Genomic DNA, 1,095,927 nt, shown 5'->3' with positions numbered 1-1,095,927 from the left:
AATTGCCAGGATACATGGAGGAGTGGCTAGGAATATTCTGATTATCAGGGAGAAATTCTTTAGTTTTCTGTAACATTTTGCCAATTGTGCTACGACTTTCAACAAAAATAATAATTGAATTTCCAGTGCAATAGGTGTGTCATTTTGGACAAGCAGGTAATCTCCCCAAGGCCATGAACCTTTGCAGAAAGAAATAATCCACTCCAGATTTTTTTCTGTATCCCTCCTACTTCACTGAGAGCTCTCCTGCCACCTACATTTTTTTCCTCTGAAGGAGTGTTTCTGTTCTGCTCTTTATTTTATTCAAGTTATTCTTGGATTTTCTTTGGTTTGTCAGTGCTTGGGGCTTCCCAGTTTGTGGGTTCAGCTCTGCATGCATAGAGAAGAAGACAGTGGTCTGCAGCTGACAGGCCATTCCCATGTGGTACCTGTTAGCCAACCTGCAGAAGCATTTAAGAGCTGGAGGCTGTCCCTGGTTAGCGTTACTAACGTACTGCTTGGCAGGGATTTGAGTGCAAGCTGTCAGGCATCTGTAGGAGGCTCAGCGGTGTTATGCAAGTTGCCGACAGCGTGTCCCCCCTCCCCCCCTGTTGTTTTGGGTTTTTTTTAGTTTTGTGCATCCGTCAGTCCATGGGGGTGTGGGGTTCAGTCAGACATAGAGTTCAACTGGCAGCCCAAAGATTCAGCATTGGAGATTCATTCTGGATGAGGCAGTCATTTCTTCGCCTTTTCCTTAGGGAGCTCAGGCAGGATGCTGCACATTGCCCGCACGAGTCTATGCATTTATTTTTAGTATTTGTATACCACTTATAGCCTAGGTGATTTACATTCCAGTACTGAAGCATTTTTTCCTGTCTGTCCTGATGGGCTCACAATCTATCTAATGTACCTGGAGCAATAGGAGAATTAAATGACTTGCCCAGGGTCACAAGGAGCAGCATAGGATTTGAACCCACAACCTCAGGGTGTTGAGGTTGTAGTTCTAACCACTGTGCCACACAGTGAGTAAGGCTGTTACGCCTGTGAGGTGAATTGGGGGGCCTGTAAATTGCAAATTTGAAATTTCTGCATGTCTATACAGTCATGTGAAAAAATTAGGACACCCCATGAAATTCAGTTCTTTCTTAAGAAATGTTCACATATTGATGTCAAATTTTTATTTATTTATCTCTGGAAAAGAAAGTGATGTAATTGCAGGTATACAACAAAACTTTTCCTTGATTTACTCATGTAACAAAATATATCCACAAAAATGTGCATTCTAACAGAGGAATAAATTAGGACAACCCCACATATCCTCCCACTTAAAGTGGCTCAAATCACACACAAATGTATTACATCATATGCACATGATTAGAACATCATTACTCAGCATTTTGAAGGAGGCTTGCCCTAATTAAACCTCAGACATTTAGTTTGGTGTCCTCATGACTGCTGTGGTGAGAGTGAGCACCATGGTGAGATCAAAAGAGCTGTCTGAGGCCTTCTGAAAGAAGATTGTAGCAGCTTATAAATCTTGTAAGGAATTTAAAAAGATCTTGAAAGAATTTGACATTAGCTATTCCATGGTCTGGAAAATAGTGTACAAGTAAAGGACTTTCCAAACAACTGCCAACATGCCCAGGTCTAGGTGGCCAAACAAGTTGACCCCCAAGAGCAGACCGCATGATGCTAAAAGAAGTCTCCAAAAACCCTAAAATGGCATCACAGGACCTACAGCAGGCTCTTGCTATTGTTGATGTGAAAGTGCATACCTCTACAATCAGAAAGAAACCGCACAAATTTAACTTGCATGGGAGGTTTGCAAGGAGGAAACCTTTGCTCTCTAAGAGAAACATCAAGGCCAGACTGAAGTTTACCATAGAGAATATAGACAAACACCAGGACTTTTGGAATAGTGTTCTATGGACAGTTGAGTTTAAAACTGAATTATTTGGACACCAGAAAAGAGGACATCTTTGGCATACACCAAATACAGCCTTCCAGGAAAAGAACCTCATACCAACTGTGAAACATGGAGGTGGAAGTGTCATGGTTTGGGGATGCTTTGCTGCTGCAGCACCTGGCCAGCTCACCATCATAGAATCCACCATGAATTCTACCATGTATCAGAGGGTACTTGAGGAACATGTGAGACCATCTGTAAGAAAATTAAAGCTGAAGCGGAACTGAACCCTGCAACACAACAATGTCCCAAAACATACCAGTAAATCCACCAAGGACTGACTGAAAACTAAGAAATGGAGAGTCCTGGAGTGGCCGAGTCAAAGCCCTGATCTTAATCCCATTGAGATGCTGTGGGGTTATTTGAAACGGAGTGGATATGCAAGAAACCCCTCAAACATCTCACAGCTGAAAGAATTCTGCATTGAGGAGTGGGCCAAACTTTCCTCAAACTGATGTCAGAGACTGGTAGATGGCTACAAGAAGTGTCTCACTGCAGTTATTTCAGCCAAATAGGGTAATACTAGCTATTAGGTGTAGGGTGTCCTAATTTATTCCTCAGTTAGAATACACAATTTTGTGGATATATTTTGTTTCATGAGTAAATCAAGGAATCTTTTTGTTGTTTACCTGCAGTTACATCACTTTCTTTTTCAGAGATAAATAAAAAAAGATTTGGCATAGATATGTGAACATTGCTTAAGAAAGAATTGAATATTTCATGGAGTGTCCTAATTTTTTCACATGATTGTATGTTCCCCACCCCTAAAATTTTATTTATAAAAAAGTATTCCTTAGATTATTCCTGAGCCTATTACCTCTCAACTTCATCCTATGCCCTCTCATTCTGGAGCTTTATGTCAAATGAAAGAGATTTCACCTCATGCGCATTTGTTACTTAGGTCAGTGGCGTACCTAGGGGGGGGGGGGCGGGCCGCCCCGGGTACCAGCCCTGAGGGGGTGTTCCCGGCCTTGCCGCTCAGTCCCCCCCCACGCCCGAAGGACCGCTCGCCCCACTGACCTTCCAGCACACCTATGAAGCAGCCCGCAGCAGGATCGCGCCGTCAGCAATCCCTCAGCTGCTTGGGCGCTGCTTCCTGCGCCGCGGTCCCGTCCCTCCTCTGACGTCAGAGGAGGGGGCGGGACCGCGGCGCAGGAAGCAGCGCCCAAGCAGCTGAGGGATTGCTGACGGCGCGATCCTGCTGCGGGCTGCTTCATAGGTGTGCTGGAAGGTCAGTGGGGCGAGCGGTCCTTCGGGCGTGGGGGGGGGCAGTAGCTTAAGGTAGCCCGGCGCAGGAAGCAGCTCCTAAGCAGCGCAAAGATAGCTGACGTCGCGATCCTGCTGCGGCTGCTTCATAGGTAGTGCGGGGAGGCCAGGGGGGCGAATGGTCCTTCGGGGTGGGTCGGGGCATCAGGCCTTCAGGGTGGGGCGGGCGGGCGGGCAGGCAGACTTTCAAGGGGGAGGGGGGTGACAGGCAGGCAGGCAGGCCTTCAAGGGGGGGTGCAGGTCTTCGGGGGGGGGGGTGCAGACCTTCAAGGGGGTGCAGGCCTTCAAGGGGGGGACAGGCAGGCAGGCCTTCAAGGGGGGGACAGGCCTACAAGGGGGGGGGACAGGCCTACAAGGGGGTGCAGGCCTACAAGGGGGGGGACAGGCCTTCAAGGGGGGACAGGCCTTCAGGGGGGGGTGCATGCCTTCAGGGGGGGTGCCGACCTTCAAGGGGGTGCAGGCCTTCAAGGGGGGGACAGGCAGGCAGGCCTTCAAGTGGGGGGACAGGCCTTCGGGGGGGTGCAGGCCTTCGGGGGGGTGCAGACCTTCAAGGGGGTGCAGGCCTTCAAGGGGGGGGACAGGCAGGCAGGCCTTCAAGGGGGGGACAGGCCTACAAGGGGGGGGACAGGCCTACAAGGGGGTGCAGGCCTACAAGGGGGGGGACAGGCCTTCAAGGGGGGACAGGCCTTCAGGGGGGGTGCATGCCTTCAGGGGGGGTGCCGACCTTCAAGGGGGTGCAGGCCTTCAAGGGGGGGACAGGCAGGCAGGCCTTCAAGTGGGGGGACAGGCCTTCGGGGGGGGGTGCAGACCTTCAAGGGGGGGGACAGGCAGGCAGGCCTTCAAGGGGGGGACAGGCCTACAAGGGGGTGGGACAGGCCTTCAAGGGGGTGCAGGCCTTCGGGATGGGTGCAGGCCTTCAGGGGGGGACAGACCTTCGGGTGGGGGGTACAATCCTTCGGGGAGGGTGCAGGCCTTCAGGGGTGGGGTTTAGGCGTTCAGAGGGGGACAGACCTTCGGGTGGGAGGTAAAGTCCTTCGGGGGGTGCAGGTCTTCAGGGGTGGGGTGTAGCCCTTCTGAGGGGGGACAGACCTTCGGGGGAGGGGGGTCCTGGTGTAAAAGTACACAGAGGGAGAGAGGGAAGGGGGGGTTCAAAGATACGTGCATATGCCAGACTTTGGGGGTTAGAAATAATGGGTCTAAAAACAGAGGAGTGGGAGAGAGATGGTGCATAATGGGATTTAGGGAGGGAAGGAACAGAAAGGGAGAGAACTTGGAAACAGGGGATGGTGTGGAGGGGAGATAGAGATACTGGATAGGAGGATAGTTGGGAACAGAAAGGGAGAGATGGTGGATCCTGGGGTGGTGGGGAGTTGAGAAAAGGTGAATCTGTGGATGGAGACAAAAAAAAGGAAAGATGCCAGATCTCCGGGAGAGGGAAGGGAAACGGAAGGGGAGAACAGAGATGGCAGACGGATGGTTAGCACGGAGAAAGGAGACCCTGGCAAGCAAGACAACAAGAGCCTGGGACCAACAAGATTTGAATATTGATCAGAGAACAAAAGGTAGAAAAAATAATTTTATTTTCTGTTTTGTGATTACAATATGTTAGATTTGAAAAGTGTACATGAGACAGCTTGAAATGGGAACTTTTCTATTTTTGTGAATGGCAAGGCTGAGTTCAGTTAAAATATATGCTTTATAAGAAAATATAATAATGTGTTTTATAAAGTTTATAAGCATTGCTGGCATACTCGGTGAGATGTTCCTAGTGTTGGTGGTGGTGGTAGCATGTCAGTGTGTTGAGAGGAAGAGGTAGTCTGGGAAATTCTGCTGAGCAAACTCTGGGCCCATTTCCACCCCCAGTTAGTCCACTCCACTCAACTGGTTCACACACTGAGTGGGTCTTTGGGTGTTATTTCTGGGTAGTTGTTTTAGAATCTCTTCCAGTGGTTTGTCAGTATCTCCTTCTGGTCCAAGGAAGGAAACTTTGTCAACCTTAGCATTGACCTTCAGAATATGTTTGTAACAGCGCTGCTTGTGTGGCATTAGGCTATGTAGTGATCGAAAGAAAAAAAACAGACCTTTGCACATTTTTGCACTATATGGTGGGTGTATGAGGAGATTCATTTCCTGCACAGTTAAGTCCATGTGAAGTTACCTTGTGCTGTATTTGACATCTAGCAAGGTCTCTGTTTGGAAGGAAAGATCTAAGCTTAAAAATGAAGTGGTCAGAAGTTATGTTAAAAGTAGATAGCGTAGCTGGTTTTAAGAAAGGTTTGGACAAATTCCTGGAGGAAAAGTCCATTGTCTGTTATTAAGACATGGGGGAAGCGTCTGCTTGCCCTGGATTGGTGCACTCAGCAGCAACAAATACTAGTTTTGGCTGGCTCTTTCCCCGCATTTCTCCTCTCTTCCCCACGATTTAATATCCAGTTCAGGCAGTAAGTAAATGCATCGGCAGGGGGGGTCTGGTAAGTCTTGGGGGCTGGGGATGGAAGGTGAGAATCAGTTCTGTAGGCTATCAGAAATTTGCTTAATTATCTACTCACACAGAAAAGCAGTAAAGTCAATAGGTTCTCTGAGTGGGAACAACCTGTTTGATCTTGCACTCTTGTGATTGACCAATTGTTTATCACTGTTTAATTTATCACATTGATTAATTTGAGCACACCTGAGGTGTCCTATGATGGTGTGCACTGCAGGCAGAGGAGCCTTATTGTGTAAAGCACTGGAGAATTCTCTCCTCTCGCTTACCTCTCACGCTGAGGACACCCTGCTTCAGTATAATCATTTATATGATTTATCTTATAAACATTATTACGTGGTCTTTTCCTCAAGTGCTGAGACATCAGGTTGTTCCCACTTGGAGAACCTATTGACTTTTACTGCTTTTCTGTGTGGCTTTAACATTTTTGCTATTCAGTATACCTAAACTATTATTCAGTAGAAAAAAATATGGTTTGTTCAATCAAATCCTGTGTGGACATTGGACTTCTATGAGTGAATGTTCTGCTTGATTGAACAAACTAAATTTTTTCTACTGAATAATAGTCTAGGTACAATGAAAGTAAATAGCAAAAATGTTTGAGTAGATAATTAAGGAAATCTTTTTCATATTGCTTGCTTATGGACTGGGAAAAAAGACTGTTCAAGCAAATGTCTCCAGAACTGCTTTAATGGAAAAATGTGATTTTTTTTTTTTAAGTACTTTGTGAAATTTATTGTTGTTGTGAAATTTATTGTTATACTTTGTTTAAACTTAAAAAGCGGTGTCATTAACAGTGAATCTAATCGAAAAATCGATTCAACAGGGTGAATCGAATCGAATGAAATATTTTTCTCTGAATCGGGCAGCACTATTGGCTACCATGAGAATGGGCTACTGGGCATGATGGACCATTGGTGTGACCCAGTTAGGCTATTCTTATGTTATGTTCTCATCTGTAGGGGCCTTTGTTTTCACTTCTTATTTTAATGTATTTTTTTCCTGGGAACTTATCAGTGTTTTTTTATAATGGGAACAAAAATGGAAGAGAATTAATGTGTGTGGAATGGGGGGGTAACTAATTTCTTCAGCTAAATAATTCAATCCACTTCAAACAGACATAGGAGAACTCACGCACCATTCACACACCCTCCAACCAAAAACGTCAAAAGAAAAAAACTGTTCGACAACCTCCTAGCCATTCGAGCTGCAACACTTGACCCCCAACTCTACAACCTATTGACCTCGACCACAAACTACAAAACCTTAAAAAAAGAAATAAAAACCCTTCTATTCAAAAAACACATAAAACCAAACTAACATAATCAGAACTGTCCCAAGCATCACCTGCAACTACTCCATATGTACTTCTGATGTCATGACAATTCCGACATAATTTATGTTATGTTATGTTTGGAATAATGGTTACATAAATGAGGTTCAATAAAAGAAAATTTTCACTGCCTGTTTCTATTCTGACCATTTATTCCATTTCATGGTTATTGCAAAAAAAAAAAAAAAAAAATTTTTCCATGAGGGGGGGGGGGGGGGGGGGGTGTCAAAAAATGATGGGCCCCGGGTGCCACATACCCTAGGTACGCCACTGACTTAGGTATTTAAGCGACTCTATCATATTTCCCCTCTTCTGCTTTTCCTCCACAGTGTATAGTACATACAGTATTGAGATCTTTAAGTCTGTCCCCATACGCCTTATGATGAAGACCACATATCATTTTAGTAGTCTTCCTCTGGACTGACTCCATTTTTTTTTTTTTTAAATCTTTTTGAATGTGCAGTCTCCAGAATTGTACACAGTATTCTAAATGAGGCCTCACCAGAGTTTTATACAGGGGCATCAATACCTCCTTTTCCTACTGGCCATACCTCTCCCTATACACCCTAGCATCTTTCTAGCTTTTTCCATCGCCTTTTCAATCTGTTTGGCCTCCTTAAGATCATCACATACTATCACATCCAAGTCCCGTTCCTGTTTCATGCACAAAATTTCTTCACCCTCTAAACCAGGGGTGTCAAAGTCCCTCCTCGAGGGCCGGAATCCAGTCGGGTTTTCTGGATTTCCCCAATGAATATGCATTGAAAACAGTGCATGCAAATAGATCTCATGCAGATTCATTGGGGAAATCCTAAAAACCCGACTGGATTCCGGCCCTCGAGGACCGACTTCGACACCTGTGCTCTAAACTGTACTGTTCCCTTGGGGTTTTTCAACCCAAATGCATGCCTTTGCATTTCATAGCATTAAATCATAGCTGCCAAATTTCAGACAATTCTTCAAGCTTTGCTAGGACTTTCCTCATGTTGTTCACACCATCAAGGGTGTCCACTCTATTGCAGATTTTTGGTATCTGCAGAGAGGCAAATTTTGCCTTACAGCCCTCCAGCAAGGTTCGCAACTGAGGGTGCCATTGTAGCACCCATGCAGTGCCTTGGATTTGCTGATGAAACTCTTCTTCTTAGCAGAAATAGTTTCTTTTCAGAGCAACAGATAGCATTCTACAACAAAGTTCACAAGTATATGAGGATAGATATTGTCCTTTATTAATACTTCACGTATGACTTCTATGGCTTCTGTCTGTGGGATGTTCATGTACAGTGATTTAATATCTAATGTTACTAGACTCACTTTCCCTTCTATTTGTATATTGTTGAGGTTGTTAAGGATGTCCACTGAATCTCTGATGTAAGAGGTAATCATCAGTACTATAGGTCTCCAAAAATGATCCACGAAAACTGATACTGATTCCAACAGAGAGCTTATGACTGCAACGATCTTCCTGGTAGGTTATAGAGAGACTTATGTATCTTAGGTATAACTGGATTTTTCACACAAAGAAATTCTACCTCTTGAGTTGTATGGAATCCATTGCTTTTTTCCTATCTTCACTAAAGACATAATCTCAGTCTGTCTCTCACTTGTGGTATCTGCTTTCAACTATATAGAATGTTTCATCTGAAAGTTGTATGCAGATTTCCTTTATACAGAATTCCTTATCAATAATTACCACAGCACCAACTTTGTCTGTGGGTTTAAGGATGATTGATTCATCTTGACTCGGTCTTTTCATGGCCTCTTTCTGTGGTCTGGTCAAATTATAAAACGTCCGTATCTTCTTATTTTCTAATATAGCAAGGTCTTGAACCACCAGAGTTTTGTAGGTCTGTATCAGGGGATTCACATTCCCCGATAGATTGTGTTTTTTATGTTGTACAATTGATCTATCTGTGCAGGGAGCAATCTGTGTTTGGGGGGGGGGGGTGAGTAGTCCATGATTTTCAATCTTTGTGTGAACTTAGATAGATCAATTCTTACATTAAAAGCTTTATAAGCAAGTGTAGGAACAAATGATAAACCCTTGCTCAAAACTTTAGTCTCAATTAAATCTAATGGTCTTTTTAAAATGCAGCGGTGTATCGAGAAAAGTTGGCACCCGGCATTGCCGTGCCATATGCCCAGCTATTCTTCCCCACCGCACCGTGCCCCCATGTACATCTTGAAATATTTGCCAGTATGAGCAGCATCTTTCACATCCTGTTCCCATGACCAGAAAGTGACATCAGAAGGAGCCAAGATTGGAAGATGCTGCTTGCACTGGTGAACATTTTAAGAGGTGCCAGCGGTCCATGCCCCCTCCCCCCCCCCACACACACACTTTATTACGCCACTGTTGAAATGTTACAGTGGTGTGCAAAAGTCCTGCATCACTTGACTTGGTTGATGCATTTTAGGCTATGTAACCATTTATTATGTACTAGTCTTATAGCCCGTTACATTAACGGGTGCTAGAATATATGTGTGTGTGTCTCTCTTTATTTCTTTCTCTCTCTCTCTCCTTAGCCGCTTTCTTTTTCCTTGGCTGTCCATCACCACCCCTTGCCTGCTCCCCCTGTCCATTCTCCCTTCCTTTTACCTCCCCTGTGTCTACCACCACCCCTTCACAGCTCTCCTTATGCAGCAGCAGCCCTTCTCCCTTTGTTTTACCTCCCCCCTGTCCAGCAGCACCTTCCTTCTCCCTCTGTCCAACATTAGGCCTCCGTTCCTTCCTCTTCACCCCCCCATCCATCAGCACCTCTTTCCTTCTCCCCCTGTCCAGCAGTAGGCGTCCCTTCCTTTTTCTCCCCCCCTCCTCCTTCTTATCCCTATGATACACTTACCTTGCTCTGCCCCTGATCAGAGGCTCCCGACAGCTGCCCAGTTGCACCCATTGGAAAAGTTCCCTCTGCAGCATCCCGCACCCCTCCTGACGCGACTCCCGCTGTCTTTCTTTCTGTCTGTCTCTGTCCCTGGCCCCCTTTGTCTGTTTGTCTTTCTGTATATCTCCCTGCCCCTGTGTCTTTCTTCTTTTCTTTCTGTCTCCCTTCCTCCCTCTGTCTGTCTGTCCGAAGCAGCATTCCCTCCCCCTCCATTTCCCTCCCCCCACACCAGTTCCCTGTGCACCTGCCCCTGTGTCTTTCTTCTTGTCTTTCTGTCTCCCTTCCTCCCTCTGTCTGTCTGTGCAAAGCAGCATTCCCTCCCCCTTCCATTTCCCTCCCCCTTCCATTTCCCTCCCCCCCACACCAGTTCCCTGTGCAGCAGCATTAGCGTTTCCTCTACCCCCTTTCCCTTCCCACAGTCGCGACTACAAACGCGGCCCGAGTCCTTTGCCACCCTCCACCCCCCTTCCCTTCCCTTCCCTCAGGCCCGACTACACATGGCGATTCAAGCAGCGTGTGCAGCAGTCTTCACACGCTGCTTCGGGTCCTTCTACTGGCCTGATTTACTCTGGCACGTCCGGAGCAAATCAGTGCAGTAGAAGGGCCCGAAGCAGCGTGTGAAGACTGCTGCACACGCTGCTTAAATCGCCAGTCGGGCCCGCGGTAAGGGAAGAGGGGGGGCGGCAAATGACTCGGGTCTTGGGCAGCGGAAAGTTGCTGGGCTCCTCGGTGGGGGCGCTGAGTGGCCACGATCCCTCTCCTCCCAGACCCCCCCCCCCCCCCCGGAGGAACGGAGATCGGCGGCTACAGCCGCTGGCTTCGGCGTCTTCTGTCCACTGCGGCCAACCCTAGTGGAAACAGGAAGTAGTCAGAGAGGGCGGGCCGCAGTGGACAGAACACAGCAAAGCCAGCATTAGTGCGGTGCAGCGCTTTTCTCTTCATTTAAAAGCGGGTGAGCCGGCAAGAAGGTGGAGGTGGTTGTTTTGGCAGTGAGTGAGGGCGGGAGGGGGGGAGTCGCCGGCTGTGCTGTGATTTCCCGATCTGTCCACCACATAAGCACTCTGGCCACGGACCTACGGATCACAGATCAGGGGATTACAGATCACGCAGGTCTGAGTGCGCATGCGCGGCTAACGTTTTATTATATAGGATTATCTTATTTAATTTCCCATTCTACTCTTATATGTTCAGTTACCTTACATGAATATTTGATAAAGGTGTGCCTTTCAATACATTTAAATACATTTTTAGGCCAGAGAAATTTTGTTGAACATTGGCAATGATAATGTATTGTGCTCATATGGCTGAATGATATTAAATTGTTATAACAGATTCTGTTATATTACTATTAGTTTTACTTTTATATTTATAGCTAGACCTGAAGAGGGCTATTTTGTCCTGTCTACTGCTTTCAATATTTGATTGGCCAGCCTTTGCTGTTGCGGTCAAGCAGGCACATTTTGGGCATAGAGTGGACCAGCTTCACCAGATGCTCAAGGATGAGAATCCTATTCCAAGCTTCAATCAATGACACAATCAGCTCTTGCTTCGTTGTTGGCTGTTTTTTGATATTTCCAGGGACAGCTTGTGCCACAGGTTCTCAATTGGATTTAGGTCTGGTGACTGAGCAGGCCAATCAGTTGTCTTCACTCCCTTCTTTCTCAGCCATTCGAGTGCAGTTTTTGCTCGATGTCATGGTGCATTATCATCTTGAAAGAAGTAACCAGGAAACAAGTTCTCTGCTGAAGGTAACATGCGTTTCTGTAGGATTTCAGTGTATTTCACTGCATTCACCATGCCCTCTCTACAATGTGAAGCTGACCAACACCACTTGCCACTATACATCTCCATACCATGTCCTTTGAAGGATGTTTAACCAACAGGTTAAGGCATTCAGGCTTGAATTTTTCTCCTGGATTTCTGTGTACATACGTTCTGCACTGGATCACCCAAGATGCAGAAAGTGCTGTCATCATTAAACACCTTCTCCCACATTTCCTTTGTCCATTTGCCTTTTTGCACAGCCCATGCCATTCTTCACTTTGTTTGCTGCACAGTCAGTAGTGGTTTTTTTTCCCTTGCTTTACACTAGAGAGTTGCGCGGGGACAGAAATCCCACCCGTCCCCACCCGTCCCCGCCAAAATCCCACCCATCCCCACCCGTCCCCGTGAGGAATCCCTCCGTCCCCACCCGTCCCCGTGAGGAATCCCTCCGTCCCCACCCGTCCCCGCGAGGAATCCCCTCCGTCCCCACCCGTCCCCGCGAGGAATCCCCTCCGTCCCCACCCGTCCCCGCGAGGAATCCCCTCCGTCACCATCCTTCCCTATAAACTTCAGAAATAGTTATTTTATTTAATTATGCTACTGAATTAAAGGCTCTGGTAGAGACCCATTTACAAATAAGCAAAGAGACTATTAATTTGGAAATATTAATTGGGAAGAATACATACTTTGTAAATGGGTTTCTACCAGAACCTCTAATGTAAATATAAAATATAAATACTCAGCTGATGAGAACCCACAAACTGTCAGCTGAGGACTTCCTTTGCAGTTGGCCTGGGGTCCCTTTTGCCAAGCTTGGCAGGCAGCAGTAGCGTCCCTGAGTCACAGATGCTGGCACCTCAGTGGCTCATGGATGCTGCCAGCGACTGCTGCGCTTGGTGGAGGGGAGTTCTGACCATCTCTAGAGGAGGTCCTCTGCTGGCGGTGCTTGGGGATCCCCACCAGTCACAGCAAGGGCCAACAAGTACTTCAACACTGTAGAAATAAAACCAGAAATGCATTTCCTTTTCTTTTGAACACAAAATAAAGATATCTGCCATATACATTTCCCAAGGCAGATGACTCTATGCAATGTCACCTCGGTAACAAAATACAAAAATAGACAAATACACCCCCTCCCTTTTTACTAAACCACAATAGTAGGTTTTAGCACAGGGAGTTACGCTGAATGCCTCGCGCTGCTCTCAATGCTCATAGGCTCCCTGCGCTAAAAAAACAATATTGCGGTTTAGTAAAAGGGAGCCATAGTGCAAAATATAGACAGCAGATATAAATTCTCAAAACAGACACATTTTGATCACTAAATTGAAAATAAAATCATTTTTCCTACCTTTGCTGTTTGGTGATTTCATGAGTCTCTGGTTGCACTTTCTTCTTCTGACTGTGCATCCAATCTTTCTTCCTTTCTTTCAGCCTCCTGTATGTTTCCTCTCCTCCAGACCTCATTCTCTCCCCCAACTTTTTCTTTCTGTCTCCCTGTTCCCCCTTCTTTCTGTCTCTCTGTCTGCCCCCTTTCTTTCTTTCTCCGTGCCCTCCCCCAAGCCACTCGGTTTGCTGCCACAGCCATCGGAGAATAGCCCCTAAGCCACCGCCGTCCCAAGCTTTCCCTGCAGAAGCGTCGCGCTGACCAGCATTCCGCTCCCTGACGTCAATTCTGACGTAGGAGAGGAAGTTCCGGGCCAACAAGGCATTTCTCCTCATTCCATCCAGCCTGAGCCCCATCTCTCCTTGATCCAGCATTTCCCTTCTGTGTCTGTTAGAATTACCATTCCACCTATTTTCCAGCATCACCCTTCTTTGTGTCCATCTCACCTATATCCGTATCTCACCACTTTTTCAGAATCTTCATTTGTCTCTGTCCTTGTCTTTACCCCATATTCACCATTTGCCCTTTCAATGTCTTTATCTCCCCCCCCCCCCCACACACACTTTTTCAGCATTACTTCTATGTCTCTATTTCACCTCCTCTTCATGTCCCCTCTGTATCTCTATCCTTATTCAGAAGGTCCTGCTTACCCTTTCTCTTCTTTGTGTCACTATCTCCATTTTCAGCTTTCCCCCCTTTTCCTTTGTTAATGCACCCTGTAGCCAGAATCTTTCCACCCTCTCTCCACTCCGGCCCAGCCCAGTATGAAATATTTCCTTTTGTTTCTCTCCCCTCTCTCTTCTCCTCCCTCACCCACGAGTCCTGCATCTGGCCCTCTCCCTTCTACCTGCACCTGGCAACACCCCCCTGCTCCGCGGCTCTCTTCAGCAACTCGTCAGCAGCGGTGATCAAGACAAGCTGCCGACATCGAGGCCTTCCCTCTACGAGTCCCACCTTTGTGGAAAAAGGAAGTTGAAACAAGCGGGACTCGCAGAGGGTAGGCCCCGACGTCAGAAGCTGCTGCTGAGTTGCCGAAGAGAGCCGCAGGTAGAAGGGAGAGGGAGATAGGAAGGCTGTAGAAGCTCCGGAGCATGACACCGAACCCGGCCAGGATGATTTCTTTTTCAGGCTGCTGCTGCCGCTGCCATCCCCCACCCGAAATGACAAAAAACAGCCTAATGCCCGCGTCGGGAAATAGCCATGCTGAGCAGTGAGCTCAGCACGTACACAGATGAAAGCCTTGCTTGCTGATTGGTACGGCGGTACGGTGGGGCGGGGCCACCGGACCAATCAGCAAGCAAGGCTTTCATCTGTGTACGTGCTGAGCTCACTGCTCAACATGGCTATTTCCCGACGCGACGCCAGACTTGTAAGCTGCATCGCCAGAATTTAGGTAGGTTGTTTTCATCCCCGTGGGAGTCCCGTGGGCAAGGGGGCGTCCCCGTGGGAGTCCCGTGGGTCAGGGGGGCATCCCCGTGGGAGTCCCGTGGGCCAGGGGGCGTCCCCGTGGGAGTCCCGTGGGCCAGGGGGGGAACCCGCGGGATCCCCGCGGGACCCGCGGGATCCCCGCGATCCCCGTTCCCGTGCAGACCTCTACTTTACACCCTCTCAAAACAAATTCCAGGCACCTATGCCTCACTGTGTTTGTACTAACCATGGCTGAGCACTTGTCCTGCCACTCTCTCAGCAATTGAGATGACATCAGCTTCCTATTGCCAAGAGATGTGCATCTCAACACTCGATCTTGTCTGTCTTGGTTGTCCTGAACACTGTCTATTCTGTGTTTCTCTTGTCTCTTTCTTATGAAGTACCCTGATAACTATACAGTACTTTGATTGCATCCCACCCTCTGTGCAATCTGCCTGCTGGAATACCCCTCTTTATCAAGAACCACTATTTTAATCCAGTTTTTCTCCAGACAAGAACTGAAATTTGGACTTCATTGTTATTGATTTTCTTGATCAATCAGTTTGAATGATACCAGTTGCAGGAATCCCAGATATTTATACTTCCTGCCATGTAGTAAAGCTTAATGCTGATTGGCTGCAAAAAATGTCACTTCTGATGTGCTGCAAATGCTACACTGCTGATTGGTGAATTTTAATTCAATTTTCACACAAACTCTTATACCTCCTCCCATCCCAAGGAGTCCGTCTACCCTCTTCTGCCAAAATTTCTATCTTTAATTGTTACCAGTTTTTCCCACTGGTGCCCGTCCTTCGTTCAAATGTACAGTGGTGCCTCACACAACGAACTTAATTGGTTCCAGGAGCAAGTTTGTTATGCGAAAAGTTCGTTATGTGAAACGCGTTTTCCCATAACAATACATGTTAAAAAAAATAATTCGTTCTGCAGCATAAAATATGCTAAGATGACATAAAAAAAGATAAATTTGTCAAAATGGTGAAAATGGTGGTCTTGCTGAGGCCAAACTCTTTGACGAGGTCACACTGTTTTACCCCACATTCACTCCTTCTAATTATTTCCCGTTTCATTTCAACAGAAATCACCTTCCTGCTTTTTTTAGAAGCCATGATATATAAAAAATATTGAGTTTATCTTAAAAGGACGACTGTATACAGTGAGAGAGGGCAGTTAAGCGCAGTGACTAACGACTGCCTGCGCGGAAGGATGCAATACATCGGCAGCTCGGGCGACTTCGTTGTGTGAAACGAAGTTCGTTGTGTGAAACGAAGTTCGTTGTGTGAAACGAAGTTCGTTGTGTGAAACGAAGTTCGTTGTGTGAAGTTCGTTGTGTGAAACGAAGTTCGTTGTGTGAATCAAGACATGAAGTTCGTTGTGTGCAGCGTTCGTTGTGCGAGGCGTTCGTTATGCGAGGCACCACTGTACCAAGTTAACAACTTACTTCTCATCAACATCTTATGTTATCTTTTTCATCTTCGCAGCCTTGCACCTTTGTAACTCAAAGCGCAATCTCCTTTCTCTTCTCCTACTTATGCTCTGAATATCGTCGACTGTATAATGCTACTCATTGTGAAACCGTGTAATACACAGCCCTGTAACTCTCCTGTTACTATCACTAGATGTTCAATGCTATACTCTGTAATTCGTTGTTTGTACAGTTTCTCTTCATTGTAAACCGCCTAGAAGTCGCAAGATTGTTGGCAGTATATAAGAATAAAGTTATTATTATTATTATTACCTGTTATCAAAATCATTCTTATCAATCTGATATAACTGAATAGTCACATTTATTGAGAAATTACCAGAAATTTCATGAATTTACATGGAATTATACTTTTCAGACAAAATTATGTTCAGTTAGTAGCTTAAATTATGCTAACTGAGTCTCAATTGGCTAAATACTCGAATTACACCATGTGATACACACCACTGTATATACTTGACTCAGAACCGGTCTGAGTTCTGCCTTTTGTATATGCTTTGCCGGTAGTGTGCCTAATCCTCTGTTGAAAGTAGTTCTGATCTCTCTGGTGGTGAATGCTCTGTCCTGTGATTGAGTTTCCATACATGACTCAGCTGAAAAACCTGTTGATATATGTTTGTTCATGGTAAGGTTGTGTAGAATGTAGTGGAGGGGTCAGATACTTCATCGGAAGCACTATGGGCTCTCTCTTTATCTCTAGTTATTTTGGGACTTGCTACTTAATCTCTGAATGGTCTTATCAACAACCTTCATTTGTCTGTTATGTAGGATGTACCTACTTCTACTTCTCATTTTCTCTAGCAACAGGTAAACACTACCAAATCTGTAGTCTTGCTCTTTCCTCTTAAATTTCTCTAATTTGTTTATTTTCAATTCTTAATAAGTGAATAAGTCTACATTTTTCTTAATCCTCTCAGAGAAGGTTAAAGCAAGCATCATTCACCTTCAGAAACGCAAGTTCTTTATGTTCTCTTTTTTTTGTGCTGAGCAGTTTTAATTAGTAGAACCATTAGATCCAATGAGCACTTATTTAAAACCCACTCCCATTGTTTCAGAAAGAGCTCCCCATTCAATTCTCAGAACTTCATGTCCCTGAAGATGTAGTTCAGTTCCAGCTGATGATCAAATTCAGGTGAAAGGTTTGCCGCAGTATTTGATACAATAAGTCCTTGGCCACACAGCCATTGGTGCAAGCCTTTTCCATACTGGCTGAGAAAGAGGCAGGCAAAGGTCCATACTGTTTCTCAGCATTGTCTGTATGACGTATTGTAGGAGATTGTAGTTATACCCTGTTCTTTGCTATCTAGACTCCTACACTCCCTGCAAAAGTTATGCATATGTGCACACATGTTTACATCTATAAGAAGCACTCAAGGGGTAATATAACAAAAATTTGCTCACATTAACGCAGTCCTTAAAGAGTATATTGACCAGGACCCAGATAAGTTTAAGTGGGGAAAAGATAGGACTGCATTGTATGATGGATTCCTGAATAACTACTGACTCTGCCCTGGTACTATATAGCAGTTCAGCAGTGGTCAGAGATAATATTCAGCTCCATATCTACTCTACATTACTATGTTACTGTAAATGTTTTACTTCTAGCCTGCCTTTGAAGTTTCAGATTGTATTTCAGAGGAAGAAGGCTCTTTCAGATGCCAAATTCATGAGCAGCCTTGCATTGCATACAAGGTATCATTCAAAGCTCAGGTAGGTTGTTGATTGAGTTCAGAAGAAATAACAATATATCTAGTTCATATATTGAAAGATCTCAATTTTGAATGTGACTTAGTATTTTCATAAATTGTTGACCCTTTTTTTAAATCTCCAGCTCAATCATTGGAATTTTCAAGGACTATTGAGGCATCACCTTTTTGGAAATCCTTCCAAGTTGTCATCCTAAGTAAACATTCAGAACCTGCTTAGATTAGAAATTTCTTCCTCCTGGCAGAAGTGAAATGATACATTGCAAGAAAGAAAATGAGAATTTTTAATTCAGATTCAAGCCAGTTCTATGATGGCATCTTGGTGCATAAATGCAGAACTTTAAGTTCAAGGAAGTTCTGCATTTATGCTGTAAGATGCCACTACAGAATACAGTATTAGCATGTCAGTTCAGGCATGATCATTTATGCTATGGCAGGTGCAGATGGGCTCACTTGCATGCACTGAGTGAGGTATGTAATGGATATTATTCTGTAAGGTATGTGCATCACATGGAGACATGTCTATGTGTTCGTGCTCTTCCATGTGTACACCCCCCTACAATAGCATTTAGATTCTACTTTGTAGAATAATGCCTAGCACACATTCCTTCATAAATTTCAATTATTGGCACTTAGGACACATGTAAGTTGTGTGTACATCAAGGTACCACTTTATAGAATTACCTTCTTAGACCATAGCAAATATCTCAAATTGTCCCTTCCAAACCTGTCCCCTATCTTTTGAACCATTTCATTTCACTCGATATCTTGGTAGCCATCCTGGCATACTGACACAAGTTATACATGCATATGTTCCTTACCTAGATGATTGGCTTATAGCAAGAACATTTCAGGAATGGACAAATAAACTAGCCCTACTCGCCGTTCAGGTTCAGCAGTCTCTAGGTCTTACCATCAACATTCCCATGCATCAAATGAACATATCACTTAGACTGACATTTATTTGGGTTCTGCTAGATAAGGCTCATTTCAAAGCCCGTGTCCCTAGTGAGAGAGCCTAACAAAAATGTAGCTTCAGCATGAAAGAAAATTTTGGAGTTGGCAAGCATCAGCCTAGGCCATGTTGAGAATGCCAAGCCTCATGGCAACAATTGTTAGTAATTATTCTATTCCAAATTTTTTATTGTGAAAAGAGGGAGGGGGAGTAAATTCACCATAGGTATATCGAGGCCTGGGAGAGGGTTCACCTAGAGGACCTGTACACCCAGGGCCTGAAGCATTTCCAAAAAGGATAATTTTATTTTGGTCTTTAGGAGATAAAGGCAGTTATAAAAACATAGCCTTCAGAAACTGGATGCCTTAAAAAAAAAAAAAAAAAAATTGGTACAAATAGATCAGGTAATGATGCCTTCCTTATGGAATCTAGATACTGTATTTTGAAATCTTGCCTGTTATTCTCAGTAGAACGCTTTATCTATACAATTTCTCACAAGACAAAGGTCCTGAGGTTCTTATTCATGATAGGGAAAACCAGCATTTGTCACAGATACACTTGCCCTAGAAGTGATGAAGTCACTTTATTTTAACTTCTGGAGTTGGGTTTGTACCTTACTAGTCTGAGTATCTGGGGTTTTAAGAATTGTTAGACCTGAAGACAAAGGACCCTATTCATCTTTTAAGCACAGTTGACCTAATTCAGTAACCCAGAAATTATCCCAAATTCATAAATTTTGAAACTGGTTGGAAGTTGAGAGGAAAGGGCTATTGCTGCAGGGCTGTCGGGTAAAATTTGCCTCTTTGAGGATGATACCAAAATCTACAATAGAATAGACACCCTGGATGGGGTGAATTAACCTGAAGAAAGACCTGGTGAAGCTTGAAGAATGGTCTGAAATTTGGCAGCTAAAATTTAATGCTAAGAAGTGCAAGGTCATGCATTTGGGCTGCAAGAACCCAAGGGAGTACATTTTATGGGGTGAAGAACATATGTGCATGACAGAAGAGCGAGACTTGGGTGTGATTGTATGTGATGATCTTAAGGTGGCCAAACAGGTTGGAAATGTGATAGCGAAAACTAGAAGGAGACCCTGGCAAGCAAGTTTTCAGAAGACAACCAGAGCGTGGGACCAACATGATTTGAATAATGACCAGACAACAAAAGGTAAAAAAAAATAATTTTATTTTCTCTTTTGTGAATACAATATGTCAGATTTGAAATGTGTATCCTGCCAGAGGTGGTGTTAGACCGCGAACATAAGCTAGGATTTAACAGAGGAAAAGTCTTTTTTGTTTATTTTGTTTATACCACAGCACAAGTGTGGGTAGGAGAGGGAAAATGGGTGAAGAGGCTATAAAATAAACCCACCAGGATATTTGAAAAAAACACCCAATTGGGTGGGAAAATCGAATCGAAAAACCAATTCAATAGGCTGAATCGAATCAAAAATTTTTTTCCTGAATCAGGCAGCACAACTGTCCAAAGCTGCAACCGCTCCACTCTACCCCAAACTCCTGCTAATCTTCTACCCCAAAGCCTAAGTACCACCCAAAGAACCACCAAATCCACTATAATTATTTTAATGTACATCGCCTAGAAACCATGATAGACAATCAATCAAATTTTTAATAAACTTGAAACACAAAACAAAATACATGGGAAGGGTGGGTGGGAAAATTACAATAGGTGCCATCTAACTCTCCTTCCCTGTTCCTCACAGACTAATCCCTCAAGCCTACCAAAAGTTTCCACCAATCCCACTGTTTATTTAGTTCCAACAATCCAGAATTCCATTGCATCTCTTCTTCCATTCTTGCTATCTTTTCCATATGCACTGTCCTACATAGCCTTCATTGCCCACCTCACCTGACTTTATTGCTCCTCTACCCCCAACCCATTTATACAAATTCCACCTGCAGGTGTTCAGCTAATGTTATTAACATACCAGATTAGTCTGGTATGTCTCCTTATGTTGTTTTCAAAATGCTGATAACTTAGCCAAGTTTTTAAATCTAAAGTCCATGAGCTCCAGAGTAGGCCCTTGTGGCACACTTGTCTTTCAAATCTGTCAATTAGCAATGAATTCAGGAGAGAGAGTCGAAGGAAGGTGGGTTAGAATGGAGTGGGGTGTGTTTGTTTTTTTGGTTTGTTTTTTTTGTAAATTCAGAACCAAAAAATTAAATATTTGGTACAAAATAATTGTATTTGTTGCTTGATATATCAATATATTTGAGTCAATTAAAAATATTTAAAACAATCTGTTCTCTCTGCTTTTGTTTGCTTTAATAGGCATATTCCATTCTGGTTAAGGTGAAACTTTACCCAAAGAACATGGGAAAATATGTCAGCACAACTGGTATATGAGGTATTCACTTGACAAACAAAATGCAATTCATCAGCATGAGCAATATCTGAATTTTAATATACTTCAAAAAAAATTTGTTATGTGCTTAGAAGATGATTCATGTCTGAGACCACCAAATGGGTCAAGTCCAACATTGTTGCTTCTCTCAATCATAGCACACATCTTCATAACTTGATGATTTCGCTGTTTTCAATACATAAAAAATTACATTTATCTTTATGCAAATGATCAGGATCCTAACACATTTCACTGCCTCAATTTGTAATGGTTCAAAAATGTTCAATTATATTATATTGTAATTATTTCATTTGGGTTTGATTCCTTGAGTCTGGTTTCAGGTCCTTATACTACTTAGAGCTGGGGATGTTTCCATAACTCCTGTGGGAGGTGTAGGAATAATTGGAGTCATTACACAAGGTGACAGAGCTCTGGGTAAAAAATAAAATAAAAATCCAGGTTCCAGTGAAGATTACAGTTTATGGTCCCTGTCTAAGAACTTGCTGATAAGAGATGGGATAATTAAAGGGATAAAGAAGCAAAACTGATAACAGTGAACAAATGTGGCCAGAACAAGTAACCCCAAAACAGAGGAAAGAATTGACTGCCTTGTTTTCTATCTTTCACCCTTCCCCCAAAGTTGTTGTTTTTTTTAAAAAAGAAGCTAAAGTCATAACTTAAAGTGCTTTGGTAATAATAAAAATTTGTTTTGAAAATGTAAATATTAAACACACCAATGTGGTTTCCTAATTAGAAGGAAACTGTTTCTGGAAGACATCTGAAAAACTGTAAAAAATGTGTTACAGGAAAGAACACAAGCACAATCAGTTTATGTCAATTAAAAATGTGGTTTAACTGCTGCCTGTTAAAAAAAAAGAAAAGAAAACATGCACTGTTTCCTGGAAGTGCCACATGATATGTTACAAGGCCAGCTGCCTTTTGCTGAAATGTGCAGGATAAGATAGATGGTCTAAAAAGCAACTCATATAGAAGGACCAAAATAATTTTACCCTCTCACTCACTAATTGGTGCTATATGGCTTTTATATAATTTAAAAAAAATGGTGCAAGGATTTTAGGTACCTTAGATCAGTGCTTTTTGACCTGGTTCTTAAGGCATACCCAGCCAACTAGGTTTTCAGGATATTCATAATGAATATTCATGATTCACATTTGCATGCCAAGGAGGTACAGGGGTGGGGCAGAGTGGAACAATAAAACAAAAAGCAAAGATCCAGAACAGGGCAGAGTTTCTGTAACCCAATGGATCACACATGCCCTGAGTCTGACCCTGGAGTACAATCCATAATACTGCAGATTGTACCCAGATAATTCAGATCACTACTATTGCATTGTGTCACTGATTCATTGCTCACATATTGCTACTTATAAGCCTTTGATGTGAAACTTTAAATACCACCCTTAGAAAATAATCTTTGGTTATGCTAGATACTGAAGGGTGAATCTGAGGTGGTGTAAATTCCTTACATTATTGCACTTCTGCATTATAGCAGCTTTGTAGTGAAATTAAGCACTTTGGCAATAATGACTTGTAACCAGGACTGTTTATCCCTCACTGTGGGCTTGTTCAATCTTTAATGGGTCTAGGACGATTCATCACAGCCATTTCAGCATGATGAACTGGCCACATTGAATCATTCTTACATGCATTTGAGCTCAATAACTTCACATGCCCCTCCCCCCATCCTAAAGCAAACCATCACCGCTCCCACAGCTTTCGATCCAGCACTACTCCTTTGTAGCTAGGAGACTGTGGCGTAGTGGTGCACCCTGTGACCATGGGCAATTCACTTAATCCTCCACTGCCCCAGATACATTAGATAAATTGTGAGCCCTCTGAGACAGATAGGGAAAATGCTTGTACCTATATGTAAACTGCTTTGAGTGTGGCTGTATAACTACAAAAAGGCAGTATACAAGTCCCAATCCATTTCCCTTTCCTTCTCCAGTCCTGAAAGGAAAATTCGGTGTGGCCGTTTCATCACATCCACGATGAATTGTCTCATTCCGATCTTTAAAAGGTCCCCGTGATTACCAAGATTCAACTTTCAGGAAAGCCATGTCTCAGGAAACTAGACACTTTTTGCAAATCTGTTAAAGCCAAATAGTGGAAACAGTTTTGCCAGGACTGATTTTGACTACAAGCAACAAAGATCACAGTCTCCCCAAGATTGCTCTTCATGGTTGATATTTGTTGCTCCACTTCCTTCACTACTGGCTGAAAAAGGTGCCTACCTTGATAATCTTCTTTCTAGTAAATAGGCACATCACTCTGGAACACTTGGGTTGTGTATCTAATAGTGAGATCCTGTGTAAAGAGTCTCATTTACATTTTTCTGCTCCGTCTCACATTCCCCTGGGCTGTCCTGTAATTCCTCAGTTCATATCAAAGCAGATGGTCAGCCCTAGAGGAGAAAATATAACAGGGAGGGGTACGGGGACTCTCTCCGAGAAACAATCATATTATGCTCATATCACAACATATAATCTATAATAATAAAATGCTAGGCGCGCATGCACACTCTCACCGCGTGTTCTCTGAGATCTGATCTGTCGGGATGTGCCAGTAAGAGTGCGCATGCACGCTTACTATATCACCACAGCCGCGCCGCCCCTTCACAACGCCAGCCACAATGGTGATGTCCATTGGCTGGCTCGGCAGTGGGTTGGAGACGGCGCCAATCCTCAGGTCCCCCTCCACCCCCAGCCATCAAGAGGAGAGTCACAGGCGGCCTGGCTACTTCACAGATTACGGTAAAGTGGGCCGGCCTCCCATCCCATGTGTGTCCCCCTCCTGACAGCGTTCACATGGCGGAATCCTCCTCATAGTTCCCCTAAGCTGGCAGGGATTGACTGGGGGAGGCTGCGAGAAGGACAGGACGATCCAGGCTGCGAAGAACCTAAGCCCCCCCTCCCGCCCCACTCCAACACTCCCCCCCCAGTTCATCTGTAGACGAGATAAGAAACGCCTCCTTCTCTCCCCCCCCAACCCGGGCAGAGGCACAGCTGACAGAGCCCCCGATCCGAGTGGAAGGACGTGGTGAGAGAAAGACCGGGGGGGTGGGGTTAACACAGCCTTGATGTAAAACGTACCCGGTGCCGAAACCGAAACGAAATTCTGACAAAGGTAAGCAGGGTTCGGGCCAGGATACACTGGCACTCTTGCACCACTTTGAACGATGGGGAGGGGGGAGTCTTCTTAAAAATAGAAAAAGAAAAAAAGGTTTGTTGGAGGGACCATCGATCCTCGGCCATCCCTGCCTCTTCAGATTTTTTTGTTTCGTTTTGGCCCGCTCTTCCCATTCTTTTGCCACTTTCCCCCTTTTGCGAGAGATTCCTAAAAGAAGACAGGTAGGCAGACAGTGGAAGAAAGACAGGGAGCAAGGGAGAGAGACAGAAAGAAAGACAGGGGGCCAGGGAAAGAGAAAGAAAGAAAGGGCAGGGAGAGAGACAGAAAGAAATGCCTAAGTCTACACATCTATTCTAGCACCCGTTAATGTAACGGGCTAAAAACTAGTATGAAATAATCATGAAACATCTAAACATTTAACCCTAAAGCGTGCTGGAATGAACAGGCCACTTACCTGAGCACAACCTGCTCTAACATTTCTTGGAGTTCTGAAAGATACTCCTATGTCTCTTCACAATAGTAGTGGTTCCCCCTATCCTTGTCTTCCCCGCCTATTGTTCGACCCTTATTTGTTTTCTTTCCCTTGAAAATTTTGTAGTTCTCCCTTTTGCATTTCGTTCTTTTTGTTTTGGTTTCTTTTATACTAACTTCCCCTGTCGTCACCTGTTAAGTTTTAACACTGATTTTTGTATATGTACGATGCTGATAGATTTTATTATTGTACACCACTCAGAAGTCTGATGAGCAGTATAAGAAATTTTAAATAAACTTGGTTTCTTGGAAACTATACTGGACAGAGGAAAGAAAGGTATCCGGTAATACAGATATGTCTGAGAACAAGCAGGATAATGAGCATCTGATAGGATGGGCTTCTAGAATGATGAGCCTATTGCACTAGGAGGAGAGATTAGGTACTTACCTCGATAATTTTCTTTCTAGTAAATAGACACATCATTCTGGAACACTTGGGATGTATCAAAGCAATCCCCCTAGAGTCTAGGGTGAGACAGATGAACTTGCTAAAAGTACTGAAGATCCAAATGCAGTATCCAATTTGGCCGCTATATCTACCCTAAAAAACTTCGTGAAAGTATGAAGGGAAGACCATGTGGCCATTCTACATATTTCTTCAGGAGAAACTACTCTGGACTTTACCCAAAAGGAAGTTATGCACCTAGTGGAATGGGACTTTATGGCTATCTGGTCACTTTTGAAGCCAGCTGGCTCCAGCGGCTGGTGCCCACTAGCACCAGTGTTAGAGTAAACACTTTCAACATTGAATGTGAAGATGTCCAAAAATGTAAGACAGGAACAGCATAGACCTAACTCAATCGAAAAAATTAAGGAAAAAAATGAAGGAAAAAGCCTCAAAGAGCCCTCCCACCTCGCCAAAACAGCTCAAAGAGGTGGTCGAGCATTCACCTCACTGGCAAAAAACCTTCATTATGTGATAAAGTCTTATGCTATGCTGTAATGTACCAACGAAAATTAAATAATAGAGGAATTATTCCACTTATCTTCACTGATCGGTACACCAACAGTGGCCAGCGTTTCACAAATTCATGCTGCCTCAGGATGTATCCCGACCGATCGGGTTTCTTTCAGAACAGGACACCAAACCGCCTCTTGCTCCTGACATATGTGACACCTGGGGCCCATCATTTTTTGACACCCCCCCCCCCCCCATCTGTATGAAAACATGATTTTTAGTAACAATCCACACGTCACACAGTACCTAGGAAAAGGCAGTATCTTACATACTGCAATGAGCAGTACATCAATACACCCATTGTAAAACTGAACAAGCCAGACTAGTACAAATCAATCCTGCAGTCAATCCTAACAAAAATCCATGTCTTTCAAACACACAAAACACCTTCGTCTAGTATGGAATATGTAATCACAAACTAACCCTCTCCCTCTTTTACAAAACACGGAGGTAACAGCTCTGACGCTCATAGAATTCTGAGCATCAGAACTGCTACCACCACGGCTACTGGTGCTAAAAAATGCTCCACAGTTTTGTAAAAGGGAGGATAAAATAGAAATACACAGACAAAGGTTAAATTGAACCAGCAAGAAGCTGGACTCTGCATACAATGCACCACAGAAACAGTTACACGTCTCCTAAAGCAATAAATAAATATAAATTATTTTTCTACCTTTGTCTTCTGTGGTTTTTGCTTTCCTCATCTTCTTGTAACTCTTCCTTCCATCCACTGTCTGCCTTCTCTCTTCCCCTATATGGCATCTTCTCTCTTTCTATGCCTCTTCCAGAAACTATGCCTCCCCCTTCCATCTCTCCTTTCACCCCCATTGGTCTGGCATCTTTCTCCTCTCCTTCCCTTCCCACACCTCTCCTGTACAATCCCTTTTCCTTTTTTCTCTCATTTTCCTTTTCAATTTATTTTCTGCATGTGTCTAGATTACGTTCTTACTACCCTCTCATCAATTTCATTTTTTACTGTCTACCTAAAGCCACCTCTTTCCCTCACCCCTCCAGTGTTTCCCTAACTCAATCCTTTTCTCCGCATCATGTGCCCTCCTTTTATTTATCCCCTCCTTCCATCATGTACCCTCTTTCTCTAACCCTTCCATCTAGTACCTTCTCTCTCTCTCTCTGTCCACTTCCATCCAGCGTCTGCTCCCCTCTTTCTCTCCTACCTTTCCTTCCTGCATTTGCTCCCTTATCTCTCCCATCTGCATTTCCATCCAGCATAGGCTCCCCACTACCATCCAATGTCTGCCCTTTCTCCATCCACCCCTCTTCAATCAGCATCTGCCCTCTTTCTTTCAAGAAACATAAACATAGAAAAAGACGGCAGATAAGGGCCATGGCCCATCCAGTCTGTCCCTCCAATATCCTTCCCCCTTATGTCTCTCCCCTTTCTCTCCCTCCAATATCCTTCCCCCTTATATCTCTCCCCTTTCTCTGTACATCAGTTCCATCAGCACCACCCTGCCCCCTTTCTTTCCCTCCACCACTCTTCCATTCTAGCAGTCCTGTTCCTTTCTCTCCCTTCATGCAGCAAGGTCCTGCGATGACAGTAGCTGCCGGCTGCCAGTCCACCCCACTCCGACGTACTTGCTCTGGAGCGGACTCGGCAGCCGCATGCTGGAAGGTCCCGCGATGACTCGTTTGCTGGCTCTGCTCCAGAAGAAGTAAGTTACGTTGGAGGGGGTGGACCCAGCAGATGCAGGGAGTTGCGGCAATGTCCTGCAATGACTGCGTCTGCCGGGTCCACCCCCTCCGACTTAACTTACCTCTTCCGGAGCAGAGCCGGCAGACGAGTCATCGCGGGACCTTCCTGCACCTCAGCGTGACAGCCGACTCTGCTGCAGAGAAAGTAACTCAAAGGTAATGTGACCATTTATTTTTTTCATCGAAAGGGGACATCTATTAATTGACTGTATCCTTTCTTTCATTTCTTTCTGCACTCGGGCCCAACAATTGTCCCTTTCTATTCCCTCCCTCCTTCATTCCCATGTCCTTAGTGCCCCCAGAGCCTCTGTCCTGGGTCCTTAGTGCCCCCAGAGCCTCCGTCCTGTGTCCATAGTGTCCCCAGTGCCTCCGTCCTGTGTCCATAGTGTCCCCAGTGCCTCCTTCCTGTGTCCATAGTGCCACCAGTGCGTCCGTCCTGTGTCCATAGTGCCTCCGTCCCGTGTCCATAGTGCCCCCAGTGCCTTCATCCCGTGTCCATAGTGCCCCCATTGCCTCCATCCCGTGTCCATAGGTCCCCTCAGTGCCTCCGTCCCGTGTCAGTGCCTCCGTCCCATGTCCATATTGCCCCCAGTGCCTCCTTCCCATGTCTATAGTGCCCCCAGTGCCTTCGTCCTGTGTCCATAGTGCCCTCAATGCCTCCTTCCCCTGTCCTTAGTGCCCCCAGTGCCTCCGTCCCGTGTCCATAGTGCCCCCAGTGCCTCTGTCCCGTGTCCATAGTGCCCACAGTGCCTCCTCGTGTCCATAGTGCCCCCAGTGCCTCCGTCCCGTGTCCATAGTGCCCCCAGTGCCTCCGTCCTGTGTCCTTTGTGCCCCCAGTGCCTCCTTATGTCCCCCACTGCCTTCCAGATTTTGTCAACCCCCAAATCCAGCCTGCCTGCCTACCTATCTCCCTCCCTTCCTGCCGCGCTAAAGCCAGCCAGCTTGCCTGTCTACATCCTTCCATCCCTGCCGCGGGGAAAAAAAAAAGCCTCTCTCCTTCCTTTCCCCTGGTCCGCACCGCTGCAGTCTTACCTCCCCACTGCTGCTGCTAATCGCCGACAAGAAGTCTTATTTACGACGTCAATTCTGATGTTGGAGAGGACGTTCCGTGCCAGCCAAGCAGTCAGAATTGACATTGGAAAGAAGACTTCTTGTCAGCGATTAGCGGCAGCAGCAGGGAGGTAAGAATGCAGTGGCGCAGACCGGGGGAAAGGAAGGAGGTGCAGGTCCAGTTGCACAGTAGGGAAGGAGGACCAGGACCTGTCCGGCTGTGCACCCCCCAAGGCGTGCACCTGGGGTGGACCTTCCCCCCTTGGTATGCTACTGCCACTAGCACAAACGGATGATCTGACAATCAAAACTCATTCGTCACTTCCAGATAATGAAGTCACACACTGCACACATCCAGAAATTTCAGAGCTTTGTTATTTGTCTTGGACCCCAAAGGTGTGAAGACTGGCAACTGTACTTCCTGGTTGATGGGGAAACTAGAGACAGTACTGCTTAGGTGATTGGTAAATGCATGCAGTATGGTCCTAAAGTGAGAAAGCTGGTTAAGTGGAAAGAGACAAAGGGTAGTAGTAAATGGAGTTTGCTCGGAGGAAAAGAATGATGTTATTGGAGTGCTGCAGGGATCTGTCCTTGGGCCAGCTCTATTTAACATCTTTGTGAGTGATATTGCGGAAGGGTTGTCTGGCAAAGTTTGCCTTTTTGTGAATGATACCAAGCTCTGTAATAGGGTAACAACCCAGAGGGTGTGGATAACAGGTGGGATCTGGTGAAACTTTAAGAATGGTCTGGTAATTGGCAACTAAGATTTAATGCTAAAAAATGCAGGGTCATGTGCTTGAGCTGCAAAAATCCAAGAAAATAGTACAGTATAGGGGGTAAAGAACTTCTGAGCACATAAGAAGAGAAGGACTTTGGGGTGATTATGTCTGATGATCTCAGTGTGGCAAAACAGGTAGAAAAGGTGAACGTCAAAGCCAGGAAGATGCTTGGGTGTATAAGGAGAGGAATGGCCAATAGGAAAAGCATAGCACATATCTTATGTTAGAAACATTTGTTAGAAACATATCTTGTGTTAGAAACATATCTTATGTTAAAAACATTGAAACATGATGGCAGATAAGGCCAAATAGCCCATTTAGTCTGCTCATCCACAGTAACCATTATCTCTTTCTCTCTCCGAGAGATCCCACATGCCTATCCCAGGCCCTTTTGAATTCAGACACAGTCTCTGTCTCCACCACCTCTTCTGGGAGACTGTTCCATGCATCTACCACCACCCTTTCTGTAAAAAAGTATTTCCTTAGATTACTCCGGAGCTACCTCTTAACTTCACAAGAGACTCGACTCATGCGCATTTACATACGTAGGTATTTAAACGTCTCTATCATATTACAGATCCATGGTGAGACCTCATCTGGAATATTGTGTACAATTCTGGAGACCACATTACCAAAAAGATGTGCTGAGAGTTGAGTCGGTTCAACGAATGGCCACCAGGATGGTCTCGGGGCTCAAAGATCTCCCGTATGAGGAAAGGCTGAACAGATTGCAGCTATACTCACTCGAAGAACGTAGAGAGAGAGGAGACATGATTGAAACGTTTAAATATATCATAGGCTGTATTGAGGTGGAAGAGGGCACCCGCTGAAAATCAGGGGTGGGAAATTTCATGGCGACACCAGAAAGTATTTCTTCACCGGAAGGGTGGTTGATCATTGGAAAGAACTTCCACTTCGGGTGATTGAGGCCAGCAGTGTGCCAGATTTTAAAAGGAAATGGGATACACATGTGGGATCTCTAGGGGGGTAAAATCAATGGGGGTGGGTCATTACAGTGGGCAGACTTGATGGGCTATGGCCCTTTTCTGCCGTCATCTTCTATGTTTCTATCTCCCCTCTCCTTCCTTCCAAATTATACAGATTGAGATCTTTAAATCTGTCCCCGTACGCCAGGGGTCTCAATGTCCCTTCTTGAGGGCCGCAATCCAGTCGGGTTTTCAGGATTTTCCCAATGAATATGCAAGAGATCTATGTGCATGCACTACTTTCAATGCATATTCATTGGGGAAATCCTGAAAACCCGACTGGATTGCAGCCCTCAAGGAGAGGGACTTTGAGATCCCTGCGCATACGCCTTATGTTGTTGTATAAGTCTCTGGTTAGGCCCCATTTGGAACACTGTTGCAATTTTGGAGACGGCTATTAGGAACCATAAGCAGTCAATTCCTGCGTTGTCTTCATTCAACGCGCCCAAAAACAGATACTTTCAGATGTTGTACAAATGACCAGTGGTAGGAAAGTATCACGCCCTTTCCTCAACAAGAGCCTTGGTCATTCAGATTATTTTAGGATATTTGTATATGTTTTCTCACTTTTTGATATGTGTGGGTCACTTCTGTCCTTCAAGCCATATATTATCATCATAAAAACAGAGTAATCTTACTTCCAAAATGGTGTTTGGGAAACTAGATGATGTCATGTACTCGGGGGAAATTATTGAACTTATATCTTGTCTTCCAGGATAGGAATGTTAAAAGCACAATAACTATAGACCACCAACCCCAACCTTCTGACACTGGTCCATTATAGCTTCAGGGTGAAGATAGTGAACTGAAACCAAAGTTTATATATATATATTTTTTTTATTATTTTTTTATTTTTTTTAATTTATAATTTTATAAATATACATTCATACAGTATGTATATAAGAAAGAGAGATTTAACATATTAAATAAAAAGAAAAAATCTAACCAAGTACCATTATTAATATTAATCATCTCTCAACTAAAGTCCACATTATAGGAGAAGCAATTCACATTGGTAGGGTCTTATTTATACAGAAATTTAAGAAACCATAATTAATGTAGTGTTACCGTATTTTCACGCATATAATGCGCGCGTTATACGCGTTTTTACCTACCGCGCATACCCCTCGCGCGTTATATGCGTGAGCGCGGTATACAAAAGTTTTTAAACATAGTTCCCACCCCGCCCGACGCCCGATTCACCCCCCCAGCAGGACCGCTCACACCCCCACCCCGAACGACCGCTCGCACGCGCTCCCACCCGCATCCACGATCGGAGCAAGAGGGAGCCCAAGCCCTCTTGCCCGGCCGACTCCCCGACGTCCGATACATCCCCCCCCGGCAGGACCACTCGCACCCCCCCACCCCGAAGGACCGCCGACTTCCCGACAATATCGGGCCAGAAGGGAGCCCAAACCCTCCTGGCCACGGCGACCCCCTAACCCCACCCCGCACTACATTACGGGCAGGAGAGATCCCAGGCCCTCCTGCCCTTGACGCAAACACCCCTCCCCCCAACGACCGCCCCCCCCAAGAACCTCCGACCGCCCCCCCAGCCGACCCCCCACCCCCCTGGCAACCCCCCACCCCCCTTCCCCGTACCTTTGGTAGTTGGCCGGACAGACAGGAGCCAAACCCGCCTGTCCGGCAGGCAGCCAACGAAGGAATGAGGCCGGATTGGCCCATCCGTCCTAAAGCTCCGCCTACTGGTGGGGCCTAAGGCGCGTGGGCCAATCAGAATAGGCCCTGGAGCCTTAGGTCCCACCTGGGGGCGCGGCCTGAGGCACATGGGCCCAACCCGACCATGTGCCTCAGGCCGCGCCCCCAGGTGGGACCTAAGGCTCCAGGGCCTATTCTGATTGGCCCACGCGCCTTAGGCCCCACCAGTAGGCGGAGCTTTAGGACGGATGGGCCAATCCGGCCTCATTCCTTCGTTGGCTGCCTGCCGGACAGGCGGGTTTGGCTCCCGTCTGTCCGGCCAACTACCAAAGGTACGGGGAAGGGGGGTGGGGGGGTCGTGGGGGTCGGCCAGGGGGGTCGCGGGTCGGCTGGGGGGGCGGTCGGAGGTTCTTGGGGGGGGCGGTCGTTGGGGGGGGGAGGGGGGTTTGCGTCGGGGGCAGGAGGGCCGGGGATCCCTCCTGCCCGTAATGTAGTGCGGGGTGGGGTTAGGGGGTCGCTGTGGCCAGGAGGGTTTGGGCTCCCTCCTGGCCCGATATTGTCGGGGAGTTGGGGAGTCGGCCGGGCAAGAGGGCTTGGGCTCCCTCTTGCTCCGATCGTGGATGCGGGTGCAGGTGGGAGCGCGTGCGAGCGGTCGTTCGGGGTGGGGGTGCGAGCGGTCCTGCGAGGGGGGGGGGGGGGAATCGAACGTCGGGGGGGGCATCAGGTTTTCAGGGTGGGGACAGGACTTCAAGGGGGAGAGGAGAGTCGGGGCGGGCGAAAGGAGAGTCGGGGTGGCCAGAGGAGAGTCGGGGCGGGTGAAAGGAGAGTTGGGCAGCATGCGCGGTATACGTGTGTGCGCGGTATATAAAAGTTTCTGTACATAAAGTTGTGTTTTTCGCGCGCTATACCCGTGTGCGCGTTTTACACGGGTGCGCGTTATCTATGTGAAAATACGGTACTTCTTCCAATAAATGAAAATTGGACCTTATTCCACTGTGAAAGCCCTGGAAAGAGTTACTCCTTTAGCCTCAAGAAAAAATCGTAACTGAGGGGGATCAAAAAAGATATATGAATGTTGATCAAAAAAGATCAAACATTTACAGAGATATCTAAGTTGAAACTTAGCCCCCAGAGATAGTACAAATTGTCTCATTTCCAGGAACTCTTTCCTTCGGGATTGAGTTAATTTAGATACATCCGGAAACATTGAAATCTTAGAGTCCATAAAGGTCACCTCTTTAAGCCTGAAAAACATTATTATATTTTTTTATAAAGCACATATTTTAACTGAACTCTCTGACATCCTCAGCCTTTCCATTCACAAAAATAGAAGGAAGAAAAGTTCCCATTTCCTGCTGTCTCATGTCCGCGGCCTATACAATATTTTTATTCTGCAGACCCTTCAAAAGTCTGACCAAATCCTCGTTTCACTTGCATTATAAAGTACTGAGGATGCCATCTCTCCCCAATCCCAGGTCCTAAAGTCTGAGACAGTAGCACAAACTGCCCGATTCAGGAAGAAAAATTTTTCGATTCGATTTTCCTGCCCAGTTGGGTGATTTTTTTCAAAAATCCTGGAGGGTTTTATAGCTTTTTCACCCCCTTTGGCTTCTCCTAAACACACTGGCGCTGTGGTGTAAATAAAATAAAGAAACAAAAAGGACTTTTCCTCTCTCTGTTAAATCCTAGCTCACGTTTGCGGTCTAACACCAGCTCTGGCAGGATACACATTTCAAATCTGACATATTGTAATCACAAAACAGAAAATAAAATTAATTTTTCTACCTTTTGTTGTCTGGTTATTTTTCAAATCTGGTTGGTCCCAGGCTCTGGTTGTCTTATGATAATTTACTTGCCAGGGTCTCCTTCTTTCTTCATGCTAACCATCCATCTGCCATCTCTGTCCTCCCTTTCCATTTCCCTTCCCTCCCCAGGAAGTCTGGTATCTTTCCTTTTTTTCATCTCCATCCACAGATCCACCTTTTCTTAACTACCCTTTCATCTGGCATCTCTCCCTCCTTCCCCACCACCCCAGGGCCTACCATCTCTCCCTTTCTTTTCCCAATTACCCTCCTATCCAGTATCTCTATCCCTCCTCCACACCATTCCTTGTATCCAATTTCTCTCCCTTTCTGTTCCTTCCCTCCCTAAATCCCATGGTCCATCATCTCTCTCCCTCTCCTCTATTTTCAGACCCATTATTTCTTCCCCCCCCCCCTCCAAAGTCTGGCATATGCACGTCTCTTTGAACACTCCCTTCCCTCTGTGTACTTCTACACCAGGGTCCCCCCAAAGGCCTGTCCCCCCCTTGAAGGCCTGCCTGCCTGCCTGTCCCCCATGAAGGCTTGTCTCCCCCCATGAAGGCTTGTCCCCCCCTTGAAGGCCTGCACCCACCCCCTTGTAGGCCTGTCCCCCCCTTGAAGGCCTGTCCCACCCCCTTGTAGGCCTGTCCCCCCCTTAAAGGTCTGCCTGCCTGTCCCCCCCTAAAAGCCTGTCTCCCCCCATGAAGGCTTGCCCCCCTTGAAGGCCTGCACCCCCCTGAAAGCCTGCACTCCCCCCGAAGGCCTGCACCCCCCCTGAAGGCCTGTCCCCCCCTTGTAGGCCTGTCCCCTCCCTTAAAGGCCTGCCTGCCTGTCCCCCCTTGAAGGCCTGCACCACCTTGAAGGCCTGCACCTCCCCGAAGGCCTGCACCCCCTTGTAGGCATGTCCCCCCCTTAAAAGCCTGCCTGTCCCCCCTTGAAGGCCTGCCTGCCCGCCCCACCCCGAAGGACCGCTTGCCCCCCTCCCATCCCTCACCCCCCACCCCGACGTCCGGTTCTTCCTCTCTGGCCTCCCCGCACCATTTAGAATAGGGAAGCAGCCTGCAGCAAGATCGCGATGTCAGCGATCTTGAGCTGCTTGTGCTGTCCTCCGCCGCGGACCCGCTCCCCTCCTCTGACGTCAGTGGAGGGGGCAGGACGCGGCGGAGGACAGCACGAAGCAGCGCAAGATCGCTGACATTGCGATCTTGCAGGCTGCTTCGCTACTCTAAATGGTGCGGGGAAGAACCAGACATCGGGGGTGGGGGGAACGGACACCGGAGCACCCCCTCAGGGCTTGCACCCTGGGCGGACGCCCCATCCCTTAGTACGCCACTGGATACCACACTGGGTTCTTTATTACTAACATTGATTTGGGCTAAATATTTATTTTTTAATAGTTTCACCAGTCTTTTTAATAAATCTCATGTAGAAAGTAAGAATTTGGATTTTTTTCATAATTACAAAAATTTGGGAGCCATTGGAGTCTTATAGCCATGCGCTTATTAAACCATAACAAAACACCGCTGTAAAGATCATATTCAATGCAAAAAAATCCAACCATGTCACCCCCATGTTGCAAGAAGTCTACTGGTTGCCAGTGGAATATAGAATCACAAAATTCTTCTGTTAACATTTAAGACTAGACAAAACAATCAACCAGGATTTATAAATAATCTTCTTACCCCTTATAATCCTTCTAAGTCCCTAAGATCAACCTTTTCTCTATACCGTCACTGAAGTTTATATATACAATGAGGTCTACTATCTTCTCTGTCACTGCTCCCTCTCTTTGGAATAGTATCCCAAATTATTTACGTGAAGAATCAAATCTTAATAACTTTAAGACGAAGCTGAAGACATTTCTCTTCCTTGATGTCTTTGAGACCTAACTGTCCTTTTAAGAGCAATTGAGCGAAAATACTATTGAGTTTAACAGCATCCCTCCCTATTGTTTTTTTCTTTAATTGTTCTCTTTTACTTTGCCTAATTGTAGTTCTTGCCTTTTACCTTTTGTTCTTGTTTGTCTTTGTTTTTAATAGTTTGTAAAAGTTTTATAGTTATAGTTTGGGGACGTATTATCAGCTCAAACCTGTATTTTAATTAAAGTTTGGTTTTTGTTTTTATGAACTTGTACACCGCCTAGAAGGCTGATTGGGCGGTATAAGAAATTTTAAATAAACTTGAAACTTTTGATATATTTATGAAAGTATTAATGATCATTAATAATTTATCTACTGTTTATTTTATTGTGTTTGTTATAGTTGTTTTTATCTTTTGTTCATACATATCTATATTGTATTGTATTTACATAGGTATGATTTTTTTCTTTAAATACTAATAAAAATTATTGAAATAGAAAAAAAAATTACATGTCAGATTTTCAATTCCTGCATGAAAGGTATGAGTCACTTTACAATATTCCTATTTGTATAATTTTAGGTATTATCAAAGTTTTGTTGTTTCTCAGTGTAAGAACAGATAGCAGTCAAAGCTGTTAGTGATAAGAGGTTTAATGATATCAGACCACTGTATTAGAGTTGTTTCATTAACTTGACTGTAACAAAGAATCACTAATTATAATTTGATGCCTAATTAACCCTTTAATTGGCAGATGTGAAAACAGCTGCTTTATATAACTTGATTTTGAACGGGAGCAACAGTGCCAAGTAACAGGCATTTGGAGATGCAGATCTCCCATAAGAGCCATAGAAACACGTGTTGCTTCTGAGCAACAATGCCAAATCAAGGGTTAACTTTAAAAAATCTGTTAAACTGAATGTTTAGTTTACATGATGCTACAAAATGAAATTCAAAGGCATCTATACAATGTCTACTACAGACAATCATGTGAAAAAATTAGGACACCCCATGAAATATTCAGTTCTTTCTTAAGAAATGTTCACATATGATGTCAAATCTTTTTTTTATTTATCTCTGTAAAAAAAAAGTGATGTAACTGCAGGTAAACAACAAAAATTTCCCTTGATTTATTCTTGAACCAAAAGATATCCACAAAAATGTGTATTCTAATTTAGGAATAAATTAGGACACCCTATACCCTAATAGCTAGTGTTAGCCCCTTTGGCTGAAATAACTGCAGTAAGACGCTTCTTGTAGCCATCTTACCAGTCTCTGATATCAGTCTGAGGAAAGTTTGGCTTACTCCTCAATGCAGAATTCTTTCAACTGTGAGATGTTTGAGGGGTTTCTTGCATGTACAGCCCGTTTCAAAACACCCTACAGCATCTCAATGGGATTAAGATCAGGGCTTTGACTTGGCCACACCAGGACTCTCCATTTCTTAGTTTTCAGCCAGTCCTTGGTGAATTTACTGGTATGTTTTGGGTCATTGTTGTGTTGCAGTGTCCATTTCTGTTTCAGCTTTAATTTTCTTACAGATGGTCTCACATGTAACTCAAGCACCTCTGATACACAGTAGAATTCATTTTGGATTCTATGATGATGAGCTAGCCAGGTCCTGCTTTAGGAAAGCATCCCCAAACCATGACACTTCCGCCTCCATGCTTCACAGTTGGTATGAGGTTCTTTTCCTGGAATACTGTATTTGGTGTATGCCAAAGATGTCCTCTTTTCTGGTGTCCAAATAATTCAATTTTAAACTCATCTGTCCATAGAACACTATTCCAGAAGTCCTGGTGTTAGTCTTCGTTCTCTCTGGCAAACTTCAGTCTGGCTTTGTTGGCAATTGTTTGGAAAGTCCTTCACTTATACACTATTTTTCAGACCGTGGAATGGCTAATGTCAAATTATTTCAAGATCTTTATAAATTCCTTACCATACTTATAAGCTGTTGCAATCTTCTTTCAGACAGCTCTTTCAGATAGCTCTTTTGATCTCACCATGATGTTCACTCTCACTGCAGCAGTCATGAGCACACCAAACTAAATATCTGAGGTTTCAGTATGGCAAACTTCCTTCAAAATGCTGAGTAACGATGCTCTAATCATGTGCACCTGATGTGATACACCTGTGTGTAATTTGAGCCACTAAGTGAGAGGATATGTGGGGTTGTCCTAATTTATTCCTCTGTTAGAATGCACATTTTTGTGGATATCTTTTGTTTCATGAGTAAATCAAGGAAAATTTTTGTTGTTTACTGTAGGAATGAAGCTTTCACATGAGGCTCAGAGTGGGATGAGGCAATCCTAATGGATGGTCTCTCACCTTTTTATTGAGTATCTTAGCTCCCTTAATTACATACCTTATGCTTTGAAGGTTACAATTTCATCATGCATTTACAGTGAGGATTATAGCAAGGTAATTCACAATGTTTACATCTCATGTGATTCACAAAGCTACTATCTCACGTGACATATGAATAACATCATAACAGTTACAATAAAGTGATTTCCTTTGTGTACACTTTTAATATGTCTAAAATCTTACTATAGCATGTGACAGTCTAAAGGTTATAATGCATGCTTCTTAAGCACCTCGTGATTAGCCTTAAACTCAGGGTCTGCTTTTGCACATAGTCAAAGTCTGATTGTTGCCCATATAAGGAATTCTTAAACAAGATAAGGGATAAGAGTAAATGTGTGTCAGGTTAATATGTGACAAGAAGGGAGGGGGGAATGCCTCAGCTTTCTGTCACAAGGTTTCCTTGCTATAGAATGTCGACGTGGCAGGAGGGGAGAGGGAAAGGATTCATACTTCCACAGGGCCTCAGATCCTCACACAAGGCCTAAGATCAGTGTGCTGACCTGGCCTATGAGCTGACCTTGCCCTGGTTCAGAACGACCTTGCCCTGGTTCAGAACTGCATCCCTTCAGTTTACCTGCAATTATATCACTTTCTTTTCCAGAGATAAAAAAAAAAAAGATTTGACATTAATATTTGAACATTTCTTAAGAAAGAACTGAATATTTCATGGGGTGTCCTAATTTTTTCACTTGATTGTTCAACATATTGTACATGTTTGGTGCCTCAGTTTGATTTGCTTCAAGTTTCTACTTGCTTATGGCAAATATGGTACATGGGAAAGAGTTTTCCCCTCACAGACACATGCAAAGATCGTAATTCTGTACAAAGAAAAGATACCAATAAAAACAATTGCAAAGAAGCTAAAGCTTCCTCATTCAATTGTTAGAAGAGCATTTATAAATGATCTCGAAACTGGAATGATGAGTGAGGTGATTAAATTTACAGATGCCACTAAACTGTTCAAAGCTGTTAAAACACAAAGACTGTGAAAAATTGCTGGCAGACCTTAGGAAACTGGAAGATTGGGCGTCCAAATGGCAGATGAAATTTAATGTAAACAAATGCAATGGGAAGCACAATGGGAAGAATAGCCTAAATCACAGTTACCAGATGCTAGGTTTAAGCGTATTCTCATTGTAGACAATATACTAAAACCTTTTGTCCAATGTGTGGCTGTGGTCAAAAAAGCAAACAAAATGCTAGGAATGATTAGAAAAGGGATGGTATAATGCTTCTGTATCACTCTATGGTGCATCCTCACCTTGAATATTGCATTCAGTTCTGACCACCTTTATCTCAAAAAAGATATAATGGAATTAGAAAAGGTTCAAAGATGAGCGACCAAGATGATAAAGGAGATAGAACTCCTCTCGTATGAGGAAAGACTAAAAAGGTTAGGGTTCTTCAGCTTGGAAAAGAGACAGTTGAGGGGAGATATGATTGAAGTCTATAAAATCTTGAGTGGTGTAGAACGGGTAGAAGTGGATCAATTTTTTACTCCATCAAAAATTACAAAGACTAAGGGACACTCGATAAAGTTACAGGTGAATACTTTTAAAAAACTAATAGGAAATATTTTTTTCACTCAGAGAATAATTAAGCTCTGGATCGCATTGTCAGATGATATGGTAAAAGTGGTAAACATAGCTGGTTTAAAAAAAGGTTTGGACAATTTGCTGGAGGAAAAGTCCATAATCTGCTATTGAGACAGACATGGGGGAAGTTACTGCTTGCCCTGGATCAGTAGCATGGAATGTTGCTACTATTTGGTATACTGGGCTAGATACACCATTGGTCTGATCCAGTAAGGATATTATATTATTATGTTATATTATTATATAGATTTTGAGCCTAAGAGCATTCCAGAAGCTTGGGGAGAGACTCAAGTCTTTGGTTCCAACTGTAGCTTTTTCTGATGTTATTCCTACATATGGAAAGAAAGAAGTCTAAATAAAACAGGAGTTCAATCAGTGCCTTGAAGCATGTTGTAAAGAATGTTTTAGGAGGATAACGTAGTATAAGGAAAAATAACATGCTGTACTGTAATGATGGACTACATCTTTCTATGACAGGATAAAGGATCCTTTGGAAGAAATTTAGATAGTATATTTCTAGACATTTAAACTAGAGGGCAGAGGTGACAAAAAGAACCAAGGAAAATTAGAAAGTCACCCCCAGGAAAAAAATGACAGCAGTGGGGAAGGTAATGTTACCATAGAAAACCATCTAAACAACTCAATAACACATGGAAAGCAATGAGCATAAATGTTTGTAGCTTATGTAAAAAGGTTCAAGATTTGCAAATCCTGATGTTTGAGAAAGACTTGGATATTGTTACTATTAGAGATACATGGTTTAATGATTCCTATGAATGATATGCAACCATATTGGGCTATAATCTTTTTAAGAAGGATTGGGGGAGAGGTGAAGAAATTGTGACAGGGAGGCACCTGTCACAAGGGAAAACCCTGCTCTAAAACTCACAATCCCTAAAACCAAGCCAATTCAGCAGCCAGAGAATAGGGTTTTATCCAGATTAAAACCAGCAGGGTTAAAACCAGAGAGCCATTCACCTGGAAACCCAGTAGGGAGGGCTCCCAAACCACCGACTAATTGTTCTTATTCCTTTCCCAAGAGCAGAGAAGTTTCCCTGAAAAACCAAACTGAAACCAGAGAATCAACCCAAAGGGGGAGGGGCCACTCCAAGGAAGCTGCAGGCACCTAAGCTGGAGGTGAATAAATTAAACCCAGCTGAGGCTAGGGTGGAGAGCAGAACACAGCAGACAGCTTGAGGGTGGACCTTCCCTCCCCAGAGGAAGAAAGACAAACAGAAGTGCCACCAGCAGCTAAGTACTGGGACCTTGCAGAGGGGTTAGGTGAAGCTTGGCCAGCCAGCTCCTCTAACCTCCCTGAAGGGGGAGGGGAATGTGAAAATGTAAATGAAGAAAGTATGGAAATAGCTGATAATGATTATGACACCAGTAGTAAAGGATGGGAGAGCCCTACTGATGTTCAAGAAGAATGTAATGTGCCAGATGAAGGCATGAAACTAATGTAACTGCTTTCCAGCACTGCTCTTTTCAAATGTTTCTCCAACCAGAATATTAAATGAGCTGAGAACTTGTGTGTTGGGGGAGGGCTAAAGAGTGCTGACAAGAAACAGGGACTGTAGCAAAAAGCTAGGGAAATTAACCATTTCATGGAAAACTTCTAAGTTGCCTGATAGTAGTAAGGGGTGCTTGGAAACTCAGGGTATAAAACAGCTGTATGCACAGGTCGGGTTGTTTGTTTTCACTCCCACTGCTTGGAAAACCAGGAGAGGTCCCAAGAAAGAAAAGCAGTGAAAACTGGAAAAGTTGCTAAGTCAATGATAACTGTTTTGATTTGTTGTTTTGGACTGGTTATGATATACCATGCATTGCTTAAGAAAGGGGAGTAAGCTAGCATAGTGCTCTTGAAGAGGGAACCCAGCTACCTGCGGGTAGGGATCCAAACACAGTCATTCTTACTGTGGGCAAAGGAAGCCCGATGGAAATGAACTTTATTCAAGTAGCAGTGAGAACTGAACTGTATCAAAATTATTACTGAGTTTACACTTCATATTTTTGTTGGGATTTTTTTTTTTCTTGTGATTGGAGGACGGTGACAAAGTGCAATCACTATTTTGAACTGAATCCAGGAAAATTCGTGTGTTTCTTTTCACCAATCAAAGGCACCCAAAATCTTGCCTGAGGTCCATGCCGGGTCTTTCGCTAGCCGAGGGCCTAGCGCAGCCACAAAATGGAGGAGTGGCACTGTATGTGGAAAGCAATATCATAGTGGCTAAAATGCAGGGAGCCTGGGTCAAAGATGTGACATGGATCATTCTGGAAAGAAAAGATGGAAGCTGAATCGGGTTTTATCTACAGACCTCCTGCACAAATGGAGAAGCTGGATAAGGATATGATTGAAGGTATCCATAAGGTGGGAAATAAAGGGGATGTGCTGTTGCTGGGCGATTTCAACATGCCTGATGTGGATTGAAATTTCCCATCAGCAGAATCAGAGTTTTATAAGGAGAGAGAAGCGAGGAGAGATATTGAGGGGCAGCAGGAAATGAGCATATATGCTAGGTCTTTGGGACATACTTTTTGAAACTACCTTTATGTGTGTAAATAACATAACATAAAACTCACTTGTATACTGCAAATACCATTAAGTTCTATGCGGTTCACAAAAATTAGTAATACAAATGAATAAGGATCCAGAATCTAACTTCCAAAAGATTCCCTAAAAAGATATGTTTTTAAGGCATGACAAAATTGTTGGTATGAAATTGGAAATGTAAATATATGAGTTAAATCTCTAGTCCATGAGGCTGCCTGAAAAGATAGCAGTCGTTCCTAAAATTTCTTGTATTTACATCCCTTAACTGAGGGGAATGAAAACAGTGGATGCAATTTTCTAAAATGTTTAGAATTTTTAATAATAAAAGATTCCATGAGATACTCATGAATTGAGCCCGTTAGTGCCTTAAAGCAAATGCAGCCAAGCTTAAACTTAACCCGTACCTCAACTGGAAGCCAATGCAGTCGGCGAGAAGAATCAGTAATGTGGTCAAACTTCCTCAAGTTGAAAATCAGTCTGATTGCTGCATTCTGAATTATGCGCAGTCTATGGCGGGTTTTCTAGGTACCAACAAGATGAGCAATGTTGCAATAGTCTAACTGATAAGGATAAGTGATTGAAGCAGCAATCGAAAGTAATTAATGTGCCTGCCTAACCTTCAAGATCCTTCACGGCATTCTTCCTCCCGTTATTCCACTATCTTGGAATTCTTCTAATCCCAATTCCACCAGATTCTCCCAAAAATTAAAACTTTCCTTCCCGTCTATAAAAGGTATATCCCATGCTGGAAAACTAGGGATATCCCTCCCCTTTAGAATTACCGAGCTCTGGAACAACCTTACATTCCCTCTTTGAAATTCGAGTTCCCTCCAACTCTTCCGAAAACATCTGAAAACTTGGTTTTTCTCAAAAATATAACATCTCCCCCCTCTCTGATTCCCTAAAATCCTCTATTCCTCCTTACTCTTAATCCACAACCATCCTTTGGAGTTCCATTCTACCTTAATCCTGTAAACCGTGCCGAGCTCCACGATCGTGGAGAAGATGCGGTATACAAACCTAAGGTTTAGTTTAGTTTAACATCAAAATATGCTCTAATAGTTCTTAGTTTCCACAAAGTATAAAGCCCTTTCGAACCAACAAGTCAACCTGATTTTTCATTGTAAGAGTATGATCTAAAATTACGTCAAGTATCTTTATGGTCGACTGGATGCTATAAGTTGTATCATTTACAACAATTGATGTAACATCTTCATTTAAATTTGGTGATGCAAAGAAAAACTTGTTTTTTTCCGTATTAATTTTCAATTTAAATTGACATCCAAAATTCAATTATCTGTAAGATCTCTACTACTGGACAAGTTCCCGCTAAACTGGGACGTACACAGATGAGGCTGGACTCATTTAGAGCTCTGGTTTTTGAACTGGGGGCTGCCGTGTGAGTGGACTGCTGGACAGATAGACCACAGGTCTGACCCAGCAGCTGCAATTTTTATGTTTTTATGATTTACATGAGAAAGAGAAGTATAAATGGATTAAAATAGTAATATCGTCGGCATAACTAAATAGTTTAATTTTAAACTGAGATAATCTGTTGCCCAAAGAGGCCAAATAAATATTAAAAAGCAATGTGGACAGAGGAGACCCCTGAGGTACTCCATGGATTACTCCAACTGTTTGAAAGCTCATTATTAAGTTTCTTTCCTAAAGTTCACTGGAGAAAAATCCACTTTCTCTTAGTAGAGTTCTGCCAGTAAACTGCTTTGTTTATTCTTGAAATTAAACTGTCCATCAGCATTTGTAGATACGTAAGTGCAGATGACAAGGAAGGGATTGTATGTTTAATTTTAGAGCAGTCTCTGGTACCCAGAATATTTAAGCATCCTCTGACTAATGATTATAGCTGTGCATAAAATAGATTAGCCTCAGTTGTCTTTTTAATATGTAAATGTAACCAGTTATGAGTGCTTCTAATGAAGTAACATAGTCTTCCAAATTTGTACATCACAGGTGATTGATGAAAATACACTTGTGCTCTCTTTTTCAAATTACTCAAGTTATCATGAGTTTTAAAATCAATTCTGGGTTTTCTTGTTGCCTGTTAATCATAGATTAACATATAAGATTTTGCTTTTGGTCTTCAAGACACGTTCTGCATGATCACTGCCTTATCTCGATAATTACCTAATACCATATATACCCTCTTGCATACTTGGTTCACTTCAACAAAACCTTCTTACTGTTCCATCTGTAATATAGGTTATATATGCTTCTACTACAGAGCATATTTTTTGCTTAATGATCCACAACTCTGGAATGCTCTCCCTGATCATATTAAGTCCGAATACAATTTAGAATGTTTCAAATCACTTTTAAAATCTTTTTTAATTTTCAGGTGCACTAACCGATTTAGCGTGTGCTAATTTAGCGCACTAATGATTAGTGCACGCTAAATGCTAAGGCACCTTAGCATTTAGCATGTACTAAATCGGTTAGCATGCCGTAGTAGAAGGAGCCCTTAACTAGCAGCTTCTATTCAATTGTCATATATGTATAGTTATATTTCAGGCAGGACTCAGTGAGCATCAGTATGGAATTAGAAGCACACATTTTAAACTAATCCCCCAGGTACATTAGATAGATTGTGCGCCCACCAGGACAGTCAGGGAAAAATGCTTGAGTACCTGAATAAATTCATGTAAGCCTTTCTGAGCTCCCTGGGGAGAACAGTACAGAAAATTGAAATAAATAAATAATATGGAATGTTTCAGCCTCTGATAACCAGAATTAGTATTGTGACATCACAATGCCTCATTCCACCAATGCCTAAGAGCCAACCTCATCAGTGATGTCACAATGGCTTCATTGTCCTGTACTAGGCTCACTTCTGCTACATTTTGATTTCTAGAGTGGCATAGTGATTAAAGCTACAGCCTTAGCACCCGGTGGTTATGGGTTCAAACCCATTCTGCTCCTTGTGACCCTGAGCAAGCCACTTAATCCCCCCATTGTCCCAAATTTTAGATATTATGAGCCCACCAGGACAGTCAGGGAAAAATGCTTGAGTACCTGAATAAATACATGTAAACCGTTCTGAGCTCACTAGGGAGAACGGTGTAGAAAACTGAATAAATAAATAAATTTAAATTTTATCATACTTTATCTTTTAATTTGTTTACAATGTAACTTTCAATTTTCATTCTGTTTTAACCTTTATATTAAATGTAAGCCGCATAGATGCTTGGAAACTTGGTATTAGAAAAAGAATGTGTTGCAAATGAATTTTGTGACTCAAATGTTAGATATCTAACTTCAGATTCAGTCTCAAAATAATTGAAACAGATATTTTTGACATGATGGAAACAGCCTGAAGATTAGAAATGTGTCTGTGTCATACTCTACCAGGTCATTTTCTTTATCTTTCCCATCTGATACCATCTTACCTGCCAATCTCATTGTATTAACTGTCCCTTCTTTTCAACACCTCTGTTTTAGAAACCTAGAAACATGATGGTGTTGAAAAATTATTTCTTGAAAAAATATTTCTTCTTTTGTGGGCAGAAACTGCAAATGTTTCCAGACATTTGTAGAGCTACCCAGTTTAGGCGGAAACAATTTCTTCAATACAAATCTCATGTATTATCATTGGGAGCAACTTTTTTCTTAAAATTTTCTGCTAAATGTATGATTACTTATTCAAATATGTGTAACAGGAACCAAGACTTCTCAATATATGAAAGTCAAAAATGAATCTTAAACTTAAAATAGAGATATACAGGCTTTTTTTTTCTTTTATTTGTTGGTTATGTATGTTCAAGAATGACCTCTTTCTCTTCCTTGATGTGGACTCGTATTGCTTTAGAATACTGTATGTATTATAATTGTTATATTTAAATAAAAAAAAGAACATAAGAATAGCCTTACTGGATCAGATCAATGGTCAATCAAACCCAGTAGCCCGTTCTCACAGTGGCCAATCCAGGTCCCTGGTACCTGGCCAAAACCCAAAGAGTAGCAACATTCCATTCAGAATCCTACAGAATAGCAAGATTCCATAATCCCAAAGCGGAACAAAAGATTCCAGAACCCCAAAGAGTAGCAACATTCCAAGCTATCGAGCCAGGGCAAGCAGTGGCTTCCCCCATGTCTTTCTCAATAACAGACAATGGACTTTTCCTCCAGGAACTTGTCCAAACCTTTCCTAAAACCAGATACCAGTACAGCTTAGTAAACGGACCCTCGTTGTTTTTGCAGTCACCATTTGCCTTGCTCATGAAAAACTTGCATGTGGCATCTTCTATTCAATAATGTCGAGCAGTAATTTAGCTAATCTCGAATCTAGTCATCCATTAAGGCCCACACCATCTAAATGCACCTGTAAGTGGAATGTTTCATCTTCTTTAGAGAGAGGAATAGTTTTTTTTTTCTCCGTATGATATACTTAGCTTCTTATCTTAATTTTGGCTGACAGGTCATTTGCCTGCTTGGATCGTTGCCATGGACCTCTCAGAAAAAGAAATACTTCATTAGGCAATTACTCACATTTAATACATCGTTAAAATGAACCGTTTAAGCACAATTGCAATGAGGCAAAAAAATATCATTATGTTGACTGGGCAAGGAGGCATTATTAATTATTTTTAATTCACTGGTCTTTAAAACTTTCAATTGTATTAGGTGTCCCTGTAGAGCTGGCCCAGGAATGACAAGCCAAAATTGGTTGAAGCATTAACACAACACTATTACAACCTAAAATAAGAAGATTTTTAATTGCTGCAGTTGTTTCTGAATCTTACAATAATTTTACAAGTACCAAGTGTTTCATGCTCTGTGCCGGACAGCTAATCTACCAAATCATTTGCTGCTTCTGGTAGCAAGTATAAACATGCATTCACCTCTCTGTTAATTGTAATTAAGCTTGTACTAGAACTTTCTTTTGCATACCTCTGTTGAGGAATCTTGTCAGAAAGATGTCACTTGCAGAAAGTATTGCCCAGGGGTTCAAGAACACTCGGGTGCATCAGTACCAGCTCTATGAATGCGGCAGCACACCTAATATTAAGCAAATGCCATCACTTTGTCTAGGGAGGGGTAAGTCATAATGGATTTAATACCTCCCCCCCCCCAATCATTCTGAAAAGTTGGTTCCTGTGTCCAGGCCAATACAATATTATATATTTGACACTTATTCCTTGATTTCATAGTCTGAGCAGATAATTACCATTTTTTATGCATATAGGGCTAGATTCAGTAGCTGCCGAAAATCAATGCCCAAAAACACCAGCATTTGGTGCTGTTTTAGAATAGGCACTCAGAAGTGAATGCCCATTATAGAATAGCATTTTTGGCTCCCGAATTTGAATGCTAGGACTTATGCCTGCTAAAATCAGGGGCACAGATCCTTGTTGTTCTATAATTTAAGGAATGCCCCTGATCTGCCCATGGACCTGCTGTGGCCATGCCCCCTTTGGGTCACATGCTATGACCTTAGGGCATGTATGTAGCAAATTGCGCCCAATTCCAAATTAGTCCCCATTGGTGCCAACTAACACCCAATTATTGGCTCTCATTTGCCAGTTTAGTTGGGCGCACATCATGGAATATGCCCAAATACTGGCCTCCAGTTTTGGGTGCCACATATTGAATCTGGGAGATAACATATGCAAATTACATGTCTCTGTATAAATAAACTCATATAATGTGTGTATGCATGTAAAATGTGCTATACCAGTTGTGGGGGTTTTTTCTAAAGCACATTATGTAATTGCAAAATTGCATTTGTAAGGGCTTTTTTTTAGGTATTAGTGTATAAAACCTACAAAAAAACAAACTATAAAGGAAGGGCCTTAAAAACTACAGCACTAAGTTTGTAATTAGCATGTCCTATTAAGAATACAATAGTACAGCATGCTCGCACATATAGCATGCAAGGGTCAGGTGTGCTTTGTAAAAATGTATATAACACGCATGCTATATGTATAAAAATATGGGATACTTACAGCTATTGGTTTACTGCACACCAATTCAATGGCAATGTTCTGATAAAGAAATGGTAGTGAATCAGTGCAAATTGGGGATGAGGAGATGGAGGGAGGAGGGTGGTTAATCCTCTCTTCCAGTTAAAATTGAAAAATGGAAGTAAGTTCCAAAAAGTCCCAGGCTACTGACCTAGCAGAAATTATTTAGCTCCCTTTTACTAAGCCAAAGTAGAGATGTCTACAGTAGCCCAGAGCACTAAGGGGCAAATTCTAAGAACATAAGAATAGCCATACTGGGTCAGACCAATGGGCCATCAAGCCTAGTAGCCTGTTCTCACAGTGGCCAATCCAGGTCCCTAGTACCTGGCCAAAACCCAAGGAGTAGCAATATTCCATGCTACCAATACAGGGCATCCTAAAGTGCATTCAGGGGATACTAAGTTATAGACACAAGGCCAGAAAGGAATACAAAATTGATATAAAGCAGAACTGACCTCTAAAGATGACAAGCCTATAGAGAGTGATCAAAAATATGTTTATAAAAGTACTCAGAGATATGAAACTCTGAAGGGAAGGCTGAAAAACCTCCCTTGGATAAAGAGTTTACCTTCCAGTCATTGTCATTTCATAAAAAATCTTTGAACACATGCTCAAAAGGCTGTAAATTAAACGATTCAAAAATTCAAATGTTTTTTCTTCTTTCTTATATCATGCAATCGTCACTGCACTTTAAAGCTGATGAAGTATGCACTTAGCTCATAAGCAGGATTAGGGGGGTCCCAACATGGGCCAGTTTCGATCCCTGCTTCAGGGGACCCGAATAATGCGTGTCTCATACAGGTTCCTGGATGCTAATCATGATGATATTGCGTAACTTCGTGACTTGCAAAAACACATCTATTAATAAAACAGATATGCCATGTCGGGTGTGAGTAAACAGTAGTAATATGCTCACACGAGTACATGTAACTCAAAATGCTGCATATGGCAAACTAAAGGAGAGATGCACAAATATTCAAAAAACTCCAAAAAGAGTACATACCACTTCAATATCATCATGATTAGCAATGGCATCCAGGAACCTGTTTGAAACACGCATTATTCGGGTCCCCTGAAGCAGGGATCGAAACGGGGCCATGTTGGGACCCCCCTAATCCTGTTTATGAGCTGTGCATACTTCATCAGCTTTAAAGTGCAGTGACGATTGCATGATATAAGAAAGAAGAAAAAACATTTGATTTTTTGAAACATTTAATTTACAGCCTTTTGAGCATGTGATCAAAAATTTTTTATGAAATGACAATGACTGGAAGGTAAACTCTTTACCCAAGGGAGGTTTTTCAGCCTTCCCTTCAGAGTTTTATATCTCTGAGTACTTTTATAAACATATTTTTGATCACTCTCTATAAGCTTGTCATCTTTAGAGGTCAGTTCTGCTTTATACCAATACAGGGCAAGCAGTGGCTTCCCCTATGTCTTTCTCAATAACAGACTATGGAGTTTTCCTCCAGGAACTTGTCCAAACCTTTCTTAAAACCAGCTATGCGCTCTTACCACATCCTCTGGCAACACATTCCAGAGCTTAACTATTCTCCGAGTGAAAAAAAATTTCCTCCTGTTGATTTTAAGAGTATTTCCCTGTAACTTCATCGAGTGTCCCCTAGTCTTTGTCATTTTTGACTGAGTGAAAAATCGATCCACTTGTACCCATTCTACTCCACTCAGGATTTTGTAGACTTCCATCATATCTCCCCTCAGCTGTCTCTTTTCCAAGCTGAAGAGCCCTAACCATTTGTCTTTCCTCATATGAGAGGAGTTCCATCCCCTCTACCATCTTGGTTGTTCTTCTAATAACCAGTGCCTAAATTTAGGCATCAGTAGGCATCCTGCCGATGCCTAAGTAATTGAAAAATGTAGTCAGAAACCACAGGGCTGAAGCGCCTACCAACTCCTAAATAAAAGGCAGATGAAATGGCTGCTGGAATCGCGGCTAGGTAGCCACTTTAGGCCGTGGAACACCAAAATAGTCACGGCCAATCCTGGAAGTGGTGTTAGGCAGGCTAAAGCGGCTACCCAGCTGTGAATCACGCCAAATAGGCAGCTGAAATATAGGCCTGGAAAACCCTGGCCTACATTTCAGCCGCTTATCTTTGCCACCAGACCACAGCAGCCGATTGTGGCAGAAGAATTACCCCCTCCCCATCAGCTGAGTGGCAAGGACTCCCCAAAGCCGCGATTCTGTAACCGGCACCCTACAACGATTGACAGGCAATCGGTGGCTGCTTTTAAGGCAGCCACCGGTTACAGAATCTGGCCCTAAATGTTCCGACGCTCATTGAATTCCTATGAGCATTTAGCGCCCCAGGCCAAGGCAGAAACCTTTATCACAGTTTAGTAAAAAAAGGGCCTATGTGCCGTTTTCAGAATGAGGTTTGGAGACTGTGGTGTGCTCCATTGCTTTCTAAGCTCTGCTTTGTCTTCCTGCTCTGTTTTACTCATGTCTCTGGATCTTGACCAAGTTTAGTAAAATTTTAACAAAACGCTAATCATAATTAAGCGTTTTATAATTTAAAAAAAGGGGGAAAACATTTATCAGGCTGATTAAAAAAACAGGATAAAACTTGACAAACGTAAAAAAACCAAGAGGAAAGTGGGGAGAACTACAATTTTAAAAGAAAAGAAGACACGGAGGGTAAAATCAGAAGGAAAGTAAGAAGAGATCAAGATGTTAACCGACCAAGGCAATACTGGGCCAGATCAGCATTCATATGTGTCTTTGAAAAGGAAGCATTTTAAACTTCCCTTAAATTTTTCTAGGTTATGTTCATCCCTAATATGAGATGGTAAAGAATTCCAGATTGTGAGAGCTGCATTTGCGAATGAAGAGGCCCGATGAGTACTAACGATTTTTAAAGAAGGTATATGAAAGAGATGTTGAGTAGAGGATCTTAGGATTCTGGAGGGGTCGTTTGGAATGAGGAGCTTATGAATGAAAGCAGGTTCTTTAATATTTTAGGTTTTGAAGGAAAGGATAGCAATTTGATATATGATTAGGTGTGATTTTGGCAGCCAATGTGCACTCTTTAGCAGGGGAAGTGACATGATCTCATTTCTTCATGCCCTCTTTCAGACTCGCCCACACAAATGAATGAATGATGTCATGACAGCCTCTGAGAGCATGGTGGGCAAGTTGGGGTTTTTTTTTTCCTTTTACCAGGGTTTTCCGCTTCCAATTAACTTATATACCTTTTCAGCTGGGATCATCTCTCTTCAGTTAATTTACAACATTTTTCCACTAACATTTCAAATGCAATTATTTTTAATGATGTTTTTGTTATATATCTGTTAACTATGCATCTGCTCACTGAGAAAAAATGTAAACAGGTATTAAGCTACTTTTAACTTTAAATTCCACCTGAATAAGGTTCCTTAGGATTTCACATATTTTTCACATTCTCAAATCTTGTGTCACATTCTTTCGTTTCTTATCTTTTAATTCTTCTGGAATATTCCAGCCTCAGTTCTGCATGGGGACCCAGATGCCATTCTAGAATACCAGTGTAAACCTGAATCAGCACACCTAAATTTAGATGTCACCATTTCCACCAAGTCAATGGACAGCCAAAATGTTGGTTTCGCTACTGAAACCAACCCAAAATCCATGTTCAGCGCTATTTCAGTTTTGGCCAAAAATGCTTTTGTATTTTTGTCTGGAACCAAAGCCATAGTAAAGTGAGCTGGCAATGCCTCCCAAACTCACCCACCCTACGTTGCTCCTGCCCTTGCCTGTTCCAATCTCAAAATGGCTGTCAGAAACTCCAGTAGCATCTCATGAGAATTTTGACCAGGGTTGGCCATGTGTAGGAGTGAGTATGGATGCTCCTGCACTTGCTACCCGCCAACAACAAAGTAGGCTCAGGAGGGTGCTGCCGCTGAAGGGGAAGGGGGATCTAGGAGGGGTGAGTAGGTTTAGTAGGGGTTTCTTTTTGGTAAGGGGGGAGGGGAATGAGTGGGGCTTGATGGAGGAGCCAGTTTTGTTTCCATCTTCGGAAACCAAGCAATCAATTTCAGTTACAGAAACTAAAGATCTTATTTTCAGTTAGGCTTTACCAGGCTGAGCCTAAGTGCGCCAGGCAGAGGAGTGTGTGGCGCAGTGGTTGAAGCTACAGCCTCAGCACCCTGGGGTTGTGGGTTCAAACCCCACGCTGCTCCTTGTGACCCTGGGCAAGTCACTTAATCCTCCATAGCTCCAGGTACGTTAGCTAGATTGTGAGCCCACCGGGACAGATAGGGAAAATGCTTGAGTACCTGATTGTAAAAACCGCTTAGATAACCTTGATAGGCGGTATATAAAATCCTAATAAAACTTAAACTTAAACACAAAACCCGGTTCTTTCAGTTAAAATCTGGTTGCGCATTCTTGAAAGATTGTTATGCAGAAACCAAATGAAAGATGAGGATTTTAGGCCTCTCTGGTCTGCTTAGTTATGTGGCAACGCTGCAGGCCTCAGTTGACGTCACTTTTTCATAAAGGAATCTGTTTTCTCCCAGCACCCTACAACCAGCTTCACTCTCATACCAAGATCAGTCATTAGAAGATGATGTCAATGCAGGCTTCACTGAGAGGTCACCTGAGTCGATGACAAGCTGCCTTGTCTCACCTGGCAGGCACCTAAACAACCCAAAAATTTGAGGGTTACAGTTATTTTATTTTATTTGTCACAAATTTTTTTTTTTAACAAAAAGTAAAACCAAAGCAGTTTACAGCAATAAAAAATCAAGGGCAAAAGTTAAAAATCAATAAAAAAACAGACAGGGTAAGGAAACCAAGACAAGGGAATGAACTGAACATGAGTAGGCTGACTGGGGAAGGAAGGTTTACAATGCTTTAGGAAAGAACATAAAGGAAAACAACAAAAGGTAAAAGGTTAGATAGAATTTCATTAAAAAAAAAAAAAAAGTGAAATGGGTTTTTCTTTCTCAGAGCGGGGAGGCAGTCAAGATGGCGGCAGCGTAAGAGCTGAGAGCAGGAAGCAGCTAAGATCTGGCAACTGTGGGAATTCCCGTTCTATATACCTGCTGTCCGATCGCTGTAATTTTTCAGCGTTTGAAGTTATGCCGCACACGAATAGGAAAGGGGTGATTAGAGCTATTTCCTCGCCAGCTCTAGCTTCCACTCCAGTCCAGCAGATGGTAGATCGCTTCTTTGCAGCTCATTCAGCGACGATGCAAATAACCGGTTTGAATAGCCCGGCGTTGGACATTGGTTTGGGAGACCCTTTCGGGCCATGAAACATCTCTTTCACCTCCGCCGTCCCTTAACCCTCTGTGTCTAGTGGACCATCCCCTCCCCACTGACACCCCTGGCAGCAAGCTTCCCTCTGACAGCTCCCCACAAGCCTATTGTTCTAGTGGGCCATCTGACCCTCTCCCTTCGGCAGCAAGCTTTCCCCTGAAGTCTCCAACAGCTCCCCACTATATAAGCCTGGTGGTCTAGTGAGCTGTTCCCCCTCTCCACACAAAATCCCTCTCTGAACCCTCTCATACCTTTTTTAGAAGACCAGCAGGAGCGCACTTTCTAAAGTTAAAAGGGGATAGATTCCGTGCAAATGTAAGGAAGTTCTTCACCCAGAGAGTGGTAGAAATCTGGAACACTCTTCCAGAGGCTGTTACAAGGGAAAGCACCCTCCAGGGATTCAAGAAAAGGTTAGATAAGTTCCTGCTGAACCAGAACGTACGCAGGTAATGCTAGACTCAAATAGGGCACTGGTCTTTGACCTAAGGGCCGCCGCGTGAGCGGACTACTGGGCACGATGGACCACTGGTCTGACCCAGCAGTGGCAATTCTTATGTTCTTAGAGGTGCTCACTCCCTTCTGGTAGCAGGCCCACCTCTTCAAAATGACGAGCCTTCTCCTTCACGGTGCATCCTGTGATGCACCAGGGAGGGGCCTAAGGCCCTGATTGGCCTAGATGCCTAAGACCTCTCCCATACTGGGACAGACTGAAGGCCAACCCAGGTCCCAAGTATCTGGAAATGCTTGAACACACCATGCATACACAAAAAGTAAGATGTCAAGATTATATCAAAGCCTGTCTATTGATCTCTTCTTTGCTTATGGTGTTCCCCTACTTTCAATTGTAAGTACTTTTACAGATTTTGATGATAATGGCAGAAATATCTGTTTTTTGTAGAAATTCATTGGGGTCAATATTTAAATTCCATTGTCCATGCCTGAGTGCAATGTTTAAATTATTCTTGTGTGTTTATTGCCACTATGGACCAAATGTGCAGGGCCATTAGAATGGAACAGGTTCCCTATGGACTATTCGACATCAGAAGAACTTACATGTATTTAAGAAACTGTTAAAATGACATCTATTGAGGCTTCAGCTTTTGGACTTCTCTATATTTTCTTGGTTTATAAACTGTTTTGCTTGTTTTTAATTGAGTAAGGTTTTTTTTGTTATCCGCCCTGGATAAAGGCAGAATATAAGTTAATAAACTATAAGGCGGACGGGCAGAAGAGCCCCTCACCTTGAGATACAACTAGAACAACAAGAAAAGGAAAAGGGGATGTCTTTTCAACCAATAATAGAGTCTTTATTTGAAACAAAAATGTCCCAACAAGGATCCCAGTTTCGGCATTTAGAAGACGCCTTCTTCAGGAGACACTTTGCTGAAAATAAATGCAAGGGTCAAAAAAGTCAGCAACGGGAAGGTCCTTATGCAGGCAGTCTCTGCTGTTCTGAATCCCCCCTTTAATAAATTATAAACCATAAATTCTGTAAATGGCATTCAATTTGGGCAACAAATTTGAGCCTTATTAAATAACGGCACTCCGAGATGGGTGTTGTTTACAGAAAAGTGCGTAGGACAAAGGATCTATGTCCAGGGCTGGAATAATTACTACTACTACTTGTCACTTCTATAGTGCTGAAAGGAGTATGCAGCGCTGCACATTTTGACATTTATAGATAGTCCCTGCTCGGAAGAGCTTACAATCTAACTTGGACAGACAAGACATGGCATAGAGGGTTGGAGATGCAGAGCCCAAGGTGAGAAGAGTTAGGAGCCGAAAGCACTCTTAAAGAGGTGGGCTTTTAACTGGGCCTTGAACACTGCCAGAGACGGAGCCCGCCGTAGGGATTTGGGCAGCTTGTTCCAAGCATACAGTGAAGCAAAGCACAAGGGACGGAGTCTGGAGTTGGCAGTTGAAGAGAAGGGCACAGATAGGAGAGACTTACCAGCTGAGCGGAGCTCACAGGGGGGCGGGGAGGGGGATCATAGGGGGAGATAATTGAAGAGAGATACTCTAGTATTCTATAAGCGATTAGATGCACTTATAGAATGCTTTTTTAATAATTTATATTCCGCATATCCTACAATTCTATGCGGATTACAAATTATTCAGGTACTCAAGCATTTTTCCCTGTCTGTCCTAGTGGGTTCACAGTCTAATGTAGCTGAGCCAAGTATAGGACAGTCAAGCCATTGTGACATCACTGATGAGGTTGGCTCTTTGGCATTGGTGGAATAAGGCATTATGATGTCACAATACCAGCTTTGGTTATCAGAGGCTGAAACTTTTCACACTATTTATTCATTTTTCTATACTGTTCTCCCTGGGAAGCTCAAAATGGTTTACCTGAATTTATTCAGGTACTCAAGCATTATTGCCTAACTGTCCTGGCAGGCTCCCACTCTATCTAATGTACTTGGGGCAATGGGGATTGAATGACTTGCCCAGGGTCACAAGAAGCAGTGCGGGATTCAAACCCACAACCTCAGGGTTCCAAGGCTATATCTCTAACCGCTGCACCACACTAGCTGAGCGCCCTAATTTTAGACATCCTGCGTTGAACTGATCCATCATTGCATAAGTGCTTTTGAATATTTGCCAAGTGCTCTGCAGGTGATGAAAGCATACAGGATGCAAATTTTAGTGACTGAGGAAAAAAGGAAAAAGCGATAGGGTACTTGTGATACATGTTCTCCTAGAGAAGAAATCATCATTTTGCTTTACTTCTGTGAGAAACTGCTCACATGCATACATTTGTCGATACTTTGGGGCTAGATTTTAGTTTCTTACTTTACACTTGGACTGAATTAATTTTACTTCATGCAAGAGGTGTGACATTTTTGTCAGTAAACTGCAACACTTGGTTTTCACAGATTGTTTAGTCAACGTAGATCCCTCCTATGTGGGATTTTGCACACAAGGGTCTGTTGGACACTTGTTAGCAGACATGCTAAACCACAGAAGCAGTGGAACAAACAAAAGTCAAAACAGCACATGAAAATGACCCATGATGAGAAGAATAGAAAGATGATGACTGTCGTTCTTAACCTGAGACATCTTCTTTTCCTGATCTGGGCTTGGATATTGGTTTACCCGCCACTCTGCTGGTTTCAAGCCATTTTCAGGTTTTATGCTCAAAGACACGTCCATTGTTGTGCTCATATTTTTATCTTTGAACCCTACATAATCCGGACCCCTGAGGAAGGTGGTCTCGCCGAAACATGGACCATGGAGGGCCCGTCAGGACAATCATACGTGTATTACTAATTCAGACTTTTATTTGTATTTTTATTGTGAAGAGCGAATAAAATCATCTTTCAGGACATCCACATCCACAGTCTGCTGTTTTTATCTTTGGATTGTTTTTACGGTGGATCATTGGGACTCCCTTTTTGGGTTTTTTGTGTTGAATTGAGAGGACCAGATATATTGTGTGGGTTGAGTTTTGATTTTTCACCACTGAATCCCTTCAGATTCATCCTCCTTTTCTTTGTCATTCCCATTTTTTTTCATACAATCCCTGCTCACAATTGTTGGTATTAATTTGATAATATAAAAGAACTGTGTCATTAAATATTGTTATTTTTACATAAAGACAGAAAAATGAAGGTATGTAAAGATCGTGTAATCTGTCTACTCTGCCTATCCATGCCATCCACCATCCCTTCCTCTTCTGTAGAAATCCGATGGGCCTGTCCCAAGATTTCTTGAATTTAAATACAGTTTTCATCTCTACTACCTCCACCAGGAGACCTTTTCATGCATTTACCACCCTTTCCGTGAAAAATATTTTCTGAGCTTATATTTTGTGTTGATCCTTATCATCATCCTATGTTCCCTCATTCCTGAGTTTCCTTTCAATTGAAAGAGACTCGCCTCATCTGTGTTTATGGCACATAGGTAATTTAGACTTCTTTATCATATCTGACCTCTCCCACCTTTCCTCCAAAATATACATATTGAGATCTTGAAGTCTGTCTCCATACACTTAGTAGCCATCCTCTGGACTGTTTATATCTTTTTGAAAGTGCGTTCTTCAGAATTTCACACAATATTCTAAATGAGATCTCCCCAGAATCTTGTACAGGGGCATTGTTACCTCCTTTGTCCTACTGGCCATACCTCTCCCTATGCACCCAAGCATCCTTCTAGCTTTCATTGTCGTCTTTTTGCACTCTATCTGTTCGATAACCTTAAGTCCATTATCATAAGATCACACTCAAGCCTACTCCTCCTTTTTTGCAGAAAAGTTTTTCATCTCATTTCAAACTCAAGGGCGGAAAATTTCACGGCGACACCAGGAAGTATTTCTTCACGGTGCGAGTGATTGATCAATGGAACAAGCTTCCAGTACAGGTAATCGAGGCCAGCAGCGTGCCAGATTTTAAGAATAAATGGGACGCCCATGTGGGATCCCTAAGTGGATCAGGGTAGAACATTGGCTAATATTAAGGGGAGGGTCTATAGAGTGGGCAGACTTGATGGGCCTTGGCCCTTTTCTGCCGTCATCTTTCTATGTTTCTATGTTTCTATCTCGTAAACGGTTCCATTTTCTTGGGATTTTGCAGCCCAAATATATGACCCTGCATTTCTTAGCATTACATCTTAGCTACAAAATTTCAGTCCATTCTTCAAGTGTTGCTAGGTCCTTCCTTATGTTATTCACACCATAAAGTGTATCTAAGCTACTGTATATTTTGGTATAATCTGCAAAGAGACAAATCTTACAGTCAGCCTTTCATCAATATTAAGAACATAAGAATAGCCTTACTAGGTCAGACTAATGGTCCGTCTAGCCCAGTAGCCATTCTCACAAAAACCCAAAAAGTAGCAACATTCCATGCTTACAAAAATGTTAAAAAGAACAGGCCCAAGAACCGAACCTTGTGGCACACCCCTGGTAACATCCCTTTCCTCAGAGTGAGCTCCATTTGCCACTACCCTCTGTCGCATTCCACTCAACCAGTTCCTTACCCAGTTTGTCACTTTGGGGCCCCTATTGAGAGCACTCGGTTTATTTATTAGATGTCTGTGTGGTACTGTGACAAAGGCTTTGCTAAAATATAAATACACCATAACTGACACTTCCCTCTATTCAGATCTCTGGTCACCCAGTCAAAGAAATTGATCAGATTTGTCTGACAAGATCTGCGTCTAGTAATACCATATTGCCTCTGGTCCTGTAATCCATTGGATTCTAGAAACCTCACTATTTTCTTAAACAATTATTAAACACAGTTTCTTCAAACTAAGAATGATACGGTATATTGTATTTTGCATGCAGTGGCGTAGCGAGGGTGAAAGATCCTCGTTCTCATCTTCTTATGTTTTGGGCCCAGACTCAGAAGATCTGAGGAAGAATTGTTGGTGGGTCCGACATACATTAGTTTCATTTCTAATCTAATAATATAGTTTCCTCTCTTCCTTCCTTCCTTAATAGCAGCTGCCCCCAACGACCTCACTGGGACCATCAGAGAGACAATCTGGGGAGAGTCTACCTAGACGTTAGTGAGTGTGGGGGGGGGGGGGAGGGTGGCTCATTCAGGGGTGGGGAGGGCGTTAATGCTAGCAGGTTGGGGGTAGAGGGTAGAAGAGTGATTGACTATTTGGGAGGCTGGGAGGGGAATTGGGAGGGATGGTATTCAGCTCTGGCACCCACATAGCTAAGCAGGTGTCCAGCTTTTGAGCAGAGGCTTTGCTAGGCGGGGTGCAAAGGGGAGCAGTTGCTCCCCCGAATGGATTTTGAATGAAATGGTGCCTATGCAGCTCGGACCTCCAGTCTTGCATCAAAACCTGGCTACACTTCTGCTTTTGAGCTGTTCCTAAATTTATTTATTTTTTACACTTTCTATACTGTTCTCCCAGCAGGTTCACAATTTATCTAATATACCTGGGGCAAGTCTGACAAAGATGGCAAAACAAAGTTCATAAACCACAGTAAAAATATTTGACAAAATATGAGGAGGCATGGTATGGTGAGCATAGCTCTGCAAAACATAGCACGATAAACATAGGGCTCCTTTTACTAAGGTTTTAGCACCCGCACAAGATTAGCGCATGCTATAGCGCACGCTAGCTGAAAAATTACTGCCTGCTTAAAAGGAGGCGGTAGCGGCTAGCGCGCAGGACAATATAGCACACACTATTCCGTGCGTTAAGGCCCTAACGCACCTTTGTAAAAGGAGCCCATAGTATCACAAAGCATGCGTGCTTGACAATGCGAGTGTCGGCACTGAATGCTGCCGGCACCCACATAATTTCCAGCTCCCCCCCTAATACCACCCCCAGTGCTGTCCCTGACCTGCCCACTTATTTTGTTTGACGCCGAACTCCTACACCTAAAAAGACAATGCAGACAATTAGAAAGGACATGGAAAAAACAGAAACAAGACCACACCAAAACAGAATGGAGACACCAAATCAAACAATACAAAATCAAACTGAAGGAAAAAAGAACAGACTACTACTCCAAACTCATTGGCACCGATAAACCGGACACAAAAAAACTTTTCAACCTTGTCAGAAATCTCACTGATACCAAACCCCACCTCGCCACCCTAGGAAACCAAACTCCAACAGCCTCCCAACTAGCGGACCATTTCAAACACAAAATCATCACAATCAGATCCACATTCAACAACTCTCGAAATATCTTAGAAGAGATACTAACAAAACCCACAAAAGACGAAGCCACCTCAGCAGATAGGATCTGGACCGACTTCCCAACGACACAATGGTCAGACCTAGACCGGCTGTACAAAAAATACAGCAAATCTTCATGTGATTTGAACAATTGTCCTCCTTATCTACTAGCTACAGCGTCCACTAAATTCACAGCTGGTCTCACGCTATGGCTGCAAACCACCCTAAGGGAAGGTCAGTTTCCTCCGGAACTTGGCGAAATCATAATTACTCCCATAGGCCCAATAGACAGCCCAACAAATTATAGACCAATCGCTTCTATACCTCTATACGTCAAACTCATAGAGGGTCTAGTAGCACAATATCTTGCCAATTACCTAGAAGACCACCACATCCTACACCCTACTCAATCCGGATTCAGAACCAATCACAGTACTGAAACACTTCTGGTTTCCCTACTAGACATAGCCCGTCAGCACCTCAGCAAAGGAAATAAGTTACTAATCATCCAACTCGATCTTTCAGCAGCATTCGACTTAGTTGACCATTCCATACTACTCCAGATACTAGATGCCATAGGAATATCTGGTAATGTTCTCAACTGGTTCCAAGGATTCCTCAAAACAAGATCATACAGAGTCAAGTCAAATGATCTATCCGACTCATGGTCAAACCCCTGCGGAGTTCCACAAGGATCCCCTCTATCGCCCATACTTTGCAACCTCTTCATAGCATCCCTAGGCACGGCCCTAGATGCCCTAAACATTACATCCTTCAGCTGCGCGGATGATATAACCATCCTCCTCCCCTTCGACATCCAAGACCCCACCTCCAACGGACGCCTGAAAACAACATTAGAAACTGTAGAAAAATGGATGACGAACCACAAGTTAAAACTGAATGCGGAGAAAACCAAATTCCTACTACTAGAGAAGGAACAAAAAACATCCCTAACAGAACTAGATGTAAACACAATCAAATATCCAATACAGAATACTCTCAAAATTCTGGGAACACACCTAGACAGAGGCTGCACAATGCAAACACAAATACACAAAACCATAAAAAAAGCATTCTTCACCATGCGAAACCTAAGAAAAATAAGAAAATTCTTTTCCAAAGAACACTTCAAGATCATTGTACAATCCCTCATACTCAGCTCCTTAGATTACTGCAACAGCCTCTACCTACCTTGCCCAAATACTATGATAAAACAACTACAGACCGTTCAGAACACAGCTATCAGACTCATCTACTCGCTCAGCAAATTCGACCACGTCACACCCGCCTATGTAGACTCTCACTGGCTTCCGATAAAAGCAAGAACTCAATTCAAACTCTACTGCTTACTTTTCAAAGTAACCCATGGTATGGCCCCCAATTACCTGAACAACCGTCTTTGCCGCTACCGACTACCCAGATCAAGAAGAACTCAGAATCTTTTCACCTTCCCCCCTCATAATGGTACCCGACGTAAGAAACTTTACGACAGCCTTCTAGCAACTCAGGCAGCGAAAATTGACCCCACCATCACCAAACTGATGATCAAAACAACAGACATCAAAGTGTTTCGGAAAGAAATAAAAACATTTCTTTTCAAAAAACACGTCCTTACTTAATATTCCCCTCCCCAATCGCACATGCACTCTCCCCAGCAAATAACACACTAGTCATCCCCTTGAACCTCATTTACCAAAAATATCCAAACTCCTAAATAAGCACCTCCCTTAGGTATCCATTTAACCTTCTCCTAAATAAGCATCTCCCTTAGGTATCCACTTAACTGATTCCTTCAAAGTTAGGTACCTCTCTTCAGTTGCCTATTTTGTTTTCCCCACTGAACCTTGTAACTACTTGAATCCTGTCAAGTTATTCTATCGATAAATCCAGATATCTTATACTTGTATTTCTATACCACAACATGTAATTTACTTAAATCGTTGTAATGTAATTCTCTCGGTAATGTCTTGATCTCTTTTAATTGTAATCCGCTTAGAACCGCAAGGCACAGGCGGAATAGAAATCACAAATGTAATGTAATGTAATATTCAGCGCTGCTGTCCTCTCGTAGGCAGCGGTAAGAGATTTAAGCGGGAAGGAGAGGTTCCCGTCTGCTTAAATTGCTTTGAATATCAGCTGGTGTATTTCCACATTGTGTTCAGTGTAGGGTCTTTTTCCAAAATGATTTGTTGCTGTGTAACGACCTACAGCAGTACAATTTCTATGAAACTATTGTATTCATCCTACAGTAGTTATAGATGTTTTTGCAATATCTCGATCCGTGGGCAGGAGTAACCTGCCTGCGTTCATATCACTGAAATCTATTCAAGCATGAGCATATATAGAATTAAAGAGGGCATCATCTAACCAAAGGTGAGATTTACCCTTCTCATGCACATTAGCTAGGTGTGAATGCAGCTTTCTTTATAATCTTGTACTTAAAAAAAAAAATTTAACCATTTCAGAGTCTCTCCCCACTCTCATACTGAAAGCAACACACAGCTGATGCACGATCTTCTCTTGTATTTAAACCTGAAACTTGAAAAAAATATATATATATTTCTGTAAAGAGCTCTAGGGTTCTTTGGCAGCTGGTAATTACTTAGTTAACTTGGCGTCTGCAAAGCTGAATTTCTGCTAAACGGAGCTCTAAGAGATCACACGGTGAAATGATTTGTAATGTATTTCAATAGGACAAGAAAATCATCCTTTATTCAGTCCATTCCTCAAATGATTTTTGTCTTAGGTACTGAAATTTGGAGGTTTGTAAAATAAGAAAGCCACCAAAGTAAAGTTTCAGAATACAGAGCTGTACAAACTTTAGATGGTTCAAATACCAATTTTTACCACATGACCATATATAATACTATCTAGGGCAGTGGTCTCAAACTCAAACCCTTAGTGGGGCTACATTTTGGATTTGTAGGTACGTGGAGGGCCGCAGAAAAAATAGTTAATGTCTTATTAAAGAAATGACAACTTTGCATGAGGTAAAACTCTTTATAGTTTATAAATCTTTCCTTTAACAGTTAAAGGAAAGATTTATAAACTATAAAGAGTTTTACCTTATGCAAAATTGTCATTAACTATTTTTTCTGCTGCCCTCCAATTACCCTATTTTTTCTGCAGGCCTCACATTTAAAGTTTAATAACTTTCCTTTCTCAAAACTGACACATTTCAATCACTATATTGAAAATAAAATCATTTTCCCTACCTTTGTTGTCTGGTGACTTTATTTTTCTGTGCATTTAACTATGTTTCCAGGGTCTTCTTGTCCTTTGACTGGTTTTCTCTCCGTCTTCACTTTCTGCCTTGCATCCATCTTTGGCATTAACCTAATATTCAATTTTTCTGCTTTCTTTTCAAAATCTACGTTTCCATGTCTTACCTTCCCTTCTATCTCTCTCTTCTTCTGTCCCTACTTCCATGGTCTGACATCTTTCTTTCCTTTCTCTCTCTCCTTCCTTCCTTCCTTTCCCCTGGTCTGGCACCTGTCTCCTTCCCTCCCCCAACTTTTTATTTCTTTCACCCTGCCCCCCTTCTTTCTTTCTCTCTCTATCCATGCCCCCATTCTTTCTATATGTCTGTCTTTCTCTCTCTCTCTGTGCCCCCTTTCTTTCTCCATGCCCGCCCTTTCTTTCTGTCTTTCTCTCTCCATGCCCCTTTCTGTCTGTGTCCCGTTTCTCTTCTTTCTTTCTGTCTCCCTGTCCCCCCTTTCTTTCTTTACTTCTCCCTGCCCTCCCCCAAGCCACCACCATTGGGGAACAGGCCGCCACCGCTACAATCAGGTGACAGGCCGCTACCGCCGCAATCGGGGAACAGGCCAGCGCCGAGGTCTTAACTCTCCCTGCTTATCTTCCCCAGCGCGGGGCCGACCAATTCACATCACCCGACGTCAATTCTAACATCGGGGAGAAACTTCCGGGCCAGCCAGGCAGCGATTGGCTGGCCCGGAACTTCCTCCCTGACGTTAGAATTGACGTCGGGTGGCGAGAATTGGTCGGCTCCGAGCTGGGGAAGATATGTAGGGAGAGCTAAGACCTCGGGCGCTGGCCTGTTCCCCAATTGCGGTGGCTTTGGGGAGGGCAGTGGGAAGGGAAGCAGATTGGGGACCCCTGCTTTAGGCGAGGACAGATCGCGGGCCGCAAAATAGTTCCTTGGGGGCCGCATGCGGCCCGCGTGTTTGAGACCTCTGATCTAGGGTTACCATATGACCCCAGAAAAAAAGAGAATGGATTGAGACATCCGAGTTTTACTCCCATTGCTTCAGTGGAAGTAAAACCCAGATGTATCTATCCATCCTCCCTTTTCTGGAGACATGTGGGAACACATAACAATTACTGCCTGATTGTCAGCTGTCGCAATTAATCTGGATAGAGGGGTGAAGACCACCGCCATTCAGATAGTGGCAGTATTGAGACCACTATCTGCTTAAAGTTAGGACAGGTTGTTTTCTGTCTAATTTATATGACTAGCTATCTGACAGCAGGGCTGAATATGGCTGCTGTCTGAGATAAGTTACATCTCTGCCATCATTCTAGATCAGGGGTGTCAAAGTCCCTCCTCGAGGACCATAATCCAGTTGGGTTTTCAGGATTTCCCCAACGAATATGCATGAGATCTATTAGCATACAATGAAAGCAGTGCATGCAAATAGATCTCATGCATATTCATTGGGGAAATCCTGAAAACGTGACTGGATTGCGGCCCTCAAGGAGGGACTTTGACACCCCTGCTCTAGATGTTTAAATGAATGAATCCTGCTGAAGTGTTCTGTAAAAATATTCAGAGATACTGAATGTTCAGGGATAGCTGTGACTAAAAAGCCATTCATCTGGATAATGGGTCATTAGATTTTTATTTCTTTCACTGGTGGTAGCATATCCACATTCTAGACCAGGGGTAGGCAATTCCGGTCCACAAGAGCCACAGGCAGGTCAAGTTTTCAGGATTTCCACAATGAATATGCATGAGTTAGATTTGCATCTCAAGGAGGCAGTGCATGCAAATCCATCTCATACATATTCATTGTGGTTATCCTGAAAACCTGACCTGCCTGTGGCTCTCCAGGACCGGAATTGCCTACCCTTGTTCTCGACAAAGAGAGTAAAAATGATAGCACATTTACCAGGTCAGCCTGAATGTATATTATAACACCATAGGGGAATTGGTAGGACATTATATGATGGACAATATTGTATTTTTGTTTATTGTATTTTCCATCTGGATTAGCCCAAACCACCCCCCCCCCACACACACACACACACATATAGAACACACTTTTTTTTCCAGTAAAGTTGTAATTTTATTTTGCTTACCGCTGCTATTAGCTTCTCGGTGATCTGCCGAAGTTGTTTTGAAGACTAAATGTCAAAAGCTAATACTAAAAATGAAAGTTAATGCGATGTAAATTACACAGAAAATTGACATAGGCTTCTCTTTCATGTGGGTTTGCAGACTTATTAAAACGAGAAGCGATGGGATTTTTTTTTCTTTTCAATTTTCAAAAACCTGCATTGTCGTGTCATATGTAGACTGTTTTGCACCTATACCCCAACATTTTTTCAATCGGAGGAACTCAGATGTGCACAGATTTGCCCTACTTTAGCGTTTAGATAATATGTTCTTGTAGCACTGAGCGGTGACATTAGTTTCGGAAAACTCATAACTAGCAGTGTTGCCATCTTTTAAATTTGGTACTGTGGTTGGATTTTAAGAAATAAAGATCAATAAACAAGTTTTAAGTGAAGCTTTTGTTCTTTGTTGGACTCCATTTATACATTTGTGACCTTTTTTTTTTACATCTAGACTTCCTTTATCAAGCTATTGCAGAATCTATAATAACTTTGAAATAAGTATTTCAAACTTATTTAACTGTACATGTTTTCAAAGTAAAAATGGTCCTGGAGGGTTTAGAGTGCTAAAATATATGTAATCATTTGGTTGGATCTATTACTCGAGGATGTGGCCAACGCAATCAATAAAGTAGGATTTAAGGAAGGATTGGGCAAATTCCTGGAGGCCAAGCTCATAAAAAGTATCAGCCTGGTAGGCTTAGAAGAATCATTGTTCATCTCTGGAAAATAGCTGTGAAAATCGGATAGAGTTTTGGGGGCTCTGCCAGATATATGAGACGTTATTTGGCCACTTTCAGAGAGAGAAAGTTGGGCTCGAAGGCTCTTGATCCGATTCCCGCATGGCTTTTGTTATGTTCATGCTTGTGCATGGGAGGTGGTAGGCTCTTACCCTTTAGCGCTATATGGAGGGGGGGTCGATAAAAAACTGTTGCATCTGTGGATCTCCTATTGTCTTTGCAAGGGGTTGAATCACTAGAGAGAGAATACATGCTCTCTGAGAATGGGCCAAGCTGCAGAAAATAACTTTTAACAGAAAGATGATTTTTACTTTTTCATATTTTAGACTGCAAAATGTTAGGACGGGGGTAATTTTATAAACCTTGTACTTTTAAACAATTTTATTAATGACAGTGCAAACTATACAAGCAGGATGACCAAGACAATATGCAATAACAATGCAGAAAGAACAAACATCTTTTTTTAGCTACACACAATTGTAACACCATCTCTGTCTTATCTCCCTTCCCCAGTACCAAAACCATTCTCTAAATAAAGAACATAACGTTCCAGGGCCCTGTGCTCATTTGAGCTCTTATGAACACCCTTGGTTCCCCTAAAGAACGCCGCCAAGCTTTTTAAATAGAGGCTGTCGCCATTTTGTTGCTGTATGGAGACTGCCGTCTGATTTGCACAGAACAGTAAGTAAGATATTTAGTAAGCGATTAGGTACGCTATAGTTATTATTGTTCACTGATTTTGTGCCTTGTTCACAGCGGCTTGGTTCATTTACAATTTGGCCCTGACACAGTGGTTATGAATTGACATCCACGAAACGCTGGCCACGTTGGTTCTTTTTGAAACACAAGCGCTGACTGAAGCTAAGTAATTTTCTAGTAGCATATATGTGCAATTCGCTGAATGGAAATGAAACAATCATAAATGAAAATAGTTTTTTCAGTAAAGTCTCATGAATATGAATCAGTGCAAATAAATGAATAAGTATATATAAAAGATGAAAGAAATTAGAAATTGACACCTGAAAACTAGTCGAAATAGGACTATTATAGACCTTTTACAAAATTAGAAAAAGATATTGTAGTATCGAATTTTTAGAAAATCAGAATAAGTTATTGTAGATTTTTCTAGACTCTTTAATAAATAAAATGGGCTGAAATAAGTTATTTAGAAGTAAGGGATACTGGAGTATGGCCGATGATTGGAGCAAAGGAGCTAAGCAACTACGCTGAAAATCCCAGTCATTGAATACACTACGCGTAGGCTCCATTACTGAGGCCTCCTCCGGTATGAATAGTGTTCTGAAGTGATTATATTATGCACTTTTTCATTAAAGTGGGAAGTGTTTGATCTATATTATTTCATATTCAACAGGCAGGCACGTTGAATATCGCTTTAATTGGGAGACCATATGTGAAAGACCTAGAGTACACCACTTTCAGGGAACAGGCCCTTCCATTTTATGTACAAGGAGTGTAATAACAATGCCAAAGGGGCATCTGACATCAGCATGGTGGACATATTCAGCCAAAGACAATGATTTTTGTCCATGCGACGCTACGGTGCAGTTCCAAAAGTGAACTCATGGCCAGGCCTAGACTGCTTTCCGAAACACACGGCTCATCTACGTGATTGCTTTTAAACGGAGTGAACGTTACGTGAAAGAATACAGGTGGGGCCTGCGACATCAGTGCGCATAAGTGGATTGTGTGTTTATCAGAATTGCAAATATCCGGAGTTTACGTCCATTGACTTTAATGCACAAAAAACGGGACCATGGTGGTAGGCTGCGGATAACCGAAGCATGCGCTTAACTGACATGCACTTAGGTGGAGTCGACTGCATACCCATTGTATTATTCCTTCTGCCAGAAACTCCCCAACCCTGAGATGTCCTGTCTGTCTGTCCAACTTAGATTGTAAGCTCTTCTGAGCAGGGACTGTCTATTCTATTGAATGCTAAATGTACAGCGCTGCAAATGCCTTTCAGCGCTGTAGAAATGATAAATAGTAGAAGTAGTAGTTTAGTAAAAAGACGCCAAAGTGATTTACCCAAGATTGCAAGAAGTGAGATTTGAGTTCAGGCTTCACATTAGACCTGACTACTTCACTCTATGAAGAGAGAGCCCAGTTCTGCCCAGATGGCTACTTTTGCCTCCACCTTTTTTCTTTTTTCTTAGTCTGTTCTTATCCCATGAAGAAGGACACAGTACTACTCGAAAGGGTCCAGAGAAGAGCGACTAAAATGGTTAAGGGGCTGGAGGAGTTGCCGTACAGTGAGAGACTGGAGAAACTGGGCCTCTTCTCCCTCGAACAGAGGAGATTGAGAGAGGACATGATCAAAACATTCAAGATAATGAAGGGAATAGACTTAGTAGATAAAGACAGGTTGTTCACCCTCTCCAAGGTAGAGAGAACGAGAGGACACTCTCTAAAGTTAAAAGGGGATAGATTCCGAACAAATGTAAGGAAGTTCTTCTTCACCCAGAGAGTGGTGGAAAACTGGAACGCTCTTCTGGAGGCTGTTATAGGGGAAAACATCCTCCAGGGATTCAAGACAAAGTTGGACAATTTCATGCTAAACTGGAACGTACGCAGGTGAGACGACTCATTTAGAGCACTGGTCTTTGACCTAAGGGCCGCTGCGTGAGCGGACTGCTGGGCACGATGGACCACTGATCTGACCCAGCAGCGGCATTTCTTATGTTCTTAAACTCTGTTAAAGTATTTGAATAAAAAATGAATTTAAACATCCACCTATGTTGGGAGTAGATCCCTTCTGTTTCTTTAACTGTAGTCGAATTTACTTAATTTATGATTCTAAAAGACGTAAAAGTCAGCCTGAAAAACAGTTGGTGGCATAATTACAGAGCATGCTCTATTATTAACCAAAAAGAAAGAAAGAAAGAAAATCTAGCAAAAGAATACTAGAAGATGTAATTATCTGGTAATAATTTACAGTTCTTTTACATTTTTAATGATTCTTATTCCTGTCTATACAATGTACAACTGCAGAAAACTTTGTAAAGACATATTTCATTATATTTGGCTCAAAGTATCTGAAGGAGAAATGCTTACTGCAGTTCTCTGATGTTAAAAAAAAGTGATAATCTTTCAGACTGAAAAGTAAAATTTTCTGTGACTTTTAGCCCTTATGGAGAATAATCATTTTATACGTGGTCCTTGCTAGCACTGCCAGTATTTAGAAATGAAATTTACACACATTCTTTGCTGTTCCCCTGTTCTCTGGGTGGACCTTCTTTTTTTTTTTTGTAGCTTTGTTCCCCTCACAGGGGGATAAAAGTAAACCAAGCAAACTGGCTTAGATTTAAAAAAAAAAAAATATATTTGGGAGCTCCAGGGATAAAACCATCCAAATTGGGTTTATGGGCAAAGAGTCGAAGGAAAATGGGAATAGGGACCAGGACCTGCGCCCCATAGGCAGTGTCTCACAGGACTGAGCTGATGTCTGACCCATTGAATGCTAAAAAGTGCAACTGGGGGTAGTGGAGAAATGCTTCGTGTTCAACCAGGTCCAGTCCATGGACTGGGCAAACTGAGAGCTACATTTAGGCTCAACCTTGCTGGAATGGCCTAGGCCAGCAGAGCAGAGAGATACTCCAGGGACCAGGAGCACCGACCTTAGCCTACCATCTGTTGAGAAGAGACAAATGCTGAAGATTTCCACTGAGCACCAACTGGTTATACAGTACTGACGAGTTCACTGTTGCGTGGGCTTGTGTCGCACATTAAAAGCCATTTTTACCACAGCTATAAAATGGCTGATTATTTATTATTATGCTTTAATGGTCATACACTCAGTGACATAGTGAAGGGGATAGGTTGGGGGCTCCTGGGGCAGGGGTGGTGGCACCCCCTCACGTCCTCCACTCCGCCCCCTGCTCTTTCCGCGCTCCACATGCTACACTTGCGCCCTCCCTTCCCACCCCTGTATCTCTTTAATTCTTTACTAGCGCAAGCAGTTTCTCCAGCCTGCTGCTCGCGCCAGTGTTGGCTTTCCCTCTGATGTCACTTCCTGGCCCTGCAACCCGGAAGTAATTTCAGAGGGAGCCAGGCCAGCGCAAGCAGCAGGCCAGAGTAGTTGCTCACACTGGTAAAGATTTAAAGAAGTTTTTTTTTTTGTGTTTTTTTTTTTTTTTTTTTGGGGGGGGGGGCGGGGAAGAGAGGGCACAAGCATGGGGGGGGGGAGGGAGGGTGGAGAGGTGCCAGTGCCCCCACCAAGATGGTGCCCAGGATGGTCGGAGCTCTTTTGTTCCTTATTTCAGTGAAATTATAAGCCTAAATCAAAATTTAGGATTCTAAAAGATATGCTCCTAACATAGTAACTACCCCCCCCAAAGGGGGTAGTTACTATGTTGGCTTTTTACGCACTAACTTGAGTTATTCATCCTACCTGGAAGCCTGATGGTTCCAAGTGGCACCTTAAAAGATTTAAATAGGCCTTGCTTCTCTCTTTTCCAAACACATCCATTCCCTCAGTACTACCACTAGGTTTAAGCTGCCATTAACAGGGAAAAGGCCCTTATATGGCAGCTTGACATCTAGTGGTAGTACCATGAGACTGCTGCTAGGGGTGTGACTGGTGCCATTTTGAATCTGGCCCCACAGGGGCAGGATTGATTGAGGACTCTTCAGCCCTGGAACAGAGGCATAGCAAGCCCTCCAATCTGGTGGGGGGGGGGAGCCCAGAACTGGACTGGGGGACAATGCACTCTGACCCTCTCTCCCCCCTCCCCTCCCCATGGTGTGCCAAAAATGAAACCTTTCCCGGTGAGGATTCTGAAGCCCCGCCAACCAAATATCGTTCTCCCACCGCTGCAGTACAGAAGCTGGCAGCATACCTCCAGCTGCCGATGCTGAGACTTCCTGAGCACGTTCAGTTCTTAACCAAACTGAGCATGTGCGAGAAGTTCTTGTGTTGGCAGCTGGAAGCATGCCACCTACTTCTTCTGTACAGTAGCGATGTAAGGAGGAGGGGACCAGCTTCATCACCCAGTCATCCATTTAACAGGAGTTGTATGTTTGGAGGAGGGGGGTGGTCTAAGCCCAAAGTAGGGGCTGTGCCACTGCCCTGGAACTACCAGACCACCAAGGATTAGAGATGGGAGAGAGTAAAGGAAGAATATAGGGGGGGGTAATCGATTAGGTAAAGACAAAAGAAATGGAGGGAGAGTAAGTTAATCTTTGCCCTTGTTACTGGAGGGGGAGAATTTTTTCCCTCTACCACTAATCTGACCTCTATCCCTTGCCCACCCCCAAATGAAATAGGCAAACTATGCTTATGATAATGAGGTACTTTGCATTCAATTGCAGACCTTGAATCTCATTATTAACCTAATTAATGTGCATTATGTTAACAAAACACACATTATTGCCATTTAATAATAATAATTTAATAATAATAATTTTATTCTTATATACCACCAAAGCCATGAAAGTTCGAGGCGGTTTACAACAAGAAGCGCTGGACAATCGGCGAAGAGGTCACAATTCAAAGTTGTCCATACAATCTTACATATGGGAAGAAAAGATTCTCAAAGTCATCTATGCAATCTTACATAATGGAAGAAGTGGAAAGCTATATAGATCTTAAGGTTACGTGTTGAATTTGCAGAGGTATAAAAATTCCTTAGTTTACAAAACGATTGAACAAACTCGTTTTTACCAATTTTCTAAAATTCAGGTAGGTTGAGGAATGCGTGATGATGTTAGTCAGCCAATCGTTCCATTTGCCTGGGTTCTGTCCAGGAATCTTTAATGAAGGTTAATGGTTAAATAACATCCATGATTACCTTAATGCACCTCATCCTCCTAATTTATGTGCTTAGTGATTAAAATCAGTGATAAACAGCTATCTTTCTTTGCTGTCTTCAGTCTGCCTCTGTTGCAACCCATTTTTTAGGTTCTTATGTTTGGGGGCTTAGTGAAATTAGAAGCATAAATTTAGGAATTTGGCTCCTGCAGATTTTCAGAAAGACCAATGTAGGAGCCTAACTTTCAAAGTTAGGAGCCTAAACTCTTTGACTATTAAGAACTTAAGAATAGCCTTACTGGGAGCCAGCGGGAGACAGCGTATCCAGATTGTTCCCGAAGAGAGGCAGCGTGGGAGCCCTGCTCCGCCCCTCTCCCTGACCGAAAGGGGAAATCTAAAAGAGCACAGCAGCCAGCCGGGCCCCCTTTCAGGCCACCAGCGGGAGACAGCGTATCCAGATTGTTCCCGGGGCAGCGTGGGAGCCCTGCTCCGTCCCCCTCCCTGACCGAAAGGGAACATTTAAAAGAGCACAGCGCCAACGGCGCGCCTTTGTGAAGCGCCTGCAGTGACGACAGTTGGATTCTGAAGCTAACAAAATAACAGGCTCCAATCAGCAGGAGCACACCAGCACTTTACGAGAGCGATGGAGGACCCAGGATCCCAGAGGTACTTTCCGGTATACTGCACAGAGTGCAATATGTACGACTACCTCCCCTTGGGAAGGCGGGAGTACATATGCAGTCGGTGTCAGGAACTGGAAAGCCTGAGGATGGAGGTCGGCAGATTGAGGGTCAGGGTCCAGGAAATGGAGGGACTGGAGGGACTGCGCACCACAGAGGAGACGAGCTGGTCAACCCAGAACACAGACGGAGCAAGCCCCATTGTGGACCAGGTGAGAGACCTCGAGAGATTCATCGAGGAGGCCTATAGGAAGGTGGAGGAACGGGACCAGCAGCTGCACAGACGGATGTCGGCAGACGAGACCCAGGATCCACAAGGCGACACCGGGGAAGGACCTAGCGGAGGAACCACGCAAGAGGAGGAGACCGCGACTCACCGGGACCCCGAGGGAGAGACACCGCACTACACCAAGGACATGGACCTGAGGCAGAGGAGGTTGCTGAGGAAAGGGAAGTCTGCTATTGTGGTGGGAGACTCGATCTTGAGAGAGGTAGACAGTCACGTAGCTGGAGGAAGGGAGGACCGGCTAGTGACTTGTCTCCCAGGGGCCAAGACACGAGACATCACTGATAGGATCGAGAGGATCCTGGACGGAGCAGAGACAGAGGAGACTGCGGTAATAATCCACGTCGGAACGAATGATGTGAGCCGGAGGAACTTCAGCATGGCCACACTGACTGACCAGTTCAGGGTCCTGGGACGAAAGCTGAAGCGGAGCACACGGAGGATAGCATTCTCGGAGATCCTGCCTGTACCGAGAGCAGATGCAAAGAGGCAGGCAGACCTCCAGGCTGTGAATGCATGGTTGAGGAGATGGTACCAGGAGGAGGGCTTCCACTTTGTGAGGAACTGGACGTCCTTCTGGGGAAAGAGCAAGCTCTACCGGCGGGACGGCCTGCACCTGAGCACAGCGGGAACTAGACTACTGGCAGCCAATGTGAGGAAGAAGATCGAGAGGGCTTTAAACTGAGGAGAGGGGGAAAGCCGACAGCTGATCTGATGTTGACGCTTTGGACAACAGTATCCAGAACAGATGCTGAACGGGCTGACTGCAGGGAGGAAGCAGAGGGACCGGAGGATCTTATGATCAGACAGCGAGGGAAACATCAGGTAAAGGGAGCTTGCTGGGAGAAGACTAAGGGGCATGGAGACACAGGGGGACTGGGTGGCACGAGGGCGAAAGCTGAGGGCAATATAGAGGTACCACAAGGCGAGGGGGATCAAACAGAGGCTCAAGGGATGATAGCCCAGGAGGGGGCCGGTAGGGCTAGAAAACCCAGAGGAAAAGCGGGGAAGTGGGGTGGCGGGAATGTGGGGAAGCTGAAAGCTAAGAGGGTAAAGGCTGAGGGCAAAGCAGAAGCACAGGGAACGGGAGAACTGCCCGAAATCCAAGGGCAGGCGGCCCAGGTAAATGCAGAGGTGGAGGAAAAACGACAGGACCTACAGGACCTGCGGTGCTTAAACGCAAATGCAAGAAGCCTCATGGCCAAGATGGGCGAACTAGAAGTCGTGGCCAAGGGGGAGGACCTAGATATAATTGGAATTGCAGAAACCTGGTGGACAGAGGAAAATCAATGGGATGTGGCGCTACCGGGGTACAAGCTCTACAGGAGGGACAGGACCTACAAGAAGGGGGGAGGCATAGCACTATATATATAAAGGATTCTATCCACTCGGTCGGGATGGATATGGCAACGAAGGCAGAGGGGCTGGAATCGCTATGGGTCAAATTGCCGGGAAACAAGGGTGCAGGCATAAAACTCGCCCACCTGGTACGCCAGAAGGAGTCGGACACGACTTGGAAGCGGAATTGAGACAGGAATGCAGGACTGGAAGTGTAACAGTGATGGGGGACTTCAACTACCAGGGAATAGACTGGAGTACGGGTCACTCCAACTGCACTAGGGAAACAGGATTTGTAGAAGCTGTGAGGGACTGCTTCATGGAGCAACTAGTCAAAGAACCGACGCGAGGGGGTGCTACTCTTGACCTCATCCTAAACGGATTAGGGGGGCCTGCAAGAGGGGTAGAAGTGGGAGGACCACTAGGCAACAGTGATCACAACGCGATCAGATTCACATTAGAAAGGGAGACACCCATAGTAAGGAGGACCGCAACAACTGCGCTCAACTTCAAGAAAGGGAACTATGTTGCTATGAGGGAAATGGTGGGGAGGAAGCTCAGAAACATCTTTAGGATGGAGACTGTGGGAAGCGCCTGGACCCTATTCAGGGACACCCTGCAGGAAGCACAAAGAATGTACGTCCCCAGTTTCAGGAAAGGCTGCAAGAACAAGCGATCAAAGGACCCGGTTTGGATGTCAACTGAAGTAAAGAGGGCAATAAATGACAAAAAAGTATCCTTCCGGAGATGGAAAAAGGACCCAACGGAGGAAAATCACCAGGCGCACAGGAAATGCCAAAAGGAATGCCACCAAGAGGTTAGAAAAGTGAAAGGGGAATACGAAGAGGGGCTGGCCAGGGAGGCGAAAAAACTTCAAGGCATTCTTCAGTTACGTAAAGGGGAAGCGACCAGCGAGAGAGGAGGTGGGGCCGTTGGACGATGGGGATAGGAAGGGAGTGATTAAGGAGGATAAAGAGGTAGCTGAGAGGTTGAACACGTTCTTCTCGTCGATTTTCACGAGCGAAGACACATCTAATATACCGGACTCAGAGGAGCTCATGAGTGGGGAACAGGCCGAAAAATTGGAGCACATAGAGGTAAGTAAGGAGGATGTCCTCAAACAGATAGACAGGTTAAAATGCGGTAAATCACCAGGCCCGGACGGGATCCACCCAAGGGTTCTGAAGGAACTAAGACAAGAAATAGCGGGCACAATCCAGCATGTTTGCAGCCTATCCTTGAAAACTGGTGAGGTACCAGAGGACTGGAAATTGGCGAATGTCACACCTATCTTCAAGAAGGGATCGAGGGGTGACCCCGGGAACTACAGGCCGGTGAGCCTGACTTCAATTATAGGGAAGATGGTGGAAGCTATGATCAAGGACGGCATTTGCGAGCACATCGAGAGGAATGGCCTACTGAGAACAAGCCAGCACGGATTCTGTAAGGGAAGGTCGTGCCTAACGAACCTTCTGTACTTCTTTGAGGGAATAAGCAGTCGGGTGGACAATGGGGAACCCATAGACATCATTTACCTCGATTTTCAAAAGGCTTTCGACAAGGTGCCACATGAAAGACTGCTTAGGAAGCTGTGGAACAACGGGGTGGGAGGGGATGTGCACAGATGGATCAAGCACTGGTTGTCGGGTAGACTGCAGAGGGTTGGAGTGAAGGGCCAATATTCTGACTGGCGGGGAGTCACGAGTGGTGTGCCACAGGGATCGGTGCTAGGGCCGTTACTCTTCAACATATTTATCAATGACCTGGAAAAGGAGGCAAAGTGCGAGGTTATAAAATTCGCAGACGATACCAAACTGTGCGGTAGAGTTAGGTCCAGGGAGGAGTGTGAGGACCTGCAAAGGGACCTGGACAAGCTGGAAGACTGGGCAAACAAATGGCAAATGCGCTTTAACGTGGAAAAATGCAAGGTCATGCATATAGGGAAAAAGAACCCGTTGTTCAACTACAAATTGGGGGGGGCATTGTTGGGAGACAGCAGACTTGAGAGAGACTTGGGTGTGCTGGTGGATGCATCACTGAAGCCATCTGCACAGTGCGCAGCAGCCTCGAAAAAAGCCAACAGGATGCTGGGCATCATAAAGAGGGGCATAACAACCAGGACGCGGGAAGTCATCATGCCATTTTATCGAGCGATGGTGCTTCCACATCTGGAATACTGCGTTCAGTATTGGTCGCCACACCTCAAGAAAGACATGGCGGTACTTGAGAGAGTCCAAAGGAGAGCAACGAAACTGGTAAAAGGGCTGGAACACTGCCCATACGCCGAGAGGTTGGATAGGCTGGGGCTCTTCTCTCTGGAAAAAAGGAGGCTCAGGGGAGATATGATAGAGACCTTCAAGATCATGAGGGGCATAGAGAGGGTGGATAGGGACAGATTCTTCAGACTGAAGGGGACAACAAGTACGAGGGGGCATTTGGAGAAACTGAAGGGAGATAGGTTCAAAACAAATGCAAGGAAGTTTTTTTTCACCCAAAGGGTCATGGACACTTGGAATGCGCTACCGGAGGAAGTGATCAGGCAGAGTACGGTACAGGGATTCAAACAGGGATTGGATGGATTCCTGAGGGATAAAGGGATCGTGGGATACTGAGGGAGGAGCTGGGATGTAACACAAGTATAGAAAGCTAACCAGGTAATAAGTATAGAAACCCAACAGGTCGTGCATGTGCAAGACCGGAGGGTTAGGACTACGATGGGAAGATAGGACTTCAATGAGAAACCAAGGTGGCAAGGGAGCCCCTTCTGGTGATTCAGACAGGTCGTGACCTGTTTGGGCCGCCGCAGGAGCGGACTGCCGGGCAGGATGGACCTATGGTCTGACCCGGCGGAGGCACTGCTTATGTTCTTATGGATCAGTTCATTGGTCCATCTAGCCCACTATCCCATCTTCAAGGAGGCCAATCCAAGTCACAAGTTCCTGGCAAAATAGTAGCAGCATTCCATGCCACCGATCCAGGGCAAGCAGTGGCTTCCCCCATGTCTGTCTCAACAGCAGTTTATGGACTTTTCCTCCAGCAACTTGTCCAAACATTTTTAAAAACCAGCTACATTAACTGCTCTTACCACATCCTTTGGCAATGCGTTCCAGAGCTTAACCATTCTCTGAATGAAAAAACATTTCCTCCTTTTGGTTTTAAGAGTATTTCCCTGTAATTTCATCGAGTGTCCCCCTAGTCTTTGTCATTTTTGACGGAGTGAAAAATCAATCCACTTGTACCCGTTCTGCTGCACTCAGAATTTCATAGACTTCAATCCTATCTCCCCTCAGCCGTCTCTTTTCCAAGCTGTAGAGCCTTAACCGTTGTAGTCTTTCCTCGTACGAGAGGAGTTCCATCCCCTTTATCATTAACTTCAACCCCGTGCTGCTCCTTGTGACCCTGGGCAAGTCACTTAATCCTCCACTGCCCCAGGTACATTAGATAGACTGTGAGCCCGCTGGAAAAGATAGGGAAAAAGCTTGAGTAGCTGATTTGTAACCTGTTCTGAGCTCCTTTTGGGAGGATGTGCTACAAAATCAAATAGATAAAGTAGATCGGAGAAAGTTATAATGCCGCTTTATAGGGCAATGGTCAGACCACACTTGGAATACTGCATCCGACATTGGTCTCCCTACCTAAAGAAGGATATAAAACTGCAGGAGAGGGTGCAGAGACGAGCAACAAAACTGGTGAAGGGTATGGAGAAACTGGAATACGAGGATAGACTTATAACACTAGGATTGTTCTCCCTTGAGAAAAGGAGACTGCGTGGGGATATGATCGAGACCTTCAAAATACTGAAAGGAATCGACAAAATAGAGCAGAGAAGATTATTTACATTGTCCAATTTGACACGGACTAGAGGACATGTAATGAAGCTAAGGGGGGACAGGTTCAGGACTAATGTCAGGAGGTTCTGCTTCACTCAGAGAGTGGTTGACGCCTGGAATGCCCTCCCAGAGGAGATTATTGCGGAATCGACCATCCTAGGTTTCAAGAGCAAACTAGATGCATATCTCCTTAAGAGAGGCATATAAAGATATGGTGGACTATAAATTACGCCAGGTGTACACCTGGCAGGGCCTCCGCGTGTGCGGATCGCCGGACTTGATGGACCGAAGGTCTGATCCGGAGATGGCAGTTCTTATGTTCTTATGATCTTATAAAACTTCAAATACAGGCATTATTCTTTTGCTTCATTGGGATACAATATCAAAGAATCCAGAAATACGCAGCAACCTCATCCATCCATCCTTAGGGAGAGGAGGAGATAGTGGATGATGTAGATGGGCAGACTGAATAGGCCATTTGGCCTTTAACTGCTGTCATGTTCCTATGCTTCTACCTAGAAGTGGAAATATTTAGTAATAGATTTTCTGACCTTAATCCTTCCAGCACTAGATGACAATCAAAGTTTCAGGTGCCTTTTTCACGCTGACTGCCAATACTTCGGAGAATTACACATTCATGCATTTCTACAGCTCCTACACAGTAAAGACGGTCCCATTTATGCCCGGTAAGATAGGTGTTGTGCAGGCACTATGCATAATTGGCGTGAAGCAGTTCCTGTTTGCTTCTCTCTGTGAGATATCCTGTTAAATCTGCCTGTTTTGATTTCATGTACTGCTGTCTCTCCTGAGGCGTGCTCAGTGTGAAGGCTCCCGGCTTGAGTCGTCCTGGCTGGGCCCAGCCAGCAAGATCTGGTCGTTCAGTTTAGAAATGGAGTCCATTTCTGTTTACCATGGGAAGATCAGCCGGGAAGCTGTGGAGAAGGTACTGATGGATGCGGGAAAGGATGGTAGCTATTTACTGCGAGACAGCGAGAGCATCCCCGGGGTCTACTGCCTGTGTGTGCTGTAAGTATGCAGGTCAGATCCAGGGTGCTAGATCCTCGGACGGCCACTTACATTGACTTAAACTGTGTTAAATTTCATGATGACTCTTAAATTTTCCTAGCAATGCGTACGTGTACATCTATTCTGCTGATATCTTCCAGAAGCAGGAAGTTTTAAATGCAATTTCTCAGCCTGGCTGTTCACCACAGGCACCTTGATTAATTTTTTTTTTTTTTGAAACGGAAAGATGACATTTCACAGTTGGTTGTGATGTTCATATGGCAGAAAAGCACGCTGCACAAGGTGGCGACGGTGACAATCGGGAATCAGTTAGAGAATACACGACTGGATGGTCTGGGAGGTAGTCTTTTATTTCCGATTTGGAAAGAATAACCAGAAAATCTCTCAGTGACAGCAGTACAACTTTTATAATCTATTTTTTTGAGCTTTTGCTATTTTATTGCAGCTCAATTTTCTGACTTTCCAGATTCTACAAATGGTGCCCTAGCACCTCTTGGGGTGCTGGTCAATTAACCACTAGTCACTGTTACAGAATCCCACCTACTGGTGTCCAGGCGTGCTTAGGCATTGTTAGGTGTCCTAGAGGTAGGCATCTGTATATTAGAACAGGTTTTATCAGGCCTAATTTACTGGAACCTTACTTGGAAGCTAGCGTCTAAGTCAACTATGCCTATTCTCCGCCCTTACTTATAGATAAGCTCCATAGAACATAGAACATAGAAACATAGAACATGACGGCAGAAAAGGGCCATGGCCCATCTAGTCTGCCCACACTAATGGCCCACCCCCTATCTCCATGAAGAGATCTCACATGCCAATCCCATCTTTTCTTAAAATCTGGCACGCTGCTGGCCTCAATTACCTGTTGTGGAAGATTATTCCAGCGATCAACCACCCTTTTGGTGAAGAAATATTTTCTGGTGTCGCCAAGAAATTTCCCACTCCTGATTTTCAACGGATGCCCTCTTGTTGCCGTGGGTCCTTTAAGGAAAAAGAGATCCTCTTCCACCTCAATACGGCCTGTGACATATTTGAACGTCTCGATCATGTCTCCCCTCGCTCTGCGCTCCTCGAGTGAGTACAGCTGCAACTTACCCAGTCGTTCTCATACGGGAGATCCTTGAGACCTGAGACCATCCTAGTGGCCATTCGCTGAACCGACTAAACTCTCCGCACATCTTTTTGATAATGTGGCCTCCAGAATTGTACACAGTATTCCAGATGGGGTCTTACCATGGATCTGTACAACGGCATTATGACCTCGGGCTTACGGCTGACGAAACTTCTACGGATACAGCCCATGATTTGTCTAGCCCTGGATGAAGCTTTCTCCACTTGATTGGCAGTCTTACTCCAAACATACTCTCCCGCTCACTGAGATCCATTGACTAATACCTATTAAGTATCCCTTCGCTCAAGATAATTAACAAAAAGTGCCACGACATTTTTTCTGTCACAGCGCCACAACTTTGGAATGCCTTACTGCCCCATTTTAGAGAGGAAAAAACCCTAAACCAGTTCAAAGGCAAACTCAAAAGTTTCTTATTCAAGGGTGCCTTCGATCTATAGGCAAACGTCATCCAATCGTGGCAAGATCCTCCATATCTCTCCCTAGCCTTTTCCACTTACCTTCATTGTTCTTCTCTCCTGTTTTCGACGGTATTTCTCCCTTCCCCCGTTTGTTTCAGTGTGTCAACCTAGTCTGTCTTTTGTGTTGTAATCAGCGTACTTGTACGTTTTAAATTGTACCCATTTTAATTGTTGGATATCGCCTAGACATTTGATAGGCGATTAAATCAAATTCTAATGAAACTTGAAACTTGTATGCTTACTTTTCAGGTAAGATCATTAGGTGTTGAAGGGCAGCTCCACTTTGGCCGTGCTAGGTGTCCTAAGAGTTTGGCGCTGAACCCTGAATAGCTCATTTTAATTTTTTTTTTTTCAGTCAATTACCACGTCAATTAAGTCAATGAAAAAAACAACAAACCATTTGCGGGTGGATCCCAAAGTTAGATGTCACTAGGTATCAGTGATTAGGGCGTTGTTTATAGAATCTGGTCCTAAGTATTTAATGGCCTTTAGTAAAATGTCCCCTTAACCTGTGCTAAATCATATTAACCATATTAATATGTATTAATGTATCCTCAGCTAATGTATGTTAGTAAATAGAGTCCATTAGATTGCGCGGTGCTATATGTATAATGCAGGGGCCGCAATCCAGTCAGGTTTTCAGGATTTCCCCAATGAATATGCATGAGATCAATGTGCATGCACTGCTTTCAATGCATATTCATTGGGGAAATCCTGAAAACCCGACTGGAATACGGCTCTCGAGGACTGGAGTTTCCTACCCCTGATCTAATGCAAAGGTGTCAAAGTCCCTCCTTGAGGGCCGCAATCCAGTCGGGTTTTCAGGATTTCCCCAATGAATATGCATGAGATCTATGTGCATGCACTGCTTTCAATGCCTATTCATTGGGGAAATCCTGAAAACCCGACTGGATTGCGGCCCTCAAGGAGGGACTTTGAGATCCCTGATATAATCTCTGTAATAATGCCAAAACGCATACACCTGCTGTTTATTTTCAGTAGGGCTTAATTATGGCATTCGAGTTTAATAACAGACGTTTTACAAACAGCATGTCATGAAATTACTAAAATTTTCTTTCTACTTAATGAAGAAACCTCATGACCTGTCTTGCCGACATTATTCTAAGCGATGAAGCTGGCCTTCGTTAACAAAGACAACCTTTAATATTCTCATCGTTCTCACAGTATGCGGCCCATCAATCTCTTTTTTTTTTTTCTTCTCCACAAGCAGCCTCACGATGCTGTCAAACTGAGGGTATCGCATGGATTTGACTCAAAACCGTATAGTGCAGTGTAATGTTGAAACGCCAATTAGATCTCAGCTTCTTTGACCTATTGTATTTCTCCGCTATTATGATTTGTGAATCTCAACTGTCTCTTTTGTGTTGATAGCAATCCAATCTCAACACTTAAGTCTATGGCTGACATTTTGGATTGCTAGACTTTCAGAATACTTTACTTATTCAAATATGTTTCAGATTTTAAGTGGCTAGGCAGATTTTAGATTAGTCATAATCAGTGGGCTCTTCGTTGTGTATGATGGAATATTAATGTAGAATTAATCACCAGCTACAATCGTAAGACTTTCTTAATGCTAATGATCAGGAAATGACTGACCACACTTTACTGTGGTTATTCTTATTTCTACTGGCTTGAAACCCACATGCCTTGATGAATTTAAAATATGGTTTTCTTGACTGTGGTAAGGCATGAAAGACTTTTAAATTCTTTAATTAGAAGACCACATGAATTAAAATAAAGATAGCAGCTTATGCTGTTGGCTTGTAGCAGTTCAAATCTTCTCAAATCTAATAAACAATGTCAAAATACCTTAACTAAACTTTGAGATATAATGAAATTGCATATTTACACTAGTTACTTATTTCAAGGAAATAAATTTGTATATGTATGGGGAAATATTCCCATGTTGGGTTTTACATCTACTCAAAGGCACATACAAGCTTAAAAAGATGCTCCTTTGGGCCAGGATTTTTCATGAGGGATTATTTATTTAATTCATTTTCTAATCCATCCTCCCCAAAAAGCTCAGAACGGGTAACGGCTTAACATACATAATATACAGTTAGTAGGTTACAATTTGCCAAAGTTATAGTACAAGGGTTTTCTTTTTTGGTACAAGTTTTTATCCTAACTCGACACATCCAGAGGATACATTTCTTTGTAGTCCATCGGTCAAGGGCAGGGAGTTAGGTAAAGAGATCTGTTTTTATTGCTTTCCTAAAACTGAGGAGCCCTTCAAGGGATCTGATCAGCGGGGACAGTCGAATCCAGTGGCTCATATGAAGTGGGAGTAGGAATATCGTTTGGTGGTTTGCAGTTGAAGGGCATGACCAGGGGGCGTTTTGAGGTGTATTTCATCCTGGGAGTGGAGGGGTCTGTTCAGCATGTATGGAGGAAGCTTGGCCATCATGTAGCCCGGTGCATTAAGGGAGTCATTTTCCTTAATCCTATGTAGTTCATGTCTGCCCTTAAAATGAAACCCTGTTACATCTGGCAGCATATACAAATGTAGGTTTGTAAACTGGGGAAAATGACAGGTGCAAGGATTGACATTTGCACCTGGAAGCTGCAAAATCGCCACGTCCATTGTAAGCGCCGACACCTCAGCCTGGAATCTGTTGCGCACATGCTGTGCATTTTCTCATCATGCCTCTGTAAAATGACTGCCCCCCACTGGACATGCTGGGAAATGCACCTGTTCTCATTCAGGCATTTTAGAAAAGTCTTGCAAAACTGAAAAACAGATCGGTCCAAATAAAAGAAGTCCAGTTTATTAATATCGATGACTCGACATGGCCACGTTTTGCCCACAGGCTGCAAATTACCTTTGAGAAAGGGCTGCTGCCATTTTAAACAAGAAGCTTTGATTTGCTGTGCGATACAGAAGTGCTAATTAGCAGGTGTTTACTTCTTGTTGCTTTTCCCTGCAGTCACTGCCCCTGACTTAGCCTGTGGGTGAAACACGGCCGTGTCGGGTCATCAATCTTAACGCATCAGATTTCTTGTTATTTGGACCGACCTGCTTTTTGGTTTTGCATTTGATTTGTGGCAGATTCTTGTCTCTTATCTGTGTTGTTATTTTAGCAATGTCTCTAAAATACCATAGGGAGTGGAGCACCTGGACGTCTCAATTCTGCTCTGAGCACTTCTTAATCTAGATGTCTTAATTCTGATTTCTATGCTGTGTGTAAAATGAGGCTCTTACGATCGTTAAGATGTGTTATCAACAACTAGGCACTAGAGCAGGGGTAGGGAACTCCGGTCCTCGAGAGCCGTATTCCAGTTGGGTTTTCAGGATTTCCCCAATGAATATGAATGAGGTCTATTTGCATGCACTGCTTTCAATGCATATTCATTGGGGAAATCCAGAAAACCCCACTGGAATACGGCTCTCGAGGACCGGAGTTCCCTACCCCTGCACTAGAGGGTTCTTTCACTAAGGTGCACTAAATGCTAATGCGTCCATAGAATATAATTTAGCATTAGTAACAACAGACCTTACTTCTTCTATTGGTTCAAAGAATCTAGAACTAATGATATCATTAGAACTTTGCACTGTAATATTGTTCATTAGGAAGGGGTGCTGAAAGTTCTCAGCCCAACGAACCAAGGCATAGATCAGTGGTTCCCAAACCCTGTCCTGGGTGACCCCCAGCCAGTCGGGTTTTCAAGATATCCCTAATGAATATGCATGAGAGAAATTTGCATATAATGGAAGTGACAGGTATGCAAATCTCTCTCATGCATATGCATTAGTGATACCTTGAAAACCCGACTAGCTGGGGGTCCCCCAGGACAGGGTTTGGGAACCACTGGCCTAGATTCACTAAGCAAACCAATCATGTACCGATCGGTTTGCGACCCCTTAGCGAGCAGATTTCCCTCCGGCCTGATTCACAAACCTCTCCTGCGATCCGCTTCAAATCCGTGCATGCAAATGAGGGGAAACACATGCAAAGTAGACAGGGACGCGATTCACCACATTTGGGACACCGATTGGGCTGGCCGATCAAGAATAGAAGCGACTGCTGGGGACCAGTCGCACATGTCTCTGCTGACTCTCCTGCTCCATTGCCACCCTGCACTCCTCTGCCCCGATCTTCCACTGCCGCCTTGATGCTCATCTCCTGCCTGCTCTGCCCTGATGCTCTTAAAAAAAGCAAAGTTTAAAAAAAAAGTCGCGGCCCCGAACGCCTGCCTGCCCTGATTCTCCCCCGCAGTGCAAGCTCATGGTTTTAACCCACGGGCTTAAGCGGGTTAAAACCACAGGCTCCAAAGTTTAAAAAAGAAAAAAAAAAAAAATCGCTGCTGGGCCCAGAGGTCCAGCGCATGCGCAGGGATCGCTATAGAGCAATCCGGGCAGGCGGATGGGGGCATTCCTCCGATCACTCCCCTCTGCATATTATAGTTTGCAGAATTCATCAGACCTGCCCGGATCAGGCCCGATCGGGCAGGTTTGTGAATCTAGCCCCAAGTTCCTAAATTCTGAGCGTTATTTTGCCTCTGTAGCTGAAAAGAGTGTTCTCTTATTTGACTTTGTTTCAGATCATTGATTGAACCATATCCACGTCATTCTTTTCTTGGTTGGGCTGAGAACTTTTCAGCACCCCCTCATAGAGAAGTATAAGATTGGGCTTCTAGAAAATGTTGAAAACGCAATTGTTTGTAAATGCTTTCTTATGATGGGATATTGTGCGATGTAGTTACCTACAAATGCTTTATTAGACAGATACTTTGGATTTTATATCAAAGTTTTTTTAAAGTGTTGAATATGTATATAGAGGATCATAATAAAAAAAACATCTAAGTCCCCTTTTGGCCTAAGGCCTTAAACGTTGAAAGTAGAAGCAGGGAAAATGTCCATTATCAAAAAAACATCCAAAAAGAGGTTGTTGTTTTTTTTTTATAATGGCCTGCCTCTATGTTCAGCTGTTTAAACGCCCAGACCACCACTATGTCTTCACTAGCACCATATAATCAACCTAAAAAAGCCTAACTCCCAAACGCCCAAAACAAGAGCTTTTAGGCGAAGGAGGAGCCAGTCCTTCGCCTAAAAGCTGGATTCTGTAACCGGTGTCTGTCAAAAACAACACCGGTTACAGAATCCCCCCCCCTCCCACAACAATCTGGGCAGGAAGAAGCCCAAGCCCTTCTGCCCCGTGGCACCCCCGAACCCCCCGACACTATCAGGGCAGGAGGGAGCCCAAGCCCTCCTGCCCTGGTGAACCCTGAACCCCCCCCCCCCCGACATTATTGGGGCAGGAGGGAGCCCAAGCCCTTTCGCCCCGAACCCCCTGACACTATCGGGGCAGGAGGAAACCCAGGCCCTCTCGCCCCAGCACCCCTGAACCCCCCGACACTATCGGGGCAGGAGGTAGCCCAAGCCCTCCTGTCCTCGATGCAAGGGCCACCCTGAAACCCTGATCGCCCCCCCACCAACTCCACGACTCCCCTCCCCGTACCTTCAGAATCGTTGGTCGGATGGACGGGTGCCAAGCCCGTCCGTCCGACAGGCCAGCCATCGTTGGCCCAGGCAGCTGAAATCCCGCCTACAGGTGGGGCCTGAGACGCCTGGGCCAACCGGAATAGCAAATCTGAGTTTGACCATAAATTGTCATGGTTGAATTGGGGTGGAAAACAAATTTGTTGATTCTTGAACGTAGGTGTGTCAAAATTCTGTTGGATTTTATCATGTCTGTGAAAAATCTGCTGAATTTGCTTTAATGAATTTGCAAAATTTCTGACAAATTCTAAACCGATTAAAAACCTGCCTCAAATGGTTCACACATCCCTACCAGTAGTAATGACTTCTCAAAAGAGCTGGAACTTCCAGCTTGGTATTCAAGTTTCTTTCTTTCTTTCTTTTTTTTTTTTTTTAATCTTTATTGATTTTCAAACTTCGATAGTGCAATACAAATGGTAAATCAGAAAAACTGCACTATTCACTATACAATTATTACATTAAACAATCATTTTCTCCCATCCTCATCTTCATTCTTAATATAATAATACATATGATGTGATTCCAAATTATAAATAAATAATTTAACTATTCAAAATACATTTCCCTCCCACCCCCCACCCTCCCTGGATGTATAAGGAAATCTAATGATAAAGAAAGAAACACGACCCTTATTATAATGCAATAAAAGTAGTCAATGGACTCCATCCATCATTAAAGGACTTATTGGTCCCCAAATGTTCCTTTCATAGTTCTATGTGGTACATACCTTTATCCACCAAAAAGTGAAATTGATCCTATCATGATTTTTCCAATTCTGTGTAATCAATTGAACAGATAATCAGGAAAAGGTGACTTTTATACTTATCTAAAGTAAGCTTAATATGTAGTAATGTACCACAAATTACAGCTTCATAAGATAAGGGAATAGCTGCTTCAAGAATGAGATTAATTTGTCCCCAAATTGACTTCCAGAAACCAAGTATCAATGGACAAAAATCTAACAGATGATCCAAAGTCCCTATATTAATATGACAATGCCAGCATTCAAGTTTCAGGTTTTATTAGAAATTTAATTGATCCCTTATTCAAAATTCTAAGCGATGTACACAAAAATTTTAGGGGGGCAAGAAAACAAATGAAGAACTAAACCTTGCAAAACATATTAAAACAAGAGGAAAGAATGAGAAAAGAAATACAAATTGTTGATAGTAGATAAGACAGTTATGGGGAAAAAAAACAATAGGAAGGGAGAGAGCAATGTACTTCAGGGAAGTTAGAGAATGGAATTGGAATGAGATTCCTAGTCAAGCTTTCTAATTATCAAATGCATCCTTAAAAAGAAAGCTTTTTAATTTGCTCTTAAATTTATCCAAATTGAGTTCTTCCCTTAAATAAATAGGGAGGGAATTCCATGTTTGAGGGGCTGTGACAGAAAAGATGACTTGCCACCTTGTGTTAATAATTTGAAGTGAGGGAATAACTAGCAAATGTTGATCATTAGACCTCAATAATCTAGTTGAGGTATAGGGAATCGGTAATTTATGAATAAAAGCCGGAGTTTTGTGTAGCAAAGATTTGAAAGTAAGCAGGCTTAGTTTATACGGTGCGTGACCTGGGAGCCAGTGCGCTTTCTTAAGAAGAGGAGTCACGTGATCAAATTTCTTAGCTTTCGTTATAAGTTTAATTGAAGCATTTTGGATGATCTGTAGATGTCTGATTTGATTTTGGGCTATACCCTTGAATAGGGCATTACAATAATCAATATATATATATTTTTTAAAATATCTTTAATCATTTTTAATACTTTCATTAAGTGAATACAAGAAAAATACATTTTACACTTTATACATTACTTAAAATCCTTAGAATATAAGATCAACACATTTTCCCATCAAAAATTATTATATAGTTATTGATGAAGTATATTCATAATCTTCCAAAAGTGCAAATGTCATATTTTTCATCTTTATAAAGAAATAGTAAGCACCTATATAAATATTTAATTATTCAAAACCCAAACCAATTCAACCCACCCACCCCATCATTCAATTAAAAAAGAAAAAAAGAAAAATCCACCCCCCTGGATGTGCATTTGATATAACAACAAATTCAAAACTATAATAAATCTACAAATGACATCAATGGGCCCCATATTAATTTAAAATTTTTTATATTTCCTGATAAATCAGCATTCATTTTCTCATATTTATAAATTAATCAATTTTTTAAATAACCAAGGAATGAATTAATATGTTAAGAGACTTTGTACATAGTATTTTGAAACTGAACGGATTTGACGAAAGAAAACTGATAGTACCGTGGTGGTTGCCAAAGCTAAGAACAGTACCAGATTTGTCTTAAAGTATGGTTTTTTTCTTAAATTAAACTTTCCAACGAGTTTAACTTTCCCCAATCTGACAGCAAAAGACAATTGGAACAACAAAAGACAATTGGAAACTTCGGGTAACTGTCTTATACACTTGAAATGCTACACATAAAACTTGGTTAAGCTGTGCAGAAGAATTCATTTAAAAAAAGCTGGTTCAAACAATGTGAAAACTGGGGGCGGGGAACAAACCATGAACTTCTAGTTTATTAGATGTGACTACATGTGATAGATAGATAGACAGAAATAGAATAAATGCTGTGTATTTGGGTAATTTTCCATTTCATCTGATTAAAATTGGGTTTTCTTTTTTTTTTAATTCTTTATTGATTTTTCAGACTACAAAATATGCAATAAATGATTTACATATCTGTACATTATATAATAAGCGCAACAAAACTTACAAATACTACTGCACAATGAAATTTCCCCCACCCTCCCAGCTAATAAACAACTATAACAAAACCTTCATGAAACTATTCATAAAATCCCTGGATCAATTCCAATTCTATTCCCTTCCCCTACCCTGCCCCCCCAAGATGTATATGTTTACTTGTCTATAAAATAAAAATCAATTATTCTTCTTTACAGTATTTAGCCAGTGGCTCCCAAACATCCATAAAATTCTTAAAGCATCCCTGTTGTATGGCCATGCAACGCTCCATTTTATAAGTATAACACAGGGTTTCCCACCAAAATGAGTAATTCAACCTACCCCAGTTTTTCCAATTTCTTAAAATGAGCTGCCCTGTCATTACTAACAGAAGTTTGTTATTTCTCATTGATAATTGGCTTTTAGCTCTCATAAGAGTACCAAATAAAATAGTATCATAAGATAAAGCCACTGGATTCTCCAACATATTATTTACTTGGTCCCAAATAGACCTCCAAAACGGCATTGGTTTTAATTTAGAACAAATCACACGGCCCCTGAAGCACAGGACAGAATTCTTGACCCTTACAGATAATCCGTTATGAAAACCTAATGCAACATGAATTTATTATGCTTGTAAAAAATAAATAAATAAATAAATACTCGGCCTATTTCATTAGCACAGCTGAATTGTGTTCTTTGGCATACCGTTGTTTCCTGAGACGAGGTTCATGCTGCCTTTCATTACCATTCAGTTTGTTAACGAAAGATGCTGCTATCTAACACTTACTTGAGTGAACCTGCCATTAACTGAATTTTTGTACAAACGCCTTTGAAGAGGCATGGAGGTGCATGCTTTTTAGCAGAAAGTGAAGGGAACCTGATAAGATCTTGTTTGCTTCAAAAACAGCTTTCAGCAACTGAAGTTAGTATGCCAAACCACTGCCCCCAACAAAAGTCATCACAATGTTACAGTTTAGCAAGGTGAAGATGTGGGCAACCATTGCTAGGTACAGGTCTCAATGGACTCATTTCACCTTCCCAAATACAAAGGTTGAAATATTGCAAATTTAAGGTGGATGATTTTATAACAAGCCATCTAATATGTCTGAAATATACTGTATGTATAAATGTACTGTATACATACATCGGTTTTCCACGAAAATAGGGCTCACCTATGGGTATCTGATGCCCCCTAGGTCAGGGGTAGGCAATTCTGGTCCTCGAGAGCAGGAGCCAGGTCAGGTTTTCAGGATATCCACCATGAATATGTATGAGATGGATTTAAATGCATGCATATTTATTGTGGATATCCTGAAAACCTGACCTGGCTCCGGCTCTCGAGGACCGGAATTGCCTATCCCTGCCCTAGGTGAACCTTCAGCTGTTCTGCCTCCCCAAAGGTCAAGCATCATCACTTCCCCATTTATTTAAAAATTTATATACTGAATATTATATATACGGTTTACATAATCACAGTCATAGATGTTGGACAAACAAACATTTTAATTAATTATAAAAACTATACCGTAAAATTTGATCATTAATCAGGTAATACATTAGCAGGTACAGTAAAACCTTGGTTTGCGAGCATAATGCGTTCCGAAAACATGCTTGTAATCCAAAACGCCCATATATCAAAGCAAATTTCCCCGTAAGAAATTATGGAAACTCCACAACCCAAAAACTTTAATACAAAATACTGTACGAACTTGTATTGCAAGACCTCGCTCATTTAGAACAGTCACTACACTCCTGCAGCATCATAGAGAGAAGAACCATCAACTCAGTTGTGATGTGTGTATCGTATGTACTTGTATTGCAAGACATTGCTTGTATATCAAGTTAAAATTTAACAAAATGTTTTGCTTGTCTTGCAAAACACTTGCCAACCAAGTTACTTGCAATCCAAGGTTTTACTGTACTTACATTATATCAAATCTCAACTCGTCACCCCTAACTGCAGCCTCAGAAAGGTAGAACCCCTTCCCCTTAGCTCAACCCTAGGAGGTTGGGCTTCTGTGGTTTCTAGGGGAATCCCCCCTAAAGGGCTGAGGGTAAAAATCCCTATGGACACACGGGCACACCAGAGCCACTGTAGTCCTTCACGACAAAAAACTCCCAGGAACATTAATAGCATTATTTAAAAAAAAAAAAAAAAGCCACAGAAACATCCCTACAGAGCAGAGGAGTAACCTGGTAGTTAATATGGTGGACTGTAAACCAAGGGACACAAGTTCATACCCCACTATATCTCTCTTTTATTGTACATGTGATCCCTCCAGCACCTGAAAAATGCCTGCTGTATATGAATGGCATAGATCATGAAGGGCATAGAAAAAGTAGACAGGGACAGATTTTTCAAATTATGGGGAACCGCAAGTACAAGGGGGCACTCAGAGAAATTGAAAGGGGAAAGGTTTAGAACAAACGCCAGAAAGTTCTTTTTCACCCAGAGGGTGGTGGATACATGGAACGCGCTACCGGAGGATGTGATAGGCAGAAGCACGCTACAGGGCTTCAAAGAAGGTTTGGATAGGTACCTGAAGGACAAAGGGATTGAGGGGTACAGATAGGAGTAGAGGTAGGTTATAGAAATAGTCAGGGACCACTGTTCAGGCAATAAGCCCGATGGGCCGCCGCGGGAGCGGACTGCTGGGCAAGATGGACCGCTGGTCTGCCTCAGCGGAGGCAACTTCTTATGTTCTTAATGTATTCCACTTCAATAGCCTTCAGCTTGCAGGTGTCTTATATTTAGCTACAGAAGGTATTTGTCTGTTTCTGGAAGGTTCAGAATTAGTACCAAGTGGGACTTGAACCTGTGATTCTTTGGTTCACAGTCCACTTTGCTAACCACTAACAGTGTGACAAGGCAGTGGCTGCTGCCAGAAGGATTCTGGGCTGTATAAAGAGAGGCGTAGTCAGTAGAAGGAAGAAGGTGTTGATGCCCCTGTACAGGTCATTGGTGAGGCCCCACTTGGAGTATTGTGTTCAGTTTTGGAGACCGTATCTGGCGAAAGACGTAAGAAGACTTGAGGAGGTCCAGAGGAGGGCGACGAAAATGATAGGAGGCTTGCGCCAGAAGACGTATGAGGAGAGACTGGAAGCCCTGAATATGTACCCTAGAGGAAAGGAGAGACAGGGGAGATATGATTCAGACGTTCAAATACTTAAAGGGTATTAACGTAGAACAAAATCTTTTCCAGAGAAAGGAAAATGGTAAAACCAGAGGATATAATTTGAGGTTGAGGGGTGGTAGATTCAGGGGCAATGTTAGGAAATTCTACTTTACGGAGAGGGTGGTGGATGCCTGGAATGCGCTCCCGAGAGAGGTGGTGGAGAGTAAAACTGTGACTGAGTTCAAAGAAGCGTGGGATGAACACAGAAGATTTAGAATCAGAAAATAATATTAAAGATTGAACTAAGGCCAGTACTGGGCAGACTTGCACGGTCTGTGTCTGTATATGGCCGTTTGGGGGAGGATGGGCTGGAGAAGGCTTCAATGGGCTGGAGTAGGTTTTGACAGATTTCGGCAGTTAGAACCCAAATACAATACCAGGTAGACTAGAGCTTTGGATTCTTGCTCAGAAATAGCTAAGAAGAAATAATTTAAAAAATTTAAATTGAATCAAGTTGGGCAGACTGGATGGACCATTCGGGTCTTTAACTGCCGTCATCTACTATGTTACTATGTCACTAGACTATTCCTTCGACCTGCTTGGTGCTTTATTCAGAATGGCTATAATACCTGCAGCTGACAAACAACCTGGTTTTCAAGTTTTTTTCAGATTTTGATAGACCGCTCATCAACTGACTGAGTGGTTTACATTAAGGGCTCCTTTTATCAAGCAGCGCTAGTGGTTTAATGCGCGTAATACCGCGTGCTAAACCGCTGGCCGCGCTAGCTGCTAACGCCTCCCTTGAGCAGGCCAGCGCTGGAGTTAACGCGTGATGAAATGTCGCACGCGTTAACCCCGCTAGCACGGCTTGATAAAAGGAGCCCTAAAAGTATGTATAAAATTCAAATACAAGGATTTCCAAACTGACAATCAACAAGATACGTAAGGTATATGGGTGAGAAATAGAGTATATTAATAGTAAAGAATATAAACGGTAAAACACAAAAAGAAGAAAGGAATTAAAAAAAAAAAAAAATCCAATCTTTGTCAAATTTTAAACTAATCCTATTATTTTGGTGGTAGGAAAATGCATATTGGCACAGGAAGTCTCTTGTTCTTGTATATATTCCTTTCCAGTTCCTCTTTCAGGTGAGAGGGAGGGGGGACACCAACCACCCAGTGATTAAGGAGGGGTCATGCCTCATAATTAAAAACAGATGCATAACATGCAGTTATAGTAAATCTGGTTTGATTATTTCACAGGTATCAAGGTTTGATTTACACATACAGAGTACATCAGACAGAATCAGGATCCTGGACTGCTGAGGTAAGCATTACCTTTCTGTAAAAAATGAGTGTTCTTGTATTGCCAGTAGAGAATGACACAGGGACAAATTTTCCCCTGTTTCCATGGAGACTCATTTTCCCGTCCCATCCCTGTGAGTTCTTTTCCTGTCCCTGCCCTATTCCTGCAAGCCTTAACACATTACAATCATAAGTAGCAACATTCTAGAGCTCAGATTGTGATGTCATAATGCCTCATTCCACCAATGCCTAAGCTCCATCCTCATCTGCACAAGCCTCGAACACTTTAAAATCCTAAGTAGCAACATTCTAGAGCTCAGACTGTGATGTCATAATGCCTCATTCCACCAATGCCTAAGCTCCGTCCTCATCTGCACAAGCCTCGAACACTTTAAAATCCTAAGTAGCAACATTCTAGAGCTCAGATTGTGATGTCATAATGCCTCATTCCACCAATGCCTAAGCTCCATCCTCATCCGCACAAGCCTCGAACACTTTAAAATCCTAAGTAGCAACATTCTAGAGCTCAGATTGTGATGTCATAATGCCTCATTCTACCAATGCCTAAGCTCCATCCTCATCTGCACAAGCCTCAAACACTTTAAAATCATAAGTAGCAACATTCTAGAGCTCAGATTGTGATTAGAGAATGACACGGGGGAAAAAAATCTGTCCCTGTCACTACCCCGTCAACGGACCACTGTCCCCTTCACCGCCCCGTCCCCGCCGTCCCCTTCACTGCCCTGTCCCCGAACCCTCTGTCCCTTTCATTGCCCCATTCCCGCCGTCGCCTTCAACGCCCCGTACCTGCAGCATCTACCCTTCCCTCTTGCCACCTCACCGCCCTTCAGCGGCCCAAGAATCTCCCTCCCTCCCCCTTACCTTGCGGTGTAAAGAAACTTAAGGAAGGGAAGGCGCGCGGTCCCTTCCCTCCCTCCCTCCCGTGAAATCTATCTCCCTCCCCCCTCCCCCTTACCTTCGCGGCACTATAGAAAATAAACTGATGCCGGCGAAGCCTGCCTGTGCCGCCCTGCAGTCGCGTGTGTGTGGGTGGAAGCTTCTCCTCTGACGCAACCGTAAGTTGCTATACTATAGAAAATTGGATAAATAAATATGATATGGAGCCATGAAACGTATAAGTTATTCCACACTTTTCATTTCAATGAGGCAAATGCATCTACTAAATAAGCACAAGTATAGGGAAACCAAGCCATTGTGACATCACCAATGAGGTTGGCTGTTAGCTATTGGTGGAATGAGGCATTATGACATCACAATATAAGGGGCTACTGAAAATTTCTCAGCCCAACCAAGAGGAGAGTGTGGCACAGTGGTTAAAGCTACAGCTTTAGCACCCTGCAATGGTGGGTTCAAACCCACGCTGCTCCTTGTGACCCTGGACAAGTCAGTTAATCCCCCCATTGTCCCAGGTACATTAGATAGATTGTGAGCCCACCGGACAGACAAGGAAAAATGCTTCAGTACCTGAATAAATTCATGTAAACCATTCTGAGCTCTCCTGGGAGAATTAAATAAATAAATACATTTAGCCATCCATATTACATGGAAGTGCAAATCCTGATTATATAAAACCAGGATATGGACATCTAAAACTGATATACATCCATATAGCAAGGGAATATGGTCTGGGAGTTTTGGGTGGGATTAGGGATGGGTCAGAAGATGAACCTCTGATTGAAGAAGGGATACGGAGAACCATGTTCAAAAAGATGGGCCTCTGTATTTAGCATGTCCAGATTATAGAAGAGTATTCCAGAGATACCGGCAACTGCTACGCTACTTGTACAATTTACTATTGAAGCTGACAGGGAATGGATGCTTAAACTGTTTTTTAAGTTTAAAGATGTACCATTTATGACTAAAATAGTGAGAATGTATCCAGATGTGTCACGAATGACCCAAAAGAGAAGAAAACAATTTCTTATTTTGAGACCTAGGGACCTGCAGTTAGGTGCGACGTTTGTACTCAGATTCCCCTGTAAATGTGTAATGACCTATTAAGGGAATAGATTTATTTTCTTTGAACCTCAGCAGTTGACAAAATTTATTTCTGCTAAAGAGCAAACTTAGAATTCTTGAGAGAATTTCAGTCTCACTTTAGCTCAATTCTAAGGTTCTTGTTCTCCCTTGCTACCATCTTTTATTTTCTTTGTATTATTTGATAAAGGTTTCAGCTATTGTATAGCTTTCTCCCCCCTTAATTGAGGTCTAATGATACAAGCCAGTAAAAAAAAAATTTATACTTGGGTTTAATGTTTTGCCTTAGATGAGAAAAGAAAATTTCTTGTTTTGATTTTGTATTCCTAATGTATATTTTTTCTACTGATTATTGTCTCATCTTAAAGTTTGCACTGGTGTTGTATTATTTTCTTTGTTTTGACTAATATTATGTCAATACTATAAAATGAAAATAAAGAATTATAACAGAGTATTCCAATTGAGCAGTCCTCTACCAAATGGTGTACACTTCTCCCTCAATATTTTGTGGGGGTTAGGGGCAGAGCTGGCCCGTAAATATTGAAAATTTGTGAATAACTTTTGGGCCAGCTCTGACTCATCCCCACCTTCCCCCCGGCATCCCGGACCTTTTTTTTAATGAAACCCTTCATCCCGGACCTCCCCGGAGCTTACCTGGTGGTCTCGCGGGCTTTCGGGGCAGGAGCAATCTTCCTACGCTCCTGCCCTGTGCAGATCACTCAAACAAAATGGCTGCTGTGAGTTCCCGTAGTCTCTCAAGACTACGACGGGAACTCCCCGCAGCCTTTTTGTATGGATGATCTGCACGGGGCAGGAGTGTAGGAAGATCGCTCCTGCCCCGAAAGCCCGCTAGACCACCAGGTAAGAACATAAGAAGTGCCATCTCCGGATCAGACCTTCGGTCCATCAAGTCCGGCTATACGCACACGCGGAAGCCCAACCAGGTGTACACCTGGCGTAATTTTAGTCGCCCATATCCCTCTATGCCTCTCGTAAGGAGATGTGCATCTAGTTTGCTTTTACATCCTAGAACGGTAGATTCCACAATAACCTCCTCTGGAAGAGCATTCCAGGTGTCCACCACTTGTTGCGTGAAGCAGAACTTCCTGGTATTTGTCCTGGACTTGTCCTCCCTTAGCTTCAGTCCATGTCCTCTTGTCCGTGTCACATTGGACATTGTAAATAATTTTTTTTCCTGCTCTATTTTGTATATTCCTTTAAGTATTTTGAAAGTCTCGATCATATCCCCTCGCAGTCTCCTTTTCTCAAGGGAGAACAATCCCAGTCTCTTAAGTCGTTCCTTGTATTCCAAGTTCTCCATACCTTTTATTAGCTTCGTAAGTAAGGTAAGCTCCGGGATGCAGTGTTTAGTTAAAAAAAAAAATCGTGAATAACCGAATCCGCGGATACTGAAACCGCGGATTCGGAGGGAGAAGTGTAAAGAAATTTAAAGTAGGTATTTTTCAGTTCATGGAGGTCTTACAATAATCCCCTCCCCCCCCTCACCAGCAACAAAAGCAACATAAAATGCTGCAGTGGACCAAATTCACTCCAACAAAATTCCCCTCCAGACCGGTCTGATTCCTGTTCTCCTGATGCAGCGGGCTGGTGCCCCACGAAACACAGCTGCCCTTGTCAAGTTTCTTGGATGTTACGCTGCTGAATGTGGCCAGGAGGGGAATTTTGTTGCAGCGATTTGGGTCTTTGTTTCTCCGGAGTGTTGCTGCAGTGGAAGGAATCGTGCTCCGCTCCCTCATAGACCTACCGTAGCTCAAAGATCCAGAAAAAAATGGTGTTTTGGGGGGATGTTGATCTTATTGGTTTGATTGGGGGGGGGGAGTTTCTAAGCAAGAGGATTTTCCTCTTTTTTTTTTTTTTAGGCTTTTGTGTTTTTGCCCCGTTTTTCCCCGGTGTAACCTGGCCAGTGATAGTGCCGTTGGCCTATTAGAGCACTGCTTTTGCAACCTCGAGTTGGATCGGCTCTCGTTGAGTCTTTGGGCTCCTTTTACAAAGGTGCTCTAGCTGCTACCGCCTCCTTTTAAGCAGGTGGTAATTTTTGGACTAGCGCGTGCTATAGCGCGCTCGCGCTAATCTTGTGCGTGCGCTATAAACGCTAGCCCTTCCAGGCTACGTTTATAAGTCTGATAACTGATTGCCCCCCTCCCCCCAATCAGTAATATTTTATGACTCCAGTGTTTATAAGCCAGCTGTATTTTGGTTTAGTGTGTGAATTATTTCATCTTAGCTGGTCCCTGATATTATAGTCTACGCCTACTAATCATTTTATATAGGACTAGTAGATGTTCACCTACTATGCAGCTGCTTTCCTCTGTCCCTAAGGAGCTCACAATCTAAGGTTTGCACCTGGGGTGATGGAGGGTTAAGTGACTTACCCAGAGTCACAAGGAGCTACAGTGAGACACAGGTTCTCAGGTCACTGCACTAGCCACCAGGCTACTCGTTCACTCCGGGCCACTATTTTCATGCTAAGGGTCTTTTATTCATTTACTGTTTCTTCTCTTTCTCTGTCTATCATTTGTCATATCACCCTCACCCCCCCACCCCCACCCCAGCCAAGCAGCATCGCTCCTCTATGTGCATCTCTCTCCTCTCTTGCCATGCAGAATCTCCTCTCCCTCCAGCCATCCAGGATCTCCTGTTTGTGCATCTTTTACCCCCCCCCCCCAGGATCTCCTATCTGCCTCTCTTCCCCCTCTGTATGTATCTCCCCCACCATGCATCCTCCTCCTCACCATGCAGCATCTCTTCTGCTTCCACAACAATGCAGCATCTCCTCTATCTCCACCCCAGCTATCCTACATGACCCCTCTGTCTGTCCTCCCCCCCTGGATCTCATCTATATCTCCCCCATCCAATATTATCTCTCTCTCTCTTCTCCCCATCCAACATTCTCTCTCTCTCTCTCTCTTCTCCCCATCCAACATTGTTTCTCTTTCTCTATCTTCTCCCCATCCAACATTGTCTCTCTTTCTCTCTCTTCTCCCCATCCAGCATTGTCTCTCTTCTCCCCATCCAGCATTGTCTCTCTCTCTCTTCTCCCCATCCAGCATTGCCTCTCTCTCTCTTCTCCCCATCCAACATTGTCTCTCTCTTTCTTCTCCCCATCCAACATTGTCTCTCTCTCTTCTCCCCATCCAACATTGTCTCTCTCTCTCTTCTCCCCATCCAACATTGTCTCTTTCTCTCTCTTCTCCCCATCCAACATTGTCTCTCTCTCTCTCTTCTCCCCATCCTGCATTGTCTCTCTCTCTTCTCCCCATCCAACATTGTCTCTTTCTCTCTCTCTTCTCCCCATCCAACATTGTCTTTCTTTCTCTCTCTCTTCTCCCCATCCAACATTGTCTCTCTCTCTCTCTTCTCCTCCCCATCCAACATTGTCTCTCTCTCTCTCTTCTCCTCCCCATCCAACATTGTCTCTCTCTCTCTCTTCTCCCCATCCAACATTGTCTCTCTTCCTCTCTCTTCTCCCCATCCAACATTGTCTTTCTTTCTCTCTCTCTTCTCCTCCCCATCCAACATTGTCTCTCTCTCTCTTCTCCTCCCCATCCAACATTGTCTCTCTCTCTCTCTCTTCTCCCCATCCAACATTGTCTCTCTTTCTCTCTCTTCTCCCCATCCAGCATTGTCTCTCTCTTTCTCTCTCTTCTCCCCATCCAACATTGTCTCTCTCTTCTCCCCATCCAACATTGTCTCTCTTTCTCTCTCTTTCTCTCTCTTCTCCTCATCTAACATTGTCTCTCTTTCTCTCTCTTCTCCCCATCCAACATTGTCTCTCTCTCTCTCTCTCTCTTCTCCTCCCCATCCAACATTGTCTCTCTCTCTCTCTCTCTTCTCCCCATTCAACATTGTCTCTCTCTCTCTTCTCCCCATCCAACATTGTCTCTCTTTCTCTCTCTTCTCCCCATCCAACATTGTCTTTCTTTCTCTCTCTCTTCTCCCCATCCAACATTGTCTCTCTCTCTCTCTCTTCTCCCCATCCAACATTGTCTCTCTTTCTCTCTCTTCTCCCCATCCAGCATTCTCTCTCTTTCTCTCTCTTCTCCCCATCCAACATTGTCTCTCTTTCTCTCTCTTCTCCCCATCCAACATTGTCTCTCTCTCTTCTCCCCATCCTGCATTGTCTCTCTCTCTCTCTTCTCCCCATCCTGCATTGTCTCTCTCTCTTCTCCCCATCCAACATTGTCTCTTTCTCTCTCTCTTCTCCCCATCCAACATTGTCTTTCTTTCTCTCTCTCTTCTCCCCATCCAACATTGTCTCTCTCTCTCTCTCTTCTCCTCCCCATCCAACATTGTCTCTCTTTCTCTCTCTTCTCCTCATCCAACATTGTCTCTCTTTCTCTCTCTTCTCCCCATCCAGCATTGTCTCTCTCTCTCTCTCTTCTCCCCAGCCAACATCCAGCTTCATCCCATTTCTCTTTTTCCTCCATCTAGTTATTCCCTCCCTCACCAGGACCTCAGAGAGGCAGGACTCGTATGAGCTGCCAGAGGTATGCACAGGGCTATGACCCTGCATCTGTTTTATGTTTCTGTGCAGCCGTGGTGTTGGGGAGGCAGCGTGCAAGCGAATGAGCGTCAGGAAGAGGATGCTAGAAGCCATGTACCCCCTGCTAATGTCTCATGTACCCCTTAGGGTACACACACTGTGTGTTGGGAACCATTGCTTTAGAAGAGAGAAGGGACAGGAGAGATATAGTATAGACATTTCATTACTTGAATGCTATTAATGAGCAAAACATACTTTTTCCAAAAAAAAAAAAAATAAAATAATGCAGAGATTGCAGAACTAGAGGGTATGAAATGAGGCTACAAGGAGGGAAACTGAAAAGTAGAACTAACCCCCCCCCTAAAATAAACACAGAGGATTCCTGAATAGCAAGAGACTGTAATAAAAGTGTGAGGGTATTTCCACTCAGCGCAAAACTTTCACACTTTAAGAAAAGGCATGGGGGGGGGTGTTGGGGGTTGGAGGAGGGGAGGTAAACTGCAGAGAGTAGCAGTTAAAACTCTAAAAACAGGGATGGGCCATGCTTTTCCTCTTATGTCATTTGCTATGTTACTATGTATGTGACATGGAAATGAACATTTAGATTGCAGCTCTATCATTTGATCAGAAGGCGTGATCTCTCTAGGTTGCAGGAGTCTTTTTACCTGTGCTTAGTTCTTCTATTGAGTTATGCATCCTGTCTGTGGGCTCAGAGCACTAAACCCTGACCACAGTGGTAAGCTGTAGAAAATTTCTTCCCAAGGCATGAGACCATTCTATGAACAAATCCACCTTGTCAATTTACAATTATATAGTGAAATCAGAAGGTTGAATCGGATATAACAGCCTCATAATGCACACATTAGATAGAGCTTTGAATAATACACACATTTTAAATCAAGCTAACTAGAGTGTAATTAGTTTTAAGCCAGCTATCCCTAATTTAGAGGGTCTTTAATTAACGATTAATTAGTCCATGTTATTTGCCACAGGGTCCCCTGGGCACTGCAGTAGATGACATGTATTAATTGTTAGTAAAAAGAAACGGGGACTCGTATACTACCTTTTTGTGGCTTTGGCCTTCAAAGCAGTGGGCACTGGAGGATTACCGTAAGTGACTTGCCCAGCTGATTGTAAAACCGCTTATATAATCTAATAAAACTTGATGGCCATACAACGGGGACAGTGTAGGAAATTTCAGGATGTTTGGGAACCATTGACAAAATTCTGTAAGGACTGATAACTGATTTTATTTTATGGCCCTTTTAACATACACATATACATCCGGGGGGGATGGGGGATGGGGAGGGGGGGAGGGGGGAATTTGCTTCGTAATCTTAAAATGGGAAAGTTATTGATTGATTCTATGTATTTGTTTTTCTTGATTATTGGGTGGGAGGGAGGGTTAAAATAGTTGCTTATTTATATCTGTAGGATCAATGTGCTCTTATACTATTATATGTATATATACGGTATATATATATATATATATTTGTTTTGCACAGTTGTAGTTTGAAAAATCAATAAAGATTTGAAAAAAAAAACAACCCAAACCAACTTGATCTTGACACCCCACCTTTCTGTAGTCAGATTCAAAGTGGTCTCCAACCTTTTTCATTTAAAGGGCCGCAGTGTGACTATGCGAAATCTCTGAGGTCCAGCAAAAGATTTCAAGTTTGCAATACCACTAATTTTGTAAACCGCCATGACCTTCTTGGTCCTCTAAGTGTTTCAGCTGCTTGGTGTAAAGATTCACATCACCTACTGTCGCCTAAGCGTTCCTTCCAGTGCGGCTGATTTCTAAGCTGTTTGGTTTCCTGAAGCAGTGGCACGAAACGTGTTCACGTCAAAACCAAGAAACCAAGCTTTAGCTCAGTCTTTTTTATTTCCTTTTCTTAAGTATTTCAATAAGTTAAGAGTTTTTGAATTCCATTGCACCAATTCGATATTAATTTGGCACTAATTTATGCTTAAAAGTATGGAAAATTTAGGAATGATTGGGTGGTGAGGTGGTTTAGGGGTTTTTTCCTTCTGTGGTACCCCTCCATGTCTCTCAGCTAATCTTCACATATGTACAGTGCTCCGCGGTTAGCGATTCGCGGTCCCAGACATTCACGGTATTTTCCGACCGTGAATGACCGGGCAGGAGAGGGCAGCCGGAGAGGCAGAAGAGGGCACCCGGAGTTCCAGCGAGTGAAGGAAATCACTCGCGGTATGCTCCGACCGCCTCTTCCTGCACTAAAGTCGGGCCTCACCAATCAGGAGCTGCATGTCAAAGCAGCTCCTGATTGGTGAGGCCCGGCTTTAGTGCAGGAAGAGACGATGGGAGCATACCGCAAATAATTTTCTTCACTCACCGGCGCTCCGGCTGCCCTCTCCTGTCTCCCCCGCTAAAAAACGTATTTGTGGTTTTTCAACATTCACGGGGGTTCCTGGAACGGAACCCCCGTGAATATCGGGGGAGTACTGTATAGCATTGCTGAATAACTATCAATGCACAATTAGGGTAGTGTTCTTTGACTACAAATATTTATTCTACGGCACTTCAAAGATATATTTTAAAAACTCACTTTATTTTGGATTGTCAACAGTAGCAAATTCCATAAGTGAGACGCCTGAGTAACGCACTTAAAAGAAATTCTTTGCGGTTACGGTATCGTGTGGGCTAGATTGAAATTAGTACGTTTGCAGGATTTGAAGAGCATTTCAACCGACTCTTTAAGGACCACATTGGAGGACTTTGGAGACCGCTGGCAAATTCTATAAGAAGCGCCCAAAGGTTAGGCGCTGAAATAGGTGCCGTTCAGCGCGATTCAAGTAAAATTGGGCGCTGATTAGTGAATCGCGCTGAGCGGCAACTATTTTGGAGGCGCCCAATAAATAGGCCAGCTCTAGGCACAACTGAAACGTAGATGGCCATGCGAGCGCTTAAGCACGCTTAAGAGCAGCGATTCTGTAACAAGGTGCCTAACACGAAGCCACGCCCATGCCCAACATGCATAGCGCCTATTTTTTTGAAGGCCGCCTAAATTTTTAGAGGCGCCTTATTACAGAATCGATCTTTCTTGATAGGCTCCTGGGTTTCGATTATTGCTGATTAAAAAGCTTAATTGCGCTTCTTAATCAATTTAGGCACCTATCTAGTTGGACGCCTCCATAATAGGTGCCTAACATTAGGCGCCGGTTACAGAATTTGGACCATTATGTCTATGCAGTGGCACAGTAAGGGGGGGGGGGTGGTCCGCCCCAGGTGCCGTCTTGGTGGGGGTGCTGGCACCCGTCTACCTCTCCGTCCCCCCCACTCCTTCCCCAACCCCCCCGCCACACGCATTTGCCCCTTCCCTTACCCCGCACCTCTTTCATTTTCTCAGTGCGAGCATTATCATGAACTTACTGCCCGCATGGGCGTCGGCTCTCTCTGATTTCACTTCTGGGTCCCGCGCCTAGAAAGTGACGTCGGAGGGAGAGCAGACACGACGCGGGCAGCAAGTTCGTGATGCTGCTCGCCTCGGGAAAATGAATGAGGTACGGGGAAGGGGGGGGGAGTCGGGAAGGAGCGGGGGAGGGGCGCCACTCACCCTCGCTCCGCCACTTTGTCTAGGCACTTCTTTTGTAGCTGTCGCAATGGATGGTTAAGTGTCTTGCCTAGACTAGAGTCACAAAGAGCTGCTGTGGAAAGTGGACCCCGTTTTTCTGCTTTTCAGACCACTGTACCAGCTACTAGGGCCTAGTGTTTCCCTCGTCAACCCCCTTGGCAGTCAGGGTTCCAGGATATTTGTAGTGAATATGCGTGAAAGAGATTGCATACCATGGAGGCAGCATATGGAAATCACTCTCATGCATATTCATTGTGGCTATCCTGAACACCCAGACTGGCAAAGGGGTCCTCCAGGATCGACTAGGGAAACATGGCGCCCGGCTACGCCTCCGCTCCACTCTTCTTGTGTCTGTTGCTGGGATCTTCGGCAGCGGATAATAAAACTATGGTACTTAGGAAGCTTTTTTTTCCAAAATATGAGTTTGTTTCACGGTCTAAACCAGGGCCCAGCTGAAATATGCCATGGCATGCTTGAAAGTGAGAAGCCTTAAAAGTGATGAAAGCTGAAAAGCCTCGCTCCGATGAACTTTGCAGAGTGTGTTGTGTTTTTTTTTCTGACCTTGGGTTTTGGTTTTTCTTCCGTCGTAAAACCTGGCCTACTTCTGTGCTAGTGGTTTCTGAGTACACAGATACCCACAAAAAAATTATGTTCAATCTCATATATGTATATATATATATATTTTTTTTTACTGCTTTGATTATTTTGTATTGCTGTCTCAGTATTACCTTTCTGCTGTGCAGGAGCAACAGTATAATATATTTTTAGATAATTTACTATAGTTTCCAGTTAAATGAGTAAAGTTCATAATAATCTCAACACCCTTTTATTATTCTGAATTTCATTTGAGCAATCTTTAAAATGGTTTTCTGTGGCTTGGTGGCTAATCTTCAAAAGCCAATCTGTACACATAATAAACTTGTATAAAGCTGCCCTCCCTGGAAGGCTGAATTGCTTCTGAGCTCCCTTCCTGAAGGGCACAAGCTGCCCACAGCCCCCCTCGGCTACTCTCCCCCCTCCTCCATTGCTTCCTTACCTCCATGGTCAGTAACTCATCCAGCCAAAGCTACACTCCGGTCTCCATTTTTAAAGCTTTCTCCCCCATCCAATTGGGATGGATGGCCCTCCTCTCTCCTCTTCATCATTCTTTATCATTACTGTCCTGAACCCATCCAGACCTGGCAAGTTCCTTAGTTCGGTCAATATTAAATTCTTTATGTGACAGAGGCTCTAACTAGAGGTCTCCACCCATCAGGAAACTCTCACCCTTTCACAAGTACTTTGGTGGCTGTAGCACATATCTTGCTGGCCCATGCTAAAAATCTCTAGCGCAGCTTGATTAAAAAAAGGGGGAGGAGTGGTTAATGAGCCAATTAATGCTGATAATTGTGTGCTTATAATTATTGGCTCTAATTGGGATTTATACGCGTATCTTTATAGTCACTATTCTATAAAGACATGTACAATTTTACATGTGTATCTGAAAAGGGTACCAGTCTCTGCCCTCTAATGCTCCAGGGTGGCCTAGCTCAACAACAATGGCATAGTAAGGAGCGCCCCGGGTGCCGAGTCGATGGGGTGCTGGCTCCTATTTGCCGTGCCCCGTCAGCATCATCCCTCCCCCCCCCCCTCGGCACCTCTGTATTATCTTCACTAGCGCGAGCAACTTCTGCCTGTTGCTCGCACCAGCTTGGCTCCCCTCTGAATCACTTCCAGGAAGTGACATCAGAAGGAAACCCAGCGCTGGCATGAGGAGCATGCTTCCGAAGCCACTCATGCTGGCAAAGATTTAGAGGCACGCGAGGGGTGGGGAGGGAGAGTGTAAGTGTGGAATGGGGGGCGGGAAGGAGCAGACGGGATGCGGGGGAAGCAGGGGGGCACCCCCCCCCCCCAAGGGCGCCTCCTAGCCTCACTACACCACTGCTCAAAAATATCTCTCAAGTGCTGATATTCAGAGGCACCACCTGGATAAGTGTCTCTGAATATCGCTGGTCGAGCCACCGAGTATGATTTAAGCTGTTAGGAACTTCTCTTACCTGTTTAAGGCCCCCTTTTATTAAGCCACATTATCACTGCAATAAAAGCTCCGATGCTCGTAGGAATTCTAAGAGCGTCAGCGTTTTTATCACATTGGCCGGCAATAACCTCCCCCCCCCTAATATAGCGTAATTAAAGGGGGCCTAAATAGCTTTGCTTATTGGGCGGGGGTATGTTTTCTTCTAAAATGTGCATTTGAAAACACATGTACAGCAAAGTAAGCCCAATAAGAGGGAGTTGGCCATGTGGGCTACTGTTAAGGCTTGTTCTTATTATTCATTATGGGCTCCTTTTACTAAGGTGCGCTAGCGTTTTTAGCGCACACACAAAATTACTGCGCATTAAACCGTGCGCTACGCTTCTAGAATAACGGCCAGCTCAATGCTGGCATTAAGGTCTAGTGCGCACAGCAATTTAGCGCGCGCTATTCCGCGCGCTTAGGCCCTAACACACCTTAGCAAAAGGAGCCCTGTATTTTCTGTACCAGCAAAGGATCTAAGCGGTTTACCGAGCTAAAATAGAAATGTAACTTCAAAACTGACAAACATCCTATCGAGCACATAGAGGATACATGACAGACCCACCTAAAATCAGTGAATGTCAACCAGTCGAAAAAAGTGAGAAAAAGAAAAAAGTTTACAGGAGAATTTTAGCTTGCGTAGAAGATTGTTCCAAGGGAATATGATCGAGTAATGAATTCCATAAAGAGGGAGCCGGAAAATTAAAAACAGTATTCCCGGTTGATTCCAAGTGGGCAGACCTAAGTCCTTTCTGTTAGAAGCCATTGACATATTTATTTTTTCTATTTATTATCCGCTAAAAAAAAGCCTAAGGGCTCGCGGTTTTAGCATGCGCTAGCTGCTACTGCCTCCTTTTAAGCATGCGGTAATTTTTCAGCTAGCGCACGCTAATCTTGTGCGTGCGCTAAAAACGCTAGCGCACCTTTGTAAAAGGAGCCCTAAGTGGCTTTACAATAAAACATACATAAAATTCATGTACGACTTGACAAACTTCAAAATTACTCATCAATTTTGACCCTCCTATTGCTGTCTAAAAACCCAGTTCTAACAACATATCCTGTCGTACTTCCTTAGCAGACACATTCTTATATAATATTATGTACATCTCATGAAAGCTCGTATGAAAAAATGAGTTTTCAACAGCTTTCTAAATTGCAATATAGTTTTGCACAAACGTATTGATCCTGGAACAGGTCCAATAGCAGAAAATCAGCTTTTGCCGAATGCTTGTATCACACTTTCTGACTCTTCCTCACTTCTAACAAAGCAAGGTTTTCAGATCTTAATGATCTTTCAGCTTTATACCAGTCTGAACATCCCTGCAGATAACCAGGTAACTGACCGTAAACCCCTTGGCGAACTAATTTTTAAAAATTTATACTGCGCACGACTTTGTATTGGTAACCAAAGGAGGTTCTTAAGTATGGTTCATAGTCAGATGCGCGCAAGACAAATGGGAGCAGACAAGTGAGCGTAAAGACAAGTGAGCGCAAGTGAGCGCAAACACAAGTGAGCGCAAGACAAATCAGCACGCAAGACAACTGTGCCAAGATATCTGAGCGCAAGACATCTGAGGAAAAGTTCAGTTTTCAGTAATAATGGCAAGGCAGCGGGAACATTATGTTGGCGCACGTTTGACCCACGCGTTTTGTCCCGTCACCAGGCAGTTTCATAGTTTGACCTACGCGCTTTTGTCCCGTCACCAGACAATAGCGCGCAGGATGTTGTATTGTAAGGTAAATAGGCGTAGTAGGTCCGTATTGTTTTTTCAGTGGGTTCATAGTCCAATGGGTGCAAGACATATTGTGCTTTGATGCCTACTTCCTATGCCTGCAGTGTCTATTCCTCTGATCCAAGCTAACCTGATTCATCCCATGATTCATCTCTCCACTCTCCCAGTTCATAGTCAAATGCTAATTTAATTAGGTCTGACTGATTTGTCCTTCCGCTCATTTGTCTTGCGCGCAATTGTCTTCACGCTCAATTGTCTTCGCACATTTGTCTTGCGCGCATTTGACTTGCCACCCTTAAGTATTGGTGTTACACGTTCAAACCGTGATTGTCCCACCAAATAACATGCGGCAGAATTTTGCACGACCTGTAAGGCTTTCATTTTCGTTGCAGACATCCCTATTAGACAATGACACGGTGACAAAATTCATCACTGTTCCCGTCCCTGCGGATAACTGCGGGAAATAATCCATGTCATTTTCTAGTGTCTATTTCAACCTCGGTCCTTCTACACCAGCATTCTTCAAAGCAAAGCTTGCGGGTCAGTGGTTGAGGCCATTCATACTCTGATTCTTCCCTCTCTCCTTAAAGAATGACATGAAGATGGTTCCCCGCAGTTATCCGTGGGGACGGGAACGGTGATGAATTTTGTCACCGTGTCATTCTCTAATCCCTATATAAATTCCATTACAATAATCAAGTTTGGATAATACCATTGAACGAAGAGTCCGGGTAGGAGTATGTGGAATTGTAATTAAGCAGGAGAACCTGAATGAAATGCAAGTACTGTACAAGAATTTTAAACTTGATCCTATGTTATTGGTGAACAATGTAACTGATGAGGTACATGTGGTCGTACTTATTTGACCTGAAAAGAAGACGAATGGCATCGTTTTGAGGGGGCTGAAGATTTTTGATTTGATTTAAAGGAAGGCCTGCATATATTGAGCTGCATTAATCTAGCGTGGACATCAAAAATGCATGAACTGCCTTATGTAATGAAGCAAAATCGAGCAAGAATCTCAAAGTTCTGAGTGAATGAAGGACATGAAAACATGGTTCAAAGGTAACAGAAATTTGGTGTGATAATGTTAGTTTGGAATCAATCCTTACGCCTAAATATCGAAAGACAGTTACTGGTGAAATGGAAAAGATTGAATAATGTCAAGGGATGAGAAGGAGGGGTTAGAGATCCCGTGACCCAGCAAGCAGTGTTTTTTAATAATAATAATAATAATAATTTATTTTTATATACCGCCTAACCAGCAGTTCATGGCGGTTTACACAATAGGTACTTGGCATACAATATAATAATAACATCGTACATAATAAAATTCTAAGTAACTAATGCAAGCATTAAAACTAATGAATTAAAAAAAAAACCACAATATAAACTAAAATGAGTATAGATAAAAAGATTAAAAAGTATATTATACCTACATGATAATATGAAAATCAGTAATGTATATTATATTGTTTAAATAAGTGGGTTTTAAGATCTTTTCGCAATTGATAGTAAGTAAGAAACGGAGAAACAAGAAGATTCAAACATGAATTCATTAATCCTGCTTGGAATGCTAAGGTCCTATCCCAAAAATTTTTGTAACGACATGCATTTTCTGAAGGAAAATAAAACCAACCAGATGTACGAATATTTTTCTTAGAAATAAAAAAAATAAAATAAAATGAGAAACAAGGTAAGCCAGCGCTAAGCCAAATAAAACAAATGCATCCAAATTTAAATAATACTCTAGCCTCAAACGGTAGCCAATGAAGCTTTTGATAATATACACTGATATGATCGTGTTTTTTCAGATTAAAAATCAAATAGCTGTACATTTTGTGTGATTTTTAGTCAACTAGTAGTTATTTTATACGATCCCAGATAAATAACATTACAATAATCCAATATTGAAAGGACTGAAGATTGAACCAGGATTTTAAATGATATAACATCAAAATATTTCCTAATAGTACACAGCTTTTTCTGGGTTTAATTTTAATTTATGTGCCATGAGCCAATTAGCTAAGGCCTTTAAGCACTTCTGAAGAGGGCCCAGTCAATATGTTATTTTATCATTAACTCTGGTTTAGTAATGAGGTCTCACTGTCTAAAAGAGACCCTGGACTATAAAACAGCACAGGTAGACTTGAGAAAGGAAGAATCTTTCCAACATTTTAAGACATTTAAAGGCACATTTTTTTCAATTGGCCTTTTTGAACTGAAGGGTTGCGAATCCAGGACTTCAGTCTGCATTTATATATTCTTATATTTTTCATTTTGGGGTCCTTTTACTAAGGGCTCCTTTTACGAAGGTGTGCTAGCGTTTTTAGCGCACCCACAAGATTAGCGCACGCTAGCTGAAAAACTCCCGCCTGCTTAAAAGGAGGAGGTAGCGGTTAGCGCATGCGGCATTTTAGCGTGCGCTAAGCACGCACTAAAACGGCTAGCGCACTTTTGTAAAAGGAGCCCTAAGGCGCCATAGCCGTTTTAGCATGCGCTAAACGCTAGCACATCCATAGACTATAATGGACGCGTTAGCGCACACTAAAAAGGCTAGCGCGCCTTAGTAAAAGGACTGCTTAATTAATTAATTTTATTAATTTAGATTGTTATATAATATATATTAGGAATGCAACTTTTCTTTTCCGTTTAAATGGAGTTCTTTTCATAGTTTTCATTGAAATTTATCGTAAACCGCTTTGATCCTTTTTTGCCTGTTCATGCGGTATATAAAGATTTTAATAAACATATCAACAACTGTGGTAGAGGTTTCAACCGTGGCCCAGAGCACTAAATGATCTGATGCTTGTCTGACGCTCAGGGAATTCCTATGAGCGTCAGATTAGCATTGAAGCATTTAGCTCCCTGGGCTGCGGTAGAAACCTCAACCATGGCTTAGTAAAAGAAGGCATATGTCACTTACCCCCCCACCCCCCTTTTACAAAACCGTAGAAGCGGTTTTTAGTGCAGGCCAGTGCACTGAATGTTCTGCGCTGCTCCCGACACTCATAGAGTTCCACTTCCACAGTTTTGTAAAAAGGAGGCGGGAGGTAAATTATATTCTGTTACAATACAAATATAATGGGGAAAAGTCATGAAATTATTTTCCCAGCAACAAACTGCAGACAGTTCACAAAGGGGTCCTTTTAAGGCACGCTAAATGTTAGCGCGCGCTAAATGCTAACACGTCCATAGACTATAATGGACGTGTTAGCGTTTTAGCGCATGCTAAAAAGGCTAGCACGCCTTAGTAAAAGGACCCTAAAGCGAGCAGGCGGTGGTAAAGAACCATGTATTGTTTCTAACGGTGACGGGATAATCGCGCGACAGATGCCAGCGTGCCGACAATTCGGCGCAAGACAGAAGCGTGCGGGGGAAAAATAATTTTTAAAGAGCTCTGACTGGGGGTTTGGGGTGGCAACTCCCCCCCCCACTTTATTGGTTAGTGTTCACGCTGCCGTTGCGGAGGTGGGGGTTAAACCCCCCACATTATAGAGAAAATGGAACTTTTCCCGAAAAAAATCAGAAAAGTTCCATTTTCTATATAATGGAGGTTTCCAACCTCCCCGAACCCCCTCCAACAGCAGCGCGAACACTAACCAATAAAGTGGGAGGGGTTGCCACCCCAAACCCCCCGTCGGAGCTCTTTAAAAATTACTTTTTCCCCCACGCGCTTCTGTCTTGCGCCAAATTGTCGCCACGCTGGCGTCTTGCGCGCCACCGACTATGAACCGTTTCTAACAGTATGAGACCCCTCCCTCAACAATATCTTATGTCTAATGGAAGCCTGAGGTTATAACAATCACTCATTTTAGGGATATATGCAGAATTTATCCACGTTAGACTGATTTACATTTCTCTTAATTTTCAGACTGCACCAGGGGTTCAGCGAAGACTGTACCGCAAAGTAAAAAACCTACTTTCTGCATTCCAGAAACCCGACCAGGGCATCGCGACACCTCTACTTTACCCAGTAGACAGAGCCTCTGTGTCAAAGAACGTGCAAGGTACTTCATGCAAAACATCAGGACCCTAAAGCTAATGGACTTTTATTTGCTGTATTTTCATGTAGATATTAAATGCCAGAACTTAGATGATGAATGAGATTTTTGTTGCCGTTTATTAGTTTAAACAAGTCTTCATGTAATTCTGTATCTCATTTCTCCAAGTTTGTTCCAGCTTCCAAAATCAGATATGGAATGTGTAGACCATTTTTTCTTATTATTATAGGCGCTCTTTTATCAAGTCGCGTTAGGGTTTTTATCGCGGGCCACTACGGTAAAACTCAGACGCTCATTGGAATTCTATGAGTGTCAGAGCTTTTACCGCAGCAGCCTGCGATAAAAAATTACCTTATGTGGCTTGATAAAAGGGGGCCATAGATCACATTGTTTAGGATTGCAAAGCTAGACCTTATGATTTTTATTGCGTGAAATTCCTGACCATGTCCATGGCGGGATGAGCAAGGGTTAGGTTATTGGCAGTTCATTTCTTCCTATTACAGTAAAATGTTGTGATTATCCTGTTGTTTTGCTCTCATTTGTAGAGATATCGTAAAGGTAAAAAATGGGTTGTGAGTGAGAATTTTCTACTGGACTAATTTAACACATTTGTGACTAGCTTCCGGGAATTACTCTCTCTGAAGAAGGGGGAGGGGATAACTTTCAAAAGAAAGGGTGTGCTGTTTGTTTTGTTTAATGTATGCTAATTTTAGAAATATAGAAAGATGATGGCAGATAAAGGCCACAGGGCCCATCCAGTCTGCCCATCTGCAACATCCACTATCTCCTCCTCTCCCTATTGGCTAAGGCTCTTTACACCTGCATTGTGATGTCATAGAGCTTTATGGTTTTAGAAACATGATGGCAGATAAAGGCCAAATGGCCCATCCAGTCTGCCCATCCACAGTAACTATTATTTCTTCCTATCTAAGACTGGAACGAGATTTTCAGAAATTCAAAAGCAGTTTAAAGAGCTTTCTTTTTAAAGATGCTTTTAACTGAAAACACAATGTTTAACTAAAATATAATTTTTAGCAGTTCTCTACTTTGACCCTATCTTTGCCACCAAAATCTTTCTTCTTAGCCCTCTGTGTACTTCCCTTTTATGTTCTTCTTCTCTAAAATTGTATTTCTCCCCCTCTTCCCTATTGTTTCCTGTGACTTTAAAAAGTAGTTACCCTTGTATGTCTTGTAATGAATTATGTATATTATGTTACTTTTACTATTTGTACAACGCTTTGTACCTTTGGTTAAGCGTTTAATCAAACAAATGAATAAACTTGAAACTTGAAGAGATCCTAAATGCCTATCCCACACTTTCTTGAATTCAAACAGAGACTGTCTCTACCACCTCTACCGGGAGACTGTTCCACGCATCTACCACCCTTTCTGTTAAAAAAAAAGTATTTCCTTTGATTACTCCTGAACCTATCACCTCTTAACTTAATCGCAAGCTTTCTCATTCCAGAGCTTCATTTCCAGTGAAAGAGACTTGCTTCGTGCATTTATGCCACATAAGTACAGTGGTACCTCGGTTTACGAATGCACCAGTTTGCGAGTGTTTTGCAAAACGAGCAAAACATTCGCAATAGTGGTGCCTCGCAAGCCGAGCTTACCTCGATGTACGAGCACCTCCCCCCTGCTATCCGGCACCCCTCCGCTCGCGTCGCCTCTTCCCCCCCCCGCGATCCGATATCCTCCGTACCCATCACCCACCCGAACGTATCACTTACCCCCCCATCTGGCATCCGGCACCAAGGCACAGGACGTGCCGGTGCCCGAAGATCTCTCATCCTTTTTGCTGGGCCATGAGCATCTGCGCATGCTCAAGGCCTTAGTTCCTGCTCTCTCCGAGATTCTCGAGATCTCCGAGAATCTCGGAGAGAGTAGGAATTAAGGCCTTGAGCATGCGCAGATGCTCATGGCCCAGCAAAAAGGATGAGAGATCTTCGGGCACCAGCATGTCCTGTGCCTTGGTGCCGGGTGCCAATGGGGGGGAAGTGATGCGTTCGGGTGGGTGTTGGGATGGGGAGGATATCGGATTGCGGTGGGGGGGGCGATTCGAGCGGGGGAGGATTCTGGATCACGCGGGGGGCCTTCGTGAGCGGGGGGGAGCAATGGCGATTCGCGAGGGGAGGGTAGAGCAGTGCCACTGCCCTCGGGGGAACAAATCAAGCGAGTTTCCCTTACTTTCTATGGGGAAACTCACTTTGATATACGAGTAATTTGGTTTACGAGCATGCTTCTGGAACGAATTATGCTCGTAAACCAAGGTACCACTGTATACATATTGAGAGTTTCTTAGTTCATGCTAAAAACTTAACATTTGCTATGGCAAAATTACATACTTTAAATGAGTTTTAGCACATACTTAATTTAGTATTTTCTAAAATGAAATGAAAAATTTTCAACTGCATGCCCCAGTTGCAAATGTATTAAGCCTTTCAAGTGAGATTTCACCTACCATGGGTGTGTTGATCCTTATCCCTGCTACAGTAAAGATATGCCGGCTACCCTGGGCATAATGAGCCCTCTCACATGTCCATTTACTGCTGCTACTCAAATTTCACCAAATAGAATGCATCAAATACGGAACTCCCAGGGAGCAATTCTACAAAGTGGTGCTTAGAGGTAGGTGGTACTTACCTCTGTCAAAAGCGCCATCAAATTGGCAGTTAGACACCTATGTTCTTATGTTCTTAGATGCTATTCTCTAATAAGCCCTTTTCTGAAACAGAAAAACAGCCAAAAGACTGCATAAAGTGGCAGATAGATATTTTACTTAGAAAAATGTCCAAATCGTGATTTTTTTAAAAACTGATTTTGGGGGCATTTTTCTCTGCTGTTGTGATCCTGGGCAAGTCATTTAATCCTCTACTGCCCCAAGTAGTACCTTGGAATCCGAACGCCCCAGAACTCGAACAACTTGGAATCCGAACTAATTTTTAGAGCAAATTTTGCCCCGGAATCTGAACGCTGCTGTGGAATCTGAACGTATGCCCCGGACAATGAGGAAAAAAAAGACTGGAAAATTTAACATGCCAAGCACCCCTCTTCACACGCATTCGGGGACCGGTCCCGTTCCCTCCCCTGTGATCCCTGCCATCTCTTCCACCCTCCCCGGCCCGGCGTTATCTTCCCCCACTTCCGCGATACGGTACCACTCACTCAAACTCCTTCTTTTGTCCTACCTTCATGCTCTTGTCTGAAGTCAGCCGCCATCAGCCTCCCCCCCCCCTCTGACACTACTTCTTCCTCAGCCGCGTTCACTTCTGCCAGAAACAGGAAATGCATCAGGTGCGTGCATTCGCAGGAGGCGGCGAGTTTATGAGTGAAAGATGCTGGATGGCGGCTAGAGCTTTGGACTCTTTCGTTATCAGGGTTCACTTTACCTTTCTTTTACTGTACTGTATTTGAGAGTGTTCAGAATTACAAAAGCATCCAGTGTAGTTAAAATTATTTGTAGTTAAAATTATTTGAAAATCTGAGTTTGTGGGGCCAAAGAATGGATTAGTCCAGTTTCTATTATTTTCAATGGGAAAAATTGTCTTGGAATTTGAATATTTTGGAACTCGATCGGGGTCCTGGAACGGATTTAAGTTCGGATTCCAAGGTATCACTGTACATTAGATAGACTGTGAGCCTGCCAGGACAGATAGGGAAAATGCTTGAGGACCTGATCTATCATCCATTCTGTGCTTCTTTGAGAGGATGGGCTAAAAAGTGAATCAATAATTTCTAAAAAAAACAAAACAAAAACCCTTACCTCCTCCTTTACAAAGCCGTGCTAGCGTTTTTAGCGCCGGCAGCCGCGGTAACAGCTCCAATGCTCATAGAATTCCTATAAGTGTCTGAGCTGTTACCACTGCCCCTGCGGCCACTTGGAACACGGGGGCGGCTTTGTAAAGGAAGGGGGTTAATTATAGCTTTTGGAGGTATCATTTTCTTTTTTTTTTTTAAACCAAATTTTGGCTGTGAAGTGTAGTTAATCAGCTGCATCGCATAATTTTGCATCACTGCAGCTCATTCACTGTTGATTTAAATAAAATTCGATGTGCAAAAAATTAGGTATGAAATGCTACTGCTTTTGTAGGAAACTTTGTAAACCTGGCTTCACGTGCCAATGCAGGAAATAGCACACACTGTCACGAAGGCTCCATGTCATTTTGATGTGCAAAACCATTATCCTTCCGGATTGTTCTAGATGGGGGGGGGGTGGGGAACGAGGGCCACAATCCAGTCAGGTTTTCAGGATTTCCCAACGAATATGCGTGAGATGTAATTGCGTGCACTGCCTCCGTTGTATGCAAAAAGATCTCATGCATATTCATTGCTATATGCCCCCCAAAAAGCTTCAAACCAAAAAAGTGCACAAATTATCGTGTCAAGAAACAAAGCTTAATTAAAACTAGCCACCATATTCTTCACTTAAAGTTCCTCAGATTGCCACACGATTATAACGCATGGTAGCTGTCCTCACAGGAACATCTGTTTTATACGATTTTTCTATATATTATTTTATAATTTTCTTTTTAAGTTATAAAAGTGCTCATGTACAATATTATATTAATAGCCAATGTAGCTATTACTTAGCTTTCTTTGTAAACTGGGTCTGGCTCAATTCCCACCGACGCGTTTCATTTTTTCATCAGGGTCGGGAAAGGAGAACACTATAAAGAACAAAACTTTATATTAGCTTAAAGTTTTTAAGTTTTAAGTTTTAAAAACCCAGCAAACCTAAATTTTTCAATGCCACAGCACTTACCAGAGCAGTGTAATGTCTTAGCTAAACGCTAAATCCATGATTTGTAAGCCGGAAGTGAAACCACACCGGTAAAATGGAAGCTAATAAAATAAATCACTAAAACATGTGACTCACTACTGGCCAATCCGCTTTTCACCCACGACTCTTTAACTTGTATTCCACAGACACACCCATACTCTCTATTCATTTATCACCGATTTCAAAGGTAGAAGTCACATGCTTGCTGTAAGCCAATCGCTGGCTAGATTTAAGCCATTGGGATACATGGTGTTAAGCTTAAACATCCAGCGCAATTCTTTGATGTTCAGATTGTGTTCATAATTTCCTCCCTCCCACCCAACATGAACTGTATCAATAATACGCCATTTTAAGTCAGTGATTTTATGCTTCATTAACGACCAATGACGGACCAAAGGTGCAGTTTCAACACCCGTGTTGACACGTGACTTGTGTTCATTAAGACGAATATGCATGGGTCGACTGGTACGCCCTATGTAGATTTTTGGGCAAGGGCAAATGATCATATAAATAACATGATCAGTCTTACAGTTAGTTCTCGTTTTAGCTGTATATACCTGACCAGTATAGGGGTGAGACCAAGTTTCCCCTACCAAAGCATACTCGCACCATTGACATTGGTTACATCTATAGTGACCGTTGATGACAGGGGGTTCATTCTGTTTATAGTTATAATGCCCAATGAGTTCCCCCAAATTTTTTGCTCTTTTGAATGCAAAGGTAGGTGGGCCATATTCATTCCCCATGGTCAATCTAATGATGTGCCAATGTTTAAGGACAATGTTCTTAATATTATAAGCCAGGTGGGAGAACTGTTGAACACATACCAACAGATTTTCATCTTCAGGTTTTTGTTGATATTGCAAAAGTAGATGTCTGTGTGCATATTTAGCACGTGTGTAGGCTCGACGTATGACATGTTTTGGGTATCCTCGTTGTTGAAAACGTCTCTTCAATACCCGGGCTTGCGTCTTATATTCAGTAATAGAGTGACAAAGTCTCCTCAACCGTAAAAATTGGCTATGAGGCAGACTGTTCTTAAGCTGTTGAGGATGGAAGCTGTGGTAACGAAGTAAACTATTACGGTCAGTGGGTTTACGAAAAATTGTTGTCAATAGTGCCCCATGTGATTTGAAAATGGTCATGTCTAAAAATGGTATCTCCTGATGGTTAATGGTGGCAGAAAATTGAATGTTGGGGTCAAGATGATTTAACCACTCAAGAAAGGAGTTGAAAGTATTGACATCAGATCTCCAGATGCAAAAAATGTCATCTAAGAAGCGTCTCCAAACTGTGATATTCTGAAACCAAGAGGAGGTATAGATATGTTGTTCCTCCAGTTGGGCCATATATAATGTAGCGACAGAGGGAGCCATAGAAGCCCCCATGGCCCCCAGGGCCCCAAAAAGCTTGCCATTTTCAAGAGTTCATTGGAAAAGACACTTGCTTTCCATGCAGGAAGAATGAATTCATGGATGAGTTCTTTGATTATTCCAACACAGTCTTATCTATTTAGAAAGTCGATGAAAACCTATTTGTTTGAAAGATTTGTTCACTGATTTTATTGTTGTATTTTGCTGATTTTTATGTTTTTTCACGGAATTGTCACAGTCCTCTTGATGTTAACGGCCCAGAACTACTGGTTGGGCGGTATGCAAAAAAATGAATTATTATTATTATTATTTCATATTCATAATATATACTTTTATTATAATTTTCAAATCCAAACATTCAGCTACACTGAAGAAACATAATTGCGAAACACAGTTCTGTGTCGGGCTGGACTGTTTGTTAACATGGGGGGGGGTCTTTTACTAAGGCGCGCTAGAATATTTAGCGCATGGTAAATATTAGCATGCATATATGCTAACGCGTCCATGGAATATAATGGGCGCATTAGCATTTAGCGTAAGGATCGTTTGAAGTGAAACTTAGACACTTCTGAAGCCAGATTTTTTTTCTGGTTAAGACAAGACGTTGCAGGAATTGACAAGGGGAAGAATTGTATCAATGGTACTTTGGACTTGGGGGGGGGAGGGTTACTGTATATCAGTGGTTCCCAACCCTGTAGCCAGTCAGGTTTTCAGGATAGCCCTAATGAATATGCATGAAAAAGATTCGCATGTAATGAAGATGATAGATAGGAGTGCAGATCTGCCCCATGCATATTCATTAGGGCTTTCCTGAAAACCTGACTGGCTGCAATGAGAGGGCATAGGATGAAGTTAAGCGGTGATAGGTTCCGGCGTAATCTAAGGAAATACTTTTTTACAGAAAGGGTGGTAGATGCGCGGAGCAGTCTCCCGGAAGAGATGGTGGAGACAGAGACTGTCTGAATTCAAGAAAACGTGGGATAGGCAAGTGGGATCTCTCACAGAGAGAAAGAGATAATGGTTACTGCGGATGGGCAGACTGGATGGGCCATTTGGTCTTTATCCGCTATCAAATTTCTATGTCTATGTTTCTATGATCCTCCAGGACAGGGTTGGGGACCACTGCTATATGTGATAGTTTGTGATGTTTGTATGAATGAGCTCTATAGGTTATTATGTGTAGCTGAATATTTGGATTTGATAAATTACTAAAAGTATATATTATGAATATGAAATATTGCAGTGAATAGCTTTTTGGGTATATAGTATTTAAATTCACTGAAGCTGTTCTTTTTAATTAATTGTGCGCTCCGTGTTTGAGAAATGCATATTCATTGGGGAAATCCTGAAAACCCGACTGGATTGTCACCCTCGTTCCCCACCCCTATGGCAGTCCTTATGAAACAGGGAAATAGTTACTGCATCTGATTAACTCACTTGAGGTCAGATTTGAAATGATGAAGGATTAATTCTCACTTTAAACTTACCAGGCCGGTTGCTGTCTGTGTGTATGCCCGTTACATTTATGGATGGCAGAAGCTGATCCTGAACGTAGACAGCCTTCTAGCTTAGCATTAAGCCTTTGCTATGTGATTTTTGTTTGACTGGTCAGTTTCTCATATCTTTGTATTTTTCTTTAGGTGGAAGAGTGACTAATGAGTACCTACGTACGAACCTTTCCTGAACATTATGTTTCAGACCAAATAACTAATCATTTTAAGGATCAGTTTTGTATTGCATGAAAGACTTATGATTACGTGTCAAAATGTACATTTTCTTGGATTTTCTTGTCATGTAGAATTGACTTAAAATAGTGCCTGACAGAGCTGTTAACAGAACTTGAACCTGCCTTGGAAATGGAAAACATCAATTGTTTTAATAATACACTCTACCATCCATCTTTACAGTTTTATAGTTCTGAATATGCAGTATTATTTGCAAGAATTCTTTGCCGAGTGTAACAGGCTTCATGTGCCAAAATCTACTTGACAAAATGTTCTTCCATTATTATAGTTAGCCCTTGTACAACTGACTAGGTAATAATGCCGAGAAAAGAGTTGAGAAATTCTTCTCTAATGGGAAAGAGAAGGGGGAACCCCTCTACAAAGGCTTGAAGAGGATTACATTTTCCAGGGAGGAAATGGAAGGCAAAGAGGATCCGTTTCATGGGCCTTATAGACTTGATTCATCGAGGGGTTTTCCCTTTATATACTTACAGAAAACCCCTTTGTGTGCCCTGTTTCTTCAAGAGATAACAACTCAACAGTACTGGAATGTGTCAGCAGTGAATGGATTGCACCTGAATTACTACTGGCATGAGTTAGTCATTATACATTAAGTAAGGCCTAGACAAATGTTCTTTACATCCTGGAGTCAGCCAAGAAACTTTGGAGCCAGAGCCAGAAGCCTCCTCCACCCCCCCCCCCTCCGTCATCTCTATCAGTGTTGAAAAGGAGGGTTAGCGGTCCCTTCTGAGGCCTATCAGAGCTACAATTGAAAAAGTATGATCTAAATCCTAAATCCATTCCTTTTTTTTTTTTTTTTTTTTCTTTTTAACCATCATCTGTGTTGTGTACTTTTGTGGGGCCTTTTCTGCCAGCAAGGAAGGACTATCAAAATTTGTTCTAGGGATTCCATAACCAGTCAGGGTGTCAAGTTATTGGAAGAAAGAGGGATGGGGAGAAGGTACCTGCATTCTTTATGTGGGTCCCAGGCTGATATTCAGCCAGGGCCATCATAAGCGCCTTATGTGGGTCTATTGACCAGGACCTACATAAGTTCTGGCAGCCAGCACCTGAAAAATTAGCCCAGATATGGCCTAGCATTGAATAGCTGGGGTTATCTGCCAGCTGCTGACCAGAAAATGACCTGTAGGATCTGGGAAGTGTGTGGCACAGTGGTGCATGCACCCTTAGCAACCTGAGGTTGTGGGTTCAAATCCCATGCTGCTCCTTGTGACCCTAGGCAAGTCACTTAATCTCCCCATTGCCCCAGGGAAAATGCTTGAGTACCTGAATGTAAACCACTTAAGCTGGTGGTTCCCAACCCTGTCCTGGAGGACCAGCAGCCAGTCAGATTTTCAGGATACCCCTAATGAATATGCATGGGGCAGATTTACATGCCTGTCACTTCCATTATATGCAAATCTCTCTCCTGCATATTCATTAGGGCTATCCTGAAAATCTGACTGGCTGCTGGTCCTACAGGACAGGGTTGGGAATAGATACTAACATGGGGACAAATTTTACCTGTCCCTGTGGAAACTCATTTTCCAGTCCCATCCCCGTGAGTTCTTTTCCTGTCCCTGCCCCATTCCTGCAAGCTCTGTCCTCATTTGCACAAGCCTCAAACACTCTAAAATCATAAGTGATTGAGGCTTCTGCAGTTAAGGCAGAGCTTACAGGAATGGGGCAGAGACAGCGACAAAACTTGTGGGGGTGGGGGGCGGGGAAATTGAGTTGCTGTGGGGATGGGGACAAATGTGTTCCCATGTCATTCTCTAGTTGGGAACTACAGTGTTCCCCAGCAAATTCACGGTTCGCGAATCGCAGCCTCACTAATTCGCAGTGTGTTCCGACCGCCTCTTCCTGTACTTAAGTCGGGCTACACTAATCAAGAGCTGCGCTCCAGCTGCCCTCTCCTCTCTCTCCTGACCTTTGAGAGGTGAAAAACCGCATTTGCAGTTTTTTTGAAATTCGCGGGGGTTCCTGGAAGAGAACCCCCACAAATTTCAGGGGGGAGTACTGTACTGGCTTAGGCTATGAGTGGTATATAAATATTACAATAAATAAATAATAAATAGTGGATGCAAAATGGATAGAATAATAAAAAATATACCACCATTGTTCTAGTGACTTTAAAATGAAAATACACTCGGTTCGCGAGTGTTTTGCAAGACAAGCAAAACACTCCAGCAAATTTTAACTCACAAAATGAGCGTTGTCTCGCTAAATAAACGCGTACTTGCGTGTCGTGCACGCACGTTGATCACTCACAACATAAGCGCGGTGCGTGCGCGAACAAGCCGACCATGATTGCGATCTCTTAAGGGAGATGATAGGTGACGGGAAGCCATTTCTTTTAGCAATAAGAAAAGAAGTCACTCTGGGGTTTTTGGGGGTTTTTTTTTTTTTGCATCATAACGGTTTTACAGAGGTATTTTGGTTTATCTAAAGCAGGAGTGTCCAACCTGCGGCCCCCTGAAGTATTTTGTGTGGCTCCAGTTAAGGGCAATGCAGTATTTTCCTCTGCTGCCCCCTGGTGTTTACCGTCTTGCCGGCTCCCTCCTCTGTCTTGCTGCAGCGTTTGCGCTGCCCCAGAAACATTTTTTCGGCCAATGTGGCCCAGGGAAACCAAAAGGTTGGACACCCCTGATCTAAAGTCACTGAAGCTGAGTGCAAGATAGGCCTGTTTTTGGGATGTGGAACGAATCGTCCAAGTTTCCATTACTTCCTTTGGGGAAATTTTCCTTTGATATACGAGCATGCTTCTGGAACAAATTATGCTCGCAAACCAAGCTACCACTGTACTTATATGGCCTAGCCTGGAAATTAGGGTTCGATAAATTCATCATATTTATAATAAATGGACTTCACATACCGATGCAATGGATATACGATAAAATCCCCAACTGTGAACATGTTATTTTGTTGCTTGGTTAAGATTTCAAAATGAGCTCTATTAAACTCCAAATCCCAGTCTCTCAATGTTGGTATTGGTACGTCATGTTCGTGTGTGTTGGTTGTAGTTAATAATTAAGATCCTGTTTTAATTGTAAATCGCTTTGAATGAATGATATTGCGATACATCAAAATTTTAATAAAACTTGAAACTTGTGTCGTTCACCTCTGCCTTTTCCACTTTTTTGTCTTGCTTGATTTGAAATCGCATTCTGATCTTAGCTTTGATTGTACATTGCACCATTGTCAATTAGCTTGCAATAAAAATAAAAACAACTTAAAAGCTGTTTGCCTTAATAGTTTTCTTTCATTTTAATTTGGTCTATGTCCTTGTAATATTTATTTTGCTTGAAAACACCAGGGGTATTTTTGTAATGAGACATCTTGCATTTATATATTGGCATACATGTGTGAAAAGCCTTTCTTTTAATAAAATGACTCCTATGTAAAACTATATAAGATGGGCCTTTTCTCCCTTGAACAGAGGAGATTGAGAGAGGACATGATCGAAACATTCAAGGTACTGAAGGAGATCGACTTAGTAGATAAGGATCAGTTGTTCAACTTCTCCAAGGTAGGGAGAACGAGAGGGCACTCTCTAAAATTGAAAGGGGATAGATTCTGTATGAACGTAAGGAAGTTCTTCTTCACCCAGAGAGTGGTAGAAAACTGGAACGCTCTTCCGGAGTCTGTCATAGGGGAAAATACCCTCCAGGGATTCAAGACAAAGTTAGACAAGTTCCTGCTGAACCAGAACATACGCAGGTAGGGTTGACCTCAGTTAGGGCTCTGGTCTTTGACCAGAGGGCCGCCGTGTGAGCGGACTGCTGGACATGATGGACCAGTGGTCTGACCCAGCAGCGGCAATTCTTATGTTCTTATGAGAAGAATGCTTCTACTTTTATGCAACCTGGGTATAGCTGTGTTTGCGGGCAGAGTTTGGGCAGACCCATGATTTATATGTGTTATTGATAAAATGCAGAGGCATATAAGAGTGGGAACAACCAAACAAAGGAGCTGCTGATCCAAATAAAACAGAAACAACTGTCCCTTGGTCCGACATTTCTGTCTGCTGTCTTCCACAAGGTTGGCTGTATGTGGCACACCAGATGGCATTGTAATAGTTATAGCCTGCTTTGGCTTTTTGACCTACAACATTCAATATCTTGAGGCCTTAAAAATTTTCTGCGATGAGCGATACTTTCAGGCCTGAAGGTTACCTTTTCTCTTTGGTTAGGGCCTTTGAGTCCTACTTATGCCCATTGGCGCACACATATGCTACACCTCTTAATAATGGAAAGCACGCATCTCTCTGATTGGGATACTAGACAGGGACAAGTGTTGCTTACTTTAACCCCAACTGCACGCAGTCGTGTTCTGCATGGAAGGCCTTGATTTGTGTTTTTGGTGTCTTGTTTTTATGCAGTCCTGGGGCGGGGGTGGGGGGGAGGGTGGGATTGGTGGGGGTGGGGCTAATTTGTACTTGCACTGATGATTTTCTTGTTATGGTTGACTATTAGGTTCATATGATAGCTTTGTTTCTGAGCTGTACTGTTTTAATTGTTTGCATTTTTTTTTTGGAATATTTAATAAATACGATTCCAAAAAAGTTCCAGGCCTTATAGAGAGATGTGTTGGAGGCTGCACTACCAAATGGTTAGTTGTTAGGTAAGTGAAGGCTTGGTGGGAGGGTGGTTTCCAGTGGGTCAGGTTCTGGGATGGGGGCGGGAAATATGGTTGCTGGTGGGAAAAATAAAAATATAGACTGGTGCTTATGTGAAAACATTTTTTTAAAACACCGTAGGCACATAGTAAAGCATTTGGATGTTGAAAAGTGCAAACCTAGTGGGTTTTTTTAAAATAATTCTTTATTCATTTTCAAACTTACAATAAGTGTGATAAAATGTCCAAACAAATTAACAATATCTATATCACTTAATAATCATCAATGGTAACAGTGATAAATACTTAACTCCCACCCTTCCCCCCTTACCTATCAAATAATCAATACTTATACAATACATAACTATAAAATTCCTCCCCCCATCCCTCACAATTGAACTTGTAAATTTAAGGGAAAAGAAAATTTCATCTAATCAGTACAATACTTTGTTAATGGCTCTCAAACATCTTGAAATTTCTTGAAACTACCCCGCTGTATTGCCAGAAATCTCTCCATTTTATATACGTATATGACATAAGGAATTCCACCAAAAATTATAATTTAATCTACTCCAGTTTTTCCAATTATACGTAATTTGTTGAATGGCAACACCAGTCATTATGAGTAACCTAGTGGTTTTGATTCTGTGCAGGTTTGGGACTCATCAGATTCCTGCATTCCCCTGTAAAGATGTCCTGATTTTCGGAGTCTATTGGGGATTGCAGGGAATGTAGTATAACCTGGTTCTGGGGCTCAGTTGGATATTTTTTTCTTGGGTCTCTAAGCTTGGTCATATTTTTTTTACTGGAGTAGGAGTAGGAGGGTTGTGATTGATAAAAATCTGATAATACAAAGAATAACGGAGAAAGAAAAAGGTAAAGGTGTTAGAAACATGGTGTTTGTATTTCATATTTATGCTAGTATTTTGAGTGGATTAAAGCCTTGATTATCTTTGGTGTTGATCTGTTATTCAAATTTAATTTTGTGGGCTTATGAAATTTATGGTGATGGGCTTGATTAAAATATGATGTGCAATTTAGGAAAGGATTGGAGAGGATAAGTCGGATGCTTGAAGTTTTCAGGATGTCGATTTGTAGATGGAGATGACTCAACGCCATGTAGGTTCCTTTTGGGTCGGGACTCCTCCTTGTATGGTCCAGCTTCCCAGAGGGTCTTTTGGCTTGACCTTGAATTGCTGGGCTAACAAGTCAATTATATCCCCATCGCCAGGAGGAGTTAGATCTAGAAAAATTGTGAGCGGTCCAAGAGGTTGACCTTTTGCCAACGGTCTGCCTGTTTTCATTGCCACAATGATTGGTGAGAGCACTCCGCATACAGATTTTGACGTAGATGCTGTTGATATGAGGGACTCCAGCCAGTTGTTTGTTGTATCGGTTTAGAAAATGGGTTTAGAGGACAAGTCAACAGGACATTGCTCCCAGTCTCTGAAGGAATGCTGGCACAACACCCCTTCTCCCATTAAGTTGCTTAGCGTTCATTGGGGGGTTTGTATTATTCTGGTTTTGTGCTCATTTTTATCGATTCTGTTCTTTCTTCTCTTTCCTTTTCCTTGGGTGTTGCGACGCTCATCAGTGGGGTTCTATGGTTCTTGGGGAGTGAAGGTAGCTATATGCTGTTACCGGGGAGAGAGGGGGGTGGGACGGCTGGGAGGGAGGTGGGGGAGGGGTTGACATCAGTGGATCTTGCTGTTTTACAGATTGGCTGAATGTACTGTTTTTGTATTGTACTGATGTTTCGCTGTGATTTTTTTTGTTATAAATAAACAAAAAAAAAAATGTTGTTTAGCGTTAAAGGATTGGCTTCTTGCGACTGCTGAATTATCACGGAAAGGGTTTTCTGCTGGTTTCACGGTGCAGAAATGCTCTGTTGTTACACATAAGGTGGTGGTTGTTGATGTTGGAAAAGGAACTGTGGTTGGACAGAATTGCAGAACCCTTCAGGATATGCCATTTGAAAATTTGTTTGTGCCACCTCTAGGTGTGGAACCTAAAAAAGATCCTGAGACGCTCCATTTGATTCATAATTGTACCACTTTGGTAGGGGTGTCAACTCCTTTATTGATTGGGACTTTAGTTCTGTGCTGCATTTGTTGGGTCCTGGGCCTTTGATGGCTAAGGCTGATACAGAGTCAGCTTTTTGTTTATTACCAATTCTCCCTAGGTCTTTTCATTTGCTTGGTTTTAAGTTTGATGGGAAATTTTTACAGTACTTTGGTATGTGCATGCTCATGTGTCATGTGGTTATTTTGAGACATTCTCTACTTCCGTTGGGTGATCTAGCAGGTGGCAGGATCTGATATGAGTGCCCTGTTTTGATTTTTTTTTAATTTTTTTTTTGGGGGTGTGGTGGATATTCAGCATTGTGCCTATCTCATGGTAGAGTTTTGTCAGGTAGCCAATGAGTAGGGGATTCCTCTGAGGATAAATCTGAAGGTCCTTGTTGTAGGCTGACTTTCCTTGTGATTGAATTGGCTTCCTGTCGATATAGAGGAAGCTTGGCAGGGAACCATTAATGAGGCATAAGGTCAAAAGAAGTTAACTCTGCCACAAATTCAATCCTTAGCTGGTCATTTTAATTTTACAGCTTGGGTTATCCCTGTAAAGGGGGTGGTGGGATGGTTTCTCACTGCCTAGCCTTGCTTCCACGGGTTTAGTGATGAAACATTTGGGTCTGAATTCCTGCAGTGGTGACAGACCATTTGTGCATTTGGAATACGTTTTTGGGATTAGTTTGGCAGTTACCTGCGGTTTCAAATGTGGACCTTGATCTGTTCGCCGACGCTTCTGAGGAACGTGGGTGTGACATTTGGTTTTTGGGGTGCTTGGAATGCACAGCCTTGGGCTGAATGGTTTGGGAGCTCAGGGTCACCACCTCAAGTGCATCAGCAGGGGCCCAGTGGCACTAGGCCTGAGATGGAAGAACTGAATGTGGGAGCTGTATTTGGCTAGATCAATGCTAACTAGCTGAGAGGTTATGCTATTATTTAGCTGTTATTAAATTGATGGCTAACATGTTTGGCAGAGATTAATGAAGCAGTCATCCCTTTTGTTTGAAGTTGCTTGCGGTGAGGAAGTAAAACAAACATACGGCCTTTGTATTTGCAACTTTATTAAAAATGACATATTCAAAGTACTTCCTCTTTCAAATATGGACACGTGAATATATATTAATTTTTGACTATTTACAGCATATTGTCGTGAGGCTCCTTTAGAAAATGCATGCCTCTGGTCTGAAAACCAGAGCAAAATGCAGCAGCCCATTTAACTACAGCCATAGGACATGAACCTATGCGGTCTCATGTCATTGCGCAACGCAGGAATTAGAGCAGGAACGCCGAACTGGAATCGATGGTTTTCCTAGCAACAAGACTCAGGCTACAGTAACCTTTTTCCTGGTTAGGTCATGCTTCTCCCCCCCCCCCCCCCCCAGCTGGTGCCACACAGAAAATGATCTCTGTACACGCTGTGAACAACTTCTCATGAGAAGGAAGGAAACCACAAGAACATTATTTTGAAATATACAGTATGCTGTGCTCCTCTTTGTTTTTCCTTGACCACTGTATCAAAATTTGCAAGGACTTTAGGGCTCCTTTTACTAAGGTGCGTTAGGGCCTTAACGTGTGGAATAGCGCGCGCTAAACCTTATTCTAGAAGCGTACCGCGCGGTAATTTCGTGCGTGCGCTAAAAACGCTAGCGCACCTTAGTAAAAGCAGCCCTTAGAGCCTACTGTACATATTAAGCGTTTCTCTTGCCAACACAACGAGAAGAGCCGTTTAGTGCATGAGGTTTTATCTGCTTACCAAAACCAAAAAGGAAAAACCTGAGGTCCAACTGTCTGCAGTAACCAACAATCCAGAACAAACAAACCAAAAACTGCAGACTTGGTACACGATGCAGGCTGACTTTATTTATAACAAGTAAAACATTGGTTAAAAACCTTTTACCAGGCAAGGGACCCAACACGGTCCGTGTTTCGTATAATCTTCATCAGGGGTCCACTTTTGATAAAAGGAAAAGTTATCCAAAGGATAGCCTTGAACAAATTGCGGTGAGACACGCTGAGAAATCTAAAGCACTGGTAACACGCTGGGGAAGTCGCCGGCGAATGTTTTCAAGGACTGATAAATGAAAATTGGTCAAGTCCAGTGCTAAATCTAACACGCTTTCATTGACAAGTAACATAACTGCCCAGAGAAGTCACAGCAAGATATAAACACTGCTAGGCTTAATTTCTGCTCGGAAGTGATTTTCTTATAGCTTTACATACGTCAGTGTTTTGATTATTGTCGAAATACTGCAAAAATTAAATTGTTCTATTTATGAGATAAATGTGAGATTGTATATTGACCAACACAAATGATTCCAGACATGTTTTAAGTTTAATGCCAATAATTTTTTTTTTTTTACACAAAACCCACGAGGTTTTCTTGGAAAATCCATTTGGTTCTCTACTAGAGTGGACTTGTCTAATAGTGCAGCGGCCTGGCAACCAGGAGAACTGGGTTGAATTCCCACCGCACCTCTGGGCAAGTCACAACCCTCCATAGCCCCAGGTGCAAAAACATGTACTTGCAGATAACACATAAACTGCTTGGATTGTAACCACAGAGAGGCAGTATATCAAGTCCCACCCACATTATATACTATGGGCGCCTTAGCACTTAGCGCGTGCTAAATCAGTTAGAGCGCCTTAATAAAAGGACCTCATAGTACCTTGGCTCCAAAATACATTCAATTTCATTAGACTTAATGGTTCTGAAAAGAAAAAGTCATTTTTAAATTTTCTCCAATTCTCATTTCAGGTTTAATGCAATGGTTCTAAATAGGTGAGAAAGGGCTACTGGGCTTGATGGACCATTGGTCTGACCCAGTAAGGCTATTCATATGTTCTTACGTGAGCCAAGTATAGGACAATTAAACCATTGTAACATCACTGTTGAGGTTGGCTCTGAGGAATGAGGCATTATGACATCACAATCTCAGCTCTAGAATGTTGATCTCATTGGGGTTCCGGAATCTTGCTATTCTTTAAGATGCTGGAATGCTGCTACTCCTTGGGTTTTGGCCAGGCACTAGGGACCTGAATTGGCCACCTTGAGAACGGGACCTGAATTGGCCACCTTGAGAACGGGATTGATGGACCATTGGTCTGACCCAGTATGGCTGTTCTTATGCTCTTACGTGAGCCAAGTATAGGATAATCAAGCTATTGTAACATCATTGTTGAGATTGGCTCTGAGGCACTGTGGAATGAGGCATTATGACATCACAATCTCAGCTCTAGAATGTTGCTTTCATTGGGGGTTCTGGAATCTTGCTATTTTTTAAGATGCTGGAATGCTGCTACTCCTTGGGTTTTGGCCAGGCACTAGGGACCTGGATTGGCCACCGTGAGAACAGGCTACTGGGCTTGATGGACCTTTGGTCTGTCCCAGTATGGCAATTCTATGTTCTTACATGAGCCAAGTATAGGACAATCAAGCCATTGTAACATCACTGATGAGGTTGGCTCTGTGGCACTGTGGAATGAAGCATTATGACATCACAATCTCAGCTCTGGAATGTTGATCTCATTGGGGTTCTGAAATCTTGCTATTCTTTAAGATGCTGGAATGTTGCTACTCCTTGGGTTTTGGCCAGGTACTAGGGACCTGGATTGGCCACCGTGAGAACGAGCTACTGAGCTTGATGGACCTTTGGTCTGACCCAATAACGCTATTCTTATGTTCTTATTTTATCAAGGAAAAATGAAACCATTTAAAAATCTGACACAAATATATATATATATATATATATATATATATATATATATAAACACCCCATTCTGAGGCCAATCAACCTTGGGTTCTAATTCTATCACCTTTCAGTAGCTAAACAGGTATTCCTTGGATGGGGAATATTCCAAGAAACACGATGCATTGCAGGATGTGTGATGGTGATTTAGTTTAAGAGTCAGTAGTTGACCAATGATGCATTGTAACATCATGCTTCTCTGGAGGAGGATGCTATTTACATGACATGTGAAGCCACTTTTTTTGAGGCAGCTTGCATAACCCATCAAGCCAGAAATCCTCCCTCAGATAAATGCTTGTCAGTGCTGTGAATGCTACTCATGGCAACCACTGACATATCCAAAACTTCCAGCATCTCATCTGGAGTAGCACTGAAATTAAACTTCCCCTCCAAATCATTTGAATAAAAGCTTGAAATGCAAAAAAAAAAGTGTCTATTTCCAAGTGATTTGGGGAAAGGCCTGAAGGTGGTTTTGGATAAAAATCTGCCCCTTTGTTTAATGTACAGTCGATACCATATATTCAAAACTGTACTGCTAATACTTATGCTTCAAATTTTGTGGCTCACATGTATATAAAAACTTCAAATAACTCGTCAAAGCTTAGTTTCCACCACCAGTGTTATAACTTTTCACACCATGTTCCTCAGAATGCCACACAAAATGATAGTGTGGTAGCCGTCCTCATGGGAACCTTGTACAATGTAACTTTTCCAATAAATAAACCAATAATTTCATTAGAATAGAAATCTCTAGTCATCTCAGTTTATAGTCATTTATAAAGTGCCAGTGCTCATATTTAGATGGATAGTCTTAACTACAAAATGTATATGCAAAAATGCCACTTAGCTTAGAACAGCTCTGCCTCAGTCTCCACCGACGTGTTTCACCCCGACCCTGATGAAAGAGTGAAACACGTCGGTGGGGATTGAGGCAGAGCTGTTCTAAGCTAGAGATTTGTATGTAACTCAGAACTTGTCGATTTTAAGGTTCTGTTCCCAGCTGACAAAAGGGCCAACTGTCCCTTACAGTGTTCCCTCTAAGGTACAGCATGCGCAACCACACACTGCTCTTAATGCGGCCATGCATCATTCCTGAATCTGTGTAGGAGTCAATGCCACTGGAAAGACTGCTCGGTGAAATCAAATGAAGCCACAACTGCATTCTTAAGTAGCAACATTCCAGAGCTCATATTGTGATGTCATAATGCCTCATTCCACCAATGCCTAAGAGCCAACTTCATCAGTGATGTCACAATGGTTTGATTATTCCTATGCAGTAAGTCCCTGGGATAAGAACGAGTTGTGGCTTTAAAGCTGTTCTTAAGGCGGATTTGTATATAATTCAGAACTTGTAGATTTTAAGATTCTGTTCCCAGCTGACAAAAGGGCCAACTGTCCCTAACCAGTGTTCCCTCTAAGATACAGCATGCACAACCACACACTATTCTTAATGCAGCCCTGCATCACTCCTGAATCTGCTGCAGGTGTAGGAGTCTATGCCACTGGAAAGACTGCTCGGTGAAATCAAATGAAGCCGCAACCGCGTTCTTAAGTACGAGTCATACTAAAGTCGAGCATCTGTAACTTGAGGACTGCTTGTATATTTAATTAGCAAGGTTTCTCACTATCAAAATGACTTTTAATATTTTCATATCTTAAAAATATTTAATAACTCTGAAAATGCTTCTGGGCTGTGCTCCTGAAGCTTCCCTTCCCCCCTGCTTTCTTTATGCATTGTCTTTGAGTCATTAAAGTAAATTTAAAATGACAGTAAAGATCTATCTTTCAAGCCCAATCTCTTTTTCATGCAATTGAATACAGATAACTTTTTTTTGTGAGAAGATTAGTGGCTGCAATGCTTTACCAGGTTTCCAGCCAGTACAATTATTTTGTGTTTACATGTAACCGTCACATCGGCAGCATTGACACGAAGATAGGCTTTTCCTTCTGGATTTAAAGACTTGATTTAATAATTTTTTTTTTTTTTTAATTTGTTGAAAAGGAATGCCATCCATTTAGTTCTTTTATTTGGTGTTAATTTGTTTTGATTGATATGATTATTCTCAATGACAAAGTGGAATTGTATGCTTTGTATACTCATTTTGAATGTACCTTGATATACAGAATAAGCATTTTTATTCACTATATTATCATAATAAAAAAATATTGAACTTGAAAAGGAATGACTAGAGCACAACTCCAGGAGTATTCTTGGAACTGGCTAAATTATTTTCAAAATACTGTAAAATTAAAATAGCTCCCTTATTAAAATACGGTTCATAGACAACAGCGCAGAAGACAAAGGCGCGCGCCGACAACTGAGCGCAAGACAGAGGTGCGCGCCGAAGAAAATTACTGTTTTTAGGGGCTCCGATGGGGGTTTTTTGTTGGGGAGCACCCCAGTTTACTTAATACAAATCGCACCGGCGTTGTGGGGGGTTTGGAGGGTTGTAACCCCCCATATTTTACTGTAAACTTAACTTTTCCCCTAAAAACAGGGAAAAAGTGAAGTTTTCAGTAAAATGTGGGGGGTTACAACCTCCCAACCCCCCCCAATGCCCCCACAACGCGGCGCGATCACGCCCCCCCGTCGGAGCCCTAAAAACAGTAATTTTCTTTGGTGCGCGCCTCTGCGCTGCACTCAATTGTCTGCTCGCGCCTTTGTCCCGGCGCGTTTTTGACCTGACACCTTAAAATACAAGTGAAATATATACATTTCTATAATTTAAGACATGTGAAAGTAAAAAGAGAAACTGGGAAAAAATTCAAGAACGTGTAATTCTAAAGCAGCCTAACATCTGTTTTACTACTTGGAATCTAGCTGGGTACTTGGGACCTGGGTTGGTCACAGTTGGAAACAGGATGTTGGGCTTGACGGACCTTCGGTCTGTCCAAATATGGCAACTCTTATCTTCTTATGTGAGCCAAGCATAGGACAATCAAGTCATTGTGACATCACAAGTGAGATTGGCTCTTAGGCATTGGTGGAATGAGGCATTATGACATCACAATGTCAGCTCTGGAATGTTACTACTATTTGGGTTACTGCCTGGTACTTGGGACCTGGGTTGTCCCAGTATAGCAATTCTTATGTTCTTTTGATCTAATATATGGTTTTGGGTCACACTGGGGTCCTTTTACTAAGGCGCGCTAGCTGTTTTAACACACGCTAAATGCTAAAGCGTCCATAGAATATAATGGACGCGTTAGCATTTAGCGCGCACTAATCTTTAGCGAGAGCTAAATCGGCTAGCGCGCCTTAGTGAAAGGACCCAACTATGAGCAATATCCAGGCACTTGATCTGGTGAGAAAGAGGTCATGGCCTGGCACTCATGGGTCAGCCATCACCCTTTGTTATGTCACTTCCTGTTGAAGGGGAGTTGTAGAGGTTGCCAGATGGATACACTGTGGGTAAATTTGGTGGTTTCTCAGTAGCTGCTAAGCTGATACGAGCTCTAATCCAGACTTCAGCTAATCCAGAATGCCGTGGCCAGGCTTATTTTCGCTAAAGGCAAGTTCGACCACGTCTCCCCACTCCTGTCCAAACTTCACTGGCTCCCAGTTCACTCCAGAGTCCTCTTTAAATGTGCCTGTTTAGCTTTCAAGATCCTACATGGCATCCTCCCTCCCGTTATCCCACTCTTCTGGAACTCCTCTAACCCTAATTCCACTAGATCCTCCCCAAAACTGAAACTATCATTCCCCTCTGCAAAAGGTATATTCCGCGTAGGAAAACTAGGAACATCCCTCCCCTTTAGAACCACAGAACCCTGGAACAACCTCACATTCCCGCTCAGAATTTCAAACTCCCTCCAATCCTTCCGCAAACACCTGAAAACTTGGCTCTTTTCAAAAACCTAACACTTCCCGCTTTTTGGTTCCCTGTCCCTCTTTATCTTCCTAGCTCCTTTCCTATAACCCTTCATTGCAGCTCCTTTTCAACCTAACCCTGTAAACCGTGCTGAGCTCTACGCTTGTGGAGATGGCGCGGTATCCAAACCTAAGGTTTAGTTTTGCTTAGTTTAGTTTTGCATCTTTGTCCAATAATCAAAGTTATAATAAAAAAAGAAAGAAAACAGATGCTTTAACAGTGTTGGCCTTCCATTTAGGTAGGCAACAGCTTTGCAATTAGTGTGGAACCCAGTGGTTTGGTAATAACGCCATAACGAGAAAAGGGGTGGCAGAATGAGCAGTTATCCTTCGAAGAGCGGGTAATGACAGAGGAGAACTGGCAACCATGTTGGGATGCCATGTCGGTGTTCCGATCAGCCGAAGATAAGTGGAAAAGTTTTTCTTTTTTTCATTAGTAAAGCACAGCATAAAGCTCTTATTTCATTGAAGGTGTTTTTGCCAATGAGGTGACCGCTCAAACACCTTTAGCAAACCACTTTGGTGGAGGTGGGAGGGCCCTTGTCTGAGGCTTTTTCCTTCATTTTCAGTCATTTAATAGCCTATGCTGTCCTTATATTATACTACAGGACATTACAGCATCACTATTGAAAGTGTTTTCTATTTTAACCATGTTGGGATAGTCAGTGGCGCGAGCTATGGAGATAATAAAATCTCATTGAATATTTATCTCTCATCTTATATTTGGAATAAATTGGAGTGCAAATGTTTTTTGGTGTGAAAGACTCTATTTGAAGGAAGTTCGGCTCCTGGAGAAGACAGCGAAACAGAGCTCTGTCGAGTACATCACGGACTTACCTCAGTAAATGATGGACAGTTCCAACCTTTATGAACTCAGATAAGTTGGACTTTCATACTGAATTTTTATGATATTTGCTGCTATACATGGTTGGCACTCTTTTTTTACTCTATATCTTTTTGAACTTTGAGGATTTGTCGAAAGAGGAAACAAATAACTGTTTTCTTTCTTTTTTTCATTCCTTAATTAAGTGGTGTAGTTTTTTTTTAAGCACTATTTGAGCACTTAAAGAGACAATATGATGTATCGGGCGAATCAATTTGGGCTTCAATAGCCTTCACAAATTAGCTAGCCCGGGGGATACTGCTATAGGGCACCTAATTTCATTGCAGTTCCCCGATACTGAAGTCTCTAAAGTTTCTTGTTCAGAGGTCTTATTTTTAATAGTTTTTTTTACACACTTTCTTATTAGCTTAATTTTCTTTTTTGTGTTTATACTCATTTTTCCCTCTTTCTTCATTATATGAGTGGAGGTGTCCTCCTCTCCTCATATTACTGCCGATTTTTTTGAGTTATGATTAGAACAAGACAGTGGCCATTTTGGGATGTCTATTCCATGTTTTTCAGATTTCAGCCTTATAGATGGTCCACGGCATGATCTGGATGTGCCTAGTCTGAGGTCAGTGGTGTAGCCTAGATCTAAGTGGCAGTCATGTTTTGGAGGTCAGTGAAGAGATTAGGGAACACAGGTACAGCAATTTTGTAGGCGTCAGTGGTTTCATTTGAGAGGGGCATGGTGTCCATTTTAGGAAGATCTCAGGCACTTTTGGATGTGTTATCCTGGTCATTGGGTCTTTATGCCAAGCAGCATGAAGTATCTGCTTCGTTAGCCCAACAAATGTAGGGACCTACTTGGCCCTCCGAAGCTTAATATGTAATCCTGCATACCACAGGACACTAGATGAAGCTATGTCAAATCTGTGTTACATGTTCAATTTGTTTCCAGCTCAGAAGGCAAAGCACACTTCTAGCCCACTGAAATTCCTTCTATTGTGCAGTTTTTTTAAAAAAAATGAATATGTGAAGGCATTGCTAGGTCAGCATGGCATCAAAACTTGCTGGAACACACTTCTTTAAAAGTGCTCTAGGCCACAATAATCCCACAAGTAGCTCTGTGGTAAGAATGATATGTGGATGGATAAAACTGGTCCAGAAAAGATGTGTCCAATAACATATGACTGCCTAAGTCACCCACTGAGGGCTATAAACATTATATATAGCAATTGACTCAAGCAAAGTTGTTTGATATATTAATGGGGCTGGCGATGCAACATATTTCAACTGAATGAAAGATTGCACGGTGGAATGTTGTTTGCTTAGTACGAAAGTAAGAGAAAGTAGCTGCAGAAAAAAACCGTAACAATTCATTTGAAAATGGTTTGGGGATTGATGGATTTGTATTGTCAGTCTAATGAGTAAGCTGGGGACGTGGCTTTCAGGATGTCATATTGGGCAGAGGGCTATTGAACAGGCGGTAGTTTTTCAGCCAGCGCGTGATTAAAAGTCACGCGTGCTAAAAGCCGCTAACGCGACTTTGTAAAAGGAGCCCTAAGACTTGCCTCTTTAAGTACCATGCCCGGTAGCATTCTCTGGGACAATATGAGTGAATGAGATCCCCACGCTCTGCTCATGCTTCTGACCGAACAGAAAACCAATTCTTAACCACAGACCGAAGACAGATCGGAGAGAGATTGCTTCTTCATCTCGGTGAAGGCTGTCCACCCTGGGGAGGTGACTCGTCGGTCAAGGTTTGGATTGCTTGAAGGCAATCTGAAGAATGAGTTCGGCATGGCAGTACCAACCAAAATGACTAGGCGTAGAGAGAAACTTCTTTGGCTATAGCTGGATATTGTCTCGTACGCAGACAATCCAGTCGAGGATAAGAGCTGTGCAGAAGTGAGCGCATGGCCTCTCTCAAGATAATTTACAGCAGTTATGTCAGACAGTGGTGTACCTAGCATATGTGACAACCGGGGCCCATCATTTTTTGGCACCCCCCCCCCATCTGTACGAAAAACATGATTTTTAGTAACAAGCCACATGTCACACATGAGTACTAGGAAAAGGCAGCATCTTACATATTGCAGTGAGCAGTACATCAATACACCCATTGTAAAACTAAACAAGCCAGACCAGTACAGATCAATCCTACACCATCAATCCTAACAGAAAACCATGTCTTTCGAACATAAGAACACAGAAAACACATTCGCCTAGTATGGAATAGGTCATCACAAACTAACCCCTCCCCCTTTTACAAAACTGTAGTGTGGATTTTAGCTACGGTGGTAACAGCTCTGACGCTCAAAGAATTCTGAGCATCAGAGCTACTACCACCACGGCTGGTGCTAAAAAACGCTCCACAGTTTTGTAAAAGGGGGGGGGGGATAAAATAGAAATACATAGACAAAGGTTAAATTGAACCAGCAAGAAGCTGGACTCTGCGTAAAATGCAACACCACAGAAACAGTGAGATATGTCTCCTAAAGCAATAAATAAATAGAAAATTTTTGTTCTACCTTTGTCTTCTCTGGTTTCTGCTTTCTTCATCTTCTTGTTACTGTCTTTCTTCCATCCACTGTCTGCCATCTCTCTGCCCCTCCCTATATGGCATCTTCTCTCCTTCTATGCCCCTTCCAGAAACTGTATGCCTCTTCCATCTCTCCTCTAGATCCCCCCCCCTTTGGTCTGGCATCCATCATCTTCCCTCTGTTCCCTCATGGTCTGGCATCTTTCTCCTTTCATCTCTCTTTCCCTCCCCTCTGTGGTTTTTAGCATCTCTTTCTTCTCATTTCCTGATCTGATATCTCTGTCTACTTTCCCGTTCTCTGGCATCTCTCTCATCCCTTTCCTTCTCTGGTCTTCCTTCTTTATTTTCTGCCTCCATCTAAATTAAATTCTTTCTTACTATGCAGTCCTCAGTTTCCCTCTTTTCACTATGTCTACCCACAGCATGCCACCCCTTTCCTTCACTCCTCCACTATCTCACTAACTCTATCTTCTTCCCCCATCCAGCATATGTCCTTTTTCTTTATCCCTCCTTCCATCCAGTATATGTTCTCTTTCTCCACTTCCATTCATCATTTGTTTTCCCTTCTCCCCACTTCCATCATCTGACCTCTTCTCTCTCCCCTTTCTACCCACTTCCATCATCTGTCCCCTTCTCTCAATCTCTCCATCCACCACAGGCCCATCTTTCCCCCTTCCTCACCTTTCCGATTTTGACAAGATCTGCAACGCCCCCTCCCCCCCGAACAACAGGCCCGGTCCGATAAACCTCCCTGCCCTGTGGCCTGTCTAAACTGCCTTCTTACAGCAGCCGGAGCGTTGTAGTTGCATATGGCTACTGTAAAGGTCGTCTCTGATGCAACTTCCGGTTCTGTCAGAGATGACCTTTACAGCAGCCACAGGCAGCTTCAACACTCTAGCTCAGGAGTGCCCACACTTTTTGGGCTTGCGAGCTACTTTTAAAATGACCAAGTCAAAATGATCTACCAACAATAAAATATAAAAAAAACACAAAGCACACTGTACGCTGAGAAAATGTTAATTATCATTCCTATTCTGGGTTTTTTTCAAAGAGGTCAAGGCAGATGACTCTATGCACTGTCACCTCAGTAACAACCATACAAAAATAGACAAATATACCCCCTCCCTTTTTACTAAACCACAATAGCAGTTTTTAGCACAGGGAGCTGCGCTGAATGCCCAGGGCTGCTCTCGACGCTCCCTGCGCTAAAAACCGCTATTGCGGTTTAGTAAAAGGGGGCCATAGTGCAAAATATAAGCAGATATAAATTCAGACATATTTTGATCACTAAATTGAAAATAAAATCATTTTTCCTACCTTATCTGGTGATTTCATGAGTCTCTGGTTGCACTTTCTTTTTCTGACTGTGCATCCAATCTTTCTTCCCTTCTTTCAGCCTGTATGCTTCCTCTCCGCCAGACCTCATTCCCTCCCCCAACTTTTTCTTCCTCTCTCCCTGCCTCCCTTTCTTTTTTCTCTCTTCATGCCCCCTTTCTTTTTTTTCTGTTTCCCTTCTTTCTCCCTGCCTGCCCCTTTCTTTCTTTCTCCCTGCCTGCCCTCCACCAAGCCACTGCTGCCACCATCGAGGAACAGGCCCCAAAGTCATGGCCGCGGCCGCCCCAAGCTCTCTCTGCTTCCTTACGTCGGGCCAACCAGCATTTCTCTCCCCGACTTCAATTCTGCCGTCGGAGAGGAAGTTCCGCCCAGCCAGGCAGCGATTGGCTGGCCCGAACTTCCTCTCCGACGGCAGAATTGACATCGGGGAGAGGAAGGCTGACCAGCCCGGTAGATCGCCTAGGCAAAGTGAGTCTATCACGGAGCCCGGGATGGGCTCCATGATTGACTCACTTTGCCTTGGCGATCGACCATTTTCCGGACCTGGCCGGCTGTGCACCCCCCCTAAGGCTGCACCCGGGGTGGACTTCCCCCCCCTTGGTACGCCACTGATGTCATACTATTGACTAAACCTGCTGATGTATGATCTGTATTAACTCCCGAATTCTATCTATGGTGCAGTTGAAGATGTGCAAATAAATAAATGGTTTAATGAGCCATTAACTAGCAATTTAATTGATGCTAACAGCAATTAATTGGCAATAATTGAGATTTGAACATGCATCTGCCTGCGCGCTATTGTATAAGCCTGGGCACCTAAATCCCAGCATGCAACTCAAAAGGGGGCATGGCCAGGGGAGGGCGGGGGAGGGGCTTCTGAAAAGTTGCACATTCAATGAGTTGGGCCTCAGAATTTGTAGCAGGTTTGAGCTGGCACAACTACTGGCATCCAACTTTGGGAGCTTAAGAATCGGCTCTATGCGCTATCCTATAAGGGGCGCTCAACCCAGCGTACCATATTTTGTAGCGCAGAATTTCCCCCCTAAATATTTATGCTGCTTTAATACTGCAATCATAAAATCTACATAAAGAAACTCCTCCTTAAATGATAGATATGGCAAAGAAATTATTTTGGGAGAAGGGGGATGGGTGGAGGGAGGGGGAAGGGGAGGAGGTACATAGCAGTGCTGCCCTGTTGCCTGTCCAGATTGTGGATTTTTGCTGCAAATGACTTACTCTCCTTTTACAAAAACCATAGTGCGGTTTTTAGCACCTGCTGCAGAGGTAAGAGCTTCAATGCTCGTAGAATTCCTATGAGAGTTGGAGCTGTTACCACCATGGCCAGCACTAAAAACCGCGTTACGGTTCTGTAAAAGGGGTGTGTGTGTGTTAAATGCTTAGACACTTGGTGCTATTAAATCAATTATATTACTTCTTTTCTTCTGATCAGGTTCTAGGTAAAAAAATTTACACGTATTTAACATATTATATATTTTCTGAACATGACGCTGAAAATGCGGTGCTGTATCTACAGGATAAGTTGTATCAAGGTCTTTTTGCACCACTGGAACTGATTTTTGAGCTGTATCCATAACAGCTGCCGAACGATTCGATTTAAAGGTAGTAAATCGTTCTGTAGAATTTAAAACGTGAATTTTGCTTCTGGGTATCAACGATGCAAAAATTCCACACATCAACACTTTTGGTCTAGCTTGCAACATATTGGGCTAGATTCACTAAGCAAACCGATCGTGTACCAATCGGTTTGCGACCCCTTTGCGATCCGATTTCCCTCCAACCCAATTCACTAACCTGTGTCCCAATCATCCTCCGACTTACGCATGCAAATGAGGGGGAAACGGCATTGAAATGATGGCAGGCAGCGATTCACAAACAAAAACCCTGCAACACCGACTGGGCTGGCCGATCACAAACAAGCGACTGATGAGGACCAGTCGCTCAGGTCCCTTCCGACTGCCCTGTCTTCAGCCGCCCTGCTCTCTTCCAAGAACTCCTGCTTTCAGCCACAATCTCCCGCATGCCCTGAACTCCTGCAGCAATGACTCTCCCACCCTTCCCTGCAGTGCAAGTCCATGGTTTTATCCCACGGGCTTAAAGCGTTTTAAAAGCACGGGCTCACAAAAAAGTTAAAAACAGTAAAAAAAAAAATCTCTGCTGGGCTCGGAGGGCCAGTGCATGCGCAGACCATCTACAGATGATCTGCGCATGTGTTGGGATCGCTGTACAGTGATCCGGGCAGGCGGTTGGGGGCGTGATTCCGATCACCCTCATTTGCATGAGGGCGATTCGTGAATCAACCCCCCCGGACACAGATCGGATCCGATCCGTGCCCTTAGTGAACCTAGCCCTATGTACAAGAGCTTAAATATTCTCACGTTCCGCTCACAGCTCTTCCTACAAATGAGGATTTATACGACGACACTGATAAGAAAATTTACAATTATATAAGCGATGTTTGAAGACTAGCACTTAAGCATATCTGTACCCTCTTGCATTTTCAGTCACCCCTGATGTTACTTTCATTCAAAGTGGCACTGAGAATGTATCTCTCTGGATCCTGGAAAAGCTGATATGAGCAAAGATGGCCTCAATTTCCTGATATCAGAAATCTCATCAGTTTTGCCACGGTTGGATTATTCTTTGTTTTTAGCGGTTCTCATTACAAGCTTAAGCAAAAAGATTTTCCTCTGCTACCTGCCTGTCGACTGACAGTGCCAGGCCTCCTAGCGAAACAGAAATTACACTTCTGGATATTTGACTCGATAACTTATTGGCATAATAGAGACCAGTAATAATTCAGGGCAGTATTAAGAACACAGCTGCAATGCATGGTGCATTTCCTGCATATAATACAAATATAACTTTAATAAACCAAAGGTACAAGCTAACTAAATATGTATTACATACTAGAAATGCACAGTTCATGGTAATTACAATTAGAAGATTCAATAGTTTCTGTATAATAGACATTTAAAGCGGTTTGAAAATGATATATTTCAGTGAATTGCAAAAAACTATGGGCTCCTTTTAGAAAGGCATGCTAGCGGTTTGAGCGCGCTAAAATGCTGCGCACGCTAGCCGCTACCACCTCCTTTTAAGCAGATGGTAATTTTTCAGCTAGCGCGTGCACTAAAAATGCTAGCGCACCTTAGCAAAAGGAGCTCTATAACTGCTTAAAATATAAGTAAAATAGACTATAATATCGACATCTTAGATCACTGATAAAATACATCATCACATTTATGATTCACTCTCTCTATACAACTTTAAATAATTTAAATTATGGTGTGGGAGGGGAAGGGGGTGTTATATACTTATTATATCACTTGATTGTATTGAGTGCTGATTATTGTAATATTTCTTTGTTAATCTGTTGCACTTGTTGGCTTTTGAAAATGAATAAAGATTAAAAAAAAAATAAAAAATAAATTTCAATTAAAAGCAAGTCAGAGGCTCAAAGATATTAGGCGCCCATATTTAGACCAGTGTGGTGGTCTTCAGATTTCACGCAGACTGTAAAAGAAATGACTTGAGTCAGGATCACTTGAAGATGGACGAGTTTAGCTTGTGTATTGTTACAGTCGCCTTTAATCTATCAAAAATCTCACTCAATCAAAACTTTCCGAGGGAAAAGATACAAATAAACAAAGTGGAAAGGCAAACGTGCTGCTGAACTCCAGGAAATGATGGCCGTCATCTCCACACACCTCAACTAGTCCCGCCTATACTTGATTTATGGTTCTCTCTCCTCTGCCCCCCTCTATTGTTTACTCTTTGGTTCTTTTACCCTGCACTTTGCTTTTCTGCTCTCCCTCATCTCCCATTTCCTTCTCCCTCTATTTCCCGCTCTTCCCAGAAGAGCCTGTGATGCTCCTTTCTTTTCTCCAATCCTCTCTTGTGCTCAATCTCTCCCTTCATCCAAGTCAACAGTCTCATGACTATTATGTTCTCTCTTTCTCGGCCTCTTGCCCCATGAATCTTCCTTTTAGGTCTGTGCTTTACCCCAATCCTCTCCATCAATTGAGTACCAGTTGACTTCTTTTCTCCTTCAAATTGGATCATAGGTTCAACTTGAACTCTGAACCATGCAAAGTTCTGCGATCCAATATCTTCTCAGTTGCCGCTCCCTCTCTCTGGAATTCTACACCAAATTATCTACGTGAAGAAACAACTCTAAACCCCTTTAAATCAAACCTAGAACCATTTTTGTTTACTGACGCTTTTGGACTATAACTGTTCTTATAAGAACAATATGATGCATATCCCCTACCTCTCGTCTTTCCCTTCTATGTTCCTTCTCTTTCTATATTGTAGTTCACCCCCCCCCCTTCCCTCCTGTGGACGCAAGTGTCTTCAGACTATCTGGTGTATTAATCCACCCTAGTGATGTTTTACCTACTAATTTAGTTATCTTAGTTTTACTGTACCTTATATACTATTTCTATTGATTTACACTGCCTAGAAGTCGGATTAAGCGGTATAAATTTTTTTTTTTTTTTTTAAATAAACTTGAAACTTGATCTAGAGCACTGGTTCCCAACTCTATCCTAGAGGACCACCAGCCAGTCAGGTTTTCAGGATAGCCCTAATGAATATGCATGAGACAAATTTGCATATGATGGAGGCAACAGGCATGCACATCTTCCCCATGCATATTCATTAGGGCTATCCTGAAAACCTGACTGGCTGGTGGTCCTCTAGGATAGGGTTGGGAACCACTGATCTAGAGAGAAGCACAGAACTGAACCAAGTTTTTTTGTTTTTTTTTTTTATATCCCACAAATCAAATCATGTCTAAGCAGTTTACGATACAAATTAATATGTAAAACAAATAAAACAAAATCTTAGAAAACAACACAAAAGGGTAAAAAAGGGAGGAGCTACAATTTGTAATAGAACAGAAGAAGGGAGGCGGATAACACAGCGGGTCAGGACTATGTGCTCAACTGGTATATTCTGCGGTACATATAGCAAAAGAGGGCCTTAGATTGAGAGTCCACTTGGGACGGAGAAGCTACCTATATAGACAGTATATAACTATAAACCAGTGTGATTGTACCACGGAAAAATGGTAAACAAAATCTCATTCCCTTTACCCTCCTCTGCTGGGATCATACTCCATATTCGCAATGGAGAGTGGGTCTGCCATAAAAAATATATATATAAAAAATACCTTATGGTCTAAAACCAGATGTTTGGCAATTCTTCCTGTTCCTTCTTTTTTAACTCTGCAAAAGATTTTCCCATTCACCCGAGGGAAAACAACCAACATGAATTAAAGAGGAATCAAGAGAGGGTTTGCAGACTCGCATCTGTTGGGTGTTGAGTGGGGACAGAGGGCAACGGGATGTTTTCCAGACTATAGTAGAGCATGGTTTTGTTGCATGTGAGCATAACTTCACACGCAAGTACAGATCACGTGGCTGTGGGGATGCAAAGAGAGCGAGAATGCAGACCAAAGGACCAGTGCAGACCGGGGTCTGCTTTCCTTCTCTGTCACTAGTGCTTCCGATCAAGATGGCTCAGGCTAAAATGACATAGGAATCGTGCACAATGCTCTCCACTCACCTTTAAAAGTTGCAATTCGAATTATTTTAGCCAATTGGAAAGATTTTTCTAATGTTTCATATAATGAGTGGTGGAACACTGTTTGCATGCATGCCCGCTATGAAAGGGTTGCTGCTGAACGCAATAACTCGCTCCGGAAGTTCACGACCATGTGGGCACCACTGTCCAGTGAAGTAGCATTCGAGTTGCCTCATGGCCGTCCTGGTGAGCCAGAATCATGAACCACGAACACAAGACGTGTTTTATTGTATCATCTTTTTGAAGTATATGACTGTATGAGCCACCTTATAACTTTCCGGGACACACTTTAATGTTATTATATCCTCTCATACCTGTGTGTTTATCTAAGATCTGTGCACACGACCGATGAGCTTCTTAGTTGGGTTGTGTTCTTATTTCTTTGTTCTGTTTTTCCTGATATGTCATGGACCCCCTGTGCTTACACTCTGTAAAGACTTATTATGAATATGAGGTCTATGTTTGTATTTATATGTCAAAATGCTAATAAAACTGATTGAACTTAAAAAAAAAAAAAGTTTCACATTTTTTCCCCCTGCTTTCCCATTTTAAATATTTTCTCAGCACGACCCGGGTCTTTCCTCTACTGTTCTCTTTGCATTTCGATGCCCAATTTAACGTCATGATTCTCTTGCGTTGGTGCTTGGTTTTATCACGCAAAAACCTCAGAAAAGGCACCGACAATAAAACGCAGAAGCAAGAGTGTTAAAAATGAAGGCAGAAAAACGACATGGCCCATTTTTAAAGCAATTGAGTTCCTACGTCAGTCCACTTCTATGTGCAGAAGTATGGGCCAACAGCCAGGTTGCTGGTGAAACCCCTTTATTGGGGAAAGGGGAAAAAACCTTTAGGAAGAAGATGGCCCACATGAATTTCTCTAGCTTAGATGAGGGAAAACTGGTATTACCAGGAGCAGAACCCCAGCATTAGCAGAGTTGTATACTCTGATTTTCAGAAAGAGGACGTTCAGGAAGCTCTAATTCTTAAATGATTTGGGCTGCCTAAGTATCCTCTAATCTAAGGCCCCCTTTTATCAAGCTGCGTTAGGGTTTTTAAAAAAAAAAATCATGGGCCACTGCGGTAAAAGCTCAGATGCTAAAAAAAAATTCTACGAGCATCGGGGCTTTGGGGCTTTTACTGTAGTGGCCCACGATAAAAAAAAACCTTAACGCAGCATGATAAAAGAGGGCCTAAATTACATTTGCATTATCAAAATTCAAGGTGGCCGGAGATTGCCAGTGCTTTAGGCTGAAATGGACTAAACATGATTGCTGTTGAAGCATCTTCCCGGTTGCCAACAGCAGAAGAGCAATCAGGCATGTCGGCATGCCCTCCATTATAAACAAAGGGAGACGTATATTGACATTATAACATACTGACTTTTATTCTTTTCATTTCTATGTTTCTTTTGGATCGCCATTTTTTTTCTGGTCTCCTGGCTTTTAGCACAATTGAAAACATCCTCTACTGGCTTATGCTGCCTTGAACATTCACTTACAACTATCTGGGCTTTGCTCCTATAGTATTTTAGGTGGTATCAGAGTTAGGGTGCAGTATGGAAGGCATTGCCCTGGGAACACATGGGGAGGGATGATGCAATCCATACAGTGATATATTGGGCACTACTGTGGTTCATTTTGGCACTGTTTTGGGACCCCTCTACCCACTCTTTCTGGCCACGATACACATCAATAACCCTCAGTCAGGGACTGTAGACCATGACTGTCTCTCAGGGACTAGTCAGCGGGTGCCACATCCAAGAAAATCCCTTTACAGTAAGGGTAATTGTCTGCATGTTCTAGGCCTTGAATGTAGCTAAGCCATATTGCAGGAAGGCAATATTCAAACAGGCCGATTTATCCAGGTAGATCCCTATTTACCCGGGTAAATGGCTTTGAAAATTGCTCTGAATGGAAGAAATTTTATAAGTAGACACCAATGGAAAAATTTCTTAAATAGAGCTCCTATTCTAAGCCTATTTTAAAAAAAGGTGTACGCACTCACTGATCCTTAAATTCATAAGGAGTCTAGCGATATTTTCAAATAATTCCATTCTCCTATAGATATAATATTGCACTTGACGATCAACTGGGGAGAACATTTAAAAGAATGGTGGAAAAAAGGATGAAGAAAATGATTTAAGATAAATATACTATAAAATTTTGGAAGATACAATATTATTATGGAAGATTGAAAAATTTGGCTTATTCGTAGCAAAACTGCACTTGTGATGATATTCAGCTGATTTAAGGTAGACTAGAAGTTGTCTATTTGTTTTGAAGGCTACCCCATGTGTGACGGTCCAGTGAGTGCAATGGTATAGCTATAAAAGAGTGGCATTATCTCCCCGGATTCTGGAGCTGGTGGCCAAAATTTGGCATTGATCCAAGTTGTGCACCCAGCTAAATGTACTGGGAGTTCGTTTACCAGTAAAAACCAAAATGACTGTACTGGGGGGTTAGACTAGATTTTGGTTTAACTATGAAATGCCAAATTGATAAAACTATTTGGGCTTCTTTTGGACAATTACATTTGTTGCATCGCAAACTGTATACCGTGGCACAGTGAGATTCAGAGTGTGCCACGAGATGCCGGTGAGGAGGAGAGGCACCAGTGCCAGCTAATTACCTACAAGATGTGCCTCTCACGGCGAGAGGCACATCCTGTAGGCAGTCAGCTGGCACCGGCACCTCTCCTCCCAGGGTTGGCCAGCTCAGGGCTCCATCTGGAGGGTCACCATGCATGTGCGGATATCACCGTAATGATGTCACACATGCTCGTGATGTCATTACATCAACGTCCATGCAAGTCCGGAGGCCCTCCAGCTGCGAATTTAGTGTGTCGCAGCTTCAAAATGTTTGTGAGACAGAGCCTTAAACCAATGCTCACCCCTTTTGATTTTAGAACTGTTGTACAAGGGATGGTTATGGATGTCTAGACTGGACTACTGCGATGCCCTGTACCTCGGCGTATCTAAGGTGAGGTATGAAGCATTGCAGTTGGTTCAAAATGCAGTAGCACGGATGGCTACGGGTGTTGCAAGAAATGAGCATAGAACACCAGTGCTTCAGAGAGTACATTGGTTACCAGTGATGCACAGAGTCCAATATAAAATTATTTCTATTGTTCGTAAGACTCGCTACCATTGTAATTTAAACAACTGTTGCTGCTCTGTTGCCTTGGAGGATCTTTGAGATCATAAAATGTTATTTTACTTGATACGGTGGCTAAAGTGCGATATGTTGAGACCAGAGCAACTGCCTTTCACACTGCAGGTGTTAAAATGTGAAATGTGGAATGGAATGCATCAACTGTGTTTGTATGGCAATAGGGCGAAATGCAAGAAATGATTGAAAACGCAACTCTATGTATCAGCATTTTTGTAAGGGAAATGCTATTCAGTTCAAGTAATAGATTAGGCTGGGGAAGAGATTTTTCTGGGTGTGGGGAATTTATCTTGATTCTTTGTCTCACAAAGCTTGTAGTTTGGCCTTAGGCTTTCATTAAGGGGGTAGGCCATTCTCTGTTCCTTTGGAGGCAGGGATAGGAAGGGTAGATGCTGGTGTTGTTCTGGAGTTGGGGGTGTTTCTTTCTCTATTTTAGGATGTCCAGGGGGGAAATAAGGAACAAATTCCCGGATACCAAAGTTGTGTGTGGGATGGTTGCTGGGGGTTTTTTTTTTTTTGGGGGGGGGGAGGGGGGCTTTGGGAGGGATGGGCTTGAGGGGATTGAGGGTGGGAGACAGGGGTTTAACTAATGTTTATAATGCTGTCCTTTCTTTCTTGTGGCTAATATTTCTCTCTTCTCTCGAGACACGTGATAGAGTTGGGGGGTCGTTTATGACCTAGTTTTGTATTAGGTTGGGGAAGAGATGTTATAAAGATTCAGCTTTCTGTTTTTTTTTTTGTTTTTTTTTTTACATTTTATGTACGTTTTATATGGAAACCATTTAGATATAGACAATATATAAATTTTATAAATAAATAAATAGGCTCAGAAGTCAATTAGTGCCAATTTGGATTTGTGTGCACATCTTGCTATATGCTATTCTATAACAATCTGTACGCAAATCTCATTGTATGCAACTCAGAAGGGGGCGTGGCCATGGGAGGTACATGGGTGGATCAAGAGCATTCCTAACATTTGCATGCGGTGTTCTAGAATTCTGGGGATGGGCGCCCAAATTGGGTGCCGAGAATTACACCTGCTTTCAGAAGGTGTAAGTTTGGGCACCCAAATTGGCATCCGATGCTATTCTACAGTGGGCGGTCATCTTTGAGTGCCCAGTGTAGAATAAGCGTGGAGTGCTGATTTTTTTTTAATGCCATTTATTGAATCTAGCCCTAAATGTATATATTATATAAAAGCAACATACGTGTATATGCACTGTTAAAATAGGCTTCTAGATTTATCTCGGTAAGCTACAAATGCTCTCGCCATATGGCGCCACCTGCTCTGAGTCAGGTGTATATTTGCATATATGAGGAGGTGCTAAAAGGTTCTCAGCCTAACCAAGAAGAGAATGATGTGGATATGGTTCAATGGATGATCTGAAACAATGTCAAAACATAGAATTTTATTTCTGCAAATTGGCACTTGATGAACTAAATCAACACTCTTTTCAGCTACGGTGGCAAAATAACGCTCAGAATTTAGGAAATTGGTTGATTGGGCTGAGAACTTTTCAGCACTCTCTCAAGTGTAGGACGATTAAGCCATTGTGACATCACTGATGAGGTTGGCTCTTATTGGCGGAATGAGGCATTATGACATCACAATCTCAGCTCTGGAATGTTGCTACGAAGGGATGCTGAGAAGTTCTCAGCCCAGCCAAGAAGACAATGACGTGGATAGGGTTCAATCAATGATCTGAAACAATGTCCAAATTTAGAATTTTGTTTCTGCAGATTGGCACTTACCCAAATAAGACAACACTCTTTTCAGCTACGGTGGCAAAATAACGCTCAGAATTTAGCAAGTTGGTTGGTCGGGCTGAGAACTTATCAGCATCCCCTTGTATGCCAATAAGCATATTCATGTGCATTATAGAGAATACAAACTTAATGTACCCTCCACCTCTAGCAATGCCTAGATGCTTATTACACTAATGGCTCCTTTTACTAAGGTGTGCTAGAGTTTTTGGCGCTAACCCCGCGCAACGCGGCTAGAACTAATGCCAGCTCAATGCTGGCGTTAGCGTCTAGCGCATACTATTCCGCGCATTAAAGCCCTAACGCAGCTTAGTAAAAGGAGCCCTATTTGTTGGTACAGCCCTGAGCCCAATTTTATAGGACGCGCAGAGAAGGATCAAATGATGCTGAAAGCAATAAATAACAGATGAGCAAAGCAATCCTCAGTCATAAATGGTGCTATATTTGCAGTCAACTTACCAATGTCTGCTTACAGCTGGTAAGTAAACATAAGGGTCCTTTCACTACGGCGCCCTGGCCGTTTTAACACGTGCTAAACGCTAACCGGGCAGGGGTGTCAAAGTCCCTCCTCGAGGGCCGTAATCCAGTCGGGTTTTCAGGATTTCCCCAATGAATATGCATTGAAAGCAGTGCATGCACATAGATCTCATGCATATTCATTGGGGAAATCCTGAAAACCCGACTGGATTCCGGCCCTCGAGGACCGACTTTGACACCTGTGCGCTAACGCGTCCATTATAGTCTAGGGAGGCATTAGCATTTTGCATGTGCTAATATTTAGCGCACGCTTAAACAGCTAGCATGTGTTAGTCCAGGGGTAGGCAATTCCGGTCCTCGAGAGCCGGAGCCAGGTCAGGTTTTCAGGATCTCCACAATAAATCTGCATCTCAAGGAGGCAGTGCATGCAAATCCATCTCACACATATTCATGGTGGATATCTTGAAAACCTGACCTGGCTCTGGCTCTCGAGGACCGGAATTGCCTTAGTAAAAGGACCCCCATAGTTTGGTGATTTGGCTGCAGGTGTTTCCTCTGCAGTGGAAGTTTTCCTTCCCGGTGGCCAGCTTTGCTCCATTGTTCACAATTTGAGAAGAGCTTACTTATGCACCTAGAAAGCTTTTCGACATGCTCAAGCCCTTTATTAAATTACCCCCTCAATGTGTGCCACACTAAGGGGGGGGGGGCAAGTTATCAGCTTGGGCTACTGTTATTTTAACCCAGGTTCCCATTTTATGCAATGAGACCCTTTGCTAAAACAACCTGGCTTGTGGTAAAATAACCCACACGGATAACTTCCTTCCTAGAAGTTTCACCGAGTTATGTAATGTGAATGTAGTCAAAGAGAACCTTTCGCTAACTTCCTGTGTGAATGTCCAAATGACTGTGCAAAGCCTTTGCCCTAAGTGCTGGGTCTTTCCCGGTGTTCAGTTACTGCCCAAAATACTCTTTACCATGCAGTAAGTGAACTGACAGTATAGATGCACCAGTGACGGCGTGCTCGCTGCGATGCGCAGTGCACACTTCTTCCTCACCCACAACCTGCTCATTTCCTATCCTATTGCGGGCTATGCAGTTAACATGGCTTAGCGTCTGCGGTCCTGACAGCACTGTAACGGTTACCGTTAACGGTTACCGAATGATAATTCATGCACCAAGCAGGCGATTCTATAATTGGGCGCTTTCGTTTGGACCCCCAAATAATGTGGGCAGTGAGCCTGTTTTATAAAGACACCTTTACATGTGCGTATCCTTACAGAATATTAAGATAAGTCAACATCAATGCGTCTAAATGCACTTTTACACCAGGTCTATGGTTGGTGTACGTGGACACGCCTTATTTCAACATTTACGGGCTCACATGACAGTTCCACACGTAATTGTCAGCCCACTCATGTCCCTTCCCTCTGACAATTATACACTAAGGGGGAATTTTATAAAAGGTGCCTGACTTAGGCCCCCTTTTATCAAGCCGCGTTAGGGCTTTTTATCGCCAACTGCTGCGGTATAAGCTCCGATGCTCATAGGAATATCTGTGAGCGTCGGAGCTTTTACTGCAGCGGCCGGGAATAAAAACAAACAAATGCGGCTTGATAAAAGGGGGGACCTTAATTAGTAAATTGGCTTCAAGTATGAACTTTAACAAGCTCAAATTTGAAAAAAAATTAAAAATTAATTAGGTGATGGGCGCTTGTCCTCTTAGGTGCAAGTCTTACAAGAGATAGGCACCTATAGCATGACGCCTAGTGGCGCCTAACTCCAAAGTAGGTGTGTTTAGGCAGGGAGAGCCACTAGGTGTGATTCTGCAAAGGACTTAGGCACCTTTAAAACCCTGGCCTAAGTTTTAAGTTAGGCACGATTCTGTAATAGGCACCTAAGTGTGATTGACAAGAGGTAGGCCCCTATCTTTTTAGACACCATTTCCAGAATTCCCCCCCCCCCCCCCAAGGGCCGGATTTAGAACATGGTGCTGAAAAAAAATCCAGCGCTAAGCGCTATTCCAGAAAGGACACATGCCTTCTATAGAATAGCGTTCAGCTGGACTTAGACCCCCCCCCAAAACCTGGTGTAAATGCCAGTGCCCAACTTAGGCGCAGTTAGGCAGTATTCTGCACGCAACGTTTTGAAACACACGGACACATCCAGGGCCTCACCCTCTTTTGAGATACGTGCCATGGGAGTTAGGTACCATGCCACTTGCAAATTTGAATGAGTGCCAATTAACATCAGTAACTGGTTGTTTTGCACCCAGCAATTGATGGTTCAGAGCTCATTATCCAATTTATTTGTGCGCTGGGTGTGCAACTTTGGCCACCTCCCAGTAAAATCTTGGGGTAAGTCACTTTAGTGTGTAAACATATCATAACGCTTAGGTGTCCCACTGTCATTTATGCATGCACATGGGCACTTAAACGTGCCTGGATTGCAGTATTCTATAAATTTAAGCGTGCAAATGGTGCTTAACTTCGGGCGCCCTGTTACAGAATTGAGAGGGTTACTGCTTAGCACCCTTTAATAGACAGGCCTCAAAGGTGTGTTAGAGTTGGCAAAGTAGAATGAATGCACTTTTACTCCCTCTTACATGTCCTTAGGTTTCTGCTGCATCGTCTCTACCAAATGAACAATGAAAACATTCCAGCTAAGTTTAATGACTGTAGTGATTTCTAGCCAACCATTGTTAAATCCTTTTGAACTGCGCTCATGAAAATTTTGAATACTGCTGCACAAGATCTAAAAAGCTCCACGGCCATTTTCCTAAAGAGTTTAAACAAACAATATTAAAATACCATCTTTTTGTCACATTTAAAGGCAGTTGGATATGTTGGTTTGTTTTTTTTTTCCTGTATTTACATTTACAGAGTTCTGATCTAGAAAATCAATACAATAAACCATTTTATGTTTAAAAACAGGCAGTCTTTGGTGATGCAAAGGCAGGGAATATTTGTCTGTTACCTCCTACCTATTTCACTCTGTCTCATAAAGTGAATATTGTTGGCGCTGTCAGAAAGTTCTAGATACTGCTCCACAGATAAAACAAAGTATCCGTCATAGCCTGGTACCTTCCCAGTGCTTAAGAGTTGATTTTTTTCTGCTTCTGTCCATGCCCTGATGCCCTCTTCCCCTTCTTGTAGTCGCCTTAGTTCCTTAGTCCAAGCTTGAGACACAGCTCTTTGCCTGGCTATTTCTAAGACATGATTTTTCCCTTCCTCTACGGTGGTTCCATATCGGACATTAAAGCACAAGGCGCCGTGCTGAAGCTGGATATCCGCGAACCTTCTAGTCCTCCCATTTACCACAGAAGTCATCTGGGACACGGTGACGTTGACGCCATTTTCCATAATGCGTCCCCCGCCTGTGTTGCCAATTAAAGCCAAGTCCTCTTCCAGGGAACCCAGCTTGATGAAGTAATGAGTATCACGTCCCTCGATGGTAAAATGAAGGTTTTCCAAGTAATGCGCATTGTTGAGGATGGCGGCAATACGTCGGCTGTCTTCGTTGGCTACTCCTATAATGTCAGCAGTCACCAAACCATCCTTAATGGCAAATTTGATTCCTTTTCCAAAAAACGAAGGTATGGCCGCAAACCTGGGCTGTTTTCGTCCTCCAAGCCCCCTTCCATCAGCATACTTGGGCGTCATAGGGAGCTGGTCCAAGGAAATAAAATTTCGGAGTTGCTTTTGTAGCTCACACTGGATTCCAAGAACAGTCTGAAAAACAAATAACGTGCTTTGAGTGTGGCATGTTTTTTTTAAATTTATGATTAGTTCTATAATAGAAAGTTTCAACTGATCTCTGTAGAAACCTGAATGTACAATTACAACTCCCCTTTTCACTAAGCTCTAGGTCTCTAAAATTACTGAGAACAGAAATGTTGTGAAAGTACAAATGGAAAAGCAGGGCAAAAGCCGCATTAGGGAATAATCTTTGTTGACAGAAATATATATGTACAGCATGTTTGTACTTTTGTTGATATATAGAAATATTGCAGCCTAAAAAAAAAAAAAAAAAATGCTGCCAGAAACTCTTAAAGCAAAAAACCCAGAGAGAGACATACTTCAGAAATGATGTACTAGAATCAGTGGTCCTCAACCCTGTCCTGGAGGACCACTAGCCAGTCGGGTTTTCGGGATAGCCCTGCGTTCCTATCATCTTCATTACATACAAATCTCTTTCATGCATATTCATTAGGGCTATCGTGAAAACCTGACTGGCTGGTGGTCCACCAGGACAGGGGTTGGGAAGTACTGTACCAGATGACGAGTCTTTAATTCAAACAATAGCCATTGTAAGAATGTTTTGAAACCATTCTCTTTCCATATAGGAATTATTTGTATTTCTCCCATGAATTTATGAATTGCATTATCGTTTTGGTTTCTGGAGGAGTGGGCTAATAAATGGCAGATGAACTTCAATGTAGAGAAATGCAAGGTCATGCATCTAGGGAAAAAGAACCCGATGTTCAGCTACAAAATGGGGGGATTAGTACTAGGGGAAAGTAACCTTGAAAAAGACTTGGGTGTTCTGGTGGATACAACAATGAAGTCAACGGCACAATGCGCGGCAGCCTCAAAGAAAGCAAACAGAATGTTGGGCATTATTAAGAAGGGTATCACAACCAGAACGAAGGAAGTCATCGTGCGATGATGCGCCCGCATCTGGAGTACTGTGTCCAATATTGGTCAGCGTACCTAAAGAAGGACATGGCGATACTTGAGAGGGTTCAGAGAAGAGCAACAAGAATGATAAAAGGTATGGAAAACCTTTCATACGCAGACAGGTTAGAAAGGCTGGGGCTCTTCTCCCTGGAGGAGCAGAGACTCAGAGGAAAAATGATAGAGACATACAAGATCATGAAAGGCATAGAGAAGGTGGAGTGGGACAGATTTTTCAGCCTATTGGGAACCACAAGAACAAGGGGGCACTCGAAGAAATTGAAAGGGGAAAGGTTCAGAACCAATGCTAGGAAATTCTTTTTCACTCAGAGGGTGGCGGACACCTGATATACGCTTCCAGAGGTTGTGATAGGACAGAGTATATTACGGGGTTTTAAAGAAGGATTGGATAAATTCCTGAAGGATGCGGGGATTGAGGGATACAGATAGAGGTAGAGATTAGACTATGAAAGGGTATAGATAGAAGCATAAAGGGGAATAAAGGGTTTTAGACAAGGATCACCTTACAGGTCATGGACCTGATGGGCCGCCGCGGGAGCGGACTGCTGGGCGCGATGGACCTCTGGTCTGACCCAGTGGAGGCAACTTCTTATGTTCTTATCCCCTCCCATGGGAGGGCATTCCAGGTATCCACCACCTTGCAACCTCAATTCATGCCCTCTAGTTAGTTTATCTGCTTGTTTTGGTGATGGTGGTGGGGGAAGGACAAGTGGAATTCTTCTTTTTTTTTTTTTTAATTTCTTTATTCATTTTAAAGCTGTAAGTAAGTGCAAAATATAATACAATTATATAACTCTATAAAAGCACTTAAATCAGGGGTGTCCAACCTGTGGCCCGAGGGTCGCATGCGGCCCGTGAAGTATTTTGTGCAGCCCCGGTCGAGGGCGATGCAGTCTTTTTCTCTGCTGCCCCCAGGTGTTTACCGTCTTGCCGGCTCCCTCCTCTGTCTTGCTGTAGCCTTTGCGCGTTTGTGTGGCTCCAGAAACATTTTTTTGGGCCTATGCGGCCCAGGGAAACCAAAAGGTTGGACGCCCCTGACTTAAATACAATTACAATTATAATCTATGACAAAAAGATATATCATCCCCTCCGTAATTATATTCAAAAAATACACTCAGATTGAGAAATTGAAAAATACATTTCCAACCCGCCCTCCCACCCACCTACCCTGGACGTGTATGACCAAAGGGTATAATCTCCAGTTACTCTTTGCAAAATTTTGTCAATGGCTCCCAAGTTGAATTCTTATTGGCAATGGGAGGGGGGGGGGGAGGGGAGGGGAAGGGAGAGGAGCAATTCAGCATTATCACCTGCAACATTTGGGGTGGGGTGCACCCTCTCCTCCCTCCCCCCCCGTGCATATACATGGTTTATAATAAAAACAGTCTTTATATTGTCAACTCGCATTCTGTCCCTGAAGAATAAGCATTAAATGTAATCAGTGAGATATGGAAGAGAGGAAGAAACACACTTTGCACCTATAGTTTTGTTTTCTAATCCTTTGATGCCCTTGAGTACTTTGCAAAAGTCATGGTAGCTAGCCCTACTGCTTGAAATTTAGCATTGTTTTTTGAGTCTTGAGAATTAGAAGGTAAAAATAAATTCTGGGCCAACTAATGCTACACTTAGGGCTCCTTTTACAAAGGTGCGTTAGGGCCTTAATGCGCGAAATAGCGTGCACTAGCCGCTACCACCTCCTCTTAAGCAGGCTGTAGTTTTTTGGGTAGCGTGCGCTAAAAAACGCTAGCGCACCTTTGTAAAAAGAGCCCTTAAATAGGACATTGTTAAAAACCCACAGTAGGTCTGTTATTTTCAGTCATGTACCAGTTGGTCACCGATGGCCATTGTTGATTTTTTCTCTCATGAAAAAACACCATATTCCTGGTACTAATTTTGTTTGCTACTAACATGTAGTTTTGTTCCATCAACAGTTTTGATTTTATATGGTTCCATTATAGAAATATAGAAAAGAATATGTCAGCTTAGAAGGGCCATTTGGGCTACCCAGTTTGCTTATTTTTTTTTAACCTGCTCACTGGACTGATGTAGATTTTACTCAACCTTTAGCCTCCTACCTACTGTTTGGCAAATGGGATGGACTGCTCAAGCTAACGCATGAGCTGATGATGTTCTTGGGTTCTACCTAGGAATGCTTAAAGTGGTACGAAGCCCCAACCTATGAATCATCCCCAATACTTATTGGTTCTAAGTACATTAGACTACTGTGACATCATTTATTTAGGATCTTACAAAAAATTCTTAAGAAGATGCAAATGATTAAAAATATGGCAATGCGTTAAATTTTCAACCTAGAAAAACGGACACCTTATTATCGAAAGTTTCATTGACTTCCAGTTGAGGCGAGAGTATTTTTAAATTTGCTTGTGTAAGTTATAAAACATTGTTTGGTCTTATTCCGAGTTACCTTATAAATCACTTTGATTTGTTAGAAACTAACCATTCTTCACGTAGTATTACTTTATTTTTCTTCCCTTCAATAAGAGGTTGTGTATATAAATTTCTTGATAGGACTTTATCTTTTCAGGCAGGAAAATGAAACAAAAGTTTCAGTGGTGTAATCCTAACTTCTTCTTCTTATCAGGATTTTAGAAGATCATTAAAAATGTATTTGTTTGATAAATTTATATAATTAGATAAGTTAATTATATCGCAATGCCATTTTTATGTACTATGTATCTCTATTTAACAATGTAAATTCGCTGAGTTTTACAGCCTCTTCTTATTGTGAATGGCATAGAACAGTGAGGTATTGTGGTATATAAATAAAAGTTGCTATTATTATTATAGATACAGCCTCCCTTGCACCAAATTAACTCCAAAAATGAACTCTCCTGAGCTTAATAGATATCCTTTCTCCACAAAGGATCCATTTGTAAGCCCTGTACCTTCAGATAACAATTCTGTCCCGTAATAAAGCTGTTCTCTTCTGATCTGCTGCCTACCACCTACGTCCCCTCCCCCTTACCTGGGTGCTAATAGAGCAGAGGATGGGTATCCCCCCCCCCAAAAAAAAAAAAGAAATTTGTAGTTAAAATGATGTTTTAATCATGTAACTGCCTTGACTATTGCTTTTTGTCAATAATTGTCCAACATAGCGCAATACAAACATCTAAATCCTGCTGCCCTGAAAAATAAATCTGCAAAACCACTTCAGTCTCGTATTGCCCCATGATATAAACCCAGGAAAACGATTCCCATGTAGCTCTCTGGCCACATGTCATAGAGCGTTGAAATCCTTTTGCTGTAATACGGATCTAGCGGCTGACAATGCGTGAACAGAGAAGTTACTAGGTAACTAGGCATTTGAAGGAGAAGCGAGCTCTGAGAAGGCAAGACTATTTGTGTATTCTCTCTGTTGCAGTTTGATTGAATTCCCACTGGAAGAATTCCACTCAGAAGTGGGGCGTTAAGAACATAAGACTAGCCTTACTGGGTCAGACCAATGGTCCATCAAGCTCTGTAGCCCGTTCTTTTTTTTTTTTTTTTAATTAAATTTATTCATTGTTACAGCAGATAACAAATTCAAGCAAAATAAACAAATACACAGGAAATTGAAAATAAAATAAATAATAATCTTTAAGTCCACATTATTGGGGGCTGGCTATTCCTGATATGCCCTTTAACAAGCAATAATTAAACATCATCAACATATTCAACACTAATATACTCTAGAGTCAAGCATAATAATAATTCCATTTATCATTCCATCTCAACCTCTGCGTTAATGACAGGCAAAATATCCAACGTAGGTATTTTTAAATAAAACTGCTATGTTCTGTGGTCAACAGATAAATGTTTTTTCCAGATGTCTCTAAACAGACACAATACAGGAGGAAGCAATTCCTACAACTGAAGGATAAAACCTTGAGTGTAGGTGCTTCATTTTTTCTTAAATTCCCCTGCAAGTGTTTGGTGGTATATCAAGATACCAAATATATTTTTTTAGATCCAACTCATTTAGAAAATTTTCTTATAGATAAACCTAAGTTGGATATTTTGCCTGGTGAGATGGAATGATAAATGGAATTATTATTATGCAGTAGCCCGTTCTAACGGTGGCCAATCCAGGTCACTAGTACCTGGCCCAAACCCAAGATTTAATGGATATAAAAGCCTTAGAACTATCAATAAAGCAGAGAAAACACATTAATAAATCAACAGTATAGAAAAGAAAGTTCATGGAAATGACATCAGTGTTATATTCTGGGGAAAAAACCCAACAAATCTCAGATCCTGAGAATACATATCTTCAGCAAATTGGTGGATGACGTTATTCAAGTAACATTTCTACACTTTTTTTGTGCCACTCTTAACGTGCCTGTGAATAAGGTTTTTTGCCAGTTTGGATTGCCCATACATTTAAAGACAACACTGGCTGATGCAGTAAGCTATAAAGATCAAGCTTCTACCATCTACTATTATCAAAAGCATATCAAAATAGGTAACAGAGAAAGTTGCTTTCTTTAAAAAGTTTCAAGTTTCATGGCTTTTTTGATTAATCGCTTAATCGTATTTCTAAGCGATGAACAATTTAAAATTACAATAACTGGGAGACAATACAAAACTATGTATAACGACATAAGGGATTAAAAATTTAACTTAACAAACTCATAAACACAAGGAAAGAAGGGAGGTAAAATACAAAATCAATATACAAAAGTAGAACAAAAAGGGAAAAGTACAAAAAGGGAAACAAATAAAAGCTATAATATGATACAATAAAAATAATTTGACCTACGAACTGTTTAGTTAATTACCAAAGGCATCTCTAAAGAGAAATGTTTTTAAATTACTTTTGAATTTCTCCAGATTGCGCTCTTCCCTTAAGTAAATGGGAAGGGCGTTCCAAGTTTGAGGTGCGGTAACAGAGAAAATAAATTGCCGTCTTGTGTTAATAACCTTAAGAGATGGAATTGTTAGTAAATTCTGTTCATTGGATCTCAATTTGGAAAATAAGGAATTAATAATTTATATATGAATGCTGGAGTTTTATTAAGGAGAGATTTGAAAGTGAGTATGCATAGTTTGTATGTTATCCGGTGCCAGTGCGCATTCTTTAGAAGGGGAGTTACATGATCAAACTTCCTAGTTTTAGTTATAAGCTTAATGGAAGCATTTTGAATGATCTGTAGACGTTTTATTTCATTCAAAGAGATTCCCTTAAAAAGAGCGTTACAGTAATTAATTTTAGAGATCACCAAAGAGTGAATAAGAATATTAAGTGATTTTGAACATAGAAATTTTGAAATTGATCGAATTTTTCATAGCCTATAAAAGGTTGTTTTAATAGTGTTACTAATGTGATCATGAAAATTCAGTTTGTGATCAAAGATCACCCCTAAAATTTCTATATTGCTAACTAATTGCAGGGGGACATTTTTTATAGAAATGGGAGCGACAAGAGAAGAACTGTAAATTTCCAATTGACATAAGGAGGGATACCTATAACTTTTGCTTTCTACCTCTGTGCATTTCTCACTGTTGCATTGTCTTAGATATGGCACACTCAAATATAGAGCAATAGTCAATGTCTCCGTTAGTCATCAGACCCATGAATTCAGAAACTAGAAGTCATGACCACAAATAAACAGACTAGAGGTCATGTTGTTCACATAAGCTTTTAAAATTTAATTATCCTTCACAGCACACACCACAGGCGCGCAACTAAGGCGCAGGCAGGGATCCTTTATGCACTCTGGGCCCGATTTTATAAATGGTGCCTAGATTGTGGACGCCTAGTTGAGTTCCACACAGAACTCAAAATTGCTTAATTTGTACCATTGGAATGGTAACTGATCATGCCGTCGAAGTCTAATTACAAAAAAAATTAAAAACCCAATCAATTAAGAGTTCCACCCGGAACTCGGAGCAGCGCCTACCGATGCCTAGTTGAAAAGTAGCTGTGGTTAAGGGTGGAGAGTAGGTGTGGTAAGACTTAGGTGCTGTTAGGCGTCTGTAAAGTAGGCCAGGAAAACCCTGGCTTTATATACAGGTTTCTTAAGTCAGGTTAGGCGGTGGTAGACTCGATTCTATAAATGACAACTAGCAGTTGATTTATAGAATCAGGCCTTCTGTGTGTGTGTCCTGAGGGTGTGTCTGGATATGAAAGCTTTTTCTTTTTTTTATTTCACCAACATGATTTTTAAACAGATTCCAGTTGTGACTTGCTACATCTGGATTATATCTGCCATGTTTTCCTGGTTTTAAGGGAATGCTGACATTGCCAACTTCAGTCTAAGCCAGTGGTTCCCAAATCTGTCCTGGGGAAGCCCTCAGCCAGTCAGGTTTTCAGGATATCCACAATTAATATTCATGAGAGACATTTGCATGCAGCAGAGGAGGTACATGCAGATGCCTGTCATGAATATTTATTGTGGAAAACTTGATCAGGTGCAGTTTCTCCCAGGACAGGTCTGGGAACCACTGCTCTAAGCAAACCCCCAAGTAAGAACTCTGACTCATACAGTTATTACTCATGCACTCATGCCTTTCACGTCTTTCAATTCTTCCTGCATGATGCATATAAGTCTCATTAATATTAGATCATTTCATTCACAAGCATCTCTTAATTAAAGACTTCATTCTCATGAATAAACTAATACTGATATGTTACACCTTCCTGCTTCAGGCATCAATATGCTAATTGATCAGGAAAGCACGGTGGTGGTTTGGCTTTAATTTGCTCAGATTCCTTGTATGATTAATTGACATACTGATGGTTATTTTAGAAGCTCTGTTCTTATTCTGGATGTCTGAAAATTGGCATTTAGATGCCCATATTGCATAGATGTCCAAATCCCAATTTTACAAATGCAGGATATGGGCATCTAACACTGCAGTTTATCCATATGGCAAGGGAGCTTGGTGTGGATATGTTTTGGGCGAAACTAGGGTCAGCTCAAAATATGGACATCCAATTCCCATCACAGAACAGGAAGGGGCATCCATTTACGAGGTTTGTTCAAAAATTTCTAGGACTTTTATATAAAATTTATTAAACAATCTTACAACTTATTCCATTGGGTCCCCTTCCCAGTACTCCCCTTCCCTACGTATACACTTTTCTCAACGTCATTTCCACTTCTGGAAACAGTCCTTAAACGCATCTTCATGAATTTCCAAAAGTTGCTGTGCCAAATTTAGCTTTATGTCTTCAATGGTGTTGAATCACTTTCCTTTCAGCATGCATTTAAGTTTAGGAAACAGCTTATGTATGCCCTTTGTCCCTCCTGGACATGATAACATGTTAGCCTCACCTTGTACTTAGATCCACTGCCTACGGAATCTGTACACGTCTCCTTGATGATAATTTGTTAGCCTTTAATATTGTACCTAGGTTCCCTTTGCTCTCTGTAATCCCACCATTCCTTCTGAATCTGTGTTTGTTCTACTGTTACCCGCCCTGAGCTTTCTGGGAGGGCAGGAAATCAATCAATCAATAAAAAAATAAATAAAAAAAGGAAGAAGTCAGCATGGGCCAAATCAGGAGAGTAAGGTGGCTGGGAAGAACTGTCATCACGATTTTGAGCCAATCAGAACCTTAGGCCCCTCCTACTGCATCCTACATGCTTTGGGAGGGGGAAGGCCCATCATTCTGAGCAGGTGGCCCTATAGGTAGGAGGGATTTGTCATCCAAAGGTATGGGGATGTTGGGGGAGGGGTCCAGGAATATTTGGGGATGCGGGGAGAATGTCAGGGGGCAGGGATACGGGGATGTTGGAGTCTGGGAATGTTGGGGGATATGGGAAGGATTTGTAGGGGGGGCTGTCCGGGGATGTCGAGGGGCTGTTGGGGGGAGGGGTGTAGGGCTCGGCGGTTCTTTACTTGATGCATGTTAACTGCCAAACACCTTCCACACCCACGCCACTGCTGAAACAAAAAAGCATTAATGGGGGATGTTATTAATGTGCTATTTTAGCACAGATCCCATTTTATGCAGTGAGACCCTGTGCTATAATAGCATGACTCGTGGTAAAATAAAACAAGACTAAACCACATTGATAAGTTCCTCTCCAGCTGTGTTGTTTACTGCATGGTAACTGCTAAATTGATGCGGCTCTGCATTACCAGTTACTGTGCAATATATCATAGGTTAAGTGCTTAACATGGTTCAGTGAAAGAGCACCACTAAACACTTCACCTATGGATCAGGGTCTGTTAACTCAAATTTTCCACTCAAATCAGAACCCTATGCGGAAATAGATACACACACTGCAACATTAAAAGGCCTTAATCACGCACATTAAACATCCACACAACACAACATAGAACAGCAGGAAGAAAACAAAAAGAAAAAAAGAAGTGGCGAAAAAGCCTCAGTTCTGCTTCATCTGGCAAAAAAAAACTCCACTTCTTCAAAATAAACACTCCTGCATATAAACAAAAAATAGAAAAAAGCACTATGATAGCCTGCAGAGTGGTATCGACCAGCACGTCGGGGTACACCGCCCCAAATGGAAGCTAAGGGGGGACAAGTCCCAAATGGTTTGAAGCTAAGGGGGGACAAGTCCAGGACAAATGTCAGGAAGTTCTGCTTCACGCAGCGAGTGGTAGACGCCTGGAATGCTCTCCCAAAGGAGGTTATTAAGGAATCCACTGTGCTAGGATTCAAAGGAAAATTAGATGCACATCTCCTTACGAGAGGCATAGAGGGTTATGGGTGACTAAAACTACATCAGGTATATACCTGACAGGGCCTCCGCGTGTGCGGATCGCCGGACTTGATGGACCATGGGTCTGATCCGGAGATGGCAGTTCTTATGTTCTTATATTGTGGGCAAGTGAGCACTGCAGCACTACGGTCCAGGATCTTGCAAAGGAGGCAGATAAAAAAAGAAGACACCGCTACTGGCATCCAGGCGCTTCTCAGTCTGAAACTTCACCTCCTGGGCATTGCAGCCAATAAACCCAACGGGGAACCCTATTTTTTGTTTGAGGGTCAATTCTATATGCAAGTCTCAGGGGTGGCTATGGGCGCCATTTTTGCTCCCACAATAGCCAATTTGTTTATGGGCTATTTTGAAGAAGGGTTTATCTACCCCTCTGTATTCTTTCAATCGATGCTGGGGTGGACCAGTTTTATAGATGGTATTTTCTGCCTTTGGCGCGGGTCTCTGGATGAACTTTTGTCATTTAGAGATTATATTAATGCATGCCGCCCTGCATTGAGATTTGAGATGAATTTCCATCAGACTAAAATCGCCTTTTTAGATGTCACTGTGGAGTTATCATAGTGCTTTTTTCTATTTTTTGTTTATATGCAGGAGTGTTTATTTTGAAGAAGTGGAGTTTTTTTTTTGCCAGATGAAGCAGAACTGAGGCTTTTTCTCCACTTCTTTTTTCTTTTTGTTTTCTTCCTGCTGTTCTATGTTGTGTTGTGTGGATGATTAATGTGCATGATTAAGGCCTTTTAGTGTTGCAGTGTGTGTATTAGAGAATGACATGGTGACAAAATTAATCACCGTTCCCGCCCCGCGGGAAACCATCTTCATGTCATTCTTTAAGGAAAGAGGGAAGAATCAGAGTATGAATGGCCACAACCACTGACCCGCAAGCTTTGCTTTCAAGAATGCTAGTGTAGAAGGATTGAGGTTGAAACAGAATGACAGTCTCTGGTATCCAGAGCAGATACTGTGATGTCATAATGCCTCATTCCACCAGTGCCTAAGAGCCAATCACATCAGTGATGTCACAATGGCTTCATTATCCTTGGCTTCCATAAGAATCAGAGTATGAATGGCCACAACCACTGACCCGCAAGCTGTGCTTTGAAGAATGCTGGTGTAGAAGGACCGAGGTTGAAATAGACACTACAGAATGACAGTCTCTGGTATCCAGAGCAGATATTGTGATGTCATATTGCCTCATTCCACCAGTGCCTAAGAGCCAATCACATCAGTGATGTCACAATGGCTTCATTATCCTTGGCTCACATAAGAATCAGAGTATGAATGGCCACAACCACTGACCTGCAAGCTGTGCTTTGAAGAATGCTGGTGTAGAAGGACCGAGGTTGAAATAGACACTACAGAATGACAGTCTCTGGTATCCAGAGCAGATATTGTGATGTCATAATGCCTTATTCCACCAGTGCCTAAGAGCCAATCACATCAGTGATGTCACAATGGCTTCATTATCCTTGGCTCACATAAGAATGAGAGTATGAATGGCCACAACCACTGACCCGCAAGCTTTGCTTTGAAGAATGCTGATGCAGAAGGATTGAGGTTGAAATAGACACTAGAAAATGACATGGGTTTATTTACCGCGGTTATCCGCGGGGACGGGAACGGTGATGAATTTTGTCACCGTGTCATTCTCTAGTTTGTATCTATTTCCATATAGGGTTCTGATTTGAGTGGAAAATTTTAGTAAAAGAGCCCCATGGTTTGGCAAGGTATTTCCCGATATTTATTCTTCTGGTTACCAACCTTTCCAGGATCCCACTCTTGGGTTTTTGTTTGCAGTTTTAAAAGTTCATAGGTTGATTCAAAACTTTCTGTCTCTGGTTTTGGAAATCCAGGAAGTGCATTATGTAACTGAAAACCGAACAGCTCCAACCAACTTCCAATGTCTATAGAACAAATACAATAAGAATAATATTAATAACAAATTGTGGTTTCAAATTTTAAAGCTACACAGTGGTTATAAATATGTCACGTTACAATATGCATGAAGAGATTTATTAAAAAAATTATTTGTGCACATGGCAATAATTGTGAATTGCTAAATGATCTTATAGTTCCTAATTTTACCGAACTGAGGGCCCCTTTTTACAAAGCCGTGGTAGTGAGTCCCAGTGCGGTAAATGCGATGCAGCCCATAGAAACTGAATGGGCTGCATCGCATTTGCTGCCTTGGAATCGCTACCACAGATTTGTATAAGGGGCCCTAAATGCCTTTGATACCTTTCAAACGTATAGTTAACATAGCAAATTCTGTGCTTTTTGAAATAGACACAACGGATTTTATTTTTCCTAGTTGATGCAATACAAAAGAATCTTTGTACAACTGATATTATTAACCATCTTTTGCTGTCAGATTAATAATATTTCACTTTGTAGCTATCATACCATAGTAATTATGAAAGAAATCATTCTGCTGGGATAGCTTGTATTATGGAATGACATTTAAATGCAGCCCAGAAATGAAGGACTAAATTCTATAAATAATGCTCAGATTTACACAGTAGCATTTGATGCCAAGATCCAAGCTCAAAATTTACACCAACTGAAACCCGGTGTAAATTCTCCTGCCTAAATTAAGCATGTTTAACTTTCAAAATCCTATATGGTATCCTCCTTCCCTTTATCCCTCTTTCTTGGAATTCCTCATACCCTAATACCACCAGATCCTCCCACAAATTAAAACTATCCTTCCCCTCGCTAAAAGGCATTTCCCACACAGGAAAGCTAGGGACCTCCCTCCACTTCAAAATCACTGAGCTCTGGAACAACCTTACCTCCCCTCTTCGGAACTTGAGCTCTCTCCAAGTTTTCCGCAAACATCTGAAAACCTGGCTTTTCTCAAAAAATGTAAGTCTCCCTCCAACTTAGGAATCAAGGAAACTCTTATATCTTGGCATCCCAAGTCCTCTAAATTTTCTTCACACTTCTACCTCTAACCCTCTGTTGTAGTTCCTTCCTATTTCTCCTACTGTAAACCGCGTCGAGCTCTACAAACATGGAGATGATGCGGTACAAACCTAAGGATTAGATTAGATTAGATCTCCCTTATTGGGTAAAACAGTGCGCATATTCCAGGAACACCCTTAATCCGCTCCTGCCCCTCTTAAGGCTGCTTTCTCTTTTCTAATCTGTTTGCAAAGTATTTAAGCAGCTAATTCATAAAAATTTTCTCATGAAAAATTTAGATCATTATAGGGCTCCTTTTACTAAGCCGCGTTAGGGCTTTAACGCGCGGAATAACGCACGCTAAATTGCCGTGTGCGCTAGACCTTAACGCCAGCATTGAGCTGGCGCTAGTTCTAGCCGTGTAGTGTGGGTTTAGCATGCGCTAAAAAAAGCTAACGCAACTTAGTAAAACGCTAACGCAGCTTAGTAAAAGCATTACTATTCGGTAATGCTTTAAGGCAGTGGTTCCCAACCCTGTCCTGGAGGAACACCAGGCCAATTGGGTTTTCAGGCTAGCCCTAATGAATATGCATGAAGCAAATTTGCATGCCTATCACTTCCATCATATGCAAATCTCTCTCATGCATATTCATTAGGGCTAGCCTGAAAACCCGATTGGCCTGGTGTTCCTCCAGGACAGGGTTGGGAATCACTGCTTTAAGGTACTATTCGGCCTAGCCCCTAAATATATAACTGACCTTTTCTCTTTCTCAGCCAACAGACATAAGAGAAGCTCACATTTGAACTTTGTTTCCCCTCCAGTTAGAGGAAGTAAACTCAAAAGACATCATCAACACCTTTTCTCACGTCAGGCAGCATTATGGGGTAAAGATCTAGAACAATTGCTTACGCCTACTACTTATGGGGAATTTAGGAAACGCCTAAAAACATATCTGTTCATGAAGTATCTAGGCAGCTGACCCGTACAATTCTTACTCCATAATAACTGATCCCTAGAAATGTTAATTACTAGCTTTAAATTCTGCTAATTCCACTCAATTTGTAAATCGCATAGAACTTCACGGTCCTGCGGTATATAAACTGTTATAATTATCATTAAAAGGAGCCCATAGTGTCTCTAATTATTGGCTTCTTACTTTATTAGTTCTATTCAACTTCTTTTTTTGTCATTTTTTTTATCTATTGTAAACCGCATAGAACTTTACGGCCTTGCGGTATATAAACTGATTATTATTATTATTATGTATATTTTACATATGGATCCCAGCATCTAAAGATGCATGTGTAAATTTAAACTGATGCCTCTTAGTGCCAATAATTGATCATTTGCACCCAATTATCGGTGCTAGTTGGCTTAATTGTCAATTAAATTGCATGTCCAATTTGGATTGGGTGCATACCCAAATTTGCGCTCTCAGTTTTGAGTGCCACATATAGAATTAGGGTGTAAATACCACAATAGTTAATTTTGTAATGTGATATTTGCTTCTCTAGATTATATAGATTAATATGAAATGTAAGAGTCAGAAAATTTACATATAATTTATGAATACTATCATTCTACTTTTAATTTTCCAATATATAAAAGAGCTTTTTAAAAAGAGAGCAACAGCATTAATATTGATCTTCCAGTGCTTTGTGGAAAAATACTATGCAGCACCGAATTTGCAGGAGACATGTTGAATGATAACTTCATTATTAACAAACAAATACTGATATTAACCTGTAGTGTACTGTGCAACATCTTGAATCTTGCCAACTGGATAGTTGTTTTCAAATGCATACAGATTAAATGACTTGGGGTTGGTATTCAACTTATTCCATATTTGATGATTGGGTGTGGCCCAACGACCTGCAACAACATCATAATCCCTTTGACCCAGATGCACTAATTTAGTTAGAGAATCATATAGTCCTCCATAAAAGCCAATGATAACTTGGAAATCTGGATTACTGTCCTGATAGACATCTCCATAGGGTGTATACAGAATTTCTTTTATTACTTGTCCCCTGCTGCTGAAGACAGCTAATGGAGTTCCTGTATTGTCACATGCAACATAGTATTCTTCTCCACTGCTTAATTCCATTGCAATCAGATGACCTTGAAGATCATAATATAGTGATGTTATCTCTGAGCTGGTATGATTATATAAATGAGTAACTCTAATTGGGTTAGCAAGGTCAGCATAAAAAAACTGCAAGTGTAATCCATGGTTTGATTTGCTTGCAACTCGTCGCCCAAGTCCATCATAACGGTAATGTACATTCCTACCAGAAACCTTATTGTAAGCCTTGTTTAGCAGACCATTAGAGTTGTACTCAAAGATGTCATTGCCTCGTTGCCTGAGGAAACCATCTTCATCCATTTTGTACTGAATTTCTCCCAGTCTAATGATGCGGTCACCAAGATCATACCTTAGTGGTGTAAGACGTGCAGTGTTTCCATGATTAAGCAAGTTGATATTTCCATTGAGGTCATAACTATAACGCCACTGTGGTTTATCATTTATGGCGACAGTCTGAAGTTGCCCATCAGCATCGTATTCATAGAAATACTTGGTTATATTTGCATCGACACCTACCCTTATGTCACATATTATCATACGACCCATATTGTCATACTGAATGGTCATCCAATAAGCAATGGCCTTCAAAATTTCATATTGTACTTCAATAACTTGACCATTGGAACTGAAAATCTTGGTATGCTTCATCACAGTAGTGGTTATAACCTGGTTTAAATCATAATTGATGACACTGAACTTTCCAAACTGTTCAGTCCTTCCAGAGACATCCACATATCGATATAAGTCAATGGGGAGGGGAGTCTCATTTATCATGGCCTGCATACTGGTGACCCGGAAGTTGTTGTAACTGTAGTCAAACCGAGCATTTACAAGTCCTTCTTCACTAAATCTGAAAATCTGGCGTCCAACCAAAGGACCTAATTATAATAAATAATAAAACCATTATCATCATATAACAAACAAAAAAAGCAGACATAAATCAAATTTTTCAGAGCTACACATTATTTTTTAAAATTTAATTCCATGTATCAGAGTCAACTTAAGGCATGCAACTCACTGCAAAATATAAAGAATAGTGAGATTCACAATTTATATAAGACCCTCTTTCTATTCTACAGTCTCTCTATCTAGTCCAACATAACAGACCTTACTTGATCTCTGTTCTTACCCTTATTTCTTCATTGTAAGCAACCTTCTCTGATGGATTGTTCCATGCAAAGACCTCTCATTCTATGTTGCCCTTCAGTGCTCTAACCCTACATTTCAGGCATTCATAATGCAGAGGCACATGACTGAATTCCATTAATGAAAGTTGAGTTATAAAAATAGAACCTCTATAGATGTTAGCTTATGAAGATACCTTAAAGAATATTATATAGTAAGTAATTCCTGTGCATATTTGTAACAAACCTGTTTGCCTGTATCTGATGGTACATATGAATCCATCATGCATCAAGTGTATTGTTTTAATGACCCCAGAAGATTCTTCATAAGTAAATGAGACTTGAGTAGTGTCGTAGAGGATCTCCGACAATCGTGACTGCTTGGTATACTTGTAAAGAACTCTGCGCCCCGTCCCAAGATAAAGCGTTTGCAGCAGGCGCCCATCTTCACTGAAATCCTGAATGAAAGAGGAACCACTATCTGGGGGACTGTAGATATTGCGATAATACCCCACAGAAAGCATTGTTTGCAAGCCATGACGCATCATGTTGGGCATGGTGACTGAGGATAGGTAGTCGGAGTGGTCATATTCAAAAATGTAGCGACGCTGGCTGTGCAATAGAAGGTTCGCTGACTGAAAGAAAAAGAGAGGAGCAACAGCAAAGACGATTTAGTGCTTCATATTAAATTAAATATTAAGTCAAAAGACTGTAAAATAGAAAGGTTTCCATTAATATCTGATGTAAACTGGCATTTGATTTAGTAAAACTATGGGGTCCTTTTACTAAGGCGTGCTAGCCGTTTTAGCATGTGCTAAATAGCACACGCTAAACGCTAACGCGTCCTTTATAGTCTATGGACATGTTAGCGTGCACTAATATTTAGTGCACGCTAAAATGGCTAGCACATCTTAGTAAAAGAACCCCTATATGAATGAATTAACACTACGCATGAAATATTAAATCTTTTGTGAGGACAGCAATAATGCCATACACAAACTAGTTTTTTTTGTGCTAGCTGTATTGGATTCTCCAACCCCCCCCCCCCCCCCTCCCAACTTACTAGCTTTTGTAAGTCAATATTTATGATTCCTCTGAAAAGCTTGTTACCTCAACTGGATGAGTGGACCAGGAATACATAAAAATCTACTATCTCCTCCACTCCCTTTAGGCCAAGGCTCTTTGCACCTGCATTGTGAGGTCATAGAGCATTATTGTCATAAATAATGCATTATGAGGCCATAGAGCTTTATGATGGCAGATAAAGGCCAAATGGCCCATCCAGTCTCCCATCCACAGCATACACTATCTCCTCCTCTCCCTAAAGGGCTAAGGCTGTTTACATCTGCATTGTGAAGTTAGATATACATTCTCAAAACTGAAACATTTCAATCACTAAATTGAAAATAAAATCATTTTCCCTACCTTTGCTGTCTGGTGATTTTATTTTTCTAACCATCTTATCCCGGTCTCTGGCTGCAATTCCTTCTGTCTGTGCTCTTAACTGTGTTTCCAGGGCCTTCTTATCCATTTGCTGTTTTTCTCTCCTTTACTTTCTGTCTTACATCCAACTTTGGCATTAACATTTAACATTCAATTTAAATATATTGAATGTTAAATGTTAGCGCCAAAGTTGGATGTAAGACAGAAAGTAAAGGAGATTGTCAATAAAGATGATTGAACTTAAAAAAAAAATAAAATTCAACTTTCTTCTATTTTTCTGCTTTCTTCTCAAAATCTATCTTCTTTTCCATGTCTCCCCTTCCCCTCCATCCCTGTGACCATCTCCTCCCTCTCTTTCTCTCTCCCATGGTATGACATCTCTGTCTTCCTCTTCCCCCTTCTATCGTGTGGCATTGCTCTCCTCTCCTTCCCACAGCTTGGCATTTCTCTCCTCGCCCAATGTCTGGCATCTCTCTCTCCTTCCCTCATCCTTCCCATGATCCAGCATCTATCTCCTTCCCTTCCCCCTTCCTGCAGTCTGACATCTCTCTCTTCTCCTTCCCACAGCCTGGCATCTATTTCCTCTCTCAAGGTCTGGCATCTCTCTCTCCTTCCTTTCCCCCTTTCCTGCAGTCTGGCATCTCTCTCCTCTCCTTTCCTGCAGTCTGGCATCTCTTTCCTCTCCTTTCCTCAGACTGGCATCTCTCTCTTCTCCAAGGATCTGGCTTTTTTCTCCTTCCCTTCCCCCCTTCCTGTGGATTGGCATGTCTCTCCTCTCCTTCCCACAGCCTGGAATCGCTCTCCTCTCCTTCTCACAATCTGGCATCTCCTTTTCGCAGTCTGGAATCTTGCTCTTCTTCCCTCTCCACCATCTGTCTACATTTCCCCCTGCTCTCATCCCTCCCCACCCCCATATCCACCCAATGGCTAACTTAAAACAGCTCCATTCCCTCCTGCTGGCATCCCTCCTGCCGGGCCCCCCCAACATCCCCGGCAGGAGGGATGCCCATTCCCTCCTGCCAGCATCCCCACTGAACCCCCACCCACTAAAGCCCACCTGGACCCTTTTGGACCTTTAACAGGAAAGCCAGCCAGAGCGATGCTTACGCCATCTGGCCGGCAGGTCTACCTCTTCAGAATGGCGGCCTTCCCCTTCCTTGTGCATCCTGGGATGCACTGAGGAGAGGCCTAAGGCCCCTCCCATAGGAAGGGCTTTAGGTACCTGAGCCAACCAGAGCCTTAGGCCTCCTTCCCAGTACACTCTGGGATGCACTGGGAGTCGCCTAAGACTCCGATTGGCCATATCTCCCCTCAGCCATCTCTTTTCCAAGCTGAAGAGCCCTAACCTTTTTAGTGTTTCCTCATACGAGAGGAGTTCCATACCCTTTATCATCTTGGTTGTTCTTCTTTGAACCTTTTCTAGTGTCACTATATCTTTTTTGAGATGAGACCAGAATTGAATGCATTACTCTAGGTGAGGTCACACCATTGAATGATACAGAGGCATTATAACATTCTTAGTCTTATTTACCATCACTTTTCGAATAATTCCTAGCATCTTGTTTGCTTTCTTGGCTGCCGCCGCATATTAGGTAGAAGGCTTCAGGGTATTGGCCATGATGACACCCAGATCTTTTTCTTGAGCGCTGACCCCCAAGGTGGACCCTAGAATCTGGTAACTATGACTTGGATTATTCTTCCCAATGTGCATCACTTTGCATTTGTCCACATTAAATTTCATCTGCCATTTGGACGCCCAGTCTTCCAATTTCCTACGATCTTCCTGCAGTTTTTCCACAGGTCTGCATGCGTTTTAACAACTTTGAACAGTTTAGTGCCATCTGCAAATTTAATCACCTCACTCGTCGTTCCCCACCTCGTCGAGCTTGCCTTCAACTCATAACCCTCTGCTCATCACCCTAGTGATGAGTTTAACCATCCCCCACTAACTGTAACCTGTATCCTAGCATCATGTTTGTCTGTCTTGATTGATTAGATTGTGAGCTCATGCCAGCAGGGGCTGTCTCCTTTGTGACTCTGTACAGTGCTGCATACCTCTGGTAGCACTCTAGAAATAATTAATAGCAATTTGCCTTGGAATCATCTGGTTAGCAGCAATATTCAATCCATTAACCAGACAACTCTCTGATTAAAGCCATTTCACTTCATATGGTTAGTTGCTTCATCCAGGGAGCAAGTGCTATTAGGGTGGTGTGGCTGACCATATACGGTAGTTAGCTGTTTGGACAGCGCTGGCACTGACTATGGACTACCCTATCCTATCTGGATAGCCTGCTATTCTCCCAAAATTTAGGTTCAGATTGGGTTTACAATAATAAAGAAAAAGACAACACCAGTCCCGAATTACAGTAGCCATAAACAATATCTAAGACAACAGTTGAAACATCCTGACATGATTATAGCAAACACATATAACTCCAGTAATTTGCGAAAAAGAATATATGAAGAAAAATATCATATTTCTGCTGGTAACATATTCCATAATTTGGCTGCTTGAATGCTTTTACAAGGAAATTGTGGCCCTCTTTTACAAAGGCGTGCTAAGGGGTCCTTTTATCAAGCCGCGCTAGCGGGGTTAGCGCGTCGGACATTTCATCACGCGCTAACCCCCGCGGCCGGCTAAAAAACTAACGCCTGCTCAATGCAGGCGTTAGCGGCTAGCGCGGCAGGCGGTTTAATGCGCGTTAAACCCCCCCCTACCGCAGCTTGATAAAACATAAGAACGTAAGTACAGCCATCTCCGGATCAGACCTTCGGTCCATCAGGTCCGGCGATCCGCACACGCGGAAGCCCAGCCAGGTGTACACCTGGCATAATTCTAGTTACCCATATCCCTCTATGCCTCTCGTAAGGAGATGTGCGTCTAGTTTGCTTTTAAATCCTAGAACGGTGGACCCCTAAGTGTTTTAGCGCAGATTTAGCACGCACTAAATCATTGCGTGTGCTAACTGCTAATGCTTCCATAGGATAACATGCATGCGTTAGCGTTTCGCGCATCTTTGTAAAAGAGGTGGTAAGTACATGTCCTTTGACTTTTGGGACCAGTCAGTAGCGAAATCAATGATGTCAAATTAGTTGGGCAAAAAACATCTAAAATTTTAAAAACAAAGCAACATATTTTGAAATACTGTATATTTTTGACTTCACTGTCGGCCAATATAAGTTAATCAGCAAGTCAGAGCGGCGCGTGATCAAATCTAGCTTTATGAAATACAATATAAGTTTAGCTGCTGTGTTCTGAACTAACTGCAACCTTTGTAATTGCTTTTGATTAATTCCCGTGCACATGGAGTTGCAATAATTTAATTGTGATAAAATTAATAATTGCACTAACACTTTAAAATGATTAGGGAAGAAGTAGGAGCAAACCAAACGAAGCTGTTTCAACTTAAATAAAGTATTCTGAGTTAAGTGCTTTATCTGTATATTTATTTTTAAAGCAGAATCTAATATAATACCCAGAACTTTCAATAAAACATTGGCAGAATGAGGCATTATGACATCACAATCTCAGCTCTGGAATGTTGCTACTCTTTGGGTTTGTGGCAGGTACTTGGGACCTGGGTTGGCCACTGCTGGAAACAGGATGGTGGGCTTGATGGACCTTCAGTCTGTCCCAGTATGGCAATGTTTATGATCTTATGTTCTAACCATCCAGTGTCATTCTTTAGTGTCTATCTCTATCTCATCCTCAGTCCTTCAACACCAGCATACTTCAATGCAAGGCTTGAGGGTCAGTAGCTGTGCCCATTCATACTCTAATTCTTATGTGAACCAAGTACAGGTGAAGCCATTGTGACATCACTGATGAGGCTGGCTCTTAGGCATTGGTGGAATGAGGCATTATGACATCACAATCTCAGCTCTGGAATGTTGCTACTCTTTGGGTTTCTGCCTGGTTCTTGGGACTTGGGTTGGCCACTGCTGGAAACAGGATGGTGGGCTTGATGGACCTTCAGTCTGTCCCAGTATGGCAATGTTTATGATCTTATGTTCTAACCATCCAGTGTCATTCTTTAGTGTCTATCTCTATCTCATCCTCAGTCCTTCAACACCAGCATTCTTCAATGCAAGGCTTGAGGGTCAGTAGCTGTGCCCATTCAAACTCTAATTCTTATGTGAACCAAGTATAGGTGAAGCCATTGTGACATCACTGATGAGGCTGGCTCTTAGGCATTGGTGGAATGAGGCATTATGACATCACAATCTCAGCTCTGGAATGTTGCTACTCTTTGGGTTTCTGCCTGGTTCTTGGGACTTGGGTTGGCCACTGTTGGAAACGGGATACTGGGCTTGATGAAAGGGGAAGGGAATGGGGACTTGTATACCGCCTTTTTGTGGCTATGGCATTTCAAAGATGACATTCAAAGCGGTGGGCACTAGAGGATAAAATGACTTGCCCAGGGTCACAAGGAGCAGCACCGGGATTTGATGTTACAACCTCAGGGTGCACAGACAGCAGCTCGACCAGTGAGCCATAGCCCTTTGTGTTCCAAGCCTGCAACATGTGAAAAGAGATCTAGAGAAATGAGAAACAGGTTTAGAGAAAAGGGATCTTCTAGTAAGTGCATTGATACCCATAGATAGAAAACTGCCAATATCGAAAGAGGGGAGTTGCTTAACAATACAAAAAACTATGATGAAAACCAAAAGGAACTGGCCTGTATAGATGACTAGCCTATGAAGGGTGATCAAAAAAGTTTATAAAAAAGCTCAGAGATTTGAAACTCTGAAGGGAAGGTTGTGAGACCTCCCTTGGAGAGAGAGTTTACCTTCCAGTCATTGTCCTTTTATAGAAAATCTTTGATCACGTCCTTCAAAGGTGTATTACATTACATTACATTAGTGATTTCTATTCCGCTTGTGCCTTGCAGTTCTAAGCGGATTACAAATTAGGAGATATCGGAATCATTATTAAAAGCTTCAAAAAAATTGTCCAAACAAGGTACTGCCTTTGAATTTGCAAATGTCACTGCACCTGTGGCAGGTTCTAAAAGGTTTACTTAACTTATAAGCAGGATTGAGGGGGTCCCAACGCGGCCTCGTTTCGATCCCTGCTTCAGGGGACCCGATTATAGACTCTTTAAACAGGCTCCTATAGTCGATTTCATGCTGGAAAAGTTTGCCTTCGTGACGTGCAGCTGAAGATTTTGCTGATGAAACGTTGGTAGAGGTAGCTTCTAAATCTTCAAACCGCCAGCTACCTCTACCAGCGTTTCATCAGCGAATCTTCAGCTGCACGTCACGAAGGCAAACTTTTCCAGCATGAAATCGACTATAGGAGCCTGTTTAAAGAGTCTATAATCGGGTCCCCTGAAGCAGGGATCGAAACGAGGCCGCGTTGGGACCCCCCTCAATCCTGCTTATAAGTTAAGTAAACCTTTTAGAACCTGCCACAGGTGCAGTGACATTTGCAAATTCAAAGGCAGTACCTTGTTTGGACAATTTTTTTGAAGCTTTTAATAATGATTCCGATATCTCCTAATTTGTAATCCGCTTAGAACTGCAAGGCACAAGCGGAATAGAAATCACTAATGTAATGTAATGTAATACACCTTTGAAGGACGTGATCAAAGATTTTCTATAAAAGGACAATGACTGGAAGGTAAACTCTCTCTCCAAGGGAGGTCTCACAACCTTCCCTTCAGAGTTTCAAATCTCTGAGCTTTTTTATAAACTTTTTTGATCACCCTTCATAGGCTAGTCATCTATACAGGCCAGTTCCTTTTGGTTTTCATCATAGTTTTTCTGGCTTTGTGTCTACAAACTTTATATCCCTGAATGCACTTCAGTAACAATACAGAAAGGCAGAAGATTGAAAACATTGTTTGTCTATTGTCATTTACTCATATGTCTCATGATTTGGTAAAGGTCTTGTAAAAGAAGTGGCATACATACGCGAGGGTCCTTCAAAAAGTTTCCACACTTTCATATTTTCACGGGAAATGGTTGGGGTGGGAGAAGGGGGTAATAGGGTATGTCCTAGAATGTCATGTGACTAGTCAGGCAAAACAGGGTGATAAGGTGGAAAAGTGATGTAATTTGCTTTTGGAACTATTTAATAAACAGTGTTTAGAAAAATAAAAGTGTGGAAACCTTTTGAAGGTCCCTCGTAAATTCAAAATTAGACCACTTTTCAGATAAAGGTTTGATGATTGCTTGTAAAAGGGAAAGTGCCATTTGGACTCCAATCTGCTAAAGAAGAAACTGCCTTTTGGCCATTTCAGATGTGGAAATTAAAACATTCATTCATACAAACACTGGAGAAGAATTCAAACGTAGACACTTTTCCAATTGTAAGACTGTCAGAATGGTTTATGCTGCAATAAGTCCTTGCAACCTGATATACAGTATAGTGGCAAAACAAAATAGGAGATCCAGCCAGAGGATTACTGAACACAAGAGTGCCATCAAAAGACAGATGAAGGAAAGGCTGCTTTGGGAGTGCACCATCCATGCTGCACTCAGTTTTGAGGGTTCATAGACAACCCCGCGAAAGACAAAGGCGCGCACCGACAACTGAGCGCAAGACGGAGGCGCGCGCCAAAGAAAATTACAGTTTTTAGGGGATCCGATGGGGGGGGGTTTGTTGGGGAGCCCCCCCAGTTTACTTAATAGAGATCGCGCCGGCGTTATGGGGGGCTTGGGGGGGTTGTTCCCTCTAAGCTGAGCAGGAGTCCTCCACCCACAGTCTCACCAATAGAGGGTGCTGTTTCACTGTCACATTTTTCAATTGTGAGGGACAGGCAAGTTCTGCAGGACTCCAGGGAACATACCTGTCCTTAGCGACTGAAAATATTCCACCCCCTAGTGGTAGCAATGCAGCTGGAGGACACCTGCTCAGCTTAGAGGGAACAGTGGCACTTGTAACCCCCCTCATTTTACTGTAAACTTAACTTTTTCCCTAAAAACAGGGAAAAAGTGAAGTTTTCAGTAAAATGTGGGGTGTTACAACCCCCCAAACCCCCTACAACGCCCCCACAATGCGGCGCAATCTCTATTAAGTAAAGTGGGGGGGGGTTCTCCCCCCACGCCCCCCGTCGGAGCCCTAAAAACAGTAATTTTCTACGGCGTGCACCCGCGCGCTACGCTCAATCATCTGGGCGTGCCTTTGTCCCGGCGCGCTTTTGACCTGACACCGTTTTGAGGACTAGAAATTTGTTGTTTTGGCTGCCCCATTGACATTATGGAGAGAGCGAGACGTGCATAAACTCACTAGGAATTGCACAGCAGAACACGTGCGTGCATTTTCGCTTTTGTCGCCCCAAATCGACTGTTAAGACGGAGGGTATTTCTCTCCCACTGTTTTTATGCAGTTTTTATCTGAACTGACAAACTGCTTTTGCCTGTGTGGTTTACACAATCAAAGTGATTCACATATTTTTGTATCTGGGGCAACGAAGGGTTAAGGTAGCTGCCCAGAGTCACAAGGAGCTGCCGTGGGAGTTGAACTTACGACCTCAGGGGGCTGAGGCAGCTTCTCTAACCACTGGGCCACTCCTCTGCTTCCAGTGGTCTATGTTGCTAACTCCCCCCCCTTTAGTGTGAAGAGTTTCAGTCTTTGGTAACCAGAATAAATATCCCTCCCCTCCCATCCAACAATTTCATCAAGATATCCTCCCCACCCACCCACCCCGTCCTGGATATGTATAGAAATAAACAAAAAATTTAAACAAAGACAACTCTGTTGAATTAACAAAGGATGTCACAAGGGGCCTCCAAAACAATTTAAATAATTTGCTATTCCCTAACATATCTGCATTCATCGTTTCATATTTGTAACCTAAACAGTGATTCTGTAAGAAGGCGCCTAACATGTAGCCACGCCCAGCATGCATAGCGCCTATTTTTTTGACGGCCGCCTAAATTTTTAGAGGTACCTTGTTACAGAATCGTGCTTTCTTGATAGACGCCTATGTCTCAATCGGTGCTGATTAAAAAGCTTAATTGAACTTGTTATTCAATTTAGATAGGCGTCTATCTAGTTGCCAAAACCGATCTTTGTAACTTAGGAAATTTCATGATATCCCTTTAAGATAGTGGTAGTAAAAAGACATCTTAGATAACATAATTAGTAGGCAAACAAAATCATTATAATCCCTTATTAATTCGGACTTTATTTCACATGATAAGCATTTTCAGTGCAGAACCTAAATAGGCTGTTGAATTGGTCCTTGTGGAGGAGGCGTGGTCCAATGGTTAGAGCAAAGGACTGAAACCCAAGAAAACCATGGTTCAAATCACATGTCCCCCACTTAAATTGTAGAAAGGACTTACTATATCTGAATATTAACAATTCTATAAAACCATGCAATGTCATAATGCCTCATTCCACCAATAAGAGTCAACCTCATCAATGATGTCACAATAGCTTGATTGTAAAGAGTAAAGGATGATGTACTGCTTCTTCTGTGTGGTAACAATCGGAACAGTTTACATATTTTAGACAGGTCCTTATTTTGTACCTGGGGCAATGAAGTGTTAAGTGACCTTCCCAGAGTCACAAGGAGCCGCAGTGGGAATTGAACTCACAACCTCAGGGGGCTGAGGCAGCTGCCATAACCACTAGGCCACTCCTCCACTCTGAAGAAGAAGATGACGGATAAGGAGATGAAAAGGCGGAGAAGATAGTTGGAAGGGGTGAAATTTGAGAATGGCAAGGGCAGCTAAGAGAATGGCAAAGGGGTAATAAAAGAATGGGAAAAGAAAGACAGAGGGAAAGAAAGAACTGAAGTGGGAGATCGAAATCCCTGGATTCTCCAGCCAACACCAAAGTTGGCTTGTGTCAGACGTTGAAAACGAAACCACGCCGACATGGTGTTTTATCTAGTGCATTCGCTTTACCAGTACCTCACGAGTCCCCTGAGGAAAGCTTTTGCCGAAACTAGGATCCTAGTTGGGACTACAACAGAAGAGATTGCTCTTCTATGTTGGACAATCTTATGGACTAATAAATGCAGCAATGTTGGTTGGATTTAGACATCTCACTTGCCTCTTTTTGGGCGTGTTTGATGTATCATGAGCATTTTGCAGGCATTATAAAAGGGAACAGAACAGTAAGGAGCAGATAGGCCCTGTTCATATAGCAGTAACCCCCTTTTACAAAACGACAACAGTGGTTATTAGCGCTGGCCATTACGCTAAATGCTGAGCGCTGCTCCGACGCTCATAGGAACTCTGCGGTCAGCGCTAAAAACTACATTCATGGTTTTGTAAAAAAAAAAAAAGGGGGGGAGGGGTTATATCTTCACCTGGCAGGATTTGGAGATTCTCCAGCCTACTCCTCCCCAGTGTCTATGATGGAGAAGCTGGAACTGACTCTCCCATTGAAAGACACTGGGCCATTTTCTTGTGGAGCTTATTTCTCTGGAACCCCTATTCAATATGGCCCATTTGTCCTGGACTTGATGTGTCTTTTCACGAGATTTTTTTCCCCTATTTTTTGCGGTGTATTATTTTGCTCTCAGACAGACAGATCACACAGAGGCAGACACCGGACATTCTGGACCCCTCATCTATAATTTCTTTCCAACATTTCAACGTTGTAATTCATCTTATGTCTAGAATTTGGCTGACAATATGGGACAGAGACCAATAAACCCTTTTAAAAACGAAGCAATGCAGGGCTAATTAACACAAACATAGTACCCTTGCTCCAGTTCAAATGAACTTTCATTATCAGCCTAATGAAAGCTTTTTGAACCAAATTGGTACTAAGCTAATGTTCAATTAAAGTTCTTTACTTTCGAGTTGAAAGCTCAGATTGCTACTTTTAATTGCAGAGGCTTGTTAGCAGGCCTCGAAAAAGTCCCAAAATATATTTACATCGAAAAGGTTAGAAAAGAGCCTTATGAAAGGCGATGGAGTACAATACATTTTTAGTTTTCATTTTATCTTCAGGAAGTTCAGATCTGGCACGTGGACAAAATGTGGCAAATCGGCATTATGGGGCAATTTTATAAGCGGCAGCCAAAGGTTCAGCGCGATTCAAGCACAATTGGGTTTTGTTTAGTGAATCGCGCTGAGCGGCACCTATTTTGGAGACGCCCCGTAAACAGGCCAGCTCTAGGCACAACTAAAAGTCAGTTCTCGGAGGATGAAATGTACGGTGTCAGCATCTATGAGACAAACTTGGTTTTTTTCTGTTGTATAGAGCGTTGTGGACCCCTGTTAGGTTACAAAAATTAGATCGTTCTTTGTCTAATAGATGTTGGCATTGTCATTTGGAAGCAGGAACTTTAGATCATTTACTGTTTCATTGCCCATGTATTATGAATTTTTGGAAATCAATTTGGGACCAAATTAATAATTTGTTAGATAATCCGGTGGCATTATCCTATGATACTGTGATATTTGGCATGGAAATGAGAGCAAAAAGTCAAATTTCTATGAATAACAATAGTAACATAGTAGATGACGGCAGATAAAGACCCGAATGGTCCATCCAGTCTGCCCAACCTGATTCAATTTAAATTTTTTTTTTTTTTTTTTTCTTCTTAGCTATTTCTGGGCAAGAATAATTAGGGGTCTTTATTATTGCTATTATTATTCCCACGTAGGGATTTGAGTTTAGTGTGTTTGCAAGAATAATTATTACTCATAATGACTGGTGTTGCCATTCAGCAAATCACATATAATTGCAAGGATTGGAGTAGATTGAATTACAACTTTTGGTGGAACTCTCTATGCCATATCTATAAAATGGAAAGATTTATTGCATTACAAAAGGGTTATTTCAAGAAATTTCAGGATGTATGGAAACCATTAACAAAATATTGTTCGGAGTAGTAGAGTTTGTTTCCCTTAAATTTATTGGTATTAATTGGGTAGGGTGGGGATATTTTATTAATACATATTTATATTATACTGGATTATATGGTAGGGAGGGGGAGAAGGGGGAGGGATAAGATTTTAAGTAATGTGCAAATGATAGTCTGTAAGTGATATATTTATTGTTAATGTGATTGAATATATGTAACACTTAATGTAATTTTGAAAATGAATAAAGAATTTAAAAAAGTTAGGCACCCATGCGATCACTTATGCATGCTTAAGAGCAGTGATTCTTTTTTTTTAATCTTTATTAATTTTCAAAACTAATACTGGTTTGGGGATTGGCCCCCAACTATTTACTGTCTCACTTCGAATTCTACTCCCCCACAAGGACAACCAGAAACCACAGCCTCTTTGCCTTTCCGAAAATTGCAGGTTGCAGATACCGAACCTTTCTGGATAGAACATTCAAGTTTCAAGCTGGTAGGCAGCAAACTTGGCTAGGCTACCTCATGGATGGCGCCAAATTGACATACGGCGCCTTTCGGAAAGAAATAAAGACCACTCTATTCATTTCCTAGCCAGACTTCCTCCCCCCCCCCTTTTCAAAGCTACCGCTTATTTTACCGATTCCACTTTTCCTCATTAATGACACCCTGTACTCACTGTCTGTTCAATGTTCTCTTCACAATTTGTATCCAGCTATTCGCTGATTTTTTTTTTTTTTCAACCATCTCAATGTAAGTTGTCAAAAAAATTATGTATATCTTTCCTCTTGCCAATTGTAATCTCTTCTTTATATGTTCACTGTAATTCGCTGACTGTACAGCTAATCTTCACTGTGAACCGCCTAGAAGTCGCAAGATTATGGCGGTATAGAAAAATAAAGTTATTATTATAATAAATTATATATCTTATATAATAAAACGCTAGCCGTGCATGCGCACTCCCATCTGCGTGTTCTGTGATCCGTAGGTCCGTGGCAGGCAGGAGAGCGGATGCGCGGTTAGGGCCCACACTCGAGCGCTGTGGCCGACTCAGGATCGTGGGAGGATGCGCCGCGTAAAATGCTGCACAGGTACTGGAGGGGGAGGGACATACCGCTTCTGCACATACCGGCACAAACCTCCCTCCAGCGTTGGCAGCCGCAGCACGTTAAACAGGCTGCTTCGCGGCTTTCTCCTGCAGTTGAGTCACTCTGCCCCGTCACTGATGATGTCATCAATGACACGACAGAGGGACTCAACGGCAGGAGAAAGCTGCGAAGCAGCCTGTTTAGCGTGCTGCGGCTGCCAACGCTTGAGGGAGGTTTGTGCTTAAAGTCATCTTGCTGGGAGAGTCGCAGAGTCAGCGGGGGTTGGGCTGGGAGGGGAGAGAAGAGTCTTCCTCGGGTGCTTCAGGCAGCAGCAGCGTTTACAATTCGCTGCTGTTGCCGGCTTCAGGCCTTCCTCTCTGGCTGGTCCTGCCTACTTCCTGTTTTCATGAAGACAGGACTGGCCAGCGAGGAAGACCTGAAGCCAGCAACAGCAATGAATTGTGAATGCTGCTGCTGCCCCATGAAGTAGTTCAAGGAAGAAAGGGAGCAGAGGGGGACAGAATGGCTTGGAGGGAAGAAGAGATGGTAGGGTATGGAGGGAAGGAGGAAGGTATGCCAGACCATGGGAAAAGAAAGGAGGAGATGGAAAAAGGCCGTATGGAACAGCGAGAGAGAGGGCGGACACTGGATGGAAAGAAAAGAGAGGGCAGTGAATGGAAGGGACAAGACAGAGGGTGAATAGTAGATGGAAGGGGTAGCGAGAGGGAGACAGACACTGAATGGAAGTGTGGAGGACAGGAGGAGCAGACGTTGGAAGGAAGTGGGGAGGAAAAAGAAAAAAGGGCACATGCAGGATTTAGGGAAGAGGATAGAGTTAGAAATAAAGATAGACAGACAAGAGGCCAGAGAAAGACACAGAAAGAATGACAGCGTCCAAGGAGAGAGAGACAAATAAAAAAAAAAACGAAAACAGACAGACATCTACTCTAGCACCCGTTAATGTAACGGGCTAAAACACTAGTACATTAATAACAAAATAAGCACTTAAGATCCATTAATAACAATGCAGAAAATAAATATCCCTCCCTTCCCATCCAACAATTTCATCAAGATATCCTCCCCACCCACCCACCCCCGTCCTGGATATGTATAGAAATAAACAAAAAATTTAAACAAAGACAACTCTGTTGAATTAACAAAGGATGTCACAAGAGCCCCCAAAACAATTTAAATAATTTGCTATTCCCTAACATATCTGCATTCATCGTTTCATATTTGTAACCTAAACAGTGATTCTGTAAGAAGGCGCCTAACATGTAGCCACGCCCAGCATGCATAGTGCCTATTTTTTTGACAGCCGCCTAAATTTTTAGAGGTACCTTGTTACAGAATCGGGCTTTCTTGATAGACGCCTATGTTTCAATCAGTGCTGATTAAAAAGCTTAATTGAACTTGTTATTCAATTTAGATAGGCGTCTATCTAGTTGCCAAAACCGATCTTTGTAACTTATGAAATTTCATGATATTCCTTTAAGATAGTGGTACTAAAAAGACATCTTAGATAACATAATTAGTAGGCAAACAAAATCATTATAATCCCTTATTAATTCGGACTTTATTTCACATGATAAGCATTTTCAGTGCACAACCTAAATAGGCTGTTGAATTGGTCCTTGTGGAGGAGGCGTGGTCCAATGGTTAGAGCAAAGGGCCGAAACCCAAGAAAACCATGGTTCAAATCACATGTCCCCCACTTAAATTGTAGAAAGGACTTACTATATCTGAATATTAACAATTCTACAAAACACCTTTAGCATTGTGGGGTACATTCAAGAAAGAGTGCCAAAACTTAGGTGCCAGAATGTTCGCACGATGCGCGAATTCTGCCATTATAGAATACTAGCATAAGTCAGCAGTTTCACCCCCAAATTGAAATGTGAGCATTGATGCCATGCTAAAGGCCAGTGAAAGTGCTGGTACCATACTGGTGGGCAGTTAGGTGTAGAATTTTATATCATATATGCTTTCTCCCAGATTCCATAAAGGTTAGCCAAATTTGAGCACACAAAAATTGGATACTAATCCCAGATCAGAGCCCAAAATAATCAGTTTATTCAGTACAATGCTTCCATCTCTGCTTGGACCAAAGATCTTTGACTTAAATAATACTGCCCTACATAGAAATGTCTCCCTACTACTCAGAAACTTCAAACTATAATGTCTAGGTTTGGTCCTAATCGCTACATCCTGCTAAATTCCTCTACTTCGACCCTTTTGTTTTCTAATGGTTTTTTTTTTCTCGCTGTAAGTTGCCTTGAGCCTATATAGGCATTGCGTGATGCACAAATAACATTAGATTAGATAATAATTTAGGCCCTCTTTTACTAAGCCACTTAGCCGAATGTCACGTGGCAAATTCTCTGTGGCCCATTCAATTCCTATGGGCATTGGAGCATTTACTGTGTTAGCCTGCTCTGTCAGGCTTGGTAAAATGGGGGGGAGGGGGGTGAGTGTTCATGTATGTTAATTATTGCAGCTAACAAGAACTTAATTGGAACTAGTTATGATTTAGTGCTGATCTAGCAACACATGATTCTGTAACAATAGGCGCCAAAACTGGATTAGGCAAAACTCAGAAGGGGGTGTGGCCAAGGGAGGCCATGGGAGGAGTATGGGTGGGTCAGGGGGCATTCACGAAAGATGAATGCAGTGTTACAAAATAGTGGGGATCCATGCCCAATTTGCGCGCCAGGATCCGCACCAGGTTTCAGCCGGCATCAATTCCTCATGGCCAAAGTTGAGTGTTGAATTTAGTGCCCAACACTATTCCCTACAGAATGCTCATCCCAAAGTGTCCTTTATAGAATAGCATTAGATGCCGCATTTTATCTGCATAATTTTCGGGGCCCTTAATCTAGCACACCTCTGAACCCCTCCCCCATGCCCTTTCCAGATCCACACCCTCCTTGAATTGCACGCGATAGAGTTTGTACATGCAACTTCTAGAATAGTGACGAACGGCATTTTGATGCGCAATTGTTAATTTATCCCAATTTCTGCCAGTTAACGCTAATAATTGGCTGTTAACTAACGCCAATTAACAGCTAACTATTACATTAAATTGCAAATAAAACTGAGCTTATTCTACAAATATGGATGCACAGGTTTGCAGAATTAAGGGATCTGTCTAATTTTTCTTCTCATTTGAAGTGTCAAGAAATTAATATCTACCGATTTACCTTTTCTAGGTAGGTATAGCTCCATATTTTACCATCTGCCCAGGTTCTGGAAACTATCCTTCCGTTCTGGTCATATTCCATTTTCTCAGTCCAAGCTCCTCTTTGAATGTAGGTTACAAGCCCTGAATGTGAATAGGTGACGTTGACTTCATTATATTTGCTGCTGGGTGACCATTGTATTGGACGTCCAATCTGGTCATAGAAGATTTGAAGAGTGAACTTTCGGTGATCATCATAGATCTTTCCTGTTCTGTTTACATGGTCAAAATCTATGGACAGCAAGTTTCTGTTGTGAGCCTGAAAATCAACATACATCCAAATAAGAATAGAAATGATATGGAATGATTGCAGTCCTGTACCAACAGAAGTTTACTTTAAAATGATTTACTCATTATAGACTGGATTTAGCCAGGTAATTGATCTGCTGATGTCCTATAAAAGTTACGATTGTGAGGTTTATCAAAGGCATTGTCTGACATTTTACATCAATTTGGAGACAACCACAACTGAAATTCTTATCAAACCCTTTATTCATAAGTTCATACTATAGTTCTGAATATTAATGGAGAAAAAACAGACCTCACAATGCTATTTCTTTTCAGGCTGCTAAACTGAATGTTTGGTTTGGAAAAATCATGCAGGAGCTATTTCTTCTTCTTCTTTTTTTTTTTTCTTTAAAATCTTTATTCATTTTCAAACTTTGATAATGCAATACAATTGGTTAATCATGAATACTGCATGAAACACACTATTAACTGTACAATTAATACATTAAATAGTCATTTTCACCCATCCTCAACTTAATTATTAATACAATAATGCATATGATGTGATTACAATATTGTAATTAAATAATTTAACTCCTCAAAGTACATTTCCCTCCCCCCCCACCCTCCCTCCCTGGATGTGTAAGGACATCTCATGAAAAAGAAAAAGAAAAAAATATGACCCTTACTGTACTGCAACAAGAGTAGTCAATGGACTCCATACATCATTAAAGGACTTACTAGTTCCCAAACATTCCGCCATCATTCTTTCATATTTATACAGCGGTACATACATTTACCCACCAAAAAGTGTAGTTAATCCTGTCATGGTTCTTCCAATTATGAGTAATCAGTTGACACCTATTCCTGTCAAGATCAGGAAAAGGCGACTTTTATACGTATCTAAAGTAGGTTTAACATAAAGTAGCGGACCACAAATTATCGCCTCATAGGACAGGAGCTTCTTCTTATTTCTATTTTAGAAAATTATTAAAGACAAAACTATTTGATAAGTTTGTATCCTAATGCACTCTTTGCCTTTAAAATAATTATGTATTTCTTATATTTTATGTATTCTTATATTTCTATTATGAATTGTATTTTTCGCTGCATGTTCAGCTCTATTTGTTGTGAACCGCCTAGAACCATTTCTGGTCTGGCGGTATATAAGAATAAATTATTATTATTATTAACCATATTTTGTAGAGATTCACCCAAGGCGCTGTAGGTACAGCTTAACATAAGACTTTACAACTTTCTTTCGCAAGTAGAAAATTTTTTTCTGATGAACTTAAGACTTAGGGCTCCATATAGTAAGCTGCGCTAGCGGTTTTAGCGTGTGCTAAATTCCCACGTGCAAGATGCTAACGCCTCCCTTGAGCTGGCGTCAGTTTCCCCGCGTAGCGTGGGAGTTAGCGCGCGCTAATCTGCAGCGCGTGCTAAAAACGCTACCGTAGCTTAGTAAAAGGAGCCCTTAGTGTAAGGATGCGAGTTAAATTGAGGGTGGGATCAATTAAAAGAAAGGCATCTAAGGGCTCCTTTTACAAAGGTGCGCTAGCGGTTTTAGCGCACGCTTAGCGTGTGCTAAAATGCCACACGCGCTAGCCACTCCCGCCTCCTTTTAAGCAGGCGGTGATTTTTTTTGCTAGTGCATGCTAATCTGGTGCGTGCGCTAAAAATGCTAGCGCATCTACGTAAAAGGAGCCCTAAGTAATGGAAGCCTGCAATCTCTGCTTTTCTAAGATTTTTTTTCTTTGCTTAAGCTCTGCTACTCCGTTTCCTCTAGTTGTTCTTTCCTTGAAGTGGACTAATTGTGACATTTGCTTGTTCCTTTGATTCTTCGTTATGCATGCATTTTCTTTTACATTCATTTGTAATATGTTGTATAAAAATTTGAATAAAAACATCACAATTTTGTGAAGCGCATAACAATAAATGACCAAACTTAAGCATAAATACAGTAAACAAGCTCATGGCCAGACTAGATTGGCCACTGCAGGCCTTTATCCTCCAACATTTACTCTATATCAGGGATCTCAAAGTCCCTCCTCGAGGGCCGCAATCCAGTCGGGTTTTCAAGATTTCCCCAATGAATATGCATTGAAAGCAGTGCACGCACATAGATCTCATGCATATTCATTGGGGAAAACCCGACTGGATTGCGGCCCCTCAAGGAGGGACTTTGAGACCCCTGCTCTATATGGTGCCAGTACGTTGCTAATTATCTGATGGCGTCGTGTACTGAATCACGCCTCTGGGAAAGATGGCCACCAGAAATGTAGACCTGCGTTTCCAGCGCCTGTCTCGGTTGTAAATTGTGTCTTCATAGGCATTTTGGCCGCCTAACGCCTCTTCCGGCATTAGTCACGCCCATTGTAGCATTCGGCGGCCTAAAGCGTCTATGGAGGTATGATTCTGGCATGCTTATTTAGGCACCCGTAGGCGCCATTATGCGCCTTAACTTTTGCAATTTTTTTTTTGCCATTTTAAACAGCATTTCTTGGTTTAGGGGCCTACTGCGACCTACGTTGAAGCACTGTTTGTAGGATTTCTCCCTATGTTACTAACTATTCTGGCCCATTTTGTCTGAGGACCTTGAAAATCAATCGTAGAGTTTTAAATTTAGCCCTGTAAGGTACTGGTAGCCGATGAAGTTTCTGCAGGAAGGGAGTGATGTGGTCACGCTGTTTGCAGCCTTCTATCAGCCCATGCTGCTGCATTCTGAATTGGCTCGAGCTGGTGCAAACTCTTAAGTTTGTCCAGTGTACAGGGCATTACATTAGAGATGGCTGTACTGGGGGAGATTTAAATTAAATTGCCCGCTGTGTCTCTTGACCCCCCCCCCCCCACTTCCCTCTTATTGGCTCCTGCCCCTATCTCCACCCTCCACCCTGACCCGCGAGGCCTCCCCTTTTGTGGCAGACCTTGCGAGGTGCTCCAGCCTGCCTCTTTACAATAGTTCAGTTGTGACATTATCACGGCTGAAGTCAGACTCGTCTTTTCCATATATGGAGAGAGATTGCTTAGCTGCCACTGGCGGTAGAAACAATTTTTAAGGATCGTTTGAATTTGTGGGATTAGCAGCATCCCAAGATCCCTGTGTGATTTTAGGGAGTCCGTACTTCCCAAACGGTACTTTGAAGTCAGGTATTTGCCCACTTGTGTTAGGAATCCAAAGAATCTTTACCAAGAACATTTCAGAATTAGTTATAATCACAGGTCAAAAGCCATTTCAATTGTAAGCAACTATATATCAAAGCAACATCATATCCACTAATTATCTCACCCAACAGTAATAATAGTTAACATGATTACTTGCAATAAATACTCTTCAAAAAGACGAGTTTCTCAAATAATTAAATTCAAAACAAAGGAATCCAACATGGCTTATGTTTCATAATGGCTTCATCATAGCTATGAAAATTGTCCTTACCACTGATAATAGCTAACAGAAACCTCAAGATTACATGTGGATTGCATTATACATTAGAGAATTGATTGAGGTATTGAATTAAAGCATAGAACATGTATATTTGTTTAATTATGGTAGCTTTGAGAGGAATATAGAGTCGTTCACAGTCTCACTACAGCTAGGAACTGATGCATTAGGATGTTTTTTTATAGTTCTAGCTGAAGCCCAGACAGCCCTAATTCTATAAATGGAACTCAAAACTGCATTTAGAAATTTGGGCGTGTGCCGCAGAGCTGAGCACCGAGGTTCGGTGCCGATGAGCGAAAAACAAGTCCGACCACCCTGACGCAGCTTACAGCGAAACGCTGGCTGGCCATCGTCAGAGGAAGGCATCTAAGGACATAAAACAGTCAAGATAAGTGACAAGTATCACATATGTGTGAACTGTGCTAAGTTAACTAACAAATTTATTAACAAATATAAGAATGTTGAATAATCGACATGGAAGGAGGTTGGTTTTGATTTTTTTTTTTTTAAAAGCCAGTGAGGCTTTGTCCCTTTCTAGTCCTCACGCAAGACGAGTTCTGACTTGGGACAGGGATCTGAGGCTTTTTATTCCTCCTGTTCATAAACATGTGCTGATGGTTGAAAATAATTGGATTAGAGGGGTGTATTAGATGTATGATGGTGCCCCTCCCCAGCCCTCTTCTCCGCCCCCTGCTCCTTCCTGGTCATCCCCCCTCCCCCACCACCCCGTACCTCTTTTAACTCCCCCGGCACGAGCAGTATCACCAGCTTGCTGCCTGAATGGGCATTGGCTCTTCCTCTGATGTCATTTTCTGGGCGTGGGACCTGGACGTGACGTCAGAGGGAGCGCCGACGCAGGCAGGAGCTGCAGGTTGGAATTGCTGCTTGTGTTGGGGGGAGTGAAGGCACACACACAGTGAGAGAGGAATTGCACAGAGCAGGGGCAGAGAGGAAGAGGGGTGCCAGTGCCCTCAGCATGATGGTACTGGGGGCAAACCACGCCCCTTACTATGCCAGTGCCATGCCCATTCCACTCCCATGCTAATGTTCCTTTTGCAGTTGCATGTGAGAGGAGATAGGCATTCAGCTGACGAAACAGGGGTGTCAGTTACATGTGCAACTGCTAATTAGTGTCAATTACTGCTTGTTAATGCCAGGCTTGGACCAACCCCCTTGAGGCTCCCCCTTATCCCCCACCCTGTTTAATCTGTACATGGCCTCCTTAGGACAGGAACTATCCAAACTGAACCTCTAATCTCACATCTATGCGGATGACATCAAGATCATCGTCCCTATCTCTGCACTGTCAACCAAAATCAGTCACTTCGTAGCATCTATCATCAACCAAGTAGAACAATTGTCAACAAACTCCAAACTAAAATTAAACCCGGAAAAGACCAAAATATTTATAGCCTCCCCGACAAACCAACTGTATCTACTATCGACCTAAATGGAAGAAACTTCTCAATCAACCCAACCATCAAAATCCTAGGCGTAACCCTAGACCAGCAACTGACACTCGAAGCCCATACCAACATTCTAATCAAAAAATGCTTCTACTTACTGTGGAAACTCCGCACACTAAAACCATTCTTCAATTTCATTTCATTCAGACTGTTGGTCCAATCTCTGGTCCTAAGCACACTGGACTATTGCAACATAATCTACCTAGGATCTCACCATAAAAAAAAATCAAGAAATTGAGACTTATCCAGAACACAGCTGTCCGACTAATCTTTGGCTTGAAAAAATCCGACCACATCACCCCATACTACAAGAAACTCCACTGGCTACCTATAGAAGCGCCCGCCTACCTCCTGAAACACCTCACCCTGCAGGACAAACTCCGCTTCTCACGCAAAACACTGCTGTTTGCATTCCTCAACAGAATACTCTCCTTTCAAGCAGGGGTCTGGAACAACACCTTAAGTGACCTAATCCTGAACTCTCTAACATACCACTCTTTCAGAAAATCACTAAAAACCCACCTATTCAACAAATTCACCTCACCCTCCAAATCTGCACGACACCTACCTCATCTTACACATCTCTTCCTCCTTCCCTATTCCACCTCATCACATAACTGTCTTTCTTTCCCTCCCCATTCTAATTGATGTTACCTCGCTGTCCTTACAGCACCTCTTGTTGTACACCATCTTGAACTGAAAAGGTATGACGGGATATAAATAAATTACACCTAACTTTAGGTGCCATTTAAAGAATTTGAGGGAAAGCGACTTCCCCACACTTTTACAAGGTTAATGGCAGTGACAGAACCAAACTTGGAGCAGAGGATCTCGTACAGAATCAAAGGCCCTGAATAATCCGTACAAACGTAAGGAAGTTCTTCTTCACCCAGAGAGTGGTAGAAAACTGGAACGCTCTTCCGGAGGCTGTTATAGGGGAAAACACCCTCCAGGGATTCAAGACGAAGTTAGACAAGTTCCTGCTGAACCAGAACGTACGCAGGTAAGGCTAGACTCAGGGCACTGGTCTTTGACCTAGTGGCCGCCGCGGGGGCACGATGGACCACTGGTCTGACCCAGCAGCGGCAGATCTTATGTTCTTAATCTTCCACGGTGGACATGGAAGAATTTGCAGTTTTTAAACTCAGCTACCCTGTTTGAAAACATTCAAAGATAGGAGTATACATCTGTCATACATACAAGTGAATTGGAATCAGGTATTTATTCTGCAGATATCTGTCTTTGCTTTATAACCACATATCTCTTACTTTAATGTTCTTTATTTACAATAGCTATAAAACACCTACGTCCTTCTGTAGACTGCTTTAACTATTGCAATTTATGTTCTAATTACACTTAGAGAGGTCTAGTTTAAAGTGATTTCCAGCTTAACTACATTTGTTAGTATATATATCTAGTGGGCTACATATATCAGGGAAGGAGACATTTCTTTGTAAACAAAGCCCATGTTAAAACAGAGGGACTTGTAAGGTAAGCACTGAACAAAATTTTGCTCTTGTGCTTCCTGTCTATGCACTCGGCATCGATATCTGCTTGACTGCAAAATGACAAATATCGCTTTGCACCTGTGTTCAGAAACAGTGCTTTGAGATGCAAGTGATTTCTTAAGGGTATAATCTGCTCCCGGCTGCCACGAAAAGTCAAGTGAAAGTCAAAGATTAGATCTGTAAGAGCTGCAATATTAAATGAGCCTCTATTGATTTTGCGGTTTCTAAATATCACTAGGATGATTTGAGATTTGGTGTAGGGTTTTTCTAGCAAATAACTCTGCTGGAAGAGAGATTGGAGTCTAAGGAGGGGGGTCGATAGTTAAAGCAATTTAAGTGGCCTGGAAAGGTTCATGGCCACTTAGATCACCTGTGTGGGGCTGTCAACTGATATTCAGTGGTATTTAAACTGGTTAGTGCCACTGAATATCACTACCAAGTGCTAAACTGTCCGTGGGGGCCGGAGTCAGCACTAATGTGGTTAGGTGATACTCAGCCCTTAACTGCCTAAGATAAGTGGCCGGATTAGACTGCATAAAACTCAGTCCTATCTTTATATGGTGTCGTTTAGGCCAGTGTTTTTCAACCTTTTTACACCTATGGACCGGCAGAAATAAAAGAATTATTTTGTGGACCGGCATCGATCCGTGGACCGGCGGTTGAAGAACACTGGGCTAAGTCGTGGGCCAGACCCGCCCATCTCTACTCAATCTACCCAGACCACGCCCCCATAATAGTATTAATTGCACCTTGCACGTCCTGTGCATCATCTGGAAGCCTTCCCTCTGACGTTGCAACGTCAGAGAGAAGGCTTCCGGTTCAGGTGCAGGATGCCCTTAGGAGCCACTGCCCTTGGCTTTATGCACTGAATCCACTGAATCAATTAGGAAGAGGGAGTTGGCTCGAAGATAACGCCGCATCAGTCGCACCGAGGACCAGCGTTTGAAGAACACTGTTCTGGGCCTGATGCACGTGCTGGCCCTGTGGACCAGCAGGAAATTTCTGTGGACCGGCACAGGTCCATGGACCGGTGGTTGAAGAACACTGGTTTAGGCAGTTAAGGGTTGAATATTGCACTTAACCTCATAAGAGATAACTGGATGCATAAACCTAGGTGGTCAATGAGTTTCTGGAGATAACGTTGCTGGCAGCTAGAAAAATGCTCACCTCAGCTAAACATCTACCCTCCTGTCTTTTGCCATACTGGTTTACTGTTTTCAGACATAGAAAAGCAAGATGGCGTAATCAAAAGCTGTTGCCTTTTCTGGGGACTACAATATTTCAGTGCGAGACGGGAAGTTTCATGGCGACACCAGGAAATACTTCTTCACCGAAAGAGTGGTTGACAGCTGGAACAAGCTCCCAGTGCAGGTGATCGAGGCCAGCAGCGTGTCGGATTTTAAGAACAGATGGGATGCTCATGTCGGATCTCTAGGAGGGAAAGGTCATCAGAGAGTGATTAAACAGGGGGGGTGGGTCAGCGGTGTGGGCAGACTCGATGGGCCTCGGCCTTTTTCTGCCGTCACTTTCTATGTTTCTATGTTTCTATGACGGTAGAATATTCAAGTGTAGAGAAGAACTCTGGCTGGCGATATTAGAAGTAATACCTAAGAACAGCAGCAGTGCGCAAGGTGTGTGATGTCATCCAAACCCATGAATAAAAAAAGAAAGAAAGTGGGGAAGGAACTGTATACATCAACCTATGACAAGTGTTGAGTTTCAAATCATTTATTCAATACAGCACATATATAAATAAGTATCAGTCCATATAACATATCCTTTTGCGGATCCTTTCAGATTCTCTTATGCCCGACACGGTCCGTGTCTCAGCTACGACACTGAAGCCTGCGTCAGGGGTGCGGGTAAAGAATCCACTAGATACCTGTGGTATTTATCTAGTGGACAGCCTAGGGCAGGGGTGTCCAATGTCGGTCCTCGAGGGCCGCAATCCAGTCGGGTTTTCAGGATTTCCCCCAATGAATATGCATGAGATCTATTAGCATACAATGAAAGCAGTGCATGCAAATAGACCTCATGTATATTCATTGGGGAAATCCTGAAAATCCGATTGGACTGCGGCCCTCGAGGACCGACATTGGACACTCCTGGCCCAGGGTATCAGCAAAAAGGAATATATAGATAGAAGAGAGAGAGTAACAGAGGTTAGACAATTTATTTAATTTATTTATTCAATTTTCTATGCAGTTCTCCCAGGGCAGCTCAGAACGGTTTGCATGAATTTATTCAGGTACTTGAGCATTTTTACCTGTCTGTCCTGGTGGGCTCACAATCTATCTAATGTACCTGGGGCAATGGGGGGATTAAGTGATTTGCCAGGGTGACAAGGAGCAGCATAGGATTTGAACCCACAACCTCAGGGTGCTGAGGCTGTAGCTTTAACCACTGCACCACTCTAGAAATTAAAATGTAGAGAAAGTGAGGCAAGTATAAGACAATCAAGCCATTGTTACATCACTGATGAGGTTGGCTCTTATTGGTGGAATGAGGCATTATGACGTCACAATCTCAGCTCTGGTTACCAGAGACAGAAACTCTTCACATTATTTATTTATCCAATTTTCTATACCGTTCTCCCAGGGGAGCTCAGAACGGTTTACATGAATTTATTCAGGTACTCAAGCATTTTTCCCTGTCTGTCCTGGTGGGCTCACAATCTATCTAATGTACCTGGGGCAACGGGGCGATTAAGTGATTTGCCAGGGTGACAAGGAGCAGCATAGGATTTGAACCCACAACCTCAGGGTGCTGAGGCTGTAGATTTAACCACTGTGCCACACTCTCCCACCATATTGGGCCTGGATTCTGTATATGGCGCTGATATTATCGGCCACCGTAAAAAGCGGCTGCCGATTGTGTGCCAATCCTACCATAGCACTATATAAAGAATCGCGCCTCCGGGACAGATAGCCGCTGGAAATGTAGGCCGGGATTTTCCAGGTGCCTACCTATGCCTTGAATCGCACCTATGTAAATGCTTAATGGCACCTAACGTCACTTCCGGCATTAGCCATGCCCGTAGCTGTGTAAGGTGCCGTAAAGCACCTATGGAGGCGAAATTCCAGCACCTTTTATGTAAGCATCGGTAGGCACTTTAACCTTGCTGGGGTTGGGGTTTTTTTTTTTTTGCCGTTTCTAAGATCATTTTTCAATTAGGGGGTCAGTAGAGTGCCTACTGGTTCCCAAGTTTAGGCGTTGGTTTTAGGATTTCCCCCTAAGGGACTAATTTGAAGGAATTTGCACATTAGGTAAGACTGATGCTTGAAAATGTTCTCATCTAGGGTAGGGGAGGACAAGCATGCCCTGCTATAGTCACTCGCCTAAGGTGCGTCATTTCTAAAGGTTCCTCCATAAAACTGCTTCAACAGGTGAAATGTTCATACCTGAGACATCCTCCTCCTCCTCCTCCTCGCTGTCACTGGTATTGTTTTCTGTGGCTGAGCAGCCTGTATAATCTCCTCCTCTGACATAAATTCTGTATTAGGAACACCCATTATTAGTAACGACATCTCATGGCATAAAATGGGACCTGTGCTAGAACAGCATGGTTAGTGGTAAAATGTATTTATTTAATTAATTTAATTTTCTATACTGTTCTCCCAGGGGAGCCCAGGACAGTTTAAATGAATTTATTCAGGTACGCAAGCATTTTTCGCTCTCTGTCCTTGTGGGCTCACATTCAATCTAATGTACCTGGGGCAATGGGGAGATTAAGGGGTCCTTTTACTAAGGCGCGCTAAAATGGCTATTGACCCTTAGTAAAAGGACCCCCAAGTGACTTGCCCAGGGTCGCAAGGAGCAGTGTGGGTTTGAGCCCATAACCTCAGGGTGCCGAGGCTTTAGATTTAACCCCTGCAGTACACTCTCCCTCTCACATCTTAAGAGTAGTCTATGTTGATAATCTCACCTCTCAATGTAATCATTTTTTATCATGCACAGAACGGGGAGGAAAAAAAAACGCCATTCTGGCTCTAGAGGTTAGTTTGTCTTTTTCTTGGAGAATCCAGCTTCTTGAAGCTTGATGTATTGGCCTGCGTATGACATTTCTGGGTCACATTTTCCAAGAACTTCTCCCTCCTCCCCATTTCCACACTGTAGACAGTTTTAAGACATTGTTCATTTTTCATTTTGACACCTTCTTGTCAAATCCCAGTCTTCTAACTTTTCTGTTATGAGCTCTTTAGGTGTAGGCTTTGGTGATGCTAAGACAAAGGGAAATTATTGTTTAAAAAATGACAGCAGAGGGAGCGCCAACGAGCTCTACAGAAGATGGTTGCCCGAATGTGAAGCTCCGGTGGACAATCCCATAAATAATCCCATTTCACCACTGTATCAGACTAATCGATGTATGATAGTCATCTCCTTTCTTGCAGTACATTCTTTCTTTTTTTTTTTAGTTCAATAATTTTATTGAATATTATAAGAATTATAAACAGAAAGCAGCTCAAACACATAGAATCATAATAAAAATCATGTATCAAATATTCGTATCTACAATCGTTTGAATAGAACTAGATTAATGAAAAGGATCCAGAGTATCTGGAACTGCTTAGAAGAGGAACAGAAAAAGACAGAGAAACAGGAGGGATAAGAGAAAGAGAGAGAAAGATAAAGGAAGAGAGAGAGAAAGAGAAATAGAGAGAGATAGAGAGAGAGAGAGAGGCAGAAGTGTCTATAGAGCAGAACGAACATATGAATCTAAGAATGGCCAAGGTGATTTGTTTCGTGTCAAGTTTGTGGAGGATCGAGAAAACAATTTCTTCTCATATGCATAAGATTCAAATTTGTGGTACATACTTAAAGAGTTCCACCAGAAGGTGTAGTCTAGTAATGAGGATGATTTCCAGTTTTTCAGAATATGCATTAGAGCTGTCACAAACATGGTGTCAATGAGTTTGGGCGGGCAGTTTGATTGTGCAAAACATGGGTGTTGAGAACGAAGAATTATAATGTCCATGGAGATCACTTCTGAACATTTAGTACATTCTTTCTAACTAGAAGAATTCTGCCAATTTAGACCATAATATTTGATGGAATACAGTTTGCTTATATGCTAAACTTGAGAGCGTAGCAGCAGAGACAAATAGCTCATTACATATGTTTCAGAAAATCTGGGCCTCGTTAAAGGAGTTTTGTTCCACTTAACACATGGTTGATAACATCTTTCTCTTTCTTATATATATCTATATGTAAGGTTACCACTGGCTTTAACTTACCTGAATATCTTCAGAGACTGTTATCTTGATAGCTTCAACCTTTCTGCTGATGCTAATGCTACATTTGCTTTGATTATTTTTGACTATTCTCATTATACAGATGGGTGTTTATTTCGTACGCATGCTGATATTCTTGGATTGTGTTTTATGTTAGATGTCATTGTGATTGTTCCTTATGCATATTCTAAAATTCAATACAGAATTTGAACATGAAAAAATTGATAGCAGTCGGTGAGTACTCCCTTCAAGACTGGTGCTTTTCTAATTATCATAATGTAATGTAATGTAATGTAATTTATTTCTTATATACCGCTACATCCGTTAGGTTCTAAGCGGTTTACAGAAAATATACATTAAGATTAGAAATAAGAAAGGTACTTGAAAAATTCCCTTACTGTCCCGAAGGCTCACAATCTAACTAAAGTACCTGGAGGGTAATAGAGAAGTGAAAAGTAGAGTTAGAGGAAAAATAAAAATAAAATAAACATTTTAACAAGACAGCATTGATCTAAATACTTTGGAAGGTAGAAGAGAGGAGAGAAAGGAATAGAAGCAGAAGGGGGAGCCGTTGAACAGTAGAATTCTGGAGAAATTTAAATGATAGAAATAGAACAAAACAAAGACAAAAGGCAAAACAATAGATAAGATTAAAGATAAATCATAAGCTGGAAAGAAAAATAAAATAAAACTTTTTAAGTTTAAGGATAATTAAAGAAACTAAGAGAAAAGGACAAAAAAAAAAAGCAAGCACTGAACAAATGAAAACATAAGGAAACAAATCAAATAACAGAAAAGCTTATGTCTTGAGAAAAAAAATAGCTAGTGCAGGTCTTATAAGAAAAGCTAATTATACGGTGGATGTGTGAAACTGTGTTGGCACAACATCTACCAGCTTTCACAGGAAGAGATTAAACAAACTAGGTCAATCTGAGCTCATTAGAAAGTTGTACAAATGTTTATTGGAAGAAGTTTGAAAAACTTCTGAACGGTAAGAAAGAAATTGTGCAGATAATTATGTGAAGAGTCTAATAAATTTGTACAGTACAGTAAGAATTAGGTTCACAAGTACCGGAGAGAAATGAGTGCTAGAGACAAGAAAGCTTTTACAAAGTGCACAAGTATATGTGTGTGTGTGAGTGTGGCGAGGGTGTCATGAGAGATAAGGGTCTGTCTGCTGGAGAGAGGGAGGGATGCTGGACTATTTTTGTGGGACGGGAGGGAGAAAAGGAAAATGCTGGATTTTGTGAAGTGGGAGTGGGAAGAGAAGGCAAATGCTGGACTGTTTGTGAAGGTGTGAAGGGGGAGAAAGTCAAATGCTGCACCATGGGTGGGTGTGTGCCTCACCAATTTTAGCAAACCAAAAAAGAAGTGGGGAAGGGACACAGTCGACCAACTTAAAGGGCAATTCATTTATTACAATGACATAAATAACTGATTCATATATAATAACATCAACATAAAACAATGCAGACATATCAAGGAGTCTTTCGATCCTTTTTCGTGCTGGACCCCAACACGGTCCGTGTTTCGGCTATGAAAGCCTTCCTCAGGGGTATATGAGTAAAGGCAAATTAGAAGAACGCTGCGAGCTTCCGCCTAAGCTGAAAGATGTTGTGGATTTGGCTTTACTCATACAGGTGCCATAAGGCGGTAAAAGGGGCCAAAAAAGACTACGAGGAGAAAATAGCCAAGGAGGCGAAAAACTTCAAGCCGTTCTTTCGATATATTAAACGGAAACAACCCGCAAAGGAAGCGGTGGGACCTTTGGATGACCAAGGAATGAAGGGCGCGCTAGAGGATGATGAGAGACTGAGGGATCCCCACCAGCATGGATTTACAAGAGGGAGATCCTGCCAATCCAACCTGATCAGCTTCTTTGACTGGGTAACAAAAAAACTAGATAAGGGAGTGTCCCTAGATGTAGTGTATCTGGACTTCAGTAAGGCTTTTTGATAGCGTCCCACACCGTAGACTTTTGAACAAGATGAGTTCGTTGGGGCTAGGAGAAATATTAACTGCATGGGTTATAGACTGGCTCAGTGGCAGACATCAAAGGGTGGTGGTAAACGGTACTCCCTCTGAAAAGTCAGAAGTGCACAGTGGAGTACCGCAGGGCTCGGTCCTGGGTCCAATCCTATTTAATATCTTCATACGAGAACTGTCTCAGGGACTTCGGGGTAAAATTGCATTATTTGCCGATGATGCTAAATTATGAAACATAGTGGGCGGAGGTACCATGCCCGACACTATAACACAAGACATACTTTTACTGGAGCACTGGTCTACTATTTGGCAGCTGAATTTTAATGCCAAGAAGTGTAAAGTTATGTAGCAGAAACCCATACAGAACCTACACTCTTAATGGTGAGACCTTAACTAGAACTGTTGCAGAACAGGACCTTGGAGTAATCATTAGTAAAGATATGAAGACAGCCAATCAAGTGGAGAAAGCCTCATCCAAGGCTAGACAAATGCTGGGTTGCATCAGGAGAAGTTTTGTCAGCCAAAAGCCCAAAGTGGTAATGCCACTGTACAGGTCGATGGTGAGACCACATCTGGAATACTATGTGCAATTTTGGAGGCCACATTATCAGAAGGATGTGCTGAGAATAGAATCAGTGCAACGGTTGGCCACCAGGATGGTCTCAGGACTCAAGGATGTCCCATATAAAGAACGTCTAGGTGAGTTGCAGCTATACTCTCTTGAGGAACACAGAGAGAGGGGTGACATGATAGAGATGTTCAAATATGTTACTGGCCGTATTGAGGTGGAAGAAGACATCTTTTTCCTTACAAGACCTAGGGCGACAAGAGGGCATCTGCTAAAAATCAGGGGCGGGAGATTTCATGGTGACACTAGGAAGTACTTCTTCACTGAAAGGGTGGTTGACCGTTGGAATGATAATAATAATAATAACAATTTTTTTATATATCGCAGGACCGTGAAGTTCTATGTGGTTTACAATGATTAAAGATGTTACAGATTGAGTGGAATCAACAAAGTATAGACTTGGTGACTTACAGTTCTAGAGATCATTTGTTGAGGACTAAGATTGTATAGGCTGGTTTCCTAAGTATTTCAGGAATAGATGTGTTTTTAGACGTTTCCTGAATTCCCTATAGGTAGTAGGCACGAGTAATTGTTCTAGTTCTTCCACTTCAGGTAGTTGAGGCCAATAACGTAACTGACTTTAAGAACAAATGGGATCTACATGTAGGTTCACTTCAAAGAAAAACTTAGGGGGGAGAGTTATTTGAGTGGGCAGACTTGTTGGGCCGAAGGCCCTTTTCTGCAGTCATATTCTATGTTTTTATGTTTCTATGTTAAAGCAATCGCTGACAGACTGAACACGTTTTTTGCGTCTGTATTTACCAAGAGGATATACACAGCATACCGGAACCCATTAGGCTATATGCTGGGAGTGAAAACGGGAAACTGACAGGGTTAATGGTCAGTCTAGAAGAGGTATGCAGGCAGATTGATAGGCTTAAGAGCGATAAATCCCTGGTACCGGATGGTATCCATCCGAGGGTCATCAAGGAACTGCAAGGGACCATAGCTAAATTGCTTCAACTAATAGCCAATCTGTCGATCATATTGGGAAAGATTCCAGAGGACTGGAAGGTGGCGAATGTTACGCCGATCTTCAAAAAAGGTTCAGAGGGAGACCCGGGAAACTACAGACCGGTGAGTCTGACCTCGGTACCGGGAAAGATGGTAGAGGCGCTGATAAAGGACCGCATCATTGAGCACCTTGACGGACACAGGCTGATGAGGACCAGCCAGCATGGTTTCAGCAAACTTGCTGCACTTCTTTGAGGGAGTAAACAAGCAGATATACAAGGGCGACCCGATCGACATTGTATATCTGGACTTTCAGAAGGCGTTCAACAAGGTTCCGCATGAACGACTACTTCAGAAAATTGAGAGCCATGAAATCGAGGGTGAAATACTCACGTGGATTAAAAACTGCCTGGAGCATAGGAAACAGAGAGTGGGGGTAAATGGACAATACTCGGACTGGAAGAGCGTCACCAGTGGAGTGCAGTAGGGCTCGGTTTTTGGACCTGTGCTCAACATTTTTATAAACGATCTGGACATAGGTACCACAAGCGAGGTAATTAGATTCGCGGACGATGCGAAGTTATTCAGAGTAGTGAAGACGCAAGGGGATTGCGAAGATCTGCAACGTGACATAATCAAGCTTGATGAATGGGCATCGACATGGCAGATGAGGTTCAACATGGATAAGTGTAAAGTGATGCATGTCGGTAACAAAAATCTCCTGCACAAATACAGGATGTCCGGGGCGGTACTTGGAGAGACCTCTCAGGAAAGGAACTTGGGAGTTCTGATCAACAAGTCGATGAAGCCGTCCACGCAATGTGCAGTGGTGGCTAAAAGGGCGAACAGATTGCTAGGAATGATAAAGAAGGGGATCACGAACAGATCAGAGAAGGTTATCATGCCGCTGTACCGGGCCATGGTGCGCCCTCACCTGGAGAACTGCATACAGCACTGGTCACCGTACATGAAGAAGGACACGGTACTACTCGAAAGGGTTCAGAGAAGAGCAACTAAGATGGTTAAGGGGTTGGAGGAGCTGCCATACAGCGAAAGATTAGAGAAACTGGGCCTCTTCTCTCTCGAACAGAGGAGACTGAGAGGGGACATGATCGAAACATTCAAGGTACTGAAGGGAATAGACTTAGTAGATAAGAACAGGTTTTTCACCCTCTCCAAGGTAGGGAGAACGAGAGGGAACTCTTTACAGTTAAATTCCATACAAACGTAAGGAAGTTCTTCTTCACCCAGAGAGTGGTGGAAAACTGGAACGCTCTTCCGGAGGCTGTTATAGGGGAAAACACCCTCCAGGGATTCAAGACAAAGTTAGACAAGTTCCTACTGAACAAGAACGTGCGCAGGTAGGGCTTGTCTCAGTTGGGGAACTGGTCTTTCACCGGAAGGCCACCGCGTGAGCGGACTGCTGGGCATGATGGACCACTGGTCTGACCCAGCAGCGGCAATTGTTATGTTCTTATATAGATTCTGATAAGAACATAAGAATTGCCGCTGTTGGGTCAGACCAGTGGTCCATTGTGCCCAGCAGTCCGCTCACGCAGCGGCCCTTTGGTCAAAGACCAGCGCCCTAACTGAGACTAGTGCTTATTTGATTATTTGATTATTTATATGTAAATTGTATTGCACTTTTTGTTGGACAAAAAGTTATGTTCACCCTCCGTTATAATCCGAGATTCCAACGCTTGAAGCAAAATGTGAGAAATCCCCTCAGCCAATTCAACAGTAGGGTCATGATCAAAGATTTTCGAAACCGACTATCTAGATGTCTTGCTAGGCTTTTTGTCTGCAGGGTGTTCAAAGTTCAAGGGGCATGTTGGAGGCATGTTTTGGGCAGGCTTAGGGTGTGCTTAACCCTTGGACAGCTTGTGGAAATAATCAAACATTTACCAAGATGTCCAGGACACCATTTAGCCATCTGGAGCTAGACCTCTTTTAAAGGATCAAAAAGGCATCCAACTTGACCAAACAACCATTGGAGGGATTAAGTCATGATCACCCCTCCCGCTCCTCTCCCTCCGCTCCAGCCCCCTCTAGAACAGCAATACCTAATATGGGAAATCCTAGTATAGCAACAAGCAGGTGTCTGAAGTAACCTGGTGGGAAGCGTAGTGAACTATAGGGAGAGGGACTAGGCCCCTATCCCACTCTAAACACTACATTTAAAGTGTGAGTCCACCAAAATCCTACTGTACTACCATATAGGTGACACCTGCAGGCATAAGGGCTATTGGAATGGTAGACAGGTAGGTAGGTTTTGGGGGGGGGGAGTTTTGGAGGACTCACCATACATTATAAGGGGGTTACTTTGAGATGTACAGTATACCTGACATGCTTTATGTGAAATTTACAGCAGTGCCCTCTAAAATGCCCCACTGCTCTGTTGGCATGTCTGTCTAGCCAATTTAGTATAAATGGTGGCCCTGCCTACATCCAAATGTTCTTGTTTTGGATGTTTTTAACTTGGATGTTTATTTGTTTTTTTCAAAAATGGCAAAAAAAAAAAGTTAGACATTCTAAAGCCCAAAATGTCTAACGGCCTCTTTTACAAAGCCACGCGGCAACAGCCCCGGAGCCCTTTAGAACATAAGAACATAAGAATTGCCACTGCTGGATCAGACCAGTCATGCCCAGCAGTCCGCTTGTGTGGCGGCCCTCTGGTCAAAGACCAGCGCCCTGAGACTTGCCCTATCAGCGTATGTTTTTGTTCAGCAGGAACTTGTCTAACTTTGAATCCCTGGATGGTGTTTTCTCCTATAACAGCCTCCAGAAGAGCGTTCCAGATCTCTACTACTCTCTGGGTGAAGAAGAACTTCCTTACGTTCGTGCAGAATCTATCCCCTTTTAACTTTAGAGAGTGCCCTCTCGTTCTCCCTACCTTGGAGAGGGTGAACAACCTGTCCTTGTCTACTAAGTCTATTCCCTTCAGTACCTTGAATGTTTCGATCATGTCCCCTCTCAATCTCCTCTGTTCGAGAGAGAAGAGGCCCAGTTTCTCTAATCTTTCGCTGAACGGCAACTCCTCCAGCCCCTTAACCATCTTAGTTGCTCTTCTATGGACCCTTTCAAGTAGTACCGTGCCCTTCTTCATGTACGGCGACCAGTGCTTAAATCTCTATGGGCTTCGGGGCTGTTAGTGCAGCTCAGCTGCTAGCACAGCTTTGTAAAAGAGGCCATAAAAAAAAAAAAAGATAGACGTCTAGTGGTTTTGACAATAGACGTTTTCTCTACCCGATTCTTTGACGCATTCTCAAGATGTACAAATCGGACTTACAGTAGATGCACTTTTGATAATGGCCCTCCATGTGTACAAATCCTAGCCCACCCCATTTCTGCCATTGCATTCATCTCTGCTCAGCAAAGGTATGCAACAGACAAGCCTAAATGCTGTTTTATGCATGTCTAAAATGCAAATAGGGATTCTAAAATGACCAACGTTGTGAAACAGAACTTGAAGCAATGATACAGCTTGATTTTGGTGGATACAAAACACGCAAAAAAAAAAGTACTACGTTCTGCAGTTCCAGCATGCATATTGCAGGTACTACTGGTTAAATAAATATTCATCTTCTGTACTTGAATACAAGCCTGACATTTTTATTCTCAGTGTTATTTCCCATTATAATATCACATAAGGAAAACTAAGTGTAGATAAAGAGAATTATCCTGAGACTTTCCACATTCATCAGCTGTGCTGCTACTTTTAGCACTATTCACGTCAAAAAAGATATTTGATTTCATCAAAAGCCCAATCAATTTAGGTCCTTGATCTGAAGTTAATTAAATTTAGAATTTTGGTTTACAGTCATTTTGATATCTACTCATGTTCATGAATGCAAACGATAGCTAAGGTATGACGCACAGAATATTAAACATTAATTATCACAGAGTGCAATAAAAGCTGCTCCTTAAAGTGGACTTATGCAATTAAACTAACATAATGGCTATTGTTTTTCACGCAGCGCTTTTATGGTGCAATCATGAAGTTATAGAATACTTAAGGACAGCACATCCCCAAGCTTTGAATAAAACAAACCAAACCAACAGCACAATCAGAAATAAAAATTACAGATTCTAATTTTCAAATATAGTGGTACTTCGGTTTACGAGTGCACTGGTTTGCGAGTGTTTTGCAAGACGAGCAAAACATTTGCAAACTTGGTGCTTTGTAAACCGAGCGCGCCTCGATTTGCGAGCGCCCCCCCGTGAATCGGCACCCTCCCCCCTGCGATCCGGCACCCCCCCGCCGCCATCGGGCACCCCCCCCCGCCGCGACCTGAGGTCCCCCCAACCCACCCGAACCCTATTCTTCCTTTGATGTAGCCTCCGCACTGGCGCCAGCATGTCCTGTGCTGGTGCCGGTGCCCGAAGATCTGCCTCCTGTGCTGGGCCTTGAGCATGTGCGCATGCTCAAGGCCTGAGAGTTCACGTTCAACGTGAGAGTTCATGTCGACGTGAACTCTCAGGCCTTGAGCATGCGCACATGCTCAAGGCCCAGCACAGGAGGCAGATCTTCGGGCACTGGCACCAACGCACAGGACATGCTGGTGCCGGTGCGGAGGCTACATCAAAGTAAGAAGAGGGTTCGGGTGGGTTGGCGGGACCTCAGGTCGCGGCAGCGGGGGTGCCCGATGGTGGTGGGGGGGTGCCCGATGGCGGCGGGGGGGGGGTGCCGGATCGCGGGGGGGAGGGTGCCGGTTCGCGGGGGGGGGGAACAATACCGGTTAGCAGCGCTGCTGGCCTCGGGGGATGGAGGGGGGGAACCTATCAAAGCGAGTTTCCATTATTTCCTATGGGGAAACTCGCTTTGATAAACGAGCATTTTGGATTACGAGCATGCTCCTGGAACGGAATATGCTCGTAATCCAAGGTACCACTGTAGGAACTAATTATGCTCGCAAACCAAGGTATCACTGTACTGCCAATTTTCAGTGCTGCTGTCCAGATAAGTATATGCAGAGGGAGGAGCCTAAGGGCCTGGTTGGTTCAGGGCATTAGACCCCTCCCCGTGCATCACATGATACACCATGGAAGGGAAGACCCACCATTTTAGATCGTGCCTCAGAGCTGGAGGAATTGAGTCTCCCTCCTGCTCTCTTCACACAAAGGTACTAGGGAGGAAGCTCAGGGGGGGTGTTTGAAGGAGTATCTGGTGGCAGGAGGGAGTGGCCATCCCTCCTGCCTTTTTGGGGGGAGAGAGGGAAGGTGGGGATGGATCAAGGGGAGGTGCCTGGTGTGGGGGGACCTTCGTTGACAGGAGGGAGTGGGCATCCCATCTGCCATTTTTTTCTCACATTTGGGGGGAGGGGGAACGGCAAGGCAGAAGGGAGTGGGCATCCCTCCGGAATATCAACACTATCTGGATAGTCACAGTGCTGACTTCAGCGGCAGTTGCTTAAAAAAGTGCTGATTACTGGGGTCTCAATATTACTTTTTTGAAAAATACCCTTCTCAGAAACAATATTACTCCCATTGAGTAAATGAATGCATTCCAGTTTAAAAGTCTTTTCTCATACAGTTTTGCACTTTGCCCAGCAGAGAGCCTTACCCTTAGCCGTCTTTCAAATGCAGAGATGCTGCCTTTGCTTTGCTCTTTCCTCTGCCGCCACTCGATAAGGTTTGGGCTGTGTTCTCCTGGTAATGAGATGTTGCATTTTCCTAACGTAGGGTTGATAACACCTGCCAAAAGGTGGGATTCTGTGTTCAGACTGATCTCCATGCCGCTGGCAAAAGTCACCCGAAGAGAGCCATCTGGATTGATGCGATAGATATTCTGCGTGTTTTCTGCCAGTAGGTCATGAAAGAAAAAACAAAATAGCAGGAGAGTTTAACTTAGCATCTTCAGGAAAAATAAAACGTGCAAAAGAATTATAATGCATGGCATACACCAGGGTCTCTCAGACATTTTTAGTTCGGGCACACTAAACGGAGTAAATGTTTTTTGTAGCACACTATGGGCTCCTTTTACGAAGGTGCGCTAGCGTTTTTAGCGCACGTATCGCATTAGCGCACGCTAGCCAAAAAACTAGCGCCTGCTCGAGAGGAGGCGGTAGCGGCTAGCGCGAGCGGCATTTTAGCGCACGCTATTCCGCGTGTTAAGGCCCTAACGCACCTTCGTAAAAGGAGCCCTATAATTTAAATTATAAAATCGCAAAACCAACAAAAAATTAAATTTGAGAGTTATTTATTTAAAGTTCTTTAAGCTACGTATGAATAATTGTAACAACAGTGAAACTAAGTAGACAGAATAGAATTGCTAATCAATGCGATGGATGTGCTTGTTTTTGAGTGCAAATTAACTCAAAATGCGGCTCGATAGTTGACAAGTAAACACGCATTTCATCATCCACCATCTGCAGTCGTTCCCTTTTTTAAATTTAATTTCTGTCAGAGGTGAAAATCCAAGTTCGCAAAGATAAGAAGATCCAAACGGTAACAAAGCCTTGATTGCTTTGTTGCTCAAGTTAGGATAGCTATTGCATAAAAAATTAAAACAAAACCAAAATTGCTTGCTGTTAGTTTTCAAGGACGAGTCACGTCAAAGAATGATGCTTGTCTGGGCAGTTGTGTCATTACACACACAGACGCACATAATATTGATAGACTCTTGTGTATGCGATGTACATGTCATCTATTCTAGTGTATACTTATGAAGGGAATTTTCAAAAATAAAGTAAAATTCTGGAATCTCTCATGCCACACCTGGAATCTCTTCGGGGCATACAACTGCGCCAGGTACCATCCCTTTAACCATTCCCCCTCCCTCCTGTCACCAGATGCTCCTCCAAACCTCCCCCACCCCAAACTCCCTGTACCTCTGTGTGAAGAGAGCAGGAGGGAGGCTTGGTCCCTCCAGCCCTGAGGCCCGCCGATCCAAAATGGCGGGCCTTCCCCTCCTCCGTGCATCATGTGATGCACGGGGAGGGTCTAAGGCCCTGATTGGCTCAGATGCTTAAGGCCCCTCCTAGGATACAGAGGGAGGGGCCTTAGGCATTTGAGCCAATCAGGGCATTAGGCCCCTCCCTATGCATCACATGATGTACCAAGGAGGGGCAGACCCACCATTTTGGATTGACACACCTCAGAGCTGGAGGAACTGAGCCTCCCTCCTGCTCTCATCACACAAAGGTACTAGGGGGAGGCTGGGGGGGGGGTTCAAAGGAGCATCCGTGGCAGGAGGGAGTGGGCATTCCTTCTGCCTTTTTGGGGGGGAGGGAAGGGGAAGGGTGGAGATTGTTCACAAGTTGGTGCCTATTGTGTGTGGGGCCTCCATGGACAGGAGGGAGTGGGCATCCCATCTACTATTTTTTCTCACATGGGGGGGGATGGGGGAAGTTGGCAAGGCAGGAGGGAACATATCTGATCATGTTTTAAAAATGTCGTTCTTGAAATCCTATTTCACTAGGGATTTGTTTTCTCAAGCTTTTTAGCCTTCCACAGGGATCTGAAAGGTTTAATTACCTTGTTTTAAAGTGTATATAACACTAGTAGCTGAGATGTTGGTGGATGCTACCACATTTTCTCTGTTTGACGTTTCCAGTTCCACTCTTGTGGATTTTGTTACATCGCTATGGAAGCTGCTAACTTCTCCTGTTGGGAAAGTTGCATTAATGAGGCGGCCTTCAAGGTCATACCTAAAACGAAAGAAGAAGAGGCAGTATTAAGTAAAGCCCGAGATGGCGGATAGAGATCGTGACTCTTTGCAAAATAACCTGAAAGAAATTTCTAAAGAAATGTGGATATTGTGGTTTATATATTGGAAATGAAAAAAAAAAAAAAATTGTCAATAACACCTCAGAAATAATCTTTAAGTTTCTGAGGTGTTATTGACAATTTTTTTTTTTTTTCATTTAGGTCAACAGAGTCCCAAATGTTTACTTTACAAGCAGTCTCCTCATCAGCTGTTAAGGATTTTCATATTACTCATTTGAAATTTGAAAAAATGGAGAACTTGCAGAGGGCAAAAAATCTACGTCTAGTCAATTTTCCCAAAACTCTTTGATTTCCCCTGAAATATTGGTTAAGAAATATTTTAAGGAAGTTCTGGGAATGGCTGACATAGAAAATTTGCCTTTAACTAATCTATATTATATTCCTCAGAAGAAAAAAGTTTCCATAGAACCGGGTATAGATCAGTTGGAACAGATTGATTTTGATTTAACTGGTTTCTTAGAGGACTCACAGGATATAATCCAAACTAGATCTACACTCTTAATAACATGTACGAGAGAAATAGATAAATCCTTAATAATGAAAGCTTATTTTCAGAATAAACAAACAAAATTTTGTGGAGACAATGTATTAATATTTCCAGATGTGGCCCAAGCAACACAATTAAGAAGAAAATCTTTTTTGGTTTTGAAATCTAGGGTATTAGCTTTAGGAGCCACATTTTATTTAAAATTTCCCTGTAAATGTTTGATTAAATTTCAGGAAAATGAATATGTTTATTGGGACTCAATGCAGTTAGAACAATTTTTACAACGTCATGAAACAAGTTTACCTTCTTCTCTCACCACATAATTAATAATTTGGAGTTTTTGATTTGTATTTATACACCAGAATGATTGATCTTTATTGATCAGGATTATATTTAAATATGTCTGTTTCATTTACCTGTTTTCTCTCTCAAATTATGTGGACTAGAGGAAATTATATAGAAGAACCTTTAGTAGGTTATAACATTTGTATTTATGTTTCTGTAAAATTCCTTTTCTTTTCTTATTATTTGTATAAATGATAATGTAAAATCTTGAAAATAATAATAAAAAAAAAAAATAACACCTCAGAAACTGCTTTAATATTCTCTCACTATAGTTCAACTATTATCTGCAAAAACTCTTGTATAGGCGCCCACAATAATCTAAATTTAGTCCCATTGCCTCTCTTTTCCATTATGGCTGTCTCATTTTCCAATTAAACAAACTTAGTTCCACCAAAATTGAAAAGATAACAGGGATGTATTTTTCCAAGTTTTCCAAAATAGTTTGAATTGCTACAGCAGTAAGAATAGCTTATTAGTTTAAAACTTTGGAATAGAGAATGACACGATGAAAAAATTGGTCCCCGTCACCGCCCCGTCCCCGTCTCACCATCCTCTGCACCGCCCCGTCACCGCCATTCCCTTCACCGCCCCGTCACCGCCACTGCCACCCCATTCACCGCCCCGTCACCGACACCGCTGCATACATAAAAGCCTCAAACGGGTACGATTTTATATACTTTTCTAATATCTCCCCTATGTATCTGCCATTGCCCCCCCCTGTGTCCATATACCATCCCCATGGCATGTCCCCTTTTTGTCTCTGTCCCTATGCCCCATGCACATAATTTCCCCTCTTTCTGTTACCTTCCTGTGTCCAGATTTCCCCTATCTTCCTCTTCCATACCAGTGTGTCTCTTCTTTTCAACCCCATCTAGCTTTTTTTCCCTCTTTCTTCCCCCCCCCCCCCTGCTTCTAGCATCTGGCTCACCTGCCTGTCCTTCCCTTTCTTTCCTGCTGTGGGCTTTTCTTTCCGTTTTCATCACCTTGGCCCAGAATCCTTTTCCCTTTCACTCCCTCCTTACAGTCTGAGCCGGGAACACGGGTGATCGCACGGTCCTCGCAGCCCCCACCCGCCTGCCCAATCGATCCTAGTGTTTAGCCAGCTCTCTCCCTTCTCCTCACCTTAATTTGCAGGCTTTCTTTTTCAGCGACCTGCATGCTTTCCCAAAGAGCCGCACACGCGCGGCTGCTCAGTGTTCAATCTTCTGCTCTGCTGCAACTTCCTGTTTCCGGTTGCGTCAGAGCAGAAGATCGAAACTGAGCAGCAGCGGCTCTTTGATAGCGTGCGGGTCGCCGAAAAAGAAAATCTACAAACTAAGGTGAGGAGAAGGGAGAGAGCTGGCTAAACACTAGAATCGATTGGGCAGGCGGGTGTGAGCTGCGGGGACCGCGCGATCCTTCATGCCTCACTGCGGGGACAAGACCCATTCACCGCCCCGCGGGCGGTGAATGGCCTTGTCCCCGTCGCCGCAGCGACTGCTAGTTTTCTTCCCCGTTTTCGGCGGTGACCCGCGGCTAAAATGCGGTGGCCGCGGGTAAACCGCCACCGTGTCATTCTCTACTTTGGAACATTCAGTGCAAGCAGTTCAGTCTACTTGTATATTAATTGTTTAGGTGCTTTTGAGGAAATTGGAAAATATGGAGAATTATACTGAACAGCTGAATTTAAGAATTTTGAATTTCTCATAAACACTTACAATGTCCCGAAAAGACCTGTTCTATAAATTTTTGAAAGAAGTCTTTAAGTACACTGACGATGGACTTCCACCTCTACATAAAATATACTTTAAACCTATTTCTGTTTAAAAAAACCCTCATCTTCAGATGTCGATCAACCTAAAGTAGATTTGTCAAGTCCTATAGATATATCTAGAATATTGTAGACCTCAGAAGAAAAAGTGGTAGCTCGTACAACGCTTCTAGTGACATTTGTATTTTTACAAGACAAGGAAGCGCTTCTTCGCCTATTTTTTTAGCCTTAAAGAAGTCTCTTTTATGGATGGAAAGATTTCTTTATTTTCAGATGTCTCTAGAACAACACAAACAAGAAGGAAAAGATTCATAGAACTGAAAGATAATGTTAAGTCAGTGGGGGCAAAATTTCAATTGCATTACCCTTGCAAATGTGTAATTTACCTGGATCAGAATAATTATGTTTTTTATGAACCTTCCCAATTGCAGTTTTATTTTGGAAGGGAAAGGAGTGGCAATGCAATGTCCCAAGTGATCCCAATTTACTGGTCTGAAATAAGAAAGTAGATGAGCTACTAAAGTGATTCCTGTTATTCTTTAATTTCTTGATTTTCCATTCCCAGTGGTATGTGAATTGTTTCTCCCTTTAATGAGGACTATTCAAAAGTTTTTTGTATTCAGTTTGTAAATGAGGTGTTTTTCTCTTTTTATAATTGTTATTTCCGCGGACATGCTTAAGCGGAGCGTTTCCCTGGGGGCGAAATCCTTGGTTTCTGTAGCGGAAAAGGAATGGTATTATAAATTTCTGACCCGGGCATATTTTGCTCCTGTCAGAGCTTTTCATGCTCACATCTGCGCTACTGATACCTGTCCCATGTGTGCGGCACCCAGAGCCTCATTGGGCCATATGTTTTGGCTCTGTCCTGGTATACGGGCTTATTGGAAACGCATTTGTCTGCATATTAAGTCTTTTTGGAATTGTACATGGTTACCCACGGATACTTTTCTTTTCACACTGAAGCTATCCTTGCATTCTGTTCGACTGGGTGCTGCTGAATTTGTCCGGAAAGCTATTTTTATGGGCATCAAGAGCATCCTTCAGTGCTGGTTATCTCCACATACCCCTACTGTGTCCCACTGGTGGACTCAGATGGTCCAGCTGGCGGGTTGTGAACGTCTGGCTATTACTGATATGGACTCTAAACATGGTTCTCTTTATTTACGTTGTTGGTTACTATTTTGTTCTACTTTGACACCCACTGTACGCAGTAGACTGCTGAATTGATTGTTGGACATTGGAGTAGCTGTTCCCATGGGTGGGAGGGGGTGGGTTGGTTGGGTGGGATTGGGTGGGAGGGCTTTTCTTGTGTGTTGGTTCATTGTTGGACTGTTCAATTTTGCCTTTTCTTTGAAATTAATAATCAGATTTAAACATAATTGTTAACTGGGAAAACTTTTGTTTTGTTCAATGAGTTTATATTGTTGAAATTATGATAAATGCTTAAATTAAAAAATAAATTAAAAAAAAAGAATAGCTATTATTGGTCATATCAACCAGAAGCAAAGAGATTAAAGATCGCTCTAGCCGTCTAGCGTATGTTAAGGGAACATTTATATGTAGTAATGTTTGAATATAATTCTACACCTGTTGCCAAAAGTCACGAATCATAGGACAATAAAATAAGATATGATGTAATGTTCCTTTTTCATGTTCACAAGACCAGCATAAAGAGGAATATTCTGAGTTGATTATGTTTAGTCTAACAGGACTCCACACTCCACATCTAATCACAAGAAATAGAGATTGTTTCGTAGAAGCAGATTGACAGGAACATGAATTTAGAGAATGACACGGGGAAAAAATCTGTCCCTGTCACTGCCCCGTCACCGGACCACCGTCCCCTTCACCGCCGTCCCCTTCACTGCCCCGTCCCCATCCCCGCAGCATCCCCCCTAACCTCTCGCCACCTCACTGCCCTCCGGCACCCCTCGTGCGGTCCGTGCATCTCCCTCCCCCTTACCTTTGTGGCGTGTTTTAAGGTTTCAGACTTGTTAAAAGCCGTGTTCGTGCAGTCGTGTGCGTGTGTGGGCGGAAATTTCTCCTCTGACGCAACAGCTTTGTGTCAATAGTGTTATGAGCAATTGTTCAATTTGTTTCTCCTGCTTTATTACTATACAAAATTTCAATAAAATTTTGGAACTAAAAAACCCAAATTTCTTTAATATTGTAACTTTCCATCCCTGGTCTGAAAATCGTTCAGTTTTCCTTTATCAGTTGGTGTTGACGTGCAAATAAGGTGAAAATGACAATGTTTATTATTTTTTAAAAAACATATTGTATTTTCTCTGTCTTCAAGTCTCAAGGGTTACATTTATTTGATTGAGCACCTAAGTAGAGCCATCTTCCACTTGGGAGGCAAGTTATCAAGTTACATTAAGGCTTTAAATTACATTATTTACCCCTTAATTTGATTTAAAGGGTCTTAATATAGCTTGACTTATTTTGCTGAGATGATAGTTACGTTGCCACAGGTCACATGGGAATGATATGCAAAACATATAAATGCATGCAAAGCAGCTCGTTACTATGTAAAAACCCTAATGCCACTTCCATAAATCACAGTAAAATAGCTGGGATTATTAGCCCTCTCGGGAGCATCTAGCCCGATGCTCCTGGGCTAGCAAAAACAACTTTTTCCAATTCAAGCAACCTCCATCCCCTAAAGGCTTCAGCCCCTGAAAAGGTCCTGCCTAGTCTATTACTGTCATCAAAGGGAAACATGAGCCCTAGTGGTAGTCACATGAGATTACTGCCAGGGGTGTCATTTTGATGATGGCATCGCCTGGGCCACCAATAATCTAAATGATAGGCCTTTTGAGGGATAAGGGTCTGTAGCCTTTTGGAGGGGCTAGAGTCTCTTTACGGGATTGAGGTAGCACAGATTGCTGAACCCTGTGGTATATCAAGGTGAGGTAACATAGTAACATAACATAGTAACATAGTACAGTGATTCCCAACCCTGTCCTGGAGGAACACCAGGCCAATCGGGTTTTCAGGCTAGCCCTAATGAATATGCATGAGAGAGATTTGCATATGATGGAAGTGATAGGCATGCAAATTTGCTTCATGCATATTCATTAGGGCTAGCCTGAAAACCCAATTGGCCTGGTGTTCCTCCAGGACAGGGTTGGGAACCACTGACATAGTAGATGACGGCAGATAAAGACCCGAAGTCTGCCCAACCTGATTCAATTTAAATTTTTTTAATTTTTTCTTCTTAGCTATTTCTGGGCAAGAATCCAAAGCTCTACCCGGTACTGTGCTTGGGTTTCAACTGCCGAAATCTCCGTTAAAACCTACTCCGGCCCATCTAAACCCTCCCAGCCATTGAAGCCCTCTCCAGTCTATGATTGCCTTTTACTGCATCTTGTAACTTCCTCCCTTAGGGCCCTTTCCACAAAGTCATGGTAGCGATTCTCCCATGGCAAATGTGTACCAAAGCCCATTCAATTCATATGGGCTTCAGTGCGTTTTCCACCACAGCTTTGTAAAAGGGCTCTTAGTTATTCAAACTCATTTATGCTTCTCATTGCAGGTGCTTAATTTTTGGCATTATTCATATTTATCGGCTTAACATACAAATGATCAGACTTATAGCCTTCTTGCATTGCTTGCAGATGTATCAGATTTTAACAACATTCAAACTCATTGCAGTATAATCAGTCTCAGGTTTTCTGCTGAGCTTTCTGTTAACTCAATACCTGTAATCGAGGCTTAAGAACATAAGAATAGCCTTACTGGGTCAGACCAATGGTATATCTAGCCCAGCTTTCAACAGTGGTCAACTCAGGTTACAAGTATCCGGCAGAAACCCAAATAGCAGCAACATTCTAGAGTCTCATAGTACAATAAGATTCTGGAATGCCAAAGAGTAGCAACATTCCATGCTAACAATCCCAGGATAGACACTCTATTTAAGATAAGAGATAAGATTTGAGATATGTTATTTAAGGTTTTTATACCATAAATTATTTAAATCAATTGAAGAATCTGAGTGTAAGCTATGATAAGATAAAAGAGTGACCAGTGAGGAGGCTGGCTATGGTATAGCTTGGGTTTTACATGAAATATGAAATCCAAGTGTAGCCGCTGAGGTCACATTAGAATCATATATCAAAATGATGGATTAATTGGAAGTTTCATGGAAGAAAAATAAGAAGCAAGCAGCGAAAGAATATATAACATAATGAGAGTGTGATATTTGTTTTTGAATTGAACAATCCCAGGGTAAGCAGTGGCTTCTCCTACGTATGTTTTGAACAAGTGCTTGTATTTTATGAATAATATCAGAGAATATAAATCAAGTGCAAAGCTTAATGATCATCATTTGGTCCTCCCTCCTCCTCCTCATGCCTCCCTCGAGGCATTCTGCATTCTTTGTCTTAGCTCTTACATTATAGAACAATTTACTCTTAGTGTGTTGAATAGTCCTTTATTAAATTCAAAACTGGAGTAAGAACGTATTACTTTCAGCAGGCATTTGACATCCAGTAGCCAAGATCCAGGGCCTGGATGTGTTAATTGCTTTTACTGATTTTCATTTTCTTTGTTTTTCTGTGATTAGTTCTGTCCTATTAGAACTTGGCATTGCTTTCTATTCTTTGAATTTTTTTTTCTATTGTAAACCCTGTTGACCTGTTGGTCAGATGCAGTGATAAAGAAAATCTTTAACAAACACACATAATTTTATTAAAATGTATTTCTGTTATATTAGCAGGTGGTTCTGTTGTTCCTTGTTTGGAGGTAACACAGCAGAGATACCACTAGAGGGCACTGTGATCCCATAAAACAAGATTCAAGGGAAATGTAAACAATTTTTTTCCCCCAAAAAATTTCAGTAAGTCTTAACACTTGTGCAATGAAAAATACTGGCTCTGTTCCACATTGCACAGGTTGTTACAATGCTCCACGTAAATTGTGACTTTTAAATCTAAAATATTGATAGCAATTTTTGATATCTCTGGTCTCTTAATGGAAATTGAATTTTCTTTTTCCAATATCTGCATTAGAATTAGCCATTTACTGAAATGGTTCGGAGAAATTTGTCTATCGGCAGCATATTCAAAACCAATAAGAAGACATGCTTTGATCTGATTACTTCACCACTATTCTTTGCTCAGGTCTTTTGATGTTCGTAGTGTCAAACCTTTTTCAGTTCATCTGCTCTACAAAGATAGCAGCCTTGGAATAGTCACACCACTTTCTTTGTTTCTCTGGGCTTTAATGGTTCCGCCTTCACAAAGCCCAGATGCGTTCCATTATACTGACTACAAGTTGCAAAGGTTGGATTCAGCAATAATTCCTCAGCAGACAGAGTAAGGACACATTTTCCCTTAGTCTGAACTGCATTTTACACAGAAGATCACCCATATTGTTGAAAACAGCAATGCTATTTTAATTGAACAAAATAAAACCTTGCTTGTTTCTTGGGTCTATTGCTTTCTTAACTTCCATTGTAAGTCAAGGGCAGGATTAACTCTTTGGTGGGCCATGGGCAAACAGGCACCTCCGCCCCTCCCGCCACTGCATTTAGGTGAGGTGCAGTGGAAATTCTGATACCACAATGCATATAGCAAAAGATTATGGATGAGTGAGATTTGAGAGAGAATATGAGTGAGTGGTAGAAATGGAATTAGATGAATGGAAAAGATAGGACCTATGAGTGGTGGATGGGAATACCTTTAAAAAAAAAAAGCAGCAGGAGACACTGCTCCTTGTCACTTAATCCCCCCCATTGCCCCAGGTACATTAGATAGATTGTGAGTAGAGAATGACACAGGGCCAAATATTTGCCCGTCCCCGTGAAAACTCATTTTCCCATCCCTGCGAGCTCTTTTCCTGTCCCCGTCCCATTCCTGCAAGCTCCATCCTCATCTGCACAAGCCTCAAACATTTTAAAATCATAAGTGTTCGAGGCTTGTGTGGTCAATGCAGAGCTTACAGGACTGGGGCAGGGACAGCGACAAAACTTGCGGGGACAGGATGGGAAAATTGAATTCCTGTGGGGACGGAGACAAATTTGTCCCTGTGTTATTCTCTAATTGTGAACCCACTAGGACAGACAGGGAAAAATGCTTTGAGTACCCCATACGCCTTATCACGAAGACCACACACCATTTTAGGAGCCTTCCTCTGGACCAAACTCCATCCTTTTTATATCTTTTTGAAGGTGCGGCCCCCAGAATTGTACACAATATTCTAAATGAGGTCTCACACAGAGACATCAATACCTCCTTTTTCCTACTGGCCATACCTCTCCCTATGCAACCTAGCATCGTTCTAGCTTTCGCTGTCACATTTTCAACCTGTTTGGCCACCTTAAGATCATCACATGCAATCACACCCAAGTCCCACTCTTCCATCGTGCGCATAAGTTCTTCACCCTCTAAACTGTATCGTTCCCTCTGGTTTTTGCAACCCAAATGCATGACCTTGCATTTCTTAGCATTAAATTTTAGCTGCCAAATTTCAGACCATTCTTCAAGCTTCGCCAGGTCTTTCTTCACTTTATTTACACCATCTGGCGTATCTACTTTATTTCAGATCTTACATGACGACAGGTCCAAGAACAGAACCTTGAGGCACACCACTGGGAACATCTCTTTCCTCAGAGCGATCTCCATTGATCACTACCCTCTGTCGCCTTCCACTCAACCAGTTTCTGACCCAGCCCGTCACTTTGGGACCCATCCCGAGGGCACTCAGTTTATTTATTAGACATCTGTGTGGAACACTGTCAAAGGCTTTGCTATAATCTAAATACACCACATCTAGCGCACATCCTCTATCCAATTCTCTGGTCACCCAGTCAAAGAAATTGATCAGATTTGTCTGGCAAGACCCACCTCTAGTGAATCTATATTGCCTCCAGTCCTGTAATCCACAGGATTCCAGAAACTTAACCATTCTCTGTTTTAAAAGCGTTTCCATGAATTTGCTTACCACAGAAGACAGACTTAGCGGCCTGTAATTCCCTACTTCTTCCACTGTAACTATGGCAAATTTAACCTGTAAACTGTATATCATGTACTGTATATTGGTATTAGATCCCTAGTATGTGTCAAGTTAGGATAAAAACTTGTATCGTAAAGTTTGTGCCTGTTAACTGTATTTTATGTGTGTTTAACCTGTAACCTATTCTGAGCTTTTAGGGGGAAAACGGGCCAGAAAACGAATTAAATAAATACGTAGCAATTGTTTGGGGGGGGGGGGAGGGCTGCTGCACAGGGTCCCCACTGGAACTCCTTCCCGAACCGGACCATCCTTAGCGCTGCGTAGGTTTTTGTTAAGATCTAATGAAAGCTAGAGTACTAGGAACATAAAGGAAAAGAATGTGGATGGCATGAAATGAAGAAACCCACTGTTCGAACAGGACATCGAATGCTCAGGTTTTGACAGGGCTAAATAGCTAAGCACGGATTGCTAGGACAGAGGAAGGGAAACAGCTTCGCAAGCAGCATTTTCACAATTAATGGGAACCATTTGAAAATGTGTGGGATAAGTGGAATAACAACTGGTTTAGAGCATATTTAACGAATAACCTCTGCGGCTGAGGGATTTACCTGCAAAATAATTGCTTATGGTCTAAGTTATGCATCTCATGCTGAAGGCAATTATTTTCTAGCAAAATCTAAAGGGAAAGAGGACTATTGTTATTGTTAATGTCTTAAAAAAATAACCAAACCCAAACCTTTATTTCTTCTACAAAGCCACTGACGTTCATGGGGTACTTAGAGATTGCATGGAAAAATAATGCATATGGTAAACTCAGTTAACAGGCTGAAGGCCCATCAAGCCAAGCACCCCATTTCCAACAGTGGCCAACCTAAGTCACAAGTACCTGACAAGATCCCATGGAGCAAAACAGATTTTATGCTCTTTATCCTAGGAATAAGCAGAAGATTTCCCCAAGCCATCTTAATAAAAGCCTATGGACTTGTGTTTTAGGAAATTATCTAACCTCTTTTTAAACCCTGTTAAACTAACTGCTTTCACCACATTCTCTGACAATAAGTTCCAGAGTTTAATTACACGTTGAGTGAAGAAATATGTTCCCCTGTTTGTTCTAAATCTACTAATTAGTACCTTTATTGCATTCCCCCCTAGTCCATGTATTTTTGGAAAGAGTAAACAAGTGATTAACACCTACCCTTTCCTTGGTATTTTATAGACCTTTGTCAAATCACATAGACATCTACTCAGTATTTTATAGACTTCTATCATATCTCCCTTGAGCTGTCTCTTCTCCAGGCTGAAGAGCCCTAGACACTTTAGCCTTTCCTCAAAGGAAAATCATCCCATCCTTTTTATCATTTTCATCTCCCTTCTCTATACCCAGTGGCGTACCAAGAGGGGGGTGGTCCGCCCCAGGTGCATGCCCCAAGGGGGTGCTCAGCTGGCCATCCACCGGAGAATAGGCTGCCGACGGGGAAAGGCTGCCACTGTTGCCTTCGGGAACAAGCCGGCGCCGAGTTCTCCCTACTTTTTTTCCCCGCGGGGCTGACCAACTCTAGCCACCTGACGTCAATTCTGACGTCAGAAAGGACGTTCTGGGCCAGCCAATCATTGCCTGGCTGGCCCAGAACGTCCTCTCCGATGTTAGAATTGATGTTGGGCGGTGAGAGTTGGTCGGCCCCGCGGGGAAGAAAAACAGGGAGGGAGAACTCGGCGCCAGCGGCAGCCTTTCCCCTGCGGCGGCGGTGGCAGCAGCATGTTTCCCAATGGCGGTGGCATGGGGGAGGGCAGGGAGAAAGAAAGAAAGAAAGGGGGGGAGACAGGGAGCCAGAAAGAAAGAAAGGGGGCAGGGTGAAACAAAGAAAGAAAGAAAAAAATGGGGCACGGAGAGAGAGAGAGAAAGACAGACATAGAGAAAGAAAGGGGGCATGGAGAGAGAAAGAAAGAAGGGGTCAGGGGTGAAAGAAAGAAAGAAATGGGGCATGGAGAGAGAGAGAGAGAAAAAGACAGACATAGGGAAAGAAGGGGTCAGGGTGAAAGAAAGAAAGAAATGGGGCATGGAGAGAGAAAGAAAGAAGGAAGGGGTCAGGGTGCCCTCAATGGTCAGACTAGGAGCCATTTCCACAGGAGGGGGGGGGGGTCTATTCCCAGTTGAGCTATAAGCATGACTACGCTGAGGGGCTTCCTTTATAGTAACACTCACATGCAATGTTTACCTTTCAAATCAGTTAGTGGCACTAAATTACTATACAGCATTCAATTCATACAATATGACCAAGCCAGGTCCGAACTCAGAATCCGGCTCACTAGAATGCTATATTGATCCTCAGACGCATCATTCCACGTTCAAACTTTATCACAACGTTAAGCTTGATGTGCAGAATCTTCCCTGGATCAATTTAATGTGTTAATTTAAAAGTTTTTGATTTTTGATTTTATAACATTTCATTATTCAAAAGTGTTCAATAATTAAGAAATACTTATAAAGTAAATTTAGCTTTTAGTTTGTAGGGACTTCTTTTGCCGACATGTTTCGCGATGAAACGCTTTCTCAAGGCTGGGTCCCTAACTTTATCAACACCATCCGTATTGACCGCTGGCGTTGATAAAGTTAGGGGCCCAAACTTGAGAAAGCGTTTCATCGCGAAACATGTCGGCAAAAGAAGTCCCTACAAACTAAAAGCTAAGTTTACTTTATAAGTATTTCTTAATTATTGAACACTTTTGAATAATGAAATGTTATAAAATAAAAAAATTTTAGATTAAGCTTTGGATTCTTGCCCAGAAATAGCTAAGAAGAAAAATAAAAAAAAAAATAAAATAAAATAAAAAAAAAATTTAAATTGAATCAGGTTGGGCAGACTGGATGGACCATTCGGGTCTTTATCTGCCGTAATCTACTATGTTACTATGTTAACACATTAAATTGATCCGCGGCTTAATGTTGTGATAAAGTTTGAACGTGGAGTGGTGCATCTGAGGATCAATATAGCATTCTAGTGAGCCGGATTCGATGTTTACCTTTCAACCACACACAGGACAGCACAGGTTCAAAAACAAGTCTTTTGCTTGCTGTTCTCAGTATACAAAGGTTCAAATGCTAGTCAGAGTGGACATTTGTTATGTCTGTGTAACAACTAGAGAATGACACGGTGACAAAATTCATCACCGTTCCCGTCCCCGCGGATAACCGCGGGAAATAATCCCATGTCATTTTCTAGTGTCTATTTCAACCTCAGTCCTTCTACACCAGCATTCTTCAAAGCAAAGCTTGCGGGTCAGTGGCTGTGCTTATGTGAGCCAAGGATAATGAAGCCATTGTGACATCACTGATGTGATTGGCTCTTAGGCACTGGTGGAATGAGGCATTATGACATCACAGTATCTGCTCTGGATACCAGAGACTGTCATTCTGTAGTGTCTGTTTCTACCTCGGTCCTTCTACACCAGCATTATTCAAAGCAAAGCTTGCGGGTCAGTGGTTGTGGCCATTCATACTCTGATTCTTATGTGAGCCAAGGATAATGAAGCCATTGTGACATCACTGATGTGATTGGCTCTTAGGCACTGGTGGAATGAGGCATTATGACATCACAATATCTGCTCTGGATACCAGGGACTGTCATTCTGTAGTGTCTATTTCAACCTCAGTCCTACACCAGCATTCTTTAAAGCAAAGCTTGAGGGTCAGTGGCTGGGCCCATTCATATTCTGAATCTTTCCTCTCTCCTTAAAGAATGACATGAAGATGGTTTCCTGCGGTTATCCACGGGAACGGTGATGAATTTTGTCACCGTGTCATTCTCTAGTAACAACCAACAGACCGACCACTATCTATCACTTCCTTATTCAATGTCCTCACTAATCCTCACTGTCAATTGTTTCCCTCTCTCTTTTACCACATACTTTTCTTCTCTTTCTTTTTCAAATTCTCCCTGTCCCATCAGTCTCTTTCTCATCCACGGAAGCCCTTATTTGTCCCTCTCCCTTCTTCTCTTTCTCTTCCACTGACCACTAACCTCAGGTTCCTGTGGGCTGCTATTGTTTTCGAATGCTTCTGACTTCTCAGCCCACCAACTCTTCATCCCCTATGCAGGATCATTCATTCCCCCCTCTCCTGTTTGCGCATCAGTGTGTCACTGCGCTTTCAGACGTAGCTTATTAAGCTGCCTTTTGGAGTGCTATCGTTCCATGAAGACTGGATAATGCATCTCTAAATCAGCTCAGGCCACAGTGGATTTTATAAAAGAGACTGACATATGTAAATTAAAAACGAACAAGTGTTGAGACAATGACACTAACAATTTTAAAAGCTAAACATTAATTTCATTTCTGACTGAAAGAAAAAAGAATACAGTCTTGATGAGGAAGACAATGCCACTGAAGATCTCTGCATCTGTACATCTCAATGGATGTAGCTGGATTAGGCATTTTGGAATCTCAAAAGAGCTCCCGCCCATCAGCTACTTCATTTATTTAGTACAAAAGTCTAAATAAGTTAAAAGATGCCTACATTCCACAAAAGTCACTTAATTTGAGATAATGGAAAATCTATTCTGATACAAAAGAACCACAGATGTTTGGTTCAAGTAAAAAAAAAAAAAAAGTTTTACCATTGCTTTACTATTGAGAGTTACAATGTTGAATTTACGGCTAAAACTCCTGCTTTATATTATAGAAAGAGGAAACTCAGTAGTTGAGGGCCTGCAAGAACACTTCGGTCCTCTCAGCTCCCCATTTTGAAAGTCTCAGGTAAGACTAACCCCTCTTTTACTAAACCACAAAAGCGGTTATTAGTACAGGGAGCTGCGCTGAAAGCTCTGCACTGCTCCCGACGCTCGTAGGAACTCTATGAGCGTTGGGAACAGCGCAGAGCATTCAGCGCGGCTCTCTGCACTAATAACCGCTTTCACGGTTTAATAAAAGCTGGGGGTGGGGGGGAGGTAAATGATCAAAATGGAAAAGGAGAGATTTTTCTTGTGTGGGTCCTATGAGATGGAATACCATCCTTTAAGACAGGGGTAGGGAACTCCGGTCCTCGAGAGCCGTATTCCAGTCGGGTTTTCAGGATTTCCCCAATGAATATGCATGAGGTCTATTTGCATGCACTGCTTTCAATGCATATTCATTGGGGAAATCCTGAAAACCCGACTGGAATATGGCTCTCGAGGAGCGGAGTTCCCTACCCCTGCTTTAAGACCTTAAAGAAATTAAAAATTTACTTACATTTTGCAAGAACTGTATAGCATAGTTATTTGGGGCTATTTTCTCTTCATTTTCTCTCATTTTTAATTTTATTACTTTTTATTAGCTTATTTGATTTTAATGTTTGACTACATGGATGGCATATAATCTGTTGCTGCAAACAGATTTGTAGCCTATTTTGGGGTGTCAGTCTACAAAACTATATACAAGTAAACAAATAATAATTCCCTGTTTCATCTCATTTTGCAAATGAAAATAAATTTAGTTTTAAAGCAGCACATGAGATGTTCAAGAGATATTTGGTGGAAGTTTTAAAATATTCACCAGACCATATTCCTCCATTAAATCAAAATATATTATCTTCCACAAACCACTAGATCTCGAGAAACAACGGAGGGAATTAATCCAGATATGCCGCAATTGGATGTTAGCGACATATCAGCTATTTTGGAAGAGTCTATTTCTGACTCTTCATTGAGCGTGACACTTCTGATTTCATTTATTTTCCAACAGGACTTGGATTCCTTTATGAAACTCTATTTCCGTTTATCAAAAGAACTGTTTAATGGTAAAAAGATATGGGTATTCCTGGATGTAACTAAGGTTACTCAAGAAAAAAGGAAACAATTTTTGTCCTTGAGACAGGAGACCAAGGCACTTGGGGGCGTCCTTTTTACTGGCGTACCCTTGTAAATGCGTAGTAAAATTTGCCCAGGTTAAATATTTTTTTTTTCAGCCGGAGCAGCTAAAATCATTTCTGGAGCTAAAGAAAATTTCTGTTGTTTAGCGGAAATTTAATCTAATGCAGAGTATGTTATAGCCTTTCATTGATTAGTTCTTTTTCCTTTGTGTTTAACTTCTTAATAATAACTGCCCTTACTCCCCTTCATTTTTTGTGGTTTAAGGAAGCGAGAATTTTATTTTCATATCTGTTTATAAATGTGATGTTTTAACATTTATTACGGCTGTATTTCCTTAGCAAGAATGTTAGTTTCTTGTAATATATCGAAAATTTCAATAAATAATAAGTTCAATAAAGCAGCCTCTAAACATTGGCCCTTGCCACGCCCACCATCCTTTTTTCCCTGCCAAAAATTCCTAGAGCTGCTAAACTTAAAACCTGAAGTCCCACACAGGTCTTCTCTAGAGGTACCTGAGCCAGTTATCCTTTCAGGAAATCCACAATGAATATTCATGAGAGAGGTTTGAATGCAACGGAAGCAGTGCATGAATACTCATAAAAAACGCCTGGCTGGGGTGCTTCCAGGACCAGGTTTGGGAATCACTGGTAGAGAATGACACGGTGACAAAATTCATCACCGTCCCCGCCCCTGCGGATAACCGCGGGAAATAATCCCATGTCATTTTCTAGTGTCTATTTCAACCTCAGTCCTTCTACACCAGCATTCTTCAAAGCAAAGCCTTTGGGTCAGTGGTTGTGGCCATTCATACTCTGATTCTTATGTGAGCCAAGGATAATGAAGCCATTGTGACATCACTGATGTGATTGGCTCTTAGGCACTGGTGGAATGAGGCATTATGACATCACAATATCTGCTCTGGATACCAGAGACTGTCATTCTGTAGTGTCTATCTCAACCTCAGTCCTTCTACACCAGCATTCTTCAAAGCAAAGCTTGCGGGTCAGTGGTTGTGGCCATTCATACTCTGATTCTTATGGGAGCCAAGGATAATGAAGCCATTGTGACATCACTGATGTGATTGGCTCTTAGGCACTGGTGGAATGAGGCATTATGACATCACAATATCTGCTCTGGATACCAGAGACTGTCATTCTGTAGTGTCTATCTCAACCTCAGTCCTTCTACACCAGCATTCTTCAAAGCAAAGCTTGCGGGTCAATGGTTGTGGCCATTCATACTCTGATTCTTCCCCCTCTCTTTAAAGAATGACATGAAGATGGTTTCCCGTGGTTATCCGCGGGAATGGGAACGGTGATGAATTTTGTCACAACGGTGATGAATTTTGTCACCGTGTCATTCTCTAACGCTGGCTTAGCACCTCCCTCTGAGGTCTCATGCTTGAGTCTCCAGAAGTCCATATTGGAAAACATCAATATATGTTTATACTTTCTAATGTGTTCAAATTGTTTAGCGTGTGGTAATTTTGTGCGTGCGCTAAAAACGCTAGCGCACCTTAGTTAAAGGAGCCCTTTGTATCAGGCATGCCCAGGGACGTTTTAGCCACTTAGGGGACCTTGGGCAAATTTTGAGGGTCCACTTTTATTCAAAACTGCCCCTCTCCAAATTCTGTATTCAAGAGCCAGATTCTTTACATGGTGCTGAAAAATTGATGCAGAGAAATTTCAGTGCTCATCGCTATTCTATAAAGGGTGCCCCCTTTTGAGTTGCACATATATGATCCAAGTTTTTTTGTTACTTATATACTTTCTAAGTAGTTTCTACTTTCCCCATCTATTGCGACAAGTTTCACGATCTACCTGGGGCAATGAAGGGTTAAGTGACTTGACCAGGGTCACAATGGGCAATGCTGGGCTTGAGCCTAACCACTAGGCCACTCCTCCCAGTTTAGGTGGCCACTGTTACAGAATAACGCATAGCCAGATTGGCGCCTAAATCATAATTAGGGCTCCTTTTACAAAGGTGCACTACACGTTTTAGCGCATGTTTAACGCACACTAAATCAATGCGTGCGCTAACTGCTAACACATCTATAGGATAACATGCACGCATTAGCGTTTAGCGCGTGATAATATTTATTGCGCTCTAAAAAGCATAGCACACCTTAGGGCTCCTTTTACGAAGGTGCGTTAGGGCCTTAACGCGTGGAATAGTGCACGCTAAAATGCCATGTGCGCTAGCCGCTACCGTCTCCTCTTGAGCAGGCGGTAGTTTTTCGACTAGCATGCGCTAAAAACACTAGCGCACCTTTGTAAAAGGAGCCCTTAGTAAAAGAGGGGGTTAGTGTCAAATGCTCATTGTGTACCAATCTTCTTAGACAAACTGTTGACTCCCTAGGCACCTACTCGCCCACTTAGATAAGAAACATAGAAACATAGAAGATGACGGCAGATAAGGGCCATAGCCCATCAGGTCTGCCCACTCTACTGACCCACTTCCAAGTCTACTATCCTAGGGATCCCACTCCTGGTGACAGGTTCCCTTGGCTTAACCCTCTAAGGCAGGGGTGTCCAATGTCAGTCCTCGAGGGCCGCAATCCAGTCGGGTTTTCAGGATTTCCCCAATGAATATGCATGAGATCTATTAGCATACAATGAAAGCAGTGCATGCAAATAGACCTCATGTATATTCATTGGGGAAATCCTGAAAATCCGACTGGACTGCGGCCCTCGAGGACTGACATTGGACATCCCTGCTCTAAGGGATCCCACATGGGCATCCCATTTGCTCTTAAATTCTTGCATGCTGTTTGCCTCGATCACCTGCACCGGGAGCTCGTTCCAAGGATCAACCACTCTCTCGGCGAAGAAATATTTCCTGGTGTCGCCATGAAATTTCCCGCCCCTGAGTTTGAACGTGCCCTCTTGTGGCTGAGGGTCCTTTGAGAAAGAGAATCTCTTCTTCCATCTCGATATGGCCCGTAATATACTTAAACGTCTCGATCATGTCTCCTCTCTTCCTACGTTCCTCGAGTGAGTACAGCCGCAAATTTTTCAGCCTTTCCTCGTACGATAGATCCTTGAGCCCCGAGACCATCCTGGTGGCCATCCGTCGCACCGACTCTACTCTCAGCACATCTTTTCGGTAGTGTGGCCTCCAGAATTGCACACAGTATTCCAAATGAGGCCTCACCATGGTTCTGTATAATGGCATTATGACTTCAGGCTTCCGGCTGACGAAACTCCTGCGGATGCAACCTAATTATTACTTTCCATCCCATTGTTAAAGATAATTAGTACAAAACACCCCGACATCTTTTCAGTTATAGCACCCCAGCTATGGAATGTGCTACCTGCCTACATTAGAGAAGAAAAAAATAGAGGAACGATTCATAAGCAAACTAAAACGCTACTTATTCAAAGATGCCTTCAATTTACCTTAATTAATAAGACTGCTTTGCTAACCTTTCCTTCAGATTTCCCATTTCTATTTACCAACCTTATTGTTTTTTTTCCTTTAGTGTCTTCCTGTCCTATTCTAAAATGTATTTCTTCCCCCTTTCCTCTCGGATCATGTAAATTGTAATGTGTTTGTGAGTTTTTAAATTACTTGTTAATTCCCTTTTTATGGTTTTTACATCGTTTAGAACTTGGATAGGCGATTTATCACATTTCTATAAAAACTTGAAACTAATAATTAAATTATCGGAGCCCATTAACTAATCATTTTGGGCACCAATTTGAGATCCGCATCCAAATTCAGGCGACCTTTATACAATCCAAGGATAAATATGAATTATCTCCCAAGGCACAATTATCTTTAAATGCTTTCTCTGACATATCAAACATCTTGAGAAAGAGAAGTACTCATTCTAACGATGGCAAACAGCTGGAACAAATTTACTAAGATACAAAAATAGGGTAATTCTATATAAAGTCTATATTTTTGGCACCAAGAACACACCTATCTGAGTCTATGCTATAAAGAAAATTAGGCATCTACTTTTCTTTATACACATACCTATATTTTAGTTGCAAATACTTATACCAGCTATAGAGTTGGTGTAAATACTTATACCTAGATTGTTAAGAGGATAAATATAGCAACATAGTAAATGACGGAAGATAAAAATACGAGTGGTCCATCCAGTCTGCCCAACCATAAATGCTCCATAAATTAATTATTTAGTTTAAATGGTCCTTTTACTTAGATATTTCTGGGCCAGAAACCCAGAGCTTTGCCCAGTAATGGGCTTAGGTTCCATCTACTGGAGTCTCCATCAAAGCTCACTCCAGCCCATCTTAACCATCCCAGCCATCGAAACCCTCCCCAGCCGTCAAATGTGCTAACTTTTCTCCACCGACCACAGCAACTACAGTGCAGCATTCACAGATGGGGATGGTTCCTTCGCTAAGGCAAAAAGAATCAGCAAGACATATATTTATCTCTCATCAATAGAGAACCTTGTCAATAATTTATTCTCACTTGAGAAGATTCACCACATTGCTCTTAGTTTATATATGGTGGAATTGCCATTGATATTAAAAGAAGAGAGAATATTACCCATTGGAACAGGGAGCTTGATGTAACAGGATTAGCTCCCAGCACTGAGAGGAAGATTCTCTAATATCACCGATAAAATCTGATGGGCTGCTATCGCAGCCATTAATGCAACTATTTCAAAAAGACGAGTGATTCTCAAAAAAACCACACATGCAAATGAGGTTCGCACCTGCAAATGAGATGAGTCGCTGGTGAAAGCAATCAGCACATGTGCAGAATAGACCATGGAAAGAGGCGTAAATGTGCGCATGTGCTGGGAACTAGCAGCAAAAGCTACGTCGTAGTGTCAATCATAGGTGTGCCCACGCTATTGGATGGAAGGGGAGGGAAGGTGTGAGCATTGGCTTTCAACATGCGCAGATAAGACACACCTTTAATACACGCACTTGAGAAGTGCACTTTTGAGATCTTTTTTCCCCAAAACTACTATAATTTATGTGGTGTAATTTTTTTTTTTTTTTTAATTTTATGATGAGCCATAACCAGAAACGCATGTCTGAGATGTGCTTTGCACAGTACCGGCACGCCCAGACCAGCTGGTAATTTTTGGTCATCAAAACTATTATATTTTATGTGGATGATATATTAAATTTTTTTTTTTTTTTAACCAGAAACACACACTTAAGATGCACTTTGTGCAGAACTGCCACCCCTGGACCAGCTGGTAATTTTTGGTCTTCAAAAGTTGGTGCTACGCTTGGAAAATCAGCCAGCGATGATAGATAATTGCCTGAAGTGCTCATTTTTTTTTTTAATATATAATATTTCTTTATTAGAAACATAGAAACATAGAAAAATGACGGCAGAAAAGGGCCAAAGCCCATCAAGTCTGCCCACTCCAGTGACCCTTCCCCCATGAGTTTGCTCACCAACCCCCTGCCCTTCCCTCATTAGAGATCCCACATGAATATCCCATTTATTTTTGAAATCTGCCACGCTGTTGGCCTCAATCACCTGCCGTGGGAGTTCATTTCAATGATCGACCACCCTCTCAGTGAAGAAATACTTTCTGGAGTCCCCATGAAATTTCCCTCCCCTGATTTTCAGCGGATGCCCTCTGGTGGACGAAGGTCCCATAAGACGAAAGATATCCTCTTCCACCTCGATACGACCCGTGATATATTTAAATGTCTCAATCATGTCTCCTCTCTCTCTTCGTTCTTCAAATGAGTACAGCTGCAATTTATTCAGCCTTACTTCATACGGAAGATCCTTGAGCCCCGAGACCATCCTGGTGGCCATCCGCTGAACTGACTCAACTCTCAGCACATCTTTCCGGTAATGTGGTCTCCAGAATTGAACACAATATTCCAAATGAGGTCTCACCATGAACCTGTACAGTGGCATTATGACCTCTGGCATCCTGCTGATAAAACCTCTACGGATACAACCCATCATTTGCCTTGCCTTGGAGGAAGCCTTTTCCACTTGATTGGCAGTTTTCATGTCATCACTAATGATTACTCCTAAATCCCGTTCTTCCGTGGTCCTAACTAAGGTCTCACCATTTAACGTGTAAGTCCTGCACAGATTTCTTTTACCCAGGTGCATCACTTTGCATTTTTTAGCATTGAAGTTGAGCTGCCAAGTCGATGACCATTGTTCTAATAGTAGTAGGTCCTGCGTCATACTGTCAGGCATAGTGCTTTTACCTACTATGTTGCACAGTTTGGCGTCATCGGCGAACAATGATATTTTTCCTCTGAGCCCTTGGGTCATATCACTTATGAATATGTTGAATAGTATTGGACCTAAGACCGAGCCTTGTGGCACTCCAGTACACATTTTAATACTGATGAGCTCATTTACTACCACTTTAAACTAAACTAAACCATAAACTTATATACTGCATCCTCTCTATAACAGTACAGCTCGGCACGGTTTACAAGAAATTAGAAAGGAGAACAGATACAATATTGATTTGGAATAGTATGGAGAGGAGAGGAATTTACAACTCTGAAAATAGCCTCATTATAATACACTTGATTGGCAGAGTTGGAGTCTGCCAGGAAGCTTAGAAAAGACTGTTGAAAATCGGCCGGTGAAATACTGCCACGCTAGTCCAGTTGGAGCCAGTTTAAAAGTTAAAGGCACAGTAAGTTTTGAGAATCTGCTCCTGAAGCCCAAACACCACAAGACTCCGCCCTGAGCCCCAAGGACGGGGCCACCTAAGATACAGGATGTGAACATCTAACCTAGTGCATCTCAAACCGTGTGCTGCGGCACATTACTGTGCCTCCTGAGATTTCAGCTGTGCCATGGCACACTGGGGAGGGGGAGAGGCGCTGGCCGACTGCCCACAGGACATTCGGCGAGAGGAACGTCCTGTAGGCAATCAGCTGGTGCCTCTCCTTCTCTTCGTTCCTATTCCCTGCTGGCATCCCCCAGCGGCGTCTCAGGTAATGTCCGTGCACTTCCAGATGCCTCGAGCCGCGGCCACTATGTTTAGCGTGTCACAGCTCGAGAAAGTTCTAACCATTTCCAAAATCAGCTAGTCCAAAAACTGGTTTAAAAAATGAAAATGATCTGAAAAAATTTTTTTTTCATGCACATCTTTAATTACTGAAATGACTGCTTTTAGTGTGGGGAGGGGGGGGGGGGAGACAAAGGATGGGAGAATTAGTTTAGAAAACAAGCCCATTCTATTACTAAAATTTTGTGCTCCAGCAAACACTTTCTGGAGGGCAGAACATTTTGGTTATTATTTAAAATACATTCTGAGCCTTAGAAGCTGTTGTGTACAGACTCGGGAGATAAAATACCTAATTTACAGCCCACTGCATTGAGACACGGGGAAATGAAATGTTTGACTAACACTTCAATTAGTTTCTCCTGTCAACTTTATCAGCTCCAAAGGCAGCAGCGCCAAAGAATGAAAAGCTTATTAAAAATACTGTCCAAAACTAGTAATGGAGATAACTGTGACCAGTGGTGTGGCGAGGGTGAGAGGCATCCAAGGCAGTAGCCCCCGCTCCTTCCCCTCCCCCGCTGCTGCACGTGCACTCCTTCTCAGGCGTGGGATCTGGAAGTGACATCAGAGGACAGCTGACGCTGGTGTGAGCAGCAGGTTGGAGTTGCTATTTGCTTTTGTGAAGAGATAGAGGTACAATGGGTTGGGGGGGGAGGAGTGGGAAGGAGCAGGGGAAGGGGCAGAGGAGCGAAGGAGGGGTGCTGGTGTCCTCACCAAGACCGCCCCTCCCCCCTTACTGTGACCCAGTTTGACTCCCCTCTCCCCTGTAAAAACATCCATACAACAAACTCCTTTCAAGTGGTTATATACAATATCTACCGTATTGTCATGCATATAACGCGCGCGTTATACATGATTTTACAAACCGAGTATAACCATGCGCGTTATATGTGTGAGCGCGTTATACAATTTTTTTTTCAGTGCGATCCGGCATCCTCCCCCCCGCTCATGTCACCCCCCTCCCTCGCGATCCTACATCCCCCCCCAGCACCGCAAAGACATCGGTCGCTTACCCGATTGGGCACCGGCACCAGCACCAATGCACAGGAAGTGCCAGTGCCAGTGCCCGAAGATCCTCCCTCGCGGGGGAGGGGGGGTGACGTGAGCGAGGGAGAGGATGCCAGTTCGCAGGCCAGAAGAGGGAGTAAGCGGGAGTGGCGGGAGGAGGTTATAGCAGCATGCGCGGTATATGCGTGTGCGTGCTATATAAAAATTTTTTTTACACAAATGGTTTGGACCCGCGCGCTATACGCGTATGCGTGTTATACATGTATGCGCGTTATATGCGTGAAAATACGATATATCTATATACAGTATATCAAAGCCTATAGCTGCGACACCTGGGCATCAAACAGGCAGGTACCCACCCCTGGAACGAATCGTCTGAGTTTCCTTTATTGTCTATAGGAAAATTTGCTTTGGATCACGAGTATGCTTCTGAAACGAATTATGCTCGTAAACCAAGGTACCACTGTACTTTATTAGTCAACATCTAATTAAACCATTTCTGCTTTTTGAATGACTTCTGTAGCTACATGAACTCTAGATCCAATAACCAGATGCAGATTTTATCAATTTGTAATACATTTATAGCAGGATGCTACATCTCTACTGGGGCTCTGTCGAAAATAATTATTAACAGAATGTCATGAATCATAGCCAAAACCTACTCAATGAGTTCGATTTTTATAGACAATAATAATCCTTTAAGACTCTAAAGAAGAAACTTACTCGTAAACAGTTGTCCAACCATTCTCATTGCTTTTAGTTGCCAGGAGACCAGTGTTGCCATGATAGGTCATCAATGCCAGGTTGTAGCCTTGCGCGGAGATCCTTTTCACAACACCATTGCTACTGATAGTTAACCAGTAGACCTGACCTGTGGGTACTATCAACCATAGCGGGGTGCCGTCTACATCCCGGCGCACATGCACAGAATTTCCGTTGCCATTAATGACTGTAGTGATATCCCCATCTCCACTGTATGTGAAGTTGTAAATATAGTCTCTCGTGATGAGGTTTAATGTGTGAAGGTGTGTCCCATTGGTGCTGAACTGATAGAGCTCCTGGTCGGCTGGGCAAGCAATCTCATAAATATTCATGGTATTCAGATGAGGCTTGTTTCTACTGACAGCACGAATACGAATGTTGCCAAGGTCTGCTATATACAGAGTGCCATCTGGAGAAACCGTTAATGATGAAGGAGCCTTTAGCTTGGCATCTTTTGCAAATCCACCATCACCTAAGAAGAAATATAATTATCTGAATCTGTATGCAATAAATGCTATCAAGCTTATCATAGTCAGGGAATCCATGCAAGTAGATGAACTGATATTTTTCTAATTAATTTTTAAAATCGTTATCAATAAGGGGTATAATTTTGGATCAGTATCACTGAAGATTAACAGCGCTGTGCAATTATCTCTGTTAACAAGAATTTTAACTCCATAGTTAATACAGGTATTATATAAACATAGGGCTATGAGCAATGACAGATATATATTCTCATTTCACTGGTGCCCTTACAAATATATAGCCTGAACATACAAAATTAAGCAATTATTTCAAAGTACATAGCAAATTCTAGGCTGAAAATGATTATGAAAATGATTCATTCTATGTTAATTCAATCGACCAAATGTCTCCCAACTGTTCATTACAGAAAGACAAAATGAAAATCCTCACAAATGTCATGCTTTCTACAAAATAAAAAAATTTAATGCTTCAGTAACAAAAGTGAGAACAGCATTATTTTTTTTAATGTGAATCTTTCAGTGTTGCAGTGTGATAACACTGTCAACAGAATCTAGAGACTAGAGCTGCAAGGGCCATGACACTGAGTTCTCTCGCACTGCCCTCTCTGTGCCCTTTGGCAATGTTTTGTTGGTGCCTAGTGTAAAGAAGATATTCCATTTCCATGCTGAATCAACAGCTAGATTTTCTGCTTAGACCAATGATGATGGACTGCCATTCCATGACAAGCGTGATGCTGGATTTCAGCAATGAAGACACCTGGCATCTGGCAGCTAGCAGATTTGTTTTCCATAATTTGTTTCCCATAAAATAATCTACAGAAGACTAATTTGTTTCCCATAAAATAATCTATGGAAGGCTTACAATACAGCAATTATTTTTTTCTCTACTTGCCACCGATGGATATAAAGCCTAGGGAGCAAATTCTATAAATGATGTCCCAACTTTAGGCGGCCTACCACTGCTTAAAAGTCAATTGGGACGCACGGTTTTGGAAAAAACCTCCCGAGGCAGGCCACCTACATTGTAGGTGCCTCCAGGAACCTAATGATGCGCAAAGGGCCGCCTAACCTCACCTAAGGCTAGGCATGGGTGTGGTTTCACCCAGAAGTGGCCTTAGGCGAGCTTAGGCGGTCCTAGGCGCCTCAATTGGCCAGTGGAAGGCAAAATACTGGCCTACATTTCTGGCGCCTTCAAGTAAACATGGCCGTTGAACTGATTGGCAAGGGAACTTCCCTGCCATGATCAGTTTAGTGGCTGCAGCAGGGACCCCTCCCCCTGCGAAGACTACCGGAAGTAGGAATGCCCAATCCCTCCTGCTGGGACCCCTGAAGCCAGTCCTCCCATCCCCGAATGTCCATGGCAGGAGGGGTGCCCAATTCCTCTTGCTGCTACCCCGCTGCCACATCCTCTGGCAGGAGGAATGCCCAGTCTCTCCTGCCCTAATGGTCTATCTAGATAAGCATTCTGTTTCCAACAGCGGCCATTATCAATACACATTTTTTTTAGATGGTTTTCTATGCAGTGCATCTAAATCTCAAGGGCATGTGTTGAAGGTGTGTTTTGGGAGGGATTGGGGCGGACTTATAATGTGGATGCTTTTCTGCAATAATGGAACACAAACAAACGAAAATTGACCCTTGATACTCCACAAAATCAAAGGCAACCCAAAAAGATGTCCAAGACAAATAAGTGCCAAAATGTTTGCCAAACTGACCAGATGACCACTGGAGGAATGAAAGCATGGTCACCCTATTCTCCCCCATGGTGGATAGTGTGAGCCTTCCAAAACCCACCTAAAACCTACTGTATCAACATATAAGTGACCCCTGCAGGCATAAAGACTATTGGGGTGGAATATAGTTGGGTAGAGAAGCCTATGGGTGAGTTTTGGAGGACTATCCATGGGGGTTATGGTGAGATGTGTACTTTTATGTAAAGTTCACTCCATTGCCCTCTAGGGTGGCCCACCGCTCTGCTGGGATGTCTGTGTGGCCAGACTGCTATGAATGCAGGCCCCAACTACATCTCAATAGTTGGTTTTTGTGTGCTTTTCAGTTGGACTTTTTTTTTTTTTTAAATGGTTCAAAAAGATAGATGCACTGAGGACAAATGCACCCAGGAAATGATCATTTAAAAAAAAAAAAAAAAAAAGACCATTGTCTAGTTTGAAAATAACAATTTTTTAAACTGGATTTATGGATGTTTTCCTCAAAGTGTCCAAAATCGTATCTAGACATCATATTGAAAATGTCCCTCCACATATTTTTTTGAGATACGCCGACCACAACTGAGTGCAATACTCAAGGTGATGTTGCAGCATGGAGCGATGATGACCAGGCCTTATTTACCATCCCTTTCCTAATAATTCCTAGCATCCCGTTTGCTTTTATGGCCGCCACCACACACTGAGCAGAAGATTTCAGTATAGCGTCTCCAATGACACCCAGATCTTTTTCTCATTTCAGTTTTGCATCGATTTCACCCACTTTCTAAATAGGCATTCTCTTTGTTTATCCCACACAATTTTTGGATTCCGTCATTGTTTTCTTTTTTTTTCCACCATGTTCCCCTTCTGTTAAGTCAATGAACTAGAAATCTGTGTATTCAGACTCTCAGGGAGTAAAGAGTTTTGATCCCATAGGTGTCATTATGCAGTGATACTCATGCTTCCTGGATAGAATTGGAATACACCAATCTAGCACGCTTAAGTTCTGACTTGTTGAGCACATAGAGGTCTTTCTCAAGTTCTTGTATTCCACATAGAACAGGTAATATGAACACAGAGACATTGACATTATGATTCCACTAAGTCAGGGGTGTCAAACTCAAATACACAGTGGTCCAAAATTAAAAACTTGGACAATGTCGCGGGTAAAATACGCTGAAAGCAAAAACATTAAATAATAAAGAAATATACTACTTAAGAATTGCAAAAAAAAAACCAACAAAAAAATACAATAAATGCTGTATAAACGGCAAAAGAAAATGAGTATAAACATAAAAGTGGCCAAAAGCATCGCGAGCACATAATAATCTAAAACCCAACAACAAAAAAATATATAAATAGTGAAAAATAAATAATAACAAAACCTTGTGCGCGGAAAGGTTTAAAAATGCATAAATAAAAAGTCTCTGCTGCAGAGCGTGAAAAAAGTGTGGTTGTCTTGCGCTAACAAACGTCGCAGTGTGGCAATAGACTATAGAAAACATAAAAACCACCAGCTAATATTTTATGGGAACTTAAGATAACTTAAAATCACTATGCGCACGTGAAAAATTAAAAGAAAGAATGAAATAAAGCCATGGTGGCTCTTACCTGGTAGAGACAATCTGTAGTGCTATGAGCTGAGCAAACTGAAAGTAAAACCGGCTCGAAAAATGATGGCAATTTAAAAAGGGCAGGGGGGGGTCACATGACAAGTGCCGTTGTCACAACCGTAATCCTAAGCAAAATGTGGCACGGAAAAAAACGCTAAAGAAATTGATGGTCACAGGATGAATTAAAACCGGATTAAAAATAATACATTTAAAAAAAAGTGAAAGGTCTAAAAACAATTGACACACATCGTGAAGACAGTACAGCTGTCCTACATTGACATACTCAGCGGGCCAGCTCTAGTAGACATTCGGTATTTTCTTGTGGGCCAAATACAATTACACTGCGGGCCAGATTTTGACATCCCTGCACTAAGGGCTCCTTTTACGAAGGTGCGCTAGGGTTTTTTAGCGCACGCTACAAAGCCGCGCGTGCTAACCCCACGCTACACCGAAAATACTAATGCCAGCTCTATGGAGGCGTTAGCGTGTAGCACGCATGGCAATGTATCGCGCACTAAAACCGCTAGCGCCCCTTCATAAAAGGAGCCCTAAGTCATCAGCTTTAGAATAAAATTTCACTGTTACCGATTGGGATAACCTCAGCCTATTTGAACTCTTGAGTCAGTTACCGTATTTGCCGGCGTATAGGACGACTGGGCGTATAAGACGACCCCCCAACTTTTAGTTAAAAAATAGAGATTTGTGTTATACTCGCCGTATAAGACGACCCCTTCTTCCTTCTCCACCCCTTTGTATTCCCCCATGTGCTTTCAGCGTTCTTCTCCCTCCTCTGTCTTCAAGTGCTTTCAGAGTCCTTCCCCCCCCCCCCCTCCCTTCTCTACCGCCCCGGGTGCAGCACAGCCAGCCAGGTCCCCTTACTTTTGTGGCACTTCCCCGACCGACCGATAACAGCCCGGGTCCGACAAACTTCCCTGCCCTTAACCGCGAATCTAAATTACCTTCTTACAGCTGCTGTAAGAAGGTAATTTAGATTCGCGGCTACAGGGCAGGGAGGATTGTCGGACCCGGGCTGTTATCGGTCGGTCGGGGAAGTGCCACAAAAGTAAGGGGACCTGGCCGGCTGTGCTGCAACCGGGGCGGGGCGGCCGCCCCTCTCTCTTGGTACTCTCTCTCTCCCTACCTTCTCTGCTTGCAGCACAGAGCCGAACGGAAGTCTTCCCGACGTCAGCGCTGACGTCGGAGGGAGGGAGGGCTTTGTTTAAGCTTTGTTTAAGCCCTCCCTCCCCTCCGACGTCAGCGCTGACGTCGGGAAGACTTCCGTTCGGCTCTGTGCTGCAAGCAGAGAAGGTAGGGAGAAGAAGAGCCGCGCGACTGAGTACATTCAGCCCCGCAAGTAAGGGCATGTAAACTGTACCCGGCGTATAAGACGACCCCCGACTTTGGGGAGGATTTTAAGGTACTGAAAAGTCGTCTTATACGCCGGCAAATACGGTACTTATTTTTACTTTTGAGTCTTGATAAATGTTTGACCCTATTGATCCATTAACATTTGCTGTGAACCCAATTCGTAGATGCTGACTTGTCTTTGATACTGCTAATCTTATCTAGACCCGGGTGTTTCTTGCAATAAGACAAGATAAAGTAAAATATATGAATGAATAGAATGTGCAAACCTGAGAAACAGTCACAGTTTGGGTCAATCTTACAGTCACAGTCTGTAGCAGATCCAGCTATAATGGAGATTTCACCATTGGTTGTTACTTGCTGTATGCGGTTTATCTTTCGTTCATCTGTCTCTGCAATGTAGAGTATTCCACTATGGGACACAGAGATAGCTCTTGCTGATTCCAAGGTAGAGTGGACTGCCACCTTGCTGACCAAGAAGTGATCAATGCCTGGTACCTGGCAATGAATGGGGCGACCAGCAATGATTCGCACTCGCCTATTATCAGAAATCTGCAGTACAATATTATTGTCTAAAACATATAACGAGTTGTCCATCGGGTTGACTGCTAGGTCAGTTGGCCATTCCAGTCGCACCTGTAAGAAGCAATAGATTATATTAGAGTATTTAAAATAAGTACATGGCGCAAGGATGTACAAAGATTGCTCGTAGGATCATGTAACACCATTATTGTGTTCTGGCTCTCGATAGTTCGCCGCATTACTTATACAAGTCTGACCATAGTCCATACCAGAAACAAAAAAGAACTGCAGGAAATGGACAAGGTACAAGGAATTTTATTCAAAACAATATAATAAAAATCAATAAAGTTTTGTAGCCAAAATTAATCCTTGATATTAAACGGTACGGACCTGACACGATCCGTGTTTCGAAAAACATTTCTTATTCAGGGTTCCATGATGTTCAATACATTTGTATTCAAGAGCCATATGAATAAAAGCAATGGAACAAAAAAATTCTTGAACACAGGCAAATCAATATTGTCCTGTCGAAAATACCGCTTAGAGAAACCCCCGAGGAAGAAGCGTTTTTCGAAACACGGACCATGTCAAGTCCGAACCATTTAATATCAAGGACAAATTTTGGATACAAAACTTTTGTTTTTTTAAATAAATCTTTATTAATTTTCAAATGTTAACAGTGCCATACAATGAATTTAAACATAAACACTACACAGAACGCACTTTAAATACACAAATAATTTAAAAAACGATCATTTTCTCCCCTCCTCCCTATAATTAATATAAGAAGAAGTACATATTTAATTTCAATAATATAGATAATTAAGTATAAACTTTTTATTGATTTTTATTTTATTGTTTTGAATAAAATTCCTGTACCTTGTACATTTCCTGCAGTTATTTTTTTTTCTGTTGTTGCATTTTTACTGCAGTTTTGTTGGTTTCTTTTTTTTTGTTGTTTTACCTTAGTCCACACCATACATTACAGTGCATTGCCAGTCTTTCTATCATAACTATTAACACCTTTCTCTGGCCCTTGAATGCTTCACGGAACTATATGCCAATGATTTCCTCTAAACACATCTGTGTAAGACTCTGTTTTCACTTTTATAGGAATTCACTACCAGAGTTGAGAACCTCATTACAGACTTTTAAAAAGGGGTTTTAAAACATTCGTGTTTACTGATGCATTTGTAAAGTAATATCACTGATATACTAATAAAGTAAAACCTTGGTTTGCGAGCTTAATTTGTTCCGAAAACGTACTTGTAATCCCGAACACTCGTCTATCAAAGCGAATATTTCTCCATAAGAAATAATGGAAACTCCACAACCTCAAAACTTTAATACAAAATGCTGGAGTGCAAGACCTTGCTTGTTTATCAAGTTAAAATTTCATAAAATGTTTTGCTTGTCTCGCAAACCAAGTTACTTGCAATCCAAGGTTTTACTGCACCAGGATTCCAAGCTATGGCGCTGGCGGTCGACGCGTGGGCTTTGGTCTGAAGTGTACAGACACACTCTGGGCTCCTTTTACTAAGGCGCGCCACCCCGTTTTTAGCGCACGCGCAGGATGAGCGTGCGCTAGCCGAAACATTGCCGCCTGCTTGAAAGGCGGCAGTAGCGGCTAGCGCGCAGGGCATTTTAGCGTGCGCTATTTCGCGGGTTAAGGCCCTAACGCGCCTTTGTTATTGTAAGGAGGCTGCACGCTCTATTTTTATGCACCGGGCTTGGTGCTATTCAGAAAATAACAAGTCAGGGCCCAATACTTGAAAGAGAAGAAAATACACAGAAATAGGAGGCCATTGCTATTAAAAAAATGTGGGATTACTCGGTCCAGGAAGGTTTGGGCTTCTTTAGATGCTTACTGTTTGTTAACTCAGGGGTCCTTTTATTAAGGCGTGCTAACTGATTTAGCGTGTGCGAAATGCTAAGGCGCCCATAGAACGGACTTGAATAAAAGGGCCCGAGATTTAGTTTAGTTTTTGCATCTTTATTTCACTGGACTTCTATTCTAATTGTATTGTTTTTTTGTGTGGGGTGTTATAAGGGGAAGGGTATATTGTATTTTAAACTAATAAAAATATTTAAATCAAAAAATTCATTTATTCAATTTTCTAGCCCGTCCTCCCAAAGGAGCACAGAATGGGTTCCAAAGTACAACCATAATAGAGACAGGACAGACATGACATAAATTACAGTATAGACATGACAATAAAACATGCACTAAGGGCTCCTTTTACTAAGGTGCGCTAGCGTTTGTAGCAGGAAATTACCACGCGCTACACCGCACGCTACGCTTCTAGAACTAACGCCATCTCAATGCTGGCATTAAGGTCTAGCGCGCGGGGGGGGCAATGTAGCGTGCACTATTTCGCGCGTTAAAGCCCTAACGCGGCTTGGTAAAAGGAGCATCTGGTGAGATTAGGTGGCGCAGGTGCGTTGACTGAGTGGCTTTTCTGGGCGAATGACTTTAAGGCACTGGGTTTGTAAAGAGGAAGATTTTCACGGCCTTCCTGAGGCTCCAAAGTCCATCTAGTGATCTAACAGAGGGCGGGATGGTACGCCAAAGTCGGGGGTATGAAACGCGAGTAGGAGCGTTTGCAGGCTGTTTCAGTTTTGAGGGAGCGGCCGCAGGGCAGGGTAGGGTTAATTTGTCGAGGGCCCCTAGGCACACAAGTACACTGGGCCCCCTGCCCCACCCCACCCTACCATGCGCCCAGGCGGAAACCGGAAACTGCGTCAGAGGGAAGCTTTGGGCAAGCAGCACCGCTTGCACAATTACAGCTCCCGTTGCCTTTCTTAGCCGCGTTTGCTTGCTTGTCTTACTTTCCGTCGATGGGGGGGGGGGCTGCGTTGCCGATCGAGGTGGGACCCGCATTGCCGATTGGGGGAGGCCCGCGTTGCCGATCAATGCTGGAGGGGCCCATTGCCATTTGGAAAAACCAATGATGATGCTCTCCTTCATTGGGCCCCCCCGACCATTTCGGGCCCTAGGCCCGTGCCTACTTGGCCTATTGGTTAATCCTGCCCTGAGCGGCCGGGAGGAATGTAAACCGCATCAGATATGAATAATACTATCACACATGTTTTAATTCAACCATAGAGCAATACAATTTGGCAGTCCTGTTAGACGGGGTTTCAAAGTACATGATTCAGCACCGACTCTGACTCCCTCTTTCACAAAGCTGCGCTAGCGTTTTTAGCGCCCGTCGCGGCGGTAACAGCTTGGACACTCGTAGGAACTCTATGAGCGTCGGAGCTGTTACTGCGTCGGCCAGCGCTAAAAAACCCCTGGAGCGGCTTTGTAAAGGAGGGGTTAAGAGGGGAAGTTATCAATGCAAGCTGCTGTTAAAAATGGATTATTCTACCAAACCTCATGCTATTTCAGTTTTAGGCAAAGAGACCTTAATTACTAACAATCTGCGTTAACAGTAAAATATCCCATCTTAAAGGTTGCTAATATTGATGACTCCTCCCCCAAGCCCTAGAGCTGAACAATAGTGGCTGTATGATACCGTAGTGTATACTATAGATAGAATCTACATTTCCACCAAATTGCATTGCAAGTTCTCACCTTTTTTTTTTTTTTTAAGTTCAATAAGTTTTATTCATTTTTCAAGCATATTAATAAACATCAGGTAATAATGGTCTTGTCACAACAGAGCATCTATAAAAAATAGTAGAGGTTCATATGCAAAGCTGCAGTCAAAGGGATATAAAACAATATGTGATACTCGTGATCAAGTTATACACAATCAGTGAAGAGTAAAAACACTGTCATTACTCTAAGAACACGAAAGAAATATACAGTGGTGCCTCACACAACAAACTTAATTTGTTCCAGGAGCAAGTTTGTTTTGCGAAAAGTTCGTTATGTGAAACGCGTTTTCCCATAACAATACATGTTAAAAAAAATTATTCGTTCTGCAGCATAAAATATGCTAAGATGACATAAAAAAAGATAAATTTGTCAAAATGGTGAAAATGGTGGTCTTGCTGAGGCCAAACTCTTTGACGAGGTCACACTGTTTTACCCCACATTCACTCCTTCTAATTATTTCCCGTTTCATTTCAACAGAAATCACCTTCCTGCTTTTTTTAGAAGCCATGATATATAAAAAATATTGAGTTTATCTTAAAAGGACGACTGTATACAGTGAGAGAGGGCAGAGTCTCAGCGGCAAAAACTGGGACTTAACTTTTCTTTTTTTTTTTTTTTCTAGCATCGGGGAAGCGGCGAGAGTAGCTCCGTCCCCCCCAACGCATCAGCAGTAGGCGCCGGGCCCCTCCATAAAAGGAGGCGAGCCGACGGTCCGCCACTGCACAGGGAGCCAGGCGAAGGGCTGTGAGAGAGGGCAGTTAAGCGCAGTGACTAACGACTGCCTGCAGTGCCTGCGCGGAAGGATGCAATACATCGGCAGCTCGGGCGACTTCGTTGTGTGAAACGAAGTTCGTTGTATGAATCAAGACATGAAGTTCGTTGTGTGCAGCGTTCGCTGTGCGAGGCGTTCGTTATGCGAGGCACCACTGTATATATAGGTACAAGACATAACACAGAAAGTGGACCAATGTTTAGAAGAAATCTCATTATATTTCCCTTTTACTTTCATGAGGTCTTGTAATGTAGAATATTCCCATTTCTCAATTAATTTTGATTCTAATATCTTTATATCCTGTTCCAAGCTATAAAATTGTTTTTTTAATTTGATTTTTAATATATGCCAAAAAGGAAATAATTTGACCTCTCATGGTTGCCTTAAAAGCATCCCATAATGTTTCTATAGAGATATCCTCTGTATTATTGATTTGAAAATAATCATTCATTTTCACTTGCATTTCCTCAATAAAATTTGGCTCCACCAGCAATGCATTATCAAATCTCCAAGCGGACCAATGTTATGCAGTGTTATCCATGTTACAGTAAGACAATAAAGGTGACCAAATATGACAATAAGAATTGTACGAATTGCGTCTTTCAGCATTGATTTTTTTCATATTTAGCTGCTAAGCATATAGAGTTCCACATTCAACATTAGCTAGATTTTTCCAGTTAAACAGGATGTTCTGAAGAGCCTGCGCCGTTAATATACAGAATAGCCGGGCCTCAAAATAATCATGGTATAACTGATATTGACCCCTGGTCAAAAATATAGCCACATTTCTTTAAGGGCTCCTTTTACAAAGGTGCGTTAGGGCCTTAATGCGCCTCCTTTTAAGCAGGCGGCAGTTTTTCAGGTAGCACGCGTGCTAAAAACGCTAGCGCACCTTCATAAAAGGAGCCCTAAATCTCTTAAATCCTCATTCTTGCTTTGATCGATGTATTTCCTAATGCATAGGGCAAGTTATCACCTTGAGAAATATAATGGCGTTAATAATGCCCCTTCAGAAGATGATTATTAAGTATATAAGTACACAATTAAAAAATTCACGTTGTGCTAAGTCAGCAGGCCGTTTGCCAAATGTGATTATTTTGTAACTCAAGGCAAGCATCGGGCTAAAACGAGTGAAAACAAAAGCTGTTTTTTCATAATCTTCCCGGAGGCACTGGCGTTGTTTTTGAAGATTTCTTTGCTTGACTTTTTACACCAGGCTCACCTGCACAGCTGGAGAATGTTTCAGCTTCACACGACGTGTGGTACATTTACTTTTATGAAATCTTTACTATAAATACATTTTATCCAGCGCAAACATTTATCTGCACAAACTCAACAAGTTCTTTGTATTTTAACTGATGCTGCTAGGCTGCGAAGCAAGTCCTGAGGGCACATTTCTCTGGCGAGGTAGCTGCCATCTTCTTTACGTCAATTAACGAATGCTGTGAAATTTGAATTCGGCAAAAGTTGTCATCATCTTCTTGTATGAAAATGCTGATCTATGTAATGTATAATTATAGTCAGTGTTCTTAGAATATCTGGCTGGGGAATTATTGTCAACTAACCAATACCAGTCATTGGTCAGAAAAAAACGGCACTTGAAAACATTGGCCTCATTTAATAATAATTTTTCAAAGAAATCATCAGCAGAGAACTTGCATACACAACCAGAACCTAAGAATAGCCTTACTGGGTCAGACCAATGGTCCTGTTCTCACGGTAGCCAACCCAGGTCAAAAGTACCTGGCCAAAACCCAAGGAGTAGCAATATTCCATGTTACCGATCCAGGGCAAGAAGTGGCTTCCCCCATGCTGCTCGTGCCGCGAACATTTAAAAGGTACGGAGAAGGGGAGGGGCACGCTCATGCAGCAGGAGGGGGCGGGGAAAGAGCAGATGGCATGGGGGGAGAGGCAGAGGAAGGGCGCCTCTCACCCATGCTACGCCACTCGTTAGAAGACTATCAATTTTTTATAAATTAAGCTTAGTTTATAAGCCCAATCTTTATTTTCTTTGTACTGTTTGGTTTAAAAATTTCAGTGAATGCATAGCCTCTCTCCCCCTAAATTAAGGTCTAACTATACAAACCAGTATATTTAATTTCCTGAGATAAGTTTGGTATTATTAAAGTGAAGGGAAAGTTTGAAAGTGTATTTGTATGTAAAAAATTTTCTCCTTTTCTTTTATTATTTTTCTTTTACTTTTCTTTATATGCCATTCTGTAATTTAAAGATGTTGACTGGTATTGTATTATTTCTTGTTTTGACTAATAGAGCAAGAAACATCGTTATTCACATTGTCAAATGTGACACGGACAAGAGGTCATGGACTGAAACTGAGGGGCAACAGGCCCAGGACAAATGTCAGGAAGTTCTGTTTCACACAGCGAGTGGTGGACGCTTGGAATGCTCTCCCAGAGGAGATTGTGACGGAGACCCCCATTCGGGGATTCAAGGACAAGTTGGATGCATACCTTCTTGCGAATCACATTGAGGGATACGGGTAAACAAGGTATTCATCAGGGAACATCTAGCTTAGCCTCCGCATGCGCGGGTCGCCGGTCTAGATGGACCTAAGGTCTGATCCGGTGAAGGCATTTCTTATGTTCTTATGTCTCTATACAATGTTAATAAAGATTTAAATATTTAAAAAAAAGAAGACTATCAATTTGCATTGAACATCTGTAAATTTAAAGCGTCAGGAATGTGAGGAAATCTCAAGTTCCCACAATTGTTCCCCTTATTCATGGAAATCCAATAACTTGGAAGGATAAGGTTATCTCTTTGGGGGTGCATATTGATTAATTTCATCACGCACTAACCCCCGCGCTGGCCAAAAATTACCGCCTGCTCAAGAGGAGGCGGTAGCGGCTAGCGTGGCCGGTGGTTTAACGCACCGCTATTACGTGCCTTGAACCACTAGCGCAGCTTGATAAAAGGAGCCCTTAGTGCCTTTTTTTTTTTTTTTAATTAAAAAAAATTCTTGATATGAGAAATCAGTAATAAAATTATATAAATATACGGGGGAGAAGAAAACTTGCAACTTTTAGTCCACAATAATATGAGAACCAAGAAAAAAAAAAGCAGAGAGCAGACAGCAGATGGAAGAATTACTACTGTAGCCAAGTACATGAATTATGCTCCGTGTGAATCAACACCCACCAAAGTGACTGTTTCCTCTCGGGACATCAGAAATTCCAACCATTGTTTAGGCTCAAAGAAAAAATAATTCTTTCCAAGATATAAAACATAACATTGAGAATGAAGTTTCCAAATATATATGATATATTTACACTTCTGTGTAACAATAGAAAGATCAGGAAGTATATGGATTAAAAAACCCTAAAAAACATTCATGCATGTGTCAAAAATATAAATAAAGAACAGTATTATGTTCAGGTTTCAAGGTGAAAGTCACAGGCAGAGTTATTCTAGCTATTATATCCAGGAAGCTTTACAAAAATGCTGTTAAATCCCTGCCTATTACCAGGATTAATTCGTCGAGAGCCACTAGGCACACAAGTCCACCGCAACATCAGAGGGAACGCTTCTGGATCCGCCGCAGGAGGCACGTAGGAGCCACTGCCTGCGGCTTTGAGCGAACACTGCAACAAGACGGAGGAGGGAGCTAGCAAGAATGTAAACACCCAGGGGCAGCAGAGGAAAATGCTGCATCGCCCTTGAGCGGAGCCGCAAGAAATACCTCACGGGGCCGCATGCGGCCTGCGGGTTGGATACCCTTGCTGTAGAGAGAGGAAATTGTGGCAGTGGGGATCAGGTAGCTAGCTCTCTGCCAGTTGCGCCGATGCCGAGGGGGCCCGGGGGAGTGCTGATGTCGGGAGGGAGGGGGGGGGGGGCGGCCTGTGTTGCTATTGATGCCGGGGGGAGGGGCGGGGGCTCCGCTGCCATTGCAAAAAAAAAAATTGGAAAACTAAGTCAGTTTGCCCTCCTTCAGCGGGCCCTCCTGACAATTTTGGGCCCTAGGCACATGCCTATCCATTAATCCGGCCCTGCCTATTACCCCATTGATAGGTACTCTACTCTCACAATGAACAGCAAAGAGTCATCTGTGATCAAAAGAATTTGCTGACGGTACGAGGGGGCATTCGGAGAAACTGAAGGGAGATAGGTTCAAAACAAATGCAAGGAAGTTTTTTTCACCCAAAGGGTCGTGGACACTTGGAATGCGCTACCGGAGGAAGTGATCAGGCAGAGTACGGTACAGGGATTCAAACAGGGATTGGACGGATTCCTGAGGGATAAAGGGATCGTGGGATACTGAGAGAGGTGCTGGGATGTAACACAGGTATAGAAAGCTAACCAGGTAATAAGTATAGAAACCCAACAGGTCGTGCATGTGCAAGACCGGAGGGTTAGGACTTCGATGGGAAAATAGGACTCAATGGGAAACCAAGGTGGCAAGGAGGCCCCTTCTGGTGATTCAGACAGGTCGTGACCTGTTTGGGCTGCCGCGGGAGCGGACTGCCGGGCAGGATGGACCTATGGTCTGACCCAGCGGAGGCACTGCTTATGTTCTTATGTTCTTATTTCCCAAACAAGTTCATTGGAGGTATAAGAGGAGATTTAAGGAAAGTCTAAATTCTTAAATTGTTTTTCTTTCTTTGATTTTCTAAATGCTTCATTTTGCAGTTTGTAACTTCTTTATCTTTTATCGATGCTACCTCTAAACTTTTCAACTCTTGCACTCGTTGTTCCAGACAGAGTTTCCATCCTGGGAAGCTTAATTTTTTCTCGTGCATAGACACCTTATTAACTGCCTCATAAACTTTCAGATCCAAACCAGCAGAAACAGTTTTTAGAGAGGAGCCCAGGGATTTAATGGCATCCCACAGAGCTTCTAATGTAACACTAGGTGGTTGCTTCAACTAAATGAAAACAGCTTGAACTCCACTGGAGCAGACTCCCTTGTCAGCTGCAATAACCTGACGCAAATCTTTCTCTGGCTGTCTCTTCACTCCAACCTTTGCTTGGTGGAAACCCAGTAGTCCTCTTTGTCCAGTGTGGAACTCAGCTGAGACTGTCCTGGGCAGAGTCCCAGTGCGCTCTCTGTTTCTGGGTCTCAGGGGCACATTCTAACTTCAGGACTTACGCTAGCTTTTACAAACCTGCGGTAGAGGTTCCTACCGTGGCCAGCGAGGTAAATGCTCCGATACAGATAGAATTCCTTTGAGTGTCAGAGCATTTACCTCGCTGGACAGTGGTAGAAATCTCTACCGCTGCTTTGTAAAAGGAGTCCTTAGAGATCCTTGATCTTCACTAAGGTCTGTGGCTTCTTCTGCCAGCCTGCCAATGCAGCAGCGGCTCCTCTACAAGCCAAGGAGTCTCAAACACCCAGCATGTTACGCACTGGTTGTATGGAATGTTTCTACTATTTGGGTTTCTGCCAGCTACTTGTGACCTGGATTGCCCACTGTGGAAACAGGATACTGGCCTAGATGGACTATTGGGTTGACCCAGTATGACTATTCTTAGGTTCTTATGAGAGCATAGGACAGTCAAGCCATTGTGACATCACTGATGAAGTTGACTCTTAGGCATTGGTGGAATAAGGCATAATGAAATCACAATCTAAGCTCTGGGATGTTGCTACTATTTGGGTTTTTGCTAGGTACTTGTGACCTGGATTGGCCACTGTGGGAACAGGATACTGGGATAGATGGATCCTTGGTATGAATTCGTATATTCTTAGAAAGACCCCCCACTAGGAAGGTGAGATTGGGATCCAGACACTGAGCAAGACAAGGATAAGAGAATTCCTAGTTAGCGTTTATTCTCTAATCTAATCCACAACTTATTAATCGCACTATACCATAAAGATTCAAGGCGATTTCCATTCAAAGAAGCCATAAAATCTACAGGAAACTTTCCTTTCTGGTGGACGAACTTATGCTCCAGCTACAAATATGAAAAAATGAATGCTGAATTCTTGGGGCATAATAATGTATTTAATTTGGTGTGGGGTCCATTGGCATCTTTTATTGCTTCTATATAATTGCGATTTCTCTTTAATTTATGTTTGATTTCCTTACACATCCAGGGTGGGAATGCACTACTAGGTTATTGGAAGATTATATGCATTGGTATTTCTGTTTAATTAGGGGGGGGAATGATTGCTTTTGAATATTTGTAAGTTCAAAGTGCTTTTCTTGATTGTTATATGTTCAGTTACATGTGTATTGCACTGTCAATATTTGAAAATCAATAAAGATTAAAAAAAAGAAAATGCAAAAAAAACAATCAATAATTAAAATATCATCATAACATGTAAAAAAAATGGGAACACATAACTCCCCACTACCAAAAACTCCACTGGCTGCCCTTGGAAGCAAGAGTGCAATTCAAGTTTGCCTGTTTCTGTTTCAAATCCATCCTTGGTTCAGCCCCTTTATACTTGGTACCCCATTTTATCTTAGACTGTCCATCCAGACCCACACGCAGAACTCATCTGTTTAGCCATCCAACTCTAAAGGCCTGCCATTATGAAAGATACCTGAATAGAACTCTCGCCTTTCAAGCAGGTCAACTAAATAATTGGATGGCATCATGGCAATATTATCTCGCGCTCCTCATCCTACCTAAACTTCAGGAAATTACTAAAAGCTAACCTATTTAACCGATTTATAACCTAAGACCTCTATGCCCGACCTATGGCCCCCTTATATTGTACCTGTATCCTGCTTACCCATATAAATTGTATCTTCATTCGCTGATTGTACTTATATTCGCTGATTGTCCAGCCCTTCCTTGTTGTACCTATTTTCGCTGACTGTACCTATATTCGCTGATTGTCCAGTCCTTCTTTGTTGTAAACCGCCTCGAACTACTACGGCTTTGGCGGTATATAAGAAATAAATTATTATTATTATTATTATATTACAACAAGCCACGTAAAAAGGTTTTTACATTTTTACGAAACCTTAATTGATACCCGTACTAATGTAAACGGCGCCTTCATGGTTCTTCGTGTCATTTACCGACTTGACCCCCTATATGTTTAGTAGGGGATTTTCTTTAGAGAGAATCTTTGAAGCGGTAGCTCCCTATTTAAAATATGTCCCCTGATGCAGCAAATATGCGAAACAGGGCCTGTCGGGAAATCTAAACAAGAAATTTGAATTATCTTTCCGAGTGTGGCAAATCAGCACTTGGCTTTAACTGTGAACTTTTTCAATATCAGAGGATAAAGTATTCACTTAAGATAAGTGCTTGTTTCCTATCTTTTTTGAAAATTTATATTTTCTGAAAATCTATTCTAAAAATTTTGATAAGAACATAAGAACATAAGAAGTTGCCACCACTGGGTCAGACCATTGGTCCATCGCGCCCAGCGGTCCGCTCTCGCGGCGGCCCGTCAGGTCCATGACCTGTAATGTGGTTCCTGTCCATTTCTGTAACCTACCTCTTCTCTTTATCTGTAACCCTCAATCCCCTTATCTTTTAGGAACTTATCTAAACCTTCCTTGAAACCCTGCAATGTGCTCTGGGCTATCACAACCTCCGGAAGCGCGTTCCATGTGTCCACCACCCTCTGGGTAAAAAAGAACCTCCTAGCATTTGTTCTAAACCTGTCCCCTCTCAATTTCTCCGAGTGACCCCTTGTGTTAGTGGTTCCCCACAGTCTGAAAAATCTGTCCCTGTCCACTTTCTCTATGCCCCTCAGGATTTTGAAGGTTTCTCTCATGTCTCCTCTAAGTCTCCGCTTTTCCAGGGAGAAGAGCCCCAGCATCTTCAACCTATATAGCTATATATTATACTACTTCTAACGGAGTTTTTCTTAAGATCAAGGATGTATTTCTCTGTGGCAACTAAGTACTTGCCATAGAAAGTTTCCCGGGTGTGTTCCTGGGAAACACTGAGGTCTTTTCTCCGTTTGAGGAAACGTGGCACATATAATCTCTGAAGTTGATCTGTATATGAATATTTTGTAGTGTGGTCAAATTTATTTAAGATATTCAGCTTGTATTCATACATTTTTTGTAGTAGGGGATTTACCATACAATATGAAGAGCATGGCTTAGTACTAGGCCCATTAGTTTTCGGCGATTTTCTCAATAAAGAGAAACAAACAGAAGCAAATAATATTAGCGCCGCATTTGGAAGTTCAGTGTTATTCCAGAAAGGTACTGAACAGATTGCCTCCTTTTTCAGCAAACCACATTCCCCTCTGGCATTTCTCTCTGTAGCACATCATCCTAACCTAATAACACCTCGCCAATTCCCATTTCAATGGTCTGTGCTTTACTTTTATTAAAGACAGCACAGGTAAAAACTCTTCATTTGGAGAGGGCAGATTATCTGTTCTGCCTTAAAACACAAAATGAAACTTATTCAGTCAGGTTTGGATTATATGACATTCAGAGGTGTACAGAGACCTCTTTAAATGTGCCTGCTTAGCCTTCAAGATTCTACACGGCATCCTTCCTCCCGTTATTCCACTCCTTTGGAACTCCTCTAACCCTAACTCCACCAGATCTTCCCCAAAACTGAAACTATCATTCCCTTCTACAAAAGGTATATCCCGCGCAGGAAAACTAGGAACATCCCTCCCCTTTAGAACCACAGAACTCTGGAATAACCTCACATCCCTGCTCAGAAATTCAAACTCCCTCCAATTCTTCCGCAAACACCTGAAAACTTGGCTCTTTTCAAAAATCTAACACCTCCTGCTCTCTTTCTCCCTCTCTTTCTTCTTGTTCCTTTCCTATAACCCTTCATTGGAGTTCCTTTCTTCCTAACTTTGTAAACCGTGCCGAACTCTATGCTTGTGGAGATGGCGCGGTATACAAACCTAAGGTTTCGTTTAGTTTAGAAAAACAAAACAAAGAACCCCCCCCCCCCACTTGCACATAGGAATGAATCTTCTCAGAGCAGAGCCAAACATTTCCCTGCACTGCCCCAAATACATTTTTTTTTTGCAATGATCCATCAATCAAATATTTCCAGATATTCATTAATTTACACAGTTCATAAATTGTGCAGAACTGAGCCCTTAAACACTACATGGGGCTCATAATCAAAAACAAAATATGTCTAAAAACCTGCCTAAATCTGTACTTGGATGACCTAAAAGACAGGTTATCCAAGTGCCGACAATCAAAATGGGGTTTAGACATATCTAAAAACAGCTTAGGCCTTTTCAGCGCTGCTGTACACCCCAGAGCTGAAAGGGGTGTTTTAGAAGGAGTGGAGAGGGCGGGATTTGGACAGGACGTGGGAGGTATAAGCATCCTTCTTGCCGGAGGTACTCCAACAGTTACAGGGGGTTGGGATGCTGGGGGGGGGGGGCTCTGTTCTGGGGGGTGATGCCAGCATGGGGTTCTGCTCTGAGGGGGTGATGGGGTGGGGGCTCTATTCTGGGTGGACAAAGGTGGGGGTTCTGCTCTGCGGGGGTGTTGGGGTGGGGGGTTGTGCTCTGGGAGGTGGCCTTTTGGCAGGAGGGAGTGGACATCCCTCCTATCGTGGTTGGGGGGGGCGATTCGGGGGTTCTGACAGGTGGGAGTGGGCAACCCTCCTGCTGGAGGACTTTGAGGGGGCGTTCGGGGGTGGTGACAGTGTAGGCGGCCTGCCTCGGGTTGTTTTTATTTAGAAAACGTGTGTCCCGATTGGCCTGTTAGACAGAAGTAGGATGCCTACCGCTTCCTGCAATCGGGACGCCGTTTATAGAATATGGCCCTTACTGTCAGGTATGGCGATGGCTTTGTGTTAAATTTCCAGCATTTTTATATCATTTTTCTGTTGTTTATATCCATACTGTTGTTCATTTCTCTCAGGTTCCTCAGAATTTTTCAAAATATCTTATAAAAAAAAAAATATATATTGTTTGCCCTAGGTTTTAACAGCATACATCACTAGCATGTCTTTTCACAAAAGGAATATTTTCTGGCCGATATATTCAAGCCATGGGAGGCAAGCTGGCTGGCTAACTCCTGCAGTCGGCATTGATTGTGGATATTCAACTTTGGGCTGTTTCCGGTAACTGACATTGAATATCCAAGGTTTTTTTTTTTTTGCCTGCACAAACTCAAGTATCAGTGCTGGCCAGTGAAGTTTATAGCGGCCAAAGATAGGACTGGTATTTAGGCAACCTGATTTGGCTGCTAAACTTGGCCGACCAGCACTGAAAATTGCCAGTTATCACGGAATATAGCTCTCTGACTTTTAGCCACCAATTTACGAATATTCAGCGGAGGTAACCGGTTATCTTAGGCTGAATATTCACATTGAACCAGTGAAGCGCTATTTAACTGGTCAGCACCGTTTCTGGCTTGTTAAATAGCGCTGAATATTGGCTGGATTGTTTTTTTTTTTTCAGCCGTCTCAGAAACTTTTTCCTTCTGTCATATCTTCTTGTTCAGGATAAAGAATTTAGAACTTAATTAATTGAGTCATGGCAATTGTTTGCCTTTTAGCTTTCAGACCGCAGCTTGGCATTTTGTGATTAAACCATGAAGGGCAACAAAGAAAAAACAAATCAAGTTTCACCTTCCTGTTCAAAAGAAAATTGTTTGGCACTGACAAGGCTTTCTTTGAGTTCCAAATTAAAATCATTAGAAGGGTACAAAGCAGGCATGTAGAACGTGGATGAGCTGCAGGTTTGTATTGTAAAACAATTGATTTTATTTTAGCCTAAGGGGACATAAGAACCTAAGATTTGTCGCTGCTGAGTCAGACCAGTGGTCCATCGTGTCCATGCTCATGCGCAAAATCCAGTGCCCTAATTGAGTCTAGCCTTACTTGCGTATGTTCTGTTCCAGTAGGAACTTATCCAACCTTGTCTTGAAACCCTGAAGGGTGTTTTCCCCTATAACAGCCTCTGGAAGAGCGTTCCATGTTTTTTCCACTCTCTGGGTGAAGAAGAACTTCCTTACTAAAGTGAGTTAAGTACGTCACACTAGCTTTTACAAAGCTGGGGTAGAGGTTTATGTGCAGATACTCCTATAATTCCTATGAGTTTCGGAGCATTTACCTCGCCGACCCGCAGTAGAAATCTCTAACGCTGCTTTGTAAAAGGTGCCCTAAGGTAGGAATCACCGTATTTTTCACTCCATAGGATGCACTTTTCCCCCCAACAAAAGTGGGTGGAAAAAAGGGTGCGTCCTATGGAGTGAATACAACCCCCGCCCGCCCCCCCCGTTACCTTATTCCTTTACCTTATTTCGACCGTTACCTTATTTCGACCGACGCCCGCTGCCGCTGCTCCTGCCCACGTAAGTATAGGAAAGGCCAGGCGGGTGCAGCGATTGCACATCACCAGCCCATAAAACTTCTGGGCCGGTGGTGTGCAATCGCTGCAGCCGCCTGGCCTTTTCCAGCAATTTGCTCCGTGCCGGCTCCCTCAACACGCTGCTGAGCCAGGAATCCAAACCCCCTGCCGCTGCTGCTTCATTGATGTATCCTCACAGCGGCAGCAGGAGGTAATTGAATTCAGTTGGCGAGTGGGCTTGGGGGGGGGGGGAAGAAAACAAAGGCTGGAAGACAGTGAGGGGAACATAGGAGGAAGGAAGGAAGGGACAATTGTTGGGCCTGAGTGTGTGTGTGTGTGTGGGGGGGGGGGGGTGTGTGAAGAGGACAAAGGCTGGAAGAGAGTAAGGGGAACATAGGAGAGAGGAAGGAAGGAAGGGACAATATTTGGGCCTGAGGAAGGAAAGAAAGAAAGAAATCACCAGACAACAGGGGGAGGAAGAGGACAAAGGCTGGAAGATAGAGAGGGGAACATAGGAAGAAGGAAGGAAGGGACAATTGTTGGGCCTGAGGAATGAAAGAAAGAAATCACCAGATAACCAAAGGTAGGAGAAATTATTTTATTTTCAATTTAGTGATCAAAATATGTCAGTTTTGAGAATTTATATCTCCTGTCTATATTTTGCACTATATTTGTCTATTTTTCTATAGTTGTTACTGAGGTGACATTGCATATTATAAAGTCATCTGCCTTGACATCTGTGCCCTGTCCCTGCCTACTACTAGACCACCAGAGGGGGGACAGGGTACAAAGCCTAGCAGGCTGGGGGGCAGGGTGCAGAGCCTGGTAAGGAGTGTGGAGTTGGGTGCAGAGCCTGGCAGGGAGAATTTGGTTCAGAATGGTTTTTTTCTTGTTTTAGTCATCTAAATTTAAGGGTGCGTCTTATGGTCAGGTGCGTCTTATGGAGCGAAAAATACGATAGCACATTCAAATATTCAGTGCTGCTATTTGGATAGTGAGCAGTAACTGCCAGAATCTAGTATTAATTTTTTTTTATATATACCGCCTATCAAAGGTATCTAAGCGGTTTTACAATCAGGTACTCAAGTTTCTGCTCTATCTGGATATTCGGTGTTGCTCACTATGCAAATAGCAGCACTGAATATCTGAATTTTTTAAAAATTGCTGTAGCTGACATAACAAAAAACAAAAAAAACTTGCCGGCGCAAGCAGCAGGTGGAAGTTGCTACTCAGGCTGGTGAACATTTCAAGAGGTACATGGGGGGCGGGGGCACTCAAATAGCGGGGAAGAGTTGTGGGATTCCCAAGCAACAAGGAAGAGTGTGTGTGTGGGGGGGGGGGGGGAGGGGTGCACTATGTGGTGATGCCAGAAGCCAAGCTCCCTCTCTATGCCACCGCTGCACAATCATACCCCTCAAAACAGTGGTGTTGTGCACTTGCTATAAATTTTACCTCTCAAAACAGGCTTCTTGCACTTGTATATGGGCCTAATCCCAACATCTAGTGCCTCTAGATCAGGGGTGGGCAACTCCGGTCCTTGAGAGCCGGAATCCAGTCGGGTTTTCAGGATTTCCCCAATGAATGTGCATGAGATCTATTTGCATGCACTGCTTTCAATGCATATTCATTGGGGAAATCCTGAAAACCTGACTGGATTCTGGCCCTCGAGGATCAGAGTTGTCCACCCTTGCTCTAGACGATACAAAACAAGACAGCGCAAATTTTTTTGTGATGCAAAGAAACTTGACCATGTAACCTTCTTTTTGAAAGAGCAAGACTGGATGTCCGTTCTGACCACAATTAAGTTCAAGAGTCTTAAAATAACCCACTGCATACGTCATCTGGACATTTCACGATACCTATCAGCTCTGTGTATTGCTTAGCCAGCTACCTCAACTCATACATAAGAACATCCTCAGTGTGCAGGGCTGAGTCTTTCCTCCAAACATCTTTTTTCCTGCTCCACGGGGCTTACTGGACCCCCAGTAGGCTATCCAAAATCAGTTCCAACAAGAGTGACAGTTGTTGGTCCTGCGGTTCCTCACGGGGTACGCTTCGCCACATGCTATTTGATTGATCTTTTGGAATAGGGTGTGGGAAGATAACCTGGTACATTTACTAGTCCTTATAGCAATAAAACTTATCCTCTCAAATTGGAAAAACTTAGAAGCGGTGGAGTTCGCTGTGTGGTGGAACGCACTCTGCATGACTGTTAAATTTGAGCGCATTGCAGCTGAAAGGACTCACTCCTTGCTAAAATTTGAACGACTGTTAGAATTTTCTAAATTGCCCTACACTACTACTCCTTGATTTCTCCACAGCCTTGGGTTTTTTGGACAATGGTTATGTGTATAATTATGATACTGCATGGCTCGGATATGTCTTACTGCTTTCCTTGTACCTTTTAGAAATAGCAGCACAGTATGATATGATTACGACATATAGATGTTACCAGTATTCTTTTTAGTATTATTCTCCAGTCTTCATGTTTGGCTTATTTCCTTTCCTTATGCTTAATTTCTTTTCTTTCTCACACATTTTGTTTCATTTACTTTATTACGGAGGTATTGTGGTGCATTTTTACACTGTAACTGTTTTATATATTCTTGGAATGATGCCCTATGCATTTTCATGTTTTGTTACTGAAATTTAATAAAAATTTTCATAAACTTAAAAAAAAAAAAGAATAGCCATACTGGGTCAAAGACTGATGGCCCATCTGGCCCATTATCCTGTTTCCAATAGTGGTCAATCCAGGTCACAAGTACATTGCGGAAACCCGAAGAGTAGAAACATTCCATGCTACTGATCCCAGGGCAAGTAGGGCAGCCTATGGAATTTTCCTAAAGGAACTTCTCCAAATATTTTTTTTAAACCCAGACATGCTAACCGCTGTTACCACATCCTCTAATAATAAGTTCCAGAGCTTAACTATTCTTTGAGTGAAAAAAAAAAAAAATTATTCCTATTTGTTTTAAAAGGATTTCCATACAATTTCATTGAGTATCCCATGGTCTTTCTACTTTTTGAAAGAGTGAAAAATGGATTCACTTTTACTCATTCTACACCACTCAGGATTTTGTAGACCTCGAATACATCCCTCCTCAGCCGCCTCCTTTCCAAGCTGAAAAGCCCTAACCTCTTTAGCCTTTCCTCATACGAGAGAAGTTCAAGTTTCAAGTTTATTTAAAAATTTTTATACCGCCTAGTCATGCTTCAAGGCGGTATGCAATTTTAGTAAAAAAACATAAATTAACAATAATACAAATTTAAAATGGATAACTTTAGGGGTAGGCTAATACGTCTAAAGACACGTTAAACCAAAGACGAACAGGAACAGAAGGAAAAAAAGGTTGGAACTACAATGTTATTGAAAAGAAGAGGACATTTAAGGAAAAAACACTGGGAAGGGTTTCTGCTATGAAGAACATCATGTTTTTCCCTTACGAGGACACGTGGAGGGGCATAATCGAAAGGAACGTCTATGTCCGTTTTCGTCCAAGTTGCAAGTCGTCCAAAGTAAAAAATACGTCCAAATTATTTTCCGTTCTGAAAATCGTCTTACTATACGTTCTGCAGATCTGATCATCCAAGCTGCTAAATTGTCCATCTTTATACCACATTTTCGTCCAACTTTTCATTCAAGGCAAAAATGCCTAGAAACAGACCTTTAGGACATGGGAGGGGTCTACAAAGTGATGGACTGGACAAACAGACATGGCACCTAAATAGTGGGGTACCTTACAGGGCACTGCTGTGAACTTCACAAAAAGGGTGCCATATCTTCATCTCACTAAAGCTCCCCAACCCACCTCCAGAATCCCCTAGACCCACTTATCTACCACCCCAATAGCCGTTATGGCTGCAGGAGCCATTTATATGCCAGTGAAAAAGAGTTTTGGGGTATATAGGGGAGTGCACATGTTTCAATATCAATGCAGTGATTACAGGGGCTTATGGGCAAGGGTCCTCCTCTTCATGGGTCCCTAACCCACCCCCCAAGACGCCTCTGTGCAGCACGACTAGGCTTTCCTATGCCAGGCTGTCAGGTGATGATGTTCTGGAGGCACAATTTTCAAGTTGTGATTAATATTTTTATGGGGGTGTGGGTGGTCGGTGATCACTGGGGTAGTGTATGGGGGTCTGTATTATGTGTTTGCAGTGCTTATCTGGTGACTTTAGGTGGGTTTCTGTGACTTAGACCATGTTTTAAATGGTCTAAGTCAGTGTTCTTCAACCACCGGTCCATGGACCAGTGCCGGTCCACAGAAATTTCCTGCCGGTCCACAGGGCCAGCACGTGCATCAGGCCCAAAACAGTGTTCTTGAACCGCCGGTCCACGGTGTGATCCATGCGGCTCCCTCTTCCTAAATGATTCAGTGCACAAAGCCACGGGCAGTGGCTCCTACGGGCATCCTGCGCCTGAACCGGAAGTCTTCTCTCTGACGTTGCAACGTCAGAGGGAAGGCTTCCAGATGAGGCACGGGAGGTGCAAGGTGCAATTAGTACTATTATGGGGGCGGAGTCTGGCCCACGACTTAGCCCAGTGCTCTTCAACCACCGGTTCACGGACTGATGCCGGTCCACAAAATAATTCTTTTATTTCTGCCGGTCCATAGGTGTAAAAAGGTTGAAAAACACTGGTCTAAGTCACAACGTCCAAGTTCCATCTATGCTGTGCTGTACAACTTTCGGTTATACATGCAGTACGACTAAGTCTAAGCCTGCCCACGTCCTGCCCTCGACACTCCTCCTGAAATGCCCAGTTTAGCTATGGTCGTTCAGCGGCACTGTGAAGGCCTAGGTCATTTTTAAATACGTCCAAAACCCGGTTTTGTAATCGGCACTTGGACGTTTTTGACTGAGGATCGTCCAAGTGCCGACTTAGGCCGGTTTTTGGATGTTTTTCTTTTTCGATTATGAGCCCCTTAGGTTTCAAAGGCATCGATAAATAAAAAAGTTTTTAACTTTGTTTTAAATTGATTTAAAGAAGATTCAACATGTAAATAGTTGGGAATAAAATTCCAAAGCGAGGGAGCAGTTACTGTAAAAATACTCAACCTCATTGTACCAGTAAGTTTGAGGGATGGAACCGAGAGCAGATTCTCCTTTATCATCTTAGTTGTTTATCTTTGAACCTTTTCTAATTCCACTATATCTTTTTTTAAGGTACGGTGACCAATACTGAACATAATACTCAAGGTGAGGTTTATGGTTTATTAATCTTGTTATACCGCTCGTTCATTTTACTAGTCCAAGTGGTTTACATGATACAATCAAATAAAACAAAATAAAAAAGAACCCCCTTGTTAGATAGAATAGACCTAACTCGCACAACAACAAGCATACAGGATAACATTCACTGCTAAATAAAATAATAATATAATATTAAGATTTCACAGGTCTGCTGACTGAGGACCCCATGAATCATTTGGGTTAATTTAGATTGGATCGAATCTTGTCCGAATACTTCTTTAAAAATACCCGTTTTAACATAGTTTCAAAAGATTTGAATTTTTCCTCTAATCTTAACTCTCAAGGCAAATAAGTTCGGAACTGCAAAATAGAACGCCTTATTTTGTGCAGATTCCCACCTTGCTCTATTAACTGAAGGGAATAGTAACCTGTTATCTTGAACAGATCTTAAAGTTCTTGAAATTGAATAAGGAATTAGAAATGAATGCAAATAGTGAATAAAAAACTCGATGCGCAAGAATTAAGGATTTAAATCAAATTCTATAGTAGACAGGCAACCAATGATATTGCAAATAGACTGGTGTAACCCTATTCAAACTTCTTTTTTTTTTGTAAATCTTTATTAATTTTAAAATCTAAATAGTGCAATACAATGAATTTAAACATAAACAAATCAAGAAACGCACTTTAAATATGCAAATAATAAAAAAAACACTCATTTTCTCCCCCCCTTAACTAATAAAAGTAGATATACATTTATAATTTCCATACAATAAATAAAATAGGAATAACAAACAATATAATCTTTTCAGATTCCTTTTTGATGTTCCCATGAAGCAATATAGAGGCATTATAATATTTTTGGTCTTATTTACTACCTCTTTCTTAATAATTCCTACCATCCTGTTCACTTTTTTGGCTGCTGCCAAGTACTAGGCAGAAGATTTTAGTGTAATGCCTACAATGACATACAGATATTTTTCTTGGGTGCTAATTCCCAGGGTTAACCCTAGCATCTGGTAACTAAGATTTGGATTATTCTTCCCAATGTGCATCATTTTGCATTTTTCTACACTAACCCCCTCTTCTACAAAACCGCGCTAGCGGTTTTTAGCGTAGAGAGCCGTGCTGAATGGCCCGCGCTGCTCCCAATGCTCATAGGAACTCAATGAGCGTCGGGAGCAAAGTGGGCCATTCAGCGCGGCTCTCTGTGCTAAAAAAAACGCTAGCGTGGTTTCGTAGAACATAGTAATATAGTAGATGGCGGCAGATAAAGACCTGAATGGTCCATCCAGTCTGCCCAACCTGATTCAATTTAAATTTTTTTAATTTTTTCTTCTTGGCTATTTCTGGGCAAGAATCCAAAGCTTTACCCTGTACTGTGCTTGGTTCCTACTGCCGAAATCTCCGTTAAAACCTACTCCATCCCATCTAAACCCTCCCAGCCATTGAAGCCCTCTCCAGCCCATCCTCAACCAAAAGGCCATATACAGACACAGACCATGCAAGTCTGCCCAGTATTGGCCTTAGTTCAATTTTTAATATTATTTTCTGATTCTAGATTCTCTGTGTTCATCCCACGCTTCTTTGAACTCCGTCACCATTTTCCTCTCCATCACCTCGCTCGGGAGCGCATTCCAGGCATCCACCAACCTCTCCGTAAAGTAGAATTTCCTAACATTGCTCTTGAATCTACCACCCCTCAACCTCAAATTATGTCCTCTGGTTTTACCATTTTCCTTTCTCTGGAGAAGATTTTGTTCTATGTTAATACCCTTCAAGTATTTGAACGTCTGAGTCATATCTCCCCTGTCTCTCCTTTCCTCTAGGGTATACATATTCAGGGCTTCCAGTCTCTCCTCATACGTCTTCTGGCGCAAGCCTCCTATGATTTTCGTCGCCCTCCTCTGGACCGCTTCAAGTCTTCTTACGTCCTTCGCCAGATACAGTCTCCAAAACTGAACACAATACTCCAAGTAGGGCCTTACCAATGACCTGTACAGGGGCATCAACACCTTCTTCCTTCTACTGGCTACGCCTCTCTTTATACAGCCCAGCATCCTTCTGGCAGCAGCCACTGTCTTGCCAGTGGTAAATATCTGCCATTTGGATACCCACTCTTCCAATTTCCTAAGGTCTTCCTGCAATTCGTCACAGTCCGCAATCTCCTTCATCCTCTAAAATTAAATTGCAGTCCATATGCCATTGCATTTTCAAGCCTGCTGTTAAGACACTGTCATGTGAGCTGAGAAACCTGGGACTGATTGCTTGTTATTTCTTCACCGATGTTCACTGCCCTAGTCTCTGTATGTTCTACAGTGGTCTGTAAGGTCTATTATATTCCCTCCAAATGGGGACACAAAACTCACACTTTGGGTCATGGCCAGATTGAACTCTCCATAGGTGCTACATATAACTGAGAAGGAACCACCAGGGTAAATCAAATCAGTCAATGAAAAGTAAGGATAAAAGACATGTTTCCACCGTCATAACAACAAAAAAAGACTCAACATGGCCAGTATTTCAGAACACTTTTCCTGCCATCTGTAGAAAAATGCTACATGTATAGGTATTCAATGCTTTGGGTAAGTCTTTAGCTAATCAATACAAAATCGAGTGCTTTTGTCTTGGACTCCTGAAGAAGGTGCTTTATAAGTACCGAAACACTGGTCGTATTGAGTCAGTTTTTTTTATTGCAACACTTGATTAAAGATTTCAGTGGAAACATCTCGTTTATCCCTAATCAAAACTGGGGAGGCCTCAGTCGGATCTCCCTGTTCCCACCCTCCCTCCACTGCGGCCCGTCCTCTCTGGCAACTTCCTGTTTCTGCTGGGGCGGGCCGCAGTGGAGAGATGACTCTGGGCCCGGCGGCAGGGTAGTCCCGTGAATTGCTACCACCGTCCGGCAACTTTTATGACAAATTGAAGGTAGACGTGGGGGTGGGGTGGAATGGGAAAAATGTCGATTGAGGGGGAGAAGGGTGAAAGCATTAGATGCCAAGAAGGGGCAGAGAGAGCCGACCAGCAGGTAGGCTGGCCAGCAGCAAGAGGCCGCTCCCTCAACAGTGCTGCCTGAGGCCACTGCCTCAGTTGGCCTCATATTAGGCCACCCCTGGTGGGGTCTGTGCATTAAGTTGACATACTGTATGGATCAATAGCTTCTTTAAAGCTCAGTGTGCTAAATAATAACCAGTGCCTATGTTGCAGGACTGAAACGACAGAGCTTAAGAATTAGCTACACCTCTGGGAGTTTTAAAGATTTTTGAGTAATAGGATCTAATGTTTTACGATGCAAAACCTGAATTTAGTTTGTCTGCAAAAAAATCCATGCTACTAACAGAAACAGTTACAGTATTTGATCAATTAAATGCTTGGCTAAAAATGCTTTTATAAAGGGCCGTCATATAAAAATGGTGAAAGAAAGAAATATATTTTGAAAGACTTAAGACTTGTAACGAGTACCACGTTAAGGGGTTAAAAGCATTATTTTCAGCAGGAATTGAAAACAAATGACTGTTCAGCGGGTAATCAATATGGGATTTCACTTGGGGCTCTTCAGGAAAACCTCCGATCATTCGAAGCACTTCGCAGTTCTTCCAGGACGCCGTCGGAGCACAGCTGACAAAAGTCTTTCACTAAACAATGCCTCCTATGAACTTACACTACAGCCTGATTGAAAGGGAATCAAGCATGGCTAACATTTTTTATTCCTGAGTGTTTGTCAACCTGTCAACTGCTCCCTAAGCACAATCGTGTATTCACAAACGGGCATCGACACTCTTCAGTACATCGGTTTATAGTACAGTGTGTTAAATGGTTAAATACTCAACAGCGATATACAATGATAATAATAACAATTTATATACCGCAAAACCATAAAGTTTAATGTGGTTTACAATAGTTAAAAAAGAATATAATAAGTAAAAGGAACTAATATGTTATAAACCAATAGCTAATATCCTAAAAATCTGAGTAATGCATAATAAAATCCTTACAAATCAGCTACCTAAATATTTCGAGAACAAATATGTTTTTAGATGAGTGAAAGACAATGCTAGTAATATACTATTACAACTACTTATTATTAAAAACTCAACTGTTCCTAAAGTATCTAGACAACTGACCCACTCATCTTCTTTCTCCTCCATAGTGTTTCCTCTGTCCTATTAATCTCTTTCTCCTCAACAACGCATTTCCGGTCCTATTAACTCTCCTCTTCCCCCCTCTTAAATTCAATCAATTTGTACCTCGCTTAATCTATTGTAAACTGCATAGAACTTAATGGTATTGCGATATATAAGCTGTTATTATTATTATTATTTCTATAGTGTTGCTAAATGTATGTAGCACTGTACATTACAACATTCAAGAGACAGTCCCTGCTCACTAGAGCTTACAATCTAGTTAGACAAACAGGAGAAGTAGGGGGGTTAGGGAGTTTTTCTGGCATAAGTGGGGGTTAGGAGTTATAAGCAACCTTGAAAAAGTGGGCTTTTAGCCTGGGTTTGAATACTACCAGGAACAGAGAGTTTCCTGTCAGCAGGAAGAACACAAAGGGTGCCATTCTGAGACAGACTGGCAGTCCTTGGAAGATACATTCTGTTTCCAACAGTGGCCTGTCCGAGTCTCTTGGAAGATCTTGTCAAGTTCTGTTAGGGAAATCAATTCCTTATTGCTCACTCCCAGAACTATGATCTGGAGACGTGACTTGTAATTTTATATGGATCTATGCTACAGAAACTTCCTCAAACCTTTTTTCAAATTCAGCTTAACGGTTCATGATTAGGGGACTCTTTCACTGAAGTGTGATAAGCTTCTCACACTTACCCTGCTTTAACAGCAAAAATTAACATGCGGTAAGTGCAAAGGCTGGGTAGTAACCGTCGAGGGCCTGCCCAGAATGTCTGCTGCAGTTACAGCACTGAAATGTCCTTTGCTATGTGTCACTGTCCCCTCTCAGCCGAGTGGGAGTCCTCCAACTGCATTGTTGTCAGTGGAGAGTGGTGTTTTAATATTCTATTTTCAATCACTAGAGACAAGCAAGTTCTCTCGACCCCACCCCTGCGGATAACTGCAGGAAGCCATTCTCATGTCATTCTTTAAGGAGAGAGTGAAGAATCAGAGTATGAATGGGCTTAGCGACTGACTCTCAAGCCTTGCATTGAAGAATGCTGGTGTAGAAGGATTGAGGTTGAGATAGACACTAAAGAATGACATGGGTTGGTTTCCCATGGTTATATGAGGGGACGGGGATGATGACAAATTCTGTCACCGTGTCATTCTCAAGCCTGGAGTCCTGCAGAGCACTATTGAAAATGTGATAACGAAACAGCACCTCCCACTGGCAGGACTGTAGGTGAAGGACTCCTGCTCAGCTTAGAGGGAACAGTGCTGCGAGATCCCAACAATTGGTAGGAAGACAATTGGTTGAATGCCAATTGATAGGTTGAAATTGGAAGGAAGACAATTGGTAAGATACGACAATTGGTAGGATCTTCCTACCGAAGCCTCTGAGGGAAGGCTAAACCAATCATGGTCTTAGGCCCCTCCCAGTGCATCCCAAGATGCAATGGGAGGGGGAAGGGCCACCACTTTGAAGAGGCAGTCCTATTGGTAGGAGGGAATAGGAATCCCTCCCTTCGTTATTTCATTCATTCAATTTTCTATACCATTCTCCCAGGGAGCTCAGAACAGTTTACATTAATCTATTCAGATACTTAAGCATTTTTCCCTGTCTGTCCTGGTGGGCTCACAATCTATCTAAGGTATCAGTGGGGATGTTAGGGCCTATGCAGATCGCCTGTGAGAGGGAAAGATACGGTGGGATGTGTGGATGTCAGAGGGGTGTCAGGGGGGTATGTGGGATGAAGGGAGGGGCTATTCTTAGAGGGGGGCTGTCGGTGCTGATGTCAGGGGGTGTGGAGTTGGCCTACATGCATGAAAGGGGGGCCCCCATCCTGTTTTGATGCCATTGGTAGCGGCAATTGGTAGCAGTACAGCAGTTGGTAGGATATGACAATAGGTAGGATAAGAATTAGTGGGAAGATCCTATCAATTATTGTCCCACGAATTGTCTTCCAACCAATTTCATCCTACCAACTGTCTTCCCACCAATTGTCGTAGACTCCAGTGCTGCATGTTATGGTTGTTTGCAATTAGCATGGATGCACTTAACGTTTTCTCTTTCAGGAAGGAACTAAGTGCTTCTGTGCTAACTGCAGAAATGACCTTTAGTGCACAGTAAGTACTATGCACCAAGTATAGCATGCCAATTCCAGACTGCGCCCTTCCTCTCTTGCCGCACCATACGCCTTGAACAAACTGCCTATGTCAGTACGTCAAGCTCCGTCCCTGGAACTTTTCAAATCCAGAGTCAAAGCCCACTTCTTCGAGAACTTGAGTGGTTGGGCTGCCTCCAGGAATAGATTTGGAACACAATATGCAATTAACATATGAACTAATGCATGCCGCTGTGCCACATGTGTTAATTCACAGGCTCATTGTTTAATGCACTTTAGTAAAAGGGCCCATAAGTGATGAAATCCTTTCAAACATTTGATTTAAAGCTGCTGCCCTTTCGTTCTATGAGCTGTCCTCTATTCCTAATATTGCCGTTCCTTATAACCTTCCTCTTCGTGATATACGATTTCATTAACTTATTGTCTCTTCTTTCAGTTGTCTCTTCTCCAAGGTGAAAAGTCCTAACTTTTAAAATTATTTTTATTGCCCTTTTCTTTTGTCCTTTTTCTGATACTGTTAAATCTTTTTATAGATGTGATAACCAGAACTGCACATGGCACTCAAGGTGTGGTTGCACCATGGATGGCTGGATGGAAAGGCACCAATATATTTTCTTTTTCATTTTGTATTCCTTTCCAAATAATTATTGAGCAGAGAATCATGACTGGCATGGATATGGTGGAAATAATGGTCAAATGTCTAGTTGCAGTTGATACTTACTTTATTCTTATTTTAAGTCAACATGAAAGTACTGTATATACTCGAATATAAACCGAGGTAATTTTTTTTCCTTCAAAAAAGGAGGAAAAAAAGGTTGAATTGAATATAAACCATGTGTGCGTGTTTAATATTCAAGTGCAGTGCCTTGCCCTGCCAGGCTTTGCACCCTGTTTCCCCTCCCTCACTGCTGTGCCAGGCTCTGCATCCAGCCCTCTCATGCACTCACTCCCCTACCAGTCCCCCTCCCTCGCTGCCAGGTTCTGTACCTTTTCCCCCCTCCTTCCTGATGCATTGCAGGCCTCCACCAAGCCTGCCGTTAGACCTGATGGTCCAGCGGTGGCTGGGACAGGAGGGATCCCTACTACCTCCTGTACCAGCTGATTCTAATTATTTTTATCTCCCTCCCCCAAGTACCTTAAATATCCAATAGCATGAGGAACGACTTCCTTCACTCCTGCCCGTGCAGAACCACTAGCTAACTGGTATGCAGGGGAGATGGGAAGGAGATAAAAATCATTAGAATTGAGCTGGGACAAGAGGCAGGAGGGATCCCTCCTATCCCGGCCACCGCTGGACCACCAGGGATATTTAAGGTATGCAAGGGAGACGGGAGAGAGATAAAAATAGTTAGAATTGGGCTAGGTCAGGAGGGAGGAGGGATCCCTCCTGACCCGGACACCGCTGGACCAACAGGTCTCATGGCAGGCCCGGCAGAGGCCTGCAAACAGGTTCGGTAGGGGGGGGGTCAACACTTACCCAAATATAAACCGATACCCCCTTTTTTGGGTCATTTTTTTGGCCCCAAAACCTCAGTTTCTATTCGAGTATATACGGTATCACCTACCAACTTGGTTGTTGACCTTGTTTCCAAGTGCACTTCTCCCTCCGTGTTCGCGGTTTTGATTATTTGCGGTTTTTAGCTTGCTGGCTCCTCACCCCCCCCCCCAATTATGTCAGCTTGATTAGAGAAATCGCCTATTCCAAGCGTTTACAGAGAAAATCGCTGATTCCCAGCACTTTCTTCGCCTTGTTTTGCCTCTTCTTCAGGAACAGGCCAGGTTTCCCCATATTCACGATGGTTTTTCATAAAAAACAGCGAATAACATATGAAAAAGTTATTTGCGGTTTTTCTGTATTCGTGGGTCTGTTAATCCCCTATCACAGAGAATACGGAGGGAGAAGTGTAATGCTTAGTTTTCTATTTGTTTTATTGGCTGCAGCTGATGCTCAAAGTGTTTCCATTTGCTGAATGATATTGTGCACCTTTAGTCTGGGGTTTTCCCCTCTATATGCATCACTTTGCATCTGTTCACACTGATGTAACTTACCTGTATACTTGCTGCACAGATCAGTAGTTCGTTACAAAATAATTCTCCCAGCTTTAACCGGGAAAATTCCAAGAAGGGGGAAAGGAAAGAGTCACAGATTTAGCTCACTCCTTTATTCCTTTTCAGTCAGGTATGTTATATGCAAGTACAGAAGGTATTTTCCTGTCCCCGGAGGGCTTCGAATCTAACCCCCTCTTTTACAAAGGTGCGCTAAGCTTTTTAGCGCGCGCTAAACATGCACTAAATGCTAACGCGTGCATATTATCCTATGGACGCGTTAGCGGTTAGCGCACACGTTGATTTAGTGCTCGCTAAATCCACACTAAAACGCTTAGCGCGCCTTTGTAAAAGAGAGCCTAAGTGTGTACCTGAGGCAGTGGAGGGTTACCCCCGATAACAAGGAGCCGAAGTGGGATTTGAACTACAGTTCCCATAATCCTCAGCCTACTGCTCTAACCATTAGGCAGGACTGACTGAAGGGATTGTGATGCCCTGAACCAGTTTCCATCAGCCCCCCCCCCCCTTGCATCACTTCTGCCCCTCCCCCCCTACGGGTCTGGCATCTTTCTGCTTCTCTTACCCCCAAGTCCAGTCTCTCTTTCCCTTTTACATCCCTCTCCCCCTGGGTTTGGCATTTCTCTATTTCCTTTCACCCTCTTCCCCCTACCCTGCAGTTCTGTAAACTTTGTGTGAATTAGTGGCAGCAGCCTGAACACAGGCTGCTTTCAGTCAGGTCCTGGGGCTTCCCTCTGCCAAGTCCCAACCACAGGAAATTGCATCAGGGGACATGACAGAAGAAAGCCCCAGGGTCTGGTCAAGAGCAGCCTATGGTTAGGCTGCTTTTGGTAACCCATAGGAGGTTTATGAGGGAGGGGAGAAAGGGAGTTAGTGAGGCAAACAACGCCCAGTGCTGGACCAGTGGGTGTGGAGGGAGAAAAAGAGACGGATCAGGGGTGGGAGAAAAGGGGAGAGGCGCTTGATTCAGAGTATACCCCAGGGTTCTGTCTTAGGACCTCTTCTCTCTCTACACCTCTTCCCTCGGTGCCCTGATCTCCTCCCATGGTTTCCAGTATCACCTATATGCTGATGACTCCCAGATCTACCTCTCTACACCTGAAATTTTCACCTAAAGTCCAAGAAAAAGTCTCTGATTGTTTGGCTGACATTGCTGCCTGGATGTCCTGCCGTCATCTGAAGCTAAATATGTCCAAGACTGAGCTGCTCCTCTTTCCTCCAAAACCCTCTGCTCCTCCTCCCCCTTTCTCCATCTCGGTAAATAATACTGTTATTGTTCCAGTCTCCTCTGCTCGCAACCTTGGAGTGGTCTTCAATTCCAACCTCTCATTGTCTACTCACATCCAACAAGCTTCTAAGACCTGTCGCTTCTATCTCTTCAATATCACCAAAATTCGCCCCTTCCTTTCTGAGCACTCTTTCATAACCTGACGCTTAGATTACTGCAATCTACTTCTAACTGGTATTCCTCAGTGTCTCCTCTCCCCCTTGCAATCTGTGCAAAATTCTGCTGTGCGACTCATCTTCTACCAACCTCGCTACGCTCATGTCACCCCTCTCCTTAAGTCACTTCACTGGTTCCCTATCTGCCATCGCATACAGTTCAAGATCTTATTGCTGACTTACAAGTGTGTTCATTCTGCTGCCCCTCAATATCTCTCCTCACTTCTCTCTCCTTATACACCTCCCAGAGAACTCCGTTCCTCAGATAAGCTGCTCTTAGCGTTACCCTTCTCCTCCACTGCCAACTCCAGACTTTGTTCCTTTCATCTAGCTGCCCCTTATGCCTGGAATAAATTACCTGAGTTTGTCTGTCAAGCCCCTTCCCTTCCCTTGTTTAAAAGCAGACGGAAAACCCACCTTTTTGATATAGCCTTCAATCCTTAACCCTACTCCTCTGCCTTCCAACGCAGCCAGCTGATTAACCATTCCCCTTAACTGTATCCATTGCATCCAGTTTGTCTGTCTTGGATGTTTAGATTGCAAGCTCTTTGGAGCAGGGACTGTCTTCTTTGTGACTCTGTACAGCGCTGCATATGTCTGGTAGTGCTCTAGAAATAATTCATAGTAGTAGTAATAGTAATGTGAAGCGTTTGTCTTTGGGAAGCAGAGCTGAGATTGTGATGTCATAATGCCTCATTCCACCAATAAGAGCCAACCTCATCAGTGATGTCATAATGGCTTGATTGTTCTGTACTCCCCTCTGCCCTCCAACCCAGTCAGCAGATTAACCGTTCCCCTTAGCTGTATCCAAGACATCCTGTTTGTCTGTCTTGGCTGTTTAGTAGTAGGGTGAGGACAAATAAGAGAAGAGCCGAAAAGAGAAAGCTTTAAACATTAGATCAGAGTCTGAAGTGGTGTTGAGTGAGGACCTTCTAAGAGGAAGAAATACTTCACTGGAATATCTTACCTGCTGGCATTCAGACTTGGGGAAAAAGTCAACTTGGGCTTCAGTAGGTAATATTTATTCATTTAATTCATTTTCTATTGCATTTTCCCCCAAACAGATCAGGACGGGTTACAGGTTATCATTGTCTATTTCTTTGACTTTTTTGGTTAATTGCTCAGCTTTTTAAAAATTTTTTTGTAGCAAAGAGTATTTAGAATTAAGACAATAGTATAGCCTTTAAAGTCTCTGTTAGGGTATTATATATAAAGTGTTTTAGTCTAGATTAGCATTTTAGAGCATAAAATGACACCAATTTAGAGCACAGATAGTGGAGGAGTGGCCTAATGGTTAGCCTGAGGTTGTGAGTTCAATTCCCACTGCAGCTCCTTTTGACTCTGGACAAGTCACTTAGCACTTCATAGCCCCAGGTACAAAATAAGGACTCGTCTACTTTGATTGTATTCACATAGAAAAAAGTAGTATATCAAGTCCCAATCCCTTTACTTGAGGAAAACCTCTGTTTAGTATTTAATTCCCCCCACCCACCCACCCCAAGGTGCTTTTCTCTGGGATTTGGTGGTTTCCCAGGCAGTTCCCGCTTCTGGTGCCAGGAACTCCTGAATCCTTGTTCTAAAAACAAGTGCCTTTCTATGCTCTCCAGTGGTGGCTTAGGCAGGCTGATTCAAAACAAAAACAAACCCCGAAAAATCATCTTGGAGAAACACAATAGAAAAAGAAAAGAAAAGAAAATCCTATAAAAAACAAACAAACAGTGAAAGAAGTAAACAAAAACAAAACACAATCTGCAGAAAATAAAAAAAAAATATTAACAAGTAACAAACTGGGAAATCATAGACCAAACACAGAGGCATCTTGCAAATGGCTTATTTCTTAAATCATTCATCAAATTCTGGGCAATATCTTTACAGAACTTGTCCACATATCCCCAAGTTGTTGTAGCCAGATAATGGATGAATTTCTTCAACACTGGGTAGAGTTAGCTTACAGAAACTGCATGAAATCAAAGCTACTGAAAATTAATTCACTGGCAGCACATAATTTCAAGGTCAGATGAAAGTGGCAAAATGAAATGATTACCTGAGGTTGGAGCAGAAACAGCAGCAAGACGAGAAATGAGAAACTCAGGAGGAGAATTTGTCATATCAGAATTTGATTCTACGTAAACCTCCGTCTCGTCAGATATTCAGAGGAAATGTAATGAATCATTTTCTCAAATGCTTTGACAAAAATCTGCTAAACTCCAGAATAATTACAGAAACATTTTTTCTCATCACAGCATATTTAGTATTTATAAACCACTTATAACCCAAGTACTCAAGCATTTTTCCCTATCTGTCCCGGTGGGCTCACAGTCTATCTAATGCACCTGGGGCAATGGGGAGGATTAAAGGCAAATTCTATAAGAAGTGCCCAAAAGTTGGGCACCTAATTAGGCCCTGTTCAGCGTGATTCAAGCATAATTGGGTGCTGTTTATATTCAAATCTTTTTTATTAGAAGAAATAGGAAACAGCAAACAACAAATACAACAATAGCTATGAATACAGAAGTCAGTAATACAGAAGTCATTGCGGTGTAGAGACAGAACAGAAGAAACAACCCCCCACCCCCTTCCCCAAAATCAAACAAAAGCTGAAAAACGTAACTCCAAATTGCCAAAGGCCCGTGCTCTGGTGGCCCCCGGCTGACCCAATGAAAAAACCCTTTCCCCCCTCAACAACCCGGGAAAAAAAAAAAAAATGGGAAATGCGGTGTCCAATCCCAGGAGACAGTACCAAGAACCTCAACACGGCTAAGCCAAAAGATTCAACGGGAGACTGCGCCCTCTAGGAGTTAAGGAGTCCAAATAGACTCCCCACACAAGCAAAAAAAAAACGACGACGGCGACGAGGGTGGCCAACGGCCTCCCGGGCCTACCACATGGCCAAATTATGCACCATCACTCTCCAGGTCCAAAAAGAGGGAGGCTCGGAAACAGTCCAGGAATTTCAAAATGCATTTGCGAGCAAGGAGACACACCTTACCACACCAAAGGGGACCCCCCTTAGGAAGGCCACGAAAGGCCCCAGGAAGATCAAGAACCAACTGCTCCACATTACCCACAACTGCGGCGAACAATAGCCTTCCAAAAAACCTGTAGAGTCCAACAATCCCAAAAGGAGTGAGCAAAAGTATTGGGGGGTCCCGGCCACATTTCAGGCACAACGGGGAGTCAATACCTCCCATTTTATGCAATTGGACCTGAGTAAGATAGGCCCTATAGATCACTCGAACATAACACTCACGATACTCTGCCCCCGTGATCAGATGAGGGACCCCACGCACAGCGCGAATTGGGCGCTGTTTAATGAATCACGCTGAACGGCACCTATTTTGGAGGCGCCCAAGAAATAGGCCAGCTCTAGGCCCAACTAAAAGGTAGGCGCCTAGCTGAGCGCTTAAGCACGCTCAAGAGCAGGGATTCTGCAACAAGGCCACGTCCACGCCTAACATGCATAGCGCCTATTTTTTTTGGAAGGCCACCTAAATTTTTTAGAGGCGCCTTGTTACAGAATCGCGCTTTCTTGATAGGCGCCTAGGTTTCAATCGGTGCTGATTAAAAAGCTTAATTGAGCTCATCATTCAATTTAGATAGGCGCCTCTGAAATAGGTGCCTAATTTTAGGTGCTGCTTACAGAATTTGGGCCTAAGTGACTTGTAGCAATCAAAAACTATACAGGACCTCTCTTGTTAAACTCTTAATTTCTCTTCTTCTGTTATACTTATCTCATAGAAACATAGAAACATAGAAAAAAGCAGCAGAAAAGGGCTATAGCCCAAGTCTGCCCATTCCAAGTATCCCCTCCCCTGAATTTACTCCCTTAAAGATCCCATGTGAGTATCCCATTTTCTCTTAAAATCCGTCACGCTGCTGGCCTTTATCACCTGGAGTGGGAGTCTGTTCCAATGATCCACTACTCTTTCGGTGAAGAAGTACTTCCTGAAGTCACCATGAAACTTCCCTCCCCTGATTTTCAGCGGATGCCCTCTGGTGGTCGAGGGTCCCATGAGCCAGAAGATATCATCTTCTGACTCGATGCGTCCCGTAATGTACTTATATGTTTCAATCATATCTCCCCGTTATATGTTTCAATCATATCTCAGACGTTGGATATCTTTGCAAAAGCGGACCAGCAAAGGCAGCAGGAGATTTACCAGACCTGCAGCATTTGATTCTAACCCTGACTAAGCTAAGTTCTTTGTTTGACTTTTTTTGACAAATGAGTTTGCTATAATAGAACTAAACTAAACCTTAAGTTTATATACCACATCCTCTCCATAATTATAGAGCTCGGCACGGTTTACAAAAGCTTAATATAAGGAAGGAACGAAAAGAGGGGAGTCCGACCTTGTCTGCAGTGAAAAAAACCAACCAGGAAGAAACAAGCCAAAACTGCAGATATGTACAACGATGTAGGCAAAATTTATTGTGACAACCAAACTATATATTAAAACCTTTTTACCAAACAGGGGACCCAACACGGTCCGTGTTTCGGACAACCTTCATCAGGGGTCCATGGTAGAAAAAGGAAAAAACATATGTCACAACAAATGTTGAAAAGTATATAATAAAGCCAAACTGATGTTATGTCACGCCGAGAGTCTCTAGCGATTTTTACTATTCACAGTGACTCTCGGCGTGACATAACATCAGTTTGGCTTTATTATATACTTTTCAACATTTGTTGTGACATATGTTTTTTCCTTTTTCTACCATGGACTCCTGATGAAGGTTGTCCGAAACACGGACCGTGTTGGGTCCCCTGTTTGGTAAAAAGGTTTTAATATATAGTTTGGTTGTCACAATAAATTTTGCCTACATCGTTGTACATATCTGCAGTTTTGGTTTGTTTCTTCCTAATATAAGGAAGGAACAGCATAATGGGGTTGGAGATTGAGTATAGGGGGGGAAGAGAGCCTAAAAGGTCATTGACCAGATTGCTAGGCAGGAGGGGGTGAGGGGCCAATGAGGTTACTTCCCTATCTAGTGCTGTTGTTTTAGTTAACATACTGACAACGCACGGGGATCTGAGGCCCTTTCCCCTTATAAAACTTTTTCAACATTTAAGATATCCAACGTCTGAGCCAAGTTTAATAGAAGAAGCACTCACCGCTCTTTCTATCTATAAGAGAAATTAAGAGTTTAGCAAAAGAGGTATTTTTGGGAGGATTAAGTGACTTGCCCAGGATTACAAGGAGCAGTATGGGATTTGAACCCACAACCTCGGGATGCTGAGGCTGTAGCGCTAACCACTGTGCTACATGGTTCATAGACAGTAACACGGAAGACAAAAGCGCGTGCCGACAACTGAGCACAAGACGGAGGCGCGCGCCGAAGAAAAAGACTGTTTTTAGGGGCTATGACGGGGGGTTTTGTTGGGGAGCCCCCCCCCCCACTTTACTTAATACATATCGCGGCGGGGGTTTGGGGTGTTGTAACCCCCCACATTTTAGTGAAAATGTAACTTTTTCCCTAAAAACAGGGAAAAAGTTAAGTTTTCAGTAAAAGTGGGGGGTTACAACCCCCCAAACCCCCCACAACGCCCCCACAACTTGGCACAATCTGTATTAAGTAAAGTGGAGGTGTTCCCCCCCCCCCGTCGTAGCCCCTAAAAACAGTCTTTTTCTTCGGCACGCGCCTCCGCGCTGCACTCAGTTGTCTGCTCGCGCCTTTGTCCCGGCGCGCTTTTGATCTGACACCATGCTACATACTCCATAGCTCCATGTCAAGGGAGAAAAGTCCTGGTTTTATGAAGATGAAAGTACACTTAGGGTTGCCAGATGTCTGGTAAAACCTGGACAAATCCTCTTTTTAGAGGACTGTCTGTCTGGGATTTCCCCGGGCACGTCCTCGTTTTGAGGAAGCAGCCCGAATACCTAAGGCAGGCTCCGTCTCTGGCAGTGTTCAAGGCCCAGTTAAAAGCCCACCTCTTTGAGAGTGCTTTCGACTCCTAACTCCTCTCACCTTGGGTTAGGCATCCTCAACCCTATATGTCTGTCTGTCCAAGTTGGATTGTAAGCTCTTCTGAGCAGGGACTGTCTATAAATGTCAAATTGTACAGCGCTGCGTGCGCCTTTCAGTGCTATATACGTGATAAGTAGCAGTAGTAGCACATAAGTACGGACTCCACCCCTCGACCACTCAGAAAATAGCTGGTTTTGGCTTTGTCGCTAACCAGGGCGTGTTCTGCAGCACTAGTGAATAAATCTTTCCATTTTAGAAAATTAAGGGCGATACAGAAATGTTTCTCTACTGATACACTCAGAATAGTTCAATTGCTCATTCTGGCCAGATTTGATCATTGTGATATTTCATTGGCAGTATGCTGTAAAGCTTTTTATTCATCAACTGCAAATTGTGTAGAATACAGCAATTAGGCTGATTTTCAAATTACATAGGCATGAATCAGTTTAAAAGTTATTTTAAATTACATTGGTTACCCATCAAAGCTTGGGTTCAATTTAAACTTTGTATTACCTTTTTAAAATATTAGCTGGGGGAAGCTCCTGCATATATGATGGATTTTATAACATTGCTTCTTGATCGTAATGCAAGATATGAAACTTGCAATCACTTTTCATTACGATTTCTGGCGACAAACTAAAATCAATCAGGCACTCTTCACTATTCATTCCTTGTTTGATGGCTGATGTCTGGAACGCACAGCCTTTTGCAGTAAGATCTTGCAATCATTACTTAAGGTTTAGGAAAATGCTAAAAGCATTTTTCTTTTGTAAATTAGGTTTATCAAATTGGGCTCTGAGTAACTAAAACCAATTGTGATCGTGTAGATGTTCCATCGATATTTATTCTTTGTTGTAACTCTTGGTCAATTTGGTCCGACCTCTTGTTCATTGTAATTTGGCCTGAACTGTCAAGGTAGTTGGCGTAGGGTTATAAGATATCTGGGAAAACCCAGACATGTATGTCCTCTTTTCAGAGGACTGTCTGGGTGCCTAGAAGGATTTCTAAAACCCAGTAGTTTGTCCAGGTTTTGGAAGGCCCTGAGCTCGGGGCCATGTCTCGAGGTCCTCTGCACATGTGTGGACGTTGACGTGATGATGTCACACACATGGGCAGGTCCTCCAGATGTGGCCCTGAGCTCGGGGAAAGAGAAATGAGGTTTGTGTAGGGGCAGGTCTGGGGCAGAACAGAGCAGGACTGGGGGGCAGAACAGGGCGGAGCCAGGTGTCCTCTTCTTTTAATGAGGAAATCTGGTAACCGTAAGTTGGTGGAACGGAAAACGTAGACACATGATGGCAGATAAAGGCCAAATGGATCATCTAGTCCGCCCACCTGTAGTAACCACTGTCTCCTCCTCTCCCTATTGGCTAAGGCTCTTAACATTTGCATCTCCTCTCCCTATTGGCTAAAGCTCTTTACACCTTCATTGTGACATCATAGAACTTTAGTAACATAGAAACATGATGGCAGATAAAGGCCAAATGGCCCATCTAGTCTGCCCACCTGCAGTAACCACTGTCTCCTCCTCTCCCTATTGGCTAAGGCTCTTTACACCTTCATTGTGACATCATAGAACTTTAGTAACATAGAAACATGAAGGCAGATAAAGGCCAAATGGTCCATCTAGTCTGCCCACCTGCAGTAACCACTGTCTCCTCCTCTCCCTATTGGCTAAGGCTCTTAACATTTGCATCTCCTCTCCCTATTGGCTAAGGCTCTTTACACCTTCATTGTGACATCATAGAACTTTAGTAACATAGAAACATGAAGGCAGATAAAGGCCAAATGGTCCATCTAGTCTGCCCACCTGCAGTAACCACTGTCTCTTCCTCTCCCTATTGGCTAAGGCTCTTAACATTTGCATCTCCTCTCCCTATTGGCTAAGGCTCTTTACACCTTCATTGTGACATCATAGAACTTTAGTAACATAGAAACATGATGGTAGATAAAGGCCAAATGGTCCATCTAGTCTACCCATCCGCAGTAACCATTATCTCTTATTCTCTCTAAGACACTAGCCTTTGCAGGGCTACATTTTGGATTTGTAGGTACTTGGGAGTGCCGCAGAAAAGAAAAAAATAGTTAATGTCTTATTAAAGAAATGACAATTTTGCATGAAGTAAAACTCTTTATAGTTTATAACTCTTTCCTTTAACTGTTAAAGGAAAGATTTATAAAAGGAACAACATATGTTAAACTAAATGCCTTAGTTTACTGTAAGTCACCAAAAATCAGCTCTTCTCACTGGCGACACTACTATCAAAATCCAATCTCTTAACACTCGTGTATACCATTATTCTCTTTGTAAATCTTTATTCATTTTTAAAACTTTCAACAATCATTTTATACTTTAACATCACTTAATATACCATCAAATTCAAACTCACATCAAATATCCCCCTCCCTTATACCCAACAATTGTTCTTAAGCATAATAAATCCGAAAATATTCCCTCCCCCCCTCCTCCCCCTGGACGTGTATGAACAAAGGGAAAAAAGTAATATTCATTCTGTACAATATTTTGTTAATGGCTCCCAAACATCCCTAAATTTCTTAAAATATAGTGTATACCACTATTAATATTTAAGTAACAATCTTCATTAAACATCTATATTTTTACAAACTGAGTCTTATAAAAAATGATAATTGATTGTTACAAATGGTCAATGATGAGTGCAGTTCACATTTCCGAATGGTCCAAAAATAGCCTCTTGGAGGCACATCTGAAGACTCATCTTATAAAAATATGGATGTTTAATGAAGATTGCTGCTTGAATATTAATAGTGGTGTACACAAGTGTTAAGATTAGTTTTCTGTAATGCACCTAAGTTTACCACAATGCATGCTAGTAATAATGAGATACAAAGCATGCATCTACATGCAAAGCACCTCATCACTATGCAAATCAAATAATATAACTTACATTAAACTACACAAGCTGTTTTATTCATGGAAAAATAATGCCTTCTTTGAGCTGGTGTTATTTTTCTTGCTAACATGTGTTCTGATACTCCAAGGGGCTCTGGTTACACTTCCTTTTGTCTGTGCTCTTAACTATGTTTCCAGGGCCTTCTTATCCATTTGCTGTTTTTCTTTCCTTCTTCACTTTCTGCCCTACATCCATCTTTGGCATTTTAATATTCAATTTTCTTCCATTTTTCTGCTTTCTTCTCAAAATCTATCTACTTTTCCATGTCTTCCCTTCCCATCTATCTATGTGTAACATCTCCTCCTTCTTTCTTCTCCCCCTATTCCCATCTATCTATAAGAAACATTTCTTCTATCTCTCTTCCATTCCACATCCATCGCTGTGCACCATCTTCTCCCTTCCTCTCTCTCCCTCTCCTGTGGTCTGACATCTCTGTCTTCCCCCTTCCCCCTCCATTGGTCTAGCCTTTTTCTACTTTCCTTCCCACAGCCTATCTCTCTCCTCTTCCATGGTCTGGATTCTGGAACCTCTCTCTCCTTTCTTCCATCACCCTTCTCTGGAATATGACATCTCTCCCTTTCTTGAGTCATCTTTCCTCCCTCCCAGTATAATATTTCAACCTCCCTTCCTCCTTTCTGCCCCTTGCAGTGCAACATCTCCTCCCCCCCCCGGTCTACATTTCCCCTTCCCCAGCCCCCACCCCTGTGCTAACTTAAAACAGCTCCAGGGGGCTCCACAGTCCAGGCATCTCTTCCCCTTCTGTCCATCTCCCTCCCTCCCTCCATTCCCTTCACCTTCCTGGTCTCCTTTCAAAGTTGAAATCTTCTTTTTCAGAGGGGCCCTGGTATAGCAACTATTCTCACAGGCTGCTGGCGCTGCCCCAAAGCATCCCCTCTGCCATGATCTGGCCAAACGGAAACAGGAAGTTGCATCATATGGAGGCAGATGGCGGCAAATGGAAAGCTTTGAGGCAGTGCTGGTAACCTGTGAGAATATTTGCCACACCAGGACCCCTAAGGAAAAGAAGATTTTGATTTTGAAAGGAGACTGGGAAGGCAGTGATGTACCTAGTATATTTGACACCTGGAGCCAATCATTTTTTAACAATCCCCTCCTCTACATTAAAAAATATATATATATTTCTAGTGCACCTAGGAAAAGGCAGCATCTTAAACATTGCATTGACCACTAGAACATCAATACACCCATTGTAAAATTAAACGAGCCATATTAATACAGATCAATCCTGCATAGTCAGTGCCAATAGAAAACAATGCCCTTTTCATACACAGATACACCCTCGCCCAATACAGAATAAGTAATCATAAACTAAAAATAGAAAAATGTAGGCAAAAGTTAAAGTAAACTATAATCCTATATAATAAAAGGCTAACTCGCGCATGCGCACTCCTATTTGCGTGTTCTGTGCGCTGTAGGTCTGTGGCTGCAGGAGTGCGCATGCGCGAGTCCCCAGTCTTACTTCTCTCTGACTACGGACCCACAAAGCCACCGCCGCGGCTCCTCTCTCATCTTCCGACGCAACTGCAGCGCATGAGAGGAGCCGCGGGGGCGCCTTTTAAAACGGCTCCATTCTCCGAGTGCCCAGCCCCTCCTCCTTTTCTTGCGATCCATCGAGCGGCTCCCCAGCCTTCTTCCACCACCTACCCAGCCAGGCCCCGCCTCCCCGGTTCCAACCGACACGGCGCCGCCAGACCCGGACAGCTTCAAATAGGAGGAAATAACATTAGGGCCCGACACTCACAGACCCGCGAGCAGGGTTGCCATGGAAACCCAGCCGCCATAACAAGACAGCAAGACCGGTCCTGGAAGAGAAAGGGAAAGCGAGGCAGAAAATGGGTGAGAACAGGAGAGCAAAACAGTGAGAGGGGGCAAAAGGGGAAGGGGAGGAAGAGTGGGAGAAACCCCGGCCAAAACCAAAAATAAAAACAACCACTGCCACAGAGAGGGAAAGGGACGCTTCCATTTGGGCCAGGGAAGGGTGGGGCTTCTCGGTGGATTAATAGGCTCCAGGGACATGGGAGAAAAGGGGGCTGGAAGCTGAAAGGAAAAAGATGGGAGAAGAGGGCTGGGGGGGGGGGGGGCTAAAAATGAGTTTGGAGCTGGGGCTGAAAATAGGGGACATGTGAAGGAAGAAGGCTTTAACAGGCTTAAACACTAGAGGGGATCAGGAGTGACATGCACAGCAGGGGCTTAGAGGGCAAGAGAGCTGCAGTTGGAGAGACTGAGGAAGGGAATGTTCAGATAAAGAACAGAGACTGAAGAAGGAATAAAAAAAAAAAAAAAAAAGACACCTACAGGAAAACACAGGATCAGGAGCATACAGAGAAAACAGAAGTTTGAAGGAATCAGGAACATATACAAAAAGGAGAGCAGAGATCCCTGCAAGAAGAGAAAAAAAACAAAGAGACTGGGGATGAGAAAGAGAGCAGAGATGCTTGCAGGGAGAAAAAGCTAAGCAGTAATGTTACAGCTTGAGAGTGCAGACTGAGGAAGAAAGCAGAGACAGCGCTACACAGGGAAATGGAGGGAGGAAAGAGACAGAAAGAAAAATACAGACAGACATATATTCTAGCACCTGTTAATGTAACGGGCTTAATAACTAGTATAATATATAATAAGTCTTTGATTAGAAGTCAGTTTTTTTTTTTGTTTTCATACACATCCAGGGAAGGGGGAGCGGGGGGATTATTTCTGTCTTAGTTTTGTTCTTTGAATATTTGCACTTGGGGTGGGTGGGAGGATGGGAGGATATTATTAATTAGAATAGGGTAAGGTTTTTGCGATAATCTATGTTTTTGTGTTTTATTGAATAATCATTGGGTGGGTGGTTGGAAGAAAATGGTTGGTTATGAATACTTGTAAGTTGAATGTGCTTTTATTGTGTTATTATATGTTACATTTTTATGTATTGCACTATTGATGTTTGGAAAATCAATAAAGAATTTTAAAAAATAAATAAAATAAAGTGAACCGCCAAGAAGCCAGCCTTTACATACAATGAAACGCCAAATAAACAATGGCACTTAGCTTAGAAGGGTCTACATAAATGGGAGCATATTACCCCCTTCTAAAAAAGCTCCATTTAAATTGTTTGTATTTTCCATAATGTATGCATTCAACTTTGCTGAAATTTTAGATGATTTTAACTTAACACATCTATTTGTACTGTATGTATTATGCTAGATTGCTGTGAACCGTCTAGAACTTCCGGGTATGGCGGTATATAAAAATAAACTATTATTATTATTAATAATAATACTCTGCAAAATATAAAGGTAGCAGATGTAAATTTGAAAAAACTGACAAATAACAATCACCACTTTACAAATTAACAAATAGAAATAAAACAAAATTGGAAAATAAGAAAATACCATTTTATTACTTTCCATTTTTGTTTTATTTATATTTGATAATTTGTAAAGTGGTGATCCATTTATTAGTTAGCTTTCAGAGGCCAAAACCTCCTTCTTCAGGTCAGTACATTATACTGCTGTTACAGTATCCTGTCCTGACTTGAGGAAGGGGATTTGGACTCCGAAAGTTAGTAAAAACAATGTATGAAATTAGTCCAATAAAAAGATTACCTTATTTCTATCTGTTTATAAACATTTATCAATACAACTACAATACTATTTTATTCTAAAGCAACAAAAAATCTTTTTGTACTTTTTGTTGTTTCTGCTTTAATCATCTTCATGTCACCCTTTCCTTTTCATCCAGCCTTTGTCCTCTTTCGCTACCCTTTCCATCCACTGTCCACCCACTCTCTCTGCCCTTTCCATCCATTGTCTGCCCTCTCTTCCACCCACTGTCTGCCAGAAGGAGGCATATACTTGGGGCACAGAATGGAGGGAGGGCAGAAGAGAGAGGGGTGCGCTGGGACCCGGGAGGGAGGGAGAGGGGCACATTGGGACTCAGGAGGGAGGGAGCACAAACTTCAGGCAAAGGATGGAAGTAAGGAGGGAGGGGGCATGAACTTGGAACACAGAATGGAAGGAGGGAAGGGAGCATGAGCCATATGATTGAAGATTGGAGGAAGTGAGGAAAAGAGATGCTGAGGTGTGGGAGAGAATAGAAAGGGTGAATTGGGTGTCAAAGAGAGAGGGAAAGAGAGATGGTGCACATGGGGAGATGAAAGAGGAGAATTGTTGGGCATACGGAGCACATAAGCACATAAGCATTGCCTCTGCCGGGTCAGACCATGGGTCCAACCTTTCCCTTAGTACAGGCAGCGTCCCGTTGGACTGGAGGACGGCTAACGTCATTCCACTCCACAAGAAAGGCTCAAAGATGGAGACAGCAAACTACAGACCAGTGAGTCTAACATCGATAGTGAGCAAACTAATGGAAACTCTAATCAAACACCAATTAGATAAGATCCTGGATGAGGAGAATCTACGGGATCCCCGACAACATGGATTTACTAAGGGGAGATCCTGCCAATCCAACCTGATCAGCTTCTTTGACTGGGTAACGGGGAAGCTGGATATTGGGGAGTCCCTGGACATCGTGTACCTGGACTTTAGCAAAGCATTCGATAGCGTACCACACCGCAGGTTACTGAGCAAGATGAGTTCTATAGGATTAGGTAACACATTGACGAAATGGGTTGGGAGCTGGCTTGGAGGTAGGCTCCAAAGGGTGGTGGTGAACGGCACCCCCTCTGAAATGACGGAGGTGATTAGTGGAGTACCACAGGGCTCAGTCTTGGGCCCAATCCTATTCAACATCTTTATAAGAGACTTGGCAGAAGGGCTTCGAGGTAAAATAACATTATTCGCCGATGACGCCAAACTGAGTACCGTATTTTCACATAGATAACGCGCACCCGTGTAAAACGCGCACACGGGTATAGCGCGCAAAAAACACACATTTATGTACAGAAATTTTTATATACCGCGCACACCCGTATACCGCGCATGCTGCTCGACTCTCCCGTCGCCGCCTGACTCTCCTTTCGCCCGCCCCGACTCTCCTTTCGCCCGCCCGACTCTCCTCTCCCCCTTCACCCCCCCCAGGACCGCTCGCACCCCCACCCCGAAGGACCGCTCGCACGCACTCCCACCCGCACCCGTACCCCCACCCTGAAGGACCGCTCGCACCCCCACAGCCTCCTGACCCCCCCATCATGTAGAAGCTCCTACCGGTGTCCTGCTGCTTCCTCTTAGCGGTCCCGACTCCCCGACACGATCGGGGCAAGAGGGAGCTCAAGCCCTGGGGGCGCGGCCTGAGGCACATGGGCCCAACCCGACCATGTGCCTCAGGCCGCGCCCCCAGGTGGGACCTAAGGCTCCAGGGCCTATTCTGATTGGCCCACGCGCCTTAGGCCCCACCAGTAGGCGGAGCTTTAGGACGGATGGGCCAATCCGGCCTCATTCCTTCGTTGGCTGCCTGCCGGACAGGCGGGTTTGGCTCCCGTCTGTCCGGCCAACTACCAAAGGTACGGGGAAGGGGGGGTGGGGGGGTCGTGGGGGTCGGCCAGGGGGGTCGCGGGTCGGCTGGGGGGGCGGTCGGAGGTTCTTGGGGGGGGCGGTCGTTGGGGAGGGAGGGGGGTTTGCGTCGAGGGCAGGAGGGCCTGGGATCCCTCCTGCCCGTAATGTAGTGCGGGGTGGGGTTAGGGGGTCGCCGTGGCCAGGAGGGTTTGGGCTCCCTTCTGGCCCGATATTGTCGGGAAGTCGGCGGTCCTTCGGGGTGGGGGTGCGAGTGGTCCTGCCGGGGGGGGGATGTATCGGACGTCGGGGAGTCAGCCGGGCAAGAGGGCTTGGGCTCCCTCTTGCTCCGATCGTGGATGCGGGTGCGGGTGGGAGCGCGTGCGAGCGGTCATTCGGGGTGGGGGTGCGAGCGGTCCTGCTGGGGGGGTGAATCGGGCGTCGGGCGGGGTGGGAACTATGTTTAAAAACTTTTGTATACCGCGCTCACGCATATAACGCGCGAGGGGTATGCGCGGTAGGTAAAAACGCGTATAACGCGCGCGTTATATGCGTGAAAATACGGTAATGTAGTGGGCAAATGCACAACAGACGAAGATTCAGTGCCCGACAACATGATGCACGACCTACTCCTACTGGAGCGATGGTCTAGGACATGGCAACTCAACTTCAATGCCAAAAAATGCAAAGTTATGCACCTGGGCAGCCAGAATCCATGCAAGTCTTATACAATTAATAGCGAGATCCTAGCAAAAACGGTAGCAGAACGAGACTTGGGGGTAATCGTCAGTGAGGACATGAAGTCTGCCAATCAAGTGGAGCAGGCTTCGTCCAAGGCAAGACAAATCATGGGCTGCATACAAAGGGGTTTCGTCAGTCGTAAGGCGGAAGTCATTATGCCATTGTATAGATCCATGGTGAGGCCCCACCTGGAATACTGTGTGCAATTCTGGAGGCCGCATTATCGCAAGGATGTGCTGAGACTGGAGTCGGTGCAAAGAATGGTCACCCGGATGGTCTCGGAATCAAGGATCTACCATACGAAAAACGGCTTGACAAATTACAGCTATACTCGCTCGAGGAGCGCAGAGAGAGGGGGGACATGATCGAGACGTTCAAGTATCTTACGGGCCGCATCGAGGCGGAGGAAGATATCTTCTTTTTCAAGGGTCCCACGACAACAAGAGGGCATCCGTTGAAAATCAGGGGCGGGAAACTACGAGGTGACACCAGGAAATTCTTTTTCACTGAAAGAGTGGTTGATCGCTGGAATAGTCTTCCACTACAGGTGATTGAGGCCAGCAGCGTGCCTGATTTTAAAGCCAAATGGGATCGGCACATGGGATCTATTCACAGGGCAAAGGTAGGGGAGGGACATTAAGGTGGGCAGACTAGATGGGCCGTGGGCCCTTATCTGCCGTCTATTGTTTCTATGTTTTTTTTCTATCATGCCCAGCAGTCTGCTCCCGCGGCGGCCCCCCCCAGGTCTATGACCTGTAAGTGATCTTTTACTTAAAACATGTTATTCCCTATCCGTTAAATATCCTGTATAAGAACCCTCAAACTATACCCTTCAATCCCCTTTTCCTTCAGGAAATCATCTAATCCCATTTTGAATCCCATAATCGTACTCTGGTGGTGGGAGAGGAGTGAGGTAGAGATGCATGGGGAAGAGAGAGATGAGAGGGAGTAATGTTGGATGTGGTGGTGGAGAGGGAACAGTGGGATGGATGCAAAGGGATGCTAGAGGAGCCTCAATAAGGTGGAGAAGATAGGAAGAATACTAGGATCCGAGTTACATACAAATTCAACTTATGAACGGTTTAAAAAACAGAACCCATTCTTAACCTGGGGACTGCCTGTATTTATTTTCCATGGCATTTAATAACCTGCAGTATTTACCGCAGCAAATTAAGCTGCAGTAAAATGTGCCTTTTAAATCATAGCTTAGTAATCCCTTCTATCAATAAAGCAATCCTGAAAAATGACTATTTTTAACTTAATTTCTTTAAATAAACATGATCAATTCCATGATATGCTGACAAGAATGAATAATCACTGGACCTTACCTGAGAGATGTCCATTCCAGAGTCACAGCTCAGTGGCTGTGTTGACGTAAGACCGTTCATGCCTATTAGTGTTGAGATGATACCTTTTTCGTTAATTTTCCGAATCATGGTGCCATCAACAAAGAAGATAAAACCATGTTTATCTACCGTGACACCTGTTGAAGAAAGGACAGAATGAACATTACTCCTTTATTAGATATAATTGAACTTAGATATAATTGATCTTAGTGCAGAGATTTAGAAGTACTAGTTATAGTAAATGAGTTGTTGAGACAATGTAGGTTATCATACAACATTGTACTGGATCATCTAGATCCATCTCTGGCCCTTAACTATCGCCCAGTTGCAAATATCCCTTTATTAACGAAGATCTTGGAAACCATTGTCTCAAAGCAATTATCTGACTATCTGGATAAATTTTCTGTACTCCTTCCATTTCAACATGGTTTTCGATCCAGTCACAGTACAGAAACTCTTCTCATCTCACTGGTTGCGAAGGTTCAACACTTATTAGTCCAAGGGCATTAAGCTGTCTTGTTGCAGTTTGACCTTTCTGCGGCCTTTGATGTTGTGGATCACGACATCCTTATGCAACTTTTAATCAATATTGGTTTAGATAAAGTTGTGTTGAATTGGTTCAGTGGTTTTCTCAAACTACAATCATACCAGGTATATGTAGACAATAAATTTTCTTCGCCTTGGAGCCCAGTCTGTGGAGTTCCTCAGGGGTCTCCCCTATCCCCTATATTATTTAATTTATATATGACAACTCTAAAATATTTGACTTTATCTCCTTTAGAATCTATCTTTACATACGATGATGACATTTTTATATTACAGGAAATTGATCCATTGCTTTCAAATTTGACTGGAGATATTAACGCTTGTGTCTCTAGACTTCAAGAATGGGCTTCCTTAGTCCGTATGAAATTGAATGCTTCTAAAACCAGACTGCTATGGTTTGGTCCCTTACTACACAATCTACCTCAAGTTATAGTATTGAAATCAGGAGACTCCTTAACAATTGAATTTTTATCTAGAATTCTTGGTTTTATTTTAGATTCCTCTTGATCTTTAAATAATCAAATTAACAATTTATCTAAAAAGTGCTATTTTAGTTTATGGAAGTTGAGGAGCGTTCGAGTTTTTTTTTCATAAAAATCATTTTGCGGTTTTGGTTCAAGTGATTATTTTGGCACATCTGGATTATGCAAATTCCCTGTATATCGGATTAACCAAATTTAATCTGAAGAGGCTACAACTTATTCAGAACACTGCGGCCAAATTAATTTTTGGAAGATATAAATATGATCATGCTTCTCCACTATTGAGGTTACTTGATTGGCTTCCTATTTACTGGTGAATTCAATTTAAATGTGCCAATGTAATTTTTTAAATTTTACATGGAATTTTTTCGCCTTTATTACCTCTATCATGTAACTCTCTTTGGTTTCACACTACCAGGAATACACATAAATTTAAATTGTTTTTCCCTTCTGTTAAAGGGATTAAAACCCTAGGTAAATTTTCACATTCCTTAGCCTATTTCTTGGTAAAAGTTTGGAACGATCTTCCCTCGATTATCAGAACGTCATTATCTTTATCACTTTTTAGGAAAAATCTGAAAACTTATCTCTTTCAGAGATTCTTAACTGAGGACTGATTTAATTTATTGAAAATTTTTCTATTACCTTCATTATTGTTTTATATTATATTCTTTTAAACTTTGCTAACTGGCTCGAGTCCTTGCTGGAATGGTCCGATATATAAAATGGAAATTAGATTAGATTAGAAGAAAGAACCTACGTGGTCTCACAAGCTCATGTATATCACCATATTTGCAGTTTCTTTTTTTTTTTTTTTTAAATTCTTTATTCATTTTCAAACTTACAATAAGGGTGATAAAATGTCCAAACAAATTAACAATATCTATATCACTTAATAATCATCAATGGTAACAGTTTCTTAATGGAAACACTGAAAGGTTCAGTTTAACACATTCTTCCACTATTTTAGTACAGAAATTCAGGAGATATCTCCCAGCATATGGTAGTTTCTGATTTTGTGAATTTAAACAAAGTCAAAACCATATTCAAAAATGATAGCATGACTCGCCTTGGCTCAAATATCACCTATATCAGTGGTCTCAAACTCAAACCCTTTGCGGGGCCACATTTTGGATTTGTAGGTACTTGGAGGGCCGCAGAAAAAATAGTTAATGTCTTATTTAAGAAATGACAATTTTGCATGAGGTAAAACTCTTTATAGTTTATAAAACTTTCCTTTAACAGTTAAAAGGAAAGATATATAAACTATAAAGAGTTTTACCTCATGCAAAATTGTCATTTCTTTAATAAGACATTAACTATTTTTTCTGCGGCCCTCCAAGTACTCTATTTTTTTCTGCAGCACTCACATTTAAAGTTCAATATCTTTTCTTTCTCAAAACTGGCACATTTCAATCACTAAATTGAAAATAAAATCATTTTCCTACCTTTGTTTGGTAATTTCATCAGTCTCTGGTTGCACTTTATTCTTCTGACTGTGCATCCAATATTTTTTCCCTTCTTTCAGCCTCCTGTATGCTTCCTCTCCTCCAGACCTCATTCCCTCCCCCAACTTTTTCTTTCTTTCTCTGTCTGTCTGTCTCTGATTCCATGCCCCATTTTTTGCTTTTTTTCTGGTTTCCTGTCCTCCCTCCTTCTTTCTTCCTTCCTCCGTGCCCCATTTTTTTGCTTTTTTGTCTGGTTCCCTGTCCCCACCCCACCTTCTTTCTTTCTTTCTTTCTTCCTTCCTGCCCTCCCCATGCCACCGCCGCCGTGGAATAGGCTGCTGCCGCTGCCACTATCGGGAACAGGCAGAGATCTCCCTGCTTCTCTTCTGCACTGGGCCGACCAATTCTCGCCGCCCGACGTCAATTCTAACGTTGGAAAGGACGTTCCGGGCAGCCAGGCAGCGATTGGCTAGCCAGAACGTCCTCTCGACGTCAGAATTGATGTCGGGCCGCGAGAGTTGGTCGGCCCCGCAGGGAAGAGAACAATGGACCGCTCCCCCCTTGGTACGCCACTGGAGCAGCAGCGTGTCTGGCTGGCTCGTTCGTTCAAAGCCGCGGGTGGCGGCTCCTTGCGAGATCCGTGCCTGCGTCTGAAGCCTCTCTGATGTTGTGACATCAGAGAGGCTTCCGATGCAGGAGTGGATAGCGCAAGGAGCCGCCAACCCATGGCTTTGAACGAACGAGCCGGCTGCTGCTCCAAAAGGAAGACAATGATTACCTCCAGACCGCGGGCCGCAAATAAAACCTGGAGAGCCACATGCGGCCCATGGGCCGCGTGTTTGAGACCGCTGACCTATATTGATTTTCTGCAAGCAAACAGAACGTGTTTCTCCCATTGTGGTGTTCTTATACAGAAGCTTTTTTCAAAATCAAAAGTTTGTGGATGTTTACAAAAGAATGAGAAGGAAAAACTCTGTACAATCCTGGGGAAAATAAATGAAACAGAAACGGAAGTAGCAAAATCTGTTGCATTCTGCCATCAGGCAAGACGAGTAATCTTACCAGGAACAAAACAAACCGACACCAGAACCTGTAGGCTTTAGTTTTAATTTAGACTTTAGTAAATGATCTCTCGTTTATTTTCTTACTGTAACCTCTACATATATTACACTTTGGCAGTGCACATAAAACTGTCATGTCAATAAAGTTATCTGAATCTATAGATGAGATTTTATCAAACATACATTTTTCCACTGTAGTTTGATATACAGAATACCTCAGAAGCATGTTACTGGAGTGAGCTATTCTGTTAGCATCTGAATTCTAGATGATGTTAGTGCATAAGCATGGTAATTGTTATCATGCTGGCATGATAGTGGAAGCCCTTTTACTAAACTGCTTACCACAAAAAAAAGGCTTACCACAAAACATGATAAAACGTTTGTGGTAATTATTCTGTCAGCATTCACTAAACATATGCTATTTTATTTTTTTTATTTTACATAGATGAGAGTGTGGTGTAGTGGTTTGAGCTTCAGCCTCGGCACCCTGAGGTTGTGGGTTCAAATCCTGCATTGCCTGACTCCACTGCCCCAAGTACATTAGATAGATTGTGAGCCCACCAGGACAGAGAGGGAAAATGCTTGACGTATCCGTATGTAAACCGCTGTGAGTGTGGCTGTGTAACCACAAAAAAGGCAATATACAAGTCTCAGTCCCTTTCCCTTTTTCAGGAGGGGACGTGTCATGGGTGGTGAGTGGGCGCTGTAGAGCAGTGGTCCCCAGCCCTATCTTGGAGGACCACCAGGCCAATCGGGTTTTCAGGATAGCCCTAATGAATATGCATGGAGCACATCTGCATGCCTGTTACTTCCATCGTATGCAAATCTCTCTCATGCATATTCATTAGAGCTAGCCTGAAAACCCGATTGGCCTGGTGGTCCTCCAGGACAGGGCTGGGGACCACTGCTGTAGAGTTATGCAGCTAGCGTGTTCGCATTAGTTATATTGGAGGTGCAGGTCTCGTGCGGTGATGGAAAAATGAGGGCAGGACCTGCAAAAAAAGAAAAAAAAAAGACCTATTTTAGCGGTGTGCTAGAAACGGGCATAGAGTGTGAGCTCTGGCATCCTGAAGTAATTGGCACATTCTAACCACTTGCTAAATATATATATTTGAGAGTGTGTGGCGCAGGGGTTAGAGCTACAGCCTTAGCACCCTGAGGCTGTGGGTTCAAATCCCGTGCTGCTTCTTCTGACCCTGGGCAAGTCACTTAATCCCCTCATTGCCCCAGGTAGATTAGGCAGAAACACACACAATGCAGCATCTCCATCCATCCCCCCCCTTCCCCCCTGGAATCCACCCCTCACCTCCAGGCAAAAGACTAAGCCCAGCAAACATAGTAACACTCTGCAGAGCCTCCTGCTCGAGCACGTTGAGGCATTGCCAGGCCCTGACTACACAGCACCAGGAAGAGGAAGTTCGCATCGAAGGGGGTGGGACTCATCAATGCCTGGACCACACCCACGCGGGAGGTTCCATGGAGCACCACCACACCCCGCAGAACATGGTCCTTATAAAAAAAACGGAAGTCTCGAAGAAAGGGGGACCCCAGGAGGGACTGGGCAGGAAAGGAATAGGCAGAGACTCTGCACTTTGTGCTTGGGGGAATAATAATAATAATAAACTTTATTCTTATATACCGCCCTACTATAAGTTCTGAGCGGTTTACATAAAAAGAACACTGTACATTCAGCGATGCATACAGACAATTGAAAAACTCATCAAATTTACATAAGAAAGAGTGCTATACATTCAGTGAGGCATACAAACAGTTAAAAAATCCATCAAGTTGCACAGTTTTTCCAATAATTTAGTTTTTAATACCTTCCTAAAAGAATAATAAGATTCGGCTAAGGGAATGAGAGAGCTCGACCAAGCGTTCATTTTCCTTGCCTGGAAAGCAAACGTTAGTTCATGAAATCTCTTATATCGAAAAGATTTTAAAGATGGATATATACACATGTTGAGTATTCCTGTTAGAATTGTATAGTTTAAACTGAGAGAAAAGATATTCAGGATCTAAGCCAAATAATGCCTTAAAACAGATACATCCAAATTTAAACAAAATTCTTGCCTCAAAAGGCAACCATTGATATTATGCCATTGGATATTCTATCAATGATATTATGCCATTGATATTCTATCAATGATATTATGCCAATGATATCAATGATATTATGCCATTGATATTCTATCAATGTGACTCACATGATCAAACTTTCTTGGACCAAAAATCTAACGGACTGCCATATTTTGTATTAAACGCAATCTGTGACAAATCTTTTTGTGGGTCCCTAGATATATTATGTTACAATAATCAAGGACTGATAGAATGGAAGTCTGAAGCCCCTGTGCCATGTGTTTATATCTTCTTATGTACACAGTGTCTTGTAGTATACAACTGTTATATCTTGTTATACCTTATCTTTGAAAACTAATAAAAAATATTTGGAAAAAAAAAAAAAGAATGGAAGTCTGAACTACTAATCTAAACGATGTTATATCAAAGTATTTTTTGATTGTTCGTAGTTTCCAAAGAATAGCAAAACATTTTCTAAACAACAACTCTGTATCATCTTCTAAAATTAGATGTCGATCTAATGTTACTCCTAAAAATTGAATATAGGTAGGAAGTGGAAAATTTTTGCCATTGATTTGGACAGAAGGGAGGCAGTGATACGATTATCATATGGCTCCAGAAAAAGGAGTACGGATTGAGACATTTGGGTTTTACTTCCACTGAAAGCAATGGAAGTAAAACCCAGATGTTTCAATCCGTCCTCCATTTTCTGGAGCCATATGATAACTGCGGTCACCAGCTCTAACTGAAAACGTTGCAGGTTTGCTGTCCATAGGGTCTGTTTGCTACCTAGTTTCCGAGTAGCATTTTTGCAGGGTTTGTGTTGATTCAAGTTATTTGGCAACAGAGGGCTTTTGAGGTGACACCAGAATCTGAATATTTATTTGCTTTGTACGATAAGCATGATATATAGGGCTCCTTTTACTAAGGTGCGCTAGCGTTTTTAGCACGCGCTAACCACGCGCTAAATGAAAAAATACTAACGCAAGCTCTATGTTAGCGTTTAGCACAGCGGCATTGTAGTGCGCGCTAAAACCTCTAGCGCACCTAAGTAAAAGGAGCCCAGAGTTTTTGGATAACACCGAATGGTAGGCAAACTAAACTTACAGTCAACAATGAATTATTTAGGTATGTTTTAGTTCAGTTATGAAATTTAGGGTTCAGTGTTAGTGAACATTGTCTGTCAGATATTTAACAAATCGTACATCAAAAGGCTGAGAACCACTGCGTTAGAGCAATTGATTTCTTCTGGTTGGCTCTGGCTAAGGGGGCAGACCGAGCCAACCAGAAGAAATCCACCACACCTACAAATGGGGAGGTGAGAGAAGTTCATTTCATCACAAAGTACAGTGGTGCCTCACACAGCGAACTTAATTCGTTCCAGGAGCAAGTTTGTTATGCGAAAAGTTCGTTATGTGAAACGCGTTTTCCCATAACAATACATGTTAAAAAAAATAATTCGTTCTGTAGCATAAAATATGCTAAGATGACATAAAAAAAGATAAATTTTTGGTTATTATTTTTATTTAGATACATCTAAAAACATAATTGTTTTTTAAAACAACACACATTTTTTAAATTTAAAGACAGACTAAGTAGAGTCTAATTTTACAGTGAGAGAGGGCAGAGTCTCAGCGGCAAAAACTGGGACTTAACTGTTCATTTTTTAAATGCCTGCATGGTTGAAAATGTTGTCCATTTCCTTGGGCAGATCATTCTGTCTATAATACTAGTTTATACTTATTACAAAATGGTCTTAATGGATAAGCTTTTTTTTCCTGTTTCTTTCAATATGTAAACAGAATGCCAAAGGTGAGAGAGAACAAAGCTGTTATTTTTCTAGCATCGGGGAAGCGGCGAAAGTAGCTCCGCCCCCCCCCAACGCATCAGCAGTAGGCGCCGGGCCCCTGCGAGCCGACGGTCCGCCACTGCACAGGGAGCCAGGCGGAGAGAGGGCAGTTAAGCGCAGTGCCTGCGCGGAAGGATGCAGCTCGGGCGACTTCGTTGTGTGAAACGAAGTTCGTTGTAGGAAGCAAGACCTGAAGTTCGTTGTGCGCAGCGTTCGCTGTGCGAGGCGTTTGTTATGCGAGGCACCACTGTATTCTTAGAAACAGAGCCACCTGCAGGCTGATGGCAGAACCGCACAGTGGTGAATAAGCTCAAAACTGCAAAATATACAGAAATTAATAGCACATAAGGACTGCCGTGCCCAGAACAACTGCCAATTTTTTCTACATACTGTACCATTGTAGGCCCTAATTGATTTTATAAAATCAATTAGAATCTGCTGCTATTATCTTCGCGCTGCACTTTAAGCCTGCTGGACTGTAGAGCTGTCCAAATTACACTGCCACCTATTATTTCTTTCTTTCTTCAAATTTATTCATTGCTTCTCTATAAAACCCGAAGTGATTTATAATAATCAATAAAAGGCACAGGAAGAGGGATCAAGCTCTAAAAATATGAACAAACAGCAATAAACCCTGTATTTAAAGAGAAATAAAATATCTTTGCTTTTACATTTGTCGGGGTTTTGAAATATAAACATTATCTTACATTACATTAGGGATTTCTATTCCGCCATTGCCTTGCAGTTCAAGGCGGATTACAAAAGAATTATCCAAGATGTATTACAACAAGAACTTACAAAAAAAAAAAAAAAAATTGGTCATTTTCAAAAAGAGTGAGAAATGGGTAAGGTTATTTGTTTGGGGTAGTTGGCTTTAGTGAGAGGCGGAGTTTGAGACTTATGGTATTATTTCTTTTTTCAGAGTTTTCTTGAAGAGTAGGGTCTTTATTTCTTTTCTTAACCTATTTCTTAGAATTTTTTTTTTAAAGTGCTGCATAACTGAAGATCTTTTGGGACGTTTTAAATTGCACTGTCAATTAGAGAATGACACAGGAACAGATTTTTCTCCATCCCCGCAGGAACTCAATTTCCCCGTTCCACCCCCCGTGAGTTTTGTCATGGTCTCTGCCCTATTCCTGTAAGCTCTGCCTTAACCGCAAAAGCCTCAAACACTTATGATTTTAAAGTGTTCGAGGCTTGTGCAGATGAGGACAGAGTTTAGTCTTTTGTCAATTTGGTGAAAATCTACATCTGAGAGCTTAGGAAATTGAAACTAGATCACTACTTGGCGACTCTCTCTCTTTGATCAGCTTATTATCTAACTCCCAAGAGAAGCCATATCAAAAGTTGGATCTGTTACATTTGTGGACAAGGGCATATATAGAAACATAGAAAAATAGAATATGATGGCAGAAAAGGGCCTACGGCCCAACAAGTCTGTCCACTCAACTAACCCTCCCCTCTAAGTTCCTCTTTGAAGTGAGCCCACGTATTGATCCCATTTGATCTTAAAGTCAGTCACGTTACTGGCCTCAACTACCTGAAGCGGAAGATCATTCCAACGGTCGACCACCCTTTCGGTGAAGAAGTACTTCCTAGTGTCACCATGGAATCTCCCGCCCCTGATTTTCAGTGGATGCTCCCTTGTCGCCGTAGGGCCTGTAAGGAAGAAGATATCTTCTTCCACCTCAATGCGGCCAGTAACATATTTGAACGTCTCTATCATGTAACCCCTCTCTCTACGTTCTTCGAGAGAGTAAAGGTGCAACTTACCTAGTCATTCTTCATAAGGGACATCCTTGAGCCCTGAGACCATCTTGGTGGCCAGTCGTTGAACCGATTCCATTCTTAGCACATCCTTCTGATAGTGTGGCCTCCAAAACTGTACACAGTACTCCAGATGTGGTCTCACCATGGACCTGTACAGCGGCATCACCACCTCGGGTTTTCGGCTGACAAAGCTTCTCCGGATGCAACCCAGCATTTGTCTAGCTTTAGATGAGGCTTTCTCCACCTGATTGGCTGCCTTCATATCTTCACTAATGATTACTCCCAGGTCTCGTTCTGCCACAATTCTGGTTAAGGTCTCACCATTCAAAGTGTAGGTTTTGCATGGGTTTCTGCCACCAAGGTGCATAACCTTACACTTTTTGGCATTGAAATTCAGCTGCCAAAGAGTAGACCAGTGTTCCAGAAAAAGTATGTCCTGTGTCATGGCGTCGGGCATGGTATCTCTGCCCACTATGTTGCACAATTTAGCATCATTGGCAAATAATGCAATTTTACCCCGAAGTCCCTGAGGCAGATCTTGTATGAAGCTATTAAATAGGATTGGGCCCAGGACCGAGCCCTGCGGTACTCCACTGTGTACTTCCGACTTTTCAGAGAGGGTACCGTTTACCACCACCCTCTGATGTCTACCACTGAGATCAGAGGGTGGTGGTCAACGATACCCCCTCTGAAAAGTCAGAAGTGCATAGTGGAGTACCGCAGGGCTCTGTCCTGGGCCCAATCCTATGACTGAGCCCTGCGGTACTCCACTTTGCACTTCCTACTTTTCAGAGGGGGTACCACGGGAGTGGAATATCTGGACACCGACTGGAATGTGAGTTTCAGAAATGCCATCAGAATAACGGCACTGTGGGAAGTAGCTTGGCAGCACACTGGCATCTTTTGGGAGCTGAAACACATCAACCAGTAGTTAGAAGGAAAATAAAGGAAGTTAAAAGATGGCTCATAGCAAGTTGTCTTGTAAAGAACATCACGCTATATATAGGTAAGCTATAGCAAGAGCCAAAAAAAGACCATTATGTAAAAGCAATCGAGAGCTTAGATAATAAGCACAGGCAACTATTCAGCATCATTACACGTCGTTCCTCTTGCCCATCAAGTAAACAATTATTAGACTACTGCAGTGTATTGCAAACTGTGTGCCGCCTGAGATTTCAAGCGTGCTGCAAGACGCTGGGGAGGAGGAGAGGCGCCAGTGCCTATAGGACGTCCTGTAGGCTTTCAGCTGCCGCTAGTGCCTCTCCTCCTCTCTGGCATCTCTCTTCCTCTTCTTTTACAGCTTAAGATGCTGTCTGGGGGGGGGGGGGGGGGGGGGGGGCCTCAGCGCATGTGCGGACATAAATGTGATGATGTCACGTGTGAATCATCGCATCAACGTCTGCGCACTTCCGGGTGTCCTCGAGCCGCAGCTGCTGGTTTCTTGTGCCGCAGGCTTGCAAAGTTTGGGAGACACTGGACTACTGCGTAGCAGAGCCTAATCAGTTTCCATTTCTTGCAGAAAAAAATAACATAATAATGAAAAATAATAACAACATAATAATAAGAAAAAATAATAACATAATAATAAGAAAAAAATAACATAATAATGAAAAATAATAACAACATAATAATAAGAAAAAATAATAACATAATAATAAGAAAAAAATAACATAATAATGATCAATACCGACTCTCTAGAATAACCAGATGACAACCAATTTTAGTTCCTGTCTGGGAGAAATTTTAAGCTCCGAGGCCAGGATTCTCTATATGACGTTGATATCAGCAGCCACCTAAAAGGTGGCCACCAATTGTGTGTCAATCATGTGAGGGTGACAAACAGAGAATTGCGCCTCCGGGAAAGATAGTGCCAGAAATTTAAGCCAGGGTTTTCCAGGCCTACATTTCCAGCGCCTATCTTTGTCACTAATTGCGCCTACATAGGCGCATGACGTCGCCTAATGCCACTTCCAGCATTAGCCACATCCATAGTGGCATTAGGCACCTCCAGATGTGCAATTACAGCGCATTTTCTTTAGGTGCTGGTAGGCACTTTAAATTTATTTACCATTTTAAACGGCGTTTCCTTATTAATTTACTGGCGCCTAATTTAAAGCTCCGTTTCTAGACGTTCCCTTGAGTGCTCACAAATTGTAGAAAGTGATTATTAAAGATATTATCCATTTGCATCCATGTTCCTTTGTATGATATGGTTCCTGAATATTTTATGGACCATTTGGTTTTTCATAACCCTAGAAATGAGATTCTCAAATAAAGGCCATATGGCCCGTCTAGTCTGCCTATCTGCAGTAACCATTATCTCCTCCTCTCCCTATTGGCTAAGGTTCTGTACACTTGTATTGTGATGTCATAGAACTTTATGGTTATAGAAACATTCTAACATGACGGCAGATAAAGGCCAAATGGCCCGTCTAGTCGGCCCATCCGCACTGGATAAGTAAGGTTGATGCAAATGCATCAGAGGGCTTTTTGAGTAGAAATCAGTCTACTTTTTATGTACTGTATATCTGGGTACGTGGAATCTGTGATGTTTACAGTTTTATTATTTAGTCATTTTAGATTGTTATACTATGTACAGTATATTTATTATTTAGTTCTTTGTACTATGTTATGGTATTGCTTATTATTGTTTATGGTTTGTTGTGCATCATTTGGAGCTTATTAATAAAACAATTCATAACTTTAATACATGAATTAAAGTATTTCCACTGCACGCTGTCAAAGATTATTTTGGCACCCAATCACATTATGATTTGTGGAATCATCAAAATCTGGGATTACGTTTAACAATTTGCTCATGTCATTCATAGAGTAAATCTAAACTAAGATGGATTAACTTTGTTCACACTTCTTCCAATCTGTTTGCTAAAACCTACATTAATATTTTTATATCCGCATTTAGTAGGGAAATGGACCTATGCACTCTATAATTCTGGGAGTTTTCCTCTGTTTTGGAATATGCATAATCCACACCAAATCCATTGAATCTGGCAGGCCTACTTCCAAAACAGGAGAAATCACAAGGGATGGCTTATTGTAGAACTTTTGTAAGAGCCCATCTATCCCTGGGGATTTATCTGAATTTAGATATCTGACATATACATTAAAAGTAGATACTTTTGACTTCATTGTTTAAAACAGGAAATTTAAGAATGAATCAATTGCTACAAGTTCTACTGAGTAGTCACTGGAAAGTCACATAAGTAATAGGAATATACTTTCTGAATCGGTGTCTCTGCAGACTATTCTTTGTCCTTATTGTGCAGGATTTTGAGGATTGATACTTGGGGCCTGTCATTTTCTTTGGCTTTAGCAGCTGAGAACCAATGAACACTTGCCCACTCTTCTATGAAACCGCGCTAGCGTTTTTTAGCGCAGAAAGCCACGCTGACTGGACTGCGCTGCTCCCGAAGCTCATTGAGTTCCTATAAGTGTCGGAAGCAGCGCAGGCCATTCAGTACCGCTAGCGTGGGTTCGTAGAAGAGGGGGTTAGTCTGGATGTTCACTGTCTCTGTGTCCACAAAGAGTGCATGGAGATGCTATTGCATCCCTGCCTCCCGCTCCACTCCTGTCAAACCTATGATGCAAATAATGTTCTTTCTAGATACAGTTTGAGGATCCTCTTGTTTTTCAATAAGCCTTTGCACTTTAGCTGTTAATGTTTTTGATTACTAGGTAATTTGCATCTTCATTAAGTTTCATGACTGTTTCCTCTACGCTAGATGTTCCTGTGATTAGCACCTTGCATTCACTTGGTAGTATTCTGTCAGCAAGTCCTTTGGGAAGATTTCAATTCGGTATGACTACTTTCAGTGCAGGTTGGCAGCATGTAGGCCCATGAGTACTTAAGCTGAGTTTTACAGGGAAATTCCCAGCACAGTTTCTCTTTGAATATCTAGTTCCTCACAGAGCTTTCGGTTTCATCTTACCCCGTGCATTTTGCAGGTGGATTTGCAGGTGCACCTTATCTAGATTAAATCTGTGAGCAGCAGGCAAGACGATTTCCTGGCACTTGGTTTTCTCTGCCTGCACTGGGCCCACTTCCACTCTCACTTCTTTTCCTCCCTGAGGACACGGGGCAGTTGTTAAAGGACCTTTTTACAAGGGTACAGTGGCGTAGCGAGGGCGAGAGGCGCCCGGGGTGGTGGTGCTCCTTCTCCACCCCTTCCCGCCACGCACGCGCACGCCCTTTTCCTTCCCCCGTACCTCTTTAATGTTTCCTAGCGCGAGCATCAACCCCCCCAACCTGCTGCTCAGCGTCGGCTGTTCATCTGACGTAACTTCCTAGGCGCGGGTCCAGAAGTGACGTCACAGGAAGAGCTGACACTGGCACGAGCAGCAGGTTGGGGTCGCTGCTCGCGCCCGGAATGTTAATAAGGTATGGGGGAAGGGAACAGGCGTATTCAGTATTGGGGGGCAGGAAGGGGTGGCAGAGAGGAGGACGGGTGCCAGCTACCCTACAAATACAGCAACCAGGGCAGGTCGCCCCCTGCCCTATGCCGCTGCATGGTTATCCCAATTTATTAACCGAAATCCCATTAAAAATTGTCCTATCTATCTATCTCAATGAGGATGTATTTATATAAAGCCTCTGGAGAAGAAAATTGCATTAAACCACCATTTTGATCTGTTGTTCACTTTTACACTACCATCACTTTGTTTTAAATCACTAATTGTTTGTCCGGTGCCTTCTCGAATATATTAGCACTACCATCTCTACTGGGAAGCTTCTAAATGAGTCTACCAATTGTTCTGTGAAAAAGCCAAACTGTAGAGAAAAGAATACCAGCTTGTATTCTAGTAAAGCAGTAGCCAATAGCATTTACATGCTATCGTAAAATAGTAGATAGAAACATAGAATCATAGAACATGACGGCAGAAAAGGGCCACGGCCCATCTAGTCTGACCACACTAATGGCCCACCCCATAACTACCTCCTTGAAGAGATCCCACATGCCAATCCCATCTTTTCTTAAAATCTGGCACGCTGCTGGCCTCAATTACCTGTTGTGGAAGATTATTCCAGCGATCAACCACCCTTTCGGTGAATAAATATTTTCTGGTGTCGCCATGAAATTTCCCATGGGGTCCCATGATTTTCAACGGATGCCCTCTTGTTGCCGTGGGTCCTTTAAGGAAAAAGAGATCCTCTTCCACCTTGATACGGCCCGTGACATATTTGAACGTCTCAATCATATCTCCCCTCTCTCTGCGTTCCTCGAGTGAGTACAGCTGCAACTTACCCAGTCGTTCCTCATACGGGAGATCCTTGAGTCCCGAGACCATCCTGGTGGCCATTCGCTGAACCGACTCAACTCTCCGCACATCTTTTTGATAATGTGGCCTCCAGAATTGTACACAGTATTCCAGATGGGGGTCTCACCATGGATCTGTACAACGGCATTATGACCTTGGGCTTACGGCTGACGAAACTTCTACGGATACAGCCCATGATTTGTCTAGCCCTGGATGAAGCTTTCTCCCCTTGATTGGCAGTCTTCATGTCTTCGCTAATGATCACCCCCAAGTCACGTTCTACTACAGTCCTTGCTAGGATCTCACCATTTAGGGGGTAAGTCCTGCATGGATTTTTGCCGCCAAGGTGCATGACCTTGCATTTTTTGGCATTGAAACTTAGTTGCCAAGTCTTTGACCAATGCTCCAGCAGGAGTAGGTCCTGCGTCATACTGTCGGGCATTGAGCTTTTGTCGGGCACTGTGCTTTCATCTGTTGTGCGGTTGCCTACCATGTTGCATAGTTTGGCATCATCGGCGAATAATGTAATTTTACCTCGAAGCCCCCCCAGCCAAGTCTCTTACAAAGATGTTAAATAGGATCGGGCCCAAGACCAAGCTCTGCGGCACTCCGCTGATCACCTCCATCGTATCGGAGAGGGTACCTTTGACAGCAGAAAAAGACGTGTGCAGTCCATCCAGTCTGCACAACAAGATAAACTCATTTGTGAGACAGACCTTGCATAGTTTCGGATGACAGCGACACAGAGAATAGAGCTACACCTTGAATCCACTTTTGGAACGATGGTGCAGTGCTCAGGACAGGCAACCTGAGACAACTGAGATGACATCATTGCCTGAAGGCCTTGAAGCTGTTAAAGACCAGCATGCCTAGCAGCAGGTATGCACCTGAAGAGAAGTGCCCAAAAGGGCACCGGCCCCTTAGCAGCCATGCATTGTGGGAGCAACAAATTATTGTTTGAATGCTTTGAGATCCAAGGGCCTGAATTGTGAGTACTATTCTTCTGTCTAGTATGGGTAAAAGGAAAGCCAAATCTAAAGGAGGAGCTCAGTCTCAGGCCTAATGGATCAACATATAGGGCTCCTTTTACAAAGGTGCGCTAGCGTTTTTAGCGCACGCGCTACCCGAAAAACTACCGCTTGCTCAAGAGGAAGTGGTAGAGGCCAGCGCGTGTGCTATTCCGTGCGTTAAGGCCCTAATACACCTTTGTAAAAGGAGCCCGTAGTTATGGGGTCTGTGGCAGTTCCTCTTCCTAATTCGCATGCATTGATAAGTAGTGCATCAATTAGTTTGGCTGAGAGGTCATCTCCTCAGTGCCTTAATGTTTCTTTGGACTCTACAGTAGTTCTGGGAGGGTTGGCTCAAGTGCAGATTGGAGAGTTGGATCCAGATGGCCTTTCTTCAGGAGGAAGGACTGTGCTACCTCCGCCAAAATTGGAAGTTTTTCCTATTTATTTATTTTAAAAATAAGGAGGACATGTCTGGGGAAATCCGGAATCTGGTGACCCTATCCGTAGGCACTTTACTGAGTTTAAGTGCCTACTGGTGCCTAAAAAAAACAGCACCATTTAGAGAATCTGAGCCTATGTTTATAATTTAATTATTGTATGTGTTTATTCAAATTTTAAAAATGCATACTTACAAAAGAGGTTTGCAAACGACATAGATAAGAGTGCCTGGGCATGTGCTCTATTCACTTTCAAAAATAGAAGCTAACATGTTATCTGAAGTGAGAACGGAAAGCTGCTAAGTGTCCTTCAATCACAGAATGGAGTTCTGGCTAGTGAAACTAAAAGCTCTTTTTGAGTACAGAAAATTGATGAAGTTATTTGCATAGCTAAGTGCCTATGGGTAGTCTCATTGCTGTAAGTGTGCATCACAAGATATGCGTTGATTGGGATTTTAATTAGCCAGGAAATGGAAAGCAATTTTATAAATGTCCCATCACCGTTCACTTGCCAGCTCTAAAAGGCATGTTTCCCATTGTATTACACGAGCTGTCCATACTGATGAGGTTTAATTTTCCTGTAGATTTCGGAGGCAGCATTTATTTAAGAAACAAGTGTCAGCAAGCAATATACAAAATCTTCTTCCTGGTCTTGCTTCGTAACCTCTGCTGCTGCTTCGCTTGTCCAGAATTATTTTATTATTCTCTTTTATTAATTTAATGAAAATAAATGATATTTGTTGGCTATGGAATTACAAAATATCAGTTTAATTCCCCTTTTAGTCTGTGCCAAATTTTTTCAAAAATCAGCAACAATTATATGTCCAATTTTTACAAATTTGCATATATTTGCATAATAAATATACAGGTAATATTTACATGGAAATATACAGATATTTGTGGCAGTTATCTGAAGATATTGACCAGCACTATCTGGACAATGCTGCGGAATATTCTTATAGACCACTTATCTTTTACAGTGCCTGGTGATGCATGAGCAGAACATGGGTTATTTCAACAGTTACCTGTTAGTAGCAATATTCAGACTATCGGAATTCATGAAAGTGAGGGATAGGCATGTGGGATCTCTTAGAGAGAGGAAGAGATAATGGTTACTGCAGATGGGCAGACTGGATGGGCCATTTGGCCTTTGTCTGCCATCATGTTCCGTAATCAGAAAGTTCTATGACATCACAATGCAAGTGTTAAGAGTCTTAGCCAATAGGGAGAGGAAGAAATAATGGTTACTGCAAATGGGCAGACTGGATGGGCTTTTTGGTCTTTATCTGCCATCATGTTTCTATAATCAAAAAATTCTATGACATCACAATGCAAGTGTTAAGAGTATTAGCCATTAAGGAAAGGAAGAGATAATGGTTACTGCGGGATGGGCAGACTGGATGGCCCATTTGGCCTTTATCTGCCATCATGTTTCTATGTTTCTATAATCAGAAAGTTCTATGACATCACAATGCAAGTGTTAAGAGTCTTAGCCAATAAGGAGAGGGAGAGATAATGGTTACTGCGGGATGGGCAGACTGGATGGGCCATTTGGCCTTTATCTGCCATCATGTTTCTATGTTTCTATAATCAGAAAGTTCTATGACATCACAATGCAAGTGTTAAGAGTCTTAGCCAATAAGGAGAGGAAGAGATAATGGTTACTGTGGGATGGGCAGACTGGATGGGCCATTTGGCCTTTATCTGCCATCATGTTTCTATGTTTCTATAATCAGAAAGTTCTATGACATCACAATGCAAGTGTTAAGAGTCTTAGCCAATAAGGAGAGGAAGAGATAATGGTTACTGCGGGATGGGCAGACTGGATGGGTCATTTGGCCTTTATTTGCCATCATGTTTCTATGTTTCTATAATCAGAAAGTTCTATGACATCACAATGCAAGTGTTAAGAGTCTTAGCCAATAAGGAGAGGAAGAGATAATGGTTACTGCGGGATGGGCAGACTGGATGGGTCATTTGGCCTTTATTTGCCATCATGTTTCTATCTTTCGTTTCCAGCAAAAACAGGGCAGTGAATTTCAGCTTCATATTTTGTCACTCTTTGGGGCTTGGGCTGAAGTAGGAGTGATGCTGCACCCTGTGGAGGGAAAGTATAGGAGAGAGGAAATAGGGATACTTGTTGGAATCTAAAAGAGGGGGCAGATAGGAAAGAAGAGAGATTGAAGATGCTGACTCCAGGGAGAGGAGAGATGGAGGAAGGGGAAATCTGGACCTGGGAAAGGATAGGGTGATTCTGAGTGAGGCGGATAAGGAACCACAAAGACAATGCTGGACAGAGGTGGAGGGATATGGACATAAAAGGAAGATTCTGGAGGATGATCAAGATAGCAGAAGTGGTCCAAATCTAGGGCTGGCAGAAAGGGGCTTCTGCCTGCTTAAATCACTTGGAATATAGTAATAACAGTTTATATACCACAGGACCGTGAAGTTCTATGCGGTTTAAAATGATTAAAAGATGTTACAGATTGAGTAGAATTAACAAAGTTAAGGGTTAGTGATTAACAGTTCTGAGGATCAGTAGTTGTGCATAAGCAGTTGTTCCAGATCTTTACCCCATAAAGATCTGGAACAATATCAGGCCCTGTAGTCCTAAACTAATCTCAAGAACTATAAGGTTGAGGAAAGCTTTTTTTTTCACATTCCTCTGAGAATGTACTGAAGGATATTACAAAATCTGAACTGCGGTTCTCCTATTTAGTGTAGAGGTATTGTTGCAAACTAACAGTCATAATGGCCATACTTTATTTATTTATTTAAAACACTTATAGCCTGCATATCAGACATCTATGCGGATAACAATACGTACATATTTAAAACAAAACGTGACATGCATAAACAAACAGAACATGGCAGATCATTATAAAATTACAGCAAACAGCCTTAAACCTAAAACTTAAAATAATTAAAGCCAAGCAATTACAAGATTACAAAATGGCCTAATTTGAAAAGGCAAGTTTTTTTTCGAAATGCCAGAAAATCAGAAATAAAATGGATGGCATCTGGAACCGAGTTCCATAGTAAAGGTCCAGCTACTTGGAACGTACGTGATCGATTTACGAATTTAGAATGTTATAGAATAAAAGCACTTATGAACATGATTAAGCATTTCCAAGAGGAAGTGCTAGGCACTCTCCTATAACGCATGCTGAAATGGCTTAGCACATTAAGGGCCTGTTTTACAAAGCCGCGCGGTAACAGACCCGAAGCCCGTAGAGATTTAAAGGGTTTCAGGGCTGTTGACGCGCGGCAACCGCTTGTGCGGCTTTGTAAAACAGGCCCTAAGTCTGAGGGGGAGCGCCGCCCCTAAAAATGCCCACTTCCGGCTTTGGCATTACTGTGCGCTGCTAGTCGTCAGGGACCTAAGCATCAGTTCCAGAAGCCACGTAGTAGTGGCTATTATTATTATTTTATTTTTCAAGGGTGTAATTGGGTTTTATTGATGGAACAAATTATTGTGCCACTTAAACCCAATTAAACCAATTAAGTTAGGCGGCAGTAGGGTGGCTACTGCCACCTAACTTTCAGCAGCTTTTGTACAATCTGGTCCTACGGGCATATTAGATGGCAATATAGTTATATTAGTCTTTTAGCCCGTTATATTAACGGGTGCTAGAATATATGTCTGTCTGTCTTTCTTTCTCCCTCCTGCAGTCTGTCTTTCTTTCTGTCTGTCTCTCTCCCTGGCCCCCTTTGTCGGTCTGTCTTTCTGTCTCTCTCCCTACCCCTGTGGCTTTCTTCCTGTCTCCTTCCTGCTGTCTATCTTTCTTTCTTTCTTCATCCCTCCCACTGTCTGTCTGTCTTTCTATCTGTCTCTCTCCCTGCCCCCTATGCAGCAACATTTTTCTCCCCCTCACTTCCCTGTGCAGCAGCCACAGCAGCATTCTCTCCCCCTCCATTTCCCTGTGCAGCAGCATTTCCCTCCCCTTCCATTTCCCTGTGCAGCAGCATTTCCCTCCCCTTCCATTTCCCTGTGCAGCAGCATTTCCCTCCCTCCACCCCACTTCTCTGTGCATCAGCAGCATTTTCCTCCCCCCTCACTTCCCTGTGCAGCAGCTGCCGCAGCAGCATTCCCTCCCTCTCCATTTCCCTGTGCAGCAACATTTCCCTCCCCCCCACACCAGTTCCCTGTGCAGCAGCAACAGCATTTCCCTCTCCTCCCACTTTCCTGTGCAGCAGCTACAGCAGCATTCCCTCCCCCTCCATTTCCCTGTGCAGCAGCATTTCCCTCTCCCACCCTACTTCCCTGTACAGCAGCAGCAGTATTTTCCTCCCCCTCCATTTCTCTGTGCAGCAGCAGCGGTATTTCCCGTCCCTGTGCATTTTCCCCTACCCCCCTTCCCTTCCTTTCCCGCGGACTGGCCTGCTTCCTTAGTCTCTTGCCGCCCCCCCCCCTTTCTCTTCCCTTCCCATGGTCTGGCCGGCTCCCTTAGTCGCTTGCCGGAGTTTATTTTTAAGTTTAAAAGTGCCGCGGTGGCTCCTCTCATGATCGCCACCTGTGTCGGAAGCCTTCTCCGACGCAGGTGCAGCTCGTAAGAGGAGCCGCCATGGCGGCTTTTAAACTTAAAAATAAACTTTAGCCAGGCGAAAGGGAGCCCGCAAGACCGCACATTACCTTGGGGTCTGCGAGAGAGGGACCGTTGTATGTGCGCATGCGCACTCCTGCCGGCCACGGACCTACAGGGATCACGGATCACGCAGGTAAGAGTGCGCATGCGTGCTTAGCATTTTATTATAGTAGATGTTATGTTATGTTATGACCTTATTTCACACAGCCCAGCTACCTTCCCTAAACATAATCTTACAGAGGAATATGACGATTTTTCCATATCAGAAGGATCTAAGAAAACATACTGAATACCAATTGAAGAAATAGCACGATTACCTTAATAAACCTAGGGAAAGTTATCATCGTGGGTTATCGATAAGATACGTTCAGTAGTGTAACGAGGGTGAGCGACGCTGGGGGCGGTGGTGCTTCTTCTCCGTCCCCCTGTTGCCCGTGCGTACCCCCTCCCTGTATTTTTTTAACTTTGCCGCGAGCAGCCACCGACTTGCTGCCCGCATCGGCTTTGGTGCTCTCTCTGATGTCACTTCCTAGGCATGGGTCCCGTAAGTGATGTCAGAGAGAGTGCCAAAGCGAGCCGTGAGTCGGTGGCTGCTTGCGCCAAAGTTAAAAAGGTAGGGAGGAAGGGGCGTGCACAAAGTATGGGGAGGTGCGGGAAGGGGGGGCAAAGAAGAGGAAGGGTGCTGGTGTCCTGAGCAAAATGGTGCCCCCCTCGCCCCCCCTTAAGTACACCACTGGATACATTTACTTCTAATCTCAGTTATTAGTAACTTGGGAAGCAAGTTAGCAACATAGGCTACCATTAAGATGTGGTAAAATAACCCATCTGAACAGTAGCCTTAGTGGGGCGCCTACAACTCAAAGAGCATGTTCAGGGCAATGTTGTCATTATTCACTCCTTTGCCGTGCATAGACGTGAAGAACTGAAGCAATCCGTTTAGCTAGCATTGATGTCATCGACTGACTGCTAAACCTTGACCTCCAGTTTTACTTAACTTGCACCGTTTCTGCTGTTGCTTATCCCAGACTCATGGAAGGAGAAGACAACATGGTCCGCAGCTTGAAAATTCCTCATTGAGTTGGTGCTATTTAGTAAATTTCGAAGCTGTCTTCATTAGTATTGATTAGAATGCAATTTAAAGAAGTATGACCATGTTACTGATTTTTATCGTCGACTGCATTGGCTTCCAGTTGAGGCACGGGTTAAATTTAAGTTGGGCTGTATTTGTTTTAAGGCACCAACAGGCTCAATTCCTGAGTATCTTATGGAATCTTTTATTATCACAAATTCTAAACATCCTAGGAAAACTCATCTATTGTTTTCTTTCCCTTTTGCGAAAGGATGTAAATACAAGAAATTTCAGGAACGACTATTATCTTTTCAGGCAGCCTCATGGACTAGGGACTTAACTTATATATTTACACTCCCGACTTCATATCAACAATTTTGACGTGCCTTAAAAACGTATCTTCTCAGGGAACACTTTGGAAGTTAGAAATTGGATGTCTATTCATTTGTATTACTAGTCTTTGTGAACCGCATAGAACTTAACGGTATTTGCGGTATACAAGTGAGTTTTATGTTATGTTATGTTATATGGCATGGGACAGAGCAACTTTGCTTTTGCTAAAACAGGAAAGACAGTTTCCGAGAGAAAGCTGCTTTCGTGTTGCTGCCAAGGCGGTGAAAGTGATTGAGTAATCCAATGTTTTTGTATCAAACCATATATAAAAATAAAAATCTGATTGCTGGTGAAGTTTAAGAGGCCACAGTATTTATTGATGTTCTCTGGACAAGACACTTCATTTTGGAAATGTACTTCTTTAATAAATTTGTCCAGCTTGTCATGGGTCTTTGATTTATGTCCCCACCTTGCACCATCTCACATTCTGCTTCAGCGTTTTGCTGTCCATTTTAAGACCCATTAGTCTAAGCTCTCTGCAGATTTAAACAAAGTTGTAATAAAAATTATATATGGAAGGGAGACTTTCAACAACATTACCCATGCATGCCTGAAAGCATCTCTCAAAGTCATTTCGAACTTGTACGCATTACCGGGGCCAGATTTATTTCCCAGTCATTTTCATTACCTCGTGAGTACAGCAAAGATGAAGCTTCTGATAAAAAAAAAAAAAAAAAAAAAAACAGGACAAATTCTGTTAAAACCAATAAAAGTAAATTTTGCTGCGATGAATCAAGGGCTCACTTCTTGAGAAATGTCTGTGCCTGATATACAAAGGGACTTGCTCAATCAAGAATCTATGAATCATAATAGAAAAGAGGAAAAGCTTACAGAGGGAGACCCTGATGTGCACAGACCAGGAAAGACCTCAAGGTTTAATGATCTCCAGTGGCTATTAAAGGAATGCTAGGTTACATCGATGGAGCCATAAACAGCAGGGGAAAAAAAAAAAAAGGTGATAGATAATTCACCTGTATGGGGTGTTGGTGAGACCTCACGAAATATTCTATTCAGTTCAGGAGGTCATATGTAGGGTTACTATATATGCGTAGACAAAAAAACGATAAAAATTGTTGCTACATTTGCTATAGAAATATTTAATCATAGCAAATGTGTAAATGACTTTTAGTTAATAAATACACATCAAACAGTAACTGACTTACAGTATAACATTAGACAATCTAATTTTGAAAACCTTCTGGATTTGAGTTTATCTGAGTCTGAGCCAAGCATGCTTATCAGAAGAGCAGACATCTCTCAACAACTGTGGCTGGCTTCTCAAATGCACCTGAAAGTCTTCGCATTGGAGGCTGACTGAAACTGGTGGTTTTGGTTCTGGCTGAAACTGAATCTGCATCGAAAATTTTGTCGCTCGGTTTTGGCTGGGACCAAAGCCAAAACCATAACCGTGGTGTGGTCCCACCCCTGCTGCCATCGCCACAACATGCCTGTCCCCCAAGCCAGCCTCCCCCAACAAAAAAGCTGTTCCCTGGGAGCCACCCCACCAGTTCTGCCCTCTCCTCCCCCTCCCCCCACCCATAGGCCCTGATGGTCTAGTGGCTTCTTCAGAGCAAGAGCATCCCAAGTTGCTCTTGTCCCCATTGGCTGCACTGTCAAAATGGCAGCCATGACTTCCTGTGGCAGGAGAGATGATTCATGACTTCCTGTGGCAGACAAGACTGGTGCGGGAGGTTGCAGCTGCCATTTGAGATTCAAAATGGCACGAGTAGGAGTGGCTGGGCATTGCTCCTGCTGATTTAAGGTTACCATATTTAAGGATGGAAAAACCCGAACGCATGGCCCTGCCCCATTCCACCCCCAGCCTCACCTTGTTCTGCTTTCAGCCTTCCCCAATCCAGCTCCACCCCATTCTACCTCCAGCCCCGCCCCCCCAAAGCCTTGTCTCTCTTTTGCCAACCTCCAGGCCATATCTGGAGGACCTCCAGCATGCATGTATGCATGTGACATCATCCACACATGCTTGTTGAAGGTTCTCCAGATGTGGCCGGAGCTCAGGGCTTTCCAAAACCCTGACAAACGGCCAGGTTTTGGAAAGCCTACCTGGGAACCCGGCCAATCCTCTAAAAAGAGAATATGTCCGGGTTTCCCCGGATGTCTGGTAACCCTATGCTGGTTCCAATCCCAAAATGGCAGCTGTGACCACCCACAGCAGCTGCTATTTTGAAAATGCAGCCAGAAGGGCAGGAGGTCTTTTAGACTAGGTCTTTTTAGATCAGGGATCTCAAAGTCCTCCTGGAGGGCCGCAATCCAGTCGGGTTTTCAGGATTTCCCCAATGAATATGCATTGAAAGCAGTGCATGCACATAGATCTCATGCATATTCATTGGGGAAAGCCTGAAAACCCGACTGTATTGCGGCCCTCAAGGAGGGACTTTGAGACCCCGGTTTTAGATGGTATGCCTGGAGAGGGCTTATAGGTGGCGGTGGGCAAAGCTGGTAGGTAGCCTGAGGAGCAGGTTTTCTGTGAGGAGCATCATCAAGAAATGTTTCCTGGCTGCTCTGTTTTATGATTCTTCTGCTCATGGTTGTTTGTTCTTTTGCAGTTGTTAATAAAGATAATTTACAAAAAAAAAAAAAAAAGAAATGTTTTTTCTTCCTACAGAAATGGTGGTGACTGCCTGAAAGAAGGGCTGTGTGTGGCTGGTGCAGGGAAGCTGGGGGAGTATACAAGCACTTATACCCCGTCCATTGGCTTCCCTCGTTGGTGCATCGTGGAAGTGTTTGAAAGCACGTCATGCAGGACACATATGCAGCTTGCCATGCTCCCCGCCTGAGAGTTTAGTTTATTTAAAATTTTATAAAAACGCTTATACAAATTTCTAAGCACTGTACATTATTAAAAAAAAAAAAAATGGGGTACAAAGTATACAGAGAGATATACAAAAATACATACATGACACACAGTGGACAACGACTTACAGGAACAAAAGGAATAGAGGGGAAGAACTCCAATGGTAGAAAGAAAAGTTCACCTTAAAGGAGAAGACGAAAGGAAGTGGAGAGGAGGTGGTGAAGACAAAACAATGACCGAAGTTAAAAAGGCATGAGAAACACAGAGGATCCCTTAATGTCAAGAGGAGGAGAACAAGCATTGAAGTAACCTGCAAGGAACACGTTTTAGCTCAGAATTGCAGTGGAATGACTTTATGCTTCTAAGAAGCCAAGGGGTTAACCTACATCAGAGGGTAGGCAACCTCGGTCCTTGAAGGCCGCAACCCATTCAGGCTTTCAAGATTTCCTCAACAGAATATGCATCCGATCTATTTGCGTGAAATGCTTCCATTATATGCAAATATATCTCATGCATACCCATAAAGAATATGCATGAGGTGAATTTGCATACATTGGAAATAGTCCTTGTAAATCTATGACATGCATATGCACTTAGGGTGGTCAGATTTTCTATTCGGAAAATCCGGACCCCCCCCTAGCCCCGCCCTCAGGCCCACCTAGCTCCACTCATCCCCGCCCTAATCCCGGCGCCTCGCTGCCTGCTCTTGCAGGGAGGACGTCCGCGTATGGCATGATGTCATCACGTGATGGCGCATGATATCATTGCGTGATGGCGCATGATGTCATCGCGTGACGGCCGCGCATGCGCAGACTTCCTCCCTGCCCGACACGGCAGTTTCAAAACACAGACAAAGTGCCGGGTTTTGAAAAGCCATCCGGACCCTCGGACATGTCTTCCAAAGGAGGACTTGTCTGGGGAAATCCTATATGTACTATAGATATTCCGCAAACTTGACTGGCTGTTTGTGTCTCGAGGATGGGTTGAGAATCCCTGCTGTAACATACATCTACTAAAGGACCATTTAAACTAAAAACTAAATAATGACGGCAATAGAAAAGTCAACAGGGAAAAAAAAAAACCCCTCTGGCTTTGGATCAGAAGCAGTATCCTAAGAGCAGGCAAAGCTTCTATGGCTGGCAGCTGGGACGCATTCTTGCTGGTGTAGGCCAGAATATCTGGGCAGATCAAATGGGCCAGTTGGTAATTATTGACTCTCACCAGCAGAAACTATTTTCTGAAGTATAGCATATTTTCATTATTTTTGTTTTTGTTTGCAAATGACACACCATGTGTTATAAGAACAACTTGATAATATTTAATAGATTCCCCCCCCCCCCCCCCGGGCACATTTTTTTTCCCTTCTTAGCTATGGTATCAAATATTGTCATCTCTTTTTACTATCATAATATTTTGGTAGCTGCAACTGAAAGCACATTATTGTGGTTGGCTTGTTGCAAATGTGTTTGCTTCCATGCAAAAGTGGCTCTTAAGGGTGGTTTCAGGAAAGTGATCTTCTTTGACATTCTCTTCCTCAGGAGCCAATGCAGTAAGCTTGCATTCGAGCGGGAAGGGGTAAAACGCAGACCTCACGGACCTGACGGATCTAAACCCGTACGGCCTTAAAAATCTGAGGTCCGTGTCGGTCCGTGTTCCTGCCGCTTGTAGTTTCTGTCGCTGACAGACCTTGATGAGATTTGAGCGCTGACGGATCCGTCTCAGCATAGGGAGGGAAAAGTGTTAGGATCCGTCAGCGCTAAAAATCTCTCCGAGGTCTGTCAGAGCCAGAGACTAGTGCTGGAGTTTGGAGACTTCTTTTCCCCGCTCTCTTGGCTTCTGCTCTGCCGCTCCAGCACTAGTCTCTGGCTCTGACAGACCTCGAAGAGATTTTTAGCGCTGACGGATCCTAACACTTTTCCCTCCCTGTGCTGAGACGGATCCGTCAGCGCTCAAATCTCATCAAGGTCTGTCAGCGACAGAAACTACAAGCGCCACGGACACGGACCTCAAGATTTTTAAGGCCGTACGGGTTTAGATCCTCGAGGTCTGTCAGGTCCGTGAGGTCCGCATTTTACCCCTTCCCCATTAGAGCCATGCATGCTTTGTGTGCAGTGTCCTAATGAAGCATAATGCCCAAGTTTTTGCTCACTGATCCAGTAACCAAACTGTATGCAAATGAATGCTGGGCAAAACTAGTGCATAGATCTGTATCACTCCACAGTGCAACCTCACCTGGAGTATTGCATTCAAATCTGGTCTCCTTATCTCAAGAAAGATATAGGGTGTAAATAGGTGTTTGTGTGAGAAATCTGCTTTTAAAGGAAAGTTTGTTGGGAGTCCCCCGTATTCTGTTTGGTGTCTTATATGATTATTTTATTTCTACACTTATTAGTTTGCTCTTGCATCGATTGATTCTTGAAATGCTTCACTGTGTGCGGACCACCAAATTCAGCAGTGTTGATGCTGGCTTCAAATTCACACTGATTTTATATTTGTGCAGTATAGGCCAGATTCTATAAATGGCACCTAATCAGGGTTGCAGATGTCTGGGAAAACCCGAACATGTCCTCTTTTTAGAGCAGTTTGTCTGGGATTTTGGAAAGTCTCTGGAAGGCATTTGAGCATGAGCATATAACGTCACACACATCCACGCATGCTCCAGACGTGGCTGATAGCACCTGTTATAATGGCCACTAATATTCAGTAATAGTAATCCAGCCTCTAAAATAACTAGTGATATTAATTGATGTATATAGTCTGGATATTATATTTTGAAGAAAAAGATATTACTCATGTGTATAAGACGCCTCAGCCCCACCACTCCACCGCAGAAAAGAATTTTATCATGCGGGAAGCATAGTGTGGTGCTTCATCATTGGCTGTCTATACTTGTTTTTTTGATGATAGGGGGGACAGGCAGATCTTCAAGGGGGACAGGCACGGAGAGGCGGGGCAGTGCACCGAAAGTCAGGGCGGGTGAACGGTGAGTCGGGGCAACCAGAGGAGAGTCGGGGCAGTGCACCGAAAGTCAGGGTGAGTCGGGGCAACCAGAGGAGAGTCGGGGCAGTGCACCGAAAGTCAGGGTGAGTCGGGGCAACCAGATGAGAGTCGGGGAGGGCGAAAGGAGAGTTGGGGTGGCCAGAGGAGAGTCGGGGAGAGCGAAAGGAGAGTCGGGGTGGCCAGAGGAGAGTCGGGCAGCATGCGCGTTATATGCCTGAGCGCGGTATAGAAAAGTTTTTGTACATATCATCGTGATTTCTGCGCGCTATACCCCTGTGCGCGTTTTACAATGGTGCGCGTTATATCCGCGAAAATACGGTAATATCTTTTTCTTCAAAATATAATATCCAGACTATATACATCAATTAATACCAGACGTGGCTGAAGCATGTCTGGGAAGAAGAGAGGAGGATTGTGGGGTTAGGGCGGAACCGATGCCAGAACTGGCTGGTGATAAAAGAACCCCCTAAAGCGGCTTGATTAGAGGACCTTAATACACTGCATTTTTCCATGTTGTTCGGCCTACTTTGTGTTCTGCTGCTTAAGCTAAGCAGTGCTCTTTAAGGGTTCCTTTATCAAGCAGCGATAAAGCCTTGCAGTAGAGCTTTTTACCGCATGCCGGTGAGATAAATGCACTGACGCTCACAGGAATTGAACGAGCGATGGAGCATTTACCTCACCGGCCCGCGGTAAAAAGCTCTACCGCTGCATGATAAAAAGAGCCCTAATTGAGGATGAACTGTTCTGCAAATTATTGTGAAGAATTAAAGCAGCCATTTTTCTCTTACTGTTAGTAGAGTTGTTTTGATCTGTGATTTGATAATTCGCTTTATGACTTTTTGGGCCCATTTAACATTTGGTTTTAAGAAAAATACGGAGGTTTTTTTCCCTCTCCAATATTTTTGTTTCAAGTTGCTTTATAATTGCTGCATCTTCGTGCTTTTTCTTTCACATTATATTACTAGGGTTACCAGATTTTCCAAATGGAAAATCTACACCCGCCCCCCAGGCCCGCCCGGTTCCACCTATCCTCGCTCTGTTATGTCCCAGCCCCGCCCCCAGGGCTCTGTGCATGTACGAATGCCTTCCTGCTCAACAGGGATTTGTTGGAAGCTTTTCAAAACCTGGACAAAGCGCCAGGTTTTGAAAAGCCGTCCAGACCCCTGGACATGTCCTGAAAAGGAAGACATATCTGGGGAAATCCGGACATCTAATAACAGATTTCTAGAAACACTTGTGATTTTATACATATTTAGGATTCTCTACATATTTAGAATAACAATGTTTGATATCGTGAAGTGATGTTTCACTGAAGTACTATTTCTTGATTCATTTGCTTTATAATGTCTATTATCAGATATAAACACATATGTATTGCAGAAATGCATTTCCATAGAGTTTTTATAACACGCTGCTTTGATGTTACTGGCCTTACTGGGGACATTCCAAACTAATATTTCTTTTATATAGCTCTGCTCAGGAAGCATTTTAAAATAGATTTATTTTTCCCTGCCATTTTCCTTATTTTGGGGGTTTTACTTTTATCTGTTATGAATATCTCCTAAATCACATTTGACTTCGCTTCAGGCAGAGTTTGCTGTCTCCAGAGGCACTGCAGGAAAAATGATTCATTCTGATGAGATCATAGTGTTCAAGAATCCTGCAGTAGAGTCAGGCAAAACCAATGCCATTAGATTACGATATTGTGTTCTCAACCTAACCCTATGAGTATCATGAGATTCTAGTCAGGTTCCGTTTTAACATTCTTTTCTCAACCTAACCCTATGAGTATCATGAGATTCTAGTCAGGTTCCGTTTTAACATTCTTTTCTCAACCTAACCCTATGAGTATCATGAGATTCTAGTCAGGTTCCGTTTTAACATTCTTTTCTCAACCTAACCCTATGAGTATCATGAGATTCTAGTCAGGTTCCGTTTTAACATTCTTTTCTCAACCTAACCCTATGAGTATCATGAGATTCTAGTCAGGTTCCGTTTTAACATTCTTTTCTCAACCTAACCCTATGAGTATCATGAGATTCTAGTCAGGTTCCGTTTTAACATTCTTTTCTCAACCTAACCCTATGAGTATCATGAGATTCTAGTCAGGTTTTAACATTCTAATTATAGAAAATATGACCAGGTTACTCCATTTTACTTAAAACTCTCATTAGTTGCCTGTTTTTTGTACAGTGAAATTTAAGGTATTATCCTTAACAGATAAGGCATATTAAGGTCCTTTTACAAAGGTGAGCTATGCTTTTAAGCACACTAAACACACGCTAAATGCTAACATGTTATCCTATGGACGCATTAGCGGTTAGTGCATGCGTTGATTTAGCGTGCGCTAAGCATGCGCTTAAATGCTTAGCGTGCCTTTGTAAAAGAGGGCCTAAGGTGCGCTAACCGATTTAGTGCATGCTAAATGCTAAGGCACCCATTATATTCTAAGGGCGCCTTAGCATTTAGCGGTCACTAATCTTTAGCGAGCGCTAAATTGATTAGCGCACACTAACCCCCCTCTTTTACAAATGCATAGCGCGGGTTTTAGCGCCGGCAACGGTGGTAGTTGCTTCGATGCTCACAGAATTCCTATGAGCGATGGAGCAGTTACTGCCGCTGCCGGCGCTAAAACCCGCACTAGGCGTCCGTAAAGGGGGGGGGTGGTAAATCAGTTAGCGCGCCTTAGTAAAAGGACCCCACAAAACAAGTTATCTGCATTCATTGACTAAACTAGGGTCATCTGATCTTTACAAGACCATAGATTAGTATTACCATCTTTAAATTCCCCCCCCCCCCAAAAACAAACAAACAAACAACAAACAACCTAGGTGGGAATCAACTCAAACAAAAGCCTTTTTCTACCTAGAACCTTTCTTATGGAATTATGATCCACATTATGTTCGTGTAACAGAAAACTTTAAAAAGTTAAAAATTCTATTGAAGACTTTTCTGTTCAAAAAGGTCTTCAGTGTTGAGTTAGGTGATGACAACATGAAATTCCTGTTTGATGTGTAAATGTTTTTGCTTATTTTGTATGTACACTGCTTTGGTTTAAATAAATAAATAAATATTACGCTAGCCTCTGTTTAGAATGTAATCTGTAATATGAATGGACTGGTTCTGACTAGTTCTTGTGTGTTTTCAGGTCTTTCCTATTAAAATAATGAACTTGAAGTCCTTAGTTGCATTACTAGAGTTAGAAAGATTTGCCATTGTACTGATTAAACAGTGGTACCTTGGATTACGAGCATAATCCGTTCCAGGAGCATGCTCGTAATCCAAAATGCTCGTTTATCAAAGCAAAGTTCCCCATAGAAAATAGTGGCAACACCGACGAATCGTTCCAGAACCCGGGGTCTGTACCTGTCAGGTGCCGGGTGCTGCAGCGCCGTCTCCTCCGTCCACCTCCTCCGTCCGTCATCCGAAGAACCCCACAGTGCCGCTTCAGGGGGGATGCCTCTAATGTCCGCCAGCCGCCGGAGAACCCCGCAGTGCCGTTTCAGAGGGATGCCTCCTCCATCTGCCGGCTAGCCCTCCACATCGGATGCTGGAGAGCCCCCACCCGAGCCCATACAGCCGAGCGCCGCCCCACCCGCACACCGCGCATGCCGCCGATGATAGACACTGTGCGTGTCACACGCAACACGCAGGTGGGATGGCACGCGGCCGCACAGGCCCAGACAGAGGTCCTCCAACCTGCGGAAGGCACCCGACGTGGAAGGCTGGCCGGAAGACGAATCCCCCGAAGCGGCGCTTCCTGGGCTGTAAGTGCTCGTTTATCGGGGCAGTGCTCGGTTTGCGAGTCAAAAGTTTACTGAGTGTTTTGCTCGTCTTGCAAAACACTCGCAAACCGGGTTACTCGCAAACCGAGGTTCCACTGTATTATGATGTTGTTATTAAGATGGTTATCATATTTGGCATGCATTGCTATGCATCTTATGTTTATGATTTTTGTTCTCATAAATTTGAATAAAAAATTTCTTGAACTTAAAAAATAATGAAGTTTGTCAATTTTCTTTAATGCTACATTTTAGTTTGTTTTTATTTTTTTGGTTGTATATTTATTTATTTATTCATTGAGAAGCCCATAATGGGTTACAAGGAAACATATACAAAGATTTTAGGAACAGAGATACGTACATTACAGAGTCAATAACATGCTACATTGAAGACATAAATATGATCATGCCTCTCCATTGTTGAGGCTACTTCATTGGCTTCCTGTTTTCTGGCAAATTCAATTTAAGTGTGCCAATGTAATTTTTTAAATTTTACATGGAATTTTTTCACCTTTATTACCTCTATCATTTAACTCTCTTTGGTTTCACACTACCAGGAATACACATAAATTTAAATTGCTTTTCCCTTCTGTTAAAGGGATTAAAACCCTAGGTACATTTTCACATTCCATAGCCTATTCCTTGGTAAAAGTTTGGAAAGATCTTCCCTCGATTATCAGAACGTCATTATCTCTATCACTTTTTAGGAAAAATCTGAAAACTTATCTCTTTCAGAGATTAACTGAGGACTGATCTAATTTATTTAAAAAAATTTCTATTACCATCATTATTGTTTTCTATTATATTCTTTTAAACTTTGTTAACCGGCTCGAGTCCTTGCTGGAATGATCCGGTATATAAGATGGAAATTAGATTAAATTACAAGATCAAAAACAGAAAGCTATAGGATCAATAACTTACAACTTATAGAGAATGTGACTAAGAAACACATGCTTTGCAGAATCTAAAAATATAAATCACAGAGTCGCGGATGGGTATTAGCGTATCTGCAGTGAACGGTAGAAGAACTGGTCAAGAGGCACAGGTGTTCTGAGGTAAGGTATGTCGGAGCAAGGTCTGTCAAAGTTTGAGACCAGAATTGGTCTGGTCCATGAAAAGAAGACCACTTTGGTCTACTCAAGTTGAGTGGTATACTAAATTTTAATAAACATAAACATAAATCTTTCTAAAAAAACCCATTCAAAATAATACAACTATATAAAATCTAAAAGCGATCCTTTCTACAATTGAGACACTATGGCCCTTTTTACTACGGTGTGCTAATCGAATTAGTACGCGCTAATCGATTTAACATAGTAACATAGTAGATGACGGCAGATAAAGACCCGAATGGTCCATCCAGTCTGCTCAACTTGATTCAATTTAAATTTTTTACATTTTTCCTTCTTAGTTATTTCTGGGCAAGAATCCGGAACTGTGCGTGTGCTAAACGCTAACGCATGCATGTTAGTCTAAGGACACGTTAGCGTTTAGCACTTGCTAATTCGATTAGCGCACCTTAGTAAAAGAGGGGGTATGATAGAAAAATCTCTTCCTCTCTAATTAAAGGTCTGCTCAAAAAGGCAGCTTGGCTTTATCTCAAAGGTCTAAGGGGCCCTTTTCATAAGTGTGCGCCCCTGTACCTTTTTTTTTTTACTTCCCCAGTGCAAGGTTGCTGCCTGCGTCGGCATCGGCGCTCTCTCTGATGTCACTTCCGAGACCAGCGCCTAGGAAGTGATGTCAAAGGGCGAACCGACATTGGCGTGGGCGTGCTGCTCACGCTGGAGAAGTTAAACAGGGTATGGGGAAAGGGAAGGGGGTGGGGGAGAGGCGCCACCGCCCCAGGCGGCGCTCAGTCTTACTACGCCACTGGCAGTACGTGCTAGCACATGCTTACTGCGGCTTAAAATGGTTTACCATGGGATGCGCTCAGGTGTTCTGCAGCAAGTTCCAAATCAGAGCATGCTAAACACGTGTTAAAATGTACAGTGGTACCTTGGATTACGAGCATAATCCGTTCCAGGAGCATGCTCGTAATCCAAAATGCTCGTTTATCAAAGCAAGTTTCCCCATAGGAAGTAAGGGAAACTTGATTTGATATGTTTCTACCCCCCACCTTCCCCCCCCCGAGGCCAGCAGCGCTGCTCCCCCCCCCACGAGAACCAGCATTGCTCCCCCCGAAGGCCCCCCCCCCATGAACCGGCACCCCCTGCTGCCATCGGGCACCCCCCCGTGGCAACCTATGGTCCCCCCAACCCACCCGAACCCTCTTCTTACTTTTCTGTAGCCTCCGCAGCGGCACCGGCACCAGCATGTCCTGTGCGTGGTGCCTGAAGATCTGCTTCCTGTGCTGGGCCTTGAGAGTTCACGTTCGACGTGAGAGTTCACGTTCGACGTGAACTCTCAGGCCTTGCACAGGAAGCAGATCTTCAGGCACCACGCACAGGACATGCTGGTGCCGCTGCCGCTGCGGAGGCTACAGAAAAGTAAGAAGAGGGTTTGGGTGGGTTGGGGGGACTTCAGATCACTGCCGGGGGGGGGGGGGGTGCCGGATCGCGGGGGTGAGGGTGCCGGTTCGCAGGGGGGGGCGCTCGCAAATCGAAGCACGTTCGGTTTCCGAGGCGCCGATTTTGCGAATGTTTTGCTCATCTTGCAAAACACTCGCAAACCGGTGCACTCGTAAACCGAGGTACCACTGTACTTTTAAATTATTGTTGGAGGGGGGCAGGGTCTGGGGGTGGAGCTATATTACTGCATGCTGACTGGTTAGTACAGGATCACTGTGGGCTCCTTTTACTAAGGTGCGCTAGGGCTTTTACGCGCGGAATAGCGCGCGCTTCTTTGCTGCGCGCGCTAGACCTTAACGCCAGCACTGAGCTAGCGTTAGTTCTAGGAGCATAGCGTGCGGTGATTTCCTGCCTGCGCTAAAAAGGCTAGCGCACCTTAGTAAAAGGAGCCCTGTGTGAAGCCTTTTCTTCTACAAAACAGGTGTTAGCAGGTACTCGCACAGTAATTCTCTTTCATGGCCATGCATGAATGGCAACTGTGCAAACGGTTTTTAGCGCCGGCCAGTGCGCTAAATGCTCCATAAGAACATGATATGAATAGCCTTACTGGGTCAAACCAATGGTCCATCAAGCCCAGAAGCTATTAGTGGCCAATCCAGGTCACTAATACCTGGCCAAAACCGAAGGAGTAGCAACATTCCATTCAGAATCCTAAAGAATTGCAAGATTACGGAACCCCAAAGAGTAGCAACATTCCATGCGGAATCTCCAGAGTAGTAACATTGCATGCTACTGATCCAGGGCAAGCAGTGGCTTCCCCCATGTCTTTCTCAATAGCAGACTATGGACTTTTCCTCCAGGAACCTGTCCAAAGCTTTCTTAAAACCAGCTACGCTATCCGCTCTTACCACAACCTCTGGCAACGCGTTCCAGTGCTTAACTATTCTCTGGGTGAAAAAATATTTCCTCCTACTGTATTGGTTTTAAAGTATTTCCCTGTAACTTCATCGAGTGTTCCCCTAGTCTTTGGAATTTTTGACGGAGTGAAAAATCGATCCACTTGTTCCCGTTCTACTCCTCTTGGGATTTTGTAGACTTCAATCATATCTCCCCTCAACCGTCTCTTTTCTGCAAATACCCAGTTAAGGTTTTGCAAGGAGGTATACACGGGGCAGGGCACAGTAGGGCATAGTCAGGGCTCCCACTTACAGAATACTGCAATGTGTCCCTGCCATGTTTAGGAACCACGCTTAGGCCAGCTCTAGATATTAGGCACACGTTTTATTCAATGATGGAACCCAGGTATAAGTACAAGTTAAGTGGGAATATACAAGTCCTTTTGAAAACAGGACCCAATGTTTTCACAGCACATTAAGTGGTTTTTAAAACTGTCTTCTTTAGGATTAGGGTTATCAGATTTTCCGTTTGGAAAATCCAGACCCCTAGACCTGTCCCCAGGCTCACCCAGTTCTACCCATCCCTGCCCCCATCATGCCCCAGCCCCCCCCCCCCCCCCGCTGCCTGCTTTCGTCGGCCAGGACATCCGCCTTCCTGCCAGACGCGATGTGGAGGAAAGCTTTTTAAAACCCGGCCGACTCCCCAGACATCTGGTAACCCTAGTGAGGATAAGAGACAGAGAAGCAAATAGAGTGGGAATGGACATGGAATCTTAAAACAATAGAATTCTTTTGAAGTGTGCAACTATGTATCTCTAGAAGAGAATGCTCTGAATTTCGGAGGCATTGCTTGCAGTATTATTGTGTTGAAAGATAATTTCTTATTGGACACATGAGAGGATATATAAAGAGCAAATTAACCTAAATTAGAGACTGAGAGGACTATCGGTTTTACAACTCTCGCCACTGATGCATCAAGAAGTTATACAGGGGCAGCCCACGCCATTTACTGGATTTGCATTTGAAGGAAACGATACAACCGAGCAATCATTTGCCTGTTTTAAGGAGTTGAGGACGCAGGTGCAGTTCCCTCGCTTAGTCAAAACGTGACTAGGGCTGATTGATATGATGAGCTTGTCAGGACAGATCTAGCCTATAACTTCCAGCATCAGAAGATTAATCTTTATCATGGGAGGACAGCAAAGGGTTATAAACCAGAACGGGTGCAGAATTCTACATTAGCAATAAACATATGTACGGTAGCAGTGATGGGGCTAGTGAGACCAATGAAATCCTATTTTCTTGTTCTTAGGCCTCAGGGTGAAAAGCACTGCAACAGGCTTATTTGTGTCTTCCTCCTACTGTGCCCTTCTTGAAATGATGCAACAAAAACCAAACAGCAAGTTTATTTTAAGTGATGCGAAGATGATCGGAATCGAGATGTCCAGATTGAGACATCCAGACCAAAGCAGAGCTTAAAAAAAAAAAAAAAAAAAAGTCTGTGAGAATGCATGCTTATTTGCTATTTGGAGTGTAAAATGCCCAAATTCTGTCTGATATGGAAGTTTCCAGCAGATGGATTTTTGGGGGGGATATTTTGAGACATCCATGCGTTTTGAACATAAGTGCAAAAGAGTATTAAAATTCCCCTGTCTATCCTATATAATAAAAAGCTAGCCGCGCATGTGCACTCAGACCTGCGTGATCTGTGATCCCTGATCCGTAGGTCCGTGGTCAGAGTGCGTATGCGGCGGCCAGACAAATCGCGAAAGCACAGCACAGCCGGCGACTCCCCCCTCCCACCCTCACTCACCGCCAAAACCACCACCGCCAAAGCCTCCTCCTTTTCGCTGGCTCACCCGCGTTTAAATTTTAAAAAGCCCTGCACCTCGCTAACGCTGCCTTTGCCGCCTTCTGTCCACTGCGGCCCGCCCTCTCTCACCACTTCCTGTTTCCGCTAGGGTTGGCCGGTGAAGGGAGCCGCCATGGCACATTCAAAATTAAACTTCGGCCCCACACTCGCGACTCGGAAAATTTAACTTCGGCCCCACACTCACGGCTTGAAAGAAATCAGAAAAAAATAAATACAGAAATACAGAAACAGGCTAAGGAGAGAGAGAAAAAGAAAGAAATACAGACACACACACACATATTCTAACACCCGTTAATGTAACGGGCTATAAGACTAGTATATATATATAGCTCCATGATGTAACCTCACCTGTGCAAGTCTGGTTATTATATCTCAAAAAATATACAGTGTTCCCGCGCAAATTCGTGATTCACAGACTCAGTTGTTCGCGGTATTTTCTGACTGCCTCTTCCGGTCAGAAAATACAGAGAATGAGTCCTCGAATCAGCCTTCTGCACCGGGAAATGACTACTTCTCAAAAGATTCAAGAGACTTTGGGCTCCTTTTACCAAGCTGCGATAGCGTTTTTAGCGCACGCAGGATTTCAGCGCGCACTAAACCCGCGCTACGCGGCTAGAACTAACGCCAGCCCAATGCTGGCGTTAAGGTCTAGTGCACGCTAAAACCGCTGTCACAGCGTAGTAAAAGGAGCCTTATGATAAGAGACGATACTAATCTTCGGAGAAAATTAGAATCCCTAGAAAATTTCTCACGTTCTAATAATATTAGACTAATTAATTTCCCTAGGAGTGCTTTGTATACTCCAAGGGAATTGGTGAAGAGATATTTTCTGGAAGTTTTGGAAATTTCAGAGGAATTACTGCCGCCCTTATCTCAGGTTTATTATCTACCAGGAAAGTTACCAACTCAACAGCAAGTAATTGCTCCTGATATGAAAGTAACTGAATTACTTGAACTTTCTGATATAGAATGTTACACCTGCGACATTATTATTGACGGTGGCTATGGCCCCTGATAAAAATTGTCTTATGAAAAATTTCTTTAAACATATGCAGAAAGAATTTCTAAGTTTAAAAGTACAAATGTATCCAGATTTGGCCAGGGATACCCAAAAACGACGGAAGGAATTTCTTTTATTAAAGCTCGGGGGGTTCTTGCATTAGGAGCGACATTTTTCTTACGTTATCCATGTAAATGTGTTGTTTATTCTTCTTCTCAAAAATAAGTCTTTTTTGAACCTTTCCAATTAACTACTTTCCTTTCACTGTCGCGACTGGAGAAAGAAAAAGATAAAAGCTAAAATAGCCCTATAGTACAGTTTATATAAGAGGTGATTGATTTCAACCTGATCAGCCTTATCTTCAGTAATTTTTTTTTCTTTTCTTCTTTATTCCGCTAGTTTACTTCTTGGATCTCATTACTGGGAACTAGAGCTGGATTAAGCAAAAAGTTTTCTTTGTTATCTATGTATTGATTTAATTTGTGCTTATATTGCTTTCTGTACAAGTTTATACTTGACTAGTTTTTTAGCTCGTTACATTAACGGGTGCTAGCAACCCTTCTTCCTTACTTTTTTCTCCCCCCTGTCCAGCAACACCCCACCTTCTCTGCTCCCACTGTCTAGCAGGGTTTTTCCCTTACTTCCCCCCCCCTTTTCCATTGGTTTTACCTCCCTCCTGTCCAGCAGCACCTCTTCCCTGCTCCCCCTGTTCAACAGCACCCCTTCCCTGCTCCCTCTGTCCAATAGAAGCCATTATCCCTTCCTTTTACCTTCCCCCTGTCCAGCAGTACCAATTCCAGCGGTCTCTCCCTATCATTGGGCCCTCTCCTCCTCTTCCCGTTGCCGGGGTGCCTGCAGCAACGCCTATCTCCAACGTTCATATTCTCCCCCGTCCTCCTGCTCCAGGGTGCTCGATTTCTCCCCCCCCGAAACGGACGTTAGTGTTGATTGCGCAATTGCGTGCGGCGGTCCTTCGCTTCCTGTTTCCTGTAGGCAGCGTTTTTTTTTGTGTAGGCCGGCTTCCAACCGCCGCGTGCACCATGCGCCGCAAACAGCCGCACGCGCCACAAACAGAATACGGCCACGGAGTCAGACACCACAGCGGCAGGGATCACAGTGTTGTAAGTGCACATGCGCGCTTAGGGTTTTATTATAGAGGATAATGTTAATATGAAAATGATAAACAATTAAAAAAAATAAATAAAGAAATAAAGAAGTGCAATATTCAGGCATTTAACCAGCCATGGTGAACTGCATAAAAGCCAATCTTATTTATTCAATTACCCCGGCTGATTATGTGCTGAATATTGCACCTAACTGGCCAAGTGCTGACTCCACCCCCAGAACATCCCCAAAATAGCTGGCTTGGAGATTGGTGCTAACCGGATGTTTTCAGAGGCACTAACTAGTTAAGTGCCACTGAAAACAACTGGTTAGCTCTAAACAAGCGATTTAAGCAGCCAGGACCCATTGCTGGTCAGTTAAATTACTTTGAACATCGACTCATTCATTTTTCTTTTGCTTACCTCTGGGATTGTTGAGTGAAGCATCTAAGGCTTTCCCACCATCTCCACAGTGGCTCTGATCAAACGGAAGGCACTGGTCTCCAGTTCCTGCTACCACATCAACATTCTTCGTCAACTCCTTTGTTTCGCTTAGAAACTTCAACTTGTACACCCTTCTTGTGTTAGTGTCCGACAGGTAAAGAGATTCTGATAGTGGGTCCACGGCAAGGTAGTATTTATGAGCTGGACTGGTGCTGAGAGTGAGGGAGAAAGGAAAATTACTGGAGCTTGTTCATATTCCTCGCTCCCAGTTCTGTCTGATTTCAATTCAAATATTTGGAGAAGGATTCTTATAAGAACATAAGAATAGCCCAGTAGCCCATTCTCACGGTGGCCAATCCAGGTCACCAGTACCTGGCCAAACCCCAAGGAGTAGCAACATTCCATTCAGAATCCTAAAGAATAGCAAGATTCTGGAATCTCAAAGAGTAAACAAAAGATTCCGGAACCTCAAAGAATAGCAACCGATCCAGGGCAAGCAGTGGCTTCCCCCGTGTCTTTCTCAATAACAGACTACGGACTTTTCCTCCAGGAACTTGTCCAAACCTTTCTTAAAACCAGCTACACTATCCGCTCTTACCACATCCTCTGGCAACGCGTTCCAGAGCTTAACTATTCTAAATGTCATGTCATTCTCCCATCAAATGATTTATTCACGATGCACACAAAGTTGCCAATTTTGTTTATCAGTAACAGGAGTGCTGTGTCCATAGCCCTAAGCATCTGATGAGCATTTTAGGTTTCTGCATTCTTAACACAGCAACCGTAGTTCTGTATAAGGCATCTTAGTATTTTCAGCATCATTTGGTGGTTTGCTTTTATCTTGCCAGGACACACTATTTTCCTAGTGGGGTGCTACACAGAATTTACAAATCATAAATGCGAGAAACCTGGTTCATTCTTTCCCCCTCATATATTACAGTCCACAGCAGTCTGAAACCTGTTGGTCTGGCCAGGAGACGCAGAACTCCAGCATGACCTTTGAGACTACAAATTGACAAAACTGTTTGGAAGTGTAACACTGTGAAATCGATATCCTTTCATATTAGCTCGTTTTATAAACAACTGCTGAAAAAAAAAAAAAAAAAAGCACCGTGGGGCTTTTGCTCCTAATGCACCTGGATATAAGGGTTTGAGCAAAGATCTGTAGTGAGTTCTGCACTGGATTTTGATTGGACAGAATGCCATGGAGGGGCATTTTCAATTGAACGTCTAAGTCCTTGTTCGGATGTTTTGGGAAAGATGTCCAGAAATCCAGAAAAGAAAATGTTCATTTTCAAAACTACAAGATATCTACCTATCTTTCTCTCTCTTTTTTTTTTTTTTTTTTAACAGAATAACTTATCTAGACGTTTTGGCCCTTAGTATGTCTATCTTTGTTGGCCATTCTCAAATATAAAGATGTCCACATGAAAAACGCATAAAAGCAAACTTTCTCTGAAGCCCAGGCAGCCCGCATTATTAGCAAGCAGTTGAGACATGCCACATTAAAAGTTTAGACATGCCTCATTAAAAGTTCCAGGTACAGATGTCTTTATACCTTGCTTACATTGTATAGAGAGCCCTCCAAAACCCACCCAAAACTTACTGTACCCACCTGTACACCACCACAATAGCCCTTATGCCTGCAGGTATCATCTTAATCTAGGTACAGTAGGTTTTGGTAGATTCACCATATAATATAAGCAAGTTATAGGGGCACCTGTACCTGGGACTTTTAATGTGAAATTCACTGCAGTAATCCTTGGAGTGCCCCTCTGCTCTCTGGGCTCAGAATGATGTCTGTGTAAAAATCTGAAGCTGTATGATGAGGTGCTGAAAAGTTCTCAGTAGTGGTGTACCAAAGGGAGGTGTGTGTGTGGGTGTGTGTGGAGGTGTGTGGGGGGGTGTTGGCCCACCCCCAGGTGCACGCTCTAAGGCAGGGGTTTCAAAGTCCCTCCTTGAGGGCCGCAATCCAGTCGGGTTTTCAGGATTTCCTCAATGAATATGCATGAGATCTATGTGCATGCACTGCTTTCAATGCCTATTCACTGGGGAAATCCTGAAAACCCGACTGGATTGCGGCCCTCAAGGAGGGACTTTGAGATCCCTGCTCTAAGGGGATGCACAGCCAGCACACCAGGTCCAGAACCTCCCGCCCAACTCTGCCACTGCTGCTTTCCTGAACCAGCAGCAGCAGCAGACTTTAAGTTCAGTCATCGTGGGACCTTCCTGCACCGTGGCTGCCGGTCCACCCCCTCCGACGTCCCTTCCTTGTTCCAGAGCAGACCTGGCAGCCGCGGCGAGGTGCAGCAAGGTCCCGCAATGACTGCATTTAAACCTGCTCTCTGCATTTAAGGACATTACCTCCTATCCCTTGACCTTCTAATTTCCTCAGAAGTCTTTCATGAGGTACCTTGTCAAATGCCTTTTGAAAATCCAAATACACAGTATCAGCCGGTTCACCTGTATCCACATGTTCATGCACCCCTTCAAAGATATGCAGTAGATTGGTGAAGCAAGATTTCCCTTGACTAAATCCTTGTTGACTTTCTCTCGTTAATCCATGCTTACGTATATGTGCTGCAGGCAATGTACAAGATGCAGGCACTGTTTATTGCAACATCAATGGTATATAACCTTATTACCAACCAGAGGACCCGTGGTAAATAAGGTATTGAGACTAACAGCAGTGAACAGAACAATTGCGACGTACTTCTGGACTCAGTACCGTAGCCATATCGGCACTTGTTTGTCCTGTTCACTGCTGTTAGTCTCAATACCTTATTTACCACGGACCCCTGAAGAAGGTGTGTTGTCCGAAACACGGACCGTGTCGGGTCCTCTGGTTGGTAATAAGGTTATGTACCATTGATGTTGCAATAAACAGTGCCTGCATCTTGTACATTGCCTGCAGTTTTTGTATTATTTTTTGCTTGCTGCTTGTCCTACTGCAGTTTTTGTTGGATTCTCTTTTTTTGTGTACATATATGTGCTGTCATTTTGTCCATCTCTGGCAGTGTTCAAGGCCCAGTTAAAAGCGCACCTCTTCAAGAGTGCTTTCAACTCCTCTCACCTTGGATTCTGCATCCACAACCCTATATGTCATGTCTGTCTGTCCAAGTTAGATCGTAAACTCTTCTGGGCAGGGACCGTCTAGTAAATGTCAAAATGTACAGTGCTGCGTTCGCCTGTCAGCATTATATAAGTGATAAATAGTAGTAATAGTAATAGTAATTTATAATATCATTTTGCCTGGCACCGATGTCAGACCCATAGAGGGTGACAGGTCAAAAGCACGCGACGACAAAGACGTGCCAACAACCCAGCGCAGACAACTGAGCGCAAGGCGGAAGCACGCCAAAGAAAAACTGTATTTTAAAGAGCTCCGATGGAGGGTGTGGGGGGGAACCCCCCACTTTACTTAACAGAGATCGCACCGGCATTGTGGGGGGTTTGGGGGGGTTGTAACCCCCCACATTATACTGAAAACTTCACTTTTTCCCTAAAAAAAGGGGAAAAAGTTAAGTTTCCAGTAAACGAGGGGAGTTACAACCCCCCAAACCCCTCAAAACGCTGGTGCGATTATAGTGGGGGGTTTCCCCACCAACACCCCCCATCGGAGCCCCTTAAAATACTGTTTTTCTTCAGCGCGCTTCCGCCTTGCGCTCAGTTGTCTGCGCTGGGTTGTCGGCGCGCGCTGTTGTCTATGAACCCCCATAGAGAGTGGGTTTAAATGGTCAATATTCTCAATGGAGAAGGGTAAATAGTGGGGTTCCTAAGGGGTCTGAGCTGGGACCGCTGCTTTTTAACAGATTTATCAATGATCTAGAGATGGGAATAACTAGTGAGATTATTAAATTTGCTGATGACACAAAGTTGTTCAAAGTTGCAAGAGGAAAAAATTTCAAGAGGACCTTGTGAGACTGGGCATCAAAATGGCAGATGACGTTTAATGTGAGGAAGTGCAAAGTGATGCCGGGCTCTATGTTAGGAGTCTCTGCCCAGGAAAAGGATCTAGGTGTCACGGTTGACGACGTGTTAAAACCCTCAGCTCAATGTGCGGCGATGGCTAAGAAAGCATATGGAATGTTAGGAATTATCAGGAAAGGAATGGAAAACAAAGATGAAAATGTTATAATGCCCTTGTATCGCTCTATGGTACGGCCGCACCTTGAATACTGTGTGCAATACTGGTCACCGTATCTCAGAAAAGATGTAGCGGAATTAGAAAAGGGTGACGAAAATAATAAAAGGGATGGGACGATTTCCCCAATGAGGAAAGGCTAAAGCGGCTAGGGCTCTTCAGTGGAGTGGAAAGGGTAGATGTGAATCACTTGTTTATTCTTTCCAAAAATACTAGGACTAGGGGACATGCGATGAAGCTACTAAGTAGTGGATTTAAAACAAACCAGAGAAAATATTTCGTCACACAGCGTGTAATTAAACCCTGGAATTCGATGCCGGAGAATGCGGTGCCAACAGGGTTCAAAAAAGGTATGGATAAATTCCTAAAAGGAGAAATCCATAGGCCATTATGGAGATGGCTTGAGGAAATCCAATGCTTATTTTTAGGATAAGCAGCATAAAATCTGTTTTATTTGGGATCTAGCTAGGTACTTCGGACCTGGGTTGGCCGTAGCTAGAAACAGGATACTAGACTTGATGGACTTTCGGTCTATCCCAGAATGGCAATTCTTATGTCCTTAATTTTTTTAAATGATTTTTTTAATTGGTTTTTAGCGACACTTTCAAGTTTCAAGTTTCAAGTTTATTAGATTTTAATATACCGACCATCAAGCAAATATCTGGACGGTTTACATTAGATTTTAAAAATTTACAGATAAGAATAGAAACAATTGAGAAAAAATAAAAAACAAAAGATATTAAATAATTAAATAATGTATGGTGAACATTAACGACAATAACAAGACAGACTTGACAGTGAGGAGAGAGGGAATGGATGGGTAAAGTTACATTGTAAGTAAGAGAAGGAGAAAGAGGGATTAGGAAGAAACATGTTGGACGGGGATAAGATTTATTGAATGTTTAAAAGAGCATAATTAGATTGAAGAGAATTTAAGAGGATAGATATTAAGTGGAAGAGAATGCATCTCGAAATAAGAAAGTTTTTAAGTTTTTCTTAAATTTGTCAAGGTTTTGTTCGTCACGAATTGGTTGTGGAAGGGAGTTCCACAATGTCGGAGCAGTTACTGCGAAGTTTATTTTACGTGTGTAATAAAATTCTTTCAATTACCATCCCTGATTAGGCCTATTAAAAAATTAATTTAGGCACACCAATCTAGGGGCCTAAACGTAGGTGTCTGTTATAGAATCAGGGCCTTAAGAGTTATATTCTATAAACATATCCCCCCCCCCCCACACCATTTCTGTACATGGTGCTAAAAGATCAGTGCCGAACATTGCATGCAGATCAGAGATCTATGCACAACTTAATTGGGTCAGTTATTGGCTAATTGGTGCAGTGTCAACAAGCCCTTGACACCGATTGGGGGGGTTATGCACAGCTCTCCAATCCACATGCTTCTCCACCAATCACATCTTAAATGGCTTTGGCAATTGTCCTTCCCCTTAGCCCTTCGAGGGATTGTTTTTAAAAAGCAATAGGATCATATAAAACATTGAAAACGGTAATGCAATGTTTGATTTCAGCGATTAGGATAAGCCTTTTCATAGAGCGAGTCATAAAATCTAACAAGAAGCTTAAGTAAATTCACCTCATCTACATCCGCTGTATCATACGCCATTTAGAGCTCCTCTTACTAAGCTGCGATAGTGGTTTTAGCATGTGCTTAGTGCGCGCTAAATTGCCACGTGCCCTGGACGCTAACACCAGCATTGAGTTGGCGTTAGTTCTAGCCGCGTAGCGCAGGTTTAGCACGTGCGCGCTAAAAACGCATTCGCAGCTTAGTAAAAAGGAGCCCTTCTTGTATAGTCACTGAGTACGTTTCTTGTAGCAGAGAACATGGAGTGTTCATTTCATGAGTAATATCACTTTTGATTGATTGTACGGAAGCAATTTTGCTCTTCTGATATTACATTTAAAGCAAAGCAATAAAACCAAATTTGATTTAGTTTTGTTTTCTGAATCTCAGGATGTTTATCTACACCTTTTTTTTTTTTGTTCTAGATTTTCTACAACCAATAACACATCTTATTTGTTTACGTGTCCGTTCAATCAATAAAATTTGGCAATAAGTGCATAGCTGATTTACTTACCTGTGCCTTGTATCTCTGTTCCTGATATAAGAAGTTGGTGTCAAAGCGGCAAGAGGAAGAAGAAAACAAAAGCTTATCAGTATAACTGCGCAAGGCAAGGACAATAAAAATGGTCTGAAAAAGAGGTAAAACCAATTAACATCATAAATGAAACAGATCTGCACACAGGAGACTCTGGTAGGTCAATAAAAATATTTGGCCCTCATATTCAGCTGGTGGCAATCAGTGTTTTGTTGACTGCTGTCGGCATTATCCCCAAAAATTCCATGTTGAATCATGTCCGGGTTCTGACATCGAATTTCTGAGTATACGGAGCCATTACTCCCTCCCCCCGTTTTGCTAAACCACGGTAGAGGTTTCTATTGCAGACCAGAGAACTAAATGCTCTAACACTCCTCCGAAGCTCGAATCAGAAAATAATGGTAAATATTGAAGAACTAAGGCCAGACTTGCACTGTCTGTGTCCGTATATGGCCATTTGAGTGAACTTTGATGGAGAGACTTCAGTAGATGGAACCTAAGCCCAGTGCCGGCCAGAGCTTCAGGTTCTGGCCCAGAAAGAGCTAAGAAGAAGGAAATTTAAATTAAATCAGTAATTCATAGAGAGGGTAAGGTTGGGCAGACTGGATGGACCATTCGGGTATTTATTTGCCGTCATCTACTATGTTACTATGAAGCTCATAGAATTCCTAAGAGCATTGGAGCAGCGCCGGAACATTTAGGCCCTTTTTACTAAGGCGCGCTAATCGATTTAGCGCGTGCTAAATGCTAACGCGTGCATATTAGTCTATGGACGTGTTAGCATTTAGCGTGTGCTAATTCGATTAGCGCGCCTTAGTAAAACAGGGGGTTAGTGTTCCAGGCCGCTGTAGAAACCTCTACTCCCACTTTTACTACTCCCACTTTTACTACTCCCACTTTAACTGATTAGTGCGCACTAATCGAATTAGTGTGTGCTAAATGATAACGCATCCATAGACTAACATGCATGCGTTAGCATTTAGTACACAGTAAATTGATTAGCGCATCTTAGTAAAAGGACCCCTTAAATGGGTATGGTGACTGCATAAATACAGGACTAACTTAACTGGCCAGGTGCAGATTCTGCCCCGAACACCCTCAAAATACAGTGGAACCTTGGTTTACGAGCATAATTCGTTCCAGAAGCATGCTCGTAAACCAAATTACTCGTATATCAAAGCGAGTTTCCCCATAGAAAGTAAGGGAAACTCCCTTGATTCCTTCCCCCCCTCCGTCCCCCGAAGCCAGTGGCACTGCTCTACCCCTCCCCCGAGAACCGGCATTGCTTCCCCCCTGCTCACGAAGGCCCCCCCCCCACGTGATCCGCCATCCCCCCGTGATCCGGAATCCCTCCCCCTGCTCGCATGGCCCCCCCCCCTCCGCGATCCGACATCCTCCCCGTACCCTTCACCCACCCAAACACATCACTTACCCCCTATCTGGCACCAGCACCAACGCACAGGACATCTCGAGAATCTCAGAGAGAGCAGGAACTAAGGCCTTGAGCATGCACAGATGCTCAAGGCCCAGCAAAAAGGATGGCAGATCTTCGGGCACCGGCACCAGCATATCCTATGCGTTGGTGCCGATGCCGGGTGCCAGATGGGGGTAAGTGATGTGTTCGGGTGGGTGATGGGTACGGGGAGGATGTCGGATCGCGCGGGGTGGGGGTGGGGGCTCTCGTACATAGAGGCACGCTCGGTTTCCGAGGCACCAATTTCGCAAATGTTTTGCTCGTCTTGCAAAACACTCGCAAACGCACTTGTAAACCGAGGTACCACTGTATCTGGTTTTGAGTTGGATGCTAACCAGATATTTTTAGTGGCACTATCTCGTTCAGTACTGCTGATTATTATAGCCTTGAACAAGTGATTTTACTGGGCAGGAGATGTTTCTGGCCACTTACCGTATTTGCCAGCGTATAGGACGCACTTTTTTGCCCTCAAAACACACTTAAAATATGGGGGTGCATGTCAAAATTATGAGTTGAAATTTCAGTCAGTCTAAAACTTCTGGTTTCTGTTAATCTACCGTCATGTTGTTTCTGCTCTCTCTCGGACGCTGCGAGGTCTCACAAATACGCAATGTACACGCGCGTCACGTTTGTTTCTGCTCTCTCTCGGACGCTGCGAGGTCTCACAAATACGCAATGTACACGCGCGTCACGTTTGTTTCTGCTCTCTCTCGGACGCTGCGAGGTCTCACAAGTATGCACTGTACATGCGCATCATGTTATTTCTGCTCTCTCTCGGACGCGGCGAGGTCTGCGTCACATTGTTTCTGGGTTTTGAGGATGAAGATTAAAAGGTACCTGACTACAGTTACATTTTTTTGTAGACATAACTATAAAATGAGTCCTGTAAATCATTCTGGAAATTCATGAATAAAATGTAGAAAATTATTTTTTTTCTTCAAAATTTTTTTCATTAAAAAGGGGGTGTGTCTTATATGCCTCTTTGTCCTATACACCAGCAAATACGGTAAATCACTTTTCCCCCTGTTTTACTAAGGTGATCTAACCGATTAGTGCGCGATAATCAAATTAGCGCACGCTAAACACTAATGCGTCCACAGACTAACATGCACGCGTTAGCGTTTAGCACGCGCTAAATGGATGAGCGCACCTTAGTACAACAGGAACTTTGTGCCTCAATTTCTACATGCATACCTATGTTTGGTTAACACTAAGGGCTCGTTTTACTAAGGCACGCTATGCTTTTTAGCGAGCGCTAGCCACGTGCTAAATGCTAACACGTGCATGTTAGTCTATGGACATGTTAGCGGTTAGCACACGTGTAGATTTAGCGTGTTCTAAACATGCGCTAAAACGCTTAGCGCACCTTAGTAAAATGGGATAAATGATGAGTTTTAACTATCATTTTTTCCATAAACTGTCTTTTCCTTCCATATTTAAAATACAGTAAGGCCAGGAACTCATCGTATAGGTTATTATTTTCTAAGAATTTTTTTTTGCATTTTGTAGCCTTCCATAGTGTTATTTTTTTCAGGGAATTTCAGGAAGATTCTTTTATTCATTTCCTGTAGGTGGATAGCAGACTCAGTAGATTCAAAAGGTGCTTCTAACTTTGTGACCGGCAATAAAACATTTTGCTTCTCAGTGTCCACATCCTTTTCACCTTCTCCACCAACAAACACAAGAGAAGCTCACGTCTGAAGTTCGTTTCCCCCCCAGTCAGAGGTTGCAAACTGAAAAAACACCACGAACACCTTCTCTCACATCAAGCAGCATTATGGGGCAAAGACCTAGAACAATTGCTTTCGCCCATCACTTACGAGGAATTCAGGAAGCGCCTAAAAACATACCTATTCCTGAAGTACCTAGACAACTGACCTGTACACCTCTTTCAATAACGGTTTTCTTGACCTATTCTCACTCTCTTCTCTCTTAAGTTTAGTCATTTTGTACCTCTTGTAATCTTTTGTAAACTGCATAGAACTTCATGGTATTGTGGTATATACACTTATTATTATTATTATTCTCCATCTGGAAATTGACTTACCCAGGTATACTCCAGGAAAAAAGTGGCACAAAGTACCAAACTATGTCAAAAATCACTTATCTTTTTCCGGTAAACATAGGAGCTTGGTTGGATGGCGAGGGTTGGAGCATTTCCTGAGCACAAATTGTAGGCGCTGTTTTTAGTAGGTTTTCCAGATCTCCTCTTTGAAAATAGAAGACACCCGACCCCATCCCATTCTGCCCCCCCCCAGTCTCACCCCATTCCACCTACAGCACTGCCTCATACCTCCCCCAGCCCTGCCCCCACACAAACCTCCCCAAGGTCAAAGACCACATTTGGAAGCCTTTGCGCACGTGTATATGACATCATCACGGTGATGGCCGCGCATGCGCAAAGGCTTCCAGACCCAGCCTCCGAGCTCAGGCCTTCCAAAACCTGGACAAACTGTTGGGCTTTGGAAATCCCTCTGGGTGCCCAGATAATCCTCTATAAAGAGGACATTTCCGGGTTTTACCAGACGTCTGGTAGCCCTAGTTAATAGAATCACACCCAGCGCATAAGCATCCTAGACATAGGTGCAGCTCCAATAGGTCAATTTTTCACTTGCCTAATTTGACAGTGCCTATGTTAGATGCCTAAGTCAACCATGCCTATTCTTCACCCATAATCATGCCTACTTTTAAACATAATTTCATAACCCCAATATAGAAAGAATAAGGGCTCCTTTTACAAAGGTGCACTAAGCATTTTAGCGTGCGCTAACCACGTGCTCACCACTAACGCATGCATGTTAGTCTTTGGACATGTTAGCGTTTAGCACATGCGTAGATTTAGTGCATGCTAAAAGTGCTTAGCGCACCTTTGTAAAAGAGGGGGCATGTGAAGCAATGTAAAAAATAATTCTTTCTGAATGAGCTGATTAAGAGATATTATTCATTGGTGACCACACTATCATTTTCTCTAAAAAAAAAATAAATTGTGTGGGAGTGAAGGTTCTGAATTAAGAGGCTGCTTACTTTACCTCACTGGGGATCCGTCGTGAAGAAAACCCCCCCCAAAAATAAAACCCACAAGATTACATTGTATATTCCAAAGCAAATAACTTTTTATTCTAGTAATAAGTATTGTAGCAGCATTTGTCAAATCAGAAATAAATCAGTTTGGACATATACAATGGAGAGAGAAAACCTCATACAAACAGTGCCAGCATATTTCTGTAAGTATGGTGCAACTTCTCTAAACAAACTCTGCCAAAGCATGGGGTTTTATACAGAAAGTATCTTTGTCTTAGACCAATCCCTTGGCTGTGAACATTATCACCCTGTTGGAGCAAACCAACTGCCTATCTAACCCTCTCCTAGTCCACGCTTCCATTCTTCCCTGGGGGGAGCCCAGGACAGGCATAGCTTCTGGAACTTTCATCTTTTTGAAGTTTCCATTCTTCACACGGGTACATCAGTATCTGTGCATTAGCCTGGCATCACTTTATCAGTTCTTAGGTTCCCGGATGGAGTGTCTTGCTGACTTGCTTTTGCTTTCAGCACTGTCAAATAGCTCATTGTCTTTCCAGCACTGGTTGGTGTCCTTGAGAAACTTCACATAAAAAAAAATTTACACACCCACATGCCACACATTAGCATCTCAGCATCAGAACTGAAACCAGTTTGTACAAGCCCTTGACTTATAAGATCATGAAGGGCATAGAGAGAGTAGAGAAGGACAGATTCTTCAAACTTTCGAAAAATAAAAGAACAAGAGGACACTTGGAAAAGTTGAAAGGGGACAGATTTAAAACGAATGCTAGGAAGTTCTTCTTTACCCAACGAGTGGTGGACACCTGGAATGCACTTCCAGAGGGAGTAATAGGGCAGAGTACAGTACAGGGGTTTAAGAAAGGATTGGACAATTTCCTGCTGGAAAAGGGGATAGAGGGGTATAAATAGAGGATTACTGCACAGGTCCTGGACCTGTTGGGCCGCCGCGTAAGCGGACTGCTGGGCATGATGGACCTCAGGTCTGACCCAGCAGAGGCATTGCTTATGTTCTTATGTTCTTATGTTCAGCAACTCCAGCAAAATGCACTAAATACACTAAAACCCCGATTCTGTAACCGGCGTCCATGTTACAGACGCTGGTTAGAGAATCGGGTTAGATTAGACACGGCCCGCTATACTTATCGCGGCAAGGGATCTCTCTGCCGCTATAAGTATAGCGGGCCGCGGCCCCCTGTCCGATTGCTGGCAGGAGGGTGCCCAATCCCTCCTGCCCGAAGACGCACCCTCCCCCCCCCCGGCGCTAACAACCCCCAAACCTCCACCCCACCAAACTAACCTTTTCTTAAGGCCAGATGGGTCTTGGCCGTCCAGCTGGCAGGCACACCTCGTCGAAATGAGGCGGGCCCGCCCCTTCCCGGCCCATCCTGCCGAAGCCTAAGGCCTGATTGGCCCAGGCTCTAGAAGCCTGGACCAATCAGGCCTTAGGCATAGCGGGTCCGCCCATCCCCACTTAATCTAAGGCCTTAGACTTAGATGGGAAGGTGGGAGGGAGATCGGTAATGTCGGGGGGGGGGCGGTTGGTAGTGTCGGGGGAGGGTGGTCGGTAGTGTCGGAGGGGGCAGTCGGTAGTGTCGGGGGGGGGCATCTTCTGGCAGGAGGGTTTGGGCACCCTCCTGCCAGCGATCGGACAGGCCGCGGCCCGCTATACTTATAGCGGCAGAGAGATCCCTTGCCGCAATAAGTATAGCGGCCGCATCTACTTACAATGTAGACCAGCATTTTGCTGGCCTTCATTTTAAGTGTTTCTTCCTCTACTAGGGAGACGCGTAGGGCCGCCTAGGTTCGCCTAAGGCCCGCCTAAGGCCCTTAGGTGAGCTTGGGCGTCTTGCAGGTCTCCCTAGACTCCCGGAGGCGCCCTCAGGCCTGCCTGGGGAGCATTTTTTTTTTTAAAAACGTGCATCCCGATTGGCTGATTAGACAGCTGTAGGACGCCTACAGCTGCCTAAAATCGGGACGCACTTTGGAGAATCAGGCCCATTGTATATATGCTCACAGAGATTCTATGATATGTGACTCACCAATGAGATGTGGTTTCACCAATGTTTGAACTCCGGCTTTGGGTTCCCTGAAGCAGAGTGCGAAACATGGCCATGTTGGGATCCTTTTTAAAAGCATAGTAACATAGTAGATGACAGCAGATAAAGACCCAAATGGTCCATCCAGTCTGCCTAACCTGATTCAATTTAAATTTTTTCTTCTTAGCTATTTCTGGGCAAGAATCCAAAGCTCTTCCCGGTACTGTGCTTGTGTTCCAACTGCTGAAATCTCCGTCAAAACCTACTCCAGCCCATCTACACCCTCCCAGCCACTGAAGCCCTCCCCAGCCCATCCTCCACCAAACGGCCACATACAGACACAGACCGTGCAAATCTGCCCAGTACTGGCCTTAGTTCAATATTTAATATTATTTTCTGATTCTAGATCTTCTGTGTTCATCCCGTGCTTCTTTGAACTCAGTCACAGTTTTACTCTCCACCACCTCTCTCGGGAGCGCATTCCAGGCATCCACCACCCTCTCCGTAAAGTAGAATTTCCTAACATTGCCCCTGAATCTACCACCCCTCAACCTCAAATTACGTCCTCTGATTTTACCATTTTCCTTTCTCTGGAAAAGATTTTGTTCTACGTTAATACCCTTTAAGTATTTGAACGTCTGAATCATATCTCCCCTGTCTCTCCTTTCCTCTAGTGTATACATATTCAGGGCTTCCAGTCTCTCCTCATACGTCTTCTGGCGCAAGCCTCCTATCATTTTCATCGCCCTCCTCTGGACCACTGCATATATGCAATGATTGGTTGGTGGGACTTCATTTGACAGTCACATCTCACAGAATCTCTGGGTCTCTAAGCATATATATATATTAAAAAATCATTACATCTGATGCATGTTGTTTTCACTATCTATGAAGAGCTTGGTTACTTTTGCATGAAGGATTATTGTTTTGCCAACTGATAAATACAGGGCATGCCTACTTTCTACCCCCAAACGTGCCCCCAGCGTTAAAAAATACAAAGAATTAGTGCATGGCACATGAATGCCCCTCACACCCATGGATTTTAAGTGGCAGCAAATGAGTTAGTGTTTACAAATGCTTGGCAAAAGGTCTCTATGTCTGACCAAGAAAGAAGAGAAAAGGATAGCTTTGAAATGAGCAAAAATGAACAGTGGTAATTAGATCACTCTAAATACAATAAAACCATTTAGTCTTTTTTTTATTACAATACGTCTGTATGAAATTATTATGCAGTCAGAATGCATGCTGTCTTATCATTGCACATTAAAGTATGTTTATTGAAGGTACCGAGGGAATCTCTCTATTTTGACGAGTGACATAAATATCATACAGGAAGCTACTGAGGAGTACTGGAGTTATAGAGCAAAATGTATTCTGTACTGTAAGAAAGGAATATTCTTTGCCTGGGTGACTGTACACTTACAGAATACAGATCAATACGCTACATTCTGGTATGATTGCTATTGATTATGCTACGATATTTCTGTTTTTTTTTATATTCAACATTTATTGATTTTATCTTGTCCAACTGCACTCAAAAAGAAGTAGAGGGAAATAGGTTTCGAAAAAGAAAAGAATAAAGAAGTCCATAATATCATTAAGAACATAAGAGCAGCCATACTGGGACAGATTGAAGGTCCATAAAGCTGTTTCCAACAGTGGCCAACCCAGGTCCCAAGCACCTAGCTAGATCCCAAGTAGCAAAACAGATTCTAAGCTGCTTATCCTATGAATAAGCAGTGGATTTCCTCAAGCCATCTCAATAATGGCCTATGGACTTCTCTTTTAGGAAATTATCCAAACTTTTTTTAAACCCCGCTAAGATAACTGATTTCACTACATGCTCTGGCAACGAATTCCAGAGTTTAATTACACGTTGTGTGTGTGTGTGTGAAGAAATATTTTCTCCGGTTTGTTTTAAATCTACTACTTAGTAGCTTCATCGCATGTCCCCTAGCCCTAGTAATTTTGGAAAGAATGAACAAGCGATTCACATCTACTCTTTCCACTCCACTCCGTATTTTATAGACCTCTATCATATCACCTCTGAGCCGCCTCTTCTTCAAACTGAAGAGCCCTAGCCGCTTTAGACTCTCCTCATAGGGAAGTACACCTATCCCTTTTATCATTTTTGTCGCCCTTCTCTGTACCTTTTCTAATTCCGTTACATCTTTTTTGAGATATGGCAACCAGAACTTGCACCCCTTGTAACAGTAAACCTATAGAATACCACAAAATAAGAGTGACTTGAGGCAAAAAGCTGATACAGTCCTACAAGCTTCACGTGTTATTAGAGACCAGCCCAAATCTATTTCATCCACTAGTCTAAAGGTTTATAAAAAATATACTTTACATTCCCTAATGTTACAACACATTTATTTGGGATATTTAAGCAAACACAATCAATTGTCTACAATAAATGACAGAAACTATTTCTTCCTTGTCTGGTTAGCTTTAGAAATTTCAGGAAACATTCTTGCTTGAAAACTGAAAAACAAAGCAATACCATTCTTCTTCCAGAAAACAACAGAACTGAAAGTCTCTATACGAGTCTAGGACTAAATTAATCCATAATGCAGCCAAAACTGGAGCCACTTTGACAGAGGTCTCAAGCATGTCAATAAAGCTGAGATTGTCAAAACTCTGCTGCTCTTCAGATGCAGATTCAATGCCGCCCCTCCATTCTTGCAAAATGAAAGATAATAGTCTTTTGCAAGGCTAGCTACTAATTAGTGGCAACATATCTCATTTTATCACAGCTTAATTTACCGTGGCACCGCAAATATTCAGTTCATAGTGGGCAAAGACGGGATTGATATATGTGGTCCAATCTGCCCGCTAAATTTAGCCAGCACTGAATATTCATGGCTAGCTGGCTAGTCATTGAAGATAGCCGGCTAACTGTGAACTGCAATTATTCAGCAGAGATAGCCAGTTATCACCCACTGAATATTAGCGGTTAACCAGCTAAACACTATTTAATAATAATAATTTTATTTCTTATATACCGCTATACCCTAAGTTCGAAGCGGTTTACAGTGAAAGTCGTGTCTGGAGAGAGTACAGTGTTAACAGTAGGATACAGGATAATACAAAATGAGTAGGTACTGGGGTGTTTACAATGGTACAAGATAGAAACAAGGGAACAGTTATCGGATGTTTACAATAAGGTACAGGACCCGATACAATACAATACTATACAATATGATACAATATGAACAGTTACAAGAGATCAATGCTGTTTACAGTTAGATATCTACAATGTGCGTGAGAGAGGTACAGCATAAGCATTGGGGGAAGGGGAAAGGGGAGGGGGAGGACTTTCGGGGAGGATTATAACTGGAACACCAGGAACACCTGGAACACCAGGAGCTGGCCGGTTACAACCACTGAATATCAGGGGGAATTATGTTTTCAAAGTTAAATGCATTACTCAGTTTACACAATAATGAGATACTTTACACGTATTTTCATGCTTTGGATCTCATTCGCTGGCTTTTATCAAGCAGCGGTTGTGAGTTTTACGGTGAGCCCGCGAGGTAAATGCTCCATTGTTTATTCAATCCCTACGAGTGTCAGAGCATTTACCTCGCTGGCCCGCAGTAAAACCCATTGTTATGTAGCTGGTGTTGCAATGGAATAACATGAGTTAAGTTAAATTACATGCTTTTTTTTTTGCCATTTGCGTGTTATGGTGCAAAAATCATGCATTATTCCCTTAACAATTAGTAATTATCCCTCCCCCTGATAACAAAGTAATAGCTTTTTTTCAAACATAACATAGGTTTTTTGGAAACAACATTTAAATTGCAGCATTCATACTTCTAAACATCAATTTCAGAAATCTGTTACATGGAGAACATCAAACACATATATCAAGGGGGCGTGGTTTAGGGGGGAACTAAAATCTGTATATGAATTCCCTATTTTACAAAAGAGAAGCCCAGACCTGGGCTGGTTTTCTCTGCTTTTTTCTGGACATGCCTTGGTTTGGAGCAAAGGCTATTGCAGAGGTCTCAAAGTCCCTCCTTGAGGGCCGCAATCCAGTCGGGTTTTCAGGATTTCCCCAATGAATATGCATGAGATCTATGTGCATGCACTGTTTCAATGCATATTCATTGGGGAAATTCTGAAAATCCGACTGGATTGCGGCCCTCAAGAAGGGACTTTGAGATCCCTGGGCTATTGCTTCTCTTTTTATGGACTGAGGAATTATCTCCACATCTACACTAGCTTTTCAGCTTTATTGAATTTATTTGGAATTAGCCCACACCTTTTTGAAAGTTTGATCATTTTGGTCCAGGCTTGACATGAGTTGCTCTTCTTAATCCCAAGTACATACGAATATTAGAACATAAGAATAGCCTTACTGGGTCAGACCAATGGTCCATCAAGCTCAGTAGCCAATACAGTGGCCAATACAGGTCAATAGTATCTAGCCAAAACCCAAGGAGTAGCAACATTCCATTCAGAATTTTAAGAATAGCAAGATTCTGGAATCCCAAAAAGTAACAAAAGATTCTGGAACCCCAAAGAATAGTAACATTCCATGCTACCAATCCAAGGCAAGCAATGGCTCCCCCCCCCCCCGCTCTATCTTTCTCAATAAGACTATGGACTTTTCCTCCAGGAAATTGTCCAAACCTTTCTTGAAACCAGCTACGCTATCCGCTCTTACCACAATCTCTGGCAATGCGTTCCAGAGCTTAACTATGAACTCTTCCAAAATGAAATTAAAATTGCAACCGCGATACTTGGCAGCTCTTACAATGTGGGAGTGGTGCTAATTATATGTGACCACTGTGAAATTGCCACTTCCATGTGTAAAATGCTGGGTTTGTGCAATTCAAGTTTTCAATGTAAAACATCCAGGGCCTGCTTAAGGGTCTGGTGTCCTAAGCCAACTTTTGCATCAGTGCCCCCCACTCATGATCCAGTAGCTCCCCTTCTATTTTAAATTCCCCCCCCCCCTCTACAATGCTGGTGATACAGAGTGCCAAAATCTGGCATCTCTCCTCCTCATTCATAGAGCGGAAGGAAGAGAGAGGGAGAGACGCCAGACTGGGATTTTAACTGCCCTTTGTCATCAGTGCCCTGGGTCAGTGCCTCACCTGATCCATTGGTTGAGCCAGCCCTGAAAACAGCTGGTTGTGCTGCATATACCGACAAATACATGTACACTTCTGCCTGTATTTTACAAAAAGCTCTATCAGCAAATTCTTTTCTAAAATCCCACCGGAATCAAGCATATCCTGGCTTGGATGTTCCAATTATGGTTTCTACAATCTATGTAAAACGGGGCTCGCACTATCTTGTGGAAACTGTGATTTAAATTTGAGAAAGTTAATGAAATGTAAATTTTTCCTTCTCGTTAACATTTTCTACTAATTCCACTTCATTCTGAAGAAATTGATTCCTTTCCATTAAAGCACCGTTTGCTCTAACATCTCTGCCTTTTTATTAGTCTCCAGCAGAATGACTTCTGGTTCCTTACTTGAATTCAAAGCAGACTGTACCTTGCTGGACAGCTGGGCCAAAACCAGAGCCATAGCTTCTTAACTGAGGGTTCACAGTATAGACAGACCCAAAAATCTTGAGGCTGAACTGCAACCAACTGCTCTCCAGTCATGACAATCTGACCGGCTTCCTTCTGTCACTCCAACTGCATCAGTAGAGCTGAATCTTGGGTTTACCTTTCCTGTAGCACCCCTGCCTTACCAGTAGAAACCATCAATACTACATTCAACAGTGGCACCTTCTTGATGGCTACTATGAGTCTTCCAATGCTGATCTCATCAGAAGGCATTTCACTTATTCTCATGTTTTTGTTCGTCCACGTGGCAGGATCCAAGCATGGCATTGATGCTTGGCATGAAGAGGTCAGGTCTCCTTCCACAGTTGGCTATCCCGGCTTCATTCACCCCAAACTTTGGGGCTGTCTATTCCCTCTGCATATCTGGTGACAAAAGCATCCAAAAGGCCTAGAAACCCCCCAACCCTGGGATGTTCTGTCTGTCTGTCCAAGTTAGATTGTAAGCTCTTCCGAGCAGGGACCGTCTATTGAATGTTAAATATACAGCTATATAAATCATATATGGTAGTAGTAGGCTCCATGGAGAGGATACTGCAGCTTCAGAGGTTGTGGTAAGAGTGGATAGTGTAGCTGGTTTTAAGAAAGGTTTGGACAATTTCCTGGAGGAAAAGTCCATAGTTTGTTATTGAGAAAGACATGAGGGAAGCCACTGCTTGCCCTGGATCAGTAGCAGAAAATGTTGCTACTCTTTGGGTTGTGGCCAGGTACTAGGGACCTGGATTGGCCACTGTGAGAACAGGCTACTGGGCTTGACGGACCATTGGTCTGACCCAGTAAGGTTATTCTTATGATAAGTATGAGATTTGCCCTTAGGCTTCCCCATCAGTAAAGAAAAAACAAAGAAACTCTAATTGCTGCGAATATCTTAAAAAAGTCATCATATGAGCAGCACTTGCCAATGAAGTGTAGGGAAGGAATTCCACTGTACCACTAACACCAAAATACTATCCAAAATACAGCAACCCCCATCAGCAAAAGCAAGGCAAACTCTTAGAGAGGCCAGCAGAGGGAGCCAAAATGCCATCATCTTAGCTCCTCCGTCTCTTGTGAGGTACTAAGACAAGTGGCTACTTTGCTGCAGTTTGGAAGAGGGTTGAAAACAGCCTTATTTGAGCGTTGTTTTGTCAAGTAAGGCAAGCTGCTGGGGAAGCGGTTTTTCTGTGGGACTGTATGTGATACGGCGGGTGGGTTTAGGTGTGATTTTAAGCTGATGCTGCTATGCTGTTTGCTTGTTTCATGTGTTTGGCTGCATGGGGTTTTTTTTCCCCTTTATTATTTATAGACAGTTGTTACCTGCTTATAAAAGTGGGAAATGCAGGTTAGAAAAATTTAAATAAATAAATACAGGTGGGCAAATACTACTTAAAAGCATAGAACAGTAACCACTATATAGATAAATCCCTATCTTCTCAATTCAACGGTATTATCTAGATAATGCAGCTGAAAATTCCTATATATTTTTTTATTTTATTTTTATTTATTCAATTTTCTATACCGTTCTCCCAGGGGAACTCAGAACAGTTTACATGAATTTATTCAGGTACTCAAGCATTTTTTCCCTCTCTGTCCCGGCAGGTTCACAATCTATCTAACGTACCTGTGTCTTATTTACTATCAAACAACTTGTATTTCTCTTCCTTTTCTTTAATATGTTTGTAATATTAGTTTTTAATATGTCTTGCAAGATTGAGTTTGTGTCGTTTGTTCTGTTGTCCCCAAATTGTAATTTTACTGATCTGTACATCGCTTAGAGCTTTGAATAAGCGATCAGTCAAATTTATATTAAACGTGAAACTTGAAACAGATTGCCCTGCTACTAACCAGCTAGGGTTGGGGTGGGGCAGAGGTGAAGCATGGCCGTTCCACCCAGCTCTCGTCAACATTTAGGGCTCCTTTTACAAAGGCGCACCAGCGGGTTTTAGCGCACGCTTAGCGCGCACTAAAATGCTGCGCGCTAGCCGCTACCGCCTCCTCTTGAGCAGGCGGTAGTTTTTCGGGTAGCGCAGGCTAATCCGGTGCGTGCGCTAAAAACGCTAGCGCACCTTTGTAAAAGGAGCCCTTCGTCCCTCTTTTACAAAGGCGCGCTAAGCGTTTTAGTGCGGATTTAGCGAGCGGTGAATCAACACGTGCGCTAGCCGCTAATGCGTCCATAGGATAACATGCACACATTAGTGTGCGATATTTAGCACACGCGTTAGCATTTAGCGCGCGCTAAAAAGCATAGCGCACCTTTGTAAAAGAGGGGGTTAGTCCCTTTCCTTATAGCTGTGGATACCATTAGGCCAGCACTTCAGATAGTGTGATGAATATACGGATTAGATTTTAATGACCTGAATGGCATACCTGGTTGTGTATTAGCAGTTATCGTGTGATAACCCATGCTGAAGTGCTTAATGCATTTTAATAAAAGGGACCATCAGTTTTCTGAAATCTTATAAATATTTTTCTTAAGCATGCATGAGCAGGTTTTTGGTTTGTAGAGGCAATCAACCAACAAGGAGGCTTTTTTGATTCTTTAAAAACATCTCTGCTAAGATACATTTTTGAGACAAAGTTCAAATTAACATCCAATCAGTTCAGTTTACTTACCTCAGTTCTAACATACTTATGGTATTCCCTGAAGGGTATATACGTCTCACAAAATTAAAGTCTCCGATATAAACACTCCCGTCAGGACCAGAAGCCATGGCAACCGGAGCAAAGAGCTTGCTGCTATATGCTGGGCCATTGCAGTTGGAACAGGAAATACTTCTCTGCTGGCCGTTGCCCATAACGGTTGAAATGATTGAGGGTTGCTGAGAAATGAATATATTTTCTCCATCTCCTTTGTGCAAAATTCCTAGGTTTAGGAAAATGATGAAAACAGAAAATCTGTAGCTGTCCATCATTTGCAATGTACAGTTCAAAAGGTGTTTGCAGCAACTTGACAATGGCTAAAGATAAGATGAAGTGCTAACTGACCAAATAATAATTGCATTGGCGGGATACCTATAGACTCATTACCTGAATATTGAGCAGATGCAATGTTCCCTCTAAGTTGTGTGGGAGTCTTCCTGCTAGTGAGGGAGTGGTTTTCAATTGCCAGGGAGAGGCGGGTTTCCTGAAGTCCCGAAGAGTGTGTTTGTCCTTTGATTTGAAAATGTGATACTGAAAAAGCAACTGAGGAAAAGTCCATAGTCTGTTATTAAGACATGGGGGAAGTCTCTGCTTGCCCTGGATCGGTAGCAATGAATGTTGCTACTCTTTGGGTTTTGGCCAGGTACTAGTGACCTGAATTGGCCACTGTGAGAATGGGCTTCTAGGCTTGATGCACCATTGGGCTGATTCAGTAAGGCCATTCTTACCTGATGAGGCTAGGTGTGCCCCCGGGACTGGGTTGGAAATAGTTAGCTTAGAGCAGTGGTCTCAAACTCGCGGCCCGGGAACCACATGTGGCCCGCCAGGTGGTATTTTGAGGCCCTCGGTATGCTTATCATAATCAGAAAAATAAAATAAAACCGTTTCTTGATCATATGTCTCTTTAGACAATATTATTATTAAGACTTAGCCAAAAGGAAAGATTTAGAACCTATAAAGAGTTTTACCTTGTGCAAAATTGTCATTTCTTTAATAAGACATTAACTATTTTTTTCTGAGGCCCTCCAAGTACCTACAAATCCAAAATGTAGTCCTGCAAAGGGTTTGAGTTTGAGACCACTGGCCTATAGGAAGAGGATATGCAAATGTTAAGAGCCTTAGCCAATAGGGAGAGGAGATAGTGGATGCTTATCTGCCATCATGTTACAATGTTTCTATAATCATAAAGTTCTATGACATCACAATGCAGGTGTAAAGAGCCTTAGCCTAGAGCAGTGAGTTCAAACCTGCGGCCCGGCCAGGCACTATTTTGAGGCCCTCGGTATGTTTATCATAATCACAAAAATAAAATAAAACAGTTTCTTGATCATATGTTTCTTTAGCTATAAATGACAATATTATTATTAAGACTTAGCCAAAAGGAAAGATTTATAAACTATAAAGAGTTTTACCTCATGCAAAATTGTCATTTCTTTAATAAGACATTAACTATTTTTTCTGCGGCCCTCCAAGTACCTACAAATCCAAAATGCGGCCCTGCAAAGGGTTTGAGTTTGAGACCACTGGCTTAGAGGGAACATTATGAATTTTGTTTTCCATGTGAGCTGCGTGATATGACAGATGGTAACTTTGTAACCTAATAAAGTTAATTCTAGACTTTCAAGCTGATTAAAATAAACTGTATAACTTATTCTGGCATGGTCAACATACAACTTTATGAAATTGAAATTAAAATATAACACAAAATTTCAGTCTTTCAGTTTGGTTGATACTGCCAAACTCTTTAGCAAGGTCCATGAGGAAGTGTCTAGGCAAACCCGAGTCCTCTTAAGGCACCCCCCCCCTTAGCTAAGTGGAGTGCTTTCTTTTTCCTGACTCCCTACCTCTGGAAAAGTCTTCCCCTTTTTCTTCATGCAGAGCAGTCTTACACAGCTTTTCGGAAACTTTTTTAAAAACTCATCTTTTTGGCCTGGCATTTGGAGTGTCTGGCAGACTTAAATTAAACTTTGCTGAAATAAAACTTAAACTTGACTTAAACTTTGCTGAAATAAAAACTGCTGAATTGATAACAATTATGTATGATTGCTTCTTTCTTCTTGTTTGAACATCATATTTCCTGTTTATTTTTATGGAGTTCTTTTTCTTTATTGTAAACTACTGTCTTGACTTTCACAGCACATTAGGTAGATAGCAAGGTTTTCATAAACCATAAGTCTGGGGGATTGTTGAGAAGGAGTTTGAATACTATGCCTAACGTGACCATACATCCCGTTTTGAAAGGGACCATCCCATTTTTAAGTAGCCTGTCTCGTTGTCCACAAGCACAGCTTCGGGATGCCGAAATGTTCCGTTTTCAGGGGCCCGCTGAAGAAACAAGTACCGTAGCGAATACTGCCCTCCCCCCGTTACCTTTTTTAATCCCGACGGCTGCCTCCTGTCCTGATGTCTTCCAGCAGCGGTAGAGCTGCGCGCTTGCCTGGTCCCGCACCACTCACTGAATGGCTACCGTCAGTTCTCGCGCGTCCCGTGAGAACTGACGGCAGCCATTCATTGAGCAGTATGGGACCAGGCCGTCACACGAAAAGCTCGTGCCTGCCTTATGCTCCGCTCTGCCGCTGCTGGAAGACATCAGGCCAGGAGGCAGCTGCCGGGATTAAAAAAAAGACACTGGGGTGGGGGGTCTTGTGGGAGGGTGTACTATCCCGTTGTTAGGAAAAAAATAAATGGTCATGTTAACTATGCCCTGCAAGGTAGGCCAGGCCTTTCTTTATACACAAGCATGGTACACCAAAAATGCTAGAACCCAGTTTTGTGCCTATTAGACCTGCTAAAGATCAGGCCTTTGTGGTAGTTACATTGAAGGATTATTTACGTTACATTGACGTGCCTGCTGGCGAGAGAAGACAGGCTTATGGTATGCAGTGAAGTCGACTGCATGAGTAAAAGCACAATAAATAGTTTTTTGTCTGGTTAAAACTACTGCCTTTATGTGTGAGAGGCCTGCGCCCCCTGGCATGCACATGCTATCGTAAGATCTTAAATGGGATCTCTTGAAATAAGCTTAGGTAGGTGTGTTATTTTCAACTTAAAAGATTTTTGCCTATACCGTATCATTTTTTTGGACAATTTTTGAAACTAAAGTCTACTCTAGATACGAGGGAGTGCTGATAAGTTCTCAGCCCAAGAATGAAGAGAATGGCATGGGTATGGTTTAATCAATGACCTGAAACAATGTCAAAACATAGAATTTTGTCTTTGCAAATTGGCACCTAACAAAATGAGATAACACTCTTTTCAGCTACAGTAGCAAAATAGCGCTCAGAATTTAGGAAGTTGGTTTGTTGGGCCGAGAACTTTTCAGCACCCCCTATTTGGGCTTCTTCCAGGTACTTGTAACTTGGATTGGCCACGGTTGAAGACAGGATACTAGTTTAGATGGACCACTGGTCTGATCTGCTATGGCTATTCTTATGTGAGACAAGTATAGGACAACCAAGCCATTGTGACATCACTGATGAGGTTGGCTCTTAGGCATTGGTGAAATGAGGCATTATGACATCACAGTCTCAGCTCTGTAATGTTGCTACAAGGGGGTGCTACAAAGTTCTCAACCCAACCAAGAAGAAAATGACATAGATGTGGTTCAATACATGATCTGAAACAATGTCAAAAAACACAGAATTTCATTTCTGCAAATTGGCACTTAACGAAATAAGATAATACTCTCTTTAGCCACAGTGGCAAAATAACACTGAGAATTTTCAGCACCCCCTCGTACAAGAAAAGGTAGTCTTTTTTTCAGTACAGCCTTTTGGGGATCTTAACTGTTCATGGGAAGGCATATTTTTAGAATAATTATGCTTACTGCGGATGGGCAGACTGGATGGGCCATTTGGCCTTTATCTGCCATCATGTTTCTATGTTTTATTCTTAAACCTCTTAATCATGCAATATAAGTTCCCCTATTACCCATTCCTAAATTTAACATCCTAATCTGACTTAACACAAATTATATTTTACTGCACCCACCAGACTGCTGTCTTACCCATCAATCATACTCACACGCTGATAAACATATTGAATAATCCAAAATTAATTTTGGATTATTCAATATGTTTATCAGCGTGTGAGTATGATTGATGGGTAAGACAGCAGTCTGGTGGGTGCAGTAAAATATAATTTGTGTTAAGTCAGATTAGGATGTTAAATTTAGGAATGGGTAATAGGGGAACTTATATTGCATGATTAAGAGGTTTAAGAATAAAACATAGAAACATGATGGCAGATAAAGGCCAAATGGCCCATCCAGTCTGCCCATCCGCAGTAACCATTATCTCTTTCTCTCTCTGAGAGATCCCAAGTGCCTATCCCAGGCCCTTTTGAATTCAGACACAGTCTCCGTCTCCACCACCTCTTCTGGGAGACTGTCTGAAGAAACGCCACTGAAAAGACGAGTACCTCAATCTCCTACAGAAAATGTGATACTGTCTAAAACCAGCAAAATGCCTGATGAAGTTTCACTTTTTGATTTCCTTTGTCCTGGTGGCTTCCTGTCACTTTGATCTTCTAGGTCACTGGTTTTACAGTACCCATTTCCTTTGCAAATACCTAAGAATGTTTCCCCTGCTACTTATCTGGCTCTCGGTCAGCTTAGTCATTGCTGGGAAACGCCTTGTACACAGTTTTACATAGTTCCAAGTCTAATAGATGCTGGCATTGTCATCTTGAAGCTGGGACTTTGGATCAGGACTCAGGACTCAAGGATCTCCCATATAAAGAATGTCTAAGCAGGCTGCAGTTATATTCTCTCGAGGAATGAAGAGAGAGGGGAGACATGATGGAGACGTTCAAATATCTTACAGGCCGTGCTGAGGTGGAGGAAGTTTATCTTTTTCCTTACAGGTCCCACGGCAACAAGAGGGACATCTGCCTCTCAAACTCAAGGGTGGGAGACTTCATTGGCGACATTCAGGAAGTACTTCTTCACCGAAAGGGTGGTTGATCGCTGGAATGGTCTTCCACGTCAGGTAGTTGAGGCCAGTAACGTGCTCGACTTCAAGGGACGATGGGATAAACATGTGGGTTCACTCCGGGGAAATGCTTAGGGGAGGGTTCTTTAGGGGGAGGGTTCTTTGAGTGGGCAGACTTGTTGGGCCGTCGGCCCTTTTCTGCCGTCATACTCTATGTATTCTATGTATAATGTAGACCTGTAAAACCCTGGCCTACATTACAGGCTCCTAAGTTTTAAGTTATGCGCTTAACACAATTCTGTTTTTGGCGCTTAAGTGTGAGTGCCATGCGATAGGCACCTAACTTTAGGTGCCTATCTTTTTTAAGCACCAATTACAAAATCTGACCCTAAGTTAACATCAGATAATAAGGATATGAGCAGAAAGGAAAAATCTACCAGACCAGGGCTTCACCAAGCCTATCCTGGGGACAACAAAACAGTGGCATATCCAGCCAACCAATGTAAAGCAGGCCTGGAACCAAAGTGGGTGAGCCATAAATTTAATCTCATCTCCAGCGCCGCACAATTAAGGTGTAAACCAAATTTAATTTCTGATCTTTCCCTCCCCCCACAGTAAATGAAATGCCCATGCTGGCAGGGTTTGGGCAAGCCCTGCTAGCTGAAAACCTCCTGCTGACCAAACAAGCTTACATTTTGGGCAGCTGCCGGCACTATCCCTGAGCTCCTGCTGCTAGCTGCCGGCTTCTGTATATGCTTAGTCTTGCACACGCGTGAAAACTGAGCATGTGCGGGAGTGGAAGGCTGGTGGGGCTTGGGAATCCCCGCCAGCCGCACTGGGAAAAGAAACTGGGTGAGCCTCAGCTCATATGGGCCTACTCGTGGCTACAGCACCACTCCACAGCCAGTCAGGTTTTGAAGATATTCACAGTACAGTACGCATGGGACCAGTTCACGTATATTGAGATTCCAGTACATGCACATTGATCTCATGAATATTCAATGTTTTACCACTATGGAGCTTCACTATTTTAAAAAACCGCTTCAATTATTTATTAATAGCAGATACCAAAGAAGCTGTTCTATACCCTATACACAAAAATTTATCATAAATATTATAAATATTTTATTATTCACCATAAATAATCCCACACATCACATTCATCATACAACATACTCAATTTAAATAATAATAATACCACTCATTAAAATGGAGATGCTCCCCCTCAGTTCATTTATCATAAAGTTCCTCTTTTCCTGTTTCGGTGAGATGGCAGTAAGCAATCAACACTTGATTTGGATTGATTCAAACTGAGGATGCTAATATATAGGTCGATGGAGACCTCCCCAGCTTCAGCTCCTGAAGACGCAAGCAATGCGAAACATAGTTCTATGATGGGCTGAGATGGATTATTGGCTGATCTACTGAAAGTTAATGGGAACTGTTGTGGAACAACGACAGTCCTTTTGAAGACAAATTCCGATACATCAAATATGGACTGCCAATAGTTGAGAAGAGACACTATGGCCCTCTTTTACAAAGGCGCGCTAAGCATTTTAGCGCGGATTTAGCGTGTGCTAAATCAACGCGTGCGCTAACCGCTAATGCATCCATAGGACAGCACGCACGCATTAGCGTTTAGCGTGTGCTGAAAGGCTTAGCGCACCTTTACAAAAGAGGGGGTATATTCAAGAAAATTTTTTGGGGAAAGAAAAGAGGAGCTTTATGATAAGTGCACTGAGGGGGAGGGTTTCCATTTTAATGAGTGGTATTATTATTATTATTTAAATTGAGTATGTTGTATGATAAATGTGATGTGTGGGATTATTTATGGTGAATAATAAAATATTTATAATATTTATGATAAATTTTTGTGTATAGGGTATTGAACAGCTTCTTTGGTATATGGTAAGAATATTCAATGGGGATATCCTAGAAACCCAGGCCAGGTATGAGAAGCCCCTAGTACTAGACCGTCTTTTGAAGAATCCTAGAATGAATTAAAGAAAGGAAACCGTGCAAAATGCAAGTTCCCTTAACAGGAGTCTTTGGATCTGGAAAGGGTAAGGCTCTTAAGAGGTTTCAGGATCCACGTACATACCAGCAGGACAATTTACACATCAATAGCATTGATTTGGTTTTCCTGAGATCATAATTAGCTTTGTTTGCAGGGGGCATTATAGAGCTTTTCTACATTTCTCCAGAAAGGAAGTTACACATAAATATGCTTGAAAAGTCTCTTTGAAGCTAGTGGGCAGTGCTTGATGGAAATTTTAAGGTGGAATTAATTATTTATAAACACCCAATAGACAAAATACATATTTCTCTCCAGAGTTGAAAGTGTAAGTACAGAATGAGAGATGAGAGGCATGCCAGTAAAATCAATGAAAAATGTTCTCCTTCCTTAGGTGAAAATCATTGAGCATAAGGAACCGATGGCCTTTGAGGCTAAGGAATCCAAAATAATTTTTTTATGCCACCTCCAACTAACACCAATATGTACAGTAATTAGAGCTCTGGAGATTTATCTTCCCTTCACAAGTACTTCTATTCCCAATTCCATTTCAATTTAACCGTTCACAGTTTGCCCCGCTTGATGATGTGGAGGGGCATTTTTTATATAACATCCAAATCAGATTTTGGATGGTGGGCAGAATACGCACAAAAAAAAAGCCAGTAGCGAGCATGACTATTTTTGAAACAGAAAAATGTCAATGGCCATTTCTCAGATGTGCTTGTCCTCAATGCGTCTATCTTTTTGAACCATTTTTGAAAACAAATTAAAAGATGAATGCATAAAACAAGCCATCGGGATGTAGGAGGGGCCAGCCTTTTCAGCAAATTGGCCACACATACATTCCAGCAGAGCAGTGGGGCTCCTTAGGGGGTACGGCAGTAAACATCACATCTCACTCCCATCCCCATGTGCAGCAGCACTATACTGACTCCCACCATGAGACCTGACATACCTCCGAGGCCTCCTAAAGCAGCAGTGGTGGTGGTGGACGGTCAGCAGCAGCATCACTCTGAATGGGCTACTCACAGCCTGTCACATTGGGGCCTTCCCTCTGCCGTGTCACTGATGATGACACTGATGATGCAGTAGAGGGAAGCCCTGGCGGGTCAGGCCACAAGTAGCCCATTCAGAGTGACTCTGCTGTTGCTGCTTTAGGAAGGCTCGGAGGTATGCCAGGTCTCATGGTGGGAGGGTCGGTGGGGTGCTGCTGCACGGGGGATGGGAGGGGAGAAAAAATGCTGCACATGGGGAGAGAGAGGAGAGAGGAAGAATTGTTGGGGTGGAGGAGAGTAAGGGAGATAAGAGGTAGAAAGGGGTGAGAGGGAGAAATCCTTCATATAGTGGAGGGGAGGGAGATGTACATGGAGAAGTGAGAGGGAGAAATGTTGGACATAGGGTGGAGAGCAAGGAGAGATGGTGCATGGGGAGAGAGAAAGAAATGTTGCACATCATAATGGAGGGGAGGAAGGGAGAGATGCTGCATGGAGGGGAATAGAGAGGTTTGACTCAGTGCATAAGGCAGGGAGAGAGAGAGATGGTAGACAGTGGGAAGGAAACAAATGTTGGATATGGCAGTGGATGGTAGGAAAAAATAATTTTATTTTCTATTTTATGATTACAATATGTCAGATTTGAAATGTGTGTGTTGCCAGAGCTGGTGTTAGCAAGCATGAGCTAGGACCTATCAGAGAGAGGAAAGGTCTTTCTTAATTTTGTTTACACCACCACTACCTGTCTTTTTGGAATGAGAAGGTATCTTTAGTAGAAACTTTTATTATTCTCCTGAGGCAGCACAGGATCTATGGAAGTGGTTTGGAGAAGAAGTGGACTTCCTCCTTGCAACATGATAAAATGGCTGTAAGGAAGTTTGGTCCTTGCTAGGAGGGAAATCTGGAGGGTGGCTGGTGAATCAGATGCACTTTCCATCCCTGATAATGGAAAGGCCCCAGAATGCCTGTGATGATTTTCTGCCAAGTTGGGCAGACTAGATGGGTCATTTGGCCTTTATCTGCCATCATGTTTCTATAACCATAAAGCTGTATGACCTCACAATGTAGGTATAAAGAGCCTTAACCTATAGGAAGAGGAGATGCAAATGTTAAGAACCTTAGCCAATAGGGAGAGCAGGAGATAGTGGATGCTGCGGATGGGAAGACTAGATGGGCCATTTAGCCTTTATCTGCTATCATGTTTCTATAAATAATATTCTGCCGCAGGTAGGGCAAGATAAATATTTTGAAGAGACTGCATGTGAGAATTATAATCAAGAGGAAGGCTGTTGCCTAGGTTGGATGGGGGTGGGTCACCTGTTTAGAGCGAGTCTTCTCTTTGATTATCTCCGGGGGCTACCATACACTGAGCCTGATCTGGTTGTCTTTGGTAACAAACTCTTCTGTGGCACTAATAACTACACTTCTACTGGTTCAATGAAGTGTGTCTACCTGAAGTTATTAATGCGGAGTGCTGCAATGCTGAAAGATGCTAGAGAGTGGAGCAATGGTCTTGAAATAATATCCAAGGGGAAAAACCAAAACGACCTACGCCAAACTAGTATCCTATAAAAAGTAGGATTAATCAAATACTGTATATTTGTATAGCATATACTGTATATTTGTGTGTAGTGGAGAATATCAATATAATTATCCAGCAGGACAGGTCAACCAACACAATAGAGACAGAATCCCTAAGTAGTCAAGCCCATTATTTTATAGTTCCATCATTTGCGCTCCATAGTGCACCAAACAGTGAGTACCCCAAAGCCAATTCCAAATTCCTTAACATTATGAAAATCCATAATCTCCAAAGCATGGTCTCTGAAAGGTAAGGAGAATAAATCTCTCACAAAATACTATCTTTTTTAATCACCATCCCGCTAAATTTAGATCTATAAACAATAAGTACCTCTATTAATATATAAACTGCTTCACGAAAGGGAAGGGGGCTTAGACTACTGCAACTTGCTACTCTCAGGCCTTCTGCTTAGCCATCTTGTTCTCCAATCCATCCAGAATTCGGCTTCTGGGAAAGCCGCGTTACTCACATTACCCCTCTCCTAAAGTCACTTCATTGGCTTCCCACCCATTTCTGAATACAATTCAAACTCCTCTTACTCACTCAGCTGCCCCTCACTATCTCTCTTCACGTATCTCCCCCTATGATTCCCCCCCCCCCCCCGTGAGCTACGCTCAGCTGGTAAGTCCCTCCTTTCTGTGCCCTTCTCTTTGGCTGCCAACTCCAGACTCCATCCCTTCTGCCTTGCTGCGCCTTAGGCTAGGAACAAGCTGCCCAAATCCTTACGGTGGGCTCCGTCTCTGGCAGAGTTTAAGGCCCAGTTAAAAGCCCACCTCTATGAGAGTGCTTTCGACTCCTAACTCCTCTCACCTTGGATTTTGCATCCTCAACCCTTTATGTCATGCCTGTCTGTCCAAGTTAGATTGTAAGCTCTTCCAAGCAGGGACCATCTATAAATGTCAAAATGTGTGTGTGGCAGGGGGGAGGCAGGGAAGAGGGCAGGGGAGGGACACCCTTACTATACCACTGTGCACAACTGTGCCAATATCACTACGCTCATATAACCCCTCTTCTCAGGAATGGAGGAGCTGCTTAATGGTTAGTGCACGGAACTGTGATCCTGAAGAACTGGGCTTGATTCCCACTGTAGCTCCTTATTATCCTGGCGAAGTCCCTTAACCCTGTATTGTCCCAGGTGAAAAACACTTTAGATCGTGAGCCCACTATGGACAGAGAAAGTTTCTGTACTGTACAGCACTGCGTCTGTCTGGCAGAGCTCTAGAAATAATTAATAGTAGCAGCAGTACCTGAATATAACATGTACAGAACTGATCAGTTGTAGTAGTAAATCACTCCATTGGCTCTCTGTTCAAACTTCTCTTACAAGTGCATTCATTAACATAAGAATGGCCTCACTGGGTCAGAGCAATGGTCCATCAAGCCAGTATAGCTCGTTCTCATGGTGGCCCAATCCAGGTCACTCGTAGCTGGCCAAAACCCATAGGAGTAGCCACATTCCATTCAGAAGTCCTAAAGAATAGCAAGATTCCGGAATGGTCAAAGAGTTCCAAAAGGTTCTGGAACCTCAAAGAGTAGTAACATTCCATGCGGATTCCCAAGAGTAGCAACATTCCATGCTACTGATCCAGGGCACGCAGTGGCTTCCCCATGTCTTTCTCAATAGCAACTATGGACTTTTCCTCCAGGAAATTGTCCAAACCTTTTCTTATAAACCAGCTACGCTATCTGCTCTTACCATAACCTCTGGCAATGAGTTCCAGAGATTAACCATGCTCCTCAGTATCTCTGTCCTCTTTTCCCTACCCTACACTCTTCCTTCGGGACCTCTGTTTATCAGGTAAACCACTTTTCCTCTGCACCCTTCTCCTCCTCTGCCAATTCCAGACTCTCGTGCTGTGCTGCATACCTTGGATAGACTTCCTGAGTTGACACATCATGCTCCTTCTGTTCAAAACCAGACTAAAAGCTCAAAGTTTTCAGGCTGGTTTTAAATCTTAACCCCATATTCACCTTTTTAAACCCCTTTATTTGACATTGTTGCTCAGAAGCGACGCGTGTCTTCTATGGCTCTTTTGGGAGATCTGCATCTCCAAACGCCCTGTTTACTTGGCGCCGTTGCTCTCGCTCAACATCAAGTTCCATAAAGCAGCCGTTTCACAACCTGCCAATTAAAGGGTTAAATACCCAATGTTGTTTTCAACCATTTCTACTGTATAATAAATAAACACTGCCTAAATCTCTCATTTGTCCTAGTTGTCTGTCTTAAATAGATTGTTGGATGAGGAAGCACTAATAAACCGATCGCATTTAACTGTACGAACATATTAACTGGCAAACAATTAATGATGAACTATGATGGATGAGTAATAATAATAATAAATTTATTTTTATATACTGCCATACCCAAAAGTTCTGGGCGGTTCACAACAGTTAAACATGGTACAAACAATGCAATTTGTTTGAGGTTTGGCAAGTAAATGCATACAATATAAAAAGAAATACCGTATTTTCACGCATATAACGCGCGCGTTATACGCGTTTTTACCTACCGCGCATACCCCTCGCGCGTTATATGCGTGAGCGCGGTATACGAAGTTTTCAAACATAGTTCCCACCCCCGCCCGACGCCCGATTCACCCCCCAGCAGGACCACTCGCACCCCCACCCCGAACGACCACTCGCACGCGCTCCCACCCGCACCCGCATCCACGATCGGAGCAAGAGGGAGCCCAAGCCCTCTTGCCCGGCCGACTCCCCGACGTCCGATACATCCCCCCCCCGGCAGGACCACTCGCACCCCCACCCCGAAGGACCGCCGACTTCCCGACAATATCGGGCCAGAAGGGAGCCCAAACCCTCCTGGCCACGGCGACCCCCTAACCCCACCCCGCACTACATTACGGGCAGGAGGGATCCCAGGCCCTCCTGCCCTCGACGCAAACCCCCCTCCCCCCCAACGACCGTCCCCCCCCCAAGAACCTCCGACCGCCCCCCCAGCCGACCCGCGCCCCCCCTGGCGACCCCCACGACCCCCCCACCCCCCTTCCCCGTACCTTTGGAAGTTGGCCGGACAGACGGGAGCCAAACCTGCCTGTCCGGCAGGCAGCCAACGAAGGAATGAGGCCGGATTGGCCCATCCGTCCTAAAGCTCCGCCTACTGGTGGGGCCTAAGGCGCGTGGGCCAATCAGAATAGGCCCTGGAGCCTTAGGTCCCACCTGGGGGCGCGGCCTGAGGCACATGGGCCCAACCCGACCATGTGCCTCAGGCCGCGCCCCCAGGTGGGACCTAAGGCTCCAGGGCCTATTCTGATTGGCCCACGCGCCTTAGGCCCCACCAGTAGGCGGAGCTTTAGGACGGATGGGCCAATCCGGCCTCATTCCTTCGTTGGCTGCCTGCCGGACAGGCGGGTTTGGCTCCCGTCTGTCCGGCCAACTTCCAAAGGTACGGGGAAGGGGGGTGGGGGGGTCGTGGGGGTCGCCAGGGGGGTCGCGGGTCGGCTGGGGGGGCGGTCGGAGGTTCTTGGGGGGGGGACGGTCGTTGGGGGGGAGGGGGGTTTGCGTCGAGGGCAGGAGGGCCTGGGATCCCTCCTGCCCGTAATGTAGTGCGGGGTGGGGTTAGGGGGTCGCCGTGGCCAGGAGGGTTTGGGCTCCCTCCTGGCCCGATATTGTCGGGGAGTCGGCGGTCCTTCGGGGTGGGGGTGCGAATGGTCCTGCCGGGGGGGGGGGGATGAATCGGACGTCGGGGGGGGGCATCAGGCTTTCAGGATGGGGACAGACCTTCAAGGGGGGACAGGCAGACCTTCAAGGGGGGACAGGCAGACCTTCAAGGGGGGACAGGCCTTCAAGGGGGGACAGGCAGACCTTCAAGGGGGGACAGGCCTTCAAGGGGGGACAGGCAGACCTTCAAGGGGGGACAGGCCTTCAAGGGGGGACAGGCAGACCTTCAAGGGGGGACAGGCCTTCAAGGGGGGACAGGCAGACCTTCAAGGGGGGACAGGCAGACCGAAGGGAGTGAAAAAGCTATAAAATAAACCCACTAGCGTGTCAATGTGTTGAGAGGAAGAGGTGGTCAAGGAAATTCTGCTGAGAAAACTCCGGGTCCATTTCCACCCCCCAGTTACCCTAGTCCACTCCACTCAACTGGTTCACATACTGAGTGGGTCTTTGGGTGTTGTTCCTGGGATCTCTTTCAGTGGTTTGTCAGTATCTCCTTGTGGTCCAAGGAAGGAAACTTTGTTAACCTTAGCATTGACCTTCAGAATATATTTGTAACAGCGCTGCTTGTGTGGCATTACCGTAGGCTATGTAGTGATGGAAAGAAAAAAACAGACCTTTGCACATTTTTGCACTAGGTATATGGTATAGGTACCGTATATAGGTATAGGTATTCATGCACAGCTACCGTAAGTCCTTGTGAAGTTACGGTACCTTGTTCTTTCTGTATTTGACATCTAGCAAGGTCTCTGTTTGGAAGGAATGATTTAAGTTATGGTAAAAGCTGATAGCGTTGCTGGTTTTAAAAAGGTTTGGACAATTCCTGGAGAAAAAGTCCATAGTCTGTTATTAAGACATGGGGGAAGCGTCTGCTTGCCCTGGATCAGTAGCATGTAATGTTGTTATTCTTTGGGTTTTGACCAGGTATTTAGTGACCTGGATTGGCTACCATGAGAATGGGCTACAGGGCATGATGGACCATTGGTCTGACCCAGTTAGGCTATTCTTATGTTATGTTCTCATCTGTAGGGGCCTTTGTTTTCACTTCTTATTTTAATGTATTTTTTTCTGGAAACTTATCAGTGTTTTTTATAATGGGAACAAAAATTGAAGAGAATTACCGTAATGTGTGTGGAATGGGGGGGGGGGGTTGTTTAACTACCATAATTTCTTCAGCTAAATACCGGTAATTCAATCCACCTCAACCAGACATAGGAGAACTCACGCACCATTGACACACCCTCCAACCAAACACGTGAAAAGAAAAAAACTGTTCATTCTTATAAACAACCTTATAACTTTTAATCTAGAGTTAGTGAGTATGAATTCAGCAACAAGAACAGAAACATGTTAATTCTTATAAACTATAACATTAACCGGTAGATCAAACGAAGTATGGAGGACAAAATAATCTAAATACAGTTACCGTAATTACGGTAAAGTTGTAAATAAACAAAGTTTACAGGTTTATTCAGACATCATCATCACAGTCATCTGAATCCTTGAATCCATCAAAATCCGAATTGTCATCATCGTCATTAAATAAACTGAGCATGGCCTGCAGACGATCCTCGTTTATTTCCGAAGTGATATCGTCATCATCGTCATCATCATCATCATCATCGCTGATATCCATGTTGTTGCCTCCTTCCGCTGCACTGGTAGTAGCCGTAGTGTCATTGGTTTCATAAACAATGCCCGCTTTTCTAAATCCGTTTCGAATGGTATCTGGTGTTATTTTGTCCCATGCTGAAGCCACCCACTTGCAGACTTCTGTGAAAGTTGCCCGCTTCTGCCGCCCCGCGGGTGTGTACTCGTGCGTGCCGCTCTGCATCCACTCGTCCCACTCCTTTCTAATAAAAGTCTTGAATGGATGATTCACTGCGATATCAAGTGGTTGCAGCTTACACGTCAGGCCTCCAGGTATCACAGCGATGTGGGCACGAGTAGAATTAATGTAGGCCTGAACATTTTTTTCTTTGTGGGCAGCCATGGCATCCAAAATTAACAATGATTTTTTTGCAAAGAATCCACCCGGTCTTGCCCTAAAGCATTTATCTACCCACAATCTCATTACGTCGCAGTCCATCCATCCCTTCTTGTTGCAGTGCACAACCACACTGGTGGGCAGCTTTTCACGGGGCATAGTGACCCTTTTGAAAATGAGCATGGGCTTTAACTTAACCCCGCTAGCTGAGCAACCAAGAACGACTGTAAAACACGTTCTTTCATGCCCAGTTGTGGTGATGGCAACAGATTTAGTACCTGTGGGGGCTATGGTTCTTGTTGCTGGAATGTCGAATGCCATTGGAATTTCATCCATGTTGATGACGTCCTTTGCAGTGATGCCAAGTTCAGATATTTCTTTGGCGACAAAGTCACGGAAATCAATCAATTTTTGCTGCCAGTCATCTGGAAGTCGCTGGCCAACAGTTGTTCTCATTCTAACTGATAGTCCGTTCCTTTTCATAAATTTTGAGATCCATGTGAAGCCAGCTTTGAAGTCGGGTATTCCTCTTCCATTGGCAAGTAGTTTTGCCTTCATCTGAATCGCAACAGTAGAGACTGATTGATTTTGCTCCCTTCTCGCCAGAATCCACTGCTTCAAGTCATCCTCCAGCTGAGGCCATTTTGGTTTGGGCCCACGACGTGCCCGTTTGCGCGGATTGCATTTCTCCAGTTCCTTCTTATCTTTTCTCCATTCACGCACCGATGTTTCTCCAACATCGAACTCTCTCGCTGCGGCCCGGTTGCCTATTTCCTCAGCTTTCGCAACGACTTTAAGCTTAAAGTCTGCTGTATATGACTTTCGTCTCATTCCTGCCATTATGGCGGTACATTTCAATTTAATTGATAAACTCTACTACCAGGTAGATAAATGCAGAATACCAATCTGAAGAGATCAAATTAAAATGTGGGCTCTACATGCAGCATTAGTCTTTTATAGGCTTACCCAAAGGCTGAGATGCTGTTGTATAGTCAAAATAGTATTCACTGGGCAAATTACAAGGCCAGATAGAGGGGGGCCACAGCCACGTGGTGAAAAGCACACCACCAGAAAAACAGCCTTGGTGAAAACTAAGCGGCAAGCATGCTCAGACCATTGCGCATGCTTACAGAGCTGGGAGCAGGGCAGGGCGGGCGAAAGGAGAGGGACAGCGCACGGAGAGGCGGGGCAGTGCACGGAAGTCAGGGGGGGTGAACGGAGAGTCGGGACAGCGCACGGAGAGGCGGGGCAGTGCACGGAAGTCAGGGGGGGGTGAACGGAGAGTCGGGACAGCGCACGGAAAGTCAGGGCAGTGCACGGAAGTCAGGGGGGGGTGAACGGAGAGTCGGGACAGCGCACGGAGAGGCGGGGCAGTGCACGGAAGTCAGGGGGGGTGAACGGAGAGTCGGGACAGCGCACGGAGAGGCGGGGCAGTGCACGGAAGTCAGGGGGGGTGAACGGAGAGTCGGGACAGCGCACGGAAAGTCGGGGCAGTGCACGGAAGTCAGGGGGGGGTGAACGGAGAGTCGGGACAGCGCACGGAGAGGCGGGGCAGTGCACGGAAGTCAGGGGGGTGAACGGAGAATCGGGCAGCATGCGCGGTATAATCGTGAGCGCGTTATATCAAAGTTTTTGTGCTTATCATCGTGATTTCTGCGCGCTATACACGTGTGCGCGTTTTATACGGGTGCGTGTTATTTGCGTGAAAATACGGTACATACAATATAAAGGAATACAGGCAATTTTAAGTAGAATAAAGGTTAAAAGGTAAGATATGTTAAGAACTCAGCCTATTTAATAATTGAGTTTTTATCTGTTTTCTAAAATCAAGATAGGAAGAGGCTTCTAGTACAGTTTTGGCAAGCCATAGGTTCAGTTTGGCCGCCTGAAAAGAGAAGGTTCTTTCGAGGAACCTTTTATACTGGCATAATTTTATTGAGGGATATGCAAACAGGTGTATTCTTCGAGAGCTCTTATTAGTATAACTCAGAGTAAAGTGGGGGTTGAGATAACTCGGTAACATACCGAATACTGTTGTATAGCAATTGCATGAGAACTTAAACAGAATTCTAGATTCCACTGGCAGCCAGTGGAGCTTTTGATAGAAGGGGGATAAACTGTTCCCATTTCTTTAGGCCGAAAATAAGACGGACAGCTGTATTCTGAACCACCCTCGATGTTCTGATAATTTTCTTGTAGGCGCCCAAATATATGATGTTGCAATAATCAAAGGATACTCAGAATGGAGGATTGCACTAACAGACGAAAGGAAGCGTCGTCAAAGTACAAATTAATTTATCATAGACATTGCTACGAAAAAGAAAATGATTTAACTTGGACTTGTACATAAAGTATAACCAGGGATATAGATTTTAACTGATGAACACTCCTGAGGCAAAAAAAAAAATAAAAAAATTAATTATATAAACACTGGGGAAAAACACATTCTCTTGTCCTCTCTCCTGTACTCAGTTTTATGCTTTTTCTGTGCTAAGTGGCAAAACCAACCCTATTTGATTCCACCAGAAGAGGCATCCAGCAATAGAACAATTTATAAACACCTAAGAATAGAAATCCACTCTGTTGTGGCGATCCATTATAAGGGGCAGCAAACTGCGGCAAGGTGCAGAGAAGCCAGCTCGGTCGGGGGGCTTGGCTGATAGAGGTCAGATCTGTCTTTGTGTTTAATGTCAATATCTGGCATTTGGAAAAAAAAAAAAAAAAAAAAAAAGCAATCTATAGAAATCTATAAAACAGGCATAAAAGAGCCAGCTGCTTTAAATGTCAAACTATTTCAATTCAAATTTCAAAACGGAGGGGGGAAAAAAAAGATCATATACAAACTAAAGCTGACCTTTTGAGGTGGCTACATCCATACACAGTAGCCAGCACGGAAAATAAAGACTTCTAAAACCCAGCAAGTTTGGAACTCTGCTAAGCAGTGCATGTGCAAGAAATGAATTTAAGCTTTTCTCTGCAGGCCAGAATATTTATCCATTTCTTCCCACATATTTGCTTTGACTTAACATGTAAAAGCAAAACTTCATATTTATCAATACAAAGTATATTGGCAGCTCACTCTTTAATACTGAAACAATTTGGAAATGGCAAAGAAAGATATTAAGAATAGAGAAAGACATGGGGACAGATTTTTCCCTGTCCCCGCAGGAACTCCGTGAGTTTTGTCACTGTCTCTTTCCCTGCCCCATTCCTGCAAGCTCTGGCTTAACCTCACAAGCCTTGAACACTTATGGCTTGTGAAGATGAGGACAGAGCTTGAAGGAACGGGGCAGGGACAGGAAAACCTCTGGGACGGAACGGGAAAATGAGTTCCCGCGTGGATGGGATAAATTTGTCCCCATGTCATTCTCTAATTAAGAACAAACAGATGTCTGAATTTTGCACCTGCTCTCTGCTTCTTTAACGCACCTATAAACAGAAGAGGCAAGCGTAAGACATTGTTACACGCATAAGCTCTATGAAATGCCTTGAATACTTGCTTTAAAAATCAACAAAAGAAAATGCATTTTTCCTTTACCACATGCTTTCAGCCAATATAAAAGAAAAACAGTTGCACCATGAAACAAGACAGCAGTGCAGTAAGAGGGGCGGGGGTGGGGCTGTCTTGAGAGGGGCACGGCAACAATCCTCCTCTCTGCCTCCTCCCCCTCTCCCCGCTGCACACATGTGCTGCTTCCCTACGCCGTACCTCTCTAAAGTTCCTAGTGGCGAGCAGCACCCCTAACCTGCTGTCACGCCCTTATTCTGATGTCACTTCCTGGACCTGTGCCTAGGCCGTGTTGTCAGAGGGAGAGTCCATACAGGCGTGACAGCAGGTTGGGGGTTGGTGCTCGTGCCAGGAACGTTACAGAGGTACAAGGGAAGGGAAGCGGTGTGCACAAGTGACCTGAGGGGGGGGGAGGAGCATGTAGGGGGGGGGTCAGAGAAGAGGGTGGGGGAGGGGCACCACTGCCCCGGGCTCCTCTCACCCTCACTCAGACACTGAAACACGTGAAAATATATTGGTTCCCTTTTCTGAAAATTACTTGCAATCCGAGAATATGGTGCTCTTCAGTGAATGGTAAACAGACCCACAGGAGGGAGAACGCTGAGGATTCCTTAAATGTGGAATGCTTGCCACTCATAGAATAGGTGGATAGCTTGATAGCACTGTTTCTGGGCTGCAAGAATGGCTATTCCAGAATTAGTCATTAAGGGGTTAATATTCAGCTGTCAGCTTTTTGTTCGCCGCTGAATAGTCAAAGCTGGATCCAGCTTTGAATATCCAGTTATTTTTATGACAACTAACACACAGCTGTTTGTCGATATTCATCACTTAAGCAGCATAAAGACAGAGCAGCCATTTATGCGGTCAACTTGAATAATGGCACTTAAGTGGCCAAGAGCCGACACTGACCCAAAACGTCCCCAACATAGCCGGCTTTGAATTCAGCACTAACTGTGATAGTCAGTGGCACTTAGCTGGTTAAATGCCGTGAATATAAATGTCTATAGCCCTAACTAAACCCTCTTTTGCTAAGCCATGGCCCAATGCGCTAAATGCAGACACTGCTCCGACGCTCAAAGAATTCCGGATCAGCATTGGGGCATTTAGCACCCCGGGCTACGGTAGAACCCTCTACTGCGGCTTAGTAAAAGGCGGCCTAAGTGATTTAGCTGGTCAGGCACTATGGCCCTGATTCTATAAAAGAAGCGTAAAGTTAAGCTCTTAGATCAGTGCATTTGGCTGATCTAGGCACCTTACAATTATTTAATTAGTCTTAATTGGCATCTTTAATTGAAAATTATAATTAAACTAGTTTTTTAGCCCGTTACATTAATGGGGGCTAGCAGCGTCACCTCCACAATTCTCAAACCAGGCCTTCCTCCTTCCCTTTCCAATCCCGATACAACGCCACTTATAATCTACTTCCCTCCTCCAGATCGAGGAACTAACCGGACCCTCTCCTTCCTTCTTTCCCTCCTACCCTGAACTTTCTGATTTCCTGGACTTTTCCCCTTTGCCTCCTCCCTGATGTTAATTCAAATTCCCACCCTTCTCTGTTTTTGTCATGGATCTCCCTCTCGCCTTAACTTCCCCCATTACATTACATTACATTACATTAGTGATTTCTATTCCGCCTGTGCCTTGCGGTTCTAAGCGGATTACAAATTAGTAGTCTGGACATTTCCGGGAGCGTTTCAAGACAAAGAAGCATGTATATAGCAGGTTACAAATTAGTAGTCTGGACATTTCCAAGAGAATTACAAAATAGAGAAATAAGTATATAATAGGTTATGATGATGAATAATAATACATTCGGGATACAGTAGTGAGCTACTCAATGTTGAAGGAAGCAGTTATCTGGTTCCAGACGGTGATTTCTTGTATAGGTTTCTGACTATGTAGTGGGGAAATGGTTTGAAGAATTGGCTAGGTGTTGCTATGGTGGTGGTATTCATGAGAGAATATTCTAGTGCTATAGGGGTGAGGTTAGAGTGATGGGAAGTGTTTTTTGAAAAGATGAGTTTTGATTTATTTTCGGAATATTTTAATGTCTGTTGTTTTGATCAGCAGATTGGAGATGATAGGGTCAATTTTCGCTGCCTGTGTTGCTAGAAGGTTGTCGTATATTTTCTTGCGTTGGGTACCTTTGAGAGGGGGGTAGATGAATAGGCTCTGAGTTCTCCTTATTCTGGGTGAGAGGTTACGATATAGTAAGGTTGTTTAGGTAACTGGATGCAGTTCCATGGGTTACTTTATATAGTAGACAGTAGAATTTGAATTGGGTTCTTGCTTTTATCGGTAGCCAGTGGGAGTCTAGGTATGCATTGGTGATGTGGTCATATTTGCCGAGGGAGTAGATGAGTCTGAGGGCAGTGTTCTGAATAATCTGTAGTTGTTTTATCATGTAGTTTGGGCATGGTAGGTAGAGGCTGTTGCAGTAGTCTACAATACTTAGTACAAGGGATTGTACTAAGATCTTGTATTGATCTTTGTTGAAGAATTTTCTTATTTTTCTTAAGTTTCGCATGGTGAAGAATGCTTTTTGGATGATTTTGTGGATTTGAGTCTGCATTGTGTAGTTTCTGTCTAGTTGTATTCCCAGGATCTTGAGTGTGTTCTGTATTGGGTACTTGATTGTGTTTAATTCCAGTTCTGTTAAGGATGGTTTTTTGTCCTTCTCTAGTAGTAGGAATTTAGTTTTATCCGAGTTCAGCTTCAACTTATGGTTGGACATCCATTTTTCTACGGTTTCCATTGTTATTTTCAGGCGGTCTGTGGATAAGGGGTCTTGAATGTCGAAGGGTAGGAGGATAGTTATATCATCCGCGTAGCTGAATGATACTATGTTTAGGGCGTCTAGGGTTGTGCCAAGGGACGCTATGAAGAGGTTGAATAGTATGGGCAATAGTGGTGATCCTTGTGGTACTCCACATGGGTTTGACCAAGGGTCGGATAGATGATCTTTTGACTTGACTCTGTATGTTCGTGTTTTAAGGAAGCCTTGGAACCAGTTGTGAACTTTACCTGAGATTCCTATTGCATCTAGTATCTGGAGTAGTGTGGGATGGTCTACTAGGTCGAATGCTGCTGAAAGATCGAGTTGGATGAGAAGCAGCTTGTTTCCTTTGCTGAGGTGTTGTCGGACTATGTCTAATAGTGATACCAGTAGAGTTTCTGTGCTATGGTTAGTTCTGAATCCAGATTGTGACGGATGCAGAATGTGGTGGTATTCAAGATAGTTGGAGAGAAGATGTGCGACAAGTCCTTCTGTTAGTTTGATGTATAGTGGGATAGAGGCGATTGGTCTATAGTTTGTTGGATTGTCTATTGGACCTTTGAGATCTTTCAGAATGGGAGTAATTATGATTTCGCCTAGTTCTGGTGGGAAGTGACCTTCCCTTAGTGTAGTTTGTAGCCATACATTTCTCCAGCCCTTTAAGAATCCCCTACACCTTCGCCCTTCATCTCCTGCTGTCTGGCCGACTCTGGCAGAATTATTTCTAAGTTTAAAGTTGCCGCGGCGGCTCCTCTCACGATCTCCGCCTGCGTTGGACTTCCGACGCAGATGGGGATCGTGAGAGGAGCCGCCACCGCATCTTTGAACTTAAAAATACATTACGGTAAGGCACTAAGGGAGCAGGAAGCAGGCCAGACCGAACATCACCTTGAGGTCTGTGAGTGTGCTTACACGGAAACAGAACCCTAAGCGCATTTGCTTACTACTACCTGCCGGGGACATACTGATCACGGAAAACGTAACACGCAAGTAGGAGTGTTCATGCGTGCTTAGGGTTTTATTATTATAGATTCCAATTAATTAGATGGTAGGCACCTAACTCGGTAGACGCCTACCACTTTGAGGTCGGCCTCTACACCAAGGTGCCTACCAGAAAGTAGGCATGGATTTTGGTGGATTTTGGGTATGGTTTGACTTAGGTACACTCATTTAGACCAAGAAAACCCTGGCATAAATGGAAGTGTGTCTACGGTTTCAATGCCTACTGGGGCCTATGAATGCTTTGGGTGCCATTAGGCGTGATTCTATAAACGGTGCATAGCTTATGATTGACGCATGGTCTTTGGCGCCTATATGTTAGACACCATTTAAAGAATCATAGAAGCCTAGGAATGCAGTACTTTGCACATGTTAATTTTGTAGGCGCTGTTTATATAATCGTGACTAGCGGCACCTAAAAAGGGCTTTGGCGCATCCTGTTTATGCCAGTGTTTTCTTGGCCTAAATACCGGCACCTAAATTAGGCACCTATATGCATCATATGCCCATGATCTGCCCCAAACATCACCTACTTTCTCATAGGCGTCTTGGACTACCTGAAAGTGGTATGCACCTAACAATCTAGGCACTTATCGCCCAATTAATTTTAAGTCAGTTATGAAATGCTAATTGCTTGTTATCTCTGCTGATTAAGCTTTTAGATTGGCTAGGAGCACTAATCTAAGCACCTAACCTTAGGCCCGAGCATTTAAACCATGTCAAAGGTTGTTGTAAATGCTCCTGCCTGAATACTATCAGTTGCACACGTAACTGACAGTGTGGGGGGGGGGGGGGGTGTCAATATTCAACACGATTTAACTGGCCAGAAATGGATCCCGGCCAGTTAAATTGTCTACTTGGGTTTTAGCCAGTTAGTACTGAACTGAAAACCGGCTATTTTGATGGCATTCTGGAGGCGAAGTTGCCACTTGGTCAATAAAGCGTCAATCTTCAGCACTTGACTGGACAGGCCATTAATCACATAAATAAGACCGCCTAAAAGTCAGTCCTATCTTTATGTGATAACCCTCATTTTGTTAAGTGCTGAAAATCACACTTAACCTGGCTATATGTTAGCTGGCTGCAAAACCTGGAAACATCAATGCTAGGGGTACCAGACATGGCCTGGCATTAAATACCTGGGTTTACATGGCGGCAGCAGTCAGCAACACTCTAATCACCGCCAGCTAAATATTGGGCCCTAAGGGCCTTGATTCTATAATAGGTGCCTAAAGGACCATGAAAAAACTAAAAAAAAAGCAATTAAAAAAAATTAAGGATCTGGTAGGCACCTAACTCGATTGGCGCCTAACACTTTGAGGTGGGCGTCTATCCTGAGGTGTCAACCGGAAAGTAGGTGTGGATAGGGGATGAATTGCGGGTGGATTTTGTGCATGATTTGACTTGGGCGCAGGTAGGAGCCCAACTTAGGCTCATTCGTTTGGGCCAAGAAAACCCTGGCCTAAAGGGCAGTGTGCCTAAGAATTCAACGTCTACCAACGCCTAAGACACTTAGGCATCGCTAGGCGCAGTTCTATACATGGCACCTAGTGGATGATTGACAACTGCGCTGAACAGTGCCTATGAGTTAGGAGCTGTTTTTAGAATCAGGGCCTAGATTTAGAGCGTATAACTGCAAATTGGTGCCAATTAACTCCACTTAAGGGTTAATGTTGGCAGTTAAAGCCAATTAGTGCCCACTTAAACAATTAAGTTAGGCACTGTTCCACAACTTGACGGTCCAATTTGGTGTGCTAGATGCAAAATTGTGCTCCCAAGTTTATCGAATTAGGTTAGAATGAGACAAATAAATAGATAATTTTTCCAAACAATTATGACGCTGACTTTGGACTGTCAGGGGGTAATTCTGTAAATGGGACGCCAATATTTAAGTGCCACGTAGGCATGCAAACGATCAGAATGCTGGCATATATAGGGTTACCAGATTTTCCTTTGGGAAAATACGGACCCATGGCCACGCCCCCAGTTCCATCCAGTCTCGCCTGAGAAATGCCCTGTTCTGTCCCCCAGCCCCGCCCCCCCCGATTGCATCCATGCATGCGCGGATATGATGCAATTACATCACGTGCGCATATTACATGTGCGGATGCCCCTTCCTGATTCAATTTTGTCGGGAAGCTTTTCAAAACCGTCCGGCCCCCCCGGACAGGTCCTCAAAAGGAGGACATGTCCGTAGAAATCCGGATGTCTGGTAACCCTAGGCATATACTCATGTATGTGTGCATATGTGCATTTAAATACCAATATTCAGGCTGGATGCTGTTCAGTCAAACGACACGTAAATGCGATGGCCTCAGTTTGAAGGTGGGCATAGGTATGGGCGGAGTCTGAGTGAAACAAGGTCAGGGCACAAAGCTATGTGCATAAATTATAGACTAGTATAATTACATGCAAGGTAGGAACAAAGCATTTATGCCATTTTCAAGTGTTCATGCCTGAACTGTAGACATGTATTTTGGCTGTTACGTTAGAATTCTGTAAAGGAGAGGTGGTGCTTTCTTTACTTTATAGAACAGGTACCAGATAGACGCCCTCTAGCAGGCCAGTTCTATATATACATGCTCACAGCTTCATTCCAATGAGGCATGAACTTTATTTAAACAGTGCATAAGTAAGCTCTATTGAGCAGGGATTGTCTCCTGCATGTTTAACAATATTTGACAATGCTATAGAAATGATTAGTAGTAGTAGTTGTATATATATGCACATGCATGCATATATGCTAAAATTCTGCCTATGCGCTATTCTGTATAAATTTTGGACATGTTCCTCTGTGTATCCCATAAATTCAGCCATAATGGCTCTATTTTAAATGTCTTCCTTTCTCCTATTATATTTATAATTCTTTTTCAACTGAATATCACACTGCAGAAGTAAATATCCCAGTCACTCCTCCAACATTAGCCAATATTATATACTCAGTATCAAAGGTCAATGTCTCAACTGTCTCATATGATTTTTTTCGTTTTTTTGGGGGCTTCAGACATGCCAATTGTTCGCCCAATTTCTTGGCGATACAAAAGTCTTAGTGGCTATGGCTGTGGCTTCTTCATTCGCCCACTTACTCAAAGCTTTTAACGTTTTATGAATGTTTTTTTAAAATGTTTTTTTTTCGTGTTTTATATAAAGTGCATAATGCTCTCATAAATAATTACAAAGAAATAACTTATCTTAAAAGAGTTGTTTCCTTGATAAGATCGGGTCAGGGACCTATTCTGTATATATGCATATCACTGGAACTTAGTCATCTTACTTATAGGCATGCATTTTCACTGCTATACCAATATTCTACAAAAGAAAGTAAACGCCTGTGTTTCTTTTAAAAAAGAAAAAGCTCCTACCAGGTACTCAGTTATAGAATTGCCCCCTAGGCATTTAAATATGGGTGTACTGTTACAGAACTGAAGGTGTGAGGTACATAGAAACCTATAATTTACTAGAGTACTTACCACTTTGTGGGTTTAGAATATGATGTTTATCTAAGGACCAGCCTCCCAGGTTTGATGCATCCATCTCAAAACCCTGCATCGTTACACTTCTTTTCTCCCAGAGAATAACTTCAGGGCAAAGCTCGTATTCATATCCTACGGAAACTGTAAATAATGTATTTCTAAGATCTCCAATCAACAGGTTGGTCAACATCTTATTTTATAAGAGAGCTTATGTCTTAATTAGATCAAAACAAAATAATAGCACTCTCATTAGACTCTGCATTTAATAGAGAATAGAATAACGTTTCTTATTTATAGTTTAGTGATAACCAGTTATAGCATTGCTAAGTCATCATGGGGTAGATATTCAAATAGTTATCATGGAGGTAGATATTCAAACCTAGGTGCCTAGGTTAACCTTCTCCTTGGTGGTACGTGCCGGTTATTACTATGGAGAATTCTTACTAAATTGGGTTTTAGGCCTAATTCCAATACATAATGGAGATACTTCAGTGGTTTTTCTGAAGGTCAGAATAAAACAATCTAAGGGCAGTGATCTTCATTAATTTGTAAGCTGAGGACCCCTTTGGGTTCCAATGAGCTGAATAAGAGCCCCCAAATATCTTTCCATGCAGGTCCACAACACTGCTAACCAGTGTGTGTCAATGACATCCATTCTTACAGCCCACCTTCAAATTTTATTGGGGTATTCTCAGCAAGGTATGAGCATTTACAAAACCATTGTCTCTTGTCTATTGAGATATGTCTTGCACTTCAAGCCTGTGAACTTTCTCCCCATCCACCTTCCCCTTTCTGTCCTGAGCCTGGGTAGAGAGGACAGAGTAAACAGAAAAAACCCTAAGACAATGGGGGCTACCTCCAAGGTCTCTAGGGGCCGTCATCAGCCCCCAGGCCTTTGTATTGAAGGGACACTGGCCTAGGGTCTTTCCATGACATTGTGCAGCAAACCTCTTCTATTTAAAACTATAGACCCATCTAGAAAAACCTCCTCTAGAAATCAGGATTTCTGAAACATGCTCATATAGATTTTAGTGAATTCAATGTTCATTATCTCAAAGAGCCAGAGGCCTACTGGTGAGATGTATCAGAGTTCCCCAATTCTGTATGACTAAAGTTAAGTGAACTTCAATCAGTTTCCTGATGGATAACACCCAAAAGAGTGGGCATAATATTTACCTAGGCCAGGGGTAGGCGGAGCCAGGTCAGGTTTTCAGGATATCCACAATAAATATGCATGAGATAGATTTGCATCTCAAGGACGCAGTGCATGCAAATCCATCTTGTACATATCCATTGTGGATATCCTGAAAACCTGACCTGGCTTCGGCTCTCCAGGACCGGAATTGCCTACCCCTGACCTAGGCCAATAAAATCTAAGAGGGTTATAGATGAATCTTTGCAGAATTATCAGTGGGAAGAGGAATAGCAGTTCCTCTCACAATGTAAGCAGGAGACATTTGAGGACACTTTGCTATGTGTCCCTATTCTGAACCTGTTCAGAGTACACAGAAACAGATCTATAGTAGGTGTCCTGCTTCATGGAACATCTCATTTTGCTTCTCTTCCCAGGAACATTCATAAGGGCTGCAGGATTTAGGCTGAGCTTCTCAGCCATAACATTGCCCTTTCCTGTAAGGTAGGTGAGCCCAACTGGCCAATATTCAAAATGATTTAACCGGCCAGAAATGGCCACTGACCAGTTACATTGCTCGATTCAGCAGCACTTAACTGGTTATTGCAGCTACAAAAAAATAATGGCTAACACCTAAATGAAAACCAGCTATTTGGGGGGTGTTTCAGGGTGGTCAGCTCTCCGGCCTTATTAAGTGCTTAAAACACAGTCCTATATTTGTGTTGGCAGCCATAGGAGCCAACTTTTAAACTTATTGAGTGTGTTAAAACCCAATGGCACTTACCCTTCCAGGGACACGGTCAAGGAGTTTGCTCGATATTAGGGGTGCTCAAGCACCCAAAGCTCATCACAGTGCTGGCTCTTATAGTGGCAACTGGCTAAGTTCCGAATATTGACTTAACTTTAGCCAGTGCCACACAAACTGGATATTCAATGCCAAAAGCTTGGACATGACCTGGCGTTGAGTATCTGGAAATAATGCCACTGGCTCAATATTTACCCCAAAATATCACTTCGTGTGAGATGGCTCAGTTCCATATAATTAGAGTTTCTCGACAGAAGTGGTATGAACTCTCAGGTAGAACATTATTTAGGCAGAATTGCGCCTCTTATTAGAGATTAGGCTGATCTCGTTAATCAGGCGTATGATTTGCACCTACTGCCCCTTCGTTGCAATGAGCAGCACAACTTTGTAATTGTTCCCAATGTAAATTTAGGATTTCCTGGCAAACAAACAGCAGCAATCGAAATTAACCATGCACTAATGATCCCAAATCACAGCTGGAAACTTAGAAATAAGACTCTCTGTCTAATCATGGCTCCAGGCATGGTACATGGGCTTGTCGTGCACCTCTGAAGCGGAAAGCTATGCCGTCGGCAGTTTCAGTACCAGCAGGGTCTTCCAGGGCAAAACAGGTTTTCATCGGAGATGTCAGACTAACGATGTACCACCCATCTGGGCAGCAGCAGATGGGCGGTTGTTGGAGGCGGAGGATCACGTTTGTTGCGGCAACATCGAAATTTATGCTGCACAGAAGGCCCGCCAATCTACTTCTGCATTCTGCCCATGAAAACTTGATAATTTTCAAGTCCACTAGGACTTGAACACAAGTTGATAGCACCCAACAGTCTGATCTTGGACTATAAGGAAAAGAGACCACTTTCCCCTAAATTCATCCGAGGCAGTGGTTTCCTTCCCCATTAGTCCCAATGTGATGCAGGATCTAGGCAATGCCATAGTCTCTAGGATCGATTAAAATTTCTTCTGTGCTGGTACCAATGCCGCAAAGATCCAGCTAAGATGGTGGCTCTCTGTCCTCCCCCATTCATTCTGCCCAAACTCTTCATTAAAGAGTGGCTATGCCAGATGTTACATTAATACAGTGTCCTCTCAAACTGTGTGCCAATCAAGGCTTTGTTACCACTTGGATCTTCTTATCTTTGCAAACTTGGATTTTCAGCTCGGACAGAAAATGAAATAGAAAAAAAAGAGAATGACTGCAGATCGTGGATGATGAAATGTATGTTTGCTTGTCGACTATCAAGCCATGTGTTGAGTTAATTTGCAACTAAAAAACAAGCACATCCATTATATTTCATAGCAATTCTATTTATCTACTTTAGTTTCATCACACCGTTGGTTTTGCAATATTATAATTTCCAATATAATGTGCTGCAAAAAACATTTGCTCTGTTTAGTGTGCCGGAGCTGAAAAAGTTTAAGAGGCACCGCATAATATCAAAGTAGATAAAAAATTCTTTATAGAACTGGGCCTGGATAAGTAGGTGCAGAAACCTGCCCTTGCTATTTTTTGCTCCTAAGGCGACCCCTAGACTTGCCCCTAGAATTGCCCTCGCTCAATTCCACCCATCTCTGCCCTGTTACGCCCCAGCTCTGCCCCCAGTCCCAACCCCCGATGCTGTTCGATTGGGCAGGAAGGCATGCGCGGATGTTTCCCTTCCTGATGCAATTTCTTTCAAAACCTGTACAAAGTGCTGGGTGGGTTTTCTAAATGCTGTCCGGACCCCCAGAAATGTCCTCAAAAGGAGGACATATCTGGTGAAATCCGGACGTCTGGTAACTTATATGTCTAGTGAAACTATTCAGTTAAATTTACCTGCAAATAGGGTGGGTGCATTTCAAATACTACTTTTGTATAGCTGAAAATGGTTTAGAAAATTGTTCTCCATTGTTTCCAAGCCTTTCCTATTCTTTTTTAAAACTGTTGAGTTTTGCATCCACCACCTCCTTTGACATTTTCATCTCAAGCATCTAATCCCTTGAAAGTTTATACCTCAATCTGCTTTACACTTTCCAGTGATAAATACTTGCTTGCAAAGTATTCACTAAGGGCCAAATTCTACAAAAGACGCTGAAAGTAAGGTGTCAGTAGTCACCCGTACCACCTAACTAACTGAAGTGGTTTTATTGGGTTTAAGTGGCACGATAATTGGTCACGCTGTTAAAACCTAATTAAAAAACTCACTAATAATAATTTTTTAAAAAGCCACTACTACGTAGCCTCCGGGAATTTGCACCTAGGTCCATGGTGGCTAGCAGCGCATAGTGATGCTGAAGCCTGGAAATTGGTGCAGTTAGGGGTGGCACCAGACTTCAGGTTCACTATGCGCCACTGGCTGCAATTCAGGACGGACCCTTGGCGCTGGAAATGAAGGACACATTTCTTTGGCTCACATTTCTGGCACCTAGGGCCCTTGGGGGCCGTGATTCTGGAAGCGGCGTCTGTCGGTGATTGACACGTGGCAGGCACCTCTTACAGAATCAGGGCCTAAGGGCCCAATTCTATAAAAGCCACCTAAAAATTGGCACCAACTAGTGCAGTGCTAAGCACGATTCTATGAAAGTTAGGGGCGCTGTATAGAATCACGCTTTAGCGCCACTAAGCAGCGGTAGGCATTGCTACGCATCCTAAATTTAGATGCTCCATATTCATGCCAGAGTTTTCTCCACCAAAACACCAGTGCCTAATTCAAAAAGAGGTGCCTAACTTGAAAGTACACTCACGAACTGTCCCAGCCATGCCCACTTTTAGGTAAGCTCTTTGGACTAGGTGCCTACTTTTTATAGAATTGTGTTTTTCGAGTTAGGTGCCTTTCAATTAAGTCCAATTAATTGCATTTATGAGGTGTTAAGAGCCAATTATTGGCGCCTATTAAACCCATCAGCCAATTAAGTTAGCTGTCTGCATCGGATAGATGCGCTGATGTAAGCACCTAACTTTACATGGGAGTTGCCATGCTGGGACAGATCAAAAGTCCATCAAGCCCAGTATCCTGTTTTCAACAGTGGCCAACCCAGATTCCAAGTACCTGGCAAGATCCCAAGGAGTAAAACAGATTTTATGCTGCTTATCCTAGAAATAAGCATTGGATTTCCCCAAGCCACCTCAATAATGGCGTATGGACTTTTGTTTTAGGAAATTATCCAAACCTTTTTAAAAATCTTGCCAAGCTAACTGCTTTCACCATATTTTTGGCAACAAATTACAGTGGTAATTGTACACTGAGTAAAGAAATATTTTCTCTAGTACCATGTTGGATTTGAAAGATAAATTACAAATTACTATGAATAGCTCTGCAAATTCATTTTAATCCTATCAGAACTTTGGGATGTATACCATCTGGTCCAGGTGATTTGCTACTGTTCAGTTTATCAAATTGACCCATTACATCTTCCAATGTTACATGGATTTATTTCAGTTTCACTGGTGGACTATATAGAATCTTCCAGTAAATTTTTAAGCTATGTGAGTATCTCTGACTTATCATCTCTCCCTTTTTTTCTCTCCTCTATTGTATATATTAACAATTCATAAATATTTGGTTCAGGACCTTCATCATTTTGGTAGTCTATTTCCTGATTGTCTCCATTATGTCTATATCCTTTTGACAGCATGGTTTTCAGAAGGTAGAGATGAAGTGGACACCATTTTGAGAATCAAAGCATGCTTGAAATCTATATCTTAAATGAATCTGTTGATTCATATCTGTTTTATATTAATGCTCTAGGGCCAAAGACAACATAGTAAAATGGGCAGGGCAAGAGGTGGGATTTATTTCCTACCCCTTTCAACTGCTGGAAAGCATCAGAGGGCTTCTTCTGGAGTCTTAAGGAGGGGAAAATTATTTGGAGGACCTTCCTTTTGTGTCCCAGAGATGAGAAGTAGGCAGACAGGAATATTGTAGCCAACAATGGGCAAGGGGTGTTAGCACTATTTAAAAAAAGAAAAAAATTTAAAGACCTGTGTCCATTTGCATGCAGTAGAACTCATTAATATTTTTACTGTGCTAGTCCCTGTGCTAAACATGGACTAATTCTCAAGTGTGTTAAGGCTGATATTGTATTAATATGCTGTAAAAAATTAATTTAACAATAACTTTAATACACCTTAGTACACTGGCACTATAATTTAATTAGGTTAACATAGAAGATACTTCATCTTAACCTTGTAACCCGTTCTGAGCTGTTTGGGAAAAAACGGGATAGAAAACGAATTAAATAAATAAATTCCATTTTTAGAGCTCTAATTACTATCTCATAATGCTAAGTTTTGTAGCAAATTAAAAACTATTATTAAACATGTGTTTTTCAAAGATGTCAAAATAAACTACACCTTCCTCAACAAAATGCCAAGAAGCATACGTATTAATTGAAACTGTTAAATCTGCTCTTAAATTAACAGTTCTATCCAAAATACTCGTATAAACATCAACAAGCATCTAGTTTATGAAAATATGCTGATAACTGATGCATTTGACGTAAACTCTGTTCCGATTCCTTAAATGACTTGATACTTTATTAGAAGAGTAAACCCCAAGAAACTTCTACAATATGGTGGCTGAAAGAGTAAAAAAATAAAATAAAAATTGGGATTGATCCAAAGCTGTAGTCCAATTCATAGTTGTATCATCAAAACTGGGAATGCTTTCAACAAACCAGAGCGACACCTAAATATTGAACGAGAACATAATGATGAGAGATAGAGAGAGAATGAATATAAGAATAGCCCAGTTTCCAACAATGGCCAATCCAGGTCATAAGCATCCAGAACATTCCATACTACTGATCCCAGGGAAAGCAGACGTTTCCCCCATGTATTTCTCAATAGCATATGCCAGGAACTTGTCCAAACCTTTTTTAATACTCATAAAAACATAAGAATTGCCATACCGGGACAGACTGAAGGTCCGTCGAGCCCAGCATTATGTTTTTAATAGTGGCCAACCCAAGTCCTAAGTACCCAGCTAGATCCCAAGTAGTAAAACAGATTTTGTGCTGCTGATCCTAGGAGTAAGCAGTGGATTTCCTCATGGACTTCTCTTTTAGTAAATTATGCAAACCTTTTTTAAACCCTGCTAAGCTAACTGACTTCATCACATTCTCAGGCAACAAATTCCAGAGTTTAATTACATGTTGTGTGAAGAAATATTATCTCCGGTCTTTTTAAAATCTATTACTTAGTAGCTTCATCGCTTGTCCCCTAGTCCTAGTATTTTTGGAAAGAGTAAACAAGCGATTCACATCTACCCTTTCCGCTCCACTCAGTATTTTATAGACCTCTATCATATCCCCCTAAGCAGTCTCTCTCTTCTCCAAACTGAAGAGCCCTAGCCGCTTTAGCCTTTCCTCATAGGGAAGTTGTCCCATTCCTTTTATTATTTTCGTCACCCTTTACCTATACCTTTTCTAATTCTGCTACATCTTTTTTGAGATACGGCAACCAGAATTGCACACAATATTCGAGGTGTGGCCATATCATAATGTGATACAACGGATTTATAACATTTCCATTGGCTTCCTCTTTCCCACATGCATCACTTTCCACTTGCTTACATTAAACGTCATCTGCCATTTTGATGCCTCCCAGTCTCGTCCTCTGGCAATGAGTTCCAAAGTTTAACTTCTTTGAGTGAAAAAATATTTTCTCTTATTTGTTTTAAAGGTATTTCTATGCAACTTCACTGAATGTCCCCTGGTCTTCATAATTTTTGAAAGGGTGCATATTTGTTTGTAAATGCCAAAATTCCACCTAAACCCTGTTCTGAAAATATGTGCAGATCCTACATAGTATGCGTTACAGTTGTTGGGTGGAGAACTTAGGTGGGGCTTACACTTAACACACACTTAGAATGCTGTAAATATCAGTTCTATGGCATAAATGTCACATATCTCACCTGCTATGCTAGTGTCCTATGAAGGAAAATAAGCACTTAGGCCCTGATTCTACAGGCTTAATCGGTGCCGATATTGGCACTCAAGACCTCACAATTGGCTTTAATTTGACTTAATTGAATGTTAGGTGCCTAACTCGTAAAACTGATTCTATAAAAAGTTGCAGCCTAGCCCAAAGTGCCCACACTAAAATTGGGCCTGGTTAGGGGCGTGTTTTCTAGTTAGGCGCCTCTTTGTGAATTAGGTGTTGTTAAGGCTCCAATATCGATGCCTAACTTCAGGTGAAGAAAACTCTGATGTAAATTGAGGACACCTAAATTAGAGAGCTGCATGGGAACGGGGACGACGAGAATCCCATGGGACCCGCGGGGATTACATTACTGATTTCTATTCCGCCTCAACCTTGCAGTTCTGGGCGGATTACAAAAGAGAACGAAAGAGGTTATCCTGCCATTGTATCGGGCGATGGTGCGCCCGCATCTAGAATACTGCATCCAATATTGGTCGCCGTACCTTAAGAAGGATATGGCGTTACTCGAGAGGGTTCAGAGGAGAGCGACACGTCTGATAAAAGGGATGGAAAACCTCTCATACACTGAGAGATTGGAGAAACTGGGTCTCTTTTCCCTGGAGAAGAGGAGACTTAGAGGGGATATGATAGAGACTTACAAGATCATGAAGGGCATAGAGAGAGTAGAGAGGGACAGAAAGAGAGAAAGGGAGACAGAGAGAGAGAGAGAGAGAGAGAAAGCAAGAGAGAGAGAAAGGGAGAGACACAGAAATAGAGAGAGAGAGAGAAAGAGAGATAGATAGATAGAGAAAGATTGGAGAAACTGGGACTCTTTTCTCTGGAGAAGAGGAGACCTAGAGGGGATATGATAGAGACTTACAAGATCATGAAGGGCATAGAGAGAGTAGAGAGGGACAGATTCTTCAAACTTTTGAAAAATAAAAGAACAAGAGGGCATTCGGAAAAGTTGAAAGGGGACAGATTCAAAACGAACGCTAGGAAATTCTTCTTTACTCAACGTGTGGTGGACCCCTGGAATGCACTTCCAGAGGGCAGAGTACGGTACTGGGGTAATAGGGCAGAGTACGGTACTGGGGTTCAAGAAAGGATTGGACAATTTCCTGCTGGAAAGGGGGATAGAGGGGTATAGATAGAGGATTACTGCACAGGTCCTGGACCTGTTGGGCCGCCGCGTGAGCGGACTGCTGGGCACGATGGACCTCAGGTCTGACCCAGCAGAGGCATTGCTTATGTTCTTATGTTATGACAACTGGACATTTCCAGGATAATTACAGAGGAGTGTGTGGTGCAGTGGTTGAAGCTACAGCCTCAGCACCCTGGGGTTGTGGGTTCAAACCCTGTGCTGCTCCTTGTGACCCTGGGCAAGTCACTTAGTCCTCTGTAGCCCCAGGTACGTTAGATAGATTGTGAGCCCACCGGGACAGATAGGGAAAATGCTTGAGTACCTGATTGTAAAACCGCTTAGATAACCTTGATAGGCGGTATATAAAATCCTAATAAAACTTAAAAAGAGAGTTCTGGTCATTTCCAGGAGAAGTTACAAGAATAACGGAGCTGTATATTTCAAGAGCTACAAGAAGCTGTACAAATAGGAAATAGTGCAGATCCAGTATATATACCGTTAGGGAAGCAGTTGACATGCTTGAGGCTAAAGAGAAGGGAACTGGTGAAGGGGGGGGGGGTTGCGTTGAGGATCCCGCAGGTTTCCCCCTTTGGGTCATGGGGATCCCCTAGGGTCATGGGGATCTTGCAGGGTTCAATACAACTCGAGCCGCGAGGCTCATCCTCTTTTTCCTACCTGCCCTGCCGCAGCACACATAGCCGACCGGAAGTCTTCCCCAATGTCAGCGCTGACGTCGAAGGGAGGGCTTACTCTCTCTAACCCAGGGGTCTCAAAGTCCCTCCTTGAGGGCCGCAATCCAGTCGGGTTTTCAGGATTTCCCCAATGAATATGCATGAGATCTATGTGCATGCACTGCTTTCAATGCCTATTCATTGGGGAAATCCTGAAAACCCGACTGGATTGCGGCCTTCAAGGAGGGACTTTGAGATCCCTGCTCTAACCTAAATGTTAGGATGTTGAGCGCCACTTAAGCATGCTTAGGTGATACTAAGCGTGATTCTATAATGGGTGCCTAAGTTTTATAGAATCGGTGCCAATACTGGCGCCTAACTTTAGGTGGACTTTATAGAATCAGGGCCTTTATAAGAATTGCATTTTTACAGCGTTACCCCCTTAACTCCTAGTATTAGGTTTCTAAGCAAATTAAAATCTTCCTGTCCAGTTGCGCAATCTGGGCTCTCTCCAATTATTCCGTAAACATCCGAAAACTTGTTTTTTTTTTCAAAATTGTGATCTTTGTTTCCTTCTATATTATCCCTATCCCTATTGTATTTTTTTCCTTTAATTTTCTGTAAGCTGTGTCAAGCTCTATTGTTATAGAGCAGATGCGGTATATAAGCTTAAGGTTTAGTTTAGTTAGTTTAGTCTAAGAGAAAATAAAGCATCAAAAAACATTTCAATAAAGATTAAAACGTATGAAAAACAAAACAAAATGCAAGAAAAATACACAAACTGAAAACAAGTAATCTTTGCAGCGAACACATTTAACATACCTAGGGCTTCTGTCAGACCAGACACTTTTTGTCCATAAATGTCTGTCTTGTTCCAGGAAAAGGCATAGACCAAGTTAGCAGCAGCAGGAAACCATTTCTGCATTAGCCTCCCTTCCACCACTATGGTCAGATGCACTTTTATTAGGCCAGCAGGTAGGGTTGAGTATGTCAGGATGATATGCAGTGAGGTTTTGTATCCAGGGGTTCGACTGCTCAGATAACTGAGTTTTACAAAGCTTGCTGGTATTGGGATTTCTTCTTCCACAACCTAGTAAAAAAAAAAAAAAAAAGAGAGATGTTCAGACCGTTGATTATGCGCCATGAGAAAGAAGTAGAGTTGCATATTGGTGTTTGCATTGATTGCCTTTCGTATTTTTTCAAGTTTCATAAAAATTTTGATCAAATTGCAATTTCAAAAAAATTCAGAGCGATATACAATAAAATGTGAGGAAGACAGGCAAAACAATTAAGAACATAGACATGGACAACCATGACTTATTACATACAAAAGGGATGCAGGGAGAACTACAATTGTGATAGGAAAGAAAACAATTATAGGACAAAACATAAGGACAGGAAGAAGAAAAATAATAATCAAAGCCTCGTCGAAATCTTATCTGTCGAGAGCGTCTTTATACAGAAAGCTTTTTTAGTGATCTTTTGAATTTATCTAATCTCCAACTAAATCTCACACAATATAGAAAGAATCCAAAATTGGGCAACAACCAACAAACTGAAACTAAACATAACTAAAACCAAAGTTCTATACTTCCACACGGCCCAGGAAACGGCACCAACAAGCATCACCCTTTGATCAGGCAAAACCCTCTCCATTGACGAGTCCTCCATAATCTTAGGTTGCATACTGGACTCCACTCTTACCATGGAACCTCAAATATCTAGTTTCCGAAAGAAATCCCTCTTCACCCTGAGACAACTAAGACTAATCAGACCGTACTTTCACCAATACCACTTTGCCTTAATCATACAACTGATGATACTACCACAAATGGACTACTACAACTCCATCTACATAGGAATCAACACTCTCTAATTCACAAAATGCAACTCATCCAAAACACTGCTGTAAGACTAATCTTCAACCTGAGAAAATACAACTCAGTCACAACCTTCATCAAACAATTGCACTGGCTACCATCCCATCACAAAGAACATTTAAAATATCTTATATCATTCACCGCATACTATATGGAAACTCTGCGGCCCCACTCATCCAGCTCTTCTCAATGGAATGGTCTACTTCTTGCAGAACCTTCTACTGGATGCTGCTAAATCTCCCATCCACAAAAGATCTTTATTACAAACGAGTTTTCAACTCCATGCTTATCTTTCTAGGAGTAAAAACTTGGAATGACCTTACAGAAATGACCCTGCTATTCAAGAAATCTATAAAGACTAACTAACACCATATTTCAATCCTCTGAAGCAACCCGCTCTACTCTGTAATACCTCTGGACATGTTCGGAAATCCTCTTCTGTAATCCGCCATGAACCGCAAGGTGTAATGTAATGAATTGAACCTTAACAGCAAAATAATAACATAGTAACATAGTAGATGACGGCAGATAAAGACCCGAATGGTCCATCCAGTGTGCCCAACCTGATTCAATTTAAATTTTTTTTTTTTTTTCTTCTTAGCTATTTCTGGGCGAGAATCCAAAGCTTTACCCGGTACTGTGCTTGGGTTCCAACTAAAATAACTAAGCCTTTTCAAAATATATAGCCAATATAAACCTAAAAGAGATACTGCTGAGAAATTGGCTAAAACGCCTTAAACCTAAAGTGGTAAGTCTGACAAAACAATTACACAATGGGAGGAAACAGGGTTTGAAGTGGTGGACATCAGTATGAGCCTGTCGCAGATAACGTAAACCTCTGGCTCAGGCAAAATCTCAGAGGTGACCAGCACCAGACATCAGTCTAAATGAGAGTTGCCTCATACATCATATAGTCCATAACAAAATTCATCACCTGTGAAAATAATAACACTCCCAAAAGAAAAGTGCCAGACTTAGCACTCAGGAAAAAGGGAAATAAAGGCATGTAAACAACATACACTCCCTAAAGACTAAACCAATACAAAATGAATAAGGTAAAGTGTGTGGGGTGGGAATGAAAAGGAAAATTAATGAAATAATAAATTAATAGATTAATCACACATGATTTTGAATTTTTTGGTAAATAAATACATTGACATTTGTGACTTAGTACATAAGTCTTACTGAATAAATAACATGTATATAGAAAAACCTTAAAAAAACCCTGAGAGGATTATTAGCATGCTGATATAAAGTGCAAGTGCAAAAGTTCCTATCATAATAAAGTAAATAACGTTGCCTGAGCTGATATACAAAGGCCAAACTAAACACTAAATAATCAAACTATGAAAGTGTATATAAGTATATAAAGTGCCAATCCAAAAATTAATTAATAAGAATAAATATAAAGTGCAAATGCCCAAAACCTTAATAATCAACTGGTAAAGATAATAAAGCACAAGCACTACAACATACATCCAGGGTCCCAAAATATTAAAACCTCCAAACACACACACACACTCATCAAAACATAAGAATATCACCACTCAAACATAAGAATATCACCACTCGACAGAGCTCCGTTTCGCGTCTTCATCAGGAGCGGGATACAAATGAAATAATGAAAAAAGTGGAGAAACCGACAGTAATTTCTAAACTTGTTGGTCAAACATAAGAGATCAAAATTACACAGCATACAAAAGTCAAAGACGCTGGAACTTAAGAGAACAACATGGCATCTGCGGGATTTAAGAACGCCTTGAGAATCCAGCCGTATCAACGCCCCTGTGGAGCGTGATGACGTAAGTCAACGAAAGCACGCTACTAGGAAAAGTAATATCAAAGGAAAAAAGAAAAAAAGGTATGGAAAATTAGGGGAGAATATAAGACAAGGGGGAATCGAAAAAAATATATATAATGAAAAATATAATAAATAAAAAGGTGAAAAATATGATGCTAGACATAGGTAAAACTTTGACTACCAGAACCAAAAATTAAAGATTGATTAGTTAGTGAAACATTTATCCACATTTTCATTCAAACCTATAGGGAAATATGATCGAAGATAAAATATCCAGAAGTTTTCACGATTCAATAGATACGTATATCTGTCCCCCTCAAAGTTGATAGGAATCTGTTCCAGAATGCACCAGCGTAATTGGGAGAAACAGTGTTGATGGGAAATATTGTGGGACACCATAGGGGCTGAATTTTTTTCAGTTTTTAGGCAACTACAATGTTCAATGAGCCTAGTCCTTATACTACGAGAAGTGCAACCCACATAGATAAGACCACAAGGGCAGGAAATGACATAAACCACAAACCTAGACTCACAGGTGGTACTGGATTTCAAATAATACACTTTGTTGTGGTAGGATGAACCCACTGACTCCCAGAGATGGACATATCACAAACAGAACATTTACCGCAGGGGACGTGCTGACCCAAGATCTGCCACATCATCTTTCAAAGAAACCTGAAAACTCATTTGTTCGACACTTAGGGCCTGTTTTACAAAGCCGCATTAGCGGCTGCCACGCGGCAACAGCCCGAAGCCCTTTAAATCTCTATGGGCTTCGGGGCCTTTATCGTGCGGCTTTTTAAAACAGGCTCTTAATCTCCTGCATCCTCTCCTCTTCCCCTTCCACCTCCATTCCCCCCTATCTTTCCCCTCCCTTCCCTCTCCCCTCCAACATATCCTCTGACCCTTTCTTCCTCCTCTCCTCCCTCCTTCTCCCTCCTCTCCCCTGTCTTTAAAGTCACCTTGAGCCTGTATAGGTATGAGCGACACACAAATAGAAGATTAGAATAGATCTAATGACTTCTCTTCACCCAGCAGTTTCCTCCTGATCTTTTGGTATTCCAACTGAATTGGAAATGGGGGTTGGAATTTGGTGCACTTTCATTCACAAGAGCTTGGGGATTTTTATTTTACTATTTTATATCTCTTCCTAGTTTACTTTAGCTCAGATACTAAACTGTTTTAATAATTTCACTGAAAGGAAGTATAACAAGTAAATAAATCACATCTTTGGCTGGAAGCAACCAAAGGCAATTGCCCTGGGCCTCCATGCCACAATGGGCCCCCAAATCTGAAGGAAGCACAGACTGTTGGTAAGCTTTGGGCTCTCTCCTGAATTTTTGCCCTGGGCCCCAGTACAAGTAGCAGCAGCCCTGTCTGGGGATCAAGTACCAAGGCTCTTTCTGACACCCTCCATTCATGAATCCTAAGTATGGTTGCTATTAAGCATGGCTTATGCCTTCCTTCTCCCTCAGGGGACATGCGTGCTGCCATTTGCAAACATCTAAGCTGGGAGGTGGGAAAATGAACCAAGAATTGAACTCAGAGCTTCCACATTGCAAAACACAGCAATGTCACTTAGCCAACTGCTCAAGTGTCTGTATTTCATAACAGTATTACATTACATTAGTGATTTTTATTCCGCCATTACCTTGCGGTTCAAGGCGGATTACAGAAGAGTATTTCTGGATATGTCTAGAGATTTATTTGTACTACTTGAAAATTGAGTCACTGGCAAAATATTTGGTGCTTTCTGTCTGATTTCCTCTGCATAGGGGTTCATGTAAAAAAAACAACAACACATTAGCAGTTGCATGCCAATTGGTGTTCTCAGAAGAGAGACCACTGATTAAAAGCTTTATCTGACAAAATACAAGAAACTCAGATGAGTGAAAGGGAACTGCTGGAGTTGTGTGAAGTGCCTTGTTGGGTGATGGTACAATGCTATAGGATGTACTGGGTGAGGAGAAAAGCTTATGCTTATTGAAACTTGATGTAACACCCAATCTAAAAAGGTCCAAGCAGTTTACAGACATTAAATTTAAAACAAATTACAGGGAAATGAACGTCATCTTCAGACAGAACAGCGCACTTCTCAGGGCACACGAAAGACACCGAACGTATGTGCTAAATGGACCAGAGGAAAAATAAACTGGAGTCTCCCAATCAAGGATTCTGAGATAGTGGCCCAGGAAGACCAAGCCTACCTTAAGAAAAGAGAAACCTGTACCTTCCTATGAAACCTGGCCATATTGGAATATAATGAAGTGGATGAAAGTTTGTGGTGCTTAGGCAATATGACACCCTCGACCCTGATGAAGCTAGTGAAGCATGAATTCGTGTCTGAGGGGTGCTGCATCAACTAAAGATAAGTGAATTATTTGAAGGATTAAGATTTTTGATAGAATGACACTAAATCGATTAATGCGCCTTAATAAAAAACGCGCCTTAATAAAGAAAGACCCCTCTATGAGCATTACACAGCCCAATAGTGTCAGCCCAGCCTGAGAATATGCAAAAGGATATGCAGTCGTTAGCCAGCATGAAAATAGTCTTATATGATGTGGTGTTCGGTCCAAGTAGTAGGCAAGAGCTCTTTACAGTCCAGGTATGGAGGAGCTGTCTCTTCAGATGCACGTTTGGTTTTGGAAATAAAAGAGGTAAAACTATGGACTGGTTGAGATGAAATTCAGAGACTACTTTCAGTAAAAACTTTGGATGAGTATGTAGGATGACTCTGTTGTGATAAAATCTGGTGTAGGGTGGATTCCACGCCAGTGCTTGTCATTTGCTGACTCGATGCGCAGAATTAAGCGCGATCAGGAAAGCCACTTTCCAGGTGAGGTGTTTTAGTGAAGCAGACAAGAGGGGTTCAAAAGGTGGCTTCACGAGTACTGAAAGAATAATTAAATCCCATTCCACAGGCAGTGTCTGAGTGGAGTCTGGTGAGGTAAAGACCCCTCATGAATCTAGAGACCAAAGGGATGCATCGAGATGGCAGATTGGGGCATTTCTTTAAGTTATTACATAGTTATAGAAAAAAGGGTGCAGTCTCATTTTCATGGTACAAATGGCCATGCCTAAATTTAGGCTCCGTTCCCAGGCCATAAGCACTATTCTCTAAACCACAGTTCTTCAAACCGCCGGTCCTGTGGACCGTGGCCGGTCCGCATAAAAATCTTGCCATCTGCAAAGGATTCAGGACCCTGGCCGCAGCAAAAGGTGCCGCGTCAGCTGACGTGCAACTTCCTGTTGCCGTCGCTATGCCCGGCACTCCTACCTGCCACCATCCGACTCCTGCCATGTATGTCTCTGCACCCCCAGAAAAAGCAAGCGGCAAGGTCTGTGTGCTTTTACTTCGGCACACAGCTGCCCCTAGGCAGTATTTTAACGCGGTATTCATGAGGCAGCCTCGGGGCCTTTGGTAAGTCGGCCCACATCGCATCATCGAAGTGGGCCGGCCTACCAAAGGCCCCGAGGCTGCCTCATGAAACCGCGCTAAAATACTGCTTGAGGGGCAGCTGTGTGCCGAAGTTAAAAGCACACAGAGCTGCTGCTAGCCTTACATAGAGAAACATTGCTGGAGAGGGAGAGGAGGGAAGGGGAGTAGGGGTGCTCCTAGGATAAGGGAGGGAAGGGGCTACTGCTGACAGGGGAGAAGGGATAGGGAAGAGATGAGAATTACTGTTGGATAAGGGAACGAGGAAAGGGAGAAGGGGTACTCCTGGACAAGGGAGGGGAAGGGGCTACTGCTGACAGGGGAGAAAGGGAAGGGAAGAGAGTTACTGTTGGATAAGGGGATGAAGAAAGGGAGAAGGTACTGCTGGACAGGGGAGGAGGAACATTGGAAGGAAACAGCTGGCAGGGAGATTAGAGGAGGGGAAGGAGTCAGGATGGAATGAAGAGATCAGATGAGGGAAAGGGGAGAGACAGAGCAATGACAAGGTAGAGAGAGATTGATGCTGGGAAGGGGGGTCAGATGAAAAATAAGGAAAGAGGGACAAAGATGCTAGATCTGGTGTAGGAGAGAGGGGCATAGAAAGAACGCAGATACCATATGAGAGGGTGAGGGATAGAGGGCAGACAGTGGATGGAAGAGGCAGATGCTGGATTGAAGAGACAAAGGGCAGACGCTGGATGGAAGAGAGTGAAAAGAAGACGATAAAAGCAGAAACCAGAGATGACAAAAGGTAGAAAAAAATAAATTTTATTTCTATCTTGTGATGTAGAATATATCAGATTATAAAATATGTAATCCTGCTAGAGCTGATGTTAGACATAACTAGGGAGTGCAAAGCCCAGGCAGTACTTCTTTAGCTTCCAGCTAGGCTTAGGGCTCTCTCTGACCAGGATGCAGTTGCCCTAGTTGCACTCCCCCTAACACCATTCCTACCATGTGGTGACGGCGGTATTCTGTTAGCATGATATTTGTGTAGCATTCTGTAATAATTTGACTTATTCAGTTTTCTGATAGTAGAAGGGGATATATGTGAAGGGGAGGGGAGACGGGGGTTTTGTTGATCCATTGCCCTGTATTATTTATATTTATAAAAATGACAATTGTACAAATATTGTTTCTATTTATACTTATAATAAAATATGTTCAATATAAAATCATTAACTATTTGAGGCTTGTGCGATGGGATCAGATGGTTAACGGGACCGAGCTCGCGGGACAGGGCGCAAATGGGGTTTTAAAAAAATTTCAGTCTTATTAGTTTTGGCCGGGTCCACGAAATAATTATTTTATTTCCGCCGGTCCATAGTGTAAAAAAGGGTTGAAGAACACTGCTCTAAACTGTACCTAACTTTAAAACGCAGCTTATAGAACACCTTCTTTTGATACTAATTTCTTAAGCGCCATATATAGAGATTTACCCCCAAATGTTAGAACAAGAATTTTTAAATTGTCAATTTAGTGCAAGGGATCGCCTAATTCTATAATGGCTTCTGGCACCCAAATGTCACTACAGAACATTAGCTTTAGGTTGGCACTGGTGTGTGCAAATACAACACAGCTATGTATAACACAGTATTCTGAAAATGACACATATAAGAGGGATGTGACCATATCCTACCCATGGACCTTTCACATGTAAGTCCCATTATAGTTAGACACTATAGCATTTACGAGAGACCTTATAACGCTTAAGGGTGCTTAATTTAAAATAAATGCTGTTTCCTCCCTGCATTTAGGTAAGGAAGGAGTCCATAAATTCAGGCGCATATTTATAGCACTATCCTTATACTGATCATATTTTATAGAACTGTCCTTATACTGATCTCCAATGTATACAAATATATCTCATGTGCGAAAAGCTGAGTGGATTTGACAGACCTGGAAAAGCAATACTACCTACTACTGTACGTTCATGTCAAACTGATGTCATTTCAAAGCAGTCAATCTGGCACCACAGATGTGTTTTAAAGAAAAAAAGAAAAAGTCATATTCTATAAAGAAGATAACAAATGATCATTTTTCCCTATGTTTATGCAAGCCGAGCCAAAATGCAGACAAGAACGATGGATGATTTCCAACAGGAGGCACAAAAAAAAAAAAAAGTTCCAGCTTGGCTTACGAAGATCACGTTGATATGTAAGATGATAAGAACATAAGAACATAAGACGTTGCCTACCGCTGAGTCAGACCAGAGGTCCATCTTGCCCAGCATTCCGGCTCTCCCGCCTAATTGCCTGATCAGTGTCCCTGAGTAATTTTTGTAACTGCCTCTAATCCTCTAATCCTATCCCTATAACCTACCTCTACTCCTATCTGTACCCCTCAATCCCTTTGTACTTCCAGGTACCTATCCAAACCTTCTTGAAGCCCTGTAGCGTGCTCCTGCTTATCACATCCTCCGGTAGCGCATTCCTTGTATCCACCACCCTCTGTGTGAAAAAGACCTTCCTGGCGTTTGTTCTAAAACCTCTCCCCTTTCAATTTCTCTGAGTGCCCCCTTGTACCTGTTGATCCCTTAATTTGAAAAATCTGTCCCTGTCTATTTTTTTCTATGCTTTTCATGATCTTGAAGGTTTCTATCATGTCTCCTCTAAGCTCTCCTCTCTCGTCACTCTCCGCATCCTTCCAGGAGAAAAAGCCCCAGCTTCTTCAGTCTGTCAGCATATGAGAGGTCCTCCATGCCCTTTATTAGGCTTAGGTTGCTCTTCTCTGGACTCTCTCGGAGTACCGCCATGTCCTTCTTGAGGTACGCGACCAGTACTGGACACAGTACTCCAGGTGCGGGCGCACCACCATTGCATGATACAGTGGCAGGATGACTTCCTTCGTCCTGGTCGTGATACCCTTCTTAATGATAACATAACATAAAAAACTCACTTCTATACCGGAATTACCCCTAAGTTCTATGCGGTTCAACAAAAGATCATAAGTACAAAAGATGAGAAAGAAAGCCAAACGGCCCAAATTCTGTAACCGGGGCCTCATGTTAGGCACCTATTTTAGAGGGCGCCCAACTAGATAGGCGCCTATCTAAATTGAATAACAAGCTCAATAAAGCTTTATAATCAACGATAATTGAAACATAGGTGCCTATCAAGAAAGAGCGATTCTGTAACAAGGTGCCTCTAAAAATGTAGGCGGCCTTCTAAAAATAGGCTTTATGCACGTTAGGCATGGGCGCGGCTACGTGTTAGGTTGCCTTATTGCAGAATCACTGCTCTTAAGTACGTTAAAGCGCTCACAGAAGCGCCTAACTTTACCCCCCCTCTTTTATTGAAACCGCGATAGCAGTTTCTAGTGCGGGGAGCTGCGCTGAATGACCCGCGCTGCTCCCGACGCTCATAGGAACTCAATGAGCGTAGGGAGTAGCGCGGCTCCCCGCGCTAGAAACTGCTATCGCAGTTCGCAAAAGGAGGCATTAGTTTGTCCCGAGAGCTGGCCTATTATTGAGCGCCTCCAAAATAGGGTGCCGCTCAGCGCGATTCATTAGACAGCGCCCAATTTACTTCAATTGCGCTGAGACAGTGCCTAATTCGGCGCCCATCTTTTGGGGGCTTCTTATAGAATTTGCCCTAACATGCCTACTTTCCAAAGGATTCTACAAAAAGATATATTTTTAAAGCTTGTCGAAATTGAGAATATGAGTTGTCCCATTCAGGATGTCCGAAATGTGCCCCAAGTTAAGTTTACATAGCAACTTTTTTGTAAAGATTGTGAGGAATCCTGGTTTTTTTCTATTGATCAATGAACAGGATGTTCTTAGATTATCTATTTCGTGACTGAAATAATTTGCTAGATCCACAGGATTAGAAGGAACCATATGTATGGATTGGGAGAATGAAGGCATATCGAAAATATTAGTAACAAGATTAAATAATTCATTTAGTATTTGTACCTGCTATGCTAATTTTTGATGAATAAAATACCTTGCATTATCTTTTATGAGATGATTATAGAATGTACAAAATATCACGATCAGTTTGTTTCCCTGATTTTAACCAAGTTCTTTCTAGTCTCCTTACCATATTTGTATAAAGATCACTATTAAACTAGTGAATAGAATGTAAGATGATGGCTTCACAACAGGTTTCACATTCTTTCCACTTGTTAGAAATTGCTAAATTTGCTTCTTCATTCTGCAGAGTGGCCTACTGTTGTGTCTAACTAGTGGTCTGTGTTAGTGCCTCTAATCCAGGGACTCTCGATACAGTCAATACTAAATCCACAGCAAATAGAAGACAGGAAGTGAGGTAGTAGGAAAACTCCTCAATATGAATAGCAGCTCCTGCCCCAGAAACATGAGGACGCCAAAAATAAGTGCTCCATGTTGGAACCCTTGAGAAAGCCTGTTTGGGCGAAACGGGTCCCGTCGGGCACACAATTGTTGGGGCAAGCAATAAAGGATAAGTAATCAATGTTCTATGAGTTGGTGGTCAGTTCTTGAATTTAATGAAGAATTTTTCCACATAGACTGATCAAGAAATATTAAGACTGATGATTTAACCCTGATAAGTGAAAGTCTTTTCATATTGAGGAACTGTCGATACAGTCCTCAGGACACAACTAAGCCAGTTGGGGTTTTCAAGATATCTACGAGGTATATGCATGAAATAAATTTGGATGCACTGCCTCTACTGTATGCAAACCAATTTCATGCATACTTATTCTGGGTCTCCTTAAAACCCGACTAGCTTGGTATATTCTGAGAACTGGGTTGAGAAACCCTGTGGCAAACTCATCTCTGAAGGACATCTATAGTGTGATTACGCTGAGCATATTTCTGCTATCATGCACCTTAAAATGTAGGCAGATTCAGGCAATATATCACATTTTAAATGAACTTTGAAACTTTATGCATCACTTTTTAACTACACGAGTTCCCTAAAAAAAGAGCTTTAGTCTCATTGGTGGAAAAATATTCCTCTTCCCTTTGCAAAGCATTTAACAATTGCACTTTCATACAAGTGATTGTTGTTCCAAAGGACTTTTATTTCAATGCTGAGCTAAAAATGTTGCACATAATTAGAGCAACAAATGTTGGTCCTTTTAATGCATGTCATTCAACTTTAATGGAATTCTTAAAATATGCTGATCAGCAGGTTAGTCAGATACGATTATTCTTGTCTTTTAAAAAGGATGCACCCTAAATTCTACTTCCCACAAAGTTCCTATTGTCAGTCACCTACATGGTGACTCTAAATCAGGGGTCTCAAAGTCCCTCCTTAAGGGCCGAAATCCAGTCAGGTTTTCAGGATTTCTGCAATGAATATGCATGAGATCTATGCGCATGCACTGCTTTCAATGCATATTCATTGGGGAAATCCTGAAAACCTGACTGGATTGCGGCCCTCAAGGAGGGACTTTGAGATCCCTGCTCTAAATGGTTGTCTCTAAATGATTTGTTTGTGTGAGTTAAAAAATCCCTACTTGAAGAAAAAATTGCTTTCATAAAGCCAGTTTTCATTCCCTGCAAACAAACAAAAATATACACGCACACTACCACATTACATGGTATCACCATATTTGCTCTGGCCTAAAGAAAAAGAATAAACAGAGGTCTATTCTGTACATTGTATGGAGAAAGAGAAACTCTTCAAGTATCAAAAAATGCAGATGTGGCAGAAAGATATACAAATTGCCCCAATGGTATTTGTCAGCAGCAACATATTACAAAAAACTTTCAAGCACACCTGCATGTATCAGATACTCCAGGAGGAGGTTCTCTTCAGAAAATTACAAACAAAATTAGGAGACTGAGACCTTAACCAACATGTCTTGGCTTAAGAGCAAGGTTCATTCTTGCGATGGTACATACCTAACTAATGCATGTGGAGACACTAGCCCAAGAGAGACAGACATCCTAAAGCAGTGTCCCCCCAAACTTTTCAGCCAGAAGGCAAACTAAACTCAGTGCCCCAGCCGGAAGGCACCCGAAGTGTGAAGACACTGACAGAATGACGTCACATGCATGTGTGATGTCATTGCATTGACATCTGCCCATGCGCGGAGGCCCATCTGGCCGTGACCCTGAACCCATCACTTCGGTGGAGGATCCTGAAGGAGGGGAGGTGCGGAGAGAAGAGGAGAGACGCTGGTGAGGAGAAGAGTCGTCAGTTCCCACTGACTGCCTACAGGACGTGCCTCTCGCCGCGAAAGGCATGTCCTATAAGCAGTCAGCCCACGCTGGCGCCTCTCCTATTTACCGGTGTCTTGTCGGGGCGCACCTGGAATCTGCTGTGGCACACAGTTGGCGATACACTGTACTAAAGGTTTTCCCCTGTTTTTGTTTAAGACAAAATGCTTATCACATAGACACCTGAATCCTTCAAATAAAAGGAATATAAATTGAAATTATCTGCAACAAAACTGTATCCTTACTCAAAACATTCATGGAGAAGAAAATCAGGATTCTTCATGGTGTATCAAGTTGCCAAAATATGCAACATTCTGGATCCTTGCTATTAGCCTGAATTTCAATATTTGCTGACTCAGGAAGTCTATCCAGGTGTATGACACAGCAAGATGTAATTGGTGGAATTGGGGGTGGGTGGATAAGTGATTACTAAATAGGGGAGGGATTATTCTGGCTTTCTATGATCTAATGGATATGCTTTGAATGGCATCTATCTTACTGTAAACCATTTTGAATGGACGTACCCCCCTCTTTTACTAAGGTGTCCTAACCGATTATCGCATGCTAATCGAATTAGCGTGCGCTAAACGCCGACGCCTCCGTAGACTAACATGCACGCGTCAGCGTTTAGCTCGCTAAAATGATTAGCACGCTAAATCCATTAGCACACCTTAGTAAAAGAGGGTATGATGATGATTTAACTTAATTCTTATATACCGCTAATAACCGTTAGGTTTCTAAGCGGTTTACAAAAATGATGCATTAAAGATACAATAAATAAAAACTAAATAAATAAGACAGGTACTGTACTTGGAAATTCCCTAACTGTCCCAAAGGCTCACAATCTAACTAAAGTACCTGAAGAAACAGTATGAGAAATAAAAATAAAAAGACAGAGGTAGAGATAGAGATAGAAATGAAATATTTCAACAAGTAATGAATAAATAACGATGATGATAATGTTGATGAGGGGGAGATACCGTGGAGCTGCAGATTAAATGCACTTGTAAATAGTGCTTTATTATATACTAACCCCCTCTTTAAAAAGGTGCGCTAAGCTTTTTAGCATGCACTAAACGCTAATGTAAGCATGTTATCCTGTGGATGCATTATTGGTTAGCGCACGCGCAGATTTAGCATGCGCTAAATCCACGCTAAAACGCTTAGTGCGCCTTTGTAAAAGAGGGTCTAAGAAAAAGGTACCACTTGTAAATAGTGCTTTTTTTTGGACACTTGAAAAAAAGGTTCCAGTACTCAAACAGGGTAAACCTTAAGGGTAGGATCACTATATATAGCTCCACCCCTACAGAAGTGAGATGGATGTCAAGAGCCTATGGGAGACTTTTACAGGTTGTGAGACCTATTCCTACATTTTGTTGAACTTGTTAGTCACGGCCTTGTGCAAACCGGTTTCAGTTCAGATGCTGAGATGCTAATGTGTGGCATGTGAGTGTGTAGATTTCTTGCCGTGAAGAGTTTCTCAAGGACACTAACCAGTGCTGGAAAAGACAATGAACAGTGCTGAAAGGAAAAAAACACTCCATCCGGGAACCAAAGAACTGATAACGTGATGCTGTGCCCGTGTGAAGAATGGAAACTTCAAGAAGAAGAAAGCTCTAGACGCTATGCCTGTCCAGGGCCCCCCAGGGAAGAATGGAGGCGTGGACTAGGAGAGGGAGTTAGATAGGCATTTGGTTTATCCAGTAGGGTGGTTCATTAATAGCCAGGGGAAGGTCTTACTAGAAAGAGATACTTTCTGTATAAACCCCCCTGCTCTGGCAGCCTCTTTAGAGAAACTGCGCCATGCTTACAGAAAGATGCCGGCACTGTTGGTATGAGGTCTTTTCTCCAACTGATTTATTTCTGATTTGACAAATGCTGCTATAATATTAATTACTAGAATACAAAGTTATATGTTTTGGAATATACAATGTATTTTTTTTTAATTATTATCACATCGGGCCCAAGGTAAAGTAGCAGCCCTTTCACTTCAGAAGCCACACCCATTTTACCAGCCGTAGTGCATCTAAAATGGCATCATTGAAATAATACACCAATCCCTAGGTACAACAAAACTAAGGCCCTGTTTTACTAAGGTGCGCTAACCGATTAGCGCGCACTAATTGATTTAGCGCGCGCTAAATGCTAATGCATGCATGTTAGTCTATGGACACTTTAGCGTTTAGCGTGTGCTAATTCGATTAGCGCACCTTAGTAAAAGAGAGGGTAAAGTAGAACCGTTTGGCCTGAATCAGGAAGCACTAATTATATCACGTGGCAGAGCATAAGGCAGACGTTTAAATCTAGCAGTTGCATGAATGGTGCGTCTATGATTGCCAGCAAAAACCAAAACAAAAACTGCAGACCATGTGCAAGATGTAGGCACTATTTATTACAATATTAATGCAGTATGGTAAATATACCACCTTATTACCAACCAGTGGACCCAACACGGTCCGTGTTTCGGACAACACCTTCCTCAGGGGTCCGTGGTGGATAAGGTATATACAAACTGCATTGACCAAATCAAACAAATGCCGTTCCGGCTCCAAAGTACAGTGCAGCACTGCGTGTTGGGTCCACTGGTTGGTAATAAGGTGGTATATTTATCATACTGCATTAATATTGTAATAAACATTGCCTACATCTTGCACATGGTCTGCAGTTTTGGTTTTGGTTTTTGCTTGCTGTTTGTTTACTGCAGATTCCGTTGGATTTTCTTTTCGTGTGCGTCTATGATTGCCAACTTTTTGAAAGACATAAACCTGGCACCTGCCACCGTCCCGCTCCACCATTGTTCTGCCCCTAGTTGGTGTAGAAGAGAACTAGGACATTTTCCCATAAAACATGCTGTACTGATATTCCAGACGAAAACAAGAGAATTGACCCAATGATCTCCAGAGCCGAATCCAAGAAGAAACAAAAAAACAATGTGTAGAAATGATGTTCCTGAGATGGACTTTATTAATATTAAAATGCTGATATTCCATTCACTACATTACAAATTAAGAGCTAAAAATAAAGGGCTCCTTTTCAAAGCCACGGTAGAGGTTTCTACCAAGGGTAAATGCTCCCCGATGCTCATGAAAATTCTATATGCGTTGGAGCATTTATCTCACTGGCCCGCGGTAGAAACCTGTACTGCAATTTTGCAAAAGCCAGCTAAAATAAATAATGAAAAATATATCATTTTGTTGGAGTAAATACATTTTTCAATTAGCTTTTAGAGGACCAAAACCTCCTTTCCCAGGTCAGGGTGGAATCCTAACCTGACCTGAGGAAGGCGGTTTTGGTTTTTTTAAATTTGATCATAAGGAGAGAAAAATATCACTATTTCCATTTTTTAGAACATTTATTAACACAGCTACGTTATCTTAAATGAAAAATAATTTTTTTTTTCTAACTTTGTTGTCTGGCCACATACTTTTTTTTCAATTGTGTTGGTCCCTGTTTCTGGTTTCTACTTTCCTCATCTCATAATATTATTGCCAGAACTTCATGTTTGTCATTTTCCTCTCCTTTTCCTTTCAGCTTTCTTTAATTTATTTCTGCCTCTGTCCAGATTTAAGCCCTATCCCCACCTTTTATCAAGCTGCCCACCTTTTATCAAACGCCTCCAACGTGTCCAAAATGCAGCTATCCGCCTCCTACACAACCTCAACTACCATGATCCCGTCTCCCCAGCACTCCGCGCTGAACACTGGCTCCCAATTAGCCAGCGCTGTGCTTTCAAGGCCCTAGCTGTAGCCCACAAGAGAATTTATGCCACCACCCCCTCCTACATAAAATCCAAGCTTCCCATCTACACCCCCACTCGTACCCTCCGCTCAAAATCGGAAATACGCCTATGCATTCCCCCTGGAAGGTCCCTCCTCTCAGAAACTGCCCGCAAACGATCCTACAGCCACTTCATTCCACATCTCTGGAATCAACTCCCCCCTCAACTCAGGCAACAGAACTCTTTATTGACATTCCGTAAAATGGTAAAGACCCTCCTCTTCAACTAAAGGTCTCCCTCAGTCTACACCCCCCCTTAAACCCCACCTCTCTCTTTTGAAACTAATTTTGAAAACAAAAAGAAAATTTGAAAATTATAAGAAAACTATAAGAAAAATTAAGAATAAAATTTCACATGTGATTTGGGAGTTTTTTGACCAAGGATGTGTCTGCTATGATTAAATTCTGTTTAAAACTAGCCTGTCTATGTGGGAAGCCTATAGAGCCCCTATTAGACACTGAGGTCTTTTCTCCCTTTTTTTGGAAAGAAAGGTGATTTTTTGTCCTGTATTTTGGAGGGTGCAGTATTTTTGTGATTTATTGTGGGCATCCTTTTCTTCAATTTCTTTGATATTTAGGATTACAATATGAGCCAGAAATGAACCAGCTGTATGGATTTATAATCAGAATGAAAGCTCAGTTTGGCGCGTACAGTGGGAGAGGGTAATGTGAGCCTGAAAACGCAGCTCGGAGTTACAGAGGAAGGCGATTGCACAAACGGGCTTCATAGCCAAGGATTATAATAAAATTAGCCATAATGCTAGAGAGGAGTGAAGTGGAAAATCCGGAGTGGATCAGAGAGGGGAATTTGGATTGGACTGAGGAATAACGAATGCTCAGGTGACCTAAAGTATCTTAGTAATCCCTGCTTCCTGAAGCAGGTCAGACACTAAAGCCTGCAGGTAGGCACTGGAAGACTAGGGGCTACTTTTACTAAGGTGCGCTAGCGTTTTTAGCGCACGCGGGAAATTACCGCGCGCTACGCTTCTAGAACTAACGCCAGCTCAATGCAGGCGTTAAGGTCTAGCGCACGCTATCCACGCATTAAAGCCCTAACGCACCTTGGTATAAGGAGCCCTAAATTTATCACACTTGCTCAAACTGTATGTTTCACCGAATCCCTAAGTGAACAGAAGCTGATACAATATCTACATGGCATAGAGTTAAACATTACATCTTTCTGCAAATGTAATGCATAATCATTAGTTGCTGATTTTAGCAGACTGAAAATATCACAAAGTGAATATGGCAGGTGTAAAGGCTTGAACACCCTTTCTATAACACCTCTTTCAGGAGAAATAACAGCTTCCAAATATTGCCCGTAGTTAGCTAAGACTTTCTATTCTTGTTTTTGGAATTTTTCCTTACTTTGCTTTGCATATCTTTTCTAGCTCAGAAATATTCCAAGATTTGCGTGCAGGGGCAACAATTCATTTTGAAATTACGACCTATACTTTCTAGCATGTACTTTGCAACACGGATGAAACATCTGTAGAGAGACCCCACAGACTCGCAATGCGAGTTACGGAGAATACCGCAGAAGTAAATGTATTTAGATCTGACAGTTACCAGAAATACAGACTCCTAATTCTAGAGTTATATGTTAGATAATGACAGGGGAACAAATTTGTCCCTGTCCCCACAGGAACTCAATTTCTCCATCCCGTCCCCGTGAGTTTTGTCACTGTTCCTAATCTAATATTTGTGTGTCGCACACACCTAACCAGGCTCTAGGCGACTTGAGGAAAGATTAGGAAGAGGGTTAGGGAGGAAGGAGGAGTGGAAGGGGGGGACAGGAAACATAAAACTTAGGCAAATTAAGTAAAGGTCAGGTGCTTATGATGATTCTAGAAGAATTAGTTGTCGAAGAGTGAAGTTTTCACTTTATTTCGGAATAACGTATGGCTGGTTTCCATTCTTATAGTCACTGCGATGTCCCTCTCCCTGCCTCATTGCCTTAAGCGCACAGGCCTCGAACACTTAGGATTTTAAAGTGTTTGAGGCTTGTGCAGATGTGGACGGAGCTTAGGCATTGGTGGATTGAGGCATTATGACATCACAATCTGAGCTCTAGAATGTTACTACTTAGGATTTTAAAGGGTTTGAGGCTTGTGAAGATGAGGACAGCTGAGGCATTGGTGGAATGAGGCGTTATGACATCACAATCTGAGCTCTAGAATGTTGCCACTTAGGATTTTAAAGGGTTTCAGGCTTGTGCAGATGAGGACAGAGCTTAGGCATTGGTGGAATGAAGCATTATGACATCACATCTGAGCTCTAGAATGTTGCTACTTAGGATTTTAAAGGGTTTGAGGCTTGTGCAGATGAGGACGGAGCTTAGGCGTTGGTGGAATGAGGCATTATGACATCACAAACTGAGCTCTAGAATGTTGCTACTTATTATTTTAAAGTGTTTGAAGCTTGTGCAGATGAGGACGGAGCTTAGGCGTTGGTGGAATGAGGCATTATGACATCGCAATCTGAGCTCTAGAATGTTGCCACTTAGGATTTTAAAGTGTTTTAGGCTTTGTGCAGATGAGGATGGAGCTTGCAGGAACAGGAAAAGAACTCGTCGAGACAGGATGGGAAAATGAGTTCCCGTGGGGAAGGGGAAAAATTTGTCCACATGTCATTCTCTATTATATGTTCAAATTTCCAACTAGCACACAAATTTGCGCAAGAAACTCACAGAATAAGGATAGTTGCATGTGTAACTTAATGACAATTAGTTGCTAATTGGCCTTAACAACCAATTATTGGCTATAGTCAGTGCTAATTGGCCCTAATTGGCATTCGCAGGCCTAACTGCCCTTATATGGTATTCTATAAGTTGCATACTCGACTTCTAAAATGTACAGCTGGAAAGGAGTCATGGACTTGGGAGTGGGAATGGGCAGGTTGGGAACATGTCAAGCATTTAAAGTACAGCGCTACGTGAATCTGGTAGCACTATAGAAATGATAAGTAGTAGTAGTTATGAGCGTGGGTTATAGACTACTAGTATTTATGTGCCTAAACTGTCTACAGCTAGACACAGTGGCATAGTGGGTGTGTGTGGGGGGGGGGTGGGGGTGGGGTGGGGGGGATGGGCATGTCGACAGTCCGGGCGCCGTGTCAGTGGGACGTCGGTACCTTTCCACCCTGTCCCACCACACCATACATAAGAACACAACCAGTCAGACCAGTGGTCCATCATGCCCAGCAGTCTGCTCACGCGGCGGCCCCTAGGTCAAAGACCAGTGCTCTAAATGAGTCCAGCCTCGCCTGCGTACGTTCTGGTTCAGCAGGAACTTCTCTAACTTTGTCTTGAATCCCTGGAGGGTGTTTTCCCCCTGTAATGGACTCCGAAGAGCGTTCCAGTTTTTTTTTTTTTTTTAAATATCTTTATTAGCAATTGCAAGGGAACATACAACCAGTAGGGGGAAGAACAGAGAAAAGCTGAACAGCCAGGGAAATCAACAAGTGAAAATCATGGATCTCTGGGTCAAGAACTTCCTTACATTTGTACGGAATCTTTTCCCTTCTAACTTTAGCGAGTGCCCTCTCGTTCTTTCACCTTGGAGAGGGGGAACAGTCTCTCTTTCTCTACTAAGTCTATTCCCTTCATTATCTTGAATGTTTCAATCATGTCCCCTCTCAGCCTCCCTTTTCAAGGGAGAAGAGGCCCAGTTTCTCTAATCTCTCGCTGTACGGCCACTCCTCCAGGCCCTTAACCATTTTATTCACTCTTTCTCTGGACCCTCTGTAGTTCTTTGCTAGTGAGAGCAACATTCTGCTTGCTGCTCACACACAGCCTAGTTCCCCTCTGAATCACTTCCGAGTCATGGCACCAAGAAGTGATAACAGAGGGAAATCCAAGCCACTCACGCTGGCGAAGATTTAGAGGTACGGGGGAGGGAGAGTGGTGAGTGTGGAGTAGGAAAGAGTGGGGTGAGGGGGAGCATATGGAGAGGAGGGCATGGGGGGGCACAGGGGGCAATCACCGCCCCATGGCGCCTCCTACCTTTACTATGCCATTGGCTAGGCATGAGCAGTATTTGCCAGCTACCGAGTTAACATACGTGCTTGTGCCTAAATTTAAATTTAGGCATTGAAATGTGGACTTATACATAGTATTCTATAATAGGCTGTTACACGCAAAATGGCCATTATAGAATTTGCATTTACTTCCAAATTCTATATATGGTGCTCTAATTTGTATTAAAGATGTATAATGCTGAATGTTTTTTTTTTTCTTGTTTCTTATTTATTACTTACAGATTACTATTTCATCATAAAGAAAAATATTTCTTTACAGACAATATTTATACAATGTGCATCAGTCCTCCTCCACCCAAGATCATAAACCTAAGGTTAGGACCACAAATTGAGGGGTCCATCATCGCACCATTGTGTTCCCGCCTCTATGTCATGATAAGTTATTCTATAATGTTCCCAACCTATCACTTCAAGCAGTATAGGTATCCTAAATATTCAAAGTGTCATAATATAATAACTTTAACTTTTTTTTAATTTTTTTATAAGTACTTATTTGGAACACTCGCTCTCCAAAACGGTGTGTGATGTAGAAAAATCCAATTTGGGGTCCAAAACATGGGCCTCTCAACCCCAAACCGTGAAATAATAATTGTAAAAACCTCTAATTTGCTCTAATTTTTATGCCTAAATTTGGGCGTGCTCCCAGATGTGCGTGCAGGTTAATTAACAAACCTTCAACTAGCAATAATTGCGTGCTAACAATGGAATTATTGCAGTCAATCGGCATTAATCAGGATTTCCGTGTGCATCTACTTATGCTCTATTCATATAAGGAATGGCGCCTCAATCACATAGTGAGTATCTGAAAAGGGTGGGTGCCAGGGGCGTTCCCAAAAACTTACACGCACAACCACAGAATACTGCCTGAGGCGCGCCTACACCTGGTTCAGCCAGCGTAATTCTGGGCAAGAGAAAACACTGGTACCATTTTTGAGTACCAGTTACAGAATCTAGCCCCATAATCCCCAATTCTATATATGTTGCCTAAAAAAAAAAAAGGCTTTGATTAGAATGGCGTTTATAGCGTGATTCTATAAAAGGCACTTGTCATTGCCTATCATCCAGAAGGTCTCAATTTTAGCAGTTCTTAAACTAATAGTCAATCTGTCCGATCAAATCGGGAAAGATTCCGGAAGACTGGAAGGTGGCGAATGTTACACCGATCTTCAAGAAAGGTTCGAGGAGAGATCCGGGGAACTACAGACCGGTGAGTCTGACCTCGGTACCGGGAAAGATGGTAGAGTCACCGATAAAGGACAGCATCATTGATCATCTTGACCGGACACGGGTCTGATGAGGACCAGTCAGCACGGTTTTAGCAAAGGCAGATCGTGTTTGATGAACTTGCTGCACTTCTTTGAGGGAGTAAACAGACAGATAGACAAGGGCGATCCGGTCGACATATATCTGGATTTTCAGAAGGCATTCGACAAGGTTCTGCATGAACGACTACTTTGGAAAAAAGCAAGTCATGGAATTGAGGGTGAAATACTCACGTGGATTAAAAACTGGCTGGAGGCATAGGAAACACAGAGGTGGGGGTCAATGGACAATACTCGGACTGGAAGAGCGTCACCAGTGGGGTGCCGCAGGGCTCGGTGCTTGGACCCGTGCTCTTTAACATCTTTATAAATGATCTGGACATAGATACGACGAGCGAGGTGATTAAATTTGTGGAGTGATACGAAGTTATTCAGAGTAGTAAAGAATGCAGGGGGATTGCGAAGATCTGCAACGTGACATAATCAAGCTCAAGGAATGGGCATCGACATGGCAGATGAGGTTCAACGTGGATAAGTGTAAAAGTGATGCATGTTGGTAAACAAAAATCTCATGCATGAATACAGGATGTCCGGGGCGGTACTTGGAGAGACCTCCCAGGAAAGGGACTTGGGAGTTCTGATCGACAAGTCGATGAAGCCATCCACACAATGATGCGGCGGCAGCAAAAAGGGGCAAAACAGAATGCTAGGAATGATAAAAAAGGGGATCACGAACAGATCAGAGAAGGTTATCATGCCGCTGTACCGAGCCATGGTATGCCCTCACCTGGAGTACTGCGTCCAGCACTGGTCTCCGTACATGAAGAAGGACACGGTACTACTCGAAAGGGTCCAGAGAAGAGCGACTAAGATGGTTAAGGGGCTGGAGGAGCTGCCATACAGCGAAAGATTAGAGAAACTGGGCCTCTTCTCCCCTCGAACAGAGGAGATTGAGAGGGGACATGATCGAAACATTCAAGGTACTGAAGGGGATAGACTTAGTAGATAGGACAGGTTGTTCACCCTCTCCAAGGTAGGGAGAACAAGAGGGCACTCTCTAAAGTTGAAAGGGGATAGATTCCGTACAAACGTAAGGAAGTTTTTCTTCACCCAGAGAGTGGTAGAAAGATGGAACGCCCTTCCAGAGACTGTTATAGGGGAAAACCACCCTCCAGGGATTCAAGACAAAGTTAAGACAAGTTTCTGTTGAACAAGAACGTGCGCTGGTAGGGCTTAGTCTCAGTTAGGGTGCTGGTCTTAGACCAGAGGGCCCGCCGCGTGAGCGGACTTCTGGGCATGATGGACCACTGGTCTGACCCAGCAGCGGCAATTCTTATGTTTCTTATGCCCGACCTCTTGTTTCCCAAGATCTCTTAAGCCCTACCCCTGCTTCCTGCTCCCCTTTACATATGACCCCTATATATTGTACCTGTATCCTGGCTTACCTCTATAAATTGTATCTATATTCGCCGATTGTCCAGCCCTTCTTTGTTATTCATTTGGGCTGTGATCAATAGCTGCTTTTAGGATATTTCCAAATAGGATTTGTACATCTATTCTCCCTCAGAAAGTAAAATAAATTTGAACTCACCTTCTTTGTTATTTCTACACCTAGGTTACTTAGGAGTGAATACATAAGGAATCTTCAAAAGGCTTCTGCACTTTTATTTTTTTGAACACTATATATTAAATATCTCTAAAGCAAATTACATCACTTTTCCACATAATCACCCTGCTCTGCAATACATTTTCCCCATGACATTCTACCACACGCCTCTTGCCACCTCTCCCGCACCATCCATTTCCTGCCAAAATATGAAAGTGCAGGAACTTTTTTGAAGAACCCTTTGTATTCTGATTTTCCATTCTTGTAGTCAAACCGCAGGAAATGAAATACAGCCACTATACCTGCAGCTCTGGAATAACCGTCCCTCTGCCTGGACAGGACCCTGCAAATGCCGTTAGAGGTGATGAAAGTACAATTGGGTTTGGGGTGACAAAGTTGCTGATGTCACACGACGGGTGCTCCACCTCTGCCCTCTGCATCACGACCTTGTCTATAACAATAAATCTGTTCCAAGGCAGCCACAATGTCCTCTTCTCAGTAATGAATGGAGAACGCTCAAAGAGGAGGGTGACAGAGATGCCTCCAACTGCAACTAGGTCAAAACTGAAAAGAAAAAGAGGATACATTTGGGCATATAACAATAAGGGAGCAAGTTTTCTCCTAGGACCAAATGAACTATGAATAGAAATACAGAATTCTTTTACTAAATTGACAAGATGATTTTTTTTTCCATTTTGTTGGTTAATATCTGAGCAGGACCTCTATTTTCCCTTATTTAGCAGAAATGTTTGTCTTGGGTGTCCTATACCACTGGCATTTTGCTGTTCTGCTGTCATGCATACTAACTATAGCAGTATCCCACAAACTTTTTTAAAGCCATGGGCTGTGGCTGGAAGGCATCTGGAAGTGCGCGAATGTCGACATGATGATGTCACGTGCTTGTGTAATGTCATCATGTTGACATCTGCGTATGTGTGGAGGCCTTCCAGATGGAGCCCTGAGCCTGAAATAACTATGTTGGGTGTGTGTGTGTGTGTGTGCTGGAGGAGGACAGGTGCAGAGAGGAGGAGAGGCACCAGTGCGAGAGGCAATTCCTGTAAGCAGACACCCAGCCCCTCTCCTCCTCGCTGCTGTCTCGCTGCACACCCGAAATCCTGCCACAGCACACAGTTTGCGATACACTGAACTATAGAGTACACTATGATCTTGTAAAGTTAGACAAACAAAGAAACAGAAGCAAACAACTAAATTAGTTGAGAAACGCCATTTGAAATGGTGAAAATTAAAGCACCTGCCCCGTGCCTAAATAAAAGGTGCCGGAATCATGTCTACATAGGTGCTGAATGCCAAAGTAGACGCGGCCATCACTGCATAGGCGCAAATCATGCAAAGACATATGCTGGAAATATAGGTCTGGAAAATACTGGCCTACATTTCCAGCGCCTATCTTTGCCTGGGGATACAGAAAATAGTGAACAACTTGTCATTAGGGGAACCCCCGATCAACTGAACCGACAGGACTCCCCGAAACTGCAGCTTGGGAGAGTCCTACCGGCTCAGCTGATCGGGGATTCCTCTGCTGCAATCAGCTGAACCAGCAGGGAGATTCCCATTTCCTCTCTTCCTCCCTCCCACCCACAGATCCCCCCCCAGCCTCCCTCCAAAGAGAGCCCCCTCCTGCTGAGCCCGACACTCCACATACCCTGACACCCACCAATACCTTGACATCCCCTAGCCCCCTTCTGATACCCCCAACATCCCCACACACCCCTCCACACCCTCCTCTACCTTTGGATGAAATTGGCAGGAGAGATGCCCACTCCCTCCTGCCGATAGGGCCGCCTCTTCAAAATGGTAGCCCTTCTCCCTCCCAGTGCATCCCAAGATGCACTGGGAGGGCCTAAGACCCTAAGCCAATCAGGGTCTTAGCCCCCTCCCAGTGCACATTGGGATGCACTGGGAAGGGCATAAGGCCCTAAGCCAATCCCAAGATGCATTGGGAGGAGGAATGGCCACCATATTGAAGAGGCAGCCCTATCAGCAGGAAGGATCAGTGGGTAGGAAGGAGAGAGGAAATGGGGATCTTCCTGCCAGTTCAGCTCATGATAGCAAGGGAATACCTAATGAGCTGAGCCAGCAGGACTCCCGAAGCCGAGATCAGCGGATGGAAAGCCCTGGGAATCCCTGGTCAGCTGAGCCGGCTGGACTCCCCGAAGCCACGATCAGCTGATGGCAAGCTGTAAGTATTTAGATTTTTAAGGCACAATTCTCTTCAGGCTCTATCGTGTGATTGACATGCGATCGGTGACCATTTTTAATGAGGATCGTTATACCTTCCCTTTCAATCTAACAGTAATAAAGTGTCTTTTTCTCTTGTTCCATTCTGAACATATTTCATGTTTAAGGCTTAAGTTGCTTTCATTTTTGTTGCCACACATATTTAAGCCTGATTTTTGCTTGCCATGTAACTGCATTTATCCTTGTCATTGTTAATGGACTATTTCTATAAATTATTAATGGATGTTATGTATATAAAGGAGGCCATATTTAATCCACAGTAGTCAGTGTTTTTAAACACTGACTATTATGGCCTGAATTTCACCCAGATAGTCAGTGCTGGCCTATCTGGCTACTGGCTCTGAATATTTAGCCGATATGCAGTGCAGGTACTTAGATAACTAACTAGGAACAGTTAGGTCTGCATTAATTGAAGATTAAGGTCATTTACCCAAATAGGAGCCACTTAGAAAATTACTGGCCGAGAGAGCATCCTACATGGTTAAATCACTTGTGGCCACCTAATAGCTGATATTCAGCAAAACATAAATAGCAAAAAAGCTTTACTAACATTAGTCATCAAGCTAGCCAGGTATTGGTCTGAATACTTGCTAGTGCCAGGTTAATTTCCAGGTAGTGACATCAGGGGATTCTGGGTACTTTAGCCCAATCCTTCCTCCTCCAGAAGAAATGTCAAGCCCAGAACCAAGCCCTCCTGCCCGCCGGGCCTACCTGGAATCTCTCTGGTAGTATAGGCATGTCAAAAGGGCAGGAGCAACGCCCACTCATTCCTGCCTGTTGGAGGTCCAGCCTTAAAATGGTCAACACGACCCCTAGCAGTAGACGTGCAGTACTTGTGAGTCATGATGGCTAACTGAGCTTGGGCCTGCAAAGGGCAAGAGTGAGTGGGCATTGCACCTGCCCATAAAACACCCCTAGACCACCAGAGAGCTTCCAGGTAGGCCACTAGGAAGCCTATGAGAGTGGGGGCTTGGCCTGGGACTCAATTATTTTTCAAGGGGAGGGAGGGAGGGATCAGAACTTATTTGCCCTTATATGGGTCTTAGCCAATATTCAATCGGGGCCCAAATAAGTGTCACATGCAAGTCAGGGATAAGACCCAGCAGTTAGCACTTTTTGAATTAGCCTCAGATATTCAGTGAAGGTACCTGGAGTTAGCCTGGTATTAAATGCACAGGGCTAATTCTGCTCCTTTGAGGGCTGAATATTGACCTATTAGTTTATATTCTCTCTCCATGTTTCAATTCTTGTGAGTGCAAGTGTTTTTTTTTTATGGTTTCAGCCTAATTGCTCCATCCCTGTGGCTAACAGCTTTACTTCTTAAAAACCAAGAAAAATTCATTCTCTACCTTCCATCCTGACGACTGATGGTATATCCAAAATTATTGTGGTTCAAGAAGCTGACATTCACACCAACTAGCAGGGTTCCATCAACTGTGATCACCTGGCCTCTCACGACACATACACGACTGCAAGAGAAAAAAAAGTATGACTTAATCTATAGCTCAAGGTGCAGCTGGCATTAGCAGTTCACTTATCCAATGACATACGAGAGGGTTCTGGAAAGTTCTTAGCCCAACCAACTTCCTAAATTCTGAGCATTATTTTGCTACTGTAACTGAAAAGAGTGTTTTTTTTTATTTTGCAAAGTACCAATTTGCAGAATCGTAATGCTATGTTTTGACATTGTTTCAGATCATGAACCATGTCAGCAGAAAGTGTGGTATTGTCAAGTGTGGAACTCTGAATCGTCATGAATATCCTATTCCTGCAGAAGAAAATTCCAAAGGTAATCCATAAATGTAGGATGCAAATGCCCATTATACTCCATAGTGAAGAAGTGGTGTGCAAACTTTCAGTGTGGAAATTTCAAGACCGAAGATGCCAACTTCTGAAATTGTTGACCATGTGCCTGTCCTGATTTTGGCAGATTGGCGAATATCAGCTAAAACAATTGCTGAGACATTATAGATATCCAGGGAACGTGTTGGCTGTATAATCTACGAGCAGCTGGGTATGAAGAAGTTGTCAGCCAAGTGGATGCCCAACTCCCAACGAGAATTGAAGTTGAGTGGACACTTTCAAGTTGATTTTGCAGCATTTTCAGTGAGCTGGTGCCAACCTTTTTTGAATGACCAGGTACTGTTGATGAAACATGGTTACATCATTATGATCCTGAGAAAAAACATACAATGGCGGCACTCAGGTTCTTCAAGGCCAAGGAATTTAAGACCCAAAAGTTAGGAGGAAAGGCCATGGCCATAGTATTTTGGGATCAGATAGGTGTTATAATGACTATCTTCCAAGGGGCAAAACAGTTAATGCAGAATACTACTGTAACTTGCTATGCCAATTAAAGAAGCATTGAAAGAAAAACCTACCATTTTCGTCGCTATCCTTTGGTCTGCTTCAAGTCTTTTTATATCCTTGGCCAGGTGTGGCCTCTAAAACTGAACAAGTTATTCCCCTTGTTCACCCCTAAGTTCAACACACTAGGTGCATCATGTCTGAAGTTTCTGTAAGCCTTCCAAAAAATACTTTGGTCACTGAAATATTGCTCTGCTGCTGCAATCACCTCCGAATAACTCAAAAATTGTCGCCCTTTGGTTTGGAAACAGAAAATAGTCAGATGGAGCAAGATCTGGTGAGTAGGATGAATGGTCTGTGTACAGAAACCCTAAATGTGCCAAAACATCCATCATTGCAAAATAATGCACCTGCTCACAGTTTGTGCCCCGACGAAGAAGCCAAGGACAACTACACCTACACAAGAGAAGACGACCTCACAGCCAATAAGGGAGAAAAAGCAGGAAGGGACAACTCAGACACAGGAGGGGACGACCACACAGCAAACAAGGGTGATAACACAGGAGCAGTAAATGATACCGTAATTGAAACTACAGGGACAGCCAAGAGTAGAAGGTCCAAAAAGGTAACACGAAGGGAACTTAGATGTATGTATACGAATGCTAGAAGTCTGGGTAACAAAATGGGGGAACTAGAGACAATAGCAAGACATGACATATTGGATATCATTGGCATAACAGAAACATGGTGGAATGAAGAAAACAAATGGGACACAGTACTACAGGGATACAAACTGTATAGAAGAGATCGAGTAGGGCAGAAAGGTGGAGGTATTGCTCTATATGTTAAGGAGGGAATAGATTCTGTTGAAATGGTTACAACAGAAATGAAAGAGAAGCTTGAGTCACTCTGGATCAAAATTCCTGGTCAATATGGCGCAGATACGAAAATTGGCCTTTACTATCGTCCACCAGGACAGGCGGAGGAAACTGACTCAGAAATGATGGAGGAAATCAAACAAGAATGCAAGACAGGCAATGTAATTATATTGGGAGACTTCAATTTCCCAGGGATAGACTGGAAACTAGCAACCTCCAACTGCGGCAAGGAAGCCAAGTTCCTGGAGGTGCTAGGGGATTGCTTCCTGGAACAAATGGTAAAAGAGCCGACAAGAGGCAACGCCACCTTGGACTTGGTCCTAAATGGCCTCACGGGACCGATAACAGAAGTGGAAGTCATGGTTCCACTGGGAACGAGTGATCACAATGTAATCAACTTTAAACTTGACATCGGGAAAGGGAAACATGCCAAAACCTTAACCACCACCTTGAATTTTAAAAAGGGTAAATACGATAGCATGAGAGCCATGGTAGAAAAACGACTCAGGAAGATGGTGGACAAACTTGAAACGGTTGATCAGGCATGGACCCTACTGAAAAATACTATCACAGAAGCACAAGATCTCTACATTCCGAGGATTTCCAAAGATCGGAGAACAAAGAGCAAAAGAGAACCGGCATGGCTTACCATACAGGTGAAGGAAGCCATAAAAGAAAAGAAGGACTCTTTCAAAAAATGGAAATGCATAAAGACAACCGAAGCCTGGAACAAACATAAAGATGATCAGAAGAAATGTCACAAGGCGGTGAGGGATGCAAAACAGGAATATGAGGAAAAAATAGCCCAGGAGGCCAAAAACTTCAAGCCCTTCTTTAGATACGTGAAAGGGAAAAAACCTGCAAAAGAGGCAGTGGGACCCCTGGACGACCAGGGAAGAAAAGGGTACATCAAGGAAGATAAACAAATCGCAGACAAACTAAATTCCTTCTTTGCGTCCGTCTTTACGAAGGAGGACACCTCAACAATACCTGAAGCGGAGAAAGTGTTTGCAGGAGAAATAGAAGACAGCCTCACCACAGTTGAAGTGGACTTAGACCAGATATACTATCAGATCGACAAACTTAAAAGTGACAAATCCCCTGGACCGGATGGGATTCATCCGAGAGTCTTAAAGGAATTGAAGGTTGAAATCGGAGAGTTATTGCAAAAACTTGCAAACCTGACAATCAGAACTGGACAGATACCGGACGACTGAAGGATAGCGAACGTCACCCCAATTTTCAAAAAAGGATCGAGAGGGGAACCGGGCAACTATAGACCTGTGAGTCTTACGTCTGTCCCTGGCAAGATGGTTGAAGCACTGATCAAGGATAGCATGGTCCGGCACTTGGACGCACATGACTTGATGAAACCCAGTCAACATGGATTCAGGAAAGGGAAATCATGTTTGACGAATTTACTCCAATTTTTTGAGACCGTGAACGAGCAAATTGATAGTGGGAAGCCGGTGGACATAATATACTTGGACTTCCAGAAAGCGTTCGACAAAGTTCCACACGAAAGACTTCTCAGGAAACTACAAAGCCATGGCATAGAGGGGGATATACAAAGGTGGATAGGCAAATGGCTGGAAAACCGAAAGCAGAGAGTGGGCATAAATGGGAAGTTCTCCGACTGGGAGAAAGTGACTAGTGGTGTACCCCAGGGCTCGGTACTTGGGCCGATCCTTTTTAATATTTATATCAATGACCTGGAGGAAGGAACATCCAGTGAGATCATCAAGTTTGCAGACGATACAAAACTATGCCGGGCGATCAGATCGCAGGATGATAGAGAGAAACTCCAGAGCGACTTGTGTCGGTTAGAAACATGGGCGGAGAAATGGCAGATGAAGTTCAATGTGGAGAAATGCAAGGTAATGCATTTAGGCAATAAAAATAAGGAATACGAGTATACAATGTCAGGTGCAACTCTGGGGAAGAGTGAACAAGAAAAGGACCTGGGTTGTACTGATAGATAGGACCCTAAAGCCGTCGGCACAATGCGCGGCAGCGGCAAAGAAGGCAAATAGAATGTTGGGCATGATAAAGAAAGGAATCTCGAGTAGATCGGAGAAAGTTATAATGCCGCTTTATAGGGCAATGGTCAGACCACACTTGGAATACTGCGTCCAACATTGGTCTCCCTACCTAAAGAAGGATATAAAACTGCTGGAGAGGGTGCAGAGACGAGCAACAAAACTGCTGAAGGGTATGGAGAAACTGGAATACGAGGACAGACTTATAACACTAGGATTGTTCTCCCTTGAGAAAAGGAGACTGCGTGGGGATATGATCGAGACCTTCAAAATACTGAAAGGAATCGACAAAATAGAGCAGAGAAGATTATTTACATTGTCCAATTTGACACGGACTAGAGGACATGTAATGAAGCTAAGGGGGGACAGGTTCAGGACTAATGTCAGGAAGTTCTGCTTCACTCAGAGAGTGGTTAACACCTGGAATGCCCTCCCAGAGGAGATTATGACGGAATCGACCGTCCTAGGCTTCAAGAGCAAACTAGATGCATATCTCCTTAAGAGAGGCATATAAGGATATGGTGGACTATAAATTAAGCCAGGTGTACACCTGGCAGGGCCTCCGCGTGTGCGGATCGCCGGACTTGATGGACCGAAGGTCTGATCCGGAGAAGGCAGTTCTTATGTTCTTATGTTCTTAAAAGAAGTACAAGAAGAGACTAGAAGACCTCAACATGTACCGTGTACTCTGGAGGAGAGAAGGGACAGAGGTGATATGATACAGACATTTAAATATTTGAAAGGTATTAATATAGGATCAAAGCTTTTCCAGAGAAAGGAAACTGGTAAAACTACAGGACATACATTGAGGTTGAGGGGTGGTAGACTAAAGAGTAATGTTAGGACATTCTTTTTCATGAAGAGGGTGGTGGATGCCTGGAATGCCCCCCCCCCCCCCCCCCAGGGAGGGGGGGGAGGGGAAAACTGTGATGGAATTCAAAAAAGCATGGGATGAACACAGAGGATCTCTAATTAGAATATAAATGAGAAAACTTTCACAGTCCGAATCCAGCAAAGGAGGTGGTTTGGACAGACTGGAGTGAGCTTTCAATGGCAATGTCAGTAGTTGGAACCTAAGGACAGTATCGGGCAGACTTCCAAGGCCTATGGCCCAGAAATATTTTAATTTAATCATGAAATTGTAATGCATGTGATTACAGGGCAGACTGGATGGTCTTTATCTGCCGGGATTTACAATTCCCCCCCCCCTACACAACTGCAATAGTGGTTTTAGCGTAGACCTGCATGCTGAATGGTCTTCGCTGCTCTCGACACTCAGAGTTCCTATAAGCTTTGGGATCAGCACAGAGCATTCAGCAAGCTGGCCTGCGCTAAAAACCACTTTTTGTAAAAGGGGTTGGGGGGGGTATGTTATTATGTAAGTTTTATGGCTCCATGTCATCCCCTTCTTGGTTGGGTTGAGACGTTTTCAGCATCCCCCTCACAGCTTGAGTAAACTTGATGCATTCAATCAGTATGAAAAGTTTACCTAGAGTAAGTAGAGACATTCCCAGAGCCATGCATACCTTTGAAAAATTCTTCCATATGCGAGTAAATTAACCCTGAAAATGTAACTGAGTCAAAGAGCAGGTGTAAATTTTTACAGTGGAAATGTATGTATACTTTCTCTTTGAAAAGCTGACAAAGCCTGCAGAATGCCAAAGCCAGCATGCATGTACTTTTTACACATTCATAGAGTCGTCACCTCACCTCTGATACTGCATCCTAAAATATTGTTTTTAGTTCAATTACTCTGCAGATGACAGTCATTCTGGAGAGAAGTCACATTTTAAAGGGATCTCTATAACAGAGATTATGCAATTGGACAGTACAAGGGGTTAAAGATTCCTTAGTGGCACAGGGGCTGAGGAATGCAGCAAAAGAGAAGGATTTATTGGCCTCATTTGGAGAAACAGAGGAAACACAAAACAAGGCAATGGCTACCAACGAGAGTTTATTCAGTCCAGCAAACCGGTAGCAAAAACAATACACAGCTATGTTTTGACACATAATTGCCTGCACCAGGGGGTCACAACACAACTTGCAAAGACAGTAGTCCAAACACATGTGTAAAAGGAATGTAAGGAGAAAATTGGAAGTACTTGAAAACAATAGTTGCATTAATAATTTACATTTAATTAATTTTACAAAGGTCTCAATTTCCCCAAAAGAAATGATAAAGCGTCACTTTCTGGAAACTCTTAAAATTCCTGAGAATTCTCTACCACCATTGACAAGAGTGTATTATTTACCTACAAAGATTCAGGATTTACAGAAGAAAGAAGATTTTGGGAAAACCTCAGGAAAGTTCTCTAGATATTTCAGCTTTATTGGAACAGTCAGATAGAGAAGTGGCCACTCCAGCCACTCTCTTATTGACTGTGGCTCTGGCTCCAGACAAAGATTGGATCTATAACTTTTCTTCAAAAATAAAACTAGAGACTTCCTTGGTTTCCATATTCAAATTTTTCCGGATGTCTCTAAAGAGACTCAAAAGAGAAGAAGGGAATTTCTAATATTGAAACCAGGTGTGACCCAGATTGGGGGGGGGGGGTATTTTTTCTTAGATATCCTTGTAAATGTGTAGTAAGGTATCATACTTTAAAATATGTGTTCTTTGAAACGGCTCATTTGACGGCTTTCCTTTCCATGAAGCGCCTTGAAAATGATCTGTGTTCAAGTAATAATTTAGCTCTATTTCAGTATCAGATAATGCGATTTCTTGGTTGTTATTTTATACTTTAACCACTCCTATTCTTAAATCTTGGATCCTAATTTTGAGGACTAGTGTGTGATTAAGTAGAGAGATATTTCCTACTATAGTTTGATTTATTTTCTGGATGGAAAGTAATTTAAATATGTTTTCTTAATTGCACTTTCTGTACAAGATGTTATGCTTGTTAAATAATGTGAAAATCTATAAATTTTAAAAAAATAAGATAAAAAAAAGGAATGTACCCAAGGGTCAACAAATGGATTCTCGTTCTAGAATTAGAGTCTAGTAACCGTTGTACAATATTGCAGAAGCATTTAAAAAAAACAACAAAAAAAAAACTTTTGCTATGCTACGTTGTGGTTCAACTTTCGGACATAACTTCACAGCCATTACACAAAAATATATTTGTCCCTTTTATATGAAAATAAGCAGTTTTGAAACAGTTGTAGTTGCAAACATTGTTGAATGCCACAAGCTTACCTCTAGGGGTCCTTATACTAAGGCTTGCTAGTGCGTCCTTCGCGCGCACTAAATGCTAACGCGTGCTAACACGTCCATTTTATCCTATGGATACCTTAGCACATGTTAGCATTTAGAGCAACGCTAATTTTTAGCGCATGCTAAGATGCACTAGCGTGCCCTTAGTGAAAGGTACTCCCTTAACTTGGCCAAACAGATTGGAAGCAATAAGAGAAGCTGATCACCTGGGACAAATCTCACATCCCCTTTGCACCTCATCATACTAATTAGTCTTGTCTAACCTGGTCCTCTTTAGGTTCTCCTGTGCTAAATATGTTGTTCACTTGGGCCTCCTTTGCAGTATCAGCCTATATATGAGTACTAGTCTTGTCTGGGTTCTTCTCATATCTTCCATACCATGCTCAAATGTTCTATACATTCAGTTCAAAAGGTGTGAAAGTCTATCAGTTCTTGGGGAACCTCATAGATGGCAAAGAACAGCATCAGTATCAATTTGCTTTTTGTATTGGGTATTATCAGCGATGAACTTCCAGGGACACCGTCTTGAGTGTCTGATTGAGGACAGTAGGCTGCAGTCTGGTGGTCATCTACTATTTAATTAATCTATATATATAAATCGGAGGTATGTATGTATTGTGTGTATGTGCCGCGATCACGCAAAAACGGCTTGACCGATTTGAACGAAACTTGGTATGCAGATCCCTCACTTACCTGAGGTGATATGTTTCTGGGGGGTCTTTGGCGGCCCACCTGCACACGTGGGCGGAGCTACAACAGAAATTTCACATTTTCACCCATTCATGTCAATGGAAAAAATTGTAAAAAGCTGCCATTCTCACAGTAATTCAAAACCGGCTTGACCGATTTGAACAAAACTTGGTATGCAGATCCCTCACTACCTGGGGTGATATGTTCTGGGGTCTCGCGGCCCACCTGCACACGTGGGCGGAGCTACAAACAGAAAAATCAGATTTCACCCATTCATGTCAATGGAAAAAAATGTAAAAAGCTGCCATTCTCACCGTAATTCCAACTATAAAAACACTTTCTATGACACTATAACCACTAGGGACATCGTTTCTATTCTACCACGGACACCATACATATAGAGTTTGTATGTTCCTAACTGTGTTTGTAACTGTTTCCTTCATGCACCCCCAGTTTATAATGTTATTACATTACATGAGTACTCACATATGCTGAACTTGGAACACAGGTTCCATTCTGAACTGGGAAACAACTGCATGGAGTTTCTTTTCAACCTGAGTTTCCACATATTGAGTTGTTTAAATCATTACTGAAACTTTTGGATGCCACTTATTCCAACATATCTTCCTTTTCAGTTTAAGAGATTGCCAAATTCCAGTGAGACTTGCATTCTCTATCACAATCAACAAATCACAGGGACAGACTATTACATACTGTGGAGTGGATTTAAGATCCCCCCTGTTTTTCCCATGGACAACTCTATGTTGCTTGCTCAAGGGTGGGTTCACCCAAGAATTTATATGTTCTTGCTCCAGGAGGTGAAACTAAAAATGTTGTTTATAATCACGTTTTGCGTTAGTTGTATAGTATTCATTTTGTCAAATATTTCACATTATAATTTGAATATTGTACTTTTTATTAAGCTGTAAAAAATACTTTCATTCACCACTATAAAGTATCTTTATTGAATCCATTTACAGTGTTATTGCTATAATTAAATACCCGTGCAACGCCGGGGCATCAACTAGTTATTTATATAGTGCTACCAGCCTCATGCGGCGCTTGTACAGAGTCACGAAGAAGACAGTCCCAGTTCGAAGGAGCTTACAATCTAAACAGACAAGATAGGATGCCATGGATACAGTTAAGGAGTTTTTAATCCCAACATTCAATAGATGCTTTTCACTAGCCAGTACATAAAGTCACTTTTACTAATGGTGAGAATCCGTCTCAGGACACCCTCATTACTGAAGATTTTAACCTATTTGTTTGCTATAATTTGGTAGAAGTGGACCAATAGCGGGACAGCAGAGTCTACAGTGATCACAATGCACTGAAACTCAACTGTGCTTGTCAATTCTGATATCACGAAGGGCAATCTTTATGGTTGACACAGGATCAGAAGGGCTTCTGTGTTTCTTATAAGCACTACAACTTGCTCCAGCTAAGAAAGAGGCATAAAAATAATTTTCTTTGCTCTACCACTGCCAAAGGAAAATGCCTCAGCGCCTTGCAGCCCATTCCTCCTCTCCAAATCTCTCCTGGTGGTATGAATATATATATGAGAACAATCTACTATAGAAGGAGAAAAAACATGCAAATCTCTCCTTCCTTTCCTTTCCATGAAGCGCCTTGAAAATGATCTGTGTTCAAGTAATAATTTAGCTCTATTTCAGTATCAGATAATGCGATTTCTTGGTTGTTATTTTATACTTTAACCACTCCTATTCTTAAATCTTGGATCCTAATTTTGAGGACTAGTGTGTGATTAAGTAGAGAGATATTTCCTACTATAGTTTGATTTATTTTCTGGATGGAAAGTAATTTAAATATGTTTTCTTAATTGCACTTTCTGTACAAGATGTTCATTGTGGATATCCTGAAAACCTAACTGGCCAGGTGTGACCTGAGGACTGAGTTGAGAAGCACTACTCTACCTTAGCAGCAATTTGAAGTTCAAGGTGCCTCTCCTATTTGCATCCTAGTCAGTCTCTTTAGCTTGGCCCAGTCTTATCCTTGGAGCACTGTGAACTTCAGGCCCATACTATGGGCTATCAATTTTTCTGCCCTCATTTCAACATACATGAACACATCACAGCCCTGTAGTATGGAATAGATGGAGTGTTTACCTGGGGTCCACCAGGGCTTTGGAAGAGGCTCTCTGTAATATAGTAGCCATTGTTACTTGTCTTAAAATTTACCCTCCCCAGAGTTCACCAGACCAAAAAAAAGTTCCAATCTCCATAGTTCATATGTGGTCAGTCCCAGATGGCATGCTCCATTTACTATAAGAAAACATTGTTTCCTGGTTCAGTGTCTTCACCACCTCTGCACTTATAAACAATTCACACATCTCTTTGCCAGGGCCATGAATGGGGGTCAGCTTGCCCCTTCTGGGCCGGACCCTGCTTTTCTTCATTAGTTTCTTTTTACTGAGTGCTTACTCTTCAGCCTCCAGCATACATCACAAACAAGGTTCTGCTCTCAAATAGGTGCCCCTCTGCATAGAAAAAGTTTACCACACAAGACATTAATATACTAGCCCAGTGTTCTTCATCCACCGGTCCATGGACCAGTGCCGGTCCACAGAAATTTCCTGCCGGTACCACAGGGCCAGCAATGTGCATCAGGCCCAAAACAGTATACTTCAACCGCCGGTCCACGTTGCGATCGATGCAGCGTTATGTTCGAGCCAGCTCCCTCTTCCTCACTGATTACAGTGCACAAAGCCACGGGCAGTGGCTCCTATGGGCATCCTGCGCCTGAACCGGAAGCCTTCTCTCTGACGTTGCAATGTCAGAGGGAAGGCTTCCAGATTGAGGCACAGGATGTGCAAGGTGCAATTAGTGCTATTATGGGGGGCGGGGGTCTGGGGTGGAGATTGGGTAGAGATGGGCTGGGATCTGGCCCACTGACTTAGCCCAGTGTTCTTCAACCACCAGTCCACGGACTGATGTGGTGTAAAAAGGTTGAAAAACACTGCACTAAGCCCATAAATGTTTGATGTGCCGATATTTTAGATACATTACAACCAATTTTAAAAGAAATTACATTGGTTGCCAGTCTGTTAGCGGGTAAAGTTTAAGATTTTGAAAACAATCCATCAAGGGACAGATGATACTCTACCAGACTATCTGACCAAATGCATGAAAATATATAAAACTAGTAGAGTTTTTGAGATTGGAAAATAGGATGCTGTTGGATGCAAGAATGAGAGACGAAATTAGGTATGTCTCCACTAGAAAGTCTTGGTTGTCAATTGCAGGTCTGGCGCTTTGGAATGGACTGTCCGGAGCAATATGTTTTTGTAACAATGTAATCCTATTTTGAAATTACTTAAGGTGCATTTTTAAATCTTAGCTTTTTAGCTCTCTCTTTGCTTCCAACAAAAATGTTAGACAATGTTTATTTTTTTTACCATTTTACTATGCAAGCTTTGTAATGTGATGTAAAATGTATTGTAAATTTCGACCTTTACTGTACAGTTTACTTATAAGCCATTTAGGAGATAAGCGGATAATATGTTTTCTAAACTCAGATAAAACAAAATTCCTTCTGACTCGACAAGGCCAAAACTCCCACCATTATACAGAACTGAAAATTTAAAAACAACCAAATACCCAATACAGCCCGAACTCAAACTCCTAGGAGTAATGATAGACAGATGCTGCACAATGCAGTCCCAAATCAATAAAACATCCCAGAAAGCTTTTTTAATTATGAGAAATCTACGTAAAATAAGAAAATTCTTCGACCCAGCACAATTCAGGCTAATGGTCCAATCCCTAGTCTTAGGTCTACTGGACTATTGCAATTTTCTCTATCTACCTTGTCCTGCCAACATGATAAAACAACTTCAGACTATACAAAACACTGCCCTCAGACTGATCTACTCCTGAGAAAATATGATCATATTACAACTGCCTTCTTAGACTCTCACTGGCTACCTATGCAAGCACAAATTCAATTCAAATTCTACTGTATATTATTCAAAGCATTAAACGGCTCCGCCCCCCCTATCTAAACAACCGCCTAAACCAGATCCTCACCTCAAGACAAAGAAGAACTCCGAATCCTTTTGCCTTCCCCTCCACTTAAGGGCACTCAGCGCAAAAAGATGTTTGATAACCTTCTGGCGACGCAAGCAGCAAAACTTAACCACTCATCTCCAACCTGTTGACGGCAACGGGCGACTTCAAAACTTTCGAAAAGAAATCAAAACTCTACTTTTCAAAAAATTTATCCAGATATCTTAACCCAACCGTTCCCCCTCCTCCTAGATAAATTCTCCCCCAAAACCTCCACTTAAATAATCTCTTCCTCCCCAAAACACCAACCAAGTATTCAGATCCCTGAAATGTAACGTAATCTTATTTGTACTCTAACTGTAATCTATTTGTTATATCACACAGTAACGTACAGTCAATTTAATATCCAATTTGCAAGTTCTTCCAGAATTAATCCAGCTACCTCTCCTCCCTTGTAACAAAAAACAAAACAAAACCCAAAACTGTTGTAACTTCACTGTAAATGTCCAGTTAGCTCTTTTGTAATCCGCCTTGAACTGCAAGGTATAGGCGGAATAGAAGTCCCTAATGTAATGTAAATAAGTAAGTAGTCTCCAGTGCCACATATTGCTCCTGAAGTCCTTCATAGTGGCCCTCAAGCAATTGGCTAAAATGATCTTCAAATCTTGTAAATGTGTTAAATTAGTAATATGTGTATGTGTAAGCTTGAAATCTTATGGTGGCCCTCAGAGCTTTCTCATATTCACACTGTGACCCCTTTAGACTACTGCAATATAATTTATTTGGGGTTACCTAAAAAGATTATATTAAGACTTTGGTTGATGCAAAATGCACAGTACAGGGTAAAGCTTTGGATTCTTGCCCAGAAATAGCTAAGAAGAAAAAAAATAAAAAAAATTTAAATTGAATCAGGTTGGGCAGACTGATGGACCATTGGGTCTTTATCTACCGTCATCTACTATGTTACTTAATCCCCCCCCCCCATTGCCCCAGGTACATTAGATAAGATTGTGAGCCCACCAGAAGAGACAGAGAAAAATGCCTGAGTACCTGAATAAATTCATGTAAAAGGTTCTGAGCTCCCCTAGGAGAACGGTATGTAAAATTGAATGAATGAATGAATGAATAAATAAATAAATAAATACTGCATGGCGCTGTTTTTTATGCATGCATTTGGAAACTGTGCACTGAAACTCAATGCCTATTTCTAACAATCCTTATTAACATCAACCCTTCAGGGTGTTTCTATTCTAATTTTGCTTTCTACCATTCCATTTTTATCCTCATGTTTTTTTTTACCTTATTTAAACAATATTTTTCATTCTCGTTTATGTAAATTGGAAGCTATAAAAATGATCGCTTGCTTTTTTTTTTTGGGTTTTACCTGCTTTATTTCATATATTTTATGAAAAGCTTCTCGTAAAGAGGTCTCATCACCATTCCCCGCGTTGCCTTTCCATTCCTCTACTCTGTTGTTAATTTATTTCATTTCTCATTTCACACTGACTTCTCTTTCAAGTCTTTTACTGTTTAATGTTCCTCATAATTTATGAGCCACCAATTTATGTGACAGATCATCCAAATCATCATTATCTCTGCATTATCTTTGCCAGTCACTGGTAAGTCATTTTGTTTGCCATCTTTCATAGATGCCCACTCACAGACTTCTGTTTGGATCCTTTTACTTTCCTGCATTCTGCATAATTTTACATCTTACCCAGAATTTCTCTACACAATGACTCATAAAAACTCATTATTCTATATGCATCTATATTGAATGGACTTAATATATTAAGCTTTAAAATATATTTATAACATGCTACATTCTTTATCATTCTTTGTAGTGTTTCCTTCCAGCTAGGGACAATACATTTTCTTTCCAATTTGTCTCTTTGTTATGGTAGAAATAAACCACAGTTTAATTGGAATATTTTTAAGCCCTGGAAAAGTCAAATCAAAGCATTAGGGCTGTGTATTTTTTGGTGTGCACTCAGTTGATTAGTTATTTTTATTTATTTAACATTTGCTATATTGAAATTTCTGTACCTAACAGGTTTAAGCTGCTTACAATCTAAATACTGTTCAATAAAGTAGAAAAAGAACACACATACCCCACACATCCCTTCTCACACCCCCTAACATTTGGATGTAAACATCGGCAGGGGGGATGCCTACTCCCTCCTGCTGATGTAGCCGCCTCTTCAAAATGGTGGCCCTTCCCCCTCCCAATGCACCTTGGGATGCACTGAGAGGGGCCTAAGGCCCTAAGCCTCCCAGTGTATCCCAAGATGCACTGGGAGGAGGAAAGGCCACCATTTTGAAGAGGTGGCTACATTAGCAGGAGGGAATGGGCATCGCCCCTGCCGATGTTTCATTGTGTTGATAAGTTTATGCTGTCAGTGAAGAGGGAAGTGAAATGGATTGGTTATGGATGTGAAGCTTGACCATGAGAGCACAAATTGCTATGATTGTGGCATGATTTCTTTTGGAGGTACAGTCTAAGAAGGGAATCAACATGAAGGAAAAAGGACGTTAGGAGAGGAGGGTATCAACTCGTTCACCATATAACATGGAGTAAGAGACAGGTATTAGGAGGACAATGACTCTGCATGGTTGGCCTGGAGGCAGTGGTAATCTGTATGTCTATGTTAGGTGGGTGTCCACATACCTGTGCTACGTGGGTAAGAAGGCTTGAGTGAATATCCATGTCTTGAGGGTAACTTTAAATTCCTTGAGCGAGGGAATGTTGTGGATAGTGAGAGGTAGAATATGCTAAGCAGATGGACTAGTAAAGTAAAAAGTTGGACAATGTGCACTCCAGTTTGTGGCTTGTTGTGGGCCAGGTAGGATTAGGTAGGAATCCATTCAGGGAACAAAGGAGCCAAACTGGATTGTGGGGGGGATGGTGAGATGAGCAATAAGCCTTTTATTAATCTGTTTACATTTTTTGCATTTACCAAATGATTTATCCCATGGATTCTATATAGAGCGTACAAAATTGTGTGTTCAAATTCGGGCACGCACCCAATTTGCACACATAATTTAATTAACAAACCAATTAGCACTGATAATTGGATACTAATAATCACTTGTCGGTGCTAATGGTCAGTATGCAGGTTGCATACTGACCATTAGCAACCTTTGAATACCTCCTGCAATCGATCATCTCATTGATCCTGCAAACGATTTTCTCAATGAAATGCTTCACAGCTTATTACAGCTCATTACAGCCTACAGAGTGCTTTAAAGATTGTTGGGTCTCCTGAAGCAGACCACGAAACGGGGCCCACGTCGAGACCCCTAGAGACATAAGTTTATTTCTAAAAGACAAGTATACTTATGATCCAGTGAGATATATCACATATCAGAATTTTTGAATTTACATCACATTGATATAGTATTGAAATAGGAATTTTTTCATATTTTACTAACTAGTTCTCAGAGAGTGACGTTGAACTACCTATGCAATGACTGGACGGTAAACTATTTACCCATAAGAGAGGTTTTTCACCCCCTCTTCAGAGTTTCACTTCTCTGAGCATACCTTATAAAGCATCTTCATTCTCTCAGCACTAGGTTCCAGTATAGTCAGGTCTTGTATTGACTTCATACATATATTTGGACTGACTTTTTGTTATAAATATTTCCCTGAGTAGTGTGAACAAAATTTAAAGATAGCAGATGTAAATTTGAAAAAAAAACAACCCAAAAACCTGATAAATAATCACTTTACAAATTAACAAATAGAAATAAAAAATAGAAACAAAAAAATAGAAAATAAGAAAATTCCATTTTATTGTACCAATCTATTTTCAATTAGAATTCAGAGGCCAAAACCTCCTTCTTCAGGTCAGTACAGTATACTGCTTGTTACCGTATTCTGTCCTGATCTGAGGAAAGGGGTTTTGGTTTCTAAAAGTAGTAAAACATGTATTAAAATTAGTCCAATAAAAAGATTACCTTATTTCCATTTTATTTATAAATGGTTATCAATACAGTTACAATACTACTTTATTCTAACCCTTTCTTTTACCTTTTGTTGTTTCTGCTTTAAATCATCTTCTTCTCAGTCTCTTTCCATAAAGCATCTGCCCTCTCTCTCTCTGCAACTTCCATATGGTATCTTTCTTCTTTCTATGACCCTTTCATAAACTGTTTATCCCGTGCCCCTTCTCTCCTTTGTACATAATTCATTTCAGCTTTACCCCTTCTCCATTTTCTATCTCCACCCCTCCCCCATGCTCTGGCATCTGCCTCTTCTCCTTTCCTTCCTTTCTTCTCACCCAACCCCATGGTCTGGCATCTCTGTCTCCTTTCCTTCTCTCCCCATGCCCTGGCATCTCTCTCCTCTCCATCCCTTCCATTTTTTCCTTCCCCTCTAGGCTCTGGCATCCCCAATCCTTCCTTTCCCTCCTTCTTCCATTCCCCCTGGTCTGGTATCTCTGTCTCCTTTCCTTCCATTCCCTCCCCCCAATGCCCTGGCATCTCTACCTCCCCCTCCATGGTCTGGCATCTTGTTTCTTTCCTCCCTTTTCCTCACTTCCTCTCTTCTCCCTGGCCTGGCATCTCTCTTGCCTCTCCCCTCCCTTTTCTGGTCTTCCTTCTCCCCTCCCCCCAATTGGATGCAGCATTTCTCTACCCCTCTCCTCCCTCCCTCTTTCTTTGTCACCCTCCATCGTCAGCACAGCATTCACAACTCACTGCTCTTCAAGTGTCGGGCCTTCCTCTCTGCCAGGGTCTGCCAACTTCCTGCTTCTGTGAAAGCAGGACCTAGCAGAGAGGAAGGTCCGATGCCAGCAGAGTAACGAGTTGTGAGCACTGCTTCTACCAGCCTTGGGAGCACCCCTTATGGGCTGCACATAGGATGGACTGCTTCCCCCCCCCCTGCATTCATCTCCTTGATAACCCCCTTGGCCTTTTCAACATGGTTTCCACCATTCTTGGCATCTCCTTTCCCTATCCCATGCTCCATTCTTGTAGACCAGCATTTCCTCTCTCTCCTTCCCTTCACATACCCTTAAAGCTTGACATGTCCCTGTCCCATCTCTCTTTCATCTTGTCACCTCCCATGGCCCAGCATCTCTTTCTCTTCCCTGTTATCCTCCCCTACAGTTCAACATTTCCCTCTCCCCCTCCCTTGAGTCAAATATCACTCCTTTCTTTTCTCTCTTTGATTGTCCAGCATCTATCACTCTCTTCCCTCCAGTCCTCAATTCCAAGATTCCTGTCTCTCTTCTTTTTCTGCCTCCTGGTTAGGAGAAGAGGGATGGAGTAGATGCTAGATGTTCAACATCCTTCCTTTCCATTATGTAGCATCTCTCCCTCCCTTTTCCCCCCTCCATGATTTAAACATCTCACCCCTCTTGCTTCCTTGACTGTTATCCAACCATGTCTCCCTCTGGTTCCCCCTTTCTACCTCGTGTTAACCAACATCTCTCCTCCTACTTTTCCTACCCCAAACATCTTTCTCTGGCTTCTCTTCATGCCCTCCTGTTGTCCAACTTTTCTCCCTCCCCCAACCCCCCTTCATAGATCCCTCCTTCTTGCTTCCCTTCCTTCCTCCTGTTGTCCAGCATTTCTCCCTCCTTTTCCTTCAACCTCTCTTCCCAAACATCTCTCTCTCTTGGTTTCCCTTCCTACCTCCTGCTGTCCAGCATTTCTCCCTCTCTCCCTTCCTGACTCCTGTTGTCCATTGTCCCTTAGGCCAAAATGTCTTCCTCTCTTTCCCCTCTACCCCCACCATTCTAACTTCTACATCTCCCATTCCTTTCTCTTCATCTGAGATCCAGCATCTTTCCTTTTGCTTGAGTCTATCCCTCCTTCCTCTTGTGGTCCGAAACCTTTCCTTTCTCTCCCTGCAAGCATCTTTCTTTCAAACTTCCCCACCTCAGGCAGTCCGATATCTTCTCCCCCTCTCTCTCAAACCTCTGCTTGCTTTGTAACAGTCACCAGGCGTCAGCAATGATTTGCATTCACTGCCTGCCACCGGCTGACACCTTCTCTTTGCTACGTCCTGCCTTATTTGACGTTACTTCCTTTTGCCTCAGGGGCAGGATGCGGCAGAGAGGAGACGTCATCCAACAGCAATGCGAATCACTGCCAGCGCCTGGTGACTGCAGCAAAGCTAGCGGAGGTACATCTGGGGAGGGTGTTTGGCGCTGTGAGGCAGCTGGGGAGGTGAATCGAAAGCACCAAAGCTAGAAAGTAGCACTGCATACATCATGTGTTGCCTTGTTCCTGCTCTCCACCGCTGCATCATTTTTTTTTCAAGTCAGCACTTTGTGATGCCGCTCTCTTCAAAGTGCCGCCCGAGGCTTCCACCTCAGCTGGCCTCATTATAGGTTAGCACATAGTATTGTAGCTGTGTGGTCGCAAGAACACCTATCCTCTGCCCCCGACACACCCCTTAAAGAAATTAAAAGCATTTTTTAGCATTCGCCAGTTACCATAGGTTGCCTAAGCACATCCTTGGTATGCCATTTTAAGCTGCCTTAGGCATGTGCTAGCATCTTAACACAGCATAGTGAAAGGATCCCAGTATGAAGTGTTTTTCCCCCCCCCCTCAACTTAAGTTTACCCCATAGTTAGTTACTTTTTAAGCATACAATTTAGGTACCTATTGAAAAATGTAGACGCTCAGCCCAAATCAGTCTTCAAAGGGGGCTGATTGACCTGCTCACCTCCCAAAGTTGGGCACCTTTGAAAAATGAGTTTTTAACTACATAGGCTCTCTTGTCTCGAACACATTTATATCAGAGTGAAATAGTTCATCTCAAAAGTATAGTATTGTATTTAGTGATGCTATTTGGTGTAGGTCAAAAATTCTACTCTGTCTTTCCGTATGAATGCTACATCTGTTTGGTGCATTTACCCTCTAAGAACTGCTTGCAGCTCACTGGAAACCTGAAAGTATTTTACATAATTTGCCAAAAAAGCTTGAATTATAGAAAATTATTTCTGAATGTGAAATGTATTAGTAATGTGTTCAGGAAACCATATCATTTTTTTGCATTCTCTAAGCACTGATCCAGCAAGGATGGCTAACAATTTGACATGCTATATCCTGTATGCATGACATGTCATTTAAAAGATAAGTCAAGCCCAGTAAAAAATCAAACAGGCATACAAATTCAATTGGCACACAGCCATAGTTCTTAGCTGGTTGATACAATTTTACATAAGATTATAAAGCAAAGGATGAATCAGTCACACAGGTGGGGGGTGATGTCATCTGACGGTGCAGGATGGAGTAGCTCTTTTAACATGTAGAAACATCTAGAAAAGGTTGGATCTTCCTAAGTAATATGCAGCTGCATGGGCACGGCAATTAGTCCATATGTCATATTAGCTTATATTATCAAAAGCTTCATTGGTTGCCATTTGAATCCAGAGTGTTATTTAAATTCGGTTGTATCTGTTTTAAGATTTTATTTGGTCTAGCACCTTCATATTTCCCTTCTGATATTTTGTTTGAAGAAGAATGACCATATTCACCCATATTATCGTTTATTGCATTGGTTAGCGTTGGAAGCAAGAGTTCTATTTAAATTTTCTTGCATTTGCTTTAAGTTAATATCAAGAGAGTCTCCAAAATCTATCATATGACACAGTTTGTTTGGAATGTCTATGAGGGCCAAAAATCAAATATTCATCGGAATAATAATAAACTGTTAATGATTTTTAACAGGAGTTGCCATCCAACATATAACACATAATTGGAAAGACTATAGGGTCTAACTATTAAACAAAATAGACAATCCTCTCATACCAGACATCAGGCAGTCCCTACCAGTCTCTCTATCCCTCCCACTCTCAAACTACCCCTTCCACTCTCACTCTTTCAAACTATCTAAAAAAAAAAAATTTTTTTTCTTAGAAATGGCAGGAAGAACGAGGAATGCGAAAGACTAAAATCAAGACCGGCAGCCCAGTCACAGAAGGGATCCAGGGGATGGCCTCGGTCCCACGTGCAGACAGAGGGAGAACCAGGACAGAGGGCAGAGGTCTCTGCACAGACCGAGGCCCTCCCCATCCCCATCCCCCAAGCAGACAACTACAGCCTCCACACAGACGGACGAGACAGACCAGCTAGACGGAGACACACTGCGTGAGCTGACGAGCCTAAGAGAGGAGGTTGAAGCGCTTGAGGAGCATCAGGGAGGACGAGGCCTTCATCGACGAGGTCATCCAGGAGCTGTCCCAGATCACCGAGCAGGAGCCAGGCAAGATCATCCTCGAGACGCCCAAACTGACCAAACCTACAACTTTGGCACCAACGACTGGGGTGCAGGAGGAGGGATGGGGACGCTGACTCCTGGCAGCTGGTAATCCTCCTCCACGAGAAAACATGGAAGACCTTCTTCTTTTTCTTCTCCTGTCTCCTTCTCTTGCACACAGGGCAGCCCTACATCGACCCCACTAATAACCTTGAGGAACAGATTCCAGATACTACAGGAAGGACCCGCGAGCGAGGCACAGGAGGTCAACATTCAGACAGTCCCAGTTCCAGAGACAACTGATCAGCTCCCCTCAAAGAAGCGTTAGAGTAGTGGTCATTGGGGACTCCCTGCTGAGGGGCACCGAGGGACCAATCTGCAGACTGGATATGCAGTCGAGAGAGGTTTGCTGCCTGCCAGGGGCCAGGATCCGGGACGTGACCACCTGCCTAGACCATCAGGCCCGAGGACTACTTCCCCATGCTACCTTATTCACGTGGGTACGAACGACACTGCCAGGAACACCCCAGAGAAACATACCTAAGGACTTTGGAGCCCTGGGTGAGAGGCTGAGGCAGATGGGGAGCGCAGGTGGTCTTCTCCTCGATCCTCCCTGTAAGAGACAAGGAAGAGCCAGGGAGGAGCGTATCCAGAGGACGAACGAGTGGCTACATGAATGGTGCAGGGACATGAACTTCGGCTTCCTGGACCATGGAGAGGCACTAAAGGGACTGCAGGGACCAGATGGACTCCACCTGACAAGGAGAGGCAAGAACGTCTTCGGACATCGACTAGCCCACCTCCTCCGAAGGGCTTTAAACTAGGTAAGTTTGGGGGAGGGTACCCACTCAGTACTAGCGCAGTAAGTAATTTTCCAGGAGAGGTGAATCGACACTCCATTTCTGAAACCGAGGTAAGTTCACACAGTAAAAACAATCATACAAAAGCCACTCAAACTCAGGCGGGAAATTCTACACAGGGTCTTAGCAAACATAAAGTATGGAGGGCTATGTATGTTAATGCACACAGCTTAGGCAATAAAATTCTAGAATTAGAGACAGAGATAACGAACGCCGACCTCGATGTAATAGCGATATCTGAGACTTGGTTCACAGACTCACATGGGTGGGGACATGGCTATACCAGGATACAACTTACTTCGTCGGGACAGAGAGGGAAGGATAGGGGGTGGGGTAGCACTATACACTAGAGATAACATCAAAGTCACCAGAATCACAGATGTCAACTACACCGGGGAATCACTCTGGGTGAACCTGGCCAGAGGAAACGAAAAATGCTTGTATCTGGGTGTAGTATACAGGCCCCCAAAACAGCAGGAAGACAGGGATATGGAACTAATCAAAGACATTGAGAACATCACTTTACGCGGGGACAAACGGTTCTGCTAGGGGACTTCAATATGCCCGATGCTGATTGGAAGACACTTTCCGCTACTACCAGTGGCAGCAGAAGGCTTTTAACCTCCATAAAAGGGGCGCGACTCAAACAAATGGTGCTGGAGCCCACCAGAGATCAGGCGACACTGGACCTGATACTCACCAACGGAGAAAGCGTTTCAGAAGTTTCGGTAGGCGATACACTAGCCTCCAGCGACCACAACATGGTATGGTTCAACATCAAGATAGGCTTCACTAGATCAAACACAGCAACAAAGGTCCTCAACTTTCGGGGCACTGACTTTAAAACGCATGGGAGACTTCGTCCATCAGGCGCTACAAAACCAAGCTGAAACCAATAATGTAGAGGCTATGTGGTCAATCCTGAAATGCACCTTGCATGAGGCAACAAACCGCTATATAAAAAACAGTAAGCAAACGACGGAGAAAGAACAAGCCCAGTGGTTCTCTGCAGAGATCTCAGATCTTGTCAAGGAAAAAAAAAAAGCTTTTATTTCCTACAAGCATACAGGAAACAGGGTGACAAAAGAAGACTATCTGACCAGGTCTAAAGCAGTCAAAGCGGCAGTCAGAGAGGCCAAGATTCAAACAGAAGAACAACTAGCGAAAAACATTAAAAAAGGGGATAAATCCTTCTTCAGATACATTAGCGACAGGAAACGAAACACAGATGGGATAGTACGTCTCAGGAAAACAGACGGGACCTATGCAGAAACGGATTCTGATAAAACCAAACTACTAAATGAATACTTTTGCTCAGTCTTTACTTGTGAGGCGCTGGGGACCGGTCCACAACTGCAGGCAAGGCAAACCTCAGAAGACCCGTTTCAAAACTTCAAGTTTATACCCAGCAGCGTCCATGGTGAACTATCAAAACTCAAGGTGAACAAAGCCATGGGACCGGACAATCTACACCCCAGGATTCTTAGGGAGTTGTGTGATGTCCTGGCGGAACCGCTATCTGTGCTGTTCAATCTTTCCCTAAGTACCGGAAAAGTCCCCATGGACTGGAAAACAGCTAACGTCATTCCATTGCACAAAAAAGATTGCAGAACGGAGGCTGCGAATTACAGACCGGTCAGTCTCACCTCAATAGTGAGCAAACTCATGGAAAAACTTATTAAACAAGAATTAGATACGATCCTGACCGAGGAGAATCTACAGGATCCCCAGCAGCATGGATTCACAAAGGGAAGGTCCTGTCAATCCAATCTGATCAGCTTCTTTGACTGGGTTACAAGGAAACTGGATATGGGGAAGTCTCTAGACGTCGTGTACTTGGACTTCAGCAAAGCTTTTGATAGCGTCCCGCACCGCAGATTGTTGAGCAAGATGACTTTGATGGGATTGGGAGTGATATTGACGACATGGGTCAATGACTGGTTAAGCGGTAGAATCCAGAGGGTGGTGGTTAACGGTACCCCCTCCAATACATCGGAGGTGACCAGTGGAGTGCCACAGGGATCGGTCTTGGGACCGATCCTTTTCAAAATATACATAAGAGACCTGACTCAAGGGCTTCAAGGTAAAATAACACTATTCGCCGACGCCGCCAAACTATGCAACATAGTAGATAACAGCACCTTACCCGACAGTATGGAGCAGGACCTGCTCTTATTGGAACATTGGTCCTCGACTTGGCAGCTGGGCTTTAATGCCAAAAAATGTAAGGTCATGCACCTTGGCAGCAAAAACCCATGCAGAACTTACACTCTGAATGGTGAGACCTTAGCTAGGACTAGGGCAGAACGTGATTTGGGAGTAATCATTAGTGCAGACATGAAAACTGCCAAGCAGGTGGAGAAAGCTGCATCCAAGGCTAGACAAATGGTGGGATGCATCCGTAGAGGTTTCGTCAGCCGGAGGCCCGAAGTCATAATGCCCCTGTACAGATCCATGGTGAGACCTCATCTTGAATATTGTGTTCAATTCTGGAGACCACATTATCAAAAAGATGTGCGGAGAATCGAGTCGGTTCAGAGAATTACCACCAGGATGGTCTCGGGACTCAAGAACCTCCCATATGAGGAAAGACTGAATAAACTGCAACTATACTCGCTCGAGGAACGTAGAGAGAGGGGGGACATGATTGAGACTTTAAATATATCACGGGCCGCATTGAGGTGGAAGATGATATCTTCTTTCTTAAAGGACCTTCAACCACAAGAGGTCATCCGCTGAAAATCAAAGGTGGGCAATTTCATGGCGACACCAGGAAGTATTTCTTCACCGAAAGGGTAGTCGATCATTGGAATGAACTTCCATTGCAGGTGATTAACGCCAGCAGCGTGCTCGATTTCAAAAAGAAATGGGATATGTATGTGGGATCTCTAGCCGGGTGAAGTCTGGGGGTGGGTCATTAGCGTGGGCAGACTTGATGGGCTACAGCCCTTTTCTGCCGTCATATTCTATGTTTCTATGATTGAATTACTGTTTTTGGTGGAGTTCGGTTTGTCAGGTGTATGAAATGGAAAAAACATTGGCAACTAAGAGAGGTTATTATAAGAAATTTAAAGTGGTGTGGGGACCATTAATTGAGTATTATAATAAATAATTGTATTTATCCCCATTAAATATGTGTAGAGGGAAGGGGGATGAGTGGGTTTTATGACATTATGAGGGGTAATATATGAAAAGGGAAGGAGGGGAGATAGTCTATGGTATAAAATGATTGCAGAGTTTCAAGTGAAGAATGTACAGTATGACTTGATTTCTTTTACACTTGATTGTATAATGTAAAAATGAATAAAGATATTTTTTTTTTTTAAAAAAGAGAGTCTCCAATTTACCTGTCTTCTCATTTTGAGTTATATAGACCATTAAGGAATACAAGAAGTTCTTACTTATTTGTCTATCCTAAGCCAAATGGTGTCAGATATAAGACCTTTTTTGACAGGACCTTAGCGTTTCAGGCAGGTAAATTACAATCCTGGCTTGATGAATGTATTCATCAAGCCATGTCTTACTATGCTTTTCGAAAATTAGTTAAGTCTTCTTTGTTTGACAAATTTACATTACATTACATTAGTGACTTCTATTCCGCCTGTACCTTGCAGTTCTAGATGGATTACAACAGAACAAAACTGGACATTTCCAGGAAAAATTACACACTAGGGGCTGGTTACATAGTTGAGGCTTAGAGGAGAGGTTACAAGATGGGTTGAAATCAGGAGACAACTGGCCGGATATAGAATTATAAACAATTTAGGGACTGGTTTCGTAGTTGAAACTTTGAGGAGAAAATGCAAAATGAGTATCAATTTGAGGGGGGAGTTATTTTGAGGGGGGAGAAGGACATGGGAAGAGTTAGGATAGCTGGATGTGTTTTTTGAATAGCCGGGTTTTGATTTCCTTTTGAAATGATTTGTAGTTGCTTGTTGCTGTCAGCAAGATAGTGATGGAAAGGTCTAGTTTCGCTGCCTGCGTCACTAGTAGGTTGTCATACATCTTCATGCGTTGAGTACCTTTGAGTGGGGGGTAGGAAAATGGGTATTTTTAAGATTGCAATTACATTTTTAACTTTTTATAATGATTTTATCTCTATGGTATGAATGTATTTCGCTGACTATCCAGTTTCTTATGGTGTAAACCGCCTATAACCTTTGGTAATGGCGGTATAAAAGAATACATTTATTATTATTATATTAAAAAAACATTCGAAGACCTGGTTAGTTCTCTTTTCCGTCAGTACAAGCGTGCCATTATAAAAATTTTTAGATAGGACCTTGGCATTCCAGGCTGGAGTCATGAATTCATGTTTGAACGTTCTTATTTCCCCAGCCATACTCCCCCTCCCCCCCCCGGCGACAAGGTGCTGGGCCTCCGGAGACGCACAACCCCCCCCCCTCCCGTGGCGTGTGCGGCGGCCCTTTTGAGACGCTCTTACCTCGCAGGAACCGAGGGAGCGTCTCGGCGGGCTCTGACAGGCCGCGGTTCAATAAGGGAGAGTCGGGGTGGGTGCGACGCGACTCACGCCGCGCGTGACCCCGTAGGAGCGAGTGCACGCAGAGTGAGCCGGCGAAGCACGTGGGGAGACAATCCTGCAAAGTATGAGGCACACTGCCATGGTCTCCAGCGATCCCCCCTCCGCTCCCCATGGCTGGAGATGTGCTGTTAGACGAAGTCGCGGGGGGGGGGGGGGGGTGATGCTGAGTACTAGGAAAAAATTTTTGAGCAGGTAAGAAGTCGCGTCTATCTCCCTGGACCGCCGTCGGGAAAAGGAGCAACCTCCCTTCCGCTTCCCCCTCATCTCCTCACCCTCCCCCCCCCTCCCTCACTGATTGGCGTTTCCCTATCCTCCTCCCTTCCCCCCCCTCCTATCTATTCGCTCCGGCTTCGGCCGATTTGGCCTCGCTCCTCCCTATACGGGATTGGAGCTTGTTCTATCCCTTTCCTATTATCAATTTCGGAAAGATCTTAAAACTTATCTATTTAAAAAAATATGAAACATAGAATTGATTTTAATTTATAACCTTTAGTAATCCATTTAAGGGCTCCTTTTACTAAGCCGCGTTAGGGCTAGCGCGTACTACATTGCCGCGCGCGCTAGACCTTAACGCTAGCAATGAGCGCACGGTAATTTCCTGCATGCGCTACAAACACTAGCACACCTTAGTAAAAGGAGCCTTAAGTTTCTAAATGATTATTTGATGAATTTGTATTATCAGCCGAATTCCATTTTTTAATAAGTTTTAGGATGCTGCTATCTCTTTTGCTTAGTGTTGTATTACATAGATTTGTGTCATTTCCATTTTTAACATTGCTGTATGACCTTGTACTTTTAATGCCCAGTACATTATTATTATGAACTGCCTTGAACTGATGGTTTGTTGATATATAAAAATAAACTATTATTATTGTTATTATTGGGGGTTATTATTTACTAGGAAGTTGCCTAGTGTGTACCCAAAAGATGAATAACATAAACAAGATTTATTTGGTTGGAGCCAGGACAGTGACTGGGATCCTCTTCTGTCTCATTCCATTCTTCCCACTCTCTCAATAAGTCAGTCCACTCCAAAAGCTGTTGTTTTGAACTGTTTACTGAAATAAGTTCTTTGGCAGAAGATCCTTTTGATATTCACTTGCAGTTCAGATGATACGAGTAGTTTGGCTCAGACATTCAAAAGTAGCTTCTTTCAAGTCAGATTCATCTAGGATGCTGCTGAATCCTCAGAAATTCGGTAGATTTGGATGGAAATCTCTGTAAATTCTATAAATTTGGATGGAAATCTCCAAAAATCTCCGTAAATTTTCCTAAACCCCCAGTAGAAGAGACGGAATCCAGGTCACTGCTGGAAATGGGCCGGATTCTATAAACAGTGCTGGTATTGGTGGCCACCTAAGAAATGGCCATCAATCATGTGTCAATCATGCGTAGGTCGAACAGCAAAACAAACAAAAAAAATCCAACAGAATCTGCAGTGGGGTAGAAACAGCCAGAAGAAAACAAAGAAAAACTGCAGACAAACATACAAAATTCAAGCTATGTTTTTTTTTTCTTTTTTTTTTCCTCTTTATTTGATTATTCGTTATAATTCATTGATAACAAATATTCATGAATATCCACAAAAGCTCCATATAGAGAACATTAAAACATATATAAGGTAATTAATCAACCGTGATCTAGTCCACATTATCATGGTCGCCAGCATTTTAAATAGGAAATCAAATCTATCATCTAAGGACAAACAAATGGATTTTATATATTGTACATCATCCTCCAAAAATACAAATTTCAAGCTATGTTTATTATATTAATTATTAAATGCGGTCAATGTTACCACCTTTAGACAAACCAAGGGACCTGACACGGTCTGTGTTTTGGTTAACACACCTTCATCAGGGGTCCCAGGTTGGCAAGGTATCAAATTAAACCTGTGCAAATCAAAGGTAATCGCTGACCAAAGGTCTCTGTATAAACTTGCTTCGTAGCGATTACCTTTGATTTGAACCTACAGAGATGCGTAAGGACGCCTATGTATGTCTAAAGTCACTTCTGGGGTAAACCACGCCCCAGCCAGCATTAGGCGCCCTATGCACCTCCAGAGGTGCGAAACTGGAGCCTCAGACATATAAAGACATAGGATTCTGTACTGAAGCTGTCCTCCTTTAGTTGTGAACTTTGCACTTTTTCAACTCCTCCCCTTCACCAGTGGAGAATAGCTCCCTCTTCAGTTTTTCTATCTGCAAGCGAACTGAGAAGGTGTTTTATGACCACATGGGAAACCCATGCATTGAGCTATTTTGAGAATCGGGTAGGAAAATTCCATTGGTCACTGAACTAGTTAAACTGGTTGAGCGACCGTCAGTACATGATCAGAAAGTTTTGTGCATTCAGCTCCGATTGTGATCCTCCAGCTTGCCGAGTTTACCCGACTCTGGCCTGCACCCAAGCTCGACAAGTATCAACTGAAAGAACTGCCCCCCTTAGAAAAAAAAATAATCTTTTTGTGAGCCTTGGTAGTGGGTGCTCCGACCCTGACGAGCTAGGCAGAGCCAGTGCTACAAAGGTACTTCATTAGAAGGATTGGAAAAGAGGAGGAGACGGTAGAAGCATGGAATACTATGAACTGAAAATCTCCCTCTTTTACAAAGGTGCACTAAGTGTTTTAGCACGCGCTAAATCAACACATGCACTAACCGCTAACATGTCCATAGGATAACATGCCATGCCCCTTTTGAGATTTGCGCACTAGAAGTGATGCGCACCACTTTTAGAATGCGCTAAGTTGTGCACACAACTTCTAATTAGTGCCAATTAGCATTAGTTATTAGGTGTTAATTGCCAATTTGCTTGTTAAACAATTAAGTTACACGCTAAAATCGGCTGCGAGAACCGATTTGCATGTGCAACTTATGACGCTATACATAGAATTTGAGGGCTATTGTTTTTCCTTCAGTTCAGCTTTTCTTTGCTGCCCCTCCAAAACTGCTGCCATAGGCGATTGTCTGGTTTGCCAAATGGTTAAGACGACCCTGTTGAAAATTCTGAAAGATAAGGAAAATCTACTGAATCTTCTGATTAAAAAAACACACACACACACCATTTCTAGAGATTGCCTAGAAAAGTAAGAGAGGGGTTACCTTCTGACTCAGAAAAACTAAGAAAACGCAGAATCCATTTGATGTGTAGATATTTCTTGTGATACTTGAACTGTAGTGATCTGAAGTAGCTTACGTAGAGACTTTTTAGATAAGTGTCATTTGCCTGCTTACTTGGATGTGAGGCAAAGGACAAGGAAGTCATATGGGCAGTAAGTGGAGGGTAACACATTCAGCATTAGCACTGAGAACTTTTTTTTTTTGGGGGGGGGAGGGGGTCCAGCCCCCATGCCTGCCCAAAGCTGTCTAGGTTTCTGCAAAGCTTCCTTAGTTTGTGCCTGATCTGGTTTAATTTGGTTTATTTATTTATATCCCGCCCTTACCCAGGGCGGGTGACAAACTTACATACAAAAATACAAAATTACGTACAAAAATACATACAAGATCGACAATAAATACACCCACAAAACAGAGCAAAAGATACAAATAAATACGTAGGCGACCAGCACCTCACTGTCATCATCTCTTCTTCATTAACCACACAGTTTTATACCCTGTATTTCATCTGGCAAAAAAGATGCCGTTTTAGCAGTTTTTAAAAAATTCTGTATGTTCTGTTGTCGACGAATGTACTCAGGGAGATTGTTCGATTCCCTAGGCCCTATGCAATGGAATACAGCCTCAGCTCTTTTACCGATGGAATTTGCAGCTCTAATTGTTCTGCAGATCGAAGTGGACGAGACGGAACATGTGGCAGAATGCTCTCAACGAGATGTTTAGGAGCCAAGTTATGCAAGCACATATAGACGGTTAGCAGTACCTTAAAGCGAACCCTATCCATCAACTTCAACCAATACAAACTCACATAATATTCTGTCACGTGTTCTCGTCTCCCCAACCTAAACAGAGTTCTGATCACTGAATTTTGGGCTACTTGGAGCACACACAACACTGACATCAGTACCCTCAGGAGTACCAAATGACAGTAATCAAGAACTGAAAGAACAATTGTCTGCAGGACTAATTTAAACAAATGGGCAAATATGGGCTAATTTGTACATATGGGCTAAGTCCATTTACCGGATGAAGTTGAAAAAACAATGCCTGTACCTGCCCCTTAAATAATAATAATGATAACAACAACAGTTTATATACTGCAGGACCGCAAAGTTCTATGCGGTTTACAATGATCAAAAGGTATTATAGATTGAGTGGAATAAACATAGTTCAGAGTTAGTGAATAACAGTTCTAAAGATCATTTGTTGAGGACTAAGATTGTATAGGTCAGTTATCTAAGTACTTCAGGAACAGATGTGTTTTTAGGCATTTCCTGAGTTCCCTATAGGCATGAGCAGTTGTTCCAGATCTTTACCCCATAACGCTGCTTGATGTGAGAAGAGATGTTGGTGATGACTTAAATTTACAGCCTCTAGCCGGTGGAGAAACAAAGTTCGGATGTGAGCTTCTCCTAAGTCTGTTGGTTGTGAAAGAGAAAAGGTCTGTTATATATTTAGGGGCTAAGCCGTACCTTGAAGCAAAAACAACCAAACTTGAATTTCACACGTGCCTCCATCGGCAGCCAGTGTAGAAGTCGATAGGAAGGTGTTACATGATCAAACTTTTGCAGTCCACAAAGTAGCCTAACCGCTGCATTTTGTACCAGTTGCAATCGCCACATATTCTTCTGGGAGAGTGCCAAATAGGTGATGTTACAGTAGTCAAGTTGACTCAGTATAAGGGATTGTACCAGAATTCTAAATGATGGGACATCAAAGTAAGCTCTAATGGATTTAAGCTTCCAGAGGGTGAGAAAGATCTTTCTAATCAAGGAGTCTACCTGGTCTTTCAAGGTCAGACTCTGGTCCAGTGTTACTCCCAATACCTTCATAGTGGGTTGAATGGGATAACTAAGGTTATTGATGCACATTGATGCTTTAGTGTCAAATGGGTGTGGCGATGCTATAAAAAATTTTGTTTTCTCTGAGTTTAGCTTTAGTCTGAACTCAGTCATCCATTGCTCCATCCGATTTAGTACATCTGTTGCTTTGGGGGTGACTTCTAAGATAGAGGTAGTGAATGGGATAATTATCGTGAAGTCATCAGCGTAGCTGAATAGTTTTATCTCCAGCTGGGACAATTGCACACCCAATGAGGACATGCAAACATTGAAGAGCAGAGGGGATAATGGTGACCCCTGTGGCACGCCATATGAATTGCTCCATGTATCAGAGAGATCATAATTAAAACAGACTTGGTAGGTGCGGGATATAAGGAAACCTCAAAACCAGTTTAATACCTCTCCTCTGATTCCAATTGCATCTAGGCATTGTAACAGTTTCCCATGGTCCATCAAGTCAAAGGCAGAGCTCATGTCAAATTGCGCAAATTATCCAGGATAGTCACAATTACTGTCTAAGTGCTAAACAAAGGCCTAAAACCAGATCGAGTTTCGTGCAAAAGAGAGAACTGGTCAAGATATTCCATCAGTTGGATGTTGTGACCAGCCAGGCATTCTCCCAGCGCAGGTCCCAGTCAGGACAGAGGGAAAGAAGGTGAAACAGAAAACCCGGGGAGGAATTGGGAAGGAACAGGTTGGGTCTGAGCTGAATAATCCTGTTGACCACCGGGGGAGCCCAAGGGGCCCTTGGAACACTGCCAGGGCTGACACAGCAGGGCGGGGTCCCAAGGTATATAAACCTGTCCCTGACAACAGGAAAGGAAGCCAGCTAGGGAGGAAGTTTAGGCCTTGCCTCCCTAGGGACCCTGCTGAGCCAAGCAGGGACAGCAGGCCTCAGCCTATGGAGTTGGAGGAGCTTGAACAGTCAGGAGAATTGTTTCAAGCTGATGAACCCATGGATTGCCAAGACACCTGTACTACTGGGGATGATAACTTGCCAGAGCCAATGCTGGTGAACTGGACTTTGAGCCACAAGCAGTGAGTGTTTGTTTTTGAACTGTTTGTGAGCTGTTTTTTTTTCCTTTGGAATGCTGATGTTTGAGTGAAAGCTTAGAGAGAGTTTGGGGAGAGGTTTTGCTTCCATCCGGGAGGGAATTTGAAAGCCTGTCTGAAGGCCTACAATTTTGGCAAAACCTGCTACTCTCTCCTGTTCCTGATAACCATAATTAATGATTGTCAGAGGCTTTCCTATTTTCTGCTAAAGACTAGAAACCAAGGAAATTCAAATATTGGACTGCAGTCTCAGGACTGAGTAAAAGGACTGCTTTTCTGCAGTTAGAGTAAGCTCTCTAAGGAGCTAAGGTCTCCAGTTTGGGTGAGACTGAAGAAGCAGTGGAACAGTAAAAGTTTAAAGCTAATTTGGTATGCTTCAATTGCTTTGCCCTTTTTGGCCTTTTTGGTTTTTGTGTTTTCTTTTTTCTTGAATGCTGTATAGGAGGACTGGCTGATATTCCTGACTAGTTCAAGGCATTACTTACCTGTTGTGAAGAAAGTGAGTAAAATGAACCATTTATTCAAACTTCTTGAATGGTGAGACTTTATTGTGTTTTTTTTTGACTACTAAGAATCCAGTCCTGCAGGGTGACTCCAGGCCGGGTCACACGCAAGTATATAATTTAGTGTAGCCATCAGGATTTCTATAAACCCCTATCCTGGGTTGGACTGATGGCCACAATGTGTACCAATCCTTCCATGATTTTTACAATGAATGGAATGGATGCTACTGGTCTATATTTGGTTACTGATGCTGATGATTCTTTGCGGTTTTTTGGAATTGGGGTTATTATGATATGACCATTATTAGTGAGGAATTTTCCATTGGTTAGGTTATTGGTTAAATAATTTAACAAAGATAGTTTAAAGTCTAATGGAGCTGCTTTCATAATTTCTGGGGGACATGAGTCCAGGACACAGTATGATTTAGAGTATTTGTTATATAACTTGATATAGTTATTCCATTCTAAATTGTGGAAGGAACTCCAAATCATGTCTGCTGGTATTTCATTTGAAATGTGAGCCCCGAGTCAACAAGAACACCCAGATATTTCACCTCCTGCACTACTGGCACAGTCTCACCCAGTAAATCGAAAGCAACTGGGACATCTGAGCCAAACAATATGAAATGGTTCTAACAAAAGGATGAAAAATCCTTTGCAAAATCGAATTCTTTCTAGTTTGAGCAGATGCTGAAGGATGAGTAGGAAGAGATGTGGACTGGTAATATGTCTTGCCTTCTCTCCTCGGCCTCCGGTGGGCAGCAGATGGCTGGGAACCCAGCTGAGAACTGCCGGTGGAAGTTTACAAACATCGGGCAACCAATTCGGATGAGACTGTGGAGAATGAATGGGATTTGATTCATTTTATTTCTTTTGAGGGGTGGTCTAATTTTTGTTCTTTCTTTTGTTTGCTGCTTCTTAGTTTGTGCCTTGATGCAATTTCTTTGTCTTTATCTACAGTACACTTCTTTTTTTCTTCATCTCTCTTTGGGAATTGATTTTTCTTAGCTATTTGATGTATCTTGGAATGTAACCCGCTTAGGTCAGTATTTGATATGATTTAGAATGTAAACCGCTGAGGTCTGTAATATGGTATAGGTGGTATAACAAATAATATTAAACATAACAGAACAGAGCATAATGGTTTATTTGCTTCTTTTCTTAGAACCCTTGGTGAAATCTTGCTTTGCTTCCTTGCTGGTGAGACACTCACTTCTGAATGAGTGGTTGAATACAACTCTTTTGGAAGATGTTCTTCTATTATGACAGTGGTCTCAAACTCGCGGCCCGGGGGCCACATGCGGCCGGCCAGGTACTATTTTGAGGCCCTTGGTATGTTTATCATAATCACAAAAGTAAACTAAAACAGTCTCTTGATATGTCTCTTTAGCTATAAATTACAATATTATTATTAAAACTTAGCCAAAAGGAAAGATTTATAAACTATAAAGAGTTTTACCTCATGCAAAATTGTCATTTCTTTAATAAGACATTAATTATTTTTTTCTGAGGCCCTCCAAGTACCTACAAATCCAAAAGGTGGCCCTGCAAAGGGTTTGATTTTGAGACCACTGTATTATGACAACATCCTGTTTTTCTTGTGATTATCTGTGATACTTTTGTGGCCCTTAGAACCTTGAGAATACTCTGAGCAATTGGTTTATATAACATCTGCACAAAAAGAATCCGACTCATGATTCCGTTTCAAACTTTGGAGTATCAGCACCGGCTTCTTCTGTACCAAATTAACGTGGACATTCTTGTGAATCTTTTTTTTATGCTTAGATTTTGGTGTGGAGGGTCTGCACCAACATGCTTGAGGGTCTTTTCATTGAGGGCTTGGCACAGGTGTCGTGGAATGAGTTCTTCAAGCCATGGTGCTGAAGTCGTGGTCAGCTTTTTGGTACTGTGCTGAAGAACATCCTTGAGACTTTGCCAAGCCTTGATCTTCCCTGACCAAGACTCTTGAGCATTTAATATTTACCATATTTTCACGCATATAACGCGCGCGTTATACATGATTTTTACAAACCGTGCATAACCGTGTGCGTTATACGTGTGAGCGCGTTTTACAACTTTTTTTTTTCAATCCGATCCGACATCCCCCCTGCGAACCGGCATCCTCCCCCCCGCTCACGTCACCCCCCTCCCCCGCGATCCTACATCTCCCCAAGCACATCAACCCAATCGCCGCGAGATCAGAAGGCTTTGAGCATGCACAAATGCTCAAAGCCTAGTCCAGCCCGGCGCAGGAAGAAGGAGGATCTCTCTCGCACTGCACCGCCCAGCCCAGCCCAGCCCAGCCCAACCCAACGAGGGAGGATCTTCGGGCACTGGCACTGGCACATCCTGTGCATTGGTGCTGGTGCCGGTGCCCAATCGGGTAAGAGATGTTTTGCGGTGCTGGGGGGATGTAGGATCGCAGGGGAGGGGGGGGTGACACGAGCGGAGGGGGGGGAGGATGCTGGTTCGCAGGGGGAATGCCGGATTCGAATGAAAAAAAAAAATGCTCTCTCGGGTAAGCGAGCGGGGGGGAGGATGCCGGTTTGGAGTAGGCGGGAGGAGGTTTTAGCATGCGCGGTATACGCGTGTACGTGCTATATTAAATTTTTTTACATAAATTTGTGTTCCCTGCGCGCTATACCCGTGTGCGCGTTTTACACGGATGCGCGGTATATGGGTGAAAATACGGTAGTTCTCCCACATACTCTTCTTCCTTCTTATAGCCACTCTCTCCCATAAAATCTCAGCCTCTTGTTTTCTGTCTGCACTTTCTGACCACAACTTTCTGTTAATTCCCCCCCCCCCCCTCTTATTATTTTTTTAACATGGTACTATAAAAATTCTGGGGAATACAGGTCAGAAAGCAGGGGGAAATGTGTGGAATTTTAAGAAATGGAGCAGGAAAGTTATGAACCAATTATCTATTTTATTGTAACCTGCCTTGAGGAACAGGCTGAAAAAGTGTCAGATAGATTGCTAAATTAAATTCAAGTAGAGCTTGGCCTTTGAGCTCTTGCTAAACTTGTGACTGGTTGTTTGGCAACTGGTTCAAAAAAGTGATGGTTGGCAAGAGACATAATGACATCAACTCCTGTTTTGGGATCAGCTACTGACTTTTATTGCACTGAATTCAAAATTGGCCAACTTTAATCAACAATGTTCTCTCAGCCTCACAGATGTACGACTATATATTTTTTTTCTGGTAAATGGCTACATAGATGTCTAATTCTATTATCATAAATCAACAATAATCTCAGGAGTTGGGATTTATCTGATGAATCGGCCTTTTGTTCTCAAAAACTCATACCAAAATAAATTGGTGAGTCTAAAAGGTGCTACCTGCTTGTATCATTTCTGTTACAACAGCCAAACACAGCTATGTCCTTGAACGTTTTTATCGGTTCTTGTGTCAAAAATGCTAGACAGTACAGCATTTGACTTCTTTTTCCCAGCTGTTCAAAATACAATATCAGCAAATTTTACCCAGAAAAAATATTGCCATGAAAATGAAAATATATTCAACTGTTTCTTCTAAATAGGGCACTACAGGAGCTTTTTGAAATCTATCAACCCAGAAAATGTTTGAGATCTGAAAATAGCATGAAATTGAATTTGGAGGGTAAGATGTTATTCTCGCAAGAGAAAAAAAAAACAGAGCAATAACTAAATCAAAAAATTCAGAAGTTATATATATTACTCGCCAGAGGTGGGCTAAACACTCCTGATAAGCATTTCACATAAAAGGTGGAGAAAAAGCCTCAAAATTCAAATTAACAGCAGTCCACAATCAAAACTTGATAAACATTCAATACTGCTTCATTTCTTATCATAGGCAAAAAACTCCACCACCACTGAAATGAATTTATCAAAGGGTGAAAAAACCCATCACTGGTCTTCCTGTATTGGTGCCTGTTGACCCCGGAAGTGCTCCCGGAAGTGTAATTTTTTGACTTCTTAAGCAACGGCCATTCTAGTGCTGAAGTGCATGGAATGAGAACAGAGTTTTGAGCTGCATTATATTCCCTGACGCAGCCTCGTGTGAGGCGAAACAAGAACTTGTTGGAATTTAAAAGAGGACATGGTTTGTGCAAGGTTTTTTCTTTTTTTTTAACTATTTCAAAATAATTAACGCCTTTTCAATCAATTATTTTTATATTCTCTCTCAAATGACCCTATCCTTGTGTGCAAACCTTAAATGTTCTTTTTTTTTATACATAAATTTTTTTATATATAAATTTTTTTATATATATATTTCTACCCTTTACCTATTTGTTCCAGTTTGTACTAATAGAACAAAAATGATTAGTCTGTATAATTATGTCTTATTTTTATTTGTCATCCCTGGCTTTTATTGTATATTAGAATTATGTCATACGCATTGAAATACTGGATATTGCATACAATCAAAATTTATTAAACTTGAAACTTGATCTAGTGAGCGCCACCAATATTTTCTCTGGCCAGACGTTTTCATCTATGGCGTGTTCTCGACCATGTTTCCAAAGCTAAGTAAACTGTTTTGTTTTTTTCTTTTCCTGTGCACAGTGATGGTTTTTTTCACCCTTTGATAAATTCATTTCAGTGGTGGTGGAGTTTTTTTTTGCCTATGATAAGAAATGAAGCAGTATTGAATGTTTATCAAGTTTTGATTGTGGACTGCTGTTAATTTGAATTTTGAGGCTTTTTCTCCACCTTTTATGTGAAATGCTTATCGGGAGTGTTTAGGCCACCTCTGGCGAGTAATATATATAACTTCTGAATTTTTTAAGATGTTAGTCTCTCATGTTAAGATTGGGGCAAAAATGCTGTCTGTAGCAGGTGCCAAGCTCTGGAATGCGCTGCCTGGTATTCTGCGATTTTGTGATGGGAGACTGAATTTTAAGAAAATGTTGAAAACAATTATTTGTTAATGCCTTCATGTGCTGAAGCCTTAACGTCCTGTAAATGTTTTTTATGGGATTTTATCGTTCTATCTTGTTGGATGAATTTAAAAAAAAGGTTTTAATAATGATACTGTTAATGTTTTATTGTGTTTGTTCTGTTGAAACATGTTTTAGTATTTTTAATTTGTATGCATGTAATTTTGAAAACCGCTAAGTATTTATGCGGTATATACATTTTTAAATAAATAAATAAATGTTTTACAATTAATAGTGCAATTGCTCATCACATAAAGGTAGTAAAAAAAAAATTGATAATAAAATGAAACATCCTGTACCTCTTGTCGAACAAAATTTCTCCAGGGATTACATGAGTGCTGTCCTTGCCTATGAGAAACTTGATTCGGTCATAGAACAGCCTTGTGGGATGCTGGGAGAAAGGAGGCAGACTCTGCTGAATGAGGTCCAGTGGGTCAGGTGAACCTTGACACAGAGGACTTGAGAAGCAACTGGCTTGTTGGCAACAGTCTGGGTCTACGCAGTCTGTAAGTCCATCTGGAAATGAATAATGTGTTGTAATGTACTTATGGAAACATTTCAGGAGAATCATTAGTGATTAGTTTAGACAGTATTTCATTAGACAAGAAGAAAAGATATAATAACTGGATCAGTGTGTTTAAACGCAACACAATTCGCTTAATATTCAGCGCTATTTGGATGACTAGGAGCTATTGGACAGCTGGCTATCTCCCACTGAATATCCCATTGCCTGGATCAGCCACCAGTATTCAATGGCTGGCCAGCTAAGGCTAGCAGCTAGATAGGCCCACCTAAAAAGCAGATCTATCTTTGGCCACTAGGCCTTAGCTGGCCAGCTGCTGAATATCAGCTTGACTGGCTAAGTTCACGGTGGTGAACTTTGACCCAGATATTCAATGCCAGTGAATATCCGGGATCACCATGGACTGAAGGAGGTAGCCGGGCTGCCTCCTTTGGTCTCAATATTGTGCCCAATATATTGAATAACCTCTCCATGGAACCAAAGGATGCAAATGGGATTACTTCAGCATGGAGCTGTACATAAAAAGAGAGAAAGGACCTGATTTTCAGACTGCAAGAGGCAGCCCGGTTACCTCCAGCGGTAAGCGGTGAACCCAGAAATTCAATGCTGGGGTCATATCCTTGAATTTCTGGTCTGCCATGTTTGACATAGCCTGCCAAGTCAATATTTATCAGCTGACTGGCTAAGTCATAGCAGCCAAAGATAGACCTAATGAATATTGATGCTAACTGGCTATGTTGCTTGACATAGCCTCTAAGTGGGATATTCAGCGGGAAATAGCTGGTTATACCCCGCTGAATATACGCAGTTAGTTGACTTAGTGCTATTAGAAGCTGTTTCCAGCCAGCTAAATATTTCTCAATATCAAGTGGAAAATCTCTTCCTCTTGTAAGAGATCTAATATTTGTAAGTTTAGTACACAAATTTTGGTTGAAAATCTAATCAGTAGTTTTATATTCCGCTATTTTTCAATTCAGATTCATAGTGGTTTATAACAAGAAGAACCCTACATCAAGAATAACATTCATCGAAAAGTAAGTCTTTAAAACTTTACGAAAAATAATATATGAATTCAAGCTTCTTATATCTAATGGAAGACTGTTCTACGTCTTAACTGCCTGATAAGAAAATGATCATACCAATTGACTCTTCCTAATTACTCTAAAAACCTTTGGAAACTGAAGTTTAAAGCTACAGTTACTCCACGTAGTAATAAAATCAGCTGGAATACATAAAAGAGATATTACTGTTTTGGAGCATTACCATTCAAAGTCTTATATACTAGATAAGATACCTTAAACATAATCCTGTATTTAATCGGAAGCCAGTGCAATTTGCGCAAAAGAAAAAGCCCTTTCAAATTTTCTAACCAAAAAGATTAGTCTAGCGGCTGTATTTTGAAACAACTGTAATCTAATAAGAACCTTCTCAGATGATCCACAGTAAATAGACTTGCAGTAATCCAAACATCGATTGATAAAGTAGCTGAAAACTGGATGGTCAAAAATGGAAAAATACATTTGTAATATGTTCTACAATTCTGTGTTTGATAGGACATATCAATGTGACCTATTTAATTTATTAATAATGGGCCTGATATTCAAAAGGATTCAACTGGGCAGGAGAGGCTCCTGTCCGATTAAACCTTGCCGAGCTGGCCCTCTGCAGTTCTGATGAATATTGGCTCTGAGTGTTATAGCACTGTTCAGTTTTTGCCAGGTTGGTCCATGGGCAGAACCAGTACTTAACAGGTTAGTGGCAATATTCAGTCCTCTAACCAGTTGTGTAAGTGAATAAAGAGGGTCCACGGGGTTGACCATGGATGGGATAACAGGGGCAGATGGTGACTGGCAGGCGCAATGGGATGGATTTGTACTGATTTGAGGGGATTGTGTGTAGCAAAAGGGAAGGAAAGGATGCTGGGAGAATTTTATGTTGGTGGGTTTTTTGTGAGGAGATTCGGGTGGTGGCTGGCTGAGGCAGGGAATCTGGGTGTGGATTGTGGTTATTATTTTCCCCTTCTCGGTGCTGTGTTTACGAAGTTGACACTGGGTGGTACAGCGTGGGAGGTGGAGGTTGTAAGATGGTGGAGGAGTTTGTGTTTGCGTGACTTGGGGGGGGGGGTGTGAGGGAGTTTGCAGCAGGAATAAGGAAACTCCAGGTGGCCTTATGGATTAAAAGTGAGTGGAAAATAGGATGAATACTGGAGGGTATTTAATTTGTGGTAATATGAAATGGATTAATAATTTGTTCAAGCATGTGTGGAGAAGGGGAGGCTAGGTTGACACCAACTAGCTGCAGAAGGGAGGGGATGGATCATACTGGAACGATTTTCTCATTAATTGTTGCTTGCATGCTAATAAAGCTGTGACCACGTTTGCTCCGAAGTTAATTGTTTTGTGTATTAATGTGAGGGAACGAGAGGTTGCACGTGCCAGTGTTAAGTTAGGATAGTGAAAAGACCGTCCTAACATTATCCTCCAAGCTAACCGTACACCAGTCGGAATATCAGCAAAAAACAGCTGTAAACGAGATATTCAGTGCTGATGCCAGACAAGGCCCCGGCATAAACTATCTGGGCTCACTTCAGCCCATGGCTGAAAGAAGCTTGAAAATCATTGACCATCTCTGTCTGACTTCCTGCTGTCCTGTACATTGACGTTGGTGGATGTCACATTGTTACGTCATTCTCTTGAGAATGTCCACAAAACATTAAGAAGAAGGTCCTCGCCTCACAACGCAAACAGTACAGAGAAAGAGGCAAGGAAGACGTCCTGTCAGCCAAAAGGATTATCTTTATTCAAACTAAAGGTCCCAACAAGGATCCAAGTTTCGGAGTGTCTAAACAACGCCTTCCTCAGGAGTCAACGTATGGCGTGCTGATTGAAAAACATAAAGAGGCATGCGTTGTTTGAAATTTTGCTTTATGAGGCTACGAAAGCGCACCTCTTTATGTTTTTCAATCAGCGTGCCATACGTTGACTCCTGAGTCAGTGTCCCCTGGGGAAGGCGATGTTTAGACACGCCGAAACTTGGATCCTTGCTGGGACCTTTAGTTTGAATAAAGATAATCCTTTTGGCTGGCAGGACGTCTCCCTTGCCTCTTTCTCTGGACTACAAAACATTAAGACCACTTTGCTCGTGCTTCAAAGTACTTCTTGGTTCTCATAAGTGAACACTAGCAATGTCTCAATGAGTACATGTAGCAGTACACAGAGCTCTGTTTCCCACAAACTGCTTCCTTATTTCACAACACCACCAATACGACCAAAGAATGAAGTTAGAAAAGATTTTCCACTGCTGATTGAGAAGACAAAACTTCACAATAGCCATTTCATAAGACCTTTCCATATATATATGTTCACAACTTTCTCATCTAACATTCACCAAATACACATACATCATGGCCAGAGAACAACAGTATACGGCAATAAAATGTCCATTTGGGGAATGCAAGGTCAAAGAAAACTAATTAAGTTGATTTCTGTTATCATTACGTTGTTATTTCCCCTTCACAGTTTCCCCTCATGCTTACTCTCCTCTACTCTTTAATTAATCCTCAAGCTTATCAATTTTCGTAGAAGTAGACATGAGGCATCTCGAGGGACAGTTTTCAGCAAAAGAAATATGGTCAAATTTTCCCTCTTATAGTTTGTATTTACAGAAGAAACACAACATCTAGTAGGAATGCAATGTATTATACTGGAGCCTTTAGAGACAGAATTATTCCTGTGTTTTAGAAGGCAAAAACAGTAAACAATTAATACTGTTTGAGTCTTAATTCTTCCACCTCTGACCTTTTATTTATTTATTTACATTTCTTATGTACCGCTTCTATTCGAAACGGTTTACACATTCAGATATTCTAAGGACCTTCTATCATCTTCTATCAAACTGCGCAGAGAGCCAAAATGAATGGCATGCGCTGCTCCCGCTGCTCATAGGAACCATAGGAGCGTCGGGAGCAACACGGCCCATTCAGCGTGGCTCAGTTTGATAGAAGAGGCCCTAAGTATTTCTCCCTATCTGTCCCAGTAGGCTCCCAATCTAAGTATGGAACCTGGGGCAATGGAGTGGTCTTGCCCAGGGTTACAAGGAATGGTGTGGGAATCATAGAAACATAGAAATAGACGGCAGATAAGGGCCACGGCCCATCTAGTCTGCCCACCTTAATGACCCTCCCCTACCTTTCTCTGATTTTCCACGGAATCGAACCCACAACCTCAGGCCACTCCTCTTTCTTTCAAAGTAACAGTGGGAGGTAGTTTTATAAGGATTTTTTTTTTTTGCGTTTAAGTCTGATTTACATGTTCATATTTAAGATTGTCCTGAGATCTACACACATAGAGGCATTTTCAAGTGGAGGAGGGTTAGCGCAGTGGGCTGAGAACCAAGGGATCTTAGTTCAATTCTCACTGCAGCTCCTTGTGACTCCTGGGCAAGTCACTTAGACCCAAATTCTGTAACCAGCGCCTAAAGATAGGCACCTATTTCGGAGGCGCCCGACTAGATAGGCGCCTATCTAAATTGAAGAACAAGCTCAATGAAGCTTTTTAATCACCACTGATTGAAACATAGGCGCACATCAAAGAAAGCGCAATTCTGTAACAAGGCGCCTCTACAAATTTAGGCGGCCACATAAATAGGCACTATGGCCCTGATTCTCTAAAAGTGCGTCCCGATTTTAGGCAGCTGTAGGCGTCCTACAGCTGTCTAATCAGCCAATCGGGATGCACGTTTTAAAAAAAAAAAAAATGCTCCCCAGGCAGGCCGCCTATATTGAAGGCGAGGCCCGCAAGACACCTAGGCCCTGATTCTGTATAGGACGCCCGGGAGAGGCGTCCTATTCAGAATCGGCCTAAACTAAACCCCGATTCTGTAACCGGCGTCCAGACGCGGTTAGAGAATCGGGTTAGATTAGACACGGCCCGCTACACTTATCGCGGCAAGGGATCTCTCTGCCGCTATAAGTATAGCGGGCCGTGGCCCCCTGACCGATCACTGGCAGGAGGGTGCCCAAACCCTCCTGCCCGAAGACGCACCCCCCTCCCCGACACTACCGACCACCCCCCCCGACACTACCGATCGCCCCCCCCGACAATATCGGTCGCTGGCAGGAGGGTGCCCAATCCCTCCTGCCCGAAGACGCACCCCCCCCCGGCGCTAACAACCCCCACTCCACCAAACCTGTTCTTACAGATGGGTCTTGCACGTCGAGCAAGCAGGCATGCCTCATCGAAATGAGGCGGGCCCGCCCCTTCCCGGCCCATCCCGCCGAAGCCTAAGGCCTGATTGGCCCAGGCTCTAGAAGCCTGGACCAATCAGGCCTTAGGAATAGCGGGTCCGCCCATCCCTACTAAGTCTAAGGTCTGATTGGCCAATCAGGCCTTAGATTAAGTGGGGATGGGCGGACCCGCTATGCCTAAGGCCTGATTGGTCCAGGCTTCTAGAGCCTGGGCCAATCAGGCCTTAGGCTTCGGCGGGATGGGCCGGGAAGGGGCGGGCCCGCCTCATTTTGACGAGGCGTGCCTGCTTGCTCGACGTGCAAGACCCATCTGTAAGAAGAGGTTTGGTGGAGTGGGGGTTGTTAGCCCAGGGGGGGGGGGTGCGTCTTCAGGCAGGAGGGATTGGGCACCCTCCTGCCAGCGACCGATATTGTCGGGGGGGGGGATCGGTAATGTCGGGGGGGGGCGGTCGGTAGTGTCGGGGAGGGGGGTGCGTCTTCGGGCAGGAGGGTTTGGGCACCCTCCTGCCAGTGATCGGTCAGGGGCCACGGCCCGCTATACTTATAGCGGCAGAGAGATCCCTTGCAGCGATAAGTATAGCGGCCGCGTCTACTTACAATGTAGACCAGCATTTTGCTGGCCTACATTTTTAAGCTTCTCATCTACTAGGGAGACGCGTAGGGCCGCCTAGGTTCAGCCTAAGGCCCTCCTAAGGCCCTTAGACGAGCTTAGGCATCTTGCGGGTCTCCCTAGTCTCCCGGAGGCGCCTTCAGGCCTGCCTGGGGAGCATTTTTTTTAAAAAAACGTGCATCCCGATTGGCTGATTAGACAGCTGTAGGACGTCTACAGCTGCCTAAAATCGGGACACACTTTTAGAGAATCAGGGCCTATGTATGTTAGGCGTGGGCGTGGCTACGTGTTAGGCACCTTCTTACGGAATCACTGATCTTAAGCGTGCTTAAGCGCTCGGATGGGTGCCTAACTTTTAGTTGTACCTAGAGCTGTCCTATTTAATGGGCGCCTCCGAAATAGGTTCCGCTCAGCGCAATTCACTAAACAGCGCCCAATTTTACTTGAATCGCGCTGAACAGTGCCTAATTAGGCGCCTAACTTTTGGGCGCTTCTTATAGAATTTGCCCTATAACCTTCCATTGCCCCAGATATAAAATAAGTTCCTGTATATAATACGTAAACTGCTATGATTGTAACCACAGAAATGTGGTATATTAAATAACATCCCCTATATTAAAAAAGCGGCAGGGTATCAAGCTTTGAGTGAACTGTAAACTATACACACGGAAACTGACAAGATGATGAATATTTTTATATACACTATGCACTGGTGTTACCAGGAACAGGAGTAGAGGCTGCTGCGGCTGGATCAGGTTGCTTCTTCGATAAAGTATGGGTGGGCAACCTTGATCCTCATGGGCCACAACCCAGTCAGGTTTTCAGGATTTCCCCAATGAATATGCATAAGATCTATTTGCATACAACGGAGGCAGTACACACAAATGGTTTTCGGGCCTACCAAGTGGAAAAATCCTGAAAACCTGAGTGGGTTGCTGCCCTCGAGGACTGAGGTTGCCCACCCCTACTACAAAGGCAGATAGGTGCCTATGTTGCCTTTCAAATTGGCATTAGAAAAATGTTTCCTCATCAAGAACATGCCCAACATCCAAAAGTAGCACAACATGAGCAAAAGGGAAGATCAATTACCATTCAAAGTTGAATAAATATATATATATATCTATTCAACATAAAGATGTGAGACCTAACTCAAACAACCTCATAAGAGCTTCTAAGAAATACTGATAAAAATTAATCACTTTCAAAGAGAATTTTACATTGCGTATGTCTGTATGAACTTGGTAACAACCCCACTGGTTATGAACAACTCTAACAAGGTGGGTATGTCATAATGCTTATAACTCTCCTATAACACACCACCCTACCTTCCTCTAAACCAGGGCTGTCAAAGTCCCTTCTCGAGGGCCGCAATCCAGTCGGGTTTTCAGGATTTCCCCAATGAATATGCATGAAATCTACAGTGGAACCTTGGTTTACGAGCATAATTCGTTCCAGAAGCATGCTCGTAAACCAAATTGCTCGTATATCAAAGGAAGTTTCCCCATAGGAAGTAAGGGAAACTTGCTTTGATTGGTTCCACCTCCTCCTCCCCTGAGGCTACCGGCGTTGCTCCATTCCCCCCCCCCTTGAGGTCACCGAAGCTGCTCCATACCCCTCCCCGCGATCCAGCATCCCTCCTGCGAACCGACATCCTCTCCCCGCTCGCGTTGCCCCCCTCCACCGCGATCCTACATCCCCTCCCCCCGAGGCACGGCAATGACATCCCTTACCCCGACTGGGCACCAGTGCCGGTGCCCAAAGATCCTCCCTCTTCTGGTGCAGCCTGGGCTGGGCAGTGCATCGGAGATCCTCCCTCTTCTGGTCTGGGCTGGGCTTTACTGGCTTTGAGCATTTGAGAATCTGAGAATCTCGGAGTGAGCGAGACCAGAAGGCTTTGAGCATGCGCAAATGCTCTAAGCCAGTCCAGCCCAGCCCAGCCCAGCTCAGAAGAGGAAGGATCTCCGATGCACCGCCCAGTTCAGGCCGCGCCAGAAGAGGGAGGATCTTCGGGCACCGGCACTGGTGCCCAGTTGGGGTAAGGGATGTCATTGCCGTGCTCGGGTGGGGGGATGTAGGATCGCGGGGGGGGGGGGGGGGGATACCGGATCGCTGGGGGGGGATGCCGGATCGCGAGGAGGGGGGGGGGGGGGCGCTCGTACAGCGAGGCAAGCTCAGTTTACGAGGCACCAAGTTTGCAAATGTTTTGCTCGTCTTGCAAAACACTCACAAACCGGTGCCTCGTAAACCGAGGTACCACTGTATTAGCATACAATGAAAGCAGTGCATGCAAATAGATATCATGCATATTCATTGGGGATATCCTGAAAACCCGACTGGATTGTGGCCCCTGCTCTAAACAAAACAACAGGTGCTATGCCAAAGTCATTTGAGTCTTGCCAGCACTGGGTTTGATCGATACCATCCAAGATAAGTGTTGCCAATGCTAGGTTTAGTGCTACTGTTTTAACTAATACTAACAGCAATAAGTAGTTGGCATAGCACCTGTTGTTTTGTTTAGAGGAAGGTAAGGTGGTGTGTATTTGATTAAAGCCATGGTCCCAGGATGGGGATTTGAAATAACATGTACTGGAGTACTGTGTTCAATACTGGTCGCCGTACCTCAAAAAGGATATGGCGGTACTCGAGGGAGTGCAGAGGAGGGCGACTAAACTGATAAAAGGTATGGAAAATTTCTCATACGCTGACAGGTTAAAAACGCTGGGGCTGTTCTCTCTGGAGAAGAGGAGACTTAGAGGGGACATGATAGAAACCTTCAAAATCCTAAAGGGCATAGAGAAAGTGAATAAGAACAGATTCTTCAAACTGTGGGGAGCCACAAGCACTAGGGGTCACTCGGAGAAATTGAAAGGGGACAGGTTTAGAACAAATGCTAGGAAGTTCTTTTTTACCCAGAGGGTGGTGGACACATGGAACAGGCTTCCAGAGGAGGTGATAAGCCAGAACTCTGTACAGGGGTTCAAGAAGGGTTTGGATAGGTTCCTGGAGGATAAGGGGATAGAGGGGTACAGATAGAACTTGAGGTAGGTTATGGAAATGGTCAGTAACCACTTCACAGATCGCGGACCTGATGGGCCGCCGCGGGAGCGGACCGCTGGGCAGGATGGACCTCTGGTCTGACCCAGTGGAGGCAACTTCTTATGTTCTTATGTATGTTATAGGAGATCCTATGATCTGAGTGTTATAAGCATTATGACATATCCACCTTTTTAGAGTTGTTCATATCCAAAGGGGTTGTTACCAAGTTCATACAGACCTACGCAATGTACAATTCTCTTTGAAAGTGTTTTGGCGGTGATTCATTTTTATCAATATTTCTTAGACGCTCTTATGAGGTTGTTTGAGTTAGGTCTCACATCTTTATAGTTTCCAGAGGGATCTTTATGTTGAATAGATATATATATTTATTCAACTTTGAATGGTAGTTAATCTGCCCTTTTGCTTATACTGTCCCTTTCAAATAGGCGCCTTTTTGTACTTCTCACATAGGCATCCTGTAAACTCAGGTCCATGCGGTCTAGCTGAAACTCCGCATGTAGCATATGGCAGCGCCTCTCAAACCCGTTCCTCAGGGTATACCCAACTGGTTGGGTTTTTAGGATAGCCTCAATAAACATACATGAGAGAACATTTGCATAACATGGAGGCAAATCGCTCATGATTTTTCATTGCGGCTATCCTGAAAACCTGACTAGGCTGGGTGTGTCTTGAGGGCTGATTTGAGAAGCAATGACATATGGCATTCATACCTTCTCCGGGTAAAAAGTTGTTTCCAGCTTTTCTCTGTAACCTTGCTCAAACTTTAAGAAAACACAGAAAAAAACTATCTGGGAGAGATGTCCTTCTAAGGTTAATATACTGAGTTACCCATGGAGGTGCGAAGTTTATCAGGGATACTGCAGTTTAGGAAGATGTTAAAAACCAGGCTTTTGAAACAAGTGTTCCTGTCGTAATCTGTGGTTTCAGTTTTATGCTTGATATGTCTTTTGACTGATTTTACTCTAACGCTTGTAGTTGTTTTGTTTGTTATAGTTTATTTTTTAATGTCATTTGCCTTTTTAAAAATTATTGTGTGTTATTTTATTATGCATCTTGTACAGTTGTCCACCTAGAATTGCAGGATACGCGGGCTATAAATTTTTTAAAAAAATTGTTTTGTATGACCAAATCCCAATTTTATGAAGCCAGAATATGGATGCTTACATCTGCAGCATATTTCTAGGGCAAGGGGACATGGTCTGGATATGTTTTTGGTGGTCTAGAGAGAAGCCAAAAGATGAATGTCCAACTTCAAATGCAGAAGGGAAAGGGATAGATTAACCTCAACAAACCCTTTGACGTATGAGGCAATTAAATGTGGAACATTGCTGCATATTAAGCCTCCCATGGATCGCTACAAATGCAGGCTTTTCCCAATTATGACAGGGATCGCTATCCAAATGATAACCCGCAATTGGAAAAATTGTGACCGCCTCAACTTTCCTTTTGGTGGGCCAATTTATGTTTAGGTTACAAATATGAAAAGATGAATGCTGGTATGTTGGGGCATAGCAATTTTTTAAATTTGGTTTGGGGCCCGTTGACATCTTTTGTTTCTTCAACAAAAGTTGTCTTTTATTTTATTTCATTTTTGTTTATTTTTATACATATCCAGGATGGGGTGGGAGGGGGGGAAATCTTTTTGGTTTATTTCTTTTTTTAGTTCAAAATTTTTTATTGAGTTTAGTATATAAAGTACATTCTTGATTAAATTGTTGGATGGGAAAGGAGGGATATTTTTCTTCTGTATTGTTATTGATGGAATTTAAGTGCTTACGTTGATTATTAATGTCTGTATAATTCCTAGCACTTTGTATTAGTTTTGAAAATTAATAAAGATTTAAAAAAAAGGGGGGGGGGGAAGGGAAGGGATATCCATGTCCAAAACAATCAATGTCTGTATTTAGATCTGGTATTTTTTGGCACATCCAGGTTAAAGAAAGGTGCTCCAATGGAGCAGTTCTCCTCTAGAGGCAGTCTCAATAGGTATTTTTTTTTTGTCCCTGGAGGGCTCACAATTTTTTAAATGAAAAGATTACAAACAGCTCTAGGGGATCTGAACCTGTGACCATCAGATCTCTAATCAATAGGTAGGTGAAGCAGGGATGGGGTGGGGTGGGGGGAGGGAATTCCTACCTGGAGAGGAAGGGAGACATACAGGCAAAGCACAAATTGTTGACTTTCACTGAAAATATACGGTCAGTTTTGGACAAAACCGAAACCATGGCTGTAGCCTTTCAGCCGAAAACGAACAGAGGCAGAACAAGGATTTGGGGCCAATTTTGGCACAGTAATAAAAATTCGCTCTGCCTCTAATATGGGATACCCAAATAAACTGTGGCATAAGTTAGAATGTTCCTTAAAGTCCAGAACTATCTCATATAGGCGTTTATCATCTGGACTCTATATTGTTAACATCAGTAATAAATCTCAACAGGAAGCCTCAGCCCCACCACTCCACCGCAAAGCCGCTTTTCAAATTGCGGGAAAGCCTTACGTGGCGCCTCATCATTGGCTGTCTCACCTTCTTGATAGTAAACTTTTCTTTGTTCTGCTTTTTATGTGCTGAAATTATCTAAAAAAAATTTTTTGTTGCATAATAGCATTTCCTCTAATAAATATATATAAATATAAAGTGCCACGTAAGGCTTCCCGCAATTTGAAAAGCAACTTTGCGGTGGAGTGGTGGGGCTGAGGCTTCCCGTTGAGATTTATTACTGATGTTAACAATATAGAGTCCAGATGATAAACGTCTAATATGGGATAGACAGCCAAGATGATTTTATAAGGCTAGTGTCCTTTGTAGAAAACCAGACTAAAAATTGCTACTGACCTAAGATTTTGTGCACGGCAAATTTAAAATCTCTATACAGCAGAGGTAAATTTAGTAGCACCAGTTCTACAATGTTCTTCAAATCTGAGAGCATTTCTTTTTGTAAAGTTTGTGTAATGTCTTAACATAATTGTCCATACTGAGACAGTTCTGCAAACTTTCTACTTGATGAGTGGCTAGTGGGAAGATGCTATTTATGACAGTGACATCAAACCTGACCTAATTTAAGTAGCATATGAATTGGTTTAATTAGAGCCGGGTTTCTACATATCCTCAGCTCTATTTTTAATGTGCAGGCGTGAGGCCTTTCCTTATTTGCCCTACCTTAATCAACAAAAAGGAGCTTTTTCACTAAGCTCCATTATGTAAGCACTACCAAACTTAGACCTACCGAAGGTCCATCAAGCCCACTATCCTTTTCCAACAGTGGCTAATCCAGGTCACAAGCACTTGGAGAATACCAAAAGAGAAAGCTCGTAGATTCCATGCTGCTTATTCCAGGAATAAGCAACAGATTTTCCACAAGTCCATCTTAATATTTTTTATTTTTATTCAGTTTTCTATACCATTCTCCCAGGAGAGCTCAGAACGGTTTATATGAATTTATTCAGGTACACAAGCATTTTCCCCTGTCTGTCTCAGTGGGCTCCCAATCTATCTAATGTACCTGGGGCAATGGGGGGATTAAGTGACTTGCCCAGGGTCACAAGGAGCAGTGTGGGTTTGAACCCACAACCCCAGGGTGCTGAGGCTGTAGCTTTTAACCACTGCGCCACACTCTCCCGTGCCCTGCCCTAACAGCTGTTAAAACCAGAAATGTGCAGACATAACCCAAGCTGGGTACCTAACCTATCCCACTTTTGCAAAACTGCGATAGTGGTTTTTTAGCAAAGGCCGGCGCACTGAATACTCTGCGCTGCTCCCAACGCTTATAGGAACTCTATGAGTGTTGGGAGCAGAACAGAGCATTCAGCACGCTTGCCTGCGCTAAAAACTGCTATCGCAGTTTTGTAAAAGGGGGAGAAAGGTAGGGGCAGGAGCTAGGTATGACATGGGTTGGTCAGAGGAGTGGCTGCTGTAACAACTACCACACAGGTTTGCATCACATGCTAGCTGTCACAACTGATGCATAGGGAGAGGTATGGCCAGTAGGAAAAAGGAGGTATTGATGCCCCTGTATAAGACTCTGGTAAGACCTCATTTAGAATATTGTGTGCAATTCTGGAGACCATACCTTCAAAAAGATGTAAAAAGGATGGAGTCGGTCCAGAGGAAGGCTACTAAAATGGTGTGTGGTCTTTGTGATAAGGCGTATGGGGACAATCTTAAAGATCTCAATCTGTATATTTTGGAGGAAAGGCAGGAGAGGGGAGACGTTTAAATACCTATGTAATATAAATGCACATGAGTCGAGTCTCTTTCATTTGAAAGGAAACTCTGCAATGAGAGGGCATAGGATGAAGTTAAGAGGCGACAGGCTCCGGAGTAATCTAAGGAAATACTTTTTTTACAGAAAAGGTGGTAGATATGTAGAACAGTCTCCCGGAAGAGGTGGTGGAGACAGAGACTGTGTCTGAATTCAAAAGGGCCTGGGACAAGCATGTGGGATCTCTCAGAGAGAGGAAGACATAATAGCTACTGCAGATGGGCAGATTAGATGGGCCATTTGGCCTTTATCTGCCATCATGTTTCTATAATTGGAGCATTTACCTCACCGGCCTGCAATAGAAAGGTCTACCGTGGTTTGATAAAAGAAGTTCCAAGTAACAAGTGGCACCAAATAATAGAATTTTCTTATTACTGATAGTTTTTTTCTAGTTTTATTTTTATTGCTTGGCTTTCAGGATCTCCTTCTTATTGTGAACTGGAGAAAGATTCTTGATTATTTTGTATAGCATGGGTGGGGTTTTTTTAATACTGTATATTGGTAGAATATTTTTTTTAATTTTATTTTCCTTATTGGAGCTGAAAAATTAAAAATGCAGTAAAGAAAGAAAAGAAATTGCAACACTCTGGATTATAACCATCTGTCAATAGCAAAAGGAATGTAGACCTGAAAAGAGAATTTTGCTGCCCGTGGAATACCTGCTTCATTATCCTGACTATCTCCGCACATGAGTTCCATGATCACATTACACCCTGCTCCACTCCAGCCGGCTTGACATACGCAGTGCCACTCATTCTGATCCAGGGTGCATTTCCCATTTCCATTGCACAGACCTGGGCAACCATCTAGGAGAGACCACATAAACAAAAATTACTCCTACTGCATGCCTTTTATTCCTAGAAATAAATGTTTTTTTTAAAAAATGGTTAGAAAATGATGGGTCCATCATTCTAAAACAGCTGGCTTTCTACATTTCTGCCCCCTTTCAGCCAAACTCAAAGATCCTAAGGGGCCCTTTTATGAAACTGCAGTGCATTCTTATGTGGCTATGTCCCCACGTGTGAAGACTGTTTTTACTACAGGAGTAAAACGGCTGCTTCTTCTCTTATTTTGCATTAATGACCATGAGCAAATTTTCCCATTAGCGCATGGCCATTAGTGTGCAGGTCCCTACCGTCACCTATTTTGAAAGAAGTAAGGGCTAATCGATGCTGCATGCTATTCGATATACTGCATGTGAATCGATTAGAATGCAGCAGTGTATTACATTGCATTAGAGATTTCTATTCTGCCATTGCCTTGCGGTTCAAGGTGGATTACAAAAGAATTACAAAAAATGTATTACAAGAAGAAGATATCTGGTATTTTCTAGAGGAGATGAAGAGTAGATGAGGTTGCTTTGGGGAATCGGGAAGGTATTGGGAATTGGGAAGGAGCTAGTGGTATTAAGTCGTTTGCAGGAATTTTTTGAAGAGTAGCGTCTTTATTTCTTTTCTGAATGTTTTGTAGTCTGGGGTCATAATTAGTAGATTGGAGATTTGGTTGTCGAATTTTGCTGCTTGTGTGGCTAGGAGGCCATCATATAGTTTTTTCTGTTTGACTTCTTTGATTGGAAGGTGCATGAATGGAGTATGGGTTTTCCTAAGTCTTGTTGATGTAGTTTGGGTGAAGCGGTTGTTCAAGTAGGTTGGGCTGTCGCCGTTTATGGGTTTAAATAGTAGACAGTAGAATTTAATAGTATTCTTGCCGGAATTGGAAACCAGTGTGAGTTGAGGTCTCTGTGATGTGGTCGTGTTTCCTCAATGAAAAGATAAGTCTTAGTGTTGTGTTTTGGATTGTTTGTAGTTGTTTTATCATCGTTGCTGGGCAGGGGAGGTAGAGAATGTTGCAATAGTCTAAGAGACCTAGGACTAGGGATTGTACCAAGATTCGGAATTGTGTTCTATCGAAGAATTTTTGAATTTGTCTTAAGTTTCTCATAACTGCAAATGATTTCTGTATTGTTTTATTGATTTGTGGTTGCATGGTGCAGCCTCTATCTATCGTCATTCCTAGTAGTTTTAGGGTGGGTTGAATGGGGTAATTGATTGAGTTAATTTCTATATTGGTTATGGTTGGGACTTTGTTATTTTCGAGGAGGATGAATTTTGCATTAACTGATTAGTACAGATTATTTATTTATATATTGACTTCGTTTTCTATCCCGCCCTCCCCAAAGAGCCCAGGACGGGCTACAGGTCAGCATACACAAAATACAGTTAATAGGTTACAATTTGCCACAGTTACAGTACAAGTTTTTATCCTAACTCGACACATACTAGGGATAATACCAATATCTATAATATACAGCTTACAGGTTAGTCAAGATTTTTCAATTCAGTTTAAACTCCTCTTGCTGACTTACAAGTGCATTCGCTCTGAAGCCCCCTGATATCTCTCCTCACTCATCTCTCACTATGCTCCCCCCCGTGATCTCCGCTCATTGGGCAAGCTCCTCCTATCTGTACCCTTCCTTCCACTTCCAACTCCAGACTCCGTTCCTTCTTTCTTGTGGCGCCGTATGCCTGGAACAGGTTACCTGAATCAATACATCGTGCTCCGTCCCTGGCAGTGTTCAAATCCAAGCTAAAGGCCCACTTTTTTGAAACTGCTTTCAACTCTTAACTCCCCCTCACCGCTGTCAGATACCTATACCTGCTATAACCTCCCCAATCCTGAAATGTCCTGTCTAAATTTGATTGTAAGCTCTTCTCAGCAGAGACTGTCTATTGTATGTTAAAATGTACAGCTCTGTTTACGCCTTTCAGCGCTATAGAAATAATAAATAATAGTAGTAATACAAGTTTTTATCCTAATGGGGCACAGGTCTTTGTGGGAGGGGGAGTTAGTGAACAGTATGGGGCTCATAATCAAAAAAAAAGTCTAAAAAGTGGCCTAAATGGGTATTTGGAGCCTGATCGTCCAAGTACCCATAATCAAAGCTGGTTTTAGACGTATCTAAAACCAGCTTTGGCCTTTCCCCTGCCTCTAAACGCCTAGAGCGAAAAGAGGTGTTTTTAGAGGAGAGGAAAGGGCGGGCAGTGGGCCGACCTAGACCTAGGCGTGCAGCAGGTATAACCAAAACTTTAGGCAGGTTGCCTAGTCGGCACTTATACGTTTTGACTTAGACCAAGTCAAAACAGGTATAAGTGCCGAAAAGGGGCCGCTGAGCTGATCGTGGCTGCTGTGATCAGCTCAGCGGCCCCAGCAACATGCCTACCCTCTACAGCAATGATCGTGGCAGGAGAGATCCACCCTTCCCCCCCCTCCCCGACAACGATCAGGGCAGGAGGGAGCCCAAGCCCTCCTGGCCCGCGGCACCTCCGACTCCCCGACTATGTTCAGGGCAAAAGGGAGCCCAAGCCCTCCTGCCCTGGCGGCACCCCCGACCTTCCTGACACTATCGGGGCAGGATGGAGCCCAAGCCCTCCTGCCCCACGGCACCCCCAAAGTCCCCAACAGGATTGGGCAGGAGGGAGCCCAAGCCCTCCTTCCCTCAATACAAGGGCCCCCCCGAACCTCTGATCACCTCCCCCCGTTGACCTGCGACCCCCCCTTACCTTCAGAAACGTTGGTCGGACGGACAAGTGCCAAGCCCGTCCGTCCAACAGGCCAGCCATCCGTTGAATGGCTGGGTTAGGACCTGATTGTCCCAGGCGGCTCAAATCCCGCCCACAGGTGGGGCCTGAGATGCCTGGGCCAACCGGAATAGGCCCAGTAGTGGTTTTCTTTATTTTGGACATCCGCGGAATGTAGAGGCTTTGTGCTTCCATGATAGTATTTTTAAGTAGGGACCATGCCTGTTCCACCGTTATGACTTTGCCCATCTTTTTCTTGATCTGTTTTCACCATGGCTCTCATGCTGTCATATCTTTGCTTTTTAAAGTTTAAAGTTGTGGTTGAGGTTTTGGTACCTTTCCTTTTCCCTTTCCCGATATCAAGTTTGAAGTTGATCATGTTGTGATCGCTCGTCCCCAGCGGTCCTTTGCCGGACCCGTAATGCCATTTAGGACCAAGTCCAAGGTGACGTTTCCTCTCGTGGCTCTCCTACCATCTGTTCCAGGAAGCAGTCCCCTAGCACTTCCAGGAACTTTGCCTCCTTGCCACAGTTGGAGGTTCCCAGGTCCCAGTCTATGACTTATTTTCTATAGTTTCTTCTTTGTTGAACTTCTTTCCAGTTTCAAGATCAGAGCTAGTGTATCATTTAAAAGCTGCTTTGAAAACTCACTTTATTACACAAGCTTTTTTGGGTCAGGCAGAAGCACCAGGTTGACTAGGTTGGCAACAGTACTTTTTATCTTTTATTTTAACTCTTTTACTTATTTTGCTCCTTTCCTGACTTTTGACAATTTATTGTAGCTTTTTTCCTACTTGTATCTAGTGTTGTGAACTGCTTTGCATGTACCCATTGAAAGGTATATATTAAGAAATAAATACACATAATTCTGAGTCTTTACTGAGTGGTTAAAAGCAGAATATCTTTTTACACAAAACAGGATAACAAACAAAAATAGGCGTGATTAAAAGTCCCGCACGCTAAAGCCGCTAATGCGGCTTCGTAAAAGGAGCCCTAAGTTTCATAAAATACTCATAACACAAGCAGTCTCACTTCTCATCTTTTACCAATGCAAACAACCATCTCTGCCTCTCATTTCTCACTTCAAAAGAAACGAGGAAGATGGCAGCTTTTCGCATCAAAGGACTGAAGAGACTCCAAGCAATAGGCACATTAATGACATTTTAAAAATACCAAAGTGAGCAGCAGCATTATCAAAAAATTTACTTGTGCCAAAACAGTTCCAGGTTTACCAGTGCACACTAAATTCTTCACCCCCTAAACTGTAACGTTCCCTCAGGTTTTTTTTTGCAGCGTAAAAGCATAGTAGAAGGGCAGAGCAAGGATGACAAGCAAACATTTTCTATACAGCAGTGATATTTAGCTGCCATACAGATAATACTTATAGGCAATCCTGATGGAGCGTGCTGTCCATTAATTCTATAAGGACACCTGGAGGAACAAGTTTACAAGTTACAAGTTTATTAGAATTTGATGGATCGCTTAATCGGTTTGCTAAGCGATGTACAAAATTATTAAAAGAAAAGTGTGAATTACAAAAAGGACAAACCAAATGACAAAATTCTTAGAGACAAGACAAACTTGAGTTGGGAGGAAGGGGGGGGGGGAAAGTTACAATTCTATTTAGAAGAAAAACAAAAAAGGAAAAGAACGAAAGGAAATGGGATAGTTAAAATTTAAAAATATTAAGCAAATTTAAAGTTCAAGTATTATAAGCATCTTTAAAAAGATAAGATTTTAATGATTTTTTAAAGGAGGAGAGGTCTTTTTCATTTTTAATATAATGTGGTAATGAATTCCACATTGGGGGCCCATTACAGAGAACATATCGGATCTTCTCGTGCCTACTATTTTCAAAGAGGGCATAGATAAGAGATTTTGGAAGGATGACCTGAGTGGACGTATTGTCTTATGGGGTATTAACATTCTGGCTATGGATTGAGGTTCATTATAGGTTAGGGTTTTAAATATTAGCAGCATGAGCTTAAAAAGGATGCGATGATTGATAGGGAGCCAGTGAGAATCGATCAATAATGGCGTGACGTGGTCATATTTCTTAGCGTTAGTTTAATAGCTGTATTTTGGATAAGTTGAAGTCTTCTTTTTTCTTTTTGGGAGATGTTAAGTAGTAGTGAGTTGCAGTAATCCATTTTAGCTATAATCAGTGAATGTATCAGAATATTAATCGATTTGGGCTCAAGAAATTTGGCGATTGACCGTATTAAACGCAATTTATAAAAACATATTTTGACTATATTATTGATATGTTTGTGGAACAGTAGTTTATCATCAATTATGACCCCAAGAATTTTTAAGGTGGAAACGGACTCTTTAGGGCGAGGACTGTGTACTCTTATTTTCCAAAAGTACACATTTTCAGGGAAATTCTATAAACAGTGCCTAAACTTAGGCGCTCGTAGGAGTCCCTGATGATGCCTAAGTTAATTGAGAAACGCCGTCAGAAACAGCAAAAAAATGGCAGTGTTGAAGCGCCTGCTGACGCCTAAATATAAGGTGACTGGCATCGCGGCTAGGTAGCCGCTTTAGTATGCGGAACGCCAACGCCTACGCTGGAAGTAGCATTAGGAGGACTAAAGTGGCTACCTAGCCACGATTCACGGCAAGACAGGCAGCTGAAATGTAAGTCTGGAAAAGCCTGGCCTACATTACGCTTCCCAAAAGCTGACAGGAAACTGGAAAAGCAGGTATAAGCAATCTCAAAATGGCCGCGAGACTGAGAGAAGCGCCCAGCTAATTAAAAAAAGGAACAGTGCGTGATAACGTCACCACTGGTGTGGTGCGTGACTCGCTATGCACAAAACATGGGGAAAGGCGCATTTTAAATAGATACAAAAAAAACTTTTAAAAAAGACTAAAAAATAAGTTTCCAAAAATGCTAAAAGTATACAATGTAACATGTATATCCATATACTAGGGCTTCCAAGACAAACTTGACAGCACAATCTCTGATAGACAGGATAAAATCAGTAAAAAAGGTTGCCATTCCAAGATTGTGTTTAAACCCGTGGAGGGGCATAATGAAAAGGGACGTCTAAGTCAATTTGTGTCCAACTCGCAAGTTGTCCAAAGTGAAAAAACAGCCTAAGACACATTTTCAAAAAATAAGACCTGCTGATCTGATCGTCTAAGTCGCTAAAGCGTCCATCTTTATATCACATTTCCGTCCAACTTTTCGTCCAAGTCCAAAACGCCTAGAACAAGCCCTGTTGGACATGGGAGGGGTCTGCAAAGTGATGGACTGAACACCCAGACATGCCACCTAAATAGTGGGGTACCTTACAGGGCACTGCTGTGAACTTCACAAAAAGGGTGTCATGTCTTCTCCTCCCTACAGCTCCCTTATACGTTACGGTAAGCCCCCCCAAACCACCTCCAGAATCCCCTAGACCCACTTATCTACCACCCCAATAGCCCTTAAGGCTGCAGGAGCCACTTATATGCCAGCACAAAAGGGTTTTGGGGGTGTATAGGGGAGTGCACATGTTTCAGTATCAATGCAGTGATTACAGGGGCTTATGGGCATGGGCCCTCCTCTCCATGAGTCCCTAACCTACCCCAAAGATGACTTAAGCTGCCTCTGTGCTGGACGACTAGGCTTTCCTATGCCAGGCGGCCAGGTGATGATGGTCTGGAGGCTGAATTTTAAAGGTGTGATTAATATTTTTATGGGGGGGGGGGGGCGCGGTGATCACTGGGATAGTGTTTGGGGGTCTGTATTATGTGTTTGCAGTGCTTATCTGGTGACTTTAGGTGGGTTTTTGTTACTTAGCTTAGCTGATCGTGGCAGGGCATCCCTCCCCCGATCAGATGACCTGGCAACGGCTTCGGGGAGCATTGCCGTCTCAGCTGATCAGGGATAACTTCCCCTTGCTGCGATCAGCTTATGGCTGGTGCGGCCTGACTTTAGGATCCCAAGGTGACATAAATAGGTGGATGAAATGTAGGCCAGGGTTTTCCGGGCCTACATTCCAACCGCCTGTCTTGGCTGAATCAGGGGCGATTTTGTAACCAGCGCTGTCGAGTGATTGACACACAATCGGTGGTCGCTTTTAAGGCAGCCTCCGACATATGTGCCAGTTACAGAATCTCGGCCTTTGTTTTAGTCTAATAAAGCACCCTTACATAAAAAGGTTGATGCAAGATGTGCAAGGACTTTCTTATTAAGCAACTTTCAAAAAAAGTGTAAAGTGTACTTTTGCTTTGAAAATTAGTGCAGAGTCAGCAGGTAAAAAGTGACCAGAGACTTTACAGCTATGCAGCTAGTTTAGTTTTGCAGTTTTCAGTCATTTTATTTTCAAACATGCTAAGTTACTGTCTAGTATTCCTTTTAATATCCTGATGGTGTGATCTGGTCCCATAGAGTGTCCTGCCACTGGGAAATTTTGCCGCCTTCATAATGTAGAACCTCTCTGGGCATTTTATTTTTTTAACTGACCTGTTCATTTTGTTTTGACCTGAAAACTATCTTAGAAATGTGTTAAACTAGTCCAATAAAAAATATCACCGTCCTCCTTTTTTTTAATAGACTTATTTCCACACGGCAACCATACTACCTAATCTAAAGTGATATACTTATCCTCTAGTTTTGCAGAAACTGAATAACTTGCCCTTAAATGTTATTCATTATTGCACATTCATAAGCCAAATATAAAAAATGAAAATTTTTGAACATATTTTCCTTTTTGCAAAACAAAATACTGAACATTCTAGAACAGAAAATTAAAAACAAAACAAAACTATATACATGCCTGTCACAAAATTGTCAAATATTTTCTGCCTTTCTTTGCAATGAATATATGAACACATACCTCTAACAGCATCTAAGTAGTGAGCTAAAAAAGGAAGATGAGAAATGGTTATTAATAAATTATTTGTGGTAAAACCACCCACAGTTTGCATTACGCTACAGATTTCCATTCTTCTTGTCCTAAGAATCCATATGCTTATGAAATGGAAAACGGCACAATTATAAGGATTTCACAAAAAGCATATTTTTGCAGACAATTTATCAGTCAATAATGTATGTCGACTTTTAGAAAAGACATAACAAAGTATTCATAAAATATTCTAAAATATTCACATTGGGGTCCTTTTATTAAGGTGCACTAAATGCCAAGGCGCCCATAGATTTAGGATTTAGGATTTAGTGAGCGCTAAATTGGTTAACACGCCTTAATAACAGGATCCCATTATTATTAAACTTCACAAATCACTGCATTTCTATGATGGATTTGTTAGCTTCCAACTTTTCATCACCTGCCTTCTCTGGATGTTCTTACTGGAGGGCACAGAACTTCCAGTACAGGGAAAGCACAGGCGAGAAAGTTTCTTCTAAGGCTGGAGTTTGCAGGAGTTTGCTCCTAAACATGCTGTTCTCACAGCATTAGCCATGTATTATTAAAAAGCCTGCTAAACCAGGCCACCATCCAAAGGAAGACTTGTTTTTTCTTAATTTCCAACTCTTTATTGCAAATAAAAGTGAAACTGATAACTTACTGCATGCAGACAGCTGAAAGACAAGAGTTCTGCTTAGGCAGGATGAGTCCAGTGGCGTACCTAGCATATGTGACACCCGGGGCCCATCATTTTTTGGCACCACCCCCCTCCCCATCTGTACGAAAAACATGATTTTTAGTAACAAGCCACATGTCACACATGAGTACCTAGGAAAAGGCAGCATCTTACATATTGCAGTGAGCAGTACATCAATACACCCATTGTAAAACTAAACAAGCCAGACCAGTACAGATCAATCCTACACCGTCAAACCTAACAGAAAACCATGTCTTTCGAACACACAGAACACAGAAAACACCTTTGCCTAGTATGGAATATGTCATCACAAACTATCCCCTCCCCCTTTTACAAAACTGAAGTGTGGATTTTAGCCATGGTGGTAACAGCCCTGACGCTCATAGAATTCTGAGCATCAGAGCTGCTACCACCACGGCTGGCGCTAAAAAATGCTCCACAGTTTTGTAAAAGGGGGGATAAAATAGAAATACATAGACAAAGGTTAAATTGAACCAGCAAGAAGCTGGACTCTGCATAAAATGCAACACCACAGAAACAGTGACATATATCTCCTAAAACAATAAATAAATAGAAAATTTTTGTTCTACCTTTGTCTTCTCTGGTTTCTGCTTTCTTCATCTTCTTGTTACTGTCTTCCTTCCATCCACTGTCTGCCATCTCTCTGCCCCTCCCTATATGGCATCTTCTCTCCTTCTATGCCCCTTCCAGAAACTGTATGCCTCCCCCTTCCATCTCTCCTCTAGACCCCCATCATCTCTAGACCTCTCCTCTAGGCATCCATCATCTTCCATCTGTTCCCTCATAGTCTGGCATCTTTCTCCTTCCATCTCTCTTTCCCTCCCCCCTGTGGTTTTTAGCATCTCTCTCTTTTCATTTTCTCCGCTCAGATCTGATATCTTTGTCTCCTTCCCCGTTCTCTGGCATCTCTCTCTCCTCTCTCTATTCCCTTTCCTTCTCTGGTCTTCCTTCTTTATTTTCTGCTTCCGTCTAAATTAAATTCTTTCTTACTATGCAGTCCTCAGTTTCCCTCTTTTCACTATGTCTACCCACAGCATGCCACCCCTTTCCTTCACCCCTCCACTATCTCACTAACTCTATCTTCTTCCCCCATCCAGTATATGTCCTTTTTCTTTATCCCTCCTTCCATCCAGTATGTGTTCTCTTTCTCCACTTCCATTCAGCATTTGCTCTCCCTTCTCCCCACTTCCATCATCTGACCTCTTCTCTCTCCCCTTTCTACCCACTTCCATCATCTGCCCCCTTCTCTCAATCTCTTCATCCACCACAGGCCCATCTTTCTCCCTTCCTCACCTTTCCGATTTTGGCAACAAGATCTGCAACGCCCTCCCCCTTCCCGGACAACAGGCCTGGTCCGACAAACCTCCCTGCCCTGTGGCCAGCGATGTCTAAACTGCCTTCATACAGCAGCCGGAGCATTGTAGTTGCATATGGCTGCCGTAAAGGTCGTCTCTGATGCAACTTCCGGTTGTGTCAGAGATAACCTTTACGGCAGCCACACGCAGCTTCAACGCTCTAGCTCAGGGGTGCCCACACTTTTTGGGCTTGCGAGCTACTTTTAAAATGACCAAGTCAAAATGATCTACCAACAATAAAATAAAAAAAAAAACACAAAGCACACTGTACACTGAGAAAATGTTAATTTTCATTCCAATTCTGGGTTTTTTTTCAAAGAGGTCAAGGCAGATGACTCTATGCACTGTCACCTCAGTAACAACCATACAAAAATAGACAAATATACCCCCTCCCTTTTTACTAAACCACAATGGCAGATTTTAGCGTAGGGAGCTGCGCTGAATTGCAAGGGCTGCTCTTGACGCTCATAGGCTCCCTGCGCTAAAAACCGCTATTGCCGTTTAGTAAAAGAGGGCCATAGTGCAAAATATATACAGCAGATATAAATTCAGACACATTTTGATCACTAAATTGAAAATAAAATCATTTTTCCTACCTTGTCTGGTGATTTCATGAGTCTCTGGTTGCACTTTCTTCTTCTGACTGTGCATCCAATCTTTCTTCCCTTCTTTCAGCCTGAATGCTTCCTCTCCTCCAGACCTCATTCCCTCCCCCAACTTTTTCTTCCTCTCTCCCTGCCTCCCTTTCTTTTTTCTCGCTTCATGCCCCCTTACTTTTTTTCTGTTTCCCTTCTGTCTCCCTGCCTGCCCCCTTTCTTTCTTTCTCCCTGCCTGCCCTCCACTAAGCCACTGCTGCCACCATCGAGGAACAGGCCCCAAAGCCGCGGCTGCTGCCGCCCCAAGCTCTCTCTGCTTCCCTGCGTCGGGCCGACCAGCATTCCTCTTCCCGATGTCAATTCTGCCGTTGGAGAGGAAGTTCTGCCCAGCCAGGCAGCGATTGGCTGGCCCGAACTTTCTCTCTGACGGCAGAATTGACGTCGGGGAGAGGAAGGCTGATCGGCCCGGTAGATCGCCAAGGCAAAGTGAGTCTATCACGGAGCCCGTGATGGGCTCCGCGATCGACTCACTTTGCCTTGGCGATCGACCATTTTCCGGTCCTGGCCAGCTGTGTACCCCCTTAAGGCTGTACCCGGGGCGGACCGCTTCCCCCTTGGTACGCCACTGGATGAGTCCTTGAACGATGATAATTAATTGGTTGATAAACTAATAGATTGAAGGAGTCGATGTTAGTGTCTGAAGAGATGGAATATAAATTATTGCAGAGGCGAAAGTTGTGGGAAAAGGTTATCTGTCTGTTTACTGGAGAAAAGCAGGGTTCATTGCAAGAAGGATGGAGTATATTATGGAGGATATTAGGCATCTGTGGGGTAAAAGAGAGGATACTTTCTCTAGAGGAGAAAGACGGGCAGAAACTGAGGACAGCTTGCTCTTGAGCCAAGATGGAAAATTGTGCTCTGCACAAAAGGGGTACAGAGAACACCCACATGGTTAGAAACGCAGCATATCAAGAATCTAACAAAGAATATTAAAATGAACAAACGGACAGCATAAAGCACAATTAAAATAATGAGGTAAGCTTGAGATAAGTGCTTTATTATTCTCACAGCTAGTCATAATTTTCCATTTAACTAAAAGGTTATTACCAATGGTGCAATGATTTCCTTCCCAGCCAGGGCTACATTCACATGTTCCATCTTTGCAATGGCCGTGCTCAGCGCAGAGTGGGTGACATGCACGCTCATTGCAGTTTGACCCTCCCCAGCCTTCCTCGCACTGGCACGCTCCTCCAGAACACACGCCATGACTACCACAGTCTGTAGCACATAACTCTATGAGAGAGAGAGAGACTTCATTAGAAAATGCACTTGATGACATGGCTGTGAAATGGGGTGGACCTTTGGATCATATCTTTTGCCTAATACAGCATCAGCAGTTAAAGAATTTGGAAATTGGTTTGTTTGGTTTGTTTAGTCCCTCCAGCAAAAAAAAACCCCCCAAGATATTCCTCCGTCACAGCTGTATATATAAATTAGCTCATTCTATGCAAATCCAAGCTGACTTGTTTCATTTATTTCTACGATATTACAATTCCAAACCACAGTGTTCTACTTGACAAGATTTCGAAAATTAACCTGTAATTAAAACCACTTCACATGGGGAACTGAACAATAAGAGGCTGATAACACAGTTCTCAATATCTTATGGCCATATTAATAGTCTCACGTAAGGTCTGAGGAGAACATGGATGCCTAGAAATTGACACTATATAAAATAATGAAGGACACTAATATCATGAAAGATATACCTGGTCCTGTTTTTTGAAGACTTTGGTTTGGAAAACGCAAGATATACTGAGCAGGTTTCCCACATAAAATAGAAAAAAATGGAAACCATTTATAAAATTAAATATTTAAGAACAATGTAGCATGACTCTAAAAGGCTCCCTTTATATTTGAAAGGAGGAAAATTCTGGATTCCCTACTCCCAATTTGACCTGTACCTACAAAGGCAAAGAGAACCCAAAATGTTTGTGGGCATCTGCCATTCTGATTTAGAAGGAACTATATGATACTTTAGAAATAAAGGAACAAAAGATCTGCCAGCACTGGGGGTGGGGGCACTGTTCCTTCTAAGCTGAGCAGGATCTTCCACCTACAGTCCTACCAGCAGGAGGTGCTGTTTCACTACCACATTTTCAGTAGTGAGGGACAGGCAAGCTCAGCAGGACTCCAGGGAACCTACCTCTCGAAAGCATTAAAACACAATATGGAAGCACTGCCCCCCAAAGGGCAGCAAATGAGTTGGGGGACTCCTGCTCAGCTTAGAGGAAACGCATCTAGGAGGGTGCGGCAGGAGCCTAGGTCTCCAAGGCTGCAATGGAAGCTGCCTCTCTGGATACTTGGCTAGGGCACTTGAGATTGAGAAGTAATTCCCTTAGGCCGCATAGGTCTAACCCAGAGGAGCTGGACAGGATTACAGATCAAAGAAGGGTCTAACAGAAGAGACAGTAGAGAAATTATTTGAAACAATGGAGATCTAAAGGACTTGATCAAGTGCTCCTGAAGGATTCCAGCTGCAGCGGTGAGTTTGCTGTAGCCCTCACGAGGTAAAAGGGATTAAGAGAAGTAGCCTAATGGTTGGACCAGTGATCTGAGAATCAGAGAATAGAGAGTTCAAATTCCCTTGCAGCCCCTTGCAAGCTTGGGCAAGTCCCTTAACCTTCTTTTACCTTGGGCACAAACTTAGAGGCCCGTTTACAAACTGCAGTAAAAAAGTGGCCTTAGCCAGGGCAGGATTAACCAATAGGCCAAGTAGGCCAATGACGCAACTTCCTGTTTCTGGCCGGGTGGATTGCAGAGGCAGACACGGAAAGCAGGAAGGGGAGACGCGGGCGACGTAGCTGAATCCCTGCCGAGGCCGGTAGTTTTTTCAGCTTCACGGAAGGTAAAGGGAGAGAAGGCTGGGAACAGGCTGGGCCACGGGGACTGTCCGGAGCCTTTGCACCGGGCCGTGAGAAGGGAAGTTCCCGGACCATGACTCCCAGGCCGGGAACACCCCCTCATGGCTGGCACCTGGGGGGACCATTACTAAAAATATTTTTTACACTGGAGGTGGAGTGTCAAAAATGATGGTAGGGGGTCTCAAAAAACAATGGGCCCCGGGTGTCACATACCCTAGGGCAGGGGTGTCCAATGTCGGTCCTCGAGGGCCACAGTCCAGTCGGATTTTCAGGATTTCCCCAATGAATATACATGAGGTCTATTTGCATGCACTGCTTTCATTGTATGCTAATAGATCTCATGCATATTCATTGGGGAAATCCTGAAAACCCGACTGGATTGCGGCCCTCGAGGACCGACATTGGACACCCCTGCCCTAGGGTATACCTTTGGGTGCCATTAAAACACACGCTCAGTTTTCTTTCTGTTTCTTTATGCTTATAAACTGCCAGGCAAATTTATTTAAGATGGAGAAATCTGCTTGCCTTCAGATGAGTTTGCCGTCATCTTGTTTTTATTAGCAGCTGAATTGGACTGAAAGCACACACTGATTTTTATTTGGTTTTATTTCTTTTATACAATCTTACAGAGAGCCCTGAGAATGTCAGAAGAAGGTGGAACTTAATGGACCTGGTTGTTCATATGTAATCTTGTGAGCTGGTTGGGTCTGGCATGGATGAAAGAATGTGATGGTGATTTGGGGAATAATCGTTTGTGTGCTCAGTGTTAAAGAACAGATGAACGCCACCAAGGATAAGAAACTGGAAAAGGCCATTGATACTGCTGCCGCTTTCCTTATTCTCAGAGGTTATCATTAATTCTTTATTACCTATGATGACTGCTCTGGAGGGCCCCCTCTATCTGGTCGACTATTATTTCTGGACAACAGAATCTTCTTGATTGTCTTTGTTCAAGAAAATTAAACCCCCCCCCATCCCCAAAATCTGTCAGTATATATGTAATCTCTAGCTTAGCTTTATTAACGTGAAGGTCTGTGTGTGAAGTAGTGTTGAACTCATTTATCTCATGGGGCTCCTTTTACTAAGCTGTGGTAGCGGTTTTAACACATTGCCGCTCGCGCTAGACGCTAACGCCACCATTGAGCTGGCGTTAGTTTTTATGCGTAGCGCGGGGGGGCAGCGCGCGCTAAAAACGCTAGCGCACCTTAGTAAAAGGAGCCCATGGTGTTTTATCATGTTGTAGTGCCAGATATGTAATATTAATAATATATGGCATATTCAAATCTATCTCAACCATTTGAATTATGGTTATCATGAGGTCTTGACTGGCTGGTCCTCTCTCCCAGGATAAGTTCAAGAACGACTGCATTAAGGGAACCTTTTATTAAAGCTTAGTATGTGCTCATAGGATATTAATATGTACCACATGCTGTGCATTCTATTTTACACCTATGGACTATGTGCACACTAACGTCCCTGTGAAGGAGTATAGAACATTGCCACACTCCCTGCTGGACACTTCCTCACAGAGTCAGAACAACACTTTGGAAGATATGGCACGCTCCCTTACAGAGTCAGAATAACTTTGAGAAATATGAGCTCTCCTCAGGAAGGCAGGGAGGGGAGAAGGGAAGCAGACCAGGAAGTAGCTCTGAGGAACATAAATGGCAGGGCTAGGGAGAAAGAATGAAAGCCCAGAGGAAGGTAGAGAAGTGGGTGGGATGGTGTCTGGAGTTTACAACATGCTTCTACGTAAAGCCTGTCTGAAATAAGGCACCAAGGTACTGACACTCTGAACTATCATTCCAGAACCTGCCAGAACAGGACCTGTGTGCTAACTGGAACTGGGTTAAAGTCTGTGTTTGAGGCGTGGCAGCTATCAACCAAGAAGTTGTTTTGTAAAGCTGAACCATGTTTCTTTAAAGAGTATAATTGTTCTTGGGAGCAGTGAGGAAACAGGCTCCCCACTGGGATTTAAATTTTTTTTAAAAAAACAGTAATGTTCATATGCAAAGAATGTCCTGACTCTATATGCTGATCCTATTCTGAAAATCCTAAGTTACTCATGCTAATTGGTCCAAAGAGGTAACTGGCCCCCTTCCTAACCCTCTCCAAATCCCTTAAAAGATTGGGTCTTCAGAGTTCCACTCCCTCACTAGTTAAACAAAGGGTCACCTTGGTCTCCCTACCCATCTCTGGATCTAAGAAGTACCTACCAGCTTCTAAACCCCAATCCCAGACTCCCATTTACATATTTATAGGTGCTACAAAATCTTTAGTAGAAAGGCCCTCTGTCCTTTCCTCTTGTCTGCTGCATTCCCAAATCCAAAATGGTGCATATGCTTTGGCATACAAGTCAGTGTGTTTCAACGGTATTATTTTAGATTTTGGACACTAATGAATATAGAAGGTGAAGTTTGGAGATAAGTGTGTGTTGGCTTGGGGGGGGGGAGGGGATTGTATGACCAAAAAGCCCTCTTTATATCTAGGGTAAAGTGAAGGGGAACAAAAAGGTCGATGGAAGAAGCCAATTACATTTGAGATAGGATATCTGCTGAGGTATGTTAACAGGGTCTACTAGCACATACATTAACTGAACACAGGAGTTTCTTCTGTACCTGGATATATGCACTTAATTTTTGTGCTAGTGGCATGCCTTAGACCCCTTAGGTCTCAAGGCTGGATGTCTCCAATGAAAGCAAATGCACCACTTGCATTATTTATTATGGAAAGCCTTAGGCTGGCTGGGATACTCTTAAAGACTGAGTTGAGAGCTATTAATATATCGATAGGTGTCCTTAAGTCAAACGTTCAACTTGAAAGTGAAGGGGAATAAAATCTCAGCAGACTTTAAGGCAGAGAACTGCAATATTGGCGTAGCCGCTCAATTTCAGTTATATTATTCCTTCTGCTGAATTCTCTGGGGCACATTATTCTGTTTAATCGCTAGGATATTTACTGTATTGTAATCATGTTAATCAGGCTGAACCTTTTTACATATGAAGCTAATTTCCTGTTCAATTGCAATCACGAATTAATGTTTATAAATTAGCGGTACATTCTAACCTTTTTCATAGCGTGGTACTTAAGCCAGCATGATATCACATCAGTGAGCCAGAGAACAATGCCATGATTTTCCCTCGCTTTTATTTTTATCGACTGTCTTGAAGTTTGCTGAGAAAAATTCAGAAGGCTCTTTCAGTCCAGAGTCAGAATGTGTCTCAGCGTATAAACAGCATTCCCGATTGTTAACACCAGTGCTTCTACATTTTGTCGTCTTAAATTGATGTATTTCTAACCACTCTGCAGTCGTGTTAGGATTTAAAAGAAGGTACCGCGAGCCGCCTTTGCAAACATTTTCCTGGGAAGACAAGTCGACCAACGACAAGTATCGTTACTGGTTGGTGTGCATGCAAAAGATCACGGTGATTTATCTTTCAGTCACATGAAAATAACAGACGCGGTGGGGTGGAATAGTAACACAAATGTTTATGCTATTACCATTGGGTGCGAGCTGGCCACTCCACTGATAAATTTTGGCCATATAAATTTCTATGTGGCCAAAATTGTTAGGGCCAATATTCAATTTAATGGGCTAGAAGAGGCTGCGGGCCACTTAAATTGCTTGTGCAGGATTGCCATGGATATTCAGTCACACATAACCGGCAGGGCAGACCGGGGTGGGGGGGGGGGGGGGAAGATTCGACACTTATTCAGTTAAGTGCTGATATTCGCCACTTAAACCACCTAAGTTAAGCGGCATAAACGTCAGTCCTATCTTTATGTGGTTAAGTGCTGAACATCGTATTTAATCTCATATGAAACAGCCAGCCGCATATACCCGAACATACAATGCAAGTCCCTGGACATAGCCCAGCACTGAATATCTTGAAATAACACCAGCAGCTAAAAAAACAAACCCTTCTCACTTCCACCAGCTACTACTATATAGTATATTATTTCTATAGCACTACCAGACTCATGCAGTGCTGTATATTAAACATGAATGAGACGGTTCCTGCTCGAAAGAGCTTACAATCTAAAGGTGAATTTATCCATGATACTAGCAAGTTTATTGTCAAGCCCAGTTATTTTGCCTTTAGGAAGATTCCTTACTAATGCTGGGGACATTTCTTTTATGTAGAGAAAGATACGGGGATAAATTTGTCCCCATCCCCGCAGGAGCTCATTTTTCCCCGTCCCCGTGAGTTTTGCCACTGTCTCTGTCCCTGACCCATTCCTGTAAGATCTGCCTTAACCACACAAGCCTTGGACACTTACGATTTTAAAGTGTTTGAAGCTTGTGCAGATGAGGACGGAGCTTAGGCATTGGTGGAATGAGGCGTTATGACATCACAAGCTGAGCTCTAGAATGCTGCTACTTAGGATTTTAAAGTGTTTGAGGCTTGTGCAGATGAGGACGGAGCTTAGGCATTGGTGGAATGAGGCATTATGACATCACAATCTGAGCTCTAGAATGTTGCTACTTAGGATTTTAAAGTGTTTGAGGCTTGTGCAGGTGAGGACGGAGCTTAGGCATTGGTGGAATGAGGCATTATGACATCACAATCTGAGCTCTAGAATGTTGCTACTTAGGATTTTAAAGGGTTTGAGGCTTGTGCAGGTGAGGACGGAGCTTAGGCATTGGTGGAATGAGGCGTTATGACATCACAATCTGAGCTCTAGAATATTGCTACGTATGATTGTAAAGTGTTTGAGGCTTGTGTACATGAGGACAGAGCATACAGGAATGGGGCAGAGACAGGAAAAGAACTCGTGGGGATGGGACAAGAAAATGAGTTCCTGCGGGGACGGGGAAAAATTTTCCCCATCTCATTCTCTAGTTTTATGCTAAAGGAGCAGAACAGAGTCCTTTTATTCCGCCCCCTTGTGGAACTTGAGAGAACATATGGCTGTAGCTTGTCCATTTGTCACTGCCACAGATTGAAAACTCCTTGCCCACTGCAGTAGCAAGATACCTTCTTGAATTCACGCTACTTCAAGAGGATATAACCAGAGGTGTTGTTTGAAGGAGGTTGCATACAATTAATACATGAAACTAGGATGGTCTTCTATTACCCAGATAAACTTCTCTTAAACATTCCTAACAATACAAGTAGACTCTTTGGATTTCATCTGTGTCATCAGTTAAAAAATAAAACAGTTGCACAGTGCTTTATATCATTTCTGGGACATCTTAGCCTTGCAATCCTTATCTTTGCACCTCAGCTTAAGCAAACAAAATGAAACCAGTGGAACTAATGGCACTGTAGTTTCGCTGTTTGCTTATTCTCAGTAGTTCCTTGCCATCAAACCTCGCTCCAGTAGCCATCCTAATTGCTTTCTAGAAATAATCCCATATCATCTGACTGAAGCTGAGTCCTCCAAAAGTTAGTTTGAAGAGTCATGCATGCAATTTTTTGAAAACCAAAAACAACCCAACCCAAACTCTGCTATATGATTTTCTTTCTTATTACTAGTTATTTAAGAAACACTTTTACAAAGCTGTGGTAGAAAGCAGCCTTAGCGCAGGCTTACGCAGGTTTTTCTAGTGCGTTAAGGCCATTTTTACCCTCTCTTTCACTAAGGTGTGCTATGCCCTTTAGCGCGCGCTAAACGCTAATGCGTGCATGTTATCCTAAAACGCTTAGCGCTAAAAGAGGGCCTTAGTGCAGCTATCAAAATGGCCCTTTTGTATTTATGGCCACATGCTATTGTTACCAGTGCGCGGTCATTAAACATATTTACCACGCGAGCATTTTCAACCACTCGTTTTGTAGGGAAAAAGGGTTCACATGGTATCTGTGCGCTACATAGATAGCATGTGTTAATCCGGCCGCTCTAACTGCTTAGCACATTAAGGCCCACTCTCTGCTCCCAGATACACCCCCTCCCCCCCCAAAATATTGTTGCACGGTTAGTGCATGCAGATTTGCAAGTTGATGTTTCTTGTGAAGACTGACATAACATAAGTAAACATTAAAACCAAGGGGAGAGCGTGACGCAGTGGTTAAAGCTATAGCCTCGGCACCCCGAGGTTGTGGGTTCAAACCCACGCTGCTCCTTGTGACCCTGGGCAAGTCACTTAATCCCCCCATTGCCCCAGGTACATGAGATAGATTGTGAGTCCGCCGGGACAGACAGGGGAAAATGCTTGAGTACCTGAATAAATTCATGTAAATTGTTCTGAGATTCCCTGGGAGAACAGTATAGAAAACTGAATAAATAAATAGTGTGAAAAGTTTCAGCCTCTGATAACCAGAGCTGGTATTGTGACATCATAATGCCTCCTTCCACCAATGCCTAAGAGCCAACCTCATCAGTGATGTCACAATGGCTCACTTTTACTACATTTTGATTTCTAGAGTGGCGCAGTGGTTAAAGCTACAGCCTCTGCACCCTGGGGTTGTAGGTTCAAACCCACGCTGCTCCTTGTGACCCTGGGCAAGTCACTTAATCCCCCCCATTGGCCCAGGTATCTAGGACAGATTGTAAGCTGCCCGGACAGACAGGGAAAAATGCTTGAGTGCCTGAACCACTCTGAGCTCTCCTGAGAGAACAGGATAGAAAATTGAATAAATAAATAAATAACAGTGATAAATTTTAATATACATTAACTTCTTGAACTATTTTGAGATATCTGTATAAAAGATAAATGAAGATAATCAAATTTAGGCCCCATTTACTATGCTGTATTAGGGCAATAACAGACTTAATTTGCCTATTAATGCTTGTTAATTGACAATAAAGTAAGTTATTTTCCATTAAAGTTGCTTAACTTTATTTTCTTTTTTTACCACAGCACATTAAATGTTGAAAAAGCTTTTGACAGAGTTGAATAGTTCTTGATGCTTTTCAACGTCCTTCAGATTTCATAGCTATGGTGTGTCTGCTTTATACCATCCCTACAGCTAGAATTGCAGCTAATGGTAATATTTCGGCTCCTTATTCCTTATTTAGAGGTATACATTAGAGAATGACACGGTAGCAGTTACCTGCGGCTAGCCGCGGGTAACCCGCCGAAACTGGGGGGGGGGGGAGAGGGGGGAAGTGCTCACTGCGGGCACGGGGACAGGGCCATCCACCGCCCTGTGGAGCGGTGAATGGCCTTGACCCCGCAGTTAAGGAAGGGAAGGTGCGCGGTCACCGATCGTGCGCGGCCCCCACCATCTCTCCCTCCCTACGGCCAAATCTATCTCTCTTCCTCCCCCTTACCTTCACGGCGCTTTCGTAAAAAACTTAATGAAGCCGTCAAAGCCTGCTTGCCTGCAGTCGCATGTGTGTGGGCGGAAGCTTCTAATCTGATGCAACCGGAAGTTGCATCAGAGGAGATGCAGGCAGGCAGGCTTCGCCGGCTTCAGTATGTTTTTTACTAAAGTGCCGTGAAGGTAAGGAGGAGGGAGGGAGGGAGATAGATTTGGCAGTAGGTAGGTAGGGAGGAGGTCGCTTGCAATCGGTGACCGCGTGCCTTCCCTCCCTTAAGTTTCAATTTTTTACGCTCAGACTGCTGAAGGGTGGTGAGGTGGTGAGAGGGAAGGGTGGTCTGGGTGGATGCTGTGGGGACGGAGCAGTGAAGGGGACGGCGGTGACGGTGACGGGGACAGATTTTTATTTCCCCGTGTCATTCTCTAGTACACATCAAGGTTGTCCCATTTCACCCCTCCTTTTTAATCTTGCTCTAGAACCATTGCTCGCATCAATTAGATACAATTCTACATCAGGAGTTTGGCTAGATCATTTGAAATTTAAGCTTATGCTGATAATATTTTGCTGTATCTTTCCTCTCCAACTATTTCCATAACTGAGATCATTGATGTCATTAGATGTTTCTCTTCTCTATCAGGATATGAAATTAATTGGGACAAATCTGAATTAATGCCTCTCAACGGTGTTTGTGTTTCTTTTTCTTTGCCAGACTGTCCGTTGCGATGGATTACGTCTCATATTAAATACCTTGGCATTCTGTTTCATAGAAATTTGTTGACTTCTGCTAAGCTTAATAAGATTAAAGATGTTATTTGCAATTGGTATCCACTTCATCTTTCATGGTGGGGTAGGCTGGATTCTCTGAAGATGGTAATTGAACCTAAAATAATATATATTTTTTGCATGTTTTCCCTTTTATTTCCTCTTTCTTTCTATAGAACTGTGGAAAAGATGCTGGCTAGTTTTTTATGGGATAATAAGCCTCCCTGAATAGCCTTGTTTAAATTAAAAGCTTCTAAAAATCAAGGGGGTGATGCCTTCCCTGACTTGCTTTTGTATCACGAAGCTTCTTAAACAGGGCTCAGACTGGTTTTCCTCTATAGATTTGTCATTATCTAACTGGTTAATATTTGAGGATGTGGTTTCTTCTAGAGAGTTGCACGGGGACAGAAATCCCACCCATCCCCGCCCGGATCCTCTCCGTCCCCACCCGTCCCCGTCAGGATCCTCTCCGTCCCCACCCATCCCCGCAAGGAATTACCTCCATCCCCGCCCGTCCCCATAAAAAGCAGCAATTACTTCTGACAGGATCATCAATTCCACAGTTTCTTTTGCTGTTTTCCTTGTGGAATCTCTTTGGTGGAACCCTTTTTTTGTTTTCTGTTCAGGTAATTAGCTTATAAACCCCCCTCTTTTACTAAGGCTGACATGTCCCACGGGGATGGAAGGCTTCCAAAGCCTTCCATCCCCGTGGGAGTCCCGTTGGCTATAGGGGGGTCCCCGTGGGAATCCCATGGGCCAGAGGGGGGTCCCCATGGGAGTCTCGTGGGTTAGGGGGGGATTCCCGCGGGAACCCCGTGGGACCCGCTGGATTCCCGCGATTCCCGTTCAGACCTCTAGTTTCTTCTTGTACTCCTCTGGATAAACTGCTGGGATTCCTTAAGCATGCAACTAACCCCCCCCCTCTTTTACAAAGGTGCGCTAAGCTTTTTAGCGCGCGCTAAACGCTAACACATGCATGTTATCCTATGGATGCATTAGTGGTTAGGACACACGTTGATTTAGCGCACGCTAAATCCGCGCTAAAACGCTTAGCGTGCCTTTGGAAAAGAGGGCCTAAATTGAGTAACCCTATTATTAAGAATACTTACTTAGTTTATAGATATTTTGATTCTCATTTAGGGCTCCTTTTACTAAGCTGCATTAGCGGTTTTAGCATGCGCTTAGCACGTGCTACAATGCCGTGTGCGCTAGACACTAACGCCTCCATTGAGCTGGCGTTAGTTTTTCCTTGTAGCGCGGGGGTTAGCGCTCGCTAAAACACGCTACCGTAGCTTAGTAAAAGGAGCCCTTAGACATCCCATGGTCTCATACTTTATATTACTCTGTGGAATAATTCCCAATTACTTATTGATAACAAGCCTAATTCCTGGTCTAATTGGCAAAACAAAGGCGTATGGGATATTAAAACTTTTATCAATCAGTCCTCTTCTTCATAGAAATCCTTTGCTGAAATGCAAACTTCTCATCATCTTGAGAATTCGGTTTTTTTCACTGGTTGCAACTTAAATCGGCGATACACAAATGTGGTACATCCATTACAAAATCTTAAAGCACAACCTGACTTAATTAAATATTGTTTTATGTTTAAGTTGTTACAGCATACAGCTTCTCGTTTTTAAGATTTGTTGAAGAGATTCTCTCCTCCTAATCTTTCCGGTTTGCGGAGGGTATGGGACGAGGATATGAGCCATATTTTTACTGATTCGGAATGGAATAGTTTACGACACCAAATGATTCATTCCACCAAATCTTCTCCAGTAGTGCAATCTAAGGGGTTTTTTTTTTGGCACATCATTCTTTGTGGACACCATTAAAATCTTATTATATAAATCCTTCTTTTTCTAAAAATTGCTGGTCTTGTAATGAGCAAGTTGGAACTCTTAAACACTAAGGGCTCCTTTTACGAAGGCGTGTTAGGGCCTTAAGGCGCGAACGTGCTAAAATGCCGCGCGTACTAGCCGCTACCGTCTCCTCTTGAGCAGGCGGTAGTTTTCCAGCTAGTGTGCGCTAATACCTTCGTAAAAGGAGCCCTAATTATTATTTGAATGTGTATAAATAAGATTTGGCAACAAGTTTGGACTACAATTTGTACTATTTTTTTATAATCTTCGCAGCCATAGCATATAATGGATGCGCTGGCACACGTTAGCATGTGCTAATTTTTAGCATGCGCTAAGACGCACTAGCGCGCCTTAGTAAAAAGGAACCCTCAGTTACATAAGTGAAATGGTGGAATATTATATGTTTTACTTATAGGTCTGAATTATATTTAGCAAAGAAAAAAAAAAGTTATCTTCTTTATATGTTGCAAAATGGTCTTCTCCTGCACAATCTCTTATAATAAAACCCTAAGCGGCGCATGCGCACTCTTATCGGCGTGCTTCCATGATCCGTAGGTCCGTGGCCGGCAAGAGTGCGCATGTGCGCTTACTACAGCCCCACAGAAATTTTAAAACGCGGCACTCCCTGCTCTCCAGCAATGGCACGTTCTGCACGGCGGTTTCCCCAGATTAGAAAAGAGACTACGGCGGTGGGAGATAATAGTGGAAGCCGAAGAAGTCAGCTGTTTGCAACGGCCCCGCACTCGCGGTCTCGCTGGCTCCCTTGCTGGGGTTTTTCGCGGTGGCGGCTCCTCTTGCGTCCGGCCCTGTGTCCGGGGCTTCTCCGGGGGCTGGCTCCCATGGAGATGTTGTTTTTCTGTTTGGGGCTGCGACGGCGGCTTCTCTCGGGAGCCGCACCAGCGTCGGAGACCTCTCAACGTCAGAGACGAGGTTTCCGACACTGATGCGCCTCTTAAGGGAGGCTGCCGCTGCGGCTTTGGACAGAGGGGTAGCATTTTCGTGGGAGCCAGCCTTCGGAGAGGCTTGGGACGCGGGGACGGATGCGGGAGGGGCTGCCACCGCGAAGGGCTTTGGTGGGGGAGCCAGCCAGACCGCAAGTGTGGGGCCGTTGTAAGCGCGGATCGGTCGAGGAGCCGCCACTGCCGAGGCTTTGAAATTGCTCTCCCACCGTCACTCCCTCCCGCCCCGGCTCTGCCTCAGCCCAGGTTCAAAAGCAGGAGAGGTGGTCAGACTGCACTCCCTCTCTCGCTCCTAAATCGTAGACGGGCCCAAGAGTTACATTACACAGCTTTCATCGCCCTGAGCCCCCTCCTTTTTTTTTTCTTTCCGCTCCCTAGATCGAGACTGCAATGAGTTTCTCTAAAGAGTCCAGATTGTCTCTCCGATTAAATGTTAACATTTCACATCTAGCACCCGTTAATTTAACGGGCTTAAACACTAGTATCTGCATATTTGATTTGGTCTATTCATTAGTTCTTGCAGGTTTATTAAAATTACTGTGCAAGAGTTAATTTTTTGTGTGTAAATTAATATTCATACTCTTATTATTGTTCCTTGATGGGGTTTTTTTTTGTATAATTTTACGAAATGTTAATAAAATTTCCTTGACTTAAAATAGAAGAACATTATCAGGGGTGGGGTGCTACAGATAGGCAGAGATATGTGATGGGTGTGTGTGATGATATGGGGTATTGAGGAATAAAGATTTATGGGTGTTTGGGTTTATGTGTGCACGAATGACGGAGGTTTGCATTACAAAGGCCACACAGTTAAGCTGGGTGGCCACTAACAGTGGGCGACATCAAAGCCTGCAATTTGATTAGCAAAAGGGTTCGAATAGGGGGGAGGGGGAAAAGGTGTGAGGGGACAGTAACAAGGGAATGATTGGATTGGAGGGTGTTAGGAGTTTGGGATTGGGGGAAGAAAGGAAAAGGGGTGGAACTTTCGAGAGGGAAGGAAAGTAAGAAATTGGCGGGTTAAAAAAATAAAGAATCACGGGCTAGCAGAGCAGGGAAGGAGAGTATAGGGATTTGAACATAAGAACATAAGCAATGCCTCCGCTGGGTCAGACCTGAGGTCCATCGTGCCCAGCAGCCCGCTCACGCGGCGGCCCAACAGGTCCAGGACCTGTGCAGTAATCCTCTATCTATACCCCTCTATCCCCTTTTCCAGCAGGAAATTGTCCAATCCTTTCTTAAACCCCAGTACCGTACTCTGCCCTATAACGTCCTCTGGAAGCGCATTCCAGGTATCCATCACACGTTGGGTAAAGAAGAACTTCCTAGCATTCGTTTTGAATCTGTCCCCTTTCAACTTTTCTGAAATAATGAGTTTCCCTCCCTCCCGCCGCTCCGGGATGGAATGAGGTGAGGGGTGACAGATGGGCGGGATTTGGGAATTTTAGGGGGGGGGTGTCGGTCGCAGCTAGTAGGCCTTTATTAGAAGCAAAATTGAATTGGAAGACCTATGATGGTGAATTGTAAAAAAGTTCTCGATGGCGACACCGCCACGAGTTGAGGTGGCTTGACGACACCATAAGTCACCGGGAGTTAAGGGAAAGTTTGGGATAAGGGAGCTAGTGTCGATACCGAGCAGCTCTTGGAGGTAAATCCTAAATGGTAAAATGTGAAGTGGTTATGTTTATAAAAGTTTTGACAATTAATGTTTGGAAATAATATGAAATAAAGCTGCAGCCAATATTTGCCCAACTGAACGATGTCATAATTTATTATTGAGATGTAAATGTATTTTGGAATGGCTGATGTACGAGTCCCAATGTTAATACTTTCTACTCTACGTTCCATCCCCTTCCTCTTCTCTCCTCCAAATTCCCTCCCCTTCCCCTCTTCCTAGCACTTCAGCCACTATTTCCTACTTTAAAATCAGCTCCTGCCAGATCCTCTTTAGTGGACTGGATCTGATCTTCCTGCCACGTCACAGAAAACTTTATGCCCCCACTTACTTCAAGTTCAATTTATTTGACATACCGCAAATATGAAACCAAAGTTAAAAATCTAAGCACTTTACAATATCATTTAAAAATAAAGGAGGAGGGGAACAAACACAGACCATTGACAAATATAGATACTGCTTTTCTGGTGGGGATATCTGGGTTCTCTGTCACCCGTGGCCTCAGTTAGTGTTGCTGCCACAATTACCACTAATTCTTCCACCAACAGAGATGGAGGACCACTGCTTGCTCCCACTTGTAAACCACTCCCACTGCAGAAGCTGCTGCATCTTCTGTTTTTGGGAGCTGAGGACCCTCATCGCCTGGTCTCAACATAATTATTATAATAACTTTATTTTGTATACCGCAATACCACAAGCAGTTCAGAGCGGTTTACAGAGGAAGAGACTGTATACAGACAGCGATGTTACAGAAAAGGACTTTTAAATTACATTAGCATGCCAAGAGTAGATAAGATTTATCAGGAAGCATTTCAAAGATACAGCAAGACAGGAATTTATCAAAGAGATAGGTTTTAATTGATTTCCTGAAGGTTTGGTAGGAAGGTGCATTTGAAATGAAGGTGGTTAGACGTTTATTTCATTTGCCTTCTTGGAGTGATCTATAAAGGAATCTCTTGTAGATACAGCCCTTCGAGGATGGAAAAGCAAACAGATAGGCACTACGTGTGCATGTGGTGCCTGGAAATTCAAAATGATGCGACAGATAGATTGGGGATGAACCAGTTATGGTTTTGAAGCAGAGGCAGGCAAACTTGAAAATGACCCTTGCTTCCATCGACAGCCAGTGTAGTTTTTTTGTAATACGGGTAACTTGGACAAAAAGACATGACATATAGGGTTGCGGATGCAGAACCAAAGGTGAGAGGAGTTAGGAGTAGAAAGCACTCTCAAAGAGGTGGGCTTTTAACTGGGCCTTGAGCACTGCCAGAGACGGAGTCCGTCGTAGGGATTCGGGCAACTTGTTCCAAGCATACGATGCAGCAAGGCAGAAGGGACGGAGTCTGGAGTTGGCAGTTGAAGAGGAGGGACTTAGCAGCTGAGCGGAGCTAACGGGGGGAATCAAAGGGGGAGATAAGTGAAGAGAGATAGTGAGGGGCAGCTGAGTGAGTGCATTTGTAGGTTAGTAAGAGGAGCTTGAATTGTATTTGGAAACGGATGGGAAGCCAATGAAGTGACTTTAGGAGAAGGGCAACGTGAGTAAAGTGGCTCTCCGGGAATATGAGTCATGCAGTCGAATTCTGGATGGATTGGAGGGGAGCGAGAGGGCTAAGCAGAAGGCCTGAGAGTAGCGAGTTGCAGTAGTCTAAGCGTGAGGCGATGAGGGCGTGGATAAGTGTTTTGGTAGTGTGCTCAGAGAGGAAGTCAGATTGTATTGTTCAACATTTTTACAGAAAGGGTGGTAGATGCATGGAACAGTCTCCTGGAAGAGGTGGTGGAGACAGAGGCTGTGTCTGAATTCAAGAAAGCCTGGGATAGGCATGTAGGATCTCTTAGAGAGAGGAAGAGATAATGGTTACTACAGATGGGCAGACTGGATGGGCCATTTAGCCTTTATCTGCCATCATGTTTCTATCTATGTAAGAGTTTTTGAATGCTCAGACAATAAAACAGGTTTTGTAAAGGCCACAGTACAGAGACTTCTTTGGCCTCATTATTTGACACCTAATTGATGAGGGTTAGAAAAAGGTACAACGTATTTACTAGTCTTTATAGATATTTCGTCTGAATTTGTCTATGTTATTCAACAGAATTTATTATGATTGTGTAAGTTGGGAACTGATGATATTGTGCTTTCATGTTTTGCATTGCACCTGACAGGGCACACCCAACAAATGAGAGGGGGGCATTCACTTTATTTAGGAAAAAAAATATGGGCAAACCTATGTTCTAGCTACAAAAATGAAAGAATGAATGCTGAAATTTTAGGATATAGTAGTGCATCTGAAAGGGTGTGGAGCCCATTGACATCATTTATTGAGTCACAATAGTTGTCATGTACCTTTTTATTTGTCCTCCTTACACATCCAGGGTGGGAGGGAGGGAGATGGGAATACATTATAATTATTATTCATTATATCTATTTTATTGAAATTATACATGTGGTTTTATTTTCATTAGTTAAGGGGAGGGGATGTATGAAAATGTTTGTTGTTGAATTATTTGTATATTTAAAGTGCTTTTGTTTGATTCATTTATGTTTAAATTCAATGTATTGCACTGTTAATAATTGAAAACTAATAAAGATTTAAATAAAAAAGAGAAAAAGAATATGGGGAGCTTCAGAGATCTGTATCATCAGAACATAAGAACATAACATAAGCATAAGCAATGCCTCCGCTGGGTCAGACCTGAGGTCCATCGTGCCCAGCAGTCCGCACACGCGGCGGCCAAACAGGTCCAGGACCTGTGCAGTAATCCGCTATCTATACCCCTCTATACCCTTTTCCAGCAGGAAATTGTCCAATCCTTTCTTAAACCTCAGTACCGTACTCTGCCCTATTACGTCCTCTGGAAGTGCGTTCCAGGTGTCCACCACACGTTGGGTAAAGAAGAACTTCCTGGCATTCGTTTTGAATCTGTCCCCTTTCAACTTTTCTGAATGCCCTCTTTTTCTTTTATTATTTGAAAGTTTGAAGAATCTGTCCCTCTCTACTCTCTCTATGCCCTTCATGATCTTGTAAGTCTCTATCAGATCCCCTCTAGGTCTCCTCTCCTCCAGAGAAAAGAGTCTCAGTTTCTCCAATCTTTCTCTATCTATCTCTCTCTCTTTCTCTCTCCCTTTCTTTCTCTCTCTCTCTCTCTATTTCTGTGACTCTCCCTTTCTCTCTCTCTCTCTCTATTTCTCTCTGTCTCCCTTTCTCTCTTTCTGTCCCTCTCTACTCTCTCTATGCCCTTCATGATCTTGTAAGTCTCTATCATATCCCCTCTAAGTCTCCTCTTCTCCAGGGAATAGAGACCCAGCTTCTCCAATCTCTCAGCGTATGAGAGGTTTTCCATCCCTTTTATCAGATGTGTCGCTCTTCTCTGAACCCTCTTGAGTATATCCTTCTTAAGGTACGGCGACCAATATTGGACGCAGTACTCCAGATGCGGGCGCACCATCGCCCGATACAATGGCAGGATAATTTATTTCGTTCTGGTTGTAATACCCTTCTTGATTATACCTAGCATTCTATTCACTTTCTTAGCGGCCGCTGCGCACTGTGCCGTCGGCTTCATTGTCATGTCCACCATTACCCCCAAGTCCCTTTCTTGGGTACTCTCATTCAATAATATCCCTCCCATCGTATAGTTGTACCTCAAGTTTCTGATTCCCACATGTAATACTTTACATTTCTCATTGCTTATATATACAGCTAGGATGTGATGTCATAAGGAGCTTGAGTGCTTTTTTTATGAAGATGACATCATAATTTATATTCATTATCTACTTCTTATTGACACCAGCAGGTTTCAGCTGCTCCATGTTTTCACGCTATACCTAAATTTATATGGTTGGCACAGAATGGATTAGCAATTCTATAAAAACACATTATTGAACTTCATGCTTTAAAACTTTTTTGCAGTTAGAATTATGTGCCTATTGGTTCTTTTGGGTTTGTGTATCTGTCAGGACTATTGCTTTGCTTTAACGCTGGAATTCGCACATTGCTCAGATTAAACACATCAAATACAACACAACCACAACATGTAGTGGCAAAAGATGGGCTGCAGCTTTATTGTTGTTTTTCCACACCAGTTTAATTAAATTACAAAATTGTCAAATATCGAGCAATTCAGTGTAGCTTAACAATCTCAAACTAGCTCTTCTCACAAAATTTCTCATCCTTTCCCCAGTCCCCATTCCTCGCAAGCCTCGCAGAGTCCTGCTGCCACCCATGGCGGTGTCGCACACGAGCAGCTCAAAAACCAGTCACCAAATTGTTATTCATAGCCACACTGATCCAAAAAATTACCCCCCCAAACGTATAATTTTCTGACAACAAAACTGTGACAAACCCTAACCCCCTGCCAACCCACCACAAATACCCCCTGCCCCCCAACTGAACAGGAAAGGGGAGAGGAGAAGGATGGGAACAATTTTCCTACTAATACATATACTCTCAGGAAAAGGGTCAGTTAAACTCCAATTATTTTACCTCTAAATCAGAACCCCTTATGGACAACAAACCTCCCCTCTGCAACACTAACAGGCTTTAATTTCACACACCCACAAGCCAATCACACAACAGGTGGCAACAGGGAAAAAGAAAAGAAAGAAAGGTGGAGAAAAGGCCTCAGTTCAGCTTCATCTGGCAAAAAACTCCACCTTTCAAGGCTAACCCTGTACTCCAAAATATAGAACCAGTAGAAAAAGCTCTATGGTAGCCTGCAGGGAGACGTTACAAAACACACTGGGACACACAGCCCTCAGTTGTGAAAAAATGGGTAAATCAGCACTGTAGCAAAGTAGTCCAGTATTCAGCGTGGAACACAGCAAAAAAAGAGAACAACTTAGCTGCTTCGGCATCCAGGATCTCTCAGTCCTTCACCTCCTGGGCCCTGCAGCTACTGAACCCCACACCTATACACTCCCGCACTCCCTCCTTCACCAGACTACTAGAAACCCACTAATTCTCCTCAGAAACTATCCAGTCACTAAACCCCCCTCCCACAGTCCTAACATCCCTCAGCTTCCCCTCTACCCATTTGTTCCTTTCCCTTCATTCTCCCTCCATCTATTTCCCATTCCTACCAACTTTTTTGTTCAGTCCACCTTCCCCCCTGATAAATAAGAACATAAGAATAGCCGTACTGGGTCAGACCAATGGTCCATCAAGCCCAGTAGCCCATTCTCACAGTGGCTAATCCAGATCACTAGTACCTGGCCAGAACCCAAGGAGTAGCAATATTCCATGCTACCAATACAGGGCAAACAGTGGCTTCCCCCATGTCTTTCTCAATAACAGGCTATGGACTTTTCCTCCAGGAACATGTCCAAACCTTTCTTAAAACCAGCTACGCTATCCGCTCTTACCACAACCTCTAGCAACGCGTTCCAGAGCTTAACTATTCTCTACAATTTTTTTCCTCCTATTGGTTTTAAAAGTATTTCCCTGTAACTTCATCGCATGTCCCCTAGTCTTTGTAATTTTTGACGGAGTGAAAAATCGATCCACTTGTACCCATTCTACTCCACTCAGGATTCTGTAGACTTCAATCCTATCTTACCTCAGCCATATCTTTTCCAAGGTGAAGAGCCCTATTTTAGGGCTCCTTTTATCGAGGCGCGCTACGGGGGTTAGCGCGTCGGACATTTCATCACGCTCTAACCCCCACGGCAGCCTAAAATCCTAACACCTCGCACGTTAAACCGCTACCGCACCTTTGGAAAAGGACCCCTTAGTCTTTCCTCATACGAGAGGAGTTCCATCCACTTTACCATCTTGGTCGCTCTTCTTTGAACCTTTTCTAATGCCACTCTATCTTTCTTGAGATAAGGAGACCAGAATTGAACTCAATACTCCAGATGAGGTCGCACCATGGAGCGATACAGGGGCATTATCACATTCTTAGTCTTGTTAACCGTCCCTTTTTTAATAATTCCTAGCATCCTGTTTGCTTTCTTGGCCGCCGCCGCACATTGGGTGGAAAGTTTCAACGTATTGCCTACAATGACACCCAGATCCTTTTCTTGGTGGACCCTAGCATCCGGTAACTGTGATTCAGGTTATTCTTCCCAATGTGAATCACTTTGCAGTAAATTTCCTCTGCCTCTTGGACGCCCAGTCTTCCCATTTCCTAAGGTCCGTCTGCAGTTTTTCACAATCAGCATGCGTCTTAACAACTTTGAAAAGTTCAGTGTCATCAGCAAATTAAATCACCTGACTCGTCGTTCCAATTTCCAGATCATTTATAAATAAGTTAAATAGCGCCTCTCCTCCATTGAGAAAAATGACCATTTAACCCTACCCTCTGTTTTCTATCTGATAACCAATTCCTAATCCAATAACCAATTCCTAATCCTATTTTTAACCCTTCCCTTACCCCCCCCTGTCTTCACGATCTTCAGCTGGCTCATCCAGCGTTAAATTCCTGCACTAAGAGACTGCAAGCACCCCTAGCTGCAGCTGCTTTTTGCTGCCTCTTTAGAAGGTGCCGTCCTAGGCAACTGCCTAGCCTTGCCTAATGGTTGAACTGGCCCCGATGTGACCTTTTTTTTTTTAAGCCTCTCTGTAGGATCTGTGTCGCAGGCCTGGTAGCATTTTAGTAGATATTTCCAATATAGAATATGGACCTTAATAGAGACCTATACTGGCAAAACCAAATAAGTATTATTTCTATACTAGTGATTACCACAAGGAAGTAAAATTGCTACAGACACTTGAGTCTCCACAGGGTTAATGGGCCAGGAAAATATTAGGAGCAGTAAGCTATTTTTTCCAGCTTTAACAGATTTCTTTTCTTTTTTTTTTTGAAATTTCATTTCTAACATTAAAAAGGAATATTCTCTTTCTGATCCAAATCCAATTTGTATATATAATATGTATATAAAAACATATTGATTTTACTGTGGCACAAACTGCATTTTTTGTTTGGTATTTTTTTACAGTGTTAAATTTAATCAATAAGAACCTTATGAGTCTGGGCTGGTGATGGTAAACATACAAAGAGTTATTTCATTTTAGGGGCCAAAGCTGTGGAAATTGATACTACAGAAAATGATCACTCATTCACTACTGGGTATAACTTTATTTACCCAGCCATGTTATAGATATAAGGAGGCAAAATAAATATGCTGGACACGGCGCATAAGGCGCTTCTCACGGTCAGGTTTTTATTATGGTCCTGTGAATGCTACAAGGTCACCAGACAGCCAGAGTGGATTTGAAATAAATTAATAGAAACTATAATAATAATAATAACTTTATTTGTAGACCGCAAATACCTCACAGTTCAATGCAGTTAACAGCGAGAGAAACTGTACAAGCACAGTGATAATACAATGAGATAATATCAACACTATCATCGTTGTGATAAATAAGTTATTGTACAAATTTGCCAAATAGATGCTTTTAGTGATTTTCCAAAATCTTGATAAGAGAAAGAGGACATAAACAAACCACTTACATTCCCATTCCATTTACCCGCTTGAGAGGCTAATGTCCTTTCCAGAAATCTTTTACACGTACAACCTTTTAAGGACAGAAAAGTGAACAATGTAATATTACGGGTTCTACGATTAATTTCAGGCAGCACAAACTGTTGCAACAGATAATTGGAGCCAGACCAAATATTGTTTTGTAACATAGGCAGGCAAATTTGAAAATAATCCTCGCTTCCACAGGAAGCCAGTGTAACTTTTGATACCAGCTAGGGTAATTGGCAGAGATGGATAACTTCACCCTAGGATGGCTGCCCTAAAACTTATAACACCAGTTCCCTCAGGTATCATGCCTATTCCTCCATCCCATAATCTAAACCCCACATTCACCCAAATCCCCCATAGTTAAAACTACCACCACTCAGTGGCGTACCTAGGGTATGTGGCACCCGGGGCCCATCATTTTTTGACACCCCCCCCCCCCCCATGTAAAAAAATTTTTTTTTTTTTTTTTTTTGCAATAACCATGAAATGGAATAAATGGTCAGAATAGAAACAGGCAGTGAAAATTTTCTTTTATTGAACCTCATATATGTAACCATTATTCCAAACATAACAAAACATAAATTATGTCTAAATTGTCATGACATTAGAAGTACATATGGAGTAGTTGCAGGCAGTGGCGTACTTAGGGTATGTGGCACCCAGGGCCCATCATTTTTTGACACCCCCCCCATCTATATGAAAAATATGATTTTTAGTACCAATCTACATATCGCACCACAAGAGTGTACCTAGGAAAAGGCTGCATCTTAAACATTGCAGTGAGCACTAGAACACCAACACATACATTGTAAAACTAAACAAGCCAGATCCCGCACAGTCAATTGGTCCTGTAGTCAATGCCAACTGAAAACTATGTCTTTTTCATACACACAGAACAGAGATACACCCTCGCCCAAAATGGAATAATCACAAACTAAAAATAGAAATATGTAGACAAAAGTTAAACTGATCCGCCAAGAAACCAGACCCTGGATACAATGCAACACCACAAAAAACAGTAACACATGTCCTCTAATACAGTGCAAAATATAAAGACAGTAGATGTAAATTTGAAAAAACTGATACATAACAATCACCACTTTATAAATTAACAAATAAAAATAAAACAAATAATGAGATATAAAAAAATATAATTTTATTGGACTAATCCCCGTAAGCTCGGTCCCCATCCCCGCAAACCACCTGATTCCATCCACACAAGCCTTGAATTGTTTATATTAAAGTATAAAAAGAAACAATATTCTGTACAATTGTCAATTTATAAATCAGCGTCTTCTCCCCACTCTCTTCCCCATTTCCCTTCAGCATCCTCAGCCCACTCTCTCTCCACTTTCCTTCAGCGCACGCACATAAAAACAAGCAAGTAATTTTATATCATTTTCATTCTATTCATTCATAGAAATTAAAGTCTAGATAATGCCAGTCACATAACAAAACATGATTTTACAAAAATAATTCCCTGCAGTCAAGCCTGCAAGGATTATTAGATGTCTTTCAGCAGTTCCCCTCCCTCCCTCCCCCTTACCTTTGTGGCCAAGTCAAAATGATCTACCAACAATAAAATTTTAAAAACACAAAGCACGCTGTACGCAGAGAAAATGTTAATTATCATTTATATTCCGCGGGTTTTCAAAGAGGTCAAGGCAGATGACTTTATGCAATGTCACCTCAGTAACAACTATACAAAAATAGACAAATATTCCCCCTCCCTTTTTACTAAACTGTGATAGCAGTTTTTAGCGTAGGGAGCTGCGCTGAATGCCCCACGCTGCTCTCGACGCTCATAGGCTCCCTGCGCTAAAAAACTCTATTGCGGTTTAGTAAAAGGGGGCCATAGTGCAAAATATAGACAGAAGATATAAATTTTCAAAACGGACACATTTTGATCAGTAAGTTGAAAATAAAATCATTTTTCCTACTTTTTTGTCTGGTGATTTCATGAGTCTCTGGTCCTTCTTCTGATCCTTCTTCTTTCTCTCTCCCCCTGGCTCCCCTCTTTATTTCTGCCTTTCTTTCTCTCTCCTCCTGGCCCCCCTCTTTCTTTCTGCCTTTCTTTCTCTCCCCCTTGGTCCCCCTCTTTCTTTCTGCCTTTCTTTCTCTCTCCCCCTGGCCCTCCTCTTTCTTTCTGCCTTTCTTTCTCTCTCCCCCTGGCCCTCCTCTTTCTTTCTGCCTTTCTTTCTCTCCCCCTTGACCCCCTCTTTATTTCTGCCTTTCTTTCTCTCCCCTTGGTCCCCCTCTTTATTTCTGCCTTTCTTTCTCTCCCCTTGGTCCCCCTCTTTCTTTCTGCCTTTCTTTCTCTCTCCCACTGGCCCCCCCTCTTTATTTTTTCCTTTCTTTCTCTCTCCCCCTAGCCTGCACAAAGCCATCGTGCCGATTTCTCCACTTCCACGATTCTTTCCCTACCCTCACCCCCAAGCCAGCAGCCGATTTCTCCCTGCTCCTTCCCCGATGTCCTGATGTCCTGAACTTCATCGGGCAGCAGCAGCATTCACAATTCACTGATGTTGCCCGCTTCAGGCCTTCCTCTCTGTCGGGTCCTGTCTTCATGAAAACTGGAAGTAGGCAGGACCCGGCAGAGAACAAGGCCTGAAGCCGGCAACAGCAGCGAATTGTAAACGCTGCTGCTGCCCGAAAAAGGTAATGGAGCACCGAGGCAGTCCGCTTCTCCCCCCTCCCAGCCGAACCCCCGCTGACCCTCCTATCTCCCCCCCCCCGTGAACCTTTCCGACCTTCCCAGCGAGAGCAGCAAACCTCCTTCGCGGCTTTCTCCTCCCTCTGCCGCGTTACTGATGACGTCATCAGTGATGCGGCAGAGGGAGGATAAAGCCGACGCTACTGGAGGGAGGTTTGCTGCTTTCGCTGGGAGGGTCAGAAAGGTTCACTTGGGGGGGGGGGGAGAGAGATAGGATGGTCAGCGGGGTTTCGGCTGGGAGGGGGGAGAAGCGGTCTGCCTTGGTGCTCCAAGGCCTGGCGCCATTACCTTTTTCGATAATGGCGCCGATGCTGCTTTCGCTGGGAGGGTAGGAGCGCGATAGGGACCGGGCCAGCTGTGCACCCCCCCCTAAGGCGGCACCCGGGATGGACCTCCCCCTCGCCCCCCTTGGTACGCTACTGCCCTGGGGAAACAGCCTGCAACAAGATCGCGCGATGCCAGAGATCTTTGCCTGCTTCGGCTGTTTCCTCCGCCGCGGTCCCGCCCCTCCTCTGACATCAGAGGAGGGGCAGGACCGTGGCGGAGGAAACAGTCGAAGCAGGCAAAGATCTCTGGCATCGCGATCTTGCTGCAGGCTGTTTCCAGACGCGACACCCGGCGCAGGGGGGGGGGTAACTGGACCGGACCGGGAGCACCCCCTCAGGGCTTGGTACCCGGGGCGGACCGCCCCCCCCCCACCCCCCCCTTGGTACGCCACTGCCACCACTAAACATTCATACCAAAGCATCCAATCGCAATTTCAACATCCTTCAGATAAACTCGATTTCTCTCTCTGAAATGCAAAAAATTGGTCAAGAGGAATAAAAACAGTCACTTCATTTGACGTGAATGTGTCTCGGGCCCTATGGATCCGCTGCCACTGCACAGGTGATTTTGATGCAGCAAGAGGCCCGGACAATTCACACACCTCCTCAGGCAAGTTCTTTGCTGCCAAAGCTTTTAATGCAGCCCAGGCTCTCTTTGCTGCCCTCCCCACAGTTTAGGCCAATGCAAACAGGTACACAGCCAGTGGTCATGGTGCCCTTGCTATCAGGGGTAATGGGTGACTCCTTGAAGCTCTTTGCAAATGGAAGAAAAAATAGCTGACTTAGTGATAGAAAGAAGTGCAAAAGTGGCATTGTGAGACTCACAAGTGACGGGTCGGAATATGTAGAAGCTGATAAAGAAAAGGCCGAATTGCTTAACAAATATTTCTGTTCTGTGTTCACAGCTGAAGTGCCGGGAGCGGGACCGCAGAAGACAAACGTCAATAGGGATGGAGGAGTAATAGACCCTGATCGATTTTCAGAGGGTTGTGTTCATATGGAACTAGCTAAAATAAAGGTAGACAAAGCGATGGGGCCAGATAGTGTACATCCGAGGGTGCTGAAGGAACTTAGGGAAGTTCTGGTAGCTCCGTTGACTGACCTTTTCAATGAGTCTCTAGAGTCAGGAGTGGTACCGGAGGACTGGCGAAGGGTGGATGTGGTCCCTCTCCACAAAAGTGGAAGTAAGGAAGAAGTAGGGAATTACAGGCCGGTAAGTCTGACTTCTGTGGTAAGCAAATTAATGGAAACGCTTTTAAAACAGAGAATGGTCAAGTTTCTGTAATCCTGTGGATTACAGGACTGGAGGCAACATGGATTCACTAGAGGTAGGTCTTGTCAGACATATCTAATCAATTTCTTTGACTGGGTGACCAGAGAATTGGATAGAGAATGTGCGCTAGATGTGGTGTATTTAGATTTTAGCAAAGCTTTTGACAATGTTCCACAGAGACGTCTAATAAATAAACTGAGTGCCCTCGGGATGGGTCCCAAAGTGACAGGCTGGGTCAAAAACTGGTTGAGTGGAAGGTGACAGAGGGTAGTGATCAATGGAGATCACTCTGAGGAAAGGGATGTTATCAGTTGTGTGCCTCAAGGTTCTGTTCTTGGGCCTATTCTTTTTACATTTTTATAAATCATATTACTGAAGGGTTGTTGGATAAGATTTGCCTCTTTGCGGATGATACGAAAATCTGCAATAGAGTAGATACGCCGGATGGTGTTAATAACATGAAGAAAGACCTGGTCTGAAGAATGGTCTGAAATTTGGCAGCTAAAATTTAATGCTAAAAAATGCAAGGTCATGAATTTGGGCTGCAAAAACCAGAGGGAGCGATACACTTTATTTATTTATTTATTTTGATTTTTATCCCATTCTCCCAGAAGCTCAGAACGAGTTACAAGTAGACATTCACAATCATTTGAAAACAGACTAGTCATGACAACAAATAGGTTACAGTAGACAATAACAGAGCTTATTCTAGAGACCAGACTGTTCAAAGCAAAGAGTACTTGGAGAAGCATATTGAGGAAGCAGTCATTGATGGCTCGATTGGCGGAAGAGGAAGGTCTTTACTGCTCTGGGGAAGGTAATTAGTGAGTCTAGCGACCTGATCTGTGTGGGTAGGGGGTAAAGAACTTATGTGCACGCCGGAAGAGCAGGACTTGGGTGTGATTGTACAGTATGTGATGATCTTAAGGTGGACGGTATTATGAGAAGGCGGGGTTTGTCTGTCCCTGCTCCAGTATAAAGCGGTTGCTGTTGCATACCACATGCTATCTTTCAAAATGTCTGCTGTTGCGTAGACGGCTGTGGAACCGATAGTTTTCCTTCTCGGTAGCTGCCTTTATATTGATTTATTGTTTGATTACAGTTTGCATTTATGCTTTTTGACTGGAAATTTATCTTCAGTATGCTTTTCCTCAGGATTTGATCCCTCCTCCTGAAGAAGCTAGGGTGTGAAACACATATCGTGTAGAGGAGAGGAACATTTTATGGATCTTATAAGGACTTTTGTTGTGTGACTTCACGATTTCATGTTTTTTTGGACACCTGGGGTTGGAAATAGCAAATCCAGCAACTTTGGTGCACTAGCCTGACTGAATAAATCTCAATTCAACGGAGACTGAGATAAGTTTTGCTTTTTTCTATTTTTGGTGTTACTCAGCTTCTGTTTTTGATATTTATAGAAAGTATCTGGATAACAGAGGTGTTCAGGCAGGACTGGTGCTATGATGTTATAAATATACCTTTGTTGGCCTGTTAGGTATATCATACTGAGCACTTCGTTATTATTATACATTTTTATTTTTGGGAGATTTTTTCTTTGGGGTTTAAGATCTTAAGATGGCCATACAGGTTGAAAAGGTGGTGGCGAAAACTAGAATGATGCTAGGATGCATAGGAAGAGGTATGGCCAGTAGAAAAAAGGAGGTATTGATGCCCCTTTATAACATTTTGGTGAGATCACATTTAGAATATTGTGTACAATTCTGGAGGCCGCACCTTCAAAAAGATATAAAAAGGATGGAGTCGGTCCAGAGGAAGGCTACTAAAATGGCATGTGGTCTTCGTCATAAGGCGTATGGGGACAGACTTAAAGATCTCAATCTGTATACTTTGGAGGAAAGGCGGGAGAGAGGAGATATGATAGAGTCATTGAAATACCTTCATAATATAAATGCATGAGTTGAGTCTCTTTCATTTGAAAGAAAACTCTGCAATGAGAGGGCATAGGATGAAGTTAAGAGGTGATGGGCTCCGGAGTAATCTGAGGAAATACTTTTTTACGGAAAGGGTGGTAGATGTCTCCCGGAAGAGGTGGTGGAAACAGAAACTGTGTCTGAATTCAAGAGGGCCTGGGATAGGGACAGGGATCTCTCAGAGAGAGAAAGAGATCATGGTTACTGTGAATGGGCAGACTGGATGGGCCATTTGGCCTTTATCTGCCATCGTGTTTTTATGTTTCTCCATTTCAGTGTCACAAACAAGAGGTGCTGGAAGACTTCCACCCATATCCATTTCCATTTGTAATTCACCAGTTTCCTACAAGCATAAAAAATGTCCTTCTTGATTGAAAAGCTATTGAGACAAAGCATAATGTCCCTTTGTTTATTATCAATAGGTTTCTGTAATGCTCTACGTTATGCCCTCAATAAAAACTGTGGAAACCGAGTCATCACCCTCGGCTTGTTGTAGTAAGTCTAAGCATGTGTCACGAGGAACTCTCAGAGAGTCATGGAACACTTCTTTTTCCGGAATGTCCCAGAGGTAAAGATTACATCCTCTGAAAGTGAGTCTCCAGGCCTTCAAGTTTATTCCAGATTTCCAGTTCTCTTTTCTGCAAAGTGTCTATCTTTTGGCAAGTATCATCTAACTTTTTTTTTTATCACAAAATAAGCAAGGCTCCATTCCATAGTCAGAGGTAAGTTGATAAGAAAATTAAACCTAAGAAATACTCAGTTTGCAGAAATAATTGAGGGGAAAAAAAAACTGATGGCGCTTTTACCTCGTCTTGCAGCTTGGCGATCTCATTGAGATCTTGTTTGATCTTAGCTATCGCAGGTCTAATAGCCAATCTGATGGTATGCACCACAATCTTAAGATTGACAAGCAGCCTCAATAGATTGCAGTTTGACGGTGCCTTGAGACCACCATTCAGGGCTCCACCATGGCCCACCTCAGCATCCTGACCTTATGCCTCCATGGAGTCCAGCTGTGCCTCTATCTTGGGATACGTACAGGAATATTTTGAACGAACCCATTCTAGCTTTGCCACCTCGTGGACACTGCGTCGCTGAGAGGGAAGTCTGTCACTATTCTGAGTAGGTAAGAGTGCTCAAAGAAGGTTTTATAGCATAAATTTAGCGCTGCCCTGACAGAGCTTCACTTTAGAGTGACCAACCATATCAGTGATGTCACTTCCCCCCTCAACAGCAAAAAAAAAACCTCCCAAACCCCAAGAAAAGGAACTAGACAAGGGAGAGAGACAAAAGCAGAGACGGCTCAACTACATTCACCAAACCTATCAATAATTCCTGCCATTTCCTGCTTTGTCCATCCTTGCTGTGCCGGATGATTTGGATGGTCACAGCGCAGCCCAGCTGTTCCTGAAGAAGGGGGTGTGCACCCCCGAAACGGAGTCCCGTTGGACGAAGAATATCTTTGCTGGCTGTTTGTCTTCACGGAGAAGCTAAGTACTTCCCTGTTGTTTTTTGCTTGGCTGGACTTGGACGTTTTTGGCCCCCTGGACAAGGGGCAGAGACAATCGTAGTGAATGGTAAAGTGTGTTTTTTTGATCTATGTATATCTTTTTTCACACTTAGCACTGTTGGGTGCACTTTATTATAAAAAATACGGAGTAGAGCCCGGGGATGTTTCACAGTTAACACTCGTTTGGGTGTAAGCCACGTGACAGCCTTCTCCACTGGTTCTCCGGTGGTTGGCTGTGTTACTGAGGGCTCTCCTGTTTAATCTACTTACATCTTAAACATCATTGATAGGTTGGTGAATTTAGTCTCTGCTTTTGTCTCTCTCCTTTGTCTAGTTCCTTTTCTTGGGGTTTGGGAGGTTTTTTTGCTGTTGGATTTGTCTATTTACCTTCCAATTTTTTCGGGTTTTTCTGATTTCTTTAGACTTCCCCCCTCAAGGCATATGCAACTTTTTAAAGTCTATGTGCTTTGAAAAACAGCCAAAGTTGTCTCCAAGGGCTGAAGAGATGCTCAATTGGTCATGCTCAGTTGACCACCAAATTGAAGATGATGCTGGCGGAGCTACAATTCCCCTGCACTCTGCATTTGACCCATGCTTGCAAAGAATGGCTGCCAGGCACATAAACACCACTGACATACGTATCAATTTTTAATCATGAAGAAAAATAGAATATCCAGATATCTGATTATTTTAGCTTCAAATGATAACAGGAACTATTTTGAAGCTCGTCTTTCTTTCAGTTTTAAAGCTCTGCTCCTTGATGTTAAGCCCATAATGCAGAAAGTGAAACCTAAATCTTTAAGTGGTAATACAATCAGAATGATGTGCCAAGTGAACTTTTAATATTAAAAAAGCAAAAATGAGGGTAATCATACAAAATTAAGACCGTTAATCATTCTCACTAGAAAAGACAAGGACATCGAAGGAAACGAATGCTCAGACGCGCACAGGGGGGATGAGATCTTATTAAAAACTGCAGCTGGAGGGAGATGAAAACCATCCCCATAAACCAAGGACGTAGATGAAAAGAACTGCAGTTTAACACGCAGAATAATATGGGATTAGGCTGATTTTCAAGGGCAATTTGCCGTTGTCTAGATCCCCCCTTTCTGAATGCACACTTGAGTTCTCTTGCCAAAACAGAACGGCTGACAACTTTCATTTATAATCCTCTAAATTTGGAGAGGGTTTCAATTGCCATCAGCTTTTTTCCCTCATTTATTTCTTCAAGCCGAGTATTTCTTAGGTTTAATTTCATATCAACTTTTTATTTTTTATTTTATATTTATAATTTTTGTACAACCAATAAAAATGGTACAGAGAAATACTGAAATACATTAGTCAATACAGACTGAAAACTATATACAGGCAATATACTCATTATTATAGTCCTCAAATGGGGAGGAAAGCAAGACATAAAGGAAAACCCCCTGGGGAGAAGGGATACACTTAAGAAAAACATAAAGAAAATAGCAGTACTAAGATATTAACCTACTATTAAACTAAATTCCGCACTAAATCACTTGATTCATTCTGGCTGCAATGAAATCCCTTTACTCTCTAGGAAAAAACCTAATTGGGCAGGCTCAAAAAATATATATTTATTCCCTTGATAGGTAATAAAACATTTACAGGGAAATCTTAACTGAAAAATTGCCCCCATTGAAATAACTTTAGGACGATATTGCAAAAATTCTTTCCTCCTGGATTGTGTCCATTTCGAGACGTCAGGAAATATGTATACCCTTTCACCTATAAAGGTGACTTGTTTCAGCTTAAAGTATAATTTCAACAGCATTTCATATCAACTTATCTCTGACTATGGAATGCAGCCTTGCTTATTTTGAATCTTTTAAAAAATAAAAATAAATTTGTATCTTTCTGATGGCTCTGGGAACTCAACTGTACACATGCCAATTTACAGCTGTTAATGTGCTCTAGTATATAGCAAAACAAAAGACAGTGCCCAGGAAGTTTAAAAAATTATTTCTGAGGATGCTGTTGACAAAACCGGAAGCTTGCACTTCCACATCTGTAAACCATATTTATACAAGCTTATTTGTTAGAAATACCTGTGAAGCCCCAGAAATTGGTAAACTGCTCACCCGGTAATGTCAGAATTTTGTTTAACTAAGGGAATTCTGGGTGTGTGCATGCATAACGGATCACCCTTTTCCTGAATGTGGTATAAAAATAATGTCACTGTTCCATAGCTTGTTGATATAATTCAAATTGATAGTGCAGAGGATCAGTAAGAAGGCAAAATTTAATTAGCTTTATTAATCAATCTAGTGAGTCTGAATATCTTAGAAAGTAGAGGAGGCAACTGTTTGTATACTGCAAACATAATGGTAGCATGGATATTTCTACCATAGTCCAGGGCTAGATTTAAAATATTGGCGCCCAACGGCAGGACTGAAAAGTGAGGCAGGCACCCAGAGACCTTAAGGACCTCCCACTGGAGCCTGGAAAGTACGGGTGGGAGTGTTGGGTTACAGTGCCATGAAGGTGTCTCCCTGAAGTGGCATCAATGGATGGACCTAAAGCAAATGGGAGATGGCTTTTTTTGCTCTGAGTGCTTGGCCCTTAACAGTAGCTGCCCTAGGCAGTTGCCTGTGACGCTTATGTCTCAGTCCAGACTTGGTTCTAGTCAACATTCTGTAATTACAAAAGTTTCCTTCATTTAGCTCCAGAGTCCTAAGGGGGTTTAGTAGGTCATGCACTATAATATGCCTCTGTTGTTTTGGAAAAGGTATGAAAGAGAAATTCTATACAATACACCTAAAATTAGGTAAGAATTGTGCACTGATTAAATTGCGTTTAGCCAGCTAACTGCTAATATTCAGTGGAAGATAGTTGGTTACATCCACTGAATATTTACCATTGGCGGCTAGCAACGAATATTCAGCACTGGCCAGCTAAGTTTAGCGGGAAAATACGACTGCATAACTAGCAGTCCTATTTTTGCCCATTATTAACTTACCCCCCCTCACACACCTTTTTCTGAGACAATGCTGGCGTTAGCGTCCTGTGCGCGCGGAATTTCTGCGTGCGCCAAGCGCACGCTAAAACCACTATTGCAGCTTCGTAAAAGGAGCCCTAAGTATTGCCTCACCTGTTGAACAGTCCAAGCCAGTCCAGTTGGGCTCACAGACACATACTCCGCTGTCCAAAAGAACGCTGCCGTGTCCTGAACATTGCTCTTGACACGTCGGCAGAGTCGTCTCGCAATTCACTCCTCCCCAGCTGGTAGAACAGTGACATTTTCCTTGAACACAGACACCATGGCCAGAGCACATGGGATCTAAACAGTCCTCTGAAAAACAGAAACAGAGTATGTATCATACAGAAATGACTATACCAAAAAATAGAGGAACCGGAGTATAAATACCACTATAAATCTGAAAAATCTCCAGTTAAATATGAGCTGGGTGCTATATTAATTATTTCCCTCACCCTCAATGGCAGTGAATCATTTAGAAGAGCTTCTTTTAAAAGGGGAAAAAATTGCCTCGGAAGCCACAGGGCATACCTTTGTACTGGAGCTTTGAGAGAGAACTAAGCATTTTCATCGGCTCTCCTCATGCTTCTATCGTTGGCTAAAAAAACCCTCCCTTTGAATAGCACACCTTTCAAGGTTCAAATACGCCGATATGTTTTTCAGCACTATCTCAGCAAGATGAAATATCTATTATGAAATGAAAAGCAGGCTTAGCTTAACTTGGAGGTGTGACGCTCCACTGAGTTCTGCTGATTACTGAATCTGCTCACTTTCACGTCTTTGTACAGACAAAACCTGAAGTGGGACTCAATCCCTGCTGTATTCTGCTGACGATGGCCAACGTTTCACGATTATGTCAATTTTTTCATCAGGGCTCTAAAGTGGTAAAAACGGATCAGCTGGGGGGGGGGTCTGGTGTGTGGAGGGGGTGTGGGGGGGGGGAAGAGTGTGATGTTGGCTGGGGAGGGAACATTGTGAGGACTGGAAGGAGATCAGGGTCTCCAGGGATTGGGTTGCGACTTCATGTGGCTGACCCAATGTTTAGCTAAGGCCACCTAACTCTTCAGTGGCCCCGGCTGAATATTGGCTGGGCCTAGATAAGCACTGAGCAGCCAGGCCACCCAAAATTATTCACTCATGGTCCGGCATTGAATATCAGTGGATAATTTAGCCAGCAACTATCAGCATTAAAACAGAAAAAAAACTTTGACTGCTGCTGGCTGAATATCAGAACTTTGTTAAGAGGTGCAATTTGAATGTTAATTCATAGGTTAATACCTATGTGTGTGTGTGGGGGGTGTGTGGGGGGGTTATTTTAGCACAGGGTCTCACTGCAATGCTAAAATAACCAGACTTGTAGTAAAATAACCCAACTGAACAGTAGCCCATGTTGATAACTTCCCTCTTTAACGCTTAAAGATGCACTAAAGTATAACGTACAGAGTAATGAATACACATCCATAGCCTCACAGTCTTGTAGCCAATGCTAAGATTTTGCATTATCAAATCTGGATGTCTAATGGCCACAGAGTGTACGCCTCAAAAGAGATAAAAACCCAACCGTTCCTAAACTTTGAGCCTCAGTGCGGAAATGAAGCTCACCATCTCAAAATAAATAAATTACCCTCTCCCACCCCCCCCCCCTTTTTGCAAAACCACAGTGTGGATTTTAGCGCCGGCCATGGCAGTGACAGCGCCGACGCTCATAGGAATTCTATGAACGTCGGAGCTGTTACTGATGTAGCTGGTGCTAAAAACTACGCTATGGTTTTATAAAAAAAGGGGGGGATAAATTAATTAATTAATTAAAAATGTGTGGAAAAAAACCCACTCCAGAAACTGTCTTCAGGTGTTGAAAAAGAAATGATCTGGGTAATTTTCTAACAGTGTGTCTATAAAAATGCTCAGGATTTACCTATTTTATAAGAACATAACATAAGCATTGCCTCTGCCGGGTCAGACCAGGGGTCCATCGTGCCTGACAGTCCGCTCCCTCCAGGTCCGCTCCTGGCGGCGGCCCTCCAGGTCCATGACCTGAAAGTGTTCCCTACCTAACCTAAAATGTCCATACCCTATTCGCTCAATGTCCTGTAAGGTAAACCTCTATCTGTACCCTGTTATCCCCTTCGCTTCCAGGAAGTCATCCAGTCCCTTTTTGAACCCCAGAATTGTACTCTGTCTTATCACCTCTCCGGGAAGCGCATTCCAGGTGTCTACCACCCGTTGAGTGAAGAAGAACTTCCTTGCATTCATTATGAATCTGTCTCCTCTCAGTTTTTCTGAATGACCTCTTGTTTTAGTTGTCCCTGCTAGTCTAAAGAATCTGTCCCTCTCCACCTTCTCTATGCCTTTCATGATTTTATAAGTCTGTACTATTAAAATTAGTCCTATGTACCTTTATAGAATAAACTCCTAGAACCTACCCCCCAATAGTGCACTAATTTTCTCACAAATTCTCAATTGCTTCAAAACAGGTATATAGAAATATGAGTGCACGTCCTTTTATATAAGTGCTAAATAATCAGTTTTATTAGTTTAGTTTATTTCTTGATATGGGGCTCTTAATATAGGTACTGTTTATAGAATCTGCCCCTAAATCCACTACTGAAACGTACACTCCAACACTATACTTATTCAAGCTATGAAAATTGTTCTCCTAATGAGTTTGAATATAGAACGCAAAAGAGAGGCAATTTACTCATCTATCATTTCTGTACTGACCTTCTTCACATATTTCCCCTTTATAACCAGGAACACAGATACAGATGCCCATAATGCAGGTACCATGCCCAAAGCAGGTTGGATCAATGCACTGCTCTTCTGGTACATCACATTCTGCTCCTTTCCAGCCATTTCGACAAGCACAGTGCCCCTTTTCATATTCTCCATTCCCACTGCAGAGGACTGGACAAGAATCTGCAGAATTGGAAACAGATTTTTTTTTTTTTTTTTTGCATTATTCATATATTACATTCTCAAGAGATGTATAAACCAGACTTGGACTAATCCTAGCCTATAGAAGACTTTCATCTGTCCATAGTGGCAAAGAGTGCCCTGGCTGGTGACTACTAAGTCATCTGACTTCATCCCCCAGAAATGATACTTGCTGCAGACTGGAAAACGTTCTTCCCCTAATTCCATAAACTTGCACGCACAATTTGACACTAAGGGCTAGATTCACTAAGGCCACGGATCGGGTCCGATTTGTGAGCGATACGATCGGGGGGGGGGGGGCTGATTCACGAATCGCCCTCATGCAAATGAGGGTGATCGGAATCACGCCCCCAACTGACTGCTGGGATCGCTCTCCAGTGATCCCGACACATGCACAGACCATCTGTAGATGGTCTGCGCAAGCGCTGGCCCTCCCTGCCCAGCAGAGCAGCAAAAAATCTTTTAAAAAAAAACTTTTTGCGAGTCCGTGGTTTTAACCCGCTTTAAACCCACAGGTTAAAACTACTGGCTTGCAGTGTGGGGTAGGGAAGGGGAGTTGAGGTGGCAGGAGAGATTCGGGGCAGGAGATTGGGGCAGAGATGAGCAGGAGATTGGGGCAGAGATGAGCAGGAGATCGGGGCAGAGAGGAGCAGGAGATCGGGGCAGACAGGAGCAGGAGATCGGGGCAGAGAGGAGCAGCAAATCGGGGCAGAGAGGAGCAGGAGATCGGGGCAGAGAGGAGTAGGAGTTTGGGGCTGCCAAGAGCAGGAGATCGGGGCAGACAGGAGCAGGAGATCGGGGCAGAGAGGAGTAGGAGTTTGGGGCTGACAAGAGCAGGAGATCGGGGCAGAGAGGAGCAGGAGATCAGGGCAGACAGGAGCAGGAGATCGGGGCAGAGAGGAGTAGGAGATCGGGGCAGAGAGGAGCAGGAAATCGGGGCAGACAGGAGCAGGAGATCGGGGCAGAGAGGAGTAGGAGATCGGGGCAGAGAGGAGCAGGAAATCGGGGCAGAGAGGAGCAGGAGATCGGGGCAGAGAGGAGTAGGAGTTTGGGGCTGACAAGAGCAGTAGATCGGGGCAGAGAGGAGTAGGAGATTGGGGCAGAGAGGAGTAGGAGATTGGGGCAGAGAGGAGCAGGAAATCGGGGCAGACAGGAGCAGGAGATCGGGGCAGAGAGGAGTAGGAGATTGGGGCAGAGAGGAGCAGGAAATCGGGGCAGAGAGGAGCAGGAGATCGGGGCAGAGAGGAGTAAGAGTTTGGGGCTGACAAGAGCAGGAGATCGGGGCAGAGAGGAGGGCGGCCAGAGCAGGAGAATCAGGGCAGAGAGCAGGGTTTTTACACAAGCGACAGGTCCTGCAGTGTGCCTGCTTTTTTTTTATTTTTGTAAATCTTTATTCATTTTTAAAACTTATACAAAGTGCAAACAAATATACAGTCAGATAAAACATATAACAGCAGTTATCTTTGAACAAATACTGAACAAAATACTTTACTCCCTCCCCCCATGCACCCTCCCACCCTCTTTGGATGTGTGTAGAAATCATCTTGGAATTAAAGGTTAATCATTTAATCAGTCTTTTGTTTAACAAATGCCTCTAATGGACCCCATATTTCTTTAAACTTTTTATTATTACCCAATTGTTCTGCATTCATTCTTTCATATCTGTAATACAAACAGAGCATTTCCCACCAAAAAGAAAAATTTAATCTGTCCCAATTCTTCCAATTTCTGGCTATCAATTGGATGGCCACCCCTGTCATAATCAGAAATCTGCTTTTATGAATGTCTATTGGACTCTTAGATTTCAACAATGTCCCAAATAGGACCACATCATAGGACAATGGGATGGAGACATCGAGAACCATATTCATTTCCCCCCCATATTGATTTCCAAAAATTGAGTATCAAGGGACAATAAAACAACAGATGATCCAGTGTCCCTACTTCAAGATGACAGTGCCAGCATCTATTAGACTTTGAACTATCCAACTTTTGTAAACGAATAGGGGTCCAAAAAATTCTATATAACAGAAAAAAACCAAGTTTGTCTCATAGATGTTGACGCTGTCCATCTCATCCTCCAAGTCCAAATCCGTGGCCATTGTGTAGCAGAAATATGTTGCTTTGTTTCTATACTCCATGTCTTTTAAGATTGTTTTAGGGGTTTTTTTTTTTGCCAAATAATTTGTACCACTTGGCGGCCTGATGCCCTTGAAAATCTGTCTGGAAGCATAGGCCCGGCAAGCTATACCGATTTTTTTTAAATTGCACCAATCAGGGAACCCTTTCTAAATGGTCTGCTTCAACTGCAATCATTTATACCAAATGATTGTTGCAATTGTAATAAATTTACCATTTTCCCATTTTGGGTTTTCTATAAAGACAAGTCTTCTCGTTTTGGTTTTTGATATCCCTGCATTTTCTAGTTGAGAGAACCCTTTCTTGCATATAATTTTGCTTTCCTGGCTGGGGTGGTGACTGCTTTTGATAAGCTCCTTAAATAATGCTTAAATAAAGCATTTTAGAGCACTCTGTATTTTTCCTACAAGAAAGTGGGTTTTTAGCTGTGCTCTTTTTTTCTGGCAACACCAGCCAGTGATAGTTTTCTGTGCTCCCGAAAAGCATAGTTCATTTGGGCCGCTGTCTTGCTCTCTATGCTTGTTGAGTCTTTGAGGTTGGCTTTCAATATTTTTATAAATATATGTCACACCCAAAACAGGAAAGGAAAAGAATGAAATTCACACTAGTTGCTTTATATAATTGCTAGGTTGAAGTGTGCTTCCTCATTTTGTCTGAACATTTAAGGCTCCTTTCGCAAAGCCGCGCTAGCGGGTTTAACGTACGCGGCTTTTCATCATGGCGCTAACTCTTGCGCTGGCCGAAAAACTACCGCTTGCTCAAGAGGGGGCGGTGGCGGCTAGCGCAGTCGGCGGTTTAGCACGCGCTATTACGCACGATACAACCGCTAGCGCGGCTTTGTAAAAGGAGCCCTTAAAGCAGAACATGACGTAGTAAATCAATAAATGAATATCACCTTTTGAACAGTCTGGACCGAGAAATCCCGGGAAACAGTGGCAGTGGCCTGAAATACATTCTCCGTTCCCATTGCAGTTTGTAGAACAGTCATCCATAATTTCTGTAAGGAAATGAATCTAGATCAGAATAAAAAAGGGTTTAAGTTGTAGGTTCAGTCTTCCTCGTGGGTATGAGCTTTTGGGAGTGCCCGAGATCAAGAGCAATACCCGCTTTGTACTTTCAAGTCATGGCAATGGGAAATGAAACTTGGCTCTTTGGATCTGGTAATCCGTACAAGTGCGTGTCGCTAGGGACAGCTTCATAAACTCAAGGTACTAGTTTAGACAAGTTTGTCGCACTCTTCTGCAAAGCAATGACTGGCCATCAAGTAAGGGGCGGGGAATGAAAACGCCTTCCAAAATTCATTGAGTGCCTATTCGTGATCCTGATCTTGAGAGAGGTCTGCCTGCTCTACAGAATAGTAGAATGCTTTTTTTAAAAAAAATAGCACCCTCCGTTTGTACCCATAGGCCCGCCAACAGTTTGCAATGGGAAACTCCTTGTGCAATTTCTCTTTGAAAATCCAACAGTGAGCATCCATATCTGTTTGCCATCCCTCTCTATAGTCCCCTACCCTACCCGCCTCATCATTCACCTCGTAATTCCCAGCCCGAGCAACATGCATCAATTCACCTCTTTGTCTTGTTATGTCTGTCATAATTATACAACAAGAGAAAACCCAAGACCCGGGAGAAAATGAATAAAGCAAAAGGAGAAAAATCTCTCAAGACCCTCAAAAAACAGGGTGAGGGGAAAAGACAGCTCAAACAAACAAAAAAAAGATAATTATAATTGGTGAACGGGAAGCCCTCGGTCACAACAGCTCGCAGTGGGGACAAACCCCTAATGCACCAGCTGTCACTAATATACACCCGTAGGGGTGCTATCTGGGAAACATCCCTGGGCTGACCCGTGTGTGATAATAAATATAACTAGTGCACAAAAAAATGTGCTAAGTGACCAGTGAATGAACAACAAAATATATATAAATATGGTAAGAACTGTCTCTGCCTCTCATCCGAGGGTGCAGGAGCAACCAAAAACAGCTAAGCAGGCACAGGCAATGTAGAGTCTATTGGAGGTACATAGATCTCCATAACGATGAGGAATTAGCTCCTTCAAGCAGAGGCTGTCTCTTGTGTGTTTAATGTACAGTGCAGTGTTCATCTGGTAGCACTATAGAAATAATAAATAGTAGTAATATAAAGTGGTAGTAACAGTACGCAGCACCTGCCATGGGGACTTTTTTCCCCAGCTAGCAGGTGCAAGGTGGTTGAGTTGAGGGAGGTATGAGGATTTTGACATGAAAGCTCTAAGCCACCAAGCTTCAACAGATAAATCTTTTAAAATATTATTTCCAGATCTGGTGCCAAAAATCAACATTTTGAAGAACAAAAGTTAACAGCAATAAATTAAATATTAAACCTATCAGCTTTCAAAAATGTTATTTTGGCTAGCTAAATAAGATAATAACATTTTTTTCGATACAGGCTAAACAACGACTTTTTATGCACAATAACAATGGCTCTCAAAAGTATGCTGGGGAAGCAGCAGCCATTTGGGTTTTCAGGATATTCCTAATGAATATGCATGAGAGAGATTTGCATATGGTAGAGGTGACATGCATATTTATTAGGGATATCCTGAAAATCCAACTAGCAAGTGATCCCCAGGACAGGTTTCAGAATAGCCGCTCTATAAGTAGAATTTGGGGGTAAGTGTATACTTAAGTGTTACATTTATGTGTATAAGTGCTAGCAGGGTGCATAAGCGGTATTGTATAAGTGTGGGTACAAGTTGTATAGCAGATAAATGCGAGGGGCATAAACATGGGTGGAGCTCCCACTGCATTTAAAAGGGCCACGCAGTTTAAAATGAGAGGCCAATAACATGGGTAAGTCAAAGCCAGATTAAAAGAAAGTCAAAGGGGTAGGGAGAGAAGAGGTAAAGGGGAGGGGGGTGGTGAGAGGATAGGGAAAGGGTAAGGATAAGGTCGGCAGTGAGGAAAGGAGAAGGCTGATTGGTGGCGGTGGGAGAGAGAGCAGAGACTGGCTAGAAGGAGGAGAGGAGTGTGGGATGGCAGAAGGAGATGTAAAAATTTGGTGAGCAGAGAATTTCCTGTGAAGGGGTTGAAGGGGAAAAAAGTCGGGAGGGACTGGCGTTCCCTACACGCCTGTCCCATTTGGGGTTTGGGCGGGGGGAGGGGGGGGTTGTGTTTGGCTTGTGGGTGGGGGGTGGTTGCAGCTGGGTAGGGGAAGGAGGAAAGCAATGATCAGAGCAATGTAAAACACATGATATGTGAGAATGAAATATGGCTCATGGGCGGCGCCGTCACGGGAGTAGGTGGCTTGTAAGCTAGTTTTGACACCGAATGGCTCCTAGAGATGGATCTGCCAAAAGTTGAAACTTGTTGAGATCGGTTGTATTTATAAGAATGTTTCTGAAAAGTAATGTTCAATAAAGCTGTGGCCAGTGTTTTGCCAAAAGCATGTGTTGTAGTGTTATTATTTCAAATAGATGAGAAAAGTCAGTATGAGAATGGCGGAGGTACGAGTCACGATGTTACAGTATACCCGCTCTATGGCTAGTAGCACTGCAGGCACACAACTATAAGGTGCACTGATATTGGGTTGCACTAGGATTTTATAATAGAATCTAGGGGCCCAGATATTGTTATAGATCAGGATTTCACTATGCAGCATTGAGGTGCCTACTTACAGAATTGCCCCTGAAATTCCTGTTCTTTTCATTTAGAAAACTCATAAATTCATTTTTTTTTTTAAATTAAAATGAGACAATGCCACAAATGCATTAGTGATTCTGTTTATATGCAACAAATCTCTTGTCATAAGTAACTATAAACGATTGATGTTTCAAAGACCTTTGTTCTGCATCAATTTAATGCGTCTCAATGGCCGCGAATTTGGGCTTGGAGGATGAGACGTACGGCGTCAGCATCTATGAGACAAACTTGGTTTTTCTTGTTACCCAGAGCATTTTGGACCCCGGTTCGTTTACAGAAATTAGATAGCTCTAAGTCTAACAGATGCCGGCACTGTCATCTCAAAGCTGGGATGTTCGATCATTCGCTATTCTATTGTCCATTGATACTTCGGTGTTGGAATTCCATTTGAGGTCAAATGAATAATTTACTGGAGAATCCGGTAGCTCTGTCGTATGATACGGTGTTATTTGGTACATCAATGAGAGCTAAGAGCCAAATATCTGCTAATAGTAATAAACTTTTGCTCATTATGACAGGGGTTGCCAGACAGCAAATTATGAAAAATTGGAAAAATTGAGATCGGCTGAATTATAATTTCTGGTGGAACTCGCTATGCCAGATCTTTAAAATGGAGCAGGTAATAGCCATACAGCAGGGGCATTTTAAGGAATTTAGAGATGTTTGGGAACCATTAACAAAATACTGTACGGAATGAATATTATTTTCTAACTTTGTACATACACGTCCAGGGTGGGTGGGGGATATTTTATGTTTTTTTTATGATTAAGAACAATTGTTGAGTATAAGGGGGGGGGGGGGGAGGGATATTTGATATGAATTAGACCTTGATGGAATATTAAGTGATGTTAAAGTGTGAAATGAATGTATCTTTTGTTGCACTTATTGAAAGTTTTAAAAAGGAATGCAGAAATTAAAAAAAAAAAAAAGACCTTTGTTCTTTTTTGCACATGCTGTATTTCCAGGTTTTTCAGGTGTAGTTCCTTGCTCTGATCCATGGTTAACAAGTACACATCGACAAACTACTAGAAAAGCCCCATACGCTCGCAGAGTGGAAGAGCTGCGATATACCTAACTACGCTGTCTGCTACTGTACTGAAACCCACCAAGGGGGTAATTCTATATAGTGTGCCAAACATTAGGTTGCAATTAGATGCTCAAATGAAAGTTAACAGTAGTTAAGGGCTCCTTTTTACGAAGGTGTGTTAGGACCTTAACGCACGGAATAGCGCGCGATAAATTGCCAAGCGCGCTTGCCGCTACCGCCTCCTTTTGAGCAGGCGGTAGATTTTCGGCTAGCGCACGCTAATCCGGTGTGTGCGCTAAAACGCTTAGCGCACTTTCGTAAAAGGAGCCCTAAGTGATAAAATTGGGGGGGGGGGGAAACAGCAGTTAAGTATCTACGTGTACTTAGGTGCTATTCTATAATTGGGCACTTAAGTGTTCTAGTGTGTAACAGCAAACAGGGCAATTGCACGGGAGAGGCATGGGCGGGGCATGAGAGTTTTTTTTCAGCACGCATTTTATTGAATACTGCCAGGTATCTAACGGCCGCATTTAGGGGCTCATATTTGCGCCTGCCAAAGAGCAGGCATAAGTGGTGACACCTAAATTTAGGCCCCTAATTGTAGGCTTATGCTAGAATTCTAGAATGCATTAGGCACACAGGGCCTGATTCTCAAAGCAATGCCCCAATTGTAGGTAGCAGTAGGCATCCTAACACCATCTAACGGACCAAACAAGATGCATGTTGGGGTTTTTTTTTTTTTTTTAAATTGATGCAGCAAATGATGCATAAAATGTAGGCATCTAACACATGCCAATGGAAGTGCCTACTCACAAATTAGCTAGAATTGCTTTTTCTAGCTAGTATAGCAACCTATAACACCATTTTCTCAGCGCCACCACTCAGAACTCAATATTCCTCATAGTTCTAAGCTTTACGTGTCTCTTTGTCACTGGATCTATTATTTTACTATCTTTTATGATCTTTTATGAAGAGGATAATGTTTAATTTCTTATTCAATTTTTTAAGATATCAGTAAGCTTGTTTTATTTTTATTTTATTATTTAAATTTCCCCAGAATTCTATTGTTTAACGGTTCCTCCCTTCTGCATCTATCCCTATCTCTCCTCTTTTCAACCTTCCAAAGTCCTTTCGATCAATGTACTCTTGTTAGAATGTTTATATTCTTATTTTTTCCTCTATCTCTAATTTTCCTCTTTTATTCTACTAAATGTTTTTTTCCCAGGTACTTTAGTTAGATTGTGAGCCTTCGGGACAGTAAGGGAATTTCTAAGTACCTATCTTACTTATAATTTTATTGCACCCTAATGTATATTTTCTGTAAACCGCTTAGAACCTAACGGATTAGCGGTATATAAGAAATAAATTACATTACATTACATTTAGCTTATTATCTAGTGGTCTCTGCTAGGGATATCAATGCCGCTAGGGATGTCACAGCCGACATGTTTTGCTTGAACAGCTTTTTCAAGGCTCAACCCCTATTCCCTGCCGCCAGCAACTGTGACCACATATTGGCGCTGAGGGTCTATAAATTGTTGTTATAGGTTGCTACACTAGCTAGAAAAAGCAATTCTAGCTAATTTGTGAATTTGAATAGTTTAATCTACTTTGGATAATCCAACAATGTAATAGCTTGATTAATGGAAATGCCTAGGCAAGTCTTTAGATGCCTAAAGCCGGCGTAGGTGCGGCCAACACCAGAAGTGGCCTTAGACGTCCGTAGGCGCGAGTCAGATGCCTCAAACGTAGGCCTGTAAAATACTGGCCTGCATTTAAGGCGTCTGTACAAAACAACTGACGCTATTCTGGATGCGGTGCTTGCCGGACATGCGGCAGGTGCCTATTTTGTGAGCAACCTACTGCGATAGCACCATTTCCAGAATCAGGCCCACAATGTGCTATTGCAGAATACTAGCTTAGCACCTGGATTTTTGTGCCCCTAACCTTCGGCATCCTTTAGAGCAGGGGCGTCCAACCTCGGCCATTGGCTGGGTCGGGTTTTCGGGATTTCCAAAATGAACATACACGAAATCTATTTGCATAGAATGGAAGCGATGCATGGCGTCAGGTCAAAGGCGTGCCCAGACAATTGAGCGCAGCGCGCGCCACCACACCGCTCTAAATTACTGTTTTTAGTGCTCCGACAGGGGGGGAACCCCCCCCACACTTTACTTAATAGACATTGCGCCGCGTTGTGGGGGTGTTGTGGGGGGTGTGGGGGGTTGTAACCCCCCACATTTTACTGAAAACTTCACTTTTTCCCTGTTTTTAGGGAAAAAGTTCTGTTTACAGTAAAATGTGGAGGGTTACAACCCCCCAAACCCCCCCATAACGCCAGCGCGATGTCTATTAAGTAAACTGGGGGGGGGTTCCCCAACAAAAACCCCCGTCGGAGCCCCTAAAAACTGTAATTTAGAGCGGTGCGGCGGCGCGCGCTGCGCTCAATTGTCGGTGCGCGCTTTTGTCTTTCGCACCGTTGTCTATGAACCGCGATGCATGACAATAGATCTCATTCAAATTCATTGGGGAGATCCTGAAAACCTGACTGGATTGTGGCCCTCAAGGACCGGTGTTGAGCAACCCCGCTAATAGTATTGCCCCTTTAAAGTGTAAACTCAGGATCAATGGTTTGGTGCTCTCATCATCTGTAGTTTTTGAATTTATTTTTATTTTTTAATTTGGCACCTTATTCCCAGAAGGCCAGTCACCAATTTGTAGGACAGACAGTCAAAGAGAAGCTGTGCTTTTCTATAGAATGAATCCATTTTTTACGCACAGAGATATGAATAAAAACCAGCAACTTCACCTATTTCCCTGGTCAACCATTTAGCATTTACTATTAACACGTTTCATTTCTCTTGTGAATTGCTGAATGTATTTGCATAACGTAGTATACTTGTCACGTCAGTCCACTTGAATGCTTACAAATAAAGGCCCCTAAACAAAAAAAATTACAAGATGATGCCTTTTTATTGGAATAATTTAATACATTTCTTGACTAATTTTCAAGAACTAGGAGTCTATTTATCAGATCTATGAATATTTGACCTTTATTCCCATTAATTTATTGTACGAGTTCAGTACTTCAACCAGTCACACCCAAGCAGAAGGTGCTTGGTTTAAAATCTGTGTGATAGATTCATGAACATCTGTTAGCGCATTAACAAACTTTAATTTGCATTTAACATGATTTATTAGTAAATAAGCCTCACTGAAAAATAATTGCACTCTTGTTAATGCATTAACATACATCAGTAGGTCTAGCTCTCTGTTTTGGTATGACAATGAAAGGAAACTAGATCAATAGAAGTTAAATTACAGTCCTAAAATACTTTTATTAGGCATTTCTTTGGAGTTTTGTGTTGTGGTTGAATGGGTTAATTAATGGTTAGAGTATTTAAGATGCTAATCTTACCCATTGCAGTAGTTAAAACAAATACTTGCTCTGTCTTCTTTCCGTCATTGTAAAGGGCTAGATGCCAGGCACCATGATCCATGTATTCAATGAAGCCCGTTTCTTGTAGTGATGTCAAGATTAGGCTTCTAGGGGCGTGATGGGAATCCTCAGGATTTCTTGGTTCTTGTTTGATTAGCTGCTTCCCGTCCATCAGTTTAACAAAATCAAACTGAAACAATTACATGGACTATTTTAATACAGATTCTCCAGAGACATCGTGAATAATTCTGTCAACAATGAATCTTTCAAACAAAAATCGAGACACATCTTCGGGATCTTTGCAATGAGAACAGATTGGAGCAAAAAAACTCTTTTGAAAGTGCAGTAGATTATTCTACCATCCCTCATTTTATTGAAGTGTATGCCATCGATTTGAGAATGGTTGATTAAAATGTCAGCAGGCTAGACGTTATTGCTTTTTCTTGTTGTCAGCTTCTGACATAAGCAGCACAATTATTATGCAAATAAACAGATACCAATGTTAACTGTGGGCTTAAGATTAATGACAAATATGTCTTGTTGTTTTTTTTCTACACAGTTTTTAAGCAGGCAAATCAGTTGTATTGTAGCAGGGATCTGTCCTTGGTGCTGAAAAAACTGCCTTTCCACCTAGTTTTGCTACTAGACAAAATAGGAGATGATGAGAAAAATCAGATGCTGTTAATTGATATTCTACATATAACGCTCTATTAATCATGTAAAGAGTTGATTTATCAAAGTAAATTAAAACAGCAGCACAGCTAATGCATAATTAACTGGCAACGAAGCTTGCAGTGAATTGCAGGTACAGAGGACAACATGAGGCAATGTGATGAGCTTCCAGGGCCAAGGGGGTCTTTGTACATATGGGTTTGTAAAGGGAAACTCAACAACACATTTCTCTGTAAAACTTTTCCATACAACCCGACAGCCTGAGATGTTTGGTGACTATTAGCCAGTTCAGCAAAGACTGAGGCATGCCTTTGAAAAGATTAATCTCGCTGAGCCACCAAATTATATTGAGCGATGCTTGAGGAGCCTACTAGATACTATAATTGGAGCCTTGAGATACTGGGAATGCTACACGTGAGAACGCTACATGTGAGAATGCTACAGCAGTCACTGGAACAAAAGTGACTGCTGTAGAATTCTCACGTAAAAGCGAGCCGAAGTTCCCAGTGGAGTCACCACCATAGATCCTAGAACCTCTACAGAATCCCATAATCTTGTTTTTGACCAAATTTGCAATTACAAAATATGCAGTTACAAACAAAGACCATGCTAGAATTTCAAACTGAAAGTCCAGCATATATTTTAGCCAGCTCTACCTATTTCCTTGTAGGGAAAAGTATGCATACGGTCAGAGGCACACGATGTTTTTCCCATGGAGACTCTTAAAAGGGACAACTCTGTCAGCTATCATCACATACCTCCATGAGCTCGATATGTAGCGTGAGTTAATTGGTAGGAGTGACTCCTACAAGGTCGATTTACAATGGCCAGACCCAGTGGCTCTCAACTAGAGACTGCCATGGCAATGCTGGGGCTTTCTGAGCCATGGCTATCCAAGCACTGTTGATATTCAGCACTGATGACTGGATGCCTAACATCCCTGTCCTGTTTGGATAACTATCCAGGTAATGACACTGAATACCAGTATACCAGAATACTTTCCAGCAGCAGACAAGGATATTCATCAGTGGTAGCTAAATTAGCCTACAGCAGCTGGTGTTAAAAAAAAAAACCACTGACCACCGTGTAATAGGCGATTCATCAAATGAATAAATACACTTGAAACTTGTGTGCTGAATATAAACCAGTATATCTAGAGACGTACTTACAATTTCACCTTAATGGTTGTGCTTACATGCAATACATACGAGATGAAAACATGCAATGTTTAAATGACCTAGCTAGCACAATATTTCACATCACTGTTTATGTGTATTCAGTAATTGATATACCAACTAATCGGTGTCAGGTCAAAAGCACGCCGGGACAAAGGCGCACGCAGACAATTGAGCGCAGCGCGGAGGCGCGCACCACAGAAAATTACTGTTTTTACGGCTCCGACGGGGGTGTGTGTGTGTGGGGGGGGAACCCCCCCACTTTACTTAATAGAGATCGCGCCGCATTGTGGGGGCGTTGTGGGGGGTGTGGGGGGTTGTAACCCCCCACATTTTACTGAAAACTTCACTTTTTCCCTGTTTTTAGGGAAAAAGTTAAGTTTACAGTAAAATGTGGAGAGTTACAATCCCCCAAACCCCCCACAACGCCGGCGCAATCTCTATTAAGTAAACTGGGGGGGCTCCCCAACAAAAACCCCCGTCGGAGCCCCTAAAAATTGTAATTTTCTTCGGCGCGCAGCTCCATCTTGCGCTCAGTTGCCGGCGCGCACCTTTGTCTTTCGCGGGGTTGTCTATGAACCCAACTAATCTGTACCTGCAAGTTGAGGAGATTAACACAACAAAAATTCATGAAATTGGAAAGGAACTCCAGTTGAAATAGGACAGATGCAAACATACTAAAATAAGGCAAGCATAGCAGTAAATACATAAATCAAAGTTGGTAATGAATCGCACAAATCATTTGAGGGTCGCTGGTCAAACGCCTGGGTGAAGAAATGAGTTTTAAGCTCTGTTTTGAATTTTTTGAATTCCATTTTACCACGAATGTGAGGGGGGAAGGTCGTTTCATAACTTGAGGGACGGGAAGTAAAAAAAGCAGACTGCTTGAGATTCAAAGTGATTTAAATGACTCAGAGAGGCTCCTGGCCATTTAAATCACTTGGCTAAGGCTAACTGTGAATATTCAGCAGCACTTAATCCACTAGTGTCATATGAACAGCCATACTGGATCAGACCAATGGTCCATCTAGCCCAGTATCCTGTTTCTACAGTGGTCAATCCAGCTCACCAATACCTGGCAAAACCCCAAATAGTAGCAACATTCCATAATGCTAATCCTAGGACAAACATTGGCCTCCCCATGTCTGTCTCAATAGCAAACAAAGGATTTTTCCTCCAGGAACTTGTCCAAACCTTTTTTAAAATTAGCTCATTAATGACTGATACCACATCCTCTGGCAATGCATTCCAGGGCTTAACTATTTTCTGAGTGAAAAAATATTTCCTCCTGTCACTGAATCCTCTGAATACAACACCCCCAACCCCCCTACCCCAACACCCTTGAAGTGCCGGCACACCCCAAATGAAGAGTGGCAGGAGGGATACCCACTCCTTCCTGCTGCTGACCCCTCTGAACCCCTAACAGCCCCCAACCACAGACACCTCTGCCACCATACTTTTTTGAAGGCCGGTCAAAGCCTCTGGCTGGCAGGCCCGCCTCTTCCAAAATGGCAGCCTTCCCCTTCCTCATGCATCCTGGGATGCACCAGGGAAGGACCTAAGGCCCTGATTGGCCCAGATGCTTACTCCCTCCTGCTGTCAGCCCTCCCAAAACCCCAACACCCCCCCAAGCGAAGAGTGGCAGGAGGGATTCCCATTCCTTCCTATTGCTGACCCCCCCAACCACAGACCCCCCTAACACCCCCAGCTCCGTACTTTTTTGAAGTAAGGCTGGCTGGAGGGATGCCTACTCCCTCTGGCCAGCAGGCCCGCCTCTTCCAAAGTAGCAGCCTTCCCCTTCCTGGTGAATCCTGGGCTGTACTAGGGAGGGGCCTAAGGCCCAGAATGGCCCAGATGCCTAATGCCACTCCCAAATGAGGAACCTTATGCCTCCTTCCCGGTACATCATGGGATGCACTCGGAGTGGCCTAAGACTCCGATTGGCCAGATACCTTAGGAGGGACCTTAGGCCTGGGCCAATCAGGGCCTTAGGCTTTCTTCCGGTACATGCTTATGACAAATACTTGAACCAAAGTCAACAAGTTAGACTACTGTAATAGTTTGTACTATGGTCTACCTTGCAAATCTATGCCATTTGCAATTGTTGTAAAATATGGCTCCAAGTCAAGATTGCATTGGCAAAAAAAGCATGTCTCTCCTTAATTGATTACCCTCCACTGGCTACAAGAGGAATTTAGTGTTAGATTCAAGTTATTGTGTGTGATATTTTGATCTTTGAGTGGTGAGAGACCTATGTATATAGCTAATAAATTATATTTAATGTGCTAGGAAGTACTCTGGATCCATCTCCGTTGAGTACTAGATAAGGTGAACCTGCCATGCACATGATGATCAGCTTTCGTATTAGTTGTTACCCTTCTTTATTTCAAGTTTCCAAGTTTATTAATTTCTTGATATACCATCTATCAAAAAGGATATCTAGGTGGTTTACAATTAATAAAATAAATTTAAAAGCAAATGTTAAAAAGGGAGAGCGACACGTCTGATTAAAGGGATGGAAAACCTTTCATACGCTGATAAATTGGAGAAACTGGGTCTCTTTTCCCTGGAGAAGAGGAGACTTAGAGGGGATATGATAGAGACTTACAAGATCAAGGGCATAGAGAGAGTAGAGAGGGACAGATTCTTGAAACTTTCAAAAAATAAAAGAACAAGAGGGCATTCAGAGAAGTTGAAAGGGGACAGATTCAAAACGAATGCTAGGAAGTTCTTCTTTACCCAACGTGTGGTGGACACCTGGAATGCGCTTCCAGAGGATGTAATAAGGCAGAGTACGGTACTAGGGTTTAAGAGAGGATTGGACAATTTCCTGCTGGAAAAGGGGATAGAAGGGTATAGATAGAGGATTACTGCACAGGTCCTGGACCTGTTGGGCGGCCGCATGAGCGGGCTGCTGAACACGATGGACCCCAGGTCTGACCCAACGGAGGCATTGATTATGTTCTTATGTTCTTATCACCAAATTTAGTGAAGGGGAGGGGGAGTACTTAATTTAAGACTAACAACACGGGGAAGGTTAGTACATGATGTTGCAAAAAAATACAACGAGATAAAAAAATATATAAATGAGGGAAAGGGGGAAGGGGGTAGAATGAGAAGGGCTTGTTTGCCTCTAGGGAGGTGTTTGGAGTTAAGAACCTGCAGAGAGAATTATTGTAGGGAATGCAAACGGGATCCCAGATTAGATATCGTAGACATCGTTGAAGAGAAACGTTTTGAGTTTAGTCTTAAATACATGGAGAGAGGATTCTTGTTTTTATATGTAGAGGAAGAGTGTTCCAAAGAGAGGGCACCATGACTAAGAAGATGGTTGTATCTTAGAAGATTTCTCGGATGGAGGGGATAACAAGAAGATCTTGATAATTTGAACAGAGTATACGACTGGAGGCGTAAGGGATTAAATATTTATCAATAAAGGTGGGGGATATGATGTTGTTTGATTTTATAGGTGACATAATTTTGTGATGCGATAGGGGATAGGGAGCCAGTGTGCATCATATAGAAGGAAGGTGACATGATCAAATTTTTTTGCCTGGTAGATGAGTTTGACAGCAGTATTTTGTAGAATTTGAAGTCTGCAAATCTCTTTTTGGTTTATACCTTGGTAAAGGGTATTACAGTAATCAATGTTTGAAATAATAAGGGAGTGGACAAGAATATTTAGGGAGGAAGCATCCAGCAATGATGAAAGAGATCAAATAAGTTTTAGTTTATAGAATTCTGTTCTTTAACTCTTGTGCCTGGAAATGGATTATTTGTATGTTAGAAAGAAAACAAAAAGTCGAATGTTTTCTTAGGAATTTTCTTGAAAATTGTTACTGGATTATGAAACGGGGAATGAGTGAATTAAAACTGGGATTGGTGTTGGAAATGAGCTGGGGGTTGTAGGATTGTTGGGAGTGGGAGGGGTTGATCACAGTTGAGGGCATTTGTGTTTCTAAGGGCTCCTTGTACTAAGGTGTGCTAGCGTTTTTAGCGTGCGCAAACCACACGCTAAATGAAAAATACCAACGCAAGCTCTATGGAGGGGTTAGCGTCTAGCGTGAGCTAAGCCCGCTAGCACACCTTAGTAAAAGGAGGCCTAAGTGTATCTTATTGTACAACTCACAAATGGACAGCTAAGAACTCCAAAGAGATTTGAATCAGCTAGAGAAGTGGGCAGAAAAGTGGCAGATGAAGTTTAACATGGACAAATGTAAAGTGATGCACCTGGGCACAAAGAACAGGGAATATGAATATAAAATGTTAGGTGTGACGTTGGAAAAGAGCGAACAAGAAAGAGACCTGGGGGTACTGATAGACAGGACCCTGAAGCCGTCGGCACAATGTGCAGCGGTGGCAAAGAAAGCCAACAGGATGTTGGGCATGATAAAGAAGGGTATCTCGAGTAGATCGGCGGACGTCATAATGCCGCTTTACAGAGCAATGGTCAGACCACACCTGGAGTACTGTGTCCAACGCTGGTCTCCTCACCTAAAGAAGGATATAACCCTGCTGGAGAGGGTGCAGAGGTGAGCCACGAAGCTAGTAAAAGGTATGGGAAATTTGAGCTACAAAGAACGCCTCGGAAAACTAAGCTTGTTCACCCTTGAGAAGAGAAGACTGCGAGGGGGATATGATAGAGACTTTCAAAATACTAAAAGGACTCGACAAAATAGAGCAAGAAGCATCGTTATTCACGTTGTCAAATGAGACTCGGACAAGAGGGCACGGGCTGAAATTGAGGGGCGACAGGACCAGGACGAATGTCAGGAAGTTCTGTTTCACACAGCGAGTGGTGGACGTTTGGAATGCTCTCCCGTAGGAGGTTGTGATGGAAACCTCCATTATGGGATTCAAGTGCAAGTTGGATGCGCACCTCCTTGCAAATCACATTGAGGGATACGGCTAAATATGGTCATCATAAGGGAACACCTAGGTCTCTATCAAGGAACACCTAGATTGGCCTCCACATGTGCGGGTCACCGGACTGGAATGGACCAAAGGTCTGATTCGGCGAGGGCATTTCTTATGTTCTTCAGATTTAGGACTGGATTCAGTAAAAAGTGCCCAAAATTAGGTGCTGGAAAGATTTACACTAAAATAGTATTAAGGGGAGAGTGTGGCACAAAGGTTAAAGCTAACGCCTCAGCCTCCTGAGGTTGTGGGTTTAAACCCATGCTGCTAGTTGTGACCCTGGAAAAGTCACTTAATCCCCCCCATTGCCCCAGGTACATTGGATAAATTGTGAGTCCACCAGGACAGATAGGGAAAAATGCTTGAGTACTTCTGAGCTCCCTTGGGAGAACGATATAGAAAATTGAATGAATAAATAAATATGACGTAGATCAATGAAACGTACAAGTTATTCCACACTTTTCATTTCAATGAGGCAAATGCATCTAGTAAATAGGCACAAGTATAAGGAAATCAAGCCATTGTGACATCACCAATAAGGTTGGCTCTTTGGCACTGGTAGAATGAGGCATTATGACATCACAATACAAGGAGACACTGAAAAGTTCTAAGCCCAACTAAGAAGAGAATGGGGAGAGTGTGGTGCAGTAGTTAAAGCTACAGCCTCCACACCCTGGGCTGTGGGTTCAAATCCATGCTGCTCCTTGTGACCCTGGGCAAGTCACTTAATCCCCCCCTTGCCCCAGATACATTAGATAGATTGTGAGCCTACCGAAACAAACAGGGAAAAATACTTGCATACCTGAATAAATTCATGTAAACCATTCTGAGCTCCCCTAAGGAGAAACAGTATAGAAAATTGAATGAAAAAAAAAATATATAAAGAGCACTCCCAGCAGTGTGCTTTTTACAAAACAGCACTTAGAAAGGACACCCATGCCCAGCCATAGGTACCTGCTCAAATCTGGTGTAAATGCTGGTGTCCAATTTTCAGTAGTTGGGCGTGCAATTACAGTATTCTATAATATGACACATCCCCTAGTATCTCTCCCATGGCCATGCTGCTGCCGCTTTTGAGTTGTGTTGTGTTAGAAAATTGATGCACTGATCTTAAAGAATAACACACAGGGCAGATGCATCCATAAATGCACCCTGCTGCCAATTAATTCCAATTATAGATCATTAATGCCTTTGCATGCATATCTGCTCTGTGCGTCCAAATCTGGGCGCCTGGTTTTTGGTGACCTATATAGAATCCAAGGGTTATTGTGGAGGCGTGTAATCAAACCGTGAACAATAAACCATATATATTAGAGTCATAAGGAGGGAAAGGGATATGTGAAAGAAAGAAATACTTTGATTATTAAATAAGAGGTTGTAGAACTCCATTTACAGAAAATACTGCAGGCCAGAAACACACTGCTAGGATCTGATATTTCTGGCAGAAAGATTTCATGGCATATGATTTTTTTTTTTTTTCCCCGTAATGCTTACTAGTAAGTAAGGCAAAGTAATTGTGCAGACAGTTCAAGCATTAATAATAGAAAGGATTGTTCTAAATGATACAGCTCTTTGCACATATAATTTGAAGAGCAAAACTGAATACATTACGCCAGACTTTGCAGTAAGGTAGTTTACAAGAATCTGAATGCATAATAATAATAGCAAGGAATAACTGCTACAGACAGTTCAAAAATCATTAAAAGAAATTAAAGCGTAAGTCTCCTTTAACATTTTAAGTAATAAAAAGTGCTCAAGTAAAAAGTAGTAATTTGATGAATGCAATTAAAAGACTAAAGGTCTGAATCATTAAAGCTGTTTTCCTAAAGAATGTGAGAAAAGCTTTAGTGAATCAGGCCCTAAATTAGCTGTTCTGTGCTTCACAAAATAATGAATTTTTAATTTCTAGATGCCGAAATAATTTTAGATAATTGAAAAGAGAGGCATTGATAATGGCTCAGAAATAACACAAATGGAAAACAAAACAAAACACAGAGGCCGATAGTGAGGTGATCACTGTGTAAGGTAAGTGGAAACCTATCTGCTTATCCTTCTGCTGAGTTTCAGCTAGACTATGTGCTTCAAGAGGACATTGATTTTGTGTCCCTAAACTTAAATGGATAAGTTATTTAGGTTTGGAGAGCTATTTATGCAGTCCTACTGCAAAAGATAAATTTAATTGGATAGAGGCTGAATATTTCCACTATCTGATGATGTTTAGGTCTTATTCCCATTATGCCTCTGGAGGTTAACTTTTGGGCTTGACATCAAAATCTTTGGCCAAAAGTTATTCATTAGTGAGCTTCAGAATTAATTAAAGACAGATTTATACGTTAAAGAAACTTAACCACATAAATATTTTTGAGTTTGAGCACTGGAATGTATATCAGTATGTACCTCTAGGCATTAAGGGCTGGATCCTGTAACTGGCACCCGAGTCGGTGGCCGCCGATTGCCTGCCAATCATTCTAGGGCGCCTTAGGGATCTGGCCAATCGGAGTCTTAGGCCACCTTCCCAGTGCATCCCAGAATGCACTGAGAAAGAGGCCTAAGACTCCAGTTGGCACAGGTGCCTAAGCCCCTCCTATGGGAGGGGCTTTAGATACTTGGGTCAATCAGGGCCTTAGGCCCATCCCTGGTACATTCCAGGATGCACTGGAAAGGGGAAGGCCTGCCATTCTGAAGAGGTGGGCCTGCTGGCCAGAAGGAGTGCACATCCCTCCGGCCAGCCTTCCAGAAAAAGGTACAGGGTAGGTTTTGGGGGGTGAGATGGTCAAGGGGTGCCAGCAGGAGGTATTAGGCAACCCTCCTGCCAGAGATGTTGTGGGAGTACCAGCAGGAGGGAGTGGACATCCCTTCTGCCGGGGATGTTGCAGGGGTGCTGGCAGTAAGGAGTGGGCATCCCTTCTGTCATGGACAGTATGGGGGGGGCGGGTTCAGGGGTGGCAGCGGGAGGGAGTGGGCATCCCTACTGCCGGCTGACTTGTGGTGGGGTTTGAGGGTTCTCTGCCATGGCTGCTCAGCCGATTGCGGCACGGGAATTCCCCCCTCCCCATCAGCTAAGCAGCAGGGACTCCCCAAAGCTGCAATTCTGTACCCAGCACCCTAGAATGATTGATGGGCAATCTGACTTGGGTGTTGGTTACAGAATCAGAGCTTTGTGGAGTCCCTGCTGCTAAACTGATGGGGGAGGGGGGAATTCCCCTGCCGCAATTGGCTGCCATGGTCTAGCAGCATAGATAGGCGACTGAAATGTAGGCCAGGGTTTTTCCAGGCCTACATTTCAGCCACCTATCTTGGCGTGAATTGCAGCTGGGTAGCAACTTTATCCCACCTAATGCTACTTCTGGCATTGGCCACATCTACTTTGACATTCCACGGCCTAAAATGGCTACCTAGCTGCGATTCCAGTGGCCATTTCAGCCGCCTTTTATTTAGGTGTTGGTAGGCACTTCAACACTGCCATTTCTGACTGCACTTTTCAATTACTTAGGCATTGGCAGGGTGCCTACCGATTCCTAAATTTAGGTGCTAGTTATAGAATTTCTCCCTTAGACCCATAGAGGGGCATTTTTAAAACATACTTCTACGTCCGATTTGGACATGGACCACTAGACATCCAAAGTCAGCAATAAGAAAATGCCTATTTCTAAAAGGCAAACCACCAAGTGTCTAGAAATAATTTTTTTGGGAAAATCCTCTATCTGGACGTCCAGGCCATTGGGACGCCCAGACCACCAGGATGTCGATCTTTGTACCACATTTTCGACAAAAATTTAGTTCAAGTTCCAAACGCCTAGAACAAGATAATTTGGACATGGGGGGGGGCTAGTCCTGTAATGGATTGGCCACACAGACATGGCAACAGAGCAGTGGGGCACATTAGAGGGAAGGGTACAGTTTAGGGGGTGAAGAACCTATGTGCATGACAGAAGAGCGGGACTTGGGTGTGATTGTATGTGATGATCTTAAGGTGGGCAAACAGGTTGAAAAGGTGACGGTGAAAGCTAGAAGGATGCTAGTTTGTATAGGGAGAGGTATGGCCAGTAGGGAAAAGGAGGTATTGATGCCCCTGTATAAGACTTTGGTGAGATTGCATTTAGAATATTGTGTACAATTTTGGAGGCTGCATCTTCAAAAAGACATAAAAAGGATGGAGTCTGTCCAGAGGAAGGCTACTAAAATGGTGCATGGTCTTCGTCATAAGGAGTATTGGGACAGACTTAAAGATCTCAATCTGTATACTTTGAAGGAAAGGAGGGAGAGGGGAGATTATGATAGAGACATTTAAATATGTACATAATGTAAATGCGCATGAGTTGAGTCTCTTTCTTTTGAGAGGAAACTCTGGAATGAGAGGGCATAGGATGAAGTTAAGTGGTGATAGGCTCCGGAGTAATCTAAGGAAATGCTATTTTATAGAAAGGGTGGCAGATGCATGGAACAGTCTCCCGGAAGAGGTGGTGGAGACAGAGACTGTGTCTGAATTCAAAAGGGCCTGGGATAGGCAAGGGGATTTCTTGGAAAGAGAAAGAGATAATGGTTACTAGAGATGAGCAGACTACATGGGCCATTTGGCCTTTATCTGCCATCATGTTTCTATGTCTTTGGAACTTCACATAAATAGTGCCAGATAAACATCTGACCAGAACTCCTGTATAGGTTATAGTGAGCTCCCCAAAACACCCCCAAAACCCACCTGTTTACAACCCAAATAGCCCTTATGGCTACAGTTGGCACCTATATGGCAATATAGTAGAGCTTGGGTGGGCTCACATATTTTACTTTAAATGTAGTGGTTAGATTGGCTTATGGGCCTGGGTCCTCCTCTCTATGGTTCACTAGGCCAAGCACCAGGCTGCTTAGGACACCTGTGTGCAGCTCTGCTAAGCTTTCCTATACCAGGTGTTGATGTTCTGGAGACAGGTATGTACTTTTGTATTCTGGTCTCTGTGGGTATGAGGGCAGCCCCCTTGTGGGGTTGTCTTACCTTGAGGCATACAGTGGTCAGCTGGTCAGTTTGGGCACCTTTGTGGCACTTAGACCCTTCTAAAACAGGTCTAGTTCCAAACGTATAAGTACTGTCTAGGATGTCTTGTAAAATGTTTGATTATCACTCCAAGACGTCCATGTCTAACCCCTTGAGACTGCCCAAATCCCACCCATAATGCCTCCACCACACTCATCTTGTGCTCTGAATGGACAGAGGCTGGAACACCTTGCTAGACGTACAGAAAGACAGTTCTGATTATCGGCACTTGGGTGTCCTGGAGATTAGGATGTCCACGTGCCAATTTAGACAGGTTTTTGGAAGTCTGGATGCTTTGATTATGCCCCTCATATTCTATAAATGGTGCCTAAGTTAAGAGGGAAACGTGTGGCACAGTGGTTAAAGCTACAGCCTCAGCACCCTGGGGTTGTGGGTTCAAACCCACACTGCTCCTTGTGACCCTGGGCAAGTCACTTAATCCCCCCATTGCCCCAGGTACATTAGGTAGATTGTGAGCCCGCCAGGACAGACAGGGAAAAATGATTGAGTACCTGAATAAATTCATGTAAACCGTTCTGAACTCCCCTGGGAGAATGGTATAGAAAAATTAAATTAATTTTAAAACACTACTTAAAAAAATTTCAAGGTGTCTACCAGCACTTAAAAAAAGGGCACCAGAAGCGCACCTCCAGAAGCACCTACTGGTACCTAACTTCGCTGTGGGTGTGGCTAAGCCTGGAAGTGGTGTTAGGAGCTGGCAGGCACCTCCAGAGGCGTGATTCAGGTCAAAGGTAGGCGCCAAAAATGTAGACCTTGAAAACCCTGGCCTACAATACAGCTTTGCTGAAGGCGAGATTTTCTAAATGGCGCCACAGTGCGACCGACACGTGATTGGCAACTGATGTTAAGGTGACTTCCGACAATGGCGCGGTTTAGAGTATCCAGACCTTATTGATATGTGTGAGTTAGAAATAACTTGAAAGAAACATGATGTCAGCATTTTCAGATAAATTGAATTAATTTGGGATAAGTCTTTGTGATGTTTTACAGAGCTTCTGAGAGACACTCAAGGCCTTTGGTAAAATCTCTGCAGATGGTGTGAGCGCTGGTTCTTATGTGCTCCAAAGTAGAAAACGACATGGGGACAAATTTTTCCCTTTCCCCGCAGGAACGCATTTTCTAGTCCTGTCCCTGAGAGTTCTTTTCCTGTCCCTGCCCCGTCCTCATCTGCACAAGCCTCAAACACTTTAAAATCATAAGTAGCAACATTCTAGAGCTCAGATTGTGATGTCATAATGTCTCGTCCAACCAATGCCTAAGCTCCGTCCTCATCTGCACAAGCCTCAAACACTTTAAAATCATAAGTAGCAACATTCTAGAGCTCAGATTGTGATGTCATAATGTCTCGTCCAACCAATGCCTAAGCTCCGTCCTCATCTGCACAAGCCTCACTTTAAAATCATAAGTAGCAACATTCTAGAGCTCAGATTGTGATGTCATAATGCCTCATTCCACCAATGCCTAAGCTCCGTCCTCATCTGCACAAGCCTCGAACACTTTAAAATCATAAGTAGCAACATTCTAGAGCTCAGATTGTGATGTCATAATGCCTCATTCCACCAATGCCTAAGCTCCGTCCTCATCTGCACAAGCCTCAAACACTTTAAAATCCTAAGTAGCAACATTCTAGAGCTCAAACTGTGATGTCATAATGCCTCATTCCACCAATGCCTAAGCTCCGTCTTCATCTGCACAAGCCTCAAACACTTTAAAATCCTAAGTAGCAACATTCTAGAGCTCAGATTGTGATGTCATAATGCCTCATTCCACCAATGCCTAAGCTCCGTCCTCATCTGCACAAGCCTCAAACACTTTAAAATCATAAGTAGCAACATTCTAGAGCTCAGATTGTGATGTCATAATGCCTCATTCCACCAATGCCTAAGCTCCGTCCTCATCTGCACAAGCCTCGAACACTTTAAAATCATAAGTAGCAACATTCTAGAGCTCAGATTGTGATGTCATAATGCCTCATTCCACCAATGCCTAAGCTCCGTCCTCATCTGCACAAGCCTCAAACACTTTAAAATCCTAAGTAGCAACATTCTAGAGCTCAAACTGTGATGTCATAATGCCTCATTCCACCAATGCCTAAGCTCCGTCTTCATCTGCACAAGCCTCAAACACTTTAAAATCCTAAGTAGCAACATTCTAGAGCTCAGATTGTGATGTCATAATGCCTCATTCCACCAATGCCTAAGCTCCGTCCTCATCTGCACAAGCCTCGAACACTTTAAAATCATAAGTAGCAACATTCTAGAGCTCAGATTGTGATGTCATAATGCCTCATTCCACCAATGCCTAAGCTCCGTCCTCATCTGCACAAGCCTCAAACACTTTAAAATCCTAAGTAGCAACATTCTAGAGCTCAAACTGTGATGTCATAATGCCTCATTCCACCAATGCCTAAGCTCCGTCTTCATCTGCACAAGCCTCAAACACTTTAAAATCCTAAGTAGCAACATTCTAGAGCTCAGATTGTGATGTCATAATGCCTCATTCCACCAATGCCTAAGCTCCGTCCTCATCTGCACAAGCCTCAAACACTTTAAAATCATAAGTAGCAACATTCTAGAGCTCAGATTGTGATGTCATAATGCCTCATTCCACCAATGCCTAAGCTCCGTCCTCATCTGCACAAGCCTCAAACACTTTAAAATCCTAAGTAGCAACATTCTAGAGCTCAAACTGTGATGTCATAATGCCTCATTCCACCAATGCCTAAGCTCCGTCTTCATCTGCACAAGCCTCAAACACTTTAAAATCCTAAGTAGCAACATTCTAGAGCTCAGATTGTGATGTCATAATGCCTCATTCCACCAATGCCTAAGCTCCGTCCTCATCTGCACAAGCCTCAAACACTTTAAAATCCTAAGTAGCAACATTCTAGAGCTCAGATTGTGATGTCATAATGCCTCATTCCACCAATGCCTAAGCTCCGTCCTCATCTGCACAAGCCTCAAACACTTTAAAATCCTAAGTAGCAACATTCTAGAGCTCAAACTGTGATGTCATAATGCCTCATTCCACCAATGCCTAAGCTCCGTCTTCATCTGCACAAGCCTCAAACACTTTAAAATCCTAAGTAGCAACATTCTAGAGCTCAGATTGTGATGTCATAATGCCTCATTCCACCAATGCCTAAGCTCCGTCCTCATCTGCACAAGCCTCAAACACTTTAAAATCCTAAGTAGCAACATTCTAGAGCTCAAACTGTGATGTCATAATGCCTCATTCCACCAATGCCTAAGCTCCGTCCTCATCTGCACAAGCCTCAAACACTTTAAAATCATAAGTAGCAACATTCTAGAGCTCAGATTGTGATGTCATAATGCCTCATTCCACCAATGCCTAAGCTCCGTCCTCATCTGCACAAGCCTCAAACACTTTAAAATCCTAAGTAGCAACATTCTAGAGCTCAGATTGTGATGTCATAATGCCTCATTCCACCAATGCCTAAGCTCCGTCCTCATCTGCACAAGCCTCAAACACTTTAAAATCCTAAGTAGCAACATTCTAGAGCTCAGCTTGTGATGTCATAATGCCTCATTCCACCAATGCCTAAGCTCCGTCTTCATCTGCACAAGCCTCAAACACTTTAAAATCCTAAGTAGCAACATTCTAGAGCTCAGATTGTGATGTCATAATGCCTCATTCCACCAATGCCTAAGCTCCGTCCGCATCTGCACAAGCCTCAAACACTTTAAAATCATAAGTGCAGTTAAGGCAGAGCTTACAGGAATGGGGCAGGGACAAAACCCACGGGGATGGGACGGGGAAATTGAGTTCCTGTGAGGACAGAGACAAATTTGTCCCCGTGTCATTCTCAACTCCAAAGGCCTAGTTTTCAGGGCAACCAAATTATACAAATTGACCTGGTTCTTGGACCACTTGTATGCAAATATGTCTTATGAATAGTCCTTATAGAAATTCTGGAAAACCAAGTCCCGGCTGTGGCACAAGAACCAGACTTCACACTCCCTGGCCGTATATTTCAAAATATTGAATGAGTATTCCAGACTTCAAACATCTGTCAGATTTTTGTACTATTATTGTATAGCTCCCTGGATTAATTTCTAATGGTATAATTATCTGTAAATATTTTTCATAGTTTTCCATTACAGTACCATAACATTTCTTATTGTTGTTCATGAAAAAAAGCAATTATGTTGCGTCATTTGTTTGACAAGTCAATTATAGTGCACAGTAGTGTAGAATGTTTGTAACCATCTGGATCTTGGAAACAATGTATTCTTTATAGATTGTAATATGTTTCATTGCAGGGGTTCTTAATACCGATTCCTGATGTTCTCAGTGAATGGTCAATACATTCCATCCAAGAGCCAGATTAATTTGCATATGTCAATTACTCTGGAAAAGGCCCAGAGTTGAGAACTCACCTTTTTGCTACGCCAACCTAAGAATTATCCTACCCATCAAAAATATAATACAGAATTATTTATCATCAAATTCTAACAACCACGGCTCCATTTACCCAAGCGATTGCAATCAAATTCTGTAATATGTATTGGGGGGGAGGGGGGGGAAAGATCCCAACCAATGAAATTACCTGTGTATGCGTGGGTGGGATATTCCGACGCCCATAGATGCCTAGAAGGGAGTCCTTTGCCAGAGAAATGTTAAATTTCAAGTATAGAGGATGGTGGATTGCTATCTGGAAACGCCAGAATAAGCCAGGTGGAATGGTCTGCATAATCTGTGTCCCGATGTCCACTTCTCCCGAGTCTATTGTTTTCCCTTTTTGATACACTGTTTTGTTCACAAATAAAAGAAAAGAATTAGTCTCCTTTTTTTTTTTTCTTAAACAGAGGACATGGGAAATGCACATTTGCAGTATGGCTCGAAAGACAGGCTGAAAATGAGTTGGTCACAATCTACAGAGGAATTTCACTCCATCGTGTACCTCTTCACAAAGCGATATTAACCATTACAGCACACTGCTATCCCAAAGGTTCATGAAATCAAATTTAGATCGCGGGATGGCCAGCTCAGGACGAACATCGGGAAGTAGTATTCCACTGAGAGGGTGGTACATGCCTGGAATGTCCTCTTAGATGAGGTGGTGGAGGTGAAAACAGTAATGGAATTAGAAAATGCGTGGAAGGCACAGAACCAAACAAGCGTAGCAGTGATTAGATGGCGACACCAGTAATTGAGAAGCAAAGCCAGTGCCTTCTGCAGCCTGTGCCCTGAAAATGGCAAGGAGAAAACAATTATGCATATCATTATGCTTTCAGTTTATTTTATTGGGCAGACTGGGCTTTATCTGCCGTCATCAATATGCGAACATATGGGAAGTCACCAATACACACAATCCCCCCAATTCTGTATATTTTGCCCAAAGTTATGTATACAATTTTGAGTAGGGATTATATATAGGTGGGTAAAGTAATTGGCTAAATTGGTGATAGCAATCAATAAGGTATGATGGGATATAAATAAATCTATTATTATTATAATTGGCCTTAACAAACATTAATTGTTACTAATTACTGGCTAACTCTAACTCTATAACTTGCGGACCTAATTATCTTCACATGTTAAGGAAAGTGAGATCCTGCTTCCATCATCAACACTTTGCTGTCCTCGTACAATCTATCATTCTTTCCAGACTGGATTACTATAACTCCATCTACCTAAGCCTAACTAAGAAAAACTTTCTTAGACTCCAGCAGATTCAGAACACTGCGGCTAAACTAATCTTCGCAAAAAGCAAATTCGACCATGTCTCCCCGCTTCTGTCTAAGCTTCACTGGCTCCCAGTAATCCTTAGGGTTCACTACAAATGCGCCTGCCTAACCTTCAAGTCTCTACACGGCATCCTGCCTCCCCTTTTTCCACTATCTTGGAACTCCTCTAATCCCAACACCACCAGATCCACTCAAAAATTCAAACTATCCTTCCCCTCTTTAAAAGGCATGTCCCATGCAGGAAAATTAGGGACATCCCTCTTCTTCAGGATCACCAAACTCTGGAACAGCTTTACTGCCCCGCTTCAGAGCCTGACCTCCCTCCAACTCTTCTGAAAACATTTGAAAACTTGGCTTTTCTCTAAAATGTAATGACCCCTCCCTCTTCGATATACTAAGTCCCTATAAACTTCTCTTTCCTAAGTCCTTCTACTTTTCATTGTAGTTCCTTTCTATATCAATTCCTGTAAACCGTGCCGAGCTCTACTTCTGTGTAGATGATGCGGTATACAAACTTAAGGTTTAGTTTAGTATCTCACATGCATCCCAAAGGGGGCATGGCCATGGGAAGAGCATGGGCGGGTTATGGGCACTCCCAGAATTTAGGTGCAGAGTTATAGAATGCTTCCATCCCTGGGACTGACGGTTGTCAGGTGCAAGCATTTACAGCAGCCTTTGGCAGGTGCATATGTTTACAGTTTCTCAAGCTAAGCCCCTATTGTGAAAGATTTTATTCCGAAAAGTGTGTTTCATGAGCATTTTAAACAATATTTGAAGCCTATGAAGAGTTAGGTGAATCGTGGGCAGAGTGGCTCATGGGAAAGTAGTAACCACTGAGGCTTCCGATGATTATATCTTGCATGAAGAATTGTAGCTGTGCTGTTCATAATTACACACTGAGCACATGTACAAGGTTTGGAAGTAGGTGCTCCTGCCAGTAATAAAAATTATTTGACCTGATTAACTTAATTCACACCTAAAGTTAGGCACTAAAATGACTTACGCTAATATGCCATATAGGTTTGTGAAGAATTGACCTTATAGAGTTCGCATTCAGGATGCACTTTCCTGGTGCCCTAAACATTGGTGCTTAGCCCTTCAGGTATTGAATAAATAGTTTGTAATGCTTTTAAAGCTTCATGGCACAATAAAGGGGGAGATCCTTGATAAAGCCAAATCTTGGTGAAACATAGAAACATAATGGCAGATAAAAGGCCAAATGACCCATCCACAGCATCCACTTTCTCCTCCTCTCCCTATTGGCTAAGGCTCTTAACATTTGCATCTCCTCTTTCTATTGGCTATGGCTCTTTACACCTGCATTGTGAGGTCATAGAGCTGCCCATCCGCAGTAACCATTATCTCTTTCTCTCTCCGAGAGATCCCACATGCCTATCCCAGGCCCTCTTGAATTCGGACACAGTCTCTGTCTCCACCACCTCTTCCGGGAGACTGTTCCACGCATCTACCGCCCTTTCTATCACCTCTTAACTTCATCCTACGCACTCTCATTGCAGAGTTTCCTTTCAAATGAAAGAGAGTCGACTCATGCACATTTGGATGTCTCTATCATATCTCCCCTGTCCCTCCTTTCCTCCAAAGTATACAGATTGAGATCTTTAATTCTGTCCGCATACGCCTCGTGACAAAGACCACGCACCATTTTAGTAGCCTTCCTCTGGACCGATGACATGAATATTTAAAGATAAGTGAAAACAAAAAAATTATGCTTGAAATCTAGATATGTATAAAAGTTTTGCAAGGATAAGCTATATAGTTAAAAGAAGTTAATGATGAATTGGGAGAGTAAAGCTTAGCCCGATGAGATGGTTTGAGCGCTAAGTGGCTCCGCTGAAGCTTTAAAAGTATTAGAAACTATTTATTCAGTAACCGAAGGGCTGTGGTTGAGAGAATGTTTGACAAATACTTTGGGTTTGAGTGGATGAAACGCTGGTTAGAGCAACAGCTCAAATCCAACGGCAGCTCCTTGAGATCTGGGGCCAAGTCATTTAGCCTTTCATTGCCCCAGCTACAAACTTTCCCCCCCCCCCCTTATCTGCGGTAAGCGCCCCGAAGCCCATAGAGATTTAAAGCACTTTGGGGCTTTTGACGCGTAGCAGCCATTAGTGTGGCTTTGTAAAAGAGGGGATTAGACTGTTAGCCCTCCAGGGACCGAAAAATACCTAAGATACTAGAATGTACACTGTTTCAATAGCTTTTGGGCTGGCAGGCAGTATTCTAAGAAATTAAAAATACAATAAATAAATAAATGGAACCAGCATATAACAAACACGGTAACTAATACAATTGAAATTTTGCTTAGTGTGGAATTCTGTCAATTCACAGCAAAGTGAAACTGACTGATGATGCACAATATTGTGTAAATGGGTGCATTTTTTTCTGGCTAATTCCTGCTGTTGGTAATACAGATGTCCATTTCAATTCTCTGCTCCTTTGTGATCACATTCAGCTGCAGTGATCTGCTTCTATTCAGGCTTATTCATGAGAATGAAACAGCTGAACCATATTTGGTGGTCTTTATTTGATACAATTAAGTTAGACAATGACTTTTTTTTTTTTCTTTTCTTTTCTTTGCCCAGCTTGGAAAATGCAGCTCTATTGATCAGTTGGTGCTTTTGCGTCACGAGTTAACTGCTTACATCCTCCGGGATGAAGACGCAGTGTTGATTTAAAACTCCAAAATCTAGACTCTTATGCCACCAAATGGTCCATGGATTTGCCCTGTGAGGTTTCTGCCCTTATAATTAAGCGAGGGCTTCATAGAGCGGCTCACTTGACGCCTCAAGTGACATTGATTGAAATGAACTATAATTTTTGTTACGGCTTTACCGATCTCTATCTTATATGTATCGGGCGAAAATGTGCGCTTCAGACCGCTGCCTTAAATGCCAATGTTCTCCTGCTACTCTTGGCCACCAGTTTTGGTCTTGTGTGAAGGTGCAGCTGTTTTGGCAACATATACACCAGCATATAATGACAATGTGGCATTATCAATATACATTTCGCCCGGTTACGTTGTTTACCTTGGAGACTCTTCCTAGACCCGCCCCGAAGGGATTTCGGAGTGTTCTGGATCGTGCGATACTGTTGGGGAAGAAAGTGATACTTCACTGTTGGATCTCTTCGGACTCTCCTACGCTTGCACATTGGTGTACGTTGATGTTACAACAAGCCTCCATGGAACGTCTGTATCATTCTTCATTGGATTCAATGCAGGGGCGAGCGTATTGTACTCGTTGGGAGCCCTTCTGGAATACATTGACTCCCAGAGCTCGCAGACATTTACTCAATGTTTGATCTCCACTGGCATGAAACACACTGGACTGGAATATTTCTATTGCACTTTGTGATTACAGTTGTTGTTGTTTGGGGGGGGGGGGAAGACAGGGAGGGGAGTGGAAGTGGGCTGAATGTTGGTACTCATTGCTTATTGTTGTACACTACGTTGCTGTTTGGTGTTTATTATTTGAAAACTTAATAAAAAAAACATTGGGGAAACCCCCCCCTCCAAAATCTAAACATTTGTGAGGGCAATACGGAAAAGTGAAATCATTTTACATAAGGGGGAGGGGGTGGGCAACACACAAACACACCCAAACCCTATAAAAAGCATTAATGAAAAAAAAAAAAATATCAACATTTTGTAAGTTTTAAAAATTTTGTTGCCACCTTTTATGAAAAACGATAAAATGATATCTTTGTAATGAAATTTTGTATGCGGTCCAATACGCAGGAAATCTATAATTAACCAGCTTCTGTGATGCAAAAGTAGGTATAGAAGCTCATTAACAAGGAATATCTACAAATCCATTTCACACAATTTGACCCATCGACCAGAAGTAGCTGCGTTCAGGGACCTGCTGCCGTATTACCATTTGTTCAATTCCCTCCCTCCAATCAAACCTCCTCCTCCCTTAACCCTTTAATGGGCAGCTTGTGAAACGACTGCTTTATGTAACTCTATGTTGAATGGGAGCAACGGTGCCAAGTAACAGGCATTTGGAGATACAGATCTCCCATAAGAGCCACAGAAAACACATGTTGCTTCTGAGCAACCATGCCATATAAAGGGTTAAGTGAAGGAGCAGACTGATTTGTACACTGGACCACCCCCTCCTCCTCCTCCTCTCCTCTGCTCTTGTAATTCAAACCAGAGCAGGCCCTGGGTGCCAGAGGAGGATGATTGGCCCAATGTGCAGTCATTCGCTTCTTTCTCTCCTCTTGACATATGATCAGAACAAAGGGGACAAAAAGCTGAGGAGGAGCTGGAGGGCAACAATGGAAAACAGAACCAGAGTTAGGAGGTGTCATTGGAGAAGAAGGGGTGAGAATGAGAGAAGAGGGTCTAGCTGTAGGGTAAGGAGAGAACTGTGAAGAACAGAAACAGAGAGCTGAAGGACAGAGAACATTGGGATCCTACTGGGGGGAGGGACTGCGAAGAGAAAGCTGGGGGTAGGGAGAGTGCTGGGAACTTGCTAGAGGTAGGGAGAGAGAGAACAGGGAGAAGAGAGGGAAAAATTCCTAAGGGGCATAGGAAGCCGGGAGAGGAAGACAGCATGGAAGAAAGGCTCAGGAGAGTTGAGTTGGAGAAGACAGAAAGTTTGGGGGGTGAGGGGGCATGCCTTATGATGCATGGAAGGGATTATACAGTATACAAAAAGAATTAGAAAGTTTGTAGAAATCTAAATGTATGCAGAATGTGTTTGTTTGGTTTTTTTACACAGAATTCCCACAGGGATACAACTCCTTGTATACAGTCTCACCAGCTGTCAGTATAATTTTTGATTAAAACATGAATTCATAAGAAACTCAAAGATACAAAATAAGACAAGGTATTTTTGTACTGGTACAATTACCTGAAAGGTCAAGTCTTTGGTAAGCTGCTGTTTCTAATGATTTCCATTTAAATTGAAGTATGTGTTCTGCTAGTCAAAATAATAAAGAATATAATAGCACTAAAAGATAGGCAGTCCCATTTTAAACAGATTCAGAAATAGAAATTGAGATGTCTAGGTTGGGTCATGTATGATTACAGTAGTATTTTAGAAAATGATCTAGATCAAGGAGTCAAGATGGCTTGGGGGCAATGGTGGACATGACAATGAAGCCGACGGCACAGTGTGCAGCGGCCGCTAAAAGAGCAAATAGAATGCTAGGTATAATCAAGAAGGGTATTACTACCAGAACAAAAGAAGTTATCCTGCCGCTGTACCGGGCGATGGTGCGTCCGTATCTGGAGTACTGCATCCAATATTGGTTGCCGTACCTTAAGAAGGATATGGTGTTACTCGAGAGAGTTCAGAGGAGAACGACGCCTCTGATAAAGGGGATGGAAAACCTTTCATACGCTGAGAGATTGAAGAAACTGGGTCTCTTTTCCCTGGAGAAGAGGAGACTTAGAGGGGATGTGTTAGAGACTTACAAGATCATGAAGGGCATAGAGAGAGTAGAAAGAGAAAGGGAGAAAGAGAGAAATATAGAGAGAGAGAGAAAGGGAGAGAGACAGAAATAGAGATAGATAGATAGAGAAAGATTGGAGGAACTGGGACTCTTTTCCCTGGAGAAGAGGAGACTTAGAGGGGATATAATAGAGACTTATAAGATCATGAAGGGCATAGAGAGAGTAGAGAGGGACAGATTCTTCAAACTTTCGAAAAATAAAAGAACAAGAGGGCATTCAGAAAAGTTGAAAGGGGACAGATTCAAAACGAATGCTAGGAAGTTCTTCTTTACCCAACATGTGGTGGACCCCTGGAATGCGCTTCCAGAGGGCGTAATAGGGCAGAGTACGGTACTGGGGTTTAAGAAAGGATTGGACAATTTCCTGCTGGAAAAGGGGATAGAGGGGTATAGATAGAGGATTACTGCACAGGTCCTGGACCTGTTGGGCCACCGCGTGAGGGGACTGCTGGGCACAATGGACCTCAGGTCTGACCCAGCGGAGGCATTTCTTATGTTCTTATGTTATCCCTAAACTCCGCTAATTAAACTTTGTTTGATGTTCTATTATTATATGGGGAAGAAGAAAGCTCGGGTCAGGACTTATCCTTATGCATCTACTCCAGATCTTAAACTGATTGACAGCTTTATCTAACATGGGAGTCAGTTTTGAAGACCAGAAGTCATGAGAGGTTTAGTAGAGAGCTTACTCAGCTCCAGTGCTTGAGTTTGGAGGGAAGATCTCCTTCGCAACCAAAGACAGCAACTGTGGCTGACATGGGCCCTTGCTACCCTTAGCATCTTCTGATGACATCAGAGTAATAATATCAGCACCAGGTTGAGGCTTTTTGGAAGAAAAGGTAAGTGCAAATATGCTGAGTTTGCAGCTGGGGTAAGGTGAGACCTTCCTAAGGGGCAGTGGTGGTAACAGAATCAGCGGTGATAGAGAAATTAACTGCTTCATTGCCCAATTCAGTGCAGCTTGTTTTGGAGCCTAAACCTGATATTCCAGCAAATATTTTTTGGGAGCAATATGTCAATTATCTTTCATATGGAAATGTCTCTGGTGAAGTGTGTGCCTCAGTGATGCAACCTTGCTTGAGTTAACTAATCATGAAACAACTAACAAGAATAAGGGACAACAGTTGCATCTGTAGAAGGTGTGAGTGTAGTGATTGTTGCCTTGATTAAGGCTAACCACCATTTATGGAACGACTTGGAAAAAATTGCAGTTTGAGATGTATTAATTTCCTATAAATTTATCTGATAACAACTATAGATAGGTTAAATAAATATTTTAGAGGTTCTAAAATATCTTGGATCACAACTTGTCAATAACTGCTCCTACTGATTCTGTAGTTCGAAAATGTTTTTTATACATTACAGAAACCGAGAACTATTAGATCATATTATGATACGACTTCTTTCACACTGTCGTCAGTTCATTCCTTAATTCTAAGTACTTTGGACTACTGCAATATTGGGCTCCTTTTACCAAGCTGCGATAGCGGTTTTAGCGTGCACTTAGCGCGCGCTATATTGCCATGCGCGCTACACGCTAACGCCTCCATAAAGCTGGCGTTAGTTTTTTCCGCGTAGCACGGGGCTTAGTGCGCGCTAATATTTAACATGCGCTAAAAACGATATCGCAGCCTAGTAAAAGGAGCCCATTGTTTATTTTGCAGGTTATCAAAAAAACCTACACAAATTTCGTATTATGCAGAATACTGCTGTTCGCCTGATTTTCAGGTTGAAGAAATCAGACCATGTAATGCCTTATTACCGTAGAACAGTGTATCTCAAACTGTGTGCCAAGGCACACTCGTGTGCCTTTTGAGATTCCAAGTGTGCCGCGGCACACTGAGGAGGAAGATAACTTCCGTACGCGGTACAATGCCAGCGCTGCCCGAGTCGCTGAAGGCCTGCATTTTCCCCCCTTCTTTCTAGTGTCTTTCAGCTTCCCCCCTGGCCTCCCGATCTCACCTTTAAAGCTAATTACAGCAGCCTGCAGAGGATCGCCGGTAGGTAAAATGATTTTATTTTAAATATAGTGATTGAAATGTGTCAGTTTTGAGAATTTATATCTGCTGCGCAAATTTTGTGTATATGAAAAATGAATGGAAAAAAATTGCATTACAATTAGTAAAGGGGGTGGGATCTGGGCCTAGGGAGGTCTGTGGTTGGGGGACTCAGTTGATATTTGTTAGACTTAGGGGGTACTTAGCTTGAAGTCGTTCAGAAACACTGGCATCTGAGGGCCCATTTGGAGGGCCTCTGCACATGTGTGGATGTCGACGTGATGATGTCATGCAGATGCGTGATGATGTCATGCATGTGCGTGATGTCATCAAAGTGACGTCCGTGCACTTCTGGGTGCCTCAAGCCGTGGCTACTACCGTCAGTGTGCCCTGGCTCGAGAAAGTTTGAGAGATACTGCTATAGAGCCTAGAGTGTTTTTTAAAATTTGAATGCATTTGTTATAAGGTGCTGAATGGACTTATTGCACCTTATCTCATCGATCATTTTGTATTTGCTAATCCAAGACGTTCTGTGTGTATTTCTACATTGTTTGTGTTTCCGCCTGTTAAGGGTTGCACACATAAAAGATATCTTCAAAGACTGTTCTCATACCAAGCTACAATTAGGGACAAAGAGCTTAATCATCTCATTCTTGATTACTCTTCTTATGTACATTTTAGGAAACCTTTGAAAAAGTTATTTGTCAAATTTTTGGAATGTGTTTATGCTTTGTGGTGTTTGTTTAGTTTAATTTTATTTTATTGTAAACCGCACAGATCCGCGAGGTATTGTGGTACACAAATAAATTTGTTATGTTATGTTTTCTCCATATTTGCTGGCCTACTTCTTACCCCACTGTAACGAGGGATGGAGAGCATTGAAGTGACTCTAGAGGAGAGAATAGGAGTGAACATTTTGGAAGAAACTGAGTTAATAGAGTCTTCACAAGACTTCCAATTTGAAAGGGCTACTTTTGTATTACAGCTGGATAGAAGTTGAGGTGTTCTCTCTTTTTCCACAATAAGGATGTTCTGTTTATGGTCAGGAACTGGGGAAACTCAGGATAAATGCAACTTTTCTGGCATTATGTCAAAAAGTGGTGGAGTTGGGAGATGATTTCCTTTTTAAAGTTTCCTGCTAAATGCACAATTAAGTTAAAGGGAGTGCATTCATATTTTTGGTTGAACTATCTCAGGTTAAGTGAGACCCAGGGTAATTACTGTATGAATCCAGGATTGTAACAAACTTCCACGCTACTACACATCCTGGATTTATGAGCGATGGTTGTGCTGAAATTTCCCCTGATGTAGCTCCGTTGATGGTGTGAAACAGGAGTACTTTCTCTCAGAAGAAGCTTGCTGTGGTAGTTATTGAAGAAGAAAAAGAAATGGATTGCCACAGACAGATTATCTTCAGATAAGTTCTATTCCTGCTCTATTTTTTTAAAAAGTTTTTTGAATGTTATACTCCATATGCATTTTATCCAGCTGTAGCCATTGACATGGAGGGGCATAATCAAAAGAAACGTCTAAGCCCGTTTTTGGCCTAAGTTGCTAGTCGCCCAATGTCGGCTAAATAAAATGCCCATTCCCGAAAAATACATCCAAAATATTTTTTTTCCTGAAAATCGTCTAGTTGGACGACCAGCCATTTGACCATCTAGACCGCTAAGTCGTACATCGTTATACCCCATTCTCATCCAAAAATTTGTCCAAGTCAAAAACGCCCAGAACAAGACCTTTTGAACGTGGGCGGGGTCAGCAAAGTGATGGACTGGCCACCCAAACATTGCACTAGACTAATGGGGTACCTTACAGGGCACGGCTGTGAACTTCACAAAAAGGGTGCCACATAAACATCTCACCCCAACTCTCTTATAGGTCATGGTGAACCCCCCCAGAACCTACTAGACCTAGCTGTCTACCACCCAAATAGCCCTTATGGCCTAAGGTGCCACTTATATGGCAATTCAACAGGCCCAGGACAAATATCAGAAAGTTCTGTTTCTCACAGCGAGTGTTGGACGCTTGGAATGCTCTCCCAGAAGAGGTTGTGTCGGAGACCACCATTCTAGGATTCAAGGGCAAGTTGGATGCACACCTTCTTGCAAAACACATTGAGGGATATGGGTAAACAAGGTCTTTAGCAGGGAACACCGGGATTGGCCTCCGCATGTGCGGGTCGCCGGAATGGATGGACCTAGGGTCTGATCCGGTGAAGGCATTTCTTGTGTTCTTATGTTTTGGGGGTTTTTGGAGGGTGCACATGTTTCACCATGAATGCAGTGATTAGAGAAGCTTACGGGCCTGGGTCCTTCTCTCCATGGTTCACTAACGCACCCCCAAGACTACTTAAGCCACCTCTGTGCAGCTCTACTAGGCTTTCCTATGCCAGGCTGCCAGGTGCTAATGTTCTGGAGGCAGATATGTAAAGTTGTTATTACCATTTTTATGGGGTGGGGGTCAGTGATCACTGGGGCAGTGTGTGGGGGGTCTGTACTTTGTGTCTGCAGTGGTTATCTGGTCACTTTGAATACCTTCTGTGGATTTAGACCTGGTTTTAGATGGCTTAAGTCACAACATCCAAGTTCCATCTAGGCAGTGTTGTAAAAATTTCAGTTATACATGCAGTATGACTAAGTCTAGGACGGCCCACGTCCCGCCCAAATCCCGCCCTCAACACTCCTCCTGAATCGCCCCTTTTAGCTCTGGGCGTACAGCAGCACTGTGAAGGCCTATGTCATTTTTAGATACGTCTAAAACCCAGTTCAAATATCGACACTTGGACAACTTGTGTTACTGATCATCCAAGTGCCAATTTAGGCCGGTTTTTAGACATATTTCTGTTTCGATTATGAGCCCCTCAGTGTCTTATGTAGTGGAAATCGTAATTATTATCCTGTCTGGAAATAAAAGTCCATTGAATGTATGAGAGACTTATGAGATATGTATGTGTGGAGTTTTTTTTTTTTAGACCAATGATGATACAGACGGCTTAGGGTACTGTATTGTCCCAGCTGTCTGTGTATGAGGTCTGTTTTTCTCCACTTTTTTGTGCTTATAATTTTCTGTTATTTTGGGGTTTTTTTTGACTGGATGATTGTGATATCCTGCAAAGCACATCAACAATGCGTTTTATTCTATCTATATTGATTTATACGGCTATGTTTCCCCCTCAGATCAATTCTATCACTGGTAGTGAAGTATGTGTACCAATACAACCCTGAAACAAAGCGTCAAAGTACACAATGGAAGTCAGCCAATTCTCCACGACCAAAAAAGTTCTGCCCGTCCAAACCAAAGTTAAAACAATGTTGCTAACCTTTTTTTGATATCAGAGGGATTGTTCATTAGGAATTTATACCAACTGGACAGACAGTTAACCAAGTTTACTATTTAAAAGTGCTGAAAAGGCTGCGTGAAAAAGACGAAAACAACCTGAACTTTTTTGCCAACTCATGGCTCTTCCATCATGACAATGCACCAGCTCACATGGCGCTTTTTTTTTAGCCAGCCTACTCACCTGATCTGGTTCCCAATGACTTTTTTTCTCTACCCAAAGATAAAGGAAATATTGAAAGGAAGACATTTTGATGACATTCAGGACGTGAAGGGTAATACAACGGCAGCTCTGATGGGCATTCCAGAAAAAGAATTCCAAAATTGCTTTGATGGATGGACTAGGCGCTGGTGTCGTTGCATAACTTCCGAAGGGGAGTACTTTGAAGATGACCGTAGTGATATTCAGCAATGAGGTATGTAGCACTTTTTCCAGGATGAGTTAATGAACTTAATTGTCTCCATTTTCCACCCAAAGGCCATTCCATGTATCCATCACCCTTCTGAAGCAGAAATATTTAAGAACATAAGAAGCACCATCCCCGGATCAGACCTTCGGTTCATCAAGTCCGGTGATCCGCACACGCGGAGGCCCTGTCAGGTGTACACCTGGCGTAATTTTTAGTCATGCTTACTACACTAAGGTATAGTCCCCTAATGGGAAAAATATCACAAAATATTAATTCTCACAATATTCCCATATATATGAAAAAGTGTATATCACTTCTATACTAGAAAATGTGTGTGTAGGAAGAGGCCTCAGTAACGGAGCCCACGCACAGTCGTATTCACAGACTGAGATGTTCGGCGTGGTTGTGCTGCTCCCTGACTCCAATCATTGGCCTTCTTCCTATTTTTATGCGTGTATTCTATCCATAATTACTCAATGATAAATATACTAAAAGTAGGTATTCTTATTAATATCATCTAAATAAATATCTTTTTTTCTTTTTACAATATGTCTACACTCTTTCATCTAGTTTCATTCAATAGAGACTGAACTGACAAAAATTTCAGACAAATCTGGTTTAGCTGTCGTTAAATACTTTGGTAATGGAAAAAGTACTTAGCTTTCCGATACACAAGCACTGTTAAAAGCTAAGTACTTTTTCCATTACCAAAGTATTTAACGACAGCTAAACCAGATTTGTCTGAAATTTTTGTCAGTTCAGTCTCTATTGAATGAAACTAGATGAAAGAGTGTAGACATATTGTAAAAAGAAAAAAAGATATTTATTTAGATGATATTAATAAGAATACCTACTTTTAGTATATTTATCATTGAGTAATTATGGATAGAATACACGCATAAAAATAGGAAGAAGGCCAATGATTGGAGTCAGGGAGCAGCACAACCACGCCGAACATCTCAGTCTGTGAATACGACTGTGCGTGGGCTCCGTTACTGAGGCCTCTTCCTACACACACATTTTCTATTAAGCTTATAACTAAAACTAGGAAGTTTGATCATGTAATTTCCCTTCTAAAAAAGGCGCACTGGCTTCCAGTTACCCACCGGATAACATACAAACTATGCATACTCACTTTCAAATCTCTCCTTAATAAAACTCCAGCATTTATATATAAATTATTAATTCCTTATTCTTCACATAGAACATTGAAATCCAACGAACAGAATTTACTAACAATTCCATCTCTTAAGGTTATTAACACAAGACGGCAATTTATTTTCTCTGTTACCGCACCTCAAACTTGGAACGCCCTTCCCATTTATTTAAGGGAAGAGCGCAATCTGGAGAAATTCAAAAGTAATTTAAAAACTTTTCTCTTTAGAGATGCCTTTGGTAATTAACTAAACAGTTCATAGGTCAAATTATTTTTATTGTATCATATTATAACTTTTATTTGATTTCCCTTTTTGTACTTTTCCTTTTTTGTTCTACTTTCCTATATTGATTTTGTATTTCACCTCCCTTCTTTCCTTGTGTCTATGAGTTTGTTAAGTTAAACTTTTAATCCCTTATGTCGTTATACATAGTTTTGTATTGTATTGTCTCCCAGTTATTGTAATTTTAAATTGTGCATCGCTTAGAAATACGATTAAGTGATTAATCAAAAAACCATGAAACTTGAAACTTATTACATGGGAGTAAAACTTAAGTTTAGTGAGCACAGATAGTGGCTGATACTCAATTTAAAAAAAAAAAAATCTGAAATGGAAGTCGAAATGAAAAAGAAATTTCTCTCAATCCGTATTTCCTTATGGCAAAACTGTTCTGCAATGATACTGCATATAACCTTACATGAATTCTTTATGCTGTTATTTAGCTTATCATTTTTAGAGTGAATCTTCTCCGTGGATCTGTTTTTGAAGTCAAGGCTCTTGTATGCTTCAGGGGAGCTTTTGTTACAAGCTGATAAAGTGATTCAATATCCTTTGAATGGAAGCTGTTGTGGACTGACTCTCCACCGCACCGGGCTCATTCTGCAAGGACTGTATTCCATATAATGGTTACTGTAATTTGCTATAAATCCTTCTTTTAAAAGCTAATGTGGGCTCGTAAAACTGTTTCCTTCTAAGTAGGTTACTATTTTATTGACATTGTTTAGAGATATCATATCAATTTTGTTATATACAGTAATTTTCAATAGGACTTCTGCTTTTATCCGTATTGATTTTGGAGACTGTAGTCTCGGGCTGTAATATTCTTTCTGCTACAGCTCATAAGTCGGTGTTCTGAGTCATCTAGAAACAGATGCTGAAAAACACTTATCTGTATAGCAGCAGCTCCTAAAAGACAAATTTTTATCACATAGGATCTCTCATTTACATGCATAAATATACAGAATAGTGGCACTTATATGGATAAATGTATACCTATGTAGGTGGAGGGACATTTTTAGTAGGACAGCCAGGTTCTTTGCCATCAGTCCAGATCCTTCATTCAGTGATCTCACGGTCCCCAGGATTCTGGTACTTAGGGATAATTCTTGACCCTCAGTTGTCTTTTAGGCAACATATGTTAAGTCTTATCAGGAAAGTCTATTTTAAGTTACATCTTTTGCATAGGCTAAACTACTATTTGCCCTGGAATGACTATAAAACAGTTCTTCAAACGATTGTATTGTCGACAGTGGATTACTGCAACCTAGTGGTGTTGGGTTTCCCTCGGACTGTGCTGAGTTCTTTGCAGGTAGCCCAGGATTCTATCATTAGAACTCTGTTTAGGATGAAAAAAGCATGATCATGTGTCTGAGTTCTATTATAAGCTGTATTGGTTGAAAATTGAGTTTCGGATCCGATATAAACTTTTACTTTTGACCTGAGCATACTGGGGCGTGCTCCTATATACCTAGTCCAATGTGTAACCTCATGTATTTCCTTACCACAATTACGCTCTTCATACCAGTAAAGAAAGAGGTCAGATTGAAGGCAATCAGGACAAAGGTTTTTCTCCTGTGCTGTCCCTGAAGAATGGAATAAACTTCCACCCTGTATTAAGAAGCAGGAAAGGAAACGGTATATTTCTCTATCACGTTGGCCACGAATTTGGTCTTGGAGGTTGAAATGTACAATGTCAGCATCTATGAGACAAACTTGGTTATTTTTATTACATAGGATTTTTTGGACCCTAGTTCGTTTACAAAAATTAGACAGTTCTAAGTCTAACAGATGCTGGCATTGTCATAGTGATATAGGGACTTTGGATCATCTGTTATATTATTGTCCTTTGATACTTAGTATCTGGAAGTCAATTTGGGGACAAATTAATCTTAGTCTTGATTCAGCGATTCCCTTAACCTAGGAAGGCATAATTTGTGGTACGCTTTTATACGTTAAGCCTTCTTTGGATAAATATAAAAGTCGTCTTTTTTTGATCATGACGGGAATAGCTATTCAAATGGTTACACATAATTGGAAGAGCTACGACAGACTGAATCAGACATTTTGGTGGACAAATGTTTGTACCACTTATAAATATGAGAGAATGAATGTGGAGTGTTTGGGGTTTAGTAGTACATTTAATAGAGTGTGGAACTCTTTAAATTATGTATGGGTAATTGTAACAATGGTGAAACTAAAGTAGATAAAACAGAACTGCTAATCAATGAGATGGATGTGCTTGTTTTTGAGTGCAAATTAACTCAAAACGTGACTCGATAGTTGACAAGCAAACACACATTTCATCATCTGCCATTTGCAGTCATTCTTATTTTTTTTAAATTTAACATCAGTCAGAGATGAAAATCCAATTTCGCAAAGACAAGAAGATACAAACGGTAAACAAAGCCTTGATTGCTTTCTTGCTCAATAAAAATAAAACTAAAATTACTTGCCATTAGTTTTCAAGGACCAATCACATCAAAGAATGATGCTTGTCTGGGTGGTTGTATACTTATGCACACAAATGCACATAACATTGACATACATTTCATCTATTCTAGTGTATACTTATGAAGGGAATTTTTTTAAAATAAAGTAATATTCTGGAATCTCTTTGGGGCACACCACTGTGCCCTGGCACACAGTTTGAGAGAGACTGCTCTAAAGGCTGCTCCATGCAGAAGTCCCTTTGCAGAATACTAGATTAGCATGGATCATCCCAGTGCCTAACCTTGGGTGCCATTCATTGAATCTACTCCACTCTGCTGAACTGGTTTAATTATGCTTTGAGTGGAAAATACTTGAGTGTTCAATTGGGAATCAGTATTTTGGAACTCTGAACTAAAGGCTGCAGAGGGCCCCAGGGTTCAGTTATTATCCATTCGTCTGCTTACTTGAAACCACTGTGTAAAGCTTCATGGTTATTCAGTGGTTATTTGCTGTCCATGAATTTAGGTGTACCCAACTACTAGGGATATAACGAATGTTATTCTGTGATGATATGTCTAAATACAGTCCAATATCACAGCTCTGGATACTTTAAATACTCAATAAAGAGATAAAAATATATAAATAAGTGAATAATAATTAATCTTCTTATTGCTGTGTAAAGTGCTCAGACCCTACAACCAATTTTGTTCAGTGTAATCCATCAACTAAGGTTGCCGGAGGGACCATCATCACAATCTTTACAGTCCCTTCCTCCCTTGGTTACCATTAATCAATCACTAGTAACAACAGAGAATGGTAACTTATCTGAAATTGTTGATGGGAGGCCCCTTGTTGGAAGACTCAGCAACCGTAGATTAAACCAATGAAAGGGCTGGTGCTTTGAAAGTGCTCATGCATAAAATCAACCAGGTGTCATAGTGAGAAACCGAGCCCCTCATGAATTTATGTGAACATTTTTATAATTGATACTCTGCTATAAGTTGCTCTTGAGTTTTACCAAATGACTGTTTTTCTTGCTTTGAGGTTTCAAGCAGTATGCCTTGGAGTGTGGGTCCTAAGCAAATCTGAATGCATTTCTTCATTAAATATATCCAGCAATACAAGAAGGGCATGGAGAGAATTCATCAGGAAATGCACGAAAAGAAAACCTTGCAAATTAGGCACATTTTTTTTTTTTATTATCCATTTGTTCTGCTTCAAAACAAGTTCTTTGGTATATAGTATGCTCATAAACAGACATGAATTTTATGTTGCTTAGCAGCCAAAGCATATATCTGCCCTTTTATTCACTGTAGCTAAGTGAAATGAGGTGAAGCATTATACTTAGGGCACTGATGGATATTAAACCACAAGAGAAAATCTGTCAAATACAACTGAACGGTAAATAATGCACGGCAGAGAAGGATCGGGACACAGACAAAGCACAGCAGAAATTGCGAAGATTAAGGAGCCTGTTTACTAAAGGACACTAAGCAATACTTCCGCGTTGACATGACAGGGCGTGCTAATTTATGGGCTCCTTTTATCAAGGCGCGCTACGGGGGTTAGCGCGTCGGACATTTCATCACGCGCTAACCCCCGCGGCAAGCCTAAAAACTAACGCCTCGTCAATGGAGGCGTTAGTGACTAGCGCGGCAGGCGGTTGAACGCGCGGTATTCCGCGCGTTAACCGCCTACCGCACCTTGATGAAAGGAGCCCTGTGTCTTAACTGCACAGCATGCGCTGCGTGGAAAGCGTATGGGCATCGACTGCGCATTGCAACTAGCACACACTAATTTACCATGTACTGTCCTCTTAAATAAGAAGTGGTGGCAACTTTATGGATGCATGCTGGGAAAGGCCTCAACAGCTAGGCCCAGATTCTATAAACGGCGCCTGGGCCCAAACTGGTAAGGCTGCTGCTGATTTAGTTGCCTAACTTAATTTTATAATTGGCTTAATTGGCGCTGTAAATTGAAAGCGCCATTGAGAACCATTTGAAAAATTAATTGGCTGGTACATGCCTAACTTGGAAAGGGGGAGGGGGTCCTTGGGGGTCATCCACTGGACCACAGAAATAATGCCGCCTGCTAGGTGGCTCACAAGCAGTGTTACTTGCGGTAAGGTAGGATTCAGTAACCTGCAAATTCCAGGACGCCACAGATAACGGAATCTCTTGGGGCATCAAGGTGCAGTAAAGGGAAAACCTTTACTGTACCTTGATGAATTTCATCCCCCCTCCCCCATGGAGGCTATAGAAATGAGGGTTCAAGCCTTTTTTGAGCTATGAACTAGTGTTCATCAAACAGGAAACAGACCTGGAGGGGGGGGGGGGGTCATCATTTTAGATGACCTACAGGAAGTCACACAATGTAAAGAAGTTTGGAAGATGAACGGTATATCTTGATGCTTAAAGAAAGTTCTCAACTTAGAAAAGGATGAATAATATACTCTCATGGAAATTAATAAACCATTTATATCACTATTTATTCATCAATTCTAAATGTTTTTGGGGTTTTTTTTAAAATAATAAAATGAATTGTTTTTATTGATATACGTTTATGTATATTTGTATTTTTTTTTAACATTTATTCAATCTACAAGCATTTAGATTTAATTTAATTGAACCAGCAGATTTTCATAAACCAATGTATTCTCCTGGACCCACTTATAGGAAGAGTCAATACATTTTTCTGTGAAACTGCATTTTAAGTGAAGCCAATACTTTCCTTGAAGTTGATTTATTTTTACTGAAAACAACATACATTCAAAAACATCCACTGCAATTTATTTAAAACTATATATTTACAAAAAAAAATCAATAAATATTAAATATGTATTTGCTTTTAGAAATTTATGTTTGTGAAAACCAATATATAACTTTCCAACAAGATTTACAACATGGTACCTATATTCTAAATTCAGCATGACACAATTAAAAGAAAATATCTTAACTCCATTCTGAATGTGCAATTTAATCAATTTTCATTTAATTAAAACCGATATATTTCCACTCACACCAACTAATGCTCGTCATACAGCAGATGAAGCTATCAGCTGGGTTCACCTGAAACAGACTTTAGAAGACTGAAAAACCAATCGTGCATATAAAAACATGAAGATATACAAAGTGCTAAAAACAATATTTACTCAACACACAATTTTCATGATATTTTTGAAGCAGAATTTGCTGCAACCATAATCAGTGTTGATAAAAAAAAGTCACGGAAATCTACAGGGAAGGTTTGTGTCCTGGTGACCTCAGAGGATGTTTTTAGGATGTTTTCTACAAGGCACATGCCCACCCCTCTCCTTATACTAAGCCCAGAGTGCTAAATGCTCCGACGTTGCTCTGATGCTGATAGGATTCCTATGAGCATTGAAGCAGCACCCCGGGCTGGGGTAGAAACCTCTACTGAAGCTTAGTATAAGGAGGGCCATATCTTTTGTTTAAATGCATGTAAGCAGTCATGCGATTTTGTAAAAGTCATGTTTGTGTTAAGCAAGTTATTACACACACAGGAAAAGCTCTATGAAATTGGTCTCTAGGGGGGGGGGCAAATCTATCACATGGGCTCTACCATTTATCTACCCATTATGCCCCAAATTCTACACATGGTGCTCAAAATTGCATATGCAAATTTGGGTAATTCCCCATTGAGCACGCAATTTAATTAAATAACAAGCTAATCAACACCACTAATTGGGTGTGATCAATTATTGACACTGATTTCAATCGATGTATGTATCTTCCTAGGTGCTGTTCTTTAAAGATGCGTGTGCAAATTTATCCGTGGGCAACTGAAAAGGGGGTGTGACCATGGGAGGGTCATGGGCAGATTGGGGACATTCACTAAAAATGCATCTGCACCTAATTTAGGCATGAGGATTTGCACCAGGTTTTGTCCTTGGTGCTAAGTGCTAGTCTCGGTTCATAGTCAAATGCGCGCAAGACAAATTCGCACGGACAATTGTGCGAAGACCAGTGAGCGTGAAGACAAGTGAGTGCAAGACAACTGAGCGCGAAGACATCTGAGCGCTCAATTTTCGTTGCCCTCAATTGTCACGGCGCTCAATTGTCTTGCGCTCACTTGTCTTCGCGCAATTGTCTGCACGCTTTTGTCTTGCGCGCATTTGACTTGCCACCGCTATTCTCTAAATGGCACCCAACTCGGATCACTGTTTTTAGAATAGTGCTCGGCGTTCTTTTTTTGGGCACCCAAATTTGGGCGCCCCTTACAGAATCTAGTCCTATGTGCGTAACTGTTTAGAATAATGGCATTAACGTGTGTGCATGTGCACGTAGTTGCATAAATGACAAAACTGTATCCAAGCAACTATTCTGCAACTACCTGCTTAATTTACTGATCTAATCTACTCGGCATTTTATGAGTCGCTCTATGCCTAATGAGGTTCAAGGCGACTTACAATTTACAGGAGTAACAGAAGGGTTAACAAAGTGACAGGGAATACATAGAATAACACGGCACATATTTGCAAAGAGGGCATACACATGGCCAGAACTTGGGTGGGACTCTCACTTACTGGAGTAACTTACAGAATGCTATCAATTACTTGGAGTTCTCCAGTACTTTGACGCTTAAAAAGACTTGAATAATGAAGTTCCCATTGTTATAGCAGCAACTTTGAAAATTTACTCTCTCAAACACTTCGCCTGTTTGGTGTCTCATCTTTTTACACAGTAAGTTTAGTAGACTATCACTCAAGTATTTTCCAGGTGGCCGGGCTATTGCGTTGGAATGCGTTGCCTCTTAAATTCGAGTTGATTAAAATGGCCGACTTCTTTCCATAAGCAATTGATGGGTCTTCTGTTTACAAACGCTTTTTGCCGAATCAGATGCCACAGGTGTGTTTCTCTGCAAGGGGCAACTGGTGCTTCGGTTCAATCGATTTCTTATGTACTCTGAGTGGATGATGGGATGTTTTAGAATATACGAGACTTGTGTATGTTTCATTGGTATCCGTCGAGAACTGCAAATCGTGTGGAATATAAATGTAGTAAATAAAATAAAAGGAAGTACATAAATAAACACTTTTACCAGCTCTGATTAGGATGCTATTCTATAGAGGAAAATAGGTGCCAATCTTTCTTCATAGAATAGGTCCTACCAGTCACCCTAGTTTTGAATTGCTCTTCATGTGCCTGTGAGGCCTGTTTACTAAAGTGTGTTAACCATAACTACTGTGTGTTAAAATAGTTGCATGGAGGAGTGGCCTAGCGGTTAGAGCTGCTTTCTCAGCACCCTGCGGTTGCAGGTTCAATCCCAGCACTGCTCCTCGTGACCCTGGGCACGTCACTTAACTCTCCGTTGCTCCAGGTACCATAGTTAGATTGTCAGCCCACCAGGACAGATAGGAAAAATGCTAACATGATTGCAAACCGCTTTGGGTGAATCTCTTCATAAAGGCGGTTAATAAACCCCAATAAATAAATATCTGTCAACAGCCTGGCAGGGTGGAAACAGTGTGGGGTTGGAGAAGGGGTATGGAGCAGAAACAGTATTGCATGCTGCCATGGTTGCTGATAGCATGGGTGCACTCAACAGCTACTTTACTTTATAGAATACTGATGTAATAGTTGAAATACAGGCTTGTAATCTATGCACAGCCCCGCTCTTACTATTGGAAGGTAAGCAGGGTCAGGCGTGGTTGGTACCTGGCTAGAAGACCACCTGGGAATACCGGGTGCTGTAGACTGAGAGGCTCTATGTTGTGCAGCAGTGACACAAACGGCGTGGGAGAAGGCAATGGCAAACCACGCCTATACTCCGCTGTGAAACATCACAGGGTGGATGCCTCATTGTGTGTGTTGCCATGAGTTGGTGGCCAATTTGGTGGCATAATCCATCCACTTAATCTATGCACAAGCACCTACTTCAGCCATATAGCCGATTAATTCTGGAGGTATATATGGGAGTACGTGGTGCAGTGGTTAGCACTACAGCCTCAGCACCCTGAGGTTGTGGGTTCAAATCCCTTGTTACTCCTTGTGACCTTAGGCAAGTCACTTAATCCCCCCATTACCCCAGGTACATTAGACAGAGTGTGATGGCACCAGGACAGATAGGGAAAAATGATTGAGTACCTATACATAAACCATTTAGGCTATAAGTGGTACAGTGTTCCTCCGGTCGTTCGCGGTCGGCGGTTCGTGATCCCGGTCATTCGTGGTATTTTCTGACCGCAAACTGCCGACAAGGAGAGGGCAGCGGGAGAGGCAGGAGAGAGCAACCAGAGCACCGCGAGTGCAGGAAATCACTCGCGGTATGCTCTGACCGCCTCTTCCTGCACTAAGTCGGGCGTTATCCAATCAGGAGCTGCTTTGAAACGCAGCTCCTGATTGGATAAGGCCTGACTTAGTGCAGGAAGAGGAGGTCGGAGCGTACCACGAGTGATTTCCTGCACTCACGGCGCTCCGGCTGCTCTCCTGCTGCCCTCTCCCGCTGCCCTCTTCAGGCTTCCCCATGAAAAACCATATTCGCAGGGAGTACTGTATATACAGTTGAAGATTTCTGATGTTTATCGACCATTTTTAAGAGTGTTGTTTATTAACCACTGAACTACGTATGTTTGTTTGTTTGTGCTTGTTACTGTGGAAACCGTATAGGTAATATAAGGTATATAAATTTTTAAATAATTAAATAAATATTAAAATAAAGAAAATATATATAAGAGCATTATATAACTTCTATTGTCAATTCTATAAAGAATGCCAAAAGTTAGGTGTCAAGATGCATTAACCCCTGGATTCTATAAAGGTTGCTCAAATTTGTGTACGATGCTGGGATACATGACCAACCTAATTGATCAACAATTCAATTAACATCAATAATTGTGTGCTCTGGAATGTGTTGGCAGAGGATGTGGTAAGAGTAATATAAGGAATTACAGAATGTATATTCTACATTATAGCAGTTTGAGGGGGGGCAGAGTTAAGAACGGAGTAATGGTTCTATGACTGTACTGGCATTGCACTTGAGTCAAGTATGGGATTTAGTGACACTAGGTATTTCAAGTTAGTTGTCTATGTTGTGCATGCTTTCAAAGAAGAGAGTTTTAAGTTGTTGTTTTGGGGGTTTTATGGAATCTGTTGTGGAGCTTTTCCATCCTGATGTCAGTTGGGAGGTTGTTCCAAGTCTTGGTGCAAAGGTAAGTGAAGAGTGAGTCGAATGTGCGTTTGGGAGATGGAAGGCGTAGTTGAAGTGATTCTAGTTTTCTGGATGATGTTGGCCAGGAATTAATGAATAAGTTTATGAGTGGTTCGGCAGTTTTTGCAAATAGAATTTGGAACATTATACATGATAGTCTGAAGGTGATACGAGTTTCCACAGGTAACCAGTGTAAGTTCTTATAGTAAGGTGAGACGGAGTAAAAAATTTTTAGTTTGAATATTAGTCTGATAGCCGTGTTTTGAATCATCTGTAATTTGTTCAAGAGAGTTGAATTTAGACCTTCATAGAGGGAGTTGCAGTAATCCAGCTGGGATAGTAAGGCAAAATGACTCTCTTGAAAAAGGTTTTATCCAAATGCTTATGCTGCTAAAGCCCCAGAAAGAGTCTTTGAAGATGGCCCCACATCCCTGAAAGGCTGGTTCTAATGGTTTATCATCATATTTATTTTGTTGTAAACCCAAATTGGTTTGTAACATTCTTTGAGTGCCCTTGTTGGACAAAACATCTATCATATTTAACTACTGCTTGCTCCTTCTACATTATTCTTTTATAACATGGGAAGATGGTTGGCAATTAGTTTCTTGAGCTATCACTTTCCGAGGGCCTCTATAACTCCATTGCATTCGGTCCCTATGGTATGCAGCTTCGGCTTCCCAATTATTGAGTCTTCCATCAATGTGCAACTGTAGAACTATTGCCTAAGAGAACAAATGCTTAGCAAAAACACAAACATGCACTTGGCACGATGACACCCCGCCTCCATACCTTTCTTCTCTGTTTTATCGGAGACTTTTCCTCCAAGTGGAGAGAAAGTAGTATCCATAGATTCAACCCCTCTGCTACCTTTGCTGATTCCATTCTCATAGAGCTGGCTCTCAACAGGCTGAAGTTGCCAGGTTAAACCAAACAAATGTACTGCTGCAAGAAAAAAAAGATAAGTTCACCGATTACTACAAAGAGGAGTATGAGAAAAAAAAACAACAACTTCACTTAGGGCTCCTTTTATAAAGATGCGTTAGGGCTTTAACGCGCAGGTTAGCGCGTGCTGAAATCGCGCTAGACCTTAACGCCAGCATTGAGCTGGCATTAGTTCTAGAAGTGTAGCGCGGGTTTAGCGTGCGTTAAAAACGCTAGCGCACCTTAGTAAAAGGAGCCCTTAGTTATCATTGTTTTGCATTTATAATAGTCTTGGGAGTTCCAACTAAAGCTAAAGCTTTGGTTTGATCAACCAGCTTCTGTCTATTTAGTCTGCTATTAATACTCTTTGTTGGACAAAAGCCAATTCCATTTTTGGATGGAATTCTTCAAAAACAGTTGGAAATGTCTGTAAATAAAACATTTTTCTGACACACTTATACTGCTGCCTTTGTACAACTAATGAAGATTTAGTGATGCAAATTTCTGTAGCACCAATGAATTAATGAACTCCCTTACCAGAAAGACAGCTGACTACGCCATCACTTTCTAACTGTATCCTTAAATCACGTCGGTTTGATGAATGCAAAAAGACAAGATGAGGGTGACATTTTTATGTGTTTTGTCACCACCAAAGTTTCATACCATGAGTTATGACCTGCTGCCTGACAATGTCATTTCGGAATCGGTTTGCATGCCCAGCTCTAATGGGCAATGAAAAGAACGAAACTGACAAGGTCTCCGTATGCATAAACTCTATAACTTTTGGGGGTGGATTTTCAGATGCTTGCTTGGATCTACCTGCACAACTTTCTGAATTATGGAAAAACTAGATATATAGTCAAACCTCGGTTTGCGAGTGTTTTGCAAGATGAGCGAAACACTAGAGCAAATCGTGCCTTGCAAACTGAGCGTTGACTTGATTTGTGAGCCCCCCCCGAGAACCGGCATTGACTCTCCCCCGCTCGCGAATGCTCCCTGCACACCCAAACAGAAGCCCTTACCCCGATCTGGCACCGGCATGCAGCACAAACCCTCAGGATATGCCGGTGCCCGAAGATCCTGCCTCTTGCCTGCGCTGGGCCTTGAGCATCTGTACATGCTCAAGGTCTTCTGGCTCCCGCTCTCTCCGAGGGGGGTGTGTGTGATTACGGTTCTCGGGGGGGGGAGGGTGTTCGTGAGCAGGTGGGTGATGCCGGTTCTCGGGGGGTGGGGGGGATGGAAGTGCACCAGTGGTCTCGGGGGTGGGGGGTGAGGTGGAGCAGCACCGGTGGTCTAGAGGAGGGGGGGAATGAATCAAGCGAGTTTCCCTTACTTCCTATGGGAAAACTCGCTTTGATATATGAGCACTTTGGTTTACGAGCATGCTTCTGGAATTAATTATGCTCGTAAACCAAGGTTCCAGTGTATATATTTTTAAAATTTATATACCACCTAAATACCTAGGTGGTTCCCAAGCAACATACATAATAAAATAAAAATATCAAAACAATCAGCCTAAGCAAATGCAACAATCAAAATACATGTCACTGCAATACCTGCAATCTGACAATGTATTCACATAGAGAGTAATTTTATAACAGTTCATGTAGCTTGAGAGGGTAAGACGATGCCTTTTTCTTGCCCATGTGAATGTATAATATACAGTATACTAACAAGAATCTTGCACAAATTGTGCCTAAGGAGAAACCAAGTGTAAATTTTTGCATGCAATGTGCATGTATTTTATGATCTATATTTGTATATTTCAACTCTGCCCATGCTACATCTAAACTCTAGCCCAGAACACAACAACACTAACTTCAGATAAAAGTACGCGTGTTCTTGGCACTGTGTATACCCGTACGTGCAGTGTAATTTGATAAGATGAACTGGAGCTCGTTTTCAAAGTAGTTACACACACAGGCCCCAATTCTATATAGGACATCCTAATTGAGGCCGTCTAAGTTCGGGATCCACGCCTCATTTTAAAAAAAATGGCTTAATCGGCGTGGCAATTGACCGTAACGGTTTTCAGTCAATCAACACCTCCCCCCCCCAAAAAAAAATCAAACCATTAATTAATCAATTTAAGATTATGGCGCTGAACTCTTAAGACGCCTAATGATACCTAAGTGGGGGTGTCCTCCCATGCCTAAGGACACCTTATCTGAAAAAGTAGGCATGGTTAGGGGGCGGAGCATAGGCGTAGTTGTTAGACATCATTAGGCGTCCGACATAGGTGCTGACAAAGTAGGCGAGGGAAAAGGTGGCCTAATGTCTAGGATGCCTAGTGACACCGAAGTCCGCTTAGGCACTGCTAGGTGTGATTCTATAAATGGTGCCTAGTGGTTATTGACAACCGCGCTGAGCGGTGCCTATAATGTAGGTATGCTAGGTGCTGTTTATAGAATCCGGCTCAAAAAGTACCATAGATTGTGTGTCTGAGGGCCTGTTTTACAAAGCCACGCTGGCAGCTGCTGCGCGGTAACGGCCCCGTAGCCCATAGAGATTTAAAGGGCTTCAGGACTGTTGCCATGCGCGGCTTCGTAAAACAGGCCCTTTTACGAAGGCGCGTTAGGACCTTAATGCGCAGAATAGCGTGCGCTAAAATGCCGCGCGTGCTAGCTGCTACCACCATCTATTGAGCAGGCAGTAGTTTTTCGGCTAGCGTGCGCTAATCCAATGAACTTTATATACCGCAAAACAGCCCAAAAGAATTTAAGCGGTTTACAATACACAATTCATATTCATCTAGAAAAGAACTCCATTAAAAATAGAAAAGGGAAGCTTAAGAACAAAAGTTTAAATTTTTTTTTTCATAAAATATCATAGCAAATATCTCAACAATATCAATTCTAATAATAAAAAAATAAAAAACAGATCACAGTCCTAAACTCTGTTCTAAGTTGAGAAAGCCAATTGGAAAAAATGTGCTTTTAAATGTCTTTTAAAATTATTTATTTATATATATATACTAGTCTTTAAGCCCGTTACATTAACGGGTGCTAGAATATATGTCTGTCTGTCTTTCATTCTTTCTTTCTCTCTCTCTCCCCTTGGCCACTTTCTGTCTCTCTTTCCTCGGCTGTCAACCATCACCCCTTGCCTGTTCCACCTGTCCAGCAGTAGGCCTTCTCCCTTCCTTTTACCTCCCCCTGTCCAGCAGCACTCCTTACCTGCTCCCCCTGTCCCTCTTCCCTGCTCCCCCTGTCCAGCAGCACTTCTTCCCTGCTCCCCCTGTCCAGCAGCACTTCTTACCTGCTCCCCTGTTTCTCTTCCCTGCTCCCCTGTTCCTCTTCCCTGCTCTCCCTGTCCAGCAGCACTCCTTCTTTTCTCCCCCTGACCCTCTTTCCTGCTCCCCCTGTCCAGCAGCACTCCTTACCTGTTCCCCCTGTCCAGCATGCGGCTCCTCTTCTTTAAAAGTATGTCTGTATTTTTTTTTGTTGTCTGTCTCCTTGGCTGCTGTATGTCTGTTTGTCATTTGTTTCCTGTGTCTCTCTCTCTCCTTAGTGTTTTGTTATTTTTTTCAATCTATCTCTTTAGCCCCCTGTCCTTCTGTGAGTGTCTGTGTGTGTGTCTCTCTCCTTGTCCTCTGTGTTTTGTGATTTTTTCAATCTGTCTCTTTAGCCCCCTGTCCTTCTGTGAGTGTCTGTGTGTCTCTGTCCTTGTCCACTGTTGTTTGTTTGTTTTTTTAAATCTCTGTTTAGCTCCTGATCCCCTGTTTCCATGGCAACCCTGTTCGCGGATCTGAGTGTAGGGCCGTTTTGTAGGGCCGGGTCGGGGCGGCACCGTGAGGGCGGAAGCGGAAGACGGGGCCTCAGCATTTTGTAGTGCTAGGTCTGGCGGTGCCGTGTAGGGCGGAAGCGTGAGGTGGGGCCTCAGCACCGGTCGGGCGGCTCGCGTCGCCGGCCCCCAGGAGCTCGAGGCTGGCGGCGGACATGCCTGGCGTGCCATGGTGCAGGAGGAACAGAGATCGGTGGCTATTTTGAAAGCAGCGGCGCGAGGTGGAGAGCAGGTGGTGACGTAAAACGCGCGCATGCACACTCGTGTTTCCGCGACGGATCAGGGAACATGACTTTTGAGTGCGCATGCGCGGCCTAGCATTTTATTATATTATATATATATATATATATATAATGTGTAAAGGTACACAAAGAGGCATAAATGCAAAAATTCCAGTTACGTGCTATTCTGTGACTACGCATGTCTTTGATAGTGTGTACTTTGCAGGTGGGCATTCACATGTGTGAAGTCTGAGGAGAGCGTGGATAGGGCTCATGCTTACTTATAGAATACTATGATACAGAAAGTTGTACACACTTTAATTTTGTCTAAAATCGATTACTGCAATTCTCTCTATAGTTCTCACTAAGAATTCTTTGAGTATAGGCTTAAATGGTTAGAATCATTTTTTCATAAATCCCTATATGATGTGATCTCTCCATTGCTGTGATCTTTACTCAGCTCGAAGTACATCTTTATGGTAATGTGGCCTCCAGAATTGCACACAGTACTCCAGATGAGGTCTCACCATGGTTCTGTACAGTGGCATTATGACTTCAGGTTTACGGCTGACGAAGCTTCTATTGATACATCCCATCATCCGCCTTGCCTTGGATGAGGCCTTCTCTACTTGTTTGGCAGCCTTCATGTCTGCACTGATGACGCAGCTCCTGATTGTCTGCACTTTGACACGCAGCTCCTGATTGGATAAGGCCCAACTTAGTGCAGGAAGAGGAGGTCGGAGCGTACCGCGAGTGATTTCCTGCACTTGTGGTGCTCCAGCTGCTCTCCTGCTGCCCTCTCCCACTGCCCTCTTCAGGCTCCCCCATGAAAAACCGTATTCGCGGGGAGTACTGTATATACATTTGAAGATTTCTGATGTTTATCGATCATTTTTAAGAGTGTTGTTTTTTAACAACTGAACTACGTATGTTTGTTTGTTTGTGCTTGTTACTGTGGAAACCGTATAAGTTTCCACAGTAGGAGCAAGAATTGAATTCTAAGATGTTTTGTTTCGTTTTTAAAATACTTCACAGACTGTATTCTGCTTACTTATCTCAGTTTATTTCTTCAGAATTGAAAGCATCTTGCTCTCTCTCCCTCATGTGACTGTGGTTCAAATGCCACACATCTTCGAATCCATTGTTCTACAACTTTTATGATAACCAGCTAGATCACATGGTGACATCTGGATTTCATGCCATGCATATATTTTTCACTTAAGTTGTATTTCTGCATCTACACTATTGCACCTATTTCTGGCATATGATTATATTGCCATTACTCAGCTCTTTTTGATATCAGAGATTATGGGCTCCTTTTATCAAGGTGCGGTAGGCGGTTAACGCGTAGAATACCGCGTGTTCAACCGCCTGCCGCGCTAGTCGCTAACGCCTCCATTGACGAGGCGTTAGTTTTTAGGCTTGCCGCGGGGTTTAGTGCACGATGAAATGTCCGATGCGCTAACCCCCATAGCGCACCTTGATAAAAGGAGCCCTATGACATTAGAACTAAAGAAAAGCCAACATTTCAGTTTATCTTTAATCACAGGGCACTGAACATGGATTAAAGTTTATATCCTGTACATTTCAGGTGTGCAAAAATATGAAAAGGAGCAAATGTTTGGTCAATATTTGGCTGCTGGCACTGGCATTGAGGGGCAAATTCTATAATGGTGTCCCGACTGTAGGCAGTGATAGGCGTTCGATCCCTGTCAAACCAACCAATTGGGATGCACGTTAAAAAAAAAAAAAAAAGCCCAACCCCTGGAGGGTCACCCATATTGTAGGCATTTTTGCACCTGAGCCAACCAGAATCTTAGGCCTCCTTCCCAGTGCATTCTGGGAGTATCCTAAGATTATGATTGGTCAGATCCCTTAGGCCACCCCTATGGGAAAGACGACCAGCAGGATGTTCCTGTGGGAAAGAACCATGCTAGGGATAGTACAGGCTATTTTCTTAGTGTGTGGTAAGAAGGCCCCAACTTTGAACTGCAATTTAATCGGTCCTATTGGCTTGATTAGCTATGTGGGCACCTGCTCTGAACACTTTCAATGCCGAGTGAGTTCAGGGATTGCTCCATTTCTGCCCGGATAGTGTAATGACAGAGGAGATATTCACCATCATTGCCCAGTTAAGTGCCACTGAATTTCTCCTCTTGAGGCGCTCAACTGCTGGGTTGCTCTGATGCTCATCTTGGTCACGGTAGAACCCTCTACCGTAGCTTAGCAAAAGAGGGCCTTTGCCTGGTTCTTCCGCTCAATGTGATTTAACCAGGCGGTAGCCTCTCTTGCCTGGTGAAATTCTTTTTACTATTGGGCCCTGCCTTTTGCTTAACTTTCCTCTAACATAAAAATAATATTAAGCTGCAATATTCAAAATTTATTTTTGTAGTTCTCATCCCCAAAAGTTTGTGCTAAAAACAGTTTCTAAAATGATTAATGGCATAACATTAACAACTCTCCAGTCTTCATTCTTGCTATGTGCTTTACACCTGCTGGCAAACAATGAAATTATGTTTTTGTTTGCCCAAGAGCTAAAAATTAAATGTTGTTACTGGGACCGAGAGGATGGCCCATGCCAGAAGTTTGATTTTGATTTATTGACCGTGGAATACTGAGAAGTCAACTGAGAGGCCTCACAGTTAACCATTTATAAAGCTTTAGATGTACTGCTCTGTAGTAGTTTGATGACAGAGAGGCTGCTGGCTCCTTACAGACTGAGATTTATTGAGGCATAAGCTTTCGAGGACATGAGTCCACTTTGTCAGATGCATTTGATGAAGTGGACTCTTGACCTCAAAAGTCTATGCCTCAATAAATTTGTTACTCTATAAGGTACCATTAGCCATTGGGCCATTTATATACAGCTGTTTTAAAGTACAAAGCATATCACTAAAAAATAGTTTTATTTGAATTCACCTAAACAAAAAGACGTTACTACAGAAGAGTTTTCCCAAATCCAATTTTAACTACTTTATCAAATTCTTTGGGGATTGTTTTACCAAGCTGCAATACGCGCTAACGTCTACTTACCACAGCTTAAAAGAGCTAACTGTGGGACATGTCGAGGTGTTCCACAGTAATTTTGCACTCTACACGTGCAATCTGTGTGCTAAAATATTAAAATACTAAAATACGAACAGATCAGAGAAGGTTATCATGCCGCTATACCAGGCCGCTATACCAGGCCCTCACCTGGAGTACTGCGTCCAGCACTGGTCGCCGTACATGAAGAAGGACACGGTACTACTCGAAAGGGTCCAGAGAAGAGTGACTAAGATGGTTAAGGGGTTGGAGGAGCTGCCGTACATCGAAAGATTAGAGAAACTGGGCCTCTTCTCCCTCGAACAGAGGAGATTGAGAGGGGACATGATCGAAACATTCAAGGTACTGAAGGGGATAGACTTAGTAGATAAGGACAGGTTGTTCACCCTCCCCAAGGTAGGGAGAACGAGAGGGCACTCTCTAAAGTTGAAAGGGGATAGATTCTGTACAAATGTAAGTAAGTTCTTCTTCACCCAGAGAGTGGTAGAAAGCTGGAACGCTCTTCCAGAGGCTTTTATAGGGGGAAATACCCTCCAGGGATTCAAGACAAAGTTAGACAAGTTCCTGCTGAACAAGAATGGGCGCTGGTAGGGCTAGTCTCGGTTAGGGTGCTGGTCTTTGACCAGAGGGCCGCCGCGTGAGTGGACTGCTGGGCATGATGGACCACTGGTCTGACCCAGCAGCGGCAATTCTTATGTTCTAATACTACTATCCACTCAGTCGTGTCTGACCCTTGGTTACTCTGTAGGCCAGTCCTCGCCATGCTTCCCTCTTTCCCACAGCTTTTTTCAATTGCTTGATGTTCATACCCATGTCATTCTTGATGGCATACAGCCAATGGGCCTTTGGCCTCCTCTACTTCCTTTTACCACTGACCATTCAGAGTAGCACCTCCTATTCTACTGAATTCGCCCTCATCACATATCCAAAACAGATCAGTTTCTGTCTGGTAATCTTGCCTTCCAGGGACAACTCTGAGTTTATATGGTCAAGAACATCTTTGTTGGTGAACCTAGTTGTCCATAGGATTCGTATAAGTCTTTCCCAGCACCACACTCGAAGGCGTCAATTTTTCTTCTATCTGCTTTCATGATTGTCTATGTCTCACAGCCAAATGTCACAATTGGGAACACAATGGCAGTGATCAGTGTTTGTTTGATGGTGACTGAGATGTCCTTGAACTTCCATATTTGGAGCTAATTGACGCTTGATCTCTGCTGTAGAAACACCACTATGATCAATGAGGGACCCATGGAAAATGAAGCTGTCAACCACTTCTATTTCTTCATTGTTGATCTCTATGTGGACTTTCTTGTTGGCGGTAGTCATAATTTTGGTCTTCTTGTTGTTCAGGTAAAGTTTCATAATTCTTCATTTTTCTCATGGAGGGGGTATGTCCGGGGGGTGAAGAGTGGGCATTTCTATACTAAATAAGTTATCCCCTCTTTTACTAAGGTGCGCTAATCGAATTAGCGTGCGCTAAATACTAATGCGTCCATAGACTAACATGCACGCATTAGCATTTAGTGCATGCTAATCGGTTAGCGCACCTTAGTAAAAGAGGGCTTTAATGCAGGATTTATCACGTGAGTCCTTCCTGACTAAAAGATTAATCTCTTCTCCTTCCACCCCCGGATCAAATATCTCTCCCTTTCTATTCCTTCCCTCCCTCTCTTCTTCCTCAGGTCCATTATCTCTCTTTCTTCCCTTCCTCCCTACTCCCATTATCCAGCACCTTCTCCCCCTCCCTCTCCATTCCATCATCAGCGACACAAAGGTGGTGGCATGCAGCGCCATGCTCTTATCATGCTTTCTAGAGCTCATCACTTGGCTATAGCTTCCACCGGTGGCCCCTCTGGTTCTGCTTACATGTCTATAGCTCGCTCCCTTTCCCGTCATTTGGGGTTTAGCATCTGCTCCCCCCTCCCATTGCTCTACCTTAAAGATGGTCTTCTGGTCCCCAGCAGTGGTATCATTGCACATACATTGCCTGAGGCATGCTTCAAAGCACTTCCCTATCCTGACCTATCTCCTCTGACATCACTCCTTGTTACTCTGTGGATAGGATAAATCAGAAGGAAAGCTCATACCAGGCCGCAGACAGTGTATATGCAACATTGCTTCTGCCTGGGACCAACACAGGGTAGACTGGTGTATGTGTGTGAGATGTTGCATCGCAGGTGGGGGGAAAGGTGCTGGATCATGCTGAGGACAGGAGTTGGGGGTGGAAGAGAGCAGAAGAGAAGTGATAAATTTTTTAAATCACGATTAACAATTAATTAAGTGCAGAATTAATTGTGATTAACTTGCAGCCTATTTATTATGATACAGTATACTGATAGTGAAGCATTTCATTAATCTGCTTTGGGATTTTTATTTTAATTATTAAAAAAATTTATATACCATTTAAAACTAAACGGTTTACATAGTTTACATACACAAAGTTAAAATGACAACAAAATAAAAACAAATACAAAATAAAATACTCATATAATAAAATGAAAATGCATGCAATCCTCAGGAAAATGCCATAATGTGGACAGAAGAGCCAACAAATTAGCAGCCTCTTTTACAAAGCAATGCTGCGCTAACGGCCACGAAGCCCATAGAGACTGAAAGGTCTTCAGGGCTGTCACTGTGTGGCAGTCGCTAGCAGCTTTGTAAAAGAGGCCGTAAGGGTCTCTTTAAACTAAGGGCTCCTTTTACTAAGGTGCGCTAGCGTTTTTAGTGCGCGCTACATTGCCGAACATGCTAACCCTGCGCTATGCGCCAAAAACTAACGCCAGCTCAATGGTGATGTTAGCATCTAGCGCGTGCGGCAATGCAGCGCGCGCTAAGACTGCTAGCACAGCTTAGTAAAAAGAGCCCTAAGGGCCTCTTTAAAAAAAAAAAAAAAAGGGCTTAGCATGTTTTAACGTTCCTCAGATAAGTCACTCTTAGCTTTACCCTTATCCTAATCTGCCAATTCCACACTTCATTCCTTTCATTTAGCTGCCCCCTATGCATGGAATAAATTACCCGAGTTTGTCCGCCAAACCTCTTCCCTTTCCTTGTTTAAAAGCAGACTGAAAACCTACCTTTTTGATAAAGCCTTCAATCCTTAACCCTACTCCTCTGCCAGCTGATTAACCGTTCCCCTTAACTGTATCCATGACAACCTGTTTGTCTTTGGGAAGCAGAGCTGAGCTTGTGATGTCATAATTGCTCTTCCACCAATAAGAGCCAACCTCCTCAGTGATGTCACAATGGCTTGATTGTCCTGTACTCCCCTCTGCCCTCCAACCCAGCCAGCAGATTAACCGTTCCCCTTAACTGTATCCATGACATCCTGTTTGTCTGTCTTGCCTGTTTAGATTGTAAGCTCTTTCGAGCAGGGACTGTTTTCTTACTCTTTGTGACTCTGTGCAGTCCTGCGTGTGTCTGGTGGCGCTATATAATAGGAGTAGTTTTAACATAGGACTTTTCTACACGCTAAGCTTACTTTTAATGTAGCCATAATAGGGGGCTTTGTCTTTTTTTGCAGGTCTCATGCTAATTTTTCTATTAGCATGTAAGAGCGGCAAAAAAATTAATGTGGGGGCACTTACTGCCTCCTATTTAGGAGATGCTGTTTTCCTGGGTTAACTTTGTATTAACCAGTTAGCACACATTGATTGAAACGTGGTAGCTGGTTAATGCAGACATGCCCATTATGAGGTTGGAATTGACTCGGTAGATATATCACAAATTCATTACCCACCCAAGGCATGTAGCCTTCTAAAAAATAATTTTTTAAAAAAATCACTACCATGTGCTTAGTGCACGGAAAACACAAAATTACCACAAAATACTTTAATGCGTTTTGCAGGAAGCATTTTACCACATGCTAAGAATGCATTAGGGCTGAATACCATGTATTTACAAGGGCCCCTAAGCAAAGAAAATCTCCAGGAGAATGGACCGATAGAGCAAGACTCTTTTCTTGCACTGCTGGTACTTTTGCATAAATGCAAATCATTCTAATAAAAGGGTTGGCAAGAAATCACTAGCTTTTTTTGCTGGAAAAAAAAGTTCCAATTATACTTTTCAAGATGCAGTAAAGTTTCACAGGGAACTTGGAAAATTGTACATGTTTTTGAGTATATTAATTAGCTCTTATGAAATCACTAATAATTTTCCAGCTCACTGATGATTTTGTATAATTTATGCCAACATTTCACATTTGGAAAATAAGAGACAACATGGCTTCACAAACCTCATTGACTTCTTTGACTAGGTGACCAGAGAACTGGATAAAGAATGTGCACTAATTGCAATCTATCTGGGCATCAGCAAAGCCTTTGACTTGGTCCCTCATAGGAGGTTCAATAGAAAAACTGCAAGACGACAGGAGAGGTGGTGAATGGAATTTGTGCGGAGGAAAGAAAGATGAGCAGCGGCGTGCCCCAGGGATTGTAGGGTTACTAGATGTCTGGATTTCCCCGGACATGTCCGGGGGTCCAGACGGCTTTTCAAAACCTGGCACTTTGTTCCGGGTTTTAAAAAGCCTCCTCAAATCGTGTTGGACAGGAAGTCCACGCATGACATCATTGCGTGGCATCCACACATGCGCAGACCTCTTGCCCGACAAGAGCAGGCAGAGGGGGGTGGGGGTAAGGCGGGACTGAGGGGTGGGATTAGGGCATTACAGGGTGGGGATGGGCGGGCCTAGGGGTTGGTCTAGGAGTCCAGATTTTCTGATTGGAAAATCTGGCAACCCTAAGGGATTGGTACCGGGGCCTGTTCTGTTTAGTATATTTTTGAGTAATATTTCAGAAGGGTTAACATGAAAAGCATGTCTTTTTGCAGAGATACTAAGATTGGCAAAAGAGTGGACATGCCGGAGGGAGTAGAAAATATGAGAAGAAATCTGCGAATGTTAGAAGAATGGTCTGATGCATTTGGACAGTAAAAATTCAACGGAGCTGTATATGCTAGGGGGTGAGAAGTTGATAAGCAGGGACTGGGAGAGGGCCCTTGGAATGATAGCATCTGAGGATCTCAAGGCTATGAAACACTGTGACAAAGTGATGGCTGTAGCCAGAAAGATGCTGGGCTGCATAGAGAGAGGAATCGCCATTAGAAAAAGGAAGGTGAGGCCCCACCTGGAGTATTGTATTCCGTTTTGGAGGCCGTATCTTGCTAAGGTACTAAGAATCGAAGCTGTCCAGAGGAAGGCAACAGAAATGATTATCTGGATTGTGCCGAGAGACGTACGAGAAGAGGCTTGAATACGTATAATTTAGAGGAAAGAAGGGATAGAGGAGATATGATACAGGCATTTAAATACTTAAAGGGTATTAATCTACAATCTCTTTCGGAGATGGTGAAACGGTAACACTAGAGGACATAAGATGAGGTTGCAGGGTGATAGACTCAGGAGGATCATGGAGAGGGTGGTGAATGTCCGGAATGCCCTGCTTGGAGAGGTGGTAGAGGCAAAACCAGTGATGGAGTTCAAAAATGTGCGGAATTGACACAAAGGATTTCTGAATAAAAAGAGGATAGTAACGACACAAAACTCTAGAGATCTAGAGCTATGATAAACAGGAGTGGTGCTTAAATGGCAGCCCCCGTTATTTGGCAAGATGGATCAGCTTGGACAGCGACTCCAGTGGCGGGACATCTATGGCCTGTGTCCCATGTGTGACCATATGGATCAGGATCAAGAAAGCGCATTTTTTACCACATTCATACAGTCTGAATACAGGTCCTGCCTATCTCAGGGGACAGGGGAAAAACATCCTATAGTGGAACTTTGCAAGTAAAATGAACAATTATTGGATGGTTGGTTTAACATTGTCTCAAAAATGAATGTGACCGTTAGGTGGACTGGATGAACCACAGAGGTCTTTATCTTGCATCATCTACTAAGTTATTAGATCGCACTCAAATTTGTAAACATGACAATATGCATATTTGCCATAATTTTTGTAAATAATATCACCTTCAAGAAACCATTCTCATCTTTGCACATTGGTCAACTGGTTTGCGAATCTAAGAAAATTATATAACTTCAAATAAAAGTTAAATTACATAGGGCTCCTTTTAGTAAACCATGGGGTCCTTTTATTAAGGTGCATTAACCGATTTAGCACGCGCTAAAGATTAGCATGCGCTAAATCGGTTAGCACGCCTTAATAAAAGGACCCCTATGGTAGGCACTAATGTGTGCTTACCATGGCTTAAAATGGCATACGGTGGGATGCACTAAGGCATTCCATGGTAAATTTTGAATGTGTGCGCGCAAAGTGCACAGTGAAATATTTTAAAAATGTTATTGTTATTATTAATAATGACAGGAGTTGCCATTCAGCATATCACCAACAATTGGAAAGATTACACAAGGTTAAATTACACTTTCTGGTGGAATTCGCTCTGCCATATATATAAGATGGAAAGAATATTTGCCATACAAAAAGGGAATTATAATCATTTTAAAAAGATTTGGGGGCCATTGATAACATATTGTAATGATTAGAAACATTTTTTGCACAAATAAACAGGATGTTTTGATGAAATATATTATTTATATAATATACTTGAATGATTTTGTTGGAAAGGGAGGATGGGGGAGGGGTTTCAATTTATTTATTTGAGATGACAATAGGAAAGATTTTCAAGTGTTCTAAATGCATTAATTGTTATATTATTGTGCACTTGCTGTGTGATGTTAAAATGAATAAAGATTTTGAAAAAAAAAAAAAAATATATATATATTTTCCTAGAGGGGGCGTGTCTGGGGAGGAACGTGGTTGTGTCTGCGTTGACCAGTTACCACAGCCACATTGTCACATGCTGATTAGTGCGTGATTAGCTTGTGAGCCCTTAGGGCCAGATTCTATACATGGTGTCTAACTCGATAGGCGCCTAGAAAAACGTCACCTACCATATGTCAATCAAAGTTAGGTGCCATTTGTAGAATCATGCACGAGTAGGCATGAACAACTTAGGCTTTTCTTGGTCTAAAATACCAGTGCCTAACTCAATCCACCCCTAACCATGTCTAATTGCCGGTAGGTTCCTTGGTGTAGATGCTTATTGGCTATCTTAATTTTTAAAAATTTTAATGGCGCTTTCAGTTGTTAGCACACCATTTTCCGATCTGCAAGGGCAGGTCACGCTGTGAGCGCTCGAATATACTGACTCCAGAAGAAGCCTAAGTGGCGAAACGGGTCCCGTCGGGCCGATACTTCGAGCCTAGCTGAAAAGCGACTGCTAAACAAGATGTGTCGCTAAAGTTATTTTTCATGAAACACAAAAATTTCAATGAGTGTTAAAAGCATTTAAAAATATTCAAAAAAACCTGGTTTGAAGCCCAATGAAAGACAAAGTGCCGACCTGTAGTGAACTGCTGCAATAAGCATCTAGCAGCACAGGTATCTGAGGGCTTCATTCCATAACCTAGTGTGCACAAGTCCGGTATCTTAATTTTTAAAAATTTTAATGGCGCTTTCAATTGTTAGCACCAATTAAAAAAAAAAAAAAGTTAGGTGCCTTTTATAGAATCAGGGCCTCACTGCCTACAAAACAGGTGGTGTTAAGGGATCACACGCTAATCATAGAACTTAACGGTATTGCGGTATATAAACTGTTATTATTATTATTATTATTTTTCATGGCCAGGCACTCATGGGAAAATGAGTGTATTGCAATTAATACAGAAAACAGGAAATATGGCCATGTTTTGCTTCTGTTTTAAAAATAGTCTTAGCTTGCAGGAAAAACTTGTAATTTTGGATGACTGTCAACTTATTGATTTATTTTAGACTTAACCATGTGGAAATATAGGTCAATAAACAAGATATAGGTGATACCATTTTATTGAAGTATATTAATATTTATCTGCCATCACGGTTCTATGTTTCTATATCTATAACTAGCTTTGGAGAATTTTATTTTATCAGGTCAGTGAAGAAACAGTGCAGTTTTAAAAGTAGGCTAAATATTTATTATGCCTTTATCCATGTAAATTAACCATAAAAAAGGGTATGTCAAAGTCCCACAATAATATATCAAGAATTAATAGCCGTCATAATCTATTAAGGGTCCAGCAGGGAGCCATTATGGAATAAATGAAATTGATTCAGTTTGCAGAGTTGGGAGTTTGTGGAAACAGGAATAGCACGGTGACATTTCCCAGCCTTTGATGGTGGGTGTCACAATTGGAATGTAGACATATCTTTCACCCTGGGTTGGTGGGGGGGGTCATAACGGGAAGCTTTTGAAACAGGCACATAGCATACTGAATGGTGTGTTTGGGCCGATTGGTGAGGCTGGGCTGTTTGGAATTTTTTTGATCTGCAGAGCACAGTAAGTACAATACAATGCAAAGGGGGTGCTAAACATTTCTCATCCCAACCTGAGTGTTATTTATCCTTTAAAAAGAGGCCGTGTTTGGGTTTTCCTGGATGTCTGGTAACCCTAAGGCAGTCAAAAACACCAACTTTAAGAGTCATGAAGATGTGGCATGGCTCCTTGGGGAGCTAGAAAGAAGTGGCAGGGTCACATGGCTTGGAAGGAGGATGCATCACTGCAACAGTGATAATGGGTTATGAACTTGGCCTGCATGGTCAGAGGACAGTGGTGCTATCAATCAACCCCATGAGGATGGAGTCCACTGCAGCCACAGTTTCTGAGCTGAGATGGTTAGACGCTGGTGAGCTTGGATTAGGAGCAGAGTGCTAGGGATTGAGAATGGGAGAGGAAAGAGGAGAGAGTGTACTCCTATATACTGTGGGATCAGGCTTGTGGGAGGAAAACAGTGAGATAACGTGACAGCTAGGGTAAGGAATGGCAGAAAGAGAAAGGATTCTGAGGTTGTACAGTAGGGAGAGGGGTAGGGAGTGTTGGTGTTGGATCTGGAAAGGGGGGAGAGGAGGGAAAGTATATTGTTAGACTTGAGAGAGAGAGACATGGTGAGAGTGGGAATAGTGAGGGGGAAGGGGAAGAGAGACCATAAAAGTGGTGGGGTTGGTCCCGGTTGGGGTGCAGTACTGCGGTCAGGCTTGGGGGGTGGGGCTTATAGAACCAGAACGTGAGAGTGGTGGGGTTCAGCCTGATTAGGGGGGGAGGGAATAGAAAGTGAGAGGCAGCGTTTTAGATCTTGTAGGGGACGAGAGTGAGAGTGTAAGACTGCATAGAGAACAGGACAGGGAAACAAAATTGATGGTGTCAGGTTTACAGGAGAAGAAAGTGAGGGAGGCAGAGTAGAAGAGGGGGTTTGCTGACTTTTGATGTACTTGCATAATGCTCCTAGAAGAATCCTGCTCCAAAGCATTCCTAAAATTCTTCCTCTGAACGATCACTTATTTTTCTATGTATATTGCAGTTTAAGTTATTCCATAAGAACAGTGATCATACCACAAAATACACAGAATTTCAAAATACCGCACGAGCTGAACCACAAACTTAATTTTCCATTTTATTTTGTACAGATCTTCCCCTGGGACATTATTTTGACCTTTATTTTCATTTACTGTGAATTATGAATTTTTGTGATACTGGGGTTCCTTCACGCATCTCTGACTTGTGAAGGGGATTCAGTAATCTCTTTCATTTGAAAGGAAGCTCCAGAATGAGAGGGCATAAGATGAAGTGAAGAGGTGATAGGCTCAGGAGCAATCTAAGGAAACACTTTTTTTTTTTTTACAGAAAGGGTGGTAGATGTGTGGAACGGTCTCCCAGTAGAGGTGGTGGAGACAAAGATTGTGTCTGAGTTCAATAAGGTGTGGGACATGCACAAGGGATCTCTTAGGGCAGTGTTTCTCAACCTGTGGTACATGTACTCTAGGGGGTATGTGGACTGCCTGCTGGGGGTATGCAAGCTGATCACTGATTCCTCGCTGCCACCCCCGCCACCCCCTGCCACCATTTAATTATCCCCCGCCACTGCCACAACTCCGGGACGGGAAGGGCTAGGCGTGTGCAGCAATTGCACGCCGCTGGCCCACAAGCCTTCCCTTGACGCCAATTCCAGCTGGCCCGGACCTTCTCTCCAACATCCAGCTGGCCCTTCATGGAGTTGCAGCAGCGGTGGGGAATAATTACATTGTGGCGGCGGACGTGTTGGCAGACAGGGGGGGAGGAGGAATCGGTGACGGGTCAGCTTGGGGGCAGGCAGGCTTTTGTATGGGTCACTTTGGGGGTGGGAGGGAAGAAGGGGGTGGGACAAAGGAGGGATGGGGCACTAACTTGGGACACAGGAAGGAGGGAGGGAAGGAATAGAAAGGGACAATTGGTGGGCCTGAGAGAGGGAAAGAGATGGTGTACATGGGGAAAGGAAGAGGAAAATTGGGCATAGAGAGGAGTGAGGTAGAGATGCATGGAGAATAAAAGGATGAGAGGGAGAATTGTTGGATATGGTGGTGGAGAGGAAACAGAGGGATAGATTGAAGGGGATGCAAGGGGAGGAATGTTGGACATAGTGATGGAGGGTAAGATGTGGCATGGTATTGGAGAGGGGTGATAGAAGGAGAAATGGGCAGTGGTGAAAACTGATCTGGGGATGATAGAGGAAGAAACGTTGGACTCATGGAGGGACAGAGAGAGATGTTGGTTGGGGAATGGAATGAGGTCTGGAAGAGAGGAAGCATGCAAGAAAAAAAAGAAAAAAAGAAAGAAAGAAATATTGGATGCACAGTTAGAAGGAAGTGCAACCAGAGACTCATGAAATCACCAGACAACAAAGGTAGGAAAAATTATTTTATTTTCAATTTAGTGATTAAAATGTGTTAGTTTTGAGAATTTATATCTGCTGTCTATATTTTGCACTATATTTGTCTATTTTTCTATAGTTGTTACTGAGGTGACATTGCATATTTTAAAGTCATCTGCCTTGACATCTTTGAAAACCCCCCGAATATAAATTATAATTAACATTTTCTCTGCATACAGTATGCTTTGTGTTTTTTAAAGTTTTGTGGTTACCATTATGTATTAATAAGATTATATTGTGTGTATATGAAAAGTGGATGGTTTGTTATTTGATTGTTCCATATTATTTGTTATATGTATTACATTTAATGAAAAACTTCTAATAAAAAAAAAGAAAAATGAATGGAAGAAATTGCATTACAATTAGTATTATTATTATGGGGGTGGAGTCAAGGGCTAGGTTTGGGTGGGTTTTGGGCGGAATTTGGGCGGGGGTACTCGGTTGGTATTTGTTAGGCTTAGGGGGTACTTGGCTTGAAAAGGTTGAGAAAACACTGTCTTAGGGAGTGATGGAGAAAGTGGATGCTGTGGATTGGCATGACTGGATGGGTCATTTGGCCTTCATCTGCCATGTTTCTATGAAGCAATCAATGTCTTAGTTTCACTTGTGCTACGGTCCTATGCAATTCCTGATATTAGCTACTATTTAATAATAATAATAACAGTTTATATATCACAGGACCGTGAAGTTCTATGCGGTTTACAATGATTAAAAGATGGTACAAATTGAGTGGAATTAACAGAGTTAAAAGCTAGTAATTAACAGCTCTAGGGATCAGTTATTATGGAGTAAGAATTGTATGGGTCAGCTGCCTAGATACTTCATGAACAGATATGTTTTTAGGCGTTTCCTAAATTCCCCATAAGTAGTAGGCGTAAGCAATTGTTCTAGATCTTTACCCCATAATGCTGCCTGACGTGAGAAAAGGTGTTGATGATGTCTTTTGAGTTTACTTCCTCTAACTGGAGGGGAAACAAAGTTCAAATGTGAGCTTCTCTTATGTCTGTTGGCTGAGAAAGAGAAAAGGTCAGTTATATATTTAGGGGCTAGGCCGAATAGTACCTTAAAGCAAAAACAACCAAACTTGAACTTTACGCGTGCCTCCATCGGTAGACAATGCAGCTGTCGGTAGTAAGGTGTCACATGATCGAACTTCTTCAGCCCGAAAATCAGTTTGACCGCTGCATTTTGCACTAGTTGTAATCGTCGCATATTCTTTTGGGAAATTGGACAAATAGGCAATATTACAGTAGTCAAGTTGACTAAGTACGAGGGATTGTACCAGAATTCTAAATGCTGACATATCAAAATATGCTCTAATGGACCGAAGCTTCCAGAGAGTGAAAAAACTCTTTCTGATTAAGGAGTCTACCTGGTCTTTCATGGTTAGGCTCTGGTCTAGTGTTACACCCAATACCTTCATAGTAGACTGAATAGGATAATTAAGTTTATTGACGCATAGTAATGTTTTGGTGTCAAGCGGGTGAGGCGAAGCTATCCCCAGTATCAATGATGTTTGCGAGAATGACCTTGCTATAGCCAGGAGCTGTCATATAATATCTTTCAGCTCTTTTGGCATTCAGGATTAGACCCAGGTTAATATGCTTTTTCTGTACCCCCAGTCAGCCTTTTTTTTAATCATTCTAATTTGTTTTAATAGCTTGTGGAACAGAAATCAGCCAACATGTTGCAGGAGACCATCCAACACAAAACGAATGGTCTGAGATGATAATGGTAGCAGCGAATAAATTATTTAAAAGGTTACAACACCTTGGAGGACCAGAATCTGCTTGCAGCACACTAAACCCAATATGGTTTGTCAGAAACGCTTGAACCAAAGACAGCTGCCATTCAGTGACAACGTTTAAAACACTCTGACTGGACAGCAGGGGTGCCTAAAAAATATGTATATGTTAGATCTGTAGGTATAATGCCTCCACTGTATACAAATCTCTCTCATTAGGGATATTCTGTAAACCTGACCACTGCTGCATAATATATAGTACACTGAGGCCCTGTTTACTAAAATGCACTAAAAGTTTGCATCTAATGCACATTAATCTCTGGATTCTAATATGGTGTACAAATTTTCATGCATAACTAACCCCCTCTTTTACAAAGATGCGCTATGCTTTTTATTGCGCGCTAAACACACGCTAAATGCTAACTCGTGCATGCTATCCTATGAACACGTTAGCGTTTAGCGCAGTGTTTTTCAACTGCCGGCCCGTGGACCGGTGCCGGTCCGCAGAAATTTTCTGCCGGTCCACAGGGTCGGCACCGCCATCGGGCCCAAGAGATTGTTCTGCAGCTGTCGGTCCTCGGTACAATCAATGCGGCGTCTTCGGGCCGGTTCCCTGAGTGCTGCAGTGCACAAAGCCGTGGGAAAAGGCTCCTACCCGCGGCCTGCGCTTGACCCGGAAGCCTTCTCTCTGACGTCGCAACGCCAGAGGGAAGGCTTCCAGATGAGGCGTGGGACGTGCATGAGGAGCTGCTTCCCACAGCTTTGTGCAATGCAGCACTCAGGAAGCCGGCCCGAAGCCCCTGCGTTGATCGCACTGTGGACCGTCCTAAAGCTAACACCGGGGGGCAGGCCAGAAGGCAAGGCACATGGAGGGAGAGAGACAACAACAGCAGGGGAAATGCTTTTATTTTTTTTTTATTTAGTCTGTTCAGGAAGAAATGCATTTGTTTCTTTTCCTCTGGGGTTGTACTGCTTGCAGTCTTGCATCTTAGGGTTTGTTTGTGAATATTACTACTTTTAGTTTTTGGTCCTGCATTTGCATGGGGTTATCTATTTTCTGGTAGGAATGAATGTTGAAAAACATACAGTGTGTTTTGTGTATTTTTTTTTTTTTTTAGTTCAATCATTTTGTGTATTTTAATTTTGTGGTTAACCATTGTGGGCTCCTTTTACAAAGGTGCGCTAGCTTATTTAGTCCTCGCTAGCCGCTACCGCCTCCTCTTGAGCAGGTGGTAGTTTTTTTGGTTAGCACGCACTAATCTGGTTGAGTGCGCTAAAAACGCTTGCGCACCTTTGTAAAAGGAGCCCTATGTGGTGTTATTACGATTATATTGTATGCGTGTATATATGAAAAATGGATGGAAAAATGGTGTTACAATTAGTACAATTATGTGGGTGGGATCTGGGGCACGACTTAGCCCAGTGTTCTTCAACTGCCGGTCCACGGACCGCTGCCAGTCTACAAAATAATTATTTTATTTCCGCCGGTCCATTGGTGTCAAAAGGTTGAAGAACACTGGTTTAGCGCATGGGTTGATTTCGCGTGCGCTAATCACACGCTAAAACGCTTAGCGCACCTTTGTAAAAGAGGGCCTACATTGGCTGTCAATCAGCGAGATGTTCGGCACTAGTCGGTAACAGTAGAATTCACAAGCCAAAACATTCCTTATTGGAATTTTGGTCAAATCTATGTGAGTGGTAGCATTCTTTGTATATCATCATTTGTGATTCTCAAGACTCCTGAGGCAGGCAGTCATTTGAATGTACCATTGTGACATTGGAGGAATAAAGATCTTCATATTATCAGATGAGTTGGAGGACACTTTTTTAGTGCACATCATTCTGATCAGGGGCATGGACAGAACAGGAGTGCTCTTTAACGATGTGTGCGGTATTACTGAATAAAAGGAATCCATGCCTAACTTACGTGCTGGGATTTACATCAGGCTTCAGTGAGAGTAAATCCTTGTAGCCCAATTTCTGTGTGGAAATCAGCTCTAAGCCATCGGTTCCCAAACCTGGACCTCGAGGCACCCCAACCAGACAGGTTTTCAGGATATCCACAATTAATATTCATGAAAAAGATCTGCATGCCATGGAGCAGTGCATGCAAATTTCTCTCATGCATATTCAAGGTGGATATCTTGAAAACCCGACTGGCTGGGATGCCTCCAGGACCAGGTTTATGAACCAATGATCTAAGCACTATTCTGAAAATGATGCACAACTTGCAAAACCATTTATAGAATAGCACTCCATGCAGATTCTTTCAGTGTCATTTTCTCAGCACTATTTCATGAATCTAATCCTAAAAGGGCGATTTTATAATATAGTTTTCGTCACCCTTGCTCGTGTGCTGAAAAGTGTGTGTGTGTGTGTGTGTGTGTGTGTGTGTGTGTATGTGGGAGCAGAAGCACTCGTTGATTGGTGATCCGTGAAGCAGGCACTCCTCTACCAAAACGCGGCGCCTTGTTGGGTCCTTTTGAACGTGAACAGGGTGCTGCAATAATGAACTTTGGCCTTGAATATTGATCACAGAGTGGAAGTCATCTTTTCATTCCTATTTCTATGTTGTCTACCAAGTTTGAGCATTATTTTTAAGCTGGGTTGTGTCTATTATAACGTCTTATCAGGTCAAGCTCCATCATGTTTGATTAATTCATTTTCTTTTGTTACTCAAAAATATTCACATAAAGGTCATGTTTTTCTGATGTTGTTTAGCCATCAGTGAAGGGCTGCAAATATAAAAGATTTCATGAGCGCATGCTTTCATATCAGGCTGCTAGTTGGGACAAAGAATTCAAACAATTATCTCTCATGTCCTTCTCGTACCTGGAATTTAGAAGGCATTTGAAAACGTACTTATTCTCCAGATTTTTGGGCTCTTAAATTTCATTGTGATCTCTCGGCTGTAAGTTAGTGTAATCTTTTGTAAGCCACATAGATCTTCAAGGTTAAGCGGTCTAGGAGTTGATTTTTATGCTATGTTATGATTTTTCTGTAAGCCTAATGGGCGGCATAATATTATTGTCTACGAGAAGCACTTCACCTGATTCTAAGCACTTTTATCTTAATCTTCGTATTTAGTAACGGAACTTATCTGCATTATTTTCGGCTTGAATCCTTTATACAGCACCATCAAGCCGCTTCAATTTTGTCCCCAACGCGGCCTGCGTTTCGCGGTTCAAAGTTTTTTCAACCGCTGCCTCAGGGTTGTTTTGCTCGAACGGTAATATTTCTCCTTCTTCTCCATACAGACCTATAGTCCTTCTCATAGCAGATGCAATGGAAAAGTAGGAATACTTTATAGTTTATAGTGAGTGATCCATTGTGAAGCATATTATGCCGTGACCTTAGCCAGTTAAATGCTGAATATTGGCACTTAACCACCCAAGTGCTGACTCTACTCCTGAACTCTCCCAATAATAGTTGGTTTTGAATTAAGTGCTAACCAGACATTTTTTTTTAATAGCACTAACCAGTTAAATGCTATTGAAAATGTTTGGTTAGCCTCCAACAGGCAATTTAACCAACCAGAAACCCTTTCTGACAGCAGCTGCGTGTACCAATCCTCCCATTTTATCAATGTCCTGTGAACTAGCTGAAAAAAAATTGTGGTATTTTTACATGTGCTATTACATTATTTTCTTAGTCAAATTATTTACACCATGTGGCTGTCTAGATATTCACAGCCTTTCAGTTTATTTCTTGGTAGCGGAAAATGGTGTTAAAATGCTCAGGGACAGAAGACTTGGAGAAGCAAAACCCAACATGTGCTGAATGAATCAAAAACAATTTGGACGCCTTTAGCCTTTCAGGCACTGGCTCTACCTGCTGTTATGGCAGATGTTTTCATAAATGCCTAGCTTCTCTTTCAATCTGCTTTGAATAATTTGAGCAGTAGTAGACATCCAGATTCTGAAATATAATTCATCGATGCAACTGAAAGTAGAGCAGAAAAATCTGCATTTTATGCAGGTAGGCGTCCCAGATATTGAACAGCCATAAATTAAGGGTGTAGTTGTATCAGATTCCAGTAGGTGGCCTCTGTCATAGTTCTACAGTATATTCAGCATTTAACTGGCCTTGTTAACTGCGTAAATAGGACCTCGTAAAAATCAGTCATATCTTTTTGCAGTAGCCTATAGCCAGTTAAGTGTTGAATGTCATTATTACATTTGACTGCCTATGTTTCAGCTGGCTTCAGAGAAACAGAAATTCAATGCTAGTGAATTTTTGCGTTTAACGCTGGCAATGGTCAGCAAAATGCTGGCCACCATCGGCTGAATAATGGGCTTGGAGAGGAAAAGTAGGCGAGAGCTGATTGTGATGTATTTGGATTTAATAAAATATTTTAATACTGAGAAGACTGGGGGTGAGTGTCTAGGGAGAGGTCACCCCAAGGTGTAGAAGGGATTAGGAACTGGTTGAGTGAGAGACAAAAGAGGGTAGTGGAAAGAAAGGGGATTAGTGAAGGAGTCAGCCAGCGCTATATCTGCTATTTGTGTGGTTTACTTGATTGCATACAATTATATGAAAAGCAGCTGTAATTCACCATCTCTTATAACCTGCTGGCCTGCGTCTGATCCACCCCAAATCCCATCTTATTTGAACCACGTAACTTTTGTCATATATTCTCAAATTCTATAAACCTTGGGGGTAGATGGCGGTGAGGAGTGGTTTTTTAGCTGCTGCCGCTGCCAGTATTATTCCCGGATAGTCAATGCCAGGCCATGTCCGGGCACCGTGATTGAATATCCAAGTTTATGCACCCAGCTATCTCATATACGGTACGGTGTGATAGTCAGTACTTAACTGCCTAAGTGGCATGGCACAAAGACAGGACTGACTTTTAAGCGGTTCAATTTGGCCACTTATCTTACGCGGTTAAGCGTTGAATATCAGCACTAGAGAATGACACAGAAACATAGAATATGACGGCAGAAAAGGGCTATAGTCCATCAAGTCTGCCCACTCCAATGACCCACCCCCCTGACTTTACTCCCTTAGAGATCCCACGTGAATGTCCCATTTTCTCTTAAAATCTGACACGCTGCTGGCCTTAATCACCTGTAGAGGTAGACTGTTCCAATGATCGACCACCCTTTCTGTGAAGAAGTATTTCCTGGAATCACCTCGAAATTTCCCTTCCCTGATTTTCAGCGGATGCCCTCTGGTGGTCGAAGGACCTAAAGGACAGAAGATATCATCTTCCACCTCGATACGGCCCGTGACATATTTGAACGTCTCAATCATGTCCCCCCTCTCTCTTCGTTCCTCTAGTGAGTACAGCTGCAATTTATTTAGCCTTTCTTCATACATGAGATCCCTGAGCCCCGAGACCATCCTGGTGGCCATTCGCTGAACCAACTCAATTCGCCGCACATCTTTCCGGGAACTCATGTTCTCGTCCTGCCCCGGAGAGTTCTTTCCCTGTCAATGCCCCATTCTTGCAAGCTATAACCTCATCTGCACAAGCCTCAACCACTTTAAAATCCTAAGTAGCAACATTCTAGAGCTCAGCTTGTGATGTCATAATGCCTCATTCCACCAATACCTAAGCTCCGTCCTCATCTGCACAAGCCTCGAACACTTTAAAATCCTAAGTAGCAACATTCTAGAGCTCAGATTGTGACGTCATAATGCCTCATTCCACCAACGCCTAAGCTCCGTCCTCATCTGCACAAGCCTCAAACACTTTAAAATCATAAGTGTTCGAGGCTTGTGCGGTTTAAGGCAGAGCTTACAGGACTGGGGGTAGGGACAGCGACAAAACTCACGTGGACGGGACGGGCAAATTGAGTTCCTGCGAGGACGGGGAAAAATATATCCCCGTGTCATTCTCTAATCAGCACTTAACCAGTCAAGTGCTGACTTCGCCTTTGGAACATCCCCCATATCGCCTGTTTCCAGTTTGGCACCAATTGGCTATTTTCAGCATCACTAACCAGTTAGGTGCTGCTGAATTAAACTGGTTAGTCCCAAACAGGCAATTCAACTGGCCAAGAGCTATTCCTGGCTGGTTTTGTCATGATGAATATTGATTCCTACATGTATAAGTGCCAGTTAGGTGCTAAGGCCTGAATTCTCTAAACGGCGCAAGTAGGCACCCAAAGTCAGTGAAAAAATGTTTTTGACTGAGTTTCAAGATGCCTATCTTTTGTAGAATTGCATCTATCTTTCAACTGATTGAAACCAATTTACTAATTGACCCCCCCCTCCTTTACAAAGCCGCGTTAGCATTTTTAGCGCTGGTTGCCGCGGTAAGAACTCCAACGCTCATAGGAATTCTATGAGCTTCCGAGTTCGTACCACCATGGCTGGTGCTCAAAACGCTAGTGTGGCTTTATAAAGGAGAGGGTGAGTTTGGTGCCTATTTATTAGACACCTAGCTTTAGGTGCCTCTTATAGAATTTCCCTCCTAAGAGACTCATTTGAAGAAAGTTGCACATGAGGTCATACTTGTGCTTGAAAACGATCTCATCTAGGGTAGGAGTGGATTAAGCATGTCCTGCTATAGTACGAGGTGCTATCCAAAAAGTTCAGGGAATTCAATTGTAAAAAAATTGTTTAATGAAACTCCTAGGTTCCACCTTCTCCTTTGAAGTAGTCCCCTTGAGAATGTATACAGCGATCCCAGTGTTTTTTCCACGAGTCCATGCATCTATGGGATTCATCTTGGGTGAATGCTTGAGGACCTACTGCTATTCTGCCTGGATCTCTTCAATCATGTTAAAATGGTGCCCTTTCAGTTGTAATTTCATTTTGAGGAATAGGAAAAAAATCACAGGGAATAGGGAGGGTGCATAATCACTGTTATGTTTCTGGAAGTCAGGAATTGTCTAATAATGAGTGATGTGTGAGCGGGCACGTTGTCAAGGTGGAGCAACCAATTTTTGTTTTTCCATTTGTCTGGGCGTTTGCTTCAAAACCTCACACACAATATGACTGTCCTACTATCTCACAGACATCGTGGATAGTTTGCCTATGATCTGCAAGGATAGTCTCTTGAACTGTTGCTATGGTTTCCGGTGTTGTGCTTGTTGACGGTCGTCCAGAACGGTCATCGTCGTGGACAGATGTTCGCCCATCCTTGAAGTGTTTGTACCAAAAAAAGGTTTTGCTTTGGCACATGGCCTTATCTCCAAAGGCTTCATGGAACATACGATGGGTTTCTGCAGCAGTTTTTTTAAAGTTTGAAACAAAATTTGATGCAGATCCTTTGCTCAGTGAAATCCATCATATCAAAATCCGCCAAGTCATTAAAACACAACCGTACAAAATCCCACAGAACAAAACAACGTGACCACTCAGCTGCACGCCCGTTGGCACACTGATTCACAAAGCATACTGCTAGACACCTCTAGCGGCGGAAGGGCATACTATACCCAGTTCACCCACACTGTTTACGTTCCTTGAACTTTTGGGTAGCACCTCGTATGTGCAGCCAAATGTCACTCCTTGTTTGTGTGACTAGTAAGTACATACTTCTTCCTTTAAAATATTAAGTCACGTAGGGCTGTTTCAGTCATGAGAGAACGACCAGGTGATAGGATCAGTCGTCTCTCTCCTTGGGATCTCAATAGTCAGCTGGGGATGTAGATTTGTAGTTTTGTTGTCATATAGTTTGGTATCATCTTGTGGAAGGTTTTGAAGTCAAGAACCAGGGCTTTGAAGGCGCAGCGTTTTTGGATGGGCAGCCAGGGCAGGGATGCTCATGCAGGAGTAACATGGTCGCGGATGCTCAGGTTTTTCAAGAGGCGGATGGCAGTATTTTGCACATCTTGGAAGCGGGAGAGGGTTTTGGCACGTAGGTGTTGCAGTAATCTAAGCGGGATGCTACAAGATCATATGGCATTTGGGTGAATTCGGGTAATGAGAAGCATGCACGGATGCACTTTAACGGTGGCAGAGGAAGTTAAAGGATGTTGACACTAATTTGGATACATGATCTGTGAGTGATAAATTTGACTCAAGAAGTACTCCTAGACTGCGGATGTTGTCCTTGGCTGTAGGGGTGTCATTTCCCCATAAAAAGGATGGACGGGGGTATGCGCAATAAATTTTTTGTATCCAGAGAAATTCTGTTTTTGATTTGTTTAGCTGTAGTCTGTTTACACTCAAATTTATGTGCCATTTATAGAATCCACCACTTAGGTATTATGTTTCAAGTTTTATTAGGATTTTATATACCGCCTATCAAGGTTATCTAAGTGGTTTTTACAATCAGGTACTCAAGCATTTTCCCTCTCTGTCCCGGTGGGCTCACAATCTATCTAACGTACCTGGGGCTATGGAGGATTAAGTGACTTTCCCAGGGTCACAAGGAACAGTGCGGGGTTTGAACCCACAACCCCAGGGTGCTGAGGCTGTAGATCCAACCACTGCGCCACACACTCCTCCACTGTTCACACTTAATGGCAGATAATGTGGAAATTCCTGCACTGTCTGCCACAACATTTAACAGAGACAACCCAGTTAAAAAAAAAAAAAAATACTCCCGTGGTAGTGCAACCCCTATCATCTTCCCCCTCCCCAGTTTGATCCCCCAAGTTACAACCTCCATCATCTTCACTCTCATCCGCTCTTGAGGAATCCCTCGTACTTGATCCAGCTTCCCAATAAGCTCCTCCCACCCGAATGCAAAAAAAGCCACACCCTCTGTGCAATTATTTTTTACCTGGTTTGAATATCCAGTAACTAAGTCAGTACAAAGGCACTAAATTGTAGGCAAGCATTCAATATTAATGTATATATCTATAACATTAATAGACTCAAGTTTCAGAATCTATCCCCACTCAGTGCTGTTTGATCCTCAGATGCACCACTCCATGTTCAAACTGTATCACAACGTTAAGCTTGATGTGCAAAATCTTCCCTGGATCAATGTTTAAACTTATTTTAAATTTTTAGTAACATCCTTATTTAGTAAGATACTATAATTTACTTAAATATCTAATATAATTAAACGCTAGGCCGCGCATGCGCATTCCCATCGCATGCGTCCGTTTTCCGTGAGATGTACAGCATCTCAGATAGGAGTGCGCATGCGCCCGAAACACTCACTCTCCTACCCCGAGACGGATGTCGGACACGGCGGCTGTCGGCCCGTGCTGTTTTTTTATCTGTCCTGCTCCTTGCCTGAAGTCCTCTCTCCTCCCCCGAGGCGGATCGGACGCGGCGGCTGTCTCCCCCGAGGCGGATGTCGGACGCAGCGGCTGTCAGCCAATCAGGGCAGTAGAAGGAACCGAAGCAGCGTGTGAATACTGCTACACACGCTGCTTGAATCGCCATGTGTAGTCGGGCCCGTGGGAAGGGAAGGGGGGGCGGCAAAGGACTCGGGCCCGCGTTTGTAGTCGCGACTGTGGGAAGGGAAAGGGGGTAGAGGAAACGCTAATGCTGCTGTGTGGGGGGAGGGAAATGGAAGGGGGAGGGAATGCTGCTTTGCACAGACAGACAGAGGGAGGAAGGGAGACAGAAAGACACAGGGGCAGGTGCACAGGGAACTGCTGTGGGGGAAGGGAAATGGAGGGGGAGGGAATGCTGCTTTGGACAGACAGACAGAGGGAGGAAGGGAGACAAGAAGAAAGACACAGGGGCAGGTGCACAGGGAACTGGTGTGGGGGGAGGGAAATGGAGGGGGAGGGAATGCTGCTTCGGATAGACAGACAGAGGGAGGAAGGGAGACAGAAAGAAAAGAATAAAGACACAGGGGCAGGGAGATATACAGAAAGACAAACAGACAAAGGGGGTCAGGGACAGAGACAGACAGAAAGAAAGACAGCGGGAGTCGTTTCAGGAGGGGTGCGGGATGCCGCAGAGGGAACTTTTCCAATGGGTGCAACTGGGCGGCTGTCGGGAGCCTCTGATCAGGGGCAGAGCAAGGTAAGTGTATCATAGGGATAAGAAGGAGGAGGGGGGGGAGAAAAAGGAAGGGACACCTACTGCTGGACAGGGGGAGAAGGAAAGAGGTACTGATGGACAGGGGGGGTGAAGAAAAAGGAACGGAGGCCTAATGTTGGACAGGGGGAGAAGGAAGGTGCTGCTGGACAGGGGGGGAGGTAAAACAAAGGGAGAAGGGCTGCTGCTGCATAAGGAGACCTGTGAAGGGGTGGTGGTGGTCACAGGGGAGGTAAAAGGAAGGGAGAATGGACAGGGAGCAGGCAAGGGGTGGTGATGGACAGCCAAGGAAAAAGAAAGACAGAAATAAAGAAAGCGGCTAAGGAGAGAGAGAGAGAAAGAAATAAAGAGAGACACACACAAATATATTCTAGCACCCGTTAATGTAACGGGCTATAAGACTAGTTTAGTAATAAACAGTTTCATAAGTGTTATTAGAATAAACTTATCTTTCAGTTTGTGGTCAGTATAGGACTTCTAACGCTTTTTCAAGGCAGAGTCTCTAACTATGACCACACATTTTTTAATATTTATTGGCTATAAAAAAATGTCTGGTCGATTTGGATGGCGTTACCATAGTTAGAGACCCTGCCTTGAAAAAGCGATTTCTCGCGAAACATGTCGGCGTTAGAAGTCCCTATACTGACCACAAACTGAAAGATAAGTTTATTCTAATAACACTTGTGAAATTGTTTATTACTAAATATTTAAGTAAATTATAGTATCTTACTAAATAAGGATGTTACTAAAAATTTAAAATAAGTTTAAAACATTGATCCAGGGAAGATTTTGCACATCAAGCTTAACGTTGTGATACAGTTTGAACGTGGAGTGGTGCATCTGAGGATCAAACAGCATTCAGTGGGGATAGATTCTGAAACTTGAGTCTATTAATGTTATAGATTGAATATTCAATAGCCATTTGTATGGGAATGCGCTAATGTCTACTATATGGTAAAACCCAAATAAGCTAATCAATGCAGCTTAGTAAAATGGTCCCTAAGGAGCTTATTTACCCGGGTGAATTGGCCTGTCTGAAAATTGCCTTCCTCAGAATGGATAAAAATTACATCCGGGATTTGCGATGCATTTATGATACATTTAGCTGTCTGAGAAAGAGCATTCAGGGAGGCAGGTCAAGCTTGGGAGAACTAAAAGCAGAGATGTATTAAAACTTTCAAGTATGAATGTATGCTTTTCCCCCTCTTCCTCTGCACACAGAAACAAACAAACAAAAAAAAGATGTGCAAAGCCTGTGAATATTTTTGTCACAGGGTACCCATTTTAAAAGCAGTTTCATAAGGAAAATTCTGTGAAAAGCTGCCTAGTAGTTTGACAGTACAAAACTATCCATAAATTATATACATACATGGCCGCTGAAAAATGCTCCTCTTTCTACCCATAAGCAAGGTGTATCTTGTACTAAATGCAGGGGAATAGAATGGAAAACACTGATGTAGCAAACAATAGAAAATAAGTCTTACCGATGACGTAGGCTAGAAGCAATGCCAGCGTCACCGTGATGGCTGTAGCACTCAAGGCGGTACATTTCCAGTTGCAGCACTTGTAGGGCTTGGTGAAACTGAAGGCTGGCCTAGAAAAGGTGCTTCTAGGGAGAGGCCTGGGAGGTGGCGAGTACACGGTATTGGAGGTTAAAGGATAGTTCTGACTGGCTGCACTGAAGATCGCTGAAGAGCCAGATCCATGTTTAAACAGGAAATGCCTGTGAAAAGAAGACAGAGAACCAGATTAGCCAATAAGGCACTATGAACGAGCAGCGTAGAAACGGGATAAGTCTCAAAAAGATGGCCTATAGAGCGCAGATCCCACAATGGTTGTACTCAAAGTTGTTTCTGTAAAATACTAGCCTACGTCCACATTTACATTTCTAACTTTAGGTGCGAGTAGTGGCCTAGCGAGGGTGAGTGACACCCCTCCCTCGCCCTCTTCTGCACCTCCCTACTGCTCCTTCTCCATCCCCACTGCCACGCGGCTCACAGATGAAAGTGCACGGGACAATCGCGCGCGGACAAATAAGCTGAGACAAATGTGTGCAGGATGTCAGCGTGCCAGATTAAAAGTTAAATTTAAAGCGCTCCGGGGTTTGGGGGAACCCACAGTTTACTTAGAAGTGCTGGCGCTGCCATGGGGTGGGGGGGTTCAGGGCGAACCCTCCATTACAGTGGAAAGTGTAATTTTTCCCTGTTTTAAGGAAAAATTACAGTTTCCTTTGTATGTGGGAGGGGGTTCCCCCCACACCCCCCCTTGGAGCTTTAAATTTAACTTTTAATCCGGCGTGCTGACGTTCTGTAACATTTGTCTCTGATCATTTGTCCGCGTGTTATTGGCACGCTTTTGACCCTTTACCCTACCACGCGCATGCCCCTTCCCTTCCCCCATACCCAGTGGCATAGTAAGGGGAGGAGGGGGCAGGACGCCCAGGACGCCTTGTTAGTAGGGGTGCCGGTACCCTTCCTCCTCTCCGCCCCCTCCACCTCTACACACTCCTCCTCTTGCCATGCGTGTGCCCCCTTCCCTTCCCCCATACCTCTAGTTGTTCACCACTATGAGCAACAACTTCAATGTGTTTCTCGCAACCACATCAGTTCTCCCGCTGACATCACTTCCGGGTGCCGCACATAGGAAGTGACATCAGAGGGAGAGCCGACGGGGTCGTGAGGAGCATGAGGTATGGGGAAGGGAAGGGGGCGTGTGCGTGGCAGGGGGGGATCAGGGAAGGAGTGGAGGGCGGAGACAAGGGCGGGGGAGGGGCACCTCCACCCCGGGCACCACTCACCTCACTTACGCCACTTCCCGCGCCTCTTTACTTTTCCCAGAACGAGCAGCATTGTGAGCTTGCTGCTTGCGTCAACCCGGTTCTCCCTCTGATGTCACTTCCTAGGTGCCGGACCCGGAAGTGATGGCAGAGACAGCCGACACCAAGGCGGGCAGCAAGTTCATGATACTGCTCACACCGGGCAAGCATGCAGTGGGGGGAGGAGCAGGGAGGTGGAAAAAAGGATGTGTGCTGGCACCCCCACCAAGACGGTGCCCAGGGCGGATTGCCCCCTGCTCCCCCTTACTAAGCTGCTGGGTGCGAGCAGTTTTGCTAGCCAAATGGCTGGGAGTAAATGCTCGTGCCTAACTGCAGACAGCTCAGCACGCAAACGCAGGTATTCGATGACCCGCACATGCAATGACTAGACATGGCCCTGACCCGCCCAGGTCCCTTTGCAGTTGCACACGCTCGAATTTGTGCACACAATTTACTGAATATTGACTAGGGGGGATTGCATACGTAACTGTTAATTACTGCCAATTAACACAAATTATAGCTTAAGGGTGGTCATTAATGCCAATTATCAGCTCATTAGCTTATTAGGTTTTACACATAACTGACCCTAGTCTATAAACTGCATGTGCAACTTTTCACGCTAGTTACAACGTTGGTCGCACAATTCTATAGATTTAGGGCAACACTGAATCATACGTGCGTTGCAAGTTACAGAGGCATAATAAAACCTAGGGCCGATACAAGGTGCCCTAAACTAACCTGCAGTCTTGTTCCTTTCCTCAATTAAATTTCAGGCTTCTCGATCCACCGAGATTTTAATAATTACGCCCAATGCTGTGGAAGAGTGGGCTATAAATTTTTTAAATAAATGTATAAATTGCATCACATTAGTATTTATGGAGCGCAATGCGATTTACTGCCAATGATAGAAATTTCCAAAAGCCATATGCCTAAGTAAATGGGCTATTTGAAACCTGCCCACCCTTTATGCAGGGAAAACAACGCATCGGGTTTAGCTGGAAGGGCATATCGTTTTCTGTAGACTGCAGCTAGACTTCTCCATCCCCCTAAAGGTGCCGTTTTAGGTTTCCTTGTAATCTGTCTAAAAGGTTAAGGCCCTTATGAACTTATGAATGATGGCAAGGACTGAACGATCACTTTTTTTTTTTATAAAAATCTTTTTGTTTTCCGAGACTTATATAGTGACAAACAAAACCACATGATACAATGTAAAAACTAGGCGTAAAAACTTGGAATGACCTTACTGAAATGACCAGGACAGAAGAAACTGAAAGCTCATCTATTTGACACTTGCATCCTCTTCTCCTCCTGTATCTTCCTGCCCTCCACTGTCCTCCCTACCCTCTTCTAACCCCTTCCTCTGTAATGTCGCCTAGAGCTTGTATAGGTATGTGCGAGTGCACAAATGGAAGAAATAAAATAAAATATAATTCAAAAAGAAGAAAAATATGAATAATCATCCTAGTTAAAGAGTTGAAATCAGTACTCTTCTAACCCACACATTTTGGGGAGCACAGAAGAAACTGGAGGATACCAAAAAAAAAAAAAAGGAATATTGGGCCCGATATCCAGACTGCAGAAGTTAGCTGGACTGACTCCTGCAATTAGTGTTGGGCCTGTATATTCAATTCCAGGCAATTTCCAGTGACTGATACCGACTATCCAATCTATTTTTAGCCACTATAAACTTAGCCGGCTAAATCAATATTAAACGCTGGCCATCTAAGTTTATAGTGGCCTGATTTGGCCACTAAACTTCGCTGGCCAGAGCTTTAAATTTCATGACTTAGACAGCTGTCTGCTAGCCACTAAGAACAGTAGCACTTAACCAGCCATTAATTTGGGAAAAAAAAGCCATGTTCCAGCCATAGCAAAAGTGGCCGTAGTGCACAGGAAAGGCCACTTTTGCTTCAGTTTTAATAAAAGGGCCCCTCAGAGCATATTATATTAATTAGGGTCTATATACATTAAAGCATATTTTAAAGTGAATTTCAGCAAATATACATTTAATAAGGCATCATAAAATAAGCCATGGGGAATACAGATTTAGGAAGCTAATTTTAACAGCGTTGTAACAGCGGAATAACTCCCATCTCCAGGCTTTGCAAGTCCTTTCTGTGTTATTCCGTATTCTCGGGGCCTAACGCATTGTGGCTTCACCTCGGGCACCAAACTAGCTTCACATTAGCACTTAGATCATTTTCAGCAGTTCTACAACTAATGCCCCCGACCATCCATTTTATACACAACACATTTGTTATCATAGCCAAGACACATCACTTTATGTTGGTCTCATAATGAAGCTCATTTGTTCTCTCTTGGCCCCGTCCTGCAATCTGTCCAAGTCAGCCTGCGAGCCTTCCACCTCCTCATCAAGACTCAATTTAACATACGTGGAATCCGGATAATAAGTTTGTCTCCCAAGATTAAAAGTAAACATTCAGGGCTCCTTTTACAAAGGCGCGCTGGCGGTCTTAGCGCACGCTAAAATGCCGCACGCGTTGGGAGTAAGTTTGGGAGCCAGCGTGCGCTAAAAACGCTAGCACACCTTAGTAAAAGGAGCCCTTAGTAAAAGGGAATTATCAGTGGATAATATGGACGATCACGTGACCCTCCTTGTTTCATTTGCTTTTGAAATGGACGGGAATCATATCTTAAATCTATTTTTTTTTTGTCATCCTACTGCCTTATTTCTGGGTAAAACAAACAAACAAAAAAATTGGGGTGCTTCCCCTGATGTGTGCAGAGAAACCCCGGAATGGTGTCGGCAGTTCCAGGCTCTGCGCATCAGGGTAATTTAGAATGGTGTTATAATTTATCTAAGGTTTCCAGTTAAATGTTCGGTAACGCTTGGTAATGTTCAATATGTTTTCTTTCATCTACTATTACTACTTATTCCTATAGAGCTGCTAGACGCATGTAGCGCTATACATTACATGAACCAAGCAAGAGACAGTCCCTGCTCGTCGCTGAACTCTTAGGTCGCCTAGCGACAGCTAAATGGATGCGCCCTTCTATGTCTAATGATGCCTAGGTGTGGTTATGGGTAGACAATAGGCACAGTTGAGTTGGACGTCGTTAGGCATCAAGTGTCCGACAGGTGCTGCCAAATTAGGCAAGTGAAAAGCTGGCTATGTCTAAGATGCCTAGCGATGCCCAGGTCCGCAGAGGCGTCAATAGGCGTGATTCTATAAATGGCACCATTTTTTTTTTTTTTAATTGACAACCACAGCGTGTGGCGCCTACAATGTCAGCACCGCTCGGCGCCATTTATAGAATCTGGCCCCTAGTGTGCAGTACCTGAGCACTTTTATTAATACTTGGGGACCGTGGGCCATTTTGATCGAGCAGAAGAAAAGGTACTGGTAGTCAATACTCCCGAGTAGCCCCACAAAAGAAAGCTCCGGACTAACCACACATTTCAACCAATTTGAACCAGTACTTTGAAAAGTACTTTACAAACCTACCCCTATACCAGACATGGGCAACTCCGGTCCTCGAGGGCCGGAATCCAATCGGGGTTTCAGGATTTGGCCCTCGAGGACCGGAGTTGCCCATGTCTGCCCTATACTGTATATGCCCAATACTGAATCAAAAAAGGAAAATGCTTACTGCTCCACTTAATTAAATAAGCATTTTTATATTTGGCAGCTTTTTTTGCTGTTTGCTATTACATTAGAATTATTTTATTTATTTAAAAATTTATATACCGCATAAATACAATGCGATTTCCAAAATTACATGCATACATATTAAAAATATTAATAAATTGCTTTCTTTCATTATGCTGTTTTACTGCCATTTATAGAATCCACCACTTAGGCATTATGTTCACATTGAGTGTATTCAAGCCTGGGGAGGGGCTTATTGGTGCAACCAACACAATGGAAGATTTGTTGTTGAGGTTTTATTGAACCTGGTCTAGGAGACCCTGGTAAGACAGCAAACCTCTGGCTATCAATAAGGTCCTAACCAGGCCCAGAGGGTTGCTAATCATGCCTGAATAGGGTAGGCCATGCAGGAAAACCTTGGTCATTTAGCAGTGAGAGACTAGGTGGACCAACCAATTGTCAAAGGCTTGGGTACATACTGTAGATTAGATTCCCTTGTTGCAATATTAATAGTAAAGCTGTGGTCTTTAATTAGTTCCGTTTGAAACTGATGTCTTGCAATTTATTTGGGTAATTAGAAAGTAGGATGGGGTTGTGGTCATGGTTGCCTTGGATAGTACTTTATTATGCTTTTTATAAGATGCAATTCTACAGTGTCATGATTTTTTGAGCATTGGGAGATACACATCATGAAGGTTATGTCAATTAAAATTCAGATCTTACCAAGAATTTTAATTGCACCCTTCTGTATTAACAAACTTTCCACTGCGGTATAGAATAAGAATGTATACTCAAAAGTGTTATTCTGAACCTTTCCTTGCCCAGTGCATAGTGCATGCAAAATCCTTAATTTTGACAATATCTGACCAAATACTCGTTAGCCTGATTTAAAAATAGAATACATTTAGGCTCTCTTTTACTAAGGTGCGCTAACCGATTAGCCGTGGCTGCGTTAGCGTTTAGAGCGCGCTAATCGGTTAGCGCACGTTAGTAAAAGAGGGGGTTAATCTCTGTATATTTTAGCAGATTACCATATTTTCACGCATATAACGCGCACCCGTGTAAAACGCGCACACGGGTATAGCACACGGGAAACCATAATATATGTAAAAAAAAATTTTTATAGCGTGCACACGCGTATACCACGCATGCTGCTTGCCGCCCCGACTCTCCTGTCACCGCCCCGACTCTCCTTTCCAGCCCTGCCCCGAGTCTCCTCTGGTCCCGACTCTCACTTTCCAGCCCTGCCCCGAGTCTCCTCTGGTCCCGACTCTCACTTTCTAGCCCTGCCCCGAGTCTCCTCTGGTCCTCTGGCACCCCCACCCCGAAGGACCGCTCGCACCCCCCCAGCCTTCCCTCCCCCTCGCATGGAGAAGCTGCCTACCGTTGTTTCCCGATGCCAGTGAGCCCTGCTGCTTCCTCTGCCGGCGTTCCCGCCCCTTCTCTGAGCCCTGCGCTGTGCTGCTTCCTCTGCCACGGTCCCGCCCCTTGTCTGACATCAGAGAAAGGGCGGGACCGCCGGCAGAGGAAGCAGTGCAGCGCAGGGCTCAGAGAAGGGGCGGGACCGCTGGCAGAGAAAGCAGCAGGGCTCACTGGCATCGGGAAACAACGGTAGGCAGCTTCTCCATGCGGGGGAGGGGAAGGCTGGGGGGGTGCGAGCGGTCCTTCAGGGTGGGGTGCGAGCGGTCCTTCGGGGTGGGGGTGCGAGCGGTCCTTCGGGGTGATGAATTGGACGTCGGGGGGAGGGGAACTATGTAAAAAAAAATTTGTACAATGCGCTCACGCATATAACGCGCATGGTTATACTCGGTTTGTAAAATCGTGTATAACGCGCGCGTTATATGCGTGAAAATACAGTATATTTTTTTTATAAATTTCCAATGTTAACAGCTAGTAAATCAGCATAAGTAGCAGATGCAGTTTATGTGACAGTGCAATATTCTTCAGTTATATTTAGTTAATCATTTCTGTGGGACCCTGAGATTCCAGTAATGAGTATCCCAAGTCACATATCTGCTCAATAAACTGGAACATTTCAAGAAAGTAATGTGCATTGATTTTTCTTCCATTACACAATAAGTTACATGAGTAACCCCCGACAGAAAATAACTGTTTTCTAGAGACATGGAGAGACATTTTTGCTAGGATGTCTAAGTCCGACTTTGGATCTTTCCCGCAAGATGTCCAAAAGTCGAGGTGGAGAAAAGTCCATTTTTGAAATCACTAGATGCTCAATTTATTTTTTTTTTTTTTAAATCACCTACTATACTTAGATGTCTTGACCGCCAGGACTTTCAAATTTAGGATGCCTTTTTTGGGTCATTCTCAAACACAAAAGTGTCCAAGTTCAAGACGCTCAAATCCAGACCATTTGGACATGGTAGGGGTTAGCATGATAATGGACTGGCCACACAGACATGCCAACAAGGAAGTGGGGCACCTTGCAGGGTACTGCTGTGAACTTCACATAAAGGGTGCCAGAAGTACTTTTCACCATAAGCCCTTTATGATTTATGGGGAGCCCTCCAAAACTCCCCTCCAAACCTACTATAACCACATCTACCACCCCAATAGCTCTTATGACTGCAAGTGGCACCTATATGGCAGTATAGTAGAGTTTTGGTAGCCTCACTCCTTCCATCATAAATATAGAGGTAAGAGTGGCTTATGAGACCCACCAGGCTACTTAAGACCCCTGTGTGCTGCTCTACTAGGCTTTCCCATACCAGGTGCTGGATTGTATAGATAGTTAAGAGATCTGAAGCAACCAGGTTTTCAGCATAGGGAAAATTGGGAGAGTGTGTTCAGAGCCAGCTAGGATTACCATATGGTTGCAATGCTCCCCCGCAAATTTGCGGTCCGTGATTTGCGGTCCTGGTCATTCTCGGTATTTTCTGATCACGAATGACCGGGCAGGAGAGGGCAGCTCCTGATTGATGAGGCCCGACTTTAGCACAGAAAGAGGCGGTTGGAGCATACCGCGAGTGATTTCCTTCACTTGCCGGCGCTCCAGCTGTCCTCTCCTGCCTCTCCTGTCTCCCCTGCTAAAAACCGGATTCACGGTTTTTCAACATTCGCGGGGGTTCCTGGAACGGAACCCCCACGAATATCAGGGGAATACTGTATTGGTATTGGATCCCTAATGTGTGTCTAGTTAGAATACAAAACTTGTATTGAAAAACTTACAATGTTGAAGATTACTGTGGCAAACTTTAACCTCTGAACTCCATTTTAGGTTTACAGTATTGGCATTAGACCCCCTAGTATGTATAGAATTAAGACACAACCTTATATCGTAAAATTGTCCGTAACTGTCATATTGTAACCTATTAACTGTATTTGATGTATGTATAACCTGTAACCCGTTCTGACCTCCCTGAGGAAAACAGGATAGAAAAACAAATTAAATATATAATTTCAGACAATTCAAAATGTTTTAAAAGATAACTTGGAGCAAGACCAAACAGTGTTTTATAACATAAGCCTATGAGAGGGGCCTTAAACAACTTGGAACAATCATTGCCTCAGGCCCCTCCCTGGTACATCTCAAGATGCACTAGGGAGGGGAAGGCCCATTTTGGACGATGCAGGCCACCTGGGAGAAGGGTATTTGCGTACTTCAGGTCATTTACTTAGAGGTGGAGTGGAGGGGGCATTGGAGGGGGGAGGGGGCATCGGAGGCGGGGAGGAGATGTTGTATGGAAGGGAGGGTCACTTGGCAGAAGGAGAGAGTGGGCATCTCTCCCACTGTAGGGGTGCGTGCGGCCGGGTGGCAGCAGGCGTTTCTTGGCAGTGGGAGAGAATCTGCATCTCTTCTGCTGCTTGGGGGGACGGGGGTTGCTGGTTGGCAGTGATGGGCACATGCAAATTTAGCGAATCTTCACTGCTGTCCGCCAACCTTCTTTGCATGCGTGATTTTTAGAGAATGTCTCGCTTTTTTCAATTCGTTATAAAATGGCTGTGTTAGCAGACTGTCACCTTTTTTCGCGTTTTTTCGAGAATCCTGGCATGAATGTCTTCCAATGGACTTCCTCAGTGTTGTGACAGTTATTTTTGGTTCTACACATCAAATTCAATAATTTGTTCTTTCATCTATTATACTATGGGAAAACATCTTTCGCTGACTGAAAGGGCCTTGCTCAGGCTGCTCCTAAGTAACCTTTTGCAGTCCCTTCAAGACCTCACACACCATACAAAATATAGAAAAATGAAAAAAGTCATATGTATGTGTGTATGCAAGCATGTATGTATGTTCCAGCATAACTCTGAAATGCATGGAGAGATTTCAACCAAACTTGGTATACATATCACTTTCTATCTGGGGAAAAAATACTGTGGGGGTGACAAGGGGGTGACATGTAAAAACTATTGAAAATGACAGATTTTCCTAGTTTTCGGGCTCGCTGAGATAATTACTGACACTCCTAATGCCGTTTAAGTCCAAGTTCAGCCCCATACAGAGGGCCATTCTTGCTGCTAAAAATGAAGATGTCCACAAAATAAACAATCCAGTACTTCCTGTTTTACCAGGCGTAATCACTGACTACAAGTCCATCGATACCGGAAGGTTGGGATAAATAAATATCCAGGCAATGCCGGGTGATCGCTAGTGAATGATAAAAAAACAAAAACAAACAATCCCATATCATCTAAAATATATTTGCTATACCAAGAGATTTAAAAGAAAAAAAAAGATGTTTGTTGCACCTGTAATTTAATAAGAACTACCTGAAAGAACAAATTTCCTATAGAAGATATAAAGTTCACATTGCCCTCCCCACAATCATAAATATTTGTCACCACTTCCTTTTTTTTGTATGATTTAAGGAGCCTTGCAATTCATCTGTGCACCACAGCAGAAATACAAGATGTGTTTAGGCAACTGTAATCTCAAGAAAGCCGTAAATGGGACTCTGGCAATGCTCAAAAATGGTGGATTTACAAGGTTATTTACTAGAGTATCCATAAGAGTAACATTTAGGGGGGGAGGGGGAGTTTGCAACCTTTCGGCATTTCTTAATTTAAGGGCTCGTTTACCTGCCAAATGTTGATTTGTTTGCTGGTTCTAAAAGTGGCTCCCATGAGGTCCCCACCACTTTCTAGATTCTCAGATAAGGGTTGGGGGGAGGGGAGGGGATACATCATATTTGTTGATTTCATTCAGTTTACGACGCTAGTGGCCAGACAAACCGTAACTTCATAATCATGGCAAATGATACTTAGATACTTAAAAGCCACAGCAGAACTCTAAAATGTCTCAGTGTCTGTTTTCAATGAATCAGGCATACGCTTATGTTTTCTAAAGACCTTTCTATGTCTATAGATGTCTAGAAAACAGGCAAGTCAATATTTAAAGTATGTAGCTACAGTCGATGGTGCAGTAAAGGGGGGAGAGGGCAGGAGGATGGAGCACCTCAGCCACTGATGGAAAGGGTCTCTTAAATGTCTTCCCCACATGTAGTGGTATACCAAGGGTGGAGGGGTGGTCCACTCCCAGGTGCAGCTCATAGAAAGGTGCTCCAGTCCCTTCTCCATCCTTGCAGCCTGCAGACTTCATGCCAACAGCAGCATCAGTGAGATGAACATGCTGCCTTCGGTAACCCAGAAGTATCCATCCTCTGTAAGGATAGGAAGCTGAAGCATAGGGAAAGCTTCTGAAGCCACTGAAGGCAGCATGCTCAGCTGACTGACACTACAGGTGGCCCAAAGATTGCAAACAGTAGCCTGAATGAGAAAAGAGAGAGAGAGAGAGAAGTAACCATTCCATGAGGGGAGAGGGAGGAGAAATATTGTACCTGATTGGGGGAAGGAAGGGATAAAGGAGAAAGCTGCAAGATTGGGAGGGAGGGAGGGAGAAGGAAGACCATGGAAAGGAGAAAGAGATGCTCGTCACAGGTGAGGCAGGGAGAGAAGAGAAGCAGAGAAGAGGAGAGAAATGTTAGATCATGGGGTGTGGTGGGAAAGACGGAAGAAAAGCAAAGAGATACCAGAGCACGTGTGGGAGGGAGAGTTGGAAGGGAAGGAGACAGAGAATGCGGTTAGCTTAGCAGGCTTTTAAAAAGATGTGGAATTTCCTAAAGGTAAAATTCATAAGCCATTATTAAGATGGAGTTGGAAAAATGCACTGCTTATTTCCAGGATAAGCAGCATCTGTTTTAATCTTTTGGGATCTTGTTGCTGTCCCTCACATTCATGGAGGGACATTCCATGCTATCCTTCCATCAGCTGTGCTCTGTTAACTATATTGGTTTAAGTTAGGTAAGCAAAAATCTTGTCCTAATTTAAACCACTCAGCTACACAGATAGCAGCTGAACCTTGCCAGAATCCATGTAGCAGCAAATTGTGGCATCATCTATGAATATTCAGTACCATCACTTCTATGAAGAGTGTGCTGAATATGCATGGAACGTTTTAAACACTGTAGCCAGTGGCATAGTGAGAGAAGTTTGATCCTTGGGCAGAGGTGCCTGGCATCACCACACCCCCCTGATGTACTCTTCCTCACATCCAGCATTGTCGCGCTGCTCTCCTCACGTACCTCTTCAAATTTCCATCATCCGTAAACAGGATCTCCTATCCACTGTACACACTGGCTGAGCCTTCCCTCTGACATCACTTCTGGTCCCACCAAACAGGAAGTAATGTGAGAGGGAGGAATGAGGCCGGCGTGAGCAGCATTTAGGATATCCTCCTCACTGCTGGTGAAGATTTGAAGAGGTATGTGGGTCAGTGTCACACAGCATATTTGACACCCAGGGCCGGCCATTTTTTAACACCTCCTTCATCAATATATTAAAAAAAATATTTTTAGTAATAACCATGAAATGAAACGAATGGTCAGAAAAGAAACACAGCAGTGAAGATAGTGTTGACAGCAAAATACCTACTGAACCAGAATATAACTTGCATTGTTATTACTGAGAAAGCTGTGATATTAATTTAAATCCCAAATCCAGTATCAGGCATAGATGGGCATTTTCGATAAGACGTATAAGTCTGAGATTGGACATTTTGGGCAAGACGTCCACAAACCCAGGAGAAAAAAATGTCCATTTTCAAAGCTGCCAGACGTCTAGCTTTTATTTTTGAAAATGACCTAGGTATAAGTTTTGGTCCTTAGGATGTCTACCTTTTTTGGCCATTTTCAAAAACAAAAACGTCCCCATGAAAAACACACAAAAGCAAGTTTTGTAGATATACCCAATTACTTTGTCTGATCACGGCAGAGGAATCCCAATCAGCTGAGCCGGTTTCAGAGATTCCTGCCGGCTCAGCTGATGGGGATTCCCCCCTGCCAGGATCAGCTGTGCCATAAAGCCCTACACCCCCTCCCTCCTGACATCCCCCTGACATCACCCAACATCATGGAACACCCCCCCACCCCATTACCCGACACCCCCATACCTTCTGCTACAAAATCGGCAGGAGGGAAGCCCATTCCCTCCTGCCTGGAGGGCCACATGTTGAGAATGATGGGCCTTCTCCCTCCCAATGCATCTTGGGATACAGCGGGAGGGGGGTCTAAGACCCTGACTGGCTCAAAATCACCATTTTGATTATGCCCCTCATATTGTGAATACAAAACACAACAAATGTCATTCATGACCACCAGAGCCCCAGGAATTTCCTAAATACTACAATGACCAATAGAACATCAATATACCTATTGTAAAACTAAACCAGGCAGGTCGATCCTGCATAGTCAGTGCTAACAGAAAACATGTCTTTTTCACAGACACAGAACACAGATACACCCTCGTCCAGTACAGAATAAGCAACCACAAAACTCTGCAGGCAAGAGACTTCTTGGGGGAGGACAGTATGCAGAGGGAGGAGAGAAGAGAGAGGGGTAGAGGGCTGAGGAAAGACAGAAGAGAATGTTGAGGTTGGCCTGGGGGAGGAAACCTGAGCCAAGGGCATCTAAAGAGGCTTACAGGCTGTTCTATTCGACCTTCTATAGCTCCAGTTCTGTTTGGTTCCCCCGCTACCACGGTAGACTCCTTTAAAGATCTTGGAGTAATCTTAGATCGAGTACTCATTTTCCATGAACAAGTTTAAAAGGCTGTAAAATCTGGTTTTTTTTGCACTACGCTATCTTTGTCCCTTAAAATCTTTTTTAGACTAGTCTACAGTACCTTAAAAATACATGGATTTGTTATTTCACATCTTGATTACTGAAATGTAATGTATGCAGGCATTTCTCAGGCAGAGTTAGAACACTTACAAACCCAGTTGAAGTATTAGGTGGACTACCATCAGTGCTATATTAAAAGATTACACTTCTCCCTCCGAATCCGCGGTTTCAGCATCCGTGGTTTCGGTTATTCACGATGGGGAGGAGGGCGATTTTAATTTTTTCGCCTATTTTTAAGTCTTACCTGGTGGTCTAGCGGATTTTTGGGACAGGAGCAATCTTCCTACGCTCCTGCTCTGTGCAGATCACTCATAGGAAATGGCTGCAGGGAGTTCCCGTCGTAGTCTCGAGAGACTAAGGAAGCTCATGGCAGCCATTTCCTGTGAGTGATCTGCATGGGGCAGGAGCGTAGGAAGATTGCTCCTGTCCCAAAAATCCGCTAGACCACCAGGTAAAGTCAGGGATGCCGGGGGGAAGGGAGGCGGGGGTGGGTCAGAGCCAGCCGAGAAGTTCTTTGCAGTTTTTCACACTTCGCAGTCTGGCTCTGCACTTAACCCCTGTGGATACGGGGGGAGAAGTGTAAATACAGAACAGCCTTTGATAGCACATAATGCAGCATCCATTTGCGGATTTATGTATATTTTACACTTATCCCCTCTTCTATTAAACTACGGTTCCTATGAGTTCCTATGAGCATTGGGAGCAGCGCGAGCCATTCAGCGCGGCTCTCTGCACTACAAACTGCTATCGCAGAAGAGGGGGTTAGGGTCCCCTTTAGAAAACTGTAGTAAAATCTGTAGTTCCTATGAACCACAGTGTTCACAGTGTACCATATGATATCTGCAGATGTTTGTTTGTTTGTTTTTTTAAATAATTTATTATTTTATTTAATTACAATAGTGTAATACATTTGATAGAAAGTAACGATATGTTACAAAGAATATACTATCTGAAACAATAATATTACAGAATCATAGCTATACCCAACCCCCTTCCATCAATTATTAATATTGACAATATTAAACATTTTAAATATGAAGATCTAATATCCATATATATTTTTATCATTCCCTACCCCACCCCCCTATCCCAACCCAGATGTGTAATGAAAAAAAAATCAGAAGGTATTATATAACCTTTTAATGTGAATCAGCAAATAAAGCCAATGGACTCCATATTTTGTTAAATAAAACACTAAACCCTAAATATTCTGCGTTCATTTTCTCATATCTATATGTATTACATACATTTGTCCACCAAAATGTATAACTTAACCTGTCATGATTTTTCCAGTTTGTTGTGATCATTTGAACCGCAATTTCAGTTAAAATCAAGAAAAGACGACTTTTAAATTTATCAAGGAGAGGTTTAATGTGTAAAATAGTACCACAAATTATTGCTTCGTATGTTAACGGAATATCTGATTCTAAGGCTATATTTATTTGTCCCCAAATTGACTTCCTAAAACCAAATATCAGCGAACAAAAAAATAACAGATAGCTGCAGATGTTATATGACAACCGATGGGGGAAAGAAAACACAGGAGATGCCACCTTCACAGATCGTGAAAGCAAAAAAAAAAAAAAAAACCCACAACAAAACAAAGGTGACCGAGTGGTATTCAATCTTGTTTATTGAATAGAAAGGCTCGACACGATCATGTTTCGGCCCTGACGGGCCTGCCGCAGGAATATGAACTTCTGTCTAGATCAGGGGTGTCAAAGTCCTTCCTCGAGGGCCGCAATCCAGTCGGATTTTCAGGATTTCCCTAATGAATATGCATGAGATCTATTTGCATGCACTGCTTTCACTGTATGCTAATAGATCTCATGCATATTCATTGGGGAAATCCTGAAATCCCGACTGGATTGCGGCCCTCGAGGAGGGACTTTGACACTTCTGGTCTAGATGATTTTATTGAGAATGTTCAGACTTTAAGGCTTATTTCTGTATTACATTAGATGTATGCCGATGATTAAAGAAAAACCGGCATCTCGAAATATCCAGTAATCAAGTACTACAGCCTCAAACCAAACAAAATTCTTGTGCAAACAGGAAGCTTCACACTTGCCTTTGAGGCCGCCTTCAGTGGTATGAATTGCTGCATGTTAGTCTATGGACGAGTTAGTGGTTAGCGCGCTCTAAAACACATAGCGCACCTTAGTAAAACGGGGTAAAACTGCAAAACATTTCTCTCTTGCCTGTTTTTCCAACTATGTCACTACATGTAACAAAACTGGTATACCATATTTTTGGCTGCTGCTTGCCATGTTACCTGGGTTATAGCAGTCCTAAGAAATTTAAAACCACTTTTCCATTTGTTCTTACCTGTTATGTTTCTTTTCTTTTTGATATTGCAGTTCTTCCCCATTTTCCTACTGTATCCGTAAATTTGTTTGTCCTTTTCGTGTTACTTTGTGAATAGATCAATGTAAAATAACCTGGGTTTTTTTTGGTTTTTTTTTGCTGTACACCGCCTAGAAACTTTGTATAGGCGTTTGAACACATCTAATATAATAAAACCCTAAGCCGCGCATGTGCACTCCCACCTGCGTGCTCCCGTTTTCCGTGCACTGTAGGGCACCGCAGTTAAGAGTGCGAATGCGCGCTTAGCTGTGGCAGTGGCCGATTGACAGAGGCAGCAAACACGCCGCGACTCCCCCCTCCCGCCCTCACTCACCCACCGTCAGAGAAACGACCGCATTGGACCGCGAGGAGGTCATTGGGAGTGCTGGCGGCGGACACGTGCACAGAATTGGCGCTCAGGGGCAAGTAAAATGGGAGACGGGCCTTAAACCGCTGGCCTACCTGCTATCCACCTCGCGCAAACCTAAATCCAAGAAAAGCGGCACTACCAGTAGAAGTTTATTGTTAAGATTAAAGGTGCTGCGGTGACTCCTCTCACGAGCCGCACCTGCGTCGGAGAAGGCTTCCAACGCAGGCAACGATCGTGAGAGGAGCTGCGGCGGCATCTTTAAACTTAAAAATAAACTTCTACCGGTAGTGCCATTTTTCCTGCTGTGCCCTCTCGATCTCCTTGACCACTGTGAGTGCGATGGTAGGCCACACCGTGGGAAGCAAAGGGGGGGGGGGTTGGGAGAAATACTGCTGCACAGGGACCTGCTGCTCAGAGAAATGGACGCAGAGGGAAATGAGGTCGGGGGAGGGAAATGCTGCACAGGGAAATGAAGGGGGAGGGTATGTTACATATGGAGCAGGGAGAGAGACAGATAGAAATAAAGTGGGAGGGAGGGAGACAGAAAGAAAGGAAGAAAGACACTGAACGGACACGTATCAGAACTTTAGTAAGTGTCCTTAGGCATATGTTGTTTAAAGATGCAAAGGTAGGCCCTGTTTATCTTTCCCTTCTTTGAAGATGGTATAAGGACATCTATGTTTGTCTTTCTTTCTTTGACATGAATGTTTAAACAGAGTTGTAGTGAAGTGAATTCAATTGTTTTGTTAAGCCGTATTTACAGACAGCTTTAGTTAAGAAGCTCTGCTGGTCAAGGCTTTTTCTTACCTTTTGGACTTCAATCTCTAGATAGGAAAAATGCTGACACATGCTGGCAAACCTGATTCGTATAAATATGTGAAACTCATAATAAAAGACGGACATATTTGAAAGATGGTTTCTGGTCTTTAAGATGTGTCCCCAGGTACCTGACTTACATATGACAGAGACAGAGAAAGTATGGGGCAGGAATTGGGACCTGAATCCTTTTCAGTTGGGGGCTTGTCCGCGATGGGCAGATGATATCACCGGTATTTTGTGAGTATTTCTGAATTTTTTCTGTTCTTTAATACTCACTGGGTAGTGGTGACCTGTACCCAACCCCTTTATTTTAAGTTCAAGCTTTGGGTTCTATTATGGAGTTTTTTTGGGAAAAATCTCGGGGTACTTTCGGTAAGCGCCCCTCATGAATATATAAGCAGCTGCCATTCTTTCGGGAAGAATGAAATTATTTATAGAACCCCCCTGCCCACTCTGTCATTTGTAAGGTTAAAACTTTTATAGAGTATAAGATTTTATTGTCTCTTATTACTGTACCTCGCTTATAAGGTAAGATAAGCGAATATTTTTGCATTGTTATATTGCTTTTGTAATGAGTCATAAAGGCACTTACTCCTAGACAAATGAGACTTGTACGGCTGTGTGTATGTATGACATTTTTCCTTCAGCTCCCATCTTTCTGTGTCACCAATGTTTAATACTGAGGTAGGACATGCTGTTATGTGGAATGAAGTGAAAGCGCTGTTTGAATCAGTCTAAGATCTTTCCCTTGTAGTTTGTACACAAGCCCTAATTTTGTGCGTTTTTTTCTATGGCTGCTTTCTTTGTGTTCTGTGCTGGATCATAAAAAAAAAAAGAGAAACAAGAAAAAGAAAAAATTCCGTTTTAAAGGTTTTCTTTCTTGTGCAGAGCAAAGCTAATCTGTTCTTTGCTTTCATTATCAGGGTCTGTGCATGAATGTTTTTGTCCCTTCCCCCAGACTTCTCTGTTTGGGCTTCCACTGACCCCCTATAGTGCTTCTTTGAAGTTACTCATTCTTGGTTTTATAAAGCAGTAAGGTGAGATTCCACTGCTCGTCTCTTGACTTTTCTCCGGCATTATCAAAACCACCATCTCTTCTTATAATACGCCCATCGCTCTTGTTGCCAAAGCTGATGGCATTCCCTGTTTCGTCCTAGATTTTCGGGCTGTTAATGTTTTGGTAATTCTCATTGCCCTTATGTTTCTTCCACCATTCCATCGGCAGCCAATGATTTTTTTCTGTCATTATCCTAAAGTATGTTTTATTTTAGTCCCTTTGGTGAGGTTGCCTTCACCTTTAAGCAACAGTATACCTAGTGTGGAATGTCCTTCGGGCTATTCTACAAGTCATGCACTGCCCTTCATGGTCATATTCTCATTTTGTACAACTTTTTGTGTTCCATAATTCAGGAGACCTATCCGATTGATAGTTTGTACCTTTTATAATGGTTGTCTGTGTGTGGTCACAAGGTGTCATGAAATAAACTGCACTGGTGTACATCTGAAGTGAAATACCTGGGTTTTGTCCTGTCTCATGGTCAGAGGAAAATCTGCACTTTCTGCATTGCTGCTATTCTGGGTCTGCCCCTCCCAGTTACCAAGAAAGACATGCTTACTTTTCTTGCTATGATTGGTCACTGCCGCCAATGGATCTCTGCTTGTTCCTTCTATGACCAGATTTTGAGACAGACCCTGGTTTCTGAAATGACTGCTCTTATCAGATGGACTTATGAAATGTTGGACATTTAAGATGTGCTTTGGTTTCTAGCTCAAGTTTGGGTTTTCCTGCTTATGCCCACATGTTTTATCTCTTTGTTTGGGACTATTGTAACACCATGAAGGGAGAACATGGCGGTAAGTTACGCTCTGTTGCCTTTTTTATAGTCACTCCTGTTCAAGAAAGCCCTGGCTGCTTGTGCTATGGTGGTAGAGATGGTTACTTTTCTGATCCTAGGTCACCCCATTACCCTTCATACTTTTCACGATGTCCAAGCCCTTCTTTTAAATGGGCTTTTGGGTCTCACGGGTGAACAGGATTCTCTTCCTCTCTTTTTTCACAGCTTCCTCTGAATTTGATGCCTGGCATTTGGCAGGTGCCCAAAGCCGCCCTTCTGGACGGACTTTGGTGCAAAGAGGGGAAACCCTGGATACCAGCTGCTAGCTCTCCCTTATTCATTGCCCAATATCATGGTATTGGTTATCGTAGTGCTCGCTCGACATTTTAACTTCTTGCTAGTGATATTTTCATTCTTGACCTTTTGCTCCTTGATACAGAGATATATAGCTCGATAATTACAGCTGGCACGGTTGTGAATTGAAAATAAATTGGAAAATACAATTCCTTTCTAGTGTTTTAGCTGAAATTAGGATGTTGCTAATTTAAAATGGGTTTTTCCGGATTTATACATAGCCATCCCAGATCCATTTTGGCACAGATATTTCTAATGTTTTCCACGGGTCCTCTTTATCACTGCAGAGATAGAGACGCTCCAAAGAGACATTAGCTTTATGCCTTTTTTCAAATATGAGATGGTTATGATATACATTATTTGTTGTTTTGGTTTTTTTTATATCAATGTGTTTATTTGCAGAGTTAAATTCAGCCCTGCACACTTGACAGATGAAGAAATAGCTCCACGCTTAAAACTTTATGTTTTGTCTGTGTCATGTCTACTTGTCTTAGTTTAGTGGGTACCCCAGGATACATAATATTGGCCATTTCTAGAGCTCTTTTTCCACTTCTTACTAGCCTAACTGCGCAATGTTCTTTTACTTTTAGCTTTTATATTCTGAATATAGTTTAGTTAAGGGTTATATGTTTAAGAAAAAAGTTTTACTTTATGCAGCGTTTATTTCGTGGTGTTCCCTACATATGATCCATACATTTCTGAATACATTCAGTATATCAGTATGGTTTCTCTGAGGTGCATAATAGTTATATGAAGCACGAAAAAACATATCTTTTTGGCTTGTTCAATTAAGAACCTTAAGTAAGTGAGTATTGTCGCTCTTTTGCCATGGCTATGCTAAGTGAATGAATTGGTATTGTGCATGTTGCCACATTCAGTACAGGCAACATGGTTTCTCTTGTTTTCTATCTCTTATTTGGATCACATTGGAGTACAGCTGCTGAATGATATTTGGAATGCTTTTCAAGCATTTCTTTTCAAGTATCTCTTTCTGTATGCACAGACATCTGGCTGCTCTCCCTTTGAGATTCTCACGGGATGACCTTTCCCCGCCCCATGGGTAGATTTTCCCTTGATACAGGAGGAATACGTCCAAAAGCTAATTGAAATATTAGGGCTTGTTCAAAGAAACGTGTCTTGCACTTCTCCTTTCTCTCCACAGATTCCTACCCTTTTTTTCCAGCCTGGTGATTGTCCAGAAGCTTTCCAAGGATCGGAAGCAGACGGATTTCCCCTTTGGCCTTCCCACTACTGTGATCGCTGTGCCCAGGCCCGCTGCACTCACTGAGGAGTTTCCTGTTTGGATCCACGCAAGTCGCTTGAAGAGGGTTAACCTAAAACCCCAGAAGCAAGTCTTCCCTGCGCAGATTTCACCTCCTCCAGTGAACAACATGATGATCTCATTGCAGCATTCTACCAACTTTATCATTCTCTTACTGGCACCGCTGCTGCTAGTTTTTCTCCCTGTATGGATCATTTCTAACTGGGTCTACAGGGATGATGTGTTCTGGGTCCACGACACTTTCTGCCCATACCCATCTGTAAATGACACTCCTGCTGTAAACAGCACCCCCGACACCTCTTTGCGAACACGACGTCAAGCTGGACTACTCCCTCGCAAAGGCTGTCCTTCAATTGGAATCCAGAAAAGACCGATAGTATGCTACCCTTTGGTATAATTCCAGCAGTGTGCAAGTTGCCACCTTCTCCTTTGAGTATTGTGACATTGTGGACTGTTCATCAATTGATATCCCAAGGCTGTGCCATTGGTCCTCAGAGATTCCTAAAACTAAGGACATATATGTATATGTTACTGACTCACGTTGAGGGGTTAAGTGTGCATTCTGGGGAGTGGTAGGGTGGAATATTAATACTGACTGGGCTTATAAACTAGAAAATACCCTGAAAAACAGTGGACCAAAATGGTAAATCACTGCTTACTTGTATGACCCTTCATAAGGTTGGACACTGTTATAGGAAAAGTGTTCCTGCACAAATTATTAAGCTTTCTCTTACTATTGACAACCCTAGACCTACTGATGAAGGTATGTACATTATGGACATGTGGTTTAAGGGTGGGTCTAGCTACCATCAGTTTTCTTACGGGATCTATCTACCTCCACTCATCCTCTCCCGCCATCTTGTGGGGGCCCCAAAAAATACTAACCCACTGGCCCCTACATTCAATAAACTTACTGACATGATGGCTATTGCCAATCCCACTTTTGAAGATATTGTGGCTGTTAAGGTAGGGTTTTCAGAACGTAACCTTTGGTTAGAATGGATGAAATTCACTGCTGATCAACATAATAAGAGTAATTGTTACATATGTGCTCAAGCTAGACCCCATCTAGGAACCGTACATCTGGACCTCCCTCCTGGTATCCAACCATGCCTTTTTGGGTTATTTACCTATCCCCTTTGTGCACTGCAGTGTTCTAAATACCCTTTGTTGCCAGGACAGCAAAAGCTTGATATTGCCGTTACCATCTATAAGGGCAATTACACATGTCATGTTTCTAATCTGACACAGGGTAGTTTTGTAGGTAATTTACCCCCAGGTTATTGTTCTGTCTTGGCTCATAGGTATGCCCTATTGTTGCTGCATCAGATTTGATATTTACTGGCTTTATGGAGACTTTTGGCTCCCTGTTAAGCTACCCAGCCAGTGGATAGGCCAGTGCACTTTAGTTAAGGTTACTATGCTCCTGCATATTTTTCTGAAAGGCATCCTTCCTATTCACATGGTTTTTCCTCTTTTTTGTCTTGATATAAATCTGATCACATGTATACATAGATGCTATAGGGGTCCCAAGAGGGGTCCCAGATGAATTTAAGGCCCGAGCTCAGGTTAAGGCTGGGTTTGAGTTCCTTATTCCCTTTATTACTATTAATAAGAATGTTGATCGGATTAGTTAAAATTATTATAATCAGCAACGCTTTGTGAACTATTCTAGGGACGCCTTGCAAAGTATTACTGATCAATTAGGCTCCACTTCTCAGATGGTTCTCAAAATCATATGGCCCTAGATATGATTCTAGCTGAGAATTCTGAAAAATTCTCCTCAGTATTTTATGCTGTTGTACTTTTCTTTCTGACAATATAGGTCCTCCTATGGACATTCAGAAATTAGCAGACCTCTTTGCTGAGTTCAAATGTAACTCTGATTTATCTAATTCTTGGGATCAGCACTTTAGTTGAATGCATAATCTCTTATTATTTGCACTCTTGTCTTGACTGCTCATGTACTGTGTTATTCGTACTACAGCTCCTAAAAAGACCCCTCCTTGAGAGACATACCTAGAGTATCACTCCCTTCCAGCTCATGCTGTGTATTTGTGACGTCATTTACATGACGTAAGAGGGGAATTGAACGGACACGTATCAGAACTTTAGTAAGTGTCCTTAGGCATATGTTGTTTAAAGATGCAAAGGTAGGCCCTGTTTATCTTTCCCTTCTTTGAAGATGGTATAAGGACATCTATGTTTGTCTTTCTTTCTTTGACATGAATGTTTAAACAGAGTTGTAGTGAAGTGAATTCAATTGTTTTGTTAAGCCGTATTTACAGACAGCTTTAGTTAAGAAGCTCTGCTGGTCAAGGCTTTTTCTTACCTTTTGGACTTCAATCTCTAGATAGGAAAAATGCTGACACATGCTGGCAAACCTGATTCGTATAAATATGTGAAACTCATAATAAAAGACGGACATATTTGAAAGATGGTTTCTGGTCTTTAAGATGTGTCCCCAGGTACCTGACTTACATATGACAGAGACAGAGAAAGTATGGGGCAGGAATTGGGACCTGAATCCTTTTCAGACACAGGGGCAGGAAGATGGACAGAAAGAAAGACAGAGAAAGGGGGTCAGGGAGAGAGAAATACAGCAGGAGGTAGAGAGAGAGAAAGAAAGAAAGAAAGACAGACAGACATCTATTCTAGCACCCGTTAATGTAACGGGCTTAAAGACTAGTTTTTAATAAAACTTGAAACTTGATGTTACGGCAATAGAACGTAGAAGACTTAACTGGTTTTGGAAACAAATTTTAACTTGGCTGCAGGCGAATGACAAAATACACTTTTCATTTCAACAATTAATTATAATGGTGATAGCAATATCCTTAGTCCATACGAAACTATTGCTCGTTTTTTGCTGAAAATTGATTTTTTTTTTTTTAGTTCAATAAATTTTTATTATACGAGGGCTGTTCAAAAAATATCAGACCTTAATTTTTCTTGCGTAAACAAATAAAGCTAGGGAGGCTTGGTTTGGTGCATCTATGTAGGCGACCCTAATGAGCATGCTTGATTTTTTTCCCCGCCTACAGAAGCTGTCAGTAGCCGGCAGATCGCCGATGAGTGAGGAAGTGTGAGTGCCATCCAATTTTCATTTTTGACAAAATGACAGAATAAGTTGAACAACACTACTGCATTAAATTTTGTGTAAAGCTTGGCGATTTCCAAGTGGAAACGATCCACAAGATTCAACAGGCCTTCGGGGACGAAGCCATGGGCACCACACAGGTAAAAGAGTGGTACAACCGCTTCAGAGATGGCCGCACACCAGTGGAGAGTGAAGCTCGTTCTGGTAGGCCCTCAACATCCAGAAATGAGATCGTCATTGACCAATTGAGGACCCTGGTGATGCAGGATCGTTGAATCACCAAGGGGTACTACCAAGAGATTCTGCGTTTCCTTCGTAACGCTGTGAGATGCAAACGGACGGACCTGTGGGCAGCGGGCAATTGGCAGCTCCATCATGATAACGCACCTGCCCATTCTTCACATTTGATACGGAGTTTCCTGGCCAAACACAACACACCTGTGATTCCTCAGGCTCCCTACTCTCCCGACATGGCTCCGTGTAACTTCTGGCTTTTCCCCAAGCTGAAAATGCCCCTGAAAGGGACCAGGATTTCAGTCATGCAGAATGCGACGGACCAGTTGCGAGCAATCTCAAAAGAGGCGTTCCAACGCTGCTTCCGACAGTGGCAGAACCGTTGGAAGAAGTGTGTGGCAGCCTAAGGGGACGACTTTGAAGGAAATTAGTATAAGATTGTTGTATCTGAATACGAGTATTTTTTATGAATAAAGGTCTGATACTTTTTGAACAGCCCTCGAATAATACTTATAGATACAAATTAATCATAACAGATTACATTATACATAGGAACCAACAATCGTCCTATAGAATAACATTTATATAATACAACAGAAAAAAAAATGAATTAACACAATTAAAACAAAGCACAAATAAAGTTGGCACACTAGCACCTACCAATAGATAATAACAATAATCAACATATAACTCACAGCCTGGTTGTACATTAATAAATTTCAAGAAAATTAATTTGCTACGTCACTATGGGCTCCTTTTACTAAGGTGCGTTAGCGTTTTTAGCGCATGCAGGAAATTACCGCATGCTACACCGCGCGCTATTCCTCTAGAACTAATGCCAGCTCAACGTAGCGCGCGCTATTCCGCGCGTTAAAGCCCTAACGCGGCTTGGTAAAAGGAGCCCTATATTTTATGAGAGGTTTCCATATCTTATGATATTTGTGCAAACTACCTCTTTTTTCAGCAAAAGCCCTTTCGAATAATGTTATTCTGCTGAAAATGGATTTAGCGAGTTTTGAAAATAAGCCCTTCACTTCCATCTGTCAATTTTATCAGTTTACACTTTTTATATGTAGAATCTTAAAATATTTATTTAGCATAATGAACATTTTGAAGGGATTTTTTTTTCCTGCAACTAGTGGCTACGTACCTGGTTTCCAGTGGGATGTTACTGTTCAAGACCCAACTGTTGTGTAGGTGCACAGAGTCTTGAGTGCCGGTGGGAGGAGTAGGAGCGGCTGGGCTGGGTTGGCTGCGAATTGTCGAGTTTCGCTGAAGGGTGTCTGCTTTCAGAGAAGGCTGCCTGCTGCAGGTGCAGGCATGCGGAGGAGGCGGAGGAGGTGGAAGGGGCCTGAATGTGAACTGGTTGTGTGGACTGCCTGGTATATCTGGGAGACAAACAAACCAGAAAAGAAACACACAAATTACCATTTAAGATCAGTTGGTAACGCACATGTACACAACACATTCAATAGAACTTCAATATTAGACAACCAGCCATGTGGCACAGCCTTAGATTAGCCTTGGATAGCAAATTTTTTTTTTTGGGGGGGGCACAATATGTCTTCTTGATCCCCTCTCTCCACTCCCCCACTCCCTCTCTGCCTATTGGCATGCCCTGCCCTGTTCTTCAACTCAATATAAATACCTAAGCTGGTGAGGATACCCAAACCCCACCAGCTCAAGACCACTTCAAGTCCTCCACAGGTGCTCAGAATGCCATGTTGCCAAGCTGAGTCCAAGCTGGTACCAAGCACCTCATACATGCTCAGTTTTTGCTCTTGCGTGGGAAGTGAACATGCTGGATTAGGGTCAAAAGGGCTGAGTGACGAACTTGGCAGCATGATGTTCTGAATGTCTTCACAGGAATGGAGGTCTTCAGCTGGTGGGACTTGGGAATTGATGCCAGTTCCAAGTATTTGTATTGTGAGTTGAGGGTGGGGGACCATGTCAAGGAATGGGAAGGGGGTGGAAATCAGGGGGGTAGGGAGCGGAGAGGACATGGGGGCAGCCTCTGCATGCATGCATGGAATGTTGTCACTCTTTGGGTTTTAGCCAGTACTAGTGACCTGGATTGGGCACCGTGAGAATGAGTTATTGGGGTTGATAGACCATTGGTCTAACCCAGTAAGGCTATTCTTATGTTCTTACATGAGCCAAGTGTAGGACAATTAAGCCATTGCAACATCACTGATGAGGTTGGCTCTGAGGCACTGTGGAATGAGGCATTATGACATCACAATCTCAGCTCTGGAATGTTGCTCTCATTGGGGTTCTGGAATCTTGCTATTCTTTGACATGCTGGAATGTTGCTATACCTTGGGTTTTGGCCAGGTACTAGGGACCTGGATTGACCACCGTGAGAACGGGCTACTGGGCTTAATGGACCATTGGTCTGACCCAGTATGGTTATTGTTATGTTTTTATGTGAGCCAAGTATAGGACAATTAAGCCATTGTAACATCACTAATGAGGTTGGCTCTGAGGCACTGTGGAATGAGGCATTATGACATCACAAATCTCAGCTCTGGAATGTTGCTCTCATTGGGGTTCCGGAATCTTGCTATTCTTTCACATGCTGGAATGTTGCTACTCTTTGGGTTTTTGCCAGGTATTAGTGATCTGGATTGGCCATAGTAAGAATGGGCTACTGGGTTTGATGGACCACTGGTCTGACCCAGTAAGGCTATTCTTATGTTCTTATATTTTGTGCCCACCTATTCTGCCCCTAGCAACAATACGGGTGGGTCCCTGCAGACTTGGACTTCCCACAGTGTTGCAGGCTTACTACTAACACCAGCAATCTCTACTTTTCTAATCATAAAAATACACAAACAGGTATACACATGCTGCCCGATATCCTCTCCTGCCCCGCTGAGTGACTCAGCACCTGACATTCAGCCACACTAACCCCCTCTTTTACCAAGGTGCGCTAAACTTTTTAGCGAGCGCTAAACGCTAACAGGTGCATGTTATCCTAAAGATGCGTTAGCGGTCAGTGCAGGTGTCGATTTAGCACGCGCTAAATCTGCGCTATAATGCTTAGCGCGCCTTTGTTTATGTTTAAGAAATGCTTGGTAGCCCGCTGATTGTATAAAATTCACAGCGGCTTGCAAATAAATAAACCAAAATTAAAAGAAAGAACACCATAATAAAAAGTAAAAGATCAGAAAAAGTATACAAACCAACAACACATAATCTAAAATAACTATATTGGCAAATACATTTGCAGTAGAGAATGACACGGGGAAAAAATCTGTCCCCGTCACCGCCCCATCACCGGCCCACCATCCTCTGCACCGCCCCGTCACCGCCGATCCCTTCACCGCCCCGTCACCGTCACCGCCATCCCTTTCACCGCCCCGTCACCGCCACTGCCATCCCATTCACCGCCCCGTCACCGTCCCCGCTGCATCCATATAAGCCTTTTTCCTTTCACTCCCTCCTTCCAATTTGAGCCGGGAACACTAGCGATCGCACGGTCCCCGCGGCCACTACCTGCCTGCCCGGTCGATCCTGGTGCTTGGCCGGCTCTCTCCCTTCTCCTCACCTTGGTTTGTGGGTTTTCTTTTTCGGCAACCTGCGCGCTTTCCCAGGGAGCCGCACACGCGCGGCTGCTCAGTGTTCGATCTTCTGCTCTGCTGCAACTTCCTGTTTCCGGTTGCGTCAGAGCAGAAGATCGAGGCTGAGCAGCAGCGGGTGTGCGCGGCTCTCTGGTAGCGTGCGGGTCGCCGAGGAGGAAGATCTGCGGACTGGGGTGAGGAGAGGGGAGAGAGCTGGCTGGACACTGGAATCGATTGGGCGGGCGGGTGTGAGCTGCGGGGACCGCGCGATCCTTCATGCCTCACTGCGGGGGACAAGACCATTCACCGCCCCGCGGGCGGTGAATGGCCTTGTCCCCGTCGCCGCAGCGACTGCTAGTTTTCTTCCCCGTTTTCGGCGGGTGACCCGCGGCTAAAATGCGGTGGCCGCGGGTAAACCGCCACCGTGTCATTCTCTAATTTGCAGTCATCTAGCTACTACACGTCCAAAATTAAAACTATCAATCAATATAAATTTTAAATGCTTTTTGAAAATAAAATGGCTTCAATAAAGATTTAAACCTTTGAAATAAAAGTTCTAAACAAACATTCGATGGAAGATTGTTCTAATAAAGATAAAAATAAGCACAAGTAAATTACTAATGCGCTAGTTTAGGTGATGGTAAAATTAATCTGTTAGAATCGAGAGAACGTAATGATCTAGCTAACTGGACATTCTCTAACTGGTTAGGCTAGGAGTGGCGCATGGATGGAGCATCTGCTTAGCTGGTTAGTGACATTTGCAATCTGCTAACCTACAAAGATAGGACAGCAAAAAGCTGTCCCGATGTTATATAGAAACAGAGAAACATGATGGCAGATAAAGGCCAAATGGCCCATCCAGTCTGCCCATCCACAGCAGCCATTATCTCCCCTCCTCTCCCTATAAGGTAAGGCTCTTTACAACTACATTGTGAGGTCACAGAACTTTGTGATTTTAGGTTAAGGCTCAACACTTGTATTGTGAGGTCATAGAGCTTTGTGGTTATAGAAACATAGAAACATGATGGCAGATAAAAGACAAATGGCCCATCTAGTCTGCCCATCCGCGGTAACCATTATCTCTTCCTCTCTCTAAAAGATTCCACATGCCTATCCACATGCCTATGAATTCAGACACAATCTCTATCTCCACCAAAGTGATGCATTTAGGCAGAAAAAATAAAGATCACAAGTATAGGATGTCAGGTGTAATTCTGGGAAAGACCGAACAGGAAAAGGACCTGGGTGTACTGATAGATAGGGCCCGGAAACCGTTGGCGCAATGTGCGGCAGCAACGAAGAAAGCAAATAGAATGCTAGGCATGATAAAGAAGGGAATTACGAGTAGATCAGAGAAAGTTATAATACCGCTCTACAGAGCCATGGTCAGACCGCACCTGGAATACTGCGTCCAGCATTGGTCTCCATACCTAAAGAAGGATATAAAACTGCTAGAGAGGGTGCAGAGACGAGTAACGAAGCTAGTGAAAGGTATGGAGAACCTGGACTACGAGGAACGACTTAGGAGACTGGAGTTGTTCTCCCTTGAGAAGAGGAGAATGCGAGGGGATCTGATCGAGACTTTCAAACTACTGAAAGGATTCGACAAAATGGAGCAGGGAAAGCAGTTATTTACAATGTCCAATGTGACACGGACAAGAGGACATAGACTGAAGCTGAGGGGGGACAGGTCCAGGACGAATATCAGGAAGTTCTGTTTCACGCAGCGAGTGGTGGACACCTGGAATGCTTTCCCAGAGGAAGTAATTGCAGAATCCACCATTCTAGGATTTAAGGGTAAATTAGATGCACATCTCCCTTGAGAAGCATACAGTGATATGGGGACTAAAACTTTGCCAGGGTACACCTGGCGGGGCCTCCGCGTGTGCGGATCACCGGAGTTGATGGACCCAGGGTCTGATCCAGAGATGGCAATTCTTATGTTCTTATGTACCTCTTCCGGGAGACTGTTCCATGCATCTACCACCCTTTCTTTAAAAAAATTATTTCCTTAGATTACTCCTGAGCCTATCACCTCTTAACTTCATGTTATGTGTTAAAGATAATCAGGGCACTGGTCTGAATATTGGCCAGTTGCCAGGTGACTGCTGATACCTGGATATTCAATGCCAGGAGCTGTACATGCCCCAGCATTGACTTTCTGGGGTCAGGTCAGCTTTTGGCTGTGAGTTGTTTAGACACCATATACCGCCATGGGCTAATATCATGTCCGTGGTCTTTTCAACAAAATACACTAGTTTCCAAGTATATTAAAATCTTACTATCCCGCACCAATGGTAAACCTTCTGGGCGGCTTACAATCTAAAATCTAATAAGTTTTAAATAAAAACATAAAATTAAAAATATAACAAAATGAAAGGTTAGGATGGAGAACTACAATTAAAAAGAATAGAAAGGGGTGGGGGGTCCAACACATTAGATGTATTTTGTATTTTACATAATTCCTCCAACGTAGTCAAATACTATCATGTTTGGTATGCATCAGAGAAAAGAAACGTTTTCAAATTGACTTCGAACTTATCAATGGACGTCAATACCCGAAGTGATAATGGTAAGGAATTCCAGAGCTGGGGACCTTTGACTGAAAAAAATAGCAGTTCTAACATGCTCTTGAACTATTTCCCGATACGTAGGAATTAAAAGATGATTTTAGTTTTCTGATCTCAAAGTTCTTGATGATATATATGAATTCAGAAGACGTATAAGATATAAAGGCTTTCCCATATTTAATACCTTAAAGATTAATAACAGTATTTATATGAAATTTGATGATAAATAGGAAGCCAATGGGCTGCTTTCAAAAATGGAGTTACATGATCAAATTTATGAAGATTATAAATTAGCCAAATAGCAGTATTTTGTATAATCTGAAGTCTACAAATATCTTTTTGGCGTTTCTGTGTTTCTATGTAAAAAGAATTACAGTTATCTAATTGTTATATCGCTAATGAATGTTCAGAGCTTCTGGAAAAAGCAATGAATGCACAGATCTAATAAGATAGTTTAAAGAAAGAGCTTTTAACCACTTTCGAAATTTGTAAATGATAAGTTAATTTAGAATCCAAAATTAATCCTAAGATCTTAGTTGAAGTAACAAGTGGGATTGGAATATTTTCTAATTGAATTTGTGATTGTAAATTAACTTGATCAAATGGTGTAAAAATTATTGAGGTAGATTTATCTGGGCTAAGCTAAAGTTTATGTACAGTAGAGCTGTCCAGTTTGTAATATGGACAAGATTTTTATTTATAGATGCAATTTCAGTAATAGAATGAGATTCAAAAGTATATAAAATTTTTTAAAGTCATCGGCGTACACAAACATTGTAAATCCCAATGATTGGGCCAGTGTCAAAAGTGGTGAAAGATAACATTAAATAAAAGAGGAGATAAAATCAAACCTTGGGGAAGACCTAACTCTGAACTAAAGGGTTTAGAATTCGTGTCCTGTGTACCAAAAATTGTCCATCTAGGTTTCTCTTTGATTCAAGCACAGCTGTACTAACACACAATTTAAAACAATACTTTATGCAAAGGAATATAGCGTTATGGCTTTTGAAGCTGGATATGAAATTTAAAAATGGAATTTTGTTGTTTTCATACACAAATTTACAAAGTTTTTCTCTATTATTAGTAAAATACATTATTGAAAGTACTAAGAATTCAAAATCCATATCCAGTATGCATGTTGAAAATTTTTGCCATTTGTAAATTAAAGAAGTTATTCTAGAAACCTTCTGTGGCATTTTTATGTATAATTCTGCCATTGGGGAGAGTGTGGTACAGTGGTTAAAGCTACAGCCTCAACACCCTGCAGTTGTGGGTTCAAACCAATAGTGCTCTTTGTGACCCTGGGCAAGTTACTTAATCCCTCCATTGACAGGGGGAAACACTTGAGTACGTAAATAAATTCATGTAAACCACTCTAAGCTCCCTTGGGAGAACTGTACAGAAAATGGAATGAATGAATAAATAAATTATATGTGTAGATTGGATGCAAATGTAAATGCTGATTTTATGATGCATTCTAAAAATGCTAATTCATGTGTTAATTGCTTAGCCCAGTTTAATTTAATTTTAATTTAATTAATTTAATTTTAATTTTAATTTTAATTTTATTCTTATATACCGCCATACCCGGAGAGTTCTAGGCGGTTTACATCAGTTACAGTAGTATCTGCGTTAACATGCAGGTTTACAAACAGTTTGAACAATTTTAAACAATTTATCAGCAGTACACAATTTATCAGGTAGAAACAAATGTAAGAGCGGGGTTTACAGCATTTTATCATGTAAAGACAATTTATCCGATGTAAATAGTTTATCGGATATAAGCAGTGTTAATCGAACTTAACAGAGGATGACTGGCGGAGGGGAGATGGGGAGAGGGGAGCAATTAAGGGGGGGAAGAGCGGGGGTGGGTGGGGGGGGTGTAGTAATGTAAGCGGGGGGGGGGGTTGTTAGGGGTCTTGTTTGCCGAATAGGTGGGTTTTGAGTGATTTTCTGAAGCCGAGGTAAGTGGGGGCCTCGAGTATCATTTGTGCAAGCCATGGGTTGAGCTTAGCTGCTTGGAAGGCGAAGGTTTTGTCTAGGAATCTTTTAAGGTGGCAGAGTTTTAGAGACGGGAAGGCGAACTGCTGAATTCTACGGGATTTCTTGTTTGTGTTGTAGAGGTTAAAGTGAGAATTGATGTAACTAGGTGCTGAACCATTTATCGATTTGTAGCAGAAACATGCGAATTTAAAGAGGACTCTAGATTCAAATGGCAGCCAGTGAAGTTGGTGGTAGAAGGGGGTGATGTGTTCCCATTTCTTAAGGCCGAAGATGAGACGCACCGCGGTATTTTGGATTATTTTTAGTCTCATGGTGGTTTTCTTTGTGGCGTTGAGGTATATGATGTTGCAGTAGTCAAGGATGCTGAGGATGGAGGATTGTACAAGTAGGCGAAAAGAGGTGTCGTCAAAGTATTTTTTTATGGTGCGGAGTTTCCACAGTACGGAGAAGCTTTTCCTGACCATGAGATCGGTGTGGTTTTCTAAGGATAGATTTTTGTCCAGAGTGACTCCCAGTATCTTTAGCGTGGGCTCGAGGGGGAAAGTTTAGTAAAAGGGCTCCATCTAATATAATAAAACGCTAGGCTGCACATGTGCACTCCCATCGCATGGGTCCGTTTTTCGTGAGCTGTAGCGACCCATAGGAAGTGCACATGCGCGGCTTACGGTTCTTTGAAAGACGCAGTGGTGGCTACTCTCACGATCCCCGTCTGTGTCGGACTTTCGACGCAGGTGGGGATCATGAGAGGAGCCACCGCCGCGTCTTTCAACTAAAAAAAAAAATAGGCAAGGCGGATGTTGGTTGCGGCGGCACGGAGACGGGCTGAAGTTTTTTTCAACTTCTCAAAGACGCTGCAGCGGCTCCTCTCAAGAGCCGCTCCTGCGCTGGAGAAGGCGGAGAGGGATCGAGAGAGGAGCTGCGGCTTCGGCTTTGAACTAAAAAATGAAGTTGTTAGAAGGGGATCAGGAACACTTGCAACTACCTGAAAAACTGAATTTTTAAGCCACGCTACAGATCCTTCCCCACCGCACCCAGGCCCCGGCGGTCCCCGCCGGCAGGAGGAGGGCTTCGAGGGAGCCGGCTATCGGCGGAGGGCAGAGGTGGGCCCAGGACGGACTTGCTCCAGCTCGCGCCACCTTCATAATTAAAAATAAACGGCCCCACACCGCCTCCCTGCTCGCGCAGACCTCCATCAATGAAAAACGGCACTACCATTTGAAGTTTATTTAAAAAGTTTAAAGTCGCTGTGCTCCTCTTATGAGCCGCACCTGCTTCCAATGCAGGCAGCGATCGTGAGAGAAGCCGCCGCGGCAACTTTAAAGTTTAAAAATAAACTTCAAATGGTAGTGCCGTTTTTCCATTTCCGGCTGTGCCCTTGCCATCTCTTTTGCTTTCTCCCTAGCCCCCAGTGCCCTATGGGTCTGTACCTTTGTATTTATCCTTTCGAGTGTGCTTTTTAATACTCGAGGCAGCAAAACAGCCATGCAGGTGGTGCCTGAGCAACAAGCCTGTCTTGCTGTCTTATCCCATCAGGCCGTCTGTTTCTTAAGGATTAATTATGTGCCAAGAATAAATAGGGAGCCGATGCAGAAGCTATGTGGAGGGAGACAGCAGAAAGGGGAGAGGTAAGTGGTACATGCTGAGATGGAGACCAAGGCAGGAACTGAGGAAGATCCAAAGGCAATTGTCTGACTGGTATAAGGAAAAGAAAGAAGGGAAGAGATGGAAAGAGACCCAAAAAATATAGGGCTCTTCAATAAAGTTTGACTGTCAACCCATTGCTGCTGTGCTTTCCGTTACGCCTCCAAGCGTGGCTCCTCCCCCCCTCTCCTTCAGGCTGCGGAATGGAGTGTGGGGCTTGGTGGAAGAGTTTGTGTCTGGGTTGCAGGATGGTAAAGCTGTGGAGCTGGCAACAGGTACACGTGCATGCGTTTCTTCCCTCTCCCGGCCAAAACCCTGTAGATTAATGGCGGCTCTGATTATAGGGGAAGACTTTTGCACTTAAGTTGTGGAGGCAAATGCTGCTGCACATGGAGGGGGAAGGAATGCTTGCTGCACACAGGGAAGTGGGGGGGATAGAAATGCTGCTGCATAGGGGGCAGGGAGAGAGACAGATAGAAAGACAGACAGCGGGAGGGAGAGAGACAGAAAGAAAGAAAGACGGACAGATATATTCAAGCACCCGTTAATGTAACGGGCTTGCTTTCGGGAGGGGGTAGGGAGACAGAAGGGGGCCACGGAGAGACAGTCAGGCATGGAACAACAGATAAATACAGGTAGGCAGGGGGCCAGGGAGAAAGACAGAGAGACATACAGAAAGAAAGACAGGGGGGCCAGGGAGAGAGACAGACAGACATAAAGAAAGACAAACAGACAGGGGGCCAGAGAGACAGATACAATAAACACAGACAGACACCATGCAAGGAGAGAGACACAAAGAATAAAAGACAGACAGCCAGCGGCCAAGGAGAGAGAGAGAGAAAGAAAGAATGACAAACAAACAGGGGGCCAAGGAGACAGACAGAAAGAAAGACAAACAGCCAGCCAGCATCTAAGGAGAGAGAGAGAGAGAGAGAGAAAGAAACCTCCCCCCCAGACAAACACTAGCCAAGGAGAGAAAGAGAAAGAAAGAATGACAGACAGGGGGCCAGAGAGAAAGATAGAAAGAAAAAGACAGACAGACATCTATTCTAGCACCCGTTAATTTAACGGTCTTAAAGACTAGTAATGAAATATTTCTTATGCATTTCCAAAGGGGGAATCATTTTACATAAATGGAATTGTGGGAAATGTAAATTATCATGTCTTAAGTGCTTTGAAAATGAGTCACTATGGAGTCCTTTTATCAATCCGCGTTAGTGGGGTTAGCGCGTCGGACATTTCATCACGCGCTAACCCCCGCGGCCGGCTAAAAAAATAACGCTTGCTCAATGCAGGCGTTAGCGGCTAGCGTGGCAGGCGGTTTAACGCATGGTATTCCGCGTGTTAGACCCCTACCGCAGCTTGATAAAAGGACCCCAATATCTAAACACATTTTACAACTTTGCCATTTTATAATTCAGTGCCAAATTATCCTTATGCATAGCTTTACAGGAGTCACCTGACATATCCAATTGTCCCCACTACTGGGCTACCTGCCTATCAGATTTAAACAATTCATTTTCTAAAGATATTTTAACAATTGACACAATTGAAGAAACAATAAGACACAGTCGATTCCATGCTATCATCTTTCAAATATCCAAATTAGTAACCTTGCTAGGTGAAGTAATGAAGCACCACCTTCATCCACACCTCTGGAGAAGGAGAGTGGTTTGATAGGAACCATCTGCCTAGAAGTCTTTGCCTCTTTAGGTGATCCTAAGGGTAAACCTTCTTTCAGAACTAATTTATACTTAAGCACAACCTGAATTGTCAAGCACAGGTCTCTAGTGTCATACACTGCAGCCTCTATAAATTAAAGATGATCTTCTGCACTCAGTATGAAATCTCTTTTTTATTTCAGCTCTCTGTGTTTTGGTCTACTGTTTTATAATCAGTCAACTAGATTATTGTAATGCCATCTATAAAGGCATATGTCAATCAAATATTAGATGCCTTCAGAAGTTGAATTACTGACTAATTCCAAAAAGTACAATCATGCCCCACCTGTACTGTGTGATGAGCTTTGGCTCTCTGTTAATTATAGGATAATATTTAAGATTTTTTTTGTTTAGTTCAGGTATTCCACTCTACTTATCCAAATTGTTAATTCCATATACTCTCACCAGATCATTAAGATCTGTATCACAGAGCCAATTAATAGCTCCGTCATTTCAAATAATTATGCTTGACCCATTAAGGGTCAAGATGTTTAATGTTTCTGGTCCTTCTCTTTGGAACATAATTACATCTTCTTTATAATTGGAGATATCCTTACCTATCTTTAAGAAACAATTAAAAACTTTCTTATTCAATTATGCCTTTGGAACCTTTGTTCTCTCCTTTCTGGAATCCCCCTAATTCACAGGATCTGAATTGAGCACTGGTGTTGACTTTGCTAGATATGCTAGCTTTGGGGATTGTTTTACAAAGCTGCAGAAGGAGTTATTACTGTGGGACAGTGAGGTAAATGCTCCAATGCTCAGAATTCTATGAGCATCAGAGAATTTACTTCACTGACCTGTTGTAGAAATATCTACCATGGCTTTGTAAAAGGAGCCCTATGGTGCATTAATGTTTCAGCTGTTATGTAACACATTTTAATGCAGTTGTCCATGTTAACATCAATGCAGACAATTTCTTTATTTAGCGCTATGATGTGCAAATTCATGCAAAGCAGCTTATCAAGGGTGGTAGATAGGTGGAATAGTCTCCCGGTAGAGTTGGTGAAAACAAAGACTGTGTTTGAATTCATGAAATCATGGGACAGGCATGTGGGATCTCTTAGGGAGAGGAAGAGATAGTGGATGCTATGGATGGGAGACTAGATGGGCCATTTGGCCTTTATCAGCCATCATATTTCTATGTTTCTATGTTACAAAACATGAATATGTAGCAACCTTCAGCATCTTAATTTCTTTTGCAGACCTTCAGAGTTTAGATCAAGATCTCTCCAGTTACAGTACCCCACTCCCCGGTCAATGGTAACGGCTCCCCAGGTTGAAGACATCACATTATATCTGTGTGAATAATAAGGCCACAGGTCAACAAACACATTGTAGATGACACATTTTTATTAGAGAAAATACAAGAAAAGGAATAACCCCGCAAACAATAGTGAAGAACAAAAAGGAGCAAGGATGACCAAACAATCCAACTACTGAGTCCAAATGAATTAAAAACCAGACAATGTTTATTGAAGTTTTTTTCATAGAAATCAAATCTGGAATAAAGGGAGCCGACATAGGCCACGTCCCAGCGAATCCTCCTGCATCAGGAGTCCACAATTCTTGTAAGAGAATTGCACCACGAGTTGGATAATATGAAAAGATGCACCATAAGGGGGTCAATTAAACGCAAATGCCCATTTTCAGAACAACAAAAATACCAGCATCTTAATTGTAGACTCCTGATGCAGGCGGATTTGCTGAAACATGGCCCATGTCGGGTCGCTGTGTTCCAGATTTGATTTCTTTGAAAAACTTCAATAAACACTGTCTGAATTTAATTTGCTTGCATTCAGTGTTTGGATTGTTTGCTGGTCCTTGATCCTCTTTATATTTTTATTGGACTCACATAAATATCTGACAAGCTATTTTTTTTCGGTTTCAGTCCCACAGCTCTGGAACGCCTTACCTGGCTACTTGCGAAATGAAACTGCTTTGGATAGATTTCAAGGATCCCTCAAAAGTTTCATTTCTCGTGTATATTCTCTCACTATCTTTTTATAAATTTCTATTTTAACCTTTTCCCATCCTGGCTGTGTTAACCCTATACGTTCTTTCTGTGCTGTAACTTTTTAGAGTTTTTCCCCTCTTCCATCCTGTTTCAGTCTGTTTTTGTACGTCCATCTGAAATTTGTCCATGTATATTATTGCCTTCCTCCCCCATTTTTAGAATTGTAATCGCTTTGAAATATTTGACAATACGTGTAAATCAAATCTTAAATAAAACTTGATGCATCACTTTAAAAACAAACTCATGTAGCAACTGAAGTTACAGTACTTTTAAAATAAACTTAAGTGAAATGGTGTGATGACTGTGTTAGTCCACTTTCCAAGGTAAATATATAGAAATAAAACAAAAACATAAAGGTAATACCTTTTTTATTGGACTAACTCAATGCATTTTATGATGAGCTTTCAAAGGTAACCCTTCTTCAGATCAGAAATAAGCAAATGTTGACAAATGCCAACATATATAAGGAAGCCCAAGAACGCTATGACATGAGTTAGGATATTTCTTGAAGTCCAGTCCTGTCTCATATAAACTTTAAATCACCTGGACTCTAAATAGTTGACATCGTTAGTGAATCTCAAAGGGAAGCCTCAGCCCCACCACTCTACCGCAAAGCCATTTTTCAAATTGTGGGAAGCTTTGCCTCATCATTGGCTGTCTGCTTTTTTTGTGTGATGATGTTTTCTTTGTTCTAATTTGGTTGAGATACAAGCTAAGTACAAACTTACAAGCACTTTGGCCCTGATTCTACAAAGTGCGTCCCGATTTTAGGCAGCTGTAGGCATCCTTACAGCTGTCTAATCAGCCAATCGGGATGCACGTTTTTTTAAAAAATGCTCCCCAGGCAGGCCGCCTATATTGAAGGCGAGGCCCGACCGCCCCCCCGACCCCCCCCCGACACTACCGACTGCCTCCCCCCGACACTACCGATCGCTGGCAGGAGGGTGCCCAATCCCTCCTGCCAGAAGATGCCCCCCCGACACTACCGACTGCCCCCCCGACCGCCCCCCCCCGACACTACCGATCGCTGGCAGGAGGGTACCCAATCCCTCCTGCCAGAAGACGCACTCCCTCCGCACCCCCCCCCGCGCTAACAGCCCTCAAACCTCCCCCCAACCAAACTAATCTTTCCTTGTTGGCCAGACGGGACTTGCCCGTCCGGCCGGCAGGCCCGTTTCGTCGAAATGAGGCGGGCCCGCCCCTTCCCGGCCCATCCTTCCGAAGCCTAAGGCCTGATTGGCCCAGGCTCTAGAAGCCTGGACCAATCAGGCCTTAGGCATAGCGGGTCCGCCCATCCCCACTGTCTAAGGCCTGATTGGCCCAGGCGCCTTAAATTGTTTAGTGAATTGCTGCCGTCCTACAATTGCATTTCATTTCCTTCATTTGAAAGCGCGGATCGGATCGGGTGTGGCCAGGATCGGCCAGAAGGTTAGTGAATCGGGACGGGGTTGCAAAATGGTCGGGACATGTTTGATGTCCTTAGTGAATCTAGTCCTTTGTAGTAGGAAAGAAAGCCCAGGTCTTTGTTATGTCTTGTCTGGTAGGTGTCAAAATATTTCACAATTTTAATTTCAAAGGTTTTACATACTTGACTTGTCTTAAAATTCTCTTTTTGTATTCTTACCATAAATATAATAAACTTTTAACCTAGGTATAAGGCGCATATCAGATTAATAAATCCAATCCAAACCAATCCTGACAATTCACTTCTTTTTACAACCTTCAATATTTCAAATATCAAATATTTCCTAATCACCCTTTGGAGGCCAAAAAGAAGGATAAATGCAGCCCACCATGGGCTAGATTTACTACGCCCACCAATCAAGTTCCAACCACTTAGCGACCTCTTTGCGACCCGATTTCCCTCCAACCCGATTCACTAACCTCTGTCCCAATCATCTTCCGATCTGCACATGCAAATGAGGGGAAATGATATTCAAATGTAGGCAGGCAGCGATTCACTAAAAAAAAAAAAAAAAAGCAACACCGACCAGGCTGGCTGATCAGCAAACAAGCGACTGCTAGGGACCAGTCGTTCACGTCATTTCCGACTACTCTGCCCCGAATCTCCTGCTCTATGCCCCAACTCAAGCTGTGATTCTCCTGCCGCCCTGCTCTGCCCCAAATCTCCTGCTGATTCTCCTCGACTCTCCTGCCTTTCCCCGCTGTGTAAGCCTGTGGTTTTAACCCGCAGGTTTAAAGCTTGTGAAATAGTAAAAAAAAGTAGAATTTAGCTCTGCCGGACATGGAGGGTCAGCGCATGTGCAGACCATCTACAGATGGTCTGCGCATACGTTGGGATCGCTATAGAGTGATCCGGGCAGGTGGTTTGGGAGCGTGATTCTGATCACCCTCATTTGCATGAGGGCGATTCGTGAATCAGCCCCCCCCCCCCCCGGACACAGATCAAATCCCTCACGGATCGGATCCGATTCGTGCCCTTAGTGAATCTAGGCCCATGTATCTACGGTGAATGAATGCACATCGGTTTTACAGGAGAGCAGTATGAGTATAACATGCTTTTCTAGCTTTCTCTGGTGATAAGTTCTAATTAGCACTTAACAATGCGCTGTTTCACAGTCAGGTGACAGTGGATTAGCAGTTGTACACACTGTTGTTTGCAGATAATTGGCAGCCATATCTTTGTGGCTGTATTCCATTCACTAGAAGAGATGTGTAGGACAAACAAGAACTGAGGTAAACATGTGGATCTGGCATTCCTAAGAACTAATTTAAAAATAAATTGTTCTCCTAAGGGCAAATTTCATTCACCAAATGGGATTCAAATCAGCATTATGCTGAGTAGTAGAGAATGACACGGTGACAAAATTCATCACCGTCCCCGTCCCCGCGGATAACCGCGGGAAATAATCCCATGTCATTTTCTAGTGTCTATTTCAACCTCAGTCCTTCGACACCAGCATTCTTCAAAGCAAAGCTTGCGGGTCAGTGGTTGTGGCCATTCATACTCTGATTCTTATGTGAGCCAAGGATAATGAAGCCATTGTGACATCACTGATGTGATTGGCTCTTAGGCACTGGTGGAATGAGGCATTATGACATCACAATATCTGCTCTGGATACCAGAGACTGTCATTCTGTAGTGTCTGTTTCAGCCTCGGTCTTCGACACCAGCATTCTTCAAAGCAAAGCTTGCGGGTCAGTGGTTGTGGCCATTCATACTCTGATTCTTCCCTCTCTCCTTAAAGAATGACATGAAGATGGTTTCCCGCGGTTATCCGTGGGGACGGGAACGGTGATTAATTTTGTCACCGTGTCATTCTCTACTGAGTACCATTGATTATTATAGACTTAGGGCTCCTTTTATCAAGCTGCGGTAGGCAGTTAACGCGTGGAATACCGCGCATTCAACCGCCTGCCGCGCTAGTCGCTAACGCCTCCATTGATGAAGAGTTAGTTTTTTGGTGTGCCTCGGGGGTTAGCGCGTGATGAAATGTCCGACGCGCTAACCCCCGTAGCGCGCCTTGATAAAAGGAGCTCTTAGTGAAAGAAAGAGAAATTCCAGTCACATGTTTAATGGCCTGCAGAAATATGGTCGCTACAGCAATGAAGCTATTTTGGCTGGAATTCTATAAACTGGTTCCTCAGTCTAGGCGCCTGAATGCCATGCACTTAGCGCCAATTCAATAATCGCATCTTAGCACTAACCCCCTCTTTTACAAAGATGAGCTATGCTTTTTAGCGCGGGTTAAACACACACTAAACGCGTGCATGTTATCCTATGGATGCGTTAGCGTTTAGCATGCACGTTGATTTAGCGTGCGCTAATCACGCGCTAAAATGCTTAGCGCACCTTTGTAAAAGAGGGCCTAAGATTCTGTTATAGAATACTAGTGTACAGTCAGCATTGCCATGCCCAGGTTAAAATATACCTTCTTACGCCACGTTGATGGCAGGTATAAGTTGGCGCACCTAGGTGCACTAACCCCCGCGTTTTTAGCTCTGGTGCTCATAGAATTCCTATGAGCGTCCGAACTGTTACTACAGCGGCTGGTGCTAAAAACGCTAACGCAGTTCGGTAAATGAGGAGGTAAGTGATGCGTGTACTTTATAATATTCTACAAATTATCCCTCCCAATATTCACAGCCAACGGCAGTCTGCATTATTTTTAAACGGTGATGTCCCATGTGGACAAGGAAAAAACTCAAGGTTGAGCTCTAAAGAAAATAGTAACTTCCTTCCCGATCTATAGAAACAGCCATTACTTCTTTGACTGTTTTCTCGCAATTAATTCTCAGATCCAAAAATGAGGACTTGAGTTAATTCTACCATAATAGTTTCTTTTGTAATCTGCTTAACATTAAGTTAAGTATGGATGGATGTGATTGTAATATGCTTTGGTCAAATTTGCTTTCTGTATAAGTTTACTTGATATAATATTGAAATCAATAAAAATACTTAAATAATAAACAGTGTTCGTTGCCAGCTAAATTATGCACCGATATTCAATGCCGGGCCACGTCTGGTAATCAGCACTGAATATATGGGCATCGATCTGGGTGGCCTGGCAACCTGGAGCTTATGCAGGCCTGGCTGATATTCCCCTGGGCTGCATAAGAGGAGTATTGAAAAAAAGGCTGTGGTTGGGGTGGGTGAGTTGAAGTGGGATCTGGGGGGATTGATAGATTTTGTGGTAGCAGGGGGAGGGAAAGAGGGACCATAATTGGAAGGGGGGGGGAATTGGGGGTTGTCCTAAATTAAGCCGCCTATCTATGCAGGTGCAGATACCGAATATTGCTAATACCTGCATAACCTGTGGCTCCTCCCCAGTGCTTTTTAGTTGGGCGGTCTGAGGAAATAGTCAGCGTCGCTCTCCGGTTAAGTGCTGCTGAATATCACCTCTTAAATGGCTAGGAGCAATTTAAGTGGGCAGGAGAGCCCTATGGCCCTGATTCTATAAAAAGTGTCTACCTTTAGCCTATCTAGGCACCTAAGTTAATTTTTTAATTGGTTCTATCACTGCTGTTAATTGAGCAGCACCGTTACAAAGCAAAAAAAAAAAAGATTAAAAAAATTAATTTTGGGGTAGGCGCCTAACTTGGGAGAGAGTGTGATGCAGTGGTTAAAGCTACAACCTCAGCATCCTGAGGTTGTGGGTTTAAACCCACGCTGCTCCTTGTGACCCTGGGCAAGTCACTTAATCCCCCCCCCCATTGCCCCAGGTACAGAGAAAAAATGCTTGAGTACCTGAATAAATTCATGTAAATTGTTCTGAGATTCCCTGGGAGAACAGTATAGAAAACTGAATAAATAAATAGTGTGAAAAGTTTCAGTCTCTGATAACCAGAGCTGGTATTGTGACATCATAATGCCTCCTTCCACCAATGCCTAAGAGCCAACCTCATCAGTGATGTCACAATGGCTCACTTTTACTACATTTTGATTTCTAGAGTGGCGCAGTGGTTAAAGCTACAGCCTCAGCACCCTGGGTTGTGGGTTCAAACCCACGCTGCACCTTGTGACCCTGGGCAAGTCACTTAATCCCCCCCATTGGCCCAGGTACATTGTGAGCACACCAGGACAGACAGGGAAAAATGCTTGAGTACCTGAATAAATTAATGTAAACCCTTCTGAGCTCTCCTGGGAGAACGGTAAAGAAAATGAAATAAATAAATACATAAAGATACCTACTGATGCCAACTTGAAAAGTAGGCATGGCTAGGGGCAGAATTTGGGCATGGATTGTCTTAGGTGCTGGTAAATTGCCAAGAAAACCCTGGCCTAATATACCAGCACCTAACATTATGACGCCTATCAGCACCCAAGTCGAGTTAGTCGCTGCTAGGCATGATTCTACAACCAGCGTCTAGTGGTTGATTGACAACCATGCCGAGCGGTGCCTAGCCACTAGGTAACATTTATAGAATCAAGGCCTATGTGCCTACCTGGACCACCTATGTGCCTACCCATGCACCACCCATGTGCACGCCCCCTTGCAGTTAGGTGCTACGGGCCCTAGGCCCTAATTTATACAGTAGCGCCTACTAGTGCACAAAGGGGACCTAACTGTCAATGAAGGGCACCTTTGACACACTAAGTTTCACCTACTCTAGGTGTCGCTTTAACAAATTACTCTCCTTATGTCTGACATTCTACGCAAAATCAATAAAACAAATAAATAAGCAAAATGGGAACCAGAGGTAACTTAAAACATGCTCTGCTTGGTAAACTGTTAAGAAGCTGGGATTCTTCATCAGTATTCAGACCAAGCAACAGCGCCCACAGTACTCAAAACATTCAATCATCTCAAGAATATATATCGACCTGAGTATGAAAGAAAGTAGCAAACATGTTGTGTGTGTTGTGAAATGTCTCAAGGTTACTCATGCACTGTTGCAGCTCAGTGTGAATCTAACATTCCAAGAGACAGGATGTCAGGAGAGTCCTCGTGCGAATCAAATAAGAAACTGCTAGATTTGGAGCACAATTAAGTGATAAAATTTCTCACAAAAGAAGGGAGAAACCCAGTTTTCAGCCCAACCAACAAGAGAATGATGAGGATATGGTTCAATCAATGATCTGAAATAATAATAATAATAATAACTTTATTTTTCTATACCGCCATAGTCAGGCGACTTCTAGGCGGTTTACATTGTAAGAAGGCTGGACATTCAGCGAATAACAAAAGGTCTTAATACAATACAATACAATACATTACTATGAGTCTAAATACAATATAATAGGAGATCCATGAACGCATGACTACAGTTTACGGTGAGTCTACCCCATAAAAGTAAAATTTTGGAGCAAGCAGTTCAAATGGGGGAGAGAGTCCATTGAACATGACCCTCACGCTGGACATCCTGTGAAAGCAACTTCCACAAAAATATGCAAGAAAGTCGAGGATTTAATTTTGTCAGACAGATGAATTAAGATTTCCTGAATAGCAGAAGAAATGGGCATGTCAGCAGGTACAGTTTAGAATATAATTCATGAAAAGTTGGGCATGTCCAAGGTTAGTGCCAGATGGGTTCCAAGAATGCTGACACCACGTCAAAAGGCCATGAGGCTCCAGTGCTCTCAGAAGAGCTTGGAGATGCTCTGTGAAGACCAAGTTAATTTTTTCATCATTTGGTGACTAGAGATGAGGTTTGGGTCTATCATAGAGTTCCTGAGTCCAAAATGGAGTCAATGCAGTGGAGGCACAAGTCATCCTCAACGCCAAAAAAGTTCAAGACAGTGAATCTGCAGGCAAGGTCATGCCAACTGTCTTCTGGGATGATGAAGGACTTTTTCTTCTGGAGTTCATGCCACACAAGACAACCATAACCGGAGAGAGTTACGCCAACACAATGATCATTTTGTGGGAGTCAATCAAGATGAAAAGACAAGGAAAACTCATAACAGGCATGCTGCTTCTGTACAACAATGCCCGGTGCACATATCATGACAATCATAGGCTGCTGTCCAAGAATGTAGGTTTCAGCAGTTGTACCATCCACCCTCCAGTCCTGACCTGGCTCCCTCGAATTATTTCCTGTTCTGAATTTTGAAGAAATCTCTCTGTGGACAGTGGTTTTCAAGTGATACAGATGTCAAGGAAGCTGTGACATCTTGTTTTGAAAGTCAAACAGACTTCTTTTCAAAGGGGTTAAAGCCATTGTAGGAAAAGTTGATGAAGTGTATGGCACTATCAGGGGACTATATTGAAAAATAAAACAAAAGAATTTTGAAAACTCTTTTCTGTCCTACTGAGGTAAATAAATTGAACGCCGCTGATATGCTGATGGCTTTGGACCATGCTGTTCTTGCCAAAACCTTTCTTTCAATAATCATTGTTTATTAATCAATGATGAGGTGCCATTCCTGCTGCAGAAGGATGAGGCATTGAAGTTCATTTCTGGGAACATTGGACTGCTCTAGGGTGGAGGTGTTTATGTTTCTGATTGATGTTAGGAGTGTTTGTATGTCTTTGTTTCTGGTATGAGTGCAGCAGGTCTATACGTTTATGGAGTTCTTTTTTCAATTTACTTTTAAATATTTAATTTTATATTGTAAACCACTTTGGCCTCAGAAAGGTAAGCGGTATATCAGTGTCTCGCAAACTCAAGGGCCGGCGCACCCTAAATCCAGTGCCTCAGCCGGGAGGCACCTGGAAGTGCGCGGAAGTCCATCTGGCTGCGACCCGCTTTGGTGGGGAGAGGAGGAGAGACGCCGGCCAGGAGGAGAGTCATGTGCACTGACTGACTTCCTACAGGACGTGCCTCTCGCCGTGAGAGGCACGTCCTGTAGGCAGTCAGCTGGTGTGGACGACTCTTCTCCTCGCCAGTGTGTTGCGGCACACCTGAAATCTCAGGAGGCACACTGCAGTTTTGCCATACACTGCAGTATATAATGTTTTAAAGAAACAAACATACACAAAAAAGAATCTTAACATTATAACGAAGGACTCCGTCAGTCAGCTATCAAAACTCCATCACCGGTGGCATTCGTCGGAGATTCCTATTTGCTTTTTTTTTTTTCTGAAAACAGATACAAAATTGCCCATTCGTATATTTTACTGGTATTAGGCATTGCAGTACATAGGGAGGGAAATTCTGTAAAATCCTTTCCAACTTGCGCAGCAAGTATGTGCATAAGTTATACAGACTGTTATAGAAAAATTATACGGCTATTCGACCTTTGAAAGTTACCCCCAGCAAAGCTGAAAGAACATAACATAAGAACATAAGCAATGCCTCCGCTGGGTCAGACCTGAGGTCCATCTTGCCCAGCAGTCTGCTCATGCGGCGGCCCAACAGGGCCAGGACCTGTGCAGTAATCCTCTATCTATACCCCTCTATCCCCTTTTCCAGCAGGAAATTATCCAATCCTTTCTTGAACCCCAGTACCGTACTCTGCCCTATTACGCCCTCTGGAAGCGCATTCCAGGTGTCCACCACACGTTGGGTAAAGAAGAACTTCCTGGCATTCGTTTTGAATCTGTCCCCTTTCAACTTTTCTGAATACCCTGAGGAGTAGCCCTAGTGGTTACCGCATTGGGCTGAAGGTCAGGTGAACCAGGGTTTTAAATCCAACTGCCGCTCTTTGAGATATTGGGCAAGTCAAAACCCTCCATCATCTCCTAAATCAACATAGGGACCCTTTTACTATGCAGGATTTTACCAAGCAGTAAGCCCAGATTTAGGGCTCCTTTTACGAAGCCGCGTAAGTGGCTTCATCGCACACACATTTTTAGCGTGCACTAACCCCCGCGCTAGCCAAAAAAGCTACCGCCTGCTCAAGAGGAGGCGGCAGCGGCTAGCGTGGCTGGCAAATTAGCACGTGCTATTAATCTTCGTAAAAGGAGCCCTTAATGTAGCACCTTATGGGAGCATTCTCTCTATTTTTCATTGCAGGTCGTGTATTAATGCAACCATTAATGTGTAGCATCTGCAGGATGTTAATTTGAACCTCTTATTTAGGATGTGGTAAATGCTCCTGCATTAACTCTGCGTTAGCCAGTTAGCGCAACCTAAATACAAAATGCTAGCTGGCTAATGCTATGACATCCTCTCTCCGCCCATGTCATACCCCCCCCCCAGAGAAAATGTCAAAAGAATGTAGTGACAAAGGGCAAATTATTGCACAAGCCTTTAATACAAATTCTGTAAACCGTGCCGTAAGCTAGGCGGCGGTAGGCTTAGCGCCTAACTTGATCATTTTAATTTATTAATTTAAAAATTTATATACCGCTATAAGGTTTACAAATTACATCTGCATTATCTTGAGTTCCCTACGATCACTACAAGTGTAACAAAGGCAGACAGACAGACGGGCACATTATTAACATCCTCTCCACACTGGATCACAAAATTCCAGGACATGAACAGACGTTAGCAAGTCAAATTGGTGTTAATTGGCACGGTAATTGACTGTTTCATTCAAAACCAATTAGAACATCATTGAAAAAAAGTAGGCGCCTATAGGTACCTCCAAATATGGATACAATAATCACATCTACAGAGGCACCTAAAAGCGCCTATGGTCAAAGTAACCAGAAATGACCCTAGGCGCTGCGTTTATCGCGCGCTAAACGCTAACATGTCCAAAGGATAACATGCACGTGTTAGCGTTTAGCGCGCTCTAAAAAGCATAGCGCACCTTAGTGAAAGAGGGGGGAAGTGAAACAAAGAAAATATTCAAAACACATGCTATTAAGCATGGAATTTGCATATTTAGCTGTGAGTGCTGCCAGCTCTGTGGCTAGCAGTGATATTCTGTAGCTATTTAGACAGCTGTGCAATTTAATTTAGGACGGCTTTTTGGCTGCCTGAACTATTTACATAGCTATCTGGATAGTGGCTGAATATCAGTGACTCTCCGTGGGCTCGCTCAATCCCAGCGTCATCCGGACAGTGCCAAGGTGATCTGCAAAAATATTCAGCAGCACTGTCCACATAGTGCCCAGACACTGGATAAGAACATAAGAAATGCCGCTGCTGGGTCAGACCCGTGGTCCACCGTGCCCAGCAGTCCGCTCACGCGGCGGCCCTCTGGTCAAAGACCAGCGCCCTAACTGAGACTAGCCCTACCAGCGCACGTCCTGGTTCAGCAGGAACTTGTCTAACTATTCAACAGAATTATCACCAAAAAAAGTATCTTCACCTAACACTTCCTTTTTAAAGATGCTTTTACAACATAATTTTACAGTTTCAGTACCATGTTTTCCTATATTATACCTGTGTTAACTATTTCCCTTTGTATTTTCCCTCAATGTTTCTTCTTTACTTTATGAATTGTATTTCATCCCTCCTTTCCCATGTTTATCAATGTTAAAATTAAGAGTTCTTACCCATTATTTAAGTAATTGTATGTACTGTATTGTTTGTTTTATTTTTTTATATATTTAATAATTGTAAATTTTAAAGTGTACATCGCTTAGAATATCTGATTAAGCGATTGATCAAGTCTCCTAATAAACTTGAAACTTGAAACTACATATGTCCACTCCTGAAATGTCTAACATTATATTTTGCTGCCTTTTGTAAGATTCTATATGCTTTTTGTAAGTTTCTATATACTGTATCCCGGACTTCAACATATTGTAACTCGCTGACTGTCCAGCTCTCTTCAGTGTGAACCACCTAGAAGACTCATGACTATGGCGGTATAGAAGAATAAAGTTATTATTATTATTATTATTATTAACTTTGTCTAGAATCCCCGGAGGGTACTGGACACTGAATATTGGTGGCTAGGGTACTTATCCACATACCCCCAAACTCTGTACATGGTCCCTTACGTTGTGCGCGCAAATCAGTGCGCACAGCTGATTTGCGTGCACAACTTAATTGTTTAACGAGCCTAATCAGCCCTGATAATTGGCAATTAAAACCTCATAATAGATGCTCATCGGCATGAATTAAAAGTTACGTCCACACAACGTGGTCAGCGTGGGCTGGGTGCAAATTTCTAGTGTGCAAATTTGAAAAAGGGGAATGTCCGGAGGGGGGGGGGAGCATGGGTGGATCATGGGCATTCCTAAAAGTCTGGCGCACTGTTATTGAATATGATCGGTCTGTGCACATATTTGGCTCAGGTATTTAGGTCTGGGTTTCCTTAGCCCAAAAGTTAGCGTGATTCTGTTAGGTGTGTGTACCTTTTATAGAATTGCAAGAAGCGATGTTCTAGTCAGCGCAGATTTTTTGGGTGTTATATGATGCATTTGCTGCATAATGGCTGCCATTATATGGAGAAATAAAGTACTTTTGAATAAATAATAATAATAATAACAGTTTATATACCGCAGGACCGTGAAGTTTTATGCGGTTTACAATGATTAGAAATGTCACAAATTGAATGAACAAACAAAAGTACAGATTTAGCGACAGGTGGTTCTTGCGCTCGGTTGAATAGGTTGGCGTTAAGTGTTTAGATAAATACTTGAAAGGTATTAATGAGCCAACCACATATTTAGAATCAGCTCCGATCCCCATAGGGAGGAGCGATGGCAAATCGGCCGAAAGCCGTTGCCAATAGTAGCCGAGGGGGGGGGGGAGGGGCAGAGAAGGGGAGGGGAGATAAGAGAGGAGTGGGAGGGAGGCCGCCCCCTTTTCAGCGAAGCTAAGCGAGGTTTCGCTAGTCACGGGTAGTGGAAGGTAAGCACAGCATATGTCTAAAAGGCATACATCTGGGCAGTGTTAAGAAATGGGGCACGTCACCTTGCTTGGACGGCAGGGAGGCCAGGCCATGAGCTTCACTGCAACGTAACGCTGATGAGAGGACACCTCCTTGAACGGGAAGGGTCTGGCGAGCCGGGGAAGCTTGTACGGCCCCCTACATCGTGCGGGGAGAGAGGCATATGCTGTGCGGCTGTTGTTATGTTATTATGTTATGTTCACATCACGCATAATTGTTATTCTGTTCAGTTGCTGATAAGTTAATGTTATCTTGCGGTTATGGCTGCGGCCTAATAAATTCCACTCTGAGTTGAAAATGTCTGAGTGTCGTTTGTTATCGGGTCAGACCAGCGGGGGAGAGCAACAAGTGCTGAGTGCACGATTTGATAGACCTAGAGGGCATGAAATGAAACTGCAAGACAGTGAGCTTAAAAGCAACATCAAGTTTTACAAAAAAATTTTCATAACAGAAAGGATGGTAGATGCCTTGAACACCCTCCTAGCAGAGGCGGTTGGGACAAAAACAACGACCGGCGTGGGATAAACACAGAGGATGCTTATCTTGCAAGAAGATGGGATCACAGCAATACAAACAGTGGCACAGCTGGGGCGGTATAGCCTGCCATTGCTGCGCCGTGCACCCCCCCGCCCTTATCCACCACTTAAACACCCCCCCTGCTTGACTAACCCGCCCTTTGAGCGCCCCCTGCACCTCACGTGCCTCTTGAAATGTTCACAGGCATAAGTGATGTTAGAAGGGAGCCAAGGCTGGTGCAAAAGCAGGTGGAATATGCTGCTCGCACTGGCAAACATTTCAGGAAGTATGTTGGGGGGGGGGGTGCGCCAGTGTCCCCGCGAAGATGGTGCCTACACAAGGACAGAGAGGAAGTAACCTGCATGTTCCACACAGAGCAGCAGATATGACCATTGGTGTAGTAAGAGGGGAGGAGGAGACAGTCCCCCTCGGGCGCCGTCTTGGTAAGGGTGCAGGCTCCCGCTCCATCCCTGCCACGCGTGCGTGCCACTTCCCTTCCCCCATACCTCTGTAACGTCCCTGGCATGAACAGCAACCCCTAGCCTGCTGTCGCACCAGTGTTGGCTCTTCCTCTGATGTCACTTCCTGGGCCCGCACCTAGGATGTGACGTCAGAGGAAGTGCCAACACCAGCAGGTTGGGGGTTGCTGCTTGCGCCAGGAGAGTTACAGAGTGTGACATTTCCAGCCCTAACGCTGGACCCGTCACATTAAAAAAACCTCTGCTAAAAAGGTTTCCCAAAAGCAGAAAAGCACTTGAACGTAGAGCCTGAGAGACTGCAGTTGGGGAGAATGACACAGAACTCTCATGCAATGTCTACGTCGCTAACTTTATTAATCTTACATAAGCCATAATGATTTGCGGGGTATAAGAAACGATATCTGTATGGTTGGCCTGCAATTTTAAAAAATGATGAAAACACAATTATATGTTGATGTTTTTTTAAAAAATGAAATAGCATTGAAGAATGATTCAGGGTTCCTTTTACTAAGGTGCGCTAGGGCTTTAATGCGTGGAATAGCGCATGCTACATGGCCATGCATGCTAGACCTTAACACCAGCATTGAGCTGGCGTTAGTTCTAGAAGCGCAGTGCGTGGTAATTTCCTGCGTGCGCTAAAAACGCTAGCGCCCCTTCGTAAAAGGAGCCCTCAGTGTTTATTAGTATATATCGAAGAGAACGCTGATGGTTTCGTACTTTTGCACTGTATTGAGCGTGCTATGCTTATGTGCGAGAAATGGAGGGATTTTAAGCTTGATGCTATGTTGAGCTTATGCGATAGAAATAACTCAAGTGACGTATTGTACGATGAAATATTATGTATGCTTTGTATGGAAACCGCTTAGGTTTAAGCGGTCTAGAAATTTTAAAAATAAATAAATAAATAAAATATGGCATGGTTCTGGACCCAGGGAGAGATATAGGCACCTAGAATGCGTAGTCAAGACCCGGACAACCTGGTGAAAGTCGGGGCCTTGCCATGACTCTTATACCAGGCGCCTATGGCAATCGTTTTTAATGGCCGCGTGTTAAGGGCGACAGAGCATGGCCGTTAATGGAGAAAATGGAAAATTACATAGGCGTAATTTTTGGCGCACATGCATACGCAAAGAGGCACCTAGCAATAGACTCACCCTTTATGTGCCTATTGTTACTTGGTTAGTCTTCAGGCAATTCTGTTTCTCAATTTCCACATAAAACTCTTTTCATATATGCAAATGACTTCCAAAATTACCTCCAAAGTGGATAATTGAACTGTTTTATTATTTACCAGAAAGAATATTACTGTTGGTTTGGCTCATAATGAAATATGCAAGAAACATATGATACATAATGATATTTAACCCCCCCTCCATATTTAATTCATGCATAAAGCATAAATTGATTTTACTAGTATTTTTTTTAGATATATTACCTTTTGGTACTAAATGTATTATTTATGTAAATTAACTTTCATCTCTTGTTATTTTAAGAACTGAGAATTGTTGATTCTGAAAATTTTACGATCACTAACAAAAACAGCTATATTAGTCCATAATTTATTGAGAGAAGGGTGCACTTCTTTTTAAACATAACCCAGACAAAAGTGGTGTGCAGCTTAAAGGAAATCTTTAGTGGGAGAAACAATCTACTATGTTGAAACAAAACTTTCAGCCTGCCTATATATGACAATTCTTTTAACCATATGCAAATAAACAGTGCTTTGGTCTGAATTTTCATTAATACTGCCTGTTGCAAGCTGAATTAGACCTGGTTATTAGAGAATGATATGGGGACAAATTTTTCCCTTTCCCCACGGGCACGAATTTTCTTTTCCTGTCCCTGCCCCATCCTCATCTGCACAAGCCTCAAAGACTTTAAAATCATAAGTAGCAACATTCTAGAGCTCAGATTGTGATGTCATAATGCCTCATTCCACCAATGCCTAAGCTCCGTCCTCATCTGCACAAGCCTCAAACACTCTAAAATCCTAAGTAGCAACATTCTAGAGCTCAGATTGTGATGTCATAATGCCTCATTCCACCAATACCTAAGCTCCATCCTCATCTGCACAAGCCTCAAACACTTTAAAATCATAAGTAGCAACATTCTAGAGCTCAGACTTTGATGTCATAATGCCTCATTCCACCAATGCCTAAGCTCCTCCCTCATCTGCACAAACACCCTGTACATAAAAGATATAAAAAGAGAACAGATGTGACTTAAAGATTCGGTTACAAAAAACATTGGTACCATGTTCGGTTTTGGTATCTTTGTAAAAGAAATAAATGTAAAACTGTGACATTTATATCTTTTAAGCCTGAAATGTAATAATATAAATAGCATTTCTTTAATTATCAATTTATCCACTGATCAGGATACAAATTTATAAATGAATTAACATAGTAATTAATTAATTAGACACAAAACCAAACATTAAAAACATATATCATTTCATTAATGATGACTAAAATCCTAACAGGAGTATTGTGTTCAGTTTTGGAGACCGTATGTGGCGAAGGACACAAAAAGGCTTGATGCGGTCCAGAGGAGGGTGACGAAAATGATAGGAGGTTTGCGCCAAAAGACGTACGAGTAAAGACTGGAAACTCTGAATATTTATACCCTAGAGGAAAAGAGGGACAGGGGAGATATGATTCAGATGTTCAAGTACTTGAAAGGTATTAACGTAGAACAAAATCTTTTCCTGAGAAAGGAAAATGGTAAAACCAGAGGACATAATTTGAGGCTGAGGAGTGCTAGACTCAAGAGCAATGTAAAGAAATTCTTTACACAGAGGGTGGTGGATCTCTGGAATGTGCTTCCGAGAGAAGTGGTGGAGAGGAAAACAGTGACAGAGTACAAAAAAGCGTGGGATGAACACAGAGGATCTAGAGCAGTGTTCTTCAACCTTTTTACACCTATGGACCGGCGGAAATAAAATAATTATTTCGTGGACCGGCAAACTAATAAGACTGAAATTTTTAAAAACCCCATTGCCGCCCTGTCCCCGCGAGCTCGGTCCCATTAACCATCTGATCCCATCCGCTCAAGCCTCAAATAGTTATGATTTTATATTGAACATATTTTATTAAAGTATAAAAAGAAATAATATTCTGTACAATTGTCATTTTATAAATATAAATAATACAGAGCAAGGATCAACAAAACCCCCGTCTCCCCTCCCATTCACATATATCCCTTCTACTATCAAGAAAACTGAATAAGCCAAATTATTACAGAATGCTACACAAATATCATGCTAACAGAATACCACAGTCACACATGGCAACTGCCTCCTGCTCAGAGAGAGCCCTAAGCCAGCTGGAAGCTAAAGACGCACTGCCTGGGCTTTGCACTCCCTAGTTATGTCTAACATCAGCTCTAGCAGGATACATATTTTAAATCTGATATATTCTAATCACAAGATAGAAATAAAATTATTTTTTTCTACCTTTTGTCGTCTCTGGTTTCTGCTTTCATCATCTTTTCACTCTCTTCCATCCAGCGTCTGCCCTCTGTCTCTTCAATCCAGCATCTGCCTCTTCCATCCACTGTCTGCCCTCACCCCTCCCCCTCCCATATGGTATCTGCGTTCTTTCTATGCCTCTCTCTCCTACACCAGATCTAGCATCTTTGTCCCTCTTTCCTTATTTTCATCTGACCCCCCTTCCCAGCATCAATCTCTCTCTACCTTGTCATTCCTCTGTCTTTCCCCTTTCCCTCATCTGATCTCTCCATTCCATCCTGACTCCTTCCCCTCCTCTAATCTCCCTGCCAGCTGTTTCCTTCCAATGTTCCTCCTCCCCTGTCCAGCAGTACCTTCTCCCTTTCTTCATCCCCTTATCCAACAGTAATTCTCGTCCCTTCCCTTTCCCTTCTCCCCTGTCAGAAGTAGCCCCTTCGCCTCCCTTGTCCAGGAGTACCCCTTCTCCCTTTCCTCCTCCTATTATCAAACAGTAACTCTCGTCCCTTCCCTTTCCCTTCTCCCCTATCAGCAGTAGCCCCTTCCCCTCCCTTGTCCAGGAGCGCCTCTACTCCCTTCCCTCCTTCCCTCTCCAGCAAATGTTTCCTCTATGTTGGCTAGCGGCAGCTCTGTGTGCTTTTAACTTCGGCACACAGCTGCCCCTAGGCAGTATTTTAGCACGGTTTCATGAGGCAGCCTCGGGGCCTTTGGTAGGCCAGCCCGCTTCGATGATGCGATGTGGGCCGGCCTACCAAAGGCCCCGAGGCTGCCTCATGAAACCGCGCTAAAATACTGCCTAGGGGCAGCTGTGTGCCGAAGTTAAAAGCACACAGACCTGCCGCTGCTTTTCTGGGGGTGCGGAGACATACGCGGCAGGAGTAGGAGATGGAAGGCAGGAGTGTCGGCATAGCGATGGCAACAGGAAGTTGCACGTCAACTGACGCCGGCACCTTTTGCTGCGGCGGGGTCCTGAATCCTTTGCGGACCGGCAAGATTTTTTTGCGGACTGACACCGGTCCGCGGACCGGCGGTTGAAGAACTGTGATCTAGAGTCAGAAAATAATAGTAAATATTGAAGAACTAAGGCCAGTACTGGGCAGACTTGCACAGTTTGTGTCTGTATATGGCCGTTTGGTGGTGGATGGGCTGGGAAGGGCTTCAATGGCTGGGAGGGTGTAGATGGGCTGGAGTGAGCTTTGACAGAGACTTCAGTAGTTGGAACCCAAGCACAGTACCGGGCAGAGCTTTGGATTCTTGCCCAGAAATAGCTGATAAGAAGAAAAAAAATGTTTTTTAATTGGAATCAGATTGGGCAGAATATATGGACCATTCAGGTCTTTATCTGCCATCATCTACTATGTTACTACTAATGTTAATGCTGGTTCTACTTAGGTAGGTGGCTGCTTTGGTTCCACCTATTTGTTTGATAAATTTTATCCCGACTGTTAGTGTTGCATCGTGATTGCTGTTATGTAACGTGTATGTATATGATTCATTGGTTGTACAGTATCTTCTTGTTGTAAACCGCCTAGAACAGTGTTCTTCATCCGCCGGTCTGCGGACCGATGCCGGTCCACAAAATAATTCTTTTATTTCTGCCGGTCCATAGGTGTAAAAAGGTTGAAGAGCACCGGCCTAGAACTTATTGGTGTGGCGGAATACAAAAATAAAGTTGTTGTTATTTAAAAAAAATTACTGTCTCACCCATTTTGTAGGCAGTAAGGCCCCGATTCTAGAAACGACGCCTAAGACAAAAACACCGAGGAACGTAGCGCTTAGCACTTGTCACTCTTAAGTCAGGCACCATTTATAGAATTGTGCCTAGTGATGCTAAACGTCAATGAGTCCATAGACTAACATGCACGTGTTAGCATTTAGCATGCGCTAAATCGATTAGCGCACCTTAGTAAAAGAGGGCCATAATATGATGTGCATTGCATGGCAAAACATAGCCTGACAAACATTGCATTGGATTGCATTTATTATATTGGATTTATTATATTGGATTTATTTTATTGATTTATTATATTGGATTTATTTTATTGATTTATTATATTGGATTTATTATATTTGATATACCACTTGTACATGAGTATTAAGCGTTTTACAATACTAATACATTAGAAATGAGGGTTACATTTTCAATAATAAGAAAATTTTCCCTTTCTGTCCCAAACCGTCCGCCTCTTGGAACTGCAGAAACTTGTGGCCAGGCTACAGAACTATACTCCTTCACGCACCCTACGCTCGAGCCAAGAGTCTCTACTACAAATACAAAAACACAAGGGCAAGAATGCTCTCTGTAATGGCTCCAACGTGGTGGAATGCCCTAGCAAAGGAACGAAAGCAAGAAAAGGAGACCGGAAAATTCAACTGAAACTGTGAGCCGACAGAGGAAATAAGCAGGCTCCCACCCTTCCCCTAGGAACACGATAGGAGAACAGGTCATGACATGGGTGTACTTAGTAGATCTTTCCAGAAATGTTTCAGATATGAGGAATATAGTTAACAATTCTAAAATAAGTTAGGATGAGAGCAACTGGAATAATCTAGGACAGAGATGTCAAAGTCCCTCCTCGAGGGCCGCAATCCAGGCGGGTTTTCAGGATTCCCCCCATGAATATCCATGAGATCTATTAGCATACAATGAAAGCAGTGCATGCAAATAGATCTCATGCCTATTCATTGGGGAAATCCTGAAAACCCGACTGGATTGCGGCCCTCGAGGAGGGGCTTTGACACCCCTGATCTAGGAGGAGGGTAAATAGAGCGAATATGATACACACTGTTAGAGCAATTAGGATGCAAGTAATTATAGTTTACTTACCCCATTATTTTACTAAGGTACGCTATACGTTTTAGCATGCGTTTAGCGTGCGCTAAATATACGTGCGTGCTAACCGCTAACGCATCCATAGACTAACATACACGGGTTAGCGTTTAGCGCGTGGTTAGCATGCGCTAAAATGCTTAGCACACCTTAGTAAAAGGAGCCGTTAGTTGGAATGGTTAACCTATTCAGGAGGGAGTAAACATAGCATACTTATGATCTACAACAGTGATTTTCAACCTTTTTACACCTATGGACCGGCAGAAATAAAAGAATTATTCTGTGGACCAGCATCGGTCCGTGGACCGGCAGTTGAAGAACACTGGCCTAAGTCGTGGGCCAGACCCCACCCATCTCTACCCAATCTCCACCCCAGACCCCGCCCCCATAATAGTATTAATTGCATCTTGCACGTTCTGTGCCTCATCTGGAAGCCTGACGTCCGGTTCAGGCGCAGGATGCCCGTAGGAGCCACTGCCCGTGGCTTTGTGTACCGAATCAGTGAGGAAGAGGGAGCTGGCTCGTAGATAACGCCGCATCGATCGCACCGTGGACCAGCGGTTGAAGAACACTGTTTTGGGCCTGATGCACGTGCTGGCCCTGTGGACCGGCAGGAAATTTCTGTGGACCGGCACCGGTGGTTGAAGAACACTGATCTACAACATTTTACAATTATTTACTTAAAAATTACAAATCTTTAGAAAAAAAATCATGGCAGGCAGGTATCTGGAATAAAACTTTAAGTGATCTACTTCTGAATTCATTTTCATATCACATATTTAGAAGATCATTGAAGACTCATTTTTTTTTATAAATTTGTTCCAATTTTTACTGATTGATTATCTATATCTACGCTGGTGTATTTTCTTGCTAAGGGCTCCTTTTATCAAGGCGCGCTACGGGGGTTAGCATGTTGGACATTTCGTCAAGCGCTAAACCCCGCGGCAAGCCTAAAAACTAACGCCTCGTCAATGGAGGCGTAACTAGCGCAGCAGGCGGTTGAACGCGCGGTATTCTGCGCCTACCGCACCTTGATAAAAGGAGCCCTAAGTTTTTGATGGACTCTCGCTGCATATTATGCAGTTTATTCTTGATGTAAACCGCTCTGAACTGTAAGGTATAGTCGGATATAAATAAAGCTATTAAAATTATTTATTATTATGATAGGAACCTGGAATATACAACCTTTGCTTATTTACATTTCACAAAATGCCTAATACTATGTACTCCGCCACGGACGCTGAGGTCACAGAATTGTTGGTTGTTAAGACACATCAAAGGGGAATATTTTAGGAAACGGATGGACCAAAAATTCATGTTTCTCTATAGCTGGATCATTTATGTGGAATGCATTGTCTGGTACCTTACGGTTTTGTAGAAATCTATTGCAATTTAGAAAGTTGTTGAAGATCCATTTGCTTGTTCAAGCTTTTCTACGCTAATATTCTGCTTCTTGAGTTAATATTTTACTTTCTGAATAACATCTTTTTTGCAGGTGTATTGGATTTGTGTTACTTGATTGAAGTGATGTAGTGGATGAGCGGTTGAGATGTAATTTATGGGTTGAGATGGTATAATCTTATGATTTTTGCTGATGTAGGGGATCTTTGGGTTGTTTAAGTCCTGAAATATGGATAAAGGCGGATTAAAAATGTTTTAAATAAATAAATGCTACAATATACAGCCAAAATTGTACATCCAATTTGGGGTTCCCCCTACGCCGGGCTCTGTCTCTGGCCCAGATAAAAGCCCACCTCTTTGAGAGTGTTTTCGACTCCTAACTCCTCTCACCTTGGGTTCTGCATCCCCTACCCTCTGTCATGTCTGTCTGTCCAATTTAGATTGTAAGCTCTTCCGAGCAGGGACTGTCTGTAAATGTCGAAATGTACAGCGCTGCTTACGCCTTTCAGTGCTAAATAAGTGATAAGTAGTAGAATCTGGTAGTTTGCTCATACTCAGAATGTTTGATACTGTAATATGAAAAACAACATCAAAAAATGAGAATTTACTTCTCCATCGGTGTAATGCTGGGTCTTATGATCTTCCAGCAGGCTTTTAGCATTTTGCCTATATCCTCTAAAAATTACAAGGCAAAGTGAAATAGAAATACATAATTTCTGTGCAGATCTTTAGAAATCAGATCTGTGATGTTCTTCTAATAGTTTCTGTTTATGAGATAGATTTATCCGTGACGTGTGGCTTAACAATTTAAGCCTAACTAATGGGTCTGATTTACTGGTACTTTTTCCCCCTATTCTGTTGGAACACAGCTCAGTAAAACAGGCTCCGTATGAACAAAAAAAAATGTTATGGCTGTAAAGGGCCTCCTTTTGCACTTTAATTCTGATTATGACCATCTCTCTGAGTATGCAACGTGCAATATATTGAGAGATATTAGGGTTTCTAAATTATGAAATACCGTTCTTCAGACTTTACCTAAAGGAACTGTACAGTGATTTAAAAAAAAAAAAAAAATACTAAGTAGCACATCTAGATTCTCAAATGACTCTAATTAATTTACGACCTGCAAATGGACAGTTCGCAATTATAGTAGCATAAAAATCAATCGCTCCGCATGAAAAAAATCGGTCCACCTAAGAATGCTGACGTCACCACAAAAACATCGCGAGGCCAGTAGACTAAAGTGCAGTGAGATTTTGCAGTTCCTGCAGGTAAATGGTTGAAATTAATGCACGGCAATTGCAATGTCTCCATGTTAAAGTGTTATTCAGTTGATGCAGAGAATTCTTTCCTTGGCATGGCAGATAATGTGGAGCAGTTAGCTATGGCGGAATAGAAATCCCTAATGTAATGTAATATTCAGGTGACATTAACCCCCTCTTTTACAAAGGTGCGCTAAGCTTTTTAGCGCACGCTAAACGTTAACATGTGCATGTTATCCTATGGACGCGATAGCAGTTAGTGCACGCCTTGATTTAGCGCGCGCTAAATCTGCGCTAAAACGCATAGGAAACAATTGCAAATGCAAGCAGTGTCTCACTTCCGGCTCACCACACAATTGTTTCCCACGTATTCACCTTTATAGGACCCCCAGGGACCCCTGAAGAAGACTTTTTGTCGAAACGCAGACCGTGTTGGGTCCTGTATCCCTAGCGGACTAGGTCCTTTAAGGCTCTTATGTGGATGATTTACTTTTATGTGGATGGAATTATTTTATGTGGATGATTTCAGTGGACCTTTGGAACTTTGACACTTTCAAATAAAGTCCATTTAGGAACATCGTCACTCCACAGAGTTTTTTTTGGTTTTCACCCAAACAGGCACCATCCCCTTTTCAATTGATCTGTAGGGACTGGGAAATTTCTTGGAAAAAGCTTGATTTTTCACCCTTGAACTGTGGCAGAATCATGAAAGACTCTTTTACTAAGGTGCGCTAACTGATTAGCGTGTGCTAATCAATTTAGCACGCGCTAAACGCTAATGCATGCATGTTAGTCTATGGACGCGTTAGTATTTAGTGCGCTAATTCAATTAGTGGGCGCTAATCAATTAGCGCACCTTAGTAAAAGAGGGGGTAGGGTTCCCTAATAATTTAGGCCCTCTTTTACTAAGGTGCGCTAACTGGTTAACGTGCGCTAATTGATTTAGCACACGATAAACGCTAACACGTGCAAGTTAGTCTGTGGATGCGCTAGCATTTAGCGTGCACTAATTTAATTAGCACGCGGTAATCGGTTAGCGCACCTTAGTGAAAGAGGGGGTTAGTATCTGGAGCAGGAGTAGCGTGCGACATCACTAATGACAGCAGTAGCCAGCATAAATAACTTTGGAGTTGCACTTCCCCCCCTCCGTATTTGCAAATTCCGTATCTACGGATTTGGTTATTCGTGATTTTTGACCCAAAAAATTAATTTTAATTTTTTGGGCTTTTTTTAGCCCTGTAAGCCCCTCCCCCCCTTAACTGGTAGTCTAGCGGGTTTTCAGGCAGGAGCCATCTTCCCATGCTCCTGCCCCATGCAGATCGCTCACAGGAAATGGCTCGAGAGACTATGGGAGCTCAAGGCAGCCATTTCCTGTGAACGATCTGCATGGAACAGGAGCATGGGAAGATCGCTCCTGCCTGAAAATCCGCTAGACTACCAGGTAAGGCTTAAGCGAAGGGGGGGGGGGGACTTACAGGGCTAAAAATAGCTGTGGGAATCCAGGGATAAGGGCAGAACCGACCCAAATATTATTCAGTTTTTCCATATTCGCGGGCCGGCTCTGCCCCTAACCCCCGCGAATACGGAGGGGGAAACGTATATACAAACTTCCACCCAAGCCAGAATCTTAAAACACTGATCAATTGTGTACTTCAGAAACGAATGTGCCACCACCTCTGGGGAGGGTGTCACGATGACATATTCTTGCTCACTGACGGGTGCGGAGAGAAGACAGGGTAGCTGTTTTCAACCTCGGGCACATGAAGATAAAATATGACCGACTTATTTTAAGTCAACAAAGACGCCAGCAGCAGAAGGGATTTGAATATGCAACCCAGGCGTTCTCCTGACTTATAGCTGAATGTTTTTTTTGCCACTAAGACATACTTTTTCCATTAACTTATAATAGATACTGGTCATTTTATATGCTTGCTATACTACCAATTGTTCTTGTTTTTTTTCTGTCAGACCTGTAAGAAAGAAATAAAACAGCTCTGTTGTATTGAGTCAATTTGAGAGTAATTTAAAAGCCATTTATGTGATGTCTGCACTCAGAAATGCTGTGTTTTGAATTGCTTGGACTACGAGTGGGTAAAGGCAGATGCAGGCGTCTGTATGCGCATACCTTTGCCTGAAATGTGTGAAGATGCCCATAGGAGCAGAGTTATTTGTTTATATAGGTAAAAAATGTGGATTCTGCATCATACTATAATCCTGAGAGGCCTACGGTAAGAATTTTAGAAATAATAAGAACACGTTATAATATTACAACACAAAGCAATAGTTAATGAGTGCTGAGGGCACACGAAAAGGCAAAAAAATATGGTAACCCTAACTAGGGACAGAGAAAGTATATACCTGCATAAAGGGCCAGATTCTGTAATTGGTGCCTAATTGGATGTCAATCACACAGAAATGCATCTAACTTAAAACAAAGGCCTACTTTATAGGCACCTACTTGGAAATTCCTCTACAGAATCATACCTAAGGCCTTTTTTTACTAAGGTGCGCTAATCAATGTGCGTATGTTAGTCTATGGACGCATTAGCGTTTAACGCACACTAATTTAATTAGCGCGCGCTAATTGGTGAGCGCACCTTGGTAAAAGAGGGGGGGGCGAGTCTTTCTCAACCCCTACATACGCCTACTTTGGTATTAGGCTCTGCTAGGCGACATGCGATAGGTGCCTATCTTTCGTCGAATCATGCCTATTAAGATAAGACGCCTATCTCCCAATGAAATTGGATCTTATTCAATTGTGAGCTTGTTAAAGCTCATTACTGAAGCCAATTGACCTATTAAGGGCCCCTTTTACAAAGGCAATTATCAGTAATTGCTCCGATGCCCACAGGGATTCAGTGGGCGTCGGAGCGTTTGCTGTGCGGCAGCTGCTACTGCGCTTTTGTAAAAGGAGGGCGGGTAAGTTAGGCACCTAACTTTAGGTGCCTTTTATATAATTTCCCCTCCTAATGTGTACAACACTGGGTACCTCTTGTAGCACTATAGAAATGATTATTAACCAGTGGCGTATCAAGGGGGGGGTGCTGTCCGCCTCGGGTGCAAGCTCTGAGGGGGTGCTCTCAGCCTTGAAGCCGTTGACGTCCGGTTCCCCCAGCCCCATCGCACCGTTTGTGGTGGAGAAGCAGCCTGCAGCGGGATCGTGATGCAAGCGATCCCTGCGCTGCTTCGGCGCTGCTTCCTCTGCCATGGTCCCGCCCCTCCTCTGACATCAGAGCTGCTTCTCTACCTTAGGTGCTGCGGGAAAGCCAGGGGGGCGAGCGGTCCTTCGGGGTAGGTCGGGGCATCAGGCCTTCAAGGGGGGGGGATAGACCTTCAAGTTAACCCATAGCAACTTAAGTATTGCCATAGTAATTTTGGTCAGGTAGCATGAAAGCCATTTAAGTTGTCTTAAGGGGCAAATAGCACAACAAAGATCAGACTTGTCCAAGCACTCATTTTCTCAGTGGTCAGTTACGGATGCGAAAGCTGGACACTACGGAAACAAGACAGGAAGAAGATCGACTCATTTGAGCTTTGGTGTTGGAGATGGATTTTAGGCATGTCGTGGACCGCCAGAAGGACTAACCAATCAATTCTGGAAGAGATCAAACCGGCCATGTCACTCGAAGCCCAAATGATGAAGTTACGACCGTCTTATTTTGGTCACACCGTCGGAAGAGAGAGACCACTGGAGAAGGACATCGCGTTTGGGAAGATCGAAGGAACCAGGTGAAGAGGGTGACCTACAATCAGATGGCTGGATATGTTGAAAACAACTATGGGGATGATGCTGGAGGACCTTTTCGGACTAGCACAAAACCGATTTCTTTTTAGATCTGCAATTCATCAAGCCGCTAGGACTTAAACATGAGTCAATGGCACCTAACAACAACACCACAACTGAAAGCTGTAACGCTGTGTGATAACTACCTACCTAAGCCCTTTAGCTAGGATTACCATAGGGTTCCAGAAAAAAAGAGGACGGATCGAGACATCTGGGTTTTAGTTCCGTTGAAAATAATGGAAGTAAAACCTGGATGTCTCAATCCATCCTCCTTTTCCTAGAGCCATACGGTACCCCTACCTTTAGTAAAAGGGGAGTGTGTGGCACAGTGGTTAAAGCTACAGCCTCAGCACCCTGGGGTTGTGGGTTCAAACCCACGCTGCTCCTTGTGACCCTGGGCAAGTCACTTAATCCCCCCATTGCCCCAGGTACATTAGATAGATTGTGAGCCCACCAGGACAGACAGGGAAAAATGCTCTCAAGTACCTGGATAAATTCATGTAAACTGTTCTGAATTCCCCTGGGAGAACGGTATAGAAAAATTGAATAAATAAAAAAATAAATATATTACTGCAGAGGAAAGAAATACTTAAAGACCAATTTTTAATCTGTGCCATGGGGTTTGCAATCATTTAAAACTTCATTTTTACAGAGAGGCCCTTCAGAGAGTTTTCCTTTAACCCTGAGGACTCACATGTACAAGAAACACAAAATAGCGGAGGTGGCCAAAAACAGAGACATAACCACAGGCCCAAATTAAAGCACTTTATTAACAGACCCAACATGGCCGTGTTTCGACACAATATCTGCAACAGGTGTCCTTAAAAAAAAAAAATCAAAGAACTATATATATATTTGCAAAGATAAATATCTAATATATGAATTATAATAAATACTGTACATGGAAATTTAAAAAACATGTAACAAAATGCAAGAACAACCCACCCTTGTATTTGTTGACTGCATTGGACCTAGTTGAATGAATAAGGTGTAAAGTAACCCCCTCTTTTACAAAGGTGCGGGCTAAATATTATCACGCGCTACACGCTAACGCGCGCATGTTATCCTATGGATGTGTTAGCGGTTAGCGCACGCGTTGATTCAGCGCGCGCTAAAATCTGTGCTAAAACGCTTAGGGCTCCTTTTCCTAAGGTGCGCTAGCGTTTTTAGCGCACGCAGGATTTTAGCGCGCGCAAAACCCGCGCTACGCTTCTAGAACTAACGCCAGCTCAATGCTGGCGTTAAGGTCTGGCGCGTGCGGCAATTTAGCGTGCGCTATTCTGCGCGTTAAGGACATAACGCACCTTTGTAAAAGGAGCCCTTAGCGCGCCTTTGTAAAATGTGGAGATATACATTTGCCATCTCCATGCAGAGTTTGCCTCCTCTGATATGTCCCTAGTCTTCCTTTATTAAAATGAGGTAAAAGTATGTGCCCCTTGAATAATGTGTATACTTATTGCCCACATGGGGGCATGGGCTCAATAATCAAAATGTGGTTTTAAGCAGTGAAATCTGTTTTCCTATGCAAAAGGCTTTATTGTCCCCTTATTAACTGATATTCTAGGTAATATGTAAGGAATATGTGTTGACTTGTGCAGAAATGCTATAATCATTGTTAATATATGAAGGGCCCTTTTTTAAATGGTTGTTAAGATTTGTTCTGATTAAATTATGGCACCTAGGGAGCAAGTAGTTTCTTGTTTCTGACAAACTGAATTATCCACTGATTACATTAGTTATCTAAGAGGGAGGGGTTTTCTCTCAGGGTGTTCTGCATAATGAAATAGTAGATGTCTAGACAGGAAGAAAAAAAATATCAAACACTATACACAGCCAGGGAGGAATAAATATTGTGCATCTTGTTATGGTGTCATTTTTGCCTGGCTCAGAAATCGAACTAGGTGAAACCTGAGAGAATTATCAGGCTGGCTCGTTATTGGATGCAGTAATGCTTTTAGCGCCCAGACACAGAAAGCCATCGTATGTCATATTATGGGCACTGAGATACTGTATTCAAGGTTTCAAGGTTTATTAAATATTTGATGAATCGCTATATCTTTATACAAAGCGATGTACATAATAATAAAATAAGACAAATTAAAATACATGCAGTATATATATAAACATTAGAAGTAAGACAAGACAAACAAAAATAGGAAGGGAAGAGGGGATAAAGTTACATCTGTTATATTGAGAAACACATTTAAGGGAAAAACATTGAGGAGCAAGGGGATTCTTAAAACAAAATTCATATAATAAAAAAAAAAAAAAATTTTTTTTATATATTAAAAGCCTGTTTAAAAAGAAATGTTTTCAGGGCTTTCTTGAAAGAGGAAATGTCTTTTTCAATTTTTATGTATTGGGGCAATGAATTCCACCATTGGGGGCCTACTACAGAGAACATATCTAGTCTACGGGTGCCTATTATTTTTAAAGAGGGAATAACTAATAGATTTTGGGAAGATGATCTAAGTGCGCGTGCGGAACTATGGGGAATTAACATTTTTGAAATGCACTGAGGTTCATTGAATATCAAATTTTTAAATATAAGTAGCAAAACCTTAAACTGTATGCGCTGACAAATAGGGAGCCAATGAGCATCAATGAAAAATGGAGTTACATGGTCGAATTTCCTGGCATCATAGATTCATTTTATAGCAGTGTTTTGGAACAATTTGCAGTTGACGATTTTCTTTTTGAGTGATATTAAGCAACAAAGAATTGCAATAATCTATTTTTGCTATTACTAAAGAATGAATAAAAATATTGCGAGATTTGGATTCAAGGAATTTAGATATAGATCGAATTAGACGTAATTTATAGAAACAGACTTTAACTATGTTGTTGATATGATCTTTAAATTATACTGTACAATATCCCAGCCAATAAACTGCAATTCTGCAGGAAGTGCATTAATTTCAGTAACATAAGAACAAAAGAATAGCCATAATGGGTCTAACCAATGATCCATTTAGAACAGTGTTCTGTTTCCACAGTAGCCAATTCAGGCCACAAGTACTTAGCAGAAACCCAAATAGTCATTATAGCAACACTGGGCAAATACTGGATTGATGTACACCTACATTTTAAACATCATACATTAATGCATTCAATTGCAAATATTTGGAATTATTCCACTTCAAAACTGTGGGCTCCTGTTACTAAGGTGCGCTAGCATTTTTTGCGCACGCAGGATTTTGGCGCATGCTAAACCCATGCTACGCTTCTAGAACTAACATTACATTACATTAGTGATTTCTATTCCGCCAATACCTTGCAGTTCAAGGCAAATTACAAAAGAAGTTATCTGGCCATTTCCAGAGGAATTGAATAGTAGAGTGATTTGCTATAGAGAATTGGGATGAGTCTTGCGGTGTTAGTTTGTCTTCAAGGATGTCTTGAATAGGATGGCTTTTATTTCTTTTCTAAACGATTTGTAGTCTGTAGTCGTTATCAGTAAATTGGAGAGTTGGTAGTCTAGTTTGGCTACTTGAGTGGCTAGAAGGCCGTTGTACAGATTTTTTTTCGTTTGACGTCTCTGATTGGGGGATGAGTGAACAGTTTGGCGTTCTCCTGTGGTCTGGTTGAGGTAGTTTGGATTAGGCGGTTGTTTAGAAAGGCTGGGCCAGCTCAATGCTGGTGTTAAGGTCTAGTGTCCGCTATTCCGCACTTTAAAGTCCTAACGCACCTTTGTAAAAAGAGCTTTGTAACATGTACCAATTGATCACTGATAGTTTCAAAACTGTTCCACTTTCTTCAAACCTTTGAAAACTACAAGAACGAGAGGGCATTCGGCAAAGTTGAAAGGGGACAGATTCAAAACCAATGCTAGGAAGTTTTTCTTCACCCAACGGGTGGTGGACACCTGGAATGCGCTTTCAGAGGGCGTGATAGGACAGAGTACGGTATTAGGGTTCAAGAAGGGATTGGACAGTTTTCTGAAGGGAAAGGGGGTAGAGGGGCATAGATAGAGGAATACTACACAGGTCCTGGACCTGTTGGGCCGCTGCGCGAGCCGACTGCTGGGCACGATGGACCTCTGGTCTGACCTAGCAGAGGCACTTCTTATGTTCTTAATAGGTCAAACTAGGAGGGGTGTCTATCATAGAGCTGGACAGGCGCAGATCATAAGACCTCTTATAACCTACATGTTATTTCAGATCCCCATCCTGGGAATGTAGCTTTAATCATCCATACACACCTCCATCCCTCCCTTATAGTGTAAAAAATGACAAAATATATGTGATCTAATTAGCACTTGCTACTACTTTGTAACTCTTATGAGTGTAACACGTTGCATCTAAAAGATGTAACCCCGCTCAATTGATGTAAACCACTTGTAACTCTGTTTAATTGATGTGAACCGCCTAGAACTCTTCTGGGTATGGCGGTATACAAAAATAAAGTTATTATTATTATTATTTGTAAAGACGTTTAGAAACATTTATCTTATGTAGTAATTACCACTTTCAGCGTTGAAAAAAATAATAATGACTATTTCCCAACGCTCTCCCTCATATGAGCGTTTCAGTCAAACAGACCTTCCTCGGGGAAAACAATGAGGTTTTTTTCAACAGGACAGCAGCGTCTCTGCTCTGCAAGACTGGCAGCGCTGACAGTTTCCCCGAGGAAAGTCTGTTTGACTGAAACGCTCACACGAGGGAGAGCGTTGGGAAATAGTCATTATTATTTTTTCAACGCAGAAGGTGGTAATTACGACATAAGTTAAGTGTTTCTAAACGTCTTTACAAATGTATATTATGTATACCTCTAGTATGTGTTGAGTTAGGATAAAAACTTGTATTGAAAAACTTGTACTGTAATTATGGCAAACTGTAACCCATTAACTAGCCAGGGCTGCCCAAGTCCGGTCCTCGAGATCTACTGGCAGGCCAGGTTTTCTGGATATCCACAATGAATATGCATGAGAGAGATTTGCCCACACGGCCTTCTTGGTATGCAAATCTCTCTCTCATGCATATTCATTGTGGATATCCTGAAAACCTGGCCTGCCAGTAGATCTCAGGGACCGGACTTGGGCAGCCCTGCTGTAAGCAGTTCTGAGCACTTTGAAGAGAATGGAACAGAAAATGAAATAAATTAATTAATTAAATTAGTAGTATTGAAATTCTGAGTTTTTCTAAATTCTTGATGGGGAGAAGCACTTTTTTTTTAATGACCATTTGTAGCATGGTCAAAACCCATTAACCCATTAACTTTTGATCACTTTAAGCACTTGAAATTATAAACATAGAAAAGCGAAAGCATACGTACATTTCAAGCTAGAAAAAAAAGTCCCTGGGGAGAAGTGACATTTTTCATGTGAATTTAACCAACAAAAATTTTTTTTAATGAGACCATATCTACAAAGAGAATTATCATGACGCTGTGATTATTATTCATTTTCTAGAATTGTTTCACATGAAGTTTTATGCTTCTATGGGGACTGTAATGTTTATGTTTTGTGATGGCTGCATTGACTATTAAAAAGCAATTTGGTTGACATTTTGGGTCTTTTGTTGCCAGTTTTAATTGGATTGTTCATCAAGCATCAACTCCCCTGTTAACTGCAAAGATTACAGGCCAATGTCATTTTATAGTAATGATTGTTTAATGATTTTATCCTGTCAGTTTGCCAGCTTCACATGGATATATGCATGATTAGTTTCATATCAAGACCTGTAATTAAATAATTGAAGCCTAAACTGAATTGAATGACAAACAGAAACACAGCTTTAATAAAGGCTCAATGACTTATTAAGATACTTATTACTAATTAACAAATAATTAATGTTGGCTAATATATCATATATTAATGCTCTATCATTGTGGGGTTATTGTTTTTTTCCAATATCAAAAACTCAATTATAGCAGGCTTTCAGCACACATTTTCTTAAATATCCTTCATATGAATAAAATTGTTTGGTTGCCCATTATTCAAATGTATTTATTTATATTCATTTTATTAGGTATTTATAGACCACCTATCAAGGTTATCTAAGCCAGTGGTTCCCAACCCTGTCCTAGAGGACCACCAGGCCAATTGGGTTTTCAGCCTAGCCCTAATGAATATGCATGGAGCGGATTTGCATGCCTATCACTTCCATTATATGCAAATCTCTCTCATGCATATTCATTAGGGCTAGGCTGAAAACCCAATTGACCTGGTGGTCCTCCAGGACAGGGTTGGAGACCACTGATCTAAGCAGTTTACAAACAAATACTCAAGTACTTTCCCTTTCTGTCCCGGTGGGCTCATAATCTATTTAATGTAGCTGGTGTTCAGTTTAGAGCTAAAAACATTTCAGGTTCATAGCAGCCTAGCAGAAAGCAGTGGCATAGCCAGAAGTCAATTTTTTTGGGGTGGGCATGCATCATATATTTCTTCTCCCTTGCACTGTCATTCCTCCATTTTTCCATCTGCCCAACCCCCCAGATCCCTCACAAAAATTAAATACATTAGCTGGCGGGATTCCCAAGGCCTACCAGCTGTAGATATCATCCACTCATCAAGGCCGTGACACCCCCCCCATCAAAACTTGCAGTAGTCATTGCCTGCACCCCCGCACCTTTATAATTGTCACACACAAACTGAGAATATGTGGGAACTGAGCATGCAGAGTTCGCTAACATCGGTGGTGCTGGCTGCCACAATTTTCGACAGGGGAGTTCACATCTTCAGCAGGCTGCCAATATCTTCAGCTGCTGCGGCTTTGAGATCCCTGCTGTCTACACCAGTGGTACGCTGCCGCTAAGTGGACCCGAGATGGAAGTGGACGGCAACACCCTTGGGAGAAAGAAACGTCTAACACTTCCTGAGGTCCTACAATTTGTTTATTTATTTTTTAGTACAGTGGTGCCTCACACAACGAACTTAATTCGTTCCAGGAGCAAGTTTGTTATGCGAAAAGTTCGTTATGTGAAACGCGTTTTCCCATAACAATACATGTTAAAAAAAATAATTCGTTCTGCAGCATAAAATATGCTAAGATGACATAAAAAAAGATAAATTTGTCAAAATGGTGAAAATGGTGGTCTTGCTGAGGCCAAACTCTTTGACGAGGTCACACTGTTTTACCCCACATTCACTCCTTCTAATTATTTCCCGTTTCATTTCAACAGAAATCACCTTCCTGCTTTTTTTAGAAGCCATGATATATAAAAAATATTGAGTTTATCTTAAAAGGACGACTGTATACAGTGAGAGAGGGCAGTTAAGCGCAGTGACTAACGACTGCCTGCAGTGCCTGCGCGGAAGGATGCAATACATCGGCAGCTCGGGCGACTTCGTTGTGTGAAACGAAGTTCGTTGTGTGAAACGAAGTTCGTTGTGTGAAACGAAGTTCGTTGTGTGAAACGAAGTTCGTTGTGTGAAGTTCGTTGTGTGAAACGAAGTTCGTTGTGTGAAGTTCGTTGTGTGAAACGAAGTTCGTTGTGTGAATCAAGACATGAAGTTCGTTGTGTGCAGCGTTCGTTGTGCGAGGCGTTCGTTATGCGAGGCACCACTGTATTTGGTTCATACCTTTACAATAGTGGTTCAAGTGTGAGGAAATAAATGCCAACGAGCTTCATGTTATTATGTGATTACTGAACGAACATGAAAATAGTACAGAATATAACGCTTACAGTTAAAGTAACACATGATAAGCGCATAATGATGAATTTTTTTTTAAAAAAAGTGATAAGTAGTGCTATTGTACCGCATCTAACAAAAGTTATTCTACAATATCATGCTTTTTTCACATGAAAAGCTACTGGCCTTCAATACTGAAAGAGCTGTGGGCAAAAAAAAAAAATAGGGCCCTCTTTTACAAAGGTGCGCTAAGCGTTTTAGCACAGATTTAGCGCGTGCTAAATCAATGCTTGTGCTAACCGCTAACGCATCCATAGGATAACATGCACGCGTTAGCGTTTAGCGCGTGTTTAGCGTGCGCTAATATTTAGCGCGTGCTAAAAGGTTTAGCGCACCTTTGTAAAAGAGGGGGTAGTTCCAAGTAAAATCTGATTTCAAATAATTCTGCTATTGCATTTAATTAAATTGAGCAAAAAGGAATACAATGATAAAATCTAAAAAAAAAAAAAAATAAATTGTAGGGGGCACTAGTTAAAATGTTTTACTAGAGTAAATGCAGAAAATCCGGGTTTGATTATTGGCATGGCTCATATGGGTAAAAGTATTCATGCTATTTAACAGCGTTTGAAATTTTACCCATATTTTAAAAAAAAATAGACAGGGTGGGAGAATGAAAGTATGGACAGAATTATACCAGCTGATATTCAATTAATTTAATTTAATTTAATCTACTATTTGTGCGTCACTCATACCAACTATAAAGAGAGGTAAGAGGGGAGAGAGAGGAGGTGGATAGGTAAGAGGGAGAGGAAGGGGAGAGAAAAAGAGAAGAGAGAGGAGGAAGGAGGAAGGGATAGGGAGAGAAGAGAGGGTAAAGGAGATGAAGTATCGAACAGATGGGTTTTCAGTTTTCTTCTGGAAATGATGTGGCAAGGTTCAGTTCTGGTCTTTTCTGTAAGGCCATTCCAAGTTTTGACTCCTAGGAAGGTAAGCATGGAGTGGAAAACTCGTTTATAGTGAAGATCTTTAGTTGATGGGAGATTTAGTAGCATCCGGTTGAGGGTTCTGCAGGAAGTAGACCATGCTATTGAGAAGAGTTGGATGAATGGGGCCGCAAAGTTTCCATATGCGGTGAATGATGCAAGATATTTTGAATGTTATTCGTGGGTAGCCAGTGCAATTGTTTGAATAAGGTTGTGACCAAGTCTTATTTTCTTAGGTTGAAGGTAAGTCTTACGGCAGTGTTTTGGATGAGTTGCAGTTTGTGAATTAGAGCAGTGTTGATTCCCATGTAGATGGAGTTACAGTAGTCCAGTTGGAAATGGATGCTGACCAGTTTTTCTCACTTGGTCACGGCTATCCATTCATTTTCAGTGGCACTTAACTGGTCATCATTGTGCCTACAACCCTTGAAAAGACGAAAATGTTATTTTAATCTTCATTTGTTGTTTGCTGTTCTTATCTAATACCAAGGGATTTTTATTAGTATAGTAATTGATGAAGGAATATAAATCATGCATTTTAAAGAGACCTTTTACTAAGGTACGGTGAAATCTGGGCTTAGCACATTCCAATGCAGGACTTTCCCATATGCGACACCCAGATTTACTGTGGCAAAAAAGTTGGACTTTTCTTTTTTTTGCAAACCATGCGTTAATGTTCCCATTAGCATGCATCACCTGTTTAAAGGGGAAGGACATTATCCAGTTAGTGCACTAATGTAAAATATGGATAATGCAAAAATACTCATGATCTGTCATGCCCTCCTCTATAAATATATATATTTTTAATAGTTAATGGGTGTTTAGCACATGCAAACAGGTAAAGTATTGCAAATAAGTGCTAGGCATGTCTCTCGCCGTCCATCAGCTTGGCATCTAGTAGGCCTCTAATTTCCTATCCTCTATAATAAAACCCTAAGCGCGCATGCGCACTTAGGAGGCCGTGATCCCTGCCGCCGTGATGTGTGCTTCCTTGGCCACATTCCATTTACGGTGTGTGGGGCGGCTTGCGGCACGTGCAGTAGATTGAGCGGCGGTTTGTCTCAGCAATGGCAGGAGTTTGTCGTGCGGGTGCTGCGAGGTTTCCCATGCTGGTAAGAAGTGGAGGGGGAGAGGGAAAGGGAGCTGCTTTGGGGGGAGGTGTGTGCTGGGGAGGCACAGAGCAATCATGCTTTGCTCTGGGAGGGGGGGAACAGAAGGGGGCCATGGAGAGACAGGCTGGCGTGGCACAACAGAGAAATACAGAGACGGGGAGGTAAAACGAAGGGCGAAGGCCTGCTGCTGGACAGGGGGGAGCAGGCAAAGGGTGGTGGTGGACAGCCAAAGAAAGAGAGAGACAGAAAGAAAGACAGATAGCGGCCAAGGAGAGAGAGAAAGAAAGACAGACAGACACACATATCTATTCTAGCACCCGTTAATGTAAGCATGAGTAGTTACACTACCCATAAACTGGGTGACAAAATTCTGGAGATATGAGTATAGGTTATGTGCATAACTGAATGCCCTGCCATACTCTGACCAGAATCCATCATGTGAACACTCACCCTCAAAACTACATGTTATCAACAATGTAAATGCCATTTACATGCATACGAGGACTGTTCAAAAAGTATCAGACCTTAATTTTTCTTGCGTAAACAAATAAAGCTAGGGAGGCGTGGTTTTGTGCACTTATGTTAATCCAAAACACATTTCAGTTTATAAGGGATAATTTAATAAAGTGTGCATCAACATTTTGGCACCAAATATGCATATAAAGGACCTGAATACTGTCATATATATGTGTGCACATATCCACATATATATGACTGTATTCAGGTTCTTTATATGTTGATGCACACCTTATTAAATTATCCCTTATAAGCTGAAATGTGTTCTGGATTACCTGATAAACCAACCAACCAGTGGCTGAACAGGTCAATAGAGTTTATCAATAAAGCAACCTTTGTTAATAGAGTGTATTTGCACTGTCCTACCATACAGACATGTTAGAAAAAGTCCAACCTGTTTCGGCAGGGGACTGCCTGCGTCAGAGGCAAGTTCGGTCCTTATCATAGGGACATGCTTGTAACACACCTTAAAATAGGACATTCAAAGCATAAAGGTTGCTTGCACTGGGCTCCTCAAAGCCGGTTTGAGTGGCTTATAAAACAGTGGAAAACCCTCATTTTGAGAGTGGGGGTAGGGAACAAAGAATGAACAAAGATTATGCCCTATTTTTTGCACTATGATCAGATTTTACAGTTACTTGTGGTAGTTGCGAAAATTAGCATATGGTATCTAGAAAAGCTTTGTGTTAACCGATGAGGGTGTTTCCAGCATCTTTGCCAAAGTATGCATGATGGAGGAAATGCTATAAATGATGCCTGAAGCCGTCTGCGCAATGCGTGGCGGCAGCGAAAAAGGGCAAACAGAATGCTAGGAATGATTAAGAAGGGGATCACAAACAGATCAGAGAAGGTTATCATGCTGCTGCACTGGTCACCGTACATGAAGGGTCCAGAGAAGAGCGACTAAGGGACTGGAGGAGTTGCCGTACAGTGAGAGATTAGAGAAACTGGGCCTCTTCTCCCTTGAAAAGAGGAGACTGAGAGGGGACATGATCGAAACATTCAAGATAATGAAGGGAATAGACTTAGTAGATAAAGACAGGTTGTTCACCCTTTCAAAGGTAGAGAGAACGAGAGGGCACTCTCCAAAACTAAAAAGGGATAGATTCCGTACAAACGTAAAGAAGTTCTTCTTCATCCAGGGAGTGGTGGAAAACTGTAACGCTCTTCCGGAGGCTGTTATAGGGGAAAACATCCTCCAGGGATTCAAGACAAAGTTAGACAAGTTCCTGCTAAACCAGAACGTACGCAGGTAAGGCTAGTCTTAGTTAGGGCACTGGTCTTTGGCCTAAGGGCCGCGGCGGGAGTGGACTAATGGGCATGATGGACCACTGGTCTGACCCAGCAGCGGCAATTCTTATGTTCTTATGTGTACCCAACCTTTGGCATGAAAACATATTCTAACAGATGCAAAGCAGCATAACAGGATCTGAAAAGACAGATCAGCGTGGAAATACACTTATGCATCCTGTTATAGGATACCGCCAAAGTGTAATTGCACGTACACTTCTCCCTCCAAATTCACGGGTTTAGGACTCGCAACTTTGGTTATTCGTGAGTTTCTAAACCCTGACTCACCCCTGACTCCCGGACCTCTCTACGCCATACCTGGTGGCCAAGCAGTGAAGCGGGACAGGATCGATCTTCCTACTTGAGTTCCCATGGTCTCATGAGACTACAGCAGGAACTCATGGCAGCCATTTTTGTTGACGGCTCTGGACAGGGCAGGAGCGTAGGAAGATTGCTCCTGCACCGCTTCATCACTAGACCATAAGGTAAAGTGTGGATGGGTCCAGGAGGCAGGAGGGTGGTGGGGGTGGGTCAGTCGGCCCTAAAAGTTATTCACAATTTTTCCATGTTTGTGTGCTGGCTCTGCCCCTAACCCCCACAAATATAGAGGGAAAAGTATAATTGCAAAGGGGGCATTCCCATAGGAGGGACATGGGCAAGTCAGGATTGCTCCAGAAAATTGCATGCAGTATTATAGAATACCAATTAATGCAGTGGTCTCAAACTCACAGCCACGGGCCGCATCGGTATGTTACCATTGTTCTGGAACGTTGCCCGCCTCACTGCTGTAACCTCACGCAAGCGCTTTCCTGCGTCTGTACGCGATTGTGAGATGGGGTGGAGAGGACAATTGCATACAGACGCAGGAAAACGCTTGCGTGAGGTTACAGCTGTGAGGTGGGCAACGTTCCAGAATGTAAGGTAACCATTGGAGGCAGTGCAGCTTGTGCCTGTGTACGTAATCTCGTGAACTCTCGTGAAATTTGGCACCTCTCCTGGCGGTGACTGCTTGATGTAAGATGGCAGTTGTGTCCGGTGCTGGAGGAGGTGAGAGCTGAAGGCGGTTGCGGATGTGACCACCGGACACTGAAGGCACAAGTCGGATATTGATTCTCCCCTCTACAAAAAAAGCCAAAATCTTGTCTCTTGCAGTTGATACTTTAGAATCTAAATCACAATTTTGCATGAGGTAAAACTCTTTATGGGTTATAAATCTTTCCTTAATTGCTTCTAATAATTTCAGCTATACACAGCTGAAAGATGTGCAACATGCAGAAAGAGAAAAACTATCTAAACTTCACTTTCTGCATGTTGCACTGCTTTCAGCTGTGTATAGCTAAAATGATCAAAAGCAATTAAGGAAAGATTTATAAACTATAAAGAGTATTACCTCATGCATAGTTGGCATTTCTTTAATACGACCTTAACTATTTTTTTGGCATGCCCTACAAGTACCTTCAAATCCATAATGTAGCCCTGCAAAGGATTTGAGTTTGAGACCACTGAACTAATGCATCAGGATGCCATTTACTGAGCCCGGTCCTAATTGAGTTGCAGATAACTCGGTGTAGCTAGGTAATAGTAGGGTCACCAAACATCCATGAAAACCTGGACAAGTCCTCTTTTTAGAGGACTATCCGGGTGCTCAGTGGGATTTCCAAAACCCGGCAGTCTGTCCAGCTTATGGAAGTCCCTGAGCTCGGGGCCGCGTCTGGAGGCCCCTCTGCTCTTGCGCAGATGTCAACGCGAAGCCATCATACAAAGACGTGCATGCACATGATGTCATCATGTCAACGTCCACGCATGCGCTGAGGGCTTCCCCGAGCTCAGGGAAGGAGACCAGAGGTTCATGTGGGTCGAGGCTGGAGGCAGAAAGGGGCGGGGCCAGGTGTCCTTTTTTTTTTTTTAAGAGGAAATCTGGCAACCCTAGGTAATATCAACTGTTTCCATTGACTGCTACATGTATAAGCATAGTCCTCACCCATTCTCCATCTTTTCTCTGTCGTCGTGTGCATTATAGTTAACAAATAAATTATCACACAAGAGCTGGTATAATATGCTGCATTAACTGTTCATGTGGCACCTACGTGTGAACTGTAAAAGCACATTAACAGCTAATACAATCTAACAAATAGGTTCCATTGAATCTAAAAAAAATCAAACAAAGGTTGATTGTGGAAGGCAAGATACCTTAATAATAAAAGTCTGCTATATACACACACATTGATCGACTGAGCAACTCTTGTTTATAAATCTACTTTTTAAAGCAGCAAAATATTAAAGCTTGTGCTCAATGACACGAGCAATACTATGGGTAGGGTTACCATATGGCTCCAGAAAAAGGAGGTCGGATTGAGACATCCGGGTTTTACTTCTACTGAAAGCAATGGACGTAAGGAGGACAGATAGACACATCTGGGCTTTACTTCCGCAGAGGTCGGTGCTTGGACCGCTGCTATTCAATGTATTTATAAATGATCTAGAAACAGGGACGAAGTGCGAAGTAATAAAATTCGCAGATGACACAAAACTATTTAATGGGGCTCGGACTAAAGAAGACTGCGAAGATTTACAAAGGGACTTGAACAAACTAGGGAAGTGGGCAACAAGATGGCAGATGAAGTTTAATGTAGAGAAATGTAAAGTCTTGCACGTAGGAAACAGAAACCCGAGGTACAGCTACATGATAGGAGGGCTGTCATTGAGTGAGAGTACCCAAGAAAGGGACTTGGGGGTAATAGTGGACAAGACAATGAAGACATCGGCACAGTGCTCAGCGGCCGCTAAGAAAGCGAATAGTATGCTAGGAATAATCAAGAAGGGTATTACAAGCAGAACGAAATAAGTTTTCCTGCCGTTGTTTCGGGCGATGGTGTGCCCGCATCTGGAGTACTGTGTCCAATATTGGTCGCCGTACCTAAAGAAGGATATGGCGATATTCGAGAGGGTTCAGAAGAGAGCGACGCGTTTGATAAAAGGTATGGAAAACCTTTCATACGCTGAAAGATTAGAGAGACTGGGGCTTTTTTCGCTGGAGAAGAGGAGAATTAGAGGGGATATGATAGAGACTTACAAGATCATGAAGGGCATAGAGAGAGTGGAGAGGGACAGATTCTTCAAACTTTCGAAAACTACAAGAACGAGAGGCCATTTGGAAAAATTGAAAGGGGACAGATTCAGAACCAATGCTAGGAAGTCCTTTTTCACCCAACGGGTGGTGGACACCTGGAACGCGCTTCCAGAGGGAGTGATAGGACAGGGTACGGTATTGGAGTTCAAGAAGGGATTGGACAATTTTCTGAAGGAAAAGGGGATAGAAGGGTACAGATAGAGGGCTAGTATACAGGTCCTGGACCTGATGGGCTGCCGCGTGAGCGGACTACTGGGCATGATGGACCTCTGGTTTGACCCAGCAGAGGCACTGCTTATGTTCTTACTTCTATTGAAACCAATGGAAGTAAAACCCAGATGTCTCAATCTATCCTTCGTTTTATGGAGCCATATGGTAACCTTAACTATGGGGTCTTAGTAAAAGGTAAGGCAAGAATTTAAAATTATTCATATCTTAAACATATACACCCTGTTTTACTAAGGTGCGCTAAGCATTTTAGCGCGTGTTAAGCGCAGGCTAAATCTATGTGCACGCTAAACGCTAACATGTCCACAGACTAGCATTTAGCGCGTGGTTAGTGCGCGCTAAAATGCTTAGCGCACCTTAGTAAAAGGAGCCTTTAACATAAAACTTTTGTCAGTTTATTTTTAAAATATATATATATATATAATCATGGACTGAGTAAAGATGAAAAATTTTTTAGCAGGTTTTAGATTTCCTGTCACACGCTGTCTAAAAAAATATGTGATTCGGAATAAGTAACTTGTTCACAAAGCAGACAGCTACAAATTCACATCTGCCACGGTAACCTTGGAACCAGCAGAGCAGAAACTAAAGCAGTTTCTTTCAGTGGATTTCGTTGTCCCCAGTACCCCAAACTGGGGCCTTCCACCTACTTTCTAATTTTGCAGGCCCTGACTTTAAAAAAGAATAACATTTTCTGCTGGAAATCAAATGGTGTTGCTTTACAATGTGAGGATAATGCCTCCAATTGCCCAAATAAATAAAGAGCTGTCCAATGGAGACATTTCCTGGCTGAATATTAGATGTCCCTATGGACCTTTTTTCTTTAAAGAGATGTACGTAGAACACATGATTCTAATGTGCTTTACTTTACAATCCCAGTTTCATATTAGAGAATGACACGGTGACAAAATTCATCACCGTCCCCGCGGGTAACCGCGGGAAATAATCCCATGTCATTTTCTAGTGTCTGTTTCAACCTCGGTCCTTCTGCACCAGCATTCTTCAGAGCAAAGCTTGCGGGTCATTGGTTGTGGCCATTCATACTCTGATTCTTATGGGAGCCAATGATAATGAAGCCATTGTGGCATCACTGATGTGATTGGCTCTTAGGCACTGGTGGAATGAGGCATTATGACATCACAAGATCTGCTCTGGATACCAGAGACTGTCATTCTGTAGTGTCTGTTTCAACCTCGGTCCTTCTACGCCAGCATTCTTCAAAGCAAAGCTTGCGGGTCAGTGGTTGTGGCCATTCATACTCTGATTCTTCCCTCTCTCCTTAAAGAATGACATGAAGATGGTTTCCCGCGGTTATCCGCGGGGACGGGGACGGTGATGACTTTTGTCACCGCATCACTCTCTATTTCATATAACAACCTGATTTTCAAACTTGTTTCCCTTGTTCTGTGTGAGTTTACAGATGGATAATGCTGTTGTCAGTTGCCTTACTGAAATTTATCCCGGGGACATATCGCAGCAGGGGTAAGAACTGTGTTGTTGTTTTTTTTTACAGATCCGTTTGGTGTCGAAACGCCGAGACTTGCTCTCTCTCTCCAACACATTTTTGACAGGCGATGGCGGTGTTTTGTGTTGCTGCATCTGGACTATTGCAACGCCCTTTTGTGCGAGTTGCCTCAGAAGTCGTTGAGGGCTCTGCAGGTGGCCCAGAATGCAGCGGAGTGGGTGAGGGGGGTGTCTCATGAACGTAGGGTTGCCAGATGTTGGGGGGGGGCAACTGCGTATGCCTGGATGCGACACGCACATGCACGGGACATCATCGTGTCATGTGCGGACGCCCTCCCAACGCAGCTCTGAGCACGAGAACAGGTAAACCGGCTAGATATTTGTTGATGGTCGGTATATTAAAAATCAATAAACTTGAAACTTGATACGGGTGAGAATGGGGCGTGACCTAGAAGGAATGGGGTGGGGCTGGATAGAACTGGGTGGGCCTGGGGGGGGGGTGGAGCCATGGGTCCGGATTTTACAATGCGTCTCTGTTGTTAGCAGATTTATATTGGCTACCTATAGTTTGAGGGATAAAGTTTAGAACTGTGGCATTAGTGTATCAAGTGCTGCCTTCTGTGCTGGCTAATTCAATGGTACCTTATGTGCCTTCTCGCTCTTTGCGCTCACAGTCTAAGCAGCCATTAGAAATTCCTTCCCTACGACAGTTAAATAAAGTCTTAATTTGTACATTTTAGAAAAAGTAAATTCGATCACGTTTCTCCGCTTCTGTCAAAACTTTGCTGGCTTCCGGTGATTTCTAGGATTCACTTTAAATGTACCTGCCTAATTTTCAAGATCCTACATGGCATTCTTCCTCCCCTAATCCCACTATCTTGGAATTCTTTGAGACCTGACACTACCAGGTCCGCCCACAAACTCATATCTTTCCCCTCGTTAAAAGGCGTCATGTATGCAGGAAAATTAGGGAAATCCCTTTTCTTCAAATTCACTGAGCTTTGGAACAATCTCCCTGCCCCGCTGCAGAACCTGGGCTCATTCCAATTATTCCGAAAACATCTGAAAACCTGGCTTTTCTCCAAAACGTAAAGCTATCTATTTAAAATGTAAAGCTAGCTCTCCTCTTCATAACCTCTGATTTCTTATTATGTCCTTCCCTCATTTATTGAATTACCTGTAAACCGTGCCGAGCTCTATCTTTATGGAGATGATGCGGTATACAAACTTAAAGTTTAGTTTAGTTTCTCTTCCTCTCTTTTTTCTTTCCTCTTCCTCTCTCTTCTCTCTCTCTCTCCTTTTTTTTTTTTTTTCTCTCTCTCTCTTTTCTTCCTCTCTCTCTTTTTTTCTCTCTCTTCCTCTATTTCTCTCTTCTTTTTTCTCTCTTTCTCATTCTTATTAAAAAGGCATCATGTATGCAGGTAAATTAGGGAAATCCCTTTTCTTCAAATTCACTGAGCTTTGGAACAACCTCCCTGCCCCGCTGCGGAACCTAGGCTCATTCCAATTATTCCGAAAGCATCTGAAAACCTGGTTTTTCTCCAAAACGTAAAGCTATCTATTTAAAATGTAAAGCTAGCTCTCCTCTTCATAACCTCTAATTTCTTATTATGTCCTTCCCTCATTTATTGAATTACCTGTAAACCGTGTCGAGCTCTATCTTTATGGAGATGATGCACTATACAAACTTAAGGTTTACTTTAGATGGGTATTCTGTGTGGTAAGTTCTCAATTCTAGAATCAGTTCATCAAGTATCTTCATTTTTACTTTTCTGTAAATGTTTGAAAGCTTATTTTCAGGAAGCCCTTTTTTTTTTAATTTATAAATGATGATGTTGACATTGGAAATGTACTATTTCTCATTGTGTTTGTAAACTGTGAATGTGCTTTTTTTATGTAACCCGCACAGATTTTGGGATGTGCGAGATATAAATGTTTTAAATAAATTAAAAAATATATCATTTCAAGTTTCAAATTTATTATTTTTTGATATCCCGCAAATCAAATCATATCCACCAGATATATCATGAAATTCTGACTGGCTACAGGGTGGGGAAGGGGCATTTTAAAGAAATGGATCATTTCATAATAGCTTAACCTCTAGTCAGAAGTGCATCTTCAATTTAATTCTTTACTAGAGAGGAAAAAATGTGAAGTAAAAATCATCTCATTTGATTTAAGTTAAGAGTAATAAAAGCAGCAGGTTGTTGGTGTTATTAAGCTATTTAGGGGCCCCTTTTACTAAAGGGGAGTGTGTGGCGCAGTGGTTAAAGCTACAGCCTCTGCACCCTGGGGTTGTGGGTTTAAACCCACGCTGCTCCTTGTGAACCTGGGCAAGTCACTTAATCCCCCCATGGCCCCAGATACATGAGATAGATTGTGAGCCCACAGGGACAGAGAGTGAAAAATATTTGAGTACCTGAATAAATTAATGTAAACCGTTCTGAGCTCCCTTGCGAGAACGGTATAGAAAAATTAAATTAAAAAAAGATGCAATAAAATCTGTTGGTTTTTTTTTTTTATCACTTTCTATGCAGAAAACAGTGGAATAAAAAACGCACTGTATCCGGATGACAAGAAGAGCTAATATAAAAGTCCAAAGACACACAGAAATATTGAATCAGGTGTTTATTAAAAATCAAACTGTAGCTAAGCAACTGAACACAGTTGTAGGTGACGAGAGCTAAAAAGTTATGATCCAACATAGTCCATGTTTCAGCAGTAAAACCTTCCTCAGGAGCCCATGTATCTTGGACACTCATTAGCCACACACTGTATAAAACAGCAGCATTGCATGCGCCACCTCCTGCTTGGCTGCCCTGGGTAGGCCTGCTCTTGCCATCAGAAGCTAAGCAGGATCAGGCCTGGCTAATACCTGGATGGGAGACCACCAGGGAATACCCAGGAGATGTAGGCTGAGGGGGCAGCAGTGACATAGTGGAGCCACACAGCGCGCAGGAGAAGGCAAAGGCAAACCACTCCTATACTCTGCCATGAAACATCACAGGGGGGGATTCCTCACCTATGGAGGCGCTTCACAATGCCTAACACCACCGTAGGCATGACTAAGGTAGGCCAGAGTTTTTAAGGCCTATATTTCCAGCACCTACCTTTTCCAAATCTGCGATTTTATAAACGGTGCCATGCGATCGACGGCTATTTTTAAGGTGCCATTTATAGAATGTGGGCCTTGGTGTCTTAACTTTAGATACCATTTTTAGAATTAACCCCCCCCCCCCCCCCAAGGGCTTAGCATCCTTTAGTTAAAGGAACCTTTCTTTTCTTCTTTTGTTTTTACTCATGCAATCTTCAAAAGAACTCAGGTGATAACGATAATTATTTTTAGAGCTGTACTGAATAGCATACTTTATTATTCGGCTGAAAATGACTAATGAAAAATATTTGGGTGAATACGAATAATGGACACTGACCTTTAACCTAACAAAAAGAGAAGCAACGTGAAATAAGAGATCATGGGGTTCTTTTATTGAAGTGCGCTAGCTGTTTTAGCACGCACTACAAATTAGCACGTGCTAAACATTAATGCGTGCTAACGCATCCATTATATCCTATCCATTTAGCGCTCACTAAATCAGCTACCGCACCTTAGTAAAAGGACTACCAAGTGTTTATTTAAGTAGGATTTAGCACAGCAGGTCCCTGGATTATTCAAATTCAAATTTAAATCACTATTTGGTTGAATAATGTACACGGGGCACTATCCAGTGCCGACTCTAATTGAATATGAATATTCAGTACCGACCTAATTATTATGGCGTATGTTATGTAAGAAATGGGAAATACAGCTCGAGGATGAGGAAGCTTACGTAAGCTACAGGACAGCTTTTAGCACTCGTTCACCAAATGGCACAGACCTTTTTTCCTCGTTACCCTACGTCCCCTAACCGCCGCAAGTTTCGTGCAAGGCTCATAAGTGCCGAGACTCAAGCTGCTGCTGATAATGGAGCTTGTTTGAAGGAAGAGGGGTGTAAGGGACCACAATGCGGCATAATTATAAAATGTCAGCAGCAGCAGATCAAAGAAAATCTCTCTCCCACTCGGCCGAGTCTAATCGCTTCCTAGCATTTCACGGTTCTTATCATGTGGCCTTGACAGGATACATTAATTTTCTCCATTATCATAGTGCATTGATTGGCACACTTCAACACGAATTGACAAGAGAGAATCTTCATCATTACGTTGTCTTAGTTTATTCATTTATTAGCACAAAGTGCTTTTATGAAAAAAAAAACCCAACCCAAACCCCCCCCCCCCCACATAAAATCTACAACCCTGAGATGCCTAAAAGTGTTAATGGCTTCTGGAAGGATGATAACCTTGTACAAAAGGACATTTTAAGTACATTTGTTCTCATAAATAGACATTCAAACTTCTTCAACATAGATTACTCAAATACTAGGGGTATACCAGTACATATTGGGGTAAATTCTATGAAGGTTGCCGAAAGTTAGGTACTAAACTATTTGCAGTGGTGTCTTGCCACAAAACGATCGTCGGCCTGGCTTTTTTTCAATGTGCTTTATTGCAAATAGTGGTTTTTCCACATCAGCATTCTATCTGGCTATTTTTTTTGTTAAGCTCCTACCTACCATTATTAACCACATGCGAAAGGTGTTTTGTTTTGTTTTTTTTTTTTGCCTACGATGCTTGGGTGGAAGCCTCCTATTGTCTGAGGCTTTTTCATTTGCTTTTTAAAATCGCTTTTGGTGTATAGCGACTTGTCTTTAATGGAGTGATTGCGTGTTGCTTGTCGCATACTGTATAAACTCCAAATACCTTGAACCTTTGCATAAATGTTCAGCAGTTCCAGCAGCGGTAGTAAAGTCTCAGCTTTTCTGGAGCTTAAACAAATGCCTTTTGCTGAACGAAGAGCGTGTTGTAATTTCTCCCTTTGGGTACTGGGATTCATTTCCTGGCAGCATTGCTCAGCTGACCGTCACAAATTGAGTTAGAAAGAAGTTCTAGAATTTAATGCGCCTGACAAGAAAGCAATGCTTTAATGGGATCTCATATGGGAGAAAAAAAAAAAAATGCGGACAGAAAAAATTGCTGGTCATAATTTATTGACGAGGTCAATAATCTAGGGAAACATTGGGGAAACAATACACTGACATTCCTTCTACTGTAAACAGCACATATTAAGGGCCTGATATCTGCTACCAGGATAAGGGGTTGCTGGCTGGCTCTATCCGGTGATTTTCAGCGACAATACCCCAAAAGTGGGGCTGAAAATCATTGACCATACTGGCGTTTTCCAGATAGGCCAGGGCAGTTCCAGGACTCCAATGCTCTCTAATCATTCTTGAGGAATACATAGTAACACCAAGGTCATTATTTTAAAAACATATTCCATGTATAGAGAACAGTATTTACATGCACATATCGCATTCACATTAGAGAATGACATAGGGAAAAAATTTATCACCATTCCCATCCCCATCCCCGTGAGCTCTGTTTTCACAGATTCTTTTTTTTTTTTTTTTTATTCTATCAAAATTGACATCCAGGACATCTCAATCTTGATCTCTACGTTCGGTATAAAAATGGGGATCCACTTAACATATCACTGTGAAAAAAAAAACCAAACAAAACTTCCCTATCATCACTAAAAAAGCACACTTTATACAATATGACAAAATTTTCTATTTAGGGTGTCATAGGTTTTGGCACCTATTAAGCACCCAGCTGTAGGCGCATAAATGAAAGTTAATGGTAGTTGGGAACCAAGATGGGGGTAAAATAGCAAATACACGGCGCAGTGGTTGGAGCTACAGCCTCAGCACCCTGGGGTTGAGGGTTCAAACCCCCGCGCTGCTCCTTGTGACTTTGGGCAAGTCACTCAGTCCTCCATAGCCCCAGGTACGTTAGATAGATTGTGAGCCCACCGGGACAGAGAGGGAAAATGCTTGAGAACCTGAGTGTAAAAAACCACTTCGATAACTTTGATAGGCGGTATATAAAATCCTAATAAACTTTTATGCACTCAGGTGCAATTCTATAACTGGGTGTCTGTGCACATATAACTGCAAAGGGAGCGTTCCCATGAGAGGAGCATGGGAAGATTATGGGTGTTTCCCACTATTTTAGTACATGCTTTTTATGCATTATTTCCATTAATGCTCATCACTGTAGTTTTTAGGTGTGACCAGTCAGATATGGCCTAAGTGGTCATATCTACAATTACGGTGCACTTTCACTACCATTCTATAATAGATTAGGCATGCATACGTGTAGTCGCCCTAAGAATAAGACATTGAGGTCCTTTGCAAAACAAGCTTCCACAATGGTGACATGACAAGAAGAAGCCCTTTCATAAACTGTGAAATGATACGACCTCGAAATGCCAAAAAACCACCAGTATCAACTGGGGCATTAGAGGTCAAGAAAAAGATGTACTCTGATATGCAGCATCTTTGTTGTCTGTTTGAATCAAGACTGGCATGTCTTAGACCAGGTAGTGAAGGATATGAAAGGAATAATACATGAGGCAAAGCTCAAATGGGACACCTCCAGTTAGGCATACCAAAGGACGCACAGAAGCCTCTTCTATAGCTGGGCACCCATGTTCCATTATAGTAGTGATCTCCAATGCGAGGCCTCTGAAGTCCTCTGTTATGGTCTCAAAGAGTTGGCCGAAATGTTCCTCAAATCGTGCAAATTTGTTAATTTCAATCATGTCCACTCAGATAGTGCATTAAATTTTTTTAAAAAAGGATTCAATTCTGGTCACTTTATCTCAGAAATGATGTAGTGGAACTAGAAATCGTTCAAAGAAAAGCAACCAAAATGATAAAGGGGATGGAACTCCTCTTGTGTGAGGAAAGACTAAAGAGGTTAGGGTTCTTCATTTTGGAAAAGACAAGTCTGAGGGGAGAAATGATTGAAGTCTACAAAATTGTGAGTGATGTAGAATGGGTACAAGTGGATTGATTTTTCACTCTGTCAAAAATTACAAAGACTAGGGGACACTCGATGAAGTTGCAGGTAAATATTTTTTAAACCAATAAGAGGAACCATTTTTTTACTCAGAGAATAGTTACATAGTAACATAGCAGATGATGGCAGATAAAGACCCGAATGGTCCATCTAGTCTGCCCAACCTGATTCAATTTAAATTTTTTCTTCTTAGCTATTTCTGGACAAGAATCCAAAGCTCTACTCAGTACTGTGCTTGGGTCCCAACTGCCAAAATCTCCGTCAAAACTCACTCCAGCCCATCTACACCCTCCTAGCCATTGAAGCCCTCCCCAGCCCATCCTCAACCAAAAGGCCATATACAGACACATACTGTGCAAGTTTGCCCAGTACTGGCCTTGGTTCAATATTTACTATTATTTTCTGATTCTAGATCCTCTGCTCTGTTCATCCCACGCTTCTTTGAATTCCGTCACCGTTTTCCTTTCCACCACCTCTCCCGGGAGTGCATTCCAGGCATCATGCATTGCCAGAGAATATGGTAACAGTGGTTAATGTAGCTGGTTTTAAAAAAGGTTTGAATTAGTTCCTGGAGGAAAGGCCCATAGTCTGCTATTGAGACAGACATGGGAGAAGCCACTGCTTGCTCTGGATCGGTAGCATGGAATGTTGCTACTATTTGAGTTTTTGCCAGGTACTTGTGACTTGGATTGGCCACTGTGAAGATGGGATACTGGGCTAGATGGACCATTGATTTGACCCAGTATGACTATTCTTATGTTCCTAAGATTTCCATTGGCGGGGTGTGGACACAGGTCAGCATAGGGCAAGTGTAGCACCTATTATGCCAGCAGTACAAACAGTATGTACAGTACATACTGTTGTAGGACAGATCAAAGGTCAGGATTAATATTTAGATGCATATGGTATGACAAAGCTAAAGAAAGTATGAAACACTTGCATTCAGAGAACTGTGGAAACCATGTCAAAAAGTTTGCTAAAACACAGAAGAATGATGCATGATGAAAACAGAATTTTCGAATAATGTATATAACTTAAATGTATAAGCTTGAGATATTTTGCTGGTCCTCAGAGCTTTCTTGTACTTGAAAAAAAGTTGGAGATCACTGCATTATAGAATACTAGCACAACCCAGTATCGGCACAACTGATATTCATATACTGCAAGTTACACCAGCCATAGAACTGGTACAAGTGCAGGCACTAAGAAGTAGTAGAGATGTGCAATAGAGAATAACACGGTGACAAAATTCATCACCGTTCCCGTCCCCGCAGATAACCGTGGGAAATAATCCCATGTCATTTTCTAGTGTCTATTTCAACCTCAGTCCTTCTACACCAGCATTCTTCAAAGCAAAGCTTGAGGGTCAGTGGTTGTGGCCATTCATACTCTGATTCTTATGTGAGCCAAGGATAATGAAGCCATTGTGACATCACTGACGTGATTGACTCTTAGGCACTGGTGGAATGAGGCATTATGACATCACAATATCTGCTCTGGATAACAGAGACTGTCATTCTGTAGTGTCTGTTTCAACCTCAGTCCTTCTACACCAGCATTCTTCAAAGCAAAGCTTGCGGGTCAGTGGTTGTGGCCATTCATACTCTGATTCTTCCCTCTCTCCTTAAAGAATGACATGAAGCTGGTTTCCCGGGACGGGAACGGTGATGAATTTTGTCACCGTGTCATTCTGTGCAACTTACAGTTTTTTGTAAATTATGCACAGAACCTGGTGCGCATCCCCTTGCATTTCTACACTGTGTAAGTTAGGTGCGGTGTTACAGAATAACACTTAGGTACTCTGCTGACACTCTCAGGTAAGTGTACACTCCCCCCTCTGTATTCGCAAATTCCGTATCTACGGATTCGCTTATTCGCGGTTTTAAACCTAAAAATACATTTTCTTTTTTCGGGCTATTTTAAGTCCTGAAAGCCCCCCCCCCCTAAGCCTTACCTGGTGGTCTAGCAGGTTTTCGGGGTAGGAGCGATCTTCCCATGCTCCTGCTCTGTGCAGATCGCTCACAGGAAATGGCTCGAGAGACTACGGGAGCTCAAGTGAGCCATTTCCTGTGAGTGATCTGCACGGGGCAGGAGCGTGGGAAGATTTCTCCTGCCTGAAAACCCGCTAGATCACCAGATAAGGCTTAAGAGGGGGGAGGGCTTTCAGGGCTTAAGATAGCCGGGGGAAGCAGGGGTTAGGGGCAGAACCGGCCTGAATATTATTCGCAGTTTTTGAATATTCGCGGCCCGGCTCTGCCCCTAACCCCCGCGAATACGGAGGGGGAAGGGTACATGTAAACATTTATACATGCAAGGGGAGCATAGATGCAGGTGCCTAGAATTGCGCTTTATGTGATTAATGGGATGAAATGCTTCAAAGCTTGGCCTTGTGACCTCGGTGAGTTAAGAGTTTTTGTGAGCATTTTTTGAAGACTCTGAGAGCCAAAGAGAAGCTGAAAGGAAGGACAGTATATAAAGAAAGAAACAGGAGTATCTTCTGTAATATGGATGACTGATATATGAGTAGAAGTATCTTAAAATCTAGTCCACACAGCCAGTCTTCATGGATGGTAGAATAGAGAGAAAATTATTTATTTTGCATTTCTTCTTGTAGAGAAAATGGTTGAAGACTTTGAGACCTGGGATCAGGTGTAAGCCTCCAGTCTTCCTTGGAATAAGGAAATTCCTAGATAAGAAGTATTGGGTCTTTTCCTTTGGTAGGGCAAGTTCTATGGGCAGTGGACTGAAAGCAGTGGTTGATTTTCATCTAGCAGTCTGGGCAGACAAGCTCAGTGTAGGGGTTGATTGAAAATTTGGGGGAGGGATCTCAACCAGTAGCCAGTTTTACTATGCTGAGGACCCAGGAGTCTGTTGTGACGTGTTTCCAGAATGGAAAGAATAATTGATCACAACCCCTCACAGGAAGAGAACATTGTATGTTGTTTGAAGAAATTGGCTGAGACAGTTGACTACTTCCAAAAAGAATATTACTACTTTGGTTGAGTATAGCCTGCTCACTGTTGAAGTTTGACAATCACAGGACTTTGCACCTATTAAATTATCTTATGGGTATGTGGACAGTCCAATGATTCTGCATTCCCTCGAGTTTATTTCAAGGACAGTCCAGTCATGTCCAGGCACCTCTGATCACTCTGGTCACTTCTAGGTACTTGGACCACTTCTGGTTACTCTGGTCACTCTCTGGTCATTCTTGGTCACTTCCAGTAACGCTTCGTTCTCTTCTGGGTACTTTCCAGTCAGCCCTAGGTCACTTCCGGGTTTCTCAGCTCCAGTCAGTCTGGTCACTTCCAGGTTTCTCATCCCTAAGCCATGCTCAGGTCTTTCTGGTCTAGTTTCTCAGTCCTAGGCTATATTCTGACCTCTCTGGTCGGGTTTGGATTTACTGAGGATTAGGCATGAGCCAGCATTCATCCCTCCAAGGATTTCCCATAGGAGTCCTTGTTGCCAAGAACTCCCCATCTGGTTTTCCTGTGCAGAAGTCCTGTGAGGAGCTCCTCTGTACTCTCAGGGTAAGGCAACTTTCACTAGTCTCCAAGTGTCTCCTCCTTTTCTACAGTATGAGCAGAAGACCTCACTTTGCCCATGCAACTAGGTCCCAAGTTGATAGTAACCTCTTCTTTCTTCCAAATTAGGTGTTTTTCTTCGTGTTAAGTCCTATGCAAATCAGATGCAGATTAGGCTTTCTTCTTAAACCCAGTTGGTTTTGGCATACTGTCTGCCCTTCAGTCCACCAGTGGTTCTGAACCTCCTTGACAGAATGTACACCCCGTTACAGGGTACAAAATTCCCAGGCTCCTAAGGTTAAATTCTAGCCTGGTTCCAACTGAACTAGAAGTCTAGAAGAGGAAGAAATTGCCAGGTCAGAAAAAACACAAATCCCAATGCTTAAAGCAGTAGCAATAAATGACAAATCACAATAGTTTGATTTAGCATTTTTAGTATGTATTATTGGCATTCATTACTATTGAATTTGACCGATGAGCCATCGATAAAATAAAGTATAGAAAAATGAAATGGGCACAAATTCTGATACCTCAACCTAAAACAAATGTGACTACAATTCGGCTCAAGCTCAGGTAATGTGCAAGTTTCTCAATTACCACGTACGTTCATGTCTCACAATAGTTAACGATGCATTCGAAGTGATACTGCTGGAGCAGACGTGAACAACGGCTATTAGTATTAGCATAATTTGGACTGGAGACTCATATCACATGCTGCTACAGAACTGAAAGTGCTAAAAAATAATGTCCTCTAGGTGACAGATATGTGTTCACATATATTGTAATGGGTTTGTTTTTTTCCCCATAACTAGTAGTAATTACAATACTTCCATGTTAATGAACACCACCTGTACACAGCTGGAAACAGCCTATACGCCAGTGTTTTCCTTTCAGTTCATTGGCAAGGAAGCGAACCACGCGCTGCTTTGCAGAGGTACAATTGCCAGAACGAAGAGACTTATGATTATCAAAACCACATGATGTTAACTACCCCTCTCTAGGTTCCCTTTCAACGGGTCTTTATTTTTCTTTAACTTTTTGATGAAGAGAGGGCTAGACTATGGGCTCCTTTTACTAAGCTGCGCTAGTGGTTTTAGCGCGCGCGCTAGACGCTAATGCCTCCAATGAGCTGGCGTTAGTTTTTCCACGTAGCGCGGGGGTTAGTGCGCGCTAATCTGCAGCGCGCGCTAAAAACGCTACCCCAGTGAAAGGAGCCCTATGTCATAGAATAGAAAGCAAGAAATTGATGCGCACAACAAGGAAGAATACAAAATAGAAAACAGAGGCTGCTCTGTGGTGGAATTTGGGACAAAATGTACACTTTAACAAGTTAAATTTTATGGCGTGCAATTCTTTAATTGTGTTCGCAATTCAAACATTAACCACAAATTAAACGCAATGGACTTTAAGGATCTTCGGAAGTTAGCGCAGTAATTCTTCAGTAATATTTTTTATGAAGAGCTGCTAAAATCCTCATTGATCCTTCGGTTTTGCCTTTCATATTTTAACTGTTTTCTTTTTTGTGTAATAAATTGGATCTATCAAGGGCTCCATTTTACAAAGGTGCGCTAGGGCCTTAACGCGCACAATAGCGCGCGTTAAATTCCCGAGCGCGCTAGATTTTTGGCTACCGTATGCTATAGCGCGCGGTAATTTTGTGCGTGCGCTAAAAAACCTAGCGCACCTTCGTAAAAGGAGCCCTAAGTTAAGATTTAGGGCTCCTTTTACTAAGGTACGCTAGCGTTTTTAGCGCGCGCTAAAGATTAGTCTGCGCCAACCATGCGCTAAACAAAAAATACTAACATAAGCTCTATGGAGGCGTTAGCGTTTAGCGCGCGATAAAACCACTAGCGCACCTTAGTAAAAGGAGCCCTAAGTTAAGATTTAGGGCTCCTTTTACTAAGGTGCGCTTGCGTTTTTAGCGCGCGCTAAAGATTAGTCTGCGCCAACCATGCGCTAAACAAAAAATACTAACGTAAGCTCTATGGAGGCGTTAGCGTTTAGCGCGTGATAAAACCACTAGCGCACCTTAGTAAAAGGAGCCCTAAGTTAAGATTTAGGGCTCCTTTTACTAAGGTGCGCTTGCGTTTTTAGCGCGCGCTAACCACGCGCTAAACGAAAAATACTAACATAAGCTCTATGGAGGCGTTAGCGTTTAGCACACACTAAAACCGCTAGCGCACCTTAGTAAAAGGAGCCCTAAGTTAAGATTTAGGGCTCTTTTACTAAGGTGCGCTTGCGTTTTTAGCGCACGCTAACCACGCGCTAAACAAAAAATACTAACATAAGCTCTATGGAGGCGTTAGCGTTTAGCGCGCGATAAAACCATTAGCGCACCTTAGTAAAAGGAGCCCTTAAAGATAAATCACTTATCTTTTAAGCTTCTGCTTCAGCTCCGTCGGCTCTGGGCAAAAGTCCCCAGCCGACAGAGCTGAAGCAGATAAGTGATTTAACTTTAAATCTTAACCTGATGCATTACACAAAAAGAAAAGTAAACAGTTAAAATATGAAAGACAAAAACCAAAGGATCAATGACGATTTTAGCAGCTCTTCATAGAAATATTACTGAAGAATTACTGCGCTAACTTCCGAAGATCCTTAAAGTCTTAAAGATTGAAAGTGGTGATATTACAAAATATCAAACAGAATAGTGAAAGATGTATATCAACTATATTCAAACAAGTTACTACAACAGGTTGATAGTACTAGAAATACCTATGTGGAGGAAAAGATCTCAGATTCACCACTTAGGGAACATGTACGTTTTCTCCCTAAAGTATTGTGGTGTTTGGGTCTCTTTCATTGATCAAAAAAACCTCCACTTCACCATAATTTGCTAATCATTTTTACATTTTTAACTTATTTTATGTCAATATTAGCGTACTCTAATTATTAGAATGAAACTCCTACCAAAAACCCAATAGGTAATGGTCATATAAATCAAATATGCAGAAAAGAAAAATCACTTATCTGCAACCGAAGAAGCATTGTGAGTGAGGACATGAAGTTTGCCAATTAAGTGGAGAAGGCTTCCTCCAGGGCAAGACAAATGTTGGGGTGTATCCGCAGAGGTTTCGTCAGCAGGAGACCTGAAGTTATGATGCCGTTGTACAGAGCCATGGTGAGGCCTCACTTGGAGTACTGTGTTCAGTTTTGGAGACCACACTACCGAAAGGACATGCTGAGGATCGAGTCGGTTCAGCGAACGGCCACCAGGATGATCTTGGGGCTCAAGGATCTCACGTATGAAGAAAGATTAAAAAAATTGCGGCTGTACTCACTTGAGGAAAGAAGAGAACGGGGAGATATGATTGAAACATATAAGTACATCACGGGACGCATCGAGTCAGAAGATGATATCTTCTGGCTCATGGGACCCTCGACCACCAGAGGGCATCCGCTGAAGATCAGGGGAGGGAAGTTTCATGGCGACTCCAGGAAGTACTTCTTCACCGAAAGAGTAGTGGATCATTGGAACAGACTCCCACTCCAGGTGATAAAGGCCAGCAACGTGACGGATTTTAAGAGAAAATGGGATACTCACGTGGGATCTTTAAGGGAGTAAATTCAGGGGAGGGGATACTTGGAATGGGCAGACTTGGTGGGCTATAGCCCTTTTCTGCTGCTTTTTTCTATGTTTCTATGCTATATGAGTGAACTCAGTGCAATAGAGCATTTGGCACTTTACTTCCTTGTGCAATATCATTTTTAGCCACATGGCCTTTAGCACTTTACATTGGAGCACTCAAGCGCTTTACCTGTTTTTTCAGTTGCAGATAAGTGATTTTTCTTTTCTGCATATTTGATTTATATGACCATTACCTATTGGGTTTTTGGTAGGAGTTTCATTCTAATAATTAGAGTACGCTAATATTGACATAAAATAAGTTGAAAATTTAAAAATTTTTAAAAAATATATTTATGATTAGCGAATTATGGTGGAATGGAGGTTTTTTTGATCAATGAAAGAGACCCAACACCACAATACTTTAGGGAGAAAACATACATGTTCCCTAAGTGGTGAATCTGAGATCTTGTCCTCCACATAGGTATTTCTAGTACTGTCAATCTGTTGTAGTAACTTGTTTGGATATTACAAAATATACACTGACATCTGGAATTTTGAAATGCTATTTTTATAGTTAAACTTAAAAACACCTGTACTGTATGAGGGTCGGGATTCCAAAAATGGGCAAGATGCCATTCACACACAGGGAAGCTCAGTACGTATAATTTACAAGGGGGGGGGGGAGTATGGGGAAGCCTGATCCCTAGAAGCAATACTGCAATATTACTGCTAGAGGTTTTGGTGGCCATTTTGCAATGGATCGACATTTATTTATTTATTTATTCAGTTTTCTATACCATTCTCCCAGGGGAGTTCAGAATGGTTTACATGAATTTATTCAGGTACTCAAGCATTTTTCCCTGGGCTTACAATCTATCTAATGTACCTGGGGCAATAGAAGGATTAAATGACTTGGGTTTGTTTTCCCCCCCTTTTCGTTTTCTTTTCTTTTAATACTGTAGTTCTCCCTCCTCTCCTCTTGTATGCTAGCCTCCTTATGTCAAGTATGTCATGGTTTTCCATTTTGTCCTGTTCGTTTGGTCTTGGTTCCCCTTTTTAAAATGTTTTATTTATTTGTACGACACTTCGAATTTTATGATTTGCGTTTAATCAAAATTTTAATAAACTACAAGTTTTTTTTTCAAAACAAAAACCGTGTCGGGTCCCGGTTTATAACCCTAAGTGTACCATATTTATTGGATACAAACTGCTTAGTGATTAAAGACTTGGTCATTTGTACGTCTCTGCAGTTCTCTTTTTTTGTTTGCTGTTTGACATATCACTGCGGTTCTGTTGGACTTTTTGCTTGTGTTTGTCTTTCGTGCAAAATTCAGGGCTAAAAAAAAATTTTGAACGACAATTTGATAGGAAAAAAGAAGAAAACATAAAATACTCTGTTGCTGCGTTTCCATGTTCCCATAAGACTATCCAATGAACCAGCAGAAAGGAAATTAACAATCTAAAGCTTTTTGATACAAATATGTTTTGAGGAACATTTTAAAGCGGATGAGATATTGCCAGATATAGAAATAAGGGACGACTTACACAGCTGTGTACGGATTAGTTGACATTGCTTCCCTTAAATTTATCAGTTTAATAGTGAAGGGGGGGATATTTTATTATTACATATTTTATAAGATAATGGAGTATATGGTAGGGAGGGGTGGGAAGGGGGGAGGGATAAGAGTTTATGCAATGTACCAATGATAGTTTTTAAAGTGATGTATTTATTGTTAATGTGATTGAACATATATAACACTTGTTGTAATTTTGAAAATGAATAAAGAATTATATTTAAAAAAAAAAAGAAATAAGGGACGACTTTTCCATAATGTAAGACCATAGAATTCTGAAAGATGTCTTAAAAAAAAACAAAAAACCATAACGGAAAGATGGAATAAGTAAAGGATGTTATTGGGCGGAACGAAGGGTGCAGAGAATGGGATTTAATAATACAATAGAAAAAGTGGTATTCCAGAGTCACACATTTGGTGTATTAATGTCCAAATTTTAAACACTGTGGAGTAGAGTCTACATCCTGCCTCTTGGAATGTTAGACTCGCACTGAGTTGCAACAGTGCATGAGTAACCTGGGGCTAGATTCACTGAGCAAACCGATCGTGTACCGATCGGTTTGCGACCCCTTAACGAGCAAATTTCCCTCCGGCCTGATTCACTTACCTCTCCTGAGATCCTCTTCGAATCCGTGCATGCAAACGAGGAGAAAGATATGCAAATTGGACAGTGACGCGATCCACTACACAAAATTTCACATCCGACAGAGCTGGCCGATCAACGGAAGAAGCAACTGCTGGGGAGCAGTCGGAAACATCTTTCTGGCTCTCCTGTTCTATTGAAGCCCTGCTCTCTGCCCTGTCAGCCCTGATCTCCTGCAGCCCCAAACGCCTCCTGTAGCCCTGATCTGCCTGCCCTGGTTCTTGGGGTCCTGCACCCCTAGGCTTGCCTGCCCCGAATGCCTGCCTGACATGTCCTTGCTTCTCCCCCTGGCTCTGCTTTAAACCCACGGGCTTGCACTGAAGGGAAGGAGGTAAGAGGCTGCCACCGCCGCATGGAAGCAGGAGAGTTGGGCCCCCGAACATGCCTGCTTGCCCCAAACACGTCTGCCCTGATTGTTTGTGCAAGCCCGTGGGTATAACCCGAAGCGGGTTAAACCCACGGGCTGCAAAAGTTTAAAGTTAAAAAAAAAAAGTCACGGCTAGGACGGGTCTGCGCATGTGCACCGATCGCGCATGCACGAGCCGTGCAGGCAGATGGGGGCGTTTCTCTGATCGCCCTCATCTGAATGTTCACGTTTGCTGAATTCGTCGGACCTGCCCGGATCGGACAGGTTAGTGAATTCAGCCCCTTGAGACATGTCACAATATGCACAGACTTGCTTCTACATACTGGCTATTTTCTTTCATACTTGGGATAAATTGTTGAACACCCCTCGTATTCTGCAAATTTTGAAACAAATGGAAGATTGACAATGGGACGGGAGTCGAATACAAGATCTTTGCTAAGACAGTGGTCAGGTAGTTGCAGATTTATCTCTGTTTTTGCACTTAGCCACAAACCTCTACTGCACCTTGTCTTCAAATAGAAATGAATCTATAAAATTGCATTCTATGGACTCCATACCTCTCAAATACAGTAATTTAAAAATTGTAAGTAGAACGGATTTTACATCTATTGTTTCTGTGCAAGCTATTAAGTGTGAATTTTGAAAGTGGTATATATTACTAAATGGAAAAAAAATTGATGTAGGCAGTCATACAATAACCTGCAGGGATATACTGTCACTAGTAATCGACTGTAAAAAAAATAATAATTTGCTAACAAATTACCTAAGTTGATTGAACTGCTCATAAGTTATTACTGAGCAGCACAGTACAGTATGCTCTTGTATATTCAAATGGATTAAATATGCTACATAGTACCAATCTAAAAATACTAATTAACCTACAAAATTAACAGAAAGGTAAATAGTTTCTGGCCCTAGTTTTACTATAGAAACATAGAATATGATGGCAGAAAAGGGCCGATGGCCCAACAAGTCTGCCCACTCGAGAACCCTCCCTCCAACTAGTCTGCCTGTTCATGGACCCTTCTTCCCTGGAGCATCTATCGATTGAGCATAACTCCGTAGTTTTCCCACCTGTTTGTCCCATCGACTCTTGAAGTCGAGCACGTTACTGGCCTCGGCCACCTGGTGGGGAAGATCATTCCATCGATCAATCACCCGTTCAGTGAAGAAGTATTTCCTGGTGTCACCATGAAATCTTCCTCCCTTAAGTTTTAGTGGATGCCCTCTTGTCGCTGTGGGACCCTTTAGAAAAAAGATTTCCTCCTCCACTTTGATGTGGCCCGTGATATATTTAAATGTTTCTATCATGTCCCCCCTTTCTCTGCGTTCTTTGAGAGAATCTAAGCGCGGTTTGATCAGACGTTCTTCATATGGGATGCCTTTAAGTCCTGAGACCATCTTAGTGGCCATTCTCTGTATCAACTCCACTCTCTTCACATCTTTTTGATAATGTGGTCTCCAAAACTGGACACAGTACTCCAGGTGAGGTCTCACCATGGATCTGTATAACGGCAGTATTACTTCCAGCTTCCGGCTGATAAAGCTCCTTCTGAAGCAACCCAGCATTTGTCTGGCCTTCGCTGAAGCTTTCTCCACCTGATTAGCAGCTTTCATATCTTCCCGGATGAGAACTCCCAAGTCCTATGGAGGAGTGTGTGGCGCAGTGGTTGAAGCTACAGCCTGAGCACCCTGGGGTTGTGGGTTCAAACCCCGTGCTGCTCCTTGTGACCCTGGGCAAGTCACTGGGCAAGTCCTCCATAGCCCCAGGTATGTTAGACAGATTGTGAGCCCACCGGGACAGAGAGGGAAAATGCTTGAGTACCTGATTGTAGAACCGCTTAGATAACCTTGATAGGCGGTATATAAAATCCTAATAAAACTTGAAACTTGTTAGTAAATATAACTGGGTAACTTTAGAAGTCTTCCACTAAAGTGTGCTATTTTTGCACTCAGCACCTTAACAGCAAAAGTTGAGAACATAACAGTTGCCATACTGGGACAGAGCGAAGGTCCATCGGGCCCACTATCCTGTTTCCAAAAGTGGCCAACTGCTGAGCGGTCATTTGGGCTTTTCCGATCACTACTGGTCACTCAGGGTCTTCTGATCACTGCTGGCCTCTCAGGCTCTTCTGGTACCTTGGTCCATTTGAATATAATGGATGTCTTTAGCAGTTAGCATGCGATAATGTCGTTACACATGCACTTAATGCCCTTTGATAAATTCCCCTCCACTGTCTGTGAAGAACTGCATAAAGATGGGTCTGCCATTTATTCAGTTATCATAGCCAATTAAATGCTGAACATCAAAATTTAACTGGCTAAATGCCAAATATTCCCCCCTACCCCGGAACAACCCCAAAATAGCTGAGTGCTAAATGGACATTTTTCAGCTGAACTGTTCTGCTAAGTGAAAAATACCTGGTTAGCCCTGAGCAGACAATTTAAACAGCCAGGAGCCTCTCTATTCCTTTTCAAACACTGTAATAGAATATGGCCCAGATTCACTAGCCTGCCAGATCCGGGCAGATCCGACGAATTCAGGAACGAAAAATATGCAGATGGGGGCGATCGGAGGAATGCCCCCATCTGCCTGCACGGATCGCTGTGGTGCCATCTGCATGCATGCGCAGTCCATCTGTAGATATTCACTGCTGTGCTCCTTGCAGGCAAGTGTTCACATGCTTTAGTGTACATATTTATGATATATATATACATAGACTAGTATTTTAGCCCGTTACATTAACGGGTGCTAGAATATATGTCTGTCTGTCTGTCTTTATTTCCATCTCTCTTTCTCTCTGTCCTGCTGTCTTTCTTTCTGTTTGTCTCTGTCCCTGGCCCCCTTTGTCTGTCTGTCTTTCTGTGTCTCTCCCTGTCCCTGTGTCTTTCTTCTTTTCTTTCTGTCTTCCTTCCTCCCCCTGGTGGTAGAATATATGTATGTCTTTCTTTCTGTGTCTCTCCATACCCCTGTCTTTTTCTTTCTGTCTCTCTTCCTCCCGCTGTCTTTCTTTCTGTCTCTCTCCCTCCCTGACCCTCTTTGTCTGTTTGTCTTTCTCTCTCTCTCCCTGCCCCTGTCCCTGTGTCTTTCTTCCTATCTCCTTCCCTACGTCCCTGTCCAGCAGTCGCAGCATTCCCTCTCCCTCTATTTACCGCGAGAGGAGCCTGCACGGACCTAACAGCCTGAGCCGCCAGCAGTGTAATTTCCCGGCGGCTCCTCTCACGATCGCCGCCTTCTCCGACGCAGGAGCGGCTCGTGAGAGGAGCCACAGCAGCGTCATTGAGAAGTTGAAAAAAACTTTGGCCTGTCTTCATGCTCGGCCGCGGCCTGCAGCCGCCGCGGCCGACATCCACCTTGCCGTATTTTTTTTTTTAGTTGAAAGACGCGGCGGTGGCTCCTCTCATGATCCCCACCTGCATCGAAAGTCCGACGCAGGCGGGGATCGTGAGAGTAGCCACCGCTGCGTCTTTCAAAGAACTGTAAGCTGCGCATGCGCACTTCCTATGGGTTGCTACAGCTCACGGAAAACGGACCCACGCGATGGGAGTGCGCATGCGCGGCCTAGCGTTTTATTATATTAGATTACAAAATACTATAAATCTACATGCATTCTTTAACAATCTTGAGGCACTGCCATTTGTACTGACTCTATGGCCCTCTTTTACTAAGATGCGCTAACCGATTTAGCGCGCATGTTAGTCTATGGACGTGTTAGTGTTTAGCGCGCGCTAATCAGTTAGCGCACCTTAGTAAAAGAGGGGGTATGTCTGGTGCAAGATTTTGTCTCTTAAAATATAGGCACCTACTTTCTTTTATAGAGGGGGCTCAAAATAGGAGTGTTCTTGGTATATGGTATCGCCATGTACTGGTCCTTCTAAGCTGGGCAGGAGTCCTCCATCTATAGTCCTGCCAGTGGGGGATGCTGTTTCCCTATCATATTTTCAATCATTAGGGACAGGCTCGTTCTGCAGGATTCCAAGGAGCCTTCCTGTTTCTAGGAATTGAAAACACAATATTGAAGCACTGCCCCCCACTGGCAGAAATGTAGTTGGAGGACTCCCATTCAACTTAGAGGCAACAGTGTTATATATTCTTGTTTAGTTTATTATTTCATTTTAATTAAAGAATAGTTCATAAGTAGCAACACATTTATAACTAGCACAATGAAACAGAATCTCAAAAAAAAATCTTCAGTGGTACATTTTGAAGGACAGAAATAAAAAGCAATGAAGATTTATTCACGACATAAGAGCCAGGGCAATGTTCAAAGTGGAAAGAGATTTATTTCAAATCAAGCAAGTCATTTTCATAAAGCCACAGTTTGATAACAGTTTCCTAACATTTTATGGATAACCAGTTCTTATGGCAAGTTAATTGTGTGGAATAAAAATCTTGACAGAGATGTCTCTCACTAAGAGTATTCTGGTGTCACTGAAAAGGGAACAAATGTCGTTTAACTCCCTTGGATTAGCTCAAGAGGTGTGAAGAAGCAGGCAGACCTACTAGGGGAGTCTGGAGTCAAGTGAACAAAGGTAAACAAAGGGCCTGTATTATAAAGCCACGCTAGCGGTACCAGCCCCGAAGCCCATAGAGATTTAAAGGGCTTCGGGGCTGTTGCCACGTGGCTTTGGAAAACAGGCCCAAAGTGTTTGGTACAAGGAAATAAAATGTAAGAATGAGAGAACTATTTTCAAATTAAAGCAGTGATTTTGCAAATACTGTAATCACTTCTGTATGGAGGTGTTTTGAAAAGGGTTTATTCAACTAAAAATCAGGAGTTAGCTGGTAAGACCACTATTTTCTGAAAACTCTCCTCTACTCAGATAACATAGTCACATAGTAGATGACGGCAGAGAAAGACCCAAATGGTCCATCCAGTCTGCCCAACCTGATTCAATTTAAATTTTTTAAATTATTTCTTCTTAGCTATTTCTGTGCAAGAATCCAAAGCTCTACCTGGTTCTGTGCTTGGGTTCTAATCTAATTTTCCATTGTACATAAAAGGTAATTCTCTAACTAGATGCTCATGGGTTCGTTCCTCGTTGTGTGCATAAATGCAGATATAGGCTGCACTTGTAGAATAATGCATACTATTCTTATATGCACAAAGGCACGCATAAGTGCTACAGGGCTAGATTCACGAGATGACACTCAAAAATCGGCACTCAACTACGATTCTATTATGGGCCCTCAAAGATGAGTGGCAATTATGGAAATATCATTCTGTGTCAATTTTGGTGCCCAAATTCAGGTGGCAAAAGTTACACCCGATGAAATTCCTAGCACCCCAATTTCTGCGCACATCTCCGGCATTCTATAAAATTTTAGGAATGCCTCCGATCTGCCCATGTATCTCCCATGGCCACACCCCCTTTTTGAGCTGTGTCATAGGATTCGCGGGCACATTGTTATTGTGCGCTCCAACTAAAATGGCGGCAGTTCGGATCTGCGCACACGTCTTGGATCCGCGCCAAATGTCGGCACCCAATTTTGGGTGCCCTATGTAGAATCTGGGGGGATAGTATGCAAATACAGGAAAAGCGTGTGGGTTGAGCGTGGGCAGGATACGTGTGGAGGCTCTCAGTTATGTGCTTAGGGGCCAGATTCTGTATATGGCACCTACAAAATCGGAACCGATCAGAATGGTGCTTAGTGCATAGTAACACAATAAATGATGGCAGATAAAGACCCGAATGGTCCATCCAGTCTTCCCAACCATACACTCTCTATAGATCAGTGATTCCCAACCCTGTCCTGAAGGACCACCAGGCCCATCGGGTTTTCAGGCTAGCCCTAATGAATATGCATGGAGCAGATTTGCATGCCCATCACTTCCATTATATGCAAATCTCTCTCATGCATATTCATTAGGGCTAGCCTGAAAACCCGATGGGCCTGGTGGTCCTCCAGGATAGGGTTGGGGACCACTGGTCTAGAGCAGTGATTCCCAACCCTGTCCTGGAGGAACACCAGGCCAATCGGGTTTTCAGGCTAGCCCTAATGAATATGTATGAAGCAAATTTGCATGCCTATCACTTCCATCATATGCAAATCTCTCTCATGCATATTCATTAGGGCTAGCCTGAAAACCCGATTGGCCTGGTGTTCCTCCAGGACAGGGTTGGGAATCACTGCTCTAGATTAACAATTTAATTTAAACTGTTCTTTTTCTTACATATTTCTGGACCACAAACCCACAGCTCTGCCTGGTACCGTGCTTAAGTTCCATCTACTGGAAAGCTCCGTCAAAGCTCACTTCTCTCCCCGGTGTCCTGACAATGTGTCACAACCTTGGGAATGGAAAAAGTATCTCACTCCCCCCCCCCACCCCCACCCTCCCTTTTACCACGCCACACTGCCGAGCAAAAGAACATAAGAATTACCATACTGGGACAGAACGAAGGTCCATCAAGCCCAGTATCCTGTCTCCAAAAGTGGCCAACCCAGGTTACAGGTACCTGGCTAGATCCCAAGTAGTAAAACAGATTTTATGCTGCTTATCCTAGGAATAGCCATCTCATTAGTGGCTCATGGACTTCTCTTTTAGGAAATTATCCAAGCCTTTTTAAAACCCCGTTAAGCTAAATGATTTCACCACATTCTCCAGGAACGAATTCCAGAGTTTAATTACACGTTGTGTGAAGAAATATTTTCTCCAGTTTGCTTTAAATCTACTACTTGGTAGCTTCATCACTTGTCCCCTAGTCCTAGTATTTTTGGAAACAATGAACAAGTGATTCGCATCTACCCTTTACACTCCACTCACTATTTTATAGACCTCTATCGTATCACCTTTGAGCCATCTCTTCTCCAAGCTGAAGAGCCCTTGCTGCTTTAGCCTTTCCTCATGGGGAAGTCATCTCATCCCTTTTATCATTTTGCCGAGCAACCCATTCTGTTCCTATGGGCAGCTCAACATTTAGCTTATGCTGCTCGGCAGCACAGCTTGGTAAAAAGAGAGGGGGGAGAGTTTGGGAGGATAGTCTTATTCACAAGATCTAGGTCTCTTTGCTGAGATGGTCAATAACAATGACAACTGGTGTAGGAACATGCTGGTTGCTATGCACACCTGTTCCTTGAGAACTAGATCAAGACCAGTGGCGTAATATTTTCCCCCTTCAATTAGTTATAAAAGCTTTCGAGTGAAACACCCAGTTTAAATTGTGGTGCTACTTCTGCAATGTCTGGTAGTGCTTTATAAATGACTAGTATTTAAGCCCTTTACTTTAACGGGTGCTAGAATAGATGTGTGTGTCTGTTTTTCTTTCTTTCTCTCTGCTTGGCCACTGTCTGTCTGTCTGTCTTTCTTTCTTTCTGTCTCTCTTTCCTCCGCTGTCCACCACCCCCCCTTGTGTCCAGCAGCACCCATTCCTTGCTCCCCCTGTCCAGTAGAAGACCTTCTCCCTTTCTTTTACCTCCCCCCCTGTCTAACAGCACCTCTTCCCTGTTCCCCCTGTCCAGCAATAGGCCTCCTCTCTTCCTTTTACTCCCCACCTGTCTAACAGCACCTGTTCCCTGCTCCCCCTGTCCAGCAGTAGGCCTCCCTTTCTGTTATCTTCCCCCGAGGAACCGCCGGGCCTGTTACACTGTGTCACAATGCTCTAGTCTCAAGACTACAGGATTACTGACTTTTTAAGCTAGCTCAAATTTGAATAAAGTGTTGAAATGCAATCACTACTGCATAGTTTGTGGTCCTTGCCAAGGTAAGTCTGAAAGGCAACCAAAGAGAAGATATACTGTAGTATAGCACAATCCTTAGCTTGAATTGGCAAAAAACCCTCTGGATCCACCCTTTTATAAGGGGGTGAAGCATACGGACATCGGCATGTACCCGGGCTCCGTGCGCCCCCACCTCTCCCTGCAGAGCTACCCTGGTGCCGCCCAGTACCCCGACTATGGAGGCTACCAAAGCCTGGACTTGGACCTCGCCTCGGTGTCCCTAGCCTGGCTCTCCCCCTATAGCGCTTCCTGGGAGGAGTGGGGTCACACGAACTATAGCGCGGGAGCGGCCACTCTCAACCCATCCCCCGGGCCCACCCTGGGCTACAGCCCGGTAGCCAAGTACCCGACTCTTTACCTGCTCTTCCTGGTCTGCCCCGAATAAAGAGAGCGAGCAATCTGCAATCAAAAAAGCCTACTGAGGATTGCGGCCAACTATAGCAGGTGCTATGCACCTTGGTAGCACGTTCCCTCTGACGCGATCCGGTGCATCAGAGGGAACATGCTACTGAGGTGTAGAGCGGCCAGCGAGGTTCGCTACAGCCAGCCGCGATCCTCAGTAGGCTTTTACAGACAGAAGAGCCCTTCGGTGGACTGGATGGAGGACTGCCGCTCGATGCCTGGAGGAGCTGGAGAGCAGGGAGGTCCGTGCTAGCTGCCAGTAGCGCGCATGCGCACTCCTGCGGCCACAGACCTACGGATCATGGAAGCACGCAGTTAAGAGTGCGCATGCGCGGCTAGGGTTTTATTATATAGGATAATTAAGTGCAATAGGTCACATATCCTAAGTGTCTCTGGAGCAGCAAGCTGTCCTATAACTGAAAACCGGTGCCAGTAGATACTGAGATAGGAAGAAAGCACTTCTTGAAAGCGAAAAGGCTAAGCCAAATTTCAACAGATGCAAACTGCAGCTAATAATTTTGTGCATGATGTGGGTTCAATCAACTGAAAAATAAAATCTGTAAATATTAGTTTTGGAACTGCCAGTTGGAGCTGTTCTCACCATTATTCTTTCTTTGTTGAACTTGCTTTACATAAAGTTGCAGAGTGAATTATAATTGGTTCTGTAGGTATTCTGAAGACAAATGTCCACTATAGAAGCATCAGAAGCATCAGAATAAACTTTCCGCGCAACTGAGCCAGGTGCACTAATATTTGGTTTAGTCTGGCATATACCTAGCAGATCTATTATTTGGGGTAAAAAAAACTATTTTTTTTCCTAGAAAAAGAAGCGTTTATGCCAAAATCTGTTGCACAGCACTGGATTTGTATATCCATTTTTAAAGATCATTCTGCCTGTAGATTTTCCTGCAAACTCACATGAACAAAACATTAGTTTTTATTTTTCCCCTATTTAAATATGCACGGATCATATCTCTCTATAATTTGCATAATCATGGTCACATTGTCACTCATGCCCCAAATTACCGGTATATATTTCTGCTGTCTTTTGCCGTTTTTCTATTTAGATTTATATCCCACATTCCTCTAAGAGCTTAGAACGGGAAACTTGATCCCAGTTTCTTAGTGCTTCCTTTTGATGTAACGGAATGGGAAATTGAATTAAAATGAGTTTTTCTTTTCACATGCCCCACCCCCCAAAATACAGAGCATCCAGAACTATTACTAGTGCTACATCTTAGCATTTCTGTAGAAGTACAGGAAAAAGATAAATGGAACAGAGATGTTCCTTGCTAGCAATCACTTAAGTATTGATTGAAAATGTGTTTAATGGGAAATGAACATTTCTCCTCTCTGAAATATATTTACTTCTGGGAGTTGTCCTGATTTCTGTTGTAACGGGAAAGGGTCACAATCGGGTTGAGTCAAGGCTTTGGATTTAAATTCAGTCTCAAAGAGGTGGGCATTTTATTTGGAACTGAACACAGTCAAAACGGAGGGAAAGAAAGCCAGCAGCCTCGAATGGAGCAGGAGGGCAGGAAGATCGCTCCTGTTCCATGCACCAGCTGGCTATCAGGGACCTGAAAGGTACATGGGGGGAGGTGGGGGGGAGGTGAGGCCGTCAATTTCAGCAGGCATAGGAGGCAGAAGGGATTCCTCCTGTACCGCCCACCGTGAGGCTCCCATGGAGTTAGGGGGAAGGGGGGGGGTGCGCGGGTTTTTTTTAGATTCAGCTGGGACAGGAAATGGGGATCCCTTATAGCATTATAGGGTTCTTTTACTAAGGCGCGCTAAGCGATTTAGACGCGTTAATGATTAGCGCGTGCTAAATGCAAAGGCGCCTATAGAATACAATGGGTGCCTTAGCATTTAGAGCACACTAACCATTAGCGCGTACTAATCCTTAGCGTTCGCTAAATCAGTTAGCACGCCGTAGTAAAAGGTCCCCATAATGCTATGGTTTTTTAATGGAATCTTGTTAATATGGAAGTAAGTCACCTAAGCACTGAGGTGCCATAATATGTGATATACCTGGGGTGCCCACACTTTTTTGACTCGCGAGCTACTTTTAAAATGACCAAGTCAAAATGATCTACCAACAATAAAATTAAAAAAAAACACAACGCACACTGTACGCATAGAATTGTTAATTATCATTCCTATTCCGGGGTTTTTTCAAAGAGGTCAAAGCAGATTACTCTTTGCACTGCCACCTCAGTAACAACCATACAAAAATAGACAAATATACTCCCTCCCTTTTTACTAAACCACAATAGCAGTTTTTAGCGCAGGGAGCTGCACTGAATGCCCAGCGCTGCTCTCGACGCTCATAGGCTCCCTGCGCTAAAAAACACTATTGCGGTTTAGTAAAAGGGGACCATATTGTAAAATATAGACAGCAGATATAAATTCAGACACATTTTGAACACTAAATTTAAAATAAAATCATTTTTCCTACCTTGTCTGGTGATTTCATGAGTCTCTGGTTGCACTTTCTTCTTCTGACTGTGCATCCAATCTTTCTTTCAGCCTGTATATTTCCTCTCCTCCACACCTCATTCCCTCCCCCAACTTTTTCTTCCTCTCTCCCTGACCTTTCTTTCTTTCTCTCTTCATGCCCCCTTTCTTTTTTTCTGTTTCTCTTCTTTCCTTCTGTTTCCCTGCCTGCCCCCTTTCTTTCTTTCTCCCTGCCCTTCCCCAAGCCACTGCCACTGCCGCTGCCATCGGGGAACAGGACCCAAATGCCACCAATGGATAACAGGCCCCAAAGCCGACGCCAACGACGCCCCATGCTCTCTCTGCTTCGGGCCGATCAATCTTCCTCTCCCCGACGTCAATTCTGCTGGCGGAGAGGAAGTTCCGCCCAGCCAGGCAGCGATTGGCTGGCCCGAACTTCCTCTCCAACGGCAGAATTGACGTCGGGGAGAGGAAGATTGATCGGCCCGATAGATCGCCAAGGCAAAGTGAGTCCTGGATGATTGACTCACTTTGCCTTGGCGAGCTACCGGTCGATCGCGATCGACCTATTGGGCACCCCTGTGATATACAGTATTGCCCAGATTCTACAAAAGATGCCTAAAGCTAGGTGCCACATCAGTGCCTAGCTGATTTAGGTGCTTAACTTAGGGCTCCTTTTACTAAGGTGCACTATGCTTTTTAGTGCATGCTAAATATTAGCGTGTACTAACCACACGCTAAACGCTAACGTGTGCATGTTAGTCTATGGACGCGTTAGCACGCGCTAATATTTAGCGCACGCTAAACGCGTACTAAAGCGCTTAAAACAGGGGGTTAATTATTAGTTAGGTGCCTAAATCGGTAGGTGCCTATCGGAAAGTGGGTGTGGTTAAGGGCAGATTGTGGGTGGATCTTGGCGTGTTTTCCATGTGGACACCTAAATTGGACTTAAGCGTCAGTATTTAAGCCAAGAAAATAGGCATAAATAGGGGGCACCTAAAATTTTGTCATTTGACGGCACCAAGTCCAATTAAGATGGCACCTAACTGAAAATTGACAGTCGCTAGGCCCTGTGTTCCTCGGCACCTAATTTTTTAGGTGCAGTTTATAGACTCGGGGTCAGTCCTCGGGAGACACCCAACCGGTCAGGTTTTCAGGTCATCCACAATGAACGTGAATGCACTAGCTTTGTTGTATGCAAACCTACCTCATGAATATTCATTGAGGATGTCCTGAAAACCTGACTGGCTAGGTGTGTCCCAAAGACTGGGTTGAGAATTCCTGGATAAAAGGGATCACCCAACCACGGGTCACAGTGCGGTATTAAGATGGGTGTCCTAATTTGTTAGTTAGTTGGGTTGGGAGAGCAATGGTGAGTACTGGTGGAGCAGGGTGGAGAGTCATTGGGGGGTGAGGAGAGGGGGGGATTGAGGAGGGGAAATGGGGTGTATTGAAGATTCTGGCAATTAGTCAAAGATAGGATAAGTGGTTCAGGTGGGGGGAAGGGGTGGTGTGACATTTATGGGGTTCATAAGAGTACAGGGCTTTGGAGTGCCTTTCCACCCTCATTAATCTCACTTGCCCTATGTAGAGAAAGGGAGGGAGTTTGGTTGATGTTACTTTTTATTGTATATGCTTGTTCTATTATTGTATATGATGCATTATTATTTGTACTGTGCACCTTTGGGGTGCACTGGTGCTGTATTTGCTGTGTTTGCATCAATAAAAATTGTTTGAACATAAAAGGGATCACCCAACCAATTCATTAGAAATTTAGATATAACTCCCCCCCCCCCCGCCTCAAAAAAATGTGCATGTCATCAAGGATTTGAAAAATAAAACCATCACATAATACCCAACTGCATCCATGAGATTTCCTAAAACTCACATTTCCCATAGTATGGTATCAATATATAATCAGTCTTTTGCTTCATGGGTCAATGTTTTGTGGATTTCAATAGCGGTTGAACAAGCAGCTGGATTTTGAATAACTTACAAATGAGAAGCTATTTCATAAGGAAATAATGTAGTATGTTAATTCTGCTATAAGTAAATCAAGGCATATGTAGAAACTGCTGATTCAGGAGCTACTGTACAAATGCAGAAATATTACCAAGGTTTGAAAGGTAGTGAAATAACTTGATCATATTACATTTTCCTAAAGGAATATCCTAACCTCTGATATTGTAGAAGATATGTCTATATCTATCTATAAATTATATCATCCCCCCCCTAAAAATAAAAAGCATTCATTTCAAGCCGAGATCCTGGAATAAGAGTACCATCAAATCACATGACCACATGTAAAACTGAAATGAAATAATTATAAGAACATAAGAATTGCCGCTGCTGTGTCAGACCAGTGGTCCATCGCGCCCAACAGTCCGCTCACGCGGCAGCCCTTAGGTCAAAGACCAGTGCCCTAACTGAGACTAGCCATACCTGCGTATGTTCTGGTTCAGAAGGAACTTGTCTAACTTTGTCTTGAATCGCTGGAGGATGCTTTCCCTTATAACAGCCTCCGGAAGAGCGTTCCAGTTTTCTACCACTCTCTGGGTGAAGAAGAACTTCCTTACGTTTGTACGGAATCGATCCCCTTTTAGTTTTGGAGAGTGTCCTCTCGTTCTCTCTACCTTGGAGAGGGTGAACAACCTGTCTCTATCTACTAAGTCTATTCCCTTCATTATCATGAATGTTTTTATCATGTCCCCTCTCAGTCTCCTCTTTTCAAGGGAGAAGAGGCCCAGTTTCCCATAATCATCAAGGACTGCCTTTGAAACAAAGGTTGGCAAAACAAGACACTTTTTCCAGTTTAACAAGGAAAATATTATTCCCATTTTTTCTGCGAAGCCTTTGGGCCTGTTCAGCTTTTGTCAGCACAATTTCTACCAGAAATTGGCTGGCAGACAGGAAACAGAAGGTAGGAGTAAAGGGACACTACTCTGACTGGAAAGGGGTCACGAGTGGCGTCCCGTAGGGGTCAATGCTGGGACCGGTGCTGTTCAATATATTCATTAATGACCTGGGATAAGTGACGAAGTGTGAAGTTATAAAATTCGCGGACGACACAAAACTCTCTAGTAGGGTTAAAACTGTGGAGGAATGTAAAGAACTACAAAGGGACCTGAATAAACTGAGTGAGTGAGCAAATAAATGGCAGATGAGCTTCAATGTAGAGAAATGTAAAGTCTTGCACATAGGGAAAGGAAACCCGATGTATAACTACACGATGGGGGGGATGGTACTGGGGGAAGGCAAACTGGAAAAGGACTTGGGGGTTTTGGTGGATAAAACAATGAAGCCGGCAGCACAATGCGCAGTGGCCTCAAAGAAGGCGAACAGAATGTTGGGCATTATCAAAAAAGGTATCACTACCCAGTGGCGTACCTAGGGTATGTGGCACCCGGGGCCCATCATTTTTTGACACCCCCCCCCATCTATATGAAAAATATGATTTTTAGTACCAATCTACATATCGCACCACAAGAGTGTACCTAGGAAAAGGCTGCATCTTAAACATTGCAGTGAGCACTAGAACACCAACACATACATTGTAAAACTAAACAAGCCAGATCCCGCACAGTCAATTGGTCCTGTAGTCAATGCCAACTGAAAACTATGTCTTTTTCAGAACACACAGAACAGAGATACACCCTCGCCCAAAATGGAATAATCACAAACTAAAAATAGAAATATGTAGACAAAAGTTAAACTGATCCGCCAAGAAACCAGACCCTGGATACAATGCAACACCACAAAAAACAGTAACACATGTCCTCTAATACAGTGCAAAATATAAAGACAGTAGATGTAAATTTGAAAAACCTGATACATAACAATCACCACTTTATAAATTAACAAATAAAAATAAAACAAATAATGAGAAATAAAAAAATACCATTTTATTGGACTAATCCCCGTAAGCTCGGTCCCCATCCCCGCAAACCACCTGATTCCATCCACACAAGCCTTGAATTGTTTATATTAAAGTATAAAAAGAAACAATATTCTGTACAATTGTCAATTTATAAATCAGCGTCTTCTCCCCACTCTCTTCCCCATTTCCCTTCAGCATCCTCAGCCCACTCTCTCTCCACTTTCCTTCAGCGCACGCACATAAAAACAAGCAAGTAATTTTATATCATTTTCATTCTATTCATTCATAGAAATTAAAGTCTAGATAATGCCAGTCACATAACAAAACATGATTTTACAAAAATAATTCCCTGCAGTCAAGCCTACAAGGATTACTAGATGTCTTTCAGCAGTTCCCCTCCCTCCCTCCCCCTTACCTTTGTGGCCAAGTCAAAATGATCTACCAACAATAAAATTTTAAAAACACAAAGCACGCTGTACGCAGAGAAAATGTTAATTATCATTTATATTCCGCGGGTTTTCAAAGAGGTCAAGGCAGATGACTTTATGCAATGTCACCTCAGTAACAACTATACAAAAATAGACAAATATCCCCCCTCCCTTTTTACTAAACTGCGATAGCGGTTTTTAGCGTAGGGAGCTGCGCTGAATGCCCCACGCTGCTCTCGACGCTCATAGGCTCCCTGCGCTAAAAAACTCTATTGCGGTTTAGTAAAAGGGGGCCATAGTGCAAAATATAGACAGCAGATATAAATTTTCAAAACGGACACATTTTGATCACTAAGTTGAAAATAAAATCATTTTTCCTACTTTTTTGTCTGGTGATTTCATGAGTCTCTGGTCCTTCTTCTGGTCCTTCTTCTTTCTCTCTCCCCCTGGCTCCCCTCTTTATTTCTGCCTTTCTTTCTCTCTCCTCCTGGCCCCCCTCTTTATTTCTGCCTTTCTTTCTCTCCCCTTGGTCCCCCTCTTTCTTTCTGCCTTTCTTTCTCTCTCCCCCTGGCCCTCCTCTTTCTTTCTGCCTTTCTTTCTCTCCCCCTTGACCCCCTCTTTCTTTCTGCCTTTCTTTCTCTCCCCTTGGTCCCCCTCTTTCTTTCTGCCTTTCTTTCTCTCTCCCCCTGGCCCCCCTCTTTATTTTTTCCTTTCTTTCTCTCTCCCCCTAGCCCGCACAAAGCCAGCAGCCGATTTCTTCCTGCTCCTTCCCCGATGTCCTGATGTCCTGAACTTCATCGGGCAGCAGCAGCATTCACAATTCACTGCTGTTGCCCGCTTCAGGCCTTCCTCTCTGTCGGGTCCTGTCTTCATGAAAACTGGAAGTAGGCAGGACCAGGCAGAGAACAAGGCCTGAAGCCGGCAACAGCAGCGAATTGTAAACGCTTCTGCTGCCCGAAGAAGGTAATGGAGCACCGAGGCAGTCCGCTTCTCCCCCTCCCAGCCGAACCCCCGCTGACCCTCCTATCTCCCCCCCCCTCCGTGAACCTTTCCGACCTTCCCAGCGAGAGCAGCAAACCTCCTTCGCGGCTTTCTCCTCCCTCTGCCGCGTTACTGATGACGTCATCAGTGATGCGGCAGAGGGAGGATAAAGCCGACGCTACTGGAGGGAGGTTTGCTGCTTTCGCTGGGAGGGTCGGAAAGGTTCACTTGGGGGAGGAGAGATAGGATGGTCAGCGGGGTTTCGGCTGGGAGGGGGGAGAAGCGGTCTGCCTTGGTGCTCCAAGGCCTGGCGCCATTACCTTTTTCGATAATGGCGCCGATGCTGCTTTCGCTGGGAGGGTAGGAGCGCGATAGGGACCGGGCCAGCTGTGCACCCCCCCCCCCTAAGGCGGCACCCGGGATGGACCTCCCCCTCGCCCCCCTTGGTACGCTACTGCCCTGGGGAAACAGCCTGCAACAAGATCGCGCGATGCCAGAGATCTTTGCCTGCTTCGGCTGTTTCCTCCGCCGCGGTCCCGCCCCTCCTCTGACATCAGAGGAGGGGCAGGACCGTGGCGGAGGAAACAGTCGAAGCAGGCAAAGATCTCTGGCATCGCGATCTTGCTGCAGGCTGTTTCCAGACGCGACACCCGGCGCAGGGGGGGAGAACTGGACCGGACCGGGAGCACCCCCTCAGGGCTTGGTACCCGGGGCGGACCGCCCCTCCCGCCCCCCCCTTGGTACGCCACTGTCACTACCAGAACGAAGGAAATTATCCTGCCACTGTATCGGGCGATGGTGCGCCCGCATCTGGAGTACTGGGTTCAATACTGGTCGGTGTACCTTAAGAAGGATATGGCGATACTTGAGAGGGTCCAGAGAAGAGCAACAAAGATGATAAGGGGCATGGAAAACCTTTCATATGCTGAAAGGCTAGAGAAGCTGGGGCTCTTTACCCTAGAAAAGCGGAGACTTAGAGGGGACATGATAGAAACTTATAAGATCATGAAGGGTATAGAGAAGGTAGAGAGGGACAGATTCTTCAGACTAGCGGGGGCAACAAAAACAAGATGGCATTCAGAAAAATTGAAAGGAGACAGATTCAGAACAAATACTAGGAAGTTCTTCTTCATTCAGAGGGTGGTGGACACCTGGAATGTGCTTCCAGAGGAGGTGGTAGGACAGAGTACGATTTTGGGTTTCAAAATGGGATTAGATGATTTCCTGAAGGAAAAGGGCATTGAAGGGTATAGTTAGAGGGTTACTATACAGGATATTAAATGATTAGGGAATAAAAAGTTTTAGTTAAAAGATCACTTACAGGTCATGGACCTGGGGGGCCGCCGCGGGAGCGGACTGCTGGGCATGATGGACCCATGGTCTGACTCGGCAGAGGCGATGCTTATGTTCTTATGTTATGTTCATCCAATGACAGGAATGAATCTCACTCCAAAGCCAGAGCATGTGGAGCGTGAGTTTAGTCTCTCAAATTTACTGCTAATGCTCGCCGTAAAATTTGCATTGTCCCAAAGAAATCTTCCCTCCGGAGGTCATAAGATGTAACGTGAATAGACAACATACGGTTACTACGGTGCGCTAACTGATTAGCGCGTGCTAATCGAATTAGCGCACGCTATACGCTAAAACCTGCATGTTAGTCTTTGGACAGGTTAGTGTTTAGCGCATGCTAATTCGATTAGTTCCTTAGTAAGATTAATTCCTTAGTAAAAGAGGAGGACAGTCTCTAGCTGTGTTCGGAAATTCTTTTTGATAAAGCCTGTGGCACCTAAAACAACCAGAAATATTTCTTGTGTCTTCCTCCTACATTTTCTTGGTCTCGGGCTGTATTTCTTTGTACCTGAGGATCTTTTTTCCAACACAACTCACAGAATAATCGCTTGGGACTGACACCTCTTTGATTAATGCCCTTTAGCACTACGTCCATTTTTTTTCTTTCATCCAGCTTTTTATCTGTTGGGATGAGGATGTCCCACGTTTCTCACAATTCTCTTAGGGTCATGATCCCAATGCTTTCCTGGTACAGTGATGTTGCAATGTTTACAGAGCTTCCAATGAATGAGATGTGCCACCTTGTTGTACCTTTCTGTATAAAAGGTTTTTGCCATTAGCACTTTGCAGCCAGCTATAAGATGAGTAACTGTTTCCAGCTCTTTCTTACAGAGCCTAGTTTCAAGTTTCTTTATTTTTGATATACCATCTATCAAACAAGTGTCTAAACGGTGTACAATAAAAAGAGTCAAATTAAAAGAAATATCTTATCAAATGTTAAAAATACTGGACAAGAAAACATAAACATTACAGTCCTTTGCTCCTTCATGTTCAATAAGCAGTGCCAAATCATTTTAAATTTCTTCATAATGCCACATATATTTAAATTTAATAAAATATTTTGGGGGAAAAAAATGCTACACAAGTTACACTGACGTACCTGGAACAAAAGGGAACCGGGGGAGGGAAAGTTTCTAAATACATTGAAGAAAACAAAACAAAACAGGAAGGTAAATGGAGATTGGAGACACATTAGGACAGGGATCTCTTCAAGAGAAGCGTTTTGGTGTTTCAAGGCAATGCGGCGCATTGTTTTCCAAGGCACTTCAAGAGATATAAGGGAATCAGATGTGAGAGCTGGAATTAAACAGTATAGGCGTCTTTAAAGAGAAAAGTCTTAAGTTTAGCTTTAAATTTTTCAAGAGCGTTCGCTAATCGGAGATCTAATGGAAGGGCATTCCACAGCGAAGGAGCTGTGACTGAAAAGATGGATTTTCGGGTAGTGTCGTAGAACAGTTCTTGTATTGATGGTATGGAAAGCCTACAAATGTCAGTTTGATGCCTCCCTTGATTTTTGGGTTTGTGTCCAATATGAAGGATGGAGATTTTTAACCATTCCTATTTAACTAAGGAGGGATCATCAACTTGGCCCTCAGGCAGCACGATAGAGAGGCCCCACTCAGGGCTAACCTACTGGAGGAGGTGTACAAGATTATCCTCGTTTGGAAGAATCTGTACAGGAGATCATCGTATGTTTAATTCAGAGGGGAGTAGGTTATTTATCTATTGCATTTCTTGCCTACTTATAACTTAGAAGGTTACAATAAAAACATACCCGTACATAATTTATAAATAAAACATAATATAAAAACATTGTGCTCACTGTATATATTCCATAAATTCCAACAATATTCCCATGATAAGAATGCTTGCATATAAAAGTAGGTTTTTATCTTTTAAATGCAATCAAATCTATAGCAAAGCTTGTGTTTTTGGGCACGTCGTTCCAATACAAGGTGCAGAAAATGAGAAAAATACATCTTCTGTACCTACATAATGCAGTCTAGTTAAGGAAGACACAAGCAATGGCAAAGGCTTTTCTGATCTCAATGACTATGGCCCAGATTCACTAAACTCACCGATCTGGGCGATCTTTGGGCGATCCATAGCCGAGTCTTGTCGGGCGACCGATTCACAAAAGAGTCCCTATGCCGACAAACTGAACACATTTTTTTCGTCTGTATTTACCAAAGAGGATATACGCAGCATACCGGAACCCATCAGGCTATATGCTGGAAAAGAAGACAGGAAACTGACAGGGTTGACGGTCAGTCTAGAAGAGATATGCAGGCAGATCGATAGGCTTAAGAGCGATAAATTCTCAGGACTGGATGGCATCCATCCAAGGGTCATCAAGGAACTGAAAGGGACTATATCTGAACTGCTTCAACTAATAGCCAATCTGTCAATCAAATCGGGAAAGATTCCGGAAAACTGGAAGGCGGTGAATGTTATGCCAATCTTCAAAAAAGGTTCGAGGGGAGATCCGGGAAACTACAGACCGGTGAGTCTGACCTCAGTACCGGGAAAGATGGTAGAGGCACTGGTAAAGGACCGCATCATTGATCACCTTGATGAACATGGTCTTATGAGGACCAGCCAGCACAGTTTCAGCAAAGGCAGATCTTGTTTGACGAACTTGCTGCACTTCTTTGAGGGAGTAAACAGGAAGATAGATAAGGGTGACCCAGTTGATATTGTATATCTGGATTTTCTGAAGGCATTCGACAAGGTTCCACATGAACGACTACTTCAGAAAATTGCAAGCCATGGAATCGAGGGTGAAATATTCACGTGGATTAAAACCTTGCTGGAGGATAGGAAACAGAGAGTGGGGGTAAATGGGCAATACTCGGACTGGAAGAGCGTCACTAGTGGGGTGCCGCAGGGCTTGGTGCTTGGACCCGTGTTTTTCAACATCTTTATAAATGATCTGGACATTGGTTTGATGAGTGAGGTGATTAAATCTGTGGACAATACAAAGTTATTCAGAGTAGTGAAGACACAGGGGGATTACAAAGATCTGCAATGTGACATAATCAAGCTCGAGAAATGGGCATCGATATGACAAATGAGGTTCAACGTGGATAAGTGTAAAGTGATGCATGTCAGTAACAAAAATCTTATGCACGAATACAGGATGTCCAGGGCAGTACTTGGAGAGACCTTCCAGGAAAGAGACTTGGGAGTTCTGATCGACAAGTCGATGAAGCCGTCCATGCAATGCACGGTGGCAAAAAGGGCGAACAGAATGCTAGGAATGATAAAGAAGGGGATCATGAACAGATCAGAAAAGGTTATCATGCCGCTATACCGGGCCATGGTGCGCCCTCACCTGGAGTATTGCATCCAGCACTGGTCGCCGTACATGAAGAAGGACAAGGTACTACTCGAAAGGGTCCAGAGAAGAGTGACTAAAATGGTTAAGGGGTTGGAGAAGTTGCCGTACAGTGAGAGATTGGAGAAACTGGGCCTCTTCTCCCTTGAAAAGAGGAGACAGAGGGGACATGATCAAAACATTCAAAATACTGAAGGGAATAGAATTAGTAGATAAAGACAGGTTGTTCACCCTCTCCAAGGTAGGGAGAACAAGAGGCCACTCTCTAAAGTTGAAAGGGGATAGATTCCGTACAAACATAAGGAAGTTCTTCTTCACCCAGAGAGTGGTAGAAAACTGGAACGCTCTTCTGGAGTCTGTTATAGGGGAAAACACCTTCCAGGATTCAAGACAAAGTTGGACAAGTTCCTGCTAAACTGGAATGTACGCAGGTGAGGCTGGACTCGATTAGAGTACTGGTCTTTGACCTAATGGCCGCCGCATGAGCCGACTGCTGGGCAATATGGACCACTGGTCTGATCCAGCAGTGGCAATTCTTATGTTCTTATGCAAATGATCTGATTAGACACACGCCCACAAGTGATCCAGACACATGTGCAGATCATCCTCTCTTCCTGGAGATACGATCCGCGCATGTGTTTGCAAAGCTTGAGGTAAAAACAAAAGGGGAGGGGGGGCTGCACTCGCTGGTCCCACGAGAATCATTTAAATCAGACTGGAACAATGCCATAGTGCAGACCCACTTTTAACCCGTGGGTTAAAACCGCGGGTTAAAAACATGGGCTCGTAGAGAGGCAGGGTTCACAGGGAGCAGAGAGACAGGGCTCGCAGAAAGCAAGGCGGCAGAAAGTAGGGCGCTTTTTGCACAAGGGAGATGTTTTATTTTGATGATTTCAGGGTGGGGGTTTCAGGATGGCAGAGAGCAGGACAGTTGGCAAGGTCCTCAGTAGTCGCTTCAGTTTGGATCGGCCAGCCCAATCAGTGTTCCTTCTTCTCTTTAGTGAAATCGAGGCCTTCCTACTTTGCATGCCGTTTCCCCTCATTTGCATGGGCAGATCAGATTGGGTGCGGATCAGATTGGGCAGAAGGTTAGTGAATCGGGTCCGGGTCAGGGAACGCTCGCAAACTGGTCGGAACACGTTCGGTGAGTTTAGTGAATCTGGCCCTATGTGGGCTGATAGTTGTCTAGTACTCAAGTCAGATAAGAAGAAGTCAAGTCATCCATTGCTTTGTAAACCAGAACCAACTATTTAAAATACTTTAAATGTAGCTTCAAAACTCATCTATTTAAAGAGGCTTTTCATTGATGAATGGTGCATTTTGATAGAGCACTGGAAAGACGCTACAGATTACTACCAGATTGTATGATTGTTTTCTACTATTTAATCTTTTTCTACATTGATTTGAATTAGTTTGTTAAAAAAAAGGCAACTTAACAAATCTAAATAAACTATAAAACAAATACTATAAAAGAGAAGAAGTCAATGTAAATCTTTTAAAATCAGTCCCATGATCAACCCAAGTCATCCTTTTTATGCATTTCTTGCCAATTGTAATTCTTTTCAGTGTGCTTGGGAGATACCCATATATAAAACATTGCAGTAATCTATTCTTGATAACAATAACATTTGCACTACAATCCAAAAATCATTAACAGGAAGCAAAGATCTAAGCGCACTCAAAATATACAACTGATTTCAAAGGTTTGCTCCACCTTATTCACCAGCCCAAGCATACTTAATTGTGCATCCTGGGTAACTACCAAACTCACAATTTGTTGTTATACAGGAAGTACAATAGATTGAAAAAGCCCAGGCTCATACATATTCAAGCTAACAGTTTGTTCAACCAGCATAGCTTCTGTCTTGTTTAAATTCAACACAAGTTGATTCCCAGCTAAGTTTGTATCAATCCTGCATTAAAGGTGATATCAATAGGGGGGGGGGGGGGGAAATTGGATCATCTGCAAATATTCTCTATTCAACATCCAGTCCTTACAAGACTTTACAGAGAGGCTGCAAATACAATTTAAATAACATTACTCACAAAGCTGAACTCTGTGGTACTCCCATTTGCATTGGATAAATATCCTATCTACGGTACAATCATTAAATGTTACCTGCATTGTATGTCAACTCAAATAGGAAACAAACCAATCATAGACATTTCCTCTAAAACCCTACATATGCAGGTGATGGAGAACAGCATGATCAACCGTGTCATAGGCTAATGAAATATCGAAATCTGACCAGTCCCTTTCACAATATATGACAACAACAACAGAGACTGAAGGGGATCAAGATCATTACAGTATTAATTCAACTCTGTATAACCTCAGGGCAGAAAGACTACCACAAAGCAATAAATGTTTTGCACCAATTCACAGAAAAGAGAGTTGGAAATCCCCATATCTGTCTTGAAGGGATTATCTGGAGGGACCTCTATGCCAGGACTTTCACGGGAAATCCATCCCCCGCCCCTTCAAAGAAAACTTGCTCTCTTGGATAACAGTGTGAGTAATTTGAGTGAAGAGGGGAGATAACCAGGAGAAATAAATGTTCTGTGTGAGCTCTGGGGGTATAATTTGTCAATGGAGTGCTCTGTAACCTTACAATACTACCAGTCATCTATGAAATTGAATTGGTTCTTAGAAATCTAAAAAGAACAAATAAACCCCAAAGCGGGAGTGGAACCGCAGAAGAAAAAACGTGAACAGGGATGGAGGAGTAATAGACCCTGATCGATTTTCAGAGGGTTCTGTTCATGAGGAGCTAGCTTAAAAAAGGTAGACAATGCGATGGGGTCGGATGGTGTATATCTGATGGTGCTGAGGAACTTAGGGAAGTTCTGATAGCTCTGCTGACTGACCTTTTCAACGAATCTCTAGAGTCAGGAGTGGTACCGGAGGACTGGAGAACGGCGGAAAAGTGGAAGTAAGAAGAAGTAGGGAATTACAGGCCGGTAAATCTGACTTCTGTGGTAAGCAAATTAATGGAAATGCTTTTAAAACAGAGAAGGGTCAAGTTTCTGGGATCCTGTGGATTACAGGACTGGAGGCAACATAGATTCACTAGAGGTAGGTCTTGTCAGCCAATTTCTTTGACTGGGTAACCAGAGAATTGGATAGAGGATGTGCGCTAGATGTTGTGTATTTAGATTTTAGCAAAGTCTTTGACAGTGTTCCACACAGACATCTAATAAATAAACTGAGTGCCCTCGGGTTGGGTCCCAAAGTGACGGGCTGGGTCAAGAACTGGTTGAGTGGAGGACGACAGAGGGTAGTGATCAATGAAGATCGCTCTGAGGAAAGGGATGTTACCAGTGGTGTGCCTCAAGGTTCTGTTCTTGGACCTGTTCTTTTTAATATTTTTATAAACGATATTGCTGAAGGGTTGTCGGGTAAGATTTGCCTCTTTGCGGACGATACCAAAATTTGAAATAGAGTTGGCACGCTGGATGGTCTGAATAACTTGAAGAAAGACCTGGCGAAGCTTGAATGGTCTGAAATTTGGCAGCTAAAATTTAGTGCTCCTTTTAGTAAGCTGCATTATGGCATTGACTCGCAGAATAGCGCGCACTACAATGCCATGCGCGCTAGACGCTAATGCCAGCATTGAGCTGGCGTTAGTTCTAGCCATGTAGCGTGGGGTTAGCGCATGCTAATCTGCTGCGTGCGCTAAAAACGCTAGTGCACCTTAGTAAAAGGAGCCCTTAATGCTAAGAAATGCAAGGTCATGCATTTGTGCTGCACAAATGATGCCTAAAGCCAATTCCGGCATTAGCTATGCCTACAGTGGTGTTAGGCATCCTAAAGCACCTCCGTAGCCACGATGCAGGTGCTCCTTTTTTAGGCACCAGTAGGTGCCTACATTGGTTTTTTTTAAAATGATTTTAATCTAATCTAATCCTTAGGTTTGTATACCGCATCATCTCCATGTTCGTAGAGCTCGACGCGGTTTACAGTAGGAGAAATAGGAAGGAACTACAACAGAGGGTTAGAGGTAGAAGTGTGAAGAAAATTTAGAGGACTTGGGATGCCAAGATATAAGAGTTTCCTTGATTCCTAAGTTGGAGGGAGACTTACATTTTTTGAGAAAAGCCAGGTTTTCAGATGTTTGCGGAAAACTTGGAGAGAGCTCAGGTTCCGAAGAGGGGAGGTAAGGTTGTTCCAGAACTCAGTGATTTTGAAGTGGAGGGAGGTCCCTAGCTTTCCTGTGTGGGAAATGCCTTTTAGCGAGGGGAAGGATAGTTTTAATTTGTGGGAGGATCTGGTGGAATTAGGGTTTGAGGAATTCCAAGAAAGAGGGATAAAGGGAGGGAGGATACCATATAGGATTTTGAAAGTTAAACAGGCGCATTTATAGTGGACCCTTGCGATTATCGGATTAATCATTTTTAATTAATCATTTTTAAATGGCATTTTCCATTTAAGTTAGGTGCCAATAGGGCACCTATCACCACCTAACTTAAGGTGCCATTTATAGAATATGGACTTTAATGCCCTAAATCCCAGCACCAATCTTTAGGTGCCATTTAATGAATCTACCTCTTACAGTGCAAGTTTAGAGGCCATTTTAGAAGCATTTAATACACATATGGCATGTCTGGGCAAAGAGCAATATTAGAAAACTGATATTTGATGTGTAGAACCCCCTAGAATGAGAGATCTGAAGGGAACTTGACAAGGGTATGGTCTAAAAATAGGTGCATTTTCTGTTATGCAACAGAAAGTCACATCTAAAATTTTTGCTACAACAAATCCCTGTTGGCTTTTGCATCTGCCTCAAGGCATCCACACGTGCCAGCTCCCATTTGAGACCTGCGGTCTCAGTCTAAAGACAGGTGCAAAAATGATGGCACTCCCAACATCCGGCAAACCCCCCCCCCTTGTATCTTCCAAACATACCCCATCCCTGGACCCCCAGAATCCTATTGGGAGTGATGCTAGTGTTTTGTGGGGAACAGGAAATGGTTCAAAATGGTGCCTAAGATCTTTTAGGGCCATATTCTGTAAAAGGCACCTATGTATGCTTATATTGTAGGTGCTGCTTCATATGGTTCTCGCTTATAGAATCACGTCTAGCGGTGCCTATGTGGATTTAGGCATCAAGGAGGGTCCCAGCGGAGGGAATATCTTTACTACTATCTTGGATGATAAGGGCATAGTAAATTAAGGTAGATTAAATATGTTTGTCTGGACCCAGTAGGTGAGGAAAAGTGAAACCTAGCGGACTTAGGCATTGCTAGGCTCCATAATGCCGGTGCATTAGACCAGATTTTACTGAGCCGAATTTACTGGCACTTAATTCAGACACCTAGCGACACCTAAGTCAGCCATGCCTCTTTCACCACACCTACTCTTCAGGTAGGCATTGCGAGGCTTTGGAGGGCACCACAACTTAGGTATCGCTAGGCTCTGAGTTTTATGCAGAACTCTTAATCGGTTATTTTTTTAAATTTAGCAATTAACTTCAATGGCATGGTCAATTACCATGCCATTTAAACTAACTGAACCAATTTGGGTTACGTGTGGATTTTAGTTAGGCATCGTTAGGGTGCCTAGCCGCACCTAACTAGGGCCCCATTTATAGAATCTGGCCCTTAGTGAAGGTCTCACGGTACTACTGCTAGGGGATAAACTGCCAAATAAGGGGCACACATTTCTTATTTGGTAGGTATAGGCCTGGCAGTAATACAGTGATACTGCCATTAGGAGACCAGATCTATCATTTTGAACCAGGCAAGAACTTGGGGGGTGGCGTTTAATTGACATCAAGGGCAGTCCCAGCAGAAGGGACATCCTTACTGCCAGTGTGGGAAATATAAGAGAGAAAATACTAGATGCTGGGGACCCAGGGGTAACTGAAACACCCGATTTGGGCCTGCTATCTCATTGCTGCAGTAAGAAACATGTGACATTCCTGGCTGCAACAACACTAATTTAAGAGCTCGGAACACTTTTTTTTCCTCATATTCTTTTAAAATTTCTACTCCCTCTGAACTTACCAGCAAATATATGTGCATGCCTACATGTCTGTATACAGTACATATTACATATACCATCGAGAATGTTAAGATCTGAATCTGCCATGAGGCTATCAAAAGAGGTGCTTGGTGAAACCCATTGCAAGAAGACGCAAGCAACGGCCATTTCTGTGGCGGGTCCTCTGAAATGGAATGCTCTGCCAGGATGTTTGAGGTTATGTAAGAACACGATGTCTTTTAAGAAGCAATTAAAAACACATCTGTTTGTGAAAGCTTTTTATTAGGTCTCGATTTTGATAATCTATTTGACTGAAGTTTTAGTAGCTTTGTTCTAGTTTTAGTAAGTGAGGTAACTGTGATGAGTCAATGTATAATGTTGTTTTGATTATGGCCCTCTTTCACTAAAGTGCGCTGTTTTAGCGCGTTTAGCATGCGCTAAATCAACGCGTGCACTGCTAACACGTCCATAGGATAACATGCATGCGTTAGCATTAGAACATGATTAGCGCGTGCTAATATTTATTGCACGCTAAAAAGCATAGCGCACCTAAGTAAAAGAGGGGGTAAGTGTGTTTACGTGATTATGTACGCTTTCTTTGTAAACCGCGTGAGGTCTTAGGCCGTGCAGAAACTTTTTAAATAAATAAATATATTATAAGGGGTTCTGTCTTTGGCAGAGGAGGAGGGTGGTGACTACATCCTGCCCTGGATTTCTCAAGGGCATTATGTCTTCAAGACATAGGGCTCCTTTTATCAAGCCGCGTTAGCGGAGTTAACGCGTGCGACGTTTCATCACGTGTTAACTCCCGCGCTGGCCTAAAAACTACCGCCTGCTCAAGGGAGGCGGTAGTGGCTAGCACAGCCGGCGGTTTAGCGCGTGGTATTACACGCGTTAAACCGCTAGCGTGGCTTGATAAAAGGAGCCCATAGTTGTAACAAGGCACGGGTAATGAATTGTACGGATGATACTGAAGGATCTGCCCACTCACGTCGCTGTAAGCCAATACCTAAAACCTAAATCGGAGTCAAAAGAACTTTGTGCTTGCTGGTAGTTAAGTCTGGTTTTAAAAATCTTGGATGATAAGGGCAAAGTAAAATAAGCTGGTTAAATATGTTTGTCTGGACCTAATAGGTAAGGAAAAGTGAAACCTACCAACTGCAAGAAAAACAGAATAACTACATTTATAAATTTGTTTCATTCCATAGCTGGATTTGAGTGGAAAATAGAACACACATTGGCCTCTATTTACTTAAGTGGGTGTAATGCCCCCTCAGGACCTTACCTGGGTTCAACGGGCAGAACTGATAGGAACCCCTGGGGCTAGTTCCGTCAATCCCCTCTATAATATGGTGCCTGGTGCTTCCACCTAAAGAAAAAGAGACGTAATGAGTAATATTTCCCTCCCTTTCCCTAAGGAAACTACAGCTCTCTCACGCAATTCTGTCGTCTGTGATCCGCACTACCATACCATACCGTTTTTTATACCCCGCAATTATCAGCAATGAATCATTATGGCTTACAACAAGATTAATAAGGATTCATACAGTTAGCATCAAGGATCTGACAACAGAGTTTCAGTCTGGATTAGAGTGAGAATAGATGCGCCTTTAGTGATTTCCTGAACTGAAGGTAGGAAGGGATTTGTCTCAAGGAGGCAATTCCAAATCTTGGGACCTTGGAACTTGAAGGTAGACTCGAAGAGATAGCAGAATTAGAAAAGGTACAGAGAAGGGCAACAAAAATGATAATAGGGATGGGATGACTCCCCTATGAGGAAAGGCTAAAGCGGCTAGGGCTCTCCAGCTTGGAGAAGAGACAGCTCAGGGGTGATATGATAGAGATCTATAAAATAATGAGCAGAGTGGAAAGGGTAGATGTGAATAGCTTGTTCACTCTTTCCAAAAACACTAGGACTAGGGGAAATGTGATGAAGCTACTAAGTAGTAGATTTAAAACAAACCAGAGAAATTCGTTGCCAGAGAATGTGGTGAAATCAGTTAGCTTAGCGGGGTTTAAAAAAGGTTTGGATAATTTCCTAAAAGAGAAGTCCATAGGCTATTATTGAGATGGCTTGGGGAAATCCACTGCTTATTCCTAGGATAAGCAGCATAGAATCTGTTTTGCTACTTGGGATCTAGGTTGGTGCTTGGGACTTAGGTTTGCCATTGTTGGAAACGGGATACTGGGCTTGATGGACCTTCGGTCTGTCCTAGTATGGCAATTCTTATGTTCACTTTGGCTCTGAGGATTGTCAGCAGCTTAAACTCATTGAACCTCTAGCTTATGATATTATCAGGCTGGACTCTGTATTCCTTAAGTAAAATTTCTTTAATATAAACTTAAAAACAAATAAATAAACAAACTCACAGTTTAGTTGCTCTTAAGAATTCTTGCCTTCTACACTCAACCAGCACATTTCTGAGGTAGAAATGGCCAGGGGTGTATCCCACATACTCTGTGGAGGATAATATCGTCCTTTAAAACAGCCCACTAAGCTGAATTTAGACTAGCAAAACGAGCAAATTCAAAGGTGAAAACCAAATGGAGCACAATTCTTTCTCTATAACAAGATGGAGGAAGGAGGGAAGGGGCTTCAGTCCACCAAACCTACAGCAATGTACACTGGGAGCTTGAGTTAAAGAAACACACACTATTTACATATTTCAATGTAAGCAATCTGCTCCCATGAATATAGAGGCAAAACACTATGGGGCTCATAATCGAAAGAGAAAAACATCCAAAAACCGGCCTAAATCGGCAATTGGACGAACTTTATCCAAATACGTCCAACTGCCGATAATAAAAACGGGTTTTGGATGTATTTCTAAACGATCTAGGCCTTCAAAGTGCCGCTGAACGACCAAAGCTAAATGTGGCATTTCAGGAGGCGTGTCGAGGACGGGAGTTGGGCAGGACGTGGGCCGGCTTAGTCTTAGTCGTACAGCATGCATAACCGAAAGTTATACAACCCAGGAGTGACGGAACTTGGACGTTGTGACTTAGACCATTTAAAACATGGTCTAAGTCACATAAACTCACCTAAAGTCACCAGATAAGCACTGCAAACACATAAAACAGACCCTTACACACTACCCCAGTGATCACCGACCTCCCCCAATAAAAATCATAATCACACCTTTAAAATCTCAGCCTCCAGACCATCATCACCTGGTAGCCTGGCATAGGAAAGCCTAGTCATCCAGCACAGAGGCAGCTTAAGCCGTCTTGAGGGTGGATTAGGGACTCATGGAGAGGAGGACCCATGCCCATAAGCCCCTGTAATCACTGCATTGATACTTAAACATGTGCACTCCCCTATACACCCCCAAAACCCTTTTTTACTGGCATATAAGTGGCTCCTGCAGCCATAAGGACTATTAGGATGGTAGATAAGTGGGTCTAGGGGATTCTGGAGGTGGTTTGGGGGGGCTCACCATGATCTATAAGGGAGCTGTAGTGAGAAGAAGACATGGTACCTTTTTTTGTGAAGTTCACAGCAGTACCCCACTATTTAGGTGCCATGTCTGGGTGTTCAGTCCATCACTTTGCAGACCCCTCCCACGTCCCAACAGGGCTTGTTCTAGGAGTTTTTGACTTGGACAAAAAGTTGGATGAAAATGTGGTATAAAGATGGACGATTTAGCGACTTGAACGATCAGATCGGCAGGACGTATAGTTAGACGATTTTCGAAACAAAAAAAATTTTGGACGTATTTTTGGAAAATGTGTCCTAGGCTGTTTTTTTTTACTTTGGACGACTTGCGACTTAGACAAAAATGGACTTAGACGTTCCTTTCAATTATGCCCCTCTATGAGCATTGGGGGCAGTGCAGGCCATTCAGCGCGGCTCTCTGCGCTAAAAACTGTTAGCGCAGTTTGATAGAAGAGGCTTTAAAATCTGGATATTGAGTTCGGGCAGCTGCTAACGCAGCCTATTTGGAGCCTCAAAATAATAGATAAGTGGCTGTTTTTGATGTACATAAGGGACACTAGCATTGATGAAGTATGAATTTGAAAGTGGCTTGAATTTGCCAACTTGATTTCTTGAACGGTCCAGCTTAAAGAAGTGAGGAATGTTTTTTTTTAAACTTTATTTATGTCAACTTGGAGTGCCGATCCACTCAGCAATGGCTTTGAGATAATGGACACTTAATTTAGATACTGAGTTCAGGCAGTCCCCACTGTAAGCCCTTTAAAGCCAAAAAATACAAGATAAATGGTTGGCTTTTTTGACTCATGTAAGGGATTGTATTAACGAACAGTGGTTTGAATTTACCAATTGGAGCTCCCAAATAGTCCCGAGTGAGGAGATAAAAGTGCCGATTTACTCAGTAGTGCTTTTAAAAGTTGAAGATGTACATATTTATAAAATAAATTTTAAAAATACATATTTTAAAAGTATTTAAAAATTGCTATAAAACGCTAAAAAAAGATTAAAAATAAGATTAGCAAATAGAGAGGGTGGAGGTTTTTGGATCAATGAAAGAGAACTATTACCACTAAGAAACAATTGGGAGAACGATATATGTTCCCAATGTGGTATATCTGAGATCTTTTCTTCCACTTAGGCAGTATATCTATTGTCAACCCGTTGTGGTACTGGTTACAAAAGGATCTCAACATATTTAAATGAGGCAATTTTGCTTGGTTTGGTTTATTCATATTCCGCCTTTACCCAGGGCGGGTTACAAAATTACATACAAAATCGACAATAAATAAACAAACAAGACAAGACACTATTAACAACACAAAGCAAAAATACAAACAATAAAACACCTAGGCGACCAGCACCTTACTGTCATTATCTCTTCCTTATTAATACCAGAGTTTAAGCAATCTTTTAAAATTCTGTATATTCTGTTGCTGACAAGTGTACCCAGGGAGATTGTTCCATTCCCAAGGCCCTACACAATGGAATATACTATTCCTAGACATTGTTAGTCTCAGCTTTTTACAGCTGAAATTTGCAGCTCTAATTGTTCTGCAGATCGAAGTGGACGAGACACGGTGACTAAAGCATGGGCAAATATTTTGGCTTAGTGCCCTTCATCTGAGCAGTCGCTATGGTATTGCAGGAGTGTGCTTCCCCTGATCAGTTCCACATTGTGATATCATTGTAAGAATGACTTCATATATTGGGAAAAGGTAATAAGAATCAGGTATTATGGCATAATGAAGCTGATAATTTGAGATTAGTTTGAAAACTCAGATAAAGGGGAATTTACTCATTTTTCATCAGTTACACAGACTCTGAGTGAAAGATACCAATCAAATTTTGACTTGTTGAAATTGTAGAAAGATTTATGGATGACTAATCAATTACATAAACAAATACGTGCCTGTCTTAGTCAGATGCTAGGAAAAACCATAATCTCCTTACCCAAGGTTTGTTATTTTGCCAGTTTATACTAAGAATAGAGACCCAGGCTAATGAGAAATACTTTTATTATGAAAATAGAAAAATATAATTCATAAGCCAGCAGCAAATAATGATTATTCTTCACGTAATATCCAAATACATATATGAAACTCAGTACATAATTATCACACAACACTTGTTAGATAAATTAAATAAACTAATTCTTACACTCTAAATAATTCCTTATAATAACAATTCCTGATTAGCAGCAAACTATTACAGTCTATCACCAAAGGTGCTTTACATCTCCTTATCCCCAAAGACAATCGAATTCTCTCTCTCTAACCCAGCTGAAAAGACATATAATTCCTTATTCTCACCATTAGGCCGTAGCACCAAAATCAGGTGAAATGGAAGACGTCTTCCCTCAGCTTAGCAGATACAGAAATTCTTCTGTTTAGGAACAGTCCGTCAGCAACTGGAGAAGCTGTAACTTAGGTTGGCAGCCAAGGTTTCCTTTATGTGATGGAATCCAGAGGTATAAAATTCCGGTTTCACTCTCTCTCAGGCAGAGAGTCACAAGAGGTAACTTTTCAGGTCTTAATTATTATATAAGAAGTGCAGAGAAACCTATGATAAGATGCAAGTTCACTCACATCCCAGCATAGACTAAATTAATAATTAGCACATTTTACTTGGATCTCGTCAGATGACCTCTCCGGACCAATCCAGAAACATAACTTAGATGAATAGCCTTTCTGTATAGAGTCTCGCTCAGGCCGTGAAACAGAGGCGCCTTCATTAGATAAGAAGCACAGGAGCAAATCCTCCCCTAAGATTCACACAGGCTGATCATGTAGGCATAGCTGGATGTCCTTGACTATAATACAGTTCTGGTACATACCCAGAATGCATCAGGCAGAAACAGCAAAGATGTATTCTTCTTTCTCTTCTTGCTAGGTTTAGGCTGGAATGATTTCTTGTAAACAATGGTTCAGGCTTGATGATGTCAGAGAGACCTAACCTTCAGGTGCAAATAAGGAAACACCCCTACAAAATCAATAAATAATTTCCCCAAATTTCAGCAAATCAGCCCCATAGAATTTAAAGTTTATGTCCTCTACATTGTTCTTACAACATATCATTATAATGTCCACAAATCAGACAGTTCTATATTAATTGCCTATATTGACTTTATGGGATGAAAAACAGGCCATGAAATGGAAACATCAAATGTCAATCCAAGTTCAAGGTGCTAAAGTAAAACCCAGATTGTGTGAAAAAAGCACGCTCTAAGGCCAGGCAAAGCTACAAAGATCAACCACCAACTGAGAGAAATATATTAACTGCTATTGACGTAACTACAGTAAATTGCTGATAGCAACAGAGAGGCACACATATGAGAACTGGAAGGTGAAGATGCAGGAGTGAGTCATAGACCATCTGGCAAATTAGCAATGCACAGGCAAAAAAAGATTTCTCAAACCTCAACAAGGAAAAGCAAAAGGACATGAGTGAAGAGCCATGGGCAATGACGTACGAGTTCCAGGAAGTGAAAGTAAGACTTAGATTACTGAAATACAGAGATGATGGAGAGACAAGTGGAAGATTCCCTCCCCCCACCCCAACCTTTGATATTCTCCGAGTATGCTGCTATCAATTTAATTACTGTCACAGGAACTTCTTTTGGCTTTGAATTGAATACAGTATAAGGAATAAACATAATCGCTACTGACAAATGAGATTCGAAGTGATTTGAATGATATAAAAAGACATGGCCTATTGGTCACTTTATTCCATTAAATATAGCTTGCATTCATTTCAGTGACTAAGCTGTTACTTTCCATAATACCTGAGGCAGTTTTGAATTTCTTAAGTAGTATTGACTTAATACCACTTATTTTACATAGGGGTCCTTTTATTATGGCAAGCTAACAGATTAGTGCATGCTAAATGCTAAGGTGCCCATAAAAATTATTAAGTATGAGCCCATTAAAACCCACTTAAACCTTACTATACTGCCATATAGGTGCCGCCTACAGCCATAAGGGTTACTGGGTGTGGTACACAGATAGGTACAGTAGGTTTTAGGGGAGTATGGGGGGGACTCACCATAAATTATAATGGAGTTATGGTGAGAACACATCTGACACTCTTTATGTGAAGTTCACAGCAGTGCTCTGTTGGGATATCTATGTGGCCAGTCGATTTACTGGCCCCTCCTCCCACATACAAATGGACTGGATTAGGATGCTTTGAACATGAACATTTTTGTATTTGAAAATGGCCAAAAAGTTAAACATCCTAAAAGCCAAGATGTCCAAATAGGTCATTAAAAAAAAATTGGATGTCTAGTGGTTTCAAAAATGGATGCTTCCCCGTCCCAATATTTGGACATTTTGCAGGATACGTCACTATCAAAAATGCTCCTTCCCATCAAAGAAATTGGATTTGTTTGGCAAATATTCTCTTTGGTAAAAGCATATTGCTTCATATCTTGCAACTTTCTTGATTCTAGGACGTTCACTATCCTTTGTTGTTGTCTTTGCTAGGCGCCATCGACTCTTGCTCGAGTCCTAGCGGCTTACTGGTCAGTAATTTCCCACCTCTTCTTTGTGGAAAGACCACATCTGACCTTCTCCAATCCTGTGGAACCTCTATTAAATGTTTAATATCCTGGGCTGTAACTCATCTAGCCCCATGTTTGGTTTTCATGTTGTTCAACTCTTTCTTCTGTGAAATAGAGTATCCCCTCTATTTCCTTCTGTGAATACTGAACAAAAGTATTTCCTTAGCCTGTCCACTTTTCACTTGTCGTTCTCTTCACATAGCTATCCTTGGTATCTTTCACTCTTACAATTCCATTTCTAGCCTTTCTCCTTTCACCAACAAATCTGATAATAGTTTTATCACTTCACTTTACATCTTTAACTAATTTTTCGTCAACCTGTGCTTTTGCCATCCTTCTTTCTGTATTTGCCTCTTTAAACTCCTCCCCCCTCTTTATTATGAAGCTGCGTTAGGGTTTTTTTTTTTATCACCAGCCACAGTGGTTAAAACTCTGATGCTCATAGAATTGCTATGAGCGTTGGAACTTTTACCACCACGACCGTCAATAAAAAACACTTACACAGCTTCAGATAAGGGGGGGAGGTTATTTAATATTATTTTCTTTGTTTCTCTTCTTGCATTCTTCTGTGAATGTTCTCTCTTTTTTGCCTTTATTTTTCATCCACGTGTTTTCTTTTCCTTTTGATTTTACGTTCGGCTAGGCCAGGGGTAGGCAATTCTGGTCCTCGAGAGCTGGAGCTAGGTCATGTTTTCAGGATATCAACAATAAATATGCATGAGATAGATTTGCATCTCAAGGAGGCAGTGCATGCAAATCCATCTCATACATATTCATTGGGGATATCCTTAAAATCTGGCCTGGCTCCAGCTCTCGAGGACCGGAATTGCCTACCCCTGGGCTAGGCTATATTTATTTGATATATTGTGTTTCACTGACTTGCAGACCAAAGTGGTTTACACAATAACAACAATTTTAAAAGATAGAAAATATTCTTCCAAAGGAAGAAAGAAATAGATGGGAGAAAAAGAAAAGAAACTAAGCTGCTATTAGATTTCACTTTAGACATTTATCAGCTGCTATTATTTATTTATTTATTTTCTGGCAACTTATCATGCCGTTAGCAGGACATCAATGGGATAGCAAGCAAAGTACATGCCAATTAACAGACCTTTAAATAAACTGCTAGATCCAGGATAATTTAAATTCAATGCAGTGGATACTAGCCAAATTAATGGTCTTCAGTTCTTGTGAAGCAGAGAGGCACTTTGGCCAAAAGGTTTTAAATGACTGCAGGGCGTACCCTATGAAACGATGAAGCTACCCCAGAAGGGATTCCCCCTCTAATGATGCAGCCACCCCACCATTCAGGGGCAGTCATGGACACCTGCAGAGGGGAGTGTGTGTCGCAGTGGTTAAAGCTACAGCCTCAGCACCCTGGGGTTGTGGGTTCAAACCCACAACCCCAGGGTGACCCTGGGCAAGTCACTTAATCCCCCCTTTGCCCCAGGTACATTAGATAGATTGTGAGGAAAAAATGCTTAAGTATCTGAATAAACTTATGTAAACCATTCTGAGCTCTCCTGGGAGAACAGTATAGAAAATTGGATAAAGAAATAAAGTGAAGAGTTTCTGTCTCTGGTAACCAGAGCTGAGATTGTGATATCATAATGCCTCATTCCACCAATAAGAGCCAACCTCATCAGTGATGTAACAATGCTTGATTGTCTTATACTTGCCTCACTTTCTCTACATTTTGATTTCTAGAGTGGCGCAGTGGTTAAACCTACAGCCTCTGCACCCTGGGGTTGTGGGTTCAAACCCACGCTGCACCTTGTGACCCTGGGCAAATCACTTGATCCCCCCATTGCACCAGGTACATGAGATAGATTGTGAGCCCACCAGGACCGACAAGGAAAATTGCTTGAGTACTTGAATAAATTCATGTAAACTATTCTGAGCTCCCTTGAGAGAACGGTATAGAAAATGAAACAAATATGGATAGTGCAAATGGGCAGAGTGATGTCTGCGCCCAAGTTTCTGGGTACACGATACAGAAAGGATTTTGCGTGAAAACTAACACAAAACCTTGAATTAATCTTTCTGTGACTGTGACCCCAAATTGCACGCCCATGAAAAGCACATATTTCCCCCCCCCCCCACAAGGCAATACAGGACAATGATGTCCTGAGGGTCCTGCCCAGGTCTTGACCACAAATTCAGGTTTCTTGACCCCCTTTGGGGGTCATGACCCAGAATTTGGGAAGCCTGCTACTCGTACCGGCGTTGGCTTTCCCTCTGATGTCACTTCCTGGCCCCGTGACCAAGAAGTGATTTCAGAGGGAAACCAGGCCATTGCAAGCAGCAGGCTGGAGAAGTTGCTTGCACTGGTGAAGATTTAAAGAGGTACAGGGAAAGGGAGGGTGCAACCATGACAGGGGGGGGGGGCAGAGAGGTGCCAGCGCTCCTACCAAGACGGCACCTGAGACAGTTCGCCCCCAGTCCCCCCCCCCTTGCTACACCACCGACTATACCGATCCCTTGGATTTTTGTAGCCTAAGTGCCTGATCCTACATTTCTTTTTAGTATTACACCCCAAAGCAATGTGGGAGTTGTAGTCCCTGATACTATCCATTGAAATCCATGCTGCAGGTCCCTTAATGCAGTGTTGTCAGAAGCTAGAAAGGGCCTAACACGGAACGGCATCACATTATTAATTTGAATACATTTTAAATCCTTATTTTGGTAAACTCCAGAGTAGAATAGCTGGAATCTTGAGCATTTAAGTTTTCCTTCTTGGCTCTAACAATGAAATTTCCTCATGATTCTTTGGGCATCCAGCCTTCATTCTCAACTACTTGGATGTTGTGCCCATCCTATAACCCTCTTTCCTGATCTGCTCACTAACTGCAGCTCTTTTTGCAAGCTGATACTCATGTGCCCTGAGTGTGGCCACTAGGTGTCACCCTTGTACCTTCACTGATACCACCTCCCCCAAGGGCCTTTGAATTCTGCTGGCCTGAGGAACAGACAGAAACTCAGAAATCAGAACCAGGTTTTCACCTCAGCAGTGAGCAACACAAGCAGATTTCAAGAGAAGACTCAAAGGACAAGGTTCTATAAACAACATCTACATTAGGCGTGCTAGACACCCTGATTGCAGATGCTTAGCGACGCCTGACCCAAATCCACGAACAACCCAAATTATGTTAATCAAATGGTGTGGTAATTGACCGTACCACTGAAGTTAATTGACATAATTTTTTTTTTTAATTAACTAAGAGTTCCGCACGGAACTCAGAGAAGTGCCTAGAGACACCTAAGTTGAGGTGCCCTCTGATGCCTAATAAAGCCTACCTGAAAAGTAGGCATGGGTTAAGGGTATGGAATAGGTGTTGTAAAACTTAGGCATCACTAAGGCCCTCTTTTACAAAGGTGCGCTAAGCATTTTAGTGTGCGCTAAATCAACGCATGCGCTAACCTGTCCATAGGATAATATGCACACATTAGCATTTAGCGCATGCTAAAAAGCATAGCGCACCTTTGTAAAAGAGGGGGCAAGTGTGTAATATAGGTGCCAGTAAAAACCTGGCCTAATGTACCGGCGTCTAACTCAACAGCACCTAGCAACACCTAAGTCCACTTAGGCACCACTAGGAATAATTCTACAAGTGGTTGATGGACAACCATGCAGAGTGGCACCTACAATGTAGTCCAGCCAGTCCAGCCACGTTCTAACATAAGAACATACGAATAGTTTTACCAGGTTAGACCACAGGTCCATCAATCCTAGTACCCTGTTCTCACGGTGGCCAATCCAGGTCCCTAGTACCCAAGGAGTAGCAACATTTCTGCATCTCAAAGAATAGCAAGATTCCGGAACCTCAATGAGCGCAACATTCCAGAGCTGAGATTGTGATGTAATAATGCCTCAGTCCATAGTGCCTCAGAGCCAACCTCATCAGTGATATTACTTTGGCTTGATTATCCTATACTTGGCACAAGTAAGAGCATAAGAACAGCCATACTGGGTCATACCAATGGTCCATCAAGCCTGATAGCCCGTTCTCACAGTGGCCAATCCAGGTCCCTAGTACCTGGCCAAAACCCAAGGAGTACCAACATTCCATACTACCGATCCAGGGCAGGCAGTGGCTTCCCCTTGTCTTTCTCAATAACAGACTATGGACTTTTCTTCCAAGAAATTATCCAAACCCTTTAAACCAGCTACACCAGTGGTCTCAAACTCAAACCCTTTGCGGGGCCACATTTTGGATTTGTAAGTACTTGGAGGGTCGCAGAAAAAATAGTTAATGTCTTATTAAAGAAATGACAATTTTGTATGAGGTTAAACTCTTTATAGTTTATAAAACTTTCCTTTAACAGCTAAAAGGAAAGATATATAAACTATAAAGAATTTTACCTATAAAGACATTAACTATTTTTTCTGCGGCCCTCCAAGTACTCTATTTTTTCTGCAGCACTCACATTTAAAGTTTAATATCTTTTCTTTCTCAAAACAGGCACATTTCAATCACTAAATTGAAAATAAAATCATTTTCCTACCTTTGTTTGGTAATTTCATCAGTCTCTGGTTGCACTTTATTCTTCTGACTGTGCATCCAATATTTCTTCCTTTCTTTCAGCCTCCTGTATGCTTCCTCTCCTCCAGATCTCATTCCCTCCCCCAACTTTTTCTTTCTTTCTCTATGTCTGTCTTTCTCTGATTCTGTGTCCCATTTCTTGCTTTGTATCTGGCTCCCTGTCCCCCCCTTCCTTCTTTCTTTCTTCCTTCCTGCCCTCCCCATGCCACCGCCGCCGGGGAATAGGCTGCAGCTGCTGCCGCCGCCATCGGGAACAGGCCGAGATCTCCCTGCTTCTCTTCTCCACGGGGCCAATTCTAACGTCGGAAAGGACGTTCCAGGCAACCAGGCAGCGATTGGCTAGCCAGAACGTCCTCTCGACGTCAGAATTAACGTCGGGTGGAAGAGAAGCAGGGAGATCAAAGAACACGGTGCCGGCCTGTTCCCAGATGGCAGCGGTGAGAAGGGAAGGGAAGCAGGTTGGGCACCACTGCTCTAGATGAGCCGCGAGCCGCACTCTAGGGAGAACAGTGGACCGCCCCCCCCCCTTGGTACGCCACTGGAGCAGCAGCATGTCTGGCCGGCTCTTCCGTGGATAGCGCAAGGAGCCGCCAACCTGCGGCTTTGAACAGAACGAGCCGGCCAGACACGCTGCTGCTCCAAAACGAAGAGAATGATCACGTCCAGACCGCGGGCCGCAAATAAAACTTGGAGAGCCACATGCGGCCCGTGGGCCGCGTGTTTGAGACCGCTGAGCTATACTATCTGCTCTTAAAACTATTATAGTGAAGGGCCCAGCCAATCAGGTTTCAGGATACTGACAATGAACATACATGTGTTAAATCTGCTTGCAGTCAGTCTATGCAAATCGCTTAGTCATTGTGGACATTCGGAAAACCCAACCTGAGCAGGGAGCCTCTCAGCATAGCCCGGAGCACCGTTGTTCCGCCACATATCTACACACTGATGTCACAAAACCATCTTAAATTAAGGACTGCGCCCTGAGAAAACGTGCCAATGTGTATTATCCGAATCAATCACAGAGAAAATTACAATGACATGTAGACAGCTTTCAAGACCATATAAAACGATTCATCTTGAAGATGTGGCTCGCTGGTTGAGCTGCTGCCTCTACGCCGAGAGGTTGTGAGATCAAATCCCAATACTGCTCCTCGTGGCCCTGGGCAAGTCACTTAATCCTCCCGTGCCCACCACTTTAAAATGCCAAAGCTACAAAGAGGCAGTATATAAGGCCCCATTCCCTTATTTTTACAATATATTTTAATTTTGGTCCAATAATAGGAATCACTGCATGCAAAAGAAACCATTTACTGAAAAAATAAACCCACACAGCTTGGCCAACTGCATGGTATCTCTCTTTAGATACCGTAATAGAGTCCCATGTCTAATCTGTTAAAAAGGACACACGCTGAGTAAGCATGATTAACTCACCTGTCAGCTCACTATAATAGGTTGCTCTGGCTGGACAGACTAGGTACAGGTTATGTCTAACCAGCTTATCTAACCGTGCAGTCGGCTGTTCCAATGTGCTATAATTGCAAATGAATAATGCAACAATTTCCATTAATAAAAAAAAAAACTGGGAAAAAATACACAGTACAATTGCTTCCATACTATATCAGCTACAATGTAAGAAAATACCTATGCTTGCATAGAAAAAACATCTACAGAATCCATAATAAGCAAAATGAATTTTCTTACAGCAACGGAACCAAGTCCATTCCTCAGACTGCTTCTGTCTTGAAACTTAAGCTGGTTCATTTGGTTTTAATTTCCTTGTTCCTTCATGCATTTATTTGATGTATTCTTTGTAATATAAGGCAGACGCTATTATTCTCCGTTATGAAAGATGACCTTCCCTGGGCTCACTCTTGTTTTTCTGTGCTAAACTGCATTCCGGAGCAAATCTAAACTTGCCGCTCAGGTATAAAGTTCTGAAAGGGAAAGACTTCTGCTTAAAAAAACGGACCAGGAAATGTACTTGCAGAGAACTCGCTTTTTCTGCAAGTCCTTTTTATTGCCACGAAAAATAAAGTGCATGGAGGGAAATCTTAAAACTCTTGCTACATGTAAAAACTCAGTGCTGTACATAGAAAGCAATCACAAATTTACTTCCATGCACACATAGAAAAGTAACTGAAGAGAGTCATCCTATGTATACTTTTATATATGATAAAGTAGGCATTCCCAGCTGAAGTAGTTTGGGGTTTGTATATAGTAGTAGTAATCTAATCTAATCTAATCTAATCTAAACCTTAGGTTTGTATACCGCATCATCTCTACATTCGTAAAGCTCGACACGGTTAACAAGAGTTAGGGTAGAAAGGAACTCCAGTGGAGGGAAGAGGCAAAATGAAGAGAAAATTTAGAGGACTAGAATAACCAGAGAGGGAGGAAGAGTTACATTTTTGAGAATAACCAGGTTTTCAGATGTTTACGGAAGAGTTGGAGGGAGCTCAGATTCCTAAGAGGGGAGGTAAGGTTGTTCCAGAGCTGAGTGATTCTGAAAGGGAGGGAAGAACCTAGTTTTCCTACAAGTGAAACGCCTTTTAGAGAGGGAAAGGAAAGTTTCAGTTTTTGGGTGGATCTGGCAGAATTGGGGTTAGAGGAGTTCCAAGAAAGAGGAATGAAGGGAGGGAGGATACCGTGTAGGATCTTGAAAGTGAGGCAGGCACATTTGAAGTGGACTCTGGAGATAATCGGAAGCCAGTGGAGCTTGGATAAAAGCGGTGAGACGTGGTCGAATTTGCTTTTTGCGAAGATAAGCTTAGCAGCGGTATTCTGAATCCGCTGGAGTCTTTGAAGGTTTTTCTTTGTTAAGCTAAGGTAGATAGAGTTGCAGTAGTCCAGTCTGGAAAGGATGGTGGATTGGACAAGGACGGCAAAGTAGTATATATTTTGGCCCCCCTCCAGCCTGCCCCTGCCCCCCCCCCCCAGTAGATCAGGTGAGCACTGTGGCATACCTAGTATATTTGACACCCAGGGTCAATCATTTTTTAACACCCCCAACCTCCATATGGAAAAAATATATTTTTAGTAATAATCCACGATTCACACAACAAGGAAAAGGCAGTAAATTAAACATTGCAATGAGCACTAGAACATCAATGTACCCATTGTAAAACTAAGGAGGTGTAAGCTGACTGCCTACAGGACGTGCCTCTCGCCGTAAGAGGCACGTCCTGTAGGCAGTCAGCCGGCGCCGGTGCCTCGCGGTACATCTAAAATCTCGAGCAGCACACAGTTTGCGGTACACTGCCCTACACTAACCCCCTCTTTTACTGAGGTGCGCTAAACGATTTAGCGTGCACAAACGGATTTAGCGCACGGTAATCACATTAGCACACGCTAAACGCTAACACATCCATAGACTAACGTGCACGCGTTAGCGTTTAGCGCACACTAATTCAATTAGCGCATGCTATATCGGTTAGCGCACCTTAGAAAAAGAGGGGGGTAAGTTACTCCTTCACTTTTGTAAACTACCCTCCCCAAGCAAGAAAGCGATACGCATGTGGATCTCTGAAAACCATCAGCACAGCACTATTGCAGAATACAACTTCCAAAGCTTCACGTCTGCTTTTTCTCCTTTCTTCCATCTGCAGATAAAGGAGGTCAAAAGTCCACAGGAAATTCTGTCATAATTGCACGCATACTTTCTTTGAAAATGGCTTATCAGATCTACCACTGGAAAAAAAAAAAAAAGCATCCTCTATGCTACTCAGAGGGTCATGCCAGGTTTTTTGCTCTCCTGCAAACAAGCTATCAGGATTCGTTCACATGCACGGATCTGCCACACCAGCATTCAGCTGCCTATCAAATTTCACATCAATTTGCACATGGAGAGGTACTTCACTATCCAGAAGAAACCAAAAGAAACTCTGTGGAATGACGATGTTCCTTAAATGGACTTTATTTGAAAAATGTCAAAGTGGGTCGCGGGGATCCCATGGGGACGCCTCCGAGGGTCGCGGGGCTCCTGCGGGGCTGGATGTACTCAGTCTTCTGGATGTACGCGGCTCTTCTTCTCCCTACCTTCTCTGCTTGCAGCACAGAGCCGAACGGAAGTCTTCCCGACGTCAGCGCTGACGTCGGAGGGGAGGGAGGGCTTAAACAAAGCTTAAACAAAGCCCTCCCTCCCTCCGACGTCAGCGCTGACGTCGGGAAGACTTCCGTTCGGCTCTGTGCTGCAGGCAGGGCAGATAAGGAGAAGGAGAGTAGCCTCGCGGTTCGAGTGGCTACCAAGGGAGAGGGGCGGCCTGCAGCACAGCCGGCCAGGTTCCCTTACTTTTGTGGCACTTCCCCGACCGACCGATAACAGCCCGGGTCCGACAATCCTCCCTGCCCTGTAACCGCGAATCTAAATTACCTTCTTACAGCAGCTGTAAGAAGGTAATTTAGATTCGCGGTTAAGGGCAGGGAGGTTTGTCGGACCGGGGCTGTTGTCGGTCGGTCGGGGAAGTGCCACAAAAGTAAGGGGACCTGGCCGGCTGTGCTGCACCCGGGGCGGTAGAGAAGGTGTGCGGAAGAAGGGGTCGTCTTATACGGCGAGTATATAACAAACTCTATATTTTAACTGTAAAAGTTGGGGGGTCGTCTTATACGCCCAGTCGTCTTATACGCCGGCAAATACGGTATGTGTTTTTTGAACCAGGTCAACTTACAACTTTCTTGACGCTGAAACGCCTGGAAAAGGAAGGAACAACAGACCAGTAAATACAAATTAAGCTCCTTGATCCACTCACTAGATACCTTTATTTGGCATAGAACTTATTTTATGAATTTCTTAAATGTTCACTCATAAATTCTTGGATCTATTATGAGGACTTGAGATTGTTTGAATAGAGAATTTATTGGAGAATTTTCTTTAAAAAAAAAAAAAAAAGTTTAATCAGACAATCTTTCTGTACAAAATGTTTGATTTTGTTAAAATGAAAAATTGATAAATAAATAAAGGAAAAAAAAGTCAATTTAAGGAACATCGTCATTCCACAGTTTCTTTTGGTTTTTCTTCTTCGGGGGTCAATCCTCTTTGGTTTTCGAGGTACTTCACTATCTCCATACAGAGAAAGCAAAATCAGCAAGAACTCCATACTAGCCTTCAAATCTCTTCACGGCAACCTTCCTCCCCTCTTTCCACTATCTTGGCTCTCCTCGAATCCGAACTCCACCAGATCCACTCAAAAATTCAAACTATCCTTCCCCTCTTTAAAAGGCGTATCCCATACAGGAAAATTTGGAACATCCCTCCTCTTCAGGATCACCGAGCTGTGGAATAGCTTTACTGCCCATCTTCGAAGTTCGACCTCCCTCCAACGCTTCAGGAAACATTTGAAAACTTGGCTTTTCTCCAAAATGTAACTACTTCCTCCCTCTCCATTATACTAAGTCCCCTCTTTCCTTCCTTTTTACCAAGCCCTTCTTCTTTCCATTGGAGTTCCTTTCTTTATTAATTCCTGTAAACCGTGTCGAGCTCCACTTCTGTGGAGATGATGCGGTATATAAACTTAAGGTTTAGTTTAGTTTAGTTTAGTTAAATGCTCCCCCCAACCCCCCCCCCTCAGGAGATTTTAATGACTGTATTATCTTCAATACCAAATACCAGTCCTGAAGAAAAAACATTCAACTAGAACCATTTTCTTTAGATTCACCAAAACCTCAGAAAGAAAAACACAGTTACAAGCGGAAGTGTTAATAACTAAAAGCAACGTGGAATAGTTTTTGAGCAGTGTTTTAACATTACAGCAGCTCATACACAGCACACTTGGACAGGTTGCCTGTATGTGTTATATCTCACGAACCCCAGGGGGAAACTCTCTTTGGAATGGTGCAAGTTTTACAGTGAACGCTAGCAATGCATTTGAGAGACTGAGATCATGCTCCACCTGCCTCGACTTAGGAATGAGATTTATTCCCGTCACGGGTACCTGCAAAATTAACCCATCTGGAGTCATTGCCCTTGGAGAATCCCATGCAAAATTTTAATATTTGGAAATAAGAATGTCTGGAGATGACGCACTGTTTATTCATTCAATTTTCTGTACTGTTGTCTCAGGGGAGCTCAGAAGGGTTTACATGAATTTATTCAGGGACTCGAGCATTTTTCCCTGTCTGTCCCGGTGGGCTCACCATCTATCTAATGTACCTGGGGCAAAGGGGGGATTAAGAGACTTGCCCAGGGTCACAAGGAGCAGCATAGGATTTGAACCCACAACCTCAGGATGCTGAGGCTGTGGCTTTAACCACTGCGCCACTCTAGAAATCAAAATATAGCAAAAGTGAGCCAAGTAAAGGACAATCCAGCCATTGTGACATCGCTGATTAAATTGGCTCTTATTGGTGGAATGAGGCATTGTGATGTCACAATCTCAGCTCTGGTTACCAGAGACAGTAACTTTTCACATTATTTAGCTTTCTCTATTGTTCTCCCAGGGGAGCTCAGAAGGGTTTACATGAATTTATTCAGGTACTCAAGCATTTTTCCCTGTCTGTCCCGGTGGGCTCACAATCTATCTAATGTACCTGGGGCAATAGGGGGATTAAGGGTCACAAGGAACAGCGTGGCTTTGAACCCACTCCCTTCCTATTGTTTTTTCCCTTTTTAACTAAACCCAATTATTGTAACTTTTATCCCTATTCCTCAAACTCATGTATGTATTGTTTGAAATTTGAAATTTGAATTTATTATGTTAGTTTCTATCTAAATTGTAATATGTACATCGCCTAGAATTTGTAATAGGCGATTCATCAAAAATTGAATAAACTTGAAACTTGAAACTTGTTTAACCACTGCGCCACAAAAGTTAATGCAAATTATGGACGTGGAAGGTAAGTTTATAGGACACCAAGAAGGCTCCAATTTGGAGCATATTCTACAAAGTAAGATAAGTATCTACTTTCCTTCATAGAATAATAGCTTTATAGGAAAAAAAAAAAATGACCCTCTTTTTTTAGATGTGATTGCATACATTAGCCACAGAGTTGGTCACAGAGCCCAATGGTCAGCCTCTTGGACTGACCATTGGGCAATAGGGCATTGCCTGGGGGCCCCCCAAATTAGGAAGCCCACTCTTCACTAGCTTCTTTCTAGTTTAACCATTTGTTATACTACTGCTAATCCTTTCTATAATGCTACTAAATGTAAACATTGTTATGTAATTACTTTCTCTGTCCCTAGTGGGTGCACAATCTAAGCTTTCGTACCTGGACAATGGACGGTTAAGTAACTTGCCCAAGGTCACAAAGAGTTGTGGTAGGAATCCTACCCATTTCTCTAGGATCAAAGCCCGCTGCACTGACCATTAGGACACCTGGGGCCAGATCACTGCCAGTCCGCTCCTGCCTACGTCATACAGAGGGGACGTGGCTATGCGAGGGGCATTCTGAAAAAGTGACAAATGTAATTACAGAATACCGGGCAAGCGTTCCTGACTTGAGCGCCAGCATTTACACCAGGTTTCAATAGGCGTAAGTTTGGCACCCAAAGTTATGTGCAGGAATCGGCACTAAGCATAATTTTATTGAGCGGCATTTAGAGAATTTCTCCCCCGCACTGTTCATGATTTGATTACTGGTATTTATGGTTTTTTTTAAAAAAAAATTTATAATCCGCCTTACACAAAGCCGAGCAGATCATCATGCACATAATAAATCTACACAAAAATTAAAATGTCCACATAGTCATTTAAAATGGAAGATAAAAACTTAACAGTAACAACATTACACAAACACCAATCTTTTCCCAATGTTGACATAAAGGGTCAGTTGTTCTCCACCCAACACTCAACCGCTATATTTCATACAGCAAAACAGGTGACTTTTATCAGTTTTTTAAAAGCACCTACACTTTTTTGTTGTTTAATATAAGATGGGAGCTTATTCCACTCTTCTGGTCCTAAACATGAAAGAGCCCCAACCCATACATAAGAATTGCCGCTGCTTGGTCAGACCAATGGTCCATCATGCCCAGCAGTCCGCACACGCGGCAGCCCCCAGGTCAAAGACCAGTACCCTAACTGAGACTAGCCCTACCAGCGCACTTCTTGTTAAGTAGGATCCTGTCCAACCCTGTCTTGAATCCCTGGAAGGTGTTTTCCCTCACGACAGATTCTGGAAGAGCGTTCCAGTTTTCCACCACTCTCTGGGTGAAGAAGAACTTCCTTATTTTCGTATGGAATCTATCCCCTTTCAACTTTAGAGAGTGCCCTCTGGTTCTCCTTACCTTGGAGAGGGTGAACAACCTGTCCTTATCTACTAAGTCTATCCCCTTAAGTACCTTGAATGTTTTGATCATGTCCCCTCTCAATCTCCTCTGTTCGAGAGAGAAGAGGCCCAGTTTCTCCAATCTTTCATTGTATGGCAGCTCCTCCAGCCCCTTAACCATCTTAGTCGCTCTTTTCTGGACCCTAGTACTGTGTCCTTCTTCATGTACGGCAACCAGTGCTGTATGCAGTACTCCAGGTGAGGGCGCACCATGGCCCGGGACAGTGGCATGATAACCTTCTCCGATCTGTTTGTGATCCCCTTCTTTATCATTCCTAGCATTCTGTTTGCCCTTTTTGCCGCCGCCGCACATTGTGCGGACGGCTTCATCGACTTGTCGATCAGAACTCCCAGGTCCCAGTTTGCAATCTTATTTCTTTTCTCGATGGTACAGACAAATCACGCCGTGTCGCTGAATGCAGTTTCTGGAGCGCAATACAGGTAGATGGACATTCATCCAGATGTCATGGGGCCCACCCTTGCACCCTTAAATAGCAGTGTTTGGTGCAGTGGTTAGAGTTACAGCCTCAGCACCCTGAGGTTATAGGTTCAAATCCTACACTGCTCCTTGTGACCCTGGGCAAGTCACTTAGGCCCAAATTCTGTAACCGGCGCCTAATGTTAGGCACCTATTTCGGAGGCACCCACTTAGATAGGCGCCTTTCTAAATTGATTAACAAGCTCAATTAAGCTTTTTAATCAGCAATAATTGAAACGTAGGCTCCTATCAAGAAAGAGCAATTTTGTAACAAGGCGTCTCTAAAAATTTAGGTGGCCTTCATGCGTTGATTTAGCATGCGCTAAACGTGCACTACAATGCTTTGCACATCTTAGTAAAAGAGGGCCATAGTTTAACATCAGAGACACTTTTGTTCACAAGTTTACTTTTTGATTTAATTATATAGTGTTACTGATATATGAAGAGCGCTAAGATGATTTTACATTGACGACTGGTGTCTTTTGACTCATATTTGTCATATCAGTGCCTGGTGAGCATTGTGTTTCTCCTCTTACACGTGAAGAATTTAAGTTTATGATCTAATCTAATCCTTAGGTTTGTATACCGCATCATCTCCACGTTCGTAGAGCTCGACGCGGTTTACAGTAGGAGAAATAGGAAGGAACTACAACAGAGGGTTAGAGGAAGAAGTGTGAAGAAAATTTAGAGGACTTGGGATGCCAAGATATAAGAGTTTCCTTGATTCCTAAGTTGGAGGGAGACTTGCATTTTTTGAGAAAAGCCAGGTTTTCAGATGTTTGCGGAAAACTTGGAGAGAGCTCATGTTCCGAAGAGGGGAGGTAAAGTTGTTCCAGAACTCAGTGATTTTGAAGTGGAGGGAGGTCCCTAGCTTTCCTGTGTGGGAAATGCCTTTTAGCGAGGGGAAGGATAGTTTTAATTTGTGGGAGGATCTGGTGGTATTAGGGTTTGAGGAATTCCAAGAAAGAGGGAGAAAGGGAGGGAGGATACCATATAGGATTTTGAAAGTTAAACAGGCGCATTTATAGTGGACCCTGGCGATTATCGGAAGCCACTTGTGTTTATTCGTGTCCCTGAAGCTTTACTAGTCTGTGGGGAGTTGTGTTTGGTTTTCATTTTATGGCTGCAGCGAAAGCGGCCTTAGCGCTCTGGAAAAATCCTTGCAAGGGCACACTAAGGCCACTTTTTGTCTCAGCCTCCATTGCCTCAGGTACAAACTTAGATTGTGAGCCCTCCAGAAACAGAAAAACACCTAGTATTCCTTGCATTACTACTAAAAAAAAAAAAGGATACATGAGCTAAATGCAATTGGAGAAGCTTTAGGTGAGGCGTGGCCGAGTGGTAGAGCTGCTGCCTCTGCACCCTGAGGTTGTGGGATCAAATCCCAGTGCTGCTTCTTGTGACCCTGGGCAAGTAACTTAATCCTCCATTGTCCCAAGTGCAAAATAAGTACATGTATATGAGAGGATGCTGAAAAAAATCTCAGCCAAACCAAGAAAAGAATACCGTAGATATGGTTCAATCACTGATCTGAAATAATGTCAAAACACAGAATTTTGTTTCTGCAAATCGGCACTTAATGAAATAAAATAACACTCTTTTCAGCTACAATGGCGGAAAAAAAAAAAAAAGAAACCCTCAGAATTTAGGAAGTTGGTTGGCTGGGCTGAGAACTTTTCAGCACTCTCTCATATGTAATAAAAGTGAGTCAAGTGTAGGACAATCAAGCCATTGTGACATCACTGATGAGGTTGACTCTTATTGGTGGAATGAGGCATTATGACATCACAATCTCAGCTCTAGTCACCAGAGTTCTCAGCCCAACCAAGAAGAGAATGGTGTGGATATGGTTCAATTAATGATCTGAAACAATGTTAATATATAGAATTTGTTTCTGCAAATTGGCACTTAATAAAATAAGATAACACTCTTTTCTGCTACAGTGGCAAAATAAAGCTCAGAATTTAGGAAGGTGGTTGGTTGGGCTGAGAACTTTTCAGCACCCCCTCATCGTTTCCTATAGTACAGAATAGGATCTGTTGTGTCTTGTTCAATGTGCCCTCATTATTAATCATATCAATTTGTGCTTCTTGCTTTACCAGAGTTTCAATAGGCAAATAACATGCTCCAAAAAGATGAAAGAGCTCTCAGCCAATATATTCCAGGCACTTGTGCAAACACCCTTAAAGATTAATATACCACCTTTCAGTTCAATTTCTCTGAAGCAAGGTGAATAAAGCCTGAATCTGATTTTCCCATTTTTGTTTCAAAGTTATTAACATGTTCCATTGGCAGATCAAAGCAGAACCGCAGCAGTCTCGTACAGGATGGAATGATTGGTGCTCGATTGTGTCTTTGAAGAAATGGTCTCTAAGGCTCTTTAAAAATAAAACTTAACCATCAAGCTGATTTATATTAGATCTAAGAGATGCACTGACCACCAGCAAAAGGTTCAGGATAAAGATTTCTATATTACTGAAATGGTTTTAAAACATAGACCTCGGTCTTCTTATATTAGTAGATCCAAGCTCGGATGACTTGCTCTCAAAACATTATAAAAAAGAAAAACAAAAAAAATAAACCCACCACGAGTTCAAAGCACAGAAATTACCAAAAGAAATGTATTTTTCAAATTCTGGATAACAATTCAATGTTTTAACAAAAGAGATTCACGAGGGAAGAAGTGACTATACAAGAATTATGAGCCAGAAAAGAAGTTCAGGACAGAATGAGGAGACTGAGAGGGGACACGATCAAAACATTCAAGATAATGAAGGGAATAGATTTAGTAGATAAAGACAGGTTGTTCACCATCTCCAAGATAGAGAGAACGAGAGGGCACTCTCTGAAGTTAAAAGGGGACAGATTCCGTACAAACATAAGGAAGTTCTTCTTCACCCAGAGAGTGGTGGAAAACTGGAACGCTCTTCTGGAGGCTGTTATAGGGGAAAACACCTTCCAGAGATTCAAGATAAAGCTAGACAAGTTCCTGCTGAACCAGATCGTATGCAGGTAAGGCTAGACTCAGTTAGGGCACTGCTCTTTGACCAAAGGGCCGCTGTGTGAGTGGACCGCTGGGCACGATGGACCACTGGTCTGACCCAGCAGCGGCAATTCTTATGTTTTTAAGTCAGTCTCAGAAAGTCTATGATTCAGCTCAGTTTTCAAATGGAATGTCCAGTGACGTCCACCAAAATGGTCAAAGTAAATGCATAGAACAGTTGAATTTTCAGCGGTGCGGCATGTAGACAGAGCAATTCTATAACTGGCATACAACACTCAGGTACATCGTGTAAGTGCTGAGGTAGTGTTTAAAAAGGGGAAGGGATTGGCACTTGTATACTGCATTTTGTACTTTTACAACCACACTCAAAGCGGTTTACAGACAGGTACTTCAAGCATTTTCCCTGTCTTCACGGTGGGCTCACAATCTATCTAATGTGCCTGGGGTAGTGGAGGATTAAGTGACTTGCCCAGGGTCACAGGGAGCAGTACAGGATTTAAACCCACAACCTCAGGGTGCGGAGGCTGTAGCTCTAACCACTGCGCCACACTCTCCTCCAAAGCAATATCAGAAGTGAGCCAAGTATAGAACAATGAAGCCATTGTGACATCACCGATGAGGTTGGCTCTTAGGCTTTGGTGGAATGAGGCATTATGACATCACAATAGGAGCTCTGGAATGTTGCTAGTATTTGAGTTTCTGCCAGGCATTAAACACTTGTATAGAAAGGTAGATTAAGACGCTATACTTACATAAAATCAAATAGTATTTAAACAGGAAAAAGAAAGTTATCTTAATCTATCTCAAGTGCTCAATTTAGAGATCCAAGATTAATTCAGAATGAAAAAAAAAATCAAGAACTAATAAAGCTAGCAAGAAATCTACAGTCTGCCGTTAAGTTATGGGAATCTTATTCATTCAAATATTATGTTATTTTGTTATTTCCCTTCTCTCCCAAGGCCTTTAAGAGATAAGAAACTGGATAACCGTGATGGTTGCAAGGAAATCTTAAATGGACAACACCTCCTATCTCGGTTACAGCTGGTCTCAAAATCAAGAACGGCTTTCTCCTTTTTTTGTATCTCCCTTGAGACATCAGGAAACATTTGTATTTTATGTCCCAGAAATTCCTTGAATCTGTTCTGAAAAAACATCTTTAAAATCCATTCTTTATTTGGTAGAAGAGCTACCGTTAACAATACTGTAGCAGGAGGAGAGAAGCATCGGATGCTTCTAATAAATTGGACAAATATATATAGCATGAAAAATCAAACGGCTACCTCATACCTACTGGTTTCATAGAAACAGGAACCTCTTCCTTGTTTCAAATAGCAGCCTTTATAAAAGATCTTCTTAGACCCTCAGCGTCACCACTCAGAACTCAAACTTATCACTGTTCTGAGCTTTACGTGGCAAATCGTCACTGGGTCTGTTTTATCATTTAGTCATGTATCAAGAGTTTAGAATAACTTAAACTTAAATAGTTTTAATAGTATTAATTTTTAGTTTTACTTAGCTTTATACGCTGTTATTTCTATTTATAGATGTCTATATCAAGCAGGGTGTCACAGCCGACATGTTTTGCGGGAACCGCTTTATCAAGGCTCCACCCCTGTAAAAATAATAATAAAATAGACAACGCTTACAGTTTACACTCTTGTTTAAAAAGTCTGAAATATATCCAAATCTTCTATATAAAACAGACTCTCTCAAGAATCCATTCTTGCTTACCCTTTTGCTGTCAACCTCCTCGAATACTCTATAGAGGAGCCGGCAGCTAATAAATTGGAAACATCAAGTGGGAGTCTCTTGTTGATTTTCACTTCCAAGTTGTTGCTGATCTTTTTTCAGTGGAAGGTAATTAACCCTAACAAAGGGAGGTATAGATTGCTCCGGTACTTTTAGAATCTCCTTAAAATACCTCTTTAACATTTACAAGGGAGTAACAATCGGAATCTTTGGAAAATTTAATATACGTAAATTATTAGCTCTACTTTGGTTTTCCAGTACTTCAAATTTCTTCCTTAGGGAGATATTATCTGTTACCAGTGCTTCCTGAATTTTCTTAACTGAGATCATCTCCGCGGAATTTTTTTGTAAGTCACTTTTAGTTGTTAATTATTCTTGTCTTAGGATAAAGAGTTCTTTTGCTTGTTCATTCAATTTCTCCCCTAGTTGATTTATTTGTGGTGCAATTGTTTTTCCCAAATTTACCACAAGGTCCGAAAAGGCATCCAGAGTAACCTCGGGTGGTTTGGTCACTATTGAAAAGGTTACAAGTGGCAAAGAAGCTTTTACAGTTCCCAGGCATACATCTTGTCTACCTTGGTCCGCCTCCGTTGTTGTCCCTTCCTCAGGCAGCCTCTCCAGGGACATCAAAATCCCTTCAGGATCAATTAACAAGCCCTCACCGGCCTCCCGTGGCTCGAACACTGCCCCCTCGGACATGTCGAGCTCACGCAGAAAGCTTGTCCTCTGAGGCTGCGGGGGCAGTGCTTTGATGTCGGGGCTTAAGGTAGCGTCAAGCCCAGGGAGATCAGCCACGGTATCACTCCCCGCCGGCATCTCCAGTGGGTGAAGCCCCGACAAAGGTGATTCCTGTTGTAGGCGCCACGGAATTTCATCAATGGAGCCGATGGCAGGTATTGCTGAGTGTCGGGAGGCACTACTGTCACCCTTACCCCTCCTTTTCGGCATGGCTAGGAAATTCTCGCTAGGAGAGAGAAGAATTTAGAAAGCGACTTCTCAGCAGCAGGCTGCCGCGGCCATCTTGGATCGCATTAGCATCTGTTAACGTGAGCTGGTAAATGAGGCCCTGAGTTTGGAAAATCCAAGAAACCTTTTTTTTTTTTTAATGTAAACTTTGACTTTTGTACCACTGGTGATCAAGTCCACTTTGTTTTCAAACTTAGGCCAAGAGAAAATGATTCACCCATCTCAGGTACACATTTCTTCAAAGTATGACTTGTCTGCTCTAAGCTTCCAAAGATAGAATGCTATTTTCAATTTTTTTTCCTTTTGTTTTGTCTTGAGTTGACTTCAATTTCCCGTCAGCGTTATCAGTTTATCGCATCGGTGAAGGTGACCCAAAGACCCATTTCTATCTAATCCCTCAGGTGCCTCAGGATGAGAAAAGACAAGTCACAAGTTAAAAATCTTAGATTAAATTCGAGAAATGAATTCAAGGATGTGGATTTATCAAAACTCATGATCTTCAGCACACAGTGCTCCAATGAAATATTAAAAACTAATTGAATAGTCTTATTGAACTGTGGTCCCTACTTATCTTTAACTCTTTTTCTTTTCAAAGCCATTACCAGAAAAGAATGACTGACAGCCCTGAATAAAAAAAAAAAACAATACATTGTCTTTAATGTTTACTTTAAAAAGTCATTCCTTATATGTTCTGACATGGAAACATGAATAATTTTAAGCAGATTTAAAATAAAAATATCCCCAAATTATCCAGGTGCATTTTCAATATATAACTTTAATATTTATACATGCCAGAAGTCCAGAAATTAATCGGTGCTTAATTCTAATTGCCATGGTGTGGTATAAAATAGCTCAGTGCCTTGCACTGTTAATAACATCTGACTTGATGTGAAACCTCTGTTGTGCAAATGGCAGAAATTGCTGGAATTCTATTCAGCAAGTAGTTTATATTTATGGATTTCCATCTAATTTTCTGAAATACATTTTTCCCAGAATTAAAATTTGTATTTCATTTGAAATATATCCCTGAATCTGATGATAAAAATCCTGTGGATCTACCCGCCCCCCCCCCCCCAATCTATGGAAAATCAGAAATAAATCTGCTCAGTGGAAACCTGCCGAGACGTATGCTTGCAAGCTTAGAATTCTAGTGCGCCTTAAAGTAACTTTTATAAATTAAAAATAATACATTTGGTAAGAAATCCATTTTCTATTTCAGACCTTCGAGTTCTAATACATTCCTTTGTAATTTATGAAAACTGAATATTGCAATCCATTTTGTATTGGCATCCATGCTTTTGATATCAAAAGAGTTCAGAGATGGTCCAAATTATGGCTCGAAAATGTTTAGGGCTCTTTTTACTAAGGTGTGCTATCGTTTTTAGCGCACTCTAAAGATTAGCGCGCTAACCAAGCGCTAAACAAAAAATACTAACGCAAGCTCTATGGAGGCATTATCATTTAGCATGTGCGGTATTGTAGCGCGCGCTACACGTGCGCTAAAACCACTAGCGCACCTTAGTAATAGGAGCCCTTAATCATGTGACACCATTGCTGTGAGCCGAACATTGGCTTCCAATTAAACACAGAATAATTTTTAAGATTGCGCTCAAAGGTTTATAAATATTATCATTCAGGTATACCGTTATACTTCTCTAGATTACTAAATCACTATGGGCTCCTTTTACAAAGGTGCGGTAGGGCCTTAGCGCGCAGAATAGCGCACGCTAAAATGCCACGTGCGCTAGCCGCTACAGCCTCCTTTTAAGCAGGTGGTAATTTTTCGGCTAGCACACGCTATAGCATTCGCTAATCTTGTGCGTGCGCTAAAAACACTAGCGCCCCTTAGTAAAAGGAGCCCTATGTTCCTTTACGAATGCTTTGAACAGCAGCACAGAATCAACTTGCGGTTTCATCTTTTTCTCCGTCATCTTGGAAACTTGATTTGAATTTGGTTTTTGAAGGTTTGCAATTTTCATTTTACACTCTACCCCATAACGACCAGGAAACTGTAATATCCGGACTTTTATTTTATTTAACATAGAAATAATAATAATAATTTTATTTCTTATATACCGCCAAAGCCATAGTAGTTCGAGGCGGTTTACAACAAAGAAGGACTGGACAATCAGCGAAAATGGTACAATGTTACAATCAGATAAAATAAGGTGGTAGAGAAAAAAGTGGTACAACAGAGAGAAAAAAATGGTACAACTGAGAGAAAAAATGGTACAAACAGAGAGAAAGATGGGTACAATTATGGCAATGAAATGGTACAGTGAAGAAGGTCAAGACAATCTGCGTAAAGGACATAGAGAGATAGAGGGCCAGGGTGGGCATAGGGTCTTAGGGTATGAATCGGGAGAAAAGATTAGTTTTTAGTAGTTTCCTGAAGTTTAAGTAGGATGAAGTGCGTGAGATGATGTGGGCCAGCCAGTTATTGTGATGACCTGCTTGGAAGGCAAGAGTTCTATTTAGATATCTTTTGTAACGGCAGGTCCTTAGGGTAGGGTAGCTAAACAGGTGGGTTCTACGTGTGAGTTTGGATGGGCGGTATAGGATAAAATGGGGTACTAAGTAAAGGAGGGCCTAGCCATGGATGGATTTGTAGCAGAAACAGGCGAACTTGAATAGTACTCTTGCTTCTAGGGGTAGCCAGTGAAGTTTGTGGTAATAGGGAGTTATGTGTTCCCATTTTTTTAGTCCGAAGATCAGTCGGATTGCCGTGTTTTGAATAATTTGCAATCTTTGTGTGGTTTTTTTGAAAGATCCCAGATAGATGATGTTGCAGTAGTCGACTAGACTTAAGATGGAGGATTGCACAAGCAGGTGGAATGAGGGGGCGTCGAAGTATTTTCTGATGGATCATTAACAATGTGTCTCATGTTTTTCCTAGTGTAAAATACAAACAAACACTGCCAATAGCTGCTAGCCTTGAAATTAGACAACTTTAGGGATGTGCATTAATTTTCAAATAAATTGTAAAATGTAACAAATGAAAACATTTTTGGTTTGATTCCTTCAAACTACCAAATAGCTACATGATTCAAAAATCATTTGCTTACTTATATTGGGAAGGACAACAAAGAGGGTCACTGCACCAATCATTCTGAAATTTGCTGGCTAGCAGCTCTCTGAAACCCAGCGTTCCTTATTCCAAATCCCACAGCTGATGATGTCAGCAGGAAAGTTATAACAGAGATCAACACCATCTCCTGTTCATTTCTCTACCTAGCACTGCTTTGTCACATTTTGTTGCCTTCAGATCTTCAGACAGAGCCTTGTTATATCTAGAAAAATTTAAATTGGCTGCCCGCAAAAAAAAAACTTTTTCATATTTAAAGTAGTTCTTTAAAACTAGCAATTTCTCTCTTTTTGACAAGAGAGTTACCAACAAAGCTGAATGAGTGGAAATTACGGTATTTCTTGAGTGTCCTCGAAGAAGGCAGTAAGTTCCCTAAGTTGCCAATGCTGGGGGTACATCCACCACGCCTCTAGTTGACATTGCTAGTGATGATGGCAGGTACATAACCTTCTGAAATACAACTGACTCAGATATTTCCAGTTTTAAAATTTCCCTAAAATATTTTCTAAGCAATATTTCAGCTGAAAGTAAAGGTGAACAAGGGAAATTAAAAAAGCGTAGATTATTAACACGCAAACGATCTCCCAATGGTTCCAATTTATGATGCAAAATCAGACTGACTGAAGTACACTACTTTCATTTTGATTTTGCATTTCCTCACTAGCAGATTTAATTTTCGTAACATCATCTTGTAATACAGAGATGGAAGACACAACTTGACTAGAAAGATTGGGCCACTTTCCCTTTAAACAAATTCTCAGTCTAGGTGACAACTCGCCAGATATCTTTTAAGGAAATATAACCCTCAGGTGCTCTGCATTTCAACCACTTTTATATTGTTTTTCACATACAATGCTACTCCTCCACCTTTTTGGCCATCTCTACCCTTCCTTAGAAGATTATAATACAGTATAGTTGTGTGTTATTCATGGGAGCCATTGAACCATGTCTCTGTGAAAGCAACAAAATCTGAGTCTACCTTTAAAACCGGAGCATACAAATCCTTCACTCTTCTGCTTAGAGTTCGAGCATTCATGCTCATTGCTTTCCAGCTATACTTTATTGACTCCGACTGATAAATGATTTGCTAAAATGGTTTATTTATTATTTCTCCCACTATTGTCACACTTTTGCTTTTGCTGGAGGCAGTGGCGTACCTAGGGTATGTGGCACCCGGGGCCCATCATTTTTTGACACCCCCCCCCCCCTCATGGAAAATTTTTTTTTTTTTTTTTTTTTGCAATAACCATGAAATGGAATAAATGGTCAGAATAGAAACAGGCAGTGAAAATTTTCTTTTATTGAACCTCATTTATGTAACCATTATTCCAAACATAACATAACATAAATTATGTCGGAATTGTCATGACATCAGAAGTACATATGGAGTAGTTGCAGGTGATGCTTGGGACAGTTCTGATTATGTTAGTTTGGTTTTATGTGTTTTTTGAATAGAAGGGTTTTTATTTCTTTTTTTAAGGTTTTGTAGTTTGTGGTCGAGGTCAATAGGTTGTAGAGTTGGGGGTCAAGTGTTGCAGCTCGAATGGCTAGGAGGTTGTCGAACAGTTTTTTTCTTTTGACGTTTTTGGTTGGAGGGTGTGTGAATGGTGCGTGAGTTCTCCTATGTCTGTTTGAAGTGGATTGAATTATTTAGCTGAAGAAATTAGTTACCCCCCCATTCCACACACATTAATTCTCTTCCATTTTTGTTCTCATTATAAAAAAACACTGATAAGTTCCCAGGAAAAAAATACATTAAAATAAGAAGTGAAAACAAAGGCCCCTACAGATGAGAACATAACATAAGAATAGCCTAACTGGGTCACACCAATGGTCCATCATGCCCAGTAGCCCATTCTCATGGTAGCCAATAGTGCTGCCCGATTCAGAGAAAAATATTTCATTCGATTCGATTCACCCTGTTGAATCGATTTTTCGATTAGATTCACTGTTAATGACACCGCTTTTTAAGTTTAAACAAAGTATAACAATAAATTTCACAACAACAATAAATTTCACAAAGTACTTAAAAAAAAAAAAATCACATTTTTCCATTAAAGCAGTTCTGGAGACATTTGCTTGAACAGTCTTTTTTCCCAGTCCATAAGCAAGCAATATGAAAAAGATTTCCTTAATTATCTACTCAAACATTTTTGCTATTTACTTTCATTGTACCTAGACTATTATTCAGTAGAAAAAATTTAGTTTGTTCAATCAAGCAGAACATTCACTCATAGAAGTCCAATGTCCACACAGGATTTGATTGAACAAACCATATTTTTTCTACTGAATAATAGTTTAGGTATACTGAATAGCAAAAATGTTAAAGCCACACAGAAAAGCAGTAAAAGTCAATAGGTTCTCCAAGTGGGAACAACCTGATGTCTCAGCACTTGAGGAAAAGACCACGTAATAATGTTTATAAGATAAATCATATAAATGATTATACTGAAGCAGGGTGTCCTCAGCGTGAGAGGTAAGCGAGAGGAGAGAATTCTCCAGTGCTTTACACAATAAGGCTCCTCTGCCTGCAGTGCACACCATCATAGGACACCTCAGGTGTGCTCAAATTAATCAATGTGATAAATTAAACAGTGATAAACAATTGGTCAATCACAAGAGTGCAAGATCAAACAGGTTGTTCCCACTCAGAGAACCTATTGACTTTACTGCTTTTCTGTGTGAGTAGATAATTAAGCAAATTTCTGATAGCCTACAGAACTGATTCTCACCTTCCATCCCCAGCCCCCAAGACTTACCAGACCCCCCCTGCCGATGCATTTACTTACTGCCTGAACTGGATATTAAATCGTGGGGAAGAGAGGAGAAATGCGGGGAAAGAGCCAGCCAAAACTAGTATTTGTTGCTGCTGAGTGCACCAATCCAGGGCAAGCAGACGCTTCCCCCATGTCTTAATAACAGACAATGGACTTTTCCTCCAGGAATTTGTCCAAACCTTTCTTAAAACCAGCTACGCTATCTACTTTTAACATAACTTCTGGCCACTTCATTTTTAAGCTTAGATCTTTCCTTCCAAACAGAGACCTTGCTAGATGTCAAATACAGCACAGGGTAACTTCACATGGACTTAACTGTGCAGGAAATGAATCTCCTCATACACCCACCATATAGTGCAAAAATGTGCAAAGGTCTGTTTTTTTCTTTCGATCACTACATAGCCTAATGCCACACAAGCAGCGCTGTTACAAACATATTCTGAAGGTCAATGCTAAGGTTGACAAAGTTTCCTTCCTTGGACCAGAAGGAGATACTGACAAACCACTGGAAGAGATTCTAAAACAACTACCCAGAAATAACACCCAAAGACCCACTCAGTGTGTGAACCAGTTGAGTGGAGTGGACTAACTGGGGGTGGAAATGGGCCCAGAGTTTGCTCAGCAGAATTTCCCAGACTACCTCTTCCTCTCAACACACTGACATGCTACCACCACCACCAACACTAGGAACACCTCACCGAGTATGCCAGCAATGCTTATAAACTTTATAAAACACATTATTATATTTTCTTATAAAGCATATATTTTAACTGAACTCAGCCTTGCCATTCACAAAAATAGAAAAGTTCCCATTTCAAGCTGTCTCATGTACACTTTTCAAATCTAACATATTGTAATCACAAAACAGAAAATAAAATTATTTTTTCTACCTTTTGTTCTCTGATCAATATTCAAATCTTGTTGGTCCCAGGCTCTTGTTGTCTTGCTTGCCAGGGTCTCCTTTCTCCGTGCTAACCATCCGTCTGCCATCTCTGTTCTCCCCTTCCGTTTCCCTTCCCTCTCCCGGAGATCTGGCATCTTTCCTTTTTTTTGTCTCCATCCACAGATTCACCTTTTCTCAACTCCCCACCACCCCAGGATCCACCATCTCTCCCTTTCTGTTCCCAACTATCCTCCTATCCAGTATCTCTATCCCCCCTCCACACCATCCCCTGTTTCCAAGTTCTCTCCCTTTCTGTTCCTTCCCTCCCTAAATCCCATTATGCACCATCTCTCTCCCACTCCTCTGTTTTTAGACCCATTATTTCTAACCCCCAAAGTCTGGCATATGCACGTATCTTTGAACCCCCCCTTCCCTCTCTCCCTCTGTGTACTTTTACACCAGGACCCCCCTCCCCCGAAGGTCTGTCCCCCCTCAGAAGGGCTACACCCCACCCCTGAAGACCTGCACCCCCCGAAGGACTTTACCTCCCACCCGAAGGTCTGTCCCCCTCTGAACGCCTAAACCCCACCCCTGAAGGCCTGCACCCTCCCCGAAGGATTGTACCCCCCACCCGAAGGCCTGCACCCATCCCGAAGGCCTGCACCCATCCCGAAGGCCTGCACCCACCCCGAATGCCTGCACCCACCCCGAAGGCCTGCACCCACCCCGAAGGCCTGCACCCCCGAAGGCCTGTCCCCCCCCCCCTTGAAGGCCTGACCCCCCCTTGAAGGCCTGCCTGCTTGTCCCCCCTTGAAGGCCTATCCCCCCTTAAAGGTCTGCCTGTCCCACCCCCTTGTAGGCCTGTCCCCCCTTAAAGGTCTGCCTGTCCCACCCCCTTGTAGGCCTGTCCCCCCCTTGAAGGCCTGACCCCCCCTTGAAGGCCTGCCTGCTTGTCCCCCCTTGAAGGCCTGTCCCCCCCTTGAAGGTTGGCACCCCCCCAAAGGCCTGCACCCCCTTGAAGGCCTGTCCCACCCCCTTGTAGGCCTGTCCCCCCCTTGAAGGCCTGCCTGCTTGTCCCCCCTTGAAGGCCTGTCCCCCCCCTTGAAGGCCTGCACCCCCCCTTGAAGGTTGGCACCCCCCCAAAGGCCTGCACCCCCTTGAAGGCCTGTCCCACCCCCTTGTAGGCCTGTCCCCCCCTTGAAGGCCTGCCTGCCTGTCCCCTCCTTGAAGGCCTGCACCCCCTTGAAGGTCTGCACCCCCCCCGAAGGCCTGCACCCCCCCGAAGGCCTGTCCCCCCACTTGAAGGCCTGCCTGCCTGTCCCCCCCCTTGAAGGCCTGCACCCCCTTGAAGGTCGGCACCCCCCCTGAAGGCATGCACCCCCCCTGAAGGCCTGTCCCCCCTTGAAGGCCTGTCCCCCCCCCTTGTAGGCCTGCACCCCCTTGTAGGCCTGTCCCCCCCCCCTTGTAGGCCTGTCCCTCCCTTGAAGGCCTGCCTGCCTGTCCCCCCCTTGAAGGCCTGCACCCCCTTGAAGGTCTGCACCCCCCCCCCCGAAGACCTGCACCCCCCCTTGAAGGCCTGCCTGCCTGCCTGTCACCCCCCTCCCCCTTGAAAGTCTGCCTGCCCGCCCGCCCGCCCCACCCTGAAGGCCTGATGCCCCGACCCACCCCGAAGGACCATTCGCCCCCCTGGCCTCCCCGCACTACCTATGAAGCAGCCGCAGCAGGATCGCGACGTCAGCTATCTTTGCGCTGCTTAGGAGCTGCTTCCTGCGCCGGGCTACCTTAAGCTACTGCCCCCCCCACGCCCGAAGGACCGCTCGCCCCACTGACCTTCCAGCACACCTATGAAGCAGCCCGCAGCAGGATCGCGACGTCAGCAATCCCTCAGCTGCTTGGGCGCTGCTTCCTGCGCCGCGGTCCCGCCCCCTCCTCTGACGTCAGAGGAGGGACGGGACCGCGGCGCAGGAAGCAGCGCCCAAGCAGCTGAGGGATTGCTGACGTCGCGATCCTGCTGCGGGCTGCTTCATAGGTGTGCTGGAAGGTCAGTGGGGCGAGCGGTCCTTCGGGCGTGGGGGGGGGACTGAGCGGCAAGGCCGGGAACACCCCCTCAGGGCTGGTACCCGGGGCGGCCCGCCCCCCCCGCCCCCCCCCTAGGTACGCCACTGGCTGGAGGTGACTTCTTGAAGTCACTTGTTTCTGTTTGGCATCCCCACCATCTAATTTAAACATCTGGAATATTGGGGTAGATTCTACAAAGTATGCCAAAAATATATGTGCTAAGCACTAGTTCTGTAACGGTGGAGTGTTTGGCGCAGTAGTTAAAGTTACAGCCCCAGCACCCTGAGTTTATGGGTTCAAATCCATGATTGACCAATCAAGGCTTTAGGCTCCTCCCTCAGTATCCTGGATACAAAGGGTGGTGCCTAAAGTCTGATTGACTCAGATGCCTATGGCCCTACCTCTTGGGAGTGGCCTTAGACATCTGAACCAATAGGAGCCTTTGGCCCCTCCCCGTACATCACATGATGTACCAGGATGGCATTTAGAGAGGCGGGTCTGAAGCAGAAGCCTGAGAGCGGGCTTCCTGCTGCCAACATTTTTAAAAGGTATAGGGGAGGTATGGGGCGGGGGGAGGTGTCTGGAGGCAAAAGGGAGTGGGCATCCTTCCTGCCATTTTTGGGGGGTTCGGATGGGCAGTGGATCCAGGGTGCCTGGTGGGGGGGGGGGCTATGGCATAGGGGTATTCTGCATGGCAGAAGGGATTGGGCATCCCTCCTGCCATTTGTTTTGGGTTCAGGGGGCAGTGGCTCAGGGGTGCCTAATTCAGGGGGGACCATGTTTGTTAGGGGTCATTGGGAAGGGTCGTCATCAGCGGTGGGGGGACTTTTTTCATTTCTTATAATAGGACAGATATTTTGCATGTGTAACCACATGCAAAATATCTGTGCCATTGAAAAAAAACAAATAAAAACAAACAAACAGGCAGACCAATCAGTAAAACAGTTACCGACAGGTCTAGACAAATCGTTTTTTACGATTACTAAAACCCCATTTGGAATAGCCAAACGATGTTGGTGCATATATTGCTTGGATATTTGCATGGGGTTTTAGCTAATTTGCATGGCCGTATCAGAAAATGGGCGATCGAGGGGAAAAAAAACACGCAGTGGGCCATTTTGTGCATCGGATCGGTAACAGCGATTGTCGCTAAAGCTATGAAAACAGGTTTAGCGACGATCACTGACTTTAGTGCATTTAGCCCTTAGGGTGCTAAACGCCAAGATAGTCATGTGAGTTAGCGCCCCTTGATCAATTCCCCCCCTCAATGTGCGTACCTGATAGTATTCCTTAAGATGTATATGTCATTAGTATACATCCTACCCATGCGCACATCCCCTTTGCAGTTGCATGCTACGACAGTAATGAGCTACCTTACAGAATGCTAACAGCCAATATAGGCACCCCCTTGCATGCACAAGGCAAGCGTGCCGCTTCTAGAATTGCCTCCATTTTTAAGTTGATTGCCTTGGTTTTACTTTTTCTGGTTGTTCTCAGTTTCATGTTAGCCAGAATTTCTGCAGCTTTTTAGGGGCGATTTTTATAAAGACGCCTAAGCGCCTATGTCTTTATAAAGCATGCACCTACTTGACCCCTCATTCTAGGCAACCGGTTATAAAATTACTTTCATAGCTCTGCAATCCAAGCGGGCTACATCTATATTCAGCAGAAGCACATTTTTTGCACTGTCCTTGTTTACTGTCTGAAACAGACGACGGAGGAAACATGGCAGGAATTTATATGTCTCTTTTATTTGTTGTTAGATGAGGACTTTTTTTTGCATTAAGAGACCAGGAAGAAGCAGACATGCACAGATTCAGGTTTGGTGATTTACGATCCAAAATTTCAATTTTCACAGAACTTGGACTGGTGCCCTAGAAGTGAAAGACAATCACAGTCGAAATGAATGAAAATGAGAATGAGAGAGAGATTGCCATAAACATTAAATATGTTATAGATGCACACATCTCTAGGAATAAGGCATTCTTCGGCACACAGTGAAATAGAAAAGCATTATGGATGACTCTATAATAAAATCCTGCATTCAAACCCTAACGCTTAGGGAACCTTTATCGTGTTCATCACTTTGCAGCCCTCTAGGGACACATGGTTTACAAATAGGAAAAGTAATGTAAATAAATCAATATTTAATTGCTAAAGAAGTGAATGACTACATTCAAAGTAGGAAAAAAAAAAATAGTCCAGAGCTGAACAAGTTGATAAAAATATCTTTGAAATGTTAGGACATTACATTGTACTTGTTAACCGCATTACCAAAAGTTGTATGTGGTTTACAAAAAAATTATTAATTATAACTAAACTAAACTAAACTAAACCTTAGGTTTGTAGACCGCGCCATCTCCGCAAGCGCAGAGCTCGGTACGGTTTACAGAGTTAAGAGGAAAGGAACTACAATGGAAGGATACAGGAGAGGGACTAAGAGGATAGAGAGGGACAGGATACTGGAGAATGGGAGGTGATTAGATTTTTGCAAAGAGCCAAGTTTTCAAGTGTTTGCGGAAGGATTGGAAGGAGCTTGAGTTTCTGAGCGGGGATGAGAGGTTGTTCCAGAGTTCTGTGGTTCTAAAGGGGAGGGATGTTCCATATTACATAGAAAGAATGGATTAATTAGTCAAATATTTAAGGAAAAAAATAGGTTTTCAACTTCTTCCTGAAATGTTTGTAAGAATCAGCGGAAAGCAGCAACGAATGAAATTCCTTTTCGTGAAAAGCTGCCTGGAATGCTAGGACATGATTATGGAATTTCTTACTTTTACAACCTTTTACGGGAGGGAAAATGATAGTCTTGATGACGCTTTCTTAGTGACTGATAAGTAAACGGTATTATAGTCGTCAAAGAGACTCAGTAAAAGTGATTGAACCAGTAGCTTAAAAGCAGAAAATTCAAAGTAAGGTCTAATTGTTCGCAATCTCCATAAAGTAAAATAATATCTCAAAAGCTTAGAATGCTGTGTTTCTCATGTTAAATGAGTCACTGCTGAGGACTCTTACAAAAATATATTTAAGTATGCAAATCAACATATGAATTGTGGTTTATGTACATTCAAGGTAGAAGTAGAATGGATATAGGAAGTATATGTCAGGTTGTGCAGGCATACATTTTTTTTTTTTCCGTAAGATTGCCGCTGAGGGGCTTTGGGTGCCATTTTGAACCAAGTAGCTGATGGGGTGGGAGAGACAGAAGGGCAAATTCTATAAGAAGTGCCCAAAATTTAGGCACCGAATTAGGAATCATTCAGCGTGATGCAAGTAAAATCGGGTGCTGTTTAGTGAATCACGCTGAGCGGAACCTATTTTGGAGGCGCCCAAGAAATAGGTCAGCTCTAGGCACAGCTAAAACTTAGACGCCCATGCGAGCGCTTAGGCACGCTTAAGAGCATCGATTCTGTAACAAAGGTGCCTAACATGAAGCCACACCCATGCCTAAAATGCGTGGAGGGGCATAATTGAAAGGAACGTCTAAGTCCGTTTTCGTCTAAGTCGCAAGTCGTCCAAAGTAAAAAACAGCCTAGGACACGTTTTCGAAAAATACGTCCAAAATTTTTTTTGTTTCGAAAATCGTCTAACTATACGTCCTGCCGATCTGATCGTCCAAGTCGCTAAATCGTCCATCTTTATACCACATTTTCGTCCAACTTTTCGTCCAAGTCATAAATGCCTAGAACAAGCCCTGTTGGACGTGGGAGGGATCTGCAAGGTGATGGACTGAACACCCAGACATGGCACCTAAATAGTGGGGTACCTTACAGGGCACTGCTGTGAACTTCACAAAAAGGGTACCATGTCTTCTCCTCACTACAGCTCCTTTATAGGTCATGGTGAGCCCCCCAAAACCACCTTCAGAATCCCCTAGACCCACTTATCTACCACCCCAATAGCCGTTATAGTTGCAGGAGCCACTTATATGCCAGTACAAAAGAGTTTTGGGGTGTATAGGGGAGTGCACATGTTTAAGTATCAATGCAGTGATTACAGGGGCTTATGGGCATGGGGCCTCCTCTCCATGAGTCCCTAATCCACCCTCAAGATGGCTTAAGCCGCCTCTGTGCTGGACGACTAGACTTTCCTATGCCAGGCGGCCAGGTGATGATGGTCTGGAGGCTGAATTTTAAAGGTGTGATTATGATTTTTATTGGGGGAGGTCGGTGATCACTGGGGTAGTGTGTAAGGGTCTGTTTTATGTGTTTGCAGTGCTTATCTGGTGACTTTAGGTGAGTTCTTGTGACTTAGACCATATTTTAAATGGTCTAAGTCACAACGTCCAAGTTCCATCGATTTCGGTTATACACGCTGTACAACTATGTCTAAGCTGGCCCACGTCCTGCCCAACTCCCACCCTTGACACTCCTCCTGAAACGCCCTGTTTAGCTTTGGTCGTTCGGCAGCACTTTGAAGGCCTAGGTCATTTAGAAATACATCCCAAACCCGTTTTCATTATAAGCAGTTGGACGTATTTTGACAATGTTCGTCCAAGTGCCGACTTAGGCTGGTTTTTGGACGTTTTTCTCTTTCGTTTATGAGCCCCCATAGCGCCTATTTTTTTGAAAGCTGCCTAAATTTTTAGAGGCACCTTGTTACAGAATCGCTCTTTCTTGCTAGGCGCCTAAGTTTCAATTATTGCCGATTAAAAAGCTTAATCGGGCTTGTTGTTCATTTAAGTAAGCGCCTATCTAGTTGGGCGCCTCCAAAATAGGTGCCAGTTACAGAATTTGGGCTAGAGAGATTATTCCTCCCACCTGCTAGCAACCACAGGAGACTGCATAAGTGCCAGGGTGTGTGTGTGTGTGTGGGGGGGGGGGGGCTTTTGTAAAATAGGGTGCCAAATTATTGGGGGAATGTGATTAGGACAGCCGGAGGGTGGTAGAGGGAGGGGATTCCACTGTCGGCCCCTTTAAAAGACAGTAGGTGGCTTCACATAGGGCCCATCGTTGCATCGCTGTGGTCAAGAACACAACATTACCAGTGCAACAAAGTGAAATGAGATTCACCGCACAAGTTACTAACCTGCACTGCTGAGGGACCACAGGTTAGTGAATATGCACAGACCTGCCGAGTCTCCCGCTTTTACGGGTCATCTCCTGTACTCGTGACGAGAAGCTGGGCTCTCCTGTTGAGTGGCCTCCCCATCCAGTTGCACCAAGAAAGCCTTCATGAAATGTCATCTCTTGATCCTGCAGTATTGGCAGGAGATGACATTTTATGAAGGTGTTTTCTGCTGCCATTGGGTGGAAGGCTACTTCTTTTGCCACTGGCTGCAAATCAGCAGTGCCAGGGGCGGGGCTTTGGGTGGGGGCAATGGATGGGTGGGGCAGAGCTGTGAGTGGAGATGGGTGGGCCCTAAAGTGGGTTGTCCCCCTTGGCAGCTCTGTAAATTTCACTGTGGTAACATACACTACTATACCACAGCTTAAGTGCAGTTAAGATTAATAGTTACTGCATGGCAATTGCCAAATTATTATACTGTAACTGTAATGCCTGGGTGTTAACTGAGGAGGAAGTTCCTAGTATCTTCCTAAAGCGATCATTGGCAGGATTCTTATTTGGCCCTATGGTCTGTGTTGCAAAACCACCACTAGGGGTCGAGCAGTACAATTTTGAAGCTGGGAGCCAAGGGAGCAGAAAGAACTGGGGACCAATCCTTCTCAGTCACTAGCCATCACCACAACTCTCGGTTGGTGATGGGAAAATCAAGGGGACGGGTACTTTTACAAAAGGGGCTGTAAGGGTAGGGATAAGAGTTGTGAAAGGTAGTTTGCTTGCCTTTGATTCAAAACCATGACAGGCTCATCCCCAGCCTATCTGTCTCACCAATTCGAATTCCCAGGCTCAATTAATACACGCAGTACCTACTTGTTCGCTTATTCCATCCCTAAAGGGCTGCACCTACAAGAGATACCTCGATAGGACATTATCATTACAAGCAGGCAAAGGGAACAAATGTTTAACCAACTTCATCTCAAACGCACTCTCGTACCAAACGTTTAGGAAGTCAATCAAAACTTATCTCTTTGACAAATTCCTCTGACCCCACTTCAACCTTGATTCCTCTGACCCCACTTCCAGATAAACTTGACATGCCAATGTAATTTCGAAAGTTCTCTGTAATGTCGCTGTCTGTATATAGTCTCTTCCCCTGTAAACTGCTTTGAACTGTTTGTGGTATGGGAGTATATAAGAATAAAGTTATTATTATTATTATTATTAGTGTCAGGGGTTTGAGGTGTTTTTGAGAGGGGGTGATAAGGTTTATTTCTTCTCACAACAAGCTGCTTTAAGAGGCTTCCTGGGTGCTTCAAGCCATGCCACAGCATAACTCAAAACTTGCATTACAATGTAATAATGAGCTGCGTTGCTTATATTTGCATGCTTTGTATTTCATTTTTACTTACCACACATTAAACTATAAAATATGCTTTAAGGGCAAATAATACTGTCAAGTGACATGCATTATCTAGCCAACTGGTCAGAACAAAGCTATCTATATTTTTATTCTCTTTTTTTTTAACAATGATACATAGAGGAAGTAGAAAGGATGTACGTATACCATACTAGCTAGACAGAACATAACATTTGCTAAAGGGACACCAACAAAGTGCTTGGGTTGATACACATTGCAAGCACATGAAGTGAATTATACAACACTGCTAATAAGCCTTACAATTGCTTAAGTATTTACAATGCAATATCAGAGTGACACATTCAGACTTGAGAAAGGAATGGAAATTTAAACACTTGCATTCTGAAAATGCTGAGGAACTGTCAACGCTGGGTGTTCTCTATCATACTGTCATGTCAATTCAAACTAACATGATGGGAATCACTGCCCATGAAAAGGATCTAGGTGTCATTGTGGAGGATACGTTGAAACCCTCAGCTCAATGTGAGGCGACGTGTAAGAAAGCAAATAGAATGTTAGGAATTATCAGGAAAGGAATGGAGAACAAAGATGAAAATGTTTTGCTCTATGGTTTGGCCGCACCTCGAATACTATGGGAGGTTCTAGTCGCTGTATCTCAAAAAAAAATATAGCAAAATTCGAAAAGGTACAGAGAAGGGCGACAAATGATACAAGGAATGGGATGACTTCCCTGCGAGGAAAGGCTAAAGTGGCTAATGCTCCAGATTGGAGAAGAGACAGCTCAGGGGTAATATAATAGAAGTCTATAAAATACTGAGTGGAGAGGAAAGGGTAGATGTAAATCACTTGTTTACTCTTTCCAAATATTAGGGAGTACGCGATGGAAGCTACTAAGTCATAAATTTAAAACAAACTGGAGAAAATATTTCTTCACACAATGTGTAATTAAACTCTGGAATTTGTTGCCGGAGAATGTGGTGGAATCAGTGTTGCAATTTATATATTGGTCCGCATTGACTCTCTGATTCCTTTTGGAGGTATTCACTTCATTTCTCATGCATATTTATATCTATATATATAAAATCGGATGTATGTATGTATGTGCCGCGATCACGCAAAAACGGCTTGCCTGATTTGAACGAAACTTGGTATGCAGATCCCTCACTACCTGGGGTGATATGTTCTGGGGGTCTCGCGGCCCACCTGCACATGTGGGCGGAGCTACAAACAGAACATCAGATTTCACCCATTCATGTCAATGGAAAAAATATAAAAAGCTGCCATTCTCACAGTAAATCTAAAACGGCTTGACCGATTTGAACGAAACTTGGTATGCAGATCCCTCACTAACTGGGGTGATATGTTCTGGGGGGTCTCTTCACCCAAGAATTTATATGTTCTTGCTCCTGGAGGTGAAACTAAAAATGTTGTTTATAATCAAGTTTTGTGTTAGTTGTATTGTATTCATTTTGTCAAATATTTCACATTATAATTTGAATATTGTACTTTTTATAAAGCTGTAAAAAAATAATTTCATTCACCACTATAAAGTATCTTTATTTGAATCCATTTACAGTGTTATTGCTATAATTAAATACCCGTGCAACGCCGGGGCATCAGCTAGTACCTTATATATATATTTATTGCATTATGCTCGACCGATTCTTATGGTCCTCCTATGTCCATGTTTTATTGTTTCATGATCAATGCTCGACCGATTCTTATGGTTCTCCCATGTCCATGTTTTATTGTTTCATGATCAATGCTCAACCGATTCTTACGGTTCTCCCATGTCCATGTTTTATTGTTTCATGATCAATGCTCAACCGATTCTTACGGTTCTCCCATGTCCATGTTTTATTGTTTCATGATCAAGGACACATCAATATGCATATACAGTACTCCCCCGATATTCACGGGGGTTCCGTTCCTAGAATCCCTGCGAATGCTGAAAAACTCCAAATATGGTTTTTAGCAGGGGACATAGGAGAGGGCAACCGGAGCACCAGTGAGTGAAGGAAATCACTCGCGGTATGCTCCGACCGCCTCTTCCTGTACTAAAGTCGGGCCTCGCCAATCATGAGCTGCTTTGACATGCAGCTCCTGATTGGTGAGTTCCGATTTTAGTACAGGAAGAGGCGGACGGAGCATACTGCGAGTGATTTCCTTCACTTGCCGGTGCTCCGGCTGCCCTCTCCTGCCCGGTCATTCGCGGTCAGAAAATCCATGAATGACCGGGACTGTGAACAGTGAACCGTGAATGACCGGGGGAACACTGTACTTTCTTTTCATTATTGTTCTATTATGATTATGTAATGTCGCATGTTTTATATATATGGTTTTACGTTTTATCGTTTTTATCATTTTTCAATATTTATTTACATTGTTTTATGGTTAGGGACACATCTCCATGTATGTATTTACTTTTTTTAACATTGTATTACAATGATCATGTATTATCATATTTCATAAGGTTTCTTTGAGTCACACCCACTGATAAATCACGTTGTTGTATATTAGTTCATATGATTTCAACCTGCTTCACTTAGGTCCTCTTTTACTAAGGTGCATTAACTAATTAGCACGTGCTAATTGATTTAGCGCAAGCTAAACGCTAACGCACGCATGTTCGTCTATGGACACGTTAGCGTTTAGCATGCGCTAATTCGATTAGCACGCACTAACTGGTTAGCGCACCTTAGGGCTCCTTTTACAAAGGTGCGCTAGCGTTTTTAGAGCGCGCTACAAAGCCGTGCACGGTGACCCCCGTGCTACACGGAAAATACTAACGCCAGGTCTATGGAGGTGTTAGCATCTAGCGTGCGCGGCATTATAGCACGCATTAAGCACGCACTAAAACTGCTTACGCACCTTCATAAAAGGAGCCCTTAGTAAAAGAGGGGCTTAATTTATTCTTTTTTGATTCATTATGCATTCATATAGATCAAGTTCTTATTGAAGACTTTCAATCTCTTATGTTATTTCCACATGGTGCTCTTCAAATGTTTTTTTCCCCCACGGGTTTCTTAAGTGCCCTCTTATGATTTTCACACATCAGTGGTTTCTCTTGGGTTTTCAAATAACTTTCACATTCTACTTAGTATTGCATGGTCTGAGATTTGTCCACATCTGTCAGAACCACCCTCTGTCTTTACTTACTCTTGTTCTTGCTGTTATATCAAATATCATTTATTTTTAGTTCTTTCCCTGCCTTACATACATCTCTTAGCTTATCAAAAACAAGTTGTCTGCTATTTCCATGGAAAGATAACTTACAACCCACATCTCCTATCACTATAAATGACACTCCAATTACCTCTGTGAATGCAATTAAAATCCTGAGAGTTATTATAGATAGCAAACTGACTTATCGTACACAAATTAGCTTAGTAGTAAAGAACTGTTTCATTAGACTAAGGATGATTAGAGCTCTTGCAAACATACTGGACCCTCAATCCCTCAACATTCTAATTCTCTCTCTTATTATATCCAAACTAGACTACTGTAATGCACTATACAAGGGTATAGGCCAAAAAGATATTCGCCATTTATAACTGATACAAAATACAGCCATAAAAATTATTACTAACAGAAAGAAATTTGACCATGTTACTCCTCTACTGAACAGTGCACATTGGCTACCAATACCACATCGAATTATATATAAAATAGCTATTCTTTCTTTCAAGACACAAAATACTAATGAACCAGCCTTTATCTACAAGCTCCTTATTCTACATGAGCCCTCATGAGTCTTAAGATCATCATCTCAACATCTTCATTACACACCATCCCTGAAAATTATCAGCACGTGTCTGGCCACTTCATTTGCAATTATGGCCCCCACACTATGGAATTCCCTACCACTTCATAACAGGGCGGAAAAAAATCTAGATAAGTTTAAGGAAAATTTAAAGTGCATATAACTGTTAAAGTGACTTGGAATCAGCCAAGGTTATTTAATAATCTGTACCCCCTAGCTTCCCTGGTTCACAGATTCCCATGGGTGGGATATGGTTATACCAGGATATAACTTACTCCGTCAAGACAAAGAGGGCAAAACAGGAGGAGGGGTAGCACTATACACTAAAGAGAACATCAAAGTTACCAGAATCGCGGATGTCAAGTACACCGGAGAATTCCTCTGGGTGAACCTGGCCAGGGGAAATGACAAATGCCTGTATCTTGGTGTTGTATACAGACCTCCAATACAACAGGAAGACATAGACATAGAATTAATCGAAGACATCGAGACTATCACTTTGAGTGGAGACACGGTACTGATGGAGGACTTCAATATGCCTGATGCAGACTGGAACAAACTTTCCGCTACGACCAGTGGCAGCAGAAGGCTACGAACCTCCATAAGGGGAGCACAACTCAAACAGATGGTATTGGAGCCCACTAGGGATCAGGCGATACTGGACTTGGTACTCACCAATGGAGATAGTGTCACAGAGGTTTCGGTAGGTGATACGTTGGCCTCCAGTGACCACAACATGGTATGGTTTCACCTTAGGAAAGGTTTCACTAGATCAAAAACATGCACAAAGGTCCTCAACTTTAAGGGCACTAACTTCAAAAGAATGGGAGATTTCGTCTATGGGGCGCTGCAAATGCAAAACCTGGCCACAACAGATAATGTAGAGGTAATGTGGTCAGCTCTGAAATCTACCCTACACGAAGCAACCAACCTCTATATAAAATCAGTGAGTAAATGGCGGAGGAACAATAAACCTTAGTAGTTCTCTGCAGAGATCTCGGACCACGTGAAAAAGAAGAAAAAGCATTTGTCTCCTGCAAACAATCAGAAAGACCAGAAGCTAAAGAAGACTATCTGGCAAAGTCTAGAGCTGTCAAAACAGCAGAAATAGATGCCAAACTCCGGATGGAAGAGAATCTACCCAAGAACATTAAAAAAGGGGATAAATCCTTCTTCAGGTATATTAGTGACAGAAAAAGAAACACAGACGGGATAGTGCGCCTTATGAAACCAGACGGGAACTATGTAGAATCAGACTCCGATAAAGCCGAATTACTAAATGAATACTTCTGCTCAGTCTTTACCTACGAGGCGCCGGGATCCGGCCCACAGCTTCAGATAAGGGAAAGCTCAGAAGACCCGTTTTGAAATTTTGAGTTTACGACCCGCAGCGTCTACCATGAACTATCAAGGCTCAAAGTGAACAAAGCCATGGGGCCAGATAAACTATATCCCAGAATGCTTAGGAAGTTGAGAGATGTCCTGGCAGAACCATTATCTGCGCTGTTCAATCTTTCCCTAAGTACAGAAAGAGTCCCATTGGACTGTAAAACAGCTAACGTCATTCCGCTGTACAAAAAGGGATGCAGGACAGATGCTGCAAACTACAGACTGGTAAGTCTCACATCGATAGTGAGTAAACTTATAGAAACATTAATCAAACACAAATTAGATATGATCCTGAATGATGAGAATCTACGAGATCCCCACCAACATGGATTTACAAAGGGAAGGTCCTGCCAATCCAATCTAATCAGTTTCTTTGATTGGGTAACGAAAAAGCTAGACTCCAGGGGAGTCCCTGGACATCGTGTACTTGGACTTCAGTAAGGCTTTTGATAGTATCCCAAAGTTCATGTAAACCTTTTTTTTCCTTCTCTTCCTATATTTTTAGTTCTTGTAAACCGTGCCGAGCTCCACATCCGTGGAGATGATGCGGTATATAAACTTAAGGTTTAGTTTAGTTTAATTTAAGATGAGTTCGTTGGGATTAGGAGAAACATTGACTGCATGGGTTAAAGACTGGCTCAGAGGTAGACTTCAAGGGGTGGTAGTAAATGGTACTCCCTCTGAATTGTCGGAAGTGATCAGTTGAGTGCCGCAGGGCTCAGTCTTGGGTCCGATCCTATTTAATATCTTTGAAAGGGACCTGGCTCAGGTGCTTCGAGGTAAAATTACATTATTTGCCGATGAAGCTAAACTATGCAACATAGTGGGCAAAAGCACAGTGCCTGACTGTATGGCGCAGGACCTACTCTTACTGGAACATTGGTCAACAACTTGGCAACTAAGTTTTAATGCCAAAAAGTGTAAAGTCATGCACCTTGGCAGCAGAAATCCATGCAGAACTTACACCCTAAATGGTGAGACCTTAGCAAGAACTGCAGCAGAACGGGACTTAGGAGTGATAATTAGTGAAGATATGAAAGCTGTCAATCAAGTGGAGAAAGCTTCATCCAAGGCTAGACAAATACTGGGTTGTATCTGTAGAAGTTTCGTCAGCCAGAAGCCTGAAGTTGTAATGCCATTGTACAGGTCCATGGTGAGATCTCATCTGAAATATTGTGCACAATTCTGGAGGCCACATTATCAAAAGGATGTGCTGAGAATTGAGTCGGTTCAGCGAATGGCCACCAGGATGGTCTCAGGACTCAAGGATCTCCCATATGAGGAACGTCTGGGTAAGTTGCAGCTATACTCACTCGAGGAACGCAGAGAGAGGGGGTGACATGATTGAGACATTCAAATATGTTACGGGCTGTATTGAGGTAGAAGAAGATATCTTTTTCCTTAAAGGACCTATGGCAACAAGAGGGCATCCGTTGAAAATCAGGGGTGGGAGATTTCATAGCGATACTAGGAAGTATTTCTTCACCGAAAGGGTGGTTGATCGTTGGAATGATCTTCCACTACAGGTAATTGGGGCCAGCAACGTGCTAGATTTTAAGAAAAAATGGGATAAGCATGTGGGATCACTTCAAGGAAGAACTTGGGGGGGGTCATTAGAGTGGGCAGACTTGTTGGGCCGGTGGCCCTTTTCTGCCATCATATTCTATGTTTCTATTGTGGTTTACCCTTCTTGTTCTCTTTACTTTTAAATTGTAGTTCTCCCCACTTTCCTATTGTTTCACATTTGTGATGTATTGTTTAGTCGGTACTCATTTGTTCATTGTTTTCCCCTTTTTAATACAAATTGTAAAACGCTTAGAAATCTCGATTTGCGTATTATCAAAATTTTAATAAACTTGAAACTTGTTATATTCTTGAATATTCTAGTTTCAGTTCTTAGCACATTATTCTTTCGCTCACCTAATAGTGCTTATGGTTCCTTGTTTATATATCTTTACATTTTCAGTTGTATGTAGGACATGCCCATTAACCAATCAAGACCACTCTTAGGCCATCATGTTCCCTTTTCACAGTCTTTTTTCAATTTCAGCCTTAGACACCCATTAACCAATCAAAGACTCCCCATGGCCATGACGCTCCTTTTCCATTTCAAACTCCGAATACGCCCACTGTCCAATCGCAGGCCTCCAATGTTAATGACGCTGCCTATTTCACTTCCCCCTTCCCGCGGAGTCCTTTTTTGCTTCGTAGCAAGCCAATACAGCGATCATCTTTGATTTACACAGGCTAATGGTAAGTTTTATACTGATTTTTGCAACCTCGGTTCATTATCAGCCTTACTCAGCCAACTGTTACTCACTATGTGATTATTAGCTCCAGGACTCACCCATAGTTTCAGTTCATTATCAGCCTCATGCTATCTTCACTTTCTTTCCTCTCTTTTTCACTACGTAATTATTAGCTTCAGGATTCATTCACAGTTTTTAGTTCTTAATTAGCATTTTCACGTCACCGCATTTCAACTTTTGATACTTTTTTGTTCGCCTATATTGATGGCTGGCTCATATCAGTATAGAACCTAAATATAATTAACCCAAGTGGTCAAAATAAACTATACTAAGGTATATAACATATACCACTTAATGTGAGAGATGCTTCAAAAATATAACGTATTTTTCTTTATTATTTTTTTCTTTTATTATTTTTTTATCCCCAGGAAAAGGCCTCAGATTCAGAGCATACGCGTAGTCCTATCATGGATTGAACTGTCAGCATATTTTTACAGCTCCATACTCCAATCATAGGCCAAAAAACCTGGATTTTATAATTTTTTAACTAGTTTTTTAGAATTTTTTTCAATAAAACTTAAGTACTGTAGTAAAACTTCAACATTATAACTTATTTAGAATACATTGCTCTCAAAGAAACAACAATTGACAGTTGAAGTACTTATCTTAGATAATATTCATTGTGATTTGAACGTCCTGGTAATGAGTTAGTGAACTGTCTGGATTGCCTGTATAATGTCAGCGCTCCCCCCCCCATAAGACATGCTGGATCAGAGGGGTGTGGGAGGTCAGCGCCTCCCCTGTGAGACATGCTGGATCAGGGGTGGGTGATGGGACAGCGCACCCCCCCCCACCATGAGACATGATGGATCGGGGGATGTGGGGGGACAGTATCTCCTCCACTAGATTGGGGGTGTCACAACATGCTGGAGCCCTGGGCTGTGCTGAACAGTCCAATTAAATTACGGTGCTAAACAGTCAGGAGGATCACACCCTAGACCAGTGATTCCCAACCCTGTCCTGGAGGAACACCAGGCCAATCGGGTTTTCAGGCTAGCCCTAATGAATATGCATGAGAGAGATTTGCATATGATGGAAGTGATAGGCATGCAAATTTGCTTCATGCATATTCATTAGGGCTAGCCTGAAAACCCAATTGGCCTGGTGTTCCTCCAGGACAGGGTTGGGAACCACTGCCCTAGACAACTCCTCCCCCCCACCAGACAGAATCCCTCAGAAAAGCAAAGGAAATTTCTTAGCATTTGTTTTGCATGCGGACATTGGGCTTTTACTGTATAATATCTCGGTGCGACTCACGATAAAGCCCTTTTAAGCTGCAGCTTAGTAAAAAGATTCCTCAGAGTGAACATTTTTTACAAGAATTAAGTTTAAACATATACTGAACTGAACAAAACGTTCACTTAGCACCCAAGGAAGAAAATGAAATGTTGCACAAGCTTCAGCTTTAGTCCATTCACAAATTACTGTAGCATGCATGATAATTTTAAGAACATAAGAATTGCCACTGTTGGGTCAGACCAGAGGTCCATCATGCCCAACAGTCCACTCCCGCGGCGGCCCTTAGGTCAAAGATCAGTGCCCTAACTGAGACTAGCCCTACCTGCGTACGTTCTGGTTCAGCAGGAACTTCTCTAACTTTGTCTTGAATCCCTGGAGGGTGTTTTCCCCTATAACAGCCTCCGGAAGAGCGTTCCAGTTTTCCACCACTCTCTGAGTGAAGAAGAACTTCCTTATGTTCGTACAGAATCTATCCCCTTTCAGTTTTAGAGAGTGCCCTCTCATTCTCCCTACCTTGGAGAGGGTGAACAACCTGTCTGAATCGGAAGCCAATGTAACTTACGTAGTAAGAGAAAAGCTTCTACCACTTTTATGACTCTCAGTTGCGTTATGAAGGAGCTGTAGACTATTAATCTTCAAAATCTACTGAGCAAGAGTTGTGGAAGGAGAGAGATTTCAGCAGTATACCCTTGAGTCTGTAATTATTAAAACAGGACAGAATGACAACATTCAGTTTGGGAAAAAAGTCATTTTTTAGGTGGGTTCATACACGGTGCTGTGCTTCTCATGACTGACTTGGAGCCGTTGGGACTGCTGGTGATGCAAATTTCATAGCCAACAAGGGAAATAGAGTCACATTTATCACTTAAAAGTAGACAGGCGTAACATCTCTGTGTACTGAGTTCCATCGTGAGCTGCGTTCTGTTGCCCCGTGATAATGACTGCTACTGTTATGAATGGGCTACTACTGTAGATCCCCAATCTCAGAGAACAAAGCAACATTCTATTCTAGAGCAGTTCCTACGAACAATGGAGCACGAGGAAGCAGGAGGACACCGCCAGGTCAATATTTGGCCAGTTTTGTTTTGATTAATGTCCAAAAGAAAATTCGGATATTCAGCGCTTGTGTCTAGGTAGAGCAGTGACCAGTGTCGCGATCTATATAGCAGGGATATTGGGCCCACTATCTAAACAGCTAACCAGATAAAAGGGTCTTTATACTAATATTTTATATGATTATTTATTTCCCACTGTGAGTCTGGACAAGTCACTTAACATTCCATTGGCCGAAGTACAAAATAAGGATCTGCATATAATATGTAAACTGCTTTGATCGTAATCATAGAAAGGTGGTATATCATAGCAACATAGTAACTACTTCCCCTCTTGTAACAATGTAATCTTCCTCTGTAATGTGTTGTAACTTTTTCCCCTATTGTAGCAGTGTAACCTTCCTCTAGTCCAGTGATTCCCAACCCTGTCCTGGAGGAACACCAGGCCAATCGGGTTTTCAGGCTAGCCCTAATGAATATGCATGAGAGAGATTTGCATATGATGGAAGTGATAGGCATGCAAATTTGCTTCATGCATATTCATTAGGGCTAGCCTGAAAACCCAATTGGCCTGGTGTTCCTCCAGGACAGGGTTGGGAACCACTGCTCTAGTCTACTACCTTTCCCCCATGAGGCTGCATGGTCCTCTTGTCTTCTAAATCTCTTTGAACCTGTACTGGATAAGTGTGATTAAGAAATTCTGATTAGATGAGACGAGATTAGATACTGTACATACGTAGATGATGGCGGCAGATAAAGACCTGTATTGTCCATCCAGTCTGCCCAACAAGATAAATTCATAGCATAAAGCAGTGTTCTTCAACCACCGGTCCATGGACCAGTGCCGGTCCACAGAAATTTCCTGCCGGTCCACATGGCCAGCATGTGCATCAGGCCCAAAACAGTGTTCTTCAACCGCCGGTCCACGGTGCGATCGATGCGGCGTTATCTTCGAGCCAGTTCCCTCTTCCTAACTGATTCAGTGCACAAAGCCACGGGCAGTGGCTCCTACAGGCATCCTGCACCTGAACCGGAAGCCTTCTCTCTGACATTGCAACGTCAGAGGGAAGGCTTCCAGATGAGGCACGGGACGTGCAAGGTGCAATTAGTACTATTATGGGGGCGGGGTCTGAGGTGGAGATTGGGTAGAGATGGGCAGGGTCTGGCCCATGACTTAGCCCAGTGTTCTTCAACCGCCGGTCCACAGACCAATGCCGGTCCACAGAATAATTCTTTTATTTCTGCCGGTCCATAGGTGTAAAAAGGTTGAAAAACACTGGCATAAAGTATGATGCAATACTACAGATGCATAAACTTCTCCCTCTGTATTCGCTGTGATAGGGGATTAACAGAACCGCAAACACAGAAAAAACGTAAATAACCTTTTCATATGTTATTCGATGTTTTCTATAAAAACCATCGTGAATATAGTGAAACTGCGAATAACATGGTGGGAGACCTGGTCTGTTCCTGAAGGAGAGGCAAAACACGGTGAAGAAAGTGCTGGGAATCAGCGATTTTCTCTGTTAACGCTTGGAATCAGCGATTTCTCTACGCAAGCTGATGTAATTTGGGGGGAAGAACCAGCAAGCTAAAAACCGTGAATAATCGAAACCGCGAATGCTGAAATCGCGAATGCCGAGAGAAAAGTGTACTTGATCCTGATATGTTCTTGCCATTTTCAGGACTCAGAATCCCATCCCTCTTTCGTTCCCTAAGAGACTGATAATCTCTCTCCCTCCCTCCTGCAGATCCAAAATCTCTCCCTTCCCCCTCCCTTCCTTCTCTCTCCTCTTTCCCCAGGTCCATTTTCTCTCTTTCTTTCATGGGATCTATTATCTCTCTCGCTCTCTCTCTCTTCCTCTCCTCCCAATGTCCAGCACCTCTTCTTCCCTTCCTTCCACTACACAAAGTTGGTGGTGAGCAGTACCAAGTTCTTCTTAAGGCTGCTGGAGCTCAATGTCTCAGCTTTAGCTTCCATCGGTGGCCCCTCTTAGGTCAGCAGCTCACTACCTTCCCTGCACCAAGGGTTCAGCATCTTCCCCTTTCTCAATGCCCTTCCCTCCCCCACCGGTCTACCTTAAAGGTGGTTGTCTGCTGGTCCTCTGAAGTGGCAGCATTGCACGAATGCTGCCTGTGGAAGACAGCAGAAGAGATGCTTGAGACAGGAGACGCTGCAATTTGATTAATTTTTAAAAATCATGATTAATGTTTAATGCAGTGGTGTAGTAAGGGAGTAAGAGGGGGGCGGTCCTCCCAAGGCACGGTCTTCTTTGGGGCACCTGCACCCCTTCTCACTCCTCCCCCCTGTCGCGTGCCCACTCCCCTTTGCCCGTACCTTTTAAACTTCAGCGCGAGCGGCGAAGGGCCGGCTTCGGAGCTCTCTCTGACATCACGTCCGGGAGGAAGTGACATCAGAGAGCGCTCCGAAAGCCGACGCGGGCAGCAAGTTCTTCGCTGCTCGCGCCAAAGTTAAAAAGGTACAAGGAAGGGGTGCAGGCAGGGAAGAGGGCGGTAGAGGGCCACCCTCGCGACGTCACTGGTTGAACGCATTAATCTCAGGGTTAACTGCAATTAGAATACAGCCCTAGGGCAAAGCATGGTGAGGGGGGATGGAATACATTGTTTTGGATATTAAAGCTACGTTGTAGCAACAAGAGAAATCTTCCAGGATATAGCAGGCAGGCATACTAGCTACTCTAAAAAGTTTTATATCCTACAACTTGAAATCGTGCAACTCTTCCCGAATGGAAAAAGAACCTCAGCACTGCATTCAATTTTTAGAAACTGTGACAGCTGTCATTTTGGCTGTCATAAAACCTAATTCCAACAAATTGTTCCATGTCAACTCTTATCACCTCCCACTTACATTTTTTCAACCCGCTCCTCGCTGCCCTCCCACCGAACCGTCTCTCTCCCCCTTCAACTCTGTTTACAACTCAGCTGCACTGATTATATTCCACCAGTGTCACCACCCTCGCATCACCCCTCTCAAATCGAGTCACGTCGGAGCCCTTTCACAAAAGTTCAGCAAGTCATTGCATTTTCTATATCTTAAGGACGAACCTTAAAGGTGCAGTAAGTGCACAGCCTGGGCATTTAAAGAAGGGCACCTGCCCAGAAATCTGCCTTGCATTTGCCACACAGGGCAGTCACACATGAACTCTGTGTTACATAGATTCACAAATAGCACGTATAGACGCTGTTGGGGGTTGTGGGGTTTTGGTGGGGTTTTTTTTGGATTTGTGACAAATTGGACACAGGGTTTTTTGGACAGTCACTAGGGAGTGTCACTTTGACGAGCGTTAAGGCAAGTATTAATTGCCGGTGAGAGTGGATTAACTAAAGCCTGAACGAGGAGCTTTGCTACTATCAAGGAAAAGAGGAGACCGGAAGGGGACATGATCGAAACATTCAAGATACTGAAGGGAATAGACTTAGTAGATAGAGACAGGTTGTTCACCCTCTCCAAGGTAGAGAGAACGAGAGGACACTCTCTAAAGTTTAAAGGGAATAGATTCCGTACAAACGTAAGGAAGTTCTTCTTCACCCACAGAGTGGTGGAAAACTGGAACGCTCTTCCGGAGGCTGTTATAGGGGAAAACACCCTCCAGGGATTCAAAATAAAGTTAGACAAGTTCCTGCTGAACCGAACGTACGCAGGTAGAGCTAGTCTCAGTTAGGGCACTGGCCTTTGACCTAAGGGCCGCCACGGGAGCGGATTACTGGGCATGATGGACCACTGGTCTGACCCAACAGCGGCAATTCTTATGTTCTTATGATAGTCCTTCGGCAAAAAAAAATAAAAATTCTACTTTATTACTATCATTATTTTGGTGACTGTTGAAACAATGTAGCAGGTATTTGCTGACCCTACTGTGTTTGAAGGAACCTGTGTTGCTGACCCTATTGTGTTTGAAGGAACCTGTGTTGCTGACCCTATTGTGTTTGAAGGAACCTGTGTTGCTGACCCTATTGTGTTTGAAGGAACCTGTGTTGCTGACCCTATTGTGTTTGAAGGAACCTGTGTTGCTGACCCTATTGTGTTTGAAGGAACCTGTGTTGCTGACCCTATTGTGTTTGAAGGAACCTGTGTTGCTGACCCTATTGTGTTTGAAGGAACCTGTGTTGCTGACCCTATTGTGTTTGAAGGAACCTATGTTGCTGACCCTATTGTGTTTGAAGGAAGCGCTGTGATGGCTCCTCTTTATATTGGTCCAAGATCTATATGTTGGAGCACTGAGCACATCATAATTTAATATAATCAATATTTTTATAATACAGTACGGTGATTTTCTTTACCATATATGTTTTTAATAAAAGCATTCTGCACTATACGACATGAGTCTCAATTTAGAAGCCCATTTTTGTGATTCAGATATCTAATTCCCAGAAGGGGCGGGGGTATATAGTTATATATTATTTGTTGGAACAGTGCAGAATGTTATATTACTTGATTGTTCATATGTTTGCACTGCGTATTTGATGTTAAAAATGAATAAAGAATTAAAAAAAAATAAATTCTAGCACAAAATGATTCACCTTGGATTCGAGCGGGGGGGGGGGGCCTTTGCGAACGGGGGGGGAGCGTTTCTCATGCCGGTGCCAGACTGGGGGGGGGGGTGCAGCGCCCTGGCCTCGGGGGGAGGGGGGGGGTGGGGGGGGGAACATATCAAAGTGAGTTTCCATTATTTCCTATGGGAAACTTGCTTTGATAAACGAGCATTTTGGATTACGAGCATGCTCTTGGAACGGATTATGCTCGTAATCCAAGGTACCACTGTATTCTCTTCTCTATCTTCAACTAATGTATTTGATTCAGAGTAACCCGGCCATATTTTTTTGCTCTATAAATCAAACACACATCTGTATTTTGAAGTAATTGCCGTCTGTTTTTTTAAGTTCATTGTAACAGCACAATATAAAGAACTAGTCTTTAAGCCCGTTACATTAATGGGTGCTAGAATATATGTATGTCTGTCTTTCTTTCTATCTGTCTCACTCCCTGCCCTTGTGTCTTTCTTCTTTTCTTTCTGTCTCCCTCCCTCCTATTATTTGTCTTTCTTTCTATTTGTCTCTCTTTCTGCCCCCTATGCAGCATTTATGTCAAGCCCGTTACATTAACGGGTGCTAGAATAGATGTGTCTGTCTGTGTTTCTTTATCTCTCCTTGGCTGCTGTCTGTATCTTTCTGTCACCCCCTTCCCCCCCCCCAAGCAAAGCTGTCTGCCCCCAGCACCCACCTCCCCCCCAAATGTCTCTCCATGGCCCTCTTCTGTCTTCCCCCCCAGAGCAAAGCTGTCTGTCACCTTTCCCTATCTCTCCATGGCCCCTTCTGTCTCCCCCAGCACACCCCTCCCCCCAAAGTAGCCCCATATCCCTCTCCCTGTCTCTCCATGGCTGTTTGCCCCAAGCACACCCCTCCCCCCAAAGCAGCCCCCTTTCCCTCTCCCGCTGACTCTCTCTCTGGCCCCCTTTCTCTGTCTGTCTTTCTGTCCCTTTCCCTGCCCCTGTCATTTTCCCCATTTCCCTGTGCAGCAGCATTTCCATCCCACTTCCCTATGCAGCAGCAATAGCATTTCCCTCTTATCCCCCCCCCTTTCCTGTGTAGAAGCAGTAGCAGGATTTTCCGCCACTCCCCCTTTCCCTTTTCTTACCTTCTCTTCCCTGCTCCGTTCGGCCCCTCCCCCTTCTTTTACTGGCGTTGTCGATCCGGCCTGCTCCTGACCCTCCCACCGCCGACAAACCTCGTGACTCCAGCCGCGTAGGCAGCACTTTAAACACGCTGCTTAGCGGCCTTCAACTGGCGATTTCCTCTGCCGCGTCTGTCTCCGATGATGTCATCAGAGACCCAGCAGAGAAGGGCGCGAAGCAGCGTGTTTATAGTGCTGCCTACATTCGAGAGAGAAGCCAGGGGTGAGGAAGGCCGCTGCAGTTGTGTACCTGTTTTTTTTATTTGAAAGCCGCCGCCGCCGCCGCAGACTCGGATAGAGTCCTTGGGCCCCCCTTCCCTTGTAAGTCAGCGATTCAAGCAGCCTGTGCAGCAGTCTTCACACGCTGCTTCGGGTCCTTCTACTGCGCTTATTTGCTCTGCCGTGTCTCTGATGACATCATCAGAGACGCGGCAGAGCAAATCAGGGCAGTAGAAGGGCCTGAAGCAGCGTGTGAAGACTGCTGCACAGGCTTCTTGAATCGCCAGGTAGGTATTCGGGTCAGCGGCAAGGGAAGGGGGGTGAGCAGCAAAGAACTCCTCTGGTCTGTTGCGGAGGGCGGCCCGGCTCGATTTATTGATTCGTTGGGGGGGGGGAAGGGTAGGCAGACGCGGGGACCGTCCAGTTCGAGAGAGGAGCCGGGGGTGAGGAAGGCCGCCGCAGGTATGGAAATTTTTTTTTTAATTTGAAAGCTGCCGCCGGGGCCGCGCATGTGCAATCGTGTTTCCGCGACGGGATCAGGGAACACAATTTTTTTAGTGCGCATGCGCGTCCTACCATTTTATTATATTAGATTACAGTAGTCCAACTGAGGCAGTACAATAGCTCTTACCACCGTTTGAAAACTCTCTAAAGATAAAACAGAATGTATTGCCCGTAACTGTGCAAATGAAAAAAAAGACTCATTCCCAATCCATTTATTTGATTCTCGAATGTCAAACCACGGTCCAAAATAATTCCCCAAACTCTAGATTTTTCTTCCATCATAAGAATTTCTCCAGTACTCAGTACTATTTTCTGACCAAGAGACCCACTTGGATTACCAAAACAAACTAATTTACCAGCCCCTCCCCCCTTAACCAAACCATGCAACAGGTTTTTAGCTGTGGCTGGCATGCTAAATGTTCTTTGCTGCTCCGATGCTTATAGGAACTCAATAACATTACATTATATTAGGGACTTCTAGTCCGCCTATACCTTGCAGTTCAAGGCGGATTACAAAAGAGCTAACTGGACATTTCCAGTGAAGTTACAACAGTTTTGGGGTGTTTTTTTTTTGGTTACAAGGGAGGAGAGGTACCTGGATTAATTCTATAACCGTCGGAGCAGCATAAAAGCATTCAGCGTGCTGGTCGGCACTAACGTCCCCTTGCGCGGTTTTGTATAAGGGGGGGTTTGGTTTTTGTTTATTTGGTTGTAAGAAATTATTGGCTGCCCAATTATCCACTTTTGAACAAACCTCAAAGCTTCCTCCAGATTATCCAATGCTGGATTTAAGATACTCGTAAAAAAAATATCATCAGTGTACGATAAAATAAAAATGCCTAAATTTGTCAGCCATTCACCCAAAGAGCTCGTATGCAAATTAAAAAGCAAAGGAGACATAGGTGACTTTTGAGGAACACCACAATTTCCACTCCAATACTCTGAATCTACAGTCATTCCTTTAGGCCAGTGGTTCTTAACCTTGTTGGAGGTACTGAACCCCACCAGTTTCATATGTGTGTTCACCGAACCCTTCTTTATTGGAAAAATAAAATATGATTTTTACAAATTCAAAACATAGGTATACAGTGAGGGAAAAAATAATATCAATTTTGAAAACAAAAAAGTTCTCCTATATTTCGAATAATAATAACATAATAATGAAATTTACTGCAAATCAGTGTGTCTTCTGCTGTTGCCTCTCAGAGACCAGTTCAGAAATGCGCGGCTTTACCTTGGCAAGTGCCCTAGTTTTGCCGGAGCTAGACTAGAATTACTCGACTTGGCATTGCAAATCATGCAATTAGGACGCTGACTCCCATCACGTTCCGTTATACATGTGAATCCATAATGTACATATTCGTCCGACCACTTTCGTATTTTGCTCGACATAGTTAGTAAGGGATTAAAATATTAAGATAGGTATCACACGACGTACCATCACAACAGTTACAATTCGACTACTGTGCGCATCAAATCCCCTGCAGCACAGATAGGCCAAGCGATGTTGCGTGATCACCTGCAGCCAATTATGGACAAGCGGGGCGTATCATCACGAATCATAAGCGCTTCGGTCACGTTCAATCATCTATCAGTTAAATCACAAATTTTGATCAGGAATTGATTGATGTATATAAGGCGTTAGTTACAGATTGATAGATCAAGAAACCGAGTACACGATCAGTCTTGATCAAAGTCACTGAATAACTGATAGATGATTGAACGTGACCGAAGCGCTATATGAGTCGGAGGTGTGTTTTGACCTCCGCCGAACCCCTGATACTGACTCACCGAACCCCTGGGGTTCAGTCGAACCCAGGTTAAGAACCACTGCTTTAATATGATACGGTGTTAGAAAGAGTCAAAAGTTCTCTCAAAAGCTTCCTTTTTACTGATGCCTTTGGGAAATAGCTTAAGACCCAATAAACAGCTTTACATCACCCCAAAATAAACCTTTTGACTTACAGGTTTGGAAAATAATTTAGGACCTAATCAACAGTCCTCTATTGCCCCAAATAACCATATCGTTAGTGACCTTCAAAGTAAGCCTTTGGCTACCAGCGACCCCATCCCTCAATGTTTTTTTCCCCTTAGTTGTTCTTTTTCTTCAAAGAAATTGTAGTTCTTCCCTTCTTCCCCTAATCTCTAGTTAGTGATGTCCATTGTCCGCCTATTATAAGTTCCCATCTACCCATTTTAGAGCGTGCATCGCTTTGAAATTTTTATTTAAGCGTTTTATCAAATTTTAAATAAAACTTGGAAACTTGAAAAACCTTCTTGTCCTTAAAACCTGAACACCAACTCAACACCTTTCCACCCAATCCAATAGTTCTCAGTCTATGTTACATATCAAACGCAGACTGTGGGTTTTATCTGCTCTATCTGCCCAGACATGTAACAAGGCCTGGGCACAAACTAGGAACCCACAGTGACAGTACCCATTCCCACCTTTGCTCCAACCCCCCATCGATCTGAACCCCTCCTTCTAATCCTGATGATACAGTATCTTGCAACCACTCCTCCTCAAGCAGAGAAACTCCTTCTGTTCTCCTCCCAGAAGCCCAATAACGCTTGCAAACCCCCCTAAGAGCTCACTGCTCCACTGATCAGATCCCCCCCCCCAATGAGCTATTCCCCCAAGCAGTAACACCTCAAAAGTAGCTCCCCCTCCCAATTTCATGGCTCTTTCCACACCTCCCTGGGGATGTAGCCAGGGACATTCCTGGTAATCCAGTGTGATGAATTGGGAATGGGCCCCTGCTGCTCTCATGCTGCTGAAACCCAAGTTCCAAAATAGCACCGATGATATCTAGCGGTAGCCTTGCAGTGCCACATTATCTAAAAAAAATTAAAGAGGAGTAGTATACACATACAGAGGCACACAGAAATGAAAACTAATGGAAGGCCACCGTGGCCAACATTTCCTTCCAAAATAAAACACAAAGGTCTGTAACACAGAAAAGTGATCAGAAGAGAAGATCACCTCCTTACAATTGAAGAATACAGTAATCCCCCCAAATTGAATGGAACCCCTGCAAATTTTGAAAAACCGCAAATGCGGGTTTTTGCCTGTCAAAAGGTAGGGAAAGTAGGAGAGGGCAGCTGGAGCACTGGCGGGTGAAAAAAAATCACTCACGGTCTGCTCCGATCGCCTCTTCCTGTAGTAAAGTCGGGCTATACTAATCAGGAGCTGCTTTGACATGCAGCTCCTGATTGGTGTAGCCCGACTTTACTACAGGAAGAGGCGGTCGGAGCAGACCGCGAATGAGTCCACGATTCGCGACCCATGAATTTGAGAGGGAACACTGTACTTGACTGAAATTATGCAATTTTTAAGAGCAAATAATTGTGAATTAAAATGGCCTCTCTTCTATACCAGTGTTTCTGAACTCGGTCCTGGAGTTACCCCCTTGCCAGTCAGGATTTCAAGATATCCACAATGAATATGCATGAAAGAAATTTGCATATAATGGAGGCAGTGTATGCAAATCAAGTTTATGTAAATTCAATGTGGATATCCCGAAAACCTGACTGGCAAGGGGGTACCCCAGGACTGAGTTCAGAAACAATGTTCTAAACAGAGAGAAGTATTTTTTATTTTTTTTTTTTACAGAAAGTTACATGCTTTATTTCTTCTTTTTTTTAAGCACGCTCTGTATATGTTTATAGATAATATGGATTATTACCATTTTCCCCATCAGACTTCCTTTCATGGTCAGTGTCAGTCAGGGACAATGCTGAATTTGCCCGGCTTGATAAACAGGAGCTATGTTCTGATTTCATTTCCCTTATCCACACCATCAGGGCATGATCTGGTGAAGCACCACCTTCGGTTTCAGTGTCCACATCTGAGCCCATCTCTAATGGGTAGCCATGCTGAGGAACACCATGTGAGTCTGCCTGGTAGCCAGAGCACAGGACGGGTGGGGGTTCACCGAATTCCATCTCTGAAAAATAAATTGTTCAGAGTATAGTTCAGAAATAAATATTAGATTTACTGTTCTTGGTGATCTTTTTTTTTAATGGATAAAATTGCAGCATTTTTACAGTACTTTCAGATCTGGTAAATCCATATACTTGAAGCATAAACTTCAGTTTTAATATGGACTGAATTTTTTTTTTTTTTTTAAACTAGACTAAAAAGAAATAGCTACCAGATAGACCCTTATGATGCTCAAATGTATGGCCAAACCAAGTGTGCATTAACCAGATCTGGTTATACCATATTACTACAAAAAGCACAGTTACTTACCATAACATGTGTTATCCGGGGACAGCAGGCAGATATTCTCACATGTAGGGGTGACATCATCTACGGAGCCCAGTATGGACAGTGTTAAAAGTGCATTGCCACTAAGTTTTTAGAAACTTTGTGACTGCCCGCACCGCACGAGTGCTTTCCCGCCTGACATCAGCTTGTGGTACCTCAGTTCCGTAAGCAAGCTATGGAGCCAACCAGGGGAGGTGGGAGAGTGTGAGAATATCTACCTGCTGTCCCCGGACAACACGTGTTACGGTAAGTCAGGAGTAGGGAACTCCGGTCCTCGAGAGCCGTATTCCAGTTGGGTTTTCAGGATTTCCCCAATGAATATGCATTGAAAGCAGTGCATACAAATAGATCTCATGCATATTCATTGTGGAAATCCTGAAAACCCGATTGAAATACGGCTCTCGAGGACCGGAGTTCCCTACCCCTGCAGTAAGTAATTGTACTTTATCCTAGGACAGGGGTGTCCAATGTCGGTCCTCGAGGGCCGCAGTCCAGTCGGGTTTTCAGGATTTCCACAATGAATATGCATTGAAAGCAGTGCATGCAAATAGATCTCATGCATATTCATTGGGGAAATCCTGAAAACCCAACTGGACTGCGGCCCTCGAGGACTGACATTGGACACCCCTGTCCTAGGACAAGCAGGCCACTTATTCTCACACGTAGGACTCTCTAGCTCAGGGGTAGGGAACTGCGGTCCTCGAGCGCCATATTCCAGTCGGGTTTTCAGGATTTCCCCAATGAATATGCATGAGATCTATTTGCATGCACTGCTTTCAATGCATATTCAATGGGGAAATCCTGAAAACCCAACTGGAATACGGCTCTCGAGGACCGGAGTTCCCTACCCCTGCCCTAGTTTATTGCAATGGGATGGAGGGAGAGTCAGCCATTAAGAAGAAAATAAATTCTGTTAATACTATGTGGCCAAAATGACCATTTCATCTGGAATAGGATTCTAGACAGTAGTGAGATGTGAATGTGTGAACTGAGGACCAAGTAGTTGCTTTGCAAATATCTTCAATAGGAGTGGAACGCAAAAAGGCCATGGATGCTGCCATAGCTCAGACCCTGTGTGCTATAACACACTCCTCGAGCTGCAGCCCAGCCTGAGCATAGCAGAAGGAAATACAGGGTGCTAACCAAGTGGAAATAGTTTGTTTGGTGACAGGGAGGCCCAGTCTGTTAGGATCAAATAAGATGAGCAGTTGAAGTGATGACCTGGGTGCCTTAGTCCTTTGTACGTGATAAGCCAAGGCATGCTTACAGTCCAAAGTGTGTAGAGCTATTCCTCCAAGATGAGAATGAGGCTTTAGGGAAAAAAAACTGGACGCACAATGGATTGATTCATGTGAAATTTTGGGGAGGAATTTAGGACTGGTTTTGAGAACCACCTTGTCATGATGAAATACTGTGAAAGGTGGGTCACAAACTAATGTTTGACGTTCACTTACTCGATGAGCAGAAGTGACAGAGATCAAGACCACCACTTTACAAGTGAGAAACTTAAGACAAGTAGTCTTCGGAACTTGAGCTCTCTCCAAGTTTTCCGCAAACATCTGAAAACCTGGCTTTTCTCAAAAAATGTAAGTCTCCCTCCAACTTAGGAATCAAGGAAACTCTTATATCTTGGCATCCCAAGTCCTCTACATTTTCTTCACACTTCTACCTCTAACCCTCTGTTGTAGTTCCTTCCTATTTCTCCTACTGTAAACCGCGTCGAGCTCTACGAACGTGGAGATGATGCGGTATACAAACCTAAGGATTAGATTAGATTAGATTAGATTAGTTGCCAGTGGTTCAAATGGTGGCTTTGTCAGACTGGCTGGGACTACATTAAGATCCTAGAGAACTGGAGGTGGCTTGAGTAGAGGTTTGGAGTTGAAAAGTCCTTTCATAAACCAGGAAACAAGCAGATGAGAGGCCAGAGGTTTATTGTTGGCAGGAGCATGGAAAGCACTAAGAGCACTGAGGTGAACGCTGACCAAAGTAGTCTTAAGTCCAGAATTGGATAAATGGAGAAGATAGATCAAGACTGAAGGAAGAGAACAGGATGAAGCATTGAAATCTAAGGCATCAAGGAGCTCTGCTCTGGGCTCAGTATCCAACTCCAATTTGACAGGCAGAGCTTTTCCCATCTGCTTGATATACTTGGCAAAATGAAAGTCCCTCTGGAGGAGATCTTCATCTGGGAGAAAGAGGAGATGGATCTGAAGGGATGCCATAGAATTCTGGAGCCGATAATGTAGGATCATACTCAGTATCAGTATTATGTTGAGACAGGTCAGAATCGACATCTGGCACCCCAGGAGATTCTTTGTAGGATGAAGATTTTCTAAGTTGGGGAGTCTGAGTGTGAGAGCGTCGCAAAGAGCTTCTTCAACATCGGTACTGATCCGATGATGTCGATGCAATGGAGAATCATTACCGTCCGACTGTCTCTTGGATCTAGAAGGACGTGCAGCGGTACCATGTGATGTCATGTTTGGTGGCGCTGCATTGCAGAGCGCCCATGCTGCAATGTAGAGTGGTGCTGTATCAACAGGGCAGGATTAATTCGTCGAGGGCCCCTAGGCACCCAAGTACACTGGGCTCCCTGCCCCGCCCCACCCCACCATGCGCCCAGGCAGAAACAGGAAGCTGCGACAGAGGGAAGCTTTGGGCAAGCAGCACTGCTTGCACAATTACAGTTCCCTTTGCCTTTCTTACCCACATTGCTTGCTTGTCTTACTTTCTGTCGATGGGGGGGGGGCCCACGTTGCCGATCGGGGGGGGGCCCACGTTGCCAATCGATGCTGTAGGGGCCCATCACCGTAGGAAAAAACAATGTTGATGCCCTCCTTCATCGGGCCCCCCCTGACCATTTCGGGCCCTAGGCATGTGCCTACTTGGCCTATTGGTTAATTCTGCCCTGTGTATCAATGCAGACCTGGTACCATTACCATGTGACCTCGATGTGCTAAGTTCAGGCTGGGTCGGTACCGAGGGAGTCAATGTAATTACTGGTGCCGAATGCAACTTAAATAGGTCATTGAGCTCCCTCTGGAAGAACTCCTTCAGTTGTTCTCTGAAGACTTGCACCAGTACACTTGCTTCAACCGCCGGTACCATTGGTGTTGCAGGGTGTCGAGGGGTGGGAAATCTCGACGAGGATGCTTACCGCATAGGAGACACTACCTGCACTGAAGGAAATCGATGGCGTCAATTCTTGGCCTGCATCGAGGGACTCAATGCTATAGAGGCCTGCAATACTTGTTGGGATGAGAATGGTTTCTTAGCAGGCTTGCCTGATGGAAGAACAGCATCTGATGTCGATGCCTGTACCACCGGTACTGATAGCTCAGATTTATCACTGGAGTTCATGGCTGAGACGAAAAGCTTTTCCTGCTGAACACAGTGAGCCTTTAATGAGCATTTCTGTATGCACCAACTGTGCAGGTCAGTGATTGAAATAGGGCGCTGGTACAGAGAGCACTTTTTGAAACCACTCGAAGGTTTAGATATGCCTGAAAAATCTCGGCAGCAAAGTCATAAGACTCAGTGGTGACAATGAGGACGAAATACCATTGAAGTGGGGGGAAAAAAAGAGGGCCCAAAGGCCCAACTGATGTAACAAAAACAAAAAAAGAAAATAAATATATATATATTTTTTCAGACCGAAGAAACACACTATAACAATAAAACAAAGAAAGAAAGAGAGCCGAAGGGCATAAAAAAAAAAAAAAGAAACATTGATGAAGGCAATGGGATTTTGGACAGAGTCCAAAAAAAAATAGCACTTCTTCGCTCTATGGAAAATGGTGAACTGAGATACTGCATGCCGACTTCAGGCAGGAAGACACTCGCACATGCGCGGTGTGGGCAGTTGCGAAATTTCTAAAAACTTTAGGGCTCCTTTTACTAAGGTGCGCTAGCGTTTTTAGCGTGCGCTAAAGGTCTTGTCTCCATTCCCGCGGAGCAGTGAAAGGTCTTGCCCCCATTCCTGCGGATTTACTGTGGTGATCATGGTTTACCGCAGTAAACGGTCCCCTTTGTCATTCTCTACTTTGAACTATCCAACTTTTGCAAATGAACAGGGGTCCAAAAATTCTATATAACAAAATAAACCAAGTCTGTCTCATAGAAGCTGACGCTGTACATCTCATTCTCCAAGTCCAAATCCGTAGCCACTGAGTAGCAGAAATCGGCTGCTTTATCTCAATGCACCAAATATCTTTTAGGCTCGTTTTAGGTTTTTTATTCAAATATTCAGATATTAATTTGTACCACTTGACAGCCTGGTGCCCTTGCCAATCTATCTGGAAACATAAGCCCGGCAATCAGAAATTTTCAAATACTGGGGTATCAGATATCCACCAGTGACTGAGATCCCTAAATTACTTAAGACTAAACTAAAGATATTTCTGGGAGAACAAAAAAAACATAAGAGTGTAGTGAATGATTTAGAAATAAAATGTCAGACTGACCAGCAGCTGGGGGGAGGAGAAAAAGAATATTTTCTATAAGCATTTGATGTTCATATGATTAGCAAAGATTAACATTGGTTTCCATCTTCACTATCTTCTACAAAAATCCTCTCTCTCTTCAACCAAGCTCCTTTCCATTCATCTTCTTTTTATTATATACTGTAGACCCTGAGAGATTGGTCCTCCGGCAAGGCTTTCAGAAACTGAAATAACTTCTCCCTATCTACTACCAGTTCTCCTTCATGAAGACCCCTTCCTATGCAAGACATAATCCTGGTCTTCTTCCATCACTTTCCTTCTATTTCTCCTTTCCTCAGAGAGCTTTTACTGTCTCTCCCTTCCCATAGTAGCATAAATAATTTTGATATTTTTAGCAGAAGGACAGATGATATCCCCTCACTAATGCTCCTTGTGATGTTGGGCAAGCCACTTCACTTTCCATTGCTTGTCAGTAATTTTCATTATTTTTCTAGCGGGAGCCATGTTGCTGGACAAAGCAAATGGCACACTGGGTGGTGGTGGTGGTGGTGGTGGTGGTGGTGGTGGTGGGAGGAAGGAGTCCTCTTCCAATAACACAGTTGTCCTCAGGGAAGTTCCCCTTCTGTTTATTTGGTGAAACCTACACACCTCATTGGCCGAGCGTGCGTGGCCGGGGCCTAACCCCGCCACAGTGGTTAGCGCGCGCTAAAAAGCATAGCGCGCCTTAGTAAAAGGAGCCCTTAGTGTGGCAGGGACTGTGCCCTAGTCCCAGGCACTCACCCTTTTGGACCTTACCTCTGCCTATTGGCTTTCTGGGTATGCCTGCTCCCTTCATGTGCTGAACAGAGGAAAGAGAGGCAATTTTTTTTTTAACCTCGGCCCTTCATGCTTGCTTCCTGTGCACTCACTGTTCCTCTCCATTCCTCCGGCAATTCTATTACGCCTTTTTACTTCATCCAACATTTGTCACTTTTTAGCAGTTATCTCAACAGCAAATTGAAGCAGTTTCCAACAGGTTCTTCCTGAGCAGAGCTCCTCTGTTTCAACTGCAGTTGACGAAATAAGTGTGCTTATTTATATGCATTAAATTACAGTTGAGATCAGAGCTTGAGGCTTCTCCTGTAGATTTTTGGAGTGGTTTACTGACTGGTAAATAATGCAGTGCAGCACAGCGCGAGACTAGTACCGGTGGAAGAGAAAGGGTTTCCATTGTGCTAGCTTTTTAACGATCGCTGATTGACTTTGCATCCACTTTGATTACATTGCTATGACTAGGAACGTGCAATACTCCTGGATGCAGCAATGCAAAACCAAAATTTACCATGGGTTAGCAAATCCTAAAGACAACATTTGCATGGTGAAATGGACCAAAATTGTGCTGCGTTACCACAGATTAGTAAACGGGCTTCTAAAAATGTAATAAAGAAACAAAACAACAGAAAGATCCTGGAGAAGAGAGGTAAAGGGGCCAAATTTAGATCATTGCGGGCGCCCATACAAGAGTTTGCAGATAGTAATTACATTACATTACATTAGAGATTTCAATTCCGCCATTGCCTTGCGGTTCAAGGCGGATTACAAAAGAATTACAAAAAATGTATTACAAGAAGAAGATGTCTGGTAATTTCTAGAGGAGATAAAGAGTGGATGAGGTTGCTTTGGGGAATTGGGAAGGTATTGGGAAGTGGGAAGGAGCTAGCGGTATTAAGTCGTTTGCAGGAATTTCTTGAAGAGTAGAGTCTTTATTTCTTTTCTAAATGTTTTGTAGTCTGGGGTCATAATTAGTAGATTGGAGATTTGGTTGTTGAGTTTTGCTGCTTGTGTGGCCAGGAGGCCATCATATAGTTTTCTCCGTTTGACTTCTTTGATTGGAGGGTGCGTGAATGGAGTGTGGTTTTTCCTATGTCAAGTTGATGTAGTTTGGAGAATGGAGATGTATGCATGTAGGTATGGATGGATGTTGGTTTTTCACTCTCTGCAAATGAGGTGGGGGAGCAGGGAGGGAGTTTCATTTCAAGGATTTCGGACTTTTAATATCCTAAGCTTTCTGTTAAAAGTGTTATGAGCAATTTGTTTAACATGTTTCTCCTGCTTTATTGTATGTTACTATATAAAATTTCAATAAAATTTTGGAACTGAAAAAAAGAAAGATGATGCTAGGTCTCTGGCACCATTTTACATAGCACAAATCAACAATATTATCTACAGGCATGATTTGCATTGGTCACACCGGTGGAGAACATGTGACTGAGGATTACCACCATCTTGTGAAAGGAGTGAAAGCTTTTTTTTTTTTTGGGGGGGGGTAATGGAGGGGTAGCTTAATGTTTAAAGCAGCAAATTAAGGAAGGGAGCTCAGGTTCAAATCCTGTGTCTCCCATTAAATGCCCCAACCTACATACATATGATCGTTTGGTGAAGGATGGGCTGGGGAGGGCTTCAATGGTGGCCACAATTCCTTTCAAATCCACATGGAAAAATGTTCACACGCATCTTTAGAGAAAAGCAGCTTTACAGATGTGCACATAAATTCCAATTATTGCCAATTAGCACTGAAAAATTGATTTAGTGGTACTAATTGGTTCATTAAGCAACTAAATTACACACTCGATTTGAGTGCGCACAATTTTGTACGTACATAGAATTAGAGGCCTTATGTCCACCTTCAAAATGAACTAAAACCCCTCTTTTACTAAGGTGCTCTAACCAAGAAGTGCGTGCTAAACGCTAATGTGTCCATAGACTAACCTGCACGCGTTAGCGTTTAGCGCGTGCACTAAATCGATTAGTGCGCGCTAATCAGTTAACGCGTCTTAGTAAAAGAGGGCCTAAGTTAAAAATGTGGCTTCACTACATAATTGGCGGCATTTACCCATAGGTTTGTGACATGGTGTGGTGGCTATGTTAACATAGTAACATAGTAGATGACGGCAGATAAAGACCCGAATGGTCAATCCAGTCTGCCCAACCTAATTCAATTTAAATTTTTAAATTTTTTTCTTAGCTATTTCTGGGCAAGAATCCAAAGCTCTACCCGATACTTTGCTTGGGTTCCTACTGCTGAAATCTCCGTTAAAACCTACTCCAGCCCATCTACACTCTTCCAGCCATTGAAGCCCTCCCCAGCCCATCCTCCACCAAATGGCCATATGTATGTATGTTGGGGCATTTGATGGGAGACACAGGATTTGAACCTGAGCTCCCCTCCTTAATTTGCTGCTTTGAACATTAAGCTACCCCTCCATTACCCTCCCAAAAAGCTTTCACTCCTTTCACAAGATGGTGGTAATCCTCAGTCACATGTTCTCCACCAGTGACTCCTTGTGACCTTGGGCAAATGACCTCAATCTTCATTGCTTCTTCCTCAGATTTGGGAGCCTTTTACTAACCTGCAATAAGCACTATTGCACATTTACTGCAGCTTAAAAAGGTATCCGCAGGACTTGCGCAGGCACCGTACAGTAGGATTCCAATCTATGTGCACAAACTTTTATTATTTTTCACAGATGGGGCAGGTCTGGGGGCGGAGAATGAAAATTTCAGCACTAAGGGCTACATTAGTGCATGCTCATTAAGTCAAATCATGGAAAAGCGGCCATTTTATTGCTGCAGTAAAAATGGCCCGTAGCTTGCAGGAAAGATCCATAAAAGGCCATTTTGTTACCACCCCTTAGGCTGCAAGACCGCTTAGACAGGGAAATAATTTGTGTACATGAATATGCAACTCCCTTTAACCTCAGATTTAAAAAACGTGAGTAATTCCACATTGGAAAAGGGCTAGGCGAGAGGCCGAAAGTTCATTTTTCATGGAGGTAACTGTTTTACATTTTGCTAATTTTTAATTACTTTTTATTTAAAATATAATATTACATTCACAAAAACAGCAACAGAAAAGAACATGGAAAAAAAATAGAGAGGTAATAATAACCCAAGGCAATAAAACATGATCCAAACAACAAAAACAAGTGTCCTTTTAAAACAAAAGAGAGGAAAAAAAATTAAAAAAAAAGAGAGATTTCAAAAATAAAGAAAAAAACAATATAACCAACCCCAAAAAGCCTGACTTTTATTTTTCATTTTTACTATTTCCTTTGTTTCAGCAATAAGGACAAGGAGAAGATTTGACAAGTACTGTATCAAGAAGCTAAGTGTTTCACATTACCTTTTCATTTGGGTATAAATATTGTATGACTTGACTGTAATATGGAGAGTTTGCTATTGAGCAACATGAAGCATTCATGAGATGAATGTTACAGACTGAAATCAGTGATTAGGAGTACTTATTAGTTCTAGGTTAGAGATGGGCATTTTTTTCCCCACAAAATAATTTTTATTGCACTGATTAAGAAGAACCAGTAGTGTAAATTCCACTTAAGCAGCCCTTATAATATGGGGAGCCTGGCTGAAAAAGAGCCCAGTGACCCCCACGCTGCTGAAATAAAAGCAGAGCAGAACAAACGTTATTTACAGTACAATAAGCTACTGGGCTGCTTGCCACTGACTTTTTTTTTTTTCCCCCCCAAGGAAAGTACTTCAGTTCTGCTCCCCAGCAACTGGAGAAGAGCATAAGCGCCTCACCTCCTTCTGCCAGGTCAAAATCTAGCAATAAAACAGTGTGATTTTTGCCAGTCTCATCATGAGACTAGCCTGGCAGTAAAAAGTAAGGAACTAATGCACCAGCTGCCAGGGGCTAGAGCTAAAGTACTGTATTTTCATGTATATAAAATGCTTATAACATGTGTTTTTATAGACCGCACACAGTCCCTGCAAGCTATGTGCATGGGCATATTTTTACTAAGGCTCCCTTTTACAAAGGTGCTAAGCGTTTTAGCGCGTGCGCTAAATCAACGCGTGCACTAACCGCTAATGTGTCCATAGGATAACATGCACGCATTAGCATTTATCACGTGTTTAGCGTGCCAAAAAGCTTAGCGCACCTTTGTAAAAATGGGGGGTAAGACACACCATTTGCAAACACTTTTTGGGGTTGGTTCTACAAATGGCGTCCCGATTATAAGCAACAGTAGATGTCCTACTGCCGTCTCACCAGCCAAATTGGACGCATGTCAAAAAAACAAAAAAAACCATTTGGCATAGGATGCCTACAATATAGGCAATCGACTGGCGCCTATTGAGTTTCCACTGGAAGTGGCCTTGGGCATCCGCAAGCATCCCTTCTTAGCTATTTCTGGGCAAGAATCCAAAGCTCTACCCGGTACTGTGCTTGGGTTCCATCTGCCGAAATCTCTGTTAAAACCTACTCCAGCCCTTCTAAACCCTCCCAGCCATTGAAGCCCTCCCCAGCCCATCCTCCACCAAATAGCCATATACAGACACAGACCGTGCATGTCTGCCCAGAACTGGCCTTAGTTCAATGTTAGCCCACTTTTCAATATAGAAATAAAACAAAAACATAAAGGAAATAACTGACCCCCCTCCCCCACTCTGTTTTTACAAAACTGTACATGAGGATTTTAGTGCCGGCCGGTGCGCTGAATGTTCTGCCCTGTTCCGATGCTCATAGGACCTCTACGAGTGTCAGCCGGCTGACGCTAAAACTTCTTACATAATTTTGTAAAACGGGGACTTTTTTGATGATTTTATGATTAGCTTTTGAAGGTAACCCCTTCTTCTTCAGATCAGAAATAAACAAATGTTGAGAAATATCAGTATATATAAGGGAGACATGAAAGCATTCCAGTGACATTTTCACAGGAAGAGGGAGGGGTGAGGAACACAGAGAGAGCTGGGTGGGTAGGAGGCAAGAGAGAGGTGTCAAAGCAGTTTAAATTCATTCCTAATGTAAAAAAAATCCCACGGTCTTTGTTAAGTCCTATCAATTTGATTTCAAAGGTCTTACGTTGCTGGGTTGCCCTAAAATTTCCTTTTAATATGTTTTATTTAATATTTTTTATTTATTTTATATATATTTCCTTTTAATATATTTTATAAGCTACGACATGCATTAGTAGTTCCCCCACGGGTTTTGTAGTATCTGGGTCCTTTGCAAAGAGCCACATAAGGAGAGTAGCTTTAGGTAGCGTTCCTCATTCAGTTCTGATTTCTTTGCCTTCCGGGTCAGAAAAAGCCATGACTAGGTATGCGATTTAGAAATTGGCAATATTAGAAAGTTATTTAAGTAATGAATTCAGAACAACATTAGTTTAAAGTGGTAACTGTTAGAGTAAATCATTTAATTAAGAGTGTGTAGTACTAATTTAGGATTTTTTTTGGGGGGCAGGTATTTTAACATGGCTATCAGTTTTCACTATAGCACGTTTAAGCACTGGCACTTTATTTTCATCTGTGGCTATTCACAATATATCGAGGAAACAAAAATAAAAAACTGTGGATATAGATGTTCTGGAGATAATTTATTATACACTGACATATGAAAACATGAAAATTCAATTTTAAAAGTACAATAATAAAAAAATACAGTGATAAAAATCCAACCGGACCCTACACGGTCCGTGTTTCGGCGAACACGTCTTCCTCAGGGGTCCAATGGTTTGCAAACTCACATATAAAGAATTGGACTGAAAACAGTCTATTGTCTTTAAACATGTGAGCAAAGAACACCGCAGACAAGCTGAAGTAGCAAAAAAAAGCTCATCTGCAGTAACCATTATCTCTCTCCTTATTGGCTAAGGCTCTTAACATTTGCATCTCCTCTTCCTATAGGCTAAGGCTCTTTACACCTGCATTGTGAGGTCATAGGGCTTTATGGTTATAGAAACATTGTAACATGAGTGCAGATAAAAGCCAAATGGCTCATCTAGTCTGCCCAACAAAGAAAAATGGGGAGACCCAATGATCCACAGTGAAAACAATCCACCGATGAAAACAAAAACAAAAAACTGTGGATACAGAAGTTCTGGAGATAATTTATTATACACTGACATATAAAAACATGAAAATTCAATTAAAAAGGTACAAAGCAGATGAGGAGAGTTGCTATGAATCAATTTGCAAATTCAATATCTTTTAATTGCAAGACTGACCTTGACAATGGAGTTGCATCTCTAATCTATCATGTCAATACTTGTCATTTATAATGATATTATACTTAAAAGTATCATTCAAATAAGTGACAATATGGAAGGTTATTTGATAAAGGAATACACATTACATTACATTAGAGATTTCTATTCCGCCATTACCTTGCGGTTCAAGGATTAGGACAATAGAATTACAAAAGACAGATTACAAAAGAAGATATCTGGTAATTTCCAGGGGAGATAAAGAGTAGATCAGGTTGCTTCGGGGAATCGAGAAGGTATTGGGAAGTGGGAAGGAACTTGCGGTATTAAGTTGTTTTCAGGGATTTCTTGAAAAGTAGAGTCTGTTAATATTCTTTATAATCGCTGGCTTTTACGAATTCATATGAGCATTGGAGCATTTACCTCACTGGCCCATGGTAGAAACCTCTACCATAGATTTGCACACTAGACGTTTTCTTAGGGTTACCATATGGCTCCAGAAAAAGGAGGACGGATTGAGACATCCGGGTTTTACTTCCATTGAAAGCAATGGAAGTAAGGACAGACTGAGACCTCTGGGTTTTACTTCCGTTGAAAGCAAGGGAAGTAAAACCTGGATGTTTCAATCCTCCTTTTTCAGAAGCCATATGGTAACCCTAAGAAAATGTCCAGTGCACAGTTTGGACATCTGGAGCTAGACCTGTTGTAATAATGAACAGATGCCAAAAACAAGGTGCCCAATCTGACTGGATGACCACTGGAGGGATGTAAAGATGACCCCTACCCCATACACTTCCCTAATAGTTACTGACCCCCTCCTACCCTCTCCCCCCAAAGATGTGAACAAGACAATACATACCAGCCTGTAGGATAGCTTCAAATGTGATTGCTAGTCCTGGTAAAGCAGGAAGCAGGGTCCTGGAATAGCCTGGTGGATGGTGTAGTCAACCATAGAGTTGGGGCTCAGGCCCATACCCCACTTTAACTTCTACACTTATGGTGGAATCTGAGAGCCTTCCAAAATCCACACAATCTCACTGTACCTACAGATATGTGACACCTGCAGGTCTAAGGGCTATTGGGGTGGTCTACCGTTGAGTCCAATAGATTTTGAGTGGGTTTTGGAGGGTGTCCCGCTGCTCTGGTGGCCAGTTCACTAAACATGCGGGTCTCTCCTACATCCCAATGGCCTGTTTTATGCGTTTTGCTCATGGACATGTTTATTTTTGAAAATGGTAAAAAAAAATAAAATAGATGCACATCTGAAAAATGGCCATTTTCGGGGGGAAAAAAACCAAGATAAATGTTTTAGAGTTTTGAAAATGAGCATGTTTGGTACTGGACTTTTCTCCAAGTCGCATAAAACATCTAAACTTAGATTTAAATGTCATATCGAAAACGGCCCTCTAAATATCCTTTTCTCAAAACTCTTACCAAAAAACTTCACCGTCTTCTGGGAATGAAAGTGGAGGAAAAGCCACTGAATAACGAGGTAGATAACCTGTTATGGCACCAATCAATCTTAACAATCAAAAAATTATTCTAATGAATGTTGGCACTGTCATCTCGAAGCAGGGACTTTAGATCATTTATTATTCTATTGTCCATTCATTATGAATTTTTGGAAATCAATTTGGGACCAAATTAACTGTTTATTAGATAACCCTGTGGTATTATCATATGATACTGTCCTGTTTGGTATGGCAATGAGAGCAAAAAGTCAGATATCTACAAATAATAACAAATGATTACTTATAATGACTGGGGTTGCCATTCAACAAATTACGTATAATTGGAAAAATTGGAATAGATTAAATTATAATTTTTGGTGGAACTCCTTATGTCATATTTATAAAATGGAGAGACTTATTGCAATTCAACAGGGTTGTTTCAGGAAATTTCAAGATATTTGGGAGCCATTAACAAAGTATTGTAATGATTAGAAAAATCTTGTTTCCCTTGAATTTACAAGTTCAATTATGGGATGGGATGGGAGGGTATTTTTATTGTTACATGTTGTATAAGTATTGATTATATGATAGATAAGGGTGGGGAGGGGGGAGATAAGAGAATATTATATGTATCATTGTTGATTATTAAGTGATATATTTATGGTTATTTGTATGGATATGTTATCACACTTATTATAAGTTTAAAAATGAATAAAGATTTATTAAAAAAAAAAAATTCTTCAAGGATAAAGTGAAAATAGCAGCAGCAGCAAACGGTTGTGTGCACAGTATACACAACTGTACAGTAGCCGGGGACACTTCAGTTGTCACTTGTAATACCCATACAGGGTTATATCCCTGGTCTCACCCCCGTGATAAATTTAAAGTGCACGAGTGCCTCAATAAAAAGTGAAAACACAATTAAAATTAGCTGCTGCTATCAACACAGTTCAGCATGCATAATTCAAACCGAGCCCTGGGTGAAAGAGTCCAAACATTGAAACACTGGAGTTAACGATGGCAAATCTCTCTGTACTTATCTTTATAACTGTGCTGGTGAAAAAGGCATCCACCGTGTGCCGGAAATAAATTCAACGGTGTCCGTTTCCGGGGAAATTCCCCATTCTTCTTTCCTGCCTGGCGACTGGGGGGGGGTGCTGGACTTGAGTACTGTGTGCTTGCGAAAAGCAGTGCTGATATTCCCGAGGCTGATGTAGGTGCTCACGCCCAAAGTTAGGCACGAAGGCTCTGACGCTCTCTTTTACAAAAGTGCGCTAAATGCTAACGCACTAAACACGCGCTAAATGCTAACGCATGCATGTTATCCTATGGACGCATTAGCGTTTAGCGCACATGTTGATTCCGCGTACGCTAAATCCGTGCTAAAACACTTAGGGGCCCATAATAATAATAATTTAAAAAAAAAGTCTAAAAAGTGGCCTAAATGGGTACTTGGACGATCAAAAAGCCTGATCATCCAAGTATCCATAATCAAAGCTGGTTTTAGATGTATCTAAAACCAGCTTAGGCCTTTCCCCTGCCTCTAAACACATAGACCGAAAAGAGGTGTTTTTAGAGGCGGGGAAAGGGCGGGAGGTGGGCCGACCTAGACCTAGGCGTGCAGCAGGTATAACCAAAACTTTAGGCAGGTTGCCTAGTCGGCACGTATACGTTTTGACTTAGACCAAGTCAAAACTGGTATAAGTGCTGAAAAAGGGGCCGCTGAGCTGATCGCTGCAGCTCAGCGGCCCCCGCAACCTGCCTATTGCTGCAGGAGAGATAGGCCCACCCCAGCCCATATGCCTAAGGCCCTGCCCACAAGAGGGGCCTAAGCCTACTGGGCCTGTTCCGGTTGGTCCAGGCGTCTCAGGCCCCGCCTGTGGGCGGGATTTGAGCCGCCTGGGCCAATCGGGCCCTAAGGCCAACCATTCAACGATGGCTGGCCTATCGGATGGACGGGCTTGGCACCAACCAACGATTTTGAAGGTACGGGGAGGGGGGATGGGGATGGAGGGGTCATGGGGTCGGTGTGGGGGGGGGTCGCAGGTCAGCGGGGGGCAATCAGGGTTTTGGGGGGGGCCCTTGCGTCGAGGGCATGAGGGCTTAGACTCCCTCCTACCCCGATAGTGTTGGGGGTTCAGGGGTGCCATGGGGCAGGAGGGCTTGGGCTCCCTCCTGCCCGGATCATTGTAGGGGGAGGATTCTGTAATCGGTGTTGTTTTTGACAGACACCGGTTACAGAATCCAGCTTTTAGGCGATGGACTGGCTCCTCCTTTGCCTAAAAAGCCCTTGTTTTGGATGTTTGAGGCTTAGGCTTTTTTTAGGTTGATTATATGGTATAAGTTTAAACGTAGTGGTGGTCTGGGCATTTAAACAGCTGAACGTAGAAGCAGGCCATTATCAAAAAAAACCTTCTTTTGGAGGTTTTTTTTGATAATGGACATTTTCCCTGCTTCTACTTTCAACGTTTAAGGCCTTAGGCCAAAAGGGGACTTAGACTTTTTTTGATTATGCCCCTCCATATGTGCCTTTGTAAAAGAGGGCCTGAGTCTATAAATGACGCCTATGGCTAGGCGCCTAGATTGACGCACCTAGCCGATCTAGTCATCTAACTTGGGGCTCCTTTTCCGAAGCCGCATTAACGGCTTTATCGCACGCACATTTTTAGCGGGCGCTAACCCCCGTGCTAGCCGAAAAACTATCGCCTGCTCAAGAGGAGGCGGTAGCGGCTAGCGTGGCCGGCAAATTAGCGTGCGCTGTTACGAGTGTTACATCGCCAACGCGGCTTCGTAAAAGGAGCCCTTAAGTTTTTTTAATTGTCACTGATAATTGCAAACATCGTTAAAAAATAACAATTAAAAAATATATGATTAAACAATTAATTAGCCAGTAGGCACTACCACTTTGATGTAAGCATCTACACCAAGGTGCCTACCAGCAAGTAGGCATGGTTAAGGGAGGATCTGAAGCAGAGTTTGGGCATGGATTGAGTTAGGCACCAGTGTTTTAAACCAGGAAAGCTCTGGTTTACTATACTGGCACCTAAGGTGTACACACCTACCAGCAGCGAAGCCAATTTAGGCTCCGCTAGGCACAATTCTACAAATGTCGCCTACCTTTGATTGACATAAATACACGGCGGCACTCTATTTTTTCCGTTATAGCCCCCCAAATGTGGAATTTACTCCCAATTCATGAACGAGAAGAACTCGGTTTGGATAGATTTAAGAGCAAGCTAAAATGCTTTCTTTTTAAAGATGCATTTGACAACTAATAAAACTAGATTTGGTTCGTAAACCTGAAAATAGGACTAGATCAGGTGTCTCTACTGAGCCCTGGTCTTTAAATTCTCTGTTGCTTATTATTCTCCCCCTCCCTATTGTTTTTTCCCCTTATATGTCTTCTTTACTATTTTTAAACTTGTATTTCTTTTCCAATTCCCATCCTCCTGTATCATTTGTTTTTGTCTTGTTAGTTATATTTATATTGTCTCTTTCCCTTTGATTATTGTAACTCAAGATTTTAATGTTTTGTACATCGCTTAGAATTCGCAATAAGCGATTAATCAAATAATTAATAAACTTGGAAACTTGGAAACTTAGGTGCTGCTTTTCTAGATGCCTATCGAGTTAGACGTTTATAGACTCTGGCCTGAAATGTTCCCTGTAAAGGATACTCTGCGCAGTGTGGCCTTTATAGAATACTAGCTTTAGAGTGGACTGTCCTGGCACCTAACTTTAAGCAGTCCAAAAAAATTCATAGAGAAAACCAAGGGGGGGGGAGGGGGGAATCACACAAAACACAAACGCTGAGAAAAAGAGCACCAGTGAGAAACATAAGTGACGGGACAAAAGCGCGCCGGACAAACGGGCGCCGACACATCGGAGCGGACAATTGAGGGCAAGACATCAGCGCGCCACAGAAAAACCTTATTTTAAAGGGCTCCGACGGGGGTGTGTGGGGGACTTTACTGAATACTGTTTGCGCTGCCGTGTTGGGGGGTGTGGGGGGGGGTGTAACCCCCACATTATAAAGAAAACTTAACTTTTCCCCTAAAAAATAGGGAAAAAGTTAAGTTTCCTCTATAATGGGGGGGTTACAAACCCCCAAAACCACCCCCAACGGCAGCGCTAACAGTATTTAGTAAACTGGGGGGGTTCCCCCCTACACCCTCCCTGTCGGAGCCCTTTAAAATAAGCTTTTTCTGCGGCGTGCTGATGTCTTGCGCTCAGTTGTCCGCTCCAATTTGTCGGCGCCCGTTCGTCTGGCGCGCGAATGACTGTGAACCAGAAACATCAGGCAAAAAATGTATTAAGTTACTGGAGAAAACTTATGTATTTTTAGATCCAGAACATTTAGGGCTCGTTTTACTAAGTTGCAATAGCATTTTTAGCGTGCACAGAATTGCCCCACGCGCTAAACCCACGCTACGCGCTAGAACTAACGCCAGCTCAATGCTGGCGTTAGCATCTGGCGTGCACGGCAATTTAGCAGGCGCTAAAACCGCTAACCGCAGTTTAGTAAAAGGAGCCCTTAAAGAATTTCCTAGAAGCAAGGCAACCTGCAGTTCCTATAACTATATCCACTCTTTCAAAAGGTGATATGAATGTCTCAATAGAGAAAGTGAAATTCTGTCTAGCCCAGGAATAATTTTCTTGCATTTTTGCTTTATATTTTTGGTTCCCCCCCCCTCCCACCATGATTTTCTGTAATCTCGCCTCTCCTTTCTCTATATTTCTTTAGATTGGGGTTTAAATAGAGACATATTATTGAACATAAGAACATAAGAAGTTGCCACCACTGGGACAGACCATTGGTCCATCGAGTCCAGCGGTCCGCTCCCGTGGCAGCCCGTCAGGTCTATGACCTGTAATGTGGTTCCTGTCCATTTCTGTAACCTACCTCTTTTCTTTATCTGTAACCCTCAATCCCCTTATCTTTTAGGAACTTATCTAAACCTTCCTTGAAACCCTGCAATGTGCTCTGGGCTATCACAACTTCCGGAAGCGCGTTCCATGTGTCCACCACCCTCTGGGTAAAAAAGAACCTCCTAGCATTTGTTCTAAACCTGTCCCCTCTCAATTTCTCCGAGTGACCCCTTGTGTTAGTGGTTTCCCACAGTCTGAAAAATCTGTCCCTGTCCACTTTCTCTATGCCCCTCAGGATTTTGAAGGTTTCTCTCATGTCTCCTCTAAGTCTCCGCTTTTCCAGGGAGAAGAGCCCCAGCATCTTCAACCTGTCAGCATACGAAAAGTTTTCCAAATGATAAAAGGTATGGAAAACTTTTCGTATGCTGACAGGTTGAAGATGCTGGAGCTCTTCTCCCTGGAAAAGCGGAGACTTAGAGGAGACATGATAGAAACCTTCAAGTCTTGAGGAGCATAGAGAAAGTGGACAGGGACAGATTTTTCAGACTGTGGGGAACCACTAACACAAGGGGTCACTTGGAGAAATTGAGAGGGGACAGGTTTAGAACAAATGCTAGGAGGTTCTTTTTTACCCAGAGGGTGGTGGACACATGGAACGCGCTTCCGGAGGTTGTGATAGCCCAGAGCACATTGCAGGGTTTCAAGGAAGGTTTAGATAAGTTCCTAAAAGATAAGGGGATTGAGGGTTACAGATAAAGAGAAGAGGTAGGTTACAGAAATGGACAGGAACCACATTACAGGTCATAGACCTGAGGGTAAGTTCCTAAAAGATAAGTTGTTAACTATATTTTCCTTGGATAATTTTCAAATGTAACTATTTTCCTTAACAAGTGTAAGTTTGTAATATTTGAATAATTGCAAAAATAAAAAATATGGATGAGGGTGTACAGCTCTTTATTACGAGATTACATAAAAGGGGACCTGACATGGGCCATGTTTCAGTACAAAGGCCTGGATTCTAGTAATAGCATCTCAAAGTTAAGCGGCGATAAGTGTCCTATCTAACTAATCAATTGGGATGTACTAAAAAAAAAAAAAAAAAAAAAAAAATTGATGCGGCGAACAGCACCTAATGCTGAAGCTGCTGTTCGCATGCCTACGGAAGCGTCTAGCCACGACTAAGGATGCCTGAGGCCGGCATAGGCGTGGTTTACACCAGAAGTGGCCTTAGGCACCCTTAGGCGATCCGTAGATGCAAGACAAGCACCTTAAATGTACGCCTGTAAAATGCTGGCCTACATTTATGGTGCCTGTTTTGTTGTTTGTTTGTTTTTTTTTGTAAATCTTTATTGACATTTCAAACTTTTATAATGTATACAATTGAAAGAATCAGAAAAACTTTATGAAAATACATTATTATCATCACAATTATTACCTTAAACAATTTTTCCACCCCTTCTTATCCTTGTAATCCACTATAATAAAACCCTTAGCGCGCATGTGCACTTCAAGCTCCATGTGTCGTGATCTGTTGTGCCGTGGCGCTGCATGCACAGTAAAAGGAGCCTTTGGCGATTTGCGACACGTGCGGCAGTTTCCCCAGCGGCGGTGGCGGTTTGCGACGCATGTGGCGGTTTCCCCAGCTGAACACGGAGACATCAGATAAGAACAGGGAAGAGGTGCTGCTGGACGGGGGGGGGGGGGAGGTAAAAGTAAGGGAGAAGGGCTACTGCTGGACAGGGGGAGAGACAGAAAGAAAGACAGACAGAAAGAAATACCTAAGTCTTACACATCTAGCACCCGTTAATGTAACGGGCTAAAAAAACTAGTAAACAATAATATGATATTATATATTATACTATCTATATAATTATACTCTTCCAATAAATATTCAACCCCTCCACCCACCCTCCAACCCTCCCTGGATGTGTAAAGGAATCTAACAGAAACAAAAGAGAATCATAATTTAATTATAACATAATAAAATTAGTTAATGGACCCCATACCCCATTAAAAGATTTACTAATACCGGTGCCTGTTTTAAAAACAGCCGCGATTCTACGAACAGTGCTGATGCATGATTGATACACAATCTGTGGCCATTTTTAGGCAGCCGCCAATACCGTCGCCGTTTATGGAATCCGGGCCAAATTGTTTTCATCAGGAGCCCATGAAACACAAATAAATACCTTTTAACCCTTTCAGGACCATAAGGATCGTAGGCCAATTTTTGTGGTTTTGACGACATTTTTATGGTAAAAAGGGCTTGCAGATGCCAAAAAATTGATTTTTTTTGTGAAATATCATTATTTTTTTTAAAAAAAATCACACTTCTGGCTTATGGACAGTGTGGCAAGTGAATCTTCTCGTCAATCTGGCAACGACGCTAATGAATGAATGTTGGAACCAGTTTGTTTACATAAAGGCAGTATCCTATGGAATCCGTACATATCAAATTTAGAACTGTAGACTATCCCAATCAAAATTTATAGGATTTTAAAGTTATGGGACAAATATGTCCCTTGGTCCTGAAAGGGCTACCAGGTATGTGAAATGGAGAACTGCATTTAAAATCAAGATGCCTTTCAGGTCACCGTCAGCGGCAGCAATTTAAACAGCTTGCCTGCATCGGCCCGGGAGCTTTCCCCTCTGTTGCATGCTGCCTGAAACAAGAAGTTCGGGTGCCATTTATTGCATCTAGCCCAGTGGTCTCAAAGTCAAACCCTTTGCAGGGCCACATTAAGGATTTTTAGGTACTTGGAGGGCCTCAGAAAAAAATAATTCATGTCTTATTAAAGAAATGACAATTTTGCACGAGGTAAAACTCTTTATAGTTTATAAATCTTTCCTTTTGGCCAAGTCTTAATAATAATATTGTCATTTATAGCTAAAGAAACATATGATCAAGAAACTGTTTTATTTTATTTTTGTGATTATGATAAACATACCGAGGGCCTCAAAATAGTGCCTGGCGGGCCGCAGGTTTGAACTCACTGCTCTAGGCTAAGGCTCTTTACACCTGCATTGTGATGTCATAGAACTTTATGATTATAGAAACATTGTAACATGATGGCAGATAAGCATCCACTATCTCCTCTCCCTATTGGCTAAGGCTCTTAACATTTGCATATCCTCTTCCTATAGGCCAGTGGTCTCAAACTCAAACCCTTTGCAGGACTACATTTTGGATTTGTAGGTACTTGGAGGGCCTCAGAAAAAAATAGTTAATGTCTTATTAAAGAAATGACAATTTTGCATGAGGTAAAAACTCTTTATTGTTTATAAATCTTTCCTTTTGGCTAAGTCTTAATAATAATATTGTCATTTATAGCTAAAGAGACATATGATCAAGAAACTGTTTTATTTTACTTTTGTGATTATGATAAACATACCGAGGGCCTCAAAGTAGTACCTGGCGGGCTGCGAGTTTGAGACCACTGATTAGAGAATGACATGGTGGTTGTTACCCGCCAAAACGGTGACCAAAAAAAAAGGTCACTGCGAGTTCGGGGACAAGGCCATTCACCGCCCCATGGAGCGGTGAATGGTAGCACGGGGCGGTGAACAAGTAGTGAACGCGCGGTGAACTAGCGTTCGATCCGGCAGCCCACTCTCTCCCGCCGGCCGTCCATTTATCTCCCTCCCTCCTTTTCCCTTACCTTTTCTTCTTGAAACTGGCGATTTCTATAAGGCTACGAGCTGTATTACAGCCGGAGCCTTGAAGTCATATCGCGTTGCCTGCTGGAAAAAGTCTCCTCTGATGCAACTTCCTGTTTCTGGTTGCATCGGAGGAGACTTTTCTAGCAGGCAACCCGACGCAATTTCAAGGCTCCGGCTGTAATACAGCTCGTAGTCTTATACAAAATCGCCAGTTTCAAGAAGAAAAGGTAAGGGAAAAGGAGGGAGGGAGGGAAATGGCCGGCCGGCAGGAGAGAGCTGCTGGACCGCGTGAAGGGTGCTGGGGGTGGGGGGATGGAGAGGAGAAGACGCTGAAGACGGGGATGGGGCCGGGGCGGTGAAAGAGACAGCGGGGACGGTGAAGGGGTGGTGAAGGGGACGGCAGAAACAGGGACGGGGCGGTGAAAGGACCAACGGGGACGGGGCGGTGCAGAGGATGGTGGTCCGAGGATGGGACGGGGACATAATTTTTCCCCGTGTCATTTTCTACCACTGATCTAGCCATTTATGCACTGATATATATATATATATATATATATATATATTAAATATCCTTTTTCCAATTAACACATTTTGCATTGGTTTCAAATACTGCTGGCTTATTGTTGCAATTCTCCAGTGGTTGTATAATTTTTTATGGGGCAGCTGCATACAATCAAGACAATAATAATGTATAACAATGACAGGTTTTTGTTCTGCATTTCTTAGCTAACGTTCCATTAAAAAAAGCAGAAACTTATTTTGTATGCCTTCAAGGTCACTAATTAATTATCTCTTTCAGCAGCACCATGGCTGGGGAGGGAGCACACGCTCCGCTCTAAGGAAAAACAGTACTCCATTAGTTTGATTACAATCTCAGAACAGATAAGAGGTAGAAAAATAAGGTCTTTTATTGGAAATGGTTAGTTTTGATGGGATGTCTTGGAAGTTCTTTCTTTTTTTAATTCAGACGGGGAGGTGACAGTATATATCTTTGGAATTTGCTGAGCTGAAGTTTTATTCAATAAGCCAGAGACAACCGTTTTGTTACATTTCACTGGTAAATGAGGCGCCCTGGATAGTTTCTCTATAACGAGAAGTTGTCCTTTGCGCACGTCAATGTCGATTTTTGAATCGGAAATCAAGAGAGCTCCTGCATTTAAGGGCTCCTTTTACTAAGCTGCGCTAGCGGTTTTAGCGCGAGCTTAGTGCGCGTTACAATGCCGCGCGCGCTAGACGCTAACGCCTCCATTGAGCTGTCGTTAGTTTTTCTGCGTAGCCGCAGCGCGCGCTAAAAACGCTACCGCAGCTTAGTAAAAGGAGCCCTAAGACTATTCAGGTAACAGCTCGTCTCTTACTTTGCCCAACTCTCAGGGCTCCTTTTACTAAGGTGCGCTAGCGGTTTTAGCGCACGCGCTAAATGCTAACGCTTCCATAGAGCTGACGTTGGTATTTTTCATTTAGCGTGTGGCTAGCAACCAATAGTGCACCTTAGTAAAAGGAGCCTTCAGGTTGAATACTGTCAACACTTCTTGCCCTGAAGGGTCAATAAGTCCCATTTACTCCTCAGCTCATCTAATATAATAAAACCCTAAGCCGCGTATGCACTCTTACCTGCGTGCTCCCATTTTCTGTGCACTGTAGGTCTCCGCATGCGCGGCTTAAGGTTTTGTCGGCTTCAGACGGTGCGGAGGCTGTCGGCTGTGGCGGCTGTCGGCGGAGGGCTCACATGAGGTAAGGGATGCTGCTGGACAGGGGAAGAGACGGCGGGGGGGAGAAAAAGGAAGGGAGGCCTACTACTGGACGGTGGAGCAGGAAAGAGGTGCTAGGGGGGAAGAAGAAGGAAGGGAGGCCTACTACTGAACAGGGGAGCAGAAAAAGGTGCTGGGGGGAAGAAGAAGGAAGGGAAGCCTACTGCTGGACGGTGGAGCAGGAAAGAGGTGCTGATGGACAGGGGAAGAGATGGGGGGGAGAAAAAGGAAGGGAGGCCTACTGCTGGATAGGGGGACAGGAAAGAGGTGCTGCTGGACAGGGGGGAGATTAAAAAAAGGCAGAAGGTCTGCTGCTGAATATGGGGAGCAGTGAAGGGGGGTGATGGACACAGGGAAGGTAAAAGGAAGGGAGAATGGGTGGACAGCCGAGGAAAAAGACAGAAATACAGAAAGCAGCTAAGGAGAGAGAGAGAGAGAAAGAAATAAAGACAGACATACACACATATATTCTAGCACCCGTTAATGTAACAGGCTATAAGACTAGTAGCACTATAATCTCCCTCTCTTGTCTTATCTTTATATTTCACTAGACTGTGTTGCTTTTTTTTTTTTTTTAGTTCATTAAAATTCTGTTCTCTTATTTTATTTTTACCAGGGTAACCAAATAGACTGGCATGGAGATCAGAGGGAGGTTGTGTTAGTACAGGGTTCAAATTTATTTATTTGAAACAATTTGTGGCCCACTGAGCGAAAAGTGGGATATGTGACTTTATTTATTTTTTTATTCTATTTATTAATTTATTTTTTTTATTTATATTCCGCATATCCTACAATTCTATGTGGATTACAAATTATTCAGGCACTCAAGCATTTTTCCCTAATTGTCCTGGCGGGCTCCCACTCTATCTAATATCCCTGGGGCAATGCCCAGGGTCACAAGGAGAAGTGCGGGATTCGAACCCACAACCCTCAGGGAAGCGAGGCTGTAGCTCTAACCACTGCACCACACACTTAAATCGCTCATCTGTGGCTAACCGCCAATATTCAATGCCATCCAACCAGCTAGCGCCGCTGAATATTCACGGTTAGCATCTGCGTCCGAAACAGGCTAACTTGAGGGTGTTCTGGAGGTGGGATTGACATGCAGTTAAGTGTCGATATTCAGCCCTTCAACGCATAAGATAACCACTTAAATCGGGCTGCATAAATAGCAGTCCTACCTTTAAGCGGTTTAGCTTATGCAGTCAAGGGCTGAATATTGCAGACATGTTTCTTGATTTTGTTGTAGTTTAAATGCTGAAAAAAATACCCCGACTCTGAAGAAAGTTTCTGAAATGCGCTGGAAGGGGTTGAAGCTGTATGCTACAACGTAAAGATAAGTGACATGGTTTAGAAGTTTGTTCAGCCTGTCCTATAGATCAGTGGTCCCCAATCCTGTTCTGGAGGCCCATCAGGCCCATCGTGTTTTCAGGCTAGCCCTAATGAATATGCATGGAGCAGATTTGCATGCCTGTCACTTCCACTATATGCAAATCTCCCTCATGCATATTCATTAGGGACCTGTTTTACAAAGCCGCGCTAGCGGCTGCTGCGCGGTAATGGCCCCCGAAGCCCATAGAGATTTAAAGGGCTTTGGGGCTGTTGCCGCGTGGCTTTGTCAAACAGGCTGTTGGGCTAGCCTGGAAACCCGATTGGCCCGGTGGTCCTCCAGGAAAAGGGTTGGGGACCACTGCTATAGATTTATTATTCAATATAAAGTTGCATAAGAAGCAAACATGCGATGGACCATGAGATGAGAGCCAGTGCGAGTTATGCTATCACAGGGCAATCTGAGGTTCGAAGAGATTCAGATAACTAAATCCTATAGAACATGATGTTACTTATATAAGTCACTGAGAGTTGATTTACACCATAGCCAAGTTGAAATTGATTTGCCAGACATGGCCTGGAATTGAACATCCAGGAATACAGCTGGCGAAAGACATAAAAATGTTGACTGCAGCCAGCTCAATTTCGGCCTATAGGCTCCTCCACCGTTTACATTATTGTCATCATTTTTGCCTTTCATTAGAAGAGTAAAAATAGATGTTGCATTTTCAAGACTACTTAGGTCTTGCAGGTATGACCTGATTTCAGGTGTATGTGGTCTCAAAAGCTTGGGCACAGCAATTTACGTTTCTTATTGGTTTCATGAAACAGATTACATATTCCCCCAGGACTGTTAGAACTGTACACTAAATAAAATGGTGACCAGTTGGGAAGATTCAATGAATCAAGTAGCAAGAAGTTACTCACGCTTAAGGCAGTGGCGTAGCCACGGGTGGGCCCGAGTAGGTCTGGGCCCACCCACATTAGGTTCAGGTCTACCCAAAATTCTGAGGGTCTGGACAGCTTTTCAAAACCCAGCACTTTGTTTGGGTTTTGAAAAGCTTTCCTTCGCGAAGTAGAGTATCCACGCATGCGTGGATATGTCACGATGACTTCACGTGCATGTGACATCATCGTGATGCATCCGCGCATGCGCGGATGTCCTGCCTCATGACAGCAGGCCGTGGGAGGGCAGGGCTGGGATCGGAGACGGGACCAGGGCGGGATTGGGGGCGGGGCCCAAGCATGACAGGGCGGGGATGGGTAGAACTGGGTAGGCCGGGGGCGTGTCTAGGCGGGGGTCCAGATTTTCCAGATGGAAAATCTGGTAACCCTAGGTGGGGATCCTCAAGCCCCATGGGCTGAACGAGTCCTCTAGTGGCAAGAACTCCTCCCTCTCCTACTTACTCCAGCTTGCAGCACTATCTAAGCAGTGGCCTTCCCCACTGCACAAGCTCAATTTCACGCATGCATGAACACTGAGCATGCACAAAGAGAACAGAGCCACGGGCTGATCAAGTGGGAGAAGGAGGAGTTCTTGCTGCTGAAGGACCCTTGCAGATGGTGGGGTTTGGAGATGCCTACCAGCTGAGGTATTTTTGATGCTCTGAATTGGCCTGGGGGGGGGAGGGGAATATAGAGACCATATGTGCCCACCCAGTTTGTTCAGTGGCCTACCCAAAATTTCAGATCTTGCTACACCTCTGCATCAGTGGAGTGTGTTTGTGTGTACTGTAGATTCATTAAAGAATTATATTACTGTAAAAATTATTCCAGGCAGGACCCAGATTCATTTCTTACTCTGTCTGCAATGAAAGTCAGTAGGAGACATCCAATCTGCGGCATTTTGTTGAAACACAGCCAAAAGAAAAATACATATCGTGGGCTGGCTTGGTGGTTGTGGGGATTTCATCTGTGGTCCTTAGAGATTTATTCAACTGCGTAACTTCTTACACGCCCCCCGAATTTGGAGAGAACATATCTATCACTAAATGAGACTGTCACTGAAATTACGCTGCAGCTGTGTCATCTTAAGCCCTCTTTCTATAATTGCAAAACACATAATACATGGTTTATGTCCCAGACTACTTATGGGACTTAACACAAACAAAAGGTACATGAGAAAAATCTTATTGTTTAATTTGTTCACAGTGGACCTTGGAGGCAGCTAACGGTTATGGTAATATTTCATATGTTATGGTGGATGCCATCTTCCTGCGCCTAGACAATACTGTGTCTCTCCAGCCAGGCAATTTCAGACTTAGTAAATGCTTAAACTTTTTTTTTTTATTGGATTTATTCATTTGTTACATCTTATAACAATTTAAAGGGAAAAAAACCAATAAATCATCACAACGAAGAAAAATCTAACAAAACAAGCCTTATATTACAGTCCACATTATTGGGGTTATTAAGTTCCTTAGAAGGCTTTTCATAAGTCAAAGAAAATAAATTCTAATTCAAACAGGCAATATCTATCAAAATTATCACTTGTTATCAACCTCTGCATTGGTTTCTAAATCAGTATTAGGTATAGTTTTATCTTGAAGGAAAGTTTCCAACTAAGATGGATCAACAAACACCTCTCTCTCTCAGTTTACCCTTCCAACCCTCCAAGACATTTAAAGATGCCTCAATGCATTAAACATTAAAGGAAGCAGCTATGAAGTTATCACACCATTTCTTTTGAAACATTTTTTCTCAGCCTTTAGTCCCTATATTTTAGACATGATCAAGACAAGTTTAACTTCCGGTTTATTACCCCCCAAATGGAAAGAATCAATCATTTACCCAAAGATCAAAGACCACAAAATTAATGCCCAAGAGATATCAAATTACAGGCCTATAGCCAAAATCCCCTTTCTAGCTAAGCTCACGGGAAAAATTGTCTTTTCTCAAACTGCAAACTTTATTGAAAACACCAAGGCTCTACATCTGAACCACACTGGATTCCGTCAGCACCATTTAACTGAACTTTCTCCGATAGGACTGACCACTAAGATACTTTACCACTTTGATCACCATAAGTCAGTTTTACTGGATCTTTCTTCTGCTTTCGACACTATCGACCACAGGCTGCTTCTTTCACGTTGCGAAGAAATTGGAATTTCGGATCAGGTGATGGAATGGTTTTCTTCCTTTTTACAGATAGGACATCCAAGGTATCCTTCAACAATACTTCTTCAGATCTCTTCCATAGCGAACATGGTATCCCTCAAGGCTCGATCTTGTCACCTTTACTCTTTAATATCTTTATGATACTTCTTTTGACGTTAGGCCAATCCATCGGTTTCATAATGTTTGCATACGCTGACAATGTTCATCTAATTCACCCTATTGATCTTAACAACCCGGATGAAATAGCAACCATTAATCATAAATTAGAAAAAGTTAAACTATGGTTAGATTCTAACGTGCTGCCCCTTAATATCGAAAAGTCCAAGGTAATGATATTCCCTATTAAAGAAGAAATGTCAATGCGAACCCCCTTAAAATAGGATCTTAAGAACATAAGAACATAAGCAATGCCTCTGCTGGGTCAGACCTGAGGTCCATCATGCCCAGCAGTCCGCTCACGCGGCGGCCCAACAGGTCCAGGACCTGTGCAGTAATCCTCTATTTATACCCCTCTATCCCCTTTTCCAGCAGGAAATTGTCCAATCCTTTCTTAAACCCCTGTACTGTACTCTGCCCTATTACTCCCTCTGGAAGCGCATTCCAGGTGTCCACCACTCGTTGGGTAAAGAAGAACTTCCTAGCATTCGTTTTAAATCTGTCCCCTTTCAACTTTTCCAAGTGTCCTCTTGTTCTTTTATTTTTTGAAAGTTTGAAGAATCTGTCCTTCTCTACTCTCTCTATGCCCTTCATGATCTTATAAGTCTCTATCATATCCCCTCTAAGTCTCCTCTTCTCCAGGGAAAAGAGACCCAGTTTCTCCAATCTCTCAGCGTATGAGAGGTTTTCCATCCCTTTTATCAAGCGTGTCGCTCTCCTCTGAACCCTCTCGAGTAACGCCATATCCTTCCTAAGGTACGGAGACCAATATTGGACGCAGTATTCCAGATGCGGGCGCACCATCGCCCGATACAATGGCAGGATAACTTCTTTTGTCCTTGTTGTAATACCCTTCTTGATTATGCCTAGCATTCTATTTGCTTTCTTAGCGGCTGTTGCGCACTGTGCCGTCGGCTTCATTGTCATGTCCACCATTACCCCCAAGTCCCTTTCTTGGTTGCTCTCATTCAATAATATCCCTCCCATCGTATAGTTGTACCTCGGGTTTCTGTTTCCAACATGCAATACTTTACATTTCTCAACGTTGAACTTCATCTGCCATCTCGCCGCCCATTCCCCCAATTTGTTCAAGTCCCTTTGCAATTCTTCGCATTCCTCTTTAGTCCCAGCTCCACTAAATAGTTTTGTATCGTCCGCAAATTTTATTATCTCACACTTCGTGCCTGTTTCTAGATCATTTATGAATATATTAAATAGCAGCGGCCCGAGCACTGAGCCCTGCGGAACACCACTCGTGACCCCCATCCAGTCCGAGTAGTGGCCCTTCACCCCTACCCTCTGTTTCCTACCCGCCAACCAGTTTCTGATCCATCTATGTACGTCTCCGTCCACTCCATGGTTCTTCAGTTTCCGGAGTAGACGTTCGTGAGGCACCTTGTCAAAGGCTTTTTGGAAATCAAGGTATATGATGTCTATGGGGTCTCCTCTGTCCATCCGTTTGTTAATTCCTTCGAAGAAGTGCAATAAGTTCGTTAGGCACGATCTCCCCCTGCAGAAACCATGTTGGGTTGTTTTCAAAAGTTCGTTTCTTTCCAGATGTTCATCGATGTGTTCTTTAATCAGTGCTTCCGTCAGTTTCCCCGGAACAGAGGTCAAACTCACTGGTCTGTAGTTTCCCGGGTCACCTCTTGATCCCTTTTTAAAGATGGGCGTGACATTGGCTATCTTCCAATCCTCCGGGATCATGCCTGTTTTCAAGGATAGGTTGCAAATTTGCTGCAGTAGTTCCGCTATCTCCTCCTTTAATTCCTTCAGAACCCTGGGATGGATTCCGTCCGGACCCGGGGATTTGTCATTTTTAAGTTTTTCTATCTGCCTGTGTACATCATCAAGGCTCACTTCCATGGATGTTAATTTTTCTGCTTGATTTCCATTGAATATTTGTTCAGGTTCCGGTATGTTGGTTGTGTCTTCGTTTGTAAATACAGACGAGAAGAACATGTTGAGTCTTTCTGAGACTTCTTTCTCCTCCTTCACCGCTCCCTTCCTGTCTCCTTCGTCCAGCGGTCCTACCTCCTCCCTAGCTGGCTGTTTCCCTTTAACATATCTGAAGAACGGTTTGAAATTTCGTGCATTAAAATTGTTACTTCCCTAAAACTGCTTGGAGTCACCTTCGATAATAAATTCAACTACCATCTTCAAATAAGTACCTTAGTTCAACGCTATTTTTACCGACTACGAATGATCAGATCACTTGCAAAATTACTAGAACCAGCTTCTTTAAAAACTCTTATCCACTCTCTAGTAATTTCATGCATAGATTATTGCTACGCCCTTTATAAGAACATAAGAAAAAAAAGAAATAAGACGCCTCCAGATAGTGCAAAACACTGCAATAAAAATCATATACAATGCAAAAAAAAATACGACCATGTTTCCCCCCCTTCTATGCAAAGCACACTGGTTGCCAGTAGAACATAGACTAAGCTACAAAATCCTTCTACTTACGTTAAAACCCATTTAAGCAATCAACCGGAATTCATCAATAATCTTCTCATTCCCTACAATCCTTCTAAAGCACTCCGTTCAATGAACTTTGCCGTATCAGCACCATCCCTTTGTAACTCCATACCCAATTATCTGCGTGAAGAAAAATGTCTACCTCATTTTAAGGCAAAATTAAAAACATTTCTATTCCAGGATGCCTTCGAAACATAACTGCCCTTATAAGGGCTGTTTTAATTCCTTCATTGCTCAATTTTATCATGTCAATTTACTTCACCTCCTAATGTTTGTCCCTTACTTGTTCTTCTTTCCTATCAAATACAGTGGTACTTTGGATTACGAGCATAATCCGTTCCAGGAGCATGCTCGTAATCCAAAATGCTTGTATATCAAAGCAAGTTGCCCCATAGAAAGTAAGGGAAACTTGCTTTGATATGTTCCCACCCCCACCTTCCCCATCTGAGGCCAGCAGCGCTGCTCCCCCCCCCCCACGAGAACCGGCATTGCTCCCCCTGAAAGCCTCCCCCCGCGATCCGGCACCCCCCCGCCGCCATCGTGCACCCCCCCGCCGCCACCGGCACCCCCCCCGCCGCGACCTGAGATCCCCCAACCCACTTGAACCCTCTTCTTACTTCCAGTGTAGCCTCCGCATCGGCATCAGCACCAGCACCAGCATGTCCTGTACGTTGGTACCAGTGCCCGAAAATCTGCTTCCTGTGCCGGTGCAGAGGCTACACTGGAAGTAAGAAGAGGGTTCGGGTGGGTTGGGGGATCTCAGGTTGCGGCGGGGGGGGGGGTGCCCGATGGCGGTGGGGGGGTGCCGGATCGCGGGGGGGAAGGTGCCGGTTCACGGGGGGGGGCGCTCGTACAGCGAGGCAAGCTCAGTTTACAAGGCACCAAGTTTGTGAATGTTTTGCTCGTCTTGCAAAACACTCGCAAACCGGTGCACTCGTAAACCGAGGTACCACTGTATTGTAGTTCTCTCCATCTTACCCTTCGTTCTTGTTTGTCAAAGATTGAAGTCTTTCGGCTACTAACTTCCCTTTTTGTTATATATTGTTTACTTTTTAACCCCAATTCTTGTAAATGTACGATGTTTGATGTTTTTATTACTGTACACCGCTCAAAAGTCCAATTGAGCGGTATAAGAAATTTTGAATAAACTTGGGAAGCTTATGGCTTCTTTTACTACGGTGCGCTAGCGTTTTTAGCGCTTGCACGAAATTACCGCAGGGTATGCTTCTAGAATAACGCCAGCTCAATCCTGACGTTAAGGTCTAGCGCGCACGGCAATTTAGCGTGCACTATTCCACACGTTAAGGCCCTAACGCACCTTAGCAAAAGGAGCCCTTGGTTTTTTTTTTAAATAAACTTGATACTTATTTCTATAAGATATTAAACACTTGCATGTGAATTTAAGAAAAACATCTTAACTAACCTTTGAACTTTTATACCATATTGCTTGTTTTCTTTTTCTGGTATACTTGTATTGCTCATTTCCTCCAAGAATTTTAAAAATTTTAATCAATCTTAGAGTCAAGTGGGATTCTCTCGGCATCATGCTACTCAACCTTCCTTCATGATCAGCTGGCTTTTCTTATACAGTATATGAGGGCTGTTCAAAAAGTATCAGACCTTAATTTTTCTTGTGTAAACAAATAAAGCTAGGAAGGCGTGGTTTGGTGCACGTATGTAGGCGACCCTAATGCACATGCTAGAATTTTTTCCTTCCTACATAAGCTGTTAGTCGCCGGCAGACCGCCGATGAGTGAGGAAGTGTAAGTGAGTGCCATCCGATTTTCATTTTTGACAAAATGACAGAAAAAGTTGGACAATACTACTGCATTAAATTTTGTGTAAAGCTTGGCGATTCCCAAGTGGAAATGATCCGCAAGATTCAACAGGACTTCAGGGTTGAAGCAATGGGCACCACACAGATAAAGGAGTGGTACAACCACTTCAGAGATGGCCGCACATCAGTGGAGAGTGAAGCATGTTCCAGTAGGCCCTCAACACCCAGAAATGTGATTGTCATTGACCAAGTGAGGACACTGCTGATGCAGGATCGTCGAATCACGATCAGAGAACTTGCAGACGAGGTGAGCATCAGCGTTGGATCCGTTCATTCTATTTTGACTGAGGATTTTAGCTTCAGAAGAATTTCAGCAAAGTTTGTGCCAAAGCTGCTAACGATCAAGCAGAAGCAACTCCGTTTGGAGATCGCATAGGACATGCTGGAGACTGTGAACAGTGATTCCAACTTCCTCAGCACAGTGATCATTGGCGATGAGTCCTGGGTTTATGGGTACGACCCTGAAAGGGACCAGATTTCAGTCAAGAGAAGACATCATGCATAATGCGATGGACCAGTTGTGAGCAATCTCAAAAGAGGCGTTCCAGCAATACTTCCGACGGTGGCAGAACCGTTGGAAGAAGTGTGTGGCAGCCAAAGGGGACCACAGCCAAAAGTATAAGACTATTGTATCTGAATATGAGTATTTTTTATGAATAAAGGTCTGATCCTTTTTGAACAGCCATCGTATACTCTTACCAAGTCTCATTCCTAGCTGCCTTCTTTATTAATACCATTTTCAACCCAACACACGTTCAGCCCTTTCAGTAATGACCTTGCTGCTCACACTCAACCTCCCTTTTCCTTGTGTCTGTCTTGACTAGAATATAACTTTCTTTCTTCTCCGACTGGAATAATATTTTATGTGATTCCTGTTGAGTTTATTTCTTCTGCTAAGCAGTCGGCGCGTTTTCCACTGCTACTGGAATTATGCCTTGATATTCAATGTCAATCCATGTCTGGGCATCGGCAATGAACATCATCTGGTTATGTGTGGCCAGGTATCATTTGGTATTATCAATCATGTGACTCCGTTATTTAAACCTATATACCTAAATCAATTCAAAACTCTGTTCCTAGAATCAGTGGTGTAGTGAGGGTGAGAGGTGCACCCCCCCTGCCCTTTCCCCAATCCCCCCTGCCCCCGTACCTCTAACTGTTCACCGCTACAAGGACTTCAACATGCTCCTCATAACCCTGTCGGCTTCCCCCTCTGATGTCACTTCCTATATGGGGCACCCGGAAGTGACATCAGTGGGATAGACGATGCAGTCGTGAGGAGCATGTTGAAGTTGTTGCTCGTGGTGGTTGACAACTAGAGATATGGGGAAAGGGAAGGGAAGGGGGGCATGCATGAGGCGAGGGGAGAAGTGGGATGAGGTGGGGGGTGGAGAAGAGAAGGATGCCAGTGCTCCCACCAATATGGCACCTAGAGCAGACCACCCCCTCGCCCCCCTTTACTACACCACTGCCTAGCATTCAAGGCTTTCTATAAGAGCTCTCCAGAATATTTTTGTATGCGTGACTATTCCATATTCTTTAGCTCATGTTCTCAGGCTCAAGGCTGATCTAATGGTTCTGAGCTGCCTTAGAGAGAAGAACTTATTGACCAGTGAGCTGACCTGGTCACTCATGGTTAGGTCCAAATCGAGGATGACTCCAAGGACTTTAGACGATCTGCTTTTCCAGGTCTCCAATCAGCATACAAAAAAACAAAAAATCCAGAAAAACGTTTTTAACTTAGCCTGAAGTATGAGGGTATGGTATGATTGCTGTGAAGCAGGTGGACATTATGGGAAGAGCTAGCTGGATAAAATAGTCCAGAAGATGAGAAACCAATGAAAAGAGAGGAATAGGAGAAAGATATTAGCCAGAGAACTGTAGATGTTTCATAAAACAGGGGTGGACAATCATAGTCCTTGAGTACCAAAATCCAGTTAGGTCTTCAAGATTTCTATGTCGAATATGCATGAGATTGAATTGGGTGTATTGGTTACACCGTATGCAAATAGATGTCATGCATATTCAGTGTGGAAATCTTGAAAACCCAACTGGATGTGGTCTTCAAGGATCATGGTTGCCCAGCCCTGCTCTTGGATTAAAAATTTAAGAATAATCACAAGACACCATAATTTGAAGGTCTGATAATAAAAGATGGACATCTTATATTACTTCAATATAGTAGGTCTTTGGTTGTGTGCCAGTTTTTGTTTATTTTTGTACAAATCCAGGAAGGGGTGGGAGGGGGAGGCTATTTCTGTTCTAATTTGGTCTTTGAATATTTACATTCGGGGTGAGTGGGAGGATATTACTAATTCAAATAGGGTATGGTTATTGGGAAAATCTATGCTTCTGTGTTTTATTGAATAATCATTGGGTGGGTGGGAGGAAATGGTTGGTTATGTATATTTGTAAGTTGAATGTGCTATATTGACTCAATATATGTGATATTTTTATGTATTGCACTACTGATGTTTGGAAAATCAATAAATAATTATAAAAAATAAAAAATGGAATCAAACCGAATTTAATTGTTTTCTCTAAATAGATTAATAGAAAAAAATGCAGGCTCATAAACCAAGAAAAACAGGAACCAGAGGTTGTGTATGGTTTTCAGACCTAAACTATCAAGAAATATCCACTTAGGTGACATGAAATCTATTTTTCCTCCTACTGTGGATACCTACAACCCATTTCTGATTGAGTTAAGAATTAAAGCTGAATAAACAGCCATCTATACTTTCAATTTCAGGAATTAATCTACAATAGAATACATTCAAATGAGCCTCAGGGTATGAAATAAAAGTTAACTGCTATTACTGTCTTGAATTATAATTCATCTAACCCTAGATGGAAAAATACAGTGTACTGTCCACTTACATGACAATGATGATCCCTCTAGATACAAAGCATTTTTTTTTTCACATTTTTCATTTCCAGACCAACAATGGCAGAATAATTTGAACAATAATTCATATTTTTTTCAGAGATGTGCCTGGCATAACTTTTTCATCAGTCACTTCCACTAATCAGATGAGAAAGCATGATGCTACTTATCAGTGGCAGAATCCAACTATTTTGGGTTTTGTAGAAAAAGGAAGTCACAATTTGATATTTCTGGAACATTCTTAATTTGAAGTGAAAGTGATTATAAAAAAACATGTGGTAGCTTACATGTTCTTAACACTGCTGCTATTTTTTTATGAATAAGAGGCAAAATGCTTGAGTTTCGCAAATAAAATATAAATTACGTATATCAAATGTATGGCGATGTTCTGTATTGCATGAACTGGTGCCATCATGTTTGTAGACCAGGCTACCACAACAAAACAGTTCAAGCCAAACTGAAATGATGATTTGTAACAGTCAAGATCAGGAGTAGGCAATTCTGATCCTCAAGAGCCACAGGCAGGTCAGGTTTTCAGGATATCCACAATAAATATGCACGAGATAGTTTTGTATGTCAAGGAGGAAGTGCATGCAAATCCATCTCATACATATTCATTGTGGATATACTGAAAATCTGACCTGCCTGTGGCTCTCGAGGACCGAAACTGCCTACCCCTACTCCATTTCATTCTCTTCTTGGTTGGGCTGAGAACTTTTCAGTGGCCCATTGTATTGTGATGTCATAATGCCTCATTCCACCAAAGCCTAAGAGCCAACCTCATTGGTGATGTCACAATGACTTGGTTTTCCTATACTTGTTTCCATTTACTAGTGTGGAATAACTTGTAAGTTTCATGGCTCCACTTCAGGGTAGGCAATTCCAGTTCTCGAGAGCCACAGGCAGGTCAGGTTTTCAGGATATCCACTATAAATATGCATGAGATAGATTTGCATCTCAAGGAGGCAGTGCATGCAAATCCATCTCATACATATTCATTGTGGTTAACCTGAAAACCTGACCTGCCTGTGGTTCTCGAGGACTGGAATTGTCTACCCCTGGTCAAGATGAACAACAACAAGGTCAATATTCAGCAATGCTTGTATATGCAATAATTTTTAAAGCATGCACATCTCATTGGGACTCCATAACGTTCAGCAGATTGGGTGACTTCACCTATAGTTTTAACTCTTTATTCAATCAGCCATTCTCTCATCTCCCAAGGTATGGGCATTAAGAATTGTTCTAAAACCACTTCCTCCATTGTTTGGTTGTCATATGCTCAGGCTCCCTGCTAAGTCCTGTAATCTTTGGACTAAAGCTTTAAGTCTTTCTTTGGCTTGCATTTGGGTTTATCTAAAAACTCCTGTAGTGCTCTTTAGTCAGCTCCAATCTATCTTTAACTGCTTGCTTCAAGGCCTCATAATTCTGGGCTTTCTCTATTAGAAAGGCCCTATAGGTACCTAAACCAGGGCCTATGAGAGATGTCACTAATCAGAAAGCCCACTGTTCTTTTAGCCAGCCTGTAGAATGGGCTATCCATTTAAAAGCAGCTGTAAAAGATCTTTCGTCATCATGCTCACTCATTTTTCCCAATACCACAGATCCTTCCTGTATGGTTTCTCCACTGTTCAAGCCTGCTCTCTTGAAGGGGTCCTTCTCTAACAGCCAATACTTGTCCCCAATAGTAGATCCAGTAAAGACTGTTGCTCTTGCCTCTTGGCCTTCATCTGCTGAGATGACTCCTGGTATTTCTGCAAATACTCCCCAACTAGGTACCCCTTCCCTTAGATGGCTGCTAATCTACACTTGACCAAGTAACTGATAGGTTAGTCCAATGTCACTCTGGATATCTTGGAGTTCCTCACACCACTGATGTCCTGAGGTGGTCCACAGATTACAGATTCTCTTTACAACACACTGTCCTTCACAGTTTAACCCCCTTCCCCCATTTGAGCCACCACTTATGTCACAGTCCATTTGCTTCAGGTGTGAATCAGCACCCTTTTCTCCGAGTCGATTGCCAGCCATAACCTCCATTCTGGAGAGACAGTCTCGTTCCAGAAATCCAAAAGTTTACTCATAAGCTCCTCACTAGAAAACACTTCAGAAGAAAGATTATCCTGGCAATACTCTGGCCATGATTTCCCCCACTTTAATCATTCGTTCACTTGCTTTGGGTTCCCTTCTTCAAAGGGACTCCAAGGGTTGTGGAAGTTTCACCTCCAACAGAGTTTGAAGCTCTCTGCCCCTTCTTTTGCTTAACAGTTGTTTTAGCAACTTACGTCCAAACCTTTTTCTCCCATGCCTCTCAAGAGAAAACCAACACCAGAAAAATACAGCCCTGGGTGTTCACTCCACCACCGCAAGAGCCAAGGCAGTCTCCTCCCTTGCTCACCATCCCACCCACAGCTTCCCTTGCACACCATCCCACTCACAGCTGCTAAGGGGGAAAAAAATAAAACATGCTCTCCTGAGCTTTGCAACAACAAAAAAATGTACTCCAATATTATTCAAAATCTCCAGTTCCTTATTCCCCGCAATGTTAACATGCTTCCGTTGTCACCATTGTTCACATACATATCCTCAAGCCTCTTTTCTCTGTTTGAATCCAGGCCGGCGGCATAGTAAAGATGAGGGGCACCCCTCCCCCCATCGCACATGCACACCCCTTCTCTTTCCCCGTACCCGCATTCATGTCACTTCCTAGGCGCGGGTCCCAGAAGTGATGTCAGAGAGAGCGCCAAAAAGGTATGGGGAAGGCAAGGGGCATGCATGACAAGGAGAGGAGTGAGGAGCGAACAGGCAGGGGAGTGAGGGAGTGAGCGAGCAAGCAGGCGGGGGAGTAGAGAAGGGGGGGCGAAGAGGAGGAGGGGTGCCGCCATGCCTGGGCAGCTAGGGGCCTAGGAAGTCTTGAAACTCCTCCCTTTAGGTATATTCGCTCCCAGCTTCCTATGGGCAGTGCTGTGCTGGTTACTCTTCAAAAGTAATTAATTATAGTACCAGTTACTTATCTTAAAGTAATTTGCTATACAGTAGTAATTCAAATACTCATTTATAAGAGTAATTGATTACTGATAACAGTTACCTGCTTAGAGTAACTAATACCTTTTTCTTTACTGATACCACATCCAAGAATACGTATGGTAAAAGCCTTATGGTATGTGAAGAGGTAAAATAATCCATCTATTACATACCAATGTGAATATCACATAACATACCCCCTCTTTCACTAAGGTGCACTAACCGATTAGCGCCCACTAATCGAATTAGCGCACACTAAACACTAACACGTCCATAGACTAACATGCATGCGTTAGCGTTTAGCGCACGCTAATTCGATTAGTGCACTAATCAGTTAGCACAGCTTAGTAAAGAGGGCCTTAATTTCTTGATGTTTATTTAAAGGAGGTTTGAAAAACTCATGTCAACTACATCCTCTGTCAAATCATGTCATGTTTTGCTAGTAACTCTTCAAAAGTAATTAATTACAGTTATTAGGATAGTGAATAAGTAGTGAATTACTTTATTGATCACTGCAAGGAAGTAATTAGCTACAGTAAACAATTACTAGTAACTCAATATCATACAACGCTGCCTTTGGGGCTCATTCTACACCTCCTAAGAACTTAAAGAACATAAAAGTTGCCATACTGGGACAGACCAAAAGTCCATCAATCCCAGAATCCTGTTTCCAACAGTAGCCAACTCAGGTTGCAAGTAGCTGACAAGATTCCATAAAAAGTAAAACATCTGAGTCCATCTTAATAAAGGCTTATGGACTTTTTTTTAGAAAATTATCCAAACCTCTTTTTTAAAACCCTGCTAAGCTAACTACTATCACCACATTATCTGGCAATGAATTCCAGAGTTTATCATCTGCAGTTGTTTAAATTTACTTCTTAGTAGCTTCATTGCATTCCCCCTAGTCCTAGTATTTTTGGAAAGAGTAAACAATGTTCTTTCTATAATCTGCCTTATAATTAAAAATATCTAACCTACATGTATTTATACCTATATTCCATGGTGCTCTCTCTTAGCATTGCTGAATATATTTAACATGACACATCTAAGTTAGGCACTATTTATGCAGCTCACTTGACCATCTGCTTAGTGACTAAATATCACTCCTTAGACACATTTGGTGTCTAATAGTCCTTCTAAGGATGGTAATGGAAATCTGTTCCTTGCCATTTTTTAATCATTTTAGCTTATTTTACATTATTCTTCCCCTCTCTTTCTCTTTATACAAATTGTATTTCTGCCCTTCTCCATCTTTTATCGGTAAGTTAATGTTTGTCAGTGCGTTTGATTGTTTGTAGCATTGTTTGTAATTTGTTTTTAATGTACGTTCTTATTATACTTTGTCTTTATATTATGTAAAACCGCTTTTAATTTTAATAAGGCGGTATATCAAATTTTTTAATAAACCTGAAACCTACTGCCTCTGGAAGGCCCCAAACTCCTCCCCCTCCTTTTTTTTCAGGTGGACAATTTTGGCCCAATTTATTTTTTTTTTTAAAGCATGTATGAAATCATTGGTCCCACCACTAAGCACGTAAATATGTTGGAATATCAACCTGAATGTGTACAAAGCACATCACTTCTGAATTAATCAATAATATAAAGTGGTTCACAAAGTCATTCAGAGACCTGAAGCAAACGGAAGAAAAATATAACAAGAATGCTGGACTTCTAGAGTCAATTTCTGTGCAACTTTAAGTAACACACATTACATGTGGATCAAACTCTCCCAAAAGGCGAAAGCAACAAAAATAATAACATAATGAGTACCCAGCAGTCTGAAAAATGTATCATAATTACTTTCCTTATTTGGTTCTTACTATACAAAGAAACTCAAAGGTTATGTAATAAGCTCATTTCTTCAAGATTCTAGCAAGAACACACCACTTTATCAAAAGCTCAAATAATCCTTGCTGAATCATAGGAAACTTAGACAAGATCTCTACATATCTTAAATAACAATCTAGAGGCCGAATAAATGAATTAAATACGTGCAATTGTCATAACATATGGATCTGGAATGGCCAAGCTGTCATCCACTCATACCCCGACAAACCATCCCAACCCCCCAAATTATAACACCCCCTCACTGTACCCCACTTACTCCCTTATATCCTCAGCAATAATGTCAATGATAAATAAAACACCGACACTTTATTGATGGTAATAATCAGGCCGCAGCTTTGTTTATTAGGACAACCAAGAAGCAATGAACAATTACTTCACCCCGAGCTACAAGACATTGCAATGACAAAACTCATAAATGTATTCCCTTGACCTTGCCATCTCAGCAAAAGCCTAGGGGGTGGCATGGATCTCCATGCCCCTATTCTGTGCCATGGGCCTCAAGACATATTTGCTCACTTGAGCTCGCTTCCCCTTAACTGCTCATCCCCTGATGAGCCTAGGGGGTTAGACATGGACCGCCATGCCCCACTTTTACAGGGTCACCTGACTCGCGGCAACACCGCTCAACTGAGCTGACTGCCAAATATCCGCTCATCTTCCGATGAGCCAATACCTTGTAGCTCGGGTTACCGCCACAGGCCTGTATCTTTTAGGCCCCCCCCAAAAAAAAAACAGGATGGAGTTGGTTCAGAGGAAGGCTACTAAAATGGTGTGTGGTCTTTCTCATAAGGCATATGGGGACAGACTTAAAGATCTTAATCTGTGTACTTTGGAAGAAAAGCGGGAGAGGGGAGATATGATAGAGACATTTAAATACCTACGTAATGTAAATGTGCATGAGTCGAGTCTCTTTCATTTGAAAGGAAGCTCTGGAATAAGAGGGCATAGGATGAAGTTAAGAGGTGATAGGCTCCAGAGTAATCTGAGGAAATACTTTTTTTTTACAGAAAGGGTGGTAGATGCGTGGAACAGTCTCCCGGAAGAGGTGTTGGAGACAGAGACCGTGTCTGAATTCAAAAGGGTCTGGGATAGGCACGTGGGATCTCTCAGAGAGAGAACGAGATAACGGTTACTGCGGATGGGCAGACTGAATGGGCCATTTGGCCTTTATCTGCCATCATGTTACAATGTTTCTAGGAGGACTTCTATGATCTTACTGCCCAGAAATATTAAAGAAAAGACAATTTAACCATGAATATATCATGAGTGTGACTATTGGGCAGACTGGATGGACCATTCCGGTCCATCTGCTGTCATTAACTATAAAGAGTGTCAGTGGAATTTGAGCCGTCACTTTTGTACTTCTTAGCTTACAGTTCTGCAAAATAGGTTATTCCTCCACTCCAGTAAGTAAAGGAAAACACAGAGTGGTATGGTGGTTTCACCACTCTTTTTTGATATGCACATTTTGTTTGGGCAATAGTTGTTCGTGAAAAAAAACGTGTCCCAAATCTGCCAAGTAAATAATTTCATTTTTATATATAGCATTTTTATACTTGAATTCCACAGATTGCTAATTCTGTTACCAAGAGACTTTCAGTAGCATCATCAAGGGGTTTTAGCCTACATATTGTAGAGAGAAAAGGAGATTTTTTTTTTAATGATTTAGGGCTTCAATTCACAACCTCCCTGCCAGTGTTATCTTTGCTGTGTAAATTTGCAAATCAAACTGTTCCAGGTTAAGATCGAAGCAAGTTGAGAAGCAGCCGACAAGATATGGACAACAAATCTCAGTGCTACTCAAATTAAAAATTCTTTTGTGATTCCTCAACATTTAGAAGCATTAGAAAACCTTGTAAGAGTTAAGAATTTGAGATTATTGAATTTTCCTGTAGTGCAATTGCTTTCTCCACATGCATTATTTAAGACATTTGAAGAATGTTTTGAAACTATCTTAAAAAAGATCTCTTTCAGTTGCTAAGATTATTTGCCAGGGGGGAGGGAAGAGGAAAGGATGTTCCCAGTGGATACCTCGTCTGCAAGTCAAGAAAAAGAGAATGGCATAACATCTGATAGTCTAGATTTGGCTGCAATTTTAGACTTCTTGTGAGGTCTTGTCAGGTCAGTTTGGTCTTCAGGCTTCATAATAATTTATTATTTAAAAGTTTATTGAGGCATAAAGATATGTGAGTCAATATTTAGCCAATGTAGTCAAGTGCTGCTACTACTACTCTAATTCCCCAAAAATAAGACCTATCCCAAAAATAAGCCCTAGCATGATTTTTAATGATGCTCCTAATATAATCCCTACCCCAAAAATAAGCCCCAGTTAAGATTGACCCCCAAAATCCCCCCCAAATGTTCCCGACATTCCCTGACTTCATCCCTGACACTAGTGCTACGTGATTCGCCCAAAAAAAATCAGATTCGTCAATTCAGCGACCCCACCCCACCCCGATGAGACCTGACATATCTCCACTCTGAGGCCTCCTAAAGCAGCAGTGGCAGCAGTGCTCTGAACGGGCTGCTTCGTGGTCTTCCCCACTGGGGGTTTTCCCTCTGCCGCATCACAGTGGGAGGGTCAGAAGGGTTCTGCTGCACAGGGGGATGGGAGGAAGGGATAGAAAGATGCTGCACAAGAGGGGGGAAGGAAAGAGGAAGAATTAGGGTGGTGGAGAGGAAGGGAGAGATGATTGTTGTACACGAAAAAAAAAATTAAGACATTCCCCGAAAATAAGCCCTAATGCATTTTTTGGACCCGAAATTAATATAAGACACAGTCATATTTTTGGGGAAACACGGTACTATTTATCATTTCTATAGCACTACCAGGCGGTTCATAGACAACGGCGCGAAAGACAAAGGCGCGCCCGGACAATTGAGCGCAGCGCGGAGGCGTGCGCCGCTCAAAATTACTGTTTTTAGGGGCTCCGACGGGGGTTTTTGTTGGGGAACCCCCCCACTTTACTTAATAGACATTGCGCCGGCGTTAAGGGGGGTTTGGGGGGTTGTAACCCTCCACATTTTACTGTAAACTTAACTTTTTCCCTAAAAACAGGGAAAAAGTTAAGTTTTCAGTAAAACCCCACACACCCCCCACAACGCCCCCACAACGCGGCGCGATGTCTATTAAGTAAAGTAGGGGGGTTCCCTCCCCACGCCCCCCCCCGTCGGAGCCCTAAAAACAGTAATTTAGAGCGGCGCGTACCTCCGCGCTGCGCTCAATTGTCTGGGCGCGCCTTTGTCCCGGCGCGCTTTTGACCTGACACCCTACCAGGCAAACACAGCACTGTACATCAAACTTGGAAGAGGCAGCCCCTGCTCAAAATAATTTACAATCTAGTTAAGAAAGACAAACTGGACAAAAAGATGCACCTATGCACAGTGCTCAGGTGTGGAATTACAGAGGTGAATGATAAGAGAGATGGGTGCTTAGCAGATGGGTTGGAGTTAGGACTTGAAAACAGCTTCAAAGAAGTGGGCTTTGAGCATGGATTTGAATACTGCCAGAGATGGAGCTTGACATACCGAGTCAGGCAGATTGTTCCATCAAAGTAGCAGCAAAGTAGAAAGGACGGAGTCTGAATTTGGCCGTAGAGGAGAAGGGTATAGATAAGAGAGACTTACCCAATGAGTGAAGTTCCTGGAGAGCAGTATAAGGAGAGAGGAGAGATACTGAGGAGCTGTAGAGTGAATATACTTGTAGGTCATTAAGAGGAGTTTGAACTTTATGTGGAAATGGATAGGAAACCAATGCAGTGAAGTGAGGAGAGGATTAGTGTGGTATAGTGAACATGGCGGAATATGAGGCATTCAGCAGAGCTCTGGACAGATTGAAGGGGAGTGAAATGGTTTAGTGGAAGGCCAGTGAGAAGCAGGTTGCAGTGGTCTAGGACAGTGTTCTTCAACCACCGGTCCAGGGACCAGTGCCATTCCACAGTAAGTTCCTGCCGGTCCACAGGGCCAGCACGTGCGTCAGGCCCAAAACAGTCTTCTTCAACCGCCAGTCCACGGTGCGATCGATGCGGCGTTATCTTCGAGCCAGCTCCCTCTTCCTAACTGATTCAGTGCACAAAGCCACGGGCAGTGGCTCCTACGGGCATCCTGCGCCTGAACCGGAAGCCTTCTCTCTGACGTTGCAACGTCAGAGGGAAGGCTTCCAGTTAAGGCACGGGACGTGCAAGGTGCAATTAGTACTATTATGGGGGCGGGGTCTGAGGTGGAGATTGGGTGGAGCTGGGCGGGGTCTGGCCCACGACTTAGCCCAGTGTTCTTCAACCGCCGGTCCACGGACCGATGCCAGTCCACAGAATAATTCTTTTCTTTCTGCCGGTCCATAGGTGTAAAAAGGTTGAAAAACACTGGTCTAGGAGATAGGTGATGAGGGTATGGCTGGGGGGTCTTAGGAGTGTGCTCAGAAAGGAAGGGTTGGATTTTAGTGATGTTGGAGAGAAAGAAATGACAGGTTTTGACATTCTGTTGGATTTGTGAAGAGAAGGAGAGAGATGAGGCAAAGATTACCCCGTGGAGGGAGAATGAGGGTATTGTCCAGAGAAATAGAGAATGGGGGAAGAGGAGAAGTTGTTGTTACCACAGCAGCTAAATAAAATAATTATATTTAAGACCAGCAGGCGCTGAATCTGTGCCGTGAGGTCAGCGTTGATGCTACCTGGGTAAATTTAAGAGAGCAATTTTTCTGCCCTTGCAGTTTAAAACATTTTTATACAACCCATCTTAAAATTATGAAAGATTTACAAAACAAGGACACAATACATAAAAACAAATACCGCATTAATACTAACGGTTATCAAAAGGAATTCTTAAGCAATTTTTTTTTTTGTATCAGTAAATAGAAGCTACAAGGGCCAATTCCTCAACCATCTAAAATATTCATCCAAGGAACAATTTCTTAAATAACAGTGGGAACATTAGGCACTAATATAGTTTAAAATGGCATACTAATGAACTCAGGTGCCAATTTAACTCAGGCTAATCTGGGTGCTAAAATTTATTTTTGGAGGGGTCACATCAGGGGGTGGAGACTGGAGAGTGGCTATTCCTACGCTAAACAGTTATGTCCAAATTATGTACATGTACATCATAAGTTGTACGTGCAAATCAGTACACATAGCCGATTTGTGCACGCAACTTAATTATTTAACAAGCCAATTGCCGCCAGTAATCAGCAATTAACACCTAATAATTAACGCCAATTGGTAACTCATTAGAAGTTATGCGCACAGCTTTGTAGGCACATTTTATAAAGTGGTGCACATCACTTCAACTCTGGGAATCTCAAAGAGGGGTCATGGCCAGGGGAGGAGCATGGACAGATCATGGAGGGGGGGTTCTAAAATGTAGGCACACTTATAGAATATGCATGATCCAGTCTCAACTTAGGCACAGGTATTTAAGCCTGGTTTTCCTTGGCCTAAATGGGTTCACCTTAGGGGGTTTAGCTATGGGAGGGCTTGAGACGGCCCTGGCCATCCAATCGTGGCTCAGGCCCACCCAGTCTTTCTAGTAGTGGAATGGCAAGCATGTGCTGGTGCTAAGGTCAGACTGCATCACCGGTCACGCTCGCAGTGCTGCCGTGCCTCCGTACAGCCCAGCACTCTGCCTTCGAGGAAGGGTGAGTTGCTGCTTACTGCAGCACCAGCTCTGAAGGTGGGGGGGGGAGGGGGGCAGGCAGGACTCAATGGCATGCTTGCACCGTTGCAATCCTCCAGGGTGGGCCTGCCCACTTTGTGCTCTGGCCCAAGAAAAATTGACTGTCTGGCTATGGTACCAGTTCACCTAAATATAATCAGTTGGCAACAAATAGCAGAGGTCTCCCCCTGAAGAAGATCTATGTGACTGAAACACTGAAGTGCAAGTGTGCGTTAGCGTCGGGAGGGGTGCAAACTCTTTCCGTGGCGTCAGCTTTCAAAGATAAGTGTTGTCATTTCTTTGAGAAGTTTTGAAACAGACATTCTTTGTGCTTTGTGCTCTCCTGTGATTTTTTTTTTTCACCTAATCAAATTGTTGCCATTGTGAGTTAGCAAAGGGATTAGGTATTATGGGACTTAGGCTAAAAATTGAGAGTCAGGGAGCCACATTTTACTCAAAGTTTCCATGTACATGCCTAGTGAAATTTAAAGAAAGTGAATATGTTTACTGGGACTCTATTCACTTGGAACAATTTTTACAACTTCATGAAACTAGCAAGGCCCCCATTTGATTTAATAGTAGTTTGGAGTTTAGATTTATGATGCACCATTAATATTTGATCCTATGTATAATTTTCCTTTCAACCACCTTGTATTCATCTACTGTAATTCGCTGATTGTACAGCTCTTCTTCTTTGTGAACCGCCTAGAAGTCGCAAGACTGTGGCGGTATAGAAAAATAAAGTCATTATTATTATTATTATTATGTTTGAATGTATTGACTAGTTAATATCAGGATATATTCTCCCGTTATGTGGACTAGAGGAGATAGTGAATTATACTTGAAATATTTTACTTTTCTGTAATCTTTCCTTTCTTTATTATTATCTGTAAAAATGATAATGATGAAAACTTAATAAATTAAAAAAATAAATAAATAAATTGAGAGTCAGGGTGGAGTATACAGTATATGATTAGAGCTAAGATCCCAGGATGGGGATTTGACATAACACATGTTATAAGAGATCCTATGATCTGAGTATAATATGCAATATGATTTACCCACCCTGGCAGTTGATAGTCACCTGTGGAAATAACTTTTTGAAAATAAAATCTTTTTGGACTGAATTGAAATCTTTTAAATGATAAATATTTGACATAACAATTGATGCATGAACCAAGTTTATTGTTGAGTATGATGTATTTTGCCCATATTTCTATAAAGACTGAGGGCTCCGTTTACTAGAACTTGCGTTAGTATTTTTCATTTAGCGCACACTAAAAACACTAGTGCACCTTAGTTAAAGGAGCCCTGAGTGATTTTTGTGGGCAAGCCTTTTATTGAACCCATTCTTTGGTTCCTCACCTAAAATGTAATGTCACATATGGCTGCTAAGCATGGTTCTACATACATTGCTCCCCCGCAAATTCTCGGTCGGCGGTTCGCGGTCCTGGTCATTTGCGGTATTTTCCGACCGCGAATGACCGGGCAGGAGAGGGCAGCCGGAGCACCAGCGAGTGAAGGAAATCACTCGCTGTATGCTCCGACCGTCTCTTCCTGTACTAAAGTCGGGCCTTACCAATCAGGAGCTGTGTGTCAAAGCAGCTCCCGATTGGCGAGGCCTGACTTTAGTACAGGAAGAGGCGGTCGGAGCATACAGCGAGTGATTTCCTTCCCTCGCCGGCGTTCCGGCTGCCCTCTCCTTTCTCCCTTGCTTAAAAAACGTATTTGCGGTTTTTTTAAATTTGCGGGGGTTCCTGGAGCGTAACCCCCGTGAATTTCAAGGGAGTACTGTATAGCAGATGCCTTTTATAGAATCACACTAATAATGATGATGTAAAAAAAGAGAACAATAGCATTCTCTTCAATAAAAGACATATTCCACCACTGGTTGGAATACATCTTTGGGCTCCTTTTACTAGCATTTTTAGCGCTAAAGATTAGCGTGCAGTAACCATGCGCTAAACGAAAAATACTAACGCAAGCTCTATGGAGGCGTTAGCATTTAGCGCACGCTTAAACCGCTAGCGCACCTCAGTAAAAGGAGACCTTTGTGGCATGGCCAGGAATAACTGGGCAATCTGAATTTCTTGTTTGGCTTTTCTTTCTACCATCATCTCCTATGCTACCGTTCTACAAAGATACTACAGCTGGTCTACCTCGAAGCATCATTAAAATGCTTCCTGCTGAGGCAGTCAACAATCTGCTATTACTTTAGAAGACAAGTTGAAAGTTAAATGAGCACTATGGAAATATAACTGAGAGAAAAAGGTCTGCGCTATCTTAGATGGAAAAATAATGAGACCACAATAACAAGTGATTAAGTTCCTGCATTGACACAAAAAAGTTTGACTCTGCTTTCAATAGGGCAAAGGTGCCTACTTTAGAAAGGCAATATAGGTAAATATTTTTTTAAAAATTATCATATTAAAAGTGTTTCATTGGGAATTTCCCAGAATAAATGAGCACTTTATTTAAAATCATGGAAATGTAAATTACTGTCCAGTCCTTGCCCTCGAGAACACAAAGGGCTCCTTTTATGAAAGCACGTTAGGCCATTAACGCATGGAATAGTGCGTGCTAAAATGCTGCACGCACTAGCTGCCTCCTCTTGAGCTAAAAACGCTAGCGCACCTTCGTAAAAGGAGCCCAAAGTCTTGTACTGAACACCAAGATAGGATAGATGACAAAGGGGAAACAAAATTTTTGTAAGAGAGGAATCAGGAATTATGGTTGTGACCGGATATGTGATTTGGCTCTACACAGAGTGGGTGAGAGGGCGGTCGAAGGGAAAAGAGGGAGAAGCAGAAGGACTCTTCAGCTTGGAAAAGAGACGGCTGAGGGGAGATATGATTGAAGTCTACAAAATCCTGAGTGGAGTAGAACGGGTACAAGCGGATTGATTTTTCGCTCCGTCAAAAATTACAAAGACTAGGGGACACTAGATGAAGTTACAGGGAAATACTTTTAAAACCAATTGGAGGAAATTTTATTTCACTCAGAGAATAGTTAAGCTCTGGAATGCGTTGCCAGAGGATGTGGTAAGAACAGATAGTGTAGCTGGTTTTAAGAAAGGTTTGGACAAGTTCCTGGAGGAAAAGTCCATAGTCTGTTATTGAGAAAGACATGGGGGAAGCCACTGCTTGCCCTGGATCCATAGAATGGAATGTTGCTACTCTTTGGGATTTCGGAATCTTGCTATCCTTTAGGATTCTGAATGGAATGTTGCTACTCCTTGGGTTTTGGCCAGATACTCCAGTATTGACAAAAACTTGCTGGTATGGTACCAAACAGTATCCTGCAGCCTTTTATACTTGGCTACCCACCAGTGCGTATAGCACTGGTGGAGATTTGCTGAGCCTGCACAATATGATTAGAAGATGGTCCCTCAAAACCTACCCAGTTTCCACAGACTCTGCCTAAAGCAACTCTTTCACTGTTGGCTTCAGAATCAAAGCATGCCGAGAAGGTAAAAACTTGAATTGAAACTCTTCCATGGTAACTATGGAAATTTAACCATTAGTATTATATCCCTAGTATATTTCAAGCTAGAAAAGCACGCACTGTAAGAATGACTGTGACAAATTGTAACCTATAAACCAGGGGTGTCAAATTCAATCACGTATAAGGTTTTAGCGCACGCTTAGCGCGCACTGTATTGCCGCGGGCACTAGATGCTGTCATTAGTTTTTAGCTGTCATTAGTTTTTACGTGTAGTGCGGGAGGCTGCGCACGCTAAAAATGCTAGCGCACCTTAGTAAACGGAGCCAATTTTTTATTAAGCTATTTAGTGGTCCTTTTATTAAGGTCCGCCAACTGATTTAGCACGTGCTAAATGCGCACCGTAATAAAAGGAGCCGTTAGTTTTAGTAGAAGTCTAGGGTTACAACCTCTCCAACCCCACGCCGGCTCTGTGATGTAAACAAATTAAAAAAAAGACTTTTACGCTCTCTTCCCAACTACCCTCCTCTCCAGTATCTCTATCCCCCCTCCACACCATCCCTTGTGTCCAACTTCTCTCCCTTTCTGTTCCTTCCCTCCCTAAATTCCATTGTCCACCATCTCTCTCCCACTCCTCTGTTTTAGCCACACTAACAACTTGATTTCCAAAACACAATGCATATGAATAGTGAAAAACTTTTGCTATTAGGTTAAAAAAAATTTTCTAGTGTTTTTCCGGCTCATTGTGCTGCTTTGTTGCTTCATTTTTATTTATTTTTTTAAACCCGGGAGCTCTATTCCTAGAAGAGAAAGTTTAACAGATGCTCAGTCATTTTCTCCTCATTGTCAGTGCCTTCTGCTATTTCTCTGCCCTTGCTGCTCGCCGAGAAACAGTTTGGCAAAAAAGCTTTGACTCTAATTTAATTTAAATATATCGCCCATCCCTCATAGGTTGTGAAAAGTCAAGGTCCGCTAATTTTGGCAGCCTGCAGAGAAGATTGGCGGTGCTGTAGCGATCCTTTCGGGCTGCCGTCGTCCTGAGCACCACGTTCCCTCTGCCGCGATCCCGCCCCCTCCTCTGACATCAGGGGCAGGATCGCGGCAGAGGGAACGTGGTGCTCAGGACGAAGGCAGCCTGCAAGGATCGCTGCAGCACTAACGATCCTCTCTGCAGGATGCCGAAATTAGTAGAAGGACTGCAGCACTTGCAAAATCGCACTCTGTCTGCCGGCGGGCCAACTTAAGTTAAATTTTTAAATTGTCTGGTGGGCCAAATTTTACTACACCGCGGGCCAGAGTTTGACATGTCTGCTATAAACTGTATATCAAGTATATTGGTATTAGACCCTAGTATATAATAAGTTTGAATTAAAAAACAAACTTGTATCATAAACTGTGCTGTAATTATGGCAAATCATAACCTGTTAACTGTCTTTTATGTATGTTCAACCTGTAACCCGTTCTGAGCTGTTTGGGGACAACGGGATAGAAACAAATTAAGTAAATCAAGTTTTTCATTAAAATTTGATACAGTCGCTTATCCAATTTCTAAGCGAGATAGAAATTAAAATATAATAGGGAAACAAAAACATAACAAAATAAAAGGAATGCCAATAACAGAACAATTAAAAAAATTAAATAAACTACAGCAAATAAATGGCATACTAATGGCTGACAACTTTAACAGGCAAACATGAAACAAAAAGGAAGCTGGGTTGGAACTACAAATTATAAGGAAAGAAAGCTGAAGATGGGACAAACAAGAGGAAAGGGAACATTGCTACTTGTTTCTTGAGAGGGTTTTGAAGATTGAAAAGTCAAATGTTGAAAGCTAATATGAATAAATAAAAACAGTTGGGAAAAAACCCACTTCTGTATCAATTTCTCTTTACCATGACCTCAGCCAGTCCTTTTAACTTCTTCCAGCTTCTAATAAGCACAGGACATTAGAACAGCACCAGTTCTTAATACAAACACTTGCCTTGCTTCAACAAACTTCCATTACTTCTGGCTGACCATTATTTTTTTATTGGTTTCCGTGTCCCATTTCATGGCTTGTGCAGGGTTTGCCTCAAGGATTTGGCTGCCCTTCTCTGAGGCACTGCTCTCAATATCCATTTCCTCAGCAGTCTCTGGCTGTGTCCTTCTCAGCTGTGTGTCCTCCTGGGCTTCCTGCCTCTACCTCTCTAACCAAGCTCCCCATCTATTTTAAGGTGTGTGTGCCATGCCCCAAACTTCCAGGCTGAGGGAATGTGTTCTGTGTTCTTTGGCTCCCTCTCTGGTCATGAGATGTAGGGCTCTGCTTTACACTGGGATTTTCCTTCTCTGAGCTTTGTGTATTCCCCTCCCCTCCCTCCCCCCCGCATATGTATCTTTGCAGCCTAATGCTGGGAGTAGGGTTACCAGATTTTCCGTCTGGAAAATCCAGACACCTAGACCTGTCCAGTTCTACCCATCCCCACCCTGTCATGCCCCTGGTTCCGCCCCCCAATCCCGCCCTGGTCCTGCCCCAGCCCTACCTCCAATCCCACACAGCCCCATCAGGCAGGACATCTGCGCAAGCGCGGATGTGTCACGATGATATCACACGCCCAAGCGTGCCTGTGCGCGATATCATCACATCATATCCGCGCATGTGCGGTTGCTCTACTGCGTGAAGGAAAGCTTTCCAAAACCCAAAGTGCCGGGTTTTGAAAAGCCGTCTGGACCCCCCGAACATGTCCTCAAAAGGAAAACGTGTCCGGGGAAATCCGGACGTCTGTTAACCCTATCTGGGAAGATTACAGCGCTTAAAGGGACAGTAGGCTGGTTTGGAAGAGCTGAGCTTCTCTTGGGCTTTCTCAGCTTCAGGATTTGGGTGAGAAGAAGTGCCTGGCACAGTCAGTGGGTGACGATATGCACTGGGTGAAAAATATTAGCTAGGTCCAAATCATAGAACACACATCACAGCATCTAAAATAAATACAAATTGGAGCGTAATCCTTGAAAGAATCAACAATCTCTCTGTTTTTAATTAGGATCTCAGCTTCTTCAGTCTTGAAGCTTCGTAACCTCTCTGTATTTTTTTTTTCTAGCCTTAGGAAATTGTACCAAAAGATATTCATTTTTCTTTTCTACAAAATGTCTGGCTCTTCCTGCTTGTTGATTTAATAGAGAGATGCATTTAAATCTCAAGTTTTGTAATTAATGTGCTGCTTCTCTGGGGAATCAACTTGGTGTTTCTTTCCTTATACTTCCTTTTGGTATAGTTTATAAACACAGCTCTAATCATTGGTATAACTGCAGCCAATATAATAAACACTGCACCAGAATTATTCCATTTAAAAATATTCTTCAGAAGCTTTTAATACTTGGGAAACTGATACACTACACCACAGAAGTTCCTAAGCGCAACCTTGCTAGCCACGGTAATAATAATAATAATAACTTTATTCTTTTATACCGCCATAACCAAAAGTTCTAGGCGGTTTACACTAAGAAGAGCTGCACAATCAGCGAAATATAGAAATAACATAAAAATTCAAACATTCAATAAAAATACAAGTTGTGAACTTTAAAAATACGATTTCAGTAATAATGGACCGTGTCATGAAATAAATTTATCGAACAGCGCTGTCTTGATTATTTTCTGAAAAGAACTATAAGATGACATAGCTTGATGAATACAATTGCCCAGCCAAGACTGCTGGCTGGCTGGCAAAACTGCATGTGAAATTTTGCACCCAGGATGACTGAACAAGCATTATGAACATGCAAATTACAACACTCATTAATGTTGAAATTCCAAAAGAACAGCCTGAATCATCCCAAAAAATGTGGAGAAAAAGACTTCTAAAAAAAAAGCTCATATCCCCTCCACCCCCTGCCCCCCCACCACCACTTGTGCCCTCCCTTCCCCCATATCTCTTTAAATCTTTACCAGCGCTAGGAGATTTTCTGGCCCGCTGCTCACACCAGCATTGGTTTCCTCTCTGACATCACTTCCTGGTCCCATGACCAGGAAGTGATTTCAGAGGGGAGCCAGGTCGAGCAGCAGGCCGGAGAAGTTGCTTCCACTGACAAAGATTTAAAGAGATACATGGGAGAAGGGAGGGTATGAGCATTATTATTATTATTATTATTATGTTCTTGTATACCGCCATACCCAAGGAGTTCTAGGCGGTTCACATCAATTAATTAAGATCCAATCTGAACACGGATTTACAACATTTTGTCGGAGTTATAAGCAATGAGGAAGGATATGTTGGAACATTTTATCAGAATTTTATCAGAGTTATGAGCAACGACGAAGGTTGGATTGGAAGGTAAGAGGGAGAGAGAGAAAACCAAAGGAGGGGAGGGGGGAAGGGGAAGAGTAGAAGGAGGGGGGAGAGGGCGGGAATTATTTTATTGCAGGGGAATGAGGGTTAAGGGTCCTGTTCGCGGAATAGGTACGTTTTGAGTAGTTTTCTGAAGTCGAGGTAGGTTGGGGCCTCGAGCATCATTTGGGCTAGCCAAGGGTTCAGCTTAGCCGCCTGGAAGGCAAAGGTTTTGTCGAGGAATCTTTTGAGCTGACATAATTTTAGGGAGGGGAAGGCAAACAGCTGAATTCTGCGGGATTTCTTATTGGTGCAATTCATAGTGAAGTGGGGAAAGAGGTATCTTGGCGATAGACCAAATACTGTTTTGTAGCAGAAGCAGGTGAATTTGAAAAGGACTCTGGATTCGAAAGGTAGCCAATGTAGTTGGTGGTAGAAAGGAGTGATGTGTTCCCATTTGTTCAGGCCGAAAACGAGGCGGACGGCTGTGTTCTGAATCAATTTTAGTCTTCTGGTGGTTTTCTTCGTGGAGCTCAGGTAAATGATATTGCAGTAATCCAGTATGCTAAGAATGGAGGATTGTACTAGTAGGCGGAATGCGGTGTCATCGAAGTATTTTTTTTATGGTGCGAAGTTTCCAGAGCACCGAGAAGCTTTTCTTGACAGTGAGATCGGTGTGATTTTCTAGGGATAGATGTTTGTCTAGCGTGACTCCCAGTATTTTTAATGTTTGTTCGAGTGGGAAAACCAATCCTTTCACTTGGATTGTGGTGTCTTTGATTTTGTCTTCGGGGGTGGCCAGGAAGAATTTTGTTTTGTCAGGGTTTAGTTTTAGTCTGTAGGAAAGTCTGTCCCCCCCCCTTGCCATGTTTACCGTGCTTACCAGGTTGTACCAGCCCAGACAAGAGGAAAGGACTCCGATGGAACTTAAATCTGTGTTAGCCGCCAAAATGACCATTGCAAAGTCCAAAATGATCACTGCAAATTCCTTTATTACAAAGGTAGAAAGAGAAATGCACCGATGTTCAAAAATACAAGAAAATAATCAGTGAATTAAAGTGCAAATGTCTTTATTTGCTCATTTATTTATTCAGCTAGTTACTTGTTTGCTTGGTTTGCTTGTTTTTAACTAACAGTGGGCAACTCTGCATGATTAATGCCATGCCTATAGCTAACATATTTATCAGAAAATATAAACAAGTTATACAAAAAAAAAGAATATAAAAAGCATAAAGAAAAGAAGAAGGGGCATACTATCGCCCCCCCCCCCACCAGCACACACTGCATCATAAAGGTCTTGCCCTCTTTTTTGCTCTTCCATCTCCTAATACAGTTCCCATAAGGCTGGCGTCTGGGAGCCATGACTTCATCTTGGCCACCCACCCCCTTCCACCAGTATGCCATTGAATATAAGCAGAGGGCACTTCAAAGAATTAGAAATGCAGGCATGCAAAACAGAGGTCAGGCATTATGACAGATGGTGGTGGAAAACGTAACCACATGTTAGGAGGGAGAAAGTTTCAGTTACTGGGAGCCAGGAGGCCTTTCTTTCAGTATGATCCATCTTTTCTTCTGTCTTTAATATGCAGTTCTCATAGAAATCACATGACTTGGTTTCAGCTAAAGTTGCAGAAGGCCTTGAAGTGAAATAGATGGCGCCGAGAATCTGCTGAACTTTGTTAGGACCTGCTTGGAACTGTCCCTTTAGTGGAAGATCAAAACCTTTCAGTAGAGCTTTATAAACCTGAATTCAAGGAAGTACTGTACAAAGAAATTAGATTGCTTTATAAATATCGATCTTGTGTACCCTACAGGTCAGTGTCCATGGTGGCAATGAGATGCGGCCAAATAGTATGGACTGTTGTCTGTCTATTGAAAGGATCTGAACCAAGCAAGTATTGTCCCATTGATACCTGTTTCTGCTAGTCAGGTTAGTATAATATTGTGATTCACAGTGCCAAAAGTTGATGAGAAATCTAACAGTATTAACACTTGGGCAAATCCCGTCTTGATTTCTTTGAAGATTATCTAGTAGGGATAGAAGGACCATTTCTGTTCCATAACTGGGTATGAATCCAGATTGACATGGATCTAGCCAGTTTCTCTCTTCTAGCCAATCTTTGAGTTTAACACAGACTGCTCTATAAATTTTCCTAGAAATGGGATGTTAGATACTGGTCGATAACTTCCCAGTTTGTCCCGATCAAGGTTATTCTTTAGCAAAGGGTGATCACTGCCCTTTTTAATGTTGTCGGTAGTTGCCCATTTGAGAGGAGTTCACAATTTTTCTGGCACCTTCTATGAAGCCCCTGATCACCCGCTCCACTATATTTGATGGACAAAGATCAAGGAAGCAGGTGGTTGGTCAGAGGTCTCTTAGGATTATGTCAAGACCCTCCTGTGTTATTGAGTTATAGCTCCAAAGTCAACCTCCTGTGCTATAGCTTCAAAGTCCCCTTACTCCCCCCACCCCACCACAACATGAAGAATAGAGGTTTCATACTCTCGAAAAATGTCCAGATACAAATCCAGAAAGGAGCAACATTAGGTCCCAATTTGCTGGCAGGGTCTGATCTATCTCCTGATACAATTAATAGTATAGCTGTAACCAAATGGCAAATTAAATATAATGTGGACAAAGTTATGTGAATTCAGTAGAATAATCTAAATTATAGCTATATAATCTTGATTCCACAGTAGAAGTCACCACAAAGGAAAAGGATTTAGAGGTCATCATGGACAACATGTTAAAATCTTCTTCTCAGGGTTTGGGTCTTTGACCTGTTTTTTTAAAAAACATTTTTGTAAGTAATACTGTATTGTTGAAGGGCTTTCTGATAAGATTTCTTTATGGATGGCACCAAAATCTGAAATAGAGTAATGACACAGCAAAGCTTAAGGAATGTCTCACCACTCCCCATTTACCTTCCTTTTTTTACTAATTTTACTTCGATGTATTTTTTAAAACCTTCCCTTCCCCAACTTCCCTTTTTATCGGCGATGAAAAGGGTGAATAGGATGCTAGGAATGATTAACAAGGGGATCATAAACAGATCGGAGAAGGTTATCATACCGCTGTACCGGGCCATGGTACACCCCCACCTGGAATACTGCGTCCAGCAATGGTCGCTGTACATGAAGAAGGACATGGTACTACTTGAAAGGGTCCAGAGAAGAGTGACTAAAATGGTTAAGGGGCTGGAGAAGTTGTTGTACAGTGAGAGATTGGAGAAACTGGACCTCTTCTCCCTTGAAAAGAGGAGACTGAGAGGGGACATGATCGAAACATTCAAGATAATGAAGAGAATAGACTTAGTAGATAAAGTCAGGTTGTTCACCCTCTCCAAGGTAGAGAGAACAAGAGGGCACTCTCTAAAGTTTAAAGGGAATAGATTCCGTATAAACGTAAGGAAGTTCTTCTTCACCCAGAGATTGGTGGAAAACTGGAACGTTCTTCCGGAGGCTGTTATAGAGGAAAACACCCTCCAGGGATTCAAGACAAAGTTAGATAAGTTCCTGCTGAACTGGAACATACGCAGGTAAGGCTGGTCTCAGTTAGGGCACTGGTCTTTGACCTAGGAGCTGCCGCGGGAGCAGACTGCTGGGCACGATGGACCACTGGTCTGACCTAGCAGCGACAACTCTTATGTTCTTATGTTCCATGTATTTCAATGTGAATCCGTCTAGTATTTTTAATATTTGATAAAATATTGCTTTTATTTACCTATTTTATTGTTTTCTTCAATCTTATTATATTGTACACCATTTAGACACTTCTTTTGATGGACGGTATATCAAAAATAAAGAAACTTGAACTTGAAATTTGGCAGCTGAGATTTAATGCTAAGAAATGCAATTGGTGATGAAGAACTTTTGTGCATGAAAGAGGAACAGACTTGGGTGTGATAGTAAGTGATGATCTGAAGGTGGCCGAACAAGTTGAAAGGCGACGGAAAAAACTAGAAGGAGCTTGGGTGCAAAGGGAGAGGAATGGTCACTAGGAAAAAAAGACGTATTGATGCTCCTGTATAAAACTCTGATGAGACCTCATTTGGAATATTCTGTACAATTCTGGAGACCGCAAAGTGGTTAGAGCTACAGCTTCAGCACCCCGAGGTTATGGATTCAAATCCCTTGCTGCTCCTTGTAATCTCTGGGCAAATCACTTAATCCTCCCATTGCCCTAGGTACACTAGATAGAGTTTGTCCGCCAGTGAATTTCCACTGCTGCATCACTGATGATGTCATCACTAATACAGCAGAGAGAATTCACTGGCGTACAAGGCTGAAGTAACCTGTTTAGAGTGCTGCCAGCCTGAATCTGATTTGGAGGAAGGTTCCGGTATGTAGTGCTCGCTCGCAGTCAGCTGTTCAGATGGGAGGGAAGGATGGCTGTGCAGCAATGGGGAGCGGTGGCGGCATTCTGTTGCATGAGGGATGGGAGGGAGGAAGGATGGAAGCTGGGCAAGGTTCTGCTGCACAGGGGGATGGGAGGGCGGGAGGGATAGAAAGATGCTGCAGAGGGAAGGCACAAGGGGATGGGTGAGAGGGGAGGAAAGATGCTGCACATGTGGGGAAGAGAAAGGAAAGAGGAAGAATTGGGGTGAAGGAGAGGAAGGGAGAGATGTTCATGTACATACCCCGAAAATAAGACCTAATGTGTTTTTTAAGCCCAAAATTAATATAAAACACCGTTTTATTTTTATGGAAACACGGAAATGGTTGGCGGTCTTCGTCATAAGGCATATGGGGATAGACTTAAAGATCTCAATATATATATACTTTAGAGGAAAGGCAGGAGAGGGGAGATATGATAGAGACGTTTAAATATCTACATAGCATAAATGTGCTGAAGCGAGTCTCTTTCAATTGGAATGAGGGGGCATAGGATGAAAGTGAAAGGGGATAGATTCAGAAGTAATCTCAGAAAATACTTTTTCACTGAAAGGGCAGTGAATGTTTGGAATGGCCTCCCAGTGGAGGTCGACAAAAACTGTAACTGAATTCAAGAAAGTTTGGGCCAAGTATGTTGGATCTCTAAGGGAAGGGGGAAGGGGATAGTTGATGGCACGGTTAGGTAGACTAGGTAGGCCATATGGTCTTTATCTGCCTTCATTTTTCTCTGTTCCTTTTTTTTTTTTTTTTCTTTTATGCAGCATTCGGCAAAGAAAAGGTTAGGAATTATTTAAAAAGGAATAGAGAACAAATCAGAGTATCATAATGCATCTGTACCAATCCATGGTGAAATGTGCCTTAAGTACTGTGTGCTATTCTGGTCACTGCATCCCAGAAAAGATATAGTAGAGTTGGAAAATGTACAGAGAAAGCGACCAAAAGGATTAAGGCAGGGGTGTCCAATGTCAGTCCTCGAGGGCCGCAGTCCAGTCGGGTTTTCAGGATTTCCCCAATGAATATGCATGAGATCTATTTGCATGCACTGCTTTCAATGCATATTCATTGGGGAAATCCTGAAAACCCGACTGGACTGTGGCCCTCGAGGACCGACATTGGACACCCCTGGATTAAGGGGATGGAAGGATTCATATATGGAAATGTTAAATAGATTTGGGCTTTTCAGTCTTGAGGGGGAGAGATATGATCAAGGGCTATGGAAACCTGAACGGAATGGGTAAACATGAGTCAATTGTTCATTCTTTCACAAGTATATACATAAATTAGGGGACACCCCGTGAAGTTGAAGAGCAACACATTTTTAAAAAAACTTTATTTAGTTCTTAATGCCAACAAAAAGTGCAATACAATTCAGATACAAATCATGATAATCAACCAAGCACTTATAATCAATCAGTATCTACACAAAAGATAAAAATTCCCTCCCCCATCCATCATTACCATCAGGAATAATACCAAACCAAAAGATACACCCCCCCACTCCCCCCTCCCCCCCGGATGTGTGGGTGAAAAACAACGGAAAATAAAGATAAAGGACAGCTATAGCAAATCTACAAAAGACGTCAATGGACCCCAAACTAATTTGAATATCTTATTATGCCCCAGCATGTCAGCTTTCACTTTCTCATATTTATAAGTTAAACATAAGCTCGCCCACCAAAAAGGAAAACTAAGGTGATCCCAATTCTTCCAACTGCGAGTAATCATTTGCATGGCCATCCCGGAGAGCAACACATTTTTAACAAATTGAAAACATATGGGGGGTCCTTTGACTAAGGCCCGCTAGCTGATTTAGTGAGCGCTAAATGCTAACGTGTCCATAGAATACAATGGACGTGTTATCATTTAGCGCACGCTAAAACGGTTAGCGGGCCTTAGTCAAAGAGGGGAATAGTTAAGCTGTGGAACTCATTGCCAGATCAAGTGGTAAAGTGGTTAATGTAGGGACAAATTCCTGGAGGAAAAAAAATCCATAAACTGACATTAAAGTAGACCTGGGAAAAGCCACTGCTTATCCCTGGAATTAAGTAGCATGGAATCTTTATCCTTTTTAGAACTCAGCTAAACGGGGGGTCACGTGATGGCTGGTTCCTGAGCGGACGCCTGAGCACGGAGCTCCGCTCTGCCTTCCCCGATTTCCTCCCCTAAAGGAGCGTTCCTGACCGGCAAATGAAAATTTCTTCGGAGCGCAGCCGTTGCTAGGCACCGGGAACCGGCGGTGAGTTGGAGGATCGCGGATTGCCTTCTTTAACAGCGGGGCATGCCGCCAAAAGTTTTGCGGCCGACGAAAGCCAGCGGGAGCCCGGCGCGCAAGATGGCGGAGACACAGACGGACGCTGCGGCGGCCCACTCCCCAGAAGAGGTGCTGCAGGTCTCCATGAGGCACCTCTCGCAGCTGCTTGATGACAAGCTGGCCAAGCTGCATGCCTCTATGGACGACCTTAAAGATTCCCTGGTGGGGCAGGCTGCACAACTACAGCAGGTAGAGGAGAGACTATCAGCCCAGGAAGATAGAGCTGGAGTGGCCGACGGCAGGCTCGCTTCTCTGGAGGCCCGTGTCTGCCAGTTGGAGGAGAAGGTGGAAGACCAGGAGAACAGGGCTCGTCGGAAGAACCTTAGAATCATTTGAATCCCGGAGAGTGTAAAAGATTCGGAGCTCCGGCACTTGGTTGAACAATGGCTACCCAAGGAGCTCGGCTTGCTGGACACTGAGGGCCCTGTGGTGGTGGAGCGTGTTCATCGTGTAGGTCAACGACGTGATTCTGATGGCAATGGCAGACCTCGAGCTGTGCTGGCCCGTTTCCATAACTATGCTGTTAAGGCTTGCTTGCTTGACCTCTTTAAGAAGTTGCGACATCTGCTTTATGGGGGCGCTAAACTACTGATTTTTCAGGACTTCTCTACTGAAGTGGTGGAGCAAAGAAGAACCTTCACGCCTTATTGCTCTCAACTGGTCTTTAGAGGGATTCGATTTGCCTTTCTCTACCCGGCTAAGGTGCGCTTAACCTATGAGAACCGCACCTTTACGGTGGCCAAGGCAGAAGAGTTGAAGCGCTTCATTGAGAGCCTCCCTGCTCAGTGATGTGACTGCTCAACTGGGGGGCACTTCCTGCCGGAGGAAGAGGAGAGTTCTGGTCTGGGGGTGAGCTTATGGGCCTCCCGTGCTTCCCAGGGGTTTCATTTTGGACAAGGACCAGAACTGCCTGTCTGGAATCCTCCACTGCCCTTTGGTTGGAGCTTCTCTACTTGGACATGCTTGACATGCCTCCCGATCCGGGGAGGGGGAACCTTGGCAGCTTGCAGGGAAGGTATCTGTGGAGGGGATGCCTCTCCGAACCGGCTTTAGAGCAGGCCTGGACATCTGATAGACATTTTTTTGGACTCTCATTTTGACTTGATCAGGAGAGCTGGATGCCTTCTTTTGTTGAGAGGGTCTGGCTTCCTTTGTTTTTCTTATGCTACTTTCTGACCTTTTGCTTTTAGTCCTTCTGCCTAGAGTTCTGGACGTCTTCTTGTCCTTAGTTCCTTAATGTTTTATTTTACCTCGGTCATGGACGAGACTGGTATCTGATGTTGGACTTGTTTATGGGAGGGGGAGATTGGGGGAGGGCGAGGGGTGAGTGTGAGTATCTGTGTTTGCTTGAAGTGGGAGTTGGTGATATGGGGGTGTGGTTGCCAGTATGGATGGGGGATGGGGTGGTGGGGCTGCTGGGAGGGAGGAGGGCGGGTCACTTTGATTGTGAGGGGGGGATTGTTTGGAAGAGTTGGTAGTTGAGTTGGGGGGTAGTTGGGGGGATGGGTTGCATCCTGGGAATCTGGCTCAGTTTGAGTTTCTGTTTGAGTGGGCGGAGTGCCGGCTCGGCTGGGAAGCCGGTGCTGCCGTCTCGTATGATCTTTGGTCTTTTTTGTGCTTTATGGTAGTAAGGTACTTCAGTACTGCAGGAAACTGCAGGTGGATGTTTTGCTTCTTCAAGAGACACACCTCAATGCTACTGAGCACACTAAGCTCCGCAGGGACTGGGTGGGTGAGCTTGTCTTTGCTTCCTTTAATAGTAGGCAGAGAGGTGTAGCTGTTCTTTTCCATAAGAAACATACTTGTACTGTACATAAAGTGATTTCGGACTCTGAGGGCCGGTATGTAATCTGGGCAGGGGTGTTTCTGGGACAGAAATATGTTTTTTGCTCTCTATACACCCCTAATGTGTATTCTCATCGTTTCTTTTCTGTTTTGGTTGCTGCTCTTGCTCCCTTCTCTGAGTACCAATTGGTGCTTGGCGGAGATTTCAATATTACTGCTGATCCTCTTATTGACTGTAAGCCTCCTAAGCCTCGTTTGCATCAGGGGGAACACAAGGGGGTCAACTTTGTTAATTCGCAATTGGGCCTTGTGGACCTGTGGCGCACGCTCCATCCAGACGAATCTGATTTTACTTATTATTCCCCAGTGCATAAAGTACATAGTAGATTAGACTACTTGTTAGTGGCCCCACCCCTTTTGTCTGGTGTCCGGAGAGTGATGATTGAGGATGGGGTACTTTCCGATCATCATGTGGTCTGGATGGAGCTCCTTGACCAACAGGTGCCCCAGAGGACCTTGTCTGGCTGGAGAATGAATCCCACATTGTATGAAGATAAGGACTTCCGCACTTTCTTGGAAGACCAATGGGATTCTTATCTAGCCGATAACTCCTCTTCTGATGTTTCTGAGGTGGTATTTTGGGAGGCCAGTAAAGCTGTGTTACGGGGTAAAATTATAGCTTACACCTCCCATAAGCGGAAGGTACAAGATCAGGCACTGGTTGATTTGGCCCGTCAACTAGGCCTGGTGCGGGGGGAGTTACATAGGAAGGGGTCCACAGCCCTCAAGAGCCAATACATGGAGCTGCGACGGCAAATTAATGACTTACTGGCGCAGAGGGCCCTAAGGAATATTCAGCTGTATAAATATCGACTACATCGGTGGGGAAATAAGGCAGGGAAACTGTTGGCTTCCTTGGTTAATCACAAGGCCCGCAGGCGTCATATTCCTAAAATTTGGGCTCCTGATGGCTCTGAGGCGACTTCCCCCGCGGCTATTCAACAGAGCTTTGTAACGTTCTATCGGGCCTTGTATGACCGGGGGAGCTGTGACACTGAGCAGAGGGCAGAGTTTTTTCATGACCTTCCTCTTCCTGCTTTGACCCAGGCCCAGAGAGATGCGCTTAATACTCCGGTGCAGGGAATTGAGATTCAGAGAGCTATACGGGCTTTAAAGCTTGCGAAAGCACCTGGCCCAGACGGCCTGGGCCCTGAATACTACAAAATGCTTGGAGATCGGGTGATTGGTCCTTTTCAGGCTCTATGTCAGGCCTTATGTGTGGGGGGCTTGCCTCCGCATCGACTTACTCATGTTCATATTGTTGTGTTACTGAAGCCGGGGAGAGCGGAGGACCGACTGGGGTCTTATCGGCCTATATCTCTGTTGAATCAAGACATCAAGCTTTTTGCGGCCATTATGGCTGCGCGTCTTGGCCAGGTTTTGCCCCTTCTGGTTCATCCGGATCAGGCCGGTTTTGTCCCAGGTCGGTATTCTTCTGCTAATGTTTTGCGAGCACTTTCTGTGTTGCAGAACCCTGCACTGTTACGGGACCACCCGGGTCAGGAGAATGCCCTAATTGTTAGTCTGGATGCTGAAAAGGCATTCGATAAGGTTCTCTGGGATTATTTGTTTTGGATTTTACCTCAGATGGGTATTATAGGGAGCTTTCTGGCCGGGATCCGTTCGCTTTACGAGCAGCCGACTGCACAGATTTTGGTGAATGGGACGCTCACCTCTTCCTTTTCCTTGGCTCGGGGTACACGTCAGGGATGTCCGCTCTCTCCCATGCTGTTCGTGTTGGCCCTTGAACCTCTAGCGGCTAAGATCAGACATATGGGGGAACTTTGGGGTATACATTTAGGGACGCAAGAATTTAAAATCAATCTATTTGCAGATGATATGCTTATATTTTTGGGGGATGCAGCTACGGGAGTACCTGTGTTAATTAAGCTTATCCAACAATTTGGTGCGTTCTCAGGTCTGAGTATTAATTTTGATAAGTCGGAAGCTTTAGCGGTCCACTCACAGTGTGCGGCACATCATGATTCTTCCTTTCCACTAAAATGGTCTGGGGGCACACTTAAATACCTAGGAGTTTTTCTACATGCGGACCCCCGGGTAGTCTATAGGAAAAATGTGCTGGAAAAACTGGATGCGGTTAAAGTGCTTTGTAAGAGGTGGATGGACTTTCCGATTTCTTTTCTCGGGCGTATTGCTCTTATTAAGATGGTCCTCTTGCCAAAGATGATCTATCCTCTGCAAATGGTGTCTATGTGGGTCACATGTAGAGATATAAAGGTTTACAAAGGTATTGTTTCTTCTTTCATTTGGCGATCTAGAAGGGCGCGAATTGGTTACCTTAAGCTTATTAGAGAGCGGTCTCAGGGGGGGGGGGTAAATCTTCCAGATCTTCGTCTTTATAACGTGGCGGCTCTGCTTCGCTGGGTGCATGAAGCTTACACGGGTGCGACCAAGTTTGCTCCGCCAGGGTTTTGGTCCTTGTTGGCAGCTCCGGTGTCGGTGTTTAACACCTTGAGACCTGGAGCTGGCTCTTGTGCTTCCCTGTTACGACCTTTGCGCAGCGCTTGGGGATGGTGGCGCAGGGAAATGGGGGGCTCGTCGGGCCCCTCGCCGTTCCTGGAGTTCGTGGCTAACCCTGCCTTCCCTGCGGGTGAGCATGTTTTCTTTGCGCGGGCTAGTCAGTCCGGGTGTCGATTTGTTGGTCAGATTACCGAGTTGGGTTCGGGGCGGCTGCCAGGTTTTCTTTCCTGTCAAGATCAATGGGCGTGGAGTGCAGGGTCCGTACTGTTCTATCTACAACAACGCAGTTATTGTTCTTCGCTTCGGTTGCCGACCGGGCAGTTGCCCACTTTTTTCTCGTTGGACAGGGCTTTTCTTTCCCTTTCGCTTGAATTTAATTTCGTTATCGGCTTGGTACATAGCTAGGGAGGGATTGGAAACCTGCTGAGGCTTTTTTGTCCCGGATGGCAGAGGGTTGGAGCTCTGAGTTGGGAGAGGAGGTCACGGTCGATGAGTTGTCTAAGTGTTTTGTGGACGGTGCTGGGGCGACACCTAACGTTGCTTTACATGAAATTCATCTTAAGATCTTACATAGGGCGTATATAACCCGCTGCGCCGGGCACGCTATGGGCCTGTGGCCTGATGCCTTTTGTACACGATGCCCTGCTCTTAAGGGGACGATGGTGCATCATTTTCTGGAATGCTCTTTAGTGGGGCCGTTGTGGGTGCGTGTGCTTCGAGAGTTGGAAGAGGTTTTGGGGCGCTCCCTGGAGTGGTCGTACAAGACTCTGCTGCTCGGTGTCACGGGTCCCCTGGCTGAGGCGGGTATTGGTGAGCCTTTGTGGCGCTTTGTGTTATTGGCTCTAGGGCTTACTAAGAAGCTTATCTTGCAACACTGGGTAGGGAGTGTGTGTTCTACAATGGAGAGCTACTATGTCCCAGATGGCGGTCTGGGAAAGGCAACGCATGAAGGGTGCCACTAGCTGGCAATCAGTGGCTTATCTGGAGTGCTGGAACTCTTTCTAAGCTGGGTCGGTTCTTTTAGGATGCAGGGAGGGGGTGGGGGTGAGTTTGGGTGGGCGGGTGGGAGGGTGGGAGATTTGTTTTCTTGCTGTTCTGTCTAAAAACTGAAAATTTTGGACTTTCATGAGAGCGCTTGGTTTGATTGTTTGATTTCTTGCCTAGCTGTATTGCTTATTTGTATTATTGTTTCTATAGTGTTGTTCCTTTTTGGCTTGGTTGCTGATTGTGTCTCTTGTGATTTGTTCCTACAATAAAAATATATTAAAAAAAAAAAGAACTCAGCTAAACACTTGTAACCTGGACAGGCCACTATTAGAAAGAAGAATACTGGGCTAAAAGGTCCCTTGGTCTTTTGTTCTTTATGAGACATAAGAAATGGAAAATTGCGAGAATGAGGAGGCCATTTTGTTTTTGTTTTTTTTTAATTTTTATTTATTCATTTTTGAATTCTTACAACAAGTGAATTAAACATATTATAATCAATTGTCATATATCACTTGTATTTACAAACAAATCATCTTGTAATACAGAATAAATACCCCCCTTTTTATCAATATTCCTATTTCCATATGATATACATTTCCCATCCCGCCCCCACATATCTACTACCCATGTGCTAAGATATCTGATCATTAGAATAATTAGTCAATGGTTCCCAAATTTTTTTAAAATAGGGCACTTTATCTATGTCAAAGCAACTGCGATAATCAAAATTTTAAAGATAAATGCATTTATTTAAAATTCCCTAAAATTCCATGAAATATAAAAAAAGAACTCTGTCATAATGTTTTTAAATCTCTCACATTTGCTTTTCACTTAATATTTTTTGGTGATGACTCTTTTACTCTCCTCTGCTGCCTCCACTTCTCTTATCTGTCTGATCAGATGCCTCCTTTGTGACTATCACTTTATAGTGATTATTATATCGCCTCTGCTTGCTTATCTTTTCTCACACCTTGCCTCCCCATCTTCACACGTCGCTTAAGGTTATTCTCGGATTCATGGATTGATGCCATTTCCCTTCTCTGGTGGAGCTAATTTGAAACTGCTCTAGAGCTGTGTAGGAGTAAGCATGGAAAGGAAAATTTGTTTCATGTTACAATGCTTCGTTTCAGTTTAACGCTATTTGCTCATGCTTATTGAATGTTTCATTCTTGCATGCGTTGCATTTTTATATAATGCATGCATGTGGGTTTTTTGTTTTTTTTTTACAATGTCAGATTTCTCAAATAAGTCTTTGCTGAAATGGTTTAGCTATACATGGAAATAAAAGATATTTCATTGTCCGTCTCTTTTATGAACGCCTAGCGCGGGTTTTAGCGCCAGCAGCAACGGTAACTGCTCCGACGCTCATAGAGGGGGTGTATTTGGTCTCATCTGAGATGGATAACATAAAGGGGATAATTCTGTAAAATAGTTGCTAACATTCACATACCTACTGTGTATACCAGTGATTAGAATAGAGGCCAAAAATCCACGAGTGTTATACTGTAATTTTTTTGGCAGTGCGCATGCGCACATCTTTAGCGTTTTAGTTACAGCAAAAAGCAGCAATGCCAATAAGTGCAAGGCGGTGCGAAGCAAAACCGTCACACACGGTATATGTCAAAATTATTTTATGTTAAATGTATTTTATTGAGCTCAACAAAGATGAAAAACAGAAGCACAGCGAAATACAGAAAACAAGCTCGCTTTTTGGTAGTTAGAAACACAACATAATCCCACCATTCCACCCTCGCCACCCCCAAATCCCCTTATTATTCCTAAATGTCAGATACATTGGAATGAGCTGACCAGGAACAAGTAACAAGAAATACAGCCAAGCAAGCAGGACAAGCTCATGATAGGCTCAAGTAACAACCCCTCCCAATTCCTCCCCCACCCTCCAGTCCTCCTGCTGGAGAGGGTACAGAGGCGAGCCACGAAACTAGTAAAAGGAATGGATAATTTGAGCTATAAAGAGCGCCTCAGAAAACTGGAACTGTTCACCCTTGAAAAGAGGAGACTGCGAGGGGATATGATAGAGACTTTTAAAATACTAAAAGGATTCGACAAAATAGAACAAGAGGCAGCGTTATTCACATTGTCAAATGTGACACGAACAAGAGGTCATGGACTCAAACTGAGGGGCGGCCGGTCATGGACAAATGTCAGGAAGTTCTGTTTCGCACAGCGAGTAGTGGACGCTTGGAATGCACTCCCGGAGGAGGTTGTGACGGAGACTACCACTTTGGGATTCAAGCGCAAGTTGGATGCACACCTTCTTGCAAATCACATTGAGGGATACGGGTAATCAAGGTCTCCATCAGGGAGCACCTAGCTTGGCCTCCGCGTGTGCGGGTCGCCGGACTAGATGGACCTAAGGTCTGATCCGGTGAAGGCGTTTCTTATGTTCTTATGTTCAAGTCTAACCCAAAAGATACCAATCAGGAAAGAGATGCATAGAGTCTCATAGAAAGCAAAAGGTGTAGTGAGTAGTCCAGAGCAACAGATCTCAAAATTATGTTAAATATATAGTGTGCCCTCCGGGTGAGGTGATAAGCTCTGAGGAGCCAGTTCAAAAGAACCGAGGCTCCAATGCTGACTCAAACTAGGCTTTTACGGTGAACATGGCTGCTCAGATTCTCAGCCACACACGATCATTGGGCTACACTTATGTGCTTTAATAAGTGAAAAAAAAAAATAAAAATTGTAATATAATATTTTATAATGAGTGATGTAAGTGAAATAAAGATGTGTAAAACTCTTCCCTGTACTTTCAGCCAGACGATGAAAACAAAAAGAATAACAGGACGAGTAAAACTTAGCATTAATGAAGCCTTCAGACTGTCAATTCAGCTCAGATTTCCTCTTTTTATAAAGACTCTCTATGGCTGTTTATAGTTCAAGCTGTTAAGGTTCAACCAGACTTGGTTTCGAGGCACAGAACCCCTTCTTCAGGAACCATGTGCAGGCAATAATTCAAACATAAATGTCGCCGCAAGACAGAAAACCAAAAGAGAAGGCTTTCAAACGCTTCTACTCAATACCGTGACCCGTTGTCGGATGGAGTGGAGCGCCAGAGGGGCGCGTACAAGCTCTTCAAATAGACGTAATGACGTCAAAAATTAAAGGGACGTTCATAAAGAACTCGAAAACGGACTGAGCTGTAGAAAGGGGAATAGGAAATTAATTTCCCCAGATGAAAAATCTTGAGCATAAAAGAAAAGGAGAAACTATACACCTAATAGGGGAACATAAACCAAGAGAGAAAAAAGTTTTCCACCAACTAAGGCCACAGTAGGCATGTGGTGGCCAGCATAACACTGATATTGGCACATGTGAAAAACTGTGTTTAGTTTTTGCTTTTCTATTCTGGTTTCATGTGTATTTGTGCATTGTTCCTGAGGTATTTCAATAAAAATTATTAGACAAAAAAATAAAAAATTACCTTCGCATTGCAGCATCCAGGAATATTGCTTGCTCCTAGCCATAATAAAGCAAAAATAGCAGGCTGGGTTACTGCTTTTAAAAAAAAAAATGCTTCCCTATTCTCTGATCTCTCTTACAAAAAACCTTGCCACTCTCTCACCAGCTTTAGGAAGTTTTGGTGCTTGTGGAGGGAAGGCACGGGAGAGACGCCTAGATGCTCCTGTCCCAGCAGCTCTCAGCTTCAATGTGCAGTGGCAGCCAAAAAAGCAAACAAGATGCTAGGAATTATTAGAAAAGGGACGGTCAACATGATTAAGAATGCCAATGCCTCTGGATCACTCCACGGCGTGGCTTCACCTTGAGTACTGCATTCAATTCTGGTTGCAATATCTAAAAAAAATAAGATATGGTGGAATTAGAAAAGGTCCAAAGAAGAGCGACCAAGATGATAAAGGGGAAGGAGCTCTATATTCTATCAGGGTTTACACAGCCGGCATCATGCTTGTTGCAGGTTTCTGGGTATCGCTGCATCATGTCAGGTAGAAGCCAATGTTTCAGCCATTGGGACAAGACGCAGTGAGACCCAGAAACCTGCAACAAAGTGGGAAGGAACTCCTCTCATATGAGGAAAGGCTAAAGAGGTTAGGGCTCTTTGCTCTGCCCTCTCAGAGCGGGCTGGCGGAGCTGCAGCATTTGGTTCCAGCCTTTCAGGAGCAGGGAAATTGAAGTGGAGGAGTCACTGGCCTTTCTCGATTGGGGACATGGAATTAGAAGCTGACTGAGAGTGAGGATGACGGGTTTATTTATTTATTTTTTTTCATTTTGCTTTATTTTTTTGTTGGGCTGGTTTAATTTTGCTATTTTTTTTCCCTGCTTTTATTTTTAGGATTTTTCTTTGGGGTTCTTTGATATTGAAGTTTTCCCTTCCATTGTGTCTTTTATGCACTTATAGTATTGAATTTTTTTGTATTATTTTTCCCTCTTCCTTCTCTTTTATAGGTAAATGTAAATAATTATTTCTTTCATAGGTACTATAGTTAGATTGTGAGCCTGTTGGGACAGAGAGGGAAATTCAAAGTAACGCGGCTTTGTAAAAAGGAGCCCTAAGTGTTATTCTGCAACTAACGCTTAAATAGGGCTACAGCATAGGAGTTGCTCCCAGTTATGCGCTTAACTTAAGAAACAACGGAATTCACCAAATAAATCCCACAGAAGAACAGGAGAAACCAACACAAAGGACGGAGGCTGTGGAATCGATGATCTTGATCCAAAAAGTTTATTAACAGTCTTCACATTATGGGTGCAATTCAATAAATCCAAAAATATGCAGTAAAAAATCTTGTGGTGTGGACCCAAAACAGTCCGTGTTTTGATCACAAAAGACCTTCTTTCTGGGGTCCAATTTGAAGTAGCCATAAAATTTAATATGCTGCGAGGCAAAGTTTTGTGTATGTAAGAACATTGTAATGCTGTTACAAACGTAGTCGCCGAGTACATTTACAGCATACTACATAGTAACATAGGAAAAGAGGAGACTGAGAAGGGACACGATCGAAACATTCAAGATATTGAAGAGAATTGACTTAGTAGAGAAAGAGAGATTGTTCACCTTTTCCGAGATGAAACTCGGGGGCGGAAAATTTCATGGCGACACCAGAAAGTATTTCTTCACAGAGAGAGTGGGTTGATCATTGGAACAAGCTTCCAGTGCAGGTGATAGAGGCAGACAGCATGCCAGACTTTAAGAAGAAATGGGATACCCATGTGGGATCCCTACGAGGGTCAAGATAAGGAAATTGGGTCATTAGGGCATAGACAGGGGGTGGGTAAGCAGAGTGGGCAGACTTGATGGGCTGTAGCCCTTTTCTGCCGCCATCTTCTATGTTTCTATGATGGGTCATTTGGCCTTTATCTGCCATCATGTTTCTATAATCAGAAAGTTCTATGACATCACAATGCAGGTGTAAAGAGCCTTAGCCTATAGGAAGAGGAGATGCAAATGTTAAGAGCCTTAGCCAATAGGGAGAGGAGGAGAGAGTGGCTGCTGCAGACACCAGAAAGTATTTCTTCACAGAGAGAGTGGTTGATCATTGGAACAAGCTTCCAGTGCAGGTGATTGAGGCAGACAGCGTGCCAGACTTTAAGAATAAATGGGATACCCATGTGGGATCCCTACGAGGGTCAAGATAAGGAAATTGGGTCATTAGGGCATAGACAGGGGGTGGGTAAGCAGAGTGGGCAGACTTGATGGGCTGTAGCCCTTTTCTGCCGCCATCTTCTATGTTTCTATGATGGGTCATTTGGCCTTTATCTGCCATCATGTTTCTATAATCAGAAAGTTCTATGACATCACAATGCAGGTGTAAAGAGCCTTAGCCTATAGGAAGAGGAGATGCAAATGTTAAGAGCCTTAGCCAATAGGGAGAGGAGGAGAGAGTGGCTGCTGCAGACACCAGAAAGTATTTCTTCACAGAGAGAGTGGTTGATCATTGGAACAAGCTTCCAGTGCAGGTGATTGAGGCAGACAGCGTGCCAGACTTTAAGAATAAATGGGATACCCATGTGGGATCCCTACGAGGGTCAAGATAAGGAAATTGGGTCATTAGGGCATAGACAGGGGGTGGGTAAGCAGAGTGGGCAGACTTGATGGGCTGTAGCCCTTTTCTGCCGCCATCTTCTATGTTTCTATGATGGGTCATTTGGCCTTTATCTGCCATCATGTTTCTATAATCAGAAAGTTCTATGACATCACAATGCAGGTGTAAAGAGCCTTAGCCTATAGGAAGAGGAGATGCAAATGTTAAGAGCCTTAGCCAATAGGGAGAGGAGGAGAGAGTGGCTGCTGCAGACACCAGAAAGTATTTCTTCACAGAGAGAGTGGTTGATCATTGGAACAAGCTTCCAGTGCAGGTGATTGAGGCAGACAGCGTGCCAGACTTTAAGAATAAATGGGATACCCATGTGGGATCCCTACGAGGGTCAAGATAAGGAAATTGGGTCATTAGGGCATAGACAGGGGGTGGGTAAGCAGAGTGCGCAGACTTGATGGGCTGTAGCCCTTTTCTGCCGCCATCTTCTATGTTTCTATGATGGGTCATTTGGCCTTTATCTGCCATCATGTTTCTATAATCAGAAAGTTCTATGACATCACAATGCAGGTGTAAAGAGCCTTAGCCTATAGGAAGAGGAGATGCAAATGTTAAGAGCCTTAGCCAATAGGGAGAGGAGGAGAGAGTGGCTGCTGCAGACACCAGAAAGTATTTCTTCACAGAGAGAGTGGTTGATCATTGGAACAAGCTTCCAGTGCAGGTGATCGAGGCAGACAGCGTGCCAGACTTTAAGAAGAAATGGGATACCCATGTGGGATCCCTACGAGGGTCAAGATAAGGAAATTGGGTCATTAGGGCATAGACAGGGGGTGGGTAAGCAGAGTGGGCAGACTTGATGGGCTGTAGCCCTTTTCTGCCGTCATCTTCTATGTTTCTATGTTTCTATGAGAACGAGAGGGCACCCAATGAAGTTAAGAGGATAGATTCCGTACAAATGTAAGGAAGTTCTTCTTCACCCAAAGAGTGGTAGAAATCTGGAACGCTCTTCCAGAGGCTGTTATAAGAGAAAGCACCCTTCAAGGATTCAAGACAATGTTGGATAAGTTCCTACTGGAACAGAACATACGCAGGTAAGGCTAGACTCAAATAGGGCACTGGTCTTTGACCTAAGGGCCACTGCATGAGCGGATTGCTGGGCATGATGGACCGCTGGTCTGACCCAGCAGCGGCAATTCTTATGTTCTTAAAACAAACAAGAGATTGACCCTTAATCCCACAGAAAATGAAAATCCAGCGTAAATGAAAACTCTGTGGAGATGGTGATGGTCAAGATGCAGGCTTTATTTAAAAAATATACAAATTCATAATCCACATAAAATATATCTAGAACCCAAACCGTTGGGAAATATGGACCCAACATGGTGCGTGTTTCGACAATGTTGTCTTCCTCAGGGGTCCCTAAAAGTCCTGATATAAAAACACGTGGATTAAAAACTGAAAACAACAGTGAATCGTAACTCTACGCGGATGAGGATACTATTGTTTTCAGTTTTTAATCCACGTGTTTTTATATCAGGACTTTTAGGGACCCCTGAGGAAGACAACATTGTCGAAACACGCACCCTGTTGGGTCCATATTTCCCAACGGTTTGGGTTCTAGATATATTTTATGTGGATTATGAATTTGTATATTTTTTAAAATAAAGCCTGCATCTTGACCATCACCATCTCCACAGAGTTTTTGTTTTCACTGGATTTAAATAATAACATAGCCCTGAATGTGTCACTAGTATCTCAATTGGCACCTAACACTTGCCAGTGCACTAACGGCCTGTTTTACAAAGCCGCGCGGCAACAGCCCTGAAGCCCTTTAAATCTCTATAGCGGGGGTGTCAAAGTCCCTCCTCGAGGGCCGCAATCCAGTCGGGTTTTCAGGATTTCCCCCAATGAATATGCATGAGATCTATTAGCATACAACAAAAGTAGTGCGTGCAAATAGATCTCATGCCTATTCGTTGGGGAAATCCGACTGGATTGCGGCCCTCGAGGAGGAACTTTAACACCCCTTCTCTATGGGCTTCAGGGCCGTTACCGCGCAGCAGCCGCTAGCGCAGCTTTGTAAAACAGGCCCTAAGTGCTATTCTATATATTCTATAGGAAAGGGGCATACACATGGGTGGCTTGGTTCCTACTTGTACACCCAGTTTATAGAATACTGTAAGCTGTGTGCAAAGCAAGGCATTCTTAGGTGCACCAAATTGCAATAGTCCTATTACTGGCATAAGGACGTGCACCAAAAATGTAGACATATTACATTAGTTACATTAGGGACTTCTATTTCGCCTATACCTTGCAGTTCAAGGCGGATTACAAAAGACCTAACTGGACATTTGCAGTGAAGTTACAACAGTTTTGGGGTTTTTTTTGGTTACAAGGGAGGAGAGGTACCTGGATTGACACTGACTCACTAGTATTATTTAACAGAATCACGGCATCAAGATGCCATTATAGATTTGATACTCAGGGTGCAGGACTGAGACACGCAACTCATTGAATTGCCTCATATTATATGGAACCAGATATATTGACAGAGGGGAAAAATGTAGAAACTAAAACATGAAAGGCAGTGCTTTTCTGAAAAGCAAGCTACCAGACAGTCCAAATGAAATGAAACAAAAGGCCAGCTTGAAAACAGGATTCTTTAAGTCATGAATGATTAACATCCACAAGTATTTACTTTGCCTCCACCATGACTTTTATTAACTACCGAATTCTTCCCCTTATGCTTTATTCATTCCTTCTCAGACTGCGTTATGTCAAATTTAATTAGGATAATCAATCTTCTTTGAGTTTGTTATGAATTATCTGCTATGGCTATTGATGGCATTACACAAGCATTTACAGAATACTGCCCAGATAAAAATCAGCTTAATAATGTGTGCTCCTACATTTCTAGTTGGCTACTAGTGGTCAATCGGCACAAAATATTGCCACTGCCATATATTTCTCATCTTCTCCCTGATTCCTGCCCCTGAATCGCTTTGACACTTAGGAGTGAGTGTTGCAGTGATCAGACCGGATTTTCAATGGCACTGTGAGGTTAAGTGCCTCTGAAAATCCGGTGCAAGACTGTGATTTATATGAGGGCCTGCTGAAAAGTTCTCAGCCCAACCAATAAAGTTGGGGCATTCTCCATTGAGGACTATACACTTAGGGCTTGATTCTGCAAACAAGCATTCCGATGGCAGGCGGCGGTAGGCGTCCTACCGCCATCTCTCAGCTAATCGGGATGATGCGTAGTGATGCGTTAAGCACATCCAAGACTGAGTGTGGGCGTGGTTTCACCTGGAAGTAGCCTTAAGTGCAAAATGATGGCCTACGTTTAAGGCAACTGTTCAAGTGATGCAGATGTGATTCTTTTTACAACGCCGATGCATGATTGACGTGTGATCGGCGGCCACCTCTTAGGCTTCCACTGAGATTGGCGTCCTAAAGAGAATCAGGCCCTTTGTCCAGTGATTTTCCATCTTTTTTTGGTTCCACTGGAAAAATATGGAATGAAAAAAAGTGGAAATCAGTGGACTAAGTGTATAGCCCTCAATGGAGACTGCCCCAACTTTGTTGATTGGGCTGAGAACTTTTCAGAAGCGACATAGTGGAGAAACACACTGAGCGGGAGAAGGCAATGGCAAACCACTCCTGTACTCTTAGGTGAAACATCACATGGTGGATTTCTCACTGTGTGTGTTGTCATGAATCGGTGGCCGACTCGGTGGCATAATCCAGAATCACCTGTTTGTTTCATCTCTTATGAAATACCAAATAGTGTAAAAGTATGAATCATGACATAATGGTGCATACTTTTCCAGTAGGTATATACAGGGACTTAGGCCTCCTTTTCCGAAATGCGCTGAATGGCCCACACCATTCCTGTGAGCATCGGGAGCAGTGCGGGCCATTCAGCGCAGCTCCACGTGCGAGAAACTGCTATTGCAGTTTCGTAAAAGAGGGGGTTAGTGTAGGCAGAGGTTGCAAATGTATTTATTTATTTATTTTAAAATTTTCTATTCCGCCTATCAACTAGGCGGATTACAAAGTAAATAGACATAAAATGTCAGACCTACCAAAAATACAAATTCAAATAAAAACATACTAAAATACAAACTCAGTAAAAAATAAATTCAACAGGAAGAATGATCCTAGAAAAGAATTACATCAAAGCAGTAATTCCTTATGAATAGAGAAGGCTTTTACAAATAAATGAGTTTTCAGTAGTTTTTTGAATGACACGCAGTTATAACATAATTTTAATGGTCCAATCAGTGCATTCCACAGTTTTGGGCCAGCTACAGAGATAGCTGATATCCAGGTCTTTTTATAGTGCACATTCAAGTGACAGTTTCATTGCAGATTGCGAATGCAAACTACGGGTTGGAACATATTTTTTCAAGGCCTGAATCAGGTACTGTGGTGCTTCCCCATAAAGTGCACGATGTATAAGATCTTACGAAGGTGCGCTAAGCGTTTTAGCGCGCACACCGGATTAGCGCGCGCTAGCCCAAAAAATCTACCACCTGCTCAAAAGGAGGCAGTAGAGGCTAACGTGCGTGGCAATTTAGTGTGGGCTATTCCGCGCGTTAAGGCCCTAAGGCGCCTTCGTAAAAGGAGCCCTTAGTGTTTTCTAAAGAATTTGGGGGATAAGTTCCATTTGAATGTTGATTGAATACTTTTATTTTTGGTGATACCCAGATTCGTAAAATAAAAATCCAAAAACATACCTTGAGAGGGTTCCTCCATTCCCTTTCGCTTCCTGCTATGGCTGTTATAGTTAAGTCTTAGCTCCTGGTTGTACTCCTGTAGTGTTTCTCTTGAGTTAAAGGATTGTCTGGGGTTTTTTTCATCTTCACTGTCCTCTGAAGAACTTGTATAGGTTAGATCTATCTCATGCTTAACTTTTGACAGTGGTTGATAGGGTTTACAGTCTATCTGCTCCATGTTTCACCAAGTCAAGACTCAGTCATGAGATGAAGGTTGTGAATAAAACAGTCCTAGAAAAAAAAAAATGCATAAAATTCCGTATCAGGCTTTGTCTTTTTTTTAAAAAACATTTTTATTATTTTATTAAATTACAATAGTGTAATGCATTTAATTGAAAATAGCAAAATATTATAGAGAATACACTATTTCAAACAAATAATATATAGAATCATAACTATACCCAACCCCCTTCCATCAATTATTAATATTAGCAATACTAAACAACTTTAATATGAGAATTTAATATCCATTTTCCCAGTACCTTTCCCTACCCTACACCCCCCCCCATCCCATCCCAGATGTGTAATGAAAAAACTCAGAAGGCAATATATTATCTTTTAATGTGAAGCAACAAATAAAGCCAATGGACTCCATATTTTGTTAAATAAAACACTAAACCCTAAACATTCTGCGTTCACTCTCTCATATCTCTATGTATTACATACATTTGTCCACCAAAATGTATAATTTAATCTGTCATGGCTTTTCCAATTTTTTGAGATCATTTGAACCGCAATTCCAGTTAAAATCAAGAAAAGACGGCTTTTAAATTTATCAAGGGGAGGCTTAATATGTAAAATAGTACCACAAATTATTACTTCGCATGTTAATGGAATATCCGATAATAAGACTATATTTATTTGTCCCCAAATTGACTTCCAAAATCTAAATACTGTATCAGCAGACAAAAAAATAACAGATGATCTAAAGTCCCTATATCCGCATGACAATGCCAGCATCTATTTGATCTGGAGCTATCTATCAGACTTTGGAAATACAATTGTAAATGACAAACAGCCAGTCGCAGTAGGTTTCCACAAGTTTTTGAAGACATTATTGTATCGATGTACTTATTAATGACCTACACTGCATTTCAAAAATGGAACAGAAAACCTACATATGTATGTTTTTTGTGGGTTTTTTTACATAAGTCCTTATTTTATTTATTTAAGTATTTTATATACTACTTATATCCGAAGTAGTTTTACATTCAGGCACTCAAGCATTTTCCCCTATCTGTCCTGGTAGGCTCACACACTGTCTAATGTACCTGGGGCAGTGGGGGATTAAGTGGCTTGCTCAGGGTCACAGGGAGCAGCATGGGATTTGAACTCACAACCTCAGTGTGCTGAGGCTGTAGCTCTAACCACTGCGTCACACACTCCCTGTTCTTGATATGCAAGCGTACAAATTAGTATATAGCATAGACGTCTAAAATCTGATTTTAATAAAGTTGTTTTATAGCCATGCATGTTGTGGGCGGGTTGAAACCTAGATGTGTAATCCCTGTTTCTTTTAGGATATACATGTTTATGTTGGCCAAGATGTTTGTTGGGAATTTGAGCTGCTCGTTAACACAAACAACTATGGGCCAAATTTCAGTAAGGTGCTTTAAGAGCTGCTCTCTTATAGCACCTGTGTACCTCCAAATCAAATCACCCCCCCCCAACCCCCACCCCCAGAGGTCGCAATCATGACTATACACCCCATACACAACTCCTTTCTTGATCAGAAACTCCTCCCAACACAACCTTTCTAGGCGAGACAGTTAGGTCCCTATGTCCCGAGGAACGCAACTGAGGAAGCAAAGTATAATATGAAAGACAATCAATTAGGTATTTGGGGGCCAACCTATGCAGGTCTAAATAGACTGGAAAAGAAAAAGCAAAAACTCCCAAACCCCAAGAAATGGAACTGAATAAGGGGGAGAGACAGGAGCACGAATAGTAAATCTACTCTAAGAACAACCAAATAATAAATTTTAAGTGCTTGGGAGAGCCCTCAGTCACACAGCCACCCACTGGAAACTCCCAGAAGTAATGGCTGTCACTGGCTTACACCCAGAAGAGTGTTAACTGTGAAACATCCCCGGGCTCTCTCCGTGCTAGTTTAAGTGATGAAAGTGCACCCAACAGTGCTGAGTGTGAAAAAATATATATAAATCAAAAAAACACACTCTACCATTCACTAAAATTGTCTCTACCCCTTATCCAGGGGGCCAAAGTGTAAGAATCAAGCGTCCATATCCAACAGAGCAAAAGACCAACTGGAAGTACTTAGCTTCTCCGTGGACAACAACAGCCAGCAGATGTCAAGTAGCAACTTGTATCTAACTCTACAGTCCATCTTAAGCCAATACAGCGTAATATAGTAGCCAGATACATTATTAGTCTACACCAGGGGTGTCAAAGTTCCTCCTCGAGGGCCGCAATCCAGTCGGGTTTTCAAGATTTCCCAAATGAATATGCATGAGATCTATTTGCACATACTGCTTTCATTGTATGCTAACATAGCTCATGCATATTCTCTGGGGAAATCTTGAAAACCCGACTGGACTGCAGCCCTCGAGGAGGGACTTCGACACCCCTGGTCTAAACAATAGCCTAATGATGGAATTTTGTGATTCCTGTAATGCATGCAATACAGTAGTGGTTACGCCCAAGAAAACGATGTTGCAGTAATCAAGACCGGACATCATGACCATCTGGAGAACATGTTTATAATCACTCCAAGAGAGATAGGAATACAAATTGCACAACACACGCAGTTTAAAACCCATCTTCTTAACGACTGCAGATACATTCTGCTTAAAGGAGAGCTGCGAGTCTATAATAACTCCCAAGTACCGCATCTCTGAAGCAACTTCTGCTTCCAAATCTAGCAACTTAACCAACGTTACTAGGTCCCATCTGATGTCCTTTCACAAAAACATCACATTAGTCTTGTCAACATTCAACCGTAGCCTGTTAGCATCCAGCCATTCTTTTATCCTAGTCATGGTTTCATTCAAAAATGTAATTGACAGATCAAATGAATCTGCCACAGGAAAGAAAAATTGTATATCGTCCGCATAAACTCGGTACGACAAATTCAGCATGCTTAATAATGTACAAAGTGGACCGAGCTACAAATTAAACATAGTGGCAGAAAGGGCCGACCCCAGTTGTAACTTTGCATAATGGTGACCATGTCCCATTTACAATAACTGCTTGTACCCGATTTTGCAAAAACAGTTTGAACCACTGCTGCACAACCCCAGTTAATCTGCACACGCCCAATCTAGATGGTAAAATCTCATGATCCAAGGTATCAAAAGCAGATCTATCAAGACAGACCATTATGTATGCTTTCCCTTGGTCAAAACCTTGTCTAAGTTCATCTAACAGGGAGACCAAGACTGTCTTGGTACTTTGATACTTCCTTAAAGCATACTGATCATCCAAAATGTTATTCTGCTCTAGATGCTTTTCCAATTGAATGTACACCAGTTTCTCTGCTATCTTCGCTGCAACCGGCCAAAAATTCTTAATTTCTCCCACACCCACTCGTTTATCCAGTATTTATGCTAAAACACCCTTGCTAAGCATCACATTAATCATGCGTGTGATTACTAGACTAATATGTGCTTTCAACTCCTGGAGCACCAAGGGTGAACAGAGGTCCCCTGATGCCACCATCTGTCTACATTTGCATAAAATTTTCTCAACATTCTCATTCTTCACCTCTTCTAAACAATCCCAGTCCTCGACTGAAGACCCTTGACTACACTGATCCACAATCGATGGAAGCAATGTAGCAGTGATCGCATTCAATTTAGACTAAAAAAATGACCATAAACTCTTCTGATGAAAATGGAATCTCAGTGCGGGCCTCCACGTTATTAGTCATCACCTGTTTAGCCACTGCGAATAATGCTTGTGGCTGATTTAACGCCCCTGCCAATTTTTCCCGATAATAATTTTTTCTCACGTCATCAACATGACTTATTTATCAACAGTAATATCAAGCTAGCCATGCATTCTTAATTGTTTTTATGCTGCCATAACTATTCACAAATAGCAACAAGAGCAGCTCTTGTAGTTTTATACAATACAATTACAACAATCCTTCTGAAGCAGATTTGTCAGATATGCCTTCATCAACCGTATATTATTTGAGTCAACTGAATGAATCACTATCGGCATATATAGTTATCATCCGATCTGCTTTTTTTTTTATTTGTACTTTTTTAATTTTTTAATATTACTTTTATAATTTATTAGCTTAAAATGCTTTTGTTCAATTTACTTCATCTATTACATGAAAGAAGCAAAAAATCACTTATCTTTAAAGCCGTTTACTTTTGGATTTAAAGCTAAGTGATTCTTTTGCTTCTTTCGTGCAATAGATGCATTTTAAGCTAATAAATTATAAAAGTAATATTAAAAAATTAAAAAGTACAAATAAAAAAAAAGCTTTAGAGGATTGTTGTAATTGTATTGTATAAAACTACAAGAGCTACTTTTGTTGATTCTTATATAATCAACAACATGCTCATATATTCCTCTCATGCTCTTGTCACCCTATTCTTTTGCCACTCCCTCTCCTTTCTTTTGCAACTGTTTACACACTCACTCAGCAAACTCGCATCAAAACGATAAACCTTCAGAACTCCACCAACAGTCATTATCGCAACACAAGGAGCGACCTTATCCAAGGCCGCTCGCAGAGTTGCTTGCCAACTCTCCACAGCCTCCCTAGATGATGAAAAAAAATCAATACTCATTCATGATTCTTCCCATTCGTGCCTAAATGCTATCAATTATGCTCATAAAATATTCTAAAAGGTTAGCGCATACATGCTTGGCACATCCTTGCCACACGCCTCTTGCAGTTACATGCTATACATACTATATGTATAGCAAATTAGGGCCAATTAGGAGGGGGGGTCATCAACAAGCGTTAATTGATTTAGCACACACCAACTGCATTAGCACACAATGATTAGCATGCGCTAAATCCTAAAATGCCAATTATATTCCTAAGGGCATCTTAGCTTTTAGCGTGTGCTAAATCACTTATCGCCTGGTGCTGAATTTCCCCCTTAGTTTCAATTAACTCCAGTAATGGCTGATTATTGTTTATTAGTATCAATTTGCACCTTATTAACTAATTAAGTTACACAGGTATGTGGCAGTATTCCATAACCTGCATGCACAATTTTGGGCTCTACGCATGAAAATGTACACACCAGATTACAGAATGAGGGGGGACAGTTTGCTTTGAATAAGTAAGGTCTAGAAATTAAATGAAGACTAGTTTTCAAATCTGATACCTTCAGATAGCTGATGTGTCTGCTCCAGGTAAAATGTTGAATTATTTTGGTCAGATATGATCTTCATATTTTCTCAAAGCCAAGAGTATAAAGTGAGGTGATTACAGAGCATAAGAACAGCCTTACTGGGACAGACCAATGGTCCATCAAGCCCAGTAGCCCATTCTAACTGTGGCCAATCCAGGTCCCTAGTACCTGGCCAAAACCTAAGGAGTAGCAACATTCCAGAATCTCAAAGAGTAAGCAAGATTCCAGAACCCCAAATAGTAGCAACATTCCATGCTACCGATCCAGGGCAAGCAGTGGCTTCTCCCATGTCTTTCTCAATAATAGACTATGGACTTTTCCTCCAGGAAATTGTCCAAACCTGTCTTAAAACCAGCTACGCTATCTGCTCTTACCACAACCTCTGGCAGGAACCAGAATAACTTTCACCAGCATCTAGTGGCACACATAGTATTGACCCTTGAGGTGGGCATTGATATTGCCAAAACATGGCCGTATTGGGTACCTCTACAAGTGTGTCACTAGATGTTGGTGAAATAAAGTTTTTTTTGGGTTCCAGCCTTTATTGTGCATCCTGTTATCACCTCACACTCTTTCTATCTTCAGCATGAGGATCTTTTCCTTATCTTTTTTTCACTATGTTCTCAAAAGCTCATCTGCTTCATTTTTCAGCTAATTCCTTTTATGGTCCCAAACAGCAAACTTAAGATTTATTCCAGAATCGATAAGACCTCTAGAATGTTGTACCGTACAGGCTTTCTAAAACAGGAAACTGAATAGATATCTGAAAATCAGCAAATGCTCACGTGGAGTCCATCAGTACATTTGTCAAAAAGTTTCACTTAAATATTCATTTAACTATAAAGTTGATTTATGCATTTATTTAAAGCATATTTAGATTTTGCCAATCCAAAATCTTTGGTAGATAATAATTGAACATATACAATACATTGAATACTATAAAACAGCAATACAATTTCTTTGTGCACTTTTTTTTTTTTTTTTTCTGTTACAGTAAAGTGGTTTAACATTATTTCAAGAAACTAAACTATTAGGTTTTACCTTGAGTGACATTATGCTTTATGTGGTTCAGTCACTGGAAACTACTTTTATATGGTCCACTTGCTTGGAGATAGCAATGCTCCAGAAATGGCAAGCCTATAACATACCGATGACTTAAATGGAAACAGATGTGTCACATTTGTAGGCAAAAATGGTCCATAAAATCTTACACTAAGAAATGCCAAAGCCTTTTCAGAAAAGGAACTTTTTGAATTGGGAGAGTGGACATCAAAAAGGCAGAAAAATTTTTAGAGGGTTTTCAGGCACCTATTTTAAGTCAATTTTTATAAAGTCAATTTGTTGCTAACTTAAGTGACAGAAATCTGCCATTACTGATGCAGACATTTGCATCTTTACATGCATGCATTTACTTTCCAGAAGGCTGGTCCCATACAGCAGGCAATCCCTAACCTATTCCTGCTTTTTATAACCTGACTTGTCGCAGGTTGATGATCTGGCACATCCCAATTGGTCCACTAAGAATGTGTGGCACAGTGGTTAAAGCTACAGCCTCAGCACCCTGAGGTTGTGGGTTCAAACCCCAGCTGCTCTCTGTGACCCTGGAGAGCACCAAAATTTGCCCCTTCCTCTCTAAGCACACTGCCCGGACCCTTGTCCAAGCTCTTGTACCCTCACACTTAGATTACTGCAATCTACTCCTAACTGGTATCCCTCAATGTCGCCTCTTCCCCTTGCAATCTGTGCAAAACTCTGCTGCACGACTCATCTTCTACCAACCTTGCTATGCTCACTTCACCCCTCTCCTTAAGTCACTTCACTGGCTCCCTATCCGCCATCATATACAGTTCAAGATCTTATTGCGGACCTACAAGTGTGTTCATTCTGCTGCCCCTCAATATCTCTCCTCGCTTCTCTCTCCTTATACACCTCTCAGAGAACTCTATTCCTTAGATAAGTCACTCTTAACGTTACCCTTCTCCTCCACTGCCAATTCCAGACTTCATTCCTTTCATCTAGCTGCCCCCTATGCCTGGAATAAATTACCTAAATTTGTCCATCAAGCCCTTCCCTTGTTTAAAAGCAGACTGAAAACCCACCCTTTGGATATAACTTTCAATCCTTAACCCTACTCTTCTGCCCTCCAACCCAGCCTGCTGATTAACTGTTCCCCTTAACTGTATCCATGACATCTTGTTTGTCTTTCTTGCCTGTTTAGATTGCAAGCTCTTTCGAGCAGGGATTGTTTTCTTACTCTTTGTGACTCTGTTCAGCGCTGCATGCATCTGGTAGCGTTATAGAACTAATTAACAGTAGTAGTAGTAATTCAAAAGAAAACTCAAGTCTAACGAATGCTGCTTAAGAATTCGACATAGACTAATCAACTTCCAAGCTTTGAGAACTAGTCCTGTGCTTACACTATTGTTCACCATGGAGAGCTCAAGGGATCAGATCAAGGGCACATGTGGTGGAATTAGCAAACGAGGTAAGTTTAGTGATGAAACAGTGAAATAGAAGCAATGGAGGTCTTTGTGTCCTTCCCCCAAAGGGAATGGCATTATGGAAGAAAGAAGGATCTATAGGGCCTGAGTCAGCTGACAAGAGAGGTGGCTGGATAGGAGCACAGAGAGGTAAGGGAAAGAAGGAACACATAGAGAGTTACCTCTGCTCTGATTTCCCCCTTTAAAATGCTTTTCCACACTGACCTCTTGTGCCTATGTAAATCCTGGAGCCTCTGTGAAAGGTTTCCTATGAGTGCCTCATTGAATGCTGCTTCTGTTATTTTCCTGGTAATGAACCTGCTCTGTCTGCCAAAACACTTACCTGCCCATGGACTTCGCTTCTACCTGCTGATCTGGATTTAACTCCATGTCTGATATATCTCCTGCTTTCTTCTTCTTGTGGATGTCTGATGTCTACTCCTTTCTGGGAGATGTACGCATGAAATCCTGGGAGGTCTGAGTAGTGGGAGACTTAACCTTAAGGGAAAGGGGCTGTTACAGATGAAAAAGCATGTCGATGGTCCCTGGGGTTATAGATAAGGTGACCATATGTCACACAAAGAGGCTGAGACTTTTTCTTGGATTTTTGGTGAAATCTCGGGTGTAGAGAGGTAGATCAGGTAATCATCAGCATAGAGGTGACACGAAGCCATGGGAGGAAATGTGGGCACTGAGCGAAGAGGGGTAGAGAGAGAAGGGGTCCTAAGACAGAACCATGGGATACACCAACTGCTAGCAGAATAGCAGCAGAGGAGGATCTACCAGTGCATGCTGGGCAATATTCAGCCAGTAGCAGTCAGCATGTGGGTAGAATTAGGCCCTGATATCCAATGCCAGGCCATGTCCAGACATCAGCATTAAATATCAGGGCATGACTGGACATTAGTGTGGCACCCTTACTTATGCAGATACCGGCTTTTGTAGTCCCAGCTGAATATCAGACAGGACCTACAAGTCTACATTTCTTCCTAAGAAACTCTGATACCTCCCCCCCCCCTCCCGCAAGACTGCTAGAACAGGCCTGGTGGTCTAGTGGAAATTGGTACAGAAGCAAACTCTACTCAATCCTACAGCGAGAGGACAGAGTGCCCATTTTTAATCATGAGCAACCACTACTAGACCACCAGTCCCATTCCAGTGGGCCTAGGGAGGGGGGGGGGGGGCTGGTGAGACTTAGGGGGTAGGAAGGATGAAGGGAGAATGGAGCATTGGGGGGGGGGGGCAGAGGATTAGACCTTGTGAAGAGAAAAAGAGAAGGGGAGCTAGAAACCAGCCTAGGAGATTGGAGCTGTAGATATGGGGGTGCTGGCAGATATTCAGTGCTGCCACTTGAATAGCTAGGTGACCATGGTTAGGATTGCTTTTTGTGTGGTTCCATATACCCACTTAGCCAGAGCTGCCAAAAGGTGCAACTCACTCAGCAGGAGATATAGGGTCTGCTCCTAGCCCATCCTGCTCCATCCCTGCCCACTGCCCGTCCCCACCCATTACTCTGTCAGCACTGCCCATTGCTCTACCTGGCCTGTCCACTGTTCCACATAGATTAGAATCTTTTATACTTGTGTGTTCTCTTGACACTCTGCCCAAATGAAAGCTCTGTAGAAGCCTACTGGCAAAGTTTGCACCATCATGTGAAATCATGTACTTATACGCCAATCAGTATTTTATAAGAGGCCACATTCAAGTGAAAGTGACTTAATGTGGACAAGTGTAAAGTGATATTCGTTGGTATAAATCCTGTATATGTCCCAAACATAAGGCACATTTATATATTTACACCTGTGCAAGTGTACATATATGTGCATATTTTATAATCGATGTCTTCATGGGTGTGTATATTTTATGAAAACCTGTTACTAATAACCCTCAAAATTCCAAAATGGTTCCAAAAACCTAATAAAATATCCATGGACTTCAGCGGTGCACCTCACTGGTCATTTACTTATGACCAATGAGACTCACGCACCTCCTTTGTCACAGATCTCCTAGATCTTTTATTTCAAAACAATTTTTATTTTTTAAATATATTTTATCCCCTCCCCCCCTTTTATGAAGCTGTGTTACATTTTTTCTATTGTCTGTCACGGTGGTAAACGTTCCAATGCTCATAGAATTCCTATGAGAGTCAGAACTCTTACTGCCACGGCCAGCGATAAAAAATACTAACACAGCTTCATAAAGGGGTGGGGGTAGCGTATAATTTTCTGAGCCATCAATAATAATTTATTTCGAACTTAAGTAAAATATTAGGACTCATCTTTCAAATGAAAAACTAACACCCTCTTTTACTAAGGTGCACTATGCTTTTTAGCGCACGGTAAATATTAGTGTGCACTAATCACACACTAAATGCTAACGCATGTATGTTATCCTATGGACGCGTTAGCGGTTAGCGCACATGTTGATTTAGCACGCGTTAAACACACGCTAAAACTCTTAGCGCACCTTAGTAAGAGGGCCTAAGAGGCATTGAAAATCATGCACAAAAATATTTCATAACAATGCGTGCAAATCATGACACTATTTGCAATCTTCCCCAAATCCATGCCTACGCCATGCTTTTATGCACAGGGCTCCTTTTACTAAGCTGCATTAGGGCATTAGCGCACGGAATAGCACGCGTTACTATGCCATGCGCACTAGATGCTAACGTCAGCATTGAGCTGGCGTTAGTTCTAGCCGCGTAGCGCGGGGTTAGTACGTGCTATTCTGCTGCATGTGCTCAAAACGCTAGCGCACCTTAGTAAAAGGAGTCCATAGTGTAATTTTATAAGAGGCCTTTAGCATGCACACTGTATATTGGCCAATATTGGGAGTCACCAACCTGTGGTAACTCTGTACTGCAAGTAAATAATAGTGCTGCCCGAGTCAGAGAAAAATATTTCGATTCGATTCAATTCACCCTGTTGAATCGATTTTTCGATTCGATTCACTGTTAATGACACAGTTTATTAAGTTTAAACATTTTATTTAACCAAGGCAATATCATATCAAAAATTCCCAGCTTCCATCCCCGGCCGATTCTGAGCTTCCATCCCCAGCCCCCCTGCCGATTCTGAGCTTCCATCCCCAGCCCCCAAGACTCACCAGCCCCCCTGCCGATTCTGAGCCCCCATGCCGATTTTCAGCCCTCCTGTCGATTCTGAGCACTCCCTGCCGATTCTCAGCCCCCCTGCCAATTCTGAGCACCCCCTGCCGATTCTGAGCCCCCCTGCCGATTCTGAGCCCCCCCTACTGATTCTGAGCACCCCTTGCTGATTCTGAGCCCCCCTTCCGATTCTCAGCCCCCCCTACCGATTCTGAGCACCCACTGCCGATTCTCAGCCCCCCTGCCGATTCAGTTACTTACTCGACTGGATGTGGAATCACGGGGAAGAGAGGAGAAATGCGGAGTCAGCCAAAAAATACCCTTTGCTTCCGACTGGTCCACTGCACGAGGTCTGATCGCTCCCCCTCGACACTCCCACGTCCTTTCGTTTCTTCTGATGTAACTTCCGGTTTTGCAAAACCGGAAGTTACATTAGATGGGAATGAGTCCGGCGGCCGGCAGTGAAAAAAGAATGAACTTTAATCGGAATGAATCGGTAAGTCCGTTTTTTTACAAAAACGAACCAATTCAAATCAATTCACCTGATTCGAATCGGTGAACCGATTCGAATCATGAATCGGGCAGCACTAGTAAATAACTCCTGCAGTACATGAATAATGGAAATTGTGATCACTCTCATGAGATGAATTATTTTTCTTTCTGGGAGAACAGGGCCAGTAACATGCAGTTCAGTGCTTCCAGGGGCTATATTGAAGAGGTTGATAAAATGGCATACAGACCCCCTCCTACCCTACCTCCTGGCATAAAGACACCCCCCACACACACACACACACATACACACCCTTCCAGAAGAAGAATCTTCACCGTTGAAGACATCCCCAATCTCTGCAAAAGACCCACCACCACCCCCAAGGTCTACCTCATTAATCCCTGGTATCTAGTGGTTCAGGGAAGGAGTCATCACAGCTGCTCCTACCTCATTAGGTGCTGGGTTCCAAAATGATACGAGTTGTACCTAAACAATTGGGGGGGGGGGGGGGTCTAACAACACCACTATGAACCTGGCATTAAAGAATGACACGGTCTCTTTTGAAACATCCACTCTACCAGGGTACTGGGGGGGTGGGGGGGTAGTATATCTGCTATTCATTGCACATGTAATTTTCAATGCTTTTGTATTGTTCTTTAGCGATTTCTCTTTAATAAAACAGATTTTACATAAAGAATGACACGGTGACAGAATTCATCACCGTCCCCGCAGATAACCATGGGAAACTATCCCCATGTCATTCTTTAAGGAGAGAAGGAAGAATCAGAGTATGAATGGGCCCAGCCACTGACCCTCAAGCCTTGCATTGAAGAATGCTGGTATAGAAGGGCTGAGGTTGAGATAGACACTAAAGAATGACATGGCACGGTTTCCCGCGGTTATCTGCGGGGAAGGGAACAGTGATGAATTCTGTCATCGTGTCATTCTCTACCTGGCATCCAACAGGGAAGAGTGACTGAGGATTATTCTGTCCTGAACCACAGGACCCTAGAGATTGATGAGATAAGTCTAGTAGTGGTATTTACTGGGTGGGGAATGGAGAGATCAAAAGGATATAGGGGTGGGGGGCTCTTATTCAAGACATGGGCCCATTCAAAAAGTTCCTAAGAGCATCAGGCTGATGTCCCCAGAAAGAAACAATAATCCAACTCAAAGCTGATATTATTTTTCCTGAATAACACAGCAGTTCAACCTTGCTATGTTAATTGATTTGAGTAATAATGAGGAGCTTTGCATATTTTGCATTTTATGATTAAGTAGCATGCATTAAGGTAAACTCATGCATGTTATGGTAAAATAAAACTTGATTTTCTATTTAACACAAATTAAGCATTGTTAAAGCATTGTTGTAATGTGTTGAAGATGTTAGAACCTGATACACATTTAAAGCAACTTCTCATGATTTATTTGCGATGGAAGCTTTTCGAAACATTATTAGAATTCTGTACAGGATTTCATCTAACCGGGCATCTTTGGCTCCAGGCAATGATGCCTAAAGGTGTTTACTCATGAGCAGGTGCAGGGAATGAACTGTGAAACATGCTGTGTTTAGAAATGTGCAAGAATTTGTTACTCCAAGGCATGCTGTCAGATGTGGTGAGCACTGTAATAATTTTCAGAATACAGACATGAAAAATCAGCTGCATTTCAGTTACATATATTTTACTGCTTTTTTTTTTTTCTGACAGTAAGATTAATTGATGGGATTCAATGAAAAAATAGTTAGCAAGTGCAAAAGTTATCAGAAATATGTACTCAATTTCTACTAGTAAAAATATATCTAAATCCCTTGAGGTATTCACGTGCACTAATGCAGTTGCCTAGATCAGGTGCATTTTCAGTAGCACTGCTCGTGTACAAGGCAATCCTATGATCTAGATGACTGCATTTACACACCCTTTGCATATGCAAATGTATAGAATTCTAGCACTTATGTGCATAAATGTACACTTACATGTGAAAATGCCAGCAGGGCACTTAAGTGCCATTCTGTAAATAGTGCATGTAAATGCAAAGGGGTGTGCCCATTGTTGGAGCATGGACAGGATATGGGCGGGGCTCCTGCATGCATAACTTACAGAATATTGTAAGTTATGTGCATCTCTACCACATTCATATACCCGCAGTTATGGTATGTTGATGCTAGTTATGCTAGTTTTCTATATCAGAATCTGGTTGCCCAGGTGCCATAATAGAATAGGGTCCTAATGCACATCCTTGATGCACTTAAAAGAGGTGCCCACTCACTGGCATAGCGAGGGAGATTGGCACCCAGAGCAGTGGTGCTCAGCATCACTGCGCCATGTGCCCTCCACTCTTCCTCCTCACTTGGGTGCCCCCACTCTTTCCCACCGTCTTGGCACTCCCCACCCCCCTGTGTACCTCTTAAAATGTATGCCAGCATGCGTAGCGTCTTCCACCTGCTGCTCATGCCAGCCTTGGTTCTCTTCTGATGTCACATCCTGGTCCCATGACCAGGAAATGATATCAGAAGAGAGCCGAGGCTAGCGCAAGCAGGAGGTGGAAGATGCTACTCATGTCAGTAAACATTTAAAGAGGTATTGGATTCCTATATTGGAGGACTTGAGCATTTTGAAGCAGATTCTGTAAAGGACATCTAACTTTAGGCATCCATAATGTGCACATCATTGACTTAGGCATCCATATAAAGTGGATAATAAGCCCAATTAACAACTTTAACAAGGAATAATTGAAAATTAGATGTCCAAAGGCTGGACGCAATTCACAAAATAGGTGCCCACAATTTCATGTACGCCCATCAAAAAAAGCTGTGCCTAATGGGATAGGTGTGGGCGTGGCTTAGGCATGACTTTGGAATAGATGTCCATTTACAGAATCACATGCCGCTCAGCGTCCTAACGCGTCTACCTAATGCCTAAAATGTAGGTATTGCAAAAGCAGGTCTACTTTTGAGCATGAGTTGGGCACTAGATCGGCTTGAGTTAGGTGGATGCGACTTAGGAGTCACTTAGGCGTGCCGGAGGTGTCCATATATAGGTGAACGGGGCTTCTTTTTTTGAGGGGGGTATAGAAGACTCCAGTTTGATATTAAGGTCAAAAGATGTTTAATAATGCATTACTTAAGCAAAGCACATGAAAAAATATATATATATTGCATACTAAACCTTCTATTTTGCGGAGTAAAGAGGACTCCTCTTTGATAATAATAGAAAAAGATGTTTAATAATGCATTACTTGAGCAAAGCACATGAAATATATATAGCATACTAAACCTCATTCCCAAAAGGCTAAGAAAATAAGAAGAGAATCCTTACTCACGACGACTGTGGGTCAGAGCAAGTAGACATGTCTGATGCACAATTCTCAATCACTTCTCTCTAAATCACTAACTGTCCTCTGTACTCTTTTCAAATCTCTAATCTTATACAGCAATATGGTGCAAGCTTACATATTGCGGCCTCATATACACTGTAAAGAGATTATTGGTCTAGTACTGACATAAACTTCATCATACATGTTTATGTGTGTATATTAATTCCTTCTGCTTTTATTATTTTTTCATTTGTATGGACCTTCGGATTTAACTGGACCATAAATCAAGCCCAGCTATCTCTTGTCTTCATCAGTCCACTTTATTGTTTTATTAAATCAAAACTCTAAAATTCATTTACTTTCCTAATCATATTCTTAATTTATAACTATTTCTTCATTGTATATCATTTTAATTTACTTCATTTCATTATTTAATGTGTTTTTCTTATTGGTCTTATTAATAAGCTACTTAGCTTTGAGGGTAGCTCTCAAAAGTTCATCAATGCCACCTGACATCATTATGTTCCTGGACATCTACATGACTTAACTTTTAGACGTCCTTTACAGAATCTGGCCCTTTCTGTTTAGATTTATGCAATGTTGAAACTGTTTATATCCAAAAATTAAAAAGTAAATAAAAGTAACATATTATTTTCATTATACAAAAAATATGAAGAAAAAATGAAATATCAATTATAAAATAAATCTGTATTACCTAACAAAGTCAAAACTCCTCAAGAAAAAATACTAAATGCGTGCAGTTTTGATTTCTCTTTTACATGACTGAACACTCATCATAGCACTAGTTTCTTGAGACACAGCATTCCATAGCATAACCTCTAACCTTGAAAAGAGATTTCCTATAACAGTCAAACCTAATGGTTTGGAAAGAAGGAACCTCCAACAAGACAGCATCAGAAGAACGGAGAGGCCTAACTGGTAGATAAAACTTCAACATAGAAGTCAAAATTGGATAAGTCATTCCTATCAGAGAGGTAAAAAAACAAACAGAGAAGCTTGAAAGTAATCCTAACTCAACAGGGAGCCAGTGTAATGAAATCAAAACAGGTGTAATGTGTTCAAATCTCTCTCTACAAGTCAGCATTCTGTGAAACTTGAAGCATTTTTTTTAAGGCATTTCTTTGGTAAACCTATCAAAAGGCCATTACAATAATCAAAACAGAAATATCATTGCATGTGGCACCTGACGAAAGTTCTCAAAAGTCAACAACACAGGTAGAATCTATAGAAGACCACATAAACTATCTTTGAGACCTGAAATTTCACAAACTAGTATCTAAAGCAGTGTTTTTCAACCTTTTTACACCTATGGACTGGCAGAAATAAAATAATTATTCTGTGGACCGGTGGTTAAAGAACACGGGGCTAAGTCGTGGGCCAGACCCCGCCCATCTCTACCCGATCTCCACCCCAGATCCCGCCCCCATAATAGTACTAATTGCACCTTGCGCGTCCCGTGCCTCATCTGGAAGCCTTCCCTCTGGCGTTGCAACGTCAGAGAGAAGGCATCCGGTTCAGGCGCAGGAAGCCTGTAGGAGCCACTGCACGTGGCTCTGTGCACTGCATCAGTGAGGAAGAGGGAGCTGGCTCGAAGATAACGCCGCATCGATCGCACCGTGGACCGGTGGTTGAAGAACACTGTTTTGGGTCTGATGCACGTGCTGGCCCTGTGGACCGGAAGGAAATTTCTGTGGATCGACACTGGTCCATGGACCGGTGGTTGAAGAACACTGTCCTAAAGTTCACATCTTATCTAATAGGCTCCACTCCATCTACCAATAAGCAAACAAAAGCAGATTATTAGTTTTTAACATATTTAGCTTCAGATATTCCACTCATTTATATTCTTCTGCAACTCAAAGGAAAAAAAATGGGATATCAATACTTCTCAGTGACAAACTATCCCCTGTTGTTCACTCTGTTAAAACGGATTCTGACGGTAGATGGTGTCTAGTACATGCTGCGTTGCACTCTGTAGATTTTGTGTTCCTTAATATTTACGCTCCTGTCTTGGACCACCCAGATTTTTTAAAAGACCTTCAGCTGGCGTTAGTTGAACACGATTCTCGTTCTCTGATACTGGGCGGGGATTTCAATCAAATTCAAGATACTTACATAGACAGATCATCCTCTTGCAGACCCTCCAAATCCAGATCTTTTGCAGCTCTACATGCTTTAAAAGAAGCCTTCTCCCTTGTAGATCCATGGCGCTTATTAAATCCAAAAGGTAGGGAATATTCCCACTTTTCACCGCCACATAACACCTACTCGAGGATTAATTTCTTTCTTCTTTCCTCTCCTCTCATTCAAGATGTGACAAACGCTATCATACACCCAATATCTCTTACAGACCATGCAGCTATTTCTTTGCATTTATCTATTTCTGCTCCGCACAAAGAATCTCCTTCTTGGCGACTTAACAATACCTTACTCTTAGATGAGATAATAGTGGACAAAATCAAATCCTTTACTACAGAATTCTTCGAACTTAATACAAAAGATCCAGAAATTTGTCCTTCTATCGTCTGGGAAGCCTACAAAGCTTCTCTCAGAGGTGAATTGATTAAGCTTGCTTCCTGGAAAAAGAAACAATCCATGCAAAAAGAAAAAGAATTGGAAATTTCTATTAAAAACCTAGAATTACAACATATGTCTACTCATTTACATGATCCATCCTTATTCCAACGTATTCAAAACCTTAAATATGAATATAATACTTTGGTCTCTTGCACGGCCCGACGAGATATCTTTATTTCAACTTCTGGTCACTATATGGGAGATAATCTCATGGGTCGCCCTTTAGCTAGATATCTCAAAACCAAATCAAAACGTTTACACATTTCAGCTATTCAAGACCCATCAGGACAATTAGTAAGAACCAGACCGTTGATTTCCTCCCAATTTGAAAAATTTTATACTGCCCTATATCATTCTGAGTCTTCGGCCCCTGATTCGGACATAGATTCTTTTCTTGCTTCTTTAAATCATCCGACTATATCGGAATCTATTAAAACAAAACTAGATGCTCCTATAACTACAAATGAGATTGAGACTGCTATGTCCACCTTACCCGCTGGGAAAGCCCCTGGACCAGATGGTTTTACTGGTGAGTTTTTTAAAAGTTTCCGAGCTCTCTTGGCACCTCAACTTCTAACATATTATGATTTCCTCCACTCCACTCCGGACAAACAATTTAACTTCACTGAGGCCACCATTGTAGTTATTCCCAAGCCAGATAGGGATGCTACTATGGTTAAAAATTTTCGTCCTATCTCTCTCCTCAATTTGGATTACAAAATCATGGCGAAAATTCTATCACTAAGACTTAACACAGTGATCCCAACCCTCGTACATAAAGATCAAACAGGATTCATCAAACAAAGATATATAGGCGATAATATACGTTTATTTCATCATATAAATGCTCACGCTAAAACAATGTCGGAGCCTGTGATTGGCCTGGCCATCGATGCTGAAAAGGCCTTTGACCGAGTGGAGTGGCCTTTCTTATTCCGAGTACTGAAATGGTACAACTTTGGTTCCTTTTTCACAAATTGGATAGAAACATTATATCGTCAACCCACGGCCCGTATCCTGATTAATAACTCTCTCTCTAATAGATTTTCCCTTTACAGAGGTACCCGTCAAGGCTGTCCCCTTTCACCATTATTATTTGATCTAGCATTGGAACCTTTATTATCTGCTATCCGACAATGTTCCCTAATAAAAGGTATTCCCTCATCCAATCGAGACATTAAATTGGCAGCTTATGCCGATGACGTTCTCCTTTTTCTCAGAGATCCCCTTTTCTCTCTACCCCATCTCATTTACATAGTTTCCCAATATTCTCGTCTCTCGGGATACTCTGTCAATTGGGAGAAGTCGGAGATCTTTCCTCTTAATGACCATACTTCCTTCTCAGATCTAGCTCACTTCTCTTTTCCATGGTCACAAGGAGCTGTGAAATATTTGGGAATCCTAATTCATAAAGATCCAGATCATGCTCAGGATCTTAACATATCCAAAATCAAAAATTTAATTTTAAATACTACAACGCGTTGGTCTCCGCTTTATCTGTACTGGTGGGGTAGAATAGCCTCCATTAAAATGACTCTGGCTCCACAAATTAATTACATTCTTTCTATGCTTCCCCTTTTATGCCGGAAAAAATTCTTTCATTGGCTTAATATGAAAATTTCTGAATTTATTTGGAACAAGAAAAAACCTCGTATTGCTCTCGCCAAGCTGAAGGCCTCTAAGATTAATGGCGGCCTAAATCTACCAGATTTTTACTACTATTACATTGCATCATTAGCCAAATATGGAGCTCAATGGATAGTTGATTCGAACCCTCAAGATCAACCAGCATGGTTTGAAATGGAACGGTTTTTATGTACACCACTACACGTCTCGTGCTTTCTTACAGTGTCAATACCTAGACACTTGAGAGGGTATTCTTTATTATGTGCAACGCAGCATGCTTTACGCCTATTAGATGCAGCGGCTGAAATTCACGCTGATGAAGGCCCACTCATGTCCCTTTGGAATAACTCTAAAATTCAGATCAACGGAAGATCCCTCTCATGGAAAAGGTGGCAGCGGGCGGGTGTGTGGTTTGTTCATCAATTGATCTCCTCTAATTCTTTTGTCCCCTTTGATATTTTCCGTTCCACATACTCACTCCCATCCTCTGTACGATCACAATGGCTTATGCTTACTGGAATATTAGATAATATACATATACGCCCTGATTTTATGACCTCTATTCATACTGTTCGTCATTGGTCTACTCTGGCTTTACTGAAGGGTAAGGCAATATCTCTTTTTTATGGTATACTAAGAGATCACTTCTTCACTTTTTCAACTCAATCTATGAACCATTGGGACTCTATTTTGAAAACCACGCTTTCTGAAATAGATTGGGAACTCTTCTGGTCTTCCACAAATCGTCCTCTTTTATCATCCAGAGTTTCACAATCAATGTACTTTGTTATGTGGAATGCAGTATGGACTCCATATCGTAAGTGGAAAGCGAATCTACAACAAGACTCTACCTGTTGGAACTGTCTGAAAGCACCCGGAACTCTCGATCACATGCTTTTCCACTGCAATATGGTTCACTCCTTTTGGCTTCGTATATGGGATACCATAAAATCTATCACTAAATGTTCAGAAGTGATCTCCATGGACATTATAATTCTTCGTTCTCAACACCCATGTTTTGCACAATCAAATTGCCCGCCTAAACTCATTGACACCATGTTCGTGACAGCTCTAATGCATATTCTGAAAAACTGGAAATCATCCTCATTGCTAGACTACACTTTTTGGTGGAACTCTTTAAGTATGTACCACAAATTTGAATCTTATGCATATGAGAAGAAATTGTTTTCTCGATCTTCCACAAACTTGACACGAAACAAATCACCTTGGCCATTCTTAGATTCATATGTTCGTTCTGCTCTATAGACACTTCTGCCTCTCTCTTTCTCTCTCTCTATCTCTCTCTATTTCTCATTCTCTCTCTCTTCCTTTATCTTTCTCTCTCTTTCTCTTATCCCTCCTGCTTCTCTGTCTTCTTCTGTTCCTTTTCTAAGCAGTTCCAGATACTCTGGATCCTTTTCATTAATCTAGTTTTATTCAAATGATTGTAGATACGAATATTTGATACATGATTTTTATTATGATTCTATATGTTTGAACTGCCTTCTGTTTATAATTCCTATAATATTCAATAAAATCATTGAACTAAAAAAAAAAAACCATATTTAGCTTCAGATAATTACTATGCAACCAGTTATTAGTCAATTTTAAATTCAATTGTAGCTCTTCCAGCATCTCATTGATATTGAATCTTAATAAAAAACTGAATGTCATACACATATAAGTGAAAAGGAAGCTCCAAATTTCAAAGTAAATGGCAAAGAGAAAGCAAAAAAAATGTTAAAATTGGAGGCAGTACGGATCCCTGGGGAACACCACTCAAGCAGGGCATGTAATCAGATCTAATAGATTGTTAACCACATTACAAGTTCTATTGGGTAGAAAAAATGAAAGCCAATTAAGTACTGAGATACCAATCAATTGTAATCTATTAATTAAAATTGCATGATGAACGGTATCAAAGGCTACCAAGATGTCTAGACTAAGCAAAAAAATACCGCTCTCTCTTACTGAAGCCTAATCGAATTGTGTTAATAAATGATATTAATGAAGTTTCAGCATCATGATTGGCACAAAATCCAAATGAACAAACATCAAAAATCTCATGAGTTTCCAGAAAATCAACCAACCGATTATATAAAAGCTCTTTCCAAAACTTTGGCTTGAAAAGGTAATGAGGAAATTGGGCGATAATTACCAACCAAAGTTGGGTCCAAAAATAGATTCTTCAACAGTAGACAAACTGCATCTTTCTTCAAAGCTACAGGTACACATTCTTCCTCAAAAGACTTATTAAGTAAAATAAGGCATACACACATCTTTTAAGATTTTAACAACCGAGGGGGTGCAAGAATCCAAAATGCAATAAGAATTTTGATCTGAGAAAAAAAAACAACTCATGCAATATCATCCAAAGTTACCTTTTGAAAACAATCCCAACAAATGTTGTGATCAGATAATATAAAATTCTCAGTAGGAAGATTCATATCATTAAAAGGACTCACAATGCTCGAGAGTTTGCATTCAAAACTTGTGGCAAACTCCTGACAGGTCAAAATAGGTTGAAAACTAAAATGACCTGATTTGTCAGAAGTTTGTCAGAAGTTAGTTTGGTGCTAGGAACCAATGATTGATGCCAATTGGCACCTATTCAAATTTGCATGCACATTCCATAAGGCATAGTTCCTACCTCTAATAGTGCATAACTCATAAGGGGGTGTGGCCATGGGAGGGGCATGGATGTGTCAGGAGCATTCTATACAGATATGCACTTTCTTACAGAATAATGCCTCAGTGCCCCTAACTTGGGTGCCAGCATTTACTGTTACTACTAGCATTAATCATTTATATGGTACACCGACAAATGCGTTCCAACAATTGCGTGCACGAGAATTGCGGCCCGTCGGATTTGTCGGCATACCATCTGGAAGGCCCCGATTTGCTCAGACTCCTCAGGCCTCCGTCCCTTGGCCCGACATTCATAGAGTTTCTATGAGCAGTGCAAAGCATTTAGTGCGCCGGCTGGACTAAAAACTGCTTCCGCGGTTTTGTAAACAAAAAAAAAAAGGGGGGGGGGTTAAGTGACAGAAAAAATGCCAACATTACAAATGCAGACATTTGCACCTTTACAAGCATTTACCTTACAGAAGGCTGGTCCCATACAGCACGCAATCCCTAACCTATTCCTGCCCTTTATAACGTGACTTATCTCAGGTTAGGTGTCTAGTGCAAAGTTCCTAGTTAAAAGTGGGCGTGGTTAGAGGCGGATTGCAGGCATGTTTTTGAGTTAAGCATTTTTTTATTTTTTTTTTTGCATTAGGAGTCGTCGGGTACCTAACAAGCACAGATATTTAGGCCAAGGAAACCTTGGCATAAATAGGGTGGGCCTATATGTTAGAACACTTAGTGCTAACCAAGCACGCTTAGGCAGCGCTAAGTGTGATTCTATAATGGGCGTCTAACTTTTAAACAATCACTCTTAGCATCGCACTAGTCAATGCTGATTTTTTTAGGTGACACATATAGAATCAAGTCCTCAGTATCTATGCCTATACATCTATTAGCAAGGGATGGCAACCCGCGGCTCGCGAGCCACATGCGGCTCTTTGGCCATGAGGCTGCAGCTCAGAATGATGCGCTCAACATGATGCTTCTGTCAAAGCTCTTGCTGTGCAAGGTCCATCCTATTTTTCCACATCGTTCACAACAGTGCTACTGCTTCCGATGTGGTACGCTCTGCTGAGGCAGACACTGTTGGCTGGGCCATTCCTCTAAACTAAACTAAACTAAATCTTAAGTTTGTATACCGCATCATCTCCACAGAAGTAGAGCTCGGCACGGTTTACAAGAATTGATATAGAAAGGAACTACAATGAAAAGTAGAAGGATTTAGAAAGAGGGGGCATTCGGAGAAACTGAAGGGAGATGGGTTCAAAACAAATGCAAGGAAGTTTTTTTTCACCCAAAGGGTCGTGGACACTTGGAATGCGTTACCGGAGGAAGTGATCAGGCAGAGTACGGTACATGGATTCAAACAGGGATTGGACGGATTCCTGAGGGATAAAGGGATCGTGGGATACTGAGGGAGGAGCTGGGATGTAACACAGGTATAGAAAGCTAACCAGGAAATAAGTAAAGAAACCCAACAGGTCGTGCATGTGCAAGATCGGAGGGTTAGGACAACGATGGGAAGATAGGACTTAAATGAGAAACCAAGGTGGCAAGGGAGCCCCTTCTGGTGATTCAGACAGGTCGTGACCTGTTTGGGCCGCCGCGGGAGCGGACTGCCGGGCAGGATGGACCTATGGTCTGACCCGGCGGAGGCACTGCTTATGTTCTTATGTAAGAGAAGTTTAGAGGGACTTAGTATATCGAAGAGGGAGGGGTCATTGCATTTTAGAGAAAAGCCAAGTTTCAAATGTTTTCGGAAGAGTTGGAGGGACGTCAGGCTCAAAACATTTTTTGAGGCTTTTAGATAATTGTTTTTTTAATGTGATGTTCAGTTTAAGTCGTTTGGAGCACGCTGTGGTCACATGATGCGAATTTTAAGAGAATATCAAGATGCCACTGTAACAAAAGAAGGTTTGGACACCAGGATAGGGGTACTTCAGAAAGTACTGAGGACTGAAATCGTACTTCATTTCCCCTTCCAAAATCTTTTACTTCACTCTTAGTGACATCCTGTGCCAGGCTGTAGATTGGTTTAGTCACACATTCTACTTTATAGACCTGGAATTGTCTCCCCTCTCCATATTCATATCCCTGTTCCAGTTAAAAATAGATAATTTTTACCTGGGGGAGGGGGTGCTGTAAAACCCCGGGAGCAGCTCTGGACCCATTTGTGAGTCTGACAATTGATCCAACATTCATGCTGGATCTACAGATTTCTCGGCTGTTCTGGGTCGCTTGAGGAGAAAGAAGGGCTGGGAGGAGCAAAAAAGAGGTTTCCTGAGCCATTGGAGGCTCATTCTAGGTTGGGAAGAGCAGACACAAAAGGTCCTGGCTCTCTCTGAGCTTGGGGCCAGATTGGGCAACGTCCACACATGCACCGACATCATCGTATCTCAAACCCCCTTCTCTACCCATTGCGGCTCTTTGTAAATCTTGGGTCAAACATTTAGGATAAAATGGCTCTTTGCTTTAAAAAGATTGCTGACCCCTGATCTATAGTGGCCCCCTTAGCCAGAATGTCCCTTCCACACCCATTTTTCTGCTTGTGCAAAACTAGGCATAGACCAGAGTGTGTACCTAGTTTTATACGTTGAGTGTGAAAATTAAACTCACTTAGACATCCAACACAGTACTGAATGTCCTAGAGCCATTTGAAAATTGACACCTTAGAAGGAAATCCTTAAGTGAGATGGCTTTTAGGGTCTCATTCATACAGAATTGTGATATCATAATTTCATCACACAGAGAAGGCATTTTTCAAGCTGACTTCAAAGTCCTTGGTTATTTTTTACCTGTAAGCTTTGTACCAATTTTCAAAGACAGTACTTTTGTTCTGAAATGCGCTATCAACCTGTGCACCTGCTTTTTTTTGTGCATGTGTTTTGTTTTGTTTTCTATGGTGATGGACTTGAAAATACGATCTGCACACGGCATTTTCCTCCTTGCACTCAACGTGCCTCTGGGACAGCCTTCTCTAAAGATGTGTTTCTAATTATACCGAGTGAGGACAATTTTCTCACAGTTAATTCACTCATGCCAAATGGTGTTGAAAACTGCTTGCCAAACAAACTTGTAGAAAATCGGACGCTGCGATATCAAGAACACAGAGAGGAATGAAAATGCTGCAAATATTGTCTATTTCAAATTGTTATTATTTACCAACTGAAACTCCCTGATGAACATGGGGTAGATCGCTTGGGGCTCCTTTTATGAAGGTGCGCTAGCATTTTTAGTACGTGCTAGCCGAAAAACTACCGCCTGTTCAAGAGGAGGTGGTAGTGGCTAGCGTGCACGGCATTTTAGCGTGTGCTATTCCACACATAAAGGCCTTCGTAACATGCCTACGTAACATGCCTTCATAAAAGGAGCCCTTAGTGTCACCAGGAAGTTAATTTAACTGATTTTTTTTTTTTTTTTTTTAAGATACTCAGAATGTAATATAGAGAAGATCTACTTTGAAGGGCCCCTTTTACAAAGCCATGATAGTGAGTTCTGGCATGCCAAATGCTACATAGTCCATAGGAATTGGAAGGGCTGCGTTAAATTTGCCACCTGGGAATCGCTACCATGGCTTTGCAAAAGGGGCCTTAATAACTCATCTTAAGGGTCCCGCAGCAACAAGGGGGGCATCCGTGGAAAATCAGGGGCGGGAAACTGCACGGGGACACCAGGAAATTCTTTTTCACTGAAAGGGTGGTTGATCGCTGGAATAGTCTTCCACTTCAGGTGATTGAGGCCAGCGGCGTGCCTGATTTTAAGGCCAAATGGGATAGACACGTGGGATCTATTAACAGAGAAAGGTAGGGGAGGGTCATTGGGGTGGGCAGACTAGATGGGCCGTGGCCCTTATCTGCCGTCTATTTCTATGTTTCTATGTTCTATGTTTCTATGAGATCTTCTGTGGAGCTAAGATAATGATATTTCCTGATGCTAGGGCTACTCGACTCAGCCGGAAGGCTATTTTGGCTCTGAAGTCTAGAGTTTTAGCACCAAAGAGCTACAGTGTTCCTTAAATTTCCATGTAAGTACTTTATTGGTTTTCAGAATATGGATTATATATTTTGAGATCCACTGCGATTAGAACAATTTCTGAATAGTAATGAGAAGTAATTAGTCTGATTTAGGAATAAATACACTATGCCATTTTTTTGCTGTACATAAATTTCTTGTTGTTTTTCCTTAGTTTCTATGTAACTTCATTCTCTCTCGACGTGGGCTAGTTGAATTTTTGATGTAATGTTTTTTGTTACTTTATCTAAGTTTCCATTATTGTACACTTTCTTTTAATATTGTGTATTTCTACTAAAACAAATAATAATAATAAACACCAGATTCATCTCGTGTGATATAACATTAGCTGAGTTGATGGTAATATTTATTGAATGGTGCTGGTGTTATGTTTTGTGTCAGTGTTGGGAGGGGGGGGGGGGGTTTACAGGCTATATGTGGATTTGGGTGGGTTTGGTTGAGCTTATGGGGTTGGGGGGAGGTGGTCGCAGCTTTGGGCGGGGCGGAAAATGAGGTTTGGCCCAGTTGGATCTGAGAGATGAGCAGTTAATAAAATAAATAAATGTAACACTCGTAGGCGACATCATTGCAAGGGGAAGCATGGCCTTGCGTCACCGTGGGTCATGTTTGGGGGAATGTTATAAGTTTAAAGACTTAACGGAAAATAGCTCCCTGGGAGTGTGTGAAATATGCATTGGGGGTTTGTTGGTTTTTGGACATGGATTGTATTGTAAGTGGAGATAATATTCAGATAGATAATAAAGCTGCGGCCAAATATTTATTCCAATAAAATTGAGTTGTGTGATTATTGATTGATAGTGGTTAGCTTTCAGTTGCAGGTGATGGGAATACGAATGCTAATGTTATAAAAAGAACACAGAGAGGAACAAAAACACAATAGTACACCATATACTATTATAAAATTCAGGTCAAGGAGATCAAGGCTGGGAACATACAAGTGGGTCAATTTTTTCACTCCATCAAAAATTACAAAGGCTAGGGGGACACTCGAAGTTACAGGGAAATAGTTTAAAAACCAATAGGAGGAAATATTTCTTCACTCAGAGAATAGTTAAGCTCTGGAACGCGTTGCCAGGGGTTGTGGTAAGAGTGGATACCGTAGCTGGTTTTAAGAAAGGTTTGGGACAATTTCCTGGAGGATAAGTCCATAGTCTGTTATTGAGACAGACATAGGGGAAGTCATCTGCTTGCCCTGGGATCGGTAGCATGGAATGTTGATACTCTTTGGGGATTCTGCATGTAATGTTACACTCTTTGGGGTTCCAGAATCTTGCTTACTCTTTGAGATTCTGGAATGTTGCTACTCTTTGGGTTTTGGCCAGATACTAGTGACCTGGATTGGCCACTGTGAGGACTGTCTACTGGGCTAGATGGACCATTGGTCTGACCCAATTAAGCTATTCTTATGTTCTTATTGCATGAAACATTATTGTGCTAGTCATGCCAGAACTCCAAACTGGGAAAATTTTAAATACTCTTAACCTTCTCAGACAGGAAAGAGTCCAAATCTGGATGCAAGCCAAGGTGGCAGCTCTCATTAAGGTATGTGCTGATCAATATTTTGCAGTTATGAATTGTAGAGGGATGCTGCAGTTGTTTTGCAGCCTCACAGAAAGCCGTTTGATATGCAAATGCTAAGAACAATTGTACAAATCCATAAATCCTTGAAGAATGACAACTCATGAAAAAAAAAAAAAAACCCGCAAATAAATCCAGAGGCCCTGTTGTTCTTTAACATGTGGCAGAAATGATCACACGACAAAACCAAACCAAAAAAAACTCAACAACAAAAATCCCTCCCCCAACCCTCTACCAATCACAAATTAAAATATTTCAATTACATTAGCATCTTTAATATGGAAAATGTATACATTAACACAAACTATTTTTCTCACTTGCAATTATATTTCTTGCTACCAATTACCTATTTTTAAAAGAACAGATGTTTTTTTGTACTTGCAAATGTGTTTAAATCTTCAAAAAAAAAAAGGTGTCAAGTTGCAAACCAATAAACAAAAATAATAGCACCTAAGTCCCTAAGTGTAGCACTTTGGAATTATGCATGGAGCATACACTGGCAAAATATTTTTTTGGCAAGGAACTACAGGACAACTGCCAAAGAGGAGAAGAACAATGCTATTACAATTATTATTACTATGGAACGCAATTATAGTTCAAAGAGTGAAAGCACAGGTGGGGAAGTGACCTACTTAAGGTCAAATAAGCAATCGAGAGCTGTATGAGAAACATTAGTGTGAAATTAGAAGTGATCCATGCTGGCATTTCATTGCAGCCTACATTGTATAAGTGATATAAGGAAAAGGCAATTTTTTTTCTCTCCCTAGGATGTTCTAGGCGATATATTATGTAACAGGTCTTGTGGCAGATGATAGATAATCACAGCATAACCAGGCAATACTCATCGGTAAATGACTTCCTTTATGTAAGGTACTTCACATAGCAATGTAGTTTTTATGTGTCATCATGTATCTGAGATTTATTTTATTGCATTCAACTCTAGAAGAGAGAAAAAAAATGTCCTTCTGCATATTCTTCCCAGCATCCTCTGAGGTGACTTCCAAGTCCGCGCCAATCCAGTCAGGTCTCTACGTCATAGACATGTATCTAACCTTCTTCTTTTTCCTATTGTTCAACTGTACCTTCTCTACCTGATGCTAGCGCTACCCAATCTTATTCCCTATCTCAGCACTTCATACCTTGAGATCACCCACACTCCCCTTTTGATTAATGCTCACTGGTTACCTATAGAACATCTGATTACTTATACGCTATTGTTACTGACTTTTAAAACCAGAACCAGTGGACATCCTGATTTCATGAATAGGCTCTTGATCCCCTATTCTCCCCACCGATTACTTCGCGCTGTCACTCAAAAATCTGCTTTTAATTCCCTCTTTAAAATACATTAATACCATGCGTACCACCATTTTTTCTGTCGTCGCCCCAACGCTTTGGAATTCAGTTCCGAATGAGCTAAGAATGGAGACTTCTTTAAATGCCTTTAAGATTGCCTTAAAAACATCCTTGTTCAAGGATGCCTTCAGACTATAAACATCCTTTTCAGGACATGTTAATGGCTTCTCGTTGCCCTTTATCCCAAATGAAGTCTGGTCATTCTATCTTCCCTCCCTCCTGTTCCTCCCTTTGCCCTCCTTTCTCTTTGTATACAGTATTGTAGTTCTTCCCTCTCACTTTTTGTTCCTGTCATGTTGTTGTAGTGTTACCTATATATAAATACATATATTTCTTTCTAATATATGTATATATGTATTTACCGTATTTTCACGCAAATAACACGCACCCGTATAAAACGTGCACACGGATATAGCGCGCAGAAATCACGATGATTTGCACAAAAACTTTGATATACCGCGCTCACGGGTATACCGCGCATGCTGCCCGACGCTCCTTTCGCCCGCCCTGACTTTCCGTGCGCTGTCCCGACTCTCCGTTCACCCCCCCTGACTTCCATGCACTGTCCCCCCTTGAAGGTCTGTCCCCATCCTGAAAGCTTGATGCCCCCCCCCGACGTCCGATACATCCCTCCCCCCGAAGGACCGCCGACTCCCCAACAATATCGGGCCAGGAGGGAGCCCAAATCCTCCTGGCCACGGCGACCCCCTAACCCCACCCCGCACTACATTACGGGCAGGAGGGATCCCAGGCCCTCCTGCCCTCGACGCAAACCCCCCTCCCCCCAACGACCGCCCTCCCCAAGAACCTCCGACCGCCCCCCCAGCCGACCCGCGACCCCCCTGGCGACCCCCACGACCCCCCCACCCCCCTTACCTTTGGTAGTTGGGCCAGAAGGGAGCCCAAACCCTCCTGGCCACGGCGACCCCCTAACCCCACCCCGCACTACATTACGGGCAGGAGGGATCCCAGGCCCTCCTGACCTCGACGCAAACCCCCCTCCCCCTCAACGACCGCCCCCCCCCAAGAACCTCCGACCGCCCCCCAGCCGACCCGCGATCCCCCTGGCAACCCCCACGACCCCCCCACCCCCCTTCCCCGTACCTTTGGTAGTTGTCCGGACAGACGGGAGCCAAACCCGCCTGTCCGGCAGGCAGCCAACGAAGGAATGAGGCCGGATTGGCCCATCCATCCTAAAGCTCCGCCTACTGGTGGGGCCTAAGGCGCGTGGGCCAATCAGAATAGGCCCTGGAGCCTTAGGTCCCACCTGGGGGCGCGGCCTGAGGCACATGGTCGGGTTGGGCCCATGTGCCTCAGGCCGCGCCCCCAGGTGGGACCTAAGGCTCCAGGGCCTATTCTGATTGGCCCACGCGCCTTAGGCCCCACCAGTAGGCGGAGCTTTAGGATGGATGGGCCAATCCGACCTCATTCCTTCGTTGGCTGCCTGCCGGACAGGCGGGTTTGGCTCCCGTCTGTCCGGCCAACTACCAAAGGTACGGGGAAGGGGGGTGGGGGGGTCGTGGGGGTCGCCAGGGGGATCGCGGGTCGGCTGGGGGGCGGTCGGAGGTTCTTGGGGGGGACGGTCGTTGGGGGGGAGGGGGGTTTGCGTCGAGGGCAGGAGGGCCTGGGATCCCTCCTGCCCGTAATGTAGTGCGGGGTGGGGTTAGGGGGTCGCCGTGGCCAGGAGGGTTTGGGCTCCCTTCTGGCCCGATATTGTCGGGAAGTCGGCGGTCCTTCGGGGTGGGGGTGCGAGTGGTCCTGCCGGGGGGGGGGGATGTATCGGACGTCGGGGAGTCGGCTGGGCAAGAGGGCTTGGGCTCCCTCTTGCTCCGATCGTGGATGCGGGTGCGGATGGGAGCGCGTGCGAGCGGTCGTTCGGGGTGGGGGTGCCAGCGGTCCTGCTGGGGGGGGGTGAATCGGGCGTCGGGCGGGGTGGGAACTATGTTTTAAAACTTTGGTATACCGCGCTCACGCATATAACGCGCGAGGGGTATGCGCGGTAGGTAAAAACGCGTATAACGCGCGCGTTATATGCGTGAAAATACGGTATATATTACTTTGATTTTTTAAGACACTGTATCTTGTTTATTGGTTTATTTGTTTTTGCTTTTAAGGTATTTTGTATGTTTTTTTTACTTTTGTAAACCGCCTTGAAATTTGATAAGGTGGTATAACAAATTTTAATAAAACTTGAAACTTGCATTGCCCATTTTCTACATTCATCAACTCGCCATCCATTGTGTCTTCTACTCTCTCCTCAACTCTCAAGCTTCAGTGTGTGTGTGTGGGGAGGGGGGGGAGTTGTGCTTTCATTCAGCCATCTCCATTCTATCTAAGTGCACCTTAGTTTTCTTTCTGCTTCCCCTCTCATCTCTGTACTCTTCTTCTCCTCCTCCTTTCCACTGGAGATATTAATTAGAGAATGACATGGTGACAAAATTTATCTCCGTTCCCGTCCTCGCGGATAACCGCGGAAAACAATCCTGTGTTATTCTTACGTGTCTATCTCAACCTCAGTCCTTCTACACCAACATTCTTCAATTCAAGGCTTAAGGGTCTGTTGGTTGGGCCCATTCATACTCTCGATTCTTCCCTCTCTCCTTGAATAATGACATCGAGATGGTTTCTCGCGGTTATCCGTGGGGACGGGAACGGTGATGAACTTTGTCACCGTGTCATTCTCTAATATTATTCCCAATCCTGGCCCTCCAAATCAACTCTCACCCCCCCCCCCCCACCTGTCCAAATCAAACAGCAACCTCTCCCACTTTATTCCTGTTTCTCAACTCCCTCCCTCTTCTCTCCCCCCTTTTTTATGTGCCCCATGGAATTTCCGCTGTCTCCAAATAAGGCCATGTGCTAATAGCAAAATTAGCAAGTGGTCATTAATCCGGAAAATGGAAAACTGTCATAACAGCACGCTAATGCTACGTTTTAGCGCAGCCTAGTCAAAGGACCCCTGATCGTGTAAATGTGCGTGCAAGATTATAGTAATAGGTGGGACAGTACAGAGCAACAACAATATGCAAATTGCAGGAACAAAGATGCAGCAGAATGGGACATTCGTGATGTTTCAGTCTAGTTATCTTTCCACCCCCATCCCCCATTTTACAAAGCTGTGGTAGTGGCTGCCACACAGCAAAGTTTCAAGTTTTATTTAAATTTTTTTTTTTTTAAACATATGTTTATTAACAGTGAAACAACACAAACATTCAGGCGGCAACAACGGCAGAGCATACAATCAGATACCACAATATATATAGAAACAACTGGTATAGTCAAAACAAACCAAAAACAGCAGGAGGTCTGAAGTAATCCGCGAACAGGAAATATGTGAAAAATCCCCACCCGAAGTCTGTGCAAACTCCACCTATTTTTACTTGCGCCCTAAAACAACAGAATAGACATCCCCCAAGCCCTACTCAGATACTGCTTAAAAAACTGTAAAAGCCGTGTACAATATGATAACTATTGAAAATAAAGGAGATAACATTAAAACCAAAAATTCATTAATGACATATAGAGACATAATGATAAGGGGAGAAGTACAATCTATGATAGGAAAGAAAGACATAAATGGTCAGTACATGAGGAGGGGGAGGGAGATGCTGGGGACAGATTAAAAACAAAGGGACAGATTCAAAACAAATGCTAGGAAGTTCTTCTTTACCCAACGTGTGGTGGACACCTGGAATGCGCTTCCAGAGGGTGTAATAGGGCAGAGTACAGTACTGGGGTTCAAGAAAGGACTGGACAATTTCCTGCTGGAAAAGAGGATAGAGGGGTATAGATAGAGGATTACTGCACAAGTCCTGGACCTGTTGGGCCGCCGCGTGAGCGGACTGCTGGGCACGATGGACCTCAGGTCTGACCCAGCAAAGGCATTGCTTATGTTCTGCCTAAGGTCTGATATCTACATGTCATAGGCGTCCTTAAAAGGTCCGATATCTACTTGTCATAGGCAACATTAAAGAGAAAGTCCTTTAGATTGTCTTTAAATTTATCTTAAGGTAGTTCCTCCCGAAGATGTGGCAGGGTAAAGAGTTCCATACTGTGGGTGCTGTTACGGAAAACATTTTCTTTCTGGTTGTGTCGTAAAATAGGTGTCGCGGGGATGGAATTTCTAGAAGATGCTGGTTACTGGATCGTAGTGTTCTACTTGGACAGTGTGGAATAAGCAATCTGTCTATAAATCCGGGCATGTGTGTTCATTTTAGTTTTGTAGGTAAGTAGTAATATTTTATGTGTAATGCGATGAGTGATCGGAAGTCAGTGTGCTTTTATAAGGAGAGGGGTAACATGATCGAATTTTTTTCCACTATAGATCAATTTTACTGTGGTATTTTGAATAATCTGTGGTCTTCTTATTTCCTTTTGGGCGATTCCTTGATACAGGGAGTTACAGTAATCAAGTTGCGATATTACCAAGGAGTGCAATAAGAACATAACATAAGAACATAAGAAATGCCTGCACCGCATCAGACCTGGGGTCCGTCTAGTCCGGTGATCCACACACTCGGAGGTTCTGCCAGGCGTACCCCGGCGAATACCTTAGTCCAGTGTTTTTCAACCTTTTTTGGGCAAAGGCACACTTGTTTCATGAAAAAAATCACGAGGCACACCACCATTAGAAAATGTTAAAAAATTTAACTCTGTGCCTATATTGACTATATATAAAGTAATTCTCTTGAATAGGAATCAAATAAACACAAAGAAAGTATTTTATAATGCTGCCACCGCCAACAACACCGTTGGCGGCGGTGGCACTCAAGTGGCTAAAGAGCCGCAGTTTGCCAGCCTAGGGACAACACTGGAGGGTGGCCAGCTGTGCACCCCCTTGGGACGTAAACCCGGGGTGGGGCAGTCCGCCCCCCCCCCCCTGGTATGCCACTATCTGTACCTCACTCCCTTCCTATGACCAAAAATTCTCCTTTCTTCTATTCCCCGTGTACACAACCATCTCTTTCCCTCCCTTCCTCTCTCCAAAGTCCATGCCTTCTGTGTCCAAACACTCATTCCCTCCCCCACCTCAGCATCTCTTTCCCTCCCTTCCTCTCTCCCAAGTCCATTTCTTCTGTGTCCAAAAACGCATTCCCTCCCCCACCTCAGCATCTCTTTCCCTCCCTTCCTCTCTCCCAAGTCCATTTCTTCTGTGTCCAAAAACCCATTCCCTCCCCCACCTCAGCATCTCTTTCCCTCCCTTCCTCTCTCCCAAGTCCATTTCTTCTGTGTCCAAAAACCCATTCCCTCCCCCACCTCAGCATCTCTTTCCCTCCCTTCCTCTCTCCCAAGTTCATGCCTTGTGTCCAAAACGCACTCCCTCCCCCCTTTTGTGTTCCGTGTTTGCCTCCCAGCCCATCTTTGCAACTTTCTCAGCAAAACGAAGCTCAAGCCGCGAGGCTTGTCTTCTGCTTCCTGCCTGCCCTGCCGCACACAAATAGCCGAACGGAAGTATTCTCCGACGTCAGCGCTGACGTCGGAGGGCAGGCTTTGCTTAAGCCCTCCCTCCGACGTCAGCGCTGACATCGGGGAACGCTTGCGATCGGCTATATGTTAGCTGCAGGGCAGGCAGGAACAGAAGACGAGCCTCGCGGCTCAAGATGTATTGAACTCCGCGGGTCCCCCGTCCAGCTCTCTCCTGTCCACGTGGGGCGGACCGCCCCTCTCCCTAGACTGGTGGTACTGCCCTGATGGCGGCCCTGACCGTACGGCACACCAGGCAACATCTCGCGGCACACTAGTGTGCCGCGGAACAGCGGTTGAAAAACACTGCCTTAGTCACTCGTATCCCTCAATGTGCCCTGCAAGAAGATGTGCGTCCAATTTTTCCTTAAATACTAGAATGGTGGTTTCCTCCACCACCTCTTCCGGGAGAGAGTTCCAGGCGTTCACCACTCGCTGTGCGAAGCAGAACTTTCTGACATTTGTCCTGGCCATGTCCCCTCTCAGCTTCAGTCCATGACCTCTTGTCCGAGTCACATTTGACAATGTGAATAACGTTGTTACTTGTTCACCATCCTTTCCCCCTGCTGGTGAGTGAGCTTGCTCCATTTTATCGATATTAAGAGATGAAGGATCAAGTAACTCATAACAGATCTACTCATTCTAAATTTATAGAAACATCTCCTGATTACTGTGCTTATATGTTGATGGAAGGATAATTCGTCATCAATAATAACACCGAGGTTCTTTGTACTCTTGACGCCCATTAAATCCCTACAGGCATCACAGCGCAGCAGCAGCCACTACCACAGTTTTGTAAAAGGAGCCCTTAGCTGGGGAACTGAAAGTACAACAGGATAAGTGAGAAATCATGCTCTTTTTTTTTTCTTTTTTTTTTAAATACACGTGATTTAACCCCTCCCCCACCCCCATTTATGAAGCTGCGTTAGTGTTTTTTTATCGCTGGCCAAAAAGTTCCGATGCTCATAGGAATTCTATGAGCACTGGAGCTTTTACTGCCACAACCGGTGATAAAAAAAACCCCTAACAAGGCTTCATAAAAGTGGGAGGGTTAATTTGTAATTCAAAGTGGCTGAATCATGTTGGCATGCATTTGGATGTTCTTCTTTCTCTCAATACAAACCTACTCATGACTTATAGAAATAGAGGGGATATATACAGAGCAACAACAATATGCAAATTCATCAATGTGCCATGTGCTAATGGCAAAATTAGCAAGTGGTCATTAATCCGGAAAATGGAAAACTGTCATAACAGCACGCTAATGCTATGTTTAAGAACATAAGAATTTGCCTCCGCTGGGTCACACCAGAGGTCCATCGCGCCCAGCGGTCCGCTCCCGCGGCGGCCCTTCAGGTCCATGACCTGTAAAGTGATCTTTTGTCTAGAATCTGTTCTTCTCTAATCCTTTATATCCTTCAAACCCCTTTTCTTTTTTATCTATACCCTTTCTTTCTCCTTTATCTGTAACCTTCAATCCCCTTATCCTTCAGGAATTTATCTAGTCCCTCTTTGAAACCCCATAATGCAGTCTGATCTATTACACCCTCCGGAAGCGCATTCCAGGTACCCACCACCCTCTGTGTGAAGAAGAATTTCCTAACATTGGTTCTAAACCTGTCCCCTTTCAATTTCTCCGGATGTCCTCTTGTTCATGTAGTTCCCAGTACGCTGAAGAAACTGTCCCTCTCCACCCTCTCTATGCCTTTCATAATCTTGTATGTCTCTATCATGTCTCCTCTGAGTCTCCGCTTCTCCAGGGAGAAGAGCCCAAGTTTCTCTAACCTCTCAGCGTATGAAAGATTTTCCATACCCTTTATCATTCGTGTGGCTCTTCTCTGGACCCTCTCAAGTATCGCCATATCCTTCTTAAGGTACGGTGACCAATATTGGACACAGTACTCCAGATGCGGGCGCACCATCGCCCGATACAGCTGCAGGATAACTTCCTTCGTTCTGGATGTAATACCCTTCTTGATAATACCCAACATTCTGTTTGCTTTCTTAGAGGCCGCTGCGCATTGCACCGTCGGTTTCATTGTTGTATCCACCAACACTCTCAAGTCCTTTTCAAGGTTGCTTTCCCCCAGTACCAACCCCCCCATTGTGTAGCTGAACATTGGGTTCTTTTTCCCTATATGCATGACCTTGCATTTCTCCACATTGAAGTTCATCTGCCATTTATTCGCCCACTCCTCCAGTTTGGTCAGATCCCTTTGCAGTTCTTTACATTCCCCTACAGTTCGGACCCTGCTACAGAGTTTGGTATCATCTGCAAATTTTATAACTTCGCACTTTGTCCCTGTTTCCACGTCATTAATAAATACATTGAACTGCAGCGGCCCAAGTACCGACTCCTGCGGGACACCGCTTGTGATCCTTCTCCAGCCTGAGTAGTGGCCCTTCACTGCAACCCCCTGCTTCCTGCCTGCCAACCAATGTTTAACCCATCTGTATACGTCCCCTTCTACCCAGTGGTTCCACAGTTTCTTAAGTAGCCGCTCATGTGGTACCTTGTCAAAAGCCTTTTGGAAGTCAAGATATATGATGTCTATGGGATTCCCCTTTGTCCATATGGCTGTTTATCCCTTCAAAGAAGTGCAGCAAGTTCGTTTGGCACGATCTTCCTTTGCAGAAGCCATGTTGACTCGTTTTCATTAGCCTATTTCTTTCTATGTGCTCACAGATGCTGTCTTTTATCAGTGCTTCTACCATCTTGCCTGGTACTGAAGTCAAACTCACCGGTCTGTAGTTTCCCGGGTCACCACTCGATCCCTTTTTAAAGATAGGTGTGACATTTGCTATTTTCCAGTCCTCTGGGATCATTCCTGTTTTCAGGGATAGGTTGCACACTTTTTGGAGTATTTCCGCTATTTCGGTTTTCAGTTCTTTTAATACCCTTGGGTGGATTCTGTCCGGGCCCGGGGATTTGTCGGTTTTCAGTCTGTCTATCTGTTGGAGGACATCTTCGAGACTTACCTCTATCGTCGATAGTTTTTCTTCCGGTTCTCCGTTGAAGATTTTTTTCGGGTTTCGGTACATTGGATATATCCTCGCTTGTAAAGACTGACGAGAAGAACATGTTTAATCTGTCAGCCACCTCTTTTTCCCCCCTTATCGCTCCTTTTTTGTCTCCATCGTCCAGCGGTCCCACTTCCTCCCACGCCGGTTGTTTCCCTTTAACATATCTGAAGAACGATTTAAAATCCTTCCTTCCCCGGCCAGTCTCTGTTCGCTCTTCTAACCACTCGGTGACATTCTTTTGGTGTTTCCTGTGCTCTTTCCCATTTCCCTCGGTTTTGTCCTTTTCCATTTCCGGAACGATTTTTTCTTGTCCTCTATCGCTTTCTTCACTTCCTTGGTTATCCACATTGTGTCCTTTGTTTGATTCTTTTTGCACCCTTTTCTAAATCTGGGGACGAACAGATTTTGTGCTTCTTGTACCGTGTCCTTGAATAGGGACCAGGCTTCCTCCACGGTCTTTGTTTTTCTTGAGTTTTTCCTGAGTTTCTTTTCACCATTTCTCTCATAGGGTCATAGTTCCCTTTCTTGAAGTTGAGTGTTGTCGCTGTGGGTTTTTTCCCTTTTGATGTTCCTACTTCTAGTTTGTACTGGATCACTGTTTCCTAGTGGTCCTAGTACTTCTACTCCCTTTGCAGGTTCCCCCAGCCCGTTGAGTAGTAGGTCGAGAGTGGCATTCCCTCTCATTGGTTCCTTGACGAGTTGTTCCATGAAGCAGTCCTGCACGGCCTCTAGGAATTCCGTTTCCCTCACGTTGTTTGAGTTTCCAATGCTCCAGTCTATCCCGGGGAAATTAAAGTCCCCCATTACAATGACGTTTCCATTCTTGCATTCCTGCCTTAATTCTAATTCCAGTTCTTTGTCTTTTGCTTCTGTTTGTCCAGGTGGACGATAGTACAGTCCCAATTTTATGTCAGCGCAGCCTAGTCAAAGGATCCCTGAGAATGAAAATGTGCGTGCAAGATTATGGCTAAATCAACGCGTGCGCTAACCGCTAACACATCCATAGGATAATATGCGTGCATTAGCGTTTAATGCGTGATTAGCGCGCACTAATATTTACCGCGATCTAAAAAGCATAATGCAACTTAGTAAAAGAGGGGGTTACTGTACTTCTTAAGCATATTATAATAACAATCTAAAGGACATTTTATGATTCAACATTTTCTTTCCAAAAGGAAAAAAAACAGTGCACAAGGATTTATTTTATTTTGCTACTTCATATAATTAAAAGAGTAACAATTACTATTTTAATTATAGGAAATAAAATAAATCCTTGTGTGATGTTCTTTCTTCTTTTGGAAAGAAAATTGATAATATTTAATCATAAAATATTGTTTATCTTTATCTTTATATTGTAATATGCTTAAGAAGTACAGTAAATTACTTTTGAGGGAATCATAATTTCTCAGTGGGAGCATACAATAACTCAAATGTTACAAAAAAATGCTCGACCCTGCAATAATTAAATCATAGCAGAATAATCATTTGAGACCTCAGATGTAACTTTTTTCACATGAGCCAACAAATGCTGGTGGCACACCTCTTTTCCTCATCAGTCTCATACTGTTATTCTACTCAGTAATTTAAAGTATATCATTCACTTATCTTTTAGGACTTTTCAATTGTTCAAAATACCAAAGCAAGCCAGGACTGTTTGCTCGACATGGACCATGTTTCGCATTAGCTGCTTCAAAAGTCGGTCCTGTTTATATGCATCCATGCCTTGCTTGCTCAGTAATAATAATAACTTTAATTTTCTATACCGCCAACACCCAAAAAGGTCTAGGCGGTTTACAGAATAATAAGGACTGAACATTCCAGTGATGATACAAAGTAGAGAATGACACGGTGACGGTTTACCCGCGGCCACCGCATTTAAGCCGCGGGTCACCGCCGAAAACGGGGAAGAAAACTAGCAGTCGCTGCGGTGACGGGGACAAGGCCATTCACCGACCGCGGAAACGGTGAACAGGTTTGTCCCCGCGGGCCAATGTACCCCCTTCTAGGAACCGCTATTTACCTGTGTTTCACCGTGCTCCTCATTTGTCAGATCAACCCTTCCTGCCAATCGCAGCAGAAGGGTACCCAACCCCTCCTGCCGGTCCTCCCAATGGCCTCCCCTAAGATCGCCGGCAGGAGGGTACCCAACCCCTCCTGCTGGACCCCCCCCCAACGAACCCTCCCACCCCGGAACCCCCTTAGTCTTACTTTCCAAGTTGGACCGGACAGCTCCTCGCTCGTCTGGCCAGCAGGCCTGCCTCCGTCCAAATGAGGCGGGCCCGCCCCTCCCCTCCCCTGCCTCCCAATGGCCTCCCCTAAGATCGCCGGCAGGAGGGTACCCAACCCCCCCTGCTGGACCCCCCCCCAACGAACCCTCCCACCCCGGAACCCCCTTAGTCTTACTTTCCAAGTTGGACCGGACAGCTCCTCGCTCGTCTGGCCAGCAGGCCTGCCTCCGTCCAAATGAGGCGGGCCAGCCCCTCCCCTCCCCTGCCTAACCCACAGGATCCTAGGGCCTGATTGGCCCAAGCACCTAAGGCCCCTCCTATAGCGGGAGTGGCTTTAGGTGCCTAGACCAATCAGGCCCTAGGATCCTGTGGGTTGGGCAGGGTAGGGGCGGGCCCGCCTCATTTGGACGGAGGCAAGCCTGCTGGCCATACGTGTGAGGAGCCGTCCGGTCCAACTTGGAAAGTAAGACTAAGGGGGTTCCGGGGTGGGAGGGTTCGTTGGGGGGGGTCCAGCAGGAGGGGTTGGGTACCCTCCTGCCGGCGATCTTAGGGGAGGCCATTGGGAGGACCGGCAGGAGGGGTTGGGTACCCTTCTGCTGCGATTGTCGGGAGGGCCGTTGGGGGGGTCTACAGGAGGGGTTGGGTGCCCTCCTGCCGTGATCGCTGGGGGGAGGGGAGACTTGCAGCCGTAGCCGCGGTCACTATGCTAATCACGGCAGCATTTAAAGTACATGTCGTGTTTGTTTTTGCATTGCTAGCCCCAGGGGTGGTGGAAGATTAGTGATTGAAAAACTGTATGAAAAATAACTATTTTAAATTTAGTGATCAAAATGTGTCAGTTTTGAGAATTTATATTAATTAATTTTTTCTCTGCGTGTTTTGTTTTTGTATAGTTATTAACTAATATTTAACTAAGTTTTAAAGTTTTAAAGAATGTTTCCTTTATACGTAAATAAAGAAAAGTGAATGGGATTGCAGTGGCGGTGATGGGGCGGTGAATGGGGTGGCAGTGGCGGTGACGGGGCGGTGAAGAGGATGGTGAGACGGGGACGGGGCGGTGACGGGGATGGTGAGACGGGGACGGGGCGGTGACGGGGATGGTGAGACGGGGACGGGGCGGTGACGGGGACCAATTTTTTCACCGTGTCATTCTCTAATACAAAGCACACAAAAAGGCAGTACAATATTTCAACAGTGAAAAATACAGTATGAAATTATGACTTTGGTCATCAATCGGTAACAAATTTTTTGAACAAACAGGTCTTAAACCAGTTTTCTAATGACTAATACAAGGTATGGTGTCAACCCAGATGCATATTCCTAGTATTTACATGCATGGTTATAGAATAAAGGGGGCATGTACACCTAATTTGGTGTGAGGATTTGCACAGCATTTCAGTTGATGTAAATGGCAGTGCCTAAAATGAACAGTCAAAACCAATCAGCAGTATAACTACTCAAGTCCCTTCAAGAAAGGCCAACAAAAGAGGAAAGCCGGGCAATATACTAGACCCGAGCTAAGTATCATACAGCATAAGTTAATCATTATACAATATCATAATTCATATACTGCTCATAGAGAAAATAAGACGTTTATCAATGATAGCCCTGTTATAAGCCTAGTAACTATGATTTGTTCTGGTTACTGGTTTTGGGCACTAGAGATTTTTAGAGTCTTCGTCTCTACTTATGAGCTTGTTGGGATCTTTTTGATCTTTTGTTGGCCTTTTTTGAAGGGTCTTGAGTGCCTAAAATTAAGCACAGTTCCCATCATTAAGCGCTATTTTATAAACGGCATCTAACTTAGAGTAGTGGTCTCCAACATGTGGCTAAAGGGCTGCGTGCAGTGCCTATAAAGCTCCACTGGGCCCTGCATGCCTGCATGTTCATATTGACACACGTGCGCATATGCACACACACATACATGCAAATGTTAAATCCTTATGTAGCAGATAGGAATTTGAGATCATTAAATAAGCAGTTGCTTATAATTTCATCCTACAAATATATTGTACATGAACACGTAAGAGACGCAATCTAGCTATAAACCAGGGGTGTCAAATGTCAGTCCTCGAGGGCAATCCAGTTGGGTTTTCAGGATTTCCCCAATGAATATTGTGACAGGGAAGCCCCTGTCCCAGCCAAAAGAACTACGAAATCCAGCATGCACCCTGTCCTGGGCCCGGGAAAACCTGGCATGGAGCTGGCCCAGCCAGGAAGGGAAGAGAAAAACCCAGGCATAACCCAGCCTAAGAGCCAGAGGGGGAGGGCACTTGAACCAAATTCTTCCCCCTATTACTCCTTTCCTCCTTCTCTGAAACCTAAACCCAGCTCAGGAGGGGGTGGGGTTAACACTCGAGGTATGCAGGTCAGAAAGCCTCAAATACAAACAAGGGGAAATCAGTTGAGGAGTTCAGGTGGGGCTAATCACAATCAGCCAGCCACCAGCAGGGAGTGCAGCTTCCAAGGAGTTCCTGTTCCCCAGCCCCGTTTGTTATCCAGGAGACAACCCAGCAGGTGGGAGATTGAAGGCCCTGGACACGACCTTGCCTGGCCATACAAACCCCGGGAGGGTGCACCAAGAGAAGGGCGGTGGAAAGGACCGGTTGGCCAGGAGCTAACACCCAGGCAAGATGGGGGTTGGGAGAAGCAGCCCGAGTACATAGGGTGGAGAACCAGCCAGGGTTATGGATCTATAGACTGGGAAATGAACAGCCTTCCTGTGGAGAGTGAGACTGGGGAGTACATGGACTTGGGGGAGTATGAGATATGAGAGGTCTTGCCCTTTTCTCCATAATCCAGTCCAGGCTAATTGAAGCCCTGGACACTAGCACTGTTTGAAGCAGGGTCAGGGCAATTCTGCCCAATTGAAAAGTATTGTGAGAACTGTTTAGTTAACTTACCTCTAGAGGACTTGGAGGGGTAAGAGGATCTTGGAAGTTAGCCCAGGTTGGGCTTGGCTACGTTCATTAACCTGGGACACTTTTTTTTTTGTGTGGGAGAATTTGAAAGCCAAACCTTTGCTTTATTTCTGTTGGGAGGTTTGGGAGTTTAACCTGTTTTATTTCCTGGACCGAGAAGCTCCAGGCAGGGCACAAGGACTGGAGCCCCTGTTATGGAAAATGTGAAGAACGTGCTATATGTTCCAACATGTTTTTTTTGAAAATTTTAATAAACCTGGTTCCAGTTCCTAAAAAATCCGTCCTCCGGGTTTTTGTTCATCCAGCCATATAAAAGGCGCATTAATAAATCTACCTGTGGTCTGAGCCTGGTTTCCCACCTACTCAGGGACAGGCCCGGTCACAATATGCATGAGATCTATTAGCATACAATGAATGCAGTGCATGCAAACAGATCATGCATATTCATTGCGGAAATTCTGAAAACCCGACTGGATTGCGGCCCTCGAAGACCGACATTTGACACCCCTGCTGTAAACGGTCCAAAGTATTGGAATTCAATACCATCGGCACTTAAAACAATAAATTCAGCAGATAAGTTTAAAGAGAACTTAAAGACCTATCTTTTCTCTGATGCGTATTCTCAGGTGTAACAGGTAGCGCGGTGGGGATCATGGAAAACAGAAGAAAATCCTTAATGCTATTTTCCTTTTTTGTGTGTGTTTTTCTATTATGTATGGATTATTTGTATATTGTAGAATTTTTAATATGTTTTAGATTGTAGGCCGCCCTGAAGGTTACCTCTAGAGTGGGATAGAAAATTGTAAATAAATTTGGAAAGTTGGAATTGCTGGTCGACTCATCTCTCCCGCTGTGTGCTCACATGCACATCAATTTGACTATGCGGTCACACATGACCCAGCGGAGTTTCACGGGGCCTTTTCTCTACTCACAGCAGTGGCAAAACCTCCTGGCAGTGCAGCTCTGCTTCAGCCCAGCCCCAAAAGTCTAAGCAAAGTAGAATTATAGGTTGCTGGTGAGCATATACCTCCCATTTTATCATGAAGAGTGACTAATAAATCATCACTTCGAACATCTGCATTCACAGTTTTTTTGTTCTCATCAATGATTTTGTCCCCACAACCTCCCACAGAAGAGCGTTCCAGACATCTACCAACCTCTCTGAAAAATATCGCCTGATGCTGTTTTTGAGGTTTTTCCCTCCTTGCAGCTTCATTTCAAATTCTCTAGTTCTATGGCTGTTCCATTTTTTGCAAAAAATTTGTTTGTTCACCAACACTTTCCAAGTGTTTAAATGCATCTTTCCCCTGTTCCTCACCTGAATGTTAATTTCAGATGGAACTGGAAGCAGACGGGTTAAATCAGAACTCAAGGAAAGTAAGTGGAATAAGCAATTAGATGAAGTCAAGGCCAGAGTATACGGAAGGAGAGATGATGGATGTATAGGGAGGAAAGGTTTTAAGCATTTTTTTACAGCTTGGAGATAAGTCAGGGATTTGTTGTAATTAGCTGAAGCTCATAGAAGCTCTGTTGTCTAAAAGTGCTATAAAACTGAACCAGAGAGAACACCAGACTTCTACTTTACTCTATATTTCTTACTTGAGAAATCCAAATAAAAAGAAACTTCCATTGGTAAACATTTGGGTTCTATAGGTTTTGAGATTAACACTCATCTCTAGGGTACACATAGTTAAGTCTCTTCTCATATGTCATCTGGCTCAGACCTCATATCATTTTGATTGCTTTCTTTTGAACTACTTCACATAGTAACCTACAACATAATAAATTACAGCAAATTAAGCTTTCATCATCACTCGCTTGGATTACTGCAATGCGTTATTCAATGGACTAACAATGAAAAATATTCAACCTCAGCCCACTAGTTACCCATAACCAAACGCTGTATCTTCAAGGGACTAATCTATATATATAAAATCGGAGGTATGTATGTATGTATGTATGTGTGTATGTGCCGCGATCACGCAAAAACGGCTTGACCGATTTGAACGAAACTTGGTATGCAGATCCCTCTCTACCTGGGGTGATATGTTCTGGGGGTCTCGCGGCCCACCTGCACACGTGGGCGGAGCTACAAACAGAAAATCAGATTTCACCCATTCATGTCAATGGAAAAAATGTAAAAAGCTGCCATTCTCACAGTAATTCAAAAACGGTTTGACCGATTTGAACGAAACTTGGTATGCAGATCCCTCACTACCTGGGGTGATATGTTCTGGGGGTCTCGCGGCCCACAACTCTATGTTGCTTGCTCAAGGGTGGGTTCACCCAAGAATTTATATGTTCTTGCTCCAGGAGGTGAAACTAAAATTGTTGTTTATAATCACGTTTTGCGTTAGTTGTATTGTATTCATTTTGTCAAATATTTCACATTATAATTTGAATATTGTACTTTTTATTAAGCTGTAAAAAAATAATTTCATTCACCACTATAAAGTATCTTTATTTGAATCCATTTATAGTGTTATTGCTATAATTAAATACCCATGCAACGCCGGGGCATCAGCTAGTGCTAGAATATAAATCCTTCTACAATATAGTTCCCAGGTACTTTTCACACAAACTTCCACCCTACACCGCAAAGAGACCGTTAACGCTTCCAAGTCAAAATATGCCTACAAATGCCCCTGGGCCATGTCCTCCTGCTCTAAACTGTTTGAAAAAGATCCTATTCCCATTTCCTATCAAACCTTTGAAATAATCTACCTTCTCACATCAGATCTCTTCAGGGTCTTCTAAACGTCAAGAAAGGTATAAAACCTACCTCTTTGCCTAGCCTCATTAATGCTTCCTCATATTGCCTTTTCTCTTTCCTCCTGCAACTGCCCTGAGGAATCCTCTTTAGACTATGGCTAAATCAACTGACACTGTTGTGGTAGGCTATCCTTGTATAAGCAATGCCCATAGGTGGGACATCATGGTAGCCTGTATCCAAAACCAACCCCTTAAAGCATTGCCCTTTATGCCCCTGTTCCTATGCTCCCATCCATGCCCACATCTCCCCTCTTTTGTGTCCAGCTTCTCCCCTCTTACTCTTTTACACCAAAGTGTCTCTCACCCTCTTTCCTCCCTCCCTCCCTCCATTGTGTTAAATATTTCACTCCCTTCATCCCCTTGGTTCAGCATCTCTTTCCCTTCCCTCTCTTCTTCTCTGCAGGTCCAGTACTTCTCTTCTTTGTCTCAACACTCCCCAATGATCCAGCACCTCTCTGCCTTCCCTCTAGCCCTTCCACCTATTGGTCCAACATCACTCTCCCTTTCCTCTAGCTCCAGCTCTGAGCCGTGAATCCAGTACCTCTCCCTTCCCTCCAACTCCCAGCTTTAGGTCTAGCACCTCTCTTTTCCATCAGTTCCAGTCTCCCCCCTGCATATCAGTACCTCTCTCTCTTCCCTCCAGGCCCCCATTGGTCCACCTCTCTTCCCCCAGCCCAAATCCAGTACCGTTCTTCAGCTCTTGCTCTGAAAACAGCCTGCACCCCCTCCCCCATCAATAGTGGCAGGTGACATCCCCTATCATGGGTCAGCATATCCTCCCTATCTCCCCTCACACCTACTACCCAAACAAGCCAGCCAAACCACGCCACGCCAAAAAATCTTGAGAAGCCTGCTCCAAGGCTTTCCTTTTGCTGAAGAGCCCCCTCCTTGATTTAACTTCTGGTTTTGCTAAATCAGAAGATACATCAAGGAGGGACTCGTCAGCAGAAGGAAGGCCTCAGAACAGGCCTCTGAAGATTTTTCATCATCGACGCGGCTGGCTCCTTCAGGTGAAACCACCTCCATGTTGAAAAATCTTCAGAGGCCTGCTCCAGGCTTTCCTTCAGCTGTGAGTCCCTCGCGGAACTGGAAGTTACATCAAGGAGGGGCTCATTGGCTAAAGGAAAGGTTTCTCAAGAATTTTCAGCATTTCGTAGCTGACTCGATTGGGTAAGGCAGGTGCGAGGGGAACTGAGGAGTAGATGCTTAGCTGAAGGGATGTTGCTGCGCTGACCTTGGTGCAATTTTTGCCACGGGAACAAGGTTGTATACATTGTTTCCCATTTTTGCAGGCTAACCATAGGTTGCTGTGGTTCACCTTGGGAATCCTTCACCTTGTCATTCTCTGGTTGGTACATTCTGCCAGATTTTACCATGCCTAATTTACCAACACCTTAGTCAACCATGCCTATTCTACGCCCTAACCACACCTACTTTTCAAGTAGGTATCGGAAGGCACCTTAACTTAGGCTTTACTAGGCATCACTCTGAGTTCCGTGAGGAACTCTTTTAATTGGTCTTTTAAAAAAAAAAAAAAATTTATCAGTTAACTTCAATGGCATGGCCAATTACCATGTCATTTAAGCTAACTAAAATCATTCGGGTTGCAGGTGGATTTTAGTTAGGCATCGCTAGGGGGTCCACATTTAGGGCACCATCTAGCGGCTCCTAACTAGGGAACCATCTATAGAATCTTGCCCTTAGCGCATTCACCCACCTAACTGCCAATTTTTTCTAAACAGTAACATGCATAAGTGGTACATAATTGCCTCCTTAATGTTTTCTGCCTTTTCTAGCTTTTCCATCAGTTTCTAGCTATGAGCGTGCTCCGGTATTCATTGATAGATAATAAATATTGGACAATGAAGATAGCCATGCACCGCTGACCAGCCAAACTCCATATCTGTCAGACAGCCGTTTTTTGCGATGGTACAGAGAATAGACATTTCCTTCAGCAGTGCGCAAAAAGCTTTTAAAGAACATCTCCCATGCAGTCAGTCAAGAACTTGAAAAATAACAACAACCAAAACCCCCAGGAAGGAAGAAAAAAAAACTATGCTTTTTTTGTTTGTTAATGGAAGGCACTCCGATACCCATGTCACTAGTGTGTGATATGCTCTGCACCCAGATGTAAAAATCTACATAATACGGTTGTGCCTAACTTAAATGCAGATAGGTAAGGCTGCACTAACTGACTAGAGTTTTAAGAAGAAATCAGTTTCAGGGTTTTTGGTTTTTTTTAAATGCAGAGTAAATGACTGTCGCTTCTCTACTCCCTGGATTTAACAACCCTTTCATAGAACAATTTACCCTTCAAGGAGAACAAGTAGTTTCATCATTTTGTTTGCACCTTAGCAGGAGTAAGGTTTTGCATGCAGATGTGAATCATGTCCTGAGTTCAACAACAGAGGAGAGGCCATGACACTATTGTCTCACTTCTCTATCTCGTTCCCTCCCCATACTTTTGTAATCTAGTGATGGATCCATATATGTTATCTATGTGTGCGCATGCAAAACCATTTCATTTTTCTTTCTTATTTCGTATCTTCCTAGAGTGATAGGGCCTACTGCTGGGAGTCACCATCCATCTATCGATCTGTATGTATAGGTGCAAAGACACACATGCGCACACACGTATAAAGAAAGGAAGTTATTACAGCTGTAGTAAAATATGGCATTTTAACACTGCATAGCTTAGCAGCTCCCCAATATATGGCTCCATTGTGAAAGTCCTCCCAGGCCTACCTTCCACATTCTGAAGGGTCTAGTGGAGGTCAAGGAAGGCGCACTCCCCTGTTACTACTGCCCTTGCTAATGTCAGAATCAAAATGGTGCCAACAATACCTATTAGTAATATCAAGTTATTACTGATAAGGGATAAAAGTGAGCCGTATTTGGATTTGGATAGTGTATTTGGATTTTCAAAAGGCATTTAACAAAGTACAGTGTTCCCCCAGTCGTTCGCGGTCCCGGTCATTTGCGGTATTTTCGGACCGCGAACCGCCGACAAAGAGAGGGCAGCAGGAGAGCAGCAAGTACAGGAAATCACTTGCAGTACGCTCCGACCGCCTCTTCCTGCACTTCGGGCCTTATCCAATCAGGAGCTGCTTTGACACGCAGCTCCTGACACGCTTTGACACGCAGCTCCTGACTGGATAAGACCCGACTTAGTGCAGGAAGAGGCGGTCGGAGCGTACCGCGAGTGATTTCCTGCACTCGCGGTGCTCCGGCTGCTCTCCTGCTGCCCTCTCCTGCTGCCCTCTTCAGGCTCCCCCATGAAAAACCGTATTCGCAGTTTTTCGAGATTCGCAGGGGTTCCTGGAACAGAACCCCCGCGAATATTGGGGGAGTACTGTACCTCATGAAAGACTTCTGAGGAAATTAGAAAGTCATGGGACAGGAGGTAATGTCCTATTATGGATTAAGAACTGGTAGAAAGTGGGTTCTCCAGGGGTATGTGCTGGAACCACTGTTTTTAAAAAAATATTTATCAGTGATCTAGAGATGGTAATAACTAGTGAGATAATTAAATTTGCTGATGACACAAATTTGTTCAAAGTTGTTAAATTGCAAGAGGATTGTGAAAAATTACAAGCAGACCTTGGGAGACTGGGCATCAAAATGGCAGATGACGTTTAATGTGAGCAAGTGCAAAGTGATGCATGTGGGAAAGAGAAACCTGAAAGCACAGTTACTTACCGTAACAGGTGTTATCCAGGGACAGCAGGCAGATATTCTTAACACATGGGTGACGTCACCGACGGAGCCCTCGGTACGGACCTTTTTAACTAGAAGTTTCTAGTTGGCCGCACCGCGCGTGCGCGAGTGCCTTCCCGCCCGACGGAGGAGTGCGTGGTCCCCAGTTAGGATAAGCCAGCTAAGAAGCCAACCCGGGGAGGTGGGTGGGACGTAAGAATATCTGCCTGCTGTCCCTGGATAACACCTGTTACGGTAAGTAACTGTGCTTTATCCCAGGACAAGCAGGCAGCATATTCTTAACACATGGGTGACCTCCAAGCTAACAAAGAGGGAGGGGGGATGGTTGGCCATTATGAAAATAAATTTTGTAACACAGATTGGCCGAAGTGTCCATCCCGTCTGGAGAACGCATCCAGACAGTAGTGAGTAGTGAATGTGTGAACTGAGGACCAAGTGGCTGCCTTGCAAATTTCCTCGATGGGCGTGGAACGGAGGAAAGCTACAGAAGCAGCCATAGCTCGGACTCTGTGGGCCGTGACAGCTCCTTCCAGTGAGAGACCGGCCCGAGCATAGCAGAATGCAATACAGGCAGCAAGCCAATTTGAAAGTGTCCGTTTGGAGACAGGACGACCCAAACGGTTGGGATCGAAAGACAAAAATAGCTGAGGGGATGTTCGGTGAGCTCTGGTACGATCAAGGTAGTAAGCAAGGGCACGCTTACAATCCAGCGTGTGCAACGCCTGTTCCCCAGGATGCGAGTGAGGTTTAGGGAAGAAGACGGGCAACACAATGGACTGGTTGAGGTGAAAAGCCGAGACCACCTTGGGAAGGAATTTAGGGTGGGTACACAGAACAACCTTGTCATGGTGAAAAACAGTGAACGGTGGGTCAGCAACCAGTGCATGCAGTTTGCTAACCCTCCTGGCAGAGGTGATGGCAATTAGGAAAAGCACCTTCCAGGTAAGAAGCCTGAGCGAAGTTGTGGCAAGAGGCTCAAACGGAGGTTTCATGAGTGCTGAGAGAACTACATTCAGGTCCCAGACGACAGGAGGAGGCTTGAGAGGCGGTTTGATATTGAAGAGACCTCTCATAAATCTGGAAACCAGAGGATGAGCCGTGAGGGGTTTTCCGAGAATAGGCTCATGAAACGCAGTGATGGCACTGAGGTGGACTCTGATGGAGGTAGACTTGAGGCCAGCATTGGACAGCGAGAGCAGATAATCCAATACAAGTTCCACCGCTAGAGAGGTGGGTTCCTGATGATGCCGGAGACACCACGAGGAGAATCTGGTCCACTTCTGATGGTAACATTGGAGAGTGGCCGGTTTCCTGGAGGCGTCCAAAATGAGGCGGACCGGGTGAGATAGATTCTCCGGAGAGGTCAGCCCGAGAGAAACCAAGCTGTCAGGTGGAGTGAAGACAGATTGGGATGCAGTAGAGACTGATGCTGCTGTGTAAGTAGAGTAGGAAACACAGGAAGAGGAATGGGCTCCCTGGAGCTGAGTTGGAGCAGGAGGGAGAACCAGTGTTGACGAGGCCACCGAGGTGCGATGAGAATCATGGTGGCGTTGTCCTTGCGGAGCTTGGACAGGGTCCGCAACATCAGAGGAAGTGGAGGGAAGGCATACAGGAATCGATCCCTCCAATCGAGTAGGAATGCATCCGGGGCCAGACGGTGAGGAGAGAAGAGTCTGGAGCAGAAGAGGGGCAGCTGATGATTGTGAGGTGCTGCAAAGAGGTCCACCTGCGGAGTGCCCCATCGAGCAAAGATGGAGAGTAGAGTCGGAGGATCCAACGTCCACTCGTGAGGTTGAAGGATGCGGCTGAGATTGTCGGCCAGGGAGTTCTGTTCGCCCTGGATATAGACCGCTTTGAGGAAGAGATTGCGGTCCGTGGCCCAGGTCCAGATGCGTAGAGCCTCCAAACAAAGGGGGCGAGATCCGGTGCCGCCTTGCTTGTTGATGTAGTACATGGCGACCTGATTGTCTGTGCACAGGAGGAGAACCTGAGGGCAGAGAAGATGTTGGAAAGCCTTGAGGGCGTAGAACATGGCTCTGAGTTCCAGGAAATTTATGTGATGACGACGCTCCTGTGGGGTCCAAAGTCCCTGGGTGCGTAGATCTCCCAGGTGAGCTCCCCACGCATAGGGGGATGCATCCGTGGTGATGATCATAGAGTGAGGGGGTAGATGAAAAAGAAGACCCCTGGAAAGATTTGAGGAGTTCAACCACCATTGGAGAGATTGCTGAAGAGATGATGTCACAGAGATGGGATGAGAAAGAAGATCCGTAGTCTGTGACCATTGGTTGGCGAGGGTCCACTGAGGTGTGCGAAGGTGGAGACGTGCCAGAGGAAGGACATGCACCGTCGAGGCCATGTGACCCAGGAGGACCATCATCTGACGGGCAGGAATGGAGGGATGCAGAAGCACCTGACGACAGAGGTGGAGCAGGGTTTGCTGACGATCGGAGGGGAGAAAAGCCCTCATTAGTGTGGTGTCCAGAATTGCTCCAATGAACTGAAGTCGCTGGGTGGGAATCAGATGCGACTTGGGGTAATTGATCTCGAACCCCAGGAGGTGGAGGAGAGAGATGGTGTGATGAGTAGCCTGTAGTACAAGTTGAGACGTAGGTGCTTTCACCAACCAATCGTCCAAATAGGGGAATACCTGGAGGTTGTGAGACCTGAGAAAGGCCGCCACTACTATAAGGCACTTGGTGAAGACCCTGGGTGAGGAAGCGAGGCCGAATGGTAGCACCTTGTACTGATAGTGGTGGTGCAGCACCTGGAACCGCAGGTAGCGGCGAGAAGTCTGATTGATGGAGATGTGAGTGTAGGCCTCTTTGAGGTCCAGGGAACATAGCCAGTCGTGTTGAGCAAGAAGAGGGTAGAGCGTGGCAAGGGAGAGCATTCTGAACTTCTCCTTGACCAGACACTTGTTGAGGTCCCTGAGATCGAGAATGGGACGGAGGTCTCCCGTCTTTTTGGGTACCAGGAAGTAGCGGGAGTAGAATCCCTGACCCCTTTGATCTGGAGGTACTTCTTCGATGGCATTGAGAAGGAGGAGGGATTGAACCTCCCTCAGGAGGAGGGGGGTTTGAGATGAGTGTGAAGCAGACTCTACGGGAGGGTTGTCTGATGGAAGAGTCTGGAAGTTGAGAGAATAGCCGTGGCGGATGATGTTGAGGACCCACTGGTCCGATGTGATGACCTCCCAACGGCTGGAGAATATGGTGAGACGACCTCCGATTGGTTGTGGAAGAGGTAGCGAAGGTGGATGACTGGCTATGCCCTGGAGAGAAGAGTCAAAAGGGCTGGGATTGCTTAGCAGGCTGGAGAGGCTTGGAGGGTTGAGTGGCCTGAGAACGAGCCTGGGTATGGTGCTGTTGTTGACGGGGCCGCCGAGGTTGTTGAGGAGGCGGATTGAGCGGCCTGGCTGAGAACCTGCGTTGGTAAGACGACTGAGGTCGATAAGGACGGGCAGGCGGAGCCTTCTTCTTAGGTTTTATCAGGGTGTCCCACCTGGTTTCATGGGCGGAGAGTTTCTGGGTGGTGGAATCCAGTGACTCTCCAAAAAGTTCATCCCCGAGACAGGGGGCGTTGGCTAGACGATCCTGGTGGTTGATGTCCAGGTCGGAGACTCTCAGCCAGGCCAGGCGGCGCATGGCTACAGCCATGGCAGAGGCACGAGAGGTGAGCTCGAATGAGTCGTATATCGAGCGGACCATAAATTTGCGCAATTGAAGAAGGCCAGAGATGTGCTGTTGGAACTGTGGAACCTTGCGCTCTGGAAGGTATTTCTGAAGGGCGGACAGCTGCTGAACCAAATGTTTCATGTAAAATGAAAAATGGAATGAATAATTATTTGCCCTGTTGGCCAGCATGGCATTCTGGTAGAGCCTCTTGCCAAACTTGTCCATGGTCTTACCCTCTCTGCCAGGAGGGGTAGAGGCATAGACACTGGAGCCCTGAGTCTTTTTCAAGGTGGATTCGACAAGAAGGGACTCATGGGGCAATTGAGACTTGTCGAATCCTGGAATAGGTATTACTCGATAGAGATTATCCAGTTTACGGGGGGCCCCCGGTACCGTAAGGGGGTTCTCCCAATTTTTGTAAAAAGTCTCCCGTAGGATGTCATGTACGGGGAGCTTGAGGAACTCCTTAGGAGGTTGTTCAAAATCTAAAGCCTCCAGGAAGGCTTGAGATTTTTTAGAGTCTGATTCCAGAGGAAGGGACAAGGCTGCAGACATCTCCCTGAGGAATTTCGAAAATGAGGACTGCTCCGGTTTGGAGGTGGCATCGGGTGCCGACGGGTCCTCATCAGATGAGGAGGGATCCTCCTCGGTACCGAGAGGGGATTCCTCCCATAAGTCAGGGTCTCGGACTTCTGGTGCATGTCGAGACACCGGGGTGGAAGGTGCGGTATGGCGGGTCTTAGATAAAGATTTCCCAGAGCGCACCGAGACGGTACCAGGAGAGGAAGACCGGCGTCGATCCCGGTCCCGGGAAGAATGACGCACTGCCTGGTGCCGAGGAGGATCCGATGTGGTATGGGAGTGAACCACTGGATGGGTGTGAAGCTGCTCAGCCGAAAGAACCGGCATGGAGGTGTTGATAGGTACCGAAGGAGTGGATACCGGTGGTTCGGTACGGGGCTCGGGCCGGTCTGGTACCGGAAGGAGCGGTGCCAGGATAGTGGGCAACAGGTGCTCGAGTTGTTGCTGTAACTGTTCCTGGAGCTGAACTTTTAAGATGGCCGAGATACGGTCATCGAGGGGTGGCATCGGAACCGCTTTCTTTTTCTTCGGTTCCTTAGATGCCGCTCCACGCCCCGGCGATGAGGAGGCCGATGACGAGGCACTCACCGAGATCGGGGCGGAGCGCTTGCGGGATCGGTGCGATGCCGGTAAGGTCGGCGTCGCCACCGTAGTTGGAGGGCGCTCGAGGGAAGAAGAAGGCTTCTTAGCCGGCTTACCTGGCGCCAGAGACGCCGATGTGGGGTCGGGCGGTGTCGAAGTAGACGGTGCCGATTTCTGTGGTACCGCTGTCGATGTTGAGGAGTCCATCACCGACCCGGAGCCGAAGAGAAGAGTTTGTTGAATTCTTCGGTTTTTAAGAGTTCTCTTTTGAAGAGTGGCACAGCGGGTGCAGGAGTCCGCCCGATGCTCCGGACCCAGACACTGTAAACACCAATTGTGTGGGTCAGTGATGGAGATCGGGCGTGCACACCGCTGGCACTTTTTAAAACCGACCTGCGGGGGCATGAAGGGGAAAATGGCCTCCGCAAAATCGAACCCCGAGGCCTGTATAATGGCAACAGGCCCCGCCGGGGCAAATCGAAAAAAGTCGAAAAAAAGCAAGTTTTTTTTTTTTTTTTTTTTTCAAAGCAAAAGAAAAAGATACCCGAAGGCAAAATAAGAAAAATTAAGGAAAAAAGCGCGAGCGGGAAGGCAAAAAAGTGGGTTCAACGGCCGTTGAAAAAACACACGCGTCTTCTTCGCTCCGCGGAAACGAAGAAACTGGGGACCACGCACTCCTCCGTCGGGCGGGAAGGCACTCGCGCACGCGCGGTGCGGCCAACTAGAAACTTCTAGTTAAAAAGGTCCGTACCGAGGGCTCCGTCGGTGACGTCACCCATGTGTTAAGAATATGCTGCCTGCTTGTCCTGGGATAACTATAGCTATGTGATGCAGGGTTCCACGTTAGGAGTCACTACCAAGGAAAAGGATCTAGGTGTCATCGTGGAGGATGCACTGAAACCCTCGGCTCAATGTGCAGCGGTGGCCAAGAAAGCAAATAGAATGTTAGGAATTATTAGGAAAGGAATGGAAAACAAAGATGAATATATTCTAATGCCTTTGTATTGCTCTGTGATATAGTTGCACCTCAAATACTGTGTGCAACTGTAGCTGCTATATCTCATAAAAGTGGAATTGGAAAAGGTATAGAGAAGAGCAACAAAAATGATAAAGGGGATGGGACAAATTCCTTATGAAGAAAGGGTAAAGAGGCTAGAGCTCTTCAGCTTGGAGAAGAGAAGGCTCAGGGGTGCTATGATAGTGGAAAGGGTGATTCGCTTGTTTACTCTTTCCAAAAATACTAGGACTCGTTGGGCATGCGATGAAGCTACTAAGTAGTAGATGTAAAACAGACTGGAGAAAATATTCAAACAATGTATAATTAAACTCTGCAATATGTTGCCAGAAAATGTGGTGAAATCTGTTATATAGCAGGGTTTAAAAAAGGTTTCAATAATTTCCTAAAAGAGATCTTCATAGGTCATTATTGAGATGGCTTAGGGAAATCCACTGCTTATTCCTAGGATAAGCAGCATAAAATCTGTTTTACTACTTGGGATCTAGCTAGGTACTTAGGACCTGTGTTGGCCACTGTTGAAAACAGGATACTGGGCTTGATGGAACTTCAATCTGTTCCAGTATGGCAACGCTTATGGTCTTATGTTCTTATGTGAGCCAAGTATAGGACAATCAAGCCATTGTGACATCACTAATGAGGTTGGCTCTTAGGCATTGGTGGAATGAGGCATTATGACAACACAATCTCAGTTCTGGAATGTTGCTACTCTTTTGGGTTTCTGCCAGGTACTTGGGATCTGGGTTGGCCACTGTTGGAAACAGGATACTGGGCTTGATGGACCTTCGGTCTGTCCCAATATGGCAGCTCTTAGGTTCTTATGTGAGTGAAGTATAAGACAGTCAAGCCATTGTGACATCACTGATGAGGTTAGCTCTTAGGCATTGGTGGAATGAGGCATTATGACAACACAATCTCAGTTCTGGAATGTTGCTACTCTTTTGGGTTTCTGCCAGGTACTTGGGACCTGGGTTGGCCACAGTTAGAAACAGGATGCTGGGCTTGATGGATCTTAGGTCTGTCCCAGTAGGGCAATTCTTATGCTCTTATACCCTAGCAATAATACTGCAAGATACCATTAGAGGTCACGTGTGCCATTTTGGCAGGTACAAGGGCAGGATGCTCAGATCCTTACTAGACTCCCAAGGAACAGGAGGGGGAAGGCATGGGGGATCATTTGAAAGGGAGGATTATGGGGAAAGGGCAAATGTGTCGGGGAGCTTCCAGGGGGGAGGACACTTCTGGAGAGCCTCGACTGCGGGAAGAAGACCTTGACTTGGGGGGGGGGGGTGAGTCTTCAGAAGCGAATCCTAAAGTGTGGGGAGTACTTTGGGAGAGAGATTATGATTGGAGGGTGCTCATGGGGATATCTCCTGTTAAAACTGGATGGCCCGTTTAAAATGGGGCACGATAACATCAGGCTGCAACTTTGCAGCCCCCCCCTGCTCATGGAATGGTAAAATAACCCCAGCTTTTAGTGAGTTATTTTTTCCAACTTTATTGTAGTTCCTGGATGTTCATTGCAAGCTGCACTCTGGGTTGTACATAATAATGAGATGTTTTATACAGCACTCAAAACACAGTGGGATAAAAAAAAAAAAATAAAACCCTACAATATATGGATGGACATACATAAGTTTATTATGAGAGGAAGTCTTGATTTGTAAGTGAAAAAAAAACAAACAAACCAAAAAACATGCAGTGTAGATAGTGGTCAATGATGTAAAAAGACACAACACAACCCATGTTTCGGCAGTGGTTGCCTTCCTCTGGAGTCCAATTGGTTCACTATTTTAACAGAAACACTGGAAACATGTTATTCTTTTTGTCTTGTACTAAGTGACCTGCTCTCCTTTCATACCAGAGGACCAAGCACAGTACATATAATTTTTTTTTCACCTTATCTCAGCATACCTGCTCATCATTTCAGGAAAGAGAGCAGTTAAAGCCAACCTCAGCACCTTTTTTACTATTACCAATACGAGACAGAAATGGGACCTAAAAAAAACGCATTAAGGCACTGAGAATTTTGTGTTATAGCCCTTTAAAACTTGTGCAAATAATGTGCAATATAACCATAATCCAGCTTGATAACTACCCCTTTTATCAAACTGCCTCATAGGAACTGAACCGTGTTCATAGGAATTGAATGACCTTGCCAGGCCATGGTAAAAAGCTCTACTGCGGTTTGATAAAAGGGGCCTGTTTGCACCTGCAGCAATATTTATTTAATTTCATATCCCCTTCTTCCCATCAAGCTCACAACGGGTTACAGATTAACATACCTAATACGTGGTCGAACTGGTTACAATTTGCCATACTTATAATTCAATGAGTTCATCCTAACTTGACATATACAGAGGCCCTCTTTTACAAAGGCGCGCTAAGCATTTTAGCGCAGATTTAGGGCTCCTTTTACGAAGGCGCATTAGGGCCTTAACACGCTGAATAGCGTGCGCTAAAATGCCCCGCGTGCTAGCCGCTACCGCCTCCTCTTGAGCAGGCGGTAGTTTTTTGGCTAGCGCGCGCTAATCCAGTGCGTGTGCTAAAAACGCTAGCGCACCTAAAAGGAGCCCTTAGTGCGTGCTACAACAACACATGCGTTAACCATTAACGCATCCATAGGATAACATGCGCGCGCTAAGAAGCTTAGAGCACTTTTGTAAGTATAGATTCATTTTTTTAACCACACAGGCATTAGATAAGGGGGTTAGTTGAAGAGGTAAGTTTTTATTGCTTTCCCAATGGAGGGTTAAGTGACTTGCTCAAAATCACAAGGAGCTGCAGTGGCATCTGAACCAAGTCTCCGTAGTTCTCAGCCTAATGCTCTAACACAGCGTCTCTCAAACCTTTTTTAGCTCTGGCGCACTACGCAGAGCAAATGTTTTTCGTGGCACACTAAATGGAGCAGATGTTTATCGCGGCACATTATAATTAAAATGATACGATTTATGTATTTAAAGTTCTTTAACCTAAGTATCTTAAAGCTGGTCTTTAATGAGGTTCTGCCAGACTTCTGTCGTCTCTCACTGTCACCACAGACTCAGGCCCTCTTTTACTAAGGTGGGCTAACCGATTAGTGCACACTAATTGATTTAGCGTGCGCTAAACGCTAACGTTAACGCATGCATGTTAGTCTATGGACGCGTTAGCGTTTAGCGTGCACTAAATCGATTAGCATGCGCTAAATCGATTAGCGCACCAGAGTAAAAGAGGTGGGGTCAGTGTTGCAACGGATTATACATTGCCATAGCTGATGGTGGTCGTTTCACGTTATAAAAATCGTTATATCTGGACACTGTGAAGCAATACTGCTGCATGACTGTGTGTTAGAAACAGAAGTCTGGCAGAACCTCATTAAAGACCAGCATTAAGACAAGCATTTTCTGCATCTTTCATACTTTTTCAAATTTCAGTACGTGTACAGCTTTGCATAATATTTATGTTTGAAATCTACGCCTATTATAAAAAGGAGGTTTTTCCAGCGGCCTATGACAGAAGCGTGCAGGGGAGCCTATATATATACACACGTAGCTCCTTCCTTCACAGCTCCGGGGTAGTACTTCTCCCTGTGACTTCTGAGGCCTTTCCCCTCCTACTAGATGAAGTGTTGTATCTAGGCAGGAAATAATAAGGCAGTATACTCAGCAAAGACAACCGGGGTTTGCATTATATGTGGGATAAGACTGTCAACATATAACATTTACAAGAAAATGTATCACCTACCATCACATTTTGTAAATTTCTTGCTCTATCCCCATGCTTATATGATACAGAAAAACATTTATTTGACTTCCTAATTTCAGCTACCCTACTGGAATGATAATATAAACCTAAAGACAATCATAATCATGTGATGGAACTGGATACTCTTATATAAGAAATATGAAACAGTTTTAGAACTAACAATATGCAGCCATTATATAAAGAAACTAGTCTTTAAGCCCGTTACATTAACGGTTGCTAGAGTAGATGTCTGTCTGTCTGGGTTTTTTTTCTTTGTCTCTCTCTCCTTGCACGCTGCCTGTCTGTCTGTCATTTTTTCTGTCTGTGTCTCTTCCTATGTCCTTAGTACTCCTTCCTACGTCCTTATTGCCCCCAGTACCTCCTTCCTGTGTCCATAATAACCCCAGTGCCTCCTTCCCATGTCCTTAGTGCCCCCATTGTCTCTGTCCTGCTTAGTGCCCTCAGTGCCTCCTTCCTATGTCCCCCATCATTATGTTCCAGACTTTGTCCCACCCCCACCCCCAATGCCAGCCTGCCTCCCCTCCCCCTGAGCAGCATGTTTCCATTTAACCCCCCCCCCGATGCAAATCTGCCCATCCCTGTGAGCAGCATGTTTCCATTAATCCCCCCACCCCCCGATGCCAGCCTGCCTGCCTCCCTTCTACCTGAGCAGCATGTTTCATTTAACTCCCTCCCCCCATAACTTATGTTAATATGTTGATTGTTTAGTAACGTAGTAAATGATGGCAGATAAAGACCTCAATGGTCTTTCCAGTTTGCCTAACAGTCACATTTCTTATCAGTTTGTGATTAAACCAACAATGAATGTAATATCAAGTCCTTGATCATTGTCTTTCTTTGGCATTTCTAGGACATAGACTGTAGATGTCCGTGTAGCTTTATCCTTAGGTTCCAACTACTAGTGCAGGGGTAGGGAACTCCAGTCCTTGAGAGCCGTATTCCATTTGGGTTTTCAGGATTTCCGCAATGAAAGCAGTGCATGCAAATAGATCTTATGCATATTCATTGGGGAAAACCTGACTGGAATACGGCTCTCGAGGACTGGAGTTCCCTATCCCTGTACTAGTGTTATTTATGCTAGGATCCTCTTCTTATCTTGATTTTAGAAAACTATTGAAGACACAACTGTTTGAAAAATTTGTATCCTAACTGGTTGTTTCGTTTAATAATTCTATGCTTCCGTCATGCAATGTATCTTCTTTTAAATTGTATTTTTACTGTATGGTCGGTTCTTATTTGTTGTAATCTGCTTAGAACCATTCTTTTAAATTGCATTTTTCTCCTAAATCATATTTTCTCCTGTAGAACCAATTCTTATTTATTGTATTTTGAATTGTTTTTTCCTTTTAAAATTACTCTCCACTGTATGACTTGTGCTTATTTGTTGTAAAACATCTAGAACCATTTTTTTTGGTTAGGCAGTATATAAAAATAAAATTATTATTATTATTAGTGTTACAGCAGTGTATCGAAAACTGTGTGCCTCCTGAGATTTCAGGTGTGCCACGGTACACTGAGGAAGAGGAGAGATGCCGGCGCCAGCTGACTGTCTACAGAACGTGCCTCTTACGAAGAGAGACGTGTCCTGTAAGCCAGTGATTCCCAACCCTGTCCTGGAGGAACACCAGGCCAATCGGGTTTTCAGGCTAGCCCTAATGAATATGCATGAGAGAGATTTGCATATGATGGAAGTGATAGGCATGCAAATTTGCTTCATGCATATTCATTAGGGCTAGCCTGAAAACCCAATTGGCCTGGTGTTCCTCCAGGACAGGGTTGGGAACCACTGCTGTAAGCAATCTCCCAACGCCGGCCCTTCTCTCCTCTCGGTGCAGTCAAAACCTATTCCAGCTCACCCGAATCCATCTTGTCATTTGCAAAAGTCTGCCTGGCACGGTCCTCGTGTTCCAGCTACTGGAGTTGGCATCAAAACCCTCTCCAGCCCATCCTAAACCGTATTGCCCTGTACGCCACATATGATTTGGAACTCACAACCTCAGGGTGTTGAGGCTGTAGCTCTAGCCACTGGTGGAAATTTAAGTGATCACACACGACTGCCTGGCACTGGCCTTAGTTCTTCACATCTGAAACTGCCATCTAAGCACCACTCGACAGGACAACACAATCAGAAATCCTCTATGTTCATCTCGCATCTTTTTGAATTCCATCACATTTTTGCCTCAAACATCTCATTTGGGAGGGCATTCTAGGTGCCAACCACCCTCTCCATGGAAAATAATTTCCTGACATTACTCCTAAGCAGTGGCATAGTAAGGTGTGTGTGTATGGGGGGGGGAGGGGGCATGGAACCAGGATGTGACATCAGAAGAGAGCCGAGACTGGCACGAGCAGCACATGGAAAATGCAGCTCATGCCAATGAACATTTCAAGAGGTACGCAGAGTGGCACGCGGCATGGTGGGGAAGAGTAAGCAGTCATGGTGCAGCAATGCTGGGCACCAGCACCCCAGGTGCCAACTTCCCTCACCATGCCACTGCTCCTAAGTCTATCATCCCTGCAACCTCAATTCATGTACTCTAGTTTTACCATTTTTCCTTCTCTGGAAATGTTTTTTTTCTATATTAATACCTTTCAAGTATTTAAATGTCTATATCATATCTCCCCTGTACTTCCTCTCCTCTAGGGTAGACATATTTGCAGTAGGTCTTCCTGTATCTTCTTTTATGTTGTTTTCGCACAAGACCCATACCATTTTTGTCATGGACTGCTTCAGTTTTTTTACATCCTTGGCAAGATACAGGCCCTCTTTTACTAAGGTGTGCTAACCAATTAACGCACGCTATGGACACGTTAGCATTTAGCATGCGCTAAATCAATTAGAACGCGCTAATCGGTTAGCACACCTTAGTAAAAGAGGGGGACAGTGTCCAAAACTGAACACTGAGTACTCCAAGTGGGGGCCTCACCAAAGACTTGTACAGGGGTATCCACACCTCTTTTCTTCTGCTGGTTACGCCTTCTTCAGCCAAAGGGTGGTGGACACCTGGAACGCGCTTCCAGAGGGCGTGATAGGACAGAGTACGGTATTGGGGTTCAAGAAGGGATTGGATGATTTCCTGAAGGAAAAGGGGATAGAAGGGTATAGATAGAGGATTACTATACAGGTCCTGGATCTGATGGGCCGCCGCGTGAGCGGACTGCTGGGCGCGATGGACCTCTGGTCTGACACAGCAGAGGCACTGCTTATGTTCTTATGAGCAATTCTGGCCCTCAAAAGATGCAAACTTGTATGATTTTCAGACAACGTATAGCGGTTATGCATGAGATATATAAGTACTGTCGCTGTTCTTAGGTCCAGAGGTACTTTGCTCAGATTTGAGCAGAGATCTGCATGGCGAGAGACTAATAATATATACCTAGAATCACTTAGCAACCCAAATAAATACACAAGCTCGAGCAGCTATGGAATATAGCATGGTATATTTTAATGCTTTCATTCCTTCGGGATTTTTTCTGCATAAATAAGCCTCAGGAAATTAAAATGGAATTCTGGGTACTTCTCAGTGGTCACGGCAGTTTGATTTTTTTTGGAGGTCAAAGCCTGTGTTCTGGATGTTAAGTACAATTGATATCTTTAAAATCTTATCTAGTGTTGCAGTATGCTGAAGAGATATCCGAGTGTGTACTGCATCTGTCAAGAAGTGAGGAATTATTGGGTACTTAGACCCTGGACTGAATTTATGAAATGAAATTAATCCTTGACCCCTGCAGTGAATAATGTGGATGAAGTCTGAGCTGTTTATACTTACACAGTCTGCATTGCAGCTTGTATACAAATAAACCTTTACTGAGATGCCGCGATCCGGTGTGACTTACCCCTGCAAGAGCCCCCCAGTCTGCAAACATAACTCATGCGCATTAATGGTGAATAGCCTAAAACCTAGACAGGGTTGTGCGTTCTAATGAATGAATCGCCTGCCTTAAATTAGAGACCCTTCAAAACGAGTGACTGACTACCATCAAAATCAATAAATTTGATAGGCTTTTAGATTAGAAAATAGATGGTAAAGAATTTCTTTTTTAGTGCTAATTTTGTTCATTAGTGCGCCTTAAAAAAAAAAAATAAAATAAGGGTGTGATTGAGGGTACACATCGAAAGTCTATTCTACAACAGCATCTAGGCACCTGAATTCCATGCAAAATACCAGTGTAACTCATTACAGGCTCACTGTTCATTCACGTACCTGCAGTTACAGCAGCCGCAGAGGTGGCATAACTGCAATCATGCATAGTAGACTCTCTGTTAACCAGAACTCAATTAACTAGAACTCTCAAGCAACCAGAAATTATTTATTTATTTCAGTTTTTATATACCACTTATACATTAAGGTGCTCAAGCATTTGTTCTTATCCGTCCTGAGGCAATGGGGGATTAAGTGACTTGCCCAGGGGTCACAAGGAACAGCGTGGGATTTGAACCCACAACCTCAGGGTGTTGAGGTTGTAGTTCTAACCACTGGTGGAAATTTAAGTGTAAGCTTGGCACGCCACACCTGAGTATGCCCACATGTCTGGTAGTTTGTCTGGAACAGTTTATGGTATGACATAGTATGGGGTATAGCATTAAGGTAAGCAACCAGAAATTACATTTATCCGGCATCAATCCCCATGGGTGCCAGTCAACTGAGAGTCTACTGTATATGCAGCAGGGACATGTAGCCATATGTACACTCCCTTCCATATGTGTGCTATTCCACTTACATCCTTCCAGAATAGTGTTTAGGCTACAGGCATCAGCACAAGAGGTGGGCACATTATTATTATGATTATTTATTAATTCGATATACTGCCTTTACCAATTAAGGACCGAAGTGGTGAACATTATTACCAAAAACAAACCACAGAAAGGAAAGGAACACCAAAATCAAAAGAAAAGTTCCAGAAAAAACACACATACAATCAATCAATCAATCTTTAACAAAATAGTCACTAAAAACAAATAGAATGACTATCTCAATCCGTCTCTCCAGGGGGCCCGTCCCTGCCCTCAACCAGGTGTATTCAGTTGGGAGATAGTGTGTGTTTTTAATAGGCTTGAAACGGGGAAAAGATTGTTTGGCTTTGACATTGGGCAGAACATTCCAAAGAGATGGGGGCAAGAAGCAGAATGCTAGTGGGCTTGCCGAGGATTTGGAATAATTATCCTATAATGACTGGAGAATACAGCACAGAGTGTAGAAAATGATGGAAGATGAGAGATATGACGGCATACCTAAGTGAAAAGCCTGAAACGTAAGAAAAAGTCATTTAAACTTAATTTTCAGATGTATGGGCAACCTGTGTATCTGAAAAAGGAGGGGGGGGGGTTGTTACATGTTCAAATCTGGAGGACCTGCAAGTAAGCGTGCCGCAAAATTCTGTAATGTTTTAAGACATTTGATTTGATTCATAGGTATGCCTTTGTAAATCGAATTACAATAGTCAATTTTGGAAAGGACACAAAAATTTTCCTGCCGGTTGGTCTCCACGTACCCTTGCTAAGCGATGGGAGCTTATGTCAAGACACATACATTAACCCCCTCCTCTTTGCCCTGAGAGTTCTCTCTTTCTCTCCCCTTCTCCCCTGCCCCCTTCCACACAATCTGGCATCTCTCATTCTCCCCCCTCCCTGTCTGTGGTCTCCAAACTTATCCTTGTGACCTGCAGCAGCACTAGAAACAGGTTGATTTTGGCCATCTGACCCTGGGTCTTCCTTTTGCTATATCTCATCTCTTCTGATGCAGCTTCTTGTTTATACTCCAAAGCACACAAACTATCTCGCCATATATTAACTCGAAATGCAAAGAACTAAACAATGTTATATAGACACAGGGGATTTCTGAGAACGCTACTCTGGAAAATGTCAGTGTAGCAGCACTCCTCACTGAATTCACCCGGTGTATATCAAAACTGATTTTTTAACTTATTTTATGTTCAAATTCAGCTCTTAGCCTTTGATGTAAACTTTCTTTCTACTTTCTTCAAACCTTTGTGTCTTTTCACGATTATATTAATAGTTCTTTTTCATGTCTTAGAACCTTAATCTTATCATTTGAACTTATTCATTCAGGCATTCCATTCTTTAAAATCCAATAATGGATAATGCACTTAACTTATGCATATACTCTGTGTGGTCGCACTGTTCCCCACCAACGCATTTCGCCTTCTTCATCAGGACGGGGCTAGTGCTGCGACTGTTGGCTTACACCATTCCATTCATCCCGCGGCCATTTTGAAAGTCAAATGATGAGATTAAAGTTCTATATAAGACATGAAGAACTATTAATATAATCGTGAAAAGAAACAAAGGTTTGAAGAAAGAAAGTTTGCATCAAAGGCTAAGAGTTCAATCCATAATAATAAAAGGCTAAGCGCGCATGCGCTGTCGAAAATCCATGAGTCCTGGTGGCGTGAGCTGTGCTTCTGTGCCAGTGCTCACGGTGCCAGCGACTCCTCCCTCCCACTGCCTGCCCTCTTCAAAGCGGCCTGCTGAGGTTTGCCAGCCACTGTAGCGAACCTTGCAGGCCGCTCTAGCAAACCCAGGGAGGCGAAGGCGGGACGGAGGCTGCAATTGGCAGCGGTTGCTGCTACTTCTCCAGCCGCCTAGCTTCTCTCCGCCGGCCCCGGCTGGCAGCCCCCTCTGCCCAGTCCTCTCACGAGAAGGAGAAGGAGCTGATGAAGCAGGGAGACTGTGCAAAGGGAAACAAGGGGGTTGACGGGAAGGGGAAAGGGAGGGAGAGGAAGCCGAGGAATCTCTAGCACCCGTTAATGTAACGGGCTTAAAGACTAGTTTGAACATAAAATAAGTTAAAAAATCAGTTTTGATATACATCAGGTGAATTCAGTGAGGAGTGCTGCTACGCTGACATTTTTCAGAGTAGTGTTCTGAGAGATCCCCTGTGTCTATATAACATTGTTTAGTTCTTTGCTTCTTGTTTATGTCATCACTACTGTCACTGCTGGCCACAAAGGCAAGTCTACCCACAAGTTAGGGGGGAGGGGGAGGAAGAGATACTGGGATCTGTGGAATAAGGATGACGATGAAGAGATATGGACTTGGAAGGGAGATGGAAGAAAAATGGAAAGATGTCAACCCAAAAAGGGGGGGGGGGGTTTGAAGCGAAGGGAAATGGAGAGATGCTATTCTGGAAGGGAGGTGGGGGGTCACTGTGTGAGGAATAAAAGAATGAGAGAAAATGCTGGACATGTGGAGGGTGAATATGGAGAGGCGATGCTAAACATGGGGGGCATAAACATTCAGAGGGGCAATGCTGAATATGTAAGACGGGAATAGACAAACAGAGGAGCAATGATGGTATCGTTTATGTGTACTAAAATGCTTATATTCACCATTCAGAAAAACCAGCAAAGTGGAGGGACACACAGAGGGGTAATGTATTACACATAAAGAGGATAAATTATATCGAGGGATGATGCTGGACATTAGGGAGGTGTGAGCCTATCTACATTCCTTCACATAGAGGCACCAAGGAAGCTGGAGACGATGAGGAACCACAAGCCAACAATCAGATACATAAGAAAGTTGTAAAACAGGCTTGGTCTATGCACTACAAAATCAACCCGGAAGGGAAAAACTAGCTAGCTCACTTTTATTTATTCATAATACTTTTTGACAAATTGTTTATTCAAGAGGGTGAACAATATAATGAAATAATAAAAGTGCATTAATACAACACATAAAACCAAAATTTAAAATCATGGATATGGCGATATTTTCCTAATCTTAGATGGTATCCATTCCGTTCCTAAATAGCACACTGTTAGATAGCCTTTATTCCCCATCTTTTCCTATTTTTTTTTTTTTTTTTTTTAAATTTCAGGATATATTGCTGAATGAAAGGACAAAGCAATTGTGAGATTTATGAATGCAAAAATCGTAAAAACCAAAGCGAACATTTTAAATAACACTCACATATAGGCAACCAATGTACTTTATCAACAGAGTGAATGCTCTTGTTCCCTTCTTTTCATCAAAAACCTAGCTGCTATATTCTGTGCTAACTGCAGTATCCTCAACAGGATACACGGTAGAACTGCATATGAAGCACTGCAATTGTCGAAGGACGAAACAATAAAAGTCTGCACAGCCATACTAAACAAATTGCGGCTGGATCACTTTTGTAGCTACATTACCTTAAAATTTCCTCTACAAGAGGACCACCAACGGAAGTATCAAGATTGGGAGGGGCTCGGAATAAGCCAGTCTCTAAAACTGTAAACAAATGATAACTATTTGTGCAGTTCTCAAAGGCTTGTATTCATTCAGTCAAAAATAAATTCAAGACATCAAAAAACGTAGCATAAAATATTTTCAAAAATTTCCCTGATTTTAAGGCCAAATGGGATAGACACGTGGGATCTATTCACAGAGAAAGGTAGGGGAGGGTCATTGGGGTGGGCAGACTAGATGGGCCGTGGCCCTTATCTGCCGTCTATTTCTATGTTTCTATGGTTCTAACCCTCTGTCTTTAGTAACCCTAAGGGCTCCTTTTACTAAGGTGCGCTAGTGTTTTTAGCGCGCGCTGCATTGCTAACCCCGCGCTATTCGCGTTTAGCGCGTGATGAAAAGTCACGCGCGTTGAGCCCTAAGTGTTGACTTTCCTCTCTTCTCTTTCTTTCCCATTTGTCAAATACTTACTGAACTAGAAATAACAAAACTGCTGATTTTGTATTTTCTCTGAAGTTCCGCTTTTCTGTTATGCATTAGTCTTTGACATCTCTGGACACCTTAATAGTCATGTTGGCAGGTTAAGCAATTAGAGTTAAACAAAAAACTGCAGCCACGTTTGTTTTAATTGTACTGAGAACCATCCAAGGCAATCTCTTTGCACCCAAATGTTCCATTGCTCTTTTTTTTTTTTTTGTCTGCTTCTATAGCATGAGTTCTTGTGTACAAACCTGATTCAGCAACCATTTGATCGACAAGATTTTCATTCACTGCTCATACATGTAAAGTTCTTGTAGCATAGCACAAGCATCAGCATAAGAAAAGTCAGCAGTTTATGGGAAATGAATAGCCATGCTTACCTTTCATTTGTCAAGAGCTGATGGGAAACATCTCTATTGCCTGCACAATCTGTTAATTGTATCCCTTTCATCCAAGCTGAACTGTCAAGCCAAAATGTCTCTGCTAATGTTAGTCTTCGGGGATAAGTTTGTCAATAGGACAATCTAAACTACAATATGCGTGAGCTGTGTATGGAATGAACTTTTCTTTAACAAAACAGTAGTCAAAAGGTCACTGCATTATAATGGAGACATCTTCATAGCTCTGTACTTAAGGGTCAATTGGCGCTTTCGTTGTGAAACTATATTTTGCAAGTCAGCTTCTACAAATTGCTTTTGACCATAAAGAATGCAGGCTAAGACTTCCCAAATCTGTCTTGGGGTGCTCTACTTTCAGGATACACACTAAAGATGGCACTATTTAACTCTGTAAGGAACAAATCTGGGTGGAAATGTCCAATCAGAAAGGTGCACAAAAAAGTGTCTTTCAACTCATCTGATTGATCCAAAATCTTTATTCATCCAAAGTAACTCAACGGCCCGACATGTACATGTTTCGGCCTCACGGCCTGCATCAGGAGTCTTGAAGGTCTTTGGGTATGTGAATAGTTATATAGACCACTTGAAATGCCGTTTGTATCAGAACGCCGTCGTAGTTTTTCATTTGCTGCATTAATGGTTGGGAGTTATACAACACAAGTCTCCAATACTTCACCCAACTTGCAAAAAATTCTGAGTAAGATGGTAGACATAATGGCTCTGGGGGATCCTTGATAAAGCAAATTGTTGTGAAACATGTCGGATCATGTAACCCAGTAGCATAATAAGCTAAGTATACAATTTATTTGAATATGTTTAAATAGAATAATCTCAAGGAAACTTCTAAAAAGATTATGGTGGATAAAAAAGTTAAAAAGTTTAAAAAAAAGTTTACCTAAATAACTGCAATAAAAGAATGTGGGCCAATGAGGAATAAAAACACCGGTATCCCTACCGCTATTGAACATTACTAAGGGTGGAGGAGGTGTACCTGAGGCCACATTTTGCCAGATCTGAAATATATGAGAGCATGTGGAACAACTTGTAATTTTGTGGAGGGATGTTGGATACTGTGGAGGTTGGGGTGAAGTATTGGAGTCTACTTTCAGGATAGCCACACTCAATATGTAGATTTGCATAAGAACATAAGAACTGCCGCTGCTGGGTCAGACCAGCGGTCCATCGCGCCCAGCAGTCCGCTCACGCGGCGGTCCCCAGGTCAAAGACCTGTGCCCTAACCGAGACCAGCTCTACCTGCGTTCATTCTGGTTCAGCAAGAACTTGTCCAACCTTGTCTTGAATCCCTGGTGGGTGTTTTCCCCTATAACAGACTTCGGAAGAGCATTCCAGTTCTCTATCACTCTCTGGGTGAAGAAGAACTTCCTTACATTTGTACGGAATCTGTCCCCTTTTAACTTTAGAGAGTGCCCTCTCATTTTATCTACATTGGAGAGGGTGAACAACCTGTCTTTATCTACTGAGTCTAATCCTTTCATTATCTTGAATGTTTCGATCATGTCCCCTCTCAGTCTCCTCTTTTCAAGGGAGAATAGGCCCAGCTTCTCTAATCTCTCACTGTACGGCAACTCCTCCAACCCCTTAACCATTTTAGTTGCTCTTCTCTGGACCCTTTCGAGTAGTGCCGTGTCCTTCTTCATATACGGTGACCAGTGCTGGATGCAATATTTCAGGTGAGGGCGCACCATAGCACGGTACAGCGGCATAATAACCTTCTCCAGTCTGTTCGTGATTCCCTTCTTAATCATTCCTAGCATTAGAAATGTAATATATGCAGGTTTATTGTACCCATAAGGAATTCCAGAGGGTGTCATCTATCTATTAGGCACCAAGAATGTGCATAAATAGTCACCTTAGATGCACATATAATAGTCAATATCAATATTCCTGCTACTCCTAGTCTATAAAATGGTAATGTGATGACATGCAGTTTGGAGTTGGGTCTGAACTCAAGAAAGCATGAGACAGACACGTAGGATCTCTTAGGGAGAGGAGGAAAGAGTGGATGCTGCAGATGGGCAGACTGGATGGGCCATTTGTCCTTTATCTGCTGTCATGTTTCTGTAACCATAAAACTCTATGACCTCACAATGCAAGTGTTAAGAACTGTGGAGGGGCACAATCAAAAGAAATGTCTAAGTCCCCTATTGGTCTAAGGAGACTTAGACCTGCCCGATCGGGCCCGATCCGGGTAGGTCCAACGAATTCTCAAAGCCCCAATATGCAGATGGGGACAATCGGAGGAACGCCCCCATCTACCTGCACAGATCGCTGTTGTGCGATCCGTGTGCATGCGCAGATGGTCTGTGCATGCTCGTCCGAGCCAGGGCCGATTTTATTTTTTAACTTTAACTTTTTTTTATTTTTAGCCCTGCAAGCCCGTGGTTTTAACCCGCTTTAAACCCACGGGTTAAAACCACAGGCTTGCAGGCCGGGGAAGTGCAGGAGAGATTCGGGGAAGATCGGGGCAGAGCAGGGCAGCATTCAGGGGGAAGATTGAGCAGGGCGGCATTCGGGGGAAAGATCGAGGCAGAGTAGGGCGGCATTCAGGGGGAAGATCGAGGCAGAGTAGGGCGGCATTCAGGGGGAAGATCGAGGCAGAGTAGGGTGGCATTCAGGGGGAAGATCGAGGCAGAGTAGGGTGGCATTCAGGGGGAAGATCAGGGTGGCATTCAGGGGGAAGCAGGCAGGACAGATTGCAAGGCAGAGACCAGGGCTTCCAGTCGGAAAGACGTTTTCGACTGGTTCCCAGCAGTTGCTTCTTTAGTTGATCGGCCAGCCCAGTTGGATCGGATTGATTGTGTTGTGAATCGCTGCCTTCCCTACTTTTGAATGTCCCTCCCCTCATTTGCATGCATACACGATCAGTTTGCTTTGTGAATCTTGCCCTAAGTCCCAAGGTGCAGAAAGTAGGCAACAGGGAAATGTCCATTCTAAAAAAAAAAAACCCTCCAAAATTAGGGGTTTTTTTTGGATAATGGATTACTTCTACGTTCAGCAGTTTAATCGCCCAGACTGCCACTACGTGTATCCTTACAACACATTCCTGATCAAAAAATCGCCCAAGTCCCAAATGACCAAAATAAGACCTTTTAGGTGAAGGAGGGGGCCTGTCCTTCGCCTAAAAGTAGGATTCGCTAACTGGTGTCTGTCATAAACAACACTGGTTACAGAATCCTGAAACCGTCTCCCCCCCCCCTGCAACGATTGTGGCAGGAGAGATTCCCAATCTCTCCTGCCGCGATCCCTGTGACCCCCCCTCCCCCCCACACACACATGAATCTTCCCAGGCAGGAGAGATACCTAATCTCTCCTGCCGGACAACCTCCCCCACCACCATGCGATCATCAGCAGGAGGGTGCCCAATCCCTCCTGCCGGGGAACCTCCCCCCCAAACCCCCTTCCCCCAACTGCACACCCACCCTCCTGAATCCCCCTCCACACACCCCGGACCCCCCCTCTAACCTTAATATTTAGACAGACAGGTTTTCTCTCTGACTGGCCAGCAGGCCAGCCTTCCTCTGAATGGCGGGCCTGCCCCTTCCCGGTGCATTGTGAGATGCACTGGGGAGAGGCCTAGGGCCTGATTGGCCCAGGAACCTAAGGCCCCACCCATAGTAGTCTTAGGCTCCTAGGCCAACCAAAATTGGCCGTAGCCTAATGTCCCTTTTATGGGAGGGTCGTAAGGTGCACGGGTTAACCTGAACATTGAGGCACACCACTGGTAACATCCCTTTCCTTAGAGCAATCTCCATTGATCACTACTCTCTGTCATCTTCCACTCAATCAGTTCCTCACCCAGCCCGTCACTTTGGGGCCCATCCCTAGGGCATTGAGTTTATTATTAGATGTCTGTGTGGAACACTGTCAAAGGCTTTTCTAAAATCTAAATACACCACATCTAACGTACTCCCTCTATCCAATTCTCTGGTGAAAGAAATTGATCAGATTTGTCTGACAAGGCATACCTCTAATGAATCCATGTTGCCTCTAGTCCTGTAATCCACCTGATTCCAGAAACTTCACCATTCTCTGTTTTAAAAGCGTTTCCATTAATTTGCATATCACAGGAGTCAGACTTACTGGCCTGTAATTCCCTACTTCTTCCTTACTTCCACATGTGGAGAGGGACCACATCCACCTTTCCCTAGTCAGCTCAACTATTTGTTTCATTTGATCCAACTAGACTTTTGAAGTGATAATCTAGGATTCACCAACACCATTTTGACACCAAGAGCATAGAAACATAGAAATAGACGGCAGATAAGGGCCACGGCCCGTCAAGTCTGCCCACCCTACTGTCCCTCCCCTACCTTTGCCCTGTGAATAGATCCCATGTGTCGATCCCATTTGGCCTTAAAATCAGGCACGCTGCTGGCCTCAATCACCTGCAGTGGAAGACTATTCCAGCCATACGAAGCAGGATCAGAGGGAGGCAACTCATGTCCTATCTCATTAGATTACCAGGGAATGCTCAGAGGAATCCCAAAAGATAGGGGGAGGGGGGCAGTGATCTGCTTGAGGGGATAGGGTCCATTGAAGGGATCCAAGAGAGGAGCTTATGATCAAGGGAATTGGAAGGAGGGAAGGTCTGGAGCATTACAGGTAGCATCAAAAGGGAGGAACTGCCAAAACCATGGCTTCATTTTTATTTTTTTGCCAGATGCCACACTACCACTGCTAGCTGGCTAATTTCTTTCAAATATCATCAACTCCTTTGTTCCCTAAATGTGACATCAGCTAGTACCATTTTGATGTATAGCTTTAGTGGGCACAAACCAGTGGATCATTCCTGCACGCAAAAGCCATTTTTACCACCGGCCTATTAGCGCTTGAGTTTCTACTGCCCCCTATTTTGTTACAGTAGGAACTCATGCGCCAAACCTTAGCACGACAATGCCCACATGCTGATAAGTGCAGAAACAATTTTCGCCTCCAGACCTGCCCCAGTGCTACAAAATTTTATTCATTAGCTCATAGATGGCTTGAGAACAACCCTGAATTTCCATGGAACACTTCAGTGTGTCCCACAGTAAGCCATTTTATTTGCTGCAGTAAGCATATGATAGTATTTACATCAACTTTGTAAAAGGGCTCCTTGGAAAGAAAGTATAGGTTCCTTTTACAAAGCAGTGGCAGAGGTTTCTGCTGAGGGCCGGTGAATTAAGTAAATGTTCTGATGCTCATAGGAATTCTATGAGCGTTGGAGCATTCACCTTGCCAGCCCACGGTAAAAACCTCTATCAAGGCTTTGTAAAAGCCAGTGTATGTTGGCCAAGGAGTAGAGTGAAAGGTATGCAGGAAGGTTTGATAGGAGCAGGGGAGATATGAGCAAGCCCATGACTACTCAGGGTTTTTTTGTTTTGTTTTTCCAGTTTGGGTATGGCAACTGGCTATTCAAAATGGTGAAGAAGTGAGTTAGGTGTCAAGATCATTTGTATATCAGCCTCACTCTTTTTGAAGTAGAAATAATATATTGATATATTACTTTATGCAGGATATAATCAATGTAGAAATAATTGTAATTGTCTCCCTGTTTTTTTCCCCAACACTAACTTTAAAAATTTTTTTTCAGTTCAATAAATTTTATTATATAATACTTATAGATACAATCAAATCAGCTACCTGGTCGTCTGTACATACTTTTACCAAACACTAGTGCTTAGACCAAGGTTTGGCTCAAGATGTTTGCTTTGGACAATCAATTTTACATAACATCTTTACATTATAAACTGTTTTCACCTCCCGTATGCTTCTTCAGCTCAGGACTCACCAATCAAGTGGGGCTGCATATCCCCTGCCTGTCTCCAGAGAAAGCAAGGCTGCTTACCTGTAACAGCTGTTCTCCCTAGACAGCAGGGGAACACAGCCACACTTGCTCACCCACCATCCCATCGCTTTTGCTAGAGAACAAACTGACAGGAGGAGGGGAGGGGGCTCGAGGAGTAGGCAATCCTGCACATGCTCAGTAAGCTCAAAAGCTTACTATAGCTATGGGTGAGAGTACCGACGTCATTGGCTCAGTCAGAGACTTCATTTGTAATATATTGATATATAACTTTATGCAGGATATAACCAATGTAGAAATAATTGTAATTGTCTCCCTGTTTTTGTTCCCCAGCACTAGCTTTTAAAATTTTTGAATATTGATCACAGTGGTATCTGTCTATTAAAGGGTAACGATTATACCTCATTCACATTTTAAACCCACTTGAAATCATTCCCCTCCTTTTCTACACAGACCATAAGTTTCAGAATCTAGCTTGGTCATACAGCGCTTTAGGGGAAAGGGGACTGGATTTGAAATGCCACCTTTCTGTGGTTCCAGCAAAGTGGTTTACATATTAAATATGGGTAGAGCACTTTGTACCTGGGGCAGTGGAGGGCTAAGTAACTTGCCTAGAGTTCCAAAGCGATGTAGAAGGAATTGAACCTGCTTTGCCTTGTTCTCAAGCTGCTTTGGTAACATTAGGCTACTTCTCCTTCTGCGTGCAAGCAAGTCACATGTCAAAATAAATGATCCAAAGTGATGTACCCTATGCTTGAAAACATCGCAGCTGGAGACAGTTAATGCACACGTTGGAACAGTTCATTAGATACTTTCATCAAGATGACCTTGAGAACATATAGCAAAGTTACACAATTCTAAAAGGAACCCTTGGTTTTATAAGAAATCATTTAGGTATGAGTTTATTTTCAGGCAGCAGACTATTTAGATTAACTCTGCATGAATGCTGAACTACTGCAGTGAATTACAGAAACTCTGCAATCTTAATCTTAATGAATTTATTGCTTTGACACTGCTGGTTTACATCTGCTGATACGTGAAACTCAAAGACCTTAAATGATTTGAAGAAAGATGTATTATAAATTGTTGTTTCATGAAATAGACACATTTGCCATTGTAGAAGCATTAAGAAAAATAATACCCCTTCTCAATAACCTTTTGACCCAAGCTCCTAGGACAGCGACAACCCTTCGGATTGGCTCCCACTTTCTTCCCAGTACAAAGCATTAACATCCCTCTGCCTGAGTTTTCGGTGTCAGGTCAAAACCGCGGAAGACAAAGGCGCGTGCCGACAACTGAGCGCAGCGCGGAGGCGCGCGCCGAAGAAAATAACTGTTTTTAGGGGCTCCGACGGCGGTGTGTGTGGGGGGAACCCCCCACTTTACTTTATACAGATCGCGCCGCGTTGTGGGGGCGTTGGGGGGTTGTAACCCCCCACATTTTACTGAAAACTTCACTTTTCCCCTAAAAACAGGGAAAAAGTTAAGTTTACAGTATAATGAGGGGGGTTACAACCCCCCAAACCACCCACAACGCCGCCGCAATCTGTATTAAGTAAAGTGGGGGGGCTCCCCAACAAAAACCCCCGGCGGAGCCCCTAAAAACTGTCTTTTTCTTCGGCGCGCGCCTCCGTCTTGCGCTCAGTTGTCGGCGCGCGCCTTTGTTTTCCGCGGTTTTGTCTATGAACCGAGTTTTCAGATATCATTTACGTTTTAATTTGTCCAATCGGAGATTTCAAATTGATGTCAGTTATTGTTGCAGTGTTTTTCTCCATGGGCTGCACTTTCAGTTCCTGGGAGACAGACATGGGGGAAGACTTGCTGAAACAAGGCTGCCCTGTGAACTTCTAAAAGCTAAGTTACTCAGATTTTCATATTTCAGCATTTCATATTTCAGCTTTTCACTGGTTTTCAGCATTATATCTGCTTAATTTCTCTTCTCCTCCCTGTTTCTTACTAAAAAAATATTAAAAAAAGCACAAAAAAATCCTTCTCTTTCCTCTGTTAAATCTTATTTCCTCTTCCTGCAGTTTTGTTTAAAATACTGTGTTTTAGGTGGTATAGAGCCTATATTTCTGGTGCCTGTGGCTCAGGGTGACTAAAGTAGGGAAAATCCTGTTATAAATCCTGTGTTTTAGGGTAGCACTGATAGAACCTGCAGTTTTGTTTAAAATACTGTGTTTTAGGTGGTATAGAGCCTATATTTCTGCCTTACTAGTAGTCTTACTTATAGTCCCACCAACCCCAGGGACCACTATTCATATATAGAGACCCATATAATCAGGACTTCACAACCAATCAAGATGACCTTTATTCTATGCAATCACTGTGGTGCTTTAATTCCAAGACATACTATTTGGAGGCTTAAGGCTTGCCCCATCTGTCTTCAACTTGCCAGTATTAAGGAGGAGCTCTGTAAACTTAAACAGGAATTGAATACAATTAAAGCAGCTTCCATCACTCCACAAAATCATACCAACTTACCACCTCTACCTCAAAGAATAAAACAACCCAGGAACAAATGGGTCACAGTAGGCTCAGGAAGACTGCGACATGTAACACAGAAACATCCACCTTCACTAATATTACCTCTACAGAATTCCTTCGCTCCACTAGTGCACTGCGATACTCAGGAAAACAGAAGGGAGGTGGGACTGGAACCAATGAAAGAAACTCAAGAGAACAAGAGCACCCTAAGTACAAATAAAAAAGCCAAAAACAGAAAACTATTACTGTTGGGAGATTCCATCATCAGAGGCATTAACCTTGGAACACAGGGCGAGGAGTCCAAAATAGTGAAATGTCTTCCAGGATCCTCAGCTACCAGGAGTTCCAGGCAAATACTGACTATAATTAAGGAAGAAACTAAGGATTTTAACACTGATGTTGTTATCCATCTGGGAACAAATGACCTGGCCAACAACTCCACACTTGCAGCACAGAAAGCTTTTCGGGAGCTTGGTGAGGGCGTGAAACCTTTTGTAAAGACTTTAGCTTTTTCTGAAATACTGCCTGCATATGGAAAAGGAGAGCAAAGAATGAAAAACACAGAGGACTTTAATAGATGGCTCAGAGCCTGGTGTCATCAAGAAGGCTTCAGGTACATAGGAGGATGGGGAAATACATGGAAGGACAAGAAGCTATATTGCACTGATGGGCTACATATTACTACAGCAGGAAAAAGAAACCTTGCAGAGAAATTTAGACAATATTTTTCTAGGCATTTAAACTAGAAGGTGGGGGTGGTGTATGTAGAGACCACCCCCGGCAAAAGAAAAGATGTGATAGTAGTAAAGGCTGCAACAAAAGCAATATCAGCAACTCATTTCTTAGTATTGCAGCGGAAAGTGAAACGACACAAAAATCCATACGAAAAAGGAGATTATCGCTGAAAAATAGCTGGAAAGCGATGACCACAAATGCTCGCAGTCTAAGCAACAAAGTTCATGATCTGCAAGCCCTGATATTAGAGGCAGATCTAGATATTGTTGCTATCACAGAGACATGGTTCAGTGAATCACATGGATGGGATGCAAACATACCGGGATATAATCTTTTTAGGAAGGACAGAGATGGTCATAAAGGTGGAGGAGTAGCTCTCTATGTAAAGATCAATATCCAAGCGACCGAAATGCAAGGGACCTGGGGAGAGGAAGAAGCGATATGGATTGCTCTGAAAAGAGAAGATGGAACTTCTATCTACGTGGGTGTAGTCTACAGACCTCCGACTCAATCGCAGCAAATTGATAAGGATCTGATAGTGGATATCCAAAAGTTTGGAAGGAAAGAGGAGGTTCTGCTGTTGGGAGATTTCAACCTGCCGGATGCGGACTGGAATGTTCCGACTGCGGAATCGGAAAGAAGTAGGGAGATTGTGGATGCCTTTCAAGAGGCTCTGCTCAGACAAATGGTGACGGAACCCACAAGGGAAAAAGCGATATTGGATCTGGTCCTCACAAATGGAGAGAGTATATCTAATGTTCGAGTGGGTGCTCACCTGGGTAGTAGCGATCATCAAACGGTTTGGTTTGATATAACGGCTAAAGTGGAGAGCGGCCGCACGATACTTAAAGTCCTAGATTTCAAACGTACGGACTTTAATGCAATGGGAAAGTACCTGAAGAAAGAGCTGTTAGGATGGGAGGACATAAGAGAAGTGGAAAGACAGTGGTCTAAGCTGAAAGGAGCGATAAAAATGGCTACGGACCTTTATGTGAAGAAAATCAATAAAAACAAGAGAAAAAGGAAGCCGATATGGTTCTCCAACCTAGTGGCTGAGAAAATAAAGGCGAAAGAGTTGGCGTTCATGAAATATAAAAAAACCCAAGAAGAGGAGAGCAGAAAGGACTACAGGGTGAAACTGAAAGAAGCCAAGAGAGAGATACGTTTAGCGAAGGCACAGGCGGAAGAACAAATGGCTAAAAATGTAAAAAAGGGAGATAAAATTTTTTCAGATATATTAGTGAAAGGAGGAAGATAAAAAATGGAATTGCTAGGCTAAAAGATGCTGGGAACAAATATGTGGAGAGTGATGAGGAGAAAGCAAATGTGCTAAACAAATACTTCTGTTCTGTGTTCACAGAAGAAAATCCTGGAGAAGGACCGAGATTGTCCGGCAAAGTTACACGAGAAAATGGAGTAGATTCTGCGCCGTTCACGGAGGAGGGTGTTTATGAGCAACTTGAAAAACTGAAGGTGGACAAAGCGATGGGACCAGACGGGATCCATCCCAGGATACTAAGGGAACTCAGAGAGGTTCTGGCGAGTCCTATTAAAGACTTGTTCAACAAATCTCTGGAGACGGGAGTGATTCCTGGGGATTGGAGGAGAGCGGATGTGGTCCCTATTCATAAAAGTGGTCACAGGGATGAAGCAGGAAACTACAGGCCGGTGAGCCTCACTTCAGTTGTTGGAAAAATAATGGAAGTGTTGCTGAAAGAAAGGATAGTGTATTTCCTTGAATCTAATGGGTTACAGGATCCGAGGCAACATGGCTTTACAAAAGGTAAATCGTGCCAAACGAACCTGATTGAATTTTTTGATTGGGTGACCAGAGAGCTGGATCAAGGACATATGCTAGATGTAATTTACTTGGATTTCAGCAAAGCCTTTGATACAGTTCCTCATAGGAGGCTGTTGAACAAACTTGAAGGGCTGAAGTTAGGACCCAAAGTGGTGAACTGGGTCAGAAACTGGCTATCGGACAGACGCCAGAGGGTGGTGGTTAATGGAAGTCGCTCGAAGGAAGGAAAGGTGACTAGTGGAGTCCCTCAGGGTTCGGTGCTGGGGCCAATCCTGTTCAATATGTATGTAAGTGACATTGCTGAAGGGCTAGAAGGAAAAGTGTGCCTTTTTGCAGATGATACCAAGATTTGTAACAGAGTAGACACCGAAGAGGGAGTGGAAAATATGAAAAAGGATCTGCAAAAGTTAGAGGAATGGTCTAATGCCTGGCAACTAAAATTCAATGCAAAGAAATGCAGAGTAATGCATTTGGGGATTAATAATAGGAAGGAACCGTATATGCTGGGAGGAGAGAAGCTGATATGCACGGACGGAGAGAGGGACCTTGGGGTGATAGTGTCCGAAGATCTAAAGGCGAAAAAACAGTGTGATAAGGCAGTGGCTGCTGCCAGAAGGATTCTGGGCTGTATAAAGAGAGGCGTAGTTAGTAGAAGGAAGAAGGTGTTGATGCCCCTGTACAGGTCATTGGTGAGGCCCCACTTGGAGTATTGTGTTCAGTTTTGGAGACCGTATCTGGCGAAAGACATAAGAAGACTTGAGGCGGTCCAGAGGAGGGCGACGAAAATGATAGGAGGCTTGCGCCAGAAGACGTATGAGGAGAGACTGGAAGACCTGAATATGTATACCCTAGAGGAAAGGAGAGACAGGGGAGATATGATTCAGACGTTCAAATACTTAAAGGGTATTAACGTAGAACAAAATCTTTTCCAGAGAAAGGAAAATGGTAAAACCAGAGGACATAATTTGAGGTTGAGGGGTGGTAGATTCAGGGGCAATGTTAGGAAATTCTACTTTACGGAGAGGGTGGTGGATGCCTGGAATGCGCTCCCGAGAGAGGTGGTGGAGAGTAAAACTGTGACTGAGTTCAAAGAAGCTTGGGATGAACACAGAGGATTTAGAATCAGAAAATAATATTAAATATTGAACTAGGCCAGTTACTGGGCAGACTTGCACGGTCTGTGTCTGTGTATGGCCGTTTGGTGGAGGATGGGCTGGGGAGGGCTTCAATGGCTGGGAGGGTGTAGATGGGCTGGAGTGGGTCTTGACGGAGATTTTGGCAGTTGGAACTCAGGCACAGTACCGGGTAGAGCTTTGGATTCTCGCCCAGAAATAGCTAAGAAGAAAAAAAAAAAAAAAAATTTAAATTGAATCAGGTTGGGCAGACTGGATGGACCATTCGGGTCTTTATCTGCCGTCATCTACTATGTTACTATGTTACTATGTTACTATGTTATAAGCCAGTGCTTGCCCTGGGATTGGTAGCATGGCATGTTGCTATTTGGTATTCCAGAATCTTGCTAGTCTTTGAGACTCTATACGGAATATTGATACTCTTTGGGATTCTGGAATGTTGCTACATTTTCCATTGTAGAAGTATTAAGAAAAATAATACCCCTTCTCAATAACCTATGACCCATGCTCCTGGGATAGCGGCCACCCTTCACACTGGCTTCCACTTTCTTCCCCGTACAAAGCATTAAAATCCCTCTGCCTGAGTTTTCAGAGGAGATATTTTCTTATTTTTCTTCTGACCTTGCATCCTTGGTGGCAAAATTGTCTGTATACTCATTTTTGCTGCTCAGCATTGCATGTGATTTACCTCTGTAATATCAGTACAGCCACATTGATATTATTGACCATAATTTTCACTTTGGGTACCAGGTGCATTTTAGCTCGTCTTTCTCTCCTGGGGTTTCAGCATTCTCCATATAGGGGTTGATGTATTTTTCTACTCGCGGTCAGTCCGGCTTTATCTTCCTTCTCTTTCGGCCCCTCACTGAGCAGTTCGTTCCATTTACACTTTGGTTCCTTTTAACCGTACTTCATTTCTCTGTCAATGAACATCCAGTGCCTCATGCCCTTAGCATTTCGGACCTTTCTTATTGATATATCTCCTCACGTTTGAATAAATAATTTATTCATTTGTTTTCTATTTTTTAATTTCATTTTAATCTTTTACTCATTCCTTTTATATATATATTTTTAGGATTACTTGTTTTTTTGTTTCTCGATAAGGCTCTCTACATGTGTGTACCAAAACATCCTGGTATGTACTCCACTTTGTTAATTTTTTTCACACAGTTTCACGTCTGGTCTCATTACTCTCACATATGTTCATCATCTCTGCGCACATAGGGTGAACATTAGGCGTTTTGGCTTTGTTTTGGGATTTTTTTTAGAGTGCATTACCATACTTCACACCCAATATGGGACAATTGTTTCATTTTCACAATATGACACAGTATCACATATATCCACAACTCACTCGTTCACCTTATTGTATAACACAGCATTGTACAACATAGTCCACTCATTACCACACTCACTTTTTCGTGTGCACACAATCTGCACTTACATCACACTCTACATTTCATCCTATTACCATTTCCCCATAGGACCCCTGAAGAAGGAGTGTTTTTCGAAACACAGACCGTGTCGGCTTCTGTCTCTTCACATATGAGAACCATTAATTGGATTGTTACATTGCTTTTTCGCCAATAAAGATCCTGTGCCTTGAACATCACATCTGCCGTCTTCTCCTTTGTTGTCATTGTCCATATAGTCCAGGAGCTCATCTTTTATTGTTTCCGCCTCCAGCTCCCTGAATAACCCCAATTCTTGACTCTGCTCCCTGACCTTTTTTCTTGCCGCTCTTCACCCCCTGGCTGCTCTGCTTGATCCAGCTTTACGCTTCCAATGCTGCTATCCGGGGCCTACTTTTTCTCCATGTCTCTCCTTCTATGGCATCAGCTAGTTGTTTTAAGGTATCACTTACATGATTTGTTTTAATTTGTCCAATCGGAGATTTCAAATTGATGTCAGTTATTGTTGCGGTGTTTTTCTCCTGAAACCATTGGCTGGACTTTCAGTTCTTGGGAGATGGACGTGGGAGAAGCCAATGCTTACCCTGGGATTGGTAGCGTGTGGCATGTTGCTATTTGGTATTCCGGAATCTTGCTAATCTTTGAGACTCTATACGGAATATTGATACCCTTTAAGATTCCAGAATGTTGCTACTATTTAGGTTTCTGCCAGGTATCTGTGACCTGTATTGGCCACTGTTGGATATAGGATATTGGGTCAGATGGCCCACTGGTCTGATCAGTATGGCTATTTTTGTGTTCTTCATGTTGGATTTCAGCCATGTACATTATAGACTAGGTTCCATAATCTTTCTGCATATGTTCCACCCTTTCATTAATTTTCTATTTCCAATAAATGAAAACTGAAAGAAAGTATATATTTTGTTGTTGATCTCAATAATTTGTTATAATGGTATCAATTACATTTGAATCATTAGCTGGTACTTTCTGAACACTGTTGTCCTACAGAAACTGATTTTCAAAATTATGTTTAATTCTATGTCAAATTTTAGTTACAGTGCAAAAAAAATCATTGAAACATATTGACTAAACTATCTAGGCTTAGTTAAAGGAAAAGGCTAATTTGTAATGCTGTTTTGTAGAAAGCATTTATCAGTTTGGTTGACAGTTTCTGTGCCCCATAGAAACAGATATGGATAATTGGGTCACTTTTCTCCATCTTAGTTTGTTTATTCTGATTTTTTTCTTCACTAATTCACAACCAGGGAATTAGAAAATGACACAAGGACAATTTTTCCCCATCCCCATTGGAACTCATTTTCCCATCCTGAACTGGTAAGGTTTTTTTCCTGTCCCTGCCCCATTCCTGCAAGCTCTGTCCTCATCGGACACTTTAAAATCATAAGTGTTCAAGGCTTGTGCAGTTAAGGTAGAGCTTATAGGAATGGGGCAGAGACAGGGACAGTGAGAAAACTCATGGGGACAGGGACAAATTTGTCCCCGTGTCATTCTCTATAGGGAATGTCTATGCTTATCTTATACTCTCTTAAATTCTGCTTGAGTCACTGTCCGAAAACTAGTTGGACTCAGGACTGATCTTATCGTCCTCAATGGCCTCAATCTGAAAAAAAATCTTTTGAACAGTGAGGTAATCTGCTCGCCCATGGTGAGATTGGAATCTAGAATTACTCCTAATACTATTGATGTTTTATTAATCATGAGCATCTCACCTGAGGATAGGGTTAACTCTGAGAGGTATTGCGTTGTGATCACCAAACCATAACACCTTCAGCTTGTTTAATTTAAGGAAGTTCCGCTGTGAACTTCCTTAAATTAAACAAGCAGAAGACGAAGGTGTTATGGTCCACTTAGAGAAAGACAATTTTACTACTTAGATCTTCAATCAGAATAGATATGTGTTGCAATGTATCCATGAAGGAGTCGTTGGCTACACAGAGAAGAAAAAGATCATCTGCTTAAGATAAAGTATGGACTTGTGTGGAGGAGAAACTGTCCAAGGTGTTCCTGCATATATTGAACAGAGATGGCAAAAGAGGGGAGCCTTGTGGATCCCCATAGAAGGCATCCCAGGTTTGAGATTTCTTATGATCTTTTCTCGCTTCATATGTTATTTTGCTAAGGCATTCTGTGAACCATTTCAACACTAACCCACACATTCCTAGTCATTCTAGTTGTAAAAGTAGTACAGTATAATCTCGTTATAACGGACTTCAAGGGACCTGGAAAAACGGTCCATTATATCCAGAGTCCGTTATATCCAGAGTTGCATTTTTTTTTTAACTTTATTTAGGGCAACTTGAAACAAAGTAAATTGATGAACAAGCATATCAGCAACATCAATAACAAAACTCAGCAAAACATTGGTATGGCATGAAAAATTCTCTGTCATTTTTTGTCTGGTCTGCATTTTGATATTATATCACCGGCATGCCACATGCCTTGTAGGCGGAGCCTGCATGTCTGTTATAGCTGAATAAAACTACAGCTAAAAGTGGCTCTGGAGACCAAAATAGTTGTCTGTTATATCTGAAAGTCCGTTATATGCGAGTCCGCTATATCCGATGATTTTCTGTATGTTTATAATGGAGCTCGGCCAGGACCAGTGGACCTCGTCCGTTATAAGCGAGTCCGTTATAACGAGATTATACTGTAGTGAGTAATCTACTATATATCAAATGCCGCTGAGATGTCAATCTGCAACAGTAGAGTTTGCTTGCCTTTGCTAAAAAATAGGTCTTTGCCTTTGATGTTAACTGTAGGAGAAGGGATTTAGTATTGTGCATCGGCCCGAAGCCATGTTGAGAGCTATGATAGCCATCTACGAGGCTTAGAAATTCAGAAAGTTGTATATTAACACAGAATTCTACCAACTTAGTTAACCATGGCATACCTGCTACAGGCTAGTTCAAGTTCAAGTTTATTATTTGATAAATCGCCTATTTAAAACATTCTAAGCGATAAACAATTTTAAAATCAACTTATAGGGAAACAATTTTAAAACAATATTAAAACAGCATTTTAGAAAACAAATATTATTAAGACACAAGTAAAAAGACAAGATATTTATAAGGTTACTTTATACATGTGGCTTAGTGACAAACATGATATAAAAGGGAAAAGGGAAAAAAGTTACAATTATCTCATTCAGAAAAACATAAAGAGGGTAAAAACATAAGGAAGGGGGAAGAAAGTAGGGGAAGTAGGCCTTTCGTTTTCTACCTTAGATATGCATTTCAGTAGTGCTACTGAATATACATGAATGGGACCATCTATTTGCGTCCTCTTTTACAAAGTCGCACTAGCGGTTGTGCTGCGCTAATGGCCTCGAAGCCCTTTAAATCTCTGTGGGCTTCGGGGCCACTTGTGCGGCTTTGTATAAGAGGCAGTTAGTTTTAGGTCGTCTGTTATTCAGCAGGCCTACAGTAAATACTTTATACTTTTAGTGACTTAATATTGCCATACTTTACTCATATAGAATTAACAGTTACATGACAATTATGCATGTAATTCATTAGAATAATAGTATATACATGCATAAGTATGCAAATGACCAAATTCCTACCTATGTGCAATTTTCTAGACATATGCATTATCTTACATAGTACATCTAGGAGTTTGGCAGAGCATGAGCGAAGCATGTAGTTATTTTTTGTTCTCTGTGTGCAAGTACTTTCATTTTTAAAACTGTTTATTAATTTAATAAGAACAAAAACTGATACAGAGTGCAAGAAAGTTTACATAAGCAGGAAGTACAATCAGGACAGCACTAAGGTACTATTCATGAAAGAAGAAAAACAATCCCCTCCAACCCTCCCCCCAACCTACATCCTGGATGTATATGAAGAAGAACAAAAGATAATAAGGAAACATATGGTAGGCTTTAAAAAAAAAACCACACTATGAATCTGAAAATGCAATGTGATTTGGAACTTAAAGGAGCTTAACATAAATATCCAACGGACGCCAAACACTTTCAAGAGTAACCAGATTGCTCTGCCATTGATCGTTCAAAACTATAGTACATACTTAGGGCTCCTTTTACTAAGGTGCGCTAGCGTTTTTAGCGTGCTCTAAAGATTAGTGTGTGCTAACCACTCGTTAAATGAAAAATACTAATGCAATGCAAGCTCTATGGAGGCGTTAGCATTTAGCGTGTGTGGTATTGTAGCGCGCACTAAAACCGCTAACTCACCTTAGTAAAAGGAGCTCTTAGTATCTCCCACCAGAATGAAAAGTTTAAGTGATCGTAATGTTTCCAGTTCCTTATGATCATCGGCAGAGCAGCCCCAGTCGTAATGAGGAGTCTGCCTTGATGATCCTTAAGCACTTGCACCAGCTCTCTGACAGATATAAATGCCCGTGGCTAAAATATAGGTGTATATATGACGTATTATTTTGATATTCCAAAAAGAATGCAATTTTGATGCCTAAAGTAAGCATACTTTTACAGAATTACATTTTAGGTGGCACCTCATAGGGAATCTATTTTATAAATTAGGGGCAAGCCTTTATGCTGGTCATGGAGCTGGCATGCACCGAAGTTCTGGAGTATTCTATAATTTCAATTCCAACTTCAACCCACCAACTAAGTACCAATATCTGTCTTATCATTCCCTCTGTAATTCCCCCACCTGAGCATGGTCTATTGATGCACCTTCTTGTCCAACTAGATTGTAAACTCTTCTGAGAAGGGACTGTTTCTTCTATATTTTAATATACAGTGCTACGTCAGTCTAGTAGCACTATAGAAATGATTAGTAGTAGTAGTAGAAGCTGTCTGAACACTCAGTGACATCACAATGCATTTGAGTCATATCCAGAATTCTTTATGACATCATAATGCAGCTGTATATGGTTCCCCCACCTGAGCATTGTATATGGATGCACCTTCTTGTCCAGTTTGTCTGTCTTAACTAGAATGTAAGCTCTTCTGAGAAGGGACTGTCTCGTCTATATTTTGTTGTACAGCACTATCTATGTCTAGTAGCACTATAGAAATTATTATTATGTAGTAGTAGAAGCTGTCTGAACACTCAGTGACATCATAATGCATCTGGGTCATATCCAGAGTCCCCCCCCCCCCCCCACCTGAGCATTGTATATTGATGCACCTTCTTGTCCAGTTTTGTCTGTTTTAACTAGATTGTAAGCTCTTCTGAGAAGGGTCTGTCTTCTACACCTTCACATATATCTAGTACCACTATAGAAATGATTCGTAGTAGTAGTAATCTTCTTCACAAACCCAGTGCCTTAAGGACATGCGCCCAGAAATGCCATTCAGAGTCAATGCACCTACGCCACCTAATCTCACCAGATGCTGCTTAGTGTATATGTTTTATTGTCATGTCTATATTGTAATGTCATCTCTGTCCTGTTTCAGTTATATTGTGGATGTACTTTGTAACCCGTTCTGGGCTCCTTTGGGAGGATGGGCTAGAAAATTGAGCAAGTAAATAAATAGTGGAATAGGTTACACGCATAAGTGTGAATCCTGTCTACCTGCACAGTATGTGCCATCTGGATGGTGGACTAAAGATCAACACTACTCAGATAAGTTCCAGTGTTCTGTGCTGGTGTTTTTAAAAAAATGGTATCTACAGCATTCTGAATGCTGACCCTATGGAAGTCATTTTGGAAGCATCCCCGATTTAGGTTAGAAAAGCTAGACAGTTCTAAATCTAATAGATGCTGGCACTGTCATCTTGATATAGGGACATTGGATCATTTGCTATACTATTGTCCCTTGATACTTAAATTCTGGAAATCCATTTGGGGTCAAATTATTACGATACTGGAAATTCCATTATCATTATCTTATAATGTAATATTGTTTGGAACATTATTATTCCCCAAGAAACCAATCAATATAAACCAGAATAAATTGCTCCTCATCATGACAGTAGCCATGCAGATGATACTGAAAAGTTGGGATAACTTAAATTATAGTTTCTGGTGGGAGGCCTTATGTCAGATTTATAAGTTTGAAAACATTCATTCTATGCAGAGAGTGACACCAGAGTAAATTTAAGGAAATTTGGGGCCCGTTAAAGTATTGTAAGCTATGAATTATTAAAATTATTTCTCTTTGATTCATGAAAGATTGTTTTACACATCCAAGAGGGGAGGGGGGAGGTGGGTTAGGGTGGGGGGAGGTATATAATAGCTGTATATTATTTGTTGGAATAGAGTGCAGTTTCCTATATTACTTTGTAAATCATCTGTTTGCACTATGTATTTGATTTTAAAATGAATAAAGAATTTTAAAAAATGGTATCTACAGCATTCTGAATACTGACTCTATGGAAGTCATTTTGGAAGCACCTAGATCAGTGATCTCTAGCGCCCTCTACTGCAAAGTCCTCCGTTGCAGCCCTCAAACGGTTGCCAGACGGGCTCTTCAAATCCTACAAATGCATTAATTTCAATCCTGCCCACTTGATATAGTAACTGCTTACAATTTCTTAAGTGGGTTACTCAGGTATCTCATTTAAAGACTTTTCCACTGTTGAGAATCTAAAATAAAAGTGAGTTTTTAAAACATATCCTTGAATGTTTTTGAATCAATGTTAGCATTCATTTTTAATGTTTAGTACCCAGTCTAAACAAGCAAGACAAAGACAGTTTACAAAATTAGTAGTATGTGTAAGCTTGAAGTCTTTTGGTAGCCCTCAGAGCTTTCTCATATTCACACCCTGCGGCATTTTACATGAAAAAGGTTGAAGACCATTGATGTAGATATATAAATTGCTACATTTACTAATCTAGATAGCATATACTGTGTGTGCAAATAGAGATTATATAAAGCCGCTATGTGCATAGGTATATCATTGGGTACTTAGTTTTAAAGGGGGTATGGCTTGGGTGTACCAAACAACGGACATATAGGGGCTGATATTCAGAAAATGCTGAGCTCCTAAATATACACTCCGACGTTAGCCTTGTAAATTTGTGACCTATTTTCAGCCAAACTTAAAAGCATAACTTTTCAGCTGAATGTTCATCTTAATTTAGGAGCTTAAGTTATGCTCATAAATTTAAGACTTGGCACAGCAACAGAGAGGGTCAGAGCATACAACAAACAGAAAAAAGTGCCAACAGCCATCAAGCAAGATCATCAAGAGTCCATTATTATTATTTTTTTTAACTCTTTTATTTGGTTTTGAAAATCAAATACATAGGGCTCCTTTTACGAAGCCGCGTGAGTGGCTTTATCGCACGCACATTTTTAGCGAGCGCTAACCCCCGCGCTAGCCGAAAAACTACCGCCTGCTCAAGAGGAGGCGGTAGTGGCTAGCGCGGCTGGCAAATTAGCGCACGCTATTACACGCGTTAAACCGCTAACGCAGCTTCGTAAAAGGAGCCCATAGTGGAAACAGATGAACAATCAAGTAATATAACATATTGCACTCTATTCCAACAATTGATATAAAGCTGTTTAACCCCTCCCCTCCTCTAACCCTCCTGGATTTTTATAGCAATCTTTCATGAATCAAAGGGAAATAATGTTAATAATTTACACTTATATCTTACAATACTTTGTTAACGGGCCCCAAATTTCCTTGAATTTGCTATGGTGTTCCCTCTGTAAAGAATTAATATTTTCAAACTTATAAATCTGGCATAAGGATTCCCACCAGAAACTATAATTTAAGTTATCCCAACTTTTCCAATTTTTCATTATAAGCTGCTTGGCTGCTTCTATCATGATGAGGAGCAATTTATTCTGGTTTGCATTGATCGGTCTCTTGGGGAATAATATTATTCCAAACAATATTACATCATATGATAATGATAATGGAACTTCCAATATCGTAAAAATAAAAGTCCATTATTGATGAACCTGACATGGGCCATGTTTTAGCACAAAACTTCTGCATCCGAGGTCAACGAAGTTAATCCAACCTCACAAATATAAAAATGCAGAGCAAATAGTTGGAAGACCAAACAGTCTCGAAATCACAGAATAATGTACCAAGTCTTATGTTGTCTTATGTCTGATGTATAAGGTGTTCCAAAGCAACTGCCCTTCCAGTTGTTCGTTCCCCTTTTTCGGTGGCGTTCTTTTTCACGTGAGCTACGGTCTGCAGACAGCTTGACATGGGAGATTCCATCTTTGGTAACTGTGAAGCTTACTGGCAACCGTAAATCTATGTTGTCTGTTCAGGGTTCGGCACTGTGGAATGCCTTGCCATTGTCATTGCATCAATTGACTGCGCTTTGGCAATTTAGAAAAGGAGTAAAAATTGTGTCGTTTGAGCGCGTGTTTGGTGCAAGTCATGCGATAGTATGAGGATATGTTTTTTTCCTCTTCAGGCAGAGGGTTGTACTGTTATTGAATTGTGTTTTGGGGTGTAAGTTAGGTGACAGCGTATAGATAGAGTACCATATTTTCACGCATATAATGCGCACGTTATACACGATTTTACAAACCGTGCATAACCTTGCGCGTTATACGCGTGAGCACGTTTTACAACTTTTTTTTTTCAATCCGATCGGCATCCCCCCTGCGAACCGGCATCCTCCCCCCCGCTCGCATCACCCCCCCCCCCCCGCGATCCTACATCCCCCCAGCACCAAACATCTCTTACCCGATTGGGCACCGGCACCAGCACCAATGCACAGGACGTGCCAGTGCCCGAAGATCCTCCCTCGTTGGTTTGGGCTGGGCGGTGCGGTGCAGGAGAGATTCTCCTTCTTCCTGCGCCGGGCTGGACTAGGCTTTGAGCATCTCAGAGAGAGCGAGACCAGAAGGCTTTGAGCATGCGCAAATGCTCAAAGCCAAGTCCAGCCCGGCGCAGGAAGAAGGAGGATCTCTCCTGCACCGCACTGCCCAGCCCAGCCCAAACCAACGAGGGAGGATCTTCGGGCACTGGCACTGGCACGTCCTGTGCATTGGTGTTGGTGCCGGTGCCCAATCGGGTAAGAGATGTTTGGTGCTGGGGGGATGTAGGATCACGGGGGAGGGGGTGTGACGCGAGCGGGATGGGAGGATGCCGGTTCGCAGGGGGGATGCCGGATCAGATTGAAAAAAAAAGTTGTAAAACGCGGGTAAGCGAGCAGGGGGGGGGGAGGATGCCGGTTCGGAGTAGGTGGGAGGAGGTTTTAGCATGCGCGATATACGCGTGTGCGCGCTATATTAAAATTTTTTTACATAAATTTCTGTTCCCCGCGCGCTATACCCGTGTGCGCGTTTTACACGGGTGCGCGGTATATGGGTGAAAATACGGTAGGTTATTTTTTGTTGTTTTTACTGCATTTTATTGTTTGAAATTTTGACTTATTTTGTATGTGTGTATTGTTCCCCGCCTAGATTTGTAAATAGGTGAGTTATAAATACATAAATAAATAAATAAATCTCACAAAAAGGTTTCCTCTATACAGAAACTATCTACTTCTGTACAGACCAGTCAAAAATCTATTATAGAAAAGCCTCAAAAGTCTGGTCACCCAAAAAGTAGAGGTCTATGTAGATAAGCATCACTATACTTATGCAAATTAATTCCGCAGAAGTCCATTTAACATGAAAGAGTACTAAGGGGCTCATTTTCAAAGCACTTATAAGGGGGTGAAAAGAGTTCTCAGCCCAACCGAGAATGATGCGGACACGGTTCAATCAATGATCTGAAACAATGTCCAAGCATAGAATTTCATTTCTGCAAATAGGCACTTAATGAAATAACACTCTTTTCAGTTACAGTGGCAAAATAACGCTCAGAATTTAGGCAGTTGATTGGTTGGACTGAGAACTTTTCAGCACTCTCTCAAGTGAAGGACAATCAAACCATTGTGACATCACTGATGAGGTTGGCTCTTATTGGTGGAATGAGGCATTATGACATCACAATCTCTGCTCTGATTACTAGAGACTGAAACTCATCACACTACCAGGGGGTGCTGAAAAGTTCTCAGCCCAACCAAGAAGAGAATGACGTGGATATGGTTCATTTAATGATCTGAAACAATGTCAAAGCAAAGAATTTCATTTCTGCAAATTGGCACATAATGAAATAACACTCTTTACAGTTACATTTGCAAAGTAATGCTCAGAATTTTAGAAAGTCAATTGGTTGTACTGAGAACCTTTCAGCACCCCTTCATAGATACACAAAGGCCAGGATTACACACGCAAAATATCTGCCCCATAAAAAAAATGAAAAGGCAGGCAGACCTGTTAAAAAAAGACCGAAGGCCCCCCCCCCCGACAAACACGAGGGCCCCCCCAGTGACCCACATATAGCAGGAGAGATGCCAGCTCCCTCCTGCCACCAACTAACTCCCCCCCTCGCACGGCCCGGCTCACCTACAACACGGAACGGCCCGACCACATTAAAGTTGGGAGCAGGAGGGGTGCTCAATCCCTCCTGCTCCTTGGCCTCCCACTCCTGGCGCACCCCTGGTCAGCCCAGGCGGTTGGGCCCAGCCCACCCACCCCGGTACCTTGAAAATAGTTGGGAGCAGGAGGGCGGTCCCTCCTGCTCCTTCAACGATCTTCGGGAGCAGGTGTAAAGTCCTCCTGCTCCTGCTCTCCGGGCCGCCGCTACGCAATAGCGGCCTTAGGCCCCCCCCACCCCAGCGCATCATCTGATGCACAGGGATGGGCCTAAGGCACTGATTGGCTGAGGCATCTCAGGCTCCTCCCAGGGAGGAGCCTGATGCGCCTCAGCCAATCAGTGCCTAATCGGTTAGTAAAAGAGGGGGTTAATTTCAGACATTGTGTACTGTTTTCAAAAGGGCACTGTTGCTAAGTTACTTTACACTTGAGCACAAGAGTACAGAACTTAAATTTATTTGAAAGTCCCTCTACATTTATACACTTTAGGGACTTGATTTTAGTAATGAGTATTTCCTGAAAATTAACTCCACTTATGGAGTGGATGAGTGGCCTAGTGGTTAGAGCAACTGCCTGAGCATCCTGAGGTTGTTAGTTCAATTCCCCCTGCAGCTCCTTGCGACTCTAGGCAAGCTACTTATTAACACTTTATTGCCCCCAGGTACAAAATTACCTGCCTAATATGTGTAAACCATACAGAAAAAGCAATACATCAAGTCCCTCCCATCCCCTTTACCCTTTATATCCAATTACCCTGAATAGGTTGATGCCGCCAAGGAAAATGTATTCATTTCAGACGCTATGGAATTAGCAAAATACTCGGAAGTAATTTCTAATTGTTATCCAATTGCAAATATGAATTTCTTTAATCAAATACATGTAAATCATGGGAGTAATTTTAGACCTGTATGCATGGTATACACCTTTATCTCTCTTTGCAAACTTGACTGGATTTTCAAAGCAAAATATATACGTATTTCTGCTTTTAAAACTACCATAAAGGAACTGTTCTTTGCATATACAAATATTCAGGCTAAGTAACAAGCTGAAACATTTCTATATCAGTACAGAACCCTTCCATGGCCCTGTCTGCAGGGATACTGCTCACACCAGATAAATTCAGAAGCAGTTATTACGTGGGCAATTAAGTTCGTTTCCATGGGCAAAATACCATTTTAATGTAGAAATGCTTTGAAAATTATTTTATTTGTTTTTTTTAGCCCAGAAACTCAGAATAGGTTATAAATCAGGTACTCAAATATTTTTCCTATCTATTCTGGCAGGCTCACAATCTATCTAATGTACCTGGAGCAATGGGGGGGGGGGATTAAATGACTTGCTTAGGTTCACAAACAGCAGTGCAGGGTTTGAACCCGAGGCTGCAGCTGTAACCGCTAGGCCACATTATCCTCCCCAATAGGAATTTTCAAGGCCCATGATTTGGCTAAAGAGTGATGTAGACCTAGATGAGAATTACCCCTCTCCAATATACAAGCACCTCATAGCACAAGTATATAATATTTTCTACCTGAGCCACCCACACAGAAAAGAGCATACAAAGTATACTTTACTCTAAATTTTACTCATATTATTTTCAGAGGGAAAGTACCCCTTTGAAAACTTTGGACAAAATCTACTAGGTCAATAGTCAGCCAGCAGCAGACAGTGTTTCCCTAGTCAAGACTTTTTGTTGCAAATACCTTCCTCTAAAGAAAACGGCCAAACTCAGATTTAGACGTTCGATCGAAAATGTCCCTCCATAGATTCAACATATTAAGGGGACTGTTTTCCAATAATTAACCCCACGCAGAGTCTGTTTTATTCCTTCTGGGAGACAGCACATAACAGAAGTCATTGGGAAGTGCTAACCATTTTGGGTTTTCATTTTTATAATCCATAAACTGATTTAGAGTTCCATTCACTGTTCTGAAGCCAGAAAAAAAAAAAAAGAAATTGGATTTTTTTTTTTTTTTTTTTGCAGGTTATGATAAGTTTCACGGGATCAACCAATAGATTATCCAAGATGATGTTTCTGGGTTTCCAAGGCCACACAGGAGCTTTCCACAGCTGAAGAAGGGACAGACATGAATCCATGTACATCATTATCTTTGGAGAATTTGTATGCTGGTTTAAAAAAGAATTCACAACCTGCAAAAAAAAAAAAAAAATCCAATATCCTTAAGCTAAAAATAGAATTCTTCATGGGTGATTTAACTGGGATCAGTATAAACTGTCTGCAAGCATGTATAAGCTCATGTAGGATAAATTTCAATTGACACAAGGTGTAAACTCACCCCAGGTAGCCTATGTACTCTTAAAGCTTAATTGATCTAAATCACTTCTCTTATCCTGACAGATCTTGGGCATTGTAATTCATCTCTCTTTAACTAAGTAATCATAGTCTTGCCATGTGCATAAATTTGCATGCCAAAAGAGCAACAAGTTCCAACTTGAACAATATTTTAAGATTTTTTTTTTTTAACAGGAGCTCATTTATTGATTAGATATTTATTGCAATCTTTCATTAAAGAATCAAGGTGCAAACCACTAATTTCTCTTTTCTCTGTGGGGTGCGTAACAATGTAGTCAACAGGTTAAAGAGGGGAACGGAAGGGGTTTGGGATTTAGCCCACATCTTTTTTTCAATTATAGCCCAAGGTGAGATACATTCAGCCAAAGTATTAAATTTTCTATTCCTAGAAGGCTTACAGCCTAAGATTGTACCTGAAGCAATAGATAGTTAAGTGGGATTTAAACCAGGCTTTTCTAGTCCCTGGATACTAATTTAATCCTTCGGGGTACACCTCCACTTCATATGCTTCCACTGTATTCAGCAATTCTTTCAGATATCAAAGTGACGAGAGAAACGTAGAAATGCTCAGTGAATACGTTCATGAATTTAATATAAATAACACTCATCATTCAGTTGAGAAAAGGTTCCCAGAAAGCATGTAGATGACCAGAATACCAGTTTGTGTGTGCACATGTGTGTCTATGTACACTTATGAACATGTAAATACCAAATTTCTGCCTAAGAGCTATTCATTAAAAAGGCACCTAGATTCTGGGTACACACAGGGGTGGGTCATGGGTGGAGCACACAGTTATGCATAGAAACAACAGATACTAACTATAATTACCTGAAGTCCAGGCATGAACATTTACACCGATTCTATGACTGGTACACTAGCATTCTATAAAGGAAACTAGGCACCCCCTTATAGAACTGCCCTCCAAGGAAAATACACATGCAGATGACACCAGATGGGATTTTACTACTTTGTATACTACTATTCATTCAGTAATTTCTGACCCTTGGATAATCTGTAGGTCAGTCCTCACCATGCTTCCCTGTTTTCCATGACTTCTTTCAATTGCTTGATGTTCATTCCCATGACATTGTTGATGGTATCCATCCAATGAGCCTTTGGTCTCCCCTGCTTCCTTTCACCACTAACCATTCCGAGTAGCACCTCCTTTCTAGTGAATTCGCCCTCATCACATGTCCAAAATAGGTCAGTTTCTGTCTGGTAATCTTGCCTTCCAGGGACCACTCTAGGTTTATATGATCAAGAACATTTTTGCTGGTGATCCTAGCTGTCTATGGGATTCATAGAAGTCTTCTCCAGTACCATAGTAGTAAAGTGCCTTATTACAAATCTGAGCTACTTCTGACTGGGACATACCATCATGTTCCTATGTTGGTGTACTTGTAGACTTCCTTTAAGTCCAGAGAACATAACCAGTAGTGTTTTTTTTTAAGGAAGAGAATTAAGATGCTCATTGAATCCATCTTGAACTCTTCTTCAACCAGAAACTTGTTCAAGGTTTGTTATGATAGGACAGAATCCCCATACTTTCTTGGTAACCAGCACCCTGTCCTCTTTGTCTGACCTGTTGGAAAAGGTTTGACTATGAGGGTTCCTTGAGAAATATTTGAGAAAGTTGACCAAGATCATAAGAACATAAGAATTGCCGCTGCTGGGTCAGACCAGTGGGGTGTACTCAAGCAATATTTTAAGGTGACATTGACTACTCCCAATTTAGAGTCAATTTTGGTGTTCCACAAGCTTTGATATATCTGGTGTTTAGAAGGGAGATACTGAATCTCATGCCTTTCTTCTGCATATGTTTATTTCTCAAAGTGATAAACCTTAGCATTAAAAATTTAATTTAAAAATTAATTTTCTATGGGGAGAAATTGATGACATTTCCTGATGTTACTTGGACCATACAAATGCACAGGAGAGCATTGTTCAGGTGAAGGTTAGGGTCTCAACACTGGAGCTATATTCTTTTTTCTTTTTAAATTCCCATGTTATTTGTTAACTTATCAAATAAATTAATTTATTTTGACCCTTTTTTTTTTTTTAGAATTTTTTGAAAAAGAAGGGGGTGCGATTACTCTGTAGGGGTTTATGATTATGTCCTTAGTATAATTATTCCGTTTTTTTATTGGAACTCTTAGGGGTCCTTTTGCTAAGGAACACTAACTGATTTAGTGCACGCTAAAGATTAGCACACGCTAAAATGCTAAGGCGCCCATAGAATATAATGAGCACCTTAGAATTTAGTGCACGCTAATCATTAGTGCGCACTAAATCAGTTAGCGCGCCTTAGGGCTCCTTTTATCAAGGCACACTACGGGGGTTAGCGCGTCGGACATTTCATCACGCGCTAACCCCCGCGACAAGCCAAAAAACTAATGCCTCGTCAATGGAGGCATTAGCAACTAGCGCGGCAGGCAGTTTAACGTGCACTATTCCACGCGTTAAACCCCTACCACACCTTGATAAAAAGACCCCTTAGTAAAAGGACCCCTAAGTTTCTAAATTTCTTTCTTTTTTCCTAATATTTTTTTATCTTTTTCTCTCCAGTGATGTAGACTATTGGATGATAGGATTCATTTGTGTTACTTGGATGGATGCATTTTCTCTTATGCTTTGCTTTTTCTGCTACCCATTTCTTATAATGCTGTATTGAAATATATGCTTTCAATGTTAAAAAAAAAAGGCTCCCAGAAGCTTTTTATTAAGATCATGTCAGTAAAAAAATATAGCTGCAGTGAAATCAAACACAGACTTCAAAAACAGAAGGCTGAAATGGATATATGGGCCTTAAAAAAAAAAAAAAAGTCAAAATACTCATATCCTGATAAATAATTTGAAATTCTGCCTGAAGAGTCAAATGACAGATTTTACGTTCCATTAAAGTTAACTTGTAGGTTAGCAATTTTTTCCTGCAAATCAGCAAACATTGTTTTTAAATTGCTGATCAGTAGACAAATTATTGCATCCTTCTGTTACTAACTTTGAATCATTAACAAAATGTACATTAGATCAGCATATGATTAAACCTTAATTCAAATGTATGGCCTGTTCTTTTGCATTTCGGTGAATCTACCACAGGGGAAACTATAAGCCATCTTCGCTTTTGCAATACAATCAACCCCCAAAATTCGTAGGGGTTATGTTCCTAGAGCACCTGCGAATTGTGAAAAACCATGAATATTGGATGTGGTCCAAAAATGCCTATTTTTATAGTTTAAAACCTAAATATGCCCCCAAAACACTTTAAAACACAGAAAAATGTATGGGTACTCAGCAATAATGAATGATATTGATTGAATGATGAATTAACTGTGAAGTACGATGAAGGAATGTAATGAAGATAATGACTGCACAGCAAGAGTCGTATCTTTGTGGAGGATATTTGCGGTTTTCATGAAATTGTGGGGGTTTCCGTAAAAAATGATTAGTTAAGGTTCTAAGGAAAAGTCCGCGAATGACTGAGGCCACAAACTCTGAACCGTGACTTCGCGGGATGGGGGGGAGGGGGTATACTGTACTGATTTTATAACTTCCTCTGCCTATGACTAATCTCTATTAATTGCAGTTCAGAACCAAAACCTGCATCTCTGGTGTCAAAAGAACTACATTAATCATTACCATACTGGCCAGGCTAAGATTTTGGTTTTAGAAACCCTGACCTCTGAGAGTGCTGAGTCTTTGGTATCTTCATTGTAGGTAACAGATGTCATCTCCAGGGGGAGCGGGGGGATGGGTCAGGGTGGCTATTGGGAGAGTGGGGTTGAAGGAGATGCTTAAAGTTGTAGGCTGGGAGGGAGGGAAGGAATGAAGGATTGTTTTGGGGAGAGGGGGAGGGTCAGAGAGGGATTGAAAGGCAGCTGAAAGCGTTCAAAAAATTACATAGGTCCCAGTTGATATTCAAGTTTTCAGCTATCCCCTTTTCGCCTGCTTAGCTATGCAAATCCCAGTGAATAGTACCAGCTCCTCCTCACTGCCACCCCTTGCATGACCCCATGGCCTGCCCACTTTTTGGGGGATTGGTCAGAAATAACATTCAGCAGCACTACATGGATAAATTCCACCACAACTGGGTGGTTCCAGGCGATAACTTTGATTAAAGGAGTTATAAAATACATCCCACAAAAGAACAGGGGAAACAAAACCAGGAAATGCTGCCAGTGTGAATGGAGATAATTTGATTTACTCCTGATGCAGGCTGGGTAGGCCGAAACGTGTACATATCGAGTCATTAAGTCATTGTATGAATCCGTACAACTTTGGATGAATAAAGGCATTTGGATCTATCAGATGAGTTGAAAGACACTTCTTTTGTGCACCATTCTGATTGGACAATTCCACTTTGGTTTTGCTCTCATTAAATACATCCCTACATGATACTCTTGAGCTGGTGTAAATATAGTCGCAATTTTGGGGCTGTAACTCCACCTACATGGGAATCAACACTACTCTAGTCCACAAAATACAGCTTATTCAAAACACAGCTGTAAGACCAAATTTTCAACCTGAAAAAAATACGACTCGGTCTCAGCCTTCATCAAGCAACTGCACTGGTTACCCATCCCATCGTGAATAAAATTCAAAATAATCATGCATCATTCATCACATGCTCCATGGAAATTCAGCAGCTCCACTCATCCAACTCTTCTCAATCTACCTTTTGCAGAATCCTCAACTGGATTCAACTAAATCTCCCAAATGCAAAAAAATCTCCAGTACAAGCATTTTTCTCTCTCCATGCTAACCTTCCTGGGAGTGAAAACTTGGAACAACCTCACAGAAACAACCAGAACGGAGCCTAGCTATACCGTATTCCGGAAGAAACTGAAAACCCTTCTCTTTGATGCCTGAACTTTACATGAATCTCTCAGTCACATTCCCTTAATTCTCCTCTTTATTCCCTACCTCTTTGACTCTATTCTGCTCTTTTTTCTACCTTCTCTCTGTAAGTCACCTTGAGCCTGCATAGTATGTGCGACGCACAAATAGATTAGATTTTATACAGACACTAGTATAGGTGTCTATGGTCCTTATTTTAGAAGCTCTATTCATGTTTTGGACAGCTGAAAGCCAGAATTTAGACATCCATATTTCATGATGTCCAAATCTTGATTTTATGAATGTCTAAAACTGTACCATATCCTTATGGCAAGAGAATGTGATCTGGATGTTTTCTGAGCAGGACTAGGGAGAGGCAAAAATATGACCATCAAACTCAATTTCAGAAGGGGAAGGGACATTAGGTCCAAAAAAAAGATGAACGCTGTTATTGTATTTCTCATGTCCACATTACAGAAAGGTGCTCTGATTGAGCAGCTGTCCACTGGAGGGATTAAGGCAAATCACCTCCTTAATTCCTCAGTGGCCTCTAGCCTCCTTCTTCCCCCAAAATGTGAAATTTGCAAGGGATATGGGGGCTCTATGACAGCTTCAGGAACATTTTTGAATTAACTTCTTAATAAACCTCCATGTAGAGGTGAGGAGTAGCTTAATGGGTTAGTGCAACAGCTAACAAACCAAGGAGGGGGTGAGAGCGGGAGGGGGGTATATCTTTTTGTTTTGGTATTATTCCTGATGGTAATGATGGATGGGGGAGGGAATTTTTATCTTTTGTATAGATACCGATTGATTATAAGTGCTTGATTATTATTATTTGTATATAGATTGTATTACACTTTTTGTTGGCATTAAAAACTAAATAAAGTTTAAAAAAACTCCAACAACCCCCCCCCCCAAGATATCCAGATTCAAATCTCACTTCAGCTCTTTATGATTATTTGTTTCTTCCCATTTTGAACCCCACGGAGACAAAAAAATAAGTACCTGACTGTATAAGAAGCCTGAAGGCTATTGAAGTGGTATATGTTGTGTCCCTAGAGGGCTCAATTTTAAATTAAAAAAAATAAATAAATAAATCACAAACTAAGTGGGATTTCAACCTGTGTCCCCTGATTCCCAAGCCACTGCTCTAACTCATATTAAGCTACTCGTCTGCTCTTCATGGAAGTCTATGTGGCCATTTTATAACACGGACTTTCCTATGCTGCTTCAAAAGACAGCCATGTCCTCCAGTTTTCCTCGTTCAAAATTTGGACCTTCTATTTTGTAAAATGAATGTTCATGAATGGATGTTACCTGCACATGGGCATCCATTTCTCATGCAAATGTGATGTCAGATCCTGTTCTAAAAGGCATAGGAAATGGACATCACCATGTGATGATGTACAGACTTGGATATCCATATTCTGAGTTGGAAGTCTTTTCTACAATGCTGCCTTAAATGTCTTTGTGAAACAAAATAGGTACCTTCTTGGCAACCTGTTGTAAATTATACGGAGGTGCTGAAAAGTTCTCAGCCCAACCAACCAACTTGCTAAATTCTGAGCGTTATTTTGCCAATGTAGCTGAAAAGAGTGTTATCTTATTTTGTTAAGTGCCAATTTGAAGAAACAAAATTCTCTGTTTTGACATTGTTTCAGATCATTAATTGAACCATATCCACATCATTCTCTTCTTGGTTGGGATGAGAACTTTTCAGAACCCCCTCGTACCCTCCACGAGTGAACCATTCTCTTTCTAAAGCTGCAAAACACATGTGCAAATCTTTATATGCCAGGTGCAATAAGCTGCACTAATAATTAATACTATTTAGATTATATTGATGTTAATTGTAATTTCAAACTGTTTACCAATAACATAATTTGAATACAGGTGGTGATGCATTCTGAATTAGATTACATAAAGTATACCTACAACTAAAGTATAATATCTTGTCATTATTCATAAAGACACTGAATTATTTCTTATTTATAGTAACATCAAAAAGTTATAGAAGGTAATTTTCAAAGCTGCATGGAATCTTTGAAACGACTCCTGGACCTGCAAACCAGTTTTAAAGGAAAAGTCTGCTTCTAACTGCTGCCTATGGAAAGTTTACACTGGTTACTGGTGGTACAGTATAAGTGTAAGGTACTGGCTGTGTCTCAAACTGCTCAAGTATATTTTCATCAGTTGTTGAAGATGTATTGGTCAGGAAAAACTTTTGAGGTCATTATACGGAATGTTGGAGATGTTATCGGCCAGGAAAAACATTTGAGGTCATTATACGGAATGTTGGAGATGTATTGGCCAGGAAAAACGTTTGAGGTCATTATACGGAATGTTGGAGATGTATCGGCCAGGAAAAACGTTTGAGGTCATTATACGGAATGTTGGAGATGTTATCGGCCAGGAAAAACGTTTGAGGTCATTATACGGAATGTTGGAGATGTATCGACCAGGAAAAACGTTTGAGGTCATTATACGGAATGTTGGAGATGTATCGACCAGGAAAAACGTTTGAGGTCATTATACGGAATGTTGGAGATGTATCGGCCAGGAAAAACGTTTGAGGTCATTATACGGAATGTTGGAGATGTATCGGCCAGGAAAAACGTTTGAGGTCATTATACGGAATGTTGGAGATGTATCGACCAGGAAAAACGTTTGAGGTCATTATACGGAATGTTGGAGATGTATCGGCCAGGAAAAACGTTTGAGGTCATCACTAATGAAAACAGAATCATGACCTGTTATAATGTAAACTGGGGAAAAATGAATGCAAAAATAAAATAATTGCTACTCTCATGATAAAGTTGTGTATTTAGAAAAAAGCATGCCATTCGATCATGTTGTTTAGTCCATGCGGTTCTAGCGTATTCAGACGGGAGATCCAGCGTTGTTCTCGTTTCAACAATAATTTGTTACGCTGGATTTCCCGTCTGAATACGCTAGAACCGCATGGACTAAACAACATGATCGAATGGCATGCTTTTTTCTAAATACACAACTTTATCATGAGAGTAGCAATTATTATTTTATTTTTGCATTCATTTTTCCCCAGTTTACATTATAACAGGTCATGATTCCGTTTTCATTAGTGATGACAATTCAGTACTTTATTAGAGATTAACACCATATTGTTATCCATTTTTATAATATTTGATGCAGATATAATTCATCATGTTTTCTAAGCAGCAGAGTATTTCATTAGAGCATTTTTTATCGTTATTGTTTTTTGCTGGTCATTTTTCATGACGTCAGACGGACCCTGATTAGTCAATTTTTCATCAGGGTCCTGTTTGATATCCTGGCGTTACTATATTTCTCTACTGGTCCTTAGAAAGTAGGATTATGCAGTTAAATCGTAGACAAGTGTATCGGACTATGTCCGACATATTTTATTATATCTTCAGTTAGTAGAGAATCTCATCAGAGCAATTTTTTATTGCCTTTGTTTCTTGCCGATTATATTATGAGACACACGTCATTTATCATGACGTCATCAGAACTCTGATTGGTTAAATTTCATTAGCGTCCTGTTTAAATCCCGGCGCCATTTTCTTTACTAGTTTCTGAAAGAAGGACTACGTAGCTAAATTGCAGGCAAGTGCACGTTATAATATTTGCCACAGTATATTGCTGTGTTCTGGCTCTATCTAATATTCTCCAGTTAAAACTGTTGCCTTTTCCATTTTTTTTAGTCTGTTTAGGATATATCTAGTAAGCCAGCAAAGATATCTATAAATGATTTCAAAAAATGGTTTTTTCTGCTACATTCTAATCACGATGTTTTTAAAATACATATATATAACAGAGCAGTCCAATTATCATTGGTTTTTTCAAGTTCACAGTTTGGTAATTTTCATTACCTTATGTTCAAAATGCAATACAACATTCAACGGTGGTACAATGCTAACTATTGTATCATTTGATAGTAACATAGTAGATGACGGCAGATAAAGACCCGAATGGTCCATCCAGTCTGCCCAACCTGATTCAATTTAAATTTTTTTTTTTTTTCTTCTTAGCTGTGCTTGGGTTCCAACTGCCGAATTCTCTGTTAAGACTTATTCCAGCCCATCTACACCCTCCCAGCCATTGAAGCCCTCCCCTGCCCATCTACCACCAAACGGCCATATACAGACACAGACCGTACAAGTCTGCCCAGTAACTGGCCTAGTTCAATCTTTAATATTATACATTTGTTTACATTAAGATTAAACATCATTCATTTTGGAATTTGACAGTTATTGCTTTATTTTGTCATTTAAAACATGTAAGTCCAGATTTGCCATTTAAATATTGATATAATGTTTTTGTTGTCTCTCTTTTAGAATCTTTGAGCACAATTCGATTTTGTCCAACGCTATTACAAGCCTTATCAATACCCCCGAAGAAGCCCGTTGGAGCGAAACGGATGGGGCCTCCGTCGGGTCACTAAGATAAGTGCCTGATATTATTAAGTCATATTTTTGGACAGTATTGACATTACATAGCTGGCTTTTTTGATGCTCATTTGTTATCAATTGAGAGATTTTGAGAATCAATCACACAAGAATTATTTATATAAAAAATGTATTCATATAAAAATTTATAAAATATATTTAAATTTATTTTCACAAGGGTTTTTGACCTGTGATGAAAACCAACCCCAATTGGTTATGATCTTTTTGATTGTATTCCAGGGGTTTTTTGAGGTCTTTTCTCCCTTGTTTTAATGCACATTATATGCAACATTTAGTGCTCCACATTATTTGTTAATCCTAGGATTTATTTTCCTGGATACTTAACCACGTTCCCACTTTTTTCTTTAGTTTATGTTGGGATAATATCACCAAGATCATAACAGAATGGAACACTTTTATATCAGTCAATTAGGGGGAAATTCTGTAAATGGTGTCTAAAAAGATAGGTGCCTGTTACAGAATTGCACCTAGCTTAAAACCTATGTGCTTGTAATATAAGCCAGTGTTTTAAAGGCCTACATTATAGGTGCCTAAGACCTTTTCAGAACTGCGCCTAAATTCTTTTCTGGCTCTAAACATTCCTACTTTTGAGATAGGCACCGCTAGGCGCCATGTAATAGGTGCCTATATTTCGTAGAATCCCGTCTAAGACAGGCATCTATCATTCAATTAATTTATTTTTTTCAATTATGAGCTTGTTAAAACTCATAATTTAAGCCAATTTACCAATTAAGCCCCTTCTTTACAAAAGCCGCACTAGCGTTTTTAGTGCTGGCTGCCATGGTAACAGCTCCGATGCTCTTAGAATTCCTATGAACGTCCAAGCTGTTACCGCCATGGCCAGCACCAAAAACGCTAGCGCGGCTTTGTAAAGGAGAGGGTAAGTTAGTCACCTATTTATTTAGGTGTCTCTTATAGAATTTCTCCCTCAGTGTACACATTGCGGCTGGGATATCAAGTCCATTGACATCAAAGGAAATGAAATATTGCATAGATTTTAGGGATGTGCTATTTGCAATGACATAGGACTCGTCAACACCATTTCCTATGACTTGCATGCCATGGGTTTTTTTCCTGCTTGTTTTTGTCAATGGCATTTCATGTTTTGCTCTTGGTCAATAACAGTGTGCACTATGGAAGGAATTCAATATATGGCACCAAAACCTAAGCACCCCCCAAAAAATCAGCACTAAGTTCTGTTCTATAAAGGGTGCACACCTTATATAGAATAGAATTTAGTGCAGACTTATGCCAGCTAAAACCTAGTATAAATGCTGGCACCCAAGTTAGGTAGAAGGCAAAACTTCTCAGAATGCCCCCGACATGCTCATGGCCACGCCCCCTTTTGATATTGTGACCAGTCAGACCCGGGCTCTACCAAGGTCCCAGCTAAGCTTAGGAATAAAGTAAAAGTAAAATCCCGGAAGGAAAATGCCAGGATTTTCCAGGATGATAATGTGGGGGATAATGCCAGTGGCCACCAGGAGGAGCCAGATTTAGCTGAAGATGAAGGGAGTGAGTTTTGTCCAAGTCACCACCAGGGGAGCTCAAGAGGCCCCTGGACTTCTGCTGACACAATCAGAACAGGGCACGCCCCTAGGGTAGATAAGCCAGTAGTGGCATTCAAACCAGCAAGCCGGTTAGGGAGGAAGTTTGGGTCTTGCCTCCCTAGGGATCCACCTGGGTCAAACAAGGACAACAGACCTATACCGATGGAATGGACTGAGGCTGAACAAGCAGAAGACTTACCACTTCTGAGCGAGGAGCCTATGGACTTCCAAGAGGCTTGTACTGGCTGTGAATCCAATTATCCTGAATCAATGCAGGTGGACTTCAAGCCACAAACAGTGAGTGTGGTTCTTTTGGAACTGTTTGTGTGCTGTTTTTGTTTTTTTTCTTGAATGTTGTTTTGGGAAGGAAGCTAGGAGTGTGTGGGGAGAGGTTTTGCTTCCACCTTGGGAGGGATTTTTGAAAGCCTAACTGTAGGCCTTTATTTTGGCAAAACCTGTTGCACTCTCCTGTTCCTGGAAGACATATACGGTTGCCAGAGGCTTTCCTTTATTTTTCTCTAATGGCTGTGAATTAAAGGAAACAAAAATGCTGAACTTTATTTTGAGTTGTGGACTCAAGAGCAATTAGGACTAAGGAGCAGTAAAAGAAAGTTTGGACTTTACTGTGGACTGTTTGATTTTCCTGCCTGTTTATTTTGGCAAGTTTTTTTTTTTCTTTTCTTTTCCTTAAGGCTGTGAGAAATCCTGACTAGTGTTACAAGGTATGAAGAAATACTTACCAGCCTTAAGACTTAAGTAAAAAGAACTGTGTGCTGACCTACCTTAATTGTGAGGACCTTATTTGTGTTTGATTTAAACTTCATTGCTTTTAAAAGTCCGGTCCTGCAGGGTGACTCCATGTCGGGTCACACGCTAGAACATTGTTTGTTGTAGCCACCAGGATTTCTTCGGAGCCCTGTGCTGGGCTATAGTGGTGGCCACAATATACGTACCATGGGAGTTAGGCATCATGCCTTATACAATAGTGTGCATCCAGATAAATGTGAAAATTTGAATGAGTGCCAAGTAACATCAATAATTGGTTGTTATTCAATTTGGTTCAGAACTCATTATCAAATTAATTTATGCATGAATCTCAGAAGCACACTCAAAGATGGGCCCTTCTTTGGGTACCATATATAGAACCTAAGGGTATATGGAAAGGGGACCCAGTATTTCAAAAAAAGTATGTGCTATTTTCCCGAAAAAGGAACCACAAAACATGCATGAATCATTGTGCATGTGTGCAAAAGCGGAAAAGAATATGCCTTCTTTCCGAAATAGTGTGTCTTCTTTCCACATTGTACGTTAGATAGATTGTGAGCCCACCGGGACAGATAGGGAAAAATGCTTGAGTACCTGATTGTAAAAACCGCTTAGATAACCTTGATAGGCGGTATATAAAATTCTAATAAAACTTGAAAAAAACTTGAAACTACATAGTATTTTCAAAGAGTACACATGTATCAAAAACCGAAAACAAAAAACATCAAATGAAAATTCTTGTAAATGATATTGTAAATAACATGAAACAAAACAGTGTGAAGGGACTGAGGCAACATCTAAGAAAGACGACCTGCTAGACTGCTTAAATCCAGCCAATTTCTGTACTACAATATTTTGTTCCATTTCCAAGGGCTGTCTTCTGTCTTGTAATGCTCTCAGCCAACAGATGCCATATTTGCTGGCCCTTGGAGACATCTATCCACATTCATGCCAAGACTACTCAACAGTCTCCATTGCAAGAAATTATGCATTTGTACCATCATTGAACTCAACTCTCAAACCCTCATTGAAAAAAATTCAGGAGTGCAGTGTCATACCCACTTCTTCAAAGCCACTTTCACCTCGTCTGTATCATCAAATTGTTTTCACTGAGATTGTCCTTCACTTGACCGAACAGGTGGAAATCGGAGGGTGCCAGATCAGGGCTATACGGCAGATGGGGGACCATTGACCAGTCCAATTTGCCGATTGCCTGATTTCTTCCCAAAGATATGTGTGGTCATGCATTGTCATGGTGAATGTGGATCGTTTCCAGATTCTTGTTCAGTCTCTTTCTCCTAATGGCTTCTCTTAAGCTTCCTGAGTGTTTCAATGTACTGCTTGCTGGTCACGGTATGGCTATGTTCCAGAAAATCAAGGAGAATGATGCCCTTGTCAGCCCAAAAACACAGTCACCATGACTTTCTTTGCTGATTGCTGGACCTTCTTAGGCATTGGAGAAGAGGTGTAACACCATTCTATGGACTGATTCCTTGTTTCTGGATCATAAAGATATGCCCATGTTTCATCCTGTGTCACCCGATCAGAAAAAAATGTGTCTTCATTGGTTTCAAATGCTTCCAGCAGACTAGAGCAGACTTCCTCCCTTCTCTCCTTCAAATCAGGTGTCAACTGCCAAAATACCCACTTTGCACACACTTTCCAATTCTCTCCATCTTCCATAGTCCCAGCAAATTCATGGATTATGACTCGTTCGTCTGGGCGATTCAATTCGTCCACTCGCAGATGATTTGTTGTGTCAGTAATCACGGTTGATGGTCTCCCACTGCGTGGTTTGTCCTCAATGCTGATTTCCCCTTCTTTAAATGTCTTCATTCATCGGTACACATTGCTCTTGGCAACAGTGCCCTCTCCATAAACATTCTTCAGCCTTCTGTGTATGTCAGACAGCCTGCATCCCTCCATCAAGAACTCAATGACGGCACTTTGCTTCTGCTTGAAATCCATTATTCACCTGCAATGATGAAAAAGATTCTGAAACACCTGTAAAGAGGGAGAGTTGCTCTACCATATGCAATACGAATTAGAGAATGACACGGTGATAAAATTCATCACCGTTCCCGTCCCGGCGGATAACCGCGGGGAAACCATCTTCATGTCATTCTTTAAGGAGAGAGGGAAGAATCAGCCACTGACCCACAAGCTTTGCTTTGAGGAATGCTGGTGTAGAAGGACTGAGGTTGAAATAGACACTAGAAAATGACATGGGATTATTTCCCGCGGTTATCCGCGGGGACGGGAACGGTGATGAATTTTGTCACCATGTCATTCTCTAATACGAATGACCTGTGTCAGTTAATAAAAAAATTATGCCACTTTTTGCATTACTTTTGGCACATCCCTTGTGTGTGTGTGTGTGTATGTGTATGTGTACATCAGTGTACTCCTCATTTTAGATGCTTTCTGGCTGCACTGACATATGCCGCTATTTCTAAAATTACTTTTATAAAACATGCATTAAAATGAAATAACAATGAAATGAGGAGTCTCAGAAAATTCATGCAGAAAGAAATGAAGGTTTTATTGCTGCACATACCTGTTGCCTTCAAAACAGAATCCTGGCCCAACAATCCAACCAATGTGGCTGCCACATTTACTATCAAAACATTAAGAAATATAAGGCTAACATTATTTCTATTGCAATGCAATTTTAACCTGAAATAGGCAAATATTCCAGCACAGTTGATTGTCTGTTTTTTTATTGTGCACCGGGATGTGTATTTTATATAATTTGTGGTATAGAGGAATGATTCTAAATAATGAATAGATAAATAAATTGAAAATATAGGAGGCAAAATTCTTCCAGATTAAGTTCCAGGGGACGCACGTGCTTAGACTGATGAATGACAAGATCTTTCCTTTAGCAGGTATGCATATCTTCAAAATTATAGGAAAAATAATATACACACCGAGAACAATCTTATAAGGAATGCGCTGACATTTGAGGTCGATTACTTGTATATTTCATTATAACCGTGGCATATATGTGAATATAAGTACATGCCAAAATTGTGCCTACATCAATACTGTTAATCATAGAACATTTAAATTACTGACCACCAATCGCAATCCCACACAAAAAAAAGAAGTAGCACAGAATATAATAAATATCTTTTAATCTCTTTGGATGGTATATATACTGGGTTTGACCAATTATTCACTTATTGGGTCATAACCACCTCATCATTGGTCCATGGGGTGCTTATTCATTAAGTTCCCAAAGGCAAGCACAAACAAAAAATCCAACAGAACTGCAGTGGTTAGTCGAACAAGGAACAAAAGAAAAAACTGCACAAATGGTGTACAAGATGCCAAGTTTTTAATAAGCAAACATTAATATAAACATAAGACAGTTTGTATCCAAGAAGGTTGGTGGATCCGGACCCGACACGGTCCGTATTTCGAAGAAACACTCCTTCCTCAGGGGTCCAAAAAAGTATCATATACTCAGGAACTTTAAAGAATGACAACTGGAAACAGTGATGTTGTGGGCAGATGAGTGAGCTCCTTCAAAGTGCGGGAACAAAAGACTTCACCTATTAATTTAAAAAAAACAAAAAACAAAACCAAACGACACAAGAGTGCAAGTCTACTATTAGAACAACTGCATTGGCTACCAATGAAGAAGAGAATCCATTTCAAGATAGCCTGCATGACTCACAAAGTGGTCTATGGAGAAAATTTGGGGGGGGGGGGGAAGAGAGCTACCATCTGATATCACTCCTTCTTCAATTCACATGTATCGCAACTCTTGAAAACTACCCTCCCTGTTACCTCATAAAGTACGGTGGAAAAAGATGTTTCAGGCTACCCTTGATTACCAAGGTCCCCACATTTGGAACAAACTGCCAATACAACTAAGACAACCCACCACATACCTTGACTTCTGGAAAAAACTAAAGACATACTGCTTTTCCCTGTAACCACTCTTGGGTCTTCACCCTTTCCACCCAACAACCACCTCTCACTCTAAAAATGTAGCTTCCAAAACTTGATCTAATTCTTATTGTAAACTGCAAAGATTCCTTGCAGAGAATTGCGGCATGTAAAATACTGTATGTGTTTGATTTATAGATCTCTATCATTGCTACATTTTCAAAGGTTTCATCTAAATTCGTTAAAAAGTAGCTTATGATTTGGTCAAATTGCAGATTTAAGGAAATTACACTGCACTGAAAAGAGCTCTATACACAAATTGATGTTTTACAAAAATCAAATTATATAAGCCAACTATTTTGGGTGGCAAAAAGAATGATCTAGAAAATCTCACATCTAGGAACTGTTCAAAATTAGAGATGTGAAGCTGCATTTTAGAAAGTATGTTTATACTGGAAATCAGACGCCCAGGTCAGGACATCTGAAGTGCTGCTAGTATTATAGAACAGGATCTGCCAATTAAGAGCCTGTTCTATAATACAAGGTGAAATGGCTGCAGAATATCCATTTTAGAAATAAATTAATCTAAAATATGGTGGGCCAACCACCAGGGCACCTAGACATTCCTTTCACAGCAAATAAACATCTATCTTGTGAAATGGCAACAGGTACGTTCATAATAGAACAAGCTACCACCAGACCTGACACCAGAAACAACTGATCCCCTTCTCAACAGCCCTGAGTTCCAATCCCCATCTTTCCCCCACTGATCTTAGTTCCCTGCACCTCCGCCTTCTAGCAGTGTTGGAAGACAGAGGCACCATCTTTGATCTTGGTATCATCCAAGTCAGCAATGTAAGGGAACCCACGGCAGCACAGGAACCAGTGTGATCTGCATCATAGGTAGGACCTGGTGAACAAGGGTGGTGGTTGGAGGTTGGCTGAAGAAGCTCAGTGGTCTTGTACTTTTTTTGGTGATTGGGGCAGAATTTTGTATATTGGGCTTCAGTGGAAGAAGGCAAAAAGGAATATGGAACTCAAGGAGGAGGGAGATGGGGGCTAGGAATGGAATCAGAGCTTATGGGAGAGTTGGGACCAGGATCAGAATTATTGGTGGGGGAGCAGGAATGGGATTTTGGACTTGCTGGGGGGGGGGGGGGGAGGACAGAAGGGGGAACATGGAAGGAGTTAGAATGGGAATTTTGACTTGCCAAAGATGGGAGGAGAGCAGAAGGAGGACATGGATATAGAGGTATTCCACCAGGTACATAGACGAAACCACACGAGACAAAGCTGCACGGACAATGGAACGCCGACAATCACACGCAGGATGTCTGTGTGCTGGATTTAAACAGTATTTGAAAATGCTTCGAAGGGGGGTTGGGCAGGGCACCCCCCCCCCCCCACACACTTTACTTAGATCTGTTGGTGCTCCCATTGTGGGGGGTATTGAGGGGAACACCCCATTATAGAGGAAGCAGCCTTTTTTCCCTGTTTTTTGAGGGAAAAAGTACAGTTTCCTCTGTAATGGGGGGGGGGGGGGGGTGTCCCGCAATGGGAGCGCCAACAGTTCTAAGTAAAAGTGTGTGGGTTCCCACACACACACACATCCCCTCGGAGCACTTTAAAAATACTTTTAAATCCAGCATGCAGACGTCCTGCGCGCGACTGTCGGCGCTCCATTGTCCGCATGGCTTTGTGTCGCACGGTTTTGACTCCATCACCATTCCACCGTGGTGTGTGGGGTTATGGGGGCTCTACATATCCTTAGCAAAACATCCAGGGCAGATGCTGGGGCACTTTCATGCATGTACCACACAGGCTTTGTATGTACTCTCTGTTATGTTTACATTTAATACAAGATAAATGCAAACAATTACTGACCCTTCCAACAAGGTCCCCTTGATGTTCCAGGTAGTCACAAGGTTCATCTCTTTCTGCCCTATTGTTTAATATACATATTGCATTGTTTGGGTATATGGTACTAGCTTCTTGCCGATGATATTCAATTTTATTTTTCAGTACATGAACCCATGTCTGATACATTTTCGTTTCTGGCATTATTTCTCAATGCTACAAAATCCTGGCTTTCAGTCAATAAATTATGTTTGAATCCATCCAAAAAACTCAGGTTTTATTGCTCTCTGGGAGATCAAACCTTCAATTTCCTGTGACTTTTTCTTAAGAGAATACTGCAATATTTGGGAGTACTTCTTGATTCTTCACGCTCAATGAAAGTGCATCTCAAATTGGTTAGTTTTGAAGTTGAAATCGCTATGACCTAATTTTCGCCTAATTTTTGAAAAGTTATACAAGCATACATATACCCATTGTTTGATTACTCTAACTCAGTGGTCTCAAATTCAAACCCTTTGCGGGGCCACAATTTGGATTTGTAGGTACTTGGAGGGCCTCAGAAAAAATAGTTAATGTCTTATTAAAGAAATGAAAATTTTGCATGAGGTAAAACTCTTTACAGTTTACAAATCTTTCTTTTTGGCTAAATTTTAATAATACTATTGTCATTTATAGCTAAAGAGACATATGATCAAGAAGCTGTTTTATTTTACTTTTGTGATTATGATAAACATACCAAAGGCCTCAAAATAGTACCTGGCGGGCTGCGAGTTTTAGACCTCTGCTGTAACTCATTGTTAGTTGGTTTGCCAAAAAAAAGATTTAAGAGTTTTACAAATAGCTCAAAATGCTGCTGCTCATTTAATCTCAGGAAGTCCTTTGTATAGACATATTACGCCAATTCTTAAGCAATATACCAATGGTGTATTCATTTTAAAATTTTAATGCTAATTTTTAAAATTATTTATGAACAATCACTTTGTCTGGCTGCAACCCTAAAGGTTTATGTGCCATGATGTCCCAATCGTCCAAGTAAACAGTGAGGAAGAATCAGGAGTAAGACCTTCATGAAAATGTAGGTGAAGACCCCTATGAGACTCAATTTGCTGTACTTTGTTGTTCCTTGTAAGCTGACTTTTGTCCATTACTAAAAATCCTATATTATATACAGCAATTGGGGTGGTTGTTGTGAGGTCATATTCTGAAAAGGTTAGCAGAACCTTTTCAGCAGGCCCTAACTCGATGTTACAGATTTTAAGCAAATTAGGCTGGAGATGTATAGGGACTCGATCTTTATGACTTAATCAGTTATTCAGGAAACGCCTAAAAACACATCTGTTCCTGAAATACTTAGGAAACCAACCTGTACAATCTTAGCCCTCAACAAACGATCTCTAGAACTGTTAATCACTAAGTCTGTACTTTGTTCATTCCATTCAATCTGTAACGGTGTCAGGTCAAAAGCGCGCCGGGCCAAAGGCACGCGCAGACAATTGAGCGCAGCGTGGAGGTGCGTGCCGCAGAAAATTACTGTTTTTAGGGCTCCGACGTGGGGACGTGGGGTGAGAACCCCCACTTTACTTAATAGAGATCGCGCCACGTTGTGGGGGCATTGTGGGGGGTTGTAACCCCCCCACATTTTACTGAAAACTTCACTTTTTCCCTGTTTTTAGGGAAAAAGTTAAGTTTACAGTAAAATGTGGAGGGTTACAACCCCCTAACCCCCCCCCCCCCCACACACAATGCCGGCGCGATCTCTATTAAGTAAACTGGGGGGCTCCCCAACAAAAACCCCCATCGGAGCCCCTAAAAACTGTAATTTTCTTCGGCGCGCGCCTCCGTCTTGTGCTCAGTTGTCGGCGCGCGCCTTTGTCTTTCGCGGGGTTGTCTATGAACCATCTGTAACATTTCTAATCATTGTAAACCGCATAGAACTTCACGGTCCTGCGGTATATAAATTGTTATTATTATTATTATGAAACTCCCTTGAGTTCAATTAGAAAACTTTTAAAAGCACATCTGTTTTTCTCCTGCATTTTTATGAATTAAGCAGACATTTTTTACATGTTTCAGGTTTTTGAATACTGCATGTTTTGAAGACTAGTATGCATTGTTATATTTATTCTATGTATGTATGTTGTAAACCGCTTAGATTTGTAGATTTACAGTATATAAGAAATTTTTAAAATACATACGAGAAATAACTGGTCTCTCTCTTAAGAGTCACATTCATGGACTTAGGCATTTCATCCCCTTCTGCAATGGGGAATGAACATATACATTTTTAGCCTACCCAAATCCGGCCCCAGACATGCACAGATTACTCCCACTTGCCAGATGCACATTCCACAATTTTAGACATTCAGACCCTGACTTGGTAGAATCAAAATTTGTAACGTCCATGCAGTTTGGATGTTTATTTGCAGGTTTATGATAACTGCTATTCGTCGTTGATGCGATGTGTATGTTACATGTAGTTTGATTTGATATGTAAGTAATGTAATTTGCGACAGTGTGTCCTGGAAGTGTTTTGTGCATACCAATGTAGAGGTTTTATTTTGCATGTTAATATGTAACTCGCCTTGGATAAGGGCGGGTGAAAAATAAACAAACAAAGAAAAATTAACAGTGGTTCTAAAATAAGCATAAAAATAGTACTGTAGCAGTATCAGTCCAATTCAATGCACAAAAATACATTTTAAGAAAAAAAAAAACAAAACAATGCCTTTTTATTTGACTAATTTACCCTCCCCCGTCTTTTACAAAAGCGTAGTATGGTTTTTGTTACCGCTGTGACCGGCGCTAAAAAACCGTGCTATGCTTTTGTAAAAGGGGTGGGGTTACTGTTTTTTTTTTTTTACTAGCTGTCATTAGCTGACAGTCTGTTCCTCAAATCAAAAAAACTGAGCCTTCTTTCTTATAGAACGTGGGATTAGTGTGATTTATGTTAAAAACAAAATGACTGTGCAGACTTGAACAAAATGAAAAGAGATTAAAATATGTTTTCAAACTGCAACAGCTAATTGTAGGAAATATTGGGGTCCTATCACTAAGGTGCACTAACTGATTTAATGCTCGCTAACTGATTTAGCGGGCACTAATCGATTTAGCATGCGCTAGTGCGCTAAATGCTAATGCACCCATTATATTCTACGGACGCATTAGCATTTAGCGCGCGCTAATCGTTAGCGTGTGCTAAATCGATTAGCGCACGGTAAATCAGTTAGCGCACCTTAGTAAAAAGGCCCCATTATTAGTTGTCCTCATCAGAAGTTTCATGAAGGGAAAACCCAAAACAATGCTTAACCCCTACCTTTTACAAAGCCAAGTGTCATGTGGTCAAATTTTCTAACCCCACAAATTAAAACTGCTACTCACGCTTGCTTTCCATCTGATGTCACTTATTGACCCCTGCAACCCGGAAGTGATTTCAGAGAGAGCCAGGCCTATGCAAACAATAGGCTTAGAATGGCTGTTTGCACTGGCGAAGATTTTAAAGAAGTATAGGAGTGGGGTAGGGAGGGCGCAAGCATAGCTTGGGGGGGGGGGGTCCACCACCCCCCATCTCACTGAATGCACTTGCGATATAAACTGTTACTATAATTTTACAGTTAAGAGCTGGAGGGATTTAAAAGTTGTATGTAAGAAAGTTCTTCTTTGTTTACCCAGCACAAACACTGGACACATTGCTTTCCAAATATACATTTTATGAAAAGAAAATATTTAAGATTGCTCTGTGGAACTGCTGGTGATTGACTTTCAATATATAAGCATTATCTATAACTTTATTTTAGCTCAGATGGTAGAATTAGTTCATGAAGGAAACAAGTACTATCAGTGCTAAAATTGCTAGATCATTTCTGTGAACTGATAGTGAAGATAAATAATAATAAAAAAATCTTACAATGATTGACATTATTCTATCAGCAATATATAATATTTTTTTTCTGTAATAAAATAAAGTCTATCTGAAGATACCACTCCTTTCCAATTTTGCGTCCATGAGGTTCTCCAATAAGACAGAATCATTTTGAATTTGGGAATAGTTTTCATCGAGTCAGCATTAAGGATTATCCAAAAGTGATATTATCCAAAAGTGATATTTCCAGAACTTGGAGACAGCAGAAATTGCTGTGTAGCATGTGAAGCTCCCATCCCTAGGCATATTTTTGGCGATTTTCAGCTTTAAAATTTATTTCCTTAGAAGCAGAAAGTCAGAAATTTTATCTAATAATGGCTTCTAATAAGCAAAACCAAGCATGAAGCAGGTGGAAGGCAAAAAAGATTAAAGGAAGATCCGCTCACACCTTCCAAGACTCCCTTGCCAGTGGACGCTCTGGACATGATAGAGCTAATTGAGGAGCTGACAAATATTAGATTAGTGATGAAAGATAACACAGATCAACTGAAAGCGGTGAGGGAAGAAGGGTGTCAGGTCAAAGGCGCGCGCAGACAATTGAGCGCAGCGTGGAGGCGCACGCCACAGAAAATTACTGTTTTTTACGGCTCTGACGGGGGGGGGGGCATGGGGGGAACCCCCCCACTTTACTTAATAGAGATCACGCTGCGTTGTGGGGGGAGTGGGGGGTTGTAACCCCCCACATTTTACTGAAAACTTCACTTTTTTCCTGTTTTTAGGGAAAAAGTTAAGTTTACAGTAAAATGTGGAGGGTTACTAACCCCCGAAACCCCCCACAACGCCGACGGCCATATCTATTAAGTAAACTGGGGGGGGCTCCCAAACAAACCCCCCTGTCGGAGCCCCTAAAAAACTGTAATTTTCTTCGGCGCGCGCCTCCGTCTTGCACTCAGTTGTCGGCGCGCGCCTTTGTCTTTCGCCGAGTTGTCTATGAACCAGGAAGAAGTGGCAAACTTGGCACAGAAAACGGAATTGGAATGATATTTCATGTGAAATTTTGAGACCACATGTTCACACCCCTTCTCTGCATGTTGCTTCAAATTGGTAAATTTACTACAGCTTTTTAAAAGAAGTAACCAGTCAATTTTTTAAAACGCTAACCTGCCGTGAACAGAATTAAGCCAGATATTTAATGCCAGGCATGTCCGAGCACCTACATTACTGTAGGACATTAGTAGTTGCTGGCCACCGAGCTTAATATAAGGTCCCAGTCAATTAGTACCATGAGACTGCCACTAGGGGTTCCAGAGACCATTTGTGCCCACAGCCACAGCAGTCAAGAGTGAATGGGCATCAGTCTTATCCAAAAGAACTTAAACCACCAGGGATAGAAAAGCTAGGCCTGGGGGCTCAGTCGGGGCCTTCAGGTCATCAGGGGAGGAGGAAAGAGAGTTCAGGGTCATGGGGAAGAAAAGAGGCACCAGGAAACCTAATGTCATTACCCAGGAGTTACTGTGAACTGGGCACTGACCAATATTTGGAGCCTTTTTTTTTGTCACTTATTTAACCAGTTAGCGGTCTAAATATGGCTCCTCTTAGGCTCTGCCCAAGCTCTGCTACACGGACTGCCCATCGCTAACAGAAAAGCACAGCAGCAGTTAATGCCGATATTAAGCGGCAGAGTCCAGTTAAGTGCCATTGAATATCAGTGCTTAGGCAGGCACAAGTGATTCGACTGGTCAAGTGGCCAGCAAGAAAGGAGTCGCTTATGTAGTCTCTCTTTTAATCAAAGAGGAAAATCTGTAAGGGAGCATAAGAATTAGTTGCGTAAGAGAGCCATTTTTTTTTTTTAAAGATGCCTGTAGTCATGCCGTAGGAAATCCTGGCCTCTGTTTTCTATACATCAAGGCTTTTATTATTATTATTATATATTTTTTTTTTACAGGGCTTTGAGTAAGGAGAACTCTTTAAATGGCTTGCTAATGCGTCCTCCAACACAAGACTGAATTGCGTAGATATTTTCCGATATCACAGCAATAACAACTGAGAAGCTGAAATTGCTTCTGTATACGCCCAAACTCCTTTGCCTTGCTATGTACTTGGAAAGTGAACCTCAGCTTCATAGGCTCCATTGTAGTCATAAATCCTGATAAGCCAGAAACAAACGACCCAAACATATTTCCCATTTCTGCTTTCCTGGTTGCAGGCTTCTCTCTTTCCCCCCTCGAGGAAGCATTTATTGATACATATGCCAAGGCTTGTTTACCCTCCAGTCTTCAGAACTGTACCAATAAAGGTGATATACAGTATATTTCAGCTTTCTGTGTGCGGCAGTGGCGCTGCTGTCTTTGTCTATATGGTTCCACCGCTCTGTGAACACCGCTGGTCCTGATCAGAGAAAAAAAGGCCAGAGAGGGCAGTCTCCACTTGTCAGAGATGATTATTAACACCCTAAAAGTATACAGCAGAAAGGAAAATTATTCAGTAAAAAAAAAATATTGCGTTAATAAAGATAAGGTAGAATAAAATTGTCTGAAAGTTATGTCATATCACTAAAGAAACTGGACATATCTAAGAGTAATCAATCACCTGCTTTGAGTAAACCAGAAAACCAGGAACTCTTTAACGTACATTATGAGATTAAGGAGGCCTCTTACTAAAGTATATAAGTTTTTTGCATTTAGTCCTCCTTAATATCAAAAAGTAAAAATGCACCAAGTGCAAATATTGTATGGCAATTGTCGGAGGTGTGCCCAGCATGTCCTCAGCAAAATACTGCACCGAAAATTTGTACTAGTGCATGTAAATCTGGTTCTAAATAGCACATTTGCACTTAGGGACCGATTCTACAAACGATGCCTAAAAGGTTAGACGCCAAGTAGTACAGCACTAAGCTCAATTCTATAAAAGTGAGGCACACTTTACAGAATCGCGCTTAGTGGCACCTAAAGTAGGCTTAGGCGTCGATAGGGGCGTCCTAATCTTAGACGCACCCCTATTTAAGCCAGGGTTTTCTTGGCCTAAATGATGGCACCTAAGTTAGGAACCTACTGCTGCCCAAGTCCAAAACAGGTCACCCAAAATGACCAAAACACGTTCAAGATCTGTCCCCTAACCATGCCTACTTTCAAGTAGGTGCCTTAGACTAGGTGGCTACCTTAAAGTGGTAGGCTCCTCTTTCACGCAGAGAAGTACTTCACCCCCTATCAATAATAATAAAAGGCTAAGCACGCATGCGCTTTTCAAAAATCGTGATTCCTGGTGGCGGTGAGGTGTGCTTCTGTGCCAGTCCTCACGGCGCCTGCGTGTGACTCTGCAGAAGACACCAGCGACTCCTCCCTCCCGCTCCTCTTCAAAGCGGCCTGCTGAGGTTCGCCAGCCGCTGTAGCGAACCTCGCAAGCCGCTCTCCACCTCCGTGCAGGAGTCGGGGTTGCCGCTGCCGCCACACTCACACGTCTTCCTGCAGCCCCGCACACCGCCATGAAGCAGGAGAACCTGTCCTCGGCGCGTCACCATCCGCCCTCACTCGCCGCTGCCTCTCACTCGCCGCCTGCCCTCCTCTCACCTGCCTGTGTCCTCGCGTGTCACCTCCCGCCCTCACTCGCCGCCGCCGCTGATCCTCTTCTTCAGAGCAGCCTGCGATCGGGGCCGGCTTTAAAGAAACCTCGCAGGCCGCTCTCCAACCTCAGTAGGCACACTCCCTCTGACGCACGGGATCGCGTCAGAGGGAAATGTGCTACCGAGTTGGAGAGCGCGCCTGCTAGGTTCGCTAAAGCTGTCCACCACGAATCGCAGGCTGCTTTGAAGAGGAGCAGGCCAGAAGATGCCGGGATGGAGGGAGGGTAAGAATGGGGCCAATACAGGGGGGCCAGGGGGAAAGGGAAAGGGGGCTGCTTTGGAGGGAGGTGTGTGCTTGGGACAGACAGGTGTGCTCGGGGGGGAGGGGGAAGACGGAAGGGGGCCATGGAGAGACAGGGAGAGGGAAAGGGGGCTGTTTTTGGGGGGAGGGGTGTGCTGGGGGGAGACAGAAGGGCCATGGAGAGATAGGGAGAGGGAAAGGGGGCTGCTTTGGGGGGGAGATGTGCTGAGGGACAGACAGCTTTGCTCTGGGGGGGGACGACAGAAAAGGACCATGGAGAGGACAGTTAGGGAGAGGGAAAGGGGGCTGCTTTGGGGGGAAGGTGTGTCCTGGGGGGGGGGAGACAGAAGGATACAGGACAGCCGGCCAAGGAGAGAGAGATAAAGAAACACAGACAGACAGATCTATTCTAGCACCCGTTTAATGTAACGGGCTTAAAGACTAGTACTGTATAATTCCCTTGGGGGGGGGGTGTTTTGTATCCCAAGCTTGCGTATTTTAGCATTTATTTTTAGCTGCCAAAGTCTGGAACCATTCTTCAAGTGTTGTTAGGTTCTTCCTCGTGTTTCTACACCACCAGGGGTATCTACTCTATTGCAGATTTTGATATTATCCCCAAAGAGCCAAATGTTACCAAACAGTCCTTCTGCAATACCATTTACAAAAATAAAAATTCAGAACAAGAACCGATCCCCTTGCAGCACAATATCTGGAACATTCCTTTCCTCAGAATGAGCTCTGTTTACCATTACCCTCTGTCACTTTCCATTCAACCAGTTCCTAACCTAGTCAGTCCCTTTAGGGAACATACAGAGAGCATTCGGTTTATTCTTAACTCTTCTATGTAGAAACGTGTCAAAGTCTTTGCTAAAAACCTAGAAACACTACATCTAGTGTTCTCCTTTGATCCAACTCTCTGGTCAATGATAGGCAAATTCTGTAAAGCACGCCATAATGATGTCCAGCAACTTAGGCGTCCAAATAAATCAGATAATAAGCCCAATGACTTTAACAAGCAATAATTGTAAGTTAGACATCCAAAAGGCTGTGCGCAATTCACAAAATAGGCGTCCAGAATTTCGTGGATGCCCTTCAGAAAAAGCAGTGCCTAATGGATAGGTGTGGGCATGGTTTTTAATATGGACGTCCACTTACAGAAAAGCATGGCCCTAACGCATCTATATTTTTGCCTAAAATGTAGGTGTTCCAAAACCAGGTTTACTTTTGGACGTTAGCTGGGAACGAGTTAGGTGGACACGACATAGGCATGCCAGAGACGTCCACGTACAAGAACATAAGAATTGCCATCGGTCCATCGTGCCCAGCAGTCCGCTCACATGGCGGCCCTTATGCTATTTTTTTTTCTTTTTTTGAGAGGGGTAAAGAGGACTCCTCTTTAATAATAATGAAAAAAGATGTTTAATAATGCATTACTTAAGCAAGCACATGAAAATATATAAAAATATATATTGCATATTTAAACCTTCTATTTTTTGGTGTAAAGAAGACCCCTCTTTGATAATAATCAAAAAAGATATTTAATAATGCATTACTCATGCAAAGCACATGATAAAATGTATTGCATAGTAAACCTCATTCCCAAGGTTTAAGAACATAAGAAGAGAAACCCTACTTACAATGGCTGTGGCTCAGAGCAAGTAGACATGTCTAATGCACAATCTTGACATCATTGTGACAATCATCAAAACCCCTGTCTAAAAGGAAGCTCCTGTGGCTCAGTGATTAAAGGCACTTCTTCCATCTTCTAGAGGTCATGGGTTGAAACCCACACAACCCCACCCCCCCCTCCCCAGTACCTTAACAACTTCTTTTTGGTCTCATAAGAAAGTATGGATGGGTTATGGACTTTGCCATTTACATTTACATCAGCCCCTCCACTGCAACCCAAGATGAATTTGGAGGGGGAAGCTCCATCATTTGCAGCATGCAGCCCTGTAAGCCGGAAGGAGGGGAGCTTTGCTCCTGCCGTTTGCTCTTCCGAAGGTATGGGGGGATTTCTGGGGATGTGGGAGGGGGGCCCAAAAAATGTTTGGGGGATGTGGGGGGGGGGAGATGGGTCACAAAATTTACATGAGAACTGGGCATGTAAATACGTGTGTGAGGAGGGGCCTAGAGGTAGAGCTGCTGCCTCGGCACCCGGGGTTTGTGGGATTGAATCCCAGTGCTGCCTCCTTGTGACCCTGGGCTAGTCACTTAATCTTACCATTGCCCCCAGGTACAAATATGTACCTGTATAGATAAACTGCTTTCAATGTGTAACTACAAAAAAAGTGTTATACAAGTCCCATTCCTTTTTCCAATTAGCACTGATAATTTCATTGTTAGTCTTGTTCTTTATCACATCAGTAAAATCTCTGAGCAGCATGTAAGGCTTTTATTTTCTAGTTCTTGGGTGGCCTCTCAGGACTGATTATTCATTTCTGTGTCTTTTTCTTCTTGATATTTCTCCAGCACATGTTATTTCAGAACTAATGTCTCCTCGACGTGAAAAATTACAAAGACTGGGGGACACTCGATGAAGTTACAGGGAAATACTTTTAAACCAATAGAAGGAATTTTTTTTTTTTACTCAGAGAATAGTTAAGCTCTGGAACGCGTTTCCAGAGGATGTGGTAAGAGCAGATAATGTAGCTGGTTTTAAGAAAGGTTTGGATAAGTTCCTGGAGGAAAAATCCATAGTATGTTATTGAGAAAGACATGGGGGAAGTCACTGTGTGCCTGTATCGGTAGCATTGAATATTGCTACTCCTTGGGTTTTGGCCAGGTACTAGTGACCTGGATTTGCCACCGTGAGAATGGTGCTTGACGGATCATTGGTCTGACTCAGTAAGGCTGTTCTTACACCACAGATGCTGCTGAAATCTCCCCGTTTGACTCCATGATACAATTGAATTGTAAGAGATTACTTTGGTTAAAGTTTTGATTTGTGAGCTTATGGATACGGCAGCACTTGAATGAATTCACAACTATAAAGTTCATTTGGTTGGATTCTTATTGTAGGAGTTGATGTTTTCAGCATTTCTATCAAGGGAGATGAGACAAGATAAAGGCTTACTGAAGCAAACCATTTGCATTTGTCAGGTGTTGTTTTCCTCCCGTGTCTTCCTGAAGCTCTTTTGTTTCCACTGACAGCTTGTCTGTTGTTTGCAAGCTCTTCAGGTGGGAGCATCAGTAACAATGAGTTATGCTGTAATACTCCTAGATACAGAAAACCTGACTCATAATATAACATATGCAACAGATTCTGCTAAATGATTAGAGTACGGTAGATCTATGAAGGCACTTGCTGTGTTTTCCAATACGATATTAACACTGAACTAATAATAAAAATAAATGACCTGTGAAATTATCAGGACAAGTCTAGCCACGCTGATGGCAGTAAGTCAGTCTGAAGAAAACTCTTGCGACTTATCAGATTTTAAAGAGTTACGTAATCCAGAAAGGCAAACTCTGCTATAGAAAACTTTTTAGGGCTCGTCTCAGGACAGGAGTGTATGATGAAATCGGGCTTGAATTTTTTCCAGATTTGAGCTCACAAAGTGAATAATTCCCCACCAATCTATGTCACACCTGAGGCAGTGAAGGGTGAAGTGACTTGCTCAAGGTCACAAGGAACATCGGTGAGAAATTGGAATTTTCTAGCCAGGAGGCTACTCTTCTGCTCCATGAATATGATTTAAAAGCAAATCTCATACACAAAGCTACTGCCTGGGACAAGAACCACTTGCTCCTTAATAAAATTTATGGCTTATTTTTCTGGATCAGTTATAAGTTACATCAGTGCTCTTTACTCCCACTTTTGAATGAATAATAAAGCTTGTCCAGTCAGGCATCAGTCAACCATATTTTTCAAACATACCAGGCCACCACAACATTCAAGAAATCCGAAGCTTGTAGTAAAGCATTAGGGCATGAAAGGCGCGTTTTCAGTGCAAAGCTGAAAGCAATGCCCTAACGTATGAGTTTCGGATTTCTTGAATGTTGTCGTGGCTTTTATTAAGGCATCATTTGGACCCCTGAGGAAGACATGTTGATCGAAAAACAGACCGGGCCGGGTCCTTGCTCCCCTATAATAAAGGAATACCGCACAGGAAAATAAATCGTTTATTGACTGAAATAAGAGTTGGCATCTAGTACATCAGCTCTGCCCGTATTTTTCCTTTGTTTTGACTGTTTGATGTTTACAGCAGCTCTGTTGGATTCCTTTTTTTGTGTGTCTTGTATTCAAGTAAACCAAAAAAACTCTGGAGTGACGATGTTCCTACATGGACTTTATTTGAAAGTGTCAAAGTTCCACAGGTACACTGAAATCATCCACATAAAATAATTCCATCCACATAAAAATAAATCATCCACATAAGAGCCTTAAAGGACCTAGTGTGCTAGGGATACAGGACCCAACACGGTCCGCGTTTCGACAAAAAGTCTTCTTCAGGGGTCCCTGGGGGTCCTATAACAGGACAGGCAAGCGAACAGACAGCAAGTTTGGCTGATAAACTACATAAGCAAACCCAATCTGTCTTACAGTGCATTCCGCAAATCGATCAAAACCGCCCTATTCGCAAAATTCACTGAATAAATCTGTCCCCTCCCTTCACTAGGACTCCCCTCCCTGTAAACGCCTTTCTTCTTCTCTCAAGATGCTCCTCATATATTCAGTTATTCGCTACCCATAGAACTCCAATCCAAATGGAAATTCTAAAGATTATACTCAGATACCCATGACCCATGGATCCCAATCTATATGTAACTTTCCCCTTCTACACGATTGCATCATATTGCATCACATTGCATCATATCATATTGAGAATTATTGTATGGTACTGTATTTAATCTCAGTTACTGTATTGTACTTAGACTTATGTATTATATAGTATTCAGACTTTATTATATTGTACTGTATTTAAACTAGTAGTATTGCACGGTACTGTATTGTATACAGACTCATTGTATTGTATTGTATTGTATGTTGACCTACTGTATTGTATTGAGTCCGCTTGTTATTCGCTGAATGTCCAGCCTTCTTACATTGTAAACCGCCTAGAAGTCACCTGACTACGGCGGTATAGAAAAATAAAGTTATTATTATTATTATTATTATTATAAAGGTGAGTACGTGGGAAACAACTGTGTGGTGAGCCGGAAGCGGAGGGACACTGCTTGCGTTTGCAATAGAAAAAGCAATTTTATTAAAAAAAAAAAAAAAAAAATTACCCCATAAAGGCAAGAGATTTCATATCAGTCTTCCTCAGTATATTAGTCACAGCCATTGTGCAAAGTGTTAGAAATGATCTAACCCCCCGTTTTACTACACGCATGCTAAAAATACGTGCACGCTAACGCATAGACTAACATGCACGTGTTAGCGTTTAGCGTGCGGTTAGTGTGTGCTATTTAGCACGTGTTAAAATGCAGAGTGTACCTTAGTAAAAGGAGCCCTAAGTGGTTAATAAGTTCAGGACTAACTGAATGGAAGATTTCTTTTCATTTTGGTTGGGTTTTGTTGGGTTTTTTTTTTTACAATTTTATGTGGTTTTTATTTAGGGCTCCTTTTACTAAGGTGCGCTAGGGCTTTAACACGCAGAATAGCACGCACTACACTGCGGCGTGCGCTACTCCTTAACGCCAGCATTGAGCTGGCGTTAGTTCCAAAAGCCTAGCAAGGGTTTAGTGTGCGCTAAAATCCTGCGTGAGCTAAAACGCTAGTGCACCTTAGTAAAAGGAGCCCTTAGTTTGAGAGTTATGTTATATCTATTAATATTAAGCGGATTATAAATATTTTACATAAATAATAAATTTATTCCAAATATCTTTTGACCTCTTGTTGTTAGTTAAAATATTTATCTATGTGAAGGGAAGTTTGGAGTTACATCAGAGGAGCAAAACTACACACTAAAATTTAATTTTTAAATCTTTTGAGGGTACTTTCCAGCCCACATTTTGCGCCCGAGTTCCTGCTGGCAGAAAGTACATGGGGCAAAAAAAAAAAAGTGCGTACATTCTTCACACTGTCTGAAATTGTACAGAGAAAAAATTCTGCAAGCGAGTTTTCCATTGATAGATTATTTCCATGGCCGAGGTTTGAATCTACCTAAAGGGTTTCAAAACTGCCTTCTTACATGTACACATCTCCCTCATTATTCGCGGGGGATAGGGGCAGAGCCGGACCGCGAATAGGGAAATACCATGAATATCCAGCTCTGACCCACCCTCAACCTCCCTCCCACCTTCCCTCAGCATCCCGGCCTTACCTGGTGGTCCAGCGGGCTTTCGCGGCAGGAGCAATCTTCCTACGCTCCTGCCCCGTGCAGATCGCCAATAGGAAATGGCTGTGGGAGTTCCCATAATCTCTCGAGACTACAACGGGAACTCCCCATAGCCATTTCCTATTGGCGATCTACACGGGGCAGGAGCGTAGGAAGATTGCTCCTGCCCCGAAAGCCCACTAGACCACTAGGTAAGGCCGGGATGAATGCAAAAATATGGGGGGGGGGGGGGTTTCCCCCCCTCCCCCCTCAAAAAATCGTGATTATGTGAAATCATGAGTGCGGAAACCGCAAATGGGGAGGGGGAAGTGTATTAGCAAAATGCTTACATGAGGTTTGGAAAATGATCAACACCATCATGCATCCCCGATGTGTTTATATTAATCATCAGAGATATTGCTGAGCAGGAGGAGCTTTCAGAGGCTAGAAATAAATATCAGATTTGAAAGAGCGATCTTAATGATTTTGTTTAACTATCATTGGAATGCCATAAATTATTATTATTTTTAGCTGCTACTAATGTTTTAAACTAAAGTAATAAATGCTCAAACTAAACCAATAAAAATAAGTTATGAACTATCAAAAAAATTAGCAAACATGAATTTAATTTCAATGGCAAAGAGGTTGATTTCACCTCGTGCAATAAATCATTTTGTTATAATAGGGCTTGTATTCCATTTCTGCAATCAAAGAACTGAAATGCTATCAGATCCTAGACGGTTCCTCCTTTTGGAAATCAAGCACCTAAAGAAAGCCAACTGTCAAAGACAATGAATGCCATTATATCATATTCAGAGTGCAGTGAGCATTGTCCACTCAACTGATGGTGACAATGCTTCCCCGTCATATCAAAAAACCTTCTAAAGGTCAATGAATTCTAGCAGAAAACATCTGTGTTGCAAACAAGTCACATACACTTTAACGTTTTGCAGAAAATAGCTCTTCTAAAACTGTGTAGCCAAAAGTACTTGCAAAAATAAGCTTGCTAAAGAATTCAGACCTTAAAATAAATCCTTACCCAGATCAAAGATTATATAGAAAAAATGGGTACCGAGATGTTCAAAATTTATCTTTTGTAACAAAGCCTCAAGAAAAGTTGCTTCTAAAACACTGAAACCAGCTAATAAATTCTAAACAGCTTTTAGGAATTATTAAATAAATGAACTCTTTTATCTTTCAATTAAATGGAGTTCCCATCAAAAACATTACTTAAACTGGAAGGTGAGCATATCATAGTCACAGACAAATAGGAGATGATAACTTCCCAAAACCTGGAAAGCACAAAGAAAACAGCAAAGGAAGATTCTGGTGTTCAGCGACTTTTATTGGCCTGTCGTGACTCGACACGATCGTGTTTTGGCCCAACCGGGCCTGCCTCAGGAGTCTATCAGTTGAATATTATAGTACCTAGTCTCTTCACAAGAATGGCATAAAAACACTCTCTTATAGTGCTCCCCGCATCCAAATGGCACTTGCCTACCACAGGAGCAGGAAATCGAAAAGGTGAGCCTATCATAACATTAAAACATAGGAACATATGAATTGCTGCTGCTGCTGTGGGGAGAAACACTGGATTAGCGCACGCTAAATGCCAATGCATGCATGTTAGTCTACGGATGCGTTAGCGCTTAGTGTATGCTAATTCGATTAGCGCACGTTAATAAAAGAGGGGGTAAGTAGTCCTTTTACTAAGGTGCGGTAGACGATTTAACATGCACTAAAAATTAACACGTGCTAAATGCTAACTTGCCCTAATGCATCCATAAGATATAATCGATGTGTTGGCATGTGTTAGCGTTTAGCGCACACTAATTTTTAGTACACGCTAAATAGGCTGGCGCGCCTTAGTAAAAGGGCCCCTAAATGTTCTGACGCTCATAGAATTCATAGAGTCACGAAACAACATCAGACCATTTAGCGCCCTCGGTAGAAACCTCTACCATGGTTTAGTAAAATGGGGCCTATATGTCAACAACCACTAAACTAAACTAAACCTTAAGTTTGTATACCGCATCCTCTCCACAAATGTAGAGCTCGGCACGGTTTACAGGAATTGATATAGAAAGGAACTCCAATGAAGAGTTGAAGGACTTAGTATAGAGAAAGTTTAGAGGGACTTAGTATATCGAAGAGGGAGGAGGTATTACATTTTACAGAATAGCCAAGTTTTCAGATGTTTTCGGAAGAGTTGGAGGGAGCTCAGACTCCGAAGCGGGGCAGCAAGGCTATTCCACAGCTCAGTGATCCTGAAGGAGAGGGATGTCCCTAGTTTTCCTGCATGGGATATGCCTTTTAATGAGGGGAAGGATAGTTTGAATTTTTGAGTGGATATGGTGGTATTGGGATTCGAGGAATTCCAAGATAGTGGAAAAAGGGGGGGAAGGATCTTGAAGGTTAGGCAGGCGCATTTGTAGTGAACTCTAGAGATTATTGGAAGCCAGTGAAGCTTAGACAGAAGCGGGGAGACATGGTCAAATTTACTTTTTGCGAAGATTATTTTAGCAGCGGTATTCTGAATCCGCTGTAGTCTATGAAGGCTTTTCTTTGTTAGGCTTAAGTAGATGGAGTTACAGTAATCCAGTCTGGAAAGAATGATGGATTATACGATGACAGCAAAGTTTTGTTGATGAAAGCAGGATCTCACTTTTCTTAGCATTTGAAGATTGAAAAAGCATTTTTTTTACCAAGGAGTTGAGGTGGTCGTTGAAGGACGGTTTTAGAGTCAATGATGATGCCCAGAACTTTGCTTGAGAGCTCGAGCTGCAGTGTGGTGCCAGAGGACAGTGGGACGAGGGTGGGTAGCTGATCTAATTTTGGCCGAGCCAAAGTAATTTTGTTTTGGTCTCGTTCAGTTTCATTTGTATGGTGAGAGCCCAGGATTGGAGGTTCGTTATACATGAAGAAATGTTCTCAGAGAGGTTTAGTGAGGTTAGAGTTGGTCTCGAGGATGGACAAGGATGTCATCAGCGTAAGTGTAAAGTGTTTCCATGGGGGATAGTTTGAGGAGTTTCAGGGAGGACATAAAGATGTTGAAAAGAATAGGGGATAGAGGTGAACCCTGAGGAACTCCACAAATCGGTTTCCAAGGGGAGGATGACGGTGCCATTCATGTTAACGGTGTAGTGTAAGAGGCGGGAACGTAGAATTTTGAGAACCAGTCTAAGACTGTGGAGTTTATGCCAATTTCAGAAAGTTTGAAAATTAGTATATCATGATGGACAGTGTCAAAAGCTGCAGAAAGGTCGAATTGAAAAAGAACAGCAAACTTATTGCAAGAGTGAAGTTTGTTGGACCTTTGAAATTAATGAGGCCAATAGGGATTCGGTGCTGAAGTTGGGTCTTAAGCCATATTGATAAGGTAGGAGAATGGGGAATCTCTCAAGATAGGATGAGAGTTGGGTAGATATGATGGACTCTAGCATCTTGGTCAGGAGAGGAATATTTGCTATTGGGCGATAGCTGGATGGTATGGAGGGGTCTAGATCAGCTTTTTTCAGTAATGTGGACAAGGCAATGTGTTCCATTTCTGCCTGATAGTAGGGCAGAGTTTATAAGTTTGGTGAGAGATGAGATGGCCTGTGCGGGAATTTTCTCGTATAGGTAGGAGGGGAAAGGGTCCCAAGGTACAGTTGCAGGATTTCAGCTTGAGGCAGAGTTTAGAGACCTGGGAATCTGATACATGCTCGAAGGCAGTCCAGGATCTGTCAACTGGGATATGGTTGGAGACAGTTAGAGTAGGGTTGGAGTCGGTGGGCACCAGAGAGTTGTAAGAGACTGCTGGTGAGAATGAGCATTTTAAGGTAGTGACTTTCTCGTTGAATAATTTTGCTAGATCGTCGGCAGATGGAGAGGAGGGGAGTATGGTGGAATCATCATTAGAGGATATGGAGCGCCAGATGTTAAACAATATACTACTTTGGTTGTTGGATCTGGAAATTTTGTCACCATAGTAATTCTTCCTTGCTTTTTTTTAGTGCGGTATTGTAGAACTTAATATTGATCCTCCAGGACTGTCTATCTGTGGGGGATTTTAGATTTTTTCCATATTCGACATTCCTCTATGATATGGAAGGTACCAAGGGGCCTTACGGGAGTAGGAGACATTTTTAGTGGATAGTGGGGTGAGGAAGGTGGTAGGTGGTCTCGGAGAGGGTGATCCAGTTGTGCCAGTTGGTTTCAGGGTTTAGAGGATTAGGAATGGTGGAGATTTGGTTGAGAAATTTGGTCCAGAACAATTCACTAGCAATTTTTTTTCGGAAGGTAATGGAGTTTGAGGTACAGGGTGGGGGTCCCGAGGGTGCGACAAGAAAATGGGGAGGCAAAAAGCCCCTAAGAAGTGGTCGGACCAAGGGACGTGTTCCCAGCAAGTGTCATCGACTGAAGTTTTGTAATCGGTGAAATCGAGGAAGCTGATGTCAAGCATGTGCCCCTTTTCATGGGTTGGAGAGTATGTTGGGGGGGGGAACCTAGAGAAGTGAGGAAGTTATTGAATTCAGTTGCATCCTTGCTGGTGGTATCGTCTAGGTGGAGATTAATATTCCCAATGACCAGTAATCTTTGAAATTTAAGGAAGGCGTTTGTTATGGTCTTGAGGACGGGTTCGGAGGATTTGTTCCAAGGGAATGGTGGACGATATAATAGCAGGATACCCAGTGGGTGAGGGTGGAGTTCGTCATTGACTGAAACTAGCATATATTCTAGAGAGGTATGGCTACCCTTTTCGAGGAGCTGGACATCGAAGAATGAATTGTGGAGGAGTGCCTAGCCACCTCCTTTTCAGTTAATTCTGGGGGAGAAGAGGCCTTGGTAACCGTGAGAACAGAGTTCGTTTTGTGTAAATACGTCGTCTTTTTCAATCCATGATTCTGTGATGAATAAGAATTTGGGGTCAAGATCCTCAAGTAGGTCCTTCAAAATTTGGGTTTTGTTGCATGCAGATCTGGTGTTGCAGTAAAGTATCGGGACTGGGGTGAGAGAGTCAGAGGCATGGTTGGGAAGGTTGGCAGGGGGAATGGGCTTTAAAGAGGCATGATTCTTCGAGGTTTTTTTTTGAAGGGATGACTTCTGGTGCGCAATAGCATGGGGATTCTGAGGCCAGGGCAAATATTACTGACATTTATGGAGTCGAGTAAGTTGGGAGTGGGAGGTTTCAGGCAGAGGGTGATATTGAAGGATGAGCAGAGTAGGAGAAGAAAAATCCATGGGTGTGACTTCATGGTGGGGGTTGGGGGAAGCCTTTGAGAGGGCTCGGAGGCAGGAACAGAGGAAAGGCTTGACGTCAACTCAGGGAGAGAGCTTGGGATTTATTTAATCTCTGAGCGGTGGTTAAAATCAGGGGGACAGCTCGGCACCTAAATTAATTGCTGCTGATAAGACGAGAACGGAGGTGAAAAATTAAGCGTCTATTGAGTGGGAGCTAGATCGGAGGTAGAACTGGGCTTCTAATCAGGGTAAGACTTCGCAATATGTCTAATTAAAATCTATTAGTTTCGAGGGAGAATAAAATCAGAGGTGGGGCTTAGCATCTAAGACAAGGAAAGACTTGGCAATGAGCCTGATCCTTGGTTTCGTGGGAGAGCAAAGTCAGAGGTGGGACTTAGCATATAAAACAAGGAAAGATTTGGCAATGAGCCCGATCCTTAGCAATTGGGCAGAACTTGACATTTAAATAGATTCATGTAAGAACTTGAACAGGGTATCTAATCAGGATAAAACTTAACATTATGTCCAACTGGCATCTATTAGATTTGTGAGAGAGCAAAATCAGTGGTGGAACTTAGCGTCTAAACAAGGGGAAAAAAAACTTTAGTATTGAGCCCGGTCCTTAGCATTGAGCACAACTTAACATCAAAATAGTTTCACGTGAGAGCTTGAACTGGGCAACTGATCGGGATAGAACTAGTGTTATGCCCTGCTAATATCTGATAGTTTCGTGAGAAAGTGAGATCAGAGGTGGAACTTAGCTTCCGGGTAAGAAAACACTTAGCACTGAGCCTAATCCTAAGCATTGAGCACAAAACGCAGCATATAATGGGCGCCTTAGCATGTGCTAATCTTTAGCGCGTGTTAAATCGATTAGCGCGCCTTAGTATAAGGAACCCAGAATTAGGGCTCTATATTTCTTTGGTGAAAATGTCCATGACTAAATTTAGTTGCAGTTCCCAGGCATAAGTGCACTTTATGGAACAGTGCTTTTTTGGGTGTCATATATAGAATTTAGTCCTGCATGTGCTGACACACATGAGTCTATTCCTTCCCTATGTATACACTTTTTTCCATCATCGTTTCCACTTCTGGAAACAGTCCTTAAATGCATCTTCAGGAATCGCCAAAAGTTGCTGCGTCAAATTTTGCTTTATGTCTTCAATGGTGTCAAATCACTTTCCCTTCTGCACGGATTTAAGTTTAGGAAACAAGAAGTCAGCAGGCCTAAATACAACTGTAATATGAAATATAAATAAATATAAATAAAATAAATAATAAACACAAATGTAAGAAGAAGAAAAGAAAAATAACGGGGAGTAATTTGAAAACAGTCATTTTGGCAACTCGGTCACCACAGCAAGTCCTGAAGCGGCCAAAGGCAGCAGGCCGAGGAAAGAAGGAAGACCCAACGGTCAGCCACCTCGGACAGGGCTGATTCACCATAAAAACAAAGCAGGACAAACGCATTCGATGAAGAACAAAAACAAATGATGTGGAACAGGACTGTGTGATAATTTGTTTCCCTCGCACAGAGTTTAACCTAAAATGGCCTTTTATAAACTTATTTTCCAGTAGACACGTTACGGTTGGTTTGACTTTAAAGTAGGAAGATATCCAAGTTTGTTAATTAAGAGCCTCCCCAGATAAATTCCATTGTACTGTTGCGCCTGATTATGAGATCTCTCTGCTTCAAGGCAACAGATGGCATATTCTTCCAAAACAAGAAATGAACAGCCAGAGTGTAGAACTTCATATGTCATACTAGACTCGGGGCTAGATTCACTAACCTGCCTGATTGTGACCGATCCGTGTCCGATCCGGGCAGGCCTGTGGATTCATAAACCAGCAATATTCAAATGGGGGCGATCGGTGGAACGCCCCCATCCGCCGACACCGATCACAAGTGTGCGATCCAGACGCATGCGCAGACCATCTGCTTTCCCTGTAGATGGTCTGCGCATACATTCTTGTTCATTTCTGCTCTGTTTTTGGGGGCCCCGACTCTCTTGAAGGGCGATCCCCGGCGGCAAAAGCCTTAAACTCAATAGCCCTGACTCTCCTGCTCTCTGCCGCCTTCTCTGCAATGCAAGCCCACAGGTTTAAAGCGTTAGTCTATGGACACATTAGCGAGAACGGAAGCGGCGCAGGACCAGGCAGACAGCCTTGTACGCTGCTCTAACATTAGAGAAGGGAAGAGGAAGCAGCCGCTTCAGCCGACCAGGCAGGCAGCCTTGCACACCACTCTGCCGCTAGAGAGGCAGCCGTGTCTTTACAGGAGAAGTAGCTTCCCCGCGGGCCGGGCGTGAACAACAGCCATAGGAACTGGAAGCTACTGAGAGTCCCGGCATGATGGTGCTGCCCTGACAAGAGCTAGCGGCTATGGCAACAGCGGTGGCGGGTTCTGGCCTCCTGCTCTCCTCCCTCCCTTCCTGCTAGAGATGCAGCCGCGTCCAGTGAGGGAAAGCACCAGAATTAAACTAAGGTAACCGGGGGTTGGATATTTGCTCCATAAGACTCACCCTTATTTCTACCAATTTTGGGGGGGGGAGGGAAAAAGTGCATCTTATGGAGCAAAGAATCTGGTACATTTCCCAAAACTAACATATTTTATTCAATAAATCCCGTTTTTTTACCTTTGTTGTCTGGAGACTTATTATTCCATAAAGTTGGTCCCAGTTTCTTTTTACCGCTTTCCCATCTTCTGTAAATTCTTCTGTTGCTGTCCATTGGTTCCTCCTAACATGGTCCAGCATTTATCCCTCTCTCATCCCCAGTACCGTGTGCAGCATCTTTCGCCCCTGCTCACCAGCCCCATGCCCAACATTTCTCCTTCTATCACCCCTCTCCAGCACCATGACACATCTCTCCCTCCATTCCCTTCGCCACCATATCCAACATTCCTCCCTCTTGCATCTATTTCAATCTGTCCCATTGTTCCCTTTCCACTACAACATTTCTCCCTCTCATCTTTCTCTTCCCTATCATCTGTACCTCACTCACTCCCTATGACCAAAAATTCTCCTTTCTTCCATTTCCCGTGGACACAACCATCTCTCTTTCCCTCTCACTGACACACCCAATTCTCCCTTTCCATTCCCTCCCCCACCTCAGTATCTCTTTCCCTCCCTTCCTCTCTCCTAAGTTCATGCCTTGTGTCCAAAAACGCACTCCCTCCCTCCCTTGTGTGTTCCGCGTTTGCCTCCCATGTTCAACCCCCTTCTGTGTCCTGTATTTGTCTCCCGCAGTTCGTGTCCAGCCCTCATCTTCCAGTAAATTACCTTATCAGCAACTTTCTCTTTATCATCCAAATGGAGCTCTGAGAGGTAGCTCGAGCTGCAAGGCTCATCTTCTTTTCCTACCTGCCCTGCAGCAGCACGCATAGCCGACCGGAAGTCTTCCCCCGTGGCCAGAGCTGAGGTCAGATGGAAGGCTTTGCATCAGTTACGTGCAGCGTACAGGGCTCGTTGCCCTACATGCTATATGTAATTGACGCAAAGTATTCCCTCCGACATCAGCACTGACATCGGGGGAGACTTCCGATCGGCTATGTGTGCTGCTGCAAGGCAGGTAGGAAAAGAAGACGAGACTCGCGGCTCGAGTTGAATCCAACCCCCGCGGGATCCCCGAGACCATGAGGGGCGTCCCCACAGGATCCCCGTGATCCAAGGGGGCGTCCCCCACAGGATTTCCACGATCCAAAGGGGGAACCCGCGGGATCCTGGTGGGTCCCATGGGATTCTCATGGTCCCCGTGCAGCTCTCTACAATGAGCTCCATCTGCTCAGGCTGGCCCTCCTCTTTCCTACCTAAGATCAAGTGCCTAACCCTCCTCTCTCCAGCCGCTCCTTGGTGCTAATGCATATGGTTTGCTAACCCATGGAAACAGGCTCCTCTGTACTCCTCCCCTTGCCTGCAGATGATGGAGTTTTGCTCTTGGATGGCGCTATCCAGAGGAGCTACCAAGTGCTGCATACCACTCCCTGCAGCCAGACCAGATCTTCCTTATTTCCCTAAGTTCCAGCCTGATCTTGAGATTGCCTGGAGAGCTGTTTACCTGAAAAGTGCTTTGTTTTCTGGGAGCCACTACACATCTAATTGGTGAATTAATTTGGACCCCAATTTGGACAATCTATGAATAATCTGGGGGGATGGGTATCAGCAATTAATTGTCAAGGTTCTGAAATACCAACTTTAAACATCTAAGTATTGACTTGAACTTGTGAATGTTACCTAGATACAAAGGTGTACATGGTTTGGTGGCCACCTGGGAGGAGGGGGGGGGGCTGCTTGGGGCAGTCATAGGATGGTAGTTCACATTCATGCAGCCGTAAGCTCTGACGATTCCCTGCCCTGGAACAGGACATTGACATCAGAGGAGGCAGGGCCAGAGGAGCTTATGGTCATGCGCATGTGGACCACAGCCCCACACTTCATGCACCCGGAGCAGACTGCTCCTACAGCCCCATTCTTGGTATGCTAGAGCCTAGATGCTTCCTTTGATGTTTTAGATATTATGAATTGTAAAATGGTTGTTTCCACTGTATTGTTTTGCATTTGATATACCGTTTGTACATAAGTATTAAGCAGTTTGCAAAACTAAAACATTAGGAACATTGACTTCCCTTATTCCCAAACGGCCTCACGATCTAAACTAAGTGCCTAGGATAAAAACATCATCTGTATGAAAGATAAATCAAAAAGGGAAAACATCAGCATTTTGGAACATTAGCCCCCCTCTATTACTAAGGTGCACTATGCTTTTTAACGCGTGGTAAATATTAATGTGCGCTAATCATGTGCTAAATGCTAACGCATGCATGTTATCCTATGGACGCGTTAGCGCTCACGTTGATTTAGCATGCACTAGAACACTTAACACCCCTTTGTAAAAGAGGGCCTAGATCTAATAAAGTAAGTAAATGTAAAAGTTACAATTACAAATAGAAAAAAGAAATGAAAATTAAACAAAATATAACAGAAAAAAAGCAGAAATTAAGCAAACCCCATTGCATATAACCAGCACATAAGCATGTATTCCTGTTAAGTATTTCAGAAAAGACTACGGGGGTCCTTTTACTAAGGCGCGCTAACCGATTTAGCGCGTTAAAACTGAGTGAGCACGTGCTAAGGGCTCCTTTTACGAAGGCGCGTTAGGGCCTTAACGCGTGGAATAGCACGCGCTAGCCGCTACCACCTCCCTCTTGAGCACGCAGTAATTTTTCAGCTTGCGCGCGCTATAGCGCACGTTAATCCAGTGCATGCGCTAAAAACGCTAGCGCCCCTTCGTAAAAGGAGCCCTAAATGTTAAGTTGCCCATTATATTCTGTGGGCGCCTTAGCATTTAGAATACACTAATATTTAGCGCGCGCTAAATCTGTTTGCGCATGCTAAATCGGTTAGCGTGCCTTAGTAAAAGGACCCCTATATGTCAGCAGATCCTTTTCTATAATATTAGCAGAATTTGTCATGTCCTGAACTGGACATCTAAGTTCCCAACTTCTACTTTTTATCTGAAATGTGGCTGTAAATATAGGGCTCCTTTTACTAAGCTGTGCTAGCGGTTTTAGCGCACGCTACAATGCCACGTGCGCTAGAAGCTAACACCTGCATAGAGCTGGCGTTAGTTTTTTCACAAAGCGCGGGGGTTAGCGCATGCTAATTTTCATAGCGCGCTAAAAACGCTACCGTAGCGTTGTAAAAGGAGCCCATAGCCTCTCCTATCACTTGTACTGTTAACTACAGAGTACAAATGAAAAAAAAAATAAAAAAAAATGCCAGTAACGAGATCAGTTCTTGAACAAATAGCTGTTTGACTAGGAGGATTTTTAGAGACTACCTTGAAGACTCTTGAGAAGTCTCTTATTAAGAACTTTAGTCCCTTGGGGATGGCGTGACCTTTGCAATTAATCTTTGAAAAGAACAGATTTAATGAGATTATATTTTTTTTAATACTGAAGAGGAGGCTTGATAGATATTTTAATCATGTATAATAATAAAGGATCACAATGGTCTATCACTTTAAGCGCATTCCCCTTGATTAGCTATTGTCAACTCCCTGTGTACTACTATGACAACCTAGGCTTCACAGAAAGAAAATTTGCCTAAAGACCTTCCTTGATTTGTTTCACATATCTTGAGTGAATAGTTATTCTGATCTTCAAATGTATAATAATTAACATAGAAGCCAGCGCTGTGGCGGAGCACCCCAATATTAAGCAAACTCATTTACTGTATCGAATCAAGGGTAATTTGTATTATGTATGGTTCCCCCCTCCTTCATTTTGACACTTCTTCGTATTAATTTCTTAGTTCATACGATTCATATTATTGTAATTATTATTAAAAATCTTTGGTCTTTGAGATGAAGACCAAAAAAAAATCGTTATTTTGGAAGATCTTTAATTCATGCAGATGTTTTGATGTTGTTTCATTTAGAGCAGGGGTGTCCAACCTGCGGCCCAAGGGCAGCATGGGGCCCCATGAAGTATTTTCTGTGGCCCCGGTCGAGGGCGATGCAGTGTTTTCCTCTGCTGCCCCCTGGTGTTTACTGTCTTGCCTTCTCCCTCCTCTAGTCTTGCTGCAGCGTTTGCGCGGCCCCCAGAAATATTTTTTTCGGCCAATGCGGCCCAGGGAAGCCAAAAAGTTGGACACCCCCGATTTAGAGCCTAATTTACTATGATATGATACACACCCGAGGCGATTTCAATGGCCTTCAGGGCTCAAATATTTATTTTATTTATTGAAAAAAAATTTATATCCTGCCAGATCCACAGTTCTGAGCAGGTTACATAAAAAGATGCATAATAAAACAGAGGCAAACAAACAATAAATTAAAAATATTAAGGGGTCCTTTTATTAAGGTACGCTAACTGATTTAGCGCATACTAATCTAATCTAAAGATTTGCATGCGTTAAATGCTAAGGCACTCATAGAATGCGCATGCTAGTCTTTAGAGCGTGCTAAATCGGTTAGCGCGCCTTAATAAAATGACCCCCTAAAAAAAGTTTTTAAATGCTTATGGAAAAAGTGAAATAGGACGGTTGTTGTTGAATGGTCCAAAGCAATCTATTCCAGATTAGGAGAGTTTAAAAGGGGGAAAAAATGTTCAAGAATCAATACACATATACCCTTGATATCGTCACTGCAAATGCCCTTCCTCCAATTACTATATCATTTCAAATGATTAATATTAGCAAGAAAATACTCTTCTTTCCAACTGCCCCCCCCCCCCTTTCCTAGAACGTTTTGATTCTCTACCACTCTTTCAGCAGGTCACTCTTCTCCATAATAATCTTCAAACTGCAGCAAATCTTTGGGATCATAGTAATCTTTGCTTCATGAGGAGGCAACTAAGCCATCTTGACCCCCCTCTTTTACTAAGGCGCGCTATGCTTTTCAGCGCACGCTAATCACGCGCTAAACGCTAACGCGTGCATGTTATCCCGTGGATGTGTTAGCGGTTAGCGCACGCGTTGATTTAACGCATGCTAAAACGCTTAGCGCACCTTAGTAAAAAAAAAGAGCCTGAGAGTTAGTAGCATCACATGTCCACTCCTGTTTACCTGCAAGCATATAAGGAGCTCTCACATCCTCTGCTCTGGCAAAGAAAGAATTCTCCATCTTGTGGTTGAAATAAAATCCCACTACTCCTAGGTCACACAGAGTTCTTACGCAAGAGCCTTCCCCTCTTGCCCCTTTCTTTTTCTCCAAATACTCCCTCGGCTGCAGACTTGGCTCAAGGATTCTTGCAGAAGGTTCGGTCACTCTGTTCTACTTTATCTACACCACTTGTGTTAACCATGGTTCATAGACAAAATCGCGCGAAACAACGGCGCGCCGACAACTGAGCGCAAGGTTGACGGCGCGCCGAAGAAAAGCACTATTTTAAAGGGTTCCGACAGGGGGTGTTGATGGGGAACCCCCCTATTTTACTTAACAGACATCGCGCTGGCGTTGTGGGGGGTTTGGGGGGTTGTAACCCCCATCATTATACTTGAAACCGAACTTTTAGCCTGTTTTTAGGGAAAAAGTTCAGTTTTAAGTATAATGTGGGGGGTTACAACCCCCCAAACCCCCCACAACGGCAGCGCAATGTCTGTTAAGTAAAGTGGGGGGTTCCCCCCCCCCTCCCCCATCGGAGCCCTTTAAAATAGTGCTTTTCTTCGGCGCGCCGTTAACCTTGCGCTCAGTTGTCGGCGCGCCGTTATCTCGCGCGATTTGGTCCCGTCACCGTTAACCATGCATTCTGAGCATTGGCGACAGAGACTGCAGGCTTGCAAGTAAGTACAGTTTGTTTCTCATCAAGTTTACGACGGAGTTTATGCCTTCTGGGGCATCCATTTCCTAAAATAGGGTCCGAGCCAAGTCTGTTTTATTGCCCTTAATCTCTGAGTACAATAAATATAATTTTGATTGTTACGCCAACTCTTGGCCTTTTTATCCACTAAGCCCATCGGCTCATCCCCACTTCTTCCCTTTGTGCGACTCTTGGATCATTTTTTTTTCTCTACGCACATTTTCTCTGACCTCTCCGCAAAACTTAGCACCATCAACAATTGGATCCTTACTAATGGTCTCAACCTGAGTCTTGCCAAGGCTCATGCTGTACTATTTTGAAGACAGAACTCCTTTCCTTTATCCTGTTTACCAACTATTTTGAATACAGTACTCCCCCCGATATTCACGGGGGTTCCGTTCCAGGAACCCCCGCGAATGTTGGAAAACCGCGAATACGGTTTTTAGCGGGGGAGACAGGAGAGGGCAGCCAGAGAGGCAGGAGAGGGCAGCTCCTGATTGGTGAGGCCCAACTTTAGTGCAGGAAGAGGCGGTCAGAGCATACCACGAGTGATTTCCTTCACTCGCCGGCGCTCCAGCTGCCCTCTCCTCCCCGGTCATTCGTGATCGGAAAATACTGCGAATGACCGAGACCGCGAATTCACGGGGGAGCACTGTACCTCTGTTTTACTGAATCAGTGAAGATTCTTGCCCTGATTACTTATATCCATCTTACTTTCGATTTTCATATTTCCAATTTAGCAAGGAAATCGTATTACATTCTTCGTCAACATTACCCCATTTGTCCCTTTCTGGAGATTCAAGCTTTTTGAACACTTTTATATTTTACTTTAATAACTTTAGTACAGCCTCACCAACATAACCATTACTGCTGTAGCCATACAGCAATTGACCCCCTCTTATACTAAGGTGAGTTATGCTTTTTAGCAGGCAGTAAATATTAGTACGCACTAATCACGCGCTACATGCTAACACGTGCATGTTATCCTATGAACGCGTTAGCGGTTAGTGCATGCATTGATTTAGCACACGCTAAATGCGTGTTAAAATGCTTAGCACACCTTAGTAAAAGAGGGCCCACTTTTTTTTTTTTTTCTTCTCACTATCCTTGTATTATGATTATTTGGCGTTCTTTCCCTTTTTAATTGATATACACTGCACTGATGTTATAACAAAGAACGGTATATAAATAGAAAATAAACATAAACATTCTGTTTCTAACAAGCAGAATAGTCATACATTAAAAATGCTTGCACAGAAAGGTGAGGTTTCATTAACTTCTTAAATTGTACAATAACCATACATAATCACAATAAATCCTGGTAAAGTATTCCACTAGCATGAACCAGCCATCGAACGCAATGCCAACATATTCTCTGCATAGCATGTCACAACCACATTCTGCGTAGACAACTGCATTGGGAGGGAATGCATGGATGGGAGAACATCGCAGGGGAGGAGACATAGGCATCCTGGGACTGTCTGCCAAGTCTCTTCCCTGAAGAAGCCCTTTCTGGAAACGTCAATCGCTCCTCCTAAACTTACTTGCTCCACTTCATCATTGACGCTGAAACCGTGGATTGAAGACAAAGTTTTATTTTATTTTTCTTTCCAGCTTATGATTTATCTTTAATCTTATCTATTGTTTTGCCTTTGTTTTGTTTTGTTCTATTTCTATCATTTAAATTTCTCCAGAATTCTACTGTTCAACGGCTCCCCCTTCTGCTTCTATTCCTTTCTCTCCTCTCTTCTACCTTCCAAAGTATTTAGATCAATGCTGTCTTGTTAAAATGTTTATTTTATTTTTCCTCTAACTCTACTTTTCACTTCTCTATTACCCTCCAGGTACTTTAGTTAGATTGTGAGCCTTCGGGACAGTAAGGGAATTTTTCAAGTACCTTTCTTATTTCTAATCTTAATGTATATTTTCTGTAAACCGCTTAGAACCTAACAGATGTAGCGGTATATAAGAAATAAATTACATTACATTACATTACATTGCTGTCTCTGATCTCAAACTCCTCCCTGGGGAGACAAACTGATGAAATTTGAGAAAAACAACAGGAAGCCATTGCATATAGGGCCTGTTTTTACAAAGCCACGCTAGCAGCTACAGCGCGGGAACGGCCCCGAAGCCCATAGGCTGGAGTGAGCTTAGACGGCAACTTCAGCAGTTGGAATCTAGGACAACAGCAGGTGGACTTTAGTCTATGGCCCAGAAATATGAAAGGAGACAAGTTAATTTAATCATGTATTTTTAATGAGAATAACTAATGGGCAGGCTGGATGGATCGTTCAGTTCTTTCTCTGCCCTCATTTACTATGCTACTATATGTTACACATATAATGGAAACTAGGGCCCTCTTTTACAAAGGCGCGCTAAGCTTTTTAGCGTGGATTTAGCGTGCCCTAAATTAATGAGTGCGCTAACCGCTAATGTATCCATAGGATAACATGCATGCGTGGGCGTTTAGCGTGTTTGGCATGCGCTAATATTTATCATGCGCTAAAAATCTTAGCACACCTTTTGTAAAAGAGGGGTAGGTATTTCTATTTATTAAATCTTTAGGTCTTTCATTTTTAATGCATTTTATGTGTGCTCTCAAGGACACACCATTTATTGGTTTCACTTTGTTTATCTTGCTAATATACACGCAGCACAAAAATAGGAGAGATAAACTGCTCAACCCTGTGTGTCTAAATATTGCCACCTTTTTTTTTTTAAATAGCTACTGTGGTACATCTATGGTACCATATTTTTACAATAAATTATTCTAGCAATCTGCTCTTTATTTGAAAATTCTTTATTCCAGTAAGGCTCCTTCTTTGTCACATTTAATTGCCTTTGAAGCTCTTGCCATTTGAATTTGCTTTCCTGAACATGCGTTTAATCATTATTTTTTAGCCTTGTTACATCAATCACCACAAGTGCTATAGAAGATTTCTGGGCTGTGAAGTGATAATTTGTTCCAGTGGTACTAATGAGGCAAGCAGTGGTCTAGAGGGAGGTGAGCTGCCTCATAGTCAGTAGCAGATTAAGGTGCTGCTCTGAGCAAGATTTTTAGCAAGATGCTGAAACATTTATCAATAGAGCTTTTGTAGCCCACATTCCCCTCTCATGTCCCACTGCAGACGGGAGAATTAATGGAGCGTGAAGGCCTTGAGATCATACGCTCTTCAACTCATCTTTGGGTGCATTATGAACGGGGGGGAGGGGGGGGACATTGCTTCGGCAGGGATGGAACTATCACTCGTGCCAGGTAATCATAAGAAATTAGGGCCCCTTTTATCAAGCTGCATTACAGGATTTTAGCATGAACCAGTGTGGTAAATGCTCTGACGTTCATAGAATTCCTATGAGCGGTGGAGCACTTACCTCGCCAACCTTCGCTAAAAAAACTCTAGTGCAGCTTGATAAAAAGGAGGTCAAGCATTGCCATACTGAGACAAAACGAAGGCCCATCGAGCCCAATGTCTTAGAAACATACCATGTACTGTCCCTTCCCCTCTCTTAAGAGAACCTTTGTGCTTTTCTTCTTTTCATCATAGGCCAATCCAGGTGATAAATACCTGGTAAGAACTGAAAAGAGTAAAACAAATTTCATGCAGTGAATTTTCCCAAGTCTACCTTAATAATGGTTTATGGGCATTAAAAAAATAAAAATAAATTATGACTAAATCTTCTTTTAAACCCTGCTAAATTAACTGTTTTTACCACATTTTCTGGCAATGAATTCCAGAGTTTAGTTACACACTGAGTGAAGGAATATCTTTTTTTCTATTTGCTTTAAATGGCTTTAAGTTGCTACTTAGGCCCAGATTCACTAAAAGTTTGGGAGTCAATCGCTGTTGGCCAATTCCTGGCCGATTTTAAAATAGCGATTGATTCACTGTCTTTTTTTGCATGCAAATGATTTACACGAGGTGCAAATTGTTTGCATGCAAACTCCTGACTCAAAGCGATTGAGTCGGGGGCAGAGCCCTGACAGTAGTGATAGGAGAAGCAGCATTCTGTCACTGCTGTCAAGGCTTCTAGCTGCGTTAGGCATATGTTTGCACCTAAGGCAGCTTAGTAAAAAAAAAACACTCTGTTCCTTACAATGAGCATAATTGGGGGTATTATTCCATCCTTCCTGCCCCATACACTGAAGTTCTATATCACACCATGCATGTATGTGCATGCATGCATAGAGACTGTGAACACTGAGCACATGGCATAATAGGGGGTAGTGGTCAATGGAGATCGCTCTGAGGAAAGGACTGTTACCAGTGGGGTGCCTCAAGGTTTGATTTTTGGACCTGTTACTTTTAATATTTCTGTAAGCAATATTGCTGAAGGGCTGTCTGGTAAGATTTTCCTATTTGCAAATGACACCAAAATCTACAACAGATCAGACCTACCTGATGGTGTGTATAACATGAGGAAGGAGCTAGTCAAGATTTAATGCTAAGAAATGCAAGGTCACGCATTTGGACTGCAAAACCCAAGAGAAAGGCACAGTTTAGGGAGTGAAGAACTTTTTGCATGAAAGAGGAGCGGGACTTCGGTGTGATAGTATGTGATGATCTTAAGGTGGCCAAACAGGTTGAAAAGGCGACGGAGAAAGCTAGGAGGATGCTTGGGTGCATAGGGAAAGGAGGTATTGATGCCCTGGTGAGACCTCATTTAGAATATTGTGTACAATTCTGGAGACCGCACTTTCAAAAAAATATAAACTGGATGGAGTCGGTCCAGAGGAAGGATAGTGAAGGTGTGTGGTCCTCATCATAAGGCAAGTGGGGGACAGTTAAATATCTCAATATGTATGCTTTAGAGGAAAAGCAGAAGGGAGATACGTGGCATAAATGCACATGAGGAATTGAAAGGAAATTCTTGAATGAGGGGGTATAGGGTGAAGCTGAAAGGGGATAGATTTGGAAATAACCTCAGTGGGTCTGCTCACTCTCTTTCCCCCTCCATGGAAATATCTCTCATTAATATTCATTGTGGAAATTCTGAAAACCTGACTGGCTGTGGTGCCTCCAGAATCAGGTTTGGAAATCCCTGCTCTATAGAGTAAAACTCACTAAAAAAAAAAAAGATAATAAAACAGCATGCATCTTACTAGAAGTTTAAGATGTATGCACCAATCCATAGTATGTTTGAGTAAAAAAAATAGCATTCATACAAGCACTGCATCAGCAAAAGTGTATGCGAATACCGAATAGACTGGCCATGCTAAACTGAACTTTCCAAGGACTCTTTCTCTCGTTGCTTCTTCTTAATTAAAAATGATAGAAAATAAAATCCAGGGCAGAGAGCAAGTAAAAAGCTTTTAGTGGCTGAGTAACTGAATCCCACTAGAGGAGGTCAAAGGAGAACAGAGAAATCGAAGACAGGAAAAACAACATCCAAATGACTTGTTTTATACAAATTTGTATTCAATATATTTCGGTTATCAAATATTCCAATTTTGTAAGAAGATAAGTGGGTGAATGCCTGTGGGTTTCTCTATATTTGTGTAAGTTTGGGTATTAAAAACCCGAAGTAAGAGGATGTGATTGGAGAAACACTGGACATGCTTAGATAGAGAAGGCATATAGGAAATGAATATACGGTAAGTGATGGCAAATAAGAGAGACAAGAGGGAGAGGGGTGAGAGTATAAGGAATACCGTAAATGCTAGAGGAAAGAGGTCTACAAGAGAATGAAATGGAGAAGGGAGAATGAAAGAAAGTATCTTTCCTCTATGAGCATCGGATAGTGCAATCAGGCCCAAATTATAAACTCATAGTGAGCTGGAAAAAGTCAGATTCCCTGACAGCTATAAAGGTTAAAGCATCACAGCATCTACTATGGAAAGTAATCACAACTTTCATAAAAATGACCATCATTATAGCTCAGTTAACATATTCTAGACCAGTGGTTCCCAAACCTGTCCTGGGGGACCCCCCAGCCAGTCAGGTTTTCAAGATATCCCTAATGAATATGCATGAGAGAGATTTGCATACCTGTCACTTCCATTATAAGCAAATCTCTCTCATGCATATTCATTAGGGATATCTTGAAAACCTGACTGGCTGGGGGTCCCCCAGGACAGGTTGGGAACCACTGTTCTAGACAATTGACATAGGGAAAGGGAACGGGACTTGAATACCGCTTTTTTTTTTGCACTTACACGCTCAGAGCAGTTTTCAGCTACAGTGGCAGAATAACGCTTAAATTTAGGAATTTGGTTGGTTGGCCTAAGAACTTTTCAGCACCCCTTCGTGTATGCAAAGAGTGTTATCTTATTTTGTTAAGTGCCAATTTGCAGAAATGAAATTCTGTTTTTTGACATTGTTCCAGATCGTTGATTGGAACCATAGCCGCGTCGTTCTCTTCTTGGCCGGGCTGAGAACTTTTCAGCACCCCTTGGTAGTGTGAAGAGTTTCAGTCTGTGGTAACCAGAGCTAAGACTGTGATGTCATAATGCCTCATTCCACCAATAAGAGCCAACCTCATCAGTGACATCACAATGGCTTCATTGCCCTATTCTTGGCTCACTTTTATTACATATGGGAGAGTGCAGAAAAGTTTTCAGCCCAACCAATTTCCTAAATTCTGAGTGGGTTTTTTTTGTTGTTGTTTTTTTTTCACCACTGTAGCTGAAAAGAGTGTTATCTTATTTCATTAAGTGCCGATTTGCAGAAACAAAATTCTGTGTTTTGACATTATTTCATATCAGTGATTGAACCATATCTACAGTATTCTTTTCTTGGTTTGGCTGAGATTTTTTTCAGCATCTTCTCATATAGATGTATTTATTTTGCACTTGGGACAATGGAGGATTAAGTTACTTGCCCAGGGTCAAAAGAAGCGGCACTGGGATTTGATCCCACAACCTCAGGGTGCGGAGGCAGTAGCTCTACCACTCGGCCATGCCTCACCTAAAGCGCCGCCAATTGCATTCCATTCCTAGACCATTCAGGAGAGGCTATTATTCCACATCAGAAGAAGAAAGTCTGCTAAGGAGGGAAGTTGTCAACATAAGCCACAGTCAAGTTTGGTTATTTTAGCACAAAATCAGGATATTTTAGTACAGGCTCCCATTTTATGCAATAAGACCCCCTGCTAAAATAGCCCAGCTTAACAGTAGTCCCCCTGTTGATAACTTACACCCTAAGAAACATCTGCTAAGCACTGGTGAGAAAAGACTACCTAGTGACTGTCCATCCTAACTCCTTGTTAAAGACTTTTGTCAGGGACTAAACCCTCATCTACAGCAGCCTTGTCTCCACTGTGACACCTCTCTTGCAAAATCTATGAACTGTCTGTGATCATGCAATATATAGAATGCCATGGCAAAACCTTTAACAATTGCCTCTTATTTCCATTCTTTACTGCATTTTGTCTCAAACAGCTTGATGTGCGATGTTAGGAAAAAAAAAAAGCATCCATGATCCTTTTGACTGAAAATTCATTTGCATTGTAAACAAGCAGAATTATTTTTGAAATGCTCAAATGTGTGGGTACGTTTCTCGGCTGTTGATGTCTTTCCTTCTATCGTTCTCTCAGATCCTATCCGCTACCTTCTGCTATGGTCACGGTAGCCTCCATCTCTTCCATCTGTAAGCAAGAATATCTCCTGCCAGTTCAGTGGCCTGTGGGCTGAAATGTTAACAACTGGTTTGAAGAAGTTATTTTAAAAAATTGGCATAAGTAAATGTATGCTAATTAGCATGTAGGGGAGAGAATTCTAACTATTAAGAATGCACCTGATAAAGTCTCATTTGCACGCGATGCTCATTTATAGGCGTGTACATGTTAATTTTAGCAGGTGCATGCTAATAACGTTTCAGATTGATTTAACATGTATGGTAATCCATTAGTGCATAAGAAGCCATTATTTTTTACTATTTGCTAAATAGCCTTGGTGTACAGTTGGGCTTTAATGCACAGGTCCCTTGTAATTAATTAGAAAATAAACTTGTAAAAATCAGTAAAATGAATACATTTTTAAAAACTTATACATTTCCAAAAATTCATTGAAAGAAATTATCCCCCCTCCTTTACAAAGCCACACTAGCGTTTTTAGCGCCGGCCAGGGCGGTAACAGTTCAGACGCTCATAGGAATTCTATGAGCGTTGGACCTGTTACCGTGGCAGCCTGCACTAAAACGCTAGCATGGCGAAGGGGGTATATGAACGTTTAAGCTTGCTCTATAAATAATTCCCTTCATCACACATTTTAATGGTTCTTTTTTTTGGGGGGGAGGGAACAAAGTTTACCCTGTTATGCTCGGAGGTAGTCCCATATAATTTATAAACCTAGTACACCTCCCTGGATCTGTTTTTCATTTATGATCAGAAATGACTCATGTTTTCCCTCCTCTCTCGTATATTAATTAATTAATTTCAGTTTTCTACATTATTCTCTCAGGGGAGCTCAGAACGGTTTACATGAATTCATTCAGGTACGCAAACATTTATGAGGCTAGACCAGTGTCTCGCAAACTTTCCGGCCGCGACACGCTTCAGTGGAGAGATCCGGGAGGAGGGAAGGTGTGGGGAGGAGGAGGAGGGACGCTGGCGAGGAGGACAGTCATCCGTGCTGGCTGACTGCCTACAGGACACGAGAGGCACGTCCTGTAGGCAGTCAGCCGGCGCGGATGACTCTCCCCTCCTTGCCAGTGTGTCGCGACACACCTGAAATTTCAGGAGGCACACAGTTTGCTATACACTGGGCTATATAGTACTCTAAGTACCTATGGTGTATCTGTTCCCTAAGGAGTAACGGCAACCCACAGAGATGGGTTCTGAAGTAGACAAGCTACTATACAGTAGATTGTTGAGCATGAATTTATTAATTAATATTTTATTGCAAACTACACTGGGCTTTTTTAGTAGGATAGGTATAATAAAGTTCTTAAAAAAAAAATACACTTTCATGAGTTTAGAAACACTATAATTGTTTGCTAGTATTTGAAAGGGAGAGAAATATAAATGCACAAAATGGCTTCATTTCACCATCTTCCTAGCAGTCTGATGAAAATCATCAGGATTCCAGGTTGCCAAAAGCAATTAGAGTTATGTTTTCTATCAGTATGCATATTCAGGATGACATATGATCTGTTCTATCATGCTATCTAATTATCACACTTCTGAGTTTGCAAGCACGACTTATAGTTTGTATGATGGGTAACACACAAAAGTCAGTATTGAATGACTTCTATGAAATACAATGAAGGTAATCTCACGGTAATCCAGACATACGATGTGTTCAATTATAAAGGACATAAAAATTAGCTTCACCTCTACTGACGTATCCTGCTTCATGATAATGTAGGTCTTATATTGTATAATATGGCAGCTTTTAACCAGAAAAAATTGAGACTATATTTGTTCCAGCAGATGGATTTTTATGGATAATGAAATGTCCAGATAATGAGACTTTCTGATAGGAAACTGCCATTACCTGAACTTTTTTATTATTTAAAAATCAGTCGGCCTCATGTGTTGGTTTTTTTTTTCTCTATAAAACAGAACATGGACCACGGCCTACACTCTTTTGGATCATGGGCGATTTTCGATCAAGAAATCTTGGATACAAAGTGCTCTCTTGTATTTAGGTAAGATGGTCCCCCCAAAAACTGGCTACAGCCAATGGAACTATCACACAACCAACCAACCAACCACCCATCAGATAGTTCTAATACTAATTTATAGGACCATCAGATGATATATGAAGGGGTGCTGAAAAATTCTCAGCCCAACCACCAACTTCCTAAATTCTGAGTGTTATTTTGCCACTGTAGCTGAAAAGAGAGTTATGTTATTTTCTTAAGTGCCAATTTGACTTTGTTTCAGATCATTGATTGAACCATATCCGCGTCATTCTTTTCTTGGTTGGGCTGAGAACTTTTCAGCACCTCCTGGTAGTGTGAAGAGTTTCAGTCTGGCAACCAGAGCTGAGATTGTGCTGTCATAATGCCTCATTCCATCATTAAGAGTCAACCTCATCAATGATGTCACAATGGCTTGATTGCCCTATACTTGGATCACTTTTATTACATAGGAAGGGGTGCTGAAAAGTTCTCAGCCCACCAACCAACTTCCTACATTCTGAGTGTTATTTTGCCACTATACCGTAGTTGAAAAGTGGCATCTTATTTCGTTAAGTGCTAATTTGCAGAAACAAGATTCTGTGTTTTGACATTGTTTCAGATCATTGATTGAACCATACCGTCTTTCTCATCTTGGTTGAGCTGAGAACTTTTCAGCACCCCCTCATTTGTGTGTGTGTTGTATATATATATATATATATATATATTAGGAAGCAATCTTCAAACCGCACTATTTAGAATCCATAGGTAGTATCAATCTTATAAATTAGTACAGCATTCTCAGAAATAGCTTCCAACATAACATGTTTTGCCCCCAAATGGTTACATCAGGGATATAACTATCCCAGCATGCACTGGGAGAGAAGCCTAAGATTCCGGTTGGCCCAGGTGCCTAAGGCTCCTCCTAAGTGCCTGGGCCAACCAGGGCCTAAGGCCCCTCCCGGTACATCCCACGATGCACCGAGAATGCCCACAACTCCTGCCGGCCGGAGAGAGTAAGCATCCCTCCGGCAGGCCAACCCAAAACAGGTACTGGTTGGGTCTGGGTGGGCTTTGGGGGGGTTCGGTGTGGCAGCATGCCTGCATGGGGGGTTCCAGCAGAAAGAACTGGGCATCCCTCCTGCGGGAGATATCTCGGGGGAAGTGGCAGCAAAAGAATTTGGGTGATCTTCCTGCCGCAGATATTTTGGGGTGGGGTGTGGCAGGAGGAATTTGGCACTCCTCCTGCTGCAGACATTCGAGGGTGGGTGGGGGTGGCTGGCTTCAGGGGTTCCAGCAAGAGGAACTGGGCATACTTCCTGCCTGAGGATACCTTGGGGGGGAGTGGCAGCAAGAGGAATTGGGCATTCCTACTGCTGCAGACATTTGGGGGTGGGAGGCGGCTTTGGAGGTTCCGGCAGGAGTGACTGGGCATTCACCTTTAGGGGGGATGGGTTCCCTGCCGTAGCTGCTAAAGTGACTGCGGCAGGGAGATTCCCTTGCCGCGATCAACTCAGCGGCAACGCTATTCTCTAACCGGCACCTGTGACTTGGACACCGATCAGAAAATCATGGTGGTTAGGCAGGTTTAGGTGTCTGTCCATGAGGACAGACATCCTATATAATAAAACCCTAGCCGCGCATGCGCACTCCTAACTGCGTGCTTCCATGATCTGTAGGTCTGTGGCCACAGGAGTGCGCATGCACGCATGTAAGAATCGGCATAACAGCTGCGACTCCGCCGCAGGCCCTAGTCACACTACTAACACGCCGTGAATCTCCCCCTCCCCCCTAGACACACCAGTAACACGCCGTGACTCCCCCTCCCCCCCTCCAACCCTACCCGGCACAACAGAAATCCCCGTTGACCCTCCCAGCCGACCTCCCACCGCTAGACGGCTGACAAACCTGGCAGCTCCAGCAGCGTCCCAGGCACACTAAACACGCTGCTTCGGGTCTTCTACTGGCCTAATTTCCTCTGCCGTGTCCCTGATGACATTATCAGGGATGCGTCAGAGAAAATTAGGCCAGTGGAAGGGGGATGGGAGGCAGGCAGGCTGGCATCGGAGGGGGTGGGGGGGTTCAATGGAAGGCAGGCAGGCAGGATGGCATCGGGGGGGGGGGGTTCCATGGAAACATGCTGCTCAGGGGATGGAAGGCAGGCAGGTAGGCTGGCATGGGGGGGGTTTCAATGGAAGGGGGATGGGAGGCAAGCAGGGAGGCTGGCATCGGAAGGGGGTGGGGGGTTTCATGGAAACATGCTGCGGGCAGGCTGGCATGGGGGGGGTTTCAATGGAAGGGGGATGCAGGCAACGGACGGGGTGGGTGGGTTTCAATGGAAGGCAGGCAGGCTGGCATCTGGGGGTGGGGTGGTTTCCATGGAAACATGCTGCTCAGTGGGATAGGAGGCAGGCTGGCATCAGGGGGTTTCAATGGAAGGGGAATGGGAGGCAAGCAGGCTGGCATCGGAGGGGGGTGAGGGGTTTCAATGGCAGGCAGGCTGGCATCGGGGGGTGGGTGGTTTCCATGGAAACATGCTGCTCAGGGGGATAGGAGGGAGGCAGGCTGGCATCGGGGGGTTTCAATGGAAGGGGGATGGGAGGCAGGCTGGCATCGGAAGGGGGGTGAGGGGAGAAAGGAGGCACTGGGGGCACTAAAGACATAGAAAGGGTCACTGGGGGCACTAATGACATAGGAAGGAGGCACTGAGGGCACTAAGGACACAGTGAGATTCACAGACAGAAAAAATGACAGACAGGCAGCGTGCAAGGAGAGAGAGACAAAGAAAAAAAAATACCCAGACAGACAGACATCTACTCTAGCACCCGTTAATGTAACGGGCTTAAAGACTAGTGATTCTATATAGGACACCTATGTGTGATTCTCAAAAGCCACTTAGGCGGCTTCTGAGACCAGGCGTCCTATACAGAATCTGGCCCTAAAAGCATAGTGCCCTATTAACTGCTGGGTGTTCAATGCAGAGTGGATAATAAAGACAGATTTGATTTCAGAACTAAAAAGTCTTTAATCCTCAGTTCATTAAACAATACTTGTGTCGCACATCTAAGGACTTGACAGAGCCATGTTTCAGCAAAACATCGCCTGCGCCTGTGTCTACAATCTGGAGATCTACACACAACTGAACCTGCTACAACAGATTGCTATACAGTGCTCTCCCAGTACTCTGCTATGAAAACAAATTATAGCATTTTGGGTTGCTGTTTCCTGGAATAACTTGATTTTTTTTTTTTTTTTCCGCCAGTGAAATGCAACCACTTCAAACATTTCAAAAGAAACAACTGGGAAAGTCTGCTTTAAAATGCAACATATAATTTCTGTTATGTGTAACTGACTGTACACTGCTGGTGTGGTGAACTGGTTGCTTTTGTAATCTGTCTTGTACACCCCAGTAGGTTTATCCTTTCTAAAGAAATGTTTATTAAGTTACAACTAGGTCAATATTTGAACCCCACTGTTGGTATTTTTTTCCCAATGCTGGTTGTGGCATTTTAATTAAATTATTTATACTTAGGGTTACCATATGGCTCCAGAAAAAAGAGGACAGATTGAGACATCTGGGTTTACTTTCCATTACTTATACTTAAGCATTACTTAGCACATAGGGGAGATTGAATATGTGGGCACTTTCTTCTTGGCACCACAGTGCCACCTGGTGAAAGCCTTTTCTATTACATCAAGGTGCCCAGATTCCTTTTTAAATCCAAATATAACTTGGCATCTGCGATCTTTACATTTTCCCCCTGAGTTCTATATATGGCACCCAAATTTGTGCATGCACTTAAGATACGTCCATAATTTAATTGAATAATGAGCTCAAACTGTCCATAACTGGGTGCTAACAACCAACACTTGATGTTAATTGGTAGGCACACATTTAAATTTGCATGCTATTCTATAAGACAGGGCTCTTGTCTCTTATAGCATATATCTCTAAAAGGGGTGTGGCAAAGGAGTGTCAGGGACTTTCCAAAATGTTGCATACTTAGTTATGGAAAACTAGCTCGGCGTGCCTAAATTGGGCGCCAAGATTGACATCAGGTTTCTGCAGGTGCAAGTCTGGTGCCTTGCATTATGGAATGGGAATCGGAGCTAAGGGCTATTCTATAAAGAGGCATGCCCTTTATAGAACAGAGCCAGTTGTTCGGCACACATTTTTCAGCCCCGTTTATAGAATGCAGCCTTTTATAATAATAATAATAATAATAATAACTTTATTCTTATATACCGCCACAATCTTGCGACTTCTAGGCGGTTCACAATGAAGAAAAACTGTACAGACAGCGAATTACAGAGTATAGCATTGAACATTTTTGCTTTTCAAAAATTTGTTAAGAAGTTTTGTTTTTAATACTATTTGTTATCATATATGATATATTAATTGTACATCGCTTAGAAAGTGTTATAGGCGATTCATCAAATAAAATTGAACTTGAACTTGAACATCTTGTGATAGTACAAGGAAAATTACAAGGTTAGTGAATTACACGGTTTCAGTGAGTAACTTTATACAATCGGCGGAAATTGAGAGCATAAGTAGAATAGGTGAAAGGAGATTGCGCGGTCCATGAGTTACAAGGTGCAAGACTGAAAAGATGATAAAGATAACTTAAGAATGTTGATGAGGAACTAATTTGTTTTCATGGTGCATTAACGGAGGACGGGCACCAGTGGGGGGTAAGTCTGGTTAGGTTATGAATTTCTTAAACAGGGTGGTTTTTAATTCTTTCCTAAAGACACTATAGGATTCTCTGGCGGCATCGGTGAAGTAGCCTAGCCAAGTGTGCAGTCTACCTGCTTGGAATTTGAATGTTCTGTCTAAGAAGGTACGATATCTACAGCCTGTGATATTAGGATAGGTAAAGAGGTTATGGTTTCTGGTAGGTCTGGTAGAGGAGTGGAATTCAAAGTGAGGTAGTAGGTAGCTGGGGGCCAATCCCCAGATTAGTTTGTAGCAGAGGCAGGAGAATTTGAACAGAATTCTTGCTTCAATTGGTAACCAATGAAGGAGTTTGTAGAATGGACTAACGTGATCGCTTTTCTTTAGTCCGAATATTAAGCGGATGGCCGTATTTTGAACTATTCTCAGTTTTCTCACATTTTTTTTAGGTATCCCCAAGTAGACAATGTTGCAGTAATCCAGGGTGGATAAAATCAGTGACTGAACCAATATTCTGAAGGATAGCGGGTCAAAGTATTTTTTTATGGTTTTCAGTTTCCAAAGGATGAAGAAGCATTTTTTGGCCACTGAGTTTATATGATCGGTCATTGACAAGTAGGTGTCCAGGGTGACTCCCAGTATTTTTATGGTTTTTAGTATTGGGTGATCATGGCCATTTACATGTATTGTAGTTGCGGAGATTTTTTCGTTTGGGCTAGCAAGGAAAATCTTTGTCTTTTCTGCGTTTAGTTTCAGTTTTAAGTTTAAAGTCCATTTTTCTATTTCGGTCATGATGGAGGAGATTTGTTTTGAGTTGGCTGAGGTCACATTTGTTATTGGTATTAATATGGAGATGTCGTCTGCGTATATGTAATAAGTTAGGTTAAGCCTTTGTAATAGGTGACCTAGGGAGGAGATGTATATATTGAACAGGGTGGGAGATAGGGGGGAGCCTTGTGGGACTCCCGAAGGGCTTTTCCAGGGTTTAGAGTAAGTTCCTTCATGGACCACTTGATAAGACCGTTTGGTTAGGAATCCTTGGAACCAGGTCCATACTCTTCCTGATAGTCCCATTTCGTCTAGGCACCTAAGCATTGTTTCGTGGTCCACGAGATCGAAGGCGCTGCTGAAGTCTAACTGTAGGATCAGGGCGCTGGAACCTTGATTGAAAAGGTCGTATAGGTGGTTAAGGAGAGAGCCTAGGACTGTCTCAGTACTGAATCCTTTTCTGAACCCTGACTGGTGGTCATTTAGGAGAGAGAATTTATCTAAGTGATTTACTAGTTCCAAGTTGACCAGCCCTTCCAGCATTTTGGTGAAGAAGGGGGTGCTCGCTATGGGTCTGTAGTTGGATGCCATTGTGAGTGAGATCTTCTGGTCTTTGGGTATGGGTGTAATTAGGATGTGTCCCATATTTTCCAGATAAGTTCCGTTATTGAGAGAGTATGTTGCCCAGTTAAATAGATCCCTTTTAAATTCTGGTATTGCATCTTGCATGATCTGAGACGGACATTCATCTAGTAGACAATTTGATTTGGAGTATTTTTTGAAGAGTGCAAGGAAGTTGTTCCAATCTGGGGGCTCGAAGTGATTCCAGCTCATGTCGCCACTGGACTCACTATTCTGCGATTTGAGATTGAGTTCGAGATTGGGTGGAGGAGGGGGTATTGAGGCTCTTAAGTCGGTGATTTTTTTCCTAAAGTGGTTGGCTAGGGTGGTGACCGCTGGGATTTGATCATGAGCCCGCAGTTACACCAGCCATAGACCTGTTTTAACTACGGGCACCTTAATGAAGCTGGAGGGTGCAGACGTTGTGGGGGAGCACTGGGGCTTGAAATTCAAATCTCACTGCTGCTCCATCTGACCTTGGGTAACTCATTTAACCCTCCATTGTCTCTGCTATTTAAATGAGATTGCAAGCCCTCCGGGGACAGAGAAATAACTTCACGTAATTCACCTTGAGCTACTACTGAAAAAGGTGTGAGCAAAAAATCAAATAAATAAATAAATATACGAGGGTAAATCAAGAAGTAAAGGCAAACCAAATTTAATGGCTTTAATAGAAGTGCTGTGAGCAATTGAACATATCACTTTTCCCCAATAGACCCCATGCAAGACGACACATTTGTTGTAGTGTTCAACTAGCTTCTGCAGAGAAATGATTTTTTTGGCTGCTCCTGAAGACAGTCGAGCACCTCTTCCTTTACTAATTTTCATTTCATTTTTTTTTTTGTTGTTGTTTTTGCTTCCGATTCTATTGTTCTTTACATTTGTATTGTAGATTCTTTATGCTTTGCTTTGTATATGACTAGAATACTGTCTTGCAGTATAAATCAAATATTAGTTTATACAGTTTTCTAGACTATGTTTCTGCTTGTGAAAGAGTAAGGGGTTATCTTCTGCAAATGCTACCATTCCACCTCCATACAGCAGGGGCTGCCAGCCCAAGACTTTGTGGACTACATGTCCCAGATCACACAGGGCTTTACAAGTCGGTGCTGAGCTACCTTAACAAGGTAACCCCCTGCTGAGTCAGGGATCAGGATTCAGCAGGGAGGTGGTTATCTGCCACAAAGGAGAATCATTGGGGAGAGGTCCCCATGAGAGAGAAAAGTCTGTGAAGAAGGAATGAGTCCCAGGGAGAAAGAAACTTCTCCTTTCCCAGCTGTAGGCTGAGGGAGCCTTGGAAAGGTTTGGAATGTGTGCAAGAACCTCCAGGGATGACTGGTTTCTATTGAAGCAGGGTAAGCCAAGCCCATAAGGAAAATAAATGAGAAAGTGACTTAAGGCTATGAAAACTAAGCAGTTGTTTGTGCCTTTCTGGAGTCTGCGAGGAAACAAGACTCAGGTCTCTAGAAAAATAAAAACTTTCTTGTTGTACCTTTTTAGTGTGGTTGCTTGTGCTGTTTTGAGTGCATGTGGGTAGTGCTCCGGGTGAGTCTGGACTGGACTCTGCCACACTGCATTACATGAACACTTGGTTTATCCATTAAAAAAAAAAATCACCAGAAGAAGCAAACAGTACAGTGGTACTAACTCCTAATTTGTTTGCAAGGCATGCGCTTCAATCCTCTAAAAGAGGTGAACAGCAGTGCAACTTTTCATGACTCATATCTAGGTTCATAGATGCCACAGTGTATCCCCCCACCCACCCTATCATTAGTGATTTTGCCCTTCTATTCTCATTCAGCTAAATATAGGGGCCGCATTAGCTCTTGGGGAGGCTAGTCCATGAGTTGGAATGGTGGAGACAAAAGGGCTCCTCCCCTCACATACTCCTGGCCACATGATTTCTGACCATGTGACTGCAAGGTGACTTCTGAGTGTCATCTAACAAACCATGGGACTCGGTGACATCAAGGCTGAGTAGCTGACTCCCTTGTTAGGGGGGCAGCACTTATGTGAGAGAGAAGATAAAAGTGGTCACAAGCTAGGTGTAATTTTCAGTGCTCAATTTGGGTGCATGTCACTGGTATTGGTGCAAATTTTAGGAATGCCTCTGATCTATCCATGCACCTCCCATGGCCATACTCCCTTTTGGGTTGCATGCTACGGGGTTATAGAATAGCGCTATCAAAATATGCACCCAGTTCCAAATTGGTGCCGAATCAGTGCCGATTAGTAAGAAATTACTGGCACTAATTGGCTCCTTGGCCAATTTAACTGGGTGCACATCTAGGATCAACACCCAAATATCGATACACAAATCTGGGTGCCATACATAGAATCTGAGTGTATGTGTGGATCTGCTCCACGCCCAATTCTGTAACATCATACCTAAAATCCATAGCGCACAACTCAAAAGGGAGCATGGCCATGGGGGGGGGGGTTGTTTAAGATATTCCCAGAAATTAGGTGTAACGTTATAGAATAGGGTCAATTACACACCCAAATGCCATTATTAGTTGCGTCAGCATTTACACAAGGTTTCAGCAGGCATAAGTGCCAGGCCCAAAGTTAGGTGCGAGATCCGCACTAAGCTAGTGTTTTATAAAAGAGCATTCCACACAGAATACCCTTCCAGCACCTAATTTTGCCCACCATCTATTTAACTGCGTCCTAAGAGATCAATTTAAAACAGGAAGCCTACATTTGGACGTGAGGAAAATGCCTATTTTGGCACTACTTTATTTAAAAATACAAAAAAAAAAAAAAAAATTGTCACCTGTGTAACTTCCTAAAATAATAGCACACTTCCAGCACCAATATTTCCTAGATTGAAAGCATGAGCATTACACCTTCAACCGTGATGTTATTCATACTCTGTTCTAATTCTACTCCTGTGCACGTACTGTGATAGGCAAGACTGGTTTTTCCTGTCCTCGTTGGCCTTTCATTACAGCAATAGCTTAGAAGAGTCTGAAAACAAGATTAGAGCCCTTACGGGAGAAAAAAGCCTGAGCTGGCACCCCACATTGGGGAGGACATTTCAGAGATGCCAAAGATCCAAGTCTATATGGAGAAAGCCTGAGTGGAGTGGAAGGGGCAAAGAGCAGACATGCTTCCTCTGACTCACAAAGCAGTACACTTCTCCCTCCATATTCGCTGTGATAGCGGATTAACAGAATCGCAAATACAGAGAAACCATGAATAACTTTTTCATATGCTATTCGCTGTTTCGTGACTATAGTGAAACCGTGAATAACATGGTGGGAGACCTGGTCCGTTCCTGAAGGAGAGGCAAAACGCGGTGAAGAAAGTGCTGGGAATCAGCGATTTTCTCTGTAAACGCTTGGAATCAGCGATTTCTCTATGCAAGCTGATGTAATTTGGGGGGGGGGGAGGAGCCAGCAAGCTAAAAAACGCGAATAATCGAAACCGCAAATGCTGAAACCGCAAATACGGAGGGAGAAGTGTACATAATGACTCCAAGAATGAGTTGGGAGGAAGCGTCTCAGCCCTGGGATTTTTGGGACGACAGGGAAGCCAGCAGCCTGGGACTAATGCTAAAGCTCGACACACCAAATTATTACAGAAAAAGAAAACCATACAAACTGCACTGACAACTTTGAAGGCAACTTAAAATCTGTGTCAGGTCAAAAGCGCGCCGGGACAAAGGAGCGAGCAGACAATTGAGCGCAGCATGGAGGCGCCGCCGAAGAAAATTACTGTTTTTAGGGCTCCAACGGGGTGGGGGGGCATGGGGGAGGCGTCCCACCCACTTTACTTAATACAGATCGCGCCGCGTTGTGGGGGCGTTTGGGGGGGTTTGGGGGGTTGTAACCCCCCACATTTTACTGAAAACTTCACTTTTTCCCTGTTTTTAGGGAAAAAGTTAAGTTTACAGTAAAATGTGGGGGGTTACAACCCCCCAAACCCCACACAACGCCGGCGCATTTTGTATTAAGTAAACTGGCGGTGCTCCCCAACAAAACCCCCCGTCGGAGCCCCTAAAAACAGTAATTTTCTTCGGCGCGCGCCTCCATCTTGCGCTCAGTTGTCAGCGCACGCCTTTGTCTTCCGCGTTGTTGTCTATGAACCTTAAAATCAATGGGGTGCTCATTTCCCAGATTTCCATTCCTATCACTCTGCCTCTTTCTTAAGTCACGGAGCATTTTGGATAGCACACAACCCCCGAAACTCATATATCCCCACCTTGGTTAGAGGTTGAAAGATATTTATTGGTCTCGATTTCTTTGCTCGTACTTTTGACCTCAAGCGTTCTCTACAATCTGAAAGACTACAAATTACTGGAAGAAACGCAAAACAGCCTCATCACTTTGGACCATCACCTGCAAAATTATTGGGCATTGTTATTATACCCAATTAATACACCTATGGCCAATTTTAAATTTGGGATGAGTCCAAATGGCAGTCTCTAGGACTATGATCCACCAAGAAACTGCAGTCTAACGATTGCTTTTATTCATTTCAGGAATTTATCTCTAGTTATTTTACAACAAGCATTACCGTCTTTAAGGGCTCCTTTTACGAAGGTGCGCTAGCATTTTTAGCAGACGCACTGGATTAGCGCACACTATAGCGCGCGATGCCCCAAAAAACTACTGCCTGCTCAAGAGGAGGTGGTAGCGGCTAGCGTGCGTGGCATTTTAGCGCGTGCTATTCCGCACGTTAAGGCCCCAACACACCTTTGTAAAAGGAGCCCTAAATTTCTGTGACTCACACACACCTATTAGATGTTTTACTGTCTAATGCTATCCAGTCAGTTTTGGGATCCTGAAAGAATTCTAAAAACTTGAATGACATCTTCTGGTGACTCACAGTTGGTTTTTTTTAACAATTCTTTATTTATTGATTTTAACATTTGACAATTTTCAAATTTCAAATCAAAAGAAAAAAAAAACCCCAATGTAACCACAATCAAATATAGAATCAAAATTTAGGAATTTAAACAAAATATTACAAAGTATAGTTAGTTCACCATTTAAATGGAAGCGGAGCTGATGATAGGCTGAAATTTTTAAACAAATAAGGAAATAAAAGAAAGGAAAATCTAGATGTGGTCTAAATGCTCTTAAACTATTCTCCCTGAGCTATCTGAAAGCCAGCCATGCCCATAATTAATCAAGAACTACTCTTAGTGGAAATAAATTTAGATAACTGCTGTGGGTCATAGAAGACATACCTGTCCTCCTTATAAACCGAAACACATTTACAGGGGAATCCGAGAACAAAAAGTTGCCCCCAGCTGAGTAACCTGTGGTCTCAAAATAAGAAACTGTTTTTGTCTTTTCTGGGTAAGGCGGAATACATCAGGAAACATTCTGATAGTATTATTTATTTATTTATTTTATTTATTTATTTATTTATTTGGATTTCTATCCCGTCCTCCCAGTAGCTCAGAACGGTCTACAAATGAACATACACAGTGGAGAGTAAATAGACATATAAGTAATACAACAGGTTTAGTAATTGGATTTATAGATTTTGGAGAGAATTAAATACAGGGAGAGTATAGCAGAAAGAGAGAAGGGGGAAATACAGTAGTTTAGTTTAAGGAAAGTTATATGCGTTTAGATACAATTTGTTGGTGGAGAGAGTAAGAGAGGGTTATATTGGAGTTTTGGGGGGGAGATAGGAGAGTGGAGGGGGGTGTAAGGGGGGAGAAGACAGAGGAGATCTTTAGTTGAAGAGGAGGGTCTTTAGTTAAAAATGAAACATTTTTATATTTAAAAAACAGCTTTAACATCCATTCTCTATCAGAATCAATAGCAAACTGTACCATCAATGTAGCGGAATGGTGACTCAGTTTGTTAAATGCATGCATTTGGGGGGGGGGGGAGTGGATTCCCCCAGATACTTTTAGCACTGGAAAATTAGACAAATCTGATCTCCATTAGAAACCTATCTATCCAGAAACTGATGTATTCCCTCACTAACAAACAAAAACAACGGAATACTTATTTGACTTGTTCAATTGCTTTTTTTTCTTTGCTATTGCATGTGATTTTTTTTAAAGTTTAATATTTATGTTCTTGCTTTAGTTATAATGGCAATACAGTGAGTAGACCAAGAACAGACCAAAGTATTTCAAGGAGGTCCAAAATAATCTTAATGAGCAACAACACTGGAGGGGTAAAAACTGAAAACAAGCCACAGGATAACGGGAGAGAAACATATTTATCAAATTCAGCGAAAGACACTTGACACCACTCTGGTATTACTAGCCCAGAGGCAGCCAAGGAAGTTTTTATCTCCCCCAAGTTGCTCATCCTTAAAGTTATTTTGGACTATTTTGGAATACTTCAGCCTCTTCTTGCTCTGCTCACCATTTTGCCAGTCTGGATTTTACAGGCTGTTTGCCCGTTTGTTTGCTGTATAAAACTGTTGCATATATTTTATAGTTCATTGTAATTAGCTTTGCATTTCCTTCCGTCTCCTCCCTCTCACACCCTGCTGCATATCTTTTATCTTTCCAGACTTCTGGCTGGGTGACTCTCTTTCCCCGCCTTAGGAAACAGCTTGTTAACACAAACCCCATTTTACAACTTTCCTGCTCTTATATAAACCCAGTTATTTCCACCTAGAAAGCAATTCTCATCTCTTGCCACTTTTGACTCGCTATCAGGGACACTTATTTCTGAAAAAATGTCCCTTGTTAAAGTATAGGCTACCTTCTAGGAGATCTCTTGAGATAAGTCTTCACAGCCGCACTGTGAATTCAGACTAGGTTAATATTGATATATGTAGGGGAGGCAGTGCCACCTTGGCACTTTGAAGTATGATATATTTGTGCTGGAGTCTGACCTCACTGTCACCACTAGATCACATCATTCTGTTCCACCTCCCTATGCAAACTAGCTCCATGAACGAATTGTATATGTATACAGTAGTCGCAAAGCAATTCCTCTAAACCACCACCTACATAAGGTGACTCAAAAAATGCCAAACAAGCCTCTAAGTGAAAAATAGTTCATAACAAAAATATGTGATACATGGCATAACTGAAACGCTTATCATTCAGAATCTTCCATCAGTGAATGGTAGAGGCCTATCGATAAAATATAGTGCCAGGGTGGCACTAAGTTTCACCGATACCTCCCCTTCATATATCAATATTAACCTAAATCAATATTAGACGCATCTTTGTATATTTTGAAAAATTTAAATATTTAAAAATTTAAAAGAGAAAAGAAACACTTGAAAGCAGTTTCAATTTTGAAGCTTTGGTATACTTTTTTTTTTTTTTTTTGCACACTTCCTCTCAACCACCACCCCTTACAATAAGTGGGAGTTTGATTTTTATTTTTTTTTCTTGTTTTGTATTTGATCATGTAACTAAATTCTCATTTCATTTTCAAAACTTTTTGTTTGAGTTTTTCATAAAACCTTACAAACAGGAAAAGATATAACAGGTCATGAAACAGTCATGCTTGTCAAGAAAATACTGCTTTTATATATATGAGCTTTGTTTTTGCTTCAAAGATGTGATTTTTCAACTGCAAGACTCTACCTTAATGTTGCTCTAAGTTTTTCTGCACATGTTAAAGGGAACTAAATTCTAATGGGAAGCTACATTGGTTCCCAGTTAAGGCAAGAATATTATTCAAGTTAGGTTGTACCTGTTACAAGACATTGTTTGGCCTTATACCTAATTATATTATTGATCACTTTACTGACAGAAAACATTTTTTCTCAGCATTTTAGATTATTTACATTTTCTACTGTAAAATAATGCATATTCAAAAGATTTTTCCATGGAATTTTATCTTTTCAAGCTGGATCATGGGATAAACCCTTTTCTGTCCTGATAAACTCCAACTCCTATCTTTCCTTTAGAAAAATGCTAAACGCCTACTTATTTGACAAATTCTTCTGAATGTGATTATAATACACTGTGCTTAACCATTTTGGCTGATCACTTGGCCTCTATCCTGCCTACCTTAGTGACATCAGAACAGGTGGGATTTGTTAAGAATCGTCATTCCATGCTCAATGACCGTTGGGATTTGATGAACTCCGGACAAATCATCAGCTGATGGCAACGGATTGGTACGCTTATCGTCAACTTCACCATTATTTGACGGTCCTCTCCCCTGCTGCTTTGAATGAGATACAAGAAAAACTGTCAGAGGCGCTCTGTCTCACTGCCCAAGTGTAAACCCCGTTGCGATTTTATCATAAAATTTTTGCAGGAATTGGCGGGGGACTTGGACTATGCAGAATTAGCTCAGTAGTGGACATTGGATCTTAATGTACCCATAACTATGGACATGATAAAACAGGGTATACGCTTGGGGTACAAGCAAATTTGTCAAGCCACTGAGAAGAAACGGCATTATAAATTTTTGCTGAGGGCCTATTATGCGCCCGATAGGGCATATCGAATGAATCTCTGTGCAGGAAATAATTGCCCTAAATGCACACAGGTTCATGCTACACTGGGCCATATGTTTCGGCGTTGCCCTTATGTATCCCAATTTCAGCTGCTCTTTATTGCTTGTGTGGGATTGTACATGGCGATTACACCCGTTTTCTTTTGACTTTGACTGCTCGCTTGATCCTATATGACCTGGCTGCAAGGCGTTCCTCCGGCGGGCCATTATGCTGGGTAGAAAGAATATTTTGACTTGCTGGCTCTCTCCACAACTGCCTACAATTTCTCCATGGCGCTCTTTTATGATACAATTAGTGTTGTTGGGGTGTAGAGATATTCCGAACTTGGACTCTCGAGCAGGTCGCCATTTTGAACAATGCTAGACACCTTTCTATATAGAAACAAAATCTGGTAATGATCTTTGTTTGCTTTGTACATACTATGAGCGTTGCATACTTAACTTGCTTTTACTGTCACTGCTGTTCCATGGGTGGGTGAAGGTGGGTTTGGTGGGAGGTTTGAGGTAACTAGATGGGTTGGTTGATGCTTTCTTTGTTGAATTCGCTGGAGTTGTGTATGTACATGCTTCACTTGTGTTTGTTTGCAATTCCAATAAAAATTATTTAAATATAACACACTGTGCTTGTACAGTCTTTGGATTTTTGTTAATTGCGTTGAACTGAGAGGTTACTGTGGTATATAAGCAAATTTGTTATGTTATGTTATTTTTCTCCTACATCCCTATATTCTGAATTTATCTAAGGGGTAGGACAAGTCACTTAAATTAAAAAAAAAATTAAAATAAATTAAAAAAAATTAATTAAAAAAATAAATTAATTAATTAAATAAATTTTTTTTAAAAAAGCACCTTAGATGGTGAGACCGCTAGGTAGCGAGAAAGTACCTACATATAATATCTATGTAAAACTGCTTTGGTTGTACCCACAAAAATATGTTATAATCAAACCATGCCCCTTTACTCTTAACCATTCAGGCAGGAAAAAAAACAGTTTTCAAAAAGGACAATTTGTCTTCTAAATATTGATTTATCCAGGGAAATGGGTTGAACTTGTGCCCTCTTAAAATGTTTATTAACACTGGCATTTACAAAACGGTGGTAGAGGTTTCCACCCTGGACCAGCGAGATAAATGCTCCGGCACTCATATAATTCCTATAATCGTCAGAGCATTTAATTCATCAGCCCACGGTAGAAACCTCTGCTTTAGCTTTGGTGATCCCTAAGTCTCTTAGAAGTTGTTTAAGGTACTGCCGACACCTAAACCTCAAACCAGCCATTAATTTTATTTAGATCACATCTAAAATATTCCGAGCTACAACACATCTTTGCTGCTGATTAAATATTTGGAAAATTTAGATCCTGCCAGTGATATATTTATTCTTCAATTGTATATTATCTAAAAATATTAATAACGCAGGCCACCTAATTTTTCTCTATTAAACTGGTATGACACGTAATAAATCTTCAGCTAACGCCCAGTGACCCGTCGTATTGAAATGAATTATTCGTCCAGTTCATTGCAGCCGAAGAGAAGCTGAACTGAAACTATGCCTTCAAATGAAAAGCAGAGGCCCTGGGTTCAGACTGAACAAGATCTGGCTTAACGAACTGAGCCAAAAAGTCATTTCTTTACACCTTCTCACTTTAGATCAGTGCGATCATTAGGCAGGCAGGGTGACTAGGAGCAGATATACTAATGTGCTGCAGACATAGAAAGCTGTTGAGAATGACTTAGTTAAACCAGCAATTGAGAAACACTCTGATGTTGTGTTATGTACACACCTAATGGGAGGCACAAACTTCACACAGCTCCATTATTTAACACCACTGTGTCCTCTAATGTTCCACTGGACAATTTATCGAATGCACAACAATATTTAAAAATAAAAAATAAAAAATTGGCTGAATAATCAATAATGTGATTCTGGGGAGCTTAGCCCTTATGCAAGTATAACCTATATGGAGAGCTTTGTTTTTGCATTATTTTGGCCAAGCTGAAATAAACAAAAGAAAAGACTAAGGATATCACTGCTTAAGCTCTGAATTTTACACTAGTTCTAGGATCTGGGAAAGCTGTTCCATCCCACCCAGTTGCCAATTAAATACTTTATTTTACCCGTATAATGCAGCCAACAGCTACATTTAGGGACAATATGTAAATAGCTTGCTAGTTGCTAAACTTACTAGGGTTATTAAGACGCATATTTTAAACAAAGTCTCAAGAAGAAACTATCCACATTGTCTCTGGCATTTGGGCATAATATTCCTCAAATGATCATATTATTGATCTTTTTTTCTGGCGACTTTCAGGGATTAACCTGCAAACACAGCAAGATAGAATTGTATTTCTTGTTTTAGTTAGGTCTGTTCTGTATCTAATGGAGGTTTTTTAAAAATGTATTTTATTGTAAACTTCTGTGAACAGTTATATGCTATGGCGGTATATCAAGTTTTATTAAACATAAACATAAAGACCGCTATGTGTAGAACGGCCTTTGTAGAGTACTACCTTAGCATACGTTTAGGCCCAGATTCTGTATATAGCACCATAAAATTGTGTACACTAAACGGTGTGCACAGACAATTTGCAAGCTGATAGGAGCTGATAATTAGCCATTAACACTATATAATTAATGCTAATTGGCACTAATTAGAAATTACACACACACAACTTGGTAGGCACATTCTATAAAAGTGGTGCACGTCGGCTCTAGTGCATGAATCACAAAAGGGAGCACGGCCAGGGGAGGAGCTTGGGCGGTTTGTGGGCGTTAAGCACAATGGTACAGAACACGCCCAATCTGCGCACAACGTAGGCGCAGACATTTAGGCATGGTTTTCCCTGGCCTAAACGGCTGCGCCTGTTATGCCACGTATGGCTACTATGCACGATTCTAGAAATGGCACTTGCCTTTCATAGAATTATGTTAAGTGCTGTGCTGCTTGATGTCAGGTTTTGGGGCGCTATTTATAGAATTTGGTCCTCTGGTCCTAACTTTGGGTAGAATTCAGTGCCTGCCAAAAGATGGTGTAAATTAGAGGTCTGCACGGGAACGGGGATTGCGGGAATCCCGCAGGTCCCGCGGGGGTCCCATGGGAACCCCCCCCCAACCCACGGGGACCCTCCTCTGGCCCACGGGATTCCCACATGGATGGAAGGCTTTGGAAGCAGAGTTCATCCATATAATATAATGGACACGACAGCCTTAGTAAAAGAGGGGGGTTTATAAACAGAAAACAAAAAAAGGGTTCCACCAAAGAGATTCCACAAGGAAAACAGCAGCGCAAACACAAAAGAAACTGGAATTGATGATCCTGTCAGAAGTAATTGCTGCTTTTTATGGGGACGGGCGGGGATGGAGGTAATTCCTTGCGGGGATGTGTGGGGACGGAAAGGATCCTGACGGGGACGGGCGGGATTTCTGTCCCCGCGCAACTCTCTAGTGTAAATGCTTGGGCCTAGCCACTGCTATTTAGGTATGGAAATACAGGTATTCTTTAATACCTCACCTAAATTCTGGGAGAGCTCTTGACCCACCCATGCCCTTCCCATGACCATGCTCTTTAGAACTTTATGCTATGAAAATTTGTTATTCATGTTACAGAATAGGATGTAAAGCAGATCTGTGCATATCGTCCAATTAAGTGTTTAACATCAATTATTTTATTTTATCACCAATTCAGACAATTATTTTGCACTTGGATCAAAGATCCATGCGCAAAATTGAGCATCCAGGTTTGGGCGACCATTACAAAATCCTCCCTCCCCCCACACTGACAACTGGGGACTGTCTCTGACCTATTAGGACCCAGGGCACATGCAGAGGTTGGTAAGTGGGTGCAAGTGGGACGAGGAAGTGAAGGGTGGGCAGGGTTAGTAAGATGGGATGGGCAGACTTTCAGAGTTTGCTGGCCCTTTTACCACGCATATCGGAAAAACGAGACAAAATATTGCAAAACAAAATGGAGAAATGACCAAAGCATCAAGTGTAATCTGATTTCTCCCTTCCCCCGGACAGCCCAACTGTAATGTGAAAATTCTGTCATCCAACGTTCATTTGGCATTAGGAGCAAAAATCAACACTTACTACAAAATGACTGAAATCCTTCTCCCTGTCATTTAAACGAGTCTCTGCTCAAAAAAAGTATTATTTAGCTCTTAGCCTTTCATTCATCAGCTCCTTAACATGCCTATCCTTAATCTGCATGAGGTGGTAAATTGGTTCATGTTCTCAGCAGAGTCACTATAAAGCAGGTGTCACTGAAATACGACTGTATATAAATGTGCTGGCGAGAGCTGATTTGCATATGTCTGTTTTACTGAAATTTGTAATTGTTGGCAATTTCTTTGCACTGTGAAATTAATACCCAGGGGTTAGAAGCTCTTTTTCAGTAATTATATATATCTATATTTGGAACTGGAAGTGCTAGAATCATTTCAGGTGAAATTTCCATTTTCAAGGGTTTGACCTCTTTCAAATTGCTGGCATATGATGTTGACTGTTAACCTCATTTTCCCACACAATTTTCATGAATATTCAGAGTAAAATTGGAAGAAGAAGTCAGGTTAAAATGATTTCCTACAGGTTTGCATCTAAGAGGTAGAATCAGCCTATTTTTTTTCAGGCTGTACCATAACCAGCAAAACTAATTCTCTTTTTCAGTAAGCAGCATCCAGACTCTCTGGTTTACAAGAGGTGCATTTGGTTAGTGAGAGGAAAGAACATAAGAACTGCCATACTGGGACAGACTGAAGGTCCACCAAGCCCAGTATCCCGTTTCCAACAGTGGCCAACCCTGGTCCCAAGTACCTAGCTAAATCCCTAAAATAGATTTTATGCTGTTTATCCTAAGAATAATGGCCTATGAACTTCTCTTTTAGGAAACACTGGACGACAAAGTTTTTGCTTCTTCAACACTTTTGGGTGTATCGTACAGATTTTTTGGCTGCTGATTATGAAAATCACATTTAAAATTACGCATCATGTACTATTTTAACAAAAAGTACATTTTTACAATTTCTTCTTATACTTTCAGGCTAATGCAATTAATTCTTAGCCTAATTCTTAATATAGGCCTATTAATCATGTTATACCTTGCAGGATATAATGTGGGCATGTCCAGGCGTACATTCAGGGCAGGTTGCATAACATTCCGTAAAGAAATCAAAACCCTGCTTTTCAAAAAATGCATCCAAATATCTTAAACCCTCTTCACCTACCTCCAGCTAATTTCACCTACCTCCAGATAATTCACCTACCTCCACAGAATTCACCTACCGCCAGATAATTCTCCCCCAAATATCCCACCTAAACACCTTTCAAGTAAACAGACCCCTAAAATAGATTGTAATCTTGCCTACTCTAACTATATTCCATTTGCTAATATCACACAGTTCGGCACTGTCAGTTTACTATCCAACCCGTAAGATCCCCTAGATTTCTATCCAGCTACCCCCTTAAAAAAAAAAAAAAAATTGTATCTTCACTGGAAAATGTCCAGTCAAACATTCTGTAATGTGTTCATCACTGGAAATGTCCAGTCAAATCTTTTGTAATCCGCCTTGAACTGCAAGGTATAGGCGGAATAGAAATCCGTAATGTAATGTAATGTAACATCCATGGAAATGATGCCGTCTGTGCATGCCAGGGCATACTTATACATGGATGCTGCCTGAAAAGGCTATATAAAAGCAGTTTATATACAGGGATAATCTTCATTAAGTGTCTGTCAGTTCGGGTGTATTTTGATGCTTCAATGCACAGTATTGTCTATGTATGTAACTTTATTAGTAAGTCAGTTAATTATTAATTGCTATAGGATGATTTGTGACAGCAGAAATGTCTCACCGATGTCGCAATAGCGGTGATACATTCTGCTACATTTGTGGCGAGTACACACTTAAGCCTCAAAGACGCACCATGACTCGACTTCTTAAGAAAGCATATGAGCTGTACTTCAGTTGCAAGATTGGTGATCAAGACAAACCATGGGCTCCTCACATTTATTGTGCAAGATGTGCTGTTGATCTTTGAGCTTGGCTCCGAGGTACTTGGAAGTCAATGCCATTTGCTAACCCAATGATATGGTGAGAACAGACAGACTGTTACTTCTGTCTGACAAATGTATCTGGGTTTTCTGGTAAAAATAAAAAATCAATTGAATACCTCAATTTTCCTTCAGCCATGAGACCTGCGCCTTATAATGACAGTCTTCCGGTACCGAAGACACTAGAGAAATGCACCGACAGCGACACTGATCCTGATTTTGAACCATATAAGTCTGGTGAGTCTCATTTTATAGCACAGTCAGAATTAAATGACCTGGTCAGGAATTTAGGTTTGTCAAAAGCAAAAGCAGAATTATTGGGTTCAAGACTGCAGGGATGGTGTTTACTCCCTCCAAGGTATGAAAATTTCTGTCCTTCAAAGCCGCCAAGACGATTTAACAAATTTCTTTGCACAGGTTGAAAACCTCTGAATCTGCACTGACAGCTTTGGGTTTTACGAATGGCCCACAGGAGTGGCATCTTTTTATTGATTCATCAGTGTTAAGCCTCAAGGCTGTTTTGTTACACAATGGCAATGTCTACCCATCTATACCTATTGGCTATGCTGCACACATGAAAGAAACATGAAATTTCTGCTAAAGCATATACAGTACACAAAGTACAACTGGAACATATGCAGTGACCTTAAAGTAGTAGCTCTGTTACATGGAATGCAGCTTGGATATACCAAGTACTGTTTTATTTGTGAATGCTAAGGAGATGCATTACATTCAAAATAATTGCAGCACAACAAAGAAAAATGGGGAGACCCAATAATCCATAGTAAAAACATTCCACCGATGAAAATAAAAACAAAAAACTGTGGATACAGATGTTCTGGAGTTAATTTATTATACACCGACATATAAAAACATGAAAATTCAATTTAAAAAGTACAATGATAAAAAATACAGTGATAAAAATCCAACCGGACCCTACACAGTCTGTTTCGGCGAACACGCCTTCCTCAGGGGTCCTAAAAGGAAGAGGTAATGATGAATAATGATAAAGAGAAAGATAGAAAGATAAGAAGTGACTATGATGCCAATCTGGAGCATGCATATTAGTATCTATACTCAAAAGAATTGGCCACTCCATAAGAATTTGGTTCCAGGACAGAAAAATGTGGTACATGAAACACTTGTTGAACCTAAGAATTGCAGCACAACAAAGAAAAATGGGGAGACCCAATAATCCATAGTAAAAACATTCCACCAATGAAAATAAAAACAAAAAACTGTGGATACAGATGTTCTGGAGTTAATTTATTATACACCGACATATAAAAACATGAAAATTCAATTTAAAAAGTACAATGATAAAAAATACAGTGATAAAAATCCAACCGGACCCTACACAGTCTGTTTCGGCGAACACGCCTTCCTCAGGGGTCCTAAAAGGAAGAGGTAATGATGAATAATGATAAAGAGAAAGATAGAAAGATAAGAAGTGATTATGATGCCAATCTGGAGCATGCATATTAGTATCTATACTCAAAAGAATTGGCCACTCCATAAGAATTTGGTTCCAGGACAGAAAAATGTGGTACATGAAACACTTGTTGAACCTAAGAATTGCAGCACAACAAAGAAAAATGGGGAGACCCAATAATCCATAGTAAAAACATTCCACCGATGAAAATAAAAACAAAAAACTGTGGATACAGATGTTCTGGAGTTAATTTATTATACATCGACATATAAAAACATGAAAATTCAATTTAAAAAGTACAATGATAAAAAATACAGTGATAAAAATCCAACCGGACCCTACACAGTCTGTTTCGGCGAACACGCCTTCCTCAGGGGTCCTAAAAGGAAGAGGTAATGATGAATAATGATAAAGAGAAAGATAGAAAGATAAGAAGTGATTATGATGCCAATCTGGAGCATGCATATTAGTATCTATACTCAAAAGAATTGGCCACTCCATAAGAATTTGGTTCCAGGACAGAAAAATGTGGTACATGAAACACTTGTTGAACCTAAGAATTGCAGCACAACAAAGAAAAATGGGGAGACCCAATAATCCATAGTAAAAACATTCCACCAATGAAAATAAAAACAAAAAACTGTGGATACAGATGTTCTGGAGTTAATTTATTATACATCGACATATAAAAACATGAAAATTCAATTTAAAAAGTACAATGATAAAAAATACAGTGATAAAAATCCAACCGGACCCTACACAGTCTGTTTCGGCGAACACGCCTTCCTCAGGGGTCCTAAAAGGAAGAGGTAATGATGAATAATGATAAAGAGAAAGATAGAAAGATAAGAAGTGACTATGATGCCAATCTGGAGCATGCATATTAGTATCTATACTCAAAAGAATTGGCCACTCCATAAGAATTTGGTTCCAGGACAGAAAAATGTGGTACATGAAACACTTGTTGAACCTAAGAATTGCAGCACAACAAAGAAAAATGGGGAGACCCAATAATCCATAGTAAAAACATTCCACCAATGAAAATAAAAACAAAAAACTGTGGATACAGATGTTCTGGAGTTAATTTATTATACATCGACATATAAAAACATGAAAATTCAATTTAAAAAGTACAATGATAAAAAATACAGTGATAAAAATCCAACCGGACCCTACACAGTCTGTTTCGGCGAACACGCCTTCCTCAGGGGTCCTAAAAGGAAGAGGTAATGATGAATAATGATAAAGAGAAAGATAGAAAGATAAGAAGTGACTATGATGCCAATCTGGAGCATGCATATTAGTATCTATACTCAAAAGAATTGGCCACTCCATAAGAATTTGGTTCCAGGACAGAAAAATGTGGTACATGAAACACTTGTTGAACCTAAGAATTGCAGCACAACAAAGAAAAATGGGGAGACCCAATAATCCATAGTAAAAACATTCCACCAATGAAAATAAAAACAAAAAACTGTGGATACAGATGTTCTGGAGTTAATTTATTATACACCGACATATAAAAACATGAAAATTCAATTTAAAAAGTACAATGATAAAAAATACAGTGATAAAAATCCAACCGGACCCTACATAGTCTGTTTCGGTGAACACGCCTTCCTCAGGGGTCCTAAAAGGAAGAGGTAATGATGAATAATGATAAAGAGAAAGATAGAAAGATAAGAAGTGACTATGATGCCAATCTGGAGCATGCATATTAGTATCTATACTCAAAAGAATTGGCCACTCCATAAGAATTTGGTTCCAGGACATAAAAATGTGGTACATGAAACACTTGTTGAACCTAACAAAGATATTTTTGCTTCCTCTTCACATAAAACTTGGACTGATAAAAAATTTCATAAAACAGATGAACAAGGAAGACAAAGATTTTTCTTTATAAGACAGATGTTTCCAAGAATAACTGATGCCAAGATTATGGAAGGTATTTCTGTCAGTCCACAGATCAGACACGTCATCAATAATGAGAGATTTGAAAATCTGTTAGTCGGGCCAGAGAAAATCGTATGGAAAGCATCCAATGATGATGAGAATTTTCTTGACAGTTAAAGAGCACTAAACTATATTCAACTGGTTGACAAACTTCTTAGAGCATACAAAACCATGAAGTGCAACATGTCACTGAAGATGCACTTTCTACATTCACACTTGGAGTTCTTCACCGCAAATCTTGGAGCAGTCAGCAATGAACATGGCACAAGATTTCACCAGGACATTACTACCATGGAAAAAAAGATATCAGGGCAACTCTAATCCATCAATGCTGGCTATTATTGGACACTGCAACGAGATGCACTGGACACAGTACAAACGAAAATTAGCAGGAAAACACTTTTAACCACGGCGAACTATCACAGCATATCAGAAACTTTGTGCATTAAAACATGTCATAGTCAAAGATACCATTGTGTTTGTCAAAATTCCTATGTGATACAGCCAGTGGGAAAATATATTTGTGCTTATTTTGAAGGAGTGTATCATAATCAAGTTTGTTTTAAGGAAGCAAAACTTTTGGAAAAATTTGTTGTACAGTGAAATTAACCAAACCTTTTTTAAAACCTGCTAAGCTAACTGATTTCATCACATTCTCCGGCAACAAATTCCAGAGTTTAAGTACACTTTATGTGATGAAATATTTTCTCCAGTTTGTTTTAAATCTACTACTTAGTAGCTTCATCACATGCCCCCTAGTCCTAGTTTTGGAAAGACTAAACAAGTGATTCACATCTACCCTTTCCACACCACTCAGTATTTTATAGATCTCTATCATATCACCCCTGAGCCATCTCTTCTCAAAGGTGAAGAGCCCTAGCCGCTTTAACCTTTCCTCATAGGGAAGTTGTCTCATCCCTTTTATCATTTTTGTCGCCCTTCTCTATATCTTTTCTAATTCCACTATATTTTTGAGATACGACAACCAGAATGGCACACAGTAGTCAAGGTAAAGCCGTACCATTGAACGATACAAGAGCATTATAACATTTTCATCTTTATTTTCCATTCCTCTGCTTACATGTATTCGATGACTTTACAGTGTGCCTATTTTCGCTGATTAACATAGAAACATAGAAAGTGACGGCAGATAAGGGTCAAGACCCATCCAGTCTGCCCACTCCAATGACCCCCCCCCTAACTCTCTCTGTGAAGAGATCCCACATATTGATCCCATTTAGTCTTAAAATCAGGCACGCTGCTGGCCTCAATTACCTGTATCGGAAGACCGTTCCATCGATCCACCACCCTCTCGGTGAAGAAGTATTTCCTGGTGTCGCTATGCAATTTCCCTCCCCTGATTTTACAGCTCTGCTAATTCAACCAGTAACCTTAAGAACTATATAGCTTTGCACTTCTTTCATTATGTAAGACTGTATTGATGACCTGATTGTGACCTCTTCTCTGATTGTTCAGCGCTTCTTGTTGTAAATTGCCTCGAACTTCCATGGCTTTAGCGGTATATAAGAATAAAATTATTATTATTATAGAATTAGTGCCCCTTTGAGACACCTAAAAATGATGTGCCAATTTACAAAATCATTCTCTATGAAATCTTCTCCCCAATGTGCGGCAGCGGTGGCCAAAAAACAAATAGGATGCTAGGAATTATTAAAAACGGGATGGTTAACAAGACTAAGAATGTATTGTGTTCAATTCTGGTCTCCTTATCTTAAGAAAGATATAGTGGCACTAGAAAAGGTTCAAAGAAGAGCAACCAAGATGGTAAAGGGGATGGAACTCCTCTCATATGAGGAAAGACTAAAATGGTTAGGGCTCTTCAGCTTGGAAAAGAGTCGGCTGAGGGGAGATATGAATGAAGTCTACAAAATCCTGAGTGGAGTAGAACGGATACAAGTGGATCGATTTTTCATTCAGTCAAAAATTACAAAGACTAGGGGACACTCGATGAAGTTACAGGGAAATACTTTTAAAACCAATTAGAGGAAATTTTTTTTCACTCAGAGAATAGTTAAGCTCTGGAAAGTATTGCCAGAGGATTATATTATATTATATTACATTACATTACATTAGTGATTTCTATTCCACCAATACGTTGCGGTTCAAAGCGGATTACAAAAGAAGTTATCTGGCCACTTCCAGAGGAATTGAAGAGCGAGTTGTTTCAGATAATTGGGAATGTGGTAAGAGTGGATAGCGTAGCTGGTTTTAAGAAAGGTTTGGACAAGTTCCTGGAGGAAAAGTCCATAGTCTGTTATTGAGAAAGACATGGGGGAAACCACTGCTTGCCCTGTTTTGGTCACCAATATTTGGAGAATGGTCTAACTTTGACCATCTCTTAATCACCCTCACATATATCGTAAATCTTCAGACCCTCAGAAATGCCACCTAGATACTCAAGTGCATTTCATAGTATCTGGCTTTATGCATTTGGTCCTCACTGCTACATTGCTACACCTTGGGCTTTGGCCGGGTATTGGTTACCTGGATTGGCCACCATGGGAACAGGCTACTAGGCTTGATGGACCATTGGTCTGACCCAGTGAGGCTATTCTTATGTTCCTCGTTGTTATCCTTTTATTATGAGTATGAACAGTCTCCCAGTTATCTTTTTTCCTTTGTCTGGTAGCGCTATAGAAATAATTAATAGTAGTACTATCCAATATTACTTATTAAAATGTCTTTTGGGATCCTTTAATATGTCTGTGTGCATTGAGAAATAAGGTATTTTAGCCACAGACCTTAAACAAATTCTTAGCATCCTCCAACCCCACTAGTCTGAGAGGTCAGCTACACATGAGTGAGTTTATTTATTCAAACCTATTAGCGGCAAAGGGGCTTCAAACAGCAAACTGAGAACCACTGAAATCTAAGTTTAAACCCCGTTCTTTCAACAATATTCCCTGCAACCTTGTACAAGTCGCTTTGCCCTCCATCACCTCACATTTAGTGGTAGATATTCAGCTGGCAATGGTCAGTGTTTTTTTCGACTGCATCCCTGGATATTCAAGTCTGATGATCAGGCACAGACATTAACTATCTAGCAAACACAGCTGGTTAAAACTAATGCAGTTAATTCCAGATAAAGGTGATCTGGATAAAGATGGGACTGTGTTATATTTGGTCCTATTTAGGCAGCTACCTTATGCGGTTAAGCTGAATACTGGCACTTAATGGCATACGTATAATTCTACTTCTGTACCTCCCACAAAATAGCTGGTTTTGGCTTAGTAACACTGAGGGCCTCTTCTATCAAACTGCGCTAGCAGATTTTAGCGCAGAGAGCCGCACTGAATGGCCTGCGCTGCTGCCGATGCTCATAGGAACTCTATGAGCATAGGGAGCAGCGTGGGCCATTCAGCGCGGCTCTCTGCGCTAAAAACTGCTAGCGCAGTTTGATAGAAGAGGCCCTGAATATACCCCGTTATCCCCAGACAAGTGATTTAAATGACTAAGCGCCACTTCTGGCCATTTACATACTTTTAAATGTTGACCCTAATATAGATATTATTAGTGCATATTTAAAATAGCATTTCTCATAATTAAACAAAGACAAATACAGAAATATTTACCGACACAGAAATACTCACTGACACAGCAATAAGAAAGAAAAATGACTAAAAAACCACCACCACAACAAAAAAAGTACAACAGGGGAGAAAACAAATATAAGAGTAAAAAAAAAAAAAAAAAAGAGGAGGGGGTAATTTCCCAGTTCAAGAAACCAACAAGATATAAATCTTGATATCACAGATTATAACTAATTAATAATGCCTTATCAGAATAGACAGTCATATTTCAAGATCATTGCTCCTTTAAAAATATCTCCAGCTGTAATGGATCAAAAACGTATACAGTACTCTCCCGAAATTTGCGGTGGTTCCGTTCCAGGAGCACCCGCGAATTTTGAAAAACCACAATAATTGGATGCGGTTTAGGGGAGGCGGGACAGGGCTGCAGGGCCAGCTTTCTTTGTATCTTCGCACCATGCAGGTTGCCCGACTTCGCTGATCTGCTCCTCTGCCGGTGGTTGCTCCCTCATTGCATCAATGCCCCGCCACCGCTGGTCTACTTGTGCTTCTGTTTTTTTTCCCCGCCGTTCTTCGCCGCGCCCTGTCATGTAGCCGTCAAACTTTTTCTGTCTTTCGCCCTTGCAGAGTAGCTTTCCGTATTGACATGCAGTGGCAAGTGAAAAGCTATGAAGTTGCGCTCGGAGAAAGCGGCTGCACAGAGTGCTGGGTATTCGTAGTACAGGAGAGAAGCGCACGGGGTAATATAAAAAACTGTAATATTTATGAGGAAGGAAAAAAACTGCAAACGACTGGGGCCGCGAACACTGAACTGCGAGTTTGCGGGGGAGTACTGTATTGCTTTCCCTGAAATGTAACAAAACATTAACATGGAAAGTGAGAGAAGAAAAAGTAGCCCCTTTGGCTACCACTCTATTTTTTGGGGCCAAAACAGCTTTCCTGTGCAGTTGGGTGGTACATGAAACATCTGGAAAGACCTTAGATGTCTTACCACAGAACACCATTGACTTTTTCTTGAAATATGGCCTCAATATTACTGATTTATCTGCTTCATTAAAGAAGGTGACCAACAGAGTAGATCTAGTCAAAGCAGTATCAGTTGAATCCTCAAGGAAAGCTGTTAAATTAACACTACCCAAAGGATCTTGTTTAGTCAATTCATCCTGCTGGTCACCAACTAATGAACATTTCTTAGGTACGGTATATAAAACATTTCTCCAATGTAGGAGGCTGGAGGAGTTGCCATACAGTGAAAGATTAGAGAAACTGGGACTTTTCTCCCTCGAACAGAGGAGATTGAGAGGGGACATGATCAAAACAGTCAAGGAACTGAAGGGAATAATAGACTTAGTAGATACAGACAGATTGTTCACCCTCTTCAAGGTAGGGAGAACGAGAGGGCACTCTCTAAAGTTGAAAGGGGATAGATTCCGTATGAACATAAGGAAGTTCTTCTTCACCCAGAGAGTGGTAGAAAACTGGAACGCTCTTCTGGAGTCTGTCATAGGGGAAAACACCCTCCAGGGATTCAAGACAAAGTTAGACAAGTTCCTGCTGAACCAGAACGAATGCAGGTAGGGCTAGTCTCAGTTAGGGCACTGGTCTTTGACCAAAGGGTCGCCGCATGAGCGGATGACTGGGCACGATGGACCACTGGTCTGACCTAACAGCGGCAATTCTTATGTTCTTAATATCTTCAGAATTAGATAAGCCAAGAACCTCTTTAAAATATTTCCTAATAAATCTCTCTGTAGACAGGAAATGAGCCACAGGAAAATGAAAGAACCTAAGATTGCTATTCCTTAGGGAATTTTCTAAGTCTCTATTTCATGATGTAAATACTCTCTTTTTATTGCAGAGCGATTAGAATGACGCCCTATATTTTAAGTCCACTCGGACAGAGAAATTATGTGGGTATTTATTTGTAATTACTCAGTATTTGATAGACTTCTCTGCTTCTCTAAGATGTATGCTCAATTTTATATGTTCGTAGATCACCACTGAAGGATTATTAAAAAGCCAAACTGTTTTATGATTATCTCCAGAAGAAGCCGATTTCATTGGCGAAACGGGTCCTATTGGGAGCGAAAAAATAACTATTAAGATAAGTTACCTCACAGTTTGTACATTATTCAGATCCATCAGATGGTATCTAATCTAATCTAATCTTCTATTTGTGCATCGCTCATACCTATACAGGCTCAAGACGACTGTAAAGAGATGTAAGAGGGGAGAGAGAGGAGGTGGATAGGTAAGAGGGAGAGGAAGGGGAGAGAAAAAGAGGGTATGATATTGACTTGAATAACAGAAGCAGTATTTTATCACAATTTGTGGTGTTTAACTAAGGGGTTAAGAACATAAGAAATTGCCTCCGCTGGGTCAGACCAGAGGTCCATCCGCCTAGCAGTCCGCGCCCGTGGCGGCCCATCAGGCCTATGACCTGTACGGTGATCCTTACCTAAGCCCTTTAATCCCTCCTATCTTCTGTCTATACTCTTTCTATAACTTATCTCTACCCTATCTGTATCCCTCAAACCCCCTATCCTTCAGGAATTTATCCAATCCTTCTTTGAACCCCCGTAGTGTACTCTGTCCTATCACAACCTCCGGAAGCGCATTCCAAGTGTCCACCACCCTCTGGGTGAAAAAGAACTTCCTAGCATTGGTTCTAAAATTGTCCCCTTTCAGTTTCTTCGAGTGCCCCCTTGTACTGTTCAACGGCTCCCCCTTCTGCTTCTATTCCTTTCTCTCCTCTCTTCTACCTTCCAAAGTATTTAGATCAATGCTGTCTTGTTAAAATGTTTATTTTATTTTTATTTTTCCTCTAACTCTACTTTTCACTTCTCTATTACCCTCCAGGTACTTTAGTTAGATTGTGAGCCTTCGGGACAGTAAGGGAATTTTTCAAGTACCTTTCTTATTTCTAATCTTAATGTATATTTTCTGTAAACCGCTTAGAACCTAACGGATGTAGCGGTATATAAGAAATAAATTACATTACATTACATTACATTACATTACTTGTGGTACCCAATAGTCTGAAGAATCTGTCCCTTTCTATCTTCTCTATGCCTTTCATGATCTTGAAAGTCTCTATCATGTCTCCTCTGAGTCTCCGCTTTTCCAGGGAGAAGAGCCCCAGCCTTTCTAACCTGTCTGCGGTATGAAAGGTTTTCTATACCTTTTATCAATTTTGTCGCTCTTCTCTGGACCCTTTCAAGTATCGCCACTGTATAAATTACCTTTTAGGCAGTATTTCACAGTATTGGTATTGTTTCATTAAAAAATGGAAGGTTTTTCAGAACCTATGGCAGAAAGCCGTAACCGATAAGTCTCAGTCTAAGGGCTCCTTTTACTAAGGTGCGCTAAAATATTAGCACACGCTAACATGCGCATGTTAGTCTATGGACACGTTAGCATTTAGCGTGCATGTAGATTTAGTGCGCGCTAAACACACGCTAAAACGCATAGCTTATCTTAGTAAAACAGGCGGTAAGTTTACCTTGTGTCAAATTCCAAGTGGGTTTCTGAGGTTCCTTTCCTTCCAGGATTATGTGACTTTACCCTTGGTGCTGCAATTGAGAACCCCTTTTGGTGCGCATAGTATTTATTTGCAATGCACAGAGATCTCGGACCTGGAAAACGTGAATAAATCTAAAAATTCCAAGTTCAATCTACAAGTTGCTGTAAGTGCAAGATAAGGGACGCTCCAGTGTTTAGGCAAAATCTCTCATTTTTCATCAGTAACTTCACAGCTGTGAACCTTCTGTTGCTAGTGGGGGGGGGGGGCAAACTTAACTTCTTTAAGCAGCATCCATAGACTAGGAATTTGCAACTCCGTGGGGACTAGTTACAGTCTGTAGAAATTTGGATATGAACGTTCATCGAACAGCTGCTTCAATCTACTGAGCTAAAGGAGCCTGTTGAGGAGAAATTGTGCGAAGCTGATGCGATTGAACTTCGCTAATGTTTTCTGCCAGATTGTACTTTTGAGAATGTTTCGTCAATCCTAGTGCATAATTTTCAAAACTAAAAAGAGGCCACAATACCTTATTCTGTTGTACAAATGCTAGGGTGCACATCCGGTTCATTAATCTAATCAGAACATTTCTATTTCACGTTAACCAATACAAGGCAGATTACAGTAAAATGATCGGTGACAATAATTCACTCTATACAAAAATGATACTAACCACTTCTTAAGTTATACAGTGATAAAAGCTATTTATCAGTTAAATATAAAGAAAATAAATATCATCAGAAACAAGATGGCGTCTTAGTAGACGGACGCTCGATTTGTAGCTCCTGCCTGACTTGATTTTGTTTAACAAGCCTTCCAGCTAATATGCCTAAAAGAAGGGATAGGGCGGCAGTAGCCCGAACGCCAGAGCCTCCCCCCCTCAACACTTCCCACCTTCCTTTACTTTTTCCCCCTCCTTCCAAGATCCCTGCTCCCCCCCTCTCATATAATATGCTTTGTTCCCCCTTCTCACAAATTCAATTGTATTCTCTTACAGTACATACCGTATGAGCTCTGTATTCGCCCTTCCTTCACCTAAATTGTCAATGTTAACTAGTTTGACCCTTCGATTGCCTTGTTATGTTCTTCTTTTTTCAATCGCACTGTATGTAATTCATCTATTTGTTGTGAACCGCCTAGAACTCCCTGGGTATGGCCGTATACAAAAATAAATTATTATTATTACCGTAATGCAGCAGGGAGCGATTACCGGCTTCTTCTCATCTTCACCTCGGGTCGTTCCTGCTCTGTCCGATGTGAGGGAAGCATCGGACTTGGGGAGCAAAATCTCGCTCAGCCCCGCGGGACCAGCGCCTCCTTCGCAGCCAGGGGACAGGGGAATGCGAGCAGCAACGCAATCAGCGGAAGCCACGCTGCCAGTGGAGCTATCGGGCTTGCTGGCCCCCCCAGGACTCCAGAGCCGGAACTGCAATATCGAAGGAGGCTTTAGGAACTTCAGCAGTGCGAGGAGAATTGCCAGCTCTCCACCCCCTGAAATTATATTGGAATCCATTTGGACAGCACTGGACTCCCTCCATAAGGTATGTCTAGGAATCATACCACTGGTTCAGAACCAAAATGTGACAATGCAGAAGTTTGAAGAGGACTTGAAAGTCCAAAGGGAAAAAGTAAAAACTTTGGAAAATTCTGTACAAGCAGTTCAATCTACTTGTACATCAATAGTTCAGGACAAATTGGTGCTTTTGAGGAAATTAGAAAATATGGAGAATTATACTAAACAGTTGGAACTTATGGATTTTGAATTTCCCAAACACACTAACAATGTCCCCAAAAGATTTGTTTTACAGGTTTTTGAGAGAAATCTTTAAATACCCTGATAATGGACTTCCACCTCTACATAAAATATTCTTTATACCTATTTCTATTTAAAAAAAAAAAAAAAACCCTCACCTTCAGACCTCAATCAACCTAAGGAAGATTTGTCAAGTCCTATTGATATATCTAGGATATTGGAGACCTCAGAAGATGAAGTTGTAGTTCGTTCAACACTTCTAGTGACATTCATTTTCTTACAAGACAAGAAGCGCTTCTTCGCCTATTTTTTAGGCTTAAAGAAGTCTCCTTTATGGATGGAAAGATTTCTTTATTTTCAGATGTCTCTAGAACAACACAATCAAGAAGGAAAAGATTCCTAGAATTGAAAGATAAGGTTAAATCGTTGGGTGCGAAATTTCAATTGCGTTATCCCTATAAATGTGTAATTTACTTGGATCAGAATAGTTATGTTTTTTATGAACCTTCTCAATTGCAGGTTTTTTTTGGAAGGGAAAGGAGTCTCAATGCAAAGTCCCAATTGATTCCAATTCTACTGGTCTGAAGCAAGAAAGTAGATGAGCTACTAATGTGATTTTTTTTTGTTTTGTTTTTATTCCTTGATTTCCCATTCCCAGTGGTTGTGATCTGTTTCTCCTTTAATGAGGACTATTCAAAAGCTTGATGTATTAATTTGTAAATGAGACATATTTCTTTTGTTTTATAATTTGGAAAAACTCTTGTTTTGTTTAATGAACTTATTTAATCTAATCTAAACCTTAAGTTTATATACCGCATCATCTCCATGAGAATGGAGCTCGACACGGTTTACAAGAACTTAAAATAGTGGGTAGAGAAGAAGAAAAAGGATTACATGAACTTATGTGTAGAAGGGGGGAGAGAAAGGGGGGAAGGATAGAGCTACAATTTGCTGAAAAGCCAGGTTTTCAGTTGTTTGCGGAATAACTGAAGGGAGCTCAGGTTCCGCAGCGGGGTGGTGAGGTAGTTCCAAAGACCTGTGATTTTGAAGAGAAGGGATTTTCCCAGTTTGCCTGAATAGTGGATGCCGCGTGGAGAGGGGAAGGCTAGTTTAAGCCTTTGGGCAGTTCTGGAGGAGTCGGGACTTATATTGTTCAAATTATGATAAATGCTTAAATAAATAAAAAATAGAAAATAGAAAATAAATATCAATCTCTTACAAAGGCAGGGAAAAGCTAACAACTGATGTCCCTAATCTCTCTAGGTATCTTATTCCAAAAATTGGGTCTTGTGCCAATTAATGACAGTGACTGGAAATTTTTTTTAATGACAGTTGCAGAAGAGATCATTAATCTAATTTTCCTTATGGACCTTAGTTCTCTACGAGTCAGGTAAGAAGAAATCATTACATGACACTAGTCAGCAACTAGAATTGAACGCAATACTCAAGGTAAGGTCGCACCATGGAGTGATACAGAGGCATCCCTCCCTTTTTAATAACCATCCCTTTTTAAATAATTCCTAGCATCTTGTTTGGGGTTTTTTGGTCGCTGCAGCACAATGGGTGGAAAGTTTTAGCATAGAAACATAGAAATAGACGGCAGTTAAGGGCCACGGCCCATCCAGTCTGCCCACCCTAATGACCCTCCCCTACCTTTACCTTGTGAATACATCCCACGTGTCGATCCCATTTATCCTTAAAATCAGGCACGCAGCTGGCCTCAATCACCTGAAGTGGAAGACTATTCCAGCGATCAACTACCCTTTCAGTAAAAAAGAACTTCCTGGTGTCACCTCGCAGTTTCCCGCCTCTGATTTTCCACGGATGCCCTCTTGTTGCCGTGGGACCCTTGAAAAAGAAGATATCTTCCTCTGTCTTGACGCGGCCCGTGAGATATTTGAACGTCTCGATCATGTCTCCCCTCTCTCTGCGCTCCTCGAGTGAGTATAGCTGTAATTTTTCTAACTGTTCCTCGTACGGGAGATCCTTGAGTCCCGAGACCATCTGAGTGGCCATTCTCTGGACCGACTCCATCCTCAGCACGTCCTTGCGATAATGCGGCCTCCAAAATTGCACACAGTACTCCAGGTGGGGCCTCACCATGGATCTATACAATGGCATAATGACCTCCGGCTTACGGCTGACGAAACCCCTGTGTATGCAACCCATGATTTGTCTTGCCTTAGATGAAGCTTTCTCTACTTGATTGGCAGCCTTCATGTCCTCACTGACGATCACCCCTAAGTCTCGCTCTGCTACCGTTCTTGTTAGGATCTCACCATGAACGGTAGCAGAGCGAGACTTAGGGGTGATCGTCAGTGAGGACATGAAGGCTGCCAATCAAGTGGAGAAAGCTTCATCTAAGGCAAGACAAATCATGGGTTGTCTACAACGACACCCACATCTTTTTCTGACCACCAAGGTGGACACTAGCAACTGGTAACTTATGATTTGGGTTAATATTCCCAATGTGCATCACTTTGCATTTATCCACATTCAATTTCATCTGCTATTTGGATACCCAGTCATCCAGTTTCATAAAGTCTGTCTGCAATTTTTCACAATCTGCATGCATTTTAACAACTTTGAATAGTTTAGTGTCATCTGCAAATTTAATCACCTCACTCGCTGTTCCAATTTCAGATCATTTATAAATAAGTTAAATTAAATAGCACCCCCAGTACAGATCCCTGTGGCACACCACTATTTATTCTTCATTGAGAAAAATGGCCATTTAACCCTACCGTCCGTTTTCCATCCGATAACCAATTCCTAAACCACAATTAAACATTGCCTCCTATCCCGTGGCTCTTTCATTTTCTCAAAAGCCTCTCATGAGGAACTTTGTCAAAAGCTTTCTGGAAATCTAGATACACTACATCAACCGGCTCACCTTTAGCCACATGTTTATTCACACCTTCAAAGAAGTCAAGCAAATTGGAGAGGCAAGACCTCTCTCAGCTGAACCCATGCTTACTCTATCCCATTATATCATGTTTGTCTACGCGTTCCACAACGTTATTTTTTATAATTGTTTCCACTATTTTGCGCAACACTGCAGACAGGCTTACCAGTCTATAATTTACCTGATCTCCCCTGGAACCCTTTTTTAAAAAATCGGCATAACACTGGCCATCCTCCAATCTTCAGGTACTGCAGACTACATTAATGACAGGTTACAGATCACTAATAGCAGGTCAGAAATTTCATGTTTGAGTTCTTTCAGTATCCTGGGATGCATACCATCTGGTCCGGGTGATTTTTCACTTTTTAACTTGTCAGTCTGGCTTAGTAGATCTTCCAGATTCACACAGATTTATTTCAGTTCTTCCACATCATCACTCTTAAAAGCCATTAATGGTTCAAGTAGGTCCAACAGCTCCACAGATCCCCACATAGGTTATCTGCTTCTGATGTACCTAAAAAATTGCTACAATGAATTTTTGCCTCTTTGGTAAGTTTTTCTTCATATTCTCTCTTAGCTTTCTTTTTCAATGATTTGCATCTTACTTGCCAGTGCTTATGTCTCTTCTTACTTTCTTCATTTGGATCCTTTCTCCATTCTTTAAAGGATGGTTTGGGGTGTTGTTGTTTTTTTTTTGTTCCAATAGCCTCTTTCACTTCACCTTTCCACCTTTGTTAATATGTGAAATACATCTGGTCTGGGCTTCCATAATGATTTTTTTTTAATAACATTCATGCCTGGTTTACAGTCCTAACATTTGCCACTGATGCTTTTTTGCTTTTATTTTTTTAATTTATCAGATTTTGAAATTACAATTCACAAGTATCTACTGTCATTTAAAAAATACTTTTAAATCCAGCATATTTCCATTAGAAATAATATACTTCTCATATATTAGGCCACAACCAAATGAACAAGGAAAGGAATCATTAAAGGATAAGGCAATCCAAAATTAGTACTATAATTACAGTAAGGCTATAACAATCAACAGCGGTAATTTTTATATACCAATACCCTGTAATGCCCTCAAACCTTAAGCTATTTTTTTAAGATCTATAAAGGTTTTCATTTGTTCAGGAACAAAAAAGATATATTTTAAACCTCCCAGGGATACCAAACATTTACAAGGATAAAGGAGCCTAAATGTGGCCCCTATATCCAAGGTCTCTTGTTTATAAGCAAGAAAAGATTTTTGTCGTTCCTGTTACTTTCGTAACATCTGGAAAAATCCAGATTTTTTGACCAAGGAAAAGAGATTTAGAATTGTGGAAATCCTTTTAGCTTTTTTAAACCATTTTCCTAATTTCATCATAGTCACCCTTTCCAAAATTAAATGCCGCTACTGTAGATTTCTTTAGTGACATCACTCCAGATATCAGCTCATATTTGATTATGATATGATCACTGTTTCTCAGAGGACCCAACACAGTTACCTCCTTGTACTATGCCCTGCATTCTACAATGGACCAAATCTAAAACAGCTCCCCCTCTTGTTGGTTCCTGAACCAATTGCTCTAAGAAGCAGTCATTTTACCTCCCTAGCACTCCCTGATGTAATATTTATCATGTCAATGTTGAGGTAATTGAAATCACCCATTATTATACTGTTGCCCAGTTTGCCAGCTTTCCTGATCTCCAATAACATTTCTTATCTCCCTGCTCATTCTGTCCCTAGGGACAGTAGTATATTCCTTCCCTTCACACATGGAATTTCTATCCATATGGATTCCACACTGCTATGTCATGCAAAATGTTTATTTTGATTGATTCAATCCCCTCTTTAACATATAGCATAACCTCCCCCTCCAATTTGATCTTATGATATAATCAGGATCACAATATCCTATTGATTATCCTCCTTCTACCTGGTCTCTGAGATGCCTATTATATCTACCTCATCATTCAGCTCTATATACTCTACCTCTCCTATTTTATTTTTTAGGCTTCTGCATTTGTATACAAAACCTTCAAATTTTGCTTTTCCTTGTTTCTATAGCCTGCTGACATAGTAACATAGTAACATAGTAGATGACGGCAGATAAAGACCCAAATGGTCCATCCAGTCTGCCCAACCTGATTCAATTTTAATTTTTTCTTCTTAGCTATTTCTGGGCAAGAATCCAAAGCTCTACCCGGTACTGTGCTTGGGTTCCTACTGCCGAAATCGCCTTTAAAACCTACTCCAGCCCATCTACACCCTCCCAGCTATTGAAGCCCTCCCCAGCCCATCCTCCACCAAACGGCCATATACAGACACAGACCGTGCAAGTCTGCCCAGTACTGACCTAAGTTCAATTTTTAATATTATTTTCTGATTCTAGATCCTCTGTGTTCATCCCACGCTTCTTTGAACTCAGTCACAGTTTAACTCTCCACCACCTCTCTCAGGAGCGCATTCCAGGCATCCACCATCCTCTCCATAAAGTAGAATTTCCTAACATTGCCTTTGAATCTACCATCCCTCAACCTCAAATTATGTCCTCTGGTTTTACCATTTTCCTTTCTCTGGAAAAGATTTTGTTCTACGTTAATACCCTTCAAGTATTTGAACGTCTGAATCATATCTCCCCTGTCTTTCCTTTCCTATAGGGAATACATATTCAGGGCTTCCAATCTCTCCTCATACGTCTTCTGGCGCAAGCCTCCTATCATTTTCATCGCCCTCCTCTGGACCGCTTCAAGTCTTCTTACATCCTTTGCCAGATACGGTCTCCAAAACTGAACACAATACTCCAAGTGGGGCCTTACCAATGACCTATACAGTGGGATCAACACCTTCTTCCTTCTACTGGCTACGCCTCTCTTTATAGAGCCCAGCATCCTTCTGGCAGCAGCCACTGCCTTGTCACACTGTTTTTTCACCTTTGGATCTTCGGACACTATCACCCCAAGGTCCCTCTCCCCGTCCGTGCATATCAGCTTCTCTCCTCCTAGCATATATGGTTCCTTCCGATTATTAATCCCCAAATGCATTACTCTGCATTTCTTTGCATTGAATTTTAGTTGCCAGGCATTAGACCATTCCTCTAACTTTTGCAGATCCTTTTTCATAGTTTCCACTCCCTCTTCGGTGTCTATTCTGTTACAAATCTTGGTATCATCTGCAAAAAGGCACACTAGTCCTTCTAACCCTTCAGCAATGTCACTCACAAACATATTGAACAGGATTGGCCCCAGCACCGAACCCTGAGGGACTCCACTACTCACCTTTCCTTCCTCCGAGCGACTTCCATTAACCACCACCCTCTGGCGCCTGTCCGACAGCCAGTTTCTAACCCAGTTCACCACTTTGGGTCCTAACTTCAGCCCTTCAAGTTTGTTCAACAGCCTCCTATGAGGAACTGTATCAAAGGCTTTGCTGAAATCTAAGTAAATTACATCTAGCATATGTCCTCGATCCAGCTCTCTGGTCACCCAATCAAAAAATTCAATCACGTTCATTTGGCACGATTTACCTTTTGTAAAGCCATGTTGTCTCGGATCCTGTAACCCATTAGATTCAAGGAAGTACACTATCCTTTCTTTCAGCAACACTTCCATTATTTTCCAACAACTGAAGTGAGGCTCACCGGCCTGTAGTTTCCTGCTTCATCCCTGTGACCACTTTTATGAATAGGGACCACATTCCCTCTCCTCCAATCCCCAGGAATCACTCCCGTCTCCAGAGATTTGTTGAACAAGTCTTTAATAGGACTCGCCAGAATCTCTCTGAGCTCCCTTAGTATCCTGGGATGGATCACGTCTGGTCCCATCGTTTTGTCCACCTTCAGTTTTTCAAGTTGCTCATAAACACTCTCCTCCGTGAAAGGCGCAGAATCTACTCCATTTTCTCATGTAACTTTGCCAGACAATCTCAGTCCTTATCCAGGATTTTCTTCTGTGAACACAGAACAGAAGTATTTGTTTAGCACATTTGCTTTTTCCTCATCACTCTCCACATATTGGTTCCCAGCATTTTTTAGTTTAGCAATTCCATTTTTCATCTTCCTCCTTTCACTAATATATCTGAAAAAATTTGTCTCCCTTTTTTACATTTTTAGCCATTTGTTCTTCCGCCTGTGCTTTCGCCAGGTGTATCCCTCTCTTGCCTTCTTTCAGTTTCACCCTGTAGTCCTTTATGCACTCCTCTTCTTGTTTTTTATTTATATTTCACGAACGCCAACTCTTTCGCCTTTATTTTCTCCGCCACTAGTTTGGAAAACCATATTGGCTTCCTTTTCTCTTGTTTTTATTGATTTTTTTCACATAAAGGTCCGTAGCCATTTTTATTGCTCCTTTCAGCTTAGACTACTGTCTTTCCACTTCTCTTAAGTCCTGCCATCCTAACAGCTGAGAAGATAATAGGGATAATTTGAGTCCTTTAATCTGCCTCTCTCTTAAACACTCCTGGCTTTCTTTTACCATTACTGAAACCTCTTAGTTGGGACTCCCTAAATATCTTGTTTCAATAGTATCCTTCAAGGATACTCCACACCAAAACACTCGCTCCTGGGTGACTGTCAGCTTCTCCCCCCACCATCTCAGTTTAAAAGTTGCTCTATCTCCTTTTTAAACATTAGTGCCAGCAGCCTAGTTCCATCCCGGTTAAGGTGGAGTCCATCCTTTAGGCATAATCTCCCCTTTTCCCAGAAGGATCCCCAGTTCCTAACAAATCTAAATCCCTCATTCCTGCACCATTGTCTCAACCACACATTGAGACTTCAGAGTTCTGCCTATCTCTTGGGTCCTGCACATGGAACTGAAAATGCCACCTTGGAAGATCTGGATTTCAGCTTTCTACCTATGAGCCTAAATTTGGCCTCCAAAACCCCCCTCCCACATTTTCCTATGCCATTGGTACCTAACATGCACCAAGACAGCCAGCTCCTCCCCAGCAGGTAGGCAAGTGATCAGGAGATCCTCACTTCCACCAGCCACCTAATTATCTACATGCGTAATGATCGTATATCATATCTATCATATTATCATATATTTAGCCAATTAGTTTATGCATGGATTTGTGAGCCATGCCCAAAATTATGCACCCAACTTTGGATGGCTCATACTGAATCCAGCAGAATATGATGTGGTGGTAGGATGACGGACTGTGACTTTACCCAGGCTCACATGACAACACTGACCATTCATTCAGTAAAGATAATGGGATTTCTTAGTAAAATAACATCTGTGCAAGTTTCACCTAATAACTCCTTTCTTTATTCCAGGTTCATTACCCAAATGGCTTGAATTAAGAAATTTAGTTTAAAGAAGTGCCGTATATGTATTTAGCTAAATTGAATTACTCTGTTAATGCTGGTTAATACACCGATATTAACACAGGTATTAGCAGATCATTTTAATGCCAAAGTACTAAAAGGGCATAAAAGGCTTTAGCACACTGAGTGTTAAAAGCAAATGTAGTCAAAGTACTTACTGTACCTCAAGTCAATATAGGAATGTCAATTCCTAGTCACCCCCAACATTACAAAGAAGGAAATGCATATGCAACTCCCAAAGGAAAAGACCTCTAAGATATGTCCACCCCTGAAATCATGCAGGAACACTTCTCTCCCTCCCTCCCCAAGAGCCCTATCTCTCAGTAATAACTATTCCATGGAAATCTCTGACCCTAGAAGCTCAGCAACCCCTCCATTTCCCAACATTTTTTTTTTCTTTTCTTTGCATGTTATTTTATGTACAGAACAAAGCAGGAGAGAGAGCTCTGCTACAGCGGTATAAAAATGTAACTTCACATAGCATGCTTCATTCTGGTTCCAAATTTAAATTGGCGTTAGCTGACCTCCTATCCCACTCGTAGTTGCATCACTATTTTCAATTCAGCATCAGTGACTGAAAGGGCAATGTTTTCTCCTTTTAAGAGAGGCTAATGGAGGAAGACTTCCATTAGTTCTCTGGAGGTGCTTCAGGGGAGTGGTATCTTCTAGGAAGGAATCCTTGCCTCGAGGCAGGGTCTTCTGGGAATGGACTAGCTGGATTGGAGGGGGGGACATAAGAACTGCCACTGCTGGATCAGACCAGTGGTCCATCGTGCCCAGCAGTCCGCTCACGCGGCGGCCCTCTGGTCCAAAACCAGTGCCTTAACTGAAACTAGCCTTATCTGCATACGTTCTGGTTCAGCAGGAACTTGTCTAAACTAGCCTTACCTGCATACGTTCTGGTTCAGCAGGAACTTGTCTAACTTTGTCTTGAATCCCTGGAGGGTGTTTTCCCCTACGACAGACTCCGGAAGAGCGTTCCAGTTTTCTACCACTCCCTGGGTGAAGAAGAACTTCTGTACGTTCGTACGGAATCTATCCCCTTTCAATTTTAGATAGTGCCCTCTCGTTCTCCCTACCTTGGAGAGGGTGAACAACCTGTCCTTATCTACTAAGTCTATTCCCTTCAGTACCTTGAATGTTTCGATCATGTCCCCTCTCAATCTCCTCTGTTCGAGGGAGAAAAGACCCAGGGAAGAGAGAAATCTTCATTAAGAGTTACGAGCGTCGTTATCAGGGACAGTGTCAAGATCTTCACTAGGTAACGGCTGTTTTTCATAGGGGTGGCATTAAATCAGTAGAAGTCTTAATAGAACATCATCCCATGCTGCCGTAGGACCAGTCTCACGATAAAAGGTGTGAGATTTGGCAGCTTTTATCGTGAAATTGGTCCCATGGCAGCAGAAGATGGCATTTTATTAATATGACACACCACCAAAAAGTATTCCAGTAAATGCTCACTACTATGGAGAAAATACAGACTAGAGATAAGGATATGTAGTTATATGGAGAAAAGACCTCAGTTTCCTCATAAAGAGGTCTCTATGTCTGCCGTACACAACTTAAAGCAGCATAGGAGAAAACATCCCTGGTCAGAAAAACTCCACTACATACTACTAGCAAAACGACTATTAGTTAGAATCAAAGGGACTAGTAGTAAGACAAAAAAACTTATCTCTTAAAGTCACAGTTCTCCAGGTGAGACAAGAATCCAGTTAGGTAAACATAGGATTATCACATTAATCTTCATTCATTAAGATTAATATGTACATCTTCTGCTGCTGACGAAGAGGGAGGCTGTTCAGTGGGAGATCTTTACTCCCCCGTCAGAGTGTGGCACAGGACCTACAAAAGAGGGAGTGTCTTCATGCATTTCTGGAAGAAACAGGAACTTGTTTATTAACTACAGTGCACTGGGATGCATAATCTAAGCACAGAACAGGCTTAAAGTCTCCCATCTGTACCCTACATAGCAGAGGCAAAATTGAAGGTTAGTTGGGGGGGGGGGGGGGGAGACTGAGGAAGGCTGGTACGGCTTCAGTGCACACAAAACAAAGACAATACGGGAATTGTCAGGCCACGCAGTCAAGATGAAGTGGGAACCAAGACAGGCAGTCTAAAGGGACAGTGTCCAGTCAATTGAACTGGTTCTTTATTAAGAAGATACGCAAACAGGACTCAATTGAGCCAATTCAACTGACTAGACACTGTCCCTTTAGACTGCCTGTCTTGGTTCCCACTTCATCTTGACTGCGCAACTTCACATGATCATGACACAGACACTGATCATTCACTGAGAGAAGAGACTGGAAGACTCTTTTTTTTCAGTAAAACAGAACATTTACTGTTAAGGGCAGTACTCAAAACAAAAACTTCGCTGTGCACGTTTCTCCTAATAACCCCTTATTTATCACCGTGGCCCTTCGGGAGATCCTCTGTAAAGCACAGCATGCATTTACAAGTTAACTCTCATGATATCAAATGTGTCCCTCTTTATGCTTTGCAGTGGATATGCCACTCTGAGCCCAGGTCATGACTCCTGCAAATCAGCAGACAGGAAAGTCAGATGCGAGTAGGGTAGAGTTGGACACTGCTTGGAATTTGCTCAGCGTAACCATCCAGCTATATACAGTGGGTGACTGCCCGTTATGGTGGAGGATGAATGGAAAAGTTAAGGAATGGAACGACAGGGTGACGCTCCCTTGCAAACTACTGTAGGATCCACACTTCTGTAGAAAGTGGAGGCAAGGGCCTCAGTAAGCGTTACACACGTCTACCCAGAAATACAACGCAGGTCGGGAAGCCTGAAGTTTTGTTTGTTAATTCCCTTTTCGGGATTCTCTCTAAACCTCTCTGCAGTGTGCTCTAACTCACCTAAGGCCAAGTACCAATCTCCCCAAGAGTTGGGAAGAATGATGGTTTTGGGCTAACCACACAACAGAAAATTAAGTGGACAACCTTCTCCTTTTATGCCAACTTTAAATCCATTATACAATTAACCTACACTTCTCCCTCCGAATCTGTGGTTTCAGTATCCGCGGATTCGGTTATTCGCAATTTTTTTTTTTTTTTACAAACAACCTATTTTCATCTTTTGGCTATTTTTAAGCTGTCCAAGCCTCCCCAGAACCTTACCTGGTGGTCTAGTGGTGAAGCGGGGCAGGAGCGATCTTCCTCTGCTCCTGCCCGTGCAGAGCCGTCATCAGAATGGGTGCTGGGAGTTCCCGTTGTAGTCTCGAGCCTACAACTGGAACTTCCGGCAGCCATTCTGATGACGGCTCTGCACAGGCAGGAGCAGAGGAAGATCGCTCCTGCCCCGCTTCACCGCTAGACCACCAGGTAAGGTTCCGGGGACGCAGGAGGGAGGCGGGGGGTGGGTCTGAGAAGTTATTCGTGATTTTTCACACTTCGCGGTCCGGCTCTCCACCTAACCCCTGCGAATACTGAGGGAGAAGTGTAGTTTTTATATTCTGCATCTTAGACAGTACAATCTATAGAAATGGAGAAAAATGAAGGCAGATGACCATTTATTTATTTAAAAATTTATATGCCACCATAATCTAAGCAGTTCACAGGGCAACATACATAATATAAAACAAACCGACGTAAACCACATAGACATGTTCTTTAAGTCTCCTCAGGATGCTTCATAGTACACACCACATGATTTGCCTAGATGTTAAATAAATGGCCATTCATTAAACCTCCATTTCAGCATCTAATTATCTGCCCGCCGTAAGTTACAGAAAGGCGTCAACATATAAATGAGTTTTTAATAATTTCTTATAAATTCATATGGCCTTTCTAGTCTTCCTAACCATGCTTATCTACGATCTCCTCTTCAGAAAGCCAATGTACTTGTCTCAAGCTATTGTGAATTCAAATGCACTTTTCATTTTCACCACCTCTATCACAATTATATATTTTAAATGTACCTTTTGAGCAACTGGCTACCCTGTTAGCACATAAAATTCCCATGCGTCAAGTTTTAAAATTTTTTTTTTTTTTAATCATGTGGTTTCCATATCTTGCAGCTTCTGCATCTTGAGGAAAAAGACAACATTATAATTCATGATTCAACTACAGAACTCCCAGCGTAGAGAGAGATTTTTTTTTTTTAATATGCAGATCAACTCATTTCTAAGATCACTTCATCCATTCTTTACAACACATGAAGGCTGTGAATATGGAAGCAGCCATTACAACTTTCTATTGAAATTCTATCCGATACCATCAACGTATGTGACTCAAAAGTAACTAACTGCTTCACTTTGCTTTCAGTTAACCAAAGACAACTTCAACAAAGTAATATCTTACCAAGAAATTCTCTAATGTTTGTTAAAATACTTTAAGACCAGGAGATCCCAATTAGAGAATGACAAGGGAACAAATTTTTCCCTGTCCCTGCGAGAACTCATTTTCCTGGTCCTGTCCTTGCGAGTTCTTTTTCTGCTCCTCTCCGTCCTCATCTGCACAAGCCTCAAACACTTTGAAATCATAAGTGTTTGAGGCTTGTGCGGTTAAGAGAGAGCTTACAGGAATGGGGCAGAGACAGTGCAAAACTCACGGGGACGGGACGGAGAAATTGAGTTCCTGCAGGGATAGGGACAAATTTGTCCCCGTGTCATTCTCTAATCCCAATCCAGTCCTAGATTACAGAAATTGCCCTTCACATGTCCTTTTATCTGCACTGTTTTGGGAGACATCTTTCTGTGTTCCTTTCAACTTTTTCCATTGATTTTACACAACTTATTTATATTGATTTTTTTTCTTTTATATTGTACTTTTTATATTGATTGCTCTCATTATTTGTTTTTACATTTATAATAAACTTTGCCATCCAGAACATTGGATCCACCATGTCTCTTGTTTCGGATTTCCCCTTTTTTTCTGAGGAACTTTGGGTGTGAGTTTTCTTTGTTGTTGCTTTTCCCTTCAATTATAACACAGGCAGTTTTTTTAGACAAAGCAAGCACTGTACTCATGGCTTGGTACCCACAGAGAAAACCTCCACAAGTAAAAATTTGCTGAAATTCTCTGGTAAAAAAACCCAAAAACAAACAAAATAAAAAAGAGTCTTAAAAGTCAGCATGCTGTATTATTCTGCTCTAAAAGTTGCGGTATCACAGCAACTTCTCACCATTTTCTGGCCAGCCATACAAGCTGTCAGTGGCCCTTCTTTCTCTCCTGTCATTCTAATGTAAGCTATAGCATTTTATCTTGTCCTTGAATGCACCATTGAGTCTTTCAGTGCTGTCACATTAATTATGTCTCCCAAGTGTTTCACCTTAACAGGTAACATATAATCACAATGATTCAGAATTAATGTGGCCAATAGACAGCACATATTTGGTGATGCTGCAAAGGCTTAATAAGGCACTTAAATTTTGTAAGCACAAATGATTCATAAGCCCGGAGGTAAGTAGAGTGCGGACAGACAATGGAACAAGCATTGTGACAAAATTTATTGGATCAGTAGCATGAAATATTGCTACTCCTTGGGTTTTGGCCAGGTAATAGTGACCTGGATTGGCCACCGTGAGAACGGGCTACTGGGCTTGATGGGCCATTGGTCTGACCCAATAAGGCTATTCTTATGTTCTTACGTTCTTATTACTTTTCTAAAAAGTCTTAAGAATTCAAGTATTGGCTTTCCCATTTGAATATACAAAGAATGACAATTCTGTTAACTAGGCAAATCTGTTAACTGTTAATTCCATTTTGAGCCAATCGGGGCCTTAGACCCCCTCCCACTGCATCCCAAATGCATTGGGAGAGGAAAGCCAGTCATTCTGAAGAGGTAGCCCTATTGGCAAGAGGGAGTGGGCTTCCCTCCTGCTGATTTTTCATCGTAAGGTACAGGATGCTGTCAGGTGATGTGGGGGGGGGGAAGGGGGGCGGAGTGTCAGGCGATGTTAATCACTTTCCGACTCCGGCTCGATTCACTAACCTACCTCCAGACCCCATCCGCACCCAATCCATCTTCGCATGCAACTGAGTAAAAAGGCATATAAATTTCTTAACGTGTCGACTCATGAAACCATTTCATCCAAACCGACTGGCCTTTCCTGTCCAAAAAGTTACGACTTCTGAGGACCAGTCGTTTACTTCCTCGCCGACTATTTCTGCCTAGCAACCGACGCGTGCATGTTAAGAACCCCATTAAAAATATATATCTACCACTCCAAAAATCCAAAATATATCAAAACTTTTAAATATATGTAAACATTCATGTACATAAGCATTAGAAATTTTTTTTTTTCCTTTTTTTGGAATGCGCATAGGGAGCGCGGGAGTGAATCTTGGATTTGTAGTGCGCATGGCGAGAAAATCGCTGATTAACCCCATGCTCTCCTTGCGCATTGTACATTTCAAATATCAATGCCAAATAACAAAAAAAATCCAAAATCAAATAAAACTTATGGGCCAGCTATCCCACCCCCCCCCCCCCCTTCCTTCTAGCTGGATTGTCACGTGCATGTGATGTCAGGGTGTCGCTAGTGGTTGCTACTTGCTATTGACGTCCGCGATTAAACCACGCCCCATTTCTACGCAGTGAATTCCTAAAGAGCTAGAACATGCGTTATGAGCTTCAAAACCAGCAAGGTTACAGTGCGCACGCGCGTCGATCGATTTCAGCGCTAATAGCGGCGTGTTTACGATTGGATCATTTGCATGGACAAGCTTTACTGAATCGATCGCCTACAATGACTAGGAAACGGATAGGTCACGAAGCAGATAGATTTTAGTGAATCCTGCCCTTTGTGTGGTGGGGGGTGTCGGTGACCACTGGGGGGAGTAAGAGGGTCAGTGGTCATCGTGTCAGTTTGGAAACCTTTTTAGTATTTAGATGCTTTTAAAACAGGTCTAGATCCAAACGTATTTTTTTTTTTTAACCTGGACGTTTTGTTACAGGTATGATCACCCCTGCCAAACGTCCAAATGCTAAGCCCGCCCCAAACACACCTCTAACACATACCCTTAAGATTTAGATGCACTGGAGACATCCAGTAAGTCAGTGTTAAAAACGCCCACTTAGATGTTTTGACTAGTAAGACGCCCAAGTGGCACTTTATATTGTCTTTTGGAGGTCTGTCTTTTTTTATTTTATTTTTTATTTTTTTTAAAAAGAGCCTAATAGCATGTAAATGTAAGGAGGGATATACATGAGTGGAAAATAAGCAGAAGGTGCAGAAAAATCTTTAAATGAGAGAATTTCAAAAAGACTCGGCACAGCCATGTTTTGGCTTCCTCGCCTGCATCAGGAGTCTCTATACTCTGGTTACAAAATTATTATTTCAAATTGTCACACAGCTCATGAGAGAATGCTAAGAAAAATATACAGTAAAGATATGCAACTAGATACGCTGCATATTTTTTTTTTTTGGGGGGGGGCGCGTTAGATGCAACAGTGTATGTGATTTTTCTAAAAAAAAAAAAAAAAGGTTCATGCACCTATAGGTGCTCCCACAAGCTAAGTGACTATTTGAAATAATCATTTCATAACCAGAATTGAGGCTCCCGATGCAGGACGTGTCGAGTTTTTTTCAAAATTCTCATTAAAGATTTTTCTGCACCTTGTAGTCATCGCCACCGGGTTTGTGTGTTTGCTGTACGCTGTGGAGTTTTGTTTTTCTGGGGGGGGGGGGGTTTGCTTGTTTTGTTTTATGGGTAGGGCCACCAGTTACATGCACAATTTACAGAATACTGTATGAAAGGGATTGGGACTTGCATACCACCTTTTTGTAATTTTACAACCACACTCAAAGTGGTTTACATACAGGTACTTCAAGCATTTTCCCAATCTGTCCTGGTAGACTCACAATCTATCCAATATTCCTGAGGCAGAGGAGGATTAAGTGACTTGCTCAGTGTGGGGTTTGAACCCACAACCTCAGGGTACTGTGGCTGTAGTTCTAACCACTGCACCACACTCATCCTTGTGGCATGCACACTTACATGGGTCTTCGGCTGGTGTGAAACTGTATGATGATAAAATTTTTCCCCCTGCTGATAATGATTTTCACATAATGTAAAAATCCCCTTCTTTCAAAAGATAAATCAAGTTTTAAGTTTTATTATGGCTTTAAGCGGTTTACATCATGCAATTCTAAAAATTATTCTTAAAAAAGGGGTAAAGACATACATGATTAAATATTAATAAAGTAGACATGATAAAAAAGGGAAGCGGGCAGGATATACATTTCCTAAAAATAAAAATTGAGAGGGGTGGAGGTAAAGAGCATAAGAGTGACTAGAATGATGTCACATCTACTCTAATCACTTCCGAAGCCACAATTTTGTTAATAAAAGACTTATAATAATTCAAAAATATATGCTCAGAGACCTGGGGGGATAGCCGTCTCAAGATTTTAGTCCCACCATCCAATTATAGCATATTGTTTGTATAGGTCACGCTTTTGAGCTTGTGCAAACAACGGCAATAGAATGAAGAAAGAGGCAGCGACCCAGTTTTCAAGGAACTTTGGAATCGGGCATCCGAACTGACTATTGTTAAAGATGCAGCAGAACAAGGGCTAAGCCTCATTGAAAAATACAATACTTTGACAAAAGATAAACAGAAGCAATTTGTTCTTCGGCTAGTGGCCAGCCACCGAAAGAAGTTTCCTCCTGCATCAAAAGCAGCTCTTATGGCATAGACGGTTGATTATTTATTGAGTGCACAAGAATTACAATATACTATTAAGCTATTTCTTGTCTTGTTTAATATTTATATTGGCATGTATTGTTTTGTACATATGATTTGTTTCTTGTTTTAATATTTGTACATTTTGTTCACTAATCTTATAAATAAAATTTTTTTAAAAAAATTTCCAAATTGATTAACAACAAAAAAAAGGTTAGCAGTAGTTTTAAAATAACAGTGAGGTGGGTAACCCCTAAACTTTAAGTAATTTTTTGGGGTGTTTTTAATTTTATATAAAAGAATAAAATTAACCTTGTGGGATGAAATTAAGTTTGGAGGGTAGAATGTCAACTCTGCATGCTAGGATCAGAGCATCAATATCTGTGGCTGGCGTAGAACTATGGAATGCCTTGCCTGGTATCCTGCGGTTTTGTATGGGGAGGATGAATTTTAAGAAAAATCTGAAAACTCAATTATTTACCAATACCTTCTTATGCTAAGGTATATTTTAGTTGATAATCGTTTTTAGAATTTTTTTGACAGCAATGTATGATTTAAAGCTTGCTTGTATTTCTGAATTGATTGAATTTGGGCTCTATCCCTATTTATAACAAGGACGATTAATGATGTTAGACAGACACTAGTCTTTAAGCCCATTACATTAACGGGTGCTAGAACAGATGTGTGTGTCTGTCTTTATTTCTTTCTCTCTCTCTCCTTGGCCGCTGTCTGTCTGTCTTTTTTATTCGTCTCTCTCTCCTTGGATGCTATCTGTTTGTCTGTCTTCCTTTCTGTCTGTCTCTCTGGCCCCCTGTCTGTCATTCTTTCTGTCTGTGTCTCTCCCTAGCCCCCTTCTATCTGTCATTCCCCTTTCCCTCTCCCCCTGGCCCTCTGTTGTGCCATGCCTGCCTGCTCTGTGGCCCCCTTCTTCTCCCCCCCTCCCAGAGCAAAGCACGATTGCTGTCTGCCCCCCAGCACACCCCTCCCACCAAAGCAGCCCCCTTTCCCTCTCGCCGTGGCCCCCTGCCTGCCTGTATTGTTCCAATTCTTACCCTCCCTCCATCCTGGCTTCTTGGTGTCTTCTGGCCTGCTCCTCTTCAAAGCAGCCTGAGGATCGCGGCCGGCTGTAGCAAATCTCGCAGGCTGCTTTCCACCACGGTAGCACATTCCCCCTCTGACGCTATCCCATGCGTCAGAGGCAATGTGCTACCGAGGTGGAGAGCAGCCTGCGAGGTTCGCTACAGCCAGCCACTATTCCTCAGCAGGCTGCTTTGAAGAGGAGGAGCTGCAGCGGCAGCAGTTGGTGAGTGAGGGCGGGAGGGGGAAGTCGCCGGCGTGTTCCCTGCCTCTGTGTTTTCCTTGCCTCCGTGTTCGAAAATCGAATTCGGCACGGAAACAGAGACCACGGTGGCAGGGAACACGAAACCCTAAGTGCGCATGCGCGCTTAGGGTTTTATTATAGAGGATGTCTATGTTATATGTGATAATTGTAGGGAAACAAGATTTTATGTATGTGGTATGGACACTGCACAGTTGTATGCAGTATATAAATTTTTTAATAAATAAATAATAAAAGCCCTTGGTTAAAAAAAAAAATTCTACCCAATAGAATGGTTTTGAAAATTACTCTCTACTAAAACCAAACACAGCTACAATTTGGTCATTAATCTTTAAAAATGCAAAGCAAAAACAAATATTGGACAACATATAAAAGGTTATAAAATTGTTATAAAGAACTTATATATTCAAGCCTAATTAGGGTTTCAGGAAATACTGAAAACTGCCATGAATGCATTTTCTCTTGCTTCTAACTTTGTTTGAAAGAACAAAATCATTCTGCACAGTAGCTAGGCAAATTCTCTCTGCAATAAATATGCCAGTGGAAATAATGGATAGCAAAGGCCAACAGAGAAAGCACAGGATATAGAAATACACAAAGGAAGGAAAGGAAATGAAAAATACTTTTAGGCAACATCTCCCAAGCATTAACATGCACATATTTCCTATTCATTTCCACCTACAGGTATAAACAGAGGCAATTTGGACACAGCTGGAGGAAAGCTCTCTTGAGGGGGGGAAAAAAAAAATGCAAGTTCAAGTATAGGCCCAGGAGATGCAAGAGAGCAAAACAACGACCAAAGAAAGTACAACAAAACTGATCCCGAGAAAAATTTCCAGAACACTCCGTGTACTGCTAGAGGCACAATACAAATGATGGGATAAAATACTTCTAGAGGGTACTGCTACTACTTATCACTTATACAGCGTTGAAAGTCGTACGCAGTGCTGTGCATTTTGACATTTATAGACGGTCCCTGTTCGGAAGAACTTACAATCTAACTTGGACCGACAGACATGACGTATAGGGTTGGGGGATGCAGAACCCAAGATGAGAGGAGTTAGGAGTCGAAAGCACTCTCAAAGAGGCTTTTAACCGGGCCTTGAACACTGTCCGAGACAGAGCCCGCCGTAGGGATTCAGGAAGCTTGTTCCAAGTATACGGAGTCTAGAGTTGGCAGTTGAAGAGAAGCTCATTGGGAGGGGTGGGGGGGACATAGAGGGAGGTAAGTGAAGAGAGATAGTGAGGGGCAGCTGAGTGAGTGCATTTGTAGGTCAGTAATTGTAGGAGTCTGAATTGTATTCAGAAATGGATGGGAAATACTTGAGTACCTGATTGTAAAACCGCTTAGATAATCTTGATAGGCAGTATATAAAAAACCTAATAAACTTGGAAACTTGGAAGCCAATGAAGTTACTTTAGGAGAGAGGTAATGCGAGTATAGCGGCTCTCCTGGAATATAAGTCGTTCAGCTGAATGCTGGACAGATAGGAGGGGAGCGAGATGATGAAGCTGAAGGCCTGAGGGTAGCGAATTGCAGTAGTCTAAGCGCGATCTAATGAGGGTAATTTTACAACAGGTTACCTTTGGGTGAAGGGCAAATAGGCCCCCATTTCCAGCCTGTTTTATAAAGACACAGGTGCTTATGGGACTCATTTTCAAAGCACTTAAGACGTACAAAGTACTATAGTAGCCTGTGATACTTTATGGGTCAGATTCCGTAAATGGCGCCAACATCAGGCAGCAGCTACAAAAAACAGCACTGTCCACGCGTCAATCACACGTAGGCACCGTTAACAGAATCGTGGCTAAAGAAAAACTTACCCCCTCTTTTACAAAGATGTGCTATGCGTTTTAGCATGTGCTAATGCATGTATGTTACCCTATGGATGCGTTAGCGTTCCGCGCACACGATGATTTAGTGCACCTTTGTAAAAGAGGGCCTTAAGCACCAGTAATGTAGGCCAGGGTTTTAAAGGCCTACATTACCAGCGCCTAAGTTTGACAGAGAATTGCAGATAACGGTGCCCAAGGTCAACTCCGCCCCTTAACCATGCCTACTCTGACCTTAGGTGCCGTTAGTCATAATGCTTAGATGTGATTCCGGCACCAACCTTTGAAGGCACCTTCTGGTACCTATTTTATTTAATGAACTTTTAATTGGTTCTTAATGGATCAATTACTGTGCCAATTAAAACCAATTAAAGCAATTAAGTTAGGCAGCAGTAGAGAGCCTCCCACCACCTAACTTACGGCATTATTGCTAGAATCTGGTCCTGTTTGTCTAAGTGCTTAGAAAATGAGCCTCAGCGTAGCTTTGTAAAACAGTAGGAGCGAAGAGGCAGAAATTGTAGCAAGAATAAACAGTGCATGTAGATGGTGACTACCTGCATGGTATCAAAACTCCACCCTGATCACACTTATAAATGGGTCATACGGGAGTTCAGGTCTTCTTGTTACTATCCATACTGAATTCCCTGCCCTGGGAAATTTGAAATTCTGGTGGGAACATCCATTGGACCCAATTTTAAATTCTGGCAGGGATGTCTGTGGTCAAAAAAATGTAACTACAGACTTCCTCGTCAGAATTTAAAATCGGGTCCAATGGACGTTCCCACCAAAATTCAGGATTTCCCACCAGAATTCAAATCTGTGACCAACAGACCTGCCCACATTTCAAAATTTGTAACCCAACAAACTTTCCTGCCAAAATTAAAATTAAAATTCATGACCAATAGACCTCTTGTTCTCAATCAGATCAGTCAATCCACTATATATATATATATATACACACACATATACATACTTACATATATACATGCAACATACCCTGAAGAAAGCCACAGCATGATGGATGAAACATCAGTTCTACCTACACAAACGCGGCGAGACCCAGAAAACAGCAACAATCATGACACCAGCCGCGGAAGCCTAAGAGAACACACACTTTATATAGGGATCATAGTATTAAGGTATTCAATATGTAGACAATTTTCTTCTTCTTGATTCAGTCAACGGAGCATGTCCTAACCCAGTGGTCTCAAACTTACGGCCCGCCAGGTACTACACTTTGAGGCCCTCGGTATGTTTATCATTATCACAAAGGTAAAATAAAATAGTTTCTTGATCATATGTCTCTTTAGCTATAAATTACAATATTATTATTAAGACTTAGCCAAAAGGAGAGATTTAAAAACTATATAAAGAGTTTTACCTCATGCAAAATTGTCATTTCTTTAATAAGACATTAACTATTTTTTTTAGGCCCTCCAAGTACCTACAAATCCAAAATGTGGCTCTGCAAAGGGTTTGAGTTTGAGACCACTGTCCTAACCTCTCTAAAATTCAATCTTGTTTGAACTCTGTGACAGCCTGGTTGTCAGGCGGTCACTTATTTCCGAATCCAACTAAAACTGTAACAATCTGGTTCACTTATGGCATTCCTGCCCCTCCAGTTCAATGACTATTACTCTGGTCACTCACTTTATTTATGAATTGTCCTTGATCAACATCTAATCATTTGAAAAACAGAATCTTCTTTTACAAAGAAGTGTTTTTGAGCTCCAATACAATTCAATTATCTCTGTCCCTACTTGGATGAGTCTTCTATGCATTATATTTTTATTTTGATTTATATACCATCCTCCCAGAAAGTTCAGAATGGGTTACAGGGGAGCATACATAGTTTTAATAATCAACAGGGACCTATCTACAATACAGGGAACCTTCATAGTTTCATTAAACCAGTGTCTCGCAAACTCTCTGGAACCACAGCACATTAAACATAGGGCTGCAGATGAAGGGCTTCTGAAAATGTGTGGATGTCAATGTGATGACATCACACACGTGCATGATGTCTGGGCAGGCGTGGAGGCCTTCCATATGGGGTCCATATGGGGGATGGAGGTTGAAGAAGAGAGGCGCAGAAAGGAGGAGAGATGCCGGTGAGGCACATCCTGTGGGCAGTCAGCCGGTGCCGCGCCTCCTCACCGGCGTCTCGTGGCACACCGGGAATCTCACCATGGCACATAGTTTGTGATACACTGCATTAAACAGTGGGAAACCTATGTACAACACATAGGGACATACATAGTTTCAAAAGAAGGAACCTATTCAACATATAGGTCATACCATGTGTCAATAAACAGAAGGCAACCTTTCTACAACACAAAGGAGCAGAGCAAAACAGACGTGACAGTCAGGCAGCATACATTGGCTGATCATGGGGGAGTGCATGCAGACTGAGTCAGTGCACATATAGGTCTTTAGTCCACATACAGAGTACCAGGATTGTGGTTAGGTCATTGGAAGAAGGTTTTTACTGCTTTCCTGAAGTCCATTAGGCTTGATCTGCTTGGCCAGCAAATTCCATAGTTTAGGACTACTGCAGTGCTATGCAACTTTATCTTACCAAGGCCTTGCAGACAGTCCAGAGCCTATCAAAATGACTTCTTTGTCATGCTAAGCAGCAGGGATTTGTTACTTCCTCCTCAAGTAACATGATTGGCTTATTGTGCAATCACAAATCCACTATAAAATCCTAATCATGGCTCATAAAGCTTGATCCTCTTATTTTGCATCCTTTATATCATTTGCATAGGGCCCATAAGGCCTTACGCCAGGAGTGTCAAATGTCAGTCCTCGAGGGCCACAATCCAGTCGGGTTTTCAGGGTTTCCCCAATGAATATGCATGAGATCTATTAGCATACAATGAAAGCACTGCATGCAAATAGATCTCATGCATATTCATTGGGGAAATCCTGAAAACCCTACTTGAAATAAATTTGTCTTAGGATATAGTTTTGTACTTCTCCACTCCATTGGAATTCACTTTCTTTGGAGCTACAAACAGAATAATCATTTTTTGAAACTTCAATCTGGCTTGAAAACATACCTTTTTGGAAAAAAAAAATATATGGGAGTTTGAATGGCTGATTAGATGGTGGGGTTACTAAGTGGACAACTGCATTCTCTCTATGTTCTTTCAACTTTTTTCTTCCCTCTCTTTCTCTGTCTGTCCAATATTTATGATGGTGTTCCTTTCTATTTTATTAATTTTTATGTACAGTCTTGCTATGCTTGGCAAGAAGTACAGTATATCAAGAGAATAAACCACAGACTATAAACCATTTAGTAAACAAGCCTTTAAAGGGGATATGTTATTAACATGAGGATATGTTATTAACATGATATGTTATTTTAGCACTGACTCACTATTTTAGCACCGGTCTCATTTTATGCAAGAAACCACAGTTACTTACCTATAACAGGTGTTAGCCAGGGATAACAGGCAGATATTCTCACAGATGGGCGACGTCATCCACGGAGCTCAGTACAGTGAAATGTGTACTGTCGTGTTAAGCTTCAACGATGACTTCACCCATCTGTGAGAATTTGCACCTTTTTATTAGGTCCATCGACTCGTGCTCAAGTCCTAGTGACTTGGTTAATTGCAGATCTAAAAAGAAATTGGTTTTGTGCTAGTCCGGAAAGGTCCTCCAGCATCATCCCCATGGTTGCTTTCAAAGCGTCCAGCCATTTGATTGTAGGTCGCCCTCTTTACCTGGTTCCTTCAATCTTCCCAAACATGATGTCCTTCTCCAGCGATCTCGCTCTTCTGATGGTGTGACAAAAATAAAACAATCATAACTTCATCATTAGGGCTTTTAATGACATAGCTGGTTTGATCTCTTCCAGAATCAATTTGTTAGTTCCATGGCACGTCTATAATTCTTCTCCAACACCAAAGCTCAAATGAGTCAATCTTCTTTCTGTCTTGTTTCCATGTTGTCCAGCTTTCGTATCCGTAACTGACCACTGAGAAAATGAGTGTGTGGACAAGTCTGATCTTTGTTTGGTGTGTTACCTCCTTGCCTTTGAATACTTTGTCGAGAGTCTTCATTGAAGAGAGATCTCAAGTGCTATTCTGCGGAGTATTTTCTCTCTGCTAGTTGCTTCTCTGTTTACAAAGAGCCCAGGAGATTGAAATCCTTTACAACTTCTATTCTATCGCCTTCCAGCTCAAAATCTTCACAAATTTTCTTTGTTCATGATCTTCGTCTTGTTTATTGGTTAAAACCTACCCCCTGTTTTATTAAGGTGTGCTAAGCGATTTAGCGTATGTTTAGCGTGCACTAAATCTATGCATGCACTAAATGCTAATGCATACATAGACTAACATGCAGGTGTTAGCACTTAGTGCATGATTAGCGCGTGCTACAATGCTTAGCGCACCTTAGTAAAAGGAGCCCCTAGTTACTAATAATTAGGGCCAACAGTAAAATGTCTTAACAGTAACCCACAATGATAACTTCCCACCTAAGGGGGGAAGTTATCGACATGGGCTACAATTAAGGGAGGGGGGGGGGGTGTGGTACAGTGGTTAAAACTATAACCTCAGCACCCTGAAGTTGTGGGTTCAAACCCACACTGCTCCTTGTGACTTTAGGTAAGTCACTTAATCTCCCCATTGCCCTAGGTACATTACACAGATTGCAAGCCCACTGAGACAGACAGGGGAAAATGCTTAAGTACCTGAATAAATTAATGTAAACAGTTATGAGGTCCCCTGGGGAGAACAGTATAGAAAATTGAATAAAGTTATCAAAATGATGAGTTATTTTACCACAAGTCCTGCTGTTTTAGCCAGTGGCATAGTAAGAGAGTGGGGCAGTTCGCCCTGGATGCCATGTCGGTGGGGGCGCCATCATCCCTCCTTTCCACTCTCTTCCACCTCTCCCATTCCTCTCCTCCATGTGCGCATCCCCTTTCCTTCCCCCATACCTCTAGTTGAAGCCGTTGCTCGCGGTGTCAACAACATGCTCTTTGTGACCCCTGTTGGCTCTCCCACTGACGTCACTTCCGGGTGCCGCGTAGGAAGTGACATCAGAGAGAGTGCTGAAGGTGTCATAAGGAGCACTCTGTTGACCGCCCAAGCAACAACTTCAACTAGAGGTATGGGGGAAGGGAAGTGGGGTGCACGCAGCATGTGGGATTGGAGAAGCAGTGTGGGGTGGGGTGGAGATGAGGGCGGAGGAGGAGCGTCACCACCCCGGGCGCCACTCACCCTCGCTATACCACTGATTTTTGCCAAGGGTTTCATTGCATAAAATTGGACCCTGTGCTAAAATAAATAGCATGACCTGTAGCAAAATAACTCAGTGGTATCCCATGTTGATAACTCATAAGAACAGCCCTTCTGGGTCAGACCAATGGTCCATAAAGCACAGTTACTTACCGTAACAGGTGTTATCCAGGGACAGCAGGCAGATATTCTTAACGTATGGGTGACGTCACCGACGGAGCCCCGGTACGGACCTTTTTAACTAGAAAGTTCTAGTTGGCCGCACCGCGCATGCGCGAGTGCCTTCCCGCCCGACGGAGGAGTGCGTGGTCTCCAGTTAGGATAAGCCAGCTAAGAAGCCAACCCGGGGAGGTGGGTGGGTCGTAAGAATATCTGCCTGCTGTCCCTGGATAACACCTGTTACGGTAAGTAACTGTGCTTTATCCCAGGACAAGCAGGCAGCATATTCTTAACGTATGGGTGACCTCTAAGCTAACAGAGAGGGAGGAGGGATGGTTGGCCATTAGGAAAATAAATTTTGTAACACAGATTGACCAAAGTGCCCATCCCGTCTGGAGAAGGCATCCAGACAGTAGTGAGTAGTGAATGTGTGAACTGAAGACCAAGTGGCCGCCCTGCAGATTTCCTCAATGGGCGTGGAACGGAGGAAAGCCACAGAGGCAGCCATAGCCCTGACTTTATGGGCCGTGACAGCTCCTTCCAGTGACAGGCCGGCCCGAGCATAACAGAACGCAATACAGGCAGCAAGCCAATTGGACAGCGTTCGTTTAGATACAGGGTGACCCCGACGGTTAGGATCGAAGGTCAGAAAGAGTTGAGGAGAGGAGCGGTGAGCCCTGGTACGGTCAAGGTAGTACGCCAGGGCACGCTTACAATCCAGCGTGTGCAGAGCCTGTTCCCCAGGATGAGAATGTGGTTTTGGGAAGAAGACAGGTAACACGATGGACTGGTTGAGGTGAAAGGCTGAAACCACCTTAGGAAGGAATTTTGGATGGGTACGCAGAACCACCTTGTCGTGGTGAAAGACAGTGAACGGTGGATCGGCGACCAGTGCATGCAGCTCACTAACCCTCCTGGCAGAGGTGATGGCAATGAGGAAAAGCACCTTCCATGTGAGAAGTTTGAGCGAGGTAGTAGCAAGAGGCTCAAAGGGGGGTTTCATGAGGGCTGACAAAACCACATTGAGGTCCCAGACGACCGGGGGAGGCTGAAGAGGTGGTTTGATATTGAAGAGGCCTCTCATGAACCGGGAAACCAGAGGATGAGCCGTGAGGGGTTTTCCAAGGATAGGCTCGTGAAAAGCAGTGATAGCGCTGAGGTGGACTCTGATTGAGGTAGACTTGAGACCAGCGTTAGACAGAGAGAGCAAATAGTCCAGTACAGTCTCCACGGCCAATGAGGTGGGATTGTGATGATGCAGGAGGCACCAAGAGGAGAACCGGGTCCATTTCTGATGGTAACATTGGAGTGTGGAGGGTTTCCTGGAGGCCTCCAAAATGCGACGGACAGGCTGAGACAGGTTTCCTGGAGAGGTCAGCCCGAGAGAAACCAAGCTGTCAGGTGGAGGGAAGACAGATTGGGATGTAGCAGAGACTGACGTTGCTGCGTAAGCAGAGATGGAAATACAGGAAGAGGAATGGGCTCCCTGGAGCTGAGTTGGAGTAGGAGGGAGAACCAGTGTTGCCTGGGCCACCGAGGGGCGATGAGAATCATGGTGGCTCTGTCCTTGCGGAGTTTGAACAGGGTCCGCAACATCAGAGGAAGTGGAGGGAAGGCATAGAGGAACCGATCCGTCCAGTCGAGAAGGAATGCATCCGGGGCCAGACGATGTGGAGAGAAGAGTCTGGAGCAGAACTGGGGCAGCTGATGGTTGTGAGGAGCTGCAAAGAGGTCCACCTGCGGGGTGCCCCAGCGAGCAAAGATGGAGTGGAGAGTGGGAGGATCCAGGGTCCACTCGTGAGGCTGAAGGATGCGGCTGAGCTGGTCGGCCAGGGAGTTCTGTTCGCCCTGGATATAGACCGCTTTGAGGTAAAGATTGTGGGCCGTGGCCCAGGTCCAAATTCGGAGGGCCTCCTGACAAAGGAGACGAGATCCGGTGCCGCCTTGCTTGTTGATGTAGTACATGGCGACCTGGTTGTCCGTGCACAGGAGAAGAACCTGAGGATAGAGAAGGTGCTGGAAGGCCTTGAGAGCATAAAACATGGCTCTGAGTTCCAGGAAATTGATATGGTGTTGACGCTCCTGAGGGGTCCAGAGTCCCTGGGTGCGTAAATCCCCTATGTGAGCTCCCCATGCATAGGGGGAGGCATCTGTGGTGATGATCATGGAATGAGGGGGTGGATGCAAAAGGAGGCCCCTGGAAAGATTTGAGGAGTTCAACCACCATTGAAGAGATCGCTGAAGAGACGATGTCACAGAGATGGGATGAGAAAGAGGATCCCTGATCTGTGACCATTGGTTGGCGAGGGTCCATTGCGGTATCCTCAGATGGAGTCGCGCCAGAGGAACTACATGGACTGTCGAGGCCATGTGACCCAGAAGAATCATCATCTGGCGAGCAGGGATGGATGGTTGTAGGAGCACCTGTCGACAGAGGTGAAGTAGTGTCCGGTGCCGGTCGGCAGGAAGGAACGCTCTCATGAGATTGGTATCGAGAAGTGCTCCGATGAACAGAAGGCGCTGCGTGGGAAGCAGATGCGACTTGGGATAATTGATCTCGAACCCCAAGAGATGGAGGAAAGAGATGGTGTGGTGAGTTGATTGCAGCACAAGTGGTGAGGTTGTTGCTTTCACCAACCAATCGTCCAAGTAGGGGAACACTTGAAGGTTGTGGGACCTGAGACAGGCCGCTACCACAATCAGGCACTTGGTGAACACCCTGGGTGATGATGCGAGACCAAAGGGTAGCACTTTGTACTGATAGTGGTGATTCAGTATCTGGAATCGGAGGTAGCGACGTGAAGCCTGATGGATTGGGATGTGAGTGTAGGCCTCCTTGAGGTCCAGGGAACATAGCCAGTCGTGTTGAGACAGAAGAGGATAAAGTGTGGCAAGGGAGAGCATCCTGAATTTTTCCTTGACCAAACACTTGTTGAGGTTCCTGAGATCGAGGATAGGACGAAGATCCCCTGTTTTCTTGGGTACCAAGAAGTAGCGGGAGTAAAATCCCTGACCTCTTTGGTCTGGTGGAACTTCTTCGATGGCATTGAGAAGGAGGAGGGATTGGACCTCCCTGAGGAGGAGAGGAGTTTGGGAGGAGTGAGAAGCAGACTCTACGGGAGGATGGTCTGGAGGAAGAGTCTGAAACCTTAGTGAGTATCCGTGACGGATGATGTTTAGAACCCACAGGTCTGATGTGATGGCCTCCCAGCGTCGTAGAAAGATGGTGAGGCGGCCCCCGATAGGTTGAGGCAGAGGCAGCGAGGGTTGGAGACTGGCTATGCCCTGGAGAAAGGAGTCAAAAGGGCTGAGGAGGCTTAGTTTGAGGGAGAGGCTTAGCTGTCTGGTGAGATTGCGAGCGAGCCTGAGAGTGTTGTTGTTGTTGTTGGCGAGGCCGACGAGATTGCTGTTGAGGAGGATTCAGTGGCCTAGCAGAAAAGCGACGTTGGTAAGAAGACTGAGGTCTGTATGGTCGTGTCGGCGGAGTCTTCTTTTTAGGCTTAATGAGGGTGTCCCATCTCGTCTCATGAGCCGAAAGTTTTTGTGTGGTGGTATCTAGAGACTCCCCAAAAAGTTCATCACCAAGACAGGGCGCGTTGGCAAGGCGGTCTTGGTGGTTGACATCCAGGTCAGATACTCTCAGCCAGGCAAGGCGTCGCATGGCAATTGCCAGAGCAGAGGCACGGGAGGAGAGCTCGAAGGAGTCATAGATTGAGCGTACCATGAACTTCCTAAGCTGAAGGAGGGTGGAAATTTGTTGCTGAAACAATGGGACCTTGCGTTCAGGGATGTACTTTTGCAGAGCAGAAAGTTGTTGTACCAGATATTTCATATAAAAGGAAAAATGAAATGAGTAATTGTTGGCTCTGCTAGCCAGCATGGCATTCTGGTATAGGCGCTTTCCAAATTTATCCATTGTTTTACCCTCTCTGCCAGGAGGGGTGGAGGCATAGACACTGGAACCATGAGATTTCTTGAGAGTGGATTCTACCAGGAGGCTCTCATGTGGCAATTGGGGTTTATCAAATCCCGGGATAGGGATGACCCGGTATAAACTGTCCAGTTTCTTAGGGGCCCCTGGAACAGTAAGGGGGTTCTCCAAGTTTTTATAAAACGTCTCCCGCAGAATATCATGGACGGGGAGTTTGAGAAATTCCTTGGGGGGTTGGTCGAAGTCCAAGGCTTCTAGAAAGGCCTGGGACTTCTTGGAGTCGGACTCAAGTGGGATGGAAAGAGCCCCAGACATCTCCCGAAGGAATTTTGTAAATGAGGATTGCTCGGGTTTGGAGGTGGATTCAGCCATGGAGGGTTCCTCATCAGTGGAAGAGGCATCCTCCTCGGTACCGAGTGGGGATTGCTCCCATAAGTCAGGGTCCCTGATGGCCGGCTCAGCATGGCGGGTTTTAGAAAGGGACTTGCCAGATCTCATGGATACGGTGCCGGGGGATGAAGACCGGTGCCGATCTCTGTCCCGGGAGGAGTGGTGTCGATCCCGGTCCCGAGACGATCGATGTCGATCTTGGGGTTGGGATGGGTCCTCCGCCGTGCAGGTCTGTAGTGTAGGCTGTGCCGATAAGACCGGCATCGAAGTGTTCATCGGTACCGAGGGGGTGGTCACTGGCGTAGTGGTGCGAGGCTCGGGCCGGACCGGTACCGGAAGGAGTGGTGCCAGCAGGTTTGGAAGCAGTTCCTGAAGCTGGTGTTGGAGTTGTTCCTGTAATTTAGTCTGGAGGATGGCCGAGATACGGTCCTCCAATGGGGGCACCGGTACCGTTTTACTTTTCTTCGGTACCATAGGTGCCGCTCTACGCTCCGGTGATGAGGAGGCCGATGAAGAGGCACTCACCGTTATCGGAGCGGAGCGCTTACGGGACTTGCGGGACGTCGGAAGGACCGGTGTCACCGCCGTGGCTGGAGGGCGCTTGAGGGAAGTGGAAGGCTTCTTAGCCGGCTTACCTGGCGCCATCGACCCCGCAGAAGGATCAGGTGGTGTCGATGTTGACGGTGCCGATTTCGGCGGTGCCGTCGACGTCGGGGTCGGATCCATAGCAGAACCGGTGCCGAAGAGGAGATTCTGCTGAATTTGTCTATTTTTAAGTGTGCGTTTTGAAGAGTCGCGCAGCGGGTGCAGGTGTCAGCCCGATGTTCCGGACCCAAGCACTGTAGGCACCAGTTGTGTGGGTCCGAAAGGGAAATCGGGCGTGCACACCGCTGGCACTTCTTAAAACCCGGCTGAGGGGGCATGAAGGGAAATACGGCCTCAGCGAAATCAAAGCCGGAGGCTTGTATGATGGCAACAGGCCCCGCCGGGGCCTGTTGAAAAATAAAGGAAAAAATAAAGTTTTTTGTTTTTTTTTTTTGGATTAGAAAGAAAACAGAAAACCCGAAGGAAAGAAAGCAGAAAAAATCAGAATAACGCGAGCGGGAAGGCAAAAAAGGAGTGTTCAACAGCCGTTGAATATCACATGCGTCTTCTTCGCTCCGCGGAAACGAAGAAACTGGAGACCACACACTCCTCCGTCGGGCGGGAAGGCACTCGCGCATGCGCGGTGCGGCCAACTAGAACTTTCTAGTTAAAAAGGTCCGTACCGGGGCTCCGTCGGTGACGTCACCCATACGTTAAGAATATGCTGCCTGCTTGTCCTGGGATAAAGCCCAGTAGCCCGTTCTCACGGTGGCCAATCCAGGTCACTAGTACCTGGCCAAAACCCAAGGAGAAGCAACATTCCAGAGTCTCAAATAGCAACATTCTGGAACCCCAAGGGGTAGCAAGATTCTAGAATCCCAAGCAGCAGCAACATTCCATGCTATCAATCCAGGGCAATCAGTGGCTTCCCCCATGTCTTTCTCAATAACAGACTATGGACATTTCCTCTGGGAACTTGTCCAAACCTTTCTTAAAACCAGCTAGGCTGTCCACTCTTACCACATCCTTATTTACATTATATTTTCTATGTTGCCTTGGGAATGGGGGGGAGGGGGAAACAAGTGTTGTCTACTTCAAATGTTCTTACCTTTTCATCCTGAGGCACTCGTGCACAAATGAAATGCAAGCTGCTCACAGATAAATGGAACTAAATGAATGGAAATGACAGCCATCACAGAAATCCATTTTCCCCTCAATCACTAAATTATAACATGTTTTTGAAGGTCACATAAAGAGGTTGCAAGTGCAGGTTTGTATCAGCAGCACTGGCACACATTGTCTTCATACGTTTGAGAAATCTGCGTTAGCAAATATTCTTGAATTTGAATACATATGGTTATATGTATGTATATTAAATATTGGCCCTTAAAAGTTTATTATAGCAATTGAAACACAGACTTTCCTTGCTGTGCATCAGCGAGCATGAATGCTGACAAGGAATACGATACTGTACAGGAACTTTTTGAAAAAGTATTGTTTTTAGAGATATTCTAACAGCATTGTATAAATAGTTCTACTAGAAAAATTTAGGATTGTACTTCATTATTATTTATGTAAACCAAGTTGAGCTTCTTTTTAAGAGGATGACCCGGTATAAAAACTAAAGGATTGGATTATATCCGGGCAAATGCATGAAGAGTGCAGAGGGAGTTCACAAGCATGTGATTCGATTATAAAATATCCTATGCACATACTTGCAAAAAGTTTACATGCCAATTATTTACCCTTGTTCTCAAGAAGGGCATCAAAATGGTCTGTGCCCACATTTGAGGCATAAATTTTGCCTCTTAGCTAGCATTTTATAAAAGACACATGGAGGGGCATTTTCAAAAGAATGGCTAAGGCCCTCTTTTGCAAACGCGCACTAAGCCTTTTAGCGCGGATTCAGCGCATGCTAAATCAATGCATGCACTAACCGCTAACGCATCCATAGGATAAGATGCACGCGTAAAAGAGGGTGTAAGTCTGACTTTGGATATTTCCGCAAGGACGTCCAAAAGTCAGGTTGGGAAAATAGACATCTTGCGGTTTTAAAAATGGTTATCTTAAATTTTTTAGCGCTTGAAAAGAAATATACAAGCCAACAGAACTGGGATCAATAGTTCTTTATTTGACAAAAGTCCCAAATATAATGTAAGGAATTTTTAGATTCAAATGTTTGTTGAACAGTGATATAGTATTAAATTTATTTGTACTTGCACATGATATGTAGTCTGATATGTAGTCAGTGGTTATGTGTTTGATTATAAATGTACAAGTTGTTATATATTTTTAAATTAATATGTTTGTTGAATTTTTTTTTTTAAACTGTTTTATATGTTGTTGTAGATCCCTGAGGCAGGCCAAGGGCCGAAACACTGATAGTGTTGGGTCTTTCATCGAATAAAGGACTACTGATCCCAGTTCTGTTGGCTTGTACACTTTTTTTTTTTTTAGAGTGCTATCGACTTTTTGTGTATTTTGATCCCTTTCTCTGTTTTGGACTTCATTTTTAGAAAATGACTCCTCTAGACATTCTGGTCCTGGACATCTATCTTTTCTGGCCATTTTCGAAAATCAAAATGTCCAAATGCAAAACAGCTGAAATGAGCCCGTTTGGATGTGGGAGGGGGTCAGCATTTTAATGGACTGGCCACACAGACATGCCAACAGAGCAGTGGGGCACCTTAGGGAATGAACTTCACATAAAGGGTGCCAGGTACATATTTCACTATAACCCCCTTATAGTGTAGGGTGAACCCTCCAAAAATCTCACCTGTCTACCACCCCAAGAGCCCTTGTGTCTACATGTGTCACCTATATGGCAGAACAGTAGGTTTTACTGGGCTCACCCCTTCCATCATAAATATAGTAGGTAGGATGCGATATGGACTGAATCCCCCTCTCTATGGTTCACTACACCAGGAGTTGAAGCGGGTGAATCGACGCTCAAATCCCTGAAGAAGTGTGATAGCGAAGCAGGGAGCCCTGTTGGATTATGTGGAGGCGGGCTAGTGGTTGTATTGAAGTAGCTGCTATGCTCTAAGCTGATCCCCTATGGAGCCGGTTTTTTCCTGCTTTCAAGTCTCATGATTTCGTGTAAATCCATTGAGAAGATATTGAGAAGACAGCATTTTTTCAGATAAGTGACTTCATTGTAAAGATTGATAAGACTGACATTATAATTGAAATTGACTGTGATTTTTTGGAAAGTAATTTTGAAATTGAGTCTTCTTTTTGGGAGTTTTTCGACCAAGGATGTGTCTGCTGGTTTCAAGTTCTATTTGAAACCAGCTTGTCTATGTGGGTGCTTTTCTGAAGAGCCCCTATTGGACACTGAGGTCTTTTCTCCCTTTTAGAGAAGATCAGATACGAAATCTTGAGCTCATTGAGGGTGTGTTCTTTTTGATATTGATTCACTACACCACCCACCAGGATACTCCAGATATCTGCTTGATGCTCTACTAGAATTTCCCATAATATTTGCAGCTGTCATAAAGCTAGATATGTACTGTTTCTTTCACACCTTTGGGGGCGGGGGATGGGAGGGGGTCATGCCTTTATGCATCCAGTGGTTATATGGACAGTTTCAGTACCTTTTTAGCCCTTATGCACTTTTAAAAAACAGGTCCAACTTTGAATATCTAAATGACACCCTGGATGTCTTCAAAAAGGTTTATTATCCCTGCAAGACATCCAAGTCCTAAGGCTACCCTAATCCTGCCCAAAACACGTATCTAACACGCCCCCTTAAGATTAAGATGTATTGTGGAGATTTTGGGCTCCTTTAACAAAGGTGCGTTAGGGCCTTAACACGTGGAATAGCGCGCACTAGCCGCTACCGCCTCCTTTTAAGCAGGTGGTAATTTTTTGGCTAGCACGCGCTATAGCGTGTGCTCATCTTGTGCGTGCGCTAAAAACGCTAGCGCACCTTAGTAAAAGGAGCCCTTGGTTTCCTTTTAACATTTAGGAAATTTATATGATTCTTAGAGCAGCTCTGAAGTCAGACTGTCTACGTGACAAGCAATGAAATTGATATTTTTTTTTATGTCTTAAAAGTCTTTCAATAAATAAAAGCTGACATTTTGCAACATTGTTCAATTTTGTTTGGTCACTAACAAAGTTAATAGAATTCTTGGACACAGGTTCTTCCTCTGGATATCTTGAAGGTTTTCTAGAAGCAATTTAAAAAAAAAAAAAAATACGGATACAAATATGAAAAAATGAAAGCTGATTTGGCAGGAACACAAAAGTATTCAAATTAGTGTGGGGTCCATTGGCGTCTTTTGTACAATTGTAGTTTTATTTTGCCGATATAGTATTTGCACATCCAAGGGTGGGAGGGTGGGATGGTGGGTATATGTTTATATGATTCCTTGTTCTTTTCTTTGAGGATTGGGAAGGGAGGGGGGTATTTTTGGGTATTGATAAACTGTTTCTGAATGTTTATAAGTGCTTAATTATTATGGTTATGACATGTGTTATGATGCACTTTTTGTAAGATCTGAAAATTTAATAAAGATATTTTTTAAAAAACCCAAAAAACAATGTTATTTTCTTTCTTGACCATAAAGTTGACTGTGGCGAATAGCAAAGTAAAATGTATATGAAACGTATTGAAAATGGTATTTAGTAGCAGGGAATCATTCATACCACATTAACAAAAACTCTTAACATCACACCATCAATATAACAAATTATAAAACAACAGAGAAAAATAAACCTCAATTGTGAGAGGCCGGGACTACACAAGTACCCGAGCCAACTCACATCATCACTGATTTATGAAAAAACTCAGTGTACATTTAAATAAATAGTTTTCATTCATGCACAGTTAATATTTTTCAATGATTTTTTTCAAAAGATTTTTCAAGGTGAGTAATGTAAACAGAGTTCAATATATTAGAGCTTATTCATAGCATGAACAGAATCCCAAACTGACTACAAAAAAGGCGAGGGCTACAGCTCAACTTAACGGGTATAAGCAATTGTTGAGGCATGGAGTTTGGAACAAAAGTAAGAGAAAAACATCCACTCATCTGAAAATACGGAGTTACTCAGAAGATTCTCAGTTCCTTATCCCGACAGAAAAGTCTTTCTGTTTCGCCTAGAAGGCTACTTCAGGGGAAGAATCCAATGTCCAAATATCTCCCGCTTCTTCCAACGCCACAATTGTAAAGCTGGCTCCTCTCTTCTTTGCATTTCATTTTTGAAATGACAATGTTGTGAAGTTTTGCTTTTAATTCAATCATTTTCCTATGTAGGTATTCTCTTATGTTTATCCCATGCCTTTTTGTATTTTGTCATTGTTTTTGTCCCCACCAGCTCCACCGGGAGGGCATCCCAGGGGTCCACCACCCTTTCCATAAAAAGGATTGCCTGAGATTATTCTTAGGTTTAACTTCTTTCAGATTCATTTAAACAGTTACTCAGTCTTTGCAAAACATGTTTGTTCATTAATACTTTTCAAGTGTTTAAAATATCTGTATCCTATCTCCCCCCTCCCCCTCTCCTTTTCTCTAGGGCAGTGGGGTTATCAAACCAGTCCTCGAGAGACTCCTAACCAGTCAGTTTTTCAGAATGCCCACCATGAATATGCATGAATTACATCTTCATACAATGAAGGTAGTGCATGCAGATCTATCTCAAGATAGCGCAGGACAGGCAAGCGGAATCTCTTAGGGAGAGGAGGAGATGGCAGATGTGGGTGGGCAGACTGGATAGACCATTCGGCCTTTATCTGCTGTCAGCCAGGCCAGGATTCCGAGTTACATATCTTGTTTGCTAACTCAGACTCCTATCTGCACTTCCGAAATCTATTGAAAACATCTTTGTTTGTAAGATTTTGGGGAAATTAAATGATTAAAGTCACAAATTTTGTAATTCACTGATTTGTACAGTCTCTTGCCTATGTAAACCGCATCGATCTGGAAGGTTTTGCGCTTTATAAACATACTGTAATGTAATGTCATGATTCTCTGTTTCTATACTCATTGTTGGTATCCTGCAAACCTGATTGGTTGCACCTTGGCAGCAAAAATCCATGCAGGACTTACACCCTAAATGGTGAGACCCTAGCAAGGACTGTAGCAGAACGAGACTTGGGAATGATCATTAGTGAAGACATGAAGACTGCCAATCAAGTGGAGAAAGCTTCATCCAAGGCTAGACAGATAATGGGTTGTATACGTAGAAGTTTCGTCAGCCGTAAGCCAAAGGTCATAATGCCTTTGTACAGATCCATGGTGAGACCCCATCTGGAATACTGTGTACAATTCTGGAGACCACATTACCAAAAAGATGTGCTGAAAGTCGAGTCAGTCCAGCAAATGGCCACCAGGATGGTCTCAGGTCTCAGGGATCTCCCGTATGAGGAACGGCTGGGTAAGTTGCAGCTATACTTACTCGAGGAACGCAGAGAGAGGGGAGACATGATCGAGACGTTCAAATATGTCACGGGCTGTATCGAGGTGGAAGAAGATATCTTTTCTCTTAAAGGACCCTCAGCAACAAGAGGGCATCCGTTGAAAATCAGGGGTGGGAAATTTCATGGCGACGCCAGAAAATATTTCTTCACCGAAAGGATGGTTGATCGCTGGAATAATCTTCAACTACAAGTAATTAAGGTCAGCAGCATGCCAGATTTTAAGAAAAAATGGGATTGGCATGTGGGATCTCTTCATGGAGGAAGTTAGGGGGGTGGGTCATTAAGTGGGCAGACTAGCTGGGCAGTAGCCCTTTTCTGCCGTCATTTTCTATGTTTTTATGGGAACATCTGCTCTAGGTTACGCATATTCAGGTGGTCAAATCTCTTCTTATACGCCATCTAGTGCAAACTTCTTACAATTTTTGTTGCTTTCCTCTAAAACAGGGTTGTCAAAATCCCTCCTCGAGGGCCGCAATCCAGTCGGGTTTTCAGGATTTCCCCAATCAATATGCATGAGATTTATTTGCATGCACTGCTTTCATTGTATGCTCACAGATCTCGTGCATATTCATTGGGGAAATCCTGAAAACCCAACTGGATTGCGGCTCTCGAGGAGGGACTTTGACACCCCTGCTCTAAAACATTTCATTCTCTTTATAGCCTTAGCAAGATATGGCTTCAGACTGAACGCAGTACACAAGTGGGGTGTCAGGTCAAAAGCGCGCCGGGACAAAGGTGCGCGCAGACAACTGAGCGCAACGCGGAGGCGCGCGCCAAAGAAAATGACTGTTTTAAAGGGCTCCGACAGGGGCTGGGGGGGGGGGACCCCCCCACTTTACTTTATATAGATTGCGCTGCGTTGTGGGGGGTTTGGGGGTTGTAACCCCCCACATTTTACTGAAAATGTCACTTTTCCCCTAAAAAACAGGGAAACAGTTAAGCTTCCAGTATAATGAGGGCGGTTACAACCCCCCAAACCCCCCACAACACCGCCTCAATCTGTATTAAGTAAAGTGGTGGGGTTCCCCAATAAAAAAACTCCGTCGGAGCCCCTAAAAACACTCTTTTTCTTCGGCGCGCGCTTCCATCTTGCGCTTAGTTGTCGGCGCGCACCTTTGTCTTCGGCGGTTTTGTCTATGAACCCACAAGTGGGCCTCACCAACAATTTGTACAGGAGCATCCTTCTGTTGGTTAAGCTCCTCTCTAATGAGGCCTTGCTTCGTTCTGGCTTTAGTCACATTATTTTGTCTCGTTGAGATCCTTGGACACCATCACCCCGGGGGTCCCTCTCCGGGTCCATGTAAAGCAGCCTCTCCTTTTCTATTGTATACAGCTCTTTCGGATTTATATCCCCAAAAATGCATTACACTGCACTTCTTCACATTAAAACTTAAGTGCCAAACCCCAGGCCCATCACTCGTCATGCTGTTCACTCCCTCTGGGGGGTGTATGTTTTATTTTCCTACGAATCTGTTTGGCAGTGTCATTTACAAAGACATTGAACAGAATCAGTCCCAGAAGCAATTCCTGAGGCACTCCACTGTCCCCCCCCCTTTTTTTTTCTTTCATAAATTTCATTTACCACAACCTCTTTCATCTATCAGTTAACCAATTCCTAATTCATCTGACCAGCTTGGGATCTAACCCCAGGCTGCTCAATAAATTCTACCCAATAATCACTGTAGGACTATTTAGTTATTTAAAAGTTTATAGCCTGCTAAATCCACAGTTCTGAGTGGGTCACATAAAAACATTCATAGTAGCTAATGTCAAATAAATATTCAACATACAATTAAAACATACTACACTTCTCCCTCCGTATTTGCTGTGATAGGGGATTAACAAACTGCAAATACAGAAAAAATGCGAATAACTTTTTTATATGTTATTCAATGTTTTCTATTAAAAACCATCATGAATATAGCGAAACCGCAAATAACATGGTGGGCGACCTGGTCTGCTCCTGAAGGAGAGGCATAACACGGTGAAAAAAGAGCTGGGAATCAGCGATTTTCTCTGTAAACACTTGGAAGCAGCTATTTCTCTATGCAAGCTAATGTAATTTGGGGGGGGGGGAGGAAGAGCCAACAAGCTAAAAACCATTAATAATCAAAACCGCGAATACGGAAGGAGAAGTGTAATACACTTCGCCCTCCGTATTCGCAGTTTCAGCATTCACGGTTTTTCGCATGCTGACTTCTCCCCCTCTCCCCCCCCCCCAAATTGCATCATGAGTAAAGTACTGTACCGATAAAAAGTTTGGCGCTTTCCAGCTTTCACCCTGATAATCGCTGCTTCCCAGTTTTCACAATCGCTGCTTTTATTCGTGATTTTAATATATTAAAGGATGGCTGTTACCAAAAAAAAACCACAAATACATAAAAAGTTATTCGCGTTTTTTCTCTATTTGCCCCTAACCACCGTGAATACAAAGGAAGGAGTGTATGTACACTTTTTCTTGTATTTACTATATATACAGAAAACATATTTAAAAAAAAGGCCTGCCTGCCAAAAAGATAAAAAGTCAATTCATTTATATTCAATCTCAAATAACATAGGGGCCCTTTTTAAGGCACACTAAGCCATTTTAGTGTGCGCTAAATATTTACATGTGCTAAATGCTGACATGTCCATAGGATATAATGGATGTGTGAGCGTTTAGAACGCGCTAATATTTAGAATACACTAAAACGGCTAGCATGCCTTAGTAAAAGGACCCCATAGTTTATGTATTTTCTAAATTGCATCACATCTTAATTGCTTAATTTCAATTGGTAGCAAATTCCACAGTACTGCTCCTTGTACTGACAGCACAGATTGACGAATTCTTGTTGATCTTTCCACATTCAATGACAGAATTTCAAGTTTCATCCGAATTCTCTCAGAGCGCAAAGTTCTCTCTGGCTGATAAAAACGAAACAGCGAATTCAAGACAGGACCTTCACCGTTCAGCACTTTGAAAATCAAGCCACCGAGTTCTGAATTCAAGACGCAGAACGACAGGAAGCCAGTGTAAGCTGTGTAAGATCGGTATTACAGTGTTCCCCTGGTCATTCGCGGTATTCTTCGACCGGGACTTACTGTGCTAAAGTCGGGCTTCACCAATCAGGAGCTGTGTGGCAAAAGCAGCTCCCGATTGGTAAAGCCTGACTTTAGTGCAAGAAGAGGCGGTCGGAGCATACCGCGAGTGATTTCCTCTCCAGCTGCCCTCTCCTGCCTCCCCAGGTGAAAAACCGTATTCGCGGTTTTTCGATATTCGTGGGGGTTCCTGGAACTGAACCCCTGTGAATATTGGGGGAGTACAGTATATGCTCATATCTGGGCGTTTCAAATTTATTAAAAGGAGGGAGACATAATTTGACAGATTTCCACTGAACTACGATTCCTAATTCATTCATGTCCCACATTAGATTTGGAAGGGGAAGAGGTTGGGATCTAAATGACACCACAAATTGGAAGCCCCGAGGAGTTTGGGAGGGGGTCTCTGAATCCGGCTAGCAGTCCCTCTGAAAAACCACGGGGTGTTTTAGGGGGCGTCTATAAGTCTTGCCAATATATGAAGAGCCTCAGTTTTTGTTTGTGCTGCCCTTGTAAAAATAACAACATCTCTAGAGATGTGGGTTTTTGTTTGTTTTTTTTTGCTGCCTTATGAAAATGGACCTGTAAAGCTTTTCTGTGCTCATTTTCACAATTCATAGCATAATGAGCTGCATTTACCGCTGCAAAATGTACTTCTTCCGAAATGACTTAGCAAAAGCTCCTTCTGTGTGAAAAATAGCACAGAACACCTGAAATTTTGGCTTTTTTTTTCTGAGTTTCAAGGCATTTGGCCCTCTGCCATACAAACCATATTTTACTTCCAGTGATTTGATACTGTATACCACCTATTGTACTCATGATTGAGCAAGACAGTTCACAATTCATAAAAATTAGCAAAAGAAAGAAAAGAGAAGGGTACCAGAAAAAGCAAAAATATATACTCGGGGGGGGGGGGGGTAGGAAAGATGGGGCTATGTCTGCAACATGTTGCCAGAGGATGTGATAAGAGCAATTAATGTAGCTGGTTAAAAAAAAAAAAAAAATAAGTTTGGACAAGTTCCAGGAGGAAAAGTCCATAGTCTACTGTTGAGACAGACATGGGGGAAGCCACTGCTTGGATCGGTGGCATGGAATGCTGCTACTATTTGGGTTTTTGCCAAGTACTTGTGACCTAATTGGCCTCTGTGAAGATGGGATACTGAGCCAGATGGACCATTGGCCTGACCCAGTAAGGCTATTCTTACGTTCTTGTGAGACTTGAAAGGCGGCTTCTGATCTAAGAGCCAACAGCAGGATATTCCAGAGTTCAGAATCTGCATAAACTCCAGGCTATTTCTCTCGTATGATATCCAATTGTAAAGGAGAGGTAGAACGAGCTGTAACAGAGCAGACTGTGACGAGCACAAGGTTTGTGCTGGAGTGTAGGCAAGGCATCCCTTGTGAATTATGAGGAGGAGCTTAAATTTGATGTGGGCAGAAAACTGGGAGCCAAGGCTTGGTGATTAATGTATTTTTTTTTATATACATAGTACACCCATGTAAGTAACGTACTCACAAATATACCCCATCCCCCTTTTATGAAGCCAAGTTAGGAATTCTATGAACATCAGAGCTTTCACCACCGTAGGCGGTGCTAAAAAAAAACCCTAATGCGGTTTCATAAAAGCAGGGGGGAAGGAGGGGATAACGTGCAGAAATGAGGAAATTCTGTAAGAGAGTTCTGGCATAGCGTGACCACACATATATTGTGCACTTGCTGAATTCCAAAACTGATTATCCAAAATTATTTTTCAGTTTAAGATTTATGAAAGCAATAAAATATAAACATTTTGGTCTTTTAGTTTTAAGTCTGGGGTCATTTCTTACTTACTAATTTGTAGTCCTTTATGTAATTCATATACTTTAGTTTCAACATGGCATCACACTGCTCCAAAGCAAATAGACTGTGGAAGCCGATGTTGCAGATATAGACTTTATTAGTATAAAAGAGTCAATAAAAACATGCACAATTTAAAGTAGTGAAAAGGACCCAACATGGTCCATGTTTCGACTTGATAGTCTACTTCAGGGGTCCCGGTGTGGTCTCTTCTGGGGGTATGTGGACATAAGAAACTACACCTGAGCGTAGAAATAATCGCTTTCCTCTGGCATTGCCACTAGAAGCTACTCCATTCACAAGAATGACAGCGATATTTTATCAGGAAAATTACAAAAATTAAATTTTGTGTATCACTTGATTAACCAGTAAAAATATGTGACTTAAATTTCAGGTAATGTAAATTAAATATCTAACTCCCCCCCCCCCCTCCCATGAAGCTGTGTATGAACGAAAGAGCTAATACCGCCACGGTCAGCGATAAAAAAAAGCCTAACGCAGCTTCATAAAAGGGGGGAGAGGGGGGTTTATCACTGGCTGCTGCGGTAAAAGCGCCAATGTTTATAGACTTCATATGAGCCTTGGAGTTTTTCCTCAATGGACAGCGATAGTACACCCTAAGGCAGCTTGATAAAAGGGGGCCTTAAATGAAGTTTCCATGTGATCAGGAATAAAAATTAAAGTCAGCAACATGGAAAAAAAAAAAAAAAAAAAGCCCGACATAGCACGCTTATGATAACAACATGTGGGAGGGTTGCACGGTTCTCAAAAAAAATAAAATAAAATAAAAGTATAGCGCACACATTATTTACATATAGATACGGTAATAGCCAAAGCAGTGGTCACTGTGAAGGAGTTTTACTACTGTGAACTATTAGCTGCCAGCACAAAAGGGCCCTAATGCAGAAATTCCTACTGGGGGCGTGGTATAAGCAAGGGCTGATTCTTTCAGTCAACGTGGAGGTCATTACCACATAGTGCAGGGGTAGGGAACTCCAGTCCTCGAGAGCCGTATTCCAGTCGGGTTTTCAAGATTTCCCCAATGAATATGCATGAGATCTTGTTTACATGCACTGTTTTCAATGCATATTCATTGAGGAAATCCTGAAAACCCGACAGGAATACGGCTCTCGAGGACCGGAGTTCCCTACCCCTGACATAGTGGATAATGCAGTGCAGCCAGCTATACTTCCAGAGGTGTGGGTTATTGCACTCAAGTTTATTAAAAGCTTGTTTTACCACCAAATCAGGCTTCAAGGCAGTGTACATCTAATAATTAAAATATTAAAAAACAAAAGGGTATGACATAATTCGTAGTAGAACAAAAGGCGTAAAACCAAGCATCAATTTATACAAAATTAATTCAAAGACAAACAAGGAAGGAACATGGGGAGAACTACAATGTAATAAAGTGCAGAAAGGAGAGGGGAAGCTACGAGAGGGAAGGGAAAATTGAAAACTGAAAGAATTGTTGGGGGGGCTGCCAATCTCTTACCCCCTCTTTTACTAAGGTGCACTATGCGTTTTAGCGTGCGATAAATATCGCACGCTAAACATGCTAACACGTGCATGTTATCCTATGGACGCGTTAGCGGTTAGCGCACATGTTGATTTAGCACACGCAAAACACGCGCTAAACGCCAACGCACGTTATCCTATGGACGCGTTAGCGGTTAGCGCACACGTTGATTTAGCACACGCAAAACACGCGCTAAACGCTAACGCGTATATGTTATCCTATGGACGCGTCGGCGGTTAGCACTAAAACGCTTTAGCGCACCTTTGTAAAAGAAGCCCTTAATGTATGGCAGCCATAACCGACTTCCCTAAACTGCTGGGAAATTTTACAAGTTACTTCAGAGGTTTTACATTTAGGCCCCGATTCTATACAAGGCGCCTAGATCGAGGTGCACGCTAATGTAGGCGCCTAACAATTTTTTTTAAAATGGTAAATTGGCGATGATAATTGAAAGCGCCATTAAAAACTGATTAAAAATAATTCAACAAAAATGAATTAGCTGGTATTTTAGGCCATGAAAACCTTGGCCTAATATACCAGCATCTAAGTTATAGATGTTTACTGGGGCCTATCTCGATTTAAGCACCGCTAGGCATGATTCTACAAATAGCACCTAACTTTGAATGACATGTGGTAGATGCCGTTTTCCTAGGCACCTACCAAGTTAAACGCCATTTAGAGAATCAGGCCCTTAATGCACCTTAACTTTGGCTACTAATACTTACTGTCTTTTAATAAGCGGATCCCATAATATATCAGAGAGCCCAGATCTGGAGTAAGTCCTTAACTGTTAGCTTTAAATATATGATCATTTTAACTTCAAAACCCATAGCCCTACGGTTAAATTTGCACAAGGATTTTATCATTTATGACCGATCCATACACATGAAAAATGGCCTCCGAGGATACAATTTTCTCACAAGGAACAACTATTTGCTTTGTAATGTCATAAAAAAAAAAAAAAATCTAAAAAAATGAAGTTCAAGGATGTCAATGTGTGAGCTATAACCCACTGAGTGAAGTGATTAGTCAATAATTTCTATTTTGACCCAATAATGGATTATTGACCACTTACAGTTACTAGACCATGTTTGAACCAGAGGTGAATTCATCTCAGAATGGACGGTGATTTATTTATTTTTTTAGATAAAAATTGCATTTGTATTAAAATTTAACACTCTTTGAATCTGCTTCCCCAGAGATCACTTCCATCCAAGGTGTGTATTATAAATATTCCACACCGCTATACAAACAGCAAGTAGCACTGAATGATTGCAGAGATGGTTGATCAACACTGACTGCACAGGGAATGGAGACATTTACCCCCTCTTTTACTAAGGTACGCTGCACATGGTAAATATTAGCACGCGCTAATCATGTACGAAACGCTAACGCATGCATTTATCTATGGACATGTTAGCGGTTAGTGCACATGTTGATTTAGCATGCACTAAACACACGCTACAACGCTTAGCGCACCTTTATAAAAGATGGCCTTAGCCTAAAATAAACTATATAGCTATATGGGATAGTATTACTAATATAATCCATTGCAACAATTGTAAACCAGCAGTACAAATTCTCTAACATCGACTACATGCAATATAATCAACCCAGTTTCTTGTTAACATCAGATTTTTATTAACCAACCCACCATCAATGGGCCATTTTTTGCCTTTATCTGCCGTCATATTTCTATGTTTCTAATTTGAGCTAGATCTTCCACTTGTCTGAGTAGGCTCATCTCCAACTTTGCTGTTGCTTGTGCCCCTTGGATGAACAAATGCATTCTGTCATCCCGAACCACTTTCTATAGCCTTTAGTCTTTTAACTCCAAAAGGGGGGGGGGGGAGGGAGGGGGGAGGGGAAGAGAGACACACTTCATAGAAACATGATGGCAGATAAAGGCCAAATGGCCCATCTAGTCTGCCCATCCACAGTAACCATTATCTTTTTCTCTCTCTGAGAGATCCCATGTGCCTATCCCAGGCCCTCTTGAATTCAGGCACAGTCTCCATTTCTACCACCTCTTCCGGGAGACTGTTCCACGCATCTACCACCCTTTTCGTAAAAAAGTATTTCCTCAGATTACTCCGGTGCCTATCACCTCTTAACGTCATCCTATGCCCTCTCATTGCAGAGTTTCCTTTCAAATGAAAGACACTTGACTCGTGCACATTTATAGTACGTGGGTATTTAAACATCTCTATCAAATCTCCCCTCTCCCGCCTTTCCTCCAAAGTATACAGATTGAGATCTTTAAGTCTGTCCCCATCACAAAGACCACACACCATTTTAGTAGCCTTCCTCTGAACCGATTCTATCCTTTTTATATCTTTTTGAAGGTGCGGCCTCCAGAATTGTATACAATATTCTAAATGAGGTCTCCACCAGTCTTATACAGAGGCATCAATACTTCCTTTTTCCTACTGGCCATACCTCTCCTTATGCAACCTAGCATCTTTCTAGCTTTCGCCGTCAACTTTTCAACCTGTTTGGTCACTTTAGGATCATCACAATCACACCCGAGTCCCGCTCTTCTGTTGTGCACATAAGTTCTTCACCCCCTAAACCATACTGTTCCCTCTGGTTTTTGTAGCCCACATGCATGACCTTGCGTTTCTTAGCATTAAAATTTTAGATGCCAAATTTCAGACCATTCTTCATGCTTTGCCAGGTCAAAGGAAGAACACCACTCCTAAAAATGTTTTGCATATGCTTTAGTTGAATACATCTCCTTTTTGAGAGGGGAAGGCCAGCTAACAGCCTGGGATGGAAAAGAATGAGAATCCTGGTGAATACAAGGTTCTGGAACAAGTCTGAGAGCTTGTCTCAAAAGATAATTTTAACCATGGATGGACCAACATACCTATGAGTATCCAGTGGGGTCAGCTTGGGAAAGATCCAGGAAGGAAACATCTGGAAGAGATTCCAAGGGTGGGGTGGGAAGAAAGAAATGATGCTAATAGGAAACTTTAAAGAGCAAGGGCAAAAAGTGAGCGATTGGTGGGTTAAACATGATTAAGACTGAACGGTATGTTTCCGAGTTAGGAATAGTCAGGAAAAGGCAATAGGGTTTTCTTGGCCTAAATGAATGTGCCTAACTGAATCCATGCCCAAACTCTGCCCCAAATTATGTCTACTTGCTGGTAGGCACCTCAGTGTAGACACCTATATCAAAGTCGTTGATGCTACCAAGCTAGGTGCTTGTTCTTATTAGGTGCCATCAACTCGAGCTTGAGTCCTAGCGACTTGATGAACTGTGGATCTAAAAAGAAATCAGTTTTGTGCTAGTCTGGAAAGTACTCCAGTGTCATTCCCATGGTTGTTTTCAACGTGTCCAGCCATTTGATTGCAGGTTGCCCTCTTCGCCTGGTTCCTTCGATCTTCCCAAACATGAAACCGAAGAAAACTTTGGCCTAAATGGCAGTGTGCTTAAGGATTCAACTCTACCGGTGCGGCACCACTAGGTGTGATTCTATAAATGGCACCTAGCGGCTGAATGACAATCATGCCAAACAGCACCTAGGAATTGGACACCATTTATGGAAATCAGGGACATAATGCTCTGCACCTCGGAGGGGGTTGTCCTCAACACTCCTTTCCTTAATCCCTTCTATTGCCTTTTCGTGACTAGCCCTAACTTGGATCCATATTGTTTAATCTTAATTATGTTTAACCCACCAATCACTCACTTCTGCCCTTGCTCTTTAAAAACTTTCCTATTACCATCATTTGTTTCTTCCCACTCCACCCTCGGAATCTCTTCTAGAAGCTTCCTTCCTGGAACTTTCCCAAACTGATCCCACTGGATACTCAGAGATAAGTTAGGCACTTACTAGTAAATTAGTTTTTCAAATAATTTTTTAATTGGTTTTTAATGGCACTTTCAATTATCAGCACCGATTAGGCCAATTTAAAAAATTAAGTTACGCAATTCATCTGGCTAGGCACGTCAATCTAGGCACCTAACCATAGGTGTCTTTTATGGAATCAGGGCACTCATGTTCCTTGGAAGTAGCTTTCCCAACTACCCTCCCTCTTTTTTGGTTAAATTTTGAGTTGTAATCTATGTTTTGCTGTTGGTTATCTTTGCTGGGGGCTTGTCACAGCTCCAGATTTTGGCTGTGAATTTGGCTCATGGCAGGATGAGCACAAAGGAAAAATTATGTTCTTACCTGTTAATTTTCTTTCCCTTAGACGCAGCAGATGAATCCAGAGACCAATGGGATAGCTTACATCTACCAGCAGGTGGAGATAGAGAAACTGATTAACAGGTGGTCATATTGGCTGGCACTCCTCCTGTTTATCTAGTATAGCTCCTTGCCCAAGCATCCGTAACCATCAATAGGCATAGCATGTAAAAAACTTCTTTCCCATAACAAATCTCAAAATGCAATAATACAGAAAACAACCTGCCATAATAACAAACTGCGAAAGTTGCAAAAGAAAAAAACCGAGAGACAATATCCAGAAAGGGTGGGGCTCTGGATTCATCTGCTACGTCTAAGGGAAAGAAAATGAACAGGTAAGAACATAATTTTTCCTTCCTTAGCAACAGCAGCAGATGAATCCAGAGACCAATGGGATGTAGCAAAGCAATCCTCAATCTGGGTGGGAAGCAAACGCCGCCTCCGCAACAACCGAAGCACAAAACGCCCCTACCACATGCGCCCCCACATCCAAGCAGAAATGCAGAGAGAAAGCACTCTCGGAAGACCAATTAGCCGCGAGACAAATCTCCTCCAAAGAAAAAACCTCTGGGCAGAGCCCAAGAAGTAGCCATCGCTCCGGCGGAATGGTCATAAAGTTCTTTCGCCAACCGCTTCCCTGCCAGCAAGCAAGCATAAAGAATGTCCTCCTGAACCCATTGAGCGATGGAGGCTTCGGAAACCGCCATACGTTTGAGGCGTCCCTTGAAGAATACAAAAAGGAGATATAAACAACTAAAAGTCGTTAGAAACCGAGCTCGCGGAGAACGCTACATACGTATCAAAAAATGCAGTGAATAAAAGCACTGCTCCCAATTTCTCCTCCCAGGAAGAAGGAAGGAAAAGCGAGCATGACATAAAAGAAAGGATGACACCCCCCTAGAAAGAAATAGTGGTACCATCCGAACTGATACCCCATATTTCGGAAATCAGAAATAGGAATCCCCGTTAAACAATGCCTGCAACATAGAAAACTGCAGAGCTGAAGCCATGGCCACAAGAAATCCCATGTTCAACGGCACAGCCCTTTAGAGTCCCAAAAGACAAGGATGAAATGAAGCCTTCGGTAAACTGAGAAGAAGTACGTGAAGATTGTACTCCAAACCGGGCTTTCTAAGAGGCGCATGAATATACCGCACTCTCTTTAGGAACTGAACTACATGAAGCTGAGAAGTAAGCGAAGAGCAATATACCTAGCCCTTGTAACAAGTCAAGAATGGCACTAGAAGCTGAAGGGAATTGAAAGCTAAGCCCTCGGCAATACACTTGTGCCAAAAAGGAACTCTGGAGTGGTTCAAACGTTAAGAAGCACCCAAGAAAGGAAAAACCTCCAAAAGGAAGCAGAAGCCACAGGAGAAGACGTCTGTAGCACCTGGATAAGAGAAGAAACAACCTGCTTCGCATAACCCTTACACGTCAACCAAGATTTTTCAAAAAACTAGGTCGTAATACTAAAGTAGTACAAATATCCATGTTGATCGGACCCTAGGCAAGCAAAGCCGGAGATACCAGGAAACTTCTTAGTCCGGCTGTCGATAGACTCATCAAATCCGCATAGTAAGGATGGCGCCGCCAATCCAGAGATTCTACAAATACTGTGCCTGGAATAAACAGGACTACTGCTGCACTGAACCCAACAATGAGAACAAGTGCGAGCAAGAAATCGCACCGCTACTGCCGCGCTGTAACCAACAAGGAAACCAAGCGCATGCATGCAAAGGGCGGGAAGTCCTGGCTCCCTCCACGGATTTCTAGTCATAAAACTTAGCCTCAATAAAATATCCATGCCTTAAATGTACGATGACCAAACCCACAGTACTAAGACTCCCAAACAGAACCTGAAGTTCAAACAACTGTAAAAGCCAGACATACTCACAAGCTAGTTGTTAGGGCCAGTTGAAGCCAGTTTGCAGCAAAAGCATGGCAGAATGTAGCAACTGTGGTCTTTTTTTTTTTTTTTTTACAGAGAAGGGAAAGAAGAAAAAAATTGAGACCCAGTCAGACCCTCTAGCAATGGAGGGAGGGTGAGGCAGGGACCTGGGGAGGCCCAGGTGTAACCCCTAAAGCCGGCACCGTTCAGCCTCACTGAAGAGAAAATCTCAACAGGAGAAATAGCATTGCCAGCACACTGAAGAGAAACCTCAACAGGAGAAACAGAATGGCAGTCTCACTGAAGAGAAACCTCAACAGGAGAAAATAAAGTTCCAGCCACAGCCAGAATTCAGGAGCTAGTTGAAGAGCGACCTTTTCCTGCTGGGAGATAGAGAATACTAGATAAACAGGAGGAGTGCCAGCCAATAGGACCACCTGTTAATCAGTTTCTCTATCTCCGCCTGCTGGTAGATGTGAGCTATCCCATTGGTCTCTGGATTCATCTGCTGCTGTTGCTAGGGAAATACAAGTTATTGCTGGAAAATCATCTCTCAAGTTGGGGGCCATGAGACCCAGTGAAATGGACATGGAGGTCCATACCTCCTCCTTTAAGCCCTAGCCAATTATGGTGGAGCGTGAAATGTAACTTACCAGCGAGGGAATGTATTTGGTGGTGTCTGCAGCTCAGCTTGTCATGGTGAAGTACTTAACCAATAATTTGTAGACTTATATCTTGGATGTGGAAATTGATTTATTGCAACAATTTATGATTATGTTCACAAAGCTGTGGCCTGGTATTTTACTGTTAATTGTGCAATGATAATCTAAAAGAGTGAGGATATTCTGTATAGTGGGGAAGGGTTGGTTTGGAGGTTTGTGGTTAGGAGGTCCCAGGCCTCCAAGTTAATGCATCTACAGATATAGTTTATTGTGAGCTTCTGTTCCGGGGAGTCAAATTCGGAGAGGTTTGCGTGAGCTTCTATAAAAGATGTTACAATACATGGGCTCTATACAGAGTTACAGGGGCTTCTGTAGCAGTGTTACAATACATAGGGCTCCTTTTACTAAGGTGCGCTAGCGGTTTTTAGCACACGCTAATCCTGCGCTACACTTCTAGAACTAATGCCAGCTCAATACTGACGTTAAGGTCTAGCGCGCGTTATTCCAGCGTTAAGGCCCTAATGCACCTTTGTAAAAGGAGCCCATAGCTATTAGACCGACATAATTATGGCATAATCAATCATCCTACTTATGTTACCAGTACATCAATCGTCCTATCTATACGCATATGCTCATACCAAATCAATTGTCCTACCTGTATTCACATCTAATATTAGGTTTACTATTCCAACTAAGGGCTCCTTTTACTAAGCTGCGCTGAAGGTTAGCGCGCTACGTGGAAAATATTAACGCCAGCTCTATGGAGGTGATAGTGTGTAGCGCACGGCAATGTAGCACGCGCTAAGCGTGCGTTAAAACCGCTAGCGCAGCTTAGTAAAAAGGAGCCCTAAGTACACTATATTTACAGACCTCCTAAGGAATTTGGCTTATTCAACTAAACATAGTCTATGTGCATGTATCTGTACACTTCCCCCTCCCCATTCGTGGTTTCCGCACTCGCGATTTCACTTAATCGCGATTTTTTTGGGGGGAAAAAAACAAACCCATATTTTTGCCTTTCCCCCGGCATCCCGGCCTTACCTGGTGGTGATCTTCCTACGCTCCTGCCCCGTGTAGATTGCCAATAGGAAATGGCTGTGGGGAGTTCCCGTCTTAATCTCGAGAGTCGTAGTCCCCACATTTCCTGTTGGCGATTTGCACAGGGCAGGAGCGTAGGAAGATCACTCCTGCCCCGAAAATCTGCTAGACCACCAGGTAAGGCTGGGATGCCGGGGAAAGGCGGGAGGGAGGAGGGGGTGGGTCAGAGCCGGATATTCGCGGTCCGGCTCTGCCCCTATCCCCCGCAAATAACGAGGGAGATGTGTATCTTGTTTTATGTTTATCTTTGAAGTATTATCTTCCTCAGAGTCTAGTTTTCTGGGCTTCAGCCCTTGGTTTATTTATATCCTTTTGTGTTCTTCCCATCAAGTTTCTGATGGTGGGGTTGGGGAGGAGGGGACTAGCCAACTGTCTTTTCTATGTTAACTTATTTTATTTAAGCGACACTCAAAGTTAGGCACCATTTACAGAAAAATGCTTGGCACTGGGAACTGCGCCAAACTTTAGACACAACCATTTATACCAACTAAACCCTGGCGTAAATCCTTGCACCTAAATCTGACACAGAACACCCCTTATTCTATAACAGCACGTATAAATCTAAGGAAAATCCCAATCGACCCATGATCCTCCCACGGCTGCATCCTCTTTTTTCAGGCTGGGCATAAAATTTATGGGCAGGTCCAGGCATGCAAAATATGCCTTTTAATTATTTTCAATTAGCACTGATAATTTGTTGTTCAAGCCCAATTATCGGCACGAATTGGCTCCTTATTCGATTGCACACACAAATTGGGCATGCACAATTTTCAGTACCATTTAGAGAATTGGGGGGATAGTGGGTTAATGCATACTTAAGAGAACTCACACTAAACAAAGGAATGGACTTCTCCAATTCTCTTTGGCCTATAATAAACTTGGATAGCGATATATTTTTTTTTTTCCTTAAGATGAAATTGCATAAGAATTAAGAGTAAAATAGCACTGTTATATAATATTTCAAAGTAGTAATTTATATGCATGACAGTTGAATCTCATGAGTCATTTCCTGACAACCAGAACGTTTTGCATTAAAAAAAATCCATCATGCATCTATGCTCTCAAGTAAGAAATCATCAATACTGTTAAAGTGACTGATCAAAAAATCAATACAGCACTTGTCACAAGGATTGCATTCAATAAATTCCTATTTTTTTTTTACTCCATAATTGTATTATATTTGAGGAAGTTTTGCTCCACAATATTGGTTAAAAAAAAAAACAGGATTAAATCTATATTTATTATGCCCAGCTATATGGTGTACTGTCTCTGTTGCCTATACACTGCAACACTCAAACTAGCAATATAACTGGTACTTAAAATCTACATGGAAACTATGCATTAATGAATATCTCTCAGAGTTATCACCATTATAAAACAAAACTGTTTTTATTTATATAAACAATTGCTTCCAGTACTCAGTATTAAGTTTTATTCTGTACATATGTACATGTTGATAAGCAAATTCAAATTTGATAAGTTTCAATCAGCCACAAAAATTTTGCAAGCTAGAGATGAGCACCATTAAAATGTAATTTCCTGCTACCGTTGACTACTTATCAACCGACAGCTTAGGCAAGTGGAATTAAAACAATCTGTATAGTTAATTGTGATAGCTGAAGTACTTTTGGATCTCAGTTGAAAGTGCCATTGTATCTACAGGACACAAACTGATATTTTCCAAAATGAATTCCAATGCATTGAATTCTGTGTCCGGTTTCATAGAGAGAGACACCGACCTTAAGAATCATTTGAGTCTGTGTGTTTGTCCCATTTCCTTTCCTCCTCGTCAAATTAACACCGAAAAGCCTGTCCAATTCTATTCAAATCTGTGCCGCAGATTAGCAGCAAGCCTAGCGGTCAATAATTAAAATCCCTTGGGATTAATTTGCAAATAGCCATGCAACTCAGCTACTTATAGATATTTAGAACCATACACACTTATACTTTGGTGCAATTGGTTATCTATATTTGATATACTGCCTTTCCTCCACAGATATTAAAGAGTTTTATAATATAGTGAAAAGTATACAGGTACTCTGAGTACTTTCCCTATCAGCAGGCACAAAATCTAACTCTGGACTCAAAAGGAGTGGAACCGACGTGCCCCAGCTAGAATTTGAAAATCTATTATCAAAGCAGCGTTTCGGTGCCTGCATCTACACAGATTAAAGGTCCTCTTTTACACAGGTGCACTAAGCGTATTAGCGCACGCTACATCAACGCATGCACTAACCGCCAACGCGTCCATAGGATAACATGCACACATTAGTGTTTAATGCGCGCTATTTATCGCGCACTAAAAAGCATAGCGCACCTTAGTAAAAGAGAGGGGCAAGTGCCTTGCTCCAGCTTTATTCTATTGACATATATTCATGGATGGGGACATATTAGTGTGATGATGGTACCCTAATAATCTCTTCAGCGACTTGTTTGCAAGGAGATCTGAGCTCTGAACCTGTCGCGTAGTAAGGGCAGGGGGCAGCGGTCCGCCCTGGGTGACGTCTTGGTAGGGGTACAGCAACAGTCCTCCTCTCCCCCCTCCCCCACGCACTCCGCTTCCCTTCCCCCGTGCCTCTGTAACGTTCCTGGCATGAACAGCAACCCCCAAACGACGGTTACGCCTGCATCGGCTCTTCTTCTGATGTCACTTGCTGGACCCGCACCTAGGAAGTGACATCAGAGGGAGAGCCCCATGCAGGCACAACATATTCCGACCCACACATTCAGACAGTGAAACAGCTGCGGCCAGCTGTGTCTACAGCTAGGATATTTTCATGTGGGGGGTCCTCGGGATATTTACGACAGCAAACACGTTTGAGTAATTTTAAGAAAATGTTAAAGGAGCACCTCTTTTGTAACATGAACTATGATACAGGGACCTCAAGGTCCCTCCTTGAGGGCCGCAATCCAGTCGGGTTTTCAGGATTTCCCCAGTGAATATGCATGAGATCTATGTGCCTACACTGCTTTCAGTGCATATTCATTGGGGAAATCCTGAAAACCCGACTGGATTGCGGCCCTCAAGGAGGGATTTTGAGATCCCTGAACTACGAGGACTCGATTTACAGTTTTTCGATGCGAGGCGCTGGTAGCTTCTTTGTAATTTTAGGAGGCTTTACATTATCACTATTATGTTTTATTCATGTTCGATTTGTTGTGCTGTATGTGATTCTGTTTGTGTATGTACTCTGTTGTGACCCGCCTTGGGAAAGGCAGGGTATAAATAAACACAAATGCACAAAAGCATGGAAGTTGCTACTCGCGCCAGAAATATTACAGAGGTGCAGGGGAAGGGAAGTGGCACATGTGTGCGGCAGTGGGGGGAGGGCAGGGAAGGAGCATGTAGGGTGGGGTGGAGAAGAGGGTGGAGGAGGGGCATCACTGCCCCGGGTGCCTCTCATCTTCACTACGCCACTGCTCTGAACACTTCACATTGGTTGAATTGTGTGATTTATTTGCATTATTTAATATATATTCATGGATTACATCCTATATACATTTTTTTGGATATTTTGAGTGCCATTACTCACTAACATGTCAACAGTTACATCACGCTATAGCAGGTGTAAGTGATTGCATGTTACATTTTTGGCATGCCAATAGTGGCTTGTGCTAACATTATATATTGTAATCTTGGCACCAAGGTCGATTCATAGAAGTGAGAATGGGCATGTGGCCAATGGAACACCAAAATCGGTATGCAACTTTATAGAATTATCCCAAATCTCTAGATTTCTGTAAAGGTCACCCAAAGTTAGGGATTCAAATTTATGCATGGTTATCATATGTGCTTGTAAACTAATTGGTTGAATTAGTGCTATCAATAATTGGCGTTAACAAGTGCTAACTGTCAGCTACTATCTGAAAGAACTAAATCCTCCACAGGAGAAACAAGCTGAGACAAAAACGACTCGACACAAATCGTGTTTCAGCCTCATTGGCCAAAAGTCTAGACGTTGATGCTCATCAAGTAAATTAAGCGAGTGCTTTAATAATGCAAGTGCACATCAAGCAAGACTCCCGAGGAAGGCCTAAGAGGCCAACACATGATTTGTATTTTTTTTTTTATACTGAGAGTTCCTGTACTGTATCAATAAAGCTACAATTGTTTTGAATACATACAAGGACAAGAAAAAACTGCAGACGAACGTACAAGATACAGGCAAAGTTTATTTAAAACCAACAATTTGTTGCGTACAAAAAGACCCCTTGGCACAGATTATGGGACCCAACACGGTCTGTGTTTCGATCAACATGTCTTCATCTGGGGTCCCATGAGCCGGTATCGGAGGACACGAAACAAATTTGCCTGATCAGAATGCTGTGTCTGTAAACATATTTATTTATTTATTCAATTTTTTATACCGTTCTCCCAGGGGAGCTCAGAACGGTTTACATCAGGGGTGTCCAACCTTTTCGCTTCTCTGGGCCGCATTGACCAAAAAAAATATTTCTGGGGACGCACAAACGCGTACATGCTGCAGCAAGACAGAGGAGGGAGCCGGCAAGATGGTAAACACCAGGGGGCAGCAGAGGAAAACAATGCATCGTCCTCGACCAGGGCCACACAAAATACTTCAAGGGGCTGCATGCTTCCCTCGAGCCGCAGGTTGGACACCCCTGATTTACATTAATTTATTCAGGTACTCAAGTATTTTTCCCTGTCTGTCCCGGCGAGCTCACAATCTCTCTCATGTACCTGGGGCAATGGGGGGATTAAGTGACTTGCCCAGGGTCACAAGGAGCAGCGTGGGTTTGAACCCCCAACCCCAGGTGCTGAGGCTGTAGCTTTAACCACTATGCCACACTGCTGAAAACAACCGAAAACAAATTTGTTACATGTCCTTTGATACCACCGGTTCATGGGACCCCTGATGAAGACGTGTTAATCGAAACACAGACCGTGTTGGGTCCCATAATCTGTGCCAGGTGGTCTGTTTGTATGTAACAAATTCACTAATTTTAACTTGTCAGTTCCACTCAATTTGTACTATTTTTAATCATTGTAAACCGCATAGAATTTCACAGTCCTGCGGTATATAAACCGTTAATATTATTATTCCTGTAACTGAGACAAAGCAGCAGAGAAGGTGGAAAGGGTCTTGTATATATTCACCCAAAGAACAAATCCAACAGATCTGCAGTGAAGATGCAATGAAACAAAGACAAGAAAAAAAACTGCAGACAAATGTACAAGATGCAGGCAAAGTTTATTTAAAACCAACAATCGTGGCTCTAGGGATCAGTTAAGTGGGAAAAATTGTACAAATCAGTTGCCGAAGAATATCTGACTCTTGCCCCTCTTTTATAAATCAGCATGCCTAATTTGTATGGCACATAACTCTGAAGGGGACATGGTCAAGATATGGATATGGACAGGTTATGGGCGTGCACAGCATTTAGGTGCAGGGTTATGGAATACTTGCATTTCTGCACCTGAGTCGTTAAGCATAAACATTTACACCAGCCGTTGAGCTGGCATTAATTCCGAGCCTATAGTTAGGCGTGAAAGTGTAGACTCAAGCTAGAATTCTATAAAAACGCTAGTTGAATACAGAACTGCCCTTATAGAATTCATGTTTAGCACACATCATATCCGCGCCTAACCATGGGTGACCTTGATTGAATTCTCCCCATATGTTTAGGCCTCCTAAATAAACAGCCCTAACTAAATGGCTAGGGGGAAATAGCAGTCAGCAGCCAATGTATATTTCAGTGCCACCGACTGTAAGCATAGCAGCACTGAATATATATATATTAATTTAAATGCCATGGGCACTTGAATGAAAATGCTGAATATTAGCCACCTTCTTTTTTATGTTTTATAGTTTAGTTGCAATTCCAGGGAGTCTGAGCACATTGCGATATTAGCAAGTGGTCTTAAGGCTTGCTTACCCAGGTGTCATTTTACTAAGGCGTGCTAACTGATTTAGCGCATGCTAAATCACCCATTATATTCTATAGACGCCTTATTTAGAGCGCTAATCATTAGTGCACACTAAATTGATTAGCTAAATCAGTTTCCGCGCCTTTGTAAAAAGGCCCCCTATTCTTTATAAGGAGAAACCATCTTTAACATATAAAATAAATTACCCCAAAACCATATAATGAAATATGAGGGTTCTAAAAAAAAAAAAAAAAAAAGTTTCTGCACTTTCATATTTTCGCTGGAAATGGTTGAGGCGGGAGAAGTAGTAAGAAAGCGTGTTATAGAAGGGAAAAATGTATCGCAAAACAGGGCGATTATGTGGAAAAGTGATGTGATTTGTTTTTGAGATGATATTTAAGGCTCCTTTTGCTAAGATGCGCTATGCTTTTTAGCACGCGCTAACTACTAAACACTAACACGTGCATGTTAGTCTATGGACACGTTAGCATTTCGCGCATGCTACATGTGCGCTAAAACGCTTTGCGCACCTTAGTGAAACGGGGGGGGGTTAATAAAGTGTTTTTAAAAAAATAAATAAAAGTGAAGACACTTTTTGAAGATCTCTCGTTAATGACTGTAAAAAAAACAGGCAAACATGAAACAGCCACACATCTTTTTTTTTTTTTTGCTTTCCAGCACACAGAAGATTGGAAAGAATTACGTAAAAGTGATCAATGTCCGTCTGTCTATCCATCTGTTTGATCACAGGAACAACAACGCTCCAGATCAGGCATTAAAGAAAAGACGTGCGAATATCTCAGATGGGTGAAAACTAGAAACATCAGGTCGATAATTCTGGAGAACCAAGCTTCCAAATGATTTCCATTGGAAATAGAGGCTGCAGAATGTTGACCAGATGTCCCCCCCCACCCCCACCCCCACCATCATTCTAGTAGTTTCACCAGGAGCAACACTGGCAGACACAGAGACAAGGGAAAATTAACTGACGCAGCTGACAAAAGATGGCATCAAAAAGACTTTAAAAAAATATTCTCAAAATCTCCAAGACATATACAACACCCTCACACACACACAGATCTGTCCCTACATCCCTATACAGAGCCCACATACACACGCTCCCCATTTACACACACCTGCCCATCACACAGAACATAAACAGCCATGCATCCCACCCCTCCACAGGCATACACATTCTCTTAACACTCCCTCTTCCTACCCACACACATACAGACACATAATAATAATAATAATAATAATAATAATTTATTCTTGTATACCGCCATACCCAAGAAGTTCTAGGCGGTTCACATCAGTTAATTAAGATCCTCGATGACACACGGATTTACAAAATTTTGTCAAAGTTACAAGCAACGAAGAAGGGAGAGAGGGAACGCTTTAACAGAGTTTTTTAACAGAAGTACAAGCAACGTCGAAGGTTGGGTTGGAAGGTAAGAGATAGTGAGAGAGAAACCAAGTACCTGAGTATCCCAAATCCACATGTACACACTTCTAAGATACTTAACCCCATACTGTATTAATTTTTCCCTATTACTAAAACTGTGTTTGTTAAAAAATATACGGTAGTCACATCCCTAATATACAGCCACTGAATAAAAAATAAAAAGGACAATTAGCCACTGAAATCACACAATATATAAAATTTCTCCCTTCATAGTGTAATATCCTGCCAGTACTCAACTTTTTTTTTTTTTAGGCTCCCTAATCAGCTTGGAATACTAGATGAAAATTAATCAAAACAACATGCAGAGATTTGACTTTGGAAAGGGATTGTAGGATAATCACTTTTTATATTCATCACAGGCTGGGATATGAAACTTGAAGAAAGCTGTACATTCCCATGTCCTTCAAGACACCCTCAAATCCCTCAAAAGCATGCCGAAGCTACTATTTCTGCACATTTAAAGTTCTAACGAGAGGTGTCGGAATACATTTTCTACAGGTCCTGTTTTTGTATATCTCCGTGAAAAAGTCCTTAATAAGAAGGGCTGTAAACTAAGGACCTGATCCTATAAACAGCACTTCAAATTAGGCGCTGAGGACATGGCGCATATCGTTTTGCTGTTAGGCATCAAAATCTTAAGTGCCCCCTATTTATGCCAGGGTTTTCTTGGCCTAAATACTGGCACTTAAGTCCAATTTAGGGGCCTAGATGCAAAACTTGTCTAATATCCACCCACAATCTTCCCCTAACCAAGCCCACTTTCTGGTAAGTGTCTTGGGTTTGGCACCTACCACCCAATTAATTTCTATTTTTGCCAATTATGAGCTAGGTATGCCAATCTAGGGAACTAACTTCAAGTGCCATTTATAGAATGTTGGCTCTACCTATGCTCCGCCCATTCCCCTCCCCTATGAATGTGGTCCTGCATTTATATGCTGAGCCATATGCACATGTGCGTTATAAATTAGAATGGCAAGTTGCTATCGTTTATGTGCATACGTTTGCACTCATGCTAGTGGATGGCAGTACACATTTAAGCATGCACATGGTGCTTACATTCAGGCAATATATGTTTCTGAATGACAGGGTTACTGTCTAATTAATCAGACCATTTTTAAACTCAGTTAAATGGCCAGGTAATAAAAGCACATATCCGTAAGTCCTTAACTTTTAATTTCATGAGCATTTCTCTTAAAATGATTCGTCCAAGCCTGCTGGTAAGCAATGTTTGGTTGTAATTTCATATATTTCAAATTAGGTCAGACAAACAGAATCATGTTTATAACAATAAATGACAGCCTAAGTATAAGCAGATACTCTGGCTCAGATGGATTCATATACACGTGCTAAAACGCTTAGCACACCTTGCTTAGCACACCTTAGTAAAAGAGGGCCTAAGAGATCCTGTGTTCATTTAAAAACCAACACCACGTAAACATAGGAAGATAGCACTGCAGAAACGTATAACCATCTAAACATTAATTATATTTCATGCAAGAATATAGGTTCCTTTTACAAAGCTGCAGTAGACGTTTCTACCACGGGCCAGCTAGGTAAATGTTCCAATGCTCATAGAATTCTTATGAGCGTCATAGCGTCGTACTTCGCAGGCCCGCAGCAGAAACCCCTACCGCAGCTTTGTAAAAGCCAGCGATTGGTGTGCATTGTGACAGCAATTTTCAAAATGACGTAGCCAAGTGAAATGTATCTGTCTAAAGTTTACCTTCATTCAGTCCAGGTAAAAGGAAGCAGAGAATACCTTTTATAGGTACACTTTCAGATGGATTGTGAGGAGACATTCCCAGGGGGTATGTTTAGGTCAAAGAAGAAAGAGAGCAGCATTTGCACGTTGCCTTTTCACAAATGTCTGTGCTCTTATGCAGGTGGGTGAAAGATGCAAACAGAGCAGATGGCAAAGCATGCGAAGATGTAATGCACACAATGTATGCTATTTTTCTAAACACTTTTTTTTCTCTTAGAAAATTTGTATAAGATATGAATGCTCAATGCACTGGTATACAATGCAACTACAAAGGCTATTTGAAAATTTACTCCTACATGTTAGGCTGCTATACAATGAAGTATTCATAAAGTAAGGTGGTTAATATTGCAAACCATAAATACTTATTTGGTGCATCCAATCAGTGCAAATCATATAAATCGTTGCCTGTTGCTTCAAAGGTATGCAGTAGACCAGCGGCGTACCATATGAAACATAAAAGAATCATGCTTGTCAAATATGAAACCAATTCTCATTCTTTGGCCAGGAATACAAAAATGCTATCTTTCCTTTCCAAAGAATACAGTCAGTAAAGCAAATCTACAGGGGAGTCAGACATTATTCTCTGCCGGAGTCTATAATGAACCACTATCACAGCCTCACATACATCCAAATTACACCAACGGCATAGTCAGAACTGTGTTTTTGCTGGGGCACAAAGTTAACACTGTGGATTTGGCACCTTCTCCACAATCTCATATTACTAGTCTGTACTGCTGCTGCTAACTGAGAGGGCATGAGTCCAAAGAAGAGAGGCCATGGCCCACCTAGGCCTACCATAACTATGCCCTTTAACTGCATCCGTAGATTCTTATCGTGGCTAACTGTTAACCCCTCTCTTTTACTAAGGCGCGCTAATGCATCCATAGCGTGCTAAGAGGTCCTTTTACTAAGAGTCCCTTCTATTAAACCGCGCTAGCAGTATTTTAGCACCGGGAGCCACACTGAACACCCCGTGCTGCTCCTGACGCTCATAGAGTTCCTATGCGCGTCGGGAGCAGCGCGCAGCATTCAGCGCAGCTCCTAGCGCTAAAAATCACTAGCGTGGTTTAGTAAAAGGGGGCCTAAGGCACGCTAACGATCAGCACGCGCTAAATGCCAACGTGTTCATATAATGGGCGTGTTAGCATTTAGCGCGCACTATTAGCGCACGTTAAATCGACTAGCGCGCCTTAGTAAAAGACGGGGGGTAAATGTCAGTTACATTAGTTTTCAAATGAACATTATACAAACCAAATATATTTATGGATAATGCACTGTATGATCTTAAAATATCCTTGGAAACAAACAGTGAATGGATTTTCTATTATATTTTAACCGATGCAGTCTGAACTGAGCAAGATATTTCAGAGGTGTGTTTAAAACACACGCACACTTACTTTCACTTTTTTTTATCCATCGTTATGATTTATGGGTTTGGGTTTTGCTTTTTTGCTTTTGCCTGATGTGGAAACGCAGCCGTCTGTGTGATGCAGAGTAGAACAGAGGCACAGCGGAGATAACAGCTCCTGAGTACCAGTGGCCATATTTACAAGTATATAAACAAAATGTGAATATCAAAGGATGTGAACAGTTTTGATCACATCCTTATTAGGGACGTGCATTCATTTGAAATGACATTTTCAAGGGCATTCGTAACCACCGACATGTCCCATGTCATCTTGTTGTTGTTTATTTTTGCACAAAACAGGGAAAAAATAAATACTTTTGGGACGGTCTTTCCTGTATCGTCAAGATTGTTCACTCTTTTGAAAGACTGTACACTACTGAGAACAGTGCAGAGATTTTCCAAAATAGTACGCACCCTGGGCTCCTTTTACTAAGGGCTCCTTTTACAAAGGTGTTTTAGGGCCTTAATGCACGGAATAGCGCGCGCTAGCCGTTACTGCCTCATTTTAAGCGGTCGGTAATTTTTCGGCTAGCGCGCGCTAATCTTGTGCGTGCGCTAAAAACGCTAGCGCATCTTAGTAAAAGGAACCCCAAGACGTGCCAATAGATTTAGCGAGCGCTAAATGCTAAGCCCATAAAAATAAAATTAGCTTCTTAGCATATAGCGCACCGTATCGCAAACTGTGTGCCGCAGCAAGATTCCGGGTGTGCTGCGAGACGCCGGGGAGGAGAGGCCCTGGCGCCGTTGTCTATAGGACGTGCTTCTCGAGAGGCACGTCCTAGAGCAGTCGGCCGGCGCCTCTCCTCCTCTCCACGCCTCTTCTAGCTCAGGGCCCCATCCGGAGGGGTCTTTTGCGCATGCACGGGCATTGGCGCGATGATATCATGCATGCGTGCGATGTCACTGCGTCGGCACCCGCGCATTTCTAGATGCCCTTGAGCCACAGTAGTTCAGTGTGGCTGCGGCTCCGAAATGTTTCCGAGACACTGATATAGCGCATGCTATTCATTACCGTGCGCTAAATCCATTAGTGCGCCTTAGAATAAAAGGAGCCCCAAGAATGCTATTGCTCAAAACGATGATCATCATAATAACAGAATGAACAAAATGAAAATTCTCATGATATGGGAAGCTAAGATAAATGAAAATTTAAGGACCCTTAAGGCATCTGCATGTTCCATATCTTCAAATGTAACAAGAAAGATAACTATTTTCTCTGTGATATGATTAATTGTTGGGAATGTTAAAAGTGCTCCTACTTAATATTCAGTTTTAGATGCTGGCACTGTTTTCACAGTCCAGTACATGCTTTAAGGTCTGAAATAATGGCACCAAAAATTCTTATCAGAATTCATGGCCAGTTTAACAGCAGGAGTTAACTTTAATGTATATAAATCTGTACAAACTTTAAGGCTCATTAAAATATTTTACATGTTATAGTGACTTCTTTTATATGCCACCAATAAAATTTCAATGTAATATGGCTTTTAATATTTATAAGAAGCACCCTTGCTGAGAATAGTTCATATATTTTAAGAACTACTGTTAAAATCCTTATGATTTACAGATTTAAAGAAAGTATAAAATAATTTTTGCATTTAACATAGCAGTCTTCTTGATTTTCTTATTACTTCCATTATTTAACAAGGGCAGCTAGTATTTCCATTAACTCAAAGAAGCTCTGAAATGCAAATGTATGGTCCAGCAGGTAGATACACTTGTGCCTACCTGCAGGCAATTTTAGTCTATCACCTACATTGAAAGTATTGTTAAAAAAACAAACAAACCTACCCCAAACTGTATTTGGAGAAAACATTTGCAAATACATTATCGGTGTGTGCCTCAGGAATAAAACTAGAATCTCTTAACACTGTGCTTATGGACTTCAGAAGTACCCTTGCCCCCTCAAGCAGTCAAAACAGAGCTAAGCTTGCTGGAAAAAAAAAATAATAATAAACAAACCCCAGCGCCTACAGTTCTCATGGTCTTGGTCCTGAGAATAAATAGTGTGGTACACTGTTTTCATGCATTACCTTAAAAAGAAAAAAAAAAAATGGGTATATTCGAAAAGAACAAAAAGCAAAAACTCTAGTCTGCTGTTTTGTACGGATACGTTTCACTTTTTTTTAACATAAACTGCTTCCCCGATTTCATTAAGATCTACCGACAGCACCCCAAAATTCCAATTTCCACAAAGACAGCATTTCATAGTCACACTCCATAAGCGTCAGAGGCTATAAAAGAAACTTCCGAGGCAACGGTAAATATTCGCTCATTCGGGTTCACGGTAAATCCACCGTGTGCAAAGTCATAATCGCATCGGCTCAGACGGCGATACTAGCGGCATAACAAGCCATCGAAAAGATCCGAGAGCACGCTAATGCTTTTAGTACCTTATAAAGCCCGAGCTAAGAACTAGCGAGCTCCAACGCAGAATGCGCGTCTCTTACCCCCCCTCCCCCTCCCCTCCGCCGTAGGTACCAATAAGTTGCGCTGAATCCACTTCTCAAGTATTCGACCAGAGCTCTCTGATAAATTATTTCCACCACGAAGCTCAGGTCCATGTTACAGCAAATACAAAGGGCAAACGCACAAAACTCCATTGGAAAAAAAAAACAAAAAAAACAAACTACTACTAAAGCCTGCGAGTTCCAGCGCCAGACATATTATTCATCCCTGAAGTAGTACTTTCAAAGCAAACTGTAATGTTACCACAAAGAACTGCCTTCATACACATCTCTAAATATGTTTTTTTGCTACATCTGCCTTCCCTCCCCCCCCCCCCAATCTCCCCACCAAAAACCAAGGCTGCAGTGAGACTCCTAACTCCATCCCCACAAATAGTTCGGAGACAATTTGGGTTTCAGGCAGAAAGAAAAGTGGCACCGACTGACCTCGGCTCGACTTTCCCGGGGTTCCCACGTAGTGAAAGAGACTCCCCCCTATCCCCCCCCCCGGCACCGTCCACTTGTTAGAATGCGCCCCTGCTCCCTCACCTCAGCCACTCCAGCAGAGCTAGGGAGCACCTTAATAAGCAGTAGGCAATAGATAGAAAACCGACGCGGAGGGCTGCTTCTCCGCTTCCCTTTTAAAAGAACAAGGAAAAAAAAATTAAAAAAAAAAAAAAAAGCGGCCGAAGCAACGGTGCTCTGGGGCGGGCGCCGTGGCTCCAACGTGTCCCCGGGACCAAAGGCAGACGGCGGTTAAGTGCATGCCGAGAGCAGAGAAGGCAGCCGCCTCACGTCCAGCCCATTAGCATCGGCACGCGCGCGCCCGCACACTCACACACACACAGTCACACGGCTCGCGCTCTCAGCATCCATCCTGCATCGGCCACCAAAGCCCCTACCTAGCAAAGCCGAAGTTCCAGCAGGCGGGAACGCCCCAGCTGCTCTGGCTCCTTCTGCCGGTCCTGCTGCTGTTGCCGCCGCCGCAGCCGACGCTCAGCGACCGGCTCGCCTCTGGCCATAATCCGCCCTCTCCACGGCGAAATAAAATCCACAGCGCTGCCTCCTCGGAGTAACGAGCGACCTCCCCCCTCCTCCGTTTACACACACCCAACTCCTCGCGCCGTCCCTAGCGCGCGAGGGACCAATGCCTCGCCGGCTGGGTGGAAGTCTGGGACAGCGCGCGCGCGCTGCGTGTGAGAGAGAGAGAAGTACGGAGACGGGGCTCGCGCTCTCCTCCTCCTCCTCCTCCGCCCGCAGCTGCTCCTACTCCCTTCTAGCACCAGCACGAGAGACAGGTGCTGTCAACCGCCAGCCGAGGAAGAGCTCCCGGACTATACCATGTGCGTCGACTGACCGAGGGGGAGGCGTGGGAAGAAGAGGAGGAGGGAGGGGGGGTGCATCAAAACCTGAGGGGTGAGCGGTGCTCCAGGCGAGCTCAAACCAGACCGAGGGAAAGAGAGGAGGGGCGGGGGCGTGAGAGGAGACGGCTGAAACCCGGGAGAGAGAGAGAGAGAGGCGTCCGCTTCTGTTTCCCAACCGCTATTCCCCGTTGCCGTCGCTGCAATAATGGGGCGATGATGGATTAAACCAAGCCGGTGTTTGCACATGGAAGGATGAGAGGGGAGCATTGGTACAGGACTGGAGAGGGCGGCAGGAGTTACTGTCTCATACCCTAGCTAGCAGTGTGGCAGCCACAAGTGTGCAAGGGTGGGTGGGGGGGAGGGGGGCAGG

The 1,095,927-nt window shown here is 42.8% G+C and overlaps 2 protein-coding genes and 2 long non-coding RNA genes across 4 annotated transcripts; 1 reads left to right on the top strand and 3 right to left on the bottom strand.

Moving 5' to 3' along the window:
- The first annotated feature begins 78,759 nt into the window (after positions 1-78,759).
- Positions 78,760-111,080, top strand: SH2D1A (SH2 domain containing 1A). Its single transcript, XM_033946285.1, has 3 exons — positions 78,760-78,896; positions 93,113-93,176; positions 110,916-111,080. The coding sequence occupies exons 1-3, from the start codon at positions 78,760-78,762 to the stop codon at positions 111,078-111,080; spliced, it is 366 nt and encodes a 121-aa protein (XP_033802176.1).
- Positions 111,081-151,668: 40,588 nt separating this feature from the next.
- TENM1 (teneurin transmembrane protein 1) lies at positions 151,669-849,793 on the bottom strand. The gene is made up of 32 exons (XM_033947005.1): positions 849,567-849,793; positions 772,988-773,248; positions 712,244-712,327; positions 613,249-613,486; positions 588,682-588,920; positions 557,638-557,790; positions 533,445-533,644; positions 517,040-517,250; positions 509,811-509,912; positions 506,564-506,758; positions 503,957-504,157; positions 471,340-471,525; positions 467,537-467,560; positions 459,790-459,936; positions 445,736-445,952; positions 408,576-408,695; positions 405,270-405,531; positions 381,833-382,100; positions 371,357-371,500; positions 345,396-345,645; positions 330,641-330,661; positions 324,383-324,615; positions 284,962-285,116; positions 237,751-238,117; positions 232,274-232,784; positions 207,912-208,084; positions 205,999-206,234; positions 184,958-185,254; positions 168,693-169,080; positions 166,979-168,199; positions 164,092-164,234; positions 151,669-152,674 (listed from the first exon to the last, which is right to left on the bottom strand). The coding sequence occupies exons 1-32, from the start codon at positions 849,781-849,783 to the stop codon at positions 151,916-151,918; spliced, it is 8,223 nt and encodes a 2,740-aa protein (XP_033802896.1). The 5' UTR covers positions 849,784-849,793; the 3' UTR covers positions 151,669-151,915.
- Positions 849,794-965,250: 115,457 nt separating this feature from the next.
- On the bottom strand, positions 965,251-967,865 carry LOC117361157. The gene is made up of 2 exons (XR_004539597.1): positions 967,673-967,865; positions 965,251-966,670 (listed from the first exon to the last, which is right to left on the bottom strand). It is a non-coding gene; the product is annotated as an uncharacterized LOC117361157 (long non-coding RNA).
- A 27,495-nt stretch (positions 967,866-995,360) lies between these two features.
- Positions 995,361-1,095,519, bottom strand: LOC117360556. The gene is made up of 3 exons (XR_004539448.1): positions 1,095,096-1,095,519; positions 1,011,452-1,011,608; positions 995,361-995,496 (listed from the first exon to the last, which is right to left on the bottom strand). It is a non-coding gene; the product is annotated as an uncharacterized LOC117360556 (long non-coding RNA).
- Positions 1,095,520-1,095,927: the final 408 nt, after the last annotated feature.

This window comes from Geotrypetes seraphini, chromosome 5, assembly GCF_902459505.1.
Source record: "Geotrypetes seraphini chromosome 5, aGeoSer1.1, whole genome shotgun sequence".
In the NCBI taxonomy this organism is placed as follows: domain Eukaryota; kingdom Metazoa; phylum Chordata; class Amphibia; order Gymnophiona; family Dermophiidae; genus Geotrypetes; species Geotrypetes seraphini.
This window is presented reverse-complemented; position numbering and strand designations above follow the sequence as displayed.

What these genes read in the sequence shown, in the direction of transcription:
- SH2D1A (XM_033946285.1), top strand. Translation starts at nt 78,760, where the DNA reads ATGGAGTCCATTTCTGTTTACCATGGGAAGATCAGCCGGGAAGCTGTG. An exon ending in GTCTACTGCCTGTGTGTGCT is followed by an intron (nt 78,897 to 93,112) that starts GTAAGTATGCAG and finishes ATTATTTCACAG; the next exon opens with GTATCAAGGTTTGATTTACA. An exon ending in CAGGATCCTGGACTGCTGAG is followed by an intron (nt 93,177 to 110,915) that starts GTAAGCATTACC and finishes CTTAATTTTCAG; the next exon opens with ACTGCACCAGGGGTTCAGCG.
- TENM1 (XM_033947005.1), bottom strand. Translation starts at nt 849,783, where the DNA reads ATGGAGCAGATAGACTGTAAACCCTATCAACCACTGTCAAAAGTTAAG. An exon ending in AACATCCCACTGGAAACCAG is followed by an intron (nt 588,921 to 613,248) that starts GTACGTAGCCAC and finishes TTCTTTTCACAG; the next exon opens with GCATTTCCTGTTTAAACATG. An exon ending in AGGAAATCATTGCACCATTG is followed by an intron (nt 467,561 to 471,339) that starts GTAATAACCTTT and finishes TTCCTTTTTTAG; the next exon opens with CTCACTACTTAGATGCTGTT.